Here is a 1,103,906-nt window from a genome sequence, read left to right on the forward strand (position 1 = left end):
GATCCCCAAGCCTGCAGTGGCTGCAAAGACAGCAGGTTTCTGAACACTGCCAGTCCAGGATCCTGCTCAGCATATGTTTTTGTCATCCCTTCCAGGTGGAATGTAGCCCCTCCTCTCCACCCACCTTCCCGGGGAGCAGACTACCCTGCACCTGTGGTCAGCAGAGCCAGACTTTAGCCCTGACTCAGTCTCTACCACCAGTGCTGTCCTGGGAAAGAACCATAACTTCTTCTGGCTTCAATCCCAATCTCAAAAGTGGGTATAATAGAGCCGCCAGGGTGGGAGGGAGGGAACGGAGTCCCTTCTGTGTCAGGCTGAAACAAACCACTGGGCACCTGATATGTGTGATCTCATTTAATCGTAATCATCTTATGTAGTAGGTGTTTTATCCCCACTTTACAGATGAGAAAACTAAGGCTCAGGGAGGACCAGGAAATGCTTAGGGTCATGCAGTTAGTGAGGGGCGAAGTGGGATTTCTCACTTGGCTCTGACTGGAGAGCCTGCAGTCTTTGACACCTGTATCAGCCAGTACACGGCACTGAAAACCAATTTCTTGTCCACATAGGCTGCCATTAGGGGCCCACAATCTTCAGTGACCCCCATGATGCTTTCCATCCATCCAAGACCTTAGGAAATCCTTTTGCCTCTGATTTCCGACAGTGGTGGTGGACAAAACGATGACCCCCGAAGATTCCCAGAAAATATAAATACGGCAAAAGGGACCTTGCAGACGTGCTTACGTGAAGGACCTTGAGGTGGGGAGAGTGTCCCGGTTGTCCGGGTGGCCCAGTGTCATCATGGGGTCCTTATCAGAAGGAGACAGGAGGATCCCATCAGAGCAAGATATGACGAGGGAGTAGAAGCTGGAGCGGTGCCCTCTGAAGGTAAAGGAAGCGGCGGTGAGCCCAGGAGCGCAGGCGGCCTCGGGAAGCTGGGGAAGGTGAGGGAAGAGCTCGTCCCCCAGAGCATCCAGAAGGAACTCAGCCCTGCCCAGACCTCGATCTTCCACCCATAAAACTCATGTTGGACTCCTGGCCTCCACAACTGTGAGAGTAAATTTGTGTTGCTTGAAGGTACTAGATTTGTGGTAATTTGTTACGGCAGCAACAGGAGACTCACACACCGGTATTTTCTGTGTCCTGTCTCTGTGTCTTAGCCCTGCGTGTGGTCTTGTAACTTAACTGCTATGCATGTGGTCATTACTATCGCCCTGGCTAAGGGAGAGGCCCTTGGCGGGGGATGTGGAGACCAGAGTTTTTCCCCCTCCGTAAGGACAGTGCAGACCCATAAGACGGTCGAGTAGAAGTCTGTTGAGGTCCCAAACCATGAGCCAGTGGTGAGGCTGCTGAGATGACTGGCAGGTCACTGTGCCACCAGCGGGGCCTCTGGGATGGGAGCACTGGGAAGACCCTCCCCAGGTGGGCGGCACTGACGCTGAGCTGGGCCCGCTGCCTCAGGGCAGCTGCAGCTGGAACTCGGCCCGCAGAGGGGCCCAGACCCAGAGGCTGGCCCGGGGCAGCCCCGCTGTCACCGCAGACCTTCTCCTGGCTCAGGTGTCACTGAGGCTCTTTGGCGTGCCATCTGTCTGCAGCCCAGCCAGGCAGCAGCCTCTGCAGCACCAGGGCCCAGAGCCAAAGCAGAGGAACACAGCAGGAACGGCTGTGCTGCTGCGGAGCCACGGGCCGGAGGGAGCAGGGCGGGAGGTGGGAATGCTCCTCCAGCATCAGCAGCCTCCCGCTGCGCCTTCCTGGTGGCGGTGAACGCGGTGGGAAAGCAGGAATTGGGTCCTTTGTTAACTTGAAAGCCTCCAGGGTGGGTGTGTGATGGTGGCGGGGCTCCATGGAGCTGTTTGTGGAGGGGCTTTTGTGACTGTCTGGGTCTAAATGAACTGCCCGGCGCTCAGTCCAGCACCCCCTTACTTGGCTCTCTCACCCCCATCAACAGCTCCCTTACGGGCCTTCCTGTTTATAAATCAAAGAGCGTTCAGTGCTGCGAGCTGCCATAGGGGTCTCATCTGCTCCGGCATTTCATAAACTAATAAAGCAAGGCTCAGAGAAATGGAGGAGCTGGTCCACGGCCGCATGGCCCAGACCCCGCTGAGAGTCTTTCAGGGCCAGCGTGTCTTCTGATGGAGCTTAATCCACAAACAGGGCTGATGCCACCATCCTGACCTGCCATCGGAGACACGAGGCTGTGCTCTTGGCCAGCCTGGCCTCCAGAGGCCCCCAGCTGGCCGGGTTGCACAACCTTTTGCTGAAATTCCCTGGGAATGGAAGTGGAAGAAAGATCAGGAGTAAATAAATAGCAGGCCTCTCCACCACGATTTACATCCAAATCTCAGAAGAGCGGAGAGGCGGGGGTGTGGCCATCAGGATTTAACTTCAGCTGCTTTAAAACACCCGGAATCAAAGTGGCTCCAGCAGGAGGTAGTGGCACCTGTGACTGTCTACATGAAGCGTCCCAGGGCTGGCAGGCTGGGAGGGCAGCTCCTGATAGAGAAACACATTCCTTCCGTCTCCTTGTTCTGCCTGCTTTAGGTCCCGCCCTTTCCCGTCTGGTCTAGGATGGACCACCACGGCATTCACCGTCCAGCTCCAGGAAGAGGAGACGAGAATGGACATCTGGGGTGGGGGATGTCAAGCAGCCTCTGCCACACGGGTCATCTTTCATGGCCTATGGAGACGGGCGTGTATGTGGCCCCAGTTCCCCAGACGGCTGGCTTCCCCCGACCTCTCTTGGCGCATGTGGCCTGGGAGGTGTGGCTGATGTGGTGAGGCAGACACTTTACACACCCGCTCACATCTCCCCAGCACTGGTCACTCCAGTTAATGCCGATGGCCTCCTCCCACAAGCACCTGTGCCCCTCAGGGGCACCTCCCAGCCTGCAAGCAGGGCCTGGGGGTGATGGGGCATCCCTGCTGGCCAGGGCAGTTTCCTGGCCAATGCCTGATGGGGTTGGAGGATAACCATCCCGGCTCCCTTGCTCCCCAGGTGGGATCACTCCAAGGCTGCTCCATCCTGCCCTCCAGAGATCCTAGTGTGTGGTGGGGTGGGCCCCAGACAGCACAGAGCCGCCTGCTGGACCACATGCTCTGTCTTGGCTTTGCTGCCTTCCTGCCCCCTGCCCCCACCGCCCTCCCCATGCTCCCTCAGAGAGCCTCCCAGATAAACCACTCACATTCAAATCCTTGTCTCAAAGTTGGCTTCTCGGGTAATCCAACCCAAGACATATGGCAAGGGGGATGTGTGGGCATTTTTAGCCAAAACTCCAGGTTCCAAGAATTCTGGACATATGGATGATGCGTTTTGTTTATATCACAGTTTTTACAACCTCCTTTTATTAAGAAATCAGCTTCTTAAGACTTAAAAATGGGAAGAACTGACTTAGTTTTTATCCATGAAGAGTTTTTTTTCTTCCCGTCTTTGAAGGGAACACTTTCCTGTCTTGATGAAGGTAGGTGGAGTGAGATGGTGGAACCAATCTGCTGTGTGTGGGGCTCTGGCTACGTCTTGGATACAAAATGAGAGAGACCTGGCCTCTGTTTTTCCCGGGAGGTTTTCTCCAGTGGGAGACGAGGGCGTGCTTACTTCCTTAGTGTGAGAAGGTGAGTAGGATGCTGGCAGGGCAATGCAAGCTGTGTCTCAGTGGAGCTCTTGCTTATGAGATAGCGAGTGTGTCCTTGAGAACTGGAGAGGTCCCAGTGGGCGTGCTGGGAAGCCGGAAGCTTCTAGAACTGGAGACTTAGTGGGGAAGAGGTGGAAGGACATCCACGAATTAAGTGACGATGCCCATAACGAGACCACATGTTTCCGGAGCAGCCTCATCCACTCCGCCGGAACTTCAGCCACGGACCCCTCCCTCTGCTCCTTGGGCATTGCATGCAGACGTCCCTCTGCTTTTTCAGGTCGGAGACCATGAATTTCAGGTTGTTTCAGGGGCAATGCCTTCTTTAATGATTTGTTATGACTTTGCGCCATCTGGGATTAAACTGGGTGCTGGTCTCTGCACACGTGCACCCCTCCCTCCCCTCAGTGATGCTCTCTGCCGCCCAAGCTCCCTGCTCCTTCCAGATGTCTGCTTCCTTGCTCTCTGTTGAGGCTCCCTCGGCCCCCTTACCCTCCAGATAATTCTCAAAATGGTCCTCGCTCCCTTGTGCTTGGTCCAGTCTAGTCAGCTCAGGACTCTGCCTGAGGGATAACTTCCTCAACACCTTGTGACAATACTTCTCAGATGGACAGAAGCTGCTGGCGGTCCTGGCTACAGAGGGGACTGAGGCTGTGGCCTGTCTCCCCATACCTCCGCTGTTCTAGGACCATGAGAAGATTCTCCAGTTAAAACCAGTTCAGTTTGGGTTGAGACTGATTACACTGTGGCCCCTCCTCTTTTCCTATAGTTTCTAAGCCCCTGGCTATGATTTCCCAGTTTTCTTAACAGGCAATTGAACAAGATAAGTTATCTTCTAGACAGATTAGATCATCTTTGTCTTGCTTTAACCTGGATGCCTCGCCTGCGCTGGAGCAGTCCTGGGTGTGCCTGATTTGGTTTGCTCTGACCTGAGACCACGTTCCTTCTCCATATGAGGTCTCCCTCGGACATCCCGTCGGACTTGACAGCTGTGTTCTGTAATAAGTGGGCTGACTTCATCTCTTGAGTCAGCGGTAGCACCGGTAGGCTTTAGGGATAAGGCGGGACTAGCCGGGTCTTGTGTATGGTCTGGATGAGAAAGACGCAGAACTTGACGCCGCGTTGAGGACAAGGAAGCAGAACTGTGTATCTCCTCTTCTTTTCACCTTCCCTGCTCTCAGGTTGCTCTTCTGTTCTGACTCACCTGGATTCCTACGTTCCATCCCTTTATAATAATAGTTCCATTACTCAGAGTAATTAATGCTAGCTGCTGTGACAAACAACCCCACATCTCAATGGCTGGATACACAAGACGTGTGTTTCTCACTTCTCTACAGTCTGACGAGCACCAGACAGCTCTCCCAGGCAGCTCCCCATCCAGGCAGTGACTCAGGGATGCAGGCTCCCTCTCTTGGGGAGCTCTGCACCCTTTGGGCCATTCGCTTTTGGGAGAAAGAGCTGGAGTGATTACCTGCTGTGTTACTTTCCAGGGGCTTCCATAACAAATGGATATAAACTGGGGCCTTAAAACAGCAGAAACTTGTGGTCCCACAGCTCTGGAGGCCAGAGTCCAAGATCAAGGTGTTGGTGGTGTTGGTTTCTTCTGGAGACACTGAGGGAGAATCCGTTCCTGGCCTCCGTCCTAGTGTCTTCTGCTTCTGGCAATTCCTGAGTTTCCTTGGCTTGTAGACATATAACTCCAGTCTCTGCCTCCGTCTTCACTTGGACCTCTTCTCTGTGTATCTGTGTGCTTCTCTCTCTCTCTCCTCTTATAATGATATCTGTCATTTGATTTAGGGTCTGCCCTAAACTTCAGAGTATCTCATCTCAAGTTCTTTGACTTAATTACATCTGCAAAGACCCCTTTGCCCAGAAAAGGTCACTTTCACAGGTTAGGGGGTTAGGACTCGGATATATCTTTTTGGAAGCCACCATTTGACTCACATGGTTTGTTTTATTTTCAAGTCTAGAAGTGGCACACGAGTCCACCCACATTCCACTGGCCAGAGCTACTCACACAGCACAGCCCTAATGGCAAGGGAGCCCGGGGAACGTAGGCTTCCTGCTTGCCCAGAGGCAGGAAATGGAGGTGGTGGGCATCTGGCTAGTCCCCAACATCTGCTGACACTCAGGGAGCACTCACTCTTTGCCAGGTGCCCTGCTAACGACTTCACCAGGACGATCTCATTTCAATCATTTTTATCCTCACAAGAAACTTGAGAGATAGATACTCTTGGTTATCCAAGTTTCAGCTAAGTAAACAGAAGCACAGAGTCCTCCGAAGAACTTCCCATGTCATTTGTAAATGGTGGGACCTCTGTTTTCAGGGCCTGTGTTTAGCTCCTGTGTGACTTGGTCTCAAACTGCACTGACTATAGGCTATTGGTCTCTGTGGGGCACAATTTTCCCCTTCCCCACACGTCCCCAAGTCTGGACTCAGACCTGTCTTTGCTCAGCACTGGGCACTGACCTGGCTGGGGTGAAGTGCTCACGGGGTAAAATGCTCTTTCCTTCCCTCTGGGAAATGCCTTATCTTTCTTCTCCCGGCTGTGACTTGTTCAAGGACACCTCAATGGACCATGATGAGACAGCTGAAGTTCTCACCGTCTATGTCAGTAACTGGGTGACACCAATCAACAAGGATGATGGTGCAGATTCCCCAAGTTTACTGAAGTACATGTGGACAAGTTCATCTGCCAAGAGCAGAAGCTGGCCAGGGGAGCCCGATGAGCATGCCCCAAGCACAGTGACTGACTTTTGAGTGAGAGGATTTATTTCTATCTTGGCTGCTCAGAGAACTGCATTTCGGCAGTGCTAGCACAATCCACATCAAGCTACAAAACATCAACTGGCAGCTTGTTTGAAGTGGATCCAAATTACCTTGTCTGAATGGAACACCACAGCACCTTGGTAAGCAAGAACACCTTGGATTCATGGCCAGCGGGGAGAAAAGGAGCAGGGTTACCCTCTCCCTGCTGCCCCTTCCATTCTGGAAAATTTGCTACTGGCTTGCAGAAGTCCAAAGAGGGGCAAACACGCTGTGTAACGTACCTCATTATGATTATTGATCCAGATCTGTCTTGTACATAGAGAGACAAAGATATATTTTATCAAAGAATTAAAGTCCAGGAGAAGAGTGAAGATGGAGGATGGGTAAGAAGAAGGAAGAAAAGAATCAAAAAAAAAAAAAAAGAGAAAAAGAGAAAAAGAAAGAAAAAGGAAGAGAGGCAGGAAGGGAAGAGAAAAAAGGAAAGAAGAAATAATAGGAAAGAAAATAATTTCCCTCTAGCTGGATTTTGAGGTGAGGGAAAACGTTTCTCACCATGCCCTTGGCAAGTGCTTAGTTAGGGGATATGTCTGCTAAAAGGTCTGGCAGATTCGCTCCCAGTTTCTGCAGATGCAGAAGATTTCGTCTTGGAGCTGGAGTCCTGTGATCAGTCCATGGATGGGGGCAGGGACACCTGAGGGCACCTGTTGACATCAGTTTACTTTGTACCTGCTTATAGGAGGCATTGCATCGATTCTACGGGGACACAGAGAGAACGGCGTAATTAGGTACACCCCATCCTTTCAGGTCTGCTTTGATTAAGCACAATGTTAAGACATGACCATCTGTCTGCAAGGAGCTTGATTTTTAATGGTGGTGATGGATATGCCCACAAGTAAGGTAAAAGTGGCATGTTCTCTGGCAGACAGACAGAGAGACAGGGAATGGGAAGGGGATGAGATACATTTCAACCCAGAGAGTCTTGCATGGAGAAGTACAGGTCTTGAAGAAAGCACAGAAACTGAATGTGTGGAGATAGGGAAAGGCACATTCCAAGAGCGGCAGCCACAGGGGCGAGGAAACACTTTCGGGGATCCCAGCAGCTATTCCAACTTGGGAGACGTGTAGGGAGCTTAGAGTTGTGTGGTGGAGTTGATGCGTGAAGAGGCAGGTTAAAGCCAGGCCAGATGCCAGATGGCCACCGTGGCAGAGATAGCTAGCAGTTCACCTGCTTGTCTTCTCCTTGTTTTGGGAACACAGCCAGTCTACACTTCTCAGCCTTCCTCACAATTAGATGTGGCCAGGTGACTGAATCCCTAACAATGAAATGGGCAGGAGCCATCTGCCAGAAAAGAGGAGCAAATACCATGGATGGGTGGAAGGTGACCCTGCACAGCTGCATTCTTACCACGTCAACTGCTACCACTACCACCTTTACCATCATCACCACCACCACCACTATCACCCCCACCTCCACCACCATCACAACCATCTCCATCACCATCATCAATATCACCATCATCACCACCGCTCTCATCATCACCTCCACCACCGCCATCATCACCACCACCATCACCACCACCAATACCACCACCACCACCATCAGCACCACCTCCACCACTATCATCCCCACCTCCACCACTATCACCACCATCTCCATCACCATCATCATTATCAATATCACCACGACCACTCTCATCATCACCTTCACCACTGCCATCATCACCACCACTGTCACCACCATCAATACCACCACCACCACCATCACCCCCACCTCCACCACCATCACCACCATCTCCATCACCATCATCAATATCACCATCATCACCACCGCTCTCATCATCACCTCCACCACCGCCATCATCACCACCACCATCACCACCATCAATACCACCACCACCACCATCAGCACCACCTCCACCACTATCATTCCCACCTCCACCACCAGCACAAATGGAAGAATCGTGCTTCAGGCTCTACACTCAGCATTCACTTCTCCTCTCCAAGATAATCTTGTTTATGCCCATAGCTTCCATCAGTTGGCTCCCAAATCTTCATCACCAGCTTTCTGGTTTTAAATGCTCAGGCTCCATATAAGGAACACCTGAAGGAAATAACTCTTTGGTTTTATGTAGGCGGACAAAGATGGTATTCAAAATACTGCTGTGATGGCTGGAGACACATGGCAGAGGGGAGCATGCTATCAGCCTGCTGTACTTCCTTAGTGAGTGCAAGCCATTAAGTGTAGAATACAGCCTTCTACCTCAACTAAAGACTCAGGGTGCCTACCCGTCTTCCACATGAAATCCATACCTTACTCTGTCTCGATTTGGGGCCTGTTTCATACCTAAACTGTTCATATTCTTCTGGTTCCCAAATTACCCTGAAATTACATTGTATGTTCTATTTTCTAAATTGGTAGATTATTTTTAGTACTTAGTAAGTGCATTATGGTATTTTTTTAATTATTATTTTTTATAGAGGTGTAGTCGATTTACAAGCGATTCAGTTACACACATACACACATATAAATACACTTTCAGATTCTTTTCCATTACAGCTCATTACAAGGAATTGAATATACTTCCCTGGGCTGTACAGTGGGTCTTTGTTCTTTACCTGTTTTGTATACAGTCATGTATATTTATTAATCCCAAACTCCTATTCTTCCCCCCCACTTCCTCCCTGGTAACCACAGTTTTTTTTTTTTTTTGAAATTACATTTTGTAGTCCAGCTGTAGCTAGGCCATAGAAATATGGTCTTTTATTCTTTTTAAGTTCAAAATGAAAGTGTAATTTTGTTTATTCTGTGGCTTGGAGCACAAGGGGCTAGCCAGACCTCTTCCAACTCCCACATTCACTCACGCGCTCGTTATGCTGCCCCTGGATTCAGTCTTGTTGCTGGCGTTCTCGGCTCTGGCTCAGACTAAACGCACCCACAGAGCTTCGGAAAAGCACCCTGGTTCAGGTTCCACCCTAGACCAGTTATGGGGCCTGGACTTCAGTGCTTTTACATTGGTGCTTTTCATATGATTCAAATGTGCTGCCAGAGCTGAGAGCCGCAGTTCCAGACGTTTTTTTTTTTTTTTCTTTGCCCAATTTGTATTCTCTCTTGGCCAAGATTCAAATCTTACTCTAGTGAGTCTCCAGCAATGCGTATATCAAAATCATCTCGAGCACTTATAAAGACAGATTTCTGAGCCTCACCCTTGGGGTTTCTGATTTGCTCGGTCTGGGGTGGGGCCCGAGAATTTTCATTTCTAACAAATTCCCAGGTGATGCTGACACTCTGGTCTGCGGACCACACTTTGAGAACCCACTCCATCTTAGTTAGGCCTAATCCTGCCTAAGAGTGTTGGTCTTCTGAAGTCTGCTTCTCAGAGTCAAGGTAACCAGCTAGTCCAAATGTTGGTGCCAAACATCCCACATCGTGGGGAACCCCGCAGGCTCTGGAAAACAGTTGGTCACCAAAATGGTAAGTACACTTCCTAAGCTCTGGACCCTGTGAAAATCATCTTATTATGAAAAAGGACCTTTGCCGATGTGAGTAAGTTAAAGATCTTGAGATGAGATGCCCACAACGGATTATCTGGGTGGCCCCAAAGCCAATGACAAGTGTCCTTAAGAGAATGAGGCAGAGGAAGATTATACGGACAGGAGAGGAGACGGCCACGCGGTCACAGAGGCAGAGAGTGGAGTGATCCTGTCACAAGGAGGTCCAGAAGCGAGAAGAAGTAAGGGCTGGACTCTCCCCTAGAGCCCCCAGAGGGAGTATGGCCCTGTCCGTACCTTGATTTTGGACTTCCCCAGAATTATGAGAGAATAATTTAGTACAGCAGCCACAGGAAGTTAATACAGTTGCCCTGATCACTGCTCTTCTCTTGGGGGTGTTTCTTGTCTCTTGTGCCTATCAAAAGTGAGATACTCACTTAGAATGACAATGTCCAGGTCTCAACCGGGAGTTCAAGATTTGCAGATACTAATTACTATATAAATAATAGATATACACCAAGTTTCTACTGTAGAGCACAAGGAACTATATTCAATATCTTGTAGTAACCTACAATGAAAGAGTATGAAAAGGAATTTCTATGTGTGTATGTGTGACTGAAACATCGTGCTGTACACCAGAAACTGACATAATATTGTAAACTGACTATACTTCAATTAAAAAAAGTAAAAAATGAAAAAAATGACATATCTGGAAAATATATTGCCTCCACAGAGACTGGATGATTGACTAATGAATCTGTAAAAATATTTCCCAGAAAGAACGGGCTGGAAGTCAATGGAGTACAGCTAATCTGACATATTAAAAGTTCTGAAGATTGTCTCCAGTAGGTCATTAAGCAGCAAATGAACGAAACAGAAAGTCTATTAATATTAAATGTGCCACTTTGTTATGCAGGCTACGCAGCCCAGCAGTGGTGGGTGTCCTGTCAGGAATGTTCTGGAGCAGTGGGGCTCTGGGTCTGAAAAACAGACCAGGTAGAGAATCCGGAGCATGTTCGAACTCCCGACCAGCAGACCACCCGTAGAGTCAGGTGTTGAAGGGATTTCTGTGTTCTGAGAAGGTTCTGGTATCTTTACATCATTGGGCCACAGAGGGACAGAGCTCTTGTGAAAGGGCTGGGCCACCATCAGGACACACCCTGTCAACTCTCGGTCACTCCTTGGGCCAAAATTCTTGGAAGGGGGAGGTTAAGATACATATGAAAATCCCAGAAATAGCAGCTTGCCCTGCAATGGTCTTTGAGTTCTATGCCCTGAGCTGGTTCTGCTCTGGAAAACCAGGTGTAGCTCTATCTGGGACCCCCTGACTGGCATCCTCCATTTTCTCCATCTCTTCTGGGTTTTCCGCTGGCTGCTCCTCAAGGAGACTCCGGCCCCTCCGTCCTTGCTAACGTCTGAGTCATGGTTTTCTCCTGACAGTCAACGTCTGGACTGGTCTCTGGACGTACCACTGTGTGAATTACCTTGTCCAGGCTGCCCATACTTAGTATATGCCCAGCATGTCCTGTGATGCGTCATACTTTTTCTTCTGTTAATTTTTTATTTTTATTTTTTTGAGGGGGGAGGTAGTTAGGTTTAATATTTTTATTTATTAAAAAAAATTTGAATGGAGGTACTGGGGATTGCACTCAGGACTTCATGCGTGCTAAGCATGGCTCTACCACTGAGCTAGACCCTCCCTCCTTGTCTATTTTTGTAAAGTTGTTTGTCAGTTGTCTCCTGTGTCCTCTTCTGCAAGTTGAGATTACTAATTATGTAACGACAAGGATCAGGCCCCCTGCCTTTTCTCATTTGCAAGACACCCACATCTGGCACCAGCACGAAGTAGGGTCTTATCTGGAACAGACATATTCACAGTTCCCCACCACAGTGTTGTTGTTTTTTTCATTCTTGGATCTACGTATTAATACAGCCTTCTGGTTCAGCTGTGAATTGAATGGGGTCCCCCTGAATGGGCCTCAGAAGGGGGTTGAATATTCTAGAATACAAAGACAGAGGACCAACACAGCAGACCCGGGAGAGGTGCGGGGAACCATGGGCCCTGCTCAGTATCTGGCACCTTTGCAAACACTCAGTGAATTTTTGCTGAATGAATGCTGCCTGAGAGAATTAGCCGTGTCCAACACCTCGTAACAGAGCACCTTGGGGTGTTTTTGCATTGCAGAGAAAATCTGCTTTGAAACTCAAGTTCTGCAAGTTCTTTTTGGATTTCATTTCTGCGACTGTAGAGGAGAAAACTCCAAGGTAAATTTAATGTCATGTTCAGCCTAAGACATGACGGGCTCAAAGGCCTGAGATTGGTTTGCAAGCTGGTGTTCTAGCCTCAAAACTCACACGCACGTCTGTGCTATTCGCCAGTGTTTGCGTTGTAAATCACCCACCAGGGAAGAAAGCCAGTCTTCAGGGAAGATGGCTCTGTGTTTTGTTACTTTCTTTCCCTTTCTTTCTGAATCCTGGGGTTCAGGGTTCTCGTGCGTAGCCCTCAGATACGGCTGGTTCAGGCTACAGCTCTAAGGAATTGTGTTAAAATAGAGACATTAAAGAGGAAGTGACAGTTTATAAAATGTGAAGATGTAAGAGATACTTGGTTCTCCCAGCTACCTCTGGAGCAGCTATGAAGGATGCTCTCAGAGAAAATTTAAAGTGCTTATTGCTAAAACTAGAAGCCACCTGGCGAGATGCAGCGGGCTAGTGTCACAGGCTCTGTAACCTTTTCTCCAAAAAGCAGAATGGTCAGAAAGCTAAAACGCTGTGGGGTTTTAACTCACAGGTTTGCCACTGAACTTTTTACTTGGGAAGGCCAACATAAGAAATACTTTGCTTGCAAAGTGATCAGTAATTTAGGTGATGGTTTCTTTGGGGATTTATTCACTGATCTTACTGAGCCTTTGCAAGGTACAGAAGAGAGAGCAACAGTTTTTGAATATTGTTGAAATTATGCCACACAAAGGCTCTAAATTGGAAAAGAAGAGCTTAAAGGGAGATCAGAACACACTACCTCCTATTAGTGGGAAGAACAGGTTTAAGAAACTAAAAATCTTGTATCAGTCACTTTGGTGCAGAGTTAGGACAACCTTTATGTTGGTTCTTATAAATTTCCATTAGATTTGCTGTAGCATTCTGTTACTAAGTCCCAAATCCAAAGTGAATTTTGTAAAATGAATTTATTATACTAAAAAAAGAAAAAAGTGTATCCAAGGATAGTCAGGCTTCCTGCTGACAAAAAGTGGCTGTTTTCTCTTGGCTATTGTTCTAGGAACTATTTCTGGAAGCTTACTAATGTCTTTAAAACTTAGGATTGCGAGCCAGTGTCATGGAAATGAAATCAAGCTTATGAAAAATCAGTTTCTTTCTGGTTTTAGCACTCTCAATAAACAGTGCAAAATAGATTTTAAAAATAAGTTTTGACATTGGGGAATTATGGTGCATGGTAGAATAAAACAAAATGGAAATAGTATTTTTAAAAATTATGTGAGTCCACTAACTTTGTCCTTGGCTTTAAAGGTGTATTTAGCCTATAAGCCTCAATTTAAAGAAACCATGGTGAGAAATTAAGTTTCATGGAAAGAGGCAACACCTCTGTGGGTCTCAGGGTTAAGTTCATCTGAGGCTGAAGTCATGTCTATGGATGCGTGATTAAATCACGGAGCTCCATTTCAAGAGGCATCTAACAAGCCTTGGAGAGTTAACTGATGCTTCAGGTGCCTTACAGCCACATACCTGCAGCACACGTCAGCCCTAATTTCTCACAAATTATCACCTGTAGCTCCACAAGGTATAGATCACCATTAGGCAAACAGGCAGCATTAATTCTTCTTTTCCTTCTTTTTTTAAAGAAATGAATTATATTTATTGTACAATATTATATAAGTTACAGGTGTACAATTTAGTGATTCACAATTTTAAAAGGTTATACTCCATCGATAGTCATTATAAAATATTGGCTCTATTCCCAGTGTTGAACAGTTTATCTCTGTAGCTTATTTTATACCTAATAGTTTGTATCTCTTAATCCCCCACCCCTGTATTACCTCCCTCTTTCCCTCTCCCCACTAGTAACCACTAGTTTCTTCTCTAGATCTGAGTCTGCTTCTTTTTTGTTATATTCACTAGTTGTGTTTTTTAGATTCCACATACAAGTGATATCATACAGTATTTGTCTTTCTCGGTCTGACTTAATTTCACTTAGCAAAATGCCTGCCTGGTCCATCCATGTTGCTACAAATGGCAAAATTTCATTCCTTTTTTATGGCTGCATAGTATTCCACTGTGCGTGTGTGCACACATTGTGAGATATACATATCTTGCATTTTCTTTATCCATTTATCTGTTGGTGGCCACTTAAGTTGCTTCCATATCTTGGCTATTATAAATAGTGCTGCTACTAACATTGGGGTATATGTATCTTTTCAAATTAGTGCTTTGGGTTTTTTCAAATATCTACTCAGGAGTGGAATTGCTGGGTCATATGGTAGTTCTATTTTTAGTTTTTTGAGAAAACTCCATATTGTTTTCCACAGTGCAGGCTGCATTAACAAACTGTTAAGTGAGGGTAGAGGGGAGGCTGTGGGGCTAAGGGCACAGACATCTTTGTTGCATTTTCCAAGTCACCTTTCCTCTGAGTTGTCCCAACAATCTGCTTCTATCAGTGCTGATGTTCTATGGAGCAGCTGAGCTGTCGGTCTGAGCTGGCTGTTCTGACTTGCTTCTCTTTTTGAAAAACGCTGACCTGATGTTTTCCACCTTGAATTTCAAGAGCCAGTGGATTTGGGGGAAGTTCAAATTCTGTAAGTTTGTATGTTACCTTTAGCGGGGGCTTGAAAAGCAAATAGATGGGCATTTATATAGGGTGACTTTTCAAAGAATGTTATGTCTATATTTTTATATTTAACAGTTTGACTAGACATTTAAAAAGATGGCTTCATGTCAGCAAGGAAACTTGCAGCATGAAACTTTTATTAAAAGTTAGAACTTAATGAAAAATCCCAGCAAAAACACTGCATTTTAGCGGAAGGTAGGAAACCGTGGGAGAAGATAAAGTATAGGGGAGGCTGTAGGGCTCTGAGCTGGGTTTTTAACTCAGATCTAAGGAAATGAAGAGACTGTTGGCTTCAGTTTTTCACCCGTCTTGACATCAGTGTTCTTCATTTGCATTTCATTTCAGAAACTTGTTCATGGCCTTTTTCTGGGTCTTATAATCGTGCAGAATTACTCTATTTTCAAGGAAGGCGCATTCCTCACCATGGCTGCAACCGTTGGTCTCTTCCTCTGTCTCACTCCAAATGTCCTTTTTTCCTCCATCAAACCAGCAGCTTACAACCTCCCCCCTTTTCTCCCAGTCCTTCAATCATTTTTTACTAGTTTCCCCACTTGGTCTGGCTGAGATGATCAACCATTTTCCATTTTAACTGTTCCCTTACTAGTGTCCTTAGTTTCAATATCTGCTTGATTTCTTCATCACCCATTTTGCTTTTGTCTAACATTGATAAAATTCTTGTGTGTGTGTGTGTGTGTGTGTGTGTGTGTGTGCCCGTGAACACGCACATGTTTTTATAGTCTCGATGGTGAGCTTTTAGATACTATTAGAAAAAGATACTCAATAAAATTCATTACTCTCATCACAAAATTATTTTATATAACCTCAACTGAGGCCTCCTTGCTACTTGACATTTCTTATCAATTATTCTAGTTAATTCCCTAGTGAATTGCCCACAGTGGATGATCTACCCTTTTCTGTTCTCTTCAGTCATACTTACTTTCTAAAACTGCCTCACTCTGAAGGTGAACTTGTGCCCTGCTTCACTGAGAAGACACAGCTTCTTACACCTCAGTTTCAGAATTCCTCTTCATCCTCTCTTCTCTCTTGCTAATTAATATTTCAGAAGAGAAAATATCTCTCTTCCTTTTTTCATTGCTGCAAAATTCTCAGCCATTAATTGTTACTTCTGCCCAATTTTCTCCTCTGTGGGACACGAAATGTATGTATGTTGGAACTTCTGAGAGTATTCCATATGTCATTTATGCTCTTACTTGTTTTTCCCACTATTTTTTTCTGTCTGCAATTTGGACAATTTCTACTGGCTTTTCTTCCAAATTACTAATACTAAGTTCTGCATGTCCAGTCTGCTGTTAGCCTATCCACTATTATCTCAACTTGAGACATTATACTTTTAAAAGTTTTGGATGTCTGTTTGATATTTTATGAACATAAGTTCTTTGGAAAAAATCTTTATCTTTTTGTCTATATTATGATTCTTTCCCTTCATTTAAAGAAACATATTAATCAGGTTAAAATCCTTGATTGCCATCTCCAATATCTAGCTTATCTGTGTTTCTACTCCTATTGAATGTTTTTTCTACTGATTATTAGTCATAGGTCTTCTCTCTTTACATACCTGATTTAAAAATTCATATGATTTATAAAAGAACAGTAGACACTCCAGCTGATGTTATCTTCCTCCCAAAAGACTTGTTTTTTTTTTCCCCCCTCTTTAAGCAGAGAAGATAAGAGGCTAATCACTTTGGTATAACCAAGATTGAGCTGAGTTAGGGGCTGAGCTGCAATTTTAGTAAGATTCAGCTTACATCTGGCTTACCATGCTTCAGGCTTTTGATCCACAACCTAATAAGTCTTTATCTTAGCCCCGAAAGACCAGAAAGTTCAGTTCTGCCCTTCAGAGGTTTTTCAATTTAGCTCTTTAACTTTACCTATTTCTGCATCACTAATTACCCCAAACTTAGAAGCTTAAGAAGACAAGCATTATTATCTCAGTTTCTGTGGGTCATGTATTTAGGAGCCACTTAGTGGGGTGATTTGGCTCAGGTTCTCTCCTGAGGCTGCAGTCAAGATGTTGGCTGGTGTTGCCATCAAGATCAAGACTGGACTGGAGCCAGGAGATTTGCTTGCAAGCTTGGTTACTTGGCTGTTGACCTGTGCCCTCTTTTTCCTCTCTGACTGTTGGCCAGAGGCCCCTTTTTCACAGTGTAGCCTCTCTATAGGACACTTGGGCATCCTTATGACATGGCAGATGGTTTCCCCCAGAAGGAGTGATTCAAGAGAGAGCAAGATGGAAGTCACAATGTCTCTATGACCTAAGCTTAAAAGTCACACCCCATCATGTCTGCCATATTCTATTCCCTAGAATTGTGTCACTGTGCAGAGCCCCCACTCAAGGGGAGGGAGATTCGTTCCATTAAGGGAAGAGTGTCAAAGCATTTGTGAACGTATTTTAACTCACCACACCTCCACACACAGTTTTCAAAATCTGGCAAATGTCTTCAGGGAAGCTCTGCCTTGTGTTCAAGGCAGACTCCCTTGTCTTTAAAGCACCAAGAGAATGCAGGTAAAGTCACTTAGTTGTTTAGAGATCTTGGCCAGCCTCCCCCATCTCCCAAGTGGCTCGGAACCCAGAGACTGTCCTGAGGCCCCTCTCATTTCCCGCTGCCACAGCAGCCTAGTTTGCTGTTAGAAACTTTGTTTCTCTCTGTTTCAACAGAAGCCTTCTGCTTGTCCTGATCTTCAGCACCCACCAGGAACAGAGCATCCCCAAGGGGAGAAATGGCTGGCCATCATCATTTAATCTGAGAATGACTTTCCCATGTTTGGAATCTTAGTTTGTCTAGGCCTTATTGATTCTGCAGTTCTCTGATGCCTTGAAATTGTAGTTCTGTAGTTTATCCACCTTGCTGTGGTTACCACAGCAGGAGCGCTGGCCTGACTGCTACATCCTACCCCGAGGCAGAAGCAGACACTCTTCCTTTTAAAGGAAAAGTCCCATTTGTTGTCTTGCTGCTGAGTCCCCAGAAGCCCGGCACCATGAAGCGGACGCCCTCTCCCTGGCACCTCCCTTCGTCCCTGTTCTGCTCCCTTGGCTTAGAGACAGCTTTGTCTTTGCTCGGCTAAACAAATCTGCTTTTTATTTCAACGCTGACGACCCTTTACCACCACCCTCCCACGCCCCTTCCATGCCAGCTCTGCAGCTGCCTTAGCCTCGTGTCCCACGTGTGTCCCTTACACTCTGGTTTCTGAAAGCTCCACGGAAGGTCCTCAGGTGGCCTCTGGACAAAACCCAGAGGCTTCCCCGTGTCCCTCACCTCCAAACTTCCAGCCGCATTTACTGTTCTTTTCTTTGGCGTTTCCCTTGAGGGGTCCTTTTGGGCACAATTTTGTTACTTGCTGTGCTCATTTCTCCTGCTCCTGGGTGTTCACTCCTAATTTCACTAAAACCCAGGGTTTCAACATCCCCTCCTCTTCGTGTGACCCCTGGGTTTTCATCTGTGGTCTTCTGCCTTTCTCTTGGACACCAAACCCAATGGTAAGGGCTTACCGGACATCTCCATAGGACTGGATAATTCTTACCCTAAAAACAATATTCTTCCCTAAAATTTGATTTTCATAATCTCCATTTATTTGTCAAGACTCAGATCCTGTTGTCCTGCTGACTGGCATCCATCTCTGGTCCCTTGGGCTGCTGGGGGCCGGACGGGGGTGGGGCTTCTCTGTGCGTCTCCATCATGCACTCACTACTGGGCTCTGCGTCATCTCCTCACTGTCCCTCTTGCTCCCCTAGAGCAGCAGTTCTAAACTAAGGGCCTTTTACAGCACTCCCTCCACCCAAGAGAATTTGACGATGCCTGGAGACATTTTATGTAGTGACTATATGGATGCTGTTACCGGCATCCAATGAGTAGAGGCCAGGGTTGTTGCTAAACATCTGATAATGCATAGGACAGCCCGGCAGCAAAGAATCATCCATCCCCAAATCTGGCTTCTAGTGCTGAGAAACTGCACTGGACTATGAGCCTTTCAGAAAGTAGTAGCGTGTTTCCCTGATCTGTGCACCTGCGGGGCTTGACTCACTGTGTGTGCCCAGGAGATGCCTGCTAAGTGTCTGAAAGAAAAGAAAATGTTAAATATGCTCCTCTGCCTTCCCTTCCAGATTCTGTAATATCTTATTTCCTCTTTGTTTACTAAAATCTTGTACATTCTTTATGATTCAGCTCAGATACCAGTCTCTCATGGTTCCTCCAGAATTCCTGTCTCCTACGTGCTCCCACAGCAGTTTGCTCTCAGCTTTTTTCACCTCTCCCGGAGAAGTATGTTTATTTGCTTCCGTGGTAACCTCCCTAAGTTAACTCAGAGGTCCCCTAAAGCTCTGTTGGCGAATTACTCTTTTTTGGAATGTTTTTCGGCCCAGTAAGTTGCCTCAGGAGAGTAGGCATGTTTTTTCATCATTAGTGAGTTGACTCAGTCTCTCCCACAGAGTCCTTTTTGTGGACCAGGTTGTGTCCCCTGAAAGGATGCAGAAACCAGTGGATCATTTGGACTTCCTGTTGGGTGTCATTGGTTGTCTGAGGATAAATGCCTAACTGAGAGCTGATGGGGGGCTGGTGATGCCCTACGGTATTTGTTAAATAAATTCCAACAAAAAGGCTTCGGAAAACATCTTGCTCAACCACAGCATCAGAGGGATTAATACATATTTTTCCATAATGATGAATAATTTTTATTTCAATGTATAAATACGAGTATGTTTGCCAAAAATGAAAAAAAAAAAAAAACCCCACAAAAATCAAGCATATCCCTCAACAGGCACACTTGGCTTACAGCACTGAAGGACAGGGGACTCTGCTGTCCCAAAATGTGCCACTTTGACTCGTTGATGAAAATAATCAGTAAACAGTCAATAAGTCTTATTATTATTTGAGCCAAACTGAGGACTATCCTGGAATCCGCTGCCCAGTGACTCTGAAAAACTGCTCCAAAGAAGCAGGGTTTCCAGCAGGGTTTTCTGTCTTGTCAGAACAAAGACCATTAAACACGTCAGGGGTACATTTCATCAAGATTTCAAAAAAAAAAAAAAAACAAAAAAAACCACAGATCCACATGTACACACACATAGGCCACGTGGCCTCGGCACCTGGGAAGGGGTCTTGTCATCAAAGGAGGGCCAGCTTGGCGTCCTGGGAAGAGGGGCGCTTCATCTTTACTTTTAACATGGACGTTCTTTACTTCTGGTCAATGTGCCCTTTTCTTTAGTAATTAAAACAGAGGTACGGGGTATGTTTGATAGGTTACAAACAGGCTGTTTTAGTCACCATCAGATTCAAGTGAACTCATGTATAAGCCCGAATGCCTTCCCTGTTTCTCAGAATGTGAACATATCGAGCAGATAGAAGGAAAGTTCCCCGCCCGACCCCATTTGCCTAAAAGCAAGATATAAATCTGTAAAGGTGCCCCCGCCCCTTCCCTTGCTATGAGGAAGGACAGAAGTTAATCCTTGGAGACAACGCTGGACCTTTATCAGCCCAGTGGTGGCCCCAGAGCAATCTACAAGACACACCTTACTAGGTAGCACTTACCTCCCGTCTGTTCCCCGATACGTGCACCGTCCCAGAATTTGCCTTCCCTAGAAGCTCAGAGTCCTTTCCCTATGTCTTATCACTTGTCCAAAAATGTGTCATTCTTCTGTTAAGACGCTATACATGCCTGAGCTCCAACCCCCTTGAGTTATTCATCACTGGGTACTCTCTTGTGTAGATAAGCTGCACGTATCAATAAACTTCTGTTTATTTTTTACTTGCTAATCTGTCTCTGGTCAGTCTAACTTACACGGTTCTAACCAATAAACCTAAGATGGTAGAGGAGAAAAAAGTTAAGTTTTTCCTCCCCTCCAGGACATATCTAAAACATTATGAACAAGTTCAGAAGTATGGCTGTTTATTTAACAAGCCCCATGGGCTGGCGCTAGGCATATAATGGTATGGATAAAAAATGTTGCCTGTGTGTCAGCAGACAAAGGATGCTGTGCTCGTCAAACCATCAGCCATTACCACTGCCTCCGGTGGTGAGTCCGAGGGAACTCAGGATGGAGACAAACAGGCTGCCTGCTGCCAAGCCCTCAGCCTCTTCAGCCACCCACAACGGTGCACCCAGAGGGGACCCATGATGGGAAAGAACGGGACGCTGGCCCTGGACAGCTAAGGTGCACATCAGAGGAATGATTTCAATGAGCCCAGACTCTTGCATCTTCCTATACACAGACAAGTATTGCATTCATTAATCTGAGACGTCTGGTTTTCTCCAATTAACAGTAATCTTTTGATGTTTCAACTACCTGGTCTTTGTTGCAGAAAACGTCTATATATCCTGGCTCCTCCCCTACCTCTTCTGAGCAGTTCCTCACAGCTGTCTGAAAGGCTGGCTAGAAGTCCTCTGAAAGTCCACCAAATAAAACATAACTCTCAGCTTTCAGGTTGTGCATTTTTTTCTCAGTTGACAGTGGTGAAAAAACAAATCCTTTCAAAGACGGACTCGTTCTTCTTCCCATTGGCAAATTCTTGCTCTTTGATGGTGGATTTGAATTTTTGAAATTGTCTGAAATCTTTCAGAGTTGAGAATAGTGAATAAAGGAGATTTGCCCTAGGCCTTCTCTGCAAGCTACAAACAGGGTATAAAAAAAAATTTAAGCTGTGTTTCTTGAGTTGCTTATAAACAAGTTCGGAAAGCCATTCCAACATGGTTTTGCATATTTTAGCATCACTGATACAGCTTCTGGAGACTTAAAATGACTACTTTGAGAGGGTCAAACTTATGTTCATATAAAAATTCTGTCAAAGTCTCATTATCTGCTATTCAAACCTTGTTTGGAAATGTGTTTAAGCACCTTGTGAAGAGGCAATTACTCCGACTCCATTAGGAAAGACTCGAATATTCAGAAGACTGGGGAAAAAGAAGAACATTCAACATCTTTCTTGTGAATGGCCCCTCAAAGTATTCCTATTGCTTTAAATCACGGTGTTGCTTTTTTTCTGCCTCTGTCTAGAAAACTTCCAGGCATTTTAGATTAGATTTTCTGTGCTTCCAACACAAGCGTATCATTGGGGAGCTAAATTACATTTAGAAGCTACATTTTTATTTTGATGATAGATTGTTGATTGACTTTGCACTCAATTTAATAGAGTGATCATCTTGCTCCCGAGGGTCTGTGACACCCTCAGTGTCCTAGGCCATGAGCCAGAATCAAGATCCTGTGTAAGAAAGCCATCAAGCTCTTTAAAGGAGAAAAGGAAGAGAATAGATTCTCTGCTGCACACCCTCCAGCCCCACCAGCTGTTTTGAACTCACTTTCATTAGGTCTGCAGAATTAATAAATTATCTTTTCCGAAATAGCAATACCAGTTTACACAAATGGATGTGTCCTGAATGGACCAAATAGGTGTGTGTTTGTTTTGCAATAAGAAAGGCATGGACTTCCAAGGTTATAGTTTTAATGTTAGACGTTTAGTTCCATTTTTCTTTTCAAAATATGCACACACCCTCAGATACACAACAAATTGCAGTGAAAACTTTCAGAACATCTAATTTAATTCTGCAGTGCTGGGATAGGACTGCGATAGACACAATTCTACAGGGCCTCATCATTTACAGGGCCCATTTTGTGTTTTAGTTTATTCAGTTTCCAAAACTACCACTGGAGGTGAGATGAGAGAGCGATGGAGCCAGGAGCAAGTCGTCTGGCCCTGTTCCTCCACCCTCTTCTTTGTAAGAGTGTTTCCCAAACTTGAGTATTACACAGGCCCCTTTGAAATTAAGGATTTCTATGTTGCAGCCTCTAGCTGAACTCCTTCCTCTCTGGGAAAGCTTAGTCTTTGTTCTGAAGGCCTTCAACTGATTGGATGAGGCCCACCTGCATTACGGAGGGTAATCTGCTTTACTCAAAGTCTACTAACTTATTCTTATTCCTATCTACAAAATACCTTCATGGCAACATCGATGTTAGTGTTTGACTACCCAGCTGGGCATTCTGGCCTAGCCAAGTTGACATATAGTGTTAATCATTACACCCCTCCCTGCATGACTTGGCTCCAGAGGACAGACCAGCTTGGGCCCCTTCTCAGGACACCCATTGATCCTTAACTGTCAGGCATCCTTTTCTGTGATCCTTCACCCCAGCCTGGGGACAATTAAAAATTCTCCCATGGGGCAGGGAAAACTGGCTCTCACTTTATCCTATGTTGTTCCAACTCTGTTGCTTATGGTATAAAATGTCTTTCCCTGGGTCCTTCAGGATTGTGGCTTCTGTGACTCAAATGGCTTTTCTTATAAGATGTGGTTTCTCCAGTGAGTAGCAAAGGTTATTTTTGCACTCAGAAACTGAGAGTTGATGCCCTGGTTCTGCTGTGTCATTGCAGAAGGAAGGATCACACAGGGGAGGATCTCATGATGTCCAAGCTGCCTCCTGACCCAGGAAGCAGCAGAGGGAACAGGAAGAGTCCCTGGGAGTGAGGACACCAGTCCATCACATCAGCGGCTGCATTCCTAGGACATAATTATGTGCATCTGGACCAGAACCTCCTCTGTGGCCGCTTCTTCACCTTATTCATCTGCATTAACCACCGCTGGATTTCACTGAAAAGAAGTTGAATGGAACATTGGGAAGCTTCCAGGTTTTCCTCACCCCTGATTGACTGAGACAGGCTAGGGGGTACAGCAAGTATGCATTTCTTTAAATAAGAACTCGAATTTCTTCCCATCTCTGGTTGGCACTGTTCTCTAAGGTGGCTGAATATTTTTACAACCACTGAGGCCAAAGGCTTAATGAATTGTCACTCCTCTCTTCATAAAGCCCTTGCTGATGGTAAGATTATAAAGCCAAAATCCATTTATTTTTGTCATTCAGATCAATTATTATAATTATGTTTTGAAAAATAAGACTTTCGAAGCACTGATATTGAATGAAGATTTAACTGCCTCACTCAGACTTAGTCCTCTGTGTCCTTGAACGAGTTTCTAATTTGTCTCAGGAAAGCTGGCTCTGTGAAATACAGCCTATCTTTAATTGCTGAGGAAGATCTGCATAAATCTAAGGCTCTATTTCTTTCTTCAGAGACATACCATCTTACAGAACCAGCGCAGAGGAGGCTCTCAGTATTATACGTTGAATGAAGGAACACACATTAATAATACAGAAGCTCACATAAAACGTAAAACAGTCAGCGAGCCCCAGGGGAGACACAAACCCGTGTGGCTTAAATCATTGGTATTGTTGGCACAGATTTTACCATCTCCATTTTCTGATCTTGAGGGAATTTAATCAATGAGTAAATTGTCAGAATCTCTAGAGTGAAGCAGAGAGGAATTCACTGGAGGCTTCCAGAACTAAAGAGAAGGCTGGAGAACCTGACTCAGAAAAGGAGCAGAGAACAAAGTGGACTCAGCGGCAGGGCTGGAGCCAAGGGTCCTGCAGGCTGGTCATTGTTGCTGGCACTCTGCCCCCCCCCCCCCGGGACACCAAACGCCAATGCTGACACACCCTGGGGCCGGAGGCCACCGTGTACCTGCCTCCGTGTGGCGGTCACTGTGAGTGATTTTCTCCATCTTCCCGGCATCTTTGGGTCACCCTCCCAGATGCGGAGGCTGGGGCAGGAGCTTCTTGTTGGCTGAATGGCAGTCACAAGCCTACTCAGAAGCCACCAGGGCGGCACGCCTGGCCTTGCCATCCATCAAGATTCACACAATTTGAGGACTCCCCTGTGTTCAGAATCCCGGGAAGCCAAACTCCCAGTGGCGCTCAATGATAGGTTGCAACTGAGCCATGAGCAAGTGGAGTTTCACAGAAATGAAAGCAGCACAACGCCGAGGGGAACACATTCTGTTCCTAAGGAGCCGCTTAGCACCTGAGGCGGGCCTGTAATAAACACTCAGCAAATATTGTCTCCTGCTGTTGCTTTATTATCTCATTGTTATCAGTAGGGCATTGTCCAGGTTCTTAAAAATGGTGGCTAGTCCATGGGCTGGCCCTTGGTCGAATGGTGAAGCCAGGGAATTTTATCTCCGGCATCCACTGCCCTGCATTGTCGCCACTCTATCCATCTCCCTCTTCCCGCCCCCACTTTCTTCCCTGCATTATCTGTTCCTCCTCCCAGTGCTATTGTGTTTTATTTATTCCTGGTGGTCAAGTCCCATTCCTTAAAGTAGTTAAGACTGAGAATGGCTTCCATGCCAACTCTGCAGAGCTGTTAGTGTTTATACCACGAGCTTGCAAAGGTGTTAGAGTCTGCAAGGCCAAACGAACGAGTCTTCAATGGTGATACTTACTGTTGCAGGAAAAACGAGCATTCATCGAGGAAGCATCACATGTTGGCACCGAGCTAATGTTTTGAATGTATTACCTGCTAGGCATCAATGCGTTTAATCCTCAGGTTTGGGATCATTACTATTATTATTACTACCCTGATTTTCAGATGGGAAAACCAAGGCTCAGAGTTAAGGCTCAAACACAGTTTAGACTGATCTGCAGCTCATCCTGGGGGGTATAGTTCAAACTACCTCACTTTCAGCCTAATTTCTCATACTCCCAGGGCTGATTCTCAGCACTGCTGCACATTCAGTAAAGAAAATAACTTGTAGCACGTGGAGGAGTTCAGACTTAGTCAGGGTTCTCTGGAGAAATAGAACCAATTGGATGTATAAATATAAGGAATTGGCTCATATCTTGGGACATCCCAAGATCAACAGTAGACAAGCTGGAGTCCCAGGAGAGTTGATGGCATGGTTCTAGTCCAAGTCTGAGTCTGAAGACAGAAGACTGATGCCCCAGCTCCAGCAGCTCGGCAGAGAGAGAAGTTCCCTCTTACCCAGCCTGTTTATTCTCTTTAACTGATTGGACGAGACCCACCCACACTGGGCAGGCAATCTGTGATGCTCAGTCTACGACTCAAATGTCGATCTCATCCCCAAACACACTAGACACACATCCAGAATAACGTTGGAACAAATGTCTTAGGCACTCATGACCCTGTCAAGTTGACACATAAAATTCACCATCATTTTAATCCTCATTTTCTAAAGTGTTTTGAATTCCTCAAGGTCAAGGGATAATTTTTACTCTTTTTTGGAGTTTTCTGCTATTTATTAGTATTCAGCACCCAGCTAGTTGAGTTGAATAAATCCACACCAGACTTAGTTCATGCATAGGAGTCACCCCAGTGGCTCTGGCGAGGAGTCCTGAGCCCAGATGTAGGAGCCGGAAGAGTCTGGCTTCAGCCTTGTGTCTACAAAGAAGCAAGTGATTCTGCGTCTCCAAGTCTCCCTGTTTCCTCTATCGAATGGGGGATCTAGTTCCCAGGGTCACGGTGAAGGTTAGGGAGTCGGCAGGTGAAAGTCCCAGGCACACAGTAGGTCCACCACAACTGGGTGCTGTTACACCTAAGAGAGGAGGAAACTGAAATCAATTTTGCTGGTAATGATCGAAGATGGCAGCATTTTACTTGAGCCCAAGCAGTTTAGGGAGAGGAGCATCCCCAAGCCTCTGTCCATTCACTGGCTGGGCCAGAGTTTTTCTCACAATCTATTCTGGATGGTTTCACTTTAAAGACACCCAGTATGCCTCCTTTTAAAAGATAACTCACTGAAGATATGACCTTTGTATTCCAAAGCAGCTTTGATCTGGGCCAACAAAATATTTGAAATGCTGAGAAAGCCTTTTATATAGAGACATTTACTGCTGACTGGCAGAGCCCGGGTAGATGACCTTTTAATTGACAGTGTACGGAGTTCTCAAAAATCAAGTTGAAAGTTAATTTGTTAAATAATGTTCCTTGAAAGAGTTAGAAGTTGTGATTTCTTTCTTGCTAATAACAACATAGGGCTTTACTTTTTTTTTTTTTTTCCACAAAGTATTTGCTCCCTGTTTTAACATCCCTCCCTTTCCCCCAAGCATCTCTGAGGCCTTGACATAGAAGTTAATTCTCTGTGGCTCGGGACCTCTGCTGAGATACCGCAGAGAAACAGATTAGTCTCCGAGACTCACAAAGACTTACAGAGAGTTCCCAAAGAAGCAGGAGGATAAATGCTGGGTCCGATGCTGCAGCTCACTGAAAATCTATAGTGCTACTCAGTCTTCCCGCTGAGCGCCCCTTGCTGAGTCTGCACGGACGCGATGGTAGATGGTGGCTGTCGGTGGGAACACTTGGCCTCTGCCCTACCAAAGCAAGCACAATGCTCATTCAGGAGGAGGGGGTCGAAGGGTATTTCATTACTTGAAATAGACATTTCCTTTCTTACGTTACTCGGTCAAGACACCATTTCAACTTGACGCTTCCCTTTCCCAACTGCCCTTTGAACTGTGGATTCCCCAGGGACCACGGCTCTTGACCTTATTCCCAAGTATCTCTTTTGATGGGGAATTTTCTATTCTTTCAGTCACCATTATTTACGCAAATATTCAGATTTGTCTTTGTGTGTGTGTGTGTATGTTTGTTTAAATCCAATAGAACGTTTGACTGTGTGGGCTTCTAGAATGTTCCTTTTACTGCTGAGTTTGTTACCTACTCCTACTTTCTGGGCATCCTGGTTTGTCTCAAGTACACCAAGGCTATGAGTATAGATGGCCTGGGGTTTGGCCAGCATCCTGTGTTTGTCCAAAGGCATAAACTCAGAATGTTTACCATACTGGGCCACCTCTAACCTGAAGACATTCCTTTGATAAAGCCCCTACTGCCTCTCCCAGGGGAGGGTCAGCTTCTCTTCTGTCCTGCATCTCCCTCCCCTGGGGATGACCCACCGAGTCAGGGTACACAACTGCTTTTGGTGCCCTCGTCCCTCCACCCAAAGCACTCCTGACCCGGGAGGCTATTCCCCAGGGCCCCCCGCCACTGGAAATCATGTACAGTCAACTTCAGACTGAAGGAAATTGCTCCAGCCCAACGTATTTTTGGCTCAAGCTAGCTGAAAGCCATGAAATGCTGATTTTTTAAAAAATTTTTATTTTTTTTTTGCCAGAAGCACATGGCTGCCTCTTTAAATTATTTCAGCTAACTTCCGTTGATGGTCTGTGGATAAACAAAAGTGCCAGTTGAACTGAATTTGTGGGGTGATTTCACACAAAAGAGGCATGGCGTGAGTAGGAGATCTGTACTCCAGAGCGTCTAATTAGGAAACCCTAACAACAGCCTCGGTAAATACCTCCCACGGATCCTGCATCCGAGCTCAATGCATACATTACATATTAAAGATTCAGGGCTTTTGTGAGTCATTAAAAACTATGTAACAATCATAATGGCAGGTTCTCAGCTCTCGGGGAAAATGGAAGGCATGATTTGGGGTTTAAAAGTCATTGGCCTTTGTGTGTGTGTGTGTGTGTGTGACACAAAAATGCTCACTAGGAGACCTTTGCTCCACATGCCTCCTGCCTTGGCCCCCACCCTGTATTCTGCGTCTCCCCTACGGGCACCCATGTGGTATTTCATGTCATAGGTCCTCATTATTTTGCTAGCTGTCATGTTGGGGAAATGAACATCCACTAAGCTTTTTAAGATTTCGAGCAAACACGTTTTAATATAGAGCTTCTGAACTGAAAATCTTTCCAGACCCACAAGGATTCATGTTGAATAACAGCCTGTGGGCTTCCGGAAGAGCTGATGGGAAGGTGATTGTGGTCAGACGTGTCCTCGCCTCACCTCTCAGTTCCCTCCGTTCTGGAATGGAGTCCAAAATCGAGGTGTCGGCAGAGCCATGGCACCTTGGAGCCATGACGGCCTCTGAGGGCTCTAGCGGAGGATCCTTCCGCCTCTTCCAGCTTCTGGAGGCTCCATGTGGTCCTTGGTTTGTGGCCGCATCCCTCTGACCTCTGCCTCTGTGACCACACGACCTTCTCCTCTTCTGTGTAATCGCCCTCTGCTTCCCTCTTCCAAGGACACAGACCTTTGGATTTAGGATCCGCCTGGATCATCTCGGATGATCTTACCTTGAGATTCTTACCTTAGTTACACCTACAAAGACCTTTTTCCCAAATAAGGTCACATTCATGGTTCCAAGTGGACACATTTTTGGGGGAACACTAATCAATCCACTACCTATCTCAAAGCACAGTTCACAACAGAGAAAAGGGCCACTACATTGCTCTAACTCAACTTCCAGGAGAAATCTGTTAGAAGGTCAAAGCTGGTACCAGCAGGAGCATCACTGTGTTGCCTCCACCTCCTTCCTTGCCTCCAAGATATTGTTCTGCAATTCCCAGCCTGATTCCTGGAGGATGACCCTTTGCATAGATCTGTGGCCAGCAGTTCCTTGGGGTAATGGTGAGCACTCTGGACTCTGAATCCAGCGATCCTTTGCATAGATCTGGAATTTTTAGTTTTTGCACCTAAAATTTGGAATCTGGGGATAAATCCTTGAATTAGGCAGTACTACTTGGACAATTTCTCATATATAAAAAAAGGGGTTTTATGAGTAAAAATCCCAAAGAATTAGCCTCAGATAATGGCATTTTATTTTCTTTTATTAAATTTTATTTTGTATTGAAGTGGAGTTGATTTACTATGTTAGTTTCAGGTGTACAGCAAAGCAATTCAGTTCTACATATACATATACATACACATATATATATTCTTTTCTATTATATGTTATTACAAGAAATTGAATATAGTTCTCTGTGCTATGTAGCAGGTCTTTGTTGTTTATGTACTTTATATATAGTGCTGTGTATCTGTTCATTCTAAACTCCTAATTTATCCCTCTCCTGCCCTTTCCCCTTTGGCCACCACAGTTTGCTTTCTTTAAAAAAAATGAAAAAATTCTATTTACAAACCAAAACCAGAATCAGGGACATAGAAAACAAACCATAGAAAATCAAATAATGGCATTTCAGCTCCCTTAAAAATTAATGGGGCCTGATCTCTGTGGTCAGAGGTCACTCCTGTTGATTCTGGTTGGGGGGACCTGGCAGAGCAGCTCACCCTCCCCCTGTAAGAGGATCAGGGTCAGCGGGAACGAGAGGGTAAGAAGATATGGAGCAGGAAGAGCAAGGCGAGGCTGGAGAAGCAGAGGGAGAAGTGTGGGGACCACAATATGTCAGAAGGCAGGAAATGAACCCAACTGAGGGGAGAAATGGAAGCGCAGGAAGAACGGGAGGCTTTGAAACAAAACATTGTGAGGATGCAAACTCTTTCTTAGGATGTGCTACATCCTGGAGCTTTTCCATGCCCTGATGTCAATGCGAAAGGCAACTAGAAACCATACTAGTCTTCTCTGGATCTGGAATTCCGGCCTTGCGAGTCCTCACTTAGAGCCTGGACTTGGCTCAGAGCCGATCCAATGTAAAGCCATAAAGATCCAGCATGACCTGAAATCGAGGTGTACATTTACTTGTTTTCTTACCACCTTTCTCGTGAGAATGAAGGCTCCATGGGGCCAGAGCTCCTGTCCATCATGCTCACCCTCGGGAATAAGATACCCAGTTCCTAACCTCGATGTCTGACACGTAGCAGGTGCCCATAAATATGTGATAAATGAAGGAGTGACTGGTGACCTCAAGCTTTGTCTGCCTGTATTTTGTTCAGATTTGAATCTTTGAATTTTCTTTGACTTACTTCCTAGTCCTCGCTAGTGTCTGAGTTTCCCCCTGTTTGTCCCGCTGGTGGGGGACACACTCTCCCCCTGGGGTTGTGGAGAAGTGTAGCAGGCAGGAGCTCTCCCCCAAATCACGTTACTCCTGGTGCTCATGTGTTAGGTGTTCACTTACATGGGTGCCATCTTCCCTCATCACAAACAACCAAATAATAATGTAATACAATAACATCAGTACTATTCTCATGTTTTTAGGAAAGTATAATATATTTGCAAATAAAAGAGACTCTTTCTTGTCTTTGGAGTGAGACTGAGGGAAGTTCAACCAACCAGCTGACCCGGGAGAAGTTGCTTGACTTCTCTTAGCCTCAGTTCTTCATCTAAGTATGGAGAGTAAGGCTTTTACACAGATTAAATGTAAGGCAATATGATGTATAAACTTCCAGCCCAGCGTCTGGGGTGTACAAGGCTCTCCTTAATCGTGATTACCTTCATCGTGATTGTGTGGCTAGTTCTTTTGAGACACATGTCTTAGCATAAAACGTTTGTGAACATTCTTGAGAAAATACCAGTTTGCATGCATTTTAGAAGATAAAAAGGGCCACTGGGGGTGGGACAGTAGGCGTCATGGCCATATTCCAAATTGTAATGGCATGCTCCTTTGACAAAGTTCTAAGCACTGCTCTCTCCTTAATGATCATGCATACCTTCACACTTGCTTGCGGGTAAAGACTGAAGTCCATACATGTTTTGAACACACGTTTTGGCCATAAAGGATTGGGGCTCAGCCCTTCCCCTGGGTCCCACGGGAAGAGGGCACCGTGGTCGACCCATGCTTGCTGTCTGGCTCCCCAGAAATCCTTTGTTTCCTCTTTCTCCCACCTTTTCTAGGCAGACTTCTAGGACGTGGTAGCCAGACCACATTCATCGGAGGGAAGATGAAAGGAAATCAGTGGTTCTGGCTTTACAGCCCACGTGAGAAATCTGTGCCCTTTCTCCAGGGGGTTTAATTTTTTTACATTATGAACTCTCTGGCAGGCAGTGAATTTCCTTTAAGACAGTCACTGCACGAAGCTTCTGTTGGCAGAAATAGCTTTGTGGAGCTATAAAAATTTTGGCAGAGTTCGAGAAACACACTGGTGGTCCCAGCCCATCTCCAAGGGACCGCTCCACCAAACCCCAGGAATCAAACAGTTTGGTCCAGGCCCCACTGACGGCGAGCATGATGCTGGAATTTATTACACAGTTCAGAGTCTAATGATCCTGGGAAACAATAAAGAAACAGAGATTAAATTCCCAGCCGTGCAGCATAACTCTTCCAACAAATGGATCCGATCCTGTCTCTTATTGTGGACTCCCAAGATTGACTTTGAAAGTCTAGACATTTCTGTCGTGGGTGCTACTTAACAGAGAGGCTGGTTCCAAAATCATCGAGTGCTCTGTTGTAGAACAAATGGAGTCTTAATGACCCGCGGTGCCGCGTGAATACTGATGCTAACAGGTACTTTCCATTTAGGAAGTAAGGACAGGGTAACCCAAAATCAGCCCCGATGGCTGGCTAATGACTAGACAAGAGCAAACTGCCACATCCATTAAGGAAACTGAAGCGGCCGTCTTCTCTCGTCTACCTGCACTTTCTCCGCATCTGCTGAGCTTCCACAGTCTTCTGAATGTGTCTACCAGTTTTCTTCCAACCATTAAGTGCTCCGTTTCCCATTTACTGTTACTCAGTTAACAATAAAGGAACTCGATATAAAAAAAAACCTTAGTGCAAAGAGTTGAATACTTAAAACACATTAACTGGGTCCTCCAAGTAAGAGTGAGGCCTTGCAGATGGCCCAGGAGCTCTTGTGGGTTACCACTGCGTGCATCAGAACTGCCGTCGCTGAGCCCAGTTAAGAATGTAGGTTTCAAAACGTATAGAACCGGCTGGGTGGGAGGATGGATGGCTCTTCTGCATAATCGGACAAAGCGAAAGTAAAGGGCTCTCAGGATAAACAAAAATGATGACCTGTCTTCAGTCAGAACCATGAGAATCATGTCTTGACCTACCAGCCGTCCCTCAAAATCAGTGTGTTAGACATCACAGCCTGCTTCCAGAGCTTGTCTGAAAAGAGTAAATTTTTTTTTTTAAATCCCAGCCATTGTTTGAGGCTTACTTTGCTTTCCTTTTTTCTTTTTAACCAAGAGTTAGTTACAGTCCAATAAGATCACCAGGACTGAGAGTCAGGCTACCTGAGTCTTAGCTCTGGTTCTGCCACTATCTAGTTTGGTGAACTACTGACAGACCTCTGAGTATTAACTCAGTGTCCTCGTCTCTGAAGTGGAGACATTGGACCAGATCACCCTCAGGGTCCACTTCTGTTTTAATCCGCACTGAGACATTTAGACAACGACGCTCCCCACTGGTCAAACTTCTTCCCGCTTCCAAGCTCAAAAAGACACTTTAAGAACCAACACAAAACAGAAAAGAGAACAGAGTTCTGGGGTCTTGAACGGGACTGGAATACCCTAGGTGTGGAAATACAGTTTACACGCTTTAGCGCAGTGGTTCCCCTAATTTTCATCACGTACAATCCCGTCATTTGGAGATTGACTTCATACTTTGCCTATAAATGTACAACTTTGGGATCAGGACACACAAATTTCTCCAAAATACTTGAACTGTTTTTACTCACAACACTTCTGGTACCAAATGTGTGGGGTTTTCCATTCCAAGCAATTCCTCAAATTTTCCGAGGACACCAGCTGGGGGTCCTATAATTCGATTCAGTTCTGACACTAACTACTTGGAGGTAGCAGAGACCCCACAAGTTTAAGGCTCAGCCCACAGGCCTGCCCTCACTTCAGAGACCAGTTCCAAGTCCAGGCCACCCGTACATGGACCTGCCAGCTATAAACTGAGGGCTCCTACGACCCCTTCCTTGGGTTTATAACTTTCTAGAAGGCTCACAGAGCCAGGAAATCGTTTTACTTACGTTCATTGGTTTATTATAAAGGATGTGACTCGGAACAGCCCGATGGAGGAGATGCGCAGGGCCAGGCACTGGAGGTTTGTGCTGGGCGTCCGTGCCCTCTCTGGTCTCGTGACTCTCCCAGCACCCAGGAGCTCATCACGTCCTGTCCTTCAAGAGTTTTCACAGAGCTCAACCTCCAGCCCCATGTCCCCTTTCCTGGGAGTCCGTGTGTGGGGCTGAGTTCCGGCCCTCCAATGCCTTGGTCTTTCTGGTGACCAGCCCCCCATCAGAGGCCAGCTGGGGACCCCACTCTAAGTCGCCTCATTAGCATGAACTCAGGTTTGATCAAAAGGGGCTCCTTAGGAACAACCAAAACCACTCCTATCACTCAGGAAATTCCAAGGGTTTTAGGAGCTCTGTGCCAAGAATGGGGACAGAGACCAACTATATTTAGTGCACGACACCACACTTCTTGGCTACGCAGCTGGGGTTCCCACAAACCCCTCTCCCTTTCAACTTCGATAGTTCGCTAGACTCACGGGACTCAGGGAAGTACTTTACTCACTGTGACTGACTTATTATAAAGGATACTATTCAGAAGCAGCCCAATGGGAGAGCCGCCCAGAGCAAGGTGTGCGGGGGGAGCACGGAGCTCCCGTGCCCTCTCTGGGCACGTGGTCTTCCCAGCATCTTGATGTGTCCCTCAACCCGGAAGTCTGCTGAACCCCAACGTGTGGTGGTTTTTATGGGGTTTCATTAAGTAGGCATGAGCGATTAAATCACCGGCCTTCGGTGACTGAACTCAGCCTTCAGACCTAGTCATGTAGGCTGCCCGGAATTCGTGCTGCAAAGGAAGGCATTTCATAGGATTCCATTGATGGGACTCAGAACTTAAGCATCCTTCTGCCACTTAATTAATAGATCAAAAAAATGAAGTCTTTGTGTCGGAGACCACGTTTTACGCAGGAAGTGAATATATGATTAAGATAGGGTTCTTGTTCTCAGGGTGGGGGGAGGACACTCATTGTTCCCCATTGTTTAAAGTGTCAAGACACAAAGGTACAGGCTGTATTGTGGGAGTTTAGCCTGAACTTCAGACCGAGAGTCAGGGCCTAACTCATTTTGTACTGAGCCATCAATGTCTTTGAATTTCAGCATCACATCCCTCTTCTGTGCCATTGCTGATGCAGTGAGTCTGCAGACAGTGATCAGCAGCCGTCCTGAGACTCCCTGCAGGGTTCAATGTGGCACTTCCCAGGACGGCTCAAGGGAGATTTCTATTTAACAGTGGCACTTGCTTCATCACCAGATGATCTTTAACAAGAATGTTGAATCAAACATCGAAGCAAAAGAAGGGAGAGGGGGCAGCATGGTTTTGGAAACTCCCTGAATTCCCTTAAGAACACACAGAGCAACCAGGATAACAAAACCCAAAACCCACAGGCACCAACTTGAGATTTAGTGGTAAGGTAACCCCACAGATCCCGATATCTAAGCGAGTCAAAAGCCCGGGCCAACAGATGCCATCACGCCACCCCTTCCAGCTCATCTCCTCCTCAGGTCCTCACCATCTTTCCCTCCCTCCCTCCCTCCCTCCCTCCTTCCCTCATTCCTTTCTCCCTTCCAAAAGGGAATTTATTGGCCATTGCTCTCCCCCAGCCAGTGCCATCCACTGGACTCTCCTCAAATCTGAGGGTCACATGCATGGGATTTTCCAGAATCCCCTTGGTTTCATGTAATTTTATTCTTTTCAATAAAGTCAATTTGCTAAAAGCATAGAACGAAATGCTATTTTTGTAGGCTTGTAAAACTTCTCATAAATAAATTCATAAATCCTAAAAATAATCTTATTTCTAAAAGTGCACCATGACTATGGCTTGGGAAAAACAGTTTTTAGAGAGGACACAAAGGGACACATTTAAATTGAACAGCTGGAGAAAGAAGCTAGAAAAACAGTTCCTCCTCTAAATAAGACAGAAGGATGTGATGGGCAGCGCAGTTCAGTGAAATCTGCAACGATTGCTTGTGAGATTTCACGGTGTTGGTTTGCGTTCCTGACGCGGCCCAGCTGTGACTGAAGTTTGAGTGGCCCAGGACTGTGTGCAGTTTTCTGCTACCAGGGGCTTCCTTTTCCTCACTTTGCTGACCCATCCCAGCCCCTCACTCTGCCAGGCGGAGTGAATGCATCCTTCTGAGTCCCTCACCAGCCCGTGGTACTCCCTGTTCCCTCCTTCCCTGGGGTCATCTCTGATGCTCACGCGTGTGCACAAAAACATGCCGCAGACTCCCAGGCACACTTCTCTGGCCCTGACTGGTCTCCGGAATTCCAGACCCGTATTTCCAGGTAACTGGAGGACACCTCCAAGGAGGCTGGAACTTTGGAGCCTGGATCCGTGGGCACTTTTGGAGTCCAGGGATGGCGACTGGAGATCCACATGCATTTTTCTGAGGAGATACATAGAATTTGTCAGATTTGTACGTGGTCCCTGGGGCCCCCTCCCTCAGCAAAGCTGATGCTCAGTGGGTGTGTACCTGGGTCAGGCATGGGTCCAAGCGCTTCATCTGAAATGCTACGTGATGCAGTGGTCCTTGTGCACCCTGAGTGGTCCCCTTTTTTGACTATGACGAGATGGAGGAGCAGTGAAACCGTAAGCAGCCATGGTCAGAGCTAATGGACATAAAGGTCAGGTTCAGCTCCGGGCTTGTAGACGCCCAAACGCAGGTTTTTAACCCCAGGGTTCTTCTGTCTCCTTTGCCTCCTAAAGTGAACAGCCCCCACTCTAATCCCATGCTCTCCACTGGACCCTGGTGTCATCGCTGTGACCCGTCCCATCCTCCAGGCCCTGCCTTTCCCTCCCTCAGCCAGTCATGGGATCTGTTTTTCTGCACTTTTGATCCTCTTCCTTCCAGATGTCTCTCATAGCCCCCGCTCCACTCTAACCCCAAATACCATGTCTGAGTTAGTTGGTCAGACCAAATTATCATCGCACTGGCCTCCTGCCCTTCCTTTTCACATCCATCTGCCACCTGCTGCCACCCTGTCTCTCTGAAGCATCGATCGGATTGATTGGCTCACATTCCTCTGCTCAGACATGTCCGTGGCTTTTAGTGAGAAGCCGAGTCACTCCATGATCAAGGTCACTCTGACCTTTCCAGCTGAAGTTCTGACCAGCTCACACACACACACACACACACAGAACTGAGCCTTGTTCATGGTTCCTCCTCTGAGATGTGCCATCTAGCTCCTCTTTCTGGAATCTCTGTTGACTTAATCCCGTCCCCATCAAACCATACCAGTGGTCCATCACCTTTCCACGTGTGATCCCTCCTGAATCACCCCATTCAGAACACTCTCCTCCCTTCGGTCCCCAGGGCCTCACAGCAGGCGCCTGGTCTAAGGCGTTGTAGTCAGGGGTGTATGATTCTGTTCCCTCCAACACACAAATCAGGTCCCACTCAGCTTTTCCTCTGGCGCCCCTGTGCCAGTCCCTGACGTCTCCAAGTCTGTCTCCCCAGGTCTCCTGCAGGTGTCTGACACAGGACATTCAATGGCATCTCTGGTTGGAATGTGACCTCTTTTTCAGCTGCCACATTTTCCAAATGACAGCCACATGGTCGGATTGGTGGGTGGGGTGTGAAAGAAATACTAAGGGAGGTTTGCGCCCGTGGAAAGTCTGGGAACGCCCGTCTGAGTGCTGGAACTCTCCAAGTCCTGCCGGTCCCTGAGCCTTGGACCCCTGGACCCACTGAGGGAGGAAACAATCACCAGTGAGGGAGAGGAAGGAGCGGAAGGGGGTGGGGTGGGGCAGACTGCGCCCCACGTGGAATGTCGTGGACCCGTCCTGTCTGAGTTCAGGCAGCGACCGCTCAGAACACTCCTTGAGCTCCAGCCCCTCTGGGGAGGGGGACGCTCAACCCAGCTGTGCCTCTGAGATCCTTCACCCACCAATACCCCCAGCTGCTGGGGAAATGAAGGGGGCTCCGGGTGACCCACTGGGACACCAGCCATACCTTTATAACTCCAAACATAAGAGTCTTCTAGAACTTGTATGGGCACTAGAGATTCTCTAGTCCAAAAGTTTCATTTTATAAGTCAGAAAAATGAGGTCCAAATTCAGTAAAATGTCCATCCAAGTCAGTGGTGACACAGCTTTTCAGTGGCTGAGCCAGGACCAGAGGGCACCTCGCCTGCTTCGTGGTCCATCTCTTTTTCCACATGTGTAACGAACACCCACTGCCCCCCTCCCCACAATGGACCCAAGTTGCTTCTGGTGGTGGTGGGGTGTTCCCGTGTTGACAAACCACAGGTGACCAACCTGTAAGATCCTTGCTAAGTCTCTGCGAAGGAAGTCACAGGGCTGACACTCAGCACCCCTGCATGGAAGCAGCGAGACAGGCTGGAAGCATCTGCAGGATGAAAAGAAGGCATTAGAATATTGATCTTACCTCCAAACCTCTCGACAGTCGTGCCCGATGGCTACGAACTCCAGGAGGACAAGACCCCCCACCCAGTCATGGGCGCACCCCCAGCACCTAGCGCAGAGCTGGCACGTGGCGGGCCACACCAAAGGCTTTCTGAGCTAATAAACCTCTTCATAACTGGTAACTGGCTCATCCAAACTGCTAACATAGGCTCTCCTTCAAAAGTTCCCTCAGAAATTAGCATTATCTTCTCAAGTCTTATTCTGAACTAAAAAAAATGCTCTAAAATGAACATCATGATCTCATTCTATTCCAAGTCACCAACCTGCTGTCTTCCCACTGGGACTGTTATGATTTAGCACCTAGGAAATTCCCCAGCCAGCAGGTCCCATGGTGGGATGGAGGGCCAGAGACTCGCTGCGGTGTGTCCTGGGGAACAGTGCCTGCAAGGGAGGAGGGAAGCAGACCTGGGCAGAGGGAGATGCTGAGCTGAGAGGAAGGCACAAGGGAGGTCTTGGCTGGGGAGGGGGCTCTGGAACCAGGGTGCCCTCTCAGTCCTCTCAAGTCAAGGCTAAGGGTGAGGCCTCTGTGCTCTGCAGCGACCAGTCCTTGGACGCCAGCTGACCAGGGCAGGGAGCATCGCCATGGGTGGGGCAGCTCACCCCCCAGCTAGGGCTGGTCCTGGACAGTGTCTCAGCTGTGAGCCATGGCTTTGGTCTTGAAGCGGGTGACAGACACAGCATCATCTGCATTCAGCGATTTGTTAATGTGTCTGGATATGACGAGGGGCCCGCTGCGGTCCCACAGCACCAGACAAGACTGATGCTCCTAGCACGTGCTGAGGCTCACGGTGCGGCCCACTCTGTGGGCGCCTACAGCTGCCTCTGCTCTCGGCCCAGGTCACCCTCAATCTTTCCCTCATTCCCAAATTCCAAGGCTCTGCAGTACTGGGGGTTAGGACTTCAATATGGGAATACAATTCAACACATAACAAGAAGGGGGGGGGGGAAGTGATTGTAAATACTATCGCTATAATTTAATATATTTTCTCTACCTCTTGCCCAAGTACATAAGTCTTTGGAATCCCAGCTGGCCGTGGATATGGGCAATGTCAGAGAGTGGAGATTTTTGGTGGTGATCTAATGGTCCCTGGGCCAAAACAGGGCTTCTGGCTTTTACAATGAAACGTGTCCCTGGAAACTTCTTTGAAGGGCAGAGCTCCCCAAAGCAGACAGAGATGTGCACTGTGTTCATCTTTTGGTCTCTAGAAGTGTGTCTGCTTTTCAGATAAGGCATGCGGTGATTTGAGGTCAAGAGTTGGCCGAGGGCACCTGTAGCTGTAGCAACTGGTGTGTGTTTTCATTGTGTATTAATTGTAATAAGTGATAATAATGACTCTAACACTTTATTCGGGTTTCCTATGTGCTGGGCACTGGGCTGAATATTCTACACGTGTTATTTCACTTACGTTAGATGTGAAAATGGAGGATCAGAGCAGTCAAGACATGTGCCCAAGGTGAGCAGCCCGCAGATGCCCTGAGAGCCAGTCGGACAGCGGCGGGAGGAGGTATGAGGTGAGGCCCCCCACGTGGGGGAGGGGCTCCCAACTAAGTGAGAATCGAGGTCTGCCTCTGTTCCATGCACACCTGAACACCTGCTCTCGGGTGCCCTCCCAGGTGCCCTCCCAGGGGTCCTCAAGCCACTGCTGAGGGTGGCACTGTGCCCACCTCCTCACTTTTCTGCCTCTTCTACCCCAAACAGTGGTTCTCCAAGCCGGGCACCTGGGCCGGCAGCCTCAGCGCCACCTGAGCTCTTTTTAGTCATGCAGAGCCTGGGGCCCCTCCCCAGACACGCTGAGCCAGATACTCTGGGGTGGGGGCCAGAAATCTGTGCTTTTTCAAACCCTCCAGGTGAGACTGATGCACTCAAATCTGAAAGCACGAAGCCAAACTGCCAGGTTTACAAACCCTCGGCCAAGAATTGACTGAGAGGAATCTGCTTTTCAATTGGGATGGACTTCCCCTTGGATGCAGAAGACCCTGCTTTGCCCACTGGCCACGGACAGCTCCCCGGGCGGGGCGGCCGGGCTTCTGGGCTTGGGTCCCCGGTCCAGCATCTTTCTGCCCCACGGCATCCCTGCTTGTCTGGCTCATTCTTCCACAGCATTCTTAATGCCTGTCTGTGTAATAAGCATTTTTACTTTCCATCAGCAACCACACTTTAATTTTTGCTGTGAAATTAGTTTTAATGGATGGAAACCCTTTAGCACTTTGTGCTGTGTTTCCATGTTCCTGGAGAAGGGTCAAGTAGGAATGCTTATGGCGAGTTAATTAACATTTTGCAGTTAATTCAGAAATCCGAGGTTTTAAACATTTGACTCCCAGGGATGCTGAACACATCCCTTCAATAATTTATATGAAGGAGAGGATGGTCTTTGATCTGGCCATGACAGAAAGCAAATTAGATGGGCTCATTTTGTTTTGCCACTTGACAAGCGGCTCCCCCAACCCCATTCAGCTGCTTCACCAGCTACAGGGGTGGTGGGGGAGAACACCCAGACCATCTGGGCAGGGACAGGTCAGCGTTCAGGACCGAAGGGTGAGCACGGGCAGGTGAGTGCAGCCAGGTTCTGCCCCCCAGCAGAAGCTGTTCCTAGTCCTCTGTCCACCCTGGGACTTATGAGTAGGAAGAGGGCAGACCTGGGGCCTCAAGTTCCTGAGCCTCTGATGCTGTGCTCCCATGACGCTGGGGAAAAGGGGCGAAGACAAGACCTGCCCAGCGTGGGTGCCGATGGTGTTACTGTCACTGGGTTTCAACCCAGATGCTGTCAATGTAACTGCGCAGTTTGATTGAATTAAATGCTCTTCCCCTGGGGGTCTTGTAATTCCCCCCAGCCCCCATGCTCAATGTTGAGATCTGTGTGGGGCAGGACTGGAACTGTCAGACTGCAGTGAGGTGGTCGGCTAGAAGGATGGGCGTTTAAGACAGGCGGGGTAGCCCAGTGGTCAAGGCCGTTGACGATGGGGTTGCTGCAGGGTGTGCGTCCCATCTCTGGGAGCAAGTTCCTTGGCCCCTTCTAGGCCTCAGTTTCTTCATCCACAGAGTGGAGATGGTGATAACCATCCCCACCTCATGGAACTGTCCTGCAGAACCCAAGACTCTGTATTCATCAAGTGCTCAGAACAGGCACTGAGTGTGAAAGTACAAGAGACTCAGCCAATGATCTGACTTGTTTTCTAGTGATTTCTTTTTCCTCCTAAAGACATAAGACAGAAACAATCATTCTGGTTAATGGAATTAATTGAGGGTTTTGGAGATGATGTAACTGAGAAGGATGCTGTGGGACCTTCCCAGGACAGACTCCCCCATGTCCTCCATCTGCCTCCTGGTTGTAGAGGAATTTTAGCCACCTTGGCCTTCCCCATTCCAAAGAATAAATTTAATCAGACAAATAAGAAAATGAAGAAACAAAGGAAAATAGTCAAGTAAGACAAAATAATAATAATAATAGTTTAGCCATTAACCTTTGGTTCCTCCTCAAGGGCTATAGATAATATTGTATGTCCTTTGAGCTACTTTGCAGACATTGAAACCCCTACCAGGTGGGAGAAGTTAACTGGACGCTGTCCACCAGCAGGTAGACCCCAGACTGACTGGGACCAGAAGGTTGATGAGGTTGACTCCGGATTACCTCACCACCAGCCAATCAGAAAAATGTCCGTGAGCTGATCATGAACCCCACAGCCCCCCTCCCTCACCCTGTCTTTAAAAACCTTTCCCTGAAAGCCATCAGGCCATTCTGGTCTTTTGAGCACTAGCTACCTGGGCTCCTTGCTTGGCGCCTGCAACAAACATGGCGCTTTCCTTCACCACAACCCGGGGTCAGTGGATTGCCTTTACTACACGGGCGAGCAGATCCAACTTTGGTTTGGTAACAATGACTTTGTATTAGTTTGCTAATGAAGCAAAATCATGGTAACAAATCATGGTGACAGTACCAGGCTTGCTGGCTTAAACAATAGAAACGTATTGCCTCCCTGTTCTGGAGGTGGGAAGTGTGAGATCAGATGTGAGCAGGGTTGGTTCCTTTGAGGCTGTGAGGGGAGGATGTGTGTCCCTCCTTGGCTTGTAGAAGCCCACCCTCTCCTTGGATCTTCATTGTCTTCTCGTGTGTCTATCTGTGTCCAAATTTCCCCTTCCTATAAGGACATCAGTCACACTGGATCAGAGTCACCCTGATGACCTCATTCTACCTCGATGACCTCTGTAAAGACTCTGTCTCCAAATACAGTTAGTTCTGAGGTCCTGGGAGTTAGGACTTCAATATAGCTTTTGGGGGGCCCACAATTCAACCCACGACAAACTTTAACCATTGTTTTGGTTTCTGTGATCATCTAAAGCTGTCACAAACTAGCCCCCCAAAAAGTCCTCCTTGCCACTAACTCAGCCTTCTCCAACACGGGCAATTTGCATTGGGATCTGTGCTCTGAACTCCTCTGGTCTCTGGCCATTTGGAATCCTAAATGAAATCAGTGTTTCCTCACAGATTTTTACAAGAGACTTGTACTTCCAGTTTTGAGGTCACCTCAGTGTGGTTTTGCTTTAATTGGTTTATTCTTTTCTGGTCTAGCCTGATTGCTACCAGCACTTGGCTTAGTGGACAAGCTTTGGGGATGCTCAGAAGTACGCAGCAGGCCAGAATCCGGCCCACGCAAAGGCTGGTGCAGGGCTGAGGGTCAGGTATGACTGTTAATGACAGTTATCACAGGGTGATGCTCAGAGCCAGTGTCATATTCAGAATCATTATTCCCCTCAGCATCTGCTCACTTGAAATACAGGCATGGGATATTTAAAGAATCAAATATTCAGAACACGCCTTTCTTCCCCCTGTTTCTGAGGAACTCAAATCACCATGACTCTGGCTTTCCATGGCACTTCATGATAACATGGCAACTTAAGGCACTAGGGAGTCAGATGTGGTTATACTGGGGTTACTGGAGTCCACACAGGCTGGGACGACTCACAGAGACATGCTCTGTGAAGCAGCAGGGAGACAGAAATAGGGATGCCAACATTGCTGACTCTTGGCCCTGTGTTCCAACTTCTGACCATACTTTATCTAGGTTGACCAAATTTGGAGACATCTGTCATTGCAAATCCCGTCTGTGCTCTGATGCGTGTCTTCTGCAAAGGCTTCGAGGAGCTTTGCTTTATGTGCTTTTTTAAATTATCCATCGCTGCCCTGAAGTACATCCTGGGTTCTCAAAATCCTGACATTTTTGGATGGTTCTTCAGTTGGCCAAGCAGATGCCAGGGACGCCCTGCCGCCAGGCCCCCGGTGTGTGGTGGGCCTGGTGGGTCCACATGCCCCTTTTCTTTCTGGAAAGACCCCTGCCACCTGGCGCCAAGAAAGACAGAATAAGGGGCCGCAGGGAGGGGTCAGTGGGGTCACATCTTCCCTCTTCTGACTTGTGAAATGTGTTTTTTGTTTTTTTTTTTAATGAGCAAAATGAAACCAGCCTACCAACGATACCGAGACACTGTGGAATCCTGTGTTAGTTTCCTGGGGCTGCTGCACAAACTAGGTGGTTTAAACAACAGAAACTTACTCACAATCCTGGAGGCTGGAAGTCTGACATCAAGGTGTTGGGAGGGCGATATTCCTTCTGAGATTCTGGTTAGAGCCTCTCTTGCCTCTTCCTAGCGGTCGGTTGTGGCTGTTGCCCTTTGGCTTGCTTTAGTTTGTAGCTCTGTCACTTCAGTCTCTGCCTCTGTCATGACATGTGTTCTCCCGTGTGTCTCTGTGTCCAAATGTTGCTTCCCTTATAAGGACACCAGTCATGACACTTAAGGCCCCCTTTAATTCACTGGGACCCTATCTTAACTTGATTACATCTGCTAGGACTTTATTTCCAAGTGCAGTCACATGTCGGGGTGATCGGGGATTGAACCTTCAACATATCTTTTTGGAGGACACAATCCAGCCCAGGACACAGTCCATCATCCTCGCATGCACTCACTTGTCTTCTTGGCTTTTAGAAGCTTTATTTCAAGAATGTAAAGTCCTCAGAAAAATTGAAAATTATCTGACTTGGGGATTTTGATGCTGGGTTTTCAGTGGTCATGTGTCCTTTGTTGATAGGGGTAAGAATACAATTTGGAATGCTTTTTGGTTTGTAGGGATCAGGTCAGATGCCCAAAAGACAACTACCAAGCTGTCTGATCCCCACTCTGCTGCCATCAGAACTGGTAAACGCCCACTCAGACCCACAGCTGTGTTTCACTGGTGGAATTGTCTCTGTTGGAAAAGACTCCCCAGTGTTTCTATGTGTGGTGAGGGAGTTTGGGCAGGATCAACACTGAAATTAAAATAGCAAAGCAAAAAGCACGGGTGTTTTGTTAACAGCATTCTTTAGCATTCATTGGGAGTTGGAAAGTTTCATAAAGAAAAAACAGAAAAACTTGGGCAGTTGATTCACTTTTAGGAAGTTGACTGTCTCTTGTCCAGAGACACAGCCTGAAAAGAGGACACCCTGTCCATGTGGCTTCTCCATGCTTGTGTCGTTGAAGGAATAAAGGTGATGGACCCTCATACTCCCCACCAGGTTAAGAAGCCACCTGTGTGGACATTGAACTGGCAAGAAGACCCAGAGGATGCCCGTTGCATCTTTGGATTCACTTGGTTCTGACCTTGGGCAAAGCAATTCGACGCCTTTCTCTTTGCTTCTCTCAGTGTGAAGTGACGATCACAAGAAAGAAGCTCACACAAGAGAGGGTCCCCTTTGCTGTGTGGGAAATAGCAGGACCCTCAGAGCAGCTTATTGGGGTCTAGTGTGAATGGCATTCACAGCGAGGCTTTGAACACGCTCATTAATGTTTTCAGGGTACTAGGGCATTATTGAGTAAATTGCAACTTCAGGCATAAAAAATAAAATATAACTGAAAAATAATTCTAAAGATCCCAACAATTTTACATGAACTTTTTTTTTTTAATAGGTAATTGGGACTTTCTAAATAGTTGGGCTGTGATGATTCTCCCACTCAAGGAATTCTCCCACAATCAGATTAACTGAAATAGTATAGGTCCTGAAACCTGCTTTGTAGCAAGTAGCTGAGTTTAAAGGACGTGTCTTTATGCAAATGTGGCTTTTTGCATATACATTTCATGTGTCTTTGTTAGGTAAAAGTAGCATTTGCCAAAACAGCCATTGTGGGAGAATTTCCACTCAACTGAAATCGAGGTTGCTGTGAATGAGGGAAAAGGGCTTCTGTTGTCACCTTAGAGCTTCTTAGGGCCACAGCAGGGGGAAAAGAAAATAACTCCATGAATTGTGTGTCTTATGCTCCTATTATCAAGCTAGTGATTTGCTATGTATTTGTTCATATTCCTTGATAAGCAACACCTGTAAAGGGACTGACTAAGCTTGAATCGTAGGTTTACGTGCATGTTTAAAATTCTTAACTTTTGGAAATTTGAACAGTTACTCACAGATGCGAGTTGAACTGGCTCCTTGTGAAGTGTCAGCTCATTAAGATGATGAACAAGAGCCCTGCAGTTTTATTTTTTCCCAATCTCTGTCCTTCCCCATTCTGCTGGGACGAACTCTCCCTCCAGGCAGCAGCTCCCTGGATCAGCTCCTGGACAGGACTGATTCCTTCTCAGTCCCTTTGATTCTTAGAGCTGTGTCACTCTGGTACCCAAGATTCAGGGTCGTTCCTTTGCAAACATCACTCTCAAGTTTGGTTCAAGTCTCTCTTCGCCTCACAGAGCAGGTCACACCTCCTTCTCATCTTCCTCCTCCCCCCCCTCTTTCTCTTCTGGGTACTGGATCCTCTGAGGATGAGGTCAGGAGGTTGGCAGAAGGAGGTGGATGTTTCCTGGGTTGCCAGGTAAGACTCCGTTCTCCTGGCTGATGCTGACTGACCTCTGAGGCTCTTCTTAGGCTGAGAATCCAGGTGTTCGGTCCTTCATGGCTTAGACGCTCATGTGGTTCCTTGAAGGACCCTAGAGAGATCTCTGTCTCCTGGTCCCACCACAAGAAGTCCCATCCTTATATTCTTCCTGCTTTCATGGAAGACCCCTTCTTCACTCAGTCTCCACAAGTCAGCACCACCTTGAGATAATCAACCACAAGGAACTCAGTCACAAACGGTGGAGGAGCAGGCTGCTCCACGTGTGCTAGCTTAACAACCTCCCCACGGTCTTCACGGAGAAGGGGTGCTGCCCTACGTGGGCTGACTGGGGAGAGTGAGAGGAGATGGTGCGGAAGCTGGGTTTACGAAAAGCCCATGGGCTCCTCCCCACTCCTCTCCCACCCCTGAAGAAAGCCCGTGGGGGCCTGCAAAGCCAGCGGGCCCCTCAGCAGGCAGAGGGAGGCTTCCAGGCGAACCTCCTGACTGGCTGCAGAGTCATCTTCAAGTGAACCCCATGGTTTTTATCTTCACCATCAGTCTTGGATGGAAACACGCTGTCTACATAAATTTGCTTCCCACAGAAATTTCACAGGCTGAGAGGCTGATGAGTTCATTTTAAAGAAGAGGAAACATTCCAAGTACCAGGCTCCCCTCTTGTCTAATACTTTCCCTTCAGACACCTTCTCCTGGCACTTTCCATCGTTCCTCCTTCTGAGACAGAGATAACCACCTCCTTGAAGCCTCCCATGATTGGGTTGACCTTTATTGTCCTTCTTCCTGGATACTTAATTTGGCACTAAGTTTAATCTGTTTTGCCCTATTTTATCTGTCGACTGTATTGGTTTTGTTTCTCTAACCAGATGGTAAAATGTTTGAAGATGAGAATCACCTCTTCCAAGACGTATATTCTCCTCTTAATTACCTAGAAAATGCTGAAAAAAATTCAGTAGATATTTTAAAATAGTTCCTGATTGATGGGAAAGAGCAGCGCCCCAAACTAGTTTTAGAAGCTTGGATCATTCGGGCATTTCCTTGGATCCTTTTTTACGGGGCAAACTTTGATCCAGTTGAAGAGACCCGTGATTGATAGATGCCTCCATTTCCTTCATTTCATTTTACAGACAAACGTATGACCTTTGGCAGATCCAGCCAGGGCTGGGCCCCGTTCAAACGCACCCCCAGGGGCGGCGTCCCTGGACTGCCTGCTCTGAGACCCAGAACGTGCAGATGGCGGTAGCTGGGGTGTCCTGCCCTGCAGCTTCCTTAGTCTTCCTGGAAAGGCGCTCTCAACAGCGCCTCACAGAGACGTCCAAGGAGATGGCTGAGAGAGAGCGTAAGCGCACTGCGGCAAAGTGCGCGTGGCTTAATACGCAGGAGACGTCAGCGATAACGTGTGTGAGACCAGCGCCCCTCTGTGGTCGCAAGGAGAGTCTGGTTCTGGTGCTGAGTGCGAATCAGTTCTCCCCGAAGGGCTGGGGAGACCTGAGCGACCATCTCTTTCCCATTCTTGCTTGACTCTCTTTTCCCCTCATCTGCTCCCGTGATGTCCCTGCGTCTCTTTCTGTCCTTCACTGAACTGCATTGGATGGGCAACTACTCGCATTTTGGCTGATTAAAATAAAACGGCAGCAAAGCCCTCATCCATTCAGGAATTCTTACTTAAGGTACTGACTTTAAAATACAGAGTTTCATGAATTTAACTCCTGCAACATTTGTGCTAAGGCAGCGGTCCCTAAAGTAACCAGAAGTGCAGTCTCCCCCCGGCCCCGACCGCGCAGTCCCCAGGCTGCAGTGTTTGCTCCTTCCCGAGGATGGCTCTTGTTTTCTCCTTGTTACCTCAGCGGCTGGAATCTGTGATCCCTTCCGGTGTCTGAGCGGATGAAAGCAATAATAGAGTCAGCCGGACATGGGTTCCCATCTCTACTTGGTTGCTTGTGAGCAGCAGTGACTTTGGTCAACTCACCTGATCTCACAGTGTCTTCACAATGCCACCCGTCATTCTGTGCACATCAGAGGGGACATGGGGCTCAAGGGTCAGAGCTCCCCAGCCTGCAGAGCCCCGTGGAAGGGGAGGGGACAAGGACCGCTGTTGCTGTCTCATGGTTTGGTGCCCACTTCCTTAAAGTCGCTTATGGTGACCTTTGTATAATAAACTAAAAAACTGCGTTGCCCCATGTGATGCAACATCAAAATAGCGATGCCGATGGTAACCTGGCAGTTGTAAATGCAATTTTTTCACGTGTACCATTACTTGGATTCTTATTTTTCACTGTCGCTAATTTTTGTCCGAGTATTTCACACGGTTTCCACGATGGCATTCTCGTTGACCACTGTGGATTTACACTCACTCCTCGCTTGAGTTTGAGGAAGGAACAGGTGGGTGTGGTGTCCCAGGGGCCTCTCACTGCGCTCAGGATGCTGTGAGCTGTGCCTCTGCGGTGAGTCTAGTGTGAGGGTCGGGTCAGCTTGACTGTGGAGGACAGAGTACTGAGCACCTGGAGGAGAAAACAGAAGGCAAGCCGGCCTTTAGGAGGGCTTAAAGCCAAGTTCCAAGGTGAAAAGGGGGAAAAAAAAGTAAAAACATTAAAAAAAAATCCTCATTAAACTGGAGGCATTTGGCCAAATCTAAATCTTTCACAAATTGCTCATTTGGGCCTCAACACAGACGTGTCCTAAGGTTGAAAATACCGAAAACACCAGCCTGAACTGTCACGTGACAGTCGTGACCCATCAGCAGCGACGCTGTAGCTGAGCCCAGCCGCGCTCACCTCCGTGAGGGGACGTCCCGCTTAGGAGCAGGGTCTTCAGACTGGTCACAGCATCACGTTTGTTTCCTTCTGATAACAAACCTTTAAAACTTTCAGGAAAATAACAACAAAAAAGACTTTGTTGACACTCGTTGACCGGCGGGGCTGTGTCTGCGGGTGGCCTGGCTATGCAGCCAGGAGACAAGCTGCACATCCTCCCAGACTGAAGACGGAGCAGTGCTTCCCGAGGGCACCAGTCCTGCTTCCTCCCTCAGCGAAATCCATATGAAATCCATGGAGGGACAGGAGAGCTGTGGAGTCGCTGACACAAGCTGGGGTGTGGGGAGCTGAGCCTCGGCAGGTGCCGGCCGTCAGACGGCCTCGAGGATCATGTCCAGGGGCAGCGGGAAGTCACTGAAAATGTAAGTGGGAGAGCTATTTGATCATACTTCCATTTCAGGAGGATGGGTTTTTAGGAATATGAAGGAGAGACTGGAGGGGGCATGACTGGGGTCAAAGAGGCTGGTTGGGAGCGCCGCCTTGCTGGGAGAAAGAACACCTGTCGCTCACGCAGACGATGAGATGGGCTCCTGCAGGCGCGGCGGGCGAGCGGGAAGGGCCAGAAATGGAGGCGGTTGAGTCTGGAGCAGACTGCGTCTAGAGCCACTGAGGGTGGGGGCTGAGGTGTCTGGAGGAGACAAGGCTGACGGGAGGGAGACGAGAGGCTCTGGCTGCTTGACATCTCAGCTCCTAGTCTTTATAATCTGTGCCTTTGGGCAAGTGAGTGTCTGCCAGCCTCAGTTTCCCCACAGGTAAGATGGGGGTAGTAACCCCTGCTTCGGGGGCTGGTTAGCACATCCGACAAGGGGCCGTGTGCACAGATCATGGTGCCAGGAGCCTAAGGCCTGGCCGGAGGGCCCAGACCCAACACGTGCGGACGTCATCCGAATAGTCTGAGGCCCTGTAAATAGAGAGGGTCGACCAACGACAACCGCGCAGTGATGTGAGGATTTGCCAAATGCAGTTCTGGTCCCTATAAAAATGGGTCCTTTGCTTCGCACACAGGAAAACTTTTGCCTGGATCCAAAGGGTGTCCTTATCCTGTCCAAGCTACAGAACTAGCTGCCACGAGCTTACGCAGACAGAGCACGGTCTCGCCCCGCAGGCGGCTGAGAGCCGGACGAGGGGGCTGCGGGCAGGATCGGAGAAGTCCGGGTGCGGGTCTCAGCATCGCCGCCACCTCCTGCTTACACCACCGAAGGCGAGTTTCTCACCTTGTCTGCGTTGTGTTTCTTCGCCTGGAAAATGGGAATGCTCATGCTTGTTTTGGGAGGATTAGGGGTGACACGTGGCAAGACTCGGCCAACACTTACCATCAGTAGGGGAGCGGGCAGGCAATCACAGATAGTCACCTCGCACAGAACGGGGAGCACGCTCACAGGGGCAGGCTGTTTGGAAGTTCAGAGGAGAAGGGGACCATTTTCAGCTGAGACAGTCGGGAAGGCCTCCCCCTGGAGGAAACAGAACTTGCTCTGGGCTTGGAGGGGGCACTGTGTGGTGGCTTCACCGTGCAGACTTGGCCAAGCTGGACCTGCTTTTCCCAGCATCCCCTTCCTTGCGTAGGACTGGGTTGGGGGGGCCACGGGGCATTTGCCTGAGGTTTGGAAGGTGATGGAGAAGCAGCAGCCACGGTCCTTCAGACCTCGGGAGTTGATGCCCAGGGTCCAGGTGCGAGGCTGCACCCATGGTCCTCGTGTGCTGGCTCGTCTGGGTGGTGCAGCCGGGCCGGCCCCCACCAGGTGTGGGCTCTGCTTCTCCGACGCCTGGGGGTGGGGACGCAGGCTTAGCTCTGTGACAAAGAACACCAGCTTCTCTGGCAAAACACCCCGCATGCCTGTCATGGAAGTGGGAAGTTCGGAGGTGCAAGAGATTGGGGTAAGGTCTAAGTTACCTGTGCCCTCGCCACTGGGGAAACACAGGAGGGCCTCCCGTGGTCTCCTGCGGATGCAGTCCCCTGGCTAAACCGCTGTCCCGTCGTGGGGACCGGGTGCAGGGCACGCTGAGCCTTCAGCTGTCTGCCAGGCTGCCGGACTATCCAGGCCGACCCTCCACGGCCTCCCGGGGGAACTCTGCCTGGTGATCCTGCAGAGCCTCCTCCCTCCACCCCGGGGCTCACCCCGCTCCCGAGAGTAACCCCCACGTGGCCCTCCGCGGCGCGTGTGCCCTCCTCCCCGGGGGGGCGTGGGTGTGACCAATGCGCCGCAGCCGTCCCACTGTCCGGCGTCAGGCGCTGCGCGCTGGATGGGCCCCTCAGCCCTGCGGGCGGGGTGCTCCCTCCCCGGCGAGGCAGAGCGTCCGTGCTCAGCGGACACCCAGGCAGGTCCTGTCTGGCCGGCGGACTCCTGCTCCAGTCGTGGTCCCACTGTCCTCCTCCCCCTGGGCTCATGCCCATCCTTCCTTCCCCCCGCCTCCTTGGGGACCTCAAGCCCCAGCCCCAGACACAGAGGCCACGGCCCTGCGGGGACTGTTTAATCAGCTTCCAGAGCCGCACGAGTCAACGCGTGGGTCATAGAACTTAATTACTCCCCGGTGGCCCGTTTCTTCAAGGAGCAGAAACATAATCTCCCTAATTCAACTCTTCAGAAGGGGGAACATTCACTCTGGAGACCAGCATGGTGGCAGTTGTGCAGGGGAGGAGTTGGCCTCTGGCCGTCCGTACACACGGCCTCCTCTGCAGTGTTCAAGGTCAAGTTCTGCTGGTGCTTCTCTGCCCCATGCCCCGCTCAGGACGGCGACCCCTCCTCCCACATTTGATCCTCCTGCCCTCTCTCAGGGGTTGGGGTCTCTCTGAGGCCACTTTGTGCCCTTGGCTTCAGCATCCCCTGCAGATGTCTGCTTGGTGCCCAGGGACCCCCAGGTCCTCCGACTCTTGGGTCTTCAAACATACCAGAGGTGTTTCTGCCTCCTCCCCTTGGGGCTTGTCCTGGGCTGAGTTCATGGCTTCTTCTCAGAGACCTTGCACGCATCTAATTCTTCCCTTTTTCCTTTTTCTCTTCTGGTCTAAAGAGAGTATTTTTCCCTTTTAGGAGAAGCAAGTATTTCAAAAAATCTTATTATCTTTTCCTTGGGCTACAGCTTTAAAAAAGAGGGAAAAAATCCTCAGATATGAAGAACTTGACATCTTTCCTATTTCTTTCCAGTTGACCTGATGACTTTGGAGAAATGGCAGCCTCTGATACCAGCTGGGGAGGCCACAGGGCCAGTGAGGGAACAAAAGGCACACACACCACACAACCCTTCAAAATCCCAGATCGCAGAGGAGAGGTGCAGAACCCAGCATCATAGACTGAATGTCCATGTCCCCCCAGATCATATACTGAAGCCCTTACTTCCAATACAATGGCATTTGGAGGTGGGGACTTTGGGAGGTAATTAGGTTTCATTGAGGTCATGGGGGAGGAGCCCCGGCGATGGGCTAGCATGCTAGGAGGAGGAGGAGGAGACCCAGCCTGTGTGCACCCCCCGAGGAAAGGCCACGGGAGGACCCAGCAAGGAGGCTGCCGTCCACAAGCCAGGAAGAGAGGCCTCATCAAGAACTGAGTCCATGGGCACCTGCTCTGGGCCTCCCGGCCTCCAGCACCATGAGGAGTAAGTGTCTGCTGCTAAGGCCCCGGCCGGTGATATTTCACTACAGCAGCCTGTGTGGACCAGGACCCTGGGGGAGCCAAGGGAGGGACTGGATTCCAAGGGAGAGCTGATGGGCAGCCGGCCCCCTTCTCCCGAGTCAGGAAGGCTGGGCCTGAGGAAGGCCATTCCATCTGACATGCAAGAGAGCATTTTGGGGAGAAGACCAGAGAGAAAACAAGACTGTAAAGGGTCATGAAGGAAGCAAGGACGGGAAGCACGGGCTGTGGCGTGTCAGCCTCCTACTTTCTAAGGCAGCCTAGTCAATACAAGTGAAGACAGACAACAGAAGACTTAGCGCCCTCAGGGGACAATCAGGTCCCAGCAAGGAGGATACTTTTAGGACAAGGGACACGTGGGTGTTCTGGTTGACAGGAGAAAAAGCCGAAGGTAAGGAAGAGATCAAACATGTAGTGACAAATCTCCGCACTTGGAAATGGAAAACCTGTTTTGGAGTCTTGGCCACCATCCTGGCCAACGTGGTGGCCTTGGACGGGATAGTAAACCCCTCTGAGCTTCACTGTCCTCATCTGTATGACTTCTGCGGACGGCAACTCTGTCACAGGCTTGCTTTGAAATGTTTTGCTGTTGAATGAAAAGGACTTTGCCTAATACACCACCACTTCTACGAAGAGGGACGCCAATATGGCCTCACTACGCATCAGGCCCTGCTCGCCGCCTTTAGCGTACACTGACTCACTGAACTGCATTCACTGAGTGTCTTCCAGCTCACTTAATTCTCAGAGCAACACCGTAAGCTTGTCACTTTGATCATCTCCATCTTACAAATGAAGAACCGAGAGGTTCATAACTTGCTCAAGAACACAGAGCTTAACGAGGCAGAGAGACTGCCAACAACCTCTGCTCCTCACCGCTGTGCACACTGCCTCCTCCGAATGAGCTTTCAGGATGAAAACTGATTACATGGTGGATTGATGGGCTGAACAGAGAAAGACGAAGGATAATTTTCAGGAGACAACAGCAAAGAAGGAACTAAAGTGTGGGATCAGCAGCCCAAGAGGAAAGGATGACTTCTAAAGGGTGAAGGACAGAAGATGAAGAGATGGAGCTGCAGGCTGACAGTAACACTGTGCAAGCAGCTGTATCCAGCCGCTCCTGAAGCTGATCGGATCTCGTCCCCCAATTTCTGCCTGAGCCAACAAAATCTCTTTCTTGCTCAAATCAAGACAGACTGGATGTTCACCCACCTTGCCTCTGAAGGATGATAGCTGGGATGCCCATGGATTTTGGAAGAAAGGTGGATGGGCTGTCATTTAATGGACCTCGTCCAGCTGTCTGCATTAGTGTCCTGGGGCTGCCATGACAAGTTACACCAACTGAGTGGCTTAGAACAATAGGGATTTATTCTCTCATGGTTCTGGAGATGAGAATTGTGAAATCAAGGTGTTGGCAGGGGCAGGCTCCCTCTGAAGGCTGTAGAGAGAATCTGTTCCTTGTCTCTTCCTGGTTTTTGATGGTTTTGAGAATCCCTTGTGTTCCTTGGTTTGTAGATGCGTCACCCCACCTCGATCTCCTGCACCACGTGGCTGTTTGCCCTCTGCGTGTGTATCTTTTCTCTTATAAGGATACCGCTCATGTTGGAGCAGAGCCCACCCTGATCGAATATGACTTCATCTTAATTTGCTTGCAGCTGCAAAGAGTCTGTTTTGAAATAAGGTCACGTTGACAGGTACCGATTCACCACCCTTTGACATATTTGGGGGGAAACATAATTTGCTCACTACGTCCTCACAGCACGTTATACACAACCACTGCGGCAAACCATCGTTTTTATGTTTTTCCCATTTCCTCCTATCTTTCCACAAAAGTTCAGGCATCTTGCTGTCTCCCAGATCTCAAGGGGAAGGGATGATAACGTCTAGAACAAAAGCCAGATTCTGGGCTACGGGTTCCAAAACTGACTCTTGAAAGCCACTGTAAAGATAACAGTCTGAAAAATCAAGGGGTTTTTGATTGACAAGAACTGGGCTTTGTTGAAGGACAAAAGGATCTGTGAGTTTCAGAGAGAAAGCTTTGATGGCTGAGCACAAAGAGTATAAAATAAGGCAGAGTCCGGGAGAAGACACGGAACACAAGGCAGTGGCAGCTTTTCGACTCCTTGCAGAGGGAAAGAAGCTTTCAACAAGCAGGGTGCTTAGGAGGCAACAAAGTTGGAACAGAGCTGTTGGTAGGCTTCTGTGAAGGCCTCCATCCTATACTCTGCTTCCTCCTGGAGTTAACACTCAAAAAAGGCAAGAATTCTGCAGCAGTTTGAGGAGCCCCAGAAGCACAGTTTGGGAACACTGCATGCCTCTTAGGATGGGCCAGAACATCTGGCCCCGGGGTAGCAGGTGACCTAAGGTTGAGGGAGGTGTTTAGCCAGGCAGGTCGCAAGGCGGTCTCCAGGTCCCACACGTCCCAGTGGGGAGCCGGCCTCCAGGCGGACTAAGTGCCCATACGGCCAGAACAGGGGGCAGAGCTGCCAGGGCAGGGACCGCAGACCTTAGCCATGGCTGTTGGCATGAAATTCCCAAAGACCACGAGGGCTGCATCGCTGGGACTGAGGCAGAGGCAAGAGGCCAGCCCCCGCCCCAGGCAGCCTGTCCTGAGTAATGTGTGTGTTCCTTAAAGCTCACCCTCTCCCAGAACTTAGATTGTCACAAAGACAGGGACAAGAGGAGGGACAGGAGGGACCCCCCCGCAACAGGCTGAGCTCTAAACTGAACCTGATCAATTTCCTTGAATTAAGTTTTTATTTTTAATCATCAACTGAAATACAGGTTGAGTTCAGTTTTGGAGAAATAGAATGGCCACATCTTTACACACCTAAGGTTTCTTAACATATGTACCAGTTACCTACAGCTGTGTAACAAATGACTACACACTTAGCTGCTGAAAACCATACACGTTTATGATCTCAGGGTTTTTGTCTGTCAGGATTTGGGGTATGATGGACGTAGCTGGGCTCTCTGCTTTGGGGGTCCCACCAGGCTTCAATGAAGGTGTTGACTGGGGCTGAGGTCTCATCTGAACACTCTGCGGGAGAAGAATTCACATCCAAGTTTGTATGGGTTGCTGGTAGATTCATTTACTTGTAGTTGTAAGACCAAAGGCTGATTGTTGGCTGGAGACTGCCCACAGCTTGTGGGGTTCCCCACAGGTCCCTGCCACCCGCCATTCACAACATGGCACATCCCCTCTGGAAGACCAGCAGGGGAGGGAAAGGGAGGTGTCTAGCAGGGTGGAGTCTTATGCAACATAATCATGGGAGTGACAAACCATCACCTTGGCCACATTCTATTTGCGGGAAGAAAGTCACGGGTGCTGCCCACACTCAGAGGAAGAGGATTCGTAAAGCCGTGGCTATCAGGAGGCAGGGATCACTGGGGGTTACCTAAGCGTCTGTCTGCTACAGTACATAAATTTTCAAACTTGCTCTATGTGTGCAATCGACTGCATATAGTTTTCATCCCAGTGTATGTGTTCGACAGTTTTCAGTGAAAGAGTATATTTGTTGAACTCTCTACAGAATTTATAAAGAAGCTGAGTAAATCGTATCCAACTTCTGAAGGATGGGAAAACTTGGATATGCAGGACTCTGTAGAGAGCACAGAAGGGATGTCTCCCAAGGTCTGCCACATGGGTGTACTCTATGTTACAGTTCCCTGGACCACTAGGGTCCAAATGGACTGTTTCCTTTATCTACTCAGATGTTACTCAATATAATTTGGCTATTAAAAAAGGATATAACATTTGAGAAACAAGAACTTGTTTTTATTACTTTTATTAAATCTAGTAAATAAGAAATAAATGAGAACATGGAGCTACATGACTTTAATGACCATTTCAGAATTTTAGATGTTCTTCCTTTAGGGAGATAATGGGGCTGCTGCTTTCAAAGTTGAAGTTATAAACGCTGTCACTTACACATTTCTGGTAGACATCCTTTAAGAAGTGGTTTCATTTAGTGCCTCTGCCCTCTTCCTTTCCCCATCCTTCCCCTTCCTCTTTCTTCTCTAATATATGTTAAAATAATTACCTTTAGGAACCAACCTGGTTCAGTGAAGCAGAAGACATGATCTAAAATTGAAAAGGAACTGCGTGGCTAAATGTTTAAACACAATTAAACAAACGCATTGTACATGCCGTTGGGCTGAGAACTGATTTCAGTACCATGGACAGGAGTCCAACCCTAAGCCCCCGGGAGCGTTGCCTTATGCCCAGATATACAAATATAATAAAATGACCCTTTTCAGCCCAAATGTTGAAACAGTGCTTGGGATGACTGAGTGGGATGTTTGTTGGGACATTCCCCATTGACAGGTGTTACTCACAATACATTGTCTTAAATCAGTGGGTCAAAAGGAATAGCTAATCACAACTGCTATCACTGATTGAGAACCTGTTATGTGCCAGACACTGGTTCTAAGCCTTTAAGATGCAGAACTCATTTCATACTCACAACATCCCTAAAAGGAGTTACCATTATTTCCCTTGCTTTACAGACAAGGAAATCGAGACTGGGAGGAACTTGCCCAAGGTTACAAGCTTATCCATGGTACAGCCTAGATCGGAACCCAGTAATCTGCCTCCAGATCTCACACTCCTAACCACTAGGTTTTAAGTTTCTGAGTGCACATGGGTCAATCCCTGTAAAAGTCTTTGGAATGACTGAAGAAATGACTGAATGGAACCTTTTAGAGCTGTTCCATTAAGTCTCAAAATTAACTGCTTAACAAAAAGACCAGGGTATGGTGTGCATTCAGGGTAGCAGACTGGTTTCCATCTGGACAATGAGGCAAGTTCTGATGAAGCACATTCTCCTGGATTCATTATTTTTGGGCCAAAGCCTAGTTCATATTAACTTTGTGTGAAATGCTATCTTTTTTTTGGCCCTCTTTTGAAATATTGTGCTCAGCTCAAGTCAACAATCTCTTGCCCCAGGTGTTAAAAACCCTGGGCTCTTCTTAGCCACAAAGAGAGCCTTAGAAGGAAGCCAAACTCAAATTTCGGGAAATGGTTTTAAAGGTTCCACGTGTTTTGTAAGACGTATAAATATCTCATCTTCTATCTTAGCCCTTACTGCTAGTCCAAATGTTAATCCTCATTAGGTTAGAAACGGGAAAGGATTTTGTCATCAAAGACAGTGCTACATTTGGATGCTTCCTAGCTGAGCCCAACCCTGCTAAAGAAACCAAATGACTTCCCTCTCCTGGGCATCAAAGCCCCAACAGATTTACCTCTTCCCCAAGCCTGCCAATCCAGAAGAAGAGGTCTTTGCCGAATGCCTGCTCTAGCAGCGTTCTGCCAGTTCTTCATCTGGGAGGGGGCCTGGCAGGGAAGGTTAAACCCTGAACCAGCCACCACCAGCCATGCGTCTGGCGCCATGTCAGGTGACTCTCATGCTGGTTCCCAATTGCCTTCCCTTCGTCTGATGGTGGGTGCGCAGCTGCAAAGCAGACCCTCCAGGCTGGCTCATGTTCATTTGAGACTGTAGAAAAGCATTTTGCATTTCAAGAGGATTTAATCTTACCCTTTCTCATTTACTTTTGGCCAAGATTTACTTGTACCATCCATCCAGAAATTCAGATATCATCCAATAAGCATCTCTCCAGAGATATCTTGATATGATTGAGAGCGATCATAATCATATTCCTTAATAAGGTGAATAAGAAAGGAGGCATTAACATTTGCAATGATATCTGATCTTAATTGTTTATTGTTAAATATGTATTGAACGTCTAACACACGCGCTAAGGTAGGTGTATGGGTAGAAGAGTAAGAATTAGGCAGGGCTCCCTGAAAATAGAGCTTGAGATGTGAATTTAAATGCAGATGATTTATTAAAGTGCTACCAGAAGAAAGCAGAGAGGGAGTGGAGAGGAAAGGCTGGAAAAGGGAAGAAGCAAGGATGTGATATCCGGCAAAGTCTCAGCTCCAGGTCAACCCCGCGGGGCGTTCTGGAGCATAAATGGCAGCTCAGCTCTGCTCCCTGTGGAGGCAAAGGAGCTCCGCACGTGTCACTCATCGGCCAAGCGCTCTCCAGGGAGACGTGAACTCCCAGGCACTTGGACTCTCTGTGCTGGCAGGACAGGCACTCCCGGCAGCTCGAGAGCAGCCCAAGGGAAGTTCCAGGCGCTGCCGCTGGGAGGAAAGCACAGAGAATCCGGGGGACGAGCACACGGAGGCGCCAGAAGGGATCTGCGGGACGGGGTGGCACACCGCCAGGGGACCCCAGCCCAACCCTTGCTCTCTTTAGCTCTGCTCACTCCTCACAGTCTTGTATTGAGTTCACCCCATCCTGTCCCGGCTTCTTCAAGTCTGTGGCTGATTTCAGTTTCTGTGGAAAACCCTGCAAGAGGAGAAAGTAAGTGGGGCAAACTGTAGCTCCTTCTGCTGCACGTGGTCCCAGGGCAGGGTCTGGCCGTCAGCGCCTCTCCTCTGGCACCCATCCAAGGGCCCCTGCTCCTGCGGCGAGCGCTCCTGTGGTCTGGGTTGCCTGCTGGGCAAGGTCACCGAGACCTGCATCCCTGAGTGGACGGAGCCCTTGGTTAGTATCTCATTTAAGGCCCACGTGCTGTTAACAATGGACGTGGGGCACCAGGAGATATCCACCCCGGTAAACCTCGTGAGTGCCAGACACGTTCCCCCTGCCCCTGTGGTGGAGAAACCCTGCCTTCTCAGGATGATGAGGGTCAGTTACTCTCGCCAGCGTGGTCACACCTTTTTGCCTGCTGACCTGCTGACCTGCTGTGAGAATCTAGAATGGCTGGGCAGTGGCTGTTGCTTTAAGTTCAGTGTGACTTTTACTGTGTCTCTCGATGGAGACATCTCACCTCTGGTACCTGGGGCTTCTGGACCCACTCAACCTGAAGTCGTGGGGATGAAATCACACATTTGCTTGTGAGTCACTGGGAGTGACGGTGCGTGAGGTCACTCCTGCTTCCACACTTCTGTTTCTGGATCCGTGCATTTTACCAGTGAGGACTTAGCACCGTGTAACAGCTGTTGGCTTGAGATACATGCTGCTTCCCCAAGCACAGGACCCCAGCCGTGTGGGGTGTCACCTGCAACGTGGCATCTTGGCTGCATCTTTAAGATGCTATTACCACGCTCTCTGGTAGCCTCTGGATGTAGCAGGACCAGTAGGTCCCATCGGCATGTGCCCAAAGCCATAATTTGTCAGCTGTAAGTGCGTCCCTTGGTTCCAGACACCATTTTGTTATGTGGGACCCCGTGGAGGTACATTCGTCATTCTACAATCTCTAAAGATGTCACACGAGCCTTGGCACTGGGGCAGGGAAGGCAGGGTGTTGTATGTTAATCCCAATCACAGTCGCTACTTTTTCCAGACCAGGGAAGAGGAAGGCAGATGTCAAACAGCAAAGATGTCACTTCCAGCGAAGTTCCAGGCTCAGAATTCTCTCTCAGGGAGAACTGGAGAGCAAGGTACAGCCCAGCAGAATGGTCGTTCTGCTCTTAAGCAAAGGGGCTTGGGTTCCCCACGCCTGCACCAGGCTGCGGCTGGCCAAGGCCCCTTCACCAGGGTACATAAACTCCCAGTCACCTCCTGCTCTATTCGTTTGTGGGCAAAGTAGCCTCGGCAATCAAAGGGAATTCTCCCCAAAAGAATCACAAGTGTGGACACTTGAAGCAAGGGGATAGGAACGGAGGGTCTGAGGAAAAGGGGTCCGGGGAGATCTGGGCGAAGTGGAGCGTCTGTATCACGGGCCTGGTCCCTGGGTTCATGCAGGTCCCAGCCTTAGGGGAGTGGCAGCTTCTTTTCCATCACAGGTTACGACAAGCTCCTGGATCTAGTTCCCTGTGCTGCACGGTAGGTCCTTGTTGTTCGTCTGTTTTATATTCCCTAGTGCATATCTGCTAATCTCAGACCCTTAATTTATCCCTCCCCCCGGAAACCCCAAACTGTTAAAGGGGGTTGATGGCAACCCTACCTGCCAAATTGTGTGCCTCAGAAGGAGACACTGCTTTTATTATCCTGGTCAGCAAACAAGTCTGCTTTTTGCCCACCAAGAAACACCTCAGTCTTCCAAGATGATTTGTTATATAAAATCCTTGAAGAGATAGGACAGAACGGAACCCACTCCTGCCCCTGCTCAGGAGACACACAGATGCCAGGGCCTCGTGGAGGACTGTTACTTCCCGCTCTCAAGCTGGATGACACTTGAGAGACCCAAGTGACGCTGAGGTGCACCGAGTCCCAGTCCCGGCCAGCTGGGGGCGAGGGGCTCAGCCAGGGTCCTGTCCCCCGATACCACTAACCGTGCTAGCCTGGGTTTGTCAGGCTCAGAAAGCCCTTCACCACTCAGGACTCCACCATCACAAGCCTCCTTCTCAACCAGGCGGTCGTACAGAGCAAACGCACACAGTTCTTGTGGGTCCCAGACTCCTTGACTGAAGCCCCGGGCAGGCATTCCGGTAGCTTGGTTTCTGCGAGCTGAAGAAAAGCTTCACTCCAGCCTCATTCCTCCACTCTGTTGTTTGACAGGTCACTTTGGGCCAATGGGTGGAAAAGTAATGTGGGGCTTGGGACCCTTGGATATTAAATTGCTGACAGTCTTCCCAAGTGACCTTCAGAGAGCCGATGTCACCGTCTGAGACACATCCTTCGGACAGAGATGGCTTTGGGACGTGGTCGTGTGTTAGTTCCCTTTAAACCTTCGCAGAGCAGGTGACTGTAACGAGCTTGCCCTCGGAGCGCCGATCCTGCTTCAGGCCCTGGAGGCGGCCCGCCCTGCCCAGCGCTGACGGAAACAGAGGCAGGTCCCACTGCTCCAGCGGAAGGCCTCTGCCATTTCTTTAAACTCTCATGAAGATGTTGGCACATGACGAATCCAAGCCCCAAGTCCGAGGGGCCTTAACTGAGTGATGACTGATTGCTTATTTTAAAGGCCACATATGTGAGTGTGTTTTCTTTTTTTAAATATAGATATATTATTGAAGTATGGTCAGTTTACAATGTGGTATCAGTTTCCGGTGTACAGCACAATGTTTCAGTCATAGATGTACAGACATATATTTGTTTTCATGTTATTTTTCCCCATGAGTTACTACAAGATACTGAGTATAGTTCCCTGTGCTGTACAGTATAAACTTGCTGTTTATATATTTTATATATAGTAGTTAGTATCTGCAAATCTCGAACTCCCAATTTATCCCTTCCCACCCCCTTCCCCAGCTGGTAACCGTAAGTTTGTTTTCTATGTCAGTGAGTCTGTTTCTGTTTTGCAAATGAGTTCATTTGTCTTTTTTCTTTTTAAGATTCCATATAACTGTTATCATATGGTGTTTTTCTTTCTCTTTCTGGCTGACTTCACTTAGAACGACAATCTCCAGGTCCACCCATGTTGCTGCAAATAGCATTATTTTATTACTTTTTATGGCTGAGTAGTATTGTATTGTATAAATATACTATGACGTCTTCATCCAGTCATCTGCTGATGGGCTTTTAGGCTGTTTCCATGTCTTGGCTGTTGTAAATAGTGCTGCTGTGAGCACTGGGGTGCAGGTGTCTTTCTGAATTAAGGTTCCCTCTGGATATCTGCCCAGGAGTGGGATTGCTGGATCATATGGTAAGTCTATTTTTAGTCTTCTGAGGAATCTCCATATGGTTTTCCACGTGGCTGCACCAAACTGCATTCCCACCAGCAGTGTAGGAGGGTTCCCTTTTCTCCATACTCTCTCCAGCATTTATCGTTTGTGGACTTTTGAATGACGGCCATTCTGACGGGTGTGAGGTGATCCCTTACTGTAGTTTTGATTTGCATTTCTCTCACAATTAGCGATGTTGAGCATTTTTTCATGTGTCTATTGGCCATTTGTACGTCTTCTTTGGAGAATTGCTTGTTTAGGTCTTCTGCTCATTTTTGGATTGGGTTATTTGTTTTTTTTTGTTAGTAAGTTGTATGAGCTATTTATATATATTCTGGAAATCAAGCCCTTGTCAGTCTCATCTTTTGCAAACGTTATCTCCCATTCCGTAGGTTGTCTTTTTGTTTTGCTCTGCAAAAGCTTGTAAGTTTAACTAGGTCCCATTTGTTTATTTTTGCTTTTGTTTCTATTGCCTGGGTAGACTGCCTTAGGAGAACATTGCTAAGACTTATGTCAGATAATGTTTTCCCTATGTTTTCTTCTAAGAGGTTTATAGTGTCTTGTCTTATATTTGAGTCTTCAAGCCATTTCAAGTTTATTTCAAGTTTATGGTGTGAGGGAGTGTTCTGACTTCATTGACATATATGCAGCTGTCCAGTTATCCCAACACCATTTGCTGAAGAGATGGGCTTTACTCCATTGTATGTCCTTGCCTCCTTTGTCAAAGATGTTCAATTGATCAGGTGTTTGTGGGTTTATTTTGGGGCTCTCTATTCTGTTCCATTGACCCATATGTCTGTTTTTATACTAATGCCATGTTGTTTTGATTACTGAAGCTCTGTAGTATTGTCTGAAGTGTGGGAGCATTACTCCTCCAGCTTCATTCTTTTTCTTCAGTATTGCTTTGGCAATTCTCGGTCTTTTGTGATTCCATATAAATTTTAGGATTATTTGTTCTAATTCTGTGAAAAATGTCCTGGGTAATTCGATACAGATCACATTAAATCTGTAGGTTGCTTTAGGCAGTATGGCCATTTTAATAATATTCTTCCAATCCAAGAACATGCAACATCTTTCCATTTTAAGTCATCTTTAATTTCCTTAGTCAGTGTTTTGTAGTTCTCCACATGTAAGTCTTTTACTTCCTTGGTCAGATTTATTCTTAAGTATTTTATTTTTTTGGATGCATTTTTAAAAGGGATTGTTTCCTTGCTCTCCTTTTTTGATATTTCATTGTTACTGTAAAGAAATGCAACTGATTTCTGTATGTTAATCTTGTATCCTGCTACCTTGCTGAATTCTTTTATCAGCTCTAGTAGGTTTTGGAGCCTTTAGGGTTTTCTGTATACAGTATTATGTCATCTGTGTATAATGACAGTTTTACCGCTTCTTTTCCAATTCTTTTTCTTGTCTAATTGCTATGGCTAGGACTTCCAATACTACGTTGAATAGAAGTGGTAGTGGTGAGAGTGGGCATCCTTGTCTTGTTCCAGATTTTAGTGGGAAAGCTTTCAACTTTTCACATTGAGTATTATGCTGGCTTAGGTTTTCCATAAATAGCTTTTATTACATTGAGATGTGTTCCCTCTATACCCACTTTGGTAAGAGCTTTTTTTTTTTTTTAATCATAAATGGGTGTTCAATTCTATCAAATGCTTTTTCTGCATCTATTGAGATGACAGTGTGTCTTCAGTGTCTAAAGATATTATCAAGATTCTCTGTAGCAAAGACAGAAAGAACAATGGGATTAGAGCTTATCTGGGTGAGCCTGGGACCAGCTTTACAGCCTCTCACTCTTCTGTATTTTCCCGCCTCCATTCTCCATCTCCTTCTCTTTTGGGTGATGTGGCAGATGTGGGGACAAAGCAGGAGGCAGGCAGATGTGGGCGTTGAATGGAAGCATCATTGTACATTCCTGTGGCTGTACCAGTGCCGAGTGCTGTAGCCTGGCTGGAGGGTAACAGAAGACCTCACTCACTTCAGGAAGAAGGATGTTTTTCAGACTGCCAGCCAGATGGATGCCTCAGAGACCCAGTCCATTGACCCAATAGCTATTGTCCATTGACCCTAGAGATTTTGGCCAGAAGATAAAGAATTTATCTGGCTTTCACCACTCTAAGATACAGCAATATGGTTGCAGACTCAGACTAATAAGGTGACCTCTGAAAGGCATTATAAGTCAGATTAGAGATGGCAGAAGTCCAGAGGAGAAGTATTACTGCTCTCAGTAATGGTCTTTTAAGTACTCTGCGGCCCTTTACTCTGCACACCTGGATCTCTTTGTGGATGTGTATAACAGGCCCCTTCCTGAGTGGTAGGGTGGACTTCTGGATACAGTGCTTACGTGTCAAACTCATTTAAAAGAGCATTTTCAAGGCAGTATTATTGAAAACAATCCATTCCAGAGGCATACATGAGGTGGAATTTTTTATTTTTGCACAGCTTGAGATAGAAATTGAAATAAAAGGTAAACGTCTGAGTTTGGAGAATATAGAAGTTTTAAACTGATGAAAGACAGCGCTTTATTCCCCCCTGCCGAAAGTAGCATTTTACTTCTTTGCATTAAAAAAGCCCGTGAGAGTCGGTGGGGATGCAGAGAATAAGCTGTCAACATGAATTCTGAAGCCATGGCAAGAAAAAGACCAGTTCACATCCACGGAGTCATCTAATGTCAGTGCCAGCCGGTGGTCCTGACACGGTCCTGGACCTGCTGTGCAGACATGCTCGGTGTCACTGCATCCATGGAGGCAAATGGGCTTGCCTGGAAAAGAAATGGAAGGAAGAAATGATGGAAAAGGGGGATGGAAGGAGAGGAGGACAGAAGGAGAGAGGGAGGACAGGAAAAAAGTTTCCAACATGTCCCATGTGGCAGTAACTGGCCCCAGCCCATGCTGAGGGCTTAGAGGGGAGCCTGCAGATGTGAAGGGAGAGGAGGTGTTTGTGCAGTCTGCTACCTGGGCGACTCGGTCAAGGTTTCCAGTCAATGCCAAAGCCCTGACAAGAGACCTGAGAGAGTCCGGCCTGGGAGTGGGGGCCATGTGAGGATTATGTGCTCTTTCTAAAGCACCCCATGGGAGGGTCATGGGAAGAAGGGCGCAGTTCATACAATTTAAGAGTAAGTCCCCTGTTAGGATGAGCCATGTGGTGAATAATTTAAACAGAGGAAAGAGGAGAAAGTTAGGTCTCAGAGGAGCATCACTCACTCTGGACTCGCTGCGGACTCGCCTTCTCTGGGTGCAGAGGAGTGGGGCGGAGGTGACATCCACCAGGAAGGGCTGTTGCTCATTTAGACCCCAGTCCCTGTGGTGGCAGGACAGGTCCCTGAGGGCAGGGCGCTTGAACTTCTCTTGGGCCAGTCTTCTTTCCTCCAGCTGCGGGAGGGACTCTAGAGTAGGGGTCTGCCGACTTTTTCTATAAAAGGTCAGAGGCTAAATAGTTCCAGCTTTGAAGGCCAGACCATCTCCACTGTAACTGCTCAACGCCGCCATCATGGCACGAAACGGCCACAGACAGAATGCCAGTGGTGCGTATGACTGTTCTAATAAAACTGCATTTATATCAACAATGGTGGGCTGGATTGTCCCACAGGCCCTAGCCTGCCAACCCCTGGTCGAGCCAGAAGGCCAGGCGTCACTGGAGACAAGGGCAGCACGTGGGGGCGGGGTTAGGATACACGCCAGCCCCTCGTTAAGACTGGGACCCAGCGCACCTTCTGGGCCCCTCCCCGCCATCCCGGGCCGCTCGGGGTCTCGGTACCCTCTCTGCTCTGGGTTCAGCCCTGCTGTTTGCAGACACAGCATCCCTGGGAAGGGGACCCAGTGATCAGCAGGAGACGAGAGAAGCAGACATGGAAATAAAGGCCGACCACCTTTTCTTCTTTATTTCGCTTAGACAAAATGCAAAGAGTATCTCATTAAATTAAAAAATAAACCAAAAAGAAAACCAAATTGACCCCCCCACCCCTTCACTGACGCCACTCATCCTAAGTAACAACAGAAGAAGGTCAAACTGAGGACCCCGCTTCTAACGGGAAAGACAGGTGTGCAAACGAGACTAAAGCTGCCCCGCCCCCAAATCAATGTCCCCTGTAAATTCACAAAGCGGGTAAATTTTTTTTCCTGTTTTCTCTCTTGAATCTTGTGTGATAGAACCTCCAGTCAGAAGGTTTAATGAGTCCCCCATGCACTTTGTAGAAAATCAGTAAAAATGCAATAGCCTGTGAAGATCATAAAACTGGACTCTTTCCCAAAAAATCAGATGCCCAGGCGGATGGAGCTCACACTCAGACAGAAAAAAAGCAGGAGAGTCTTTGCACTGTCTGTGGTTTTTCAGTATTTTCTCTTTTTTTTTTAATATATTTTGGCAATTTTCTTTCATTATAAATATTGGAATTCCGTAAAAAAAAGGTAGCTTTGATTGAATTCTTTAAATCGTATGTACAACCGCTGTCCAGCCATGCTGTCTGTTATACCAAGGTGTAGGATTTTGCGTAGGGATTGTTGCCTTTCAAGTGGCCCCGCGAGTCCAGCAGGGATTCCTGGGAGCTGCTCATTTTGGCCGCCTGTCCCAGCTCCGCCCCTTCCCGCTGAGGTAATGTGGCCACGGCCCCCTGCTGCCACTGCTGTCCCTCCCGGGCGGAGGACGTGGAGGCGGCGGTTTCCATGGGGATGGGCTCGAGGACCGTGGGGCGCTTCAGGGTCCGACTTTTCTGAGGCTCCAAGCACGCCTGCCCTAAACTCAGGTCCCTGCTGGTGCCTGGACCACTTCGGTTCAACAAGAAGTCCATTCGAAGGTAGGGAGGCAAATGTATGAGGTCGCCTGGAAAGAGACACACAGGGTGAGTTGGCATCTTCACACGGTAAATGGGCCCCGGGGGCCCCTGGGCACACGTGGTGGGCCGCTCAGGGTTTAGAGGTGGGACTGTCACAGCACCTGCGTGCAAGTCCCGAGGCCCCTGTCAGAGCTCCTGCCCGCCATCGTCCTCATGGCTCTCCCACTGGACACAGGAAGAGCTGGCTTTTCTATGGCACATTCAGTTAAGCTCTTAAACGTCAGAGTTTAACCAGAGCAAGAGAGGTCACAAGAGCCTTTGAAACCCCACCAGGGGAAGAAAAACATACATCAAAGGCAACAGCGCACACTGGCTATAAACTGCTAGACCAAACCCTGCGTGTGGCGGCAGGTGCTCGGCAGAGCGCGGGGCTCAGGGAGGGGGGCACGGATGCCGAGGAACAGAGGGTGGAGGGCCGGCTCGAGCCTCAGCACTTCCACGGGCCATGCAGCCTGGACCGCCACTTAGTCACGGTTTCCACGACTGCTTTTGGTGGAATCGGAGAGCACGTGGCCTCCTTCCTGGGCTTTCCCTGCCTGCTAAATGGCTCGTACCTCTTCTGTTTCAGTTAGTGCCGTGTACAGAGAGACAAGAACAGCTTAGACCTAAGTATTAGGGTTTCTGCTTCCTTCTCAGGACCACTCACTTCGGCATCCATGGTCCCAGGCAAAGGCACCCTCTTCAGGAGAACTCACTGTGGGGTGAGAGGCTGGCGAGCAGACTCCAGCTGTGGCCCCGGACGCCGAGGCTATCTGTCCTCGGGGCTGCTCCCTGCACTACCTGACATGACAGGGTCTCCTGATGCCCGTCCCCCATCCGGTGCAGGATTTCTCCATGAGGGATTTGCTCAGGGCATCTCCATCATCCCAGCCGCAGGCTGCAGCCTCCTCAGCAGGGTCTTGCCGCTGAGGGTCCCCCTGCCCACTCCTTCCCTCCCTTTCTCCTCTCGCAGGTGTCACACTTGTGTCATGGTCTGTGGGCCCTCCTTGCCTGCTCCTGCTGTAACTAAGCTGAACCCTGTGGGGCCTTCCTGGGACAGACTGCCCCCCTCCCCACTGTGTCCTCTGCCTGCCTCTTGTTTATAGAAAAACTTCAGCCTTCTAGGCCTTCCCTGAGTTCCAAAGGACAGATTTAATCAGAAAAATAAGAAAATGCAGAAAGGAAGGAAAATAGGCAAGCAAGACAAAATAAGAATAGTTTAGTCATTAAACAAAAGTGAAGGGCCTTTAGCTTCTCCTCAAGGATATAGATAATATTCTGGGCCATATCCTTTGAGCTGTTTTCCAGATACTAAAACCCACACCAGGTGGAAGTTAACTGTATGCTGCCCACCAGCATGTAGACTCCAGACCAGGTGGAAACAGAATGTTGATGCTGCTGACTCCCAAGTACCTCACCAGCAGCCGATCAGAAGACTGTCCACCAGCTGATCACAGACCCCAGACCCTCTCCTCAGCACAGAGCCCCTTCCTCTTTTCCCTACAGAATCTCCCAGCAAAAGCTGGAGAAGGGGGAGCTGGTTCTTTGGGACATGAGTCCACCTTCTTCCCAGGACTGTCAGCTTCCTCAGTAAAGCTGTCTTTCCTTTAACCTAATACTTGTCTCTCAGTGTGGGATTCTTGAACAAAAAGCAGCAGAACCTGAGTTCAGTAACACTGCTACCTCTTTCTTTATTCTGCACAAGAATCTGCCCCCACCCCCAATCCCCTGCAGAGCTGATCTGTCTTGGCATCTGCTTCTTGGAAAATCAACTGGCACAGCTGCCATCACCATCAACTACTGAAACTGTTCTTTTGAAGTTCAACTATGACTTCTTTTTTAATGATTACATCACCTTTACTTACACTCATAACACTTTCTATGCTATATTCACTAATTTATATCTATAATTAGGGCTTGTTAATAAAGTATCATGCCATCAGAAAGCACAGGGCACAATGTTTGCAAAGGTAAAATAGCGTAATTCTGTCCTGATTCAACTATGACCTCTAATTGTCACATTCAGTGGTTTCTTCTTGGTCCTCACCGACTTGTAGCCCCGACATTTCACGCCGTTGATCTTTTGTTCTTGGGCCTCCAGCTTCCACGGCACTGTGCGCTCCCACATCTCTTCCTACATCTCTGACTGCCACCTGTCACTCTCCTTTCCTGGACCCTGCCCTCCATCCATCCTCTAAGACAGGGTTTTCCCAGTAGCCTGTGCTCAGCCCTCCAGGAGCTGCATCATCCCATTACGAATAGCTCTCATATCCATCTTTTCCATTTTGCTCTCTCTCCTGAGCCCTAGACTTGAATTTCAGATGCTTTGCTAGATATTTCTACATGAATGCCCATCATGAATTTTAAATGCCACAGTCTACCAACCCAGTTAATGAAGGCCTACCCAGACTCCCAAACTCATCCCCAAGTGCCTTTTTCTCCCTATCTTTTAAAAAGCCATCCTCATCTTCCCAGAAATTAATACTTGAATCCTCAGTGCTCTCACTGACACCTCCCTCTCCAGGTTACTTGTACTTGCAAAATATCTCTTGATTCCTTTTCGTTACCATCTTTATGACCCTGGTTCAAGGCTTTAACACATCTCATCAGCCCCCCGTAATGCATGAGTGCAATCAGGGCCCAGCTGCTGGACACAGGTTGCAAACGACATCCCCCAGGTTTGAGGTGGACTGAAGCCTGGATCCGACCCTCGGGCACTTTTGGAATAGACTGTGATCATCCCGCAGCCCAGTGCATCCCACCGGCCTCACTTCGAGATGCATGCAGACAAGGGGTATTTGTGCAGCACGCTGGGGTGAACGCAGGGGGATCTTCCTGGTCATGGTGGGGGCTGAGAGCCTCACCACCTTGGCTCACCTGTCCCTCCCTTGTGGCATAGTTGGTGAGCAGCTGTGGTGAGAAAACAGGTTGGGGGCTTACAGTCCTGGAGTCAAGAGCCGAGGTAGGAGGATGTGCAGGCGGGGGAGCCAGGACGACGGTCTGAGCTGGGAGGACGTCCACGGGAAGTGAGATGGAGGGAAACCGTGAGGGCGGAGGAGGCGCAGGGCACTGGCCGCAGAACTGAGGACAAGCAGGGCCGGGGGAAGGGAGGGAGGGGCAGGGACGACTCCCTGCCAGGTTTCAAGCTTAGGGAACTGGATGGACTGTTCATTCCCTACGAAGCACTGCCAGGAGAAAGATCTTGTTTTGGTGGAAAAAGAGAATGGTTCGGACATGCTGAGTTAGACGTGGGTGGGGACACCCCAGAGGAGCTATCCAGTGGGCACGTCAGGCTTAATAACGTGTCTAAGGCAGAACTCATTCCTTCACTTTCTGACTCTAGAATAACTGGCAATTCCAGGTTCCTTTGCTTCAGAATGTTCCCTGCTTTCCTCACTGTTGCTCACGCCTGCCTCAGCCGGGCCTTTTGTGGGGGACAAGGGCCCTCCTGTGCCGGGCAGGGCTGCCCGTGGCTGGCTGTGCTAACAAAGTAGTGAAGTTCAGACAGTAACTGAAACCCCAGAGCTTCTGAAAATTCAAGCTGACTCATGGAATGGGAATAACCATTTAAACAGAAGGGAGAGACTGCTCAGTGGTACAGGAAAACCAGAAACAAAAGCAAGACAGGCTGAGAAACTACTGAAAAAATGCACACGCACAGTTTGAATGAGCACAAGAATCTTCAAAATGCTTGACTTCTCTTCAGATTTATTCTCCTCCCAGGGTACGAGGAACGATGACTTCATTTTGGGGAAATTTACCAAGCTGACGTCTGCGTCCTTGCATCCCACTGCGATGTCACTGGGGATTTACGATGCAAGAATCCACTTAGCATTTTCCTGTTGGCTTTCTCAGAATGTCTGTAACCCACCAAGCGATAGTGAGTAATTATAGGATTTTATTAACTTTTTTTGCATGTTATTTCACTAAAAGGGCCCCAGCAACGTCTGGGATTTGGCTCACTGAAATCACAGATACTCTGACTCAACGGTGGCTTCATACAGTGAACTGGATCAAAGGAAAACCCAGTAACAAATTCCTTGGCAATAATTTGGCTGTAACACTCTTAGAGAAAGAAATGATGTGACTTGGCATTACTGTGAAATGGGTTTTGGCAATGTGATATAGCTGGACTTCGGCTTAGGAAGGATGGTGGCATTAAGGTTATCATTACAGACTCCAGGGTTGAAGGTCTGCGTATGCTTGCTTTGTGTATTAGCTTTAGTCTTGAGAAGTAAAAGTATTTAATATTTAAAAGCAAAACCTTATGTCCCTAAAGCACTTCATGACGGCATTGAAAATTACGTGTCTTTGTTTATGGGAGTGATGTACATTCTTCAACCTTCCCTCTCGAGGGGTAATTGTTTACAAACAAATATCATGAAAGCATTAACAGAGATGTCATTAAAAATAAACTGAAAAATTCTTTCATAGTGTGAAGAATATTTTTTGTATATGAATCTATTACATCCTAACTTACTGATTTTGAAATTTGTGGATTTTTATAAATCCAATTTCCTAAAAGCGATGATCTGTCTTTAGTCTAAGTCCAATAAACAAATTAATTTGCTCTTTATTTATTTACATAACTAATATTATTTTTTAAATCATTTTGTCCAAATGATTGAGAAAATGTGGAAGGCATTTATCTCCAGGGTTATTTTAAAATATAGGTCAAGAGAGCCCGGAGAGCCATATGCTGCTTCTGAGACTCAGCTGAACCCCGAGCACTTGACCTGTCTGTAATCCACAGATTTAGGAAGGAGTCTAGCCCAGCAACCCCCACTGAACGAACAGGGCTTATTAAGCCCCGAAAAGGCAACAGCATCTTGGCCTCAGCTGCCTTGCAGGATGCTCAGGTGTTAGACTGGATGGAACAAAGGTGTTTGTGGTTCTCCTGCACCACTGGAGCCCACGCGGGCTGCCCGCTGCCTGCAGGGGCTCTCACTTCACACCGAGTGATCGAGGTGGTGCCGGCAGCTGGGAAAGCTCGGTGAGAGCTGGAAATCCTTAATCATGGAGAGAAGCTCGGCACCACGTCTTTACACCCAAGGGCGTCCACGTTTGCTTGTGGCACGTCTGCCCAGCACCCCGAATACTCAGTGTCTCTGAGAGATCCGCTTTTTCACGCAAAGCTTTATTAAGTCGTATGAGGCTCTAATTAGCTCCTTTCAACAGTGTATGTTTTTTGATTAGCGCCCAAAGTAGCCCTTTCAAGTGTGTGAATTCTGCAAGCGAGCTCCCTTAATAATTCACGCACTCAGGCGGGAGAAAGCGCCGGAACAGTCGGTGGGGAGTGCTGTTCAGTAGAGGCATTTTATGGCCATTAAACCCCCATCCTTTGTGCTACTCCCAGTGCCAGTGCGGAGGCTGGATTCTCAAATCGTCTGTCTATCGTGTGTTCTTTGACGTCTACAGACGCCGAGACAGCCGTGCCCGGGTGACGCCGGACAGAGAACTGAAGTGAGACACTGCGGTGACAATCTCTCCCGCCTGAACAGGCAGACACAGGGCGCACGGGCTTTTCTCACCCTCCCTGCCCCGCATCTGCCTGTTTTTCATGGGAGAGGCTGAACAATGCTTCTGACAGTGATGATTAAGAGGAGTCCGGACGACACCGCCGCACTGCATCTGACTGGTGTAAGTCTGGGCTCGGTTTCCTTATTCATAAAGTGGGACTAAGACCGGAGCCCACCGCGGAGGGCGGAGGTGAGGCCTTAGTTATCAGACGCACGTGGAAGTCTCACCGGCGGACGTCTAGGATGTCAGTGGGTCTGCAGTTATGGGAATGAGCTGGGAACTTTTCTTTTGACCTTAATTTCTGTCTTTTATGGGTTGATTAGTGCCCCCCACCAAAATAGGTTCATATCCTGACCCTCAGAATCTGTGAACGTGACCTTATTTGGAGAAAGGGTCTTTGTAGATGTAATTAAGTGAAGGATCTTGAGATGAGATCACCTGAATTGAAGGTGGGCTCTGAGTCCAATGGCAAGTGCCCCTATTCTTTAAAAAGCAGAGGGAGATTTGAGACACAAAGAGGGGAGGAGGCCACGTGGGGTGGAGGCAGAGGTTGGAGGGATGTGGCCACGAGCCAAGGCCCATCAGAGCCAGCAGAAGACGGGAGAGACCAGGAAGGGGTTCTTCCTAGAATTTCTGGAGAGCGTGCCTCCCCAGCCCGCAAGTCGCACCCTTCGCCACAGCCTGCCAGAGCCCAGGCCCCGCTCTGACTCATGCCTGGAAGGGTGACAGGTGATTTAGCTATTATTTCCATGTTATGCCTTATTATTTGACGTAATGGTCCATTTCTCATCCTCCTGTCACTGCCTTCTGGGAACTTTCGGTGCCATTAATATCCCCCAAAATTCAGACTGAAGTCAGCATCGATTTCTCCCTTTGTCCCTAATCGCTTTGCTCACTGGTGCCTGGCCTCCGGCCCTGAACCAGTACGGATACCCCGGCCATCCCACGTCCACGCTCAGAGCTAGCCGCTCTCCGGCAGGGGGCCTTCCAGCCCTGCTCAGCCTGCTTATGTGAAAACTGCTGTATCAAACATGCCTCTTTTTAGCTGAAAACCAGGAGGCTCCTCCTTCCTATCAGGAAAGCAAAATGTCCTGAACTTTCTCAGTCTATTCAGACCCACATGCAAGGCTTGAATGAGTTTTAGCTTCGGAAGAAGACTGGCAAAGTCAACACTGAGACAGAATGAGAATGGGTCAGTTCAGAAAGCCTGTCGTAGATGCACATTCCCTGAGTCTGGCTCAGGCTCTGCCACCTGCCACTGGGGAAAGAAAGTCTTCGGTCTAGAATAGTCTCAGCTGAGAGCAATTTTGCCCCCCAGGGGGCACGTGGCCATGTCTGAAGGCTTCTTTGGATGTCAGGGTTGGTGAGACGGCTGCTACTGTCTTCTAGACAGAGGCCAGGGGTCCACTGGTCAACATCACACAAGGCACAGGCCAGCCCCGCACCACCACTGCCCAAAAGAATCACCCCATCCTGAATATTAATGGCGCTCCTGTTGAGAAAACCTGGTTTAGATGATCCAAGTTCCTAACTCCAAGTGGATCTTTATTTCACTTTAATTTTCCTTGAAAAGTGTCAGGTTCAATTAGAAGAAGGAACAGTACCCCTCTGCCTCTTCTAGACCACAAGGAATTACGGCCCCAGTTCTTTAGGGGAGAAAGTAAGGGACCGGCCCGATGGAGCAGCAGTTAGAAGGTCCGAGCCTGGCCTTACCTGACGAGGTGGGAGCTTAGAGCAACGGGAGGGGCACGGGTGGGAGACGGCTGAGCTTTGCCTCCCTCTGCCTCCAGGAGTTCCGTGACCCCTTCGCGTTTCAGTTCTCATCTCTAGTCAAGGGAAACAGGCATGATGATTTCCAGCGAAAGCCTTTAAGCCTAAAAGAATTTTTGTTAGGCACTGAACTATCTGGTTTGTGAGAACAGGTCAGGCACCTCTGCGTTCGGAATGGGGTTAAGTAAAGAATGAACAAATGCATTTCTGGGAGCCTAAAGTCCCAGGGGGCATGGCAGCAGCCTCCCCCCTGCGGTGCAATTCCTGGTTAGTCAGCAACCGTGCAGACAGGTGCATGAGTTCACAAAACGTCGTGCAGAGTGGAAATGCAGCAGCGTCCCCATGGGCTTCCGTCTCCTCCGGGGACACATCAAAAAGAACTTTCATCAACTTCTAACAAGGTCTGCGATCTCTGCTTGGATGGAGCTGGATACTGATGCAAAAGTGAGAAGCCAAGGATGCTTCCTCGAGTTCTAGCAATTTCCATAAAAACCACAGAGATCAGACTGGCAAAGACACTACAGTATCAAAGAGCCCGTCACAGAGGGGAGCGTGGCGTCCGCCCACGCCGGAGGCTGACAGGATCTAACACTTTCCCAGTTTAATATTAATGTTGCAGCTTGGTAATGAAAACCTGTAAACAGACCTCTCTCGGTAAATGCATCTTCACTCCCAAATGGCCCCCAGGAAAAACTCTAAATAAGTGATGTGAGATGGATATCGAGGTCCGTGTCCCAGGGCTCTGTTACGGCTCTTGGCTCGTCCCAGGGAGACTGCGTGCATTTTTAAGAGCTCGTTGGTGTGATCCTCCCCCTCCCTCGCTGGTGAACTTTGAAAACTACACTGAGGTATGCAGCAGGCCTTTGTGCTTGGTGTGCTCCCCATTCTTCTGAAATTGAGTCTTTCTGAATAAAAAGTGGGATTGGAAAATCTGCTCAGAACGTGGGCAAGTGGAGAACTCGCCGGCGGGGATTTCGGAGCTCCTCGTGGGTAAGGGTCCATGAGGTTCAAAGCCAGCTCCAGCTCCCACGTGAGATGCCCCGGGACCCACACACTGGGTGCCCCCGAGGAGGACCCCTGGGGGGACTTGTACCTGCTCAGCCACGAGGCTGGCAGCCCCATCTCGATCACCCTGCGTGTCACCCCACAGGAGGCCTGAGGGAACTGGAGAGAGGATTCCAGGCAGGGGAAATCAATGTTTAGGAGGCCAGAGAGTCGGAGCTCGGAGAGCAGGGATCAGATGTCGAGGAGGACGAAGCTGGCCTACCAAGAGCCCCCGAGGTCTCTACCCAGAAAGCAGTGGGTAGGCAAGGAAGGAATTTTAAAAAACTTTTTTTAATGAAGGGACTGGGGATTGAACCCAGGACCTTGTGCGTGCCAAGCATGCGCTCTGCCACTGAGCTGCACCCCACAGAAGGGACTTCAACACGAGGGGCTGGACTACATTGCTTGAATCCCGGTTTGCTGCGTCCCCGCCTGGGAGCAGGATGCGCTGGAGCTTGGCGCCAGCCGCACCCACACGGGACCGCGGTGAGAGGCTGCCCTCTGCGCTCTACTTCCTTCCTTCTGTACCTTCTCAGGACCTTCAGGTTGCTCTGGCTTACCGTGACATCCCACCAGGCTGTGGCGGGGGGGGGGGGGAGGAGCCCCTGTCTTCCATAAGCTGGGCTTTGTCTTGTTTCTCGGACCTCCTCGGTTTTCTGTCTTGTGTCTTTGGGACCCTTTGTCTTCTGTCTATGGCACTACATGCTATTCTGGTTAAAATAAGGAGCCTGCTAGAGGGGGTGGCTTAATGCCTCTGATGTCTTAGGGTGATACCTGGAGTGGCATCTTTTACAGAGAAGATATTCGCTAGAGGTGGGTTGAGTAAGTGGGTGTATTACACTCGTGTTTGGACGGGGCATCTGGAGACACAGCGCACTTGCAGGCAGGCGGTGAGCCTCTGCTGGGCATCCGTACACCGCCCTGGAGTGCAGAGCTGCCTTCTGGTCACACAGCAGGACACAGGTGGCCATCCTGCCCTTCGTCACGGCCCAGGCCCCCTCCTCACCTTCCACCACCTTCCGCAGCAATGGGAGCTGAACCTCGATACATCAACCGAGGGAAACAGCAAGCCACCTACAGGCTCAGAAGCCAGAGCCAAGGCGGTCGGAATGAAAGGTGGGGGTGGGAAGGGAGGAACTGGGGGTTTGAGGTTTGCAGACACTAACTACTATGTATAAACTAGATAAACAATGAGTTTATACTGTGTAGCACAGGGAGCTATATTCAATATCTTATAGTAACTTATGGTTAAAAAGCACACGAAAACGAATAAATGTACGTCCCTATATGACTGAAGTACTGTGCTGTACACCAGAAATTGATACAACATTGTAAACTGACTATACTTCAATAAAAATATTTTTAAAAAAGAGAATGAGAGAGCAAATCTCTGTGTAGCTGGGGCTGCAGCAATAAAACAGCGGGAGCACGAAGTCGGCTCGGGGCTTCGGGGCTGTAAGCAGGCGGGGGCGACAGGCAGGTGGGCTGACAGTTCCAAGCCTGGGACCCTTGGAACAAGTCTTGCCATCGCTTTATGTGTCTGAGGGACATCAACAAAGAACAGACTAAAATTACAGACGGGTCCTTAAGAAGACAAAATTGCCAACGCGCATCGGGGAGGCTTGGTTTTCTAGCAGGAAGCCAGCTGGAATGGGCACATTCAAATGTTTAGGTCGACCTAGAGCTGCGTGAATAGCAATATTCAAAGGCGCTTCATGGCCCCAGGTCCTTCTAAGTTTAACTTCTAACTTTAGGTGGGACTGTTAGAAAGTTTCACTTTTGGCAGCTCAGAGGGAACTCCCCTTCTGTGATGGGGATGCCAAGTTCATTACTATCCGCCTTTCTCTCCGCCCCTCCCTTGGCCTGGACCACTGGCCCTCAGGGGCTCCCCTCCCCCCGCCCCCCGCGACTGACTGCCGATCACTCCTGTCTCCACTCCTGTCTCCAAAACACCTCCTGCCAGACTTCATCCCCCTCCTCGGTTTACTTCTCTTCCCAGCACCGACCATGATCTGAAACAATATTACCTGTTTACTGGGTTAGTGTCTGGCACCCCCCAGGAATATAAGCTCCTTCCAAGTGGGGTCTTTGTGAATTTTGCCTACTGTTGACTCCCCGGCTCTGACAGCAGGGCCAGTCCTGGAATGGGCGCCAGGAAGCGCACACTGAGGGCGAGGGGAGCAGGGACGGTGTTGGGGAAGGAGCAGGGCCGTGTCTAGAAGGCGGAGGCCAGGGGAACACAGCAGCGTGCGGTGTGCGCGCATGCGTGTGTGTGCGTGACTGTGTGTGCAGGCATCCAAGATAGTTGCACATGAGACCCTTGCCGTAGCTCTTGGAATCACATTCATGACAGAAATTTCAAAATTGAATTTTAACGATGTGCCAAGAAGAGAAGGAGGATGTAAGCCCCTCATGGGGGTGGGGGCAGCCCCCGACCCAAGGAGAAAAAGAAAGAAGGAATATTCTTGCTTGAAGGGAAGGGGTGTGACACTTGGGTCCTGAGGTGGGAGCCCTGCACCCGTTTACCTGCCAGGAGCGGAGCTCAAGTCCTCAGGTGGTGAGGGAGATGCAGGTAGGGGAGGGGGTCGCTTGGCAGTGAAGCTCTGTGGATCATTCTGATTCATGAGCCAACAGGAGAGCCACGCAGGCTTCGAGGGGAGAAGAGCACGTCACGAGGACAGCTGAGAGCAAGGCCAGCCTTTGTGGGGGTGTGACCTGAGCAGAGGTCCGCTGGGCCTTCGGTGGGGGGGGGGGCTGCCTCTCACTCCTCTCTCTTCTCTTCTGTTAAACACACACACCCAGAAGAGCATGAGGTATGGGACGACTGGATCCTAAAATTAAAATTCCAAACTGCTTTGCATAACTGGTTGCTCAAAGAAGCAGCAAGTTGGCGGCAGGCGGTGGCCACTTCCAGCTGGAACACCTCAGCCACGTTCATGGTGGCGGGGCTGCGGGCTGAGGTGCAGGTGTTTAAGGCTGGGGTCCCACGGTCTAAGTGCAGAGATCTCATGGGCAGGTGCTTCTCCTGTTGCTGGTGGGGCCAGGCTGTATTAGGTTGCATATTTGAAGTTTTAATTGATTTAAGCAGCTCCCTGCAGTGGCAGCTTGACTGCACAGGATAAGCATCATGAATAAAGAAGGAGCAGTAACCCAAGAACGTGAGACACTGGCTCCAGGTGCTCCCCGAAACCAAGAGAGGGACGGGTGTCAGAGCATCAGAGCCACCTTGACCAAGAGGAAAAGAAGCTGCTAAACCTTCCAGCTATTTCTCAGGGGAACAGTTTTGTTTGTTTACTATGTTTTTTGTTTTTAAAGACGGAAAGAGTCTCGACTTAGGGAAGAAAACAAATCACATGACTGGTATTGTATTTAAAATCCACTAGTCCTAGAAAGGCAGCTGATTCAAAATTCAGGTGTTGTTAAAAATCTAAAGCTGGATTCTGACGCCTGCCTTGGTACGAGCTGTCCACATTTCATGGCGAGCTCTTCCCCATCTGTGGAAGAGATTTCCTTTCAACTTCAGAGCAAGAATAGAAAATAAATCCCTTTGTTTCAAGTTAGGCTGGAAGAGGGCATAGACCTAAAGATACTCTTGCATTTTCCTCAAAATTTCTAACCATTGCAGTATGTGAACAGATTGGCCAATCTTGCCATCACAATCATGATACATTCATTTATTCAATAGCGTTTATGAAGCACCAAGTGTGTATCAGACACAGTGTTAGGAGTCTATGTTCAGCACCATTAAGTCAGTTAAAAATATTTCTTGAGCACTCACCCTGCTGACAGGTGTCTGCTAGACTCCGGGAGAGAAATACGGAGGTAACTAAGATACATTTCCTATTTTTTCAAAGCCACAAACTGGCCAAGTTCATTTAACTTAACCCCATTCACAGAGAATTTAAAAGTGTGAGACTGTGAAGGAAAAAAAAAAAGATCACAGAAGACGGAGAATTGATGGCGAGGAGAAGGAGTCCAGAGATCTGGACGGCTGACAGCACTCAGAACACAAGGAGCTGCAGCTAAGACTGCTGGCCGGGGCACAGCCTCCAGCCAGCAGGACGGGAAACTGTGACTTGGGGTCTCGTGCTAAACTCCGTTCTGTTGTAAAGGAGCAAAACAAAGGCTTCCAGAAGGACGAACTAGTTTTCTAAAAGCATATCAAACGTCCAATAATAATACAGCCCTCTAGAGCGGACAAAACAAAGGCTGTCGGCATTGGAAGTCACACAGATTTAAAATCTTACTCAGACCTAAAGATGAAAACCATTTTAGTCTAAATAGAATCTTAAGACAGTCTTTTGTATCTCACTTAGCTGTGATCTTTCTGTTCCCACGGATCCAGGCAACAATGTCATGGGACTCGCTCACACATTTTTTTCAATATGAGTTGAACGACACGCCATCCAAAGGAAGCAGACTTTAATGATGTCAAGGTCTGCGTGCAGGACGGACGTTTGGCCCAGGGGATCATGCTCTGCCAGCGGGGGTGTGGCCCGTGCCTCCGATGGCAGCGTGAAGGACAGACTGGGAGGCCCACAAATGAGGTGGATGCTCTCCAGCAATCCGTGGCCACGGAAGGTAAATAAACCAAAGAAGGAAGGAGACGGGGAGCCGGCAGCACGTCTGCCGAGCATCATGGGAGTCACCGTGGGAGCTCTGACAACAGGTAAAGGAGGCAGCGACTAAGGCTGGGGATGCCCGCACCCGGCGACCTACAGCTCACACAAGCCCCCGATGGCGGGCGCCGATGGGACGCCCATTTCACAGATGGGGCAACTGCAGCCCAGCGAGACTAAACAACATGCCCGCCGGCACCCTTTCTCCTCTCTGGCCTTCCTCGCCCTCAAGCTGCATAGCCACAAAAAGCCATGGCATTTATCCTCCGTTTTCTGCATCTGCCTTGCAAATAAACGCCAACAACCAACAGTACTTGAATGCAAACACCCCACAAGTAACGACTCGTCCCCTTCCCGAGGAGAGGGACAGCATGGAAATAAATGAAGCCATCATTCTTTATTGTCTGTGGGCAGGGATCTTGGCTTGGTTTGGAAGATTAGTTGCCAGATAGACAATTCTTATTTTATGTATTTTTATGCATTTATAAAGCTCATTGCCGCTTGGCCGTATGCCATAAACCCCAAAGGGACCTTGGTAATTTAAAAAGAAGATAAATTTTTTAAATGGAACCTGTATGGTGGTTCAGAAAATGGGGACAAAGAGAGAAATAAAACTGGAGTCAACAAGAACGGATAGGCCGGTGCACGAAGCCAAGCCTACAGGCGGGTATTTCAGGGCTACGAAGAAAAAGCGATCCTTCAGACGAGACCCACAGCCCAGGCTGCAGCGGGGTGGACCCGACCTAAAGATGTGCTTTATTTGCCCCGCGCGATGGTTTGCAAATATCCGAGCAAACACTCAAAAACTACGAGTCTCCATCTAAAACCCAAATTTCTGCTTCTCTGGAGAAACTCGCTCGTCCTCGGCCCCACTTGGGATCAGCCAGCGGAGCTGCTAGAGTCCTCTTCCTCTAGATGGTCACTGACTCTTGAATTGTCCCTGTCTCCACCCCTCCCTCCACCTCCCTCCCCTTCCTCTTCGCTCATTTACATGATCTGCCAGGCCCTGCAGGTCTTAGAGTTGGCAGCTCCCACCCACACACCCAGAATACTCAAGGCAGAGACCAAACTACTGCTTTTCCCAACATTAGCCATTTACAGTCACTTGGGGTCACTCTGCGAAGCCAAGTCCCAAAGGCTGGCTCACTGGCGAGACTGCTCTCCTTCTGAAACCCTCAGGCCCCCACATTGTTGACGCTTCTCTCACTGAGCGGTGGAGAGCTCCCTCTCTAGAATCTGGGCTGCCTGGGGCAGAAGTGATGGGTCAGTGTCCAGGCCCTGCCTGAAGAAACTGGCAGTTTCCACTGTCTCTTGGGACGTTGGCTCCTAGAACTGAGTCACCATGACGTGAGGAAGCATGAGCCACCTCGCAGAGAAGCCCCTCTAGGGACGCTGTGCCCAGCACCGACTCTCTATGTGAGTGAGCTATTTTGAAAGTGGCTCCTGCAGCCCTAACTGAACCCCGCTGTGACACTGCTGGAACCGAGATGAGCATCCCCACGATGCCCAGGCTGAATTTCTGATTCATAAACAAAATCAGTGATTGCTGTTGCCGTGTGCTTTGGGGGCACGGTTCTTTACGCAGCATGGGGCAAACAGAACACCAAGGGCTCTCACAGAGGACCGGTGGGAGTTGGGAAGACGCGCTTCCCTTGACAGTGGTCTGCGCAGCCTCGTCTCACCTGGCCGATGCGCCTTTGGAACCGCCATGTTCATCACTCGTCCTGCATCCTGAGGTTTGGGGGGAGATGCAGTGAACCTGCAGATCCCCGACTCTGAAGGGGTGCTGGAGGTCAGGCTGTCTGTGTACTCGTTTGTCCCTGCCGTCAACTGCTCGGAGGATGTGTCTGATATGAAGCACTCCGTGATGGTGAACTTGGCGTGCCGCAGCTGTTCCTCCATCTTGGCGTGCTCGTAGGCCCTGGCCAGCTCCTCGTACGTGGAGGAGGCACTCTCTGTGGAGACCATGCTGCTTCGTGCCCGATCTGTGCGGGCGGCGGTGGGGGGAGAGAAAACAAGGCAGGGGGTTTGTCAGCCCAGGTCTGCACTGACCGGTGGCTCTCTGGGGCTTGGGGCGCTCTGTCCCCGGACACCGTGCGACCCTGCAGGACTCCCGGGTCTTTGTCTGAGGACTGCCTTTGTCACCGTGAGGCAAGCTTCTTGAGACTCAGCAAAGTGGCCTCAGGGTGTCAACTGAATCCCTGGAGTCAGAGGTCCCCAGCCGGGGACATACCCTGGGATCAGGAAGACACTCCCCTGGCAAAGTTCTGCCTCTAGATAAGACAACGGGGAGCCAGCGTAAATGAACTGCAGTGCCCCCTCCACCCCCCGCTCTGTCTCGCGAGTCCACTCGGACCCCAGAGCATCATTCATCGGCGGGGAGGCCGCGAGCTCTGCGCTCAGCTGCTCAGGCCTCCGCGTGGCGGGAAGACGCAGTGATGGTCAGACGTGAAGCTGTGAACTGCAGGGAAACTGGCCCCTGGGCAGAAGTCCCCAGACCCCGGCTCCTCCTTTGTGTCTGCCACCGTTTCTGGGGCCCAGAAAACAGCCCGGGAGATGAATCTCTGCCTTGTAAGCTCACTAAAAAGTTCTCAAGTCACCTCTGTGGAACTCTGAGCTTCTTGTAACAGAAGTAACTGGCATAAAAATAAACGTACGTGGTGACACCCCACCTCTGGAAGACTATTTTTGAAGTATATCCTCCAGAACAAAAGAAAACGAGTATTCAAGCTCCCTACAGCTATTAAGTTGAGATATAATTTCTTTTCAAAATTTAAAGTTTGGTTGGGGAGGGAGGGTCACCCAGTGCTACACTCGGGCTGTCTCCTCTCCAGAGTGAAATCTGGCTGGTGGCTGGCAGAGACGAGGTGACTTACCTTGTCATCAGCCCTTGTTTAACAGTCAAATGGCTCAGCCACATCCCCTAGAGAGGGGGCCGTGACCTTGTCATGTAACTTCAAGTGCAGCGTCTTCATTCTGGAGGTGGCAGCGGGGCAGACGCCCTCAGGGTATAATCAGAATGATTGTAACCATGTGGGAGAACATTAAGACATTTCTGTGTTTTTCTCAGCAGGGCAGGAACTAAAAGGGGGGAGAGCACATGGGTCTGAGATTCGGGACGCCTGCAGAATAGATTCCCTTGGTTCTGTCTGCAGAATTCACCAGGCCCTGGACATCACCACTGCTGTACAGTGGCATTGGTAACTGTTAAGCACCTAACAATTTGAAAGTGGCCTTGAAAGGGAATAGGTGGGGCCCTGAGGCCGAGGGTGGGCCTTGCTCGTCCCAGGAGAGGAGGAGGCATGCAGACCCTACCTGTGTCTTGTGAGGGGCTGACGCTGTAACTGTCACTCTCCTTGTCCATCGACCCCGCAGCCCTGGGCGTTGGCAGCCTCCAGTCAGTGGTGAGGGTGTGTGTCGACACGGTGGGGTGGGGTCTGTTGAGGGTCCACTGGCTGGCGTATCGGTTTCTCGCCGTGGGCCCAGCCTTTGCGTTCCTCCTAGTGGTGGGATCTGGAAGGAACCAGAACAGGGTCTGTCTTTGTCTCTAGGCAGGTGGTGAGCCGTGATCAAGGTGCTGAGTGGGGTGCTCCCAACCCAGCCCTGTGACCCACCCAGCAGGTGGCTTCCTCCAGGAAGCCCTCCATGACTGCCCCTTTCTCTTATGGTCGGCCTGAAACATTCACGTGATACCTAAACACTTAACCCAGCCCTGTAGGGAAAGAATGTTCCATTTGGACTCGGGAGTTACAGATTTGAGTCTTGCTCTTGGCTTTGAATAGTTTCATGACCCCCTCATATCACTTCCTGAGAATCACCACCTTCTGTCCAAGGAGGGAGTTAGGCCAAATACGCTCTCAGGTGGTTTCCTTTCTACGGTTTTGCCTTGAAGGGGTTGAACTGTGTCCCCCAAATGAGATGCGCACATCCTATCCCCAGTACCTCAGACTGTCATCTCGCTTGCAAATAGGGTCATTGCAGATGTAATTAGTTCAGATGAGGTCAGACTGGGGTCAGGTGGGTCCTGGAGCGAGCACGCCTGGTGTCCTCACAAGACAAGGAGATAGACCAGGGAGGAGGGAGCCGTGGGGTGATGGAGGCAGAGGCTGGAGTGCGGCAGCTGCAGGCCGATGCACCTGCAAGACTGCGGGCCACTGCCGCAGACTAGGAAGAGGCAGAGATGGGCCCGCCCCTGCAGGTTTCGGAGGGGGCATGGCCCTGTTGACACCTTGACTTTGGACTTCTGGCTAGCAGAACTGTGCAAAAACAAATTTCTGTTCTTTTAAGCCACCCAGTTTGTAGGATTTTGCTATAGCAGCTACAGGAAAGTAAGCAGATGTCTCCTGAATGTATTGTCTTGTATTTACTCATTGCCTTTTATTCAGCAATTAAACTGCAAGTTCCTGGAGCAGGAGGAAGAGAGATCTCTAATCTCTCTGCATATGGTAGCATCTCTTCAATGGACTTGTCCGAACCTGGACAAAGACTTGGGTTATTCAGTGTGGGGAGCAAAGGGTTAATGCGTCTCTGGCTCTCACAGGTCCACCATCTTCAGAAACACACAGGTTTCTGGAAACAGAGGCGGGAGCCAGATGGGTTTCACGGTCTCTAAACCTGGAACCAGAGACAACAGGTCAATGGCGTGGATTGGGTTCTTAGCTCAACTCCTTGCTGAGCTAAGAAAAAAGATGTTCCAACAGCACAGAATGTTGGACACTGGAGTGGACGATCTTGCCTTTTCTGGAACTCTGTAGAGAAGGGGAGAGGCTCAGTTACCTGGAATGATTTTTCTGGGGATCCAGCCCAAAGGCCACATAAGGTCCTAGATACTTCTCTTCCACTTTGGAATTTGCTGCTTTTCAAAGAGGAATTTTATGCAACAATATTTCAGTATGATTGGGCCACTTCTGAACACAGCAGCCTCTACTGACTGCTTACTAATAATTGGATTTCAAAAGAACAAAATCAAGAGGGCCGGCCCATAGCCTTATTACCCGGACTCAATTATGTGTGTTTATGAGCCTGAAAGTCTCTCCGGGGACGGGGGCAAGGGTTACATCCTTGGATCATCCCGCAGAGCCTGCTGCAACCCCCAGCACAGAGCCCCCTGGATGAACAGCTCAGGGTCACTCACAGATGAGGCAATGGAAGCTCAGAGAGGAGAAATGACACAGCTGTTAAGTGATAAAAATGGAGCTCAGGACTCCACCTGTCGGTTCAGAGATTACCCATTACTTGGCTGTAAGCATCCTCACGCCTGACATCTAAGTGTCCTAGTACAGGGTCTGCAGACCCTCACTCGTTTATAATTCCATGTTGGGTCATGGGAGGTAGACGCTTGAACATCATGGAGCGACTTTCTTTTTAAATGGAGGATTTTCCTTTTTGCAAGTTTCTAGTTATTGGACTTTGAACCTAATCCATCATTCGACAATCCTGGAGAGAGGCATTCACATGGCAGCCAAATCAATATATTTTAAGATTTCCTGGTTCATCAAAATGCACCGCCTTGGTGCATAATTCTCCGGGGCATTGATTTTTAAGACATATTTCATCCGTTACTTGCAAAATTCCACGGAAGACTTTATTGGAAGACTTTTTTTTTGCCTTGATTAGAATGTAAATGAGTTATGCTAGAACGCCAAGCTCTCTGGACAGCAAGGTATGAATGATAATTGGGTTTCTCTGCTGAAATGCTGAGAGAGAGAGATCCTCAAAGAGACAGAAAAACATTCGCCTGGGTGGAGGCTAAGTGCCCTCCAGGCGCTGCCGCCCGGTAAGTGGAGCTTAAACAGGGGAGCTTGTTATTTACATGCTAATGAATCTTTTCCAGAAAACCACCCAGTCCCTTACATAAGTTTTCAGGGTTCTCATTTTTATTCTTCTTTAAGTTTCTTATAACTACAGCTGTGAATCAGGTTTGCTCCCGGTGTGGATGCTTGTGAAAGAGGGGGTCAGACTGATAGTCCCACTTCAGGGACACAATTTCCTCAAACTCGCCAAACCCTCAGGACTGCGTCCCTCCTGCCCCGCTCGCCCACCAGTGGTGGGGCCGCGGCTTTCACGCGGACGGCCCTGTCCCGCCGAGATCACCCTGTTTGGAAAGTTTCATGATCAAGTTGCAAGTTTCAGCCTCTACTCAGGCCAGAAACCTTCTCATTAATTTTGTTCATGACCCCTGTTTTTCCTCGATGAGGACAGTTTTACCAGCAGCCTGATAACGCTGGGAAAGGAGGCCACGGTATTACCTGCTGTTCGTTCTGCTCTAAGCAAGCATCGTAGGCGCAAAGCTGTCTCAGTGGGTAGAATATTTGAGGAGTTGACACATTTGTTTTTTTAATAATCAGATTTTTTGGAGCTGTTTTGTACCTGAACTGAACTTTTCTGGGACAGCAGCTCAAATAAAACTGTTACTTGGACGGCATCGGCAGCCTCCTTTTTGGACCTTACAGGTAAATCCATTAACCAAATAAATGCTGGGGTTTACTGCCCCCGGGGGGAAAGTATTATTTGGGTCCCCAACATTCTAATATAAATAAAATTTAGTGATGAGGCATCATGCTTGCTAAACAGCCAACGAACAGAGGGTGAGTGATATAAATAACTCTTGGCCTTTCAGCCCTGGGTCTGAACCTGAATGAAGCTTCTGCTCATTGAATCAAATTATTTTAATTATCCTGAACTTGGGATAAGAGAGGATTTTGTGGATAATAGGGTTATAAAACATGCCACGTGTACTGTGACGATGGTATTAATCTGCTTTCAGTCTCTGCTGTTGCTTTTCATGTCTTACAGACGCCGAGCCCTCAGATTTGCGTGATGAATTACCAGTTGTCTCGCAGAGAAGATGAAGCCGGCAGGCCTGAACATTCCTATTATTTAATGAGCAAATATTCATCAAGGGCTTATTGTACACCAGACTGTCTTCACCCCATCAGGTATTTTCCTGCAGTATGTCTGGTACCATCTGAGGGGACAGAATATGCATTGTTTTAAAAGTTTCAACAAAAAAGATTTAATCCATGTCGTCAGCTTTCCTTATTTAATATGTATGTAAAGTCTATTATGTCCCTAGATGTCCTTTAAGAAGCGTCAGCTCCGTTTAGGGGCAGCTTGGAGGGGCTGAGAGCAGGGCCTGGGAGCGAGCTGAGTTTGATTCGGTTTCACTGCTCGCTGGCTGTGACCTCATCGATGTGCCCACTTCCTTCATCTCTGAGACTGGGGTGAGGACATCACCCACCACCAGTGCTGCTGGGAGGCAGACATGGGTGAGGCTGGCGGGCTGGGGCCTGCAGGTGTGGGGGGCACAGTCAGTCTGGGGCTTCGCCCAGGATTCCTGAGTGACAAGCACTTGACAAGGGATGGGACACGTCCTGTTTAATGGGAAGATGGTGACGGGAGATTTGGTAGGTTGATCAGGAAGGCCAGAAACTCAACTTGGAGAGTTAGACAGAAAGATACCCATTAAAGCCCACAAAACTAGATACTAAGGGACACCTGCGATGCAGAAAGGTCTTAACTAGGCGAGCTGGGGAGGATGGAAGCCATGTCCTGCTCACTCTCCAGTCCAGCCCTGTGTAAACCAGGGGTGCTTGGTAAATGCTCTTTGCACGAATGTACGAATGATGAGTGAATGGATGACTTCCAGGGAAATATGACAAAACAAGCCTGGGTCAAATCTAATACTGACCGCTTCACATGTCTTGTACTCTTGCATAATTTGTGAGTAAAAAAGTGGATTCAGTTTCTCCAAAGCAATGATATCACTGATAAGTTTCTGCAAAGTGTCCTGGGAGGAGCTGAGTACATATGAAAAGAGACACGTCTAACTGGGTAAGGAGATACAGACACCCAGGCGGTCAGACGTCTCAGGAAACAGAGAGCAAAGGGGGAAGAAAGGGATTGCCCAACTCCTATTGAAAATTCTAAATATCCTTTCTCTTCCATTCCCTTTGAGACAGGAGGGAAGGGGGCAGGGAAAAACCTTTAAAAGAATGACACAGCCGTTGAGGATACGACCAAAACCAGATAGAACCTACTGGGCCCAAGACGGCGGAAGATTCTACTTCCAGTGGACCTCGAGCTCATTGTAATAATTAGCTGCTAAACGACACTCCTCCAGGCACCCTGACAGCTCCTGGGCGGACCGACGAAAGGCCAAAAAGTGGGCAGGGCCCCACTCCCGGAAACCCTTGCCCCTTCCCCAAAACAGCTGGAATAGTCCCCCACCTGTTAGCCTATGACATCCCCCAGAGCATGGAAACTAGGCACCCTGCCCCCGGGACTGCCCTCCCTTCTGAGACGGACCACATTCTGCCCACGGAGTGTGCATTTCTCTAATAAACTTGGCCTTCACTTTACTGTGGCTCGCTCTCGAATTCTTTCCTGCTCAAAGCCAAGGACCCCCTGGTCAGGGCACATCCCAGGGACACGCCTGAGACCTGGGACATGGCTATCCTCTCACGCCTCGTTTTCCTGTAACATCTTACTCTTACTTCAGAAGCTGAAGTCAGGCAGTACTTAAATGTATTCACTGAATGTCCACTGTGTGTTGGACCCTGTGGCAGGAGCTGGGGACACTGGCGTGAGTAGAACCCCAGCTTCCGAGTGCGCCCTAACCCACAGGAGGGACGAGAAGTGGCTAGAGCCAAGGACACAGCCGAGGCGGGAGCTCCCACAGGCTGAAGGAGAGGAGCAGCACATCACTGTTACTTCTCCCATCCTCGTGCTTAGAATTTTTGCAACTCTTTGGCAAAGTAATGAAATGCTTAGAAACGTAACTTCTACGATGCAATCATTCCAGTGTGCAAACAACATATTTTAAGTGTTCTCCTTAAAAATAAAAAATTTTAATAATAAAAAGTTAATTTATTAGCCCTGGTTTGGAGCCCAAGTGTCTGTACTTTGAAAAGCTTCCCGGGTTGTTCTGATGTACTGTTGGCACCGAGAACCACCAGTATATACAGAGGAAAATACAAGACCAGAGGGAAAAAACTCCTACAATAACCACATATTACAACAGAAGAATGTCTCCTGTAGCTGAGGAAACAGACCATGCACGGATCTCTGCAAATGCGCCAGATCGCAGTGAGAGGGACCTGTTCCAGGGGACAGAGGTGACACCGGGGCAACACCTGGGCACAGGTGACAAGCTCTGGGGCACCAGAAGCAAGCAGCGGACTGGGCTTCCGAAAGCGCAAGGCTTCAGCCTCCGGGATAACCTGCTGGGGGCGAGACACGCACCGTTTCTGCTTCAAAAAACGCAGTGCTCTTAGACCCGCACAATGCGGTTTTCAAGGAATTGCTGATGAACAAATGATCCCAGAGATCTTTTCCTAATGGAGAAAGTTCTGCAGATGCTAAATGAATAACTCTATTTTTTTTTGGAACTAGAGACTGAAGCTCAAATTTGAGTAGATTCGCCTTGTGTTTGTAAACATTATTTCAGTTCATCACAAATGAAAGCAGCACCATTCTACAGGCTGTAGCTGTTTCCATGGGATGTGACCGTCGCAAACCCCGGGCGAGCGCCCCAACCTGCTCAGATGGAATGGAAACGTGTCACTTCTGCCTGCAAGGTCCAGGGCGAGGTCCTACCAGCCCAGGGCGGCCGGGTCTCTGGCCCATCCTCACCCCCTTCCCCCTCGATCCCTGCACTCTCATCCCACTTCTGTCCCCAAAATGCCTTAGGTCTCCCTCCCAATCCTTCTGCCTGGCAGGCCGGATCCCGCTGGTGACGCAGGCCGTGGCTCACACCTTCTCCGCCGTGCAGGTCTTCCCGGAGCCTCAGAATGAAGCAGCACCGCCCACGGTCCCCCCGCCCCGCGGACTCTCCGTCACATCAGTCTGTTCTATTTTTCCCTAGTACAAACTGATAACCGATAAATGCTTCCGTTTCTTATTTAAGGTTTGGCTTCCTCCACTGAGATGCAGTGAATGTCTCTCTGCGCCTTGTGAGGTACCCCCATCGACTGAGCACCGGAGCCACATGGAAAGTCATTCCTTAATAAACACTTCTGAGTTTGAATGAAGGAATTCTTAACGTGCCCCAAGCACGCTCACACCCCTGGAGCCATGAGAGAGACACCTCCATGCCCCTTCCGTCGGCCTCGGGCCTGCCACACACCTCCCCCTGGCTGGACTTCTGCCTGTGGCTCGGACGCCGGTCTCTGCGGGTTTTCTGAACGGCCGTCACGTCAGCCTTCCCTCTGCTCTGGGGCCGACGGCGCGGCCAGAAGGCTCCCCGGGCTGGGGCGTCGCGGCCCCTCTCTGGCCTTCACTACTTATGACCAGCCTCTGTGCGTTTCTCCGCTCACTCAGCGTGGACAGGGATGTGGAAAGGCACTTCCTTTCACCTGGCGGGAAGGACTGATGTGACGGGAGCCCGGCAAGCTGGAGGGCTTCCATGTGGCAGCCCTGAAGGGGAGCAGACACGGTTCCTGGGGTTCTGTGTGACACACGTCTAACCCCTGGGGAAGTGTTTCTCAGCGAGGGGTCCAGGCCACCAGCACAGAATCACCCAGGGTGGCTGTTACAGTGCAGATTCCCGGCACCCACTCTAGACCAAGAGGATCAGACTCTCTAGGGGTGGAGGCCTGGAATGAGTGTTTTAAACACGCACCGGGGTAATTCCGCTGCACACAGAAGACTGGGAGCCAGCTACCTGGCGCATCTGTCCTTTTTTCTCTGCCTCTTTTTTCTTCTCCTGCTAATGTCTCCATTAACTTCCGCTCTGACTGGGACAAAGGAAGGCCGAGGTCAACGATCCATCCATCCATCCAAGTCCCCTGGGGTCTCGAATCTTTCCCTGGCTTTACGGCAGTAAGTGGCTCAGAAACCCAGCAGCACAGCGTCCTGAAGCAGCCAGAAGCAGCCCAGGCAGCTCGGGATGGAAAAGACAGCTGCCGGAGAATGCCAGGGACCTCGGAGCAGTGTTTAAGAGCAAGGCTCTCGGTCCTACATGCCTCTTCGCAAGCAAATCCTCACTGACACCACATTTATGTCTTCAGAATGGACTCATGTCACCAAAGAAGGGAGGAGGTGAGGTTACACAGAGGGGAGGACTGAGAGACGCCTTTAGAGAGTTCTTGAAAACAGTTTTCAAGTGAATTTCAGTGACTGCAGAACTGTTTTTCTACAGAGCGTGGTGGTATTCAGGAACCAACCCATTTGTTGCATAAACCTCAGTGCACTTTACAAACGCTTCCTAAGTCAGACATTGTAAAGAACAGCCGTCAATGGTATAATATTTACTTTTCTAATTATAGTGCTCTAAGAATGTAAGTTTTTGCAAAGAGAGTGATTAATGATTTAAAAGCTAGACATCAAAGCTTCCCAAAAGATAATCATCGGGACCTAAATTTCTCGGTCTTTAAGGAGATTTAGGAACAATTTCAATGATGAAGGAACAAGAATCTAATTAATAACTCTAGATACGTATTAGGGGATTTAATTTCATGGCAGTAATTAATTTCCATATAACATGGATGCAAATATTAATAACTAAACCAAACATAATCCCAGATTAGCCAGAAGTGTATTTTTCTCAAACAATGGTTCTGGAGAAAAAGCATGAGCTTGGAGGACAGACAGACCTGCAGCTGAATCCTGGTTTTACGATGTAGTATGTGTACAGCTTTGGGCTGGTTCCCTAACCTCTGTGAGATTCAGTTCTCCCATCCATAAAACAGGGGCTCTAATATCCACTGTGCAAGCAGGTGGCTTGCGGGGCTGTTGCAAAGGTAACAGACATGACCTCACCCTTCTGTCCCAGTCCTGGCACAGAGCAGATACCCACTAACGCTAACTCTTCTCCCGTGCAGTCTAAATAAAAACAAGTAACAACTTGACCTGAAATTGCTAACACTTTCAGAATAAACCAATGCCAAGAGTTACTGGCTTCAACTGACACAATTTTACTAATAGCTAAAATCAGACAGTAAGAGCTCAACGTCCCAGCCAACGACGTTACCATCCCTATTCGTTTCTTAGGCGCAGGGCTGAGAAGCTCCCCCGCCTTGTACTGGACAGGCACGCAGCGTTAACGCACGCTCAGCACGGACAACACTCACACAGGTTAACTGATGCTTGACTACTCACTGGTTCCCGGCCGAGCGTCCGAAACGTCCACCAAGGGCCCGGTGGCCTGCGACACCGATTGGTAGTGGACTGTGTGCGTCACCGTCAGGGACTTCTGTTTAGCTGCCTCTCCAAAGTCAGCATCCGTCAACAGGACCGTGGAGCGATCATCTACAGAACAGCGGGAACCCAGGAAGCCAGACACCGTTACCCACTGCTCAGGGACTCCCGGCCTCTCTCTCCTGGTGCTTGCGTTATTGTTAATAACAACGATGAAACAACAAAACGGTCAAGCGCTGTATTAGAATTACTCGGGAATGCTAAAATAGACGATCACCCTCAGGGCTTGGCTTTGGAGCATGAATGAAAGAGAACGACTACAGCAGGGTCCCTCCTCTCTCCTGGGACTCGGTTTCTCCTCATCAAGCAAACATTGACTTGGGGAGCCTGCTGGGCGGCTGTCCATTTAAAAGAGTTTGGGATTTATGTGTTTGTCAAGAGCTCTACTGAGACATCAACTGCCACGTCACCACCACCCGGGGACGGGACTGCCATTTAAAATAAGCTCTGTTTGCAGTCCTAGAAAAACTACACGGCGGTGGTCTATCCCGGGGTCACCTCTCATTCTGACCCTGGCAGGTGTCTGAGACGGGAGGTGGGGGAGGAGCAGACAGACCTGTCTTCAGGGTGTCTTGATTCCTGGACTGAAATGGCTCTGCAGTGTGTTACTTTTCTCCCCTCGTCTCCTGAGCTTTAACGACGCTAGAACACCCTTTAACAGACTTCTCAAAATGACTCCCTTGTCAGATTCCCCAGGTCCCATCAGCATAGGCACTTGAAGGTAGGGAGCTGGAGCCTGGGTGCAGGTGATGTGGAGGACTTTGGTGCTTGGAGAAGGAGTGGTTGGTTGGGCTTTGTGTCACTATTGGATCGTCTCAAGATTTTCCTTACTTTGTTATGATACTTTTCACACTTCCTTAGGAGCTTTTTGACTCCAAGGGAAAGTGGGTTAGAATGTACAAATTTTTCATACATTTTCAGGCACTGCAGCCTGGGATGATGCTCTTGTGAGTTTACCAGTCAGCCGGGACCACGCTGCAGCCTGCCCTGACACGCGACGGTGATGGGAAAGTCATAAACAACACAGCTAGACTTCTGTGCCCAAAAAAGGCCCTGAACAGAATGAACCTTACAAAATCCAATTACTCAGGGCTCTGGCAGGAAAGGAAAACCTCTTGAAGTTAGAATAAAATTTCTTGGCAGAGAAAAAGAGGCAGCCCTGCCAGGAAGTCTGCAGGAACTCCGCGCGTGGTGCAGCCCAGGCTGGTACTGCAGCGTGGGGAGCCGGGGCTCGGCTTGGGGGTCCTGGCCCGCAGCCCTCCCCGCCCCCCCCCGGAGATAGGGTGGCCTTTCCACTGAGACAGGTTCTTACGATTGGACCTGGTGTCAGAGGCCCGACACCCACGCCCGTTCTTCATCCAGAACACCGTGCTGCGGCTTCTACCACGCAGCCCAGCCAGGAGCGCCCAGGGCACCTGTGGGGCTGGGCTTCCAATTTTAATGGGTCATTTCAAGCGCTGTCAGTTTGTGAAGTTAACCGTTCATTCTGGCTAGAAAATTGATGGCATTTTCCTATTGGATTCTTGTTGGCAGAGCCCAGAGCTCTTTAAAGCATCCAGTTTCTACTTCCCCAATAATTAGAAAATGCCATCGACCAAGCTGTCAGGCAGCACCGGGAGGTCAACGACTCTTGGTGATGGATGACCCTGCAAGGAATGGGCTGCATCCCTGGCCAGGGGTCGTTACTGTGTACAGAAATGACGGGCAGGCCTCCCTCCGGCGTGCGGTCAGTGGTGACTGGCTTTTAGGAGGCGATGCACTGCTCCCTGGATCTGCCTAGCCATCTGTTTTTTTCTTTTTCTTTTTATTGAAGTGTAGTCAGTTTACAGTGTGGTGTCAATTTCTGGTGCACAGCATTGTGTTTCAACCACACATATACACACACCTATTTGTTTCCATATTCTATTTCATTATAGGTTACTACAAGATACTGAATATAGTTCCTTGTGCTCTACAGCGGAAGCTTGTTTATCTATTTTATATATATAGTAGTTAGTATCTGCAAATCTTGAATTCCCAATGAATCCCTTCCCACCTCCTTTCCCCCTGGTAACCATTTAAGAGTGTTTTCTATGCCTAAGTCTGTTTCTGTTTTGTAAGTAAGTCCATTTGTGTCATTTTTTAAAGATTCCACATATAAGTGATCTCATATGGTATTTTCCTTTCTCTTTCTGGCTTAGTTCACTTAGAATGACAATCTCCAGGTCCATCCACGTTGCTGCGAATGACATTATTTTCTTTAAACAGCCACAGGTAGAATTATTTAGACACAGGTGTTAACAGTCACCAAAGGCAAGGCAAGGGCCAGGCGGGGGCCCTGCCCGGTTCCGCTCCTAACTGTCCGAGTGACCTGCCAGCTGCGTCCCCTGTCCGCATCCCAGCTCCAAAGTGGTGCCTTTTCCCTAGGCTGCTCAGGAGGAGTAAGTTAACACACACAAAGTGCTTACAGAAGTGTGTAGAGCTCCTCTAAATGTTAGCTCTTCTTCTGATCGTTTCTGCGGTGGAAATAGAAAGTCTCTGATTCTAGAACAAATAGAACCATCTAGGTAAGCAGTGCAGGACAGCAAACTTCGAGTGGAAAGAAGCCAGAAGGAGTCAAGACACCGCGTTCTGGGTGGAAAGGCCGCTAAAGCTCGCCAAGCGTCTGTTCTGCCGTCGTGAAACAAGGCGGCCGGGTCTTTCCCAAAGTACCTGGGCGGAAGCTATTCCAGGATGTTGAAGGGGCACTGGGGGTGGAGAAAAGATGCCTGTGCAAAGACCCCTGTTTGCTGAGTGTGAGGGGATTTCAAATGTTTCTTGAATAAAGGCCCTACTGGAGCTGTGGAGATTACATGAAGTGAACTTCCAAGCCGGATCTTAGTGTGAAGCCTTCCTCAGTTTGTTAGATTACAGACGTTGGTTCTTTGGAGCAGCACAATAGCCTCTCCAGGAAAGACCCAACTTGGGTCAGAGCTGGGGGACTCTGCTCAGCTGACCTCTGTGGAGTCTCTAAGTTCATCTCCTCCCATATTTGCTGGTACTTATTAGTCTCCTCAGTAAAAGCTGTCTACCTCCTAACTTCTCTGCTCATGTAGCATTCAAGATGGTCTCATGTCTCATACTTCCCATGGCCCAGGGTTTGGGCTGAGAGGGCATGGCTATAGCAGCCACGTTGTGTAAACAGGCAAACAGGGCACCTTACCGATGGTCTCCATGGTGTCTCTCTCCTCGATCAAAAGCTGAGCCCTGGGTATGTCAATGTGCATCCTCAGGGTCTGCTGTTGCTTGCTCAAGGTGTCCGAAGTCCGGGTGTTCTTACTGGGGATAAAACAGGGGGAGGCATCAACAAACTCAGTTCAGGGGTACATTAGGCCAACATGTGCTTGTCCACTAACTCGGCTTATTATCTAATTATGTGAATGCCTGTGGGGTGCGGAGGGGAGGGAAAGAGGCACATGATAGATTTTTCTTCCTTCATTCAATTGATATTTATTAATATTAAATTTCGACAGCCCATTGTGAGGTTTAGAAAATATAATCATCAGTAGGGATCGGTTCTACATCGGTCGACGGAAATTTGGAGTTTCCCGTTCCTTGTGTAAAAGCCAAATGAAACACACACATGAGAAACCACTCATAAACCAACACATTTTCATTTGTCAGATATGAGTTATTCCAGTGACAGCAAGAGACGGAGCCTGGGTACTGGCTGTTCACTGACTAGGTTTGTATTTATATCTGGAGTCATTTTATTTTTGTTCTAGTAACAAATCATAAACCTTGTTAACTCCCCTTGCATTAGTTTAGTTTTCCTAGCCCAAATTACACTTTAGAATAGAAAAAAAGCAATTACCTCAAGAATTTTACCTCAAAATTTGTGTACCAGAAAATTACTCTCATAGTGAGCTGTCTTCTAAAAGTAAATGAAAGCAAGTAGTAAAACTGCATGGCAGAATCAAAGGCAGCCACAGCGCGAAGTAACAAGAAGTCTGCATGTTGGACAAAAACCCGCAGAAGTCGATGAAGACCTTAATTAACAATCCGATTAGAAGAATGGTTGCTCAGTCTTTGCAGAATTTTAAGAATTGAGTAGATTTAAAAAAACATCCTCCAGAAGCAGCAGCCATTCGGATAATTTAATCAATGTGGTGATCTATGGCATCCATAAATCCAGCTCAAAAATTGCCAAAATCTGTTTTGAAACGGTCTGTAGAGCCTCGTACACTCAGTGACGACTCATCGCCGTGTTGGCCACGCTGAGTGGAGAGCAGTCAAGGGGAAGCTGTACTGTATCTCAGATGCTTTTTTGCTACAACCAAGCCTTCACCAGGAGGCCCAGATCCTTCCTCGTCCATGAGCACTCATCCACTCTTGAACTACGTGGCTGAAGAATGTTAATAACCTGAAGGTCAAGTTCACTCGAGAAGTTTAATGTTTGCAGTCAGGGGTCTATGTTAATATTCTAAATTTTTTTAATGGCTCTTTCCTCACCTGAGTGTCAACAAAATAGCCCATGAAAATGACAACTTTTGAAAGGAACAGGGGCCCAAGGTAGGACTCGCTCTTGAACCAGATTTCTTGTTCTGCAGACGAGTAACTGGGTTACGTAGCTAGATCATGCTAATTACGCAGAGCCCAAATTCAAGTGCCTTGGCCTGAATTTCTTGCATGGTCTACCGACTCTTTTCAATTATTTGCTTAACCAAGGCCTCATTTTATTTGTGTGTGTGTTTTAAAGCAAAGATTCAGATATTTACACAAAACAGAAAGCACTGGTGACCGCAGTTATGTCATGCGGAAACAAGCGCTCTTTCCAGGAAACACACGGGGAACTGCTCCTCGGTGAGTCTCTCGGAGTCTGTTTCGGAACCTCACTAGGGACGGGCGCTTGTCCTCGCACCAAAAACAGCAGCGCGAGCTCGTTCCTCCTGCTCACCTCCTGCTCGAGTAGGGATGAGGCGGCTCTGCTCAGCGGCTCGGAGCCCCGACGGCCTTCCTCAGCCTCAGGGTCTGCTGCCCCTCGGCACGGGCAGCAAACTACCCGCAGCCGTGCTCCACCGCGGCCGGCGCCCAGACTCAGCACATGATTTAACTTCGGGAACAAGGACAGTCAAAGCTGGAGGGAAATTCCCGCTCCCCCAAGGACTAACCTGCCAAGCCCCGCTGCCGGAAGGCGAGGAAATGGCCCAATAAACCTTGAGATGCAGGGCTAACTGTTCCTCTCTCTCTTTGAACTTGCTGTTCCCTTTGCCTAGGACACACTCCCCCAGCTGGAGCCCACGTGGCCGGGTCCCCTCCTCCATCTCTTCAGGGGAGCCGGGCTGGCCCTGCGGCAGGGACGCTCTGTGCTTCCTCCCCCGTCTCCACTCAGTCTTCTCCCCTTGTTGGGCACTTAATACTCCCCAGCAGGTGTTTAATGGATCCATCTCCTTTATTACCCCCCTCTCCCAACGGACTATCAGCTCCTTAAGGGATATTTTCATCCCTTCTGTCCCTGTGTATCCCTGGAATTTGGAACAGCATGTGACCAAAGTAGACACTGAACAAGTATTTGCGGAAAGTCTTGAATGAATTGCACTGTTTGGGGGCTGAGTGACGGTCCCAGAGCCCTTGTTTTGGGGGCAATAAGAGCCTTCTCATCTAAAAGGGTCCCAAGGAAGCTGTTTCTTTATCTTCACCTGCACTGCCATAGTTTACAATCTATTGTTATGTGATGGTTGATTCCCAAAATTGTAACAATTGATCATTAGGACAGCAGCAAACCTTCAAAAAAAAAAAAAAAAAAAAAGCAATTTGGGGAAAAAAAAAAAACCTCATTTGTGACCTGGAAAAAGATTCTGGGTGTTTTCACTGTGGAAGCAAAAGTGCATCTTCATATGCTATGGGATCATGCTTAATGTATTAGTTATTATTGAAATACAATCGTCCACCATCCATTTGCCATCTGGTTGTCTGATTAAAATGACAGAGAGCTGACGATGGTTTGCAGAGGATGGTATTTCTGGGCTCAGCCAATAAATTACACGCACTTGCTACAGCTCTTTAAAGTCTTACTATTTCTTTAAGTTTTGTGGGAAAAAAAGTAATCATGGTGTTTGCATAGCATCCCCTTCTTCAAAATATGATATGGAACATCCCACAAGCATAAAATAACTGCGAGGGTATCGGCATCATCGCTCATTGTAATAGTCAGGTGGGCGTTTTTATCACCACGCGTATAAAAATATAAACATCAAAAACTAAACTAATTTAAACTCTCAACCAGAACCCTTCACTGTCTACAACTAGCTTTCTTAGGAATACTGGTCCTCGGACATTAACCACGTGTTGGTTAGTGCCTCAGGGCAAGCCAGTCTGACCTCTTAGAAGCCTGGTGTGTTTAAAAACCTTATTCTTGCCTAATCGTATAAAAGGAAAATCCTTCCTCTCTGAGCACGGTGGGGGTGGCACCAAGCAGGGGCCCCCCCGAAGGCTCTAGGATGTTGGTGTTTGCCCTGCAGTTGCATCTGTCTGTCTGGCCCTGGGGGAACTAAGCTCGCCGAAATACTCGGATGCTTCCTTGTGGGACACGGACGGATAGTAAATGTCACATTCACCTGCATGTCACACAGAATGACAAAGCTAGAAACAATCTCAAATTCTTGTTTTCAGATGAGGAAAGCAGGACTCAGAGATGCAAAAGGATGCACCCCCCATCCCAAAACCATCTCGTGGCAGCACTAGGCCTAAACCTAAGCTTGTGACTCTGTGTCCTCACGGCCCCAGCCTGCTAAGTCCTCAAGTCCTCGCCTTCCCAGAGAGAACACGGAGCGGGGACAGCGAGGCAGTGCAACTCTGTACCAGTGGCCCTGACTCGCCTAGACCTCCCGGGCCACGTCTGGAACGTGGCTCTCCTGACCCGGTCAGGCTGGGGATGAGGCCTTCGGTTGCTTGGCCTGCTGACCTGCCAAACGTACATCGAGCTGGCCCTTCGTGAATAAAAGCATCGCTTTCACTTCTAAATTAATCCCAGAAAAATCCATCTATTTGAGGAACCCGGAAATTCCCTTCATTTTCAACCACGTGCATCCTTTGGGAGAGAACCGCCTCGCACACCTGGAGCGGCCGTAATCACTGGTGTCCATGTTCCTAACTTCATGCCGGCAGCTGCGAACCGCAAACATCGTCATTAGTTCTCGCTCTTGTCAGTGGGCGGTCTTCCAGCCACGCTGCCTGCCCGCTAACAGAGAAGGACAGGGACGCTCTCTAGCATCTAACCTGGGCTGACGAGCGCGGGTGCGGGGACGTCAGAGAAGCCAGCGCCAAGTCACCCTAACAAAGCAAATACTGACCGTGTTAGAAAACACGGACCCCGGGGTCACGGGCTTGGGCAGAGGCAGGGCTGATGGTCTGGGATGGATGAAGGAGGTGGCCAGGAGCTCTCTGGGGGAACGCGCAGCGCAGGAACCAGGCTGGGGAACACATCGGTGAGGAGGCCTGGGGTGGAGTCAGGGACGGGGCCACTGTGCTGAGCGGAAGCCTCACCCAATCTAAAGGGGGTGCTGGTAGCAGGTCCAGACATCCGTTATCACCTGGGCTGTGCCCAGTGCGACCAAGGGCATTTTCAGGAGAAGTCAGAAAGCCACCATTTTATGTGAAATTTCTTGATTCTTAGACGCCATCAACAATTTCGTATTTTTAAGTCTACATTAGAAAATCTATTTTATTGGGTAGAGAACTATTATAAATCGAATGACTCTAGTTTATTTGTTTTCCAGATGTTCTATCAGATTTGCTCAACACAAGTGCACACGTTTGGCTGCCTTCCACGTGACCACTAGCAAACAAGTACAGATGTGCATAAGAGCACGGACTGAAGGCGTTTTATATAGATTTTCATAATCATGCAAGTTTGATCTAGCATGATGTGGTTAGATAGACGAAGGATGTATTTTACAGACCATTTGTCTCTCTGAGCACTACTCTGAACTCCAGCTTCCTGCTACCAGCTACTTGACACCTTCACTGGACGTTCAAAAAATATCCCGAATTCAACACAATCCATGCAAGTCTTTTTGATCTGATCAACATGTCTTTCCTCCACCCTACAAAAAAGTCCACCCCAGCATCTATCTCCCTAATCCTGGCAAAGGGCATCAGTGTTTATTTTTTTTTTTAATTTTTTATTGATTTATAATCATTTTACAATGTTGTGTCAAATCTAATCACGCACACCAACTATTTCAGAGTCATCCTTGATTCCTGCACATCTGTTACCAACAATTCACACTGTTTTAAAACCAATAAAGACGCCCGTGGGAAATGTAACCTGTGGGCCAATGGTATTCAGCCTCTGACTTGGATCTTCAATGACACTGGTGATACGGGACATGACTCTCTGTGAATAACACAAAGTCCTAATTTTATATGCAAAGATGGGGCAGGAAGTTAGAGCCAACTGCGGTGAGGTAGGGGATGGGAAGGGACCTATATCCCATCCACTTTATCTCCTACATTAGTCATCCTAAAATGACAATGTCAAGTTCACCATCACAGTCCTTGACATTTTTCTTACCTGGTTCCTAGACTCTGATTATCTCCCTTTCACTTTTGGTTTAATCATTACAATATAAAATACAAATACTGTAGTGCCTTCTATAGCTGTGAACATTCAACTACCCCTAGTCAGCCATCTACTCAATGGTTAAAAATGGGGCAACTCCAGTGCTGGGTACTCCTAAAACGGTGATGAAATAGGAGGCCGTGCCCTCCAAGACCACACAGGGAGCAGACATTTGCAGCAGGAGTTGGTGAGTGCCTGGTGGAGGGGTGCTGAAGGAGCTGTGGGAGCTGGGGACACGGAAGGTCCTTCTTGATCAGCCCATTGATTCTGGGGAGCACAACAGACAACCCATTTCACGTGGTGGGTTTCTTCTCGCCTGGCTGACTGCTAGCAAGAAGGCTTGGCCTCAAGGCGGCGTATCTGAGTGGAAGCAACACCAAAGCTGCTTATTCGTAACACGCCTCTCTATTCTCAGGTTTACGGGAAACACTCTATTGGTTGAGTCCAGCCAACAAGAAAACTACCTAGGCTGTGCAGAAGAGCGTAGTATCTGGGATCTATGTATCCAACTCGGCATGACATGGATATTCCGGTCCATAGAATGAAAGCTGTATGTTAACCACAAAATGGGTTATCGACTTCAGACTGTCATTAAAAGGAAAGAAACCATCAAAGCAAGTTGGAGATTGTTCTTTTAAACATGACATTTGGGATGCTAGGTCTTGTTCTTACCTCATGAGCATCTCAGCCAAACTCTTCGCATCTGGGGAAAGAAAGTTGATATTAGTACATGATAAACAACTCATTAACATTCGCTTAAGCATTTGTGACAAATACTCTACAGATTCAGATGACAATGGCCATTTTTAAATGTGACTGTATATCCAAATTACTACTAATGACCAAAAGTTTTATGGATTCCTTATTTCTTCTAAATGAGGCACCTATCTATCTATCTGACAGCATAAAGAGATAGCCACAGACCTCTCAGATGCTTGCTAAAGGTTTTATTACAATCTATTCATTTGTCACTTTTCAAAAACCCAATTTTACTTTCAGAAGGCAGAAATCAACATTTTGGAAGTAATTCATTATGTAATACAAATTCTACTCTCTTTGTTATCAAAATACCAAAATTAAAAAGATTATGATCACTTAACAAGGCATGTTATAGAGTTATGAGTCCCTTTGGCTGATCAAGGAATTGTATAAATGGAACATCACTGTGTCTGGAAACTTAGATGTTTATTTCAAATCAGAGATAAAACCCTTCTTTATTCCTTTTCTCTGAGGACACTGTTTACCAAGACCTGGTTATCACTCCTGACAAAAAGAAATCCTTCCTAAACATGATGCAAATCTTTTTTTTTCTTTTTTTTTACATTTTAATGGCATTGTTTTGAAATTCTCATTTCCCTTAAAATATAATTTCTTCTTTTTACACATTTTGTCCCAGCAAAAATGAATGTTTCCTTCCTTAGAACACAAAGGCCTTCTTTCTGTTTTTTTTTTTTGTTGTTGTTGTTGTGGCTCTCTAAAAGTCTCGATGTTACTACCTGCAGTGTTCAATGGACAGAACTTTCTGGAAATGGATTCAGCTGACTGTGTGACTGGCTCTAGAATGAAGACGTGCACATGCCGGAGCATTTCCATCTCTGGGCGCTTGACTTTTGAATGCAGTCGCTTTCACATCAGGGAGCAGGAAGCTGTAACTGAGAGGTGTGGGCAGTGACAGGGCCAAGCACACGTGGCCCGGCACCCCATGACCTGCCAGGCCCGTTGCCACTGGCGACCTCACAACGAGGCCTCGAGTCTGTGCACAGATGGGCTCAGTCTGGGAAACGAAACAGCTCGCTTTACCCCACCCACATAGCAAAGCAAAGACAGCAAAGTCGCGTCCAGTCTCCCAGCTCATGCTGCTATATTTATCTGCAAAGACACAGTAAGTATGAGGAGCTTCTCCACTTCCGGAATGATTTCACACTTGCAAAGTAAACACACACATACACACACACACACACACACAGTGCCAGCAGCCTGGGATTAATTAGCTCTGTGTCGCAGCCGGGCCCTGGCTGGTTCAATTCTCTGAGTAAGAGAGGGGAACTCTGTGGAGCAGAATACTGCACAGCAGCTCACGGTGTGAGGGGAACTCGGACTCAAACGTCTCCAGAAGGGACCCGCTCTCCTCATTTTGCCGGCACCGCTGTTCTTGTTCTACGCCTGACGTCAGTCATCAGAGTTTTCTCTCCTGTTTATCTCAGTGTATAAGGAATGGTGGCGTCCGAGTGAGCACAGAGGTCCCTCGGGGACCGACATGCTCTAACTGCAGATCTTCCGTGTCTGCATCTAGCAGGCGCCTCCATCCCCACGCTTAGGGCCCAAGCCATCCTGGTCCACCCTCGTCATGCTTGTCATCTCACATCCCTTCCTCTTTTATCTTAGCTCCTACCTTCTCCTTCGGATTCATCTGAAGTTGTGAGACACATTATAGTCAGGGAAACTCACTTCTGTGAGTTCACCTTTAAGAAAGCTGAGAGCTGGTGAGGTTGAAAGCACAGTGATGGGGTCTGGACGGCACAGGTGGCACCATGGGCCAGCAGTGAATGGCTTCTGGGGAGTGGGGGACGGAGTGGACTGGGGTCACAGTGAAGCTCACGCCAGTTCCTTCTGGACGGCCGGCTCACGTCTGCTTGGTATCTGTCTCTGCCTGGGGGCTGTTATGCTCTCCTTTGGAAACCAGGAAACTGGGGCCCAGAGACGTTCAGTCATTTGCTGCAGCTGAGTGGGAAGTCATAGCGCATGTCTGTTGGTTCAATCTCTTTTTTAATCCACTATCTCAAAGTCCTTTGTGGATTGAGTGCGATACACATCGTATCCGCAGGGACACCCAGAGGAGCAGGCGCCTCGTGCCAGGTGACTGAGGGACACAACCCGGGAGGGCACTGTCTCAGGTGGGGTCAGTCTGAAAGGATGGAAGCCTGCCCCCACCTTCAAGGGAGCATAAACTCTCCTGGGAAGAGTGCGCCACGGCACAGAATGAATGTGTGCTGGGATTTGGCCTTCCTTCAGGAAGCAAGGAGAGGGTCAGGTTGACTACAGGGGTGGTGGTGAATTGGGGATGGTCAAGTCTTTAAGGAGCCAAGGGGATGCAACTTGGCACCACCGGTCATAATCCAGAAGCTTTTACCAGGGCCAAGCGGGGAAGTCGAGGAAGGAGGGCAGAGTGGGCAGTGATGAGTGGGTGTAAAACCAGCATTAATCAGACGGTCCAAGCGCCTGAATAGGGGGCGGGCAGGGACTTGTTGGCAGGGGGCAGGGAGCGGACGACATGATGGTAGACAGAGGGCATCTGCAAGAATCAGGGACCCACAGGCGTGGAGGGGACAGACAGACGGGCCGCGGGGAGTCCAGGGGAGTGGTGAGATTTGGGACGTGTGCGGCTGGCTGTATGGTAGCGCGAGGGGCAGACACAGGAGTCAAAGACATGGAAGCGGTGATTTGGGTGAAGGCGGAGGTGACTGGCTTCAAGCACCGTGAGTCCTCTAACATATTAATATAAAACGGCAACGTTAGGTGGAGCTGCTCAAGGCAGATTTGAAATCAAGTTTGGGAGCGAAGTCAGGGCTGAGGTGGGGCTTAGGGTCTTTCTCACACAGGGAGAGGGGAAGGAGAAGATGGAATTTCGGACTTGCTTCTGCTTAGGGGCGAGAAGATCTAGGACAAGTTAAGACGATATTTTCAGTCATGGAATCATAGTATCTTAAGAGCATGAAAGGCTTTTGAAATCAGCCTCTTAGTAAATGTCCGAATCCCCTTCACAGCATCTTGGACAGATGTTAAGATGAGCTGGGGCTGTGGACACTCCAGGGAAGGGGCCGACACCCTTCCTGCAGGCACAGCGCCCCCTCTCACTCCCAGCACCGACCTGCCTACCACGTCTGTTGACGGCTCCCAGCTGCACAGGGAGCAGGGCCTTCTGCTGTTTCCTCTCTCCTCAGTTCAGTTCTCACGGACTAGTCAGGACCTTCCCTGGCCTCCCCAGCTCCAGACGCCCAGCCCTCTGAGAGACACCCACACAGCAGGAGGGGTGATGGATCCGAAACACACCATCTGTGCTTTAAACCTCCCTGCCAACAGGACTCCTCAGTGCAGACGACCAGCCTTCTGTGCTGGGCCCAGGCTGCCTTTCCAGCTCGGCGGCCTCCTGCTTCCGACCTCCAGCCGTCTCTCTGAGTTTCCTGCGCTTGCGTTCCCTGCCAAGATGCCCGTGGCTCTGCTCCTCCAAGGCCGTCCTCCGCCCACACCGCTCTGTGCAGACACGACTTGCTCCGCACACCTCCCCAAGCCCAGCAGGGGACGGGGGTGGTCTGGTTCCCTGGGCTCCTGAGGACCCCTGCGCCGCAGCGAGGATAGCCTTCCCGGCTCGCGTGGGGACTCCCTGTTTTCATGCTGTCTCCCGTTGGCCCTTTTCTCTCTGTCTCCAGGCTCAGCCCAGTCCCTGGTACAGCAAAGCCACACGAAGTTTTTCCTGAGGATACAATTCATTGTGAGAGACACTTGCCTTCTCTGGTGTTGAAATCCTGTAATGTAATATCTACCTGGAGGAAGTGGCAGCACCTCTGGAATGACTGAAAAGCCGCTCGAATATTTCCAAGCAGCTATCATGTCCACTGTTTGGCTTCAGCATTCTCTTTTCCAGGTTGAATTCTTTAATTTTCTCAACCATTCCTCAGATGCATGATTTCCAGGTAACTCTCAACTTGGGACTCTCTTCTGTGAAAGACCTGTGATTTCTTATTGTCCTTTATTAAACGAGGCCAAGTGCAGAAACCAGAAATTTTTTGATGGTCTCTTTCCCCCGCACCAGTGAGAACACAATGCTCACTGTATGTTTTGTAAATGAATTTTTGCAACTTACACAGAAGACTTCACGATTATCCATATTGAATTTTATCTCCTTGGGTCTGGGCTTCATCCTCTAACACGTTAGCCTTCCCACGTGGATTGGCGCCATTTCAAAAATAGGTTTAGCCCGCCCGTGTTTCAGCCCGGCACTGCGGCCAGGTACTGTCCTCAGCCAGCCCTGTCAAACTGGGTGCCGGTCCAGCTTCTGGTGTGCCCCTTTACTTCTCTGACTGCTCACAAACTATCTTTTCTATAACCTAAACTAATTTATTTCAACCCGTAAGTTCTAGAATTTATTGTTTTCAAAAGTGGTATGGAGTACAACTGTTCTCTTAACAGCTCTGATGTGATTGTTCAAAGATAATCTACAAAGGTCTTTGGGATTATGTCTGGGAACATTTTGTTCAGAATCTTAAAACGTTATCTTTTTGGGTCTAGGGATGGGAGCCATGTGACCCCTTCCCCAATCATTCCAGTCAGAAAAAAAATCTTCCCCTTCGGTGGATTATCATGGCGTAGCCTGGTGCCCAGAGTTTCTACGTATCATTCAGAGCCTTTGTAATAGTTTGCTGTAAATATGGTTTGCCTCCCCTCATAGCAAAGGATTACAAATACTACTTTATGCAACATCCTCTCTCCTCCCCTGATAATGCCCAGGATATAGTAGGTTTTGAAAGAATAAGTCAATTTAAATCATCAGGGGCTCTCACGCACTGTCCCATCCAGGCCCTCACTTGGCCTACGGACTTCTTACCCATGTTCCTGGTTTGCAGGTTCATTGGTTCCTCAGCCCGTGACAGCTGAGGAGCCATGTCAAGGGTGTGGAGGAACTGTTGGAGTTGGAATGCTCCTGAGGGCCTGGCTTAGTGCTTGGCATTCTCTTAAACCTCAGAACAATGAGATTGGTACTTTCAGCCCCCATTTTACAGAGGTTGGAATGTACTGTTAAGGGATGGCCAAGACAGGGCAAGAGACGCAACAGCCGGAGGTCGGGAGGGGCCGGAGACCCGTGAAAGTAGCTTAGATCTGCCTTCACTTCACCTTGTACCTTGAGGGTTCCTATCACAACCCTGGGTCAGGAAGGGATTAATTTGGTTTATAATGTTTATATATTGTTTAGAATGTTTAATGAGAGCAAGAAGTTAATAAAAATTTTGGTGCCAAAAAAAAAAAAAATCAGGGGTTCTCATTATTTTCTCAAGCAACCAACCTAAGTTTTCCTTTTTCCCTCCCCTTCCTTCCTTCCCTTCCTTCCTTCCCTTCCTCTCTTTCTTTCTCTTTCTTTCTTTTCCTTTCTTTCTCTCTCTCTCTCTCTCTTTCTTTTTCTTTCTTTCCTCCCTCCTTCCCTTCCTTCCTTCCTTCTTTCTTCCCTTCTTTCCTCCCTTCCTTCCCTGCTTCTAGGTCCCCCTCCACTCTTCCTCTCGCTCTTCCTTTCTTTTTTTATGCTTCTTGTCCCACGTTTCCGGCTTGAAGAGCACCTCTCCGTGCACATCAAAGCAAAGCAGACGTGGAGTCTCTCTTCCTCCACCTGCCGTCTGCTAACGTGAGAACATCACCCCAAGCCCCCTTCTTCTTGCCCAGCACAGCTAAATGGCCTCTAGTGTTGCCTGTCACATTTTCCCCCATAAATTTCGGCTCAGCCTGAGATTTAGACTTTGTGACACCTTTTCTAAAGCCCCCACTACTTCTGCGTCTCCACCCTTGGATTTGTGTTCTTCCCTGCATCTTTTGGGATGAGAAATGGTGGAGAACCACTACCAGGAAGTCTAGTGATACTGAAATGTGGAAGGGAGCAGTTTCAAAAAAATAACACGTGCTAACACTCTGTGCAAAAGAGGGCTAGAAAACGGTAACTGAAAGGAGAATTTGGGGATCAGAAAGTAATTGGTCATCTGCCTTTAGGAGAGCACTTTCGTTGGGATAGGAGGAGGAGAGTGAGACCGTGAGGATGTGGGAGCTGGTGAGAGGCAATGCAGCTGAGCATTGAAGACCCTTTGAAGAATCCAGTGGGGAAAAGAAGTGAAGAGAGGCAGTAGGTTGAAGATATGCAAACAAGAAGGAATCCTAATTTTATTTTAATATAGGGGAGCCTGAGATGTAGTGAATATAAAGATAAAAGATAAATAAACCAAATATTTTTGGTGGGCAAGAATAAAATTATAAAGTAACTATTGATTCTGTGTCAATACAGCTTCTGATTCCATGTTCCATTGATAGATCTTTTTAAGCTAGCTTAGTGTGGATGGGACAGACTAGTTCTTTCTTGAATGTTCCAAAGCTGAAGAAGTTTCATGGAGAGAGAACAGGGGTGGACAACAGTGTTCTCAGTTCTGCTGGCTCTTCCCTGACTGAGCTGTGATTTTTGGATACGTTCCCTTCAGTCTTCTTGTCAGAAAAGTAGAGCATAATAATATTAAGTTCATTTGCACCTATTCACATAGCTACTTAGAGACTAAAACAGGATCGCGTATGGCAAAGAGTTACGGAACAGGAAGAAGAGAGAAAGCATGGAAGATGGCAGCTCTCTGTCGATTAAAACGTGGCTCGGCCAGTTCTGGGGACGAGGCGCCCGAGTGGGGCGAGGAGCGCCCCTGGTCCGGCCCGTGTGCTCTGCGGGTGGGCCACCGCTCCTCTGGGGTCTGCACGTGGCACGGAGGTTCTTACTAACAAGGCACTGCGCTTGTGCCAGTCCTGAGAGTCTGAGCTGCCCCCTATTTCACAAGCCCACACATTTCTTTAAAAAAGAGACTCTCACTCATAGCCACTACACTTCCGTCTCCCAAGTTCTACGTACGTAAAACGGAAGCTGCGGAGGTGCGCACCTGTAGCGGGAAGTCACCGGTGCACACTCACAAAAACGCAGCATCAATCTGGGGACAGCAGGTTCCACCCTGCTTTACCATCTCTTGAACGCGCTTATTAGCAAGGTGCCTCGCAATATTCCCTGCCTTCCCGTGGAACTGAAAGGGTCTCTTAAAGTCACTATTTCACGAGGGCTAAAAACACACACTCACACTTCTACGGGACCACACACAGGACTTCCGGCCATCAGCATGCTCAAGTGAGAGCTGACTCCAAAAACACAGCAAACCATACGTGCCCCAGAGACCACCACGTGGACTTGCAACCTCAGAAACCTGCGTGCACAAACACGGATAAAACAGAACCCCTGGGCGGGGCCGAGCGCCAGGGCCGACGTCAGCTCCCTCCCTCCTGCCGGCCCACTGGCTGTCCTAGCTCCGTGGCTTGGCCCAGCCGAAGTCCCACTGCTTCTCTGCGTCCGCGTCTCAGAAACAGAAACTCTTTCCCCAGTTAGTTCTGCCCTAACACATTTGGAGTACTGAAAGGATAATTTTATTAAGAAATTAAGGTCAAAAGAAAAAAAAAAAAAAGAAAGGAAGGAAGGAAGGAAGAAAGAAAGGGAGGGAGGAAGGAAGGAAACAGCTGAGAACTAAAGTTTCAGAGTCCAGGCTTCCAAGCCCACCTAAGCCACAATTTGGACATTAATCAGCCCGGCATGGAGGCTCTCGGGTGCTCACTCCCTCCTCGTCACTCAGGAACACTGGGGACCCTCTGCACACACAGGAGATCAAAGCATCAGTGCCAAGGCCACTTTTATTTGTCTACCTTGAGTCCAAGCACCTTGGGGCTCCAAGATGCACACCCCTCTTCCTTTGGATTATTCAAGTTCAAGCTAACGTTTGGTCTTACGGATGAGGAGAGATCTAGTGCATTTGCAGAGCAGATAAATGGAATATGAGAACTCGGAAAGTGAAGACGACCCCTCGTGACCCACCCCTTAAACGGTGCCCACGTAGGACCGTAAGGCCAGATTCTCTCTGGGAACGGCCTTCTGGGACTGATCAGCGGCATAACTTGCATCCATTTCAGAGCCTCTTTAAAATAATCCGTATGTTTCTGTCTAAGGGGAGAAGAGCATTTTGCCTCTGAAACATGCTCAAATTTCATGTCCTCTACTGATTTTTGTCTTTAGCTTATTTGATACCCTGGGAGCAGCTTTTCGGTTTGGCTTTGACAGTTACCCATACCGGTTGGTGCCAACATAAAATTTTACCTCTTGGGTAAACTCACACTAAAGGAAGAAGCTTTTTGTGATCCTGGAATTGACTACTGACACGGGAATCACATTTTTATAAGCTTGAGGCTGCTGGGATGGTGGGCCCAGTCAGTGACTCATTCTGCAACCATGCGCTTTGAGGGACCTAGAGGTGGGGAAAAATCAGGGCATCATTAAAAGCACAATGTGTGGCTTCTGAACTCCCGGGTAAGGTTACAGGTTTTTTTTTTTTTTTTTTAAATGTAGCACTTGAAGACAATTTAGACCTTAGGAGGTCGCTATGCTCTAAAATTAGTAAAGCGCTCAGGAAGGAAGAATATAGGTTGACTAAATTGCTTCAGTCCCATTTTTCTTTCTTTCCTTAAAAAATTTTTTTTTTACATAAAAGAACGTTCTGGTGCATTCATCTAACTAGGCTGCTCGTCTATACAGTGAAACAAACGCTGCTTATAAGCACCGAGTACTGACTAGCAATCAAACAAGGTCAACAATGTGAAGCTGACCTTACGGTGTTTATTAGAGACCCCTGCAGTATTACTCAAATTTTCTTATTTCCAGTTTTGATCCTGATCCGTGGTTGCTCAGGCAACACTGACAGATTATTAGAAATGTCCTTATTTTGCACAGTAAAATACCGTAGGAAGCAACTCTTTCCGTGGAATGTGTAAATATACTTGAACTCATTCTAACCCAGGGAGAGGATCTGCACCTTACGTGGGTCAGGCAGTAACTGGGTGACCGTACTAGCGAATTCTGTCTAATAGGTAGGCACTTACCACCTTAACCTCTGTGGCTGGATCTTTCCACAAGCAAATGGGAAATATCTTGTGTCACTAATTAACATCACATTTCAAGGGCCCTGCAGGCCCAAAAGACAAAGATCTTTTGGGGGCAAGGCCTGGCCTCTCAGATTCCCTCTTCATAACCCTGGTCACGTGCTCTGCCCTTTTACGACACAATTTTCAGCGTTATAAAAAGATGAGCCTGCCCCTTGTAAGCCCCTGCTGGCTGCCACTAGGACGTCCGTTTCCATAGCTCTGGGACAGGGCCTTAGGAAGCTTTTTTCTCTCCAGGACCTAGCCAAACTCTAGTGACCAAATAGAAATGTTAATAAGAAAACTTTACTGTTGGTTTTAAGAAATGTTCTGCCTGGTACCTGGGAGAGAATCAACAACGGTTTGCTGAGTTGAATATTTCAGTGCCTCCACAATAAAACCTGCCATCAGGAGAGGACGGGATTAGGCACCCAGTCCTTTGCATTCGTGCTGCCCTCTCATCAGATTCAAGCTTTTCTTCAGCCCGTACAGCATGCCAGACTGCAGATACCTCTGTGCATGTGAGCTGCTTCTCTGGAATTCTCTGCTCCTCAGCACCTCCCAGGAATACATCTTCTTTGCCTCAGCACTGATTTCCTTCCCACTGAAACCTTTGTGTTGGCTCTCTTTTCCAGCACAAAGAAAACAAAACCATTTCTGGGGAATGAAAGGCTGTTCCCTGTGATGTGACGAAGGGCTTTCTTTACCAAGACCAGTCACAAAATACTAGTGTCTAACAGAAGAGATGCCAACAATAAAAATGCCAGGTCTAGGATGTTTTCTGGACAGAGCCTTTGCAAAGCAATAACTAAATTACAAGGGACCTTTAAGAACCAAAAGAAAGGACTCCCAGCCTCCATCAGCCTAACTCGAATGCACCTGGAAGAGTCAGCAACATCTTTAGCATCTTTTCCTCAACTCTTGGCAAAGAAGAGTGAGGTTGGCGTGCTTAAGTCATAAGTAGACTAGAAACACAAAACAATATAAATGCTACCAGAACAGACGGCCTTGGTACCTCAATGACAGTGTCCCCAAAGCCCGACTACGGGATTCTGTTTTTGGTGAAAGAGGGGTTACAAAAAGGTCCTTTTAGTATTTTAATGATGAAGCCTTGTGAATGGAATCCAGCACAGCTCACCTGATACTGAATTTCTCAATAGGTTAGGCAACATTATGTTTTTGTAGTGCTGTTTTCTGTAGCTCTTGAGTGGCCGCCCCTGCTCTCCCCAGCTGGGGTTCACCACCTCCTCTGTGGTGCTGACGGAGGATTGTTTGGAGCCCATTTTAGCCTTTGTGGCATTTTGGCTCTTTTTCTGGTCCATGCTTGTGTGTCTGCCTCCTACACTAAACCTCAAGTGTAGAAGGCTCTGTCTTTTCATCTTGTGCATGGAGCACCCAGCACAGTGCTTAGGGCATCGGATTCACTCAAGTGAATCTGCTAAATTAAAAGGTAAGTGGATAACATGATCGAGAAAGGATATTTCAGTAAGACCGATAGCTCATCTGAATGACTGGGCCGCAGAAGATTTAAACGAAAGGACTACTGAAGTGTGCAGGTGGAGTGCGACGCACTTCAATTGTTTTAATTTGTTGGCAAAGTGGAAGCCAATTGACAATAAAACGTGTTAGAGTCCCATCAAGCGGAGAGCTCGGGAGGCGCGAGGCGGGTGAGAGCAGCCCCGTGCTCCGCTGCGCTACCTGGACCAGGGTCCCATCCGGTATTTACATCTACACCAGAGGCTAGTGGTTCCCAAATCCACCAGCCAGCCTTCGGGCCATCGCAGGGGGCCTTTAAAGAGAGCGCTTCCAGACTTGCTCCGCAAATGCCACTTTGAAGGCTACACGGGACGTCTCATACTCCAGGCTGCATGGATATAAACATGCAAACAGCTCAGACATGCATGTTACCAAGAAGTGGCTTGGTTAAATACTCTGACAGGTAAAGAGGAGAACTCAGAACACTGTCTTGTGCAGGGTGTTGTATGTGAAGGAACTCACAGTCCTGACATTGCAGCCCAAGGGCAAGCAGGGCTGTTGGCCAGAAGCTGGAAGTCGCCCCGATGCGCAGAATCTGCAGTAATGATGGTGCCGCTGACAACGGCTCTCATCCAGCCTAAGGGCTCAGCTCCCATCATTTCTTATCTTAGTTAAAGCAAAACTTTTACACTGGGCTTCGGCTCAAATGTCTAGCTCAGCAGTGTCTGCTTTCTGCTTCCCAGTGCTTTCCCAGTACCCTAAGCCCTCAATTTCCGCTTCCCAGTCATAAAAGCATTCTCATTCCGGCTCATTTCCAGGGCCAGTCTGACGGGTCTCTTTACAGGAGGCCGTCACGGGCGGCCCTGCGGCAGCAGCTGGAAGTGACAGTGGGACTGGTAAACCATGTGGAGACAATCCTCTTTGGGGGGCAGGTAGAGCACTCAGTGGTAGAGCACATGCTTAGCATGCACAAGGTCATAGGTTCAATCCCCAGTACCTCCGTTAAACAAAAAACAAACAAAAAAACTAATAAATAAGTAAAACCAATTACCTCCCCCCCCCAACAAAACAAAGCAAAGCAAAATTCTCTCTGCCTGCCCTGCTGACGGCTAGGACGCAGAAGACTTGAAAGAGGGGGACTATCGCTCGGTTTCTGAGTAGCTGCATTGATCTGAATTGCCCATGAGCCTCTGCGGTCCTGCTGAAGGCACATCACATGGGCAGGCAGTGGGGGGGCCTGGCCTGGAGAAGGAAGGTCATTCCGCTGGGGGTTAGGACCCTCCCAGCTGGCAGCGCGAGCCTGGACTCACCTCTCAGTCTCTTTAGCCTCTGCTCCCGCCTCCTTCTCCGAACTACCAGCAGAAGCACGGACAGCAGCAGGGCCCCCACCAAGATACAGGAGATGGTCACCAGCATCTTGAGCCCCTCGTTGGTCGTCAGCCCTTCATCGCTTTGGACAACTGACTTAATGAGTGGGGGGATTGTACCTGAAAGCAGGGTCATGATGTTAGGTGGCCGTTAATGACGTCAGGATGGCGGGTTACAAGAACGCCCGTGTGATCCGAGGGCGTCCGCAGTGATGAGCGATGAGAGGGACTCTTCCTCTGGGTCCTCCCTAATTTCTTGCCTTGCTCACTCGTCTCCTGTCTGTCCTACTTCAGACTTGCTCTCTGGAACATAAGACCAGGATCTACACCAAGGGCAAAGCCCACTTCTTTGAAAGGGACCTCACTGTGCAACGTACTGCTGGGTGCAGACACTGGAAAACATGATGTCCAGGCCGGGCGCTTAAAAAAGCCACACGCATTTGCCTGGAATTGAGTGTCACCCAGAGCACAATTGGGAGAGGCAGTTTGAAAAACTGCACATCAGAGCAGGGACAAAAGGTTTGGCAAGTGGACAGAAGGGAGTCTGCGGGGAGGCTGTACCAGATACGCTGGCTTAAAGGAGCTTAAAATCCTGGCTTTTTCATCACAGGTGTGACACCAAATCTACTTTTAAAACTCTCATTTCAGGGTATAAAAGCAAAGCCAACTTTTCAAAGGGGAGCCATCCAGGTCTCTAAAGCAAGCTACTTATGACCATATAATGCCATGAAATTCAGATTATTCAGAATTACAAGGAAACACCTAAGCAGACTGAACTCTAAGCTGTTTTAAGTTGCCTTCTGCACAGAGGCTGGAGGAGAGACAAACACAGGCATCCTTTTCTTCACGGGGCTTGTGTGGGGCCCACTGTTATGTAAGATGGTCCCGCCCACTGTATTCTCCATGATTTAGGGAAAATAATGCAATTTCCTTCAGAGGAAAATGGTTAGTACCCTTCATTTACTGACTAGAGCAGGGACAACAGACCACCAGGCCCCTCTGCCATCTGCTAAGGCCAAGAAGAACATTCTTCCAACTTTACACATAGTGTTTTTCACTAGAAACCCAAGTCCGCAAATGCTCAGAACCCAGGTGAGAGGCACGTAAGGGGACGCAGGCGAGGAGGGGTCTGCAAATCCAAGACCTACACAGGACAAGTGGAAGCGTTTGGCTAAGGAAATGGGGCAAGAAAGAGTCAGACAAAGACATGGAAGAATCTGAAATGTGACTGGTAGAGGTACAAGGCTCATTCTCAATGTTTGTTTTTCCCAAAATGGAAAAAAAAAATTCTTCAGGCAGATGTAACAAAAGGGATATTAAAGCTATATCATCCACAAAATTAGTTCAAAGAAATATCTAATATTTTTCAAGGAAACAGAACCAAGTATTCTAATGTTTAGGGTAATAAAATCATTTCAGATTTCAGGACATTTTCAGTGTAGCTCCCAGGACTTTTTCCTGATTATAATCTATGATCTTGGGTAAAGTGAGAGCATTTTTTCTAGAAGACAAATATTTAAACCCTGCAGCGCACTTTGTAAGTCAGAACGACAGTTTCAAATTTTGCACATGAGCGGTTTCTAATTAAACAGTTAGCCGTGAACATATCACTGACATGCACCTTGAAGCTGAATGCACCGGCACCACACAGATTACGGAGAAGCTGAGCGCCAGGGTGCGACGCTCCGGAGGCAGTTAACAGAAGTCAATAGCCTGCAGTGAGCAATGTACTTACTGCCCAGACGTGGACCCTGTTAGCAAAGGACTTTGGGGAGCCCTTCAATGCTAGATAAAATGTTCGGTCTGTGTCAAAGTCCTTTATGTTGGAAGATCAAAGAATGAAACTGCGTTGGGGTGGAAAGTAATTTAGCTGCGCTGCTCTGCAGTGGGTGACGCTCTGCTATGAGACATCTCTGAATGAATTCACTTGCGACTGAGGCTGGAAGGTTAGGGAGGGCGGCCCTCAGGGAGCAAACTCCTGAGGAGGGGCTGGGCCGGCCGCCCCAGGACTGTGGGACAGACGCGCCTTAGGGGCCAGGGCGGGGGGCTGGTGTCACCAGCACGAGGGGGCTCCGTCCTCAGAACCTTCCTGCATTCATGGGGCCTGGCCTGAGATGCTGGAGGCAACCCTGGGCTCTGGCTGAGACGGGCTTTGTCAGGGGATAACCTTGGGCAGAGATTCAGGGGTGGGTTTGCACAGGGTGCAGGTGGGAAGAACAGGCCAGGCCAGGAGAAAACGGCCAAGTGAGGAGCTGAGTCCACACCACCTCGTGAGCTTCCTCGGGTCGTGTCTGAGAGTCCTTGGCTTTATGGACACTCTTTTCTTAGGACAGTATAACCTGCATTTCAAGGAAGTTCCTGCCGGAGCTTTAATTAAATCCCAAGTGCACATAAGCAGAGAAGGTGTAGCGGTGAGCAGATATGGGGGAGTTTGCTCAGGTTCTGGCTTTCTGGGGAAGTCTTCCAACACCTGGTCCGACCTGATCAGAGGGGACGGGACAGAGGCTCCGAGGGGACCTCCAATCTGATGAACTGAGGCCGGTTGTACCCTGTGGTCACAGCACCTAGTCAGCCTCTGCCTTTCCTGAGTGAGGATCATGGCGAGGCTTGCAGAGATCTGCAGCGAGGTGCTGCTGGGCAGGACTTTCTCACGTTCCCCACCACGTGGTGGTCAAGGGCACCCCACCTTTTAGCTTCACTGGGCTTGGCATTTTTCAGACATTAATAAATGGTCCTTGATAGCAGCCGTAGGAAAAAAAGGCTAAAAATCTGTGTCACTTATTTTCAGTTAACTAAATGTCACGAGACACCTCACCTGATTTTCAGAAGGCCCATGCAAACTGCCTGTGTGCACGTGAGTGTGCGTGTATATGTGTGCTCGCGTGTGCATGTTTGCACGTGTGCGTGCGTGTGTGTGTGTGCGTGTGCCCACTGCCACCCTATGACTTTACCCTATTTCCAACAGGGCCTCTATTTCTGCTCGGAGACTAACACAAGCCCCTTTACCATGGAAAACTGGTTTTGCACATGCAGTCTAAGGGCTAAATGAGCGCAGAAAAGAAAGTTGTTATGTGGGTTGGGATGGGGTGGGGGGAGGGGAGGGAGACAACAAAAGCAAGGTTAGCTCAGGGTCGTGGACCCGGCGCGCAACCACGTGGTAGAGAAGCCTTCAGCCCGGAGAGAAGTCACTCCTGCACCAAGACTCCCTAAGGAGATTCCCGCAGGCCCTCAGCCCCCTTCCTGGGACGCAGCTGGGGTCACGTGGGAGCAGGGGCTGGGGAGCCCTGGAGGGGCCAGCTGAACGGCCCGAAGCCTAAGGGGCTGGGCGGGCAGTGTCACACTGTGCGGGGATGGCGGCGGGGCGGGAGCGGCCCCGCGCGGACTTACTGCCGTCGTAGTTGAGCGTGGCGAAGTTGGCCTGCTTCTCGGCGCAGCCAGCGCTGTTGCACACCCGCATCTGCAGCTCGTACCAGGTGGCCTCCTGCAGGTCGTACAGGATGTAGGACTTGGAGAGAGAGGTCCGCTGGGCTGTGGTCCAGACTGTGGTCCCGAAGGGCCTGTACTCGAGCGTGAAGGAGGTGATGGGGCAGCCGCCGTCGTTCCAGCCGATAAGGTTCAGCCTCACGCGTGTGGTGTTGATGGTGGCAAAGAGGTCTTGCTCCTTGGAGAACTGGGGCTCTGCGGGAGAAGGCACACGGTGGTCAGGATACCCGAGGGAAGGGCGTCAAGGTCACCCCACGTCTCCCTGGGGCAGCTCTCTGCCAGGCGGGGGGCTCACAGATCACCTGCTACTTGTCCACTATTTCTAGGGATGTTGTGGACCAAAGGGCTGGGCTGTCTCCAACCATAATAACCTGGGTGTGAAAGGGAGCGCTGGATGGGTGGAGGAGATTCTTGTGAATCTGAGAGTTCCCTGAAGAACAGCGCTATTCCCACGTGTGCGTTTCCTCGAGTGGTTTCAGAGGAAGCACTGCGGTGTGCTGGGCAGCCCCATGTCCTGCCGTGGACCTGGCTTCAGAGAAGACGGAGTGGGACTTGGGAAGTACCCGCAGGCCTCCTTCCCATCCCAGAGCTTCACGCTGGAGCCCGAGGACCCAGTGGGTGTATTTCCGCTACATCTGTCCTTCATCACCTGAACCCTGTTACGTGTTATCCAAAACTCAGGTCCTAGTTTATAACTAAAATAACACCCTCATCTCCCGCTCTCCTGCCGTCCGGGCCACTCGGTGGTGGGTAAGTTCAGAGGAGAGGAAACCTACAAAGACGCCCTTGGCCTCCTCACTGACACTCACGTGCAGCTGCCTCCCTCCCTCCTGGGGTTTCCGGGCTGCAAATTTCACTGCCAAACATCACTGCCCCCCGAAAGGGCAATGGTCACCTCCCTGAAGGTGCACGTTTCAGGGAAGAAAACCAACTCATGTTAAAGGTTAACAACCTACCACAGTGACTTCCCACCTGGAAAGCGGAGCCTAGGGGGCAATGTGAATATTATAGATGGGGGCATGGGGTTACCAAGGGAGAAGGTCACACCAGAACACAGTGAGAGGGCAAAGGTCACATTTCATGGCTGCTCAGCCTGGGACCTTTAATGTTGACACCAAAGCCCTCGCTTTTCAAATGAAAAAGGAGAACCAGAATATTCTGTAGGGACCGTCCATCTCTCTCAGTGCGCTGTAACACTGCCAAACCCATTTGGAGAAAAAAAAAGTGCAAAACTCACAAACATGCAAATACATGATGCATCTCTTGTGATTTCAATCTCCTCTTTGGTTTGGAAAATGGAGGGAATATAGAAACAAAAGAAGGCCGACCCACCTTTTCCTAATGTCTTCGCTTCGATGATCTCACTGATGCGGCCGGGGCCCACTCCATTTTGCGCAGTCAGAGTGAACTTGTACCAAGTACCACATTTCAGGTTTTCCAGGCGGTAAGAGCGTTCGCTTGGGCTGATTGGAAAGCTCCCCCACTGCTCACTGTTGTCTTCAGAATACTGCAGTATGTATCCTTCAGAAGACAAGACACGTTCGGAAGAGCACGATTAGGTTTCCGTCCGGGATGAGTTCCCAGCACCTCCCGTCTTTGGGAGAGAATGTCCCTGCTCTTCGCGATTCCAGGAAGCTCCCCTTAGGCCGGGAGAAGCACTGTGACGCTGTACCGAGGGTGAGGTACTGAGACCTCACCAGACGGGGGCGGTGCTGCTGGACAGTGCCACGAGGACAAAGCCCCTTCCTGCCCCTTCCCCTTTAAAGGTGTAAGTGGGCAGTGGGGAGTGGAGACTCCATCTCCAAACATCTGACCTTCAGAAAACGTGTGCCCGAATCCTGGGGCGTGGGCGTGCTCTGAAGCTGAGTTAATTTTTTCCTTTGTGTTTTGTTTTTATTCTGGAGTGGGGAGATAATCAGGTTTATTTATTTATTTATTTATTTATTATTTAATGGAGGCACTGGGGATGGAACCCAGGACCTCGTGCGTGCCAAGCACGAGCTCTACCCCTGAGCTGTACCCTCCCCCCTTGAAGCTGAGTTATTTTTAAGAGAACCAACGCTCTGGAAAACGAGTAAGTTATCAACGGGGGCAGGGATATCCTCAACCACCCCACCCCGTCTGCAACCATGAAGCATCAAGCATGTCTGCAGTCTGTTACTCATATTACCTGACGTGACCCTGTGACATAGGAATTTTTACCTCCCCTGTGCTGATAAAGACACTGAGGTCCAAAGAGTTTAGGCGACCTCTAGAGTCTTATAAGCAAGATTCGAATCCCACCACGAGAATCTGAAGCCTGCCCTCCTGAACGCTGTGACGGCTGACATCTCTCCTTGTTACAGCCTTCGTCCCTGCCATCCTAACCACCTTCCTGGGGGCAAACATACGCTGTCGGCTCTGTCCCTGTCTCCTAAAGGTTCACACCCAGCAGCCCAGGCCTAGCCAGCCTGATGCACGATGCCCCCACACCAACGGACAAGTGTCTTCCATCCTGCCCACGAGTTCCACGGCTAACACAGCGAAGAAAGCGCTTCTCACCTCTGCGCTCCAGAGGCTCCTCGCGCCAGTGGGCAGCACTGAGTGGCTTCCACGCCTCTCACATGGAGCTCACCCACCTCTGGCTCCTTCTCCCTCAGCACCCTCCCCCGGGCTTCCTCCTTCTCTTTCCGGCCCTCTGCAGCCTGGGCCGGGGTAGGGGTGGTCCCCCTGCCTGCCTGGGCCTCGTCTCCCCTTCCCCGTCCCCGATCTGCACTCCTGGCAGCTCCTTCAGCCCCGGACAGGTGAGTGATGGATCAGGGCCCAGCTCCCACGGACACAGCCGGACTTCGCCACCTCCTCGGTGCCCTACGCTTCGTGGGGACTGGGCTTTCCTTCTAACTTCCTCCATCTAAACCACGTCTAGGAAGCTTTTCTAACCCTTGGCGATGGGAACTTCTATGCCAACGGCTTTCGCCATCACTGGGTTCCAAGGATTGCTGGTTGATGTTGCCTGGAGACTGTTACTAAAGCTGGCTTCATCTCTAAGCCCGTCCACTCCTAGCCGTTCCAGTACGACCTCCCCTGTCACCTCCCACTTACAGAACCAGCCTTCACTTCACCGGGGCCTCGAGTGTGAGGGCCCCTTGAACTGTCCCCTCGGTGCCCCACTTTGCTTCTTTCAGAAGAAGGTCCTCCAGCCAGCCTAGAGCCCTTGGCAGGCCACCTCAATAAGGAGCCTGCTTTCACACACTCTTGAGCCTGCCGCACTCACCCTGCCAGTCACCAGCTTTGGTCACCTGCAGTCCACCTGTCTGCCCAGCCATCCAGAATCACTGGAGAATGTCATTAAATGGTGATAACTGGGGCCACTACAACTTGCTGTTTATCTGCAGCTGGGGCCCGGCTCCCGCCTGGCAAAGCTTTGTTCATCTACTAACGACTGCCCGTGCGTTTCCCACAGCAGCTGTTGTAAATCTTCCCCACGCTCCCCAAACCCACCAGCACACCCTCACCCCTAGTCAATCTACTATTTAAAAAAAAAAAATCTCACCTTTTATTTTCCTAAGAAAAAGAAAGATCCTCCCCTTTGCCCAGTGGAATGCTAATCAGTGTTTAACAACTGGCTCTTGAGGGGAAAAAAAAAGAGCCCCAATGGCGAGCATTTCTGATTTCCGGCGGTGTGGAAACACCCCCAGCCGGGCCGAGGTCACTGAGAGCAAAGCTGGGAAGAGGGGCAGCTTTGTCCCCACGAGCTGGGAGGGGCTGCTCCAGACACCGCTGGCCTCACCCAGGAACGCTCCTGTATCTCCAGCTGTCCTCTCGCCTTCCTCTGTCAGAAGAAAGGATGTCCTGTGGAAATCCAAGCCGCCGTCCTCCCCCCACCTGCTCTCGGACCTCTTCCGTCACTCAGCTCCTTCATCCTGGGCCCCCTCAGTCTCCTCTGGAGCCTCTCCCCCGCCGTGGTCTACAACCTGATCAGAACACCCTCCCGACGCCGCTGAGGCCGGGGTCATCACGCCATCTCGGCCCTTCAGTACAAACTTCCTTTATTCTTTTCCGCCCTGCACTAACTGAGAAAGATTTGTGCAAACAGACCATTTCCCATCTTTCGGGACTCTGTGGTCAGAACAGTAGCTGTGGTCGCTGGAGGGAAGGGTTGCGGACATGAACGGAGGATACAGCGCTGACAACACGAGGAAGACACACAACGTAGATCTCGGTGGGGAGAGAGCACCAAATTTGTTTTTTCTTTCTTTTTCATATTTGTTAATATTTCACTTAGTTTGGATGTTTGATACTCATTCTGTGGATGGACTTCCTTGGATGAATGATGAGTTTCAACAAATACTAGAAAAATAGATTTTTTTTGTCTAGGTAATGGAAGAATGAATTGTATGATGCGTTTTTTTGGAGGGAGAGATAAATTGACACATAACAATTATTTGATAAAGATGTGACACTAATCAGCCTGTGGATAATGACAATTAATCAACCACTGTGGGCAACTACAGCTTCTTACCTCTGATAGAGCTGCCCCCGTTGTCCCCAGGGAGCCACGAGAGGGTGATGGAGGACGACGTGGTTTTGGAAACGGTAAGGCGAGGCTGATCTGGTGGAACTAGATCGGAAACAGTTTTTAGAAAACAAGAGTTAGTTGTTCACATCTTCAGTCTTCTCTCACAGTCGTTTACTCAATGATTTTTAACAGCCATTTATTAAGTAAGTGTTTCGGGTTGACAAAATACGCAATCACTTCTGTCAAAATGTCTGTTTCACTGATATTCTGGGCTAAAGAGACAGAACAGACTGAATCTATCACTTAAAGAGAACTCAGCCACATTTCCACTTGGAATTATTTCCTCATTTTCCTCACCGACTCCTTGAATTTCTGAGTGCCTCATCACGAATTGAAATCTTCTGTGAACTTACTAAGGATCCATGCAGTATTTTAGTCTGAATTTCAGCCATGATTCAAGTGAGAAAGACCAGTGGCTTCCACTGAGCTGTTCTGTTCTCAGCGGTATGAGCGGGGGAGGGAAGTGTGGCTAGTGGGAAGAAAACTGCAAAAACCCCCACTATTTTAGCTGCTCCCCAAGATGCAACACACACTCACACACACAGCTCCGAAATCAAAGGCGCACACGTCACTGAGTGGCAGCATGTGAACTTGAACTGCCAAGCAAGGTCTGAAGAACACACACTTCTAATCAATGGGCTCAGTAATATTTTGGATTAGGTCTGTGGACAGAAACACTGAAGAAATTTAGGACTAGGTTATCCAAATTATGTAGAAAGTTTCCCATAAAATGTCCTTCTCTTTTTCTCCAAGAGAAGCTTGATATATTAACCAAAAGCCATGAAAAATGGATCCATCTCTTAATATACTGTCTGTCTTCTAAAATGCCCTGGAATTCTCCTGACTTGAAGGTACTTGAAATTCTAGATCAATTTCACATTATTTAAAAAATGTAATTCTTCTCCTGCCCTCCCCTCCCACTGACTGCGATGATTTTATTTTTACTTTCTGTGATTTATTAATGTGATGACACTGAAATCCAAAGAAGTACACACTTCGATTTTTTTCTACTGATAAAATATCACTGTGCAGGCAAATCTGAACCCAATCAGTGGCCACGTGGGATTTTAGACACGATCTTAATCTGATGATCTTCAACTTGTCATGCACTTCTGGTGTGTGATATCAAGCAGCCTACACTGTATTCAACACACAGTTACATATTAATGCAACAGAGAGTTTCGGCTGGTGTCCTTTTTGCATGTATTGTATATAATAATTCAGTTGATTAGCAGACAAACCACCGCAGGGCAGCCTTATTTCCTGTTGGTGTTTTCCTGGATTACACTTGGACACACATGGAGTAAAACTGCAATCAGCAGATGTTACTAAGGAGGACTTTTTCAGCAACACACACATAAAGAAAACTGAGAGTAGGCTGTCAACAGGAAAAGTTGTAAACTGTGTCATCTCTGGGAATATGAATGCTTTTAATTTACTCTGATTTGGTGACTCACACCACCCCCCCAAGTGAACATCTACGGTCTTGTGACGTAAAGGCGCCGGCTAGCCCTTCACAAAGGCTGATTCTGCAGTTCGCTCACATGCACTCTCCACACACAGGCGTGCCCACCAAAAGTATTAAAAAGGGTTCCAAAGTGCAATACCTTGTACTTGTAAATTTAAAATAATTTCGTCCGACCCCCAGTTGTTATTGACGATGCAGCTGTAGTAGCCGGAATCTTCCGCCTTCACCGTGCGGATGACGAAGCTCCCGTTGCTAAAGATGCTTCTCCGCCCATCAATTGTCACCAGGCTGGGTGTCCCGTTACTGCCTCACAGGAAGAAGAAGGCGCAGATTAAAGAAATTACAATCCAAGTTGGCTAAGGCTGGGGACAAGCACCAACACTGTCTCGGAAGCAAGCAACATGTTTGGAGGGTTACGCTGAGTGAGAGCTAAACTCTGATTATACGAAGGAAACAGTCACAGAGCTGAGTTCTGGTCTTTGAAATAAACGCAATAAACGCTGTGTTGAGGTGAGGTCTGTGTGGTGGGGCCTGGATTTCAGCCCCGGACATGGGTCAGTGCTTGTCAAATCCCAGTGGGCCCCTCTCTCCTCCCCCAGGTAGGCACCGGGGGTGTCCGCTCTTTGGGAATTCCTTCTGTGAGCAGAAGTGCCATTTTGACCAAGTCACCTGGGGACAACTAAATATGGGGTTCGCTTGTAGAGTCACTTAGAGTTATAGTTGCTAATGATTCTGGTATAAGAAGCGAGCCGGCTGTGTTGAGAGGGTGATGAGTTGACCCTCCTATAAAGAGTCCCCTTGGTGACATCACAGCCTTGGCAGTGGTGGGGACGGTCCAGTCACCTGGGGCCACCCCCACGTCCCACGGAAGGCCACTTGACCTTGAGAGCTTGCTTATTTCCTCTGGATTAACTAACTTGAAGAGAGATGAGAAAGTGGTCCCTGGACCAAGACCATTATTTCAGGAGTTTATGCCTTTTAAGCACTCTTGTTTGAAACTAGGAACTTCTGAATCCATTTGCTATTGAATCTCTATGCCCATCAGTGACTTCTCAGCCCTTTGTTTATATCTTAATTTCATCTTCTGAATAGAGATAAAGAACTTTAAAAAGTCACCCAGGCAGGGTACATCTCACCCACTGTCTCCCTTCCATCACGATTGCTATTATTTTAGTAATTTCTACGAGCATGAAGACCAGATTTTACTTCCACTAAGTCCTAACGTATTCCATTCCTAAAGCCGTTTCTCAAGAGCATCTGAGTTAGGTTAGTTGGCCTGTTATCTCAGAGAGGCAGATAACAGCTAAGTTGCGTGTAACCTTGGGTATGTCCATCTCAGATGTTTGGGGATTTTCATGATAAGCACAGCAAACCTCCCTGGACATTACTGGGCTGGTTAGACTATGTTCCTCGGGGGCGCTCTGCTATGAATTTATAGCTCTGAATTTTTAGAGAACTGACAGAATAGATGGATCCCTTTAGTGCTAAAGTCAAGACTTCTCCCCCACTGTCCCCTCCCCACCTCGCTCCATCTCAGAAGAGTGGGCTGTGTTCCTGGAGCTTTTCGCCAGTGCAAACGTGAAGGAGACCACGGGGCCCAGCACAGCAGGCCTGCCGCCCACTCTTAGAGCTTCACCGAGGGTGCACATTGGGTTACTGGTTACCTGTCTTTCATCCATTTTACCGCAGGAGCAGGGTCTCCAACAGCTTTGCAGGGCAAGGCGATGTCCTTCATCCACGGAGTAGTCACCGTGCCACTGAAGGTCAGGATTCGTGCCGGAGCTGGAACCCCAGACAGAGAGCTCAGTGGCCCCACAGGCTCATCTACACAGAAGCCCCGCGGACCCTCCCCGGCACAGCAATGGCCCAGAAAGGCGAGCGCAGCACAGCCGGTTCTCGTCACAGCCGTCCACACTGCCCCCAGTGTCGGGGCGCGCAAGGGATTGTTCCCGCAGGAAAACACAACGACCTGAAAATTCCCGATTGCCCCATTTTCTCCCCAGTATTGACGAAACACGAGGAGCCCAGATTAAATATATGGGACTTCACGAGCCCGGCAGCTCCACACCGTGCTCTCTATGAGCCCGATGATTTTTCAAAGCACTTTATTAAGCAATTTATCTCAACACCCCCGAACTGCACATTACAATGTATTTTTAATATTGGAGAGAATAGATGAAACAAAGCATAACGCCCCAAGACAGGAAGAAGTAAAACTGGAACAACTTCTATTTATCAATTTTGTGGGACTTTCCCAACTAATATAGCAACTTGATCTTCGGCACAGACGCCAAGAAAAACAAACGTTTCCAGAGCTGTGTCTCTTGGAGAACCACTGTTGGCCTGGGACAGTGATTCAAATGCTCAAGTGGGAGCACTGGCTGGGGACATCTGGCACTGGCCCAGTCCCTAGGCAGCAGGACGGCCCAGGAGGCGAGAGGAAAGAGCCCAGGATGGACCCGTGTCAGCAGGACCTCCTTGAGGACTGGGGGACCCCGTACTGACAGATTCCTAGCGCCAGCTTCTTGAGTGAGACACAGAAACCGACAGAGACATGAAGACACAGCCCTCCAGAGGCGACGACCTGCCTGGTCTTGGCCACCCACCGGGATGCTGCTTTCAGGGACTCTCCCTCCAGCAGCGCAGCCCCCAAAGATGCAGAGACAAGGAGACCACAGGTGGACGGTGGCTCCAGGCTGATTCTGGACCCACAAAGATGGGACCCCCGCTGGGACACCTGCACCACGTGGGGCTTGAGGGTTTAGGTCGGCCAATGGGCATGAGGAACAGACTCCTCAGGAAAGCCCCGGAACTCCAGGAGAGGTGGGGTTCCCAGAGCCAGCTCATCAGGAAGTCATCCTGCTCTAGAACACAAGTCTCCTTCATCATTGAATCTGCCAGACAACGCCTGCTTTTGTTGATCTGAGCACCGGAGGCTAGAATAGAGAGAAAGAGGAAGTGCCAGGGGCTCAGACGCTGGGCCTGTTTTGTGCAGCAACGGTTACCACAGAACAGGCCCGAGTGTCAGAAGCGAGGTCCCCTGACTGCAGGGGCAGGCGACGCTCTCCCCGTTCGGCAGAGGTGGCTCACAGGTGCCCCCCTGGATTCCAGAGGCCTCTTTATCAGTCAGTGACATTTCTGACTTTCTGTCACAATGACAAAAACATCCTGGTCCGGCAGCACTGGACTTCTGGCATGGAAGGATGGCAGCTCCCCTTTCAAGCCCTTCAGACCCCTTTCATATGATGAAGAATGTTCTTGCAGAAAAACGGGGTGATCAGGGAAACCCAACTAGAGTTGGGGGCTTTTATCTTTTTAACAGCCGCCTCCCCTCATAAGAAACACATTTTACAGTGACTCCCAGAAGCTACACACACAATGTGTCGGGGGGGATGGGAGCAAAGCTCTGCACGTCGGACTCTTACTGTGTGTGATGCGTTCTGCTGTTTTCTGCCTTTCTCCCCAAATCTAGTCTAGACTGTTGGGCTCTGCTCCGTTCTACCCCATTTAAGTGCTTTAACATGCCGGCCAGAATGCCTGAAATTAATTCCAGGACTTACGGATGATTTTCCACTAGCATTTTGAAAAACACTGGCTAAAACCAGTTTATCTTTAATCCCCACACACCCGGTTTCTGGAACGAAGGCTCGTTTATTGTGGCTGGAATTTACTGGCTCCTCCTCTGAGATTTTAAGACTGAGCAACAGAGCACACCAGAGCTGGTTTTCAAGCTGGAGCAGGGAACGGAAGCATCCGGAATCTTTGTGAGAAATGCAGACTCTTCTCTAGCTGAGCACTCCCTCTCATTCCAAGCATCTCCGGCGAATGCCTGACACTGCCCTCCTGGCCCTCCTCCTCCTCTCTGGCCCGACCCCTTTCCTCTGCCGGCCCCTGGGCCTCTGCCTCCCCAGGACGCCCCTCCAGCTGTCCCTGACCTGATCCTCTGCACCCCCTCTTCCTACAGGTGGGCTCTCCCCTCCCTGTCTGGGTGCAGACCCCTCTCCATCTCTGCCTCCTGCCAGATGTCCCTTAAGAGCCAGGACTTGCCCCCACCACACAGACTGCTCCAAGAGAACAGCTCTGTCACCTCAACGTGTCCAGATGTCCCCAGCTCCCGTCACCTGCCTCACAGCCCACTTCCTCTGCGGTCATCCTCTTCCATACATGATGCCTCCACCTACGGTAAGTTGGGCTAGAATCCGGGTGTTCATTCCCGCTCCCTCCCTGTCCACCCGCCGCGTATCTTCCACTGATTCCCGGAACTTCAGCGTGGTCTTCAAAACCACCCCTGCTGTGAGACGGCACAAACGCACCAGACCGACCAGATGTCAGAGATGGGAAAGCAGGTGCGAAGTGCACGGCAGCTCTGCTTACTGGCTTCACAACTTCTCCGTAAGCCTAAAGCTGTTCCGAAAAATAGTGTATTGCCTGTGCACACAAACTGGGTGGCGCCCCACACTGTCTTTCCATTTCACTTCGAATAGAACCTGAAATTCCTACCACAGCCTTGAGGGTCCAGCCTGGCCAGGCCCCTGCCTTCCTCCCCAGCCTCACTGAGACCACTCTCCCCTCCCCAGGCCCGTGGGGTCCAGTACCCCCGCCTCCAACACGCTAAACCCTTTCTAGGCTGGAGGCCTTCTAACACTGGGGTGCTTTTTCTTCCCTCGTCATGTAACTGCATTTACTCATCCTTGTGTGGCCAAGTCCATCCACCGCCTCTAAGGCTCTCAGGGGAGTCTGTTCTACACTGCCTTCTTTAAAGCATTGAATGCTGTCTGCATTTTTGTGGTGCTTTGTTCACTGACTATCTCCCCACCCAAGTTTGAGCCCCAGGAGGGCAGACAGTAAACAACTGTGCTTTATGTAATCTTTCCAAGAGACTCCTGTGTGCTCACCAAGCCCTGTTTCCTTTTGCTTCTGGACATCCAGCTTAGTTTCATGTTCCCGCTCCCTCCGCTTTGAAAACAGGTACAACAATGCTTCACTCTACGCAGTGGGATGTGGGTAAAAATGAAGTAAACATGTCCATGTCCGGGCTGTGAAAACCTCCTTGCAGCCTCCACGCTGTCTTTCTCCATCTACAAGGCTGGACATAAAGGACCCCAGGACTACAAATCACAAGGTGGAAGCAGCCTGGATCCCTGAGTCACCGTGTGGACTGAGCCACCCAGGAAAGCCACCAGTCTGGAAACACCTGTGTTGGCCCATGTTATTCGGTGAAGCCACTGAAATGTACAGGATATCTGCTGCAGCCATAAGGTTCCCTTGGTGAAATCACCCCTGAATGCCCCCACCCCCCGCATAATGCCTGCCACACGGTGAGCTCTCAAAATGATTTATTAAATGACCACATGGCAGTTAACCTCCCCAGACAAGTCCTGTTCCTGCAGAAGTAGCCACGTGCCAGTTGCGCCCCTCTGAGCCTGTCACCTTCTACATTAGCTGGGCCGTCCCGGCTGTGTCTGGAGAGAGAACATCGAACACACAAACGTAGAGAAGAGGTACAGCTATTGCCAACCCTACATCTCACAGTGCAGTTCCTTTTTTTTTTTTTAACCCGACAGTCTTTATGCCCTTTGATAATCATTGTTTTCTAACTGTTAAAGCGTGTATCCTAGGGGTGGCTGGATATCATGATATCAAGAGTAAAACAGACCCCAAATTCCACCGTTTACATTCCTCACCAGCAATGTGCTGATTGTCTGTATTTATGCTCAGAACGTGACGCCGCTCTCTTTCTACCCCTCACTCTGTGCCGCAGCCCCTTGCGCAGCCACCACGTCAACGAGCGAGTTCTCAAGAGCTCTTAGAGGGAAAGCTGGAACCTCAGAACGTTGATTTTCTCTGTCAGGCGCCTAGAAGCTTTATTAGTGATAAATGGCCATGTGGGGTATTCCAGAATCAGGGGCACCTCCTGTTGGTGTGGAATTATGAATTTTAAGTACAGTGACTGGTGACAGGTGCTAATTTAGGGGGCCACTAAACACTGCGTGGTAGCGATCACCAGAAACTGAGTAAGAACATTCTCTGCCTATACGGGCTTTGGAGGCCCAGCGTCACATCTCAATGCGAAGATACTGTATTCATTTTTAGGAACATTTTGTTTTTTGGTGAACGCAACTTTCTATTATTATTTAAAGTCTGTTTCCAGCTTCGTATCAGTAGAAGAAGAGGTTATGATCTCCTTATATTTGTAAGATTTCTAATTCCATAGACCAAAAGCCCGACATTTTTCTTTAAGAAGCATGATACCTGATTGTGAAGAGAGCAGAACCTGCTCAGGAAGCCGCCACGTAGTGACTTTCACCCACGGAAAGGGGTGAATGGGGCTCCTTTTGCCAACTTTGCCCAAGGCCCATTCCTAGGAGGGCTCCTCTCTGGTTTGCACAAACGCTCAGTGCCGGCGAGCAGCAACCCTCTCCCCTGGGCTGAGATGTGATAACGTGATGTTCTGGTTTACTTGATTTTTAGGGCATTGTCAGCTTTATTGCAGAGAGAATAGGGACTTAAAATGGTAAATGATCGTGGGGACTGAGGTCCTCACTGCACACCTTTAGCTAACGGCTCCACCGTGATGATTTCACTGCTGTTGCCTCTCCCCGCCGAGGTCACGGCTACCACCCAGACGCTGTACTGACGATTCCGGCTCAGGTTAGGAATTCTGTAGGAAAATGAGTCAGGAGAGGCTTCAAACTCGCTGATCACCTGTGAGAGGAGACATAAATGTTCCCACATTCAAGGAGGCAAATGGCACAAATGGGTTTCCTAAAGGAACAGTTATGAACGTATTATCTCTTTTAAGAAACAAAAGCCACCACGAATCCTCCTCTTAAAGGGCTGGCTCTGCAGCGTCTACAGAGTCTGCCCTTCTTTGTGCAGCAGCTTTGACAACCAGCAATGAGTAATTTAACCCTTTAGATTACGGGGCACGTCTGTTTTCAGCAGGGATGTAGTAACAAGGACAGACGCCTCATCCTACCGGAAACAACCAAGGGACACATGAAATACACGCAATCAGTTTCAAAGGCACTGCACGCCAGCCAGCGAGGACAGTGATCACCTGCCTGAAACACGGGAAATACATGAGGGGAGGCCTACAGTTGCAAGGTTTGTACGTTTTTGTGAGAGTTTCCAGGGAACCCAGGAGGGGTCCAGCAGCCTCCCTGGGTTGAGAAGACAGTCCTGGGAGACTGGGAGGGACCTGGAGTCCACAGGACAGGGAACAGGAAGAGAGCGCCATACAGAGTAATATCCCTGGAGATCTAAAGAGGGTCCCACTTGGGTATTCAGCTGAGCGGATCTGTGCATGTGAGGAACCCATCTGAGGCCAGGGGAAGAGCCACCTGAAGGGACAGGAGGTCCCAGTGCCCAGCACTCACACAAGGCGGGGCAGAGTGCCCGTGCCCACCAGCCACGCTGGAAGCCCTCAAGATTCACAGGCCGGTGGTTACAGTGCATCAGGGTCTCACCTGGGTGGTGGGGGATATTAGTCCTAGACTGAACACCGCACTGGCACTGCCTAACAAATAGTAAAAGCAAGATCCATAAGGATCAAACTGTCACCAAGTAGCCGCATCCAAGAACGAAAGTCAAAAATATTTATAGAAATAAAAATACCCAGTACCCAACGAGGTGAAATCCACAATGTCTGACATTCAACACAAATTTTCTAGATGTGAATAACCTAAATATCTAGCAACTAATGGATGGATAAACAAGCGTGCTGCATCTATACAATGGAGTATTATTCAGCATTAGAAGGAAGAGAAGCACTGACACATGCTTAACTTGGAGACGTCTTGGTAGCATTATACTAAGGGAAAGAAGCCCAGCACGAGAAGCTGTAGGTCTATGATTACCTTGTATGAAATGTCTAGAATAGGCAAATCTACAGAGACAGGAAGTAGATTAGTGGCTGCCAGGGGTGGGGCGGGGCAGAAGATGGGAGGAGACTGTTAGTGGGTGCGGGTTGTTTGGGGAGGAGGGTGGATGTTCTAAAATTAGACAAAGATGGGGCTGTACAGCTCTCTGAGCCAAAAGCCACTAAACTGTACACTTCAAAGTATGAATTTCATGGTGTGTGAATTATAACTTACAAAAGCTGTTAAAAATTCTAGAAATGCAAAGAAATAAAAATGAATCATAAAGAAAACATAATTCAACAGTCAAACTCGACCCATAATTGACATAGATATTAGATTTAGCAGACAAGGGCGTTGAAACTGCTATAATAATGTATTATAGCTGCATTATAACTATAGATGTTAAGAAACCTAAATAGATACATAAATGATATAAAAAGACCCAAGTCAAACTTGGGAGATGAAATTACAACATGTGAGATGAAAAATACACTGGATTAGATTAACAGCAGATTAGATCTTGCTGGAAAAAAAGCGTTAAATGAACTTGAAGACATATTAATAGATGAAGCACAGAGATAAAACAGAATACAATATTTAACACAGCATTAGTGAGCTCTGGGGCAACAGCAAGCAGCCTAACACACGTGTAACTGAAATCACTAAACGGGGAGAGAAGCAGAGAAGCAGGACAGAATTAGTGGCTAAACATTTTCCAAATTTGATGAAACCTAAAAATGGAGAGTCAAAAATCTCAAGAAATCCCAGCCACAAAAATATGAAGAAAACCACACCAAGGCACATCATAAACAAATTACTCAAAACCAGTGATAGAGAGGAATCTTAAAAGTAGCCAGAGAAAGGACAAGTTATATATGGAGGAACTAAAACAAAGATGTCAGCAGACTTCTTGTCAAAAGCAGTCCAAGTGCGGTAGTCTGAATGTCCCCTCTAAATTCATATATCGAGACCACATTCTCAAGGTGGGGTCTTTGGGAGCTGATTAGGTCGTGGGATCAGTGCCTCTCTCATAAGGGCACTTGTGAAAGTGGGTTGGGGCTGGAAGATTTTGAGATTGATGCTGGAAAAAGCTGACATTGCCATGAAGGGACTGCTAAAGGTGATTCTGGTGAGAGCTCAGAAAGAAAGAGGGGAGCTGGAGAGAGAGCCTCTATCTTCCTAGAGAATATGCAGATTACCATGAACAGACCGCTGGCTGAAATGTGGGTGGTACGGGCCATTTTTGGATGTCTCGGACAGAAATCAGGAACGTGTTATTGGACAGTGGAGAACAGGTGGTCCTTGTTGCAAAGCGGCAAAGAACCTGGCTGAACTGCGGTCATGTTCTAGTATTTTGTGGAAGGTAAAAGCTCCAAGTGATGAAACTGGCTATTTAGCCAAGGAGATTTCTAAACAAAGTGTTGAAAAAGGGGCTTGGTTTCTACTGACAGTGGTAGTAAAAGTTGAGAAGAGAGACATACATTGAAGCAGGAATTGATAAGCAAAAAGGAACTAGAACTTAAAGATTTGGAAAATCCTCAGCCTCTCCGTATCGCAAGGAAACTAAGGCACAGAGTAAGCGACTCGCTGAGGTCACAGTGCCAGCCCAGGGCGAGCAGAGGCTCAAGCTCAGTGCTTCTAGTCACGCTCCGCACTGCCAATTACAAGCCACCAAACACAGGAAGGACTACACGTTTACCCATGTGAACTGCTAAGTAAACCTTATGTAGGCAGGAGGCTACAAAAGCCGCAGCCCCAGCTCTGCAATTAAACAGAGGACACAAATGTCAACTAGGCCTCTACATTGTCATAAAATCTATGTTCCCACAACAAAAAATAACATCAAAGAATTTCCCACTATCAAATATCTAACTTACAGGAACCCAGTGTCGGGTGGCTGAAGGGGGGGCCACGGGGCTCCGGCACGGGCTGCTCAGAGGTACGGGCACACCAGGGGCGTGTGCGCCCGTGCGGGCACCCGTGCTTCCTGGGCCGCCTTCACCCACCCCGCCCCCCGCACACCAGCCTGTCTCCTCCTTAGGAAATCACGGGCAAAGTTAATTCCTCTAAAAGTCCACAGGGAATTTGGCTTGTTTCCTGGAAAACCGAGGAGACAATCCCATGACTGTGTGTGCTTGTGTTCTGCAACGTTCCAAGGCTGCGTTGCTGCCAAATTAATTTTACGAAGCTTAACGATGTGTGAATTATAACAACTGCTCTGATTGAACAGTCAGCATCAACAGAGCATTAAAATATAGTCACAAAATAAGGATTTTCCGTGAAGGGTGCATAGCTCTTCGTTAAAACTCAATCACTGTCCCGTCTATAAGGTGTAACTGGTCCTTGTTCAACTTCTACCTGAAACACAACGACTAGCTAAAACTGATGGTACAAATACGATGTCTTATGCAGTGGTACTTCTTCCACGCTTTATATAGAAGATAAACCAAAAGCTTAAGCAAAGGAAGGTTTATTTATAGAAGCTTCCTCCAGGTGGAATGACCTTTCTCTATAGATTAGACTGGAAAGTAAAAGTCAAGCTGTTCAGGGTTCCCATGGGTATCTGGGAACGTCAGCTGCACAGGTGCCGCTCTCCTTCGATGCCAGGACACCCCCAATGACTGCCATAACTGGGCACCATTTTCCTGTCCTCAGCAGAAGGGCAAGCAGAAAACTGACTGAACGATTTAAATAATTGAAGAATTGATTCATTTCCTTCATTATATATGTAACTGGATGTTTCTGTGAGTCTGTTTTCTTGAAATTTTAGCAATGGCCTTGAGAGGTGAGAGTCGTCCCCCAAATGCCAATACTTTCTTTCCTTACAGGAAATGTGAGACCACCTCTGCAGGCCTTTCTGAGTCTAATGTTTTGGCTGTCATCTATGTCTGGGCCTCGTAAGAGGCTGAGTCAGAAATAGGATATTTTTGTTGAGTGATGTCTGTGTTCACGCCCACCTGTGGGTGGTCGGGGCCTTTGAGCTCACCATAGGGACTGGTGGGTCATATGTGACAAGATTAAAGGCAAAGGCCAGCCCTGCTCACAGCAGGAGAGAAGGCTGTGCCGGGACTGGCTGTCACTGTGGGTGGCTGGCGAAGGAGGCGCATGCGTGGACCCTGCAGGAGAGAGCAGGACAGGCTGTCTTCAGAGGGATGCTGAGAGATGCGAGGGAATGAGATGTCTCCAATAGAGGGGGTGCTGGAAATTATATAGTGTTTGTTTTAAACAGCATTACTTAACTATAGATGGTGCATAATTCAACCATCGTCAACAAGTCCAAGAGGTGGCAACAGGAAATGGGAGAAAGATTAGTCAGAAGCTCATTCAGGGTAGTGAAGCGAATCGGTTTAAGTCCTTCTCCTTAATGCTCAGCCAAAACTGCTTGTTCTGAGAAAGAGGAAAGGTGAAGACTGCTTCCTTTGAAACATTTTCCTCAATTTTATATGATGTATAATAGCATTGGTTATATGTTTCCCTAATTTTCTTTTTATTGGATAACAGGTTTTCTAACACAAGGATTGGATCATGTTTAAGCTGACTTTCTAGTTCATACATGCATTCTGTTTTGCTCTTTTTGCTATTGTTGCAGGAGGCAATTAGGTTTGTTTTGTTCGTTTGTTCATTAATGGAGGCACTGGGGATTGAACCCAGGACCTCAGGCATGCCAAGCCTGCGCTCCACCACTGAGCTGTGCCCTCTCCATGCTAAAGCTCTTACCACCATGCCTAGTGATAGCAAAAGCTCACGAGTAGTTGCTGCGTTTGAATTCACAGACATTTATTGAGTTTAATGTCAGTGTATAGATTATAAGGTAAGTTTCTCCCCCACAAGGAACAAGATATGATCATGGCTGACAAATGGAGGGTTAATTAAAATACAGCAGCTGACAAACTCCTACTAAAATCTAGAAATAAAATTATTTCAATTCCCTTCCCTGTCATAGTCAAGGACATGGACTCATATTTGTAAAATTCATAGGAAAATAAACGGAAACTTCAGGCATTTGATTTTTTTAAAATATTCCAGCAAGTTTTAACAAAGTTTCTGACATGTTTTCCTCCCTGAAAGTGGACCGGAGTGGACACTGCAGCTAACGGCATACACCTTGTGACACCCAAGCCAGACACACGCGTTCCCAGGGCTCTGCCTTTCCGCGTTACCGCTTTAGGTCTGGTGGGTGGAGTCGTGCATTTCTAAGGAACTCGACAGAATCCTCCTCAAAAGAATTTAAGGTTGCCTAGAAGGTTTGTCTCATCCTCGTGCTTCAATGTCACCCCATGAAAAGCCTGGGAACAGTGTCTTCCAGACCTACTTTGACTCCAGAATTATTCTTGTCTTGTGGTGCTGATGTATCATTTTTCCTTTCATCTAAGACACTTTTTAACTAGTAAATAAAATAAAGTTGGCCACAATGAGCTCCTTGAAATGCTCTTTAGTAATTTCTCCAAAACTGGATGTGTACCCAATAATGGCTGAATCCTTCTCCAAATCCCTTACACTATGCAGTTCAGTGCACGAACTTGGAAAGCCTTGGATTTAATTCCCTCAGTCAGGTATCATATTTGGCCTTTGTTCATCCATCCTTTGTGGTCCTTATCTTTACTCCACTTTGGATGATGGTTCTGCCTGTTCTTGCCATCTCTCCCCTGATGGACGGTCCAGGCTGTCTGAGTGGGCTTTGCCTCACCCTTTCCTCCACTTACCCCCCAGGGATCCCAGGTCAGACCATTACAGGGTTGGGACCCACTAACCCACTGGAGTGGACTGAGGAAATGTCTGTTGTGTTAGTGAGTTTAATAAGGACCTAGAAATTATTTGAATGCAACAGAGAAAAGTGCATAGAGAATGACTGTGGAGTCACAGCCTGCTCAGATCAAATTATCCAACGCTTCTGACAGATATAAAAGGAATTTCACTTTAAAAACATTTCAATTAACTTTTTAATGAAAAACTGATTCTATTAAAGAAATATGGTGCTTTAAAAAGCTTTAAAATCTAATTATTAACCTCCAATTTAAAAAAAAAATTGAATGCTCTGAGTTTGAGGATGGAACGTTAGCAGCAGTGATTAAAAAAAAAAAAAAAAAAAAAACTCCCCTAAAGCAGAATAAACAAAATGCTAGCTCCCTTCATCACAGGGCAACGACACTTTCAGAGCACATCAATCTTCCCGATTAGCGGCGGAGAAACAGCCTGGGTTGCAAATAAGCAGTTAGCTGGATCAGTTTAAGATTTGCTTCTTTTTAAAATTTCCGTGTATAATACATTTTGATCTGATTTCCATTTGATTTCACTACTTTCGCCTCTAGAAGAAGACAGTGTAGCACAAGGGTCTTCCTAACGGGACAGAGCAAGGTGCCAGCTCTCACAGAGAGAGCATTAAAACTGCTTGTTTTCTCCTTTTGGTAGTTTCCTCTGTACTGCACCGAGATCACTGCAGCGGTCATGCTATGGGCTACTTTTAAAGAAGACTTCCAAACATAAAATATTTTATTTTTTGGCCTTCCAAATATAAAAACTATTGCTATAATGTTTTGCAAGTGAATTAAAGTTGATCTCCAGCAAAGATATGAAAGAAACTAGCTTCTCTGTGTTACTGTTTACAATCAGGCATCGTCCAATTAGCCAGACTCACGTCACAGGCTGCTTACATTTCCAGTCTCTTTCTAACAAAATTACCTCCATTTACTACAGTTTGGCTCATCCCTTCTGCCTTGTCATGCCATCTGCCATACAAATCCTCTCTCTGTAAAAGTGCTGTATTAACTAACTTGGCTGCTGTCACCTATTCAACAAATTTTGCACAAAAGGACCAGTGTAGCATTACGTAACTTCTCACGTGGAAGAAAAATTGTGAGATAGGCTATTCTCAGTAACAAACATAACATAGGTATAATATACAGCTTTGGGGAAAAAACAGCCATTCCATTAAGTCTTAATTTAAAAAGATTTGAAGCCGTTTATTTCCTTAACTAGTACTGCATGTCTGTATCAGGCCAAGTCAAAAAGATAAGATGTTTTCAAAGCTGGAATCTTTCAAAAGCTCCAAAAGCTAGTTGATCAAAAGGACATTTTAATCTGCGGCTACTTGGGAGGCAGTCAGCAGCAGTGGAGAAGCCACACTGGTCGTCCAGTCCAAATGGATGGCAGCGCAAAGCCAGAATACGTACTGGCAATTTGCAGTACAAAATTGGGCAGACGATCTTGTGAGACTGGGCCTGAAAACAGTATCAGGGCTTGTTTCTGTACAGAAATTCCATCTGAGGACATGCTTCTGCTTCCCTTTGTTCAATAAAATGCAAAACTGGGCTCAGGATTTTAACGGCTAAGCTTTCTCCCAACCTTAGCATGAGCCACCTGATTTTGACCAACTATAGCAACTGGATAGCTTCACCTGATGCCCAGTGAAACAGAATGACCCCTGATGAATGATTTTCACAAAATTAAAATACGGACTTCACAGAAATACTGAGCAGTCAGTTATTGGCCAGGTCACTGAGGATAGGTAAGGGGGGAAGGAGGGCCACTTTTAAAGAACCAGATTATAAAAGATAAGATGTACTTCCCCTGACTCTCCGAAAAAGTTGGAATCTAAGTGGATGTAAACTGCAACATAAAAAAATTTAAAGCAGATTTAGAACATATTGCATCAGAACTGGCCGTGATAAACTGTAGTATTTCAAGGGAAGCTTCAAGAATATACTTCCCTGGAATTTTTATAAAACCAGAGTTAGCGTTCATAGGCTTAGGAGCAGGTATGTCTGAAGGACACTTGTCTAGTTTTTTCCCAGCCATATGATGATAAATGCTAGGGTAAAATCTGGTTAATCACAAGAGCAGAGAGGGCCTGAGATATGCCAGCCACCTCGAGGTGCTCAGCTAAGATGTACTGACACGTAATTAATTGCATACATGTAAGTGGAATATGACTGTGCATTCTTTGGGTGACTTTTGGCATTTCTATATTTTCTGCTTTGCTGTTACAGAAAAAAAAAGAGGTCCAGCAATAGGTCATTGAGCTGGAACCATGGAAGAAGGTCCATGTCAGTGACTCAAAAGCATTTTAGTGAAATCCTTCTGGGATGGGAAGTCTCCCAAAGTAAATAACACACTTTTCCTGCCTTATTAAGCAGCCACTTCATTAGACAACTTAAACTCTACTGGATGACTCACAGCCATCATCCATAAAATCTGACTCAACATAGCATTTGCTGAACATCCCCTCTTTCAGCAGAATACCAGGATTCCCCAGGGTATAGCAGCAACGAACTGTGGTTCCTGTACTTAGGAAACTGGCAAGCCACTACAGGAAACCAATATCCCCACCTAACAGTAATGCAGGATGTAATGGTTGCATCAAAGAGAGGTTGCTGGGGATCCCCGAGGCGAGACGGAGCCAGCTTCCCCGGGGAAGGCGGTAGGCTGTCGGGATGGGGGCCTGGATCCTGAGCTCAGACCCCTGTGGGCTGCAGACTGTCTTTACCTCGCTGAGCTGTGTGGCTCTGGCCAGACTGCACGATCTCCATTTCAGTACCAGTGCAGTGAAGAGAATATTAACAACTCTGCCTGCACAATTAACCATCAGACTCACTGATGAGAAGCAGTATTTTTATACATGTGGGCCCTAGAAGCAGTTGAGTGGGCCTGACAATCATTTAAAAAATACAAGAAGAGAAAAAAATATCCAATAGAACAGAAACATCAGAGTGCATCATGTGTGGTAAGTGTAAGATTTGTTTACAAAGCTTTTGTTGTATGGGTGTCCTGGGGTGTGATCCTGTTGTGAGTCATGGAAAGACAAGTTTGGAAACCACAGGCAAAAAGCGTTTAGCACACAGTGCCTAGAATATGGCAGGTGCTCAGAAATGCTGGAGTAAATGATGTAGCATTTAAGTTGGGCCTTAAGAATAAACATTTCTACGTGGGGAGATGAGAGGGAAAAGATGAGGAGGACCCGATACCCAGACACCCCCTCAACACACACACCCCACATCACACTCACACACACACACACACACACACACACGAGACATGCATGGCTCAGATTTTGGAGAGAGGAAGGTTAGTAGAATATGAGACTGGACAGGAGTCGGAGCTGAGTTGTGGAAATGGGTACAACTCATCTTGAGAATTTTGATCATTTTTAGGTAAAAACGGAGAAATCATCCAAGAAGTCTGCACAGAGGAATGACATGATTGGATACAGAATCTGGAAGAGTAATCATGACAGTGATGGAGACTGCAGACAGGAGTTGGGATCATAGTGGAAAGGCTTCTGCCCTAGTTTCGGTTTCCCAGGTGAGGACTTGAACCAAGGCAATGGCGGTGGGAGTGAAAGGAAGGGAGAGGATTAAAAAGACGTTGCAGAGAGAGCATCTACATAACACAATGTCACTTTGCAGATGTTATTTCCTCTGGTCATAAAACCCTTTCATCAGATAAAATTGTTCCCCTCCTACAAGCCAGGGCTGTGTACATGTCCTCAGTAACAGCCTCTGACCTGACTGAGTCACACTTCCCTTGCCTGGCTCCTGTGTCATCCTGTACTACTGCACCTACCACATCACACAGAATGGTGACACTCTCTGGTATTTTCTGCCCTCCTTAGAACCAAGAACTCTTCAAAGAAAGACACTCTATCCTTTGTCATTGCAGTTCTGTGGTTGTTGTTACAGCTATTTTCCAAAAATTCTGGTTTGCCTGTCTTCTTGGTACGTATTAGACTGTCCTTCCTGGTTCCCTTGTGGTTGGGTGAGGCTGTGCAATGAATTCTGGCCAGTGATTTGTGCTAGAGTATTTAATGCCTATGTCAGACCCTCCAGAGATTTCTTTCTCTCTGCCATAAAACTTGCATGGTTTTTTTTTCCTGGAGTGAGAATAACATGGGACAGAGCAACCACCAACTCACAATGGACATAAATGTGAAAGAAAAAGAAAGCTGTATGTTGGTGTAAATCACAGAGATTTTTTTTTTGTATGTTTGTTATGCAGCATAACTCAGCTTCTCCTAACTGATACACCTCAGAATCTGGCTCAGCCCTTGGCACAGAGTAGTGCTCTACATAGATTTGTGTGTAAATGAAGAAATGATCTGGTAACCAATCAGACAACAAGTGGAAAGAGAGAAGAGGAATCAAAGGTAATCTAAGGCTTCTGGTCAGAGGGCAAAGGATCTTGTTAGATCATTAGCTTAACTGGGAAACAGAAAGAGAAGAGGGGCAAGAATGAATTTGGTTCTGGACATGCTGGATGTGGTGGGATCTCCAAGAAGACATGGATGGTAGGAAGTTGGAAATAGAGAACTGATTGGTTCTCTAAGCTTGTCAGGGTTACAGAGAAACATTTTGAACCCACTAATTTCAGGTGAGAGTTAAATTATGAGAATAGATTCAGTTACTCATGTTGATACTAAAGAATATGAAAAGAGGTTAAATGAAGAGTATTGAAAAATGCCTACATTTAAGAGTGAGATATTGAGGGAGAGGGAGCAACAAAAGAGAAAGAATAAAAAGATAATGGAAGCTAAGAAAAACATTTAAAAACAAATAACTATATAACACTAAACATGCTGTGCTAAAACTTGAAATAGGAAGAACATTCTTAAGAGGTAATGCAGTTTCACAACCCGAAGGTCCCTGATGACTGCTGAGAGACAACCATCACGATGCCATCATTATAGCTATAGATGGTCAGGTTAGAGCTCCTTGCCTGGTTCTGTTACGGCACTGTTTTTTGACTGGAGATTCCTGACCATTTCTGGTTCTCTGCAGCCACCCTCTCTCCTCCTCAGCCTCCCTGTGGCACTATGAAATGCAGTCTTGGGAGGCCCGGGAGGGAGACCCACACCTGCTACCTTGGCCTGAATGTTGTCTGGACCTGGTGAACGTTCCTTTTCTGGCTTCCCAGAAGCCTTGCTGAGTTCTAAGTTGTGGCTGCTCTGTGGAGAGTTAGTTGCCACAAGTCTCACTAGCTCATTCAGCAACATCTCCTGAGCCCTACTCTGTGCAGAAACTGGATGACCTTTTCATCTGAAACTAGAATCCCTGGTGTGGTTCACAGCTTGTTGGTACAATTTAAAGGCCTTCTGATTTTTAGTCTTCATTAATGAGAAGTTTGTTCTATCTAATTTCTCATTTCTCAATCCTATGCACACCAGCTTAGCAGTGGGAAATAGACAGTTTCTATAACCTAGTGCTTATGTGCTATGTAGCATTTTTCAGTCTGCTGCTACTATGCGGGGAGGGTCATTAAAGAGGAAATCCAGATTGGCTATACTTTTTATCTGGGTCCTCACAAGGTTAGCTCACTTATTTGGATTTCCACTGCTTATCATACAGTATGAATTGATCATTCAAACCACTGTATATTAATTAATAGCCACGGTCCAAAAATTACGTGGATGAGTTCCTGAATCAAACATATTTTGAGATTTTGCTCTGACTGGGTGGGGGTTGATGTTTTGTTGCATTTACTGGTCCCTCACAATGAGATTAATGTTTACTAAGCATGACTTTTAGACAGCCAGTCTTGAGATAAATCGATAGTTTCTTGTTGTGTGAATGAAAAATATTGCAGTCATATCAGTAAACAAAGGATGCTGTGGCCACCAAGTCATCAGCTGCTACCGCCGCCCCCGACAGTGAGCGGAGGGAACTCAGGATGGAGACAGGCAGGCAGCCCGGCCCCTGCAGCCGCCCCCAGCGGTGCCCCTGAGGGGACTCAGGATGCGAGAGAACAGGACACTGGCCCTGGACAGCTAAGATGCACATCAAAGGAGTGATTTCAGTGAGCCCAGACCTTTGCGCCTTCCCATACAGAGAAAAGCAGAAAATTCCTTAAGTTGAGAGGTCTGGTTTTCTTTAACCAGTAATCTTTTGACTACCTGGTCTTTGTTGCAAAAACTCCTATATATCCTGGCTCCTCCTCTGCCTCTTTGGAGCTGCGCCATCTGAGAGGCCACCTCCAGGGCTCAAGTCCTCAGAAAGTCCACCGAATAAAACACAACGCTCAGATTTTAGGTTGTGCATTTCATTTCAGTCGATGTCTATCAACACAGTTTCCAACTCTAAAGACTTTTATTTCCTAAGCTGAACTGAGGGAACACCACGAAACCAATGCTTATAATCAGATAATGCATTTACATGGTAGAGAAAAGAACCTGTGTCTTTTAACAAGGTTCTTTCACAAGGAGGAGGATGGACGGAGGCTCTTGAGAGAAAATTTACATCAGCAACGACTTTAGCTGAGGGACTCTGATAAAGAAGATTAAATTACAGAGTGTGCTGTGTCCTAATTTATTGGTCCATGTTCTACATTCAGCTATGAAATCATTTCAGAGGGAAAAAATCAGATATATGAGCAAGGAAAATGCACAGAGCTAGGGCTGCCCTCTGGTGTTCCTTGTGATACACAGGCAACCAGGTCGGAGCCTCTGAAAACTTGTTGGCATCCGGTTTTCTGACTTAAAATTAAATTACAAAAACTAAAGATGGGGGGAAAAAAAACCTTTTCCAGCAAGTTATAGTTTATTATTCATTCCATGTGAAAACACAGGATAGTAGGTGGGATTTTTCAAGGATTCGCCTCTGAAGAGAAGCGTGTCAGTTCTCTCTGATCTTCACCTGGAATGGTGTTGTTTCATTTTAAAAACAGGTCTCGTATGAGAAACCTCTGTGGCTCACACTCAGTTTTGCTGTCAGCCTAAAACTGCCCCGAAAAATGAGCTCTATTTAAAAACAGGCCTCGTACTCTTGAACGCTGTTTGAAGTAGGTGGATAGCAGCGCAGCTCTGGGGATGGCGTAGCCCTGGCTCTGGTTCACTTCACGTTACTGGGGCAGCTCCAGGGCTCTGGACCCTCCGTGCAAAGCTTAACCCAGAAGATCCGGGCACCTCGTGATAATCACATTTCCAGCTCACGGTGGGTTTTTGGCTTTTTTTTTTTTTCTCAATACGGTCCAAAGGCAGCACAAACACACCTGCCAGTGGTTGTACGACGTCAGTGAGGGAGAAATGGAGTTATTTCCCACCTTTTCTGGTTGGCCTGCTCGCATCACTTTGTTTCTGGAAGGCTCTTAATAGCATGTTTGAAACCAAATAAGAAACTCACATGGAAGTTCTGACGCCCAGCCGACACTGAGCACGCTACACCGAAGGCTCTCCTTCAGTGCCGGCGGTGCTGCTGTTGACCTAAAGCAGCAGAACTTACAACGTGATCTTTCTGAGCAGATGAGGACCCCTGGGAGTCACACACCTGCTCCCCCTCTGCTTTTTTGTTTGTTTTGTTTAAGAAACAGTTAAATTCTGTAAGCATTCTTCAGCGGGAATAAAATTCATGGTAATCAATACCATAATGTGAAATATGGAGTGCTCTGACTTTTAATTCCTTCACAGTGAATTCAGGGCCACAGATTCTTCTTAAAGTCCCCCATTTGTCCCACAGCAGGGGCGGGCCTGCGCGCTGGCCCAGTCAGGGGTGGGCAGGGAGGGAAGCTGGGGGCTGGGGGGCGGGGGGAGCAGAGGGAGGGCGGTGGGGGAAGCCTGAAGCCCCTTAATGACAATTCCAAGAGCCACATCAGTAGGTGTTGTCCACTATCAAGGCCTCTGGGCTTTGATTTTGATAAGCCGGCTGGCAGTTTTGTGGGAACTCACCAGATAAACAATAATTTCAGACGACTGTGCCCCTTAGAAGGATTCAGACGCGTATTTTCAAAGGAGGACATTGATTTGTATGGGGAGACAACAGAGGGGGAAATAAAACCCCAGGAAAGACCCAAGTGGGCGGGAAAGAGGAGGGAGAATGCCCCACATGGGCCCCCCAGCTGGTTTCTGGGAGATGCTCGAGAGGCCCCTGGCTTTGCGGACTTACTGTGGGGTAGGGGTGGGAGCAGAACACCGTGTACTTCCGGATGACGCCGTTCAGCTTGAGCGGGGGGAGCCAGGACACGAAGACCATGGAGGCCGAGGCCGCGGCCGCCTTGACTCCCGCAGGAGGACCTGGAACTGGAAGGGCCGTGCGTTTAGTCCCCAAAATGGAGTGCCCCCCCCCGGGGGGCACCCCCCAGCAGCACCCCTGCACCCCCTGCACCCCCACTCCTCCTGCTCAGCTCTTCAGGAGTCGGTGGGGCGGGCTGAACTGTGTCCCCTCAAAACCCACGTGTTGAAGCCCTAACCCTACGGCCTCGGAATGTGGTCTTATTTGGAGACAGAATCTTTGCAGAGATGATTAACCAAGCTAGCCTGTGGTCACTAGGGTGAGCCCTGGCCCAGGATGGCTGGTGTCCTGTCCAAAAAGGAAAGGTGGACACAAAGCCACGTGTAAAGGGAAGACCACGTGAAGACCCAGGGAGAAGATGACGGTCTACAAGCCAACGAGAGAGGCCTGGGGACGGAGCCTCCCTCACGGCCCTCAACAGGCAGTAACCCTGCTGACACCTCGATCTTGGACTTCTCACCTCCAGAACCGTGAGACAATACATTCCTGTCCTTGAAGTCCCCCAGTCTGCCCTCCTTTGCTACAGCCTCCCTGGGACCTGACACAGTGTCTCTTGGACCAGTGACCCATGAGCTCCACTGACCCCTCTCCTCGGGCCTGTCCTGTAAGAGCTCATCTTAGCAAGAATCCTGCTAAATCAGTTTAGCCAGAACCCCCAAGGTATCGGATCACCTTCGTTACCTGACTAAAGTCTTCATTCTCCCCCACCGCCAGGTAATAGCTGATCGTCCTCGCCTGCCTTCTGCAAAAGCCCTGTTAGGTCTACGCAGCCAGAATTGCGCTCATCCCTGAGTTTCCTCTTAGTCGCTGCTCACCCCATGACCCCACTCCCTCCCCTTCGCTCCTTGGCTATAAATCCCCACCTTCACCTGCTGTATTCAGAGCTGAGCCCCCTTTCTTGCCCCTGTTCAAAACCCCACCGTGGCTGTGTCCACACCGGCCACAACGGTTCCCCTGAAAACAGCCTGCCTTTCTGTCCTTTGACAAGCGTCAGGAATAACGGTTTCTTTAACAGAACTAATACAGTCAGTTCAAGTCCCCGTCTTCCTGGGAGCCTCCTCTGCCCTTTTCGGTCCCTGGTGACTTCCTGCCTCTGAAGAGGGAATTTAGCTTCTGGGTCATTCTGGATTGTGCTGCAGTGTTTGGCTTTGGACGGGCTGGGGTGGCACATCTTGCCTCCTGAGTCAGAGAGGAATGGGGGCAGTTACCTGTCTTCAGGGACCACCCTTCCGTGCCCAGCACCGTGTGGCCCAGGAGCGGTACGGAACCACTTGTTATGAGAATAGGTTTTACGTGAAAGGTTTGCAGAAAGTCCCCTCTTTAAATCATCTAAGAATACAGAAGAGGGTGTGAACAATACTAAGCATAATTTGGGAAGTGAGACTGAACTGAAGCTCCCCTCGCCCCATCCTTTTGTTTTCCCACAAGAAAGAAGAGGCAGGATGGGGTGGGGGGAGAGAAGGCAGGATAAAGGGGAAGAGTGTTGAACCTGCCATGAGGGGAGCGCCGAGGTCCTTGCTTGGTCCCTCACTGCTCTAACTGCACGCGAAGAGAGGCTCTCCGCTTGACGGAGACCTTCAAATTCAAACCAGTACGAGTCCCTTGTGAGCCCTGGAGGAAGCTTTGAGTCTCCTCCTGCTCCAACAACAACATAACTTCACAGTAAATATTTTTGGAGTTGAAGGTGTGTCTTATAATCGTGCCCTTGACTCTTCTAGGTCAAAGCGACAAGACTGACAGCTCTGGTGAGAGCTAACTCGGGCTGGACACAGTCATCCTTTGAACAGCTAGAATCTTGGGATCAGTTTTTGGCCAGTCCCACCCACCAACAGCAGAAGCTCAAGAAAAGGGAACACACATAAGAGGTGAAGGATGGACAAAAAGGTCCTTGGGAACAAGGTACCAGTGTCCCGAATATGCTGGGCATTTATGCCAAGTTTCCTACAGGTGAGGGCAGCTGCCAAGATGTCCACACCCTGGTTCAGAGCCACACGGGCGCCCCCTGAAGTCGTTGTAGATCAGACATTTGCTTCCTATTTCCACTCTAATAGATGCCTCAGCTTGGCCACACAATCAGTCTCTTCTGTAATGCAAGCACCCAGCTGCAGTCCACCAGGCCGGGCACTCCCTCGGCCTGGGACCCCCAAGGACTTGGCAGCAATCCCTTGGCTAGTTGCTCAACAAGACTCAGTCTGGTCGGTTGCACCCTGTTTACGACAATCGTAATTTACTAGAACCAATAAAATATGAGTACAAAAGAGAGCTGTTTTTATGACAATTGATGGGACTTTTTGGAAAAGCTTTCTAAAGCTTAGTTAGAATAAAAGAAGCTTCAGGACCAGTGAGAAGAACAGGACATGTGGCAAAAAACCAAGGCAAACAGGCAAGTTAAAAAGACAGGTTATTGGCCGGCAACTATATGCTTTTACTCCACTGTCAAGTAATTAAAGCGGAAGTTGCAGATGGTCCAGGATGAATACAGTTCAAGGAATGAAAGAACACAGAACTCTAATCGCTTCACCCGAAACAGCCTGGGGCATTCGATTAGCCAATGATTACATAATAGACATATATTTATATGTTTTAAGTTAAAATAGAATGGTTACGTCTCTTGGTCGCTGTACGATGCAGTGAATCTTTCTTTAGTTGATTACTTCCATTAACTTGCCTTGATCACATCAGATCAAAGCACTTCCATTGCACTTACTGTCTAAACCCCATCTGGCTTCTCAGACACTGACTTGTGGTTTATCTCGTACAATCTCTCCTTGGAGGGTTATTAGAATTTGGCACAAGAAAATGGTAACTCTGTTGAAACTGAGGAACGAGACGTTCTGGAAGAATTTTCAGGATTGCTGAGCCAACCCTTTAAGAACCAGAAATAAATTTTTACTTCTGGTTTGGGTTATACCATAATGGTTAAAGGTCTGGGCCTTGCGGCCCCCGCGGCTGGCCCAGCTCCACCACTCGGGCCTACGTCCTGGGAGTGTTCACTAAGCTGCCTGTGTGAGTTTCAGTTTCCTCATCTATGAAGCCGCAACAACACCTATTTACCATTTTACTGCTAGCATTATGAGGGCTAAAGAATTAACACAGAGTCCTGAACACAATATGCACTAGATAGAGTCTAGCTATTGCTTGTAACACCCACTGTCATTTCTTTATATCGCATGTCGTTGAAGGAACCTGGCCTCTACTTTTGACTTTTGACTCAGGGTTGAATTACAAACACCAGATGCTGAGCGCGTAGGACGGTGTGTCTGGGACACAGTTTGTGAAAACGCACCTAGCCATCAGGTCACATTTTGGTAATCCTTTTTCTTATGAAAAAGGCATGCTTAGGCAGCTTTCACAACTTTCCGGCCGCCATTTGGTGAATTTCTGACTCCAAAGTTGATTGGTTGAAGTAAAGCATGCAGCTGCCAAGAACCATCTCTCTCCAGTCTCCCAGTCTGCCTAGACCTCTCTCCGCTCCGCAGGTGCTTTTAGAATCATGTGTCTTGACTGCCAATGGCACTTGCACTTGGACGCATGGCATCTTACACCCGTCCTGCTCCAACCAGGGCTCAGCATCCTCTCTCCCAAGCTCCCTCCTCTCCTCCTCTATCGCCAGAAATGGCACAGCCATCTCCTCGGCTGCAAAAGCCAGGACCTAGAATTCTTCTCCCGTCCCCCTCCTCGCTCTCAGTGGATGTGTAAGGTCGGTGTGCCCTTCAGACCTCCGTGTGGACGTGTCAGGTCAGTGGCCAGGCTCTCTTCCACAGCCCTGGACCCCTTTTCAGGTCCCCAGATGTGGGATGTGGCATGCGTCGCCCACGTCAGGTCCTTGGCACGTGACGGCCGAGAGCCTTGGGCTCCCGCCTGGAACCGTCCCCACCCCACCTCGCCTCGGCAACTCTTACTCATCTCTCAGGTTCACTTTCTCAAGAAAGCTCTCGGTCACTAGCCTGGACTAGATCAGGGCTCCCATATTCTCTCTGAAGACGCCTCCTCCCAGCACTTATCACAGCTCGCTCCGGAGTGAGTAGTAAACCTGTGCCCCCACCAGCTTGCAGGCCCCACCTCGCCTGTGTTCTCTGCTGTGTCTCCAGGGCCTGGGCCAGGATCTGGAAATCCTAGGTCCTCCAAACAGATTTTCTCCACGAGCTCAATGTGGTAGGCAGAATTCTCACCCCTGATGTACCTGCCTGTGTAATTACTTCCTGAAAATGTGGGCGGTCCCTGTCACTATGATGGATGGGTAACTCTCAAACTCAGGTGACATTCTGTGGCAAAGGTGAAGGGAGCTTGCAGATACAATCAAGGCTCTACTCAGCTGACTTTAAGTTAATCAAAAGGAGAGTATCTTGGGTGGGCCTGGCTTAATGAGACGAGCCTCTAGAGAGCCTAGAAGTCAGAGAGGGAAGAAGTGACAGCAGTTTGAAGCAGTAGAGACACGCTTCTGCTGGTGAGGGAGAGACAAACGGCCCTGCTCCGACCACATGACAATGTGACCCACTGGGGCCAGATGACAGGGGTTGTTGGTGGCCTCTGGGAACTGAGGAGCTGGTCTCAGCCCTCCAGACACGTGGACGGGGTCCTGCCGATCACCAGTGAGCTCGGGAGAGGATGGACCTCAGAGGGGACTCCAGGCCCAGCTGGCACTGTGACTTCAGCCTCTGAGACCCTGATCCAGGGGCCCTGCTGACTCACACCTGACTCCTGACCCAGGACACGGTGAGATAATAACGTGTTGTTTTAAGGTGCTAAATCTGTGATGATTTGTTCCGCAGCACAGAAGAGGGAGCCATGCAGTCAGGCCATCTCATATCTTAATGTGAAACATCAACGCCATTTTCTGTAAGAACATTGCCTTGATCTGAAGTAGGACAAAAGTCCAAGTCCCGCACAGACACTTCTGATAGCTTCATTTAGGCATCATCGTTTTTCTGGTCTTGGTGATCAGCCGCAGGCAGGTGTGTGTGTGTATGTGTGTGGCTGTGGTTTGTGTGGTGTGTGTCTGTGATGTGTGCGGTGTGCGTGTATGTGACGCCTGTGGTGTGTGTGGTGTGTGTGTCTGTGGTGTGTGTGTATTGTGTATGGTGTGGGGTGTGGGTATGTGATCTTATGTGTAGTGTGTGTAAGTGATGCATGTGGTGTGTGTGATATCCGTGTGTATAATGTGTGTATATGTGATGTGTGTGGTGTGTGTACATCCGTGTTTGTGCATGTATGTGTGGTGTGTGTATGTAATCTGTGTGTGCAGTGTGTCTGTAACTGGTGAGTGTGATGTGTGTGTACACCCGTGTGTGTGTGTGTGTGTGTGTGCCCGTGTAACCCACCATGAAAACCAGATCCACCCAAACCCCAGAGTCCACAGTGGCTTCTCTGAGCCACGAGCAGATGACGTGACACACACAGACGTGCCCAGAACAGCAGGTGTCATCATGGCCAAGCAAGGCACACTTGTCCCTTTTCTCTTCCCATTTCCAGAAGACTCCACCATTTCTGGCCTTTGCTCTCAGGAGAGCAGTGGTTTTCAAACACCCTTTAAAGCAGACGATTCCTTCAGTGTGTCACGTGGGAAAGCAGTGTCTAACAAGGGAAGTGGGATGGCTCTTTCTGAAGCAGAGCAGGGAGCAGGGGGCCCAGGGGGCCTCTCCATCACTGCTGGGCGCCTCTGAGGCCCCCCAGGAGCACCGAGGCTTCACAGGAACCCATATGGGATCACCGCAGTGCAGGCAGCTGTGACCTCCCAGGACATCCTGGTCTGCTGTGCGGCTGGTGTGCCTGCCACTGCACAGAGCACATCACAGCACTGCCAGATGCTCTCGGGCTGTGGAATCCTAAGCAGTATTGATACTGACTAGTTGATTGGCAGGTCATCCCAGGACACACACCTTCAGTGCCTACTGAGGGGCAGCACCGCTGGTGGTTAGGCAAACACACACACACACACACACACGCCACACACAGGATCCCTCACTTCTAAGGTATCAAGATGCAGCTTCATCACCACCTGAGGACACACCATCCCTGCCTTCAAGAGAATGTGTGGCTCAAGACCCGGGGCCCAGAGGGCTCAGAAACATCCCGATACCCGTCTATCTTTCCCTTACTCGTAGCTCCACTTTCAGTCCTACCAGAGACGGTTAACGTGGCTGGAGGGACCAACGATCACGTGCCCCCCTCCTGCGGGTCTTCGTCCCACACACCACCTTACAGGGCTCTGTGCGTCAGCGACGCGCTCCGTAAACAACTGCAGTAAGACCCAGCTGGCCACCGCTTTTACACAGACACAACGTTTACTCTGGCAGAAAAGCATCAGGGCTGAAACCACCTTCTGCCTGCGGAGTGAAGCCGACAACTAGACAGTTAACAGACTGCTGGTCTGTGTTCTCTTTCCCCGTGGCTTTGCTCAGATTACACTCTGAGCAAGCAGAGTGGTCTTAGGACCTCACAAACGTTACATAACTCAGAGTTAGTTGTCTTGTGTTCACAAACAGAAAGCTCGATAGGCAAGCAGCCTTCTGTGGCCTTGCAGCAGTGATAAAGGTGTGCGCTCTCACTGACTGAGCCGTCCTGGGAGGAGAACCTGAATCCTGAGCAGTTCTCACAGACCCTGAGAACGTGCCCGCGGACCCAGGGCTGTACTTACAGATCTGAGACTGTGTCTATGGACTCAGGAGCATGTCCAAGGGTCCACTGGCTCAAGCATCCTTACAGAGGCTAAGAAACGACTTACGGCAAGAAGACTCGTTCTCTAAACAAAATTTCCACTGCTAACGGCCCTCTGTGAAAGTAAACTTCCTGTTTGCTTTATTTTTCAATTTTATGTATTTATTTAATCTATTTTAATTAACTAATTTATTATTTGATTCTGTTTTTGTCTCTTTCATGAGTAAGTGAAACATTTTTCCTTTTTTAAGGTGATCAGTGAACTAGCAACACAATTTAAAACTCCAGGCCCCTTGATACTGAGAGGTTTAAGAACAGTGCTGGACGCAGAGGATGGAATTGAATATTGTCATTAATGTGTTAGTATTTCTTCAGTTCCAAGAACATCAATAAACAAGGAAACTTCAACTTGTGCCTCTACTGAGGAAAAACTTAACAGATGTTGACAATTTTTGTTTTACTGGAATTCTATCCACATGTTTACATCATTTAACTGGAGTTGGCAGTGTAATCCAAATTGCAAAACTGTAAGACTTCATAGACGCGTAAGCAGGATCTGTACTCTGTATCTGACGAAGCATCTTTCAAGCAGACGCAAGTTGCACTCGGTTCTGTAAACTGCTTCAGTGCCTATTTAGATTAGATTTGGAGTCTATAAAGGTGGCTGGCACAGTTCTTCACCATTCCTAAATTAGTGAATTTTTCACGTGAATCTGGGAGATCAGCTTATTATTACACTAGTTTTTCTCTCCTTTTACCTAATCTCTGCTCTGCCTTTTTTTTGAAGATGTGATGATTTATCCCAAGTAAATACCGACATTCAGTTTTATAACACGCTTTGTTCCACACACTAAGCACAAGTGGAATTCTTCGCCTCCTCCCTGGGGCAACTGGTATACCCAAGGCAGGGCCTTCCAGAGTCAACGGCATCGCCACGCACCGTCAGCACTGGATATGAATGCACAGACTTCTTGATTGACAAATTAGACTTTGGGTCCCAGGGTAGGTCTTGAGACAGAACTCTACAACTTCTAAAACTGGAAGATCAATTAAAAATTGGCCCCAAATTACCAGTCAGTAAGGAGATGTGGGGAGCCTTTCCTCCTTATTGGATTTCTGTACATTCTTCTGAAAAATGCAGGTGTCAAAATGTATGTTGCTGATCAATTTGCCCTTTAAATAATAATTCCAGTGACATCTGTGTTATTGCTTAGCAATGCAAAAGAACGTTCCACCCTCGCTCTGCAGGCGTGGAGATCAAATAATCAGGTATCTCGTGTCAGGAGCCATCCCACCACATGTCAATCCAGGTGTTTGCACACATCACTTCACTTTTTATATCTTCCTTCTGAGCAGCCTGATTGTTACGGAGATTTTGCACACGGGGACAGTCCGGTTCAGAGGAGGGGCAAGGTGCCACAGTCCAAGAGCCAGCAGCTGGCAGAGCCAGCCTCCAGAGCAGCTCTGAGTCTATCACATTTTAAAAGCTAACTGTCTTCACTCGGGACATAGCTTTGTAGACTTCTCTATGAATGTGGGACTTCCTAATGGCATTGCATTCTGACCTTAGATTTCCCTAAATAATCCAATTTCTTTGAGCAGAACTGGCTGACACCTGCACATAACTGGGCATGATTACTTATGTGTTCTACAAAACCCCCCAAAACTGAAAGTAATGAGGTTTCATTTGGGTGCAGGAACTAGAATGCAAGAAGGGCTAGAGAGACAGTGAAGATACTGTCTGAGGGGAGATGGACGGGGCTGCTTGGGGGTGCAGGGCTGAGCAGAGAGTGGCTGACAATGTCAGCAAAGTGTTGAAAGGAGTCACAAAAGCTGAAGGGAAGAGTCTCTCCAGGCCTCTGAGTGCATGTCCCTCGCTTTGCTCCCACAGGACAGACAAGAAGCGAAGCAACAGCATGTTGATAATCTACATAGTAAAGGACACCAAACCTACCACTATGTGGTCAATCACAGGCAATGGACAGCAGCCCCACCCCAATCCTACCCCACTTCCTGGGGAACAGAGTGGAAAAAATTGCAGAGCCAAATTAGCACAGAATTTAGGGACAGCAGTTCCCCCCAGTCCTGGCTCTGGAATCATTCTAAGCTCTGATTTGGAATTATTTCACACGGGTATCAATTTGCCATCAGTCGCTCCTTCCTTTTCTCACTATTGCTATTGTGCGTATTGGAACTTGAGTTATTCTTCAGAAAGCCTTGGATGAGACCCCTCAGGGTTTCCCTTAAAATAATACAAAAAACTACTTTGCATCCAGTTTTTGTGGGTTTGGGACATAGCCCTATAATCAAGTCCAAATTGTGTGGAACAGCAAGAATTAATGATCTGAAAAACATGCTATGGTTTAAAATTTTACTGAATCATCATAAATTCTTGTAATTAAAAAATCAAACATGAAGCTCTCAAATTGAGGGCTTACTCTCATGTTATTCTCAAGCTGGCATGGAACATGATGACTTAGACCATTATGTAATGTTTAAGTGGGGAGACGGAGCTAATCAGAGCTTCCACTAACAGCTAAAGAGTCTAAAATTATTCTAATGGATAGAAGACAGGGATGGCGTGTATTATATAGCCCTGGGGTAAAAGGCATTTTTGTTTAAAATAATATGTGACACCCCCCCAAAAAAAAACAAGAAAAATTATAAGGGAAGAGAGAAACAATCGGTAAATCAAAGACTGCACAGGGAGTGACGGCCTGACTCGTGCTGGAGGATTTGAGAGGCAGCAAAAAGCTCTCGTGGAGCAAAGACCAGAATTGGTGGGTGAGTTCATGGCAGGCTCTCTGACCCAGCCTTCCTGATCATGGCTCCGGCCCCTGGGGTACCGCCTTCTGGCAGGAGCCTCCTGTGTGTCCCCCAGAGGTTCAGATGGGAACTGAGCTTTCTGCCCACAACCCCGTCTCTCACCATCCTCTTTGGTCCGGGTGAAGATCTGCTCACTTCGGACGCCGTCCCCAGCCCGGGTGAAGGCCAGCACCTGGATGCTGTAGTTGGTGTATTTCTCCAGCCCGTCCAGCTCCAGAGAGGGCTGCGTGGTGGTGACGTTTTTAATCTCGCCCAGCTCTGGAGGACGGGAAAACAGACCCCATTATCGCAGTGGCGGGCACGCGCCTTCCCCGCCCTGTCCTTGCTGCCAGCGCTGCCCCCGGCCTCCACCAGTCACGCCCTGAAATTACTCAGAGGGACACAGCCTTCATGCGGCGCCGACACTCTGTGGCCCTTTGGAAAAGGTTCTTTGCACCAAACTGCCACAGAGCACCAGGCAGAAATCGGGCCGAAAAACAGCAATTCACCCCAAGTTAAGTGTTATACACCCCCCGCCAGCACTGTGGCTCCAGAAGGGTCCCCGCAGGAGCTGACCCCACACCCTGAAGCCAGGGACTGGGACCACGTGTGCTCCCTCCGTAGGGACTCTTCTAACTGCTCATCAAGAGGGTTAAGAAGCCAAACTGGCCTTCCATGTGCATGTGACTTTCAGGGCCTCACTTCTCAGACATCTGAGCGGAGCTGAGGAGGCTCGGCGAGCTCCTCCTGTCACCTGGAGTGAACTCCCCCGCGTCCTCGCCGCAGTGACATGCTGGAGTGTCAGAAACTCGGCGACAGCTAAAAATGCTGCATGATCTGGGGTGGGATCCACTCGTACTGTGCAAAGACGGGACGATCTGCTCTCCCTTCTGAGGCCCAGGACACACGGCAATTTGAGAAAACTCCCAACCACGTGTGAAACACCTCCGCGGGCGCCCTGGGCTTTGAAATGAGCCGCCTGCAGGGGAGGCAGAGGAGAGGGGGGCCCGGGGAACTGCCCCCCCCCGGGTCAAGTGGCTGTTGTGGAATGTCTGAGGGGGCAGCCTGGCCTGGTGTGTCCAGTCACTAAGAACCGGTGTGGGAGATGGGGTTCAGGAGACCGTCCTCCTCTATGGTTGGCTGTGGTGAGAGCCACCTCTGCGCACATCTGGACAGTGACGAGGCTGCCTGACGGCGTCTCTCACTCTCCCTGGCTTCAGTGAAGCCACCTCGAGCCGGCATGTGACTGAGGTGCCAGCCCTGTTCTGGGCACACACCTTAACTCATTTATCCCGCTCAACCATCCTCTGCTCTCCACAACCCATTCCTCTTATAGGTGAGGAAACTGAGGCAGAGAGAGGCTCCATTATCTTGCCCAAGGTCACGGATCCCAGCACGGGCCATGGAGCCACAGGGCTGGCCACGTGTCCCCAGTCCACGATCTCAGCCATGTGCTGTTGTCGCCCGGTGGAACTGCCACCGGGGCCAGATGAAACAGGCTTCTGCTGGTCTGGCTTTCTCCTCCTGCTGTTTTTCGATTCCCTGGTCCTTCTAGCACAGGGCACATAAGCTCAGAGATGAACGGCCCCCTGTGTTGTGATTATGACGACTGTGTCTGTTTCGGCTTTTAGTCATCAAAAGGATCAGGGTTGACGTGGACACAGCAGAAAAGTCGAATTTAACGCAGTGGGTAGCCAAGGCTTGTCCTGTGAAGTCAGGGACCCCTGTGTGTGACGAGGGTTGGGAGGGGAGTGAAGAAATGGGTCCAAGAGAGATGAGTGAGCCACAGACTCAGCCCCAGACCCCGGCACCAGCCAAAGGTTCCCACCTGGAGCAGACAGGGGGCAAGTTCTGGGGGCAAGATGCTTTGCTGGGGGAAGAGAGCAGGGCAAGGGGGCAGCCCCCCAAAGATGTCTGTGGCCTAGTGTCTTCTGGGGGAGGCCAGCAGGTGGCAGACCTTTAGGGGCCACCATTTGGAAGCCACAGCAGATGGTTTATAAAAATAAGAAGAATGAATAAATTTAGAAATCATACTATTTAAATTACAAAAAGTTTTTTTAACTTTGTATTTTAAAACAATATCATTTTATGTGTTTATTTATACCCTCTCTTACTCTTAAATGGGTTTAAGGAAGAAATCAGAATAGGGGTAGAAATAACTTTTTTCCAAAGCCTGCCGCCACGGCAGCAGAATCCCCGGTTGGCACCTAAATGTTGCTTTGATTCAGAATCTGTCATTTTTGTCTTGAAGAAAGACAGAGAGGATGAAAAGTACCTCCAATTGCGATGGAAATGGTGAGTTTCTACAGTGTGCCCTCTTCCTAGCCATCTCTGACTCACTGCTTCTGTCAGGACTTAAAAATTATTTAATTTACAGATGATGCTAAGATACTCAGAAATTTCACCAACATCTTGTGTATGTAACCTGCCCTGTCAGATATCCTAACCGATTTTGTTTTATCTGATCACATTAACAAAGTATTTCAGGCAACTGCTAATCACAGAGGTAGAATAATCTTTCCTTCCCAGCCTACGTGTGTGTGTGTGTGTGTGTGTGTGTGTGTGTGTGTGTGTGTGTGTGTGTGTGATGTTCTCAAGGCTAGTGGAGATAGTTCCTTACACAATCACTCTGTAGTCTGTGTCTGTGGGAATCTTGGGGCCACAGCCTGAGGAGTTTGTGCAAAGCATCCAGTCATGCCATGAAATTGCCTGCTCGTGTCATGTCACCTCTCAGAGGAAGCAGCAGACAGGGAGTGATTGTTCGTAAGCAGGTTTATGTTTTTTTATGTTTCTGAGGGTTTTTTCTTATCTTTCGGAGACGGAGCATAGAACTTCTACTTTAGGCCTTAAGCTCATCACTTTGACCTGAATACAGTGAGTACAAGTGTCTTTAGGAACTGTTTGCCTTTCCCAGCATTCTTTACTTAAAGACTTTTATATTTTTAAATATTCAAGTTTTTAAAGCTTTAAAAGTGTAAAGTTGACTGAACCGCGTTAACACATCCTCCATCGAAGAACTAAGGAGCTACGAGTGAAACGTGAAAATAAGATGAAGTCACCACTGGATTGTGGGAATATTTCCAACAAGAAGAAAAAAGGAGTGATTGTAGTGTAACGTGACCTTTAGGTGAGTACATTTCATCTCATTCAAAAGGAGGATTAGAAACCAGAACAAGTCTGCATGGTATCTCATGGTACTGTGTCAGTAAAACAGATAATTTGCAAATTTTCATTGCTTTATATTTTACATCAGTGGGGATTTTTAAATCTCTCTTTTGGGAGGAGGAGGGGCAGTGAGTCACCCGCCTGACTCCGTCCCACCGTGGGCGGGCGGTGCGCTGCTTGGCTCGCGGTTCTGTTTTCCCTACATCCTTCCGCACATCCAACGGGGCGGACACTGCGTCCTCAGCATCCAGCATGCGCTTAGCATGGAGAAGATGCTCAGATAACATGTCTGCTCCGGGTCCAGCAGACGAATTAGAACGTCTCCCACTGGCGGTGCTGTGCAAAGTGCTGCATGCAAGAGGTCAGGTCCTCCGTGCGGAGAAGCACGTCTGGTTACAGGCACAGACAGCTAAGCCTCGGACTCTGCTACTGACCTAGAAATTGAGCTGAATTTGCCAACGTGTCTTCCTGCCTGTATCCTGGCACCAAGAGTGGCACCCCTGCAGCCTCCGAGGTCCGCTGTGCTCTGTCTACCTGGATGGAGACAGCCACCTGACTGGCAGAGCAGGCCCACGTGGGCCTAGGCAGGGGTGGCAGTGCCCTTGGGGCCTGGGCTGTGCTGGCTCGGACTCAGAGGGCAGCTGCCCCAGGAGGGACGTGCAGTCGGGAGGCCTGGGAGAAGCCCCAGGCGGGGGATGTGGGGGGGGGGGCGGGAGGAGCTTGAAGGGGGCCAGGGGAAGGTGCCGGCTGCCTGAGAGTCTTGGGCCACCAGCAGAGAGCAGCCCTTGGCGGCCCTACCTTACTGGGGCTGTAGTGCAGGTGGGCCCAGGGTGCTCCCGGAGGGGGGCTCCACCTGGCTCAGCAACGTCCACCCCCCAAAAGCAGAGACACGGAGATGTGTTCTCCCCAAGATGCTTCGAGCCCCAGTCTCTGCCCCTTGAGCTGACACTCTCTCATGCAAAGTCTTGTCCCCAAACAGGAGAGTTTTGTCCTACAGCTTGAAAAGAAAAACTGAACACAAAGAAACAGGAAGAATGAAGGGAGAGAGGAAGGACAAAAAGAAAAAGGAGGAGACAGACATGGCAGGTCTGGGGGGAAACGGCTCCTCACGGGGAGTCATAATACTCCTCTCACGGTCCTGGCTTCCTCCTCCCCACCCTGTCGTGGCTCAACTGCAGGAGCTTAAGCGTTGAGTCCTCCCGGGGAGCAGGAAGAGGTCAGCCTTTTAGGATACGCATCACGTAGAACCTTCTAGATACAGATCAAGGTTTCGGTGCTGCCTGCAGAGGCTTGACATAGATACCCATAATTACGAAAACACATCTATTCCTGGATTCCCCAGTGCCAGCCCCTCCCATCCTTCAAATTGCTTTGAAGGTAGATGATGGTTTCAAGAGCTGTACACACTTGTTTAAATGTCAGATGAGAGGTAAGAACAGAGTGATGAGGGGGAGAAGGAAAGCATCCACGGATAAAGACGTGCCCATCCTGTGCTGAATCCCACGGTGGGGGGCTGGGAGGGGGGCTCTGCAAATTCTATTGCTCATCCTTCGGGGCAAACTCAAAGCCCCAGTTTAATGCTCTTACCTCCGTCCATGAGGTTGGCCCAGTAAATGACTCTGAAGCCCTGGAGAATCCCATTCAAGGCTTCCTTGGAAAGTGTGGACCAGGATATCGATATGCTCTCTGGTGATGTTGCTATGGCTTGGACATTTTCAGGGGGGTAGCTGGGCACTGAAATTAGATAATTAGAATCTGCAATAACCGCGGGTGGTTTAATTAGCAAAGCAATACCAAATAAGCAACGTTAGTCTCATATTTCAATGTGTAAGCAAAAGAAAAAACTTGCACTCAATTCTCAAAAGTAAGTGAGAAAAAAAAAAAAAAAGAGCACCGTTTCCCTATGTAAGTATTATGGTCATTCGGTAAAGTGCGAGGAATCTGTGCTTCTGTCCGCACAGACCTCCTGTCTCTCCTTCCAGAAAAACTGCTTCACTTTTAAGGAGGTCGAGCTGGCCTTAAGGAGCTGCGAACATTTCTGATCTTACTGCATGAGGAAAGGGCACTGCTGGCCTGGTTTATGCCCCATGACTCTCGCAAACTTCTGTTTTAAGTTACATGTCCTTTACACAGCGCCCCCCCTTTGGCAGGTAAACTGAAAATCCAGCTACTGAAAGCACTACAAAGCAGACAGGCAGCCGCACCTGCCGCCACCTCTCCAGCTGGCCCCCTCTCAATACTACAGCGTTCGTCAGAGGAGAGAGAGAAAACGGACCAGGAGAGAGGCTAGAGAATATCTGAGGTATTCTTCACGTCGAGTTTATGTAAACCGTAAACTCTGGCTGGGAGAGGGGGCGAAACAGTGACTGAGGCACAAACATCAGTGGAAAACTGGCATCAAAGCTAAAACCGAGTGGCGTATTTAACCACAGCTGCCAAGATCGTCAAGATGGAAAGAAAACCCTGGACTTCAGGTTTCTGGTTATCTAGGACGTCTTTCCCTGTAAAAATGGTCAGAAATTATAGATGCAAATCACCGCATGTGTTCTCAAGCTCAGGACCAAGTGACTAGTTGCACAAGAGGCAACTGGTTGACCTGCAAGCTTGCTGCCAGAAAATCTACCACTTACAGCTGCATCTGACCCAGTATCTGACCTCTGCACCTGAAGGACCGTGCTTCTGGGCTCTTTTCAAGCACCCTTGGGAATATGAGCTTTCAGGTTGCGTGTCACGGTGGAAGGATACGTTAATGACTGGGCCACTAGGGGGCGCTCGGTCACCGTGAGATTTGCTCCAGGAAGCCTACTCATGCCTGCTCTCTGGTCTTAGAACACTTGAAAGTAGAAAGCAACAGGAGAGGAGAGGAGAGGAGAGGGAAGGAGGAGGGGGAGGGGAGGGAAAGGAAAAGAAAAAAAGGAGGGAGGGAGAAAGAAAGAATCCTCCTTAACATAAATTTGTGAGAAATTCAAAAAGTTCTTAGAAAATCAGATTTCTACATTCTGGCCGGACTGCTGCAGTCACAGGGAGAGCCTTGGTTTCACTTGGGAAAAGCCCAGCCCTCATGCAGGAAATGACAGAGAAAGATGCTGAAAAGGGGGCGGATTTGGCTTTGCAATCAAGATGTGTCCAGGATGAAACTGCCTGGGGTACTTTTTTGAAAGATGAGACTTCAGGTCCCTCCCCTGGGGCTTCTGCTTCAGCTCATCAGAATCAAAACCTGGAAATCTTTTTTTTTTTTTTTGATTGAAGTATAGTCAGTTACAATGTGCCAGTTTCCGGTATACAGCATGGTGTTCCAGGCGTGCATATGTATATGCAGGCATTCGCTCCCACGTTCTTTTTCATTAAAGTTGTTGCAGAATGTCGAACGTGGCTCCCTGTGCTACACAGAAGATATTTTTTTTTTATCTATGTTTGTGTATGGTGGTTAACATTTGCAAATCTCAATTTTGACAAGCAGTTAAGGTGCATCTGTACTAGAACAAGCAAAAACTGCCCTTAAAAGAGGAATTTTAGGATACTAACCCACTCCTGTATCTTGTTAAATTTTGTCATTTTATAAGGGGAAAAAAGGAAAAAGAAAAAAGAAAAAAAAAAGATGTGTCCAGGGCGGGATAATGAAAGCAGCTTCCCCTCGGGGACCTCCAGCTTCCGTTGTCACTGGGGGCCAGGCTGTGGGGACCTGGGAGGCGACCAGAACAAACCCTGGAGAAGGAAAGGCTCGGCACCCCTTCCCCGCGAACCTACCGTCCTCGAGGGTGGTGGTGATGATTTCCTGAGAAGAAGGCCCGGTCCCGGCACGGTTGCAGGCCTGCACCACCAGGCCGTACTGCGTGAACTTATTCAGGTTGTCCAGGGTGTAAATCTCACTGTCCCCGGTGGTGTCAATACTGATAATGTTGAACTGGAAGTTGCCCCCGGTGCTGTACTCCCGGTAACCTATCTGGTAGCCACGGATAATCCCATTTTGCAAATGTTTCTTGGGAGCCTGAACAGGAAAGAAGAGAATCACTAAAGAACACTAAACAGACGCCAGTGGGGAAGCCAGGGCCCGCCCACCTCGTACAGAAACACAAATGAAACACAAATGAAGCAGGAGCAGCGAGGTGTCGCCCAGAGCCGGCTCCTGGCCGGACGCCCTCCCTGTACCTGCGTGGACGCGCCCAGCACCCCTCCAACCCCGTCCCACATCCTGTGACAGCGCGACCAAGACCCTCACTGACGCAGGGGGCCACACACCTGAGGGACAGGAGGGGAATCGGGCCCCAGAGCCTGCGCGCTCAGCCCCTCCGTCCTGCTGCTGGGGTGGCCGCCTCCCCACGCGGCGCGGAGGTTTCCAAAGACAGGCCGAGCTCGCAGCGCCTCCGCAGCCGCCAGCCATCCTCGCGGGGGCCCGGCTCCACGCCTCCGCCCACAGCGTCTGCTGAGCTCTGCTCCGCCGGCCTGTCCCAGGCACTGGGGGACAGAAGGGATCTTTTGCTTTAAGGTCCCTGCCCTCGCAGAGCTTACACTCTAGTGGAATATCCCAGAATAAAGGTGTTTCCAGGTTGAAAGCCGGCTGTGAAGGGAGTCCCCAGGAAGGCAAACCTCTTTGATTCAGGTGAGTCATTCTGGAATAATTTTAGGTCGACTTTAGCTGAGCGAGCTGAGGCTGTATTTAGCGTCTCTCTGCCGAGGGTAAGGGGTCGCTGAGTGGAAGGCAGAACCGTTTTCACTGATAGGTTGGACTTTTTTAAGAATCCAGAATTTTTCAAGTCTGTTATGAGAGCAACATCGAAGCGATGCTCTAAAATAATAAAGGTGTTGTAGACTTTCAGGAAATCAGCAGGTGTATGTGTATGTGTATTATGTCTGTGTACATGCATGTGAGCATATATGTGTATACATGTGCACGTGCGTGTGTGTATTTCAGTGCAAACCGTGGATTAAGGTCTCTTAGGGCTCTGAAAAGCTTTCTCAGCCCTGAAAATGCTTACAATCCAGTTGGAAAGAGGAAATAAACACGTGGGAAACTGTAGAGAAATCTGAAGCATCCAAGTGCATCCAAGTGTGTGTGACTGGACGGTGAAGACCAGCAGGCTTCCAAAAACTGGTGAAATGGGAGTGGCCTGGCGCAGGCAGAGAGGCCGGTCCAGGGACCCTGGAAGGGTGGCCAGGGCTCCAGGGGAGGCGAGGGGAGGCGAGGCTGCTGGGTGGGAGACACAGAGTGGCCAGAATGGACTGAGTGTGCTGGACCAACAGCAGTGGGGACTGGCAGAACACAGACAAGGCGGACTGTTGGGGGCTGGTCCTGGATGCCCGGCCAGAAGAACACTGTGAGCGGACAGCAGCATGAATGAGTCCAGCAGTCATTTGTGGACTGCTCACTACGCCAGCCTCCCGAGGGAATGAGATGTCTCCAGCTGTCTTTAGGCGTTGTCCGCGTTATACAAGAGCAGCCAAATTACATTTCTGTTTTTTCAAGCATGTTCCCTCACTTCTGGCCGTCTTGGATCCCACTTGCTCTTTTCAGCAACCCATCTAATCCATGCACTCACACGATGCTAATAGATGCCAGGGAGGTCGTCCTATAAACCGTCACTTCTGAAGTCAGGTTGGCGCAGTCAGACCTTGACGGAAGAGCTCATACCTTATGATGAGCTAACGTCTCTGCACCTGTTTCTGCATCGATGCACTGTAACTTTTCACTTTGCTTTCAAATTAGATTGAAAGAGTTCAGATTTTGAGAATTCCATTACCTGGAATTTGATTTATCTCAACCACTGAATTGCATTTGTATCATTTAATTAATTAACAAAATTAATTTCCTTCCCAAAGTCACAGATAAGACAAATAGAAAACAAAGATATTTCTACCAGTTTGCATAGTTTTTTTTTAAATGAAGTGTAGTCAGTGTACAACGTTAGTTTCAAGTGTACAGCAGTGATTCAATTATACATATACACATATACATGTATATATTTTTCAGTCTCTTTTCCATTACGGCTCTTTACAAGAGATTGAATACAGCTCCCTGTGCGATACAGTAGGTCCCTGTTGTTTATCTGTTTTATATATAGTAATGTGAACCTGTTAATACCAAACTCCTAATCTACTGCTCTGAATCTATAGTTTTTTACTGTTAAATACCATCATCCAAACATAACGGATTTTTTTAATTTTGAAAATTACTCTCATTTTTCAGTGGGCTCCCTGTGACAATTTAAGCCTCCCCTTATAAGATACCAAGTCAGGATCACAGAACAGGGCCACAGAGCCAGGTCAGGAAGGAGGTGAAGGGGGTGAAGGCAAAAGCCCACAAGAAACTGTTTACACATGGCACCCACTTTAGCTGAATCTTCTACAAGCAGTGGGACCTGCTTGCTGACTCCCACCTTCCGGGGCTTGGGGGGATTAATCGCGCCTGGGATCTGACTGCGCAGGTAGGTGGAGGAATCTTCTTTTGGCCCTTCTTCTCCCCGGGTGAACACACACTTTGACTAGGTTACATAGTTTAGAAACCACAGGGGGTTTCGTTCTGCTCAGTTTAGATATTTTGTACAAAATACATAGAACATCTTTTACATTTTTCTTAGAACTAAATGTTAGTCCTACTAATTCTAGAGTGACACGAAGGTGATTTTTGTTTATTAAGTTTTCTGCCATATTTTGTGCATGTGGATTCAAGTTGAGAGCTGGCTCCTCTGCTCTCATAAGCGTGGTGGCCCGCCCATGAGGACGAGACCCAGGCAGGGTTTGGAGGGTCGGTTTCATCTCCCAGGCCCCGTCAGGGAAGAAACTAGCTTTGAAGGGCCAATTGGTTTGGACACTGTCGTCCACCTTTGTTTCCTGTTTAAAACAAGGGTTCCAGAGAGTCGTTTCACTTGCGCAGCCAGCCAGGGGGGGTACATGTGTTTACAGTAAGGACCGCGGAAGGTGAACCTTTTGCTGGAGAATAAGTCCCTGTCTTACACAGGGAAGCATTTAAGAGCGAGGCACAGTAAAAGGAAGGTAAGTTTATTCAAGGAGACACGCACTCCACAGACAGAGCGTGGGCTGTCTCAACAGGCAAGAGGTGGCCCCAGCGCATGGGGTCAGCTAGGAAGTGGAGATCAGCCCCAGAGCACGGGGACGCCTCGTTCCTATGGGCTGCATGACTTCATATGCTGACAAGCAGGAGGATTATTCCAACTGTTTTGGGGAAGGGGGGGGGATCGCCAGGATTTGGGCTGCCGCCTACTTTTTGGCCTTTCATGGCCAGGTTTGGAAATGTCATGGTGCCTGTGGGTGTGTCATGTAGCAGCTAATACCTTACAATGAACCTAAAATGCGACTCAAGTTCCTCTGGAAGTCAGATCCTCCACCGTCTCAGGCTGAGCTGGTTCTAACCAGTTTATGTCTTGTCCTCAATTGCTGTGTCATTCGTTTAATGCCTGTGCCCTGCCCCTTCCCTCCTGTCTCAGACCTAAAGACTTACAGCAAATCTCACCTGGCAACCAGACCTCTTCATACATGTTAAAGGAAGACTGGGAAAATAGTGATTAGAAAAAGAAAGAAAGAAACTAAAGTGAAGGAGGGCTCCCTTCACTCCACAGTCAAGAATTCAGCCATCTGAGTCCCTTCCCATGCAGGAAGACGTCCTTATTGACAGATCGCTTTGATATGTGAGTGCTCTGTTTTTACCTTTTCTCAAATTCCTTCAAATGCACTACAGTTCGAAGAGAAGGCCTTCCCTATTCACTGTTGTGTTTCTCATGGAAGGAGTCACTGTTTTCCATGTTGAATTTTACTCTTGCTTCCCTTCGCCTTTGCATCCAGTGATGATCCTGACTCCTTTTCATCTGTCTCATTATCTGCCATCTGTGACTCTCTCTCCCCGCTTCCAGTCCTGACATTTTTTTCTCCTGTGGTCTCCCTAAACAGCCTTCTTTCATCCTTCCAGGAGCCCTTTCTCCAGCCTCCAAATCCCTCCCCACCCCCTGCTTCCTTTAAGCCACTGTCTCTTTTGGTCTCCATGACAACAGGAACCCCGTGTCAATTTATTTGTGCGGTTTGCAAGTGCCTGTATTTTTTGTGTCCACCCAAATCAGCCTGCAAGCTGCCCATGGCAGATTCTTCGCTCTTTACAGAGATGGTAAAAGCAGGGGTGAGCAAATGCTCACAGCACCCGTGTGGATGTGAGTGATTAGAACAGGCATCTCTTCTGCAGAAAACCACCAGCCAGGCCTTGTTTCCGGCACGCTCCCCTCCCCCTTCCCACTGCTGGCGAATGGACTTTGCTCAGTGTCAGGCTCCGTCTGCTGACCCGGGGAGCCCACGCCTCCCCGGCAGGACTCTGCACTCCAAGAACACTGCTTCACTCCGGCACGTTGACTGATTTGGTTGAACGATGATTTGAAACATTTCCTTTTAGATTTCTCCAGATTCACTGCAAATGTAACCTGTTCTCATTTCCCTTTTATTACAGAGGTGGGGGGCTGTCTTTTTCATCTCTGTGTGCTTCCTCCAGCACCCCCTTCCATGCTCCCCGATATAAAGAGCATAAACTCAATAACTTGCTCAGGGAACGGATGCATTAAAGTGAACAGCCAGGAGCTGGTGCCTGTTCTATCCAAGGCATCGTGTGTAGGGGAGACCTACGGTGAATCCATGATTAGAGTCTGGTGCTTGCAGGGCGGAAGGTTTGCCCAGGGGACGATGGAAGGGAAAAGGGACGGCTTCCTTTTCCAAGTGGGGGCAGCACTATAGGAAACCAGTCAGTGTCCACAGCTGCGCTGAGAGATGACCTGGGAATGCAGAGCAGCCCGCAGTGACACTTTGGGGAGGTGTGTGTGGGGATCATCGGGGGCGGGGGGAAGGCAAGGGTGTAGGGAAACTGGGGAAAAGCTGGGCCCTGCCCAGACCTCCTGAAGCGGGAATACAGGCTGGCTGCGGGGGGGGGGGGGGGGAGCGGGCTGGGGGCTCGTGTTTCAACAAGCCCCCTGGGATTCTGGTACACGCTCAAGTCCAAGGACCGCTGTTATCACTGGGAAGTCGTTAAAAGGTTTAGAATTGGCCTCACCTGGGATGGACTTTAGACAAAAAGCAATGTCTGCACATTCCCTGATTTTTTAGGTCACCAATAACCCATGTATTTTCCTGGTGTCTTTGCAGAACAGAGGGAATGAGTGCGGACAGGGCTGGAGGCCCTCTGTGGTCCCAGGAGTCACACAGCAGCAGAGGGACAGCTGCACAGAGGGGCTGGGGTGGAGGAGGGGACAGCTGCCTCGCTGGACAGAATACTGCTGTGCCCCACAGCCACCACGGGCAGCCTCTCTGGATGAACGGACAGTGGGTTTTGAGGGAGAGAGGCCACAGAGAGGCGTCTGACATCCTTGCCTCAAAGCACATTTTCCTTCGGTCTCTCTCCTTTGAGTTGCATCACACTATGCACGTTGTCAACCTTGCAGCTCTTGTGCAAGCAATATGTGTCACCACATGGCTCCCCGTCAATGTTAGTGTCCACTGAGGGACGCATGAAGAATGAGGAGGCCACATGTTAGGAAATCAAAAGTGGACACATGATCCGATAATGAGACATGTTTAGAACGAAGGAGCCTGAGAAGTCATGAGTAACCAAGTGTTGGAAGGTCTGCAGTGTCCCGAGGGGCCAAGAACGTGGACTTGGAGCTGACAGTCACCATGTTCTAGGCAAACTTGGTGGCCGAGGAGGAGATGGCAGCCAAGGGTGTTCCACCGGCTTGGAACACAAACGAGGACTTTCAGAAACAGGCTCGGAGAATGTTGTAGGATGAACTTGAGGTTAATGATTGCAAAACAGGGCTCCGTTTATTCAATTTCCAAACCAAGGGGGGCTCCCATTTCATTCACTCCCTCATTCATTCATCCATCCCACCAGCAGACTTTAGTCAAACAGCTACTCTGGGCCCTTCCTTGTTCTGAATCTTGCTGCCTTTTGCAAATCACACTCTCTGGTAACCACCTAGAGCACTTCGCGCCAGCCACGCCGGCTCGCCCATGACTTCTGCCAACGGCCTGACAGAGGGATTCCCAGCACACATGCAGACCGGGACTGGCTTCGTACATATCAGCTCCGAGGCCTCCGGGAGTTTCCCCCACTAACATCAGACCTCTAGATGTCCTGACTCAGGGAGCTGGCGAGGAGAGGGGGGTGGCTGCTGCAACCCAGCGAAGCCAGGGGAGACGTCCAAGTAGACTTGGCCAGAAGGGTGGTGGCTCAGTGTCTCAGAGCCTGGGAGTGGGGTCAGTCAGAGAGACATGGCAGGGAGAGGGACTCTGCCCTGGGTTCAGACCAGGGAAAGAGCAGGAGAGAGTGAGGAGGGGGGCTATGGAAGTTTCCGTGGCCAACAAGGCAGGCAGCCAAGGCCCAGGCAGGAAAGAATCCACCTGGAGACTGTGAGGTTTGGGAGACTGGTCCAGCCTGCACCACCAAGCCTGCAGGTAATAGGGTTTAGAGGAAAAGCGGTTTTGATTTTGACGCCAAGAGACAGTGAGTACTAGACTGTGAGCATTAGGCTGGGGCCGCCATTTAGTAGCAGCTGAGTGATCCCAAAGGAGCTGGCTCCCCCCGTGCAACAGGCATCCAACCTGGAGTAGCTCCCCTGCAAGGAACAGGGGTCCCTGTGGATGGCAGAGTGGCCACGGAGGGCCAGAGGGACCCACCAGAAAGACACAGAGATCTGGGCGGGGGCACAGCTGACCCAGATCTGCTAAGCTTGTGCAGAAGGCAAGGAAGAGGTCGCTGGTGCTTTGAATCTCTGCCCAGGGGACCAGTGAAGAGGAAGCTACTGTGATGAGTTTCAGTTGTCTGTGGCTGCTTCTCCAGGTATCATCATGGTTTAGTAAACACAGCTGACAAACTACGGTCCTGGGGCCAAGTCAGATAGTCCTTGTTTTTCTATGGCTCTTAATTAAAACTGTACTTTCTTTTTTTTACATTTTTAAACAACTGCAAAAAATCAAAAGAAGAATAGTTTGTGACACATGAAAATTATCTGAGCTTCAAATTTCCCTGGACCTGAGTACGCTGTACTGGAGCCCAGACGCTCCCACTTAAGCACGCACATGCCATGTCTGCTTCGGGGCTACAGCGGCAGAGGAGCATGGCTGTGACAGAGACCTTTGGGCCCCGAAGTCTGGAGTATTTGCCCTCTGGCCCCTAACAGAGCCAGGGTGCAGACCCCTGGAGGACACAGCGCTGTGGACTGGCCCCTGCAGGTAGGATTCACTGGCTGGCTGGAGGCCGAGGGCGGGGAGGGAAGGGGGAGGAGGAGGGCGAGGAGAGGAGGGGCAGAGAAAGGCCTGAGAGAGGAGGGGCCGAGAGAGGCCAGGGTTTGGGTGGAATGAGAGTCAGCTCCCCTCCTTGCCAGGATGGTAAAACCCGAGCATCCGTTCAACTGGAGGACAAGGGGTGCGAGCACCAGCTGGCCTCTGGTCATGGACTGGTGTCTGCCAGGTGCACACTAGTGACGACGTCACTGCACGGCGGCACTGCGCCTGCAAACTGTTTAAGGAGAGTCTCTTATCTGCATGACAAAGAAAGTTACTTGTCTGCATGACAAAGATTGTTTTTATTAAATGCAGAGACAGGAGCAATACCGAATTATGCTGAAGTCTAATCCAGTACTTTTCATACTGTACCAAAGTATTCTTATTATCTGTAATTTACCTGCTGTAGATGCATTTAACTTACGTGGCTCCTACTTTACCCATAATGCCATGGAATGCTGTCGAGCTATACTTTTACATGCACTCTTTATTTTCAATGCAAATATCATATATTCATAAATATATGACACTGTAGGTTTTCATCACTAAATTATGCCGTGTACTAGATACACAATTGAATATATTTAACTTGATCCTGACTATAAGCAATTTTTAGCCTAATGTCCCAACTTTAGAAGCCAATCCACTTACAAAACCTGAGGTTGGTGTACTAAACAGAGACCCACGGCTGGTCACTAGCAAATGTCCAAAATGCTGCTTCAGTTCCAGCCTCATGGTTTCTACTCATTACCCCTATTTGCATTTCTGATAATACGTTCCGTCAGTCAAGGCTAAAATAACGATGCTAACCTTCTAACCTGCTGTAACCTAACAGTTCATAACTTGTTTATAATCAGAACAATGCAAGTGTCTGTCCTCAGATACCTTGCATTATGCCAGGTTCATCCAGGCTCAATGTGAAGCTTTCAGAGGAAACCATCCGAAAGGACTGCCAGCTGATGAACGGAGTTGGCCGTGATCTTAGCCCTTCATTCAAGTTCAGTTTACACCCTGTCAGGGTGAGTCAGCTGAGAGGCACAGCCTTTGCTCTGGGGCTGAATGGAGCCACCCCTCCTAGGCTGGGTCCCAGCCAGCCTGTCTTCCCAGCACGCCCAGGCGTAGACCTGGGTCCCACACTCTTGGCGCCAAGCAGCCTTTGGAAAGGTGGCCAGCATCTTTTCCCTGCACTTGAAGGCTGGGAGCCAGAAAGACAGCCTGCTTAGGGTGGGGGGCCAGCCGGGACCCTCTGGGCAGGCAGGCTGGCAGTTCTGCTCTGGGACAGAGAAATGGGGTCCCAACTCCGAGGACCCCAGGAAAAGACCGACCGATCACAGGGTTAAACCAAGAGGGCTAATCCAGTGGATACATGGGGAGAGATGTAGACTGTATTCTAAATGAAGCAAAAAAGTGATGAACGGTTTTATGAAAAGGATCTGCACGTTTTACGTATGTGCCAGAAAGTAGGATGCTAATATAGTCATGTAGGGCTTTTTATGGAGCCCCGAGGTCTCCAAAGGAAAGGCGCCCCTTCTTGATACGCATATCTGAATGTGAACAATGGGAGTAGTGGCTCCTGTATTTATTTAACAGGTATCTACTGCTCTTCTACTGGGATATTGCGAACGAACAACATAGGCCCTCTACCCTCCCTGAGCTCACGGTCTCGTCAACTGAAAGAAGCTGAGGGAGGGCAGTCCTCCATGTGGACGACCAAGAAGTTCTGAAATCAGTTTGGATTTTCCTTCTCTCATTATAAGGGGAAGAGCTTAGACTTGCTAACATGAGAAGGGCTGACAATTCCTTAAATATTTGTAAGGCATGTTGGTTGTCAGGATTTTTAATAAAACTGTTGAAAATCCAACTCTAGAACCAATTGATTAGCTCATAAAAGAAATGTAAATTTTGTAATTTTGCACAGCCTAAGGATGAAAGCGAGAGGTCAAAAATTAAGTAAAATTAACTCCAAGGCAACACTTCTGAATTTCAACTGACTTAGGAAAGAAGGGTGTGGGCTGACTGCTCAAGTTATGCTCAGGTGAAGTCTACAATTTGGAAAGAAAGTGGCAGTAGGTAGAAATGTGCATGTTACCTATTTTCTTTAACTTTAATGGGGATGGGTAAAATTTATAGCATGAGGTTGGAAGGAAAAGGAAACGGAAATAATATTTGTTGACCTTTCCGCGCACAAGCTCACTTCACGCGCATTAGCTTAGCAACTGCTTGGAAGAGCAGGCAGGCAGGCAGCCAGGGTAGGCAGGGCTTCTCCATCTGATAGTCACAAGCCCTCAGATCTTGGGCAAGTCCCTCCAACTTTGGAGGTTGTACACAACTAGGTCTACCTAGCGCACAGACCTCAGGGTAAAAAGCATGTCAGGGCTGAGCAGCGAGCTGGCCAGTGAGCGAGGACTCAGGAGGACAGGTCTCCCAGGAACCCCAGCCAGAAACGAGCAGCGCTGCCTGTAAGTCACCCTTCCCGCGCGGCACGTCTTACCCTGCGGGTGGAGGGACGCGGGTGTCTAAGGCAGGTGGAAGTTTATTACATCACTACTATGAAGGTCACAGGTAATAAGCGGCTTTATTTTTAAATGATAAACTAGGCTGTTTTCCCATCGTAAGAGCTCGTCTCTGAAACATTGAAATGAGTCCTCAAATAGTTGGAATTATTGTGCCTTGTGGAGGTGCGGCGCTCCAGTTAAAAGTACTCTTCAGATTACTAAAATCGAACTAAATCCCCAAATATTCAACGTTAATATTTTATGGAAAGCATGTGTCTTTTCTGCAACACTGTTTATTCTAAATAAAATCCCAGTCAGAGACTAGGATACAGAAGAATAAGAAAGTGGCCACCTCATTATCGGGATTTTTACCCTGAGTCGTCAGTTTGACAATTGTTTTCAGCAAAGCAATGGAAAATTTCCATAATTCTCAGTTTTATTCGAACAATTGAAAGGTTCATATTTTCGGGATAGCCCATGGCTTTAAAAAGAGTTCTCACTCAAAACAAAACACAACACAACATTGAGGTCTACAGGAAAGAATGTCTCTGCCTTAAAATTGCGTTCTCTGGTAAATGTTTTGAGATATCTAGAGTAACTGAACAGTCTAAACTCTGAATGTCCCATGAGCTTATGTGAATAGTTATCAAACCATCCTTAATCTGCATAAAACAGGATCAGTTGATTCTGAGAGTGACCAGATTAGGTGACAGGAACTGTCAAAAGAAACACGTTCTGTCAGTGTTTTTACACTTAGGAGAGGGACTAAAATCAGAATTTTCTGAAAAGAACAGAGAATTCCCCTTTAGTTTTACAATTTTCAGGGACTTAATCAAATATATTGTTATCAATAATCTGTAGCTTTAAATATTCTCTCTGATTTTGAATAACCCCAGCAGAAACATACAGTAAACTGTATCTGCTTATGCGAACCCTTCTGTTTTTCACGGGGTGTGGGGCAAGAGTTACAAAGGGAAACTTTATTTTCATTTGCTTTATCTTTGTTTTACTTAGAACCCTTGCTTTATATCTTGAGCTTTTGTTAAGGCATGGCTTAGCATTTTTGACTCAAAATATGTAACAGTATTGAGGAGGTTTCTGAGCTTATAAAATACAGACAATTTAATTCCTGGTTCCTGGCCATCTTCCTGGGGGCTCACACTTAAGCGATATGCTGCTGATGCCCATTTTCCCTACAATTTATCACACACTTATTAGATAATTATTGCCATTTTTTTCCCCAATAAATTATAGTAGAAACCCACATGTAAACGGCCGGTCTGCCTGGTGCACGGAGCGTGGGTCGCGCCACTGGGCGTCCACCACTGGACGCCCCACTCTGTTTCCTGCAGTGTGAACTAGACCCTCGCCGTGTTACAGCCTGGTGTTTGGAGAGCCTGAAAGCTAGGGTGCCTTCCTCACAGCAGCTTCTGAAAGACATGTGCTGCAGAGGCTAGTGTGACAAGAACACTTGTCACTTCCAACTCACATATGCACTCATTCATTCACGCAGAACCGCCAGGCGTGGGGACCAAAGACAACTGAGACACTCCCTGTCTCTAAGGAGCTCGCAGAACAGCAGAGGAGATGCGACTGACGGGACCACAGAACGCGTGAGCTGGGGACTTCGTGGAGCCATCGCCGGGGTCAGGGTAGCTAAAGATGGAAGAGTTAATTCCACTTTGGAGATTCACGCGTCTTCACATCTTCATAGAGGGGTCAGGTGGGACCGGATGGGTGGGACCAGATGGGTGGGACCGCACGGGTAGGAGGGTGGGGTGCTACAAACAGGGTGAGCAGCAATGTCAGTGGAGGAGAGGAGATGACAGACCAGGGGGTCCCATATACCTGGGGAAGGAGAGGGCAGCAAACCTGAAACAGGGGCTGTGACCTGGTGCTGGTGGCTAGGCTGTCCTCTGGGGCTTGGCCTGTAGCCAGCAAGCCGCGGGGAACCTCTGCCGAACATGAAAATGGAAACATTTGACACTTTTCTTTGGTGAAAGAAATAACCAAGATAACCAGGGAAAGCTGTTATTTTGTTCACTGGAAGGTGTGCGTTACAGAAGTGTTGCTGGGTCAGTGAGAATTAAACTCATGGAACATGGCTCACTGGTGGCAGGAAATGGCCAAGAACGTGCCCCTGACCTTTAAGAGGGTTAGTTTCTTAAAGGGCTGGATTCCCACCCAAAGCCCGGAGCTGTTCTGCCCTCTACGTCCTGCCTCTCCACTGGGCGCATCTTTTACTTCTGATGGGTTGTCTCGTGACCCTAAATGAGTTTCCGCCTCCTTCTCCCCGATATTTCCATCCTGGCTGACGGATGTGCGGCCTCTTCCTTGGACTAATGCCATTTCTGTCTTTCTTTACTTTCTTCTTTTTCCTCCTTTCCTATCAGCCTAAAGAGGCTAATTACACAAAGCATAAATCTGGAATTTTTACACCATAAAATAAAAGCATGTTTTAGGCAACATATTGTACTTGGATTACCTAGAATTGTATGCAGGTTGGTTGAATCAGCGACGCGCTGTCATTACACGATCAGGCCAGTGTGAAACGACAGCCCGTCAACGGCAGCCCTATGTCACTCGGTGGTTCAATCACCCACACACCTGCCTGCGTTCTGACAGGCCGGGCAACGCCGGCAGCCCGCCACCCCGAGGTAACTCACTGTCCACAAACAGGACGTTACAATCCGCTCACCGTCTAAAGGAGACAAGGCCTCTTTTTTGACAGCCCACCACTTGTTCCTCCCTTTGACTCTAAGAAGAAATTTAACTGCAACCTACTGACTTCCTGCTGCTTTTCTATGGAGACAGAAAGGATTCCCTGCCTTTTAAAGCCTCCACAGTTTCCACTTTTTAGATATAAGAGCTCTGTGGACAGACACGTCTCTGGTGCAGGACACAGAAAGCTCCAGGGGCCACCATAATAGCTGGTCTTGTCGTGCAAGAAAGTGCATGAAAAGACAGTGCAACGGAATGTGGGCGAAACTCCCCGTCTAACTCCAGGCGGAGTGAGTCAGCGTTCCCCGGGCAGAGCGGCCGAGATGCGTGCGGGGCCGCGGCTCGCTGAGTGCGTTTCTCGCAGGGTATGTGATGCTCGCAGCTGGCGGACGCGCTCACAAAGACGGACGGCGCCCCTCCCCACACGGCTCAGCCTGCCCTGTCTGAGCCCTGAACAGACACAGCCTGCCACCCGCTGGCATCACAGCTCCTTGGCTGGGCTGTGAGACTGCACAAAGCGGCTTGCTGCAGTAGTGTGTGTTAGCACCAAAGGCGGTGTCCACCCCAAGCAGGAAAACCCCCTTTTTGTTGTTACAGAGGCTGGTGGTTTTATGAAAGAGCTGAGGCTCAACCAACAACAGGCGCAACGGGCGAGGGTTTTCCGGGGGACAAGAGGAGTGGTTTGAAGACCTCACTCCGGCTGCCACCTTCTTCTTCGGGGAGAGCGCAGCGGAAAAGGGTGAGGAAGGAGGTAAGAAGAAAACGTGCAGTGAGAGAAACCCAGAACCGGAAAAGCAAGCGCACCTCTGCAGAAGTCCCGACCCAGCCACGGCACTCCAGATGACGTGGAACCTGCGCGGGAGCACAGGAGCACAGGAAGGAGGTGGCCGGCTCCCCAAGCAGCTTCGCCGCCAGCCGAGGGACTTCAAGACCCCTGGGGCAGTGGCGCCGAGTGTGCTGGTTTGCAATGAACTTGGGCCAGAATATAAATCAGCGTCGCTTCCTTCCTTGAGAAAGTCTATTCATTCTATGATCTCTTTTGTACTGAAGTATAGTTGGTGGACGGTCCCACGTTAGTCTCCGGTGTACAGCGTGTGGATTCAGTCACACCACGGAAAACCCGTCGGCCGGACTCAGAGCCGCGTGCTGAGTGGTGTGGTCCTTTGCACTGCGGCAGGTTTTCTCCCCGCAGCGGGTGACAAGCTTTCCGCTCACCAGCAGCCTGTCTGCATCTGCTGGCCATGCCGGGGGCACCACGGCCTCGGACGGCAGCCGGCCCGTCAGCACCCCCGCCCCCGCCCCCGGGCATGTGCGAGGGCAGAGCTAGCTGGGGCTCAGCCAGCACTTCTCTCCTTTCTGCCACTTGGTGGACTGGCTACCACGCCAGGATTTGCCATTTAGAAAAAGCCGTTAGAAAGTTTCCGCTGGGCTGAAATGAACCCACAGAGTCATGCACATCCCCTGCACTACTCCTGTGGAGACCGACACTTAGGACCCAATCATGACTGAAAGACAAAAAACCAGACACCAATGACAACTCCACGCTCTGCAGATAACAGAACTGCTGTGGAAGTATTCCAGTGTGCATACACATGTCGGATTTCAGTAAGAGGGCTTTTCATCTAGCTTTGCAAAATGAAAGCTTCATAGAATGTTCCTGTCGGGGCATCAGAACACATAACATGAGTGAGGTGCTCCCCGCCCCCCGCCCCGCACTCCCGTGGAAGAGAGCCCGAGACAAGCGTTTGCTGGGTTTACCTTCCAGGTGACCCTGATGCTCTGAGAAGATACGGGCTCCAGGTGAACTTCCTGGGGCGGGCCGTCGGGAGCTGAAAGACCAAGAGCCACGGGCCGGTTAGAGACGCGTCCGGGCGCAGACACCCCACAACCACACGCGGGCCCCGGGGACAGGCCCCGGCAGCACAGGCGAGCTTTCCGCTCTGGCAGGAAAGGCCACTTTGCAGAGTCCCGTGTACACACTTCGCCCTGGGCTCACTCACGCCGAGAGAAAATGAAGTTTCAGGACCTGTCCTCGTGCTTTCCTCCCCTTGTCTCTGACACCTTGATGAATAAACCCCAAGTTTGAGCACATTAACCGGTGGGCCAGGAGGCTGTCACACAACCTGTCTCTGGGATCACTATGCAGTGCTTATAGGAGGCCCTTCTCGCTCCTTTGAAGCCTTGTGTAGGGACATGCTGAGGTCCTTGGGTTGCTCAGAACTACTTGGGGAGGGGAAAAAAAAAGATTTCTCTGTCTTTGAGTCTTTCTGGTTGCTTTAGTTCTCCACTCTTTTCAATTAAAAACTCCTGTTGACCCGGGGCTGCAGCCAGAGGCAGAAGCAGAGGTGAAGGGTAAAGCAAAGTAGAGACTCTCACACACCCGCTCCCAGTGCTTGCGCAGGTGCCGATGACGCCCCAGGCACAGCCAGGCCCTCGGGACTAGGGGCAGACCGTGTCTGCGCACGCAACGCAGAGCTTAGAGAGAGGAGACATCCCTGGCCAGCAAGAGTCTAATCTCATCTGAACAACTGGATGAAGACACAACACAGCATATGCCCAAGTGTCTCTGGGAGCTGAAGGCAGTGGTCACCCAGGGGCCAGCAGGGAGAGACCCCTTTGGATGACAACGTTTTCAGATGGACAGGTTTTCAGTCACTGCTGAGCTGCACAAAGGGCCACTTCTCTGGATGCCAGTTTGCACGAGGGTCAGGAGCATGTGGGCGACAAAAAAGCAAGAATGATGGAGGGAAACCAGCCTGAGGGGCTTGGCAGCGAGAGAGGAAGGGAAGAGAGAAACGTCATTTTAGGGGAGAGGCGAGAGCAAGGGAAACACGTTTTCCTCTTCTCAGACAAAGAAGTTTTGAGTAGCATGGCCATGCAGCTGAAACTCAGAGCTTGTCCCTCCAGCAGGTCACGAGGACAGTTTTCTGGGGGACCCACAGCCTCTCAGGTTTATTGATTCTCCAGGCTAAAAGGCTGTGCTAGGCACTGAAGCTAATTTCTAAACAGTAACCAAGGGAGAGGCTGGCATTCAGCTAACTGTGATCATTGTTACGGCCCTGCACCAAATTTCTGCTCACATGGTCAAGCCCCTTATCAGATCCAGTGAAAACACGTGGGACAGATTTCCCTCACGCACAGATAATCCTGCGGTCGCGGAGAAGCATGCAGTTCATCCACAGAACCCTTGGGAGAATTATTTTGAGGGTCTGACAGTTATACCGATGCCAGATTATTTTAACTTAATTTTGCTAAATCCAGTTGAACAAGGAGCCTGCTTGCTCAGAGGCGGGGGCAAGGCTGGGGCACCCTCTGGAGGAGCGGAGCCACCGGCACAGCCTTTATTTTCTTGTTGAGATACATTCATAATCACAGACAAGGCACTAGAAGAGTGTTTCTAAAAAGCGCTTTCAATTCTATGAGAAAACACAAAGTCAACGATGCAATTACGACTTGGGGACAATTTGTTTCTCGGCTGGCATTTTATGAAAGCCCCCTATGAAATGGGGGGAACAGTCCCTGTCTCCAAGACCACTTTTAAGAACCCAAGACCTTTTCCACTTAGACTAGCAATACTTCAGTGGTTTGTCAGTAATTCTTTTATTAGTCGGCCTCGTCTCTGAAGTGAGCGCATTCAGATCTTTCCTCGCTTAAAAATGAAGTGACAGAAACTATATGCATCCATCAAAACCCATCAAATTGTACATCTGAAATATGTATAGTTTACTGTATAGGAATCATACTACAATAAAGGTGTTAAAATTTTTTAATTAAAAAAAATGGCAGAGGCTAAAATATTATAGCCCATAAACACACATTAGGGCTGTGCCCAATATAACTGGGTAGAGTCTTTGTCAGTTTGGGCACTGAATTTTCCACTCTAAATTTCTAAAACATTATAAGGAAAACCTTTTAAATGATATGAAAAATGAGTCGGCTTCAGAATTGTAGTGCTTTTCTTCCAACTCCTTAGCTATAATTTTTTCATGAGTCCTCATTTCACTGCGGAAGGACAATTTCTGTAAAATTATAATCCAAGGCAGACTGAATTCCCAACGCTAAAATGGCTGAAGATCAACCATTAGGCATCCATTTATTTAACTAAATTTGAAAATTGTGTTGACATTTGACATTTCAGAATTTATTTACATGCTCTTGAATTGAAGCTGCGCTATAAATAGAAAGCTTAGTTTCTTCTCCTTTTTTAAAATCAGAACGTTTAGCTTTTTCTGGCGGGAAAAAGGAGATGGCTAGAGGTAAGAATTAACAATGAATGTGATTTTCCAAAATAAATAATCTCTGCATTTCTACAGAAGCCAAAACTACTCAATCTGTAAGAGTATTAAGTGAAGACTATATTTACAGTTCCTGAATGTTTTTTTCTGGGCAAGGCAACTTTCACGAATTCCTTTTGGCTAAAAACACAGCGATGACAGATTCTAACTGCCAAACCCACGATGGTCCTCTCTCGTTTCTAACCAGGGAACAAACGCCAAGACTCAAGCCTCAGCACTCCCCTCAGCCCCCAGATACCCTCTCCTCCACATATCTGTCTCCTGGCTCCACCCAGAGGCTTGGGGCATAACTGCTCAGGGAGCTGGGCTGAGCCACCACAGCAGGAAGCTCTCCCAAACTTCTCTCTCTGGTTCCTTTCTGAGGAATTTACTGAGGGCCTCTCGTGCGCCAGATCCAAAACTGGGCAAAGACTGGGGTGTAAAAGTGGGCAAAAAAAAAAAAAAAAAAAAAAGCCTGCGGGGCCCCTGCATGACCTCCGACCTCCCGCTCATCTCTGATAGCCTGGGTGAGCAGAATGTTCTTTGCTGGGCAAGGAGACCAAGATGCCATTCAGTAAAAATTAAAATAAAACCAAGAACAGTTGACGCCTCAACTGGGAAAAGATGAATTCATTTAATAATGATTTCTCAAATAAAGAGTGTATTCATTTAAACTCTTCTTTATTTAGGCCCTGCCATGTGCCAGACACTGCTCTACGTGTCTGGGAATAGCAGTGCACAAAACAGGCAGCTCTGCCTGCCTTTGAGGGACGGAGGGACCAAGAACAGGTCGTAAACAATATACATCAGCAAACCGTATGGTATGCTGACGGAGATGGATTCCATTTTTTGCAAGGAAGGTGTTGAGGGAGGGAGGGGACCTGAGTGGGCGGTGGGTTGACATGAAATAGGGTGGTCAGGGTAGCACTCACTGAGAAGGTGATCCTGGAGCAAAGGCGTGAAGGAAATAGGGGAGGAGGGAAAGGACGCTCCAAAGCATTCCTGAATAATGCCAGAGTATCCCAGAACGACGGCTGACAGGAGTGCACTGGGCATGGATGAGGAGCAGCGAGGAGGGCAGTGATTATTTTGGCTTAATTTCCAGCATCTCTAAATAGAGGCTGGAGCACAGCAACACCTACGGAAGCAGGATGCTGAAGGCACAGGGACTCCTGCTTCTCGGCGGGCACCCCCTGTGTGTCTGACCCTCTCCTTGAACACAGATGGCACCACACTGGGCCCTCGCGTCTGCTGTTACGTGTTGATGCCTTTTATTCACTAAGCCATCGTCACACTCCCTCCCCCTCTGCCTCCAGCTCAGCACACAGGACACTCTCCTTCTAGATCAGACCAGCTATTCTGGAATGTGATGCAAGATGATGCAAGACTCGTCCACTCAGTGCGGGATCCAATGCAAACCCATCCCCTCCATGTGGTGACCCTTCCATAGTCCTGATCTTCCATTCTCTGATGAGTTTGAAAACTCACTGGTTATTCAATGAGCTTCGGCATCACTGAACATTCACGGTCTCGGGGCAGGTTCATAAAAGTGATGAAGAGATCAGCCACCCCAACTCGGTCACCACACTAAGTGACACTTGACCTTCAGGGCGCCGCTGCTGACGGGGAGGCTGGTCTTGGGTGAGGGTCAGCTGCGGACATGACCTGCTGCTTGGCGTCAAAGAAACCGGGCGTCTCAGGGCTCTTCTAGTCCTCTAGGAGCTAATCTCCTTAACTCCTGACCGTGTCTCCACTTTCTCTCTTGATTTCTCCTCTCCAGCGGACTAAGGATTGCTGAGGGGAGTCAGAAGGTGTGCTGGGCAGTGTGATCTGTGCTTCATGGCTATTTCCTGAGGTCAAGTGCATCAGAGGGTCTGATGATGCCCTTGTGACTCTAACGTGAAATTAACTGCACTGCTGTGCAGCTGGAACAATGCTTTTTCCAGCATTAGGTGGGGATGCTCTGTGAATGGCAGAGATTCCTTCTTCCCTCAGCTTTGCAGTGGATGATACAATGGGAATCTGAAACCCAAATCCCCTCTGTGGCAAGACCCGAGTTAAGAATCTGGAAACGTTTCCTGTAAGGGACCAAATTGTAAAGATTTAGGCTCTGCGAGCTATGTGCAGTCTCTGTGGCCTATTCTTCTTTTTCTTCTTTTTAAAATGTAAAAACTGTTCTTAGCTCGAGAGTTGTAAGTGGAATTTGGTCCATGGGTTGTGGTTTACTGAACCCTTACATGAAAGAGGGGTGGGGATGACAGTTAATCGGGGTGCATGGCCAGCCTAAAGGGTAACCAGCATCCGCGTGGCTCCGGCTGCCGGCTCGGATGCCTCCTTTGGTCCCAGCTAGAGTTCTGATGGGTGGACCTTCTTCCTTCTCTTGCCTCCTTCCTCCCCCCACCTTCTAGATCTACCCTTTTGCCTTTCCCTACCTTTCTCTTTTTATGATGCCACTCACGTCAGTGTGGTTTTAACCCTCCATAGATTTTCCTCACCACACACACACACACATGCACACACACACTGCTATTTGTCTGTGTCCTAAGACAATCCTACCAGGTATGTTTATGAACAATTCTCCCATGTGTACTGAGCCCTCTCCCTGTACCAGACACACACGAGGGGTAGAGACGCGAGGAGCATGTGGCCCTGGGGAGAAGTAACGATATGGCTTAAAGGCTGTTGTCAGAAAGGTTTCTCCTTGGTGCTGGGGGACAAGGCACCAAAGTCATCCAGGGAGACTGGAGAAGGTCCGGCACTGGGGGGCATGGCTGATCTGCACAGAAGGAGATGCGGACCTCGGAGGGCCCTCCAGACAGCGGTCGGCACAGTGTGCAGGCATAGGAGTGGGCAGGAAGGGGCGGCTCATCTCTCATTGGGCCACAGGGAGGGAGAGGCACCCTCAGGTGCTGGGGACTTGAGGATGCCATTACCATAAAAATGAGTGGGTCTACAGCTTCCAGGAGCTTCCCTCTGAGGATTCTCACTGCTTAAAAGACGGCCTCATTTCTTTAGGGAAAGGGGGCAGTAAGAGCAGGAACGGTTATCTCGAGATGCCTACGGCTCCCTAAAGGTGTGCCTTTGGGGATCCTGGCTGGTGTAAGCAGCTCTTTGACCCCTTTTCTGTTTTTTTGGCTCTGTTTTCCTCAGACCTTAATCAGAAAAATGAGATCACTAGGTAACACTGCACCTAACTTCTGAGTTCTGCTTTACCGAATGCACACCATGCCTGGCCTAACTTGCTGATTCTTTTCCTGGATTAAAAGGTGTAAGAATGAAGAATTAAGTAGTTAAGAGTAACCGATTCTCTACTCCCAGCTTCTCCCTTAGCAAATCTGCAGGTGGACCACGTGGGCCAGACAGCATCCAAAGGAAGCTCAGGAGGAGCCCATGGGTCTGCACGCAGTGGAACAGTGACGAGGAATTTGACCTCCTACCTCAATGATTAACTGAGATTGTTTCCCTTTTTTTCCTTTAAAAATTGTCATGACTGAGCAGAATCTTTGGAGGTGATCTTACGACATGAGTCCACTTTCTCCCCACACTGCTCGCTTTTCTGATTAAAGCACCTTTTCTTTCTACCGACACTTGCCTCTTGATTAGTGGTTTTTGAGCAGCAAGCAGTGGAGCCTAAGTTCGATAACACCAGGAGAGGTGTTGCGTGGTCAACACCTGTGGGAAGTTCTGGAGAGGGTGTCTTTGGTCAGGAGAGCTCCCCTCTGTTCTATGAGTCAGAGGAAACTTTTTCATTTCTATCACACAAAGCTACACACCCAGACAAAGCCAAATTCTGCTTTGTAGCTTTCCTTTGCTCAAGCCTTTCCTTTCCTTGCATGTTCCCTTAGCTCATCTGAGTAGTAAATGAGAGGGGCTGTGCGGCCGCCAGCAGCCAGCACCTGGGGAAAACCCAGAAGGCCGGCCCCGGAGCCAAGGAAGTGGCTCTGCATCTGTGTGTCTGCGGAGATGCTGGGAGTGGACTGCATGCTGGTGCCCAGCGACCAGGAGCGGCTGTTCACCTGCCTCCTGGCTGAAGAAAAGCACGTTACCATGGCAACGGCTGGCTGCAGGGAGGTCACCGAAGAGACAGCAGGAAAAGCAACCACAGCTGCCTTTGTCATGGCGACTGGGAAAGCAGCTCGAAAGGCATTGCCGGGAAAACAGGGCTACCTTGAGAAGGTTGTCGAGATGGGAAGAGTGGAAAAGTGGGTAAAGGAAGAAGGTTCAGCTCTGAGCCAGCGTTTTCCTTTCGGAGGCGGCTTATTCTCCCTAAATCTCCAGCATGATGAAATTCCAGGACGTGAGTGCATTGTTTACATAAATATTTAAATAATACTCTGTTTTTGCAGAAGCCTATGAACACTCATTTCCTACTTGTTTCTGAGCATGCAAAGGACTTTCGGAGACTGGAGTTTTTTTCAGTTCTCCAACTTGCGTGTGGTGAGGAGGAGAGAGGCATCATTACGCTCATTCTGCAGATGAGAAGCCACGCAGGCTTGCCAAGTGCTGGAAGCGGCTCACCCTCGGACACAGGAGGGCGCAGCTACCCTGCCACCTGCCCGTGGAAACAATTTTCAAGAACCGACAAGTTCCAGAGTTGAGAAATGGATACACGTCTGTGGTTCAGGAAAAACAGTAAATTTTAACCTACATCCTTGAAGACCATGTTGACTATGCCTATCAAAAGAGTCATTTTTGCATTTGCTTTGATCCAGCCATCATACGTCTTGGAATTTACATGAAAAATCATGCCGGAAATGGTAAGAGATATATCACAAGGGTGTTCACTGCAGTAGTGCTGATGATTATGAAAAATAGAAGATAACCGACTTACTTAACGATATGGGATTTGTTTGAAGAAATGCTGGAAGGTATGAACACAAGTTGTAGGAAGCACTTAAGAGATACGGAAGAGTGACACCTATTCCAAGTCCATTGATGAGAGTAACTGAGAAGTTGGTGGGGGAGCACCAAGGACGACCCCAGGTGAAGGAGGCATCTGGCCTCTTGCGGAAGCTCCGTCATTTAGGCGCGATCACGTTAGTCTTGGAGATGGGCAGCTACGGATCTGAGACTAGGCTTCCAGCTTCCCCTCCACAGCAGGGACTGGCTGACGAAGCCCTGATTAGGGGCAGGAGAAGAAAAGCTAGGTTTGGGGCTGGACACTCTTCTGCCCCTAGAGATGAGCCAGGCCTTGGTTCCTGACCTTTTCTGCCCCAGAGAAGCCCAAGGGCAACCTGCTTCTTCCTCTCCTGCCGGGAGGAGGGCTGACAGTCAGCAGTCACTGCCTCTGCCTAACCGCTCAGTCCTCCACAAACAGGCTATTGTCACCGCGTAATCATGAGCGGACCCCCGTGTTGAAGGGCGTGTGTGTGCGCGCGCGCCTGTCTGTGTGTCTGCGCGGGTGAGTGTGCACGCATGCGTGTGTGCTGAACAAGTTAGTGACATCGACATGCTCAGGGTAACTCCTGGTGGTAGGACTGTAAGCTGTTTTGTCTTCAAAATCTTCTAAGTTTTCGACACTGAATATGAAATACTTTGTAACATGAAAAAGAGCAATACAATTTATTCTAGGAATACTGACATTTCCAGTCAACAAAATAACCAGTGCTACCATCCCCAACTCCCCACACAGAGAATGTTCTTGCTGCTCCCTAGTTACGCGACACTCCCTCAGCAGGCTGCACAGGGACTCGGACAAGACATACGGTCATGGTTCTCCATGCATCCAGACCAGGCACCATGAGAACAGCACAGTTCTTAAATCTCACCAGACTGTTAGCCTCGTATGTCTTTCTTTTAAGTCTTAGCTATGAGAACCTTGGCCTAAGTCCTGTTTGACGAGCAGCGCCTTCCCAGTAGGAGGCAGAGCGCCGTCTATGTTTCTGATTGGGCATGGAGCTGTGGGGAGCAGCCATCAAAGGTGGGGTCCCGCACTGACCACCTGAGCCCCACGAGCCAGCTCCCGGCGCCTGGGCCCTGCCTGGCCGGCAGACCCACCTGCCTCGTCCGCAGTGATGGACAGCTCGTTGCTGGGCTCGCTCTTGCCGATCCGGTTCTTGGCGTACATGCGGATGCTGTAGGTGGAGGAAGGGTGGATATCAATGATGGTGGCCGAGTTCAGCTGAGGGGAAACATCTTTGGTTCTCTGAGCGGAATCCCAGGAGTCTTTTGGGTTTTGTTTTTCAAAAAAGAAGAGATAGAGACATGAGTTTTTTCCCTCTGCCTTTGAAAGTTCACAAGTAGGAATTTAAAAAAAGAAAGAAAGAAAGAAGGAAAGAAAAAAAGTTACAACTCAAAGCGAATTCTCAAAGCAATGCTCCCAGTGTTCAGGTGGGCTGGCCATCAGAGGGGGCAGGACACCACACACTCATTATCCATGCGGAGGGGGACAAGTGCTGGGGGCAGCTGAGTTCAGGGAGGGACATCTGAGGCAACACTACAGACCTCCTGGCAGAGATCTCAGAGGAGAATACAAGCAGGGGATCTCAGGCCAGGAAACTGAAAAACAGCCACTTCTGAGCACTCATTGTACAAGATAATAAAAGAAATTACCATTTGAACAGCCCTTCACCCAAAAGGAAAACAAAAAAAAAAAAAACAAAAAAAAACCAAAACCCTTGTTCTAAAAGGTATTTGAAAACCAGCGACACCTGGAGCAGGTCAGATCCCTTCTTCTCCAAAAGGAGAGCGTTGACAATGAAACACTTACAGAAACTCTAGTCTCAGTCTCCAGCATAAACACTGCTCATCAGATGAACTTCTCAGTTCTACTTTTTGAAATCATTTAGTCTCAAATCCTTTACTGATTATGTTTTGAAAGAAAGAGATGATGCCAGTGATCAAGACTATTAGAATAGGGTTCAAAACGCTGGAGGGTGGATTCCTCAGCCAGAGGTCAAGAGGAGGAGAGAGAAAGAATGTGCTATTTAGAAGGATTTTTATTTTTATTTTTTAGGAGGGAGGTAGTTTGGTTTGTTTATTTATTTTTAGAGGAGGTGCTGGGGACTGAACCCAGGACCTTGTGCATGCTAAGCACTTGAGCTATACCCTCCTCCCTGGAAGGATTTTAAAGAAACTGATTGGAAAAGTCTAGTTAATCCCCAAATGCAGTCTCCCAAGTGGTAAGGCATCAGAGGAAGAATACCAACGGGGCAGTGAGTGGTGACCCAGGAGGAGAGTGAGGCAGGCACTGAAAATGCTACGTCTGATCTCAGATGCTGACATGCAAACGGGCAGATCGTGGATCACAAAGTGTGCTTGAGAATATAACACTGGGAGTGAGAAACAATCACAGAGAGACCCTGACACTTGGCGCGGGGGTGGGGGTGAACCTGCAAATTGAAATACCAATATAACTAGCAAGAATAAGCCATAGACAAGATACAGAAGCTCCTCAGGAGGAGTGAGGCACAGAGAGGTGTGCCTGGAAATCCAAGAGCTAGCGGATGCGAGCGTGAATGGGGAGGCTTTGGGTGAAAGGAAGGGCCAGGGGAGGAACGATATGGCTGTGAGGGCTGATCGCCGGTCTCTCTGCTCAGTGGAGGAAGGCACTGGTGGTTTCTGGATGTGGAGAGTCCATGCAGCACCAAGGGGGGGATTCTAAGTCATGCTGGAAGACGGTTTCCAAGGGCTCCACCCACCGAGGCGCGGGCTGGGCGAAGGGAGCCTGCAGCAGGCGCTGAGCAAGAGTGGGGGCTTCTCCTTCTCGGGGCCGGAAGGGCCAAAGCGAAGGGACGGTGCTTCTGGGGTGTTGATGGGGCTGGAACCTCGGAGCAGGAGCCCGACAGAAGCTAGGCACACAGAACCCAGCCTCTTCAGGGCCCTTGTCTGAATCACTCTGAGTCTGCCCTCAGGGGAACCCAGCTAGAAGTCAGAGGGCAAGACAGCCTGAGTGGTGCGAGCCGTGGGAGGAGACGGTGGGTCTGTGGTGGAAGTCAAGGCGGTGGTCAGAGAAAAACCAGCAGCAAAGGGAACTCAGGCTTTGCAGGGGCATCTGCTTGCTGGCGCCATGCTGGGCACTTCACAAATGTGACTCCTGCAGCCCCCAAACCTGTGGGCACATGGCCAACACCTCCGAGCTTTCTGACAACTGCACTTTCAGAGCAACGCAATCAGAGTCTCCTTGGGGAATGGTACCCCCACATCCGTGCTTTGATGAAGCTCTCTCTCTATGTCGTTCTGATGCACAGCGAGATTTGGACAGATTGCTTTGTTCGATTGGATTCTTACAACATCCTGGTGAGGTGGGGATTTTTATTTTCATTGTGAAGGTCAAGAAACTCAGACCCTGTTACAGAGCTGATCAGAAGCGGGGCTGGGAGTTGACCTCACCTGTGTTCTCTGCATGCCTGGGGCCATCTTCCTGCAGCACGTGACTTCCCCACAGTCTTTGCAGGATGCCCACGGAGACCGGGTTTCAGCCTCCAGGCACCTGCTGAGAGGCTCACATCCTTAGAGGAAGACTGGTGCCGGCTTTTGACTTGGCCGATTGACGAGGAGGAGGCAAGAGAGGGAAATGTTGGCCAAGAGTTATGGTAAATACTCTGGGTTTGTAGGAACCAAGGGTAGGTGAACAGTCAGATTTGTCTCTTGGTTTAGAAAGAAGCTGTCAGAAGCATTTGTTGAAAAAGTAGGTAGGACTCCATGTCCCGCCCCAGAGAGACATAGAAGAGAACGGAGCAGTTCAGAACCGCATTCCTGCCTCTGAAATTCCAATGGTCCCCTGTGGGAAAGGACTGGGGAGCCTATAGGAGCAGTATGGTCACACTGGGTGCTCACTGGCGAGCCCAGCTTGGGGGTCAGACACCTCAAGTCAGACAGACGGCAGATCACCAGGGACAGATGGAATAGAGGGACGCTGATCTGAAGAAGGGCTGACATAGGCTAGAGTGGGTGCGGGGAACCCAGCGCTCCAGGGACAAAGCTACACAATAGGCAGAAAGAGAGGAGGCGGCTCCAAGATGGACAAGACTTACTGGCTGACAAACAGGAAGGAGGCATCAGGACGCAGGGAAAGCGCTTTGACTCTGTCTTCCCCTCGGAGAAGAGCCTTCAGGTGAAGTGGGGATGGGGTCCCGAGAGAGGAGAAGGGGCTTGTGTCAGGGTGCTGAGGTGACCTGAGAGGCCTGGCGGAGAAGGGAAGAGGCCCCCCAGAGGGGACGGGGGACATGGCAGGCTGCCCTCGGGGGGAAGGACGTGAACGCAGCAGACTGCAGGCTGATGGCCAGCAGTGCGCACGGGGCAGGATGCTGGCAGGGGCTGTCGTGGGGGTTCTTGGCGTCACCTGGAGGAGAAGCAGGGGTTGCTAGGATCCAAGTCTGGCAGCCGAGGCAGTCAGCGGGCTGTGGGCTGCACGAAGAAGGTCGAACATTCCAGATGAGGGGGCAATGGCTCCCTTGCACCTGTGCCTGGTCAGATGGCACGTGGGGTCTTGCCACTGGGCGTGATCAGAGAGAGATGGCCAGGAGACGTCATAGGAGATACGAGCAAAGAAACTTGGGATATTTTCTTTTTCTTGGTAAATAGAAAGCCAAGGAGTGTCATCTGTTTTCAGATCCTGGGAGGGATGTAATTTGACCACAGGGGTGGGAAGAGGGCTGCTGGATATAGGAAGGTCTCTTTTGGTGCAAGAAATGTAAGAACTTCTAACAGTCAAGGCTGGCTCAAGACAGACTTGTCCTTTCTTGGGGCTGATGAGTTTTTGCTGCCCGCCGGTTCAAACATAGACTGAACGATTGCTTGCAGGGACCCTCTTCATTAGGAATGTGACGTATGGTAATACATTGTATTCTTAACAATTGACAACAAAGTAGAAGGCGGCACCTTTGGGGGGATGATTTCATTGCCTAAAACACAGGTTGAGAGTCAATCAGTCAACAGACGTGTCTTACGAGTCTAGTATGTGTGCTGGTGCTGCAGGGGACGCAGGGACATGGCACAGGGTTCCTCAGACGTAGTAGCTGCCCTGAGCGGTCACTAGATCCTTCAGAAGGACAAGTACCCAGCAGTGGAGACAGATATTAAATAAACAGTCCCAAGCCCACCACATGTTCCAAGGCATACAGGGCATTATATGAGTAGAGAAGGGCCATGTCATAAAAAAAATGGGTGGTCGGGGAAGGCTTCCTGGAGGAGGTGACATTAAAGCTGTGACTTGAAGGATCAGTTCTCTATGGACTCTGCCTATGAACTGCACTCACTTAAATCATGGCTGGACTGTTTATACATTCAAAACTTATTGAGAGAGCAACGAACACATGCAAATGCTGACTAACACATTTCCTACAGCAGTGACCAGGATTCCTGCCGCCAGCATCGCCTCCCTGGACTTTCAGACTCAGAATGAAAGCGATGGAGGCCCTGGAGGGCCCTGGTGGAGACCACAGGCCGTGGAGCTGGGCCTGGCCTGGCCATGGGTTTTCCCCAGCGAGCCTCCTGGCACTCATTCTACCCCTCAGACGGCTGGGCCCCAGGGTTGCAAGAATGCAGGGGGCCCTGCGTATGGCTGAAGAGGAGTAGGAAGGATGGAAATACACCCCTTGATTCTGGCTGTGCCCAGCTTCACAGATGAGGAGCTTTCCTGATTTGGCTGCGTAGAGTCCAATCAGTTTACACATCTGAAAACACGGTTGGCAATAAGGATAATTCTCTGATTTGGACCGCGTGTCGACTGAATGCCACAAACACGACAGAGCGCTTCCTTCACGCAGGTGCTGCGCCAGGTGCTGGGGACGCTCAGCAGTAGAGGTCCTGTCTTTGGGAAACTCCTGGGAAAGCTGGGAGTTTCTGAGGACTCTGAACGGGGCAAATCATTTAAGAAACACAGACAGTTCTAGAGGCCTTTGCCATGTGAGCGTGCTGGAGTAAGACTAAGAGCCACGCCTGTTAGATGTGTGCCCTGGGCCAGACACGGGGTCAAGTGTGGTGGAAGCACACCCTCCTTAAGGAGAGCTCGCCAAATATCCACTGAGCGTGGACCCTGCGCTGGTCCCGCTCCAGGTGCCGGGGGGCGGGCTGGGCCCAGGGGCCCAAGAAGCTCCCAGTCTGTGCAGGGGACACGCTCCTCAACAGTCACAGCTTTGTGACACTGTTCCCCGGCGAGGTCACATTCTTTGGTACCAGGGGCTAGAACTTCAATGTGCATTTTTGATGGACCGAATCAGCCCAAGGCAACATCACAAAAATGTCAGTCTTCTCTGAAGTCAATGAACACATTTAATGTGGTCCCATTAACAAGAACAGAAAATGATTTTATGGAGCTAAACAGGTTGATCCTTCAGTTATGTGTGGAAAACTAAGGAAACATGGAGAAGGAAAAGCTGCGAGGGTGAAACTAGGCCTGTCAGATACGAAAACACAAAGCCTGCATGGTTAAAACACTGTGGTACTGGAGCACTGACAGACCAACGGACGGACTGGAACCGCAAACCCAGACACAGGCTGACACACAGGGGAAGTCAGTGCGCGACAAAGGCGGCGACGGAAGTCACCGAACAAAGGTGGTTTATAATAAGCAATGCTGGGGCAGCGGGGTCCCATCTGGGGAAGATGACACTAGATCTATCTCTCCCAGCATACACAAGAATAAATTCCAAACGGACTGGAAATCTAAATTGTGAAAAGAGAGAGAAAGAGAAACAACACAAAAGGCTGAATTACTTTATGGCCAGAGTGTACAGACTCCTTTTCTAACTTGACTCAAAACCCAGATATAGTAAAAGAAAATAGTGATAAATTTGAAAAAACAAACAAACAAAAACAAACAAAAACCCCAACAGCCCTGGCTTCAAACTTGGACCAGGGATGTGTCCCTGAGGAGGTGACGTGGGAAGTAGGGCTGAGGAACAGGTAGATGTGATCACAGTAACCATGTGGCCCAGGTAAGGGAGGCAGCCTTTGAGAGGCCCTTGTCACAGGGAGACACTGTGCTATCCCATTTCCCAGAGGAGGAAGGCGAAGGGAGGCAAGAGACAGGGCAGCTGCTGAGCCAGGACGGGCTGGACCCCAGCCCTCCTTGGGGAACCACCGTGTCGTCACTAGCACCTAGAAATGAGCGATGCCCTAAGACAGGGAGGCACCAAGTTGCTCCCCTGAGAGGTCCCTGGGCTCCAAGACCCAAAGTCCTCTGGTCAGCGCTGGGCCAGAGAGACTGGCGGGGCCTGCCCCACTCTGGGGACTCCAAGTTCACGCCGCATTTTCATCGCTACTATCAGTTTCCAGGTCGTTCTCTGCAGGAACGTGCCTGCCTCACCTAAGAACTGCTTCCTTTACTTCAAGACCCAGATCTCAGAACCTGTAGCTCTTTGTTTCCCTCCTGACCTTATTTCTTCAGGGCAAAGGCAGGGCCTCCTCTCTTCCCTTGGCCCTGGGCGAGCCCGCTGGTCCTGGTTCCTGGAAGAGCCTCATGGGGTCTGCCCTGAGCTTGCTCACCAGGCCCCGGGTCCCTCCCCTTCACCTGCACCACATGCCACGTTTCCAGGGACCCTGTGACCACAGCCACCGGGCCCCTCTCTGGGAGCTTCCTCAGGTTCTGTGTAAGCGTCACCTCCCTTCTGGGTCTCTGGTTGCGACTCAAGGGATGCAGCTGAGCCGTCCCGTTTGTCTTTTCTTACCCGTTTCCAATCCACTGCTTATTGCAAGTCTTGGGCACTGCTGCGAAACCTCTGTTCCTGGTTTGATAGCGGCTGATTTCACCGTCCTGTGCTGCGTTCCTTACCACCACCCGCTCTCCCCAGGGGCCGCCCTCGGCCCGTCTCGCACCGTTTGCCTTCTCTGCCCCTTGCAGGCTCTCACTGAAATATTTCCTCCCTCCCGACCCGCCTTCCCAGCCACCTTCTGCTTCATTTTTCACTCCAGCTTCACCTCAAAAGATACTATGTGAGTCCGGACAGTAGGACCTGAAGCTAAGTTCGCTTGGTACCCAGAAAGCGGACACTTGACTTCCATGGCCTCTGAGATGTTTGTTAACACTTCACGTGCTGACGGCGCTCGACTTCCTTGTCTCTTTTGTGTAAAAGTCCAGACTAGAAGCCACAGCGGCAGTGGTATCCTACCCTCGGCCTGCAGGGTCACAACGTTCAAGGTGGCCTTATCACTGTCACTTTAAGACGATAAATAGACAGGCCTGTCATAGGCCTGACAGCTGGGTCTGCTTCATTTATGGGGCTGGCCACTTGCCGGCCCTGAGGCGGTACACGAGGGCTCGAGGTGCCATTCGTGCCAAGGGCCAGTCCCTGGACGTCCGGGAGGGCCCTGCAGAGTCGGTGCCGGCCTTGCAAGACATGGCCCTCCTTTCTCGGCGCCAGAGCCACGGCACAGCTTGGCACTGAACAAAGCTGGCGCTCAGGGGTTCGGACCCAAAGGAAGCAAAGAGAAGCAGGGGAGGCAGAAAAAACAGTGACGGTGGCCAGGGCTGGTCACAGCAGCCCACGTGCCAATCAGAGGCAAGAATGCAAAAGTGGCCCACGGGGAACAAGACTGAGGTCCTGCTGGCTCGAAGAGAAAGGAGGCAGAGCTGAGCCGGCGGGGCCATCTCGGCACAGCGAAGGGAGCGTGGGTGTTCTTCGTGCAAGGAAGGAGGGGCGCTGGTCAAAGGAGCCCTCTGAGCTTCCTGGAGGCCAGGCTTATTCTTACAGGTAAAAACGCATTAAAAAGGAGACCAATAAAAGGGCTGTTTGAAGTGGAAATAAAGCCGGAGGAAATCAAGGACTTACCTGATTTATTTTTGCATTCGATGTCATAGCCTGTGATGGGGCTGTTTCCATCGAATCCCATGGTCCACCGGAGGGTAATTGTGCGGGCCTTCACGTCCTTGATCTCAATTTCGGGAGGGTCTGGGGGCTCTGTGCAGGCAACAGGAAACCTGGGTTAGCTCTGATGCGGCTCAGACATGAGACGCCGGTGGAAATGCGGAGTGCGAGTCCCCAGAGCTTTGTCAGCACTCGGCACTGGCAGATGGCTTTTGACCCTGAAGTAATTTTTTCCTAATCCCATTTTAAGACAGAAAAATTTCACTTTTCCAAATCTGCCAATTTTCACAGCATTTATAAAGCTGGACCAAACCTGGAGGGTTTAAATGCCACTCTTCTGACTTGGAATCTGTTAACCCAAAGATTATTTTGGCCCCAAATGTTAAACTCCCAACTTGGATCACCTAGTGTAAGGATCCCCAAAACTGAGCAAGGAAGGTGGCAAGAAAGCCCCGCGGTCCAGCCTGGCCCCTTCATGGGCTTTGCTCTGGGGCTGCACCTCGACACGGCCCCAAGGCGAGCGCAACACTGCGGCAGCGCCAACTCTGTGGCTTTCAGGCTTTCCTGAGGGCTTGGGAGGCGCCCGAGCCTGGGCACACACTTACTGCCCGAAAATAGCTGTCTGTCCCCTAGGCTGTGCCCTTCCTACCTTGCACTGTGAGCTGAATTATTCCACGGTCCTCCCCGTAAGAATTGATGGCGTGGCAGGAGAAGAAGCCAGAGTCTTCTCTTACCGTTGGCAAGATCTACATGTAAAGCAGAAAGAAATCCGTCTTATCCAGTAGAACGGGGTGACGGAACAACTCAACAGGCTTTGGGCTGTAAAAATCTTCTGTCTGCTTTCACCCTCCTCCCACCCATAATTGCACGCACGCACGCACACACACACACGGACGTACACGGACACACAGTTCTAAGAGCAAATGATTTCAGCATCACTGTAAATGTGCAGGTGGATGGGTTCAGTGTACATCATCCATGTCTGTTGCCAGCTCGTTAAATTAGGTGTGCAGTTTCTGCAGAGTCTCATGGTCAGGTTGATATATATTCCACGCATATTTTTTTTCTCATAGTGAATTTTTAAAGCATCCAAACCAACCCTTGTTAAAAAGCACAGATCTTTAAATACTGCAACTGAGGTCTGATCTCCCAGGACTCTGGGATTGGACCCTGGGAGCGAATCAATAGAAGCATTTCAAACACAAGGTTTTTTTCCCCATGTGTGTTACAGCACCATTTCTCCCCCACGTTAAAGGAGTCACTCAGCTAACTACCACTATAAGAGACTGCAATATTTTTGTCGAGTTTTTCTAAAGAAGCAAAATATTTTCCTTATCGTATTTTTTATCCCACAGCCCATCTAATTTTTCCTTCTACAGGAAGTTAAAGCAGGTGCCCAGCATAGGCTGTCATTCCTCCAGGATTAACTGTCATTAAAAGACGCTATTTCTCCCGTCTGTTCTGGTTACAGTTGGACTCCCTGCTACGTTTGTAATAATTTTACTCTTCATAACACATTCGATAAAGCACTAGTCTTGCAGGCCACTCAGAAATCCTGTTGGATGAAGGGGGAGAGAGAGTGCTTCTTAAATAAGTTTCGAAAGATGGTTCATTGATTGCCACCCGCACGTACCCACTGAGGTGGAAGGACAGGCTCGTTCTGCCCGCGAGTCTGCCTGTGACTCTGCCGTGTTTGCCATGCCTTTACCTGCAGGGTGGAGATCACCTCCTCCCCCACCTCCTTGGTGGACACAAGGTAACGGGCCATCTCGGGGTTGATGATTCGGTCCTCCTTCTCCCAGCGGACGATGATGGGCTTCTCGCCGTGGGCCGTGCAGCTCATTTCCTTCTTCTGACCCTGAGTGGCCAGCGTGGTGTTCGGATAGGACGTAATCATCGCGGGAACTGAAAGCCCAAAAGTGACACAGCTTACTCGGCGAAGCAGGCGTCTCCGTTTTCCCCACCGGAACACGCAGCTCAGTCACACTTCGGGGTGGGGTGGGGGGTGGTTCTTTGAAACAAAATGTAGTCAAGAAACTGCTGAGCAAGAATCATGATCAAAATAATTGGAAGGTGGCAGAAAAATGAAACTGGACTCCATGAGCCCTCAGCGGGGCTGCCGTGTGCTGTCCTGCTGGAGGGGTGCTGCTCTCTTCCAGTCCCCGAGGAGGGGACACGTGGGTCACAGGGCACAGCCCACGGTGGCTCCTGAACACACAGGAAAGCGATTTGATTTGCTCATTGGACTGGAAAGGGGGGCTTCCTTAAGAACTGCAAAGAGGCAAAGTCCTACTGTGTCCTACTGTGTAGCACAGGGAGCTATATTCAATAGCTTGCAACAGCCTATAATGGAAAAGAATATGAAAAAGAACTTACACATGTATGACTGAATCACTTTTGCTGTTCACCAGAAACTAACAGACATTGCAAACCAACCACACTGCAGTTAAAGAGAAGAACCCCGCTCCTCCTTCTGCGATCGCCCGCACTTCTGACTCTTCTAACTCCACTTCAAGCAGGGAAGGAACCTTGCTAGTCAACTGGGGTGGCGCCTGGCGGCCGCCAACCAATCCCTGAAGTGACTGCTGCGCGTCCCCACCTCCCACAGCTGGCCCAAGCTCTGGCAGTCACGTGGAGACCTCAGACCTACCGTCCTCCCAAAGCTTATGGCAGGCGGGGGATCTCATCCCAGTGCACTGAGGGAGCAGGAAGCTTTATTTGGAAAACTTCTCAGTTCTCTCTCTCCATCTCAAAATGCGTCTTTAGACTCCTGGGTGCTATGCTGGAGGCCACACCCCTATTCCACCAGCCACCAAGAAATGCTGGACAGCGTATAACAAATATCTTAAAAATACCTGCTAATCTTATACGGAAATGAGAGGAAATGCAGGAGCCAGAAACAGAAGTGGACGCTGAAAGGCCCAGGGTATCACGATGCTGGTGCTCTGACTACCTGAGAGGCCGGGCATTAAAGTGAAACCTGCAGACCAAGCTTCTCAAAGGGCTCTAACTTCAGAGCGAGCCTATCCCCCAAAATAAGTAAATAAGTAAAACCCACAACGGCAAAGGGAGAAGCAAACTGCCTCGGCTTGTGCTGTGAATGAAGGGAAAAATGTGTCCCCTGAGAATCTGTAGCTGGTCTGACTCCACATAGGTCTGGAGTCAAATTCATAGTAAAGGATTAATATGATGGTGAACCTAGTTTGGTAAAGGGCCTGAGGAACTCAGCGAAAGCAAACAAAAACACACTCTAGCGGGATGGGCCCTCCGTCCAGGCCCTTCGTGATTCTCCTAGATGAAGCTCTGCTAAACATGAGCTCACAAACCAAAACTCTAAAACACAGGAGAAAACAATCTACCCTCATTGAGAATCGAAGCCCCAAGGATTTTAGAATCACCAGATACAGACCCTAAATTATACATAAAAAGGCAAGATGCTCAAAAATGATGAGAAAGATTTGAAAAAGAACTAAAACAAATCTATAGCTCCTCCTGCTTTTTACCTCATTTTCCCAATCAACCTCATCTTTCCAAAGACCCTCCCTCATTTCCAAGGTCAAGCTCACACGTTGCTCTTTCTTGCCCACCTCAGAGCCCTCCAATGTCCTCTGGGCTCTTGACCATAGAAACATTGTCTTCTCCTGAGACTGGCACATCCTGGTCACATCTCCCCCTGGCAGGCCCGAATGGCTGGAGACACACCACAACCAGCCAGAGACCTACCAGTTGTGTAGCCGGGACACCCCTGGAAGAGCCTGCACCTTGCAATTTCTCCATAGTCAGCAGCATGCGGCAGAGAGAATAGCACGTGGGGCAGACAGACAGGGAGCCGAGGAAAAGCAGCATCGTGCATCCCACGTTTTAAAGAAAGCTGCCTCTGACCACTGTGGGCGTATCCGAGATGCAGCAGAGCCGAGCCTACCATCTCCGACCTTCCCCTGGCCCTTCTTTTCCTCTCGCTTGTTTAAGGAAAACTTTAATCTTATGAACAGCTTTGCTGAGGTCTGATTTACTTACTATGAAGTGCACCTGCTTTAAGTGTAAAGTCATGGGTTTGAGGACTGTCTTTGCCTCCCGGCGTGGCTGTGACCAACTACCATGAGCTGAGCAGCCCCCCACAGACCTGCATCTCCTCATGGTTCTGGAGGTTCTGGGGGTCAGTCCAGAACTGAGGTGACAGCAGAACCCCGCTTCCCTGAGGATGCTGGGAAGAACTATGCTCACCTCTTCCAGTGCCTGGGGCCTTGGCACTGTGTGGCTTGTGGCAGCACTGTTCCCATCTCTGCCCCATCCTCACCAGGAGCTCCTCCTCCAACGTTTCTTTGTGTTTTCATATGGGTTTCTTACAGGGCACCAGTCACTGGATTTGAGACCCATCTTAGTGCAGTGTGACTTCATTTAACTAAGTCCACCTGCCAACGCCCTCTTTCTACATAAAGTCATATTCTGAGATGGACATGGGTTTTGAGGGAGCACTGTTCAACCACAAGCAAGGATATTCACAGCATCCAACACACGCACACACCATTACAACCCAACACAAGAATACAGAGCTGCACAATCATCGCTACACCAAATTTCAGAGCATTTACACCCCCCCTAAAGACTCCTCTTGTCCATTTAGGATTACTTTCCTTCCCCACTCTGGGTCCTACACAACCATCTAGATTTGCCTTTTCTAGACATTTCCTATAAACAGGATCTTATGACAAATGTTGTGTGTGTGTCTAGCTTTCTGGATTTTTTCCCACTGTGCATGTTTTCAAGGTTCATCCAGATTATAGTGTATACCAGTACTTTTTTTGCCCTTTTTGTTGCTGAATACTATTTCACTGCATGGATAGACTACATTTTGCTTCATTTTTGTCATTAATATATTCCCTATGGTTGAGGTTTAGTGAAATGATGCCACTGTAAGGAAAATTCTTATTCTATGTTTGAAGGACACCTGTGCCTGGGGCAGTGGGCCACACCCGCCTGTTGCATGGAGCCCCACCTGGGAGCCCAGCCTGCCCAGTGCACTATGATGGCTGGGATCACTCTTCTGAACATGGTCATGGGGAGAGGCCAGGTCAATCTGTGAGGTTTTTCTGATACATCTCCTTCTTCTATTTTCTCCTGTGCCAACCTGCAATCAGGACCTGATAGCTGGAGCAGCAGCTACTATCTTGGATCAGGAGGTGACTCTGAAGATGGGAGCTGGGGTCTTTGATGACACTCTGAAGCTGTGATCCCAAACTTGGCCTGCCTCACTCCAGAAAAAGAAAGTTTACATGACACAGAATTAAACTATTATGTTTATCCATTATTACTTTGTATTTTTCTATAACAGGAGACTGGGAATCGTTCTGAGCTGACCTTAATCATAGGTCTAGACTCTTTGGGAAAATATAGCATATGTTCTACATTGGAAAACAATTTCTATTGCATGACTCTGCAGAGAAGGATGTAGTACACAATGCATATTGTTTCCAAAACAAGCCCCCGCTGAATGCTCAGTGTTGATGGGTTGGGTTGTCATCAGCCTGTACGACGCAGTAGTTGCCTGAATCTGAATCCTCAGGTGTGACATTGGCTCACTGTGTGGCCCTAGACAGTCACTTAACTACTCTGTGCCTCAGTTTCATTTTTTGTCAAACGGAAATGGAAGTAATTATTGAGAGGATAAAAGAAGCCAGCCTACAGCACACAGTCAGCATTACCTGAGCAACAACAAGCATCTCCATGTGTCTGATGGTGGGGGATTCCTCACGCCCCAGGGGAGGTGGGGTCTTCAGATGGGGGACGGAGTGGGCTTTGGGCTTTGATTTGGGGGCTGTGGTCTGCTCAGGCCTTTGGCCACATCTTCTTCACGAGACTTCTTTACTGAAGACATTTTCATTTTTGCACCAAATCCACAAACCAAGATTTTTTTTCTCATAATGCCAGAGGACTAGGTCATGATCATTAAGGACCCCAAGGCCACCAAAAGTGACCTAAATTGCAAAAGTGTCAATAAGCCTGTTGTAGGCCTAAGAAGAAGAAAACAGCTACTTCTCATGTCTCCTTTCAAAGCCAGGAAACATGAAACCCACGTACAATTTAGCTTTGGCACGTGGCCCCCTGGTGCCTCCTGTCAAGAGCCCGATTCCCGGAAGCCCTGGGGCTGAGCCCAGAAGGGAGACACTCTGGCTGCGAAGCTGTGTTCTAGAAATCAGTCCGCGCTAATGCCTCCCGGGCCGTGAGCGTCTAAAGGCCTCAGAGAGGATTTCTCACTGTGCGGTATTTGCTAAAAGACAAGAAATTTGTAAAATGGCAGAGTATGAAAAAAACACAGATTTCTTGTGAGGAGCTGGAAGTGTGACCCTTCCTAGTCCACGGCACTCTGTCACTCTCAGCCCGGACGCGTTGCTGCCCTACCCCGTGAGCCGCTACGCGCGGGAGCAAACGCACCGTGGAGGCCGGCGCTCATCCCGAGTGTGCAGACGTCCTGCTAGAAGAACACATGACTGGTCTCCAAGTAAACGCAGCAATGCTTTGAGCCTTGGTTGTTTTTGCTTTTTCCTTTTCTTACCAACGAAAAGCTTTATCGCACTCTACGTGGGAGAATAACCTTGACTAAATCATGGGCCCCTGGTTTATGTTTTGACTGACTTAACTCTGCTAAAAAAAAAAAAAAAAAAGCTTCTCTTTTACTCCTATTTCTCCTTTGGAAAAATGCCCCACTAAAATGGGTATTTTAGTTCTGGTGAATCATCAGAAATGGTCTGACAAACCCATGTTCTGTCCCACCCAAGTCTTTTCAGCTCTTTGAAGAAATGGTCAAAAGGATTTTTTTTAGAAAGTGACTGTTACCCTTGCTTTTTGCAGCACTCATGTTTGAAGGCATGACCTTCTCATCCGTCACAGCCACAGGTGCTGAGAGATGACAACATCAGCAGAGCAGTGCTTTCTGCCAGGGTCCCGGATGCAGAGTGAATGGCTGTGGGGGTGTAATGGGAACGGGCACCAAGGGGAGGCCGGGGAGGGAAGGAAATCCAGACCAAGAGGGCTTTGCTCACAGACTGCGTGCCACATGTTTTTCCTGGAAAACTGCCCATTTTGGAGAGTGCTGTTTTACTTTGGTACATTTCAGTTCATAAATTTCCTTCATAAACCAGGTATCGCCTAACAGCACCTTAATGTTCAGCAAATCTGCGTTCTTGCAGTATAGAGGCTCCTCCGACCTACCTGCTTGCAGCGTAAAGACGCAGTGGCACAGGGGAGCCGCGCCACCCACCAGGGAAAGCCGGTTCCGCACGCGGAGTTCAACTCTGCAGCCCAGTAACGCCATCTATTTTGAAACTGGCAATGGTGGGAGGAGTTACAGCACTGGAACTGGCCAGTGCGAGAAATTAGGGCTTTCTTTCCTCCCTCCACCCCCATCAGCTAGTTGTTTAACATTTCCCAGAATTTCCCAGAACATTATGTAGGAGGGTATGTCGCTACAAAAATGATTTTAACAGATGTTTCCATCAAGCCAGAGGCACTGAGAAGGTGGTGAGTTTACCTAAGAGCCATAACCAACCTTATTCATAACCATACATCCTGCAAATAGGAACAGCACATCACTGTACATTTCGACAGGAAATTCAGCAATAAATTGATGCACATATTAATTTTTCAACATATGGATATAGAGAAAATAAAACATATATTAATAAATCACTGATATTATGGATAATTTCTAAACTTTACTCTCCTGTTTTAATGCCTCTACCAATGATACAAAACTGAGCCTAATACAGTTTTGTTTCTTTTCTCCCTCCCTAGCTCTGCTTAAAAGACCACTTGAAAAGAAACAACAGGAAATACTAAATGTCCTGGATAAACTGGGAACTACGCCTGTCCAGATCATCTGTTTAATCCCTTTATCCTGCAGAAAAAGAGAAAACCAGAGAAGAGGAAGGAGGGTCACAGGCCCAGATACCAGAGTCAAGCAGGGTCGGACTTTAATGGGCCCTGTCTGAAAACCGTCCTTGCCGTCACCAGTGGTGACCGCCAGCCTCCCCGAGCGCCCCGGACTTCCCATGCTTGAGCAGGCAAGACCTGCATCCTGCGAAGCCCCTCAGTCCTTCCACGTGGTCAGAACAGAGGTGGCAGAGGCGGGTGTGAGGCCAAGAACAAGGCCGCAAGGTTGCCCCAACACCCAAGATGGAAACTAGAGGCAGGGACACTCGGGTTTCTATTGGGAGGGCCAGGAAGGGAGGTGCTCTGAGACATGGGCACATTTTACAAGCTACTTCTTCTTCCTCTTTTTTTATGTCTTCCCGACAGTTGACTATAAAAATTTTCAAACACATAGAAAGTTGAACAGCCCTACGCTCACTCCTTGTGTCCGCAATGAACAGAGATTTGAATCAAAAGTTATTTTTGCTATTATTTCATCAATCAAAATTTGCTAGATACATAATTTTCATTATTCTGAATACATAAAAGAGACTTAGGTGAAACCGTGAAGCAGTGAGCGTCACAAAGATCAGGCACTGTCTTCTTGAGTTCTGCTGCTCAGGGTGGAGAGCCGTGGAAGTGCCTTGCTCTGGACTCTGCAGGTGTAGCTTGGGATCTAGTGGCTTTGGGTTAGACCTCTCACCCATGTCCGATCAGGGGAGGAGGAGAGAAAGAGGGCTGGGAGGCTGGGCTCCAACATCACACCATCCACAGACACGCTGCTGTGAGTGGGCAAGACCATGGGCTGCCCTGGGGCCCTGTTTTCTCATCTGAGTCACAGGAGGGCTGAATGGGACCAGGTGCTTCAACCCGGGCTGCATCGCAGTGGTGGGAATCAGCTGAGGAGCTTTGAAAATATACCAATGCCAGGCCCCGGCCCAGACCAACTGCTCAGAGTCTCTTGGGGCGGGGCTCAGAAATGGGTTTCTTCAAAGCTCTCCAGGCACCCTAATATAATACACAGCCTGGACTGGAACAACTCAACTGGATGAGCTCCAAGTGCTTCCAGCTCTGACCGTCCTCTCCTTCCCTTTCTCTTTCTAATTTTCCCTTCACTCCCCCTCCCTCCTGTCCACCTTCCTTCCTTCTTTTCATTTTATCCCTCTTTCTTCCTCTTTCTCCTTCCCTCTCTCTCTTGATCATCACTCCATAATAACAATACTTATCTTTGATGTATGCCACGTGCTAGAAAATTTTTCATATACTCTGCACAACAGCCCGATGGGATAGAAACTCCGGTCCTAGAAGTGACCCAAGACATATTTACAGCTGCCATTTTAAGTGGGTTCCAAATTACACTACAAACATGTGTGAGAGATGGAGAAAAAACATTTCTAGCAGAATCATAGGATTTAAATTTATATGCAAATGATCAAAGAGAACCAGACTCCAAATACCTATTTTGAAGGGAAAAAAATTTGAGATGAAAATATAAAAGAATTTTAGGATTCATTCCCTGCTTGACATCCTGCCCCCTTCCTCTTTGTTTACACGTGAGGAAGCAGAGAACTGGAGGGTTGAAGGCTGGCTAAACTGGCACCTGCTCCTTTATGCCCCTCTCCTCCCCTAACGCAAAGCGCTATTTCATCTAGTAAGACTGAAGAAAAATCAGTGTCGCCATAAAAGTAATGTAGTAAAATGATCTTTACTCCCTGAGAGGATGACCCTTTCCCTCCCTTCCATTCTGTCTCCAGGGTCTGCAGAAGTAGAGCAGGTCTAAGCTAAGCCGCACAGAGTAAAGCACACACCTGGACCTCTGTGTCCATCAAGTTTCAGATCACTTCTACACGCGTGATCTCACAGAGACACAGGTGTTCTCAGCAGAGCAGGAACGCCTCATTCCACTCACCCACACTGACGCGGAGTCAGGCGAGGTAGGCAGTGAGCCTGAAGCCGTGCAACCAGTCAGCGGGAGACCTAGGAGGACACCCGGGCCTTCTGAACCCACGTCCAAAGCCTCTGCCAAACTGCAGCAGAGGCCCCAAGGCGGCTGGTCCTTGGCGCACAGAACCCTGCCTGCTGGGGCGAGGGGTGGCCAGAGTTTCCTTGGAAGATCCTCCATCGGGCGCTGGGCCCACTCAGGGGAGACTTCCCATGATATCCTTGATGGCTCCCTGTCCTCAGCTGCGGAATGAAGATTCCAGCATCTCTCCTGCAAGCCTCTGGTGTATTTGAGTGATGATGCCGGCAGCACTGGCTACATGATTCTACCCCCTCTATTCTAATCACAAAGGTGGTGCAGACAGATGCAACCTGAATGAGGGAAGGGGTTAGACCCCTTTCAAATACGGTGCAACATACCAATGTGATCGTCCCTGTGACTGTGGTTCCCAGACTTACATCACCTGGGGACCATTGAGGACCTCCAGCCATGTTTCCCAGTCACAGCAAACACATGTTCTCCTTAGCATTCCTCTCCTTTTCAAAAAATTGGAGTGAAATGTACATAACATAAAACAGATCATTTTAGCCACAGCTCAGTGGCGTCGGGTGCATCCACACCGCTGCGCAGCCTTCACCAGCACCAGCCGCTGCCCCCTCGGCCCTGGTGCTCCCTTCTACAGGACTCTCCCTGTGAATGTGACTGCCCCCAGCTCCTCATGTCGGTGGACTCATGCAGCACTTGTCCTTCTGTGACGGGCTTATTTTGCTTAGCATAATGTGCTCAAGGTTCATCCGTGTTGTCGTATGTGTCAGAATTGCCTTCCTTTTTAAGCCTGAATAACACTCTGTTGTGTGTAGGTACAATATTTTGTTTATCCATTCTTCCGCTGATGGACTCTTGGGTTGCTTTCCACCTTTTGCTACCGTGAATGATGCTGCAATGGTCACTGGGGTACAAAGCATTATTCTTGAAAATGTCAGTAGCCGTTTGCTAGAGAAAACAGTTTGCAGTTCTGTGCCTGCTTCTTCTCAACGTTCAAAGGCTGAGTGGCTTTTTCGCGGTTTGGGGTCCCTGCCTCTCAGCTGCACCTCCGTTTCCTCATCTGTAAGAACAATGGGGCCTCCAGCCTCCCGAGGCTGTGAGGAGGATTAATGAGATTGTGTTCGTGGACCCCACTGAGTGCGTCGCCAAGAAAGGCCCCGCAGAAACACAAAGTGCCATTATCGCTGCCGCAGAATCAGAAATCCCTCCTGTCCAAATCCACGTTGTTCATAAAAGTTTCAGCAAGTGAGGCTGCCTACTGGGCAGCTCTAATCCCCATAAAGAAAATGATTTCTCCAGCCAGGAATTAATAAGTTCTTAGCGCATCCTAAAATATCTCCTCGGCTGGGTTATTATGCTTGCATTTGATTATAACCATTAATCAAGCACAAGCGACAGTGGGCTGTACTTGATGCTAAACTTTAACCAGAGTGACAATGTCTCCACTTCCTGGCCGCTTTGCTGGGGCCTCGTGACATGATTAAATGTGTCAGGGGAAAGACAGAGGACACTTAGGGTTCTTTTTTTTTTTTTTTTGTCCCGTCTGGTCATGTGGAGAGATGCTACGTTTTGCCCAAAAAGAAAACTTTCTAATAATTAGATAGAAACCAAATATTGAGTAGACTTTGATTTTCTGCCAACAGTGATAGTAAAAAATAAATAAAAAATTGTGAGAAAACAGACCATCAAGTCATCATGAATTAAGTGAGGTCCAGAAAATTTATCAGAAAAAAAGTAACAATCAGCCAAGTGTCAGCCAGCCCCCGAGAGGGTCCCCAGTGATCCCCACCCTTCTGGTATGCAAACCCTCCTACGGCCCCCTCCCACATTTCCGCAGAGTTGTCGGTCTCCGTGCCAATAGAAAACAGCAGAAATGGCGGTGTGTCACTCTGCGATTTGATCATAAAAGACTGAGCTTCCATCTTGGGCACTGGAGTCCCCTCTCTCTTCCTCTCTCTCCCATCACTCACTTGAGGACAGCCTGCCAACCTGTCACCAGGACACCCAGAGGCCCACAGAGTGGACCATGAGGGATGCAAGTGTCTGGCCAACCACCTGCAAGGACCCAACGCCAGCCAACAACCCGGTGCAGGATTGTTGAAGTGGATTCTCTCCAGCCAAGCCTCCCCTTCTAAAGTATTTGGATATGATTCCTGAAAGGCAAGAAGTTTCCATGGAAACAGGACCAGTGGTTTCCCATGGCTTAGGGATGGATACACAGAAGAGTTCGGTCCAAAGCCATGTTCTAATGTACAGGCAGGTGCTTGATACACAACTGTTTCTCAGGGAGAAGCAAAGAGAAGGAAGATAAACCATAATCCCACTAACGCTCCTGGTGGTGGCCTGCGCCTCACCCTGTAGGTATCGGCTGCAACGGCACATCGCCTGGGGCTCCCTGGAGTTCAGGGCCGTGTCTTCTGGCAGTTCTGCTCATGCCAGCCCCGTCTTCAGGGTATCCAGGGTCTTCCTCTACTTGAAGTTTCTTGTCCAATGACCACGACTTTGATCCTGCCGTGGACCCTGCCATCCCCACCATACTTTAAAATTTCTGACGTTTTGCCTTTTGCCTGAAGCCAATTTGACCACTTGGTCTTCATCTGTATCAGTATTCACTCCCCACAGCACTTCCGTATTTGGCCACGAGTGAGATGTTCCCATTAGCTTGCAAAAAATACACCATGTGCTTTTGTTAATTTGCTTATCTGGATTTGGTTATAACATCTGGCTTATTTACTCTGATTATCATTTTTTCCTGCATTTATCATTTGACTATGCTAGTATCAGGGATACAGAAAGTCCTGGTGTAATAATGATGATAATTATAGCTGGCCTGCACTAAGCCCTATGCTGGTCATTTTATTAGCTTTTAATCTTTACAGCAACTCTAGGAGGTAGGTGCTATTATTATCCTGATTTTATGAGCACAGAAATTGAGGCCTAGACAGACTGAATGAGTCATTCTGGGCCCCACAGTAAGTGGTGGAGCCTAAATTTTAACACAGTCATACAGGGAATGTGTCCCTAAATAGCTGAGTTTCGTCCTGCCTGGTTTTGAGTTGTGTTTACAGTGGCATCACGCTGCACTGTCTTGTGTCCTCCAGCTTTCACTTCGCGTCATGCTTGAGTTTTGTGCGTGTATCTGTTATATCTGTCACATATACATGTGGTGCCTGCAGGCATTTGCATTGCTGTGTGCTATTTCTTCGCACGAATATTTATGGTTTACTTATTAGGAACATTTCAGAATTTGGCCATTGCAAACAATGCGACCATAAACATTTTTGTACATGAACCTGGTCCCTTGTACGTGAATTTCTCTAGGGAACACAGAGAGGAATGAAATTTCTAGTCAAGGTATATGTGTATCTTTAAATTTATGAGACAGTGCCAAACAGCCTTCAAAAATAGTTGGACAGATATGCATTCTTACAAGCTATCTTTGTTACTAATTTGTTCGAAACGGTGGTTCTTCAAGGGCGGTCCCCGAATGATCAGCAGAAGCGTCACCTGGGAACTTGCTCAAAACGCCAGTTTCCGGGCTGGCAATCTGTTTGAACCAGCACTCCAGGTGACTTGGGGCATGCTTACGGCTGAGGACCCCTTCCTCAGAACTGCCCTCTGCGTCATCTCTCCCTTCCCCGGCAAAGCACCCAGAGCCTTCCCCGAGCATCTTGTGAGGGTGCTGTGGAAACAGAGCAATATCTGAAATCAGAAGAGCTGCCTCTGAGTTTTGGCTCTGCTGGTTCTCGAGCTACACACTTAGGTGAGTGTCTACACTCTGAGCCTGGCTGCTCCGTGGGTACCATGGTGATGCCTCCCTCAGCACAGAACAGCTGCAAGGATCAAACACGTGAAAAGCCCTCTGTAGGCTGTGCAGGGTTTGTAGTATTAGTCCTTTTTCTTTAGCTAATATCTGCATCCATGACTTGTCTCCCCAACTGGACTTACATTCCACCAAGGCTAAAGGGCTTTTCACATACATGCCTATAGGCAAGGGCCAGAGGGAAAAACAAAACCAGTGTTACGATGAGGGGATCTTAGAGATTTTAAAGATTTAACAATGTTGTATGCTACCATAAGATATTGTGTATAGCTCATAGAGAAAAAAATGTGACAATGAATATATATATGTTCATGTATAACTGAAAAATTGTGCTCTACACTGGAATTTGACACAACATTGTAAAATGACTATAACTCAAAAAAAAGTTAAAAAAACCATGTTGTATGGTTTTTATAAAGCTTGAGTGATAAAAAATGTTTAAAAGTAAATTTCACTTTTGCAGGTTCTAAATGAAGTCTTTATAAATTTGGCAAATAATATAATGGCTGTATCCTTCGTATCACCTAGAAAACTGACAGCATAGGTTAAAAGGAAAAGCAGGTCTGTTTTTTTTTAAAGAGCTAAATTCTGGTAACTCAGTATGAAAAGAACAGACTGACGGTCTGCATACTCTCCAAGAAGAGGGTTTCCAGGGGCGTTTTCAAAGGGATCATTGCCGCAGATCAACAGACAGGTGGCGCATGTGTGTGCACGTGTGCCTGTAATTGTGCACAAGTGCCTGTATTCTTCTGTAAGTGCACAGGGTGCACATACGTGCATGCACATGTCACACACGTGCATGGATGTGAGCACACCTGTACGTGTGTGTGCTGGAGGCACAGAGGACAGTGCCTGAGCCCTTGGAGAATTTAAATTATCTGAAATTCTTTCTGCAAAATTTTATACGAATGCCATATGGAGGTGCAAAATATCACCAACAATTTTGCCGACAGGGAAACACCTCTTCTGAAGGAACCAGCAACACAGCTAAACCCATCCTGGTGGGAGCCCAGACTACCTGCCTTTTCTTTCTTAATTCAAAGTGGAGAGAATTCTCCTCACGTACTGAATTGTAGGATTAATGATGCTAAGGGGTGGAGATCGTGTCCCAGCTCAGGACCAGACGCCAGGATAAGTCAATGCACACGCGCACCTCGCACACAGGCACCTAAAATCAATGCTTTCCCGTGCTCTGTGCTGTGGGCTTATGAGCTTCAGATCCAGGCATAGCATCAGTAAACCCCCGCTTGGCACATTTGCAGGGATATTTTCAGCATAACTGCTGGCAGGTGGCATCCCTCAGTGTCTCCTGTTTATGGCAGCTAATAAATCTAAACAAAGGAAGAAACAGAAAGGAGCAAGGCGTTCTTGGCAAACAGCGCTGTTACTCAGAAGATACTTTATGACCCAGCGGCTCTCTGGGGGTTTTAAGATTTCAGAGGCTTGAGAAGGGACATGTGTCACTGTCCCTCCCAGGGGAGGCGAGCAGGCACTAATTGAGGCATTGACGGCTCTAAATGAAGCAGAAACCCGCCAGGAAGACTCAGCTCCTATGGAAATGAGTGCTGCGGGCAGTGCATGCCGGGTCGTTGGTGGTTTTCATTCATGGCTCGTTCACGCCAGGAAGCGCACGCGTCAGCACAGTGACTCGGGCTCTGACAGCACAAGATTGGAGCAGAACAGCCGCCAAAATGATGCTCAAGAATTAAAAACACCTCCTTTCTGATTTCCTAAATTCACAGTCTTTGGGGATGAACATTCATATCGTGCATTTCCCCGTTCGCATGTGCAAGACAGGCGTAGGACGCATTTAAGCATGCCTCAAAGTAGGCGGAGGAAAGAAAGAACGCTTAACAGCATCACTTCAGTTCCCCGTGAAGAAAGATTGTAGCATTATTCTTCCCACCCCCGTGGGCAGCATTCATGCAACAGGCGCTGGAGTTTTGCCTCATCTGACCTTCCGTATTAAACGTGGAAACAGCACGCCTGCAGAGGCTTCCAGGCCCTTGCACCAGCACCGGCTTCCTTGCCAGAGAGCCTTGGGGCCTGATGGGGAGGGAATTGTGAGTTCTGACTCAACATTCAATCTGTGTGTTAACAGTGGCGCTCTTTCTAAAATCCACCAGGTTCTAAGAGTAAGTCGTGTCAATGCACGCGTGTAGCTAGGGCTTTAAACGTGTGTTTGTGTGCATGCTTGTGAACAGCAAATGAGCTGTAAGTAAAATGTCCTCTTCTAAGTGGGTGTGTCCCCAGTGACAGGGACAGAATGTCAGGTTTAACCCCTGGGAGCTGCTCTGGGGAAACACAGGGGAGGTCTGGGGGTAGCTCCGTCTGCCGCAGCCAGAGCAGCGGCACATTGGGCTGGAGCTGCTTCAGCATCACCCAGCAGCCGGGTTGAAGCAGTGATGACTGGGCTCTGCTGTATTTGATTCAGCAGGTGCAGGGAGGGACCCCAGGATCTGCACGTCTAACAGTTCCCATGAGACAGTGGTGCTGCTGACCACACATAGGGACCCACCAGCCAGAGGAATGGGTGACTCCAGCACCAAACATCTCCTGACCTGTTCTGATGCAGCTATTTAGATGTGTTATCAAAAAGCATAAACACCATTTCTTTTAATTCCAAATATTGTGTGTAGAAAACATCCCTCACCCTTGCTTTCCCACTGATACTTAGAAAATTTTCAAAAGAAATTTAGGTGCATACTCTGGGGAAAAGAAAAAGCATTATGCATGGAATGCAAGCCAGAAACTAGGAAGTAAAATCTTGGTGGATCTGATTATATAACAATTTAGGAATTCCGTTTGGCAATAAGCAAGCAAGCAGTTAAGCAAGACAACATGAAAAGGAAAATGGCAAATTGGAAAAGATACTGTAACATAATATAACAGAGAAAGAGGGGTGGGTAGAGCTTAGTGGTAGAACACACGCTTAGCATGCTGGAGTCCTGGGTTGAATCCCCAGCACCTCCATTAAAATTAATTAATTAATTAATTAAAATTTAAAAAAAGAGAAAGGATTATCATCTGATAACAGGAATTTTTAAATATTAAGAAAAACAAAACATCTCAGAAAAATATAACAAAGGATACAGAGAGGCTATTTAAAAAGAAGAAATGGAAATTTCAATAATCAAATATCAAGATACTTCTTCTGTGATGAAATTAAATGGCCATTTTTGCCTACAAATGCAGAGCAAGCTAAAGACTGAGCACTTCCAGTTTGGGAGGAGGTGGAGATGCTGGCTCTTAACTCCTGCACATGGAAATGGCAGTTGGTACAGCCATTTGGGAAGCTGGCTGGGCCACCTGTGACACAGTTTGGCACCAGCACATCTTCTGACCCTGCAATTCCATTCGAGTATTTTACCCTAAGAATTGATCTCACATATGTGCACAGTTTATGGATAAGGATGCTCACTGCCACCTTGTTTATAATAAAAACCTTTAGGCACAACTTAGATGTTCATGATCATTTAAATAAGTAATTGCATAGCCACAGAATGGAACATTATTTGGCCATTAAACACCGAAAACTATATAAATATATATAAAGTCCCATAATACAGGTATTGTTTGCTGGGCTACCATAACAATACACCACAGATTGTGTGGCTTAAACCAGAAAACTGATTTTCTCACAGTTCTGGATGCTGGAATTTTGAGATCAAGGCGTTTGCAGGTTTGGTCTTCCCTTGGCTTGCAGACAGCTGTCTTCCCCGTGTCCTCACATGTCTCTTCTCTGCACGTGAATTCCTGGTGTCTCTTCCTCTTCTACAAGGACATCAGTTCTACTGGATTAGGGCTTCACCCTCATGACCTCATTGAATCTTAATTACCTCATTAAAGTTCCTGACTCCACATGCAGTCACATGAGGGGCCAGGGCTTTAACACATGAATTCTGGGGGACACAATTCAGTCCATAACAATACCAATAATATATCATCAATTGACTGAAAAGGTCTATAAGACACAATCTTTTTTGTTTTAAAAAAGTGTATTTATAAAGTCCTATCTCTCCCCTCACCTCTCTCTCTATCTCTCTGTATATAAACAAATCTAAACATCTATATGTAGGAAAAAAATTAAAATATCTTAAAATATATAGTAAATATGTTAACAGTAGTGAATAACATTCACTTTCTATTCTATTTTTTCTGATTTGTCTGCGTCTGTTAGAATAAACACATTTGCTTTTATAAACAAAAAACATACACGTTCTTTGGTTTCGATATAATAATATGAGCTTAGTGGCTGGCTTTTAAGGTCCCATTAAAATAGCCCAGATTCATAGCTGAGCAGCACAGTGGCCCCCTGAGAAAAGATGCATCCCCATGCCTTTCAGCCCTGGCTGAAGACTCTCCCGGAGGCTACAATGTGGGTTAAATCAGGCCATAGTTCTATGGTCTGTGCGAAGGGCAGCAAATCTCAAAGGTTTTCGGTTGGTCGCACAGTCTCTCCCATTCAGACAGTGCTTCACAGACGTTGCACATTTTTTCCAAGGAGCTCAAACTGCTGTATGTTCCCATATTGCTAAACGGTCAGGGTTCTCATCCAGCTGGGAAAAGCCAGGAAAAGCAGCAGCGTTTTCTCTCCCCCTTGCACGTGAAGGGGCACGTGTACATGGTGAGGACACGCAGAAAGCTCTCCCAAGCAAATGCTCTCAACAGGACGGTCTGATTCAGCGCCAAGCGGAATTCCCTTGGGGTGCACCGTGCAGCTATGGAGAGGCAGCTGCGGACTCCTGCTTAGAAAACCTCCCATCTGGCCCACTCCCCCTCCTCTTCTCACCCTCTTATTATGAACCAAACAGCAACAGGAAACAGGCCGCTCTAATCCTCCAGGGAGCTCTAAGAAATGTTTGCTGGTGAGGACACGCATGCCTCCACCTCCAGCTAAGGGAAAAGGCCTCTTAGTAAACAGCCCCAAAGACAAGGTCTGAGCTATTGTGGTCTCATTCTGGAAGCTCTAATTGCAAGGAAGCTGACAGCCAAATGAGGGGGCCCACGTTTGAGAACTTGCAATCAGGATTAATTGTGGAGACAAAGCTCTGCGGGCTTGGAGAGGCTGCCTGTAGCCACTTGGACAATGAATGGCTCTCCCCTCATCTTCCTGCATTTGGGACGCTCGGAGCTGTTGCTATGGCTGATGAAGTGCACCTGCTTCCGCCTTGACACCAGCCTGTGGCAGGAGCTTGTTAAGGAATCAGTGGGGAGGGCGAGTGAGGGTTTTGCAGGGTACGCAGCCAAGCCTGGACCTGTCGAGGATGCTGTCAGGCTTTGAACAAAAGGAGGAGGGGAGGAAGGGCGAAGCGAAGACTGTTTCTTACTTTCTAGACCCCGTATCAGGAGTGTTCACACAGGTAAGTGCTTCCACTTCTTTCCTTCTTCCTCCACTCTTGTCTTTCCCTTGTAGATCTCACCTGCCTGGGCTGTTCTGACAATTCATTATAAAGCCCTGACCCACCCTGTTTCCAGCTGCGGGCTCACATCTCTGGAAGTCAGCTCGATATTTCCCACTGGATGGCACGCCTCCACCTCAACGTGGGTGAAATGAGATGTGGCACCTTCTCCTCAAAACTCCCCTCCCCGTCCTCGCACCCCAGGCTCAGTCCTGCGTGGATTCCAGGCGTCCACATCCCATCAGTGACCTGGTTCTTTCCCTTCCCCAATGACATCATCTTTCAAATCAGATGTGTCCTTTTTCGTCCCACGACCGTCACCGTAGTTCGAGCCCTAATCAGGACGCCCACGCTGGGCTGTTGCAGCGGTGTTCTAATCGATTGGTCTGCCCCTGCCTTTCTCTCCCCACTCCAGTTTATTCTAAATTCCTGCCAGGCTCAGCTTCTGAAGAGGCCGCTTTTGGTATGACAGTCTCTCACTTGCAGTTTACAATGGCTTCTCACTATCCACTCTGTGTCTCCACAGCTTAAAATCTGCAGCCGATGTTTCCGGTCAGTAACAAACTCTTCCTTCAACTGAACAATCTTCTGCACTCAGACCCACTGTGTGTGTGGCTCCACCGCTCTCATCCCACATGTGTGGTCTGGGAACACGTGTCCCCTTCTCCACGCATTGCTGGGGGGCACTGTGCGGCCTTGCTTGTCTCCAGTTCTCCAGTTTGATTTCCACTCGTCCTTCGGTGTTACGCTCAATTCCTTCTTCCCCATAGCCTCCCCTGACCTCACCTCTCCAAGGTGACCTCTCCTCTCTGATCTCCCACAACACTGGCATGTCTATGTGATGCATATTTTACATATATTTTTGTATTTTGGAAATTTGGGACATTACTTATTAATATTATTTAATTTTCATAGAACCACAGGAAGTCTGAACTATAGAAATACAGACTCTCAGAGAGCTGCAAAATAGTATCAGGTCCCGTGTGCCTCTCACCCAGCCTCTCCCAATACTGAGATTCTGTGTAGCCATGGTCAGTCTGCGAACCAGGAAACTGACTTTGGAACGTTACTATTAACTAGTAGTCAGTTTTCACCATTTTGAAATGAACCTGCATTCATTTCTGTGTGTGTGTGTGTGTGTGTGTGTGTGTGTCTCTAAGTAACTATCTGATAGTAACTCATCACCACAGGCAATGCACACAACCACCCGATCACCACGAAAGCAGCACCTCTTCATATCTGCACCTCTTCATATCTGCACCTGGCCCACACCAGCCCTCCCTGTCCCCTGGTAACCGTTAAATGATTCTTCATCTCTGCAGTTTTGTCATTTTGAGATTAAACATAACTTTTTGAGATCAACTGTTTTCACTAAGCATGTCTTTCAGGCCCATCCAGGTTGTTACATGTATCAACAGTTCATTTCTTTTCACTGCTAAGTAACAGTATTTCGTTGTATGGATGAACCAGAGACTTTTCAACCATTCACCTTTTGAAGGACATTTGGCTTCTCCCCAGAATCTGGCTATAATACATAAAGCTGCTATGAACATTCATGTACAGGTCTTTGGGGGAACATATTTTTTTCATGTCTCTGGGGTAAATGCCCAGGAGTGTGACTGCTGGGTTGTGTGATAAGTGCATGCTTAGTTTTATAAGAAACTGCCAAACTATTTGCCAGAGTGGTTGCACCATTTTACAGCAATGTATGAGAGACCCAGTTTCTCCACAGCTTTGCCAACATGTGATATTATAACTGATTTTAAAAAAGGAATCCAACACATAGAAAAAATCATACACCATGATCAGGTTGAATTCATCCCAGGATTATAAAGTTGGTTCAACATATGCAAATCAATTAATGTGATATACTACATCAACAAAAGAAAAGACAAAAACCACATGATCATCTCAATAGATGCAGGAAAAGCATTTAAATGGAAACACAGAATATCATATGAGAATATTACGAAAAACTATATGGAACCAAACTGGATAACCTAGAGGAGATGGACAAGTTTCTGGAAACATACTGTCCACCAAGACTGAATCAAGAAGAATCTGAACACTTGAACAAACCGATCACTAGAAAGGAAATAGAAATAGCAACAAAAAACCTCCCTACAAATAAAAGTCCAGGACCGGACGGTTCACTGGGGAATTATACCAAACATACAAAGAAGAACTCATACCAGTCCTTCTCAAACTCTTCCAGAAGACTGAAAAGGAGGGAATACTCCCAAACTCATTCTATGAAGCCACCATCACCCTGATACCAAAACCAGGCAAAGACACTACCAAAAAAGATAATTATAGGCCAATATCACTGATGAACATAGATGCCAAAATCCTCACCAAAATATTAGCAAATAGAGTCCAACAGCACATAAAAAAGATTATACATCATGACCAAGTGGGGTTCATCCCAGGGACACAAGAGTGGTTCAATGTATGCAAATCAATCAATATAATACATCACATCAACAAGAGAAAGGACAAAAACCACATGATCATCTCAATCGATGCAGAAAAAGCACTTGATAAAATTCAACATCCATTTATGATAAAAACTCTCACCAAAGTGGGTATAGAGGGACCACATCTCAACCTAATAAAAGCTATATATGACAAACCTACAGCCAGCATAGCACTCAACAGTGAAAAACTCAAAAGCTTCCCACTAAAATCTGGGACAAGACAAGGATGCCCACTATCACCACTCCTACTCAACATAGTCTTGGAAGTCCTAGCCACAGCAATCAGGCAAGAGAGAGAAATCAAAGGGATCCAAACTGGAAAAGAAGAGGTAAAAGTGTCACTGTATGCAGATGACATGATACTACATATAGAAAACCCTAAAAGGTCCACACAAAAACTATTAGAGCTGATTGAAGAATTCAGCAAGGTAGCAGGTTGCAAGATTAACGATCAAAAACCAGTTGCATTTCTTTACACGAACGATGAATCAACAGGAAAAGAAAGTGAAGAAACAATCCCCTTTAAAATAGCACCCAAAGTAATAAAATACCTAGGAATAAATCTCACCAAGGAGGTGAAAGAATTATACACAGAAAACTATAAACCATTGATGAAGGAAATTAAAGAAGACTTTAAAAAATGGAAAGATATCCCATGCTCCTGGATTGGAAGAATCAATACTGTTAAAATGGTACACTGCCCAAGGCATTCTACAGATTTAATGCAATCCCTGTCAAATTACCCAGGACATATTTCACAGAACTAGAAAAAAGCATAATAAAATTTATATGGAACCATCAAAGACCTAGAATTGCCAAAGCATTACTGAAGAGAAAGAAAGAGGCTGGAGGAATAACTCTCCCAGACTTCAGACAATACTACAGAGCTACAGTCATCAAGACAGCATGGTATTGGGACAAAAACAGACATATAGACCATTGGAACAGAACAGAGAGCCCAGAAATGAACCCACAAACTTTTGGTCAACTAATCTTTGACAAAGGAGGCAAGAATATACAATGGAATAAAGACAGTCTCTTCAGCAAATGGTGTTGGGAAAACTGGACAGCAGCATGTAAAGCAGTGAAGCTAGAACACTCCCTTACACCATACACAAAAATAAACTCAAAGTGGATCAAAGACTTAAACATAAGACAAGATACAATAAACCTCCTAGAGGAAAATATAGGCAAAACATTATCTCACATATGTCTCAGAAATGCTTTTTGCTTTGTTTCATTTTTTGAACAATAATTAATCCTTTAGGTCATCTGCTGATGATGAAGGTGCCTGGGGAGCCTGGTGTTACTCAGCACTGCTCTGTTTGGTGGCTGGAGCAGAGTCCTCATATGGTGCTTCACCTGCTTCAGTCTCTTTGCCATCTTGCAAAGTAATACATATATATATATATTCAGATTCTATACCATTATAGATTATTACAAGATATCAAATATAGTTCCCTGTGCTGTACAGTAGGTCCTTGCTGTTTATCTACTCATACATAGTAGTGTGTGTCAGTTAATCCCAAACTCCTAATTTATTCCTAGACTCCTTTCCTCTTTGGTAACTGTAAGTTTGCTTTCCATGTCTGTAAGTCTATTTCTGTTTTGTAAATAAGCTCATTTGTGTCATTTTTTTTAGATTCCACATGTAAGTGATATCATGTGATATTAGTCTTTCTCTTTCTGACTTACTTAACTTAGTGTGATGATCTCTAGTTCCATCCATGTTGCTTCAAATGGCATTATTTCATTCTTTTTTATGGCCAAGTAGTATTCCATTGCATATAATATACCACTACTCTTTTATCCATTCATTGGTCAGTGGACACTTAGGTTGCTTCCATGTCTTGGCTACTGTAAATAGTGCTGCTGTGGACTTGATGTGCATGCATCTCTCCTAATTAGAGTTTTCCTTTTTTCTGGATATATGTCCAGGAGTGGAATTGATGGATCATATGATAACTCTATTTTTAGGTTTTTGAGGAACCTCAATACTGTTTTCCATAGTGGCTGCACTAAATTACATTCCCACCAACAGTATAGGAGAGTTCCCTTTTCTCCACATTCTCTCCAGCATTTATTATTTGTAGACTTTTTAATGTTGGCCATTCTGACCAGTGTGAGGTGGTACCTCATTATAGTTTTGATTTGCATTCTCTAATAATTAGTGATATTGAGCATCTTTTTATGTGCCTATTGGCCATCTGTATGTCTTCTTTGGAGAAATGTCTATTTAGGTCTTCTGCCCATTTTTTGGATTGGATTTTTTTTTTTATATCATACGAGCTGTTTGTATATCTTGGAAATCAAGCCCTTGTCAGTTGCATCATTTGCAAATATTTTCTCCCATTCCGTAGGTTGTCTTTTTGTTTTGTTTATTGTTTCCTTTGCTGTGCAAAACCTTATAAGTTTAATTAGGTCCCATTTGTTTATGTTTGCTTTTATTTCTTTGGCTTTGGGAGACTGACCTAAGAAAACATTGCTACAATATATGTCAGAGAATGTTTTGCCTATATTCTCTTCTAGGAGCTTATGGTGTCAGGTCTTATATTTGTCTGTTGACTAAAAAGAAATGTACAACCTAAAAGTTGAAACTTATGTTTTATTTGACAGACTTTCTGAGGACTTCAGGCCCAAGAAGCAGCCTCTCAGAATAGCTCTGGGGAACTGCTCTGAAGAGGTAAGGGAGGAGCCACGATACACAGGGGCTTTTGCAACAAAGACCAGGTAGTTGGAACATCAAAAGATTACTGTTAATTAAAGAAAATCAGGTATCTGAAGTAAATAAATTTAGCACTTGTCTATGTATAGGAAGATGCAAGAGTCTGGGCTCATTGAAATCATTCCTGTGATGTGCACCTTAGCTGTCCAGGGCCAACGTACTGTTCTTTCTTTCCCATTCTGAGCCCCTCTGGATGCACCATTAGGGATGGCTGCAGTGGCTGAGGGCTTGGCAACAGGGAGCCCATTTGTCTCCATCCTCATTTCCCTCAGGGCTCACTGTTGGGGACAGCTGTAGTGGCTTGACGGCTGCAAGATCCTTTGTTTACTGATACAGCAGGCAATATTTTTCAGTCTCAAGTCTTTAAGCTGTTTTGAGATTATTTTTGTATGCAGTGTGAGAGAGTGTTCTAACTCCATTGATTTACATGTGGCTGTCCAGTTTTCCCAACATCACTTGCTGAAGAAATAGGCTTTTCTCCATTGTATATACTTGCCTCCTTTGTCAAAGATTAATTGGCCATAGGTGTGTGGGTTTATTTCTGGGCTCTCTATTCTGTTCCATTGCTCCATATGTCTGATTTTCTGCCAATACCATGTAGTATTGTCTGAAGTCTGAGAGGGTTATTCCTCCAGCTTCATTCTTTGTCTTCAGTATTGCTTTGGCAATTCTGGGTCTTTTGTGGTTCCATATAAATTTTAGGATTGTTTGTTCTCATTCTCTAAAAAATGTCATGGGTAATTTGATAGGGGTCACATTAAATCTGTAGATGCTTTGAATAGTGTGGCCATTTTGACAATATTAATTCTTGCAATCCAAGAGCATGGGATGTCTTTCCATTTCTTTGAATCATCTTCAGTCTCCTTTGTCAGTATTTTATAGTCCTCAGCATGTAAGTCTTTCAACTCGTTGGTCTGGCTTATTCCTAAATCAGGTTTGTCCTGCACTTCTGTGTGTTAATCCTGGGTCCTGCTACCTTTTTAAATCGGTTTATCAGTCCTAGTAGTTTTTGTGTGGAGTCTCTGTGGTTTTCTATACGTAGTATCATGTCATCTGCATATAGTGACAGTTTTACCTGTTTCCTTCCAATTTGGATCCTTTTCTTTCTTTTTCTTATCTGATTGCTATTCAAATACTATGTTGAATAGAAGCGGTGAGCGTGGGCCTCCTTGTCTTGTTCCAAACGTTAACAGGAAGGCTTTCAGCTTTTCCCTGTTGAGTGTTATGTTGGGTTTGTCATAAATACCTTTTATTATGTTGAGATATGTTCCCTCTGTATCCACATTCATGATTTTTATCATAAATGAATGTTGAATTTTATCTGCAAAAATGTTCTCCCATTCTGTAGGTTGTCGTTTTGTTTTGCTTATGGTTTCCTTTGCTGCGCAGAAGCTTGTAAGTTTCATTAGGTCCCATTTGTTTATTCTTCCTTCTATTTCTATTGCTTGAGTAGACTGTTCTAGGAGAATATTTTTGAGAGGTATGTGAGATAATGTTTTGCCTATATTTTCCTCTAGGAGGTTTATTGTATCTTGTCTTATGTTTAAGTCTTTGATCCACTTTGAGTTTATTTTTGTGTATGGTGTAAGGGAGTGTTCTAGCTTCACTGCTTTACATGCTGCTGTCCAGTTTTCCCAACACCATTTGCTGAAGAGACTGTCTTTATTCCATTGTATATTCTTGCCTCCTTTGTCAAAGATTAGTTGACCAAAAGTTTGTGGGTTCATTTCTGGGCTCTCTGTTCTGTTCCATTGGTCTATATGTCTGTTTTTGTCCCAATACCATGCTGTCTTGATGACTGTAGCTCTGTAGTATTGTCTGAAGTCTGGGAGAGTTATTCCTCCAGACTCTTTCTTTCTCTTCAGTAATGCTTTGGCAATTCTAGGTCTTTGATGGTTCCATATAAATTTTATTATGCTTTTTTCTAGTTCTGTGAATATGTCCTGGGTAATTTGACAGGGATTGTATTAAATCTGTAGAATGCCTTGGGCAGTGTACCATTTTAACAGTATTGATTCTTCCAATCCAGGGGCATGGGATATCTTTCCATTTTTTAAAGTCTTCTTTAATTTCCTTCATCAATGGTTTATAGTTTTCTGTGTATAATTCTTTCACCTCCTTGATGAGATTTATTCCTAAGTATTTTATTACTTTGGGTGCTATTTTAAAGGGGATTGTTTCTTTACTTTCTTTTCCTGTTGATTCATCGTTCGTGTAAAGAAATGCAACTGGTTTTTGATCGTTAATCTTGCAACCTGCTACCTTGCTGAATTCTTCGATTAGTTCTGGTAGATTTGTGTGGACCCTTTAGGGTTTTCTATATGCAGTATCATGTCATCTGCATACAGTGACACTTTTACCTCTTCTTTTCCAGTTTGGATCCCTTTGATTTCTCTCTCTTGCCTGATTGCTGTGGCTAGGATTTCCAAGACTATGTTGAATAGGGGTGGTGATAGTGGGCATCCTTGTCTTGTCCCAGATTTTAGTGGGAAGCTTTTGAGTTTCTCACCATTGAGTACAAAAATGTTCTTCTAGGGCAGTCTACCCAAGCAATAGAAATAAAAGCAAGAATAAACAAATGGGACCTAATTAGACTTACAAGCTTCTGCACAGCAAAGGAAACCAAAAGTAAAACAAAATGACAATGTACAGAATGAGAGAAAATTTTTGCAAAAGATGAAACTGACAAAGGCTTGATCTCCAGAATATATAAGCTGCTCATACGACTTAATAAGAAAAAGACAAACACCCAATCCAAAAATGGACAAAAGACCTAAACAAGCAATTCTCCAAGGAAGAAATACAAATATCAATAGGCACATGAAAAAATGCTCAATAACACTAATTATCTGAGAAATGCAAATCAAAACTACATGAGGTATCATCTCACACCAGCCAGAATGGCCATCATTGACAATGATGGAGAGGCTGTGAAGAAAGGGGAACCCTCCTACACGGCAGGTAGGAATGCAGTTTGGTGCAGCCACTGTGGAAAACAGTATGGAGATTCCTCAAAAGACTAGGAATAGACTTACCATATGACCTGGGAATCCTGCTCCTGGGCATATATTCAGAAGGAACCCTACTTCAAAAAGACACCTGCACCCCAGTGTTCAAAGCAGCACTATTTACAATAGCCAAGACATGGAAACAGCCTAAATGTCCATCGACAGATGACTGGATAAAGAAGATGGTATATTTATACAATGGAATACTACTGAGCCATAAAAACCGACAACATAACGCCATTTACAGCAACATGGATGTCCCTAGAGAATGTCATTCTAAGTGAAGTAAGCCAGAAAGAGAAAGAAAAATACCAGAGAGAACGGAGAAGATGGCGGAGTAGAGGGACGCTTGTGGCTCACCCTCTCCCACAGATACACCAAGACCCACATCTACAGACCCACTCAGCCAACCAGAGCACCTGCGGAACTCGGACAGAACATCGCCCTCTTCAAAAGACAAAGACGCCAAAAATCTGGTAGGAGAAAAGGAAAAAAGAAAGAAGAAAAGGCAAAACAGAGTGGGACGGGTCCCACGGGGAGAGAGCAGCAAAGGAGGACTGGCGCTCTCTCGCTGGGTCTCCCCTCTCCAACCGAGAGGCCAGCGGGTCGGAGGGGGAACCTCCGAGGCTCAGATCTGTACAGAGCAGCCCTTGACTGACAGAACTAAGTTAAATAGGCACAGAGGGTCCCCGTGACACCCAGTCCAAGACGCTGGCCAGCAGCTGGGGGCAGGGTCAGGCTGCCCGAGCTGGGCGGAGGTTGGCGACGGCTGCACTGAGGCAGCCCTGGGGACTGCAGGGCGCTATGAGCCGTGGTTGTGGGTGCACAGGCCAGAACAACCTGGGCCCTCCATGAAACAGCACGGCTGATGTGCCCTAGGGGTAAGGGCGCATACCCCATCTCTGAAAACCCGTGCAAAGTTTTCAGGTAAAGAGAGGCGGGGCTCAGGCATAGCCGCCATATCCTCCTGCGCTGAGCACCCAGGCGGAGGCGGGGGCAAAACTCCCATCCGCACCTAAGGGCTCAGCAGCCTCAAGGGCCAGACGGAGACTCGTCTACAGCCCGAGGCAAACAGGATCCTTCTGTCCTGGTCCCTCAAAGAACTTGCTCCGCCAAGACAAACAAGGAGCTGGGTTTTGGCCCGGAGCAGGGACAGGGCTGTTCCTTGGTGCTCCCAGAGCCCACCTGTGGAGCACAGACCGGAGGCAAAGCCCGGAGCGCGCGGCAGCACAGAGCAGCGGAGCGACGGCGCCGGGAGAGGGCAGGCGGCCCCCCGCCTTTCCGGCAGGAACGGAGCACCTGACCGTGGTGCTGGGAGGGGGCGCGACCCGCCCTCCTACCTGGCCAGTCTGCAACATCTGACTAAGGCATCGGGAGGGGCAGTGACCTGCCCGTCCGCAGCAAAGGAGAGCTGCACCTGACCACGTGTTGGGAGGAGGCGCGATCGCCTTGACTACCAGCACTGGGAGCAGCACAGAAGAGGGCGCCAACGGAGGGCCTCTGGAAACAGCAAGCTGAGCTTCCAAAACAGGACGAAGACAGAAAGACTTCACATTAAAAGCACACAGTCTCCAGGAGAACACCGACCCCCCCCCCCTTTTACTTTTAAATCTGTTTTACCTGTTCTATTTTGTATTACCCTTTTAATTTTTACTTCTCAATTATATATACACCCAGTTTTAATCCCTTTAAATTTTTTTAAAAATATTTTTATTATTTTTAAAAATTCTGCTTCAACTTGCTCTTCTATTATTCATTATACACCGTTTTCAAACCTTTTTTTCTCCCTTCTTTTAAAATTCTCTCTCTCTCTCTTTTTTTTTCCTTTCTAAGTTTTATTCCTACATACTCATTAGATAGATAAACTCCTTAAGGACCACAATAGACAACTGATACTCCATAAACCACAGTGCCAGAGAGGTATGAGCAAGATGAAGAAGGAGAGAAAGCATTACCAATTAAAAGAACAAGAGAAATCCCCTGAAAGAAAGATCAATGAAATAGACATTGATGGCCTACTAGATCAAGATTTCAAAAAAGGAGTGATCAAAGTACTGAAGAAACTAAAAGAGATAGTGTTTAGAGATATAAAATATGTCAAAAATGAAATTGAAGCTATAAAGAAGAACCAAGTAGAACTGGTAAACTCATTGGCTGAGATGAGGAATGATCTAAAGGCTGTGCAAAGCTGGCTAGATAATTCCGAGGAACGAATTAGTGACCTAGAAGACAGGACAACAGAAAGCACCCAATCAGAAGAGCTAAAGATAAACAAATAAAAACAAATGAAAACAGCATAAGGGACCTATGGGATAATATAAAGCGTGCCAATCTTCACATAATAGGGGTCCCAGAAGGGGAAGAAAGATCAAAGGGGATTGAAAAGGTTTTTGAAGAAATCATGACTGAAAACGTCCCAAACTTAAAGAAGGAATCAGATATCCAAGTACAGGAAGCTCAGAGGGTCCCAGACAGGAAGAACCCAAACAGACCCACACCAAGACATACCATAATCAAGATGGCCAGAGTCAAGGATAAAGAAAGGATCCTAAAAGCAGCAAGAGAAAAGCAAAGAGTGAGTTACAAGGGAACCCCCCATAAGGCTCTCAGCTGATTTCTCTATACAAACACTACAGGCCAGAAGGGAGTGGCAACATATATTCAAAGTCCTGAATGAAAGAATGATGCAGCCTAGGATACTTTATACAGCAAGGCTATCATTTAGGATAGAAGGAGAGATAAAGAATTTCACAGACAAGAAAAACCTACAAGAGTTTAGCAACACTAAACCCATGCTAAAAGAAATATTGAAAGGTCTACTCTAAATAGAAAAGCAGCAGGATGCTACAGAAATGAGAAACTCACAACTGGAAAGGTGATAACTCATGAATTACAAATAAAATAAACCCAAAATTATAAAAGAAGACATACAAATCATTGAGAGTGGGAGAGGGAGGCAGGGAAATATAGAATATTTTTTTTCTCTCTTTTTTTAAATTTTTTTTAACAGTAGGAGGGGTTTGAGATCATGTTACTATCAGTTTAATAAAAACAGTTATAGTAATGGGCTAATAGACTTACAAAAAAGGGTAACCACAAGCCAAAAATTTACAAGGGAGTCACAAAAAATAAATAAAATCCAAGATAATACAAAGGAAAATTACCAAACCACAAAAGGAAGAAGAAAGGAACAAAGAGGATATACCAATTCAACTGCAAAGATAAGTTCAAAAGGGCAAAAAACACACATCTATCATTAATTACTGTAAATGTTAATGGACTAAATGCTCCAGTCAAAAGACATAGAGTGGCAGACTGGATAATAAAGCAAGAACCTTCAATAGGCTGCACACAAGAGACCAACTTTAGGGAGAAGGACACATATAGATTGAGAGTGAAAGGATGGAAAAGGATATTCCATGCAAATGGAAAAGCCAGAAAAGCAGGTGTTGCAGTACTGATTTCAGACAAAATAGACTTTATAACAAAGGCCATAAAGAAAGACAAAGAAGGACATTTTATAATGATTAAAGGAGTGATACAAGATGAGGATATTACACTCGTTAATATATATGCACCCAATATAGGAGCACCTAAGTACATAGAACAATTACTAACAGAGATTAAGGGGGATATTGATGGGAATACAATCATAGTTGGAGATTTTAACACTGCATTAACATCACTAGACAGATCTTCCAGACAGAAAATAAACAAGGCAACAGAGAAATTAAATACTACAATAGAAAAACTAGATTTGGTGGATATTTTCAGAGCATTACACCCCCCAAAAATAGGATATACATTCTTTTCAAGTGCACATGGAACATTTTCCAGGATCGATCATGTACTTGGGCACAAAAGAAACCTCAACAATTTTAAGAAGATAGAAATTATCTCAAGCATCTTTACTGACCACAATGCCATGAAACTGGAAATCAACAACAGAGAAACAAAGGAGAAAAAAAGGAAAGCATGGAGATTAAACAATATGTTATTGAAAAAACAATGGGTCAATGAGGAAATCAAAGCTGAAATTAAAAAATACCTTGAGACAAATGATAATGAAAGCACAACCACTCAAAACCTATGGGACACAGCAAAGGCAGTGGTAAGAGGGAAGTTTATAGCGATACAGGCCTTCCTCAAAAAAGAACAATCTCAAATAAACAATTTAACCCACCACCTGAATGAATTAGAAAAAGAAGAACAAAAAGCCCCAAAAAGCAGCAGAAGGAAGGAAATAATAAAGATCAGAGAGGAATTAAATACAATAGAGATTATCAAGACCATAGAAAAAATCAACCAAACCAAAAGCTGGTTTTTTGAAAAAGTAAATAAAATCGACAAACCTCTGGCCAAACTCACAAAGAAGAAAAAAGAGAGAGCACAAATTAGCAAAATAAGAAAGGAAAATGGAGAAATTACAACAAATAAAATAGAAATACAGAATATCATACAAGAATATTATGAAAAACTATATGGAACCAAACTGGATAACCTAGAGGAGATGGACAAGTTTCTGGAAACATACTGTCCACCAAGACTGAATCAAGAAGAATCTGAACACTTGAACAATCTGATCACTAGAAAGGAAATAGAAATAGCAATTAAAAACCTCCTTACAAATAAAAGTCCAGGACTGGACAGCTTCACCGGGGAATTACACCAAACATACAAAGAAGAACTCATACCAGTCCTTCTCAAACTCTTCCAGAAGATTGAAAAGGAGGGAGTACTCCCAAACTCATTCTATGAAGCCACCATCACCCTGATACCAAAACCAGGCAAAGACACTACAAAAAAAGAGAATTATAGGCCAATATCACTGATGAACATAGACGCCAAAATCCTCACCAAAATTTTAGCAAATAGAATCCAACAGCACATAAAAAAGATTATACATCATGACCAAGTGGGGTTCATCCCAGGGACACAAGGCTGGTTCAACATATGCAAATCAATCAATGTAATACATCACATCAACAAGAGAAAGAATAAAAACCACATGATCATCTCAATCGATGCAGAAAAACCATTTGATAAAATTCAACACCCATTTATGATCAAAACTCTCACCAAAGTGGGTATAGAGGGAACATGTCTCAACATAATAAAAGCTATATATGACAAACCTACAGCCAGCATAGTACTCAACAGTGAAAAACTCAAAAGCTTCCCACTAAAATCTGGGACAAGACAAGGATGTCCAGTATCACCACTCCTATTCAACATAGTCCTGGAAGTCCTAGCCACAGCAGTCAGGCAAGAGAAAGAAATAAAAGGGATCCAAATTGGAAAAGAAGAGGTAAAAGTGTCATTATATGCTGATGACATGTTACCATATATAGAAAACCCTAAAAGGTCCACACAAAAGCTACTAGAGCTGATTGAAGAATTCAGGAAGGTAGCAGGTTACAAAATTAACGTTCAAAAATCAGTTGCATTTCTTTACACTAACGATAAATCAACAGAAAAAGAAAGTAAAGAAACAATCCCCTTTAAAATAGCACCCAAAGTAATAAAATACTTAGGAATAAATCTCACCAAGGAGGTGAAAGAATTATACACAGAAAACTATAAACCATTGATGAAGGAAATTAAAGAAGACTTTAAAAAATGGAAAGATATTCCATGCTCTTGGATTGGAAGAATCAATATTGTTAAAATGGTCACACTGCCGAAGGCAATCTACAGATTTAATGCGATCCCTATCAAATTACCCAGGACATATTTCACAGAACTAGAACAAATCATAATAAAATTTATATGGAACCATCAAAGACCTAGAATTGCCAAAGCATTACTGAAGAGAAAGAAAGAGGCTGGAGGAATAACTCTCCCAGACTTCAGACAATACTACAGAGCTACAGTCATCAAGACAGCATGGTATTGGGACAAAAACAGACATATAGACCAATGGAACAGAATAGAGAGCCCAGAAATGAACCCACAAACTTTTGGTCAACTCATCTTCGACAAAGGAGGCAAGAATATACGATGGAATAAAGACAGTCTCTTCAGCAAATGGTGTTGGGAAAACGGGACAGCAGCATGTAAAACAATGAAGCTAGAACACTCCCTTACACCATATACAAAAATCAACTCAAAATGGATCAAAGACTTAAACATAAGACAAGATACAATAAACCTCCTAGAGGAAAACATAGGCAAAACATTATCTGACATACATTTCAAAAATTTTCTCCTAGAAGAAATAAAAGCAAGAATAAACAAATGGAACCTAATGAAACTTACAAGCTCCTGCACAGCAAAGGAAACCAGAAATAAAACAAGAAGAAAACCTACGGAATGGGAGAAAATTTTTGCAAGTGAAACCGACAAAGGCTTGATCTCCAAAGTATATAAGCAGCTCATACGACTCAATAAGAAAAAAATAAACAACCCAATCCAAAAATATGCAGAAGACCTAAACAAGCAATTCTCCAAGGAAGACATATAAATGATCAAAAAGCACATGAAAAAATGCTCAATATCACTAATTATCAGAGAAATGCAAATCAAAACTACAATGAGGTATCACCTCACACCAGTCAGAATGGCCGTCATTCAAAAATCCACAAATGACAAATGCTGGAGAGGCTGTGGAGAAAGGGGAACCCTCCTACACTGCTGGTGGGAATGCAGTTTGGTGCAGCCACTATGGAAAACAGTGTGGAGATTCCTCAAAAGACTAGGAATAGACTTACCATATGACCCAGGAATCCCACTCCTGGGCTTGTATCCAGAAGGAAATCTACTTCAGGATGACACCTGCACCCCAATGTTCATAGCAGCACTATTTACAATAGCCAAAACATGGAAACAGCCTAAATGTCCATCAACAGGTGACTGGATAAAGAAGAGGTGGTATATTTATACAAGGGAATACTACTCAGCCATAAAAACCGACAACATAATGCCATTAGCAGCATCATGGATGCTCCTGGAGAATGTCATTCTAAGTGAAGTAAGCCAGAAAGAGAAAGAAAAATACCATATGAGATCGCTCATATGTGGAATCTAAAAAACAAAAACAAAAACAAACAAACAAACAAAAACAAAGCATAAATACAGGACAGAAATAGACTCACAGACAGAGAATACAGACTTGTGGTTACCAGGGGGGTGGAGGGTGGGAAGGGATAGACTGGGATTTCAAAATTGTAGAATAGATAAACAAGATTACACTGTATAGCACAGGGAAATATAAACAAAATGTTATGATAACTCACAGAGAAAAAAATGTGACAATGAGTGTGTATATGTCCATGAATGACTGAAAAATTGTGCTGAACACTGGAATTTGACACAACATTGTAAAATGATTATAAATCAATAAAAAATGTTAAAAAAAAGAAAAATACCATATGAGATTGCTCATATGTGGAATTAAAAAAAAAAAGAACATAAATACAAAACAGAAACAGACTCATAGACATAGAATACAAACTTGTGGTTGCCAAGGGGACAGGGGGTGGGAAAGGACAGACTGGGAGTTTAAAATTTGTAGATACAGTCAGGCATATATAAAATAGAGAAACAAGATTATACTGTGTAGCACAGGGAAATATATACAAGATCTTGTGGTAGCTCACAACGAAAAAGAATGTGACAATGAGTATATGTGTGTTCATGTGTAACTGAAAAATTGTGCTCTACACTGGAAATTGACACAACATTGTAAACTGACTATAACTCAATAAAAATGTAAAAAAAAAAAATAAAGTGACTCTGGAGGTGCTCAAAAAAAAAAAAAAAAAAAAAAGCAAAAAGCAGACCACAACCTTACCAACACCAAAGGAATGTCCAGCAGTGAAGTGGAAGACAAATAACCAAGATGCGGAGATTAGAATGTTTACTATTATTCCTTACAAAATGAACAACTACACAAGGAAAGTATCAGCCATTTTTTCCAGGAACCTGAGATCCTGGGAATGCCTTCAAGAACAAGAGAGCAACCACCCCAGTTTCAACCACCAATAGATTTATATTTTAACCCTGGTCTGTACTGTTTTGGTAATATGAATTGAAAGAATAAAAATTAACACCACATGGGGAGACCCCCAGTGAAAGAAATCTGAAATATATACTAAATGTTTTTCTCCCCCCCCCTTTTTTTTTGTTCATTTTGGATGCTGTTGCTAAACTTCCAAATGTCGTGATTTTAAAATAAATTGTATGCCCTTCTTATTTACTTCTAGGATGAGGGGAGGATAACATTTTGTTTTCTTTCCTGACTCTCTTTGAAAATGTGCAATATGAAGTTTCTCAAAAATAACATTTTACCCTTAAAAGGTAAAAAAATATCCTGCTGCTCTTATAAATGTGTAGCAAGACATCACATGTTCAATGTGCAGAACTGTCTGTTCATAAATCAGGCAGGGGGCTGAGCACTCCCAAAGTCAGTTACATGCGCTTTGTAGCCCTACTGCTCCTTAACATCTGCGGACCAACTGCATTTCCCTGCAACTCCTGCCACACCTCTCAGTTCAGACTCTGTCAAGTGGACATTTTTATCCATGCCTCACTCCATCTCTACCTCTCCCCTCCAGATGGTGAACTCCATGAGGTCAAAGATCATGTCTCAATTGTGTAGACCCAATTGTTGGCATGTAGTAGCTGATACATGTAGTCATGTGAGACTAAAATTCTGGAACTTCTATCCAAGGAAGGGTGTTTGAGGCAGAGAAGGCAGCACATTCAAAGGCACGGAGGTATACAGTGTGGATCATGTGAGCAACTGAAGGTTGCTCCATACAACTGGACTGCAGAGAAAATGTTGGGAAAGGTCAAGACTGGGGCTTGGGGCAGACCATGAAGGACCTTCTAGGCCAGGCCAAGGTGTCTAGATTTAACATGAAGGACATGACAATCTATTTAAGAATTCTAAGTAGGAATCAAATATCCAATTTTTTCATACATTGTGGTCAAAGAACATATCCCATATAATGCATTTTATTTTATTTTTTCTTGTTTGAAATGGAGATTTTCCTTAATCTTTGATGTTCTGCTATTAACTTCATTAATCACACTGTTTAGGACCTCTTTGCCTGCCTGCTTGCCTGCCTCCCTCCCTCATCTTCCCTCCCTCTCTTTTTGTTTGTTTGTTTCTCTTTCTCTATTTCTTTTCTCTCTCTCTCTCTCCATTTTTTAAGAGAAGTTTAAGTTTCATAGCAAAATTGAGGGAGGAGTATAGAAATTTACCATATGCTTCCTGCCCCTTCCTTATTTTTGTTCAGTTTGATCTGCCAGAGGTGGAGAGGCATGTGCTGAAACCCCTCTGCATTCTGTTTCTTTGACTTCCTGTTGTATTCTAGCAGGGTTTCTTATGTTCGGATACCACAGTCAGTATAAAGCCCTCCTACCACACTCAGATTATCAGCTCTCCATTTGGTCAATATAGGACCATCCTATTTGTCTAGATAAATGCTTTCTTCCTGGGATTCTGTTTTGTTTGAATCAAGATTGCATTGCCTGCCTTTTTGTGCATTCATTTCCTTGACATGCCTTTGCCCATCATTTCTGAGAAGCACTGTTTTCTCCTCAAAGGCTTTTTGCTTCCGATGTGGCAGATTCTCTGAGGTACAAAGAAGAGACGTGTTCTTGGGAATCTTCCAGGTACCGAAGCTCTTCTGAGCTCTTTACCAAGAGGAGAAGACGGCCTCTGTCTCTCTGGTAATAAAGGATCCACTTCATCTGACAGACTTGCTCTATCAGACCTCAATGCACTTGAATTGCAGCAGTTGATGCAGCAGGTTGAGCTAAGCCTCCTGCTACTCAGATAGTCAATGACGTTGGCAGAGTGCTCAGGAATACCAGATGCCCAAGGATGAATCAACAGCTTCCCTACACATCAGCCATGGCTCCCTGGGCATTACTATGGTGGGAATATGGGGGATCACATTTCCTTGTAACAGCATGAACACACACTCAATTTGTCATATTTTTCTATTGAATGCTGTTACATGTATTCTCATAATTTATTAGAAAATATTTCATTTTTATAAAAAGAAATAGAGAATAATAAATGAATATCCATATGCCCAAATAAACATTGTCATCATGTGACCCTAGATGACTGCTTATCTTTACTTTCCTGACCCTCAAGGCCATGTGGTGTGGGGGCTATGCAGTGAGAAGAAACGAGGATATTTATTTACCAATGCAATATTCCCATGTGACTTCCTTTTTCTTTGCAGACTTTTTATAGAGTTTCAGGTTTACATTATAATTGAGAGGAAGGTAGAGACGCCCCACATACCTCCTGCTTCCACCTGCAGAGTCTCTCTTATTACCAATATCGCTCATCGGAATGGCACATTTTTACCAAATGTACCTACATTGGTAAATGTAGAATGAACCTACACTGACACACCATTTTCACTCAAAGTCCTTAGTTCACCTAAGAGTTCACTCTTGGTATTGGACATTTGTGAGTTTGCACAAACATATACTGACATGTATCCAACATTACAGTACCATTCAGAGTATTTTCACTGCCTTAAACATCCTGTGTTCTGCCCATTCATCTCTCTCCCCTGCCCACCCCGGCAACCACTGAGCTTTTTACGTTTTACTGTTTTGCCTTTTCTAGAATGCTATACAGTTGGAATCACACAGTATTTAGCTTTTTCAGATTGGCTTCTTTCACTTAGAAATATGCATTTAAGGTTCCTCTGTGTCTTTATGTTTTGATAGCTCATTTCTTTTTAGCACTGAATAATATTCCACTGTCTGAATATACAACAGTTTATCTATCCACCTACTGAAGGACATCTTTATTGCTTCCAAGTTTTGGCAATTATGAATAAAATGGCTGTAAACATCCATGTGCAGGTTTTGGCATGGGCATAGTTTTCAACTCCTTTGGTAAATACCAAGGAGCTGCAACTGCTGGATAGTGTGGTTAAGGGTATGTTTAGTTTTGTATAAACATCTCATACAATGCATGAGAGTTTCTGTTTCTCCATATCCTTGTCAGCCTTAGGTATTGGCAGTGTTCCGTATTTTGTCCATAATAATAGGTGTGTAGTGGTATCACATCATTGTTTTAATTTGAATTCCCCTGATGACATAAGATGTAGAGAATCTTTTCATAGGCTTTTCACCATATGTATATTTTTTTTGGTTAAGTACCTGTTAAGATATTGGATCCATTTTTAAATTGGGTTGTTTGTTTTCTTATCGTTGACTTTTTAAAAATTCCTTATATATTTTGGATAACAACTCTTTATCAGATTTGATTTTTGCAAATATTTTCTGCCAGTCTGTGGCTTGTCTTCTAATTCTTTTGATATCATCTATCACAGAGCAGAAGTTTTTTAATTTTAATAAAATCCAACTTATCAATTAACTATTTTCATGGTTCGCATCTTTGATGTTATATCTAAGACGGCATCACCATACCCAAGGTCATGTAGATTTTCTCTTATGTTATCTCTTAGGAGTTTAATAGCTTTGTATTTTACACTAACGTCTGTGGTCCACTTTGAGTTAATTTTTATGATGACTGTAAATTCTGTGTCTAGATTCCTGTTTTTCGCAGGTTAATGCCCAGTTGTTCCAGTGCCATTTGTTGAGAAGACCATCTTTGTCCCATTGTACTGCCTTTGCTCCTTTGTCAAAGATCAGTTGACTATATTTACGTGGGCCTATTTCTAGGCTCTCTATTCTGTTCCATTGATCTATTTGTCTTTTCTTTCACCAGCACCACACTGCTTTGGTGACTGTACCTTTATAGTAAGTCTTGAAGTCAGGCAGCATCAGTCCTCCAACTTCATTCTTCTTCTTCAATATTGTATCAGTTATTCTGGGTCTTTGCCTCTCCATATAAACTTTATAATCCGCTTGTCAATAACCATAAAATAACTTGCTGGGACTTTGATTTGGATTGCAATGAATCTATAGAGCAACCTAGGAAGAACTTACATTAACAAAATTGGGTCTTTCTATCCATGAACATGGAATATATCTCCATTTATTTAATTCTTTGATTTTGTGCATCCCAGTTTTGTAGTTTTCCTCATATAGATCTTGTATTTACTTTGTGAAATTTATACCTAAATATTTCTGTTCTTTGGATTCTAATGTAAATGATACTGTGTTTTTAATTTTAAATTCCTAAATGTTAATGTTACGTATATAGGAGAGCAAATGACTTTTGTATATCAACCTTATATCCTGAAACCCTGTTTTAATAACATTAGTTCCAGGACTCTTTTTGTCCATTCATCCAGATTTTCACAAACATGTCATCTGCAAACAAAGGCAACTTTGTCTTTTTTCTTCATTTAGATACCTTTTATTTCCATTTCTTATTTTATTGCATAATTTAAAACATTCAATACAAGAGTGGCTAGAGGGGACACACTTATCTTGTACCTGGTCTTAGTGGGGAAAGCTTTGAGTTTCTCACCATTAAGTATGATGTTGGCTAAAACTTTGTTTTATAGATTATCAAGTTGAGAAAGTTCTTTCTATTTCTAGTTTACTGATTCACTGAGAGTTTTGTCACAGCTGGATGCTGGATTTTTGTCAAATTTTTTTCCTACATCTATTGATATGATGTGACTTTTCTTTTTTAGTCTATTGATGTGATAGGTTACATTAATTGATTTTCAAATGTTGAACCAGGAATAAATACCACTTGATCATGGTGTACAGTTCTTTTTATAGTTTTTCGATTCAGTTTGCTAACATTTTGTTGATGACTTTGCATCTATGTTCATGGGAGATATTGATTACTAGCTTTATTTTCTTGTAATGTCTTTTTCTGGTTTTAGTATTAGGACAATGCTGGTACGGCATTCCCTCTGCTTTTATTCTCTGAAAGAGACATGGAGAATTGGTATAATTTCTTCATTCAATGTTTCATTGCGTGCACTGGTGAACCACTCTGGGCCTGGTGCTTTCTTTTTGGAAGGTTATTAATTATTGATTCAATTTATTTAATAGATATAGGTCTACTCATATAATCTATTTCTTCTGTTGTGAGTTTTGTCAGATTGAGTCTTTCAAGGAATTGGTCCATTTAGCCTCATTTGCCCAGGCAGAGACAAATTAGGGTGAGTAAGAATGGAGATAACTGATTCTACTGCATGGCACATGCCCAAAGCTCATGACATGCCAGCCACAGGCAGACATGCGGTGACCACGCACCACCCTCTGCCAGGTATGACAGCATGTCTGTACTTGAACCTGTGGGAGGCCTTATTAACTCTCATCTTGCCAGAATGGTTTTCCCTTAAGTTTTACCTCAGCTCCTGCACTGTACCCTCAAAACAGAGTTTAAATTTCCTTTCTTCTTCCTATCTTTTGCACTCAAAAGTGAACCTTACACAAATTCATTAAATTTGTTTAATGTAATGTGTCTTAATTTATATATCTATCAATCTAAAGAGGAACTAATCTTTAGACTTCTTCAGATTTGTGTACTGGTCGAGGGAGTATACAGTGATAACAATTAGGGGCCCCAGGAACCAGAGAGATAAGGTACTTGTGACGTAGCCCATGCTGGCCTAGAGCAGAAATACGTACGCATAGTAGGAATTCTTAGCCAGGGTTCCACCGATCCTTAGGGAATTACAAATGGAACTCCAAGGTTTGATTTTGGGTCAAAGCAAGAAGCTGTAGTTACCCTCTCATGCTCAAAGGGGTCTATGACCTCCAAATTTCCAAATTTTTGCTCTAAAGCCACAGATTGGCCCAGAGAACCAAAGTTGGCTGTGACCTGACTATAAACCTATCAAGGAACCTAGAGAAAGAGAGTGTCCATATGAAGGAGATTGACAGCTAAGAAAAGAGGACAAATGAACACAAAGAAGGTGCTGTCTATGTTCCTTCCAGAACAGAGGAATCCTGACCCCCAAACGTCAAGCATTAGGGTCAGATTGGCAACACATCCACAGCGGCAGGCAATGCAGAGCAGCCAGGCTGACCAGTGCGATTAAATGCTATGTTTCTGTTTCTAGTGCCTCTGTTCTGATTCTGATTGTGCCCAGCCCTCTCTGGCGGTCCTCTGGCTTCGATGTGGGGCTGATTTGAGGACAAATCCATGTCAGTGCACAAAAACAGTCCCGAGCCAAGGAGCACGGGCTGTGGCAATCCCACCAGGGCATGAATGACAGGAGGAGGTGACATCTATAGCCCTTGGCATTCCTGCGGAGGGAGCACCTTTCCTAGGAACTTCCCTGACTGTGTGACGCGTAGGGATGCTACACAGTGACGAGAACCTATTACTGTTTGAAGACTTGACACTTATATGGATCTTTAATGACTAGTGATGAACTTTCTTGAGATCAAAACAAAGATGCCACTTTAAATGCACTTTAAGACCTTTGTCCCTCTTTCCCAACAATATCCTCAAGGCAAATCAATCCCATTCATTTCCCAATGAAACTAGTAAGTTAAATCGCTCAGGCAATCAACACAGTGCCAGAAGGGAAGACACAGTGAACTTGGAAACAAAGCTTGAAAATGCCCCTCATGCCAACACTTTCTGTTGAGTATCAGGATGCCATCCTCACCAGGAAATGCTTTCAAGCCAACTGCTGCTGCATTTCTTTACGGCCGTGAGAATGTGTATCACCACGGGAACGAGAAGACACACCCCTCTGCAGAGTTTAGGCTGCTTCTTTGGCTTCTCATCCTTCTCACACAGGAAGACATCTAGTTTGTTTCCATGAGGAATTTAAACATTTTTCCCTGGATGCGCCATCTTCTCTTGAGTCTCAGTGTTCATCCTTAGAACCTCTGAAGCCCTGACTGCGCAGTGCCGCCCCCTCCCACACCCCACAACATTCTGCCAAGAAACTCAGTCCCCAGACCCTCTTTTTGGCACTGTTTTTTCTCCACCATGATTTTCAAGAGTGAGAAGGCTCAGGCCAACTGCAATTCACTGTCCCAGACACCAAAGTTGCCATGACTTTTGCTGAGAGCTGTTTCAGGGCCTTAGAATGCAGAGTTCCTGAAGTTCAAAGCAACACCCAGGGAATACAGATATTCTGATCTGATGGAGGCAACTCAGGGGACCCCACACCCCATTAACCCTTCACGCTTCTGGCCACTAACAGGCAGCAGTGTCAGCCTCATTGGTGAGGGGCTCCCCCAGTCTTGCTGTGCAGTGGCCCAGCATCTGGTACAGACCCGGGGCACACTGCTGCTGAATGAATGCATGGTGGGGGCATGAGTTCTGGGCAATCCACAGTGACTGATGCCCTTAGATCCGTGTAAAGATGCTATGAACTTGAGTCCAGGGGACGTTGTGTTGGGAGCAGAGAGTTGGCTCTGGGGTCCAGAGACCTGGCTCTCTGCTGGGGCTGCCTCTCCTGCTGTGGGAAGCACCTGCGGGGAGCCCTTCACCGGCCAGTTCATTTGTACAATCTGGGGCTTGACCGAGTGGCTGTAAGGTCTTTCCCGCCAGGAGATGCTGACTTCGTTTGGCACTTTCAGCCTTCTGCCAGATGGGGTTCCTGAAGGAGTCATCCCACATTGGGGGTAAGTAAGGCGTCCACTTTAACAAAGGAAAGGGTAACTGCCCAGCTTTACATGGGTCCAGAGCTGGCGTAAAAGCTCAAGCAATACAAACAGAATAGAGATCTGCACTCATTTCACTTAAGCTGGTGTGAACCCTCAGGACAGTCTCTGTACAACACGATGTTAGTTTAATATTGTTTCCTTTATTCCCGAGTAAAGATCTCAAAGCTCTTTAAAAGAAATGAGATGGGGTCCATCTCATCTCTTATTTGAACAATAGTAGTTTACTGAATATTAGATGATTAAAACGTGGCTGGCTAAGCAAAAAGACCAAATCAAGAATAAATTACTACCATTTGTCTGTTTGCTTTACAGAAAAGATAAAGCTGACCCTTTTTTCCTCCTTTTTTTAAAAAAACCTCTATGTTTGTATTCAAGACTCTCTTCAGAAGGACCCAGCCATTAAAATGCATTTCATTGCAATACTCGTTCTGCAGAATAAGTGATAAGCTTAAGTGAGCTGAGGAAAGCCATCATTTCGTTTGGGCTCCTATCAACATCATTCCATTTTTAATGAAATTTATATGAAATCAGTTGCTTCCTGAAAACTCTTAAAAGATGTCTAGAGGCGAGCTCTGCTGATTCTAGAATCTTGTTTGAAATCACTGAGACACATATGTGGCTGTCCATAACCAGCACTTCCTATTAATCTATAATCAGTTACAACAGTGAGAGCGGGGTGTGTGTGAAAAGATGTCCATTAACAGCTTAGAATTAGATTTACGTGACCGTGAGTGAAGTCACTCAAACAGTTAATCACAGGAGAGCAGACAGCACTTTGCTTACAACACAGCCCAGGGAGCACCCAGGAGCGAGGCTGGGGGACCCCTAATGCAGATGACCAGGGCAGCCTGTGCATGAGGAAGCAGCTCTGTGTGGGGACCTCTTGCCTGGAGCTGCTGCCCTGTTAGAATGTGGTGGCAGAGACGAGACAGCTTGGCAGCACTAGATGACAAATGTCTCTTTCTGGCTGAGAATTAGCATCATTTGCCTTATTTTTCAAAGTCAGTTTCCATAAGGGGAAAACAAAGATCACTGGGTCTGAAAACTGAACAGAACCAATGATCCCCCACTACGCTGGGAAAGGGTCCAGTGGATAGATTTCTCTCACACATCCTTTCTTAAAGAGAACCTCTCTTATGTGGTATATTTATACAATGGAATATTACTCAGCCACAAAAAAGAATGAAATAATGCCATTTGCAGCAACATGGATGGACCTAGAGATTATCATATTAAGCGAGGTAAGTCAGACAAAAACAAATATTGTATGTTATCACTTATATATGGAATCTGAAAAAAATGATGCAATTCTACTTACAAACCAAAAACAGACTCACAGACATAGAAAATAAGTTATGTTTACCAAAGGGGGAAGTGAGGGGGATAAATTAGGAGTTCGGGATTAAAAGATACACATTACTATATATAAAATAGATAAACAACAAGGACTTGCTGTATAGCACAGGAAACTATATTCAATTTCTTGTAATAACCTGTAATGGAAAAGAATCTGAAAAATATATAAATGCATGTATATGTATAACTGAATCACTTTGCTGTATACTTGAAACTAACATTGTAAATCAACTACACTTCAATAAAGAAGAGGACATCTCTTACTCCTTTCTTAAAAGTGTTGTGAAGATTTTCATCACTTCAAGACTGCTTCATATTCAGCAACTCAGAAGGCAACATATATTCATAATATTCTATTATATTTGTTTATTATTTTTTCCTGTGGTTTTTTTTTTTTCAGATAAAAAAATGAAGTCTTTAGGGGAGGAGATTATGGGGGGTTGAGCACTGGGCTGGTTGGCTTGTTTTACTTTTGTAAAGAAACCTGGGACCCAAAGGCACAGAATCTTTGGGATTAACAGATACACACTACTATACATAAAACAGATGGACAGCAAGGACCTGCTGCACAGCACAGGGAACTATATTCAGTATCCTGTAATAGCCTATAATGGAAAAGAATCTGAAAAAGAATGCATATGTACATATATAATGTATGTATAACTGAGTAACTTTGCTGAACATGTTAAACACTGTAAATCAACTATACTTCAATTTTTAAAAAGGCACAGAATCTACTCTTTCATGTACTTATTTTTCTTTTTTAACTAGTGACAGGTAGTGGAGAGGGAAAGAAACGAGGAGTTTTACCAAAGCTAGCTTCACAGATACTACCTGTAAACAGGAGATATTTGCAGGGCTCAGCACAAAATGAAAATGTGGAGCCCCTTGTTCAAAACTATTAAGAATTTTCAGACAACGACAGCAGAGCGTTGGTTGGAGCACATGCCAGCCCTGCTTGTAACATGGTAGCCTTTCAAGATTCTAGAACATGTTTTGCTTTTGCAAACTTTGTTCCTGCGCTGTATTCCATGACCACGGAGAGCACAGGGCGATGGCAGCTGAATTAGACCGTCAACTCTGGAGGAGAAAGAGATGAGGCAAAGACAGAGAGGAACTCTCTGTCCAGCAGCCACTCCTTATCACCCCATTAGTTCCCCCGTGTCATACAGAGGGCCCACGGTGGCAGTGACCCCCACAAGGAGCAGAGGGAGGGATCTCTCGGGGGTCTACCTGGCATTTCCCATCCGTGATGCTCAATTTAGCCCTGTCAACCTCAGAATGCCGGGCCGAGGGAAAGCAGAAATCAATGGCCCTCTGTGCCCTCATGAATTCTTATTTTCACATTTAGACAACACCTGGGGGAGACGATTTCTCAGCTGGTGTGCTGCCCTATAGACACTGACCGTTCTCTCATCATGGCCTGACAACCTACCTCTTTTATCCTACAGGCTCCAGCAGAACAGTTATTAAAATTCACAGTTTTGCTGCCGTCAGCTATCTCCCATTTAATCACTTTCTTAAGACACTGTGCCTGTTCTGCGTTTCGTTTTTCATTATGCAGTCCTAAGGGGTGTCAGAGATAAACTCTGAAGGAACAAAAGCAATATAAACGATGAAGGAGTAGCTGTGGAGGTAGGAGCCCTGCTCGGGTGGCAGGGGGCACCAGGGGTGGGCAAGGCAGGCCAAAAAACACAGAGGTGATCAGATGTGCATTCTGGAGCAGGCCTCACTTTTCTCCAGCAGCCAGTGGAGAGGTGGACAAAAGCAGGGTTTTAAAAAGCAAGACCAGTCAGGGCTGTCGTGATTTGCATGCAGAAATGTTTGAAATTCTGCCCGGACAATTATTTAACAAGACAGCACTCAGCCCACTGACTGCCGAGGGCCAGACCTCACCAAGAGTCGAACAAGGCTCCAGGAGGTGATGGGAAGGACCCCCAGAGGGACAAAGAGGGCGAGCCTGCTTTCCACCAGCTTCCTCGAGCTCACTCCCTTCCACCCCGCGGCAGAGGGTGCCCCGTTGCCCGAGGGCCCCCAGCTGCCTCAGAATAGCTGGGAGGGAGAATCAGCAAAGGATTGCTCCAGCGACTTTCAGCCGATTTACTGGCACGTGTGTCTTGGGGCTGTTGCCACCAGTCGGGGTAATGACACATGATGGGTGATTAAAGGGCACGTCCTTAAATCAAAGCTGTGCCAATGGTTGGGAAAGGCAGCAAACAGCTCTGGGAGCTAGCTCACCCCTCCAACAGGAGGACCTCATGAGGACAAAAAGGGGCCTGTCATCCTAAAAGAGCGAGCCTCCCATCTGAGAACCTTCTCCTGTTTGCAGGAATTCCTTGAGCTCCTCGGGGATGCCTGAGAGAAGAGGGGGCTGGGAGAGCGGCCAGAGCATCACAGCTTGCCAGGCATCAGCACAGCACAACCTCTGCAGACCCCAACTCCCCGCCTCCAACCCTCCCGCAGAGGCCTGAGGGATGAAGGGCAGTTGCCAGGCAACAGTCCTGGAGCACAGCCTGCCCCTCTGTGTCTCTCCTTCCAGGTGGGTGCTGGCAGGGAGGGTGGCCTGAGCCATTGGAGCTCATAATTCCTCCTTTCCCTTGATCCCAGGAGTCCAGAAGTGAGGAAAATATGGTACCTGGGCCTGTCCAAGCAGGTAAATGAATCTCTGGACTGCTGTGGGCTCCACATCCCTCATCATTCAATGATGCTTGCAGCTTTCATGACGACCTAGCCAGGATGGGGGATGGGGGCAGTGGAGAAGGAACAATCTTCCAGTTCGGACAAGATCCAGGTTCCTGCTCTTTACAGGGTCATCAGGAGGCATCTCCAGGGGGTCTGAGTGAACAGGGGTCCCCTACCCACTTTCCCCTCTCCCAACAAGGAGCAGGGCCAACCAAAGCAGAGGCCCCAGCCAAACAGGACCTGGGGTGGGTGGGTGTGCGCCGCTAAGGACTTGGTGGCGATGGAACTAACATGGAGGAAAAGCAGAGCACTGATTAAGACTCTGAAGAGCAGAACTGGAAAAACAGGCGGAAGCCTTGGTGAGCGGCCTGGAAGAACAAAGGTTAAACCTCAGCTCCTTCACTTCCTGCTGTGTCGGGACACTGAATTTTTAATGCTAAAACCGAGAATGTCAGGCAAACCAGGACAGCTGATCACCCTGTATGTGACCTTGAGTCCATCTTAACCTTCAAGAACATCAGTTTATCATCTGAACCAAGGCAAACAGATGACTGCGGTGCTGTTGGAAATCAGCATATAAATATATTGAAAATATCTAGCATGTTTCCTAGAATAGTGTAGGAATTCAATAGTATTGTCCAAAATGACGGTCATGATATTTCAGTTAGAGTAAGATGCCTGTAAATGTGGTGAGTTCTCTGCCAATGGATGCATTCAAACCAAGGCTAGATGAGATTCTTCCCCGGTTGCTGGAGGGAGCTGAAGCCTCAAGCAGGACCAGGGGACTGGGTGAGGTCCCTTCCTGCTGGGGAGTCCAGACTTCTGGAATGGAGGATCTGCTGTGTTGCAAACAAGGACACACGTGGAGCCAACGTCCCAGGAGGTTCCCGGAGGTTGTCTGTGACGGCAGCTGTTCCTCTGAAGTGTGGGGTGGGCTGGGTTTCCAGGGGCAGGAGTGAGGCAAAAACTCTCTTTGTAGCCTGGGATGCCCAGACTTGAGGTCACAACTTCACAGGGAAGGAGAGAGATCTTGTGCGACCACTGCCTGATGGAGAGGAAGGGGGATCCCCTGGCCTGGAAGGGGCATGCTGCCCATTGGTGGTGAGAGAACCCAGAGGTGGCGCTGGCTCCGGAGCACAAGATCCTAATACTGCTAGAACCTGCATCAAGGGCTGGGCCTCCGAGCCAGGCCACTCAGCACTGTTGTCCTTCAGGGGCACGAGGCCTCCACGTGGACACAGGTCTCAGGCCTGGCAGAGCTGTTGTGAGTAAACACTGTGGTCTCCTTGTTGATTTATTTTTTTTAATTAAAGTACAGTTGATTTACAATGTTGTATTAGTTTCTGGTGCACAGCATAGTGATTCAGTCATACACATACATATAGAAACTGACACATTGTAACTGACTATACTTCAATTAAAAATACATATATATACATAATCTTTTTCATTATAGGCTATTACAAGGCATTTAATATAGTTCCCAGTGCTATACAGAAGGACCCTGTTGTTTATCTCTTTTGCATATCATAGTTTGTATCTGCTAATCCCAAACTCCTAATTTATCCTCACCACCCCCTTTCCCCGCTGGTGACCATAAGTTGGTTTTCTATGTCTGTGAGTCTATTTCTGTTTTGTAAATTAGTTCATTCGTCTCATTTCCTTGTTGATTTTTAAGCCCAGCTGTTTTTGCAGAATCTACTTCGGCTGTCACCTCCTGCTGTTTTTGCAGATTCCACTCACCGTGACCTTGACTTCATGATCTTTGCATTTAAATCTGAGACTGCATATGTCCTGGCAGGGCCCTGCAATACAAGGCTCAGGCAGGCAGAGCGATCCAGGAAAGGTTGGAAATTCTTGGACTCTGTTCTGAGCTTCATCCATGCAGCCTCTGGGAAGCCAACGATTCTTTCTGGGTCTGAGATCTCTGAAACATTCCTACAGGGCTGAACAGTTTTATTTTAAGGAAAAGTCAGGTGTGTGGATGAGAAACATGGGGACAGGGAGATGAGGACCCTTGGCTGAAGGATGTGTGGGGGCAGGAAGGGAAGGTATCAAGAGAGGAGAGGAGGTAAATGGCGCTGCTTCGAGAGCTGGAGATGAAACACTTTAAATTATCCCAATGCATCTTCTGTGGTTTGTTTTAATTGTTTCAACATCCCACACTGACAGTGGACGTTGTGATGAATGGCCTGCCAACGCAGGGCAACATGTGGGCCTGTCCTACTTCCTCAGGAAGAATCAGCCCAGAATTTCTGAATCCCCAGATGGCCTCGCTGTGGCCTCCTTTTATCTCTGCTGCTCATCAGTGAAAGGGCAACTTGCACATTAAGACAGCGCTGAGGTGCCCTGGTGGTGGGGCCGGCTGCTGAGCCGCGCTGGGTCATGATGACGTTCCCAGCCTCGCCGCTAATGAGAACATTTGAAGGATTACTGACAGCCGGTGTCCACGGAGGTTGCTGGAAGTAATTAAGCAGTGCTTCAGTGATGGCCTTCATTGGCACATTTGAGACTTGAATGATAAATGAGTGAGAGGCAGGGTTGTGAGCAAACTTTACCTGCCTCCGGCGTCTCCAAGACCCTCTCCTTCCTGGCATCCTTCCCAGCTAATCAGGTCAGTGTCAGGGACAGCTGGACTACCAAGCACCTCCAGTCTCCACCCTGTGATATCACGAGATGTGCAGTGGAGGCCTCTCTGCGGATTTCTGGGCTCCCACCTCCTTTGTCTGGAGCACGTAGCCTGAAATGTCTTTGTGCATCGATGAAATGTGGTGTAGAAGCTGTGCTGTTGATACAGCAAAAAAAAAAAAAAAAAAAAGGCAAAACTGGCCACCAAGGACAGGGCTAAACCCACACAGGACTAGCCAAGTGATGGAGAGGGCAGACCACTAAAAAGCCCATGGCAGCATCACACTGAATGACAGAAAATTGTCGACAGCACGTAGATCAGAACAAGGGTGGGTGATCCAAGAGTAATTTCCGATATTTGTAGGATTAGAAAAATGTATAAGCACGTGCAGAGAGAAAGCAGACGTCTGCTTGTGCTGTGCTGGAGGGAAGAGATGCTTCCCAGCACCCTGCCGCGCTCCTCCTTCCACAGGGTCAGCTCTCCGGTGTAACACTCCTCGCCTCCCCTACTGCCACCCCGGCTGGGGAGAAGGAGTGGGTTCGGAGGGAGGAACAGGAGTACATTGCGCTGCCTTTTCCTCCGCTTCTTGTTGGGGGGGCTCGCAGAAACACGCACCTTCTGGTGGGCAGACTTTAGAACGGCCCCCAGTGATCCTGCCTCTGGCACCCACCACCTCAAGGAATCCCTTCCTCTTGAGTGGGGGCAGCACGACAAACGTGATACAGTGTCACTTCCGTGCTCAGGTGACAGAGATCCTAACTTCCATCTTGCGACTCTCTGCTGCCTCCTCAACTCACACGTTTTGGTGAAGCGAGCAGCCACGGTGGAGACACCCTCCCTGCAAGGAACTAAGGGCGGCTTCTGGCCAGCAGCCAAGTGGGAACTGAGGTCTTCAGTCCAACAGCCCGCAAGGAACTCAGTCCTGACACCAACCACGGGAACTTGGAAGCACAGGCTTCCCCAGTGGAGCCTTCAGGTGACACCTTGGCAAGGCTGACAAGTTGACTGCGGCCTCAAGAGACACTGAAGAAGGCTCCGGGAAGCTGTCCCTGGTCTCCTGACCCTTGGACACTAGGAGCTGCTAAGTGTGTGTTGTTCTAAACAGCTAAGTCCGGGGTACTTCGCTGCAAAGCCATCGGTACCCGTGGTGCTGTGAAGCGTGCGTGGTGGGTCTGTGCTTTGGGTGGGCAGAGGCCGCCAGGATGCGAGGGATCCTTAGGGTGGCCTGGGAGCAACTGTTGGAGTCTTGGCTCCAGTCAGGAAGTTCACTTCCTCGTAGATGTAAGCAGCACTGTCCCACGTCACTTCTGTCAGTGACAAATGAAATGCTATTATTTGACTCCTTTGTCTCATTCACATTTTTCAGATCTTGGGCAGGAAAAGAGAGTTCCTTCTATGAGGCATCCTTTAAAACACCATCTGTGAATGCTGGGGTCAGGGGAGATTCTTCTGCTTTTTAACGTATTATTCCATTTAAAAAGACCTGGGAACGTGTATAATTATTATAATCAGGAAAAAAGCATTTTCCTAAAAAGGGTCGGCTAGGTGGCCAAGAAAATGCAAGTGGATGCCAAGCAGGACTTTTACTACTGTCCCTGATGTGGTTTCTGTGACACACGCTGTCATGTCCTTAAACTTTCTAGAATCTTGGGACCAGATTCCCACTAAGCTCTGCTACTTCCAACCACCATCCCAGTCCCCATCCTTTTCCACTGCATAAAACAAAATTGGGATAAATGGAAGATGAAGAGGAAGTGGTCCTGAGTTATGAGAGTGCCATGGCTTGTGTCACCTGTCCCCCTCAAACTCAAGTGAGGGGGCAACAAGAGAATCCCCACAGAGGTTGGGAGAACAGAGGTCATGTTCCGCAACTGCTGCTTCAGTAGGAGGTGACATGTTCGTCCACCGTACACCTACCTGAGCAGAGAAAAGTAAGTCAGAGGGAGAGAGATGTCAGATGGAGGGAGAGGTAGGACAAGGGCGCATGGGACTCCACCAGCACTGCAGAAACTGTCCGCGCTTGACTGGTGCCTTATCCAGGACAGCTGGTTACCAGGAGCAGGTCCAAAGGCCAGTATCTCTGCATGAGAGTGGGGAGCATCGTGGGGGGGGGGGCAGTTATTTATCTCTTTGTCATCCCCCTGAAAATCACCTGCCAAATAAGTCACACATGTTTTCAGAACGGAGCCCGTGTCTGGCTATGTGCTCTAATAAGGAATATACCTGGTCTTTGACCTTGAGTCTTGGCACAGAGCTTCAAAATTCTTGGAAATCCCTGAATGCTGAGAACGTCTTCTGTTATTCACAATGAACTCCTTTCTGCCTAGCAGGATTTGTGTTAATGAGGTAACTCTAGGTGGACCCTCTGGCAGTTTCTAGGGAGGGGCTGGTCATGCCAAGAAGACAAAGCATCTGATTAGCGAATAGTGATCATTCCCACTCCCAACCTCTGGGGAAGGGAGCAGGGCTGGAGACTGAGTTCCATCACGGTCTCATCAGTCACATCCAGTAATGAAGCTTAGATAACAGCTCTGAGCAAAGAGCCTTGGAGACCTTCCTGGTTTTGAACGTTATCGATGTACTGGGTGAGTGACCTGCCCCGCCCTACAAGGACAGAAACTCCCGTGCCCAGCACCAGATCTATGCTGTACACCTGTTCACCCGGCTGTTCATTCAGATCCTTTCAAATAGAACACTCATTGTTAAGCAGAGCACTCTTCTGAGTTCTGTGAGTCCTTCCAGCAAAATATCAAACCCGAGGGGATGGTAGGAAGCCCCTAATTTGTAGCTGGCCTTGCACACCTGTGGGGGGCCTGGGGACCCCACTTAATGCTGGCCTCTGAAGTGAGGGCAGTTCTGTGGGACCAAGTCCTTTAATTTTGTGGGGTCAGACACTAAGCGCAGGTAGTTAGTGTCAGATCTGAATTGTACTGGAGGACACCCAGCTGGTGTCAGAGAACGGGGCTGGAGTGTAGGCCTTTTGCCATTTAGAGAACTTTGATAGGTAAGTATCAGAGAAATTACAAGTCGAGATAAATAAGGGCCCCTTTGTCCCTCACCGTCTCCTCCTGTAACCCAACTCAAGACAAGAAGGTGACCAGAATGAAAGACCAGACTCTTCAGCCAGGGGGAGCGTGCAGTGTCACAGTCTAAGTCAGACCGGCCATTATGATGCAAGGAAGCAAGCGGCAAGCTCTAGGACCTGCCCGGGAAGTTGTCACAGGAGATTCAACAGAACCCAGTTGAAGGCAGTCATGCGAGAAAACACAAATTGATTCGTTACACTTCCCCAACCAGGCCCCATCAAGACCACATTTTTCAATAATTCTCTTTGTAGAAAATATACAGTGGATAGTATTAAATGTATTTGATTATTATAGTTGCAAGGTTTTCTAATCACTAGAAGCATACATTACACCAAGTCCAAGAGATTTGAGGCGCACTGCAACTTAACACAGAGAGCCAAGGTGACTGGCTGATGGGCGTGAGAGCCAGGCCTTCAGCCTCGGCAGGGCCAGGTCAGCTCCACAGCTCTCTGCAGAGTCAGCAAGGGCCCTGCTTGCACCTGCTCCCCAGCGTCTCCCTCTGTCCGTACCTCCTGCCTCCCTCATAGGCACCAACCCCAAGTGCCCCACAGTCAGCTTCCTGCACACAAATTCCCACCTCCGAGTCTCCCTCCCCTGGAAGCCAGCTCACGACACCTCTCTTTGTTTTCAGCATTCCATCTCTAAGTCAGCGACCTCTGAGTCTCCTGCTCACTCATCCCGCACGGGGCCTTCACCACATGCCGCCAGAGCACCTGCTGTACTGCTTCCACGGCACTAGTCGTGTGTTTAACCATCGTTTATTCATCTGGATACACGTCAGTGCCAGACTGGAGGCGCCATGAGGGAAAGGCCCCCGGTCTGTTCACCGCTGACTCCCCAGGGCCCAGCGTCGAACATAGTCTGGAGCGTATCTTCAACATGTACTTATGCAGTGAACAAGTGAATAAAGGATGCCACATCACCCTGCAGGATAATTTCATTATCTGTAGTCTTCTGCTCAACTTTTATTTCTACTCACTCATTCATTCAACCACTGAGCACCTACTGTGTATGTGGCAGTGCACTGGGTATTGTGGGTTGGGGGCAATGGCACCGACAGCTCCTGCTCCGCTGTTGTCATGTGATTCCTGAAGCCAGATGCCACCCTACAACTCCCTGTCATTGTCTGCCATGGTATTATGACAGATCTGTCATTGGCCCATGACTCTTTTCTCTGGTGAACCATAAGGGCTCCTAGCAGGTGTCGAGGCAGAATAGTGGCATCCTCAAGATCTCTGGAATATGAATATGTTACCTTATGTGACGAAATGTAATTCTCAGATGGAATTAAGGTTGCTAATGCTGACCTGAAAATAGGGAGATGGTTCTGAATTATCTGGGTGGTTCAATGTCATCACATGGCCCTTGGACCTACAGGTGGAAGAGGACAGCAGAGGACCCGGATAAGTCTGTGCAGCAGCAGGAGAGGCGGGAGGGGTGGGGCAGGAGGAGAGTCAGAGGATCGGAAGTGGGAGAAGGACTCAACCTGAGCTTGCTGCCTCCTGACATGCAAGTGATCTCACGCAAGGGACGGAAAGGCTTCATGGGATGAAGGGCGCTCCCTTGGGTGGCAGCCAGCCCAGAAACAAGGACCTCAGTCCTACAGCCACAAGGAGCAAAATTCTGCCAACAGCCTGAACAGCCTGGAAGTGGATTCTCCCCCAGAGCCTCAGAATGGAACGCAGCCCCAGTGACACTTTGATTCTGGTTTTGTGAGATGAAAGCAGAGAAGCCAGCCGAGCCCACTAGATTTCTAAACCTGCAAAGTCTGAGATCATGAATGGGAGCGTTTTATTTTGTTTAAGTCACTAAGTGACGGTTATTTGTTACGGCAGCTAGAGAAACTAAATGTAGTAGGTATCCAATGCATATTTCCAACTTTAAATTGGGGGTATTCCCAAATCAAAAGCCTGACCCTGAGTGCCTGTAGAGAATATTTTTAGTTCCAACTCTGCGTAAACAATATGGGACTTCCATGGCACGTTAACATGTACGACTTTGCGGAAGCCACCGCTACAAGGTGCATGTGGACACATGGTCCCTCCTGAGCTGCCAGCCGCTAGCACCAAAGTCTATATCTATAGGACCCTCTGGAGAAAGAGAATTGACAGGGTGGAGGTACCAACAGATTTGTGCTAAGGAATAGGCTCACGTGATTATGAGGACTGGTAAGTCCAAAATCCACAGGGCAGGCTGGCAGGGTGGAGACCCCGGGAAGAGTTACTTTGGCAGCTCCAGTGAGAAGGCAACTGGAAGGCAGAAGTCCTTCTCCCTCTGGGCAACTCAGTCTGTTTTCTCTAAGAACTTCTAACTGATTGGACAAGGCCCACCCACATTAAGGAGGGAAATCTGCTTTTCTCAAAGTCTATTGATTCAAATGTTAATCTCATCCAAAAAAACACCTTCACAGCATCATCTGAATGGTGTTTGACCACACACCTGAGCACCACAGCCCAGCCAAGTCGACATATAAGATTAACCATTGCAAGCTCACCGTGTGTCAACTCAGCACCGATACACGCTTCCTTACACCACACTTCATCGCTGAGTAAAGACAACAGCCAGGCCATACTTCCACCTAACACAATAGAACTGTCCTGTGTACGACCTAAACCGCTCCAACCCCTTCCTCAGAAGAGGAGGTAAAGTACCTGGGGACAACATTCACTCCTCCCCTTGATGTCTTATAACTTAAACACAATGATGTAAAGTTAATGTGTCTTTATTATAAAATATGGAGAGAAGAGAGAGAAGAAAACAAAGGTAATTGTTACAGGCACACAGACACACACCCAAGACCGCTGCCTGGGGGATAGGATCGCCCGAGCAGAGGGGATCCACTTAGCATCTGCACAGTAACAGTAACAACGTGGGAGGCAGTCGTTACACCCCTACTTTTTACAGTTGCAGAAATAATTCCACGGGGTGCATAAGAAAGGGGGGCTCATCGGCGGTCTCAGGAGTGACTCTGCAGACAACTCAGGAGATGGCAACTATTTCAGTGGTCCTGGGCTTATCCTGACTCTCCTCCGCTCTCAACACAAGGACAAGGTAGCAGTGTGACAAAGTGACAGCAGTCACCATTGCCATGCACCTGTTAACACAACAGACGGTCACCAAACTCCCTTTTCTCCTCATTCTTTTCAGAGGGCTGTGCCTTTCCTTTAATGTATTATCAATAGCCTTGAAGAAAATGTGCTTTTTCTCTCCTTTGTCACATTCAAAATTAATAGCTATGGACTCAGAATTGCAAAGCACATCTGACTTATTCTGGTTCGATTTTCTAGCAACGGCCCATTCGTATCACATCTATAGCTGAGCCACAGAGGACTGGGCGTGTGACCTGTGTCTCTGGGGAGAAAAAACTGTTCTCCAGGAGCAAGTAGCTGAAAAGTGCAGAAATGATGAAAACCGAAAAATACACATTCTGAAAAACGTGCCCTCAGGGTCTGCTATGGTCTGGCCTCAGCTTTCTTGCTCATTCCCTGCTGCGTTTCTTCCCGCTGCAAACAGTGGGGAGGACCCACTTACAAGGCCCAGAGGAGGTTATTCTCAAGGGACACGAACACACGAATTGGTTCCCAAGCTGAATGTCTAAGAAAAGAACGGATATAAAAGTGATGCCAAACCATGCAGTGAAATGTGATGCACTTGTTAGAAATAATGAGATGGAGTAAACAAACAAACAGCCTAATTACCTTCCCCCCAAAGTAAATAAAAAAGTATAAACAAGCAAAAAAAACCCTAAAAATTAATAGAAAGTTTAAAAAAATGAAAAAAAATGAGATGAAGCTACACATATTTACCTAGAAAGACAACTAGGAGATACTGTCAAACAAAAAAGCAGACGCAAACCGAAGTATCTCACGTGATTTCATTTTTTTTAAAAACAAAGCTGACACAGATACACTCACTAGGAGAAAGGACAGAGGACAAGGCTTATCCAAGGACACATCCTCGTGGGCTGTAAGGGCTTCATCCCGGCCCCTCCTCCCAGAACTCTGTCCTCTGTGCCGGTCGCACCACAAAAGAGACACATCAAGCTTTCTCCTGCTCCCGGCTCCCCTCTCATGAACAATCAGGACTCCACTCCGAGCAAGGACATGAGCTAAGTAACAAGGTACAGGGAGCAGGGCGGGGACTTCTCTGGATGGACTTCCGCAGTGAGAACCAGGCCCCACCAGCAGGAAGTGATGCCTTTGGGCCATTTCCTTAGGCAGAAGGCTAAATTAGAATCACCTGAATAATGTTTACCTTATGGGTCTCCTTAGAGAAAATAAAGAGTATTGAGTCAGTCATTCTCAGCAATGCTTGCATCATGCTTATAAACCTTGTGTGGTCCTCCAGTGCTTGATACAGAACACTGACCGTTAAAACCACACTCTGGTGCCCAGGATGAGCTAAAAATCAGGTACCTGTTCCGCTCACACAGCTTCAGAGTGAGGGGGATTGTACTTGTCTGTGTGTAAATGGGCTCTGCTCCTCTGTGACCCCCTGAAGATCAGCAGCTACGTGGACAGACGCATGTGCCAGAACCTCCCCCTTGAGGTGCTGGCATGAACTGGCTAAGGGTGTGGGATTTAACTGAATAAATGGGAAAACATATATTCAAAGGCTCACTTCCCACCACTTCCCACCTCCTGACACAACTATGTCTGGAACTGCAAAGAGCAGACGGCCAGTCACTCCCTGGTGGCCAGGGCATCCCCCCAGGACCTGCCCTTGCATTACAGATGTTCCTCAGTCACCCTTCTCTGGGGCTGCTGTCTTTGGATGTGTCCTAATGTGAGTAGTTCGGACTGCCTTGCAGAAAGTCAACCCTGGGAGTCCCCAAGAGAACAGCGAGCATTTCAGCACAGATACCCAGACTCTACATGGTATAAGGCATCAGAGGAACATCTCTAAGCCTCATCTTTCCGTTAGCTTTTTTCCATGCACTTGTTCACAAGGTCCATAACAAGACAGATGGGCTGTAAGCTTATTCCCACTGAAGTCACAATAAAAATGGTCTGGAGCGAGGCTATAGCTAGGGGTGGAGCGCATGCCTAGCATGCGTGAGGTCCTGAGTTCAATTCCCAGTACCTCCATTAAAAAAAAAATAATAAAATAAACCTAATTACCTCTCCCCTCCAAAAAGTGGTCCAGTAGTCCCTGAAGATGGCATTTATCTGTAGCTGCTTTTCTTTCCTTTTGTTGTGTTTAAACAAAACTACCCATTGTCTTCCGCATTCTTTTCCAAGGGAATTACGTTAAATCAGCGACGTGACAGCAATGATTCAGAGAAACACAAGAGAGAAAGGCAGCCCCTGAGGTCCAGGAGCCGGCTGAGAATTCCCGGCCGGGCTTGGTGCTCTCTCGTTGAATGTAAACAGTTTCACAGAACAGCAACAGCAAACAAGGCTACTTCGGGGCTGAGATGGAACAAGATGAAACAAGCCCACTCCATCATCATGTGTGAACACAGACACAGCATGAGCACCATCGTCCAAATACACAACAGAATGACCAAACATTCACTGTCCTCGCTCATCTGAGTGACGACTGCATTTTACTAACCACAGCTTCGGCCTGGCTCCATCCCTCCCAAGCCATGGATGAGATTTACAAGATATCCAATTGTGGAATCACCCCCATTGCCTACAGCATCCAATCCCGAGCCGAGTGCTGCTTTCTTGACCCTTGCTCCAAATCCCTTAACACAGGCCCAGGTATCCAGTACATCCTTTCTGACACCCTCATATGTAGACACCCCACTGGTCTCCATAGTGTGTGTTCTCCAGCATGACAAGAAAAAACCCAACTTCGTCTACTACTTGTGTGAGACTGGTGGGCTGTGGCTGGCAGGCATGGACCCACCATGAAATGGGAGCACAGAGGTTTGCGAATCCCAGCTCAGATGCGTGACTGACTTCCTGGCACATAGAGGAATGTAGCAAATGTTTGCTGAATGAATGAAAGGATGAGTCAGCTACTATTGAAACTGAAATGCATATATCTTTGAGACTTCTGGTCACAGATCATCCCACCATGAAGCTGTTAAAACTGCAAAAACATTCCAACAACATTTGGAGTCTAATAATAACATAAAATTATTAAGAACTGGGGAATCAACTGTACACATAAAAGGGAAAGGCAAAATATCTACTTAAAATAGCATACAAAATTCAAAATTCTGTGGGGAAAAATAATAAAATATGCCTATGTCCCAGATGGAGAAACCTGCACACCTCCAGTAAGGGACACGCAGGCAGAACAGAGAAAGCACAAGCTCCACATTCCTGGATGTGAGGACTCAGCGCTGTAAAGATGTGGGTCCCCCACCCCAAATTATTCTACAAATGCAATGAAATTTTAGTCACCCCCAATGATTGTTTTTTTTTTGAAATAGACAAACGTTTATCTGGAAGAATAAACACATGAGGAAAGCAAAGAAAATTTCAAGTAACAGTGAGGGGAGGACAGGCAGGTTCCTATCAAATCTTTACCGTGTCACACAGACACAACTGTTTTACCACGTGACGAGAGCATAGGAACTTTTTGAAAAAAGAACAACAAACAAACTCAATGCAAAAGTATCCATGAGCATGTAGGGTCTGAGTGCAGCCACTTCTGCTAATGAAGACCTGGTCCTTCCTCCTTCTAGAGACACTCACTGCCAGAACATTCTATCACTTGATCCTCACAGCTTTAGACAGTCTGCACAATTATTTCCATTTTACAGGAGAGGAACACTGGGCTTGGAAAGGTTAGAGAACTCCCCCAAGTTTATATAACTAATAAGCCATGGAACTGGGACCTGAAAACAGATTATCAAATTTCAAAACCTAAACTCTGAACAACTGTGGCACAGATTCATTAGAAATTGCTGGATATTCTAGGATTTTTTAAAAAAAATAGCTTTGTTAAGGTGTAATTCACATACCATAAAACTCACGTTTACAGTGTATAGTTGAGTGTTTTTTAGTCTATTCACAGAATTCTGCAACATTCACCACTTTCTAATTCCAGAACATTCCACATCCCCAAACGAAACCCTGTTCCCTTTAGCAGTAACTCTCCGTGGGCCCACCCCTCCAGCCCTTGGTAACCACTAATCTTTTTTCTGTTTCAATGGATTTGCCTGTTTTGGACATTTCATATGAATGGGATCCTATGGTATACGGTCATTTGTGCCCGGTTTCACTTAGTGGAATGTTCTCAAGGTACATCCATGTTGCAGAATGCATCGTGGCTTCACTTGCCGGTATGACTGAGTGACATTCTATTACACGATATACTACATTTTGTTTATCTGTTTACCACTTGACGGCCATCTGAATTGTTTTCACTTTTTAGCTCTTATGGATAGTGTTGCTATAAACATTCATATACAGGTATCCATGTAGACACAGGTTTTCATTTATCTCAGGTATATACCCAGGAGTGGAATTGTTGGGTCATATGATAACTGCATGTTTAACTTTTTGAGGAAGCGCTAAACTGCTGTCCAGAGCGGCTGGACCACTGCACGTTCCCACCACCTATCAGCTCCACATACAGAGGACAGAGTGAGGACCGGCAGAGCCATCAGAACGTCAGGGGGAAACCCTGGGAAGAAGGGAGTCACAGAGAGTATAAGTCCCAGTATTTGCATATACAATCTGCCCAAATCTTGGATGACAACTAACAATTCAGGAGACCACAGGGGCTCAGGGGAAAAGCATCACCAGAGGCTGGAAGAATGGCCCAGAGACTTCAACTGCAGCCCAAGGCAAGGGAGGGGGGTAATTTTGTAGGTCAAGTCCAGCTAACTGAGGTTCTGCTAACACAAAGGCCACCCTTTGGAGGGACATGCCAGAATCTAGAGTCTCTGCAGTGTGTCACCTACAACATCCAGTATCTGATTTTAAAAAATTACCAGACGTGCAAAACAACGGGGAAAACGTGCCCGACGCTAAAACAACAGTGGTCAACAGAAACCGACCAGAAAAACACTCAGGTGTAAATAACAAACAAGGATTTAAACAACTATCATAAATATGTCCATCATCACAAATTAATATATATGCATCATAATTAGACAGATTGGAAATTCATCAAAGAAATAGAGAATACAAAAAACGAAATCCCAGAGCTGAAGATTGAAATAACTAAAATGAACACCTCAGCACAGGTGTGCATGAGCTTACATGTGTTGGAGAAAGATGAAGGAAGAGCCAGGAATGACTAAAGTAGATTTAAAAACATGCAACCTGATGAGAGAGAAAAATGATTGAAGAAAAATGACCTAAGAACCAGAAATCTTGATATTGGGAAAATATCAAGTGAGCTAACATGTGTTCTAGAATGAGAGGCAAAGAAGAATAGGACAAAAAAATTACTTCAAGAAATAAGAGTTGTAAACATCTCAGCTTTGATTCCCTGTGCCTGATACAAGCCTGAGAAACATCAGGGGAGGACAGCCCAGAACCTTCCTTGCTGCAGTATCTGGAAGACTCCTGTTAACACCACAGGGGTGCATGGCAGCAGGGAACCAGCTCTGCCCTCCCCACCGTCAGATCGGAGCCAGCACTCTCTGCTCCCACTGCTTCCCATTTTCTCAGTAGAACAGCAGATCTCCCATTGCCATGTGCATAGCCTAATGCATCAGTTTTCAGGCACATAATAATCCTGTCAAGCAAACACACAAGGAACAAACGGGAGTCATCCCTGTGTTGTTTTGTTTCAAGGGTACCGCCTGAGGGACAGATATGTTCACGGGACATCTTTTCTCTTCATGCTCCTATATCTCTTTATTAAATTATTATTATTTTTCACTTTTCAGAATTTAAATATTACAATTTTAAAGGGTTAAAAATACTGGATGCCTGAAACAAGAAATAGTTTATAAAGCCACGTGAGGGTTATCAAGAACTGGTAAAATGAACTGTGACATAAATGTTCCTCTCCACTAGTCGTTTGTGAGATTGAAGAGGGAGAAGCTAAGACTGGCCAACTCTAGGAACCATTTTTCTGTGATGAACACTCACTGTAAATGTTTCTTTCTCTAAGCCCCCTCCACGCACTGGGTACAACATTCAAACACAGTTACCTCTTGCCTTGGGTCTCTGATTTCTTACATCTGCTCTCTCTGTTCCCTCTCCCTCCAGTACCTCTGTTTACCTTCAACAATCCTATCGTTTGGAATCCACTGCGTTCCTTAGGACTGAACTCAGATGCTGGACATCCATACAATAGAATATTATTCACCAGTAAAAGGAGCTACTCAATACAACATACATTTATTATGCTAAGTGAAAAGACAGTCATATGAGCAATTCTACTCATATAATAGCCTGGAAAGGCTAAACTAAAAGAACTGCAGTGTATCAATAGTTGTCATGAATGGGGAGAAGAGATGCCCTCAGAGGCATAAGGGAATTTTATGGGATGATGAAAAATGTTCAATATGCTAATTTTGGTGGTAGTTATACACTTACATATATTTATGAAAATTCATGGAATTGTACACCTAAAAGAGTGAATCTTACTCTATGTAAGTTATTCTTCAGTGAATCTAATGTTTAAAAAAACCCAGATCTATTTTTCTAAAGAAAACTCAGATGCCACGTTTCATCCTGTCATCACTGATCCTACAAGTGAGTATAAACCGCACCCTTGTCTGTGCATTCCCAGAGTCCTGCTCTCTGTCCCGTGGTGGGTTCAGCTGGACAGGAGTTACCCACACCCAGGCCTGACGGCCCCACAAGACAGAAAGCTCACTCGGGGCCAGGGGATAACTTTGTAGTCCTACGTCCACTACCAGTATCAAAGGTATGGAGAGAGGAGCTGAGGAGAAAACCTTCAGTTTCTGCATTTTTAAATTCTACCCATCTCTAAAGATTGTTAGCCCTCTCTTAATCCCCTCAGAACAACAGTGCTGTCCTCCTTTGAGAGACACATCAGCGTGCACCTCCCTCCGCACCTTGTACCACAACCAGCAGGCTCAACGGGCTGCCGTGCTCTCTCCCTTCTCAAAACGTAAGCACTTTCGCTCACGAAGGTAAGGTCCATGGTTTGCTGTACTTACATCCTTCACAGGGTCCTGTATCTATTAGAGCCCAGATACACTCGAGTGGGATAAAAAAAGTTCTATAAATTTAAAATACATAAAAGCAATTGCAAAATATATTCCTTTCATTGGGTAAAGATGGATCAACACTGGTCAATACTGGTCTTCAGATCTTGGGTTTCCTTTATATTTCACCAATATATTATTTTAAAAAATTATCATTTCAACCTTGGATTTAAGTAATGTGATCATTTGTCTTCAGATTCTTGCAGATCAGTTCCTCTAGAGCATAAAATTTAGAAGTTAAAACTATGTATTGGATATGTGCCCAATATATTCCAAGGCAACCTTATTTCAGAACTATAATTTTCCAAGATACGGAAGTATAGCAAATAGGTGGCTTGGTATTTTCATTGTTCTGTTAGAAAGAATGGATTAACCAGAATAAATTCTTAGTAAAATAGAATGGATACAAGTCTTTGTGTAGCTAGCCTTTAAATCTTTTTCTCTCTCACACACACCCCACTGAAATTCACTTTTGAATCCAATCCCCCTAATGAATGACATGGCAGAGATCCTTGACAACCTATCAACAGCATATTTAAAATAAAAAGACGAAGCCTGATCAAAGCCTGTAGTCAGAAACAAACCACCATTTACCCAATAGAAAAGAACATGAATGGAGAAAGATGTAAGTCCTTTGCCGTAAGTTAGACACACCCATTTGCTAGCAAGCAGCGCTCAGTAAAAGTTGGTCCACTTCGTGTCCTTTCTTTGGTGGTTCAGTTACCAAAGTATAAAAATAATTCCACTCTAAGGTGCCCCGTCCTATAAAATGGGTCAGCAACATGGACCCGGAGCAGAGCACTACATGTTTTAGCTCATCGTAGGGATGTGTGTGTGTGTGTGTTGATAAGGAAGTTTCTAGTTTCTTGATTTCATAAGGATCTTAAAAAGAAAACCTATGGACAAGCCAGCTTGCAAATGACAGAAAGCATGAAAAAATAGACATCTGAAAAGAACACAGCTGAGACTGGGTTCTAGGCCTTTCCATAATACAACCAACAGGAGAGAAATGTGGATGCGAAAGGCAGAGAGCCGCTGGTGGGCTGGGGGGCCCAGAGCCCGTGCCCATCTCCCTCAAGTCAGGGGAATCCCAGAGAGAGAAGCACGTGGCTCCCTGCCCCAGATACGAGGGGACAGGCATGCTGTGACAACCAGCTGGACTTCTACCGTCCTCTCCACTCTGCTTTTAGGACAGCAAAATCTCAAACCCCGGCTGCAGCAAACCACATTTTGTTTCTGTTGTGTTGTTTTGAAACAGTGTGTGTGGAGAGCACTGCAGATAGAAGCCCCCAGAGACCTCTTTAGTTAAAACAAAGTGTTCTTCTTCCTTACTTTTCACCGTGAGGTACATGGACTTGCTGACGTCCGCGCCCACATCGTTGCTGACCTTGCAGAGGTAGTAGCCGCTGTCTTCTTCCACGACGTGCTTGATCAGCAAAGACCCGTTGCTGAGGACCTGAATTCGGCCATTCAGGGCGATTGGTTGGAACTGGGGGACCCCAGCACCTGGAACAGAATAAAAGAGGAGTGGTGATGCAAACACCAATATGGGGAGGCAATGAGCTCAGGCCACCTCGGCCAGTAGAGGAAGTGATGGATTCCGAACACACATCATAGAAAACAGGCACCAGATACACCAAGCTTTTTTTTCTTTCCTCCAACGTTGAAATTCTTGTCTAGGGAAAAACACCTTTATTCAAAATGACTGTATTTCAAATTCTGACATAAAGAGTAAGAGACCCTACAGATAGTTTCTACCTAAAAAGCCAGATTTGATGAGTGTTAAGTAGTTCATGAATTATTCACAGAAGTCACAGTAGAATGACTACAGAAGTTGACATCTCTCATGTGACTAAACACATTTTTTGTGTTCCTAGGGACTTAACATGAATGCAAACAAGGAGTGCTTCAGGGACACGGCATCAGAAGACCTCCTGTGATGCACACATCTGAGACAACAAGGAGAATCCCAGCACTGCAGACTTCTCTCCTACGTGTGTCGCTTCCAGCCTAGAAATACGATGCACTGCTGGCATCATTTAATGTCACTGAAACAAATAAGTCAGGTCATTGCACTAAGACAGCACAAACCCAAAACACTACTCTCTTCAGAGTGCTTGCGTTCAAAGAGATAATTGTGCAGATGTGATATGCTATGATCATAGATGTGATGAATGAAGGATATGAAAGACCCATGTGAAACCATTCTGGAAAATCAACTTAGAAATAATAACCCAGGATTAAGGTCTCAGGAGATTTGGGGGAAGATGGTAGTTGGATTAACCTGCTATGTTGCCCGTCCCTCTTCTGGGACTAAGAGGATGCGGTCCAGGCCTTGCAAGGCTGATAGAGCTTCTCTCTTCTCTGACCTGAGTCAGAAGATTTGGGGGTAACACTCATGGGTAAGGACCAATTCCACCTTCCTGGGGAAAGCCCGAAGTGTGGACCGAATGTGTGTTCTAGACAGGAGCTGCTAGTCTCTGTGTCCCCAGAACCTACACAGGAGCTGAACAGGTGGGCAGTCACCTGTTCATGCAGGAAATGTCAGGCTTTGCATCTGGGGAACGAGAGGGGGATGCACTTCCTTCCATTGTCTCCACACCAAACTGACCATTTACCTCTTGGCAACCCTCAGCTCACAGTGGCAGAGACTTGGCCGTGCCTTCCCTCCCTTACTCCTACTTCAGGTATCTGGGCCCCTAAAGAGACAAAGGAAATTAATAATGTATCTAAGGGGACCTTTCACAGGGAACAAGAAGGGCAAGCAGAATCCCTCCAACAGGTGGTTTCTATCAAAACAGAACAACTAGAGAGGATGTATGTGTATCCATGACTGGGACAGCGTGCTGCACACCAGAAACTGACACATTGTAACTGACTGCACTTCAATTAAAACAAAACAAAACAAAAACAAACAAACAAACAAAAATGTATATATAACAGGGTTCCATTTCCACTAAGGATGGAGTAAGACACAAAAGAATAACACTTCCAGGAGGTTTATTGTATCTTGTCTTATGTTTAAGTCTTTGATCCATTTTGAGCTTATTTTTGTGTGTGGTGTAAGGGAGTGTTCTAGCTTCACTGATTTACATGCTGCTGTCCAGTTTTCCCAACACCATTTGCTGAAGAGACTGTCTTTATTCCATTGTATATTCTTGCCTCCTTTGTTGAAGATGAGTTGACCAAAAGTTTGTGGGTTCATTTCTGGACTCTCTATTCTGTTCCATTGGTCTATATGTCTGTTTTGTACCAATACCATGCTGTCTTGATGACTGTAGCTCTGTAGTATTGTCTGAAGTCTGGGAGAGTTATTCCTCCAGCCTCTTTCTTTTTCTTCAGTAATGCTTTGGCAACTCTAGGTCTTTTGTGGTTCTATATAAATTTTATTATGCTTTGTTCTAGTTCTGTGAAATATGTCCTGGCAAGATACAATAAACCTCCTAGAAGAAAATATAGGCAAAACATTATCTGACATACATCTCAAAAATGTTCTCCTAGGGCAGTCTATCCAAGCAATAGAAATAAAAGCAAGAATAACCAAATGGGACCTAAGGAAACTTACAAGCTTCTGCACAGCAAAGGAAACCATAAGTAAAACAAAACGACAACCTACAAAATGGGAGAAAGTTTTTGCAAACAATGAAGCCAATAAAGGCTTGATCTCCAGAATATACAAGCAGCTCATATGGCTTAATAAGAAAGACACAAACAACCAAATCTAAAAATGGGCAGAAGACCTAAACAAGCAATTCTCCAAGGAAGAAATACAAATGATCAATAGGCACATGAAAAAATGCTCAATATCACTAATTATCAGAGAAATGCAAATCAAAACTACAATGAGGTATCACCTCACACCAGCCAGAATGGCCATCATTCAAAAGTCCACAAATGACAAATGCTGGAGAGGCTGTGGAGAAAGAGGAACCCTCCTACACTGCTGGTGGGAATGCAGTTTGGTGCAGCTGCTGTGGAAAACAGTGTGGAGATTCCTCAAAAGACTAGGACTAGACTTACCATGTGACCCAGGAATCCCGCTCCTGGGCATATATCCAGAAGAAACCATACTTCAAAAAGACACCTGCACCCCAATGTTCGTAGAAGCACTATGTACAATAGCCAAGACATGGAAACAGCCTAAATGTCCATCAACAGATGACTGGATAAAGAAGATGGTATATTTATACAATGGAATACTACTCAGCCATAAAAACCGACAATATAACGCCATTTGCAGCAACATGGATATTCCTGGAGAATGTCATTCTAAGTGAGGTAAGCCAGAAAGAGAAAGAAAAATATGATATGAGATCGCTCATATGTGGAATTAAAAAAAAACATAAATACAAAACAGAAACAGACTCATAGACAGAATACAAATTTGTGGTTGTCAAGCGGGCAGGGGGTGGGAAGGGACAGACTGGGATTTCAAAATTTGTAGATACTGACAGGCATATGTAGAATAGAGAAACAAGATTATACTGTATAGCACAGGGAAATATATACAAGATCTTGTGGTAGCTCACAGTGAAAAAAAAATGTGACAATGAATATATGTATGTTCATGTATAACTGAAAAATTGTGCTCTACACTGGAATTTGACACAACATGGTAAAATGACTATAACTCAATAAAAATGTTTTAAAAAAAGAATAACACTTCCATTCTAATAACAAAAAAACTGTTAATCTACAAAATCATACTTTTCTTTGAATGAATCAGAAAGTTGGAGTCACAGGCAAACTACTAGGTAGACCTCATTGCAAAGCATGAAAAACCCTGCAAGGAGATAAGGCACAGGTAAAGAATTTTATCTTTGGCACATGGTGAGAACACAAGGTCCTGGGCATGAAAGCAGGTAAGAAGTAAAGAACTGGAAAAAAGCATAACCTACTTCAGTTTCTACTCTTTACGCACCATGGCCAAAATTCAATAAAATATGACACACACAAAAAAAGTCAGAAAAAAAGAATCAGAGAAGAAATCATCAATAGTTTTGAAAACTTGGTATGGAACTATCAGACAGGGACTTTACAATGACTGTGATTAATACCCATATATAGGTGGGGGATTCAGAAAGAATATTAAAAAATACATGAAAGAGATAAATAAAATGTCAAAAATAACAAACACAATATTAAGTCTAAAGAATTCCTTAAGCTAATCAGTAGATTGGACATGGCAGAGAACATAACTTGAAGCTAAGTCAATAGAAATTATCCAGATTAAAACAAAAAGTGCAAAAGAGTGAAAAATAAAGAATAGATTATCCTAGAGCTCTAGCACAATATCAAATGTTCTAACATTGAGCAATTACAGCCTAAAAAGAGAAGCAAAAAAGATAGGAGTCGAAGAAATAATATGTGAAATATGGAAGTCTCTAATACCACCATCAATCAATTTGACTTCACTGACATTTACAGAGCTCTGCACCCTGCATTAGCAGAATGCATACTGGCTGGGAGTACACGTGGAACTGCTATCCAAAGAGACAAGACTGTGGGCCATAATACAACATGCTGTAAGATAAAATAATACAAATTATATTCTAAGTCCAGAGGAAAACTGAAATTGCAATCAATAGCAGAACTATACCCGGGAAAACCTCAAATATTTGAACATTAAATAATATACATCTAAATAACTCATGAGTCCAAGAATAAATCATGAATAAGTAGAAATATATATATTTAGAGTTGAATAAGAATGTGAAAACAACATATCAGAATGTGTGGGATGCAGTTAAAAGCAACACGTAGATGAAAGTTTGTAGCATTAAACATTTGTATTGGAAAAGGAAAAAATCACAAATCAATGATTAAAGCATTCACCTTAAGAGGCTACTATAAGAAGAGCAAATAAAACCCAAAGAAGGGGTAAGTAAGAAAATAATGAGGAAAACTGAAATCAATGAAATAAAAAACAGAAAAACTATAGAGAAAATAAATAAAACCAAAAGCCAGTTCTTTGGGGGAAAAAAGTAGATAAGCCTCTAGTTGGACTGATCAAGAAAAAAGAAGGCACAAGTTACAAATAACTATAATGAAAGAGGCCATCACTGTAGACACTACTTGAATTAAAAGGATAATAGAAAAAAATATTAGGAATAACTTTGTGCCAATAAATTTGAAAACTTACATTAAATAGATAAATTTCTGGAAAGATACAAATTCTCAAAGATCACTCAAGAAAAATTAGATAACCTTAATAATCCTCTATCTATAAATAAATTTAATTTTTAGTCAATAACCATCCACAAAGAACATTCAGAGCCCAGACAGCTTCATTAGTGAATACTATCTAACACTTAAAGAAAAACATTATCAATTTTACACAAAGTCTTTCAAAAAATACAAGACGAGGGAATACTTTATCACTGATTTTACGAGGTCAGTATCATTTTGATACCAAAATCAAAGACCTTAAAACTCTAGACCAATATCCCTAATGAACACAGACGTAGAGATCCTTAACCAAACATTAGGATTTATCAGCAATAATATGTCATCAAGAGAGAATTACTCTATGAATGCAAGGTTGGTTTAAATTCAAAAATTAGTCAGTGAAATTCATCATAACAACAAAGAGAAAAAGAAGCACAATATAATTACTTGAATAGATAAAAAGAAAAAAGAAAAAATATTTTATAGAATGAAACATCCTGATAAAATCTCATAGTAAACTAGTCACAGAATGGAATAACTTGGCAAAAGGTTTCAAAAGACTCACAGCTAACATTATACTTAATTGTAAAAAAAAAGAAATTATTTTCCATCAGAGATCAAGAAAGAGATAAGGATGTCTGGTCTTGCTCTGTTTATTCAACATTGTTCTAAAGAATCTAGCAAGAGCAATAAAAAAAGAAAATGAAATAAAATACATATGATTTAGAAAAGAAGACTATAACTGTCTTCATTCACAGATGATATATTTACTTGGATAATCAAAGAGTCTACAAAAATGTTGCTGTAAGTGCTTTTAGTAAAATCACAGGATACATCAAAATACAAAATTCAAAAATAATTTTATTTTATATATTAGTAACAAGCAATTGGAAATTGAAATAAAAAATAAATTTGCATTAAAACATTAAATATTTAGAGACAAATTTAACAAGTCTGGCCTACTGAAAACTATAAAAGTTACTGATAATTACGGAAGACCTAAATACATATTTATGGAGCACTAAACCATGTTCATGGAAAAAGTTCTCAATATTTTCAGACAGTGATTGAAAATTTTTTTCTATAAAGGCCAAGTAATAGGTATTTTATGGTTTGCACGCCATATGGTTTGTCACAAGTACTTATTTCTGCCACTGAAGCATGAAAGTAGCTAGAGAAAATACATAAACAAAATCAGCATGATTGTGGTCCAATAACATTTATTTACAAAAGCAGGTTTTGGGCAGAATTTGACTTGTTGGCTGACATCTGATACAATGGTATGTGAAAAGCATAGATGTAATATAATTGTAAAGTTGGAAGTGGGGATATACTAACAATACTCACATATTTGGATTAGTTCTTTATCTCCTACCTAATGTATGAAATACAACACCATTCTAAGTAGAAAAAAATTTAATTCACCTTATTTGTAAAGAATTCAAAATCATGGATGAAAAAGTCTTTAAAATATAATAATATTTTAAAATAATTTCAATACGTTGCTTTCCTCAGTATCAGCTACTGAATATTTTACAAAGTGAGACAAAACGAACAAAATCATTCTTATCCCTGTATCTGTTCATTCCTTGGGAAAAGTTAAAAAGTTGTCAAAATGTATAAAATGTGAAATTACAAGAGAAACATGTATAATATAGATCATTTAAAACTTAATTCATATGAAAATTCACGGAAGATTTAAACAAGTATTTGATGAATAATGAACATATCAGTAAATGTGTGACTGATTTTGGAAAATAATGAAAGCTATCTACTAGTTTACCTATTGGGGTTTTAAAACATGAGAATTTCAGATTAGGAAACTGTGAATTTTTTTCTCAAAAATTTAAACAGTGAAACAAGTAGCTGCCCTCTTTTCTCCTCAAGATTCCATTATTCTGGGGGATTAAAGCATTCCTAATCTTTTATAAGCCCATATAAAATTGTGGTTTGTCTTTACCAAATGGTATTTATTGTCCAATTATTAAGCACCTACTCTGTGGTGGATCTTGGGCAAGTAGCTATGGTTACAAAAGTTTGTGGCCTCTTTCTAAATCTCTCTCTCTGAGGTCAGAACTCACTCTGCAGAAATGTGAGCTGCCATATTGTGAGTGCCCTAATGGAGAGGCTTCCAAAAGGGACTCCCTCAACCTACCATCTGTGAGAAACTGAGTTCTGCCAGCAACCACATGAGTGGGTTGGAAGATCTTCCCCAGTTGAGCCTTGATATGACTGTATCCCTGGCCAACAATCTGACTGGTAATTTGTTACACAGCAATTACATTGTGAGAAACTAGGTAATTAGGTAACCTTTATTTCCTTTACTTCCACCTGTAAAATGGAGGTAACAGAATCTCCTTCATAGGGTGGTGTATGCATTTATATTTAAACTAGGGTATGGCATATAGAAATCCCACATGATTGTTGTTTGTTTTTTCTAATTTCTGCTTCTAATTATTTAATCATTTTATGAGTAGTTGACTTTATGTCTTTCCCACTCCACAAGACTAAGGATCATGTTGAAATGAACCTCTCCACTTACCAATCAACATCAATAGAGAGAAAGATATAATGGTAGCCATTCTCTTGGGTTAATCCTTGAAGTGGAATTTTGTACATTTAAGTGTTAAAATATACTGCTAAGTTGCTTAGTAAAAAGTAGGAGCAATTTTATTTCCACTGGTGCTGGCTAAGGTTAATTATTTTCCTCACACATATACACTATTAATCTTCTTGATCTTCATCAATACAGCATATATCTCATCAGTTTACATGATTTTACTAATTTTGGGGTTGCGTTTGCTTACAGATAAGTTTAAGCATCTTGTCATGAATGTATCAGTAGTTTGTACTTGCTCTTTGGTGAACACTCTATCTTCTTTGCTCATGTATCTTTTTGTCTTTTTTTCTTTCATTTGTCAAAGCACTTTGGGTCCTAAAAAGTGCTCCTATATTCCTATTTAACAAAACTTAATTTTTATACTTGTTGTTTTAATTAAGATTGGATGTTGAATATTATTAATACCTTTTTATCATCTATTGAGATGATCGTATGTTTTTCTCCTATAAAATTTATTGTATCTTTTAAGGATTTGATTTCACAAATTATAAAATGCCTTCTTATGGATAATATGTTCTTTAGGGTAAGGATAAAGAATATTATTGGAACTTAAAAATCAAAGAAAAAATCTTTAATTTTTATTTAAGTGCTTAAATTTGGTCATTTGAAAATCTATAAAGGCTGTTGATGGTTTCTTCAAGTTACTGCAAATTTGAAGCGAGATCTAGTTTAGTACACACAACCTGAAAATTCAGCCAAATGTAGAATTAAAAAATACATCTACAGTACAGCAAACCAGAACATCTGAAAACACTATGAGAGTTACTAATTATGTAAAACCGTGTTACAATCCTGAAAATCTAATGAAATACTGATAGAATGTGAGAAAGTTATAGGATTATACATGTCAAAACCATAAATGTTTCCTTTTCCTCAAAGAATTTTCACCAGAAAAATACTTATAATAGTTGACATATTCATACTAAAGAATTACAATATAAAATTTAGCTACCTTGCTAACCTTTCTGAATTAAATAGCTGAAAAGGATTATCTAATAATTCCTATCTGGACCAAGGGAAGCCTCTGCATTACTAAAAGGTCCTCATGGAGACAGATAAAGCACAAATGCAATTGAAAACAATTAAATTTTTTTTTAATCTGAAAATGAACCTAACTTGAAGGGTTCCACGATTTATAAATGCGATCACTCTTGCTAACAGAACAACGGTGAACCAGTTCATCCACCCTAAGGACAACAGTCCCAAGGTCAGTACTGGTTAATTTGAGGGAAGTGGACCTGACCATGGTTTGACAGAATTCTTGGTCATCTATTTTAGATTCATCATTATTGTACCGAGCAATATTTAACACAGTGCATGCTATATTTCAAAACTTTACAATCTTGTTAGCAGAAGGTAAGCACTCTGGGTAATTAGCTGGAAGACAGATGTATAGCAACCAGAAGTCATTAATTAAAAAGCTGTCAGTTTTCTGAGGATAGCTGGGGTCAAGTGGGGACAATTTTAATGCTCCATTTCATGAAAAAGAAACATTCAGGCATTAGGTGAGGCACACACTGACTTACTGGGTATGTTAATACAGTGGGACCTTTCTTATTTATTGGAAAAATACGCCCAGCAGTGTTCTCAAGGACTTAGTGGGTGGGAAGAGCAGAAAAAGGATTGCTTCCTGTCACCAAGTGAGCCTGCTTTGAAGGAGCCGCAAATACAGTCATTGGTCCATCTTTTCTTACATTCTGAAGTCTTGGCTGGTCTGCAGTGAGAACACTTGACTAAGAGCCAGAAGAGCTGGGTCCTAATGCTGTCTCTGAAACTTATGAATTGTGCCCTTGAGCAAGGGGCCGATTCTCACGGTATTGTTAATTTTATCACATATGAAACGGGAAGAAGACTCCATTTACAGAGTATACAGATCGTTCACACGAAAGGAAGCAAGGCTGCATGAAGGTAAGTGAGTGTCCATGCCCACATGCTGGGACCAGAAGAAGGTGGTCCATGAGCACATGCAGAGTCCCCCAGCAGGGTGGACGAAGATCGATTTGGAGTAGAATATAATAGGAGAGAGGAGATCACTTTTATGCTCCTGGGGTTGCACACAAATGCTAAGGCTGGAAGCGACTCCTTCTCCTCACCAAGGAATCAAATCACAGTCCCTTTCGTCCTTATGGAGAGGGTGCCGTTGTCCTGAGGAATGAGTTTGTTTCCTTGTTCAGGGAGAGGGCGCTCCTTCTCTGAGAACAGCTGGCGGGTTGAAGGGAGTGAGTAGGTACAAAGACAGAAGTGGGGTGGGACAAGGAGAGAGCAGGTGCCCATAGCAACAGCAGACGCACCTCTTTCAGGCATAGCAGCTGGGAACGGAACCTTGATCTGTGATAGATGACTGGGTTCTGGGGGTCCTGTTCCAGAGAAGAACCCTGAAGTGGACAGAGGCACAGTACTGAAGCACGGGTCCAGTTCCAGGCTGGGGGGCTATTCCCAAGACCAAAGAAAGAAGCTTCCACGTGGTACAAAATGCGCCTGTCATGTTTTGTATGTCTGCATCTTCGCATTAGACATTGTCTGCCGATCCTTAGCACTACTGCTGTCCTTCTAAACTCTTCTCTAATTTACAGCGACGGGAAGCCTGAGGAAAACATTTCCCCAGCTGATTGCGTCCCCAGGTTCTGGTTTGTATTTCATCAGTAAGAGGCACTTGAATATGATTTGGAAGATGCCAGGAAGGAGAAATCACCTTCTCCTTTAGAAGCAGTGAGTTGACGTGTGGGCAAGATGCCAAACATCCAAGTCCCGGAGAACAAACCACTGCTTTAGTTCTCTGGGCGGCTGTAGCCACAGATGGGAGGGGCTTCTTGTGGTTCCCACATTTCTCAAATTCCTTAAAGGTAGCTGGATTCCTCCCATCTGTCTACAAATTTGCACGCATCTAATTCCCCGTACTCAATTTCTTCTTAATAAAACACCACACCCTAACTGGGACAGCGTCAAGGTTATTTCTTTTGTACATCTGTATGTTATTGTGTTCACTGTGTAATTCTTTCTTTCTTTAATTTCTTCCTGTCTGTCCCGAAGAATCCTATCCAATGAAAACAAATGAATTCAGGTGGCCTAGATTAGGGCCTGCCCAGAGGTTGTTAGAACTTGGTGGTCCACTAGTTTATCACACCAGTTTCATGACTTCAACTCTGTACCTAACCTGTAAGGATCCTTATTTATCATCAGGATGGAATATTTGTTCCTCGTTCACTTATCAGAAAGTAGAACCATGAACTGACACAAATCAGCACTTACTGATGGGACAAGTGATGCTGGAGGCAGCTTAAGCGGCTGGACTTGGCTGGTGCCACCTGGGCTTTGCACTGGGACTGTGGGCAGTGAGGCACCCCTGCAGCTATGTCTACCATACCGAGTCCTCAGCCACCTGAAGCAAGAGCTCCCCAAACATCTGTCCTCGGTGGGGCTGTCTCTAACCACAAGAGGACTGCTAGAAAGTTCCTGGGGAAAGACGAGAAAGGAGAAAGACAGAGGAGTGGAGAAAAAAGAAGGGAAGGGAAGGCAAGATGGACCCTGGGGCCCAGCATCCTGGTGACTCTACCAAGGCTCGGGTAACTGCAGCTTCCTTGGGTGGGAGTAGGGGTCGGTCTAAGATGGTCTCAGAGTAGCTCCCAGAGCCACAAAGACTCCACTTATTTTGGCAGAGAGAATGGCTGAAGTTTTCTATCCCCAGTGAGTTTTATTCTATCATCACAGGAAGAAAATAAAACAATATGTTGAACACCTATCGTCTCTGTTCTGCTCACCGTCCTTTTCCAAGAGCTCATTGTTGCTCAGTGAGACCCACTGTTCCCACTTGGCGACGAGACAAGCAGAGCTGCTTTGTGGTACCTGCGGAGTCATGTTTGACTTCGAAGTTGGGTTTATTTTCACCACTAATGTCACAGGTGTGCTACAGCTAAGAGCAGGAAGGGCACAGGGAGAGGGGTGAGAGAAACAGGCAGGAAAGGGGGAGTCCCATCCCACTGCAGCCCTCTGTATGTGTTAGAAGAGTGGAAGAAAAAAAGGACTCCGCAAATTAAGAACAACTTCACCTTTGCCCGTAAAAGAAAGAGACACAGACAGCTGCAGAGTCAATAAACACTGGCTGTGGATGTAACACCTTTCCACACAGAAAACCAAAGAGGATCAACGAAAACTGTAGGCAGAAGCTTACAAATACTCACTACCACAGACCAAAGTAAAAAAGCAATAGAATTACAGTGGACATAAAAAACATCTGAGTAAATGGACTCTCCATGATACTGTCTGGGAGGCTCAACAGGTGAGTGATGCTGCTGTTCTCCATGGCAACCTTTAAGTTTATTACCATCTGCTGAGCTTTCCAGAATATTATCTTTCAGTTTGATAAAATTTGCCTAACATTTATCTAGAGGAAACACACAAACAAAAATTCATGTGAGAAATCTAGGACATTAAAAAAAAACTTTAGGGGAGGTGGTAACTAGGTTTATTTATTTACTTATTTTAATGGAGGCACTGGGGATTGAACCCAGGACCTCATGCATGTTGACCAGGCACTCTACCACTGAGCTATACCCTCCCCTCCAGGACGTTTTTGAAAAAGAAAAATAATGAGGGGAGGATTGTTGTATGAGATATTAAAACACATTAGGAAGAGACAGACCTCTAATATGCATGGTCCTGGGGCAAGAAAGATGGGTCACTGCAACAGAGAGAGGGATTCAAAAACAGACTTCAGCAGATGCTTGTTTTTTCATAGACTATAAAGGAATTCAAGTTAGCGGGGAAAGGTTGGGCTACTCAATACACGGTTTTAGGACAATTGGCTGACCATGTGAGCCGGTGATGACGACAATAATGATGGTAACAGATAATGTGTACTGACTAACTGCTGTGTGCCAGGCACCATGATAAATGTTTTCCATGAATCATCTTATTAAGTCATCACATTAATCCCCTTATTTTATTTGCTTCCCATAGAAGGAAGCTGTGGTTCATGCAGTAATTTTCCTGTAGTAACCCAGAAAGATGGTGTATGTCTGGGGTTTGAACTCAGCTCACTTTAAGTGATGATTTCTACTACCTCTCCTTTATTTTTCTGAAATAAAGTCCAAATTTAATAAAGCTTGGTATATAAACAATAGGATTTAAGTTTAAAGGGTTTAAAGGTGGCAGCATAAAATCAGCATTTCTTTTCTTCCTGGAAACCATACAAAAGCAAATGGGAGAAACAGGAATAGAAAATACAAACTCTTTTATTTTTTTTGCATGAAATTAGAAAATGGCTAAAACTCAACCACAAAATAGTTAACTGGGCAACCAACAGTGTACACTGAGTAGAGGTACAAGCAGAAAGACAAGGAGAGATGGACCATGGCTGGAACTCTGAGCAAACATCAGCAGAGTATGCACTGTACAAGTTGGGGGCACATCAGAGAGACAAAATGGACATCAGTGACCACAGTGCGCCCGGGCTGGGTGGGGCAGGAGCCTCCTTGGACCTAGTGTGGTCTTAGAACCAGTGAAGGAGGGCTCAGTGAGGCACCAGGCATTTTCACAAAGCAATTTCTTTCTGAGGATATGTATTTTCTCCATGTGAACACTAAAGAGGAAGCTAGCAAGGAGCAAATGAGCAAAGACACCACAGAAGAAAATGGAAGAATAAAACAGGGAGAGGAATCAGATTACAAACTCTCATCCGAAAAATGTCATGATTTAGACAATAACTGTGAATTAAACAGCCACATGTCTATGAAGCGAGAACTTGAGAAAGAATGGTGAGCTGGCAGAACTAGAGAAAGAAGGGGAAAAATAAAATCACAAAAATGAGGGCAAAACTGGAGAGAGCACAAAGGAGAACAGATTTTGTGGGGGGAGAAACAGAGAATAAACATAAAAAAATTAAAAATGGAAATTAAATAAGTTAAAAAATCAGAGAGAAAATGACAGCTCTGGAGGACAGGTCAAGGGAATCTAATGCCACCATAATTGGAGACACTGAAAACAAAATGCAAACATTGACAAGAAGAAATATTTAAAGATATGATTCAAGAAAAATTTTCTTACATGCAAGGTGATTTGAATCTGCATATGAAATAGGCATGCCACAACTGTGGGAAAATTGACCCCAAATGAATAACATCAAGGAACAGACTATAAATTTACTGGACTTCAAAGTCAGCTCTTTGGTGTATTCAGGGGAAAAAAAATAAAGTTCTTTCTAAGAGAAAATCAGGCAGCCTCCATTCTCTCCCTGGAAGTAATGCAAGCTACTAACCTCCTTCCAACTAAACTGACTAAAGTGCAAAAAGGCAGGAATCAATATGAACAAAGAACCTGGGATATTCCTCACTGGAAAATGACAGCTGAAGGATGAGTGTTGAACACAGATCAATCTGACATGGAACTGAGGTGATGCTAATGTGGGCCATATGGTGGCAGAGCAGAATGTAGAAGGGATAAGCCCTGACCACGGAGAAAGTGTTCATCAATAAAAAAATAATTAGGGTATTTGAAAATGTATCATTGCTTAGAATACTGGGAATTGGGCTGTGTCTACAGAGAGAGAGGCCCAAACTCCTGATGTTGACCCCAGGCTGAAATGACACCTCCACCCCCTCTCAAAGACCCGGACTTCATATTTAGCTCCTCCCTTTCTCTCAAACATCCAGTCCATCAGCCAGATAGATTCAGAAACCAACTGCCCCTTCTTGACTGCTGGTTCGCCCAAGCCACATCACAGCAAAGGCCTCCTAACAGGTCTCCAGCTGCAAATCCCTCCCTCCATACAGTCTGCTTTCAACAGCAGGGCCAACTGGATCCTATTAAAACACTGCTCGAGATTTTCAAATATTAACTACTATATATAAAAATAGATTTAAAAAAACCCAATTTCTTCTGGAAAGGACATGGAAATGTATTCAATGTCTTGTAATAACCTTTAATGAAAAAGAATATGAAAGTGAATATATGTGTATATATATATATGCATGACTGGGACATTATGCTGTACACTAAAAATTGACACTGTAACTGCCTATAGTTCAATTAAAAAAATGCTATGCAGAGCACACAGCTTCCCTTCATTACTCCAGTAGCCTCCTAAGTTGTGGTTTCCACTCCGTAGAGGAGGAGAGGAGAACATCACTGTCACGACTGATTCTAATCCCCACTGCCTGCACTCCCCCCACCCCCACACCCCCAGGCAAAGCTACATCTTTAAAATGACTGATGAGGAATCTGACCTGCTGGGACCTCTAGAACCTCCTTTTACTCACTCTGCAGTGAGTGAGCAGGACCCCACTCCAATGTCTTCCTTAGTGTGTCTGAAACATTCCAGGTATAGACCCACTTCTGTCCCTGGCTGTGGTCACCTGACCTTCAGTGCTCCCTCAGATATTCACTTGGCTCATCTCCCATTTCTTTTAAGTTTTTGCTCAAATGTCACCTTCTTCTGAGTCCTTCTCTGACCACCTTATTTTAAATGCAAATTACTCCCCACTGCTCTCTCACCCCCTACACCTGGCATGCCTTGACTCTTGTCCTTGGACATGGCTATGACCACAGCTTCCATGGAAGTCAGAAGTGGTCCTATCTGTGGGCAGCCAGAGAGCAAAGGATGTCCAAGCCAACCATGGGTTGGTGATCTGTGTATCGCTTGCATTAGCAGCCCCTATTTGTCCCCCAGAAGCTAACAAGGGGATGGCTCCAGTCCCCAGAACAGCAATTGAAACCTATTTCCTCCAGTGTAAATGACACACATTTGTTTAGCTATGGAGTTCTGGGAGCACAGGTGAGGTCCACCATGGTATTAAGCCCTGACTTTTTTTCCAATCCCTTTTAGACAAGAGACCATTTGTTCATGTAAAAGAAAAAAAAATCAGGAGACAGAATTGAATATCTTAGACTTTGTGTATCCAGACCCAAGGTCAAAAATGTAATAACATTATTTTTCAACAAAGATTGTTTCATTTCTGCAATAGCTGCCCTTAAACCACTGCAATTTACTTTGGAATTCTGCCGCCCCAGGATTAAATTGTTGCATCTCACAGAGGAACAGCCTGCGTACGTTTATTTATTTTATTTTTTTTCTCTTTTTTGGTGTGTGTCACACATAGGGGAGCTGCACTTACGCTCTTAGTGACTATTTGATTATGGGAAACACATTCCACAGTGTGGCTGAATTTTTCTTAAGAAACATCTTTATTACTTGCACAATTAAAATAATAATATACAATTTCCCCCTATTCTATTGAAAAATATTTTAAAACCAAGCATAATAACTGGTATTATTTTCATTGTTAAAAACAGGCAATACTATAAACTGCGGGAGGGCGCATAAGTGAAAACGATGATGACCAGCGGCCAATGCATACTGAAATCTATAGAAATTGATTATTCTTTGAGCCAGCAATTCTACTTATAGAAATTTATCCCCAGAAATAAAATGGACACATGTACAAAGATCAGTGAGACAGAAGTCACTGTGACATTTTTATAACTGAAAAACTGGAAGAATCAAACACAATATCCAGCAATAGAATTGGACACCCTTAGTTGCCTAGAGTCCATCCTCCCCTCTCACTTAGTGAAATAGCTTGTGTTGTAGTCATGATGTCCACAGGCTTAGCTGTAATACAGCCTGCAGACCACCCCTGGGCAGTGAGCAGAATAGATTTATGAGGTATTCTGGATAGATCCTTAGAGGGAACTGACTCTGTGTGCTCTTCCTCCTCCATGGAAATGCAGAAATGGTCATTGGACCTCAGTGGCCATTGACTGATGGTAGGAGATGCTTTTGAAGAGTGGCAGAGAGGAAGATGTAAACAGTGGGGGTCTCTGATGACTCGGGAGAAAAACTAATCCTGACCTATCTATACCCAGACTCCTCTTATGAGAAGGAATAAACCCTTGTAGCATTAGGTCACTGAACTCAGTCCTAATAAAGGCAAGAGAAGTTAGGCGTACTCATTGATATATGAATATAAACTCAACAGAGATATTAAAAAGTCATGCTGAACACCCATATTTGTTGTCATGGAAAGACATTCACAGTCCATTAACTGTAGAAAGAAGATTATAGGTCAGAAAGAATCATATGCTCACAATTTTTTAGAAAAACACAAAATTACATGCATATCTACAGATGTGTGTGTGTATATATACACACACACTTGCCGGGGTATGAACTTGAAAAACTAGATAAAATTGTTTACAGTATTTATCTTTGATTATCTCTAAGTGATGTTATTCAAGTGGAATTTTAACTTTTAAAAAATTTGCTGAAATTTCTAATTTTTCTTTAATGATTTTAAGTTGCATGCAAATTTCAAAGATAAAAAGGCTTCTATAATTTAATCTGCACATCAGTGATGGGAAGGAATAAAGTGTCTGTAACGCGCATAACAGTCAAAGGGTTATTTAATCTATGAGAAACACTTAGAAATAAATGAGACAGGGAGATAAGTGTACAAGTAGCATGAATATGAAATTCCCTAAAGGGGAAACAAAAGTGGCCCATAAAAAAGAATAAAACGTTTTAAACATCATTAGTAATCTAAATTTGTAAATTAAAATGGGAAGCATTTCACCCAACACATGGTCAAAATCATGGAAAAAAAGGCTACTATCTGGCGAGAATGCAAGAAACACACAGCCTCCTACTACTGGTCAGTGTGTCAATTGCCCTAATATTTTCCAGTGTGTCCTGATCCAGAGGAGATCAAGAACGTGGTCACAGTATTTATAGGAATTTGCCTCAAGAAAGTAATGACACATATGCACATTGATTAACACACAAGGACGCTCAGTGCTGCAGTGCTCGCAGCAGTGAGAAGCAGGAAGCACCCTAAGGGGGAGGGAACATCGCACAACAGCAAACATTAGAAATTATTTTGAAGAAGAAAAGTGTCACGGAAAATGTTTGTCATATCACATAGTCTCATTATATAAACTAAAATTAAATGTATGCTGTTTGTTTGCATGTAAGGCAACACAGGGGTACAAATGTGCCCCAAATAAAAAGTTTCATGGGCAGATACTTGCTTACTTGTCTAAATACTGGGGAAATAATTTTCCAAAGATGAGTAATTCTGACAATTTATACTGTGTCTCCAGATGTGTGGGCTTGCAGGGGTCTCCAAGCAGATCGTGGTTATCCAACATAGGCAGTCAAGGTAGAGCTTTCCCAGGTGCTGAAATAACATACATGAACCACCTGCCTTCCCTACGTGGTCTTTCCAGGGGTATGTTACACAGGACACTTCATGGTCTGAATGAAAACACTCAGGTGGGTTTCTAGGGGTGTATATGAGGGAAGGAGTGTGGCACATATCTACTTGCAAGAAACATCTCTGGAAAAAATGCTCATCTCATCCTTTAGAACATAACATACATTCGGTAGATACCAAGCAAATCAAGTAACTTAAACTCATACCTTTAGAGAATTTCCACACAATAGTGGGGACAGGATAACCCTCAGCTGAGCAATTGAGGATAACAGCTTTGCCATAAATCCCATCCTGGTCCCGTGGCTGAACCACGAACTTGGGAGGAACTGAAAAGAGAAAAATGTTACCAGTAATTCAGACAAGATTGTGACTTATTAAAGGTGTGATTTTAAGAAATCCAAGAATTATAATGAACATTAAAATATAGAGAATGCTTTACATATATGGAAAAATAAAACACAAGGTTTGTAATTTGGGATCAATTAAGGAAGGAACCTCAGTGCAGGTGATTTTTCTTATTTATATCAATGATCTTATGCAGCTGGAAGTTGCTTTGCACTGGGGAACACTGGACCCCTGAGTGTGGCAGTTTGACTAAAGCCAGGGAATATGGTATTCTGTCTTTGATTTGTGTGATGGAAGATCTTCAGGGATCCATTCTTGGGTGTGAAATGTTTAAAACACCTGATATCTTGTCTTCCTCTAACAAGAGATGAAGGGAGAATTACTAGGCCCTTTCTAAACACAAAAAGGAATAAACACGGTATTGCACTTTCCCAAAAACCTGATGAAGACACATACAACATTGTTCCTGATGTCAGTACCCTTCTAGGCCAAAAGAGGCCTATGGAGGCCAGCTGAAGTGAGGTACCACGATGGCTCTACAAAGCATGTATTTTTTTTTAAATCAAGTTAAGTAATTACTTATTTGGTGAGTTTTGTGAGGTACTGAAAATACCCCATCCCTACACAAAACAGACACATGCATTCTGTTTACAACATACCTGCCAAGAGAAAGCAAATGCTTTAAGTTATTGTGACTGTAAGAGTATTCAAGTCTTCTCTTAAAGAGAAGATATAGATTCTTCTAAGAAAGGCAGCATCTAAAAGTGTTAAAATCCCCAAGTATTTTCCAGCAGATCAGTGATTAATTATAGGATGGATATACAATGAGACATTCCCAAGACTATGTGACACGATATGGATTATGTCCACCATATATTAGATACTCAGCAAATGTGGGTGTTCTTCTCCTTCTCACAATTCCCAGTAAGACTAATCTTTTCTGTCTTGCAATTTCCAGAATTCTTCATTTTGAGGCAGAAATGTGGGCCTAGGTGCTACAGATATCTAGGAATTGGAGCCACCACATGAAGTGGACTGGGAGAAGGTTAGAGTCTACAATAGTTAGGCTCTTAGAAGTACGCTGAAATGCTATGAGCCATAGTCAACATCAATTTGCCTACAAAACAGCCAAGGAGGAGAAAACAATATCAAGACAAGAAACAGCTGGAGATGGAACTCTCTGCTGTGTCCCTGGAAGCAACAACAGAGTGATGACTAATAGCACAGAGACAAAGGCTAAACACCTGCGTTTGATCTTTTGCTCTTCAGCTTTGCTACTCTTAGCTGAATGATCTTGCACAAGTTATCAAATGTCTCTTGGCTTTGATTTCCTTATCTGAAAACTGGGGACTCATTTCACAGAACTGGTATGGGGATAAAATGAATCAAGATTATAACATTTCTCAGAACAGTGCCTGATAGATATTAAGTGTTGTTAAGAGTGTCGGTTAATTTAGTAAATGTAGGTATGTCCAGCTTTAACATATTAACAAACACAGTTTCCAACTCGCAAACTAAGTAATTTACACAGCCGAGGGGTTTTTTCAACATTGCTTAATTAGTAAGAAATTTTACCTCATTTATTTTGAGATGGTATTCTGAGACAAATGTCAATAAAATGCAAATATATTTAAAATAAGGTGATAAGGATTGTCTGTCTCATGGTGAGAAAATTATTCCTAGAAAAAAAATGCTGGAGATTTTCTAGAGCAGTCTTCTAGTAAAATTAATCAAACAACCTCAAGGATAGATTATAAAGTTTAAGACATCATGTCAGAATCAGTCTGTCCAGGGTGGAAGGTAAATATGCAGTCATCTGCATTCTGTGTCCATTTGACTCAAATTCTGTTAAGAACAAGGAATCTCTTGTCAAATGGGCAAGATAACTAACCTCTTGCATTCTCTCCTGCTGAATGTCTAATTATAATTGATCCACGATCCTTCCCGCAGTTTGGTTCTAATCCAAAGAAATGTTACTTAAAAACTGATCATAGATGTTTACACAGGAAATAATCATTGACAAATTATATATAAGGTAATTACAGATGGAAATATCCTATTAAAATTGAGAATTATCTGTCATATGCCCCTCTTTAATCTCCTTGTATTGGGTACTGGTTCTTCCTTGAAAATGTGTCACGTATCCTCAAACTCTCCTCAGTGCTGTGTCCTAGTCATGACAGGAAGGCAGAGTGGGTGGTGAAGTGCTACATGCCTTTTGTCCATCTAGTTTCAGCACTTCTAGCTTGGACAGCTCCACACATCTTGTCTGAGCATCAAGAACAGGAGTCTCTTTGTTGTCTCAGGGCCTTAAAGCAATGAATACTCACCCTTACAGGTGCAGCCCATTGGTGTGGGAGACTATCATCTACCAATGAGGGAGGGGCGTCAGGATAAATGCCCTGCCTCTCCATCCTCTAATCCTGTGGGACAATTCTGAGGTGTGTTCTATGCCTGCGCTGCTCAAACATCAGAGGGAATCTGAGTCACCTGAAGAGCTGATTAAAACCCAAATTGTTGAACTCTGTCCCCACAAATTTTGACTCTGGAGGTCTGAGATAAGATGCAAGATTCTGCCTTTCCCCATAAGCTCTCAGGTCATGCTGAGACCAACTTTGAGAATCATTGCTCTGTGTGATTCCTTGGAGGGTTCCCAGGAGGATCCTATCCTCACACTTTGCTTTCAGGGGAACTTAGCCTGAGACAAGGCCAAAACTGGCTCTTATCTGGCTTTCTGAAATAGCTTCCTAACTGGTCTACCTGCTGCTGACTGCCCTACTTGAATCCATTCTCCACACACTAGCCTGAAAGATCCTTCTAAGACACAAATTGCATAATATGACTTCACTGCTTAAAAATCATCAGTGCTGTCCCATTGTCCCTTGATACAATCCAAACCCTCACAGTATTCTGAAGGCTGTTTATGACTTGGGTTCTTGGTCTCCAGTATCATCTCTTGACATTCTCCTCTTGCAGGTTTTGTTCCAGACTGCCTATTCTCCAGTTCCCCCTGGGTCTTCACACATGCTTCTGCATTTCTTTGTTTAACATATAAATTATTATTTACATCTCCCCTCAAATTTCACTTAGTCTGGGACACCTTTTCAGATGCTGTGGACAAGACTTAGTGCCTCCACAGAATCCTGTGTTACTCTGTCATAGCCTTTACCACACTTGTTTGGTATTGTTGGTTTAAATGCCTGTCCCCCACATCCAGCTGTACACCCCAGGGCAAATAAGAATCATCCGTTTCTTGCAGACCATTGCACCCCAGCACACAGCACAGTGCTGAAACATATAAAGTATTCTGCAAATGTTTGTTGAATGGACAAATGAATAAAGGGATATTATTATTATAGTTTTAAAGAGTAAGAAATAGACCTTATCCAAGCAGCATGGCTCAATTAATAACTCAGATCAGAAGGACCTCAGTGCACAAAGTCTTTGAGTAGGATGGCTCCAAAAACACCGTATGATGGAAGAAAGCAGAGAGTACTATAGGAAAATTTTGGCCATTAAGATACAGAACAGGAGGTGGAAGGATGGAGAGCCACCAAGACTGTGACAACTTGGGCCAAAACTTATGATTGGACCCAAAGACTGAAGACTCTGTACTGTCTTGGTTATAATTCCCCAAAGTTGCAGGTTTCCTTTAAAAAAATTCTATTTTGGTTTCCTTTTATTTGCATAACACCTAATTTTTAGTGAACATAGCTACCAATATAGTTGGATTTCCAACAGTGAGGCTTTTCCAGTGGGGATGAGGGTGATTCAAGAGGTAAAAGGAATGGGTTCAACCAAACAATTAAGTCACATCCCCAAAAGGCAGTGTAGGCCTTGTTGCCATGCATTTCTCTGAACCACAGTTGGATGCACATCACTCCTGCCCTCCTAAAAAGAGTAATTTGAGATACATGTTTTAAAACACCCAAATCCTGTCATGGGACCCATGTGATTCGACAGTATTTGAAGTCCCAAAGGGATTCCTTTGAGGGAGAGCTGCCTGCCCATGATGCTTAAAATGAGGGTTGTTTAAAATACATGATCTTTGGCTTGGTCTGTTTCTTAAAGGAAAGAATTATTTTTGCTGTTTGTAAGGGAGATATAGTATGTTTATCCTAGGACAGGTATTTTTCAGTCTTAGGTGCAGACCGTTGTTTTATGTTTGGAATTCATGGCCTCTAAGTAGCTGTATATCTCTGAAGAATGGATGCAGGCTTCCCTAGCTGACAACAGGGACAGGGATTCAGTTTTACTGAATAAAACTCAAAGCTATTTGGTGTTGGCAGTGGATGGTGGGGGTGTTGTGTAGATAAATACTGCCATTTTCTGCTGGATGGCATTTAGTCAAGACAGTGACTAATCAAAGTCTAGGTAAGATTTAATTTATGACACTGGAAACTAAACTCCAATGGCTTCCCATCACACTCAGAATTGATGACTTAACTCCTGCCTTCAAACCTTCCCCTACTTTCCTACTGAGTGGTTTCTTGCTGTCCTTTGAATGCACAAAACTCACTCCTGACTCAGGGTCTTTGTTCTTGTTGGTTTCTGACTGTAACTCGCTTCCTATAGAGAGACCTGTGTTTCACCCCTTTTTGGTCAAGTCTCTTCTCAAAATTCTCTCTGGAAAGTCTTATCCTCCCCATCCTAACATGCCATCCCCTCATCGCTCACAATCCTCTTTCCAGGATTTACTTTTCACAGCACAGGTAGACACCTGACATCGTTTGTGTGTTATTCTCTCTCTTCCACTGGAATGTGAGTTTTACAGGGCGGGGACTTGGTCTCTCTGTGTCAGTCACCACTGTGCCCCCAGCACTCAGAACATCTATTACAAAATAGGTGCTTGGTAAATATTTGTTGGAAAAAGTGATCGGATGCATGAAGCAAAATGATAGCGTGAATATGGTATCAAAAACTGGACCCATAAACAGCAACAAGATAGCGGCCTCATATAATTTCTATTTTTCCTGCCAAGTAAAGGGCAAGTAGGGGCTTTTTAGATAGCATGTTTGTTTCTCTACGTGGCAGTTCATCATTAAAAGCCAGAAACAACAGACGCGTCAGAAGATACAAAGAAGTGTAAGAAAACTGACCTTTGGAATCACAGATAGGAAATCATAGTGTTGGCAGCTTTTCTCTCAGTGGTGCAGAGCCAATAATAGGAAGCAAAGGGCAGGTGCTTTTTGCCATTAAGTCCAGTACTTTCCCTCCAAATGGCTTCATCAATGCCAAGGTCACCCAACTGAGCAAGACATTAGGGTGATTATCAGTCCACCGCCAGTGCTTAAGCCCTGGGGCATGTATATAAGAGCTAATGGCATTTTATCTTTTAATTTCACTTATGATAACAGCAATTTATTTTAAATTAAGTCTTCATAAATCTTCCCAGTGACCCAAACTACCAAAAACGTGCTAAGCTTTACAATGGCCCAAAGTCATATGACTCTGGTATAAGAAATAACCAGGAACTGGGTCTCGAAATTCCATTTCAATCATACCCCCATTCTTCCCACACCTCAGCTTTAACCTCCATCTCCCACACACAAATTCTCCCCAACTGCTGTAGATTCTTCAAAAATATATTGTAATTTTACCTTTTTGACTGTGTTCCCAAGGCCATCATTCTAATTAATCGCCTGATACTTGGATTATCCTCAGCCTTTTCTATGTAATGTGTCCTCAATCATGTTCCAAAGTTATGTAGATGTGAGTAGATGTAGCAGGAAGGGAAAGACAGAAGGAGAAGAGCCGGGAAGAGAGTCACCATCCCCTGAGGGCTCATTATGTGTCAGGGGCTGTGATAAATAAATACATTATTTTATTTAACCCCCAGAAAACCTCTATTATCCTGCTTTAGGAATAAGAAAACAGAGGTAAACGTAAGTTAAGAAATTTACTCAAGGTCACACAGCTAATAGGTGTCAAATTGTGATAAGGATGCAATTAAAACAGAGAGGAGCGGGGAGCAGGGCAGAGGTCTGAGGAGTCGGGCCTGCAGGCCGGGGGCCTTTCCCTGGTGCCCGCATCTGCAGAGGCACAGCCCACTAACGGCTGCCAGGCTGGTCCCCTCACCCCAAGGCAATCAGCTCCAGGGCTTCTGGAGTTACCATCACTTCTGTAAAGCAGGTGCTTGTTCATGGCAACAAGCGTATGAGCTAATCGGACGATGGTATGGCTTTTATGTCTTATCTGGTGCTGTTTATCCCTCATTGACCCCAGAAAATATGCTTGAATGCCTCTGTCTTCCTTCTACTCATTTATTAAATGGAGAGGAAAGGGAGAGTCCTGCTACCAGCCAGGTGCTACGGACAAAGCAATCGTTACCTAATTCCATTTTCTCAGCAACTCCAAGAAGTAAGTCTCATTATTTCTATTTTACGTATGAGGAAACCAAGGCTAAGAGAAATTCAATCACAGTCCCAAAGTCATACAGAAAATGAACAAGTAGAAATGTGGACCTTGGTTTATTTACTGAAAGTTCCATGTTGCTGTGTTTTTAATTTTCTTTCTAAACCCTACTTACACATCAAGGCTGATGATGTACTCGCTCCTTCCATGAAATCTATCACACAATGAGCTCTCCCTGCTCAGAGTCTGTTTTACTCTTGTCATTAACAGTCTTATCACTTGGAGACTTTCCAACCACCCAGTTGTGACCATGCAACTTCAAGGTCTCAAAACTTCTTATTCTACTTCTGCTTTTCCCAAGCTACATCTCAGGCCAAAAACTTTAAAGCCTCTAAGAGGAAAACATTTCCCAATTCAAGTTAAAGGTTTAAATAACAACCCATATTCTCTAACACTGTTGCTATTTTCATGTGGGTTTTGTTTCCTCAACTATATCTTTGCATTTTTTCCCATGAATAAAAGGACAGATTATGTCCCAAAGGTAGTAAATCTACAGTTTGCAATACGGAATGCACTTTATTCTAAAAGACAATAATAGATGATAAGATCTTTCATTTTACCTAAAGATCTATATTTAGCTTTTTCAGAATGTGATCTAGCTAAAGTGGTGGTAAAATTCGACTACTTGACCATTCAAATTAAAACTTACAATTCTGAGAGTAGCTGCCTGATCTCTACCTATCAGAGAAAAAGAGGCTGTCACCCGTCACCCACAGCGGGCACTAGTCCCCCAGGGAGAAAGACCCCTGGCCCAATCATTATGTACTAAAGGCAGAGGGGAAACAGATGAGACGGGAAGATATTCCACAACTGGAGCAACTCCCTACTCCAACACCCAGCACAGACCTTGGCCAGCTGCTCTTGGATGTCTGTCCTCAAGACTTTTCACACATTCCCCTTGCACAACTGGCCATTAGATCCTGCGCAGTATCTTCTGATTTTGCCCATCCTTGCCATCCCTACTAGGACCACCTTAGCTCCGATCACCACCACTTCTCATGTGGACTAAAAAGACGTCCCTTCAGGCTTTTGTGCTTCTGGTCTCATTTTATTCCAATGCATGATGTGTCCTGCGATGGACCATATGATTTTTCTGCTTTAGATCACTTCATTCTTCATTTCTTTCCTAGGACAGAAAACCTTCAAGATGTGGACCAGAGTTAGCTCCGAAGTCTCATCCTTCCTCATTTTGCTCCCTAGCCACACCATTCCATCAGACACAGGGAAATAAACGTATCTGCTCTGTCAAGCCTTCCTACCATTGCAGGTAATAGATCTTCTTCCAGGAATGTGTTATCTTCCTTTTTCTCTTCTTAACTATTTGCTGTATTTTCCAGTCCTTCAGGATCCTTCCCTCCCTTCCTGAATCTGCCTCACTCCCACTGGAGCAGGAGTTCTCAACGGGAGGAAATGAGCTTTTCTCATCTCAGCAACCACCCCGAGGACCGCCAGTTAGGAGTATGTGCTAAATACTTTGTTGCTTCATGATAGAACAAGGGAAAGATGAAGTAATGAAGGACAGAACAAATGCAGTGTTTTGGGAGTGGGGTTAAAGATTATATTTGTATCTACCCACTGATGCTTTGAAGAGGTAATGCTTAGTAATTTTTTTTTCTTTTGCAGGCAAGTAAAACACAAGAAAACATCAAACTCATGGGATTGGGAAGTTTCTGAAAAAACAAGCAAAATAAAATGCTACAGATAAGGACTTTAAAATAGAGAACACTTCATTAGAGAGTTAAGACTGTCTTGTAACCTTTATTTAATTAACTCATTTTAGCCATTGCCATGCCAACTGTAATTAGACGTAGGCTCAAAGAAAGCTGCCTTGACTTTATTAAGGTGAATTTAAAGGTGATTGATTTTCTGAAATCAGAATGATGATCCATTATGGTATTTTTACAACATGAGCTCAAGAATTGGGCCAGGTTTAAATTTTAATCCGATGAATCATAAACCCATCTCCACTGCAGCATGGATTAAGGGAAGCTGTATACCTCATGTGCCTTATTTATGTTATTAAATAGAATTAACAAATAGATACATTTACCTAAAGTCATGCTGAAACTAGAATATTTTCCATATGTATTATAAAATACGATACAGCCTGTGAGGGAGGAGTGCAAATAAGAGCCTTTAATTTTAAGTCACTGAGCATTAATGCCAGAAGCAAAGCTCCTATTTACTGAGATCAGCCACTAACCTATGACACCTACACCTTTCATACAATTCCTTTCAAAACATAGTTTAGCTTTTGGTAAATGATGTCTCCTCTGCTGGTAGGAAAGTTAGTATTTTGCAAAGCAAATTATTTCATTATTTCATTTTTGAAGGGTTTTGAACATTAGAAAATTTATATTTAAAAATTTTAAAAACTAGAGGGGGAAGCAAGATGCTGGAGTAGAAGGACACTTGTAGCTCACTCTCCCCCACAAATACACCAAAACTCACATCTACAGACCTACTCAGCCAACCAGAGCACCTGCCGAACTCCGACATAACATCACTCTCTTTGAAAGACAAAGATGCCAAAAATCTGGTAGGAGAAAAGGAAAAAAGAAAGAAGAAAAAGCAAAACAGTGTGAGACTGATCCCACGGGGAGGGAGCAGCAAAGGAGGACTGGCGCTCGTTCACTGGGTCTCCCCTCTCTGACGGAGAGGCCAGCGGGGCGAAGGGGGATCCTCCAAGGCTCAGATCAGTCCCGAGCACCCCTTGACCAACAAAACTAAGTTGAACGGCACAAAGGGTCCCAATGACACCCAGCCCGAGATGCGAGCCAGCAGCTGGGGCCAGGACAGGCTGCCCGAGCTGGGCGGAGGTTGGGGCGGCTGCACTGAGGCAGCCCCAGGGGACTGCAGGGTGCTGCGCGCCGTGGCTGGGAGGGGATACCGAGCAAAACAACCTCAGTTCCCTATAAATTGCGAAAAAAGCAAAGCAACATGGCTTGTGTGCCCTGGGGGAAGGGGCACTGTAGCCTTTGTCTCCTCAGACCTGCACCGCCATTACTGGTGCTTCTAGCGAGAAGAGAGATGGGGCACAGCCAGAGCTGCCATCTCCTCCTGTGCGCACGCCTGGGCAGGGGCAGGGCCAAGACCTGAATCCGCACCCAGGGGCTCCGCAACCTCCTAGGCAGGACTGAGACTTGTTTACAGCCCAAGGCAGATAGGATCTTTCTGCCCTGGCACCTCAGAGAACTCGTGCTGCCAAGACAAACAAGGAGCTGAGATTTGGCACGGAGCAGGGGTGGAGCTGTTCCGCGGTCTTCCCCAAGCCCACCTCTGGAGCACTGACGCAAAGCAGAGTGGGAAGCTGCACAGAGCAGCAGAGCAACAGGCGCCGGGAGAGGGCAGGCGGCCACCCACCTTCCTGGCAGGAATGCAGCACATGATCCCGGTCCTGGGAGGGGGCATGATCCACCCACCTGCCTCGTCAGAGCACAGCATCTGACTGTGGCATCTGGAGGGGGAGTGACACACCCGCCCACCGGGTAAGAGCTCAGTACCTGACCCAGTGTTGGGAGGGGGCATGATCTGTTAGCTGACAGCCACTGAGAGCAGTACACACAAGGGTGCCAACAAAGGGCCTCTGGAAACAGCAAGCTCAGTTCGTGAAACAGGGCAAAGACACAAAGACCTCTTGATAAAATCATTAAGAGCACATCGTCTCCAGGAGAACTAGATAACTGATACTCCTTAAGCCACAGTGCCAGAGATATGAGCAATATGAAGAAGCAGAGGAATCACTCCCAATTAAAAGAGCAAGAGAAATCCCCTGAAAGCACGATTAAGGAAATAGACATTGATGGCCTACTAGATCAAGATTTCAAAAAAGAAGTGATAAAAGTACTGAAGGAACTAAAAGAAACAGTATTTAGAGATATAAAATATGTCAAAATGAAGTTGAAGCTATAAACAAGAGCCAAGTAGAATGAGTAAACTCATTTGCTGAGATAAGAGCTGACCTAAAGGCTGTACAAAGCAGGCTAGATAATGCAGAAGAACGAATAAGTGACCTAGAAGACAGGACAACAGAAAGCACCCAATCAGAACAACTGAGGGAAAAACAAATAAAAAACAATGAAAATGATATAAGGGACCTATGGGATAATATAAAGTGTGCCAATCTATGCGTAACAGGGGTTCCAGAAGGGGAAGAAAGAACAAAGGGGATTGAAAAGGTATTGGAAGAAATCATAACTGAAAACTTCCCAAACCTAAAGAAAGAATCAGATATCCAAGTACAGGAGGCTCAGAGGGTCCCAAACAGGAAGAACCCAGACAGACCCACCCCAAGACATATCATAATCAAGATGGCCAGAGTCAAGGATAAAGAAATGATCCTAAAGGCAGCAAGAGAAAAACAAAGAGTGAGTTACAAGGGAACCCCCATAAGGCGCTCAGCTGATTTCTCTACACAAACACTACAGGCCAGAAAGGAGTGGCAAGATACATTCAAAGTCCTGAATGAAAAAATGATGCAGCCTAGGATACTCTATCCAGCAAAGCTATCCTTTAGAATAGAAGGAGAGATAAAGAACTTCACAGACAAGCAAAAACTAAAAGAGTTTAGCAACACTAAACCCATGCTAAAAAAATATTGACAGGTCTACTCTAAATAGAAAAGCAGCAGGATGCTACAAAAATGAGAAACTCATAACTGGAAAGGTGGTAACTACCATGAATTCCAAATAGAATAAACACAAAATTGTAAAAGAAGACATCTAAATCATTAAGAGTGGGAGAGGGAAGCAAGGAAAGCCACTGTGGAAAACAGTATGGAGATTCCTCAAAAGACTAGGAACTGACTTACCATGTGACCCAGGAATCCCACTCCTGGGCATATATCCAGAAGGAACCCTACTTCAAAATGACACCTGCATCCCAATGTTAATAGTAGCACTATTTACAATAGCCAAGACATGGAAACAGCTTAAATGTCCATCAGCAGATGACCGGATGAAGAAGGAGTGCTACATTTATACAATAGAATACTAGTCAGCCACAAAAACCAACAACATAATGCCATTTGCAGCAACATGGATGTCCCTGGAGAATGTCATTCTAAGTGAAGTAAGCCAGAAAGAGAAAAATACCATATGAGATCGCTTATATGAGGAATCTAAAAAAACAAAGCAAAACATAAATATAAAACAGAAACAAACTCATACACATAGAATACAAACTTGTGGTTGCCAAGGGGGCGGGGGATGGGAAGGGACAGACTGGGATTTTAAAATGCAGAATAGACAAACAAGATTATACTGTATAGCACAGGGAAATACATACAAGATCTTGTGGTAGCTCATAGTGGAAAAAAAATGTGACAATGAATATATATATGTTCATGTATAACTGAAAAATTGTGCTCTACACTAGAATTTGACACAACATTGTAAAATGACTATTACTCAATAAATATAAAAATTTTTTTTTAATTTTTAAATTTTAAAAACTGAGATGAAATTTATATATAGTAATATGCACAGGCTTTAAGTGTACAGTTTGATAGGTTTTGCACAAATCTGTGAAACCCACACCATTATTAAGATTTAGAATATTTCTATACTCCCAGAAAGTTTCCTCATGTCCACTCCTTATCAATTGCCCATCTCCCTTTGCAGTAGCAACTACTATTCAGATTTGTACATTCATTAAATAGTTTCCTATTTTATTCTTACAAAGAGAATCTTAGAATATGTTACTCTTTTTGCTCCGGCTTCTTTTACTCAGCATTCATGAATGTTCTGGGTATTTCAGCAGTCTGTTCTATTTACATTTAAAGTAATTCTTGATAGGTAAAAATTTACCCTTGCCATTATCAAAATGTTTTTTGTTTGTTTTGTTCTCTTGTCTCTCTTTTCCTCTCTGTCTTCCTTTTTTCTGTTTTTTTTTTCTGTATTGATACACTTCAATTCCTTTCTTTTTTTCCTTTGTGCATTGGTAAATTTCATAACATTTTTCTGTACATATCTATGCCCTCAGCAAATGTAAGTACATTTATGCCTACCATTAAAAATGTTATCCCTTATTTCTTTTTCTTGCCAAGTGCAAAGGCTATGACCTTGAGAACAATGCTGAATAGAAATGTTGAGAGCAGACATGCTTATCTTGCTCATAAACATGAGGATAAAAAGTATAAGACACTATGGTTCTTCATAGGTATCTTTTATTATATTGAGACTGTTAACCTTCTATTACTTGCTTGAGAGTTTGTTTTTTCTTTTTTAATCAGGGATAGATGTTGAATTCTGGAAAATTCTTTTCATCTATTTTATTCATGTTTGTGACTTTTCTACTTTATTGTGTTAGTATGGTGATTTCTACTGATTAATTTTTAAATATTACACCAAAATGGCAATCTGATGATAAAGCCCACTTTCTCACTATATGCTATCCTCTGATTATAGTGCTAATTTAATATGTTAGTATGTTAAAGTTTTTGCATCTATATTTATGAGAAACATGTATAAATTTGTATAAATTTTTCTGGGTAATGTCTTCGCAACTTTTTATATTAGAGTTATGTTGTATCATAAACCAATTTGGGAACTCTTCCTTATCCTTTATCTGAAGGAATTTGTAGATGAGTGTTATTATTTCTTCTTAAACGTCTGTTAGGATTTATCAATGAAGCTATCTTGACTTTCAGTTTTCTTATGACAGATGTAGGGCTATTCTGATTTTCTCTTTTATCTCATGTCCATTTTGATAAGTTGTATCATTCAAATCATTGACCGTTTGATCTAAATTATGAAATATATTGGCATAAAATTCTCCAAAGTATTTCTTTATTATCCTTTTAATTAATGTATGCAGAAACTATAGTAATGTTTGTCTTTGTATTAGTTTTCTATGGATGCTGCAATAAATTAAAATAAAATTCACACAAATTATTGTCTTACTGTTTGGGTGATCAGACATCTACATACGTATTCTGCAGTTGTTGGGTATAACATGCTCTAAACATCAATTAAGTTACATTGGTTGATAGTGTTCTTTAAATCTTCCCCATTCTTACTGATTTGCTGTCTCCTTGCTCTACCAAATACTGAGGAAGGACTGTTTAAAACCCAACTGTTACTGATGATTACCAGAATTTGTATCATGTGTTTCGACTTCTGCTATTAGGTGCATACATATTTAGGTTTTTATGTCTTTCTGATGAACTTACCATTTTATTATTATAACAAATCCTTATTTGCTTTTAGTAATATTCCTTGTTAAAAGATTTATTTCATCTAATACTAACACATCCAATCAAGATTCTTTGATTGGTGTTTTATATCATTTTACTTGAAATTTTTTATATCTTTATATTTGAAGTATAGCAGCAGATACTTGAATCTTGCTTTTAGATTGTCAGTCTTTGCTTTTCAATTGGTATATTTAGTCCATTTATAATTAATGCAGGTATTGATATGGTTATGTTTACTTTTTCCATCTACTTATTTCTTTTACATTTTTTTCCAACTCTTGTTACCTGTTCTCTTCTTTCCTATAGTCTGTTTAATTGAGCAATTTTAATGTTCTTTTATCTGTTCTGTATAATAGCTATGCCTATTTGTTTCATTTTTGATCAGTGCTCAAGAATTTACACTGTACATACTTAATTAACAAAATCTATGTTCAAATAATATTATACCACGTTATGTATAATGTAGGAAGAATTTTGGAATAGTAAAATTCCATTTTCTTTCTTCCTGTACCTTCTGTTATTATTATTTGTATATTTTATTTTCATGTTATAAATCCCACAATAAATTATTACTATTTAAACATCTAAATATTTTCAAAGGAAATAAAATGTCTTTTATCTTAGCCATAAATTTATCACATCTAGAGATCTTCATTCTTCTTGACTATCAAAATTTCTGTCTGGAATTGTTTCTTTTAGTGCAAGAAAATTCTTCAATATTTATTGTATTGAGCTTTCATTAGTAATTAATTCTCGCAACCTTTGCTTGTCCCAAAATGCCTTATTTATCCTTTATTTTTGAAGAATTTTTTCCTGATTATAGAATCCTAGGTTGGCAGTTTGTTTCCTCTGCCATCTCCTCCTTTTAGCCCTTTAAAAATACTGTTCCATTCTCTTCTGGCTTGAATTGTTTTGGACGCCTAGTCTGAAGTTTTCTTCCCTGGTTCCCTTGTATGTAATGAGTCTAATTTCTCTGGCTGCTTTTAATATTTTATCATTAGTTTTTAACAATTTGATTATGATGTGCTATGGCATGGTTTTTCTTCATGCTTTTTTCCCTTGGGTTTCATTAATCATTTAGATCTGTAGATTAATATTTTTCATCACATTTGAAAGTTTTCAAGTCATTATTACTTAGATATGTTTTTTCCTGCCCTTTTTCTGAGACTATAACTATATTTATATCAGACTCTTGACATTTCTCCAAGTTCACTGAGGCATTGCTTACCATTTTCAGTCTGCAAAAAAAAAATATATATATATATATATTTCTCTTGCCCTCTTTTCAAGTTCAGTTATCCTTTGTTCTGTAGTGTCCAATATCTAACTAAATATATCCAGCTAATTTTTCATTTCAGATTGTGTTTTTTTCAGATCTATAGTTTCCTTCTGGTTCTTTTGAAAAAAAGTGTTTTACACTTCTCTCCTTGCATTCCCTATGTATTCACTTATTGCACACATCTTTTCATTTGAATTTCTGAAAATGTTTATGAAAGCTACTTTAAAGCCTTGCCTGCTAATTCCAACATCTGTGTCTCCATTAATCAGTTTCTTTTATTTTTTTTCCTTTTATTTATGGCTCATATTTTCCTGTTTTTTCTCATACCCAGTAATTATGTGCAAAGCATTGTGTATATGCTATGATATTGAGAGTCTGTGTTTTGTTGTCTTCCGTTTAAGAGTGCTGAATATTCTTCTTGCAGAAAATTAATTTACTGGTGAAGAAGTTTTATTCTGTCAAGGTGACCTTTGCGTTTTTTATTAGGGCTGATCTAGAGTAGCTCTTATTCCAGGACTAGATTTGGCCTTCTTCTATAGTGTGACCTCTCCAAAATTTCAACTGAATTCTCCATGTGTTCTCTACTCTGGCTAGTCAGAACTCCAACATTTCTCAACACTGTGCAACTTCTGGAGTCTTTATTCATCTCACATACTCTTGGCAGTTGTTCTCTGCTAGATTTCATAGCATCTCATCCTATGTACATGAAGTGTGGTATTCAGCTAAAGACTCAAAGGGAGCCTTACACAGATTTTTTTTAGAAATATTTCTTTGAACAGCTCCCTACTCTCTAGCACTCTGCCCTTCAATATCCAGGGCCTCAAAAGTTCTTTCTATCTTTGGTTTTCTTCACCAAAAATATCACTATTATCCATTTGGGCTCTGCATCCCTGTACTGTGGTTTGGAAAGTGCACCAGGAAGAAACCTGGGGTGAATTTGGAGCTTAACTCAAACACACCTTTCCTCTCAAAGATCACAGCTCCCTGTTTCACTGCCTGAAATGGTTACTTTATAAATTTTTGTCCAGTTTTATAATCATTTATGGTAGGAGAATAAATCCATTATATGTTACTCTCTGATGACCCCATTCAATAAATTTTAAATTTATCTTTTAAGTTACTTGACCCAAATCTGTCTCCCTGAAATTTCCTGCCATTTCTGTTGGTTCTAACTTCTGGAGACCTAACATGGTTATTACTATTCTAAACTAGTGTAGTGGACTTAATCCACCGGTGCAAAGAACCCAATTCACTAACTCAAGGACTCGGGTCCTATAATTCTCTCTTTATCCTGATACATTTTTTCCCTGTCTATTGGCTCATTCCCATCAGTGTGTAAGCTTCTTTTGTCTCATGTCCATCTCTAATTTCCTGTCCATTTTTCTTCCTCCTGTCATTGCAACATTCCCGAAAATGTAAAAATAGTCATATTTTATTCAGTTTCCACACATTCATTTACCTCCCTTTCTTTCCTCAAGCCCACTAATCAGGCATTCACTGCAGCCACGCCACTCTGCAAGTTCACAAACAATATCCTTCTTCCTAAAACTCTGACCAATTCTTGATTTTCCTCTTTTTCTACTTTCAGTGGGACTTGATATACTTTATTACCTATCTTCCTTGCTATATTTCCCGTTTTGCTTTCAGGGGCCCAGAGTCCACTGGATTTTTTCTTACTTCACTGGCTTCTCCTTCTCCCTGTTTCCTTTGCTGACTCCTCCTCTTATTCTGAAATTTTAAATTTTGAAATGCCTTAGGTCTAGACCCTCTTGTTTCTTCCATATCATTGTTTCCCTTGGGACAACTGCTACTTTTTGCATCTTCTCCACTTGCACTGAAGACACTTTCACATTTACCTTATTAGGCAAAATATGTGCTTCAGTTAAGGATTCCTCTTTCTCTCACTTGCTACATTCACCTTATACACTTTTTGTTTGCTTTGCCTCCAAAACAGTATTTTATATTCAACTGTTTCTCATTACCTTGACCATGACCACCCTCATTCAAGGCACTATTTATCTTGCCTCAATTTCTGAAATAGCCTCTTACTCACTATCCTTGCTTTCTGGACAGCTGCTAGTGTGATAATTAAAAACATAAATCAGGCCTCGTTAAAGGTACAAATGGCCTCTCTTTGCATTTAGAAAAAAAAATCCAGACTTCTAAAATAGCTGCATATTCAAATTATGCAGGGTGCTTAGACTTAAACTTAGCTGCATATTAGATTCAACTTGGGGAAATTCCTGGTACCTGGGTCTCACCTCTAAAGATGTTTATTTAATTGAACTTCAACCTGGACATCAAGAATTTTTTAAAGCTCCCCACATAATTCTAATGTGTGACAAAACTTGAGAACCACTAACAGGGGAGTTTTGAATTGAAAAAAAAAAACGCCCCAGAGATCTGGGAGATAGATCTATACTCAAAGATTAGGATTTAACTTGGCCTAGTTAGGACCAGAAAATAGTCATCAATGTTTTCATAAATCTCTCAGGAGATCTTATGGTGAAGTCCAGATCAAGAACCGCTGCCCCACATCATCTTGCCCTTGACTCCTTATCTAGTCACTGACCTGCTTGTGAAGCACATTTTCTTTCTCGGGACTATATTAGCTACCTAGTGATTTAACATTAATTTCATAGACGCTTACTTAACAGATTTGAAGAACAACATGGACACAAACTGCATCATCCTGAATGGCCAGGCTCAATTTCAGTTCAACTGACCTTTCTCTCAGTCAAAAAAGCCTGGTTGCCTTTCCTGCCAAAGCAAGAGATTCAAAGAATATCCAAGGGTATTTTTATCTAGTATTTCTGTTCTCTGACCTGGATCCTTCAGAGCAGATTATGTAGGGAACAGGCTGATGCACTCCCTGCTTTGCCCTTCACAGATGATAGTCAGAGTCAATTCTTATGAGAAAACCCTTGGGAAGCAGTACCAAATTGGCTTCCATCTTTATTTATCTTCAAAAATGGGGAAAAAATTCATGCATCCCAATTATTATCAGCATAAAGCCATTTCTGCCTTTAGTTTGTGTCTATCTTTCTTACTTACTCACTCAGGGAAAATCTCTTCCACAAATACAAAGTTGCTGTCTTCATGTAAATTCTAAACATGCTTTGCTTTCTTTTGTTGGCAAATAGACAAAATGGGGATTCCTTTTCAGCCAGAAAGGTAGGAGAGGTATCATGGAGACAAGGTGGAAGGACCGAGGAAAGGCATGGGAATCTACTGCTCAAGAAAGAGTCTGCTCAGACAAATGGACTATCCTGAAAGCCATGAAAATCATTCCCTCCTGACAATTACAATAAGAGCCCAATATTCAAGAACTTTAAAAGGCAAATAATCAACATTAATATAAACCTTTAATTTCATCCAGTTACTTTTGCAATGTGGATGAATATTGTGCTGGTGGATGAATGCACACAGTTCTTGGAGAATCATAAAATCACAGAATATCCATGCTCAACGCTCAACGGACTTTGTAGAACACTAGCTGCTCATGTTGCAAATGGTAAGTGTGAACCTTAGAGGGCGTCTGGCGACCTGGACTGGGATTTGCAGTAAGACGGCTGCTTACATTTTAGGTGCGCTGTGAGCAAGCCCTGATAAAGTTCTCTGCAAGTTAAACTACCTTATCTTAATTTTTTCATAAATATTACCACACTTTGCTTAATTTATTAAGTATTATTTATTAAACATCCTCCCAAAATGATGAGAGATTTAATGCTCAATAGAAGAGAGGAAGTAAGAAAACTGTATTTCTAAAACTGAAACAAAAAATATAAAAAGCTACTATTTTTTGACATTAGAAAATGTGATATATGGCTTTGAGAAATATTTTTAAAAGTCATCAATCTAAATAATAATATAAAAAGTGCTATCTAAAATAAATACAACACAGCAACAGCTCATGGACTTTCGTCCTCAAAAAACATTGAGTTAATGTAGGGACGCTCTATTTCATGAATTAAATCCAATGACCCCCACATCTTCATTCACACATTTCTCTAATTTTTGGAAGCTTCATACTTTAGGTAAATAAAACCTGGCTTGGAGTTTAGGGGAGTCCATAGTTGGTATCTATAGCTGTGTGTGTGTGTGTGTGTGTGTGTGTGTGTGTGTGTGTGTGTGTGTGTGTGTGTGTGTGTGTGTGTGTGTGTGTGTGTGTGTGTGTGTGTGTGTGTTTTAAGTGGAATGACAGCAAATTTTGTGAATTCTGGTTATTTTCAAATTTCAAGCAAACACCATCGGTGAGTGCTGTTGAATCTGCTGCATAGATGCCAGGCTTCCTCAGTCATTCCTTACCTCTTACAATTAGCTGGCTTTGGTGTTCCACAGCCGCTGCCTCGTTTCGGGCTATGCAGGTGTAATTCCCATTGTGCATCAGGGAGAGATTGGAAATCCTTAAGGAGCTCGTGAAGTCGATGTTGTCAATGGTCACCCCGAGGCTCGCTGGGATTGGCCGGCCATCCTTCTGCCAGGTGATCGTGATGGGTAGGTCCCCTGAGACCACGACACACGGGATGAAGACCCGCTGTCCGATGGAGAATCTTGGAAACTCAAAAGGTTGGATAAAAGGTGGGACTGAAAGGAAAGAAAAGAAAAAGTAATCAAAGGGAGATGACAAGGAACTGTGTAACATCCTACACTCTCCTCCCCTTAACCCTTTTGCATGACACTGAAGGGTAATACAATCACTGCTACAGCGTGTAAGTATCTGAACTAGTAGAAGATGTAAAACTGCTCTCTTCTTATTTGAATTTTCTCATTGATCTAAATGAAAAGTGTGGCTTGATTTGTACTTCAGCAAATATGCTTAATCTAATTTATTTTGATAAATTAACACAATAATCATTTCAGATTCTGTACTTTTCAGTGTAAATACTGTGAAAGAGGGATTGGGTTTGGTTTCCTCTTGGAAGTTTTAAAACTATGTGTATGAGAGACTTCCTTCCTGCTTTGCTAATATTAGCACTACAATTCCTGTTCCCCCTTCAATCCATCCCATGTCTTGTTAATTGGTGTATATACTTTAAGCTTATTGAAGAAGGAGAAATTCCAGTTTTACTGTTAAACATTTTTTAATACTCAATGCCCAACTAATAGCAAATGTTAATTTAAAAGATTGACATTAGGACAATTGCATCTTTACTCTGCATCCCTCAATTTTACACATTCCTTGTACATGACCTTAAAGTATGAACTGGTCTATTACCAGTTTGCTGAGTTGTTAAGATGTGTTGCTACTGAGGACAAGGTTATAGCCTTCAGTCCGGCCAGCCATGGACACAGCCAAGCTCAATCTGGAAAGCTCTTTCCTGATTCAATCTCCCTAAAAAACTCCTATTTATCCTTCTTGCCTCAGGACCATTCTTCCTCAGCAACTTCCTAGACGGCCTCACAGGGTATCAGCATCATAAAGTGGTCAAAATGGAGCCAGTGGTGCCCACTCTGAATCCTATTTTGGTTCCTTGTGAGTCATGGGCTCATGGGCAAGTTGTCAGTATGCTCTTCCAATCAGCATCTCAGAGTAGTAATTCATAGATTATTAAATTATTAAGACCATAATAGCTTAATATAAACCAGTTATTTTAGTAGGTGATTTTACAGGATGAAGTTATTAAATAGCAGGGTGTCTGCAGACTTTATTCATTAAATCAACTGTAATCTCATTTAATGATCAGCTCAGGGGAGTGTTAGGGATCCAGCTGAGAAACAACTGAATGAAAACCATTCACTCACTCATTCATTCATTCATTCACTCAAGAAGTGCTTGCTGAGCACCCGGGATGTGCTTGACCACACTGTCTGTGCTGGACAGACAGCAGTGAACACAGTATACCATCTCTACCCACTGGGGCCGTCATGCACAGTCATAGGCAGCGGACATCAACAAAGTAAAGCAGCGGCTATTCTGTTATTCAATACTATGACTACTACTATATGCTTTTAAAATAAGTTGGAAGCTCTATCTCTGAATTGCAAATACAGCCAGAGTAATTGGGCAGGTGGCTCATCAGGTCTCATCAGAGAAACAAGCAGGCAAACAAACCACTGAAGGTACAGACAAGCATATTCAACGTCAAAACTGCTGGGGGTCATCAGTGAAAAGTCAGAACTCCGGGTGTGCAGGAAGCTGATCTTATGCGAAGAGAAAAAGATCTCAGGATGAGGGTCTACGTGATGCTTAACACCAAAGAGTCAGTGACACTTCAGAAATGTGGGTAACATGAGTTTTGTTTTTGTTTTCTTTTTTAACTGATTCCTCTGCAGCTAACTCTTGCCTCTGTTCTTGTAAAATTGAGACCTTCCTCTATCTTGTAACTTTCTTCTACTGTAAGGAGACATTCTTATATTTAATAATCATGGACAGCCGACATCCTGCCCAGATCATGCTGGACTGCAGTGTCTGTTCACAGTTGCCATCAGATGCGGAAAGTGCCGCTGTAGCAAAAGTGCTTGTGTTTCTCTAAATCTTGCCCCAAGTGTCACAGATGTTCACTCCATCTGTAAATATTAACACTTAATAAATTGCCATTTTTTAAAAATGAACTACATTTCATCTTCTTTGGTTTCTTACACACAGAAACCTATTGTGAGTCTACTCAGACTCGGCACCCACTGCTGGCTTGGTGCTGCTCCTTATCTGATTTACAGATCATTTTTCTAGTTAGAACTTTGGGGCCAGATGCCTTGGGTTTAAGTCCAGCTGTGCCACTGGCTAAAGTCGTTAACACATCTCTGTGCCTCAGTTTCCACTCCCAGGAGTGTCGCTGTGAGCAGTGAGTGAGTTAGCACAGGGGTTCACAAACCTTCACATGCACCTGAATCAGTTGTTGAGCACTGATTCTATTTCATAAGGAAGTAGAGGGGAAAAAACATAACAGTCAAGTGAAACATTATTGGGCCAGGGAGAGCACTCAATTTCTCTTATAATAGGGAGAAGGAAGAAATACATAAGGACTTACTTTCTATTCCCCAGATCAAGAAAGAAAAGCAAGACATAGCACATTTTGATCTGTTTAATAAGAAAACAACATGGAGTGCAGGCTGTCAATAATTATTAAATATGAGTGTCTTCTTTATAGCAGAAGAAAATTATAGAATAGAAAAAGGGCACATACCTATTATTTTTCAAGAACAGAGGCAAGACATAGCTACAAGGGAATCAGTTAAAAAAGAAAAAAAATAGAATTCATGCGTTCCATAATTCTAAAATATCTGTAATTTATTGGTTTATAGAATTCTAAGAAATAGAATTATAGTTACAGAAGTGAATTTCAGAGTGTTTTGCCAAGAAGCAACATTGTTAGTAATGAAGACCCATGCCTCCAAAGCAGTGAAAACACAGGTCAGAAAGCGCAGGCACTAACACTCCCCCACGTCACTCAAAGGATAACCCCTCGTTTTGAACGTCCTTTGTTAGACTGTTGCAACACTCTTAGTTATCTCATTTCTTGGTCTAAACCAGATGCTGATATTTCAGGCTTACTGATGAAGGCTCAGTAAGAAGCCATGGTTGGTAAGCCAAAGATGGGGAGAAACTACAAAAAGAGCAGACACAGTGCAACACACATAGCGGCTAGGGGACACTGCCCTTCATAGCCAGTTTGTTTTGGCAGTTAATACAATAGCATAGTGCCTGATTAAGACTCTGAATCATGTTGCAGTCAATATATCTAATGGGGAAAATATTTTTATGTATTTATTTTTACTTATATATTTATATATCTAAAATGTTTTAAAACATATTTATAAAAAAAACTTTCCAAGATATTTTAAACAAAAATGTTCATGATGGAAGAAAGGATTTATTTAGAGGGAAATGTCATTTTCGCAGAATAATGTCAGAATCAGTTTTGTGGCTTGTTCTTTTGCTTGCCACGTTACATTGGGATGCACTTTTTCTTAATTGAAGTAGTCGGTTTCTAATGTGTTTCTAGTGTACAGCATAGTGATTCAGATACACACACACACACACACACACACACACACACACACACATTCCTTTTCATATTCTTTTTTATTATAGGCTATTACAAGGTATTGAATAGAGTTTCCTAAATGCAAATCAAATCAAAAGACCTATGTATCAATCATATCACTTCTCTCCTCACTACATACGTTGTTGTCTCCTTTGCTTCAGCCATGACTCACAAGTCAACTATATAAAATATTTAAAAATGTCTTAAAAGGTCCTAAATCTTGTATTTTACATCCAGAAGATAGAATATTGGAGGCAAAAAGTAAACCAAGTGATGCAAAAACTCCTGTAATGATATTGGCAAAGCCAAATCACTTGTTTGAGACCCATTGCTTTATCTGATTCACTATATCACCTTTGGAGGTAAAATCTCTGAATATTCTTGACAGTGAAACCTTGAAACATTACAAGAGCAGAAATTCTGAAAGTGATCTGCAGCAGGTTTCCACATAACCTTCCTACATGAAGTATGTAAGTATCTGCTAAACGTCACTTCTTACCAAGTCTGTATATTTCATTCTACGCAATAGTGGGGGTTCCTTTCCCTGAGGCAGTTCAGAGCCACTGAACATTGCCAAATGCTAATTTAGACTCATTCTTTTCAAACCATTAACAATGGCATTAAATCAGGCTAATATATTTCTGTGTCCTGTCCCTCAAAAATTAACAATATATTCTTTTTCATAAGGCACAAAATAATTTTTATTTTTCTCCCCAGAGCAGAGTATGATATATTGAAAGAAACATCAGTTGAGTGTTGGCCAATCTTGGGTAGTTAGCAGTGTTATCTTGATTCAGCTTTTTCAACTCTATGATTCCATTTCTTCATGTGTAAAATGTTGACAGTGCAACAATTCATGAGTGCTGGGGGAGGCTTTCTGTAACACGCCAGCCCCAGAGCCCAGGTGGTGCATAGAAGTAGCTCAATTTAGCATCCTTCTACCTCCCCTTTTCCTAACTCTTTTTTTCCTTTTTGTCCCAACGCCCAGAATTCATTGGGAGAATCAAATGTATTACATGCATGTTGAGACACATAAGGCTCTATTTCCATTGCCATATATAATTTCATCAATTCCATATTCTGCCATTTCATTTCCAGTGGTAATTTAACTCCACAAGTCTTCATACAATTCTCAGGTTGACAGCTTTCGGTATCAGACTGCTCAAGAAGTCTGCTTGAAGCCAAAGTCCTCTGAGTCGTGGCTGCAGATGTTTTAATTTTCCCAGCTCCTTCTCTCCATTCTGTTTAATAAGCCCTTTCTTCCCAGCCTTTAAGAAGTTTTTCATAAAGTCTTCATAAAGTCTCCTCTGAGTCGTGGCTGCAGATGTTTTAATTTTCCCAGCTCCTTCTCTCCATTCTGTTTAATAAGCCCTTTCTTCCCAGCCTTTAAGAAGTTTTTCATAAAGTCTTTCATAAAGTCTTCATAAAGTCTCCAAAAATTGCATCTCCTAGTCCTGCCCATTATGGGAATGCAAATCCCATGGCTGGTCTCTGAGAGTTCAGTCCCAATTACCTACCCATCTTAGGTGCCCATATGCCCACCAGGTATGCCTAGAACCTGTACAGGCTTAGAACTCTGGACTGTCCACTATCTGTGGCTCCACAACTGTGATGCTGAGGCACATATGTGACCTGTGGGTTGAGCACGTCGCTTAATGGACTGTCAACCCATAAGACAGATTACTTGCCCAATTCTGCTACTTTACAATGTGCTTCAGATTCCAAAATTGTAAATTACTGACCCTGGGTGATATAGTCAGTCCTCCACTCTGCTCACACAATTGAAGTCTTTCTCCATCCACCCCAAGTTCAAGATTCTACAATGAAATGCTTGACTCACTCATGAGTATAGTGATCAAAGTACATGCCTCTTTCCTGAGTGACCCGGGAGACAGGAGATATAGCGAGTTTATCTTTTTTATTTCCCACAACTAGTGGAATAAATAGCATCTTACTCATTGTAATTGCATAATAGGTTTTGAAAATATCTTTCAGAGGTGATGATGAGCATGTGTTTCTGCCCTGCACATCAGACAATCCTGAAGTTATGAATACAAAGGGAGACATGCCCAGGACATAACAGTGATGAGATGTGAAGGACAAAGGTGAGGCTCCTACTCTGTCTGATTAACTGAGGGACCAGGACTTCTCACTAGCAGATCCACTGAGCCATGTCTCCCACTGCTGGTACAGCAAGCTGGGGAGATGCAGTCAAGACCCGGCGGTGTATTCAGGTACAGCCATCCGTGCCAGCTCTGAACCACCCTGTGAGCTTGTTCCCCTGAGCTGGGCTGCCTCTGGCTTACCATGAATTAGGCTGCCGGTCCTCGGCTGGTGCCTGCTAGAGGAGGAAGGGCAACGGGTAGAGATTCAGGGGGGATGATGCAGGAGCAAGAAGGGCATGGCTGGGAGTCAGCAGGTGCTACATAAAACAAAGCTCCTGTGTGTGCACATAAACGTGGGCTCCTTGGGAAGCCCTTCTTGACTTCTCTGTCTAAGCTCCCCTGGGGTTCAGTATGAACTGATTTTAACTGACACACAAATACTGACCTAGAAATAAAAGGCAGGCGTGAGCCAGCAGGGTGTTCTCTGACGCTGCTACTGGGTGGGAAGGACAGAGGAGTGAGGCGTGGTCCCTCTGGGGCAGTAGGACTGCTTTCAGGGTCCATCTATAACGTTTCCTAAGGGAGTTGTGAATTGGGCATACTTATGACAGCCGAAACCATATAAAATATTAGAAATTAAATAGGTTAAAAGTATCTATTTTTCTTTAGCCAGAGATTGAATATACCATATTTATATTTCTGTAGCTGAGTTAAGTGGGAAGTTTGGATACATTGAGGGAAATTCACAACCATGCATTACTTAAGTCATGCTGAACTGAGGAGAGAATCCCTGCTTGGCTGAGAACTCTGTAAGACAGGCGTCATTACAGAAACAGTAAGCTGGAGTTTCAGACATTACTCAGCTCCAGCCACATTCTAAGTGATAGGCAACATTCTCCACGGACAGAAAACAACCGTGGGACCAAATTACACAGATTTACCCCAATTTCAGAAAGCTCTAGGTTCAAGGAACCTGCCCTGACTTGAAGGACTGTTTACAATTAAAACAAATGAACACACAAAATCATATAGACAAATTTCACAATTCCCACTAAAGATGAGTACCTACAGTCCTCAGTCTCTGCACAACTGTCCTACTGCGGTTAGAACATCGTGTACTGCAGATATTGCTGTGGTAAAACACACCTTTTCTCAGATTACACTGCAATTTTGACAACGAGTTGGAACTATTTTGTTTTCTGTTGTTATTTTTTAATGCCTGTTATTTTTTCAATGTAGAATTATTGTCCTCATTTTACTCAATGAAGAGTTCAAAATAGCCAATGAGGCGTTAGGGTTTTTTGTTTTGTTTTGTTTTTCAATTATTAGAATTGAATTGCAAAGTGTTTGTATGGTAAATATGATTCAAAATTATCTAATTTAATTAAATGGACTAGTAGAGTAGGAATAATAAATGTTGTCACCATCTCTGCTTGCTTATGAGTGTCTATAAATCCTAGACAACTGTCTATAAGAGTTTAGAAGAGTTCCTAGATTCCATAGCAAAGGGATAGGGACCTCGTTCACTTGAAAAATTCATACAGAGTATGAAGAATATTAAAAACCTTAAATAAGCAGTTCATCAATTCGAATGGAGCCTGTGTGCCCCTGACTAACAGATCTCACCTACCCACTCTGTTCCATTTGTCAGCTCACTGCCGTTGATTTGCCTCATCTCCATTTTCATCCAAAACTCCTTCCCAACTTCCTGCCTGCTTGTTCACTTATCTGCTAAGATCTTCATCTTGAGGTCCCAGAAGCATCTCAAATTCCAAACCAAATGTGTCATGTTTCCCCTTGATGTAAGCCTCTCTTTCAATTCTCTTTTCCTATTAGTGCTAGCCAAATCTCCCAGCTGCAAGAAGCTCAGAATAATAAAAGTTACTATATAAAGGTTGTATGTAATGTAATGTAATGTAATGTAATGTAATGTAATGTAATGTAATGTAACAGAACAGAACAGAACAGAATAGACTTTTCCTAGCTGTAGCTTCCTCTGTATCTCCAACCACTCTCAGGGCTGCAATGTCTTGTCTGCTCCATTTCTCAGTATCTCTTGCATCTGGCTCCTTTCCCCCCCGCCCCAAACACACTACCATCACCTTCTATTAAAACATTTCAATTGTGTCTTAACTACTGGTCTTCCTAAATTTTTTTTTCTTTGTAGACTGCCATCCATCTCATATACCTCAACGTATTAATTTTTCTAAAACACTACTGTGAGTACCTACGCCCTGCTTCAGTCACTTCACTGCCTTTAGGAACAAGCAGGGACCACCGAACGCTACAAGATCTGATACTGTCTCTGTGCTGGCCCACACCGTCCACCTACAGGGAGTAGCCTTCAGTTCAGCCACACTGACTCTGAATGTGAAGGCTGCACCCTGCCCTCCTTCTGTCCCTAACTCCTACTTGGCCCCACTCTCACCCCTACCAGCTTAAAGTGTGAAAACACAACTCAGCTGTCACCTGCTTTGGAGATTTTTTTCAGGCTGTAGACCCCTTGGAGCCTCAACTCAGTTTCTCTTGGAAACTTTTTTTTGACTCTAGACTTTATGTCCAGAACTGGCTAGATGTCCATCTGCTCTGCTTCCAAAACCTCTCACACATGTTTCTTTGATGACATTGTGCAGAAATCAGTGATTTTCTTACTTGTCTATCTGTTCTCCCATGACTGGTTGAAATGTTTTGTTTCTCACCCTGTGCTGTTTTTCTCATTTCCTACCTCCTGCCATGTATTAGTTATTTGTCTGAAGGTCCTCCCACTGACCCCAGCCTCTCAATACTTGATCTCAGTAACAGTAGATGCACAGACATTACCTGAATAAGTCAAAGAAATCATAAGAATCAAAGAGATTCTATGAGTTAAAAACTGTTTTCATGACAAAGATCTAGTCTAATTTTGCTACTATCATACACTGTGACAGTTTTCATCTCCTTTTTCAAATATTGGACTAATGTTATTAGAGAAAGTAGAAGCAATTTAATGAAGACATAATTTCAGGAAAACGTGTTTGACATGCACATCTATAGCTGTTTGCCAACTGTGTAAGTGGTGGCCTCTGATATACGTGAAGACACATCTACGTGGCCCAGAGTCCTTTGAGGACATGTGCCCCAGATTCTGCAAGTGACGTCAGGTAGTACCCTCTAGTCATCAGCCACTTCAAATATGGCCCCAGCTGCAGTGACCCACCTCATCCAAGCACAATTCCTTTCTGGGGTGGCCTGTATCCAATGAGTGACTGAAGAGGCCACTTTTGCCCCCACTTAGGACAACTCTGAAGAAACACTCTTTCTCCAGAGCTCCCTGTAGAGTTGGATGAGTCTGTCATCGACCTGCATCACAGTTCATCTTCTTCCTCTGCCCACTCCTTCCCCCTTTCCCTCCATCCACACATGTTGATTGCAAGGACACTCCCTGATAAATACCCTGCACACTGAACTCCATCTCAGAGATGGCTCCCTGGAGAACACAACCTGCAAGACTTTGCTTCATTTAAAATGAAAAACCAATCTACTATTGATAACACAACCACGTTTGTTTGTAACACATTGCCTCTGCATACTCCACCCATCCATCCACGTTGCTATTATTCATTTTGGATTGTAACCAGGGGACAGTTACCACGTGTGCTGGGTTCTCTTTTAATAAGACCCCTCTGGATGTGACTATCAGTGTGTTCCCATGCTCCTGAAGAACAGAAAAGGGATGACAGAAACAAGGGAAAAAGTAATTTGAAAATTCAAGACTGCTGCTCATAACCTTTAAAAAGTCTGTGCTTGTTTATTCATTTGTTCATTTTACTAATTTTCCTGCCCCAAGTTGAGCCAGTGTTCAGAACTGAATTTTTGTCTTTATCTATAATATGGGGATATGCATATTCACAAGCTCAGTAAGGATATGTGGAAAAAATGAGGAAGAATTCAATGCCAATATCTGAATTAGAGCCCAAGAGATCCCAAAAGACTCAACTTAGAAATACAAGAAAACCTGGCAAATAAAAATCACATACACACACACATACACAGATACCCAAGCACACACACATACCGCATACACTGCATCCTGGATTTCCAGTAGATGACGCCAAAAGCCCAGGGAGGGTTCATGAGCTGAACACAAGCCAACAGAGCAGCACAGCTGACGTAAGAACAGTGTAAATAAGCCCAGGCACTTACAGGCAATTAACCTACGACAAAGCAGGCAAGAAGATGCAATGGAGACAAGACAGTCTCTTCAGTAAGTGGCGCTGGGAGAACTGGACAGCCGCCTGCAAGCAAATGAAAGTAGAGCATTCTCTAACACCACATACAAAAATAAACTCAAAATCGGGTAAAAACCTAAATGTACGACCAGATACTATAAAACCAGAGGAAAACAAAGGCAAAACACTCTTTGACATAAATCGCAGCAACGGTTTTTTTAGATTCCTCTCCTAGAGTAATGGAAATAAAAGCAAAAATAAACAAATGGGACCTAATTAAACTTAAAAGCTTTTGCACAGCAAAGGAAACCATAAACAAAAACAGAAAGACAACCTATGGAATGGGAGAAAATATTTGCAAATAATACGACCAACAAGGGATTAATTTCTAAAATATACAAACAGCTCATACAGCTCAATATAAAAAAAATAAAACAACCCAATCAAAAAACGGGCAGAAGACCTAAGTAGATATTTCTCCAAAATGATACAGAGATGGCCAACAAGACACATGAAAATATGCTCAACACTGCTAATTATCAAAAATATGCAAGTCAAAACTGTGATGAGGTATCACCTCACACAGGTCAGAATGGCCATCATCAAAAAGTCTACAAATAATAAATGCTAGAGAGGGTATGGAGAAAAGGGAACCCTCCTACACTGTTGGTGGAAATGGAATTTAGTGCAGCCACTATGGAAAATAGTATGGAGGTTCCTTAAAAAACTGAAAATAGACTTACTATCTGATCCGGCAATCCCATTCTTGGGCAAATATCCAGAAAAGACAAAAACTCTATTTCGGAAAAATACATGCACTTCAATGTTCATAGAAGCACAATTTACAACAGCCAAGATATGGAATCAACCTAAGTGTCCATCGACAGATGAGTGGATAAAGAAAATGTGGTATATTTATACAATGGAATACTACTTAGCCATAAAAAGAAGGAAATAATGCCATTTGCAGCAATGTGGATCGTCCTAGAGATGATCATACTAAGTGAAGTAAGTCAGACCGAGAAAGACAAATACCATATATCACTTATATGTGCAATCTAAAAACTGATACAAATGAACTTATTTACAAAACAGAAACAGACAGAAAACAAACTTATGGTTACTGAAGGGGAAAGATTGGAGGGGGCATAAATTAGGAGTTTTGGATTAACAGACACACATTACTATCCATAAAATAGATAAACAACTGTATAGCACAGGAAACTATTCAACATCTTTTAATAACCTATAATGGAAAAGAATCTCAAAAGAATATGTGTGTGTATATATATATATATGTATGTAACTGAATCACTTTGCTGTACACCTGAAAGTAACACAACATTGTAAATCATCTCTACTTTAATAAAAAAAGAAATAAAAAATAGAAAAGTGTAACGGGAATAAATCAGAGATAAGAGTAGCTAACTCTTCCATGACTAGCAAGGTAGTTCTTAAGTAGGATGCTTATCCTGGAATACCAGATGGTGAGAAGAACCGGAGAGCCATAACTATGACAACTTAAGTAGAAAGGTAAGAAAAATAAATAAGTAAGTAAGTAAGTAAGTAAATAAATAAATATATAGATAGATAGATATTAAATTACCAATAAATCAATGAGCAAAAATACAATTAAAACATTTTAGAAAGAAAAAAATCCATAAGGCATAATGGAGACATATAATAAGAGAAACAAGAACTGTTCTTTCATCAGCTGGAAAGATGTACTTTAGACATAAAGGAGAGAAAAGACAAACTGCTTGAAATTTGAGGAAGCAAAACACTAAAACAAGCTACAAGAAACATGACAGCATCTCCTTTCAAAGCACTTTCGAGAAAAATGAATTACCTGTGCTCTTGTTAACCAGATGTCTGCAGTGAGAAATGGGGGAAGGAATTGGGTGGTTTCTTCAGGTGATTTTTATTTTTAGTCAATGAGACATTCCTTCAAGGATTTTCATGGAAGGTGTTTTATAGCTATAACCATATTATGTTGAAATAAATAGTTTCTTTAACATTTAAAAATGATGAACAACTTCAGAATTCATGAGAATTTCCATCTTTAACAATCAGAGTTACCTTGGACTTAGGAGCACAGGTTACTTTTCCCCTGGTTGGGGGCAATAACATATTTACTCAGAGACTTGTTAATAAAACAGTAGTTTTCTAATTAACCCAAACGAGCTTGCATCTCTAATATTTAAAGAAAAGCCATTTGAATCATGATGCCATCAAGAAAATGAACCATAGCTCATGTTGTCCTAACCCAGGTGGAGAAAAGACTCATCCAGATGGGTTACACTTATTTTATTTATATGGACTATCAATGCAGGCAAAGCCAGAGGACTCCAACTAGGGGTGATGGCAGCTAGGTTAAATGACAGGGACAGCCAAGATCCATAAAATCACTGTCATTCATTTTAAGACTTATCTTCTTTTCCCCATTAGCTTCTTTATGATAATTGTTAGTAATAGCTAGGTATTTACTTGAGGAGTATTTTTCATGACCTTGACTTACAAAAAGGTCATCCTTTTTTAGAACACTGGTTATTAATCATATAATTGATAATTCAACAAAATTGTAAGTCAATGAAATTTGGAAATTTCAGGGCATTGAATTAGTGATATAATGAAAAAGGAATACTATTAAATGCCTGAAAATAGGCCAATTAAAGACTTGTTCCTCTATATTCTACCCACATAATATTCACAGCAGCATAGATCTATGCAAAATGAATTCTACAGACACCCCCCTCTCTACTCCTTCAGCCAACTCTGTGTTCCTGCACAAGTCTCTTCAATTCTCTGAATCTCAATTTCCTCTTGATGAGACTCAGACAAGATGGCTTTAAGCACTAATATGTTTTGATTCTTTGAATGGAAGGTACAGAGTGAAATTTTCCAAGTATTTGTATCACTTGTAGACAAATTGGAAAATTCAGGTCTGCAAAACCAAGGTATTCTATTGTGAAGCCTAGATTAATACACATTATAAGTAACTAGCTCCTGCTTGACGAAATTAACAAATTCTTTCACTGACTTGAGTAGTTAGTACAAGGAAATCTATGTGCCTGGAGATATGATTGCAGCATATTTATGGTCATCAAGTATCAACAGATTTTATTATAAATCTAATTATCAGTATGTGAAGAATCCTATCTAGTGCAAAGAGAGAACAGGAAATAGAGAGTAAATTAAAAATATAAAATAATTTGACTAAAATAATTTCTGATATAAAATTAATTCAAATAAACATACATGTTAAACATGTATCAAAAGTCACACACACACATTGGATTAAAAACTGAGTTCAAGCAACATCATAAAATAAAAGGCTACAGAAAAGCAGGAGTTGAAAAAAAAATGGGAAAAGATCTACCAGGCACAAAGGAGAGTAATTTTTAAACCATATAATAGATAATACAAGGCAAAAAATACCAGAGGTCATAGCAGAAAATAGATAAATCAATTGTCTTTGGTAATATTAACACCCACTCTGATAAATAATCAATTTATCAGAGGACTAAAAAATCAGCAAAGCTAGAGATGAGATATAATATAATTATTAAATTTAATCTGACACATACAAATTTATACCCAACAAATATAAGAAAAAACAGATATTCACTAAATAGATGAAACATTCATAAAGAAAGCTTCAATTCAATTTACAGACTAAAATGATCTCTGACCACACCACCATGATCTCTTGATACACGGAGAAGAGTGGGAAGTATGGGTCACTCACTAGATGATATTAAGGGAACTGACTCAATAGACAAAGAAGACGCTGGGCACTCACTTCTACTGTGTCTACAGTCCTCAATGTGCACCGAAGACCTACACGTAGGTGGTGGAATATAAACATAGAGCAAAAACACGAAAAAATGTAGGAACGTATCTTCCATGAGCTCAGAGACTTCTTAAACATGATCCCAATGAAGACCATCAAAGATAAAGAGTCAAAAGACAGAGCTGGAAAATATATCGACAACCATTTCTAAGTAACAAGAGTTTCTTATTTACATTAAAGAACTATAGCCAAGCTGGGAGAAGTAGCAGGAAGACAGATATAAAACGGGCAAAGGAAATGCACAGATGGGACACCAAATAGCTAAAAAGAATATGAAGAGATGCCCAGCCTCAGTCGTGATGGAAGAAGTAACAAATTAAGACACTGCATCCATTATATTTGTTAGTGAGCCCAGAAGAATGTCTCAACAGTGGGGACTTGGGTTACAACAAACGAATCTTGGTGTCAGGACGGAGGTGATGCTCTCATTTCCCTCTTTAAGACATTCAAAAATTCCTAGAGGGCTGTGTTTCTTTGAGAGTAGACAGATGCATCAATGTATCCTTATAGAGGAAACTAGTTTCTGAGTTTGTTGTACGACGCAGTTGAAGGAACGAGGATGTTAAAGAATGTGAGGGAATAAAGTATGAACTTGTTGTGTATCTATTTTATATGTATTAGTTAGTATCTGCAAACTATAGTTCAATAAAAATATATATTTAAGAGTTTCTTTAAAAAAAAGACAGCGAGGCAGGAAGGCAGTGGCTCACTGCTGTCCCCAACTGGTGGCTTCTGTGGAGAAGGGGGAGAATTCCTTGGAGCTGCCCTGGAGGGAACAAGGGGACCAGAAAGAAAGGGGAGACTACAGAAGACAACGTGCATCCAACAGGAGGAAGACATGTCTGATAGCCACGGCCAAAATCTGAGCACAGCTGAGGGGCAAGCTGTGGATCACACAGGAAGCTGGTCTAGATGAACTCCAACTTCAGGTGTGTTGCTAAAGTTCTATCCTTGTGTCATCTATTTGCACATTGGTAGGCATATATTAGATATACTTATCTATGTCTATCTACATATGAATATAATACACATAAATATTATACATGATTTTAACACACGCAAATACTTCATGTGTGAATGTAATATCTTCCTATTTATAAATAAGTATAATACACATGGATATTATTTATGTCATATTGTGCATGTGCATAAACTATACAATTCTGTTGAATTTATATATTTTTACAAATTACTTTTGTTCGTACCAATCCATATTGAATGATTTTGGGTAATTGAGAGTTATTTTTTCCTGATTTAAAATATCATCAGAGAACTCTCACTTAGCTACCAAAGTTCTTCCTGCGTGTGTGCATATCTGCACAGAGACTGATTATGAGTGAGGCACTGAAAGTGTGAGGAATCTTCTTGCCGTTTTTTCCTTCCTTTTTCCTCTACTTAATTCTCTCCTCCTTTAAGTCTCCATGTTTAACAAGCATAATAAATACTGCAAAACACTGTTTCTCCTACAATTTTAATTTTAACCGAGTAAAAATTTGCATTCTTTGACTTCAGAACAAACCCAATACCTCATCTCTTTCTTTTCCTCTACTTGGAGGAAAGCAATTTGAGATATTATTTCTTAAAAAATGTAATACAGTGTTTCCTTAAAGAAAGGTACCAGTCTCATTTTCCAGAATGGAAGAAAAATTACAAAGCAATCTACCTCCAACACAAATCTGTCTGAAGTAAGCACTCAGGCTGAGTCTCCAGCTCAATTTTGACATCTTAACCAAAGTAAAGAACTCTTCCGTGGAGGTCTGAGAGAATGAATCCTCAGGTCAGGCGAGTAAACGCGGCCATTTAAGCACATCTCAATGTGAGTGCTTCTCTGGTAGTTTGGAAAGGAGGGATAGTGAAAACTCCCTACTTGATCAGCCTTCTTCTGTCACATTAGGGTGTTAAACTAGCAAAGAGAACGTAAATTTGAAATCATAAATGACCACAAAAATGTTACACATTTCTTGTATTCCCTTTATATTCCCTCAGCAGATCTATTATCTTCTGTTATTCATAATACAAGCTATACATTCCCTAAGTAGTTGTTGAAAATCGACATAAAAGTTATGCCAATGACTAAAATTTTGGTCACAGAAGACCCTAGCAAATAGGACCCTAAATTAAACATTGCTCAACTTTAACAACGCACCTAAAAGAGAAAAATAACCTGGAAATGTTATGTTTTCTATAAACAGTATCGCAAACAACTCCAGTAGCTGGAGAGAGGAGAGTGTGAGAAAGCGAAAGCGGTGAATTCGGACTCCCCACTCCCGGCGGAGCTGGGTTTAGTACCGGCTGGGAGCGGACGGTGCTCTGGTTGGAACAGCACATGAGAAGACGTCGGAAAGCGGGAGTGGGTGACACGGCCAAGGTGGTTTCCGCGCACAGAGCTGTAGCTCTGCCTGGGCCAAATGCCATTAGCTGTCAGGGGCCCTTGAAGAATGATGTCATTAGAAGACCTCACTCCTGGCTGCTCACTTAGAGATGGAGACATTCTCAGCAGCATTTTTAACACAGCGTCCACTCCTCCAACGGCACCAGCGCGGCCTGCCAGACTGCTGCGATGCCAGTCAGGTGAAATGCAGCCTATGGTCCGAAGCAGGAACTTCGTGCCAAATCGTGCAGCAGAGGGTCTCCGCTAGGCTGCGGAACACAAAGGGTCACCGCCGTAAGGGTCGGAAACGCTGTCGACGACGCCTAATTCTTCAACCAGTTTGAAGCAGGACACGATAAAAATCTGTCTCAGATTAGAACTGGAAAAGTGCTACAAATATGAGCACTGAAATGAGACATGGAAGAGTGAGTTCTGTGATTGCTTTTGCTGCATTTCTAACATCATCATCTCCTCTCATTATTGGCAAACGTTAATTTTAAAAACTCACAAAATACAACTCTGAAAGTTAGGTGCTTCTTAGACTACAACTGCACCCATCTCTCTCTGCTAATTTTAGCCCACTCCCCAAATCCATACTTCAAAGTTCCTCTGGTCTGAATCCAGAATGGTGGTCCACAGACACTTGATAACCAAACTCTACCCTTCTTAAGACTCTCCCAAGCCTCTCATATTTTAGGTTCCCTCTCTTGGCCTTTCCATCAACCAGATTACAACTTCTGGAGTCATCTTTGGTTCTTAACCACCCTCACTCACCAAATCCATTCCCTCCTCTTAATCTCTTCAATTTAACTAATGCTCTCTCTCTCTCTTAAAATAGGTGCTCAATATTTCATGCCCTTATTTCTAAAATAGTCTCAGGTCAAGAAACTTGACTTTTTAAATAGTGTTCTTCCTAGGCTTTTGGACTTAATTTCTTCTCACTTCAATCCTGGCTTCCCACTGCCATGTAGCTTACTTTTCAAAAACACACCACAGGGTAGTACTGAATGCAAGGATGTGTGTTTGAGTCTTGAATACATCACTAGACAACCCTGAGCAAGTCTCCTGCTCACTCTTACTCTGTTTCTCTGATGATGTTTATCTACATGACAGAGTCACTGTGAGTATTAATTAAGGTGACACATATGAAAGTGTTTTGTAAACGACGAAGTTTTATATAAATATAAATATAAGGTGACATTTTTATCTAGTAGCCAATTAACTTTCTTGGCAGTGTTGGTCCCTAGCAATTAGAACACTCAATTAGGCTACTGTTCAAGTTCAATGTGGTGCCTAAAATGAGGCAGGGAAAGCTGTGAAATGTGTTAAATATAACACTGCCTGTTAAACTGAAATGAAGTGAAAGAAGGGATTCTGACTTTTATTTCTCCCTACAAGTTTGAAGGCAGCACAATTGTCTTCTGATTAATATATTTTTGAACTGCTGAAGTTTCCGGCATTATCAATGATTAACGTGTCATTTACATCAATCTTTGAGGGTTTTTTTTCCAAATTTCCCAAGTCATATGCTACAAAATAAATGAAGGGGACAAAAAAGCAAAAAAGACATGACAGAAAAATAGTATTGTTTCCAAATGTCAGCCAAACACCGCTCCCCTCCACACACACACACACACACACACACACACACACACACACACACCACTCTATTCAGGTTAAAAGAAGAACTTCCAGGAAACAAGATAAAAATGGCTGGTTTCACAGTTTGCAGCATTATTCATGGGAAAAAGTGGGACCATTTCCAATGAACTTTTGAGGTATCATATTTGCTCCTCTATAATTATCTGAATAAAATATTCACTGTGTATTCTACCAGCAAAGGTAATGGAGTTGTATTTATATGCATAAAATAAGAAAGACTGTCTTCTGATCCTGATCCACAGAGAGTCAAAAAATCTGTCTTTTCCTGTAATTCAGTTGATTTCTTATCTCTCCCTTTATCATAATACTTATCATAATTGAAAACAGCAAAGGTTATTAATTTTTTAAAAGCTTTGATGGACTGTACTCCTAACCACTAGAGTATGATTTAATTTACATGTTTTATTTCAAAACATTTTAAAATTCAAATTGAAGTGTTCAGAAGTTAATTTGGTTACAACCTTTCTTGTGACATCTGAGGAAAGGCTAATATTATTAATGGTGTATAATTGTTACTATATATTGAAAGTTAGAAGTCATCTTAAGCAAGAAATGCAAGTGGTATCTTAAATCAAATTACTCTGAGTAATTTTGCTAGAGTGCAGTGCATGTGAATCTGATTAGCAAAAAAGCATGCCCTAGGCTGACATACAGGAATCCAGAACTTACTATTCTTCACCTGGGAAGCCCCACGCAGCAGGCCCCTCCCCAGCCTTCCCTATCCATGGTCGTACTTGGCTTCCATTGTCTAACACAGTTCTTTTTACCTCTGAGGTTGGTTTCCTGTTGGAGAGAATTCTTCATCATTGGGTGGGACTTACTTTCTGAGGTGCTGGGCTGCTCGGGGGCCTTCTTTATGGGGCATATTTTAATAAATATAGTGAATTCACAAACTAGAGTCACTGTCAGTCCTGTTCATACTTTAATTCACTGTCTTAAGACAACCTGAAATGTCTGTTGTCTTCAATTTCCCCCCCCCCTTCTTCTGATAACCGCGTCTTCTCCCTGGTTTGGGGGTGCAGGTGGAGGCAGGCAGCCGATCCAGGCACCTGCTGTCCTGGCCACTGTGACTGGAGCAGCAGTGGGCTGTGGCTGAGTGAGCTGACCCAAGTCCCTCCCTAGGCTCTTCCTAAGCAGAATGGCTGGGGAAGGGCTCTTTTCTTTACTGTAGCTCGTGGGCATGTGAGTCCAGAGATGTCTAGGGCCAGTCTTCCTGCCACCTGGAGAAACTGCTCTGAGGGAAGTAAGCCAATGTTAAGAGGGAAGTGCCAAAAAGAGACGAAGGAAGGTTCAAATGGCAACTGAGAGCCTAGATCAGCCTCCTTGACTCCTACACGCTCCATGTCCGCCCCTCTCAAAGTCTGGCTCAATATGTCAGTCTCCATCCCTACCTCCCCCAACACACTGTTGTAATTGCTGTTAAATTAGTTTGATTTGGGTTCCTGCACTTTGAAATCAATAGGATAATGTTTAATAATAAATTGATTCATTCTAATCTAGGAAATTTAAAAAGAGACAAATTTAAATTTCAAACAGTCCTTATTTGAATGTTTGTCAGACTTTACCTTCAGATTTTTAGTGAATAGGTTTTACCGTGAATCTGACTAAGGGATTGGTATGTCTGTATGAAGTTAAACCCTGCAGTGAGGCACGCAGAGTCCCCTGATGGTCACACCTAGTCGCCGGCTTTACACATCGTCTATTCACAGATGTCTCCAAATCCACAGCTTGGATTCCTAAACTCCACCCTCACATATACAGATAATTTCCTACTTTATGGGCCCACCTGTTTGTCTAATGTGTGTTTTAACCTCAACACATCAAAAACCAGAGTCCTAATTTCTTCCCTCAAACTCCTCCATTGCATCTTTTGCCAAATCGTGGATGACAGCGCTGTTCTTCTCTTGCTCAGACCAGAATTTTGCAGTTGTCTTTCCATCTTTATTCCTCTGACAACCACATCCAATCCATTAGGAAATGCTGCTGATTAGATCTTAAAAATAGACCCAGAGTTTGTCTTGCACCGGTGACCTCTACTGCTACTCCCTGCTCCAGGCGCCCTCCCTCTCACCTGGATCAGCTCTCTGACAGGCTCCTCTGCTTGTCCCTTTGGCCCAGTCTCAGCACAGGAGTCAGAAGCATTCTTCTAAAACCTAAGTCAGGCCATATGACATCTCTGTTTAAAATCATCTGATAAATGTCCTCATCTTATTCAGAAGACAGACTCAAGTCCTCTTAACCCAACCCCTGGTGTACCAGGCCCTCCATGAAACAGCCTTGCTAATTCTGACCTCCTCTCCTATTAATTTCCCCCTTGTCCACTCTGCTCAGGCCACACGACCCTCTCGGCTGTTCCTCAAGTTTGCCAGGCACACTCCTGTTTTTGTTCTGTCTGTTCTCTTTGATAAGAATGTGTTTCCCCCAGGTATCTGCTTGGTATCTTGCACACCTCCATGTCATTGCTCAAATCTCACCTCCTCAGAGAACCCTTCCCTGACCCCCCTGTTAAATACTGCAAATCCTAAATCCCAACAACTGCCCTGGCTCACCATCAGCCACTTCTCACCAGTCACCTACAATGAAATACTGCACAAAATAACATTGTCCACACAAGACAGGAGGGAAGGGGCAGGGGCAGCCATTAAAAGAGCGACGCAGCAGTTAGTATCACGATGACGGCAGATTCGACTCCCAGTAGAACTGGTGCTTCAATACGCGCTCATTGAAATGCAACAGCTGCTAAATGGCAGCCCCACGGGCGCCACGGCAGCTTCAAGGCTGACCACAGAAGGTCAGAAAGTGGGCAGTGGCCCAGTTCCTGGGAATCCCAGCCCCATCCCGAGGTAGCTGGAACAATCCTCCCGCTTGTTAGCACATGAAGCTACTGAGCCCATAAGAACTAACAGTGCTGCACCTCGTGGCCTTTTCTCTTGCCTTTGCGAAGTGTGTGTTCGCTTTTGCTCTAACCACCCCCCCAGCTTGTGAACTCTCTGGGCTTCTGAGAAGACCTACACTTGCTCTGTGGAGTGTGCATCTCTCTGAGTAAGTCTCCCTTCACCCAACTACGGCTCGCTCTTGAATTCTGTCCTGTGAGAAGCCGAGGACCCTCACCTGGTGGGACACGTCCCTGGGACTCCCCTGCGCCTGGGACAGGGCTGTCCTCTCATGCCCCATTTTTCCTGTACCCTCCTTTTGTTTGGCAGTCCTTGCAAAGAAGCTGAAAGTGTCTATATTATGTAACATATGCTAAAATAAAGGAAACTCCTGAAAATAAAACATTTGATTAAATTGTTTCCTAAAATCATAGATACACTGGTTACAAGAGCCAATAAATTCTCCTTTGCAGCACATGCCAGTTTGAGGTGGTATCTTTCACTTACAGTCAAAAGACTTGAGACTAATACACTGATGGATGCTGGTCTGGAAACTTTAAGAATAAAAGATTTGAGTGGCTGTTGTTTGAATTTATGTCTCTTAGAAAACTGGCATTGAACTACTTATATTCATTTATTCAGTGGCCATATTTCTGGCAACTTTTTCCTGAAAGAAATAATATTAAAACTAGATAAAGCTAATGCATAAAGCAGTTCATTTGATACATCATTTATCACGGTTAAACATGAGAAATTAAATAGTTAGCACTTAAACAGACATTTTCAAAATGCAGATTGCAGACCCCAGGGCATCACAGAGACTCTTTTAGGGGGTTTACAAGAAGACGATGATTTTCATTGTGATACCGACACAATTTGCCTTTCTCGTGTTGACATCTGCATAGATGTGCAAAAGTGAGTAAGACTGCTGAGGTCTTAGCACAGATCTCGGCAGTGACCCCAAGTGTACCAGCAGGCATTCTACTGTTACCATCACATACTCCCAATCTTGTTTTTTTTTAAACCAGTTTCATGTAAGAACACTTGATGAATCAGTAAAAAAAAATGACTATTTCAATAAACCTTAACCCTTAAGTTAAAGTCATTTCTAATGTTCTATGATCTGTGTAATAAAATGCAAAGAATGCACAAAGCACCGTGCTGCTTACTGGATAGAGGGGTGACCTGAAGCAACGTATTTATGCACTGGCTTGTGTTACAAGCTCAACTAGCTACTTTTTTTCCATGGAATTCTAATTTTTCTTCAAAGAATGGATACTTATAAATTATAGTTAGTCAGGCTCGTGTAATTGGCAGATGTTTTTGTGGAAAAGAAATAAATGAGCACATCACTCTTAAAACTGATCACAGCAGATCGTGTCTGTTGCAGATAATGATATTCAAACTTCCAAGCAAAAAAAGAAAAAGAATAGATCTTTGGAAAACATGTATCTGCCACCATGAGCTTGACAGCTTCCCAACAGTTAAAGGTTTTTTTTGATGAGATCATGGTGATATTTTGATATTGTATAATGAATTGTGTCAACATTTCGAAGACTTGTACAATTCAGTGAATCAATAATTTCCAAATGATCAACTTGTTGATCATGTTACAAAACTATGTGTGGGTAAAACATTCATTCAAAGGGCATGATGGATCAGTCGACTTTAAGATAGCGGAGTACCATAGCTTCACTGCTATGGCTTCTAGTTCTCAGCTGTAGCCAATCATTAAGGTGCTGCCATGTGGTCATTCTTTACATAGTACTGAATACTAGCAGGTATTTTATGGGTATTTACTCATTTTAGTTGTTTACTGTTCGTCTGTCCTGACTGGAAGGAGGGCTCCATGAGAGAAAGGACTTCGTCTATCTTTCCATCATTGTTTTCCTTAATGCCTACAGTAGTTTAGGGCACAGAGTAGATGTTCCATCCATCATGGTTAAAGAAATGAATACAATCACAAAATGAAGTTTTACGCAGCTATGACCAATCTGGCTTACCAAGAACTTTTAATGATTTAAGAAAATTCTCAAGATATGTGGTTATTATAAAAAGATTCAAAACTATTTATGTGCAGGTATATCTAATAATATAATACATAACACAAGTTATATAACACATACTACATGATATATCACATACTGTGTGTGTTGGAGGGGTGTAGTTACAGGTGTTCCTAAACAGGTGAGCTAACAGGGTTTGTGAGAAAAGATGGTTGGGGAAGACCATGGGAAACCCGTGCAACTTTGTAACCAGGATACTCAGAGACAATCACTGGCACTGAAACAGGTAACTGGGCAGCTCCGGCAGACAGCTTAGCGCGGCAGGAGGCTGCTTCTATGTGTTTTTGATACTGTTTCATCACACATTAGAGCTACTTCTATGACCCGCTTCGTGCAATTATTTACATAATTGAAAATTTCCATTTTACGTTCAGTTGAGGAAACTGAATTGGGGAGTGGAAGAAATGGGTCCCCCCAAGGGTCTACCACTACAGGCTGTGTGTCCCTGGGTGGGTCTTGTCACTATTGGGCTTTACTGACGAGGAGGTTGGAGTTGAGGTGCATGAGCTCCAAAACTCATCCTGATGGTTCGAGTCCACGACTGTCTGCGGCATGATGCCATGACATGAAGTATAATCTAAAAGCCAGGAAACTTTTCTCTGAGGACCTTTAGTCAAGTAACTCCTATGGTGTTGCTTTGACCTGCTCATCTACTTTGTCTGAAGTCTTTATCCATCTTAAAATCTCCTCCAGGTGGATTCTAAGAATTCACTTTTAGGAGTTCTTAGGAAAACAAAGAAAGCTATTGCGCTTTAAAATGATCTGCCAGACAGCTAGATAACCAAGCCAATGACATGTTTCTTCTTCCTATGGTATGCTGAACAACACACAGCCTCTGGGAAACCAAGCCAAAAATTCACACGAAAAGAAGCCTGCATCAACCACAAGTCTTGTGAAGATGCATGAGCAGAGAGAACAGAGCATCTAACGATGTACTTTAACACGGCTCTCAACATGCAGGCCCTCAGGTTACTCCACTCCTCATCGCTGGTCTGGTGAAACGGGAGAGCTAAGTGATGGCGAGCTGCGTGGGGACACTGGGGAGAAAAGCCTTACCTTTGACTGTCACGTGGACACTCTGGCTGGTGGAGAGCTGAGGCTGAACCAGCACGTTGCACGTGTACTCGCCCTCGTCCACTTCCTTCTGCACATCCGAGAGCTTCAGAGTCCCGTTGTTCTCAAACGCCACTTGGCGGTGGTTAAAAGGCAGCAGATTAGAGTTCTTGTACCATTTGATGGAGTAGTATGGATAGCCAATCACCCGACAGTGAATGTACGTGTCCCGTCCTGCTATTGCTGTGATATTTTTCATTGGTCGAATGCTTGCAGGCCCTGGAGAGACACAGAGAAACTCTTGAAAATGATTTAAGGGTACAGCTTACGTGTGGAAGTGGGCACACTTTCCCCTGAATTAAAAATGTCAATTATTTTCATGTAAGGACGTCTTTTGCGATTAAATGCATTTTTTCTGCATTTGGCATTTTCTACTAAGAAGGTTTTTTTTTTTCCCTTCTAATTTCATTACATTCAAATGAATTGAAGGAGTGTTAAATGCTTTAATGATCAACTACTTCTATTAAAACATTTTGAATTACAGGATAAAAGGCAATTTAGTCAATAAAAAGTAACTAGCTGTACTGAACGACCGTGCTCCTTTGGTGAAAACGCTGGCAGCAACTCAATTGTTTAGCTCTCTCTAGAAAATCGATTATGAGGATGGAGGTTATGCCACGTTGCACTATGAATGTAAGTTAAATTCTACGTACATGAAGGTTTGCCATGAATGCAGTAGGACGGAGGAAGAGGAGGAAAGCATGCAGAGCATAAACCAGGGAAAGAAAGCTCTGGAGGACAAGTCTAAGAGAAAACAAGAGGCCGAGCTGACTGCAGAAACCGAGATGCCATCTCCAACAGTGACCCCACCACTGCCACTCTGAGTGGGAAGGAGAGGGTCGGAAATGGGGAGGACAGTCACTTTGCTCCGGCATTCCAAGACTCGGCTCAGTGCATGCAGAAACCTTCTCCACTACAATGAGTTATGTGTGTTTTTTGAGGAGCTGATTTGACAAGCACCTCTTACGTTTATTCGAGCCTGGTACAGGACGACTCCCGCCGAGTTGTTGGCAGTGCAGCGGTAGACGCCCCCGTCCCGGACCTGAGAGCTGGAGATGTTCAGGTAGCTGACCACATTCCCCTCGGACGTGATCATCTGGCTGATGCGGTGGCCGCCGCCCTTGAGAATCGGGTCGTCATCCAGGGTCCATGTGATCGTGGGCAGCGGCGTCCCCTTCACGTTGCACATGAGGGACACCGGTTCTGCCGGACTCACCACTTTTTCACTAAAGGCAGAAATAATTTTGGGAGTTCCATCTGCAGGAAGACAAATCATGGAAGGAAGTGGCGATACAAATAATTAAACGACTTCTAGGTACGTTTAATTAATGGTTAGGCGGTGGATGCAGGGATTCTCAAACGCGACTCAAAGGTCTGGTTTTACAGATGAAGCTAAGTCCCAATCAGAACAAAATTTCCTTTTCAAAATAAGTGAACACCCCATTTGCAACCTTTAATGACTCTCTTGTGTATTTCCTGATTGTCATAACAAGAAGCAAGATAATGCAACTCAGATGTTCATGTTAAAACAATGTCATCTGCCACCAGGTTTATAACTCAAAACTGGTATGTTCCCAGCCAAAGTTATAAATGTGGAAGAAATCCACAGCCCCACTGGTTACTTTAGCTTTCTAGTTCCCGCAAGTTAACTAGGCATGGCCTCCCAGGGAACTGTTTAGAGGAATAAAAGAAAGAGCTAAGAGACTGAGTATCTCATCTTTATCATTTTCTCATAAGAAATCACCTTTTATAGTTTTAATGGCAAGTCATAAACGTATGTGAATTTCCATGAAGGCTCTGAGGATGGGTAGATGCTAAATAAGGTTTGACTTCCAGCATGTATTAAATATCTCCAAAAGTATCTCCTGAAGCATGGCCATATAATTTATCATCCATCCTGAAATACTTTTGAGAATAAAATGGATACCAGGAACAATAACGCTAGGAGAACACGCACAACCCAAGACTGTCCCAGGCAAACGCGGAGCTCAGTCTTAGGGGAGTTTCCATAGGAATTTCCAACATTTTCGACAAAGATCAAATTTTTATATTCCATTATTTTTCTATCATTCATATATATATATATATATATATAAAATTTCCTCATACTGTCTGATAGTAATTACAAATGCATGTTTCTCTTATATATATATACATACATATGTATATGTGTGTGTGTGTATATATATATACATCTCCATTAAAAGAGATACATACACATTAGAGAAAAATGTATCAAAACTAATGGCCTAGCAGCCTCAGGCATATAAATCAACACTGTGACACGTTTTCCTAGGCGTTAAATGGGTCATTTTGACTTAACTGTGACCACATGCAGCAGGATTTCTGAGTCAGGTAATAAACCTTGCTGGAGGAGATATTAAAAACTTTGGAGCTAACTTTAACGGTTTATCAGTGATGAAAGACGAAGATTAAGAGAGTTTTTTTAAGCTTTTAATTATAAAAGTTACGTACATTCATTGTTGAAAAATTTGAAAGTACAGGTAAGCAAATGAAATGCAAAAAACAAAACTGAAGATGCCTCGCAGGCCTCATCATGGAAAGCTAAGTGTTGACGATTCCAAACACTCCTGAGGGGAGCAGCACCCATCGTCCCCAGACCTGAGGCCTGTTTCGGCAGCACTGAGCCAGGAGGCTTCCCTGCAGCTCTCTACCACCTTTTAATTCGCAAATCCCTGAACCTTAACTTCTTAATTCCACCTCTGCTTTGGGAGGCTGGAGAAGGCTTTCAAGCATGTTTGTTTTGTTTTTCCTCCCCAGAGGCATTCAGAAGTAGTGCCTATCAGGCCCCTTGGACTGCAAACACCTTTCCAATTGCTGGTGCTTCGGAGTGTTGAAGTTATTTTATTTGACCCTACAATTCAACATTTTTTTCCATGATGTGTTTAGCTGTAAATTCCTTTTCAGTGATTTTTACACTAAACACTAAAATCTCTAAGTCTTCTTTTAATATGTTTAGGAAAGCTTTCATCAGTTACTCTTTTTTTTAAAGATAAAGTTTACCTACAGTGAAATGTATAGCTCTTCAATGTGCAAATACTGGGTTTTGTTAAACACATACACTTGTGTAACCTCCGAAATACCTGATGAGAAGCCATCCATCAACTGTACTGATGGCCTCCTTTAAGTAGTGTTTTCCTCCCCCAGAATGATAAGATGTTCCATTTATCCCTGGTTTTTAGCTCTGTTGCGCCTGCATGTGGTTTTCTGTGTATTTATTCTTTTTGGGGTTTGCGGGGGTTCTGAGATCTGCAACTTTATTTTATACACCAAATTTGGGGAAATTGTGGCCATTGTATCTTTAAATATTTTTTCTCCCCCATTCTCTGTCTTCTATTTTGCTGAGCCTCTAATTATCTGCATGTCAGGACATCTGACAAATGTCCCATATGAATAAGGCTCTGTTCACCTTCTGTGCCATCTTCCTTCTCTCCGTGCTTCAAGTTGGAGACGTGATTTTAATGTCTTCAGTTTCATGGATGCTTTTTCCTTCCTTCTCCAGTCTTCCACTGAAGCCAATGCATTTTCACGTCTGCTGGCTCCTTTTAGTCCCCACTGCCCCGCTGGCCTTCCCGTCTGCTCACGCTTTACGCCCAGGTTCCTCTCTACGCTGTTGAGCAGACTTCAAGCAGCAGCTCTGAAAGCCTTGCTGGCTGGGTCCTTCCCAGGGTCTGTTCCTATTCTTCTTGGTCTCTGGTCACAGTAACCTATTTGTTTTTCATGCTTGGCTATTCTTATTGTAGACTTGGGTTCTCCTTCACATTTCTGCAGTTCATGTGTCAACCAAGTTTTTCAAGGAAGTTTATTTTCAGATTTTAGGATTCCCTACTGTTATTTCCTTCTTCCTGAAATCTCCACTCACCTCCCTCAGTTTGCAGGTAATCTGACAGCCCAGCCCTCTGTCCTTCTACACCTCAGTCCCACCAAAACTGCAGTTTTCTGCTTTTCTTTTTCTGTTTTAGATTCCCCACGCCCTCATCCCACCGGGACTGGAAACTCTCCTTAGGGGAAATGTGGTATCAGTGTAGAAATCACCTAATTTTCCCCCTTCTTTCAAGGATCAAATTCTTTCTGCCTGTTTGCTGGTGTCTCCCCAGTGTCTGCATACAAGTTTGCATTTCCCGAAGCTCATAATTTTCATCTTCTTGTAGGTTAGTCTGACACATGCTAATCTATCATCTCCAGAAATAGGTCCTTATTCTCTTTTATTATTTCATTTTCCAGATGTTCTGGCTTGATCTTGAACCTACAATTACTAGATCCCAGTTTCTTTAGACTTCCATCCAGCTTCCTTGTCCTCATAGGGAACATTCCCAGATTCTACATTACGTCAATGGCCACTCTTAGTTCCCGGTATTGTAAGAGTTTATCATCTGTGTAAATCCATAGCTACTATAGGAGGTCACGTCGGAGGATACTAGTTACACATCATTTTAAGGCAGTTACTAGATGTGTATTTGTAATTCCATTTCTGCTGTCTCTGGCTACATTAGCACCGTCATCTCTCAGAAAAGAAAAAATAAAATGAAGCTTCTTGTCCTGAATGGAAACTGACATACGACAAATAAATCCGTGCTCCTCTGTCCCCTCTTTCTATTCAAGTGACAGGCTGTTTTGGAGATGAAAGCAGACATTATTTTCCCAGTGAGATCTGTGTGTCAGAAATCTTTCTCGCTGTCACTCTCTGATAACCTGAACTCTTTCGACATCATTATGGATTATCAATATGCTTTTTAGGTCTCCCTCGTCACACGAGATGGTTGCCAAGGTAACCAGGCCTAGACAGGTAATCTCTCCCTTTTCTACAAAGAATCTAAAAATAGTGACTACGTGAGGACTACAGGGCATTGGCCCACTGGCTCTGTGCAAACTGATTACTTTCTGCACTTAATTACTATATGTGCACCACAGTGTCAGGCTTCTAATCTGAGTGCCATGCCTTCAGCTAATTTCACCTCTGCTTTAAAACACTCACTGTCTGCAAAGAAATGCTTGAATCAAAATAAGGATGCTATTCTAAGCTTGCTTCTTCTTAAAAATTGGCTAAGGTTAAAAAAGTAAGAAGAGAAATCTCCTCTTAGCATCAAGACATACTTTAACTTATTTTCATACAAAAATGAATTTCTCTTTTTCCCCCTTTAGGTTATATGAAAGTCATGTAATTATTTTAATCAGCTGATAACAGATGAATTTTAAATTATATATAAAGACACAATTTCCAACAGCACATGCAAATATACAGATAAATGCTAGTTCAATTATCTGATGATAAACATGTATCTCTCAAATGAATGTTACCTTGATAGCTTCTTTCCCTGGCTGATGATAGGCCTGAAGATGTAAGTTAAGAGAAGAAAACACGTAACATACCTAAACCCATGATGACACCCCCAGGGAATTCCTCAAAACTTCCAATCACCTACATCTGTGACAATTCGGACACAAACAGGGACAACCCTACAACCCAAATGCCATTTTTCACTCCACCGAGCACTGCACTGAAGTGCTGCTCTGCATTTTGCCTCTAAAGCTGTGTTTCTCAATGAGGGACATCTGGCAATGTCTAGGACATTTTTGGTTGTCACGACTGGAGGGTGGGTACTGCCAGCATCTGGTGAGCAGAGGCCAGAGACACTGCTAAACATCCTACGGTGCATGAAGCAGCCCCCAAGCCAAGCATCACTGACAGACCCTGGTCTAGAGAATAATGAACTGTCAACCCAACCGTGAGTCTCGAGTTTCTTAGGCCTATATCTTGACAGGTAACTTCAAACACGTGAGTAGGCAACATTTATGTTACTGAACTTTTATGTTAAACCACATTCCTTATGTTACTTCTACCCTGGACAAATTTCACTTCACCAGAATTTATTCTTTAATCTGCCCGATTTAGTTTGAAAAACTAGGGTAGAGTCATTAGCTGGTCAGATGGATGGAAACCTTAAAACTGAGTTATGAGCAATGCTTCACCCTTCACTCTTCCTTTTGGGTGCTCTGGGTTTGGGTTCTTTTTCAGCTGAACCCTGTAACAAGGCCCACTGACCTTCAAGGACCACCTGCACATAGTCTTGAGCGGACAGCTTATCCTTGCGCACAAAGCACTGGTACGCGCCCCCGTCACTTCTGACCATGTGATCCATTATAAGGTTTTCGTGGTTGATCCCTGTGATCCTCACATTTTTTCCAGGGTTGAGGATTTCACCGTTTCGGTACCAGGAGAGTTCCTGGTCCTCACTTCCTGTCACGCTGCAGGACAAGGAGACCTGGCTGCCCACGCTGCTTTTAACCTTCCTGGGGCTGATGGTAGCTTTCAGCGGCTCTGGAGTTTTTGGTAAAAGAAGAGAAAAAGGTAAAAAACATCACGTATGTAGAGACTGTTTCGACCACAGGGTGGACTTCTGACAAGACAAACGCATCGTGGCAAGCACACCTCATAATTTCGTATTTCAGTAGTATTTCATGGGGCACCATTTTGCTTGGGAACGCTCTCACTCCTATTTGTCTTTTTTTTTTTTTTTTTACTGGCCTTCTTTCTTTCTCTGTGTAGCGAATAGACTGCTGTTGGTCAAATCTCTTTCTCATCAAATCAATGTGAGTGTTAATCCACTGACAATGAGAAATGCAATGTGCTGGTTATCGGCAAGGACAGAAATATTTGAGTATTTCAATCCTATTTGCCTGGTCCCCCAATGTGACACTGATGGGTTTGCTCTGGGCTGTTCTCTCACACATATATACTCACTCACATCCCCTATGTGGCTTAACCAGGGTCCATGACACAGCTGTAAGAAAGCAGGCTGATATTATAATTTGCAACCATGAAACAGGATATTTTTCTTTAAAATGAAGCTAACTGCTTTGGACAGTGTTGTTAACTCTCATCCTTGACTTCTTATGTTTTCATTCAACAAACCCAATTCAATGCAGTAAGCATTTATTGAACATCTACTGTATGCCAAGGACGGGGTTAAACTCACAGGTGAGACAAAGATGAATAACTCTTGTATGCAGCTAGCATGTGTCATAAAGTTACCAAGTATCCCCTGTACATTATTTAAGTCAGTCTTCCCACAGTCCTGTGAGTTTTGTATTATCTCCATTTTACAGATGAAGAAATGGTTATTCAGAGAGATTAATTAATTTAACCAAATCCATTCAACATGTAGATGGCAAAAACCAGCTGTTTACCCCAATGGTTACTGACTTCTCATGTCACCACACTGTGAAGTCTTTAAGGAGCTCAGTCTTGTAAGTGGGTAAGACAAATATGAAAGCGAAGGATAGTAACCAAAAGGGTCCATGAGAGGTGTACAATCTGTGCAAGAGGATCAAAAGAAAGTCCTCAGACATCAAGGACGGACAGAGCCGAGGCCAGTGGGAGTGCAGAGCGCACGGCGTGCAGAGCAGGGACCGCATGAATTAGAGCACGAAGCAGAGCCATGTCTTAGGAAGAGCTCTGCATCAGTCTGGATGCAACACAGGGTCTCTGAAGGAGACCAGCGGGAGAAAAATGACAAAGGCAGTCTGGGACAATCCTGCAAAGGGCTTTGAGATTTTGGAATCAAATCAGAGGGAACTAAAGAAAGCTCTCCAGAATTTTTAGCAAGTTAGCACCATAGGCAAACACACTTTTAGGAGAATCGACTGATCATATTGCGTTGGACAGGTGAGAGTGGGGAAACTGGTCAGCAAAGGGGCAGTGCCGACGTCCAGTTGTGGCGCAGTTAAAACCTGACCTCGGACCGGGCAGAGGTGGAGAGCACAGCTGAGGAGCGCTGTGAGGCACAGCCTCTAGGTCGTGGCAGGATGTGGTTGCAGAAAGGAAAGTCTGAAAGGGGATCCAGGACTTAAAGCCTGCATCTGGAGGATTCGAGGGTGGGAGAGGTCTAGAACACCAAGAGCCATTTGCAAGGTGGAGACTGATGGTGGAGAACAGTTTGGGACATTGTTCTTCAGAAGTGCCAGCTAAACATCAGATATAAAATTGGGAGACATAGTCATTTGACACTCAACACGGAAGCTCAGGCTAAGCCCGCAAATTCAAGGCTGTTTTCAGAGGGGAGGAATTCGAAGCCCTAAAATAAAAGAGCACCAGAAGAAAAGAGAAGAGATAGAAGAGAAGGCGGTTCTGAATTTGGAACCCAAGAGCATGCTTTCCTCCTAGAGAAGAGACCAAACAAAGGAGCAATCAGAAGGGGGAGGGGGGACATGAGAGAATCATCTAGAACTTCGCTGGATGTGGCAGAAGAGTACAAAGATGAAAACAAGCACCGCCAGAAAGAAAACCTTTCCACTGATAACTCTTAAAATGTAGACAGTGATAAATGCTTTCAGAGAGAAAGCCACAGGATGCTCTGAGGGTTGAGCAGTAAATAGGAGGACAGTGGGGAACGTTTGGGGAAGGAGGCGTTGCATTTAACTTAGATGGGACATTTTAGACATTCAAGTACTTGAAAACCATCTTCCATATGGAGAGAGCAGCATGGCCTGCGATTAGAGAAGGAATGGGTTTATATGGGGAAAAGGAAGAAGTTAGATTTTGCGGGAATGGGTTTTTTTTGAAGTAAAACTCTGGGAAATATGACCCTACAGGTTTACATGAGATGCTTTCCATACTATCCTAAGTTATCAACTTCATTCAACAGAAACCGGGGAGCCATGAAAGGTGGTTCTGATCCTGCCTGTTGGAACACTTCTTCCTAGCCGCCCAGTGCTGCGCTGCTTCGCCTGCAAACCACAGAAATACAACCGTGCAGATGTTATCCTCTGGCTCCTTCTCATCCCACCCAGCCTGAGCTTGTCTGAACGACACTTGCAGGACTGAGCGTGGGCAGCACGTCCCAGGCAGGCACTGGGATACTTGCTCTGAATGTATTCACTTGGCTGGTGCTGTGCTTAAGCAGTCTATACCCCCGGTGACACTGACGAGTCAGTTCCACAAGAGGCAGAAGGCTGGAAAAAAGCCAGGGTAAGGAAATGCCTCCCTTTTCAATGCTAGACTCTGGTATTCAGTTTGCTTAGGTTAGTTCATCAGATTTTTACACATATGCACATAAATATATATGACATCATACTGGCAACTAAGAGGCATGTATTTTGACCTAAGTTCTGCGACTCATTTCTGGCCATGTGATCACTTTGATTTGGTTTCTAAGTAAGTAAAATTAAGCCTGTTTAGCCAGAGTCCTTCCTTCCAGTCCACCTTCGGCAGTCTTCTCAACACCCTCCTCAAGTCAGTCACTCCAAGTCAACTGGAGATGACACATATCCAGCATACTTGGCTAAATGATCAATAATATTGAGTCCAAGTCCAATATTTGGGTAATTATAGCCCTATATACAGCCCTATCTATAGCTAATAATGGCCCCACTTAGGAATTTAAAGTAGCGTCTGGAAACAGGCAAGGACAACTCCTTGGACCTGACTGCCATCGCTTATGTGGACAGCACAGTCCTGCCCCTCTTCCTACATCAATTTTTAGACAGGCTGACTGTCCTGAATTCAACAGCTCGGTACTGTCGTCTTCGAAATGTATCCTGCGTCTTAATGGAAATCTTGGATGTTTGGGATTAGACAGACCTGAAGTCACCCTAAGCTCCGAGTCTCCAGCCGTGTAACCTTGAGCAATTTGAGCCTCAATTTCTTCATCTGCAAAATGGGGCTGAGATGAGCCTCAACAGGACTGTTGTGAGGGTTCGTGGGGGCTGCAGAGAAAGCCCAGAGGTCGTTCTGAAGCAAGAGCTCCACCAGGGGCAACCAGCATCACCGCTGCAAGTTACCACCCAACTTACGTTTCACGTACAGGTGGCCTATCACCTTAGCAGTTCCGTATCTGTTGGACACTTCACACACATAGCTGCCCGAGTCTGAGGGACGAGTGTGCTCAATAAGCAGCCCCGTCACGGTCTTCTGGAACCTTCCAGAAAGTTCCAGGGGCATGTTGTCCTTCAGCCAGCGGTAATCTGGCTCAGGGTGCCCAAGCGCTTTGCAGGGCAACTCCACACGCTGCCCTGCCATGGCTTTGCGATGGTCAAACCCATCCAGTATGGATGGGGCTGAGTTCGCTGGGTCTGCAGAAGGGAAAAAAAAAAAAAATTCTTAGATATGATGCATGAGTTAAAGTAGTCATGCAGAATCATAGGGCTGTCTATATAATTCAAATTCCATGTATCAGACCAACTACTGATGCAGATCTTTCAGGTTTTAGATACCTATGAACAGAAAAAAAAAAGACCTATTCATGTAAATTTCTTCCCCTCAGAATTTGCAGAAAGTTGAAGCAGATGTATCACCAAAGGAGGTATACAAACGACGAATAAGCACATGGAAAGATGCTCAGTATCATTAGCCACTAGGGTAATGCAATGAAAAACACTATGACAGCTACCTCACACCTATAAAAAACACAAACAATAACAAGGGCTCGTGAGGATGCGGAGAAGAAACTGGAACCTTCACACACTGCTGATGGGAATATAAAATGGTGCAGCCACTTTGGACAAGAATTTGGCAGTTTCTTAAAATGTTAAGCTTCAGTTTACCTTAAGGGCCCAAAGCTCCACTCGTAGGTACCTACCCTAGACCTAAATGAAAACCTATGTCCACTCAAAGACTTGTTCACAAATGTTCATAGTGGGATTATTCATAACAGCCAAAAAGTGGAAATAGTCCAAAAGGCCACTATTTAGTGAATGGATAAGCAAAATGTGAATACACACACATACTACTCAGCATGCAAAAGAGTGAACCACTGACACATAGTACAACATGGATGGACCTCAAAAGATGATGTTTGGTGAAAGAAGCTAGATGCAGAGCCCCGTATTGTAGGATTTGATTTATATGAAACATGAAGAAAATGCAAATCTATAGAGACAGATGGTAGGTTAATAGTTGCCTAGAGCTGGGATTGAACTGACTGTTGCGAATGGGCAGCAGCAATCTTTCTGGCTGATAAAAATGTTCTAAAATTGGATTACAGCGATAGTTGCAAACTCTATACATTTACTAAAATCATTGAATAGTTTGTGTAAAATGAGTGAAGTGTATGTTTGGTAAACTGCATCTCAATAAAACTATTTTACAAGAAAAGAATGGGGCATTTCTTTTACATTTTATTTATTTATTTATATAAGGATTTTTATTTTTTGTTTAATTTGCTTTTATTTGATGATCACATTTATTGTACATTTTTATTTCTTGTTTATAATTGTCTCTTCATGCCAATAGCCTTTGGTTCTTTTTTTGTTTTCTGTTTTTTTTTTATTGAATTATAGTCATTTTACAATGTTGTGTCAAATTCCAGTGTAGAGCACAATTTTTCAGTTATACATGAACATACATGTATTCATCGTCACATGTTTTTTCGCTGTGAGCTACCACAAGATCTTGCATCTATTTCCCTGTGCTATACAGTATAATCTTGTTTATTTTTTAAATAGACAATGTAAGCAATGCTTGAGACATGCTCTCATGGGGATATGTGGTCAGACATAGAATTAGTACAACCACACAACACTGGATTTAATTTCCATGTTTTGTCTTCAAACTTTTAAGCTACACTTTCAAAAATTAGCTTTTATCATAAAAATTTGCAAACTCACACAGAAGTAGAGGAAATAATATAATGCATCCCATATATTTATCGGCCAGATGCAGCAGGAATCACAGCATGTTTAACTGTCGCCTGCGTCTCTGCAGTCTGTGCTTTTGGTGCTAACACGCTTGTCAAGTCATAGAATCTACGTTATTTTCTCATGAATCATTAGTATGTTTCTCTGATGGAAATTAGATTTTTCTTACATAACCACAATGTCAGTATCACACAAGAATAGTAATAACCTTTTGGTATCATCTATTATCTACTCCATACTCATTTTTTTCCTTATAAAAAGTCATATTTTTATTTTTACAACTCATCTAATTAAATCAGAATTGTTCTACAGTTAACATTTAGTTATGCCTCCTTTTTAAATGTTTTTCAGCTTTATTGAGGTATAACTGGCAAAAATTATATGCACTTAAGGTGTACAATGTGATGGCTTCATATAAATATAAATTTTGAAATGATCACCACAGTCAAGTTAATTAGCATCCACTATCTCACATAGTTACCTTTTTTTTTTCTTTTCATCCCCTGACCTCCCTCCCCTCTGACAGCCACCCATTTATTTTCTGTACTGATGAATCTGGTTGTTTTGTTATTCACTTGTTTTAGATTTCACATATAAGTGAAATCATACAATATTTGTCTTTGTCTGACTTTTTCATTTAGCATAATGCCCTCTATGTCCATCCATGTTGTCACAAATGGCAAGATTTCACTTTTTATGGCTGAATAATATTTCATTGTATATTTATATCACATCTTCTTTATCCATTCATCTATTGATGGACACTTAGGTTGCTTTCATATCTTGGCTAGTGGAAATAATGTTGCAATGAATATAGGGGCGCATATATCTTTTCAAATTAATGTTTCTGTTTTCTTCTGATAAATACTCAGACATGGAGATGCTGGATCATACGGCAGTTCTATTTTAAATTCTTTGAAAAATCTCCATACTCTTTTCTACGGTGGCTGTTCAGTGCATGATGGTTCCTATTTTCCACATTCTTGCCAACATTTGTCTTTTTGATAATAGCCACTCTGACAGGTAGGTGTGTAGTGATATCTCTTTGTGGTTTTCATTTGCATTTTCCTGATGACGAGTCTGCTGAGCATCTTTTTATGTGCCTGTTGGCCATCTGTATTACCTTCTTTGGAAAACTGTCTATTCAGTTCCTCCACCTATTTTTAATTGAGTTGTTTTCTTGATGTTGAGTTGTATTAGCTTTTGTATATTTTGGATATTAATCCCTTATCATGTAACTTCTTTTTCATTTCTGATTTTATTGATTTGGGCCCTCTCCCTTTTTTTTTTTTGATAAGTCTGGCTAAAGGTTTATCAGTTTTGCTTATATCCTCCCTTTGTCTGTGTGTGCCTGTAGGTCTGAAGTGAGTCTTGCAGGCAGCATATACCTGAGTCTTTTCTTATCCACTGGGCCACTCAATGTCTTTTGATTAGAGGTGGTCAATTTACATTTAAAGAAATTATTGATAGGTATATATTTATTGCCATTTTGTTCACTGTTTTCTGGTTGTTTTGTTCTTTTTTGTTCCTTTCTTCTTTTCATGCTTGCTTCCCTTGTGATTTGATGACTATCTTTAGTGTTATGTTTGGTTTGCTTTCTCTTTATCTGTTTACCTATTACAGATTTCAGTTTGTGGTTATCATGGTGTGTGTGTGTGTGTGTGTGTGTGTGTGTGTGTGTGTATGCATATGATTATTTTAAGTTGACGATCTCTTAAGCTGGAACACATTCTAACAACCTTGCAGTTTTACCTCCTCCTGTTTAACATATTTGACTTTATCTTTTACATCTTTCTGTTTTCTGTATCCCCAGCCACGTATTGTGGGTATAAGTGACCTTGTTGCTTTCATCTTTTAACCTGTTTACTGGCTTGATAAGTAGTTGATCTACTGCCTTTACCGTACGTTTGCCTTTACAAACGAGTTTTCTCCTTTCATAATTTTCATATTTGCAGGTGTGGTCTATTCTCTTTTGCTTAGAGAAATCCCTTTTTCATTCCTTGTAAAATATGTTTAGTGGTGCCTTAAATCTTTTAGCTTTTGCTTGTCTGTAAACCTCTCTATCTCACCTTCGTAGAGTATTCTTGGTTTCTTTCCTTTCATCACTTTAAATGTATCATTCCACTCCTTTCTGGCCTGCAAAGTTTCTGCTGTAAAGTCAGCTGACATTCTTATGGGAGTTTCTTTGTACTTAACTGTTCCCTTTCCCTAGCTATGTTGAAGATTCTTGCTTTATCTTTAATTTTTGCCCTTTTAATTGCAGTCTGTCTTGGTGTGGCTCTGTGATTCATCTTGTTTGGGACTCTCTGTGCTTCCTGGACCTGGATATGTGTTTACTTTCTCTAGATTGGGACGTTTTCAGCTATTATTCCTTCAAATAAATGGTCTTCCTCTTTCTCTCTTCTCCTGGAAGCCCTATCATGACAAAGTTAGTATGCTTGATGCTGTCCCAGAGGTCTCTTAAGCTCTCTTCATTTTTAAATTCTTTTTTCTTTTTTCAGCTTAGCTTCAGTGATTTCCACTGTCTCCCAGTTCGCTGATCTGTTCCCCTGTATCATCTAATCTACTGCTGATTCCTTCAGTGTGTTGTCATTTCGGGTGCTGTGTTCTTTAGCCCTGTTCGGCTCTTCTTCACATTTTCTAGCTCTTTGTTAGACTTCCCTAGGGGCTCATCCATTCTGCTCTTGAGTTTGCTGAGCATCTTTATGATCATTATCTTTAGCTCCTTATTAGTAGATTGTTACCCCCACTTCACTTAGTTCTTTTTCTGGGACTTTATCTTGTACTTTTGTTTGCAATATATTCATCAGGTGCTTCATTTTGCCTAATTCTCTGTTTCTGTTCCTATGTGTTAGGTAGGTCAGTTACATTTCCTGATCTTGGGAAAGTGGCCTTATGTAGGAGACGTCCTGTGGGTCCCAGCAGCATGCTCCTCTGGTCACCAGAGCTGTATACTCTAAGAGGCCTCCCCTGTGTGGGCTGCGTGGGCCCTCTGCTGTGCTGGGGCTGACTGCTGTGGGCGCACTGGGAGGCAGGGTCAGATCGCAACCTGGCTGGCTGGCAAGCCCTACCTCGTACAGAGCCTGCTGCCCCCCTGGTGGGTGGGTTTGGGTCTCCATGCAGCTGGCTGCTAGCCTTGGGGGCGGGGTAAGCTTCCAGCAGTAAGACGCAAAAGGGAGAACTCTAAAATGGCATTTGCCAGCACTAGTGTCCGTGTGGTAGAATGAGGTCTGCTGCCACCAGCATCTGTACCCCAGGGGGAGTCCCATGTGCCTGCTGCCTCTGCAGGAGGGTCTCCAAGATCAGCAAGTGGGTCTCATCCAGGTTCCTTTCAAATTACGGCCTCTCGCAGGTCTCAGTGGGTGAGCCCTGTAAGAGTCCTACTTAGCCCTCCAGCTCTACGGTCTCATTCCTCCAGCACGAACTATCTCCTCCCTCAATTACTTCATTAAGACTTCTGTGACAGAAGCCATCAGAGTTATGTGTCACATGCAATGGAATCTCTTTTGGAGCCTTTTGATTACGTGTGATTGACCGCTTCCTTCTCCTCACAACTATCAAGTGCACCTTCAACCCCAGATGTTCGGTCTTACTCTGTCTCTCCTCTTCTGCTGTGTCTAAGTGTGTGATACTCCCTCATTAGGTTATGCTCTGATGCCCCTCACTTCTCCTCACAAATGCTCACGAGGCTATTGGACTCCCACCACTTCCATGGTGACCCAGTGGTCATGAGTCCTGCTGCCTGTGTTTTTGAAACATCAGTGAGAACATCATTCTTAAAATTTTTTAAGTAAATAAATAAATAATAACCCTAGGTTTAAGAAAAGCAAATACTCCTTTCCAACTCTGAGAGTTAAACCAGTACTAATTTAGAGTAGAGATACACAAGGTTATCTTTCTGGGTTTCTCACTTTTTTTTTTAAAGGTTTTCTCTTTCTTTTCAGGTTTCTCTTTAGAGAAGGATGAGCTCCCGGATTATCATCACTTGGCTCACTTTTTTTTTGGGATGGAGAAATGATTATTTGCTTTTTTTGTGAAGTCCAAATTAATCTTATATCCAGCTCCATCACACCCCCTGAAGCCTTCTCCTTTCTTGTCTCAATATTGTCATGAAGCTCCCCTTCAATGCAAGCAAGACCTTTCCTTGGTTATTCTGAACAAGTAGACCATTGTGCTGTCATTAAAGCTGCTACAGAGTAGATGGCAGATGCCATCCACTTTCTAATTCATCTTCTCTACAGTTTTTTCTTAACTGAGCATATTTTCACTGCTGAGTACTCTTGCCCTTAACAGAGCCAACAAGACGTAACTGTAACACAAGGGATAAAGTAACACTTGACTTGAAAAAGAACAGGTAAAGAAAAAGCGCTTTCAGGCTCAGAGGGTAAATCACTTACTTCTGACTTACGTTGTGCCACACCTTAAAAGACAGGTGGGTGTTGCCTGTTTTAAAGACTTAAATAGGGAGGAGGAACCCAGGCAGAGCGCTATGAAGAGCAGTAAGTGGCTGTTCCGAGGGCAATGTTTTAACTGCCCCAACGTTTAACAACTTCCCATCACTTCTTCCTCACAAAACATCACTATAATTGAAATAGATATTCATCACATGGATCAATTTAGGGCAAAGGTCATATATTTTGCACTTGATTTCTAGTACTGAGATGGTCATGTCATGCTTTTCAACTGCTGCATGAAGTGCTAATGCATCACTGTGTGAATGGATTGCTGATTTGTTCACAGATGGGCCAAAAGCAAGTAGACTGCAGAGACTGTGTGCAAGGTCAGTATTTTCTCAACGTCGAAGTCTCATTAACAAGGGCACAAAACTGATGTATTTATCAGAGTGGAATAAACTGCTCTGGGGTTTCCTTCACTTGAGAATAATCCTGGAAGGGGGTGAGAGGGTGTGAACATTCCCTTAACTTTAAATGTGGACAATCTCCCTGCTGCTGTTAGACACAGTATAGAAGAGCAGGTGGTGTGTTCTGTGTGCCTCTGTTCTGCCCCCTCAGAGCTGTGGGTGGTCTGAAGCATCATGAAGCTGGCTGCTGTTGCCAGTGACAGAAGATACAAATTATACAAGGAAGCATTGTCAATAAAATAGAAATCATATTGGGTCAAAGGAACTCAGAATTCTACAAAATGTAAAATTACTTCATTTGGAATATCTATTTTTGCATTGTATTATATTGTATTATATCAGTATTTAGTACTTTAAAAAATCTCACGTTGCTGAAATGTTTTGGGAAAAAAAAAGGCTTCATTTTAGTCATGAATTCTATAATTTTGATTACGTCCTCCCTGGGGAACTAACAAAGGAAAACAGAAATAGGAAGCACACTCTTGATGAGTTTTTACCTGATACAAAAAGTCTAGCGCTGTTACTCTGCCTCGTCTCCCCGGTGTATCTGTGCCGCGTGATACAGCGGTAGTTATACAATCCATCTTCATTCTGTACATCTTTAATATACAAGGCTCCCGTGGATGTGATGAGAAATCTAGATCCTGAAACAGAAGGAAATAGTTACCCAATTAAAATAGAACAAAAGCAACCCAGTGATATAAACAAAGTCACTGCAGAGTGTTTCTTTATGTGAAGGAAACTCACGCTAAGGCAAATAATAGGTGTACGTGTTCAGTAAGGATTCAAGCTATATTAATTTTTCAACTATCCTAAATTAGGAGTTTTAGTAAGTGTGCTACACAATAAATCATATCCTTGTAAAACCCAATCTCATGAATTAATTTTTCAGGTCATGGATTTATTTAACACCAACAAAGCTGACGTATAATTGGTATGTAGCTGATTTAGCAGATTTTCTTTGATCATCGCTTTTCTCTTAGAATGTGACAAATTAAAGGAATATTAACTTCCAGTTGTAAGTTCCTACCTCAGGTAAGTATAAACTTTTGCCTCAATTTGAAGTATTTCAATAAAAACACAAAAATGTTAGATTATAAAGCAATAAAATACTCCACGAACTTCCAGGAAAGATGGTCTTATCTTCTCAGTAATAACCAACACCTACCTCCATATTCTAAGATAAAGATCAATTCCGCCTATATTCAATGTTTTAGAGAATCCTGATATTTCCTAATTACTACTCAATTAATGATGACAACATTTTCACCTTGGGGAGAAAAAGTCATACTCAGCCGTTTCTCCTTCATATCAGCGCAGGACACAATGTGCTCACTATGACCTGTGATTTTTGCCTGGACATCTCTAGTTGTACAGAAATGGCCAACATTAAGAGATCAAATACCAGTGTTACTTGAAGAAGAATAAAGAGGATTTTTCCTTTGAAAATGTAAATATCTAAAGGTAATTTTTCACTGTTCAATTATAATTTGATGATAAATCAAATAAAAGCAGCCCAGGTGAGTTGTAGCACCTACATCGTAGGTAACTCAAAATACTTTCTGCCACTGTTAGACTTTTCCTATTTCCTATGGAATTTCCTATGGAATATTCCTGCATCTGATGCAATTCTACTGGAAAGATAACGTGATTTTTGTCTCTTTGGGAAAAGACTAAATTGCCAAAAATTCACCTCCTTTTATTGTTTGTTTTCCTTAGGTTCATTTGAAACATCCTTTGGTTTATTTTCATCAGAATTTGCCAGGAGTCTTGACTTCATTAATTTTAGGTCTCAGATATTTAGGTTGTGAACACAGTTCTTACAGCCCTGTTATTTCTTGTAAGAACTATATTCCATTCATAGATCAGATGCTCAGATAAGATAAAAATGGCTTATTATTCTTACATAATACAAAAACAATTCAATAGACATGAATAACTGAAAAATCATAAAACAAATACTGATCTAGCATAAGCTTTTCAAAAGAACACCAGTTAATTACTAAAGTATATAAAATATCTTTAAGTAATAAATTTACTTTTTAAATAATTATACTTAGTTACTTATTTTAAAATAGGCTACAAATATGCTAAATATTAGAATAGCTGCAAAAGTGAATGCTTTTTCTAGATATTTTTGCTTTATCTTTTCCTCCAAAAGAAACTAAAAATACCTTTACCACTTGTCATATGTCATCATATGCCAAGCATTTCTTACCAGTATATATTGTAATTGAAACAGTTTTCTCCTTTCATATATTTTGCATACTTACATAATGCTGTAATAGCCAGTTCCTTTAAAGTGCAGAGTGATAGACAGAAAAGAAGGACAGAAAACATACTGTATTAACACCTGTCACCTCTCTAACATGGAGCATCTTCATGAGAATTGGCAGGCCATCAGCAGTGGTGGAATGTGAGTGACAGCATCCGTGCCCCATTTTTCACAAGTGTCCAGAGATGCACAGCACAGGGTTGCAGCCGCAGCCTACACTCAGGACTGCTCATCCCTGCCAGGGCTCCAGTCTTGGGGCACATTTAATTTAATCACTCACATTGCTCCTGTAATATCTGACTTCTTTTTACCCACTTAGCATGCTAAATAAGACTCTCTTAAGACCTGCTGTTTCAGGAGGAGAGGGTATATAGCTCAGTGGTAGAGCATGTGGTTAGAATGCATGGGGTCCTGGGTTCAATCCCTAGTACCTCCACTAAATAAATAAATAAATCTAATTACTCCAAAAAAAAAAAAACCCTAAAATAAAATAAATCGATTAAGAAAGACGTTGTTTCAGAGAAATGTAAACCTTGTTTGTCTTAAACATCTTCTGAAATATTCACAGGAAGGCAGAAGGAGTTGACTGAATTTCTGTACTAATTTCAATGATCTCTGTCCAGCTCTTCATTTCTCCCTGAAACCCATCCTCAAACTGATCAGCATTTTAAAATCTAAAATAAGGACAAAGAATAGAAGCCTTTGATTAGGAGAGGACAACAAAGACCTAGGGTCTCTGGGTTCAGCCTGAACTCCCAAGATACGTGGAATTCTCAGGACAATGAGCACAGCAAAGCCAGGAGAACATCTTGACTCTGTGGTGACAGGGACCCTGCGAACCACTCCCCAACTTGCCCCTGCACCCCTCTCCACGCCAGTGTCATGCAACAGAGAACTACCCGGTGTGGAAAGATGTAAACAAGGCCCCAAGAGTAGCTGCATACACCCCAGGGAGGGGCTGTGGGGGGAACAGGGTCATGTAGACAATGTCATCAGAAATCCCTTCTGCAGTAGAAAGAAGCTGGGTTGAAACTAGGTGGAGAGATAAAGCATAGACAGACAGAGAGAGGGAGCAGATGAAGACTCAGGGACATCCTCCATCATCATCATGAAGCTGTGTGAGTAAGAACATTCCTTGGCATATTAGTCAACATCTGAACCCAAGACACATATTCTGAAGTTTTCCAAATGAGTCGTTCCTACCCTCATATGATGTCCCCAGAATGTCCTTCTGTTCCTATCTCTACAATACAGCCTGAATGGTCCACTTCGGTCTTGGCGGCACCACCGAGGTCTGAGGATCCCCGCCTTCTAACAAACAGTCTCCACTCCTGCTCCTTTTCAGCCCATTCTCCACTCAACACCCACGCAGACCCTTCAGTGTCTTGACGGAGTCCCGCTAGACCGAATTATTCATGGTGGACACGGTGGTTCAGGTTTGGCCATCTCTCTCTCTGAGAGTCCTTCATCTGCTCTCTCCCTCCGTCCTGCCCCGGCCACACTCTATTCTTTTAGTCGCTCTACCTGCAGGGCCCTGAACCCCAATATTTCCCTGGCTGGCACCATCCTCTGACCTCAGTTCCTGAATCAATGTTCCAGCAATGTCAGCCCACACGAACCACATCATGGTCACTCATGCTCAGAGCACTTGATTTTATTACATCTGTGTGAAGTTACCCTGCATGCGTCTGAGATTGCTTTAACATTTCTCCCCTCCGACTAGAACAGCAGGAGCTTGATTTGTCATCTCTATGACACAGAGCAGTGCCTGGCTATGCTATTTGAAAATATTTGTTAAAGAGATGGGTGGATGAAACACTTTATCATGACTTGTATACAAAATGTCTCTTCTTAAGTCTGGGTAAAAAAAAAGCAAGCTAAAACTCTTCTTTTTAGATCTCAACATGAAATCTCCGTATGTATAACACATAAAGAGTCTCCCCCACCCAGGAATGGCTATAATGTATTCTTACATGAAAAACGAGCACGCTTAAGATTTTGATGTTAATTATGCTTTCATTATGCTCTCTGGCTTTTTCCCGCACAGCTGAGCTGTTAGATCTACAATAAGGACCACATTGTTTTCAGGAAGATTTTAAAAGCATATCTGATTTTTCATTAGTCAGAAACATATCTTTGGGCTCTTTTTTTTGGCTATTGCAATCTCAACTGAGTTAATAATAATTAAAAGAACAGACGGTTCTTTTAATAAGATGCCAAATGGCAGCACAACACAGTGAGACTCCTATCAGCTGTGCCTGCCACCTCCAATCGACATCCGTGCTGTGTAACGAAACTGTGCTTTCTCTTAAGCAGTTTTCATAACAGTTTCTGAAAAATTAGAGGAACACAAGATTGAAATCTAAGCTCTAAGTATATGGCACTAGAAGTGAGGTGAGCCTCTGAATGGATCTTATGTTTTTATTTTGAAAGTTAAATTAGCAGTAACTAAAATAGAAGTGGAACTAGAAAAGGATATATATGCATATAAAAGATAAGGATATGTACATATATATACACATAGATAATCCATGATAAAACTTTAAAGCCATCAGTTTCTCTTGATTTGGATGTAGATTGGAATTTAACTCATTTCAGTGGTTCTGAGCTGCGTCTATTCTGTGATGTGATGGGTGGGTGCCTATCCGTAATTGGATGTAGGCATGAAGGAGCCATGGATACTTCTTGAGCAATTCAGTGGCCTGATAAAAATTATGGTTTTAAAACATTACGTGGAGAGCCTCACATACGAGAGAGAAAGGAGTAGGCCCTCACAGTAAGATGTCTCACCAGTTGTTAACGGGTTGAACTGTGTTCCCTCCAAGAATCGTAAGTTGAGTTCTAAACCCCAGGACCTCAGAATGTGACCTTATTTGGAAACAGGGTCACTGCAGATGTCATTAGTTAAGATGCGGTCATCCCGGAGTAGAGTGCGCCCTAATCCAATGGCATGGTTGTCCTTATAAAACAAGAGGAGATGTAGACACAGAGACATCTGGCTATTAATCCTAATCCTAATCAGAGCCGATAGGTATTCTGTGCTTACTGTGAGCCACCACTGCTCTAAATGCCATACGTTTTGACCCATTTAGTTCTTAACAACAACCTACAGGCAGGAACTATTATTATTCCCATTTTTACAGACGAGAAAAGTGAGGAACAGAGGTTAAGCGACTGCATATGTTCACACAAGTAGACGCATCCAGGCCAGGACGACATCCTGGTGTTTAAGCTGAGAGCTCAGGCCCTTATCCACTGTGCTCTCTGGCCCGGGCCACACCAGAGGGGAGACGGGAAGGCCTGGGCAGAGCAGAGGAACAACTGTAGGAACAAAAGTGACTTGCACAGAAACATATTTACACTGAAGGAGCAACAAAAACTGGCTGGGGAGAGAAGCACTCCAAGTACTGAGTCTGAAGGGCCCCTGGGGTTAGGACAGCACTGACGGAGCAGAGAGCTTGGGCGAGGATGTCTCTGTTTTGGGGGAGACAGGAGTTCAGCCCTGAACATGCTGGGTCCTTAGGGTGGATGACAGAAGTGGAGCTGGAGACAGAACTTTGGGAATCAAGCTGTGATGTCGAGGAATCACTTATGGGAACCAATGCCCAGGAATCCCCTGGGGCGGGAGTAAGGGAAGAGGCCAGAGAAAGACAGCAAGAGAGCGGAGAGCAGAGGCCCAGGAGGCGTGGAGCTCTAAACCCGGTGTGCTGGGGGGGCGGGGGGAGGACTTCAGAAAAGGATAACGCAAACATCTCAGTTCCGTGTCTTCCTGTCAGTATAACCAAGAACACAAATAGAGCCTAACAGAGCCTCAGTTTCCTTACTGTACAATGGAGCAATAGTACCATCTTGGGAATATTGTGGGATTAAATAAGAATGTTCATGTAAGTCTCTGCTAGAGAAAGGCACACTAGAATAGCTGTAATCTGAAATAAAATATAATAGTAAAATATCCAACTTGCTAGGTCAATAAAAATATTAAATACCTAGGCATAAACAGCTAGTAATATAGAAAATGAGTTTAAAGAAGACTACCAATCATTACCAAAGGGAATAATGGAAGCCCTGGATAAACAGCAAAGCAGATCAAATCCCAGGATTAGACAGCTTGAAATTGAAAAAAAGTCAATTTTTCATAAATGAAATTATTTTTAATTGATTTATGATCAGAATTTATGTACAGTTTTACCAAATCAATGCAGATTAAAACAAAATGCTATTTTTCATACAGAAAATTAGAAAAAATTAAAATATTTGATAGTATGTAGTCTTGACTAGGGTGTGGGGAAGTGAATACCTACTGGTAAGTGTGTAAACTGGTGAAGCCTTTTGCTCTTTGGTGGGTAATCTATGAGCCTATTTTACATGTAAGAATTGCATACATTTTGATCTGGCCTGTCCCCTTCAAAGCCTATCCGACGGGGACATTCATACACGTGCACAGATCAATGTATGCACAAGTAGCCCACTGCAGCATTGTTTAAGAAATGAAAAACTGAAAACGAGTCCAATTGCCAATCAAGGGTGAACACATTAATAATTAGGGTGTATCCATATTATGTAGCCATTTAAAAGTAAGTTAAATCTAGGATACTCCATGGAAAGATCTCCAAGACATAACATACAGTAATTACAGAACATTATATAATGTCATACACAAAAGACAATGAATGTGTGCACACGTGTGTGTGTGTGGGGGGGATTTCCGTATATATGTGAACAGATATCTGCCAAAACGTTAACTGTATTTGCTTCTAAAGCCATGAGTGGATTAGGAGAAGGGAAGGGGGAATTACATGTTCCATTTCATAGTCTCCTGTACTTGAATACCCTAAAAGTGCACTACTTGTGCAGATGAAATTTACTTTGAAGAAAGTGTCAGTATGTGGTGAGCATATGGACCGGACGCAGCAGGTGTAGCCCAAACTCACATGAGCCGCATGGCAGAGGGGAAGGAGACAAGTCTCCAATAGTATTTATGTTGAGAGCAAATGTGTCAAAAGACAGACTTTCGTTTTGCTTGGTTTTCAACCCGATCACATATGTGCCTGCTCACAACCAGAAGGAGAGGCTTTCAATACTTACCCTGGTCTTTGTAATCCTTCCCCTCCAAGCACCTAACCCCAGTGCCTACGCCATCATCTAGAGGAGCTCCCGGTCTTCCTGAACTATGTTGTGACACACGACTTCACAGCTACCCGCTTTCGGTCTGCTCAGTTGTGTCAGTGTTAGCGCTGCCTTCCCCAGAGGACAGCAGCCTGTCCAAATACAAGGTGATCGCATGTTTGCCTTTCTTACCTGATGCTTCCCTGACCTGGTATGATGCTGAATGAAGTGCCTGATGATATACATTGAATTTTCCCCGAAAAAAAAAAAAAATAGCCTCAGTACAACAAGGCATACTACCATTGGGGCCTGCCATATTTATGAAAATATCAAGATATCTAAGAGACAGAAAATTCCTGAAGCCCCAGCTTGGACTTTGAGCTGCTTGGAAGCCCACTTGGCCGGAAAGGGTGAGGTTACCTCTGCACATGGGGCAGGAGGTTGGACTTGATCTGCAGAGTGATTTGGCAGATAGATGTCTAAATTCTCCCAAAGCAATCTCACTCAGACATTTTCCTCATGTAAATAAAATTCTCTCAGTGGAATTCTCCTGCAGTTAAATTAGGCTCAATTATACACTGCTAATTTAAGCCTCGGTGCTCCATTCCGACTGTATACCTAATTACCCCATTTAGGCTGTTAATGATCAGATCAGCTCTTGAGCAGATATTTGAGTCTGTCATTAATCTTTCCTCTAGTTAGATTTCTAGTTCTTTAAAAAACTAAATCCTTGGAAAGGACAGAATTTTGTTTTTAAAGATATTATTTCAAGGAATTTTTTTAAAGAGCCAAAGAAACTTATAAAACTTGAGTTGTATCTATTCATGTATATGATGAACAAAAAGAGTTTTGGCCCCTGACCTCTAGGAGCAAGTATTTTAGTTGGAGAGAGAGAAAAAATTAGAAAATAGACCAAAATTTTTTTTTTAATAAACTGTGAAAAAAATGTTAAAAAAATACACTGTGAAAAGTGCTTGTAAGAGGATTAAGCCAAGATGGTTGAATCCAGATGGAGAACTGCTGTGTAGACGTGGGTGTTGGGAGGCAGGGTTTCTGTGGAGGGCGCATTTCGGACAGAGCACAGTGGATGAGAAGAGCAGGGCTGCGAAACAAAAAGAGAGAAAATGTGCAGAAGTCCTGAGTGCAGCGGCCTGGATGCCAGGATGAGGCAAAGGGACGTGGTCAAAGGTAGCTCCCCCATTTTGGGGAGGTGCTGACTGGCTGGAGAAGGACGCCTTTGCTGGGAAAGAGACTTGGATGGGGTGTTGGTTGTCCGTGGGTGACATATTTTGAACTTCTGGGATCAAAAGTGGCCCCTTGTAGATTGTAGGAAACATAAGGAGAAGAACGTCGTGGAGTCTGCTTGCTGTGTCAGGTTAACTAATCCTTAGAAGAAGTGTATCAACACTATTTCCTGTCCCCCGAGATCTCTGATTTTGAGGCTGAAAGGGAATTCATATTTCATGCTGATCATGTGTCCCGGTTGAGGTAGGTGCTGATTAAAAGGCAACAAGTTCAAAAAGGAAAAGAAAGTGAAGAAAGAACAAAGCCCCACACTTGGATCCTCAATGATTGCGCTTTTCCTGTCTTTTATGTTACAGACCCACTTGGAATTGAAGACCCTGGGCTTACTGGTGAAACGCAGTGAAAATTAATCATAAGGAAAGTCTGTCTGATGCAGATGACAGATGGTTATGGGAAAGAACGTAGAAAAACAGGAACCATTAAGAATGAAATAGACACTACATTGTGGCCACTTAATATCATGGGGTAATGGTTTTTCACGTGGTAGGGAATGACCTATTAATGGGTTGTGAAATCAATTTCACGGACTGTAACTTTACTTTTAAAAAATAAAGTAGAGTAGATAGAACGAATCAGCGTGCCTCACAAACAGTCGGTTAAATACTCATGAAGGCTTTGTTTTAGTTCTAATGTGCCTGTGCAGGGTCGTGTGTGTCAGACAAAGAAAGGCAAATCACATATGACATCACTTATATGCAGACTATAAAAAAAAGATACAAATGAACTTTTTAAAAAGCAGAAACAGACTCCTAGACTTAGAAAACAAACTTATGGTTACCAAAGGGGAAAGGTTGAAGGAGGGATAAACTAGGAGTTGGGGATTAATAGATATACACTATTATAAATAAAATAGATAAACAACAAGGACCTACTGTACAGCACAGGGAACTATATTCAATATGTCATAATAACCCAGAGTGGAAAAGAACCTGAAAAAAATATATGTATGCATATGTGTAACTGAATTACTTTGCTGTACACCTGAGACTAACACAACATTGTTAACCAATTATGTTTTAATTAAAAAGACTTACATAAATATCTTACCATTTACTATGGAAAAACTTGTTTTTTCCACCCAATGTTATGTGTTCTTAAGTTTTATCCATGTTGCTATAGAGAAATCTAGTCCATTCTTTTTAATAGAAATATAGTATCATTCTGTATAAACATAACTCACTCTAACAACTGCAACGGACCTTACTCGGCATATGAGTTTTTCCAGTTTTTTTCACTGCTGTAAATTTAGCATACAGAACAGTTCCGGGCACATACATACCAGTTATTTATCAAATATCTATCAAATGAACGAATGAATCCATTCATTCCACTACTGATGGACCTTAAGACTGATGTCAATAGTCCACTATTGCAATAACAAAAAAAGGTTCTTCAAACTTTGACACGATTTCCTCGGCCCAGATGAGAGAGTTTCACTAGCATGTCTACCTAGATCTGTAATCACTGGGTTGAGAGGTTTTGTGTTTTCCATTTTCCTGGGTCCTCTGCAACGCTATGCACCTCCCGACGGCCTGGTGTGACGCACTGTTGGTGTGGGTCCCTGCTCTGGCTGGGTGACCGATGCTCACGAGACCACTGAAGACAGGGTCAGGGCACTGGCTGCTGCTTTGCAATGCCTCTGCCTCTTCAACTGTAGCTTTGTCTTTTCTTCAAAAGCATTAGACACATTTAAAAAAATTGATGAATCTTCATCAGAAAGATGAAGTTGAGTTATTCCAAATAATGAAATAATTCTAAGTATAAAAAAGGGGTAAAATGATTCACAGCCAGTGACAGGGGCCACTTTGGGCTGTTGGGGTACTGCCATCAATATTGTCTCAGAGCCCTAAAGCAGAGTCCCTTTCCGCCAAGAGTTGGCAGCAGTAACAATAAGCTCAAGGTGGCTCTAGCCTGGACCATCACACCCCGAGTGCCACAGGTAAACGTTAATGCACGTCGCTGTGTAAAAGCAATACCACGCTCCATTAATCACACCTGCTGCCGTGTAATAGCCTTGTAGATCTTACCACGGTGCTGCTTTTATTTCGTTTTGCCTCGGGCCACCTCCCAGGCAAATATAAAAGAAATAAGGCTTTTGAAAAGGAATAAACACTTGAATAAAACATACATACTTCTCATTGCAAAGCAACCCTTAATGGGTTTTGTAACCTCCTTAGGAAAATTAAAAGGACCCTAAGTCTTTCTGCAGATTTTCAGATTCTGAGACTTTGGTTAAAGGCAATTTTAAAGGCTGTTTCTGACACTTACTGTGAATATGAATGATTGTTATTCACTGCAGAAGGACTGGCGTGGTGCTGAGGACTCCGTGGTCAGGCATTTGAGGGGCTGCCCACACCCGGCCACTGTGGGGAGAGCGCTTGGCACCCCGCTGGTCTGTCTGAGGCCCAGAGGACACGGCTGAACACATGTGTGGTGTGGGTGATGCTCTCAGAAATTAAATAGTGAATTCCTGAGGATTTGCGCCACCTTAATACTTCCTCATTAATGACACATGATTCTTGCTTTGTTAATCTATAACCACTTCCTATGTTTACTCCTTCTGAGGCTCTGATAGAAACTGGTGATCAGCAAAATTCTATTTTCCCAGGTACCTTGTCAAATTACTTTTCAATTTAAAGGGTAAGCAATTATTCTTCTCAATTCCACCTACATTTCTTTTTCATTATTATTTTAATTGCAGTTTTATTATACAACCATCTAATGGATTTTCTTTTAGAATACTGAGGAAAAACTCCTCCTTGAATTGATTTTTGGGTATTTCTGTCATGAAAATGGTTTATTTGGAATCTTATTTTCCTTTTTTCTCAAATAGTTTAATATGGTTAATAAGTCAAATGTGCACTGGAGAAGCTTTCATTTCTGACAATATAAAGGTTGATTATTATGAAATACTTCCTGGTATAAAAAGTTAAATTCTGGATAAGTATAATAAATACACATTTAAATAAATAGCAGAGTTCTCAAACGAGGAAAATCCTTGGGGTTCTATAATGAAGAGGGAATTGAACACTTAGAGCAAAAAGTGTGGCCACAGTTGCTATGGGACATTTTCTCTTCTAGGAAGAAATGAGGAAAGAAGAGAGAAGATTTTAGGCCTACACAAATTGAGGAAACCTCTACAGAAAACGGTAAACTCACTGAAGGGATAGACCAAAAAAAAAAAAAAAAATCTTAGCAAACACCCATGCCTGTTCCTGCCTAAGCTTTGGGTAAAAAATATGTCTAACCATAGTACGTACTAGCCTTCTCAAGTTTGGTGTTTAGATTTACCCTCTGCCGGGTCTAAGAAACCTCATGCCAAGATATTAACATACAGTGACTCAGTTTCCAAGAGTGTCTTGCAGAAGCAAAGGCAAATTTTCCCTGGAGGACTGAGCCTCCAGGATGTCTACAGATAAAGCCCCAATCCTTCCTTCCAATCTGAGCTCCCAGTCCCAAACCACTGAACATATAGGGAACAGATTACCATAAAAGTCAGAAAAAACAAGAGAGACTTCAGATAATGAAACAACTGAATATAGATTATTCAATAAATATTTTTGAAATGTTTGCAGAAAAAGAAAAGTGAATCAAGAACAAGATAAAGGAACAGACTGGTGTCAGAAAAAAAGATAAATCAGATAAAGAATGAAATAGAATGTGCAGGAGTAAAAAAAAAAATAACCCTTGATATAAATATTTAGATTAAACACCATTGGGGAGATTAGTACACAGTAAAATAAATCTAAAGGAATTAGTACCCAGATTATTGCTTAAAGAGAAAAAGAAACATAAACACGAGAGAGAATAAAGACAGACGAGGGATGCAGATCATATGGCCAATGACAATTTCAGGAAGAGAAAGTAGAAAAAAGTGGCAGACAAACAATATTTGGAGGAAAAATCTGAAAATTTGTGAGGATTTGATAAAAACTGAGAGTTTGCCCATAACAGGCTCTCCTCTGGAACTAAAAGACGTGCATCAGGAAAAGCAAGTGTATTCAAGGATGGAATGATTAACAAAGAAGCTGGTATGACTGCAGAACTCTAAGCAAATAATGACTGGATATACTGATTATAATAATGACTAGTATGACAGGCATGAAAAAATAAGACATCTCCAGAACACTGGACAGCAACAGCCTTTAAGGTGGGAGGGATGTCATAGGAGGCAGGGTATTCTGAGGTCCCGTGTTACCCAGCGTGCGGTAGGTCAGTGATGTTGTATCTGTACTTGGAGAAAAGCAATCTCTCTAGTACAGTTATGATACTGACCCACAAATTCCATTTCACTCAGGTCTTCATTGAGCAGGCACCTACTTACTATTTGAGAATCCAGACCATGCGCCTTATAGCTTACAAAGGGGTTTTATGAATCATCATAGAAAACTACGGGAATAAAGGCCATTTTAAGACCTTCCATTTTCCACTGATTAGTCAGGCTGTGTTTGAAAATATTTGATAAAATTCTAAGCATTGTCAACTTTACATTTTGAGAATTATGTCCAGTCTTACTAAAAACTATTAGAAATGATTACTAGGGGAACAGGGGTGGGAAGTGATAAATTTGGGAGTTTGAGATTTGCAAATGTTAACCACTATATATAAAAATAGATAAAAAATAAATTTCTTCTGTGTAGCACAGGGAATATATTCAACATCTTGTAATAACCTTTAATGAAAAAGAATATGAAAAAGAATATATGTATCCAAATGCATGTACATTTCTTGTGCACCAAAAATCGACACATTGTAACTGACTACACTTCAATTAAAAAAAAAAGTTTAACATTTGGAACAATGACAAGAAAGTAAACACAAATAAAGAATAAAACCTATTAGAATGCATTCCAATGCTAATGAAGTACTGGAGTATTGTTGTATGAATTCACTGCTCTAGGGTAAAGTAAATCTTGCTTTTTTTTTAAATTCCCCACATCTTCTTCCCACATTTTCCCACCGAGTAACTGTTTCTAAATTCCATGTAGAACATTCATTTTCGATTGGCTTCTATGAGCGATTCTCACAGTGTAACATGGTGCACATTCAGAAATCCCATACAACATGGTAAACTTACTTTTCCTTTCAATCTAACTCAACACGTATTTAATAAAGGGAGGATACTTCTTTATAAAGGACAAATAAAAATTCCTTGTTTTAAGATAACTTGCTCTCTTCTTGAGAGAGTATGAAAGGGTTTTCTCCAACATACATTTTACTCATTTTGATCTCTTCTGATAAATTATTCTCACATCATGCTGAGAAAACTTCCACTTGTCATTTGAGCAAGGATGTGATAAAGTCATTGTAAATGTCTAGCATTGAAGCCATTTTTCTTTCATTTCTTGCTATTAAATTTTAATTAGAGAATATCCTTTTAAAATAACCAATATTTTATGAGGAGAAGTAGCATAAATGAGGGCCAAAAGGAAAAAGCTAATGTCATAAAAAAGACATCTGATGAATGAGCACCACTTTTTCTCTGGTCCATTCCAAACTGAATCACTGTATATGACAAAAACTGAAAAGGGTTACACCAAATTGGTGCTGAATTTCCATCATAGATCTTTAAGCATGCATTCATACTTTCCAAGTACATTTACAAAATTTTTTTTGTTGAATTCCCCAAATCATTTTAACTACATGAACCAAGTTGATGAGGATTCAACCATCAAAAAAAAAAAAAAATCTTGAATCTAGAGAAATCTAGATTCAACTGACTTACAGTAATGAAAGGAGTTATAAAGCATACCCTCAATTCTTGTTCTAAAAAGAAAATATAACCTGTTATAATCACTGGATGGATAAGCACATCCCCAACTTTTTTGCCTGCACTGTTTCCCATTCAGTGGTCACTGCACACATTGTCACAATGCTCACTTGTTGTGTAAGAGGAAACTTGAGGAGAGACATTTCGTGAGACTGTGGGGTGGAGAACGTGCATGCAGCTGAGGGAAAGGACAATACATGGGAGTGAATGGCTCCTTGGAGGAGGACAGATGTGTGACCACTGTCTTGGGGATCATCATTACACAGTACTGAGAATCAACCCCAAGTGTCATCACATGTCCACGTGTTCATCATGTGGCTCTCCCTCCTGTTCCCATGAAAACCTCTCGGAGAGGAAGTCATCGTATGTGGGAGGGAGAGGCTGATGTCATCCCAGTTTAGTTTTGTCTAATCAAGTTTTTTGACTTCTCTTGCCCAGTTTCATATTCAAACCTTCTCAGCAGGTGTGTGAGCCTAATCTCAAAATTCAGTCAAAAACTCAATTCTTGTTCTTTTTTTCCCTCCACTGCACACAAGTAAAGACCTGGAGTCTGTCAGTCATCTGTTAGACAGAAACAATTTTAGAAGGATCTGTAATAGTCAACCAAGAGATGACAATCTTGGTTTTTGAATGGACAGGAACAAAAACAAAGGACTTGAATAATTCATGGCAAGAAGATGGAAGATCTGTGAAGAGTTGATTGCCATTGAAACTTGTTTTGTGTTTTACCCTTGGCTTCATCTTTCAATGTGGCATCTGTATTAGTTCTTAGGGCTGCCATAAAAAAAAAAGTATATATAAAAAAAAACACAAACTAGGTGGCTTAAACCACAGAAATGTCTTCTCTCACATTTCTGGAGGCCAGAAGTATGAAACCAGGTTAGTGGCAGGGCCATACTCCCTTGAAAGCCTCCAGGCAGGGCTCCTTCCTTTCTTATTCCAACTCCTGCGAGCCCCGAGCATTCCTTGGCTTCTGTTCACATAGCTCGAACTCTGCCTCTTCACATGGCCTGTCCTCTCTAAATCTGTGTCCAGATTTCCCTTTTGTTATAAGGATGCAGTCGTATTGGATTAAGGGCCCCATACTCGTGTCTCACCTCATCTTCATTTAACTAATCACATCTGTAACAGTCTATCTCCAAGTAAGGTCACATTCTGAGGCACTGAGGGTGAGGGCTTTAATGTGTCATTTTAGGGGACACGATTTAACCTATAACAACAACTCAAAGCAGTTCATCCTCTGCCTTCATGAAGAATGAGTTTAAAATAAGAGTGAGCAAACTCAACCTACAGTTCTTTGCAAGGGAAGAGAGGTGGGGAGAGAGTTTCTCCTAAGAGAATGGCTTTATTATGAAGAAAGATTTCAAGGTATATAACATTTCACATCAGATGAGTTAGGTGTGTGAAATCACTGTACTCTGGGACCCCTCCAAGGAGCACCAGTCACCTGAGCAGCCACTGCCAGGTAAGCTGTGTTCATACACAGGTGTAGAGGCTCTTACCCTTGGTAGACCTTGTGGCTGTTAGAATGGGTGTCGATGTTCATTTACCCACTCAGATGAGCTTTACATAAGAAGCCAATTCTATACTTAAAATCTATAGGTGCATAAACACAAAACACAGAAATCTTGAGGGAAATAATTTTAGGCAATATGCCCACCTCCTCTTTGAGATAAAAATGTCACAGTTATTAACACCAATTATAAGCCAAGAGTGCAGATCAGTGAGAACATGAAAGAACTCTCGACTTGCTCTAATCAAATGAAATAACGTGCCTGCAAGAGATTTAAAAGTACAACTACAAAGCATTCTCATTTTTCTTCCTTTGGGGAAAAACACTTTTAATTTTGTCAGCTCGGACTGACAGGTATCCTTCTTTGCAAGTTTGCACCCACCATGGAGTCTCCTCTAGGCAAGCATAAGTACAATGTCAATGACATGACCTCTCCAGACGGCCCACTCCATATGAACTGGTGCAGGGAGGTGTCCTCCACTGTGTCCCACACAGCATTAGCCATGTTCACTCAATAAATCCTTGCTTACTGACAATGTCTGGAGAAGTATATAATCCCACTGCTTTTCTTGGAAATTCCTTACCATAAAAATTTGAAGAACGTTTAGCCCTATAACATTACTTTGAGTAGAGTGTGTTACAACGACGCGCAGAGACTAGGAGCTGGAACGTGGCTGTGGCTCATCTCGGATGAAAGGAACTTGACTAGCCCCTTCGCTCTTGCCCTCCCGGGCAGCAGCAGGTGTGTAGAGCAGCGGTGGGCTTGGGGCTGCGGGAGCTAATACGCATTAAACAACCACCTGAGGTTGAGTCTTCACTTCTTTATCGTTCTTTTCAGGAGCATTGTTTTACTCCAGTCATTGTCTCCGCGGTCATTCTACACATCCTCATCCAACAGCCCATACGTTTCTCAAATCCCATACCTGAACACTCAATGAAGGAGATAAAGTCCTGAGTAACTAGTCTTCTGTGCGTCCTAAGTAGGTAAGCTTATCAATTCCACTTTGTAAAGAAACCCTCCTGTGATACATAGTTATAGCATTTATCAAGACTCTAAAAATCATTTAGTGCCCTAGTGTGGACTACAAAGGAACAACTTTTTAAAATTAATTTATTTTTTAATTTTTTTAAATTAAATTATAGTCAGTTACAATGTGTCAATTTTTGGTGTATAGCCCAATGAACAACATTTGGTAAGCATTTGGAAAATGCAAATACCTATAAACCACCCTCAGATGATCAGATCAGAGGTTCATCTATAAGTCATATGCTTCCTAAAACAAAATATGTATGTGTGTGTGTATCTGTCTTAAGCATCCCTCAGAATCACAAACAAGGATAAAACACAAATTCATACAACAGCCTAAACTCCAGGATGGAGAATGTGCTACATCTCTTTGATTTGGGGGGAAGACGAGCCACGTGTGAGACAGAGAACCCTCTGGGCCTGCTCTGAACACTGAGTGCCCTCCCTTGGTTTCTGCCAAGCTCTATGAGATCCAACTGAAGAGATGCTTTCCACAAAGGACCAAACAGCAACATCATAGGGAATATAACTTCAGAAGCAAGGGTTATGACTCAGCGAGGTTCTTTAAACCGCGATGCAGGTAAAAAGATAAAGCAAGCACACACATGATTAGCACTCCCAGAGGCTTCTGTTCATAAGACAGTATCAATTTTAGGTGAGCCGAATTTAACAATGAAAAAATATTTTAAAAATACAAACATTCAAAAGATAGTAAAATCTACCACTCCTAAAACAAGCATTAAAAGAGCCATGAGGTGATAAATATGTACAGAACTGAACATTCATGCATTGGGTGATAAACGTCACTCAAACTCTGCTTCCTTTTGTCCAATATAAGCCTGCATTTAATGCACACGGAGTGCACATCGATGACGTTCTCTACGTCGACTCCACACTGAGACCACCAGAGTCTTCTTGGGTGAAAGGTTTAGAAGGCCTTCAAATCTAAAGAGTTCAAAATCAGAGAAATACAGCCTAGAGAACACACTGATTTCCCAACCCCGCCCACTTCTCAAAGCCACGTCCAAAGAACCTGGTATATACTCCTCACCAGCCGAAGATCTTTCAGGACCTGAGCACGCAGCCTCAGCACAGAGCAGCACTCAGTGAACATTAGTTATAAGAAAAGTGACAAATTAATGAATTTCTACCAAGAAGTGAAGTGGTATTTAAAACATGAAAAGACACATTCCAAGCCCTTGGCAGTTTATATTTTATAGGAGGAGAAAATACAAAGAAAACTCTACCTGAAGAATAACTATTAAATGTATACGTTTATCAGCATATATTTAAAGATTCCAGCCTGTAGAAATCCATATTTTCATTTTTATAAGATTTTTTAAATGACTTTAATGACAAATAGAATTTGGCACAGTGTGAAAATTCTGAAAAACACATAAATGTAGAAGAATAAAATGTAAATCCTTCATAATTCCATGACCAAGACACAAGAGCTGTCTGACGAAGAACTGACCACTATTAACATATTTTTGTATTTACTTCTATTAATTTTTCTACATATATATGCATGTACATTCATATAACTGATACTACATTGTTATTTAAATAGCTTTGCATTCAGTTTATTTTACTCAGTATTTTTATTATGTGTATATTCAATGGATATTATATGACTGTTACTGAATCATGAATGACTTCCTGTCACTAAAATGCTTTAATACACCATTTTAATACTGTGCAATAATCCATTGAGTAGATACACAATAATTTAATTAACCTATCTACTCCTGGGTGCTTCTAATATTTCACTATTATAATTAAAATAAAATAACATAAAAGTCTCTTATAGATCTTTATCTGTATTTCTAATTATTTCTTTACCTAGGTCCCTAAAGTAAAGTTTCTGGGCTCAAACCTATACTTTTTAAAGAAAGACATTAAACTGATGAGTTTTTAGAATAGTTAAGACGTAAGTTCCACAACGTCGCTGTTGGGTGGTTGAACACAAAGGCAATCTGCTTGGCATCTAAATACAGCCGTGGACCCACACTGTCCCCTTCACTCAAAGTGTTTATGAACATAAGGGGAGACAAAGAGAAAGCAGTGATTTTCATTGATTACTGCATTCCAGGCATTTTGCATATCTCCTCATTTAATTCCCCCAACACTCTCCCGAGTTGAATGAGGGTCTGAGGTTCAGTACAGTCACATGACTTGAGACTAAGGTCACGTAACACAGGTTTGCCCAACTGCCAAGGCCACACTCTTGCCACTAGGCCAAACAACATGGCTCTTAATAGTTAAGATGAACAAATGGTAGATCATGGATCTGTACCTCCCTTGATGCCCCAGACAGTATCCCAACCACTTCCAGAGCCTGGAACAAAAGTATCTGAGAAGAGGGCTTTTTGCTTCTAAGTCAGCCCAGCAGGGAAACCAGAAGGAGGTGAAGATGCACGTTGAGCAATCCAAACAAAGCCCCTGCTCACAGAGAGATACTTCCAGAAGAGGCAGCAAAGATGAGGGCCAAGCCTTCTTTCCCGAGGAGGGAGGATGGGGGAGCCTCTACCTTATGCTGAACTTTTGAAAAAAGGGATGAATTTCACCCAAAGCACAGGGGAGAGGAGGATTTTCAACAGAACTATAGGACCGAAGGTGCACAAGTTCATACTTGGAGGGGTGTGTGTGTGTGTGTGTAATTGGGGAGCACTAGGAAGAATTAGGATTGAAAGATATGTCGTCCTAGATGGGAGAAGAGTTTAAAAATCAGTGAACCCCAGGATCTTTTATATACATGTTATATACATAACTTACTTCTCCAAGGGACCCTACTACAAATTTAAAAGAAGTAAGATAATTTTTTACATGGTTAAATTGGCATGGGGGCAGCAAGAAGGATGTTTATTATCATAATTGATATGAGTATTACTGAGTCCAGTTAGTTTAATTTGCCAAAAGACTTGCAAGATTTTTATGAAAACTCTAACTCCAATAAGAAATGGCAGTTTATGATATTTGAACTTCATCCTTTTTTTCCCTTTCGTGGCTGGTTCCAGAAATAATTGGATGTGGCTCTGTATTTTTAACTTGAGAAGAGGCTACTCTGGGATGTTCTTTTTATTATATTTTTATTTTTATTTTAATGAAAAAGAATGAAAGTCAGATTTGAAGACAAGAAATTTTTCTCTTCAAAGGTCAGATCTATTTTTATTTCAGATTTTTTTTTTTGATCAAAAATTCAGCATCTTTGGTATCTGGCTTTAAAATGAAGCAAGTTTTTCTACCTGGAGATTGTAACATTTTCGTCTGTTTTAAGTTGAAAGGGTTGACAGCAATTTGTAAGTTCATATTTTAGGACCACTGAAATTAGGTAGATTGGTATAATAACACAATTTAGAGATGTCTGTGTAGATTCCAAAGTTGCCTTTGCAAAGCATTTCTCTTTGCTTTCTTTTTCTTAAATCACAAAATTTTAAAAAACAAAGAAACTCAGAAATACTGAGATCTTGCTATTAGTTTTCTTTTCTCTTTGTATAAGTGAACACAAAGAAAACAGACAATAAGGCAGTTCTACAAAAGAAGCACTCTCTACAGAGAAAATTCTGTTAAGGTTTCTTGGTGCCTGCAGTTCATTTTTATTTTATTTTATTTTATCAGTTTTGTTTTTTGCCCAGGGGCCCTCCTGCGGAACAGGTTGGGTGGGGGGTATTGGCATTTACTGTGTGATTGACTGTGTGTCCTGTTTATTTGCCAAGTCTTGTTAAAAGTCCCTGAAATCACTGCATATCTTGGCCCTTTCCCTCGATCAGCCATCAATTCAGAATGTCCAACCTGATTACCAGGACTCTTGCTGAAGCCCCTTCTAAGCCATTAGCGGAGAGAAAGCTGTGTCTTGGTGCCTGTGTGGATGTAAATGTAGCTCATCAAGGTTTCCAACTCCAGGGCAACTCACTACGCTTCAGAACAGCACCGACAGTGCTGACTTCCTAAATCAAGGGAGCATTTACAATTTCAAATTTTAACTTAATAGAAGGATTTTGTTTATTTCTGTCTTCATTGCTACTATATCACATCAAAAAACAATTTTAATTCAAATTCTAAAATATTTAGTTCACAAAAATATGTTAAAAGGATGTTTACAGGAAACAACCGTGTGACAAAATTTCACTGACTATCACCCATAACAAGAGACTAGATAAAAGAGATTCTTCACAATTTTGCCAACTTTCCAAACAAATTCTAACCTTGGGAATTAGCTAAATTTAGTTAGATCAGATTTAGCACTCATTAATACATTATGCTAAGAATGATTTCCAAAAACAACGATGATGTTGATTTGTTGTGGTGGTTTCAGTTGAGTGAGGAGGGAGACTGCCAGGTGGAAAATACACTTGTTTGGAGCAACTTACATTCTCTGTCCCCTGGGAAGTTCCAGAACTGGGCGCTCATCAAGTGTAAAACACTCAACTTGAAATGGCCACAGACACTCACGTGAGGAAAACACTGGTGAATGAAGGGCCCTAAATACTGCTACTGCTGTTTCCACCACTGGCGCGTTATTCTACCCCTTCGTGAGGGCAGCTGCAGTATTAGCGGCTCTCCGCTTCTACAGCAAGTCAGTTTACAAGGCAGTGTCACCACAGGACCTCACTGAGGACACTGCATTCAGCTGCCTGTTGCCAAAAACACTTGTTTGAATTCCCTGGTACTGGGGCTACCGGCAGCCTACAGAATCCTTGCCCTCTGGGCTCTTACACACCTGGGGCGACGTGTCACTTACATTTAGCATTTTAAGAAGTGACTCATTTTAATGGCCGCTCAGTGCTTCTGAGCAAAGTGTAGCGGTTACCCCAAAGTTCAGGGTTGCCTTAAACTTGATCTTATCCCACATCCTAACCTACAACCTATACCTTTTTTTCAGTTGGCTACAAATGGCCCTTCGTTCTCACTATTCATTTCCTCTTCCTAACATGTCAGAACACTACCAGCTATTCATCCCGTGTTTAAAACAGTGAATCACTTGTTCATGATCACACAGCTGAAGAAAACTGTTAGAGCCAGGTTTAAAGTAAGTCTCCCGCTCCAACATCCGCGCTCTGCCTCCCACGATCATTTTGGAACCGGGCATACATACTGAGATCTGCACGATGAGACTAGGAGTTTTTTTTTAACACCTTTATTGTGGTGTGGTTCCTGTACTGTAAACTACACATATTTCAGATGTACAGTTTGATGAATTTTGATAGATGTATACAGCCATGAAACCACCACCACAATCAAGATAGAGAACATTTTCATCCCTCGTCAAGAGGTGCAATTTTCGAGTTCTCAGTTTATCCCTTCCCACCTCCTTTACCCCCTGGTAACCGTAAGTTTGTTCTTTATGTCTGGACCTAGAGATCGTCATTCTAAGTGAAGTTAGCCAGAAAGAGAAAGAAAAATGCCATATGGTATCACTTACATGTGGACTCTAAAAAAAAAGGACACAAATGAACTTACCTACAAAACAGAAACAGACTCAACAGAGATGAGGAGTTTCGTATAAGAAAATGCAGTGTTGTTTTCTTTGTATCTCTTGAGTAAACACTCATTGTTTGAGGAATGAATGATTCAGCCAAATGGGAGGCCAAAGATCCTACTGACAAACAGGTATTTCACATTGCTTTGGGGGGTGTAGGCAGGAAGGGGGTTTCTGTATTGGAAGCTGGGTCACTTTTAATTTCTAAACATGCTTAGAGCTCTTGAGGGAAACCATCCGCTTAAACTGCAGATCAGGGTCCTTAATTCCTTATGTGCCTGCTATTTGATCAGACTAGCCTTTTATAATCTTTACATTTCGCTATGTTCGAGAAGTGGGACATTTAAAGAGAATACCTACCCAATGAAATTCAGAAATCTAAAGGGGTCCTCCCTGAACCTGAGTTGGACAAACATCCTGGATCTCTGGGCTCAAGTCACATCAACCTGGGTACCTGCCTAGCAATGGGACCTGCAAATATGTCATCATTCGTGGTTGTTTATGCACTTATTTTTACTTAACAAGCACTTACACGAACTTAGCAGTGGTAAGAATGTTCTAAGTGTGTTACAGACATTGACTCCCATGAATCTTACACTGTTAAAAGGTAGGGGAAACAATTACATGTGTGTTTTTTGTCTGACATGGCAAGTGAAACGTAATGGTTTATTTTCTGTCTCTGAACTCCTCTGCTCCAGGAATGTATTTCTAAATTTTACATTGATGTGGAATGGATTCTTCCAATGGGATTTTACACAGAATCCCAGATGAACAACAGTCACCAATCTGCTGTGATGGAGGCAGGCACAGTGGGGTGAGTGGTCCCCAGTGTCACTTGTTTCCCTCCATTCCAGAGGCGCCTCCTCCAAGGCCTTACTGTAGCAGGTCTCAAATTTTTAAATCTCTGGACCCCTTTTTACACTCATACAGATTATGGAGGACCTCAAAGAGCCTTGGATAGCTGTTCTAATTTAGTGTGGCAGAAATTTCAGAAGATTTTGAAATATATATTTATTAATTATTTTAAGGAATGAAGCAGTAACTGGCTACATGTTAACATAAATAAACATTTTTAATGGAAAATAACTACAATTTTAAAACAAAAAATGGTGAAAAGAGTGACACTGTTTCCATTTTTCCATTTTTATAAATCTTTGCAATCTCTGTCTTCATAGGCTCTTGGGATGTGTTGTTTTGGTGGAGGGATATCAAGACAAATTGGCTTCACACAGATGTAGTGAGAAAAGGGAGGAGTGTTTTAATAGCTTTCGCAGATAATTATTGATAGTCTTTGGTAGTTTCTTAAAGGTTAGTTGCAGTGATCTTTTCATACTCTGTTACAGTAAAATTCACTGCTCAAAGTTCTGCTTAAACTGTGAACAGATGTATAACTGGTGCATGACTGTTGTGATATCATGCATTAGTCATTTATAGAGTATTGGATCAGTGAATTATATAGATCTCCTAAATGTTGACACATTTCAATATCCAATATCGAAAAATAATAATTGTGAATATCATCACTGATCTCATCAGAAAAATCTTTAAATACTGGGAAGCTGTCATGGGGAAGCACACCATGGTAGATAGAAATTTTTCAGAGTTTTAATTTTTGCTCAAATGTTTAAATTACACCATTGAACTAATACTGTCGGCAACTCCCCTTGACGTGACAGGCTCACCTCGGCTCCTTTTTAAGAAACGGTCTTCTAAGTATCTATAGTCTGAATAATCATCGTTTTCCCATCCATTTCTCTTTTAAGTAAAAGGGCTGTTCCATGAAAAATATCCCGGAATTCAGCTCGTTTCTCCTTGAGGTAACTCCCTACTAGTGTGTGTTGCCGAAGTACTTTATGCGAACCTCCCAGCCCTTCACAAAATTAAGGGTCATGAACTCAAGGGTTGAGATTTAATAAAATTAACACTTTATGGCTGCATAAGGGATATTCCTTTTTTTTTCTATGAGTGTGTGCAGGGAAGAATATCTAGTACAAGACTTACACAATCTGAGAACAGCTGGATCCCAGCCCTTGATCTGTGCTGAGCCATCAGCAGTTTTACCCATCACGGCAAATATCAAAACAGTGAAGAAGGCAAACAGAACATTAGCATTGTTTTGAAAATACTTTTGACGTTGCAGATCCAGACAAGTGTCTTGGAGACACTCAGGGGTCCAAGGTCACATATGAAGAATTGCTGCTCTTTGGCATTATGATTCAAAGTGTGCGTTTTTGATCATATTACGTTTAGAAAGGATGAAAGACTAGACATGATGGTGCTGTCCCAGCCATGCTCCCTTGGGGCCATGTGCAGCGAGTGAAGTCCAGCACTTCCTAAGGCTCTGCCTCCTAAACTTGTCCCCTCTCCATCTCTGGAGAATGCTCACCTGGTGACCTACTGAGGGCCAGTTTTGCTGGCTCTCCTGGTTCTTTCTACAGAGGCCGTCCAGCTTGTGAGCAGTATTTCAAACAGACAGAGCAGAGCAGTGCTGGGAAAGAACTGAATGGTTCACCTTTTTAAACTCCCAAGTAGGGAACCATTATGATTTCTAAATAGTTATGCAAATTTTATTCTTTCAAGGACAGATGATATTTGATTCCTAGGAAGTGATTTTAGGTATCTCAGATTATGATGACAAGTATCTGCTTTGAGAAGAAGAAAACTTCTTAAGAGCTTAAATATGAAACAATTTCTAAATGGAAGAAAGACTATTTTTCCAAAGAGAATAAAATATCTGTATATTTCCAAATGATACTGTTTTTCTTTACCTGAGGTCAGGCAGGCTCTGAGATAAAAAATGGAACTATCTCAAAATTGACATCATCTTTGTCCCTTTGTTTTTAATAACTATTTCTTAAGGGGAGGAAGCTCTAAATGCAGTGAATTCTAATACATATATTTGGATTTTAATTTTAGGAAAACAGGTCCATACTACATTAACTTTTTTTTTTCCCTGTTGAAATGCAAAACTTTAAGACTTGATTTTAATTAAATACTAAAAGTCAGAGTAATATAGCAGCCAGCAATAAATCATCTCTTTACATCCCCTGAGAGAGACAAGTTGAGAAAAAATGAATGAACACATTGGAGAAAATTTAGAAGACATCTCATGCCTCTCTCTCCCTCCTTCTCCACTTCCTTATCACAGTCCAGTTTAATCATCTATCCGTCCCCTCCAACAGCCTCTGAATAAATGCACTTCCTATAATGTGCTCATCATAGTGTCTTTCCATCAAGCACATACCTTACACACAACATGCATCAACAAGGAAATGATCAGAACGGAGGTATCTATAAAAGTCACCGTTAGATATTACCGATGATCCCTTAAAATACCAAAAAGGAAACTGTATCAGTGAACTAGGATACCCAATAGAGAATGTGCATTTATACATTAACATAACATTGTAACAAATTTTTAAGTATAAGTGATTAGTAAATCTACATATTTCCCAAACAATAGATTAAAGACGAAGTTCACTGCAATTTTCCCTGGAATTACACACCTTAAAAATCAGATGTGTAGTTTACCAAACGGTGCCCTAGACACCCTTGTTCTTACACGGGTGGTTTGCCAGTTTGATGTGGTTAATACGCTTGCAGCTGGAGACAAGAGAAGGCTGCCTGCAAGACAACAGGGGAGCACTCCAGGTGTCATTCGCCTTCCACCGTGACGTCCACTTCCTGCGGTGATACTGAAGCATCATTATCATCAGTGTGCACACATGCGCACAGCACGCACACGGGGACACAAACGCATGCGTGCATGCACTTCTGCTCTTACGAGCATCCCAGATGCTGTCCATGATACCAATCACAAAAATCAGGCAAAATCCCCTGGGGCCTGTCACGTTGGTAGGGGCCCTAGACTTGAAAGCTGGTAAAGGCATCATGCTCTTTAACGCAGCCTGAGTATTGGATGTGCTCTTGAACATTTTCCATTTAAGTGCTCAGAAAAACTGACTAATACAACATCTTAGAAAAGAGTATGAAATTCAGGCATTTCTGTTTTCATGTAATTAACCATCATCATCATCATCAGGACGACCACTCATTAAACTCCCTGATAATCAATGTGCCAAGTAACACCAGAGCATAGATGGTCTGATTTAACTCCCTAGTGCCTTGGTCCGCTCAGGCTGCCAGAACAAAACCAGCATACACTGGGTGGCTTATAAACAACATAAACTTATTTCTCACAGGTCTAGGGGCCAGAAGTCCAAGATCAAGGCACCTACAGATTTGGTGTCTGGCGTCGGCCTTATTCCTGGTTCTGAGACAGCTACCTTCTTCCTGTGATTTCACAGGGTGGAAGGAGCAGGGAAGCTCCCTGGAGTCTTTTTCAAAATGTCACTGATCCCATTTAAAAGGCTCCCCTCCCCTTATGAATTAATCACCTGCTAAAGGCTCCACCTTCAAGTACTATCACATTGGGGTTAGGTTTCATCATATGAATTTTGGGGAGACACAAACCTTCAGTGTATGATAAAGCTCCGAGATGAACTTCAGTTTCTCAGGCTGATTTCCTCTTAGACCTCTCTCTTACCTCTTTCCGATTTTTTGTGAATACAAGTTCACATATGTACCTTGACAACTGTCTCACTGAGAGTTAATTTCAAAGGGATTCATCCCTGGCTTAAAGAAAAAACTGCTGTGAAACACTTTACATTTGCAAAAATGTTCTGGAAATGTACATGAATGGCAAAAGGGAAAGGATTCAGACACTGCATTTACCATAATCTTTCAGATTCTGTGAACAAAGGGAAGGCTGGAGATCTGTTAAAGCAAAGATTTCAAAGGAAGTTTGAGACATTAGATAAAATTTTGCAAATGAGCTCCTAAGATCCAGCCTCTCGACTAGTCAGGGACACCTGTGTGCTCACGTGGTGTCTTGAGGACTGGAGACCGAAGATTGAGCATGAGGATAAGAGTGTTTCCTTGGAAACAAGGTGCTTCTTCAATATAGCAGACATCACATATTTTCTGTGTGTCTAGAAATCTGCTGTATGAGTTGTACTTCAGTATTTTTTACTGTTTTTTTTTTAATTGAAGTATAGTCAGTTTACAACATTGTGTCAGTTTCTAGTGTACGGCTTAATAGTTGAGTCATCCATTTGAACTTCATTTAAATGAATAAACATGCAGAAGAATTCGACTTTTAGATATTCTCTTTAGAAAGTTCTACTGTTGCCTTAACTCCATTCAGCAAATTGGCACCAGGCTGCATGCCCAAGGCCGGAATAGAAGGATGCTCAGAGGAAGATGTGGTCTTCCCTGGACTGGGGCTTATCGTTTTGTCACTGTCTAAGAAAGGCTCTTCAATTTGTTTGCCTGGCGTTGTTTTCTTTGTACTAATTTCCATTTTGATTCAATGAATGGGTCCTCTCTCCTACAATGACCACATTCATGAGGTCTGCAGGCATAACCGGTCCACACAATCATACTTATTTTATGTGGCAGAATAAAACCGTTGAACGGAATGCTATTTTAGCTCCGACTGTTACTTAGATCAAGAGGAGCCTTGCAAAAACCTTAGTCATAGGAGGATACAAGAAGCTCTCTATGTGCCATGGGGGAAACAGAACAAAATCTTCACTGCCTTTGAAACACTGCTTTTATTCATATGTTAGATTACGACACAGAGAAGATCTAGGCTCTGGAAGATATGGAAAAATAATCTAATCTGGGGGCAGTAAGAATTTTAATTTAGTTCCACACAAAATACATATTATTAAAGTTGAGTTATTTATTTTCATTCAGTGAACATATAGCTCCTATACAACAGGAGACACGCCAAGTGTGGGAGATGTACAAAGGAGAGCATCCCTGGGCCCCAGGAACTGAGAGTCTAGTAGGGGGGACAGTCGAGTAAAAAGTCTAATTTCCTACTAAGTGACACTTGTATTCTCAGGGCACTGGACACAGGGGACTCTGGGAAGCATACTAGGGGCTCTTAGCCCATCTGGCTGGGATCAGAGGAGCCATCTCATCATTTTATCCTTCGGAGACTGTATGTGTATAATAGTTATGTTTAAATTTAGAAGTTGTGCTATTTATCATGACCTAGAATTAGAGTCCCTGGTGTAGTCCTGGGATAAGCCTTAGTGATATGTGTTAAAAGTGGTCCCCAGCACATCAGGCCTCTCTGTGTCAACACTCCTCCTGTGATGTGACTTTGCCTTGAATCCCAGATTCAAGGGGCAGAGTCTATGCCCCCAACCTATGAGTCTGGGAATGGTCCTGTCACTTGCTTTGACCAAAAGAATGACATGCAGGTGATGTAATGGGAGTTCAGGGCCATCACTTGAGAGGTCCTGTAGCCTTCACTTGATTCAGGTAGAATCTGGCAGCCACAGGAGGGAGTCTAAGCAACCCTGATGGAAAGAGGTCATGTGGAAGGGGGACTCTGGAGCTCCAGATGCTCCAGGTAAAGATAAAAGTCACATGAAGGAGAAGCAAGGCTCCAGGCATCAGAGGGCCCAGCTGTCTGGGTTGCCTTGTCTGAGGCTCTAGACTGGTGGGAAGGCTGCCTTCAGCCTTGAGTCCAGTTGACCCCATGAGGAGCAGAGACAAGCAGTCCTCCTGTGCCCTGCTCAGCTCCCTGTCCCAGAAGATCACGAGCTACAAAATAACGTTTATCTTAGGCGTGAAGTTACAGGGCGACCTGTTAAGCACCTACTGATAACCGACAAAGTCCTTCTGGGTAGGAACCAGACACTAGTGAGTCACTGCAGGGCACACAATACTGTCTTTTAAGGGTCCCATGAAAGGAATCCAGCTCTTTACAAGGGTCTCTGGCTCCTCGGTGGGTTTGTGCCCACCAAGTTGTTAACAACAACAACAGCAACAAAAGACGCTGTCCACCTTTGCCTGAAAGTAGGCTCGTACTGTTAAGGGACACGGGGCAATTGAGTCCCAGGCCAATGGACTGTCCAACATGAGAATAAATCATAAGAAATAAAGAAGTGTTAATAAAGCATATGTTAAATAAGAGAAATAATAAAAGACTCCAAACTAACACTGACAATGTTTGTCAAAGATGTCGATGGTGAGAAAGAAGAAAGGGTATTAAGTTTGAAGGTGCAAGATAGGCTGGGTGGATGGCAAACTCTAAGACAAGTGGAATTTAATGTAACTTAGTAAGATGGACTGGAGTCAGAATCAAAAACAATGAATAAAGTGTGAACTGTGAGGTTTCAGGGGTTGTATTAAGTAGCAGTAAAAGCTACTTATTAATAATATGAAAGAAAATGCTGGTTATGAGGTATTTGGCAGAAAAAGCTCCAGGGCTGAGTGAACGATGGTTAAGAGGTCACCTCGGGGCATCACGTTCAGTTTTGGGGACCATTTAAAGAGAGACAGTGACAACCTGAAAACTGACTAGCTTCTAGTTCTGACATAACAACAGAACTTCAACAGTCTTAAATTGGTATTAGCTCTCCCTGAAGGGTTCTCGTACCCTAGGGTGCAGTTAAGCAATTTATGGAAATGGAAACTTATTAGGCTTTGTTTTGCCTATCAGCTGACTCTGAATTTTCCTTCCCTGAGTCTGTTTATTCACCTGGGGGATGTACAGGGGTGCACAGGACCCCGTTTCTGTAACACAAGCAGAATGGTGGCTAATCGAGGTGTCCACTCATGCATGCAACACAGTATGCCAAGTGCCCTGTGATGTCAGTCGTGATTTTAAATGACATAACTTGTGTTCTTAGGATGATGTGGTTTTGATTAATGAGGCATTTGTTCTCTATCAAGTAGCAATTTAAAATAGTCCATTTTTGATGAGTTATGGGTGGAATTTGAATATTATCCTCCGTCCTGTCTAGATCTTTAAGTGATTTGTGGTTATCTTTTTCTATTGAGAAATCACTTACTATTGCTTTGAATAACAGTGTCATGGCCCAGTATTAATGCTCGTGGAGGAAAAAACATGGTAACCATAAAGAGTAATTTAAGTACTTCAGTGTGGATTTAAATACAACTTCCAAATGTTCATTCATATAAAAATTCCACAGTAAATAATGGCAATACTTTCAGTCCCTGAATATTGAGAGCTTTAGCATTTTCGCTACAGAGTTATTTGGACTTTTTAGATGTTCAGTTATGTAGCAGTCACTTCCACTTTCAGCCGTGGTGGAGTGCATATTTAGCCTCTCATCTTAAACACTTGAGAAATGAACAAGATATTTAAAATAATGTTTACAGGATTGGAAAAGAGGGAGCACAGGACCATGAGCCCCGAGAGAGAAAAAAAATGAGATATCTCTGTGATCTCCCTAGACTACTGTCTGGAGACAGGTTCTTGGCCACAGTGCAGGGAAGGAGACTCCCAAAGCCTAATGGTCTCCCCTCTGAGTTGAGAGCACAGTTTTGAAGAGGCCAAGGCAGCTAGAATTTACAAGAGGAGGATATTGTGCAGTGCAAATACCTGACAATTGGGTTTTTTAAAAAGAATTTTGTTGTAACCTAAGTGCCTGACATTAAGCTTTTGATTGTCAAGGCATCTGACTCAAAGACATCCATCTCCAATAAACATCTTGCCAGTTACACAACTAGATAAAGCACCAGGCCACCCCACCCATGCAACTACTTGGTTTTAGACTAATTATAGAGTTATGCAACAAGATGGTGTATTACCAGCATAAAAAAATACAGGTCAATAGAACTGAATGGAGTCCAGAACAACTGACAAACATGGCCAACTGATTTTTGACTGATGTTCCTAGGTAATTCAATGGGAAAGAAAAGTTTGCAAGATAACTTAGACATCCATATGCCAAATATGGGCCTTAATTATTCCTTCAGACCATACACAAAAGTTTACACAGTGGATCACAGACCTAAATGGAAGCTATAACTATAGCTATAACACTTCTAGAAGAAAACACTGAAGTTATTAAAGTGACTTAGGCAAAGACGTTTTATTAAGGATGCAAAAGAAACCATAAAACTGAAAAATTTGATAAAACAAATTTCATTACAATTAAATACACTTGTTCTTCCAAAATCACTATTAAAAATGAAAAGTTTCATTGCAGATTAAGAGAAAATATTCACAAAGCATTTTTTATTTCTGATGAAAGACTTGTATTAGAATATATGAAGAATTCTTAGAATTCAATAGTAAGATGATAAATATCCCAATAAAAAATGTCCAAAATATTTAAAGAGACACTGCATCAAAGAAGATATATGAATGACCACGAGTGAAGTGATTAATATCATTAATACAAAATGAAATCACAATTAGATACTACTGCACAGTTCCTAGAACAGCAAGAATGAAAAGCTGTTGGTGAGGAAGTGAGGTAACCAACCTCTTGTATGTTACTTGTGGGGATGCAAAATGTCCATAAATAATCTACTGCTTTTACATGAGATGCATTCAGAGAGTTCTAGCCCATCCTTTTCTATATCTTTTTATTTAATGCTTGTCTGGAAACACCACATTTATTTCATATCCAACAATGGGTTGCAACCGTGGTTTGAAATACACTTACCCAGTCAGCAACATAGGCATGTCTTGAAAACCACAGGTTATTATAATCAAGGTGCAGAGAAGATCTGGAAGAAGTTACTTGCCTGCCAACACAAACCTGCCTAAGGCTACAAAGTGTTCTGCTAAACCACCAGGTAAACCATCAGGCCTTAAAGCTAAAGAGATTTGTCAAGAAATGGGAGAAAAGAGGAAAGAGATATTTAATAGTCCAGCTTCATTCAGCATGTAAGTATTCACGGGGGACTAAGGGGATACTTTCTCGCCCTCAGTAACATATATCCACAGTTACATATAGCTGGACTTGTGACACACACTGGAAACTTTTTCCATAATCAAGTCCACACATACAAGGTATGATTAGTGAAAGTGAAGGAAGAAATTTCTCAGGAGAAAGAGAATTATCTAAAATTTGATTTGGACATGTTTTGCATATGTTAGGCACTCAATAAAACTTACTTATTAATATTAATACTAAAAATTATCATCTAAGAATGTTGATGTTTTGACTGAAAGATCATGCTGTACACCAGAAATTGAAGCAACATTGTAAACTGACTATGTATCAACAAAAAAATAAAATAAAAATTTTAAAAAAGAAATTTTTCTAACTGAAGGCTTTGCATATAATTTAATGAGGTAGACATGATTTTATAATAGCTATTATAAAAAAGAAAACACAGATGGAATTTAAATGGACTCAAATTCTAGTACAAAATAGCAGTGTACATGCCTGAATACAAGAGGTAGTGTCATCTTTGGCCTCCTTAATAGAATTCCCCAGGAAGTGGTAGCACTGTGGTTAGCCTGTACTGTAAGTGGGATTAATATACTAAGTCCCAGACATATCTGAGTAAGAATTGAATAAATGGTTGAGAAACCAAAGGACTTCCCAGCAGCAGATGGTCACCATGCAAGACGCTGGGGAGGTAGACCAGTTTGTAAGGAGCACAGTGTAGTGGGTGTGTTGACTGGGAGGCAGTGGTAACTACGAGAACAGAGGTCCCGAGTCCTGAAAGGACAAGGAAGCTGGCCCAGGCCTGGACAGAGAGGCAGCCCAGGACCCAGAGAAAGAAATGAGCTCCGATCTGCATACCAGCCCATGTCCCACCTTCCAATAATGGCTAAGAAGTCACCAAGGGGCACCCTTCACAGATGCTCCCTAGTGAGCAGGTGAGACGCACTCGGCAGGACTTCTCACACTCAGTGGGCCACTTCCTTTCTCTATTCTCACCCCACCGTGATCCCCATGCACGCCTCCACCTCACCCCCCACCTCCAGCAGGGCACAACTGTGTTACACATCTGTCATACTGTCCACTTTTCCCCAGCTTTACTGAGGTGTAATTGACAAATAAAAACTGTGTGTATTTAAGTTATACAATACTACACACTTTTATTAGCAATATGTGTGTCTTTGATAACTCAGATTTTCCTTTTTTAGATGGAAAAAAGTCTGAGACCTTCTACACAAAGAATTGTGTTCAAACTCTTGAAACTGGCACAAGAGGCATTCACCATCCAGATGCCACAGTCTCTCTGGCACACAAACATCTTAGTTCAACAAGGAGACCCACACACTCTAGCTCACGTATAACCTGAAGAGTCCTGCTCTGGCTGGACACTGAGGTTATTCTCTTTTTCTGGACTTGTATCTTTGATGTAACTCTTAAATTCCTACCTAAACTTCAAGCATGGGTTCCCTTCCACTTCCCTGTTTCCTCTGGGAGTCTCCTCAGCCACCCTCATTCAGAGCTGACTTCTTCCTCTTCCCTATTCTCTGTCCCAACTTCCTGGTCTCCATCAATCTCTAGACCCACCACGTTCAGCCTGAGATTATGTCTTCAACTGTCTGTGTGCGCTTCATCAACTAAGGAGGGGGAAGCCTTGTAATTATTTGTAGAGACACACAAAGCAGTGCCCTGCACCTGTAGGTTCTTCATGTTTAACAGATGCTTGTTAAATTTCCATCTCATAGACAAAACACATTTCTCCAACCATTTCTTGCTTAAATGCCGGTTGTTTTGCTAAAATAAGCAGAAATATAGTATGGAGATAAGACTGAAATGCACGCTTCTTATATTTCAAGACAAAATAAAAATTTTGCAGGCTCTTTCAGGATTTGGGGGAAATCACATTTGGCTACTTAAAAAGAAAACTATAGAGACTGATCTTAAGGTCAGTTGAATTGATCGAGATAGTAAAATAAAAGAAAAGAATTGACTGAGTTAGTAAAATAAAAGAAAATAATAAAGATGCTATATTGAAAAACTGCAGTAATTTTTCATGCCTGATGATGTCTAGGTACAGTATTACACTACTCTCTAGTGGCCAGATTATAGAGCAGGATGCTTTCAGCTTCAATTTAGGATACCTTTATAAAGAGTAACGTATATAACATTTAAGATATTATTATTTAATGAAAATTTTGTAAAAAAATTTCTGTATAATTTAAACATTAAAGACCTCCTCATGTAATTATCTATCATTATATGTGCAAATCGAAGGACTCTGAATGCATAAAGCTCCTTCAGGATTTTTCAGTCTCATATTCTCTCATCTGGAAAGGTGGCACTGGTGTGATGTGGTACAGGTATCTGGTTACACACGTGACTTTGATGTCCATATTTTCATTTCCTTTATGACCATTTCTAACTGTGTAGGGAATTCCCTAAAATTATTGTCTTAATAGCACATAAAGTTGTAAGAATTGATTAAATATCTATTTTTCATCTTTGCTTTTATTTTTCATTGCCAATATATTTCACACAGATTTTGTTTCCGTTGATCAAAAGCCATTTTCTAGACATAAGGCAGAAGAAATAAATGGTTTTTAATAATCATAAAGATTTTGCAAAGAACCAGTGAATTTTTGAAAACAACGGAAAACACACTAGAATCTACTTCAGAAACATGACCACAAGTTAATTATTATGTTTGACATAATACTGGATTTGATATTTGATGAAGACAAAAAAACAGATACATACAGCCATGTATATATCTGTATTAGACAGTAAATAACTAAAACTTTATCTTACTATTGTAAGGTGAAATTTAGCTACAATAGCCGCCCAGATATTTCTGATATGTTTTCAGGTATATAAGGTGTATTTAATTCAGTTTAACTCAGCAAATAATAATCACTGTGCTTAATAAATGTTACCTAGAAAAAGAACACAAAGATTACTGAAGAAAGATCCCTGTCACATAAATCAAATCACCGTGCATAACGGACATGGATGGTCACAACAGTAAAAGATAGCACACTTTGTCGTAGATCATAGTATCTCTTTATTCTTAAGAAGAACGGTCCTCTATCATGACCCCCGTGTATGAACGAGAAGTGCGAGGCTCCAGATGGTTACCACTTTGCCAAGAATCACTCAGCAAACCAGTGGCTGATGCAGACTCAAACCTAGATCTTTTGCTTGATCATGTGTGCTCTTTCTTCTGCACAAAGACGTCTCAATAAAAGGTGAGGAAACTTCCTTGGGAGTGACCACTGCTACAAATGTAGGGGTTTTGGAGAGAGTGAAGATTCTCTGTGACCATGAAGAGATCCAGTGAGACCAGAGTATCAAGTGTGTTGGGCAGATTTCTACACTATCCATCTCCGATTCTGGCAAATTATCACCAGTTTGGAAGTCAGGAAAAATAAGGTTGGGTAGAGAAAAGGATTAAATGAAATTACTCTAAACTCTCACATGCTACCTGAGCAAAACACCCTGTTTAAAAAGGATTATGTTTGAATCAGTCAGTCAGTTTTGATTAAAGCTCAAATTAAGATGAAGATTCTCAAATAAACTAGACAATCTGTAAATCTAATTCTTACAACAGTTCTAGAGCCTCGCCTAGAATTTTGTAACATTCCAGGAAAGGTGAGGTGTGACTGGAGCCACAAGAACATGGGATTTATTTTCAATGAAGAGAAGCCCTCTCCAGCTCAGGACTTCCAATCCTGGCAGGCACAGGTATGAATGTTTTAGCAAACAGTACAAAAGTAGCTGGTTTTAGAAAGAGACTACTTAATTATCCCAAGATAGAGAAGGCTTTACATATATGAAACTAGAATAACCTACTGAAGTGAAGGGACAAGCTGGGATAAGGATGAATTGATTGGGTGGCACTGAAAACATAATTACTGAACTAAAAATTCTAAGTAGAAGATCAAATATTGCATAAAACTGAATGAGTGGGATAAAAGAAAAACTTAAAATTTCACTGACAAGAGTGAAAATTAAAATGCTGACGTACTTAAAAAACTAAGAAGTGGGCATGAAGATATAACCTACTTTGGCCATAAATCTTAGTAATTGAGAATTTAAAAAAAGGGAAATCATAATTTTTAAAAACTAGGAACTCACAAATCCTGTGCTTTCAAATAGAGCTCATGATGTATCAGGTATCAGGCAATTTTACTGAAAATAAAAGAATTCTTAAGCATATACTGAAGACATTTTGAAATGTCTCCTAATTATAGGCTGGCAAAACAAGTTATCTATAAATGGAGCAAAATATACGGCCCTCTAAGTAAATTTCTGCACCCAGCAAACTCAGTAACATATTGTGTGATTTACAATAAACTCATTTAAATATAAATTAGGTAAAAATATGCGTTATTGATATGCTTATAAAACAATAAAATGATTAAATAATTCTCTCATCATCATCATGTAAAGTCTCAGATTGTTGCTATTAAAACAAGGTACTGGCATGAAAAGACTAACAAAATCAAAAGGACACTGAATTCCTCCCCTCACACCCAAGAAACACGTATATACATTTTGTTCTTGGCATTTATCACTAGAAAAATACATGTGCATGTATCTATATAAAATTTGAAAGTAACATTAGTAGAATAAGTACTGAATGCACGCCTTTCAAATCTCTAGAGAAAGAGTATGAAAGTAGTCATATAGAAAAAGTTAAGAAAAAGGACATATTAAATGAATAAAAATAGAGCACAACAAAAGCATTAAGCACAAAGCAATAAGAGACCAACTATAATGATATAACTCAATGAAACCCGTGTTTTCAAGAACATTGAATAGTTTGATGAAATAATCACAGTATACCAATTAGTGAGATAAGCTGGGTAAGAAACTGTAAAAATTCTAGTTCTCATTTTAAAATATGTATGTATATGAAGTATGTTCGTACTTGAAGTATGTGTCTTTATGTATATGAAGAACTAGGAGGAAACAGGCAATCACGCACATGGACTTTGTGTCTCAAGGTCTGTGATTGAGGGTCTGTGATTTTGTTTACTTTGTCCTTTTCAAATGCTTCTAAATTTGCTAAACTGAGAAAGTATTACATTTATAATCAAGAAAATTAATACTTTTTTCTTGTGGGTTTTTTTTTTAAGATGGAAAGCAACAAGGATATATGGTACAGCACAGGGGACTACAGGCATTCCTTTGTAGTAACTTTAAATGGAGTATAAGTTATAAATATATTGAATCACTATGCTATACACCTGAAATCAGCGTAACATTGTAAATCAACAATACTTCAATTTTTTAAAAAAGATGGAAAAAACTGAAATCTTAAGGAGCTGAAGGAATGAAATTGAATTTCATGAAACTGCTTGCTCTGAGGAGGATCAGAAGTCTGCAGAGTTGGGGAAACAGGGAAAATCATAGGTTTGAACCTTAGTGTAAACTTTGGCAGGGGTTGAATTCTTCCCTCAAAATTCCTATGCTGAAGCCCTAATCCACAGTACCTCAAAGTGTGACCTGATTTAGAGATAAGGTCTTTGCAGATGTAATTAATTAAATTGAGATGAGGTCATTAGGGTGGGCCTTAATCCAAATGAAGCCCACAAGATGTATGAGGAATTTGGCTACTTTCATTTCATGTGCATGGATAGAAAGTTTTATTTTAAAAGGCTTAATGCAAAGTCTAATTTTTAAAACTTTATATATTTTATTTAGGATTTTAAGTAACAACTTGCAGAAATCATACTTTTTATTTTTTTCCAAACAAGGCAGTCACTAAACCAAAATCTCTTTGCAGGTTTTTCCAACAGTAAAAGGTTTTACAGAAAAAGTAAACTTTCAGATACCTTCTCAATATGCAATGAACCTCAATAAAATGTGCATCCATAGACACAGAATACTGTTGTCTAATAAGGTCTTTTACTAAGTAATTATAATGACAGAATTTTATCAGTAAAGGTTAAGTATCTTTATCTGAGCAGAATCCGATGAAATTAGTCCTGATGTAATAAGTACCATTTGTCACTATTAGAGCAAGAGGTGTTGACAGGACTTGGATGTCTCCATGGCAACCCCAGTGTTCCGCTTCTTTTTTCTGTAACCTTAGACACTAACAGGCATAAAAGTCCAGAGGGCATAGGAGGTATTGCCTAAGGGTAAAAATTTATTTACCCTTTTCTGACTTTACCAGGCAGTGGCATATGCGAGATTCTGGAAACATTTTATATCAAATAGGTGTTTCTTTCCAACTTTGACTCTGCTGATGAACATTTTAAATAGAAATACTGTACACAGGTTTTTATAACAAAGAGAATCATTAACATTTAAGTGAGTCATTATCCATAAGGCAAGAGAAAGACAGAGAGGGAATGTGTAAACAAAATATAGATTTCTCCATTTCAGAAGTTTATAAGAATAAATATCCCTAAGCAATGCTACATGTTCCACTAAAATTAACCAATTTTAATGAAGTGCTAGGTATAGCTCACGTCTCAAATAAGGCCATTTGTGGAGTAGAGCATCCTAAGGGGGCACATTTGCATCTATGCTTGAAGTAGTAGGACTTACTAGGAGATCCCAGCCAGTACAAAGGCACTGGGGCTCTTATATCACAAAAGATCCCCCTTCAGTTTCTGAATCAGCTGTAGCTCAGTTTCCAGACAAAATAATTCCTGAAAACATGGACACACAACTTGAAGGTTTCCATTTGGGCCAAAATCTGTGACAAAATAAAATTATTAATGGCACCTTATAGATGTTTCTGTTATCAATATTATTGGGCAATGATCCAAGAGTGGAGGGCTGTGCGGTCAGGTGAGGGGTGAACACTAATAAACATGCAGAGAAATAGTGCAAATGAAATCTTATATATAATTTGTTTCCCATTGCTTTTATAAATAGCAAATTGTTTTCCACTTTAATAGACAAACATGAAAAGTAATCATTTATTTTAAAAAAATGTGAAGTTAAAATGTAATTATTCCATTTAAAAAATTTGTATGCATGGATAACCAAACTTGGAACACTATTCATGAGCAGATACCTTAGCAGCATGGCATGTTGTTTAAAATTTATTTATTTTTTTCCATTTAGAACTTATAAGTTGTGTCCCTTCTCCCCCCAAATATGTTAAAGTTTTAATCCCAAAACCTCAGAATATGAATTTATTTAGAGCCAGGGCCTCTACAGAGGTTTCAAGTTAAGATGAGGTCATTAGTGTGGGCTCTAATCCAGTAGGACCAGTGTCCTTATAAAAAGGGGAAATCTGGACACAGACAGACATGCACCCCAGGAAATGATGTGAAGACATGAGGAGAAGGTGGCCACGTGACTGGGGGATACAGCTACAAGCCAAGGGACGCCAAGGATGCTGACAACACCAGAAGCTGCCAAGAGGCAAGGAAGGACCCTCCCCTAGAGTTAATGAGCGTGCATGGCCCTGCCGACTCCTTAATTTCAGGCTTCCAGACTCCAGACTGTGAAAGAATAAATTTCTGTTGTTTTAAGCCATGCAAGTTTTAGTAATTAGTTGTGGTAGCCACAGGAAACGAATACAATTTACTTTGGATTAAGATAAAGTATCTAATTCCAGACTATAATGACAGTTAAGACTTCAACATTGATGTCATCCTACCACGTAGTAAATGACAGTGGGTCACAAATGAATGCTAAGGTAAAAAGTTAAGAAAAAACTTAATACTATGGCCAGGATTAAAATTCTCTGTCATAAATTTCTTGTTTACTTCATAATTTAAAATCAGATTACAACATTTTTTTCTGTTTTACTAAATTATAAATATATTTACTTCAAATCTTGTTCACAAATGTATATATGAAAAATATGCTTGTGAGTATGTTTATATATATGCTAAATGTGTGTCAGCTACATCATGTATGCATGGATATATGTGTATATATTTTTATATATGTATATATTTTATATATGTGTATTTTTTTGCCAAAAGGGGGGATAAGGAAGCTAAACTTTTCAAATAAATTAGAGGTCTTCAGAAACATCACTTTGTCTGCTAGTCAAAAACAACTTCTCTAAACCTTGTGGTTGGTTCTTACATTTGCAGACAACCATGGGCCCAGGAGCAAGAGTGTGGCAAGACCAGGTCCATGGGCAGCCCCAGAAAAAAGATCAGCCCAAGATCACGTCCAGCAAAGCTGGTGCAGAGATACGGATCCTGTCTGGGGCTGGGTCCCCCGTGGCCAGGGCTGGAGGCACACTTAATGTCAGTTGCATGGATAAGTCAGCTTGCAACGGTCACATGTGGTCTCACGTCACATTCCAGGCTCATCGATTCCACGCAGCGAGCCTCCCTGAAGAGGAGCAGCAGGGGGACAGGGCCTGCCTCTTCCCGCTGACCACTGTCCCTGGCACATCTGTTCCCACGCTGGCGGGCTGGAGCACTCTGAGGCCCCCATCCGCTGTGTTCACAGGAGCTAGAGTTCCCCAACTCCCAGTATCATCACATCTGGAGCAGTACGAGGATTGCACCCCGATCCTAGAAGGCCAAGGTCAGGCCTCAGGTAGGAGAGATCTGCCAAAGGCAGTGGCCCCTTGATGTAAGCGTCAGGATCCCTCTGCATCCCTGAGGATGAAGGTTCCCGCTCTGTCAACTTGCAGCTTTCGATTTGAAATCTCTGCGGTGCAGAAGACGCAGGGAAAACAGGCCGGGAAAGGCCCGTCCCCCATACCAGCTCCACCATCCAGAGGCTGCCAGGGATCCTCACCCAGGGAGTGTGTCAGACGAAACAAAAGAAAAGCTCGTCCGGCTCCCTCAGTTGCGCCTGCTGCGCTGTTCTTTCTTTCTGTGACATCTGATTGGTGACACGACTGTTTAAGTCAGCCAAGTATTGTGTTTCTGCTGAATATCGACATGTTAGGCAGAAAGCCCTGTTTTCCCAAAGGGAATTCTCTAAGGGATATGGATCTGATGAATTTTGACTCTAAATGGTTCTAGTTCTCTACCAATTATACTTCGACCCTTGTCCATCCCGGAGGAAGCACCTCACTCCCACCTTTTTGTCTGTCCTCGGGGTTCTGTTCAGCTTGATCTCTTATGATGGTGAGTCTGCCTCCTAAATTCCTGAACTCTCCTTTGATCTCTGAGCTAGGCATGCAGCAGGCTGGCGTGTTCCTCCTCTGTCTCACCCTCAGACAGATGTTCCAGTACGGATTTACTCACTCTCCACGCTCTACAAAGACGCTGGCCCTCAGTTGTGTGAACAATGAATCCAAACCTTACTTTATGACCAGTTGTTAAACTGCAGTTGTGGGTCTTTTTATTGAGTCTAAGACAACTCGGGACTACATAGGGAGACAGAAGTATCTCCAAGTGTGACATGAAACACAAGATCCGCTCTAGAACACACATCCCTATTCAGTGTGGGGTATCATGACACTTGCCGTTCCACACAGTGGCCCAATTCAGGTGCACATACACATCTAGACACACCCCACATCACATGATTCATTTCCTTCAAGAAAATAAATTACAGTAAAAGAGGAATTAAATCAGTGTGTAAAAATCTTGCATTTTAGGCACTTCTCACAAGTATACTTGTCACCCCCTACAACCTGATGACTTTCACAGTCAACACATATTTAACTTCGACCTACAATACTTGAAGTCTCACGTAATAGGCTGCATTAGCTTCCTTTCACTGCTGTAAACAATGACCTGGTTTAAGGCAACGCAAATTGATTCTTCTACGGTTCTGAAGGACAGAAATCTGAAACCAAGGTGTTGGCAGTGCTGTTCTTTTCTGGAGGCTCCAGGGGAGATACTGTTCCTTGCCTCTTCCACACTCTGGCTGTTGGCTTCCACCAACATTCCTTGACTCCTTGGCCACCACTCATCTCTGCTTCTGTCCTCAAGCTACCTGCTCCCTCGTTGACTTTCTCCCTTCCCTCTTACAGGGACCCTTGTGCTTACATTTAGGGCTCCCCCATAATCCAGGATAATCTTCCTACATCTCAAGATCCTTAACGTAACCACATCTGCAAAGTCCCTTTTACCATGTGAGAGAACATTCACAGGTTCCTGAAATTTAGAGTGCGGACATTTTTAGAGGAGAGGGGGCGTTATTCAGCCTACAAGGGCCCAGGGCAAAGTTAATTAACCTTAATGCAGAATGCCCTTTTTCATAAATGAAGCAAAAAATTAGCCATGAGCAGGTACAATAAAGGCAAATAATAGTCAGTAGCCTTCATTCCACCACCTGTCAACCTACTGGACCTCCATCGTTCAGCAGCCCTGTGGTCTAGGTTTCACCACCTCTGTGACACAGATGAGGAAACTGAGGTCCAGAGGGCGAAGTTTCTTGCCTGATTCCAGGGCTGCCAAGTGGGGTTTGCACTCAATTCTCTGAACACAAAGCCTGTTCTTGTCACCTGGGCCACACGTGCCCTCCTGGTTCACGCTTCTCTCCCTGTTGTAAAAGGCAACATTTCTGCTATCACCACTACACATTTTCTATTTGTCTCCAGTTATCAGCACCTTGCAGGTATGGAAAAAAATCAGTCCCATTGCTCCTTCATGAATGCAGCCATCAAAAATAAAATAAAATGAGCACAGATGGCCCGCACAGCACTGGCCACTCGAGGTGCTGTGCGGCACCGACGGAGAGAGCCCGGCACCGGCCCCTTCATACGCTGCTCCTGCGCAGACACCCCCCGTCTCCAGTCCACACACGCCTTTATTTCTCTTGGAGGACTGTCTTCCTAAAACCCAGCGGCGACTTGGAAGCTTGCTCACACTGCGGGCTGGGGGCAGAACCAGGATGCACCTCCCCTACCTCTCCTTCCGCCTGGGCGCTGGCCTGGACAATGGACTGGATGACCCCCCCACATCAAAGCCACCAGCTTCCCTTGGGAGAAGCCAGTGACCTTCAGGGCATATTGGACCCCACCTTATTTCTTAACTGGGTCCTTCAGCACAGCCTTCCCTTGGGCTCTTGTCCTAGTTATTAAGTTACTCAGCCCACGCAACTCCGTAACTTTCCCTACCAACCACTTCATCACTATTTTCTTTCTCAGGAATATTTGCACACTCGTCATAATTTAGTGGCAGGAAACACTTATTCTCAAATGACACTGCCTCGCAAAGTTCACCACGAGATTATACATTTACCGTCACGTTGATGGACGTGTAGGGGAAGGAACTAACTGCCATCCCTTCAGCTTACACAGCCGGAGCACGTGTGAGCAAACAACTGGCAGGTGGAGAGAGAATGTCAGCACACCTCAAAATGGGATGGAGAAATAGCTTAAAGTATCAGCAAATGTGAACTAGTCCGTCAGCTCCCAGTGTCTTGGGGTTAACCAAAACGCCTCTCTTGAAAACAGACTATTTGAATTTAGAGGCTTGAAATCAAGTGGCTGAACTCAAAATCCTTCTGGACGCTGGGAAGGCCATGCTCACTTTGGGACAGAAGCTCAGCTGGAGGCTGGGGGCGTGGACTCTCCAATAATTGTTCCTGGTGATGGCACATTATGCAAGGAAAACACTGTGAGCAATTTTCCTAATCAGGCCATCAAGTGGAAATAATTAAACAAAATAACGCCACAGTGCCTCAATTATAATTACAAAAAAGCAATTTCAATAGGCCCTGTGTATGAAGAAGGAAAAGGACTTCTGGATTTGCATAATTATTTATTATTCTCAATAAACTTATATTAATTATCAGCAATACACTGGGTGTCACAAGAAATACCTGATTAGACGTCAGACCAAGATCTTCTGGAGAGCATACTGTTACCAAAATGATCTACAAGGCCTATTCCAGCTACCAATTGTTAGGTTATTTTCTCGTAATGTTGAAAATTAGCCACAATTATGCTCATTTGTAGATTGGGGCTCATAGAAGATGAAGAGAGAGTTTGAACCTAGGGTCACCTGTCTCTAAAGACCCACAATTCCCCTTACAATGCTCTGGAGACCTTTCCAATGATGGGACGGATCAGCTCTAACAGAAAGTCCAGCACAGACGGGGTCTTTACATTAGGCCGGAGACCGAAGGAGATTACTCCAGAATCGGGCTTTTCCAGCTCTTAGGTTCAGTGACTGAGGTACAAGGCAGCGTGCGACACGGGGCCTCGCTGCGCAGCTGCCGAGCTGAGTGGCCTTGGCTGGGAGGACGCCCACCGGGCAGCAGGCTCTGTGACCGCTGGGTCTGAAGCACAAGCTAGCTGGCTTGTACGGCCCTTTCGGGCTTTCAGATTCTATACTTTTGGTTTGGTTTAGTTGGGATTATGCTTTAAACAAAAGCGAGTTTTACAATTTTACATTTAAGTCTGTGATCTATTTTGAGTTAATTTTTGTGTAAGATACAAGGTTTAGGTCGAGGTCCTTTTTATTCTCTTTTATTTTTTTTGCTATGGCTGTCCAATTGCTGGCTCTAGCACCAATTACTGGAGGGAAAAGATGATCCTTCCTCCACTGAATTGCTTTTGCATCTTTGTCAAAAATGAATTGGGCATATGCGGATGAGTCTACTTCTGGGCTCTCTATCTTGTTCTACTGATCTGTGTTCATCCCTCCAGCAAAACTATAAAAATTTTAAAATCACCTTTGTGCTATTTTGTGCAATTGCTGGATCGATTATAGGCAATGCACCTAAAAATAGTCTTATAACTCAGAAATTCATAAAGCTGAATTTGGGGACTGTCCCCCTTGAGATGCTTAGCTTATACAAATTACACTTAAGTCATACTTTCTGGCTTAAGTGACCAGTTATAGTCCTTTGGGGGAAGAACCCAGAACTCTGGTTCTCAAAACAAGGCTGGGGTCACTTCTGTCCAGCAAGCCAAGCACCAGGTCCTTCTAATCGCATGGCCCTGTGTGACTGCACGGGTCACATATCCATGAAGCTGTCCCTGAGGTGTGTTTCTTGCTCAAATAAGTTGTAGAATTGAGCTTTCATTACCCCAGCACTTTCTGGAGACTTTAATAAGCTACTGTAAATTCTGAGTTTCCAGGAAAGGGATGTATTGTTTTTCAAATGGGTGTGTGTGTGTGTGTGTGTGTGTGTGTGTGTGTGTGGTGACTGCATTATGGGAACTACTGTGTTACAACCACCACAGGTTGACTGCGGACGGATTGAATTTAACTAAAAAGGTAGGAATTTATTTTCAGAATTCTTGAAAATGGTCAAATTCAAGAATGTGGAGTTAAGTAACTTAAAAAATACTCTCTAGACAGCTTTCTTCAGAAGTGTAAGCAGATTCAACAGCACGGTCACCATTTGGTTCATGGTGAGGACAGCTGTCAAATAAGGGGCATTCTGCAGTGGAACGTCCCACCCTGAGAATCCCAAAGGGAGGATCTCAAACTCGACCACACGAGGTGTTCACAGTCACGTAACAGTAACAGCAGTCATCATAGCAGCTAAGTTTTACCAAGTGCCCACCAGGGGGCAGGCACGAAGCTTCCAGGAATGACATCATAATCTTGGTGAGAATCCCACATGATCTCTATCATTACCCCCACTGCAAAGAGAGGAACAGACACAGAGGGGTGGGGTGACTTTCCCGAGTTCCACCCCCAGGAAGAAGAGTCAGAGCTGGAGCCCTGGCAGTCTGGCCCTCAAGTCTAGGACCTGATAAAATTTAAATCTTTGGCAGTAGTAACAGACCCACAACTAGGAACCTAGGGACACAGGATCTGGGTTCTGCCACAGACCGACCATGTGACCTGCAGAAGTCACTATGTCACTGAGTTTAAAATGAGGACAAAATAATATCTGAGGTTCCTTTTTAACCCTAAAGTGCTGTAATCTCATTTAATGATCCAGCACAATAAGACAGAGCTTGTGCTTCGATCCAGGGCAAAACTAGTCTAGAACATAAATTTGTTGAGGGCAAGGATCATGTCTTATGTCGATCTTGACATCTTGAAGGTCTAGACCAGCGCCTGACACACAGGAGGCTTTCAAACGTTTATTGAGTTGATGAGTGAATGAGTGAACAAGTGAACGAATAGTGAATGAGTTAATAAACGAGAGTAGCCAATAATCCAGCACATAGCAAATGATCATAACAGCCAGCCCTCTGTATTCACAGGTTTTGCATCTGTGGATTCAACCAACTGTGACTTGAAAATATTTTTTAAAAATCCAGAAAGTTCCAAAAGGCAAAACTTGAATTTTCCATGTGCAGGCAACTATTTACATAGCATTTTACATTGTCTTTACAACTATTTGCAAAGCATTTAACTTGTACTAGGTTTTATAAATAATCTAGAGATGATTTACAGCATAAGGGAGGGAGGATGCATGTAGGTTCTATGCAAATACTGCACCGCTTTACATAAGGGGCTTGAGCATCTGTAGATCTTGGTACTGGCATAGGGTCCCGAAACCAATTGCCCTTGGATACTGCGGGATGACTGTATATGTTCTCAGAAGCCTCACACAACATGGCACCAAGTGAAGCCTGCACTTACAGCATGGTCTTGGCCAGCCTCAATGTCAGAAGTCCCATTTAGTTACGGGACATATCGTTGCTGGTTACGGGAACTCACGAGCACTGTATCTAGGTGACAGCTTTCCTGTCACCCTGAGGAAGACATTCATTCGGCCTTTGTTTGGTGCCAAGAGCATAAGGAACAGGGGCTGACTGAGATGACATAATTTTGCACTTAAGAATCAGTGTGTCTTCTGGCACCTTTTGATATTAAGCAAGCTTCACTCTCCCATGAGGCACTAAACGTAGGTGCAAAGTGCAGGGTCGGTGGAGTTAGTCTTCATGGCTTTACTGGCCTCTGCACTTTGCAGATACTGACACCTTAATTCATATATTTTTATGACTTTTTTTTCCAGAGGGTGGCAATAGAATAGTATGTTCTAATAAAATCAGTATATTCCGATAACTCTTTAACTGGAAGATCTTTTTCTCTTTCACAGAGTTGCCATGTGGACTAGCTACATCCCTGTTTACCATGCATTTGCTGTGTGTATTCAGGCTTAACCTCTCTAGGCCTCAATTTAGTCATTTCTAAAATGAAGACATTAATAGTACCTCCTGCATCACGGAGATATTGTGCAAATTAAGTGAGAAACTAGATGTTAAAGCATCGGTGACAGTGTCTGCAGACTTCAAGTAAGTGCTCCAACACTTAGTTACTATTAGCTTCACCAACACGTACACGGGCGAAACTTAGTCTCCTAAGTTCTGATCCCTGTGAGAAAACGTTTCCAGCCCAGACGAGGCCTGGATCCGACTGTTCAGTTAATTCTACAGATGGACTAGCATCAAGTTAGAAAGGTCGGATTAGAAGTAGGACACCTTAAGTGAAAGCTGTCTGGATGAGGGCAGGACCAGCATCACTTCTGGGGTTTGGACAGAAAGAATTCAGTGCTGAGTCCTTAGTGTGCATGTGTTTGGAACCTCAGACCGGTGCTCGCTGAGTGCTGAGTCCCCTGCACACAGCAGAGCCACTGAGCCATCCTCAAATACAGCATTTTGTCTGGACCCTGTCTCAATGCAGGAATCAGACAGGATCACACTGTTCTCAACAATTAGCTTTCCATTGCAGCTGAGTCTTTAGAGAAGGGCTCTTATCTCCGAACCCTTCAAAGTCTTCTCTGATGAGCTGGTAGTGGGACATAAGAGGAGCTTGGTCCCAGACGCCGGTATCAGTAAGGACTCCAGCCCTTTTCAAAGCAGGGGTCCAGGAGGGCCCTCGCCCAGCTCCGGCTTTTGATATATACACTTGCTCCCTACCATCACAAGAGTCCCCAGCAAAGGCCACTTCATTGAAAAGCTCAAACCTAGGAAAGCCAGGTGAGGTGAGTGTTAATAAAGCTGATGCCTTGTTCAAGGTAAACCATATTAAATATGGAGAAAAGCTTTTTTTTACTATAAGGCTACTTGGGTCACAGGGTGGAAATCTTCTGAAAATGTAAGTTGTTGGGACATATAACTGTCACATTAATAACATGAGTGGCCATCATGAAACTGGCATGCAAAATCCCAATCCTTGGAAACTGACTCATTGTTCAATTCAATGATAGTTCTCACCCATGGAGAGAGGCATTCAAAGAACGGGTTAATAGCAAATCTTAAAGGCTCTAGAATCCAGAAGGTGTAGGATTAAGTCCTGGCTGTGTGACACTGAGCAACTTACTTAACATCTCTGAGCCTCAGGGCCACCTTATAAAACAGAAACTGCCACATAAAATTGTAAAGGAGACTGAATGAGTTGATGTGTGAATTATGTCTTGAACAACACTTGGCACATGTGTTAGCTATGCCTATTATTAATAGCTATCGTTGATGTCCCTAGACTGGGCCATCTGGAGCCTTGAAGAAACTCTTCAGAGCGGGGTCTGGGACCTAGAGTGTTAGCGGGCTGGGGAGCATCCTCAGTCCTCCCCCAACACCGGGCTGTTTCACTGGATGTATGTTCCTGCCATTCTGAGGGCAAGAAATGGTAGACCCAGGGGAGGCCCCACCCAAATACAGAGGAAACGGAAAGTCTGTCTGAGTCCAAGGCAGACCCAGTCTAGACCCTGACCCCAGGGTTCCTAGGAGGAGGCAACCCTGAGGCCATCTTCCCTGAGAGCCTGACCCAGGAAGGCAGAGCCCCAGCTGTGGATCTGTTCCTCTGAAAGGAACAGTCTTTCCTGTGGTCAGCACCCATCCCTACCCGGGGGCTGAGCTGGGTTAGAGCCCTGAGTGCACAGGAGTTATCCTGTGACTCTTAACCGCCGGGTTATCAGTCGTGACTTAATTATCCGAGCTATAGAAACCTGTCATCTTTTTTTTTTTTCCAGCTCATTTTGGTAATAAAGAAATAGCCCACAATGTGGAGAAGGGTTAAGTAATGTCAGATATATATTTGTAAATTTATGAAGCCATTTACAACACAACGTGCTTCACAGCGGATTCCTCCACCCACCATCTCCCCTAGACTTCCTCCCACAAAGCCATCAATTAACTTCCTGTTCTGAAACACGGATCATGCCCCTCCCTTGCACTAAAGATATGAAATGATTTTAGGATAAAATTTAAACTCCTCGCCCTTCCCTGTAAAGAAAGCCTCAGTCTTTGGCTCACCGTGTTCACCCCCACATCTTCTCTTTCTTACTCACCAACCCCTCTCCTGCTTCAGGGTCTTGCACACGCAGGGTTCCCTTCTCATTGAATTATTCCTGAGTTCTCTGGCAACCTGCCTCCCAGTTCTGCTCTGCACACTCTCACCTGCCGTAGGTCTCTGTCCTGGCACCCTGGCTACTTTGCTTCTGTAACACCCCATAACACTTCCTTTCACTGCACTCTATTTTGCTTGCATAACATGTATCACAATTTGGAATTACAGACTTATATATCTGGTTCCTTATCAACGATTATTTTCTTCTCTAGACTGTAGGTCCAGAGGATACAGGTTATGAACACAGCTGAATAATCTCACCTACCAAAGGGAGGACTCATTGAAAGGGACCAAAACTATTTCTGCAGAAAGAGTGAATTGCTATACGAATATATTTATTAACAGAGAAAATGATTCATAACATATTGCTGAGTAAAACAGTGCATGAGAAAACATCAGATACTGTGTGACTCCTTTAAAAATATATATGTAAAATGTCCGTGTATAGAACTTTTATATGCACTTACATGCAAATGTGAAAAAACAAGTCTGGATGTAGAGACTGAAATAGTCACAGTCTCCACCTAGGCTTGGTGGCATTAGAGTGATTTTATTTTATTTTATTTTTTACTTTACTAATCTATATCTCCTAGTTTTTTAAAAATGGGCATGTACAACTTATGTATTAAATATTTTAAAATGAATAAAATGTAATTTAAAATCCCTGAGTTACTTAATTTTTGATTACCGTCTAGACTCCCCCTGGCATACATACTCTCTGATGGAGGAAACTACACAATACATCTATGAACACCTACTTTTTCTACCAGTTCGTGTGTGTGTGCATGGAACAAAAGTACAAAAAATAGCAGATGGAGTATAATTCGTATTTGTGTAAATTAGTAGATGGTGAAATGCCAAGATGCATAAATCAGCACTACAGTTTCCCTAGTCATTTCTTTATGTCTGCTCACACATCTGTAGGTTGCTTGGTGCTGTTGGTGAAAGAAATCTATGTGAGTGGCAGGGAGATCGTGTGCATCTTCTAAGTACTGGCTAATTTATGTACTTCGCTTAATCAACTTCTTATACCACTATAAAACGCTAACTCATTCCAAAATAAAAAAATTTTGAACAAGGTTTTAATTAACATTTGTATTGCTATGGGCATAAATCCACATAATGTTCCTTGAGTGGTCTATGGATTTATACTGTAATGGAGGATCAGTAAAAAGCTGTTGAAAATTCTTTATTTTGGCAATATTTCATTATGTGGCAATACTGTAACATCTCCTAATTAAAGAGAATGCTCATATGGCCTCATTGTGAGTGAGAGGGTAGGGACTGTAGGTGGATTAAGGGGTCCCCTTCCTGGTGGTCTGTGTTTGCACCTGTGTCCCGCTGGGGATGCCAGCTGCCCAGGGTTCCACTGCTCATCACATCCCTAGGTTGCTACATTATCACAATAAAACCCAGGTTGATGTCATCACCTGAATGTCCAAATGGAGTTCATCGCTATTTTTAAAAAGTAGAATCACATTAGCCATCTATGACTTTTCATTTGGGCCAACATAATTCCACTGGCAAAACCAAGAACAGGGAAAGGCAATGTCCTAATAATAAATACTAGCAGACAGAAGATGGGTGCTATTTCCTCCAGCTTTACATCAGTCCTACTACTGACGTGATGACAGGTGACAGCAGCATGAAATACCCTAGTGTTTTAATTACTCTACCAGATTTACAATGCCTCTACCTCATGCTTATATTCCTATTCACTCCACAAAGTTGACAAACAGGCATTTGTGTTAAGCTTTTTGGCTGTTAACTTGATATTTTCATGGAGAATTCAGAAGTGGGTGGAGGAAGAATACTTAAATACCTTGAATTTGTGCTGAGTGAAGATTTCATTAGGATAAACAATGCACAGGACTAAAGAAAAACTACTGCTTTTTCCTTTTTTTTTTTTTCTCTCTTACTTTTGGCAAAATCAACAGAAGCTACTCTTCCCTTTCTCAACTTTAAAATATGCTAAAACATGCTTGTGGAAGGATCAATAATTAATCTGTGAGACTCAGGATACCAGACTATAGTCAATCCATCATTGGTCTCTCCCTTCACCAGTCCTGCATTTAAGAAAGTACAAATTTTTCAGTGCCTCTAATGTTAGACTTGAACAAGTGACTTACAGTCAAGATCATGCTAGCAAAGTGTCTGGACCAGAGGTTTTAAATGTGCTCACATGGCTTGACATGATTCTGATGCAGCTGTGATCTGCCCTAAGTACAGAAAACCCCATATACCTGCTGGTCCAAGGAGAAGGAAAATCAGTGGAACCCACCTGGCCTAATCTGATACTTAGTAACAAGCCCAGTCCAGCCCAATCTAGCTGAGGTCAGCCAATTCCCAGCTAGCCAGGAAACTCAAAACAAGAGAGAGAAATTTTTAGATTTAGGGATTATTTGTTATACTGCATTATTGCAAACATAGCTGACCAATACACAACCTTATTTTTAAAATACTGAGTTATAGTATCATATGTTAAAGACTGAACAGGAACTGAAGTGATCATCTGGACCTGATCCTCTCATTTGGTAGGTGAGAATACTGAAGCTCAAAATCAGTAACCTACTCCGAAGTACAGATGAGGAGAGTAGGATTTGGGTCTCCTGATTCCTGGCGCCTTTGCTGACAGAACAATGGCAGATTCTGGTTAGCATGGATCTTTGTTATGAGCCCCAGATTATACTGTACACCTCCCTGATTTACATGCTCTTCACTCTCTGACCCACTCTCCTCCCTCCTTCCATCCCTCCCTCCCTAGTGCTTTTCCATCATCGATCTTCAGTTGTCCTCAGAGTTTGCTATGATTGCTACTTGGTAACCTCACAAGCCCTCACTGCGTGCTGGCCTCTGGGCTGTGACATGGCTCAGTTCACTCTCGGATAACACAAAGATAGGTCTGTTCCAAGATTGGTGACTTAAGTGAAATAGATTTTGTTTTTATTTGTTTATTTTGTTATCCCAAACCACTTTCCAAATCTCACATTTAATTCTTAGAATCACAGAATCTCACAGTCCCATGGGGTCTTGAGGTTACCTCATCCCACTCCATCCTAAGTGGGTTTTAGAGGAGAGGGAGAGTTCTTAACACATCTGAGGCCTGAGTCAAAACGTCTAGAAGTCAGTAAAAATCCAACACAAGCAGATTTTTCTTTTGTTAAGCATTGTGGTGGTGATATTATTCAACACTGTGATCATTTCTCTCTCCATTGCTTTGAAAACACAGTCCTTGAACATCTTCCCATCTCCTGCAGACTTCATTTGATCATTTCATTACTCTCCGTAGGGCTGAAGCTTACAGTTCAGGACCTTTAAAGATCTCCTCCATGAGCTCCCCCCAATAAGTACTGTTTCTCTTAAAAAACATACTGAGTGCAGCCAAAGTTTTACTCTGCACATGGTGCCCCAACCCATAAAATGCTTTGTGGGATCTCTTCTGACCTGTGTATAAACCAAAGCTACATAGTCCATTGCTCCCTTAGACCAGGTCCCTTGATTTGACCAACCCAGGTGTGCTGACCCCCAAAAGGTTCACCCAATGATCTCATCAGTTCAGGATTCCATGTTAGCCTCTAATCCATTTTATACATATCTCTCTGACTCTCCATTAGGATTTGCCTTTTATCTCTATAGAAACCCTGTGTATCATATCATGTTAAGATCACATTAATTTACTGGGAAGTCACATGAAGCTGACTTTGCCCAAGAGAACATCTTAGCATGTCCTCCTCTGTGTGTGTGATGGTCCTGGGTCAGTGAGATAGGAGAAATCAACAACTGGGCAGGCCAAGCCTGGCAGGCTGGAGCTGGCATTGAGGGACCAGGGGGAGTGGGATACAGGGCAAATCAAATCCCTTTAGGCACATTCTGGGCTCTTGGCAAACAGAATAGACAGGAGTCTGCCCCCATGGAGCTTAGCACCTAATCAGGGAGTCAGAATATAATGTAAATGCGCATGCAAATAAATTGTTGCATAATTAAAGCTCACAATGCTGGCGAGGAGAAAATGATGGGCTCGGGCAAGTAGAGGTCTTTCTCTTTGAGACCTAAAGGCTGAATGCAAGAGTTGGCTGGATGGATAGGGAGCTGGAGCCACATTTGTGAAGACTCTGAGTCAAGGAAAAGGTGGTGATTCGGGGACCTGAAAGTAGTGAGTGTGGCTGGAACTGGCAGAACTAGATGTTGGGTGCTGGGAAAGGAGGCTACAGACATAGCCAGGGCCAGATCAGTGAGGCTGGTGGATTCTGTTAGGAATCCTGGTTTATCCTTAAACAGAAGAGGCATCCAGTACAGTCTGCTCCTGATTAAGGAGAAATGAATAACAGATTGACCTAAAGACTGTGCCAAGAAGTCAGACCAAATGTAGAGAATGGAACATCCACAACAGTTGTGGGAAGTCTCCCTTCTGCCCAGACAACTGCTACCACTTACTCTGGGAACACCTGTCCTCTTGCAGACCTTATTGAAGGCAATTTCTCCCACTTCTTCCTTTTCACTAGGGCATCTTTGAGATGGTGATAAAGGATAGTGGGACTTCTGTGCATTGTGTGGGTCTACTTAGTCATAGAAAGGATGGGCCAAGTCATTGGTTTATAGCAATTAAGTCATTTCAGAGGATAATGCAAAGTTGACAATCAGCTCACACTAAAATGGCATGCATACCTTTCTGCTTGACTGTGCTGTCAGTCAAGGAAACACCGGACTCCACTAAGGCCATATCGTGGGATCTAACAAAGAGGGTTCATTCCTAAGGGCACCAGGGCTGGCCAATCTCCAAAGTTATCATGGAAACCCTAACCACACATAGCGATTCACTGGTGATCACACACAACCCAGTATCCCCCAGCTGATCTTCTGTTAAGCTCACTGGGCCTCCTTGGCAATATAGCAGCTAATCAATTTTATTAAGAAGGAGCCATTCCCTGTCAGTGCTACTGCTGAGAAATAGTAAAACTGGCAACAAAAAAGCAAATGCATTCAGCTTATGGTTTACAATGGCCAGAACAGATTCTGACCAAGTCACAAAGTGAATCTCATTTAAGAATCCTCAACAACTCAAGGATCTAGCTTTTCCCCCAAAAGAACTCATTCTACTCGCTACCACAAAAGGAATAATGCTTGGTCCCAACATGAGACAGAGCAACTGTACGTTTTCTAAGAAACCTAAAGTCTTACATTGGAAATTGTATTTAGGAATAAAAATATGAATCCCCACAACCTTCAGAGTGATAATGACAATGACAATGCCAGCTCTAAATGCATCAAGGGCATGCCTCACGTAAACAAACAGAAAGGACTGAGGGTTACTGTGGACCCCGTGTTTCCTCCTTTATCATGTGGACAGCCTGCCTGTCAGGAGTGTCCTCTCTTTCTGTCACCTCCTGTGCTCCTGTGTTATGCTGACTTCTTCCTGCTCAGCAGGAGAGGGGCAGAATGGTGGCGGGGTCCCATTCCAAGCATCCTTGGTGGTCCTTTACAGTCCACTCTTCCTTGGGATGGAGGAGGAACTACTCATCTGGTTAAGGGTGGACACGTGGGTAAATGAAGCCCCACCCCTTCAATGACTGAGGTTTTCACACCTGGTGGGGGCTTACTGTGTAAGACGTGGGAGACCCCTGTACTAACAATGCCAAATCGAAGACCCACAATTTCCTTCTAAAATCCCTATTTTTCCACTTTTGGCTCTAGAAGGTCTAGGGTAAGTAGAAACCAAAAGTAATTTAAAACATATTTATGGTATTTTCAATAGACAAGTTGAAACACTTATTCTTTATTTACTGGGGACCAATACTGTTTCATACACTTTATGGCTTAAAAATAATGAACCACCTCCCTCTAGGGCTGAAGTGAATAAGAAGCAACTCAGGATTAGAGAAATATTGCTCAAGCTGAGACAAAGCATCTTAGACATTCCAGAACAACTAAATGGGAGGATTGGTTCCCCACAGGTTCATCCCAAAGGCCATGGCAAATTTCCTTTTCTTTGTTTTTCTAATTAATAAAAACAGGTTCATCATATAACATATCTCATTCCAGTGCCAATACCCTGAAAGCGAGACCTTGTACCTTCAGCAGCAATAGTCCTCTTTGAAAGAACACCCCATTTCTGTTGGTGTTAACTGACAATTTCTTTCTCCTAAATTAGACAACTTCTTTGTGAAAAGGTCTATTCTCACATAAAGATACACCACAAAGCAAAGCTGCTTAGTTAGTAATCAGCTGTGTGATGCTTGTATCAACCAACCTCAAACCTACTTGGAAATTTTGAGGAAAAAAAAAGTCAAAACTGTATTTTTATGAGATGGTTTTACTCTTAAAACTCCATCTGCTTCACCAAAGAGGATTTTTGATCACACAGACTTTTGTCCCTATGGCTGCTGGGATATTGGCCTAAGAAAATTAAACATTTCTTGCAAATCCCAAGGAAAATACAGTATGAAGGCCAAGTTCCTTGGTTCTATCAACGTGGAAATCAACCATGTGTGTTTACTCTTCAAACATAAAGCCTGTTTCTCCTGTTTGGAGGGGCTGCACTTCCACCAACGACTCTGAAACACGGTGCTTACAGCTCTGTCTCTGCGCTGAGGGAGAGAACACTACGTTATGCTCCCGTCTGCGTGGGTTTCCTGGGGCTCCGCTGACACTGGACCACAAGGTCGTGCCCGCGGCAGCACAGGGTCATCATCTTACACTTGCGGACGTCAGGAGCTGGACATGAGTCTCATGAAGGCAAGGAGGGCTGCGTTCATTCTGAAGCCCCTGAAGGAAAAATATGTAGGGTTTTGGGTTTTTTGGTTTTTTTTTTTTTTTTGCCCTTTTTAGCTTTCAGAGGCCCCCTGAACTTTATAGCATGTGGCCTTTTTTCATCTTCAAGTCCAGTACCATTGCTTCTCTGACAAATCTTCTGTGGTCACAACTCCCTCTGACCACACCCAGGAAAGGCTTTCTGCTTCTAAGGGCTTGTGTGATTAAATGCGCCCATCTGGACCATCTAAGATAATCTCCCCCTCTCAAGGTCACGTAATTGTATCTGTAACTTCAATTCCCTTTTGCCAAGTAATGCACCATATTCACAGGTTTTGGGGATTGGAATGTGGGCATCTTTGGGAGGATATTATTCTGCTTCCTCAGTATCTCTCTATATACATAATTACCTTTCTGAAATATTGCCCTATGTATAAAAATTTTGCATACCACAATGCTAGGTATATGCTCGTGATACTAATTTGTATTCTCATACTCTCAGAAATCAAAGATGGAAAAGAAAACACATGGAGTCATCACACTGACTCTTCAGTAATCAAAATGAAGTTTCCCCTGACAGACTTTCAGGTATGGGCAAAACAAGTGTTTCACAAGTCATCAGTGATGTATTCCTCAATGCTATATTCTAAATAGTAATTGAACAGATTTTTTAAAGACAGTTTTACTGTATCACATAAGCTTACACCTGTATTTATCTGTTCGTAGTTTTTGTTGAAGGCACAAAGACATCAAAGCCTTGGAGTTAAAATAATCAGAGGAGCTAAACTCTAACCTAGCTTCCTTCCTACCTAACCTTGATTAAAGCTCCTTAATTAGAAAAAAATAAAAGATTTAAAAATTCTTAATAAAGATTACATTTACCTTTCTTGGTAGGAATTCTCACAATTACATATTTGATTTTAGTCTATTTTTATTAATTCTAAATCATTATAGTTTAAAACAAGATGGCTACATCTACAATATCTAAAGCAACTAGAAGCATTCCTTAAAGGCAGAAATAAAATCAAATACATTGTTTGATTTTGTTTGTTTGTTCCTTTTAAATAAGTTCTGACTGCATTATACAGAAATAACAAGCCAAAAAAGCAGTTAATGACACAACAAAATGGTTAATATATATTAACACAGATGTTAATAAGTCCTGGGAAGTTCTAGAATGTTCTACAGGAATCAGTTAACAAGTTAACTCTGATATTCTTTTGGGGATCTTTTTGAGTGGCACATCATGGAACTATAGCACTTTTGTAAACAAAACCAAAGTAAAAAACATAACATGAACTAAAGTGTGAGGATTCCTCCTTGGCTTGAATACTGGGAACACCAGCAGAACCAGTCAGGCTCTGTTTCCTGAGGAGCCTGAATCTTCTGAATGTCCTGGGCCCAGACTAGCCCTTGGAAACAGTCTATGATATGCCATTGCCTGCTTCAAATTCTGGCCAGAATCTCACTCATTCATTCACAACTACATGATGATACTTGGCATTTTACTTCTGGTAACACACTAAATGTTATTGACTCATAAATGCAAGTTTAATGGCTTTGGAAAATAAATATTTATAGGAATAAAGTTTGAGCTTAACATTCCATGTAGCTTTCATGGACAATGACTTCCAAAACGTTTGACTAACTGCCAACATTTTTACCTAGGTTTTAATTCAGAAATGAACTTGGTTTGCAAATTTTTGAGATTTTGTCTTTCACGTGCATTAAGTTTATCTAAGGCGGCAGGGCTCACCAGTTCCTGTTATACATGGCTTTTATAAAGCACATTGAGACTTTATTGAAGGTGTATTTTGTTGTTGTTGCTGTTTTTTAATTGCAGACATCATTTCAGCCCTGAAAGGAAATGTTTAGGAAGCTGCTAATTTATATAGAATTCACATGGAAATTTCTGTCTTTGCATCTTAGGATTTAAATCGTGTTCTGTAAATGTATGAATCTCTTGTGGCTCACCTGCCTTCCTGCCAGAAATTTTGTCCCATTGGTTGGTGTCCTGGCCAGTAGGCTGAGCTGAGCAAGTCCAGGATACATTAAAGTTTCTATGTCTTGTTCCTCAAGTACAGAGCTATAAATAATCCTGCAGTTTTCCTACTGTACACTGCAGTGGGGAGGGCGCAGGAAGATGAAAGATTTCTGATATGTTTAGCAAGTCATCTTGGTCATTCAGCCTCATCATCCAAAGATTCTGCCCAGCTGGAACTTGAGTCTCCACTGAATGGCTAAGAAATCGTTCAGACTCCAAAGGACCTTAATATAAGAGAAGGCCAGGCTCCAGGATTTGTAAAAGAAAGCAGATGGACTTTTAATGAAAGAAGCGTGCTTACCTGTCATAGTCTAGCACCCCCTGGTGGTTTCTACTATCATCCCTTCTCTTTGAAAGAAATATCAATCTTCATAAAAGATTAAGGGGCTGCTTTAATGGCCTATAAAAGGTAACAGACATAGGGTACCGAGGGAATTTCCATATCAAATACATGGGACAACTGAGTGTCTGTTGGTTCCACATCCATGTGTTGTATTCTTAAGAATCACGTGCAAGTGTATGGTGCATGGCTTGTCTCATATTAAGTCTGTACCAGGTATATATAGTTGTCAGAATAAATTAAGTTGAAATCACTCTCAACTGCATCAAACATCAATGTAGTTAAACCACAATAATGATAGTAATTTAGCCACAACTGTTTGCAGGAGAACACGTGCTGGACTGCACTGGAGTGCACAAATAAATCAGATCACGATGGTTAGAATCTGACGATAGCTACAAGATGTGTGCATACCAGACACTATGTGGACAGTCAATACAAATGCAATACTTAAGAAGGAATTTTTAGTCACTGTGGATACCAGCTATGACTGCCAGGACCCTCAATAGTCACGGTTACTGCTTAAAGATACCAATTTCACTACCTCCTAAAGCTCAGGTACCGATAGGCACCTCAACCAGATGAACTTCAACATGAAATTTACTTTTTGGCCTACCTACACAGAATCAAGATAATTAAAATATGAAGAAAAATGCATAAGCAATGTAGATACAGAGCACTAAATATATATACCAAGAAAGAGTTATCCCAGAAAATACCCTACAAATCATCAATCTAACTTGTGAAACAGAAATTCAATATTCAAAACAGATTTCTGAACAGCTGTTACCTTACACAAGCTGGTTTCGGACATGAAAAAGTTTAAGATATTTTAGTGGAGTTTCGAAATTAAATAGTGATATTACATGCAATTCTTGCTTTATCATGTAAACATTTTTATATTAAAATGAGTTTCAATGTTATTCTAACAACCTATTAATATTACACAAAGTATGAAATATATTATCTGGCTATTGGTATAGAGCAAAATGTTTATATTTTATTTCCATAAAGCATGCAGTGTGGCATTCACATTCAGGTAAAGAGTGAGATGGTACTGTCAGCGCAGGCAGGTAGCTAGATATGAAAAGAGAACGGGGGATGCCAAATGGCAGGAAACCATACATCATATAAACAATGGCTGTTGGGAAGAAAAAGAGAACCAGGAACTTCCGAACTGACAAGAAATCACAAATTTTGGGGTGACGACTGTCCTGAAGGCAGGCAAAGAAAGGTGAGAAAAGGCAGGACTCTCCAGTGTCCAAATGTAACCTTCTGCTCATTATGCCCTCATTTCAATAAAATTAGCTTTGCAGATTAGAAGTACCCATCATGCACTGATGCCATGACACTTCCATCTGGACTAAATAAGGACAAAAATCCCTCCTTCCTTCAGGAAGGTGGAGCTGGGATGAAAATCAGGGAATATGATCCCAAACCTCTCCTTCCCCAATGAATATTCTGCCCATTCATTTTTACACTCTGTGTAACCAACTTGCCAAAGAAACTCAGCTCAGCTGCTCACCTGAGCCTGCCCACTCTCCCTTTGAGAGTGTACTGTCCATCCCTTAATAAATCTGCACTTTACTTTCTTAACCTCCACATCCCATCTCTGAATTCTTTCTACGATGAGACAAGAAACTAGCTGCTGACAACACTACCAGGTTATATGGGGTATCAATGTGTGTAAGGGATCTCCCAGCAGAAAAGGAGGAACTGGATATTCGGGATTTTTTTTTTTTTTTTTGGAATACATGATGAAAACAATTCTCTGTCCAGGCTAATACTTAGTAATACAGCTGCAAAGGATGTCTGATCTAGGATTTGTGCCAAATGCTACATTCTGTACAGGAAAACAGAATAAATCTGCAAAATTCTGGCTGAGGCTGAAATTAGTAGTTTATGTCTCAGTTATTCAATCAGATATAATTAGATAACTCTCACTGAATTCAGAACGACATTTAAAATGAGTTCTGGTATTTCCAGTCTTTCCTACCAGGAGCTGAAAGATGGCTGCCTCTGGTTCTGAAGTTTATGGGCTGGGCGTGTGTGAGCGTGTTTCGGTGGAGATGTACACACACAAGTTCTATCACACAAGCATGTATGTTACTGCATAAAGTACATCTTAATTAATGCATAAGCCTCCCAGCTGTTTTCTGAGCTTGTGGGACTGATCTGTGATAAATACGCTCTTTCAAAACATACTCTTTCTTGAGGAGATGAGGAGGATGGGGAGACTTACTGAAAAAGCAATGCACAGTTCTGTCATCCTATCTTAGTGTGACATAAAATTCCATGGCATGTGACACTAGGAAAGGTCACACTGACAAGCTGACGGCTGCAATTCTGGCGAATTCTGTAGCATAACTGGCAAATGACTTTATGTCCTTACTGCACAAAATGCCTGCAACAACAAAATGTATGCTTTCCACTGCATTTTCCCCAGAAAGCTGCATTTGCCTCAACCTTCCTTCAGCCATCCTTGGGGACCATTGCCCATCTCCTGATCCACTTTGTTAGGATGAAAATTTACCATGTGAGTATTGGTTAGTACAATGTCAATAGATATTTACTATAGTCAATGATGATGGAGAAATAAAAGTAGGACATCAAAAATGCTACGACCCCTTAAGAAAGGATAACATCCAATTAAGAAATATTTATACAACAACTTAAAATGCTTGAAGCACTGAAAATGTATAACGAGCCAACAGCCTTGTCAAGTTCTCCTAACTGAAAAGATCAGGAGATGAACTGATTACTTACTAATAAGACTGAAGTAAGAGCCCTGAATCGGCAAAGACATTCCTTGTGTCTAAGAACAGAAGAGGAGGGGTGCGTCCTTGGATGAGACTATTCACATCACATGAAAGCCATTCCTCTCTCCAACAGGGCCCCAACGTGGCAACAAGGTCCATAAGTGGCCCCGAATCCCTGCCCGGCTGGGATAAAGATAATCACATATTAATGAGCAGAATCATATACTGAAATGGAAAGATATATACGAGCCAATTAGACAGTCTGTCACCATGGCAAAGCCTGCTCATGATAAATAAAGGCAATTTTCTATTTTCTCTAATCTATTTCAAATGTCAAATCTCTCACCGTGTTCTGAGGGCTGTTTCTCTTCGTAAGTTTGGGTTCTTTTCCCAGTTTTGAGAGGTGGTGTACTGAAGTGATGAAGGATGCCAGGAACTCAGCCCTGCTATGTTTAGCCATGGGGCATTGGCCATGGCACGTGATCTACCTGACTTTCCTTTGTTCATCTATAAAATGAGGATACCAATGCCTACTTTGAAGGCCTGTCAAAGGATAGAATGCAACTGCATATGTGAAAGTCTTCTGTCAGCACTACTCTGAAGGAAGCACCTGACTTTCAATTATCCAAATTTCTCACCTTTGAAAAGGTAGGAGTAAAACAGAAAAAGCAATAAACAACTTTAAAGACTCTACATAGAACAGAAAGAAGCTCTGTGAGAAATAAGAGGAAGGATGGCTGTGCATACACTTTGCAAATGGAGGAATGTTTTCAGATGGAAGAAATCCATCAAGTCATATACAATTTGCCTTAAAAAAAAAAAAAAACTAAAAGATTTCCATAAACTCAAATCACCAGAGCAAAACAAATGGGAACGCAGGAAGTGACCATGAAGAGATATATGTAGTGACTCAGGCACAGCCAGCAAAGCCTCCTTCTCATAGCAGGGGATTGTCCTGAAAGGAGTAACTACTCATGGTAATCACAAACTTCAGTAATATGATGACAGGCTACTGGTGAGAGTTTTTCCAGAGTTTGTTTGACACCATAAAACACCAAGAGAGGTGGGACTGGATAATTACTATCTTTATCTCTACAGAAAATGGGTGGAGAAGAGATACTCAGAATTAGGAGCTGCCTAGGACCTGCTGACTTCTGTTGGCTGGAGAGAAGTGAAAAATAATTCACACATTAACATAACCATATGTCAGAAGTTGCTTCATTATAAATTGTGAATAATTCTTGTTAATCTGTTATGGTTCCATCCTAAGCAAATCAGGTACTTTCCTAAGTACTTGATCCTGGATGGCCTTTTATCAAAAGGTGTGAAATAAATCAAAAAGTTCCCAGCACAGGGTTTATATAAATACAATACAAGACAAGGCTAGGAAAAGCACTGAAAAAACAAATGGAACATAAACACTCAACCAGAAAAGGTAGTTACTTAGCGGATGCACTGTTTATATTTAAACATATAGCCATGAATGAAAAATAAAATAATAAGGTGGAAGGGCATAGCTCATGTGGTAGAGCACATGCTCAGCACCCAAGAGGTCAGGGGTTCAGTCCCCAGGACTTCCTCCAAGCAGAAATCAATGAAGAAACCTAATTACCACCCCCTCATAAGACAAACAATGCAAGCCAAAAATGTGTGCTTTCATTTTAAAAAAAATAGAAAGAAAAATAAAATAATGAACAATCTGATAGTTGAAAACAGAGGTATAGGGCTAATCGCAGACAAGAAGGAAGTGGAACATAAACCATTTAAGAGCATGGGAGAGAAAAAAAGGGATTTTCTTTTATTCACAAACTGACTGCTATGTTGTGATCAGCCCAAAGAAAGTCAGCACAGTCCATATATGTAGGACTGGTTTATAAAAATAGCCTAGGGAGACGCTGGGTAGATAGATAGTTCAAAAGGGCTTGAGAGAGTTACGTAAGGAAGAAGAGAAGGACTTTCAAAATCTGCATAACTGCTGTTCCTGGGTAAGACAGGCATACATATTAACCGAAAAGTACTAAAAATGTTATTTAGGAAATAATGCAGAAATATTAAGGTAAGAAGACTTGAACACATAAATTAAAAAGGTCACAATGTCCTAAGAATAGCTGATATAGAAAAGTCAACAAAAATTTTATCTCTATTAGGATTTATTTTATAGGACTTTTTAAAATAAGTAAGCATTTTATAATTGGGTTAAAAAGAAAAAAGTCAAGTCACTTAAGAGAAGAAGGTAAATCATAATTATACACATATTTATCACAATAACATCCCATTTTTGAAGACAGGGAGACAATGTAAAATATTCACGGAAATAAAATGTTATAGGCAGGCAAAGTAGCATTCAATTATAAAGACTTCAGAGCACATTTCCACATAGAAATACAGTTACAAATTATAGCTACTGTGAAATCGTCCTGACAATTGGAAAAAGAATTAGCTAATGGAAAAATTGAATGATGACTATTAATATTAAACTCTAGTTAATGATGTGTATGCTGAAGTGCAAATTACTTTGAAATTCATATCTGCAGATTATTTTGGAATGCATCAAGAAGTAAGGAGGATTGATGATTACAGGGATCAATAAATGGATTGCTAGTTGATAAAGCAAATACAGTAAATGTCAAGTGTAGAATTGAGGTAATGGTTAATGGTGTTCACTATACAATTATTTTAATTTTTCTATATGTCTGAAAGTGTTCAAAATAAAAATACGGAAAAATCATAGCAAAAAGATTGGCTCTCCCTGCATCAATTCTGTTTTACTATAGGATTAGGAGAAAAATAACTATGGAAATTTTAGAACAGAAATCAATTGTTTTAAATAATGGCAATTTAGAATTACTATAACAAAAATTTATAGGGGAAGGGAGATAGCAGGTAATGTTTATAACCAGGGATAAAATATAGATCCTATAATAGTCATAAATCAATTGATTAAGATATAAATGTATGTTATATATTTGGGGGGGGGTTAGGTTTATTTATTTTTAATGGAGGTACTAGGATTGAACCCAGGACCTCAGACATGCCAAGCACGCACTCTACCACTGAGCTATATCCAAAAAGATACATGCACTTCAATGTTCACACCAGCACTATTTACAATAGGCAAGACATAGAAACAATCTAAATGCCCATCAACAGATGATTGGATAAAGAAGTTGTGGTATATTTATACAATGGAGTAGTACTCAGCCATAAAAAAGAATAAAATAATGCCATTTGCAGCAACATCAATAAGAGCTGTAGATCATCATTCTAAGTGAAGTAAGCCAGAAAGAGAAAGAAAAATACCATATATCACTTATATGTGGGATCTAAAAAAAAAATAAAAAAGACACAAATGAACTTATTTACAAAACAGAAACAGACTCACAGACATAGAAAATAAACTTACAGTTACCAAAAGGGAAAGGAGGTGGGAAGGGATAAATTGGGAGTAACTAAAAGAACTTTTTTTAACAAGAAAGAAAGAAAATACATAAATGTAAATACCAGGAGAACCGATATATATACAATCAAGTAAAATTGAAGGGTGGCATATTCAGGATACTTCATAATTTCATCACAGGTCATTGTGAAGGCTTGACAGTCTTTTCAGAAAAAGAGTATCAAGTATCTTACAGAAATTTGTAATTACAGGTTAGCTATTATAAGAACTAAAAACAGCCCATCAACATTTCATAACATAAAAAGAAATAAACACATGCCAGAAATAAAGGAAGGGGGAGCGATGAACAAAAGAATATAAGGGACAGCATAACATAAAATACGATATATGGCAAAAAAATTTGCTCACCTCACTCTCATATTGGATTGCAAATTTAATGACATACTATTTTAGTGAGTTTTAAGGCAATTTAAAGTACTAAGTATTAAGGATGTGGAAGGGCACATAAGGCAATGCAAACACAGAGATGGCACTGCTCACACTCTTAAGTAGTAGACAAGGTTAAAACTAGGATGGACACCGTTTGTGTGACAAAGAGTGACCCTTTATGATGGCAAAGGGTGTAATCTGCAACAAAGATATAAGAGGTATAAATATCTACACATAATGCAAATATCACATCAAAATTCATAAAGCAAAAAAATGTACAGGAATAAAAGACAAACAGCTTGGGCCAAGATGGCGGAGTAGAAGGACGCTCGTAGCTCACCCTCTCCCACAAATGCACCAAGACTCACATCCACAGACCCACTCAGCCAACCAGAGCACCTGCAAAACTCCGACAGAACATTGACGCCAAAAATCTGGTAGGAGAAAAGGAAAAAAGAAAGAAGAAAAGGCAAAACAGAGCAGGACGGGTCCCGCGGGGAGAGAGCAGCAAAGGAGGACTGGCGCTCGCTCGCTAGGTCTCCCCTCTCCAACCGAGAGGCCAGCGGGTCGGAGGGGGAACCTCCGAGGCTCAGATCTGTACAGAGCAGCCCTTGACTGACAGAACTAAGTTAAATAGGCACAGAGGGTCCCCGTGACACCCAGTCCAAGACGCTGGCCAGCAGCTGGGGGCAGGGTCGGGCTACCCGAGCTGGGCGGAGGATGGCGACGGCTGCACTGAGGCAGCCCTGGGGACTGCAGGGCGCTATGAGCCGTGGTTGTGGGTGCACAGGCCAGAACAACCTGGGCCCTCCATGAAACAGCACGGCTGATGTGCCCTAGGGGTAAGGGCGCATACCCCATCTCTGAAAACCCGTGCAAAGTTTTCAGGTAAAGAGAGGCGGGGCTCAGGCATAGCCGCCATATCCTCCTGCGCTGAGCACCCAGGCGGAGGCGGGGGCAAAACTCCCATCCGCACCTAAGGGCTCAGCAGCCTCAAGGGCCAGACGGAGACTCGTCTACAGCCCGAGGCAAACAGGATCCTTCTGTCCTGGTCCCTCAAAGAACTTGCTCCGCCAAGACAAACAAGGAGCTGGGTTTTGGCCCGGAGCAGGGACAGGGCTGTTCCTTGGTGCTCCCAGAGCCCACCTGTGGAGCACAGACCGGAGGCAAAGCCCGGAGCGCGCGGCAGCACAGAGCAGCGGAGCGACGGCGCCGGGAGAGGGCAGGCGGCCCCCCGCCTTTCCGGCAGGAACGGAGCACCTGACCGTGGTGCTGGGAGGGGGCGCGACCCGCCCTCCTACCTGGCCAGTCTGCAACATCTGACTAAGGCATCGGGAGGGGCAGTGACCTGCCCGTCCGCAGCAAAGGAGAGCTGCACCTGACCACGTGTTGGGAGGAGGCGCGATCGCCTTGACTACCAGCACTGGGAGCAGCACAGAAGAGGGCGCCAACGGAGGGCCTCTGGAAACAGCAAGCTGAGCTTCCAAAACAGGACGAAGACAGAAAGACTTCACATTAAAAGCACACAGTCTCCAGGAGAACACCGACCCCCCCCCCTTTTACTTTTAAATCTGTTTTACCTGTTCTATTTTGTATTACCCTTTTAATTTTTACTTCTCAATTATATATACACCCAGTTTTAATCCCTTTAAAATTTTTTTAAAAATATTTTTATTATTATTTTTAAAAATTCTGCTTCAACTTGCTCTTCTATTATTCATTATACACCGTTTTCAAACCTTTTTTTCTCCCTTCTTTTAAAATTCTCTCTCTCTCTCTTTTTTTTTCCTTTCTAAGTTTTATTCCTACATACTCATTAGATAGATAAACTCCTTAAGGACCACAATAGACAACTGATACTCCATAAACCACAGTGCCAGAGAGGTATGAGCAAGATGAAGAAGGAGAGAAACCATTACCAATTAAAAGAACAAGAGAAATCCCCTGAAAGAAAGATCAATGAAATAGACATTGATGGCCTACTAGATCAAGATTTCAAAAAAGGAGTGATCAAAGTACTGAAGAAACTAAAAGAGATAGTGTTTAGAGATATAAAATATGTCAAAAATGAAATTGAAGCTATAAAGAAGAACCAAGTAGAACTGGTAAACTCATTGGCTGAGATGAGGAATGATCTAAAGGCTGTGCAAAGCTGGCTAGATAATGCAGAGGAACGAATTAGTGACCTAGAAGACAGGACAACAGAAAGCACCCAATCAGAAGAGCTAAAGATAAACAAATAAAAACAAATGAAAACAGCATAAGGGACCTATGGGATAATATAAAGCGTGCCAATCTTCACATAATAGGGGTCCCAGAAGGGGAAGAAAGATCAAAGGGGATTGAAAAGGTTTTTGAAGAAATCATGACTGAAAACGTCCCAAACTTAAAGAAGGAATCAGATATCCAAGTACAGGAAGCTCAGAGGGTCCCAAACAGGAAGAACCCAAACAGACCCACACCAAGACATACCATAATCAAGATGGCCAGAGTCAAGGATAAAGAAAGGATCCTAAAAGCAGCAAGAGAAAAGCAAAGAGTGAGTTACAAGGGAACCCCCCATAAGGCTCTCAGCTGATTTCTCTATACAAACACTACAGGCCAGAAGGGAGTGGCAACATATATTCAAAGTCCTGAATGAAAGAATGATGCAGCCTAGGATACTTTATACAGCAAGGCTATCATTTAGGATAGAAGGAGAGATAAAGAATTTCACAGACAAGAAAAACCTACAAGAGTTTAGCAACACTAAACCCATGCTAAAAGAAATATTGAAAGGTCTACTCTAAATAGAAAAGCAGCAGGATGCTACAGAAATGAGAAACTCACAACTGGAAAGGTGATAACTCATGAATTACAAATCAAGTAAACACGAAATTATAAAAGAAGACATACAAATCACTGAGAGTGGGAGAGGGAGGCAGGGAAATATAGAATATTTTTTTCTCTCTTTTTTTAAATTTTTTTTAACAGTAGGAGGGGTTTGAGATCATGTTACTATCAGTTTAATAAAAACAGTTATAGTAATGGGCTAATAGACTTACAAAAAAGGGTAACCACAAGCCAAATATTTACAAGGGAGTCACAAAAAATAAATAAAATCCATGACAACACAAAGAAAAATTACCAAACCATAAAAGGAAGAAGAAAGCAACAAAGAGGAAATAACAAATCAACTGCAAAGATAAGTTCAAAATGGCAATAAACACACATCTATCATAAATTACTGTAAATGTTAATGGATTAAATGCTCCAGTCAAAAGACATAGAGTGGCAGACTGGATAATAAAGCAAGAACCTTCAATAGGCTGCATACAAGAGACCAACTTTAGGGAGAAGGACACATAATAGATTGAGAGTGAAAGGATGGAAAAGGATATTCCATGCAAATGGAAAAGCCAGAAAAGCAGGTGTTGCAGTACTGATTTCAGACAAAATAGACTTTATAACAAAGGCCATAAAGAAAGACAAAGAAGGACATTTTATAATGATTAAAGGAGTGATACAAGATGAGGATATTACACTCGTTAATATATATGCACCCAATATAGGAGCACCTAAGTACATAAAACAATTACTAACAGAGATAAAGGGGGATATTGATAGGAATACAATCATAGTTGGAGATTTTAACACCACATTAACATCACTAGACAGATCTTCCAGACACAAAATAAATAAGGCAACAGAGAAATTAAATAATACAATAGAAAAATTAGATTTGGTGGATATTTTCAGAGCATTACACCCCCCAAAAATAGGATACACATTCTTTTCAAGTGCACATGGAACATTTTCCAGGATTGATCATGTACTTGGGCACAAAAGAAACCTCAGCAATTTTAAGAAGATAGAAATTATCTCAAGTATCTTTACTGACCACAATGAAATGAAACTAGAAATGAACAACAGAGAAACAAAGGAGAACAAAGGAAGGCATGGATATTAAACAATATGTTATTATAAAACCAATAGGTCAATGAGGAAGTCAAAGCTGAAATTAAAAAATACCTTGAGACAAATGAAAATGAAAGCACAACCACACAAAATTTATGGGACACAGCAAAGGCAGTGCTAAGAGGGAAGTTTATAGCGATACAGGCCTTCCTCAAAAAAGAAGAACAATCTCAAATAAACAATTTAACCCACCAGCTGAATGAACTAGAAAAAGAAGAACAAAAATCCCCAAAAGGCAGCAGAAGGAAGGAAATTATAAAGATTAGGGAGGAAATAAATATAATACAGGTTAAAAAGACCATAGAAAAAATCAACCAAACCAAAAGCTGGTTTTTTGAAAAAGTAAACAAAATCGACAAACCTCTGGCCAAACTCACAGGAAGAAAAAAGAGAGAGCACAAATTAGTAAAATAAGAAGGGAGAATGGAGAAATTACAACAAATAAAATAGAAATACAGAATATCATATGAGAATATTATGAAAAACTATATGGAACCGAACTGGATAATCTAGAGGAGATGGACATGTTTCTGGAAACATACTATCTACCAAGACTGAATCAAGAAGAAACTGAACACTTGAACAAACCGAACACTAGAAATGTAATCGAATTAGCAATAAAAAACCTCCCTACAAATAAAAGTCCAGGATCGGATAGCTTCACCGGGGAATTCTACCAAGCATTCAAAGAAGAATTCACACCAGTCCTTCTCAGACTCTTCCAGAAGATTGAAAAGGAGGGAATACTCCCAAACTCATTCTGTTAAGCCACCATCACCCTGATACCAAAAACACTACTTTACCAGGCAAAGACACTACCAAAAATGAGAATTATAGGCCAATATCACTGATGAACATAGATACCAAAATCCTCACCAAAATATTAGCAAATAGAATCCAACAACACATAAAAAAGATTATACATCATGACAAAGTGGGGTTCATTCCAGGGACACAAGGGTGGTTCAACAAATGCAAATCAATCAATGTAATACATCACATCAACAAGACAAAGGACAAAAACCACATGATCATCTCAATCGATGCAGAAAAAGCATTTGATAAAATTCAACACCCATTTATGATCAAAACTCTCACCAAAGTGGGTATAGAGGGAACATGTCTCAACATAATAAAAGCTATATATGACAAACCTACAGCCAGCATAGTACTCAATGGTGAAAAACTCAAAAGCTTCCCACTAAAAGCTGGGACAAGACAAGGCTGCCCACTATCACCACTCCTATTCAAGATAGTCTTGGAAGTCCTAGCCACAGCAATCAGACAAGAGAGAGAAATAAAAGGGATCCAAATTGGAAAAGAAGAGGTAAAAGTGTCACTATATGCCAACGACATGTTGCTATATATAGAAAACCCTAAAAGGTCCACAAAAAAACTACCAGAGCTGATCAAAGAATTCAGCAAGGTAGCAGGTTACAAGATTAATGTTCAAAAATCAGTGGCATTTCTTTACATTAATGATGAATCAACAGAAAAACAAAGTAAAGAAACAATCTCCTTTAAAATAGCACCCAAAGTAATAAAATACCTAGGAATAAATCTCACCAAGGAGGTGAAAGAATTATACACAGACAACTATAAACCATTGATGAAGGAAATTAAAGAAGACTTTAAAAAATGGAAAGATATCCCACGCTCTTGGATTGGAAGAATCAATATTGTTAAAATGGTCACACTGCCGAAGGCAATCTACAGATTTAATGCAATCCCTATCAAATTACCCAGGACATATTTCACAGAACTAGAACAAATCATGATAAAATTTATATGGAACCATCAAAGACCTAGAATTGCCAAAGCATTACTGAAGAAAAAGAGGCTGGAGGAATAACTCTCCCAGACTTCAGACAATACTATAGAGGTACAGTCATCAAGACAGCATGGTATTGGTACAAAAACAGACATACAGACCAATGGAACAGAATAGAGAGCCCAGAAATGAACCCACAAACTTTTGGTCAACTAATCTTTGACAAAGGAGGCAAGAACATACAGTGAAATAAAGACAGTCTCTTCACCAAATGGTGTTGGGAAAACTGGACAGCAGCATGTAAAGCAATGAAGCTAGAACACTCCCTTACACCATACACAAAAACAAACTCAAAATGGATCGAAGAGTTAAACATAAGACAAGATACAATAAACCTCCTAGAGGAAAATATAGGCAAAACATTATCTGACATACCTCTCAAAAATTTTCTCCCAGAAGAAATAAAAGCAAGAATAAACAAATGAGACTTAATTAAACTTACAAGCTCCTGCACAGCAAAAGAAACCATAAGTAAAACAAAAAGACAACCTACGGAATGGAAAAAAATTTTTGCAAATGAAACCGACAAAGGCTTGATCTCCAGAATATATAAGCAGCTCATACGACTCAATAAGAAAAAAATAAACAACCCAATCCAAAAACGGGAAGAAGACCTAAACAAGCAATTCTCCAAGGAAGACATACAAATGATCAATAGGCACATGAAAAAATGCTCAATATCACTAATTATCAGAGAAATGAAATCAAAACTACATTGAGGTATCACCTCACACCAGTTAGAATGGCCATCATTCAAAAATCCACAAATGACAAATGCTGGAGAGGCTGTGGAGAAAAGGGAACCCTCCTTCACTGCTGGTGGGGATGCAGTTTGGTACAGCCACTGTGGAACACTCCACAGTATGGAGATTCCTCATAAGACTAGGAATAGACTTACCATATGACCCAGGAATCCCGCTCCTGGGCATATATCCAGAAGGAACCTTACTTCAGGATGACACCTGCACCCCAATGTTCATAGCAGCATTATTTACAATAGCCAAGACATGGAAACAGCCTAAATGTCCATCAACAGGTGACTGGATAAAGAAAATGTGGTGTATTTATACAATAGAATACTTCTCAGCCATAAAGACCGACTACGTAACGCCATTTGCAGCAGCATGGATGCTCCTGGAGAATGTCATTCTAAGTGAAGTAAGCCAGAAAGAGAAAGAAAAATACCATATGAGATTGCTCATATGTGGAATCTAAAAAACAAACAAAGCATAAATACAAAACAGAAATAGACTCACAGACATAGAATATAAACTTGTGGTTGCCAAGGGGGCGGAGGGTGGGAAGAGAGAGACTGGGATTTCAAAATTGTAAAAGAGATAAACAAGATTATACTGTATAGCATAGGGAAATATATACAAGATCTTATGGTAGCTCACAAAGAAAAAAATGTGACAATGAATATATACATGTTCATGTGTAACTGAAAATTTGTGCTCTACCCTGGAATTTGACACAACATTGTAAAATGATTATAAATCAATAAAAAACGTTAAAAAATAAACAATAATAATAAAAAAAAGACAGGCAAAAATACGTTAGTAGCAAGGTATTTTAATTTACCTCTCTCAGCCCATGACTGATCAAATACACATAAACAGTGAAGTTAATGAAGATTTAAACCACATAGTTAACATGTTAGATCTGTATTTAACTTACTTACTTCCAGAACCCAAGGAAAAAAACTGCCACTCTTGAAGACATGTTAGGCCACCAAAAAAATTCATTAAATTTTTGCATGTAGAAATGATACAAAACAGAACTTTCTTTGAACACAATACGACAGAACTGCTATTAAACAGGATTTCCCACATGGAATTTGCTCTTGAGTCACAAAAAAGACCAAAACGGAGATTGGAGAACATCTGTAAAATAACGTCAGTGTGTTTAGTTCATGTCAGAACCTATGTACTATACCAAAATCAATACTCAGAAGAAATTTTATAGCCTTGCACAGTCATATAAGGAATAAGAAAGCATGAAAATCAGTACCCAATTTAAATAATTCAGAAAAAGATCAATAAAATATATACAAGTGAAACAGGAGAAAATTAATTAAAAATAAAATAAATGTAAGAATCAATGCATTAGAAAGCAAACTGATATTAGAACTATTAAATAGACATAAAGTTTTAAATAACAAAATAGATAAATGATTGGTTAAACTAACCAAGAAAAGGGAAACGAATCACAGACAGTGATAAAATTAACTGCGATAACACACAACTTGATAAGAGACAGAAATTAGAACCATGCATATTAAAAAAAAAGAAATTATCATTCTTTGGATACAATATAATTGCATAACTGAAAAGTTAATGAGAATCAATTGAAAAACTATTACAAATAGTAAAAATAATTCTGCAAAGTGACTGAGTATAAAATAAAAGGTAAAAATAGACTGCCAAAGGATATGCAAACAACCACCCTTTTTGAATCTAAGATCCTAGTCACAACAGGAACAGAAGAATAAATGTATACAAACCATATGAACAACATGTTGAAATACTTCTCAGATATACAAAAGGACATTTGAATAAGTGGAATGACAGATCTTTTTTATGATGAGAGCACTTGATGCCCTAAAAAAAGGCAATTCTTGAATTAGTCTATACCTTTCAGCCAACAATAATGAAATACCAAACAGATTTTTTCCAGACAGATAATCTAATTTCAGAGCAAACATGTAAAAACAGCCAGAAAAATTAATCTTAAAAAAATGAGTAAATAAGTCAGAAATATATCTACCAGATATTTAAACATATTTTAAGACTGTGGCAGGGTGCACTGATAGACAGACAGAAGAATAGAACTGAAAGGAAAGACCAGAAAGACAAATAAATATAATTTTTTTAGTGCATGATAAACACTTTGGAAAAAAATTGAAGTGGTACACCTAACCAACTTGTCAAATTAAAACAATTTCCAGAGATTTAAAAAACACAAATAAAATAATGTAATCAAGAGAAGAAAAGTGGAAAATTTTTGTTTTATATAACCTAAGACAGGGAACATTTTTCTAAGTATGATGCAAAACTGTGATGTCATAAAACAATTTGTAAATTCAGTCACATAAAAATAAAATATTTCAGTAAGGCAAAATCAAAGGCAAACAAAGTAAGAAAAATTTTTGTAATTCATATCATGGGAAAGATAGTTCCTTAAACTGTGATAAAATCCTACAAATAAGTCATGAAAGAAAATCAACCACTCAAAAGAAACATAGATGAAGGATCTAAATCAATGGTTAACTGAAAAAGAAATATGATTGTGAAGGAATATATGAAAAAACACTTGATTCATTCATCAGAGATGTTAATCAATTATATGAGATACTGTTTTCAGCTCACACGGAGGCAGAAATAAAAATGACTGATGACACGAGCTAGCTAAGAATGTGCAGACACACACATACAGCACCGATAGGTGTGAAAGTGGACAGAAGACCTCAAGAGACATAACTTGGCAATCTGTATCAGATTTTAACCTTTGATTCATAAGGTTCAGTTCCTGAAATTGATATAACAGATACACAGGCCATATGCAAACTTACTAATTTATAAGAATATTAATTTAGCCCTGTTTGTAATTATCAAAGAACTGAACAATACAATGTTCATCAACAAAGGACTGGCTAAGTAAACTGAAGTACATTTATGAAATAGAAACTATACAGCCATTGAAAAGAATGAGGAAGCTGATGTGAATTAAATTATTATTCAGAAAAATGAGTTATAGTCTACCACTTGTGCAAATAAATTATATATTTGCATATGTTTGTAGATGCAAAGAACATCTTCCAAAGGATACCCAATGAACTAGTAACAATTTGCCTATGAAGTAGCGAATTGGTGACTGCAGGCAGAGATGTATAACTCTTATAAAACAGTGACAGTTACACAATAATAATAATAGCTAAGATTTTCTAAAATTCCCTTGCCAGAATCTGGTCTGTCTATCTATCTATCTATCTATCTATCTATCTATCTATCTATCTATCTATACATCCATCCATCCATCCATCCATCTATCATCATCTATCTAAAACCCACATATTTAATCTTATCTTAACACTGTGAGGCAGGTACATTAAGTCCTTGACTTCTAGCAATTTAGAGAAGTTCAATAATCTGCTCCAGGTCACCCCACCCTGCTCTGAAGTGTAAAGCTGGCTTCACAGTCAATCTCTCAGCCCCTGGATTTTGGAGTCGAGAAGGCAAGTGTGATAGGCAGAACATTGCCCAGAGACGTTCACATCCAGTTCCCAGAACCTGTGAATAAATCAGCTGATCTTAAAGTAGGAAGATTATGCAGGATTATTCAGGTGGGCCCAATGTAAAGATGAGGGTCCTCAAAGGTGCAAGTGAGAATCCGAAGAGTCAATGTCAGAAAGACTTGACCAGCCATTGATGCCTTTGAAGACAGAAGGGGACTGCGAGCTAAGGAATGCAGGTAGTCTATAGAAGCTGGAAAAGGCAAGAAACCTTTTTCTCCTCTGGAGCCTCCAGAAGGAGACACGGCCCTTTCAACAACCTGATTTTAGCCCAGTGAGACCCATGTAGCCCACTGGACTGCTGGTGTCCACACCTGGAAGACACTAGCCTTGTGTTGTCCTAAGCTACTTATATTTGTACTATTTTGTTAAATCAGCAACAGGAAATTAATACAGTGGATAAGAACAGAAAAATGACTATAGGAAGGTAAGAAGGCAGGAGGGAGCAGAAGGGATTTAAACCCGCTTCCTTCCTCCTAGAAGCCCCTTCCTGCAAGCGCCCACAAGCTTTCACACAGGCACTATGTGAGACCGCAGCAGTACCGCCTGCAGCCAAACCCAGGTGTGTCCCTCAGCCGAGCTCAGTGGCTCTCGTGGATGGTCCTCACACCGGCAGCAGTGCCACCTGAGAACTGGTTACAAAAGCAAATTCTTGGACCCCTCTTAGGATATCTGGAATCAGAAACTATGAGAGTGGTGGCCAACAATCTGGTTTAACAAGCCCTACAAGTAATTCTGAAGTGATGCTTGTCCGAGAACCATTGCCTTAATGTAGCTGTTGGTTGAGGCTGGGCAGTGACTCCTAAACTTTACAGCATGTTGGAATCACTTGGAGCTTTTAAAAAAAATCCCAGTGCCCAGCTGCAACTGAATTAAAATGTTCAAGCGTGGGAGGTAGGTATCAGAAAAATAACCCATTCAAATTGATATATATCAACACTAGAAACTGTGTCTGATTAAATATAATGAGTTGAGTTGACTCATTCACTCGGAGAATAAAATTATGTTCTTTTTAAAGGGCACTGCAGCTAAGTCTTGAGATATTTAAGAAAGGAACAGTGACCCTTTCTTCTGGAACAACTTGTTTGACTATAAGCATGTTTGGTAAAAAAAAATATTTTCTGCAAGATTGTCAAATTCTCAGGTCTGTTTGTTTTTTTAAAGCATAAAAATAAAAGAAGAGCATATCCTTGCTGTTTTGGGTGACAGAATCATGCCTGCAAAAATCTCAAAAAGACCGTGAAATATGCAGATGTGGTCACAAGGGGTGCAATATAAATGGAACTGTTGCTCAAAAAGAAATGCCAGCATCCCACAGACATATGCACAGTCCCATCTGTGATTCTAAATTCATTGCTCATGAACAACTAGGGAATTGCTGGGGATCAGAAGCGATCTGCACGTTCATGCTTTCAGAAACAAGGCAACATACAGCCTAGATACATCTACCCTCCTGGAACTTGAGATAAATGACACTCGCCCCGGTCTAGACCCACTTCTGCACTAAACACCACCTTCCAGTCCTGAAACTCTTTGATTTAAGCAGACAGCCTCCAATGCCGTCGGCAACTTCTGCAGGACTGGTAATCTGTAACCCACACAGTCCCAGGGCTGGAGGTTGAGGAGGGACAGTATAGTCCAGGCCATTCTTTGAAAGCCTGAATCCCCTCCATGGCAATTCTGACAAGCAGGTCTCCATCTTCTGCTTGAATACTCACAGAGATGGGGAACTCACTACCTCATAAGGCAGCCCATTCTATTTTTTAAAATATTGTTTTTAATAGTTCAATTCTTCCTTACATGGACCTGAAACTGCTTTTTTCCCCCAGCTTCATATTTCTGCCTTCACTGTTCAAGTGAGAAGGGGAATCACTATGACAAATGTGTCCTTCTGACCCTTGCAGATAACTAACACACCTCTTTTCTCCACTTTACATACCCTTCACTTTTCTCAAGGCAAAATGATAGCAACTCTTTGGGGCCATCTCAAAGGGCTTTTGAACTGCTGAGAGGGGACATCAAGGCTCCAAGGACATTGGGACTTCTCCATGACCTAACATACAGGTTTGATTTCTCTGGTTTCCAGAAACATTCATAAAACTTAATTAAAATTAGCTGATCATCATCTCAAAAAAAAAAAAACTTAGTTTTTCCCTAATGCAGTTATATTTGAAAGTTTCAAAAAATTTTTAGTTAACTTTGTTATTCTTTTTATTAATTTTTTTCTATATTTTCAGGAACTTTAAAATAACTGGATCTCATGAATCTAGAATTTAAGCTGAAGGATAAATATACTAGGCTGTATCTAACTTTACCACCAGAGGGCTCCCACATTTTGGTTATTAGTACTTTACCCGCATTTAAACAATTAAGAAAATAAAGAGGATTTGTAGAAACAGCAATCAAGTTTAAATGTAAGTCGTTACTGACACAACAATAAATCAGAATTTTTAAAATTTGATTTGCCTTTGTTTCTTAACCCCAACACCGTAACTCTTTACACACACACATGCACACACATTTAACCCAACTTACGTAGTAGTTAATAGATCTTTATCCACAAATGTATTTAATTTTTAAATTTTTTTTCTAAATTTTTTAAGGTTATTTTCCATTTAGAGTTATTACAAAATATTGGCTCTATTCCCTGTGTCGTACGATGCATCCCTGAGCTTGTCTTACACCCAGCAGTTCGCACCTCCCAGTCCCTACCCCGATACTGCCTCCCCCCACACTAGTTTGTTCTCTGTATCTGTGAGTCTGCTTCTTTTTTTATTATAGTTTCACTAGTTTGTGGTATGTTTTAGACTCCATGTATAAGTGGTATCATACAGTATGTCTTTCTTTGTCTGACTTACTTCACTTAGCACAATGTCCTCCAAGTCCATCCCTGTTGCTGCAAATGGCAAAATTTTATTCTTTTTTTAATGTTTAAGTAGTATTGTATTGTATATACACTCAGCCATTAAACAAATAATACATGTATATATCACACCTTCTTTATCCAGTCATCTGGTGATGGGCATTTAGGTTGCTTCCATGTCTTGCCTATCGTAAATAATGTTGTGATGAACACTGGGGAGCTGACTATGGGACAAACTAACTCTATCGCATTATGATCCAGCTATGGAAAAAAAAGTCCTTTGTCAAACAGGAAAAAAAAATGCTCCCTCTAAACATGTATTGAGAATAAATTTTATTTATAAATGAGAAGACTGAGGGCAAGATACTGATTCAGAAATCCTTCAGTGTAATAAAAGAAGAGGAAATGACATGCCTCCTGTGATCTGAAGAAAAACAATGCAGCAAAAGAAAGTTCTTCACATTAGAACATGTATCATTGCATCACATTTATTTATTTTTCTAGATAAATAAATAGGGTCCTTAATAAAAATAATAAAAATTTAAAAAACTCACAAATCTATTTAAATTTTTATCATCTGTTTGTCTATATCTGTAGAAATTATCACTATTTACGTGGAAGAATGAATGCTCTACTTTCAGAAATATATAGCTTTGCAAAGGCATATATTCAGAAGTATGAAAGAAGGCATGAAGTGAATTTGCCTATCAAATTGAAAATGATAAGAGATAATGCTTAAAGTTGGGAACCGTAAGAGTTGAGCCATCACTCTTACACAAACTTGTTAGAAATGCAATTTGTTTATTTTGGAGGGTAATTTGGAAAATTACGGTATACTGTAAAAAATGCATGCATTTTAATTGGAGTACCTCATCTAGGCGTGGATAAAAGAGACATGCACAAATATTGGATTTTTTTCTAACAACAATGTTTATAGCAGTGAAAATGGAGGGAGAAGACTAAAGGTTCATCAACAAGAAATTAGTTTAAAAAAACAATTCCATAGTAGAGAGAGACTGAGAGAGACAAGAAGCAAGAGAAGGAGATGAAGGGGAAGAGAGAAGGGACAGAGAGGAAAACAAATACCAGTTTGGAGCCTCCAGTATTTTGGGGCCACTACAAAACGTCCACAAGCCCAAGGCCCACTCTCTGAAGCAGGACGCGGATGGAAGAGCAGCAGGTGTGTACACATAAGGATGGGTAACCAAGGATAACTTTTTTTTCCGCCCACACAGAAGCCTGGAACAACCCAGGGACTGGGGGCACCAGATACTTGTGATGTTTGGTGTGAGCAGGGGCTTGACAAGGAGACACTCCTGAAAACCCCAAGGTCCTCATCACCCCCACACATTCACACGACCACCCTTCTCGCACCTTCTCAGTAGCCTAAAGATTTACTCTCTGGCTACATAGAAACAGAGCTTTTGGGTATTTAAAATATAAGTGTAACTTATGGTTACCAGGGAGTGGGAAGGGATAAATTGGGAGCTCGAGATTTACAGATACACACTAGTACAGATAAAATAGATAAACAGCAAGTTTCCACTGTGCAGCACAGGGAACTCTTCAGTATCTTGTAGTAATCTATAATGAAAAAGAATATGAAAACAAATATACGTATATATAGGTATGACTGAACTATTATGCTATACACCGGAAACTGACACCACACTGTAAACTGACTATACTTCAACAAAAAAAGAGAAAAATAAAAATTAATTAATTAATTAAGATGTAGAATATTTTAGAAAGTTAATATGAAGACAAGAAGAAAAAGCTGAAGAAATTTTCTGGACTGTCAAGCAAAAAAGACAAGATTTGGAGAATTAAAGAATAAAGATTTAAAATATGAGCAAACAATGGAGTCCCAGCAGGGAAGAAGGCTGGAAATTGCTGGGGAGGGGGATTGTCCAAGAAGTGCTAAGAGGGAACTGCCCCGCCTTGAGGGTCAGGAATGTTTGCACCGTGGTGGTCACTTAACGTCCAGTGTAGTGAATGAAGCAAGACCTACAGCTGGAGTCATCCTCATAACATTACGGGATGTCAGGGATTAAGAGAAAGGCCTGGATATTTCCAAGGAGAAAAAATAAAAGTGTGTTTACTACCAAAGATCAGGAAATGAAATGGCAACAACCTTGGGGTCTAATAAGCAATGAAAAAATTATTTCATATGAAATGATTTTAAGTTTCTGAGAGAAGAATTATTTTCAGATTTATTAAATTCTTTTACCAAACTTAAGTTCTTAAAAATGTACTTCCCATGCACCCTTTCTTGGAAGTGACCAGATGGAGGAGAGAGAAAGATAACCCAGAGGGAGATACAGAAAATCTAACATCTAACAACAGGGACAAGTGCACGGACACCTGAGGGTCACAGGACGGGGCAGAGGCCCCGCCAGGAGGCGGGGAGGCAGCGGCCACTTCAGACTGGCAGCGAGCGGAGGGGCTGAGGAAGCCCTTTGCCGGGAAAACAAACTGGAACTGATAAATTCCCTGACACACCTGGCCATGCAGAAAACTGTTCTGGGCTGTGCACTGTGGAAGTCTTAGCTGTTTAAAGCAAAAAAGGGGAAATGCAATCATAGTACACTACCTGTCTCAGCAGTTAATACTTATTTACATGGTTATAATGGATGTGACTAAAAACTGAGAAATACTAGGAGCATGGTGATACGGGGTATGTGACTAAATTTCTCGTCTATCATAACATGAAGTCAGTTGATACATAAATCAAAGTAAATACCAAAAAGACTAGTAAAAACAATGAAAGTGATTGCCTTTATGGAGGGAAGTTGGGGAACGTTATTACAAATTCTTTTTTTCTTTAATTTTTTTTCCTTCCAGTTTTATTGAGATATAATTGACATACAGCCCTGTATACTTTTTCCCCCCGGGGGGAGGTAATTAAGATTTTTTAATGGAGGCGCTGGGGATTGAACCCAGGACCTCATGCTTACTAGGCATATGTTCTACAACTGAGCTATAGCCTCCCTCCTATAAATTCTTTATAATGATATGACATTCAAATTATTTACATATAATGTTTGATTTAAAAAGTCCAATGAAGCAAAGGTACTTTGTGCAAAAGTGTTTTAATAGGTTCAGTAGGGGAAAAAATGTAACCTTACATATTATCATGGGAGAAAACCTAAGTAAGGCTACTTCAACACGCTTAAATGGTTCATCTCTGGGGCATAGGATTATAGGGTCTCTCACTTTTTAGTATCATTCCTGTTTGCTGTACATCTATCTTTTGTCTTTTACCAAAAATTACATAATTAATATAAATGTGATAATTCATACAAAGTAATGCAGTTATATGTTTTGTTTATTTCAGGTTTGGCCACAAAAGGAAATGTTCTGTAGCTCAATACAGTTCAAAGAGCTTTGTAACCAATGAAAATTCAGTAAATATGACTAAAACCAAGAACTCTATTAGGCCATTAATTTAATGTTTCTGCTTTACAGGACAAAGCCATGGAAACAGAGTATCCAAGAGCCTTGAATCTTGCAATTTATGCTGGGGGTAGGCTTACAACAGTGTCACAACAAAGCCACCTGTCCTGTTCAGTGCTTTCCTCACCTGGGCAAGATGTGCTTGTTGAAGGTGATTCAAGAGCTTTATGCCACCCCGTCTCCAGCAGGACCAACTGCAAAGTAACACGTAGCTCAGTCTCCCATCTGTCCTTCCTGACTGTTCATATTTTGAACTCAGACCTGAAGTTATTCTTAGTCATGAAGCTTAAAGTTGTGTTTTTTTAGTTAATATGACTAATTCAAGGGTAACAAGGGAGTCACAGCCTGAAACCAGCAGCTTTGGGATGCCACAGGTACAAGATGCAGTGCTAGGAGTTACTTCAGTTTTGTTCAGCAACTTTACTTTCATTACGGGTATTTTACGGTCCTCCTGGTCTACACTCTAGTTGTCATATTCAGTTGTATCTACCCACTTCCTTTCTGGTATTTTCTCCCTTTAATGTGCCAGAGAGGGTGGCATGTACCTGGTAAAGCTCTGCACCTGGAGACTTTCTTTTCAGGGATTTAGCGTAAGCAACGTGAACTCTGACCAGTTAGGAGCAAGTTACCCCTTCTACTCCAGCAAGATTTTACTTCTCAGGTTCTTACCTCGCACGCAGAGAAAAGCGGGCTGTTCTCAAGCCAGAGAAACAAGCTCACGTCAATCGCTTTACGCAGCAGGCAGGGACCAACCGACTACAGAGTCAGGGCCGTTTTGGACCCTCCCTCATTTTACAGCCAGGTGGTGGCCTTAGACCCACACTGGTTTTTAACCCAGTGTTTTTAAAACAGTAACAGCAACTAGCTGTGCATGGAGTGGTTCTAGGGCCCTGACTCTGTGCTAAGTGCTTTGCAGGGATGAAATCACTTAATCCTCCACAGCAACCTGATCGGCAGGATGTTATTTTCCTTGCTTTATTGATGGAGAAACTGAGAATAGAGGATGCAAAAACCACCTGCCCAAGGGCACATGGCTGAGAAGCCATGGAGCCAGCCCTTGACTCAGGTAACCCGGCTCCACACCCCACGAAGCTGTGATCACATCAGATCCGGGCTTAGAGGGAGAAGTTCTGCTCCACTGTTTTACCAGGAGGGAAAGCTCAGAGGAGCAAAGAGACTGTCCAAGCGCCTCGTCACTTGTCTGGTGACAAAGCTGGTCTGGAGCTCATTTTTCTGACCCTTAAGTCTCATTGTGGCCACTTTTAGTTCTATTATGTCATTTAGAATGAGAAAGAAACGTTGTGTCTGTGCATAAATATGGGAGTGAGGACATGTCACCCTTCAGTTTTTAAATTTAGAACAGAAGCTTACATCACATCCCAAAACATATGTTCCTCAGGAGATGGGTGCAAAGAATTTTTTCATATTGAATCACAGTTTGAATCATCATGAAGAGCTATTTGAAGTTACCCTGAAGTATTCCATATTTTAAACTAAAGAAAACTTTTGGGAAATAATCATCTTTTAATCTACCAGTATACCAGTCCTAATTTTCATAAATTTGTTTTAGTTGACTGGAGATATACAGGCATCTTGTTACATTGGCTATATTGTTTCCTAAACGAAAGAGAGAGAGAGAGGGAGGGGGAGAGAGAGAGAGAGAGAATGGTAAACTTCACTTTGAAATCATTTTATCCTGACTTTTCAATTATTAGGGAACTCGGAGAGTTAAGATGATATTGCAGATAGTTCAAAGTCAAATACAAGAATAGTTCATTCACTCTGTTTTCTGTGTGGATTTGTTTCAGAGTGGGTGGTTTATTTTTTATCTTTGTACGTTAAAAGTTTTTTTTGGTTAAAAAAAAGAATCACTAGTACTCATATCTCAAAACAAGTTCACGATGTGTCTCCTGTCCTATTCCCTCCAGAAGGCTTCCTCTCCCCTGATCTGCACGCCCACTGCAGAAACTGGGTGCAGCTACCGTGTACCACCGTGATGCGGGAGACCAGAAGGGAAAGCATGGCCTCCCAAGCTCATTGGCACAAACGCAGTGGCGCACTTGATATTTTTGTTATAAAGGTCATATGGGTCGGCCCTCTCAATGAAGGATGAACCTATTTTCCAGCAAACAAGACAGTCCATATGCAGCACAAATTTATTTGAGCAGATGCACCCATGTCACTTTGGGGGAATAAAGGGACAGTTCATCCAACTGGCAGAGACCTTGCTAAAAAAGCAGACACTGTAACTCGGTTTACCCTGCTGGCAAGAACCACTACCTTATCTCAGTTAATGGTTGGGAATTTATCAGCCAGACTGAAATAGAAAGACAGGATGACCTGCACGCATGGAAGAGTGGCACAGTCTTTTCGGACCTACAGATGATCAAGGATATATCAAACATGCAATTTGAAGGAGACAAATACTGGAATTCTCTGTGAAGCCTGTTGAGGACCTACCACTGAGATAAGCAGGAACTAAAGAAAGGGGAGGGCGCAGAAGAAGCCACCGACGATGAAACAGGCCAACCTGAAGGCAGCTGTGCTTTCCACCTGCTGGAAGGTGAAATACGACCATAAATGAGGGCTCTGAAATGGGGCTGTGGCCTTTATAATGTAAGTCACAGAGATTCTCTGTGATGCAGAATGTGCATGCACAACTTTTTAGATGATGGACTAAACTGTGTCCCTGCAAATCTTATGTTGAAGCCCTAACTCCCAGTACTTCAGAGTGTGATTGGATTTGGATGTGAGATCTTTAAAGGACTTACCTCTTTAAAGCCATGAGGGTGGGCCCTAATCTAATGACAGGTGCCCTTGTAAGAAGAGATCAGGACACAGACCCACACAGAGGGAAGACTACATGAGGATACAGGGAGGAGACAGCCGCCCACAAGCCAAGGAGAAACATGGCCTCGAAGAAATCAGCCCTGCCAGCACCTGGATTTTGGACTTCTGGATTCCAGAACTGGTAAAAAAGGAAGTGTCTGTTGTTTGGGCTCCCAGTCCACGGTACTTTGTTATGGCAGCCCTAGCAAACAAATACAGATGACTGAAAATAAAAACACACACAGACGAGTCTAGAAGATTCCAGAAAATGGTCCAAGAACTCCCCTGGCATGCTCCTTTCAACATATACAATTCCATCCAATTGTTTTCTAACTATTTTTTTTATAGACAACACTTACTTGTCTTCATCCAAAATATTAACAAGAATTATAAACAGATAAACACAGAAAATAGCTAATGGAGCAGCACCCACCGGGAGCTGCGGCCCTCCCCCTCCTCCCGGAGCCAGCGCTGCCCTCCAGCAGAGCAGAGTTTGAAAAATGCTGCTTCCATCCTGGTGCCTCACAAAGATCTAATATGTCAGCAAATTACCTCAGGTTTGCACATTATCATTAATCATGGCTGTCACTAGGGATGGCCGCGTTCCCCTAGACATAATAAATAATGATGACCTTAAGGCTTGTGCAGGCAGAGTGAGTGTGCATGTGTGTTTGTGTATGCGTGTGCATGGGGGAAGGGGGGTCCAAGTCCATTAGAGACAAAGGGAAACGCTGTTCTTGACATCTTCTTGACCCTCTGAGGGTCCCTACAAGGAGACCATCAGAAGCCTGGCCCCTGCAGACACCCAGAGCAGGTGAAGCAGCAGGACCCAGGCCAACAACCTTCAGAGTGGTTCTGCAGGCTCTCAGGGGCATCTGAAGATTTGCATCTCTACAAAAAAAAAAAAAAAATAATGCCCGTCATCCCAAACAAGAACACGGCTTCTGTCACCTCTCCTATCCTCAGTCCTGGATGCTGAAGAGCACCTGACTCTCCGAAGCGTCTCCAGCAGGGGGGCGCCCCCATCCGTCAGCCGGCCATTCACAATTACTGACAAGCTTTCATTTCCTAGGGCATGAGCACTTCACTCAGCTCTTCTGGGGCTCCCCTGAGTTCATTCTCTGTTTAAGACTTCAAATTGCTTTGATTTAGGTCTTAATATTTAGATGGGTGCCCTTCAGAAGGACATGAGGGTGGCATATCCTAACTTCCAGGGTAACTGGACCCGCATGGCTCCTTCTGTAGAACCCGTGATCACACGTGGTGGGGAGGCTTCTCCCGGAATGGGGTTGGGCGCGTCTGTCTCATGATTGTAGGCTGGAGTCAGGGGCTCTTTCTGACACCTTCATCCCAGTTTAGTTATTTTTTGTATTGTGTTACTCTCAGTTGTATTATCAACATGTTCCTTAATAAATGTGCACACCTTTGAGTGTAAAACTGCCAGCCTGTTCAGCTTGGATAGTTTCGAGTTTCCTTGGCCTTTCATTTCATTCTTGATTTTGTAGGGGACTCAAAACTATTTGTAAGTTAATTACCCAACACTCTAGACTACTTTATTCCACATCATGTTTCATCTTTGTGTAAATGCTGCTTCACTCACAGGCTGGACCAGAAACCTCATGGGAGAGGTTTCTCATGGGAGGAAGTTTACGTGAAACGTCCTAGTATCTCTACTGAGGCATCTCTGTTTAAAGACATTTAGTCAAGATACACTGATAATTTTAGGGAAGCAACACAGCGTGAGGAAGGCCAGTTCACTCTGAGTTTGAACTTCACCTCAACTATTCATTGCTGATGTGCCCTTGGACAATTCCTTAACTTTAACTATCCTGAGACTTGGTTTCTTCTTCTGCAAGATGGGGCTAGTATCACCCATTGATGTTATAAGGTTCAAATACTTAGATAATGGATGCAAAAGGCACAGCTAAATGCCTGTCACATAGTAATCAATTAATAATGATCATATTGATGGTGATGATGATGACAGTGATAATGATCACAAATATTTATAAAATGTAGAGTTTAAAGTAGAGTTTGCTAACAACTTAATCAGATAAAGTGTCTGTGGTCTTAAGGAACCAACCAAAGAGATTTTGAGTGTGTTTATGGAGGTCAAATCAATATGATCAATGCAGTTGACCATGAACTGGGAAGCAAACTTGAGGGGAAGCTGGGAGGGAGAAGTGAGGTTTATTCCCTCACCTTAGTCCAGTGACTATTGTTTTGACAACTCTAGACCTCATAAAAATACTGTTTATTTATTTATTTCTAAAACATATTTATCTCCAAGTTTAAATTACAAAGTAACACATTTTCATTGCATAAAATTGGGATACGTGGAAGAGCTAGAGAAGAAAACAAAAGTTCTAGAACTTCTTTAAAAGTGTTTAATGATGACTGAAGCTAGGCCGTATGCATTTATGATCTCAGTGAGGAAAGGCACAAAATGCATTATAATTTACCAACAAATTTCCCAAATACGTCAGTTTGAGCCTCACTGACACAATACTCATAAATTAAGAGGAATATGAGAATAATCCCTTTTCACTGAATATCCTCGAAAAATAAAAACAGTTCTCTATCCACATAGAAGACTCAAACTTGATCTAATGAAAGGTAAGAACCAAAAAAAAAAAAAAGGAATGGGATAAAGAAGAAATCCTATCCTTAAAAAATGAAGTAAAACAAAAATGGCTGACAGTGTTTATCTGCTAGCATTTTCTATAGTAGAACTTTGTAATTTCTCTAATGTTCAGCACTAGAGTTCCAAGTGAATGTTTAATTCCCATTGATGCTTATGAATCACCTGTAATTATTTCCACCATATGTACTTACATCCTCTCTGATGAATCCACCAATTAGAAGAGCATTCTAAACATAACGTTTCACTTTTTTTCTGTTTTGCAAGGAAATGCTAACCCACAGTAACTGATGTGCTCAATTACATATAGTGTCCATCAACATTGAGAGGTATGCTTTAAATCTGAGCCCAAATTTATTATTATTTTAGAATGATATCAAAATTATATGTTTAATTTCAAATCCAAGCATATATTTCCATTTAAATTGTTAAAATTGTTTTCTATGTTTTAAAAGACAAAAATGATACATTTCAAGCACTGACCTTTTTTTGTATTACTTTTTAAAAACTTGCTAGTAAAGTATAAGACACTTAGAGAAAAGTACATTTATTTTAAGTGAATAGTTCAATTAGATTTTCACCCACCAGCCCCATACCATACCAAGGAAGCAATGAGCAGATCAAGAAGCAATAAATGGCCAGCACCCCTGAGTGCCCCCTCCCCCTAACGTCCAGAGTCATCCACACTCTGACTTCTAACAGCACAGGTTGCTTTTGCCTGTTTCTGAACTTCATGAAAACAGAACCACACGGTACGTATCTTTCCGTGTCTGGCTCCCTTCACTCAACGTTGCTTTTGTGAGATTCACCCGTGTTATGTGTGGCTGCTGGACTTTCATTCCCATCTCCTTGTGGTGTTAGATGAGTGTGAACATACCTCAGTTTACCTCTCCAGTTAGCTGTTTGGGGTATGTGGGTGGCTTCCTGTTTGGGGCTCTTATAAAGAGTGCTGCACCCATGTATTGTGAACAAAGGTGACTATTTCTGTTGGGGATGTACCTCGGTATGGAATGGCTTTGTCACTGGGCAGGTATATGATCAGCTTTATAAGATACTGACAGTTTTCCACAGTGGTTGTTCATACTTACTTTTTATATGCCAAGTAAAGCAGTAAATTACAAAAATGTTATGTTATACTGAAGTTATGACCATTTCTTGGTTACATGTAATTTTCAAAACCTATAGAGAACCCTAAAAAATCAATTCTTGACAAGAGGGAAGACTTGCAATTTCAGATGAACAAAAAATTATATATCTAACTGACTGTCACTAATACTACCATCACAACAACGACAATGACCAACTACAGCATCTACAACAACATAACTAATAACGGGAGCTTCTCTGTGCCAGGCAGCAAGGCACTTCATCTTCTCAGTAATCCTGCAGGTTCTACTCCTGGCCCCCATTATCCACTATGAAACCAGAGACACGCACTAAGAGTAACCTGACTGAGATCACGAAGCTCCACACCCAGCTCTCCCTGCCCTCTGAAGCCCACGCTCCTGTTTCTGCTCCAGGAAACACATGAACCGCTATCAAAATATAAACGGAGGCGTGGTCATATATCACTCATCTGGGTTTCCTGTTGTGGTTAATTCCTTAGTCCTAGAGGGATTCTCTACATGGGATGTCATAAATACATTTTCTTTTAAGTGTAGAACTTTGTATCTAGCCGTAGAGAGAAATAGGTGGCAAATATTTCATGTTTCATTTCCATACACGTGCGAACACACACAGGCACAAATGTAACGGTCTTTTGTTATCAGGTAAATGATAGCAACGTGTGTGAGCTATGACAAAAATAAAATCAGACTCCCATTACCATGCTGTTTGTATAACTTAGCAAAACTGAATGTTGTGTGAACAAATAGCATGTCAGAGACTGATACAGGCTGTTCGCAGACTCATACACATTACATCAAATTCTGTGCATGACAAATTGAGAAGATTTTTAGAACATCATAGACTTGGTTTCCTAAGCACCTGAGACATGGTCGAGATGAATTTTAAATCATTGTAGAAATTATTTATTTCTCATATACATTCCAAATTAAAACATATCTATACCCCAATGTTCATAGAAGCATTATTTACAATAGTCAAGACATGGAAGTAACCAAATGCCCATCAACAGATGAATGGATAAAGAGTTGTGGTATACTTATACAATGGAATACTACTCGGCCGTAAAAAAAGAAGGCAATAATGCCATTTGCAGCAACATGGTTGGCCCTAGAGATTATCATATTAAGTATGGCAAAGAGAGAAAGACAAATATTATATGGTAAAACTTATATGTGGAATCTAGAAAATAATATAAATGAACTTATTTACAAAATAGAAATAGGCTCACAGACATAGAAAACAAACTTACAGTTACCAAAGGGAAAAGGTAGGGGGGATAAATTGGAGTATGGGATTAACAGACACACACTACTATATATAAAATAAATAAGGATTTACTGTATAGCACAGGGAACTGTATTTAATATCTTACAATAACCTATAATAGAAAAGAACCTGAAAAAGAATATATATGTGTGTGTATAACTGAATCACTTTGCTATACACCAGAAATTAACACAATATTGTAAATCAACTATACTTCAATTACAAAAGTGTCTGAATATGGAATGTATATGATTTTGACGGTAGAAATTTGGTTCTACTGTTGCAGAAAGGTACGAACTTAGGGCCCAGCGCTAGACTGAGTTACTGTTACAGGATGATGTGCCTTACATTTTGAGAGCAGAATGTTAAAGCAAGAATATATATAAATATATATGCTAGGAAGGCCATTATTAATCCCCACTTAAGACTTCAGGTAACTTAAATTATAATATTGGGTTAAGGACAAAAGACACGCTTAGATACTAGTATCTATATATTTTCTCTATGTGCAATTGGAAAACATTTTAGTAGATCTACCAAATATATTGTTTTGGAAACGATTTAACAATGTCATTCATCTAGGAAAAAATTGATTTTAAAGCTGTTAAAATAAAGCTATTCACTTTTAGCTCCTCCCACAGCAGTCCATGCAACAGAAGCCACTTATTGTAGAAAGTTCATAGGAGTGAAGGAAAGCCTTGCTCAGGAATATGAAATGTACTCAAGACCAATGTCATTCAAAAGATAATCAACAATGCTACCAAAGTATAATTTCCTTCTATTTTTTTTAAATGTACAATAAAGCCTGCCACATTCACTAGTGCAAACAGTAAATTATGACAATAAAAGCACTGTCCAAACTCACATGTAGCCTGGGCACTTCATTAGAATTTGGGTTTGGGGTCACATAACTAACTACTCCCTCTGAGAGGCTGACTGGATAGGTATCAGACACTCCTGAAGGCAGGAGGCAGCTGAGTGAGGGACAGAACAACTTCATGGGACTACAGGCGAATGAAGGACAGAGCAGGAACAGGAGACCACCGCACTGGCTGTTGATACAAGGCTGTTCCCCTCACGCTACGGAGTCCACCTGTGGTTCCCAGCTGAGGGTAAAACAAGAAAACTCAGAAGTTGCTGGAGTCACTATATTATGGTGGAGCAACACAATTCTGATACGAAGAACAAGTGTGGTCTCTCTCCTCCCTGTGAGCTTGTCTCTCATTTATTCATATCTGAAAACTGCAACACCACCCTTTTGTGGGGATTCTTACAATGGAAATGAAGACCATTCTAGCCTCTTTACTGGCACAATTAGATTTCTTCCCTATATTTCATGATTATATACTGTGGCCTTGCTAACCAGCACTGCAAACATGACTGCTGTATACTTACCCACTCTGTGGAGACCTTCTCCAGTGCGTGCTTAATTTTTGCCTTTATAGCAAGAGTAACAAAACTAAACTGGACATGTTTTCTTTGAACACATTTAAAACACATGCCTAGCCCCCAAACTAATAACTATGATTATTTTTGCCACATGTAGATATTTCATGCTTTACTTTTCCCCCTTGTCTTCTCTAGGCTCAACTTTTTTTTTTTTAAACTTAAAAGTAGAGAATTTCTCAGAATTTTTCCTCACTATGGCCTAGGCATCATTCAAAACAATTTCAGGTTTTTAAAAATGGACTAAAGAAAACTTTGTTGGATTTGAGAATCAAGACCAGAGCAATCATGACTTTTCCCATTTTCTGGACCTATTTCAGAAAGAAATAGAGCAAAAAGTAACCTATGTTCCCAGAGGCTGGGCCCTGACAGGGGAGGGCAATAAATGCTTGGATTCTGCAATTTTTGATTCCCTTTGTTTATATTATATGTGAGGCCCCTGTGTTTTTTACCAGAGAATTTCAGCAAAACAACTTACAACTCTCAGCACTCTGCCTCTTCACCCTCCTAGGTGTGAAATAGAGGAGAGGGGAGACCCAGAGTGGCTTATTTCCAACAGACTGTGCTTGAAATAAGGTGATAACACACAGAATGCTATCAGGGAGCCTCATGATACACTGCCTGCCTAACTGTGCAAATGCAATTAAGGTAGAGTGCCTGCACCACCCATGTAATTACTTTCAGAAATACATCTGACTCGCTTTTCATATACTGATTGACTGTGTCAGTGAAAGACCGCTCATAAAATTTAACAACGAATTAGTCGTGACTCATTTTAAAAAAGCACAAATGATTCTTCTTAATTTCTAGTTAGAAATGTAAAATGAAATGCAGTTTGTGGGAAAGCAAACATGCATGTACGTATTATACGCACCCAAAGCACAGATTTCTACTGATTTTGTGTTACTTAGACAATAGCAAATATCTATTTAAAATTTTTCAAAAGCATTTCACTAGTCTGAGATTTTATTTTGATTTAATTTTGATTCTATTTTCAAAATAAGGAGGAAAGAGTAAACATATATTGAGATCCCATTATGGATAAATATGGTTTTAATCATTTAAAATATCATTATAGTTTTTTTTTTATTTGAAGAGAAAATCAAGCTAGACGGGCAATGAATTGATTTAAGGATTAAGTCGGCTTGGTTTTAATGCCATTGGGCTAAACACTTTGACAAGAACTGTGATGGGAATTTTTCTTGGCAGTTTTATTGCATGGAATGACATGGCATGGTATCTTCAGTTAAATAACTATGAAAAATTTCTCTTTAATAATATCTGCTGTTTTCCCATAGAATAGAGGCAAATTATAATTAAACATATACAATAAATCTGTTTAAGCTGTTAATCAGGCATGTTTTATATAATTCATTTAACAACTATGAATGTCCATGAAGAAACCTAGATGGCTATTTTCCATTTAAAGAGTTGCATCTCTGGGTCGGGCAGGAGAGTATGTCCCTGGTTTCCTGATCATGTTAACAGCAGAGTGGAAACACACCTGGGCTGCCCAGTATATAGATATCTCTTGGGAATTGGTAAAACTTTCTGTGGAGAAGAGTTCCATGATTGTGCTTCTTTCAAAATCAAATGGAAGTTTAAACATCGGATAGTTAATCACTTCATTTCCTACCAAGGCACCGAGTGAGCACTTTAAACATTTTTAGGAATTTAGCTATTTTAGCCTCCATATTTCCACTATTGGCCAATATTTATGAATTATTCATTCCATGGAGTAGTGGGGTCCTGCTGGATGAAAAACTAGGTGCAGTTCTTGCTTTCAAGGATGTCCCAACTCCACCCAAGCCCTTCTAACCTTCAGACGTCTCCCCACCTGTGAACAAAGTCCGAATCTAAAGATTGCGAAGATTACGAGTTGGGGTTAAGTCCAATATTTCACCATTTTAAGTATGATGTCAGGAAAAATTGTAAAAGATTGAAATGGGCAAAAAGTGATTCAGTGGGCATTGTGCGTGCTTATTTAGCTCACCACCCGGGCTGTCTTGACTTTTGCTTGTCTTTCACTAGGCTTTTTACAACTCCGCAGACAGAAGTTAACTGATAGAAAACACAGAGCAATGCAAACATTTCCTGCCTGTAACAATGCAAAGGACTCCCGCTCACGGTGATGCAAATAGATTCTGTCCAGTAGACAATACAAACCCCCCAGTAAATTAAACACTCAGCTGAATCAGCTGTAACAGCTTACCCGTCGTTCCCTCATTAATAAATGAGTTACGTAAAATCTCTGACTTTGGTTCACTTTGTGTTTGCATGAGAATTACGATTTTACTTCCAACAAAAAACAAAATCCCATAATCCAACTTGTTGCTCTTTGCTCTGGTTTCCTGCTGGGTGTGTCAGCTCCTAACAGCTCTTGTCCCTCCTCTGTCTGGTGTGACACCAAGCGCGACACACAAATTCCCCAGAACACTACTGACATAAGCCTGCCATGGTTACCTGGCTTTTTTCTGGGGTCTAGGATCGTAGCGTGAAGGGGCCCACAACTGTGCAAGATTATTTTAAACTTCGTCTTTTTGCCTTGAAACGCACATAGATCTTGTATCCTAGCTCACGTTACAGCAGCATTTTACCATTAAAACTAACACTTCGAATTTCTGTGGAGTAAACCGGTATTCCAGGGGGCCGGGCAGCACTTCCTTTCCGGTTTCCCGCGTCCCCTGAAGGGCATCAGCCTGCATCCTGTGATCCACACCAGACATCAAACAGTGCTGGAAGTAAGCTCACATCAGGGGGGTGTCTGTGGGGCAGCTGCACCCTGTGGGCTCCTCTGAGCTCCTGCTTGGCTCTTTATAGGATTTCTCTCCATCCTCAGTGCCTGACCTGGCCCCTGGTGTGGAGGCATCAGTGCTGGCTTCAGCCACCGGCTCATCCTGCTTTCTGTTTCTAGGAGGCTGGGAGCATCAGGTATTGAGGTAAGAGACACACCAAAAGAAGAGTATAAGACCGTGATGAGCTCTCCTGAGCCTGAAGTGGAGGATCCTTCGCTCAAAGGCTCAGTCCTTTCAAATTCAGCCTTCATGGGTCTTTTATTTAGTTCCTGGTTCTGAACTTCCGATGAGCCAGCTGAACAGTCTGCAGAAGGAGGAGGTCTCCTTCCTCCTCTCACTCCCTCTCCTCCTTCCTTCCCTCTCTCCATCTCTCTCTGTTTACAGATAGGGGTATGCATATCAGCAGCTGTTAAGACTTCACCAGGTAAAGGGCACTGCTGTCCTTTCTCAAATCGACTTGGGAGTCGCTGGAGGGGCCAACTGGAACCGCATGCCTCGCGACGGGATGCCACACCAAGCAGAGTGGACTTACCCCGAGATCCATGGGGAGCCGCTCCAGCCTTTTCAGCAGGGAGGTAACATGAACAGATTGGAATTTTAGCAAAATCAGCATGACTGTGGGGTAGGGAATCCACTGGAAGGGAGCCAGGGTGAAGGCAAAGAAGCCATGAGAAGGCTGGAGATCTGAGAGAGAGAAGCAGGGCGGTGGAGTGAAGACAGGCAGCTTCTAGAGAGAAACGGCAGAGCTGCTGTGAGGGGCTTCCTGAAAGCTGGCCAGGTGTTTGGCCCTGGGACTAGTGGATGGTTTGCTGTTCCCTGAGTTAAGGAGCATGGGAGAGGCAGCAGAGTTGGAGTGAGCGGAGAGGCTATTGCCAGTAAACCATAGTCAAATTCATGAGTTCTAGTTGGTGGGCAGTCTGAACCAGTGCTTCTTAAACCCTAATACACATTCCATTTGCATCCCCTAGGCACTTCGTTAAACAGACTGATTCAGGAAGTCTGGGGTGGGGCAGAGGTTTCCACCTTTTCTAACAAGCCCCCAGGCGATGTTGAGGCTGCTGGTCCAGGAACCAGACTTTGAATTAAGGCTCTTGATTAATCAAAACCTTTCTGTTGATGCTTCAGCTCTCCGTGAACTTATCCAGAACTCCATAAGGGCATTCGCCTCTCCATCCTCCGCACCTAGAATGGCAGCAGTGGCTGGCGGGCTGTAGTAGACACACACAAACGCACTGTGAGTCCCAGCACCCACAGCAAAGCCCTCCCTCCCGCCAGCCCTCCTGTTTCCACACGGAGAGGTGAGGCAGCTGAAATGGAGCCAAACGGTCTGAGACATCTCGGTGGAGGTCACAGCTCCTCCCCATGCTGGGGACACAGGAGGACTGTCTTTGGTCTCCATTAACTTCCACTGGAAGACTCAGTCATGTCCAGCGTTCTCTTTCAGCATCAGACTGTCTGACAGTTGGGATAAAGAAAACCTTCAGCTCTGAAGTCTGACTCTGCTCTGCATTTGAGGGGGAGGAATAAGCTTTTTATCCTTTTCTGGCTTCATGGACACCAAATAACACACGCACATCAGGAAGAGTTCGAGAAAGCCACCCACCCCAAAGAGAAGGGAGTAAACCTCAGTTATCCTACTCAGGATGCCATTCTGAAGAGAGAGCCCTTCAAGGATGACAGCTGGAAACCTCTAACTTGGGAGGGAGACAGAATCATCCTGATTGTACCCTGAAGAGTAGAAAGGAAAACCTTAATTGTACTATTCTCTGCTCTAACTCCTACGCTCATCCAAAGATTTATAAAATGATTTATTTTCCCTCAGTTTCATTTCCAGAATCATCCTCAGCAGACATAATTTAAATTCTAGATATTTCCCCAGCAAAAGGCAAAAAAAGACCCTTTCAGGAGAGTGCACAGAGATTTGAAACAAAGTTCACGGGGATTCACCAGCTATGTGTAAAGAATACTATATGAGATTTACCACACTATGCTAGACTCGTGTGTAATTGATAGTCAGAAACCATGGGCCACTATGTCCTTTTTTAAAAAGTAATGCTATAAAATATGCACAAAGGAAAAAAAGAAACCTTCCATTTCCTAAATTTTGGAAATGGAAATAAAGATGAAAGATACATTGTTTTAGCCAGGACACAATGTGAACCTTTGGAGGTCTGTCTGATTTGCTGAGAAGAGTACTGTTCATGATAAATGTAGCTCGTTTTTTAAAAACTGAATCTGCTACTGGAGTCTGGACATTTTTATTTTCCACTTATCATGTTCATACAGTGGAGCAGCGTTACATCAATCTTAATGCTTAGTCCTTTCCTACTTTGAGTCCCATCATCATATGCTCTGCTCCCTGGTCAGAAGTGCCAGGTGGAGGTGAGAGAAGGGTGAGGGCAGGGATGTGCTGGGACCCCTCCTCCCTCTGACTGCCCTAGCGTTACTTCCACCTAATTCCTGAAAAAGGATCTGGAGAGCTCTGCCTGGAATCTTCGAATTCAAACCACAAGTAATCCTCCCACCTGGACATCACAGGGAGGTTGTATGGAGTGAATGAACTACTGCCAGTGGTACCTGGTACTCCTGGTGGTAGCTTGTGGTTCCGATGTTAATTTCCTTTCTTTATTGTCCTCTGGGCTCCATACTCTTTGCCATCCTCTTGGGATTGTGTACATTTTGAATGTAATTTTCTTTACAAGAATAAATATCTTCTAGTGAAAAATCTATTTTGCATTTTGATAGTAGTGATGTAAAACATCAGGGAGTTACTGTTAATTGCTTTCTTTTGTTCGTATCTCACATCCAGGTCACCAACAAGTTCCGTTCACTCTACCTGCAAAACAGATCCAGATCTGGATCCCTTCCACCTACCTCCACTGCTGTCACCCACTGTCACACGGTCATTTACTGCTGTGACTCCTGCAAAAGCCTGCACATGGGTCTCCCTCTTTCTAGTCTTGAGACATCATTCGCGCCCCTCAACTTGTCTTTTCTCAACTCAGTAGCCACTGAAGTTTCTAAAACAGAAGTCAGATCCTCTGCTGAAATTCCTGCAGTGTCTCCACACACCACAGAGATCCTACGGGGAGCACTGCCCTGGGCTCCCCGTTTCCTCTCTGAGAAGCCTGCAGCTCCACCCCCCACCTCATTCATCAACACTCCAGTCAGGCCCTCGCCCTAAGACCTCTGCTTTTCTCTCTGCTGGGAAAGCTCTTGCCCCAAATACATTTCACCAGCCACCTCTTTCCTTGTGTGTCTCCTCAAATGCCACCTTCTCAGCGAGGCCCATTTCAACCACCAGCCCCTATTTAGACCTGCTGCCTGACACACCATTATTCTTTCCCTGTTTCCAGGTTTCTTTCACCCACAGTGCTTATCACCATCTAATATATGACATGATTAGTATATTAATGATGTTTAAGTAGATTTTGGGGGGGGTAATTGGGTTTATTAATTTTTTAATGGAGGTACTAGGCACCGAAGCTAGGACCTTGTGCATGCTAAGCATGTGTTCTACCACTGACCTCTACCCTCTCCACCATGTGAATGGTGTTTAATACCCCTCCCCACAACAGAAGTCCCATTAAGGGAGATTTTTGTCAGTTTTGTTCACTGAAGTATCCCAGACACCTAGAACAGTGACGCGTATCATAGGCACTCAATACATATCTCTTGAATAAATCAAGTTCTTTCATTATTTTAGGGGAATGTCATTCCAGAGCTTCAGAGTTTTAGTAAATTCTACTTTATGATGCCTATATTATTAGGTATATATTATACATGATGAAGATAAGCTCCACTGAAATTAAGAAACTGGTTCACTTTGGATTTGTGTTTCCTTGAATTGTAATGTAGGTCACTGAAGGCCAAGTACATAAAAATAAGAGAAAGGAAATAGTTGAGCACAAGGCTCACTTTCCACCCACCCCCTAGAGCAGATGACTTCCACTTTTTCTGATCCCTTACCTCTGATTATGTGTCTTTTAACAGCAAAATGTATCTTTCCTTCTCGCCCTGCCACAGGAGACCAGAAAGGGCCCCCTTCACCACCTGAACAGGGTAGGACTCTCAGACAGGCACAGGACAGGGCTCCCACGTCCATTGGCTTCACATGGCTTAACAGAGATTAAGCAGAAACCCACAGAAAGACATCACAGAAACATAAATGAGAGAGCCACAACAGCAAAGCCTAGACTGTGTAGCATCCCACGGCCAGAAGGTAAGAGTAAATGTTTTCATTAGAAGGCAATCATCCCCTTGACATGGGAGCGCACCAGAAATCGTTTCAATGGTATACTTTCAACTGGTCATTCTCCAGCAAGCATTTAACCAATTTATTCTCTTTGACTGAATAAATATAAATGATTCAGAGCACGCTTTCAAATTTTCTACAATTAGCATTTACTATATATGTCACTTTCCTCTCAACAAAAATTCAACATTGCACTCCTGTTCCAAGGAACTCAGATTTAAAGATAATTAGGATATTTGCGTTCCATAAAAATCAGGTATATACATTTGCCTTGGCATAGCTTTGTGTCATCAAAGAGAAGCTTATTTCTAACTTGCATTTCCAGCTAACATTGGGAAAGACTAACATGGTCTGTCAAAGGGCCATGAATTTTCAAACCATTGCAGTCGTGAAATGTGAAGTATTAGATTTCCAAAGGAGTATATCCTTGATGGTTCTCCCAATATACTCATAAAAGTTGAACACCTCAAAGGCCACAAAATCTAGGGTAAACACATGGGCTCTGTCAATAGATCTGGGCTTAAATTCGACCTGGGACTTAACCTTGCTTAGTCTCAGTTTCTTCATTTGTAAAATAGGATTAATAATTACATTTACTTTTTATCACTAGCCTAAATGCTCAACACAGTGCCTGCTTCACAGCGGGTATTCAGGGACAGTCAGCCATCATCATCACAAGGCTCACTACTGCCATTTCGTATGCATGTTCTGACACTAGCGTCCCTCGCTCAGTGCCCTTGGAAAGCTTAAGCCTTAGTCTGTTCATCAGAAATTGGGGATAACACCACCTGCTCTACAAGACTGCTGGGAAGACTAAACAGAGTAATGCATGTAAAGAACCGAACATAATGACTGGCCCAGGGTAGGGAGTCCAAAGACAGGGGGTCTTGCCTTCTCTTTCTTTTACATAAGGGTGTTTTGGACACATTTTCTGTAAGAGTGGAAGAAAAAACGATAGATAAGTCAGTGAGATTATCAATGAACAAGTATCTACCATTGTTCAGAATTTGTAAGCAGATCTACAAGAACTACACCTTAAGATTATACATACATATAATATATAATATTTTATGTATGTATCCATCACCAATATATGAGAAAGGTAGCAAATATTAAAATGGGAATAAACACTACTGTAATTCTCAAATAGAACTCTAGAATGCACGGAATTCCTGAAGCCATGCACCAGGGGAGAGCGACTAGAACACGAGAGAGTTCCTCATTACAGCAACATGACTTGCAGCCGCTCCTGAGTAAGTAAGAGAGCCGGAGCTTTACATACATCACAGAGGTCGGGTAACAACCCCTGGAAAAATTATCTGGGAATAAACCAGATTATTAACTCAGTATTAAGTAAAATCACCTAAATTTACCTAAGCTAGAAAACAGACTACATTGAGATAAGCGTATGAATACTTACAAACTATAAAGGACTGAGAACAAACGATTCTATCTGTCTGTGTGGTCTTAGTACAATGATGTAAAACACAACATGTAAGACATGGAGAGCTAACTCAGCACACAAGTGATTCCAGCCACAGCGTTTATCAAGGTTGAAGAGTTTTGACAAGAACAGCCAATCTCTTCACTCATTTCTCTCCTGCCTTCTACCACCTTGCTCCAATATTCAAATTAAAAGAAACAAAAAACCTGGATCTCCAAAGCATATTGGATGATGGCAGCTGGAACCTTTCAATCTGGGCCAACTTTAAGTGAAAGATCCCAGGTCTTAATTAAGAAGCCACCCACTGGCAAGGTGTTTGTCTTCTTTACTGTGTGGGACAGGCCACGGTCAATACGTCTGCCAAATCTTTGCAAGAGTTCCGAGAAATAATTAGGGATTTTAACTTATTCTGCTGTCACTTCTCTCCCAATCACATCTAAGACAACTGGGTCAAAGGAGCAGAAATGCAGTTAAATTTAGCAAGTACTTCTTGAAAACCTACTAGATGCACAGAAAGGAATCATCCAGGTTTCTGGGCTGGAGGTGAAGGGCTGAGCACCGTTCTTTGAGAAGAGACCCCCAACAGCGCTGGGAGGGAGGAGCAGGGGGGGCGGAGACGGCAGGAAGGCGTGTCACAAGACAACTTAGTTTTTCTCTCTCACTTACTAAATATTCTGATTTCTAAATTTTCTGAAGAGATCTCCTTAAATGCATACCTTCTATAAACATAGGCTTCATGGTCTTGTTTTATGGGGGACACAGGCATTCATTTGAGTGATACATTTCTTATTTACATAGAGGTTATTTTCTAAATTTTTTCTGGCTGATGAAGACTCCCACTTCCATTCATCCTTCCAGGAATCTTTCAGGACTAGATGTCCACTTCACATGGGCAATCACGTGCCCGTCAAGACCTCGCCATCCGAAGGGCACAGCCAGAACGCCAGCTCTGTCGTTTTCTCTTCCAGCCTTTTCTTCTTTCTAACTCATGCTGTCCTGGTCACAGATCACACCATCGATACCGGATATCTATCACACACCTCGCTGTACGAGGGTCCAGCAGGGGAGAGATGGGCCCTCCAGCCCAGTACTCTGAGAAGAATCTACAAAGGGATGATGGACAAAGGCAGTCAGAGTCCAGGGCCGAGAGCAGCTCAAAGCTGTTATCTCCTCAAGGACCAAAGGGTTAACGGGAGCCTGACAGGATCCACAACCTGGCAAGGAAGGAGCCAGTGAAACAAAATAAACACCCCAACCAAGCTCTTCTCCTGCTCTCAGGTCTCCTGCTGGTGGCTCCCAGGAGCTGAATCCAACAGGAAGCCAGGTAACCATGGAGCCCATTGATGTGTCCAGCCTCCAGGGGCCCAGAGCAGCGCAGAGACAGGTGAGAGAGTAGACCTGGAGAAGCATGTAGAAGGCGTGCAGCCAAGGCCACTCTTTACAAACAAGGCAAGGTCAAAGAGGATGGTGGATGCAGGGATACTCAACACACTCTCCCTCTGCTACGGCAAAAACCACTCCCTTCTCATAGCCTAGAGATGATGGTCAATAGTCTCTTCTTTGTAGGTTTGGCAGATTTAGTTAACAATACCGGATACCAGTTAAATCTGAATTTCTGATAAGCAATGGGTAATTTTTAGTGTAAGTATGCCCCATGCAATATTTGGGATATCAATATGCTAACATTATTTTTTGTTACTGAGTGTCCTAATTTAATCTGACAACCCTTTGTCTTTGTATAAAATTATTACTTCTGTCTCAGAAGACAAGGGCAAACAATGAGTTTCTACAAGTATGTTGCTATATTTAGTATTAATCCTGTGAGTTGCATATTTCTGCTTTCCTTTCCAACTTAATTCTTGAGTCCTCCCTTTTTAAAAATTACACTCTCTATTTTTATTCATTGTGATATATAAAAACTCTCCGCTGAGAATGTACTGATTTTATTCTCACTGAGGTCATCTGTGAATTGCCTCTTTTCTCATGAGAATACATTTTTAAAAGAGCATTAAGCTTACTATTCTGTTGCAAGGCAATGAAGTTTTGTTATGTGTCTTCTGTGTGCAAATGGAAAATGTGAATTTTAAAGATGAGTTCTCATTTAAGAATCTTCAGAATACTTCTAAAGATAAGAAACCTATGAATCTATAGAAATCAACAGAAGAGCAAGCAAGAACCTTTGAGGTTCCACAGCCCCAAAGGATTCCAGGGCGGGGGTTGAATGACGGAAAAGTAATCTTCGGGATGGTTTAAAGCATGAACATTCTGGAAACTCTGCTTTCAGGAAGCCAACACAGTTCCTCAGCTCACCAGCCCTGAGAGAGAAGAGGGGCCCCATGGCCAGGGCTGGGCGGAGACAGAGGGGCAGATACAAGGTAAGAGCAGAGATAATGTCTGCCTCCCCCTTCCACTTGCCTTCTGCGGCTCCTTAAATGATTCCCATCTCGCTCAGAATAAAGCCCAGAGTCCTCACGGGACTTTTCATGACCTGCTCTCCAACACTCAGGTCTCCTCTATTCCCTTCTCTCCTCTTCTCTTCTCTTCTCTTCTCTTCTCTTCTCTTCTCTTCTCTTCTCTTCTTCCTACCTTCTCACCTTCAGCGACACTGACCTCCTCTGAAGTCCTGAATTTCCAGGCGCACAACTGTGGCAGCCGGGTTCCCGCACCTGCTCCTCCTTCTCCCTAGACCCCCCCTCCTTTCCATCGGCTCCATACCCTCACTCCCTCATTTTTACAGTCTTACCTGACCAGTTCCTTTAAAATGGTGCCCTGTCCATCACTCCCTGACCCTGTACCTTGCTTTCCTTTACTTGTGGGCATTGATCATCAGCTACTAATACATGATTATTTATCTATCTCCCGACTTTGGAATGAGACCTCCATCAGAACGGGGATATCTGTGTTTTGTTTTTGTCTACTACTATATAGCTAATGTCTACAGCAGTCCCCTGCACACAGGGCATCCAACATATTGGCATAAAGCCCCAACCCTCCTGGGACATCACACCACATGTTTATTCTAAAGATATGCATGCCGTATTCACCAGCGGGCTCTGCAGGTGACCATTAATTAAGGTCACCTCCACGTGATCAAGAGACTAGATCTTTCCTTTCTTTTTCCATAGTAGCTAAATTCAAATTGGATTGGAGTAGGATGCTATCAACATCAAAGCCTAGTATCTAACTATATTGACCAGCAACCAACCCCCCCATCCTTCTGTTGTTGTTCACTTGATTTTACCCTTTAATACACTGCATCACCCTGTGGAGTTACACTGACGGTCTTGCTGGTTCTTCAACAATACGAACTCACTGCATACTTTGGGAGATGACTGGTCATACCCCACTGTATTGAAAAGTGTATTTAACAGCTGTTGACCCTCTACCTACAGGCCACTAAACAGCTTCAGTCTTATCATGAAGTTACTCTTATTTTCCCTGAAAATGTTTCCATGAATTGAAGCCTTGAGAATCTGCTTCTCCATGTCTCATCCTCCTAGCTTAAGTTCACCACAGAGTGAACTCTTCCTCAACACAAGGCGTATCAGCACCATTGGTAGCCCCATCAATGTCTTTTGGTTTTGTGTAAATTTTCCTTTCTTTCTTTGTTTTTTGGGGGAGGGAGGCAATTAGGTTTATTTATTTATTTTTTTAATGGAGGTACTGGGAGTTGAACCCAGGACCCTGTGCATGCTAAACACATGCTCCACCACTGAGCTACACCTATAGGTTTTATTTAGAAATGCACCAAATAATAATTCCTGACATCCATACAGTGTATTTGAATTTATAAAACATATTTGAGATGCATTGTCTTATTTCATCTGTACAGTAGATCCATGATGGATTCTTTCCCCAGTTTTACAGAGTAGGAAACTTGCCAGGTTGAGAGGCCAACTGCCAAGTGATAAGCAGGGCCAATGGCTATGTGCAGCCCTATGGGAGCTCTTCCCTCACAGCAGGCATGAGGCTGGGCAGCAGACTCTGCTTATAAGTGACTTGGCCACAGGTTACTTCAGCAGAGAAGGCAGTGGTATATGATTACAGAATCTAACATCAGGCATTTTTCCTGATTGTCAGCAGTTCTTACACATACAATAAAAGGATCCCTTAAGCAACTGTTCATGATCAAAGTGCCTTAGTGGGGAGCTGGCCCCCTGCATATACCACGTAGATATATTTTTCTCACAACCCAGTGAAATATTTCTACAAATGGTATTTTAATTTATATTAACTTATTCTGGAAGTGGGCATTTTGGCATCCACAAAGAGTCATCTTGGGCACTCATGCACAGAGACACAATCTGGTCTTTGATGTCACCCATATATGGATGACACAGCCCTTGGAGCCCAAGATTTTAGAGCTGGAAGAGACCAGAGGCAATGCAGCCCCACAGTTCCCAAACAGAGGTACTGGTAATTGGGTGACAGGATATGAATCCAGGGTATAAGCACAGTCCATAATACCAAAGCTTCATTGTCATGTAATAATAAGTGATTCCAAATATTATTTGTTATTAAACCAAACACATATAATGTGACAAAGAATAAAAATCCACATGAATTTTCAAGACTTAATACAACTTTCACAGATGGTTTCAGCTAATATCAGGCTGCTCTGGGCAAATCCCAAACCCTCTGGGGTTTTATGTTACATTGCCCTTAGGGGCAGGCAACTGGAAAGATTTCAGAAAAGCTAAACCTCCTCAATTAGCAGCTGAAAAAACTTGAGATCTAGACAAGCAAAATGACTAATACAGATGTTGGAATTCGCTACTGCACCAGACGCCATGCCTCTCCTGCTTTTTATAGGATGATATGCCTAGTGTCGGAACTGGCTGAGTGATGAAACTGGTCTGGAGCACGTTAAAGGAGTGATGTCAGTGCTAGGAATGCCGGAACAGTGTAGTGCTGCAAACAGAGTGGCTTAAGCAGCAGTTCTGGAGGCTAGAAGTCAGAGGTCAAGATGTCAGGAGGGCTGTGCTCCCTCGGAAGTCTCTAGGGAAGGCTGTGTTGTTCTAGGCCTCTCTCCGGGGTCTGCTAGTTCCTTGGCTTGTGGCAGCATAACTCCAGTCTTGACGGGTGTGTGTGTGTGTGTGTGTGTGTGTGTGTGTGTGTGTGTGTGTCTGAACCCAAATGTCCCCATTTTATAAGGACACCAGTCATTCTGGATTAGGGTCCTACCCTACCCCAGTATGGCCTCACTTTAATGTAACTAATGACATCTGCAATGATCCTATTTCCAAATAAGTTCACATTCTGAGGTCCTGGGGGTTAGGACTTGAACATGTGAACTGGTGAGGGGACATAATTCAACCCTAACATAAGTCAGGTCCATTTGGCCCAGACTCAGTGAAACAAGTGATTCTGAAAAATGGTAGCCAGGTTCAAGGTCTATCATGAAGGTCTCCTTAAGTTCAAAATTTACAATTTACTTCATCCTCAAAATTCATTGCAACTGCACAATCTAAGACTTTCAACTTGATATCTGACCTGTGGAATCCTAAAGAGTCTATCTTTGCAGAGCTTTGGCTAGTCTCAGGTTAAGATATGCAGGAAAAATAAGCAATGGAGGTTTGAGCTAGTTGCCCATAAGAGAGGAGAAATCCATTTGCTGGCACTGCATTCCAAAGAAGGCTTTTTTGGGATCCTAAATATTTGTGACGTGATAAGCAAGGGATGGAAAAGTCTCAGTCACTCTTGATCTGACTCATCTTTTATTTTCGGAATCAAGACTTGGATTTATTTTCATGGACTGTGTATTCCTGCATTTTTATTGAAGAAGTCAGGTCATTCCCTATCACTGAAGACTCAAGACCTAGTCTGGAAGAAGTACTTGGAGACAGTGTTCTGTGTTCTGGCTTCAGTGCTGTGTTGGCTTTTGCTCATCTTCATGTGTGCAAATGACCCTGAACTCCTCCCTATGGCCAGTCTTCCAGCATTGGAGTAATGAGGGCTATTTAGCAATGGCTACTTTTGAACCCTTCCTGAAATGTTTCTCCTTTTATTGAAAGTAGAGGTTTACAACAAGCAGAATTTGAAAAATGCTAGTTCTACTTCTGAATACAATTAGCACATTTTCCCTCACGATAAACATGCCACCAAGAAATAAGAGTTGTAATTTCAAAGCAGTTACTTTAACCAATTAGATGTCAACTCAGTTATGTTTCCATGGCTCTAGGAAATGAGACTTTGAAAAATTGTCTCTTAAAAATACATTTTAACGTCACACTGGAGTATCTAAATTAACAAAGGTTCAACATTGACCATCACTCACAGTAAAAGTGATTCTTTGATTCAGCAAAACTGCAGTATTCACAGATACCCAGGACAATCTCCTTATGTCAGAAACGTCTGATCAGCAACCTTAATTCCCTCTTCCCAGGTCACATAAAATAGTCACAGGTTCTGGGGATTAGGACAGGAACACCTTTGGGAGCCATTACTCTGTCTACCACAGACACTAGTAAACACCTGATAAATGACTCCGTCCATAACACTACGCATTTTGTTTACACGTCTAGAAGCGCTGACCTGAGGGAGGGTCTGCAGATTTCATCAGATTGCCAAAGAGCTTTGCAACATGCAACAGGGTAAAAGCCCCTGATTCCAGACAGTGAAGCTGCGGACTTCCTGTAACGAAGCATCAGCCACAAAGGCACTGGCATATAATTATGAGTGAGTGATGGTGAGCTAATTCTTACTTAATTAATTCTTATTTACCTACAAACTTCTGCAGTAAGAGGATTTATTAGGTTAGTTTCGTAGATGAGGAAACTACCGTCTGGAGAGTGATTTGCCAAAGGCCACACTGCTGATGAGTTTGCCGAGCTGAATTCAAAGAGCGCTCTGCTGTTCCCTGAGTTGAGAGGCTCCCCCTGCATCTGGGATGTTTACATCATCATGTGTCCATTTACTGCCTGATACACTTAGACTAAGAAAAAAATTAGTATTAACATAAGCCTGCAATTCCCCCCCCCCTTACTAATTAATGCATCTGACCAGAGTGGAAAAACATTTTTGAAAAATCAACTTCCATTACTTTTGTCACACACTTTCTGATATCATCAGAGACCTCGTTAACATGCGTACATGAGGTGTGTTTCTCCTGCTGTAGCAAGAATAAGCCAGTGAGCAGGTGCCAATGCTCTCAAGGAGCTGTCAGATACAAACTACCCACAAGATCACTTTTTCAGTCTGTTACCTTCTCCAGGTAGCTATAAGAAATCACTGAAATTAAAATACATTGAAGGTCTTTAAGGTCTAATACAATCTTTAAGTCATTGATGATCAATCTCTTTAATTGAATGGTTTAATCAGGATTCTATTTCCTTTGGATTTTTCAGCTCACCAAGATGGAGATCTAGTTCTGCCTATTTTTTTGCTATTGTTTGTTTGTTTGCTTTGTAAAAGCTGGATAACATCTTCACTGTGTAACTTAAAATTCAGCCCAGAATTGCACACTGATCTCTTGCTATTGTGCATTGGTTATCCTTGATTACTACGGTAGTTTATCGCTGTCACTAGTTCACTGACTAGGAGGACTTCTCTTTCAAGCTTTCAAAGGAAAGGTGCTATTCGCTTATTTTGTAACAGCTCCAAAGTTTCTCATTAGCAGCATTTAAGCATGTCTGGTAGAGCCAACCCACAGGACACAGACTTCTCACCCTCACTGTCCGCTTGGTCAGCTTTATAAGCTCGTGTCCCATGACTGGAATAGTGAGGGAAAGAAAGTGAAGACAAAAGGAAAGGAGCAGAGAGAAGATGAGAGGAGAGGAGGAGGAAGGAGGGAAGGGGACGTAAAAGAGACTTTGCTCATCATCCAGTACCAAGTCTGTACTGGGGACGGCGGCTGACTCCCAGGCCAGTGGAACCCAGGACTCGGGTCACAACCGTGGTCGTGGCTGTGAGGACTGAGCTGGACATGAGGCCTCCAGCCCTGCCTTCATTCTTCCTTTTTTTCTTCTCCAAGTCCCAGCACTTTTCCTGTCTCAGCCCTTCCCCAGGTGAACAGAATTCTTGAAGTGGAATTCTATGGTCAGCAGGCACGACATGATGGTATACAAGACAAAGCAAGCTTTAAACTGGCGGTCTGGCTTGATACCAATTTTGTAAAGCAAAAGAAAAACCAGAGAGGTTCTGGAAAAGACTCGAACGTCACATACCATCAAGTGATAGTGGGGGTTCCGACCCCCGAGCCGCTCAAGTTCAGGGGCCGCCTTCTACACTGTGTTCTATGTGAATCTGGACTCCCCTCTTGGAATTGGGCCTGATTAATTACCTTGGGGTGAAGCAGTGAAACTATAAGTGCTTTTTATTTTCTTCTCGTATTTCTCTGTAGGTTTTAAACTATCCAAATGAAATGTATATTATTTTTATTGTCAGAAAAAAATCCCATTATTAAAAAAAATCTAGTGAAAATGGTATGTCACACCAGCTTTCATGTTTTCCTCTGTGGGAGATGCCCGGGGTAGTTATATGGTCCTCTGGTGTCACAGGACTCAGAAGAGCAAGGTAAGACTGAGGCTTCTGCCAGGTGGAAAGGAAGGTAAGACCTTGTTCATGATTTGGTTTCGTGGCTACCACTGTCTCCCATAACCTGCCTACGCGTTTCATAGTTAGTTGACAGAAGAGAAAAGCTCTGAGACAACCTCAGCAAGATAGAGTTGGAGGAACCAGTGGAAATGGACTTAGCTCACCATCACTCACAGGGTATGTCCAGACCCAAACTGCTAGGGGCAGGCAGCTGAGTCCAGAAATTGTCAGAAAATCAGCACAGTTTTAAAACCACAATGTTTCATCATGTTATCCTGCAAAGGTAAATAGAAAAGAACCATGTCCGTGGAGGTAAGTACTCTCACATGATAAAACTTCCTTCCAGTTATTTTTAACTGGTTTATTTACTGTTTAATTAAGCTAGGAAAGTCCAGAGTTGTTTATAATTCATTCATAACATTCTGCGAAAACATCTGGTAAATTCTAAGAAAACTTCTATCACTCGGACTTTTCTCAATCCTTCACAACTGCTTTTTGCTGCCTCTGCCTCGTAGAATTCCAGAGAACACCTCTATGGCAAATGCTATACTGAGTTTTCTCCGCTTGATGAACACTGGGGGTCCCCTAATCTCCCCCCATTTACAGGAACCCTTACATTACCGAGTGAACAGGGTGGTGCTAAGGTATGAGGTGGCTGTCAGAAACTTTTAGCTCCAAACATGTCAATTAAACTACTCTTTGGGGATCTCAGCTCGGCATGAAGGATCTCCCCAGGAGTTGCTGATGACCGTGACATGCAGTGTTCCTCACTTAAAACCCCACTGCGACTCCCATACTCAGTCCCTCTGCATGTGCTGATCCCAGCACCTGTGACTTCTAACACTCCACCAGCAACTCTATTAATCAAGTGTCTATCTATGAAATGAGCAAAGTAACTATAGCTCTTTTTCATTCAGGAAAATGTTTAAAATGCTGCCAAGAACCATTAAAAAAAAAAAGACACAAAATCATCCACTGTAAAGTGTAAATTGAAGATAACATTCTTAACTAACTTGTGTTTCTTTTGAGACTCTTAAAGGTTTACTGGGAAAGCTTTGTAATGAATGCACTGCATGCTTGCATTCAAAGATATGCAACCAGTTTTATAAGCAGCTCTGTTAATCTCCAAGACAAACGAGCACTGTCAAGACTTCCTCACCGCTGATCTCAACAGCCAAGCTAGCGTGCGCTGGGGACAGTGACGACATCTATCACACGGGTTTTCAGACAAGCAATAAAGAATGAGTATTCCAGCTAATTAGATCCCTGGTTTGAAGGTTTGAGGCCATTTTCTAGAACCCCTGCTGCCCCGGGCTTTCCCTGATAGACATGAAAAATGCCAATGGGAGCTGCTGACTCACTGACTTCATAGAAGAAAGATGAAAGAATCCAAGGCTGTTTGACCATTTATTTGCTCCATCTCGCTGGAGTGGGAAAACTGAGAGGCTCAGAGTCGGCTTCATTCGGATACAGAGTGGTACACGGTATTTGAGGATCAATTACTGACTGAAAGCAGCAGATTAGGAAGAGTTAGGAGCCCTTTCTACACCCCGAAACCTCGTGTGCTCACCAAAATGTCGAGTTTATAGATGTGGCCAAAGGAAATGGTGGTTCTCTAGGAAGAGAAAACATATCTTTTTTGCCTTATTGTGTTGGTAAAACATTGACTCCAAGTATAATATGGAAAATGTTGATCAGGTAGTAATCAAAGGAGGAAAAATATACTTTGCCTTACTGTTACTAAAACATTAACCGCAAATATAAAGCATATTATGAGAGAAGTGACACTTTGATTTGAAAATAGACCTTCCTTGTTAAAACAACAGCAACCATTATTAAATGCCAGGGTCTGATTTCAGAGAATAAGTAGTCTCTTATGTCATTAAAACAGGCAGCTCTTCCGTTTAACCATGGATGACAAACAGTAGTCACACATTTACATACAGGGTGCTTGCTGTCTTGATATAGCGGTTAACTCATGCACTTCTGATGTATATTTCCCTTTTCTTCTTTTTTAAATAAGCTGCATTTACAGGAGGTGGTTAGATCTGCCCTCTGTGCAGACCTATGTGGCAACTTCCTCTGTGTCCCTCAGCCTCTCGCTCTCTTCCACACACTTGTGAACTGATGCCTCCTGATACAGCTGCTTTACAGAAACACCAATCCCTGTACCTTTGGGATCAGAAATCCACAGGTATTTGCTAAATGTAGTTGTGAAAAAATGGGCAGAGTTTAATGTTTTGTTTTGCTTTGTTTTATTTGCTAAAGTGGAACAACTTTAAATCAACAGATCGTCTTTAATCTGGTTATAGGGAAGGGTGTGACAGGATACACATCACACCATCAGACAGGAAGGAGACTGTTACCTGTGGGTATTCACCATACAATTTACCAAATCGTTCAGCTCGCAAAACCAAGCAAGAACTGCTTGTGGGACTTTTGGAAAATAAATGAAATAAATCCATAATGAAATAGGTCAAATGGAATATGCTGAGATTTACACTTCATCCACATTTCAAATGGACATTAACATGCTACCTACAACTCAAAAGGAGACGGGGAAATATCCCCAAAGTCTATTTTTTATTATTAGAATAAACCCAATTGTTAAATGCAATCTGGTCATGGTAAAAAGATCCCAAGCACAGGTTAATTTAAATCAAATTGAAATAAGCTAACTAAAGAGTTTGGCATTTAAATATGCAGAAAAACATTTTGATGGGAAGAATAATGGCCAAATGATGCATTTCTGAAGCAAAGTTTGGATCTTGAGTACTAAGAACATGGTAAGAACAGGACCAGGGCCCAACACGGGTAAGCTGTCCAATGTCTAAAACACAAAGTTCTCACTGCTTCCTCTTGCAACTGCACTTTGCACTCATTGAAAAAGTTGTTTCCACCTCTATCCCCCAAATTCTGCCTCTTTGATGTTGTTCTAGTGGAGTCGTATGCCACACGGGAAAGGGGAAAGCTTTCACTGGACTCTCAGTTTCCTAAAGCACAGTCATTTGCAGCCACAGATTCCAAGGAAATAAAACAGTAAGCAGAATGTAAAAGCCATGTGGATAGTGAACCCCAAAGACCTGAGATGATGCCAAATCTCTCCACCACTTCCTACTGATCTACTGATTAGCGAAGGCTCTTTGACCAAGATGCTTCTCTTTTGCACTAGAGGCTGGAGAAATCGCTGGCAGACCCTGCCAGCATGCAGATGCCTGAGGGACCGCATTTTCCATTCTTCACTGAGAGGACTTTGCGGGGGTGCTCTTTGCTCATCTCACTCAGAGGCAGGGGACTGTCCCTGATTTCCCAGGGGGCCCGGGCACGTTCACCCCAATGGCAGATGCCAACAATGCAGTGGACGCAGCTTGACAAGGAAGACCTGACACAGACGTGGACCCCGCAATGAGCGGCTGGCCAGTGGCAATCCTGTGTGAGAATCGCATCGCATCACATTAAAGAGCAAGGATAAGGCCTAAGCACAATACCTTAATGACTCGTAAAGCTCTAAAAATTTCATACGTGCATTGTGAAGCAAAAAAAAACTAGAAGACAAAGCAACTTGCATAAGAAATGCTTGGAAATTTTTTTTTCCGAAAGATCCCAAAACTGCCCCCCAAACATTCCAAGATAAATAACAAAACGATCACTATAAAACACTTATAAATACAGATAAATCTAACATAGAAATAAACACTGTATTGGTTATGCTTCAATCAAAGACAATCACATTTAGAGGAGAATTTATTCCTGTCAGTAGGGCTGGTATTTTTATCCCTAATAGTCTAGTTGCATAGTCAGACATCAGCAGTTGTTGCCTTCTAATAAATACTTTTGACAATTAAAATATATCTTTACTTTTAAATAATGAGTTGTTCAAGATATCAGTACTGTACTTATCTACATATTAGAATAAAAGCAAGAAATTTTTATTTGAGAAAAGTTTATCATGTTTATGCTATAGTTCAAAAATTCCATAAAATTCCTGCCTTTTAAAAATATGTCAGAATTGTTTTGTGCACATATGTGTTAATCATAAAAGTTACATTTATTGGGAGGATAATAAAATTCTATTAATTTGCTTAATTCTGTTTGTGGAATAGGGCTTTTCCAGTTCAGCAATTGCTTTCCCATGTTCTCAGCCACTCTTGAGAAAGGAGAGAGAGAACGGATAATTTCATGCCCATTTTACAGATAAAGAAATGAAAAGAAATTTTTTAACAGCCCTCATGAAAGTGATGTTAAAAATATAGTCACATATAGATACAATCAAAGGCAAAGAATTAAGGTCATTCCATGAATTTCTTGGTTAGAGTAACACATGAGAGCTCCCACTGAAAAAAAACATTATAAATTTAATGTATGTTACTTAATAACAAAAATAATCAAGACAGAACATGATTCTGGTTGAGCAAATTAACCATTTCTTCAAAGAAAACAGCTCTTCAATCAAAAAAAAAATGCAAAGGATCAAACCAGAATCAGATTATTAATGAAACTCCCATGAGTCTCTTTATCTTATAATTCTTCACTGAATAAAATTAGAATCCTGTACTTCCACCAAAACAAGCCACTCACAACTCTGATTATCAGCTGACCTAAAAGGTACTAGAGTTGAGGTCCAGCTGCAAGGAAAAGACTTGCACACAGAGTAGCGTTCTCTGGAAGGAGGACAGAGGGAAGCAGGTTGTATAGTTTTGCAAGAAGAAGGTGTGTGTGTGTGTGTCTGGACAAGAGAATCCACCTAACAGTGTTGTCCTTCTAATTAAACTTGATTCAACGGTCGCAAATGAGAAGAAATTAATTTGTCCATTCTACCTGGACTGAATCCTGCTCTTTCACACTCACAAGAACAACTGAGTCTATTTCCCTTCATTTCTACCATTTAACAAATATCAATTTAACACCTGCTCAGGGTAGTCACCCCACTGCACGTTGGAGATACAACAGCAAGTAGACAAGCATAATCATTGTCCTTCTAAACCTTACAGCTATGACTTCAAGCTGTTGGAAATATGGACATCTTGCGATGTTCTGGAGCCAAAAATGTCAGAGACAGAGACATTTAATGATCTTCAAGGCCTGTAGGAGAAGGGAGAGGGCAGCGTGTGGGAGACTTTCTTCAAGTTGCGTTATTCTATGTCCATCTATTGCCAAGAGCAAGTAGATCTCAGGTTTCCTATAATTAGACATTTCTTAGGAAAGCACCAACTTCTGACTACTTGGTTAATCAGTAATGAAAATCGTCATCAATTTGTTAATTTGTACCTTTGCATATCATCTTTAAATCTCACTGTATGTTTCATCTTTGGCGAATGCATACCACCCTGTATAGTTACATGCTTTAGGAGTAATAGCGCATTAGCCTCCCCTGTTCATACTCGGGCAGTGCCCCCTGCTGGACCTTTTAACAGCACAACCGCATCCTGGAAGGCTCTGAGATCAGCAGGGAAGGGACTACAGATACTTCCAGCAGCCTCAGTGCTTGCCCATTTGCTCCAAAACTTCTGACTGCAAGCCTCAATGGTGCATAAAAGGGGCTCTCATGTTCCCCTCTTCTATCTTTTTCTTACTACCTCTTTCTTTTCTCTCTCACTTTTGTCTGTCTGTCTTCCTGGCATCCTCCTCTGCTTTACTCAGCCCACCTTGTCTTTTTGTCTTCTCTTCTCTCCACCCCACCATGAATACTATGGAATTTCACTCTGAGCAGACAGGTGTTATTCTCCACAACAAAGAACATGCATTAATGTTCTCCTACAGCAGTCTACCCAAGCAACAGAAATAAAAGCAAAAATAAACAAATGGGACCTAATTAAACTTACAAGCTTTTGCAAAGCAAAGGAAACCATCCAAAAGCAAAACAAAATGACAACCTATGGAATGGGACAAAATATTTGCAAAAGATTAAAACTGGCAAGGGCTTGATTTCCAGACTATATAAATAGCTCACATGACTTGATAAGAAAAAAACAACCCAATCCAAAAATGGGCAGAAGACCTAAACAAGCAATTCTCCAAGGAAGAAATACAAATGATCAACAGGCACATGAAAAAATGCTCAATATCACTAATTATCAGAGAAATGCAAATCAAAACTACAATGAGGTATCACCTCACACCAGCCAGAATGGCCATCATTCGAAAGTCCACAAATGACAAATGCTGGAGAGGCTGTGGAGAAAAGGGAACCCTCCTACACTGCTGGTAGGAATGCAGTTTGGTGCAGCCACTGTGGAAAACAGTATGGAGATTCCTCAAAAGACTAGGAATAGACTTATCATATGACCCAGCAATCCCACTCCTGGGCTTATATCCAGAGGGAACTCTAATTCAAAAAGACACCTGCACCCCAGTGTTCATAGCAGCACTATGTACAATAGCCAAGACATGGAAACAACCTAAATGTTTCCATCAACAGATGACTAGATAAAGAAGTTGTGGTACAATTTATACAATGGAATACTACTCATCCATAAAAATGATAAAATAATGCCATTTGCAGCAACATGGATGTTACTGGAGAATGCCATTCTAAGTGAAGTAAGCCAGAAAGCAGAAGAAAGATACCATGAGATCACTCATATGTGAAATTTAAAAAAAAAATAAAAAGCCAAATGAACTTACATATAAAATAGAAACAGACTCACAGACATAGAATACAGACTTGTGGTTGCCAGCGGGGAGGAGGGAGGGAAGGGATAAACTGGGAGTTTGAGATTTGCAGATACTGACTGGTATATATGAAACAGATAAACAAGTTTATACTTTGTAGCACAGGGAAGCAGATTCAATACCTTGTAGTAGCTTACAGTGAAAAAGAAAATGAAAAATTTATATTTATATATATATATGTATATATATATTCATGTATGATAGGATTGTGCTGTACACCAGAAATGGACACAACCTTGTAAACTGACTATAACTCAATAATAAATGAAACACTCAGATCACTCACCTCTCTGAGATGTAATTTGCCCTTGAACAAAAAGAGGTTGCTGTCAGGGCATCCTGTCAAGACAGGAGTAAAATCACGCCCAGGATATACGGGTACATCGTTCACACAAGTGCAGGAACGACAGTGGTCAAGAGAATGAAAATCCCTCTCGGGAACAAACAAAAATTTAAGAACTAAAACAGGCGTATGGGTGTCGACTAAATGGAGATAATACAAGAAAAATAACATATTTAGAAGTCAGATTTAAAAATCAGAAAATGCATATAATAATGAAGAAAACATAAGAACAGTCAAAAACAGTCATACAGTTCTCCAGGAACCGAATCACAGATTGGAAGAGGCAACAGAAAGGCACTTCATAAATTCCTGAGGCTTTGGTCTCAAAACTGCTGGGTAAATAGGCGGTGAGAGACTGTACAGAATCCATATGGAAATCCGAGGCCACGTGTGTAAGCAGAGACAGGCGTCAGCTGGGCACGAACCAGCAGTCACACATTTTTCTTAAAAATGTCGCCTTTGAAAAAATGAAAACTTCCTGAGATAATTTAAGAGAAACCGTGACAAGTACAAAGACAATCCAATGAATATGGTAATCCATACCCCATGTTCCCGCAGGGTTACCTTAGAGCTGCCAGGGTCACCTCCATCCTACCTGCTCTATTTACAATTCCAGAAACACCTTTCCTCCCACCGAGCCAGGCGTCCTGCGGTGCTTCAACATCCCAGGGAAAATGAACAAGGTTGTCTTACTAATTTTACTATATCACACTTACTCCTCTTAAAACACAGCTCACTGTTAGAACTCTGGATGAGTAAAATGCCCCAGGCTGCAACTTAACACATCAGAAAATCGGAGCCCATCTCCTTACTCAAAAGAAAGCTCAGCACCTCTGGATCTTGGTTTTCCCTCCTGACGTTGCATAAAGCAGGTAGAGATTTCAGTAAACTACAGTCAGACAACCCAGGTTGTATCAGTGCATATTCCAATGCTCTGTGGCAATATCTAACAGTGTAAAGGAGATGAAAAAAATATTGACATTCATTTAAATATGAAAGCAGATCTTTTTTTCTTTATAGCGCAAAGTAACAGCATGCACAGATGGACCTGAGAGCAGTCTGATTTCATTCTTTGTTTTCTCTTCTGTAGTAGTAAATGTGATAGAAATGTGTGATATCTGCTAAGTAATAGTGGTTATTAAACCATCTCTAATACAGGTTTATGGACGAGCTAATCAAACTCTGGGTATTCTTGTCCCATGAGACTCTGAAGAGAGCAGCTCTGATTGACATGGACAGATGTTGAGTGGGTCAGCTGATCACTCCATTCCAGAACAGTGGCACGTGTGTAGTTTGGGAAGGAAGAGGGGAAAGAACATACAACAGTGTTTTTAAGAAGAGGTGGGCAGTGTGCAGAATTTATTTTTATTTTTCCTTAAAGAATGAGTTCCCAGACTTTATTAAAATCTAGACCTTCTATATGTAGAAGTATACCACTTCCCTAGGTCTCTGAATGTAACAGAAATGTCTCTATTGATATTCTGAAATGGGAAATAGCCTTTTCTGAATGTGTCAAATGTTTTGAAGGAGTACCATTTCTACAGCAATGGTTTCTTAATGCTGTTTCTGAAATTTTGAAAATGATCATTTTATCAAAAGCTATATACTCCATTAATTGTTAACTTATAATTTTGGAAAAAATACAAAGAAACATCTACAAAAGTGATCATTTCATCTGCAGCGTAGCTTTCACTGAGCGTTGCTACTTGATAACAATTTGTCACTTTTTCTCCATCATTTTCTCTTTTTCTATCTGCAATAATAATATTGTTCTTGCTGCTGTTCCACAATTTAAAAGTAAGCTGTATATCTGATGCCCCTTTGCCCCTAAATACTTCCACACTGTCTTCTAAGAATAAGGACAGGCATTTATATACTACAAAACATTGATCAGTTTTCGAAAATGAAGATTTAACTGTGAATGCCTTTGAATTTAGTAATGTACAAATGGTAGTGTCATAAAACTCCAATCGCAGGCAAAGATACTTTTCCTTAACTATAAATGGTTTTTTCTGACTCCTCACTCCAGGAAACTAAGAGTAAAAGCTTCCTGAGGGCAAAGATTGTCTTTCTTATTCCCAGGTGCCCGGGAGCTCCCAGGAGAGCCTCACAACAGTACACGTGTAGACAATGCTTAATGACTTCAAAAATTATTCTTCAAATTGCATTTAATGACTAAAGTATCCCACATGTCTAGAGTAATGTATTAAGTGATTCTCGGGTATGTCCAATGTCAATAAGGTTGACATGAACCCATGTATTTGGCAATGTGGTCGTTTTTCTGAACATGAGCATTTTTTTCCCCACATATAACCCTCAAACATCACCCTGATTCTTGATCAATTCTGAAAAGCCCTTGGCATCTGTACCATTGATTTGGACTTTCACCATCCAGTGCAAACACCCACGGATAAGGATGGTTATCATTTTAGGTTGATCGTGGGATCACTGAATTGGGATATCCTTTTATCTCCCTTCAGTGTCAAAAAGAAAAAAAAAATCTTTCAAAAAGTAAAGCAAGACTCTCCAAACTGACTTCTATGAAAATTAATTTTTTAATAACTGCTCGGTTTTATCACTACTTCCCCCAATGCTAATTAATTCTAACTCTAAACTATGTAATTATAATACTTCTGCTGAAATACAAATTATCTGGTGCCCCTGGGGTGAACAAGTTGGAATATATTTCACGTTCCATTCAGCGATTTCTGAGACCATGGAAACAATGTAGCCGCCCCCGGCGGGTGCCCCTCCCCCCAAACGTTTGCAGTTCTGTTTCTTCCTCTTTAGCAAGAAGATGGCAACGGAGCTGACAGTTGGCATCCAGTCAGTTTAATGCCTCTCTCTACACGGCTGGGAGGCACGGTGGCATGCCAAGTTATTTTTGGCCAGGCACCGAAACGCACAGAACCTTCAGGAGCCTTCATTTAGTCAGTGGCCTAAGTGGCCGCCCATACACCTGCAGAATGTGAATTGACGTTGCCATGGAAATAGAACAACTCTTCCCGGTTCTGTCAAAATTCATCTCTATCTGCAACTAGGCAGGGGTCAGGAAGGGAAGAAACACCAGCTCCAGGGAGAAAACAGGAGGGAGGGACTGCAGCACCCGACAGCACTGGAAGAACCCAAATGGCTTCTGCTGCTAACAGAGTCAACACATGTTATTGCCTTTAGAAGCCAAATCTCCTTTTTTTTCTTTCTTTCATTAGATGGTAGCTAATCCAAGTTTTTTTGTTGTTTTTTTTTCCTGTAACCTCAAACCAGCATTCACAGGGCTGCCATGTAACATCTTTAGGGCCCTGGTTCCTCCACTGTCATGTGACCAGATGCTTGCAGAACCCTCTGATTAGTTATTTCCACAATATGCCATTTAATGTTCTGTTTTCAGTCTTAACAGACATCAATTAGCCCATTCTGCCTGGAACCTGAACAGAAATGTCACCATTTAAGTACAAGGCAATAGGGCCTGGCATGAAGGAACAGCAAGCAAGTAAGAGCCTTGAAAGGAGCCGAGATGACTTCTGTGGGCCTCCGGGTTGCAGTTCTGTGATGATGCTCAGGCCTTAGCACTTGAGAATGCAGCAGACAGGTCGGAAGCGTGCTGTCCATGACAAGGCCTGGCCTCCCATCCCTGTCACTGGGAACCTGCAGGTGCAGCCTGGTCCTGCTTTTGGCCTGGAGCCAGCCCACTGGTCTCACCTTGAGTCAACTGCTCCGGCCCACATGTGGCTCTGAGGCCCAGCTCTCGAGCCCAGGCTCGGGGCCCCACGCTCTGCTGGCCCAGCCCCGGGCTGACCACCTACTATTGCAGAGGTATTGCTACTTCACGTGCACCCACTGTCCAGCAGTGCAGCCCAAGGAGGGGATGCGGAACCTTGACAATGGTGATACCACACATGTGTGAACATTGGGTACCCCAGTTCCGTAGGAATCTGTGTGCCCATTCTAGCAGACCCGTAGCATAGAAGGACATCACCCTTGTGTCTGACCACTTACAAGAGGCCCCAAAGGCCTGAGATATGTCCTGCTTTGCTATTTGAATGAAGCATGAGCCCAGTCATCAGCTGACATGGGGCAGCCAGTCAGTTAAACAGCCTTGAAGACCATATGACACAGGTGGTCAATGAGCCTATGCCCTTATCTACATGCCATCCCCACCTGAAATGTCTATGAAGCTATATGCCAATTTCAGGAAGAAAATCCATGCAGCATCACACGTATGAACCTGGTAATTCAAGAAAATGTTCAAGTAGCCCTCTAGTTTAGCCCCCGTAGATGTGTGCAGGGGCGGCATGCAGGTATGTGGTGGTCAGTTTTAAGTCAACGTGGCCAGAATGCAGAACACAGTTATTTCATCAAATACTAATCTAGATGTTGCTGTGAAGGTACTTTGCAGATGTGGTGAAGATCTGCATCAGCTGGCTTTACTGAAAAGACATCCTTGATGGTAGAGGTGGGCCTCATCCAGCCAGCTGAAGGCTTTAAGAGCAAGCACTGAGTTTCCTGGAGACAAAATTCTTATTTAAGACTAGAGGATAGAACTCCTGCCTGAACTGTCAGGCCATAAGCATGTGAGCCAGTTCTTAAAATCAACCTCTGTGTCTGTGCGTGTGCGCGCGCAAGCATGTGTGTGTGTGCCCATGTGCGTGTGTGTATCTTACTGGTTGTGTTTCTCATGCATGTGTGTGTGTGCCCGTGTGTGTATCTTATTGGTTGTGTTTCTCTGAAGAACCCTAATACAATGTATCCTTGCCTAACGTTTGAACAAAAACAAAAAAACAAAAAAATTACATACCTTTGAAACTTAAGTCACCTGGGTAATTTAGGTCACAAAACATGACTTGCCTTCTCAATGGGGTCATCCTAGACCCCATCTGCAGCCCCTGCCTCCTGATACAAGTGAATACTTCCATTATTTCCCATCCCTCATGAATTAGAAAGCATTTAACTCCTCTGAACCAGCATGTTTCGGGAGTGATGTTACTCACTGGCCTGCATTATGCATGAAGTAGACTGGCCAGCAGTGCAGGGATCAGGGATCAGGTTCTACTCACAGAAATTCTGTGAGCCACAGACCTGCAAACTCCGAGGTGGACTTAATCGGTGCACTGAAAGGCCCATGTGCAGACAGCACATGTGACAGCAGGTCTGCCTTACTTTAAGTACCTTCCCTCTTCAAGACAAAGTGATTTTCTATAATCATTATAGCGAGGCCAGCAGGAAGGGCAGGACTGACAGATGCCATTGTGTTCCCGCAAATACACTGTCCATGAAAGTTTCAAAATCAAAGTTTGCCGTCAACAGTTTACATGCCGTATGTATGTTTATACATTTATAGGCTCTCGATGGGGAGGGGGAAATAGCAACACTAAACTGAGAACGGATGAAAAAGTATACACAGAGTGTACATAAGGCATCACAAATAATGACACGAGTTAGCCCATGGAAACTGAGCCGAAGTGGGCTTTGTTTGCTCAGCTTCTAATAGACTCTAATCAAATCAGTTTGCGAGGGACTCCGGAAGCATTTTCTCTCTGTGTGGTTTTACAATAATCCTACAACCCCTGTTGTATCTAGAACAGTGGTTCTGTCCTGGGGGCAGTTCTGCCCTTCAGAGGACGTTGGGTACTATCTGGGGATACTCTGGGTCACAAGTGGCAGTGGGAGGATGGGTGATGCTGACATCTAGTGGGCAGAGGCCGGGGATGCCGCTAAGTATCTTAGATGCACAGGACAGGCTGCCACCCCCAGAACAAGAATCACCTGGCCCCAGATGCCAGCCGTGCTGAGGCTGAGAAAGCGTGCCCTGCTCTAGAACAAAGCTAGGCATAAAGCATGTCCTTTCCACTGGGATGTGTTCCATTGAAGTGAAGAGGGAGCTGGAACTTTGGATTAAAGCCGGGGCGATGCCAGGCAGTCAGTAGGTGGGAAGCTGGTGTAAACTGAAGTAAGTGGCTTGCTGTCCTCCTTAGGAGAGCTGAGCAAACACAGCCCACTGCTGCCCTGCTGCCACGAGCTAACTCAAATCAACAAGAAGGGAGAATAGCAATGCAATTTGTTCCACTTGATTACAGTTCATTTTGCTCAATAGAGAAGTCAGATTTGATGTTCGTGATCATCAAGCAGCCATCCTACAAAATGTATTTAATGAGAATGCAATGTAGTTTTAAATGCTTTCATTAATTTGATTTTTCCCCTTTTAAGACAATAAATGCCAATAACTAAGTCTGAGTCACGTTACCACTCTGAGTTTCAGTGCCTTGGTTTTAATAGTGGAGAGTTCTACTTGCTGAGTCTTTCCAAACTGGAGGTCAGGAACCCTTGCTGACAGGACACACACTTTCCCTTGGAAAGGCAAGAGCTGATATCTGTGGTCAGTTGTGAGTAAAACTCATTTCACTCTAGGAAGGTAATAAATCTCTTCATCTAAAGGGTGTGTTTGGTCAGGGGTGGGTAGAACTCAGATGCCAGGGGCTGGCAGTAGAGAATGTCCTGGTCCATCCACGTTGCCACCTTGGCAGCCAGAAATGGGGGCAGCCTGGCACTCGGGGTTGGGAGTGCAGAAGCCACATGTAACTGTCCCATAGGCATGAAGTCCATAAATCAACAATGCGGTAACATTCAAAGAGCAATGGACACTGAAGAGTAAGGTATGGGTTTTGTGCTTAGATCACACACAGCACAGACAACTTTCCATCAGGCATCAAGAGACCAAGACTCCGATGAAGCATTTATATTTATGAATTTTACCGACCCTGGAGAAGTAACTTTACTCCTCTGAGTTTCCTAATAAATTAACACTTGCAGAAACCCAAATACTTTTTAACCTTTAAAAACAACAGTATTTCTAATTAATTTAAGATAAAGTGTCTCAAGAACTTTTCGAATGAATGTGAGAGCTTCATTTGATGAAAGGAATCTGGTTTATAACAAAAAGTGCCAGCATGTTTCTTTAGAAAAACAGCTAATGGAAGTTCTGGTCCCTAAGAAAATTTAGATCATGAGCAACTTGAAGTTAGAATTTTCATGAACAATTCTTCAAAATTAAGCTTTATTTTTTAATTTTTTATTTTCCAATATTATTCCTCAAAAATTTTTTAAATTTGGAAAATTAACCAAGTACTATTCAAAAATTTTTACTGTTTCTGTGGTTATGGGAGAATACTACACATATGGATTCTCTTTTTTCCTTTCCTCTTCTGTATTTTTATTTCTAAACTTTTCACCAATTTTACTAGTGCAAATTTGCTAATTCACAAAAATAACATATTAAGAATTTGTAGAGTGACAGTCTCATTTTTTCGCTTTGATTAATGAAGGAACTCAAAATATTAGATATTTTTTCAAAGTTTGCATAATGGAAAAAGTAGTATTACATATAACGTTAAGTGCTTATATATACATGAATAACCATTTTACCTAGAGTTAAGATTTTTCATCAATGTGTTTCTATATGTGTGAGTGTAGCCAGTGAAAACTCTTGGTATGTAATATGTCAGCCAAACACAGAATCTGAACTAGCAAACTAATTCATTAAATTTTTTGGTTGAGCTTTCCAGTGAAAGGGGATTTAGGCTCAGGAAAATCTTTTTATAAAACTGGATGGAAAAATGGAAAGGCACCTTTTTAAAGAAACAACTTAAATTTCTGTTGACAGAGGACTGGTAAAGAAGCTGTGGTATATTTATACAATGGACTACTACTCAGCCATAAAAAAGAATAAAATAATGCCATATGTAGCAACATGGATGGATCTGGAGATCATCATTCTAAGTGAAGTAAGCCAAAAAGAGAAAGAAATATGATATCGCTTATGTGCGGAATTAAAAAAAGAAAAGAAAAGAAAAAAGAAGACACTAATGAACTTACCTACAAAACAGAAACAGACTCACAGACATAGTAAACAAACATGGTTACAGGGGAAAAGGGGGTGCTAAGGGATAAAGTGGCAATTTGAGATTTGCAGATGTTAACTACTATATATTAAATAGATAAAAAAACAAATTTCTTCAGTTTAGCACAGGGAATTATATTCAGTATCTTGTAGTAACCTATAATGAAAAAGAATATGAAAATGAAAATATGTATGTATGCATATGACTGAAACATTATGCTGTGCATCAGAAATTGGCACATTGTAACTGACTATACTTCAATAAAAAAATAAAATGAAAAAGAAAGAAAGAAATGCATTATTAAAAAATTCACGGATACCTGTGAAACTCAAGCAACTCTGTTTAATTCACATGGCATCGATACCACTGACATGCCAGAGAGATCTTAGAAAAGTTCATCATAATTTTACAAATACATACGTTTGTACTATTTGTGTTTTTAAATACTGTTCTTAAAGTGGATCTTTATTTGTGATGTATTTATTTCACACAAGCATATACATATAATAGAGCATAAAATAAATCTACTTGGGAACAAAAAACTAAACTGAAGAGTGACACCATCCCTCCAGCATTTGGGGGACAGAGAGTGTCTCCTTCTTTCCTGTATAGCAGCAGGCAGGGACGCAATTACAGCCAGATCAAAACAGATGCCTTAGAGGACCAGCTCTGTGTGGGGTGATATACACAGAACCACCACCGTCCATCACAGAACTTGGGGCTTTCTGTTACAGGCCCCAAATCATCATGAAACAAGCATTATTTGGGTAAGAAGGACAATTATGCATTGTTGAATCAGACCTCCCCAGATTTTATCAGTGGTTTGCTAAGATATTAAAGCAATAACTTTTCAGAATAAGTTTGGTTTTCATCACCAGGCCTCTGTGCACGGAGGAAATATCATTGTCTTGAATCTGAACGCTCCAGCTCTTCGTTTATTATCAGTTTCTCTCCTCTCCTGCTCTTTCTCATTTTGCTTACTTGCTGTCCGTCTCTGCAATGTCCAGCTGGTCATCCTCAGTGCCCTCGGGCTGCTCACGTTCACAGCCTCTTCCCCAGCACCATCTGCTGCTTTGGTCTTCTCTTTCCCTTCTTGGGCATCGCACTGTCTGTGGTTGGAATGGGGTCTCATCCAGTGAAAAAGAACATGGACTGGAAAGTCAGGCAGGTTCTGTTCTTGGATGTGTGGCCTCACAAAGTCTGCCAAATGCTCTGCGGCACCCCTTTTCCAGTTCCAGCCAACAGGGCTCCTAATGCAAACACCTGTACCCTGACCTGACCTGAGAGTCTTCTCCAGCCAGCAAATAGGACAGGGGGTGCTGGCGGTCAGAGCCCCAGGAGCAGCCCGCACGCAGCCCTTGACAGAGCAGGTTCCTCCTCCCTAGGTCTGACCACTCTGAAGTGTGCTGGGCCAGCTCTCTCAGGGCTCCCATGTGAGACCGAGCCCCATTACAAAGGGCAGCCCCACTGGACAACAAGCGCAATTGGCTGCTTCCATTCCCCAGTTCCTCAGGGTATTTTCTGGCACTGCCTCTGAAAGCAACTGTCTGCACTCAATTTCCCATCTTGGGGTCTACTTCTGGGGGACCCCAGCCTATGAGAGGACCGGTCAGCAGCTCAGACGGGGAACGGCCCCCATATGTGGTACTCTCTCTTCTAGGGCCAGGCTGTGCTCACCCAGAGCCCTGTGAGCACTTGGCAGGGACCAAGCTTCCTCCAGAGAACCCTAAGTGTAGAGGAGAAAGCATGTGTGACTTAGCACAAGACAGTTTCCAGGGAAGGGCCCCCGCCCCAAGCCAAATCACACTCACTCTGACTCGGCTAATTCAGGCTGAGGGCGCAGGGGCTGTTTGGGGTGAGAGGGCCCCAGGACTCTCAAATGCTCATCTTGTGATGATGGGATGAGAGCATTAAACAGGATCCTCCCACTGTCCCCCCTTGACCAGCCCAGGAGAAGACAAAGCATCGTCCAGGAGAGGGCTGGGCTGAGAGCTGGTGTGGCAGAGGGTGGGATTTGGGGTATGGAAGACAATGAGAGCAATCCAAGCGCCTGCAGGAGGGCCAGGCACTCTCCAGCCTGATTCTAGGGTAGTTTGGAGAGAACCACAGGAGGTGGCCTTGGATCTTGCATTGACCCCTAGCATGTGGTAGAGTCTCTCTATGTCAGCAGGGAGCTGGGCTTTCAAGGGGCCTTGGGCACTTCTGCTGTCTCTGAGTTCTGCTGTGGTGCCCTGTGCACAGCCCAGGCTGGCCTGCTGGCTGACAGGACAACAGCCCTAGCACGCAGCTGGCCGGCCACCTCCCTGACCGGCCGCCGATCACAAACTCATGGCTGAGCCCAGCTGAGCCCAGCCTGAACTGCCAGCCTACAGAAGCATGAGCCAAATAAAGAGCTATCGTTTCAAGACACTGACTTTGGGAGGTTCGTCACACACTGATGGATGACTGTGCACCCTGGATCAAGTCTAACATGCCCATCTTGCAGTGCCCATTTTGGCTGCTCTGGCTTCTGGGGCAAAGGGAATACGAAGCCACTCTTGGCTCTGTAAGCGGGATCTTGTGTGAAATTCTGAGATGGGAGCCCTATGCGTGGTCTCCCATCTTTTTCTCTGAAGACTGCACTCCTCGAAGTCGGGGGACCCCAGAGTGAGCCTCCAGTCCAGTCATCAGGGAGATTTCCACACTGTAAAGTGACACATGCTGGTAGCCATCCTCCATCTTTGGGTCCCAAAATCTCACAGCCCCATTTAAAAATTCTAAGCCCCAAAGCAATCCCGTTGCACTGGGGTGTTTCAGTACCAAAGACCACAGTATTCCTGCAAAGGCCTGGTGATGATTTTTGGTAAATTATCATTGATTTAACCTCACAAAGATCTAATATAAACATACAGCCACAGCCACAAGTCCTGGGTCATATTTGATGGCGAAATGCCAGAATTCCCTTATATGCTGGATTCTCTTCTTTAGTCTCTGTGGCTCAGATAAGATGTAAGAGACATAGGCAAGACTCACGATGTTCATTTAAGGACGGAAGCAGCCCCTAAGAACATCATGAATTCATTCTGCTATATTAATTCTGGGTTTCTTTTATTTTATTGTACATATTCAATGATTATAAAAAAATAAATGCTTTTTACAGGTAGAATATGCATAAACATTTGCCCTGACTTTTCCAGGACAGCCCTGATTTAGCCTATCCCTTCCCAGTATTACACTGGCTGGCGTCCTTCCTTGAACTGAACAAAGGAATCGCTTCCTGTAGTCTCCACGTCCTGACATGGCGGCACTGCTGTCCTAGATCACGGATAGACTGTGTCTGCTTCTGCCTCATCTGCCTAACAAATGTTCAGTTCCTCAAGGTCACAAGGCTGGAGGAATGCCCTCTTATATCGCCCCTCCCTTGCTGAAGGATAGTGAGGGTATGTTTTTGCCTTTGCTGAGCTGGCCTTAATAAATCACCTTCTAAGTCAGTGTCTCTGATTTCAAAATTCTGGAAGACAGAGAGTGTAGCAACAAGTAGTTGGGGGTAAGAAGCAGTCAGAGAGTCTCCCAGGTAAGACGTGTTTTGTCCTTGACAGTGTCATTTCCATTTTCAGCCTCTCCTCTTTCTCAGAGTACACAGGACACACAGCTTTGGGGAGAGCGTCCAGTGAGCCACCAGGAAGCCTTCACCTGCCTCCCAATAGAAAAGGACCTGACATGCCTCTCTCATGAGTGGTGTATGTTTCTATCACAGAACATGGTCTTGGTGGCTGTTGATAGCTTTCACTCTGGAATATGAATGATGTTGGCAAAGATTCCACTCCAAGTTCTAATATTTGCCTGTGTTAATGAGGAATTACCTTATCTTAAAAGTCTTGGATCCTTTCCATGCCTTTCAGAGGCAGACAGGTCTTCTTAATTCAAAGCACTCAGCTGATCAAAGAGGTCTGCACCTCATCCTCCAAGCCTAGTGGTCCCTCCTGTCCATCAACCAATAGTTCACAGTTGTCGCCTCACATCAGCTCCTACTTGGACCACAATATGATTGGGTAAGAAACATTCGAGGTAGATTTCTGAACTTTTTAGCTATTTAGATATAAAAAGCTTGAAGAGTGTTGGAAGTTTCCCAGTGTGGAAGAGTGTTTGTAACCACCTTCAGAACCCCCTTTCTTCTCAAAGGGGATCTTTCTTTTCTATAAAAGCATCAGAGTATTAGGATGACCCTTGGCCACCTATCCCTGTGCTACCCCCTCTTTCTTCCCTTTATGCTAAGAGAACAGAACTAAGACCCTTTATTTACCCAGAAAGCACAGTTACAGGAGGCAATAAAGTTTATGTAAACAGGCTTGCCATTTTTATTCCCCAGTGGCCCCAGTGATATTTTGAAGAAACAATTTCTACATTAAAGATACACTGTTTTAACTCTAAGGGTGCTGTTTATTTTCAAGAGATGCCTTACAATGAGAATGAAATAAGAAGAAGAACGAAGCATCCTTTCCAGTCGCCTCAGGCCCACTTCAGTCACCCTCTGGTTCAGCTCAGCACTGCCCCTCAAAGAGGCTGGACCAGACAGAACACACCAGATACACATCCACTGCTGCTTCCTGACATGTGTATCTTCCTAGACTAATTGTTCTCATGCTGGAATTGACCTTCCTGTTCTCCTTTGTGGAGTCACATCCAGACCTGACAAGCTCTTTCTTCTTCAGCTGGCCTCTGTTAGTAAACAAGAAGTGCTTTTTATGATCAAGAAGAGAAAGAAGCCCTAGCCCTTGAGTTGACCAGTTGTCTACAGTTTATCTACTGGGAGCCCTGGTTTTATGAGGATCCTCTAACTGTTTTTACATCATTGAATGTAAGCCTTCTGCCCCATTCTGTCATGATAAGACAATTCTGAATGATCCCACATTCCCCCTATAAAAGTGCCTAACAAATTTAAAACAGCAGATAACCTAAAATAATCTCTTTTCACATTAAAATATTCCCAGAGAACATTTAGCAGGAGGACAGAAATAGGTGAGGGAGATTAAGAGGTACGGAATTCCAGTTGCAAAATAAACGAGTCACGGGTATGAAATACACAGTGTGAGGAACATAGTTAATAATTATGTAATATCTTTGTGTGGTGTCAGATTATAACTAGACTTATCATGGTGATCATTTTGAAATGTACAGAAATGTCAAATCACTGCCATGTAACAGGAACTAATGTAGTGTTGTAGGTCAATTATACTCCAAAAACAGACAAACCCATAGAAAAAGAGATCAGATTTGTGGTTACCAGAGGTGGAGGGGGCTGGAGGCAGTTAAATGGTACAAACTCCCAGTTATAAGATAAATAAGTACTAGGGAAGTAATATACGGCATGATTGCTATAATTAACATAGCTGTATGTTATACATAAAAGCTGTTTAGAGAGTAAATCGTAAGAGGTCTCATCACAAAGAAGGAAACATTTTCTATTTCTTTAACTTTCTATCTTTATAAGACAATGTTCACTAAACTTACTGTGATAATGACTTTACGATGTATGTAAGTCAAATCATTATGCTGTACTGCATACCTTAACCTTGTACAGGGCTGTATGTCAAATTACACCTCAATAAAATTGGAAGGAAAAAATGTTCCCAGAGGAAATATATTTTCTCATATACAAAACCAGTCTCACTCCACCAGGAAATTGCAGGGACAATTTGAAGTCAATCCATCCAATACTGAACTCCGCCAGCTCCACCTTAAACTCACTCTTCAAATGGTTCCCTCTATGCAGGTCCAAATTTCCATCACCCACCCTGTTACCTGATGAGGAAGTTACCACACCCTCCCTATTTGTTCCTTCTCCCTCTCAGCACCCACAGTGTCACCAAAACCATGTGGTTTTCTGCCATAGCATCTCCCAGCTCCACCTGCTCTCTGCATCCCCACTTGTCCAGTGGTTCAAGCCTCCCCTAACTCTTCCCAGATTAGGACACATTTCGTATGCTTATATTTACCCTCCTTCTGGTGCTGGCCTGCCCAGTTCCCCCAACCATTTGCCACACCTCAGGCAGGGTAAAATTTATACTATGTTTGATTGTGTCTCTCCCAAGCAATGATCTCTCTGTGTCTCTTCAATACTAAGAGGACCATTATCACGGCATTCAGGACATGAGAGGTTAAGTACCTGCTGGCATCAGCAGCCTTGCCTTCTGCTCAGGCTGTTCCTCACCTCAAGCGTACCAGACTCTCTCTGGTCTCCAGGTTCCCTCTGCGTGATTCACCTCCACCCCTGCTTGCCATCAGTTTGTCTCACCCCTATTTCTCTTCCCAGGTCTCAGTCTGCTCACCTTTTCTACAGGTGACGTGCCCACGGGTCCCCATCACTTATCCCGCCACTAGCACACATCACCGTTCCACCACAGCCTGCGGGCGTCAGCGCCTGCACCGCAGACAGGTGAGCAGGGCCCCTGTCAACATCGGGCCCCTGTGCCTGGCGGTTTCCTGCTCAGAGAGGCAGCTGCTCAGACAGTATGGGGTGAAGGCAGGACAGAGTGGATTCCACCGTCCAACACGAGGTGACGCGTAGACGCGGCACTGGGCTTGGGAGGGATAAATGTTGAGTCCAAGGATGTTCAGCCACAAGGAAGCAGAACTGGGGTCCGACTGCCCTCCCAGACTTTTGAGAACGTTTACCTTATGTTTTAATAAACTTTTAAAAACTCTTATCACTGCTTAAGAGAAAACTCATACATATTGAGTAGTTCTAAATCAATGTTTGTATAAAAGAGGTTGTCTTCAATATTTTACACAAAGAAGTTCTAAACGTCAAACTGGTTCACACGTCACACTTGGTGGGGAAAACCAAGAATGAGCTGTGAGGCTGAAGCACTAACACACTTCAGTGAGGACAGCTGCTGGTTTCCAGTAAAACAAATCGTTTGCCTCATCCCTCCTCCCAAACCAAATTCTATCTGCTCTTTCAAGGCAGAAATCTCTCTGGCCCCGTTTTAGGAGCTGGAGGCACATCACTGAATGAGCAGAGCATAGGCCCTGGGTGTGGGGGACACGGGCCACCAACCACATAAGTGTACATGGAGTTTGTGTGGCAGTAACGAACGTTACAGAGGAAAACGAAAGGAAGAGTCGTAAGAAATGTCCATGCAGTCCTGGTTTCAAATATGGTGGTCAGACAGGTTTTTCTGGAGGCACACAAAGCTCTGGACCAAAAAAAAATCAGAGATAGGACATCGAGGGTGGTGGGTGTTCTATGATGTAAGATGGTCACTGTGAGGAGCAGAGACACAGAGGAAAAGGGTGAGAGAGGCTGTGATTAGCTGGGGGAGAGCTTTCTCATCAGAGACGCCTACAAATGGAACCACTGAGACAGCATGTGGGAGTGTCTGGAGTGGACTAAGGAGAGAGGGACCCCGAGGCCAGGTCCCAAGGCTCGGGGACATCTCACAGTGCCCTGGGGACCACCGCAGAAGCCTCAGTCAATGATGGAGTCAGAGCTAAGCCTAGATGTGTGTGTGTGTTAAAACAAAGAATGTCGTGTGATTTGATTGACTTCTACCAGAAGGACAGAAAAATACATCACTTGTAGCTGGACAGCAAGGGCAGGGAAGCTGAGTAAACAGGGACATGGAAGATGTTACAGCTGTGTCCGGATAAGGTAAACTCAGTGGGAACTCATTATCATCCTTCATAGTGATCAAAATACCCTCATCTCTGGCCTGGGTGTGTGATTAGCGCCAGACATCTGTGAATGCATAGTAAAACCACTTTCTTTGTGTTCTGCTATAAACATACAGACTTACAATAGCTGACTTATTCCACACCTATTTAAAAACTGGTTCCCTTTCTTCAGTTTCCTAATTAAAGATCTGAAGCGTAAAACTTAACCAACGTCCAAGTATTGTTCAAAGAAATGAATCCAGCTCTCTATCCATTTTCCCATCCATTCATTCATCCAACCCCCACTCCCATCCATCCCTGCAACTATCCATCCCTCCTCCCTCCACTGAAGTTTGAAAATTAGTCCCTAAAGCCTATTTAGGTGCTTATAGCACATTACCGCTCACAACACTCTGGCTGCTTAGGAGTTAACTTCCTGAAACAGGTTACCTCGTAAGAGTTCTTCGGATTGTCTGTGAGGTCTTCCCTTACCAATACCTGGTGCCTTGTAAGTATGATTTGAATGTAAAGTGGTCCAATATTTTAAAATTTACTTGAGTGACTTTGCTTTTACTTTATTCCTAAGGAAGATCAGAAGTTTATAAAAGAGAGGATAAACTCTTAACGCCAATGCTCTGTACTAAAATAAAAATTTAAACAGGCAACTATAAGCGTTTTTTACCCACTGAAATTAGGATAGTCCCAAGTTATGGCATGTGAATTTTTTTCATGAAAATTGACTTTTGTAACAAGAATGGAAAATTTCACCCCAGGTGGCAAAATCAATTCCGATTCCTTCTGACATTTTCTAACCTTCGGATTTCTCTAGGAGCAAAGTAGCTGTATAAAGATTATATTCTTGGATATTAATTATTTCGAGGAATTTCCGAGGGGGATAAAAGTAAATGTCATTTGTGACAGTTCAGAATAAAGTCAAGGTTTGCTTTCTCTGGCTTATAAGAGGGAAGAAAAATAGGAAGATCGAGTAGAAAATGCATGCATCTCAGCTATAGCTGAAGGGGGCCTCCCGCATCACGAGAGGATGCAAGGTGACCCACTGTGCAGACTCTGAGATGGTAACCCGAACTCCTGCAGGCATGTCCCCAGCCTTTTCATTTCACTCTTCAGGGCGATGACATATGTCATCAGGTGTTCCTTTTTAGGAACAGATTTCATAAGATGCTGCCTTGACCAACATTCTTTTCACTTCAAGAGCATTAATCCCATTTATTATCCAGAACAACTATTTAGGAGTGACATGTACCTTTTAATTTATCCATCATTTTACTCAATAATTCTGTATAAGATAATGAGCCCACATCACTTTCAGTATTACTTTCACTTTATTTAGTATTTACGAGCCTCTGATTTGGAAATAACGCACCAGACAGCGGGTGGACATGATGCTCTCTCCCAGCACTGCCTCTGGAGCCGTCACAGCATTTTAATCAAGTCTCTGAACCTCGGTGATGTCATCTAACACAGGATAAGAAAAAGAGAACTCTAGTTTGGGGGAAGAGGATGGACTTTAGTGACAGATATCCCTGGATTTGACCAAATCTCCATTTCCCCAAAAGGGGGTCAGGGGTCAGAGTGATACCAAGTCATTGGGTTTTAATCCTGATCTGCCATTTATTTCTACCTAATCCGCTTGTGTACTTATATCCTCTGTGCCTAATTATTCTAATTTGTAGAACGGATATAATGACACTCCCTGTTCTAAAGGTTTATTGGAGAATTAAGTAGAATCATCCATATCATAAGGCTTGGAACAGTGCTTCATATAGAGTAAGCACTAAACCAATGTTTACTCTTCTTATTGTAACACAGAGGGACTTGGGCAAATAATTTCCCTAGATTTATGTCCTCATCCATAAAGTCAGGCCAAAATAAGAACAGAATCATTTTAAAAAAAAATTTTTAACAGAGGTACTGGGAATTGAACCCAGGACCTCATGCACACTAAGCATTCACTCTACCACTGAGCTAGACCCACCCCCCTAAATTTAGGAGTCTGAGATTTGCAAATGTTAGCCACTATATATAAAAATAGATTTAAAAAAATGTCTTCTGTATAGCACAGGGAACTATATTCAATATCTTATAACAGCCTTTAATGAAAAAGAATATAAAAACAATATATGTATGGCTATGCGTGACTGGTACACTGTGCTGTACACCAGAAACTGACACATTGTTACTGACTATACTTCAATAAAAAAAAATAAGAAAGAACAGAGTCAGAATGAGGATGAACAGTGGTAGCATGTGCTGAGTGCCTGTCAATGCTGGCTGCATCTCAATAATCATTAGTTTCCCAATCACCTTCATTCCTCATTTGCTCATCAGGACATGAGATTTACAATGTTTGATGGGGCCAAAGAACAAATTATCAGCATTGTGAATATTCTGGAAATTCCATTAACTTTGTGTATGATAATAGATTTTTCAAAAATGTATTCATTACAATTCTTAACACATATTAATTGAGCATCTGCTACATACTAGGCACTGTGCTGGGTGCATAGGATACAAGGATGTATAAAAGTCAGTTCCCATCCACGAGAAGCTCAAGGTCTAGTGGGATGGACAGGAAGATGGACATGTGACACACCAGGGGCTGGTGGGAGCCCTGAGGAGATTTTAGCAGAGACACAGGTGCTGAAACAGAAAACCTCTATGAGGGTGGAAAACGAATTCTCCTCTGCTCCAAATGTTCACAGCAAGATTGGTCTGGAACAGAATCCCACTCTGACAGGCCTGCATACGGTTCTAAAGAGATTTATCAGAGGAACTGTGGCCAAAATGAGGCAGCCTCAGGCAGGAATACTAGGACTGAACTTGGACTCCCTGGCATCTATTTCAGCCACCTTCTAGTGATGTGATTTGGGGCAAATAGATGTCTCAAATTTCATATTATTAAAAAAAAAGTATAGTATTCCTACAGGTTTGTGTTGATAATCAAAAGAGATAATATATGCTTTTTAAAAACTCCTAATTTGGGAAACACAGTGCGAAGGCAGGCACTGTGGCATAGGAAACACAACCTTTTGCTGTGAGGCATTCCGCCGTCTCCTCGCAGAGGGAGCTGCAGCTGACCCCCGAGTTCTGCTTTGCCCGCAGATTGTCGTGTCTGTGGTGACAAAGTCCCCTGGTGCAAACTGATGCCTAAACAAATCTCTCAGGTACCCTCATTTAAACCATCACATGATCTTTGCTATTCCCATCTTTGGTTTTTGTTTTTTTAATGCTGCTTTTTACAATTCTGATCATAAAGGTAACTCGTGTTCATGATAGAAAACTTCAAAAGAAACAGAAAAGGAATAAAGATGTTACAATCTGCTAAGTTGGTGCTTCTTGCATAACACAGGCCCTGACTTAGAGCTTTACAATACTAACCACAGAGCCCTTGCAGTCACCCGTGAGGCTGCTACAGTGGTCATCCCCATTTCCAGATGAAGAAATGAAAGCCCAGAGAAGTGAGCTCATGTGCCCACCATGCAGGTCAGAAACGCGCCCGGCAGTCATGAGGGCTCAAGTGAAGCCCTGTCTGTGCAGCCCTGCCTTCCAGGGTTGTCACCCGCCGTCTGCTGATGCATATGCTTCCCAGTCCTAATGCTTTTGTCCAGCCACCTCCACCACTTACAGAAGAGAAACCCTCTGCGCAGGGGCCATCCCACACACTGAGGAGGAAGCAGCCAACCAAACAGCTCCCAGAGCAGCGTACCTTGCAGTGGCGGAAGGCAGATGACAAGCAAAGACAAGCATGACATGGTAGATGGCTTTAAGGTTACAGAAGTCAGAAGGAGGCAGGTTACAATTTATTGCATGGAACATAAGAAAGAACTTTTGGGAACTTTGGTTTTTCCTCTAATGAAAGACATTGGATAAAGAAGTTGTGGTGTATTTATACAATGGAATACTACCCAGCCATAAAAAGAATAAAATAATGCCATTTGTAGCAACATGGATGGACCTAAAGATCGTCATCTAAGTGAAGTAAGCCAGAAAGAGAAAGAAAAACACCATATGATTCACTTACATGTGGAATCTTAAAAAAAAAAAAAAAGCCACTATAAACTCATCTACAAAACAGAAACAGCAGACATAGTAGACAATCTACAGGGGAAGAGGGGTGAGAAGGAATAAATTTGGGAGTTTGAGATTTACAAATGTTAGCCACTGTATATACAAATAGATTTTTAAAAAGTTTCTTCTGTATAGCATAAGGAACTATGCTCAGTATCTTGTAATAACCTTTTATGGAAATGAATATATGTATGTATAGCATGACTGGGACATTGTGCTGTACGTCAGAGATTTACACACTGTAACTGGCTGTACTTCAATTAAAAAAAAGAAACACAAAGCCATCAGAGGGTTGTCAGTAGACGGTATGATTTTACTTATGTATTATTTTTTTTAAATCACTCCATCCATCAATGAACAAAGTGCTTAGATGGAAAGAAAAAAGGAGAAAGGAATTATCCCCAACATGTGAATGTTGGGGGAGAGGGGCACAATTCAATCCTTAACAGGTAGCATTCTCTTCTGTGAATTAATTTTTTCTTGTGATGTTACATCTGCCACAAGTGAAAGAACAGTTACAGTTTTCCCACAATTATTTGAAAGTCCTGACCATTTCTGAAAATGTTTGCAAGGATAGAAGTAGTACTAACCTATGCACAACACTGGTCTGTCATTTCTCTCTCTCTCCCTCTCTTCCCACCTCCCTTCCTTTTTACACACACATTGACTTAATTGGGGTTGAGGGAATATGGTATTTCTAGCCCCCAGGACTTCAGACCCTTAAGTGGAAACAGGGCTGTGGAAGACGTAATTAGACAAGACGAGGTTATATTGGAGTAGGGTGGCTCTTACTCCATGGGAAGATGAAGGCAGATATTTGAGGTGTTGCATCTACAACTCAAGGAACACCAAGGACGCCAGAAAACCAGCAGAAGCTAGAGGGGCGAGGGACAGATTCTCCCTCACAGCCCTCGGATGGAACCAACCCTGCCGACACCCTGGTCTTGGACGTCCAGTCTCCAGAGCTGGGAGAGAACATGCTTCTGTCGTTTAAGCCCTCTGGTTCACGGTACTTCCTTTCAGCAGCCTTAGGAAACAAGTGCACTTCCCAATCACCTTTCGCATTATACAAATCACACCTCTTTCTTCCATGTGGCTTTAGAGCTTCTTGAAGTGAGTATTCCCCTGTGGAACCGAGACAGAGGGCTCAGTAAACGCTAACTAGGAGGTGAGTGAGTGAGCTAGTGAGCGAGCTTGGGAATGAAAGAAAGGACAGATGGAAGGTCTGGCTATCATGGAAGCAGAGCAGGGGCTGCCCTCTGGAAAAAGAAAGGTGTGTTTGACAGTTAAATAATGTGGGGTAACCCTTTGGGTCTCTCACCCTCAGAGCCCCCTGCTTTCTCCACTGAGAGGACACAGGTTGTCAAAGAGATGAGGTTTTAGTGCTTCTTCATTTGCAGTTGAGAGAGATGGTAAGAGCCTTACTTCATTCCAAACACAACCCAAGGGATAGTGAAAAGTAGGGCATTAAATGTAACAGGGTCAGCTCCATCAGTCCAGGGCCATCCTATAGGAACACGAGCTGTTGAGTACTCCAAATGGGGCAGAATCCCCAATAACATTACTTATTATAACAGCCCCAAACTGTAAAATGTCCAAGTTTTAAGTCATTCCTTTCAAAAGAATTCTGATTTCTTCAGCTTGGTGCTAAGCAGAATTTGGCCCAAACCTCAAAGGGAGCAATTCCTAAGTATGAAATGAAAATTTGCTTTGACACGGTGCTTCCTTTCTGTGTTTGTCATCCTATAGATTCCAGAGCAATGATTTCATTTTTCTGTTGTTTTTTTTTCCTCTTTGTCCCACCTGCTGTTAAAATCAACAGGGAGGCAGTTTTCAAATCAGACGTGATGGCCCCTCAGACAGACTTGCTCCTCAGGAGTGGGGCACATGTACAGAGGGAGAAACAGGGTAATGCCCTGCATTTTAATTAACTATCCAGCTGATTCACACCCACGAATGGCTGGGATCTATTTCTCTGGGCTCTTTTTTCCTTACACAAAATAAAGTATCAGAGGATGAAGATGGTACTAGGAAAATTAATTTATATACTGAAGAGAGGGACTTTCACTTTGCAGCATGAAAAGAAAACCAGAAACACTGTTCTAGGTCAGGATAGGGGCCAAGGAGGGCAGCTCATGACCATAGGCCAGGGGTTGCTTAGGGAGCCCACACACCAGGAGTCCCATATTTTTTAGAGAAGCCTTAGGGATCTCCAGGGAAGAGCATGTGGTGCGGATTCAGGGCAGGCTGGACTGCAGATGTCCACGTGGGGTCAACCAGAGTATCTCTGAGATTATCTGTTAGAATATTGGGATTTCAAGTGAGATTCTTACTTGAGAAAGGAATTTATTGCTTGAAAACAACTTTGCCAGCCTATGACCACTTGCAAATAAAACAAATAGAATCACAGTAAGATGGAATATGGCTAAAATCACCTAATATTCACGCCAGAGCTGGAGCAAGAGCTCCATTTTCCTTCCTTTGTACCTCTGCTTTCCACAGGTCGAGAAAAATGCCATGAGAAGTCAGTTCAAAAAAATTCCTGAATTTTTTGAAAAAGGAAAATGTGGCATAGATACCTACATTTAGATCAAGACATATTCTCCATATCTGGACATAATCCAGGGCAGTCCCAGTGTGTCTTGTTTTTGTCTAATGCCTTTATTAATAAAAAGTCCTTTTTACAAATATTCACAAATGTTTTTACATTTCCATTTTTTTCTTAGATACTATGGGAAAACATGATTAAAAAGACACTGTTCTTATGTGCATAGTGCCTCTAATTTTAGATAGAATAAATAAGTTTTCTGCAGATGTTTTTACACTGAGTTACATTATACATTTAAAGATGCTTTATTTTCACGTATGATCCAACCTCAATGCCCTTATTAGAATTCACGAACTCTTAACAAATATTGACCAGTTAACAGCTGTCAAGCTTACGGACTGTTCCTCTTCTACTGGATGCCGGCCCACTTCCCTGTCATGTGCTCAACCTCAAAACAGAAAAATGAAATTCTCTCTGTTCACTAACTCATCCACTAAACATTAAGGTTTGCTTAGATTCTCAAGAAAGTAGAATACAGATTAAACAACAAGTCCTTAAGAATCCTCCATTGATTTTCCAGATGGAACCAATTTCTCTCTCCTACTCCCACAGGACTCGGAGGGTCTCCTTTCACACATGGAATAATCTTCTTTCTGTCGATCTTAATTACTAAGTCCATTCCTCCCATCACCCCCACAGGTGCCGGCAGCTTCTGGAGTACCACAGCCAGGTTTTATTTTCTTTGTGTGTTCTACTCTCAACAAATGTGACTTTAATCCTTCCAAATTGTATGAAGCTTGGTAACAGAGCCAACAAGTGCAATTTTCTAGATACAAGAGCTTAAAACATGTAAATCAGAAAAAGACTGATAACAAACATTTACAAAATGATTTTTTTTTAGTCTTATCGCCCTGTTTTGTCTCCTTAGCTTTATGTCAAAATGCCCTAAATGGGTTTTCCACCCTTTTTTGCCACCCTGCTTCCTCTTGGATGCTCTCCCACCTAATTTTAGCCATGTTACTCCACCAACAAATAATACTGAGCCCATCACCTAACCACTGAGAGAAAACATTTTATTAAAAGAAACTATATATATACATGGATTCAAGGTTAAAAATGAAGTGCTGGCAGTGCTGGAAGAAAATGCAGCTGCCTCTCAAAACAACCTGGATACAGAGGGCATCTTTCCATACGTCAAAATATTAATGAATGCCTTTATTTTTACAGGCAGTCTTTATTTTTATTTTTGTTTATCTGTGTTTTCCACCTATTACAGAAAGAACATGTATGCATTTTCAAGGAGAAAGCAACTCACATCGCTACAATCTAATCAACCCAGAAGTTTCTGCAAGGGAGGCTACTTCAATATTTGCTCTACACTGTGCTTTAGTACCAGATACATGTGAGCATTTCTTGGAACAAACAAAATAAGGCCTACCCTCATAAGCATTAGACAATAAATGTTTCAAATACATGAGAATACACTGCAAAGCTCAAATTCAAGTATTTTAGGAGGAGAGTCATAACAATAGCACTCCTCACAAGCTGCTGTTGGCACCATTTCTTTTGGTGCAGTTTACTTTTTACACTGAAAGTTATTTTCTTGCTAAGGACATGAATAGGGGTCTTTTCCAGAGCTGCACTTTAAACATGCTTATTAGGAGACACTGAAATGTGTACATCACTCTTAGGCAGTGGGTTTATATGATTTTAGGAATGGATTTTCCTTTCTTATAGGTTCTCAAGTCTGAGGCACTATGCATATATGAATTTTGAAATCTGTTAAGAAGTAAGAGAATACAGAGAGCCAGAAATTAAAAAATTAAAACACAGTAAAAGGAAATAATAGTTTGGGCTAACATCTGCAACCCTGTGGGTTTTCAGATACAGATACACATACATACATATATATGCACATAAATATATGTATTATAAGACCTACAGCCAATTTTTTGCAAGTTGTAGTGTTATTAAATCTATTAAAATGAACTTTAATAAATGAAACAGTAAGACTCTCCCTAAGGAAGAGTCTTTTTCAATATATTGCTGTCTAAAAAGAAAGACTTTGAAGGAATGCATTCAAATTCAGCAACATTTACTGCTCTGAAAGTCATAGGAAGTGAGTAATTGGAGGTCAATCTAAATTCATCTTTGCTTTGGATCTGGTAGATGACACAATGGACAACAGGAGTGTCTGGCTGGTCTTAAAGTCTGTCGCTTAATATGGGAGGAACCCATTTGGGGTTTCGCTGTAGCCCTGATGCTTAGGAAGAAAGCCACCCGCACAAGTCAGCAGCTGGAAACAAAGAAAAAGCCAAAGAGAACACACACAAAAAAAGGTGGAAAAAGGGCACAGTAGCTCAAAGACTGAATAAGGGAAACGACTTTTCTGAAAGCACATGACACTTCTGCTTCCCTTCTTACTTATAGAGACCACCTGTCTCCTGATCTTTGATTTTGGAAGAGGTACTCAGTGATTCGAAATCTATAGAATGTCTCAAAAATAAATATGTAATCTCAATAGAGGAAAGTTAAAATGCCATTTATAGACATGGTTGGAAATGACCTATTAATGTGCATTTGAAGCTATAATGAAAGAAAATATTTAGGTTTAAGCACGTCACAAGGAACACATGCCAGCTGGATATACTCACACATAATGCACCAATTAGAAGGACGATTTTCAAACTATGCTCCGAGGAGTCAGGGGAATGAGAGTCCTCTGGAAGCAGGGACCGTGGCAGGAGCATGGTCAGAGCATCTCCTTTCTTATCCATTTTATGTATTTGGCATGCACTTAAGAAGAGAAGGCCTCGTATATCTTTCAATTTGTAGGTAGTTTTTATTCTTTTGAGATGGAAGCCATGCATTTTTAAATGATTAACTTAATAAAAGTTGAGAAGAAAGGATGCACAGAGAGAAACAGAGAAGACCTTGTGATGACGGAGCAAAGACTGGAAAGATTCTACAAACCAAAGAACACCAGGGACCGCCAGCAATCACCAGAAGCTGGACAAGGCCAGACAGGATTTCATTCCTCCTGAGAGCTTCAGGAGGGAGCCAACCCTGCCAACACCTTGATTTTGGATTTCTAGGCTTTAGGTATACGAGAGCATAAATTTCTCTTGTTTAAAAGCCTCCCAGTGGGTGCTAGTGTGTTAGGGCAGCCCCAGGACACGAACACTGTAGCCATTATTACTGTTGTTGTGATTAATTTATCAGTTGAACCTTTCCAAATGAAAATTACCTTTCAAAATTGAACTTGGGAGGCAGGTATCAAGCTTTTTCCAAATAAAGAAACTGAGCCATGTATTCATCATCATTTAATTAAAACGATGTAAAACAAGGTAGAATGGGGCCAGAAGTTAAAGCCTAACAAGCTACCAAATGTTCGTTAATCTTCACGAATCCAAATCCCGAAAACCATTTCTCCTCTGAGATCCCTCAGTGACGTTATCAGGCTCTGCGATTTCTGGACCTTCACACGTGTTGGCTCCCTAGCAAGTGAAAAGCCTTACTTGTAAGCCCCACCTGTTTTTCCAAGTCTTTGTTTTACTATTTTATAAAAGCCAAAAACACATGAGAAGTCAAAGAGGCTGAGAGCAGGGACCAGAAGCACGGTCTTTGAACCTCCCACTGACTCCTCAGGAGCCTTGGTTTCCTGAGCTACAGGATGGATGCACTGTGACACCAGGGCTGGGACCTGTGTGAGACAGTGAGTGAGGGGCACATCCCAGCCCAGCACAGCAAGCAGGGCTGCAGAGTTGCACGGAGCCATGCCAGGCATCAGCTCTCCACGTTTACTGCATGAAGGAGGGAAGGGCTATGTCAAAGAGTAGGCACCTTCTGGAACTTCTGAATGACACCAGAAGCGATTTGGAAGCAGAACATGTATTTCTAGCCATTAGTGGTGCTTCTGAACATTTGTCCCCATTCGTCCACTGCAATAATCTCAGCCCCTCCACCCTCCCTGTGTGGCCGGGGTTACCTGTTAGGGAGGAAAACAATCACCCGGGGGACAGGGTGGCAAGCCAACGCCTTTGGTGACAGAGAGTTGGACCCAGTCTGGGCTTCTCCTCTGGGCACACAACCCTGGAGGGTTTCTCAGCCTTTCTAAGCCTTTGCTCCTTCCTCTGCAAATGAAGACTCCAGTAATTTCTAATGAGACAGTCATGAGACTTAAATTAGGATCACAGATTATGATGCAGTACCCAAGGCCTGGCCTAGGATGGGTTTCCATCTTCCCTTACAAGACTCCCTGCAAAAAACTCAGACTGAGGACTCTCCTTCTTCTAGCACGCAGGTATTTTAAGAGGGCCAATGTGTAAGGAAAGTCCATTTCCTGGGGAAAATGGATTTCAAGACCTCCAGGGGAAATCCTTGGGGTAGAAAACCAGGAAGGGGGGTGGGGAGTGGCTTCCTGGAGGCGGTGAACTCAGTATAATTGTAGGCAGTATTTCACTGGCCAAGGGAACTATCTGGTGAAAAGTCCCAGCCAGGTTAGGGACTTCACCACCAGCACACTGGGCAAGCTCCGGCCACAGCAAGATGCAAAGTGGCCAACAGACTATGGGCTTGGAGACAGTTCTGGGTCAGAATGTCACCACGTCACCACGTCCTCTTGACCTTGGGCGAGCTGCTAAGACTTCTCTGAACTTTAGTTTCCACACGTGGATAATGGGTAACATCTACACCACAGGATCTGAACCCCCCTGAGCACAGCTCTTGGCACGGACGGGAACACAAATAAATGGAGTCCCCCAGCTGACCTACAGGCCTTAAAATCCTTTGGTTTTTCCTGTTTTGTTTTTTTAAATTCCTTTGAGATGCAGTCTATTGATTTAAAAAAAAAAAAGGTAACTTTGATTAAGTTTAAAGTTTGTAGATGACACTCCCTAAAGTTGAATTTGTGACTCATTTAATATTTATTAGGATCAAGTCACTGCTGGCCTCACCCCAGAACTCATCTAGAAAAGCAGGAAGCGCAGGTATTTTCAGGAAAGTCCCCACAGTACCTTTTTGGGAGAGAACTAGAGAGAAGAGGGCTTTGTCCTGGTGGTCAGGCCTGGGGATACTTTAAGAAGGCTGACATCCAGTTTTGGGGGTGACTGGGGAGCATTTCTTCTTGAGACCTAAGTCAGCCCCGTCCAAATCCTCCCTAGTCAGACCAAGCTGAGCAACCAAAATGGTGCCCAAAAGCAAGCGACTCTCAGTCAGGAAGGGCTCTTTCCCATCCTCTTCACCCCTAACCCCACCCATCCCAGGGAGGACAGGACCACACTGCCCCTGGGGAGGAGGTTCAGCTCAGCGGGGAGCAGTGCCGCCCCCTCACCCTCTCTGCAATCCCTTGTGCTCCACACCGCCCCCCACCCTAGCCTTCCTCCTTCCTTCTCAAGCTCCTGCTGTCGGAAAGGTCTTAATCCCGGTGACTGAGGGAAACATGAAATGATGGCTCAAAATCAGATCAGCCCAGAAGCCAACCTGCTCCCAAACCCATCACCTGAAGGCACCTGAAAGCTAATTCCTCAAAAGCGCAACACAGTCATCTCCTTTTCAAAGCCCTGGGATTCAGCTGTCAGGCCACATGAAAACTATTCTCCTCAAGGTTAAAATTTTAATGCACTGTTTACACATTGAAGCAAAAGAGGTTTGCATAATTAATAGAGCACAGAAAATTGAGAGACAGAGCACAAAGTGTGTTTTAAAGGAAAAAAAAAAAAAGCTGAGAGGGAGGGCAGCTCAGCCTCCTGACTTGTTCTGTGCAACTACAGAAAGCTCAATGGAATCAGATGGCAGGAGCCTCTCCCACTTCTATAGGGCAGTGACCCAGCCACAGAGGACCTCTTTCCAAACGCTGCCACTCCAGCAGCGGGCACAGGAAGGTGCACAGAAACGGAGCACCTGGTCAGTTTCCGGGGCAAAGCTTCCACTGTCCTCCAAACACACATCAGATCCTTTAAGCAGACTCAGTGTCTCTGCCACATTCCCTAACAATGGGCAGCTCTCCCTGGGAAGGCAGCGGAAGGAGGCAGCAGGCATACACAGCTCCTCTGCAGACGGTGCTCCGTGGGCCCACAGCCCCACATCGGGCAGGAATTCCTTCTTGTGTCATCAGCAAGGGGCACCCAGCAGAGGCAGCCTGGCATATGGTGTCTGCAATTTTTTTAGTGACAAGTGGCGTGTTAGCAGAACCGCAGAGGAGCAGGAAGAGCGCCGGTTGGCTAATCACTCCCCGTTGCCTGCACCCTCAGGCAGAATCATATTGCTTTATGCAGATGAGCTCATAACAGTTTCTTCAATTTGGCTTTTATATAAAAAAGTGCCAGCTCCTCACACTGTGTCAACAGCCGCCCGAGGGCCTACCACTTTACAACGCCAGTGTATTACTATTTAAAGACAAGCTTTTAGCTGAACATCAGTGCTGCCTTCAGAGTTTAATTACCGCCCTCCCCATGGGGCCCAATGAGCCAGCGACTCCTCCCAAGGGGGTTCTGCTCGGTGATGATCTTTAACTAAGTAAGTAAATGCCAAACCGGCTGGGCTTAAAGCGCCCGCGTCTGATTTCCTGCTCCACTGTGAGACTGTGGGTGACTGGTAATGATCCCTGCGCAGCTCAGCATCCTGGGGCAATTCATTCCCATTGGAAAAAAAAAAAAAAACTAGTAGAACATATACAATAAACTGGTAGAATATAATATATGTATATATACTATTACATCTATGTTAAAATATATATTAAGTTTTTATTTCCTCTTCCGAGTTACCAGAGAAAAAACTCAGTGGCAGAAGCAAGCACATGAAACCACTTCTAATTTTATTAAAGCCGTCATTTAACTCCAATACCAAAAGAGGGCCTTCTCCTCTTAAAATCCTTGCTCAATGCACTGAATTGAACTAAGTGGATTTGAAAGGCTGGGTCCTGGCTTCTTTGCTTCCTACCTAGTGATCATTAAACTAGCTCTTTCTTCCAACCACCATCAAGTAGGCACGGATTGGGGATCTATCACTGTCTGTTAGAGGACAAACTGACATGTCAAGAGTAGTACACATTGAAATTTTATCTGAAAGTGGTCCGTCCAGAGAGTGAAAAACCTAGTAAAAGCTACCCAAGTGTTGAAATAGGCCAAAAGATAAAGAATGCCTTTTATCTTCTTGTTTTTCAAAATTACAGAAAAAAATATTTAAGATGAATCGAGACATGAATTTCATTTTTAACTAAACAGAGCTTGGCAGAATGGTCCTAAGGTGCTGACTAAGCTCCACATAGGCCAAGGTATTAAGTTTTCACTCCAGAAACTTCCAGGAGGTTTTTCAGTCACCTACTTTGGGATTGAAAAGCACCCAAGATTGTTCAGCTGTGCTGATGAAGGGTGCAGAGAGTGGCTAAGTAGGGTAAGTGGTGGTCTCTCAGCATCCGCGTAACCAAACTAAGTAAAATAAAACTTCCTGAAACCTCTGTTTGCGGCACTGAGTCAAATAAGTCCTGAGTTTATTTTAAAATGTTTGAGGTGGTGAGGCAGAGTGAAGGGGCTTCCTCTTGGGATCAGAAGACTCAAGTTCTAGTCCTGCCTCTTCTGTTTAGGAGTGAAATCTGAGAACAAGTCCTACACTAGCCTCAGGACCCTCTTTACTTAACAAAAGGCTGTATTTGTTATACTGCATTTTGGAAGCCCATCTAAGCAAGTGGAGAGCAGGGCTGGGACAAACCACTTGGAGGAACCCCAGACAAGACACTGCTGCTGAGTAATGGTCTACAAGCTGACACAGGGCGTCAGCCAAATCATAGATTAACGTCATGCTGACATGTACAAAAGTTAACGAATGAAACGTTGAGATGGATGAAATGATGTTGAAATGGGTAAACTAATGAGAAGTTAGGAAAGAGCCTGGCTTTATTGAATGTCTATGAAGTACTGAGCCCTACACTTGGTCCTTTGTGTACTTGACCTCATTCACTTACAAACAGAACCCCATCAGAATACCAGCCCTCCTTTAAGGAAACGGCCAGTATCACCCAGCTGGATCCCAAAGCCAAGCCAATATCCAGCCTCAACCTTGCCACTCAACTTGACTCAACCAATATCCTTTTTCTGAGCTGCCCTGCCCCCTGCTTTCTACCTCTCACACACTGAGATTAAAAAAAATTTATGAAAAGATCAGTAAAATACTGCATAGTCTTTACAAATCCCTTTGCTGATAAAAACTGTGTTTTCATCAAAATTGCTACCAAGTGAGGTGGGCCCTGGCCACTCCCCTTCTCCTCACTCAACGCGCTGTCCCCACCTACCGCGCGGCATGCACCGTGTAGTGCTTTTCTAGAGCTCTAGGTGCCGAGGTATATGATGACTGCAGCCACCCCTCAAAGGTGAGGGCCAGGGCCTCGGGTCCACAAGACAGGGACACGCAAGGTGACTGGTGGGGGAGGGGGTGTGGCAGGTGGATGGCAGGCTCCAGGCAGCCTGAGCTACACCACCCAGTCACCAGGCCTCAGCTCTCTTACTCTGAGCTTTATAGATGAGAGGGGAGAGCGCTGAGGGTCCCTCACACCCCACTAAGTGTTCGTCAGGGCCCAGACTTCCCAAACAGAGGGTGTTTCCAACCACACTCATCTTCTGATGGGTGGGCCAGCAAATCAAGGTGGGGGTGAAATCAGCAAACTGGGAGAAAGGTGTGCTCCTGAGGATCACGGCATAGAAGGTTGTCCTTCCACTCAGACATGAACACCTGCCCAGTCCCCGGGGAGCTGCCATTGTCACAGGCCTGAGGAACACTTTGTGCAAGGGCAGCACCCGGGGGAGTTGAGACCCAGAGAGGCCAAAGCCCCAACTCCAAAGGGAGCTGGTGAGGCCGCCCTGGGGTCGTATGGCCGCCGCCTCCTGTCCACCCCATCAGGCCCAGTAAGCCGGTGGGGACTGTAGTGATCAGGACCAAGTCAGGACCAGAGGAGCTCCTTATGTTATCTCAACAGAGAGATTAATGCCAAGAACTGTCAACCAGCTACTGGAGAACAGGAAAGGCCCAGGGGAGATGCTGCAGCTTCAGAGAGTTGTAACCGCGGGGCTGAGAGAATGAAAGGAAACTAACTGGAACCCAGAGGCCTGAGGAAAGGACCCATGGCGCTGGACATACAAGGTGACATCCTGGTGGCTGGCAGATGCTGGAACCTCGGGAGCTCAGAAGAGGGACCTTGTAAATTCAGACCTCTGAACAGAGGAGGCAGCTGGCTGACATTTGCATCCCAAGAGGGTGCAACGAGGGTGACTTTGCAAGTGTAGAGTGGAAGCCCTGCAGGCTGAAACTGAGTGTGGACTGACCCACCACTGCTGGGCAATGTTGAGGTTCCACTGACCCAAACTGGAGCCCGTGAGTGGGATGTGCCCCATCTTTGCCTCTCTGCCAGCCTCGCAGACAACACAGGTGGCCCTGATGGGCAGAGCCCAACAGAGCAGCTTGTGAAAGGGAAGGGGGTTTGTAGAACCCCAGCCTTAGCACCACAGTGCAGAACAGAGAGGGTGGAGATGAAGCAGTTAGTCAGAGAAACAGCATGGTCCAGCTGACTGCCGCTGGGCCTGAGCACTAGTTTTCCGTCGCTGTGGACAAAGCCTCGCCAGCTCAGAAGCTTACCGGCACACCCACTGTGGGCTCGGGGCGCTGCCCGTCGGGTCCTGCACGCCCTGGAGGGGCTCTCTGCTCAGGAGAGCAGGCTGAAGTCAAGGTGATAGCCAGGCTGCTGTCTCAGGGGGAGGCTCTGGGCAAAACTCCACTCCCAAGCTCTTTTTTGTTGTTGGCAGTACTCAGTCTCTTGAGGTTTTTGGCACTGAGGCCTCTGTTTTCTTGCTGGTTGTCAGCTGGAGGCTGTTCTCAGCTCCTAGAGGTCACCCTTGCCATGTGGCCCTCTCCCAAAAATTTCTTCTCATGCTCTGTCTGACCTCCAGTACAAGTTTAAAGGTCAGGCTTATACCGATAATCTCCCTACCCAAGGTCAGCTTACTTGGGACCTTAATCACATCCACAAAATCCTCTTTGCCACTGGATGTAACAATCACAGGAGAGAGCTCTCATCATCCTCAGGGGTCCTCCCACTCAAAGGGAGGAAATCATACACGGGAAAGGGTCTTTATAGGTCACCTTAGAATTCTGCCGGCCACAAGAAGCATGTAGGAAATCCCTTCTGTTCTTTTAATTTAAAGAGTGAGAATTCACGGGGAATTTTACCAGGTATTCCAAGTGGGCCCAAGCTAAGTTCTGGTCAAAGGTAAAGCTAAATTCTTAGAAGAAATGCACTTAGATCTTGAATATAGTTCCCTGTGCTATACAGTAGGTCCTTGTTTATCTGCTTTATATATAGAATTGTGTATATGTTCCTATGTTCAACATCTTGCAATAACCTATAACGGAAAAGAATCTGAAAAGAATGTATATGTGTCACTGAATCACGATGCTGTACACCTGAAACTAACCCAACACTGTAAATCAACTACACTTCAATTAAAAAAAAAAACAGAAAAGCTCTCAGATCAAAACTTAGACCACTTGAAATATTTCGAATAAGATGTTAAATTGTGGGGCAAGGGAAGCTCTGTAGCAGTATTTTGTAGCCTCTGGGTAATCTCAGCAGAGGCGGTGAGGGACAAGTATGCTGTGTGTGGGTAGGAGTTGGGCTGGCCACACCTACTGCTTCCCTGCATGTGGAAGCTGCACCCTGCAAGCTGGTCGTAGGTCAGGTTTTAAACAACAAGGACGAGTCTTCTTACTTAGCTATTCTGCACGATGGAGAGGCAAGGCTAACGATGAGGACCAGCGCTACCCAGCTCCAGAACTTGCTGCCACCATCCTGTCCTCAGAGGAGCATCAGGGCTCCAAAAGTGGAAAGAGAAACAGACAAACAGAAAGCGGAAGTTCCTAAAGAGAGAGCCAGAAGAATCACAGCAGCCGTTTCCCCAGCCCCAGACCCATCCAAAGTAGGAGGTGAACCCTTAGTTCTACAGTGAGAGTCGGGACGGGTGGGCTTCAGCACATGACATCCCAGTGTGAGCAGCACCTAGAGTCTGCCTGTTGTCCTGAAATCCTGTGTGTTAGAAATATCATCTTTAAGCATCGAATATTCTGTATATGAATATTCAGTCATTCCCTCTGTATGCTGTTGCCAAAGGTTAACTGCTTCATGTACTTTCCATCTGAACCAGATCTCAAACTATATTTAAATCTAACAGCCCTGACCAAATCTGAGGAATAATTCTTTCATTCTTTGTTTTTAATTTAGAGGAATTGGCACTTGGACAATCTTTATGCATTTTCACCTTTTTACGTACCTTGGCGAACTAATTTCACTATGATGTGTACCATACAGATAGTCTTGAGATGCGTAGTGTTCTTAAAAAGCTTTCTCTTCGCCCAACATAGTTACAAGCATTATTTCCTATGCTTAAGGACTCCTGGAGTATCGCAGCGGTTTTCATAAAAGTACATTACAGATCATCTGCAGTCTCCTAATTTTTTTTTTTAGTCTAGGATTAAGGATGCAAATCCAACCCGGAAATTGAACCATTCCTAAACTGCATTATTGTTTATCTGATTACTGCTCAAAACCATCTGCACTTAATTGTAAGACAACAAATCTTTTAACAATCAGCGAGGATTAAAGAACAGAGCCTCTTAGGAACAGTCTGTATGGATAGAATTTAAGCACAGAAGTAACAGCACATATCCCAACATTTCTTTCTAGATTTTAAAACTCCATCAAGAGTTGTTGTTGGTGTATCTGAGTAGTGCCATTGTGGAAGTACTGGACGGCTTGTCTTGTATTTGTATCCCAGAAGGGACACACACACCACCTCAGGATCAACTCTGCCCTTCTGAGAATTTGCAGTGAGCTCTAGAGACCAACACAGTAACAGCATCTCATTCAAAACAGCATTTCATCCGGAAGGGCTGGTGGTGACATGGCAGGAGTCTGCCGTGGCTTCTGTGAGTGGAAAGGACACATTCTGTGTGGAAGTTCTGGAGCTGTGTGAGGAAGGGAGGCCTCTGCATTAGAACACGTAACACAGGAAAATACATATTTTATTCTCTTAACTGCAAACAAATAAGGTATACTTTTTATATTATTAAACCAAATCCATATTCAGCTCTCCTCTAACCAATCCTTGCTCTTCTCACCACGTATTGTGGAAAGATATTGAAACGCTACTCATTCTTAATTCTCAGGACAGTCTTCACCCAAGAATATATTGGAAACACTTGCCAGTAATTTCTATTTCAGTTCTCAAATCCAGTTGAACCTGTAACTTTTTTCTTCTGTATTTTTTTTTAACCATGCTAAGGCAAAATCTTATTATCACTGAAATAAGACTATTAGAAATGAAAGGTCCCCAAGAGATTGCTTAGTCCAATTTCCTCATTTAACACATGATGAAACAGAGGTCCAAGGAGTTACCTGATTTGCCTGGGCCACAGGAAGTGGCAAAGCCAAGCCAGGAGGAAACCAAAAGAATCCCCAATCCCTCACGAGAGTGCTTGTCATCTTGTCATTTGCAGAAGTTGATTTTTTTTAATTTTTAAAATTTGATTGTTAGGTATTTTTGTTTGGGTTTTTTTGATTGTTTTTACTGAAGTATAGTCAGTTTACAATGTTGTGTCCATTTCTGGTGTACAGCATCATGTTTCAGTCATACATGTACTGACATGTATTTCTTTTCCTATTCTTTTTCCTAATAGGTTACTACAAGGGTATTGAATATAGTTCCCTGTGCTGTACAGTAGGACCTTGTTGTTCACCTATTTTATATACAGCACTTAGTATCTACAAATCTCAAACTAGTTTGTTTTTTATGATAATAATACAAATTATTGTGTTGAGTTAATTTTTAAAGTTCTGGAACATAATTGCAAACTGAACAAAACTGGTCCATTTTGCAGTAAAGTCTTATTTAGGTAGAAGTTCCAGGGGAAAGGGTAGCTATCATTTTTAAAATTTGAAGACAAGATGATTTCAACGTATCGTGAAGCCTGTCACTGACTGTAGAAACTTTTGCTCCTGGCCAGTTCTGAGGAGGATGTTCCTGTGTGAACCCAGCCTCAAGGCCCCTCAAGTCTCTAACCATGTGGGCAGTTCTGGGGAAATCAGGCCAATTTTGACAGTCATCTGGTCAAAAATAACTGGAATTCCATTGTGTACTGAATATGATATTGAGTAAAGAAGATAAACAGAAATCCTCACACAGAAAATTATACAGAGATGGTTACTCCACTCATATAGAAATATACACAGTCCTCATAATATTCCACTGAATTCTGTTTTTAAAAATTACAGAAGTTATTTATCTTTTTAGGTGTACTTGAAAGATAGCAGACCAAATTACATGTGAAATATTAAATGTATTTTGGTAACTTTCTTTAGGTTACTAAGTGTAATCTCTCTGTTCCCATAAATATCTCATAGCTTTCTGTAACAATTAACACATTGTATTGGAATTTATCACTTAGTACATTGTGCTGGAATTATGTATTTAATTTTTAGTTTCCTCTGTTTACACTGTGAGAAACTTAAGGACAGTGTCTGAATTATTTTTCAGCACCTAGAACCAAGCCCACATCTTCGCACATTCCATACATGGTTGGTAAATGATGGAATCAATCAATCAATCAATCAATCAATCAATCGATGAGTGAGCGAATGAAATGATAAATAGCTTATATTCCAAAACACTTCATGGTTTTTAAATTGCTGATGTGCACTTTTTTAAATGCAATATTCAAGCACTGCTGTCCCCACTTAGACTAACCTGACAAGGCTGGGTGACTAGCTCAGGTTTGCATTGCTACTACATGAAATGGCATGAGAAAGCCAGATCTAAAATCCAAGCAGTTCTCCATCTGCCCAGGGAACCCAGGAAAGGTAAGAGAGCATAAAACACACAGACCTGGACTCAAGCAGATATTTTATAGCAGCATATAAAAGTGTTTCAACGGTAAAACGCCAAGAGCAGTAATCATTCCTCACTACCAGAAACCTATTACTGATCACTTGTATGGTACTGAGCTACTGAAGACACTATTTAATTGGCTTCTGAAATGTGCTTAAAATCAAGATTCAGTTGAAGTAGCACTTTTTAATAATGCCAAAATAAGAATCAGAATGAAAATTTGATCACTGGTCCAAATAAAATTCTATTTGGTTATAGAAAGTGACATATTAATTTAATTGTCTCATATAAAATAATTATTCCAAATGTGAGTGAAAGACACTTTGGCAAACTTTAAACCAGGTTTTGTTCTAACAGTAGAAAATGTATTAGTTGGGTGAGAGAGGTATCAATTGGATAATATTGTTAGATATGAAGTCACATTTCTGTCATTAAGAAAAACAGAATGTATAGAATGAAAAGTGGTATATAACATTTGCTTCAATTTGCTCCCGACTATTTTCCATCTCTACTCTATAGAATCACTACCTTTAAGGAAAGACATATGTCTGATTTTAATGCTGGTATAAAATTCAGGAGATGAGATTATTTACACAGGAATCTCACAAGTACTACTAGTGAGATGCCAGAAAGATCCAACGTGGATTGATAGAGTTGTTTTGTTTGTGTTTCTGTTTGTTTTGTTGCCTTTGTTTTTGGTGTCAAATTGAAAAAATCATCACCAACACCAATGTCAAGGAAATATATGTATATTTAAATATAGTTACATCTCTCTAGATACACAGCATCTCTCTCTATATATTATTGAGGCATAACTGATATATAACATTGTATTAGTTTCAGTGGTGCAATAGTATTTAACTACAAGTATTAGGTTTACCTGATTCGTGGTTTGACAGTATTTTGATATACAGTTGCATTTCACCTTTGTGCCCTTGGGCACATAGGACAATATTTTTAAAAGACCTTGTGTTTTTGTATAGATGATACAAGTCTACCTAAATGACTAGTATCCAAGGATCATTAGATACATGAATGCCCATCCCTTTCTTCAATATTTTTATCACTGAGAAAAGTATGTCACTTAATACTTCCTTTATCAGTTATGGCTAAATTAATCTAAGTTAATTGTATTTATCAACTACAGATTCCTATCCAGTGGGTCAGTTTGTAGCAAGAAATGGGACTGTGTTTGCAAGTAAAGAAAATCCAGCCTGCAAACTGACAACCAAGTGATCCAGGGTCCCACCAGACATTTCTCATTTACAGCAAGACAGAAACACTGACAGTTCTCTTAGTAGCATAAACATTGATAAAAACAAATATTGGAAGATTTCTTCTTTACATTTATTCTCAAAGAGGCAGTCCTCTTTCTCTCTGTAAATTGTGAGACACTTTCAATGCTATTTTTTACCAAGTTTTCATTCCTTTCCAAAAACCACCCTGGTTATTTTATCGCCTTTGGAAATCTAAACCTTGATTGTTCTTAGCAGCACATGGAGAAATGTCCTTCACTAGGGACACCAGGATAAAGTGAATTTATGAACCCATACATAGATCTGATAAGCAGGCAGAAATCATCTTTATCGTGTACATAAAACAATGCCTGATTAAAGGACAACCACATTCTTCCCTGACAACCTGTCTGTGTCACTCCAGAAAAAAAAAAAAAAAGGCTTTCTTTTTAAAGGCAACCTTACAAGAAACTTAACTTTAAAATGGAAAACTATAAAATATAAAGGTAAGAGATGTGATTAAGCAAGGAAGTCACAAATATTTAGGAATATTTGGAGAATAAACTCTGACAGTTAAGGACAGTACAGTGACAACAAATGATTATAAGCAGAATAAGAAGGTAAGAGAAATGGATGCACATTTTGAGCACTTCACAGGATCCACAGTCTTGCCAACCTTTAAGAGTGAATTCAGACCTTCTTAAGTGAAACAGACTTCAGTAGATCTTGGCTCCAAAGTCATGTTTAGAATTTGAGATTTATCATAATTATATGCAAAATAACTAAAGAAGTAAAACCATGTTCTACTTGGTGATGGCCAAGATGAGTGCCTTGGTCAGCACCTTTTATAATGGGAGGAGAAGGAAAAAAGGAATGAGATAAATGTTACCCTGTGTTTTGTTTCTTATAGGAATTAAGAAAACTATTAACAGAAAAAGCAATTTTAAACCAACAATTAGTAAGAAAAAGATGGAAACAAAACTATGGTCCTTGAATGACTGACTACATGGCAGAAGAAAATGAGTGAGAAGTGATTTTTTCAAATGGTATTGGCAAGTCAGTGAACAAATGCATGGCTGAGTTTCATAATAATATTTTTAAAGTACTAATATCTCACTGCTTGTATATGAAAAAAATCACATTTATACATCTTTTTTAAGATTAATATGCACAAACATACATTTTTAAGATGTGTGTGTGTATATATATATATATATATATATATATATATATATATATACCAAACATATATACGTGTTTATTTTTCAAACGGTCAGTAAGATGAAATAATCCCTGAAAAAAGAAGTCAAGTCCTAACCAGCAGACAGGTTCAAAGGCAGAGGGTCTCCAAGTTTCAGCTGGGAGCCTGAGTCCATATCCCTATCCTTTTCTAAGACTCTGTGTGTGTTTGTGTGCGTGTGCGTGTGCGTGTTCGTGCTGGGAGGAGAGCTGACCTAGGCTTCACATTTTTAGACTTCTCTGGGTGATTATTAACACTTTGAGAAACCAATGTTTCAAAGATGTCAAAAACTCAACCTGAATTTTGCTACGACCTAGGCACCCAGCAACTTTCACTTTGAGGAGCACAAATCTCATCCCCACCCCACCGCCCACTCCAAGGCAGGCCAGGTCACCTCAAGTGGAGGGGCGCTCTTCTCCAGACAGCCCCTCCAACTGCCTTCTCCTGCTTCCAATGAGAAATATTCCCTTATCTGACCATGACTTCCCAGCAAGGGGGCGATGCTAGGGAAATTAATATGTGCTGTCCTCCGACCAGGCCTGCTGATTTCAGCTTCTGAGTTCTGTCAGCTCAGTAGGGGAGCTGGGGGGGGGTCTGTGCAGCTAAAGGCTTAGCTCCTGCCCCAGGGCTCCCCAATTTCCTCTCCAGCCTTTCTGCAGCACTGAGTAAAAAATGACCTGGTTTCTGACTTCCTCGTTGGCTAATTTTGAGGATTCCCACTGCGATTTTTTTCTCTGTTGGAGTTTTTTCCCAGTGGGATCATAAAGCAGGAGTGGCAGGGAGCAACATTTTACTTCCCTGTCTATCAATTAAATCAACTCAAATATTACTATCAGAATTGGTCTCATTTTGTTAACCTTTTTTAAAAAATTAAGCTATAGTTAGTTTACAATATTGCGTTAGTCTCAGGCAAACTGCAAAGTGATTCAGTTATATATACATAAACATATACCAGGAGATATATATAATCTTTTTCAGATTATTTTCCATTATAGGTTATTACAAGTTATTGAATATAGTTCCCTGTGCTATACATTAAATCTTTATTGCTTATCTATTTTATATATAGTAATGTGTACCTGTTAATCCCATACTCCTAATTTATCCCTCCCCGTCTTTCCTCTTTGGTAACCATAAGTTCGCTTTCTGTGTCTGTGAGTCTGTTCCTGTTTTGTAAGTAAGTTCATCCGTATTGTTTTTTAGATTCCACACATGAGATATCATACAATATGTGTCTTTTTCTATCTGATTTACTTAGTGTGGTTAATACCTAGGTCCATCCATTATTTTCTTTTAATAAAGGCAACAGCTGACAATCTGTTACCCTTGTCTCTTGGGCATCAGAATACAGTCAAGAAAAGAAAAATATTTATCTTCCACCTCACGCTACCAAAACAAATTAGAATCACTTGAACTAACAGTTTTTGGAAGCCATATTAAAATATTCTTTTTAATTATTATTTTTTCCTTTATTTCTCCTGTGCCACTTAACAAACTATCACTAAGAGAATGAGAAAAATATACAGTTGACCCTTGAACAAGGCAGGGGTTAGGGACCCTGCCTCCCTGCACAGTCCAAAATCTGAATATAATTTACAGTTGGCCCTCCAGATCTGTGGTTCTGTGTCCATGGATTGAACTAATCATGGATTGTGTAGAACCACAGTATTTACTATTGAAAAAAATCCAAGTGTAAGTGGACCCACACAATTCAAACTTGTGTTGTTCAAGGGTCGCCTGTATACATAAGAACGCATCTGAAACTGCGGTTCTTGTTCCTTCTGCTTTGCTGTAAAGTACAGACAGCCCTGTAAGTTGGTATCTTTGGGTGTGTGTAGGGGTATCAGTAGGAAGTGCCCATTATAGAAAACGATGAAAATTCCCCACATGAGGGTGAAGAAGCAGAACTCATTAGAAGTCCATGTTGTAGTTCTGGGGCCTGAGGATCTCATTTACACAACAGATAAAATTTTGCAAGTATAAAATATCAATGGTTCAAGACATACAAGTCATATGAAAGTCATCTTATTACTCCTGAAATGGAGCAGCACAAAGATTCTCTAGCACCTTGTCACTCCCTATAAAGGCTGTATTTCTGCTTTCAAAATTTTCTGCTTTTTAGACTCAACACTTTGGCCAAATTCTCATCCACTATTGCTCTTGGAACAGTAAGATGAGAAGGTGTCACAACCACGTGGCAGGCTTCCCCGTGAGTTCACATACGTCGCCTCAACACACGGAAGGCTCCTATGTGCATCAATGGAATAAGGTGCCTGTGAAGTAGGACGTGCCTGGAAAACCTCAGAGCAGGACTGGAAAAAAAGCAGTCAGGAAGGCCAAAGGGCTCTTCCAGGGACTCCTGCTTTGGGTGGGGAGCTGGAGGGTGCCATCTGGAAATCCCTGGCTAGCTCCAAATTCCATGACCCCATGTTTCCGTGACTAGCCACAAGCACCTTGAGGCTGACATCTGTCCCATGCTGAACCAGGTGAAGACATGAGTGTTTTCAGTCTCCCACTGTTAATCTTATACTAAGTCCTCACTGTTTGTGGGGATTACACTAGGTGTCAGGGGTTGACAAACACTGATAAATGCTTCTTTGGGGAAAGAAAGAAAAATCTGCAATAGCCAACTTTGACGCTGCCAACAGTAGATTGAATGGCAGAGTATAATAGCTAAGGATTCAGATTTTGGATTGATAAGGAGATGATGGTCTGTAGCCTAGGCGGGGTGACCCTCATTTCCATACCTGCCTCATGACCTGAGCTAAAGGTGGTGATAACTAGTCAAAAATGGAACCCTTGTTGGAAACCGTTTAGTCGTTCAGACTAAATATGCATGTACTCAGCACTCCCTTGTGACAACATATTCCACACACAACAGTTCTTTTCAGGGGTACACAAATCCCCAGAAAGTACAATCTACAGAAAGTGTGTTCTCATGCACATGTTAAATACATGTCATTCATTTTCTCACAGGCAGAAAGTTCGTAGGAAGAACGTAAACCACCCTGTTTTTATTTAAGTCTGTTTCAGCTAGCTCTGTTTACACAGTGACAGATCACTGCTTTCAGGGCTGCTATTGGAGACCATTTATATGGTCACCCTTCAGCTTTTGTTTGGTGAAATGACACCTCATTTCCTCTATTTCCTCTGGCTTTTCTTTAAATGGTTTACATCTTAGTAAAACATGGGATTTGTGGAGGACTGTCACAGGGAAACGGTCTTCTTTTCTTTCTCTCTTTTTTCCAAATCTTAGTTCAAAATCCCAGATCTCACAATGACACTCTTTCATGAAATAGAGTAATGACGAAAGCAAATGGACAAAGTAGTTGATTCCATTTTTGGAGACGAGAAGGCATATACAGGCAGTTACTAAAATTGCTTCAGAAATTAACAGAACTAGTAGTAAAAGTACTAAGGGAGCCTCGATTTGGGAGCCCTTTGTGTATATTTTGATTTTTTAAAACAACATCTAGGCATATTTCACTTTTTAAACTGTTCATTTTACATACTTTTCATTATTTAAAAGGGACTTCAATTATAGTTGCCAAATCTTAGAAGCAATCAAGATATCCTTCAGCTTGAAGGGATAAATAAACTGGTACATCCAGACAATGGACGTATTAATCAGTGATAAAAAGGAAACTATCAAGCCGTGAAAAGACAGATATGAAACTTAAATGCATATTATTAAATGAAAGAAACCAATCTGAAAAGACCATGAACTGGATGATTCCAACTCCATGACATTCTGGAAAAGGCAAAATTACAGAGAGAGTAAAAAGATTAGTGGTTGCCAACAGCTGGGGGTGAGGGAAGGGAGGGAATGAAACGGGTAACAGAGGATTTTAGGACACTGAAATGATTTTTTTGGGTACTGTAATGGTAGAAACATGTTATTGTACAATTTTCCAAACCTACAGAAATTACAGCACCAAGAGAGAACCCGGATGTAAACTACGGACTCTGGAGGACAATGATGAACTGATGTAGGTTCACGGATTGTAACAAATGCACCACTTTAATGGGGACGTTGACCCTGGGGGAGGCTGGGTGTGTGTCGGAGCAGAGAGTATATGGAAATTCTCTGTACCTTCCCCTCCGTACCTTCTACTTCTCCTTCTTAATTTTGAGTGAACCTAAAACTGCTCAGAAATATAAAGTCTTTAAATAAAAAGGCTCCTCTGACTTCTTCAGAAACTAAACAAACCTGGCCATCTGCCCATTTTACTGACTTTCCCCACATATTGGCCTCACTTAATGAGGGGTGTGTTCAACTCCTGTGACATAATCTCCCTCTTTTTGGGGTCCTCACAGCATCACGTAGTGGCTCCCTCCCCAGACGAGCACAGCCTCAGAGAAAGCTGAGAGCTGTGTTCGCCTCTAAGCCCTCCCCTCACTCATCACTTTCCTATTTATTTCCTTCACAACATCATCTCTTCCTGAACTGATTTTTCTACTACCTCTGCAAATAACAGCTCATTAGAAAGTCATCAGAGATTGAGTGAGCAATTGAATATAATTACACAAAATTATACAGATCCTAAGCCGGCGCTCCACCGTGTGTCTGCGTGTGGAAAGCCAAAGTCTTGTGTTTTACCACCCGGTGCTGCTGGAGGTCACCTGGAGAGCCTTAAAAGGGTAAAGGGAAGGGAGCTGTCACCACAATACACACAGAACCTGCCCTAGAAAAAGGACCATGGAGGTGACAGTGGTGGGACTTCGGCAGTCCACACACAGAAACTCAGTGGACAGGAGGGAGATGCTAAAAAAAAGCATGTCTGGATTCTGGCTGACAGAGGCAGTGGCTGATGGGCATGAGGCAGGCTGACTCCTTCCTCAGCAAAGCTCACACAGAGAGGAGGAGGCCACTGTCAGGGGGGCAGCTGCATCACAAAGTGGCAACACTGCCAGGAAATACTTGCAAATTGAAACAACTTGGAGGGTGACTAACCTGCCCGGTTTGCCCAGGATTGTCCAGGTTTTTATGCTGAAAGTCATTCATCCTGATTACCCCTCTGTCCCTGGATGACCTGGTCAGTTAGTCACCCTACTTAAAGTTACCCGAAGTCATGCAATCTACAAGCACATGGTAGTGAGGAAATGAAAAACCAATCTAGGAGTTGGCAAAGGTCTACCAGATCAATGCTGTTACCTTGTTTTTGAAAAACATATATACTATATATGTTTTATAAAATGTCAGTGAATGAAAACCTACAGCTGGTTTAGTAACTCATGGTTTCAGTCACATGTTTGGAAGCAAAGCTATAAAATCATGAAAACTAGAACAACAACAAAAAATGCCTCCTATAAAAGTGCATTGTAATGGAGAAGTGGCAGGGGTAGTCCAGAATAAAAAGCTGAAAGTGTGATTTTAAGGCTCAGTCACTGCCTGAGACCAGGACCGGAACTCTCTGAGCCTCAGCCTTTCTCCTCATCAATTAATGAGACACCTACTCTCTCCCCGTCGTTAAATTTAATCATTACGGCAATACATGCATTGGGTCAGGCTTCCCAAATATGGAAAAAGAAATCACCATAAAGTATTTTTGGCAGTTTTTCCCCAAATTTGTTTTGGAGAGAAGCATACAGTTACCACACTGGGGACAAAGGGCTTTAGTGTCAAAACAGACCATCTGCAGGAAAAAAAATTATCAAGCACGAATTTTCTCATGAAGAGCAGAAATGAAAACAACGGTAAGTCTGTCTTATCCAGGTTCTTCCCGGAAGCCGAGTACTTAATCTTCAGAGTAAATCTGGGGGAACACACAGATAAGCTAGAGTGGACAGGCGGGGCTGTTGTATTTATTCAGTGCTCCTCCCACCACCCTCTTCTTCCTGCTACTTTTCTATCAGCGTCTCCGGCTCTTCTTTGTCCTGTTTTGGGGCACAGCCTTGGGGAGGGTACTGAGTACCTCCCAGCCATGCCTCCTACAGTCCAGGTGGCTGTGGGCCACTTTGCTCCCCTCTCCGAGGCTGCCCTAGTTCCCGGGACTGTTGCCCAGACACCGCGGAGGGAGCCTGCCCAACAGGAGCGTGATGACTGACACACATAAACAGCCAGTGAACGTCCGACTTTGTCGGTCCTGTCTGCACAGTGTCACTGAGGAGTTTCCATCATGCTATACACCAGAAATTGACACAATATTGTAAACTGACTATATGTCAATAAGAAATTTTTTAAAAAGGTGGGGGGAGGTTCCATGTTCAAGGCGACTCTGAAAACCTGTGGGGATTGTGTGTTCCCTTATGACTGGAGCCCAGTGGAGGGAGACGCAGGGATTCCAGAGGCCCTAAGTATGCAGGCCAACCCCACATAGTGAATAACCAATCCCCAAGTCTCACAAGCCTTTTGTATGTTAACATAGATGAGGAACCTGTTTATCATTATCAGAACCTACAGTCTAATTCTATTTAGCTTATGAGTATTTTTTGTACCCAGTTCTAAAGTGTACTGAAATTTTCAAGAATGTGACTACTCTGTCAGCTAAAGGAAGGCAATATGTTTTTGTAGCTCAGAACTTCACTAGGGTCATTCACCCATTTAGAGACACCAATGGTACTCTTGAAAATAAAAACTGGTATCACTTTCCTAACCACTCAGTGATTGAACATTTGTAAGGGTCTCCTGTACAGGTATTTGTAGCATCATCACTTATGACTCATGAATGGCTAAACAAAAGGCGACATATCCACATGGGAAATATTTTTTAACAATAAAAAGGAACAAAGTACTGCCACAATTTCAAAAGCATTATGATAAGTGAAAATCAACAGATATAAAAAACAACAGAAAGTAGATTAGAGGTTGCCTAAGGTTGGGGCAGAAATGTGGAATGACTGCTCATGGCGGGGTGGGTTTTCTTTATGGGTTAATGGAAATGTTTTAAAATTAGATTTTGGTTGAGGTTTCGTAACTCTGTAAATATACTAAACATTAAATTGTACATGTAAAATGGGTGAATTTAATGATATGTAATTTCAGCCTGAATAAAGCTATTAAAAACTCAATATGTTGAATTAATAATCATCTAAAGACAGGATTCACAAAAACCAGTTTTTAATAAAATATGTGTTTCACTACATACATGCTCAAGCACAAGAGGCTGGAGGTTTGCCCCTCCACGCTGAATCCCTGTTGATGAGACACCCAGAAATGCAGACCAGGTATGTGGGCAGGTGGGAAATATTACTTATAAATTTCACTTCAGTAAGTTGAGAGTTTTTCCAAAATATTTGTTATCAAAAGGGTAGTTAGACTTAGTGTTGAGAGCAACTGGTCTTGTTATTTCTTTTAATCACTGCATTCTTTCTTGTCTCTCTTCTGGAAATAACCTCAAAGGGGTTGAATAAATTAGCCAAACTCATGCCTGCAGATACAATCCTGGTTTATCCATTTCCCAAGGCCAGACCCCCAAACACTGGGCTGCACTCAGCCTCCCGCATTATCTCCACTCAAGGAAGCTCTCCTGTCTCCTCTGCATGTAACCCTCTGTGGTTTTCATGGTAAACAGGAGCATCTGTATGGTTCTCAAGCCTTATTTTAAGGTGAGCTCCACAGCCTACAGCAGCAGGTGAAAGAAGGGTTGAGTTAAAAACTGCACAGAAGACAGAGAGAGAGAGAGAAATGGCCCCTAAGGAGAGAAAGGGGGAGCTGACTGCAGGTCAGACCATGCAGCGGGGCCCCTAGGCCCCCATGGCCCTGTCTGAGAAGCTCTGAAAAGCTCCCTGATCCTGTCCCCCCAGGTCTCTGTCCTGAAGGGTCATGCTTTGTCCTACATGACTCACCTTCTTGCCACAGCTGTTTGGTCCTGAGGCTGGCCTGTAGGGGAGGGCTGTGCCCTGCGAGACCCTCCGCCTGGGGAGCTTCCATGGTTGACCTGCAAAGGTATCAGCAGACAGGGAGCAGGCAGAAGCTGAAAGGTGGGTGGACAGCGGTCTGAAGAACAGAAGCCCTGACACACTGAGAAAAGGAGAGGACTGACTTTGGCAGAAGAGGAGAGAGAGAGGTGAAGACACAGCCTGAAACACCGTAACAGACTCACAGCTTTGAAATAGTGACAGGAAACTGACCAGGCCAGATCCTCAAGTGTCCTCTTGCAGATACCAAATTTCTTGAAGTTTGTGTCTGACACAAAAATGTGTGAAACCACGTTTTATCCATAGTATGTGCCAGTTTTTTCTAATACAGAATTAGCATGAGAAATTATCTTGCATTAAGGAAAATTGGTGTGCCTACAAAATGCACTGTATTGATCTAGTTTCTTTCCCTGCACCCAGGATGGGTACCTGGAAGCTGGAGGGGAGGGAGGCAGGGTTTCGGATGGGCAGGGGTAGGGTACAGAGAGAATGCTGCTTCCCCCAAGCACATTACCCCAAGGTGGTACCTCTTCAATAATACTTTAAGGTAATAATGCTGCTGAGACTACCAAGTAAAGACACAAGACTGTAGCTTTTGCCCACATGCTCTCCTCTGCCAGCCAAGGTACAGGCTTCTCTTCTTGGGACAGGCCATGCCCCAGGGATGCTGGACATCTATGTCTGAATGACCCATGTGGCCAGTGAAGCCTCTATCACCTAACAATTTGGCAGCATCTGGGGCAATTAGTTAAGAAGGCACTGTAACTTGGAGAACAGAACAAAGAGGAAGGTCTACTCTCATAGAAACGAGAAGAAGCCATCTGTAGCTACAAGATAAACTCTCAGTGGTCAGAGTGGGGGTCCTGGGTCTTTGAACTGGCTCCAGACCATCCAGGATTTCAGACATCTGATTGATGTCAATCCCAACAAAAGAATGCTAAGATGCTAATGTGCTATGGAGAAGGCTCACGACTGTCACCATAGAGATAAGTCCTACATGAGGAACAGCCAAGATAAGTAACATATCAGATTTAAACTGGAATTTATTTCCACAAAGCTCAATTGTTGTCCCTACGTTATAAATGGCTTCTGAATTATCATCAACTCTCATATGTTTGCAGTCAGTGCCTTGAGGTCTTCAAGATGTACAAAGGCAGCAGCCAGACTCCCTCTCTGTGGAAGGGCTCATGGTTCCTGTCCACATTTTTCTTTAACATTATGTAAAAAGGCAAGATTCAACTTTAAGAGAGGGGAGATAGTTCCTAATGACTCAATTTCAGCTACAGTTAGGGATCCATAAAGATCTTCCTCCAAACCCCCAGCCTTTCACTGGAAAACTGGACCACTGTATCTCCTGTCATTTCCACATGTGCCCGTCCCCCACTCCCGACACACACACACCGACAAATATGCATCCTTTTATGTAAACTTTGCTTGCCCGCTAACAGAAGCTTCATGAAAAGAGGCATAAATAAAGCTGAAATGTGAATTCTCAAACTGAGAGGGTAGACATTTAAGTCCCGATTTAAGCCCAGTTCTATTTCCCCTCTGCTAAATGGACCATTTAGCTTTCATCCTTTTCCCACTTTCACACATGTTATTATTGTCCTAAATTTCATGGTTCAGGGTTTTCCAATTAGCCTACCGTAAGCATGTGCTTCAGGAGACGGTGCAGAAGCATTTGGCACCGTTGATGCCGGAACACTGCAGCTCTGGAAGAGCCAGGCCTGTCTGAGAATATTTTCTGAGGTGGTGGCAGGATGCCACAGCCCAACATATGCTTAACACTTCATCGCACAGGCAAGGGAAAAGATGAAAATATGATGGAACCTCAATAACATCATCAAGGGAATCCCATGTAAACTGCTCTACATTAAAAGACTGGGACATTGTGCTACTCACCAGAAATGGACACAATGTAACTGACTATACTTCAATTAAAAAAAAAAAAAGATGGCGATGGCTGGACCTGTGACCCTCAATGGCACCTAAACGGTTTAAGTCTCTCTAGGGGGTCAGTGATTCTCAAGAATCAAGTTTATCATGATTTGGCTTTCCACCCTGATGCTCACCACCCAATACAGTCTTCACTGCTCAAAAGTAACTTGAATTTATCAAGGACTGGATTTAGCAAGTTTATCTTTATCTGAGTTCCAAATTATTTCTAATTCTCCCTTTGGTTCAAGGCAGCAGGCATGGTGTGGTACAGAATGCTTTTAAAACAACCTCATTGTTTGAAATATTCAGTGGGGTTGGTGCCACATTTCTCTGAAACAAAAAGCAGTCAGTGAAAGAGAAAAGGAAATAACATCATCACCACCACCACAGGCATCCATTCATTCACTCATCCATTCATTCACTCAAGCACTCATCCACTCATTTATTCACTTAAGAATTTATTAATTCACTTAATCATTCACAGAAGTATTTACTCATTCATTAGCTCAAGCATTCATTCATTCACTCAATTATTCACTCATTTAAGAGACATGCATGCCAGTGCCGCCTGGTGCTGGGCACTGTGCAAGGTGACAGTTGGCCTCAGTGCTCCTCCGTAGGCATCTCTTTATGGTGCATGAGAAGGCATGAGTGCAGGTTGATGCCCCCATTCTATATGCATAAGCATCTTTCCTTCAGTGTGAAGGAGAAATGCCAAATAGTAACAAAACAGAAGGAGGGGGTGTTGGCAATATTACTGTGAAAGGCACAGGGCTGTGGGTAGTGCCACATTAAGACATTCATGGGTCTTTCCTCCGTAAAAACTGTTAAAAATTATATTTTATGACTGGCAGTAGAAAGACAAATGCATTCTGGGCTAGAATAGGTTCATTTTTTTCTTCTGATTTAAAAAAAATTAAAACACTTTCATGGACTCCTAAAATTATTGTGGCCCTAGACACTGTGCCTACTGCGTTAGCCGGTAAGTCGGCCAGGCTTCGGGGTCGCTCAGGCCAGCAGTCCAGTCTTTCAACAACCATAATGGCACAGCCCTTGCACAAAGCCATGCACTTCTTCACGCCACGTGTCTTTGTTGCTAAGACACAACCAGGGCTCTTGTTTCTGCTTCTCCTCTCTCCATCAAAGAGCAAGAAAAATGTAATCCACTCTGCAGGCCAGTGAACACTGAGTGGCGAGATCACAGAAGTCTCTCATTGTTTACTCCTAAGACCAAACTGGATCATTCAGACTAAGTAAATATCATGAAATTGGAGCCATTTTCGTCAGTTACCCACGACAAAGTGGGCTAAACCAAACAGGTCCCACTTCAAGGAAAGGATCAAGTAGCACCTTTGTATTTTCTCTTATGATAATTCTCACTTTACAGCCCACTTCTCCTCCTCAACTCTGCCTTCTTTAATTATCACTTTTAACATACTTCATAACTGACTTATGTGTTGTGACCATCACCTGACCCTCCTCACTGGAACATTAGCTCTACAAGGGCAAGCATTAGCATGTTTCATTCACTGTTGTACTATTATTCCTGACACCTAGGTTAGTGTCAGGCACAACGCAAGCACTAGGTGAGTATTACCTGTTAAATTGAATCATTCGAGAATTATCAGAAACTGGTTTGAAAAACGTTAAAATTCAGACTTTAGGATATTTTTGTTATTTTCTATGAGGATTTTTTCCCTACGAAACTGCAACTCTTGATCTAGCATTCCTGGTAGTGTAGCCTAATATTTTTTCTGTCTGTTCATCTTTTCCCTTCTGCTATATAAACTATATCTAACTAAAGTGTTCAGCAAGGGATGCAGAATGCGTGTGTCCCACCCTTTGTTTCCCCTTTCAAATTCTTCTTTATGTGCCAGAATTTCTTATCTAAATTTTATACCAATCTGACAGTTTCTTATAAAGCAAAAAGAACAGAGAGCATATTAGCAAAGTTACTGAGCTAAATTTATTAGGGAACAAGGTGTTTTAGGATATGATTCAATTTTTTTTCTTTAAGGTTGGCTGGTCTAGTTTTTTTTAAAAAAAAAAAAAGACAACAACTTTGGATTAACCATTTCCAATACCCTGTATGTACAAGGTATCCCGTTTCCCACAAAGGGGAGCTCTCGAGGTTTAGAGCATTCTTTGTTGTCCCCATGGACCACTGTGATCCCCAGACACTCCAGGATGGACACTGAGGGAGAAGCTCACAGGAATTATAGGTGGACTTATGGAAAAGAAACAAATGTTAAGAATTCTATTTTCTTCCTCAAGGAATATAAACCCATTTCCATTTTCGTTCAAAATGCTAATAGTTGTATTGTTTTTTATTATAAAATTAATATATTCACATTGTAAAAACTTCTGTAAATAAAGGTAGGAAAAAAAATGAACCATGATCACATAATCATAGCTTGCCAAAACAAAACGCCTTCTGTTAACATTCTGATGTATACCCTATAGACTGTTCTGGTGCAGTGAGCAGAATAATCTGAGAGTGGCCCTGGGGGTTCACTCAGGACAGTGGGCCAACTGGAAGCAGGGCCCCCTCCTGCTGGCATAAGGGCTGTATCTGAGTAAGGCTTCTCCCCCTGACAGAAGGGACTGCACCTTCCCATGGGCCTGGGGGTCTCCAGGTGCTGGGCTGCTGGCTCTCTCAGAATATTCCAGTAGCAGCTGATACCTAAACCCAGACAGAATGTTTATTCCCCTGCTTAGTAGGATTTCTCTCAGGCTTATAAGAAAGGAGAGTCACGATACACAGAGAGGGTCCCCAATTCCCAGCCCTATGCCCTGTCCACAGTACTCAGCCCGGCATGAATTTCTGTGGAATGATGAACAGATGAGGAACCCTTTCATTTTCTCCCTTACACAAGGTTCATGACTTCACACGTACTGTACCCCGTTGTAGAATATACCCTTACCTATCAAGACAGCCAGTTTTATGTGTCAATTTGGAGCTGGGCTGTAGCACCCATATATTCAGCCAAACACTAGTCTAGGAGTTGCCAAAAAGGTACTCTGCAGGTGCAGTAAACATCAGCAGTTGGCTGACTTGTTTACGTAAAGGAGATGACCCTGGATAATCTGAGTCAGCATCATCTTATCAGTGAAAAGACCTTAAAGTAGAAATGGGCTTTCCCTGAGAAAGAAGACATTTTCCCTGTAGACTGCAGCATCAGCTCCTGCCCCAGTTCCCAGCCTGCCCCGATGGCTTACCCTAAGGACTTCAGACTTACCCACTGCAGCTCCATAACTGTGTGAGCTAATCCCCTGAAATGCATCTCTGTCTGTCCATCACCTATCCATCTCCTACAGGTTCTGCTTCTGTAGTGGACCCTGACTGGCACACTCACCTAGCACCAGAGCTATATAGTTTCTTTCATAAGCTTCTGTTTAAGTGAGAAATGATCTATTTAGGTAAGGTTTAAGAAACTTGGACATTTTTCCCCATTTATTTGCTTCTTTGTTTTTTATGCCTCCCTCTTTCCCCCAAACTGGGTTTAAGATATCAATATAGCAAGATATCATACATTTTAATACAACAATAACAAAACATAGGATATTTCTTATCACATAATTAATACATAGCCAAAGGAAGTTTATGATAGGAAAGTAAGGAGGCAAGAATACATTTAGCGAACAAAATTGTTGCCTAAAGGTGGGAGAAGCGTGGAAGAACTGAGATGAGATCCTACGAAGATCACTGGATGTTCACCAAGTACAAAGGTTGAGGGCAGAGCCAGAGGCAGAGATGCGCTCAGGTGCAGAGAGCCATGCATAGATCTAGAGAATAAAGAATGCACCAGAAACTCAGAATGCTGACAGGATGGCTCTGTGGCAGAAAGAGCATTCCTATGGTTTGGAAAGCTTGTGGCCGGCCCCATAAAGCACAAAGAGATCTAAAGAGTCTTGCTAGTGCACAGATCCTAAGCCCTCTGAAGGCAAAGTTTCAACCTCACCTTCATAACATGTGACGTTTGTAGTGAACTGAATCTAACTTCAGATTCCAACTCTGCAACAGAGTTCAGGAACAACTCAGCTACGTGTGAAATTGATGCAGCCTTGCACCATCAGCCTGACAGGGGGCATGTCCCTCCAAGAGGTAAATATCCCTTTACCCCAAAGGGACAAAATTTAGCATAAAAAATAAAAAAACCCACAAGATACACAAAGAAATGAGAAAAAGAGGCTGACATTTACAAAAGGAAATAGTTCATGGAAACAAATATGGCAATGACCCAGATGTTTGAATTATCACTCAGAGATTCTAAAGTATCTGTGATGAAGGATCTTGAGGAAGATGCTGACAACCAGTAAGAGTAGATGATGAATTTCACCACATAAATGGAAAGTGTAAAAACGAAAATCAAACGGAACTATCAGAGTGGAATTATGTGATGTCAGAGAGGAAGAAGAGTTGATAGGCTGATTAGCAGACTGGACCCAGCAAAGAAAAGAATCGGTGAAATCAAAGGCAGCTCAATAGACACCATCTAGACAGAGAAATAAAAAAGTAAAGAGAATTAAAAGTAAAATAAAATAAGGCAAAGCATTCAATCAAGCAATGCAAAAAAAAATTGGAGTCCCAGAAGGAGAGAAGAAAGACGTAGGAGAAAAAAATATTTTGAGACAACAGTCACTACATTTTAAATTGATGAAATACATCAATATACATATCCAAGAAGCTCAGCAAACCACAAACATGATAAATCTTTTAAAAATAATGTAAAAAAAACTTCAGGATGAAGACTATGACTCCAGATAGACGCACAAGTCTGCAGATAAAAAAAGAAAACCACAGAAAGAACAATATATAGGTAAAAATAAATGATCTATTTACTATCTTTTTTATGTGTGTGTTTGTACAGATACATATCTATGTTTGTGTAATATATATAACATATTTATAGGTAGATAAACATATATATGTGTGTATATATATAACATATACAGATTAAAGCTGCAACTGTTTGAGTAAAAGTAGTAACAACATGTTGTGGAGTTTACTGGTTCATAGAACACAGAAGAATAAAAGAGCACAAAAAGTGGGAGGGGAATAAATGGATTTATATTTACAATCATGAAGTTCCTACATTTTGTATAGAGTTTGATATAATTGGAAATTGGACTCTGGTAAGTTAAAGACACATATTTTAATTTCTAGCAACCTCTAAAAACTTATATAAAAATGACATTTAAAAAGTTAATAGAATTAAATAATTACTTGGTCATTTAAAATAAGGCAGGAGATTAAAATAAGAAACATACACCAAGATGAAAGATCTAAACACAAGTATATTGATAATTACATTAAATATGAATAAACTAAACACCACTTAAAGACTAGTTAAAAAAGCAAAATCCAAATGTATTCATTCTACAAGAAGTACATTTAGAATGTAAAGAAACAGATGGCTGAAAATAAAATGTTTAAAAACAACATACTATCCAGCCACTGTGCATCATAAATCTAGATGGCTTTGTTTATACCAGACATAGTATAATTCAAGACAAATGTAGCATCAGAGATAGAGAGGAGTATTTCATATTATTAAGAGTCACTCCACCAAGAATGAATAACAAACCTAACTTTATATGCACCTAACAAAATAGCTAAAACATGATGCAAAAGTTGACAGATTAAAAAAAAGCTCAAATTCTTAATGGGAGATTTTAAATGCCTCTCCTTATGACTGATAAAACAAGTAGAAAAAAAATTGAAAAAAATTTGAATATTTGGTTAACACTATAAACCAATTTAACACAATAAACATTTAAAGAACACTCCACTCAACAATTATATAACACAGATTCTTAACAAGAGCACATGAAATATTAAGAAAGAAAAATCATATTCTTTGACATTAAAAAAAAATCCTCAAAATATTCAAAGTATAGTCATTGAAGCTATGTTCTCTGAAAACAAAATTAAAATTGAAATGATAGTAATAGAATAGCTTTAAAAATACTCAATTAGTTGGAAATTAAACAATGTATTGCTAAACAGGTGATGGCCTGCAGAATCCATGAGGGAAAACAGAAAATATTCTGGATTGAATGACAATGAAAATACAATATATCAAAATGTGTGGAATACAGAGAAAGAGGTTCTTATAGGGCAGTTTATAGCTTTAACTGTTCAAAAAGAAAAAAAAAAGGTATAAAATTAAAAATCTAGGCTTCTATCTTAACAAGCTAAAATAGAATAAAGGAAACAACCAAAACTATAGAGAAATTAATAAACTAAAAACAGATAAAAAGTACAGTAAATCAACAATCTGAAAAGTTAGTTTTCTAAAAAGATTAATAAAATTGGTAAGACTCTAGCAAAACTGTCCAAAGGGAAAAAAAAAGAGAGAGAGAAAATTACCCATATTAGGAATGAAGGATGCAACATCTCTCCATATCCTACAGGTATTTAAAAAGTAATCAGAGAATATTCTAAACAATTTTATGCCAATAATTATGACCACTTACATAAAATGGACAAATTCCTTGAAAATCACATCTTACCACAACTGACACAAGAAGAAAGAAAATCTAAATAGCCCAACATCCATTAAATAAATTACTTATCATCAGACGTCTTCCCATGAAAACAAAACAAAAAAGAAAAAAAAAAAAAACCTGCAGTCCAGATGTCAAATTTGAGGAAGAATATCAGATACCAATCTTCACAAATTTATTTTAGAAAATAAAGACAGGAGGATTATTTCCCAAATAATTTTCTGAGGCTATTTCTGTCTGCTATTAAAAGCTGACAAAGATATTATAAGATAAAAATAGTAAACAATATACATCATGAACATATAGACAAAAATCATTAAAATATTAGCAATTGAATGCTATAAACATAAAAATAATAATACATCATGACCAAGTAGAGTTTATCCCAGAAATACAAAAATAGTTTAGGAATCAAAAAATTAATCAAAATAATTCATATCAACAGAATAAAAGAAAAAATTTATATAATTATCTCAATATACACAGAAAAAATTTGACAAAATGAACCCCATAAAACTCTCAGAAAACTTAGAATAGGAGGAAACTTCCATAATGTGATAAGGGGCATTTATAGAAAACATATAAATAATTTTATATCTAATACTGAATTACTAAACATTTTCTCCTTACGATTGGGAACAAGACAAAGTTGTTCACACATCACTTTTATTCACATTCTAATCCAACATTGTACTAGAAGTCCTAGCTAGTGCAATACAGCAAGAAAATAAAATCAAAAAGTCAAAGCAACCTCAAAAAAGAAAATCACTTATAGTACCTGATTTTTAATACTGCAATAAAGCTTTAGTAATCAAGACAGGATAGGCCAAACCACTCCAAAAAAAAAAAGTTCCATGATTTGATGTTTAGACCAACCACACATAATTAAAACAGTATGGAGTTGACGAGTATAGACAAATAAATCCATGAAACAGAATAAAGATCCACACACATATGATTATTATTTTTTTAACTAAGATGCAAAGTTGATCAAATGGGTGAGGAGGAGGAAAGTCTTTTTCACAGATAATTCAGTAACAATCAGATAAACAGATGGAGGAAAATGAACCTTGAATCCTACCTTACTTTTTATGTAAAAATTAATTAAAAATGGATCATTAAGACTTAAATGTAAAAGCTGTAACCATATATTTCTGATGCAAAACATAGAGGAATATGTTTACAATCTTAAGATAAGCAAATATTTTTGTTAGACAGACAAAAAGGCACTAATCATAAAAAAAGAAAAAAGAAATCAAAGAGTTAGAGTTCATCAATTTTTTAAAATTTGCTAACTGAAAAGCACCATTAATAAAATACATGGTCAGGTCATCTGACCCACTCTCACCTCAAATACATAGTGAGGCAGGCTACACACAGGAAACAAAATATTATACCTGACAACTGATTCATCTCCAAAACATATAAAGAACTCTTACAACTTAGTAGTAAGACAAACAGCCCAATACAAATTAGGTAAAATACATGAACAGTTACTTCACAGAAGAAGATGTACTATAGCCAATAAGTGCATGCAACAGCATCACTAGTAATTATGTATATGCAAAATAAAACCATAATAAAATACCATTTCATACACACTGGAATGGTTAAGTTATAAATAGTGTCATAAAAGTTGGTGACAATGTGGAGCAATAAGAACTATCACACAATTTTGGAAGAGTTTAAGTGGTACCTTTTTGAAGTTTCTTACAAAATTAAACACGTAATCCACACCTAGTATTTACCCAAGAGAAATACTACCATATGTCCACAAAAATATTCATAGCAATCTTTCTCATATTAGTCAAAGACTGGAAAAAGCCTAAAAGTCTGGCATCAGGAGAATGGGAGTTTTTTTCTTTCTTTTTAAGAAAAGAACAAACTTCTAAAGCTGGTAACAACATGTGTGAATTTCATAAGTATTATATTGAGAAAAGGAAGCTAGTTACCAAAGAAGGATACAGCTTAATTCTATTTATATGAAGCCCAGAAATAGGTAAAATTACTTTGTGTTGACAGAAATAAAAAGCGGTTTGACAAGTGAGGTGTGACTGGTAATAGGAACAAGGGAACTTTCTGTGGTGATTTGAAACATTCTACATCTTGTTTTGGGTGGTGTTAACATGAGTGTATTTAAATGGCAAAACACATTAAGTTGGAAAATTGTCATCAGTGCATTTTATTGTATATAATTATAACCCAAAAAAATAAATAAGAAAAACTAAGGACTTCAGTTTAATGCAGGAGACCATGGAGAAAGTTAAAATAGTAACAGGATAGGAGAAGATATTTTAATGTACAAAATCAAAAAACTTCATAGAATATACATAAAACTCCTGAAAATCAAAAGAAACAGATGGAAACATCAATGTAACATAACAAAGGCTATAAATCATCAATTTTTAGAAGAGAAAACCCATAAGGTTCAAATAAATATAAATAAATCCTAAAAATTTTTAGTTATTATAAAAATAATAATTAAAATAATTAGATATTCATTTATCAAAAATTTGAGCTTTTCATCTATCAAAAATTAGAAAACCAGATATTTCCCAGTGCTAGCAAAAATATACAAATACGAGAATCCTCATGCAAAAAAAGAGTGCAGGCTAATGCAGTCATGGTGCTGAACAGTCTGGTAATACTTAGTCAAATCATCTTCTATTTAGAGAAAGAAACTCTAACATGGGTCCAGAAAGGGACAAATACAAGGATATTAATTGTAGTAATATTTGTGGTGGTGGGATCTTGAAGATTTAATTTACACACAGCAATGTGGAATAATTCCAAACACACAGTGCTCATGAAAATTGAAAGATGTTTTACACCATTTGATTATGCAAATGTAAATTAAAACCAACATTTGCACAACCAACAATACAAAAATATATACAAAAATGCATTCAACACACTAGCACACTTCAAATGGGGGGGATCCTAGAGGGAGTGGACAATAGGAATAAAAGGAAATAAACAGAACAAAAGGGGAAAGAATCTCACATAGACCAAAGACCATCATGGGCTGTAAAATGAGAGCAGAGTGCCAGAATCCCCTGAAACTGACCTCAAACAAACAAAAAATGTAACAAACTTCAGACTAGACACAGAAGAAATAGGAAGAGTGAAGAAAAATGCTGATATGATGAATCACCAGAGTGCAACAGAGTAGAGTCAGACACTGTGGAAGAGAAGTTAGGAGAAACAGAGAAAAGAATAACAAATTCCAAAGCATTTTTAATAGGGACCCTGGAAGAAGACAATGAGACAGACAATATTTGAAGAGATTAAAGCTGAAGGAATTTCCAGAATTGATAAATGGCATGAATCTTCAGATTCCAGAAATATTACAAGCCAAGCAGAATTAAAACAAATAAACAAACAAATAAAAATGGATATTTTAACCAGATGAAACTATAGATCATCACTGAGAAAGAAAACATCATTAAAACCTATTGGAGAGAAAAGATTACTAGCAAAGTAAGGACAAATAAATTGACAGCAGACTGCTCATTAGCAATAATATAAGTGAGAAAATCATAAGAAGATACCACCGAAATTCTAAGGAAAGGAAATGTCAATATAGAATTCTATACCCAGCTATGTTATCAGTCAAAAATGAAGCATGACAGAGATCTTTTAAGACATGAAAAGAATGAGAGAACTTACTACTCCTAGACTCTTACTGAAGAAACTATTGAACACTATACTTCATCAGGAAGTAGTCCTGCAGTATCCGGTGGACCCTTAGCCAGTGTGGTCAGCATACTCGGCCACACCCATTCTGACTGGTCAGGACTCTGTCTGGATTGGTTACAGTCCATGGCTTACAGATTTTAACTATTCAGACCATCTTAGCAGAAGCAAACATAAGAAAAGAACTCTGTGAATACGTTGGTAAACCCAAATAAATATTAACTTTAAAAAATACTGATAGGGATGTTACAAAAATTAAAATTCTAAACAAAACAACATAGAAAGTAGGATAAAGAGATCAGAATTAAAGAAGTTAAGTTCAGGAGAAGGGTAGACAAGATCACTAGCTTTGTGTGTGAAGGATACATGTCAAAGTCATTGGGTTAGTAACAAAGAATAGAAATAGAATTTTGTAGCTTCCACACCAACAGAGGAAATAAAGAGAATCCGACCTAGCAATCTAACAGACAGCAGGAAAGTTTGGTAGGGGAGCAGGAGAATCAACAACATTGATAAATGGAAAATACCAAATATACCAGAAATTCAAAGAAATATAAATGTGCTTAAATGGTCTACTACAAATAAACAACAGTGTATTTTTAAAAGTATCTTGTGAAGTATAGCTATAGTGCCTTGTTGGAAATTTATAGCTTGAAATGCATTTCCTTTTAAAAAAATTTTTATTAAAGTGTGGTTGATTATAATGTTAGTTTCAGGTGTACAGCAAAGTGATTCAGTTATAATATACATACACATATATATTTTCTTTTCAGATTCTTTTCCATTATATGTTATTCAAGAAATTGAATATAGTTCCCTGTGCTGCACAGGGAAATGCATTTCCTTTTTAAAAAGAAAAAGACTGGAAACAAATCACTCAAAAACTCAATTCCGTAAAATAGAAGAACGAAGCCAATTCAAAATCAGAAGGAAGACATAAAATACAAAATAAGAAATTAAAATGAAACAAAAGTTACATTTTTAAAAAGACTAATACTATAGAAGAAAATCTCAAGCACAGGTAATAAATGGGAATGAGGAAGGAGACACTACTATGGCTTAAAACAGGTCTTTTAAATCACAAGAGAATCCTTTAAATGAAGAAGGTAATATGGCGGTCCTCTCTCAAAGTTCAGCGGTTGCCCTGCAGCCTCAGCGTGTGGCCAGAAGTCTAGTGTTCCTCTTAACACCCAGAGGCCTCCTTGTGCCAGTGTTGGGCATGGCTACTGCCCCATGGCCGTTCTGAGTTATGGGGCTTTGGGTCAAGCTCTGATCCAGAAGTGTCCACACAGTACCTGTTTGCATCTTTAACAGTGATGGGGTAAGGACATCATCCCTGTTCCACAGGTAAGGAAACAAAGAGGCCCGGTGTGTGAAACAGCACACCTACACTCACCCAGCTAGTTAGGGGTGGGGGGGAAGCCATGTCTCAAATTCAGGTTTGTCTCAGTTCAAAACATATAATCCCCAAACTGCAGCAACCTTCAGTTTCTCCCAGATGTGAGTGTAGGGGAGCTGGGTTAGGATGAGAAATACAAGGAAGTGTCAGGTTAGCAGATAAGCTTTCCTTCCCTCTTTCCAAAATGTGACTTTCTAGTTTTCTCTGGCACGGGGTATTTTCCCACTGTGGCACTGAAGCCTTCCAGGGTACACTAGAATCTGAATACATATGTCTCAACGTGAAACAGATGGAAAGGTATTCAAATCGGCAATTCATAGCTAATACTGACTTAGTCTCATCCTCTTTTAAAGCCTAACAATGACGCCTTCGTATTAATAAAATTTATTTCTTAAAATTTTTCCTTTTAAAATATATAAACAAGTAACTCAAACATATTTTCACTTCCAGAATCACATTTATCTGATCTGCTTCTTATTTTTAATTCCCTGATCCCGTATGCTTGTGAGATTAGCAAATACTTCTGAAGTGTGCTGGAGTCACAAGACAATTACTTTAGATAAATGTCATTCTGTGGTTTAGGATTATGGCCCTAAGTCCAGCTTTTAATGGGGCCTGATTAAGCCCTCCTTGGATTGGCTAGATGGTCCTGGAGACTATATATAATAAAATCCCACAAAGTAACGCATTCATACATCAGTTCTGATGTGCATACTCCCCAACGGCTGCGTTCATGCCTAAATTCAAATCTTTACGTCAAATGTCAGCGAGCAGGGGTGAACCAGCTTGTACAATCGTGTTTAAATAATGAGAATGTTATTCAAAATGCACACATCAAAAAACACCTATATCAAATGTGTTCACTTTCAGTTTGGGGGCATTTTGTATGTGTGCCAAAATGGTATAAAACATACAAAGAAACACATACTCTCAAGCACACACATTCCAGATTCAGAAATCAAGATAATATTCTCAGCAAGAAGGAGCAAAATTAAAATATTACCGGGTTATACGTCCTAAACATCATGTAGTAAATATGTCCTTGGTAGCGACACCCAGAAAGTGTTCTTAAAATGCACCATTAGGCAGAGGAGGAGAGAGAGCAACGTGGAGAGATGGATATGGACACACATAATAAATGTTTCAGGGATTTCCAGCCATTGGGAATCTGTACATATCCCCTGCACATAAAGATAAGGTCTAGAGAAAATGAAACTCTGGTCAGGTAACAGAAAACCTTACTCATAAATACTTACTAGAAGCTGAGATGGTATTGTAAACATTGCCTACCTAAAAGCAAAATGTGGGTGTTTAAAACAAAGTGCTCTAGATTTGGAAGAACATGTAAGTGAGCAGAACCCTGGACCAGATGGAAGAAGAGGTATGACACAGAATGATAGTCCTTAAGTAAACAGAGGGATAACCTTCATATAGACTGCACACTGATATCTGAGCAATGGGACAGACTATGAATTTTACACAAATTTTTAGAAAGCAATAAAAAAAGACCAAGACAACAGATTATGTATGAACGATTGAAGAAAACCCATGTAAGAGTTCAGAAAAGTACAGGATGGAATCGTAAAAGGATGCCTCCAAAATCAGTACTGCATTTTCCAAGAGACCCACTTTATAAATGGAAGGGCATGGCATGTAATGGGTCTGGCTGGCAAGACAAAAGGCTATCTGGGGCAAGCACACACTGTACCATCCAAAGCACTTGCTAGTTTCCAGGTTGAGAACAGATTATATCAACAATTCCAGGCTGGGTTTGATTTCCATTGATTTAATGCTTGGTCATTCAACTCGCATTTGTGGCGTATCAACTTTCAGAACTAACGGCCACAAATAAACCCTCAGACACAAATATGTTTCTGGGCATGACCAGTGAAGGAAATATGTACTTCCTCTGCCCTCATTTCTTCCACTATGCCCCTGTACCTGCCTCAGCCGTCCCCAGTGGTCTACTCCCAACATCACTGCATCTCTGATGGTCCTCAGACCAACTAGGGAAAAAAGGCAGGAGAAAATAGAAAAGTGCAAAGAGGGAGAGAATATCTTGTGTTTTATTTTTAATGTGAACTTCCTTTTGGTTGGCCAACTAGCTCTAAGGGAAATTCCTTGATTCTTTTCTTTGATTCAGTGAAACCAACAGAATAATTGGATAAACTCAGGAGAATGTTGAAGAACTGTGTTCGTGTGCCTGTATAAAGAATGGGTTCTCGTATAGGGCATAGAAGGCAGGATCTAGAATATTCTGGTTGTATTCTCCATCATCTGTGTGTTCCAGATGATGGAGCTAAATTTCAGAAACGTTGGCTGACTTGATCTCCATCTTCTTACTTAGTGTGATGTTGTGTAGCCCATGAACATGGCCAATGATGGAGCAAAAGCCTTCTTTACACAGAAGAAAGTCATTCCATTTGTGAAGGAAAACCACCAACTTAAAAAAACAAAACAAAACAAAACAAAATCCCCACTGTTATCATCTCATAGCTCCACCTCTGTTCCATTACTGAGTATGTTTGTAGGCCCAAGTGGCCTGGAACTGACAGACCAGTGCACAAATGTCGGGGTCTCATGTCAGCAAGGTCAAGTCATCGAGCGTGTGGACTCACGTTCAAACTGGGTGTGTGGCATCTCAGAACTTAACCATCAGGCTTCTTTCTGAACTTGGCAAAAAAGGACCGTAAATGATCAAAGTGAGTAAAATTTAGTGATGAGAGAGTTTCTAGGTTTTGAAAGGCAAGATTACTACGCATTAAGGAATGAGGCAAAATTGCTGGTGTGGATGGAATTATGCCTCATGTAAACTGAAGGGAAAAACAATTCCATATCAGTCAGAGAAAGACCCACAACTGATCTGCTCTGCTCATGTGTGTCATGTTGAAATTTGTTTTAAAAAGGAGAACAGGAAATTCCATAATTGTCCCATGAACCCCCTTGTGGGTTCCTTTCCTTGATGTTATATGGGGGTTTGGGCAGAGCTCAACTGAGGCACCAGTAGCTCCAGCTCAAAGCCCTAGAGGTGAGTTACCTGGTGGTAGAGGTCACTGGGTCAGGCCTGGAGAGTAAACAGATGACATATATTTTGCAAATCTGTCTGTAAAATGAAAGGCAATCTGGATTTAGCTCTAGACACGAAGCTAGAATGTTACAATGACAAGGACCGAAATCAACTCCCATCTCAGAAGTGATGGCAGAGGGGAAGGAGGTGCTGGGAAAAGCATGGATCTGTGAAATTAGCAAGAGGTGCAGAATGGAAGGAGAAAGCAAAGGGTACCCATGGTGACATGAGGAACCCTGGGCAGTTGGTGAAGTGCTTTTTTATCCATCAGCATCATTAGTTCTCATTCCATCCCCATCACTCAAAGAAGAGACAGGACTCTGCAAAGTCGGGTTAACAGGACCCAAACATGCCACATTGCCAGAAACCATTGAGATTTTCACAGGTACCAATGTCTGGGGCCTGTGGTCTAAGGGAAGCTCTGGAGGTGGGCACTGTGAACCTGGAACTGTGAGGAACCCATCTTGGTGATTCTGATGATCCGTAGGTATAAGAACAAAAAAGGTGCTGAGAGATGGGAAGTATTGGCACCCATTAGGTCCACAAGGAAATTCTATTAAATGTTAAAGAATAATGCTTATAAAGACTTATATTCAAAAAATTTTGAGTATTTATATGTCTACATGTTCTTTTTTTCAGCATGTCAATACAATAGCAAGAAACAAGGATGATTTCAGAGAGGTTTTATTTTTCCTCATTTAATGCTCCAGGGAAAATAACCCCTTACACCTCTCATCAGTAATGACAGATGAAAGGAGAGGGCCTCTCTGACTCTTCCATGTCCCAGAGGCAAAGTCGGTTGAGGAAAACAACAGCTGCATCCTAGGAAGAGACATTCAGAAACTCCCGGCCCAAGGCTGAGATGAAGGAGAAGGATGTTGTAGAGCAGCTTCTCAAACCTGAGTGTGTGTAAAAATCACCTGAGGACTGTTAAAGTGTGGATGCTGATTCAGGAGATATGAGGCAGGACATGAGTGTCTGCATTTCTGACCAGATTCCAAGTGATGCAGAAAGCCACACAACACCCTGGGGTGTAGTGAGATGTTCCTGGAGGCAGAGCAGTATATATTTGGAAGAAAGGCAGAAAGAGTGTGGACAAAGACCCATGCTTGAAACCCAACTTTTGTGGCAATCCATTGACCACTGCAGAAAGGAGCATGGTCTCTCAATTATCTCTGCAGTCCTCAATTTGTGTCTAAAGCAAATTTCTGTAACGAATAATTCATATTCCAATCATAAAATCATAAAATTAAACAACAGGGAAGCTGGTTTCTAAATAGCAGCGAAGATGATATCTGGGGCAGCAACCACATTACATGGCATCTAAAAAAAAGACGAGGCATTGATTCCGTTACACAAAAATTTAAAAGAGCAGATGAGTGATTCAAAAGGTCCGTTAAAGGGTACAGCCTTTTCCAAAAATTAAAAAGAAAAATCTTGTAAAATCATTTTACTTAAAAAATAGATAATAACAACATACATACAAAAAAGAGAATAATCTTTGGGAGGAAATTAATAATAACAACACCTGTAATAATCTTATCAATGAAGCAAAGATTCATTGGAGAGGCTATGAGGAAGATCACAGATCACAGACTTTCAGCTAGCAATTACCTTGAAATCATCTACGTTTTTTTCTACACATTTTCTGAGTAGAAAACTAGGGTCATGTCTGAGCCTAAAGCACTTAATTTTCATGACAAAAACCTAGGCTATAACTCATATAACTACATATATTTTCTAACGTAAATACTAATTTACACACTAATTTTTTTAATTAGGCATTCACAATATAGGTTAATTGTAGTATGTATTCATGTTGGAAAATATTTTCTATGTTTATCAAGTTTTATACAATATTTTATCAGCATCAGTTAATTAAAGAAAAAAGATGATGTGTAGCTCGTAACTGGTTGCATCACCGAAAGAGTAGAACGTACACGGTCTTCAGCACAAAAGACTAAACTTGTCATTTGGTAAGTCCTTTCCAAATTCTAATAAGGCCTCCAAATAACAGCATCTCTACTTAACACATATCTACCACTGAAGTCTTGTAAGAATCATCAGCTGTATTATATAACTTAAAACATTTAAGATGCCGCAATTTAAGTTTTAGCTCATTCAACTGAATAGTCTGTAAAAATCAACATTTTCTGATTTACAAACCAGGATTTTCTCTTCATGCACTTGAAAAGCCTTCAGGCATGAGCTGGAATTGAAAGTTAAACATCTGTTTGCATTTGGTTTAGGAAATCCTCGTCACCTTCCCATGAAATTTCAGCTGTCTCCGTGGATGTGGCGAAGATCAAAGCCCCCACGCTCAGCGAGCTCGTTTTAATCCCTGCCAACAGTCAATCATTTGATTCCCGAGTACAAAGAGCTACTTCTGGTGCAGCGCGGCCCGTGCAGCTCCGACTTCACATGGCCTTGTTTTCACTGACTTCCAGTCAATGGGATGCCTGGGTTCCAGGTACTGCAGGGACTCTACAAAACTGACACAAGGAGAATCTCACAAGCAGACTCCTGCTCAGAACTCAGTGACAGAAAACACTGACGGAAGCCCTTCCCTTCTCTTCTGAGGGTGAGCAGGGCCCTGGGTAGTGCTGTCAGGCGAGGGCTTACATCACCCCTGATCTGTGCACCTCAGGTGTACACCCAAGGACCTTGGCAGGGCCTGTGACCACACCAGGGAGAGGCAGAGGCCCTCTGACTTCAAAGTCTACCCCCTCCTTCAACTGCATCACATAACCTCATGACATTACATTTTGTCATATTTTCAGAAAAAATCACTTTGTGTGTATCACCTGGCTAATATCAACATTGGTCACAGCATCTTTAAATAGGGGGAATACGCTTGTAATTAATCTCGAACATGGACCAGGATGGTAAAAGTTTTTATAAGCATCGATAGATACCATAATTTCAGCTAGTGGTGATGGGGAAAACTGCAGTGAAACTGCCATTTTTAGAACAATAGGATCTTTCTTGAAATCATGAAAACTCTATTTTTGTTTTTGTTTTACTATAGATTCATAAAAAAATGGATAACAATGACTGATAAGTAAAGCAATAAATAATGATAATTTAATATACATAATTACAGTATAGAATGCTCATGAATATTCTAGTCTTTCCCATGATCTGGACAAAAGAAAAAAATAGAATTTTTTTTCCAGGCATACTGTTCAATTTGTTCTATTCTGCATGTGGAAAATGTTTAAAAAGAAAAATAACTGAATAAGAATAAAGGAAATTATCTTGACCAAGGGGGAAGAAGAAAAACTTTATTCTCATAGAAAAGAAAGTGAAATCATTTATGTGAAGAAAAAGGAATCACAATCAATTATCATTATCTGCAGTCTGATTTTCAAGAGCTGAATTTTCCATCTTAATAATTAGGAACACAAGACTATATTTTTATGGAAAAAAGAAGACTCAGGCAAGTTATTTCATGTGGCACATCACAGCCCTGCCAGTGTAGCCCTCTCTACTTCTAGGTGCTGTTTTTCAAAGATCATGAAAATAATGATTATTCACAATGGAACTGTAATCTATCAACAAGTCACTTTTTCCATGGGAATAACTGATGAAGAAATAGCAATATACCCTGCAGCTCTGATCTCCAAAATTTGATTTCTATACTTTGGCAGTCAATACAATGTGATCAATGTTTTATTCATGCTTCCTCACCAAGTAAAATAAAAATAAAAAACAAACAATAATGAATTACCATCCTTTTAAGACATAAGGTGTTGCACCTAAGAAAAGAAAAAGCAAACAAACAAACAAAAGCAAACCGACAAACCAAAAACCCACCAAGCTTGTAATTTTTGAAATCATTTTCAAAAATGAGTATGACATTATCAAATGTGCAGAGATGAAGTACAGAGCTTGCAATCAAACACCTGTAATCATCACAAAACCACTCTTATCACTAAATTTCTCAACACAAACTATTTTAAAAATAACAGACATAGATACAAACTGCTATATATGAAATATATAAACAGAAAGGTCCTACTCTATAGCACAGGGAACTATATTCAGTATCTTATAATAACCTATAGTGAAAAAGAATATATCACTATGCTGTACACCAAAAACTAACATAACACTGTAAATCAACTATACTTCATTAAAAAAAAGAAATACATAATAGACATATATTATTTTGTCCTCTGGTGGCTTATGTCTGGATAGCATAGCCCAAAATTCTATACAAATGGAATGGCTCTACTTTTTATTCCACCATTATAAATTAATACATCCTTTTCCCTCCATCCCCCAGTTTCTTCTAAAACATTAAAATCTAAGCATATAACCCCTCTTCCCCAGAATTGAATTGATGGAGACTGGCAGGCAGTTTCTGCCAGTTAGTAAGACAGCCCACATGCTTGATCTGAAGCCCCAGGGCACCTAAGAAATGGACCCAATACGAAACAGTTTTCATACCCAAAGGAAAGGCCATGCCTGGAGTCAAAGGCCTAGATGCATATACTAAGTCTGCATCTTATTCAAGAATATATAAAAATGGAATATTTTAAAATGGAATATTAATATAATGTTGGACAGTGACACTTTGGAAAAATGTGAGTTTATAATATCCCCTATTTTATGGTCCACTATTAGATCCCCTTCCCTCCCAGGCTTGGGCACATTAACCATTCACAGGTCTCTGCAAGGCTTCTACTCTGTGTACTGAGATCACGATCTAATTCTTGATCCACCACTTTGATAAGTGTGTGAGCATCAGGGAAGTTAAGCACACTCTCAGATTTCTCACACATAAATGGTGTGAATAACAGCCCTGACTTCACAGAATTACTGGAAAGAGTAAATAGGATAATGTATTTAAAAGGTGGCTGGGAAAATAACCTGCCGAGAGACAGTATAGCTAGTAATAGCAATAATGATATCACTTAATATTATTTTGAACAGTATGTCTCAAAGTTGAAAATACTTAAAAACTGACAAGAGACCATACCTGGTGTCTTCCTTTTTTAAAAATAAATTCGCGTTGTATTTTTCCCTTCCAGTTTTACTGAGATATAATTGGCACACAGTACTGTATTAAGTTAAAGTGTTATCACACATTTTGCTTACATACATCATGAAATGACTACCACAGTAAGTTTAGTGAACATCAATCATTTCACATCAATACAAAATAAAAGAAATAGAAAAAAATTATATTATGGTAAGAACTCAAAGGGTTTACTCTCTTAACTTTCATGTAACATACAGCAGTCTTAATTACATTAATCATGTCATATATTACATCCCTAGTACTTATTATTTTATAACTGGAAGTTTGTACCTTTTGACCATATTTATCCAGCTCCCCCTCCCCTCCAACTCCTGCCAAAATCTGATTCTTTTTTCTATGAGTTTGTTTGTTTGTTTTTGAAGTATAATTGACCTACAACACTATGTTAGTTCCTGGTACACAACACAGTGGTTCGATATTTCTATGCATTTCAAAACGATCGCCATGATGTCTAGTTACCACCTATCACCATACAAAGATGTTACATTTCGACTATATTCCTCACACTGTACATTTCATACCTGTGACTCATTTGTATAGTAACTAGAAGTCTGTACCTCTTAATCTCCCTCACTTATTTTTCTCAACCCTCTCACCCCTCTTTTTTAAGATAACTTTTTGAACATTATGTCACTACCGAGAGTCCTACCCAAAGATTATCAGTCTCTTAGATGAGAAAACAACTTAGAGGGTCTGTTTCTAGTCCAAGCCATCCAGCTACCCAGGCTGGGGGCCAGGGTTCTTCTCTTTCCTCAGCTCTATCTCTGAGAGACGTACTCCAGGTAACCTTTCAGAGAGAGGGGTAATGAACGTAAATCAGTCACCCGGTCGTCACTCATGGATTTGAGCACTGTGCAGGGGACACAGTAGCAGCGAGCTGAGCAGAGAAGAGCCCTGTCCCTCAGGAGCTTCCCTTCTGAAGAGGACAAACAGCAGACACAGCAATGTATCACGTACCATGAGGTAGCGATCACTCTTCAGGAAGGCAGCATGAGAAGAGGGACAGTGATGCGGTGCTGGCAGCCAGGGCAGTGGGAGTGCTTCCAGAAGGAGACAGCCAATGGCTGAGTGAGACTGGAGTGAAGTGATGGGCTTTTCTCGGGCTAAGAGAAAATTCTGGGGCACTTTTTCAGTTTTTCCAATAGCCCTTTTCACATAAAGAGTTTTCTGACTTTGCCAGTTCTGTGACACTACTCTCAATTTCAGAAATCTGACGTGAATAAAGAAAACCCTAGGGCTTTGATCATTTGAAAAAAAGAGACATGACCATCTTGCAGTCCAGTGGCCCTCTTGTTCAGATAAGGGGATGGCGCCCTCAGGAAATGAAGTCCCAGCACATGTGCTTGGGGCTGGAGAAAGAGCTAGAACTCAAGTCTTTAGACCTTCCCATCCTGTCTGGGTCATCCTACCTCCTGTCCATGAAGGCAAAGGTTCTCCCACTGACTGAAATCTCACACAGGTAGGAAAAGAGAAGGCCTGCAAAACAGAGATTTCCTTCTCACACCCGAGTAGGGACTTGGTGAAAGCCTGATCTGAGCAAATGATGTTCACAGGAAGAGAAAACTCAACTATAATAAATTAAAGAAAGCAAATATAGTCAGCGTCAGGATTTCAGCTGATTGAATTCATATGTTAAAAAAACAACCTTCTAGAGGTCTCCCAACATCACCAACTTAAATAATCATCTAAAACCTCCCATCAGGTGGACCTGATAAAGGATGGCAGAAAAGAAACCACAAATCTTCCTTCTGATGAGGAAGGGACTCTGGAGCACAGGGAGATGTGTATTTATGGTGCCAACAAACAAAAACAGCCATCAGCACCACTGCCAAAGAAGGACCGAGCCACCACGTGCTACCTCAACACGCAACACTGGTTTTATATAAAATCATTTGTTAAAAGTCTCCTTATCACCGAAACCCATACATTCATTTGATTAAAGTCAGAAAACATCATTTAGCTTGGATTCTATTAGAAATGTTTGAAACACACAGAGGGACTGCCCTGGGAAGGTAAGTTATGCTGAGAGAAGGAAAGTGTGCACCAGGGTTACGATTCTCGGCGTAATTCTATTCAACATGAGTTCTGAAAGAACCAAGTGAGCCTACAGAGGATGGGTATTCAGGGACTTCCAGAGTCATCCCAGGGCACTGTTTGTGGCTATGGTGGGGACATGCTGAATTCTAATTTAATGATTTCCATTTCAATCCCTTAATCACATTGACAATATGAATGGTCCAGGACATTTGGAGAAATCGCCTTGGACTTATATAATGACATTTTAACAGCTTATCAATCATTCCCCTACACGTCAGCTTGCTGAACCCTTCTAGTACATCTATGAAACCGACACCAGCCCCATTTTACAAATGAGAGAATTGCATGCCATAGAAATCACATGATCTGCCCAAGAAAAACACAGCAAGAAGTGGCAGGGCCTCACTCAGACCTCACTCAGCCCGGACTCTTCCTCACAGCCCAGCTGCCCAGGGGCATTCAGAATTGCTACATATGCCACATTTAAGGAGGTCTACACCTTCCAGGATGGGGATGATAGCACAATAGAGTTTTAGCATTAAATGTAATTTTGTATTTTTTAATCTGACTTTTACATATGCAAATGGTATATTTTTTTCAGATAAGAAATTAGCCTTAGAATATGACTGTTCCCCAAGGAGTTCTGATGTTTTTCCTAAGTCAAGGTACCAGTTATTCCAAAAGACTGGAAATCATCATCTTTATAGGTGATGGATAAAGAAACCCCATTAGCTAAATGTCAATCAATTACCACATAGTTGCATGGGCTTGTGCATCTTAATGACATTTTTAATAAGCAGAAGAGATTCAAATTGGTAGCAGAAGGGCAAACTTACTTGGTTTGGGGCAGTGGCTTCCTTCTGCAATTAAAATAAAGCGTGAATGCCTCAATGTAAGTCTACAAGGCTCAACTTAATTTCTGCCCTGCCAGTCTCTCCCACTTCACATTTAAGCCATCCTCCTCCTGACCTGTTCTCTCTGAAGCAGCCATTCTCCCTGTCCTTCAGGTACACTGAGCTCCTTCCTACTTCTCCACCTTTGCTGATGCTGTTCCCTCTGCCAGGCTTCTTCCTTCTCACTCAGGTCTGACTAAAGTCTCACTTGCTCAGAGAACCCTTAGAGAACTCTTATTCTCTTCTATCATCCTCCACCCCAGGTCCTCTCAGCACATTAGCCTGGGTCATTGCCTTCAGCACTCTTGTCGGAATCCCTTTTGATTATAAATTGATTGTCTTTCTTACAGAATGTAAATAAGCCCCATGAAGGAACAGATCTCATTCTTACAAATCTCTGCCCCAGCCCTTATAAAAACTCCTAGGAATTCATCACGGGCACTCAATAAATATTTGTTGAGTCAATGAACGGCAGAGTGTATTAGTGATTCAACTGAATTAAGATTTGGGAACACACAAAACAAAATACATCTGTCTAACTTAAATGTTTAAAGAACAAAAACAGATCCTGAATTGTTCAAAATCAGGACAAAAATATTTCCTTCCCCAAAATTGAAGTTTGCAACTGCCTCAGAAACTTTTTGATTGACTTAAACCACACTGAATACATATGAATTAAAGTATATACTTTTTATGTTGGTACCTCACAAAAAAGGTTTGCTATGTTATTTTTGTTATTAAGTCTCTGCTATTAGTAATTTTTGAAATTACTGACCCATAGAATAAAGTGCAAATTCCTACACTTAAGTCATCATGACTTGGCAGGCTCACCTGTCAGCCTTCCAAACCCCACCTTCACATAATATGCTTCAATATCATGAAACTGAAAAGATCTGACACCATCATTCAGTTTTAAGTCTCTGGAAAGAGAAATATAAAGGATGGTGTTTTGTCCGAGATCACTGATGAGCGAAAGGTAGAGCCAGGATCAGAGCCCTGGTCTGGGCCAACTGCACAGACCATGCTTTTCCATCTCCCAGCTTTCACTGTGGCTCCACGCAATACCAGGGGGGAAGGGATGGACAGGAAGGCAGAGCTCACAGGTGTTCTAAGACCAGGAATGGCGATCCAGACTCACTTTCAGGTCCAAGCACGACCAGGGGGCGTGTGGAGGAACTGGGGGGGAGGCAACAGCAAGTTGCTGACATGTGTCGTGTGCAAGGAGAGAAAGGCTGCGTGGCTGCCCTTGACCCTTGATGTCCCATCAATTTCTAATGTGAGAAACTACACTTAAACTCGCTCAGCTGGCCTCACAACCACACCCTGTTCACGAGAGTTCTTGACATCATGTCACTGTTCAGTCCTAGAACTCCTAGGCAGAGTAATCTGACCAGGTGCGCACCCTTTAAACACATGACACATGGGCTGAAATTTCCAGGTGACCCTTTTCTGGTGTTCATCATTGAGTTAGACTTAGATCTTAAGTAGCTGCTAACTTTGGCACTTATCTGCATGTTTTCCACTGACTCTAATATTCCAAAGCGGATTCTTAAATCTGCTCCTGGGAATTCAGGTTAAACAGTGTCATGTTATTTATTGTTGTTTTCTTGTGTTTCACTTATTTTCAGAAAATCACTTCAGTCCGCTTATACACTACAGAATATTTGATACAAAATTCTGCTATTTCTCATAAGTCCCTTTTCAGTTGAACGCATGCGCTATACTATTGAAAATCATGAGGAATTGTTTTCATCTGTAAAGTCTATTGGAAGATGCCCTCGCTGAAAAAAAAGATTGGAATAAGGTCAAAAAAGGATCACCCTCTAAAATGTAAAAAAGAAAAAAGCATAACCAATACTAGATTTGGCATAATATACACTGTGCAGTAGGATTTAGAAATGTGTTGCTGGGAGCTTCTGCAGAGCCATGAGTCACTGAAAGGTGACCGGCACGTGTGTGTGACACAGATTGGCAGGACATCATGGTAGATGGGTGCCTGGGATTGGAGTCCACTCACATGGGTATTAATACTGGTTCTGTCCTATTTGGAATTTGACCTTGGGCAAGGCACTTACATCTTTGAATCTCTCACATTCTATCATCTGAAAAATAAAAACACTCAACACTGTCTCATTAGATTGTTGTGAGTATTAAGTGAAACGACATTTGTAAGACCATTAATGCAATGTTTTGCATGGAATGTGGGGGCTGAATAAATGGTAGCTTCTGTGATAATGTTGAAGGTGATAATGGAGAGAGGATACCGGAGCAGAGGGGGCCACGACCCAGTGCCACTTGCCACACCACAACCAAGCTGCCTACAGCGCAAAAATGTGGTATCTCAACAGGGCACAGCGATGGGAACCAAGGAGCAGGAACAGATTCCTGTGATGGTGGTACTGTTCAGGAGCTGATGCCAATAAAGCAATCAGTCCTTCTGGCGGGTACTTCTAATGCTTAAGGGGTATCGCTTGAGAATGTTCCATGCTCTCGGCCCTAACTCTGCATGCTTTCTGATGGGATAGCGGGCAGGAACTGGGTTAGGTGAGGTAATCTACAGTCACTAAGTCCACCTCCCCTCTTCAGCACTTTCTGAAGTCCCTCCGGCCCCAGGCAGCACTGATCATGCCCTCCTTGGCACTGCCACGTGTCCTTATGTTCACCTTTTACTTTATCATCCTTATTCATTTCTCCCCATCCCATCCATCTACCTCTATGTACCAGAAATTGACTCTTTTCAGAATTTAATCTGAGACAGCACTGAGTCCATGGTAAGTATGTCACAATGGATGAACAGAGGAATACATAATTATATTTGCTTCTTTGCATTAAGAACTTGCTAGGGAAAGGCACATACTGGGTTATAAGGAAACATATCTACTGGAAGGCATACGCAGGCTTGCGCTGCTGAAGGGACAGCCAGGCTCCCCACGCAGCACAGAGCACGCAGGTCCGCTTGGTCAGGAGCATGAATGCGCTTTCTTACCTGAGGTCCATCAATTCTTCAGGGCCACCCCCCAACATAATTTATCCTTCCTAATAACTTATTGTCACTATAAACAACTAGAGCCACTCTTATTTTCTCACTTGAAATTTGTCATAAACTTTCAGGGATGGTCTTCTGAATGTACTGAACAACATATGTGACATTCCACCTTGCTGTTAAAGATCCCTGACTTTGGCTGAATACCATTTCAAAACAGTGCCACAGCAGTGTTTTGATATATTTGTAACACGGTTATTCAAAATAGACTGAGTTGCTGAGAAGATCAAAACTACACAGATGCACACACCTATGTGTGTGCATTTACTTATACTGGAATAGCAGCTAGAAAAACTTTTTCACCCACAAGAAAGTCACATTTGATTTGTTTACTTCCATTTCATCCACACAAACTATAAATGTTACAGGTACTTCTTAAGTGAAATGGCTTCTTTCTTGGAGAGGAAAGCGTTCAGTATTTTGCTTATCAGATCAGCTCATATTTAATTCATTGCTTCTCTGGCCAACTCTATAAAGAACAAAGCCAAAAAGAGGAGGCACAAGTCAACCACACATCACATACAGGTTCTGGTTTATAAGGGGACCAGATCCAAATTCTATTCAATGTTATATTAGAAGGAAAGTTCTGAAAACTCAACATTTTTAAAAGAAAGAAAACAGGGAAAAAGAAAGGAAGCAAGCAGGTTACAATATCACAATAGCCCTAGGACATGGGCATCACTGATGATAAACTCTTTGTTAGACAAAGTTTATGATACAGACAAGATGCAGTATTCTGGCATCTAATGTCGTCACTATTGCTAATGGAATATATGTTCCAGCAAATTGTGGTCTCTTTGTTCTGTGTGTGTGTGTGTAGTTTTTTTCTTATTTCCCAGCTGGCCTCTGACTTTACTTTGGAAAAAGACTAGGGAGACAAAGCACTCTGAGCAGCCCATCGCCCCTGCAGTGGTTTCCTGAGCCCTGCACTAGGGACACACCTTGAAACAGTACGTGAGTTTGAGCAAGAAATACCCTGATACTGACACATCAACGTGGCCATCTCTCTTGTTCCATAAAAATAGTGTTTATGGAAAAGTAGGTGTTTCAGAAAAATGATTTTATATTCACAGGATTGGTCATACTATCAAACTTCCTGATACTTACTTTCAAATACAAACTTGCTTCCTATAAATAACAATCTTTTAAAAAAGTATTAATTTTAAAGCATATTAGAGCCAATATTCTTATTTCACTGACAGGTGGAAGTTGATGAATCTGAGGCTACTCAAGAGCCTTGATGCTCACACTTGGTCAGAGTTTATTGCATTTTTCAGTTATTAATTTATTCTGTTCAGAGAAAAAAGGAAACTCTTGTCTATTCAGAGTTCTACAACATGAGAAACCAAAGGTCTTTACTGGAGAGGCTGGAAAGAGTAAATAGGCTGTATGATTTACAGGTAAATATCTTGGGGGAAAAAACAATAACAACAAAAAAAAACAGAATACAGAATTGTGGTGATTCCTTGCAGCAAGAAAATATTCTTGAACATTAATCCCCCCAAACAATCTAGATGATATCAAATTTATACATTAAGAAAAACTACTGAACTCTATTCAGACAAATTTTAAGGGCAATAAAATGCTTCTTCTGTGATTTAAGGCCTGGATCACATGACAGTTTCATAGCTTAAAATCACTCTTCAGGAAAAATAAAACAGCTCATGTAGGCCTCATTTCTTGAATATATCATACAAATATATGCATAGCTGTGTTCCTCAGTGTTTCAGAATCCACCACAAGATAAAAGGTGAGTCAATGTGATGTTATGTTAAAAATAAAATAAATAGCATTGTCTTCTGCACTTGTCTTGCCCTTAAAACAAAACGCTTTATAATTCTTTGTAATTAAGGCTCTTCCAGATTATACACACACACACACACACATATGATATGGAAGAAAACTAATTTATTATGTATTGGCATATACATAATATATATAAACTAATTGATATATGTATCTTCTTTTACCAACCCTAATACTTTGACCTATTTTCAGAATCTACAATCATTTCACACAATTCTCCTTTCATAAACAGTAAGCACTGACAACATACAGAAAATATTTTTGCAATCATTTCTAAGCCAGTTTGGCTCTTGCTGGTTTAAACTAGCTTTTGCCTGATCAGATGTCACTGCTAAGTCTCAAGTGTAATAGTATATAAGGAAAATAAAAATAATCTACCTTCCCTATGTCAAGTGGCCTTGTATATTTGACACTGGAGCTTGATTTCTTGGAAAAACACTCTCTTCAAACAAATGAAAATTTACCACATTGATACAAGATGTTAATAGGGAAATTGTAGGAAGAGGTAGAGAGTGGTGTAAGGGGATTCTGTACAATCTACTCATTTTTTTCTATAAAGTTACTTTTTCTACAACTGTTAGAGAAATAAATTCTAATAATTTTTAAAAGATAAGTTAAAAAAATGATTTGCCAATCCTGGTCTGGCGCCATGGACCTTTCTCTATTAAAACCCTGTGAGATGCTTGGTAAATATGTTACAACTAATAAACCTCTATTAATACATTATTAAATAAAGTACCTACTTTATGGTAAGCTTCACCCTTTGTCTTGTACATTCTATGGGTTTTGATAAATGCATAATGTCATGTATTCACCATCACGGTCCATCATGCAGAATAGTTTAACTACCCTAAAAATCCTGTTTAACGTATTTTTCTCTGGCCCTTGCCTCAAACCCCTGATCTTTTTGTCTCTGTAGTTTCAACTTTTCCAGAATGTCATACAGTTGGAATCATACAGTCTATAACTTTTACAGACTGTCTGTCTTCATTTAGTAGTACACATGTAAGATTCTTCCATGTCTTTTTGTAGTTTGATAACATATTTCTTTTTTTCACTAAATAATATTCCACTGTATGGATGCACCAGTTTGCACATCCATTCAATTACTGAAGGACATTTTGGTTGCTTCCAATTTGAAGCAATTACAAGTAAAATTTCAATAATGACTTGTGCGCATGCTTTTGTGTAGACATAAGTTATCCACTCATTTGACTAAATACTTAGGAACGTGATTAATGGATGGTACAGTAAGACTTCCTTTAGTTTGAAAGACTGTCAGCCTTTTTTGAAAGCAGCTCTATCATTCTGTATTCCTACCAGCAATGAAAGAAAGCTTCCTGTTGCTCCACATCCTCATCAGCATTTGGCACTGTCAGGTTTTGGGATTTTAGTCATTTTTATAGATACATAGTGGTATTTCATCATTGCCTGAATTTGCAATTCCCCAATGATATAAGATGTTGAGCATCTTCTCATATGCTTATTTGTCATCCACATGTATTTTCTTGGTGAAATGTCTGTTCATGTCTTTGGCCCTTTTAAAATTGGATTTTTGTTTTCTTATTGTTAAATTTCAAAGGTTCTTTTTTTATTTGCAATGCAAATATTTTTCAGATCATTGTTTTGCAAAGATCTTCTCCTAGTATGTGGCTTGTCTTATTATGCTCTTAACACTGTCTTTTGCAGAGCATAACTGTTTAATGAAGCCCAACATCCTATTTTTTTTCTTTCATGGATCGTGCTTTTGTGGTTTTATCTTAAAAGTAATAACCGAGTAAAATCTGAGGTCACCCAGATTTACTACTATAGTATATTCTAGAAGTTATATAGTTTTGCATCTATATTTAAGTCTGTAACTTATTTTGAGTAACTTTTGTAAAATCAAGTTTTGTAAAATTTTTGTTAAATTTTGTGTCTCGATTCTTTTTTTAATATGGACGTCCAATTGTGTTTGGCACCATTTATTGAAAAGACTGTCTTTTCACCATTAAACTGTCTTTGCTGTCAAGAATCAGTTGAATATAATTATGTGGATCTGTTTCTCGGCTCCCCATTCTGTTCCATTATTCTATTTGAATATTCTTTTGTCAATCCCAAAATGGCCCAATCACTGGAAGTCTTGAAGTCAGGTAGTGGTAGTGCTCTAACTTTGTTCTTCTACAATATTGAGTTGGCTATTCTGAGTCTTTTGACTTTCCATAACTTTAGAGTCAATTTACTGATATGCAAAAATTAATTTGCTGGGTTTTTTACATTGAGATTGCACTGAATCTATAAAACAAGTTGAAAAGAACTGACATTTCAGCAAGACTGAATCTCTCTATTCATGAATATGGAATATTTCTCCAATTATGTAGCTCTCTGATTTCTTTAGTCAGAGTTAGTGTTTGTAAATTCCGTACCTATTTTGTTAGATTAATGCCTAAATGTTTCTCTTTCTTGGTGCTCATGGAAATGGTATGGTGTCTTTAACTTTGAATCCCAATAATTTATTGCTAGTATATAGGAAAGCAATTGAATTCAGATATTAACTTGTATCCTGAAACTTTGCTATAACCAGTTATTAGTTTCGGGAGTTGTTTATTCTTTGAGATATTCTAAATTGATAATATGTCACCTTTGAACAAAGACAGTTTTATTTCTCTCATCCAAATCTGCATATCTTTTATTTCCTTTTCCTGTCTTATTGCATTAGCTTGGAATTCCAGTATGATGGTGAGTAGGAGTGGTGGGAAAGGACATACATCCTTGCCTTGTTCCCAATCTTAGAGGGAAAGCACTTAGTTTCTCACCATTAAGTATGATGTTTGCTATAAATATTCTGTAGGTATAGATCTTTGACTTACAATCAGTTATGTTCTAATAAATCCCTTGTAGGTTGAAAATATCATAAGTCAAAAAAGCATTTAATTCACCTAACACACTAAACATCATAGTTTAGCCCTACCTACCTCTAATGTGTCCAGAACATATATATTAGTCTATAGTTGGGCAAAATCATCTAACATAAAGCCTGTTTTACAATAATGTGTTAAATATCTTACGTAATTTATTAAATTCTGAACTGAAGGTGAAAAACAGAATGACTGTATTGGTATAAAGTGGATATATCTGTTGTTTACTCTCATGATTGCATGGCTGACCAGGAGCTGCAGCTCACTGCCTCTGTCCAGCATAAGAATAGAATATCATACTGCATATCACTAGCCGGGAAAAAGATCAAAATTCAAAACGTGAAGTTCAGTTTCTACTGAATGTATATCTCTTTCACACCATTGAAAGGTTGAAAAATCATAAGTGGAACCTTCATAAGTTTGGGACCATCTGTATTCTTTTTCAAGGTGAGAAAGTTCTTCAATATTCCTAATTTGCTGGGAATTTTTTATCAGGCATGGATGTTGGTTTTACCAAATGCTTTCTTTGCACTAGTGTTATGATCATATGATTTTTTTTTCTTTAGCTTGTTAATGTGATGGGTTATAGTCACTGATTTCCAAATGCTGAAAAAGCCTTCCATACCTGGAATAAATCAACTTGGTCATGGTGTATAATTCTTTTTATACACTGTTAGATCTACTAATATTTCATTGGAGAATTTTGTACCTATGTTCAGAGGAGTTGTTCCGTATTTTTTTTTTCCTTATGTTTTTAACTGGTGTCGGTGTTAGGGTAACACTGCTCTCCTGGAGGGCATTACGAACTATGTCCTCTGTTTCTATTCTTAGGAAGAGAATTGGTATCATTTCTTCCTTAAATAGCTGGTAAAATTCACCAGTGAAACCATTTGGACCTACTGTTATCTTTTTTAGAAGGCTATTAATTATTGACTCAATTTCTTTAATAGAAATAGGCCTATTCAGATGATCTACTTCTCCTTGCACAAATTTTGGCAGTTTGTCTCCTCCAGGAATTAGTTCATTTCCTCTGAGCTATCAAATTTGTGGCATAGGGTTTTTCATAATATTCCTTTATCATTTTAATGTTCATAGGAACATTGGTGATGACCTCTCTTTAATTTCTAATATTACTAATTTGTGTCTTTTCTCTGTTCTCTTGGTAACCTAGCAGGTAGTATACCAGTTTTATTGATCTTTTCAAATAACTAGATTTTAGTTTTGTTGATCTTTTTCTATTGGCTTCCTGCTTTCAATTTAAATAATTTCTGCTCTAATTTTTATTATTTTTCCCTTGCTTTAGGCTTGCATTGCACTTCTTTCTCTATTTGCCTAGGGCAGAAGCTTGTATGACTAACTTCAGATCTTTCCTGTTTTCTAATATATACACTGTTACAGTTATGTTATGTTAAAGCAATGCCTTCATTGCATCCCACAAATTTTTATAAGTTTTAGTTTTATTCTTATTTAGTTTAAAATATATTTAAATTTATCTCAAGACCTTTATATGACTTATGTGTTACCTAGAAATGTATTTTTATTCTTCAAATATTTAGGAATTTTCTAGCTATTTTTCTGTGATTAAATTAAATTAAAGTTTATTATAGTTTAATTCTATTATAGTGTGAGGCCATGCATGATTTCTACTATTTTAAATTTGCTGTGGTACATTTAATGGCCAAAATGTGGTCTTGGTGAATAATTTGTTTGAAAAGAATATGTATTCTGCTGTTGTTGATAAAGTATCCTATAAATGTCAATTACATTCAGTTGATTGATGGTACTGTTTGGATCAACTATATCCTTACTGATTTGCTGCGTGCTGGCTCTGTCAGTCACTGATAGTGGTGTTAAAGTCCATATAACTGTGGATTTCTCTATTTCTCCTTGAAAATGTTATTTTATCATTGTTTATTCCTTCCATGATGCTTCTCCTTTCTTTAAGTAGATCCAAGTTCCTGACGTAATCATTTTCTTTCTTGCCAAATAATTTATTTTAATATTTTCTATGAGGCAGTCTTAATGGGGATGAATTCCCTCAGGTTTTTGTTTATCTAAGAAAATATTTCTCCTTCACTGTTGAAAATCACTCTAACGGATATTAGAATCCTATGCTGGTAGATTTCTTTTTCTTTCACTACATTACATATTTCACTACACACTCTTGCTTATACAGTTTGTGGCCAAAAGTCCATTGTAATTCTTATCCTCGTCCTTTTACACGTAAAACTATAGCTTCTTTCAATATTTTCTCATTTTCTTTGGTTTTCTGAAGTTTAAATCTGACATGCTTAGGTGAAGACATTTTTAGTGTTCATCCTGCTTGGTGTTATCTGAAACTCTTGGATCTGTAATTTGGTGTGTGTCATTAATTTTGGAAAATTCTCAGCTATCATTTCTTCAAGTATTTCTTCTGCTCCTTTTTCTCTTTCTTCGCCTTCTGGTATTCACATTATATCTGTGTTATGCCTTTTGTAAGTTTCCCATATTTCTTAGGTATTCCCCTTTTTCCTCTTTGCTTTTCAGTTTATGAAGTTCTGTTGACATAACTTCAAGCTCACTGATTCTTTCTTGGCTAGACCCAGTCAACTAATGAGCTCATCAAAGGCATTCTTCATTTCTGTTGCATTGGTTTTGATTCCTAAGATTTCCTTTTGATTCTTACTTAGAATTTCCTTCACTCTGCTTACATTACCCATCTGTTCCTGAATGTCATCTATTTTTCCCATTAGTGCCCTCAACATATTAATCATAATTAATTTAAATTCCATTCTGATATTTTCAGGCTCTCTTACACCTGAGTCTGGTGCTGACTTTTGCTTCACGTGTTTTTATTTGTCTTTTATTCTTTGTAATTTTTTTTTTGACAGACATATTATGTAAGTAACAGAAACTGGGATAATTAGACTTTTAGTGTAAATTTTTATGTGAGTCTGCTGAGGATCTGTGCTGTATTTAATGTTGGATGTAGCTGTAACTGACCAGAGGCTTCAGTTTCCTCTAATTTCCTTGTTCCATTTTCTTCTCTCCTATTTCCTGTGTTCCCCTAGGGACTCCTTCTTAGATACAGTCTGTGTCCTATAGCTGTCTCAATTGTAATGCACTGCTACTATTTTGGAGCCCTGCTGATGTGGCGGGAAGGTGTTAGGAAGGGGAAGCTTTCTGTAATCTTATGAATAAATCTCAGTTTTTATTGTTCCCAAGTCTCTAGGTTATATTCTTCAGAAGTTTTTGTTGTTTTTGTTTGTTTTAAACATTTTACCTCCCCTTTTGTGAGATAAGAGGAAAGCCAGAGGGGGCTGCAATTGGCTAATTGCTCCTTCCCAGGTCAGACAAGCCTCTGATCAAGTAATTTCTGTAGGAAGATAGGGCTTTCTGATTGAGAAGGCACTGGGCTTATTTCAAATGGTGACCTTCTATTTGCTTAAAACAAAAGGGGTTTTTACTCTGGCCTTCAGGTGTGAACATGATGAGGTGCCTAGAGGTAAAACTCAGGAAAATATAGGGCTCCTGGGAAATTTTAATTCTCAAGCCATCCACATTTAGTTGCCAGCGATTTGTCACACTTACCAAGTAAGTGTTCCTGCTAGTTCTGTTCCCAATAAGCTGATCATGGCTGTCATTCTCTGGGCCTCCCCAGATTTCACAGTGGTGGTTTGCCCTGTGACCTCAATTCTCTGATGGATCTAAGACACTGATTTTTAGTTTGTTCAGCTTTTTTCTTGTTGTGAGGGAATAAAGGATAACCTCCAGGCTTTATACATGTCAGAGCTGAAAGTGAAAGTCAGCAAACTTTTTCAGTAGAGGGCCAAATAATAAGAGTTTAGGCTTTGTAAGATACGCAGTCTTTACTGCGGCTACTTAACTCTACAGTTGGAATGTGAAAACAGCTACAGACAATATGCAAATAAATGGGCACAGCTGTGTCCCAATAAAAATTTATCTACAGAAACAGGTGGCAGGCTGAATTTGGCCTGTGGGCCACAATTTGGTACCCCCTGCTCTAGACTAAAGGCCACAAACTGAAATTTGATCAGGGGACAATACGATAGCAAACATGAGCAAACTTCAGTGGGTTTTAAATAAAAAACAAAGACTCGAGTTATATATGAAACACTTATTTTTATGTCCACACACAAAAAAATACACTCTATCTCATTTTTCTTGAAACAAATATTTTGCTTTGCATAGAAATGTGGGTACCGCAGATCACTTAATCCTTCTAAATTACTATAGGAAAACGGCAGCACCTTGTGAAGGTAAATGGTGACTGCTACTATGTCTGAGTGTCAGGGACACCCGGGGGCGGTGGGGAATTTGATAAACGGCAGAGGAGAGCACTAGAGCCCAGCCAGTTGCTGCCTGGTGGGAGTAAGACTGCATCTCCAGACTTAGTTTTTCAAGAAGAATAAAAGTCTAGATTGTGTGGTACTCTAACAACTTTAAATGATGACAACTAAACTTTTAAGCATCATACAGGTAAACATTGTGTAGCTCAAACACAAATATTCTAGCTGCTGAACCTGGCTCTTGGTTGAACTGGTCCTCCAATCTAGGTCTACCCGCAGGTTTGCCAGAAGAAAGCCTGGGAGTTAAAGAACTTGCTCAGCATCACTCAGCCAGGGATGGCCAAGTAGACCACTTCTCTGGGTCAGCTCACAGTTCACATGAAATGCACCATTTAGCCTCCATGGAATTAAAGTCTCCCTGCTCCTTATTTACTCCTGGCCACTGTGCCATTTTCTTTCACTGATATCAATAATTCCCAGGCATACAATTCTAGGTAGCTTTTCAAAATCAACTAACTTCATAATTTTAATTTTTTTTCAGAGAGCACAATTATATTTCACTTAATCAGCAAAGAACCAATAAAGCAGTCACAATTCTGACTGCCCTGTGTAACATAATCCTGCTTAATTCTAAATTGGTCTAGAAGCATTTTCATCTTTCCAGGGATTTCAGCTTACTAGAAAGCAATATGAGAGATATAAAAGGAATCCAAATTGGAAAAGAAGAGGTAAAAGTGTCACTATATACAAATGACATGATACTATATATAGAAACCCTAAAAGGTCCACACAAAAACTATTAGAGCTGATCGAAGAATTCAGCAAGGTAGCAGGTTACAAGATTAACATACAAAAATTAGTTGCATTTCTTTACACTAATGATGAATCAACAGGAAAAGAAAGTAAAGAAACAATCCCCTTTAAAATAGCACCCAAATAAAATACCTAGGAATAAATCTAACCAGAGAGGTGAAAGACTTATACACGGAGAACTACAAAACACTGATGAAGGAAATTAAAGAAGACTTTAAAAAATGGAAAGATATCTCATGCTCCTGGATTGGAAGAATCAACAGTGTTAAAACGGTCATACTGCCCAAGGCAATTTACAGATTTAATGCAATCCCTATCAAATTACCCAGGACATATTGCACAGAATTAGAACAAATCATAATAAAATTTATATGGAATTACAAAAGACCTACAATTGCTGAAGAAAAAGAAAGAAAGAGGAATAACTCTCCCAGACTTCAGATAGTACTATAGAGCTACAGTAATCAAAACAGCTTGGTATTGGTACAAAAACAGACATATGGACCAATGGAACAGAACAGAGAGCCCAGAAATGAACCCACAAACTTTTGGTCAACTAATCTTCGACAAAGGAGGCAAGAATATACAGTGGAATAAAGACAGTCTCTTCAGCAAATGGTGCTGGGAAAACTGGACAGCAGCATGTAAAGCAATGAAGCTAGAACACTCCCTTACACCATACACAAAAATAAACTCAAAATGGATCAAAGACTTAAACATAAGACAAGATACAATAAACCTTCTAGAAGAAAATATAGGCAAAATATTATCTCACATACATCTCAAAAATGTTCTCTTAGGGCAGTCTACCCAAGCAATAGAAATAAAAGCAAGAATAAACAAATGGGACCTAATGAAACTTACAAGCTTCTACACAGCAAAGGAAACAATAAGCAAAACAAAACAACCTACAGAATGGGAGAAAATTTTTGCAGATGAAACTGACAAAGGCTTGATCTCCAGAATATATAAGCAGCTCATACAACTTAATAAGAAAAAGACAAACAACCCAATCCAAAAATGGGCAGAAGACCTAAACAAGCAATTCTCCAAGGAAGAAATACAAATGATCAATAAGCACATGAAATGACAAATACTGGAGAGGCTGTGGAGAAAAGGGAACCTTCCTACACTGCTGGTCGGAATGCAGTTTGGTGCAGCCACTGTGGAAAACAGTATGGAGATTCCTCAAAAGACAAGGAATAGACTTACCATATGACCCAGTAATCCCGCTCCTGGGCATATATCCAGAAGGAACCCTACCTCAAAAAGACACCTGCACCCCAATGTTCATAGCAGCACTATTTACAATAGCCAAGACATGGAGACAGCCTAAATGTCCATCAATAGATGACTGGATAAAGAAGATGTGGTATATTTATACAATGGAATACTACTCATCCATAAAAATGACAACATAACGCCATTTGCAACAACATGGATGTCCCTGGAAAATGTCATTCTAAGTGAAGTAAGCCAGAAAGCAAAAGAAAAAAACCATATGAGATCACTCATATGTGGAATCTTAAAAAAAAAAAAAAAAAGAACATAAATACAAAACAGAAACAGACTCATAGACATAGAATACAAACTTGTGGTTGCCAAGGGTGCTGGGGGTGGGAAGGAATAGACAGGGAGTTCAAAATTTGTGGATACTGACAGACATATGTAGAATAGATAGACAAGATTATAATGTATAGCACAAGGAAATATATACAAGATCTTGTGGTAGATCACAGCAAAAAACAAAATGTGACAATGAATATACGTATGTTCATGTATAACTGAAAAACTGTGCTCTACACTGGAATTTGACACAACATTGTAAAATGACTATAACTCAATAAAAAAATGCTTAAAAAAAGGAAAGCAATATGAAGTCTTTTAGGGGCAAAATGAAAATAAGCGAGTGGTGAGACTAGTCTCGCCCAGGCAGGTCTCTTTCACTGTGCGCTGTCCTGAACAGGGAAGGCAGTGGTACAGAGACCATGCCCAAGGAGACTGATAGATCTGACGGTGGAGGGGCAGTGAGGAATGTGGAGATTTCAGTGGGGAGGACGGGTTGTGGGAGGGCTCCCATTGCCATAAATAAGAACCTTCTATTCTAATCCTTTGACTTGGAGTTCTTCAAAAGAGAGCTGTGTCAACTCTAAAAACCACCACAAACTGTCAGAAGAGACTAATGATGAACTATACACCATCATAATGAACTCTACAGAAATATGTTCTTATCAACAGCAGGACAAAGAATGGTCCTAAAAACCTGGTGCGGTGACATTATATATAATCATTGCTATAATTTTGAAATTCCATAGAAGTATTTTTTAACAGAGTTAGGTATGAAAACTGATATTTCAAAAATATATTTTAAGCCAGAATGGACAACAAAATATCTGTGATTAAATGCATTCAGTAAAATTAAGGAGAAATGGCTGGGTCTGCTGAGCAGAGTAACAAAAAGAAACCATCCCATCCCACACCAGGCATCAATGTATAATTTAGCATTTCCTCAACAGGCAGTCTGAGAAAAAATAAGATATGGCTCAAAACAAATTGTTTTATGCCCAAACAGGTTTTGGAAATGCAGGTTAGATATAATTAAATAGGCATTTTTACTACAAACTCTCTGAGCACTTGTTTTTTAATTGAAGTACAGTTGTGTTAGTTTTTGGTGCACAGGAAAGTGATTCAGTTATACAGACACACACACATATTCTTTTTCAGATTCTTTTCCATTATAGATTATTATAAGATACTGAATATAGTTCCCTGTGCTATACAGTAGGACCCTATTGTTTATTTTCTATAGTAGAATCTGTTAATTCCAAACTCCTAATTTATCCTCTCATCTCCTTTCCCCTTTGTAATCATGTTTGTTTTGTATGTCTGTGAGTTGATTTCTGTTTTGTAAATGAGTTCATTTGTATCATTTTTTTTCAGATTCCACACATAAGTGATATATGACATTTGTCTGACTTACTTCACTTAGTATAATAATCTCTAGGTCCACCTATGTTGCTGCAAATGGCATTATTTTCATTCTTTTTTAATGCTGTTAATAACCCATACACACACACACACACACACACACACACACACACACACACACACCACATCTTCTTTATTTAGTTTGCTAAACATTTAGTTTGCTTCCATGTCTTGGCTATTGTAAATCATGCTGCTATGAACACTGGGGTGCATGTATGTTTTCAAGTTAGAGTTTTCTCCAAATATCTGCCCAGGAGTGGGACTGCTGGATCAAGTGGTAAGTCTAGTTTTAGTTTTGTAAGGAACCTCCATCCTGTTCTCCACAGTGGCTCTCAGCACTTTTACTGGGCTTTATGCGTTGCACTCTCAAAAAGAGATCTCTGTTCTGAAGTAATTTTCAGATCCATTATCGTCAAAGCCCATATTCAAATGCACAAATTCCAAATTCTCCCAGAGAAGTGTTTAATGGAACTAAATCTGAAAAATAATGATTTATTTGTTGACAAACTTAAATAATAATCTTACATATTAAGAAGTTAAATTTTGAATTTTCTTAAATGATGCAGCATTTTTTGGTTATAAGGATACTAGGCCACGTTTTTTTCTCTTCTTCCTTAAATTTAGATTATTCATTCTAGGGGCTATCATTGGTTCACACCCAGTGCAATTCTCATCTTCTTTCTGTGTAAAATATTTTGAATATAATGAATTGTTTCAGATTTGTAAATCAGAGAATTCTTTCCAACTGGGTCTAGAAAGTGTTAAAATACGCACATCATTTGGAATTTTAAATGCCAGAAGAAGCAATTAAGCAAAGTTGATGTCGTAAAATTTATACTGAAGCAAGACAGAACACCTGGTTAGTTATCAATTAATACTTTTTATTATGCTCTTCCTGGCTTTCTTTCTTCTGATGTATGATGATATTTGGGCTAGGGTTATTTATGATTTATAGGAAAGATGGAAATTAAGATTTATGCTCAAAGGAAATGGTTTGCATCTCTGCTCTGTGTAGAACAACACAATGAAGCATTCTTTCTAATCACACAGTGGGGAGGTAATCCAAAACTCAGTGAGAAAAGGAAGATGATTTGGGAACAGGAGAGATTTGTTAAAGAAAGGGGCAAAAATGACATTGGAGATGATGACTGAAGGGGAAGGAAAGCTCTAAAATTGGAACGTTTCATTGGAATTAGGTGCTGAGGGGGAGGCCAGTGTTGTCTTTGACAAAGGGGGTAAGCAGAGCTTACCTGGGAAAAGTTAGTCTCAGGATGAACAGAAGGAAATGAGACTGTCAAGAGCCCCTCAAGCTCAGATTAGAATTCTTTCCTCTCAGCGCTCTTATAGCAGGATGATTCTGGTAATAGTCTATCAAAGAGGGTCACAGTGCTCGTGGGACTGATTTATAAAATGCTAACAAAACTTCCTTATTACTATAATTATAATAATATAATTACTATATAGATATAATATAGTAATATAATTACTATATGGGGAGATGGACTATATCCCAGGCTCAAAGGGCTGCAGAACACCTTTCATGAGGACCAAACATCTTTAAACAAAAATGGGGCTCAGGACATAGTCCAAGGCAATCCTGAGGATTCTGGGTTGAGCAATGGCACATTTATGTCTCTTGTCTTTCCAGTTAAGAACTAAATTTGGAATGCCCAGTGAGGAAACCCCACCATTTACGGTAGAAAGAACTGCAGGGCAACATGGCGGGTTCACTGTAACACACCCTACATTTCTTCCCTCCACGCCTCATCTCTTGAACACTCCTCTCCATGCACAGTACACATCTGAAGTTGTACCTGGCTTTGATTTGCCTCTTCAGCAAACTAAAGCAAACTAGAGAAATAAAGCAAACTAAGAAACAGCCTAGACCTCTGTGAAGAGCCCAGTATGGGCAGCCCAAAGCCCTGGCGCTGGCAAAACTCTGTCCACCTCAGAGCAGATATAACTTCCAGCACCCAGAACACACATGCTTTGTGCAACTCTGGGAGAGCCCTTGTATCTGGCTCTCTCCTGCACGGCCCCTCCTCCCAACAAGGAGGCCCTTCAGTAGGCTCTGCTTCTAATTTCCGTAATGAGATTAAGTATTGCTCGAACCATGCCCATGCCTTCAAATTAAGCCACCTTGGAGCAGGTACCTAACCAAGTTCCCCTAAGTGTGTTTCATGGAAGACAAATATACATGATGCTGAAAAGAACAGATCCCAAATCACTTCAAAAAAAAATAGGTTAAAGTAAACATGTATCTTGTCCCAGGACTTCTCAGTGCCTTTGCCATGTTCATTATAAACCGTCCAGAGAATGAGTGTTTGCAGCATTTCTTCAAGTATATGTCATCCCAGAATCCTGTCTAGAACAGCATTAGAAATATGACGTGATCCACAAATGAGAACCATGTATGTGATTTTGGATTTTAAGAAAGCCACATTAAAATGTAGAAAATAAATGGATGAATTTAATTTTAATAGTATATTTCACTGACCTGGTATTCGAAAAATTATTACCATTTCAACATGCAATTTATATAAAATATTATTAATGAAATAACTTAAGTTCTCTTTTGTTGTACTGTATCTTCGAAATATGGTTTACATTTACAACACTCACCTTCAGACCAGCCATGTTTCCAGTGTTCAGTGCAGCATCACAAGAGGCCATGGCTACCCCACTGGATGGTACATGGAGACAACTGTTGCACAAAATTGGTATAATTTGGGATGCACAGATAGGCACTATTTCTGGATTTGGGGTAATGTGATGTTGACTCATTTAATAAATATTTATTTGTGCTAGGTGCTAGAGAAATAGTATTGGACATCATAAGAACACCCTTCCTTCATGAGCTTTCACTCCCATGAGGAATACAAGCACTAAATTCCACGATTTAAGCATTTAACAACACCAAGTGCTGAGAAAGGATATGAGAGAGAAGTCTGATTGCACCTGGGGGCCAATGAAGGCTTCCCCAACAAGTGGCATTTAAATGGACACCTGGAAGATATTTTGGCTTTAGTTAGACAGCACACAAAGAGAAGATCATGAGGTTGGAAAAACCATTATAGTTCAAGGAAATAAACATTGGGATACTGAAATACAAAGAGCAGAGTCTGGCGGAGCCCTCTGAGATGAGGCTGGTCAGCAGGAACATGTTGCATTTCAGGACAGTGTTAGATTGTGTCTATAAAGCAATGGGAAGCCTTGGAGGGGTTTAAGCCAGAGAGTGACACCATCCAACGTGTTTTTGTGAGAAATGAAAGACAGCTCACATTATTTGCTACACCTCTCATTGAGAGCTGGGATCTAACTCCTTTCTCTTTGAATCCAAGTTGATCTTAATGACCCGCTTGACCAAGAGAATTCAGTAGAGATGAAGTTCTGGGCATTTCCAAGGCCATTTCATAAGAAGCCTTACGGCTTCACCCTGGTCTTTGGGAATACTCTCTGCTAAGCTCTGAACCACGGTGTGAGAGACAGACTACTGCAAGAGAGCCCTACTCAAGTACCATGTGCAAAGGACATAAGGCAATGAGCTGAAGAGAGAAGGAGAGAAAGGGAGGTCAGCTCATGACTAAGAACAGTTCCTACAAGTCCCCAAATCAGCCTTGCCCCAAGGAGAGAACAGATTTCCCTTCTACTAGTCATTCATGCCATCCCAGCTGAGTCCCACACATCTCAGAGAGGAGGTGAGTTGCTCTACTAAGCCCTGCCCAAATTTCACGATCATGGTAAACATAGTAAATGGTCGTTATTTTAAGCCACCAATTTTGGAGATGGTTGTTACACAGCAGTGGATGACTGGATGGTTTTGATGATCCCTTTGGCTACGTGTGGAGGTGGACTCCAAGGGAATAAGGACACACGTGGAAAAAGGTAGCTGAGCCAGAAAGTGGCAGTGGGTGAGGAGGGAAGTGGCTGAAGTAAGTCACATTGAGGAGGCAGAACTGGAAACCCCGTGTGCCTTGATTCAGCAACATGTGTCCTTTTCTTCATTTTTGCTTTCTTCTCCATAATTTTTTCTTTTTGAGTTAGAACACTAAGATAAGGATCTTTGATTCTCTTTCCTTTGCTACTTCCCCCATGTTTTCAGGGGTCTCAAGAGCGCCAGTGGCTACTTGGCCATGAAAACAACACAGAAATGATATGAACAGATGGCAGTACATCAGGGTAAAACACCCATCATTCCATTCTCAGGAAGAAGCTATTTGGGCTTATTGAAAACTATACTTCCAGGGTTGGCTGGCTTAAGAAATAATGAAAGCAATCTAGAAAAAATATAACATTTACTTTCACCTCGTGCCTAATTACAAACCACTAAAATGTTTTTTAAGTGGGAACAAGTGTTATTAGCAGTGAAGTGGTGAGAGGGAAGAGAGTTCCGAACAACTGATTTTCCATTGGGTGCATTTGCCTGGAGTCAGTACATCAATGCAAAGCCATATCCTAGCACCATTTTGGAAAATAAATGTAACAGAATTTTGTTTAATTGAGTCACTCAACAGTGATATTTTTGCTTCTGTCTATTCTTAGTGGTTTTATATTCCTAATTCTTAAAGAAGCTTTTTGTGTGTGAAGTGCAATGCTAAGTTAAGCAAGAGATTTCTCAGAAGTTTCTAAGAAAACTTTCTTGCATCAGTGAAGGCTACTGTTTTAAATTCATCAGTATAATTAATTGCAATCACATTTTTAAAGGAAAATTGCTAGAACGGCGATCTGGATGTAGAACTTGCCCCTGCATGCAGTACTGCTGAGAGGAGGTATGACGGCCCACTTTTCCACTTCACATTCAGAGGATCTGTAGCTATTATTTCTTACTTATGAAGTAAAATTGACTGCACCTGGGCGTATTATTAGCTGCTCACCACAGGGAACCTCTTGCTGATGGGCTATAATTTAGCAGAGAAGAAAAAAAGGCAAGCCAATTAAAATGAAGTGCATCACTTGATGCCCTTTCGCTGATTGTTTGTCAGAATTTATGATCTTATATTGAACAAATAAGGGATAATTAGAAAAGGAATAAGTGTGACATAATCAAAATTTGGGGAACAAATTACCTCTCCTGCACATGAAGAAAAAGTCTCTCTGAGCCCTCAAAATTGGTCCTGCCCAAGGAGGAAAGCACACCACACTGACTGGTAACCCCCAGAGAACTTGAGAGAAGCCCATTAACCAGGTCCCGACCTCACCGCCAGGGGTTTGGGTCATCTGCACCAACATTATGATACACGGTGGCCACCAGCTTTTCTTCTGGTGGTATGTGACCATGTGAGCAGCCCCCCAAAAGCGCTGACTCCAAGACTGAAGCGGGCTTCCCCCTCTGGGCAACTTGGCACGTGTCACACAGTTCATGACCGGAGGAATAAGCGTGTCCTGTGTAATTAATGGGGAGGACTTTGCAAGCCAGTGCCAGCTCTCATCCAGACTCTGCCCGATGTGTCTTTTCCCTTTAGTGACTCTGTTGTATAGTCTCTCACTGGAATAAACTGCCCCTAGGTCCTAAGCTGTGAGTCACTAAACTTGAGGGTGGCCATAGGACACCAAAAAAGAAGGCCAGATAGAAGTCAAGGCTGAGGACAAAAGAAAGTCACAGAGTGGACGGGGGCTGCTGGCACCACTGAACACCAGAGGCCACAGCCAGCCCACTCCCAGCCCTGACTAACACCAGCATCAGACACTGGAACATCACTACCCTGGACACCCAAAGGCCTGTGATCAAAATGGACCCAAAGTTCCTATTTCCTGGCCTCACCAACTCCCATATATTGCAGCTCAGAGCAGAATTTCTCAGCCTCGGCACAGGAGACATTCAGGGCCAGATAATTCTTTGTGAGACATTCTGTCCATCGTAGATGGCAATATCCGTGATCTCTTCACACTAGATGCCACCAGCTCCCTCCCAATCGTGATCATCAGAAGTATCTACTGACATTGCCACAGGACTTCTGGGGGCAAACCACCCCTGGCTGAGGACCACAGTAGTAGCTGCATTCACACCTGGAAACTGACTCTGTTAACTCACCTTCTACTGTGTCCCCCCTCCCACCAAAGCTCGCATGGCAGACCCATTCCCAGATAGAGAAAGGGCGTCCAGGAGTAAGGTCCCCGGGCGCTTTGCGCACCATCAGGGCCTCCATCCTTGCGGTTGCCTGGGTTAAAGTGAAAAGTGAAAGGCAATGGGAAGTGTAATCTACTTTCTCAAGGACGTTTTCTTCACTCACATTCCGGCACCTGAATTGAGAGCTGTGTGGGACTGATTAAAGTATGGTGTTGTCTTAAGAAATTAAAGCCTATGTTTCAATAAACATCTCTGATAAGAAGAAAATTGCTGGTCAGTGCACATAAAATCAATAGGCTTCTTGACATCTCTCATGTGTGCTCTATTTTCATAAAATCTAAATGAAGATTGAATCGATGCATTTTTAAAAAGCTACCTGATGAGGTCCACCCTGAACTCTCCATGGTCTCTGCCCTTGTGGAACTTCCACCCAGTATGGTCTGAGGAGAGGTGGGAGGAGGGATGGAGAAGGTGCCCCAGGGCGGGGTGGGCTGGACTGGAAGGCTGTACCACGATGCTGCATCCTCACCGCATGTGCTGCTGTTACCTGCCATCTGAGACTGGGAAGGGGCAGGATGAGGGAGGACCATAAATCTCCATCCTGGACAGCTGGGTTTGTTCTGCCCAAGTTTTTTTCCGCATATTTGTGCTCTGTCAGATATAATCTACAGAGCACTTGATAAATTCTGAATGACTTAATGTGAATATCATAGGTTAAGAACATCACTCCAAATTGACAGAATTTAAAAAATCAGTATTTTAGGGGTAATGCTTTTCAACAATATATAATTCACTCTAATTTTATTGTTATTCAGTCCACATTTCTCCATTTTGTTCACAAGTATGAAATAAAATATTGCACCTATTAAATTATTCTAATACAAAATTTAACTAACTCATCAAAAAGAAAGGAAATAGGGTCCCTCTGACATAACTTATTCTTAGTGAAGGCTTCTGTTGATTACCACTTTGTTTAGTATCTACTCCAAAACAATCTACAAAATAACATGTTCTAGATGTCTGTTTTCCCATCACATTCACAAGCACTGTAAATATGCAAGACCATAGTTTCTGGACTTAATGTATTCTTCTTCTGTGAAAGAGAAAATCTGAATTGGAAAGTTGTTTTTAAAAATCCCAGTCAAAGGGGGAGGGTGTAGCTCAGTGGTAGAGCACACGCCCAGCACACATGAGGCCCTGGTCAACCCCCAGTACCTCCAGTAAAGTAAAAATCCCAGTCAAAAGAGTCTAACAGATACTTCAATAAAGAAAATACAAAAATAGCAAATATGCACATTGGGGGATAAAACCTCCAACATATTAGTCATTAAATCCTTTAAATTAGTCAATTTAAATCACTTGAGGCAACACTATGACACCTAATAGGATGACAGGAAAGAAAAAGAAGAGGGTACAACACCTATTAGAAAGGAGAGGGGGAGGAAGGAGGGAAGGAAGGCAGGAAGGAAGGAAGGCAGGGAGGCAGGAAGGAAGGAAGGAGGAGGGAAAAAAGAAAGAAAAGATGGAAATCTAACAACATCAAGTGCTGGTGAGGATATGAGGATAGGGAGCAACTGGGAGTCTCATACATTGCTGGTGGGAACTGAAAATTAATTAGCCATTTTGGAAAATAATTTGACAGTTTTTAACGAAGCTACATATTCACTTAGCATACAACTCAGAAATGCTATGCCTAGGTATTTACTCAAGTGGAATAAAAACAATGTTCACATAAAAATCTATAAATGAATGTTTATAATGGCAGTATTCATGACCTCAAGTGCTTTATGAGAAGTGAAAGAAGCCAGACTCAAAAGGCTATGAGACTTGGGGCTTTTGGTGGGGGGTGGTTGGGGGAGTGTGGGGAAGAGGGAGAGAGGAAGTTGACTGCAAAGGGATGCCAGGGGATTGGGGGGGGGGGGGTAAACGTCAGTGTTCTATACCTGATCATGGCAGTGGTTATATGACTACGCATTTGTCAAATTTTGCAGAAATAAACATTAAAAACAGTGAATTTTGTTATAGGTAAATTATACATTCATAAAGAGAGAAAAACAACACTTTGGTTGCAATAATGGAGCCTGGATTTTGAGGTGAGCTTACGAATAGTGGCCCAGGGTGCTGGCCTCCTACCAAACATCCTCTGGATTTCTCCCCTACATTTCAGCCTTCAGGGTTTGAGACAGGGTTCCCAAAGAGCCTTTCAGAAAACCTGTTTCAGGTGACATGTCAACCTACCTCCACAAGGGGTGCCATCTCCTTGTGACAACTGAGGAAAACAGCAAGATGGACATCTTAGGAAAGCAGAACACTCCCCACGACACAGCTGAAAGAGGCTCTAATTTACAGAACCATGTCGGTGCACCCCTGACCAGCAGGCACCAGGCCAGGGCTGTCGAGCCCTCTATGTTCCTCATGCTGACCAGGAGGGACAGCTGTTTGCTGAAAGAGGTCACGTCACGGCCTGGGGAGGCATAGTTCACCAGAGCCCAGCTTTCCCGACTCCTCCTTTCGTGAGTATCCATTCATCTCCATTTCGATTTGGGGTCAAGGGTATCTGGTAAATTTATTTGGAGGTAGTGCACAAACATCACATCTGAGTAGTAATTAGGAATTGTTCTTATGCAAAGTCGGAGGTACAGAAAGGAATCAGGGAGGAGGTAAGGACTGGCACTGAACCAAGTCATGGATCAGCTGCGGAAATAGAACATGTAAGAGAGAAAATCAAGGAATGAGGAAAGTCACTTTTTAACGTCAGCTACCACCATCATGAAAACGATCTCTAAAAAAGACAAAAGCCTTTTAAATACTCAGTTGATGGGTTGTCTAATTTAGACTGAAGTTTGTGCATGTTCCCACAAACAGTACTGGGAACCCACAATTATCACCTTCCTTCTCTCTTGTTACTCCTTGATCTTCACCTGGTCCCCTAAGTCAGGGTACTTTCTTTTAAAGCCAAAAGAAAAAAAAAAAAAAGGAAAAAAGAAATTGAGTGGCAGCCACCTTGTTGGCAATACAGGAAAAATGTGTGCTTCAGTGGAAAACTTTTAACAGAAAGGTCAGTGCGAGCCACCTCTCCCTAACCCTAAGGGTAGGGATCCAGTTTGGAGGTAGGATTTGAAGGTTCCTTTCAGTCCACACTGGGTGCCTTTGGGCTCTTTGAGCCTTGAGGTCAGGACTAGACTAAACCCAGCTCTGTCTTTCTTTCTTTTTTTATATTTTATTTCTTATTGAAGTGTAGTTGATTTACAGTGTTAGTTTCAGGTGTACAGCAAAGCAATTCAGTTATATATATATATATATATATATTATATATATTTATATATATATAAAATACACATGTATTTTCATATTCTTTTCCACTATAGCTTATTACAAGAAATTGAATATAGTTCCCTGTGCAATACAGTAGGTCCTTGTTGTTTATCTATTTTATATGTAGTAGTACGTATCTGCAAATCCCAACCTCCTAATTTATCCATCCTCCCCTCCCCCATTGGTAACTATAGTTTATTTTCTATGTCCGTGAGTCTATTTCTGGTTTGTAAATAAAATGTGTATTTTTTTTTAGATTCTACATATAAGTGATATCATATGTTATTTGTCTTTCTCTGTCTGACTTACTTCACTTAATATGATAATCTCTAGGTCCATTCATGTTCAGCTCTGTCTTTCTGGTCATGCTTTTGACTGAGCTGGCTCAGAACCTGTCCTCAGGAAGTATTTGTTTAGAACTAAACACACTAAACACTGATTTGTATGTATCTAATACCGAAAGAAGAAGAAGGAGAAGAAGGAGAAGGAGAAGAAGGAGAAGAAGAAACACCCAACATAAAGGGTTACAATACACTTACTCCTTGTAATATAATTGGACCTAATAAAGAAACATCACATTAGTTATCTAAGTAAATTTCTATTCATTACTAAATTAATAGCTATCTTCACGTACATCAAATATTGTCAACACTTTCCTGGAAGCTAAATATAAATGTAACCACTTAAATATTTAATGGAAGTAAAATGACTTTTATACAACGGAATGGATATCAGATGCATGTACTTGCTCTATGAAACCCCTCCTTTTTCTACAATGCACCATTTTCTAAGAAGGAGATCTAAAGGTGGACCTGGGCTGCCTCTTTCATTGAAGACTGCATAAAATATTTTGAAGCTATTCAGAGGGAATACATTAAAAACAACTTTCCTACCAGAGGTTAAGTGGCAGAAATCTTTATAGAGAAGAGTCTTTTGTTTTGTATGCTATTCCGTGAGTGCGATGAACTTACTAAGCACTTTGATGTAGTAAAAATTGTGATGTGCATATGTACAAATGATCCCAACACAGCAAAAAGCAGCTGAAAAAAATCAATAAAGCAGCTTTTTAACAAATGCATTCGGACCTGGATCAAGGGATAGCCTCGCAGCTATATGCTGTGGGTCTAACATTCATTACATTTTCCTTTCAAGGAAACATCTTTTGCAACAGAAAGGTGAAGTCTGTCTGTAATGAGCTTCTTCTAAGGCAGGAGGAAAGCTTCTTTTCAAATGAGATCAAATAAACACAGCGCCTGCGTGAGGCTCGGCAAACAGAAGGGTGTGGAGGGCTCACCTTTGAAACAGAGGCCGCCCCTTGAAAACAGCTGCAGATTCAAAGGGTGAGCTTTGCAATCATGCTTTCATCTTTGTCCTACCCCAGAACAGACTGCAGTTATGTAAATATGTGGCAAGAGAAAACACTTGCCTGGGGAGACAGGGTATTTTTGTTTTGTTTTGTTTCTGTTGTTGAAGGTACAGTCAAACACTGGAAACTGTATGCTACCAAAAGCTCACCCCGATCTGATCTGATAAGAATGCTTACCACTCATCCTACAGCCCAACGGGTGGTCTCCTCTCAGAATTTTTTAAAGCACAGAATTTTTCAAATGAGTTCACGCTTAGAAGTTTCGTTTGTTTTCCAGTATTCATGTGGAGTGAGGCCTCAGGGCGATTTGGGGGCTGCATTCTGAACATACACCCCCATTCTGAGTTATCTTACCAGGGCTGCCTGCTCACTGCGGCACCATCACATCCTAACAGAACACTGGGCTCATCAGGTCCCCCCCGGACCCCTCTGCACCCCTCACAGTCTCTCTACACCTCATTTTCCATTTCGCTAACATGGAAAATTGTCCTTGCCTATTTCATTGGGCTACAATGAAACAAAACAGAACTGACTCTCAATTAGCTTCTAGCACTAAAACACAAGTAGCAGACAGACGAATAAGGCTCAGACATAAAATCTTCCTTCAGACCTGTCTTATATGAGAATCTACCTCAAATAACATGTACCCAGCAATGCCCTAAGATAACCAGATTGAAAAAAAGACAAGTTTCCCCCCAAGCCCTGACTCGCCAGGCCCTCAAAATGGAGGCAAAGGATTGCAGAAAGTGGAGAAGTAAACAGCATAATCTCCAGATGAGGTGGTGGGCACCTGGACCGCACGACATGCCAAAGATGCTTAGTGGCGGCGTCTCATGGAAGGCAGACTGTTCTTCCAAAGAAAAGAAGGAAGCCAAGTGGAACATGAAAGTCAATACTAGTGTTTTTTGGGTCCTTAAACCTGGCCCACCAGAAGGGCCAGGGTATCTGAGGAAGCTTCTAGTTTGTCTTCTTTTTGACTATAATTTACCCGCATTGGCTCTTATTGACTCTAATACGTAGTTAAATATTCCAAGGAAATACCAGAGTAGGCAAGAAGAAGTCTGCGTGTACGCAGACACCTTCAGGTCTGCCAAACGTTAAGGGAAGAGCAAATTGTGAAATATCTCAAATATATTTTGAAAAAGATGAGAAGGTACAATTAATCAAACAATTTTCCCAACAGTTGATTTATACCAATCATTTTACAAGTAAAGTAGAAAAAATCTCTGATTACATGTTAGAATGAGTTTTTATAATCTAAGTATGTGTATTGTGTTAGTTTTTGCCATTTTGATACATCTATTACACAATTATAGTCTTAATTATAATATACAATAACATATAAATCTTGAAGTTAAGTAAAATTTTATTTTAAGTCATTGTTTTTCAAGTGTCCCACTTTGACAAATGAACATAATTTCTGAAAGAAGAATGAGTGACCCGGAAAAATGAGAGATGTTTAAGAAACTCAACAGATACAAAAGCCACAGTAAAATTAACATAGGGGTGAAAAACACAGAGATATACACAGAGTCCACCTTTGTCCAGATTCTCCAAAGGAAAATGAGGAATCTTGGGGAATAAGAGAAAAATATTATATCAAGATGCACTATAATGCACAGTAAGGTTATACTTAAATTCTCCAGAAGCCAGCTCTCCACGAGCCTTCCTCATACAGAAGAGTCAATCCACAGAGGAACACAATCCTGTGTAGAGGAGGCTTCTGCCTTCTTTCCATCATCCTGAGACAAGATTTTAAGTTTCTCATCTCTGTCTTCTCTCTTAAAAGCTCTCACAAGGCCCTCTCCCACCCTTTGTCTAAACAGAAACTTTATCTTAAACGTCCTCAGTTAGAATCTCCCTCAGCTCTACACCCATGCCCCGTTAGCTCCTCCAGGCAGACCTCTTGCCATAGCGCTGGGCCCCCACCCTGTGGCTTCCTCACTCCTTCTGCTTGCTTTTCGCCCTGGTATCTGCTCCTCAGTTTCCTTTTCTCTATGGGATCACTGTGCCCATCATGAAACACGCTTGCTGTATCTCATCTTTAAAAAATACACATAAATAACAACAATAAACCCAAATTCCCTTTACTAAGTATTCTCCTTTACTCCTGTCCCATTTTTTGTTTTTTGGGTTTTGGGGTTTTTTGGTTTTTTTTTTTTTTTTTGCTTCTCAATCACATTTATTTCAAATGAGCAAGTCACAGATTCAACTTCACAGCCTCACCATCCATTCACCTTCACCCTCTTCAATATGATGTCTGCCCCACCACTCTGCAGAAATTGGCCTTATCCAGATCTCTGATCATTTTGATGGTGCCAAACCTTCATGGGTCTCATCGTGACCTCTCAGAAGTATCTGATGCAGTGAAAGACTCCTTACCATTTCTCTCTTGAAGTCCATGACACCCCCACATTCCGATGTTTCCTCCTAATCTATTGGGTGCTCCACTGAGGTCTCCTCCTTCTTTGCCTGATCTCTGTTACAGTTTTCAGGAATTCTTCCTGGGCTCTCTTCTTTTATCCATAGAGCATCTCATTCAATCAGTTACTTTAGAAACAATTATACAGTTGACTACTTGCAGATTTATGTAGCTAGATAAAGTTCATATATCCACCTGGCCCCTCTACATGAGAGTCTATTATATTTAAAACTCAACCTATTTAAAATTTCATTCCTCTCAGAAACTGGGACCGCCATTCACCCACTACCCAAGCCAGGAATCATTCTTGATTTCACCATCCTCCTGCCTCTAAGCTCCTTCTTCCCTCACATCCCACCTCAACACAGCCTTCTACAGATCCTGTTCCTTCTATTTGCAAAACACAGCTCAGATCTGTCCATTTACCTCTACCTCAGTCCATGTGACCATTATCTCTTAGGTGGACATTTGAAATAGCCCCCTAACTGGCCTCTCTATATCCACATTACAGTTTATTCCTTCTTTTCTTCATTAGTGTGAGTGACTGCTTTAACCCAACGTCAGATCATGTCATACTCCTGGTTAAAATTCTTTGCTGAATTTCCACTGAACTTAGAATAAAATCAAAATTCTTTCCATTGCAACTCAGCCTCTGTCGAATCTGAACCACCTCTCTCTGTGACTTTGACTCTTTTTAAGTCACTCAGATCCAGCCACACAACCTTCCTGTATTCTTCACTGATGGATGGCACCCTCTACTCTTTGAGTGACTGTTTCTTTCTCATTCCTCAGGACATGGAGAAACTTCCATTCTTCTCTAATTTAAAACAGATGCTCTCCCACCCTGTCCCAACACTCTCTCTCCCTTCCTTTTTTTCTGGAACATTTATAACAAACTGTAATTATTTCAATTTATATGTTTCATTTATTGCTTTTTATTTCCTATCTCCTCCATTAGACTGCAAGCTCCCTGAAGACAGTTCCTGGCTATACAATTTTCCACTGTATCCCCAGAGTGTCCATCACATAGTAGATGTTAAATAAATATTTGTTGGTAGAATGATAAAGAATTAAGAGGCTAGGGGAATAAAAAACTTTTCAATGAGGTTAAGATAGGTAGTACAAAGCCAACGGTCTAAAATTAGAAAACTTTATTCATTAAAAAAAATTCATTAAAAAAGTTGAGTTGTTAGTTTCTTTCTTTGCATCCCAAGAAAACAGTAATTCAAATAAACTGGACATCTGGCTTCTAGATCTTTAGCAAAGTAGGAAAGAAAGAAGAGTTTCTGTTGCCTCCAAATCATTCCAATTCCAATGGAGAAGAGAGAGATGTAATAAGTGAGGACAGGAGTCATGTCTGTTTCATTTTTCATTATCTTTGCTTCCTTAGTAGCTAGTACATTGCCTGCCCTATAGCAGACAACTACATATCGATTGAATGAATGAACAAGCAAATGAACTCTAGTAACCTCTGGCAAATAGAGGACAGTACAAACGACTAGGGAAGGACAGAAGAAACAGTGACAAGTAGAGTTTGGGAGATCATTACGATAACTGAGCGAGCCAAGTCTTAAAAATTAGGTAGCATTACTATGATCCAGCAATCCCACTCCTGGACATGTATCCAGAGGAAACCCTGATTTGAAAAGATACACGCACCCCAATGTTCACAGCATCACTATTTGCAGTAGCCAAGACATAGAAGCAACCTAAATGTCCACCAACAGATGACTGCATAAAAAAGTTGTAGTATATATAAATAATGGAATACTATTCAGCCATAAAAAGAATTAAATAATTCCATTTGCAGCAACTTGGATGGACCTGGAGATCATCATACTAAGTTAAGTAAACCAGAAAGAGAAAGAAAAATACCATATGACATCACTTATATGTGGAATCTTAAAAAGGGGGGGGGATGCAGATGAACTTATTTACAAAACAGACACAGACTCACAGACATAAAAAACAAATTTATGTTTATGGGAGGGAGTGGGGGTGGGGAGGGATAAACTGGAAGTTTGGGATTTATAGATACTATTATATATAAAATAGATAAACAGCAAGGTCCTACTGTACACCACAGGGAACTATATGCAGTATCTTGTAATGGCGTATAATGGAAAAGAATATAAAAAGATAGGTAGATAGATAGATAGATAGACAGATAGATAGATAGATAGGGATAGACAGAAATGAATCACTATGCTGTATACCAGAAATTAACACAACATTGAAAGTCGAATATGCTTCAATAAAAAGAAAAGTTAGGTAGCATTACAACAAGCAGAAAAGGTAAAGAAGGCTGCTCCCACAAGAGGATCCACAGGAGCAAAGCTGACTTCTTTTGCCATCACTTTAGGAGTAAAGGTGCTATGGAGATTCTGAACAATTCCAAGTCTTCTAGAAAATCACTTGAGATTTAAAGAGCTGGTCATTTTCCTTAAATAAGTATGAGCAACTTATAATTATATGACTCTCAACTGCAGTTAGTATATGTTTAGAGCCTTCTCCCTTTATATGCAATCAACCACACTTCAGTCACCTAGAAATACAGCAAAAGTTAACCCCTACCCTGACCAACATAGATGGCAATGATTCCTCACATATCTATAGGGTGTCGTAATTCTCGCAACACTTGCATTTACTTAAACTCCTCTATTATTCACAGCACACCTTTAAGTAGATATCTTATCTCCATCGCTCAGAGGAGAAAACTCAGAGAAGGGGGCAGAGTGCTTTGTGCGTGGTCACATGGCAAGACTGAGTGACCATCGCTAGGATTCAGCTCTTCTAACTTGAAGCCAGCTGTTTCCTACTCCCCTCCCCCACACCACAGTCGCTCTTTCTCATCCTGGGACAGAGTTTCTCTGCTTTTTATTCTACCCTGGAGGGGAGGCATCAGGAAAAAACCTGAACATACCCCAAGTTGTAAGTAAGTGAATGCTAGCAACCACGAGACGGCACGATTTGACCACTCTGTGTATTACCAGTTGTGTATCTAGTATGGTGAAGCAAGGCACACAACCCCAGCAGCTCGAATAGTATGTCTTTGTCTAGATGGCAAAAGAGATCACCCATAAAATGGCCAGGCCATTAAGTATCTGGGAAGCCAATCTCTTTCTTCCGATCCACACTTCAATAGTTTATCTGAATTCACCAGAACAGCATCACCAGAGAAGCAATGGATCCTAACTTAGGCACATGGACCCTAAAGCCAGACTGCCTTGTTCAAAGCTCAGCTCCCCCACTTACCAGCTGGGTGATCTCTTGTAAGTTACTGCGCCACTAGGAGCCCTGGCTTTTTTGTCTACAAAATGAGGCTAACACGACTGTCATAAGGACAAAATACGTTAACACAGGGGTCAACAAACTACAGCCCATGAGTCAAGTCAGCTTGCTTCTATAAACAAATATATTAAAACACAGCCATGCTCCTTTGCTCACCTATTGTCTGTAGCTGCTTTTGCACTACAACGGCAGAGTCACAGTTATAACACAGATTTCATGGCTCACAAAGCCTAAAATATTTAGCACCTGCCACTTGACAGAAAAAAGTTTGCTGATTCTTGAGTAAGCACACGTAAAACAGGTAGACTTTCCTCTGGCATATAATAAGTACTTTCTATCTATCTATCTATCTATCTATCTATCTATCTATCTAACCACCTCTGCACACATGTATCGTATTACACAGTCTATGAGAAGTTCTGGGGTACATATGGCACTGCTTGCCCTTTGAAACAATTCAGTCTCTGCCCCACACAAAGGTCCAGGGGTCAAACATCCCTGGAACTTAATGAGACTATCCTTATAAATTTCCGTGAGCCCTTTGATTCTGGGGTAGTCAACATTAAATTGAAATAAAATTAGCAGAATTTGCTTCTTCAGAAGGATTGAGTCTTAGGAAAACACGTAATTGTGCATCTTTTGTATGCAGGCTATCTATCCGGGTAAGTGATACCCAGTCAAACTCCTCTGGGGAAGATCACACACCCACGGTCTACTGATCTCAGAACTGGCCGTGTGACTTGTTTTGGCCAAGGGTGTGCTAGAGTGCTATCTGAAAGTAGACAGACAATTGCAATATAATTTGATTTTGAATAAGAGCTCTTAGAGCACATTCGGTTGAGAAATGTAGAGAACACAGTCCTCGGTCTCTGAACATCCGCAGGAGGAAGAACAGGAGTCAGAGCTAATGAGCCCTGCGGAGGTAGGTCGCCTGGGAAGTCAGATAAAAAGAATGGGTTTTAGAGCCTGGCCAGGGAGAGAAGCCTCCACAGAGACCCCAGGTTAAGTGACTAACAAAAGAAAGACCTTGGGAGTTGAAGCATCTCTGTAATAAATCTGGAGAGTAAAAGTACTATCGTTTTCAAAATCAAATAACATAACTCTCTCCCCAGGCCCTTCAGCAGTTATGAACATTAAATACACCAAATGATTAAGTAGGAACTTTGTATGCCAGTGTTGAACCTTCTGGACTTACACGTTTCTGCCAAGTCACTTGTAATTATTTTATAGGCACACCCCCCTGACACACACCCCATGCCTCTCCGCATGCCTCTGGCCTCCCCTCCACCAGCCTGCAGGTCAACACTGCCCTCTGAATCCCCTGCACCACCTCCTTTGTCTGCTTGGTCCCTGGGTGACTCTTCTTGGCAAGTTACCCCACCTAATAATTAAACCAGTTAGTTATCTGCTCCACTAGATCATATTCCCATCTCCAACTTTCAGATTCGTTCTAATAAACTGACCCCATAGCTTATTCATTAACAAAATATGTTATTTCTTCACAATAAAATGTGCCAGCTTTCCTGGGCTTGATTTTTGGGTTGTGTTCTAGGCTCCTCGTGGACTCAGATTGTGCATGTGGGTGATTCACTGTTTTCCTCCCACTGACCCAGCATCTTTGCGGCCCCAATATGATTTCCCAGGATCATTTCTTCCTTTGTCCTCCCTCCTGTGCCTCATAATGATGGGACTGGTAAGAAGGAGTTAAAGACATGGGAATACGTCATTTAAACAGATAACCACTCTGTTCACTTTAGCACAATTTAGGTGGTTTCCATGTTTAGCCGAATGTGTCTGGAAGACAGAATTTCAGAACCAAGAGGGCAAGGGAAGTCATCAGCTATTATCTCTGTCTCAAACTAAAAATTAATGAGCAGCAACATGTGACCATTCAGCCTCTGTCTGCACCTCACTCTCCAGGAGGCCTCCCAGTCTCCCATGAGATGCCCGGTTATGGTGCAGAAGGGAAGATAATGGGTTGGTGGTGACTAGACGGAAGCCCTAAGCCAGAGACCTGGATCTGACACTATCCCTGCCTCAATGGGCAAGTTCTTCAAACTTTCTGCATCTCAGTGCTTTGCTTATAGAACGGGGACACCAGCCATGCCTGCCTCCCTGTGCGCTGGAAGGTTAGACAAGAGCATGCCTTTGGAAGCACGTGTTCATGCAGCAGAAGTGGGCGTTACCTTACAGGTGTGAGTTTGCAAGGGTAGCTCTCTGGCCATGCACAGGGCCTCTGAGGAGCTGCGCTTGCTTCTGGAACTGCTGACACCAGTGCTGAGGGAAGTGATCCTGAACGATACCCGATGGCTGTAATCACCTGGCTTTGCAGGTTTTTTGGACATAGGAGAGCAAAAATAATCAATAAAATCACCCCTCAAATGAGTCCAGCTATTGTAGCCCTCTGACAGAATTGATCTATGCCTGACTGTATTAATATTTATCATTCCGTAAATAAATGAAGATGTAGAGAAAGCAGTTTGCAAGATTCAAAGGCAATTGAGAGGAGGAGAGAGAAAGAGGAAGGGAGGTAGGGGGAAGGAAAGGGAAACAGAGCGAGCAGAAGAGAGAGAGATCATTAGAGGGAATGAGGCTCTGACGCCGTGGCTCCCTCAGGGAGCTCTTCCAAGAAGCGGGAAAGCCAGGAACAGCTGAATGGGCGGTCTCAGCAAATGGCCCCTAGAAGGGTATGGTCCAAATGTCTGGGAGTCCTGTGTCTCCCCATACTTGGGAACCTCCGCTGTCCCTGCCCAAGGCCAGCAGGGGACCAGCTGAGCCTCCCAGTAGTCAGGGAGGGCCCCATTTGTCAGCACCCTTGACAGCAGCCAGCCACTGGCCAGGAAGGACACTTGCACCACCAGTTGAGTCGGGCCCACCTGGGTGTCCCCTGTGGGCACCTCCCTGCCTCACCAGCAGCCCATACGTCCATAAAAGAAGGTAGGAGGGGTGGGCGCTGCCCCCACCATGACTGCCTTGTCCACTTCCGGTCACTCTAGGCCACCCAAGAGCACTGACAGCTGTGGACACACCAGAGGCTCTTTCATACACTCTGCTCTCCTTGACTCGCCCCTGGCTTTGAACCTTGGCTGCTCGGCCGTAACATCGAGAAGCTTCTTGATGGTCTTATCTTCCTTTTAGCAGCATGTCCCAGGCAGAATATTCACCACCAAGTTTCTCTCCACGCCAGTGCCCCCATCTCAGGCACAGCAGCCTCTTCACTCTGCCTGGGACTCTCAACCATGAAGTGAGGGGCCCAGCCTGCCTTCCAAACACCTCAGTGAAGTAAGGTCTCTGCTAAGTGTCCCCTCACTCTCTAGAGCTCTGATCACCTTGTGACAAAGAAAGGAAAAGAAGAAAGTATGCAACAGTGTGTGTGGGTGGTCCAAACGAAAAAGGGGATCAGTGTTCTTTCCCAAAAGAGCACACTTTGATATCCTTCAGAGATTCCTAAACACCCTAGCCCTAACTTGGATATAACATGTAAAATGTATTACATATTAAATTAGCAGTTTATATAAAAGCTGCGAGAAATGTACATGAAGGTAACTGGCTCCTGTAAAGCCCGAGATTTGATACTGAGTCAAAGTTCTTTTTAGAAACGCATCAGTTAAAGCAAATTCTGATGTGACCCAATACTTCACTCTACAGACGAACAGTGCCGGAGGCCAGAGGTAAATGAATAAGGCAATGTTCTCACAGAATTAATTTAAACTGAAAGAGTCAAGTAGCAATGAGAATATAACCCAGAAACTGAGAGAGAGCAGGACTGTTAGGAAGTGTGGCACGGAACCAAGATGTCAGAATCTGAGAGCAGGACTGAGGCAGAGAAGAAAGGCCCGGTGCAACGTGGCATCTCCTGACATGTTCACTGCTGCCCCTACGGTGGAGGCATCTGAACTCCCCTAATGGCTTTGCTACCCTCCCCTCCCATACAGGTGACTTAGGACTTTATGTTACAGTTAGTGACTGCATCTGTTTTCCTACCTACTTAATTCTGATCTCCTTAAACACAAAGACTAAGCTGTATTAGACTTTGTTGCTGAACTAAGTTTAAAATAGGGCCTTGCTGTATAAAGTGAGTGCTCAAAAATAGCTTTGAAACAAAGAATGAATAAACATGTCACTCTGCATACACTGCACACACACTTACGGTCCCATGAGTCTGCAGAAGGCATAGCTCTGACATTCTCATGTCCTTCCCCCTCTGTCCTCCCTGCTTGGTGCCTCTTCATCTGTCAGAGCTGGGCTTGCAGTCACAAATGGCCATGCTCACAGAACCGTGACATCCATCATCGCGTCGCTGGTAGCCATTTATGTATCTCTTGGACCGTAAAAACCACAAGGACCCCATCTCTGGACCCTGGCACAGACTGTCACGTGTTAGTCACTCAGTGGATGTTTACCCAGATAAATGGAGAAGAGAATTAAGGAAGGTCAGAAGAGCTTAGAGCTATTTTTGGATTCATCACAAAAATCACTTTAAATATCATTTCTTTTAAATCTTGGTATACTGACTCTATCACAAGAACGTGATGAATGACAGTCTGAAACTTTAACTATTAACCAGGGAAAGGCCACGGATCTCTTTCAGAAAGAGAAGAAAACCCTGAAGGCTCTGACCTGGGGTTTCAGTGCAGAGAGTTTGGGAGCTGAGGAGGGACTGAGTGCCTGGAGGAGGCAGCAATATGGCTTTCCTTCTATCTCTTCACCAGGAACCACCTTGGGACTATGTCTATGCATTGGTTAGAGAGACATCTTTTCTATGCCCACATTTAATAAGATACCAAGAAGCGTAACTGTACAGAAAATCTACCTGTTTATATATTGGCCCATCAGAGCTGCCCACCTAGAAAGGTAAAGTGCAGTCTCTGCAGGCCGGGGGGGGGTGGGGTCTCTGGTGCACCCCTAGGTCCCCACCTAGTAGACAGGGGCCCTCAGCAAGTGGAGTTCCTGTCTGTAAAATGGGAAGAATAGCAGTCCCTACTCAGCAGGATCCTTTTACACACATGCACTTGCACAAAAGAGCCCTTATACATGTATACACGTGTGTACACGCATACAGGCGTAAGTACACACGTGTGTACATATATACACATGCATTAGAGAGTGGTGTTATGTATGTACATACTATGAAACATATATAGTGTATACATACATAACACATTAAAGGATACACATATATACACACATATATTAAAGGATTGTTCTGTACACACATGTTAAAGTGTTTTATATACAGATATGCATACATATCCTAGAGGTCTCTTATACCGACGCACAAACACATTAACATAAAGTGCCCAACAGGTCCTGCTAGTGCTCCACGTATGAGGGTTATTATAATTGTCCTTAATCCATCAAACACCAAGTCCAGAAGGAAATAACATGATGTGCTTATTGGGAGGACACGACCACATTACAGTGTTGAAATTGCTCAGTTCATCGTGTAAGTGCTCTCATTTGCTCCTTATTTCCAAACCTGCAGTTTTTCTGTCTTGGTTTTGTGCAGTACTTTCAGAAAGAGGGAGCCGCCCAATTGCACCAGATGAGCAGGAAGCCCAGTAGCTTTGCAGCTGAGAAAAGGGTGTGACCACGTGAGAGTCCCTCCAAGGGGGTGGGCATTACTTCAACATGCACACTATATGACCACACAAATACTGGAATGATTTTGGGTACAAATGCTCAAATAATTTGCTTAAGTTTTCACCTGCATCACTTTTTCCTTTTACTGGTCCTAGTGGGATTTATTCCTGGAGATTTTGCAAAAATTCCATGGAGGAGAGTTAATTATCCATTTCCTGGTCATTGCCAACATTCATTGTTCTAAAGCAGTTTGCTATCCTAAACCCCCTTTAAATTGTTTATTGCTGTTTTCCCAGTTTTTGGTTCTCCCTTATTTAATATGTCATCACCAGAGAACAAAAACAAATGCTGAATGATAGTTTCTTTAATAGATTCCAACTCTGAATGTGATACTTGGGTTTCAGAAGTGGAGAGTGGCAGTCTGAAATGATTTCTTCTATACCACCTGTCATACGTCATGGAGGAACTATACCCAACACGATCAAATGCTGGTGGTCCTGGGAGGCAGGTGATGACTCCACAAGATCAAACAGTAAGACCCACTCACAGGTCGCTTCTGCATGTGCAGTATTTGACATACGGAGATCACACACACTCTCACCACAGCTCAGAGGCAACAGTGCAGCTGTTCCAAACATCTTGCCTCACTTTTCACTCTCTAAATGTCCTGGAAATTCCTATTCTTGGCAAATAGCATCTGAATAAAACAAATTAGCAATCAGTAAAATAAAATACGCAAAAATCTAAAATAATTATTTGGAAAATGCCTGCTTAAAGAAATGTGTTAATTTCAACGTATTAGTTCAGAGCCTGTATAGCCATCGTTATTTTCTTAGCACACACCCACACGGATTCTCCTACTTGAGCAGTTAACTGACTGGGAAGAAAGGAGGGGGTTAGCAAGAAATTGGGGATAAAATCACAACCCATAAAGGGCATCAGTTAGGACTATAGCTTAAGAACAACCTGGGGACAATTTGAGAAATAGAGCAAACCCACAAGGGTCCGGGTGAGCTGTGGGAGGGAGTGTCTAACAGTATAAGATGCTGGGGTGTGGGTGAGTCAGAGAGAGCCGCATACAGAAAACACAAGCTTGTTTTCTCTCAAAGGAAGTACATGATGAATTTGCCCCCCACTTTATTTTGACCAAGGAACATACACTAACTTTAAAAAAAAAAAAAAAAAACAGGAAACCTTAGCAGCTATCTCTTTTTTAAGTACATTGGAGTATGTTCCTTTTGTCTTCAAGATACAACGTGAAAGCATCTCTCTTTAAAGATACTGGAGAACGGCCGTCCAGCTTGCTCTGCCCAGGACCGTGGTGTCTGCTCTGCATGTGCACAGAGCCAGCCCAGCCTGTCTCCATGTGAGCAAGTGGGACTTCCTGGTAGCAGCTTGAACCTGGGTTCTTGGGGGCTTCACTCCACAGCCCAGGGCGTATTATGGCTTCTCCCATTGAAATGCAGTATCACGAATTTTCCATTTTACACTTAAGATTCTGTCTGCCTGCAAGGCTCTTCCTCCAAATATACTCACATCTTTGCTGTAATAGCCACCTCTCTGAGAGCCCTTCACAGACCACCCTATTCAAAGTGTGAAACAGCCTAAACCTCTTACCCTTCCTTGGCTTACTTTTCTCTACAGCACTTGTCAGCAAATACGCCATATTTTACATGTTTATCTTAAAAGTTGTCTATCTGCTTCCCCTACTGTAGTGCAGGCTCCATGAAGACAGGAACTTTGATCTTTTTTTATTCTTTATCATATTCCCAGTCCCCAGAACAGTATCCAGCACATATAAGGGTCTTAGGATGTATCCGTGGAATAAAAGAGCGAATGCATGTGGGAATAGCTAATACAGAGGTCACAGTTTAAGGAAGAAGGGGCACAGAGAAAGGGGGCAGCCAGGGAAGAAGAACCAAGAGGAATCCTATCAGCAGGAAAGAAAGGGGGAAATAAAAATGACAAAGGGAGAGAAACAGAAGAGAGCAAGGGATAGGAGGCTCTCAGGAAGAAAAGGCTAAGACAGCAACACCAAATGCCAGGGGGTCCAGTAGGGTGATAACCATGGCATTTCAAAATTAAACAGTTGTGGGTGACTTTCAAGAAAGTGGATGGTCCAGACTGAAAATTATTAAAAAGTTAAAGGGAAGATTCAGAAACTAGAGTTAATGGAAATAATCAAATTGAAAAAGAAAGAGGGAGTGAGGGAGGCAGGCTAGCCAGCTCGTCTTAACAGCACAGAGAGAAGGCTTATTATTTAGGACTTATATACCAGTGTGTGTGTGTGAATCTGAATGTGTGTTGTGAGTGTCTGATAGTGTGTGTGTGAGTGTGTAAGCATCTGAGTGTGTGTGTTGGTAGAGAAGGTGGTGTATGACCCAGGAATAGTCCTTTCAAGTACACAAGAACTCACTTTGCCACATTTTCTTGTATAAGTAAATGGGAGAAATAAACAGACTGAAAAAGCCATTGACACTGTGAACTTTAGTTTCTATATTTCAATTCCAGGAGGTAAGATATCACAATGTTCACACTGTAATTTACTGAGGACCTTTTTAGAAAATACTTTAGCCATAGCTAAGAACTAAGTTTCCAAGTTAAATAATTTGATCTAAACACGAGTTGTTGACTAAAACAGAGAATAGCGGGAACAAAGTAAAAATTAAAAAAAAAAAAAAAAGAGAGAGAGAGAGAGAAAGAAAAAAGACAAAAACTCTGCATTAAAATAAATAAATAAAACAAGCGAAAAGACCCACAGGACCCCGAAGGCAGAGGCAAAATAAATTCTCTGAAGAGAAAAATGCATTTTGTTCTAATATTCTCTTAATAGATTTTTTTAAACATGGTAAGAAGGTTGAAAGAAACCTGGGTGACTCTAGAGAGATTATGCAAATACTCATTTCATTTCTCTGCTTTTGGGTGAAGTATCAGCACCATTTTTAAAGCTGAAACACTCCCTATCTCTGCTCCCCAGCTGGTGAGCACAACCAAAGGATTATGCATGGCGCTCGTGATCCCTGGCAGCACAGACATTTATGTGGAGCTCAAAAGAATCTGGGATGCTGCAGCTCTCGGGGGCTTAGAAGGAAGATTTTTAAAATACGGTTCCGTAATTTTCAGCAGCTTATCTCAACCCAGAGGTTAAATATTCTCTCTCTTCTGCACCTTGCTCTCTCGGTGGGGGGAGGGGATTCATTGCTTCTGCAACTAGGAATGGAAACGACTTTGATTCTTTGATTTCAGGTTGTCTAATAACCACAAAGGCCTTCCTTCATCGCCCCTCTTTTTGAAAGTGTGAGGTTTACGCCAGTGAATATGCCACACCAAATTTTGCCATAATCATTATTTTTTAGGATAGTATCTTTAACATAGAAAAATATGCCCTGCTATCACTTAGGCTAAGAGGAATCAAAATGAACAATATGTTATGCTTTCATTGTCTCCTGAAACTCAAATGACTTGACATGCTTGGCAAAAACATACCACACCAGTCCAAGTGTTTTAGTCTAGGATTCCCAGGACTTTTTACATCATCTCCCTCAACAAATACTCCATGGCTTGCGAATGTGCCTCTCTTATAAGCATTCCTGTCATCAGTGTTCCTTGAGCAAGGCATGCTGTAAATTCAGGTTTCATTAGGAACATTCCCAGAACCCAGTGATCAGTGCAGAATCCAGCTCACCCTCAAATCACAAACACCATCTTTGTCTGCAGGGAGTTATAGTTCCCTATCTAGACCAAAGAAAAGGATCCGAATAGAATTAATCCAGAAATATCCATCCTTGCTAAAACAGTCATAGGCAAAGGCATCCACAGTCTCCGTTCTTCCAGTGAGAACATGATCAAGCACAGTCTTTCTTAAGTGAACCTTGGAGATAAGATGATGTATTAGAGAAATGAGTAAACTGCAGCTATATTTATATTTGCCTGAATGCTTCGACATGTGCCAAAAGGAAAAGATCAAGGAAGATGCTTCTTTTCTATATTTGCTCTATAATGTGTACTGTCAGGTACTGACTACCCAAGCGTAATCCTGAACTTTCAAAAAGAATTTCCTTGATTACAAGATGGGAACATAACCACTCATAGAGCCCTGGATAGGAATAAACTATGTATAACTTTAACAAATATGATTTAAAGGGAGATGGTCTGCTTGGATTGTTTGTAGCAAAAACCACCTCATGAGTTCATCATAGGAAATAGATTCAAGATGATTAATTTAAAAATAAACTGTAATTCAAAACAGAATGATAAGCTCTGTGGTTTAACATTTGGGTGGGAAGGGAACCTGGAGCTTACAAAATTCAAATTAAATAGCCAGTCACCATTCTATGCAAGCAGTCAGGGTTAATTCAGATCGCTTTCTCGGCTCCTGCCTTCCCTGATTTCGAGCTCGGCAAAGCGGGGCTATAATTAGGGAATGGGCAGTACTCACTGTTCACCAGTTGGGTGTAAGCTTTAAACTAATAACTCAGCAATTACGAGAAAAATGAGCAGTAATTACACCCATTTTACTCGCGGCTAGACAGATGGAACATTTTCTTCTCGTTATTGGCAAACTGTCACCACATTTATTTCATTTTTACTGTTTACTATTTGTTGTACTTTGATTAAGAGTAATTACAGGCTATGAAAATATGAAAAACATGAATGTTGGGTATTTTTTTAAATAGAAGGACACCCTTCTCCTCAATCTGTACTGAGGGAGCTCTCATTTTAGATCCTATTGAAATGATACCAGCATTCTCAAGATATTTTGAGGCAGCCTCGTTTCTGTGATGGCTCTTTAGCAGGGAATTTCCACATTTACGAATTATTCAGATCATCACAGACCCCAAAAATCCCTGCGTTTGTTTTCTTACAACAGCCCACCTTGTCCCATATACTCTCCCCTCTTGTGCCCAGGATCAGGTAAAGTGGAATTTCACCTGTGTCTGGAATAAAACAATCAATGCAAAAATAGATCATTGCTACTGTTTTCCCGGCTTTTTGGAAGAGAAGCCTCTTTTCCTCCCATCATCGTAAAATAATTTAATATACATGTCCAGGAAAAGATAGTAAGAGTTTCTTAATAAAAATTTCTTTCTGAAGCCCTGTCGTGTAAGTGTCATCAATTTTAAAAATCACATGTTATTTATACGTTTGTGGCTGACAAAGAACAAGCAGTGTTGATAACACCAGTGGGGAAAATACACTTGAATTCATTTTCAGCAACCATGTTTCTAGCCGGTGCTGTTCATTTTTAATTTATGTAGGCCAGAAAATTGTACTATTTTTAAAGAAATACTTATGACAAAAGAGCACATATAAAATCATTGTTTACTAAATGTAGATTTCAGCTAATATTAAACATGGAATCCATTTTAGAGTAGGTCTCTGTGTGTAAAATGACACGTTATCCATTCCTATGATTCTCTGTGATGCTTTAAAAAAATGCAAATTGTGATTACCAAGGATGCAAGTCCAAATTCTAATCTTTAATGACACAGTCCCAAGAGAAATAATAAAAGACATCACAGTCCACAGCTGGCCCATAGAAAAGCATGATTTTGCAGGATAAAAATTCTTTCTCCCCTTCCTAAAAGGCATACTTGAAAACATCTGAAAACTTGTTTCTGGCATCCGTTTTTCTTAAAGGAAGAAAAAAAAAAGCCCAGGCTCTGTTCTACAAGGGCTCCATATTGATTCATGGAAATGCCATGTGTTAATGCACTGCCTCGCTAATGGCTCTGCCTGTGTGGTAATCTGCTGTGCTAGTGCAACGCATGGAATTGATTAGTTCCCTTAATGAGCCTCTGATTGTGCTGCTACCAGGATGCAGAATGCAAAGCAGGGTGAGTGTGCAGCTGGATGAAACCACCTCAAGACAGCCATCGAGAGGGAAGCCAAGGGGCAGAAAACACAGAAGGGGCGTGGCTTGAGGCAAGGACGCCTTTCTCTTTCAGGAGATGCTGCAGCTTTTGCTTCCTGGACTTTCTCCCTGACCGGGCAGGGTGATGCTCAGACCTCCCTCGGCAGCAGTAACCACGTGCAGCTCCCAGACCAGCTGGAGTCACACAGACCAGCAGTGGACTCTTGCCTCTGCACCTTACCCTCATGGAACCCTAAACCTCCCCTCCCCGACCCCCAGCTTCCTGTGAATGAGAAAGAGCGGGAAATGACAGGCCTTATCTTCAGCTGTGTGTAAATGGCACCATAAAATTTTAGCCAGAGATGCACTAGAGAAAGTAAGTAATGTAAAGCTATTAAGAAAGTCAGTTTGGTTACTGGACAGCCAAGGATGATGTGAGTGGGGCGGGGAGAGGTGGGTACTCCAGGAAGCCAGTTGTGAAGGCAGCGGGAGCACAGAAAACAGAGGTGTGGATGGAGAGGCCATCTCAGACACGCTCCATCTGTGCCAGGGCTCATCTGCCCTCAGTCCCTTGCATCAGTGCCCACAAGGTCACAAAGCCAGGAAGAAGGAAAGAAAGAGCAGAACCAAAGAGCTCCCTCGGTCCTTACTGTTCCCTCAACACTCACACCACACACACTCACCACACACAACACACACTCACCACACGCACATCACATACTCACCACACTACACCACACACACCACACACACACTACACACACATACACCACACACACACTACACACATATACCACACACACTACACATACACCACACACACTACACACATATATCACACACTACACAAACATATACCACACATACACTACATACACATACACCACACACACACTACCCACACATACACCACACACACACTACACACATATACCACACACACTACACATACACCACACACACTACACACATATATACCACACATACACTACACACACACCACACACACTACACACATATATACCACACACACTATACACACAATACCACACATACACTACATACACATACACCACACACACTACACACATATATACCACACACTACACACATACCACACACAGTACACACACATGCACCACACACACTACACACACATACACCACACATATACCACACATACACTACACACACATACACCACACACACTACACATATATATGCCACACACACTACAACACATATACCACACACACTACACACACATATACCACATACACTACACACACATACACCACACACACACTACACACACATATACTACACACACACTCCACACAAAACACATGCCCCTCAAGCACACGTACAGAAGAAGAAGAAAAATATTAGATAAGCTGCCAAGAACTTCTGGATTTTTTAAATAGTATATAGAAAAAGAAATTTAGGAAAACATTTCTACTTTCAAAAAGCAATAAAAACAGACACTATCGCCCACTCCACTGTGCTCATGTCGGAAGAAGACAGCCACATGAGGCCCCATCTTGCGGAGGAGAAACCCCATCCTCAGTGAGAGTCCATCCCCGGGAGCACACAGCGGAACACCCTGCACGAACCTGCACGTGTGTCAGTCGGCGTGGGCTTCCCTCTTGCCTTCATTAAGCATGAAAGGGTTTCCTAATGAACAGAGCCTGTGGGTGAGAGGCGTCCAGCCAGCCCTGCTACAGTCTTGATGGCAGCATCAGTGTGTGGTCTGCGTGGTGGACATTTAAACTCACATCACTGAAACCACACAGATGCTGGAAGTAGAAAAGGGGAGACAGAAAAGACACAGGAACGAACAGGGGAAAAGGTATCTTGATTAAGCGTCGAGGATGCTTCCTCTTCCTCTAGATGCTCTAAAGGGGCTCTTCGTTCCACGTCCATATGAGGGATCGTACTTAAGTGAAGCAGACAGTCATCTGAATGAAAACAATCCAAAACGCTTTTTCTCATTTTAGTTGTTTTATTTCGGTAATCAGAGACCACTGGCTTTCAAAAAAGCTTTTCTTTTCCTTTGCTTTTAACTTCGTAATACAAAGAACTAATACAACTGAAACGTCTAGGAAAAAAGTTCTAGAATAATTTATTCCTGAGACTTCAGATAAGAATTCATTTGCTTCCAATTCAGAGAAGTTTTTTGCTCTGAAATGGAAATTGTTACAGATTGATAAAAGCCAGGTTAGTATGTGTTTCAAAGACATTCAGTAGCAAAAAAATAATAATAATAGCAGTAATTTGAATCACTATTTTGATCCTTAAGAATTATAAGTAATAATATCACTTTTCCAAAACATACCAATACATCATATGGCATCAACTAATAAAGGATGTTGTGCAAAGTTAAATTGGAAAGGCAAGCATAACCTCAAGAGTATGGGGTCCCAAGGCTGTCATCGTCTTGTAATATTCAGTCCTGTGGGCTTGCAGATATCCCACAGGGGGAGTCACTTCAACAGTGTGCATTAAACAGCAACTATGTGCCAAACATCTCCTCTGGGTCAGAAACTATGAGAACAAACAGGAAGTAAAGTGCAGTTTCTCCTTTAAATGAATTTATAACAGCTGGAGAAAAATCAGTGTTTTTAAAGTTTTTTTTAATGGTTCAAGTTCCTCTTGTTTGTTTTTGCTTTTGTTGTTTTGTTTTTGCTTTTGCTGTTTTGTTTTAATGTTTTTTGTTCAAGTTCTTTTGAACCAGACAGTAACAGAAGGTGGTAAAATTCAATGGCAGTGGTATCATTTCCAGTGGACGCACTCCTACTGGGTGCCAATACTCCACAGAATGATTTGTAGACATTCTCCTATTTATCCTTCTGACATCTCTACAACATCTGAATTATTATTAATATGTTGGCTCTTGGATGGGACAGTGGAGGCTCAGAGAGGGGAAGTAATTTGTCCAGGGTCACACATGTAATGATACAGCTGAATCCTGGCTTTTGGACCCCACTACCCAGAAAGAACTCAGAGATGAAAATCTCAGTATTGGCTTTAGCCACAAAGTAGGCTTCACAGATGATGAGGGGCCGATGCTGATGTACAGAGTGAAGAAATGGGGAGGAGAACAGCACTGCAGTGCTGTGGGAGCAGGTGGCAGGGAAGGACTGCACCACATCCTGTGAGAAGCAGTGAGAGATGAAATTGGAAAGAGCTGTGGTCTAGAACTCCAACTTCCAGCCCACCTGCCTCAGAATCACCTGCAGAGCTTCCGAAAACATAAATATTTCTGCCCCCAGTCACAGGAGGTTCTGGTTCTGGAGGTGAATGATGAGGTCAGGAGGAAGCTTTTTTTTTAAAATACTATTGAAGCACAGTCAGTTTGCAATGTTGTGTCCATTTCTGGTGTACAGCATACTGTTTCACTCATACACATACATACATATATTCCTTTTCATATCCTTTTTCATTATAGATTACTACAAGATATTGAATATAGTTCCTTGTGCTATACAGAAGACACCTGCTATGTATCTATTTTATATATAGTAGTGTGTATCTGCAAATCTCGAGGAAGCTTTTTGATCAACTCCCCTGTGACGGTGATATGATGGCCATGAGTCTGGGAACCAGGGGGCCAAGGACCCTGCGAAGCCAATGAGGGGGTTATATTTGCTGTGATAAGACTAGAACTGGGGCTCTGTGATTACAGGTACCTGGCGGTCTTGCATCTCCAGCACCTAGCGCAGTATCTGGAGCAGAGTGAAACATTTTCTAACGGATGTGTGAGCAGATGGGCGGTGGATGGAGGAGGAACCTGAGCTGACTCCACTTGGTCCACATTTGCTCTAGAGACCACCAGCCTCATTGTGCATAAGAGTCATTGTCAGGGGTAGGAAGGGGAACTGGAGGATGGTGGCCAGAAGGTACACACTTCCAGTTATAAGATAAGCCCTAGGGACATGAAGCACAATGTTAACACAGCTGTATGCTGTGTTTGTATGTTAACAAAGCTGTTAAGAAAGCAGACCCTAAGAATCCTCATCCCAAAAAGAACTTTTTCTTTTCTTTTCTTTCTTTTTATTGTATCTATAGAAGACGATGGATAGTAACTAAACTCATTGTGCTAATCACATTATATGTAAATCAAACCATCATGCAGTGTACCTTAAACTGCACATTGGTGTATGTTACTGATTCCTCAATAAAACTGGAAAAAATTAAGTGAGAAGAAAAGCAGCAATCATTGTGGACCTTGTTAAACTCCCAAGTTCCCAAAGCCCAGCCCAGAGAATCTGATTCGGTTGTTCCAAGACAGGGATTCAGCATGACGGTGGTTTTAGAACTCCACTTAGATTTCACCTCCTGGCAGAGCAAGAAGAACCTGTGAATAGTACGCAGTGGGCCAATGAACTACCCCTTTCTAGTAAGAGCGTAAAGCCAAACCTGAATTTTATGACACTTCTCACTTCAGCGAATAGTGTTTGGGGGAAGACTGAAGCAATTTATCTGCAGCTGGGCCTCTCGTTAGTGTGGACACAAACGTGAAAAGCCCAGAATACGAAAGGATGAGAGGTACAGTTTAACATCTGAGGGGATTTACAATGCTTGTTTCGTTTAAAAATAGATTAAAAAATAAAGCTGCAAGATTTTAAAAATTATTTTTGAGGTAACTAGAAGCCAGACCCTCATATTCTTTTATTACATTGTACAAATATGGATCCATGGGGGAAAAAAAGCTGTGTTTTGTTCAGGCTTCAGGTTTGGCCACAGATGCACACACCAGGAGCTGTCACTTCAGTGACATTTTCCTAGTGTAACAGTATAATGGAGTCTTTCATGAAGAGTTTATACTCTCTTCCTGCATGTTTTCTCCCTAACATTTCCCCTTTCTTCCCACTTCGATGGTTGTTTGATGTCCTGGAAGCTACAGCAATTAAGGAAAACGTTCTTGGGCACAGAAATAACAATCAGCACCGTCTCTCATGGTTTTGATGATTTAATGTGCTACACAGGCACTCAAAGCCACAAAAGATGCAATGATCAAATCTGAAGTCGCTAACAAAGAGTGACATAAACCATGAACCAAGAGAAAAAGATTTTATTAGAGATGATGATACGTATAGATGAAATTTAGCTAGAGTGTAGAAGGCTGTTAATTGAACCATGGGAAAGCGGTGAAAGCATTATTTATGGAATAATGTGGTGCGTGTGCACTGTTCTTTCTGAGGCATCCCCTAGTCAGTTACCTTAGCTCTAAATATAAGGATCCCAACTTAGATTTACTGGTAACAGGAGAGTGAGTGGGTGAGAAGAGGCCCCAAATCCCATGGCCAGGCCCCAAGATCACAAGGTCCTTCCTTCCTGTTTTATGTGATAAGCTCACATTACTTTCCTTTGTCTGGGGCAAACATTCCCATAATTTGCAAAACACTGTCACATTTAGTGATATTGGGTCGAGGGCCTAGATACCATGTGCTTATTATACAGTTATTTTACCCCATTCACTTCTCTCTCCCCCCCCCCAATGGCGGTACTGGGGATTGCACCCAGGACTTCACATGCATGCTAAGCCCAGGCTCTGCCACTGAGCTATATCCTCCCCCTTATCCTGTTCACTCTTAAAGCCCACTCAATTTAGCAAGAGGGAGAAATGGAACCTCAAACACGAAAGAGTATTCATCATGGTTTCTTGGTAAACTAAAGATATTTCATGAGGAAGAGAAGGAGGGAAGGCTGGAAGAAGGAAAGAAAATGCCATTCAAACTAAAACATACTTTGTTTTGTTCATGGAATATCCCACATCCAATGGATTATTTGAACAATCTGTGGCATTAAAGGTATTTCCTCCAAAAAGTGTAACAGGTGCAGAGTGGTCAATGATGATGAAAACTGCACATCAGTTATAACCCCGTGGGCTTCGGGCTAGAACATTAACTGCATTAACTAAAGAGATAGCCTTATCAGAGAGGAGGCTGGGGATAAAGGGCCAAGGCCAGGGATAAAGGGCCAAGAGACTGTTCTAATGAAGGAAGCCAGCTGGGAAAAGAGAGACATTATGGGTGGAGTAAAGGCCCAGAATTGAATTACCTCAAAAATCACTGAAAGAAGTGGGTGTTCACCTGATCTCCTGAACTCTGATTTCTTGTTCCCAAGGAGAAATACTGAGGCTTTGGCTCAGACTAGAGTCGGTTTCTGTTGCCCACTGACAACGTCATACGGTTTCTTTGCTCTGAGTTTATCTAGTTTTTCTTCCTTGGGTGAAACATTTAGAAGTAACAGAAATATTAACCGCAAATAGAAAGTATCTAAAAGGAAAGTCAGCAAGCAGAAAAGATTACAGGAGAAAATGGAACATGGAATAAATGTGGTAGAGAGCTCGTGTGTGGTTAAATTTCAGGGGGTTAGCACACCTTGCTCCCAAGGCCAGGGACCAGACTCCCCAGGGGGTACTGGACTGTCCCCCGAATCCCGAACAAGGGCTGCTGAGGAGCTGCGTGCCTCACCTCCCACACGTGATGGGAAGTCATGCTCCGGTACAGACCCCAGGTTTTCTTGCAAAGTTTCTCTTTGCTCTAAGCTACGACCCTATGCATTCTTGCTGAGAATCTATAACATTGTAGAGACACAAAGCTGTTGAAACTCTGCTCTGGGTTTTCAAAGGAGGAAAAGTTCCAGCTACGACTACTCCCTGGGTTATGCTAATTTATCACTGTGAGGTTAAGTTTCCTGATCCTTTAACCATCATTGTATCGGTGTCTGCATTGAAGGAGTTGTTGAAATTCACAGGACTGACATCAGCCAAATGTTACTGTAGAGATGTGTATACTATAATTACAACTTGGAAAAGCCAGTCAATTGCTCCTAAATTATAAATGCAACAACCTTTGCCTAGACCCTATGTTTCTCTGGTAATTATATTTATATCCTCATTTCTACAAAATGTTCTTGAAACTTCTGTAATGTTTCTCTATCGGACATATTTAAGAAAACAACTATAAAAATAGCCTATTAAATGTTCCCAAACTAATAGTTCAAAAAATCTGATTAAACACCCGTCTTAGATTAATGATACCAAGTAACATTTGATGTATTTATTATAAATTTTATGTAAGTTTTTATTATTATTAAATAAATTTCTGACTGACCTTGGAGAAATTCCAGTACCTAAACCATACTCCAGGGTCTAAAACGGCAAAATTTGTAGGGACAGGACAAAGATTTAACAGTGCCAGCATAGTTACAAAACAGAACCTTTGGCAGAGTTAGAATATAAACTACACATCAAGTGAAATATCATGTCCATTCAAAATATACCTTATGCAAATGTTCATCTTCAAAACTCATCATATTACAGTATGTGACAGCTACTTATTTTTTCCTGACTCAGAAACTCAGAAAAGACTTTCAACACTAACCAAATTTGGCTGGTTTATGTGACACCATTCATTGGCATGAAAAATAAGGCACTGAATATCATCCTGCTGCTTTCAAATATCCAGATTTTCTGGAATGATCCAAGCATGTGAGTCTTGCAGATTGGAAGTGCCACCCAACAATGTGCAGTGGGCAGACATTAACGTTTGCTGGAGAAACAAAATGAGGTAAGTTGGTAAGTCGGTGCATGCATGAGAACATGTGCAGACTGAGAAGAAAAATAAATGGAAAAACAGAGGTAACAAACTGGTATATTTTGCATTCTTGCAACAGTTAAAATTAGGATTTTGAAAAAGTAGAATAAAAGAGTTGGTAACTACCACACTGTACAGGGGTGATATTAAAATATTCAATAACCCATATAATTGTATAAATTATTAATTAAGTAAAAATTAAAAAATTTTCTCCAATCTTTTTCTTTGACTATATATATATACATATGTATATACATATATATGTATCTGCACACATACATGCACATGCGCACACACACAGTAAAACCTCTCAGCAAGTGACTAAAACTATAGTACCAATTGTTCACTAAGTCCTTACACTTCTGATTTTACAAACTGCCAGTGTGAGGGTTCATTTGCCGAGACTGTCCCCAGATGAACTGTGCCCCTAGCTGAGCCATGACTAGGCATCATACACTTTCATCACCTCCCCAGAAGTCGACAGTGGTTAGGCCCCTGCACCTGGCTGCAGAGCAGGTGTTTTGGCTGGATGTGCCCCCCAGATGCCAGGAATTTCCGTATCACCTAGACTTAAAAGACTGGTGTCTCGGCCCCAAGCCCAATTCCCCAATGTTGCCTTCAGCCCCTCACCTATTTTGCTGTCCCACCACCTCTGGACACCCTCAGAGCAGCAGTGGCATCGCACACACCCTGCCTCTAACCTTCATCTCTGTCCCCATCTAAGACAGCCCTACTCCCAGAACCTCACTACCTCTGTGGCCTCCATGGGGCAATGCCATTAGATCCTTTGTAGTCTCAATTAGTAGACTATTTCTGTTTATTAAGTGCTACAGAAGAACATTTTAAAGAATATATAACCATAGGTAATGTTATATTGCACACTGTGTATCAGCTGAATATATTGTCTGCTCTAAATATATTGTCCCTTTTGCCCTGGCAATGAAACCTCAATACAACAGCCTGGAAATGAGAACAAGAGTAAGCAGTGATCGAGAACCATGTGACCAGGCAGTTCTATGTTAGAGGTGGTCTAGGAAGAAGTCTGGGAGGTGACCTGTAAGGTCACTAGAGAGAGAAGCTGTGCAGGAAGGTTAAGTGGAGCCCAAGTGCACCACAGGCCAGGTGTCCCCTCTCGGTTTGGTTGATACCAGTTCCACTTTGCACTTCACTTTGCTTCACCTGTTCTACCTGTAGGCATCGCCTGCTGGAAGGAGACGTGGAGAAGAAAGTGGCCTTTGCTCCGTGTGCACAGCTGGAGAGGCAGTGGCTCTGATAGCCTTCCTTGCTACTTCCAGTGTGTCGTGAGCTCCAACAGCAGGGGTGAGAAGCCCAGAGGGGGAGGTGGGACTCTCACCAGGGCAGAACACAGCTCACTGCGGGGGATGGGGGTGGGGGGGTGAGGAATAGGCAGTGGCCACATAACACTTTATGTGGTGCCGCGGAATCACAGATGGGGACTTTTCTTGTCTCCTTTTGAATTGAACTGCTTCCAGAGGTCAAACACCAAAAACAAATACCTTTTCTTTTGGAGGAAGGCTTTGTTTTCATCCAAGCATCTGCAAGCATTTATCACCTACCCATCATATTTTTGCATGATGCTTGAGGCAACATTTCTACTTATCATTAACTAAGTGCTTTGGCTCCAGCTAAGTGAGGATGCTTATAACCTGTCAGGGGTGGAGGTATTTAGTCCATTTTTACCCATGACATCATGCATGGCTCCAAGAAGGAAGCCTTGAATGTGCGAGAATGTTAATGGGGATGTCGGGAAGAGGAGTGACAAGGGAGTAGGTAAGGCAGGAGCTTAGTTTAGGAGTTTTCCCAGGTTCCCACTGCCAACCAGCTGTCCAGCTCAGGAGCCGCAGCACAACCTGGCCTGGAGGAAGAGCCCAGCCTCTCCTGGAACAGTACGGCTGGGACGGTGGGGCAGCTTTGGGTGCACACAAGCCACAGGTTCTGCAGTTCAGGTATTCAGCTCCAAACTCTGGGCATACAGATCCATCTCAGGGAGAAGCAGCTCTTGCAGGGACAGCCCAACTAGGTTTGGTTTTGAATCATAATGTGTAAGGCTGCCAGGTTTTGAGGGTCCTCAGTAAATTGCTGAGCATAATTATGATGGCAGGAGCTAATGGAATCTTTAAAAATAGCAGCAGAAGATTATGAATTTGCTTCTCGTGAGCCTCCTATTTGATTCAAAAGTTCACACATCCTTGTTCGGTCCCGAGAGCCTTGATATAAGGCCATGAACTGCTCTAAGCACTGACAAGTCTTGGTTCTCATTTGAAAAGAGGTAAGGCCAGGATATTTGCTCGTATCTCATCTGCATCATCTCAACAATCATTTCCCACCTCTCTGATTTACACTTGTAAAAGCAACTCACTTGTTTCTTCCAACCTGAAGAATGATGAGAAGTCCTTGGAGTAGAGTTACTTGGTCATTTAAAGATTTAAATTATCTTGTCAACTGCAAACTCTACTGCAGCTTAACCAGGGCTGTAGTGTATTATACCCTGTATTTTTTCTATATCAGACATTATTGATTGATTACCTAAGAGCTATCTCAATTTAGTTTTGAAGGAAATATACTGTTTTAGGGGATGAATTATATTTTATTTAAATCAAACACACCAAACTAAATCCCTCTGTCAGTGGTTGATCTAGGTGGGCCTGTGACCCAATTCTGGCCAGTGAGATAAAAGGGGGACATCTTCTAGGTGCTTGGGACAAGGTTTTCCTCCTTAACAAGGAACAAACACAAGAGGAGAGAGCTGTCCCTACCATCTGATCTTGTCATGTCCTCTGGGCCCACACATCCCCGTTTAGTGCGCGCCATTCTTTCTCCTCCACTGTATGCTCTGTCCTTTGCTGTTTTAATCTGAATCCTCTCACTGTAAACTATAACCTGAAAGAACAGCTTTTCAGAAATCCATGGGTCCTTTCAGTAATTGCCAAACCTGGGAATGCTCCTGGGGACCTCAACAGAGCCTGACTTTCCTATTTGGGTTCTGCTTGACAACATGGCCTGGAAGCAGTAGAGAAAAGACAACAACTTTGGTGTGTCCAGTTGGGACAGCCTCAGAGTGCCTACCTCCAGTGGGTGTGGTGAGCAATCAGGCATTTTCAGAGTACAGGGCCACAGAAGCTGTGAGAGAACCCTTTCTGGAGAGGCATTAAATTAATAGTTAAGGCCACACGAGGCCACAGGCAATCTGCTGAGACTGACGGGAGTATGAAAGATCCAGCAGCTGCTCAGGGTGATCACGGATTGTCATCAGTGATGCAGAGAAGTCCATATCCTCCAGCTCCCTGCTCTAATGCATCAGTTTCAGGTTGAACTGCTGAACACAGTAGAAGTCCCCTAGATGGAGGCTGGAGGAGACCCCAAATTGACTGAGCAATCCCTGAACTGAATATGATCATCACAAACTACATACATTCAGGTTCCACCATCTGGGGTAATTCAGTATATGTTACAAATTAAGTTGAGCTATACAAAAATAAAATACCAGTTCTAACACATGCTATACTTGTGGCTTAAGATCCACATCTATTACATACATTAAAAATTTTTAGTTTTTTAAGAAAGAAAAATAGCATATGAATAAAACTCATGTGGAACTTATTTACAAAACAGAAACAGACTCACAGACATAGAAAACAAACTTAAGGTTACTAGCAGGGAAGGAGTGGGAAGGGATAAATTGGAAGTTTGAGATCTGCAGATACTGACTGGTATATATGAAATAGATAAACAAGTTTATACTGTATAGCACAGGGAACTATATTCGGTATCTTGTAGAGCTTATGGTTAAAAAGAATATTAAAACAAATGTATGTATGTTCATGAATGACTGAAGCCTTGTGCTGTACTCCAGAAATTGACACAACATTGTAAACTGGCTATATTTCAATAAAAAAAGAAAGCTATATTTCAATTAAAAAAAAAAAAGTTAAAGTTTTTTTAACCCAGTCACCTAGGCAATAATCCTAAGGGAAAATCTTTTTGTTTTTCCTTACAAATCATATTGACTATCAGGCAGATGAACACAAACATTAGATGTGCAAGATCAAGCCCCATTTAGCAACTTAAGTAGAAATGGATTTCTAGGCTGTGTTTGTGGAAGTGTGTGTTCAGTGTTCCAGTGTTGGCGCAGGATCACCGGCAGCATTTCCTGACACTGCTTTGGTCCCGGCATGTCACAGCTGATGTGCAGCAAGGATATCCAGCCCATTTTGATTGCTTATTGTATCAGTTTCCTCTTGTGGTTGCAACAAATCACCACAACCTTGTGGCTTAAAACAACACAAATTTAGTATCTTATGGATTTAGAGAGCAGAATCCTAAATGGTATCACTGGGCTAAAATCAAGGTGTGGGCAGGGGTGTGTTCCTTCGGAAGGCTCCAAGGGAAAGTCTGTTCCCTGCCTTTTCCAGCTTCAAAAGGTTGCCTGCATTCCTTGCCTTGTGGCCCCTTTCTCGATCTTCAAATCCAGCATGACAGGCTGATTCCTTATCACCTTGCCTCTTTTGAGTCTGGCCCTCCTGCCCCCTCTTTGCCTTATAAAGACCCTTGTGATTACATCAGGCCCACCCGTATAATCCAGGGTACTCTCCCCATCTCAAGGACCTTAATCACATCTGCACAAAGTCCCTTTTGCCCTGTAAGCTTACATAATCACAAGTCCTGAAAATGAGGATATTGGCATCCTTGGGACTAATTATTCTGCTGAACACACTTAGTAAGTACCAGCCTCTGGTCCAGAAGTTAAGATGCAGCAGTGAATTAAAGCATCCCCTCTGCCATCAAGGTGCTCTCAATTTAGACAGGGAGATAAACATGGAAATGTGATCACTGCTTTAAGCAACCAGAGGAGAAGAGAGCCCCTGGCTCCAGGCTTCCTGCAGTGTGCAGTCCAAGGCATGAAGCACATGTTAGACATCCCGCCAGAAACTAGATGTTTAAGGACAATGCATCTTTCTTGTTCCCTACTTCCAGAAGCTAAAATATCACTCTCATTACATTTCATCATTTTTACTCCCTTTTAAAGGCTACATTTTATCTTTCTTGACATTTCTATTTTATTTTCATACACAAATGCTAACGACCTCCAGGTCCCTTCAAAATCCTAACAGGGAAAATTTTCATCTACTTTTGCAAACCTCACAGCTAAGCCCTGTTGTGCATGAGCAAATGCTATTGTCACTTCCTCCATTAGTAACTGCACTGCCAAACAAGCGGTGTGTTATTTCTTCGCTCCAGTCCCAAGTTGACAGGGAAGCCGAAATGCCCTATTAGACAGTTTAATACAAAAAGTGTTTGTCCGCACAAGCCTGCTATGTTTTTCTTGTTTTGTTTTGTTTTGTTTTTTTAAGAACAAGATGGATCATTTTTGTGCCATTCCTGCCACATTTCTCTATCATTTTGTTGTGGCTGCTACCTCAAGACAATGAATTGCAATAATATAATTTTTCTTCTTAGCTGTCTTTGATGTTGGCAATTTAAAGGCTAGAGTTTAATTGCATATGACATAGGGACAAAAATGACTATGCCTACTGATTTCAGACGCACAGCGAGGAAAGCAAGAAATAGAAACCGGCAGAATCCCATCAGCTCAGCTTAAGTAAGGGTATGATGGTGGAATGTATCTTATTTTATATTATCTTATAGATCAAAATTGAGAATACATCAGTTTTTTCATTAGACAAAGCATATTAAGGCCAACTACATACAAAGCACTATTCTACATTAACCCTTAATGCAAGTATAGTACCCCAATCATTTCATATCTATCCATAAAAAAGTAACTATTTTAAAAATTAAGATACTTGCTTAATAAAGTTTTCAAAAAAATTTAAATGCCTATTCTAGACAAATCATATATATTATAAGAAAGTCTGTGCAACAGTGAGCTGATTTGATGTCTCTTTCTAGACCATAACAGAATGTAAATCAGCTCTTTGTGACCTTGAGAGGACTGAAGCTTACAGAGTCATGAGCACTGCTGTTTCAGGGGCAGGGATACCCTACCTAATCTTCCATCCCCAAGGGTTCCTTACAGGCTGACATGAGGAATACATCAATAATTAGCCCTTAAGATGCGATTCTCTGTTGGCCTAATTATTTGGGCCATTTTCATAGACAATAAAAGCAAATAAATGAGAATACAACTCTTTTCAAATGTAAAGGGAGTTAAAAAGCAACATCAGGGGGCTAGTTCAAGTGCCTTTCAAACTGAAAAAAAAAGTGAAATGGAACAAGTCTAAGGTTCTATTTTCAGTTGAGAACAAGAGAGCCAGAGAGCTGCATGAAAGTAGGAGTAACCACAGACTCTGAGGACTTAAGTGTCCTCAGTCCTAAAGCAACCTGGCTACTATTTCCTGGAAACCACGTGGACAGGCAGAAACATATCTTCTAGAATGTGGCAGTTAGATTAGGGAGGGCTCAGCAGGAGAACCAATGCTGTGCTAGTTTGGTAAGTACCAGTGGTACAAAGTGATAACATTTTTACAAATGTCTGGAAGGACAGACAAGAAATGAATAGCCATAGCTACCTATCTGAGGGTAGGGTATGCCCATCTGGGATCAGAGCCGTGAGGGGCTTGTGGTGGGACTATAATTTTCTCTATATAATTTTTTATACTTTTTGAGTTTTGAATAATGAATGCATTGTCTATTTACAAAAGTAAATAAAATAACAAGAATAAGCCGACAGTCATCTCCAATTTAGAAGATGTCACACGGTGGGAACAAATTGGTCAGGTAAAGCTTTCTTGACTGGAGCTGTCACCAAAGAGCTGTCTATGAGGAAGAAGCCCTGTTCAGTTACACAGAAGTTGGCTCATCCCAAGATTTTGCAGGACAAAGCCAATCACAGAAGAAGAAATCATAACAAAGGCAATTCCACAAATGTCACCTCCTCTCAAGTTCATAGCATTAGCATTTAATTCCTGAATGTCCCCGGATCTGTGACGATATAGGCCTTCTCATTTTTTGTCAAGCCCTCTGGACAAAAGCGCTTCTCAGACAGCTCCTACCAAGGCTCAAAGATGAACTGATATGTGGTTTGCATTTCATCTGAGTAAACGCGGTGCTGCACTTGAGCCCAACTGACACTCTAATAGGTCACAGCGAGCCGAGAAGGAATTTTATTGCAAATCCTCACCATGGGGCACCGTGGGAATTCTATGAAAATCTTCATATTCATGAAGCTTAATTATATCAAAATTGCCAATCTGTAAAATACGGCTGCATTTGAATACTACTTTCAAGTCTGAAACATGAACAAGGAGACTATGGTCCCCTGGAGACACCCCTGCAGTATGTGCAGAGAAATACAAGTGAAAGGAAATTAGTGGGGGAAAAAAGGAAGAAAAACAGAAACAGACCAAGAGGCACTCTATTGAACCAGAAAAATGATAATGCCAATCACAGAAACGGTCCTATTATGTACTTGTAATCAACCATAATATTCAAATTGGTGAATAAAGAATCAAATAAAATCACGAATTTAAGATATTAGTCCTAAAGACAATACAAATTTTAGTACTGAGATGAATAGGAAGTTGCAAAGGCTGCGTGCTCATCCCATCTGTTTAATAATAGGCCAAATGAGGCTCTATCTTTAAGCCCCTGCAATAATCAACTTGAAATCCTAAGCGCTCCTTTTGGGGAGGGGGGTGAAGCATCTTGAAATAACCGGGACTGAAGGGTTTCAGCAGAGAATGAGCAGAATGATCACAAGTACCGCTTTGCCTACAGAGATCTGCCAATGTGTCTTTTAGAATCAAAACCACATGTGTCTACCTATTTAATTAAAATTGAGGCAATTAAATTCTGGCAGGGTTACAGATTTTTAGCAAAGAAATAACCTCTGACCATATGAATTCTTCCCTTGGCCCTATTGGAAAGATTCTCTGATGTGCTCTGGTCCATGGTAAATTTGGAATCCCATGGTGGTTAATGGCATTTCCTGTCCACAGTTTGGGGTTCAGATGAATATCTACCTATATATCTATGAATCATCCATCTATCTACCTATCATTCGTATCTATCTATCTATCTATCTATCTATCTATCTATCCACTATCCATCTCCAGCTAGCTGCGTATCCATCTATCTCTCCATCTATAACTCACAGAAGACAGCATTTATGCTCCTGGCGTGGCAAAGCATGGTTGTGTGCCACATGCCCTCAGATAACATTTAAAGCTCAGGCTGATGAAGATGACTGTAATGGATGATATTTTCAGGCAGGTATAGCCAAATAACTCACATGTAAGCAAAGACCTAATGTATTTCAACACATACACAAATAAATGCGAGTAAGTTCATTGTTTAAAAAAGAACAGCACATGCGGGTGTAGGACATGGTAAAGGCAGCAAAACAGCATTTGTCCTTCACTGACTGCTAGTTATGGGCTGGGAGCCACGGTCAGCATTTTCATACCCATCATCTCATTGTGTCTTCACAACACCCCCAAGGAGGAGGTAGATGTGATAAATATCTCAGGAAACAAGCCCCAGGAGTGACATGGAACAATAGTAAAGCAGGCAGAGAGCAGCAGAAACAGAATGTGGCCACAAATCTGTTTGACTTCAAAACCTGAGTCTTTAAAGACCATTCAGTGCTGCCTCTCTCCAAATCCTAATGAAATAACCAAAGACAGGAAGAGAGGAAGGAGGGGATGGAGGGAGGGAGGAAAGAAGGGAGAAAGGAAGGGTGTGAGTCAGGCTGAAAAGCAGGAGATGATGCCGTCAACTGGCAAGAAAGTGTATGAATTTACAATAATAAATAATAATAACAACAACAACAACAACAATAATAATAAAATAATACAAATCCACAATCTCTATCTGCAATCCCCAAATTGAAAAATATGTTAAAACTGAAAAAGTGTGTTTATGATGCACTTGCCGGTAAAACCTGGCCCAGATGAACAGAAAACTCTGTTTAGTCCTTGTTTATCCCACTCAGAATGAAAATTTCAAAGTTCTGCTGCAGAAATATTGAAGCAATATTGCCCCATGCTCCATTGGGGGGTGTAGGAAACATTCAGAATGTGCACAGGTTCACCTGTCTAAAATATAAGAAATTCTGAAACACATTTGGCTCCCAAGGTTCGGACAGGGCTGAGAGTATGTAGTGTTTGCTGACCCAGAAAATCCCTCTGCCATGAAATGTCCTTGACAATCAAAGCAAGCAGAAAACAACTTGTGCTCAAAGCCAAACCAGCAATGTCAGAAACTTGATGGGAAAAGGAACATATATCTCAATAACTGATAAAAAAAAAAATCAGCTTGCTCTATTGCAAGGAGAACCCAAGGCACTGCTATCACATTAAAATCTGACATCATCCTCTCTCCTCTCCAGGTTAATTTCATAACTCAGTTTAGTTTGAGCCCAAGGACAGCCACTTCTGGACCCTGATTACATTTGCAACCCCTAAGTTCACCAACCCCAGACCTTGAGGTTTCAGAAAGCAGAATATTTTGGTGCACAGTTTCTGTAGAAAAACAGAGAGAATATGGAGAAATGATTTAAAAGAAACCTAAAGGTAAATCTTAACATGCATGATATCATGTACATACATCTTAAAATCCACCAAGTAATAGCTTCTCTGCTTTATGGACTCATAAATAGGTTGTCAAGGTATCAAAATATGAACAGAAAATATGAGTGGGACTTTAGTTCTTTCCAATGTTATTATTTATGAAAAAATGAATAAAATGTAGCAAGGTATAAACATCTGTCTCTATGTTAGATTTAAGTGCCTATTTCATTATTCTCTGTCTTTTTCTGTTTATTTAAAATACATTTATCCATTCAACATCATTTCAGCAAAAATAATTCTCCTTGAATACCTACTGTGCCAGACACAGAATAAGATGAGGGAAAAAACAGAGAAAAATCCCTGCTTGAAAAGTTTTATAATTAAAATTTTAAAACATATTCTTTTTTGCCTCTTTTTAGGACTAGAAAACAAACTGACTTTTCTTAGTATAGATGAGAATTGTGCTGATTTGTTTATTTGCTTTTAGTGGAATTTAGACTGATAAAATAAATACTGACAGATTTCTCTAACAAAATGGATATTTCCTCAAACTATACTGAAACATTGGGGTGTTATCAGGCCGTGCAGGAAGGACGGGAGACTAAAAGACATCTGTTGTAAGTAGAATCTCTGCTTCAGATGTGCCCAAAGGGACTAAGGCAACATGAAAACAGAGAGATGCTTAACTCCATTTTCCAGAACAGGACTCTTACTTTGAGCAAAAGTTCCTTAGCTGACAAATAACTGCAAAGAATATAGTAAATTAATATTTGAAAAACTAAAACTGTAAAATTGGAATTTTTCATTACTTACAATATTCCTATCCAGATGTTCTTTTTTTTTTTCAATCCACTACTGTACACATAGGATTAGAGCATGGGGATTAGCACATGGTGTTACAAAGATGCCCTAAAAGCAAAAAGATTGAGGACATTCAGTGGTTAAAATTTTTTTGTAAAGGGAAAAAAAGCACTGGTTTATGAGCATCAGCAATTATATAAGAAACAAATGTCTAAAAGAAGTTTGCTGATAATATTTCTTCTTTGAAAGATATAATCCTGGCTATCTTTTTTTCAGTTCTATAGATTTTTCCTCTTTATTTATAATCTATCAAAATTATTATCCTGACAGGTATGTCCATCTAAATATGTGGGTTTTTTTTTTAACATAGTGAGCTCTGTATTTTATCTTGAAAGTGGTATATTTGAATTTGAGAGCAAACAAAGTGTTGCAGTTTGGTCCAAAGTGAATTCCAGCCCCAAATCTTACCTCCAAGTGCATGTATGGAGAGATGTCAGGTACAGGCCTCTCCAGGCTCTACTTTCCTCAAAATATACCATTGCGTTTGGGTAGCTCCCTTCCAAGGCACTTAGTAGAAATGGAAATAAATAGAAAAAAACAAAGGGGTGAGTGCTGAGATGCTCATCAGAAGTCCTAGAGGGGCTCTGGAAATCCACAGGGGCTTCCTTTATTTGTAAGTAATAGTGTGTGTGTGTGTGTGTGTGTGTGTGTGTCCCATCGGCATGAGTGCCCAGGGCCACCCCACCAGGCTCAGGTCAGTTCTTCACCACGTGGAGTTGTCCACAAGGCCGACACTCTCCTCCCACCCCTTAAATGCTAGTTGATGGATATCTGTCATTTTTGTCTCAGAGCACCCATTTCTCCCTCTAAGATAAGAACACCTGGGTTTTCCTGGGAGGAGTCATCCATCTTTGGCATGGGACCAAGGTCACTGTGGCCACATCCCTAGACAGAGTGAGTGGTTCATAGACGGGTATGTGACATGAGCGCATCCCAGTGACCATGGAGGAAGAGAACTCTTTCCCTCTGGTGCTGAGCTGCTACTGGCAGTGAGAAGTGTGCTGCACTCAGCCTGCCAAGGGGCCAGGAAATCTCAGTACAGCGAGACTAACAACAAGAGTGAGATGTGCTCTTATCAGAGATTGTCTAAACACCTTGATCCAGCTAGGCCTGAAGTTGGTCACTCCTGGAATTTTTAGTCATGTGAGCCAATAACATCTTTTTTTGATTCCTGCTTCTCATTGGTCATCAAAGAGTCCTGACTAATTCAAATGATTGCCCAAATCCTAAACTCAGCTTACTGCTGCAAAATAAATAAAACCCACTACTTCTGAAGTATAAGTTAATGATATGCTGGCAAATACGTATTCAGATGCCAATCTGCCCAGATATCGGCAGGCTACCATGTATGCACAAATTACACATTCATGTTCACACAGCCTGAGTTCCCCTCCTTAAGTGTCTGTCCCGATCTGCAAATACCCTCTTGCCCATGGCCTGAGATAACAGAAGCAGACTCTTCTCACAGGCTGAGATGCCCTCTGTAGTCCATCACATTTGCAGAGAACCAGCTGTGAAGTCTAAGAAATCTGTACTTTTACAGAGGAGTAAGGTGGGTCCTTCCACTCAGACTCCCAGGTTTTCTTGCCATGTTTGTAAAGATCTGGTCACTCTCCGTGTATGCTGTCATTGCCATCAAGATGTGTTTTTTTTTTGCATGAGTTTGCCTCCCTGCATCATTAGTCATGGAGGAGGCAGGTTCCTGCCCGTTTCCACAAAGATGGAGATGCAGATTCCTTGGACTGTAATCCTGCCTCCAGAGACATGGATGGAAATCACCAGTGTTAGCCTCGCAGGGGACAGAGCAGCAGCCGTCTTGAGAGAGGAGAGCCCTGCTCCTGGCAACATAAGCCTTCTGGGGAGTGCCTCTTTTCACCATCACTGGGGTAGCGCCCACCACACACTGAAGAATGAATGCCCATGAAATGTCCTGAGGGGTGACAAAGGTAATTAAGAACAACACAGAGGCTGCAAGCAGGCTGACAGAGCAAAGTCCTCACCCTTCCTTTCAGCCCCTGTCTACCCCTCCCTGCTGCTTTTCAGGCTCCAGGACCCAAAATAGGTGACCTAACCAACCAACTAGCCAAAGTCAGTCAATTGTGACCAGAACCTCACTGCAAACTCATTCTATGTATTTGACTTGTGAATGGAGGTGTCTTTTATGTTGTTTTATCATTGAAACTTTGGCCATACCAGAAACCACCATCCCGTGTCCCATGGATAGGGAGTGCCTACTATGCACCAGGCACTGTTTTAACTTTGGGGGATGCACTGGACACGACAAAGGACCTACTTTTAGGGGCTTTCATTCCGAGGCGGACAGGCTTCCGGCCTCTGTCAGCTCTTGCCCCAGCATCTCCCCACCTCTGGGTCCTCTCATGTGGTTCCCCTGCCCAAAGTGACCCTGCCCCACCTCATCACTCTCTGATCTAAAGCACTGCCCATCATGAACACATCCCCGAACTCCTCAAGGCCAGGTGTCTGAGGTACCTTCTGACAAGTCCCACCCCTCTTCCCATCTCCAGTGTGTCTCATGAGCATAACCAGGGAGTTATCTGCATGGTTAGCTGAGGTTTCCCCAGGACCATAGCCAATGAGGACAGGAGCCCAACACTACTGCTCACCCCCCACCCCCTGCACTTCATCCACACAATGCTGGGCTCATGGCTGTGCCCAACAAACACTCCTGGAATAAACCAACAAATGAACAGCGACTCATATGCAGCCTGTTCTCTCTGAAAGACATGACCATCATGTTGGTTGTAAAGACTTGGATGAGGAGATTTCAGAATGATGGTTAGACACCTGCCATAGCCTCCCCTGAATATCTTTTGTCACCTGTCCCTTTGGCCCAAAGGTGAGTTAGGTGCAGCGTCGGCCTCAGTGTTCCCCCAGCTTCCATTTGGCAGACATGGCCCCTGCTTCACACCTGCCTGAGGACCAGCCTGCGACCACTGCCTCTTCTCAGTCGGGACCTTCAATCAACTAACAGTGACCTGACGAGACCAACTGCACCTCGAAAATGCCAGGCAAGAAGCTTTCCTCCTGCCCCTGTCCCTTCACCCACATACTGACCATGGTCAGCCACAGTAAAGAACTGTAATTGGGAGGATGGTAATACTCACACGCCATGCGTGCCACGCCCTGATATGAGGACTTCCCCTGCAATATCTTATGTAATCCTTAAAACAACCCTATAAAAGGGCTGTATCATCATCATCATTTTCCAGAAGAAGAAACCAAGGTGCAGAGGGGCTAAGTAACTTGCCCAAGATCACACAGTAAGGATATGACAGAGCCTGAATCCCAGGTGGCCATGCTCTCAGCCCCTGTGTGACGTTGCCTTGCAATGACCTGGACACCCCCATCAAACCTCACCAGCTCTTCCTCTCCCTGCTTGCACAGTGGCTCCTTCTGCACACCCTCAGGGCAGCCACGCCTCCATTTGAAATGGTTCCTTTTACAAGAAAAGGAAAGTCCTCAGTGAGTTTTCCTGTCCCTTTGTCCTTGAAGCATGGCTGTCTATCATTCTACCCACCCATTCATTATCTATCCATCATAGACATTAACTTACTCTTCCACCACCTTCTTTCCAATGCCTCTCCCAATTTTCACCGGGGAGTACAAGGCCCCTATCTCCCTCCATGAACACCATCGTCCAACTGCCGGCATGTTTAGGGATACTGATATGCTAAGGCTGCAGCACTGGACCACCGCCGTAATCTACAATGTCTAGAAATTAACACTCACTAGCCCAACCAACATATTTCAGAACACTAGTCCCTGTGCTGGGTGCTGTCTTTGGACAATTTCTCCAGCCTTCCTTGCACCCTTAAAAGACACTGAAATTCACCAAATCGCAGCAGTGGATGCAGTTACATGGTGACAGACAAGTGACAATTGTGTTTGCCCAGGGCTGTGACCTTCAGTGCTAGTAGCACATTAAACTCATTTGTTTTTACAAATACAGATGTTGGGGCCAAGCCTAGACCAATTTAAGTGAACCCCTAAGAACAGGGCATCAGTATTTATAAAACTCCACCCAGGAGGTTACAAGGTACAGGCAGGGCTGAGAATCTATAGCCTTGCCACCCACAGTGCAGCCTATGGACCAGCATATTTGGTAAGACCTGGGAGCTCATCAGAAATGCTGAGTCTCAGGCCCTGCCCTGAACTACAGAATCAAAACCTGTTTTACCAAAACCCACGGGAGTGATTCATGTGCACAATGCAGTTTAGGAAACACTGTTCTAGATGATTAGAAAATAAAACTTTATATCTGTTGAATTAATAAGTTGTATTACAGGAGGCTGCCTATCACATCATTTTCAGAAACTAACACCTGTGTATAACAACTTGAATGTAAGATGTAGATCTCTCCAGATCAACTGGAAATGCCAAAGGACCCTACATTTTTTTCTTAGGAAAATCCCACCAAGAGACTGTGAATGGGAAAAAATAAAATTAAAATACAAAATTTGGGACTAAGATGAGGCGGTGTGGTAGACGGGGTTTGCACAGAGCAGGTGTTCACTAAATATATATTGACTAATTTAGTGTCCTCTGTTGGGAGACCTGTTATTTATTTTTGAGACAGTGGACCAATCTCTCCGCCCCTCTATTTTTCAGAGTTTTCATCCAAATGATCTGCTTAAATTATTTAAGCCGAGATACAAAATACCTAGCAACTAAAAGCTCACTGATAAGTAATGTTGCAATAAACAAACAAAAGGAAGGCCCCAATATCTAGAAAGCACCGTGTGCCTGGTTGAGGAGTCTACGCTTCTCAGACCACATGATCAAGTGGTATTTAGTACCTGGATACCTTTGACATGCAGTCATTAAACATACACTGAGTTTATACTATGTGCCAGTGGCTATTCTAGACAGTAACACAACAGATCCAAATCCTTGCTTTCTTGTAGTTTATGTACCAGTTATGTATCACTCAGTCAACCATAGTGTTAAAGAAAATAAAGACTAGTAACATTACTATCATATTTTCCCTGAACAGTATCACAATTTTCAAGTCTATTTATAGCTATAATTTATTAAAAATCCAAATTCAATGTCATCAACCACATTTTAAAAAATACTAGGAAATAGTAATACTTATGATTTTTGAAGCTGTTGGTAAAATACAATGTTACACATGCTATACTATTTAATCAATTCATCCAGGTGTTTATCTATGAATAAAATCAACTTTCCCATGAAGTTATTTAAAGGGGAAGGGTGCAATCATTTATTTAACGTTTAATTGGGGTGAAATAGATATAAAATTCAACCATATTAAACATTTTCAAGAGTAAAGGTCAGTAGTTTTAAGTATATTTCCATTATCGTGCATCCAATCTCCTGAACTTTTTCATCTTGCAAAACCGAAACTCTATACACATTAAGCAACAATTCCCAATTTCCCTCCTCCCCTCCCCCACTCCAGTCCCTAGTAGCCACCATTATATTTTATGTGTCTCTGAATTTGGCTATACTAGATACCTCATAAAAGTGAAATCATGCAGTATTTATCTCTCTGTGACTGGTCTATTTCACTCAGCGTAGTGTCCTGAAAGTTCATGTTGCAACATGTGTCAGAATTTTCTTTCTTTCTAAGGCTGAATAGTATTCTCTTGCATGGATATACCACATTCTGTTTATCCAGTCATTGGTTGATGGACACATGGGTTGCTTCCACCTTTTGCCTATTGTGAATAATGCTACTGTGAACATGGGTGTACAAATATCTCAACAATGTATTTTTATTTTTTATTTTATACAATTTCTAAAGGTTATGCTCCATTTACAATTATTACAAAATATTGGCTATTGTTCCTGTGTCATACAATACAACCTTGTAGCCTATCTTACACCCAATATTTTATACCTCCCACGCCACCACCCCTGTGTTACCCTTCCCTCCCTTACCCACTGGTAACCACTAGTTTGTTCTCTGTATCTATGTCATAAGTGTCAATCAACAGATGAATGGATAAAAAAATTGTGGTATATATACACAATGGAATACTACTCAGCTGTAAAAAATGGATGAAATTTTGCCATTTGCATCAACATAGACAGTACTGGAGGGCATTATACTAAGTGAAATAAGTCAGACAGAGAAAGACAAATACTATTTGATATCATTTATATGTGGAATCTAAAAAATACAACAAACCAGTGAATATAACTCAACAATTTATTTTTTTTAATTAATCTCCAGTTGCTTTTGCAAAGGTGACTGAGCATTCCTACCCAAAACGCAGTCAATCTGAACAATAAAAGAAAAGACAAGTCAAATACAAATTTTTCAGGTAACTTGTACAGAAGAAATTAGTCCACCTCCACCAAATAATATTAACATTCCATTATAAGAAAACACATTCTGCTTGAAGGTAGAGCTAAGAAGAACTTAAGAGCATTGCTCAGCAATGCAGAGAGTGAAACAAGCTGAAAAGGATCTGCTTCACATCCATGAGCATATGAAGTTTATCCAAAGAAACTCAATTATAGTCTTTGATCACATTTACTTTCTTGAAAGTATTTTGGAAGGAAATGTATGCACTGATTTTAATGGAGGAAAATTGGAGAGAGATCACAGTGAGCAAAGAAAATGAACCAAAGGTTGGAAATTGTGAGACATACAGAGAGGTTAAAAGAATGTCTTCTAAAAAAGAAAAACCTTAGTGTAGCCAAGTGGATAAAAAAAGAAATCTCCACACACTAAACAAGAATAAGGAAAGGGATGACTATAGGCAAAGTAGAAACAGTTGAAACTTATAAAAATGAATTAAAAAGTTAGACCACTTGGAAGCTCTATGGAAATTGAACACAGAAGAGTAAGGAAAATATAAGATAGCCCTTCGAGAAACTACATTTAGACAAAGAGCAGGAAGATGTTCTCAGTGTTTTTACAGTTAGTTTAAATAAATTAAGCAAATGAAACAGTGAAATAATAATGACTGTCAACTGTGGTATCCAGAGTTTTCAGAGTGGGGTGATTGAGAAGAGGGGCCACCATCTCCCTTTTTGCCCCAAATGCCTAAACCAATCACTTTCCTTTATTTGGATGAATCTGAAACCAGTCAAGAGAATGTACTGAAGTCAGTGGTGAGGATGAATCAGAGGAAGTCGGATCAAGCCCACAATCAAGCAGAACAAAGGAAACAGTTTGAGCATAGGTAGGAGGCAGGAATAAGGGTCCTGTGAAAGTATTGGCAAAGCCACATTCAGAAAGACACTTTTGGTGTGCTTTAGGGGCTAAAAGGACTCCTCTCCTACCCCCACCAAGAAGAGAGTCCCTAAAGGGCTTTGCCTATTATTAAAGATATTTCTGATAAATTTCTGATTAATAAATAATGTTTCGCCACCTGTTAACAGTACCACCATTCACTAAGTTCCTTAAAGCAAAAATCTCAGTTGTCCTTGATGGTCGTCTCTCTTTCACTCCTCACAGCCAATCTATCAGCCAATGTACCAAATCTTCCCCAAACATTTCCTAAATCTGTCCTCTTTCCTCTGCCCCCATATCTGCTACTCCAGTTAAGGCTCCAGTGTCTCTTGTAATCACTCATTCAATAATACATTTGCTCCCCACTCACAACTGTTCTCTAATTCAGTAACCATGGTCACATTGTCCGCCTGCCCAGATTTCAACAGTTTTCCATTGTCCCTACAAGCTCTTTGACTGGCCTGAGAAGGCCTCCCATTTTCTGACCTGCCTACCTCTCAGCCCTATGTCTCCAAGCTCATCCCCCTTAGGGGGTCTTTGCCCACCCTGAGGACCCACACAGGGCTGAGTCCCTTTTTGCTGTTACATCCCAGCATCACCATAGACCTTTTCCTCTCGACTCCATACTTGGCCATTCTGGACCTGACCATACTGGTACCTTGCTTTACAGTAGTATGAATAAAAATAATGCCAGAAAGGTACAAAATAGAATCTGAATCCAATAAAACCTAAAACATCATAAACTAGATTCTAGAAATAGAATTTTCAGATTTGTCCTACCCAAAAGTGATGTCTGTTCCTATGAAAACATCTAGCTCAGACTTAATCTTTAATCATTGTATCTAAGGCTTCAAAGAACACTACTTTTATATAAATCACCTTTGGTTGCCTTAAATTCTAAAGTAGTATCTTCCAAGTTGGAAAGGATTATCATGGGTTATCTAAATGGATAAAAGTAAATAAAAATAAAAATTGCCACAATCATCCAGGATTTGTGGTGCACAGTCCCATCATAAAGAACTGTGTTGCTATTGTTTAATATATTATTTCCTAAAAATTTTTGAACTCAGAATCCACATGATCTTTTTCCTATCCTAATCTTAGCCTCTCCATGGACACAGCAGGAGAAATGCTGGAAAATACCCCATTTTATGAACCTGCAGGGAACACGCTTGGAAAAGCATCATTCATTTAAAGGACATTTTCCTATGGTCCTAGTCTTGCCCCAGAATTTCAGAGCTCATAACCAGCAGGAAAACAACACTTCACTTAATGTAGCATTAATTTTTAAACTATGACATTCATAATCTGCCTATTCCTGGCTTGATGGTGTGCCAACTGTGCGTGTTTAACCATGTACTCTGAAGGTTCAGCTAAAAACTCTCGTTATCCAGGTGTACTTTCCTCAAGTTTTCATTATAGAACATTTTAAACATACATAAAGACAAAAATGAGTACAATGAACCTCCATGTACCCATCATCCCTTTCAACAACGGTCGAGTCTTGCTGTGCCCCACCCCCACACACTGGAGCAATTTGGAGCAAATCACAGATATCATAAAGGCATTTTTAAAGAACTACATATTGGTGAATGACTGTTACCAAGAATAAAAAAAGCCACAACTTCCATGGTCAACATTTATACATACATAAACACACATACACACAAATTCACATTTGTTAAAACAAATTAATTCCAGCCGCTTCTGATCTTAGGCTGGCATCTCTGAATTCATTTCATGGCCTGGGAAGGTGTGCTAATGAATCTGTCTCTTATGTTCAGTTACTGTTGATGAGGACTAGGTATAAAATATTTGTTCCAGACCACGGGCACCAATACGGTAGCACACGTATGACTGTCAGAGCTGTCTGATCCACACAAACCTGCCAACAAAAGCAGGTCAGCAGGCTAGAGTGGAGAAGAAAATCAATAAATCTTTGAATTAATCATGCAGCCGTCAGAGAGAATAAGGGTGCACAGAATGAAATGTATATGTATGGCCTATTTGCTTTTTCTTTCTTCCTTTAGTTTTTCTTTCATTTCCATCTGATACGTGGTCCCTCTTATAGGACACCCACTCCAATCATTTTCACTTCCATAACTGAGTTCAGATAATTGTGCTTAATTTACAGTTTCTGTCTCACCTAATTCTTTGAAAAAAGGATCTGAGACTAAGGATAGATACTCCAAATTTATTTAAAAGTGCATTCTAAATTGCTGTTTTTCCACCAGTCTTTAAATGCTGGTCCCATATGATAGTTATTAATAAGCAACTATGCTTCTCCATAAGACTGGATTTTGCATCCTGTGTAATAACCTGACAAACACAAAGACTTTTACTGAAGCTTTTACACATTGGGTCTAAAATATCTGACATTCATTCTGCCTCAATTTAATGGGCCCTCCAAAAGAGAAATATCCTAAATCATGTGTCTGCAGGCCTTCCTGTTCTATTTCTGAATAACTATTTCACAACGCTATACATAAAAAATCTATAAACCAATAGCCACTATTAGCGAAAAGCTTAATCTTAAATCCTGAATTTAAAATGAAAGCAACTTTGGATGCATTTTCTTCCCATGTACAGCAAACAGCTGTAAGATTTGAGATTATCAGTGATGAATGTGCAATAAATATATATTTTTTAAATACACGAAATGTGTTTTTTTCCAGTTTAATTATTTTTCTTTAAAAGATTAATAACTATGCATGTACTTACTATCTACAAAGTGTTTTTTAATCTCAATTAAAGGTATTTAAAATAAACATTTTGATAATTTTGGATAAAGGAAGAGAGGAACACATATGTATTTATCTTTTGTTTCAACAAATCAAACCCAGTAAATAAGATCAAGAGATTCAGGGAAATAAACCTGGATTCATGTGTTCAGGACATTAATAAATCATGTAAGCAGTCCAGTTAAAGATCATTCATCAGGCCTCAAAAAAACCAGAGGTTCTGTGTGTCTCACATGTAAAATCAACTTCAGAGTTTCATGGAAACCTTCACTGCAGAATCACTGAAGGCAGAACCAGAAATGGGATGTTTAGATTTTCTTCACTTAGTGATGAGATGGTGCAGAATTTAGCAGAAGAAGAAATGACTGATATATACATTGGTATATTTTTTCTTCATTGAATGGCAAGAGATGGAGGAGAATTTAGCAGAAGAGGGAATAACTGGGACAACAGACTGCTAGAAAATAATGACAATGCAAAGTTTATGTACCCTGAATAAATTCTGTGGATAACTTAAAAATTATCTGCAAGGCTGAAATATACTGGTTATTCATGGTAAGAACTTACAATACAAAAAATATTTTTTTTAAAGAGCCTGAATTCTAGAATAATTTTTTACCAAACATTACTTGGAAGTCAGAGCTGTAGAAATGTCACATGCATCCAGAGTGTGTGCGCTCTGGCTTTCCGCAGAGGGCTGGAGCCTGGCTGCGTTCCCTTTTGGGAAATGGTTCCGAGTTCACTGGGCTTTTTTCAATGATAGGGTTTCAAAGCAAGCAGATAACAATGCCAAGAACTAAAAATGTCACCATCTAATTAGGGAGGGGGAACTCAGGATGGCCTTTCTTTCTTAATATCATCTGCAGTTTGAAAATAACTTGATGAAGGCTTTTTATAAAAAACCCCTCACTTTTCCTGGTACAAGAACAATTGTAATGAAAGTTACTGGTATGATGCAATGAGCACCAAAGGAGGAAAACATGTGTGCATAACAGATGGAGCAAAGGAAGCAAGGACAAATGAGAGACGAGAATAAGGGCGAGGCTGAAAGTTTTAATATAAAACTTAGTTCAAAAAGAGAGAGAGAGAAAGAGAGACACTACCCAACATCTCTATCACAAAGTCTAACGTGGTGTGAATACCCAGTGAACCTAGGTTAGGGGAAGTAACAGTAGGGTTAGGAGGGTATAACAACTGGGTGGCAAGGCTGAAAGGAAGGGAAAAGGTTTGGAATTAATGCAGGTTTGAGGACTAATGTGTTTTTCTGGGGACCCACTGTTCCATTCATTACCTCCTCAGCACATTCCTGATCCAAAAAAGGTCAAGAAATATTGATTTAAGGACATTTCTATCTATCTACATCTATCTATCTGTCTATCCATCTATGTGTGTACCATATATATAGAAACTACCAATAAACATTCCCAGATATACAACATATTATTTGCATCAAAATGCATTTTAAATATTTGATATTGAAATAAAACTTAGAAAGTCAGAATTTTAAGTCTATTTCAAAGTGATTCATTTTGAGAAGTACAATTTTCAATGGCTGTTTTATTATAGCTTAGTCAGTTTACAATGTTGTGTCAATTTCTGGTATAGATCATAATGTTTCAATCATACATATACATATGTATATTCCTTTTCATATCCTTTTTCATTATAGGTTACTACAGGATACTGAAAATAGTTATAGTTTCCTGTGCTCAATGAACTTCTTTTAAATCAATTATTAAAGGCACTTCGTTAGCCTTTGCCATTCGTTCAATATGGTAAACCTACTGACTTCTTTTTTTTTTATATTTTTTATTGAGTTATAGTCATTTTACATTGTTGTGTCAAATTCCAGTATAGAGCACAATTTTTCAGTTATACATGAACATATGTATATTCATTGTCACATTTTTTTTCACTGTGAGCTACCACAAAATCTTGTATGTATTTCCCTATGCTATACAGTATAATCTTGTGTATCTATTCTGCATATGCCTGCCAGTATCTACAAATTTTGAAATACCAGTCTGTCCCTTCCCACCCCCCGACCCCTTGGCAACCACAAGTTTGTATTCTGTGTCTATGAGTCTGTTTCTGTTTTGTATTTATGTTCTTTTTTTTTTTTTTTTAAGATTCCACATATAAGCGATCTCATATGGTATTTTTCTTTCTCTTTCTGGCTTACTTCACTTAGAATGACATTCTCCAGGAACATCCATGCTGCTGCAAATGGCATTATGTTGTCTTTTTTATGGCTGAATAGTATTCTATTGTATAAATATACCACATTTTCTTTATCCAGTCATCTGTCGATGGACATTTAGGCTGTCTCCATGTCTTGGCTATTGTAAATAGTGCTGCTATGAACATTGGGGTGCAGGTGTCATCCTGAAGTAGGGTTCCTTCTGGATATAAGCCCAGGAGCGGGATTCCTGGGTCATATGGTAAGTCTATTCCTAGTCTTTTGAGGAATCTCTATACTGTTTTCCACAGTGGCTGCACCAAACTGCATTCCCACCAGCAGTGTAGGAGGGCTCCCTTTTCTCCCCAGCCTCTCCAGCATTTGTCATTTGTGGACTTTCGAATGATGGCCATTCTGGCTGGTGTGAGGTGATACCTCATTGTAGTTTTGATTTGCATTTCTCTGATAATTAGTGATATTGAGCATTTTTTCATGCGCCTATTGATCATTTGTATTTCTTCCTGGGAGAATTGCTTGTTTCCTACTGACTTTAAATAAGTTATTTCTGTGTGCCTCTAGCTCACCTGTGCCCTTTTAAAATGGCTCACATAATTTAAAGTGGCAACTTTAAAAACAATGCCTTCTGCATATATTAAATGCTTACATGACAGCAATGAAGGAATTAAAAATTACTTGTGCAAAAACAACCACACAAAATCCCAGGTTTGAGTCCCCACTTTGCCAACTCACTGCCCAGATGTCTCTTTCTTCCTATAAGAAATGATCTTCTGATGCAAAATCTAATCCTGTGACACAGATAGGACGGTCCAGACCACATTCCCATCCTCATTCAGGTTCACATCTGGGAGCCCCCTGATGCTAACCATGTGACCTTCCCATGGCTCCACCTTCCAGTTCAGGAAGATAGTCCGAAGCTCTTCCACAGAGAAATCTACAAAGTTTAGATGCAGCATCATAAATTGGTAGAGCACATTTGCCTCTGATTTGCCCACCTATACGCTCTTCGCATTGGAAGGAGAGGTTGATGTGAAACTGTACTTTGCAGTAGTAGGAAAAAAATAGAAAAGTAAAAGCTCTAAATAAAGCATTAACAATAATTTGAAAGGAAATAGCACCACCATTTTGATGGAAAAGATACTCATTCAGCATTCAGTCAACAAATATTTATTAAGCCTTATTAGGTACTAGGCATCATAATATTACACTTGAAGTCAATGGGAAGGGCCAATTTTAAATAAAATTGAAATGAAGAAAATTATTTGCATCCTAGACAGTTTCATCTATTTTGGGTTTTTTTGTTGTTGTTGTGCAGTATTGTTTCGAGAGATTTAAAGTCCTTAAACTTGTCCTCAAACCACAATAAAGTGCTTTCAGCAGATCAAATGTCCAGAAAGTTAAGCCTAGTTTGGATCATATCATATTTGAAAATATTTTATTTGCTTAAACAAGTTCCTACTCTCAAGTTAAGGGTGTTATAGGTTGTGTGTCAGTCAGTTGACAAATTTTCGTTGACTCATGAATTTATGTACTGCAGGAAACTGAAAGGAAGTTTTTAAAAACACAAATCTCTGTCTTTTAGAGGGGGGAATTGCAAGGTAGGATCTTGTGCAAGTTACTGAAATTCTCTGTGCCTCAGTTTCTTCATCAGTAAAGTGGGCTGATGAGAATAACCACCCATGGGATTGTTGTGAGGTTGTCAGACACAATCTGACACACATTGTCAGCTATTTAATAACCCAAATGTGTTGCAAGTGTTTAAATTTAGGTCCAAACCCTCCCTGCAAGCATATATTCTGATTTATCTGTGATGGTTAAGGCAAAAAATAAGATCATTTCATTGTAGTTTTTCGGTCATTTTACATCATCCAATTTCTGTTCCAAAAAAGTAAACATTTAATAAAGAGTTGTTTATTTTGTTAAAATTACTATTAGTTCAGTAGCATTCTAATGCTCTTCCACTGAATTTGTAAGATTTTAGATCATTTATCCATGACTTCTTCAGCCTACCTTGAATTTTAACAGCTCTTCTTAAATAGAATTATTTCTGCTTTTACTCCCTTCACACAAGCAACTCCTTTGTTTTGGAGCAAGGAGTCTTGACTACCCAGTTTCTGGAGTAGGAACATGTCAGATTGGTGGAAGATAATAATATCACAACGACGACACCAATATTTATGGCAAACGCTGTTCTAAGCACTTTACACACATCAACTCACTGAAATGCTACAACGTTTTACTATCGTTCCCATTTCATGACTGAGGACACTGAGGCACAGAAAAATTACGTGATTAGCCCATTGGTCTGTGGTGGGTCTGGAACACAGACCTACACCCTGGCTTCAGACTCCAGCCTCTCACAGCTAGAGATCAAGACCTGGCTAAATATGTAGAATTCATGGAGCACCTGTCCCGGCATTTCTAATCTTTAAACACTGTACCCAGTTCCAAAGAGAGGCAATCAGTTGTTGAAGTTCTCACAGCTGTGAAACTGGAACCCAAATCCAGACCTCCCTGAATTCAAACTCAAGCCCTCATGTAGACATGCCAAAATAGAAGTCTGGCAGAAGCCTGAACATATGACCCACCTGGGAAATTTTTAAAAGTCTGTTTTGGTTTATTTACTGTATTTGCTTATCAGCTTTTCTGAAAAGAATATCTCAACGAGGCTCTCCTGCATAGCCATGTGTGCTGGTTTTCAGTCTTCATACAGCCCAACTCTGAACAGTCAATACTATCATCATCCCAATGTTCCAGAAACTACACAGACTGAAACAGTCTGTAGTCTTCTCATTATGTCCCTGCGTGTGGACACAGCAATTCTCAATGCAATTTTCCAAATATGGTTCAGTTATAGACGTTCCAGTACTAAGTGACTGTTTATCCAATATAACTACGGTGACCTTGGAACTGACTTTGGGATTTGGGGTATTCAGGGAAAAAAGAATTTTATTGCATGTAAGTTTTCAGACCACTAATCATTTGGGAAATTTACAGTAGTCCCTTCTTATCCACAGTTCTACTTTCTAAGGTTTCAATACCTACTGTCAACTGCAGCTCAAAAATATTAAAATTCCAGAAAAAAAACTGTAACTTTTAAATTGTGCACCATTCTCAGTAGCGTGATGAAGTTTTACGCCATCCCGCTCCATCCTGCGTGGGATATGAATCATCCCTTTGTCCAGAGTATCCACAGAGAATGAGCTACCCACCAGTCAGTCACTTAGCAGCCCTCTTGGTTCTAGTAACCCTTATTTTACTTAACAGTGGCCCCAAAATGCAAGAGTAGTGACGCTGGCACTTCAGATATTCTCTTATTGGGCCTAATTTATTATTAAATGTTAACATAGGTATGTGTATACAGGAGAAAGCATAGTATATGTAGGGTCTGCTGCCCTCTGCAGTCTCGGGCACCCACTGGAATGTATCTTGGAGTGTATCCCCCATGGATGGGGGAGCCGCTATATTATTCATTCTTCCACTGATAAATAACACCCTTTACTTTAGAGAAGGGAAACACAGGACTCTGAGAAGCCAGATAATCCACTATATCTGAAAATAGAATCATTTCTCAAAAACAAGAGTGCTCACTGTGTCATCGCACTGCTTCATATCACCTTCTGTGGTATTACACAGCCCAGAACGTTGAGTAGGGAAGCACTGTAACGTGGGCTTCAGAAATTGCAGAATTAGATTCAGAAAGTGAGTTTATATGCATATTATCCACGTTAGTCATCTTGGGCTGCCATAACAAAATACCACAGACTGGGGGCCTTAAACAGCAGACATTTATTTCTCACAGCTCTGGAGGCTGAAGGTCTGAGATTAGGGTCTCAGCACAGTTGGGTTCTGGTGAAATCTCTCCTCCTTGCTGGGTACTCATACGTCTCTCTTCCTCTTACACAGTCCCGTTGGATTCGGGCCCAACCCTTATGACCTCATCTAATGTTAATCACCATCTAAAGACCCCCATCTCAAATATAGCCACACTGGGTGTCAGGCCTTATGAATCTGGGGGTGGCGGCACGATCCAGTCCACAGCATGATCTGAAAATGCAAGTCAAGCAGTTTGCCTACAGCCCCTAATGTCTTGGCCCTGGACCATCTTGATTCTGTCTCCATCCTGGCCTCCAGCCCAGTGTGACACACACAGCTGAAGGAGAGGCAGCTGATGGGGTGGCTGCCAGATGGCATTCTGACCCTGTGGGGCGGGGCTGGGGCCGCACAGGAACAGCCGGGGATTCACACTTCTCGTCACACTGCTGAGGCTTTCTGCTTTTTGTTTCCTTCCTTTTAAAATAATTTTTGTAAGGGTCTCCTTTATACACATTTATCAGTTGTCTATTCTGTGTCAAGCAGGAGGTATAAAGATATAAAATATGTGAAAGAGACAGTCAAAAGGAAATGGAAGTACTTGTTAAGGTAGTGGGCTGAACAGTGTTCTCCCAAAATTTCTTCCTTCCCAGAACCTCAGAAGGTGACCTTATTTGGAAATAGGGTCATTGCAAATGTAATTAGTCAAGATGAGATCATATTGGGGTAGGGTGGGTCCTTAATCCAAAGGGACTGGTGTCCTTATAAGAAGAGACACAGAGTCACACACAGAGGAAGACAGACACGTAATGACAGAGACAGAGATTGGAGTGGTGTGTCTACAAGCTAAGGAGCACCAAGGCTGCAGGAAGCAGCAGAGGCAGGGACAGACTGTGGAATAATTTCTCCCCTAGAGCCTCCAGAGAGAGCACAATCTTCCAGACATCTTGATCTTAGACTTCTGTCTCCCAGGGCTGTGACAATAAACTTCTGTTGTTTTAAGCCACCTAGGTTGTGATACTCTGGAAACTAATAGTCACTATCTGGAAAAAAAAAAAGTAACATGAGGGCAAATTCGTTCATGGTGCGGGAAATGCTGAGTCTGTGTTAGTTACGCTCTGCTGGAAATGGCAGGGGGTGGAGGGCAGGCAGTGGGGAGTAATCAAGCCCAGGAGAAAAGGAAGGTCCAAAGTCAGGGTCATCTATGTAGAAGTGATGGATGGAGCCTGGGAAAGGAATGACAAGAACAACAGAGAAAGTGGAGATTGAGAGGGGAAGGAAGTGAGGACTGAGTTTGAGGGTCAATTCACATTTCTGAGCAGGGAAGAAAAGATGTGAACTCAAGGAAAGAGACAGTGCAGAAATAGAGACAAAAAAGTCAGCCAGGGCAGTGTAGGAGGGCAGCTGATTTTAGCTTGAAGATGAGGATAATATAAGCAGTATTGTCATCACTGCCTGATAATATTTCATGAATGATCCAGCTAGTCTCTTCAACTTTCCTGAAATGAAATCTCACAAATGAGCAAGAGACCAAAAAATGCACTTAGGTCCAAATTACATCTGATTAACTCAGCTGACTGTCTGTTCCTTATGTTCAGAAAGAACCAAACATCACAGGTAGAGAACAGATCGAGGAGGAGGTCCCTAATAGCAGAACATAAAATGATACTGACATCCACGTGGAGCAAGGAAAGGATCTGGGTCAATGTGTTTGGGGATATTAAAGAATTTGGGGTGAGATCTAGCTAAAGCCTGTGACTATATGTCTATTAGGTAACAAAATCCTCAAAGTACAGATTGTCTTATTCACTTGATTTCTCCAGCATTTGGTGGTGGGCATATTCCAAAAGTGATGGTTGAGTGAGTGGAAAAAAATGAGTGAGAATAATGAGGATGGATCCATCCCTGATGGATAAGAGTGGTTCACTGAGCCTAGACTGTATGACTAGTAGGGTTTAGACTCAACACCTGCTTTCCTTCTAGGAGTCTGGAATCTGGGGACATTCCAGGCACTTGCCTACCTGATCAGCTCCCCCAGTAAAAACTTTGGGCACCAAGTCTTTAAAGAGCTCCCTGGTGGATTGTATTTTGTATCCACCTGTTGTCACTGCTTTTAGCCAGGGGAATTAAGCACATCCCCTGTGACTTGATGGGGAAAGAAGTCTTGGAAGCTTGCACCTGGTTTCCTCCAGACTTCTCCCTATGTGACTTTTCCCTTTGCCGATTTTGCTCTGAGTTCTTTCACACTGTGATAACAGGAAGACTATATGCAGAGTCCTGAGAGTCTTCCTAGCGAATGACCCAACCCCTGACACATGCATAAAATTAAAGTTCTATGAGATTAAATATAAGAAGAAAAAATTAATAACTTGGAAACCCGTTGGCTTGAGAAGTGGAATATTCAATTTGAGATTTTAGTATCCTCCTATTTTATCTTGAGGAGAACCAATGAAACCAACTTTTATCCTATGTGGAAACTGCAGCAAAAAAAAAAAAGGAAGCATTTCCCTATGTCACCCAGCTAATCTGAGCCAGAGCTGCAATTAGAAGCCATATTCTCGGAGTAATACTTGGAGTAGGAAATCAAGGGGCATTTTAGGCTGACCTAATGACCCAACAGCTTCAGCTTCAGAGCAGATGGGGTGTTTTACACACACACACACACACACACACACACACACACACACACACACACTCCCTCCCTCCCTCTCTCTCTCTCTCTCCAGAGATGCTCCAGGCTCAATCTGCTACTTACTTTCCAGGCTCAATACTTTCTTGGGGTTGTTTTCTTTGTTTAAATATAATGTTAACACATCTATTGCTAAAGGGTCTGTCTCCCTGTATCATGAGTTTAGAAGTCAGAAACATCATTTTCTTTTGTTTCAGGCTATAATCTACAATGCACAGTTTCTAATTTTGAGAATGGGAATTTGTCTTCTTCATGAATGCTGTTAGTAGGCTTTCTGTTTGCTCTGGGTCTTCCAGGGTCTCATTAGTGGGTCATTTTGGAATGTCAGGCTTGAGCTGCTGCTCATCTAAAATGACCTCTATTCTCACTGTCATGTGAACTTCCTCCAGATCTGTAAACAATCCTGTTTTTAATTACTTTCAGATGGCTGTAGAGTAACACGTAAAAACTCATTTAGTGAGCAACAGACTTAAATGGCAAAATTATCATCCATTAATGGCTTTTAAAAAGAAAAAGAACAGAACCCCCTCTTCCAGTAAACTTTCACCTGAAATATATTTTTCAGTTGTCCTACTCCCCAAAAATACAGCACAGTGAAAATATTATATCTCTCCACTTTTTGAATTCCAGTCTCCTGCATACCTCCTGTACTAAGAATAATTAATAATTAATTATTAATAAATAATAACTAGTATTAATAATAATAGGTCAATGGATGGAGAGAGAGTGATTTCTCTTACAGTTTCCACTTGGTCCTATAAATTTCTTTTCAGTGAATGTTAAATAAATGCTTTTTTAATTGTGGAATTCTGTGGTACCTTAAAAATCAAAGATGAAGCTTTCAGGTGAAGCTACAGGTCTGCTCCTTAATCATTTTGATGTTGGTCTCATTCCTTTTACTCATAAGCACATTGAGGGCAGAACTGGGTCTCATCACCATGGCAACCTGAGAAGCTATGTAGCAGATTGCCTTGAAAATGCCCAATGACTAGAAGTAAAAGTAAAATGCAAGTGCCTGAGAAAGAGGGAGCATGGGCTCCCAGAGCTGTGTGTGATGGTAACAGAGCCACAGGTCCTGCACCACCGACCACAGCATCACCCTCTCTGCCCCCAACAGCTGTGCTCCAAAGAGAAAAGATCACATCGCTGGTTTTAGTTTGTTTGCTGAAACGTGCTTAAAGAAAACCTTGCCTCATATCTATAATGTAATTGTTCTCCCCATCCTAAAATGCACAGACTTTCTTAAATGCTCACATCTTTTGTGAAACATCCCCTACCTCCTCAGGCAAAATCATTCCAAGGTCTGTGTTCCTGTAACGTTTGCCCACAGCACTCATACCCCACACAGTGCAGTAATCTCTCCCCGGAGCTCTCTAAGAGCAGAAGCCATCTCCCAGGGCCCTGGAGAGGGGGATGCTTCTTAAAGCACAGGTCCTACCTTATCTATGATGACCGGACCCAAATGCGGCATCCAAAAACCACAACAAATGTTTCATGTGAAGTGCTGGGCTGATGTACTTTGATATTTAATGTGGGCAAAAAATTGTTCACTTTTACCTGAAATACAGGACAAAGATAATCATCCTTGGACTTGAACTCATTGATCCTAAGAGATAAAATTCTCCTTGAGTCATCACCAGCAGAGGTGTTCAGATGGGAAATTGTCACAGAAAATTGGGCCAGCCAGTGCTAAAGAGGGAGGCAGATTCTCGGGGAACAGTAAAATGTCTGCTTTTTCTATTTTCCAAATCTGGTTACCCTTGGGCTGTGTCTTTGATGTTAATGTAACTAAACCCTCCGTAAGATTCTCAGAATTTTATCAGAGGAAACAGACACGGAATGCTGGGCTCTCTCGTTGCTGGCCTCCCTGATGGGGAAGAAATTCATAACAGGCCATTCAGTGAAGCTCCAACGTGAAGCTGGTGCTCTTGTGCTCCTGCAGGACGGGGGCCCAGGTACCTGCTCGGCATCAGCAGCACCCCCAAAGCACGTCCCCACCCAAACTACACCTTTTCACTGGGCTACAGTTGTATCTGATATTCAAAAGGTTCTCATTTTTGCTTAGAGGAAGAGCAGGGATAAGGGTGCTTTAAAAATGCTCTCAGACCTCACCACTCTCGTTTATCCTAGCTCATTTCAGTTAGGTAAGACAGCATGTTAACGGAGGACCTTGGATGCACAGTGTGTGCCCGGGCCTTAGACATTTGTTCCCCACACAGTTACAAGCCTTGGAGCATCTGCTGTGCCGGATTCCAAGAGTGAAGGTCAAGCTCGCAGTGAGTGCCCTGGGGTCAGGAAGGAGCCCAGGTAGAGATGAAGCAGGGACACGGCATCATCACAGGTGATGAGACTTTCCTTGCTCTGGTGGGGATTATGGGATTCCTTCCTTCAGTCCTGTCCCAGATGGCACCCCAGCTGCTGCCCACAGACAGAGTGGCGTAAACAACATACGCTTTCTTCCGACAGTTCTGGACGAGGGAAGTCGGAGATGTGGGTGCCGGTGTGGTGGGGGTGTAGTAAGAGCCTTCTTCTGGGCTGCAGATAGCCGCCTTTCACCACATCCTCACATGAAGGGGAGAGAGCTCTGTTCTCTTCTTATAAGGACACTAATCCCATCCCTGGGGCCCCACCCTAGTGATCACATCTCACCCTCATCACCTCCCAAAGGCACCCCCTCTCCAAACACCACCTCACTGGAGGTTAGGCCCGCAACATGAAGGACGCATTCAAGCTATAAGAAGACCACTGGAGTATTCCTTCCCAAGATTGTTCAAAATACATGAATGCATTTACATTCTTAACATCATTGAGCTAATGACCTCATATGACAAAGAGGCACAACTTGATTCCTGAGTCGACATTCAGGCCAACTCAAACCTGCCCTAGGAAGAAATCAATGCATGACCCAATGTGCACTAAGCTAATGAATGCCACTGTCAGAATGGCTAGTGACACCACACTGCTCCCATGGAAACCCAGACGGACCTTGGCTGTGTTCTCACCCCTACAAGAACGTAACCCAGTCATTTATTCTCTCAACCAAGATAAAGGGCAAAATTAGTAAGCTGTGCCAAAAGAAACCTTTTTATTTCTTTTTATAGGAATACAACCATGTTAATTTTTGTTTCATTAGAAAGGAATGACCAGACAACAGATACTCATTGACCTTAGCCAAGATTTACAAAGAGCCCTGGCTTCAAGCTCCAAGGCTCCCCTGATAATAGCAGCCCTTCACTGCTCTGCCTCCCCTAGGGGTGCTCTGAACCACGAAGCTGAGCAGTGGTACCCAACATCCTCACAGTAGACAGGTCTCACCTGCATGGGCCACTTTCCGCACCCTCTCCTGACTGACGTTAGCTCCGAGCTTTCTCAAGTCAGCCACCACCAGCACGCCTCTAATCCTACCCCCAAATCACTACTTAGGATCCTTACGCTGGCTTGTTTTGTGGCTGATTTAGTTCATTGCTTTTCTCCACCAGGAGAACCAGAACTAAAGGAAGTGGTCCATGCAGAGTCGGCGTGCTTCCTGGGACAAACTTCCCAGCCAGATTCACTATCCAGGGAAGGGAGAGGTGGAGTGACAGCCAATGACAATGACTAAATCTAAACAAGTTCAACAAGGAGCTTCAGGAATTATCAGCGTATTTACCAAGTAAAGACAAATTAACCTTTTACAGCCCATCTGCTGTGCATATAGCATCCAGATGGCTTTCCAGAACTCAGAGCCAGTTCAGGCAGGAAAAGTCCCTTGGTCCCTGGGACCTCTCTGCTGTGCAGTGTCTTCCCCTATAGTCAAGAATCCCCAGCGCTTCCCCCACCACCAGGCCTTTGGGACGTGTTGGAGCAAGGTCCCAGCCTCCTCCTCTGAGCCTCCCTGCCTCCTATGTGTGGCTACCTGTGCCCTGCCACAGTCTGGGCTCTGGACCCTAAAGAGAAATTCACTTAAACCACTCCAAACTGGTTTTTATTGAGTCCCACTCTTTTAACTATTTTTCCATTTCTAGTGGCTTCATCACCTCCTTCCCTGAGCATTTTTGCAGCCTCAGAGGATGGGGCTGAGGCACAAGAGGAGGGTCTGACTGTAAGCGATAGTAAGTCCCATTATGAGGCTTAATTCTGGACTTTCTACTTGCAGATTATAACATGGCTATGGGGCCCTGTTCTCAGGTTCAACTAGCTGAGTATAAACACCTTTCTCTTTCTTTCTGTATACTTCTCTCTCTCTCTCTATGCCATGTGGAGCATCTTGGGGACAACTTATGTCTGTTTAAATGGCTCACTTATAAACAAACAAAAACTTACTATGGATGTATTCCTTAAAGAGGCAAAAGCCTGTATAATATTGGTTTTCTGATACTTTTGTGAAAAAAGAAAAGCCCAGTGCTTATCCACCGTCCACGCTGTTGCTTTAAAAATTTTGCCAAAGGACAAAGTGCCAATATGATTGAGGAGGGGACACGGGGCCATCAGTTCTTATCAGCAGGATGTCAACTGTGTATTTGCACGTCAGCATCCTCTCCAAGCACCAGATACAAAACTCCTCTCGTTTTATTTTAATTAGGTTCATGTTGGAAGGAGAAAAAAGTCTATTCACATAGATTACAAAAAGGTGAAACCTGCATATAAACATACCACTAATTAAAGACATCTGGGAAACATAACAGATACAGATACCGATATAGATACAGATACATGACCTCATGGTAGATATTTCTGTTTCTCACCCAGATTCCCAGTTCAGGCACACTCCTTTCAGGCACATGTCTTACTGAAGTCAGACGTGGCCATGTGACTTGCTTTGGCTGATTAAATATGAACAGAAATGACATGTGTCATCTCTAAGTAGAAGCACTCAGAGACAGTTTGTAATTCTGGTAATTCTCCCCTGCTCTCGCCCCCTTCCAGGGCAGACGCTGAGGCTGCATCTTTGACGGCTGCTACAAGATGGTAGAGACTGAACAGGCCTAGACCTCTGAGTGTGGGAGACTGCAAATATCTCCCCAGCTTCTCCCCTTCCCCAAACCCACAAGCCCTCGCCGTGTACACTGAATGCTCCTGACTCTGCTTCTGGGCTCAGCCAGACCGACTTGTCATCAAATCTCTCCATCTGCGGTCAAGAAACTGAAATGGCCTCTAAAGAAGAGCAATTAAGGCCCTTAAGCAGTCAAAATCGGCAAATAAAGTTGTGCAGGTGAGTCTCTATTCTGACTATGGCAATCACATTTCAGGTTTTAAGCTGAGTATTTTTTCAGTATTCTAAGTTAACAAATTACTATGATTAATCAACATAACAGCAAGGAATTTATTGTTCAGTGAAGTGTGAGAGACTTCAAATTCACTGTGAAGATGATATTAAAGAAAGCCAAAAACATCTATTACTTCATAGTTTACTGTAATGCGCTTTAAAGACCAAAGATTTAATTTTTCATTTGGACTTTTTAATGGTTTAATGATTTTTTAATGTTCCTTGTTATAATAGTAACCTGTACTGTCTAGCAAATCAATAAGCCAAAAAACAAAAAAGCTCCATCACCGTGAGAGTTTAGCTCCAGTTTCTCATCTCTATAAGTCGACACAATGTTGGTAGTATCCATGAGTTACATTAGAATGTGTGTGTGCAGGCACAAAGACACAGAAAGAGAAGCAATCATTTATAACCTTTTATACCATATTCAATGCTCATTACGATTCTTGTCCAAAAGCAGCCAACAGTCATTATCCAAAGATGTGCAAAACAGGAAAACTGAGCATAGTACCCACCTTGGCCTTTCCCGGCAAGTAACAAGGAGCAAGAATTCAGCTTAAAAACCATGAGAAAAGAAGAGCCACAGATTCTTAGAAGCTAAATTTCAGCTGTATCATTTCTAGATACCAAAAATAAATGAGGAAATTATTTAGGTACAAATACTTATATACAAAAAATACAAAAAAATACTTATATTTGTACCTAAATAACATATTATTTATATATTCTATCTCACTATCAGATATATATACATATAGTATCAGATATATATATATATATATAAATCTCTCTCAGTATCAGTGCTGGATATATATTCTGAATAGAATGTTCAAGAAAGAGGCCAGAGATACCACACTGCTCTGAAGACACCTCAGAGAATCAGGACAGCATGAAATCAGGACTTCCATAGTTTCACGATATCAGTCCTCAGTATCGCCGAGGTCTCCCACAGACACAATCAACCTACCTCCCTGTACCTGGGAGCAGCAATAAAACCCAACTTTCCTAATATGCACAGTGAGAGAAGTGAATTTCCATCCATCAGTCAACTCACTGCAGAATGTCTGATTCGAGCTGCATAAACCAATATGAAACACTAATAACACATTTAATCATGAAACAGCATCAACCTTCAGCATACTAATTCTTAGTTATAATGAGCAGATACGTGGAGACCCAATCAGACACCCAGAACAAGCTGTGACTGACGAGCCTGGTAGCCCAGGGCCTACCTGAGATGAGTGAGACGGTGTCTTTCTCCCATGAGACGACGGTGATGTACGCCTCCACGGAGGAGGGGATAATGCACTTGAAGACCGCGACATTGCCTCTCATGGTTTTCTGGTCCTCCACACGGACTGTATAGGGCTCCCGTAAAACTGCAAGGCAAGAAGAGGATGCCGGTAACACACATATCCTCATTCTGAAAGTATCTCTCCAGAACATACACATTGTATCTTACATGGATTAACTGCATCAAATATATTTAGTGGAAAAATATTTAAGAAACCTACATTTCCTGACTTAAAGACCTTCATTCTGTTAACAATAAACTACACTTAGAACTAAAGGGCATGAGTATGCCTAAAAATAGTTCATCTACCCCCTAAGCGCATCTGGATGTGAGAAGTAGTTTCTTAAACAGAAGCTATGATGATAGGGAACTTCCCTCCATGTCCTCTGAGGACCAAGGGAGAAAAATCAGACCATCAAGAAAGAGTTAAAAAATCAGGACAGCAACCTCTCCTGGGAATCCTTGAAACTATGCAACAATTAAAATAACTCTTCATCAGTGAATTGTTTCACGACAGTCGCAAAGCAGTTTTGTAAACAGTCATTCTGCCCCCATCACTGAGGGAAGGATGCTGATAAGGGAGCCTGCCCAAACACTCCCAGAAAAGTGCTCCGAGGGGACATCCACAAACTAGAGGTCTGGGCTAGAGCACGGGAGTGCTGGGGTCCAGTGCCCATCCTGCAAGCCCACCTGCCTGAGTTCAAATCCAGGCTCTACCACTCACCCAGTGAGCAGTTCTCTTGCCAACTATATGATGGAGACTTTGATAAAAGTATTCACCGAGTAAGTCCATTCTGATGACTCAATCAGTTAATGTGGATAAAGCTCCAGAAACATGCCTGCCATGAACAGGCTGGGTAAAGCTACTTGGACCCACACCATCTCCCAATGTGGGGAAGACCATGGCCTCCAGGATAAGGAGACACTGGTGTGTCCAACCCAGGTTATGCCTCCCTCTAACTCTGTAAGTGTAGGTATAAGCCTTACCTCTCCAGAGTTTCATTTCCTCAAATTTGAAATGAGGGCGTTGGGATAGGAAGATTCCAAGGTCTGAATTCTAAAAGTCTATGATTTTCTAAGATATCCACAGAGACAACTTATCTTACCATCTAATCAGCTCTTAAAAAGTTTTAGTCATTTATGGGACAAATATGTGTCAAGAAAACTGGCCATGAAATTAATTTCAAAAGAAATGAATATATCAACAGAGGTAAGAGTGAGCTTCTGAAGGGAGATCTCCTAATGGGCAGACGTAAAGAATGCTCTAAAAGAAGTACTTTTAAGATCGGTGCTAGCTCCGTGGTTTGCTAAGTATTCCAGCATTGGAGAGTGTCATTGTTAAGAGTACTGATAAGAGGATTGATCCCAGTCCCATTTTTAACATTAGTATTTTGTATTTTCCTAAGTTGGAGAATTATTTTCATTCTCATCTCAAACCGGAGAGACTTTCAGAAGTTTAGGGATCTTCCAAGACCCTCATTCCTGCACTCTGTGTGCAGTGTGATGTGATGTTCATGTGACAATTCCACATCTGCAAGAGATCCATTGGGCAATGATTCAGGTACTCAAGGGCCTGACCCCAGAAACATCATTATACACAGAGGGGGAAACTGCCTGCACAGAAAAATACCTCGATGAACAGACCTTTGTGGAGAGTGGAGTCTATGGCCATAAGTTGGAAAGAGGCAACAGAGACAGGTGAACTAATCAAACTCATCAGTGAATAAGAATTTGCTCCTAGTGGACAGTGGGAGACAGAAAAGGCAGAGAATAGAAGAGAACAGGTCAGTGGCGAAGGCCTGCAGGAAGAGTCCATTATCCCAGGGACAGGGTCACCTAAGCAGGGGTATGAGTCCAAATGAAGTTTATGTGTCTGCATGATATTTGTTTGTAAGCTATAAAATCAATCCATCTCCCCAAACCTTCAGTAAACAAATGGCTCAGGTGGAGGAATTTTTAATGGAAATCAAGGAAAGGAGCCAAGTTCTATGTCTCAGCCAGGAGACAACAGAGACAAGAGAAAGTGCCCAGGTGGAGATAGAGGAAGTGTCTTTCCTCCACGAGGCCTCATCACAGGAGCCACAAACCTAGAGTTTGGGCACCTTCTCTGTTAGCATCCAAAGTCCCGCATCCTGAGAACCCTCAGTCCCAGTAACGTGCACACATACCATGGAGTGCCCTCTCCCTTTAGCTGACTATTGGCCTCACCAGCATCAGGACCACTGCACTGTCATAGTTAAAAATCTCTGCAACTGTTTCATCTCCCCATCTCCCAATCCAGCCCCAGATCTTCTCAAAGCAGGGATACTCCTATGGTGCACTGAACCCCATCTGCTCAGAATGGTATGTGGACGGAAATTCTCCACTCCTCTCAGGCTCCCAAGACCCTCCATGACTCAGCACAAACAGCCCACCTGTTGAAGGGCCTGCTTCCTGCCAGTTGCTGCCTTGATGCTCCACGCCCCCGCCAGGATGGGAAAGGCAATCTCCTCTTCCCATATGCACAAACGTTGCCCCAACCCACAATAGACAAGTGACCCCTAAGGGGTTGCAACCTCCATGCCTGGACACTCTTGGTCTCTGATGGAAGGTGGGTAAGAGACATTCCCCAGGCAAGTTGCTTGCAAATGCACTGTGGTGCTGCTAGCCTAGGGCAGGGACAGCATCCTCCATGCCCAACTTTCAAGTGTGTGCACCCGCTCCACCCACACCCCTGCCCACCAAGACGCAGGGTGTCAGTGTTTGCTGGACAGCGCAAGGAGGAAGGGACTAGGAAGGGCTCGGGGTACCAGAGGGATCAGAGGGGCAGCAGTGGTCACTGGGAGGGATTAGGGAGGTGGAGGCAAAATGCGGCTTGGGGCATTGTGTATGAGGTAGATGCAAGAGACAATTAAGGGGGTTATTGTGGGCTGGGCAGAGAGGTACAGAGATGTCCACCATCTGTGCAACTATTATTACCTAATGCTATTATATGAACATCAAGACAACTCTAATAGGTCAGACACATGCTATCACTTGCCTTTTCTTAAAACACCTTTATAAGATATAACCGGCATTCAACAAGCTGCAAATGTTTATTGATGTTTTAACATACGCACACACCCAAGAAGCCACCACCATAATTAAGATTAAAAACAGATCCATCATCCAAAAGTCTCTGTATCCCCCTATGTAATCCCTCCTTCCCCCACTTCACAAGGCAACCACTGAAGTGCTTTCCACCGTTATGGATTAGTCTGCATGTTTTAGAGTTTTATATAAATAAGATCACATAGTACACACATTTTTACCTGGTTTTTTTCTATTCAGTATAACTGTTTTGAAATTCCACCCTGCTACTGTCTCATCAATAATCCATTCCTTTTCATCCACTTGTGTAAGTAAGTAACAATCTGTTTACTCATTTATCTGATGGTGGGCTCGGACTCATTTTTGGCTAGTACAAATAAAGCTGAACACTCATATCAAACTCTTTGTGTGGACATATGTTTTGAGTAAGTACCTAAGAACAGAATGGATGGAATATATGGTAGGTGTTCCTCTTTTTAAGAAACTGCCAAACTTCCAAAAAGGCTGTATCATTTTCCTACCAGAAGTTTATGAGAGTCCCATGTGTTTCATATTCTCATCAACACTTGGTCTAGTCATTGTTTTTAATTTTAAATATGTAGAGGGATCGACAGTATTGTGGTGTTAATTCGCATTTCCTTGAAGATTAACGATGCTAAGCAAATTTCCACGTGCTCATTAGCCATTGTATATCTTTTTTGTTGCGGTATCTCTCCAAATCTTTTTCCCATTTCTTAAAATAGGGGTGTTTGTTTTCTTATGATTGAGTATTTAGATGTCATATTTCTGAACAAAAGGCCTTTAACAGATATATGTCTTGGAAGCATTTTCTCCCAGGCAGGGCCTTGCCTTTTTATTTTCCTAACAGTATCCTTAAATAAACAGAAGTTTTTAATCTTGATAAAATCCAATGTAACAATTTGTTTTCTATGGATTGAGATTTTCGTGCCATGTCTAAGAAATCTTTACATAACTCAAGGTTGCAAAGATTTTCTCCCATTTTTCTTTAAAAGTTTATTGATTTATATTTAGATCTATGATCCATTTTGAGTTAATTTTGTACACGGTACAAAGTATGGATTGAAACTTTTTTTTGCATGTGGATATAAAAATTTTCCAGCATCATTTGTTGAAATAACATTTTTTTTCACTCAATTGTCTTTGCACCTTTATCAAATTTCAGTTGTCCATTTATGTATGGATCAATTTCTGGATTCTATTATTTAGGTTTATAATACATCAAAGTCAAGAAGTGTTAACCCTCTTGAATTATTATTTCTACTCTTTAGAGTTCTTTGGGCTATTCCAGGTCCTCTGTATTTCAATATAAATTTTAGAATCAACTAATTAATCTCTGTTTGTTTTTAAAAAAAAAAGGCTTCTGGGTTTTCACTGGGATTGTATTGAATCTATAGGTTATTTGGGGGAGAACTGACATCTTAACAATACCAAAACCTCCAAATCATTAAAAAAAATTTTTTTCTTTTATGTCTCTCAGAAATGTTTTGAAATTTTCAGTTGAAGTGTTCCACACTTTGAGTCAGACTTATCCCTAAGTATTTCTTGTTTTTTGATGCTATTATAAACAGTATTTAAATTTTTTTTCTACCTACAATGTGTGTGTGTGTTGATCTTGTATACTTCTATTTTGATAAATTCACATATTTGAATAGCTTTTTTTGTAGATGCCATCAGACTTTTTTAAATCAAAGATTGGCATCTACATTTGTAGATGATGAATTTTTTCTTTATAATCAGGATGCCATTTGTTTACTTTTCTGGCCATACTGCATTGGGTGCAACCTCCAGCACAATGTTGAATAGAAGTGGTTAAAGCATACATCCTTGTAGTCATCATCTTTGGAGGAAAGCATGTAGTCATTCACCACTAAGCATGGTATCAGCTGCAGTAGAATTTCCTTAGCTGCTTTTTATCAAATTGAGAAATCTCCCTTCTATTCCTGAGTGTTCCGAGAGTTTTTATCATAGGAGGATGTTGTATTTTGTCAATGATTTTCTGCACCTACTGAAGTGATCACATGTGTTTTATTTTTAATATGTTAATATAGTGAATTACCTTGATTAATTTGCAAATTTAAAATCAACTTTGCATCCTGGAGCTAATAAGCCCTTTTGATATGTTGTTGTATTATCCTTTTTATATGCCACTGGATTCAATTTGATAAAATTTTGTTCAGAATTTTTACATATATATTCATGGGAAATATTTGTGGTTTTTTTCTCTTATAATATCTTTGTCTTGTTTTATTATCAGGGTAATGCTGATCTCATAAAATAACTTGGGAAGTATTCTTTCCACTTCAACTTTCTGGAAGAATTTGTGTAGAATTTTATTATTTCTTCCTCAAGTATTTGGTAGAATAAAGAGGGAACCAAAATGAATATGAAAAGGAATATATATATATATATATATATTATAAAATAATATAATAAATATAAAATATAATAATATAAATATAACTGAATCACTATGCTGTATACCAGAAATTAACACAACATTGTAAACTGACTGCACTTCAATTAAAAAACAAAAGAGTGAATCAATTTGAGTCTGGAATTCCATTGTAGGAAAATTTTCTGTTACAAATTCAAATTCCTTAATAGATATGGGGCTATTCAGCCCATTTCTTCTTGAATGAGTTCTGGCATTTTATATTTTTCAAAAAATGTATAATTTCATTTGAGTTGTTGGATTTATTGACATATTCATGTTCTTAAAATTCTTTTATTATGGTTTAAATATCTGCAGAATGATGACTAATGTAAAATATTAATGACTATATATATATAGTGATTACATCTGTAGGATAGTAGTGTAACCTCTTGACATTGATAATTTGTCTTCTCTCTTTTATTTTCCTCTTAAGTGGATCAATTTTATTGATTTTACTGATCTTTTTCAAAGAAATAACTTTTGGCTCCACAGATTTCCTTTGTTTTATAATATACTAATTTCCACTCTGATCTTTATTATTTCCTTTTTGCTCATATTGGTTTGAATTTAGTCTTTTTTTCTGGAGTTAAGATCACTTGAGATCACTAAGAGAGACCATTTTTCATTTCTAATGTAAGTTTTTAGAACTATAAACTTCTCCCCCTAAACATTACTTTAATGACATTCTCCAAATTCTTAGATTGTTCTTTCATTTTTACTCAGTTCAAAATACTTTATTTACCTCCTGCTTTTTCTTTGACATAGATCATTTAGAAGTATTTTTTTAGTATCCAAGTATTTGAGGATTTCCCAGAAATTATACTGTTAGTAACTCTAATTTAATTCCACTGTAGTCAAAGAACATACTTTATATGACTTAACATTTAAAAAATTCATCTGACCAGTTTCATTCACAATATGGTTTATTTTAATAAATATCTGTGTGTTCTTAAAGAGAATGTGTATTGTGCTATCATTGGATGGAATGTTCTGTATTTAAGCATCATTTGGGTCAAGTTGATTAACAGTGCCATTCAAGCATTCTTTATTCTTGCTCATTTTCTGTCTACTTCTGCCAGTTACTAAGAGAGGGACACTGAAATCTCCAACTATACATTTTGATTTGTCTGTTTCTTTTTGCAGTTTCATCAGTTATTATGTCATCTATTGTAAAGTTATGTTTTAGGTGCATAAAAATTTGTAATAGTCATACTCTCTTAATTAATTAACCTCTTTTACATAATGACTTCCTTTAGCCCTGATAATATTCTTTCCTCTGAAATATATTTTGTTCATATTAACATAGGATACTCCAGCTTTCTTTTGATATTTGCTTTTAATTAGATTTATCTGATTTGATGAACATGGTATACCTTTTCCCATTCCTTTACCTTTGTCACATCTATGTCTTCATATTTAAAGTGTGTTTCTTTTAAGCAGCATTTGAATCTAACTTGGCAATCTCTGACCTCAATTCAGATTATTGGAACATTTATGTTTAATGTTGATTATCAGTATCATTAATTTTAAGTCTACAATCTTGTTATTTGATTTCTATTTTCACCATATGTTGTTTTCTTTTTCCTATTCTTTGTTTTGGATTAAGCATTTTTTCTCTTTTGTTGGCTGATTAGCCATAACTCTTTGTTTTGTTACTTTAGTGATTGCTTTAGGTTTTATAATATACATCTATAACTTGTCACCATCTATAGCCAGGTGATATAAATGGAAAAAGAACTTTACAATACTCTATGTCTTTACTCCAGGACTTAGTGCCATTGTTGTCACCCATTTTACTTCTATCTATATTAACATAAGACATTGCTACTATTTTTGCTTAAACAGTCAATTATCTTTTAAAGTATGAAGTTTAAATAACCAAAAATGTACATGATTTATTTACCCATGTAACTGCCATTTCTATCAATCTTCTTTCCTTTGAGTAGCTCTAAGATCCCACCTGGTGTCATTTTCCTTCTGATTGTAAGACTCTCTTTAAGATTTCTACCAGTAAATGTCAGCTGCTGATGAGTACTTTCAGCTTTTATGTGTCTAAGAAAGCCTTTATTTCACCTTTATTTTTAAAAGATACTTCCACTGGATATAGATTTCCAGATTTCCAGATCACTTTTCTTTCAGTACTTTAAAGATATTGCCTCACTATTTTCTCACATTGATTCTGATGAGAAATCTATTGTCATTCTTATCTTTGTTCCTCTGTGTATAATGTGTCTTTTTTCCTCTGGCTGTTTTAACATTTTCTCTTCATTATTGGTTCTGAGCAATTTGATTATGATGTGTCTTGATATATTTCTCTTTATGTATCTTGTGCTTGAGGTTTGTTGAGCTCCTTGTATCTGTGGGTTTATACTTTTCATCAAATTTGGAAAATTTTGGCTAATCTTTCTTCTACATTGTTTTTTATTTCAACATCTATTCCTTTGGGACATATGTTCCTATTCTATTTGTATATTAAGCTACTTGAAGCATAAGTAAAACAAAAAGACAAACTACAGAATGGGAGAAAATTTTTGCAAATGAAACCAACAAAGGCTTGATCTCCAGAATATATAAGCAGCTCATACAACTTCATAAGAAACAACCAAACAACCCAATCCAAAAATGGGCAAAAGACTTAAACAAGCAATTCTCCAAGGAAGACATATAAATGATCAATAGGCACATGAAAAAATGCTCAATATCACTAATTATCAGAGAAATGTAAATCAAAACTACAATCAGGTATCACCTCACATCAGTCAGAACGGCCATCATTCAAAAATCCACAAATGACAAATGCTGGAGAGGCTGTGGAGAAAGGGGAACCCTCCTACACTGCTGGTGGGAATGCAGTTTGGTGCAGCCGCTGTGGAAAACAGTATGGAGATTCCTCAAAAGACTAGGAAAAGACTTACCGTATGACCCAGGAATCCCACTCCTGGGCATATATCCAGAAGGAACCCTACTTCAGGATTACACCTGCACCCCAATGTTCATAGCAGCACTATTTACAATAGCCAAGACATGGAGACAGCCTCAATGTCCATCAACAGATGACTGGATAAAGAAGATATGGTATATTTATACAATGGAATACTACTCAGCCATAAAAACCAACAACATAACGCCATTTGCAGCAACATGGATGCTACTGGAGAATGTCATTCTAAGTGAAGTAAGTCAGAAAGAGAAAGAAAAATACCATATGAGATTGCTCATATGTGGAATCTAAAACAAACAAACAAACAAACAAACAAAGCATAAATACTGAACAGAAACAGACTCATAGACATAGAATACAAACTTGTGGTTGCCAATGGGGCGGAGGGTGGGAAGGGACAGACAGGATTTCAAAATTGTAGAATAGATAAACAAGATTATACTGTATAGCACAGGGAAATGTACACAAGATCTTATGGTAGCTCACAGAGAAAAAAATGTGACAATGAATATATATATGTTCATGTATAACTGAAAAATTGTGCTCTACACTGGAATTTGACACAACATTGTAAAATTATTATAAATCAATAAAAGATTTTAATTAAAAAAAGCATTTTTCAATTTTTTGAATACTTTTTAAGAGCATTTTTAAGTTTACAGAAAAATTTCACTAAAAGTAGAGATAGTTCCCATATACCTGTCCCCACACCCTACAGTTTCTCTCATTATTAGCAATTTGCATTAGTGTGATACATTTGTTGTAGTTAATGAACCAATATTTAGACATTACTATTAACCAAAGTCCATGGTTTACACTGAGGTTCAATCTGTGCTGCACAGTTCTATGAATAATGTCATGTGTCTGCCATTAAAGTATTATATAGAATAGTTTCACTGCCCTAAAAATGTCCAGTGATCCACTTATTCACCTTCCTTCCCTCCTCCAACCCCTGGTAATGACTGATCTTTTTACTGTCTCCACAGTTTTGACTCTTCCACAATGTCATATAGTTCGAATCACACAGTATACAGCCTTTTCAGATTGGCTGCTTTCACATAATAGTATGCATTTAAGTTTCCTCCATGTCTTTTCGTGGTTTGATAGCTCATTTCTTTCTATCACTAACACTCCATTGCATGGATATACTAGTTTGCTTATTGTTAAAGAAAAATTATTTCTGATACTTGTTAAAATGTAAAGGATGACTTTACTCAAGACTTTTGCAATAGGGCTCATGACTATTCCAATTGAGAGAGAATTTTTTCTCAACTCCAAATATAGTAAGAACAAGTGAGGATTTATAGCCAACAAGCAGAGTGAGGGGGTTAGTGGATGGAAAATTACTAAGAGGAGACATCAAGGTTGAGGAGATTCTTGCCAAAGGCAGGCCCAAGACTTATTCACATCAAAGGTAAGATGACAAACATGACTGGATGTCAAGAGTGATCAGGTATCAAAGGTGGGGAATGACTTAGCAGGATTCTTGCTAAAACTGGGCTCAGGGATAACAGACACAGAAGGTCAAGGTCAAGGACTATTCAAGAAAAGGGCTCAGAGGAGCCTGACTCAAGTTTAGTCAAGGAGAGGATCTGTCACTCTTCATTCACATGCTGAAATACATCTTTGTTGTGTCCAATTTTTGGCAAGTATGAATAAAGCCACTGTAAATTTCAAATGCAGGTGATTCTGTCCTCCATCTGGAAACTTAAGGCAGTAAACCGGGGCAATCACTGGGCTCAGCTGTTTCTTCCAGTTTCTCACGGACCACTTTCCTTCACCAACTGATGGCCAGTCTTGAAAACTGTTGCTTTTTATGTTTTGTCTGTGTGCTGTTGTTGTTTCAGATAAATGGGTAAATTTGGTCTCTGCTACTCTATCTTGGCCATAAGCAGAAGCCCCAGTCAAACGTTATTAACCACAATTTACTAAGGAGAGAACAATCACTAGAAATGTTTTGACTTGCCCAAGGTCATGTAGCTAATTACTATTTGCTAAGGAGAAACATAACACAGCAGGGCAGTGCTGTTTCAAGTCGCCCATCTGTATTTCAGTCCTCAGAACAAAAAGGGCAAGAAAGCATTTTATTTAAAGGAGAACTAGGATTGCTGATTAAGGAGACGATGGATGAACCTTTCTTGTTTTGTTGACAGTCAGACCTAAATCAAAGTCACTGAAAACTGTTAAAAATAAGAATTCCATGTACTTCCAAAGGAGAGATTATGAGGCCATTTTACCTAATGGATTATTCCAGGAAAACCACAATGCCAGTCGAGAGGGACACTGAGACATTTTGGAGAATACGCCCTGAGTCGTTCTGCTCAAACCTGCAGTACAGCCATCACTGAGTAACATAAATAACCCTTACCTGACCTTCCAAATAGACATCCAGCTCTGTACTAGCATCGACATAACAATGGTGAAACCAGATTTTCAAGCACCCAATAAATAATCTAAAAGGCTACTGCAACCATAATGTGCTCATAAGAAGTTGTAAAATTAAATGAGAAAAGAGATTTCATTTGGGCAACATGACTATTGGTCTTGTGTGTTCTAACTGACATGGCAGTGGTGTGTACGACAGACTCAGGTGTAAGAACACCAGCACATAAACAGCAAGCATGCGGCAGCATGGAAGGGGGAAGGCTGCATGGATGTCAGATAAGATGGAGGAATTTCCACCCCTCTAAAACTCACATGGTCCATTCCATGACAAATTTAGAAAACAGCAGTTAAAACAGAAGTAAGCATTTAATTCTTTTATCTGACAGGAAACCCAAGGCAGAAATAACAGATTAACACCTACAAGTATAGCTGTTTGAAGTTTCAGGTTTTACTATAAGTGGTACTTTGAAGTTTATAAAAATGTTTTTATGACACATCATTAACCTTGTCAGCCTGCCAGGGAGAAGGCATTCACTATGTCTCCCTGTTTGTCAGCCTTAGAAGTTCCTATACAAATTTCATGTGCTTTATTTTAATTCTTTGGGGTATCAACTTTTCACAACGCCAATTGATTAAAGCCAATGTTTTTCTCCCTTTCTTAACCGCATTTTCATGCAAGTCTTGGATTCATGAGCATGTCATGGAGATCAAGCTAGAGTTGGGAAATGACTAGCTAGCAGAACGAGTCGTAGTCTGATGTTTGATTGCTTACATCAAAGAGATCACATGCAGGAATTCAGAAACATCTCATATTATGTTCATGTTGTGATGACTTCAAGTAGCACCTTCACACTTGCTGCAGAAATTATTACAAAGCTCCCCCAGCTACCTGGTGCCTAAGACAATAATCAAAGTCACATTTTCTTTACCCCATCATTATACAATGTCAGTCTACCATAGTATTTGGAAGGCTAAGCTTTAAGAAAGGTAGCAACACTGTTTGCTAACTGGAGTCTAGCTGCGTTTATTATTTTCTGGGCTTTATTAAAGGTACAGAATGACACTGTGTCCTGTATGTATAACCGTCAACGTCTCTGAACCTCAGATTGTATTCCTGGTTTGGCTTGTAGCAATGGCAATTTAAAAAATGCAGTATGATGTTAAAAGGAATGTAATTGATTCAGGGTTTATTTATTGACAGCACTTTAACATGTGACAGTCAAAAATGTTAAAAGAGCCTTTTTTTAAAAACTTCACAAAGACTGTAAGAATATTAGATTGATTCTGTTTCACTAACAATAAACACTGATGCAACAGTTTTATTCCATCAATTCCTTGTCCACTGTTCTCCCTTTGCCCTCCCTACTCCCCTGCTGCCTGCCTTTAGGATGGAGTCATAGGGGAAAGAGCAGAGAGGGGGACATGAAAGCAAACACACTGGGTGTGAAATACTAAAACTTAGTATCAATTAGTTAAAATACAGTAAGTTTGGGATATAGTTTAGACCTTATCGACTTGATATCATTAATTTCAAGTTCTAGTTCCAGCAACGTGAAGCACTCCAAAATCCAGTCAAAAGATGCTCTGACATCTCAAAGCAGCATCTCAGTCAGTATTAGACTGAACTGATGATAGGATTTCCACTGATTCTCAGCTGATGACTTTTTCTCTCCCCATTTTTTTTTACAACATCCTCAGAAAATACCATAATGCCTGGAACAGAAGCCAACTTTCCATTATAACTGTGACCCAACTTGATTTATTTGTCCATTGTCTGACTCCCTCATTAGAACACAAGTTCTGTGAGGAAGGAACCCATGCTTTTCCCCCCATCCACCCTGTGTACCTGGCACAGTGCCTGAATCAAAACAGAAGCTCAAGGAGTATTTGTTGAGTGACTACATTAAAACTGACCCAAGAATGGTATTGCAAACTTAATGTTAGTTCCACTGAAGGATTTCTCCCTTTTTCAGTGTTTGGTGATTTACAGAAACAGGGTTGTTAGGGAATATGTCTGCATTGAATGGGGTTGTTCTTGACATGTCTTTGTTCAAACAGCAAAAACGTTGACTAAAAATAGAAATACCTCAGCAAGAAAAAAGCTACAGGTGAATTTACAGGAATCTGTATATTTGTTTCACTGAGGACGAGAACCACTAATTTGAGTTTTAGTTCCAACAGTAAATAAGGCACTCTAGGATCCAGTCAAGAGATGCTCTGACATCTCAAAGCAGCCATTAGAAGAGTGGACAAATGAGAGGATTTTCATGGGTTCTCAGCTGTTGGCATATTGTCTGTCATTACTCATCCAGATCCCCGGCAGGCACAGAAGGAACAAAGTTCAAGGAACCGTACTCACCAGCCTTGATGTGGACATCCTGACTTCTAATTTTCCCTGAAGGATTTTCAGCTGTGCAATAGTAAGTATTATCATGGATTAAGGTACTAAAGCTTGAAGGAGGGAAGGGGAAGATTTGGAGAGTGCCGTTGGGGTGGACGTGGCGGATCCCGGGGACATCGTAGATCTCCTCACCCGTCGCTAGGTACCATCTGAGAGACACAGGAGGGATGCCTGCAGCGGGGCAGGGCACCAGGGTCCCCGTGGTGCTCGCAAACACTACCTCTTGCAGAGATGCATTGACAAAGTAGAGGCTGGAGTGAAGGTCCTCACTGAAAACTACAAGAAGACAACACAAGAATATGTCAGTAAAGTGCACCTTCTGAACTCATCCTTCAATCAGCTTGGCCTCAGGTGGTTATGCTGAGAAACTGTCATGAGGCTAATCTACACCGAAATAATTCAAAATTGCTCAATCTATTATAGACAGAGAGGCCAGTACTGAAAAATGTGGCCCATGTTTATCTCATATTTTGTCCACAGGCTAAGTTATCCTGGATCTTAACTTTGAAAAGATTACTCTTCAACCCCCTGCCCCACACCCTGTTCCATCTCCAAGGTACTGACCACTACTGGAATTTACATTGTGCATTTCGTATTCATTTATTGAATGATATAGGCCCTCAAGAACAAAAGGCCCATTAAGAGCAATGCCATGATTTGCTCACACTATTGAATAGGGCACAGAGCAGAACAGCCAGTGGGTACTTAATAAGAAGGTACTGACTGAATGACTAAATCTAGTTGCTAGGATCAAACTGCTCTTGTTGAAAGGTACATTGAGAGCTAATTCTGAGTGAAATTCATCACAGTTTTTTTAATTAAAATTAAAGATCATACGTAAAGCATTTTAAAAAGCACAGTTGGTTTTCTGAACATAGTGTCCAATTAACAATGCATTTTTTTAAAAAAAAATGCATTTTTAAAATATATTTTTTATTGAAGCATAGTTGGTTTACAACGTGCTAATTCCTGGTATACAGCTTAGAGATTCAGTTACACATACACATATTCCTTCTCATATTTTTTTCATTATAGGCTATTACAAGATACTGAATATCATTCCCTGTGCGATACAGTAGGTCCTTATTGTTCATCTATTTTTATATAGTAGTTAGTATCTGCAGATACTAGCAATGCATTTTTCATTGAAAATATGTAGCACTAATAAAGAGAACTTTGACAAAAGTAACATTCAATTCCACCAGCCTATGACAGATTCTGTTTCAATTTATCTCTTCTGATCCATCTGCCTACATGCCCATATAATTAAACTATGTCATAATGTGCATACATAAAACATGCAGTTGTTACAGATTCTGCTTCATTCTCTTAACATTACTTCATGTACATAATGCCATGTTTCACAGACTTCACAAGTACAGCTGACCCTGGACAACATCGGTTTGAACTGCATGGGTCCACTTACATACAGACTGTTTTACAGTATTACACTATCTGCAGGTAGTTGAATCTTTGGATGCAGAGGAACATCAGATATAGATAGTGGACTGTAAGTTACATGGGTATGGACACTTTATATAATATGATTTTCTAAACTATTTCCCTAATCTGGGCTACTTTAGTTGTTTCTGTTTTGATTACTACAAATAAAATGTCTGCAAACCTGTTCACATACATTTGGCTTTTTCATTTATTGAATGCCTCATTCATTTATGGAGTATCCTTTATGTGAACCAAAGAAAATTAACTTGTAGAATCCAAAAATTAAAAAAAAGATGTAAAAACGCCATGAAGACCTACTTCCCAGATGTCTGTGCTTATATATGGCTTTCTAAAAACAAGTGCATACCCAGTCACATATTCACAAGAGAAAAAAGAAGCCCTAGACATTGGAATTCATGTCACTGGGCAGAGATGAGAGTAACATTTATTATGCCCACGCCGTACCTGGCCATGTCATGAAACTCAAGGTGTTATTTCATTTACTCTTGTGAACAACAGCCCTACCAGGTGAGCACAGGTTCTTCTCTGCAGAAGATGAGGTGGAGACTCAGAGGAGTCACTTGAGCCAGAATTCAAGGCTAGGAGGTTGCAGAACGAGGACTCAGTCTTCCTGATGCAGGTTTTATTTCATCATATGGCTGTCCTTATTGTACAAAGCCCAGTCTTGGGGGAGCTGTATTCATGAGATTTGCTGCCCTCCAGATATCTTACTTGGACATCCATCCGCTTTCTCTCGGTCTCTGTCACCAGAAGGACCATGAGTTTGCCCCATGGCCAGTACTGGCTATCTCTGAGCTGGCAGCAGAGTGAACGCCATTTGTCAAAAGATATTGGAGAAAAATACACTTTGTAAAAGTGACAGATTTTTCTCAAAGAGAAGCCAGGCAGTGGTGTTCATCAAATAGTAATCATTTGATGGTTTTCTCCCCGAAACATAACCAAAGTCTTTAGCAATGCTCCGTAAATCAGAATATCAACATCATTTCTAACTAAGAAATTAGTTCAGACCAGAAGCATAGTTATCAGTTAAACACTGCAGCTTTCCACTCAAATAAAAATGCTGATAGTACCACTGTGATTTTGAGTTTTCTGGGAATTAGACTTTACCCAAAACATACTGTTAGGAATGAGGTAACTGTCACTCTTGAGGCTAATTAATTCCACCCAGATTCATTCTTTCCCCTCCCCACATTACTAGTCTGTCAACTGAACTGTGGGTAATTCAAACTAAATGAAATTTAGTCATACTGGAATTTGCTCTCTTGTATCATAAAAATAGCCTTGTTAAGAATGGCAGTTTTTGAAAATATAAGTGTGTATAAAAATATTTCTTAATTAAATGTAGAGTTTCATCTCGTAAGCCACATTCTAAGACTCAGCTTATGAAATTATTTAAATGACTGTGAGAAAAATGCAAAATAAATGTTTAATCCTAGTAGTTAAAGAGATAAGTGACCTGTGGGGGATTACTGTCACTTCTCCTTACATTTTTTTAGGTATTTCACTTGAGTCTTTCTATTTCACACCACTGAGCTTAATAATGTAACATAAACTCATTCTCTAAGATACACATCATATGGCCACAAGCAAAAGAAAACCCAAACTATATTCCAACAGCTTTTATTTCCTCCATCTAAGGGACCATCCATCTGCTTAAACAATGGTACTTCATTTTATGGAGGGCTGCATGCACTTTAAATACAGTAACATTTGCTCCCTCCAGTAAGGGCACAGGCAATCTTAATGTGAATTGTGTGTATATATGAAAGTTCCTTAAAAATAATTGCAGTTTATTAACAGAAAAGCTAAACAAAACATTTTGCAGAATATTGTTGTGAGATTCAAGGTATAAAATCCTGGGGTATGAACACTAAGGGCACTAAAGGAAGGGGCTCTGGAGAACTGTTTCTTCGCATGCAGATTTCTCCATATTTTATATCATTATAACAGATGGTATAACCAAGGCTCCAGTGATAAACAGAAAGGAGAATGTTACTCTAAAAATAAAAATAAGTCAATATTGCTTTCTTTAAAATTCAAATACGGCAAAGTGAAAGGAAGAAATGTGGGAGAAACTGTACAGGAAGCAATGCCATGAGCATTCATTCATGCAACAGTATTTATTGAGCAACTGTTATGTGCAAGGCCCTGTGCAAGGTCTCAGTTACACAGATCTATAGGAGTCATGTTACTGCTCTCAAGGAATTTTTGGTCTAGAGGGTGCCATGCTCATGTTAGGAGATCAATGATAACTGTTTGCTGAGTGTTGTGACAGAATTAGCAACAAAGTGCTACAGAAACATAAATGATGGAGAAATTAACCCAACCTGGGGAAAATGAGGAAAGCTTCCCAAAGGAGAAGGGAAAGCATATTCTAGGCAGAAGGCAAAGACATGTTAGGACACTGAGTTGTCACAGGCAGGAGAAAAGTCAGAAGATACTGGATACCAGGAACTTCAGGGCAGAACTGACAGTCACACAGAATCTTGCAGAGGAAGCTTCAGGGTCTTAATAATCACTGCTTCTGTACATACTTACTCAGCACCTAGCAAGTACCTGTCACTTGCTAAAGCCTTGGGATATGCTTATGCCCAAGGTTTGAAGGGTGATCCTTGGAAGCTTCCATTTCAAAAGTTTATTGTGAAGTCTAGATCATAAGCGTGTCAGACCTCAAGCTAAGAAGCATGTGCTTAATTCTGGGGACAATAGGGAGCCCCATCCCTAGGCATACATCCAAGAGGAATGAACACATGTCTGTGCAAAAACTTGTGTACAAATGCTGAAAGCAGTGTTATATCTAATAGTCAATGTGGAAACAACTCAAGTGTCCATCAACTGAAGAATGGATGAACAAAATGTGGTATACCCATGCAATGGAATTATACTCAGCAATAAAGAGAAACGAAACCCTGACGTGTGTTATACTCAGGGATGACTCCTAATGACATTATGCTAAGTGAAAAGAGTAAGTCACAAAAGAGCACATACTACATGATTACACTCACGTGAAATGCCCCGAAAAGGGAACTCTATATAGAGACAGAAAGTGGACGAGTGGTTTACTTAAGGGTGGAGGTGAGGGTGAATGGGGAGGAGGGTGACAGACACAGAGTGTCTTCCTGAGATGATTAAAATGGTCTAAAACTGACTGTGGCAAAGGTTGTACATACCTGAGAACTGACTAACAAAAACCCCTGAAATGTACAAATAAGTGAAAGGTTTTATGTGTAAATTATACCTCAATAAAGTTGCTTTAAAAACAGTCAATGAAAGTTTTGAAATAGAACAAGCAATTTTATGGAATATAGTTTTAGAAAGTAAACACTGGGTAGATGAGGAGTGAAGACTAGAGGCAGGAAGTCTGCTGTGGGAGTGGCCCAGTCCTTCCTGGGCATGGGTGGTGTGAAGGGAGGAGAAAACCCAACTATACAGATATGTCTGATACGATCTGCCAGAATTCATGGGCAAGGCATGGAAGTAATGAGAGTGAGGACAAGAAATAAGTGAATATGCCTGATTGCATAGTTACAGTGAGCGCGCAGAGAACATACAGGGCAGAGCCAGCTGGGTAAACAACGTCAGCTCTACTGAGGTTAAGTGGGCACTGACCCTTTGGCCACCCACTAGCAAGTTGAGGACAGGGGTGTGTGAGGTCTCAGAGAGAGTCTACACTTAGGGAAGCTGAAGCCAACCACTGGGTGAGATACACCAAGAAGAATGTAAAGAATCAGAAGAGACAAAAACCAATGATGGATCCTCAGAGATAGTTAATATATAAAAGGTGAGCAAAGGATATGGGACCACAGACTTGCACGCCAAATACATAATGAACTCCTACATGTCAATAAGAAAAAATAATCTATTAAAAAATGGGCAAAAGACTTAGATGGTCACTTCACAAACTGCAATGTATAAATGGCCAATAAGCACATGGAAAAATATTCAATGTCACTAGTTATCAGGGAACTGCAAATTAAGGAGTTACCACTACACACTTGTCTGAATGACTGAAATGGAAAAAATAGGATATACTGAGTGTCTCAAGGATGTGGAGCAACATGAAACACACACACACTGCAAGCAGGAACGTAAACTGATAAAACTGTTCTGGAAAGCAGTTCATCAGTATTTACTACAGCTAAACCTATTCATACCTTATGACTCAACAATTCAACTGGTAGGTATTTATCCAACTGAATGTATGCATATGCTCACAAAAAATGCACACTGGAATATTCGTAGCAGTACTATTTGTGAGTCCCAAACTGGAAATCACTCAAATATCCATCAATAGTCAAAAAAATTGATAAATATATTGTGATCTATTTGCACACTGAATCAATATACAAAAATAAGAATGAAATAACTACAATGACAAACAAAAATATTATGAATCTCAAAGCCATAATGTTGAAGAAAAGTAAATAAACACAAGAGTACATATTATATTATTCCATTTATATCAAGCATAAACTAGGAAAAATTAACCTATGATGTTAAGAGTCAGGATAATGGTTTTCATGGGGTGGGAGATGGACATGGAGAACAGAAATGGTATGAGGGGGCACAGGCTGCTGGCTGTGTTCATTTTCTTGATCTGGGTGTTGGGTACACTGATGTGTTCAGCTGATGAAAATTTCATTGAGATGTACTCTGTTATATGCATACTTCTATGTATGTATTCTATACTTCAATTAAAACATTAAATATTTTAAAGAAATGGGAAAAGAAAGAAATATAAAGATAAAGAAGAAATTATGAGATCCATAGCCCAAATCCTAGAGAGAATGAAGCTCTTAGGAAAAGGACAGCATTTTCAAAAGTCAACCAACAGTTTTCAACAGTGTCAGTTGCTCCACAGATATCAGAAAACATAAAAACTAAAACAGACTATTAGATTTGCAAATTGGGTATTTTTATTTGGAATGGAAAACCCATTTAGGACCAAAACACTTTTATTGATTTCATAGGAAAATGTGAGTGGATAGGCTTAGTAAAATGAATTACTTCTATAAAGGCCTTCCAAAATGAAAAGAAATACACCTAAGCCTTAGGTAGACATTATCTAGAAAGTATAACCTTTAGCTCATTCTGAGACTCCAGAATGTTTTCAGGTTTGAATAAACACTTTGAAATTTAATGTCATCTTGATTAGACAATCTGAAAGGAGATAAATGGATGTCCTCATAATGACTTGGAAAGCATTCCAACTGTCTACAAAATAATTCCAATTAAGTTACAAAAATATGCTTATCTGTTATAGCAATTGTGCATGTAACTCTAATACATTTCAATCATTCTGTCTACTCCCCAGCACTGAAGGAGCAATGCAACTGTCTTCATGAATAAGAATTGGATAAAACTTCACAATGACATAGAACTTAAAAATATGAAATTCTGTCTCTGCCCATGATGAAACAACAAAACAGGAGCTGGATTTACCCTCCTGCAAGTAAACATTCAGTCAATACAAAGCAGTAAGCTGTGAAAGAAGGAAACAAGTGAGATGGGCCCCACTCGCATCCAGCTTAATGCCTGGAGAAAGTTACCACATCATCTCTAAAAAGAACTTGGCGGAATTTTTGAGTTGAGTAGACCAAATGTGAGGCTTGGGGCGGTCAAGACTGCCAAGTTTACAAAGCAAAGAGAAGGAAGTTGCATGTTGGAGAAGCTTGAGAGTGTGAAGAAGATTCCTTTTGATGAGTCTTTAGCTGTGGACCGATATTTACATATGTGTGAGGAAACTACTAATGCTGGCTAAGAAACACTACAATGGAGCAGGTAGAAAAATCCCTGAAGCTCAAATCAGGGAGGGTCTAGTCCATGTTCCAGCCAGAGTGGAAGAACTAATGCATGGGGTATCAGACAGAATACTCAGAAGTGTGTCACCATAACAGATAAACTCACCATAACAAGGTTTTAAAAGGATCCTCAAATGGATTCCAGAAGAGATTAAATTGATTCCAAGTAATTTAACTGCACAACAAATAAATTTCAATGCTGATTAATGAAGAAGAACAAAATCCAACAATCGATAATGTGAAGTTTACAACGTCTGGCATCCAATAAGAAACTGGACACAAGTAGGAAAATATGACCTATTATCAGAAGTAAATTTATTCAATACAAGCAGACACAGAAATGACAGATGACAGAATTAGCAGGCATGGACATTAAAAGAGCTGTTATAAATATCCCAATATCTTCGAGATAGTAGAGGAAAGCAAGGGCATACTGATGAGAGAAATGGAGAATATAAAAACAGCCAAAATGAAACTTCTTGAGATGAAAACTACTTGAGATTGAAAATTTCTTGAAGTAAAAAACAGGCAAGTGGAATTAACAGAAAATTAGATTTTGTAGAAGAAAATATCAATGAACCAGAAGGCAAAGAAATAGAAGATACACACACACAAAAAAATAAAACAAAGGAAAAAGGCTCAAAGACAATAAACGTAAAATCAGTGAGAGGTGGGACAATATCATGTGGCCTAATATATGTATAATTGGAGTTCCAGAAGGAAGAACTCAGACAGAAAAATTTTTTTGTGGATTAATACCCAACATTTTCAAAATTTAATGAATGTCAAAATCCCAAATATCCCATAAATTTAATGGATACCAAACAGAAGAAACATGAAGAAAATCACACCATGACACGTCATAATTAAATTGCTGAAAGCCAGCAATAAACAGAAAAATATTAAAAGCAGCAAATTTTTTAAAAAATAAACATTACAATGCAGAAAAACAAAAGTAAGAATGATGACAAACTAATCAGAAACAAAGTAAGCCAGAAGTGGAGAAAAAAAATTAAAGGATTATTTAAAGAGAAAAAAATCTTTCAATTTAAAATTCTATACCTAGCAAAAAAAAATCATAAATGAAGGCAAAATAATGACTTTCCAGATATTCAAAAGCTAAGAGATTTCACTGACAGTGGACCAGCAGTATAATGAATGTTAAAGAAAGTCTTTCAGGTAAAAGGAAATTGATACCAGACAGAAGTTTTTGACTTCTCAAAGGAAATGAAGAATGTCAAAAATGATATTTTATGTGAGTAAATATAACAAACATATTTCCTCATTTAAAAAAATCATCAAAAGACAATTTACTGTTTAAAGCAAAGATGATAATACATTGTGAAGTTATATAGAGAGAGATAAAATGAATAACAATATTAGCACAAAGACAGGTGGGAGGAGGGAAATAACAATCTATGGTTGTAAATTTCTTCTATTATACATTGCTTTATAATAGTATTTGAAAGAAGATCACGTTAGTTTAAAGACAAATATTGTAAACCCTAAAGCAAACCTTAAGAAACAAACAAAATGAAACTTAGACATTAAACAAACCATTATTGTAGATAAAATTGATAATTTAAAAAATTCCATTAATCCAAAAAGAGACAAGGAAAGAAAAAAAAAGAACGGAGTAGATGAAATAAATAGGAAGTAATTATCAAGATGGTAGATTTAAATCTAACCAAATTGATGTTCACATTAAACATAAATGGCCTAAATACTTCAATTAAAAGGCAGAAATTGTCAAACTGGATGAAAAAAATCAAGATTTAACTCTATGTAATCTAGGAAATCCATTTTAATTAAAAGATAAGTAGTTTAAAAGAAAAGGGATAGAAAAACATACCAGTCTAACACTACTCAAAAGAAAGCTGGAGTGGCTACATTAATATCAAAGTAGATTTCAGGATAAGGAATATTGCTAAATGGTTACTTTCTAATGATAAAACGGTCGATTCATCAAAAATACTTAACAATCCTAAATGTTTAAGTATCTAATCAGAACTTTAAAGCACACAAAGCAATTCTGCTAGAATCAGAGGGAGAAATATCAAATCCAAAAGGAGAACTGGAAACTGAGTTTCTTTTTTAGTGCTGATCGGTATTGGGGTGATATATCAGTTTTTTGTTGAGATTTTATCTGCCTTATTAAATTTTGATATTAATAAACTGTTCACAGAAAAAAAAAATCCAACTTAATCTTATGCTGATGGTTTACTAGGGTCCAGCCATACCAGTCTCCTCAGTGCCTTGGGGTCCTCAAACCACTTCTCATCCCAACATAGATACTGAATGCCTAGCTGGAATATTTCACCATCCTTCACCCAATTTGCTACTACTCATTTTTTGACTCTCAGCTTAAACATCAATTCCTTGGGATTTACTCCTGGTCTTCTACCTCTCAGACTGAACCCCATGCCCTTCTTCTCAGCTTCCTACTCCATTTTTTCAGTCTCTTCTCAGTTGTTTGGTATGTGTTCCCAACTCTTAAAATCTTCAAGAGGGGCACTGCATTATAGATGATGCAAACTTATTCCTGGTATTTAGTGCACTGACTGGTACATAATAGAAATCCTCAAATTCATACTGAATAAATAAATAAATACTAAATTTTAAAATATTACGGTTTTCAGACCACATATAGCTAAAAGATTCCTTTTAAGGAATATTTAATATGTATTTCATATGTATCATCTATTATAATCTAAATTCCATTATGCAAATCTCAAGGGACAACAAGAATTAGTGGCTGAAAAGAAAAGAATTTCTCAGATATTATAAGAAGAACACATTTATGATATTTTAGCTACTCTATGTAAGAATGTTCTTTTTATCTGATATGTGTGCAGATTTTGCAACAAGGAAGGAAAAAAGCTCAATTTTGCTGTGTGTTTTACAAATCTCCAAAGGGAAAAAATAAGAAAAATGTCAACATTTTGCCCACATTTGTCTAAGTATTGTTTGCAATATCCTTCTAGAGAGTAAATTCCATGTATGTCTAGGGAATTCACTTTAGAGATGAAGTCTCTCTGTCCCTTTGGATGGATGAAAGTCACCTGCAGTAACATTGCTAGTAGTTAAGTGTACAATTTCAGAGAAAAATACAGACTATGTAATGAATAATACGTATGTAGTTTGCTATGTTCCAGCATTTACATTTTAAGCTCAAAGGTTTCAAAAGGCATGAAAGTGCCTAGTGATTTGGAAGAAGCAGAAGACACTCTGGGAATAATGATCACAAGCAGTAAAGCACATGAATAAACCAAAATGATGTAAATGACTCCTTAGGATTGGGGAGTACAAAAATGATGGAACAAAAATAGAACAAATTAATGAAGAATGAGGGATGAGTGCAGATTCACACAAGGAATTACAAATTAAGAAAATCATCAGAAAAAGAGAGTGAGAAATGGAGCTGACAACACAGTAATGTTGACAGAATTGATTCCTGCAAATTAAAAGGCTTGGAGAGAGGGGGAAATTACCAAAAAAGAATGTCCAAAAACACAGTAATATGGACTAGAAACAAACCAGCAAAGCAAGAATAAAAATCAGACTATCAGTGGGAGGGAAAGAGTGAATTCACTGAAACCAACTTATTCACCCATTCTACGATTAAATAACAAAATGAATTAAAACCAGAGACTACAATGGTACCTCAACAGGAAAATGTAAAATCTAAGTCCAGTAATGAAACATGATAAAAAAGACACACATTTTTCTTAGTTAATCTCACTACTACAACAGTGTTCAGCATCATTTTCTTTTGCTAGAGCTTCACCATGCTCAGAGGCACTGAATTTTCCATTTCGCTCTGGCCTTAGGACTTACATAAGTCTAATTTTTAAGGTAATTTATTTTTTCAGGTAATGCACAGGTTTTACTTTGTGTTTCAGTGACAAAATGAATGATTATTCTCATAATGGTAAATATACCCTAAGTGGTGGGTGGCAACAATCTTTTGAATTAGAAAGACTCCTAGAGGATTGACTCTAGTCCAGCCTGGTCCCTCCAATTTACCAATCTGAGTTAGAGATCTGGTCACTGGATTCCTTCCCCTTGTGTGACTCCTTGAGTTTTCTCCAGTGTGTTAAATCAGGGACCACTCACTCATTCACCACCATTGGCATCTTATGGCTGCCACCATCTTGCATCTTTTCCTCTTTGTCCTTAGGATTATGTGTAAATTCCTTTATTGTCATTTTAACGGAGTTTCGGGGCAGGGTGGGTGAACAATGTTGGAGCATAGATGTTTGGTTGTTTTGTTTTACCGGCAATGCCTACTTTCTCCAAAGCAGTGATGGGAAAAAACTGCGTCTAGGTTCCAGGTATGATACACCCCTCTGTCTTCCCACAGCACACTGGGGAACATTGCACAGAACCCAGCTGACTTCATCATTCTCTGTACTTTCATGCCAGCTAATCCATTCTTGCATTTTCTGCCCTTGCTTCATCAAGATACTGCTCATTTATGTGACTTTGTTCATTGCTGAAACGTTAGTACCCTGGATACAACAAAAGGGACATTATCACCCTTGTACACCATCTGCTTATGTAGCACTGAGTACATAGATCATGCAATGAACACTTAAATGTAACTCAAGTCAGGTCTCCCTTGAAGAAGAAAGGACATTTCTTTGGGACAAAAAAAGTGCCATCCTCGTGGGGCTTCTCCATAGTGGAAGCCTGCTGTCAGGCTCTGGTCTATGACAGCGTGGGGGTCAGGGCCAGCTCTTTCACCTCTCTGGACCTCAGCGTGCCCATTTACAGAAGAAGACGTGGGACTGACCTATAATTCTACACCCAGAGTATCAAGCAATGGGGTGAAGACATTTTTAGATAATGCAAAATCAAAAATTTTACCTCTCATGCACTCTATTCAAAAACTTATGGAAGATGAATAAAAAGGCAGCAAACCAAGAAAGAAAAATATATGACATCCATGAAACAGAGACTCAACACAGCTGATGAGAAACAAAAGGAATTTCCAGAGTGACTGTGAAAGATTCCAAGATAAGAACTGTATAGTGGAAGCTAGTCCAGACTGGTGCAGAAAGAAGGCTCCCAGGGAGATGTTTTAAAGAAAAACATAAACATTCAAAGACCTTGATGTACCTGAATGTGTTCAGAGCAGTACTTTGTCCTGTTGGAGAATTTGGGGGATGAATTAGTTACACATGCAGTGAAAACTAAGTAAGCAAAAAAGTAAGTAATTATTAATCTTAGGAAACACACAAAGCTATAATAGAAAGGAAAGTGTTTACAGTATACTATGTGACTCAGCTGTAGCTGAGCTATGTATAAATATTTACGTAGTTATAATAATACAAACCCCCAATACTGATTTAACACCAAATGGTAATACATGGAAAAAATATCAGAAGGTAAGGAGGGAGGGCATTAATAGTCCAAATAATTAAGTTAAATATATACCTAAACCTGAAAAATTAAATATTTCAATGTAAATAGAATTTGAAAGTGAAGATCTGAATACTGGAAGAAAGAGCTTAAAAAGGAAAAACACACAGAAAGCAAAAACTATAGGTAAACGTGTTTCTAGAGACTGTATCTCTCTGATCACACTAAGGCAGCCCTAACCAACCCTTACATTCAACGATGCTGTCCACGTGTACGAATCACAGTGTGTCTGATCTCACCCTACATCAGCCAACACTGAGCCCAATGACACACCACAGGCTCTCCTACTTACGAGTCTCAAACATTTAAGAAAAAATAATCTGTTGACTGGGACCCTGATAAATTGATGCTCTAGTTTCCTGGTCCACTCAGTTACATTCACATTCTGGGATCAGCATTCTTAACATATCACATTCAGGAAGTTCTCTTACCTTCCTCCTCTTCCACAGGATTCTTTTTCACACTTAACTAAAATTTCAGAAAGAGATAAATTAGAACCACACAAGGTACAAAACTATGCTATCCACAAAGTATTAGTTTTTAAGTAAAAGAGCTAATGACCACTCATTCTTACAGTTGCTCAGAGCAAACACTTGGAGTCCACCCGATGACCCTCTTTTTCTCATGCCTTAAATTCACTGCATCGGGAAGTCCATTAGCTGCACCTTCAAAATAGACTCCAAGTCAGCTACCTGCTAACTCTTCTGCCACCTCCCTGGTCCAAGCCACCGTCCCTCCTCCTGGGATTGCCATGACGGTGCCCTATAGATCTCTCTGCCCCTACCACTGCCCCCAACTCATACTCACTGATCCATCAGCCAGATAAACCCAGTTACACATGCCAGGTCCTCTCTCTCCTCTGCTCAGAGCCCTCCAGGGCCCCCATTCTCCCGCATAAAAGCCAGTCTTTCTCTGTGATCCATGCTCACTGTTCCTCTCTGACATGACCCCTTATTCCTCCCCCTTGCTCATTCTGCTCCAGCCACATCTCTAGAGCATCCTCACCAGCTCCATCTCTGTCTTTACACATTCCCCCCTCTGCCTAGGATGATGTCTATCTTCTCACCAAAACCACCTGGCTCACTCCCTCACCTTTTCAAGGCTTTGCTGAGCTGTCTCCCCCTCAATGGGGCTTGCTGACTTATTTAAGCAGAAATTCTCTCCACCACAGTGAGTGCTCCCAATTGCCCTCATCTGCTCTTTCTCTCCACAGCCTCTATCACCTTTTAGTACACTGCATAATTTACTCACTTATATTTGATTGTCTGTCTCTCCCTCCCTTTCAATGTTTAGTTCCTAAAGGGTAGATACTTGATTGGTTTCATTCCCTGATGTCTCCAACTCCTTGAGCAGTTTCCAGCATGTAGTAGAATCTCAATGAACATGCTTTGAATTCATGACTGTCTTATTAAATGCAATTAATTTATTATTTATTTATTATAATAATAAATTTATTATTATAAGTAAATAAATCTCAGTGAATTACATCTTAAAATGAATGTTTCACCATAAATGATTCATGATTCCACCTGGGTAGGTATAGAGTACTTTATTTAAAGTGCTTTTACTTCGAAGCATTTTCTCCCACCACCATCTGATTAAGTCGCCATAGCGTTTGTTGTTACATACCGTATGTGGGGAGAAGAAGGCGTAGACGGGGGAGGGAGTCAGGTCTCCAGGATCTCATGTTGTGTGTTTCAGGCAGCACAGAGACTAGAGAGTGCTCCCAACAATTGGTGGGGTGCATCTATATATGACATTATTGTAATCTCCACTTACATGGCTGGCTAGTCTCATTTCTAGCAAGACAGTATCACAAAGTGCATAATTAACTTTAAATTTAGTTTAAATCTATCATTATTGTTTCCATTTTGGGTGTAAATGAATAGCTAACATTTACTGAATATGTATTTTGTGCTAGGACTATGCTAAAGTACCGTAATACAAAACTTCATGAATCTTGAAAACAAATCTTACAGCAGCTATTGTTGCTATTTTCACATTAGGGATGAGAAACCACACGAACTTTGAACCTCGTAGTGAGGGAGAGACATGGGATGTGGTCCAGGACTCATTTAAGCAGTTTGGGCTCAGGTCCCTCTGAGAATAAGAGGCTTGTCCTGGGCTCTCTCCTCTGAAGGGAGGCCAAGGCACCTACAGTTCTGAGTTCAATTCCTTAAGGGACAAAATTCTCAAGTTAGCGACCTTTGATCTAAACATCATTGCAGAATAATGATTTATGCTGCTCATAATAAAATGTGCTTGGCTAGGTACACTGTGTTTCTTGGGGCTCATATCAAAGACTTTGTCATCTTTCATCTTTGTAATCTTTTACCTTTAGATAGAAGCTCAGCAATAATAATCTTAGACTAGAACTGCACAAAAAATGGAGAATAAAAAAAAAAAAACCACAAAACTCTGCCACTGAAATGCCTTTGATTATAGCTCTTACTTCCTCTTTCTTTTCTTTCTTTTCTTTTTGTTCTAGAAAATCTTAATAATGTACCATGGTGTACTTCTTCCAAAAATTAAAACTATAATTAAGGACTGAAACAACCAAACCAGAAAACATGATTTCCAGAGTGGTTTCCTCTAAAGACATCTAAGCCCAAATCCACAGTGAAAATGCAGCATGTTCAAAACATATTGTGGCATTAAGGCTAATTTACAACCACACGAGGTTTTTCCCTGGAGGGACCGAATCTCGGTTGGAATTCATTAATTTTGACACTTTGCCTATCACAGTAGAACGGATTTGCTGAGTCACAGAGACTTCTCTGAGAAGAAAAGAATCACAATCGCCTTACTATTAAGTATTCATTACAGAGTGGAGTTTGAACATTCTCAAGGCAACCAGATGCACCATTAATAACCCCAGAACCTATGAAATGTGGCTTGGGCTTCGCCAAGCAGAAACCCTGCCGCCACTTGAGTCCCTTTCATAATAAACCTAATATCCACCAGCCAACTGTGTAATGGGCCCAAGCACTCCCTGGGGCGCAGAAGAAGGTCATAAAATAGAGTCCATTATCCCACATTGGAAATTCAACTTGATTCGGATTTGACACTTCATTTGGAGAAATGTCCTGAAGGCATATCTTTTCTAGAAGGTTAGGGCTGGAGTGGGTGGCTGGCTGTTGCCAAATTAATTCTGCAGAACACTTTTAAACTTAAAGGAGTTAAGATTTTTAAAATATTTCCTTCGTGATGACTTCTGAAAATTAAATTGAGTTGTAACATCTGAGAGTTATTACTAGAATGTTTTAAATTAAACCAACATGGCATCACTCATTTCCAAGAAGGAGCATGAAGACAGTGCCAGACACAGCATCTTTCAGTATTTCATTAAAAAAAAAAAATCAAATCCTATTTGTAAAGAGAAAGTAGTTCTAACCTTATATGGATCATAATGAGGAAATAATGACCACATAGCCTATCAAAGGACACCCAGGACCACACGCCTGGCATGCCCTTGATCCCGTTGTGACTGTCTCCACAGACAGAATAACCTAGTGTGAGATGCCAGCAAGAAAGTGCAGGAGAGAGGACAGGTGGCTAGGACCAGACTCAATACCAACTTCTAAATCAGTGGTGCCTTCACTTGCATGTTTTGAATGGCTACCGTATCATATTGACATCATACATGGAACTCAGTCACGATTACCGAAGACCAACACAAGTACAATCAGGAAATAATAGAAAGCAGTTCTATTACTATTAGGCAAATTTTAGCCAATAGAAATAAACCCATGATCCCAAGGAACCATCATCACAAGAACTATTTTTACATTTGCACATTTGGACCAACTCTATGCACTTAAAAGCAAAGTAAATATCTTTGAATATTTTTTTTTCAAAATATGAGACCAGTCAACAAGAAGAATGCCAGATACAACACAACCAAATTTCAATAAGGGATGTAGGCACACAACAAAGGAGCCCCAAGTATGAATGTCTGAAGAGGTGTTTAGGAATAGATCAAAGACAACCTTACAGAAACACTGAAGTGGCATGAGACTGACCATAACTTTGTCTTATTTAATAATTTATTAGTTACTTAAATAAATATAATGTTAGGAATGATCCTGAGAATCCTGTTACCAAAAGGAACATTCATTAAATACTGTGCCTGAAACCACTCATTATCTCCTGGGACCTGCCAGCCCACAGGGCAGGTGCTATTATTAGAGAGAGAAGTTGAGGCAGGACGCCAACAAGTTACACCATGGAGGATGCAGAGAGGAGGTACCAGTCTGCTCAAGCTGCTGTAACAAACTACCACAGACTTGGATGACTTCAACAACAAAATTGTGTTTTCTGAACATTCTGGAGGCTAGAAGTCCCAGATCCATGTGTGAGCAGCACTGAGACTGCTCTCCTGGTCTTGTAGATGACAGTCTTCTGACTATATCCTCACATGGGCACCGCTCTGTGCATGTATCTCCCTGTTGTCTATCTTTGTGTCCAAATTTCCTCTTTTTATAAGGTCCTCTATCATTTGCGGCTAGAATCTCATACTAATGGCCTCATTTAATCACCTCTTTAAAGGCTTTATCTCCAATACAGTCATATTATGAGAAACTAGAGGTTAGGGCTTCAACATACAAATTTTGGGAGGACACACTCCAGCCCATCACAGGAGGAAACAAAAACGTGGAGGCATGAGAAAAAGAAAATCTGGAACAACCATAATAAAAGAATTCTGAAGATTTCGCAGTGACCACTATGGTAAGAAGATGAAATGTTCTCTAGGCCCCCAGACCTTCAGGAAGAAAGTTAAAGGCAGGTAGACTTTGCTCCACGTGTGGCGGACTGTTCTGACGGTTAGAGCTGCCCAACACTGAGCCAGTGTTAGAACGTTTCAGAGAAAAATGATGTATTGGTGCAGCCAAGGGCCTTGAGGGTTGACTGGACAACTTCTAGGTTCTTAGACCTTTTTACTAAGAAGCAGAAGATAACTTAAGTGACATGTTATTTCTCTACCTTGGAATAGACATGTTGATTTTATAACTTGATCCCCTTGAAAGCTTTTCTGAGTGATGGGAACAAGGATGTTGTACTTAATTATATATTAACTCTAATTCCTCAAATAACTGATAGAATTATTGATACAATTTCAAGTGAACATGTTTTGCAAAATGTTACTTTTTGCCCCTAAACTAGTCCTAATTAGCTACATGTATCCTATAACTGGAAAATCATAGCTCGAATCCAAGAGAAAAACATAAGAATGATGTATGAAAACACTTTTTGAGAGGAATCAAAATGATGCTGGCAAAATATATGACCACTATCCCTATTTAATGGCACTCTGTGCTAAGCCAGGGCTTGCAGCCAGCACCATGACTACAACAATCATTTGCTACTCTTCCCACTATTTTCAGAGTCCCTGCTTTTTGTGCTGGGTAAGATCTATGCATTCGGCAGGTCACACAAATGCACAGAATGTTTGGAGGGGTGGGGAAATGCATAGACAGCTAAATATTTACATGGAAAAATGTTCACATCCATTTTTCTTCTAATATCTGAAAAAAATCCCCTAAAACCAATACCACCACACACACACGAGGCCTTTCTGTGAACACCAAGGGCTGGGGCAGGCACTGGGAGGGGTAAAGAGGTGCACGTGGGTACTCAAGAAACACAAGGCCAGGCAGCTGCTGTCTTCATGCCAATCCACAAGTGACAGGAATTATAAGGGAAGAAGAAGGAAACAGGAGGGAGGCAGCAGACACAGGGAGCTGGGGGAGACCTGAGGAGGGCAGTGAGTCCTGCCTGCTGGGATTAGGAGGGACACTGAGGAGGATGCAGCTTTAATTTCCCATTCCGGGGCTTTTCTATCATTTGAAGGGTCCTTATATTGGAGAAGTGGTTCTCCACTGGGGGACATTCGGCAATGCCTAGGACACTGTTGACTGTCCCAACGGGGAAGTTGGGTGGTGGTATGGTATCTAGTGAGTACAGGCCAACGGTGCTGCTAAACATCCTACAATGGACAGGACAAGTCCTTAGAATAAAGAACTATCAAGCCCCAAATTCAGTAGTCCCACAGTACAGAAACCCTGCATTGGAGTACATGACCCGCAGACTTTCTATCCTTCCCTCCTTCACCTCAGACAAGAGGTGAGTTTGGGAGAAGAGAGTAGCACATTCTCATTTTCTCCTTCTCTGAGTGGCACCTGTCTGGCTGCAGGGAACGTGTCCTTTAGTCTGTGTCCTCCAAGTGGTAAACCAAGCAGGGTGCAGCTTGGCCTGGTTCTGGGGTTCAAACTCAGACTTTGTCATAAAAAGATGTTATTTTAATCTCCATCTGACTCACTCTCTCTCTCCTAATTGGTTCCAAGTGTGGAAAGAAAACCCCAGGATGTCTCATTGGCTTCCTTAAAATCCCAACATCAGTTACCCTCGAATCTAAAATACATGACTGGCCTTAACTAAATTCTCCGAATGTCAGCGCTTAATAAACGATGACTAGATTAAGCTCGGTGAGTATTGAATTAGATGTGCATTGACTTGGAGTCATTTGGAGATCCACATCACCCTGAGGAATTCTGAAAGCAGCCTGAAGATGAAATCGAGGACCTCAAATCCAAGGAAACCCTAATTACAGGCTCTCGGTTTTAATAGCTTCTAAAGAGATCAGAGTGTAGGGCTACTCTAGAAAAGCCTTTAAAATGTTTTTTAAATTAAAAACAAAATAACGTGTAACTCTGTGTGGTGATGGATGTTAACTAGATTATGGTGATCATTTCCAAATATATACATATATCAAATCATTAAGTTGTACACCTGAAATTAATGTAATATTATATGTCAATTCTCTTAATACAAAATTAAAATTTTAAAGTGATATTTTTTAGATGATCCATCACCACCATGGAAAAGGTCTCTTTTAATGGCCAGAGCCTAGAGTTAAGCCATGAGAACAAAAATCCTTCCTTTCTTCCTTCCAAGGACTGCAGCACGAATGTAAATCACAGCACTTTCTTTTCACCTTATTGCAGTGTGAGCCTGGTCTGCCTCTTTGAATGTAAATAGAATTGTTTATGAAGTCTGCATATAATGTACCAGCAGCCTTGTCTCTGAAAATTCAATTAAGCCCTCCATCCCATCTTTGCAGTCAGAGACTTTCAATACATTTGGTTCCCACTTGATTTTCCAAGACCTTCTTTTCAGTTAGGATCTTATTTTTGAAGAATGCTACATGTACATGGAGAGTATAGAAGTGGTTTACCTGCTTGCTTAATATACGCAATCTCTCCCCCCCGACTCCTTTCAGCTCTGTCAACTCCACCTTCTAGGACTCCAGAAGGTGAGGCTTTGCCTCACATATTTATGTAGAAGAAAAATACAACGTGCTTTTGGAAGAGAGGAGAGCAGACAGAGTAAGAGAATTCGCGGTTTTGACTCATTATGTTCATTTACATCTATGACACAAAACAGAAATGCTCATTGGTTTAAAATTTAATTTATCAACTATTCACAAATCAATTTTAAAAACTGCTAAGGCATCCAGAGATAAATTGGCAAAGGAATTAATCACTCTCTCCTCATCCCATGTCCACGTGCCTGTAATTGCGTGGATAGCACTGAGTTATATTGATTCCCGTTGCTCGTCTTTCTCTCCCACTAGAATAAAGGTTTCAGAGAGGCAAGGACTGTAACCCATTCATCCTAGGGTTCCTAACATCTAGCCCAGTACAGACACAAATGAGGTACTTCATAATTTTTTACTGAATTTAATTCAATTCAAAGGATATATGACAATATATGACACATGAAATGTGACAATGAGTGTGTATATGTCCATGAATGACTGAAAAATTGTGCTGAACACTGGAATTTGACACATTGTAAAATGATTATAAATCAATAAAAAATGTTAAAAAAAAAACAAAGGATATATGAGCAAAGAAGTCACAAAAGAGGAAACACAACTGATTAAAGAACATGTAGAATTTATAGCAACTAAAGAAATGCAGAGATAGCCACATTGTTTAAAATGCACTTGCACTCACTTAAAGGAAAGTGTATACACATTTTAAAAAGCAACGTGGTAATAAATACCAAGATGCTGAAAAATGTTATAATCTTTCACTCAGTATTTCTGCTTTGAGAAATCTACTTTATAATACTATAATACTAAAATGTACTATTTGAAGTACTTAAGTACAAGTGTGCTGAGAAACTTTGAATGTCATTGTATCTTTTAATCCTCAAAAGACAATACAACAATCTTATGGGGTAAAGAGTAGTCTAATTTTAAGAATGAGAAACAGAGGCTCCTGGCTGTTACCTAAAATAAAGAGACCATGGGGGCCACATGGTTGCAGAGTGGCAGAGCCACGATTCAAACCAGATCTGCGGAATTTCCAAGCTTTTTCACTTGTGATGTATTTTGTTGTTATGATCTTAAACAGCATAGATGTTTCTACCCCAAAGTATTCTTCTCAATCTTATTTAAAACCTTACAAAGTGGGAAATTATCTAAATAAACCATAAGAAGAAAATAACTCAGGTGCATTTGCTTAGTAGGTATATTATTTATAGATTAAAAATCATATTTAAAAATTATATTATATTATGAAATACTATAGAAAATAAGATACAATGTTAAGCAGAAAGCACAATTGTGTTTTCAATTAAAAAACAAGTTTATATGTAGAAAAGAAGACTATGAGGAATATTCTAGTATTATGGGAGTTAGGACTATAAAAGATGTTTTCCCTTAATGTCTTGTTTTTACTAGTGGATGGTTTTAACTAATGGATTTCTTGAATTCTGACTGTTAGTTATAAAGGCAGGTTTTGATTTCATTTGAAGGCAGAAATGATGTACATTACAAGATTGCACGGTTGTTAAAACACTTTACCCAGCCACGGAAGAAGTTTGCATTTAAAAGCTCAGCAACCTCTATGTCTTGGGTCAACAACTAATTACAGGGCTGGTGGCACTAAGACACAGGGAGGAGAGAGCAATCCTCAGTCTCTTCTTCTGATGACCCTAAAAGCCAGGACTTATTAGGAGGAGAGAGCCGGGGGCAGCCTCTTCTTGACTGTGTGTTTGCTTTCTCTGACATTATTGTACTGACCACCGTCTTGCTAAAGTTTTGTGGGACGATTCTATTTGCTGGGCTGCTCGGCTGGATCTCTGTTTAGCCCAACAACAGCAATGGGACTTAAGAGAAAAGAATTTATCCAAATCTCAAGTTATTTATCACTAAAATGGGACTGAAAAAAAAAAACTGGCTTATATTTATGTAAGTAAATATGTATATTGAGTGTTACTGCTGGCCAATAAATGTTCGATGAAGGATAGGTACTATTATTAGCGTTAAAATAGTAGCAGTAATAAAGAAAACAATGCTGATAATAAAATAGCCACGGAATTAAAAATTACTACGTTTCAAGTGTCAATGGGTGCAATGCTACTGATGGATGTCCTTTACTGGCCGGAGTCTCTTTCTAGCTCTTCGTCCCTCCTTCCCTCCCTCTGTATGAAGAGCTGGGAATCTTTCTACCCATCTGCTCATATCTTTGGCCACCCAAATATACCCACACCCTGATTCCTCCCACAAGACCTCGAAGAGTGGTGGCTAAGAACATTCCAGAACTAGACTAGACTACCCAGGTTTGCATCTTAGATCTACCACATTCCAACCACATGACTGCGGGTAAGGTAATGACCTTCTGGCTGCCTCTCTTTCCACATTGTTAAGATTAAGGTATTACTAGAACTGACCTCACAAGGTTACTGTGATCATTAAGTGGGCCAGCATGAGGGAGCATTCAGAACAGTGTGGGCATGTAGCACATGGTCAGTCAACACGGTCCTGTATCTTCATCAAGATGCTAATACCGGGAGGCAGGCTGCAGCTTTTAAAATGGTTCACTTAATCACCTTTGACAACAAAAACAAAACAGAAATAAAAAGAATACAAGAAGCCTATGATAGTTGATTTTATATGTCAATGTGCCTGGGCAACAGTACCCAGATACTTAGTTAAACATTATTCTGTATGTTTCTGTTAAGGTGTTTTTTGGATGAGGGTAACGTTTAAATCAGTGGGCGTTAAGTCAAGCAGATTGTCCTCCAGAATGTAAGTGTGTTTCATCCAATCACTTGAAGGTCTTAGCAGAACCAAAAGGCTGACCCACCCCAAGCAAGAAGGAATTCTGCCAGCAGGTGATCTTTGGACTTGAACTGCAACTCTTCCCTGGGTCTCCGGCCTGCCAGCCTACGCTGCAGGTGTTGTGCTTACCAAGCCTCCACAACCACGTGAACTGATTCCTTAAAACAACTCCCTACCCACCTGTCTGTCTGTCTGTCTGTCTACATGCACACACACACACACACGGCACACCACATAAACACACCCTTCTGTTCTGTTTCTCTACATAAACCTAACACAAAACACAAAACAGCTTGCTTTACAAAGGATGGATGAGCTCTTAAGTGATCTTGGCAGGACTTCTCCTCAGCTTGCCCTTCTGCACCTCGCCCCAGGAGAAAAATTCCTCAAGGATTAGCTCCTTGAAGGCAGAAACAGTGTCTCATTCTCTTCAGGCTCTCCAGCGCCTTCTTCTGATCCCTCGTCCCCTAGCCCAGTGGCTCTCAAACTGGAGAATGATCAGAATCCCCATGAGAGCTTGGTAAAAGACAGACTGCTGAGCCCCTCCCCAGAGTATCTGACTCAGTAGGTCAGAAGCAGGCACTGAGCTGCCAAGTGATCCTGATGAGGATGGTGGGGGACCACCCATGCATGGAGTACCATCACTCTCCATCCAGCCAGTGGAGAAGTAAGAGAGCTTGGAGAAACACAGCCCCTGTTTAACATTCAAGGCCCAGCAGTGGCATCACTTCAATTCACTCCCCAGCACCACGGACCAGTCACAGGGAACCAACCCCCCTAACCCACCCAGGGGAAAGCAGGTAGGAAATGTGGTCTGTGGCTGGGCTGCTGTTCTTCACACCGATTCTGTGATGGATGGGGCAGGGGTCCTGGTGGGGACTGAGCCATCCCTGTAGGCTCCAGTTAGTCTTTGACAGAACTAGCTGTACTCGTGACGGATTCTGAAAGGTCATGTTCCGTTTCTCTGGATCTTCTGCGCATTTGGTTTGCTTTGCAGGCTTCGGCTAAGGAGAGAATGATGTTCCCTTCCCCCCTCATCTTTCTTTATCTTAGCCATTGACAAAGGCGAGGAAGGGGTACAAGCCAACTAGACAGGTGACAAGAGGACAGAGATGGAGGCGTCCTGCCGTGTGGACTTGGACAAACTCTACCACACGGGGCAGGCAGTGATTGAGAGTGACTTGTTTGTACAGGAAAGGGGTGTGGGTACTCAAAATTTCTGTCTTTCTTGGTGTTAATTTAATCCGAGTGTCTTGGTTTGCTCGGGCCACCATAACAAAGTACTTGGGGGCTTTAACAGTAGAGCTTTATTTTCTCACAGTTCTGGAGGCTTAAAGTCCAAAGTCAAGGTACCAGCAGGTTTGATTTTTTTCTGAGGCTTCTCTCCTGGGCTTGTAGGTGGTCGCCTTCTCCCTGTGTCCTCATATGGTCTTCCTTCCGACTGTGCCTGCATCCTAATCTCTTCATTTTATAAGGACACTAATCATATGGGATTAGGGCCCAGTCTCATGGCATCATTGTAACTTAATTATCTCTGTAAATGCCTGATCTCCAAGTCCAGTCACATTCTGAGACACCGGGGGTCAGAGCTTCTGTATAAGAATTTGAGGTGGTAGGGAACACAATTCAATCCCTAATGCTGAGGCTAAAACGTAGCTTTTATTTCCCATAGTCATTGTGTTGCTTAAAACTTGTAGATTACAGTTTTCTCCAGCAAAAAAAAAATCTCCTAAATCTAGCAGGCAATTTAGTCTCAGTTACTTATTTCACTTGGGCCTACAGTTTTCAGACATGATTTTCAACAGGCAGCCCATTGTCATGGGTGGAAACATTCCTCAGGAAGGACCATCTCTGGGAGATGCAGGAAGCCTTCTTCCTGCCAGCATCCCAGCCAAGAGCCACAACAAACCTTCTTTATAAGCAAATGCTTACTGGTCTCTAACCTGAGAACTGTGGGGACACCAGGATGTAAGCATAGGAAACCCCTGTAGCCCACAGCCCTTTAAAGTGACGGCTTGAAAGACCTAAAATCATGCTCTGTAAATTTTACACAAATGAAAGTTCAAGTCCTTGTAAGGAGGAGATAACTGATACAGAGTTCGTCTTCTGCATTTGAGATGTGAAGTTTCAACTGTTCATAGTTAGCTTTGAGCCATGCCAGCCCAGATATGATCTGCCTGATGGCAGCCTCCTTGCAAAGCTAAAGAGAGCTGTGGGGATGGATGGTTTGTTCAGAAACCCAAAGATGTGTGTTTAGTCTCTGCAAGATAAACTAACAGCAGCCCAGGTGAGGAGGTTAGGAAATTGTCCACATCATTTGTTGTCCTTAGCTGTCCCCTAACCCAATATAGTCCCATATATGAGAGTCATTACAAGCTCCTCTTTAAAATTCAAGATTTCCATGGAGCATCATGCCTCATTTACATCTGAGTGCAAATCACTTTAATCCTACCATCTTCTGTATCAGATGAGTGCTGCTGTTTCAAGAATGGGCAATTTCAGTTTGAATAAAGTCAATGGAAGGGAGGTTTTGGATCCATCTGGATGGCATCTGGCATCAAGGTTTTTGACCCAAGCAAGGCAGGCTGGGGACCACAGACTTCCAAGAAGTAGGGACACCGGGGGTGAGAGGGGGGCTCAGAAAAATAGGACGGCAGCCAGCAAGGAGTGACTCCTGTGAAATTTTGCCCAGAGGCTTTGAGATAAGTGGTATGGCCCCGAAAATGTCTCTTGTCATTTAAAAGGTCCTAGTCAAAGTATCAAAAGTTGAGAATGATGCTCAGCTCAGCAAAGATCAAATTGGTGTCATTTCCCATGTGTGGGTTAGTCAGCGTTCAGAATCTCTATTCAAGTCGATGCAAGATACCTTAGCTAAGCAGCCACTGTGCTGTGCAGGGAGGAGAGGCTGCTTCCCTCACAGAGAGTTAGTGAGGGGACTGGACCAGCTCCAAGGGCCCTCTCACAGCAGCCACCTAGAGTCCAGGGAGGGACAGTGACCAGAGATGGAGAAAGAAGATGAACACAAAATAGCAAAAATGTCTCTAGTCTCCTAGAAGGTACGACTTTGTGACATATGAAAAGATGAAGCATGACGAGCAAAATTCACCTCCTTGGTTTTCTGGTTTGTCAGCTAAAAATTGAAAATTAATCATGCCTACCTTGAAAGGCTGTTGCATTGAAGGAATAAAATTAGATATTTAAAATGCACAGACTGGGTGTTGAATATCTTTTGTATCTGCATAAACATGCACATTCTTCCAGAATGGCCCCCAAACTATCTGCCCTGGTGCATATCCAAGGGGCTTACGTACTACCTTCCAGAGAAGTAGTTCTCAAAGCATGTTCCCCCGCTCCAACAGCATCAGTCTCACCTGGGAGTTTGCCAGAAATGCGTATCTCAGCACCCAAGCCCAGCCCTATGGAATCAGAAAACCTGTGCTTTACTGAGCCCTCCAGGTGATTCTGATACTGAAGATTGAGAACCACTATTCTAGACCAATGGGTAGCTACCTAGCTGCACAGTCGAGTCACCTGGGATATTTCTAAAAAAAAAGTAGTAATACCACAGCCACAACCAGTCCAAATAAACCAGAATCTCTGCGAATAGAGTGCAGGCCCAGAACTTTCCCTTTAAAGGTCCTTCTCAAATGGTTCTAACATGCAGACAGTGCTGAGAAACTGCTATTCTAGGTACCAGAGATGTGGAGGTATTCAGTGATTCTTTTCATTTGTTTCTCTAAATACAAATGCCAGCTCTATGCCAAACACTAAAGTGGGTAATACGGATGCAAGACAGACATAGGCCACGTGTTTCTGGAGTACACAGCCCAATGGGCATCACAAAAAATCCACCATTTACAGTCACACAAATTGAGCACTGCAAACTCTAACCAGTGTCCTTCACATCTTCATATATAAACTCTGAAGCCACATACAGCATCTGAGGTTGAAGCCCAAGGTAATCCTGGCATCTAGAGATGTAGAATATGTATCTTCCCAGCAGCTTTAGCCTCTTCTATGTGCACCACCAAAGGCCTCACAGGAAGTCCCAGCAGGACTGAAGCCAGTGAACTGATTCCTCATCACTCTGTTACAGATAATCACTACACTTTTTAATTTAATGAGGGACATTATGTGCAATATGACTTGCTGAGCATGATAGTTTTACTTTGTAATGAACTGTTACCACTATAATGTGTTTGCATTTGGAACTGAATTTATTCTAATCGTGGTAGGCTGAATAACCTTTCCCCAAAGATATACAGGTCTTAATCCCTGGAACCAGTGAATGTTTTCTTATATGGCAACAAGAACTTTGCAGATGTGATTATGTTAAAGGTCTTAGACTCTTGGGGTGGGCTATCATGCAGTCACAAGTGTCCTAACAAGAGAAGGGCAGAGAGCTGGCTCCTACGTGAGCCCTGGCCTCTCCCTCCACGCTCTCTAACCTCTCCTCTCTTGGTTTTCCCCACTCCATAAGTGGCACTTCGGCCAGCTTATTGCTCAGCCAACAGAAATTAGAATTAGACTCAGAAAGTAATTGTCCTTTCTCTGCCACCATAAATCCAACTCATCAGAAAATCCTAACGTTCAACCTGAAACATGACACCTTTTACCAGGTGCATACTCTCTCTCCTTAACATGCCTGCAGTGACTGGCTCCATGCACTAGATAGAGAAATCTGGTTAGGACTCTAGTTGTGTGATGAACGTCACTCTGCTCAAACACCTCCAGAGCTTTCTATCCCCCACTTCTCTCAGCCCTCACCTCCTCCTCCTGCACCCCCTTGTGTACCCAGTTCCCTCCACCACAGCCTCCCCAACAGTCCTTGAAACACACTGGACACAAGGCTGCTGCAGGGCTTTGGCGCTCGCTGTTTCCTCTGCCAGGAAAGTTCTTCCCCTGACATCTCCACGACTCTCTCCCTCACCTTCCCCAGGTTTTCACTTAAATATCCCCTTCTTTTTTATTGAAGTATAGTTGATTTACAATGTTATGTTAGTTTCTGGAGTATAGCAAAGTGATTCAGTTATATATATACATATATATATATAATATATATATTATTTTTTAGATTCTTTTCCATTATAGGTTATTACAAGATATTGAATACAGTTTCCTGTGTTACACAGGTTTTTGTTATCTATTTTATATATAGTACTGTGTATCTGCAAATCCCAAACTCCCAATTTATCCCACCCTGCCACCCCTTTCCCCTTTGGTAACCATAGTTTGTTTTCTGTCTGTGAGTCTATTTCTGGTTTATACATAAGTTCATTTATGTCATTTTTTTAGATTGCACATGAGAGATATCATATGATATTTGTCTTTGTCTGGCTTATTTCACTTAATACTATAATCTCTAGGTCCATCCATGTTGCTACAAATGACATTATTCTATTTTTTGTGGCTGAGTAATATTCCATTGTGTACATATACCACTATTTCTTTATCCAGTCATCTGTTGATGGACACTTAGGTTGCTTCCATGTCTTGGCTACTGTAAATAGTGCTGCTATGAACACTGGAGTGCATGCATCTTTCCAAGTTATAGTTTCCTACAAATACATGTCCAGGAATGGGATTGCTGGATCGTATGGTAAGTCTATTTTTAGGTTTTTGAGGAATCTCCACCCTGTCCTCCATAGTGGCTGCACCAAAGTACATTCCCACCAATAGTCTAAGAGGGCTTCCTTTTCTCCACACTCTCTCCAACATTTATTATTTGTAGACTTTTAAATGATGGCCATTCTCACTGGTGTGAAGTGATACCTCATTGTAGTTTTGATTTATGTTTGTCTATTAGTGATATTGAGCATCTTTTCATGTGCCTGTTGACCATTTGGATGTCTCCCTTGTAAAATGTCCCCTTCTTAGCCCCCCATCAGAAACCCCTAATCCCCCTAACATTACTCTTCTTCACTGTTTCAGTGTCCCCTTTCACCAGTTACAACCTAATGGGTACATGTTCTATTCATCACATTTATTGCCGCTACCCTGTCATTCACTAGAATGAAGCTGCCTTAGGATATGGGGTCGCCTGTTTTGTTCACTCTCTATCTGCAGACCTAGAATCAATGTGCACCATAATTGCACAAATAAGTATTTGTTGAATGGATAAATCTCAAAGCAATAATGTTGAGAACAAAGCCAGTCCCAGAAGAACACCTCTCTGTGAAGCTAATTACATAAAGTTCAAGAGCATGTACATCTTAGCAAGACTTTACTTAGGGCTACAAATATGCAGCACAACTACAAAGAAAAGCCAGGATTAACTAACATCAGGTTTGGGAGTGAGGTCCCCTCTGGGAGGGGGGCGCTTGGAGAGGAGCACACAGGGGGCTTTCCAAGGACACCCTTCTGTTTCTTAACTTCAGCAGTACACATGCTTGTAATTTGTCAGTGTAGTCAATTTTTAAGTTGCATTTCAAAAAGACAAGAAAAATAACTTAGAGCACAACAGACCAGATCATTCCTTTGGAACCCAGCATTTGTGACACCAGACTCAGCACGGGCCCATCGCACTGACACAGGCTCTGTCCTGCCTCCTTGTGCAGCAGCATCAGTTCACTCACTCCTGGCTCCACAGCCCAAACAGGCGGCAAAGCTCTCACCCCAAGAGACTGGCCTCTACGAACAGTTGAGGCAAGAAGAAGGTGAAAGTTCTCTCTGATTCTGTACCCCCGACAGCACTTTGTATACGGGAACAATGAAATAAGTAACTGCTGATGAATTACACAAACTACAGGATTTTACTTAGCAGCATGAGGGTTTACACCAAGAATGGAGAATGGATTCCCAAAGACTTTGTCAAAAGTGGGGGCTTCCTTTCTGCACCCCCTCCTCTTCTCAGAAGCCCGAGAGCAGCTCCCCTCCCCAACCCACTTGCCCCACACACTACACACACACACCACACGCACACACACACACCACACACACGTACATACACAGGTCCCCACAGGCTCCCGCAGTGAAAAACTCCATTAAATGTTCTTTGGGAAAAGTACCTGTGACTCCACTGACATCTGACAATTTGGCATGAACACCAAGAAGATCTCAGGCAGTAAGTGAGAAAACATGCAGTTATTTAAAAAATTTGTGTAACACTGGATAAGAATGCAAATGTTTAAATTAAGCCCTGTGAATAAAGCTCAGGGAAATAAACAAATTAGATAGATAGATAGATAGATAGACAGACAGACAGACAGACAGACAGGCAGGCAGGCAGGCAGACAGACAAACGGACAGACACACAGACAGAAAGATAGATAAGTAAATAAACAGAGGAGAAAAGAAAGGAAGGAAGTCTGCTGGGCTCCTTAGCACATCCCCAGCAACTATTATATAATAGACATTCAACAAATATTTGTCAAATGAATGAATGAAGTAATGATGTCAAACAAGATAAAATATGGTCCAACGTTTCTAACACCTTGTCAGATATCCTACACCCGAAAATGTACAATGAGCCCTTCAGCCTTCACTACGTGTGGCAACACTCAGGTAAACGTGCGTTTTGCGTCCTTCTCTTGAATCCCAGGCCTTTGGGAAGCCAGCCTACTCTCTGCTGTGTTCCTGTGTTCCTGCTACATGGCACATGCTTGATGAATAAATTCTTTTAATCACCGTGTATTTGGGGAGAGTATCTACAAGAATCCATCCAGTTTAGTGTTATCAGGAGGTTTTCCTTGGTCCCTTAGATACCAGAAAATGACCTCACTCCAGGGAGAATCTGGTGGTACCTGGTGAGTCCAATATGGTGACACTAAGACCTATATCTCTGGACTACAAGGAGCCTTGGAGTGGTCAAAAACTTCCATGGCTCAGCTGAAGTTCACTATCCTCTGGAGCCAGGCCATCCAATATGGCAGCCACCAGCCACGTGCGACTGTTGAACTCAAATTCATCAAAATTAAATAAAATGAGTAATTCCATTCTTTAGTCACTCTAACCACATTTCAAATGCTCAACAGTCACACTGCCTAGTGGCTACCAGCCACTAAATGGCTTAGTGTTCTAGAGCATTTCCATCATCACAGAAAGTTGCTTAGACAGGGCTGGGCTGGCATGTGGCCTGATGTTATGGAATCACCTTCACTTGGGATTGATTGCACCTTAATGGATACTGAAGATAAATCAGATAGAAATCCTTAAAACTACAAACAGGGATTAAAATGATTTAATAAGGATTATGGAACTAAAAAAAGACATGAGTTATAGTTTGGAAAGCAAAAATACAAATGAAGTAACCTTCCGTGGGGGAAGGGAATGAGTAAATTCTCCACTTAAAGATGAAACAACACATTTATACAAAGTATAAACAGAAACTAGTGACACTCTTTAGACCTATATTATACTGAATTTAAAGCAAATGCATTGGTCAAGAAATAAACTAATCCACTTACAAACTAATTGGATTGTTAGGTGCACATTACTATCAGTAGCCTGAGGTAGCACTTCCATCTAATGGTAGCAATTGCTTTTAAACAACCTTAAGATGAGTACAGTCATCTCAAATGTCCTACTTAACTCCCTTTTCTATTGTAGAAATTACGCTTTAGGTCAGCCTAATGGGGACACACACCTAATATGCATGCAGAGGACAACTGAACAGTCAAGAAGTAAAAAAGTTTAAAAATGAAGCTCTGTAGGAAGAATTAAGATAAATAGACATCAGCACTGCCCTTGGAGCAGAGCCGGGCTGGTCCCCATTCATATTCCTGGTTTTGCACTTGGGAGCTTTGGGACAGTGAGTTTGCCACTGAGCCTCCTTGCACTTCAAACGTTCCACCTGTAAACCGAATAGGGTTGTGAGAGTGCTTGACATTTCCTTCTTTTCTTAGGGAATCTGTGACCATGGCAGTGACAACATGGGAAGGAAGAGTGTAGCCAAGTCTTCCTCATCATCAGGCCTGCTCCTCTCATGCTCAGCTCAGTTGGAGGCACCAACATCTTCCCCATCACCTTCCCCAGACATCTGGGGCCCAGGCTCCAGCCTTCTGCTGACCTTGCCATTATCCTGCCCTCCTGATTGCACCCCACAGCCTACAGGCAAAGGACCCTCCAGCAGGACCACAGCAGCCTCCCCTCTGCCACTTCTGCAAGGCACCGCCCACTGAGCTAACAGGGACTTCCCCTAAAACATCTGCAATGGGAGGGATACTTCTGACACATCAAATCTGTTTCCCTCTTGACTCCCTCAAAAGGTCCTGTGACAGGGACACAAGTGAAAGTAGTCTATTTGGGAGTTGTTTTTAGGAAATCCAGAGGGAAAGTGAGACAGGAGAGGGAGGATGGCCCATGAAGGCTGAGTTATCAGGCACGTCACCACCATGCGCAGCTATAGCTTAATCTTTGGGGCCCCCTGAGAGCCAAAGTAGAGGTGCACCTCAGTGAGCCCACCTGTGAGGCCCAGGCAGGTATCACCAAGTCCCAGCAGTCACCGGTGGGGAGCTGCCCCCAGCAGTCAGTTCCCAGGGGTAGGGGCCGTCTCCCAGGGGGAGCCCTCAGGCCGAGCACAGCGCAGCCTAGCCACCATGGCAGCTGGGAATCAGCAGCTGGGAATCAGCTGCTGACGGGAACGCTATGCACTGAGGGGTCTGGGCAGGCACCCCAGCATCTGCTCCAAAATCAGGCGTTGTCACTTCTTCAGTGTCCTTCGGCTCCTTCTCACACCAAGAAGACAGCAGCCAGTAGGTCAGAGCAGATAGATACTTCTAGAATGAGGGGTCATGTCTCAGCTCTGAGTCTCTGATTTTGTTTCTTCAGTCAGTGATAAAAGAAAGCAAGGCTTTATGGGGTAACTGAGAGGGAAGAGAATTTTCTAAATCCCCAAATCCTTGTCCTGTATCAATGGCAAACACACTTGGAGATGTAGTGATGGACTGTGGCTATAAGACACAGTGTTGGGGACACTGAGGGTAGGACTCAGAACAGAGCTCCTGCAGCGTGGAGGAGAGGAGGGTAACACAGCAGGGACTCGGTGCGAGTGAGACTGAGGGGAAGGTGTTGCCCAGGTTCCTGAGGGAGGTCTTAACTCTGAGGGGAGGGGTGTTTGGAGATAACAGAAACTCTGTACAGGCTGACAGGAGGCTGAAATAAGAGGGATCTCCCTCCCCTGAGAGGTCACAGCAGGATGGGAATGGTGGGATGGGTGATAAGGCAGAGCAGAGTATGCCCTGCCCATTTTTAACTGGGCTGTTTGTTCCTTTGATGTTGAGCTGGGTCAGCTGTCTATTTATGTTGGATATTAATCCCTTATTAAACATATCATCTGCAAATATTCTCTCCCTGTCAGTTGTCATTTTGTTTTGTCAGTGGTTTCCTTTGCTGTGTAAAAGCTTTTAAGTTTAATTAGGTCCCATTTGTTTCTTTTTGCTTTATTTCCTTTACTTTGGGAGATGGATCCCAGAAGATATTGCTGTGATTCATGTCAAAGAGTGTTCTGCCCATGCTTTCCTCTAGGAGTTTTATAGTATACAGTCTTAAATTTAGGTCTTCAATCCATTTTGAGTTTATGAACAGGATAGAGCTCAGAAATAAACCCCATGCACTTATGGTCAATTAATCTACGACAAAGGAGGCAAGAACACACACATTAGCAGACATGTGACTTCAAGAGCAAGACAAGATACTCATTAAAACAGGTAGCATTTATTTAGTAGCTGCAATGCACTAAGTACTGTGCTAAATGCTTTTGTACCTTAACTCACTCCATCCCTAGGAAGGAGGTATTTTCGTTCCCATCTTACAGATGAGGAAACCAAGGCACAGGAAGGTTGGTCAAAGATCATACAGTTTGCATGTCATGAAGCTGGAATCACAACCCAGGCCATGTAGCTCACAAGCCTAAGCAATTAATTTCTAGAATATTCTACAGCTCTGCAAAGAAAGTTACCAAACAAGTGGTAATACATACCCATTTTCCTATATCACATATACAAGAGATCATGTCACTCACATGCTATTATCTGTGGAAAATGGCTGCAATTAATTTTTTAGTCCCTCTGTATGTGTCCTTTGCAATGTGGCTGCAGCTCCTCCCATGAAGAGGTGATTCTACTTCTCAAATTCTTGAATCTGGGCTTGGCCATGTGACTTGCTTTAACCAATGGAATTTGACAAATGTGATTCAAGCAGAGATCTGAAAAGAACTTGTGCGTTGGGACTCACTGGAGACATGGGATGAACCTCCTGCAGATAAGCTAGGGAGCTCACGGGGAGATAAGAAACGCAAGTAGAGGCTCAGCAGTCCCAACAGAAGCCCTTGGTCTGACCAGGTGCTTTGAGAATGATCTGCAATGCTCTCTGACTTTTGCTTTCTAATGCCAGGTTTTCTCATTGACTCCTTCACCAAGACTTGGTCAAGCACTCCCTATATATCTGGCATTGTTTTGGGTGGAGGACCCTGTATACATAGTACAGTGAGCAGGACTGTGTCTCCCAGAAAGGTATGCTCAAGGGATAATGCTATGAAAGTGACTTTATTTGGAAATAGGGTCTATGCAGATACAATCAAAGATCCAGAGATGCAGAGACAGACATACCAGGAGAACAGCATGTGATGACAGAGGCAGAGACTGGAGTGACATAGCCACAAACAGAGGGTTGCTGGCAACCACTAGAATCTGGGATTGAAGCCTGGAACAGATACCCCCTTAGAGCCTCCAGAAGGAACTAACTCTGCCAACACCTCAATTTCAGACTTCTGGCCTCCAGAACTGTAAGACAATCCATTTTTCTTGTCTTAAGCCACTCAATTTGTGGTACGTTGTTACAGCAGCCTAGGGAATTAATACATACATATTCTGGGAGATAAAGAAAAAGAACCTAAGGAAGAAAGAAAGATCACAAAATAAGAAACCAAAACTGAGATACAAAGATAGGAGGTGCAGTAACTTCTAGCATAAAATTGAAGGCATCATTTGGGTTACACCTGTTCTTCTTTGGGGCCAACTCTGGCTTAGCAGTCAGCTGCTTGCTTGGTTGACGACTAGTAGAGTCATCCTGTCACCCTGGGACAGCAAGGTGTTAACCCAGATCCTAAACGAGCCTTGACATCCCAAGAGATTTTGTCTTTCTTCCAGCCAAGACATGCCTGGCAGAAATTCAGGAGAAACGGGCTTCTTCAGAGGACCTGGTTAAGACACTCTCGTCCACCCTAGTGGGTGGTATTAAGGCAGACACCTGATCTGTAGCTCTTCATATGGCCTGAACCCAAACATTTATCCTAGCTAATAAGTTACCCCCAAGCAAAGAACTCAGATGCACTTGCGACATTCCTTGCAGCAGAGGGATCTACATCACAGAAGTCTGCCTGAAAGGAGTACTGGGGTGTGAGGTAGAGGATAGAACCATGTGGGAGAGAGAAGGGGGCAGGGTAAGGTAAGGAGAGAGATAAGCAGAAGAAATCACAACAGCTCTTTCCCAGCACAAGTCTTTGCCTTTTGCCCCATCCCACTTTCTGGGTGTTGAGTCTCCCTGGAATGAGAACTAACTGCCCAGGTGGACTACAGACTCAGTTCCACACTCCTCGGTCCTTCCAACTATCTCATACTCTAATTCCATCCTGTGTATCACATCTCACCTCCCACTGCTCCCCAAAATCCCATCAATCAAGACCCCCCCTACTGTCCCCTAATTCTTCCAACATCACAGCAGCCTCATAGCCAACTCTACTCTGGGTTCCTCATGGTACCCTGGAGTCTCTGTGGGTTGGCTTACACCTTGTTGAAGACTGAATAACCAACTGAACAACCTGTCAAGTGTGTGTATCTCCTACATGCCATTCCAATCACTGATTAATGCTCACATTACTGAGAGCAGCCTGCTGGCCAGCCTGTCTTATTCTCTTCCTCTTCTAGCTGAGGAACACCAAGGGTGTGTTCCGTAGATTAATATTCCTGTAAATGGAGAACTGTGCTGCTAAGACCCTTCTATGCTGCCTTCAGCACAGATTCAATCCTATTCTCAATTGCTGGATTGGTTGTTGGGGCTGGTGGACCCCAGAGTACTTGCTCTATGAGCCTGAGAACCAGTTGACTCTGACTCAACCATGAGTGGTCACAGTTTGCTCACGCCCTGCCCCTATCTCTGAGACAACTTCCTAGTGGCAGTCAGTACACAGCATGGGCTGGTGCCTCTGCTTTCGGCACCACCTCTCCTCTCTCCTACCCTCTGTCTCAGAATTTACAGTCCCAGACTGAAATCCAGCCCTCACCCTCAACACCTCAACAAAGGGAGGTGGTGAGAGGCAGCGTTCACCTTTTTGAACCCACTTAGGGTCAGGCACTGCAAATGATACTTCTACATCCACTGATTTCATTGGTCCTTGCCTCAATCCTGCATCCAGTATTACAAGATGATTCCCATTTTTTTTAAGATAAGGAAACCAAGGCTGAGAGAGGCACCGTAACTTGCACAAAAATCCACAGATCATATACAACAGAATTTAGGTTGCCTTCCAGCCAGCCTTGTCCCTGAGACAATGCTCTTTCCACCAGACCATGGAGGCCTGGCTGCAGGCCACTCACCAGTTTAAAATTGCCACTTAAGAGACACTCAAAGCCACCAGCAGCATCACTGCTTTGCCCCAGTTAGGCAGACAAGAGCCAGGGAGGTCACCACAGCTGTGACATTCTGCTCCACAGATTCTCTATGACCCCCTCCGTCCTGCTGGCCCAGTGCCTTACCTGGCTGTCCCCTGTTCCTGGAGTCACACATGACTCCCACACAGGGTCTCTGGGGAACAGTGCACCAACTGTGTCTACACTGGTGCCTTTCTGCATCTAAGCCTGTAGTGCCTGACTGCCAAACTGCCCTCCCATCCCTTAATTCTCAGCTGGGGCTCCAGCTTAACTAGAAAAGGGTTCCCCAAGACTGCTGAGAGTCAACTCAATCACGCACCCCCAGTGACTGTGTGTGTGTACATATAAAAGAGAGAGAGAGAGAGAGAAACTGTGGAGCTTTGGGCTGTGCTTCAAAAGGGATGGGAGGCCTTACTTTAAATCTCAAGATTCCTGGACCACAGCTTGGTATTCACCTCTTCTTCTCTTCTTTCCCTCGTGTGATACAGGAATCACTGCTGAATTTCCACCTTCCAGGCTTCACTGACTCCCTCCTATCTGTAACCTGCCAACTCCCTATGTAGAACCAGCTGGTCTGGTATCTGAATTGAATGGAACCTAGGTGGGGGCTTGAAAATGGTTAGTGAGTGACTCTAAGTCAAGCCTTAGGCTTCATCCATACTCTTTCCAGGTAATGGTTTTTATCATCTATTACTCTGTGCAGCTTTGCTAAACCCAAGCCCACCAGCTTGGTACCTGCATTAGTTTCCTATTTGGTGGTATAACAAATCACCACATACTTAGTGGCTTTAAATAACAGATTTATTAGCTTATAGTTCTAGGTTAGAAGATCAAATGGGTGGACACAGCTATGCTCCTTCTAAAGGCTGTAGAGGAGAAACTGTTTCCTTGTCTTTGCTCCTAGAGACTGCCTGTAGTCCTTGGCTTGTGGCCCTTTCTTCCATCTTCTCTCTCTCTCTCACTCTCTCTCTCTCTCTCTCTCTCTCTCTCTCTCTCTCTCTCTCTTTCCTCTTTCTCTCTCTCCCTCCTGCTTTCCTCTTACAAGAACCCTTGTGATTACCTTGGGCCCACGTAGATAATCTCCCCACTCAAGCTCCTTAATTTAATCCCATCTGCAAAGTCCTCACTGTCATGTAAGGCACCATATCGATAGGCTCCAGGATTCGGACATGGACTTTGTGGGGGCTTCCACAGTGCCCATATGTGCCATGACCTGTAAAAGACCCTGCGGACTCACAGGGCAGGAGCCATATCTTCTAAAGTTTTGCATCTCACAGGACCTTGGTCCTTGATGGCCATTTGATACGTAGTTCTTGGGTAAATGAATGGACAATGTGCAGACTGAATAGTGTCCCTTCAAAATTCAGATATTGAAATCATAATCCCCATTAGCTCGGAATGTCACTTTATTTAAAGATATGATCTTTATAGAAGCTATCAAGGTAAAATGAGGTCACTTGGGTGGGCTCTAATCCATTATGTCTCTGTCCTTATAAAAAGGGGAAACTTGGACACAGACACACACACACAGGGAGAAAGCCTGCAGGTCAAGGAAGCATGGAATTTACTTTTTTACACAGTCCCCAGAAGGATCCAACACCTTGAATGTCTACTGTTTAAAGTCACCCAGATTGTGGTGCTTGTTACAACAGCCCCAGTAAATGAGTGCACATAGTAAAGCTCCTAATTAGAGAGTGTCCTGGTATGCTGAAAGTAAGATTTTTTTAAAATCTAATTTGTCAGAAAGTTCTGTGCCACCAGAAATATTTTACACTAATTGTTAGTTTGGAGAGGCAGAGGAAGTGGGTGGTGGTGGCAGAGCTTAGGACATCATTTCTTGTGGCCCAGGGCGCCTGCCCCTCTTCCAGAGAGATGGTCTGGCACGAGCAGAGGATGCTACCTCTGGGGACTGCAGGCTTCTCCCTGCACAGAGCAAGGCCAGCCTGGAGGCAAACTTCGAAGGAGCTGCCAGGCCTCTCTGGTCCCTGGTAGCCCTCCTGGTCCTCCTGCTGCCTCTGTGGGACCTCCTGTGTGGTCTCCACCACATGTCTGGCATCAGGTGTAACTCTCCCCTCAAGCCTAGAGCTCTGTGCGGGCCATCCACACCTTTATTATGTGTTGTTTATTCTCCAGGGTGCCTGTGGCCACAAGTGATAACCCCAGTTAAGAAAAACAGCCAAAAAAGTGTCCCCTGAGGAAAAAAACACTGAGGCACTGGAGAAGTGGTGGGCTAAAGGACTTGGGGGGTATCAAGTCTTCGCGGTAGGATATGGCCCCTTCACGAGACCATCCTTGAAGTCTTGTAAGATGTTCAAGAAGGCATTTTCTCCAGAAGAAATTAGTTCAGTGTCATCTTGCTAGAAATAGGCTAAGTCTCTGTTGGAGGTCACCAATAAGACAGGTGCTGATTTGTTTTGATGTCCACGCCCAAAGCTGACCCCTCTTCCTGCGCTGCCAGTGTGTCTATTAAAGCCAGGGAAGGATCTACATCTCTGGATGCCCCTCACTTCTCATCTTACACACCAGTTGTAGAGAATTTCTTCCTGGTCAATTGTGGGGAAAGCAATTAGCTTCCCTCTACCCAGTCTAATTATGGAGTGCATCATTCAGGCAACCCCATGTAGGGGTGAATGGCAGCCCACCTCCACCCTGCTTCCCAGGCCCGTGGGGAGGCAGAAAGTGAGTGCATTCCGGTGACAGCTGGCAAGCCAGCCTCTGGGAATAAAGCATTTTAGCACTTCATAAATTTCTAACAAGGTTTCAAATTGCCGCCGTTTCCCTCCTCTCAGCTCTGTCAACTAGCGAAAGGGAGGGGGGAAAAGACTAATTAAATCTACAGTGGGAAAGTGCTACTGGTAAGATTGCTACTTATTAAGAATAATGAACTGTTAGGACCAAATTGCAAAGTAAGGTGAAATTCTCCTCATTTGCCTCAAATATAAAAAAAAATAAAATATGCCCTTCTAATTGTATATATATTGGGTATACATGGATTGTATATCAAAGAACTAAATATGTCAGAACAGAACATCTGATATATGACATTCTTAAACCTAATGGAAGATGACAGATAATAAAGTAAAACATTGAGAGACTATGTAATAATACTAAATATCATTAAGGCTTGATATCATTTATAAAGTAGGTCATTTCAGATTCTTTTCCCATATGATTTTTGTTGCAAGAAAAATTATTGCTGGTGAGGCTTCAAATGGAGAGAAACACAGCCTTGAAAGCCTTCCTGAAATGACAATTTCCAAGTTTTGATCACCATCGCTAATTTTTAAAAATAACAACACTAAAACTTTCTTAATTCTTCTGCTCCCTGTTTTAAAAGGAAAGATATTCAACTGGGGATATGCAAGGCTGATGGGCAGGGAGAGCACTGGAGAGGGAAAGAGAAAGGAAAATAATTCACAAAGATGCTTCACTGTCAACAAAAAAGCGTGGTAGCAGCCTAGTGCAAGGGGTGAGTTCAGAAAAATAAAAGATAAAATTTTAAAGAACTTTACTCTGAGAAAAGCAACACACATTCCTGTTTCTATTGGCACAAGTGAGGAACTGCAGCTGCCTTCAGCCTGTAGGTGTATCTCATACAATAACCATTCAGCCTGAGATGCGGGGCATAGAACCGGACATGTGAATAGAACAGGGCAAAAACTAGGGCACTGACAATCCTGCCAGTAACTCGAGGTCCAGGTCCCCTGGAGCAAAGCACAAAGCAGGTACTGGACAATGAGCAGCTGCTGGACTTGGGTTACCAGTGCTCCCCACCCACCAGCCCACCAGTCTGACACCCTCTCCACAGGTCTGTTTCACCTGATGCCTGCTTTCTTTTTCAGCCTGAGAAAGTTGACCTAAAGGATGACATATATAAATAAGCTTCTGCAGCTAGGATGGGAGGAAAAAAATGCAAAGAAGATGTGCCCTATTTACGCTTGGGAAAACAAATACACCTTTATAGCTGATGCTATAGCTGACACTCAGAACAGCGACTGACCTCAGGATTGGAAATCTCACATTGGCTCCCGATTGAATTTCAGACACAAATGATTAATTCTTGCTAATATTTGGTCCTGGGCATCCCAGCTAATTGGCGGGAAGAACTGCCAGTTCCACGGATGGAGGTCCCATGTGACATCTGGGATCTTTTGAGTGATAGAACCCACAGTCGCTCGCTATTGCCAGTTTGCCAATTATGATCCTTGATACTTTGCTTGGCACATTCTCCCTTCTCTTTCCCCTGCCCCTCCTCTTCCCTCGCAACCTCTCTCTCTCCGTGTGTTTTCACTAAGAGATTTATCACGTTTTATTTTCCCTACTTAGGCAAAGGTTTGGTGACAGGGACAAAAAGAAAAGACATAAAGAATAAAGAGTGGATAAATTGGGAATTCAAAATTTGCACCTCTTGGGGAGTGATGGAAATGTTAGCTATCTTGATTGTGGTGGTGGTTTCATGACTGTATACATCTATCAAAATTCATCAAATTATACACCTGAAATATGTGTAGTTTACTGTACAGGAACCATACCAAAATAAAGGTGCTAAAACAAACAAACAAACAAGCAAAGAGTGTGATGAAGAGGAAAACTACTTATAAAACACTCCAATGTTGACTAATAATGGCAAACATTAAAATCATGTTAGAAATTCATCCAGGCTTTTAACATATAGACTGTGACTTCACTAAAGAAAACAAAGTCAAGCTGGGCAGCAACTCTCACCCAGGTTACAGCCGGAGGCCACTAAAGGGGACCCATCCCCGTGGCCCATTACTTTACCAGGACACTCCCTGTGGGGGCTGCAGCATGATCCTTCTGTGCACAGCATCATAACATATATTTGTCCTGCATTTTTATGCAAATTTCCAAGTGATTTTATGGGCATTGTCTAATCTAATGCTCACCACCATTACATCCATCATGTCTTTCACCAGCAGGATCCGATCCTTCTCTCCCTGTCTCCAGGCAATTCCTCCAGGGCATAACCCGTGAGGACAAGACTAGCGACCAGCCAGTATCTGGGGCTTAGTGACTATATCTGATCTGAGTGTATTCTCATCATACAAATTTCCACTTCCTGGTGTTTACAAGGTTCAGCTAACATCAAGTGAAGGTCTTTCCCTGGTAAATTTAGAAATCCATCTGCTGCTGCAGCACCCACGCATTTCAATCACCAGATCTAAAAGTGTTTCAAGGTAAAAGCTTCCCAAAGAACATGCCGCTGATTATAAGAGTGAAGCCAGCGGTTACCAAGCACTGAAGTCGAGCCCTGAACCTTGGGCATGACTTGGGGTACAGAGGAGCTTGTGGAGAACGAGAAAAATTGCTTTTTCTTCGGAAAGGGAGGTGGAGGTCTCTGTGGGATGTGGCTGAACATATCTGAAAGGGGGACGTTATCAGAGGTCGTTTAACTGACATTAAATACAGCAGTGAGAGACCTCCTGCAACACCAGGGTTAAGCGTTTTAGGGCTGAAAACTTAGACCCGTCTCTAGAGGGTGGTCTCTAGAGGCTCCTGTCTGCAGTCTCCTCCAAGGCTCTGAATGGCCACGAGCAGCACCAGATGCCCCTTCCCCCAGCATCGCCCCGGAGCACAGCAGGTGAGGATGCTCAGCACTGCCCTCTCACGGAGAGAACCCTGCAGGGACCTCCCCAGGTGGCCCCACTGCAATCACCCAGGAGAGATGGTCTTGCAGCTTTGCCAGGGCATCTTGTGTTTAGACACACAGAACTCCTCCCCAAGTGAAACCAAGGAACACCCTCTACATTATACCCATTACCTTCCTAAAAATAAAACTGTTACATAACTGGTCTTCGTTATCCCCCAAGACAAGAAGAAACATTCTTTACCCTCTATTTTTCAAAGTCTCCTCATATTTATGGAAATCTGAAAATCGAAGTTAGCCATCTCTTTTCTCTATTGGCAGTATGTTGGGACTCACAGCTCCAGTGCCCAAGAGATCAGTAAATTCATGCACAAGCACCTCTTCCAGGTTTAGGACCCTGGGATACAGGATGGTCTTGCACCAGTTTTGAAACATGCCCATAAGAAGTCGTTATTTGAGTTTTCTCCATCAACTCAGTGTGATATCATCAGTCACTTCAGGGCGGGACACTCTCTGCATCTTCTCAGACAGATCGAGGACGCAGCTCACATTCACCACCTGCAACTGGCCAGAAGCTGCTCCAAATCTTCTATGTGCACGAACTCACTGAATTCTCACAGCGGCCCCACAGGAGGCAGATGTTATTATTACCCTGACTTTCCAGATGAGAAAACAGGCACAGAACCGTTGGGTGAGTTGCCCAAGCCATACAGCTGGTAAGAAGAGGCACAGGGCCTGAAACCCTGAAATATGGGCCGCCCGATTAGGAAAGTTTTTCACAATTACTAAGAAGCAGCTAAAGCACATTAAGCATGTTGGGGGCATAAGTACAGTGTAAAATATAAAAGAGGTAAAAAGTTGCCAGGTTGGAGAGCATATGAGGACCTGGGCAGTCTTTTTGGAAACTCCCAGAAAGATTTAGGGGGAAAAAAAGCAGCCTTTGAAGGGAAGGTAATAGAATAAACATAAAGCTACGTAGGGATGGGGAGGGGCAGGACATCGCTCCCAGACTGGGTGGCGGCAGACTCCCAGGTAAACGGGGTGAATGGATAAAGACATTTAGACCTGATACAGGAGGAAACTGGCTGTCAAGATGTCCCCAATACAGGAGGGACAAAGGGGCTATGTAAGGAAAGAAGGCTTCATCAGCCCAAGAACAAGGTGGCTCATTTTATCAGGTGTTCTTTGAGTAAGCGCTAGGCTGGGTGTCCCTCAAGGACCTCAGCGCACGCTCAGCCACTGTCATGATGCCGTAATGAACTGAGATGGAACTAGATGAAGAGGGTAGTCCCAGGAATGGAAGGGAGAGAAGGTCATCTCAAAGAATAGCACGTCTTTTGCAATTTTTCTGAGAGGTGCAGTTTTGAAAACAGAGCTCCTTGAAGATGTGTGCCGTGCTCCCCAACCAGGACTGTGAACAAGTTACCTCTCAGCACCAACACCAGGTGAGACAGGGAGCCCCCTGGACCCCACTTCTGCCAGGTGCGTTTCCATAGCTGATGGAAGTTACACTATAACTTTCTCAGTCGGCTGTCTCTGTCCCTCAGTGTATGGTTCATTTCCATTTGAACTGCGCCACTAAGTAAATCAAGCACAAGCTAAAGAAAGTATGAAGATATAACAAGGAACCCTGAACAATACATTTTTATTCTCAATTACTTTGGGTAAAACTCTGAAACCAATTTGTTTGATTTGTGATGCTATTGTTACAGCCTCAAAAACTGTTTCTGATTTGGAAAGACATTCAAGTAGGTACACCAGGGAACACAACCTAAAGCAGCCAGGTAATTTAATTTTACATGCCTGTTTTATTTCCAGGAAAAATGCATACGTTGCACGTAATGGAGAGAGAAAAAAATCAGAGACTGCAGTTTATGATGTCATCTTCATGTGAATGTTCTTTATTATTTCATAAAATGTGACCATATTAATGGCAAAGAGGTCATGAAAAACATTCATTTTTTGCTACACATGCTAGTGTGAATAAAAAATATTTCAATTAATCTTGACAAAGGAGGCAAGAACATACAATGGAATAAAGACAGTCTCTTCAGCAAACGGTGCTGGGAAAACTGGACAGCAGCATGTATGTAAATCAGTGAAGTTAGAACACTCCCTTACACCATACACAAAAATAAACTCGAAATGGATCAAAGACTTAAACAGAAGACAAGATACAAAAAACCTCCTAGAAGAAAACATAGGCAAAATATTATCTCACATACATCTCAGCAATGTTCTCCTAGAACAGTCTACCCAAGCAATAGAAATAAAAGCAAAAATAAACAAACAGGACCTAATTAAACTTACAAGCTTTTGCACAGCAAGGGAAACCATAAGCAAATAAAACGACAACCTACGGAATGCGAGAAAATATTTTCAAAAGATGAAACTGACAAGGGTTTGATTTCCATAATATATAAACAATTCATATGACTTAAGAAAAAAAACAAACAACCCAATCCAAAAATGGGCAGAAGACCTAAATAAGCAATTCTCCAGTGAAGACATATGAATGACCAATAGGCACATGAAAAAATGTTCAATATCACTAATTATTAGAGAAATTCAAATCAAAACTACAATGGGATATCACCTCACAACAGTCAGAATGGCCATCATTCAAAAGTCCACAAATGACAAATGCTGGAGAGGGTGTGGAGAAAAGGGAACCCGCCTACTCTGTTGGTGGGAATGCAGTTTGGTGCAGCCATTGTGGAAAACAGTATAGAGATTCCTCAAAAGACTAAAATTAGACTTACCATATGACCCAGCGATCCCACTCCTGGGCATATATCCAGAGGGAACTCTAATTCAAAAAGACACCTGCACCCCAATGTTCATAGCAGCACTATTTACAATAGCCAAGACATGAAAACAAACTAAACGTCCATCGACAGATGATTAGATAAAGAAGATGTGGTATATTTATACAATGGAATACTACTCAGCCATAAAAAGATAAAATAATACCATTTGCAGCAACATGGATGTTACTTGAGAATGTCATTCTAAGTGAAGTAAGCCAGAAAGAGAAAGAAAAATACCATATGAGATCACTCATATGTGGAATCTAAAATAAAAAAGACAAATGAACTTATACATAAAACAGAAACAGACTCACAGACATAGAATACAGACTTGTGGTTGCCAAGGGATGGTAGAGGGGTGGGGAATGGATAAACTGGGGGATTTGCAGATACTGACTGGTATATATGAAATAGATAAACAAGTTTATATTGTATAGCACAGGGAAATATACTCAGTATCTTGTAGTAGCTTATGGTGAAAAAGAATATGAAAATGAATATATGTATATTCATGTATGACTGAAGAATTGTGGTGTACACCAGAAATTGTTATATTGTAAACCGACTATACCTCAATTTTATATATATATATATATATAGCCAGCCCTATCAGTAAACAAAGGACACTGTGGCCATCATGTCATGAGCTACTACCACCACCCCCAACAGTTAGCAGAGGAAACTCAGAATGCAGACAAGCAGTCAGCCTGGCCTCTGCAGCCACCCCGGCAGTGCATCCAGAGAGAGGCATACTGGCCCTAGGCAGATAAGGTGCACATCAAAGGAATGATTTCAATGAGCCCAGACTTTTGCACCTTCCCATACATAGCACTAAATTCCTTAACTTGAGATATCTGGTTTTCTTTAACAGTAATATTTTGATGTTTCGACTAACTGATCTTTGTTGCAAAAACTCCTGTATATCCCAGCTTCTTCCTTGCCTTGGTGGAATAGTCTCTTAGAGTGATCTGAGAGGCTGCCTCCTGGGCGCAAGTCCTCAGAAAGTCTGCCTGATAAAACATAAGTCTCAACTTACAGGTTGTGCACTTTATTTCAGTTGACACTGGTAACCACAAAATAAGATGGACAGGAACTGATAATAGAATTTTTGTAATAAGGATTGATACTATGTCCTATTGTGTCAACACAAATTCAATTCCTTGTTTTTGTTATTAAATGTTTTGTGAGTAATGAATGAAAAAGCAATTCACTGGTTATCATCTATCTCCTTCCTCTCAGCTAAGGTATTTCAGACCTGCATCTGTACCTTCAGCTGGTCATGGTTCTGTATGGAGCTCAGCCAGTTTCAGGCACTGCCTTAGTTCCTCCCCTCAGCAGGAGCCCACCCGTGGCCTCTGTTGGTTCATGAGCCTCTTCAGCCAAATCCCCTGCACCTCTCTGGTTCATGTGACTCCCCTCCCCAACTGCAGAGAGCTGAAGAATGGTGAGCATCTGATGTGCTGGGCAACATGGTACCATTTGGGGGGTGTTTCCTGTCATGCAAATTGGTTGCTACTCATCACATATCAGGACCTATAACAAATTCCACAACTTCACCAGATTTGGATTAAGAAACCATTACTGGCATAGTAGAAGCTATGATGACTGGCACACTAGAAGCTGTGGTTGACCAGCACAGAGCCCCTTTTCCAAGCTGGTGTACCCTTCTCCTAGCTGCTGTGAGTGTCAGCCACCCATGCTCTTCAGCTGTACCTCACCCCCACCCTCACCCCAGAGACTTCTCTGCCAAATGAGAACCAGCTCACCCCACCCCTCCCTGGAGCCCACAGTCAGTCACTGGCTAACCCAGGGTTCAAAAGGGTGCCACCTCACAGGTGGCATACATCCTGCAGGAGGACACTGTCTGTCCAGAGCTCTCCTGTGAGGTCAGGTTGAGTCCAGTCTCCAGGTGAAACCATCCCTGACTCAGCGAGCTCCTCACTTGGCCCTTCCTCAATCAACCCTTCAATCCTTGTACGAGAATCCCCTTCTCAGGCTCTGCTTCTAGGGAACCCCATTCCTATGGCTGCTGTCACAAAAGACCACCAACTGGGTGGCTTAAAACAACAATTTATTCTCTTGTGGTCTGGAGACCAGAAGCCTGAAATTTGGCTGTAGATAGGGCTGGTATTTCTGAAGGCTCTGAGGAAGGAAACACCTCATGTCTTTCCTGGCTTCTGGGATTTGCCAGCAATCCTCGGTTTACCTTGGCTTGTAGATACATCACTCCACTGTCTGCCTCCATCTTCACGTGGCTTCCTCTCTCTCTGTCTCTGGTTCCACATCTTCCTCTACTTTCCCTCATAAGGATGACAGGTACTAGATTTAGAGCCCATCCTAAATCCATGATGGTTTCATCTCCAGATCCTTCCTGGATCTGAAGACCCTATGTTCAAATAAGGTCACATATCCTGAGGTTCCAGGTAAAAATGGATTTGGGGGACAGGTCAACTCACTACACCAAAACTAAAACAATTAAGCAAAGTATCTCCAAGCCAGGGTTAGCAAGAGAAAGCACAGGACACCTGACCTTCAATCTGACCCCATAGAAAGGCACACTGGGTCAGGACACTATGACGGACATGTGGTGTGGCTGTGAATTCCAGGGAGGTCCCCTCCACCCTGCTGCTCTTCCTTCTTATAAGGCAAGTATAAGCACAATCTTGCATGCAAGGAAATAATCAGTCCACTGGGGCCCAAGACATGTGGGTTTAGATGCCAGCTGTCTGCAGCAGTTGTTTGGGGAGGTTGGATGCAGCACCTCGGAGCCTGGGAGACCCACTGGAAGCTGGGTTCAGGTGCACCCCCAATAGGAAGGAAGCCATTGGTCCCACAGGAAGCTGACACTGGGCTGAGCCCCTCCACACACACACCCCAGGAGAGGCGCCAGCTGGGACACTGCCTGCAGGCAGGAGAGGGCCCCCAGAGCACCTTCAGACAGTCGTGCTTTGTATACTGCACTGTCCAGGGACCTTCAGCCTGGGACTCGGTTACTGCGAGAGCTCTGTCATTAGATCAGTCTTCTCTTTCTGAGTTTCTAATATAAAATACAGAGTTGAAGAGCATCAAAGTGATACTGAGAAAGAACATGCATGCTTCATAGTGGGCAGTGAGATCAGAGGCACGCAGGTAAAAGCAGCTGTGCCCAGAACCCACATGAGTGACCTGAACAGCGGGAACCACAGTGCAGGTGTGTGAACCGCACAGGAGGGCTCGGCGGGATGACGTGCTCTCCAGAGCTGTCGGGGAGCTTCAGTCATCTTCCAGTTCTAGTTTCCAGAAGGTCCACCTGCGTATCAGTTCCTTTTCTTCCCTGATACCTGGTCACATCGCTGAGGATCCTGGTGTTCTCACTCCAAGTGGATAGTTTACAATAAACAATCATTACCTGTAATGACGTGAGTCAGTCTTATTCTAGCGCATTATAATGAGGCAACAGTATATCCCAGAAAATTATGAGGATAAAATTGGTCCAAATATGTGACACTACGTTAAAAACCTTACACGTAAAGCATCTTTACCCTGGAAGCCACATTAATCACTATTTAGTCTTAACTTGTGTCTCAAGATGAGTCTGAGATACATTTAACGAAACATCTTGCCATGATCACTCAATGAGCTCAACTCAGATCTTCTAAATAGCCTCAGAAAGCAGGCTGAGGTGGACCACTAAGGTCCTTTGCTACTATTACCCACCTGCCATTCATTTATGCATTTGTTCAGTAAGTGAAGACTGGGGAATAAAATGGTAAGCAGTCAGATGTAAGTATTATGATGCTCATATTTGTACATGAGGCAGATTTAACCAAATTATCATGGAAACAAAAGTAAAATTACATCTCTGACAAGCGTTACAAAAGATGTCTGATGTTATGAGCTATTTACAAGGGTAATTTTATCAATTCTAGGGTCAGGGATTGAGAAAGCCAGAAGGAGGAAAAAAAGGTCTTTCAGACAGAGAGAATAGGATGTGTGCAAATCCCTGAGACACTAAAGGAAGCAGAAAGGGTACTGCAATCAAGTTGGAGCATGACTTAAGATTAGGCTGCAAATTCATCTGGGGAGAAAGCTATTTAGAGCCTTGGGGAATCAAGGTGAGGATACTTGTCTTTGTTCTGTTGGCAATTAGCATGCTTTAAGCAAGAGACTAATATGATGAAACTATTCTTTAAAAAAAAAAAAAACCTCACACTGGGCTTTTAATTCAAGGTGTCAGAATAAGTCTACTCATGTTGCCTCTTCTCTCCCGAAGTTTCCTTCAAACACGAATAATAGGCTAAGGAAAAGGGAAAATAACATCACTATGGTGAACAAAATGGATCTATCAGTAATCAAGAGATCACAACAGATTCTGAAGTGCAGATCTCTCTCATCAGAGGCAAAGATGGCTATTCCACAAGCCCTGACCCCTTACATGATGCTCCCAGTTTCTCTTCCTATTACTTGATCTTGAATATAAATGGACAACCAATGGCCATCAGATATTCAAGGAATGCTCATGTCATAAATGAGTAAGACCATGATAAATAAACATGAAAAAAAAAACCCTGGATGAGACATAATTCAGAAAACAAAAGAAAATTAAAATCACCTCCATCATCATCATCTCTAATAAATATCCAGCAAGGAATTCTAGAAGGTAACTTACTGTAAGATGGGAACAGAACAGAAATGGAGAAAATGAGATACATTAACAGAAATGAACTGATTGAAAAAGGCAGATACACATCTAACCAGAATCTCAAGAATATAAAAATGAATGCAAATAAATAATTAAAAGAAAGTAATGGTAAAATTTTCTGGACCAACATAAAACATGGAACAAAAAATCCCCAAAGCACAATATGCTAAGTTAAATAAAAGTTCAAAGTTAAAAGTCATGTCTAAGTGCACTGAGATAAAAATTACAGAACATCAAATACAAAGGGAAGATCTTAAATGTAGCCAGAGAAAAAGGGGAATTGATCTACAAAAGGGAAACAATTTAAATGACAGCTAACATCCCAACTATACCAATGAAATCCAGAGACAGTGAGACATTACCTTCAAAGTGTAGAGGGAAAATAACAGTCAATGTAGAAATGTGTACCCAGCCAAGTACCCTTTCATGAAAAGGATGAAATAAGGACAGTCAGAGATAACAGAAACCAAGAGAGTATACTACAAAGAGACTGGAAATAAAGGAAAATCTAAAGAATATACTTGAAGAAAAAGGAACATGACACCACAAGGATGGTCTGAGATCCAAGTAGGAATGAACAAATGAAATGATGAAGCTGTAGATAAATCCAAATAATGTTATCTGACAAAGGTAATAATAAAATAATGACTGATTTCTGGATTAAAAAACAAAATGCAGAAATTCACAAAACAATAAGCATATGTATGTCTTGAGATGGGTAATCAAAATCAATGTAGTCCCAAACTCTGTCTCCAACAGATGACCACAGACCAGGTGGCTTATAACAACAGACACTTATTTCTCACAGTTCTGGAAGCTGGAAGTGCAAGATCTAGGCACCAGTGGATTCAGTGTCTGGTGAGGGTCCCCTTCGGTTCATAGAAGGCACCTGTTTGATGCATCCGTACACGGCAGAAGAGGTGAAAGAGCTCTCTGGGCCTCTTTTATTAGGGCACTGATCCCATTCATGAGGGCTCCATCTTCATGACTTAATTACCTCTGAAAGGCCCCACCACCAAGTACCATCACACTGGGCATTAGGTTTCAACATACGAATTTTAGGTAGACATAAACATTCAACCTACAGCACCTATTTTTTTTTGTTTTGTTTTGTTTTGTTTTTTTCCTGTGGAGGAAGGTGGCTAGGTTATTATTTAACTATAGACGTTTGTTAGTATAAATGCACATGATAAAATTCCAATGTAAACCTGAACATACAGAAATAGAAAACATTAAGTCCTAAACAAGTAGAACAAAAAAGAAAAACTCATTAAACAAATAAAGAAAAGTGAAATACAATAAAGTCAAAAAGTAAGGCAGGAGAAAGAAGTTCAATATATCAATCATCACAATGAATGCAAGGAGATGAAACTCGAGTTTCGTAGCCCTGTCCTAGTTTGGGACAGTAAACTATTGTTTTCCAGTATACTAAACTAAGTTTTAACCACGATCAATTTAATAAGATTTTTTTTTTCAAAAAAAGGAATAAGAGATAATCTTGGCTGAACTATGAAAAAAGAGAATAGAGAGATGAAAGGTTGTATGTCAGGATGTTATGACAGTAGCCTGAGTGAGAGATGATAAACATACTTAAACTTTTTGAGAACATCCTCAGTTATGTCCATGGAATAAATTCTAAGGATAAAAAATTCTGAGGTCAAACAGATGCCAGTACTTGTGGCCTTTAATATGTATTGTCGAGTTCCCCTCCAGGAAGTGTGCACCATTTAATGCTGCTGCACTGTGTACAAATACTCTTGTTAAAGTTCTTGTTGCATAGGTACCAAGAGCAGGCACTGTTCTAGTTCATAGTAGGGAACGAGGTAGACAAAACTCCTGTCCTCATGGATCTACCATTTCATGCAGGGAGGGGAAGAAGACAGACAAAATAAAAAGTGAATCCATAAATAATAATTCCAGATAATAAAATGTTATGAGGAAAATAAAATAGGTGAGTTGATGGGCAGTGACTTCAGAGTGTGTCGTCAGTGAAGGTCTCTCTGAGCCAGGACTTGGGTGATCTGGAAGAAGAGGATCCCTGCAGAGGTATGGCAGTGTGAAGGCTGTCAAGTAGAAGTCCTTTGCTCATGGTAGAAGTTCCACCAAGAGCAAAGGTCATGGCCAGGGAATAGAAAAATGCTTGTGTGGCCAGTGTATAATGAGGGAGGGGCTGGGTGGGCTTTTCTTTCAAACAGAAGACTAAGATTTACATAGACACTCGTGTCCATGAGGAAGGAGGGGAAGACAAAGATAACTGATGGGTAGATCAGACCCATAAGTGTGTCTTCGTTCACACAACGTAGGGATCTCACCTTTAGTGAGCATTCTTCTGTGCTTGGGACTTTATGTGCCAGCTCTTCAATTATAACAGTCAGAGACATCCTCTCCTCCTTTTAATGTTGAGGAAACAGAGTCAGAGGGCTTGTAAGTCACACAGCATGTAAGTGGTGGAGTCTGGCTTCACACCCAAGAAGTGCTGACTCCAAAGTTCATGGTGTTTCCACCATGAGCAAAGGGACCATTGACTTGGACACTGACACTGTGATGAGCTTTAGAAACTGATATGCAACCTCTTCAGCATGTAAACTTGTTAAGGTGAGATGGTTTTCATCACTTTATTTACTATTTATAATTTTATGAACACCTATTTCCAAATTATATATACTAATTATTGACTCTATTATTTAATATATATCCTACATATAACTGAAAGGTAATTATTATGGAAAACTAAAGAGCAGAAAAAAATAAGTATGGCAGCATCCTAGGGTGAACTGGTCATTACAAGTAGGAATTAAATTTATCTCTAGTTAATCATCACTATGTCTAGGGTCAAACTAAAAATTGTTGTGCCTGATAGTCTTGCTACCTCATGTAATAATAAATTCTGATTCTACTAATTACTAACTTATCTTTAGATTGAGACTTATAATACTGACAGTGACTATCTCATGTTAAGATTTTAAAGAGTAAATTGTGTTTATATAAGCCCTTTGGGATGTGGGATATACAAGTGAAAACTGAGTGGTTGTGATGGGTTTCAAATGTTTTCAAGTGAGCTGGAAGAGGGAGGCTAGCAGTGACCACTGGTGCACAAGAATCTGAAGGATCCTTACCCAAGACACGTACCACAATTAGATGAAAAGAAAACTTTAGAAAACATTTACAAGGAAGCCCCAACACACTTATGTGTATGTGAGATCAGGAAACTCAAGGGTTTCCATATCAAACACGGGCTAACTACTTTGTGAGATCATAATAAAGGAGAATGCTTGTATAATTAAACACAGGAAAGAGTACAACAAAGATTTGGGCCCATCATTCAGGAGAAGACTCAGCAATTCTAGTGAACAGAAATCTCTTGAGCCCTCGTCTGTGGCTGAAGGATATGGATTTGATTTTTAAACCCTATAGGATCACAGAATCACTGCTGGAGAGAATTCTGGAAAGACTGAGCAGAGAGGCAGGACCTTGGTGGGATACAAACTACCTTTCCTATTCATCACCAGGGATGTTTTCCCCAAAAGCTACTCCAGGGGCAGTGTTGTCCTCAACACCTATGGATGAACTCAAAACCTCTTAGTAGCAGCCAATACAATTCATTCATTCAACTTTTTTAAACTGATGATTTATTTTTAATGCTCATAGTAAAACATTTATGAAGTATAGGATAGTATAAATTGAGAGCAAAAATGTACCTTTACACTCCTGATCTCAATTACCAAAAGAGGAAACCATAGGAAATAGTTTCATATAAACTCTTCTGGATCAAAAGCATATAGTATGTGAAAGTATATAATATGTATGTACTTTTGAAACACACAAACAGGACTAAAATATTATGATATTATATACCCTATTTTTGTCATTTGATAACCTATTGTTTTGTCAGTGCACATCTACCTCATTCTTTTTAGTGGCAGTATGATATTTTATCATATGGTTGCTTCCTATTTTTTGTTACCCTATTGCTGCATAAATATTGCTACTTATGTCTATTGCATGAGACTATCACAGAGTAAATTCCAAGCAAATAAATCATTGGGTGTTTCCATTTTTTTTAAATATTTATTTATTTATTTAAATTTTTTTAACTTTCACACATTTTTAAAGGTTACACTCTATTTATAGTCATTACAAAATATCAGCTATAGTTCCCACATTGTACACCCAATAGTTTGTACCTCTCATTACCCCTCTCACTGGTCCCACCTGTCCCACTGGTAGCTACCAGTTTGTTTTCTCTGTGAGTCTGCTTATTTTTTAGTTACATTCACTAGTTTGTTGCATATTTTTAGATTCCACATATAAGTGATACACAGTATTTGTCTTTCTCTGTCTGACTTATTTCACTTAGCATAGTGCCCTCCAAATCTATTCATGTTGCTACAAATGGCAACTTTTCATTCTTTTTAATGGCTGAGTAGTATTCTACTGTATATATACACCACATTTGCTTTATCCATTCATCTGGTGATGGACACTTAGGTTTCTTCCATATCTTGGCTATTGTAAATAATGCTGTGTGGACATCTGGGTGCATGTATCTTTTGAACTGGTGTTTTTGTGTTTTTTGGATATTTATACCCAGGAGTTGAATTGCTGGATCATATGAATGTGTTCTATTTTTAGGTTTTTGAGAAACCGCCATTCTGTTTTATATAGTGGCTGCACTAATTTGCATTTTTACCAGCAGTGTACCAGTGTTCCCTTTTCTCCATATCCTTGACAAAATTCGTTATTTGTGTTCTCTTTTTTTAAATTTGTTTTAATTTTCTTTGGGGGGGGGTAGGTAATTAGGTTTATTAATTTTTTAATGGAGGTACTGGGGATTGAACCCAGGACCTCATGCATGCTAAGCACACGCTCTACCACTGAGCTATACCCTCCTCCCATATTTGTGTTCTTTTTGATGACGGCCATTCTGACAGGTGTAAGGTGATATCTCATTGTGGTTTTGATGTGCACTTCCCTGATGATTAGTGATGTTGAGTATCTTTTCATATGCCTGTTAGCCATCTGCATTTCCTCTCTGGAAAAATGTCTATTCAATTCTTCTATCCATTTTTTAATTGGGTTGTTTGTTCTTTTGATGTTGAGTTGTATGAACTGGTTATATAGGTTGGTAATTAATCTTTTATCAGTCATATCATTTGCAAATATTTTCTCCCCTTCAGTAGGTTGTCTTTTTGTTTTTGTTAATGGTTTCCTTTGCTGTGCAAAAGTTTTTAAGTTTAATTAGGTCCCATTTGTTTATTTTTGCCTTTATTTCCTTTACTTTAGGAGATGGATCTGAAAAGATACTACTGAGATTTGTCTAAAAGCATTCTGCTTGTGTTTTCCTCTAGAAGTTTTATAATATCCAGTCTTACAGTTAGGTCTTTAATCCATTTTGAGTTTATGAACAGAACAGAGAGATCAGAAATAAACCCACACACTTACGGACAATTAATCTACAACAAAGGAGTCAAGAATATACAATGGAGGAAAGACAGTCTCTTCAATAAGTGGTGCTGGGAGAACTGGACAGCTATATGCAAACAAATGAAATTAGAACATTCTCTAAGGCCATATACAAAAATCAACTCAAAAAGAGTGTAACCATTTTGAATGTTGGGAGATATTGCTTCATGCAAGGTTGCTCCAATCAACATTTCCATAAGAAGTGGGGAGTAAGGAGACCTGTTCCTGATAACCATGCTAATGCAGTAGAAAATTTCCATTTCCATTTTTGCCCATTTAGTAGATAAAACAGGGCATGGCATTGTTTCGATTTCTAATTCTTTAACTGTAAGAGGAGCTCAGCCTATTTTCATGTTGTTATTGGACATTCAGGTTGCGTTTAGGTATTTGCCTGTCCATGTGCTTTGTTCATTTTTCTGTTGGGTATTCATGTTGGTCTTTTTCATTTTAAACATTTTTTAAAAAAGAAGAATATTAGTTCTTTGTCATATATATGTATTATTACAAATATTTTCCCAGAATTCCATGTGTATATTTATTTTATAGTATTTATTAAAATTATAGGTAGTCCATGAGTGTTATGTCAAGAGAGTTTTTCCCTACTACAACATTATTTTTTGACAGAAACATATTTTTCTAGCACTTTTTTGTTCACATTTTAAAGATAAATATTTAATTTATAATTCACTTGGGTGTAAGAAGTTAGATACAGATTTAGCCCTATTTTTGCCTAAATAACTACACAGTTGCTCCAATTTTATTCACTGAAGATTCATCTTTCTGTTGCTGATTCAAGCTGCCTTTATTGTATAATAAATCCTATGTTATGTTGGACCTATTTCTGAACTTCCTTCTATTCCATTTAACTAGTTCTGCACCTAAGACAGGCTGAATAGTAAGTCCAAATCATCTAATCCCCACTTCACACTTCTTTTATGAAACTTTCCTGCCTTTTCCCAAAAGGACTAGACTGGTTAAAACTCCACCACTTCCATTTCCTGGGTATCTTCCACTTAAGCCTAAGTTATTTACCTCTCTCTTTCTCAGTGTTCTCATGTAAAAAACACTGATATGAACTGAACACGCTACCTAAGATACTTCTGAGGAGTAAATGATTTAAAGCAATTAGAAAGCAGCAAGTACAATAAGCGCTCAAACAGTGTCCACCATTGCATTCATTATTATTCATCTGTCTATGGATTGATGTTGCTCTGTTGTGTGCATTTTAAAAAATAATTTTGAAGCTTTATACTTAGTTTTAGTTCTTCTAGTGGTTATAATTATAATTGTATTTAATATTAAAAATGTATTACTTTCTTTAGTGATTTCAAGCAGTATCTCTTAGTTCTTAGTTGTCTGCTATTTCATATTCCTCCTCATCCGATTTTAATATGTATTATTCTGTATATTTATATTCAATTAAATTATTTCACAAATAAATAATATATATTTAATAACATTTAATCACATTTAAATTATATAACTGTAACTCTGCAATTAAAACTCATGACTATTGCTGCTCTATTACTGAGTTATTTTGGATTATACCTTACTTGACTGGATTTTACCATCTGTTGTGGACTGAACTGTGATCCTTTAAATTCATATGTTGAACTCCTGAATCCCAGGACCTCAGAATGTGACTGTATTTTGAGACAGGTCTTTTAGAAGTAATTAAGGCAAAATGAGGTCATGTCGGTGGGCCTTAATCTAATATGACTAGTATCCTTATAAGAAGATGAGATTAGGACACTGATGCAGGGGTGACCACGTGAGGACAGGTGAGATGGTGGCCATCTACAAGTCAAAGAGAGAGGAGAAGAAACCAGAAGAAGAAATCAGAAGAAACCAACTATGCTGACACCTTGATCTTGGGCATCCAGCCTCCAGAACTGTGAGGAAATAAACCCTCCCAGCCTGTGATACTTCACTATGGCAGCCCGAGCAATCTGATACACCATCAGACTGTTCGTTGTTTGTTTTGTTTTGTTTCTTCAACAAATAGCTAAGGGTTCTATTTTTTATGACTTCTTGCACAAATGAAATGTCTGCTGCTTTTAAAAATACTGGAGCAACAACCGAACTGGGTATAAAATTCTTGAGCTAAATTTTCTTTGCCATAGAACTTGTAAACACTGCTTTAACTGTCTTCTGGCATTAAGTGTTTGTGGGAGATGTCTTAGAACAACCTGATAGGTCATTTTTGCTTGCTGCTCTTTGGCTGAGATATTTAAGTATTTCTTCTTAATCCTTGAATTTTGGCAAATCCACTCCTGTAATGCCTCGGGTTTAATTTTTGTATCAATTTTCCCCAGAGCACAGCATGACTTTTTGATCTGCATCTTTACTACTTAATTCATCACATGTTTACTGAGTACCGACTGTGGGTGCACACTGCTCTAGGCTGTGCCATGGAAGACTGGGGTGATGCAACTAAAAGATGAAGAACATCTGGGGCTACCAAAAGCCAGGAAAGCCATATGGAACAGACCTTTCCCTCACAACCCTTAGAAGGAGCCAATCCTGATGACACTCTTGATCTCAGACTTCTGGCCTCCACAACTGTGAAATGATACATCTCTGGTGTTTAAGTCACACAGTTGTGACATCTCCTGAGTGATTTTGGATGGTCTTACATTAGAACACAAAATGACCTAAGTATCTTTGATTACAGCTGCCACTTGCCATCTACCTCAGGTCTGACTTGGGCCATTCATTGGATGTTTGTGAAATACTGTCTAATTTACCATAGAATCATCCTGGGAAGACTTCCAAATGTCTTCTGTCATCCTTCTGCATTTCTTATGTAAGAAGTCAGGGGCCTCAGCTTAAATTTGCATCATGCACTATTTATACCAAATGCCAACATTAACCCAATAGAGTTGTAGAAACAAAGTGGGAGTAGATCAAATTACCAGATTTGCTACCAAATGCCTGTGTGAGTATGGGCAAGTTAGGTATCTTTCCTCTGCCGCCATGTGGGGTCCTTGGCAGAAAATAGCACCAAAGAACAAAAGATTCTGTTTTATAATCTTTTGGAGGGAGAGCTTCCCTTACTTAGAAAGACTCAGTTCAGAAAATGTTCCTGAGGTTTGCAAAAACGAAACATGGGCCTCCATCTTCAAATGTTAGTAACACAGGTTGAAACAAAAGAAGCACAGTAGATTTCTTTTTCTCTTTGAAGAGAGATTAAAGAGCAGAGGGAGGGAAGAAAAGGTGAATGAAGAAAATTTCAAACACATGACTTGAGTTTATAATAATTTGGTTTCCCTGTAAATTTACAAAAAGCTCTTCAATACGGAACCACCTTCCCAGAGGTAACCACAAGGAGAGAGTTGACAGCAGTCAATCATTACCAAACATTATGTCCAAAGCAGTTTGGACTTGGATGACCAGACGCTGGGAGTTCTGAATGGAACAGCAAGCCAGATAACCTGTTCCCAGAACCTTGTGGCCCTTTAAGAGTTCCATCCAGAGGAAGAAGTAACAGTCAACAAGTAAAGGGATTATTTCCATGATGCCAAAGAAGAAGCAAGTGGGTTGCCTTACAAAGGAGTTCCAGATGCCCATATTCAGACTATGACTTTCACAGAGAAGACTTTTCCCCAAAATGATTGCTCTGAATTTGACAGTGATATGCCAAAGCAACATTGTCTAATGTGCATTCATTTCATCGCTTCTTTGTAGAAAGAACTCATTTTCCTGTCTTAACACTTCAGCTACTAAAAAGCCAAATATGTGGAGTCTTACAGAGTGATTTGTGTCCTCCCAAAAATGTACATGCTGAAGTCCTGACGCCCCGCTGCCTTAGAATATAAGTGTATTTGGAGATATGACCTTTAAAGAGGTATTTAAGGTGAGGAAGTCCCTAGGCTGGGCCCTAATCCAATCTGACGTGTCCTTATAAAAAGAGATTAAGGCACAAGCACATGCAGAAGGAAGACCATGTGACGGCACAGGGAGAAGATGGCCATGTGCAAGCCAAGGAAAGAGGCCTCAGGAGAAATTAAATCTGCTAATACCATGATCTCAGTCACCTAGACTCCAGAATTGTGAGCAAATAAATAAATGTTGTTTAAGAATTTATATATACTAAAGGTGCTATTCAATATTGGAATATTTCTGAGTCCACATTTAAGGTGATTCATTTAGTTAAATTCTGCAAAACCAAAATAGGTTGTTAAACACTTATGTCTCGAATTATTACCAGTATTTTAAAAATAACTCAACAATGGCACGTCCCATGTATTTTTGTATGGTACATCTGGTTGGAAATACAGGTGGGTCACCTGTCAACGTTCCTGCCGTGCACCTGACTACTGTAGCCATAAAGTCACCTGCCTTCATGAAACATATGTAAAAAGTTCAGACCACAGAGCTCATGATCTCAGCCTGTCAGGTAGCTAGCTGGTGGTTCTACTGGGATTGTTTTCTGCCCTCCAGATAAACAGCACAACCAAATTATTGTAAGAAAAGAGAGAGGAGAAGGAATGAAAATCATCCTTGGAGAAAGCCCAAATCAATAGTAACATTCTAATGAAGGAGTCAGAAATTGCTGAAGCTGTTACATGGCAACATTAACTAGTCCCAGTTCTCAATCCAGGGAAGCAATCTACCCAAAGCCTAGTGTTGATTTACTAGAGACTGGTGGTCACTGGCTTTTCCAGTTCTGACCAGGAGCAGCACATGTAACTGTAGTAATATGTGCAGCAACGTACCTATTTGTCATCACAAAGCTGCACCTATGCACTTGAAAAGCAACAGATGGGATGAGACTGGATTTTGCATATGCAGTTTTAAACTTCCTACTGGGGGGGGGCGGGGGGAGCAAGTAACAAACCACTGAAAGGCTTCAGTTCTGCCCTTGAAAGCTCATTCTTTGAAAGAATTTTAAGTGCAAAAGTAATTCTCCAGTGGGAGACAAAGGAAGAACATTCCTGGAGTCATGAGAAACATAAAAATTAAGCGCTAAAACTCTCTCAAATCACTACACATAAAATTGGAGCAACAAACTGGATATAACCAGTATGATGAAAGTCATGGATAGTATCTTGAACTCAGCACACATAAATCTGCATAAAAATGTCCTTCCTTACATCCACTGGCACTAAATGCTTGAAAGCAAATGGCTGTGATGCTTTGAGGATGCCCAATTTGAAGAATTTATTGCTTTCCAAAAGCATCTGTTTGAAGGTCATACCCCCAAAGTACCTGATGAAACTGCCTCCCCTTCTTCTCACACACACTTTTAAAATACTGGGAAAGAAAAACTTGAATCTGTATATAATTTAACGGGGAGGAGTATTTGGTGAGTTAAGGAAAAAAATTGTTTTAAGGAAGTTTTTTTTAAAACAACTCATATGCCTTATTTTATTAGAGCATATAAAAAACATGCTTCAGATTAATTTATGGGAAAAAGTCAACATTTATTAGAATCACCTTTGCATAAACACATTTATTCTAGGCAAGACCATATTATGGCATACTCTATTAATCTGATGCTTTTGGTTACCCACTTAAACATACACCATTAGCTAATAAAGCCTCAATACACAGAAAGATAGTGTCCAAACAAACTGAGTGATTCTGCACTAAATTTTTTTTGTAAGTAGAGGCCAAGACAATTACAGTAGAAATAAACTTACATTTAGGTCAAAGCAATTTGTTTTGAGCCACAAACATCAACTATTTCTGGTGAAGTTCAAAGCTGTAAACAGGAGCTCACACCACACTGATGGAGTCGCCCGCAGGACACAACTTGAGGACCTTCCCACTTGACTCTGCACTGCCCCAGGAGCTGTGGTAACATACCAGTAATAAAATGCTCTCATGTGGAGATCTGGAGGCGCTATAAGTGAAGAGGTAACTGGGCCCATCCACATGCCCTTCCAAGAGCTCCCTATGAAATTACTCACAGAAAATTGCCTGCACTGTCCCACCTGTTCTTGGTGCTCCTGAAGTTGCATAAAATAAAATGCAGGAATGGCCTCAGCAGGCCAGCACTCTTATTAGAAGAATATTAGTAAAGACTTAACTGGCAGAAAATAAAAATACTGTCAGTAAATGATATGTAGAAGTAATATTTTTGTATGTCACCTAAGTCCTAATATTGTACTTGTCTTTCGGTTACCATAGTCTGGTTTTCCCCAAACCTCTAGAGTGTGACATCTGGTGAGACATCCAGGAAAAAAAAGGCTTGGGGTCCTTTCATCCATTCATTCACTCATTCACTCACTCAGTCATTAGGTATGTATTGATCTGCCTGCGTGACAGCAGGAGAAGCACTGGGTGTCAGGGACACAACGGTGAGAAAGCTAACATGTCTCTCTCCTCGAGAGCATAGTCTAGAGGGGTGGAGACAGTCATATCATCAAAACCTCACATAACATAGCGCACTCGGTGTCTGTCCTCTGCACACGTTCCTGTGTGTCTTCCTGTCATCAAGGAGATGATATACTGTTCCTACTGCTGATACAGGATTATTTCATCTAAGAAAACCGCCTAGATAAAAATTTCACGAGTAAAGTTACAACATTCACATTCTCTGAGTCCTTGCTCCCTATTAGGAGGTCCATGAGCTGGCAGCATCAGCATCACATGGGAGCTTCTTAGAAACAGAGTCCTGAGCCTACCCTGGACCAAATGAATCAGAATTTGCACTTTAATAAGAGCCCCATGAGATCTGTATGCACAGTAAATTTTTTGAGGAGTACTGCTCTAAGATGCATTTCTCAAGGTGCATTCCAGGGAACACTGCATATTTACTCCTCAGACACACCTAAAAATTAGGTATTGTTGTTCTCATTTTTCCTATCGGAAATCTGAAGCTCAGAAAAGCTAAGTGATTTTCTCAAGATAACACAGCTAACAATTTACCAACTGGGATTAGAACCCAGCCCTGCCTGAAACCAAAGATCAAGAGCTCCAATGGAAATTTACAGCAGTTTTCTAAACATATTTGATCACTGAACTCCCCCCAACATGGACACAGCTTTTTTACTATTTTGTAAAGATCATATAGGACTAGTCTATGAAATGGTTGGCGAAGTCTTTTGTAAAAACATAAAATTTGCCATAGTGTGTCACACCCATAGTTCAGGAGGAGAAGCCCCCAGTGGTGTGAGGTCAGGGTACCATCAAAAGTGATGTCAATTTTAAATGAGAGGCTTGCATTCCAGCTGTTCCAGGGTCAGAACAATCGAAGGGTTTCCTTCAGACGTAGGACATTGGTTACACCCTTTCAAGTTATCCTTGTCTACAGTGACATGCCACTGTCATATATAGCATAATAATCATATGTAGTCTAGTTCAGACACACAGTGGACTTCAGGACTCTCCTCCCATTGTTGCTCAGCAGCTAGTACAAATGGATCTCCCACATGCTCATATCATGCTTGGGACTTACACTCTGTACCATTTCTCAGGTAAAGATTCAAGCTCCTTATAATGTCAAAATGCTTGGGTTGTCCTATAGTGTTTAAAATTGAATAGAGGTCCATCTTAGTATCCATTCAACCATGGTTTATTCACATGCATTCAGTCTTATTCATCCATCCGAACCTATTTATTGAGCTCCTACAATGTGCCGAGAAGCAGTTCAATGTAGCCTGAGGCTCTTCACATTTACAATTATGATCTACTCAACCCCAAATCTCTATACATTCAACAATGGAAGCCATTCAACTATCTTCTTATATAACATTATATCCATGGAGAGACCTGGGGAATGGAAGGGTCAGAATTCAAGGTCAAACCTAGATTATACACAGGGAGAAAATTACACTACACTAGTCATCTTCTCTACTCCTCCTGCAATTCTATGCTGAGGAGATCAGCATTAATATCATTAACAGCAAAGTTGACGTAGGAAAAGAAGACACAGAAAAATGGACACACGGCAAGTAAGCAGGAATGAAGACCCTTCCGCTGGCTGACAAAGCTGACCCAGAGTTAAGGATCTGTTTTGCTCTACAGAACTCTGACTATCTCTGTGTGTAACACTCAAATTAACACCAGAATCAAAAATGCCTTTCACTTTCCTCACCTCTCTTCCAAGAATTCCTTAAATATTCACAATTAACTAAATGTGTTTAGTTCTGAAATAAATACCTGCTATTCACTAAGAAAACATTATTACCCAAGTGGATCTTAATTTTTTCTAAATCTGTATCTCTGTGTTCTGAGTAAAACTAAATGCCTAACATGTATCAGTGGAACAGAAAAGAGAGCCCAGAAATAAACCCACAGATTATAGTCAATTAATCTTTGACAAAGGAGGCAAAAATACACAATGGAGTAAAGACAGTCTCTTTAGCAAGTGGTGTTGGAAAAACTGGACAGCTGCATGTAAATCAATGAAGTTAGAACACTCTCTCACATTATGCACAAAAATAAACTCAAAATGGCTTAAAGACTCAAACATAAGACAAGACACTGTAAACCCTCTTAGATGAAAACATAGGCAAAACATTTTCTGACACAAATCTTAGCAATGTTCTCCTAGGGAAGTCTACCCAGGCAATAGAAATAAAAGCAAAAATAAACCAATGGGACCTAATTAAACTTATAAGCTTTTGCACAGCAAAGGAAACCATAAGCAAAACAAAAAGACAACCTACAGAACTGGAGAAAATATTTGCAAATGATGAGACTGACAAGGGCTTAATTTTCAGAATATATAAACAGCTCATACAACTTAATAACAAAAACCAAAGAACTCAACCCAAAAATGGGCAGAAGACTTAAGCAAGTAATTCTCCAATGAAGATATATAAATGGCCAGAAGAGTTAAGCAAGTAATTCTCCAATGAAGATATATAAATGGCCAATAGGCACATGAAAAAATGTTCAGTATCACTAATTATCAGAGAAATGCAAATCAAAACTACATGAGGTATCACCTCACACCAGTCAGAATACCCATCATTCAAAAGTCCACAAATGACAAATGCTGGAGACAGTGTGGAGAAAAGGGAACCCTCCCACACTGTTGGTGGGAATGTAGTTTGGTGCAGCCATTATGGAAAACAGTATGGAGATTCCTCAAAAATAGACTTACCTTATGATCCATCAATCCCATTCCTGGGCATATATCCAGAGGGAACTCTAATTTGAAAAGATACATGTACCCCAATGTTCATAGCAGCACTATTTACAATAGCCAAGATATGGAAACAACCTAAATGTATATTGACAGATGACTGGATAAATAATCTATGGTATATTTATACAATGGAATACTACTCTGCCATAAAAAAATAAAATAATGCCATTTGCAGCGACACAGATGGACCTGGAGATTATCGTTCTAAGTGAAGTAACCCAGAAAGAGAAAGAAAAATACCATATCACTCATACATGGAATCTAAAAAAAAGACACAAATGAACTCATTTACAAATCAGAAACAGAATCACAGACATAGAAAACAAACTTATGGTTACCAGGGGAGAAAGGGGATGAGAAGAGATAAATTGGGAGTTCGAGATTTGCAGATACTAACTACTATATATAAAATAGATAAAACAAGTTTCTTCTATATAGCACAGGGAACTATATTCAGTATCTTGTAGTAACCTATAATGAAAAAGAATATGAAAATATGTATGTGTGTGTATATGACTGAAACATTATGCTGTACATCAGAAATTGACACATTATAAACTGATTATGTTACAATAAAAAATGTCTAAACAGCACATATTCCTTTTTCATCTAGAAGGACAACATTATGAAAATTCAATAGAGACATGACCCTGCTTAGTCTAATTTGGTTTTTTGTTTGTAAATAAATTTGGTTCCCCTTTGGGTTAAAGTGTAATTTTGATTTATAACACAAAGAACTTTTGTTTTATAGCTTCATGGGAAGAAATACTGTATCTTCACAATCCCAGGCCAAAATGGAAGCTTGACCCATATAAATCCATTCTTTCTGGTTCATTTTGAGTTGGCATCACTGGTTCTTATCTCCAACTTCCCTGCCCTAAAGGTAGTAACATCAAGTAACTTCTAGCAGTAGCTATTTTTAATCACTTTCTCCAAACTCTAGGGTCCTCTAAATTGAGCAATTTGGGCACACAATATCTGTAACTCCTCAGAGAATATCATATGTGTATTTTCCTTTAACATCAGAATTCCTTTACCATAAAAACATATGGAAGGGATTCTATGATTTAAATCTAAAGCCACACTCCAACTTTTAATTTAAACCAGATTACTAGGAGGGAATGCACTAATCAATCAAAAGATTAACTTAGCAATGTAACTTTTCTACACTTTTTTATGGTGTAATGTAACCATTTAATATTTAACCATTAGAAGAATTGTTTTCTACTTAGTGATCAGAATCAAAGTCTAGAATTTTTATTAGAAAAATATTCTTATTGCAATGTCATTGTTTCATACATGGTTGGTACTCATGAAAGTTGAAACAGTACTAAGATATTACTGAGGACCTGAGAAAAGTTATTTTACTATAAATGCTTCATCTTGTCCTTTGGAGTAATTAGAGAATATTACACACTCACCTGTTGGAAGGCTATTGGTAGAACAGATTGGTTTCATGCTACCTTAAAAAGACACAGTGAAACCAGAGAAGCACTGAGGTGATCAAGAAGGTGAAGAAAGATAACTGACTGCTGGAGAAGACAACTGAGATAAAAATGAACCACACTTTAGAGGATCACGCAAATCTTAATCCTTTGGCTCCAAAGAAACAGTGACAGAAATGGGGTGGTTGTCTGAGTTGGACAATAAATTCAGGCTTAACACCTGCTCTAGAACCTAAGCATGCTAGTTGTGACAAGGACAATATTTAAGCAGCTGTGCACCTTTGTCAATAATTGGGGCAAAATTCCATGATATAACAGCTGCTTCTTATGTCCTGATAAGCTGCCTAGGTAATTAAAATGCCACACGTGATGCAGAAGAGCAGACTGATTTTTCTGCTCTACTTCTTAAAGTCAGATGTTCACTCCCAGCCTCAGTGAGGGGAGCTGACTGAGCAGGCACTATCTACGTGGCTCTGATCAGCATCTCAGCCAGTTGAGCACACGTAGGTCTTGTTCGAACTTCCCAACTAAGGTTGAGACTTTGCTTTGAGAGCTCGGTACAGGAATGGATAATTCATGTTCCTTCCCAATATTAAAGGTTCACAAGCCACTACCCAGAACTCAAAGGAGCCTCAAATCTTTCAGTTAAGAGCTCCCCCAGGATGTAAATGTTATCTTTTATCAAGGTGGATCTCCTCATTGACCCTGATTAAAGTCCAATTTATCTTACACATCATGGAACCCATACTGGTCCTGATGACTTATTTGCTCTCTACAACAGAATTAACTTCAGAATTCATCACCCTTCTATGTGCTTGAAATTTAAAGAATACTATATGCAGTAAGTTTGTGTAAATGGTTTCTATTGAGGCTGTCTGATGCTCAGAGACCTATCATCCTGGTATATGGAATCACATGAATTTGTTAACTCTTGGAGAGAATAATCGTGTGTGTGTGTGTTTGAATACATGTGCACATGTGAGTATGCTGCCTCTGGAGCAATTAAACACTAAAGATGCCTGGGTTTATGATAGGATAGAACATAACATAACTTAAATAACAATTTATAAAAATTTATAGGAATCATACAGCAAGTAGAAAGTGTTCTATTCGTATTTAATGTTTGCTCATAATGCACGCTTTATGCTTCATGCAATGGGGAAGTGACCGCCTGATGGAAGGAAAGGCCTTTACATAGACAGATGGGGGGAGGGCTGTGTTTATATCTCTCTTCCAAGAGGCTCTAATAAACTGAAGAGAACAGATAACCTGCAATACTCTGACAACACTCTCTTAAGCAGTCACAGCGTCAGGAGTTGTTTGTATAATAAACAGAATAATGAAACATCAAAATATGTCATTTTTGTTCTTAGAGTCAGGACACAGTGAAATGATTTCTTGTCCTGTTCCTAAGAGGCTACATAATCATCTGAGCTATAACTAAATGCACTACTCTTCACTGTCTTAATCCCAACCCCGGGCACCGGGGCCACGAAGCACAGAACTGCAGGCATGTCCCCCCACTCTCTGGACATGAATTGACCTGACCCTCGACTGTGCTCCCCAGGTCTGTCCTGTCACTCTACCCCTCACAGGGCTCAACTAAGGGAACAAAACAACGCCTCCCTCAAGAACACAAGTCAGAAAGGGAAGATAAGGACTCACTCCATTTGAGGCCTTTTTGATTTTCTTTAGATTTATAGAGGATTCTTATTTAATGGTTGTTAGGTACGGAGATGAGCCTGTGTTGTGGGCTGGATTATGTCTCCTCGAAATTCCTATGTGGAAGTCTTAACTCTCGGCACCTCAGAATGTGACCCTGTTTGGAAATAGAATTTAGTTAAGATGAGGTCAGAATGGAGTAGGGTGGCCCCTAATCCAATATGATTGGTGTTCTTATAAAAAGTGGACATTTGGAAATGGAAACAGGCAAAAAGGAAGTATGCCATGTAAAGATGAAGGCAGAGATCTGTAAGCCCAGGGTCACTAAAATTGCCAGCTAACCACCAGAAGCTCAGGGACAGCCTGGGACAGGGTCCCCTTCACAGCCTCAGAAGGAACCAGCCTTGCCAACACCTTGATCTCAGACTTCCAGCCTCCAGACTGTGAGAGAATGAACATCTGTGGTTTAAGCTCCTGGTCTGTGGCTCTCTGCTGTGGCCACCCTAGGAAACAGCCCGTGACATCTGGAGAGGAGGAAACCCACAAATGGGCAAATCAAAGAAATAAACACCCTGTTGGCCAAACAAAACACATCTGTCTTCAACCTCTGTTGCAGGATTTCTGGAAACTTTCAAAATTAATTGAAAAGGGCTTGGACTGGCATCAGGAACTCAGCTGGTGTTCACCTGTTTTGTGTTTGCTTTTTGTTGGGTGGTGAGGATTCGTTTGTTTGGGGATGGAGAGCAGAGGGGAAGATGATTGATAGCCTACATTTAGTTCCCACAGATGTATCTGTAGGTACAACAGGTAAGATACGTGCGTCACTTAATTTCCTTAAATATTTACTTCTGGCCTTTAATTTCTATATATCAGAGCAGAAACAGTTCATTTCTACAGCCTGAACTAAAACATCATGTGACAGATATTTGCATGCAGTTAACAAACCAGACAAATTGTTAATATGCAAGACAGATATTATCAAATTCTCAGTTCTTCGGATCCTCAGTCAGATGGCAAGTAGGTTTCATGCCACATGCCTATTCTGATCAACTAGCACTGATTGCCTGGAGTCCTGTGATAAGAAGGATTCTGAGGTTCAGACTAAACCCACAAAAGTCAGTGTTGTCATCCATTAGCTGTTTCTATCAGGGATGGCAGAGGGAGGGCCTTGCCGCACCAGGACACGAAAGCACAGCACTCAAACCAGCTTTCGAGGACACTATGTCTTGGATAAGATCCAGCGTGGCTTCAGCCAGACAAATCCCTCACTTTGCAGAAGCAACAAAGGGGAGAGTGCCTACTGTGTTTCAGGAGGCCGACAAGCACAAAAAAGAGAATTATTTTGGGGGCATAGAAGAAAATTAAGATCATGTGAAATATAAGTAGCACACTCACTCTATGATTTTAATATGAAATTCAAAGAAACAAATGTTTATCAGTATTTTTTTGTTTGAGAGGTTGGTGGTTAGTATTTTGTGGCTCTGACTTAAAAAAATTATCTGTAATAAGCTTATTGATTTTTTTTCCTCTTAAAATAAGTAATGTTCTGTGGGAAAAGGCCAACCTTTCTTGGCACTACCTCTTTTTTCTGGAGATTATTAATTTCTTTTTAATAGATCTCATACTGCAAAATCAAATTTTTATATCACAAAGGGATTTACATTTATCTTGGGCTGCACACTTTTTGTCATCCATCAAACTGAGTTTAAGTTTCTAATTGAAATAATTTTTCAAGTGTTGGGCAATAAAGAGGCAATAAGTGATATGTTTAAATTATTTATTCATCTTATTCATAATTAATTCGGTTTTGTTCCTTGCTGCACAGTGAGGCTAACTCGATGTGTTTGATTTTCAAATCTTTTCTACCATTAGGCAACAACAGAAGTGCTGTTTTTTTCCACTCTGCTTGAGTTTCATTGGCCCCTGGGGACTCAGGCAACATCAATTTAAATCACAGCTAAATTTAACACATTAATTTTGTTTTACAACACACTGTTCCAAAAACAGAGATTCATAAATAGATCATGCCTCTTCTTAGTCAAATCGGAAAAAAAAATTATTCACCATGTGAGATGAGCCATTGCATCAACAAAGATTTTATGCTTCAGCATTTAAGGACTGTATATGCTTTGGCCCGTACTCTTCCCTGAGTTAAGGCTGCTAAGATTAAGACTGATACACCTTTAACATGTGTTCTACAATGGATCCTCAACCAGCTGATCTGGTTAACTGGTCTGAAGATTACCTGAAACCCTTCTTCCAACATCGCTATCCCTTTTGCAACACAAACTCATGACCAGATCGAGTGCATCGTTTCCACCCTCACTTAAACCATTTGTCTGCTCATGATTCCTCTTTCTGATTACGGCATTATGACCACCTTCAGAGTTCTCAGGCCACTGGTTACTCTCTCCTCCAACATCCACAGACATCCCAGCCCCAATCACTCCACCACTGCTCTATGTCCCATCCCTATAACCTCTCCTGCACCAAGTTCCCAAGAACTGGACACTCCTACAGCCTATACATGTACATACAACCACAAGTTTTCCCCCAAAGCCCAGGTAACCTACCTGCTCTGCTCACAAACCTATAATGATGCCCCTGGGCTCAATGGAGATGCCTGAGCTTCCCAGATTCCCATTTATTCAGGCTGGATCCCAACTTTGTAGCATCATCCACCACCACTTGGCAACTGGACAGTAATGAACAAAGGCTTACATCTCAGGGACACTCATAAGTCCTCATACAACAGTACCACACTTTTTATGTGTCTCTGCTGCTCATGTGACATCTGATATAACTGGATACTCAATAAATACCCGTAGAATGAAAGGCCAAACAGTGGGTCATAAGACAAAAATACAGAGAACAGAGCAATCAAGTGATCTGAAACTCGAGGCAAAAACTCAGAAAATGTGATAAGCAGGAAGATTAAGCCATGGCCTAAAATTACTGGGAAATAACTGATTGTGTGATAACCCAGCCACCTAGAACTGCAGGCAAGCGCCTAAATGACCAAATGCCTGACTGTTCTGTCCATAGGGGGCCTCTACATGTTTGATGTGTCATGGCAGGCAAGAATGGGGACCTTCCTCAGCCTGGAAGATGCAGCAACTTGGCAGTGAGGATCAAGGTGAGGTACAAGAACAAAAACAATAGCAATTACGACTACAAACATTTATTGAGCTTCTCCTATGTGCCAGGTACCATGTGCTATCCATTTCAGTTCACCCAGCCCTGAAAGCAACCCCATGAAAATGTCGAGTGCGTAACAGCTGAGTGGCTTCTGAAAGACCATGTTCCTGTCCCAACTGTAGGGAGCTATACATCCCTGTCTGCCACCTTGCAGGAGGAGCTGGCTTCCCTGCCTACAGACGTGAGGCTCAGACATGTGATTTTCTCTGGACAATGGCAAGTGAGCAGACATGAAGTATGCAAATGCAAGCAGAAGTTTTAGGAGCCAATGCAGGTTCCCAACAGATCTGGGGGAAATGGCATACCCCACCCAGATAAGGATGCCTTCAGAGTGGTCCTAAATGAGCAGAGTTGTAGTCGACACCCTGCCTGACACACCATGGGAGCAAAAAACAAATGTTTGTTGTTGTTGTTGGCTACAGAAACTTCGGGGTGGGTTATTACTACCCAACACTTAGCAACGGCAGAGCCAGGACTCACAGCCAGAGCCTACATGTTCATTCATTACATTCTTCTGCCCCCTTAAGCACATACCCTATTATTAGAGGAGGCCCTAAGTCCACTTCTGTTGGGCTCTGCTCCCTCCTTCCTGCAACCTGGTATCAGCATGTGCTCAGAGCAGTCCAAGGACCAGAAACAGTATGTGTCACCTGGAAGCTGGTTAGATGTAGAATCTCAGCTCCCCACACCAGAATCAGCATTTTGACAAAATCTCCAAGTGATGCATGTTCACAATGAAGTATGCGAAGTGCCTGTTGAACATATCTGAATGAATGCCTTGCTTCATGAAAGGGCAAGATCAAAGGGCCATGAACTGGAAATGGAAAGACACCAGCATCCATGTATTTTCCTTGCTGCTTAGACCTCAGAGGGGGAGGAGCCACGCGCTGTACTACCAGGATGTTTCTGTGAGATTTTCTAGTATGTGCTCCAGACGCCAAATGATGTCTTTTGATAGAGGAGCTCACACCTCACTGCTGGCTGTGCTGACCTCTTGTTCACAACCCAATGGCTTGTTTATTGAAGAAATAAACATTCAGGACTATTAGTCCTCACTAGGGGCTGTTGGTATGTGAAAAAATGACACATTGCATTTATCTTTACTCTCCTGTTCCAAGATCCCATTACTGGTTTATCACCCTTTTGATGGGTGACAGTGACCATTAACCGTAACAGTAAACACCACAGTTTCCCAAGCACAAGTTATCATCATAATTAGAACAGGAATATAGCCTTTACCCAGCTGCATAGCTGAGAACTCAATGTCATGGCTTCCTCTCCACATGGTCCTAAAACCCAGTGGCAGTGAGCCAGAGTATCCAAATAGTAACAGAAAAGAGTAATGATCTTTCAAGATGGCGAATGCTATAGGTGAAACAACCACCCCTGCATCTGAGACACTTTCTCCCCAGTGAAAGCTGAGGCTTTTGACAGGCTGGTTTATGAATAAATTCATGACATGAGACAGTTCCAAAATGTCTGTTAAGAACCGATTCAAAATGAAGTCATCAAAATTACTGCAAAATGTATACTTTAAATTCAAACAGCCGGGGGAAAGATTGTGCTTGTTATGTAGAATTCATTATCAGTATTTCGGAGCACAGCCTCTATAAACATTTGTTTAGTATTGCTTTTATGCAATTGTTTGGAACATAAGCAGAGAAAGAACTGAATGGGAAATTCCAGAAGCCCAGAGCTTATTCAGCCTGGGTTTTTTTTTTCCCCTGCCTTGTTAGAAAGAAATCATTTCTTTTTCTTCAAAATATTACTGCAATTGGAAGAATCTGATATTTTCTAATTTATCAGTTTGTGTTATTAAGAGTAAGGGCATCACTTCAATGTGGGAAATAGAAGCCATATAGTAGGGGATTTCTCTTTCACTATTATGTGGGGGTAAAAAAAAGACCCTTTATTAGATCCAAATTACTTTTCACAGGTATTTAATTCACAATGTAAGTGTGTGCACATTCACAGACTCATTATATTGATCCTTATATATTTTGAATTCAGCCTGGAGCTGCTAAAAGGTGATGTCACATGGTCAAACAATCATATTAGGCAACAGAGGAGATTTAGGGTCAAAAATATGCTAAGGCTAAAAAAACAAAAAACAAAAAACAAAACACTGTCCTTAACATAGAATGAATGAACTAAGTGGTTGGTTAAGGATCAGAAATACCACTGTGGTACCATGAGGAAAAAAAGTGGTTTTGATTTAAAAGGAGAAGCTGGTTAAGATCTGATATGCCATCAGAATTAAAGAAAATCAATCTGTAAATAATAGGGAATAGAAATCACCACAGACACACCCAAAAAGGAAAAGCCAGATATTTTAGAGTACATAAAATTTAGTAATATTTATATGTTAAAGAAGTTCACCATAAACAAAATTAAACTGCAAACAATGAACTTCAACATTGTACACATCTGTTAAAAATTAATAACCCTAACATACAACAACAACAAAAAACTCCCAAACGTATTTTTCAAACAACATACCAAAAAAGAAATGGGCAAAGCACATGAACAGGCAACAGTAAAATTCCAGGAACAATCTAAATACACAACAGTAGCGGAACTGGCTAAGTAAATTGTGGAAGATACATATAATAAAATAGAATGCTGCCACTATAAAATTATATTATAGGATTATATATATTGATGTGAGGAAATGTTCAGAAAGCAGTAAAAAAAAAAATCAGACAGCATCTAATTATAAACATTTGACAAAAGATACCCCAAAATGTTAACAGTATCTATCTCTACATCGTAGAACTACGAGTGTTTTCTTGTGTCTTGGGCTTGTGCACAAATAGTTTACATTCAGTATTTACTTTCAACTTGAAAAAATGAAAATAAATATTTTAAAAGGTTTAAAACTGAAACAATTTAGATCAAAGACTTTAGCATAAATGAGAGAGAAATTCTTCCCAATTTTACAAATCATAGCCTAAGCCACTGAAATATTTTACTTTCAAGAGTAGAATGAGATAGTATTTTCCACAAATATCATTACCCTATGCTTATATTTTTAGATACAACCAACTATGGTTGTAGGCAAAAGACAACACTGAGTCACATATATAAGGAGAAAGTCTGGACCAAAAGGAAAATTTCCTGTGCTTAATTCAGAGTCTGTGTTTGCCACATCTGTGTTTCTCCTGCCAGAATACTTGCTATATTCTGGAGTGGTCTGGGTTGACAGGACCAGACTGCTGTGGCTTAAATTTGGTGGTGCCTCCTCACTAACTTTGTTTCTACACTGTCAACAGGTTGGGATGGGAGCTAACACATCAACTCAAGTTTATTTCTGGCATCACCTCCCCGGTCCCCTCACATGAAAATCAATCACGTGAATTCATCAGGGTAACTGACCAGGGAAACACAAGGGAGAAAACCTCCAAATAAATTATCTTTCAATATTAGTTTCCTGCTGTTACTGTAATGGCCTAACACAAATCTGGCAGCTTAACGCAATACCAATATATTCTCTTACAGTTCTGGAGACCGGAAGTCCAAGATCCCTTTCATGGGACTAACATCAAGGGTCAGGAGACCTGTGCACCCTCTGGAGGCTCTGGGAGGAAGCTGGTTCCTTGCCTTTTCCAGCGTCTTGAGGCTGCCTGCATTCCTTCGCTTGTGACCCCCTCCTCACATCACTCCAGGCTCCTGTTCCATCATCACATCCCCAGATGTCCCTCTGATCTTAGAAGGATCCCTGTGATCACATCAAACCTAATAGCTAATCCAGGATAACCTTAATACATATGCAAAAATCTCTTTGGCCATATGAAAAAATATCCACCAGCTATGGAGGTTAGGACGTGGGCATCTTGGGGATGTTACAGCATTATTCAGCCTACCACACCTACCAATCAGCCAGGCAGGGCCCAGCCCACAGAATTCCTCTTCTCAGAGCAGCAATTTGGCACAATTTTGTTGATATTTTAAAGTCCTGACACACTATGCGTCTCTTCAGAAGTACTAAATTGAAAGTAAGTCAGGTAAGTGGGCTTCTGGGAGGAAAAGAAATACTCCTTCCTAAATTTCCTGTTCTTTCCCCCCAAGTCTCTGATGAGGGCTGCGCAGCTGAAAACGCGTATGTTTAAAAGAAAAAAAGAACAATCACAGCACATCTGCCATATGGAAGATACACATGTGATCAGAAGCTCTTGCTTTACAAATGCAAACAATGCCTTTGCCTTTCCTGTGGCCTCTTTCTGCTTGGAAGGCAGTGCAATGATGAGAACACCTCTCTGCCACTGTGTGAACCACATGAGCCACATGTGCCACCCCAAGCCCAAGAAGATAACGGAGGGCAACTGCAGCAGGCAGTGGAGGTGACTGAACATCTGCTAAAGACAGAGAGACTTTAGGTTCCTTAGTGAGACAGGGCTGAGCACCTGAAAGGTATTTTCACCATCACCACATCCATGAGTGACCCATCACAGGCCTCCAGCCTTTCCCTCCTCTCTCTGAGAGTTCACCACCTATAAAGGTGACATATTTGTGTTTCTATGACCACTAAACCACTGAGTTGTTTGGGGAGTTAGCAACTAGAGTTACTAACTAAAGCCGAAAATGAGACATATGCTAAATTCTGACTTGGACAGATTATGAGGGAAGAAGCAGAGAGGAAGCAGAGAATGGGAAAAAGTCACCTTCATGCCCATATCTGGACCCTTCAGTGTAGCTGGAGAAAATAATACAAGTGGGAGGATTTGTGTCACAATAAACACGTGGTCACTAACCTGCCCAGGCCCCTCCATGTCTCCCAAGAAATGCCTCTCTCCAGCTCTTCACAATGGCCCTGTCACCTTCTCTAACCTCCCCAAGCCTGAGACCCCCTCAATCTCAGGAGCCAGTCTGCCCTCCTTCTTTATAAAGAAAAGGGGAAAACAGTCACTGAAAATGACTTTAATCATCTCACAACCACCACCTAGTCTGCAAATGCTCCAGGATCTGATCCGTTCTTCCCTCACTTGGATTAGAATGGAGACAGTGGCCTGTTTGGTACAAAGCAGTCCTCCAGTCGTGTCCATAGGGAGATTGGAAGACAGGCTCCCTGCAGTTCTGAGTGTGGAGATGGCCTTACTGATGCTGAGTTTGGTTCAGAATCAGAAGAGCCCAGAGTCTGCAAACCTCCTTTTAACAGAAGCACAGACATTATTCTTCCAGAGGGTGATGCTTCCTGGGGATGGACGCTCAGCGGGGTAGCAAGGCTTCTTCTTCATTCCAACTTTTCCTGTGATACCCGGTTCCTCCTGGATCCCTGTCCTCTCCATCATCACTGATTATCCACTGACTCTGCTCATGCTCTAAATCCAGTGTTCCCTGCATCAATAAACGGCATGTCCACCCAGCTTCCCAAACCAGACTCTTGTAAATACATCTCAGATTGGCTCACTTTTCCCCAGCTGCATTGCTAGCCCCTCGTCCAAGCTCCCATCATCTCTCTTAATGAGCTGTCATGACCCCCTTCCAGAATCCACTCTCTCACACCTCTCAAATCCATCTTCTACTCTGCTCCCTCACTACCTTCCTATAATAATATGATCACATGGCTCCCCTGCTTAATACCTTAATAACTGCCCAATGGCTCTTGTAATAACCTTTAATGAAAAAGAATATGAAAACAAATATATGTATGTATATGCATGACTGGGACATTGCGTTGTACACCAGAAATCGACACATTGTAACTGACTGTACTTCAATTAAAAAAAAAAAACTTAATCCTTGATTTAAACCAACCACCTCATTATAATCTGGCCACTGTCCACTTCTCCAGTCCTCTCTGTGTCCCTCTTCTTCCTCTGGGAAGATCCCTTCGGTATGCTCATCTACATTCCCTTCCACCCTGCTCTCTGGCCCAGGAGGATGACCAGTATTGACTATATCAGAGAGCTGCCCATGCCCTCTGGCTTCCCGAGGGCTCAGGGCAGTGGGCACCCTTAAAGGAGAGCAGAGGTGGGAAGGAAAGTGGAGTCAGTCACTAATCCCATGGCTCACTTCCTGATGGGCCTCCTTAGCTTGCTGCATTTGCCAACCAAAGATCACTCCTCCTATAAAGCGGTCCTCTCCTTCCAAGTTCTGGGAACCACTCCATCATCCCCTGACCCTACCAGGCTTAAGGATGGTGACAAGTCGGCCATCACAGGACTCAGGACATTGTACCATCCTTTGTACTCTCTTGACACCCAGCCCACACCTTCATAAATGGCGCCTTTATTAAACATTCCTGAGCGTGCCATCCGTTTACCACTGGGATCCTGCCTGGTGTATCCCCATCCTCTGCACACCAGCCCTGCTGACCTTTTCTCAGATCCTTCAGTATGCCATGGAGGCCTTGCCACAATTGAGATGGGTCCCACAGGCTAGATTAAGTGCCCCACTAGGCACTCCCAGTGCGCATTCTCCTCTGTTACCAATGAACTCTGGAATGCTGCCATTACTGATTTATCTCTTTAACGTCAACTCCACAAGGGCAGGGACCGTGTGGGTGACCCCATTTCCCCTCAGTGCCTGGCACCCGGCAGGTGTTCAATAAATATGTGTTGCCCAACAAACTCAAGTTTTGTTTCTCCGAGTTTACCTAGTGGGTATCTGATAATATTTAAAGTCTCATTCTAGCTTGAGTATTTTGCATGTAGAATTGCTACACAAGTAGCTTTGGATGACCTTGGGTAAAAAGTGACATCACTTATTTCCAAATCTGAGAGGTATTCAAACCTTATCTTTCATTTTGACAGTCGTGAAGTCCAAAAATGTATGAATGCTACAATATATATAAATATATTCAAGGGCTGGATTCCCATTAATTTCACCTTCATAAGAAATTAGTCTTGCATAGCAGACCTGAAGTAATATTTAATGAAAAGCATTATAAATATTTGATTAGTTGTTTATTATTGCATTCTGTTGCTGGTTGACCACCTAATCATGTGGTATCCAAATTCCTAAAATGTTAGACGTAAGTTTACCATATGGCCTAGCATTTCTCCTCCTAGGTACAGACCCAAGAACAATGAAAACATAGCTTCACACAAAAACCTGTATGCAAATTTTCACAGGAAAACTGATCACCCACACCTGGAGCTTTCCATGTTGCTCAACCTTCTCTACAGCTTTCTTAAATAAAAAGAATAGGAGAAAAATAAGCAAAAGATCTGAAGGAACATTTCACCGAAAATATATTTAAAAATAGATAGCAAGCACATGAAAAGATGTTCAACAGTATGTCTTTAGGGAAATGCAAATTAAAACCACCCTGAGATACCACTTCACACCCAGTAGAAGGGCCGTAATAAAGGAGATAAGCAATAATAGTGTTGACAAGGATGTGGAGAAACTGGAATCGTCACACACTGCTGGTCGGAATGTAAAATGGATGCATCTGCTTTGGAAACAGTTTGGTGGTTTCTTAAAATGTTAGACATAAGTTGACCATTTCTACTCCTAGGTATAGACCCAATAAAAATTAAAACATAGCTCCACACAAAAGCTTGTACACTAATTTTCATAGCAGCATTATTCATAGCCAAAAGCAGAAACAATCCAAATGTCCATCAACTAGATAATGGATAAACAAAATGTGGTTAGTCCATATGATAGAATATTATTTGGCAATAAAAAGGAATGAAGCACTGATAAATGCTACAACATGGATGGACCTCAAAAACATTACAGTAAGTGAAGAAACTAGTCAACAGACCACATATTATGAGATTCCATTTATGTGAAATACAGAGAAAAGGCCAGTCTATAAAGGAAGGAGAGTAGAGGTTGTTGCCTAAAACTGGGGGCTTGGAGGTGGGGATAAGGAGTGACTGCAAATAAGCATGAGGGATATTTTTGGGTGGTGGAGAAATATTTTTGAGTGGTTCTAAAATTGGATTGTGGCAACAGTTGTACAACTCTGTAAACTTAACTAAAAATCAGTGAATTGTACTTAAAACAAGTGAATCATATGCTACATAAATTACACTTCAGTGAAGATGTTTAAAATATGAAAATAAAAGAAAAAGGTAGATAAAAAAGCTGACTCTTGTGATCACCGAGCATAGACCCTACCCTGCCTCTGACTAGAGTTAGCTAACATGTGTCTGTGTCTCCGCTGAGACTAACCCTTCTTGTCACCTGGTGTTTTCTTCTTTGTTATATTCACAGCAGAGTCTCTTGACTACAGTCATCACTCAATAATTATTTTTTGAACTTTAATGGAGAGTTAAAAAAAAGACTTTTTTCTGGACATCAAAATAATACTTTAAAAAAAAAGGTCTCATAAAACCCTTCCCCCCAAATATCCTCATGTAAGTGACTCAGGAGCACCATGTCTAGGGAAAGTGTGATGACGTGGGTCTGAGAAGCAGATATGACATTTAGCTGAAGACCCAGCAAGTCTGTCTTTGGGGGAAAAAAATGTATCAGTGAATGTATGTCACCTCCTGATTTGGGGCCAGATAACAGTAGCGCTGCAGAAGGGGCAGCCATCCGTCCACCATGCCACAATGCCAGAGGCTGCTGGCTCCTCTGCTAAAACCGTCAGATTACAGCCCACGTGGCTGAACTTGTGGACAAAGAAGACAGCTGAAGCTGCTTTCCATTTTAGTCTAAATGGTACTGTGCATCTCCTTGCGGGACACTGATGAATGCAGCCTCTGTTCTGATGAAGCCTGTCGCTGGACCAATCAGAAGTTCCTGAGTAGAATCCTTCACCCACAGGCCTGCACTCAGGAGGAATGGCACAGTAATACTCAGGGGAAGAAAGTTCTCTTGGAGGAGTGTAAGTTGTTTTACTTCTGGAGGTTCACTGAAAAGGGGCTCAAAGGCATACCAAAAGAAAAGGATTTGTTGGAAACTCTCCTTGGCCCAGGAGGTCCAGACTACTCCTGATGGGAGTAGAGTTTTCAGCCAGGAATGTAGGTGGATGCGTAGGGAGTTCAGGCTTTAGGGTCTGAGAGATCTGGGTTTGGATCCTGGCCCCATCAGTTATTAGCTGCACAGCTCTAACTTCCCTGGACCCCAGTTTTCTCACTTGTGCAACTGGTATACTAATACAAATCTACTCAGGGTTCTTGAAGGATTGAAATGAGAGGATATACCATGACTGGGGAGGGGGGGTAGGAAATACTCAGCTTGGTGCCACCGGGCCCCTAGGGAAGAGCCCTGGTGCAGCCGGTCATCTGATAAAACTGGGAAGCTCGGTGTGCCCTTGGTGAGGGTTTCAAAAGCCCTTTCTAGTAAACATCAAAGAGGAGAAGGTCTGATTTCATCACTTTCATGCTGTAACATGCAGACTCTCAAGGAGGAAGAAAAAGAGCCCCCATGTGATATTTGAAGACTGGCTTTTTAAGAGTATTATTGAAACCAAGCAAGGCTCTGCTAGGCCTTTCTAGGACAGACTCCTTCTCCCCCAACTCCCTACCCACCTCTTATTTATAGAAAAGCTTTAGCCTCCTAGGCCTTTCCTGAGTTCCAAAGAGCAAATTTAATCAGAGAAGTAAAAAAATATAAAAGCAAAGAAAAATAGTCAAACAATTCAAAATAATAATAATACTTTATCTATAAAACAAGGTCAAGGAAACTTTACTTCCTCCTCAAGGGCTACAGATAACATCCCGGGCCACATGCTTTAGTTCTCTTGCAGATACTAAAACCCCTAACAGGTGGAAGAATTTCACTGCATGCTGACCACAAGCACGAAGACCCCAGACTGGATGAAACCAGACGGTTGGTGATGTTAATTCCCTAACCACCACCCTGTTATCTCACCACCAACAATCAGAAGAGCATCCATGAGCTGACCAGGCAACCACAACCCTCACCCCTCATGTTGCCTTTAAAAACTTCCCTTGAAAACTTCATCGGGGAGTTCATGTCTGTTGAGCATGAACCTCCTGTTCTCCCTGCTTGATGACCGCAATTAACACTGTACTTTCCTTCACCACAATCTGGTGTCAGTAGACTGGTTTTACTGTATGATGGGCAAACAGACTCAAGTTTGGTTCCATAAAATTATGTATTAGTCAGAACCCCAAAATTAATATCTGCAGCTCTGCGTTTAGAGAGCCAACATGTCAAGTGAGCATTTTGCAAACTTTTTTTTATTGTAGTATAGCCAGTTACAATGTGTCAATTTCTGGTGTACGACACAATGTCCCAGTCATCCATATACATACATATATGAGTTTTCATATTCTTTTTCATCAAAGGTTATTACAAGATATTGAATATAGTTCCCTGTGCTATACAGAAGAAATCTTTTATCTATTTTGCTAACATTTGCACATCTCAAACTCCCAAATTTATCCCTTCCCACCCTCTTTCCCCCAGTAACCATAAGATTATTTACTATGTCTGCAAGTCCTTTCTGTTTTGTAGATAAGTTCATTAGGGTCTTCTTTTTTTCTTTTTTTAGATTCCACATATGAGAGATCTCATATGGTATTTTTCTTTCTCTTTCTGGCTGACTTCACTTAGAATGACAATCTCTAGGTCCATCCATGTTGCTGCAAATGGCAACATTTCATTCTTTGTATGGCTGAGTAATATTCCATCGTATATAAATACCAGAACTTCTTTGTCCAGTCATCTGTCAATGGACACTTAGGCTGCTCCCATGTCTTGGCTATTTTAAATAGTGTTGCTGTGAGCACTGGGGTGTGTGTATCTTTTCAAATTAGAGTTTTTGTCTTTTCTGAATATATGCCCAGAAGTAAGATTGCTGGATCTGAAGTTTCCTTTAGATAGAGAAAAGTAACCAAGGGGCAAGAAGCAGCACCAGAGTGTGATAACAGCCAGAAATCCTTAGCATTTGCTCTCACAAACTGCCTCACGCCAAAGAGCCACTCTGAACAAGAAATAAACCTTTTCCCTTTCAATGCACATGCTCAGGTCCAAAATAATCATACCAGAGTATGTGGAAGATGATGATGGCTCACCCAGTCTTCCAGGTAACCCCCCAGTGCTCACGTCTTCAGATCAGGAGCCCATGTGCTGCACTCTGCATGTCCCTAACACCCAGACAACCATCCTTGCCACCACAGCCCTCAACAAACATCACATCCAGGGCTCCAGGGGCACCTGAGCTTCCTCCTACCTCCCATGCTCTCTTTATGTCTACATATGTACGATTCTTAACCACACCATTTTGGCATGGCTATTTGTGGGGAACAGAGGGAGAAGATGGAATTTGGATTGGAGTATTAGCTTTAGAAGTGATTTTGAGAGTTTCAAGTGGCTATGTCCAGACAACTGAAACCCAGGTTAGAGCTGAAAACTGTAAGCAATGGGCATGTATTTTACTACCCAGGAAAAGAGTAGAGAATAAAAACATAAGAGAAACTGGGCTTGAGCATTAGGGAATTCTAACACTGAAAGGTCATACATGAGCTGGCCAAGCAGACTAGTCAGAGACCACAAAAATAAAAGAGAAAGCAGAAGAGTGATGCAAGTTGGAAGCAAAAGGAAGAAACCGTTTTAATGAGGAAGAAGTGGTCACCAGTGTTGGGTGTAAGGATGGAGAACTGTCCACTGAATATGGCACTGTGGAAGTCACTGGTGACCTTGGAGTAAACTGAGTGAAGGGAAAGGGCTGACTGGAGTTGACACATTAGGTGTTGAGTGAGCACAAGGTAAGAACACAGGGCTAGAGAGTGTAGACATGTCTTTAGAGAAATTTGACTCTGAAGAGTTAAAAAGGAAGAAAAGAGGATAGTAGAAAATGAGGTAGACAACAAAGAGCATATTTGCATTAAAATGCAGCCAAATATATTTGGTGATGTTCGAAACAACAGAAATGAAAATACCATTTCATTCCACAAAAGACTAGAGGATGAGTTAACTGGATTTGAACCCACATCTTTTTGACCTAAAGACCATGTTTGAGCAAGAGAATAGAAGCCCATGAGACTGAACATATGGCCATTAATCCAAATAACTGTAATACATGAAGACAGGGGTCTAGGGCAGGACTGATTCACTGAATCTTTTGGCCACTTGCGATTTTCTAGTGGTCACATGGACACAGCTGAAATGCACTGCTGCAGCCAAGCAAGCACATAAATGCCCAAGAGGACACAGACTGCAAAGGCCCCAACAGCCATCTGTAGCCAGAATGCACCTGGACTGCACAGAGAAACAGCTTTATTTGTGCCACCAAACTAGGGTTTGAGTGTGCCAAGTGTCTAGTTCTACACATGGAGAACCAAACCATGCAGACTCTCCAGCTGTGCATGCTTCCAGTTACACCCTTCAGAACTCTTTAAAAAAATTTTTCAGTGTTTAACTTCAAGCTAAGATGCTTCAAGCTGTACTAATGTTGTCAGTGATATCTTACGAACAACTGGAACGGGAGTCCCATCTATTAGTAAAGACCAACGTTAGAAGTGCTGAAATCTCTCCTGAAAAGACATGCTATGAAGAAAGAAATATTACTTTTTCTGTTACATCTAATAGAAATTTTAAAAGCTCATACAAAGATATGCATTGATGTTGGTTATCTCCATTGCGTTGGTACTGAAGGCTGCAAAGCAACACTGACAAATAAATAGTTCACTGATGTTGAGAGATTTTAGTTAATCTTGGGGGAAGAGGTTATAATGGAAGCATAAGATGAGACACTGACCTGTAGATATGATTGACTTGGAACCACATCCTTGCAGTTGTACAGGCAGAAATAAAAACACTGGGACCATCCACCAGAGGCAATGAGGCAATTCAGTTAATAGGAGGGAGACCAGATAACTGAAATGTCCACACTTCACATACTGACCTTCAATTATTTTATGGCCATGAAAAATACTGGGAAGGCCTACTGATCTCATATTAACCAAAAACAGCAATTCATAAGGCAATTGCGGTGTTTAACAATAGGATGAAGATTTACAAGTTCAAAATGAACACAAATAAAAATAAGTTCTTGAGAGGATACATATCACATCTTCCAAACATGACTTAACCTGCTTCTGAAGGAGAATGCTCAAATACTACAGCAGGTAATGGAGGCAGGCAGTTAAAACTGACAATTTAGGGGCTGAGTGGAGAAAAAAGACCTACTGTCACCACCCTCACCCTTCAGGTTGTTGCCATTTTGTTGATTTCTAGTTGTAAAAAAAAAAAAAAAGAAATCTTAAAGCAACCTCAGTCTAAACTGTGTTTGTACACCAGGAGAGGCCTATTGCCTAGCAATTTCCTCAGGACAAACAGGAATGGTCAGACCATCACAAGATAAGGTTATTTTCACCCTAAACAAAGCTCATTTGTTTCAACCAGCCGCCCCCACTCCTGGAGCCCACCACCTGGCTGACACAGATAACGCAGCAGAGGCAGGCTGCTCACCCACCGAGACACAGAAAGCCCTCGCGCATGTGAACAAATGGAGGTCTCTTTATCTCCAGGATAAAGCTGGCACCAACCTTCGCTGGAAAACTTAAAAGACAAAATTTCCCAATGCTCATCAAATCTCTTCCACTTAAGAAGCACCAATGTCTCTCAGGGAAGCTGCTATTATTTGTGTTTTACAAATGAAATCCTGAGAAAGCGGCAGTGATGGTAGTGTGACACACCAAGATGCATTTCCTTTTTTCGAGGGATGTTCACGTGCAACACGACCATTTGATTTGATGTTAACAATAATTTCGTAATTGAAATAGACATAGGAAGCAGTATGAGCCAGGTTTTAGGAATTTGGGATAAAAATGCTGGTCCTGAGTCAGAAGACCTGGGTTCAACCTGACTACCCACCTTGAGTGACACTGGGCAAGTTCCTCAGCCTTTCTGTGATTCAGTTTGCTCATCTGTAAAGGGCAGAGAGCTGTAAAATGAAGGATTTCTATGAGAGTTAAATGTGACCATCACAGACGGGGGCTACAGTCCGCAGCATAACGCAAGTCCTCAACAGACCGCCAGCTATCCCTGCACCTGTCCTCGCAGTGCTCACCGCCGGTGAGGCGACCTGGTTGAGACCTCAACAGATTCCAAAGTTAGAGACTCAACCAGAAATAGAAGCTGCAGCTCCTGACGTCCCAGTCTCTCACTTCTTCCAGTCTACCATGGAAACAACTTAAAAAACAGCAAAAAGAACTTTTATTAAAGGGTGGGGCTCTCATGTTAAATGTGTATTTTAAATAAATGAAGGTCAAAATCCTACAAGAAGAGCAGTAGTGTGTTTTGAAACTTGAGTAAAGGTGAAAAAAATGACAGTGGTTTGTCCTTAGCCCTGCCCCTAAATTTGTGACAATGAATTTGAGATGTCAAGATGCGAGAAGCTTCTTCTGCCTCCCAAATTAAAAAAAAAAAAATTTTTTTAAGGGAGGGGTGTTGATCATCTGTATCAAGAGGTGCAGTGACAGAAGAGAACCTGGTCATCTCCTACATCAGAGACTCAGCATCCTCCTAGGAAACAAAGTCCTAGCCCAGCAGACAGCACTTTGTTATTCTGAAAGCCACACGGCGGGGGTTGTCTTCAGAACATGAATGAATGAATGAATGAATGAATGAATACTCGTATTCATTTTAATTTTTCAGATACTCAATATTTCTGAGGGCTCAAAGACACCAAAAATTATCCCAGAATAACAAGAATACATCCAGGAGAAGAAAATAAAAGACAAAGATCTATACATACTTTCCAGTACCACTTCTTTTTTGAACGTCTTCTCTACTACATCTTATGCTGAACATTGGAGGTGAACTTCACAGCATTTAAAGTCACTACATTCACTTCTGCAATAGGTAAGGACTGAAATCTCGTAGGCCAAATAATGGGTTATCTTTATTTAAAGATATGAAGTAAATTAGATTTTTTTTTTCCTGGTGCCAACAATTAGGAATACATACTTCCTGTTTCTAAGCAATTTCAGGTTTAATTAGGATTCTCTAAGCCCCATTTGTCTTAACAGTTTGACAGCTCTGGCTTCCCCTTCCACACCCACACTTTTCCTTTTTTACACTCTTCCCCATTTGTAGTATTTCATTCCGTATAAACGCCAGGAGGAAAGGGAAGCCAGCACAAATGCAAATCAGATCACTTCTTTCTTCTGTGAACATGCCACTTTCAAGGCACCTCTGATAAAAGGTATTTTCCCTTGACTGACAATTATCTCTAGGCTAATTATTAAAGTGTCTTATTAAAATGTGCATGTTTGAGGGGCTTCCACGGGAGGTGCTGATGAAACCTCCTAGAAGAAGAATATGACATCACAGGGAAGATGTGCAGGAGAGCACCCTGTTTGTCCGTTTAAATTAGTTTCATCATCCATAACAAGTGTTTAAAAAGCAGAAAAGCAAGCATGATGCATAATGCATTGTGTCATGATGCATAATAATTAGGACTGCTCCCCACCACCCTGTCTCCCAAGACTTAAAAATCTCTCCGAGTAAGCATTTTGTTCTAAAGGCTTTGACAAAAATGCCATTTAGGGACTTTCAAATTTACAACCAGGCAATTTGTCATCATTTATATGAGAGGGAAGAAGGTAAAAGGAATATAATGCCGCACAGTTCATCACTTCTCAAACCTCCTGGTGATGAAAGCTTCCAGGCCTCACACTGCAATAAAGCAGCAGCCTGTCCCTGCAGGACTACATGCATGCAGCCCCTCCCCATGCCATACACTGCTGTTTCTTTAAAAAACAAGAAAGCCATGTAACACATTCATTCCACACTCAAACATGGGCAGAACTGTTTGCTCTTGGAATAGCCAAAGTTAACTGAAGGTTTGGAAATAAATTCCCAACTTCACGTGTGCTTCTCCAATTCACGAAGACTAGGGTTGAGGGTGGCAAGGCATTCCAAACATTATTCTAAAGCATCACTTTTAGAAGACATGATAAAATCTAAGAGAACACTAAATTTATGTAACAACTAACACACAGGTGGACCAAAAAAGAAAACAGACTTTCTTTGGAATGAGACACTGTTACTTTAAGATGATCAATTATTTTATAAGAGCGAGCTTTTTCTGGATGTAGAATAAAATTGAGGTCTGAAGTACAAACGTTACATTCCCCGTTGAAGCAAGAAACAAAATTAGGATGCGATCGAATAAGCCGTACAGAGTCTATTCAACACTGAACATCTAATGCATGTGGATTCTTTACCAGGGACCAGGGCTACGTGCCCAAGAAAACCTAAATGAGAAATAACACAGAGCAGAAAGATACTTAAAAGCTGATTATTAGGACTAGTTGGGAAGGGTTAATGTAAATGATTTAATGAGTGAACAACTAATGGGGTCCAAAAGGCAGACTCAAGTAACCAGAAAAATTCTCATTCAGCTAGCTTAACGTTTTACCATAATTGAACACAGATCGCCTGGAGCCAGGGCTCTGCGGTGGGGGCTGTGTTAACTCCTCCCAAACAACACGGAAGTCCTTGTCACTAGACCATCTTCCTGGACTTTCACAAAGACCTCGGAGAAAAATGCAAGGACCAAACAAGGTAATAACCGTGTCCATGTTTCCAATGCAGACTTACCTAGCATTCGTTAAGCCAAGAATTTAAAAAACACAGAGCTGATGCCATGTAATCACCAATTCTCACAAACTTCCAGCAGAATGAACCCACTGCATTTGGCCAAGGAGACCGTCCTGGGCCGAGCTGTCAGGAGAGATCACACGAGATCACATGTGTGCGCTGATCCGCTTTGACCTACATGTTTCTCTCTGATTTCTTCTACTCCCCTCCCCATTCACGCATCCAGCATGGTAGAAACTGTCTGGAGCCTGGAGGCAGGTCAGCTTGGTTTGAAGCCTAGCTCTGGCCAAATCCTATTGCGTCTTCTGAAAGAGGTCAATTTGTATCTTTGATCCTCCTTTCACACAATGGTTTGACAGGTGATTGTCAAGTCTTTTCATTGCTAACTGCCTTAATCCTCCCAAACTAAGGGTGTCCTTGTCGGGATTAGGTGGGAAGGTGAAAATTTGTGGAGGAAGATAGTGTGTGTTGGGACAGATAAATGAAGGCCCCCTGCATGTGACCAGAAATGTACAAAGGACCTGGATTAAAGACTAAAGTCATCATATATATTGAGGGGGAAAAAAAAAAAACTGTATCTTAAAGCACAGAACCATGAGCAAAGATAAAGAAAGTGGGGTCTTTGGGTGAGGGGCACAGCCAAGTCTACCCAGGGTTTGCCAACTTAAACATTGGTGACCTCAGAGGTTTGAGTGTGGGAACCAGCATTAATCTCCTGATTAGGCAATAACTTCTTAGAGCACAGTACTAGACTGCATTTTATTATGCCTTTAACTTCGTGAATCGCTTCAAAATCTACTGTCAATAATCTCATATGGCAAGTATCTTCAGCCCAACGTGGCAAATATGTTTACTTGATGATTTCTTGAATCATCTTCACTGTTTTGATTTTGTAAAGTTGCCATTTTTTTATTACTTTTTACATCCTCAGTCAGGACATTTTTAGTGTTATCCTTTTCTCTCTCTTGCATGATTACTATGCAGCCCAAACATTTATCTTCTCACACCACTGGTCATTACAGCAGTAGCCTAGCGAAATTTTCACCTTCAAGTCTTCCATGTTTCAATCGTTCCTTCATGCCACTTCCAGAATATCTTTCCAAAAACACCATTCAACAAGTCACCACAGTAGAACTTTAAAAAAATAGAATCATTTTTTTTTATAAAGGGAAAATATGGAGTAAGGAATGTTAAGTCTCTCTTTAGGAGATGAGTCCACTTTAATCAAGGGAAAACTGCAGCAGACCACTTGGACACTCAGATGTGCTGACAGGGAAGCTAAACGACATCATGTAATTACAAGTCAGAGAACTAAAATATAAATCTGATTTACTCACTAAAAGGGCTACCATGAAGGTCTCAAGTAACACTAAATTTGACTAGGTTATAACTTTGATTAATAATTAAAGATCATTTTTCCCCAAACACTGCCCATGTAGGTTGATAAGGATTCTCTTAAAGTCAAATCATCTTAGCTCAGATTTTGCCTTTACTCATTCCATCAGCAGTGTGAGCCTCTACGTGTATACATCAAGGTCTGCAAAGCAAAGTTGAGATAATTATGGAAATCTTAAAACGTGGCTGGTGTTAGAATACTGAGAGGTCATAAATTTTACCTTTTGTAAATCTCTTCATTTCATTCCTTTGTAACTGACAGGGAACACACTGTCATCTTTTCCTGACTGGAACTAAAACTCTTCACTTTACACATTGTAAAAACTCAGAGCCAATCCCAGGGTCTGAAGTAGCAGCAATGGCGCTGCCCGGGACCACAGCTGTTTGCCACAAGCGTGAATCCTGTCCAAGCACTTCTGACCGTTTCTAAATGCCTCACCATAACATGAAACTGAACTTTCCCCACCCAGCCTTGCTCTGAAAGTCTCTGAAAGTTCTTCCTGCAGCCTGAAGTTTGCTCCTACACACACGTCATTGCTGTCAATACCCAGCCTATTTCTCAAACTGCTGTCCAGCACTGGTCCCTGCCCTGTAGGAGTCTGCTGAAGCCACTCCTCTTTCAGGAAAACTTCCTTGGCTTCAGCTAACAAAGCATGCTCTTCTATTTTTAAGTTAAATGTCTTTTCTGAACCATCAGCAACTCACTTTTTAACTTAACTAAATTAGATTACCCAGTTTATCTCCTTATTTTATTAGCTTATAATACCTCAATTTTGAAAAGATTTTGTTTCCTTCTAATTGTGTATGTCATGATTTCCCAAGTAAATGGCCAATGCCAGACAGAAGAACAGAAATCTTCTTTATACTTTTCTTCTCTTATTTCATATTCCCAAAAGGCATAAAAATAAGCATAGTATATATTTTCAGGTTAATTATGAAACACTCTCCTTCTAAGAAAGCCCACTGGTGAGTTTATGTTGGTTTTATGATCAGTCCTCAGTAACATCAGTAACATTCTGTCACTAATGATCAGCCACTGTGGATACTGCCACTCAGTCATAATCTGTATCATGCAGATACAGATTGTGACAATTACAACCCTCTACTCCTTACGCCTCATCTCAATTTTCAGTTTTGAAAACACAGCTCGATCAGTAAATACAAAAGCAAAAGAGGCTTTAATAAACGTATTACAAGAAATAATGTTTAATGTAAGAACAGATCAAGTGTGTGCATGAACCAGTGCAGTTAGTGAGGAGAGAAAGAAATAAAGAAAAGAAAATGAAAAAAGAGCTAAATCACAAAATAAACCCTGTTAGTTGCATACAGACACAAAATGAGACTGAGAACATGAACTGAGTTGTAAAGTATTTTGAGGTTGAAGTTACACTAAGTTGAATTCTAAATTCACTTTTTTTTCTTTTTTTCTTCTTTTTTTATTGCAGTATAGGCAGTTACATTTTTCAACTCTATCATAGGTTTCTATGTAGCAAGTATATAAACAAGAGAAAACGGATGTTCAGGTGATGACATTTTAAAACTGGTGCGTCCTAAGGTTAATTTAGTTACACTGCCTGACAAAAATTACAAATCTTCATTGCAGTGGTCACCCCTTCCTTTTCTGGTGACTACAGAACTCAAACAGGTTCACACTAAAGGAAACTAAAGTTGAGCTCAGTTAGCTATAAAATAATATATGGTGATTGTTACAGTGGAGCCTTAGCCCAAACTCGCCGTCAATTTTAAATTTTTGTTTGCTTTACTTTCAAGAGAGACATGAAAACTAGAAGAAAGTACAACTGTTGGTTCTTTGTTGATTTAAGCTGATCAGTTCATCTTTCGGGGCATGCCCTCTGATTGTGGTCCAGTTTTCAGCATCTCTTGGGTCATGCTGTGATAAAGCAGCTGCAGAATGGCTCCCATCAGGTGCTATAAAATACCCCCATCAGTGAACCCACTATGGTACACAGTCTGCAGATAGGCACGTTTCATAAGGTCTTAAGAAAAAAGCACTGAAGTGAAGCAGTACGGACAGCAATTAAGTATATAACTTATTTATGACTTCAGTTTTCTAGGAAGCTCACGTAGTAAGATGCTCCCATAGGGATAAACCAGACCTAACCTTACTTGCTGTCAAGCTGGGGCTACCATCCAACTCCCTCTGACCCCTCCTCCCCACTCTTCTGGTACCCAGTCAACCACCACCATCCTGGTGGCAGAGCGTCTCCTTCCTGCACCCCCTGGAATAGCCTCTGTGTGGTCACACGTCCACTGAGTCTCTACTCTGCACACTCTCCTATGCACCACAGCCCAAACACGACACACTCACATGACACTGAGATTATGATCTTAACACATAAATCTTACATTCAATTAATCTGAATTTGAATTCAGATGCCTCCATACTCTGCTTCCTCCCACATTTGTAGTGTCTCTTCCACTATGACGTGCACAGAAACTTAGTGGAGCTGCTACACGCCTCCCCTCCACATCCTGGCTTCTCACCTTTACTCTGGCCAATCTCTCTGCTGCCCACCTTGTCCAGTTAAACACATACACAGCCCTAAAGTTCAGTTTTGAAACTTCCTTCTCCTTGAAGCCCTTTATGGACAATCAGAAGTTGTTTCTGTTTCCATAAACACTACAGAACTTTCTCTGTAAGTCCAACATGGTAATCATGATCATGTCCAGCCTTTTTATAGTTGGAGTTTGTCCTCTCTTCCTTGGGACTTTGCTATGACCTACAAAACAGGGAATGGCCTGATTTCTTGCACAGTCCTCAGCATAATGATTTTCCATCATTTATTCATTCAACAAATGTTTAAAGAGCAACCTATCTGCCAGGCCCTGTTCTAGGATATGGAGATACTGTGATAGACAGCACAAAATCCCTGATGTCTAGGAGCTTACAGCTTAGTGCGCATAACAGGTGCTCAGTAAGCATTTGCTAGAAAATTGTTGAACCAAATATACTTGTATTTACCAAAATGCACATAATAGTTCCATAATTATATAGCTATTCAATTCTTTTAAACCAAGGTATCTTTTTAAATTTTTTATTAATTCATAATCATTTTACAATGTTGTGTCAAATTCCAGCGTAGAGCACAATTTTTCAGTCATACATAAACATATATATATTCATTGAGACTTTTTTTTCTCTGTGAGCTACCATAAGATCTTGTGTATATTTCCCTGTGCTAAATACAAAACAGAAATAGATTCATAAATATAGAATACAAACTTGTGGTTGCCAAGGGGGTGGAGGGTGGGAAGGGATAGACGGGATTTCAAAATTGTAGAATAGATAAACAAGATTATACTGTATAAACCAAGGTATTTTTATTGTTATGCCTCTAGGAATAGGTCAGAGTTGAAAATTCTTGGGCATAATGCTTGCTGACCTTTCAATCAATATGCATGTCTACATCTTCCACATGAAGAAAACTTGGCAAAGAGAGAGGGCCTGTCACTCCATCAGGAGGAAGAAAGCAAAATGGAATTAAAGAGAGAGCAATGACTTCAGGCCCATAAGAGTCATATCCCTCTAAATAGCACTCATCACTTTATCATTTATTCAATAAATATTTACTGGGCACCTAAAGTCTTCAGTAACTCTTCTAGGTGCCCGTGATGCAGAGGTGAGTACAGGAGACAAGATGATAATCAAGCAAATAACCATATTATTCCAACACTCATAGCTGCTACGAAGAAACAAAGCACAGCAAGGAGAAACAGTATTATCAAGGAGGTCACTTTATGTTAGATCAAGTGGGAGATGATATTTAGGCAGAGAATGCAGTGAAAAACCACAGCACAATAAGGCCCAGGGCAGAGCATTCCAGAAAGAAAAAGTAGGGAGTGAAAACTGCTGACCCAGGAACAAGCTGAGAATGCTGGAGGCCTGTGTGGCAGAAGTGGAGGGTGTGTGGTGTGGCCAGCCAGAGCCAGATCACCAAGGGCCTTTTAGGGTACAGTGAGAAAGGCTGGGTTAATATTAGGAATGAGGGAATGCCCTACAGGCTCTGAGCAGAGGAATGACACGGCCTGATTTACAATTTAAAGAGGTCCCTCTGGCTACTGGGTAGAACTCCAACTGCAAAAGTAGAAGCAAAGAAGCCAGCTGGCAAGTGGTTGCAGAGACCAGCCCAGGCAAGTGAGGAGACAAGCCTGAATTGAAGTAGCGCTGGATGAAGTGGTCATATTCTGAGAGCAGAGTCAACAGGATGTGCTGGAGGTTGGAATACAAGATGTGAAGGAAACAGAGCAATCAAGGATGACTCCAGAGCAGAGGATCTCTAGTGATGCGTGACTTGGATGACAAAATCATGAGATAGGAGCAGGTTTGGGGAGAAAGATCCAAGAGCTCTGTTTCAGACAGGTTAAAGTCTGACAGGCCTGGAAGATTTCTAAGTGGGGGTGTTGAGTATGCAGTTGGATTTGAGGGCCTGAATTTGAGCTCAGAGGGGCAGTTGTGGATAAAGATATGAATGTGGACGTCATTAGCATATAGATGGTATTTAATGCCTCAGCCGAGATTAAATCCTACAGAGAGTAAGCGTAGACAGGAAAGCAAGGTAGGGGAGTGGGTGGTGAAAAGGGGAAGAAAAGTCAGGAGAAGAGGGCTGAGAACAGAGCCCTCGGGTACTGCATCATTTAGCACGTGACTAGAAAGGAGACATCAGGAAAGGCAACCAGGAGAAACCAGGGGAACCAGCGAGGCAGAAGGGAGATCTAAAGAGAGTGCTATCCAGGACCCAAGTAAAGGTGCTTCAAGGACAGAGTGATGTGCTCTGTCAAAAGCTGCTGAGAAGGTGAACAAGGTGAAGGCTAGAAACACGATTCCAAGGAACTTGGGAAGAGGACACTAATCGTACTGTATTTAAGAGGGACTGGGGGATGAAGGCGTAAAGTGGACTCAGACAGCCCTGGTCAAAGTGTGCACAGACCCGCTGCTTGTTTCCTGTTTGCAATCAGACAAATATGGAAATTGAGGTGTCGCTGCACCCTACAAGGGTGTGCTCTGTGCCCTTGGGTCTCGGTGAGTGGGGGACAGACAGCTTCGCTCACTGCTCAGCTCCCGTGCTGGGCAGCTCATGGAACAACCTGTGTCCCAGGCATGGACTGTAGGATTTCACATCCATCTGCAACAGATCAGAAATTGAGAAACAAATCCCTCACCTCTGTTAATCTGAGAAACATGAGCATATGCAACTCTTTTCAGTGGTTTTGCCACAAGAGTGTAAGACATGAGGAATGTGACGAGAACGGTGACAAGAGGGGTGCCTGTTAGCGTGTTTCACATGTTAGCATGTTACATGAGAGATGGCCTGGTGTTGGCATGCTACCCAGAAGAGAGGAAAACTGGGAGATTCTTGAGGGTGAGATCATAAATGTGAGGGCAGAGTCCTTCAGTGGATGGGAGAAGAAGGGATTCTGGACATGGGCAGAGGTCCCAGCCTTCCAGGGAGATAGGCCAGTGCTTCCATTGTCAGGGGAGGGAAGGCAGTGTAGACAGGTATTTTGGTGTAGCATCTGAAATTAAGGTTCAATATTAAGTGTTGTCTCGACATTTGGCAAAATGGAAAAGACCTCAAACGGCTTAACCACACACTCTCCTCTCTCCTTCTGCTCCCACAGACACAGTCTCGCTAAATGACCCTCCTTATCAAGGGACCAGGCATGGTGTCTGCTTATTCCTAAGCAGCAGGTGTTAGTTCCCTGCCAACCAGCCCAACTACTCAAACAAGCCAATCACATCCTCCTGAAGGAACCAGAAGGCACCTCACCCTCATGATAACTGCAAAGCCTCCTCCCACAGCCCCTGGATGTTCAGTCTGTTCCCAAGTGCAACCCCCACGTGGCCCTGCAAGGCTGGATGTCCTCCTCACCTGGGCTGTGAGTATACATGACAAAAATACTGCCATTGACCTCACCACCTGCCCAGGCCAGGAGTCGGTGATCAGTCATCCCCACAACTGAATCCCTCCCTCACCCCTGGGGTAAAAGGGAGCAATCAAAACAGGTATACACACATGCAAACGGATAACTCAGTGTGGGGGAGGGGAAGAGATATCACTTGGGTCTGCTGATTTCTTGGTAAGAGAAACAAGGTCAAATGAGAGCCTGGAAAGGGAAGGGGAGTTTGAGGTTTTCAGATAAGGAGGAACGAGAAGATGCGAAATAGTTTTCTCACAGGAGCAGGAAGCAACAGGGCAGTCAAGGGGGGCTGAGGGCAGAGCTAAGGGCTCACTTGAGGTCTGTGGTCACAACTTAAAATGAGACCAGTCAGAAGGGCAGTGTGTAGAGTTTCTCCAGTCAGGCTCTGCTGCTCTCCTGTGGCTTGGGTTTTATCAGGTCGATCCTAAAGTCTAGTCTCTGACACAAGGAGAATGTAGGGTAGACATGAGCACCTGTGTGAAATGGGTCAGAGGGAGAGCATGTTGGAAAGAAGGCATCCAGCAACGCCAGCTGTCAGGTGAGGCAACAGACAAGGTTCTGAGATCCCTAAGGGTTGTCGTCACCTTGCGTTGCCTACTGAAACTTGGGAGAGTTTAATTTTTAATTCATACACCCCAGAAATGGATACATGACACGGGACACACGCTGCACCATGGGAAGTGGAGGTAATCTGTCCTTAGCAACACAGGGTGGGCAGCACGTGCTTGGTGACACTTTAGTGACAGAGCATCCTACCTCAGGAATGAGCTAAGATTTTAGAAATTAAAACAAACAAACCATGAAACTTCCAAAACTGCTTGCATTGCCTCAGTTTTTCCAACATCTTCCTTCAATAAAACTTAAGAAAGCATTGTTTGCTACCTGGCCCATCCCCACTCTCTAGTATAACTCATATTTCTGGCTCTCCAGACAATTACTGCCACTTAAAACAGTGTGTGTGCTCAGGAGCCAGCCCAGATTCCAGGAGCTAGTCAACTGAGGAGTACAGCATGGTCGCCAAGTGCAGGCATTCTGGAACTAGACCACCCACTTTCAAACCCTGCCTTCACCACTAGCTGGATATATGACTTTAGGGAATTTACTTTATCTCTGTGAGCTCTGATTTCTGCCAAGTGTACAATGAGGATAATATGAATAAGTATCTCAAAAACTCGTTTGAAGATTAAATGAGACAGTACAATAAAGCACTCAGCCCAGGTCCTGGCACATAGTAAGAGCTCAGTGACTATCAGCGATTATTACAGATAGGTTCATTCAGCACTGCATAAAAAAGTGACTCGGCAAGCATCATCACAGCCCATAAACTTCAGGTTACTTAGCCAGTAGAGAGGATGTCAAATATCTTTTCATTTCTCTTCAGTCAGGCCCTCTTTGGGACCACAATCCAAGGTTTAGGATATGGCTAATTAGATAAGATTGGAGGAAAACTCCAAGACAGGGATCTAACTAGAGGTCCAGGCCATGACTCCACTAGAACCTCATACTAATGAACCCCAGGCAGGGTATGTAGTGCAAGGAGGCCACCCAGACAATAAACAGAGCTCCTCCACCTTGCGGCCACCAGCTAAGGGAAGCTTGGGCCATATAAGGTCTGAGCACTGACAGAACTGGGCTATTTTCATCACATCTGGACAATGAAGTTTCCTACACTCCACAGAAGGTAAATATGTCATGTATGCGTAACTGGTCCTCAGGTTACCCAAATGTCTGAGAACAGTAAGAATGTCATCACTGCACGGTACATGGGTGCACACACGCATGTACACACATATACTATTCTTAATTATTATAAGAGCTTTAATTCAAGCTCAATAAGTAAGACTGTCCAAGCAGGAATTTTCTAAACTCTTCAAGATACATGTCCCATGGATACTTCAGTGAAATAATTCAGTTGCAATTATAAGATTCAGATGTATATGCACAAAACTGGTTTGTGTCTTTTTACATAAGACATAAAGTCACATCCAATTTCAGTCTCCAATTACCTATTTCAAAAAAATTTATTCTAATATTTTGGCATTGAAAAAATTGTGTTCAGTTGAGGACAGATGAAATGTAAAGTAAAGACAGATACACAATTTAAACTTGGGAGGTGGGGAAGACCCCATGGTGCAATATAGATATAATATAAATGTCACCCCTTCTCCAATTTCACTCTGAAGAACACCAACAATAGAATATAATACCATGAAATAGTTCCACCATTGAAATGGATAAAAGTTAATTAAACTGTCTCTACTTAACCTCAAATAGGTGAATAAGGGTTGACAAGGAAAAGTAAATGAATTTTCCCAATTTATACACTGATTCTTAAAAGGTGATATTTCACTTTCTCAAAACAACTCTTTATGGCTCAACTTTAAAGCAAATTTAATCTCATCATTTTCAAAGTTTAAAGAAGATGTGTATAAATGTGGCTTTGTTTAGAAGACTTGGGGATACTCATGATGTGGATTGAACAAATCTGTGACTTGAGATAACAGGGGCTCAAAATGCTGCCCTTGAATCACAGGTCCCATCTGACCTCAGGTCCATGTCCAGCATCTCCAAACCCCAGTCTCAAATTCTGTAAAACTGAGATTAAAAGTACTTATTCATTCAGCTGTTGGAGGGTAAATGTAGGCCATACAGTGGTTTGGGTTTGTAAACAGATGTGGGCTTAGGCCTTGTTCTACCTTTTAGTTGCTGGGGTACCCACAGCACTCACTTAATGCCACTTTATTTACAACAGTGATAATAACAATGCCTACATTCCTATACAACTTCGAGCATTATAGGAAATACACTTAAATTCCGCACATCCAGCAACAAATAATGTCAGCTATTATTTCTGAAGGTATCATCACTATTATTATTTATAATAATAACTGGTGCATATAGTATCATAAGCCCGGTGCCTGCACACTTCAGCTGCTCAATAAATATGAGTTTTCTCTTACTCTCATCCTTTTTTTTATGGGAAGAGTTACAAGCAGAAGTAATTTCTTCAAGGAAAACCAAGAGATTTTAATCTCTCTGATGACATAGCACAATTTTTGGAGTGGGGGATTTGCAGATTTAAGAAGATATTTACTCCCTATATTGTCATTAATTTTTTTGATGGCCCAGAAGTTCTCAGGAAGAGGCACACAGAACCAATAATACATGGTATCATCTTGTGGCCCATTCTTAAATGAAAAATGCCAAAAGTTCCAGCAAGATCAAAACACATGCACATTCTGACAGGGAAAAACAACTATACATAATCTAAACACTCGCATTTCTGGTAACCAGACAATCCCTCTAGGCTAATAATGTAAGGGGCAAACAAGTGACAGCATATACAGAAAAATCCAATCATTACTAAGCCCACTTAACTACATCATGAGCCGTGGTAACCTCTTGTCATAGAGTAGAAATCCATTAATAACACACTGCCATCAATATTTTTCACTCACGTTCCTTCCCACCCATTCGAAATTTTCTTGTATCAGAAAGCACTGCCTAAGCATTTAACTCAACAAACCTCAGAGTCACCCAAAGTAAAGCAGTGGAATTGGAAAAGTAGACTCACTAAGTGAGCACCATCACCCTAAGCTATGTTGGTAAAACACAAAACAAAAATAAAATGGTAGAACCCTGTTTTGAAGGAAATACACACTTGAAATAAACATAGAGAACACCATTCCACCACCATCACAGACACAAGCAGCTTATGTTCACAGGACACATGGACAATAGAGACAGATGCACACAGGAAGTCCTCTCCCAGGGAAAACAGCCTGGTGGCCTTTGCAGCCACAGGGCTTCCTCTTCCATGTTTCTCTGCATCCTATAGCTTCAAATAATGGGTGCTTCTAACCCGGGTTTCCAGTTTCCAGAGACCTCTTCAGTCCAGCCTTCGCCTGGGAGAACAGGTGACAAAATATTCCCCCTCCCTTTCCCAGGCAACAAAGAGGATTTGCACCGCTTTGAAAACAGAGATCCACATGTTCAGGAAGACCAGGCCTCCGTCCGCCTGCAGAATAGGGTGCTTCGGGCAGAAAGTAACCAGGCGAGAGAAAATGCATTCCGAGCAGTTAGCACAGAGGATTAATCGAATTATAATTTAATCATCTGATCAAACACTAATTAGCATAATCACTTGGGAAAATGGCTGGAAGAACCCAGGAACACTTTGGCACTCATGTTCTTAGGGACTGGTGAAAAGGGGTACTCATAGATTTGGGGTTTTTTCTTTTTGTTCAGGGAAAAAAAAGAAAGAAAAGAAAATCAATGACAAGCACTACCAGCTATGGTTTTTGCAGCCAAAGGGATTATAACTGAGATTCAGAACTTCCTCCTCTTGCTTTCTCTTCAGCACCACACTAGCATCCACAGAAAAGCACAAAACCGATATATTGTAGCAACGAGGCTCTAAACTATTTAACTTGTGTTTCTCAACCTCCGCACTGCTGCCATTTTGGGCCAGACAATTCCTTGTCCCACGCACTGGAGGATGTTGAACAGCATCCCTGGCCTCTACCCACTAGATGCCAGTGGCATCCCCTTCTCCCCAGAATTGTGACAACTCAAAATGTTTCCAGATGTTGCCCAATACCCGCCAGGGGTGATACTGCCCTGGTTAGAACCCTGATATAACTGAAGAACACATTGTCAGAGGTATTAAGAATGATCAAATCGCAAAAGGAGGAAAGGAGACTTACTCCCACCTGCCAAAAAATAATGAGCCTAAAATAATAATTCCACAGAGCTCCATGGAGTCTACTTTGTATCTGATGTCTCTATTTAGAGCTTTATAATAACTCATAACACATATGGTTCTGCACTTCAGAAAAAATAATTATAAATACCAGCCCCTCCCCATTCAGAGATCTCTAGAGAGACACAGCAGACTTCCAGCGGCAACCCCTGAGGGGGACACCCACAGGCTGAAGAAACACCAACCCTTGCTTCCAGACTTCAGTGCATCCTGAGCAGCTGAGGGACCACAGCAGTCCCTCCACCTGCCCAGGTGAGGGCAAACCACCTGTGACTCTGGAAATCCGTAGAGGCAGCAAAGGCCCCCAGACTCCAGGGAAATATCACTTCCTGCCTACACTCTCACTGTATGCATGTAAGTCTGACAGTTGCTCCAAGGAGGGAGAGAGAAAGGTGAAAATGATGAGGAGAGGCTAAATACAAAAGGCCTTTCTGTTTCTTGCAAATTCATCTCACTGCAATAAATTTGTTGCTCTGCCTTAAACTGCTTCGGCCATTAGGTGAACTGTACCTAATAATGTTCATTCATAAGAACAGATGTTAAAAACCTAAGGGAAAAAACACTCAACACTTATTAATGCAATAAATATTTTCTATGAGTTAAGGTGATTTGTTCTAGTAATAAATCTGAGTCACACAATCTCTCATTTTTATTTTTTCTAAGTATTTAACCATTTACAATTATTTGCTGGTCTCTTGCAGGTTATTAAACTTGATGATGGAAATATTTATGACCTTTCCATGGAGGAGAGATGAAAAAAGGTTAACCTAATCGGCTACAAAATTTAAGAGCTAGCAGTCTGTCCAAGCAGTGGAGGTTATGAAAACTCCAAATCAGAGAGGAACCATGAGCTATTTTTAAAGGATATCTTCTTCTACAAACTCCCTTGGCGGAGCTTGTGACTTCCAAACACAACACCCTCCCCACTTTTTACAGGAACACTGGTGCAGGAGCCCAGGGCTGCACAGAAAGAGCGCCTACCCAAATTCGGCTACTTATGAGTAATCAGAAGTTACATTTCTTCAGCCCACAATGTCTTTTCGTCTAAAGCTAAAAATCAAAACAGCTGCTCTGAAAGATAATTTCTATAGTGAATCACAATAAAACCGCCAAAGGATTATAACATTCGACTTGTTTCAGATGCCTATAAGGGTAAGTTATTTTTAATATTATCTAAAATAAGATCTCAGGACACAAAAAGTTATTTTTAAGGTTCTGAATTTAGGCCTCTCTCCAGCACACATTTGTGTCTATTTTAGTTCAAAAAATCAAGGACAAGGTGTTTGGAAAAGATTATCCTGCCACTGATAACTGTCCTCAATTTTATCATACATGCGACAAGGTCTAAAATGCGTGTATGTCCTTATATGCCATTTTCTCTTTTTTATAACAACCTAGTGTAACGACAGTACTTTGATAAATACAGTCCACTCAGGGTCATTTACCTAAAAGAAGGGAGCAGAGGCCAAGAAAACCCAAAAGAGCAAAGCACCAAGATCCTTATACCTGGCTTTGGAAGGAGCTTGTGCACTGATACTGGAAAGAAGGCATGTAACATTCCCAGGTTGGCATCCAGGCAAAATCTCAAGATGCAAACAGACTCATATTCCCGTCCTGTCATTTCAGCCCTAGCGTTCTCTTATGCTCTTTCAATACGATAACCCAAACGGTTTCCCACTATTGATCTCTTGCTGGGAGCAATGCGGCTACATTTAGGTTCAAAAGGCTTTTCTGCTAGGACTCCAGCTGCTAGCAAAGAAGGGGTCAATTCCAAAAAACACAGTAGAACCAAGTCCATCAGCAAAGCACGTGCTAGCAATAAGCCTGGATATCAAATATGCTAAAACAAAAAAAAAATGTACGCAACACACATACACACACACACACACACACACATTCAGATACAAATATGCACAGATATTAGATACACATACAAAAGATTCTTAAGCTACCAGCATCCAAATTAGAAATCCCTGGTTGAGATCACACCTCCCTCTACTCAGGGTCTTTCCTGTTACCAGCTCCAACCACTAACTCTCCCCAAATCTGCCCAAACCCTTATGGTAGTCAGTGCAGCTCTAACACTGCATACATGCACCCTCCCCAGTAAATCACTGCTCAATGCAGAGCTCCCCGATGGTGCATTTGGTCTACCTGAAACTTTACTGGAGCAACGTCCCAGCTACTGTCTGACCAGCTACCTCAGTCAGGGGCTGGGCAGTCTCTTTCCAAGTGTGTGTTTTTCCAAAGGTGGAGTATGCCACCTGGATCAGAATAATAATGCAGATTCCTAGGCCATGCCTATTCCAGAGCTGCAGAACCAGACTCTCTGGGAAACAGCCGGGAAACTATATAACAAATGATATAAAAGATCACGGGAACCTTATAATGCTGTCAAGTTGGGGATCCCATGGGGCAAAGAAAAAGATGGCAAAGGTACTTATCAGAATGAGACCTGGGGAGCTTTTCAAACTACAGCCCGTTCCCAGAATTGTGCCGGCATTGGAATCCCAGGCTCCTGAGGGGAAAAGCCATCTAAGAAATGCCCAACTTTCTTCCTCCTTGACCAAGCCCACCTGGGCTTTGAGAACCAGTGGCCCTGATCGTTGCCTGAAAGATCCAGACAGAGGCCTGTTAAATGGGACACGGTTCAAGGGCATCACCAGCCTGTGGCCTCCAGGCAACCCACATCCTCCTTCCCCCTCACACTCCCATTAACCCGACATGGGGCAGCCCTTCCTCTGTACACTTGGTCTTCCCATAAAACTTTATTTCCATGGCCTCCAAGCATCTAATACCACAGAATTCTGCACCTGTTCTCACCCTCCCATCTCCAGCAATGGGGCAATGGGGTAGGGGGAGAATGAGGGGTCTTGTGACTACAGATCAGAGGTGGTTGTGGCTGGTGAAGTGAGATCCCATAAGACACAGATGAACTGACCACCAATCAAAGTAATTACTCAAAACAAATACGAAGATCACCCCTAGGTCAATTTTTTTCTATACATAAGTATCCATCAAGCCTATTGTAAAACAGTAGCCAGCAAAGATTTAAGAGCTACTGATTCTGGTGAATACACATGCACACACGTCTGCTAATTAAGCATCCTACTGAATTTCTGCTGTCATGTCAAGGTACCAGACAAACGCTGCTAATTTGGGTTTTACCAGCCTGAATAATTTCTGAAAGAACCGTTCTTTTCCTTAGACAACATTACCCATTTTTCACACATTTCCTTTTCCCTGGCTAATGAACTAGACAAATGGCTACCCTCTGCAGGAACTGGCCGTGACGAGGTCTAGAAGGGGTGGTGAAAATCACTGCTGAGCCCTCTCTGTGGGGTCTAGGTGCCTGTTTCTCTGGTAAAGTCAGTTGTGGTTGCTGTTGCTGTTGTTGGGGTCTTCAGTTCATCCCTGAAGTCTCACACATAATATTTACAAAGCATTGTTATTTCTACCCTGGCAGCTACAAATCAGTTATTAAAAATGCTCTGCAGATGATATTAAGAAATAAACACTGTAATTAAGCAGACTGGGACTTGGGGGTTTTGCTGTCTTATGGGAACTCAAGATCAAATCATGCCACAGTGGGGCTACTGTGGAGAGAAGAAATGGATCTCGAGTTTCTCTAATGAGAAAATATGTTTACTCGAAAGCTTCCACAATAGAGGTCAGGTCTTTACGTAAAGAAAAAAAAAAGAGTAAAATTAAAAAACACATCAAATTGCAGTGATTCTAATTATCTTCATACTTTGCCTTTCTCTTGTGAATTGTAAAATTTTTCCCATTTCCCTGAAGTCCATGCAATGAGTGAAAAAACAGGTCTCATGAGAAAAATCAATGTTTTACTCAATATTAGGAAAAGAATCAATGGTAAGAGCCTCCACTGCCCTCAGCCATTTCCAATGACGTGGTTCTTCAGGGTGTGACACAGGCCACCTTAGTCAGTCTCCTATGGATGGGAAGCCACCCATTCACATTGGTTCTAACCCCAGCTTTAACATGGTCATCAACTGGTCCCATGAGGATGCAGAAAGGGACCTGGGGACCCTGAGGTCACCAATGGGAGTGTTATCACCGCTGTTGTTTTGCAGAAGCATCTAATAATTTGAGATTCAAGTATCTAGTATTCAAGTATTCAAGTATCTAGAAAGAACTATAAACTCACTTCACTGTATTTATGCACAGAGGACGGCAAGAAGAATGGCTTAAGTTTTGTGTAAAGTCAAGCTTAAAATTGCTTCCTGGTTCATCATGTTAATATTAAAAGAGGCACGGTTCATGTGCATGAAAATCTGCAATGAAATTGTTCAAATCTCCTCATCAAACCTGCCCGTTCCACAGTCTGGGGAGATTGGCTACCACTGTATAGATGATTCTTCATAAGATTAAAAACAATTTTTTCACAGTGTCATACTCTGGGGTAGGTCTGCCTTTTTTTCAGACTTCGAACCTGTAAACCAGCAGTAGGTCGATACAAATTCAAGGATCCTACCCTTAACAGAAAATAAGGTGCACCTGGGACCAGTAAAACCAAGACATTACATGGAACAAATGCAGTCCTAAGAAGGAAGACTATTTAAATCCTAAGAGCAAGTGTGTTCTTTTTTCATTGTCCGGGAACATTTATATCAATCGAGCAGCCTGTGATGACATTTCCTACCCATCTGGACTAATTAATTATGAGAGCACACACCAAAATTCAAATCTCTAGAATTTAATAAGTGATTAACATGGGGGGACCTGTGATAATCACAAGATCCTAAATTTGAACCCTGCTCTTGGGAATTGCTCTGCTCTAAACGGATTCTACCCTCCTACTTTCTGCTGTTGAGCATCTTCAAGGAAGGCAGCGCTTACTGTCGAATAAATATTCGTAGCAGTGCTGCACGTTCAGCATGCTCCCTTCACCTTCAGTCCTCTGCTCAGACCTACCCAAGCCCAGTTTCCAAGTAATACATGGATTGGCTCCCCACCCCCACTTTCCAAGTCTTGACATGGCCTTAAACCCTGAGAGCATTTCAAGAATATTCTGCAGAGTCTGATGTAGTTTCTCAGTATTTCAGAAAGGCTTGGTATGCTTTTTCTTCTCCAAAAAAATCTCTATGATGCTGGGAGAAGGTAGGGGAAGCCAGGCATTTAGTATGGAAGTGAGCTTACATTTTCCTTTCTTTCACTTTCCCAGCCGCTGCATTTAAAAACGGCTTTCTATAAATAGGACTGCTTGCTCACTCTTAAATCTTACTCACTGTCTTCTGCGTAAAAATAACTTAAATAGGGATGCAGGCAAGATTCATTAATCCCTGTCATTCTGTCTCTCTGTGTAGTAGCCTCTCTCCGTCTTATCTCATCATCTATCTTGTCAACCCCATTCATCCCTCTCTGTTGCACCAAGATATGTATTTACATAACCCAGGGGGGCTTAAAGACCAAAAATTAATCCAATTGAATGACTTTTTAAGACATAAATTTTGACCAATATAGCATAAAAAAGACAGATCTCCAAAAATCAAACAATGATAAATATTGTAAGCTCCAAGACACCTGATTTTATTCTTATATTTGAATACAAATAATAATTTTAACAAGTAAAACATATTCCTTTCATGTAACTCTGATGAAGGAAACAACTTTTACGTTTAGTTTTGCTGGAAAATAGGGGGGAAAAGATAACAATGAGACAGACACCCATAAATCAATAGAATGCTTAAGAAAATAGTAGTGTGATTTTTTTTTTTTAAAGACAATGAAGGCCTAAGAAACTGAGCTCTGTTTTGATGTCTTGGGTGGCTCTTTGATGAAAAAATGAATTCCCAGGAACCCCTAGGGAAACTTACGTGTTGGTTTGATGTTTCGGACTGGCTTTCAGAATGCGACAGGGCATTAAACCTCATACAGGATTTTTGAATCCTGCCACTTAACAGCGTACACTTGAGAACAGTGTATCCAACACATTTATTAACTTATTTTCTGTGCCATTTAACCCAATCCAAGGCACAAAGAGCACCTAAAGTAATTGTATCGTTGTTATGTAACTGTGATGAAGTTTTATCACATATTTCAAATGTGAATCCATTTTGGAAAAGAGAAGAAAAAGCCCCAGAAGCATTGCTAGAAAATACACATTTCTGCAGCCATCAAGTTAGTGTGTCCAGCAAAGTGGCAGGAGCCAAGGAACCCACACTGTTGCTTCTGTGTGTTTCTCACAATGGTTTCCACAGTAGAATTAGAGATCTAGGCAGAGAAGCAGCAAACTCGGCAAGGAAGGATAAGACAGAGGCGGGAGAGAGGCAGATGGGAGAGAGGAGGGGGCCAGGGAGGGGAGAGAGGCTCTGCACATTATCTGTCTCTTCTTCCTCGCAGTCAGAGAACATCTATCCCCACCTACTCTGCATGCACTTTGCTCTGTGCTGACAAGCTCTGGAACTGCAGAAGCCTCATCTCTGGACATTGCCATCGAGTGAGGGAGACAGTCACTAGCCAAACAAGCACCAAATAAATAAGCAGGGTTACACATTGCCCTAGACACTATCAAGGAAATGAGCAGGGTTTTATGAAAGAGTATAATGCAGGAATCTAATTTGGAGGGAACAGGTCTCTGAATTCCGTCCTAACAAACATCCTGCTCAGAAGCTAGCTAACCTCTGTACCCAAAATCGGCCATCTACACCTTCCTTGGGGTGCTGCCCTCCTGCCTGCCGCCTCGGTGTACATGGTGCCACCGTCACAAGGAACCCCCTGCACTGCACACTGGGAATTCAGACATGCACAGCGGGTACAAGTCGGGCTGCTGGAATCTTCCATTCCCCCCGTCTTAATCTTAATCCATACATTCAGTAAGGGACATGCAACTTCGAATGTTTTCATATTTTCAAAACATTAAAAAGAACCTAAATACAGGGGGAGGGACAAGAGAGAGAAGAGGAGAATGGAAGATGAGAATTTCCGTGCTCGGCTCTCTGGAATGTGAAGAGTTAACACCTGGTCCAGGCGAATAGAGGCTGTCCATTTTGCCTGGGGGATCATGGCCGGGGTCCTGGGCACCCGCAGGCGGCCGCGGAGCTGGACGAACTGCAGAGGGGCGGGAGCGTCAGCTTCACCCGCGTCCCCAGCTGCAGGAGAAGGAGCTGCGCCTCCTGGAATGACATTGGAAGGTCAGCCAATCAGGAGCGGGGCTGCTCCGGAGCCGCCACCTCGGCCGGGAGGAGGCGCACGCCCAGGCCAGCTGGAAGCTGGGAGGCCGATGCGCCCTCCGCGGCCCACCAGCCCTGGACACTGTCTGTTCCTTTTTCTGCACCTTCTAGATTTCAGTGTGTTGCGGTGAACACGGGCCTGCTTTGTAAAGTTGGAAACAAAGACGGCGGACCCTGCCTCGCCTGCCACAGCCTTTGCATTCGTTGCTCCCACTGGACTGAACTCCGGGAGCTGGGAGTCTGGGCCCGGCGAACTTGAGGAGCCGCGAGAGGAAGGCGCAGTGCGCTCACTGCTCCTCGGAGGCGGCGCTTTCGTCTGCTCTGCTGAAGGCTGGCTGCACCAGTCTTGTGAGGTTTGCCGCCCACTAGTGTCCTGTAGCAGGGACACAATTGACATGCAGGTAGCACCACCTCACTATCTCTCAGGCCTCCGATGGAGCCGGTCACCGAGAGCCAGGATGCGCGGCAGCGCGGCGCCCAGAAAATGCCCAGACACGGCGTCCTCCTGGGAAGGCCAGGGGCCTCCCTGCCTGCTCCGCCAAACACACTTGGAAACCCAGAAAACCCACGTGCCCGCCTCTGAAAGGCTGCTGAGTGCTCTGCCTAACCTAATGCTAACTGTATTATTTTCACTGCTATTAATTATTTATGAGGCACATTCATAATCTCAGCCGTAGAATTCAGCTAATTTTGTGACATTGGGATGCCGCAGATTTTGTAAATACATCCACTGAAAAATCTGTCATTTTATTTTTTCAGATACAAATTTCTAGTCTCCTGCAGTGTTCTTAGGTCTCTCTTTATAAAATGACCTTCTCTATTTTCTTCTCTCTCTCCCCACCCCCTCTCTCTCCTTCACACGGGTTTCAATGCCTACTGCATTAGGTCTCTTAACGAAATACTCACTACACCTCATCCCAGACACATCAGTGATAAAATACTCTGACAGCTACGTGGAAGTCCAGGAATTAGGGATTTAGATTGGCTTTTTTCCCTTGGTCAAAATTATTTCCCCTATCAGCATGCTGTATTGTACCAGATCTGCCGTGAGTCCCTGGTTCCCTGAGGCAGCAACAAACTGTGGTCACACTAAAGTGGCATCCAGGAGAGAGTAATAAGTCGAGAAGAATCGGCTGGCATTTATTAAAGGTCTGCATGGCATTTTGTTTTCCTACAGAGGGCATCTTGCAGGGGCACGCAGCTTAAGAGACCTAGAAATTTTAGATGAACCCTGTCACTCAGGGATAGAATTTTAATCTGCTTAATAAAAACAGGAGAAGGAGAAAGAGGAGGAAGCCCTGAATCTATTCACCTAATAACCTTTTTCTACTTCCACATATTCACACCAATTAAATAAAAATCACCTTAAAGTCCACAAGGTGCATTTGCAGTCACAAACATCTGCTCCTAAATTTAAATCAAATACAAGTTTGCAGTATGTAATTTCCTGTGATGACAGGTGACGCGGAAAGGTGCCACACAGCCCAATTTCCCTATGACGAGCACCCTTCTCTCTCCTCACACCCAGCTTCTCTAAGCTCCACGGGCTCCCTGAAAACGGCACAGCGGCAAAGCCCAGAACTGCACGGCTCAGGGAAAGATGTCAGGGACACATGTGTACATAACAACAGAGATGCAGGAAAGAGCACAGATGTATTCTATAGACCAAGTCTGCTGATTAGTCATTGTTCTGCTTGTCTGGAGGCCCACCTATGCTCTTCACAAGAATCGTAAATGAGAATGTGCTCATGGGGGTTAAAATCAAGAGAAACTGTGATAACACACAACACACTGTGATCCCATCCCATGGAAATGTTGCAGGATGTGTATGCACATATGTGCAGACCCATTCCAGTGCACTGCAACTGAAGCTCTCCTGAGAGCATTTTCAGAACATCGCAGGACAAGTTGACTGCTTTAAAACATGATGACTGTCCCTGATCAGGTGAGGTAATTCAATCAAGGATTTAACCCATGAAGGGACTGCTCTCTGACTTCTGCTTTTTTTACCCAACATACTGTCTGCAGCCTATCTAGCAATCATACTTTCATTAAGAAATAAAGGTGCATCCCATTACATCAGTAGGAAAAATGCAGATACACTGTGGCCTTCTTATTTGATTAGTACCCCAAAATATCAAACTGAACAATCTTTTACAAATAGATTGTTTTATCATACCAGACATTTTGATGTTTGAGGCCTAGCAGTAATCAGTTTAGGTATTAGAATTCATAGATCTTTTATCACACACATTCAGGAATTTTTCAAAATTAAGGAAGACCAAAATATGACAGTTATTGGGGGGAAAATGCCTCCATTTTTTTTCCAAGTCTCGCTCAAATAGGTAAGAACCATTTAATTTCACATTTTTGAAATACCATCCTATGAACAGGCATCATTCCAAACTGGACTCTTATTTGATTTTGACATGACTATACATTTTATGATCCTTTCCAAACTATGCATTGAACATCATTCCTTGAAAAACTCTTTAAAGCTAGTTCCCCCTCAAAATGAAAGAGTCCAAAGCTCTACAGTCAGGCCTTTTTTTTTTTTTTTTAAATGCTTGAACATATAAAGAGAAGGCCATTTTATATAAGAGAGTACCATAGTCTTCTGGTAGACAGTATTAGAGCATGCAATAGAGCAATGTAAAATATTAATTGGCATGTACAGTATCTATCTCATACTGTGAAATCTACCTGTATCCATTACAGTATCAATAATGGTGATTATCAATCAATTTTAAGGGTCATGAAAAAGGTGTAAGAAGACAGTGCTCATAGGACTCAGTATATATGCACATATCTAGTCATTGCACATACTGTCCATAGACTAGATTATTTGAAGTTTTGTATGATTTTCTCACTATACATGATTCTATCATGATTATTTTAGTAAAACTGATTGCAAAAAAAGTCACACATTTTAGTACCTCCCTTTCAGAGACTGTACCAGAAATTCTTCCATACTATTTCTGTCATATGTAACTGGGAAACTGTAAAATAGATACCAATTGACTGACAATCTGAAGCACAACCTCTTTCGTCTCCCTGAAATACATATTTGCCAATAGGGTGGAAATTATGCTTCATCCTATAATCCAGGCCCTTCTGAGGAGTCCGGAGATGTACGTCCTGACAGGTAAGACAGGCCGTCAAGGCTTTGTGGCATGTATGTGAGCATTTTCACATTTTCTCTGAGTTCACATTAGCAGAGCAGTATAAAGGGCTGACTGTCCTGATGCATCATTGCACATTAGCTAAAGCAGATCTATCCCCCAAGGTAAATTCCCGCGAGGCTGCAGAAGAGGTATAGTGCCCTCTGGGAAAGATGGGTGTCATGTCAGAACTTGTTGCAATTCTTTCCTGCTAGGAAATCTCAAAATGAAAAGTTTTGAACACTTTGCTTTAGGTTATATTAGAGAGCAAAGTATCATTTTAATGTTAATTTCAGGACTTCCTTCTTGCAGTGCTATCTTTTCTTAGTCATCTTTTTTTTTAATTTTACAAAGTTTATACATTTCCTCTGGCCCATCAGTGTGTTCAATTCTTTAAGTACTACCTTGATAGGCAAAGAAAACGCACCCCTATGCAGCTGACACTCAGAGCTGCCCTGTGCCTCTTCCAGGAAAATCTTACAACCTCCCCTTGGCTTCTGGTATTTTCTCACAAGGGCGAGATTTCCTTCCTTTCTCTCTCTCTCCCCCCCATCCCCCCTCCCTTCTGGGTAGTGGATTCTGCTTAATGGTTTAATTTTAACTGTCAGCAAGTCATACATTTTATGCAGATTTGTGTTCCGAAATTTGAAATGGGAATTTAAGCTGTAGCTACTCCCAGGCAATGCCAAATGATGACAATTTCCTCTCATTCCCAAATGAGAGGAAGCCATTCATACACGCAAGTTCATATTTACGCGGTGACAGGCAACTGAAGGTGCAGTCACACTTACTAACTGGATCTGACTCAGTCAAGAGCAATAGCTTTTCAAATATCCAGGAAGAAAGCATTTCAAGATATAGTATTAGATGGGCATGAGGAAAGGAATGCTATTTACAACATTCATTTTTACAACCATACAGGTGTTTTAAAGAATTTGTCAACATTTCAGATGATGTAATGCTTATCGGTGCATATTTTTACATAGATGACTGAGGACTCTGTAGTACCAAGAGGGTGGGGGGTCTGGGAGGGGGGAGGTGGAAGGATAGATCTTTCCTAAAGGCGTTCTTGCTGCTGGAGATGAATTGTAGCAGAATTAAAGCACATGTTTTAAAAGCTCAAAAAGCTTTGAATCTGAAGGCAAACGCTCTCAACTGACCCCTCCACCTGCCTGCACTTGGAATGTCATGACCCTTTCAGGCTGTGATGTGTCAAAGTGGCGGATCTTTCCCTTCTCTCCTCCTCTCACCAAACCTGGTTTATTCTGAATGAGGTAGTACTGGAGTTAGCTCAGAGCTGTCACTTTGCTAGGTAAGCGCCTTTAAATGATTACAGAGCAATTTTCCCCCTGCCTCTCTTCACTGCCTCTTCTCCTCCCCAAATAAAGATGATTAATATTTTTAAAAAATAAAAGCATGAAAATATCAACACAGAGACAGGAGGGAAAGGGAAAGACTTCACCCATGCATCCAATCCCCCTACACTCCGGTCAGTACAAATGAAATTCATCACAAATCGAAAGGCTCACCATTCGCGAAGCTCTGGAACAAGGAGAGAGCCAGTATCCACATGCCCCTGCTGCTCTCCGGCCTCCCGCGAGCGCCGCGCCGGCCTCGCCCCCCGCGCTCCGCCCGGCTCCGCTCGCTCGCCACCTGCCCAAGGGCCGCTGCCCGCCCGCCGCCGCCGCTGCCGAGCCGCCCGGGCACGCGGCGCGGCCGGGCTCCGGGGCGAGGGCTGCGCTCGCCGCGCGCTGCGCTCCTGCACACCTGCTCCCGGGCGCCGCGCCCAACGCTGCGGCCAGAGCGGGCCGGCGGGGCTGCAGCCCAGGTGCGCCGTCAGCTCAGGCGGCCGCCGGCAGGTCGGCAGGTGGACAGAGCCGCAGACGCGGGCGTGAGCTCATCCCGGGCACCCGGCGCCCCGAATGCGCAGCAAGCGGCCTCCCGTGCGCCAGCCCTCAGCCTCCACATCCAGGCAGCAGGCGGGCGGGCAGGCTCATCTTTCCTCTCCTGCGGCCCGAATCACATTGATCCCTCGCTAACCTTCCCTGCCTGGGAGGCGGGCGGGCGGGCGAGGAGCGAGCGGAGAGGAGGCGAGCGGGGACCCCCTCCCCTGCCTCTGGCCGCTGGGGCGCTCTGCAGTCTTAAAGCAGCAGCGGATAAGTGGAACCGAACTGGAGGCAGGACCGGCGAGAGCGCAGCCACCACACAGTCAACGCGCAGTCATCAAGATGCATTTCTTCGAGGCTTAAATAATCATTTCAACAGCCGATTATTTTTAGTTATTTTCTTGCCGGCTGCTAATAAGATATGGCCAGGGGTGACTATTCCGGAAGGTTGCCAGATAAGCAGAGGTGACCATGAAACCTTAGCAGTTTAAATAAAATGTACAGCTAGATTTAGATTTCGTATTTACTGTCATAAAAGTCCAGTTCATTTGCCTAGAGGGAAAAGCAGCTTCCAAATCCTGCTGCTACTATGAAGATCTCTATGGTTTCACCGGCTAATTTTTAATTATCTCAGATACATCCTAGACTACAAACACAGGCAATTCTAATTTTGCTTTCTGAATGGTGAAAAAAAACTGATTAAAATTGCTGATAATCTGAGTAATTCCAAACATATAACCCCTTTCACATCACTGTGAAATGCCAATGTGACAACATTTCCTGAATGTTCTGCATGGTCGTTAGTCATAATAATATTTAAATACAACCTTTAAAAAGGGCATGCTTCCATATTCCATCCCTTTTCAGAATAATGACCAACAGGGCTGGAATGCACTTCAATTTAGGATCCCACACAGAATTTGAGAGGCAAGGCGGGAAAGACTGAGAGAAGCATTTGAGGAGGAGGGCAGTCTCATGGGAAATTAGTGGGCTTCCAAGGCCCTGGGTATCGTGCTAAGCTCCATGCACCCCTCCAAGTACAAGGGGGATTCAGCACACCTAGAGCAGCTCACAAAATAACAGGAAAAGCAAATGGTGAGGCAGAAACAAAATGGTGTTTTACCAGAGTTGGGCACAAGATGGCCAGGCCCCATGTATGAGGAAGGGCCAGCTGAGCCAGTGATGCTGCTGCGAGCTGCTCGCCATCGCTCTGCAGCTGCAGGTGGTCACGTGCTGCCGCCCACTAGGGGCCAGCCCAGCCCTGCCCTACCACACTCCCCAGTGTCCTCTGGCTTTGCCTGCCCCGGGTGCTCATGCTCTGGTCTTTCCTAAATGCAGTCCAGGAAGGCAGGTAACGGGTGATTTCTGCTCCCGCATCCGTCTCCTCCACCCATCCATTCGAATCACAAATTCGTAACTGCATACCAGCCATCTGTGAGGCTCCACTCAGCCTTAGGAGTGAGACACTCCAGCTCTGGGGTCAGACACACTCCGGGTCTGAGCACCGCTTATCCACTTACCCAATGCGGGCTTGTGCACGTTACTCGGGCCTCATCCTCATATGCAGAATTATCAAGGTTCCTAATGCGGTTGTGAAGATCCGATGACATATTCCTAGCATGTGGTCACCGTGATAGATGATGCTGTGGTTATTACTGAGTTTAGCAGCAGGGACGGTTACATAATTTGCAGGGTCCAGTGCAAAATGAAAAGGGGAGGGGGGCTCTTTTCACAAAAAGGATAAAAGTGCCACTTAAGGTGCTAAAGTATAAAGTCTTTCCCTTTCTTTCTCAGTCTCTCCCAACCTGTCAGGGTGTTTTTTATTTGCTGTTTAACGCCATGCTGCCTCCGGCACAGGAATAGTCCCGGGTGAGTGATGTGACTCAGGGAAGCACCAGTGGCCCCATCTATGACCGCCAGTGGACCATTCGGGAGGGGGAAGTCGGTCTCCCCTTCCTGCAGGCTGCAGCCCCAGCACGCAGTGGACAGGAGATCCCAGAGGGAATGCAGGCTCCGTGCTGGGCAGCACTTGACCCTGGCTCGGAGGAGGCCCTGGCCAAGGCGCCTGGGGAGTACGCCCTGGGGAGGGCGGGCACCGCCGGGCTGCGCCCTGGCACACCGCGCTGGTTCACGTGCCCAGCCTCAACCTCCCCGTGCGGTCCCAAGGCCCCCCGCACGGGCGGAGGGCACAGCAGAACCCAGCCTGCTCCTGCAGCACGACCCGGAGCAGGAGTGACCGCAGGCCGGGGAGGTGGAGGCGGCCAAGGCCCAGGGCACCACGGCCTGGGGAAGTGGGCGGCCGAGAGCCCCTCCTGAGGAGGTGACGGGAGGCAGGAGGGCGCGGGAGCCAGAAATGCAGGGATAACATTAATTTTAAAATTCAGTGAAAATTTCAAGATGGCAACTACAGAGCACTTAACCACAAGGGCCGGCTTTTCTCAGAAGGGGTGATTCCAGGGCAAGTTCATTTCTCACCCCTCTGGGGTCCCCGGGGCGGGGAATAAGATGGAGTCTGGGAAATAAGATAAGGTCTAACCTTTTGTGCTTAGTCGAGATCCAGTTGCCGACAGCGTCCCGAATACAGACGCCTTATGCCTGACACGTCACAACCGCGGCCGACTTTGTGTGAGGAGAAGCGCGGAACCCCGCACCGCAGCCCAAGATGGCGGCTGCCGGCTGTGCGCAGAGAGGCTGCACTTTGCATGAAACACGCATGCGCAGACTGCAGTGACTCCGCCCCTCTCGCCTGCAAAGCAGCCCCGCCTTTCGCAAGAGCCTGTGCTCTAAAGCCAGAGCCCACACCACTCCGTTCTTTGTTGGAGTTGTAAAACCTTCCTTTGCTCCTGGACCCAACTCAGTCTCATTCTGTTGGTGTGAGCGGCACTGGGTCGAAGGGCCCTTGTTGGGGCCCAACTCAAAAGGGTCTGTAACATCACGAAGCCAGCCCTCTGTGTTACCCCTCTAATGCATCTGCCACAGACTGAGTTGGTTAATGACCTAGAATGGGCCTACCAGAGCACCAACCTCTCTTCTTGCAAATATTTTTAGAACATACTTCAGTATAAAAACGTACTTATATCCCACAAAATGGTGAGCTTCCTGAGATCAGATGTTGCATCTCTCCTGTTCCAGAAGCTGTCCCCAAAGCCGGGCACACGCACAGAGAATGCTGGTGAAAAGCAATGTAGATTCTGATGCAGGCGGAAGGCCAAGCCTGCTCTGTGATACGTACACAGAGTGCTTCGTAGTCACCCTTGGAGAAGTCTTCTGGGGCACATGGCAATTTAGCTGAGCCAGCAAGTGCATTTAAGATGTTAACATGCAACACTAAGTCAAGGAAAGGGGGCATTCTACTCTGACCCAGCAGACATCAGGAAAAGCCAGCTTTATTGAGATACGGAGGTTTAACGTGGGTTGGTTGGAAACCTCCTGGGGGGTTCCCTGGGTGACTGGCTCCAGAGAGAGAGAGAAAAGACAGAGGAAGCCACACTGGAAGGCAGGTGGCAGGTATAATAAGCAAGTGGACTTACATAGGAAGCTTGTCTTGGGTGTCTCAAGGTAGGTAGGTCTTTGCACCCACCCCTAGAATCTTAAAAGTGTATTACAAGAAGATTTACTGGGGTTCAGTCACATATCCAGTCCAGACAGTCACAACACCTAGTTCCCTCAAGGTTGCGTCCCTGAAGCAGCACCTAGTACAGAAAGGCATGAGATGGGGGGCTGGCAGGAAGCAGCCTCTGATTGCCTGGGTCCAGCTTGAGGGTCAACTGGGGGTGGGGTCCTCTTGATGACCTCCACCAACAATGTAATTCTTATTTTTGGTTCTTCTGATTAATGTAAATCTTGGCCTCCTAAAGATCAGCCTTTGACCTGAGAGCATTCCACGTGGAATTTCCCCCCAACACACACACACACACTCACACACTCACACACACTCACAACACTCACACACAGTCTGTCCTCTTTCTGCTTGGGTCAGCCTTCCTGGCAGAAGAGACACAGAGTCAAAGAGGCTAATTTTGTGTCCACCGGAATGATGCCAAATAAGAAACAACACTCACTTGAGAAGCATCATCATCCAAGTTTCATGGTCGGTTACTCCTCCCTTTTCTGTTGCAGAATCAAGAAGAGCATCTCTGAAGAGGTGGCATTTGAGCTGCGTTCTAGAGGAGGGGCCAAGGGTTGCACGTTGATGGGGACAAGTGAGGAGGACATTACAGGTGGCAAGGTCATCAGTGGACAAAGTGGAAAGGCTCCCCCCTTCTGATGCATGGAGTGGATTCTGACCAAGAGGATACAGAGTTGCCCAAATGGGAGCTGTGTTAGTGTCCTCAGGCTGATTACCACAAACCAGATGACTTAACACAACAGAAATTTATCGTCTCAATTCTGGAGGACAGAATCAAGCTTTTGACAGGGCTACACTTCTGAAACCTGCACGGGAGCATCCTTCCTACCTCTTCCAGCTTCTGATGGTGGCCGGCAGTCCTTAGCGTTCCCTGGCTTGTAGAGGTATCACTCCAGTCTCTGTCTTTACATGGCCTTCTTCCTCTGTGTTTCTCTGCCTTCTTCCCTTCTTCTTATAAGAACAGCAGTCATATTTCATGAGGGACTCACCCTAATTCAGTGTGACCTCATCTTAACTGATTACATCTGCAACTTGCAAAGAGCCTACTTCCGAATAAGGTCACATCTGAGATATCGGGGGCTAGGATTTCAATATCATTTGGAAGAGACACAATTCAACCCATAACAGGACCCAAGATGCCTGAACTCAAAAGACGAGAGACATGGGAAGAGTTTCCTAAGAGAAAGGAACATGGACTTGGTTGGGGACTCCAGGGTCTTAGTGCACTTCTCACTTGCACCATGAGGACCCGAGGGCCATTTGTGGTGTATGTGCCCAAGAGAGTTTGGAATTCACCCTGGATTCTCAGGTTCTCCCTTTGGAAAATGAAATAATCATGCCTGCTCTTCTTATCTTCAAGGATTGTTGGGATGATCAAATGAGATAAGGGAACTGGCTTCGATAAGGATTACACAGAGAACAACTACATGGAATCATTACTGTCTACAACTGGACCTGCAGAAACATTTGGAGTAAATTTATTACTTGATAAAGCCTCATTCTGGCCGCTGCTGCTTTGATTAAATTGAAGTCAGGCACTATTACACCTCTGGTCTCAGAACAGCAAAGGGCAGAGACAGTCAAGAATGTCAGCGGTGGCCCATACAATTCTTCCTCCAGTGAACTGATGGAGACGTTCAACAAATATTTGGAACACACCTGCTACCTCCAAGTTGCTCTAATGACTCCTGGGAGCTTAAAGATGAACAAGTGTGGACCGGGAGAGGCACTCTGGTGCCTCTGGGCTGCTTGAAATACCCCCTGTCTGACTCTGTCTGGGTGAAAGTTACAAGAATACACAGACACATAAAAATTCATCAGGCTGTACACTTAAGATTAGTTGCTGTATGTAAAAAAACTAACTGGCACAGTCCCTACTAACCTCAGAGTTCAGTGGATCTGAATTATAATCACTTGATCAGATAAGCTCTATAATTGGGAGGCTGTAATTGGCACATGTAGCTCAGCCAGCTAAGGGTGTGTGTGTGGTGTGGGAGCAAGCATGTCAGGAAGTGAGACGGCAACAGAAGGACTGGTGCAATGAGGTGTTTGAACTTTGTCCTAAAGGCGAGAGGAAGCAGGAAGTGACACGATCAGATTTACGTTTTGGGAACATTCCCTCCTAGGGACACAGTGGAGAATGGCCTGAGGGTTTCAAGGACACAGGGAGACCGTTAGAAAATCAGCCTGAGTCCAAAGGGAAATGATTAAGGCCTGGTGAAAGCCATGGCCCTGGGATGAAGGCACTTGCATAGGTTGGAGATATTTAAAAGGCGAGAGGATCAGACTTAGAACTACTACTAACATGGTGAGAGTTGCTGTCACCATGAACCTAGTGGCTCTTCAGTACATCACTGGCATTTACTCAGCACTGGCCTGTCCAGTTCTGTACCAGGTGCTGCACGTGCTCACCCAGACCAATTCCTGTCCCTGCGACAAGAGCTGTTCCTGTCGTTCCCATTCTTCAGACGGGAAGACTCTGCTCAGAGAGGCCCAGAAACTTGCACTGCAGCACCCAGCCCTAAAGGCAGAACTTGGCTGGAACCCAAGCACGATTCTATGGGCCTGGTGACGATGGGTCTCCTCTGAACAGGGAGACAGGGAGGAGCTGGTGGGAGAGACAGAAAGTGGTGAGAGATAGGGAGGAACTGGTGGGAGAGAGAGACCAGAAGTGGGAGGGTCAGAAAGTGGGGACAGACAGGCAGGAAGTGGTGAGTGATAGGGAGGAGGTGGTGAGAGGTAGGGAGGACACCTAGATGACTCCCAGGATTCCATCTGGGTTGCCTGTGTGGACAGGGAAGCCACTGACCAGAAACAGGGACACCATCATCTCTCAGAGGCTTCCAGTGCTCCTCCCACATCTACCCTCACCCCCACAGTCTAGTCTCTGTAAAACAGCCAGCATGATCTTCTTCTACACAAACGCACAGATCACAGGAAGCTCTATTCCAAACTCTCCATTGTCTTCTGATCTTTCACAGCATGAAATTCAAAGTCCCTACCGTGACCGTGGCCATGGGCCTGTGCTCACGACCCCCTCTTCCTCCTCCGGCACCACCTCCACCACCCTGTCATGTGGGTCTCCTGCTGCACACTCAGCCCCGCTTCCCTGACTTTCCTCAAACACATTGGACATATTCCCACACTCTACAGGTTTCCCTCAGATGCCCCTGGCGTTCACTCCCTACTATCTTACCCCCAGCTCCAACGCCTTCTCCTCAGAGTGGCTTTCCTGACAACCACCGACCCCCCGTACCAATAGCATTTCTACCCTGTCAACATTTATCCTCTGAGCTTTATTTTTCTCTATTTGTCTAGTAAAGACGTATATTTACTAACTGGCTTACCCACCTCTGTGAAAGCTGGGACTGGTGCATTCCCCACACCCACAACAATGCTCAGCACATAGTAAGTGCTCAGTGGATGTCTGCTGAGTGATGAAATAGAAAGACTAGGTTTTCAAGAGAAACTTCATTAGAAGCAAAACCTCTCGGACCCTCACTTATGTCTCATCTGTTCCACTTTCTGGGAGACGTGTGGAATAGGAATAGCCAAAAAGACACCCAGAAGGAGGGGGTAAAACAACCTTCTTATCCATCAAATAATCTCAATGTGCATAAACATTTCATCAAAATAAATATTTCTTTACTCCCCACTGGGCAGGTGGCTGGCTAATAGGCACGCTAACCAGTTATTTTCCAAATGAAGACAGTTACCAAGTCTAGGGATTTGGATTGTAAGAGAAGGTCGAGGCGAGGTTTGCATCAAACATGTTTTAGAAGCGGAGAACACTTCAAAGGGAAACATGAGCCTGTATGGAGAGTGCTAATCACAGCAGCCCACAGGGTTTCCAGCACAGGGAAGAGGGGCGGCCAGGGAGGGGCCACTGAAGAGGGGAGATGGGGGGAGCTGGACTGTAGATCCTGCGGGATCCAGGCCAGTCCCCTGTGTCTGCCCAGGGCTAAAACCAGGGTTTGCGAATGTTCCCCAAAGACTAGTGTTCCCTCAACATTCCTGGGGTTGTGAGAAGTTCAGGTAGCTGTGTTTTGGATCTCATTACAGGAGATGCCTCAGCTCTGAATGTGGGGAAGGAGTCCTTCTGGGTCTGAGCATGAAGCTTTGACATCATGAGACATGACTCCATGTGGCCCTAGGGAAGCCACAGGGAAAACAGTCCAGTGTTCCTGGGTGACCCCCGAGTGCCCAGGCACAGCTCCCGCCTGTGGCTTCATGGGGTGCACACCAGACACCACGGGATGGAGATGTAGTGCCTCAAGGGCCCCATCATTACCTGGGGGGATAGCGGATGGGGAGGAACAGGGACCAAAACACCAGTAGGAAAGGCCAGGGGGACAAGCCTGTGTTCCCAGTGGATGTGTGTTTGGAGCACTGTGGTCAGATGACTGTGGTCAGATGACTGTGAAGTCAGGCCCTGGAACTGCCACTGAACTGTGTGACCCTTGGAGGCGGGTGGTGGTGTGGAATTAGCCTCTGGCTTCAAAAGACAGTTCTGTTAACCCTATTTATGCCACAGGGCCGCCAGGACGATTAGCTGAGGTAGATTGTGTAAAGCACCCAGAACAATGCACGCTTCCAACAGCATAACGTCACAGAACAAGGTGGATGACAAGTGAAGGCTGGGCTGGGGACACACGCGGGACAGACAAAAGCCAAATGTCAATAAAAGACTGAACACAGAATTGATAACAAAAAGACAATCAAGCCAATAGAAAAAATAGGCTCAGATCTTGAATTTGACAGTTCACAGAAGAGAAGGTAGCTAGGTAACCTGAGAAGTCACTCAACCACATTCATAGGCAACAAAATGTAAGTTTTGATAACAACAAGATGTTGCTTCTTACCACCAAATCACAAGGAATTAAAAGAAGTGGAAGTTCTAGGGAAGGGAGGGTATAGCTCAGTGGTCGGGTGTGCACTTGGCATGCATGAGGTCGTGGGTTCAATCCCCAGTACCTCTGTTTAAAAAAAAAAAAGAAGTGGAAATTCTAATGTTGGCAAGATGCGGGGAGAAAGGGCACTTTCAGACATTGCTGGTGGCAATGGGATGCTTTTGCAGCTTCCTTTATTTTTAACAGATTCTGGCAATATGTATTTTTAAAAAAACAAAATGCAAAAGTGTGCTTCCCTTTCAACTTAGCAATCCTACTCTTGGGAATCTATCCTATTGAGGTAAAAAATAACTAGTACTTAAAAGCTATTTGTACAGTGCTATCCATTGCAGCATCGTTTGCTGAGACAACAGAAAGAGGGAAAAAAGAAAGAAAAAAGATACAGAAAGAAAATCATCTGAGTGCCCATCAATGAGGGATATTGAATAAATTTTGGAACATAAAAATATTGCGACATTACAGTAAAAAAAAGTGATGTGAGGACACTTCTACCACATTTAATTAAAAAGAGCAAGATGTGGAGGACTACATAAAACATCTCATTTTTTGTAAAACAAACAATAACAGAAACCCTGTATCTTTGTGCGCTTGTGTGTGTGCGTAAGCGAGTATGTGGATGTGTGCAGTCTTGTAAGAGTGGAAGATGATGACACCACTGCAAGTGTTTGTTACTGATTGGGCTGAGGTGGGGAGAGTGGGAGAAAGAAGGGAGAAAATAACTTAAAGAAAATAAGAAATGGCTGATTTAGGAAAAAATACAGAATGCATAACATGATCTCATTTATGTAAAATATAAATGTCAAACTGAAAATTGTAGTTATCTATGTACTGGAATATCTACTTTTTACTTGTTTACTATCCTTTTTGGGCTGTTTGATCCTGTTTATTTTCTTGATAAGAATATCTTAAATTAAATTGAAAGACGATAATGACATAAAATAAAGAACATTAGGAAGCCTGACAAGGTCTGGGTACCACAGTAACCACAGGGAGCAGCCTAGTGCGCATGCTGCCCCAAGAAGGCCATGTTCTCTGTCTCCCTCTCTCTTGACCTTTCTGGTCCAGCCTCGCTGAAATCCAGTTGTGAGCCCACTTTCCTCCGCAACTGTGGACTCGAGGGCTCATTCTTCCATATTGTTATTGATATTGTTACTTCTTCTTGCCGTCCACTTCCTCAGAGAGCCCCATGGGACATGAGACTTAGGCTTCACCTTCAGCTCCCATTGCACTGAAAGGGTACTGGATGAGAGCCCATTTCAAACTTTTCTCATCATAAATCTCCCTAAAGAGATTTACGTTCAGTCCCCCAGTCCCCTGAAGAGGGCTGAGCCGTGGGGTAGGGGAGGGGGCAGAAGCCAAGCCCAGAGGGGGTGACAGCAACAAAGCCCAGGGCTTACCTGGGGTAAGCTTCTGCAGAGGGGAAGGTTCAGGGGAGTGAGAGGGGGACTAGGTGGTTGTAGAAGAAACAGTGGAGAGCTTTCGTGGAAATCTGTGGTGGGAGAAGATGGAATGAAAGCGAGGTCCAGAGTCAAAGTCCACTGGGAAATCTTGCCCGAGATCAACTGTGCGAACTTGGTTTCCCTTCTGTTCAGCATCCTGCTTTGCAGAAACCTCACATGCACTAAGGTGGCCGAGGGCCAGGTCCTCTTAGCTGAGGGAAGCCCAGGGCAGCAACTAAGCAAAACTCTTAGTCCACAAAATGGGCAATGACATCTTTATCCATGCCAGATTCTGTATGATTTTATCAAAGTTTAAGAAAGGTTTTGACGAACAACTCTCAACACTTTAACTTCTTTGTTGCTATTTCTCTAAGCACAGTAATGACTATTAGTCCAGGAATGGGTATGAAGCAATTAAAAAATAAAAAAGTACTTGATTGCCAGAGTTATCAGTAGCTTTTGCTATCCATGACAAAAGTAACCCAATCAATTTTCAGAAGACTCTTCAAAGTAGGTAAAAAACCTCAGAATATGATCTAAAACTAGGACCTTTACTCATTCACTTAACAAATATTTATTGAGCTCCTGCTATGGGCTAAGACTCGGGGCACATGAGATACATTGGTGAACTAAACAGAATCATTTCTCCTGTGATGCTTACTGTCAGCATTATGCCCATCAGATGGAAACTACTCACTCGTGTGTTTCCAAGAGCAACTCGAGGAGGAGAACTCATTAAATCCTAATTGATTTATATCCTGGTGTTGTTTTTGAGAGGTCTCTTCTCATGCAATTTACCATCATGGAAAGTGCCACCCACACACAAGTATGTAAGTGGATGAATGATCATTAAAGTGATGTTTGCAATAGCAAACTGGAAGTAAAAAAACAAAGCATCCACTACTGGTGGCCAGGTAAGTAAATAATGGTTCTCTGAGTTGCTGGACTACTATGCAGCCATTAAAAAGAAGAGGCAGCTTTAGACCTCATAGGACAGTATCTCCAGGATGTTTTGAAATTAAAAAAAGTAGGGTAGGAAAATGGTGGGATGGTATATTCACACTTATATAAAGAAATATGTATACGTTTACACGTTTATACATGCATAGACAACTCATGGAGAGAGATAAGAAGCTATTACCCTGGGTTGTATCTCCAAAGGGGGACTGTAGTAGAACATGGGAGGGGCACATAAGTTCATGAAGTAGTCTTTCCCATCAAATAGATGTTTTCTTATTACTTTTATTTCATTTTACTCAGCATACGTATACTTTTTCAAACAAAAGTCATTAGCATAAATATGTGTATGTGCAGTTGAACTGTAATAATTCTACCTAATAAAACAGAAAAAGGAAAAGAGATACTTCTTTCCTTTAAAAAAAAGTCATTAGCATAAAAATATATCAATGAGCTTTAAGAAATTACTAACATTCTGTCCAATATGTTAGAACTATATGAACCAGTATGTCAGAACTAGTGTCTCTGCCACTGGCCACATGTAGCTATTTGCATTTAAAGGTGAATTTAAAGGGGCATTTCCATTATTGCAGACAGTTATGTTGGACAGTGCTGGATACTTGTCATGACTCTAGAGCCAGAGAAATTTTTTAGAAATATCTAAGCCTGCACTTTTCACAGTAGAGTGATGCAAGAAAAGAAAAACAAACAACAACAACAAAACAAAAACAGTACAGAACAGATTCTGTATTACCGAACAAGACAGGCATTTCCTTAAATTGAATGTACATCTCTCCCTCTCTCACCCCTCAGTAATCAGAAAAAAGTGAGTAACTCATTCCTTCAACTTTTCACAGTCATGACTTAAGGATCTAAGTTATTTTGTGTATATTTTAAGTATTACAATGTCTGGGTACTTTTGCCCTGTGGAAACCTAAATTAATGTTTATTGATGCTATCTGAAAGTATAAAGTAATAAAAAAAAAAAACAAGCCCCAAATCATCTGATGTTTTCATTACTGTGTAAATACTGGTACCTCCTCACATTTTCAGATCACTCACACTTGTTTAGGTTTCTGAAGTCCCTCTTCACTCTGAGAAGCCACAGTGGTAATCCCAGCTGAGAGCTGAGTTGAGTAACTATGGTCCCCTAAGGGTTGTTAGCAGTATATTTAGTTCAATAAACTACAAACAACCAACAAGTTAGTTAGGGATTCCCCATCCATTTCTACTCTGAAATTTTCATTTGTGTTTCTCAATCAGTCCAGTATCTATTTAAACCTCTCCCAGCACTCACACTGGCCCTTTGGTCAATCAAAGGCCAAGGAAGTCAACTTAAGACTTAGTAAGTCCGCTTCTTTCAATTAATGAAAGACAAATGCCAAATTAGTTCTTTTCCTTGCCCTTCAGTGAAAATAGCTGATTCTAAAATTCTCTCCCTTCATGGGGCCACCTGAGTCCCAGCTGAAAGGGTATCAGAGCATCATCTGGCTGAAGACTTGCCCTCTGGGGAACTCTCTGTGGAGGACACTTTGTTAATAATAATAATACCTTTGACGCAGAGCCCTACACCCAGCCATCCCTTAGGTGGGGGTTTCCATGTCAACCACTAGAAGAAGAAGTGTGGATGAATACACAATATTCTTTCACTCAGTTTCTTGTTTCTATCTTTGGACTTCCCAGAAGGAACTGCAATGACCTGTCTTTGAGGAGAACACTTAGAACCTGCGGAGAAAGCGCAAAGCTTTGTTTTTACCTCCAAGCAGGTATTCAGAATGACCTTCTTGCTGCCACGAAGGAATGTAAATCTCCCAACACTGCAGGCTCTCCCTTTTCTTATTCACAGACATTTATGAGAGTTAGCTTAGGAAAGCAACCTGATCTGAACACACCACACAAGAAAGCTAGGCAAAAATGGGGCCAGTCCAGCTCAAAAAGAACATCCTGTCTCGGGTCAGACATTTACTGGGATAGCCTCAAGCCAGGCCAGTGGAGGGAAGATGGGCAAATCAGTGTGTTTCTCCTATTCACTGTTTTCAGACTTGAAAAACCCAGCAAATACAATTCTGTATGGATCTGCCTCAATTTAGAAGGTGCAAAACAGTAAAACATGGTAGCATCAGTTTTATTTTTCTCTTTATCTACCAAAGTGCATGGAATACAAATTAAATACGTAAAGTACTGAAAAGTTTACATTTGTCAACCATTATCCAATCCTTTCCTACAGGTAATTTTTATGTAAACATAGAAATAGTCCACTAACATGGTAACACTGCTAGGTTCTTCATAAATGAATTTTTCCATCATAAGTTGTCTTTTTGGTGAACAAAAGGAACTTCCTCAAATGAAGATTAGTATTTTCACTTTAAAGCCAGCCAGATGAGGGCTAACAATTACTAGTGATGGGAACTTGAGCGACTCACTCAATCTTTCAAGGCTCCAGTTTCCTCATCTGCAAAGTGGGAATATCAACAGATCACGACCTGTAAGGTCCTTGTAAGGTTTCAACAAAGCATCATCTCTGCTCAGAACCGTGCCTGGCAAAGCTCATTGCAGATGAGTTATTATGTCCTGCCTTCTTAAGGAACGCAACCGGAACATAGCAGAATTTCTCTTGACCACTGAAGCTCATCATTGTGAACACCATGGTGTGGGTCAGAGGCCCACTTGTCCCTGAGCCTAGTGCTCCTACTGTGTTTGGGGACCTCTATTGCTTGGTGTTTGGGATCAGTTTTTGTTATGTCTCCCACTCCCATATCCACTGATGTCAATCTGCTATGAGCCAAGAGTCCAGGGAGCCAAATAAGTTACTATTCTGCTTAAGACAAGTGTAAATGGGCTAAAGTCAGTGATACTCATGTTAGAATCCCCTGGAGAGGTTGGACTGGAGTAGGGTCAAGGCTTTGGCATTTCCTAAGTTCCCCAGATGATTCCAGCAGGCAGGTGGGTGGTAACCACTGCTGTAAAGGTCAATTTTCTCATTCTCTATTGACTGTCCAGGAAGCAGAGCAGTAACCAAGCTGCAGGAACTGTAGTGGGACAGAAGGTTCAGGATGTCCTGTCCAGCCGAAGAGCCAAGGTCACAGACTACTTTATGAATTCAAAGACAACCCCACTCTCTAAGGGAAGGCAGAGAAGAGGCACCAAGGCAAACTCATTCCTTCAGCCGGTACCAACTGAGTTACTGAGTTCCAGGTCCAGTGGATATGTTAGGAAATAAGACAGACACCAGTCCCCTGCATGCACAGAGAGGTAGGAAGGTCGAAGTGGGGCAAACAAAACATGGGGTATTGGTCTAACCAGCATGACAACTATCTTCAAGGGGCAGGATGGAAGCACACATTCATCATGTGGAGACTATTAGGGTGAAATGGAGACCAATCTTCATCTACTGTCATGGGAAGTTAATAGATCATGCCTAACACTGGAGTTTTTAAAATGTTGCTATATAAGCATGTTAGTTCTAAACAAAGTGATCATTTTAAGTCAATTAGAAAGAGTTAAAAGTTATTTTCTTTAGGGTGAAGGAAAGAGAGGATGGAATGATATTTTTGTAGCAAATCTTGTAAACTATATGACTCTTCGGATTAAGTATATGTATAAGTCTGATAAAAAACATTTAAAAACATAAACATCTAAAGTCTAAACAAAAATAAACAATAAAATATAAAGAAATGCTTCTGGAGTGGTGGCACGTTGAGCTACATGGACCCTCTCCTCAGTGAAACAAACAAAAATAATTGGTAAATTTTTTTTTCTTAAATTGTGTCTTTAGAATTGTCCTAAAGGAATACAGCAAATGGAGAAACACTTATTCCAGAAAATATACAAAATCTCAGTAAGAGTAGTGAGTGTCTGTAACATCTAAGCCATAACACGCTCCCTCTCCACCCGACTCGCACCTCAGTGTGACAGAAGGTCTAATCCAGGCAGGTACAACCAAAAACATGGGGCTCCCAATTCCTTCAGTTTTCATCCCAAAGTTACAGTCTCTCCCCAGCACAAGGAAGCCACCAACATTTCTCATCCTTTTCCTCCTAGCTCTATGTTGCAGAAGTTCTATTCCAGGCAAGCATGGCCAAAATGTCTGGGGCTCCCTCTTCCACCCAGCCCCAAATTATAGGATGGAAGTGTGACCCTTGCTTGGCACAACAGGCCAAGAATCCTGGGCCCTGACTGCCCTTATCCCAGCTCACTTGTTGGGTGGAAATTCCACGCCAGGAAAACCAAGCTGAGAATACCAGAGGCTACCACTCCTGTCCCACACCCTACTCATAAAGAAGGAGTGTCACTCCAAGAGAAGCAGGTCACTCTTCCTACTCCCAGCTCCAGAAAATATTACAGAAGCTCCTCCCAGGGGTAGATACAGGTTGTAAAAACAGAGAGCTCTACAGATATCCCTAAGGGGACTTACTTCATTTGGAACGGAGCATAGGAAATTTCAAGCCACAAAGTACTGTCAAAAAAAAAATGGAGATTTTGTTGGTGAACAATTAAGAAGAGGCCCCATGATAGCAACAAGTGAAATGGGAGAAAAACTACAAGTTTAACAGAGAGAACTATGGAAAGAGAGTTAAGAAGAGTCATTCTAAAGTCAGAGCAAGCCTCATTGGCTTCAGATAACACCCTGAAAAACAGTCTGACTTTAATTGGATCAGACTGCGGAGCAATTTATGCCCCAGAGTGTTGTTGAACAACAACAGAGTAATCAGCTAGCAATTAATGGAGCTAATAGCTGAGTGTGATACCAACAGAGGCAGAGCAGCCAGAAGCTCAACAGGGAAATTGAAGAAAGAGGTAGTCAATGACACAGTGTCCAAAACCAGTGTCATGCCTTGGGTGACTTTGTGCATGTCCCAGGCTTTACCTATGAGGGGTAACATCAAAGGTGGCACACTGCAGAGGAAATGGACTTCACTGGCAGGGCTCAGCCAAGTCACCAAGCAGATGAAAGTCAAACCAACAAGCCTCAGGGCACGGGGGTGGTTGGTCTCCAGACTTGCTGAGCGTCCATGTTTCAACAACAAAAATATATGAAACATGCAATGAAAGAAGAAAGAGTAACACAGACACAGGAAAACTAAACAACAACAAAAACAAAATAAAAATAAAAATAAAATCCAGGCAGCAGAAACTGCCTTTGAGAGACACATATTTAGAGTTTAGCAGATAAAGACTTGAAAACAGCTCTTATAAAAAATGTTCAACAGGATACCAGGTTTCAGGAATTACAGAATGGCATAATAATGTCTCACCAAGGGGGAGAAGATCAACGAAGAGACAGTAATTATAAGAACAAGCCAAGTGAGAATTCTGGAGTTAAAAAGTAGGATAACCAAAATGAAAAATCCACTAAGGGCCTCAACAGTGGGTATGAGCTGGCAAAAGAACACATCTGTGGACTTAAACACGGGTCAATAGAGACTATGCAATTTGCAGAACAGAGAGAAAAAAGAATGAGAAAAATTAACAGAAATCAGTGAACGTGGGAAATCATAAAGCACACCAACATAAGGGCAATGAGACCATCAGAAGAGCAGAGAGAGAAAGGCACAGAGAACACTTCTTAAAAATAGCTGAAAACTGCACAGATTTAATACAAATCATTTACCTAAGAAACTCAATGGACTCCAAGTCATACAAATCCAAGAGAGTTAAGCCCAGGCCCATTTTGGACAAAATGTTGAGTGCCAAAAACAAAGAGAAATCTTGAAACCAGCAAGAGAAAAATAATTTACCACATACAGGGAACTCCAATAACACGAACAGCTGACTTTTCATTAGAAACAATGGAAACCAAAGCAGTGGAATGGCATATTCAAAGTATTAAAAACAGCATACAAACAAAAAAAATCTGTCTACCAAAGCAAGAATCTTATACCTAGGAAGGCTATTTTTCTAAAGTGCAAGTGATATTAATAATATTTCCAGAAAACCAAGTGAGCAAATTCTGGAAAAAAAAAAAAACTGAGCAAATTCATTACTAGCAGACCTACCTTGTAAGAAGTACTAAAGGAAGGTCTTCAGACAATACAGTTGACACTAGACAGTAGTCAAATTCATACAAAGAAGCAGGGAATGCCAATAAAGGTAATTATATAGTTAATTGTAGAAGAGAGTATAATTGCATATTTCTTCTCCTTTCTTCTCTTAACTGATTTAAAAATCAATTGCATAAAATAACATGTATGCAATTGTATTATCAGTTCCATAACCTGCAGGTGGGAACAAATTGTATTGAAGGAAGAAAATGATAAAAGATTGTAACTCAAATCAGCAGAAAGAAATAAAGAGAAGCAGAAATGATAAATAAGAAGATTAATATAACAAACTTATACAAAAAATAAGAGGAAGGCATGGAGTTATATAGAGTAACATTTCCATAATCTCATTTGAATTAAGTGAATATAAATTTAAAGGACATTCTGCTAAGAAGATATATATTGTAAATCCTAGAGCAATCAATAAAGAAAAGATCCTGGAAAATAGAGTGAAAAATCATTAAAGAAATTAAATTTCTACATTAGAAAATGTTCATTTAATGTAAAAGAAAGCAAAAAAGACATTAGACATACAGAAAATAAAAAGTAAAAGGGCAGGGAATTTCAACCATGTCAATAATAAGATTAAATGTGAATGAATTAAACATCTAACTAAAAGCAGAGATTGTCAGACTGGACAAAACAAAAACAAGATCCAACTATATGGTAACTGCAGAAGACACATGTTAAATTCAAAGATACAAACATATTGAAAGTAAGAGGGTGGAAAATGACATACAGTAATGGTAAAAAGAACTGGAGCAGCTATTTAAATATCAGATAAAATAGACTTTAAAGCAAAAAAAAAAGCTTCTAGAGAAAAAGAGGGAAATTTTATAGTGATAAAACATCAATTCTTCAATAGGCTATAGCAGTTATAAATATATATGACCTAACATCAGAGCCCCAGAATAGGTGAAACAAAAACTGACAGAATGGAAAAAAGGAATAGACAACACAGAAATAATTATTGAACACCTCATGTTCAGTAATGGATATAACAACCAGGCAGAAGATCAGTGAAGGGGACTTGAACAACACCCTAAACCAACTAGACCTAACAGACATCTACCAAGCACTTCACCTAACAAGAGCAGATTATACACTCTGCTCAAATGTACATGGGACATTCTCTGCATAGACCCTATGTGGGGCCATAAAACTAGCCTAAAGAAATTTACAAGGATTAAAATCACACAAATTATGTTCTCTGACCACATTGGAAAAAATTAGTAACCACAAATATTTAAATAATTGGAAATTAAATAACATGATGCTAAATTATCAGTGGGTCAAAGAAGAAATGAAAATCGAAATCAGAAAATAGTTTGAGACAGTTGAAAATGAAAGACAAAATTTATGGAATGCAGATTAAGTGGTGCTTAGAGGAAATTTTATAGCTGCAAATGCCTATATTAAAAATAAGGAAGTTCTCAAATCAGTGACTTACACTTCCATTAAGACACTGGGGAAGAAAAAAAATCAAACTAAACCTAAAGCAAGGAGATGGAAGGAGATAATAAAAAGTGATAAAAAATTAATGAAATAGGAAATAGAAAAAATCACAAAGTCAATAAAAACTTCTTCGAGAAGATTAACAAAATTAATAAGCCTTTACCTAGATTGACTTAGAAAAACGAAGATTCAAATTACTAAAATTAGAAAATAAACATAAGAGATTACTAGTGATCTTCTAAAACATATTATAAGGAAATACTATGAAAAATGTATGCCAATAAATTGTATAACTTAACTGAAATGGGCAAATTCCTTGAAAAACACAAACTCCTGAAACTAACTCAAAAAGAAATAGAAAATCTAGACCTATAAGAAGTAAAGAGATTGAATTTGTCATCAAAACCCACAAAAAATGTTCAGGCTTAGGTGGCTTCACTGGTGAATTCCATCACATATTTTAAAATAATTAATACTAATTTTTCATGAGCTCATCCAAAAATTAGAAGTGGAAAGAACGTCTCCCAGTTCATTATATTAGGTCAATAGTAACCTGATAATAAAACCAGCCAAAAATATCACAGTAAAACTACAGACCAGCATCACTTGTGAATATAGATGCAAAAGTCCTTATTTAAATGTTAGAAAATGAATCAAACAACCCATAAAGAGGATTGTACATCATGAATGAGTAGCATTTATGCCAGGATGCAAGACTGGTTTAACATCTGAAAATCAATTCATGTAACATGTGTCAATTGAATAAAGGGCAAAAACCCCCACAGGATCATCTCAATAAATGCAGAGAAAGCATTAGACAGGATTCAACACTCTTCTGTAATAAAAGCACTCAGCAAACTGGGAACAAAAGGAAATTTTTTCAGTCTGATGAAGGGCATCTACAAAAACCCCACAGTTACTGTCGTAATTAATGGTGAAAGACATTTCCCCCAAGATCAAGAACACGTCAGGGATGTTTGCTCTCACCACTGCTGTTCATTGCTGTACGGGAAGTTCTATCCAGGCGATTGGAAAGGAAGAAACAAAACGACCTCTATTTGCAAATGACAATCTTGTATATAGAAAATCCTGAGGAATTCACCAAAAAAAATTAATAGAACAAATAACAATTTGAGCAAGGATGCAGAATGCAAGGTGAATATACAAAAATCAATTGTATTTCTATACAATTTTCATAAGCAACCTGAACATAACATTAAGAAAACAATTCCATTTACAACAACATCAAAAAGAATAAAATAATTGGAAGTATATTTAACAAGAGAAATGAAAAAGGTGCATTCTGAAAACTATTAAACATTGTTGAAAAAAGTAAAGAGCAAAAGTAAATGAAAAAAACCCCAAGTTTATAAATCAAAAGACAATAGTGATTTTTTTTGCTTTGTAGAAAAACTAGGGAATAATTCTTTAATAACATATTTTTATAAGTGACACATGAGAAGAAATTTTTTAAAATTTCACTCCATAGTTTCATTGTTTCCCTTCCAGTTTTATTGAGATATAATTGACATAGAGCACTGTACAAGTGTAAGGTGTACAGCATAATAATTTAACTTACATGCATCATAAAATGATTACCACGATAAGTTTAGTGAAAATTCATCATCGGATATATTGTACAAAATAAAAGAAAAAGAAAATGTTTTTCCTTATGATGAGAAATACAAGGATTTACTCTCTTAAAAATTTTCGCATATAACATAGAGCAGTGTTAATTATATTTATCATGTTGGACATTACATCCCTTCTACTTATTTATCTTATAGCTGAAAGTTTGTACCTTTTGACCACCCTCATCCAATTCGCCCTCTCCCCTCCTCCCCTTCTGGTAACCACAAATCTGACCTCTTTCTCTATGAGTTTGTTTCTGAAGTATAATTGACCTACAACTACATGTGAATTCCTGGTGCACAACATAGTGTGTTACTGTTTCTACATATTTTAAAATAACCACTATGATAAGTTTAGTTATCATCTGTCATCATATAAAGATATTATTATTGACTATATTCCCCATGCTGTATATTTCATACTCATGATTCATTTATTTTGCAACTGTAAATTTGTACCTCTTAATCTCCCTTCCCTATTAACTCTCATCTTTCCTCCTTTCCTTCTGGCAACCACTCATTTGTTCTCTGTATCTATAACTCTGTTTCTCTTTTTGTTTGCTCACTTGTATTTTTTACATTCCACATATAAGTGAAATTACACAGTATTTGTCTTTCTCTGTCTGATTTATTTCACTTAGCATAATACACTCTAGGTCCATCCATGTTGTTGCAAATGGCAAAATTGCATTCTTTTTCGTGGCTGGGTAAAATACTATTGTATAGATACACACATCTTTATCGGTTCATCTGTTGTTGTGCATTTAGGTTGCTTCCATATCTTGGCTATTGTTAATAATGCTGCAATGAACATAGGGATATATATATATATATATATATATATATATATATATATATATATATATATATCTTTTCAAATTAATGTTTTTGTTTATTTTTGGATAAATACCCAGGAGTGGAATTACTAGATTATATGGTAGTTCTATTTTTAATTTTTTAAGGAACCTCCTTATTATTTTCCATACTGGCTGCATCAATTTACATTTTCATGATGGTTTCCTTTTCTCCACATCCTCACCAACTTTTGTTATTTCTTGTCTTTTTTGTAACAGCCATTCTGACAAGTGTGAGGTAATATCTCATTGCGGTTTTGATTTGCATTTTCCTGATGATTAGTGATGTCTGAGCATCTTTTCATGTGCCTGCTGGCCATCTGTATGTCTTTGGAAAAATGTGTATTCAGATCCTCTCCCCGTTTTTCAATCGGGTTGTTTATTTTTTTGTTGTTGAGTTGTATAAGTTGTATAAGTATAATATTTTAGGATATTAACCCCTTATTGGGTATATCATTTGCAAATAACTTGCCCCATTTTGTAGGCACTCTTTTCATCTTGTTGATAGTCTCCTTCACTATGTAAAAGCTTTTTAATTTGTTTGTTTTTCTTTTTTTCCCCTTGCCTGAGGAGACATACCAAAAAAATCTTGCTAAGACCAATGTCAAAGAGCATACTGCCTTTGTTTTCTTCTAGAAATTTTATGGTTTTAAGTCTTACATTTGAGTCTTTAATCCATTTTGAGTTTATTTTTGTATATGGTGTGAGAAAGTAGTCCAGTTTGATTCTTTTTCATCCAGTTTTCCCAACACCATGTGTTAAAGAGGCTGCTTTTCCCCCAATGTATATTAAGATGACAATACTCCTCAAACTGACCTACAGATTCAGTGCAATCCCTATCAAAATATTGGATGGCTCTTTTGCAGAAATGGAGAAATTAGCCCTAAAATTTATAAGCAAATGAAAAGGAACAGAATAGTAAAAGCAATACTGAAAAGAAAGAATGAAGTTGGAGGACTCATACTTCCTGATTACATAACTTACTAAGAAGAGAATAGATTTTTAAAGTTCTTATCAAAAGGGAAAAAAATAAAGATAGCCACGTGAGGTTGAGAGATGTTAACTACGCTTATTGTGGTAATCATTCTGCAATATGTACATACATCAAATCATCATGTTGTACACTGTAAACTTATACAGTGTTATATGCCAATTAGATCTCAGTAAAACTGGGAGGGAAAACCTTACTACAAAGCTACAGTTATCAAGATAGTGTGGCTGAGAATCAGTGGAAAAGACTTGAGAGTCCACAAATAAATCCTTTAATTTGAGGTGGGTTAATTTTCAACAAAAGTGATAAAACAATTTAAGGGGAAAAGAATAATCTTTCCAACAAACGATGCTGAGACAACTGGACATCTACATGCAAAAGACTGAAATTGGACCCCTTCCTCACACCACACACAAAACTTATCTTAAAATGTATCATAGACCTAAATGTAAGAGCTACAGCTACAAAACTCTTAGAAGAAAAGAGAGGAATAAATCTTTGTAAACCTTCATTAGGCAAAATCTTATTAGATATACCATCAAAAGCAAAACTGACAAAAGAAAAGTGCATAATCAGACTGTATCAAAATTAAAAGCTCCTTTGCTGCAAACAAAATCATCAGGAAGGTGAGACTATACCCCTTATTTCCAAATCATACATCTGATAAGGAACTTATATCCAGGACATATAAAGAACTCTTACAGCACAATGATTTAAAAAATAAATACTCCAGTTAAAATAATGAGATCTAATTAGACATTCTACCAAAGAAGATGTGCAAGTGGATGATAATATGAAAAAACACTCACCATCATTATTAGTCATCGGGGAAAAGAAATCAAAACCTCAATGAAAGTTGCTTTCACTAAATATCAAAAGAGATAACAAATGTCTAAAGGATTTTGAAGAAACTGAACCCTCATTCACTGTTGCTGGAAATGTAAAATGGGATGGCCACTTTGGAAAATGGCTTGTCAGTTTCTTTAAAAAGTTAAACAGAGTTACCATCTGACCTAGCAGTTTCACTCCTAGGCACCTACCCAAGAGAAATGAAAACTTGTGTCCACATAAAAACTTGTACATGAATATTTTAGAAGCGTTATTCATAGAAGCAAAAAAAAATGGCAACAACTCAAATGTACATCAACAGATGAATGGATAAATAAAATATGGTATATTCATACAATGAAATATTATTCCAAAATAAAAAGGAATGAAGTATTGATCATTAATATGGATGAATCTTAAAAACACTGTGAAAGAAGTCAGTCACAAAACTCCATATTGTATGATTCCATGTATATGAAATATAGGGACTAGGGAAATTCATAGAGAAAATAGATTCGTGGTTGCCTAGGGCTGGAGGAGGTTCTATAAAGGGAGAATGAGAATTGACTTCTAATAGGTGAAGGGTTTCTTCTGAGGGTGACAAAAATGTCGTAAAATTCAATGTGGTGATGGGTGTACATCTCTGTGAATATACTAAAAACCATTGAATTATACACTTTAGATAGGTGTATAATTCAGTTCAATTTAGGGTGAACTGCACAATATAGGAATCACATCTAAATACAGCTGTTTAAAAACTGCATAAGCCAGAAGCAGATAGAATGTTACAGGGTATATTTACTAAAATTTCTCAGTGCACATAAAGGCTCTTTGCTTAGGAAACAATGTTTTGTTTGTTTGTTTGTTTCACCTTGAAGCCATGATGATCTTCATGGGAGAGCAAATGTTTCATAACAATAGCTAATGAGCTCTTAAAGATATAAGCTTAGAAATAGAATAAAAATGCAGGGTGAACATATATTTATTTATAACTTTCAAAACATAGTAAGAATGCAGACTGGATGACTATATCACAGACATCATGCATACTGACTGGTCTCCATTCACTACTCTGCCCTATTCTGTCTGCCATATGTGCTTTAAGCAGCTGACCTCCATGGACTGCATCATCCAGGCTCCTTGGGATTCTGGCTTCCAGGGAGTATGACCAATACACGCCAGAGGGCAGAGTGAGGTCTGATTAAATTTCCCTCTTCCCTCCCTCCCACACCATGGTTTTGTCAGTGGCTTGTTCCCCATGAACCTGTGAGCAATCCTGTCTTCCATGGTTCTTGTAACTATCACGAGAGTCCTACAATATCTTTTGTTCCCCTTGCCCCTTCATTCTTCGATGTAGAAAAGCTTTCTGCTAGGAACACTCCTCAGTTGTGTCATCATATCTCATTGGTGCCTACACCTTGGTACATGATCCTTCATTGCACCTGCCATCTGATTTCTCCTGGGGTGGAGGAGCGGGAATGCTCAGTGGAGAGAGAATTTCACATCTATTCCCTACTCAACAGGAACCCTGGCCTTTCAGATTCACGGTGGCGGGACAGGATGTGTAAGGATGGGATACTACTGGGTGGCCTTTTGCTTCTATTTTGCCGTGAGACTAGACATGTTCTTGCAAGCAATAGAGTTTCACTTTAAAAGTCAAATGTTTCCTCCCAAAATGAACAAATTGTAAATGTGGCCTGGGTACCTCTTGTGTAACATCTCAAATAAAATAAAAAGAATCCAAGTGATTTTTAAAGGTTCATTGCATTGTACAAATTTGATATCCAAATGCCACTTGAAGCTCTCTGGTCACACATATTTGGAGTGTGTGACCTGGGTCCAGGGCTTCCACCCCTGCAAGCGTGTGTGCTGGCCTCTGCCTTTGTCTGTGACATGGTTCCCAGACCCACCCAGACTGAGCTGGCCACAGTCTTCTGTGTCCTAGCCCGGTCACACTAACAGCCTGAGTCTTTCCTCAGGATGGGGAACAATTCATCCAGAACTAGCAAAGCCCAAATAAGACGTATTTTGCTTACTCTGCCAGATCTCTGAAGGACTGATTTTAAAAGTTAGATGAAATAAAAATATTTGGGTGGGTTTCTTGTGAGTAAGAGATACATTGCACTCTTTCTCCAGGCTGCTTTAGCCATTGGTGGTCTCTGTTTGTCCCTTTCCTTCAGGTCCTATGATATCAGATCTCTTCATTAACATACTGGCTGGAGAGGCTTCTCTCTAGAGTAACCAAGATGTCCAGTGGGGACTGTTTAGGCATTTCACCCATCACGAACCCATCTCTTGGTGATGTACACAAAGGCTGACTTTCAGGGAAGTCAGTCTCCTGGATGGTGTGATCTGAGGGACCTTTGGGCAGAGCCCTTGTCTGAGAGTATCAGCCCCTCCACCAGTCACTGCTGTGATAGGGTCACCCTTTTCATCAGGGTTTCTCTAAGTGTGTGTCTACGTTTGTAGAGAGTGGAGACGGACACTGGCCAGCCTACTAACGCTTGTTTGTTACCTTGGGATGGGACTGGAAGGACTATGGGAGGGGAGAGATAATTAACATTTTATGGCATTGGGGCAGGGTATAGCTCAGTGATACAGTGCATGCTTAGCATGCAGGAGGTCCTGGGTTCAATCCCCACTACCTCCATTTAAATAAAATAAATGAATAAAATCTAATTATCTCCCCCCAAAATTACAAAAAAATTCAAAAATAAACAAATATTTTAAAGAAGAAACAGTTAAAATGGTAATTAAAAAAACATATTAGGGCATCATTTCACTTGTTGCAAACATATGTGTTACTTAGGTAGTTTAAGAAATTTAATAACCAGCATTTATTAGGTTAAAAGTCATCCTATAGAATTAGTGTTTTGGGAACACACTTTGGGAACTCTGCTCTCAATGCATTTCCCATTAATAAAGTCCAGGCTCCTTCCCACAGCCTAGAGGGTCCTGGAAAACCACATCCCAGCCTGGACACGCATCTTCTCCCATGAAGCTCGTGTGCAGGCTGCTGGGTGCTAGCACCACCAGACAGCCACAGCTCCCAAACACACCAAACATGTCATGCTGGTTTCCTCTGCCAAAAATTTCCTCCTATCCCTCTTTCTGGAGAGAGCCCACCCTTAACTACTGGAGCCAGTTCAGCTGTCACCCCTCCTCTGCCAGGCTGAGCTCCAGCACCTTCTCCAGGTTCCCACATGTTCCACATGCTGGCTGTTGACCCATCTTACGTTTTGGAGACCATCAAGTGCTCACGTGCCCAAATCACACTCAAGAACATCAGGTCTTTACTGAGCTCTCCTTGCCCCTCCCATGTGAAGCTCTCTACAAGTGTCCTTCCAACAGCCTAGGAGGGAGAGAGGATCCTTTCACCATTTTACCAACCTGGAACCCCAAACTTGGCGAAGTTACAGAACCTGGCCAAGGTTACATGGCTACTGGCCCTGGTGTAGCCAAGACGTCAACCCTGCTGGCCAGCTTTGGACACCCATGCTCAACCCGGGATCTGGCGTTGAAACATGAGCTCCTCACGAGGCTGCCAGAGTGAATGTCTTATCTTCGCCTTCCCAAAGGAGCTGGCAGGACTGCCACTTGGTAGATGTTTAATAAACGATTGTTGAACAAATAATGGAAAGATTTGATTCCTTTTAACTTCTCACTAAAACATTATTACTTCCAGGCAGGGTCCCATCTTAATCCCTTATCAAATTACTAGATATCTGTTATCAACATCTGAGCCAGGTGAACAAACATAAACATTCCTGATACAGTGCCTGAAACTTGGTAGATTAGTAAATGCCTTCTTTCCTCCCAAAGCCAGAAAGATGAAGGTTGGATGTGCAAGGTCTGGGAGGGTCACAGGGTTCCTAGAGGACACTGATGCAGTGATGGAGAGGACATCAGAATTAATCCTCAACCATCCCACAGTCTCCACTAGCACCAGCCTGTGCACATTGTTAAAATCAAGGAAATTACCCAGTCTGACCTCACTCACCAAAATGTCCACTGTGTACACTCATTTTGGCTTAGGAGTTAACAAGGTGCCTTCATGTGCACTGTCTCAAATAAAATCCCCAGCAACCCAGCTCTTGTTTGTAGGTGAAATAATCAAAACTCAGAAGTGTTCAGTCCTTTGAGATGATGCCAGGCAGAGATGGAGCTGAAATCAAACCTGGGCCTCTCTTTTTTTAAATTGAAGTAGAGTTGATTTACAATGTTTCAGGTGTACAGCAAAGTAATTCAGTTATATAAATATAACATAAATACAATTATATACATATTATATATTCTTTTTCAGATTCTTTTCCATTATAGGTTATTACAAGATATTGAATATAGTTCCCTGTGCTGTACAGCAGGACCTTGTTTTTTTTTTAATCTATTTCATATATAATAGTGTGTATCTATTAATCCCAAATTCCCAATTTTTCCCTCCCCCCCTTTCCCCTTTGGTAACCATAAGTTTTTCTATGTGAGTCTTTCTGTTTTGTAAATAAGTTCATTTGTATCTTTTTTTAGGTTCCACATATAAATGATATCATATGATACTTGTCTTACTGTAACTGTATGGCTTACTTCACTTAGTATGATAATCTCTAGGTCCATCCATGTTATGTAGATGGCCTTATTTCATTCTTTTTTATGGCTGAGTAGTATTCCAGTGTGTGTGTGTGTGTGTGTGTGTGTGTGTGTGTGTGTGTGTGTACATATACAAATATATGCACTTAAATGTCAATTACATTTAAATGACTGTGACCTGCAGAACTGATACTTTTTAAATAACAGCATTATTGAGAGAGAGTTCACATATGCTACATTTGATCCATTTAAACTTTACATTTTAGTGGTTTGGTAATATTCACAGAGTTGAGCAACTATCACCAACTCTACATTTAGAAGATGTTTGTCACCCCAGAAAGAATATCTGTATACACATGTACATACATACAAGAGGAGGTGTGGGGCCCTGGATTTTAGTCTTGCCTCAGTGAATTGTATTATCAGGCATAAATCACCTAACCTCCCTAATCCTTGATATTAAGTACCCATGTAAAATGGGAATAATACTGCTCATGCTAGTCTCACAAACATATTGTTAAACATGTATATAAAAGCTAGGATATTAAAAGGTCACTAAGAATTTATAACTTTATAGGAATATCAGATTATTGCTATTCTCTATTTTTATTACTATGAATTGAGACATAGAAGGAAGAAAATATGTTTTACATAATATTTAAATTCTGAGGGTCAAAATTTTTCTAAACAATAAGAAGTTTTTTATTCCATGGTGCTCCAGAAAGCAATTATTATTTGTTTCTTTGCTGAACCAAACTAAAGAACAAATAATGTGGATTGATGATTGCCCATCTATTTGTGTAAATACAGACGACTATTTTACTCAGGAAAGAATGGTTATAATTTTTCAAATCCATATTCCCATGCAACATTAAATACACAAAAATAATAATAGCTCTGAGATTCCAAAAGGGCAAATTCTTTCTGCTCCTTCCTTGTAAGGACAAGGGCTTCTCCCCCAGATCTAAATCACTGACATTTATGTGATTATGACTTACAGAGCTGATATTTTTTAAATAACAGCATTATTGAGAGATAAGTCACATATCCTACATTTGACCCATTTAAACTTTACATTTCAATGGTTTGGTAATATTCACAGAGTTGAGCAACCATCACCAAATCTAATTTCAGAAGATATTTGTCATCCCAGGAAGAAACGTCACACCCATTTAGCTCTCTTTCCATTTCCCTCCAACACCATTGCCCCCCCCAATCCCCCACCTCCAGCCTTAGGCGAGCACCATTCTACCAGCTTTCTCTTCGGATTTGCCTATTCTGGACACTTCTTATAAATGGAAACATACAACATGTGACCATTTGTGACTGGCTTCTTTCACCTAGCACAGTATTTTCAAGTATTTCCACCCAGGTGGTAGCATGTGTTATACTTCAGTCCTTTCAATGCGTGAATAATATTCTGAACAGTGACATTTATTTATTCAGTTTTTTTGGGGGGCAGATAATTAGGTTAATTGATTTACTCTTAGAGGAGGTACTGGGGATTGAACCCAGGACTTCATACATGCTAGGCATGTGCTCTACCACTTGAGCTATACCCTTCCCCGTGAATAATATTCTGCTGTATCGATACTCCACATTTAGTTTTGCTAGTCATCAGTTGATGGACATCAGAGTTGTTTCTACTTTTAGCATTATTCTACATTATGTAAAATTCGGCTACAAATATTCATGTACATGCTTGTGTATGGAGATTCTTCTCATTCCTCTTGGGTATATACCTAGGAATGGAACTGCTGGGCTATATAGTAACTCTATTTTAAATTTTTTTGGGAACTCCAAGACTGCTTTCCAAGGTGGTTGCCCAATTTTATATCCCCACATGCAGCAGAGGAGGATCAGGGATGATTGTTGAAGCTTAATCTGTAAGCTTCTCTCTTAATATTCAGATCTGCAGTTGGGTGACCTGAGCATGTTGCCTACCCATATCAGCAGTGGACCAGTACCTTCAGGGGAATATTATCTGCCTCTGAAGATCCACGTGTGGATCAAATGAGCTTCAGGGTACCAGCCCAGGGCAGGTGCTCAGGCAGGGCTGGAGGGCTAACATGACTGGTTTTCAAGTAGGAAAACAACAAAAAGTGACCAAAACATACAGATTACAAAGCTATCATCATTATCCATCTCTAAAACAGGGCAGGTCCACTGGAGGAGTACAGGTAAGTTAATCCAGACAGCGCTTAGGCAGAGGGGAACCCATTTTGGGATGAGGATGAACCCCTGCCTCTCTTCTCTGCCCCAGGCATAAGCCAGGAACAGTGTGAGCCACTCAGGAACAGCAGGGTTGTTCCCAGATATTAGCAGGGAAAGAGGATGGAGAAGACTGTCCACAGAGGGGACCCAAGCCAGCGGGGCAGAGCGAAATGGTAGCGTCCTGCCAGAACCTGAAATAACGGATCCACCTGGATGCCTTTCCCCAACATTAAGATACAAAAGAGCTTGAGCGCCCAGCCTCCTGTGTTCCATGAGAGCAATCGTAGGCGAGAATGACCAGAAATAGTCCGTTTCACTTCCTTTCTGTGGGGGAAAACCTCTTCCCTGAAGCTCTCACACCAACTGCAAAGGCAAAACCAGAAAGTAGGTTAAAACAGTGACGATGGGTGACTGTGGGCCCTAATTTAAGCTCAACGTGAAGTGCAGACCTCACCCTATGGCCCCTTACAAGCTCTACCCTAAGCTTTTCCAACAGAATACAAATGAGCACCTCGATTTAGCATAGCCTGGAATCTGTCACTATGACCCGCCAGAAGGAAGAACCTGGCAGGAAACCGAGACTCCTCTGAAATGTTCTGAAGGAGTGGACGGTGGGTTGCCGGGGGGTTGGGGTGTGTGTGTGTATGTGTGTAGGAGGCAAGAGTGTCGAGAACATCAAAGGCCCATTTAGGGGAAGTTAGATTAAGCTGTGGCTTTGCTAGTCAATCTAGCTGGAAAGATGGCTCAGTTGTTTGCAATTTATCAACTGGCAACACGGTAGAGGGTTAATCACCGAAATCCTGTTTAGCAGCTCGATGTCCATTGTATGACACTTTTCCATGAGCAGAGTTTACAAAGGAGCAACAGCAGCAGGGCGCTGGCGGCTCCTTCCGGCGAGGCTCTGCCGCGCCGGCCTCGCCCCCCGCGCTCCGCCCGGCTCCGCTCGCTCGCCACCTGCCCAAGGGCCGCTGCCCGCCCGCCGCCGCCGCTGCCGAGCCGCCCGGGCACGCGGCGCGGCCGGGCTCCGGGGCGAGGGCTGCGCTCGCCGCGCGCTGCGCTCCTGCACACCTGCTCCCGGGCGCCGCGCCCAACGCTGCGGCCAGAGCGGGCCGGCGGGGCTGCAGCCCAGGTGCGCCGTCAGCTCAGGCGGCCGCCGGCAGGTCGGCAGGTGGACAGAGCCGCAGACGCGGGCGTGAGCTCATCCCGGGCACCCGGCGCCCCGAATGCGCAGCAAGCGGCCTCCCGTGCGCCAGCCCTCAGCCTCCACATCCAGGCAGCAGGCGGGCGGGCAGGCTCATCTTTCCTCTCCTGCGGCCCGAATCACATTGATCCCTCGCTAACCTTCCCTGCCTGGGAGGCGGGCGGGCGGGCGAGGAGCGAGCGGAGAGGAGGCGAGCGGGGGCTCCCCTCCCCCGCCTCTGGCCGCCGGGGCGCTCTGCAGTCTTAAAGCAGCAGCCGAGCCTCGGAGCATCCGGAGTCCGAGGCAGGACAGAGGCAGGAGGGGCAGGGCTGGAGGGCATTCAGTCCAGAAAATGAAGACGTGGGCTGGTCGGCCTACCTATATTCCAGATCCTATATCGAATCTAGCCTTACGTCATGGCTGACTACATCTATTTTTGAAAAGGGTAAAGAAATGTTACATTGCACTCATAAACCTGCCAGCTTTAAGATAGGTGATCAAAATAGGCCGCACTGACGGCGACACTTGCTGCTTTTCAGAGCGCTTTCGCATGCATGGCTGCTCCTCGCCCCCGCGATAGTTGTGTGATGCGGGTATTACCAGCTGAGGCTCATTTTCCGAGGAGGAAACAGGCTTGGAGACTGAGAGTCCACTAATAAATGTGGTGGAGGAGCGGCGCTGTCTTTCCAGCTGCTGGCAGGTGTTCCGAGGCGGCTCTTAAACTACGGCTGCCTGAATTGTCCTCACATTCCCTAACTTTTGTAGGAAACACTTTCTAAATTTTTTGTGGATCATTCTCTAAAGGCCTAAAAATAGACAATATATGGTAGATGCTAGGGAGTTTCCAGTAAACCATGGAGAGCTGGACTCACTCTGCCCCCAGGAACCGGACTCCAAAGACAGTGCAAGAACTGAGTCCCAAAGGACAGAGAGTGGAAATGGAGATGATGGTGGGCAAAAGGTGCCAACATAACTTGAAAAGCCATGGAAGGGGAGTTTGTGTGCTGACTTCACAAAGGAGAAGCTGGAACCTTTTTCTGTGGGGAAGGCTCAACAACAGATAAGGTGCTGGGGCTTTAGGAACCTGGAATGACTGACGGACCCGGAGGCACCAGGTGCTCTGAAGGGGAGTCTTCAAGGAGAGGTGGCCTCCCAGGTACACTCCCCTGACAGGTGTCTCCTGGAAGATCTTGTCAGGAGACTTGGACAACCCCCCTGAGAGCATCTGGACTCAGTATCAGGAACCCTGGAAACCCTGTGGATGGGGGTAGATTGTCAGGAAAAAAAAAGGGGGGGACTTCAGTTGAAATCCACATCCCTAAGAGCCTCTCTCCCCACCTTGTTCAGGTTCCAGAATGCGGCAGCCAAACTTACACCACCCCTGCCTGCATCCTCTGCCTCCTCCGTGAGACTGCAGATTGCTCTTTGGGGAAGTGGTCTTTACAGGAAGAAAAGACCCAACATTTGGGGACTCCTCTGTGGAAGAGCCTAAAGAGAAGCCCACCAACTAACAGGCTCCTCCCTCCCACCCCCCACACGTGATACGTAGAGTTTCCTATGGACAACTTTGGTTCTCCTCTTGAAATATAAAGGTACATCCAAGGAGGAACAGACATTTTAAGAAAGGCCCAAACTAAGCAGAAGGAAACTGGAAAAAAAAGCCTTATAATTAATGACCCCTGGGAAATAACCAAAACATTTTCAACTATGAATCAGGTATATCATGATATGGAAAGGATGACTTACATAAAAATGAGCTCTTGAAAAGTGAAAATATCATAGCAGAAATTTAAAAAATCAGTGGGATGATTGGAAGATAAAGTTGTCAGAAAGTCTCCCAGCAAGTAGAATGAAAAAGAAAAAAGGATGAAATGCAGGAGGGAAAAAAAAACTAGAATACGAATCAAGGGGATCCAATATCTGAATTATAGGAGCTTCTGAAAAAAGAGAATAAAGAGAAAAACATACTATCAAGAAAATTATTCAAGAAAGCTTCCCAGAACTGAAGGACATGAGCTTTTGGAATGAAGAGGCACAATAAGTACCCAGAACAAAAATAAACGAGTGAATGAATGAAGGATTCCGAAGCACGTCAGTTCTGAATTTTGTGACCCCTAGGGATGAGGTAAATACCCTGAGAGTTTCCTAAAATCTTTCTCATTGAATGATCATGGCCCAGAGGGCGTTGTATTTCTCAATAGCAACACTGGGACACAGAAGAAGGATGTCTAAAATATCTGAGGAAGAAGAAACGCTGGTCTACTGGTCTACCTTGGCCTCTCCATCAACCTCACAGTGGGCGGTGGAAGAAAGACAAACCTCTCTAAAACATTACCTTCCATGAATCGCTTCTCCCAAAGCTACTGAAAGACTTACTTCACCAAAACTAGAGAGTGAAGCATGGAAGAGAAAGACATTCCCCATGCTCCCCGCCAAGAAGCAGGGATCCCCACGAGAGAAAGACAGAGGCACCCCAGAAGAATGGAGAAGGGAGAGCCCAGGATGACAGCTGTCAGTCATTCTCAAGTGCAGCCAGTCCGCTTTGGGGCAGAGCACAGACAGCAACGAGAGGGAGGCTTCTGAGAACAAAACTGTTTAGACGCTAACGGATAACCTGATGTTTCTGAATGAGTGAGAGATGGAGAGTTCTGTTTGCATGGGTAGGACCACAATGATAGTGATGTAGAAAACAAAACAAGTGGAAGAAGTGAAGTACCTTCAGGAATAACAAAATTTGTATAGGAGAGGAAAGGTAATTGCAGGACTCCATTGGCCAACTGTGATTACTGTCTACACAGTGATCATATAAATATGGAAACAGAACTAGTCAAAAGTCGATACACTAATACATTGAGAGGGTAGGGAGGAGAAGGGTCTTCTTAAGGTGTAAGAGAACAAAAACTCCATCACCCACGGTAGGAAGTCAGTAAATGACGTCTTCAACTGAATGAAATGAAGAAATCACAATATAATCAGTTTTATTAAGTTCTAAATATGGAAGTCAATACTGGAAAAGAAAAAAAAAGCCCTTAGAAATTGAAAATAGCTTCTGGGGAGTGCAAGTTGGGGGTGGGAAGGGTAAAGTAATATCTTTTTTTTTTTAATTTAGAAATGCTATGGTAAAATGGCATTGAAAAAAAAAAGGTGTTTAAAATAAACCATGTCAATGCAGAGTGGCATTCTTCGGAGGCTAATGAGTGACCAGGGTGAGCCTGCCTTTCCTGGGGGTCTGGGCACAGGGCTCAACCCAGGTTGGTCCTTTGTGCGGTTGGACACCACCTGGTGGCCGATGTCTGCATAGACATTACCTATTGATGGGTGGTTTGCATGGTGTGGGTACCTGGGACTCCCAGGAAAGTGGCAGCAGTTCTTGAATCCTCCTGGTCACTGGGCACCCGTTTGATGGTGTTTGACCTGAGGAGGGTGAACTGGGAGGAACTGGGAACAAGGACACTCATTCTTTATTGGACACTCACACCTATTGAACTGGGGTCTCCTGCCTTTTCCCCTCTTGGTCTCGGACTCCTCTCTGAGCCCTTCCTCCCCTGGGAGAGAATCAGGGCTGATGACTACTCCTGTTAAATCTGAAATTTCCAAGTCACTTCTTATTGCTAACACATAATAGGAGGGGTACTGGTTTTAAATTTTAAGCTACTCATAGTACCTATATTACTTTTTAAAAATAATAAAAATAATAGAATACTTAAGGGACAAGAGTGTCATAAGCCAGGAATAAGGACTAAATATCTGAGAAAAAAGAATCACCAATCTAACTAACCCATCCCAGCCACCAAGCTCACGTGCAAGGTTAGAATAAACTTTCGATATCACAAGGGTTACCTTCCACGCATCCTTTCCTGGTTCCCTTTCACACTTTCTAGTAGATTTCAGCTACATTTTCTCAGTTAAAAAAGAAAAAGTTGACAGTATATTTCTTTCGCAGGTCAAGGCAAATTGCATGACTTTTTGTGTGTGATCACTTTAGTCCTTAGTAAAGCTTTTCTTAGAGAAAAAAAAAAAAGTTTTGTCCTTTTTTCTTCTCCTAGCTCATTGTATTACAGTTTGCATTCATATATTTGTGAAATTCTAGAATAGGCATTATTGTCCCTAAAATGCCCTTGATAATCTTGGAAGGCAGTTTTAAAGTCATGTCTTGTCCTCCTCAAGTGTCACATTCCACCTGCCTTTCCTCTCAGATCCACTGGGATCAGATTTTAGGCATTTTGGTTGACTTCTCTCCAAGCCCTTCCTCAACCTTTTGGGCTGTTAGTCCTGGTGTTAGAAAGGCTGACACGTCGGTGCTGTGGACTCACATCACTGGAGACGCCTGTGAGCAGAAACCAGTCCCTCTGCAGGCTCAGGTGCAGACGGTGGTCCGGTGCCCTCCGGACCCCTTTCTCTTATGCTTGGCGTTTTCTCATGTTGCATCTACAACATCAGTATCATCAACTGACAAAATGAAAATTTAATGGAAGTGGGTGCCCGACAATGTTACCTTAGTGCAATCAAATAATCTTGTTGTACACAGTAACAACATAGGGTTTTGTTTCACTGTTGGTAAAAATTAATATTTTGAACTCAGGCTTTTTTCTGTTTTTTTTTTTTCCCAAATAGGTCTATAACACTCTGTCCATTTCTTTTTAAGATCTTATTCAAGGTGCAAAGCACTTTATACATAACAGCTTTTTAATTTATTTTTATTGAAGTATAGTTGATTTACAATGTGTTAGTTTCAAGTGTACAACAAAGTGATTCAGTTATACATATACATATGTACATACTTTTTCAGATTCTCTTCCACTATAGGTTACTACAAGATATTGACTATAGTTCCCTGTGCTATACAGTAGGTCCTTGTTGTTTACCTATTTTATACACAGTAGTGTGTAAATGCTAATCCCAAACTCCTAATTTATCCCCCCAACCCCTTTATACTTTGGTAACCATAGTTTATTTTGTCTGTGAACCTATTTCTGGTTTGTAAATAAGTTCAGTTGTATCATTTTTTTAGATTCTATATATAAGTGATTATCATATGATATTTGTCTTCCTCTTTCTGAATTACTTCATTTAGTATAATAATTTCTAGGTCCATCCATGTTGCTGCAAATGACATTATTTTATTTATTTTTATGGCTGAATAGTATAAAGAAGATGAAATCCTACTATATGCAATGAAATACTACTCAGCCATAAAAAAGAAATATAACAGCTCTTTGAAAGCCATATTACTCAAAGCTAGGCTTTGGAGCTCTTCAGGCTCAGCACGGTCATTGGAGGCGGGGGGTCTGGAGCTTGCTGAAGGTCTGGCACAGTTAGCTCAAAGTCTGGCTGGAGCCCACTCCTCCTGGTTTTCTGCCCAGGTCCCCGTCCAGCCCAGTCCTCTTGTTACCTGACGTGACCAGCACACACCCCGGTGCTGCTCGGGGAGCAGGAGCCCAGGCGCGGGGTCAGGAGAGTGCAGTTTGAATCCCATTTCCAGCCCTCACTGGCCATGGACCTTGGCATGTGACTTAGCTTTTCTGTGTCTCAGTTTCCTCATCTAAAGAAGGATGCACCTACCCCAACAAGGTGCACTTAGTAGAGCATGAGATACAGATATGCACGTTGAATGGCGCTTGGCTCAGTAAACATCAGCCGTGATTACCATTACCATTATTCACCCAAGCTGGACATTGTGTCCCAGAAAACTATTTTCTGAGCACAACCAATTAATGAAAGGTCCACATACATTTAAAACTAATTTATTTTATTTTATTGGGGTGTGGGAGAGGTAATTTGGTTTATTTACTTATTTATCTACATATTTACTTTTAACAGAGGCACTGGGGACTGAACCCAGCATCTCAAACAGGCTAAGCACGCGCTCTACCACTGAGCTATACCCTCCCCTGGTCCGCATACCTTTACTTACTGCTGCCCATACTCTGACCAGTCAGCACCACACATAGATCAAGAACTGTGAAGGGGCTGAGACTTGACCCCAATTACAAGCTAACAAGTTAGCCTATTACTGTTCCATGGATGCTGGCGGAAAACACAAGGCCCAGGACACGTGGGGTCCAGGGCGAGCTCCTCTCTCAACAATGAAGAGCGACATCAGAGCCACAGGACACCTGGCTTTTAAAAGCATGAGATAAATAAGATACTGTGGCTAATGGAAATAGTTTGTTTTAAATCAGGAATAAATACTGCTGGACATTTGGAAATTTTATAAAGCTTGGAACTTTAAGATTTGACCGTCACATTTGTCGTGGCGTCTGCCAGGCATATCCACAGAGACCACCTTTTCTCAGCCTCACAGTGAGCATGTGTGGAAATACTTCTCATGCCCCTAGAGAGGTTAAGGACTTGCCCAAGGTCACACAGCTAAGCACTGGGGGATTTGGATTTGAAGTCAGTCTTCAACTTTCCACCAAAGGTCTTGAGACAGCAGAGCAAAGTGGCTAAGATGAGGTCTGGAGACTCAGATTAAGCTCTTTCAAGGTCTGTCTCCTCCACTGATCAGCTGACCCTTAGAAATCCCTTAACCAATTTGTGCCTGAGTTTTCTCATCTGTAAAATGGGAGTAAAAATACCTTCCACACAAGACTGAAGGGACAATTAAACGAGGTATTTGTAAAGAGTTTCTATCATAAGGAGCACTAAATAGGTATTATTTCCTGCCTGGACTAAGTTTTTCAATTATTAGTCAGATCCCGATTACCCACACGTGAGTCGCGCATCCGCTTCTCCTGGGAGTCACTTCTTATGCTTCATATCAACCCAGACTACAGCACATACTCTACGCTTCTCAGCTTGGGGGAAGCTCAGGAATAATTCAAGGCATAAACCGAGATGGTGAAGACATGGGAGGGTGACGGTCTGGTGCCGGGGTCAGCAACCTTTGTCTGAAAGGACTGGATGGTAAATATTTTAGGTTCTTATGGACCATATAATCATAGTCTCAACCACCCACCTCTGCCTTAGTACCCCAAAGCAATCACAGATGAGACGGACATGAACAGGCCTAACTGTGTTCCCCCAAAATTTTTATTGACGGACACAAATGTAAATTTCACACAATTTTCACGTGCCACAAATACTCCTGCTTTTTTTCAATCACTTAAAGATGTTAAAACTGTTTTGTGTCTGGGCTGTGGTTTGCCTACCCCTAGACTAATTAATGTATGAACTGCAAAATTAATGCTATCAAAGGAGTTGAGGATGACTTGGTCAGGAGAGGTTTTAAAAAGAGTTATTGAAGGTCAAGGACTTGAGTGAATCCAGAAAGAGCTGGGGGTGGTGGGAGAACAGGGCAGCAGTGTCTGGACACGTTCAAGATTTGGGAGTTTGAGATTTACAAATGTTAGCACTATATGTAGAAATAGATTTAAAAAAAAGTTTTTTCTGTAGAACACAGGGAACTATGTTCAATATCTTGTAATAACCTTTGATGAAAAAGAATATGAAAACGAATGTATGTATGTATATGCGTGAATGGGACATTGTGCTGTACACCAGAAACTGACACATTGTAACTGACTGTACTTCAATAAAAAAAAAAAATTTAAAAAAGAGTTTGCTTAGATGAGACAATAGATGTGAAAAGATTTAGCACAAGGCCCTTCATTGATGCAGATTTTAAAACAGTTATTATCCTATATGAGTGAGCACTGTTTTTATTGAAGTATAGTTGATTTACCATGTTGTGTTAATTTGTGATGTACAGCATAGTGATTCAGTTATACATACATATATACACACATACATACATATATATTCCTTTTCATTTTATTTTCATTATAAGCTATTACTACAAGGCATTGAATGTATTTCCCTGTGCTATACAGTAGGACCTTGTTGTTTATCTATTTTATATATAGTAGTTAGTGTCTGCAAGAGACTGCACTACAGTGGCACACATCCAAACCATTCAAATACAATTCAGTCTTTATGATTCCAAGGATATTTTTAGCATGGGACAGAATTTCATTAACATGACCTCAGAGATGCAAGATCGTATTCCTGTGTCCACTCCCCACTCCAGATGCTTTCCCAACAATTCAGCGGTACCTGGGATTTCTTAATTGATATTCCATTCCTGGGACTTGAATTTCTGCTTGCAAGTAGATCTCAGTTATGCCTGGAAGGAGTTACTCATCACACCTCCTTAAGCATATGCACTTATTGATATAAAAGCAGAACTATGTTGGAAAAGGAAAAGGGGCTTAAGTTCTGAGTTAAGGGAAAAAAAAGGCAAACACCATCCTGGGAGAAGGATCCAGAAACTCAGGTCAAACTGAACCAGCTTCCCCTATTTATTCAACTTCATGGTCCTTATTCCGAACATCAATTTTCAGAGTGAAAAAACAAACAAACAAAAACCTGGCAGAGTTCTTATTTAAAGGAAGTTGGGTAGTAAGTTGTTACGTTTAAAACACCAGTGCTTTTATAAAGCCAAGGTTGAAGATTTTGTTGTATCGTAACAGAAATTTAAAATCCTATCTAAGTTATTTGAAGGAATGAATTCATTATTAATGATTTTCATGCCTAAAATATTTAGTTAAAAGTTTTCATATTTAGGCATAGTAAGATTATCTACTTTAATTTTAAATGACTTAACAAGACAATTTAGGAGTCTGAATGATCTAACATAACATCAAAGATTTTTACCCTGCCCCTATCTATAGTGACTATGAAAATTATCTTGTAACTCACCATTGCCAAGTAATTACAGTCTTAAATATGTCCTGAAAATAGTGTGCTTTAGCGTTTTACTGTCTCGATTATGACTCCAGAATTATCACTCTGCCCCTTCCTCATGATCCCGTTCATTTCAGGTCACCAGCCCACTCCATCTCTAAGAGGTCTGCCTCTGTAAAGAAGGAGAAAAGAGTTGTGTGAAGAACTGAAAACAGCTTCTATTTGATTCAGAAGCAAAGTGCACTAAAACCCATAAGCTACAAAACAACCGTTTTATCACAGAGCACATGCTGAGTGTGGAGTTCGCCTGATCCTACTGTTTCATCCCTTGTTCTCTTTTGTTTTTTTTAATTTATAATTTTTTTATTGAAGCATAGTCAGTTTACATTGTTGTGTCAATTTCTGGTGTACAGCAGAAATGCTTCAGTCATACATGAATATACGTATATTCGTTTTCATATTCTTTTTCACCATAAGCTACTAGAAGATATTGAATATAGTTCTCTGTGCTATACAGATATACTTGTTTACCTATTTTATGTATACCAGTCAGTATCTGCAAATCTTGAACTCCCAATTTATCCCTTCCCACCACCCCACCACCCCGGTAACCATAAGTTTGTTTCTATGTCTGTGAGTCTGTTTCTGTTCTGTAAATAAGTTTGTTTGGCTTTTTTTTTTTTTTTTTTTTTTTTTTTAGATTTCACATATGAGTGATATCATATGGTATTTTTCTTTCTCTTTCTGGCTCAGTTCACTTAGAATGACGATCTCCGGATCCATCCATGTTGCTGCAAATGGCATTATTTTATTCTTTTTTATGGCTGAGTAGTATTCCATTGTATAAATATACCTTTCTAACAAATCTTTATGTTTTACCTTGGAAAATAATTTCTAAGCTGCCATTTCTTCTTGGAGTTTTATGTCAAAGGGTAAAGAAAATTGAATCAGTCTCCAACTTCCCCTAGCAGAACTTGCCAGAGCTCTCCAGGGCTCAGGCCAGGAGGGACCACACATCCCTGGCTCATGTGTGACTAGTGTTTTATGACCACACCTGGATGCTGTAGGTTAGAGGCATGGAGGACACTATTTTGATATTGCCTTGAAACTTTGTTAACAGCCTAGAGCGCAAAATTATAAATCACTGGTATACTTTGACTTAGATAATTTGTTAAATTTTACCCTCAGAAAGTTTTGTCCAAGACATGAGCCTTTATTTTATCTTTTTAGCAGGAAGATGGAATCAAATATACAGACTAGATAAAAAAGGAACTTAGTAAGTTATCTTTAAGCTAATATTCAGTTTTCCATTCTACTATTCTATACTATTTCCCCCATATTTCATTTTGAAAAATTCCCAATCCATGCAGTTTTATTATGGCCTATTGTGTTCTCTCATAAATCTATTTGTAGACTTTTTCGAACTTTTTCATGGTAGCTGTGCTTAGGGTCTGTAGGCATGTTTCACAGGACAAAACCATATGACTTCCAGAATTAACGTAATTTGATTGTAAGAGAAGAGTAACTACTCCGGGAGGAAGGAGGACTTACAACATAGTGATGGTGGTGGTGGTGGTGGTGGCAGATGTGGAAGTAATGAAAACAACAAAAATAATAATAATACGTGGTGTGAACTTGAAGGGCAAATAGATCTGCAGATGGGTTGAATCCTGGAGACAGTGAAAGTGAACCAGGGCACTGCAGGCATGGACACCCAGGAGTTAGGGGCAAACATTTCAGCTGAATCAGAACCAAATTACCGCAGCTGCTGGGTTTGGCTCTGAGATGGTGCTAGGGCTGGTCAACCTTCAGATGTTGCAAAGCTAAGGATATGTTTTCACTCCCAGCAACTGCAAGAACTTGACTGACTACAGTCTCCTTTCCCAGATTCCAAGCATCAGCACGCCAGATGCAGGGATTCTGACTTAGGCCACCGTCCTGGGTGGAGCTGAGTCTGGAGTCACTGTCATTCCACTGTTGTCATTCTCACCATCTCTGTTCTTAACTAACTGATCACTGATCCTCAGGGGATTATTGAGTTCCCAGTTCTGTCCCTTCAGCCTGGTCCCTTCTCATGCCAAGTAATAAAATACCACTTTTAATGCCCTTCTGAATAAACCAACATCAGATTCAAGGATTAAGAGTATCTTAGACTTGGATTCTTTACCAAATATCACTCTGCTTCACTTGAATATTAATGCTTCATTCGCTACACACCAGTTTCTCATTAAGTGCTGATATAATTGCTTCCATAAGATTTTATTACAATACCAGAGCCAAGTGTCCAACTTCCAGACAGGAACAAAGTCTCTAAGGAGAAATCAACAGCACATATAGTTTCAGGCAGCCTTTCCTCATCCAGCTTAACTGTATTACCCAATGGCGTGTGTTTCTTTGCCTAGTTTTGTTCTTGAGCTCTTTGACCTCCTATCAAATGAATCACTTAATGCTCTAAGCCTCAGTTTCCTCATCTGTAAAATGGGCATGGTGACCTCATTTAAGACACTTAGAGTGTTTTGAGAGGATTGAGGTTGATGATGTCCATGCGGCATGTCAGTTTATGGAAGGGGCTGAACTTGGGGAAGATGTAGTCAGGAAGTAGTTTTATTTTACACCCACTATGATCTGCAAACCTGCTTTCAATTCTCTGTCTCAAAGTTAGATGATGTCTCAGAGAAATGCAGGTACTCAAGGGCCAGCTCCTCGCTCTTGGCCTCTGGGACGGTCAGTGCTGGGTAAACATCAGCCGCTATGATGGGTCCATTATGAGTCCCCATACAACTGATCACCCCAGGCATGGCCCACAGACGGGAGGCAGAGGGAACCTGGAACAGAGGGAACCAAGAAGATGAGTGCTCTGACCTGTTCGTTTCTCACTTCAGCTGCTCTGGAGAGAAGTTCTGTTTCCAAAGGCAGGCAGACCCCTCACCCTTTGGTACCCAAATGGGGCACACGTGTGGCGGGCATGTTCACCATGCTGTTGAACCATTCCTGAGACTTCACTTGAAGTCACCTTAGATTAGCAAAAACACACCAGGGAACTTGAAGGTCGATCAGGGAATTAACTTCAGGCAGAGCAGAACCAAGCTCCAAGCAGCTGTCATCACCAGCTGCGGGCTGAGCGGTGCGGCAGCAGCCGGCTTCCTGGGAGCCGGGACCTGCCTGTGGGGCGCTGACCCGCCCGGCTGCACTGATTTGTGCGCTGCAGGGAGTTGTTGAAGGATGCATATTCGAGTGCTGCAGTGAGTATATATTTGTCTGCACCTCTAAAAGGACAAATCCACATAAAAATTGAGAATACAAGGGAGGACAAACAATAAAACAAAGATTTTCACTTGCAGAAAAGCTGCTTTTTGCAGTTCAGGTCATCTAGGATACACCCTCAAAACTTTCTATCCCAGTGACATGCTACAGCTCACGTCTGAGCCCTAGAGCAGGTGTCATTTATGCCTGATCTCTAACAATTCCTGTGTATTGTTACAGCGGCATCCCCTCCCCACTTCTACAACCAGAATAAAAATAAATGTTTTTATTTTTATACCTTATTATCCCATGAATAAACTCTGTATGTAAAGTGCTCATGGCCGCCCCAGCCCCGAGGATGAGAAGCGCCCACAGCAGCAGAGGCCACTCCTTCCCCAGAATTACTACTTACAATTGACAGATGCTTTATTAGCCACCGAACCCAGGCATGCGTGCTGCCTCGTGCTTCCCCTGCATTCAGGTTAGTGGTCATGCCATCTTTGATGGCAGTTCTGTTTCTCCCCTCCCTCCATTTCTCTAGTTTTTATGACACAACAGAAAGGAAGTAGATTCAATTTTTGAGATCCTGTTTGGATGCTCAAGAAAAGTAAGATAAACATGCAAAGTGAAGGAAAAATTAGATGTTTCTGTTGATATTGTATATAAATAAAAATAAATAAATAAAAATTAAATATATGTTTTATAGATACATATTTATAAGTATTTTATATTTAAATATAAATTAAAGAGATATACATACATGGAAAGAGAGATGAGAGATGATTTTCTTTTAGGGACCTGTCTTGGTCCCGGGATTTCCATTCCACAGCGTAATTAAACTGCATGCAAAGTGCAGGAAACCAAGCAGAAGGCCAAGACCTGAGCAGAGAGGAAAGATCCAGACTCCAGCCTTTCAGTTCTGAGGGCCGGACCGAAGACAGACCTCACACCCAGGAGTGAAGACACCATGACGGTGTGCTTGTGACTTTCCGTGTTCACCTCGATGGGGAGACAGCCCGTTCCGCGTTCTCTCTGGGACACTGGAGGGTCGACCAGTGGTTTCATCTTTCAGCAAGTGTGCCTGGGGCCTTACTGGATCCTGGGCAGGAGAGGGAAAACCAGAGACAGATTCCTGCCTTTAGAGCTGTTCCCTGGTCGGGGAGGAGACACAAATAAATAGACAAATGCAATTCAAGGCCCATTTGTGACGCAGCCCTCATGGAAGGCTCCAGGCTGCTGTGTGAGTGTGTGACTGGGGGTCCTGGCCGGCTCAGACCGAGTGGGAAGCACGATGTTGGGAAGGGTGAGAAATACGACATAACAGAGTGGTGGGGGCAAAGATAAGCCACTGACTCCGCCACCTGGCAGAAAGTACAATTCAAAAAATGTTAACTCTGGGCTGGCCCCAAATTCCCAGACTGCCAGCAACTTTACCTGCCAGATCCCTGCCTCTGATAGACTGATCCATCCACACCACATCCGGGAATCACTGTGGTTCCTGGCCTGCCCCCATGAGTCCGGTTCCTCACATCAGATTGCCTGGGCAGTAGTTTCCTCTTGAATGATGACAATGAAGCTTTGGGGTTTTATGCAAATATGAGTTTTCCATGGTGCATTTATCACAGAGATTGGAGACGGTGTTTTCAGGGAGTTCTTATGAGGACAGCAAAGCACGGACGCCTTTTGTCTCTTCTCCAACACTGAAGGCAGCAATGACCACATGACAGGGGCTCACTTTGTAACCACCTGCCACGTAGCACAGCCTGGGGGACCAGGTAATGATGCTGACCAGCTAACCTTCTCGAGGAACTCTGCCCAGTGAAGAAGCCAATGCCCATTGAACATCTGCCACCAGGTGTTTAAAAAGTGCATTACCTGCTCCTTGGTGATTACTCAAAGGAGCTGAAAACTGTGTCTACACAAAACCTGCACACGTATGTTTACAACAGCTTAACTGGTAATCCCCAGGACTTGGAGGTAACCAGCTGTACTTCAGTGGGTGAATGGATAAATAAACTGTGGTCCACCCAGACCATGGACTATTACTCAGCACTAAAAAGAAATGAGCTATTAAGCTATGAAAGACATGGAGTAAATTTAAATGCATACGAATAAGTGAAAGAAGCCAATCTGAAAAGGCTGTATACGATATGATCCCAACCATATGAAATTCTAGAAAAGAAAAAACTAAGGCGACAATAAAAACATCAGTGGTTGCCAGGGTTTAGTGGGGAAGGGAGCGATGACTAGGTAGAACGCAGAAGCCTTCTGGGGCAGTGAAAATACTCTGTATGACACATAATGGTGGATGCGTGCCACCATGCACTTGTCAAAACCCACAGAACGGACAACACCAAGAGTGAACCCCAATGTGAACTATGGACCTCGGGTGACTATGACGTATCAGTGTCGGTTCACCGATTACAGCAAATCTACCACAGTGATAGGGGATGCTGATAACGGGGCTGTGTCTGTGGGGGAAAAGAGGGTATATGGGAACTCTACTTTTCATTCAATTTTGCTGTGAACCTAAAACTGCTCTTAAAAGGGGCGGGAAAAGTATTGGCTGTGTTGAAGAAGGCTCTGGGTGGTTGGGCCTAACTCTCTCAGAGAACGAATCAAACCACTAAAGAATTGTGAGACCTTGCTTTTGAAAAGTCTCAAACCTGATCTAAATTTTCAGGGATAAACCAAACTAAACACAGTTAATCCAGAAATGGCAAAAAGGTTCACTCATGTAATACATATGAATGCTTTCCATTCTGGGATCTTAAAATTGTAGACTGTTAATCCAAGAAGTGAATTTACAGGTCATTCATGAAAACCATCAGTAGTATAAAGAAGCCAAGTCTAATGAGACAACATGATTCACCTGAAGTTTAATCCAGTCCTTACACTCCTCTAAGCTCTCAGCCTCTTAAAAAAAAATCTACCTTGGTATGAGCCCTGCAGATGGTTAAGAATCCACAGCCTCAGTTTCTGAGTCTGTGAAATGGGCATAATAACACTACCTCTCAGGGCTGCTGTAAGGTTCAGTGACACCATGTAGTTAGCAAATTTCATAATTCATAAAGCACCATTCAACAATAGTCTATTCTGTCCTAGGGATTATGGTGGCAGAAGTCCAAGGCAGGTACACATCCCTCAGGAGGCAGCCATTTATTAAAAATGTCAGAAAAAAAGTAAATCAGAAGGGTTGCATTAATTCAAATAGTGACTTCTGGGTGCACAAACATGACAGATAAACAGCTTTAAGTGGCTGATGCTACAAATACAGGAAATACTTAATGATTAAGAAGTGCCTGTGTTACCAAAGCTTTGACTTTTAGTCCATGCTTTCTCAGAGGTCAACCTGTAAAACTTCTTAAGAGATCTTTTTAAACTTCATAACTTCTTTGAACTGACTAAAAATCTCTTTGGATTACAGTATTTATACAGTAAGTACTGACATCAATCCTTTTTTAACTGGGATTGATTGCTTCAAAATGGAAACTGGATTCAAGGCTTATTTGAATTTAGTAGCTCTTTGGTCTTATTTGAGTGGGCAAATAAATGCTTAAGAAAATATGTGGGATGTATTTAGTTCAAATTGTCTTTTGAATAATTTCTGGAAAAAATATTAGTGAGGAGACTGGGAGCAATGATTGTGCCTCAGCTTCAATAAAGCTTGCACGTCAGTTGACACTTATTGATCACTTATGCAATAACCCTATGATGTAGCTACTCCTCTACCCTTTTTCAGAGAGGGAAATGCAAGGCAGAGATGCATAAGGTGGTATGTGTGATATCAGGAACACGTACACTTTCAGATCAAAGATTGGATACTTTTTCTCTGAACAGGTAAGTCCGCAAAGGGAGAGTGATTTTACAGTGAAGAGCAGGTGGCTGAGAGTGAGAAGGGGCTCTCCTGTAACCGGACACAGGGAGGCACCATCTGCATCATTTTATAACCATAATGTTGGGGGTTTCCGTTGTGTGAGTGTCTGATGGGAGTCTCGCTCCTCCAAATGAGAACATCCAATACATCACTGGCTTACCAGCAATGCTAACAACTGTATCTGAGGAGTCTTAAGAAAAGACAAGGGCTGTGTCATACAAACGCCAAGGAAGAACGGGTTTGGTCAGGAGTCCGAGCAGAGCACAGGGCCACAAGCGTGGGCTTCATAGCCAGACGGCCTCCCGTGACCCCAGGTCTTGGGCAAGTTACTTCCCCTTTTCATAATCAATTCCTTATCTGAAGATGGAGGGATCTCTGCTCAACAGTTTGGAACAATGTCTGGCAAGTGGTTGGTTTTATGGCAGTAAGTCAGACGTACCAATCTGGTTTAGACAAGATGCATCTGTGCTCATAGGGAATTCCAGAGGGAAATGCTGTCACAGAGAACTGCAGAGGGGGGGTGGCTTCGGGGAGGGTCTGGAGGTACCAGGGTGTAGAGGGGGTGGGAAGTCACGGGAGAGGGCGGGTGTGAGACAACACGGGTACTGACAGGCAGACCACGCCAGGCGGTGGGGAACGTTGGAGCAGGTGGCTCGGACATCATCTCTGGAGATGAGCATGAACCGTCCCTGCCATTTTACAATATGGACAAGTGGGCGCTTTGACTCACTCCCCTGACTAATACATGCTGGGCACACACAGGTGTTGCAGGTGTGTCTATGAGCAAAAGATGCTGATGGAGGCAGCATGGGATCATGATGACAAAGTCCTGCCAAAAACATCTCTCCCTTTTTTAATGCAAGATTATCAGACCGTTGGATCAGCATAGTATCTGTTAGATCTCAGGGACCCAGGTCACAGCAGGTGTTCAGTGACTCCAGCAAGTCCTTCTGACAAAGAAGCGACATTCTTGTGACGACAGTGGAGATCTGTGAGGAGAAGCTTTGAATAATCAGAGGGATCGCAGCCAACTGGACACCTGTGTCCAGAGTGCTGGTGGGGAAGTGGTTACTGAGCTCAGTGGATTCCCTACTGGCACAGCAGAGAGCCACGATCTTGACTTCTGGTGTTCGTATTTATTTCATCAACGAGGAGTTGGTTGAGGAGCATGTGCTTATCAACTGCTCACATGATGCTAGCTGTTCCAGTTGACACTACACTGAGCACAGAATCAAGCTTCACAAACATTGTTTTGAAGGGTCCATAGTTTCACTTAGGGAAAGGAGAAAGTTCTGGTGCTGGATGGTGAGTGCACTTAATGTCCCTGAACTGTCCACCTAAAGATAGTTAAAATGGTATTTTTTATTATGTAAGTTTTACTATGATAAAAAAAATTTTAAAAAGGTTTTTACAACCAAGAGAAATAGGTTGTTTATTATTTTTTATTATTATTATTATTATTATTATTATTATTATTATTATTCCACTAAATTCTATTTAGTGGGAGGACTAAAAGCCAAAGGACAGCACGTCCCACTTCTTGCTGAACTGTGACATTCTTTTGGTAGTAAGTTCTCGGTTCGTTTAGGTTTGAAAACAAGAACACATTTAGAAAAGGTGTTAGGGAGTTTCCATTTCACGTTTGTGTCGGCTTTGGATATACGCTGGTTGAAGTTCAATGAAACCAACTTTAAGGGAACTTTAAGCCATCATGTCACTATAACAAATTCAAATCCAGAATTAAAAACAATTATTGATCAATTTATTTATAAAAAAATAATTGTAACAAATAAATTATACTAATAAAACATATGGGAAAAGTCTGCTGACAAATTTGACCATGAACATAGCATATCATGAGTATATTTCATTTTATATTTTATTTTGAATCTGTTTCACTAACTGGGCGTAACTACTTTTTAACTGGATATCTCTGTGAAATGTAGAAATATTACCTCATTATTTGTTTACAGTGTCCAGTGCATACTAGTTATGCTGGGAAAAATGGAGCAGAGTCATCTGGACAATTTGATACAAATATTGATAAAACTGAGAAAATTATGAACTTAGGTAAATGACTAAAAACTGTACTTTTGTTTCAGTTGTTTGAATTGGAGTAAGTACTTTACCGTGCCCAATGTATCAAATGATGACCACTGTTTTCTTAAAAAAAGGAAAATTTTACTGAGAAAATCAAAGAAAAATCAGGAAATGAAAGGACTCTAGAAGGGGAAGCACAGATGTGGTTGGATGTGGGCTGTGGATTCACAGGCCGCCGTGGGTTTGTGCCCCGACTTCCCCCTCTGCTGAAAAGGCCTCGATCCGAAAAGCATTGCTGTGAGAAGGAAACAGAGCGAGGCACGTGATGCTAGCTCCCCTAGGGCTCAGCACCGAAGCAGGGTGCATGGAAAGGATGAGCTCTGTTTAATGGAAGTCCCTTCCCCATCAAGATTAGAGGGGGAGAGAGATGTCTTCAAGTTCTTCTCAGAGGTCTCTGGGAAGAGAGTTCAACGAGAGGACCATTGGCCCAGATGCAGGCAGAGGAGAAGGATGTCCCGCTGAGACAGGAAGGGGGCAGGGCACAGCCATTCAAGAAACAACACAACAATTAACATCAAAATGGTGACAGACTCAGCCCCAGGAGGCCTTGAGGCTTGAGGCGGTGGGATGTTTGACTTCTAGCAGACCTTGAGCTTCGTTACACACCCATCGTCATAACGTGGTAGATAACATGCCCGCAGGCGCCATGGCAGCCCCAAGGCTAGCCACGAAAGGTCAAAGAGTGGGAAACGGCCAACTTCCTGGAATCCCAGCCCCTTTCCCAGGGTAGTTAGACTGGTCCTTCCACTTACTAGCACAGGAAGCTACTGAGCCCATAAAAACTGGCGACACGGTGCCTTGCGGCCTGCCGCCACCCTCTCTCTTTCTCCACCTTCGGCGTCAGCAGCACTCTGTCTATGGAGTGTGTACCTAATCTGAGCACCCAACCCCACACCTCTTCCTTTCGATGTAGCTCTCTAAATAAATCTACCTTTACTCAACTGTGGCTCACTCTTGAATTCTTTCCTGCGCGAAGCCAAGGACCCACACTTGGCGGGGCACGTCCCAGGGGCTCAACCGAAGCCTGGGACACAGCCCTCCTCACGCCCCACGCCCGCTTTTCCTGCGTCACCATGGGAAGCCATTTCCAAACCTCGCTCTCCTCACCGCACCTGCCCTGCAGATTTTCTGCCCCTGCTCACATTGGTGACCCCGTTGGAAACCAGAGGGTCAGGGTTCAGGGCACATGCACCCACTGAGGTCAGCCTCCAGGCCCAGCAGAGAACAGCCCTGGGACAGAACAGCCGAGAATGACCAGCTCAGAAAGCATCTGGGGCTTTCTTGTTCCCCTTCAAGGACTCCATCAGAGTAGCAAGTCCCGCACTGGAGTTTCTAACATGTTATTCTTGTTTCTTCACTGAATTGTTATGAAGCAAGGTTTTGCAAGAAATAAAACCTATTTAACCATCTTTACCAAATGAAACGGCTTTTCCAGCCACAAGTTTTTCCTCTGATATGGTCAAAGATGAAAGCAAGAGGAAGTGAATGTAAGGATTAAGGAAAGGGAATACTTTTAACATTTGGTAGCAAAAGAACACAAGCTTTTGGCAGTAATGGTAAGCTCAGACTGCCTTTGCCTGACTGTGTCCTAACACAATTCCTGTGTTGAAATCCCAATGCCCAATGTGATGGAATTAAGAGGTGGGGGCCCTTGGGAGGTGTTGGGTTGTGAGAGTGGAGCCAGCAAGAAGTCTGGGCCCAGAAGAGGGCCCTCCCCAGCCTTGCTGCCCCCACCCCATTAGACTTCCCTCCTCCAGGGCTGTGAACGATAAATACCTGGTGTGTTAACCACCCAGTCTGGGCTATTTTGTTACAGCTGCCCACGTGGACGAAGACACAGGCTTTAGACCACTCTTAGGAAATACGAGTTCATGCCAGCCACAGGCTCAGCATTTCAGACCCTGGGGGTCCCTCTAGGGCACATCCTTTCCTGTTAGGCACCACCCCAGGGTCACTGTAACCCTCAATGTAATGTAACGGATCACACCTCCTGAAGTACAGTTATGGTGGAGGTGCTAACGCGTCCCGGGCTTTGGGCAGGCAGGCCATCAGCCCTGCTAAACCCCGCACAGTACGTTGAGTAGGAAAACTTACTGTCCTCTTGGAATTAGCTGTTTTGAGAATTCTGCCCTAATTTCCAGACTCACTTCTCACTCCCCTTGACTTCAGTGAACCTTTCATTTTAACCAAAGGGGTCCAAGCTGGTCCTTACGTCGCCTGGTGCCTCTCTATGCCGTTCCCCACCCAGGGGTCCCATGTGGCTCCTTGTCACTTTCTCACATCCTCCCCCTTGGGGAGCGTGCCCCCCCAGCACTCAGGCAGACCAGACAGCATCCCAGTAATGAAACGTCATCAGCGCGGTTTCTCTTAGGAAGGCAGCCGCGGTCAAGGGTGGGGCTGCCGTGGACTGCTGGCTCTCACACTTTCTCCTCCAAGGAATTTAGCATCGTGCCGCTCACTTGGCACCTATTTTATGCCTATTCTTGGTGAAAATTTCCTGTGTCTTCTCTTTCCAACCAAGGCTGTCAGCATCTCGAGGATGAAAATCCTCCCTAAGTGTGTCCAGGTCCCATCTGCTCCGTCACAGAGCCTTGGCGGAGAGGCACTGACAGCAGCCCGGCCCCTGGCAAAGCCCTGCGGGCGGGACTATGACACAGCTTTGCCCCCACCACGCAGACCATGCGTCACAGTTTAGTGGTTAGGCCTCACAGTGCAGTCTGCAGCCTCAGAACCATTGCAGGACCAAACCCCAAAGCCAAAGCCGCGGCAGGTAGTGCTCCCCGGGCCTCAGCAGAACAGTCCTAGAAAGGTGAACATGTTTTAAAGTGAAACTTTATTTCTAATCCAAATTAGTAAACATGTGAGCTAAAAAAAATTGAATGAAAAATAAGCAAGTAAATTAAATTAATTTTAGCTAAATAAATACACGTCCTTAGGTAAGTTATATACTTTGTATTTGTAATATATAAACATATTCTATATAATATAATTATTTGTAATATATTAACATATTATATAATATAATTATATATAAATATTTGGGTAAATTATATATTTTTATTTATAATATATAAATATAATATATAATATAATTATTTACAATATATAAATATAGTATTATTTATAATACTTACATATTTTATATAATGTTTATGATATGTATATCTCCCAGGATTCATCATCTGCAGCAAGTGACAGATAAACCTGTGAGAAGAGCTAAACAAAGATGCCCACAGGTAAAGAGGCCCAGGTGGTCCATGAACCAGGGTAGGTCCACGTATAAAAAGGTCAGATTCCAGGAGGGCGGGGCTACCCAGGCCCCAGACTAACGAAGGTAACAACCAGATCCTAGAAGCAGGTGAGGGCCCAGGAGCCAAGATCCAAGAGCAGAGGAAAGGCCCCAGGTACAAAAGTACAGCAGGGTCACCTGTCTAGAGCTACTACCGCCCCTCTGCTGGAAAGGTGAGGCTGCTGCAATGACTCTCAGCGTGCATCCTCACCCTCCAACCTAAAAGCTGCCTCCAAAACTGTGGCCATGACTCTCAGCTTAAGCCCAAGCTGCTCATAGCCCATGGCAGCAGGGCCCAGTGTTTCAGGCTGTGCACTGCACAACTGCAGGGGAAACCGCTGCATAAACTAGTGGTCACGCCAGACAGCGCACTGGGCCACAGCCAGTTTCCGAACAATTGTTTTCCCATGCAAGGCAATAGGAATTTACCCAATGCTTGTTGAAAAAGAAAAGAAAGCCCAGACAGGCTGTGAGCCACATGGAGGGATTCATCTGGCAGTGGATTTTCAATCATGCCAGTTCTGCCCACCTGGGGCTTGGAGTCCCTTCCCCCATGTATCCCGTGCTATCGCTTCCTGTCAAGGGACGCACTCTCCCTCTGTCACTCAGTGTTTCATCTTGCTCCCTGGGACCTTTCCCAGTAATGGTGAGTGTTTGAGAATAATGTCGCGAGGCTGCCTTTTCCTTCCTGCGCCCTCTCCCATATTTCCACTTTGTCACATCCTCTTTCTCCCTCTGTGACCTCTGCTCTCATCTGGTCCAGGATTCCTGGGAGGAGCTGGGCAGAAGTCTGTGCACAGCCAGGGCCAGGCACATGATGGCAGTTCAGGATGAGAAAGCCAATGAGAGAAGGCCATCCCTGAGTGTCCCCCTTCCCAGGGTCCCCATGCCCACGTGAGTGGGAGGAGACCACGGGCTGCCCAGGGAACGCTGAACTCAGCTTGCCTTCTGCAGGGACCTGCAGTGAAGGATGTGGTTGGCTGGTAGCGTGGTTGACCCAGAGGCCACACTCTCCTGGACAGCCCTGGGGGAGGGGGGCAAAGGTGGTGCTGGCTAGGCGGGGAGGATGGGAGTTGAGAAGCACTGACCTGAGTCACCAAGAGAGCCTGAAGGCAGGTTCACGCTGCAGTAGACATAGACGGGGGTGGGGCGGGTGGGGGGACTGGGGGAGGTAAACCGACCATTTTCATGCACTCATTAAATTAGCAAGTGCTACTGGTTAGTGCCTGATCGTGTATCAGATATTCTTCTCACCCCCGGGGATGTTTTCGCAACCAAATCCCTGCTGGGGAGAAGCTGAATCATAATAGTATTTCCATCAAAAGTGACTAAAGTCAGAAAGAGAAAGAAAAAGACTATATTCTATCACTCATATGTGGAATCTAAAAAAAACAAACAAAAAGAAGAGAAAAGAAAGAAGAAGACACTAATGAACTTATCTACAAAACAGAAACAGACTCAGTCAAATTTGTGTCACTCTGAAATCAGAAAGTCAAATGTGCTGACTGTGTGGTGTCCCGCCGGAGAGCCTCATCCCCAGGAGACAAGAGCGGCTGCTTGGTGTTGGGGGAGGCGGGGAAAGACAGCCATGAATAAAGAGATCTTTCCCCTCCTTTCCCTTTAAAAGTCAAGTTTTAAGCATGAGTATTTACACAGAGAAATGGAAGAGGCGATTTTGTGAGTAAATTCGCTTATTTGTCAAGTATTTACTGAGCACCTGCTTTATGCCAGGCGCTGTTTTAAGTTCAAGGGACACAGCTGCGAATAAAACAGAAAATGCCCCGCACTCGTTGGGCTCACACTCCCGTGGAGGGGAAAAACAATGAATAAATAAAAGTAAATGGGAAACATAACGGCAGGTGACGGTAACCCCGGGAAGGAAAGTGGGTGAGGGGGGTGGTGCAGGCTGGCAAGGGGCTGTTGTCGGAACCAAAATGGAACTCCAGAGTCGCGCTGGGTAACAGTGCCGAGGAAGAGACAAGAGGGAAATAAAACAAAAGTGCTCTGTATTGTTCATGGGGCCCCACGGCAAGGGCAGAAAAGATTCTGGAACCTGCCTGCTGTCGCATCAGTGTCTGGGGTTGACAAGCACCATCGGCAGCCACAGAAAATACTCTCTCTGCCACAGTGGCTTCCCGTCCAGCCGATGCTTCTGCCTCGACCCTGTCTCCGGGGAAGTGCTTCTCTTGAGCCTCCATCAAATTTCCATCTGAATATGGGGTGTCCCCATTTGGACATCACACAGGCCCCTCAGTTCGGATATGTCCAATGCTTAACTTACATTTCTCCCCCTACCCCAGACACTTCTCCTCCTCCATGGAAAGGGGCCATCAATCACCCGGTGACTCAGGGCAGAAATCTTGGAACGATTCAACCAGACTTCTTCCCACTTACCATTCGGTCTCAACTGGCCCCCACGTTCTGCCGGTGCAGGCTCCGAAGAGTCTCCCTCTTGGCTCCTGCCCTAGCCCAAGAGAAGGAACTCCTCCTCCTCCCTTATTCTCCCAAATAAAATGAGATTGGCCATGGAGAGAGCTGCCCAAGGGGGTGGGGCATGACCCCTGTCCTTGACCTTTCAGTGGGGGTCTGTCTCTAACTGCCACCCCTGCGCTAGACCTCAAGGGACACAAGGGTCCCCCCACAAAGCCCCTGTGTCACATGGATGCAGAGTCTTCCTCTTAATCCCATGTGCCTCTGTTGATTACAAGCTGAAGCTTGACAACAGAGGTAACACAAAGGAACTGTCACAGACTGCGACATGAAGCCAAATCTGTCTTATGAGAAGGACCAGCTCCCTGTGGCACAGAGACCCTCTCCTCTGTATGTGCAGCGAGCAGGCTGCCCAGTTCCCTGTGAGGCCCTGTTTCTAGAAAGGATGCTTAGGCACAGATGGACACCAGGGCCCTGTCTGTGCCCCATGAGCCGACCTGTCCCACATTTTTGTCCTTAATTGATCCAGGGACTGGCATCAGATCCAAACAGAATTTTTCAAACTGAAACCTTGGGGGAGGGTGGTCTCTAGCCTGGAGGCTGATGGGCTGTCAGCAGCCGTGTGGGCATCACATGGAGAAAGCCGGCAGGGAAGGAAGGTGAGTAAGGAGATGACTGTATGTGGGGAGAAGCGGGGAAGACAGAGTCTCCACTGCAAGCCTAGTCCTCCTGGAGACCCCGATGCTGCTTGCCTTTCCTGAGATTGGGTAAAAGGGTAACTCAGTATCATCGCAGAAAATGCTCTCCCCCGCTCAAACTAGGTCTGGTTAGTTTGCCGTTTCTCACGACAATCCTGAGTAGCACATCCTAGTCCCCAGTTTGCCCTCTGCTTGTCGGGGACCTTTTACTCTGGACCCCTGTCCTGAAATCCCACTCCCCATGAGTGATGTCCCTTCCCTGCAGGGCTGTGAGATCAGAAGCCCTGGCCTTTCCAGACTCTGTGACATTAAAATCTGCCAGGCTCCTGGCACTCGGAATGGCTCCTTCACTCATGTATGCTTTTGTAGCACCACACATTGGTGTTTGGAAAATATTGGTTCTGCGAATTACACATTATACAATGCCAAAAACATCAACATTGCTGATATAACATCACAAAAGTCTAAGTATTAGGAAAATACCAAGCTCAATTTTTCATTCGCATTTGTACTCAAAAGGTCAAATTTTATCTTTGATAACAAATGCTGTCCATTGTTTTTTTTTAAGTGAGAGGCCCCATGTGTTTACTTTCACGGCCATGTCTGCCAAACCCTCAAGTCTGAGTAATCATAGTTTTGCAGTTTCTCCTTCAGGTTAAAGCGGTATTCCATGAAAACCCAAACGTGGCTAGTTTAGCTCAAAGGTCACACAATCAGACAAGTGTTTTTCCTTCTAACAAATACTGTGCTTCAGCATGCAATCAAAATGGGTTCTGTGTTCTTCCCAGCTTGTCACACAGAACTTTAAGAGACATGAACTCAACAGTTGAGAAGCAATCAAATTAATTTTTTTTTTTTACTATTTCATCAAGGATATTCTTAAGTGAAATGGTGTTTATTTGTTTGTTTGCTTGTTTGTTTTATCGTGAGTGTGGAGAATCCAACAGCTACTAGCATAGTTTGGTGCCCTGACTTCATCCACACCAAGGCCCCAGCAGGTTTACCCTGGGGTGATGGTGAGTTTTATGTGTCAGCTCAGCTGGGCTAGGGTGTCTGGTTGTTTCATCAAACCCTAGTTTAGATGTAGCTGTGATGGTATTTTTAGACTTGGTTAACAAATACCAGTGGACTCTGAGTAGGGCAGGTGACCCCCAGGAGCTGGGTGGGCCCCATCCAGCCAGTTAAAGGCTGTAGGAGGAAACACTGTGTGCCCTGTGGACTAGAGAATCCTGCCTGCAGACAGCCTTTGGACTTGAGCTGCGACATCACCCTTCCTGGGTCTCCTGTCTGCCCTGCAGATTTTGAACATGCAGCCCCCATAATCCCCTGAGCCAATTCGTTAATCTAATCTCTCTTGTGTGTATGTGTTTTTCGTATCTGTCTGTCTGTCTATCTATCTATCCATCCATCCATATACCTAATCTACAATTACATTATTTATGTATGTATTATCCCATCAAAGAGCACAGTTTCTTGCAGTACACATACACACAGACACACACAGACACACACAGACACACACAGACACACAGACACACACACACCCCCTATTGGTCCTGTTTCTCCTGAGAGCTCTAATACACTCATCAGTGCTCCCACATCATCAATGCAAAAGTCAACTCAGTGAAAACAGCAAATGTGGGGTGGGTACAGCTCAGTGGTAGAGAGCATGCTTAGCATGCACAAGGTCCTGGGTTCAATCCCCAGTACCCCCTCCAAAAGTAAATAAACCTAATTACTTTCACCCACCAAAAAATAAAATAAAACAACTTATTTTTAAGAAAGTCACTTTGATAAGATTTGGTGGAAGTACTTTGGATCTCAAGACTCCCAGAAGTCCACTGCCTCCACCTAGAAAACACAGCTGTCCTAACCCTTCCTGACATCTCGAGGAGCTCAGACCTTCACGACCAGCCAGGTGAATGGATACATTCTCAACCTGATCAGCAGGAAGAGCTTAGCGTCTGCGAGAAGGCGGCGGTGGGACCCCCGTGCTGGGCCCCGAGTGCTTTGATTCCTGGGAGGAGCTTCTCCCTGAGCCCTGAGCTGCTCAGACACACCATCTCCCTGACACCATTTCCCCGGGGGCCCCTGGGTTCAGAGCGTTTCCTGATGATTCTATTTGTGGACCAAGTCCGAACAATTCCTGCTCCTGCTCTTCAGGTAGAACAGCCGTGCATATTTTATTCCTATACGTTGTGGGAAATTGAGCCATCACCGCATGGGAGCAGAACAGGACAAGTTCTTCCAGCCCTTTTCATCTCATTCAGACTCAGCCTGTGCGCTACGAGGAAGAGGCCCGGCAGGTGCTTCTCCTGTTGGCAGAGATCTTGGGAGAGCCTGGACCACAGCCAGGCCACCTCAGGAAGGAGAAAGTGAAAAAAAGAAAAAAAAAGCCACAGTTGGTGGCAAAACTGTCTCCTCACTTGGGGGACCTGTAGTACTCACGTTATTAAATACAGCAGCCCGACTGGCAGTTGGCTCTGAGAAGCAATTCATACCATTGTGACATTTCAGCTTCAATTATTCCAATTGGGTGCACAGCTTTTAACGTTCTGGAATGGTTCTGAAAGTCTCTAGAAAATGCAAAAAGCAAATAAGCTTCTTGCTTTGGGGCTCTGAAGAGTGTTTTCCATCCCCATTCTTTTTCCTATGCCTTAACCTACCTTTGATGTCAGATAAACGAGACCAACTGCCTCATTTTGCTGTGAGGAGGGGGACTCATTTATGTTCACTGGGAAGGAAAGATTTAAACTGCCAGGGGGACCCGAGGAGGAGGTCTGCGGCTGTCCTCGCCTGACACTCTCGGCTGGTGAATTCTGGCCAGAGCCTGCCTTGTGGATTTCCGGGGGAGAGGAGGTATAATTAACATGCTTTGGAGGGAGCGTGCTTGTCCCCTACCTGATCCTTTCTGCATAAGGGGCACAGCAGGACACGAATCCAAGGAGCCCTCCAGGGGTGATCACTGCTAGTGGGGAGCCCTGCTCATTACCAAGGGTGCAACCTCCTCGGGACAGCCCCTGCCCACTAGAGGTGCCACTTTGCAGGATGCATTGGTGTGCTTTTATTTGCACACCATCCTTGAGCTCAGAGAGCATCTGGGTGACTGCAGTCTGTGCCCTTTCACACTAGAAGGCTTTGAGAGGTGGCAGCCAGATGAGCCAGGAAAAGTCAAGGCCAAAGGCAAACACTCTAGAAGTGCAGAGGACGGGGAAGCCTCTGTCTCAAGCATGCTGCTGGTGTGTGGGCAAGGAAACCCTGGGAGCTCACGACCTCACAAATTTCACTCATTAGAGGCGTCAGGAAAAAACGAAAGCCAGGCCACGGAAAGAAAAAGGATGGCTGCGACCACGGGGCTGTCCAGTCACAGAGAAGGCTGCGGGAGGCCGCGGGCACTGGGGCTGTCGCCTGCGTGAGGCTGGGGCCCACCTGGGTCTCACCCAGAAAGACGTGGGCAGGAAGGGGAAATGGGGCAGCAGTGGAGGGGCTGACAGAGACCAGAGCAAGGGTGGGCTGGATGCTCGCCCTGCCCTGACCACTGGCTGCTCAAGTAAATAACCTGGAGAAATCCGTTCCCCCGGGTGGGAGTACCTGAGACCAGCCACACCCTCTTCCGTCTAGTCTATTTATTTAATCCTGTTGCACTGAAGTTACCAGTCTTCACCAGAAAATAATTCTAAAACGTCCAGTTTAAACCAATGAATTGGAAGTGTTACTGAGTGCCACAGAACCTGGAGCCTAAATCTCTCTGGGGTCCTCAAGGAACTGTCTGGCTCTGAGCTTTCTTTTAATTATTGAAAATCCCAGATGCTCCACATATAAAAAGATGAACATACGCTTTGCGGGACAAGGTCTATGAAAATGCAATCTCTTTCCAATTCATGATTTAGACAGATTTCGTTTCTTCTAACCAGTCAAGAACTATGTCCCGAAGTTGGAAGTAGTAACTAGGTTTGTTTGGTTTTTTTGACCAATTCCCTACCCCTTGCTTCACCTCTGTCTTCCAAACGAAAAAGGCACTCACTGATTTTCTAGCTTAAGTCAAAGGACAAAATAGAAAGAGCACTTTGAGGTTATAGTTTCACATTTAAAAAGTTCTTACCCCTTCTCCAGTGAACATTGCACTGGTGAAGGAGGGACCCCTTCACCTGGACTGACAGGTGGGGGAGCCCCCTCTCCTTCCTGCAGGGGAGGAATCCTGCAGAGTCATCCCAGGTGGGGTTTCTTCTGCTTGCACTTCAGGGCTAGGCAGACGCTTAGGCTTTGGCAGAATGGGGCGCCGAGCCTCGCTAATCTTGTTACCACGTGTCAAAGAGCCCACCAGCCTTCTAAGGAGGAAAAGAGGGTAGGAGAGAAAAGGCTGAGCATTTCAGGGCTGACATAATCGCCCTGAGTTTGATAGTAAGACTTTGTAATTTTCTGGTGATGCTGATAATAGATGTGAGCGAAGAGAGAACCAGAGAGCTTCGGAGACAGAGTAACTCATTTAAAGTCAGAGCAAGACCAAAGCCCCGGTTAGCTGTGATGTTTAATCAATAGGATGAAATGAAAACGATAAAACTAATATGATATAAATATTGATAATAATAGGGTAAAAATAGGATTTTTAAATATTATAGTTTAGTTTTATATGCCAATCACAACTGCCAGTGGGATTTATTTGAAGTGTATACTTAGCTCTTAACAGAACGGAGCTGGCCGTAGTCTCTGCCATAATCAGATGGTTATCAATTACTCAGGAATAAAAATGATGGTGTTTAATGATGCAGACGAACTATCTAAACTGCCCGGCGTCACTTTCCTCTGCCATTTAGTATACCGAGTCTGTGTGTGTGTGTGTTTATTTGAGCAGTAATTCTGTCCCACGACATATGCAAAACCTCTGAGCACTTTTAAGAAGGAGACAATTCAGGTCACCCAGAGATCCTGCAGAATTTCTCATGAAACTTATGAGAATAGTTAAGATCTTAAGTAAGCTGTTATTTTATGCGATACAGTGAAATCGCAGGGTAGATTGAGTATGGATAATGAGTAATTAAGCAGCTTGTGAAACACAAGCAGCATTGACAAGATGTGTTAAATATAAAAAGTGAGTTAGCAACCTGTAATATATGAGGTTAGATAGAATAAATTCTTGAAGTATGATGTAGTAAAGACAATTCTAGCTTCCAGCTGTAAAAGGGGCGGAGAACAGGTCATAACCATGTCACTTCTGGATGGATGATCATGTCTCCTCCAGACTCAGCCAGACATCAGTAACACCCATTACGGCCTCTCCATGGCCCAGTGCTCTGCCCAAGAAATGCGGAGAAAACTTTGGCTTCTCAACAGCTACTGGTGAGTTACAGCTGAGCCAGCCTTACGTGTCCCTGGTTCTCTCCAGTGGAGCCAGTATGCACCTGCCCGTGATCCAGGGAACCTTCCGTCTGGGGGGCCCCTTGCTCCAATCTCAACCCCAGCCCTCAGATCACACCCTCAGGGAAGGCTGATGTGGCAGGAAGAGAGTCGGGACACAGGAGCACCGTGGAGCCTCAGGGTTGGGGGTTCACCGCTTGTACCTTGTGTGTTCACTGACCTTTCTCTCCCTGCTTCCTCCGTGTGATTTAGGTCGATTTAGTGACCTGTGGGGTTTGTGCACCTTAATATGGTCTGTGCTTCCTTCTGTTGCCCCATCTCTGGGACACCTACATGGTAGTGTCCTTGAGGACTACCGTTGCATCAAGGCAATATTCCACACAGTAAGTTTCTTTTTAATTTCTAATTTAATTTAATTCCATTGTAACCCAAATGCTATTAATTGTTTTGTATTTGTTGAAGACATTTCTTTGTGGCTTAATACATCACCATTTTTATCGATGTTCAATATGAACTTGAAAAGAGTATCTATTCTCCATTTTTTAAGTGCAGGGATTATGTGTGTGTGTGTGTGTACACATATGTATTTGCAGACACATATGTATCAGTCATTCGTGTCGCTGCTATTTTTCATATGCTCAGCAATATTATAATTGTCTCTGTTTGCTCCATCAATGTCTGATAGAGTTGTGTTAAATTTCCTGAGATTAGGCGTATTTCAACTTCCCCTTATAATTTTCTGAGATGGATGATTGAGTGAATTAATTTTATAGTTTCTCCTTTTCATAAAAATGAAGCCAGATGTTTTTCAGACGTGCACAGGTTTGTGATTGTTGCCTGTTCTTACTGTGACATATTTTGATTTATTACTGTCTTCTTATTTGCTGGCATCATGATTTTTTTTCCCCTTTGCTTTGTATTTTTCTCCTTTCCCACCTTTTGTTGAATTGATTTCTTTATTAAGTTTTCTTCACCAGCACTTAATTCCACTGGTTGGGAAGTTATAAATTATTTTCTGTTCTTTGGTTATTATTCTTAAATTGTTAATGCACAGACTTGTTTGTAATTCTGATAGACTAGAAGCTTTTTCTATCTCAGTAGCTCTATCCCTTAATAAGAAGAAGATACTTTTAAAACTTTAACCATCACTATCTAGTTTTAAATCTACACTTTTGGACATTGAAAAATGTTTATTTTCTAGCTTATTGTTCATTTAATTTTATAAGTATTTTTTATCACCATCTGTGTCCGTTACCTTTTCCCTTCGCATCTCAGCCCTCCTCTCCTCACCCACTTCTGCTTTGCCACAGGTATTCTGTAGGTGGCCTTTGGGCCAGGATCTGTGGCAGGAGATGGCACGTTTGCTCTGCAGGGGAGACTGGGGAACACAGCCTTTCTTCAGGGTGTGCTGGGCCCGGCCAAACCCGGAGCCAAACCTGGAGGTTCCTTCAGCTCAGAGGAAGCGAAGGATGTGAGGAGATAACAGCAGAGCCGCCCCAGCCCCGACCGCATTGATTCAGTTCACGGAAGGACAAGAGCGTTCATTCCAGAAAATACAAGTCAGTCCTTTGAAGGCTGCGTTCCTGCTCGTCTGAACAGACAAAGAGTCAATCCCCAAAGAGCTGTTTGTTTTTCTGGGAATGCCAAAAGGGCAGGATGTGCGTCACAGGACAAACTTTTGGGTCAGCAAGGCCCATTCACTGCATCAGAGTAACCGCTCCTGCCCCCCAGTTTACAGACTGTGCCCCCCGGATACATACGCTGAAGTCTTAGCCCCCAGCATGGCTGCACTGGGAGACGGGCCTCACAGGAAGTAATTAAGGTTAAATGAGGTCATGGGCTGAGCCTTGATTTGACAGGATGGGTGTCTGTGTATGAAGAGACACCAGGGCACTCACAGGAGCAGAGGGGAGGCCAGGGGAGGACAGTGAGACGGTGGCCACCAGCAAACCAGGAAGAGAGGCCACACTAGAAACCTAATGAGCCAGTGTCTTGAACTTGAACTTCTAGCCTCCAGCATGCTGATAAAACAGGTCTGCTATCTAAGGCCCAGCCTGTGGTGTTCGGTCACGACAGCCTGAGCAGACCAGACCCCCAGCATCGCAGCAGTGTGGGCTGGAGGCACCTGGAGAGCCGTGAAGACGAGGCCTGATGTCAAAGGCCTAGGCTGGCCTCTCCCTACCAAGAGCGTCTGTGACAGCAGCCCTTGCCCACAACACTTCCTTGTGGGTCTAGAGGAATCTGAGGCTTCCTTTTGCGGACAGGGGCAAAGCCAGAGAAGCACTATCTGGGGACTTGATGCTTTTATTATTATTTATTATAATTTTTTTTAGTTGAAGTATAGTCAGTTTACAATGTTGTGCCAATTTCCTGTGCACAGCATAATGTTTCAGTCCTACATGTACATGCATATATTCCTTTTCACATTCCATTTCATTATAGGTCACTACAAGATATTGAATATAGTTCCCTGGGCTGTACAGAAGAAACTTGCTGTTTATCTATTTTATATATAGTAGTTAGTATCTGCAAATCTTGAACTCCCAATTTATCTCTTCCCACTCCCTTTCCCCACTGGTAACTGTAAGTTTGTTTTCTATGCCTGTGACTCTGTTTCTGTTTTGTAAATAAGTTCATTTGTGTCCTCTTCTTTTTTTTTTTTTTTTTAGATTCCATGTATGAGTGATATCATATGGTATTTGTCTTTCTCTTTCTGGCTAACTTCACTTAGTATGACAATCTTCAGGTTGATCCATGTTGCTGCAAATGGCATTATTTAGTCTTTTTTCTGGCTGAGTAGTATCCCATTGTATAAATATACCACAACTTCTTTATCCAGTCATCTGTTAATAGACAGATTGTTTCCATGTCTTGGCTATTGTATATAGTGCTGCTATGAACATTGGGGTGCATGTATCTTCTCAAATTAGAGTTCCCTCTGGGTATATGCCCAGGAATGGAATTGCTAGATCATGTGGTTAGTCTATTTTTAGTGTTTTAAGGAAACTCCATACTGTTTTCCATAATGGTGGCACCAAACTACATTCCCACCAACAGTGAAGGAGGGTTCCCTTGGGGATTCATATTGAGACCACACCCTTACTTGGCCAAGGATTACAGCATATAACACAGCACCCAACGCTCAGCAAGATGATGAATAAATGTAGGGATGGGCGAATAATGACTAAATGAACAGACCCCTGACTGCCAGGAAAGGGATTGCTATCCCCAAGGTAGAGGTGGGAAACCTGTGCTTAGACCAGCGTCTGCCCCGGGATCTCAGAGCTGGCGAGCAGCTCGTCAGGACTGCACTTAAATCTCCTTTGACTTTTCCATCACTGAGCTGTGCTGGGAATGTCATCAGGGGCGTCATCAGAAGGAGCAGATGCCTGTGAAGGAGACACCAGCACAGGGCTAAAGACACCCAGTACTGTGTCCCCTGTCCCTTAATGAGCTCAACCACCTGGAGCGCGTCATCTCTCTCTGTCCCCACCTGCTCTTGCCTGCAGAGAGCAAAGTGGTTGGACCAGATGATGATCAGTGCCCTTCTCAGCCCCGACAGTATTGGTCTCTCCCAAAATATAAATTGGTGGATTTCACTGGGATGTGCTTTTAGCCGTGGCTTCCACCCTCCACAGATGGTCGGGTCCATGCTGAACGGCACAGGGCTTTGATGCAAAGGAGCAGGCATTTTCTGTTATTTATGTAAATTATGTCTTCTTGGCTTGAAAATCAAAGCGTTATTTGAACTGCCAATTCTACCCCCTTCATTTGGGGTCTGACAAGTATTTGAAATGTTCCCCTCATCGGAGAAATTGCCTTTCAGTGTGTGTGATGGAGGCAGGCCGGCTGCTGCTTCTGTATTCATGTCCGACGTGGTCCTGGGATGCTAATAGAGGGGCCACCTGGGTTTTGTCTTAATTGAAGAGAACTGGAGGGAGGGGGGAGGAGGTAGTTACGGAAAGATAATTGCAATATTCTGCTTTTCACTCACTCTCTGCTTAGAGCCTCATTAAAATGGAATGAGCAGGCACTGGCTACATGAAGAGGGAGGGAGAATTTTTCTGCTGGACAAAGACCTTGCAGGATGAGGAGAGAAGCAGCACATTTAAGGGACAGAAATACCAGTAGCGTAGTATTTGAATGAGCCTATTCAGGGCAACATAGGTCCTGCCTGGTGAGAAGAAGAAATAAGCTGGGTCCCGCCCCCGGCAGACTTGGTCACCAGCACTAGGAGTCGGTGTGTCTCTCGCGGGCGATTGGAGGCGTGGAGGGGTTGAAGCAGGAGAGTCACGTGACAGACTGACATTCAAGAAAGGTCCTTGCGGCTGCTCCAGGTCTTCATGACTGTGGTGGGTGTTGGGTGGAGAGAAAAGACAGAAGAAGGAAAAGGAAGGAAAGGAAAGAGACAGGAAGGGATTCACCCACCAGTGACACAGGTGCTGTAAGAATCAAAGACCCTGGGCAACGTGAGGCTAGTGTGGGGAGCCTTCGGATTCCTGGCTGAAGAGCACAGATTGTATGTGGCTGTCAGGAGAATAGTAAGCTCTCAGCCTGAACTTGCAGGAACGGCCGGGCCATGCAGAGCCAGCCAGCGGTTGCGTGGGATGAGGCTGACACCCAGTGACGCTGGTGCATCTAGTTAATCTCAAAATTTCCCCATTCAAAAATGATCCCCCTTTTTTGGGGTGGAGGGAAGCAATTAGGGTTTGTTTGTTTAATGGAGGGACTGGGGATTGAACCCAGGACCTCATGCATGCTAAGCATGTGCTCTACCACTGAGCTCTACCCTCCCTGCAGAATGATCCCCTTTTTGCTTTACTATCAGGAAGAAATTTTGTTAGTTTTTGTTTTTACTTCAGAGAGGCATTCCTCTCAATCTGTATCGTCCAACACCTGATTTTGTTTTTCACTAGACCTCATGCGAATTCACCTTTTTCTTCCGGTATTAGGGAATTTCAGTCAAAAGCCATTAAACTTCTTTAAAACCAGTAGGTATACTCTGAATCTTTTGATTTCCCTTGGTCTTAATAAGCTGTTTATTATTGTTCTGAGCTGGTCCTGATGCCTCACTGTCCCTGTATCACCGGGCAGCCGGTGTGCAATTCCATCGCGTTGGTGCGCTTTGTTTACAATTTTAAAACTCCTGTTGGAGACTCTCCTGAAACTAACCGTGTTTTGTCTGCAAATTACAGCTAACTCCACCTAATCCACATGGTTCTGGTAAGGCCATGGTCTCTAATTTATTTTAATTTTTTTTAAGTGCATTTGCTTTATTTTGAAAGCACAGTCTGCAGCAAATATTTCTCTAAGGGTTCAATTTGGAATCGGGGCTGAAGGAGCTGAATGGAGGATAATTTTCACGTCACACCCTCTCACGTCCCGGGAGCACACAATGTCGCCATTGTTAATGCCGACTGAGATGCTGCGGACAGATGTTGGGTCGGATCGTTACTGCAAACAGGCCCCAATGAGCTGGCTGCACGTATTGTTATAACTGCATGATTTTTTTGTACATGTCTCCCTCCAACGATTTAGCCCTTCAAAATCTAAAAGATTTTATAACAGATTTCCAAGGTCATTGATGGGCACAATCTACCTGAGTTTTCTATTTTTCTTGTCACAGTTAACCCTTTTTATATTAGTGATTTTAAAATGATTGGCATTGAAATTGGCAAGCAAGTTAATATTTTAATATATTAAATCACCTTGACCTCTTAGGAGCATAATCATTGTTGTTTATTGCTTTAGAAAAGTGGAAGAGGTGCATTCAGATTTTAACAATATACTTCTCAATAAATAGAAAACCAAATGAGGTCATCCACTGAAACAGAAAAAGAGAGCCAACGAGTTCTGACTTGCAGATTAAGCCCCCAAAGCAGGGGAAGTAATATGTTCAATCAACCAGTTCCGTCAGGCTTGGCACATAGTAGGAATCCAAGAAATATTTGCTGAATGAATTAATGAATGAAAATGAACTAAATTAAAATTGGGAGCTACAAAGAATTGTTTATCCTTGAGATAAAATTTTAATCAGTATTCTCCCATGCATACTTTCATGGAGAAGAAATATAAACTAAGACTTCCCCAATAAATTGTGGTCATAGTCCAGTCTCATCCAACACATGGTGACGCTTTCATCGCCTCTCCCTTGAGTGTATCGTTCTGCGATGTAGCTGGAACTCTAAGATGTGACTCCCCTCGCTGCCAGACAAGTCACAGCTCATTAGGGCTGGCAGGTGCCCTCTGCTCTAGAGTGAACCAGATTCCCTGAAGAGAGTTTCCAAAAGAGGATCAGAGTCCACCAAACCTGGGCGTCCCTCTGGGGAAGGCTTGATTCTTACAAAAAGTTTGTTTCGATGATGAAAGGAGACTAGGAGATGTAGCGTGACCGTGAGTTCTGAGGGGCGCAGATAAATGACTCGGCATCAGAATCTTACTGTGTTGTCTCAAGGGCAATGATTTGCATTCTCCAGGTGTCTGGGCAGTGTCTTTTGATTCCTTTGAACACTTTCTGGCCTGTAGGGAGAATACACACAAATCAACACAAGGGCTATTGAATATCACCCTGCCTGGAGGGTCAGTTGCTTTAGGTCAGTCCCAAAAGTGGCTGAATATGCCCCATATTACCCTGGGCCCTCTCGCTGTTACATGAAGGACCATCTCTGTGTGGTGAAAGTGTCCAAAACCCCCAGGCTGGCTACCAGATAATTATCGGAATGCAATTTCCATCTTTAAAGAAGTCTTTGGACATTACCCACAAGCTGGTTCTAGGTTGATGATAACTCAGGAGAAGGCAGGGCAGGAAAATGCCTCAAGTCAGAATCTCAGGTGAGCCTCCAAAACGTAACTCCTACAAAGTTGCATATTTTGGTCCTCACTTTAGGACAAAGTGACATTCAAATAAAATGTAAGTTCCATGAGACCAAGGGATTTTGTGACAGTCCTATCAACTATTGAGCCCAAGAGCCTGGAACAGTCCCAGGCATAGAGTAGAAACTTAAGAAATTTGTATTAAATGATTTTTTTTGTTATTTATTTATTTATTTTATTGTAGTATTGTCAGTATACAATGTGTCAATTTCTGGTGTACAGCACAATATTTCAGTCATGCATATACATGCATATATTTGTTTTCATATTCCTTTTAATTACAGGTTGCTACAAGATATTGAATATAGGTTCCTGTGCTATACAGTAAAAATTTTTTGTTTATCTATTTTGTATACAGTAGTTTATATCTGCAAATCCTGAACTCCCAATTTACACCTCCTCACCTCCTTTCTCCCCTGGTAACCATAAGTTTGTTTTCTGTCTGTGATTGTGTTTCTGTTTATAAATAAGTTCATTTCTGTCTTTTTTGTTTTTTGGGGTTTTTTTAGACTCCATATATGAGTGATATCACATGGCATTTTTCTTTCTCTTTCTGGCTTCCTTCACTTAGTATGATGATCTCTAGGTCCATCCATGTTGCTGCAAATGGCATTATTTCATTCTTTTTTTATGGCTCATTAGTATTCCATTATATATATAAATATATACCACATCTTCTTTATCTAATCATCTGTCATTGGACATTTAGGTTGTTTCCATGTCTTGGATATTGTAAATAGTGCTGCTTTAAACACTGGGGTACATGAATCTTTTCAAATTAGGGTTTCCTCCAGATACATGCCCAGGAGTGGGATTGCTGGACCATAAAGTAAGTCTATTTTTAGTTTTTTTGAGGAATCTCCATACTGTTTTCCATAATGGCTGCACCAAACTACAAGTGAATTTAAAATATTGAAAGGAAATGTATTTACTAAAATCCTTTAAAAGGGGAAGCCTCTTTACGGTTCTTTGTTTCTTCTCCATCCCTCCTTTCCCCCTCCCCCTCCCCTCCCCCAACCCCACACTTCACAATGTGTTAATGTCCTGCGGCCACTTTAACAATTCATCATAAGCTGGGTGGCTTTACCGCAAGATAAATTCGTCCCCTCCTGACCCTGGGGGCCTGAAGTCTGCGATCAAGGTGTCTTCAGAGTTGGTTCCTCCTGCAGGTTGTGAGGGAGGAGCCGTCCTCGCCATCTAGTTCTGGTGGCTGCCGGGCCCTGTGGGCTTCGATTTGCAGCCGAATCGCTCAGGTGTCTGCCCTTCTTCGTATCATCTCTGTCGCCATCTTCTCCCCATCTGTCTGCTCCTTTCCTTCTCTTAAAGGACACTTGTCATTCATCTGGGGCCCACACTAAACTAGGATGCTCTCATTTGGTACCCTTAATTACAGCTCCCAAGAGGCTTTTTCTAAATAAGTTCACGTCCACCAGTTCCTGTCAGACATATTTTTGGGGGTCACCATGAACCCACCACACCTGGTATCTCTCACATGTTTGGCAGTACAGCACCTCTGATTTGTCTCCACCAACTCCCCCAGATTCCTCCTCACCCTCCCCACACTGGCTCTTTCCTCTTTCCCCAATTCCTCTTCCCTAATGAATTCCCCTTTTCTGTCCTAGGTGAACTGATACAGAGCATCTGGACTCCTGATGACCATCCCCCCACCCCGGCTCCCCAGCAGAGGTAAAAAGAAATCTCCTTAGCAGGCTGGGGAGAGGAAGGGTGGTGGAATCTCTTTTCACCTTGTCAACAGCAATTCCCCCACATAAACCAATAAATAAGTAATTCAGAAAAGTACCTTTTCTTATGCTGACGATAAGAAATATTCATGCTCTAGTCGAACTGACACAGTACTTTCCAAGGTCATCTGTCACCAAGGCTGGGAACCTCTAAATGTGAATCTCAAGATCTCAGGAATTATCATCTTTGGGATGGTCCTAGGGTTTCAATTTGAAAGCCCTATCTGGTTCTTGAAATATAATGATAAACACCCAACTTGATAAATGTTAGATTTTTCCTATTATTTTGTGGCCATGTTCAGATTTCAGTTGAAGTGCACTAGAAAAATAGCAGAATCAAACATGTGGAGGTTGAATGTCAGTGTGTATACATATGTGTGTGCATGTGTGTGTGTATGTGCATACATACATGTGTAGATGTGTACACATACATGTACACAGTGTTACTAGTTTGTTGAAATCCCAACACTCATTCTTGCATTTTCCTATATTTGCTTCTATTTTGTTAATCTTCCAATTACTTTCTTCCCTAATCTTCCTCACTCTCAAAGAAATCTGATTCAAGATTAAATAGAGGAAGTTAAAGTCTCTTTAAAACACTGTTTATAACAATGACGCTTGTGCACTCACCCAGCCAAGATGCTTCTGTGATGTTTTCCTGTTGTCCTGTTAAATGTTTTTCTTTCCTATTAATTCCTCTGTTAATTTTTTATCGCTTTATTCTTAATTATAGCAATGTGTTTTCTCGACATTAGGTGGCTCTCAATTTGCTGTTTGCCATTTATGATCTTCTGTGTTTGAATGAATGATTCAGTGGTTACTCAATTTAAATTTCAGAATATCCATTCAAGGACGAACCACGAATGCATCTATCTCCTGTCTACCTAATTTCCTCACGTGCTATTTTATCATTTATATCCAACCAGTGGTTCTCAAAGTGGAACTGTGAGTGATATTTTGTAATATTCTTATTCACAGAATGCAATGATCCACAGTCATGGAAAACAAATAGCAAACCAACTGCAGGGGCTTGTGGCTGCTGTGGTATCCAAATTCTGTAACCACAAGAGTAAAGAGAATCAAATTACTTCCCTTCCTATTATTTTCCTTAGATCGGATTTCCAGAGATCAAGTTTACTTATGACAAATGAACACCTGGGCTCTCCCTTCTCTGCTTGATTTATGGAGTAAAACCTTTGGAAAGAAAGGAACACATTCTAAGTGAGAAATTCAATGATAATAATTTTATGATGAAAATAGCATTTTAGGGTGAGGGATGGGTGAACTGGCCCTTCGTCCAATGTCACACCCCTGTGACGTTCCCAGCAAGCCGAATGTCTTGAGAATTTCATATGAGCCCTGATGGCTTGGACCAAAAGGGACGGAGGATGAAATAAAAGCAGGCTACTGGACAGCCCCACCTGCCCTGCTGCTCCCCCAGCCCCAGATTCCACTGGCAGGAGGTGGGTTAATAAAACTGTCCAGCTGCCAGTGGTGCTGCCTCGCCTGAGAACGGAGAGAGGACTCAGGATAAAACTGAGAGCCCAGAGGTGGAGCCGAGGGCCCTGGGAGATTGCTCTCAAGCCTTGAGAGCTAGTCGGGTTTGCCTGCCTGGGTTTCAGAGATGTTTTGGATTGGTGACCTCATGCCGTTGAGCAGGAATAGCTGTCGCTGTTAACCCATGCCTGTTCCTCTGCTGTATCTTGGGGGCCGGAGACACAGGTCTGTCGATTTGGAGGGATGGTGCCTGGGAGCTGATGACTCAACTACACTTGATTTAGACGAGATTTTTGGACTTTGAGTTGATGCTGTGATGGGATGAGAACTTTAAGGGCTTTGGGAAGCTTCAGGGATGGGAGTGGATCCTGAGGACCAGAGCACAGACTGCGGTAGGCAGAACTTTGGTCCCCATGACTTTGACCCCTGGTGTTACCACCATAAATGTTACATAACATGGCAAAAGGGACTTTTCAGATGTCATTAAGGCTACAAATAAAGTGACCTTAAGAGAGAAAGGTGATGCTGGGTTATCCTGGTGACTACAATGCACTCGCATGACCCCTTAAAAAAGGAGGAGAGGAGGGCAGAGAGGAGGGCGGAGAGATAAGAAACATGAGCCGTGTTCCGTAGGCCCTTGCTGGCTTTGAAGAGGGAAGGCCATGAGCTAAAGCAGGTGGAGGCCTCTAGAAACTGTGACTGACTTCTGGGCACCAGCCAGCAAGGAAAGGGAGACTTCTGCCCTACAGATGCATGGAGCTGAATTGCCCCAACACCTGAGCAAGCCTGGAAGAGGACTCTTCCACAGAGCCTCCCAGCCTGGCCAACACTTTGATTTTGCTTGTTTGGAGCCCCAAGAAGAGAGTCCAGCCATGCCACACAGGCTTCTGATCTGCAGAACCGTGAGATAATAGATTTGTTTTGTAAGCCATTGAGTCAGAGGTAAGTTGTTACGGCAGCGATAGAAAAAGAATATACCTTCTCAGGCATCTGAAAGAAAAGACCCTTCTCATCAGCCAAGGCAATCCCAGGCTCCCTGGCCTTTGTTCCTCCACTGACAGCAGGTGGAACAGCCCTAAAGGAAGGTTCATTTGCATAAGACACAACTCCTGTGACACAATATCATGCAGCACAATGTAATTCCACCTCCTTGCCTAAAATATGTGCACATTTTAGCTCACCCTAGAAGTTTCCCCTCCAGCAATCGCTGTTAGGTAACAAATTTTACTTGAAATAAAAATAAGGCTTCAGATTTTTATTCAGATGATTTTTATAGGAAACTATAAGCCTGAGGTTTTCACCCAGGCTGAGTTCTCAAAGGCTCTGTGGGAACTGGGACGAGGGAAGAGGGAAAGCGGCCAGAGGATCGGGTTGGGTGACCTACAGCCATGGTTAAGTAGGATGGAACGACTGCATTCAGAGGGGACACCAGGAGACAGAGCAAGAGCAGGTCCTTGGGGCCACGGTGCACAGCTGTACTGTCCTGCAATTTTTATTATTTTTGCTGCAAACCTACCTGCCCTCCCTAGTCCCCAGCCCTGCTCTGTTTTTCTTTATAGCACTTGTTAATGTTTATTCTCCAGAGTGTAAATTCCACAAGGACAGAGATTTACGTCTGCTTTATCCACTGCTGCTTTTAGCCAGCTCCTTGAGTAGCAGACATAGTAGGTCCTCAGTAAAGTATTAATTGGAAAAAAAAATTTGGACTTTAAAAAGATTGGGGGTGGCTAAGAGTGGGTATTGGTCTAACACAGTAATTCACTTGAGAGATGGAGATGGTAGCGACTGGACTAAAGTAGTAAATTTTACTCTCATAAAGGACTGCAGTACTCAATTTACAATTAATAATAATATATATATAATATTCTTTATTGTTAATTCCATGTAGAAAATTGATTCTAAATTCCACACAGCAAGTTGATTCTCACAACATGTCTTTATTCATTTTGGCAGAATTCGTATCTACAGCAAAACTATGTTTGAACTGATGAAATTTCTGACATGAATACTGGCTGATATTTTTGTTTGTAAGAGTGACAAAAGTGACATAGTGAGGATGTATGTGAGAAGTTCACTCATTGGTCAATGACCTGACCTATTTCTTTGCTGAATGAGTTTATAATTTTTGAACATTGGAAGACTATTTCCTCAAAATTTTAAGTCACTCACCATGATGGCTAAAGTCACGACACACTTTCAGGGTTAAATGTTAATACATTCCCTCCCATTCTTTCTTAGTTGTAGACAACTAACAATAAATGAATCAAACAACAAATCAAGCTCCAGCTGGTAACGTTTGCCAATTTGCATGGTGAAAATGCCCTCATCAGGGCAGACTTCTAGTTGCCAGTGTGACATCACTGAAGGCAGGATAGGGGAGGGATACAAACTGGATAGGATTTCCACCAGGCGGGTACCACTGTTGAAAATAATCTCAAGATCATAGGTAATAATAAAGTTCAGTTAGGAAGAGATGGTTTTGAATATTTATTACCTTTACTTTAGTATAATTTATTTACTTGTAAGTTAATATAATTTAACTTTTAGTAACTAAATTTTTATAATTTGATATTTAACAACCAGTTGACAAAGTTCTGGAAAATTTAACAATCAGCTGTTATGAGTCAATGCAAGCCAACTCCAGCACACAAGGAGCGCAGAAAGAGCGGTTCCAGGAATGACGCTAGAAGCTTGGCTTGCTTAACTAGATAGACAGTCTGTCACTCACTTAGAGAGGAAGCAGAGGAGAGAACCACTTCAGTATGGAAAGGAAAGGGAGGCTATTGGGACCATGAAATTAGAATCAGACATGTCAACAAAACTTCCATTTGGAGATGCCCAGTTAATAATTGGATGCACACGTCTGGAGCTCAGACGAAGACCAGGGATGAAGAAATAATGTAGTGAGGCATTTGTCTGTGGATGAAAAGAAGCTGTGGGCATGGAAGCAGTTCCCAAGGGAGAGAGTATAAAGTGAAAGAAGAGGAGACAGGTCCAAGCCCTGAAAAACTACATTCAATGGCCAGGTAAGGACAAGCCTGTAAATGATGTGGAGGATGGTCCGTCTATAACCGAGCAGGACTCTATTGTCATCGGTGACCATCTGACACCTATAATGGTTTTGTGACTGCTTCACTGTGTACTGGTTTAAAGGGTTTCTCTCAGGCTCTTGCTGACCAGGGTTGGGCCAGAGAGGAGGGAGGCTTCGGTGGTCCACCCAACGCCCTCTTGGTGCTGCACGCAGGGATCATGCTCAGTGCCCTATTCTTGACCCCAGTGCCCTGCTCTTCACCCCAGTGTCCTCCTCTTGACCCCTTGTGGTTTCCTTATATCCTGTTGTTCTGGCTGCAGGACTCAGCCTGCAGCTGGAGGTCCCAGGCCTCAGCCTGCTTAAAAGGCTAAAAGCATTTATCCACCTGACTTTAAACTGCACAAGTTTCTCTCTAGAGCTTTTTTCCATGAAGCCCTCTCCTATGAACCCTTTGTTCTAGGAACAAGGCTATTAAGAGAGTCCTGAAGCCAGAGATAAACTTCACACCCAGCAGAGGGAAGGGACCACTGCATCTGCAAAAACAAGAACACACCAAAGGGATGAGAGGAAACCCAGATGCAGTGCTACACAGGCTGAGAACAGAGGCTGCTGTGGGAAGTCAGCAGTGTTGAGAGCTCCCAAGCCGTTTAAGTGAGATGAGGCCTTGAGGTTATTGATGACTTTAGCAAAACTATTTCAGTGCAGTGTTGGGTGGGATCCAGGTGGCAAAGAAATGAAGAGCAAACTGCAAATCAGGAAATAGAGACAGAAAATATAATATTTTTCTTTCTAGAAGCTTGGCAGTAAACAGGTAAAAAAGGATAGACTCAGATGTGAGGTAATGTAGAGTTGAGGGAGGGCATTATTTTATGGAAAATGAAATCGAAGTTGTTGTTCAACTCCAAAGCCAATGAATAGAATCCAGTAGAAAGATACAAAATTCAAGGGAGAATGCAAATAAGTGATCATTTCATAAGAACCTGGAAAGATTCAAAAATAGATCCGAATTCACATGGGATTTTATTGTATGTTTAGAGTGGGCATTTCATATATAGCCACTCAAAGAATAATTATGAATCTATACTTAAAACCATAAATCAAAATAAATTCCAGAAAAAAAAATCTTAGAAAATGGAAATTACAAAAGTATCATAAGTGTGGATGAACTGTTGTTAATTATCTTGAAGTTCGAAAGCCCTCTGTAAGTATGACAATAACCTAGAAGTCATGAAAGAGAAGATGGATGAATTTGACTACATGAAAGGTTTTTTTTTAATCTGCACAACAAAACATCACAAAGCACAAGACAGATGGGAAACTCAGAAAAATTTTCAGCTCATGTCACAAAGGGCTAACTTCCTGAAAAGAGAAAAAGCACCTAAAAAGCCCTATGAAGAGCAGCAAGTCAATGGGAAGATGAGCAAAGATTACGGCAGTTCTCAGAAAAAACAGCTCAGAGGGCGGCACAGCAGTCAGGTTCAACATCACAGCTTCTAAGAAAAAAGTGCCAGGTGAAACTACATTGACGTACCATTTTCTAATCAATTCGGTTGAAAACCATTTTTGTAAGTTTGTTTACACACTGACTTTGAGAAGAAGTCAGGAAATGGACATTTTCATTCATGCGGGGGGTGCTCAAGTGTAAATTGGCAGAGCCTCGGTGGGCATAATTAGGTATTTAAAAATTACAAATAAACCTACATTTTGAACTTGTAGTTTCACTCCGGGAGTTTATCCTACAGCTTTGAGTGACAGTGTGCTGTATTTGATAAATTTTTAAGATACATCTTAGAAATTGGAATGAGTTTGACAATCGACACTGTCATGTTTTAATCCACAGCATTGTTTTCTTTGTTGATGGTACATAAAATAAGAGAGTGCCTTATTATTAAGGCATCTTAGATTAGCTGATGTCAATTTGTAGACGATCACTCATTATAGCAGGATTCAGGAAAAACAAGGAAAGCCAAGCATGAAACCGTATATCTTATAGACACGTATGTATTCTCACACCTAACCATTTGCTTGCATACACGCACAACAGCTCTGGCACGATGCTGGTAACCTCAGCTGCCTCCAAGGGAAGGGAGCTGGGTGGCTGGAGGACAGGCCTGGAAGAAATTTTCACTTTCTTTTTTGTATTTTGTAAACATTGTGCAGATGGATCATCTAAAAACTATAAAAGTATATTGTCTAAAAATAAATATTATTGAAAACATTAAAAAAATCTATCATCCAGGCTATAAATATTGCTTTGTCTTGGCTTCACAGTGATGCTTACCTTTCAACTGACTAGGTATCCACTAGCCACTAGGCCTGGAGGATGCGAAGGGAGGTAGTGGGGATTGAACCCAGGACCTAGTGCATGCTAAGCGTGTGCTCTACCACTAGAGCTATACCCTCCTTCTTTAATTAAAAAAAAAATATATATATATATATTTAAATACTAATATATAAATTATATATATATATATACACACACACACATACACAACAGTGATTTTACACATTGACGGGGTCAGTGGTGACCCAACTAATGTCACCCAGTGGCATCAAAATGTCTGTGTCAGAACGTTCTCCAAGTCAAGCAGTGAAACGGTCCTGCTTCTGTGCAGAAGGTCAGCTGTGACAGTGCCACCTGGGAGGGCCAGGTCTCCTGCCCGGGTCTGCATGTTCCTTGAGGCCATCTCTATATTCTCATCGCCAGGCTGGGTGCCTGGCACATGTGGGTGGTCAGTAAGTACCTACTGAATGCATGAAGATGGGGCATGGGGCTGTTGAAATCCTAACAACCAGGAGCCAGACCTGCCTTGGACCGCCCCTCAGACTGCAGGTGGAGGGGTCTGAGTAGGTCACCCAATGCCTCTGAGTCTTGGTCCATCCATAAAGCGGCTGTAACAGAACTCTACTTACCATGGAAATAAAAAAAAAGGATCTATGCACAGGTGCTCCTGTAGTTCAGGGAACAAAATTAGGGCGCAGTGTATTTTTTTAATTATGCTGATTACCACAGGGAAGGAGTTTTGGCTGGTGGGCAGGGTTGGGTTGTGCCACCCCCAGGGGACGGTGGGGGTGGCAATGTCTGTGTTCTCAGGACGTGATGCCCCCCAACAGGGCTCCACTCAGCCATCCCTGCAGGGGACACAATGTTCAGCAAATGAAGTAAAAACCTGTATTGTTGGAGTTTCTGTCTAAAACTGCTATGAGGAAGCACCTATACCTTGTTTGCTGAGGGCTGCTGGAGAAACCAGGTACCTACCAGCATCGCTGTAGCTACAAGTTCTAGGATGCTAATTTCATCCTAGAGCCAGCGGCCCTGTGGTCCCTTTCAGGCCCCTTCTCAGAGTCCCCACTCAGCCCCACAACAGCTGTTTCACACCTTTGCTTCAATTCTTATGGCTGTCCACCCACTGCCCTTCCTGGGTTCTTAGGAAACCACCTCACAATCTATTTCACTGAGAAATCCCAAGTTGCTTATGAAGATACAATTCACATGCCATACAATTTGTCCATTTGATATGGATCTATACTCCTTCTTCATTGCCATGTAATATTCCCCATGTACACCACATTTTATTTATCCATTTATCAGTTGACAGATACTTGCCTTGTTTTCAGTTTTTGGCTATTATGGGGGGAAAAGCTGCTATAAACATTCTTGCACAGATTTTTGTGTGGACATATGTTTTTATTTGTCTGGGGTATACACCTAGGAGTGAAATGACTGGGTCATATGGTAACTGTATGTTTAGCCACTTGAAGAATTTTCAGATTGTTTTCCAAAGTGGCTGCACCATTTACATTCCCACCTGCAGTGGATGAGGGTTCTAATTTTTCCACCTCCTGGCCAATACCTTTTATTGTCTGTCTTTTGGATTCTAGCCATCCTGTTTGGGATGAAGTTTCATCTCACTGTGGTTTTGATTTGCACAGCTAGTCTTCAGGTTCTTGAAGACCTCCATATAATCATATTAAGTATATGATGTTATATATTATGTAAAATATAAATAAAAATATAATAGAAACATATAGTACATAAAACATAATAAAAATAGGATAGAAAGTTAGCAGGAAAACAAGCCAACCCTAAATACCTATACTAAGAAACATGTAAACCCATTATGACACATTTATTTAGTGGCGGCAGTTAAAAAGGATGCAGTAAGTCTTTTTGGTAGTGACACTGAAACATCTGATGCCAGCCACGCAGATCATGTGCTGACAGCACCCGTCTTTACCAGATCCTTCCCTTCTCAAACCAGGAGTTCCCTTCTGAACCAGGTACATCCGGGATCCCATCTCCTCACACCTCCTGGGGACTTCCTCTCCATCATTTCTATATCCTTTCTTACCTTTATCATCGACCGTAGAAAAATTCCCTTTCTGCTGGTGTTTCCTCCACGAACATTGGATGCTGCAGAGCCTCGGAGGCAAGGGCTGGAAGAACTGCAGTCCTGCCGCTCACTTAGCAAGCTGCGTGTCTCCCACTGTGCTCGTCATCTGTAAGGTGCCACCCCCCGAAGCTGCCGTGAGGATGCTCTGAAGTGATGTATCTAAAGCACTCAGAGCAGTGCCTGGCACGTAGTAAACGCTAGCATTTGTTATGGTACTTATTATCTTCAACACTGTGTTCACAGTTCGAATAAATAGTATGTGCAAATGATACAAAACTTAAGACAAAAATGTTATACAGTAGGATGTAAGTTTCTCTCCAACTCCCTTTGCACAGCCTTATCCCAGAGGCAAGCACTGTTCCCAGCTGCTTGGATACCTCACAGAAGTGGGTATTCTGTACTTATTGCAAAATATGGTGTGAGTGAGAATTATACACAGAATAGTCTCCTGAGCACAACGTTCTTGCTTTTGATGTTTTTCACTTCATATTTATTTTGGTGATGTTTCAATGTCAGTACCAAAGACTTACCTCCTCCTTTTTAACTGCTGTGGCTCAAAGAATGTGTCATAATGGACTTATCTGTTTCCTGATAATGATATTTAGGTTTTGTTTCTTTTTTTTTCCTACTAGCTTTCTATTTAAAAAAAGAATAGTGCAAGGCCTCGTACAGGTAAGAATTTGTATAAGCGTGAATGTATCTGCAGATAAATGATTAGAAGAGGAGTTTTCAAGTCAAAAGAGAACTGTACTTTCATTTTATAATTAAATATCATAAATGCATAATATTGACATATTAGTTATATTATTGATATATTGTGTTAAATATTATATATACATAATCATGAATATATAATTTAATCAAGCATAATTAAAATATATAATAAATATTGCCAAGTTTGCCTTCAGAAGATGTCCCAAGTGAGCCTTCCCAGCCACAGTGCAAAAGCCTGTCTCTCTCCTCCCATTTTCCCCAACAAGCAGTGTGATCTTTGATCCATGTCAACTGGATGCATGAACAACAGAATCCGGGTATAGTTTCAATTTGCATGATTCTTAAATTGACTGAGAAGGAACACATTTCCATGTGTCTAGGAGTTTGTATTTGTGTAGGGAGGAGTGGTGGGAACTGTCTCTGTATGTCTTTTACTCAATTTTGTATTTTATTGTTATTTTCTTCCATTGGTTTGTTAGAAAAATTAACCCTTTGATCATGATAAAAGTTGCAAACGTTTTTGCAAGATTGTCATTTGTGATTGAATTTGTTTGCTGTGAAGTTTTTCCTGATTTCAGGACTGTGTGTTGTCAAATTTACCAAGGTAGGTCTTGTGTGATTCTTACAGAGAAATTCCTCATTTTGTATTTACTGTTAGTGTTTTCATTGTTTCCTTCCTTTGTGTATATTTATAGTTTGAGCAGTTGAAAATTTGTTTTCTAAAATTTGTTTTTTCCAAATACTATGTAGTTGTCGCCACAATCCTTACTTAACAATTAATGTTTTCCTCTCTAATTTAAAATATCATCTTTAAATTCTTGTATCTAATTGAGTCTACAGATGAGGCTCTTTTCCAATTATCTGTGTTTTCTAACGCCAGCATCACACTGATTTAATTATTGTGATTGTATTTAAAAGTTCTTTTTCAGAAAGCTTATTTATTCTTCCCTTTGAAACATGCTAAATGTAAACAATAAATTAATAAAAACAAGTAAAAATGCTATTAGGTTTTTATTTTGATGATATTAAATGTACAGATTAACTAAGGGAGAATCGCCAGCTCTATAAAGCTGGGTGAGTTCCGTCTCAGCACAGGGTACACCTCTCCACGTATCGAGTCTACTGTGTTCTTTCATAGTGTATTGAACATTTTCTTCATCATGATCGTCACCATTTTTTGGTAAGTTTACCCCTAGTTATGTCACGCTTTTGTTAACGTTATAAATGGCTTTTTTCCTTCCACTGTAACCTCCCTCTCCTGGTTACAGGACAATTGACTCCTGTATATTAACAGTTTTATTCTGACACTTTCTGGTTTCTCTTGTTGTGTGCAATTGCTTTTCAACTGTTTCCTCTTGATTTTTCCACTTTTTTTCCCTAATAAAAATATTACTTCATCCACCCTTCATTTCTTTCTCTCTTCTAATTAAAGTAAATTACAGAAATCATGGATCACCAAAAAACAGAGATATTCCTCTACATACACACAAATCATGATCAGACATAACAAAGTTAACTGTTATAATACCCAGTGCGTGTTCTAATATGTCCAATTGATCCCAAAATGGCTTTTATAGCAGGAAACAATCAGAGACCAAAAATTGCATTTGGTTGTTATAGCTTGAGTCAGATATATTTCATATTTGATGAGGAAGTGTATAGCTATTCTTTTCTTAATAATAATTTAGAAGTTGACTGTATCAACTGTCTTTTCAGCATCTAAGGAGAAGGTTATAAACTTTTTCTCTTTTGCTCTATTAATGTGGTGAATTATTCCTCAAAGATTTCCTAATACTGAAGGAAGCTTGTATTCCACGAACGGAACTCCCCTAGTATGACTTTCTCCAGTGTGTGGCTTAATGTTACTAAGTGAGGTTTGCCTGTGGCTTTTGTTTTTCATACTGTTTTTTATAACCTTTGACAGCAAAGCTGTGTTTGTTTCAATCTTTTAAAAAGTAAGAGTTTCTCTATCTACACTCGGACATAGGTTACGTAGTGTTAGAGGTAGTTCTCTTTCTTTACGGTAATGAATCACCTCTGCAGACCAGCTCTCGCACTGCTAACACCTGTCATCGCGGGAACGAGGTAAATGTGGTTCACTCTCTGCTCCGCATTACCCTCATGTTTTACTTTCTTGTCTCTCCTACTATCTCTTCCTTGAGCTCTCGATTGGTATTTTTTTCTCTTTTATTTTGTACTGATTGATAATGATAACTTAATTAAGATTTCACAGATCTTCTGAAATGTGTTTAGCCTCAACTTCCAGCTGTTTCATGACAACATTCTTCTGGTGAGTGTTCTGGACCTGCCATTATCTTAAGCTCCCATTTTTTCCCTCACTTTTTCTTGAAGTGCCTTTAGATAGATCCTAAATCAGCGTGTTACTGATTAGTTATCTCATATAAGGTGATTTCTCCTTAAACCACATGCTGGTGGGACTGGAGGTAGAGGAGGCATCCAGACCACCTTCCGGTTCTCATCTCGGGTTATGAATGTAGATTAAACATTGAATCTCCCCGTCTCCCTGGCCACTGAGGATCAGAAGCTGCTCAAAGGAAAGGTATTTTCCTTCTTTCCCGCACCAGATTTCTTAGTGTGCCAACTATGAGGTTTGGCATAAGCCACTTACCCCAGCCTGGGATGGAGTCCTGGTGCTTACTCCTGGTGTTTGTGTGTGGAAGAAGAGAAAACAAAGACAGAAAATAACATTTATTGATGCTCCCGTGTGTACCAAACACTCTGCTAGGGTGTTGGTGTGTATTATCAAATTTAACCCTCAGAACTTCATAAATTAACTATTATTCCCATTTTTCAGGTGGACAACTTGGAGCAAAGAGGAATAAGTTTTCCTTAGCCCCAATTACAGACCCAAGTGGTGTAACGGGAATCCGATGCCTCCAACGTTCACAAAGAAGCGCCTGTTGCCCCCACAAGCGGCACTTATCTCCCCTTTGCTTTTTGCCTCTCCTCCCCGTTTGCCAGTCGCTAAACTCCCTTGGACTTACTCAGTGGGGTTGGTCTTCTGCATTGGTCCCTCACTGATTAAAGCATTGCTCTGCACTCCTGCTGCGCGGTTGCTAGGAGACCATGCCCAGCCTGTGAGGGATGATTTTTTTCCAAGATTCAATCTTTGCCCTGAGCCCCAGCTTACCTCCTGGTTGGGGTGTAGACCACGTGGAAATGAAGAGATGATCTGATGTCTTTTGCTGCCTGGCTGCCGATCACTGTGCTCCCCCTACCTGGACCCCTGACACTCACTGTTGCCAACATTTAATGACCGATTTTCCTTACTGGAAACAGAGCCCTGGAACAGGAGAGGTATGCTGGGCTCACAACGGACAGCAAAGTGCTCGGAGGGTTCTGTCTCGTTCTTTTGCTCATTTGGCCAGTCAGCTTAGGTGCGCCCTCCTGAGCTAAGCTATTCTCCCATAAAACAGGGCCAACACACTCATCCTGCCCGTCTGCTGTGCGGTCCAAGAGAGAACGTGATAAGAAGACATTCTGAAAACTATAACAGACTCAGTAAACGTTCTTTTATTAATAATACTACTGCAAGTGATAGTAACAGGGTATCTGGGTGGTAAGGGAGAGGCTCCTGAGTTATATAAAACAGAGGATAACGTCAGTGAGGAGGGCTCGCTTGTTACTCAGCATCACAGGGTGGGTGGGAGGGTGGGTTCTGCAGCAGAGTGTCTAGTGTGAATCCTGGTGACAGCTCTTCCCACCTGTGTGAGCTCCAGCTCCTCTAACTGTAGAATTTGTATTAGTCTGTGTGTTTAACGGCGTAAGAATTAAGGGAGAAAGTCCTTCTGTGCTGCTCATCATAATGCAGCTCAGTGAATGCAAACCGCTACTGTTACGGTTGTGTGTCATTGAACTGAGTCAATGAGTGGAATTAGAAGGAGAGCCAGGGGAGGGGCACAGAGACCCCTCTCCGTTGTAAGGTGAGGTCCTAACCGTGCAGGTCCAGAAACTCAACCTTAATGGACTCAGTGTCACTAACTAAACTGACAGGAGATCAGTTCAAATCCAAGATGTGAAATCCTTAATCAGCAGTGGGGACTGAGACTGATCACCAGCTGGCGATGCTCCGTAACACTGTGGGAGGATGCCTCCAGGCACACAATGCTCGACAATGGGAAGCAAGAGTGATCAAAGGCCGCGGAAAGCGTGAGGGCTGAGGAGGGAGGAAAGGGGACGCCTTTGGCCTCTCCAGGCGGACAGGTGCTCTGACTGGTGTCCCGCAAGACATGGACCCACCTTCATGCCACAACCTGAGCCACCAGCTGTGACCTGTCTCGTGCCGCTTCCAATTTCACACCCGAGTTTTGTTAATTTCACCCCGGCGTTCGGTTACTCACGGAGGCTCATTTGAGAACCATTTTGCAGACGCCCCCAAGAACAAGGCAATTTCTAGTCCTCTTGATGTTTGCTTCCCTAGCAGGATTCCCAGACCCACCTTGGCTAGAGCAAGCGAAAGACACCCTTGTTTTTTTGAAACTCCTTTGTTCTGTTTCTGATCCTTGCCCACATCTGTAATTTCCTCCCATTTTTTTCCCTAAGAACATTGCTCAGTATAAATTGTGGCATGGAAAATGCTGCGTTTCCTCTGGTTCCAGATAAGGAAAGCTGTAAATAATTTAAAGTTCCTGCTGTGCAAAATTACCCAAACAGAAAGTCCCTTTTTTTAATGCTTGGCACTGAGGATGGTAAAATAAGAAATTGTGCCAATTTTCCTACAGGTGAAATTTTACCTTCTTTATAAAGTAAGCACTTTGACTCTGAAATAAACAATGTAATGAGATGTCTTGCAAAGCATGCCAGCAATAATGTCGGGCCATGGGAATAAAGGCCCACATTTCTCTTTCTCAAAAAAAAAAAAAAAAGCCTCACAAAATTACTGATCGAGATTGTGTGCCTGGGACCATTAAGCCACACCCCAGGACTCGACGACTGCTCACTGATAGTGTATGTGTTACCCCAGTGGTCCAGGTGAGCACACCGAACTCACATGGAAAGACGTAGCACAAAATTCTAATTTGTGTGTTACTGAAACTATACATTTTGAAATAGTGATGTGACCTATTTTTCACCCCTGAATTAATGAGTCATAGTAAAATGGGGCCACATCTAGTTTCTCTGGCCCTCTGTGCACTCTCAGCACCTCCAGGGCTGTGCTGCTGTCTCTGCCGTGATTGCAGGACTTCCCTCGTTTATCTCCAGGGAAGCGCCAAGGCTGCCGAAGGTCCATTCCCACGAGCCAGAAGGTCTCAGGGCAGGAGGAGAGAAGTCTGGCCCAGGCTCTTCTCCCTGGGGAACCTCTGTTTGGGAGCGTGGAATGGAAAGAGAAACAGACTCGTGGTCTCCCGTCCGGGTACCAGTTTGTAATAAGGGCTGCTTTGCTTCCCTGGATGCCAGACCAGGGGCACCCACGCCAGCCAGGCCATTCCAGGCCTCATCCTTCATGAGCCGGGAAGGGCGGGGTCATCGGGCTTTATAAAAGCGGAGCGCAAGCGTTAGCTGACAAGAGCCAGAGAGACTTCAAGGATCAGAACAAAAACGGCTTGCCAGGAGGGGCTACATATCATCAGATCCATGGACAGCTAGGGTTTGTTTCTGGTGGTAGCTGGCAGTCCCTCTCACCCGAGTGTTGGCTTCATCCTCAGGGACAGTCAGCTTCTTGACTTCCCCAACTCCAGGTCTCCGGCAGCTGACCAGCGCTGAGCAGATGTTGGAAGTCCAGAGGGATGAGTCCTGACAGGTCGGAATGAATTAGGCTGATAGGAAAAGACAGATACAAGAAAGATGGAAGGAAGGAAGGAGGGAAGAAAGGAAGGAAGGGAGGGAGGGAGTAGGGAAGGGAGGAAAGGAGGGAGGGAGGGAGGGAGGGGAAATTTAAAAACAGCAGACACTGCCTCCTGCAGTGGGAGCAGTGGCATGGGCTTCCCTGACAATGGAACAAGAAGAAATCCTCGGCTATTTCGCCTGAGAAGCCCCCCTTGCTCGGTGCCCCTCACTCTGCTGAGCGGGTCCCAGGGCAGCAGCCGGCCCACAGGCTGGAGGCTTGGCCAGCTTGTCCCGCCTTCACGCATCCTCTGTCCTGACGGTGCTTCCTCAGGGAGATGGTCCGCGACCCCTGGGCGGGCTGGCTCTTCCCCCTACATGCTCCTTACACATGGTGGTTGCCACCTGCTTTGGGTTTTTTCTTTTCCATTAAATGATAAGCTCTGTGGGAAGAGAGACTTTATCTGTCCTGTTTGTGGTGTCATCCCCTGAGCCACCCAGTCAACACTCAGTGACAACCACTGAATCGATGAGCTCAGGGGATCTGGCTGAAGATTTTAAGCTCATGTACACACAGGTGACAGGTTCTATGTTCTCCTGAGATCAGAAAGGATGGTGTACCCCTTCTTACACTCTTCCCGGGTCAGCCATATGCTCAGTTATTAAAACATGGCTTGATGAGACCTGGGGATCCTGAGGGAAGTCCAGTGACCAGTCCCCAGAAGGGCTGCCTGGCTGCCTGCCTTGGCAGTTTTCTCCACCTGGGGCCCAAGTGCTTTAAGCTTAACTTGGGTGGAGTGGAAGAGTCTTGAAACCGTCACACCTCACAGAGACTTCTGGCAGGGTCGCGTCGATACTGCCCTTAGAGAGACAGAACCGAGAGTCTGTTGATTTCTTCCAGAGAACACACCTTACCCTCCCCTGCTCAAAGAACGGAAGTTCTCTGGTCGAAAGTAAATCCCAGGGGTGGATGCTTACATCTCCCTCCCAGGGGTGTTTCTACCTGTTATTTAGTTCGGAAGCTCCCGGGAGGCGGGACTTGGGCTGTCTTACCTTGAGTGGTCATAAGACAGTTGCAAGTTCCGTGGACGCTCTGGATGACATCTGACATGTGTCTTCCCTGAGCTTCGGGGCAAACTGGATCCCCTTTGGAAGTATCTACTTATTACTTCAAAAAGTCCAGAATGAGTTTCTCATCACACGACGAGATCACAGCACAGAGTGCTTGGTAGCCAGTCCTTACAACTTACTGCCATTAGGGGGCTTGTTCGCATTAGGGTCTGACACTCTGCTTTGTCACCAGCCTCCTGAAAAGTGGACCTGGACCGAACGATCCTTCTCACTTGTGATGTTCAGCCTGAATGACAGAATCCAAGCTCAGCTTTTGATTTCTTATCATCCAATTTCCCCAGTGAACAGTTAAACCTCCAAAACAGAGTGTGAGTGATATATTTAACATGTCTCACCTTCAAGCTTTATTTCAGAAATTATACACACCTGTTCTCCTCTATGCTAGGGATTTAGTACCAACCTACAGCACTGTTTTTTCCCCTTGGAAGGAAAGAGTTTAGAGCCCACTGACCCCCAAATAGTGCAATTTGAAGGAATTGTAGAAAGACTTCCCCTTAATTTTTTTTAGCACTGATTGCCAATAATCTCCGGATGCAAAGAGTGTGCCACGACTGTCAGGAAGAATAGAGCAGCTGACACGTGGGCCACATGTACAGCAATGGCAGAAAGAATCCGGAAAAAGAAAGTGTCCTCCCTGGTCAGGGCTGCCTTGAGGGGGACACCCAGCTGCCAGGGACTCAGGTGCAGGTGACAAGGCCCTCGAGACTGACTTCAGGGGAACTTAGACGTGTGTGCACCCGCCATCGGTGAGTCTCAGGACCAAATCCTCCCCCTGACATAATCCTTTGGGTGGGGATGCTGACTCTGCCAGGCTCGTTCTAAAGTGTAAACTTACCATCTGTACGACGTAGGACGGATCCCTGAATCAATGGCCCTACCAACTCGGTAGTATGTTTTAAATCAGATCTGTGGGAAGGGTCCGAACGGAACAGGACACCAGGACGCTTTCTGGACAAGGGGCTGTGCTGGTTGTCGCCTATGTGACAGGAGAAACTTCCTTACATAGGGTAGACACAGGAGGGAAAGAGCAAGTTGTCAGCACCTTGCATCACCTCTAAGTCCCGAGAGCCCTTGGAGACAGTGGGGTGTAGACAAAGTACGTGTGCGTCTCGGCAGTGTTGGGGCTTTCTGCACAGGTTCGTCTGCAGCCTGGGGCTCCTCAGTCCAGAGCAAGCCCTGGGTAGCTGGTTCATACCTGGAGAGAAAGTGAGAGAGCTCTGGGCAGGTTTGTCAGCTCTGAAAGTGTGTTTGCATTTCAAGGGGAAATGAAGCTGGGAACTTGGAAACACCTCCAGCTCGTAAAAGCTGGACACTGGGGCTCACCTGGCCCTTGAAGGGATGTATTTACATTCCCAAAGGTTAGAATGAGAACCTAAGATCCTGCTCTTCCATCTCCAAGGAGCAAAGGTTTTTCTCCCTCCTGTTGGGAGGGGAGGGGAGGCAGCTGCCTCTTTCTCCTGTACCCGAGGAGAGAAAATTCACTCTTCACTTGGGTGCAGACTTAGAAATGTGTGTGGGGTGGGGGACATTTGGCCTGGTCCTCATCACAACACCCCAGGGGCAGGAACTGAGGTGTGGTCATGATTTGCTGTAAATGAATGATGATCGTCCGCTGCTAACCCAGGGTACCTCGTGTGTACATTCAGGATACAGTTAATAAAGATGAATATTAAAACCTAACATCAACTCAAAGGGAAGCCTGCTTTACTTGTCTCCGAGCTTCACTTGTGGTCGGTCAAGGGGAGGGAAAGGCTGGTTTGAAGGGAATGAACGGGGCAAGTGGAGGGAATTCTCACGCCATCCACTTTTCTTGCTGTTCTCTTTGCCAAATACATGGGGCTGAACTTGAGTCTGTTAAATCGGGGATTCCCAGCCTCAGCACCGCCAAGCCCTGGGGCTGGTCAGTCTTCACTGTGGGGTCGGTCTTGTGCTTTGTAGGACAGATGCCCATAGAAACAGCCCCTCCCCTGAGTTGCAACAACCAAAAACTTTGCCAAATGCCCAGTAGGGGGCAGAATCGCTCCAGTTGAGAACCAGTGTTTAATGTGCAGGTGTGACATGGTATGTCTACGCATTTCACATAGAAGTCACAGGTGAGACTGGAGGAGCTGGTCCTGTGCAATTGGCAAATTGGATTATTTCCTTCTTGTCTGAAGAGGTCTTCCTTGACACTCCCCTATGTTAACCCATTTAAATGGTAACCGCATCTTCTAACCCACAGTGATAAAGCTTCAGCCACAGATCGCCCTGGGAAAGGTGTCACGGCCACATAGGCCCGCTTGAGAGAGCACGTGAGACTCGAAGCTTCTTGAGCTCCGCATCTGACAGAGGGGAAGGCATCAAATTCCTGAAGTGAAAGGAGAGTAATGTGATTGGAAAAGGATGCAGAAATCAAGGACCAGTGGTGCGAAAGACGAGATTCACTTAATGCAAAATTTTGCAAAGATTGAGCACCGTTGAGTATTGAAACACTAAGGACACAAAATGCACAGTATTGGAGAAGCCCATAGATCCAGCCAGCAGGACCCAAAGCCCTTCTCTGGATTCCGGTGTGTGTCATGCACAGAACCTGCAGCTCCAGGAGGTCCGGTCGGTCCTTCCCTCATCCATTCCCATTTCTTTTCGATTCTCCCTGGAATCCTTTTCTGACCTTATGAGAAGGAGGTTTGTTTGGCCTCACCCCTGTGCTCCCAGACCCTCTCCTTTTCCGCTTTCTAGGTACAAGAATGTTTCCTTCGTCAGGTGGATGTAATTTAGAGGCCAGTCACTCAGCAAGCCCAGTCATGTGTGGGCCAAAGGCTAAGAACAGAGGAAGAGGAAGTCCTTCCCCCCACAGAAGCAAAAGTGAATCACGTTCTAAACCTCTCTGCACAGTGATCTCTTGTCCAGGAGGAAGGAGCCGTGCTTCCCACCTGCCGAAAGCCCTGGGTTCTGAGTTTGCTCCTCTCCCCCCTTGACTTCCACCACCTCCCCACCCCATCCTGCCAAGACAGTTATTTGACCTAATTGCACAAGTTGGAATTGCTCCTTCTCCCCGTTCCCCACCCCCAGTCACCCTCTGTTCCTCCGTGGGCCCATGAATGAAGATGTGTGTCTGGCTTGTAGCCCATTGTGACCCCTGAACTGTTTTGTTCTTATCCCCGCAGTAGTCGTTTGTAATTTGTTTTGCCTCCTCATTGCGTATTACACTTCTACACTTCTCTTCTTACTTTTATCCTTTAAAAAGATTACCAGGTGTTTCTTTGACTTAGACATCACGGGTTCTCAGCTTTGTAAATGTCTTCAAAGATCTCAATCCCCTCATGTAGCGAATGAGGATGGGGGGAATAATGCCTCAATGTCTTGCCAAGGGTCACGTGGTGGCTTTACTGTGAGCGGAATACGTCACACATGAAACCTTACATTTATTAGATACTATACAAGCTTCATGGGAGGGAAGGAAGGAAGACGCTGGCTTGCTGAACTTACTGTGCATGTGTTATGGTGGTGAGAAGACAGATTCACAACTAAAGCACAGGTCAGAAGAAGCCAGAAGAGGCCACACTCAGGGAATTGCCTCTGGGGCCAAACACAGGCTTCCTACCTGCATCCTGCATTTTTCATCATCTTTCTTATCTTCCTAGGACCCATTTTTTTTTGTAATACCTGCACCTGACTCCTTCACCCTTTATCCTGCCCTTGCAAACGCTTATCTCCTAGTTACTTCACTTAGTCCACGTCACCACTGCTCCTTTTCCACTCAATTTGAAACATCACCTTCCCTGTCACACCTACGCCAACTGCAACCCAATAACTCTTGTTTCCCGTGCACCATGTAGTTAGAAGAGCTGTCACTTAAGGAATGCCCCCCAAGTACCCAGGATTACGTGTGGCATTAATCCTCAATCACACAATTTAGTCACCACAAACATCCTGTGCAGGGAATGTTGACTTCACTCCACATACAAAGTGACTGCAGCTCAGAAAGGTCAACGATTTTCTCAGGCTCATCCATTAGTCAAACAGTGCTGGGATTTGAACCTACATCTCATTCCAGAATCCACGTTCTCTATGCTGTCCCAGAATGTCCCCCCTCTATGCCTTGAGTTTTCTTGGGCATTGTTGGTTTCAGACGCTATGTCCCTTAATCCACACATACATGTCAGAGGACCTGTTCTCATTTGTGTTCACTAAGACAACTTCTGTGTTTACGTGTACCGCTAGTGGCACTGTCCTTTAGACTTCTCTTTAGTGCACACGTACACCACAAATGCATGCGTATATTATAGCCCCATATTTTGAACAGGCAGCCATTTCCACTCAAAATGATCAAAGATCTGTTTGCAGTCAGACTCACAGCCTCCGTCCGCAGCCCCTCCCTCACTGTCCATGTTGCAATCCAACCAAGCTGAAGGCGCATGGACGGTTCGTTTCACTTTCCCAAGTGCCTGACTGCGCACATCCTTGCCAGGGACATTGAGAAGTTAATGTGGTGGTTTTCTGGGGTTTCTGCAGCACGCTGAACTAATTGGTGTTAGGGAATGTTGAAATATTTTGAGGTTTTTTTGAAGTTAACTGTTCTTTTTTCTTTTTGCTTCTGAGTCCTCTCCCCTGTTTACCATTTCCAGTATAATATTTTTGGTCTACCTCTAAGTGGTCCTTGGTGGTTCTACACTGAATGTTTCCTTTTCCTTGTGTTGTTTCTAAAGAAATTGCAATTTTCTGGGCTTTAATTAGAGGGCCCCACAGGATACCCCAGTTTTCTTCTGCTCTATGTAATATCGTGCAACTTTTTCTACTGAGCCTTCTGCTCCTCTTTCTGGAAGCTGAATTCTCCTCAACTGCATTGCCGTCAATGCCATAAGAACCATAGATGTACACATATTTATTATACTTTTCAAAGTTTGAACACAAATTTTGGATTCCTCTTTTTTTTGACAGTCCAACGCTAAACGTGTGAGGATGAGTGTATATTCCCTGCTAACTTGATGAGTCAGTGGTTGAGGGTTAGTCAGCTTTGCTGAGATCTGCTGCTAAACATGGTATACAGGCAAAGGCAAAGTAAAAGAACCCTAATTTTTCTTATTAAAAAATAATGATCTGTATCTTCTGAGTCCAGGTAAATGTAACAGGACATGACAGACCTATATGACCAATGCAACATTTCTTTTAAAGCTGGATGAATTATACAACTCATGTTTTTAAAGTATTGGAGAGCTAAAGAAGTGATGAAGATCAGAAGAAGTACAGCCTTGGGAGCACAGAGTTCCTCCTAGGTGAGATGCTAATTGCTGACTCTTTTCATGTCTTGTCGTATCTGCCAATTCTGGACATGAGTTGAAGTTCAGGCTTGACCCAAATTGAAGGATGCTACTGGTAGACTTTGGGCAGTCATTTGGGGATGGAATGATGCATTGGAACCTAGCATAGCCCCTGAAAAGTATGCCTTCCCCATGAGACATTTGCTGAGCTCTGCTGCTGTGCTAGAAACTGGAGAACCCAGACACAAAGATAAATTTGTGTCCCAGTGCTTAAGAGACTAAGTCACATTAGAAGGAGAAGCTTTGCAACCAACACAAAGCTAGAATCTCCCTTAAGATATCCCCCATATTTGAACTTGTGTGAGGGGAGAATTGGGCTCAACAACTCTGAAGGGGAAAGCATTCAGAGCTGAGAAAAAGAGGCTTTTCAATTACAAGCCTGGGAAAGGCGTATCTGATGAGGGAGATTGGCAGGAAAGCAGAGCACAATCTCCCCAAGGCTCCCTTAGAAGATGGCATCCCATGAGAAGAAGGGGGTCTGCAAAAAATGCATGACTGGTCGAGACATTAGTCTGATTTTCTGACCTTGCATAAAATGAAATACTGAAGAGCTAATTTCAGTCTCTAAAGAATAGAACATTCTGGCATGAGGAGACAAAGCAAAAACCTAGGAGAACCACATCAAGAAACAGGGACTTACCAGATACAAGACAAATCTTGCTACAATTGGGATCCATAGACTCAAGATAATCTCAATTGGATTGAGGTGATCAGCCCCTCATCGTATGCCCACAACAGGGAGGAAATCCTCACTGATGGAAGATATTATCTGAAGCACTTTGATTTATTCATATACAAGGCCTGGGATATAATAAAAATGTCATTAGACAGTTAATGGGACAATAACCAAGAAAATGTTATTTAAAAATTAGAGGTGTTAGATTTCAACTCTGACATGTAAAGAGCTTGGAAGGCATCGCTCTATACTTAGAGCAAGGAAAATCTGGACAAACTGAAAATTAATGACTCTCTTTGAACTCATCAGGAAATTGAGGTCACAGGACAGATCATCACCACAAAATTTGGAGGGACAGGCAAATACAGAGAATCATAACCTAGATCTGCTTATTTGGAGCAGAACCCACCGGACCCTTAAACCGGTAAGAATGATTAAATGCCAATTCTGATACATTGCTAGAGGCTGAAGTGTAAGCTAGCAGAGAGTGAGAAACTCCCAGGGACCATAGTCCTAGGAGGTGCCCTTCCCACATCTGCAGGCTTTACTTCCAGGAATCACACCAGATTCTCATGGTGAAGATTTAAGGAAGGTGTTCCCCCAGCTCTGACAGGGGAGAGGTAGTCATTGTGAAATATCTTCTCCACAGCAGAGGACTCCTCTTCAGTGGAAAAGAATTTGCCAGAATCTTATCCCTGCGGCGGGAAGGGCATTTCATTCAATCAAGCCCCAGGTATACTTCCTGTCTCACCTATGGGGGAAAACCCAGTCATCAAGGGTCAAAGCTTCAAGGAAATAGATTGGGGATGTTGCATCCAAGGAAGAACATAAGAGGCAAGGGCAAAAAGAAAAAGCTAAGCTAATGAAAAAACATTTGTGAAGGTCACAGCCTGGAGACAGGACCCACTAAAACACTGGGATTCAATCATAAGATTATAGCTGTGATTATACAGATATAACCCCATCCTTCACCACCACCACCCCACCAACAGGGCTGCAGTTCAGAAAACAACGGACTGCAGCTGAAGGAGCTGGAGAGCGCAGACTTTCTGCGTGAGCGCTGGGGGTGGGGTCAACGGGGGGGGGGGGAGAAAGCAATGACACTGAAGGAACAGGAAGCCTCTGGCGCCCACAGCAAGAGCAGATTTCAAACACATCCTAACTCCTAGCCAGATGAACCTAAAACCTAGCACCATAGCCCTATTTATGTTAGTTCCCATTACCTGTTAATAACATCCAGCTTTCAACACAAAAATTACAAGGCATACAAGAGGCAAGAAAAAGCACAATCTGAAAAGACAAAGCAACCATCAGAACCAGAGGTATACAGTCTACCCTTCATATCTGCCGATGCCAAACTCACAGATATGAAAGGTCAACTGTATTCACTGTACCACACCATTTTATGGAAGGGACTTCATATCCATAGATTTCTATATCTGCAAGCTCTCCTGGAACCAGTCCCCAGCTGATACCGAGGGACAATTATATATGACCTAGATGTTGCAATTGTCAGACCAGGCATTTAAAATAGCTATAATTGCTATGTTAATGTCTCCAAGAGAAAAAGTAGACAACATACAAGAAAAGATGGGCCATGTAAGCCAGTTGGAAACTCTAAAAAAGAATAAAAAGAAAATGCTGTAAATGAAGAACATTGTAAAGGGAATGAAGGCTATTTTGATGGGCTCATCCGTTGATGCAACATAGACAAGGTATTAGGGAAGCTGAAGGTAGGTCAATAAAAGACTCCTAAACTGAAGTACAGAGAGAAAAAAGAATTGGGGGACAAAAAGGAACAGAATATCCCCAAATGATGGGCAATTTCAATGATGTTACATACGTTCAATTGGTATACCAGAAAATAGAGAATTGTGCAGAAAAGCACATTGGCATAATAATGGCGAGAATTTTTGAAAATGGATAATAAACACTAAACCACAGATCCAGGAGTGTCAGAGAACACTCAGTGGGATAAAGACCCAGCCCCCTACCCACCCCCAATACCACGGCATATCAAATTCAGATTACAGAAACCAAAGACAAAGGGAAAATCTCCAAAAAAAAGCCAGAGGGAGGGAAAATAACTTATTCTCAGAGAAGCAAGGATTATTATAGCATTTTTTATTACAATAAAGAGTAAGTTTTTTTCAATCCAAAGGATAAAATTATAGCAAAGGATAGGAATTGTAGAATTACAAGAATTACCCTGATTTCTCATCAGAATCAGTATAAGCAAAAGATTGTGAAGTGAAATGTTAAATTTTTGAAAGATAAAAAAGAAGCAGATACTAACTACTACGTATAAAATAAATAAGGTCCTGCTGTATAGCACAGGGAACTATTCAGTATCTTGTAATAGCTTATAGTGAAAAATAATATGAAAAGAAATATATAGAAAGGTGTATAACTGAATCAGTATGCTGTATACCGGAAACTAACACAACATTGTAAACTGACTATACTTCAATTAAAAAGAATCAATTCTATACAGGCAAATTACCTGTTAAAAGTGAAGGATAGAATAGGATATTTTATATGCTTCAAACAAGGTGCAGATAATACATATTAAGATGTTGCTTGGAAGGGGAACCTAGGAATGTTGTAGCCATGCTGTGCACTTAAGTACACTGGCCTTGACGAACTCCAAGATACAAAGAAGGTGAGAGCCAGGCCTATCCCTGCAGCCCTGACTACAAACTGCACTACACGTGGAATAGCCCTATATTTAGACTTCATGCTCTATAAAATAATACATTTTCTCTTTGATTGAGTCACTTGAGTCACAGTTTCCTTGTGACTAAAGGCTTCCTTACTAATACGTTTTTCTAATTTTTTCTAAACGTTTTCCATTTTCATAGTTTAAATTAATTTCACCAGTTATTCTTAGGTTTATTTTTGTGTTCTCTAACTTCTCAAGTTGTGTATGAAATAAATTTGCTTTCATGCTTCTATATTTAATAATGAAAATTGAACTCTAAGTGCAGCTTTGGTTATACCATATTTTGATGTTTTTAAGTCTCATCATTAAAAGTGTTCTTTATTATTTAGGATTGTGTGTGTGTATCACATGTATGTATGTATGTTTAAATATTTTTGTCTGAGTAAATATTTATCCTTTTTCGGTCTTACTGGATTCTGGTCTAAAAAATGTAGCCTGTTGAATTATTTCTTTTAACAATTAAAGATATTTTCTTTGTGCCTAATCTATGATTAATAGTTTGTCCAAAGAATGTACTCCCTTAATAATACATAAAGTTTAAGGCCTTTTTTTTTAAGTAAAGGATAAATAAAAACCTTCTCAGATTTACAAAGACTGAACAAATTCATACTTAGCAGATCTATCTTATAAGAAATGTTTAAAAAATTCTTCAGGAAGGAGAAAAATTATGTTAAGTCAGAAACTGGAATCCACATAAACAAAGGATGTTGTTAAAAATAATATAGTAAAGAAAGAAGAAATAAAATCATGTATTTTTCTTTTTCTTAATTATTCTAAAAGGTAACTGTCTAAAGCAATATTAGAACAATCTATTGAGTGAGTACAGCATACGGATAAGTCAAAAGTGGCAACAATGATATAACAGATGAAAAACAGTATTGAAGCCCTGGTTTAAGGCACCTCCATGACATGTGATTTTTTTTTTAATTGAAGTATAGTTGGTTTACCATGTTGTGTTAATTTCTGGTATACAGCATAAGGATTCAGTTATACATATATATTTCTTTTCATATTATTTTTCATTATAGGCTGTTACAAGATATTGAGTATGGTCCCCGTGCTATACTGTAGGAACTTGTTTATCTATTTTAGATGTAGTACTTTGTATCTGCTAATCCCAAACTACTAATTTATCCCTCCCCCTCCCCCTTTCCCCTTTGGGAACCATAGTTTGGTTTCTACATCTGTGAGTCTGTTTCTATTTTGTAAATAAGTTCATTTGTGTCATTTTTTTAAGATTCCACATACAAGTGATATCATGTGGTATTTTTTTCTCTCTTTCTGGCTTATTTCACTTAGAATGATGACCTCCAGTTCCATCCATGTTGCTGTAAATGGCATTACTTTATTCTTTTTTATGTCTGAGTAGTATTCCATTGTGTGTGTGAATATGTATGTTATGTATATATACATATATGCATACACATATATACCGCATCTTCTTTATCCAGTCATCTGTCAATGGACATTTAGTTTGCTTCCATGTCTTGGCTATATAAATAGTGCTGCTATAAACACTGGGGTATTTCTTCAAATTAGAGTTTTCTCCAGATATGTGCCCAGGAGTGGGATTGCTGGATCACATGGCAAGTCTATTTTCAGTTTTTTGAGAAATCTCCATACTGTTTTCCATAATGGCTGCACCAAACTACATTCCCACCAACAGTGTAGGAGGGTTACCTTTTCCCCATACCCTCCCCAGCATTTATCTTTTGTGGACTTTTGAATGATGGCCATTTTGACTGGTGTGAGGTAATACTTCACTGTAGTTTTGATTTGCATTTCTCTGATAATTAGTGATATGAGCATTTTTTCACATGCCTATTGGCCATTTGTATGTCTTCACTGGAGAAATGTTTGTTTAGGTCTTCTGCCCATTTTTGGGTTGAATTGTTTTGTTGTTGTTGTTGTTACTGAGTTGTATGAGCTGTTTGTATATTTTGGAAATTAAGACCTTGTCAGTCCCATCGTTTGCAAATATTTTTCACATTCCATAGGTTGCCTTTTCATTTTGTTTATAGTTTCCTTTGATGTGCAAAAGCGTATAAGTTTAGTTAGCTCCCATTTGTGTATTTTTACTTCTCTTGCCTTGGTAGACTGCCCTAGGAGAACACTAAGGATTTATGTATGTCAGAGAATGTTTCACCTATGTTTTCTTCTAAGAGGTTTATAGTGTCTCATCTTATGTTTAAGTCTGTAAGCCATTTTGAGTTTGTTTTTATGTATGGTGTGAGGGAGTGTTCTAGCTTCACTGATTTATATGGAGCTGTCCAGCTTTCCCAATACCATTTGCTGAAGAGACTGTCTTTACCCCATTGTGTATTCTTGTCTCCTTTGTCAAAGATTAATTGACCATAGGTGTGTGGGTTTATTTCTGGGCTCTCTATTCTGTTCCATCAATCCATATGTATGGTTTTATGCTGATACCATGCTATTTTGATTACTGTAGCTCTATAGTATTGTCTGAAGTCTGGGAGGGTTATTCCTCCAGCTTTGTTCTTTTTCTTCAGTATTGCTTTGGAAATTCTGGGTCTTTTGTGGTTTCATATAAATTTTAGGATTATTTGTTCTAGTTTTGTGAAAAATGTCCTGGTTAATTTGATAGAGATTGCATTAAATTTGCAGATTACTTTGTGTAATATGACCATTTTAACAATATTAATTCTTCCAATCCAAGACCATAGAATATCTTTTCATTTCTTTAAATCATCTTTAATGTCTTTAAATCAGTGTTTATAGTTCTGTGTTTAAGTCTTTCACCTCCTTGATCAGATTTATTACTAAGAGGGCTTTTTTGATGAGATTTTAAAAGTGTTTTTTAAAGTTTCCTTTTCTGATATTTCATTGTTAGTGTAAAGAAATGCAACAGATTTCTATGTTTTAATCTTTTATCCTGCAACCTTGCTGAATTCTTTTATCAGCTCTACTAGTTTTTGTGTAGAGCCTTTAGGATTTTTTTTATATAAAGTATCATGTCATCTGCATACAGTGACAATTTTACCTATTCTCTTCCAATTTAGATCTTTTTAATTTCTTTTTCTTGTCTGATTGGTATGTCTGGGACTTCCAATACTATGTTGAATGGAAGTGGTGAGAGTGGGTGTCCCTGTCTTATTCTAGATTTTAGTGGGAAGGCTTTCAACTTTTCACTGCTGAGTATTACACTGGCTGTGAACTTGTCACAAATAGATTTATTATGTTAAGGTATGTTCCCTCTATGCCCTTTTTGGTTAAGAGCTTTTTATCATGAATGGATGTTGAATTTTATCAGTTGCTTTTTCTGCATCTATTGAGATAATCATGTGATTTTTTTGTCCTTTCTTTTGTTGATGTGGTATATTATATTGATTGATTTGCATTTGTTGAACCATTCTTGTGTTCCTGGGATGAACTCCACTTGATCATGATGTATAGTCTTTTTTATGTATTGATGGATCCAGTTTGCTACTATTTTGTTGAGAATTTTTGCATCTTTGTTTATCAGAGATATTGGCCTGTAATTTTCTTTTTTGGTGGTGTCTTCATCTGGTTTGTATCAGGGTGATGGTGGCTTCATAGAATGAGCTGAGTGTTCCCTCCTCTTCAATCTTTTGGAAGAGTTTGAGAAGGATTGGTATAAGTTCTTCTTCATATGTTTGGTAGAATTCCCCAGTGAAGCTATCAGTCTTGGATTTCTGTTTGCAGGGAGGTTTTTTTTTTTAAAATTATTATTATTTCACTTCTAATGATCAATCTGTTTGAATGATCTATTTCTTCTTGATTCAGTTTTGGTAGACTGTATATTTCTAAAAACTTATCCATTTCTTCCAATTTGTTGCCATATAATTTTTCATATTGGTCTCTTAATGGGTTTTTGTATTTCTGTTGTGTTGATTGTAGTTTCTCCTCTTCTATCTCATATTTGTTATTTGTGTCCCTCTCTTTTCTTTTTGCTGAACCTGGCCAGAGTTTTGTGGATTTTGTTTACTCTTTCAAAAAACCAGCTCTTGATTTGATTAATTTTTTTCTATTGTGTTTTAATCTCTATTTTATTTATTTCCTCCCTGATCTTTATTATTTGTTTCATTCTACTAACTTTAGGTTTTGTTTATTTTTATTTTTCTAATTCTTTTAGGTGGTTGACTAGGTTGTCTATTTAATATTGTTCTTGTTTTTTGAGAAAGGCTTGTATCACTATGAACTTCCCTCTTAGGACTGCTTTTGCTGCATCCCATAAATTTTGTGTGGTCATAACATGTGATATTTAAAAGCAGACTTAAATTAGTAATAAGTATACATTGTAAACTATAGACCAACCAATAAAATAATTTTAAAGAAATAATATTAATACAACAAGAAAAGGGAAATTTGAAATAAAATAATCAAAATGAGGAAAGGCAGAAAAAGAGGAAAAACAAGCAAAAAACTGCAATGATTACAAAACAGTTATAAACATGGTAGATATTAATCTGACCATATCAATATTAATTTTAAATGTCAATAAGCTAAATACATCAATTAAAAGACAGATTATAAAAATAGGGAACAAAAAAGATCCAGCTTTATGCTGACAGATGTAAAGTAGAGGGATGGAGAAAGATATCCCACTAATATTAATTAAAAGAAAACTGGGAGTAGCTACATTAACTTTAGACAAGAAAGACTGCTCTTCAGGAGAAGAAAGTTATCAGGGGCGAGGGGAGACATTATATTAACCTAGATGCCTAATATCATTATTTATCAAACAAATAAAAATTGAGAACACAGTGAGACATCACCACATACCCACCAGAATGCAATGAATTTGTAGAAGTTTTAAATGAATCTCAGCCCTTAGCTCAACTTTTTGTAGCATCTCAGCAAACCCTAAGTAAGATTTGTGTGTGTGCGCGGGGTTGGGGGAGAGGGGATTCAGCTAATTCCTACAATTGCAAAGTGAATTCTGGCATTTGGAAATTTAATTATGTGAATAGAAAAATATAAATATTAAACATTTCCTTGAACTCAAAATTTTATTTCTTCCAGGTGATGTAAGTATGACATTTCAAAGCAGCAACCTTGGCTTTTCTTGTATGGTTCACATTGGATAAGAATAGATTTCCAGAACTCAAATCATTGTCCTAAAGTACTCTTGATAAAACTTATCTGGTCTTCCTGAGATTTTTTTCCCCTAATCTTTCTTACGGTATTTTTCCCAAATCAAGCCTATTACTGCTAAGTTAGTTAGATGTTGGTCTCTGGGAGCTTGTGAAAACATCGAAGCTGATTTATCTTACTTCTCCTCTTTCTTCAGGTCTCCATTTCAGAATCTCATACTCTTCTAAACGTAGTAATACAGAAATTAACTTCTTTAGTTTGTAGGTTTTATTAAGTAGAGTTTGTATATTCTATTTGAAGTTTTTAAAGGATTAGTGGAACTTTTGACATATTTCTCTAATAGAGACAAAACTGTGTGTTCATTTATATGATCCTTGATTGAATGGATTGAGTTTGTATGTATCCTTGTTACTTTGTAGAAAAAATTTCCCATCTGTGATTAAAAGTGGACCTGAGCCATCACCCCAGGTTCTGGGGCAAGATGAAAAGACACCCTGTACAATATGTATTTGAGGAAGGCGACATAGAATACAGTCTCCTAGGACCCTCTCACTCCACTCTGCCCAGGTTCGCAATAGCTGTGAAGTTTCTCTTGAAGCCTCCTGACCTTGTCTTGGGGAGGGAAAGTCATATAACACACACAGACACAGCACATACACGCCACAGCACACATGCATACACACCCCTCACACATGATGTGTGATGTGTACACACCCCACCCCCCCACATACAGTCATTCACTAGAATGAAGAGAAACAAAGTTTTACCACTGCCTTCACACTTTCCCGTTAAATGTCTTCATTGCCCTCTAACCTTTAGAACGTCAAGGTGATCATAATACAGGCGGAAAAGCGTGCTGCATTAGGGGGGGGGGGGGCGGCGCCCGAGGAAACACTCATTAGACCAGAAGCAGCATCTCTAGACTAGAAGGGCTTTGCTTGGAAAGCTTGAAAAGGTTCCCACCTCAGGAAGGCTGACAGGGCGAAGGCCAGAAGCGACTTCCTGCAGCTCTGCAGAAAAGCTGGCCAGGGTGTCAAGTAAGCCAGGCCCCCTGGTTCTGGAATTACAGGATGTGAGTGTGAGTCCCCGCCGGCCACTTTCTAGCAGCTAACCCTCTGGGAGCCTCCATCTCCTCGCCCGTGAAATGACTCATGAGGACGGAATGAGACAGAGTGCGCAAAGTGGGCTGTAAAACTCGGCCCCGCGCCAAGCGCTGGCAACCGATGTTTATCAGAGGAAACACCAAGAGTGAGCGATCAGAGGAAGGGGTTTTGCAGTGTAGCCGACAGAAATGAAGGCACAGGATCCGCGAGGGAGGTTGACGTGAATCGCCTCCGGAGGGGGTACTCAGCGTGATGACTAAGGAGCTATCTCTTCATAATTTGAACAAGGGAATGATTTAAAGGCCTGACATCGCTTTGAACCTTGCATGGCCCTTTTGGAGGCGAGAATATTCTGAGGATAAAGTCACCAAAGGTCGGTACAAAAATGCCCAGCCTTCTCCTGTCTGTGCCAAGCACACACGTGGAGCCCGGCCCGCAGGGTCTGCCCCAGTGAGAGGACAGCGGCGCGTGGTCAGGTGTAGCCTGATGCTTCTTAGCTTTCCTCGCTTTTCTTAGGAAGAACTTCAGTGATTGATTCCATCCCAGCTCTGTCAGAGTCCCGAGGGTCCCCTTTCTAGGTAAAAGCGTTTTCCCCTGCTGGTCATAGACCACAATTTCAGGCAACGCGTCCTAAATATTCACGGAGTGCGTCCCCTAGGGGCATTCTTAGGGGGAAAAAGTATGTGTTGGCAAGGGAATTATTCCAAATTGTGGAGCATATTACAAGATGCATGTGCATATCAGAACAGTCCGCTTTTCCGGCTATCCTTGAGAAAGCTGATTTTCCTCTGAAATGAACTACACTGGGAAAATCCTACAATGCTGCCTTCCTTGAGGAGACAATCAGTGGTAGGTTTCTGCTTGTCTTCTTGGCCTGCTGCTCTTCATCAGCATGAAGGAACTGAGGCTGCCTGTCGGAACACAGGCATTAAAGGAAAGCATGTCCTGCTGGTGCCTGTCGGTGTTCTTTTGCATAGATGATCATGGCACAGATTGGAATGGATAAAGGAAAGATTTTATTTCAGGTTTTTTTTTAATGTGGAGGAATAATGGATTTTTTTTTTTTATCATTTTCCCCCAAATTCTGAAATGGATTGTCTTTAAAGCTCAAAGGAAACATTATGATCACAGTTGTTTAATACAAAGGATCTGGGCTTCCAAAGAATGCGTTCAGTTCAGCATGTGATCATGTAACACGTCGTATTTTCTCTACATTATTTTGGCAAATGTAGTCCTGGCAGCCTCACCTAGCTGATGATGTAACAAATCTAGAGAACAAGAGAGATGCCTTCAATGACAAGAACACAGAGGCTCCAGGCGGAGGCACTTCCCATGGATACGTCTAACCCTGAGAGTACTGGGTGGAAAGAAACACAAAGTTAAATACTGTACAAAAAATGATGTGAGAACTCAAGCATGAGCCCAGCAATCAAATACGGCATTTTTAAAAACAGAAACTAAGATTTACTGATAAACTACTCCATGTCAGGCACACATTTTACCGTCTTACTAAATATTCACAGCAATGCTATCATTATCACCCTCTATAACTTCTAAGACTCAGAAGAGGGTAGGAACGGATGCATACGCATTAAGTAGAATAAAAACTGCGCACCCGTGATACTACGCCCTGCCACTGAATGGATGCTGGGGAATTACTTCTGTAACTCGACAAAAGGCAGGATGGTTGTATATGGATGGTTGTATATTGGCCTGGGGGTCCCTTAGGTTATGAAGGCAAAACATTTGACCCAATGGGCTTTGTAGTCTGAGAGGGCATTTTAATAGAGAAGGCAGGTTTTTACACACATACACGCACATGCACATCTGTAAGGTTTAATTTGCTATTCCCCAGTGACCAATGATGATAAGTGTCTTCTCATATGCTTATTTGCCATCTATTTTTTTTTTTTTGCAAACATTTTCCCCCAGAGTAAGCCTTTTCTTCATTCTATTAAAAGAGTCTATACATCAAATTGGAAAGAATTGACATTGAAACCTTGCTAAGCCCCCCAATCCGGAATATGACACGTGGCTTGGATGTTCTTATCGGAGATTTACAGTTCTCCACGTGCAGCTCCTGCGTGTGTTTTGTGAGATACACACCACCGTCATTTTTTCCTTTCTTCTTGTTCTCCTTTTTTTTAAGGGGGGAGGATGTTCTTGTGTATCTGTGACTTCAAGGTCTTCTAGGTCCTTCTTGTTATTTCTGTGCTTCCCTAAGAACTTTTTAAAAAATAGAGTCTGTGTCTTGCACTTTTTTTCGGTTCTAAGCCACTGTTAATACACAGGGGTCCTGTTCATGGGATGGTGAAGTGTGGAGAGAGGAGGCACCTAAAATTATATCATTCAACCTAAGTATTTCAGTGGGTCCGCGTCCCAGGGCTGTGACCGTCACAGTGTTTCTTAGCTTTACTTATCTCACGTATGAGACGAGAAGGCTGAGGTGGGAAATGTCCTTTCCTCCAGGCTGGGGTAAGGTTCTGGTAAAGACTTTTCCCTTGCTGGGTAGGCCTTTGTCAAGGACAAAGCCCTGCTCACATTTCAAAATAGTTACTTTGCTCTCCCTTCGCCAGAGACCCAAGAGGATGTTCCTCTGCCCTTCAGTGTGCGAACCTGATGGCCTTCCTGTAGTAAGCCCCGCAGGCTGCTGCTCCTGGCAGCTCCTCACCCGCACGCTAGTCCGTACACAGACCCCAGCAATTCCTCACCATCACCACGTGAGTGCTGCTGGCAGTGCAGGGCTCCTGTGACTTCCGCCCCAGGTAAGCAGATCTCAGTGGCGCTCTCTCTAAATACACCTGCGTGGAGTGTGGGCTTTCCCTTTAATCTCAGTTCCCTGATAAGTCCCCCAAAATTGTTCATTCTTAGCTCAAAAAAATTTTCTTGTTGTAAAGATGATGGTAATGACTTTCAAGCTCTTTACATTTTGAAGCAGAAACTAAGAGTCCTGGATACATTTTTTAAGGTGAAAAATGTCCAGGCTCCCTGTCAGGCTGGCTAGGAAGGTGAAGAAAACTATATTGGTTGGGAGTTTTTTAGCGGCTGATGATCAAAAGTTGTCTTCACCACAAATACAACATTTTTGGTTTAAAACATTACCTGGTGTTAGAAAAACAGTCTGTTACATGTACCCCTGAGGCTGGTTTTGAATTCAGAGCCCCAAGCCGTTAAGCGGACATTATTTCCATTACAAAGTAGCACAGTAAATACTGTGGGACTCTGGGTTCAAAATGACTTTGCCCTTCAGGATTACCCAAGGGAAATCTTGAGAAAAACAGATTTTAAATGGGTACGTGTAACAGCGCTGTGTTGTAGACACACCCTTGGTTCCAAGAACGATGCCATGCAGCCTTCAGCAGCTCCTGGGTTTGGAATGTCCTCCCAGCTGCCCTTTGGAGCCCACTTTTTGCAAGTCATTGACATCATCCTACAGTCCCTGGGGAATGCCAAGGTGGTGGCAAGCTTTGGGAATGAACACTTAGTGAAGGTGACTTATGCTCGAGCCTATTCATGTATGGAGCGATGGGACAAATGAATCTAGATTTTAATCTGGATTCTGGACAAAGATGCAACTCCTTTGCCTTCACTTGCATCTGTAAATTGAGCCTGGGAGTGACAGCCTTGGAATGCCCATGGAGCTCAGCCCCATGTATGTACCTAAGTGTCCAGTCCATATGAGCTCATTGTTTGAGTTCTTGCCGCTGCCTGCTCGTGGTTTGGTAAAATTTCTACCAAGTAGTGTAAACATAGCTTCTGACGAACGCCCCCTGGGAGATATCCAGAGTTGATTTTGCCCGTGGATCTAATCAGTCATGGTGATCTCATGGCCAGTGACCACAGAGAGTCGCTGATACAAAGGATAAGTTCTGACCAGCTGAGCTCCCGAGGCCTCTTGTCTTGCCTATGAAGTTGTTCTTCTCCACGTGAGAAATCATTCAGAGCCTCAGTCATGTTCTCCATCAATGTTTCTCTGTGTGCTGAATACTGCTGATACAATGGTGACTAAGACAGACATGGACCCACTCTCCCAAAGCTGAGGGTCTACAGAGGAGGCTGAATTTGAACTCTCCCATCCCAGCAGTATTAACTGGAGCAAGTGTTGTGGAGTGGGGGGAACACAGTGTGAGGCAGGGGGTTGGGGGTTGAGGGAATGAGGACCAGGAACAAGCTGGGGGCAGGGAGGCTTCCCAGAAGACGTTATATTGACCCGGAGATGCTGAAGGCTGGGAGAGAAGCCCAGCTGACAGGCAGGCAAGACCAGACCTTGAAGGCATCATCACGGAAGCAAGGTATTGGCGAACTTCCTGCGAAGGACCACCTAGAAAATATTTACAGCTTTGCAGACCACATCTGTCACCACTGCTCAAGTCTGCCCCCACGGCACAAGCCACAGACAACAGGTAAACAAGCAGGAGTGGCCACGCCCAGTGGAACTTCAGTTACGGACACTGAAACTTGAACTTCATGTAATTTTCATGTGTCATGATATATTCTTCCTTGGATGTTTCTTTTTAAACCAATTAAAAATGTAAAACAACAACAACAAAACTTAGCTCACAGTTTACACCAAAACGGACAGCAGAGCAGACTGGACCTTCAGCTCATAGTTTCTAGACCTTGAAGTAACAAAGAAGGAGCTCGTGGCCGGCAGGGGGCCGCCGGGCTGAAAATCTTCCAGATGAGGATGAAATAAGAGGAAGTAAACAGGGAAGTGCTCTCCTCCCCGGAATGTAGGGGCGAACTGACATGCCACTTGGCAAACGATTAACGCTCGCAAACAATGACTTCTACTACACTTGTTTGTGGTCTTATCCAGTGTTAATATCCGGGCCAGGAAAAGGGTATCTAAGTGACCTCATTTGCACGCAGGGAAAATTCACAGTTGTCCAAGGTCAAGGGCCCTGTCTACGACGCAGTCATTCCCGGCAGACCTCACTTAAGACTACGAAGGAGTAATTTCCTCTCCTCTGGTGATGAATATGTCCTCTAGTTCAAACTGCTTCAAAATTCATTTCCAGCGGCTAATGAGTATCAGTTAGCAAAGCAGGGAGTGTCCCAAGACAGCATTCTTCTCCTGAAGAAGCAGCGCTCAGGAAATCTGGATACGCTTTCATTAAAACAACAGTAGGTGATAGTTCTGTGCTTCCCTAATTCATTTTTTCAACAACTAGTGAGTCTGAAAGGATGGATGTTAGTTCAGAGGAAAACAATGTATAAACAGATAGAAGCCCTGCCTCGTGAAACGTACAGTTTAGAGTGTGAAGTGTGTGTTTTCATAACCAAGTCAGGTGCCATAAAGGAAAAGAACAGGTCCCCGGGAGGCGGCTGAACAGGACTCTTGATTGGGGTTGGGAGACAGGGGTCACCGCTGTGTTCTCTCTGTGGACAGGACAAGCCTGAAGCTGGCAAGGGCTCAGACTTTTAAAAAAAACACAATAATGGTCTTTGGGGCCACATGCACTGAGAACAAATAAGGTAAGTCAGGACCCACAGGGTGGCTCCTGCAGAACCTCCTTGGCCCTGGGGAGGGGTTTGGATTTTATTCCTTGTGCAAAGGAGTCTCTGAAGGGTTTAAAGCAAGGGACCATCACTCTGTGGAGTGTGCTTTAACAGGAGGCTAAGTCAAGGGCAAGCATCAGTCATGGAGCTGGGTTTCCAAGGGCAACTAGATTCAATGACATTTCATTGTGTACAACAAGGCTGAGACCAGTAGGTTCCTCGTGCTGTCCATCCACAGTGGTAAACAAATAAATGCCATCCTGAATCTGTTTGTGCACCAACCAGAGCTGAGTACACGTGCTGAGGACCCGTACCGTGCACAAGGGACTGTGGCTGACACTATGAGAGGCTCCAGAGGTGGCTGTCATCCCTGTCCAAAGCCATAGAACTTTCTGGAAGCAATGCCATGGAGTGATGATTGAACACATGTGTGGCATGGAAATACAGGATCTAGCGTTTCAGGAGAACCCGGGGGATATTTTACAGAAAGATATTTTCTTTCTCCGGTGAAACGAATTAACATGATGCTGCATGGTTTCTTAAAAAACTGTGCATGTTAAAACTTTTCTTCTTCAATTATTTTCTGTACACATCTTTCCTCTGCTTAATTCATTCTCAAAACAGGACATAAGGCAAAAAGGCACCAGCCAAAGAGCTCGTCCTTTTGAATTCACTGGGGATTTTTATAATTTATGGCTAGAACTCTGAATATCACCCTCACTTTTCTCAAAAATGAAAGAGTAAAAAGGCCTAATTATGAACAAAACACTGTATGTCTTGTTAAAATGTACGTATCATCTGTTTAAATGTAACTGCAGTTACTTAATATGGAGTGAATGAAGGGGAAGCACTCAACATAAAAATATTCTGAGATGATGTTCTGCCCGAGTCTCTCCTGAGCTCCCTGAAAGTACAGTGTCTGATTCCACATGGGAGCAGAGAGATGCTTGCCAACCGCTCGGCCTCCGTCTGCTCACCCGAGGGGACCGAGAATCAGAACCAACCTTTGGGACCTTGCACTTAGCTCTGTGCTGCTTGGCTAGGGCTGCTACGGCTAAGCTCTACAGACTGGACATCCAAAGAGTGGAAGTCTGCTGTCTCAAGTTCCTGGAGGCCGAAAGCCTGAGATCCAGGTACCTGCAGGCTGGTTTCCTCTCACACCTGTCTCCTGGCCTTGGAGGTGACTGTCTTCTTCCTCTGTGCATGTCTGTGTCCTAATCTCTTCTTATGAGGATGTTTTTAATCATATTAGATTATGGTCCACCCTAAATGCTCATTTACTTGATTACTTCTTTTAAGACCCTATCTCCAAAAACCTTAGAGGTTAGGATCTCAGTGTATGAATTTTGTAGGGGACATGATCCAGCCCAATAAAAATGGAGTCATGTTACTATTTACAACAGCCCAGACATGGAAGCAACCTAAATGTCCATTGACAGACAACTGGATAAAGATAATATATATATAGACAATGGAATACTACTCAGTCATAAAAAAGAATGAAATAATGCCATTTGCAGCAACATAGATGGACCTGGAGATTGTCATACTAAGTGAAGTAAGTCAGACAGAGAAAGACAAATATCATATGATATCACTTAAATGTGGAATCTAAAAAAATGATATAAATGAACTTATTTACAAAACAAACAGACTCATAGATGTAGAAAACAAACTTATGGTTACCAAAGGGGAAAGAGGGGAGGGATAGATTAGGAGTCTGAGATTAGCAAGTACAAACTACTATATATAAAACAGATAAACAACAAACACCTACTATATAGCACAAGGAACTATATTCGATATCACATAATAACTTATAATGAAAAAGGATATGAAAAAAGAGTATATATATGTATAACTGCATCACTATGCTGTACACCAGAAACTAACACAACGTTGTAAATCAACTATGCTTCAATTGAAAAAAAAAAAACAACGGAGGCATGTTGACATGACTACCGGAGGTGGCCTGGAAGGCTGGGTGTTTCTGAGAGTCTGGGCAAAGAAAAGGCGGAGGAGGTACAACATAAAGCTTCTCCTTATCAACCTGAGCTCCTGGGTCCACCCCAAGAGTGGACGCCCAGCACAGACTGGGAGGTGGGGAGGGGAGTGAGGAAAACGAGAACCGTGGTCTAGTGGAAGTGGCCTCACAGCTTCTAAAACCACTGCGGGGGCTTCAGTGTAAGGGGAGCATTACAGACGGAGTCAGAGAGGCCGCGCACCACAGCTGCCTGTTCCTGACATCCCTGTCGGGAGAGAAGAGAGGATCTCATCAAAGACATCTCCTGTGCCAGTGGAAGATAAATGTGCTCACTGTGAAAATGAGGATTGTCTCTCTAAAGCACCATCTCGCCAAAATGCAGTGTAATTACCATGTGAGCAGCGGGCCTCCATTTATGCAGAGGTGACTTGCAGAAACTCACATAAATCTATAATGCACCTGCTTATAATCGGGACATGGGTGGGGGGTTGTGAAAAATAGGCACTGTGAACAACTGAAATCTGAGTCCAGTAAAAAAAAAAAAGGGGGGGAAATACATAATGAAAAAAATTAACATGTATTTGACAAACCCTTAAAAAATTATCAACTCAGTTTCCCCCTATGATATGTTGTCTTCCTGTTTGAGGTGACAACAGTCACTTCTAGTCCTCGTGTGGCACTGACATGTCAGATGCCCTCCTAAGTAAGCTGTGACATTTTAATTCATCACTGCTTAGACCAGTCCTGTGGAGAGACACCTTCCGTCCACATTCTCTAGGAAAAGAGACAGATGCTGAGAGGTAAGCAGTCACCCAGCCAGGAGTGAAAGACCAGGCTTTACCCCAGGCCACCAGGGACGCGCTGTGTGACAGGACTGCCTCGTGGCTGGGGAGTCGGCACCGCCAGGAACAAACTTGGCCCTGCCAGAAGCCAGTTACCGAAATTCTCAGACTCAGTTTGCTCAACTGCCACGTGTGCAAAGAGGCGCATCGCTCCCAGAGTCCAAGGCAGTCTCTTCCTGCTCAAAGTGAGAACATGAGTTGATCTTCAGTGTCACCATCAAGGTCACTGTGGGGGAGAGTAGCCTCGACACACACAGGTGGGGCTCACGTCACGCATGTGGAGCCTGAGAACGAAACTGGAGAAACAAACAAAGTGCTAGAGGGACTCGTCTCAGCTCCGGGCGGGCAGATCTCCGGTTCTCAGCGGCCAGCGCCGCCATCTCCTCGCCCATGGGTGCTGCTGTGCTTTTACGAAGCTCTGTCTTTTCACTGGCGTCAGTCAATAAATCAGCTCCAGCTTTTCTGGAGAAACCCATTTCGTGCGACGTTGCTATGAGACTGGTAGGTAAAGAGACAAATGGAGTCACCAAGCCGAGTGGCTGGTTTGAGATGATTAAAGCCATTGTCTCTGCGAGTGTTTCAGAAAGAGCAAATTGGGGAGAATAGCCGCCTTCCCCAAGCCGGGCCTGGAAGCTGCATCAAGAGCTGATTGGAGGACAGACATCTCCAGTAAACTGACAGGAGAAGCTAGAGACCCAGGGACGCAGCTCCTCAGGCCAGCTAACAATGCAGAAAACAGCCCTGTGAACCGTCTCCTGGGAAAGAATGATAAGGAGCTAATGAGTCAGCCGACAGGGTCTCGCAGATGTGCCCAAACCACCGGCCAGAACCGCGAGCTGCTGGGGTCTCAGAGCAAGGCGAGGAGTCTTGTCTTATTTCCGGTTTGTTTCTGATGAATCTATGCCCAGTGTGGTGCGTCCTGTACGTCTCCACGAGAGACTCGAAAGCTTTTTCAAATTTTTTAAATTAAAAAATGAGTTGATCTGTATGTTCTAAATGTTTTACTTCACAAGTTTTTCTGTGTTTTGTAGACAAGGAACATGAAAATGCAACATGAGAGGTGATTTATCATCAGGGAAAGAAGCCACTTTTTTTCATATGAGACCAAATTTTTTTTCATAAGTTCCCAAGCTTTGTTTTTTGTTTTTGTTTTTTTCCCCACATAAAAACCAGTTAGACTGGAGCCCCTTCAAAAAACTGGCAGGCGTGGGGCTCTCCTGAGGCCCTGCTTCTACTGGACAGTCCCAGCACTGTTCTGGACGGCAGACCTCAAATCAGAGAGCAAGTTGGGGGGTAATGCATCCTCTAAATGAATGGTGGAAGAGACTCAACATCGTTATCCTGGGTGCTGCCTGGCCATAGGGAAATCAAGTCTTAGCTCCTGGGAGGGAAATAGTTTCAATAGTTTATTACAGAGATAGAGAAATAGTTTCTTACAGATAGAGACTGCAATTCACAGATAGATAGATATGTGTGTGTGAGAGAGAGAGAGAGGATGTGTTTGTATGTATGTATTAAATGTAAAAATATGTGTACGTATGTGCTCACATGTGTGTATATGCATACACACACATAAATTCATATGCAGGTATACACATGCATATTTGTGTATGTATGTACATGTGTGTATGGATAAATTATAGATAGATAGATAGATAAATAGATAGATAATAGAGAGTAAATAGGTTCTGGCACTAATTCCAGGGTGGGGTTGGGGTCCCCCACACTAGCAAGAAGCAATTTTCCAACACCAGCTGGGTGTCCTACAATTTAATTTAATTCGACTCAGTCCTGACACTGTCTACCCAGAGATCCCATCAGATCCCACAGGTTAAGGGCTCAGTCCTGGGTGACCTTCCCCCCACTTCAGAAGCCAATCACAAGTCCAGGTTGCCACCCATGCTTCTGACCGACTGGCTCTAGATGGGAGGTTCCCACCATCCCTCCTTGGGGCCCTTAATCTACTAGAGCGGCTCACAGAGAAATGTGTTACTTACTAGGTCTCTGGTTTATTATAAAGGATGTAACTCAGGAAGAGTCAGATGGAAGAGATGCAGAGGGCAGGTGTGGGGAGTGGGTGTGGGGCTTCCATGCCCACATGGGTGCACCACTCTCCCCAAATCTCCACCTGTTCACCAACCCAAAAGCTCCCAGAACCATGCTGGGTTTTTGTGGAGGCTTCATTACAGAGTCATGATTGATTAGATCATTCGCCTTTGGTGATTGGTTCAACTTCCAGGTCCTCTCCCCTTTCTGGAGGTTGGGAGGGGGAGTTGAGACTGAAAGTTTCCGTTCTCTAATCAAGTGATTGGTTCTCGGGCAACCAGCCTCCATCCTTGGGCGGGTCCGAAAGTCACCTTGTTAACTTAACAGGAGACACCCTTATCATTCTCAGCACTTGGAAACTCCAAGGTTCTGGGGGTCATGAATGATCAAATATATATTTTTCTTAGAAATCACAATATCATAGATAGATAGATAGATAGATAAATAGATACATAGATACATAGATACATAGATAATAAATAGACTGTAAAACTCGCATTTTCAGAAGCTGGGAATACAGGAGCCAGGTCTGCTGAGTCTAAAGGCAGAAAGCACCAGAGCAAACTTAGGCTGAGGCAGAGTCAAGGTTCACAGTAGGTCAGGTATAGACTCTTTCCAGAAACCTAGGGGAGGAGGGGTTTCTAACACAGCAGACTAAAAACAGGGCATCCTCCTTAGCAGTGAGGAGTCTGGGAGGGGCAGATCCTGGGGTTTCAAACTCAAAAGCCCGCAGGCCAGGTAGGGACCTGGGGGATGGGGAGGAGGCACTTGAAAGTTTCTGAACGGCCTGTGCAGCCACAGGAGGGCATGCACGCAGCTGCCTGTTCTTCCCATCTTGAAAGCGGCTCTTTTTTTTTTAATTGTAGTACAATCAGTTACAATGTGTCAATTTCTGGTGCACAGCACAAAGTGCCAGTCATGCATTTATATACATATATTTGTTTTCATATTCTTTTTCATTAAAGGTTATTGCAAGTTACTGAATATAGTTCTCTGTATTATACAGAAGAAATTTGTTTTTTATCTATTTTTACATTTAGTGGTTAACCTTAAAGCGGCTTTTTAACCGTCCAGTTTTAAATGCCAGCAGCATCTGGGATGGATCTGGTCCATGGCGGGATTTGGGAAAGGACAGGTGTGGTCTCTGTTCTGCAGAGCTTCTAGGCTAGTCCGGAGGGAGGGAGAAACTCGTCCCTGCAGGGACACATGAGGGCTGCTGCCTGCCCATGGATACCCGGTGGGGATGCAGGGACGCTGGGCTGCAGGAAGTTCTCCTTCCCCTCCCGCAGGAGACTCTGAGGACATGCGGGAGCCCCAGGACAGGGCTGTGAGGTGAGAGGGGAGCCCAGCACCCACATGATGATGGTGAGGAAGAGCAGGGATTGGGGAACATTTCTTACCACAGATCACACTGCCCACGCCTCCTCGCACGTAGTGCCTCCTCTCCTCGTTCCATCCTTCGCCCATTTTCCTGTGGTGGTGTTCCCTTTTTTCTGGACATTTTTATAAGACATTAAGATTTTTACATATTATTTCCATTGCGAACATATTCAAAATATGATGCTTTTTTGGTTTTGTTTTGTACACGGCATCTTCCTGTCATATAAGTATTTCTATAGGAGAATATGTGTCCATAGCTTTTCCACTTTTCTTTGTTAACGAAGTCACCTTACCATTAGAACTGTGTTTATGATTTTGGGGGGATTTTTAAAAATAAATTTCCTTAATCTGTGTGCAGTTTATTGGGGATATGGTCTGACATAGGCGTCCACTGTTATTTTTTTTCCAGTTGGACAGCCCATACATTGGGCCAGCATTGCTTTTCGAATAAGTCAACTTTCCCAAATAAATGTCACCTCCACCCTTATCATACATTAAATTTCTCTGTTTAGCATTAGAATTGACTCCCAGATCCTCTGTTCTATTACATTAATTCATTCATCTCTTCCTGCTGAAACAATATTGATTTGATGCCCCTGAAATGTACATTTCTCTCATTAGCTTTCTTTTTCAGGCTTCTTTTCTTTCCTATATAATTATTTAATTCTATTCCCCCACCCCCAAATCCTCTTGAGATTGCAATTTCAAGGGAATTGGTATTTTTTAAAATAAGATTATGTCTTTTTATCCAAGAACGTGATCTCTTTCCATTTATTCAGAGCTTGTTCAATAAAATCCTGACGGAGCCTGAGGCCTGCACCCCAGTGTCCTGATAGCCCCCTGGCCTGGTTTGGGAGATGGAGGTGAGTTACAGTTGGGAGTGGGAAAGAGTTGGTGCACTTCCTTCCTTCCAGAACATGTGCCTGTATCCAGGTGGACATTGGTTAAGCTTTGGAATCATCCAGAAGGCCTATGACCAGATCCTGTGGATGAGTTTGGGGTGGGAAGCCACCATGCACTTCAGAGCCTTAGGGAAGCCCCAGTCTGCCACACCGTCAACACACACACACACACACACTGTACACACATACGACACACACCACATCCCGCATGCACATACTACACACATCCTCTCTCTCACACACACGCACACACACTGACAGGCTGAATCTTGGAATTAAAAAATCAGATACCCTTCCCTTTGTCTTAAAGTCACTATTCCCTGTAATGATGAAAAATTATCCAAATGTGTAACATTTCCCAGGGGATTTTTTAATGTGAATGAATTCATGACCACCCCCCCTCACACACTGTCAGAGGAGCTTTCTGGAGAGGCGGAAAAGGAGACGGGGAGGAAGGAGTCAGGGCCCCAGCAGGAAGTTCTAAAGGAGCAGGTCTAGGGCAGGAGGAGCCCAGGACACGCACGCCGGCAGCATCTGGGATGGATCTGGTCCGTGGCGGGATTTGGTGGGTTCCATCTTGTCTGCTGGAGACTTTCCCTTATTTACTGCAATAGTTCTTTCAGAATGGGGGTCAACATACATTTTCTCTAAAGACCAGGTGGTAAAAATTTCAGACTGTGAGAGCCACCAGACAATATGGAAGGCATTAGGTAGGAACTTGGGCAACGATTTCAAATTTAACTATTGAAAAATGTAAAAATTGTTCTTAGCTTGGGGGCCATGAGGACTGGGTCCACAGGCTGTAGTTTGATGAGCCTTTCTCAAACTTTGTTATGGAATTCCAGAATCCACTCTACTGTCCCACTAGAATGGCAGCGGGTCATCGTGCCCATAAAAATACTGTTTCTGTGAACAACTACATACACACTCTACACGTGGAAGCCACACGTTGAAAAAGACACCATGTGCCTGACAGTACTGACCCAGAATGACTAAGACACAACCTAGTAAGATTCCTGAACTTAAAGAAAGATGGATGGGCATCTAGGCACAAAGAATTAGTGCATATAAGGGGAAAAATTAGATTATTAACAGGCTTTTGGGCTGGAATGATTTATGCCATAAGAAAATGGAGTAACATCTAAAAAAAACCCAAAGAAAATGTGAGTTGAAATTTTATAGCCAAACGAACTGACTTTCAAGTAAAAAATGCACAGAAAAACGACATCATCACACATGAGCCTTACTTGTTAAGGAAATAACCCCAGAAAACCCAAAATGACTGCAGAGCATTGATGTCAACACTGGTGGCCATCGTTAAATACATAGTTACTTCTACAACTGTCTGAATGTGGGTGAAAGGGACAGGCTGTGACATGAATTGGCCGTGTGCTCTGAGGAGATCTAGTGTCACAGAAAGACAGGGAGAGCACCTGAAAACAAGACGATTAAAGCTTCCAGCAGTCACTCTGGGGGTGACAGTATTCGTGTTGCTATTCAGAGACCGTTGTGTGTGGAAGTGGGATAAACAAGTCGTTAAGGCTGTTCTGTCATCCTTCCTGTCCTGGGGAAGCAGGTTCTTAATTTGGAAGAATGGGGAGACAGATGTAGTTTAGAAAAGGTTAGGGCATCTCCCTGTAGTTTATTTATTACTTACTTATCTTTTTGTTAAGATTTGATTTTTAGAGCAGTTTTAGGTCTGCAGTGAAACTGAGTGGAAAGTGCAGAGATTTCCCATCCACACCCCCTGCCCCCACACACGCACAGCCTCCGCACACCCCACAACGTTCCCCACCACGTGGTACATTTGTCACAAGCCATGAACCTGCTCTGACATATCATTATTTCCCAAAGTCCATTGTTTCCCTTACGGTTCACTCTTGGTGTTGTACATTCTATGGGTTTTGACAAATGTACGATGACATGTATCCACCACTGTAGTTCATACAAAGTAGCTTCACTGCCCTCAAAATCCTCTGCGCTCTGCCTTTTCACCCCCTCCACTCCAGTCCCTGGCAACACTCATCTTTTTACTGTCTGTCAAGTTTTCCCTCTTCCAGAATATCATTTAGTTGTAATCATACTGCATGTAGCCTTTTCAGATTGGCTTCTTTCACTTAGAAATACATGTTTAAGTGTCCTCCATGTCTTTTCATAGCTTGATAGCTCATTTCTTTTTAGCACTGAGTAATAGTCCATAGTCTCATGCACCACAGTTTATTTATCCAGTCACCTGTTGAAGGACATCTTGGTTGATTCCAAGTTTGGGCAATTATGAATTAAGCTGCAATAAACATCCATGTGCAAGTTTTCGGGTGGACATAAGTTCTCAGCTCCTTTGGGTAAATACCAAGGAGGTGATTGCTGGATCTTATGGTAAGACTATGTTGTAGTTTTATTTTGAATCAGAAGTATCAGTGTGTACTCATAAGAATACACATGTGTGTCTGTGTATGCATGCATGTAACACATATGTTCCCATTAAAAATGCTGGGAGGCTTAGAATAAATGACCAACCCCAGTAGCCTCCTCGTCCTTCAAATCAGATTATTGTTTTGTGGTTGGAAATCATATTTTCCATTAAAATGAAATCGTTCTTAAAGCAATAGCTGATTTCAAGTCTGGGACCAGGACATAAACAAGCTAAGCTTCAAATATCTTTCACATCATAAAGAATGGGGGCTATTAAAATTATTAGATTGATTTCAAATGGAGAAGGTCCCACTAGCCAAAATGGGACAATTTGAGCTTCGATACAAATAATGATTACCATAAATGGAAACCTATAAAATATATTTAAATCCATTCTTTCACATAATGATATGTTTTCTTAAAAAGCTACTAGTCACTCTTGGACAGTGGTAGGAAACCAACTGATTATTTTAAAAACTGGACAATAATGAGAGGAAATACAGCAAGTCTTGAAACCCAGTAAATAAACACAACATTTATTGCTATTTATATATGAATGAAACTCCTGGGTAACCGAACAGTAGATGTGAGGAAGTATCTCTTTGTAAAAGTTTTCCTGTTAAAAAATGAAGGCGAAATCACCGATGTGTGAACTCCTCCCATCACAATACAAAACAAAACAGACAAACTCATGCATTAACAGACTAGGGCAATGAACACACATGACTACAAACATTTTCTTAAAAACCCAGATATTGTGTGCCTTCAGATGAAAGAACACTGCACCCCTTCCTGTAGTTGTCCAAAGGGACCAAATCTGAAAATCTGAATCTAATCAAACTTCAGGATCCAGCTCGCAGTCTTCAGGGACTCTGAAGGAAGACCAGCATGCTGGACTGTGCGGTGAGTGTGCATTCAGCAAAGTCGAGCTGAAGTGCTCTGCAGGTGAAACAGCTCAGGAGCCTCAACAGGTAAAGTGTAAGGACGAGAAGGAAATGGACAGGATGGAGAGAAAAGCTGTAGATCAGAAGAGACGCGAGAAACTGCCAAACTAGAAAAAATAAATGAGACTAGAAAATACTGTTCAGGGAGCTACGGCTGGAGGTTAAACTTTAAAGAAATGCAAGGAAGTTATCGTTATAAAAGTTGGGAGAGTGGTTCCTTCCCGGGGACTTGGTGTGGTTGGAATGGGGCATGTGGAGAATCTTCTGCATGGACGGCATTGTCCTGTTTTTGACCTGGGTGTTGGTTACAAGTGTGTTCACGTCATGGTGACTAATTCAGCTCTGCATGTGTTGTGTGCGGTTTTCTGGATTTCGTAGGTTTTATAATAAGGTTTTAAAAAGAAAAAAGAGTATAAAACACAAACTGGATGATCTTCAAACGTATCGTAAACGTGTTTTCATGTTCAGGGCTAAGTCTCTAGGGAAAAAAAGAAGATGAAAGGTCAGGATGTGGCTTGAGGGAAGAACGTAAAAGAAAAATAGTTAATACTACTTGTGCACGGCCATGTCAAGAGAATTTCTTACAGGATCGGTTTCTTGATATTGAGAGCTAGGATGCATGTATGGTTAATGGGAGGTGCAAACAGCCCAGCTTACATTAGCAGAGAGAATAATGGTGGGGAGGGAGTGTGAGTTTTCTAACCATATATGGGTCATGCATTTCAAGGATCAGATCGTAGCACATTTTAAAAGTCAGAAACTTGGACTTTCTACCAGAATTGCCGGTAGACTCGCAAATCCTTGGCTGGAAATTTTCAGATAGGGCCTCATAGTGACTAGTCCAGCTGATGACTGGATTACACTTTGTCCATTTGGTGCGGCAGAGAGACATCTGATGTGCAATACTATCGGCCTTGACCATCAATCTGTCTTGTGCATTTCATTGGAAATATTTACATGAAAAGTAATCTACGACAGTAGTTTATTCCAAAGGTCCGTACTCACAGTTTTAAATGTATTTGTCTAATAGCTGAGCAGGTGGTCTATTCATGGCTCAAGCCAAAGGGCTTGCATCAGCTGCTGGGCTTTGAGAGGAGCAGACCAGCAGGACAGGAAGTGTGCTTTAGCGCCTAGCAATCCAAATCACTCCATTGTCTCCTTGGATTATGCATCTGCTGGGCCAGCCCCGGGAACCTCGCTGAGCTGAATTAACAAGATTATTCAAAGCCTGAAATCACTATGATAGAGGAATGTTATTCATAAAGTAATTTTATTCCCTATTTTCAATTAGATTTTTTTCTTGTTTTCTCCGAAGCACATTAAAATGCTTTATTAACATAAATAAAACTTTCTGAAGAAACTTCTCAGTTTACAAACACAGCACATATCTGGGAGGCCTGTATTTTCTGGCTGGCTGTCTGTCCAAGGCCCAAATGAAGGCATTGAGAAATGGATTTGTAGGGACTGAGCTACTGAGAATAGTCTTGTTGCCCCCGAGTTTCCAGATCAACTGCAAAGAATAGAATTTAGGGGTGCAAGCAAAGTTTCAGAAATGTGAGTGGGAAAATGTAGACACAGACCAGATGAAATTAGATCATAGATTGCAGAGGACAATATTGGAGAGGCTTCATGAAATAAACCCTTCATGAAGTCTAGCAAAAAAATAAAAAGTACAGCAGGGTGTATTTGCAGGGATTAACCTTTTACACATTTTAGGTCTGACTATAAATAAAGCTTCCGAAGAGAAGTGGAAAAAGAAAACCCCTGTCGGAACCTCCAAGAAGTCAGAAGCATCTTAGAGGACACCAGCCTAGCCCCAGCCCACTGCTCACACAGCATACGTGGATTCCTTGCACAGCATCTCTGACAAGCTGTCATCCAGCTGCTGAGTAAGGACACAGAGGTGGGGACCTGGAAGACTTGAAGATAAACAACCCTTGAGCTCTGGGAAAAGTGATAAATGAAATCTGTCTTCATGCCTCCCAAGTTTCCTACTTAATACCCTTTCTTCTCTGCAGAAAACCTCTGTGCTTTTTCATTGGCCGAGTTCCCACTTAATTTCCTGGCTGGGGAACTTTGCAGTTAGTTAGAGTTCTGAAACAGGGTGCAGTGTCTTGTGTGATAATAAGCTCCCTGTCATGGGAAGCAACCAAGCCAAAGTTGCATAACCACAAGCCAGGAACACTACAGAAGCACACCGAGTGGGGAAGCAGGACTGAGGCTCTCCACCCACACATAAGCTAAGGCATCACTTGCAAATACTGGTATCAATTCAGCAAATCTTTATTTATCTTTTACAACAGGCCGGGCACTGTGTTGGACACTACCATGAAACTGCAAGTTGAATAAACACAAAACTCATGTATGCTCTACTGCTTGGAATGAAGTAAGTGCTCAGGATTTGCTGAATAAATGAATGAGTCATTGGTACAAAGCTAAATAATTGTAAGCTAAGTAGTATAATGTTTGCTGAACCTGCAGTACCTAAGTTTTTCTAAACGTAAAATGGGATTAATAATAATACCAAACTCTTAAGGATATAAGAATTAAATTTAAAGATACAAATTCCTGCTTTTGCCAATGGAAGAGTAACTGGCATAGTATTTGCACTCTTGCCATTAAAAAGAACTAGAAAAACTGGACAAAGTATATGAAGTGCATATTTTCAGACATTGGATGGTATACTATACAGAACTTGAATCCTAATTAAAGGGAAAGAAAGGAGGTAAACACCATGGCTATCCAGGCTCTCTTGACCACAAGGCAGAGAAGAGAAATCCAAAAGCAGATCCCAGTAATCTGCTGAGCGGAGGGAAAAGGCTACAGTTCAGGAAGCGTGTAGCAGCTAGAACTCGTGGAGCAGGGCACCGGAGAGAAGGAGGCTGTGCAGAGAAAGAGTTCCCAAAGTCTACATCAGGAGTCTCTTGAATATGAATCTGCACATGTCTAGGATGAAAATCCACAAGGATGGGCAAAGGACTATTACTGAGGAAAGAAAAATTATTTTTGGTAACCATAGGCTAAAAGATTCCCAGAACTCACTTATAATGCGGAATTATCCAGGTACCCACCAGGCAGCAATTATTCATTGAGTACATAGGGCAATTGTTACAGACACCAGAAGGGCTGCATCTTAGTAGAGGGGATAAACCAGTCCTAAAAATAGATTACTTTAGACCCATGTCATATTTTTTTAAAGAGTTTGAAAAGATCAAGCAAATGTTCCAATAATTTATTTGAAACTGATCAATAAACTAAAGTTAAAAATCTTGTTGAAGAATATATAGGAGGACATCTTCGTGTCCTTGGAATAGACAATTATTTTTTTAGCCCAGCAGCAAAAGCACAAACAAAAGAAAAAAATTATCAATCGGACTTAATTAAATTTTAAAAGTTCTGTTCTTGTAAAGACATTGTTCATAAAATGATAAAGTAAACCATAGTTTGTGAGTAAATATTTATAACACATATATCTGACAAAGAATTTGTATCCAGAATATGTAAAGAGCGCTTACAAACCATTAATAAGATAAACAACACAATTAAAACATGAGCACAGGATTTGAACAGATATATTACAAAACAGATATATGAATGTTCAACAAACACTTTAAAAGCTGTTTAAGGAGGAGGGTAATAGCTCAGTGGTAGAGCATGTGCTTAGTATGCACAAGGTCCTGGGTTCAATCCCCAGTACCTCCATTAAAAATCAATAAAAATAAAAAATAAAAGATGCTCAACATCATTAGTTATTAGGGAAATTCAAATTAAATCCACAGTGAGATACCATTACAAATCTAGCAGAATGTCTAAAATTAAAAAAATCAGACAATACCAAATGTGGATAAGGATATGCAGCATTTGAAATTCTCACACATTGTAGAGAAATTAATTAGACCCTGCACCCCGTTTTATTGGCTAGAGCCTTCTGAGCAAGTTCCGCTCGTATGTCCCAGGTCCAGGGTCTTGGTCTTACTGAGCCCAATCCCTGCTGGATTCTACTTCCTGGGACCTGAGTCCAACCTCCCCCAGTCAACCCTCTCAGGAGTTCAAGTCCTGCACGGTGTGGCCACCAAGCGCCTCGTCCTGCCACTCTCCTCGTCCCACCGGAGCCCGGCCTCCCCGTTCAGCAGGGCTGAGGGGGCCCACCTGGACCTTTACACTCCACAAGGCACCCCCGTCGCACCCACCAGCCTATCATCTACCGTATCCCCCGTCGCACCCACCAGAACCACATGCAGTGTGAACATGGATTTTTTTCCCCTTCCTCTATTTCAGGAGGGTGACTAGTCTCTTAGTATTTCTCTGTCTCAGTCAGAAAACAGTCTTTAGTGAGAACCTAAGTTCATGTAAGAGTTTGTACAGGGACTCTCCTTGTGGGCGCCAGCAGAGGGCGTGGGCACTTCCTCTATACCGAGAGGTTGGATGATATGGCCTGGGACGGATTTAGAAAGAGCGAGGATGCTCCAAAGACTTGGTAGCAGCACCCGGCAGAGGGCACTCACAGAGGGGCTGGCTGGTGGGCACCGAGCAAGGCTGCACTGGGGGCCCCGAGGGAGATTCCTGTGCCCTCCAAGCAACACAAAGGGAGCGAGCCACCAGACCTGAGGGGTCAGATCACAGAGAAGCCCCTCAACAGAAACCAGAGAGCCTCCCCGGCCCTGGCCCAGCCCTGGAGACGGGCCACCAGGAGTGACTCGGGACGCGCAGCCTCGTGCACCTCCGTACGTGGAACAGGACTGGCGGCTGGGTCCGCGCCCACCTGGCTTGGGCCGCCTCCAGCTCGCATCCCTGCTGAGCCCCAGTGCTGACAGCTCTGGGGAGGAGATCCGACAACAAAATCTCTTTCCTCTCACTCAGTATCTTTTAAAGAGGCTGAATTGTGTTTACTGAGAGTTGGCTGAAATGGCGCAGTGCAGCGGCGACAGACATTCGTGCTGATTACGGAGCGGAGCTCATTCAGGGCCGCTTCCGCTCCTGTGATTAAGCTCTGGAGGGGTTCAAGAGGCCGCACGGAGAGGTCTGCACTTATCCTTCCTCCTGCAGGGAATCTGCCCACCTGAGGGCCAGACTCAGCACTCAGGGTTTCCAATTAAGCCCTGATTACATGCCTAGCCCTCTGCTTCCGAAGGCAATCAAACCTCTCTGGCTGTTTTGTCGAAAGTGACTTGAGCTCTGGGGAAGGAAACAGCAGACGAGCGCACAAAATCGCACAGAACCGCGCCCTCTGCTGTGACCAGTTCCCAGAACTTTCAGGTTAGACTTCTCAATATGGGGGCGGGGGGGAGGAGGGGGAAGATTCTGGAAAGCAAAAAAAAAAAAAAAAAAAAAAAGCATCACGCAGCCCAGCTCCTTTTGAAGCAGGACGGCCTGCAGGTCACGCACATATTACCAAGGACTGTAGCTTTGGAGAACTCGCCCATGGGAACAGGCTGTCTTGAGAGCGATGATGCTGTTTCTAAAGATCTAGTCGCCTTCACTCATAATGCGCTGCAGGTAGGACTTAGGATAGAAATTATTTATATCTTAATTGCAAGGTTGATGCGCTTTACTCTCTTTAAAATAGCCAAGGGGTTTTGCTGCTGTTGTCTTCAAGGTGAAAGCAGGTCATGAGGGCGGGATTTCAGCCAGTAGCTCAGTGCCTAACGACACAGAACTGGGAGCATCTCCGCCAGGTGGCCCGACCTGCTGGGAGCAGGCTGCGGGGACAACTCCTGATGCTGAGTGTGGTGGCAGAGTAATGGCCCCCCTAAAGAAGCTCATGTCGTAACTCCTGGGACATGTGAATAGGTTGCCTTACAGGGCAGTGGGGACTTTGCAGATGTGATTAAGGATCTTGAGACAGGGACACTCTCTCGAGTGATCTGAGTTGGCCCAGTCTAATTGCAATGATGGTTACAAGAGGGAGGCAAAATCATCAAAGACAAAGAGAGATGTGACAGTGGCGGCAGAGTCCAAGTTGGAGACGGGAGAGAGCCTGGAAGATGCTACACTGCCGTCTTTAAAGATGGAGGAAAAGGCAGTGAGGGAAGATGTGCAGACGACTTATGGAAGCTGGAAAAGGCAAGGAAGCAAGAGTCTGCCTTAGAACCTTGGAAGGAACCAGCCCTACGGACACCTTAACCTCATGACCTCGGACTTCCAGAACTGTAGGATAGTAAGTGTGTTTGAAGCCACTGGGCTTGTAGTTGTCGGGTTACAACAGCAGCAGGAAACTAGCACGCTGGGGGACCCAGAGCAGGGCACAGAGGCCCTCCCCATGCCCCTGCATCAGCCGTCTCCTTCAAGGGGGCTCACTGTCACCCCACTTAGGTACATAAGAAATGTCCTTTCCGCATTCACCTTCAGGGTCCATTATACCTTCCTCGACTTTACTTTTCATCCCAAACAATATATTTTTGATTATTATATGCGATTAGTATTTGTCCGGCTCATGGTCCATCTGGGCAGCAGTATAACTAAATAGAAACTAAATTTGCGGATAGCGTTAAGCTTCTAACAGACCGTATTCTAGAAACCACATGCAAGTCTGATTGGGGGAAATACCTGGCCCTATCTTCCAAACACCTGTGCAAATGAGAAGCAAACTTTGAAGAGGACACAAACCATTTATTGTGAAGCATGCGTCCTCCAGCTTGAGCTTGCCAAACAAGAGGAGGCTTTTTCTTTTCAAGTTCTAGAAGGTATTTTCTTCAGTTAAGACTTCAGGTGATAATCAAGATGATTAGAAATAAGAAAAATCCATCTTTTCAGACCCAAGTTTCTATGTAGACATGAATGATGGAGACAAATAGGTTGTTCATTTTTCTTCACCATCAGATTTGACGATGGTCCCCAGGACTCTGATGCTGTGAGAATGTGTCATAAGGGAAGGGTGGTTAAATCAGTGTGCAAACAAGAATGCTTCCATGCAAACAGACCCCAGAGCCCCTCAACTGTTGTTTTTCTATGTCTTTCCCCAGCCTTCCTATGATCTGACATTTAGCAGTTGGATTAAAGGAAGGTTAGCATGTACTTGGCTTAGCATCACACTGTCCATCCCACACCCGTGGCAGACATCACTAGTCCATCGCAGTGCTGCCCTTCTCTGCCTGGATTGGAATGAGGCTCATCATTCTCAGCCTGGTCTCTAACAATCAGTGCTAGAGTGGAAAGCCCGCGGAAGTTCAGTTATTTTTCAGTCCTGGATGAAGCAGCCTATCTGTGGAAATCACCTACTAAGACAAAAAATTGTGGACATCAGTGGACATTTGCCTCCATGGCCTTCACCATGGTAGCATGTCCAGGTCCGTGCTATCAGTCCTTGAAGAGGTGGCAGAGAAAGCACCTGCAGCAGAGAAGAAGGAACAGTCAGGCTGGGTCCACAGGATGCTTCCTAGCTGGGGATGCCAGGTGGAATTCCCAAGTAGCCCCGACAGAGCGGGGCTGAGAGATATAGAGAAGGGAGGAGAGAGGACAGGCAGGAAGGTGCAGAAAAGGAACTGTGCAACCTGACAAGGTGGCCCAGCACCGGCCCTTCCTTCTAATGCAGGAAAGAAAGAAGGGGTCTCCGCCCACCTCCTGACTACATCCATGTTCCTCTCCTTCCATGGGCCTCTGTGACACCCTGTTCTGAGGGCTTGTGTATCATTTCAGTTGCCATGGAAACCTCTGGCCTCATCCCACAATATCACCAGGGTTTTAGTGAGCTCAATCATATGACTGTAGTCCACTGGTTGTGAAGGTGAGGGCACCCAGTGCTCAGAGTCTCATGGTTTTTCATTAAGGCATATTTGCCTCATCCTAGGTAGAAATGCACTTGGATTTCGGCTGAAGGGCAGAGAGTTGATTTAACAGCCTCTCATGTAGAGGAAAATCGATTGCAGGTTCCTAGCATGTGAGCATCACAATACAGTCTGAAGTGCACCTCCCCGTGGCCCCCTCCAGGTCCCAGAGAACACAAGGCAGCCAGGTAACCGGCAGTCAGACCTGGTGGTATGGAACCGGGAAACAAAACGACTTGCCTAAAACAGCACCTGCACACACACTGCGCCTCGGGATCTTATTTTTCTCTCCTTTATTATTTGGATATTTAAAGTCAAAGCAGAATTTGGGGCTGGATCATTTAGAGTTTTACTGCAGTTTGCACTAATGCTTATCTAATTCGTTTCTCACATTGAAAAACTAAATATTACCTGCTGTACAGCACAGGGAACTACATTCAATTTCTTGTAATAACACATAATGAAATAGAACCTGAGAAGAAAATACATAGATGTATGTGTATAACTGAATCCCTTTGCTGTACCTGACACATTGTAAATCAACCACACTTCAATAAAAAAATTTTTTTGAAAGAAAAAGAAAAACTAAATATCAAACTAGGGACCTGATTAAAACAAATCATGGAATGTCCCTAAGCTGAGTGCAGACACAAGTCAGGGACACCAGTGTTCCAATTTTAAGTGAAAAGTTTAGAAGACTATACAATAAGATGCTATTTTTAGTGATTTATCTGTGTGTATAAAAGTTGAGAATTACGTAAACAAATGGGCCTAAGAACGGGGGAGGTATTGAGTGTTGTCATTTTGCTTTGACTTTATTTTCTGAGTTTTTTTCTGTTAAAAAGGCTCTGTTTTTGTAAAAAGGAAAAATTTAAGTTCTTTAATGTCCAAAAAAATGTAATGACTCTAGTAAGTTTGTTTACAATAACAAGCCTGTTAAGTTATCATAATAGATGAGAGAAAAATGGTAAACGTGTTCGTGACTCTCCTTTATTACTCTGACACTGACTGCCAGAAATGAGAGGGTGGCGGGCTCCTAACTAAGGCTGTGTCCTTAACCCAGTTCTCCTGATGCCAGCTGGGTGGTCACCATTGTCAGCATCACCATCATTGTCATCACTGCCATCACCGTCTGACCTCCAAGCCACCCTGATTAATTCTCTTAACAATGTCACTTAGCGAGCACCAGCCCTCCGGCTCACCCCTCCTGTATTAAATACCACCATTGGGAGCAAGCAGGCTTTTCCCGGAAGCCGGTCAAGACCGTGTCAGAATGCCCGGCCCTGCTCTACCCGCCAGTAGATGGGAGACAGTTATGTTTTCCCCCACTTCTCCCAACGATTATTGTTGGTGCAAAAGGGAGAAGATATAAAAATAAGAACTGTAACTCCACATAAATCATCATGCTCTGAAAATGAGGTTCAGACACCCTCAGCCCAGTGCAGAGAATACAGGTGTGGATGCTGTGGGGACTGGAATAAAATGTGGGGGATTCTAGAAAGATCAGCATGTTTGGGAAATCAACTGAGCATCTGGCTTGAGCACAGTGCACAATACTGGCAGCCCCAATAGCGTTGTCTGCGATCTTGGCTTTTCCTTGGGAGCTTGTGTGATGCTTGTCTGTGCGTGTGTGTGTGTGTGTGTGTGTGTGTGTGTGAGAGAGATAGATTCTATTTTCAATGCTTCCAAACTCATCATTCATCATATAAACATACACACACACACACACACACACACACATGAGCTGGCTTCCTTTAAGAAAGCTTATGCAAGGAAATTATTCCGTGTGGTTTCACTCCTGGGCAACAGGACAATGAGCCGCCTGCAGCGAGGTAACCAGATGTCCCCTCTGGGCACAGCCCTGCGCGCTGCCGATCTTGGTGGATTGTCGGGCCGCCAGCCAGAGCCCAGAGGGACGGAACAGGTGCTGAGGGGCCAAGCGGGTTGCTGGCAAAGCCGGCAGAGTGGAGAGCTTGGGGGGGCAGCCCCTCCGATTCGGACCTGCTGCCAAGGAAAGGGCCGCTGCAGGGAAAAAGGAAATTTCAGAACAAGAAGAGGGGACCGCCCGGGGACACGCAGCCCGCGCCCGAGGGGGTCTGGCTTCTGTGCGCGGCGTCTGGCTGCGCTTTCAAGTGTTCGCTCGTTCTACAATGAATGTGCGTATTTGCAAAACGAATTTGAGAAAACACGCAGCCATAAATTTGTTTTCTGTGTCTGTGAGTCTGTAACGGGGTTGTGGGGAGGGATAGATGAGGAGTCTGGGATTAGCAGATACAAGCTACTGTATATAAAACAGATAAACAGCAAGGTCTTACTGTGTAGCACGGGGACTACATTCAACATCTTGTCATAAACCATAATGGAAAAGAATATGAAAAAGAATACACACACACATATATACAGAACTGAATCACTCGGCTGCACACCAGAAACTAACTCACTGTAAATCAACTACACTTCAATTTTTAAAAATGCAGAAGAATTTTATGTGACACTTTTTATTTCTTTCCACAAACCTACCCCGTGGCTCTTTCTGTTGATGTTGTGGCCGGCGTTCCACGTCTCCATCACCTGCGCCCCTTCCGTAATCCCCACTCCGCTCTCCAGCTCAGCCCGGCCGTTCTGCCTGCCCAGCCTCTCACATCTCTTCCCTCCTCACCCAGATGACGCCCATGATGGCCTCTCGGCTTCCGTCAGCTCTTCCTGAGCCCAGCCTGCTTTAGACGCAGCATTAGGCTCTCCTGAAGGAAACAAAGCCCTGACTGTGCTTCCTGAGCCTGTGCCCCGTCTCCTCTGCTAGACTGTAAGCTCCTTTGGGGCAGGATCTGTGTCTGGGTCATCTTCGTGTCTCTTAGAACATCTACCAAGGAACATGTCTTGAAAGAAAACAAAAACAACAACAAAGAACGTAGTGTGTGCGTTACACATGGCCGCATCCTGCCCCCACCTCCCAAATCTTTATCTCCTCTTCTCAACACATCTCCATCCCTTCCTCCCTCCACACTGGTGCTTGTGCCCAGACGCCAGGGAGAGAAAGGTAGGAGTGGGTGCTGCTCTGGGTTCCGAGCCCCCCTTCTTGGTGAAGCACTAACCAGACTGACACGGCCTTCCCTGTTGAAAGAAGGGGCCATTCCTGCATTGCTCAGAGGGAGACGGCCCTTTCTCCCAAAGGTCAAAGTGTCCCTGAATTCTCATCAGATTTTTGACCCCTGGTCCTCCCCACACTCTTACCATTATCCTGTCCTGTAATGGGAGGTTGAACAAGCTGAGCCGAGTCCCCACAATGGGATCTGGATGAATGAATTTAGAGATGCCCGTTTTTACTACCTGTAGAGAACAGGTACTTTATGCTATAAGCATTTATATCTGTTTAGCCTAGGAAAAATCAGTCTCAAATGCCAAGAAGGAACATTGAATAATGCTGAGGAATAAAATATGGAGGGAATAAATTTCAGCAGCCTCCACCCTGCTCCATTATCCCTCTGCAGGAATACAACTGCTCATCAGCAAATACACCTGGATAATCACCTCCCTGGGTTTCCATTCTGAATGTGACATTTTCCAAAGAGAAAGCCAGGGCAACACGGATAAACACAGCATTGCATCCGTGACACTCTAATGCTAAAGCCAAATGTAGGGGTTAGGTGCTTCCTTTGGCCCATAACCTCTCCTCTACACGTAGGGACAGCTCTGCACCATGGAATATGCAGCCCTCACCATACAGGCATGCAGGGAATGCAGCCTTTCTGGGAAGCAGAGCTGCAAGCAAGATGGCTGCAAGGGTCGAAACAGTTCAAATGAAAAAGAAGGACACAGACAAAGCCAGTCTGATACTTAAAGGTAGTCACCTCGGACATGATCTGAGGATGGTAGAGAAGGAGATGTGCCAAACAGAAGCCTGTTTGTCAATTCCCAACCAGAACTGCAGCTGTTAGGAAGAAGTGGGGACATTCTGGAGAGCTTTATAGATGCTCCAGATGCACATACCCTTATTGTGTAATATTTATTGGTATACAATGGGAACATCCAAGAAAATCAGAGGTCAGAACACGCTCATCTCCTTACTCAGGAATAATAAGGGGGGAAACCAGGAAATAAGAGATTGAGCTTAAATCTAGGTTTAAACTCTTCCCAGACTGTTATACTTTTGCTTTTTTATTGCCAATGTTAATAGTTTAATACATTTTGTTCTATAACCATTATTGCGATTAGTCTCTAGGTTGGTTCTAAAAGGTAAAAATCAGTAACATCAAAATAATAGTGTAATTAAATTCTCCTTCTATAAGCCTTTTATTTTTCCTATAGTACTTAATTATCTCTCTATCCATCTACCTACCTTGTCATGTCTGCTTTTATCAGATATGTACCATCATTCAGTGCCTCAAGGACATTTTCATATATATAGAATCCTTTATGTTCCATTCACATGTCATTACTGAGTCTTTTTGCTCTAGACTAATCTCTCTCTAAGTTTTGTTGCAGAGTTGTCATTTCAGGTAGAATCTATTCTTCCTGGACCTTAAGTTTTCCTTTTTTGGTTTACTCCCTTGTTTTGTTGGAGCACATCCTCGAATAGCATTGTCACAAAGTTTGGCTTGGAAGTAAAACTTCTGGGTTCTCGCGTAATTTGTCTTCACACTTCGTTGATAAGTTTATTGCATGTAGAATTCTAGGCTGTAAATCACTTGTCTCAGAACTCAGAAGACATTCCTCCCTGTCTTGGGACATTAATCTTGTAAGAATTTCACAGGCAGTCTGACTCTGAGCCTTTGTAGGTGAACATTTCTTACTCTCTGGAGGCTTTCAGAATCTTCTATTAATTAGTAAATTTTGAACGTTTGTAAAAATGTGCCTCAGTGTCTTCTTTCTCATACGTTGTGCTAGGATCAGAGGACCATTTCAGTCCAAGGACAGGACATACCTTCTTCAGTTCTAGGAAATGATTGTCTAGTATTCCTTCAATGACACTTCTCTTAACGGAAACACTCTCGTCTGCAGCCCTTTTAATCTGTCTTTGTTGTCACTTAGGTGCTTGCACGTATTTCTGTCCCTTTGTTTTTTCTGTTTTTGTCCCATTTTAGAAGAGATTTCCTTGTTAAACCTTCTGTTGAATTTTGTACTTTGAAGCTCTTTTTTTTTTTTTAACTCAACAGAAGACCCTTCTTGTTCTCCAATTGTCTTTTTTTTTTTTAATCCTGTTTATGTGTTATGGATTTTATATCTTTCTCAAATTTCTCCAGGGACACCAATTAGAATTTTTTAAAGTACACTTTTATTCCTTGAACTGTGTTTCTTCTGGGACATGTTCCTCTGCTTGCTTGTCTTTGCCTTTCTCTGTTACGCTGCTGACTCTCTTCAAACATCCGTGCGCCCCCGTCGTCTGTTCATATTTTAAAACACTGCGATGGCAGAGCCATGAGCCCTGTGTCTGTAACAAGGCCCCTCCTACGGAAGGTTTCACCCAGCCTGAGCGGGATGGAGACAGGCGGCAGCAGGGGGGCTCAGATGCGCTGCCTTGGGGCGCCCGTCTGCTGCTTTTTCTCAGACAATTGGTTCAATTTCTTTAGTGAAGAATCCTTTGTCTTTTTGCCTGAGGGGTAAACATCTGCCTAGTGGCTGTTCTGTCCTCAAAGAGTAGGAAGGGGTTTGCCAGGGCTCAGCTCTTGGTTCACCCTCCCTGTCTCACCCCCACCCTGCCCTCCGTGGGGTGCTGCCGGGCACAGGGAGAGGTGTGTAGTTGGCGTCTCCTAGTTACAGTCCTCTGGACCTTCGTCCCCTGATTTCTCAGTCACTAGTACTTCACCTGCTTTTGTCTTCAGGAAGCGTACAGAAAGCTGTCAGTCAGTGATGGTTTCCCTCCGACCCTCATTAGGACTATAAGTAATTCATTTTTCATTCCTTAACCCTCTTTTGAATAGGATTTTTTGACGAAGAGAAAAGAAATATATGTGCTCAGCCTCTCATTCAAGTGGAAGCCACTTTTTGAAGTAATCAACTCCCCCCAAAGGCATGAGATGCAGTTAATTACTCAAAAAATCAAGTACAATAAGGAGCTTACACTCGAGGACATTTTCTTGGGTTTCCACTTCCTTCAGTATGTGGTGCTGGACTAAAAGAGGGGCCTTACTGAACAGCAGGTCTGGGGGCTTGGTCCCTGCCCGCAGGAGTTTAGATTCTATTACTAGTGACAGAGATTTATCAACTTCCTCCCACTGTACATTTAACTGTACACTGGTTTTACAGTGACCAAACATACCTGAGTGCACCTAGGTATGGTTTTTCAGTGCAGTCTTCTAAATTGGCTGCAAAACTAGGTGTGAGTGACCAGGAGGGGGGGAAAAACAGAATAGAAAAGAGAGAGGGGTGATATTCCAGACGATGAGGTCAGTACAACGGTGAGCTTTCTGCAACACTTCCCCAAAAGAAGGTGAATTCCACTCCTCCTGGGTTTGCCAAAGCATAGCAACCTCTCCGGGCTGCCCTGGCTCTGCTCCCAGGGCTGGAGAGCCAGGAGCCCCCACTTCCTGCCCGTTCACAGGGACGCTGGGAAGGTTACTCAAAGCCTGAGCGGCTGTAATGGCTTCCCTAAGAGGGTAGCATCCTTGGGTCTGCGGAGAATTTTGCAGCTTTTCTTTATGCATTTTTAATCAATTCTAAGCTACTTACAAATATGTGCAATTACTTTCTGCACTTCGCTTTGTAATAAGATTTAATGACTCTGCTACAATTCTCTGGGTGAACATCGATAATCTGGCTCTGTGATTTAAAATTTAGCTGTAGAGGAGGGTATAAACCGAGATGAAGGCATTTTTAGTTTGGGGTTTTTTTTTTTCTTTTTAAAAGAAATCAGAAGTTGAAATTATTTTAGCTTTCAAAATATCCCCAATAGGAGAGAACAGAACATCTCATTTATTTGCTACATAGTATCTGATTAAAGGAAAGGGGCGGGGGAAGCCCTGGAAACATAAGCCCTCTTTCTTTAAAACATTTTACAGATTATTTTAAACAGAGAGGCCCAGAGGCGCCCAGAGAGGTCATCCAGTCCCTTTGCAGGATTTAGATATGGAACATCCTCCAAGCGTCCTTGACAGAGAGAACGTCCCCCAACTCTCTGATTACCAGGAGGACCACCTGTCTCCACCATCCAGGTGTATACTGAGCAAGTTGTTCCATAATGAATAATAATAAATTCGGCTAATATCTACCAAGTGTGTGGTCTGTGCCAGCCACAGATGACAGGGCCAAATATCCTTCCAAAGCCCAATGAGCGAGACGTTATTGTCACCCCCATCATGGATGAAGACATGGAGGCTCAAGTAAGATGAAGGAACATTCTCCAGGGAGCTGCAGCACCCACGTTGATTGAGAAGAGGCCGTGGACACACAGCATCCTACAAGGAGTTGCTACAAGCCCTTCGTCCTAACTTCCTGCAGACAGCTGCGCCCCTCAGACCCCAGGGCTGGTGCCGGCGGGCTCTCCTCTCGCTGTTCATGTAAAGTACGTGAACGCAAAAGTCACCCAAGAGATTAGGCTCACCTCACCACTGGCCACCCCATCGAGTGGCCTCCCCCTGCCCAGAGCTCTAAGAGGCCGTGTGGCCCGCCTGGGAAAGGAGGATCGGGGCAGAAGGCCAGGGCCCAGCTGTCACCGTCCAGTTGCCATGCAACCAGGCAACCTGTCTGGGACTCATGCTCTTTAGAAACAAAGCAGGGTGAGTGAGCTCCCATCAAAGATCCCCCACCCGCTCCACCACAGGTGAGCTTGCTTCACTGTCATTTGCTGAGAGTTAATTACCTGATGAGAACTCAAGATAAGTAAGAGAAAGTTTCTGAGTTTCTCAGTGTGCCGTGGGAGCCCTGTGACAGAAGACTCAGGCCCAGAGCGCCTTCTCAGCGGTGCCCTGAAAGAAGGCAGATTTCTGGCTTTACTGCAGAATGTTCTGCGGCGAGGGATTCCTTCTTCCTACGCTGGGAGGAAAATTGGAGCTACTTCTCAGTGACGGTGCAGATAAAGCATGGGATCCAAGGCAAGTTAAACTAATGGGCTCTGCTTGGGGTCACGAGCTGCTGTGCACATTCTAGCCCCCGCCCCTCTCTGGTCCCGGACGTTATCGAGTCCCTGCCCGTGACTTACAGCCTGCCTCTCACTATGGCCGTTTTCAGGACGGACTCCTAAAAGATGATGAGAACTGCCTGAGTTCCCAACTGGAAACACCCAAGCAAGCCTCCTTCCTCCCAGGCAGCCCCCGGATCTCCGAGCATCCTGCATGAAGAGCAGCCCTGGAACCTGGACAATTTGCGGTTTTTAAAATAATCAAGAGCATTTTCTAAATTTTTTTTTCCTACAAGGGAGGTACAATTTCATGTAATTGACGATTTTGTTCTAGGTTGTTGAACTTCGAATTTGAATAATTTCATTTTTCTCTTTTCAGACGTGGAACACGGGGATTTAGATCTAGAGTGGTTTTTAATAAAAAGGAGCAGGTGGAAAGTTGGATGAAATGGTTGTGGAAAGATTCTGGTTCTTCTTTTGTAGCTGGCGAGGCAGAAAGTAACGCCGAGGGACTGTACCGCCAAGAGGAGAGGAGAGGCTGTGAGAGTCGGAACAGGAGGAGCCGGGCTCAGACGCCCCCGCCGGCCCTGCGGGCCCGCACGTGCCCGGGACGCCTTCTGCGGGCAGGGCGGGGAGGACGAGCACTTTCGTGGGAGAGGGCTGCCCCAGCTGCAAGGCAGGTCTGAGTGTGGACAGGGAGGGGACACTTCTGGAAGAGGGAGAGGTGGGTTTTAGTACACCCTCCCCTCAGTGGACTGAGCACCCCAAATGACACACAGAGAAGTTAAAACCCAAAGGACATGGCAGAGAAGGTGGAGCGGGAAACAGGGGCCCCGGCCAACCCAGACAAAAATACAGGCAGTGGGGGATCAGCGTAGCCTGCTGAGCTGAGGGATCTATTTGCAGGAAGCGCATTTTCCACAATCAACAATCCACCAGAAAGCACAGCCTCGCAGACAATTTCCCCTGCTCTGTGAGCGCCCGTCCACCAAGCGCACACTTTCCAGTCCCCTTAAGGGGGTTGGAGTTTCAATTACTATGATCAAAAGGAAACCATCTACTTAGAAAAGTAACTCATGCAGAACATTTGCTCAGTACATTTGGGCACTAAGTATGTCCTAAAAGGTGGTCACGAGGCAGAAGTCTTCTGCAAAAGGCCTCCACTGAGCTTTTAGAACAGTGTCCTTGCTCGGAATGGCAAAAATACAAAATCAAGAAGTGTCCTCTCCCCTTCCAAAATGTGATCGCTGAAACCAGTAACATAGACTCATTCAGGCATCTTGCAGGGTCTCTCCCACTTTGAAGATTTGGCAATTGGTTTCTCTTGGAGAAAAAAGAAATACTGGCTTTAAAAAACAAACAAATTTCTTCTGTACAGCACAGGGAACTATATTCAATATCTTGTAATAACCTTTAATGAAAAAGAATATGAAAACGAATATATGTATGTATATACATGACCAAGAGATGTTGTGCTGCACACCAGAAACTGACACATTATAACCGACTATAGTTCGATAAAAAGAAATAAAAAATAAATTAAAAAATACTGGCTTTACCAGGAAATTTGTGCAAAAGAACTAATATTTATTGAATTTTCCTAGACTTTGAACCTCAAGAATGCCTGCAACCAACCTGCCCAGGCAGTACCTCAGCCCAACAGCCTGAGACTCTCTCAGTCCGACACTGACATCTAGTTGATTCTCTTGATAATACAGTGATGGAGGCGCTGTCCTCGCTCCTGTCCTCAGTGAGGAAACTGAGGCAGGTAACGGGAAGTGTCTAAAGACATAGCGCTAGTAAATCGGAGAATCTGAACTCAAGCCCAGGCTTCTAAAGCAAAAAATGATTTAAAAATACATTTAAAAAATATTTACTGTTTACCATAACATCAAGAAAATCAGATACCTAAGAGTAAATCTAGCAAAATCTGTGCAAGATCACTATAGTGAAAGCTGAAATACAGACATTAAAGACTTACATAAGCGGAGAAGTGCGCCGCGCTCACAGATGGGAAAGCGCAATAGTGCCGCGCGTCTGTTCTCCCCAGAGTCTGATCCAGAGAGTCGACGTAACACCAATCGAAATCCTAGCAGGTTTTTTTTGTTGGTGGTGGAAATGGACAAAATGGCTCTAAAAGGCACGTGGGCGTGCAGAGGACCCGGACAGTCCGGACGGTGTGGAAGATCCACGTGGGGGGCTTGCTCCACTAGATTTCAAGACTTACTACAAACATTCATTCACTGGGACACTGTGGTTCTAGGAGAGACAAACAGACAGAAGCAGAACAGAGCGGCCCCACACAGATGCGCCGGAAAACGTGCCTTTTCTTGGTTCCACCTCCTCCTCTCAGAGGTGGCAGAGGAGTGCCTGGCCGAATGCAGTTTCCCCGTCTTACAAAACTCACCTCTCTCCCAACACACCCAGCACAGGGCCCTGAAAATAGCAGGCACTGTATAAGCACTTGCTGTTTTCTTCCCTGCTTCAACAGCACATCTTGAACCTGGAGACACTGTCCTCTGTGTCTGTCCCTGTGCTGCCAAGCAGAACGCCTCCCTAGAACCGAATCCTGCGTGGAACTGGCTGCTTACTCCTTCCATTTATGCATTCTGAGTTAACTCCACAGTCTTTTTGAAAGCACCCATTACGTACCAGGTGCTTTGCTAGACGCATGTGATTGTGATTCCTCGTGGGTTTACAAGCTCTTTCAAACTCCTTGAGTTACTGTCCTCCAGTTGATCCTTGTGATGACCCTGCCGGATGGACGTTTTTCTCGCATTCCTTGCTGTGCCCATAAGGGAGCTGAGCGTTGGAGAGAAGGTGTGATTAGTCCACCGTCACACCGCTGCTCTGCAGGGTGTGAACCACGAGGTGAGCGTTCATTATCCCCGCGTCAGCCCAGACCCCGCCCCACACCCCTGAGGCGCCACCAGGCGTCTGGGGGAGGGGCAGCTCTTGCCACATCTTTGCCTTCCCCATGAGAAGCCTGCACTTCTGTGGCTGACCCTCCCCACGTCATCACACCACTTAAGCTTCTGACTGGCCACAGATAATTTTTATACCTGGGGACAAGATCTAGGGGAAAAAAACGTCAGGGGCAATGTCCACACTACAGCAGTCCTGTGAGCACAGGCAGCTTGGAGACAGCAGCGTGCGAGCAGGTGCAGGTCAGTGTGAACGCCTTGGGAGCCGTCTCCGGAAAGTCTCCGCACTTGGGCTGAAGGAAAAGCCACACGCTCCAGGGTTTCTCTTTCTAAACCACCTGCAGCCACAGGTAGGAATGGACCTTTCTGAGAGCAGAGCACTGTGGTTTCCAAGGTAATCCTTGTGCTGAGAAGGATCTGTAACTAGACACTTGAAACGTCTTCATTCTGTTTCCAGAGCTACTGACAACCAACCAAGCTCCCCTACGTAGGTTGAAATTCCATAAGCTATGTGACAGAGAATAGTTCTAAACATCTGATAGCTACCTATTGGCACAGTCGTCCCTCAGGATCCACAGGGAAGTGGTTCCATGACCCCAGGATGCTAAAATCCAGGGATGCTCAAGTCCCTTATAGAAAATGGTATTATATTGGCATATAACCTACCCACATCTTCCCGGATACTTTAAATGAACTCTGCATTATTTATAATAATACAACGTGAATGCTGAGTAAGTAGTTGTAAATACAATGTAAATACTATGTAAATAGTTGCCAGGGAGGGACAAATTCAAGTTTTGCTTTTTGGAACTTTTTTTCCCCATAATTGTCAGTCTGAGGTTGGTTATATCCTGGGATGCCACAGCCATGGATACAGAGCACTGACTATATACTTTACTGAAGATTTCAAAATGACTTGGCACATGGATGGACAGAGAGATTATCGTATTGAATGAAGTGAGTCAGACAGAGAAAGAAATATTATATGCTATGACTTATATGTGGAATCAAAAAGAAGATACAAATTCTATTTACAAACTAAAAACAGACTCACCAACATAGAAAACAAACTATGGTTACCAAAGGGGAAAGGGCGGGGAGGAATAAATCAGGGGGTGGGGGTTTACAGACACATTACTGTATATAAAGTAGACAAACAACAAGGACCTACTGGACAGCACAGGGAACTACATTGAATTTCTTATAATCCCATATAATGGAAAAGAATCTGCAAGGAAAATACATATATGTATGTATATGTATAACTGAATCGCTTTGCTGTACACCTGAAACCAACATTGTAAATCAACTACACTTCAATAAAGTTTTTTTTCAAAAAATGACTTGACAAAAACGAGAAGTACTGTTGACAAGTTAAATATTGAGCGCAAGCTGCTAAGCAGAAAATGCCGTTCCTGTGACTCCATGGAAACTCGTTTAATGAAACAGAGCAGCTTTCACATTTGGGTAAAATGAAGAAAAGCAAGATCGTATTCATGGGAATTACCCTTTACTCCAAAAGACAATACCTTACAGGGTCGCCCGGCTCTTATGCCGCTTCGGGTGCATCGCAGGTGAACTGTTCGCCCTCCTGCCCCTCGGAAGCACTGAGGAGCTCGATCACCCCGTTTATCTTGATCCCCAGCATCTGCAGGCATCGTGGCAGGAGTCTGCAGACGCTGCCAAGTGGAGGTGGCGCAGTTTTCAAGCCTGATTCCGTCGTAAGCCCGTATTTTGAATTATTGAACACCTTCCAACACATTTACCTTGAGACAATACATTTTTAAAGTCTGGTACTTCTCCTAAAGGAAACTTTTCCAAAGTAAATTTAGACAAGAAAAAACTTGATGAAGGTGATCTAACCACGTTGTGTTTTAACTCAGGCACCCCAGATCCTGTACACATCTGTGTGTATTTGTACCAAGGAGGCGAACGCTGGATTCACTGCTCGTAGCATGTCATTATTGTCCAGCACGTGCTTGTCTCATGACAAGAAATGTCTGGAGGACAGTGAGCAGGGCCTAGGAGACACGTCACATCTTGTTAGGATGGGTTGATACGGAAGGATGGAATCCAAGTTGAGACGGGCCTGGTGGGTCACACACGGGACACAAGCTCTGTTCCTTGGTGGGCAGACTATTAGGGAAACCAAGACTCGCCAATTTTGGAGAATTCTTATTCAACTCACTAGATTTTCCTCTTTGAACAGCCCCAGATCTGATGGTGAAAGCTTTTAGAATGGTGGATGTACAGACAAGAATTTTGGTATCGCGCGTGGAGGGCTATTTCGCTCAGAGCTGTATCTGAGGCGACCTGCGAAACCGACCAAGGTAAAGTGGCAGGCGAGGCTTTGCGCGGCCCCCGCTCGTGTCCGGTGGCCGTGTTACTGCGGCAGTGATGCCCGGGAGTGTCCAGGAAACGGCAAAGGACCCGCAGCCCCAAGTCTTTCCCCCAAAATCTGGCTCAGTGACTCCTGGCACGGTGGCTTCAAACCACACTGCCTCCGCACCTCCCCCTGCTGCCTCCTCCTGTCCCGCTTCCCCAACAGCAAACCCTAAGCTCAGGGAGACACTGACCATCAACGTGTGCAGAGGGCAGAAATGCATCTCCCCAAGGAGCTGAAGTCCTAGCCCTTTGGTGTCTGTGAATGTGACCTTATTCGGAAATAGAGTCTTGCAGATGTAATAGAGTCAAGGGGAGCCAAGTAAATCCAAGGACTGGTGTCCTTATAAGAGGCAAATTTGGACACAGACACAGAGGGAGGAGGATGTGAAGACATCCAGGGAGAATGCCCTGTGGTTGAGGTGATGCACCCGCAAGCAAGGAACGCCAGCTGCCACCAGCCACAAGGGAGACAGAGGCAGGAAGCCTCCTCCCCTGGAGCCTCCAGAGGGAACATGGCCCTGCCGACACCTTGACGATGCACTTCTGGCCTGACCTGTAGAAGAATAAATGTCTGTTGCCTAGGGAATCCAGCTCATGGCAATCTGTTACGCCCTAGGGACTCAAGCAACGTGTAGACCATGATACAGCAGCAGGTGGCATTTGCTCAGTAAAGACGGCACGACCTTATTCGGAAGTTCTTCCTTTCTAATGGCAAAGTTCCTTCCGGTCCTGCCCCCAGGTCACCCTTCAACTTTGCTTTGGTTTCCTCCCCGGTGTATTGGAAATAACAGTCCTCACCCCACAGCTGACAGGCATCATTCAGTGAGAAAGTGTAAGAGTGTGATGGATACGGTAGCACGTCTCTCCTCCTCATCACTGGATCCCTGCATAAAAGTCTGGTCAGGATTTTAAATGTTTGCCAATGATCCTAGAATCTGCTGCTTTTTTTTAAATTTGGTTGTTGTGATGGTTAATTTTGTATGTCAGTTTGACTGGATCATGGTCTGTCCAGATGTTTGATCAAACATTATTCTGAGTGTGTCTGTGAGAGTGTTTTTTTGGGTGAGATCCACATTTGAATCAGGAGCCTGAGTGAAGCCCTCCCTCATGTGGGTGAGCCTCGTCCGACCAGTGGAGCGCCTGCACGAAACACAGGCTGACCTTCCCCCGAGAAAGAGGAGTCTCCCGCCTCACTGCTTCCAGATTGAAACATGGGCCCTTCCTGGTTCTACAGCAGTGTCCAGCCTTCAGACTCAAACGGGGACATTGGCTCTACAGATTTGGGACTTGCCAGTCTCCATAATCACAGATGCAAATTCCTTATAATAAAGCTCTTAATGATAGATGATTGATTGCTAGATAGATGGGTAGATAGATAAACAGACAGACAGATTAGATGATGGATAAATAGGTAGACGCATGCATAGGTAGACAGACAGACAGATACACACAGAGAGAGACAGAGATCGGTATCCCCGGTCGGTCTGTTTCTCTGGAGAACCCTGACTGGTGCAGCCCTGAGCACCAGGCTAACCCCTACAATCTGAGGACACGTTTGTACTTCCCACCAACATCATTTGCGGAGCACCTGCTATGTCAAGGGTACCCAGGAGACAAGTATGAACAAGCCAAGGCCCACCTTCACGATGCTCTGCCCCTCCTTCTGGGTTGTAAAGAGTCCCTCTGCAGCACCAAGCACGGACGTCAGCAACAATGTGTTAGAACTGGACGAGGCTCAAAAGTGCGGTGCCATTCCCCCACCATCCTAAAGTGAGGGGCCAGCACCTATGGGGCCTCGAAAGGGAGGCTGCAAGTGCATTTTCCACTCTTAACCCAAAACTCTGCCCCACAGAACTTCTTTGGGGAGAGGCTGTGCAATATCTGTGTTGGTTTTCCTACCTCGCCCCCCATGAAGAAGGGGTGGGGGGCTGTGCTGTCTGACCGCTCCAGTGTCCAGTGGAGGGTTCCCAGGGGGCCTCTCAGAGATCTTATCAGGTGTCCCTTGGAACTGAGGGATCCAGACGGCCCAGTGTCTGGGAACCGGGAGGTGTGCGGGTGAGAGGCTACAGCTGGGCTCTGGTGCCGAACACACAGTGGTGGCCGCTGCGGGAGCCAATTACACTTCTGTCAAAGAGGGTAGGATATGCTTCCTCTCAGGTCTCCTCTTAGGGACCCTCCCCCTGGAGTGGCGGCGACATGGATCTGAAAGCAGGTGCTTACACAGGAGGTGATTGCAGGGAGTACCTGTAAGAGAGCCAGGAAGCTCGGGAAGGAAGCCAATGAGCAGGGCGTATCAGACAGCTTATTTTGTAAGCACCTGGGGCTCGCGCCTGCTGGGGACCCTCAGAAAGACTGCCCACCGGAGGGGGGATGAGGCTGGAGCATCTGTCATCCCGCCCCCCTGGGATGGGGCCACAGGTATTCCCAAGACGGCGAGGGTCCAGGGGTAGAGTCGGGGCACTGAGCGTCAGCTGCGGCACCTTTGGAAGTGACCTGTCCCAAAGGGCCTCCAACGGGGGTGAGACAAACTCACAGAAAGAGGTGCTGGGCCCGTGGGCGCAGAAGCTGAAGGGAGAGGTTCCTGAGTGAGGAGCCCCCACAGGGCAGGATCAGAACGTGGAGGTCCCAGAGGAAAGTCAGAGGACCCTTCAAGGGGAGGTTTAGCCATGACCACGAGTGAGGCCCAGGGAGCACCAAACCATCTCTCAACCTCTCCCCACTGCGCTGTCTCAGCTCTAACCCTGGACACAGACACAGAGGGAGGACAATGTGACGACATCCAGGGAGAGTGCCATGCGGTTGAGGTGACACACCCACAAGGCCAGGGATGTGGGGTGGGAGGGTGGGGGTCACAGAAGACCAGAGGGGCAACAGGAAAGATTGTCTCAACTCCTCCAGCCCCCTAGACCTCCCTATTCTAAGGCATTCCCCAGCAGAGGTGGGAGAACCTTCAACTTTGAATATAGCTTGGAGTTTGGGCTACCAGGCTGTGTCAGGTATTTTAAACACTGAATCAAGACCGGGGGTCTAAAATTGTCCAGAACGCCTTCTACCATCCAACAGAGATCTAAGGAGGCACTGAGTTGCTCATGATTTCATTTAAGAGCAGAGCTGGGAGGGAATGAGACCACATTGGACAGTGGAAGGGAAGAATAAAGTCTTTGAAAGAGTTTGTCTCGTTCAAAGTAAAAATCACACATTTTGGCAAGTAGGGAAAGATACACATTTCTGACTTTCCCAACCCAAGCAGGCGCTGAGTAAAAGCCAAGTAGCTGTGATTCTAGGATTACAGCGAATAAAAGAAACGGAGCAATAAAGAAATCTATCCCACCTGACATTCTTCCAGTCTTAAAAATGATAACTACCCAGCCTGTCTCACGACAACCGGAATTTTTCCCTCTAATAAATGTTGCCCCCAGCACATTCCTTTCTTCAATGTATCACCCAGAATTTTAAATATTCAGTTTTCCACTTCACTCGGTACGCTTCCATTCGTTTTTCATCAAACAAAATTCACCTCTTTGCGGAAGGTCTTCTAGTTAATTAGTGGCACACGATCAACAGGATGGAACGGTCATTCCTCGCAAATGACTCAGGACTGTGATTGTCGCTGGCGCTGGGCAGCAGCGCCACATGGTGGGAAAGACTGGTGTGTTTAAATGGACCAGGTGGTCTACGCTTCACACAACAGGGTTCCGCACACACGGCTGTGGCACCATCCACCATGGAAGCCCTGGGTCTCCTGCCCTGGCTCGTGATTCTGCCATCTGCCCCTGGTCACCTACCTCTCTAATGGTTTGTTCCCTCCTGCTGTTCCCCCAAACAGCCCCTTTTCCTCTTTCCACCCATAAGGGTTGGTTTTCCCACTCCTGTGTCAGTAGCCACTCCTTTCCTCCCTCCTGCTCTCACTGAGTTTGAACCAAACCATCAAACTCAGCCTCTGTCCTGAGCTTCAATCCCCTTCATTTACCTAGTCCAGCCTTTCTCAGCCATGGCTGCACGGAGGAACCTCCCATGATGCTTTCCCAAAGTACTGATGCCTGGGTGCCACACTCGTCTACCTGGATCCGAGAGTCTGAGATACAGCCTGGAGATTTACACCTCCCGATCGCTCTCCCAGACGGCAGAGACCCACGCCTCTCCTTCCTCCTGTCGGGTCAGCATATTTCCCCATGCATGCCTGTCTTGTTACCACAGTGTGGCAGTAAAATTCTTGAGGCTATAGACCATACTGCCCCATGGCCCTCATGTTGACAATGACCATCTCAAGGGGACTCAGTGGAAAGACAATTGGCCGAGAGTCCACAGCTGCAGGGTCTGGATGGGATGTACACCAACAAGCCTGGAGCCTTCGAGAAGCTCTGCTGACCCAGTCCCTTCACCTGTGGAAGAGCAGACAGGGCCTCGCTGTGCCACATGTAAGGCACCTTCATGCTGTGTGAGCCTCGGTCCTTGTGAAGCCCTGTAATTACCTGGGCTTGTTTTCTTCGGGGTCATGTTCATTTCTCTCATGTAGCTGTTGAAGTTCCTTTTTTCTTCCTTGTCCTTTTTTTTTTATTAAACTTCTTTTTTATTGAGTTATAGTCATTTTACAATGTTGTGTCAAATTCCAGTGTAGGGCACAATTTTTCAGTTATACATGAACGTGCGTATATTCACTGTCACATTTTTTTCACTATGAGCTACCACAAGAGCTTGTGTGCATTTCCCTGTGCTATACAGTATAATCTTGTTTATCTGTTCTACAGTTTGAAATCCCAGTCTATCCACTCCCACCCCCTGTCCCCTTGGCAACCACAAGTTTGTATTCTTTGTCTATGAGTCTGTTTCTGTTTTGCATTTATTATTATTTTTTTTTTAGATTCCACACATAAGCGATCTCATGTGGTATTTTTCTTTCTCTTTCTGGCTTACTTCACTTCGAATGACATTCTCCAGTAGCATCCATGCTGCTGCAAATGGCGTTATGTTGTTGGTTTTTATGGCTGAGAAGTATTCCATCGTATAAATATACCACCTCTTCTTTATCCAGTCATCTGTTGATGGACATTTAGGCTGTTTCCATGTCTTGGCTATTGTGAATAGTGCTGCTGTGAACATTGGGGTGCAGGTGTCATTTTGAAGTAGGGTTCCTTCTGGATATATGCCCAGGAGTGGGATTTCTGGGTCATATGGTAAGTCTAGTCCTAGTCTTTTGAGGAATCTCCATCCTGTTTTCCACAGCGGCTGCACCAAACTGCATTCTCACCAGCAGGGTAGGAGGGTTCCCTTTTCTCCCCAGCCTCTCCAGCATTTGTCATTTGTGGACTTTTGAATGATGGCCATTCTGACTGGTGTGAGGTGATACCTCATTGTAGTTTTTATTTGCATTTCTCTGATAATTAGTGATATTGAGCATTTTTTCATGCGCCTATTGATCATTTGTATTTCTTCCTTGGAGAATTGCTTGTTTAGGTCTTTTGCTCGTTTTTGGATTGGGTTGTTTGTTTTTTTCTTATTAAGTCATATGAGCTGCTTATATATTCTAGAGCTCAAGCCTTTGTCAGTTTCATTTGCAAAAATTTTCTCCCATTCCATAGGTTGTCGTTTTGTTTTGCTTATGGTTTCCTTTGCTGTGCAGAAGCTTGTAAGTTTCATTAGGTCCCATTTGTTTATTCTTGCTTTTATTTCTATTGCTTGGGTAGCCTGTCCTAGGAGAACATTGCTGAGATGTATGTCAGATAATGTTTTGCCTATATTTTCTTCTAGGAGGTTTATTGTATCTTGTCTTATGTTTAAGTCTTTGATCCATTTTGAGTTGATTTTTGTATATGGTGTAAGGGAGTGTTCTAGCTTCATTGTTTTACATGCTGCTGTCCAGTTTTCCCAACACCATTTGCTGAAGAGACTGTCTTTATTCCATTGTATGCTCTTGCCTCCTTTTTTTAATTTTTATTTTTAAGTGAAGTCATTCAGCCTCTGCTCTATGGAATTTCCACGAAGAAAGTAGCTCATTGACCCAAGAAGCTACCATTTCTCAAGAGAAGACACGAGTAGTTATTAATAGGTAAATGCCTCAGTAGAGAATTAGCCATTCGTTCTGCCCTGCAGGGGTAGGAGAGGGCTTCAGGGACGTGGTGACTTTTGCTATAAACCTTAAAGTAAAACGTTCTCAGATGGAGAAAATGAAGGAGAAATGGAAGGATTTAGAGAAAATACCTGAAGAATGTAGAAATGGATGGGCAATAAAGCAAAGAAAAAAAAATCAGAAAACAAGGGTGAAAAGAATGCAGAGAGAGAGGTCTGTGTGAGGAGAAATACAGTCCTGGGGTCTCACAACCCGCTGTGCGAGTCTCAGGAGATCAGACAGAGAAGATGCAAGGGGAAACCCCGCCACATGGACAAACACCGACAGAAAGCTGGTCCCAACAAAGCGCGCTCGCGTGCGGCAGCAGCGAAGGCAGAGACCGTGATTCTCCACCTGCATTTCTCCAGAAATTGTGTTGGGAGAAGGAAGTAATCAAATCCTCCAAATACTTGGCCTTGTCACAGATTGAAAATTTGTTCCCATTTCCTTACCGGTCCTCTGTTTGACAGAGTCAAAAATGCTGTAAACCCCTAACTTGTCTTCCACGAAGGAATATAGTAATAAAGTTTAACTGCACACAGACATTAAAAAAAAAGCGATTTCCTGCCATAGAGTCAGGCAATCACACAATCCTAATTGTGCAAAGTCTAGCTCACTGTTTGCTTTCAAAGGCTCACAGGGGGAGGGGCAGGGGGAGGGAACCTGTGCAACAGGGACTCAGGAGGAGGAATGTCTCCTGAGCGTGGGGGATGAGCTGCCTCCCTTGGTAATACTTTTTTTTAATCATTTCACACCTCCGTGAAAAAGCAAACTACTGCTTTTAACCACATGTTCCTAAAAGACAAATACCAGCGTTTACAAAAGTAAAGAACCTCCAGGGATGCAAGACTGTGGCCAATTATGCTGCAGCCCAGAGGGAGCGGCAGTGACCAGCTGACAGTATCAGTCCCTTGAGAAGAGCTGTGATAACTGAACCACAGCCAGACCGCAGGCTCGAGCAGCGCCCCGGGGGCGGGGCGCTACAACGCGGAGCATTTTAATTGCTTATGCTGGCATTTCCCTGATGTTTTTGGTCTGGCTCGGCATCCTTTTGTAACTGTTCGACTTGACCACAAATCAGGTACAAAGAGGAATTTAGCTGCTCCATCCTCTCTCCTAAAGGCAATTGTATTATTTTGCAGGTATATGATATTTAAATTCTAATGAAGGTGGACCTAGGATGGAATATGGGCAGAAGCGGGGAGAGCAGAACGAGAGCTTGTTCTGGAATAAATAGGTTGAGAGGGAGAGAGGGAGGCTCGGGGACACAGCGAGAGGACAGGGGTGGACCCGCCTGCGGATGAATGAGCCGTGCCTCTGATGCTAGTGGTCAGAGCCTGGCAGTCGGAGCAGCAAGATGGCTTCAAGAACGCAGCGGGCGGGTGTGAGCCTGCAGGCGGAGGGCTCACGTGCAGTCAGCACGCTGCCCTCACGCGCTGCAGTGACTCACCGCGTCCTAAGGCAGCTTGCTCTGGCGGGGGGCAGCCGACGCTCCCTTCAGTCCTGTGAGCCGTCCTCCAGCCCCGAGTGGGAGCCGCACGGCTCCTCTCCCACCTGCTGGCAGTTTCCTGAAATGCAGGGCGCACCTGGCTGACAGCAGGGCCTCGTTGATGCCTGCATCCCACTTTGCTTCCTCGCATTTGGAAACCAAAACGTGGCACAGAAAAGGCTCCAAGTCAGACAAAATGGTTTATATCACATAATTCTCTTCTGAAATGTACCTACATCTCTACAGGAAGTTCTGGGTCGTGTGGAAGAACAGAAAGTTGCGGAGTACACGGTAAATATTTCATGACGTCAGCTCAGCAGCAACTTTGAATGAGAGCTCCCACCAAGTTCCAGAAATAACCTCACTTTCTCGTTTGAAACAACGGAAGGAGGCTTATTGCTGCCTTGGGGGCTGGGGTGTTGTGATAAAATCCAAAAAGCTCCCTGTTTTCTTTTCCCTTGAAGGATCTTAACCAGAGAATAGTCCTCTGACCACAGCTCTGACCCTTCAGGTTAGCAGCTGTGCCTTCTAGAAACGGCAGCAGGACTCAGAGACGTGAGGAGGAGAGAAGGGAACATCGCCTGCACCTTCTCAGATGCGCCAGTGGGCTCCCACACAGACAAACGCGGCTCTGAGTCTTATCCGGTCCAGCGTGAACTTGACCAAGCTCATTCCGTGTCTTGACCAGTAAGCTGATGGAGTTACCTGTTGTAAGGAGGAGGAATGCAACTGGGGGCTTCAAACTGGGGGCACTGGGAAGGATTGGTTGGTTTGAATCAGTCAATCAACACCTTCAATCCATATTGTTTTAAGAAGCAAATAAAATTTGACAAAGTGGGAAATCAAAAGAGAACAAAGACATTCATTGTTTTATTTTAACATAAGAAGAAAATTAAATCGCCTCTACTGACCAGAAAAGCCAAATAGTTGGCCATTTTGTGATAGAGGCTCTTTATGAATCGGTAACTGTCAGCCCTCACAAAGCGGCAGGAACACTTTGGTGTCATCAGGGAAGCAGTATTCTAAGAGACAGAGGATGTGGGACGACCCAGCACACACAGGACGGCCCAGGGCACGCTGTACATGGCAGTTCTCAAAGTGTGGTCCCTGGCACAGCCTGCCCTGGGCACTGGTTAGGAAAGCGGATTGCTGGTCCCCACCCCAGACTCACTGAATGAGAAATCCTGGATGGGGCCCAGCCACCTGCGTTTTGAACAAGCCCTCCAAGTGACTTGGAGGCACCTCAAGTCTGAGGACCACTGAGCTCCTAGCAACTGCTGGTCTGGAGGAAAACAGCTGCTGAGTTTTCCTGCCCGTTCCCACCGTGCAACGCAGCACCTGCCTCAGAGAGGAGAGAGAAAAGCTGTGGCAAAAATGGCCCTTCTGTTCTCTGAGTTGCAAGCGTTTGTCCAGCTCTGACAAGCTGCGTGTCCCCGCTGCAGAAGTGCCTTACTTGTTCCCTAGAAACCGAGGCAGGGATGGCCACATTCTCACCAGAAGGAGAAGCAAAGGCACAGGAAGAAGGTCTGCCCCGTGGCCCCTGCAGGCCATCTCCCAGAGCGCACCTTCCTCCCTCTGCCGCTCCCCTCCATCCTTTGGGAAGGAGCTCCCTCTGTGGGGAAGCCTTCCCTGGGAGCCCGGGGCCCCTGGATGGTTGGGGCTCCTTCGCTGAGCCCCACTGGTTGTCTGTCTGAGGGCTGGTGACCCATCAGCATGGCGCAGGGGGCAGGGGGAAAAGGATAGACCAGCTGGCCGCAGGCTTGCTTCCCGCAGAGGCACCTGGGGAGAGGAGACTGGGGAAGAGAGGAGGAACGGGTGGGGTGGGCCATCCCTGCACCGAGTGAAGGGCCAGGTTTGAGTCACTGGGCAGAGGGGGCTGGACCCGGAGCTGAGGGAGCTGTGCTCACGAGAGACTTGTTCCAGGAGACTTTGGGCACCAGGAGGAGTCACCCTGGAGGCTTAGGACCAGAGCAAGTGCCCAGGTGGCTGAGACAGTGGAGTGCTGGAGAGGGGCTGGGACTGGAGCACTGGGCAGACATCGCCCCCCACCCTGACATATACCTAGGCTTCTTAGGAAAGTTCCTGGCAGTTAGATGGAAGGCTGCGGGTCCTGGGAGCCACCATGGAGAGGTGCTGCTCAGACCTCCCTGCTGGGAGAGCCTGCCACGAGGAGCCCCTGAGAGGCTGGCCTCTGGCAGCTGCACCTTCAGGACCACCGCAGCCATCACCTGGCGCCTGGCCCCCCGGCGCTGCTCCAGCAACACTGAGCTCTCCTGCCCGATGACGCAGGACTCCTCCTCAGGCTGTCTCTGCTCTGGGGTCCCCCGGAGCCCTATGAGGACTTCTCAGAGGGACAGGGGAGTCTGAGGCCCCTCCCACCCATCCTCCCTGTTTACCCCCTGCCTTCACAGGAGTCGCTCAGCATCAGGCGCTGAGGCTGTCCCCTACTCTGCTCCTCCCCCTCAACTTCCCAGTAAATGAACTTCCTGTTCCTCCTTGGCAGCTGCTTCCCTATGCCCCTTTGGGACACATTTTGTTTAAAGAGAAGGGAACTGAGAGCCAACATTCAGCCAAAGGTAAGATCCTGGTGCGCAGGCACTGGCTGGTGGGGTGGGACCCGTGGCCACACCCTTCCCGCCACATACAAATATAATGGCGCCTGCCACTTCCAAATGCTTCATGCACTGTCACTCATTTAATTCTTGCCACAATCCAGTGAAGGAGGCTACTAATCTTATTTCCGCTTTACAGGGGAGAAAACTGACAACGTACAAAGAGGTGAACAGACTTACCCAGTGTCACGAAGCGACCAAGTGCTGGGAGAAGGACTCCAACCGAGGCACCCCACTTCCCAGCCTCGCTTTTGTCCACATGTATCCACCTGAAGGCGAGAATTACCTCTTGTCCATCTCTCTACCTGTGGTTCCCAAGACCTGGTTGGCAGCCAGTAAACAGTTAACAAATAAATAAATGAAAACTTAACATATCACGGGTTCATTGGTGCCCAACCTATGGGCAGCTGCAGCTGTATTATCAGATGTCCCTTAAGTGCCCATGAGATGAAAGAATAATTTTTCGCATGTTTATATGTAAAGTCTTTTAAATGTATTTGGAAGCCATTGTCATGAATTACATAAAACTTACCGTAAGAGGTTGTTGAGTTCATAGTTGTTTTCTGTGCACTGTTTCTGTTTCCACCACATCAGATACTAGAGGTACAAGATCCAAGGGGTGAGGCTCTAGATATTCCGCCACGTTAAACAAAAAAGAGTTGTGATATCGGAACATGAATCAGAACAAGAAAACAGAGAAAGATAAAAGAAAAACCAGAGAGGAAGATGGGACTTGGAAGAGAACGACGAGGAAGGAGAGAAGGCGCAGAAAGCCAGTCTTTGGGGTGGGGGGCGTACAGCTCCGTGGCAGAGCGCATGCTCAGCACACAAGAGGTCCTGGGTTCAGTCCCCAGGACCTCCTCCAAGCAGAAATCAATGAACAAACCTAATGCCTGCCCCCTCATAAAACAAACTATACAAGAAAACCAGTCTTTGGGGCAGAAACCATCATAAGGAAGTTGTGTCTTCCTTTTACATAATATCTCACTTTCTATGTTTTTACTCCAACAGGGCTCACATATGAAAGTTTTGATTTGGTTCATCTAAGGACCACCGCCCTGATTGGCAAAAGCAGGATTTGAACTTATATTGTACTAGAAATGTTTGAGAACCATGTTCCATGTTTAAAAATGATCAGACTTGGCTCAAGTCGCTTTGGGCCGTAATTAATGAATCAGCAAGAATGGAAGCTCGTTCAAGCCTCCACGGAAAAACCAGGAAGAAGCTGAAATGCAATTTGCTTCCTGCATTACCAGCAATAAACAATCCTTTATATCATAATGTAAGATCTAAAAATAGTTCATTTTCAATTTTGAGCCCTTGAACATAATGAAAGGAGGCCGTGCATAAAAGCCAGTTATTCATTTATTCTCTGCATTAAAGGCTTCAACAGTAAGAGCCCGATTAACAAAAAAGACCAGTGGGAAATTATACACAATACTTTTTGTTTATTACAGAGCGACTTTGCATTCATATCTCACTGATGGGAAATTTTGTAGCAACTTACAGAACTCACATGTGGCATTATTGCCTCCGAATTTAGGGCTGACCGTGCAGAAAGAAACGAAATGGGAAAATCTGATACTTAGAAAGATGGCGCCATGTGTCATTACGAAGTGTGAGCAGCATTTCCTGTGGTCGCAGGTCAAGCCCACAGCCTTGGCCAGATGGGCAGGATGATGACCCAGCAGCTCTGGATTCCAGCCTTGGTTTAGGAGGGGTCCTCTCTCCATAGATTGTTTCATTAATTCCGGGCATGTTATGCAAATTACCTCCAATCTTCTCCCCACTGTGCCTTTGTGCAGATAAGGAAACAGAGGATTAGGGGATTGCAGGGTTGGGATTAGTGGATTCTCGCTATCACAACCTCCAGCCCCGAATGCCTCTTCTGCCACTTGAGATGGGTAGTAAGATCATATTTAAGGTACCTTAAGTCTCAGCTACTGTATGACTACTCAGGGGGCTGGAGCCACCCCCAGGATGCCAGATAACTAAGGAGAAATAGCAGAGATCACACACTCTCTTCAACATTGAAGAATGAAGTTTATTGTCCTTCTCAATCCTTAGTGTCCATGCCATAGGATGACTTGTGACTGCAGAGGCCCGTCTTTGGATGCCAGCTAGGAAGTTGGCCTGCTGGAACAAGTCATTCGGCTGAGGAATAAGCCTGCTGACCACCCAGCATCCCCATTTGCAAATACCCAGGTGATTCTCTGCTCCCTGTCATAGTGAGTAGCTCTTATGAACTGATGAAACTCTTCCTCTTCCTGGAGAAACGAATGGCCACGAAAGCAAGCCACTGGCTGGTGCTGGCATTGGTGCTGCAAAGAAAGAGAGGCAGCGTCAGGAAGCAGCAGCTCCTGCTAAGGGTGCAGGCACCGTGCATACTCAAGATTGGGAGGGCCATTCAGCAGTGCCTCGGTCTCTGGCAAGCCCACCGTATGCACTTCCATGGGGGAAATTATGTGTTACCATTGCATGTGAGAGCTGGGGTATGTATTAAGTTTTCAAGACGTATCTTTTAATAATATCAAAGGTCTTTCCTATCAATTCCTCCATCTTTATTACACTTAAAGTTGCCAGAAGTGATAATGTGGGTTTTGAAATATCACACATGACTTGAGTGTTAACACATGACATGATGGTTCGCTAACTGGAGCCACTGTGACTTACAATGCTTCCAGGTGGTCTTTTAGCACCAGGAATGCCCATCCAAGCCTCCTCTTGTTCCGGCAATGCTAGGCTACGGTCTTAAATTTCACATCACACGCACATGTGGAATGTTCACAGAAGAGGTAAAAAGCCAGGGGGTGGAGATAAATCTGACACTTTCCATGGTACCGGGACACTTTCCGTGACTTACTCTGCTTGTCACACCTTCTCTACTTTTGCGATACCCGACAATGAGCGTGACCATGGGGTCTCAGGTCTCTGGCAGAGTTGCTGAGCAGATCCAGTCTCCCAGCTGCCCCCGGGCAACTGTTCCCCAGACCACTCGCCATCTCAGGCAACAGTCTCTAGTAAGAGTCACATATTGGGATGCCCAGAGCCAAGGACACTATTTTAGATCAATGACTTCCAACACAAACACCCCAGGGATGAGTGAGATGATTCATCAAAATGTAAAAAATACAAATAACAACTTTTATGTGTTATTTTTACCTAGTATATGTAAGTACATATACACATACTTACTTACATATCATACAGCTGTATCTATTAATTACATACACATAACTATAGTAATATATTATATGTATAGTATATATATCTTTATATACATATAGTATATATATTTTATATACATAAATATTAAAATACAAAACATAGTATATTTTATACACATAAATATAAGATATATTACTTTAATTACATGTATGTATTTAGATATATATGTATGTATATGTATGTATGTGATGGAAAAATGATAATACATAAAAGTAAAATACATTACTATAGCTACATGTATATGATTAGTAAATAAATATATATACAAATAAATGTATATTGTAGCACATGCTCAAAAATGTTTTTCAAATGATAGTGTGCAATCAAAAATGCTCTAGATTACCTCGCTTCATCTGGACACTGTATTTGTCTCAGTTAATCTTAAGATTGTGTTGGCAATATTTCCCTACATCCCGTTTGCAAACAACTGAAAAAACAAGATAGTCTTCATCTCAGCGTATGCTAAGCCAGGCCCCTCTAAACCTGTGACGGTAAAAATACCCATTGAACAAAAGATCAGAATTTATTTGAATTGATATTCCGCTCGCTATTTTTGCCTGTCAGGATTATATTTGTCCTTAACTATGTTTAAAAAAAAATGAGTAAGTGTATTTTTAAAAGTCTGGATGAAAGCATGCAAAATGTCAGCAAAAGTTGTTCCAAGGTGGCGAGTTTCTGGTGACCAACTCTGCTTCGGCTTGCTCCGCGCGTGCGATATCCCACACTGAGCGTGCATTTCCGTGAAACAGAAAAATTAACATGTGTACAGCCAGAGTTTCAAGTGCTGAATGAGGTGAGTGAGTGGTAACGAAGCCTGAGGAGAGGGAGGCGAGGGGCTTGGGCAAAAGACTGTAAATACATGGGCCAAGAAAACCAGAGAGGTTTCCCCAAAGCATTTTGACGGGTGGCAACAGCAATCGTGGCAAGAAGAAATCAGCGCTTGAGAAGAAAGTAAGATCACACGCTGGACTCAGAGTCAGTATGAGATATACGTTATTGTGTTTCTAAAGGTGAAAACACCCACAGCGTGGATGACAAGTCCGCAGCCATTATCAATGCTTCTGCACAAAGTGTGTTATTGTCTAGGTTATTAAGCCAGCAGCTCAGAGACCACCATTAGGAAATGATGGTACAGAAGAGAGTGCAGGACTGGAGCTTAATTAGACAGGATACGGGAAACGTGATGGGTGGCAGAAACTAACAAGGGGACCTGGGAAGGGGGTTGGATTCAGTGTGGTCTTGTGCTTATGCATAAAGTGGATAACAAAGACTGTATTTTCAAACTCACACAATGCATGAATATCCCTTGGGACAATTCTAGTAGACACTTCCTGTACATTTCTGAAAGAGTGTGTGCAAATCATTCTTTTTGGCCAAATTATTCTTTAAGTGTGCTGGGGGAGATAATGCATATATGAATGCTTTGAAATTTTTTAAAACACAGAAACACCAGTCAATTAGTGACAGCAGGGTCTGCACAGCTGATGTGGGACCAGAGTTCTGATTTGATTTTGAAAACTCAATCTGTAAACTCATAATGATAGTAACATTAATAACGATTTTCCCTTTTGTAAATGAAGAATTCTCAGGGAAGACAACGCTTGTCACTTGAGTCTTGTGTTGCGTGCCTGGGCTTTAGAAGATGAATCTGGCCGCTAGCATCCAGGATGTGGTGGCCTGGAAATGAGATAATTGCATCAGCCCAGACCTGACTTAGGTTATGAGGCTGTGGGAGCCAAAAGAAAATGCAGAGACGCAGGAGGCATGATAAAGAAATAGGGAAAGCAACCAGACAACTCGGTGGCTGACTGCAGAGGGGAGGTAAAGACCTCTGGCATCAGAAGCCAACCCAGGTGAGCTGGGTAACTAGAAGATGCTATTCTCATCGTCAACTAATTGGTTGAGGGTGGGGGGAAGCCAGGCTATGGAATACGGGCCAGGGGACCATAACTGATTCATCCTTGGAAGGGTCTGAGTGCTGGAATTCCTGAAATCAGCACCTTTGCCTGAGGGTTTACACATTGCTCTCATGCAGGTTTACCAAGTGTGAGTGAAACAAAGAAACACAGGGCACCACAGGCTCTGATGAAATTGAGTTATTGAATCCAGAAGGATGGACGATAGAGCTGGGGTGTCCCCACCTGCCTGAGCCTGAGTCTATGTGCAAGATGGGGGAACCGGGTTTAGCACACGCCAGCCACTCACAGGGACACTCCGCTGAGAGTCAGCAGCATGCCAGGGTCTGGCCAAAGCCCCGCTCAACACCCATATTCTCTAACGTCCCTCTTTTGCTGCTGCAGATGACTACAGAGAAGAAAAGGAATTCAATTCAAAAACAAAACATCTTCAGAAAATTTACTCAATGAAGAAAATTAGCAAATCACTATGGAAAGCTCAGAGCATTGATTATTATTTTGGTAGATACTCAAATGCGCACAACAGTGGGAACTCTATCGGAGTTAAGTACTACAGAAAAATGTACACCCCCGAGAACTAATAGAAAAATGACAGCTACATTTGTTAAAAAAGAATTATTCCAGATTGGAACATTTAAATGAGTGGGCAGAGAGTTGTATTCTGTTGATATTCTCTGCCACCAAGAACGTACTGGCCTTTGCAAAAAATCAATATTGGACCTGAAAGTCCTTCCAAGAAAGAAAAATCACATATCCACACTTTCGCAAGACCATTCTCAATGTGGATAATTTACCACTGCTTTCAAGCCCCCTTGTACATTGCTACCTAAAATTCATCTAAAAACATGACTGTGAGAGCTTGGGGCCAGGTGAGAAGCCAGCCATGCGGCGGATCCTGTGCCGCCTCCCCTTTAGTCACAGGTCACACACGTGCAGCTGTCACCTCAGCGTTAGTCATGGGTTTTTCCGAGCAGGGATGACACACACCAGAAGCACTGGATCACTTACATGTTAATTGCAATTACACAGCAAAACACAATGTGCTGCCAAAATATTCACAGGATAATTGGCCTGTGATGACAAGATAATTCTTCCTATTCTTCCCAAACAGAATGTAGATGCCCCATCTAATTGCTTCGCAATCTCCTAGGCAAAAATTCGTACGAGGCCCCAGCCAAGCAGGTACCTTTCCATGCCCAGTTTCTCTCCAAACATCTTTCATCATGACAAAGGACGCGTGTGGGCATGCCAAGGACTGGATCCGGGTTTCTCAATCTCAGCACCACTGACATACGGAGCCAGATGACTTTTTGCTGTGTCTGTGCGCGGAGGGCTTGTCGGCGGAGGGGCTCTCCTGTGTGTTGTGGGATATTAGCGGCATCCCGGCCTCTGCTCACTAGACAACCGTGCCCATCCCCGCCAGATCTGACAACCAAAAATGTTTCCAGATGTTACTAAATGTGCCTTAGCGGGCAGAACTGCCCTCCGCTGGGGACCACTGGATTGCAAGTATTTGCCCAGTTGATGTGAAGGTCCTGTTTGCAGCAGGTGACACAGGGCACACACCAGAAGAGAAATGTGTCTGGTGTCACACCCCGCCACACACACACCTGCTACCCTCCTCTATGTGACTCTTCCTAAATCTCCAGGCACCCAGAGACTGCTGCCTTCTCCTCCCTTAAAGTCTCAACTCTAAGAAGCCACCTAGAACTTTCTCCCTCCAAATGGTCCCAACTCCAAACTGACCCTGCTGCATTCCTCATTTTCCACAACACCCCTCACCACCCTGAGAACCACACATGTGCACCTTCTCAAAGCATCTATTTCATCATCATCACCAATCTCAGATCACAGTGAAGAGGGAAGTTTGAAAAATAAAATATAAAGAAATCATGTTCTTCATATCCACAGAGGTGTTGGATGAAATTTTAGGTAGTATGCACAAGTGAACCAAGACATAATTTGAGATCAGAAAGCTGTTTTCAGTATTTCCTGCTTAATTCTAGCCCTGCTGAGCCCTCCCCAGACTTTGAGGGGCAGGAAATCCTCAGAGTCCAAGAACAGTCTGGTCCTGAGTGAAGGGAACAATTTGTATTAATTCTCAACCCTGAATTTATTTGGCTTGGGCTGTCTCCAGTAATTTCAAGGGATAAATTAGGAAACTTCCAAAAGATTCTCAATATGTCATGATAATTTGCTCTAAGAAACAAGTACCACCAGCAGATGCAATTGCCTTAGAGTACATGACCCAAACATTTAATGTACAGGACCGGAGTGAAAATGTTTTAGGCTTTCTGGGTGACAGAATGGCAGCCTTTGGAGGGTACCGTAGGCAAAATGCAGACGAGTGAGTGTAGCTGTGGTCCAACAAAAATTTATTTACAAGAGCAGGTTAGGGCCCAGATTTGGTCCAAAGGCCATATTTTGCCAACCCCCCGGATTAGAGGTCCCCCCTTATTCACACATCCAGCATTTACTGAGCGTCAACTATGAGCCAGGCTGGGACGCCACCTGGGGAGGTAGGATAAATGACACACTGACCCAGCTCTTAAAATGAGCGGCATGCAAGCACAGATCCCGGAAAGCGCAAGAGGAGCACGTGGAGGCCCAGGGGCAGAGAGCAGCGCCCTTCCGGCGGTGGCAGTGGAGGGGGTCTAACAGGCTCACTAGAGATGCCGGAGCTTGTCCCCCGACAGGGACGGGCTTGCTGCAGAGGCTACGCTGTGCCCCATCCTCCTGCTGCAAGTCGCCTCCTGCCTGCCCCCGCGGGGCTGCCCACCAGGGCCATGCTCAGAGGCCACCCCTCCCTCTTCCAGGGCTCCCGTGCTCAGCCAGAGGAGGCTGCAGCTCTCAAACGCCCCATCCTCAGTGACTCCAACCAGGGGCTCTGGCACCCTTCCTGCACCGAAGGTGAGGGCACAGGTTTCACTGACCGGAGTCTCTGCCTCCTTCCTTTGCGGTGAAGGCGCCCAACTCTGAGCTTCCCATGGAGGCTGCGGGCAAGTTCTGCCCTCTTGTATTCATATTTTGGTTATTTTTTCCTTTGCTTTTTAATTTATTGGCTCACTGGAGCACTTTTAAGTTCCAACGCGGATGGTGAACATACCTCATTCTGCAATATTTACCAAAGCCTGGCGACGGGCTGACCTTCCCACCGCAGAGCTGTGATGGGACGAAACTTCAATGACCCCTCTAGGACCACGACTTCGCACCTGACTTATGAATGACAGGACATGGAATGCTACCGTTTCCCTCTGTTTCTAACCACAAAGGGAAGAAGCATGGGGAATGGAGAGATCGTGGAGAAGACGAGGAAAACCCCCACCCCGAGTGTTACGGGAAACGTTCCGTTGACTCCACCGCCCTCCTGTTAACGTTCGTTGATTATCACAGTATATGTCTATCTCTGACGTGTGAAATCTCACCCATCACAGAACCGTCCAAGGGTCTGCAGGGAGAAAACGAACACACTAACGTTAGGGAAGGATGGCAATGAACAGCTTACACTAGTTTAAGAACAACAGCATGACAAAAAGCCACATGATGGCAGCCTTCTTGAGGTTCCCTTGGAGAAATCCCAACATGATAAATAGAGGACATGCTGTAAATCCCAGTGAGATGATGTGGAAGGCCTCTGACCCGTCTTACTCTGAAGGCAGCCCCATGGGTCCTACAGACCTTCTGTTTGAGAAAAGGGGCAGGAGGATGGGGTGGATCAGTACCTTAGCCGCTGGGGCACAGGTCAGGGCACAGAGCTGAGGCCATCCCTTCCCCCTGGTCCTGGCCACAATGCTTATCGAAGTGACTCATTTTACCGTGCGCACTGGCAGAGCAGACACGGCAGGCGGGGCCCGTGCAGCAGCGCTGGTGGGATGACTGGCCTCCAACATGACGGCGGCCAAAGTCACCGTCTGCCCACAATTGCTCTCACCAGCCCGTCCTCATCTCCAAAAGAGGAGCCACAATTAGCAGCCCAGTGCTCTCACCAAGATTTTACGTTTTCACAAAGTGTACCAGATGAGTGGGAACTGGTCTTCAAAACAATAGATCTCAGACCTGACAAATTCTCATAGAAGTTGTGTTAGTTCTTGTGACAGATGACCACCAACTTAGTGGCTTAAAACAACATCAGTCATCTTACTGTCCTGGAGGTCAGAAATCTGGAATGAGTCTGACGAGACTAAAATCAGGGTTTCAGCAGGGCTGCATTCCTTCTGGAGTCTCTAGGGGAGAATCCATTTCCCTGCCTCTTCCAGCTTGTCTGCCCACATTCCTTGGTTTGCAGCCACCTCCCTCCATCTTCAAAGTGTGACCCTCCCACCTCTGTTTCCACTGTCACATCCCCTTTTCTGACTCTGACCCTCCTGCGTCCCTCTTATAAGGACCCTGCATCTGCCTACCCGCAAGATCCAGGATTACCTCCCCATCTTAAAACCCTAATGGAATCTGTAAAGTCCCTTTTGTCCTATAAAGTAACATATCCACAGGTTTCAGAAAGTGGGATGTAGACGTTTTGGGGGATCTATTGTCCTGTCTACCGAAAAAGGGCCAGTCCAGAAGGAAACATTGTCTGTCAAAGATAAAGTATGCATCTGGAGGTGGAGGCTAATTCAAAGTCAAATCTGGAGGTGAGAGCCTTGAAATGGGGGTGTCAGCTGGAGTCAGGAGACCTCGGTCCTAAGACTGCTCAGCTGGAGACCCCGAGTGAGTCTCGAGTCACCTGCCTCTCTGGACTTTCTCCTGCTCCCTTCTCCCCCCTCAGCCCCTCCGCCCTGCCTCTGCACCCACGCACACTGCCTTCCCTCCTGGTACAGCCGTTTCTCCTCGCCCCTGCTTTGGCCTCTGCCCCCTCCCTCTCACCTCTGCTGCAGGCCATCTCCTCACTTTGGTCCCCCGTCAAGTCTTTTCTTCTCTATGGAATCACTTTTTTAACCCACACATGTGATGTAATGTCCCTTTTCTGTATAATGTCTCCTTTGGCCTCACACTCACCTTCATCTACCCCCTCATATCTCCCTTTCTCTTTATAGCAAAACTCCCCAAAACAGTCGTCTATGCTGGCTGCCTCCACCTCCTCACCTCCCACTCCACTGGACCCACTCTGCTCAGGTTCACAATTGTCAGGAGTGACGGTGACATCCGTCTTGCCAAGCCTCGTGGGCGTCTCCTCCATCCTCCTTGACCTCTCAGTGCATGTGACACGGGTGATCACCCCATCCTTTCTGAACACATCCTTCACCTGCCTTCCTGGACTTCAGGCCCGTCTAGTGTTCCTTCTCTGTCCCTGTCTGCACTTCCCAGCCTCACCAGCCGATCCCTGCCCCTCCTTCCCTCCCAGCATCTCAGTGCCGGTTGCTCCGGGCTTAGTCCCCGGACCGCGTCTATCCTTACACTTATTCTTTTAATGAGCTTATCGAGTCTTGCTGCTCTCAGCGCCTCCTGCAAGCCAACAATTCCCCAATGTACAGTCCCAGCTCAAACCGCTCCCTAACTCTAGACTCATGTACCTAGCTGCCTGTTCAGTATCTCCACTTCAATGATAAAGAGACATCTGGAACACGCGTGGCCAAGGATGGACCTGGGCTGCTCAGCTCGAGCCCTGCTACTCCCAAAGTCCTCCCCACTTCAACAACTCTCATCTTCTGGTTGTTCAATCCACCTTGGCCTCCTCTCATCCTCTGCTCCAGACATCCAACTCAGCAGTGAGGCTGAAGATTCCCAACATGCCTGGAAGCTTCTCTGTATTTTGTACAGATGTCCCCACACCGCCCCACTGCAGCCTCCACCATCCTGTGCCCGGAAGGCTCTGTAGGGCACTGACTTCCTCTCTTGCTCCCCCCGTGGTCTCATTTCAATGTGGGAGGCAGAGCAGTGCTTTTCTTTAAGGAAAAGCAAAAATCAGATCTTGTCTTTCTCCTGCACAAAATTTTCCCACGACTTTCCATCCCACCCCAAAACAAATAAATAGTAAAAAGAAAAACCCTAGCTCCTGTGAAGTTCGCATGGCCCCACACCTGCTCCCACTCAGCCTCTCCTGGGCCTCATTCCCACCGGATCCCACCCTGCCTCACGTCTCTCCAGCCTCCCGCTTCCTTAAGCAGAAGTTCCCTTTGTGCGTTGGTGCTTGCTGGTGCCACCTTTGGGCCATCCTGAGTTTCATGCCCTGACTTTCTTGTCTCTGTTCACATGTCACGTTCTTACAGACACCACCCCTCACCCCTGAGCCAGCACAGCCCTTCCCTTCCCTGTCCCCTCCTCCACCCCGTGCTGGAAAAATCATTGCCTGACACTGATGCCCATGGTAAGGGCCGACCTGTCTACTTTCTGTCTCCCTGCTAGAATGGAAGCACCATGAAGGCGGGATCTTAGGGGCCCCATTCTCCGTTGTGTCTCAACGCCCGGCACATAGGAGATGCTCAGGGCGTTAGGAGAACATTCGTAGGCTGAGTGAGTTGTTCCCATAGCACATCTGCTTCTCCATCACGGCGCTCTCTTCTAGTCAGCGTCCCCCCTGCTGCACACTGGGCTGTTAGGTCCTCCAGGGCAGGCAGCATAGCCTCTCTACCCCAGGGCCTGGGCAGTCCATACATACTGGGTGCTTGGAAAGATGGATGGACAGATGGGTTTATGAGATTAGATGAGTAAAGCTTAGTCTATGGCTTTCCATGGGGCCTGTGGTTTCACAGGTTAGTTGACTTGCTTTTAGAAATGAATTCATCCATCGTCTCAATGGGTCATAGAAATGCCACCCCAGCTGGTCACACAGCCAGGAGCAAGCAAAATTATTTTCCAAAAAAATCTAGGATTCAACACTTCCCACCTTCCTCCAGGTTGTAGTTAGCAATGAGGTTACTTTCCCTTTTCAAAGCCTCTTATTACTGCTCAGTTCCATCTCCCAACCTGTGCCTTAAACAACAGGAGGGGATGTCCCCTGGGAAGTTCTCCAAACGCCACCCTCAGTTTCACAGCAGAAAACACAAAGGGCCCAAGTCAAGCCACTCCCTCCCACAGTTAATTTGAACACAATGAGAAGTAAAGACAAGAACATCCGTTTTCATTGTATAAATATACCATTGTATAAATATAACATATCTTCTTTATCCAGTCATCTGTATATTTATACAATGGAATACTATTCAGCCATAAAAAATGACAACATAACACCATTTGCAGCAACATGGATGTCCCTGGAAAAATGTCATTCTAAGTGAAGTAAGCTAGAAAGAAAAAGCAAAATACCATATAAGATCGCTCACATGGAATCTAAAAAAAAAAAGGACATAAATACAAAACAAACAAATTCATAGACATAGAATACAAACATGGTTGCCAAGGGGGAAAGGGGTGGGAAGGGATAGACTGGGAGTTCAAAATATGTAGATACTGACAGGCATATGTAGAATATATAAACAAGATTATACTGTATAGTGTGGGGAAATATATACAAGATCTTGTGGTAGCTCACAGTGAAAAACAAATGTGACAATGAATATATGTATGCTCATGTATAACTGAAAAATTGTGCTCTACACTGGAATTTGACACAACATTGTAAAATGACTTTAACTCAATAGAAAAAAAGTTAAAAAAAAAAAAAAAAAAGAATATCTGGTTTCATCCGGGCTCATGACCTGATTCCCATCAGCTCTCAACAGTTTCTCTAAAGACCCTCAACCAGCATTCGTCTGTGTGGGTCATTTAACTCCCATTGCTATTTTCTATGTCCTCCAAAGCTTTCTTGATAATTTGGGGCTGTCCAGTAAAATTTTAGCAATTTTGCCTTTCTTGGATTTAAAAAAGCAAAAAAAAAAAAATTAACTAAACCAAACATGTTATTTGAAGAAGGAGAAGGGAGAAAATGAAGAAAACATTTAAAATACAGATATTTTTAAAGTACGGTTGAGAAAACTAGCACCCAACCCATTTGTATTAGAATTATAGTATTTTCCATGTAGAGAAGTGGGACAAGTTAATTGCATAGTTACCGTGAAATAAACTCCATGGTAATTACACAGAAACTCCTTTAGAAACCATAGTAATTACACCGAGCAAAAGCTCTCTGAAATAGACCAAGAGGTACAAGTTCACGTTCACTGGAAAGACGTTTACCCTGAGCTCCAGCTCCTCGGTGTGCCTACAGTGCCGTCAGTGACTGTTGATGTCAGTTTTTGAAGATGATGATTTTTAAATATAGACATATTTCTAGAAGTGGTCCCTGGCACAATATTTCCTTTCAAAAAAAAAAAAAAGGGAGGAAAAGCTCAGTAACTACTGCCAGGTGGCAAGAAAGTTGACAGTAATTTCCTGTCTAAAAGAAGGGGACAATCTTCAAAGAAAAATACTAGCAGCCTCCCTTTTAGAAAAGAGTTTCGGGTTGTTGGCTTGCATTTACATACTGTGCGTCGCGTTTGAAAGGAGGCTGTGTCAGAATAGAAATAGCTAGGTTGAGAAGTGAATGGTACAGTATATTTTGCACAGAACAAGCAATTTTCTTGGGAATTAAAGGGCCTGTTATGTAGCCAACCCAGCAAAAGGCTCAAAACAATGCCCCTTTGTAACTCTATTTCACACAACCCGAATTATTCAGCTGGAGTGGGGGGGGGGAGGGGGGCGGGGAGGTAGACAGGGGACAAGCATCTTCAAGCCCTAAGAAAACTGGCAGAGTGAAGAGGTCATGGAAATAAGGCTCCTGGACTCCTTAGTGCTGAGCGTTTGGAGGCAATATTCTAAGCCTTGGACCTGACTTGATTAAAAAGGTCAGGATCTTTCACCAGGACTTCTTTACTGAAGACTTGGGATTATGGTTGCATAAAAAGCAAATGGAACGTTTCCCCAGAGTTCCTCTGCACATCAGCTAGGCTCCTGCCAGCCCCCACCCTGCCAGACAGGGTTCAAAAGTCCGGCTTACCAAGGGTCACTCTGCTCCCTGCGCGCGTTACCAGGTCTACCAGATGGCTACGGCCCGGGGTCGCATCTTCCTGGGGCTGGATTCTGAACTAACTGCCAAGGCCTTTGTGAATTTAATTTTATGGACAATGTTCTGCCAAGTTGCCGCCAGCCTGGGTGGTGGGCATGAGAGTAAGAAATGAGATTAGAGATGAGCAAAACCAGATGAAGGGGGAAAAGGGAAATTTCTAATTGCACGTAATTTAAACCTTATTTTTATTCAGCTCTGGCACAGCCAGGCCAGCTCCAAAACCATGGAGAAACGCATTTAGTCCAAAAATGGTTCTGTTACACTCTGACCCAAGTTGCCTCTTAACTCTCTTACCTTACACACACACACAAACACACACACACACACACACACACACACACACACACATTGTTCCCAGAGCTCTGGCATCTCCACTGGGTTGTGAGATCCTTGAGCGCAGAGAAGTAGCTTCTGATTCCTCTTTATATTTCAGTAAATGTTTGTTGACCGAATACGTGAGTGCAGACATCTGAGCCAGAGGGCTTTGCACAATCAATAAAGAGAAGAATAGCGACAGAGTGGTCTTGTTTTTCTGTGTATGATACTCAAGAGAACAAAGCTGTCAGAATTAGTTTGAATTTCGAGGTAAGAAACCTCGTAGAGTTGTAGTCATTCAGAGACACGCAGTGACCAGCAGTAGCTAGAACTCAGGATTCCAGGAGCCTCTTTCAGAACTCTCTTCTTTCTGCTCTGTTGCTTTGTCTTGACCAATATTTATGTCATGCTGCTGCTTAAAATGCAGTGTGTCAAAGTCAGTTAGCCACCATTTTTGAAGGTCCCAAGACTGTAAGTTCTGTGTGTCTGTGTGTGTCCACGTCAGACAGAAACAAAGTTGACTTTCCTATTCTAGAGTAACTGCTAGTTAAAGTCATCAGCACAAGGTTTTTCTGCCAAACTTAGTGTCCGGGAGGATCTTGTATCAGTCACTGTTACGGCCTGAATCTTTTTGTTCCCTCTAAATGCATTTGTTGAAACCTGCATCCCAGTGTGATGGTATTAGGAGGTGGGGCTATTGGGAGGTCATGAGGTCATAAGGGTGGAGCCCTCATGAATGGGGTAGTGCCCTTGTAAGAAGCGGCCAAAAAACTCAGAGAGCTTGCTCTCCCTCCACCGTGTAAGGACACAGGAAGAAGCTGGCCATCTGTAAACCAGTAAGAGTTTCCCTTACCTCCCAGCATCCTCGTACCCTGACCTCAGACTCCCAGCGTCCAGAACTGTGAGAAATAAATTTGTTGTTTATAAGCCACCCAGCCTAAGATGAGTGAGACAGCCACCCTCTTAAATGTAGATGTAAATCAGTCAGTACGTTACCTACTCTGGGGACATATGTGCTAAAGCTTAGCTCCAATATAGCATCAGCACTTCGCCCTTAAGGAGACCACAGAGGGAAGGAGAAGCTCAGAGTCCTTCCCAGAATCACGTCCCCGGCTCTGAGCCTTTTTCAGGCTTTCTCCTGTGGTCTGGGGGTGGGCCCTGGTCACTGCCATCGTCACAGGCCAAGTCCATGCCACGGGAACAAGAGGTGATCCACTGAAAGAGATCCAGTTCAGGTAATCACTGTCTCCGCAGAATCTGCCAGCCTTATAAATCCAACCAGATCCCACAAGAAGGCGGCTTTCTCACCCCAGGCCTGCCAAATACCAAGAATGGGGGCTCTGCTACAAGAATCAAAATTTTAAATAACTAAGTCTGATATCCAGTTCTCTAGAGACCTCCCAGTGCCATCTATTTTGCAAGTTTTACACATCCCTGCTGGGCGCCCTGTTTCCTGCCACTCCGTCCTGAGGGGCAGGATGGCCTGGTGGGTGGGAGCAAGGGCCCTGGGCAGCTCCCTCAGGTCACCTGACACTCTGCCTCTCTGTCTCGTCAATGGAAGTCTAGGGTGTTAACAGAACCATCCTCTCAGGCCTGGTGTAAAATTAATTGTTTAGAAGACGAAATATTTAGAAGACTGGGATTTCAAAATTTGTAGATGCTGACAGGCATATGCAGAACAGATAAACAAGACTATACTGTATAGCACAGGGAAATATATACAAGATCTTGTGGTAGCTCACAGTGAAAAAGAAATGTGACAATGAATATATGTATGTTCATGTATAACTGAAAAATTGTGCTCTGCACTGGAATTTGACGTAACATTGTAAAATGACTATAACTCAATAAAAAAATGTAAAAAAAAAAGAAGATGAAATATTTAGAAGATGTGGCATAGATATACAACAGAATACTACTTGGCCATAAAAAAGAACAAAAGTTTGCCATTTGCAGCAACATGGATGGACTCAGAGGGTGTCATGTTTGGTGACATAAGTCAGACAGAGAAAGAGAAATGCCATATGGGATCTCTTATATGTGGAATCTGAAAAATACAACAACTAATGAATATAACATAAAAGAAGACCCACAGATACAGAGAACAAACTTGTGGGCACCAGTGGGGAGAGGGATGGCGAGGGGCAGGACAGGGGTGGGGACTGGGAGGTGCAGACTGCCGGGGGTAAGACAGGTTCAGGCTGTATCGTGCAACACTGAATACAACCAATATTTGGTAGCAACTGTATAAAAATAAAAAAACTTTTTTTAATTAATGGGGGAAGATGTTTAGCAGGTCTGAAACATGGTACGTGCTCTATGCATCTTGACTCTCATTTTTACACATTGCAGCTGAAGGATCTTAAGTCTCGGGAAGGTGACTGAAGCACGTGGTTCACGAGCACAGATTCCTCCCTGCTGAATCTAAGCCCTCGGGGTGGCTCCCATCAGTCACCCAGGCGAGGCTCAGAAGTGAGTTATTTACTTCTCCCCTTGTAGGAATAAGCAGATTTACATGTAATAACTACTGTTTTCAAGCCCCTGGACATTGTACACACACACACACACACACACATATACAACATTTACACACACATACACACACATACCCATCTTCTTATGTTTATATTTGCTAAAATGAAGATAATGTCAAGTGTAGAACATTTGAAAAATACAGGAAAGTATAAAGATAATTAGGAGCTCCTCATAATCACACAACCTCAACGCCAGGCACGGTCCCCGCAGGTGTTCTGGGACGCGGCCTTTACGGCCTGGGATTCTGGGGCCTAAACACACACACATTTGGGGGTTTACACAACCTGGTGTCTTCATGCTTTTTGCTCCAGCTCCAGGGTATCCTTGACAGGCCACATTATGAAATTAGTAGGTTCCCGAGACAGAATTCAGAAGGAAGGTGCAATCTTCTGATGCTGTGTTTTTTCCTCTTAGGGGTTTCGCGGTGTGATTCACAAAACCCACCAATCAGAAACACCCCCACCCCCAGTGCAAGGGGTCAGCCTCACTTCATTGTATTGAGGTTCTAATGCTGGGGAAGTGAACAGGTGCTGTCTCCTCCTAGAACCACGCACTCCGAGCGGCTCTGATGCTACGTGAAATAAACCAGTCACAGAAGCAGGCAGACGGCATAGTCCCCCTTGCACGAGGTAGCGAAGTGGGCCGACTCACAGAAGCAGAGAGCAGAGTGCTGGTTCCCAGGAGCTGGGGCAGGAGGGAACGGGGGATGCGATTCAATGGATGTGAAGTTTCTGCTGTGCGAGATGAAAAGCTCCAGAGGTGCGCTGTAGGACACTTTGTAGTTACAGTGACAACACTGTACTGGACACTTAACTATTTTTAAGAGGTAGAGCTCATGTTATGTGTGTTTTTTAACCACAATAAATTAAACAACTGAAAATGCAGAAGAGTTCACTGAATTCTGCATATAGGATGCCTTATGAGCCCAAGATGGGCAGGCTGGCATCCCGTCGGTGTGCTGTCTGGGGACAGTGGGGGTGAGCGGGCCACCTGGGGACATCAGCCGCTGGGGCAGGAGCTCCCTGCCCCCATGTCTGGTGGAGGCTCTTTGGAAGTGGATTCCGACCTTCCATGGCGTCTGCCCAGGACTCTCTGCTCCTGGGTCGTCCGACTTTCTGTTGCTTGGTAACTGGAGCACCTAATTATTCCACTAGGAGGTCAAAGAAATGTCAGCGACCCCATCACACAGACCCAAGACGGGCAGACATAAGGCAATAATTTGCATAAAGAACTTCATTTTCCAGTGAGAGAGAGAGGAAAGAAGGAGAATTCCAAAGTTCAGTGCATTTTTGCTAATAGTGAAGCAAGATGAGCTGGAAATGCACTTCAACAAAAGGATGATAAAAAGCAACTCAGAAAAGGTTTTTGGTGTTTGCTGGGTGTTTGGGGTCTGTTTTGTTTTTGTGATTTTTGTCTCTGGATGAAGAGTAGTGAATGGTCACGGAGGAAAGCATGTCATCTGTTAGGTAATGAGTTCATTTTTAGTAAAAGTTTGTGAAGGATCCGAGGGTTTTTGGCTTGCATTTTGCTTTTTTGTCTCTGTGTGTAAGTTGAGTGATCCTCTCAGCTAATTCTAGGTTATCAGGTTTAAAAATAACTGACTTGTCTTTTCTACTTTCTTTGTTGAGACCCCTCATCCATTTTGATCTGTGGCTCTAAGTGCCAGGGTTTCATTTTCTAAAGAACTCTTCCCTAAACTCTGGGTAATTTGCCAAAAATGTTCCAGCTGCCTGTCAACAAGGGAACATTGCTTTTCCATATAAACTCTCCCTGCAAACGGACTGGCCTTCTGTTACTCAGAGCTGGACCCGCACTGGGAACTCGGAGACTGGAAGCTGTGATAGCTGCGTCTTCTCTAAGGAACGTGCAGAGCGGCTGCAGGCGTCACGGAGAAGCATTTAGCAGGGGCGACTCCAGCACTCATAGACACGCCCACACCATTCCAGGTACGCGAAAACCCCGCCCCCATCCCTACCCCCTGCCCACTTCCTTATTTTCTCCAACTCAAACTGAATTTCACACCAACGTTGGCAATACACTGCAGGTCTCTCTCCCCAGCTCGGGTGTCCCCAAGAACTGCCCACCGAGGTTACAGAACCCAAAGAACGCTGTTTACCGTCCCCAATCAAAAAAGCAAGGACTCTGGAAAAGAGGGGACAATTATCATTCTTCCCTGGTGATCTCTCTCACCTGTGAAAAGTGGTGGGAAAAATTTCCGTGACCCACCCGACCATCATTCGGTCCCAGCGTTCCCTACACAGGGACGCTTGTTTGGTGATGCTGGTTTGTCTGCTGCGTCCGCCTGGCCGGGTTCTCGCTGCGTTCAGCGCCGCAGGGGAAGGAACCGCCGCGCCTCCACCAGGCTTGGCCCACCGCCCCCCTCTGCTGGCCATGATGCGTAAATGGCCCGTCGAATCGGCCGCTTAATACCTCTCTTCAGCTGTTTCCTGTAGAACCATTTTAGTTAAACCTCCAGAAATATCGCCAGTGACTGACAGAAGCAGGAAATGGTTTACTGTACTGTACACGTGGAGAATGACATTCACAGGAGGATGTGATGGTGGCACAACGTGAATGTATTTGGTGCCACTGAGCAGTGCACTTGAAAATGGTTAAAATGCCACATTTTATGTTACGTGTATTTTACCACAGTAAAAATTAATCGCCATACACAGAGGGCAAACGGCACCAGTGAGACCAAGTGAAATGAAGAGAGAACGATGCTTTCGAATTTAACGTGTGTGTAGCCCCCAATCTACTTAAATGCTCCGTGTGTCACTATTGAGGGGTGGTCTGCGTGCCCTGGACCAACATACTCCGGACCACCGAGGGGTCACAGTCGGTACCCCGGGATGGCCCCTGGGTGGGGAGGGGGATGAGGCAGAGGAAAGGAGGGCCAGGCCTCAGAGGGCTGGGGCAGGCCTTGGTGATCAAGGTGCCCACCCTCCCTGCATGTCTCTGTCCCCCCTCTCAATCTGCCTCCTCACTCCCTCCAGGCTGTAAAGGAGAGGCTCATGGTGACCCCGAAAATGGAGCTACAAAGGGCTTTGAAGAACGCAGTATGTCCAACCCCATTATATTAACGGCTCAGAGGGTGGAAAGGAGATTTGAGAAAAGGGCTGAGATGCTCTGAACAGGAGAGGCATGGAGGTTGCAGACCCCACACAGTCACCCAAAGAAGATAATGCAAACAATGAAAACCAGAACCCAAGAGGCCATGTTCTAAATAGGGGGGAAATGGGTCCTGGGGTGTGAACAGAGGGAAGACCAGCTTCTCCCTCCCTCCGTCTTCTTCTCTCCAGAAGAAAAGGAAGCTTCATGAGAGGAGGGGAGGGGCGGGAAGGAGGAGGTGGGAGGGAGAAAAGGAGTGTAAAGAAAATGAAGTAGAGGGGGAGGGTAGAGCTCAGTGGCAGAGCGCATGCTTAGCAGTCATGAGGTCCTGGGTTCAATGCCCAGTACCTCCATTAAAATTTTTTAAATAAAATAAAAATAAACCTAATTACCTCCTTCCAAAACTAAAAATTAAAAAAAAAAAAAGAAAGAAAATGAAGTAGAAAAGTGGAACAGGCAAGAGGGACTGCTGATCTACCCAGAGCCCTGCAGTAAATCAGGCTGCTCTGTGCATCTAAGGTGAGGTGGAGGCCGAGAACCCAAGTTTGTCCTCGTTTCTGCAGAAGGTGGGACTAGGTTACAGAATCAGCAGAGACGCTAGCCTTACACTGTTGAAAGAGTACGTGTGTGTTGTTTGCGTGTGTGTGTGTGTGTGTGCGCGCGCGCGCATGCACTGCACAGCCATTGGGGGTCCTTGTAGGCATTATATGTCAAAGGAAAAAGATAAACTATCAAACCAGCTCTCAGTTTATTCCTTCACTCACCGCAGCCTTCATTGTAAACTCTAAATTTAACATGTAACCCCCCAAAACTATTTTTTTTAGAAAAGATAAGGGGTTATCTTTTTTTTTTAATCCAGGAGAAAATACGGTCCCCCAAAGACAAGTGAAAATGCCATGAACACACCAAGGGAGGAAAACAGACGCTTGACGAGGACCTTCAGGAAAGACTTGACAAAATGTAACCAGTAGTCAGGAACTCAGAGAACACGGGAGATGCAAGGCTGTTCGTAAAAACCAAGGAGCTCGGGTGGCTTCAAGCACAGGCCCCGGGAGTCAGATACGAGAGCGGAATGAGGCCAGGCTGGGACGGCGGGCTGGGGCCGCAGCCCGGGGGCCCCTCTGTCCTCTGCTGGATCCCAAAGCAAGATCACTGGCAGATACTGGTAACACACAACATCGTGACAATGGAGGCCACTCTGAGGACCTAGGATGTGTCTGCTTGTTGCTGAGTGAAAAATCAATGAGAGAAGCCCTGAAAGCCTTAATTTCCCTGCAAAAGGACAGAGAAAGCCACAGTGCTTCTGTGAAGCAGTAAGGCGCAGACTGTCACCATTCTGTGCTTTAAAGTCCACTGAAAATACCATTTTCACGAAAAAAACTATGAAATGTGCTATCTTACCCAGACTTAGACAACTTATCAAATCAGCATTTGATTTGTCAGTATTGATTCAGTGGTGGGGATAATAAAAAAGAAACCCTAAGAACATCAAGTCCTGCAGCAACCTCCTCTCTCTCTTCATGAAATGTTAGTGGGACTTTTTATGCATCTCATTCACCAGCGTTTAGTAGAGCGGGCCTCCCAGAAATGTTTGTTGTAAATGCAATGATCCAATTAGAAATGTTACAGCAATCTTTGAGACAAGTGTAAAAAGACTGAGAAATTTTGAAGAAAGCAGAAAAATGTAGAAACCATCTGGAAATCTTAAATAGACGACAGTAATTATTCAGCTGTTTAGAAACAAGTCTTTAACAAGAAAACTCGAAGCTGGTCTCTCATTTTCTGCTAGAATAATTGTTTGTTTTTAAATCTTACAGCTTTGGGTTTTGCAATATCACCACCAGCCAGCCCACCCCCCGCCACCCTGGTGTGGACAGACTCCATATGCCAAGTGGCGGGGTCCACGTCCAGAGAACATCAAGATGAAGCTTGTTCTCAGCAGGCAGTTCACCCCCACACCGCTGCGAAGTATCTCCTTGGAATGACCCGCCTGCAGCCCTGCACCTGCAGGCCGGCTCCCACCCCCAGCTCCCAGCGCTGCTCTGTGTCCTCAGTGAGGAACCAGAGGGGTTCCAGCTTGTTGCTGATGTGACTGGAAAGAAGTCCGTCCATCTTCGGGCACGTCCCCCGCACCTGAGTCAAGGTAAGCCCTCCCACGGGTTGTTGAGTCAGCATGAGCCCCTGAGTCAACGCCCTAATTTGCTCTGTGCCTCATCAGCTTCCTACGGGCACTCCGTGGGCCCGGCTGCTTCTGCCTTGGAGCCCAGCCACGCTCAGGGAGGGCCTCCCACCCCCAGACCGTAGGTCCTGCGCTGGGCAGGCGCTCAGCCGTCTGCACCCAAACTCTTCTTGGGTTTGTGCTTTGTTCACGCCTGGGGATCCGTCTCTCCCCGACCTCCCTGCGCTGACAGTCCTCCATGCCGGGTGCTCTTGGATCAAACCTCAGCCATGACCCCAACTCGGTTCTGCCCAGCCTCCTCCCCGGGACGTTGTGCTGCCTCTGAGTCCCATCCACCACCAGGCCCTGGCCAGACAGATGCCCGTCCTCATTACGATTCTAATCCTTGCATCTTTTTTTTTTAAAGGATAATCATCATTTTTATTTTATGTATTGTTGAAGTATAGTTGATTTACAATGTTGTGTTAGTTTTGGTGTACAGTGTAGAGACTCAGTTATACATATATATTCTTTTTCATATTCTTTTTCGTTACAGGTTATTACAAGCTATTGAATACAGTTTTCTGTGCTATACAGTAAGACTTTGTTGTTGATCTATTCTGTATAAAGTAGTTTGCATCTGTTAATCCCAAACTCCTAATTTATCCCTCCCCTACCTTTCCTCTTTGGTAACCATGGTTTGTTTTCTATGTCTGTGAGTCTGTTTCTGTTTTGTAAGTAAGTTCACTAATTATTAGAGAAATGTGACTCAAAATGACAAGGAGGTGTCACCTCACACTGGTCAGAGTGGCCGTCACTAAAAAGTCCACATTACATTCCCACCAACAGAGCAGGAGGGTTCCTTTTTCTCCACACCCTCTGCTGGGAATGTAATTTTGCTGTGGCCACTATGGAAAACAGTATAGAGATCCCTCAAAAACTAAACATAGACTTACCCTATGATCCAGCAATCCCACTACTGGGCATATATCTGGAGGAAACTAATTCAAAAATAAACATGCACCCCAGTGTTCATAGCAGCACTATTTACAACAGCCAAGACATGGAAACAGCCTGAATGTCCATCAACAGGTGAATGGATAAAGAAATTGTGGTATACATACACAATGGAATATTACTTAGCCATGAAAAAGAATGGACTCATGTCATTTGCAGCAACATGGATGGACTTAGAGATAATTGTACTAAGTGAAGTAAGTCAGACAGAGACAGAAAAATGCCATGTGATATCACTTATATGTGGAATCTAATGCCTACATCCTAATCCATCATGGTGTGACCAGCATACCCTCCTTCCTCAGAATTCTCTAGAAAGTCACCACTTCACTTCCAGACAGAGTTCCTGACTCCAGTGCACCCTGAACCATCCAGTATTCCCCATTCTCCCTTCTATCTCATCTGGCCCATGCTCACCTCTTTTTGGTCTTCCTTGCCCATCAAGAACCCAATGGTTTGTAGAAGGGCCAAAGAAGGATGAAGAACAACTAGATGGCAGAGCTATCTTCTTAAAAATCTAAGCTGCAAGCTCACCCCTGCTTTAGGCAGCTCAGGCTGCCATTACAAAACCCCACAGGTTGAGGGGCTCAAACAAGAGAGATAAATTTTCTCACAGCCCTGGCGACTAGAAGTCCAGTATCAAAGTGGCAGGGCTCCTTTGTCCGAGCCCGCGCGCTGGGCTTGCAGACGGCCGTCTTCGCCCTGTGCCCTCACGCGCGCTCCCTCTGTGTGCGCGTGTGTCCTAACCTCTTCTTAGAAGGACCGCCGCCAGGCGGGTCAGGCCCTCTTCTAACAGCCTCATTTTAATTTAACTTCTTCTTTAAAGGCTCCAGCTCCAAATACGGTCACAGTCCGAGGTACCAGGAGTCTGAGCTTCAACATATGAACTTCCAAGGGGCACAACTCAGCCGGTAACAGCCCCCAGTAAACCGTCATGAAAAAGTAAAGTGCTGTCCTCGTCAGACTGGGCCCCGGGCCGTGCAGCTGGGGGGCCGCCATGGCACAGGTTAGATGCGGCATGACTTGGAGAGCCCGCTGTGCTTCACGCTGTGCTCTGCCTAGAAAAAAATGTAAATCAACAGAGTTTGAGAAGAATTAAAATTTCAAGGAAAATTGAAGACCCAGGACTTCAAAACAAAATCTGACTCGGCCTCAGACCATCTTGGGCTGCATTCTTAGACCGACCAGTGGTATAAATTCTCCTTTTCCTCCTGCAGAGGTACGCTGGGGGGGGGGGGAAGCTGGAGGAGCCCTGAGCCCTCATTACCAGCTTCCCCATGTCTTGAGCAAAACAAAGTTTCAGCAGCTCCCTGCCGTGTGCATGCTGTTGAAGGCTTGTTGGGCTAGAAACATGCTGAAATTTTTCTACTCAGGCAGAGTTCATGTCTTAAATCATATCCCCAGGGTGCAGTTAATTCATTTTAATTGATTGGAGGAAGCTTTTTAAACTTTCTGCAGCACTCCATCCAAGAGGGAGGTTGCAGGTGGCAGCAGAGTGTGCCGACTCTGGCTGAGAGAGGCACGTTTCTGCACATGTCTGTGGTGAGATGAGACGGGAGCTCCCCGCAAGAGAGCGCCCCCAAGTAAATTTTGTTACAACTGATACCCATGCTTAAAAAAAAAAATAGTTTGGGTGAATACACACTACCTGAAAATTTTAAATTATTAATAGATATTAATGACCTGAATAAATGGGGATCTGTACATATTCCTGGTAGAAATTTATACAAGAGTGTACCTAATATAGCAAGTACACCAATTAACCAACTTAATGTAGAAGATATGCCAATTCTTCCTGAATTAATCTGTATTTTCAATGCAATCCTAATCAACATTCCAGCTGGATTTAAAAAATAATTTCCATATACTAATTCTAAAATTTATATGAAGGAATAAAGATCCATGAATAGCTAAGTTGATTTTGAAAATGAAAAACAAAGGTGAGGATCAGGCTGGATTTGACTCGAACTAACGATAGAGATAAAAGCAATACGGTTCTTGGACAGATTTAGACAAAGAGACCAAGGAACCACGTGCAGGAGCTTGGCGGTGGTCCCACGCCAGCACCGTGAGGCAAGGGGGGAAGAGGGAACTGTTTAGTAGATGACATGCAAGAAACTGAATTACTGGGGAGAAAATAAAGCTGATACCATCCCAAGCTGTAAACTCCAGACAGTTTAAAAGCCTGAAAATTGAAAAGAATTGCAAAGATGTAGGAATACATCGTTACAACTCAAAATCAGCACAAGACTTTTTAAACAAGAAACAAAAAAGAATATACCATGACGTACTTTGTGAGTGGATCAATCTGACTACATCAAAATTAGAGCCTTTTGTTCAGTAACGAACACCAAGAAGCTACAGAGAGATGACAGACTAGGAGAAGGTGTTTGCCACATCAAAATCAGCAGCATATTACCATCTAGAACGTACAAGGACTCTTGTAAATCAACGAAAAAGAAAGTCCTATAGAGAATTGGAGCTCTATAGAAAAAAACCATGAATAAGCAATTATAGAAAGATGTGTGTAAATGGTATTAAAATAACACAGATTAAACCACAATGAGAGGTCACTTTACAAGCATGGTGAGTATTATCAAGAGCTGGAAGAGATGTGGAGACAAACCTTCCTGTCCTGCATTGCTTGTTCTGCAAGATGCATGACCATTCAAGAACATGCAGTGCACACTTTGGAGCGGCTGTGAGAGAGGGGGGAGGAAGGGGGAGCTGGCATAAGGGGAGGGGGTAGCAAATAAAGATGAACCTCACACTCAGCCACGGGGAGACCCTGCCATGAGCTCACATACATACAGCGACCCCACCTCTGCCACAGGGGAGCCAAAGAACACCACCTATGTTACCCTGTGGAAATCACATGCATGACTGGCAGACATCAACGACATAAAAGCTTCCTTAATTATGAGTGTCAGAGACTAGCTAGCTACATACCAAGTCCCTGTGTGCCTTCCTGGGCACGTGGACAATCTCCACTTTCCAACCTCCTTTTCAGTTTGCTTGGGACCATGTGACTAGTCTCCGATCAATGAATGTAGGTGCAATGTCACTTCCATCTGGCCCCTAAAGCATCCCATGGGACCTTCCATGCCCATCTGTCCCAACCATGATGCCACATACAAAGGCAGAGCCACTGATGAAAGAAACCTGGGCTCTTCAATTGGCATTTGGGGGAGAACACTCAAGAAAGCCACCTGACCCCAGCAGCCTCCCGTGAGCAGGAAATAAGCCTGAGTTAAGCCGCTGGGGTTTGGGGTTGGTTTGCTTCAGCCTAGCCGGGCTAGAGTGGGAATCCATCAGACATAGTTTGAGCCTCTCCACCGAAAATAAATAAGGCAAATATGCTTACCTGGCACCAGGTGAGGTTGAAATCATGAGACTCGGGTTCAGAAGTGATGAAGTTGAAGAGAAATTAGCATACGATTCTTAGGAAATAACCTAGAAATGTCCCTGTCTTCACTCCACAGGAGCACAACGGCATGCCAGAAGTCCTCGTTCATGGAGCCCGTGCCTCTGAGGCTGAATACAGCACAGAAGTGTCTGCTAAGCCAGTCTTCCTCCATAATCCTCTCACGCTTTCTCCAGAGAAGCAGAACTTCCAGAGAAACATGGGAAGCAGGAGTCCCAGCGAGCATGCCCGTCCTCCGCCTCAGGCGCAGCAGCTCAGGCTAATTCTCAGTCCTGGACTCGGGGTGAGTCTGGGTGCTGGACACTCAGCTTTCAGCCTGAGGGACATTCACAAACTTGCACCGACAAACGTGGGGCCTCCCCTAGAGAGGGCTCTCACATCACCTCCTAAAGCAGTTATCTTTATGCTACCGTGCATTGTTTTAAAATGTTAATGAACTACCAGATCATTTTTGACAGTTACACTGTATAAGAAAATGCCCCTTATAGGCCATATAGCTGCGGGAGTTTTCCCTTATTTATTATCATCCAAGTCTCGTAGATCACAGTCATGTCTTTATTTGCTCCGCATCCTAATCACGACCTTCTCTTTGCGCACCCCAGTTAGCGTCTCTGGAAAGATCGATGAAGCTCTAAAATTGGATTCTGAAATTATGGAGGTTGGCACATGACACCAGAACTGCAAAGTCACTGTGGTGCCATGACCCCTCGGGACGTGTGTGGCTCAGAAAGGCTGCACTGCTGTGGTGCCCTGGCCTTTAGGCATCACCTTCAAAGTGGTGAACTTCACATCTCACAGAACCACAGATCTATACACCAGAAACTAGCACATCATTGTGAATCAACTCCACTTCAATTAAAAATTAATTAATTAAAAAAAAAATCACAAACCAGAACATTAGCCTTTTGGTAAGTGGTCTATTGCTCAAAAACCACTATGATAAAAATAAGGCAAAATGAGTCCCAGGAATGTGCCCCTCAGTGATGCTGGCAACCAAATCTACATGTGCAGCTGAAGCCCTGCCTTCCTTTAAGTGACTGGCGCTTCCTACGTAAAGCCTAATCCACAATTTGGAGCCCAAACTATGACAAGTCCTGGCCTCTCATCGTGCCTTGCACTTCAGTTATAGACCTCTTTATTTTGTCTGTGTCACAAACTGCATCTTGCCCACCGAAGTCTAATCCATCCTCCCCTTTGTCCACAGAACTAGAGTTATAGGGCCGGGGGAGGGGGCGGGGCAGGGGACTGACGTCAGGCAGTCAGAGAAAGACAAATATTATATATTATATGATATCTCATATACATGGAATCTAAAAAATAATACAAATGAATATATTTACAAAACAGAAACAGACTCACAGACATAGAAAACAAACTCATGGTTACCTAAGGGGAAAGCAGGTGTGTGGGGGCGGGGAATAAGCCAGGAGTATGGGATTAACAGATACACACCTATTATATATAAAACAGATAAACAGCAAACATTCACTTTATGGCACAGGGAAGTGTATTTCACTACCACCTTGGAATAACCTATAACGGAAAATAATCGGAAAAAAAAAATTATATATGTATCGCTGAATCACTTTACCTGAAACGAACACAGTATTTTAAATCAACTATACTTTAATTAAATATACATAAATATATATTTTTACATGTATCTATTTATGTAAAATCTGCCAAATAAGCTCAGTGAGGAAGTTTTACATTGAACCTTATAAAACTTCCACTTTGTAGGTCAAAAAGGCTGAATATTAGCAATTTAATATGATTCAGCATATTGTTTATTTTATGCATCTCCACTTCCCAGCATCTAGCCCATACTTTGCATATGGTAGATTCTCAGTTCATGTTTTATCAAATAAATAAGTAGCAAAATATTTAATACAAAAATAGAAAGAAAAAAAAAACCTGCCTAAACCCCTCAGCTTCCTGTTAGACTATTAGTTTCCTGTGCCTGTTGTAGCAGATCACCAAAACCTTGGTGGCTTTCAACCACACAAACTGATGTTCTAGTAGTTCTGGGGGCCAGAAGTGTGGCCCCGGCATCACTGGGCTGAAGTTCTGCTGCTGGCAGGGCAGCGCTCCCTCTGAAGTGTCTGGGGGACGATCTGTCTTTCCCCTCTTCCAGCTGCTGGGGGCTGCCCGCCTTCCTTGGCTTGTGGCCACATCACTCTAACTTCAGCCTCCCTGGTTGCATGGCCTTCTCCTCTCCCTGTGTCGAGCCTCCTGCTGCCACTCTCTTACAAGGACACCTAGCAGATAACCCAGGGTACTCTCCCCACCTCAGGGCCCTTAACCTAATCGTCTCTGTGAAGTGTGCCACGTAAGGGAACAGTCAGAGGTACCAGAGCTCAGGAGGCAGACATCTCATGGGGCCACTACTCAGCCCACCAGGGTCAGGGCAGAAATTTCCAAGAGTGCAGGTGGGAGCATGTTTGGGAGCAGCAGGCAGAGTCTGACAAGCTGGAAGAGAAACCACATCCTGGTGAGAGACTGTCAGACAAGCCTGGAGGCAGGGCTGCCTGCCGGCTCTCGGGTCCCCTGCTCACCCTGGTGACTTCTGTTGCTCAGGCCAGTGTCCCTGCGCTCACTCCACGACCCCAGGAACCCCGAGGAGAGTCTGGTGATGGTCTGGTCTTCTGGACAGCTGAGTGGATGCTTCCTTCACTACTCAGTTTTCTCAACATCTCTGTTCTGTACAAAGCCCAGAACTGCAGGCAATAAGCAAGAGTTGTCATTGCTCCTTATTATTTGAGGGACAATATGACAAGCTTTGGTTAATGGATGACCCAGTGCCAAGGACACACGATGATATGGGGGGAAAAGTCAGATGACATGGAGCTGAGTATGCTTTGCTGACTAACATTCCCTTAACTTCTCCCCCCCCCCTTAACCAGTGGCTTACATTTTGGCCATTTCATTCTCTTCATACCTCTACAATAATCACCATCTTTAAGCACCCACCATGTGCCAAGAATGATTATGTGAAGATGATTCAGATGCCTGTGAAATCTTGATGCCTAGCAGGACATCTTGTGCCTAACAGTCTGTGGGCATCCCCAGCTTTCATCCTGGCAGGAGCGTCGCGCCTCCGACAACGTACCTCCAACACCCTCAGCCTGAGAAACTACGGCTTGTGTCTGACTCTGAGAGCCTCCTAACGCGCATCCACCCGCTCGATGTCTGTGAAGACTTCCGCAAAGGGTGGGAACCAGGTCTGGCTACGCAGGATGTATCCGCCACTGTAAGGAAGAAAGAGCAGGTAATTTTCGCAGTGAAGCTTATCGATTGTAAGACTCTTCAGTTTCTGGATCATGATCATACTGATTCAAGCAAGGAACTTCTGAATCAGGCATGAAATGCAAGGGATATTGAGAAGGGTGAATAAGAATCACTTGAACATGAAAGTCAAGAGAGGATCTGTTTCTGCGGGGCTCGCCAGGAAAGCGCCGAGACGCTAGGAAGGGGGCAGCCTCCGCAGGGCGGGCTTCAGCAGCAGCTGGGAGGTTCTCCCTATGTGCGCGGGCGTGAGGGCGAGAGGTTAAGAGGAAACATATGGTGGAAGATTAGACACGTCCTTTTCATCCCCAGTTGTCCTGCTGCCCCTGCTGTAATTACATGCCATCAGATTGAAAGGCCACCAGATGTTCACGGGCTAAGCCAGGAATTACCCACTTGGCCACTAGCTTAGTGAACGCACGCTCTGGCCAGAAGGGCAGAGCTGCATTTAAATGAAACAAGATGGAAGCACTGATAGATTGGGTCAGCGAGAAAACTGAGGTAAACCAGAACTTTAATAACCGTTTTCTTCCCAAGAGAACCACCGCACCTGGACCACATGAAGTCAGTAAAGACACCTGTTGGGATCTACCCAACAAACTCTCTCTGCTCTTTTGCGCTCAGAGAATTCCCACTGACTTTTATCTTGGGGGATGAAGTATCTCCGAAGTCATTTTTTTTCTTGATGCTCCAGTACGTAAGTCATTTCTTCCATAAAAGTTAAAAAAGCAAAAACCAAATTTTCTCTCTCCTTCCTTTAAAGAGAAGATGCAGTCAATAAAAAGAGCCTTTCTTACCCTTGCTTCATTGATTTTCATGATTGTCTCCAGGAGATGACTTTAAATCTGGATACTCGGCAGAGGGGATACCTCCCCAAAACTGTGAGTGACAACCGAGGTAGACAGGTCTACCTAGTTGTATTCCGCCTGATTTTAAAGCTTCATGTTATCATGAAACTGCTTCAAGTTATGTTCATACTGTCAAGGGTCTGATTCTGATTGATCTGGAGTGAAATCCCATTAACTGAAAGGTCCTTCCAGCAGACACAGCCTAGATGCTCAACATGGGCTGCTCCTGACTCAGGATCTTCTTGTGTTTGTTACCGAGTCCAAACTCATTCTGCTTGCCGCATGACAGACCAATAAATTGGGAGATAAAGAGTTGGGGCAAGGAATAGCGACTTTATTTGGAAAGCCGGCAGAGAGAGAAGATGGGGGACCAATGTCCTAGAGAACCATCTTCCCCAAGTCAGAATTCAGGTTCCTTTTATACTAAAAGGGGGAGGGGGTGTGGTTGGTTGTTGCAAACTTCTTGGTGTCAGAATCCTTGGTTCTTGCAGCTGTCCATGTAGGTCAGGTCTCGATGTCCCCGTAAACCCCTAAGAAGACGCATGCTATTCTCTGTTCTGCAACTTTTTAATCTCTTTATGAATGGAAAAGTGTTCTACTTGTGAACGAAAATATGCGATGTGAATGAAAATACTGCTACCATATCAGTAAACAAAGAATGCTGAAACCAAGTCATCAGCGGCTGCCGCCACCCCCCAGTGGGGACAGGCCTGCAGCCCGGCCTCTGCAGCCACTCACAATGGTGCCCTCTGAGTGGACTCAGGATAAGAAAGGACAGGACACTGGCCCTAGATAGCCAGGTGCTTGTCAAAGGAATGAATTCAGTGAGCCCAAATGTTTGCTTCCTCCCATACATAGAACAGCGCTAAATTCTTTAATTTGAGATGCCTGGTTTTCTTTAGATAACAAGCAATCTTTTATTGTTCCAACTACCTGGTCTTTGTTGTAAAGCTCCTGTATATCCCAGCTCCTCCCCTACCTCTTGGGAGCAGCCCCCCAGAGCCATCTGAGGGGCTGTCATCCCGGCTCGAGTCCTCCCGCCAAATAAAACATAACCCTCAATTTTAAGGTTGTGCGTTTATTTCAGTCAACATACCCTTAAGGGCGGAGCCTTGAGAACGGGCTCTCCTGCAGATTTCAGGCTCTAGGCCACGTTCTGTTATAAAAGGTGCAGCACCAGCAGGACTCAGCACAGGAGACCGAGCCCAGGGTTGGAGCCAAGGGAACAGACCTCATATGGAGTCAGGCTTGTTCTTCCCTGCTGCGTGTGTACCTCCAGGGAACCAGGGACCCAGCATAAAACAATGACACCCGTCAATACGAGAACAGATTTTGTTTTTTATTGACGATGTGTTATTAAAATATTTCCCATATATCGTTTAGAACAGGTTACAAAATCATGGGGCTCAAAATTATTTGGGGGTGAAGCCCATGAGCACCCAAGTGATCCTGAGGTACAGCCAGGCTTAGGAACCAAGTGTCTAGTCTAATGTTACTTAAAAAATAAAAGTATCGTGGCCCTTGGTTTGCCGCCTGAACGAGCCCAGGGGACTAGGCTCTTTCTGCGCGGCCCGTCAGTTGCGGCTCAGCAAGACAGGCAGGCGCCGCCGTGGCTAAGAGCAGGCCCAGCTCAGCAGCCAGCCGCCTGGGCTTGGATCCAGCCAGCTCGGAACCACAGCCTCGTTACTTAACTTGCCTCTCTGTGCCTGAACTTCCCAGATTATTAACCGTGATAAGGAGAGTAAAGCATTTCTTACTTACTGTAGCAGGAGGAGCTCGGTGAATGGTGGCTGTTGTCACTCACAGCTTTGAAATGGTAAGTACCCGATCTTCACCGCAGGGCCTGGGCTGGCCACGCAGGCCTGTGTTCCTGCCAAAGAGACGTGTCCCAGAACCCCGGGGAATTACTTGTTTAGGTCTTGGTTGCTGTTGGGTTTCCACCTGGTGGCTAGTTTGTTTTGCTCATCCTCTCAGCGCTCCTGACCCTGGGTGGGCCGTCCTCCACCCTCACCCTGGTCCTTCCCTCCTCGCATTCTTCCTGGGTTTTAACTCGTGTGGGTGCTTTGAACCCACAGCCTCACCCTGGCTCTCACTATATTGGCCTGGTCCCCACTCAGATGTTTCATTTAACTTCCAACTTGGTCTCCAGTTTAGAAACCCAGCCCTGAATCTGATTCACCCCGACCAAATCTTACTTCAGTCCATGCGGCCCGGCCTTACAGTGTGGTGTGCATACACAATGAAACAGCACCCAGTCTTACAGCGACTCTCATCCACCGCAGATTTGGGGACTTTTCAGTTTCCATAATTATGAGAACCAATTCCAGTCATCAATCAATTAATCGATTGGTCTGTTTCTCTGGAGCATCCTGACCCGGCGACCCTCGAGGAGGGCAGAGCAAGGGAGAGACCCCCGTTACTGTGCGCGCGGAGCGAGGGTCAGGACTCCGCGCAGCATGAGCGCCCCTTCCTCATCCCTGCTCGTCTCCCCGGGGCTCTGTCCACAACCGAACGTTCTTCCCGCAGCAGGACAACTGTCACTACGGCCCCAGATTGACATTCTTCCAGTTCATGAAGCAAAAGGAGGAAAAAGCTATTTAACACTCCTCTACCCTCAACCTTCAGTCTAGAAAATTCCCAGGAAGGATTCCAGTGTCTCAGCGTCAGTAAAGAACCCACCCCCTTGCAGTCACCCCGTATCCAGGAAGTGGCAGCCGCTGATTGCCTCAACTTGGGCATTGTGCCCCCTTGTGGCCAAAGGGTGCAATGCGCCATGACTGGCTGCCCCACAAGTACGTATATGTGATATATGATATGATACAATACAACACGATACAACAGCTACTCATTAGGGAACCTGTTCCTTCAAAGCAGGAATGCCCCGCAGACTGATAGACATGTTTAGCCTCAGCCTCCCACTGAGTTCCCTCCTCCACCGTCTCTCCAAGCTCTACACGTCCTGCTGCCTCGGGCGGGAAATCCAACCCCAGTGTCAGAGGCTACCTTTGTGCTCTAACCAGGGTCCCCGTGCCCCCGGGGAATGGTGGTGGAATTCTAACAAGAATAACAGAGTTCAAACTGTCCTCTTGAGAGCTTTCAAGCAAGAGGAGAAAGACCCTTGGGATACCCCCCAAATCCAAATATTAACAGAGGTCAGACTCTGAGACCCAGGACTGTGCAGCAGCATCACCCCTGACCTGGAGGGTCCCTCAACGCTTTCGTCACACGTTCTCCCTCTGTGACCGGAAGACTCCTTGTTTCTCCCGCAGAAGTCGTCTTTATGACATGACTCACAACAAGCGGCTCCAGACGTGTGTCTGTACTGTCTTCCCACCTGCAGGTGTGCGCTGAGCCCCTCTCCTTACAGGGCTTCTCTCCCCGGATGAGCTCTGTGCAGGCATCTCCAAAAGTGCCCTCTATGGCCCCTCTCCTTCATCCACGCCTACCCTCCGGTGTCAGGACAGACGCGTAAGGACACCTGCATTTCATGGCTATTATTCATTAGGCACGTGGGAGAGAGTCTGCACATTGCAACAGTTGTATGTTATCACAGAATATATTAGTGCACAACTGAACGGAACCCTTGGGCTGCGCCCCCACCATCCGGCTACCACGGACGCTGGGCAGCTCTGCTGTAGCGTTCACTCCCCACGTCAACCCAGAGACTTGTATCAGCTAGGGCTCTGGGGCTATTCATTCATCCATCCATCCGTCCCTGAAACAAACACCAGTTTCCTTCCCTGTGTGAATTCCCATGCCGGAAGCTGGAAACATAGAAACGCCTACGAAAGCCTCCGTCCTGGGGTGGAGAAGGTCCAGCCCCAGGCAGCATGAGGAGAGCTGGGATGGGGCCAGGCACAGGGTGCCACGGGAGCACGGGCCTCACAGGAGGCCGGGGGGAGTGCACAGGTGACCGAGAAGGACATCCCTCAGAACATCGTCATGAGCTGAAGTTTAGATCTGGTCAAGTGTCCAAGGTGGGGAAGGTGTTTCTAGGAGAAGGGCAGTACGACCTGTGGAAGGAAGGAATAAATGAGGGTGAGCACCGTGTCTGAGGAGCAGAGGCAGACCAGCGAGGCTGGAGCCTCCAGAAGGAAGCCTCTGTGAGTTATTAGAGAGACCCTGGTGAAACTTCAGGGAGAGGAAGGCGTCTGGTTTTACAGGAGCGCTCCTCGTCATCACCTTGAGGGCAGCCCTCTGCCGCCAGTCTCAGCCTCCATGAGGGAGGCTGGTACTTCTGGCCCCTCTGCCCCCAGCTCTGCTGGCACGACACGCAGCACCTGGGCCCTGGGCCGGCCCCCGCTGTAAATGAGGGGCAGGCGTAACTCCATGGGGCCAAAACACACGCGTGGGATGCGGAACGGTGCTGGAACTTCTCTTTAAATTGACTGAGAGTCAGATGAATGACCTGGTGTCTTTCTCTTTCTCTACTGATGTCCAGTTGCTTTGCTTTTCACATGTAACTTCCAGATATTCTGTATGACAACACAAATCATGATTTTTAAAAACTCAAATATATGCCTTTTACAAACTAATACTCTTGTCATCAGCCAGATCGGTCACCAGATCACTAACTAAATTATTTTCATTTCCCTAGGAGGCTGAGTTCCTGATGGCCAGAGCCAGAGAGGGCTAGCAACGGCCAACGTTTTGCTAAGGATATGTGTCATGCATCTAACGTTAGCTCCCTGGGACAACCACAGAATCCAATCTTGCAGCTCTTTGAAAACAAGCCAGGTAAATGTACAGGTGACCGTTTACATACGGGCCTGTCCAAAGCCAGAAAACTACAGATGAGAAAACCCCCCTTCCATGTCTAGCTTTGCTTTTGCAAACCAGCAAATGTAACAGGGAAGAGCAAACCTGACTCCATGTGAGGTCTGTTCCTTTGGCTCCAACCCTGGGCTCGGCCTCCTGTGCTGGGTCCTGCTGGTTCTGCACCTTTTGTAACAGAACGTGGCCTGAAGCCTGAAATGGACAGGAGAGCCCATCCTCAAGGCTCCACCCTTTAAGGGAAGAACACTTTCCCATTCATATATAGATTAAAAAAGTTGCAGCATAGAAAAATAACACTTGTTTTGCTGGAGGTTTACAGGGACACCATGACCTGGCCCATGTGGACAAAAGATTCCAACATCAAGAAACTTGCAGCAGACAGCCACACCCCCTCCCCTTCTTTGTATAAAATGAGCCTGGGTTCAGACTTGAGGAAGTTGATTCTCCAGGATGTTAGTCTGCCACCTTCTCGGTCTGCCAGCTTTCCGAATAAAGTCATTATTCCTTGCCCCAACACCCCGTCTCCCGATTTATTGGCTTGCCGTGCAGCGAGCAGAACGAATTTGGGCTCAGTAACACAGAGACAGAAACCAGCCCGGTTTGCTTTTGTTATTTCCCAGGAGTGCACTGGGCCTGTTGCAAGTCCTCACTGTCTCTCCACGTCTCTCTGCTGAAGGCCAGGCTGCTCCTGGGCACGAGGAGGGGACCCTGTCAAGGCGGTGCTTTAACAAGCCAGAGGGAATGTGGCTCTCACATACAAGCCCATCCCTCCCCTCGGGGCTGGAGGCACGGCCAGCATCAAACCCCCAGGTTCACCAACCTTGAGAGTAGAAGTCTGGCACCATGAATCAAACCTGGCCTCCTGCAAGGGAGGGAGGGGATCATTGACAGGAGGCTCCTGTTTTCAAATGGTAGAACTGAGTCCTATTCATAAGTTGAAGATTGAAAGTGATCATTTTTTCCAAGACAAAGGCTAGAAAAGCTTCATCTGGGAATTGAAGAAGAAAGAGATTACGTCCAGTTTGGGGCAGCAACTCTCAGCTATGGGAAGAAACAGCGCCATGAGGACACGCGGAAGGGGCAGCGGCAGAGCCTGGCTAGACCATTCCCCAGGCGCGTCTCTTGCCTTCTAACTCTGCGGGTACGTCCGCTGGGGAAGGGCGCACTGCTGGTGTGCGCGCGGCTCGTGGGTGTCAGAGTCCGACTGGATCAGAGCCCCACGGAAACGGGGCGTCAAGGAAGACACCATGGAGGGAACATTTAGGCTGAGCTCTGAGGGACGGGGAGGACTGGGCTGTGGAAAATAAGAGTCATGAAAACTCCCGGCAGAAGGAGCTGTGTCGACAGAGACAGGAGAACAGAGCAGATTGGAGGAAAGCAAATAGTACGCTTTATTTGGAGCAGTGGTTCTCAAACTTTGCTCCTGTGGAACACTGCTGACCTCTGAGCAAAACTGAATGGAAACCTTTAAATTCAGGCATGATAGCGTTCCTCCTAACTTAAAGAAACAAAAAAACTAAACTAGTACATAATTTTTAAAGACTTTCTCTCATTTATTTCTCTTTCTTTCCTTCTTTCTCTAACATACTATTAAGCAGACACTCTGCTTAGTGCTGAGTTTTACTGATCCTTGATAACACATACATGTCATCCTTGCCTTGATGGAATTGAGAATCTAGCGAGAAAGGCAGACACTGAATAAATTCTTATTATCACGGTCATGATTAAACTAAAGTTTGATAGAGGGGTATAGCGATGGTGTGTTACTTTCCCAGGCTGTCTGTAACAACACCACAGGCTGGATGGCTTAACCAACAGAATTTATTCCCTCTCAGCCTGAAGGCTAGAAAGTCCCAAATCAAGGTGTCAGGAGACCTGGTTCCTCCTGGGGGCTGTGAGGAGAATCTCCCTGTTCTGGCCCTCTCCCCAGGTTTCTGGATGTTTGCTGGCAAGTTTTGATGGTTGTTGGCTTGCAGATGCATCACCCAGTCTGTGCCTTTATCTCACATGGCATTCTCCCTGCATGCATGTGTCTCTGTCCAAATTCCCCCTTTTATAAGACCCCGGGCTTGAGGAACCTGACTTTCTCCCTTATGACCTCATCTTAACTAATTACATCTGCTATGACTCTGTTTCTGAGATCCTGAGAGTGAGTGAGGACTTCAACACATGACACAATTCAAACCATAACACACGAGGAAGCCAATAACCTGAGGATGTCTGGAAAGATTGCTCTCAAGAAATAAGTAAGGTTGCGGAGAAGAGGCAAAGCATTCCAAGCAATGGAAATAGCACGTGCAAGGTTCCTGGGGCAGATGAGACCATGGTGGGTCTAACACCAGTGTGGTTCAGCTAAAGAGGTAATGTTGATGGGGAAAGTAATGGAATGGAATGGAAGAAATGGTGAAGTTATCATCCTGGCAACAATTTCCCAAGGCCAGAATGAGGGAGGGTCCGTGGTGTGGGTGCACAAGCATTGGACAGACAGACCCACTAGACAACTTTCCCCTGGACACAAGCGAAACAGTCAGTTATGAATGATCACAGGTGTGGCTACTAGAGGATTAGAAAGTGGAGGCACCATTAAAGAGATAAAAGATGAGAGTGAGCCCACCATCAGAGATGCTGGAAGGAAATGCTCAGGACTGATGATGAGGTTGGCACAATGCAACCACAAACTCTCCCCACGAGAGTGCAGGCGGCATGGAACCCTCAAACCTCCTGCCCAGGAGTGTCTTGGATAAACAGAGGTTGAAAAGGCCTCACCTGAAAGATGAAGGGAACACACCAAACCAGAGCAATATTCCAGGAAAATTCCCAAAATGTGATGCACTCCGGCAAATGTCATGTCTGAAAGACAAGAGTGCAGGATGAGCACTTGTGAAAGACTCTAAAGATGGCAATTCTCCTGTGCAGCCACAGCTGTCAGGAAGAAAATCCAGGAAAACTGGGTGATGTAAGAGCAGACACATAGAGAGACCTGATAAATGTGTGCTGAGCAAGAATGGGATGGTCCGTGGGTAAGAGATGACAGAGCACAGAGTGTGTAAGTAGTCGACCCCACTTTTCCTTCTGGGCTGAGTATCAAGGAGAATCGGTGTTTGCAATCCGACAAGGACACAGATGGTCACACCCGGTTTGGACCTCAGCTCTGCTACTCAATACGACCTATGACAAGCCACTTGCTGTACTGATTTGAATCTCAGTTCCCTCATCATTACATTGGGGCCAGTCACAGAATCCACGTGATAGGATTTGTGGAGACTTTATGAGAAAATGTGCTTTACCAGTGTCTGCCAGTAGAAGGAGGCCACTCAAGGCAGCATGAGTTGTTGCCAAACCAGAATGACGGACCCAGTAGTCCAAGGACTGAAAGCCCAGAGTAGGTCAGGGTTCAAGAGAATCTGAACTTCTGAGACATGTTCCCATCTTTGGGCTGATCAAGTTTCTTCCCAGGATCCTGAAATTGAGGTGAAGTCACAAGGGGCCTGTATCAGTCAGCTCCAGCTGCTGTAACAAAATACCATAGACGGTGGGGCTTGAACAAGAGACACGTGTTCTGTCACAGCTCTGTGGGCTGCAAGTACAAGACCAAGGTGTCAGCAGGGCTGGTTTCTCCTGACGCCTCTCTTTGGTAGTGATGCCATCTTCTCAGTATCTACACGTGGTCATCCCTCCATGTATATCTGTGTCCTGATCTCTTCTTAGAAGGACACCAGTCACGTTGGACTGGAGCCCACCCCAGTGACCTCATTTACCTCTTTAAAGAGTCTATCTCCACATACTGTCACATTCTGCAGGACTGGGAGTTAGCACTTCAGCTCAGGGATGTGGGGGAAGGCGGTTCAGCCCATAGCAGTCTCCCTGGGTGACCTGAGAGATCTCAGTGAGTGGCCATGCTGTCAGACCAGCCACGGCAGCTGTCCCAGTTTTAAGAAGGACAGATTCTGGGAACTTCGTATCAGTGAGGTTGACCCTGATCCTCAGAAAAATTATGAGTTGTGTTATTAGACGTTGGCTTTGAGAGCACTTTGAAGGAAAAAAAATTCTCATCCCCTGGAGTCAACAGACATTCACAGGAATTGTGCCAAATCGCCCTCATTACCTTCTTTTCAAATTAAATGCTCAAGTTAATCACTGTTTGTTGAGCGTCCACTCCATGCCAAGCATTGGGCTCCAATGCAGTCCCAGCTTCAAAAAGTTCACATTTCCGTAAGGAAGTCAGGAAGCCAAGCAAACAAATTAACTTACAACGTGAGAACTACAGCAAAAGAAGGAAATGCATGTTGCTGAGTTTACAGCGAGCAGAATAACTAATTTTATTTGAGGGACTAGGAAGGGGTGGCTGGCCAAGGGTGGCTGCCCAAAGATGATTTGAGCTGGAATCTGAAGAAGTAACTTTTTTCCCGGAAGAGGGCTTGGAATTCCTCAGGCATATAAGGGGGTTGTTCAGGAAGGGACCCAGTGGGCAAGCGGGGAAGCACTAAAAACGTTCAGATGCGACAATACACGTTCAGAAAACCGTAAGGTGCTTGTTTTCCTTCCTCAGATAGACTGTAGAAGTGGGTGACGTGGGCGACGTCAAAGGGCACCAGGACAAAGAGGGAGTCAGAGGTCAGAGACAAAGAGTCTTTGTCTTGCCACAGAGCTGGAATTTTCTCTACTAGTAATGGGAAGTGGAAGCGGTGTTTCAAAACAGAGACAGCAGTTCGTACGTGTGACGGAGCACAACTTCCGCTCTTGCAGGAAGTGGTGAGTGTTCGGCTCACGCAGGAAGGGAGGGGGGCTCCGCAGAGACGCCAGCTCCTGGGGACCCAGCGCCCCACACCTTCAGCCTGAGCCTCCGGCCTCTGTTTCCCTCTATTGTCAGCTCCGCCCACTTTATTACCTGCTTCTTTTGCCCGAGGGTGGAGGAATGGCCGTGCACATTCCCTGGGCTTGTATCCTGTGAGCCCTGCCCTTTAACAAAAAGATATTTTTGTGTCTCCATCCAGACATAAAAGTCATTAGGGAAATGCTCTCACCATCCCCACCTCTGCGTGGCCAGAGTCAGGCTAACTGACCATCCCACTGGAACCAAGACCAGAAACGGACGTGGGCAGGAATGAGCAGCTGCAAGGAGGAGTTGGGGACTGTTGGCAGTTGATGGCTGATACTCACTGAGCATTTATAAGTCCACAGCAGCTGTCCAGGCAAGAGATGATGAAGACAGACGTACAAACTATTCTGTAAAAATAAGCCACGAGGGTATGCTGCACAACACAGGGAATACAACCAATATTTGATCATAACTATAAACTATAAAAATTATGAATCACTATATTGCACATCTGTAACTTATACAGTATTGTATCTCAACTGTACTTCAATTAAGAAGAAGAGAGATGATGGAGACATGAACAAAGGCAGTGGTGATGAGAAAGACCTTCAGAGCTGAGAGATATTTAAGAACCAGAAGTAACAGTACTTGGGGGCTGACTGAGCAACCTGTGTAAAAGAGAGAAGGAGACTGAGGTAACGCTCTAACTTGGACCACTTTGTGAATGGAGACGTCATTATGAGGGACACTGGGGATAAATGTGGGAGCAGGTTTCGTTAGAAGGTAAACTGTGCATGTTGGGGGCAGCTTGAATTTAATGGACATCTTCTAATCTCCAGGTGGAGATTCAGCATGTATACAGGTTATAAGCCTGGACCAAAGCTGGAGATCTGAGAGCTATTAGGCTGGTGGAAACAATTCCACGCACAGAAGGAGACAAGGTAGCTGAAGGTGGAGGCCGGGGGGTGCAGAGTGAGAAGCATTGTGGGGACTCCTATTTCCTCTCATGTGATCAGTACAAGAGATGTAATTAGGCATATATTTGACCACAGTCCTAGGAATCAGCTAGATTTACATCTAGGAAGACGTGACAGGAAAGTCTGCAAAACACATTACTTATAAAGTGAGAAGACACCAGCAAGGCAGCTCTCCATCCCGAATTCAGGAGTGTTTACTTGAGGGACCTGAAGCCCATAGTCCCCTCTCCTGACTTCCAGATCCTAACTTAACACTCTTTATCAAAATCACACTATTTTCAGGGTGGTGGGGTGGGAGAGAGGGTGTGGCTCAGTGGTAGATCGCATGCTTAGCATGTACGCAGTCCTGGCTTCAGTCCCCAGTGCCTCCGTTAAAAAATAAATAAACTAATTACCTTCCCCCAAAAAACAAACAAACAAAATCACATCATCTCCCTTTTTTGAGAGCCGTAACTAAAGGATTCTTGCTTATCTTCCAAGGGACTTCAGTGCCCTTGGACCAAAACACCTGTTCTGGACAGAGAAAGAGTCTAGAGACGAGTCTAAATAGTCTGAGAGCTTGAGATCAACACTCCAGCCACTCATTTTTAAATAAGCGTTGTTGCTTTCCAAGGTTGGAACCAAAGCTTGGCTACAGAGGGTTGTTTATTTGAAAATTCCATTGGCGTTGCCTGTCCTGTTCGTGTCTATGGCCGCACTTTTCAGAGATGTCTCGCTTTAAGCAGAATAAAAGTGGAACTCATTCAGCTGGTCTCCACGCAATCCGGAACCCAGCACCACACAGCCCCACTGCCGGTCAGCTCTGTCGCAGCCTACCCTGTTTGTGGGTAACAGTAAAGGGTGCATTCCCCCATCCTAATGTCCCTGGAAGTCTCAACTCATAACAAAATCAGCTCAGAGTCCAAAATGTCACCTAAATCTCATCAGATCAAGAGTCCAAAATTTCATCCTCTAAATAAGGTGTGGGTGAGACTTTTGGCATAATCCATTCAGTGACAAAATTTCCCCCATCTGTAAATCCAGGAAACTAGAAAACAACTTATCTGCTCTCAAAATACCATGGTGATACAAATGTAAGGTCCCAGTAGACCTTGGTTTATGACCTGAATCCTCCATTTTCAAAGACAGCCATCATTTCACTCTGGCCTTCAGTCCATTGTCATGTCTTTTTCTCTCTGATTCTGACTCTCTTCCAGTTTTAAATATCCTCGTGATTATGTTGGGTCCACTTGTGTAGTCTAGGATAAACTTCCTATCTTAAGGTCAACTGATTAGCAACCTTAATTCCATCTGCAACCTCAATTCACCTTTGCCATATAAAGTGATATTCTTAGTTTCCAGGGATTAAGACATGGACATCTTTGGAAGGCCATTACTCTGCCAGCCACAACTTCAAAGGGGTTGAGTTTGAGGCTGCTGCCTTGAGTTCTGAACAACAGGTTGGACCAAAGGGAGCATCACATCCCCTCCAAAATCAACAATTTTTACCTAAATTACTGATATTTTAAAATAAAATTGAGGTAACACATATGTTTACTATAAGCAATTACTTGGTTAGAATTCCCTCTTCTAGCCCTTGGGAATCAGAGACTTAAGAAGAATGAGAACTGTTTGGTGTACTGGGGGAAAATGTCTTTGAGCCTACACACACTGATATTTCTGTTTAAACAATGTGTGACTGTTTGTGGTTATGTAATTCTAGCCATACACTTAATCACTCTTTGATAATGTCCTGGCTATGGCTTCAGGCTATGATGGTACTACAGGTCAATGTGGGCTCATTACCAACCCCAGAAATTTTAGAGGAAAATAAACTTCAAGAAATTTAGGCAGGACACAACTTTGTAAAATGACTTTAGCTCAATAAAAAAATGTTAAGAAAAAAAGAAAGAAGGAAATTCAGACAGAATTACAGTTAGAAATTCAAATACAAATATTCAGATTTGAAAACATCAGTACATTTATGACCATTACCAAAATTTCACAGTTTTCAAATAATTGCCCTCTTATTTAACCACAGGAAGCCAAGTGCAACCTGACAGTCACAGAGCCCACGCCCCAGTGATGATGACAACCACACCAAAGCAATTCCTATTTGTTGACCACGTGGCAGGCCCTGAGCTAAGCTGCTTGCTCGCAAGCTTTGATTTAGGGGAGATCGAGCTGTCCCTGGATGACAGTATCAAGTAAGAGATGAAAGGGTCCGTAAGGGAAAGAAACTACACTGAGTGGTTTGCACTTTATATGTTATCTTGTTTAATTCTTTCAACAGCACTGTGAAATAATATTGTTTTGTTGGTGAGTAAATAGACTCAGTGAAGGAAAGCAACTTTCCCAAGTCCCCACAGCTAGCTGGTGGCAAAGTTTGGTGACAAACCTAAGTAGACTAACCTCCAAGTGCACCATCTTTTCTCTACACCCCAGTGTCTTCCATGAAGTGCAAGATGAGTTCCAAGAAGGGAGATGTCTCCGCCTGGGACAGCTGGAGAGTGATCTACAGAAAGAAGGCATAGAATGAGGAAGAAGGGGGGCTGGAGGAAGGACATTCATGCTAGACTGATGGAAGCGTGAGGACCCAGCACAGATGAAGGGAGCTTGCAATGTGTTGGGCAGAACAAGGAGTCTGTAGCTGGAACACAGACATTGGAAGAAAGTAAGGGAGGGGCAGATTGGACTCAGGGATTGGGTTCCAATCCAGAAGGCCTGAATGGAAGGCTGTGGAATGTAGCCATTTTCAGTACGCAACAGGAACCAACGGGAACCCACCAAAAATGCATGAGCAAGGAACCGACCAAATCAGAGCCACACTTGGCGAAGATTCGCCTAACCACAATGTGTAGGATGAAGAGGGGAAAACGGGTTCCTGAGACGAATGAGAAGGTGGTTGCCCTGGTCCACATGCAAAGTAATGAGGGTCTAAGTTACAGGCACGGTAACGGGAATAGAAAAGAGGGCAGATGCCACATCTGATGTGAGAGGCTGCAGAGTTAGGCTTGACAGCATGTGGCAGCTGATGGAATGTGGAACACGTGGAGAGGAAAAAGCTAAAAACATCTGACTCAGAGGTTTCCAGCCCAGGAAACCAGGTAGAAGCAGGGTCCCAGAAGGCATGAATGGAGATGCCCGAAAGGAAATTGGAAATGAGGCCCTGGATAATGGGGCAAATCAGAACAATAGATACCTCTAACAAAGTGTAAAAGTTAAAAAGGGGAGAGGAGACCCTGGCATGGGAAGGGAGAAGGATCTGGGCAAATCTTTGACAGAGCTTGCCTGTAGAGGACTGGAGATCTAGAAGAGCCCCTGAAGGGCACGGAAGAAGCAGCTGCAGGGACAGGAAAGAGCGGCCTGGATGCCAGAGATCTTCCAGAGGATGGAACTGACACAGTGCTGACTGCTGCCGGGAAGTCAAGGGAGACGCATCTGTTAAGAGAACTGGTTGATTCCACGCTAAGAGGGTGCCGAGCGTGCTCCCACAGGTCAAGCCAGGGACCCCTTACACTATAAGGTACAGCTCCCTACACATGGAAAACCAGGGTCAGGACCCTCAGCAGGTCACACAGCTAATGCACAATGGACATGTGTGTGGGCTCAAGCTGGTCTGACTACCAGGATTTCTGTCATGCCATCCTGCTTCTCCAAGTCTATTCTCGCCCTTCAGAAAGCTGCAGAGCCTTGGAGTCCTACGGAAGAGCATGACTTGCTGCTGCATTAGAGGAGCAGCACGGAGCAGGTGACAGGGTCCAGTCCAGCACACACAGCGCCTGGAACGTGGGCTTGTGTTGAATGCATGGTAGTTCCCATCCCTTTAGTCTTTCTGCTACAACAAGGCAGGGGACGTACGCAGCGGGAAAGTGGCCCTCTCCCAGTAACACATGCCTGGGAAAAGGGCGCTGGCCACTCACACAGCCGCGTCTGTGCCATCCTGCAGCATCCAGCACCAGCAAACACTGAGGTGAGCTGAGAACGTGTCGCTCAGAGGAAGGAGTGAGAAGGGTATAGCTGAGCTGAGCTGGCTCCCCTCACTTCCTGCAGTGGCGCTGACGTCACAGCCTGCAGGATAAATGTCCTTATGGAGGTTCTCCACCTCCACCCCTGCCAAAGCCCACCAGGAGGTGAGCTGGGCAGCTTGTCTCCCCCCTTTCCTGTTCTTCCTTCCGTATCCCTCTCCCCTCCTGAGTCTACCTTTACTTTCTCCATCATTTTCCCTCACGTCGAAAAGAAGAGCTGTCTATAAAAAAATTAAAAACTCACCACTTTCCAAACGTAGAAATCTTACACTAGCGTAACTTCTGATCACAATGTCAAATACTCTGTATTAACACCATCAGAGAGTCTAGTCAACTGGAAATCTTAAAAGCTGTTTGCTAAATAGCTCCTGTGGTGGAAAGGAAATTGCCATGGGAACACGTGCTATCAATACCTATAGGATGTAGAAAATCAGTAATTCAAAGGGCAATCATGGCTTTATTGGAAAACTATAGAGGCTGAAAATAAATGAGGTAAGAATTCAATGCAATAAGTCAAAACAACTTAAGTAACCTAAACATTAGGTAAACATTAAGTTAACCTAAAGGAAAGAATTAATGGAGGTAATTAGAAAAAAATTAAAACCCCCTTAGAGAGTTAACAGATTGATAGTAAAATCAAGAGCTAATTCTTCAAGAGGACCAGTAAAATAGACTAACCTCGAGCAAGTCTGACTTACATGCATAGCAATAAGGATGATAAAGGGAGAATAGTTTCTGGCCAGGTGGAGAATTGTGGTGTAGTTCTACCACATGTGGAAGGAAGGAAGGAAGGAAGGAATAAAAAAAAGAAAAAGGCTGGATAAAATATAACAAAATTTGTTCTTTGTTTTAAATACACAGAAGTCACGAGGCGAAATGACCAGGTGCCAGAAATGAGAGGGGACTGTAGGCAGAGTAGCAAACATGAGAAGAACCTTAAGCCCAGGGGTTGAACTAGATTCAAGCTGAGCCAAGAGGTGTCACCCTAGGACCACGTGGAATGAAGAGCGAGACCTGAGCTCCCTGCAGAGAGGTGGGACTCTCAGGCCTCGCTCTGCTTGGGAGAACAGGATTAGAGACGCTCTGCCCGCTTCTCCAGAGGAGCAAGGAAGCTGACACGAGCCCAGCGCTCTGGCTGCTCCTGTAAGAAGGGAAAACTCATGCCTGCACTTTATATGGTTGTGGGATCCAAATTCATACCATCTTTGTGGTACAGATACATACAAGAAAAAAAAAATAGAAGGGAGGGTCAGCTATGTGCATGTTAATTTTAATTAAAATTTAATAGCATTTTAAAGTCCAGCTCATTAGTAGCAGTATCCACATTTCAAGTGCTCAAACAGCCACTTGTGGCTGGCGGTTTACACCCTGGACAGGGCGGCTGTGGAACATCTCCACGACCGCAGAAATTCCTACTGGGCAGCCCTGGTCTGAAGGTCTTAATCAATGTCTTCAGACGGGGGTGAGAGGGCATGAAATGTGTAACTATTAGAATAAAAGAAATAAAAAGTATAGTTATTTCCATATAATATCTACCTCGAAAATCTAACTATATCAACTTTAAAACTGTGAGAAACCAGTACCAGAGTCCAGGGAGGGGGCAGGATACAACAGAAACATACGAAAATGAATAATAACAGAGAATCACTAATTGTAAAGTGTGACTAAATGAAGCAGCTGAGCAAAGCAGCGACCACATGTACAAAATATCCAAGGATAAGCTGAAGGCAAATACACCAGACTGATGCAGGAAACTACGAACGTCTCCTGAGGGACCTGGAAGAAGTTCTGAATAACTGACGACATACACATTCCCTAAGAGAAGACTTCGTAACCACAGTTATAAGAGGAGTTACCCTTGGCTGAGGAATTAGCACATACCAGCACTTCCTAAAATTCAGACCATTTAATCCTCGCTATTCTGTGAGTGAGGTACAGTAACAGTCTCCAACCTGCAGATGGGAAAGCTAAGGACCACGTGGTAAGCGGAAGAGCAGGATTTTGAGCGAGGCTGCAACTCACATCAGTGGAAAAGAATGAGTTCGTCACTAAGTGGCACCGGGGTAAGTGGCTAATCACGCAGGTGAGAGGAGTTCAATCCCTACCTCGCACCGCGGGCTGAGGTTCTGCACGGACTGAAGATCCACGTAGTCTCATAAATTATGCAAGTCCTAGAAAAAAATGTGAAAGTACTTTTTCTAAAACAATCTTAGTGTGTAGGAGGTCTTTTGCAGCAAGACCCAACTCAGGAGCCATAAAGAAAGTGACAAAACTGGGTATTTAAAAGCGCAAGCCCTACATGGCAAGAGACTCGTGACCAAAGTTGGAAGGTGGGTGCAGGCAGGGGAGCAGAGTGACTCGTGTGAGTTTGGGGATCAGGCATTAACTGTAGGATTTAGACGGTGGTTGGGGAGAGGCTGGAGGAGCAAAGGGACAGGAGAGAAGGAGGAGGGTTTAAAGGATGAACAACCAGCCACTCTGGACAGCTGGGCACATCCAGCTCCCCAGTGATGCTCAAAAGGACCATTCGTGGCAGGCTGTGGTCAGCCAGGTGAGCGGTGGGCACCAGAGAACAGGACGCAGGGGAGAACAAGGACTGCTGGAGCCTGCTGGAACCCCTGCTTCTGTCTGCCCCGGGTCTACAGAAACTCTTTAGAGACAGTGACAACTGAGGCTTTATTTCTTCTCCCAAATCTCATGTAAACTCCACTTTTGGCTAATTCTAACAGGGATCGTCCAAGGACAGATTTGGGGACACAGAGCTCCAGCTTAAACAAGTTGACAAATGGCCGGCTGGAGGAAAATGTTTGCACATCTTTACTAAAAAAGCAAAAAAATACATGATGAAAGCAATAATGAGGTGGTATTTTTTCACCCATTTATAAATTAGGACATTTGTGTTGGTGATGCTATAAAGAAATTATCACCTTCACATACTATTGGTGGGAGTGTAAATGAATGCAAACATTTTAGAGGGGATAAAAATGTCTCTGCTCCAAAATTTTAAATACGTAAATTCTCTGCTAGAGCAATGCCATCTCGAAGCTAGAGAAACAGCAGCCCAAGTGAGCAAAGATGTGGTGCACGAGGTTTTCCAGTGCAATTTTGTAACAGTTAAAAGCAATACTAGTAACGGAAATAACCTATATTAGTACCATGAACCAAAATGCAATTGTTTTGAAAATGATGTGTATGTAACGATGTTGAGAGATGATTACAATATATTATTAAACTAACAAAAGAAAATTGTCAAAGTAGATAAGCAGGTAATTAGGTAAGTGGTTAGGAGAAGAAGGAGGAAGAGGAAGAGAGAGAAATGGTAAAAGTGGCTGTGGAAGTAGGGAAGTGACGGCCCACGAGGAAGCTTGGAGATAAGAGAATACGTGGTTTAGGATTTGGTGGGAAACTCACATTTTACTTAAATGTGAAATTGTTTTCATTCATTTGAACAACACAATTTGAAGAATTATGTATTTAATTTATGTATCTAAATTTATTTTTAAATTAGGTATCTACCTTAAAAATAACTTTTATCTTATATATAAGGGTAAAAGAAGGAAGGAAAATGAAAGCGAAGAAGCAGGGGAGGAAGGAGATACTTTCTCTGAAGCTCAGATGCAAATGGATGGCTTTCACATAATGACCTACCTCCAAGGAAATTTTTTGTAGAATAAGTTTGGGGTAAGATAACACAAGTTGACATTTATGTAAATAAGACAGCCACGCCTCTAAGGAAGAAAAAACCACCTAAACGTAGAATTCCAGCATGAAGTCGACACGCGCTGCCCATAGCGCATCTGCTTCTCCCGGGCCTCAGCGTCTTTCTTCCAAAGTCATGAGAGTTCAGGGCTCAGAAACGCAACAGAGGCCCAGCCCCACGTCCCAGGGCTGGGTTTCCTGCATGAAATTTCCCTTCGTGCCTTTTGCTCTTTTCCTGCTGGATTTGGAGCCACGGTGTTTTCTGCTGCACAACTTTTGAGTCAATGCTTATCCTTTGTGACTGATCCCAGGGAGCTTTACGTCATTACTTTCTTCTTTAATGATTTATTCACCTTAATTTAATCTCTGAGAAAACAGTCCACCAAGCAATGCATAGTCAGCTCTGTGATTATAGTAAACCAGCAGGCTACGTATAAGCTGGACTTTATCACTCTTTTGCTGACCACAGTAGTAATGATGATGATGATGATGATGATGATGACAATGGTGGGGGGGACGAAGATGATGACGCTGATGATGAAGATGATGATGGTGATGATGATGATGAAGAAGATGCTGATTATGATGATGATGAAGACGATAATGATGATGATGATGATAATAATATTGATGAAAATGATGATGACAATGATGATGATGATGATGAAGATGAAGATGATGAAGAGCATCTACCATATGCTATTCCTGAGCCAGTCAGCATCCCTAAACTCTATGTATATTAATTCCTTTAACCTCACAGCTACCCCATGAGGTCAAAATCATTACCTTCCCAGTTCCAGATGAGGAGCCCGCTGCACACTGCTGAACCACAATGAGACATGGTGGGGGTCTTGGAGCAGCAGCAGCAGCCTGGTTCCAGGATCTGCAGCCTGCCTCCTTACAAGCGGGGAGCTCTCTTAGCACTAATTAACTCAACAGCCCAGCTGGTCTTCCTCCTGTTTCATCCTTCCTTTTGTGGCCCAGACCACAAGCTAAGACACCCTGTATGTTAAAGAGCAAATGGCCCAGTGCTCGCCACAAACAGGCATCCTGTGTGCCACCTGGACTCCGTGCACCTGCGGGCTCCACTCCAGGTCCCTGCTGGTCTGCAGTTAGCAGGAAACAGCAAGTGTCCCGCACAAGCCATCTAGAAGGGGTTTTGTGTCCTTTTACTCCTTCACTCTTCAGGCTGCCCTTCCGAGATGAGTAGAAATTTCGCCACTTTCAACTGAGCGTGAGAAAACAGAAGAAATCTGTCCAAGGTCAGAGAGAATTATTTCCACAAGTCAACCAAACAGAATTGTGGGGCGTCTTTAAACAATGCCCTAAAAAGGCTTAAATATGTCTTTGAATTTCCTAAAAGTGAATTTCAGCATTCCTGACCGAGGGGCTCCAGCTCCCCCCGCCTCCCGCAGGCCTCGGGGCCACCTGAGGGTGAAAAAGTCAGCCGTTCCCTGGGGCCCAAGACAGTGTCTCCTCTGATGACCAGAGCCCCTTCCCAGTGCTCCTGCCTGCAAGTCCCCAGTGTCACCCTGAGCAGAGGCTGCCGCACACTTTGATGTAAAACAAGGTGACACTTCCCATGAGGGACAGGAAACTGCACCCAGCTATGACTTGAGCCACTTCGTCAGGGCTACTGAGCTGTTGCAGGCCCCGACTCTCCCCCCACAGCAGCGGCCCTGGAAGGCACGGTCCTGCTGCAACCTTCAGGCACCCAATGAATGCCGTGGCATGGGTGGCACCACGCCCATACACTCAATAATACCATTACCCATTTTTAAAAAAATTTGATTCAGATAGACTTGACTTATAAAAACACTGCACCTGCTTGATATATACCTTAATGCTTGGAGATAAGTGTATTCCCACAAGCCCAGCACCATCCTCGATGCCGTCAAGGTATCTGTCATCTCCAAAAGCTTCCTCCTGCCTGCTCAACACTTCACATAAGCTCTACTGTCTTGGCAGATGTTTAAGTGCGCACTGCGGAATCGGTACCTAGGGCCGCCGAGCTGGGACTCACTCACCCTGTATAACCAAACCTTTGTCCTTGAACTCATACTCCCCCGTAGAAAGCACCATTCTACTCTGAGCCTTAAAAAAGAAGGAAGTCCTGCTGTACGTGACAAAATGGATGAACCTGGAGAACATTATGCAGAGTGAAGTAAGACAGACGCAGAAGGACAAATACTACAGGATGGCACTTATATGAAGACTCTGAAGCTACCTGTTTTTGCCTGAGCTGAGTATGGCCATGTGCAGTATCCCACTAAACTCTCAAAAATCCCCTTTCATTCCTTCATTTAATAGATACTTGCTAAATGCCTGTGATGTGTTAAGCACCAAGGACAGAGCAGAGGACAGAGCATGGGTGACAGATTAAAGCTGACAGATTGGAGGGGGTGCAACATGTGAAGAGACCTTGGTAAACTGCATGCAAGGGTCAGGGATGATTTTGGTCCTGATGGATGGATGATAAGAGTTGGCTTGGTCGACAAAGGAGGGGGGCAGGGGAGGGGGAGGGGCTGGGTTGGCTAGACAAGGGGAGATGTAAGGACAAAGGCTTAGCTCAACAGTTAGAGAGACAAGGGGAGGGGGAGAAGGAGAATGAGAAGGGTGGGCACTGCCCCTGGGCTGCCCACCCCCATAGGGCTGAGTTCTAGAAGCAAGCGGTAGCCCTGGAGAGGAAGGTGTCCCATAGCATGAACGCGGGCATGGGGAGCCTTTGAAGGGTTCAAGCAAACTGACACGTGAACACATTTGCATTTTTGCTAGACGGTTCTGGCTGCAGTGAGAAGCGCATTGGAAGGTTTCAGTCTGGAACCACAGTCGGGAGCTGTCACGATGCTTCAGGTCCAAGATGGCAGAGAAGAGTAGTTGCTGGGGAAACGGAGAGAACCACATGCATGCAAGAGATACCTCCAGAAACAACACGAGGTGACAAATTGGATGTGGGAAGAGGGGGCAAGAGAGACAGCAGTCCAGGACAACACCCAGGCTTCTGGTCCCGGCAACTTGACAGACGTTACGGCCGAAGGTGGCAGATGTCAAGGTGGAAGTCCTAGGAGGTGAAGCTGGTGTGGGGGCAGGGGATTTATTCTCAGTTTGAACACACCTGAGTTGTGAGACATCCATGGAACAACCAAACGGAGTCGTCTTGTGGGCAAAGGTGGCTCATTTGAGCAGGAACTCAGGAAAAAGACCTAGGAAGCAAATGCAGTTTGGGGGTTAGCGGGATGGGTGATTACTGAAATGATAGATGGGCCTGAGTTTGTTCAAATGGAAAAGCGGTCCCTGGACAGTCCTGGAGGGAGCACTGACATTCGGCGTCTGAGTGAAGGAAGATGAAGCCGCGAACACGTGGAGAAGGAGCAGCAGAGATGGAGACAGGAGACCGAGTGGGTGAGCGGGGGCCGAGGGTCAGGGAGGAGCGTGTTTTAAGGACAGCGGGGCCCACAGTAGACAGGCTGCAGGGAAGGCAGGTGAAGAAGGACCAGCGGGGATTCGCTGGATTTAGCAGCTGTTTCAGGGTAGGGTGGACACCCAGGGACAGAGGACCAGGGTCGGGAGGGAGGGAGAAACGGAAACCATGGGTGTGACCAACCTTTCACCATGTTGGGCTGTGGAGAGCAGGGGGTGGTTCTGGGAATAACAAACTCTAAGAGTGAAAACCAAAGTGGAGTGAGAAGGAGGTGCCCGTGGAGGAAGAGGTGAGAAGCCAGGGCATTGAGTCAGGATGGCAGGGCTCAGAGCGCAGAGGGAAAGCAGGGGTCCAGCGCCAAGGCCTCCACGAGGAGGGGCACGGCAGGAGGAGAACAGAGCAGGACCCAGAGAAGCCACGAGGAGTGGTGCCACGAGAGCCATATGCCTCCCGACAATCAGGTGTGACTGGGACTCAGTGAGGGGCAGCGACCGTGGGCCGCACTCTGGACCCCTGCGGGCCAGGAGCGCGGGAGGAGAAAAGAACTTCCCTGTGCGGGAAACCCGCCCTCAGGTAGAAGCAGGTCTCGGCTAAAGCCAAGAGGAGGAAGACTCACGGGAGAGTTTTAACGGTGAGTAGTTCGCTGGTGCGTGTACCCAGAAACGGGGTTCCCGAGGGCCAGGTGGGCAGGTGCGTGATGGGGAGGGCACCAGGCAGAGAAGGCCAGAGCAGAGCACTCTGAGGAGGCTTCTGGACTTCCTTTGCGAAGGGCACAGAGTGGGGTGAAGACAGGGATTTCCATGTTCTCCACGGAGAAATCTCTGCAGCTGGAGAAGACACAGTCACTCCCAGTCATCGAAGCAAGTGCCATGGCACAGATTTTCTTTGAGGGTGAGTGTTATCACAAGATCATGGGAGAATCTTGCCTCTTGCCTGCATCCGTTTCCTAGGGCTGCTGCGATCGGGCGGCCTCAAGAGAACAGAACTGAAGACCAAGAGCTCAAGAGCAAGGTGTTGGCAGGGTTGGCACCCTCCGGGGCTCCGGGGGAGAATGCTTTCCATGCCTCCTTCTCCTGGCTTCGGGTGGCTTCGGCAGTCCTGGGCTTCCCTGCAGACCCAGATGACAGGCAAGCTCTCTGGTGAAGTAGGTGAGGGCCGCACGGGCATTGTAACTGCTGGGAGAGCATCAGGTGGGGTGGTTCCCCGTGAACTTGTGACTCAGGGCAGCCGACTGAAAGGAGCCCTGGCCAAGCTGGGAGGAGGTGCCAGGTGGGAGTCACTCCTTGCCCCGACACCCCGCGGTTTAAAAGGCATCTTCTGGAGATGTTAATTTCACACTTCTGTGCAGGTTTCATTGCTGCTTCTGCTTCGAGATGTGCCCTGCTCTGGAGCCTTCATTCTCTGTGGATCCCATTCCCTCATCAGTGAAATGGGAAGGGACTGTCCCCTAGCCTCGCTCCTCCTGCCCAGGATGCTGGTGTCTGCAGAATCATTGCTGGAGTTGCCAGAGGGAGCCTGGAACGTTCGCTGCTGTCAGCCTCGTCCGAGAGGTGGCGGAGGACCGGCATTTAGGAAAGAGCCTGGTGCACCATGTTCGGAGCAGATGCTCATTCAGCTCGTGATGTTCCAGAAACAGCTACTAGGACTGTGGGTGTGACCTAGCGGCCTCCTTGGAGAGAGAAGGGGAAAGGGGCTCCTGGCACGGGACAGAGCTCTCTGGTTTGACCATCACTCAGCTCAAACCTAAGTCTCTAGTCACCAGTCAGGGTGATGGGGTTCCCCGGGCTCTCCCTCCAGCATCTCACTAGTCACACAGCTTCATTCCCTCCCCCCAGTTCATCCTGCGTGAGGATGCCTGATTAATTCTCCAGACACTCTTTTAGATCAAGTCATTCCTCCCCTGGGAAACCTTCAGCATCCAGGCCTGGTCACATCGTATCACAACTCCACAATGCGGCAACAGTCTAATGTGTCAGCTTTACCTTCCACAACCTGTGCACAAGCATCCTTCCCTGCAGCCAGCTAGCTAACTCGGGGCTGCTGAGTGCAGTTGTGCGGGTTCCACACTGCACATCTTGGGCTGCAGTTCGCAGATGGTAAACTGTACAAAGCGTGCCCTGCTGAGTGTTCACTAGTCACCCCTCCCACCACCACCACCACCACCACCAAGCAGGATTTATGCCTTCTTTTTAATCGAAGTATAGTCAGTTTATAATGTTGTGTCAATTTCTGGTACACAGTATAGTGATTCAGTTACACACACATATATATTCCTTTTCATATTCTCTTTCATTGCAGGCTATTATAAGAAATTGAATATAGTTCCCTGTGCTGTACAGTAGGTCCTTGTTGTTTATCTACTTAATATATAGCAGTTAGTACCTGCAAATCTCGAACTCCCAATTTACCCCCATCCCCCTTTCCCCTCTTGTAACCATAAGTGATTTATGCCTTTCTTGTTCTATACTTTAGTTGTTGAATTTTTAAAAATTGGTTTGTGGTTCCATGGACTTTTTTTAATTTACAGAAAACTCTATATAGTGTAGCAAATGCTCCCACAGTCTAGCATCCTCCTCAATTATCAAGAGTTAAACATTACTTACCATATTTGCTTTGGTGTTTAACAAGATGAATAAAATATTACAGACACAGTTGAAGTCCATCTCTCCCTTGTCCTTGACTCCATTCTTCTCCCTCCCTTCCCAAGAGCAACCACTCTCGTGAATTTGGTGTGCGTTTGTCCAGTTGATCATTTAATACCTCCCAAATATAGTATCTGCACACAACATTGAAGCAGTCCCGGGCTGGCTGCACACAGCAGAGAGATCCCCAGCCAGTTTGAGCAGGAAATAAATGTATAAGGATATATGGTTGTTCTCACTGGTTTAGGGAAGGAAGCCTGGAGGATCAGCCCCTCAGATCACGCCCCAGGCTGCTGTGGTGGGCAAAGCCCAGCTCCACTACGGGAACCCTCACTCGGGTCCTGCCACCTGCCGCGCCCCCTGAGAACGCTGCTCCGGAACCTAGACCCCCGTGCCCCCACCCCACAGCAAGGAGGGTGATGCTGGCGGAGTTCTTGTGTCACCAGGTTCTGTTGCAGCGTCTGCTGCGGGCAGACCTGATGAGCTGATTGACGAAAAGCAAAGAACCAGCTCCAAGTCTGACCAGATGCGTCGGAAGAATGGGCTGTGGTTTGAGGACTTCGTTTTATAAATTCTATTGAACACAAAGAAAAATAGGTAAGAAGAATGTGTGCAACCCGCAACGGGCAAATCACGGGAGCCCAGTTGCCAATTCCAAGTGCATCTGTCTCCTCTCCAGTCAGAGGGAGTTGGGGTTCGTGAAAGGCCTGAATCCCCAGCCCACGTCCTCACTGCTGCTTGAGACCATGTGCGAGCAGAGCTGTCGTATTCCAGGATTCCAGCTCGCAGTTGTCTTAACTCCCTCTCCGAGCATAGACTTCCGACAAAACAAACATCCCCACAGAATGAATACGAGATAATCTCTCATATCAGATGTGACAGTCATCAGTGGCCTAATAAAACTTGATCTTCGAAATGGTTTCAGTCAGTCAGACCCTTAAGACTGGCCCCCCTCTACAGCTTGCTCATGCGCAAATATGTGTCTTGTGTACGTGAGGAGGGACACAAGTATAGGGAGCAGCCGTCTCTTTATATGCATTCTGGGAAGTGTCAGAGACCCAGAGAAGTCTTCCGGGGGGAGGCATGTTGAGATATGCTCAGGACTCCGCCAAATGAGGGCACTGAGACACACTCCCTTGGAGATACAATCTGTCAAAACTGCCATTGATGTTTCAAAATGACCTTTGGATGCTTATTCAATGCGGGAGGTACCCCGTGCTCGCCCCACTAATGGGATGGAGCCTGCACTTCCCCCCAACAATCAACCACGCAGGAGGCACAAGCACTGCCTGTCTCGACCGCAGCGCATTCCCCGTCCAATGCCTCGCTCCCCTGTTCTGCGCGTATCTGGGCTGGGAGAACCATCAAGGCCACGGCTGCTTCCCAGCTAAGGAGGAGCTCTGTGCTCAGCCCGCATTAGGATATGAGAAAGTCATTTGTAAAAATAGCGCTGGCAGAGTCGCCAAGAAAGACATGGCACTTGTTCCAGGAAAACGAGCTTCTCCTGAGCGCCTCCGAATTGTCCCAGCCAAGTGTCCGCTTTTGGGAATAAATACTTGCTACTCCTTCTCTTCTTTTAGCTGAAACCAGCAGCTGCAGCCTCGGGACTCACGTCTTTCCTGTTCTATTTGGACTGTGATAAAATACAGATAACAAATACATACGTCATAACCATTTTCACGTGTCCAGGTTGGTGGCATTAAGTCCATCCGCATTGTTGTAAAACCGTCACCCCATCCAATCCCAGAACCCTTCCATCTTCCCAAACTGAAACTCTGTCCCCATTAAACACACTCCCTGTTCCCCTGTCCCCTGCAACCACCGCAATTTCTGTCTCTTTGAATTTGACTCCTCTGGCTGCCTCATGTGAGTGCAATCAGGCAGTATTTAGCCTTTGTGCCTGACTTATCTCACTCAGCCTATGTCCTCAAGGTTCATCCATGTTGTAGCCTGTGTCAGAATTTCCTTCCTTTCTAAGGCTGAATACTATTCCATTGCAGGTAGAGACCGCATTTTGTTTATTCGTTCATCTGTTGATGCTTATTCTTCGTGTCAATGAGTAAGTCCAATGGGAACAGAAAATAAAATGAGTTCCTTGGATCACACACACACACGCACACATGCAAAAAATGAAAGGGCTCATTTTGCTTTGTTTGGGACCAGCCTTGAGCACACACGGAAGAGCAAATCCCATACCCTGACCCACAAGTATCTCTTCCATCTGCCTGTGGTTGATGCCTAAGGCATCACTGTAGATAATTATCTTTTTGTTCCCTGATACCCCTGGGACCAAGAAACACATTAAAGTTTTGTCGTCCTCTAACAGGCTAGAGGAGAACAGCTCGTGGGCTCCAGCGCTCCCTGTGACAGCTGTCTGAGAAGTGGTAACCGATCATAGATGAGATTTGATGGGAAGAGATGGGAGGGAAGATGAGGCAGTTTGAATCCTGGAGCTCGTCTTAGGAGAAAAAGAACCTTAATGGAGATTTCTGTCAAAGGAGTGGAAGGGCCAAGATTATCTCCCAGACTGTGGTTCCCACAGAGAGGCAGAGAACGAAGGTGGCAAGAAAGAAGGAAGGATGGTAAATGCCTGTCCCCGGGGAGTCAGCAATGGGGGGGGGGGCAGCATCCTCAAGGGCACCCCTCACGCCTTCCCACAGATCCCTGTTTGAGCAGCACCTGCCACTGAGCCACATGCATTTTCACCCGGAAGATCTAAGAATCCCTGAGGAAATGCAGCAACCCAGGTTAAGTGTTTTAAATGCATTCAAATAAAATATAAATGTATATAAAGGATTCAATTGTCAACTCATGCATGTACTTCTGTATCTATACAATGGGGAGGGCCAGTCAATTATGAATGCTCGGAATTTTAGGGATGCATTTTGGCATTTCAGGCTGAGGTCCTGATCCTGGGACACTTTCCTCCACGTCATCACGTGGAGGGTCCCCTCCTGATCTCACGTTCCATGTTACCCCTCAGACGGTGCTTCCTCAGCCAGCCCACCATCCTGTTATTCACCACAGCACTGATGATTACCTAGTTTCTTGCATGTTAGTCTATTTATCCAATTCCCTTTCTAGAACACGAGCCCCACGAGCACAAGACCCTAGCCCCTCTTTATGGCTGTATCCCCTCAGCACATCCCCCAGGACCGTGCCTGGAACATTGGACACAGTCTAGCCACTTCCCAGAAGGGCCAAGAGTGAGATGCAGAAGGGTGATTTCCCCCACGACATAGCCCAGCAATGTTTTCTACAGCAAGTGGAGCGTGGAGGGGACACATGGGTCAGCATCACTTTCTCACAGCAAAGAACTCACGCTTCAATATGCATTGTGCTCTGTGACCAACCACCGAATCCCTTGCAGCAAACTCTGTGCTGAGCTCTCTCAGTAGAGGGTGCTGGAGGGACCGGGAGAGGGAAGCGGCTTCCTGCTGGGTCCAGCGTAGAGGGTGCAGTTGTGAGGACACTCTGGGGGACGACCCCAGGCAGGGGCCCAGCACTGATCCCCCTGAGATCTCGCAGCCTCTGCTGGGTGACAGCCTTTCTGCAGGTTTCTTTTGCTCAGAAGGGCTCCCACCCAGTCACACCCATGTCACCTGCACTTCTGGGGGTGTCCTGTGGCTTGCTCTGCAGTCCGGACCAGCACTGGCCTGGCCAAGCGGCAAACTTCCTGCTGCCCAGTGGCTGAACCACACCTTCTCCAACAAGATCTGAACGCCTCTGAGTCCGCCCTTCCTTGGTATTTCCTTATGTCTTACAGTTACCCTTTGATCATAACTAGTGTTACCTAGCAGAGCTTGCTGCTGTGTGCATAGAAGCCAGGACTATGCACCTGCTTTTGAAAAAGGAAAGGGCTGTATGGGGAGGTCAACTGGTCAGGAGACAGGAGGAAGGGCTCAAATCTGTCTCCCTGACCAGAGGGTTGGAGTGAAATTTAAGGAGTTAGGGAAATTTCAAACTTGGAAACTGATTGGCTGGTCTCGAATCAGTGCAGATAAGCTACGGGTGCTGCTGAAAGCCAGGTTTTCCTCACTGGAGGACTTCTCACTTTGTAAAGGGCTCCAGTGGCGACATTTCTATTGTCTGAGTTCCGTAGACTGACGGTTCTTGGTTCCGGGGTCATCCTGGCCATACAGGTTCCCGTCTTGCGCGTGCGCAGAGCTGTCTGTGTAAAACAGCTCAAGGTCTGGTGAATCAATCAGCTCATCTAAGAAGGCAAACCCAGTCTAAGCTGGTGGAAGTTTTATGTGCTGTTTCACAGCAATTCTTCATTTTAAACGCCCCCCCGTTTCACCCACTATGTGGCTTCTAGCTTCTCATTGGAATCAGACTTCTAACCACAACGGTCTTGCCCAAAAGTCCTGCTCAGGGACTGTCATTAAGTGATTCTCTCTGCAAAGGGGCCACTTACTTGACCACAGGGCTGAGGTACCGACCGCAGGGTGGCCCACACATCAGCTGTGAGAGACAGTGAGGGGCCTGATTAACAAATGTCAATCAGTGAAACCGATCAGTGACTCTTTTTCTAACATTTGGTGGGGAACACAAAAGTCAGCATGCCTTTACTTTTAGAGGAGATACTGGGGATAGAACCCAGGACCGTGTGCATGCTAAGCATACACTCTACTGCTAAAAATAAACCTAATTACCTCCCCCAGCCAAAAAAAAAAAAAAAAAAAAAAAAAAATAGCCAGCCTGCCTTTAGGGATGGATTAATAGTGATAGTAGCTAACCTTTATGGAGGATGACTACCTGAGAAGGAAAAGCCGGGCTGGGCTAACAAGATAACTCACAAATCTAAGTGTAACAAGTGTCAGATTACTGATCTGAGTTCTCCTGGGCTAACTCGTAAAACTAAGTTAATAAGTGTCAGTTTGCTGATTCCCTGTTCGTGTTTTTTTTTTTTTTTTTTTTTTTTGCTAGCCAGCTGGATTTTCAAAGAGACATATCTGGCCTTGAAATGTTGGTTTGGTGCTTCCCTGCCTCTACTTTTGTAACAATGATGCTGCTAAAGCTGTTCCATGCCTATTGGTCGAATACCCCAAGCTTGTAATTAACCCTATAAAACCTCATGCGCACATCTTGGAGGTGCTCGGAGTTTCGGAGCAGAAACCCCTCTGAGCCCGCCGGTGTAATAAATCTGAGTACTCCAACCCTCCGCGTGGTGCTTGTTTCTTGGCTGGCCTGTCGTTTCCGTAGCATACCTACCAGACGTCCCTCTACGCACTTTACTTGTGTTAACTAATTTAATCCTGACAACAATCCAGAGGTGTGGGATACTATTATCAGCTCCACTTTATAGATGATGAAACAGAGACCCAGAGGGATAATGCAACTAGATTCAAGGGAACAGGTTGTACGTGGCGGAGCTTGGATTTGAATCCAAACTGTCTGGCTGAAGAGGCCACCTTCTTCATCATTTACATAAAATTAAAATACGTCCCCATAAAAGAAGAGCATACCTTTTTAAAAGATGAACTTCAAATGGAAAGAAACCCTTTCAGCTCGTTACTGTAAGACTCTGGCCTACTGAGAGTGTGTGCATGGAAGTAGAGCGTGAGGACAAAAAAGAAACGAACCCAAGGATGAACGCACAGCAGAGTGAGAGCATGGGCTTGCAAACGTGTGCACACAGTTACGATGCACGCAGTGATGGCTGTGTGGATGGAAAATATTGCAGCCAAATCAGTAACAAAGGATGCTGTGGCCATCAAGTCATCAGCTGCTACTGCTGCCCCTGACAGTGAGTGGAAGGAACTCAGGATGCAGACAAGCAGGCAGCCCGGCCTCTGCAGCTTCCCCAGCCATGCCCCTGAAGGGACTCAGAATGTGGAAGAAAAGGACACCGGCCCTAGATAGCCAGATGCATATAAAGGAATGATTTCAGTGAGCCCAGACCTTTGTGCCTTCCCACACATAGGAAATCACTAAATGCCTTAACCTGAGATGTCTGGTTTTCTTTAAGTCATGTCATATTTCAATGTTCTGACTACCTGGTCCTGGTTGCAAAATACTCCTGTATATCCTGGCTCCTCCCTTGCCTCCACAGAACAGTCTCTTAGAACGATCTGAGAGGCTGTGCCCAGGCTCAAGTCCTCAGAAAGTCCACTGAAGAAAATATAAGTCTCGATTTATAAGTTGTGCATTTTATTTCAGTTGACAAGTGTGACTCACCCAACCCTGTGAGTGCGTTGGTGCAAAGCAAAAGCATGAGTTTCAGGATGGTGGTGTTGGGAATGGTGTTCGAGACACAGGTGAGTGTGTGGTGTTCTCGGCACCAGAAGGACCGAAGGGAACCCCACCCAGGGCAGATGGGGCAGGACGTATCCTGGCCTTGATGAGGTGCTGCTGAGAACCTCTCTATTCTCATAAAAATGGAACCACTCGAACGGAGGCTTTCTGAGGTCGGGAAATTTGTTCAGTGTCTCGAACACAGCCTGGCATACAATAGATGCTTAATATTTGCTGAAAGAATGAATTAATGAGCCAAGGGCAACTGTCTCCCTGGGAGCTCACGCTAGACGGGGCGGTTGAGGGCCAGCCGTGAGGAGCATCCTCCAGGAGGGAGTGCGGAGGTGACCGTCCAAATGAGTAAAGGAAACACACATTTGAATCATCCATCTGAGACAAGTCTCTTGCTTTTTTTCAAACTTGGGATATAAATCGTTCAAAGAGCACACGTGTGACCAATCATTTTTCAGGTTAAATTTGGTGACGAGCCCGTCAGTTGTCCAAATGCGCTGCGCAGTGCCTCCGCCCGTTGTGGGGGGTAGCTATCCGCCATTTAATTCCAAGTCAAAATAAGGAATTGATTTTAAATGCTAACAGGAAATTAGCATAAATAGAGCAGAGCCGATTATCTTAGGAATAACTCTGTTTGCTTTTCATTCTAGCCGGAAATAGGGCCAGGAAGGACCCGGCCGGCATCGGTTGCTAGAGCAAGTGCTGAACTAGTATGTGTCCCCAGAAGATGCCCTTAATAAAATCTTCAGCGAGACATTTAAAAGTCAAGCACACGGGAGTATTAAAATTGCCTCCCGCAATCCAGGCACATGACAAGTTTCCTAAAGCCACAGCCCCAGCGAGCACTCATTTTGTCTGTGTGACTTGATCAGGAAGCAGTCCAGGCTCTTCCTCCTTTCTCTCGTATTTTCAGGGATGTCAGAAAAGATCAGCTTCCAACAGACCAGACGATCTTCCTTAGTTTTTCCAAGTGAAGTTTGACTCTTATGTCTGTTGACTGAAATAAAATGCTCAAACTGTAAGTTGAGAGTTACATTTTATTCAGTGGACTTTCTGAAGAATCGAGCCCGGGGGGCAGCCTTTCAGATCGCTCTGAGGGACTGCTGCAAAGAGGCAGGAGAGAAGCCAGGGTATATGGGAGTTTTTTGCAACAAAGACCAGGTAGTCAGAACATTAAAATATCACTATTAATTAAAGAAAACCAGATATCTCAAGTTAAGGCATTTAACGCTTTTCTATGCGTGGGAAGGTGCAAAAGCCTGGGCTCACTGAAATCACTCCTTTTATGTGCACCTTAGCTGCCAGGGCACCACTGGGGGTGGCAGCAGAGGCCAGGCTGCCTGCTAGTCTGCATCCTGAGTTCCCTCCCCTCACTGCCAGGGGACAGCAGTAGTGGCTAATGACTTGAAGGCCACAGCATCCTTTGTGTACTGATATGGCTGCAATATTTTTCATTCACGTGCATAAGTATCTCATGATCACTGAACATCTGGGCTGATGTCAGCTTCTTGCGGATGAGCAGAAGCACACCTGTCTTGGCCAAGGTTCCAGTCTTGAGTGTCTGCAGGCTGGTATTTACCTCCTCACTTTAAAATTCACGTGGTGCACACAGATGTGATTATGTAATTACAATCAAATGGCAACCAGAGTGTGAGTCTTGAATTACTTGTCCTGGAACAGAGAGAGCTGTGTGTCATCACACTGAGGCTGGGAACAGAGTAAGCGTGGGCAAAGGCAGACTAATTTCTAGCCCAGGGACGGAGACTTAAATGAAGCATCGTGAGGGGGCGCTGCCAGGTGCGGGCGCACAGCTCACGCCACCCACGGATTGCAGGGGAGAGCACTCAACGCTGCCGCCTCGAAGAAAGGGGAACTGTGGTCCGGGCCTGGCTTTCAGCGATAAGCCACCAGCTAGTCTTGGCAGAGAGGTGAGGCCGAAAAGGGCCCCAACGCCTCTTTCCCTTCATTCCCTTGCTGGGCTGAGTGTTTTGGCTCTCGGCAGAAGAGTGGTTCCCAAAAGCGGGGTTTCAGAAGGAGCAGAGGCACAATGATGTGGACAAATTAGTTCTTTTCATTTTAACAGAGCTGGGTTTTACTTCCAAGGGGCAGGGGAGAAATTGAGAAATGAAATAGACAAGTAGGTTATCCCTCATTGTAAGGACTCAGGGATCCAGGCAAGGACCCACCTGTTCATTCAGTAAATCAGGCAAAGCTGGGTGATGCCGAGCATTGTCCCCAAGATGCTTCTGTGGGCTTGGTCCTCTACTAAGGCAAAACTACATGGAGGTTCATGTCCTGAGCTCTCGGGTCAGAAAGGCCTGGGTTTGAATCCCATCTCAGTGTGAGTGTATTCAAGTTACTCAAATCTATCTGTAAAACACAGAGCATCTAGACAAGTTTCCATTCCCACGAATGTAGTCAGCTATTCTAGGACTTTTGCATTAAAGGTCCACAACCTTCTGACTCCAGGGAACTGAGGATGACGGATGCTGGAGAAGAATTATTTCTTCAGACGCAGGGAAAGTCTCGACTCTCAGATCCATCTCATCATAACTATCTCCTCCTCTTCGCCAGGTGTTAAGAGGGTGAGGCAGCTCCTCCCCAACCCTGTCCCCCAGTCAGCATGGACACTCTGGGTGCTTTTCCTGCCTCTCGTTAGCACTTTATCTTTTGAAGGTTCTCGCTTTGTTCCATATCTAGCTAGTCAGGACCCTCCATAACCAAGTCCTCAAATTAAAAGGAGCTTTCCATAGAAATGCACCTGCGATGTTGTGATCTATTATAAATGCAATCATCCCTTGGTATCCACAGGGGAATTAGTCCCAGGAACCCCCGCGATACTAAATCCATGGGTGCCTAAGTCTTTTTATAAAATGGCATAGAACAATCATCCTTCCATACACACAGGTTCTGCATCTGTGGATAGGGAGGGCCAGAGGGCCAACTGTATACATTTTGGTCCCTATCCAATGTTCCCAGGTCCCAAAACCCTTAGAATTTCCTGAGCATAAGAGCAATGAGAGCATCTCTTGTTCTGATATTTGGTCTTTTGTCCTTAGTTCCTAAAATCACTTCAGAGCCTCATGGATGAAAAGAGTATCTCACTATTCATAACAAGCCTCTTTCCCCAACACCCGAGCTTGCGTTTATGCCATGACTTTTGGAAAGCACTTAAGGATGGGGATTCATCGCCAGGGAAACCAACCATGAATCGAGCCCCACCCCCGATTTCCTGGGAGAGAAGAGGGGCTGGAGGTTGAATTAATCACCATTAGCTAGTGACTTACTCAGTCATGCTTATGTAATGAAGCCTCCATTAAAATCCAAAGGGTGGGGTTTGGGGAGCTTCCAGGTTGGTGAACCAGACCGGTTTCACCTGTTGTGGTTCCAAGCCCCAGACTCCACGGGGACAGAAGCTCCTTTATTCCGGAACTGGCCCTACATACCTCTTCATCTGGCTATTGATCTACATCCTTTGATAACCTTTGTAATAAACTGGTAATCTAGTGAGGAAACTGGCTTCCTGAGTTCTGTGAGTCGCCCTAGCAAATTAATTGACCCCAAGAAGGGGGTCTTGGGAACTTCTGGTCTATAGCCAGTCAGAAGCACGGGCGACAACCTGGACTCGCGAGTGACATCTGAAGTTGGGGGCAGTCTTGTAGGACTGAGCCCTCCATCCGCGGGATCCGATGCTCTTCCCCAGGCAGACAGTGTCAGAACGGGGTTGCCTTGTAGCACACCCAGCTGGCGTCGCAGAATTGCTCGGTGGTGTCGGAAAAGCACAACTGGAACTGCGTGCCGAATCGTAGCACCCCATCCACACACACACACACACAGGCCGTAACGCCTCCTCCTACAGTATGAAGTCGTAACGTAACAGCCAGTACGCACTGAGAGCTTTATATGTGCCCGACACTACACTGCGTGTTTCCAGCGTGTTGTGTCTTTGACTTAATCCCCACAACAGACCACAACTGCCCTGTGAGGCAGGCACTAGTATTGTCTTCGTTTTTTTAATAGAGAGACTGTGGCCAGGGAAGGGTGAGTAACTGCCCCAGTCACGCAGGTGGTGGGCGATGGAGCTGAGAGGAGGCCTCGGCAGGCTGGCTCCAGGGTCTGTATCCTGAGCCGTTAGGCTGTGGTGGTCTCCTCTGTAACCATTTATGTGGAGTGTTGTTAGTACCACAGCAGACACAGCCAACGTATGCGGAAACAGCGGAGGGACATCCACCTGTGGATGGAGGAGATCTTCTCAGAGAAAGTGATGTGCTCGGAGTCTGGAAGGATGAGTAGGAGCCATCCCAGGGAAGGAGGAATGAAGGGGGGAGCGTTGCAGATGAGGAGCAGCCGTTGCACAGACATGGTGGGAACAAGCCAGCTCCTACAGGATACGTGGTGGAGTTGGTTTTCAAACCCAGAGGAGAGAGGATCTGGGATGTGATGGATAACGAAAAAGGAAAATTGGTCACAGCTTGAAATGAAATAGGATTTCTGGGCTTCATTTGCTCAGAAGTAAATTTTGAACAAAACTATTCTCCAAACAATTAGACAAAGAAATGTAGAAATGTCTGGGAAGAGAAAGGTCCCCCTTTTTTTTTAATGGGACTAGAAAGGAGTTGACTAGGGCACACTGCTACAGACAGCAGCGGGCCGCACAGGCGAGGGGCGCCTGCGTGAGCGCCCAGGGCCGGTTGTTGGGGTCTTTTATAAGGTCGGGTCACAAGGCACCCGATCGGCTTGGGCACAGTTCTCTGCTTGGCTGTAGGTGGGAAAGCCTTCCTTCTTTAAAGCTGTTAATTGTATCTACCATGAGTTCTGAGGAGACTCAAGGGGCAGTAAAGACTTACTGAGAGGACATTATGGTCCAGAGACAGAGATGACCCCTGTCCTCGTGGGGCTCACAGGCTGGGAGGGACACAGACCGGAAAATGGGAGAATCTAACCCTGTCTTATATGCGCTGGGATGGGGATTGTTCCCTGTCCCCAGGCTTGATTCCCTCAGAGGCAAGTGTTGAGACAAGGATTTATTTGGGAGGTGATCCCAAGACGTGCTGGGGGTGGTGGGGAGAGAGACACAGACGGGAGGGAGCTAATGCATGGCAGAGAGTTGCCATGGCAACACCTGGACCCACCCACTGGGGAGGTCTGGGAGACAGCGTGGTACCTGCCCCGTGCCACTGGTGAGGGCAGCTCTGGACATGCCACCCCCCTGGCATGTTCAGTCAGTCCTGTGCCTTGGCCCCTCGAAGGCCCTGGGACAGAGAAGCAGGTACAAGAGGGACCGCCACCCTCAGGAAAAGCGAGGGGCTTAGGAAGTTTTCCTGGAGGTGCTGGTGTATAAGCGTCAGTTGGTTGAGTAAGGAAGGAGAGGGAACAGAGCACCCCAGGAGGAGGAACAGCATCAACCACACTTACTGGGATTGGTTCTGTGTGTATTTTTCCCCCACTAGGTATACATCCCTATAAGGCAATGATTAAATCTTATTCATCTTTTTACTCAACTCACCTTTCTCAAGCATTTGCTCCTTCTTGTGCTGGGCTAGAAAAATCTAAGTTCAAGAAATATGGGACAAGGTACCAAGGGAGCAGCTGGCCTACCCCCTATCTAGCTCCAGAGAGGTCCACCAAGAATGACCATCCTGCAACTTCCGTGGCCACAAAGACAGTGTAAAAGTGCTTCCAGGTGTGTAGCTTTGTGTGACAGAAGCCACACAGTTTGTTTCTTTCAGAACTTTTTTATTTTTGTACAAAAGAAAATATTTTTACTTAATTTTAAAAATTATAATATACAGAATGTACAATGTATTAAAAGATTGTTGCACCTACAAATTTAGCCTGTTTCTTAAAAATATCAACAATATGCTGTGGACACCATTTATAGCCACAAACATGTTTCTAGAATGTTCTAGAATGCCATTTATCTTAATAGATTTCTTTGCCTTCTTTTTAACCTATATTTACCTTAAGACCTTTGTATGAGGTTAATGTAAGTAATGATTGCTTTCTGTTTTTTCAGTTCTTAGAAGATCTCCTGCATTTTCTTTGAACTAAGAAGGTACTTTCCTCCAGCAGTTGCTCACACTCGGGCAAAGTCGAGAAGACAAGATGTCATGATTCTGCAGGTCTAGACGTCCTTTATGCTTGGGGCCTTGGACATCTGTGAGCAAGCCTCCGAGAGCAGATCTCCCTGTGAGATGGAGGGTCTCGCTGGACCTACAGCACACTGACATCTGCTGGTCACTTAGAGGTCATCGCTGGGAAGAGCTGTTCAAAATGCAGAAAGCTGCTCTGAGCCGTTTTCCCTGAGTACGCGGAACTAAATTCTTGTTCTGTTTTCAAGGCTTTAATCAAGATACAGATGAGGTTCTCCAGGCAGTTACGTCCCTAATGGAAGATCTCTTTTGGACATCATCCTCCTCAATCTCTGTTCACTCCAGTACTGCCACTTGCCATGTTGGACTAATTACACTCACCCAGCACTCTCCTGGGAGCATTTGTGGTAGAAAAGGTAGACGAGTGGAAACCTTTCACAGACTTACCCATTAAGCTTATTTTCACAGGAGAGCCCTGGAGCCTGAGCTCTTAGGTCGTCCGCAAAAACAAGGGGAGTGGGAGGATGGGGGGACATGGAGAAGCGGTTCTGAGAGCAGCTCATGGAATGCTAGCTCCTGGCTTTCCTTCACACTCTGTCCCAAAGGCATCAGTAGTGTCATGCCTGCCAGCCCCAACAGAGAGCCGTCACTGGCAGAAAACTAGGTTAGCAGTTGTCATTCTGGAAACCAGCCTGGCCTGGTACGGCAAGCCTCCAGAACCCAAGTCCCCCAAAAAGGAACTCCGCCCAGAGGATGGACTCCCACCCCTTATCCGTCTGCGCCTGCTGCTCCCTGTGTGTGGCACCCAGCCTCCTGCTCCTTCTGTGACAGTGTGGCCACAGAAAGAAATAGACTTCAAAGCCCACGGCCCTGGGTTCAGCTCCCCTCTCTGCCCCTTGCCCATCTGAGCACGGGCTAGTAATACAGTCTTTCTAAGCCTCACCTTCCTCAATCCGGTAACAACAGGTAATGGGGGCGAAGGGAACATTCATGTAAAGTGGGAGCAGGCTCGAGCTTCCTGGCGCACAGTAGGGATTCACTTTTCCAACTCAGCCTCACAGCAGGTGCCCAGCCGTTCTCTCCTTCCTGCTTCAGTGTCTGCTCCTCTCAGAGCCGACATCTTAAAAAGCATCTCCAGCCTCTCATGTGCCCTCCAGTCAGGACAGTTCCCGCTGCTGCACTGAAGCCCGTTCTGACAAGCCCACCAGTGACCTGTTGACGATGTTTCTGTCCTTGTTTAACTTCTTAGGGCTCCACGACACCCACTTACCTATTTTCCCCCTACTCTACTCCTTCTCTGACTCCCTCTGAATGGGGATGTCTCAGAGCTCAGCCTGGGCCCACTCACCTTTCCTCTCCAGTCTTTGCCTGGGTTGACCACCTGTGGTTCTGAATATCATCCGTACGCTGGTGACTCCTGCCTTTATAGCTCAGCCTAAGCACCCTCTGAGCTCCAGGCACGTGTGTCCAGCTGTTTACAGGACCTGTCCTTTGGATGTTGTGCTGGACATCTTATGCACCACCTCATGTCCACTCAGCCCACCTTTCGCTCCAGCCATTGCTCTGGCAACCAGCCAAGGCGAGGAGCTGGAAACACCTGCCCCCGGTGCCCCGCCCACCTCTCCCTCTCTGCCTCAGGACTTCTCTGCTGCTGTCACACTGAACTTTTGCAGGAGCCCACTCACCTGGCCAAGTGGGAGAGCAAGGGAGCAGACACACCCTGGGCGACCCTTGAGAGTGGGGATGGGAGCTGGTGGCCAATCACATCCCTTCCTGTTCCCCAGCAGGGCTGAGCCCAGAGGCCCACGGTGGGAAACGACTCAGGAAAACACCATGGTGGGGAGGGTGGAGCTCAGTGGTAGAGTGCGTGCTTAGCATGCACGAGGTCCTGGGTTCGATCCCCAGTACCGATAAATAAACAAGTAAATATCTGATTGCCCCCCAAAAAATAAAAATAAAGAACACACCGTGGAGTGGCTTTCCCCTCTTTGCAGCCCCCAGGATTGTTCCCCCCCCAAAAAAATTATGTGTGTGTTTGCGATGGTGCCAGGGTCTGTTTTTGGGAGAAGCCCAAGCTAAGTGGCTTGTGCCAGAGGCCCTGAAACACAGAGAAAGTGTTACTGGCTAGCCTTGCTTCTCCCTGCCCTCCCACCGTCTTCCCATCTCCTGCGTCAGGGCTGTGCATCTGCATTTCTTGCTGATTATTAAATACATTCAAGGGTGAACAGCCTGTGCACCCTCACAGCACACACACACAGGGCTGCTGATGCTTGTGACCCAGAGACCACTCAGAGCACGTGGGGTCCGTGGGACTTCTCAGCACCTGCCCTCCCTCCTGTTACTGCCTGGGGAGCAGCATCCTTCAGTCCCGCGTCCGTTTAAAGCTCTGGGGTCTCACGTCACCCAACGCAGGCTTTATGTGTGCCCGATGCACAGTGAGGCCAGGCAAACAGAAACGGTGGAGTTTGGAGCAGAGAAAGGTCTATTGCAGGGCCAGGCAAGGAGGGGCGGCTTGTGGCCCCAAACCTCTGAACCCCCCGAAGGGTTTCAGCAAAGCCTTTTAAAAGCCCGGTGGGAGGAGGGATGGCCCAGGGTGTGTGATCAGCTCGTGCACAGGCCTCTGAGTGGCTGACGAGGAGGTAAGGGCGTCAGCACCACCAGTCCTTAGGCGTCTGGGGACCACGTACTCCTGATCATCCAGGAGTAAATCTCTTCCATTTGCTGGTGGCTTTAGCATCTGAAGAACTCCAGAAATACATACCAGATGCTGTTACCTGGGTCCTCCCGAGAGGAGCCACAGCAGAGGATACGGGGGAGGGAAGGTCTCCATCGCCCTGCTCGGTTACATTTAATCGAGACCTTTAACTACTCTCCCCTTCAGTTTTATCTCTAAGCTGGGCTAAGCCCCGCCCACTGCACATGTCTGCAACACAAGCTAAACGAGATGTTTGGGGACATCCTGCTCTTACGAGCAGAAGTGCAGTCTCCCTAAGGGCTTGTGGCTGTAAGTTCCGGGGTTCCACCTACCTGGACCGGACCCCATGGATGAGGCTGTGGGGCACCATTGACAGGACCCGGGCTCCCTGAAAAGCAGGGGACAGGTGGGGAGATCGTGTGCCTCCTGCTTTACTGGGGGGTCCAACCCCAAAGGTAGACTGAGCCAGGGATGGAGAGTGAGGCCAGGGAGCGCGGGTAGCAGGTGGGAGCGCTTGTATCTGGCGTCTCTGTGGCAGACTGCTCACCCCAGGGTGCCCCGAGCAGCCTGACAGACCTCGCTCAGGGGCACCCCTTGGAGGGGAGCGCCCGCCCCAGTTCTCTAGGCAGGTGGTCCCTGTGGGAGTGGCTCAGAGGAGGCACTGCGGGTGGTGAGGACGGAAGCCAGGGTGTGGGGGGCGAGGCGCAAGAGGTACTGGAGCGCGCACTGTCGGGGTGCACGCCTGGGCAGCCGGCCAGACCCCCCCGAAAAGCAACTCGAGGCACAGGTGAGGTCTTGAGGTCTGAACTGGGGCACAGCGGGTTCCTGCCACACCTTGTTTCCAAATGGAATCATCCCTGGGGCGCCTCCTGGTTTCCCTGCTTTGTTTTCTTTCTAGTCTTGATCCTGTCACCTGCGCATTTCTCAGCTGTTCTTGGGAAAGCTCAGGCTTTCGAAGATATTGCCCACCTGCCAAGCATCCTTTCATCCTGCCACAGGCCAGGCCACTCAGCTTGTGGGGTTCACTACGGGCCACTCACGTCCTGGGCCGGGCGCTTGGTGGAGTGGGGGCGCTGCTGTGGCGCTGCTGTGGGTAAGTCCTGGGGTTGCGGCAAACCCAGGGCTCTTCCGATCTGGAATCTTCCAGAGCTCTGAACACGGGGCTTGCGGTCACCCCTCACCTCTCACAGTTCCTGACAGGTGCCTTACACACGTAGCCCAGGGCTGATGGACGGTGTTCCCGGAGAGCGAATACTGTTAAATTAAAAACGAATGAACGGCACCAGCAGGCACAGGCTAGCCTGTTTACATAGCTCGTGCCTGAGGCCATAAGGCCAATCAAAAGTAGCGGAGGGTACAGCTCAGTGCTGGCTTGTGCTCAGCATGCACAAGGTCCTGGGTTCAATCCCCAGTACCTCCATGAAGTAAATAATAATAGAAATAAATAACCTTAATTACCTCCTCCTCACATGCCAAAAAAAAAAGAGTTGGTTAAAAAAAATAAAAGCTGGTCTCAAGCAGCAGATCAAGGTGACAGAGGTGGTCCGTGGGAGGACTTCTGGGCCAGAGGCATCCCTGCAGGGAGGTCCCTCCTCCACCCCAAGCAGGTTCCAGCCTGCTGGGTGGTGCCACCCACCCGGCGACCTGCTCCGTCCCGTCCCACATGGCAAAGACTCGCCAATGGAAATGTGGGGCTACCTCTGTGCCAAGGCTGGGAGCGGTGCTGCCAAGGAGTGTGGGATTGGAGCCACCAGCTCTTCCACTTAGGGCACAGCTGGGTGGCATTCTGCAGGAGGGCATGGCCCGACTTGCTGGGCCCCTGAGCAGGGGAAGTATCTGCTGCACCCCCTTTTCAGGAAAGAAGAAACAAGAAGGGGGTACCTAACTCTAACCCAGTCCCCAATAAGTCAGTCAATTCAGAATGTCCAGCAGGGTCTTCCATCTCTGCTGACTTTCCCAGCAGGCCCCCCCCGGAGGCCTGCCACGGACCAAGAGAGCTGTCGGGGAGTCTGGCAAGCTGTCCCTCTGCACGCCCGTGCCTCTCAGCTCTCCCTGGGCCGAGACGCTCAGTCTCGGTGCCCGGCAGCCTGGAGCCTTAGGCTTCCCTTGTAGGATCGAGGCAGCTGGACTGTGGCGCTGCCCCTGGTTGGGATCCCCTGGATAAGTGGACACAGACACCGGGCGAGAGCCAGGTGTCCCACAGAAGAAGGGTCTCAGTGGTCCAGCTCACTAAGAAAGCCATGGCGTCCGCGTGCTTCTCCCCCAGGACCTCCGCCAGGCAGGGGTGGGCGGCAGCCCCTTCACCACTGTTCTGCTGTGCTTCCCAGGGGCTGGGCAGCGGCCACAGCTCCATCCCTCTGTTCCTGGGTCCTAGGCAAGTGACAGGCCCTGTGCACCAAGGGTCCCGCCCAGCATCCAAGGAGATGGGAGAGGGAGGGCCTTGCGGTGGCGGGTCTGAGATGCCAGCGAGGACAGCAGGCACGCTGGGCTCACACCAGCCCCGGTGCAGCCACTTTGTGACTGTTCTCAAATTCTCCTGCCAGCTGTTCGGGAAGCTGTCGGCTGGATCTGACACAGGTGGAAACCGAGTCTCTGCTGAGTGGCAGAGCCGGGAGGTGAGCGCAGGTGTGTCTGATTTCCAAAAGAAGGTGGCAGTGGAGGTTTCCTTCTGCGCGGGGAGCCGGGCTGTGGAGCCAGAGCCAGAGACACGGCGAGGAAGCGGCAGGATGCAGGGTGGAGGGTCTGGACGAGCCCCTTGGCCTCCGCTGTGGGGCAGGGTTCTTGCTCTCGGCTGCCTGGGGTGGGCGTCCCCAGAGCCACCGCTCCCCGCACCCGCCTGAGAAGGTCAGGTCCTGCTTTGTTTATTGCTGAATTCTCAGTGCCTACCTCTGTGTCTGTCTATAGTGGGTGCTCAATATACATTTGAAAAAGCCAATCCATCAGTTGATCAGTAGGATGGCTGAGCAGACCAAAACTCCACACTTACTCTCATGGAATTAATCCAAACCTGTTTTCACTACAGTTGCTTTGAACATCCCTGCATAATACGCCTCTCTCTCTCTCTCTCCCTCTTTAGCCAAAACCCTACATATCTGCCCCTTGAATTATGGGCAGGAAAGGGCATGGCTTTGGGGTGAGTCTTCCTCCATAAATACAGATTCCACCTCATTCCCGGACCACCATCTCCAAACAGCTCGTTGGGGGAAAGAAATTTAAAACTGTGTCTTCATATGAAATCTTTCAAAACTAAAAAGAGAAAACAAGGCTCCCCCCACCAACCATGTCTATATTTTGAAATTGGCTCAGAAAGAAGTTTGAGAAAAATCTCTGTCCATCTGCTGCCCCGCCTTCCCTCAGCCGAGCGCTGCTCAGCCGGGGTACGCGGAGCCGGAGAGACGGTGAAGACGCGCAGAAAACCTCCTCCCAGCCCACACGGCTGTTCGTTTTCCAGAACGGCGCTCTTGCCAAATGGGCTTCTGGCTTCACCCACTCACACGACTTTCTCGCTCACTGTTTAGAAGAGGCGTCTTGGCAGAAGGGGCCACGGTGTGAGCCTGGCACGCCGTTCCCGCTCCGGTGGCGAGAGCTGGGGCAGGACGCAAACCCGCGGAGGCAGGTGGAGCTGACCTTGCGTTCTCCTTACGGGTCCCTCTCCCCCTAGATGTCCGTCCTCTTGTCACCCAGGCGCCCCGTCTCCGCCCACAGCAAGCTGCTTGCTTTACACACTCATCTCACAGGCAGGTATTCAGGGCTGCAGTCAGCCTGGCACCGTTTGAAGTGTCTCGTGCGTGTGAACAGCACACACTCTGACGGTGGGTATCATTGCAGCCATTTCCCAGACGAGGAAACTGAGCGTCAGGGAGCCTGTCTGAGGCCGCACAGCTGGTGCACGGCGGGGCGCCCGCCCCAGACCCCGCCCCGTGCCCACCAGCACAGCCCCGGCAGCTCCCTCAGCGTCGAGGTGGGCCGGCCTGGACCTCCCCCCGAAGCCAGGGAGGGCAAGGGGCTGGTCTGCTCATCCTTCTGCCAATGGGAGGGACTTGGGGGGCCGCTCCAGAAGCTCCTGCACCCAGGCCCGCCCAGAAGCCAGTCTCTTCCATTTAACCTTAACCTGGAATGCGGCGCCCAGAGGGAGCCTCTTTTCTGGCTCCTCTAAACCAATACATACGTGTCAAGGGGTCTGTCACACTAGTCATTCCGGAGGATCCAAGGCAACTCTCCTCTCCTTGCTCTGTTCTGAGGACTGCGTGCCAGGCCGGGCTGGGGCGGGCACTGACGTCTGGGAACACGGAGGGCTTCCCAGAGCACTTTAACCCGAAGGGTTGGCGGCGGGTCTTGTCTGGGGCACCGGGAAGCAGCCTCTGATGCCCTTGGCTGTACTGCTGCTGGTCACGCTAACATTTGCTCTGTGGATAATTTTGACATTTACTGGGCTATAAAGCCCACCTGTCCCTGGGGCACCGTGTCCTTAGAAACACTTGGTGCCTGATGTGGAAAAGCAAACAGGGAAGGTGGTTGGCTGTGTCTTCATCTGGAGAGCAGAGCAGAGGAACTGGTGGGACAGATGTGTCCAAGACGCTTCTGGAGAGAAAGAGGGGTGGGAAGGGGGGACCCCGCATCAGGAAAATAAGTGTGGTCTCTCCCCTGAAGCAGACAGACCTCTGCGACGTCCCAGTGGGAAGGAGATTGCTCTGGACCACAAGCCGAGGGACAGGTGGCAACGTGACCCAGGGCAAGTGGCATCACCCAGACAAGACAGGCTTGGACCAATTATGTGTAACTTTCTTCCCTGCAGAACTTATTCTTCCAAAGAAACTTCTATCTTAACCCTGTGGGACTGAGGAGAGAGCTTCTTGCTGATCCCCAAGTTTTAGGACCAGGAGCCCCAGCACAGCATCCAGCCTCTGCCACATGGGGCTCTTCTCTGTCCCAGTAGCCCAGGATCCCCTGCCGCACCCGGATGCTGGGCTGTTGACCAAAGGGGCAGGAATGTGTCACAATGGCCAGGCTGCCCCTGATTCAGGGCAGTACAGGTCTTCAGGCCATTATGCTTTTCCAGGACAGAAACGAGGACCCGGCACTGACTCCCAGTCACAATTCTTGTGTGAATATCCTAGGGCAGTGGTAACAAAGCACCACAAGTGGAGTGGATTAAACAGCGGAAATTGATCAGCTCCCAGCTCTGGAGGCTGGAATCCAGGTCAAGGCATGCGCAGGGCTGGTTCCTTCTGAGGCTGTGACGGAGAGTCTGTTCCAGGCCCTCCCCGGGCTTCTGGGGGTTTGCTGGAGATCTGTCACCCCTTGACTTATACAAGCACCTCCCTGATCTCTGCCTCCATCTTCACAGGACATCTCCCCATGTGCCTGTCTGAGTCCAAATCTCGCCTTTTATAAGGACACCAGTCACACGAGGTTAGCCTGACCGCGTCCTACCTAATGACATCCGCGATGACCCTACTTCCAATAAGGCCACGTTCACAGGTACTGGGGTTAGGCCTTCACGTCGGGACGTGGTGGAAACACAACTCAGCCCACACCAGCTGTAGTCCAACAGCCCGGGCGCGCTGAGGGGGACATCCGGTCCCAGCTCTCCTGCCTCGTTTCCAGAGTGAAGAGGCTTCGTCTCCTTATCTTTAATATATTTGTTCAAAAGCAAGAAACTTAATTTCTAGATAAAGAAGGACCCCCCCCCCCACTCCACTGTTCCTTCTCACTGGAACCACTGGGTCACAACTTCCACTGTCGCCTCACTGAGGACAGTCACTGTCAAAGCCTGCGCACTCCACCACTGTCCTCGGAGGAAGTGAAATTACACAAGTGCGTGTGTGTGTCTGTGTCTGTGTGTGTGTATGTCTGTGTGCGTGTCTGTGTGTCTGTGTGTATCTGTGTGTCTGTGTGTGTGTCTGTCTATGTGTGTGTGTCTGTGTGAATGTCTATGTGTGTGTTTGTGTGTGTATGTCTGTATGTGTGTGTGTCTGTATGTGTGTGTGTGTCCGTATGTGTGTGTGTGTCCATGTGTGTGTCTATGTGTGTGTGTCTGTGTGTGTGTCTCTGTGTGTGTGTGTCTGTGTGTGTGTCTCTGTGTGTCTATGTGTCTGTATGTGTGTGTGTGTGTGTGCCTGTGTGTGTGTCTGTGGGTCTGTGTGTGTGTGTCTGTGTGTGTGTCTGTGGGTCTGTGTGTGTCTGTGTGTGTGTCTCTGTGTGTCTATGTGTCTGTATGTGTGTGTGTGTGTGTGCCTGTGTGTGTGTCTGTGGGTCTGTGTGTGTGTGTCTGTGTGTGTGTGTGTCTGTGTGTGTGTTGAGGGGAGGGTACTCTTCCAACCCTCCAGGGGAATTTGGACAAGCATCTTTCTTTAAAAGCTCAATGTGGAAAGTGGATAAAAAGGGAAAACCCTGGGTGGGAAGAGGGGGCGGCCGCATCCCGGAGTGGAGTAGCGCCATGCCTCCCACCTCGGTGCCTGGTAAACTTCGGCTGCCCCGGGAGCAAACATGTACTTCATTTTCTGTAAGGCCTTTCTTGGAGCATCAGGGTCAGGCCACCTGCAGCTGGAGCCTGGGGCAGGAAGGACCCCCGGGGCTCCTGCAAGAGTGGAGGGTGTTGCTTCACCAGGACGTCCCTCGGTGCCCCCCTTTCCTGGCACTGCCCTGGGGCCGCAGCACAGCCTCCCCATCATGGCCTCACCCCAGGCCCCAGCTCCAGATGCCAGGGGGAGCAGTGTGCTCTGGGGACAGCCAGGGCTGAGACCTAGGCCACAAGAGCCACCACGCTGCCTGGGCTCCCTGAGCGAGACCTGCTGGCGCTGTCATCCACGTCACGGGCAGAAAGGCTCTGCGAGCTGTTGAGGGGCCAGCTCCGTCCTGCATGACATAGAAGTGAGTGCTGGCCTCTGTGAGCGGCGTAATCTGACGGGTTGTAGGAAGCACTTCCAGGTGATGAGGAAAGGACTCTGCATGTATTAATTACAAAGCTCAGATGTGCCCAGCCCACGAGGGGCCCTACAGTTGTTACTGAATCCCAGTCCTGGGAATTCCCTGCTGTCGTCACCTGTCACACCTGACTCAGAGCAGAGGCCCCCGTCTCCCCTGTGGCAGCTTAACCAGGCAGTGACACAGGGGAAGGGCCTGTCCGCGGTGCTGGGCCAGTTGCAGTGCCTCCCAGGCCTCTGGCTCGCGTGCCCCCCTTGGCTCAGCCAGAAGCCCGGAACCATGTGCCTGGAGGCCGACCGCTTTGCAAAGGATCCGATCAGATGTTTTATTAACCTCCAGGTTTCTCTCCTTCCATTTAACCATGGTGAGACTACGGCATCTGATCCACCTGGATTTTTGTTCTAAAATCAAATGTGAATGAAAAATATTGCAGCTGTATCAGTAAAGGATGCTGCAGCCACCAAGCCATCAGCCACTACTGTCACCCCCCGACAGTGAGGGGAGGGGACTCAGGAGGGAAACAAGCAAGCAGCCCCCAGCGTGCCCCTGGGGGAACTCAGGATGTGGAAGAATGGGACACTGCCCTAGACAGCTAGGTGCATGTCAAAGGGAAGATTTCAATGAGCACAGACCTTTGCACCTTCCCACACGTAGAAAAGCCTAAATTCCTTAACTTGAGATGTCTGGCTTTCTTTAACAGGAACTATTTGATGTTCCGACTACCTGGTCTTTCTGGCAAAACTCCTGTATATCCTGGCTCCTCCCTGCCACTTTGGAACAGTCTCTTAGAACGATCTGAGAGGCTGTCACCCCAGGTTCGGACCCTCAGAAAGTCCTGTGAATAAAACATAACTCTCAACTTAGGTTGTGAATTTTATTTCCGTAGACACAAAGGTTTTCTGAGTTTTCCCTTTTGTACACAATGAAGCACGGAGTGGACTTGTGTTCTGATTTTAGTCAGGTTGGTCTTGACAATTTTTAGATAATTCACGGAATAAATTGTGCGGTTTTTCGGTGTCCTCAGTCCTGGGGCTAATGTGGGGGGAAGGGGTGGCCCAGAAGCCCCGTGGGCCAGGCTTACTCAGCACAGCACGTGGAATCTTGCTGTTCCACGAGGGGAGGACTATTGGCCCAATTCACAGCGGCGGAAACTGAGGGCCAGAGAGGGTGAGAAACTACCCAAAGTCCCACAGCTGGGAAGTGGCGGCACCAGGATGGCTCTAAGGCTTGCTGGGCTTCACGGTCTGTGCCCTTCGTACGACACCAAACTGCCCTTTGTAACTCGGTGCTGAACGCACTTGGTCCTCCAGACCCTAACGTCTAAGTCAGCAAATCAGCGGGGCCTCCGGAAGCCAGGGTCCACACTGCACATCTAACAAGGCAGGAGTGGGAAGCAACACCTGCAGGGAGTCATGATGAAATGGGGTGAACTCTTCCTGCATAAATCTGATTGTGGGTCATTATGTGGAAAAATAAAGGGAGGACATTTGAGCCTTAAAAAAAAATCCTAGTGAACGCAGTTTGCAGACTGAGGCATAAAGGAGGCTGAGGTCCTGATCAAGACCCCGTTGACAGGGTATTAGAGAGAAAACGCCGAGGGGCGGGCCCGCTGCTTGTGGGGGGGGGGGGGGCGTGGCCAGCTCAGACAGAAACGTTTCCTGTAGTTAGAAAACTACAGACAAGAAGAAAGTATATCTACTCACAAAACCGGCTTTTCTAGTTTTGCCTTAAACCTCCCAGGGAGCCTGGCAGTTCCGGGGCTAAGGCAGGGCCCCTCTCCTAAATCAACAAGGACCAGGTTAACAAGGCGCGCCTGTAACAGTAAAGCCGCCAGTGAATTTACCAGCAAAACAGGTTTATTCAAGAGCAGTGGGGAATAGTAACTCGGCCACACCCTGATGTCCAATCTCCCATCAGTCCAGAAAGCAAAGGAAAGGAAACTTACACAGAGGAGAAGGGGGAGCTGGGAGGGGCCGTCTGAAACAAAGTGTCCGTTGGAGGATGGAGTGGGAAGTATAGGGGCTTTCCATTGGCTGAGCTGTTGTCAAGCGAAGAGAAAATCTTCCTCCTGCTGGGGAAGGAAACTGGTAAGCTTCCTGCCTGAGACGCAGGGTACCTTTCCTCAAGTTGGAATCTGCAGTGACTTCCATGGTAGGTGTGTAAGAGCTCCCCCTTCCCGCCCCCTGACTATTTTAGGGAGGTTTCCTTTTATTAATTTTCACACAAGACGACCACATCTGTCACCAGCTGGTCCCCACCCCAAACCCAGCAGACTCTTGCTGAAGGCCCTCCTTACTTTCCACCTTTTTCCCTCTCTCCTTCCCCAGCCCCTGGTGTGTCTCTGATGCAACAGCCATTGTTACTGCTCTCAGTGGGTCTGTGCTCGGGTGCATAGTCAATGAACACGCCAAGTACTTTCGATCAAAGCAGAAGTGTTACTACTTGTGACAGAGACAGGGAGATAGCTCTCAAAGCATGGACTCCCTGAACAGCAAAATCAGGGCAGTTTTAAGCTAGGGGTGCCTGCACACTCAGGAAGGGAGTGTGACCTTCCCGGTAGGGGTGGGGTTCTAGATGCACATGCCCAGGGTGCCAACCCTCTCAGACCTAAGCTGCGTGTTAAAAATGGCAACAACCCCCTCCCTTGGGACGGAGAGTTTAGCATTAAAATGAGGCAAAGTTTACTCCAGATTGACAAAGTCCAGGCACCTAGGTGAGTGAAGTGATGAGGGCCAGCAAAGGTCAGCGTCTTCCAACCTCAGGCCCCCGTTAACCTGGTGGCTGAGTGCTGAAGGGGGATTGGATCCTGCAAAACAGCTCAAGAATATGTGCCAGGCTGATCTCTACCTTTGAAACAGAACTTTGTAACTGATTTATTGTCTCCATTACTTCTCTGGCCTCATAACAGCCATTTGTTCCTACATTCCTTGTTCTTTTAAACCATTAACTACTGAGACCTACTCTTTGTTCTGCAGGAAGACCTCGGAGGCCAGAGTCCGTCTGCCTCCCAATCACCAGTAAAGAACAGGAGGGGATCTGAAACCCACGTTCTGGTTCTCCACTTAAGCTTGTCCAGTCCGTGTTAACTTGTCTTGTCGCCTGGTCCTCACATACCCTGGTTTAACCCATCCCTTCCTCAGCGCTGTCTCACCAACACCATCACTGCTTGCTTTGCCTGCGGTCCTGCAGGAGGTACCCCGCAAAGGCTCCTGAGCACAGGTGCCACCTCTCCAGGCCCCCAGGGCTCCCCGACGCCAAGCCTGCGCAGACAAGCGCCACCCCCAGGGCCCCCGAGCTCACAGCACCCGGGCTCCGTGCTCTTCGGTGACTCGGTGGCCGCTGCTCAGTAAAAGGGGCTGTATTGTTGAGACAATTTCACCACCAGTGCTTCAAGCAGGGAAGGCCGTGTTGAGGATTTGCTTAAATCACCGAATATCGCGACGACTCTCATTTCTCCTTCAGGAAAATTGTCCAGAAAGCCTGCTTTTCCAGGTCACGAGGCGAGTCCAGCCAGGTCGCAAGCACAAACTGTAAAGCAGCAGCCATGTCCCCAGCGCTACGCCAGGGACAGCGGGCCACCCAGGACTTGGTGTGTCGATGTAGCAACTTCCGTGGGGCACACTGGAGAAAAGAGCAGGAAAAATTGCCAGAAAGTGTGTGTGGAGGGTGGGGGAGGCGTATGTGTCCTGCAGGTCATCCGAAAACGGCCAGAGGAGGAGCGGCTCTGAGTGGCTGCGTTTGGTGCGGGGAGAATATGCACACGCGCCTGCTCTCGTGTTTGGCATCTGTATCCAGAAACCATGCTTTTAGAAAGGAAATTGAAGTCTTTAGTAGAAAAAAGTCAGAAAATATAAACTCAAATTATCTGTGACGCCAAACAAACCATGTAGCTTATATAAGCCTCGGTTTCCTCGCTATGTAAGCTAGAAATACTCATTCTGACCCCCCACACACCTAGGAAGATTGCTGAGACAATCCAGTTACATTGTGAATTGAATGTGGATTTTTTTTAAAAATATAAAGCACTGTAGAAATTCAAGCTACTTACTTTTACCGCAAAGTAAAGGGAGTATCAGACTAACGGGTGTCAGTATGTTCCCTTTCCACCCCCAGGTTTTGTGACGGTGAGGAGGTAGCGTGCGCTGTACAGCCCCCTAAAAAGCTTCATTGTATGTTGATCAGCAACAGAAGAACCCTTTCTTCAAATATGTGATGTCTGGAGTCGGGCGGGGGGCAAAATGCTTATTCAAACCAAATAAACGCGTCTTTAGAAAACGAATCCAGAGTCCACCCGTTTTCACGAGGCTCTTGGGAGGAACAAAGGACATCGTGAAGCTAAAACCTTCTTTGAGCTCTGGGAAGCATTGCACATACTGGTTGTTGCTGTCACTGGCCTAGTGAACTGGGAGAACTGGGGGCAGCAGGGGGCCGGTTCAGAGTGCCCCTAGAAGGGAGGGTAACGACACCACTGGAGGCTAAGGAATGACAGGATGTGGGGGGACGGGATGGTAACCGTGAGAGGGAGGGAGGTGGGAAGGAATGAAGGGGACAGAGGGCACAGAGGTTCCCTGGGCGAGAGAGGGGCCCTCCCCAGCCCCTGATGGTTACCGCTGTCCTTGCTCCAAAGACTGGCCTCCAGCTGAGCAGGGCACCCCTGGACAGAGGACAGGAGCATCCGGACCCCTGATGCAGTGAAGGTCCCGAAACATGAGTTCTGAGACACTGGTCCCACCTCAGGGGACAGTCAAGCCATTAGGTCTAAGTCCTGAGACCAGGTGTTCACCCATCTTGCTTCCTGATCTTCGAGACCGCAGCTGCCAAAACCTGTCCTCGTTCTCACTTCTGCTTTCCATGGATGTGACTGTGCTAGATGAATGCAGTTACAGTGTCATCTTTATGTCCTGGAGCACCTCACCAGGGCAGGGTCATGAAGCAGGTGCCATCTGGGAAGGAGGCAGTTCCAAGAGCTGGTGACTTTTGGATGCATTCCTGGGGAAGGGGCAGAGAGGGCTGCTAGGGGTTCCCAAGGAAGGGTGTGTGTCGGGGGGTGCTGTCTCTTCTGAACACACCGCCATTCTTATCCTCCCTCGTGGCCCTGCTGAGCTGGGCGGTCACAGCCCTGGGCCATTAGCGTGATAAAACTGGTATTTCCAGACGGCTCTGGGCCGGGAGCTACACCAGGCGCGTGAGGCCTCTGGGAGCAGGGTGTGCGGGCCCTGGCCCAGGGCCCTCACTGCTACAGACTGTGCTCCCGACGGCCTGAGGGCTGTCCGCTCCCCGCTGGCTGGTCTGGAAGTCCGGCTCCTCGGGAGCTGGTCTCTGAGGACAGAGACGGACCTTGCCAGCCCTGACAGTGGGGATCCTGGGAGGTCACCGCTTGGAGTAAAAAGTAAACAGGCAGCTCAGTAAAAGACGCGGTGTCTTCAAGGCAAGTCCATCCTCGTTCTCCAGGGTTTGCTTCCTCGGCCACTTGCTTCTGGGAACTTGCTCGTCTGAAAACACGCCCTCCCAGCTGTTCCTGGAAAACAAAGGAGGGAGACGTAGGAAAAACCCTTTCATCACCTGGTACAGGGCTTCACATGGACGCAGATGGGGGGAGGTCAAAGCGGGGCTTGTGGTAGTGAACAAAGAGGGATTCAGCCAGCCCGCGGAAAGCCGGGCCCGCAGCAGACGGGCCGACCTACGCCTGTGTTTTGGTTTTTTTTCTAAAACATTTCTAGCCAGGGGGGCAAAAATGTGATTCAGGGAGAGGAAAAATCAACCAGGGACTGAACAAACGTATTCAAACTAATCTGAAACCTACATCCATATTTTTAAAAGGAGCCCCAGGCACAGCCACCTGCCCACCCAGCAGGGGACCCCGGGGAACGTGAGCATTTGACACCAGAGAGATTCCCAAGAGGGACCTGACTGTAAACTCACTTGAACTGTTTTCAACTGTTTCTTCCGTTGTGAAAGCGGATGGCAGATGAGACCGAGGCCTACCCTTCTGCCCAGAAGACCAAACCTACAGGCTTAAGAGAAAGCACTGACAATGGGTGAGATCTGCCAAGCTGGCCGGCTCCTCCAAACCCCTGCCTAGCAAAGAGAAGTGTTTGCAGACAAAATGTGCTCCCAGGTGCATACATTCCTATTACAGGCAGATTCATCTTGGATAAGAAACTCTGTTAATTGTCCTCCAACACAGGGCATTTCATGCGAGTTCCCTGACAGAGCTGCTGTTGCTGGAAGAGGGTCTATGGAATGGGACAGGGAGTGGGGCCCAGATTGGGGGTGGGAGGGGGGACAGAACCCTTCCTTTGCAGGCAAATCCCAGCTTCTCAGGTAAGTGACTACCCCCAGGAGACCCTGCACTTCCCCCAAAATTAGGACCCCAATGCCTGGAGAAGTTCTGAGCAACCCAGCTCTGCTGATGACCTGGGTAGATGAGCCCTTCTTTTATTCTAGAGGAGCCAGTCCTAGTCAGAGTGCTGGGCAGGGCCGGACAAACCTGCACCCATGTGCTGGGAGCACCGGCCCTGGCGCTTGTGGCTTATAAGCCATCAAGAGATAGTCTGTTTGCTTGTGTGCGTGGTGTGTGCGTGCTGTGGGGGGTGTGTGCACGGTGCAGCATGTGATGAGGTGTGTGGTGTGGTATGTGATATGGTATATGGTGTGTGGTGTGGTGTATAATGTGTGTGGCGTGTGTGATGATGGAGGGCGGGGGTCACGGTGAACTGGGGTGGTCAGGAAGCCCTCTGAGTGCCTAAGGACTTGCTGGTGCTTCGCAAACAGGGGGGTGGACAGAGCCGTGTTTGAACTGCTGTGGGGAAAGCACGCCCAGGTCACTCTCAGCACCAGGTGGAGGGCTGTGAGTCTCGCCGGCTGGTCACTGAGCCCAGGTCTCATCCCCTGTGAGACACGGTGACAGGAGAGTGAGGACGCGTGTAGAGCTCCTGTCACGCAGTAAGAGTGCCTGAGAGTAGCTAGTGAAGCCCTTAATGGTATTTTTATTTTAATATTGTAAAACATTCATGCAGTAAAATATTTCACTCAGGCACTGGAATAATCTATTCTTCTTCTCCTCTAGATAACAAGGCCCTGGTGCTTCCTTTAGGTTTGTATAGGATTTTACATTTTGCAAAATACTCTCAAATGAAAAATCGTCTCACACCAATTACCTACCCTCCACTTCCTCTGCAGGCTACTTACTTAAACTTCTTGCACTTCAGTTTCCTCTTCTGTCCATGGTTTATAAATGACTTAATAAAAATAGAGTATCTACAACTGTGTACACAGTAAGTGCAATATAAATGTTTCATAAAAGTAGATCATCCACACCTGTGTATACAGTGAGTGCCCAATAAATGTTAGCCAGCCTCCCAAGCTGGTCTGCATTGGGCAGGTTCTCTGCTCTGCCTCAGGTGCTTGGTCCTGAGGGTCCAGGGTCAGTCATTCTGGTTGATAGAAGACATCCATGAAGGTGAACCTGGGAAAGTGAGAAGTTAAAAAGAAAGAAGGATTGAGGGAGGAAGAGAGATAGAGAAAGAAAGAAAGAGAGAAAGAGAGGGGGCCAGCCAGGCCATGTACCATAAATGGGAAAGATAATCAGACCAGGGATGGACCCAAGTACCAGGTAGTATGTTTCCATTTTCCTCTTTGATTTCCTTCCCAACAGAATCTCCAAGCATTCAGAAGCTGGGGCCAAATCCAGCATCTCTCTGTGTTCTCTCTGGCCGGCAGTAGAGTTGAAAACCATCTACTATGAATGTCCATACCCAGGTCTGCTCACATTAACAATATTTTCAGAGTTTATGTATCTTAACTCCAAAACAACACAATGAAGTATTTTTCCACTATAGTATAGTTGATTTATGATACTACATTAATTTCAGGTGTACAACATAGTGATTCAAAATTTTTATAGATTATATTTCATTAAAAGTTGTAATAAAATATTGGCTACATTCCCTGTGCTGTGTAATATATCCTTGTAGCTCATTTATTTCATGCATAGTAATCTGTATCTATTAATCCCCTGCCCCCCTTTTGCTCCCCCTCCCTTCCCTCTCCCCACTGGTAACCACTAATTTGTTCTCTTTATCTGTGAGTTGTTTGTTTTGCTATATTCATTTGTTTTATCATTTAGATTCCACATGTAAGTGGTAAGATTCAGTATTTGTCTCTCTCTGTCTGACTTACTTCACTAAGCGTAATATCCTCTAGGTCCATCCATGTTGTTGCAAATGGCAGAATTTCATTCTTTTTCATGGCTGAGTAATATTCCATCATATATATATTTATTGCAAGGATGGGTTCGATATCCTCAAATCAATCAACATGATACAATGCATTAATAAAAGGAAAGATAAAAATCACATGATTATCTGTATAGAAATAGAAAAAGCATTTGACAAAATTCAACATCCATTCATGATAAAAAGTCTCATCAGAGTTGGTGTACAGGGAACATACATATCACAATGACTTTTTAAAAAGACATTTTAGCACAAAACTGTATAATATGGGAAATAGGAAATCAATAAATGGACTTACAAGAACTGACCCTTAAAAAACTGTTTAACATACATTTTTTCTGTGAATCAGCTGGATTCACCTAAACATATGTAGGAGGTGTTACATATATCCTAAATAAGTAGTGACAAAAATAATTAAAAAAAAAAACTCTGCCATCAATCTTTTGCCAAAAATTAGAAGCTTCAGTGCCCACTCACTTGAAAATGACTTAAAGCCTCATGACATTATTTTTAATGAAAGTTTTATTTACTGGGTATTCTTGTTAACATCTGAAGAAGCCAAACAAGAATTTTGGGGTCCTTAGTTTGTTCTTCTAGCCTTTCCTTGATAGAGTTTCTTTTGGTTGGTACCCGGAGTGTCTCCTGCCCAGGAGAAAATGAAGAGTGGATTCTAACCACGTGTCTTGGGTCCAAGGCACTGCCATTTCCATAGCTTAATAAACAGTTCAGCTCCTACAAACCACCATAGCCTCCCACTCAAGAGAGCAACATCCCTGGGCTCTAGAGTGGCCAGCAGGGCTGAGGTAACCCCAGCAGTGCCCTGAGTGCAGCGCAAGGTGGCAGGAGCCACATCTGCCAGGAGAACTTTTAAGGGTACCCAGGCTGCAAGACATCCTGGGACTCTAGGAAGTAAGAGGGTCCCTGGGGGTAATCTTGGGACCCCCTTCGATTCCTTCCTTCCTTCAACAAATATACACTAAGTACTTAGAGTGTGCCACCCTCTGTCCTAGGCATTTGGGATGTGTCAACAAACAGAACAGGCAAAGACTTCCGCCCACATGAAGTTTATGTCCTGTGGGAGGGAGATATGCAGGGAGAGAGACAGTGAGAAGTAAAGAGCAAACAGAATGAGTGATTCACTTGTCTGGTTGGTTATAAAGTGACAAGAGCTCTGGAGGGAAAGAAAGAAGGAGGAAGGAAGGAAGGAAGGAAGGAAGGAAGGAAGGAAGGAAGGAAGGAAGGAAGGGGAAAGGGACAGGAAGGAAGACTGGAAAACAAGGAAGCAGAGGAGGACGAGGGTCAGCCAGCACCTGGGCAGCTGGGGAGCAGGGGCTGGCTGTGAAGGGACAGAGAGAGGTAACCTCTGAGCAAGGGCTTGAAGTAGGGGAGGGATGCAGTGTGGAGACGTCCAGAGGGAGAACATTCCAGAGGGAACAGCCAGTAAAGGGGCCCTAAAGGCGCAGGGCACTTGAACATTTGCTGAAATAGCAGTGAGGCTGGATGCCTGGGAGTTTGGGGAGGAGGGGCTGTGGAGACCCTAGGGGGCCTGTGAGACTTGGGTCCTTGGGAACCACTGCAGAGGTTTGAACAGAGGAGCGACACAATGTGGCATATTTTACCAGGACCCCTGCGGCAGCTGGGCAGAGAACAGACCATGAGGGGCAGGAGCAACAGCCAGGAGACTAGCTGGAAGGCTCGGGCAGGTGGGAGATGACGGTGGCTAGGAGCAGGTGGCAGTGAAGGAATAAGAAGTGGGTGGTCAGTTTCTTGTGAATTTTGAAGGTGGAGTCAGATGATTCTTGATGAATAGACATTGGGTGTGAGAGAAATAAAAGCAAGGATGCTGAGGCTGTAAACTGACATGATATTTCAAGCCACAGTTCTGGGTGAGACCCTTCATGGCACAGGAGAGGACCAAGAACTGCACCCTGGGATCTCCAACACTAAAGGGTTGAGAAGAGAGGGACCGGGATCTGTGGAGAGACCAGCAAGAATAGAGGAAAACCAGGGGAGAGGGGTGACAGTCAGGAAAAAAGAGAATGAATGTCGAATGGTCAGCCCTGAATCACGCCCTGCCAAGGACCCAGGCCAGAAGGGAACTGAGCTCACCAACTCCATTCTGGGGCTCGGAGCCAAAGATTACTTTCACACCTTGATTGTCCTTCTGTGGGTTGTGCAAGCTCGTCCACTTGGTTCACACTTGGCTTCCGTCAAGGAACTCCATCAAGTTCAATGTCCAATGTCGTGAAAACAGGTCTCAAGGCTAGGTGCTTATTTACTCAGCCTTGAGCTTTGAGCAAGTACAAAATGCCCAGCCCAAGGTTATTCCAAAGAGCTAGTAAAAGAACCCCACTGCAGCCATCAGACTCCCAGGCAGAAAGAAAGGCAAGCTCACCACCCCCATTCATAAACAGAAAACCGCCAGCCTTCAGGACCTGATACGGTCGGGCTGTTTTCACTTCATGGGGGAAGCTGTTCTGCTCTGTGCCCTTGTAAACTGCAGAGACATTAGAGTACTTTCTTCCGAAACTAGATAAAAACTTCATTCATCCAAGCTTCACTTAGATGGAAATAATCTAGAGGGTTTTTTTAAATGTAAAATGCAAATTTTTATTTTTTACTTACTTTTATTGAAGTATGGTTGATTTACAGTGTTGTGTTAGTTTCAGGTGTACGGCAGTGATTCAGTTACAAGCATATATATACATATGTTTTCTTTTTCAGATTCTTTTCCATTACAGGTTAATACAAGATATTGAATGTAGTTCCCTGTGCTATATAGTCTTCGCTGTTTATCTATTTTATATGTAGTGGTATGTATAGATTAATCGCAAACTCCTAATTTATCCCCCGCACCCTTTTCCCCTTTGATAACTATAGTTTGTTTTCTGTGTCTGTGAGTCTGTTTCAGTCTTGCAAGTAAGTTCATTTGTATCGTCTTTTTAGATTCCATATATAAGTGGTATCATATGGTATTTTTCTTTCTCTTTCTGGCTGACTTCACTTAGTATGACAATCTTCAGGTCCATCCATGTTGCTGCAAATGGCATTATCTTATTCTTTTTTACAGCTGAGTAGTATTCCATCATATGTATGTGTGTGTGTGTATATACACCCCCCCCCCATCTTCTTTATTCGGTCATCTGTCAATGGACATATAAGTTGCTTCCACATCTTGGCTATTATAAATAGTGCTGCTATGAACATTGGGGTGCATGTATCTTTTTGAGTAGAGTCTCAAAGTCTCATTTAAAACTCTACAAATAATAAATGCTGGAAAGGCTGTGGAGGAAAGGGAATCCTCCTACTCTGTGGATGCAAATGTACCTTGATGCAGCCACTATGGAGACTCCTTTAAAAAATAAAAATAGACTTACCACATGATCCAGCAGTCCCACTCCTGGGCAGATATCCAGAGAACACTCTAACTCAAAAGGATGTAATCTAAAGATATTGATGGAGGAAAAGCCTAGGCAAATATATTGCCTTCAAATTCTTCCTGAAGTTATGCAATGGACATGTTACTCCAGTCTGGGGTCCAACATCTTCTCCACCTTCTATGGGGCAAGTTCCTTAACTTGTCCAGGTCTCAGCTGCCTCACCTGTAAACTGGGGATGACAATGCTCACTGCCCACCATTGCTTAGGGATCAAGTGATATAAAGTGTGCAAGAACCTGGCATACGGCAGCTGATCAATAGTAACTATTATAACGGTGATTGTCTGACTTTAAACACTTCCCAAGAAGATAAATTTCACCAGCATTCTCATCCCCCAAGCCCCCAAGAAGCCCCAAAGTCCAGTCCTGACAGCACTGGGTCCACCCTCCCTGACCAAAACCCCCACTGCTCGGAGTGACTCTTATGGGAGGGTTGCCCAGGTGAGACGCCTGGTGCCCCACTGTTCGGGAGAGGCCCATCTGGACCTTCTCCCCTCTTCATATGGGGCAGCAGGACCCTTCTCGGGAGTTTGGGTGGCTGGAGGGAGCTCCTGAAGGCAGTGTAGGCTTGTGATTCAAATACCAGGTCTGTGGTTTAAGAGCTGATGGTTGCCATCTCACTGTGTACACAGGTCAATGCCCTGTTCTTTGCCCCGAGGGAGTTTCATGTGTGACTTTCTTTTTCAGGTGCTTTCTTATTGACTCTGGACTCAGCCCCCACCCACCTGAGACTGACAGGCTCCAGTCTCCCAGATAAAACTGAACAAACTCACCCTCCAAACCCAAGCCAAGCCAAGCCAGGGTCAGCCCCGCCATCTCCACCTGCATGGCTCACTCAGGGTCAGGGCACCCTGCCCACCTGCCCCAGGTCTTGAGAAGGTGTTTCCTCCACAGGACTCCACAGGGGCCCAGGTTTGTCACCTGGTGGGGAGTGTCAGTGTTCCAGACCCAGATTGTACACGAAAGGGTTTCTGGTAAGATTTTATAGTGGCAGAGCTAAAGCTCTAGGTTTTAAACTTTTTAAAACTTGAGTATGGTTGAACCTGTATTTTCCTATCACCATCAACAATAATAATTGTTATTAATTAAAATCAAAGCTAGCGACTGTGAAGCGATTAAAATGTGCCAGCCAGCTCTGTGTGAGGTGCGGCGTGTCTTGCGGGTTAATTTCACCATGTTCAGTGAAGTGAGTTTTCGCTCCCATTTCACAGACAAGGAAGGTAGAGTTGTGTGAGGCGTGATACAGCAGGTGAGCCTGGCGTCAGGACTCAGTCCTTGCTGTGGGACCCAGGGCGCCTCCCTTCCCTCCTCAAAGAACCCTCCCTACACCCCTCGCCTTCATCCTGGTCCAGCCCCCCCTCACCCAGCAAGACCCCTCCCCCTCCCCCTCACTCCCTCTCCCCACCCACTGAAGGAGCCTGGTGATGTAATCAGGACTTCAGGTTCTCGGCGGTGAAGTGGTTTTATTTTTTCATATCAGACCTCCTTAGCTTCAAGAATCCTTTCTTTTTCAACAACTGCATTAAGCCTTTCAGTCATGTTCTCAACCACTGTTCAGATTCAAACTCTAAGTTTCTTTGTATCATTGGTCACTGTTTCTTATATACCATACCTTCCTTTTCTTGAATTCCTCCTTCTAATTCTTTTTTTTTTCCCATTTGGTGGGCGGATTTCATCAGTAAGAACTTTTTCAGAAGCAGCACATGAAAGTACACTGCCCTCCCCCATTCCCTCCCAGGGGGAAGAGGACCCTGGGACCCGTCCCGTTTCCCTCGGTTGGGTTGTTCCACCGCCATTCAGTCTCCTGGAGACACCCCCCATTCCCAGCGGACACGCAGTTTAAACAACACTCTCTTTGTCCTTGGAATTCCCAAGTGTCCTTTCCAGTAATCCCACCCAGCACGTGGTGAGGACTTTTGATCTGACATCTTTAGCTCAAGGAAAGTCTGTTTCTTTGGCCGTGATTTCGCCTGCACTATTTCAGATCTTCCTTCCTGGAACCTAGACCCCCTTCCCCACGAATCTGTCCTTTCAGGGCCCCCACCTCTTTGTCTCTGCCCTGGGCCTGCACCCGTTGCTTGAATTACACTGAGCTGTTCATTTCTCACCCCCGAGTCCAGCTCTGCCCCTCCTGCCATTTCCTGCCTCTATGAGTTTTCCTTTTCTTCTCAAAAATTATGTGTTTTATCTCCGAGGATTCTTTTTTGAGCTCCAATTGCCTTTTTTTTTCTTTTACAGTAAAAGCTCTTATTTCTTTCCTATAATAGCTTCTGAAATTTCCCCAAGGAAAAGAAATATGAGAATTCTGTGTTAAGTCCTCCACTGCTCTCCCCGCTAGTGGCTCTCCTTAAGCTGCCGGTTCTCCTCGTGTGTCTGAGAACTTCTTGTTGCCTGCACGTATTCAGAAGTAAAAGCTAAGACTGAAGGATCCTGGAAGCTAGTGTGGGAATCTCTCTGTAACTAATGTAGTGAGAGTCTTTGGGAGAGAGGAGGGGATGGGCTGGGGGCTGGGGGCTGGGGGCCAGCAGGCAGGTTTCCTCTTGGGGATGGTGCGGAGGCAGGATGGGGGCAGGTGGCCACAGCTAAGAACAGTGAGCAGGAGTGGTGCCATTTTGAGCTGGGAGTGGGATGTGGGGGCTGCCCAGGGGTCCTTGAGTCCACAGGCAACAGCTGGGCAGTCACTCTGCGTGTGGGATTTCTGAGATTTTTGATGAGTCCTCCTACAACTGCTCCAGGTTCGCCCACTCGCCCTTCCAGCCTCTCTCTGCTGGTGGGATTTTACTGGTGTCAGGAAGAGGGCCCAGAGGCTCGCAGCAGGGGCCAGGCATGCGCGGACTTTCCCCTGCTGCCTGGGGCCCTGCTCCCACCTCTTTTACAAGGGCACCCTACAGGCAACTGCAGCCTGCTGGGGCCCTGCTGTCTGTTAAGGACCCTGCCAGGCCGGATGTCCCACATTACAGAGCAGGACAGGGGCACATCTGAGGTCTGGTGCCGCAGTCAGCTACTTTTTGGAGACAAGGGCCTCTCTGATTATTTGCCTCTTGATCTCCTTTGCCTTCAGTCCTCCAGCCCCACCCAGACATCCCACGTGGGCCGCTGCACCTTGAGCTTGAGCAGGGAGGGCAGTGGGGAGGGGGTTCTGTGCCCTGAGCTCAAGGGACAGGGTGGTTTCCGAGGCCCACGTTGCTTCTTCCTCCAGAGTGAAATGAAGCTGATCCTATCTGAACCAAACAGCAGGGGTTCTGAAGCCCCACTGGGCGCAGGACTCTCCTGGGAGGGGGAGGGGCGGCCGAAGCAGAGCCCTAGGCACCCCCACCCCCACTGCAGTCTGATCCACACCTTCTCCTGCCCTTTCCTCCGTATTCCTTCTCCTTCACTCCCTCCCATCATGCTTTACTTTCTTCCTCCCACAAACCCATAAATCCGCACAAAGGACAGTCCCATTCTCTAAACGGCCCCTGTCGGAGCAGATGCTTCTGCAGGCGCTAGCTTGAATTTGTCTTCTCCAGACTTCTACCAGGAAAAGGAAGCGATTAAGACTTTCAGACAGTGACCAAAATAAATACAGCACATTAAAGAAGACACTGGTGCAGCGAATGAATAGGTCTGTGGCCGGCAACCCACTTCTGATTTCACCACCCAAGGACACTGCCTCCGTTGGCACTAATATTAGTTGATTCTGATGATGTAAAAGTTGCTGAAGGCGAGAGAGCTGTGAAAGGATGCTGAATGTGGTGAAGATTCCACTCTCTTCCCTGTGTGATCACAACCAAATGATGTTCAGTCTCTCAAATGAGAAATGGAAACCTTCCCTAATGCGACAGGAAAGACAGGGCAGCTGAGGAACCCACCTAGGGGGTGGGGCAGGGGAGGTCATCCCGAACACGCCCTAGGAACCAAGAGACAGGAAGGACCGCGGTAGAGATGGGCAACCCCAAAATCCCAGATGTACGCAGCCAAGGGGTCACAGTCTTAAAATCTAAGACAACATTTTCAGGGAAGGTAAACTAACATCTATTGAGTAACTACTATGTAGCAAGTACTTTCCACAAGTCACATCCTATTTCTCTGACTCTATTCATAAGATCAGAGCTGGTAAGTTCTGCACCCCAACCACTATTCATGCACCACTAAGGAAAACAAAGTTACCATTAAACAGTGATGTGATACTTTCTTATCTCTTAGGTGCTTTGTATTATGCCTATGAAAGAGGTTTTCAGCCCAATGTGGGTATTCCTGTGCAAACATAAAATAAAGGTGAAATAAACTGGTAACTTATTCTTAGATTTTTCCACACTCCAGCAAACTCTCCTGAATCATTTTTGGACTCACAGTCATCAATGTCTGTGTTTTCCCTACAGTATCGTTCTCTGGGCCGTTAAGGTATGAGGGGATACAGTTTCCTAGGAGGGGTGTATTAGATTCCTATTGCTGCTGTAACAAACTACTGCAAACTTGGTGGCTTAAAACAGCATGAATGTTATTATCTTACACTTCTATGGGTCAGAGTCTGACTTGGGTCTCACTGAGCTAAAATCAGGGTACCAACAGGGCTGTTTTCCTTTCTGGTACTTACAGGGGAGAGTTTGTTTCCTTGCCTTTATAAGTTTCTCAGGTCACCTGAATTCCTTGGCTTGCGGTCCCCTTCCTCCCTCTTGCAGGCTAGCAACACTGCCTCTCTCTGACAGTTCTTCTGTAACCACGGCTCCTTCTGAGCACAGCTGGGAAAGGTTCTCTGATTTTAAGGATGCGCATCATTAGATTGGGCCCCTCCTGGATAACCCAGGCTGCTCTCTCAAGCTCAAGGGCATTCATTTAATCACAGCTGCAAAATCCCTTCCGCTATGTAAGGTAATGTATTCACAGGTTCCAGGCACGAGGACATGGACATCTTTAGGGGAGCACATACTGCCACCATGGTGGTGTCACCTTCCTGCAAGCGTTTAGGCTGGACTTTCTGGACATTACCTGAGTATCAGCAAAAAGCTTCAGACGATCCCAAGACTCATGCACTTTTCTTAAATGATCCTTAAGTGGTTTGAAATGTCAAGGAAAGTGGCACAGGAATAACAATCAAATGCATGCCTTCTCAGGGGACACACATGCATCCTGGCTTTGGAGGTGTTAAAATATGAACAGATCAAATCAAGGGATGGTGGAATGTAACTGAATCCTAACAAGGAGCCCACTAAAGTAAGTAAACAGACCTTACTGACACACAACTTTAGGGGGCGCCATCCATGCTGACTCTATGAGAACACGCCCCTGGAGGAGGGCAGTAGATACATAGATAAGGAAACCAAGGCTCAGGGAGCAGAAGTTTGCCTGCGGACGTCCCAATGGTCTGTGGCAGAAGTTGGTCCTGGATCTCTGGGCTCAGAGCCTTTGCGCCGTCCTTTAAGGTTTGTTATCTCTGAGCTCGACCAAAGAGCAGAGCTGGTGGTGGACAAACATTTGGAAACCCCCATGATTCTGGCAGCCCACCTCTCTAGTTAGAGCCTCGTCCAGGTGGGAACCAGTTGATGTAATATAATACTGATGATCCTTATTTATCCAACCGATGTGTTCCTGAGAGGGAGGTCTGTTTGTAGAGGGCGACCTATTGTAAATGCATGAGGGGAAGGTGGTACAAGGAGTCTGAGGTGAGCCTTTCTCCCCTCTCCCCCACGATGTGCCTGATTAGTCATTTTACGAAGGCAGCGTGGTTCAGGGGCAAGAACTCAGGCTTGGGCAGCTGACAGACCAGGTTCGAGCCAGATGGGCCGTGTACTCACCATCACCAGGCAGACCTCTGACTCCCTGTGCTCAGTGCCCTTCTCCGTGGCTTGGGCACGCGATGCCTGCCTCAGAGTGTCAGAGAGCAAGAGGACGTGCAGCAGTAAGCATCCAGGACGCGGTGGGAGCTCGCTGCTCCTGCCCCTCAAAGTCCCTCCATAAACCTGGACTTCTGCCCTCCCCGCCTCCTGCCGTCTGAGGGCCAAGGTGAGGGGATTTGTGTGCTGCTCTGCAAGCGGACCAGCCCCAGGCAAACAGAGGAATGGCGCAGATCTCTGTGCGCTGAGTGTCCAAACGCGAGTCCTACCGGGCCTCTTCCCTGTGTTGTGCAGACTGACCCTCTCAACACGAAACGTGAGGTTCTCCCTCTCAGTGCCCATTGCCACCGTCCTCGTGGGTTCTTGCAGTGGCCTCCTAACTGGTCTCCCTGTCTCCAGGCTCACCGCCCCCAACTCTCCTTCGCCCAGCAGCTGGAGTGATGTTTCCAAAAAGGAAGTGTGTTTGCAGTCTGTCTCCTGCTACACTGCGGTCTCTGATGGGAGGGGCTCAGTCTGGTCTTATTGGCTGTAATGTGGTGTCGGACACAGAGGGACGCTCCACGTGTGTCTGTTAAAAGAGCGAGGACGTGGATACGTGGATACAGTTGGGACGATCTCCCGGCCAGGTGTTCTTCGGGAGGTCCTCCCCAACTTGACCATCCTGTGATCTTTAGAAAGGTCACATCAAGGGGCTGACCCAAGCCCTGGGGTGAAAAGCACAGACTCCGAAATCAGACCTCAGCTTTTGAATCTGTGCATCTGTAAAATGGGAATAATAGTAGTGCCTGCTGATAGGGTTAGTATTAGGGTCATACATTTCACTGAGAACACTGCCTGGCATGTTCCCAGCCAACCCATATTATTTTGAAACAAATCTTATTTCACTCATAAACATTGTAGCAATATGTCTCTATAGAGAACTCTTACACACACACACACTCAACACCATTATTACATCTAAAATATTAACAATAATTCCATCACATCATCCAACTAGTGTTCAAATTTCTCTAATCATCTCGCCAGTAACTTTTTAAATATACTCAAATAGGGATCCAAATAAGGTCCTTAAATCATGATTGATTGATACGGGTCTTGGGACTCGTGGTCTAGAGTAGGGTTGGCAGATTTTGTCCATAAAGTTTAGGCAGTAAATGTCTCAGGTTTTGATGGTCAGTCTCTGTTGCAGCTACTTAAACAAGCAGGCGTGGCTGTGTTTCAACAAAGCTTCATTTACAAAAACTGGCAGCAGGCCAGATTTGGCACTCAGGATGTAGAGACTTAATTAGGTTCAGATATGATTTTTTTCACAAGAACATTTCACAGATAGCACTGTGGTCTTCCATCAGGAGGCACAGAATGTCAGGTGGCATTACCAGCCACGAGTGCTCAATGCCCAGCTCCATTAACTCATTAGGGGCTGCAAAATGGTAACAGTCTAATTCCATCATTCCTTCATTTATTAGCTGCAAAATTTCCACAAAGGGAAATTTCCCTTCATCAATTATTTGAGTCTATTGAGGGATGGTTTGTACAAGAAAGTCATGATAATAAATGCTTGATTCTTTTCCTTTCTCTGCCAGTTTTTAAAAATAATGAGTTGGGTTCCTTAGCATTCTTTGAAGATAATCAATGTACTTTTAAAAAGAACATTATGAAGAAATAGGTTTCAATATCATTGCCGTGTCTGAGCCACTGCAGTGACTACTTTTAATGGTGTTTAAATTGTTGCAGCCTTGCCCCAGATCTTGACAGGACCTCGGGAGTCTTTGACAATATCCTCGCTTTCTGATATGATGGGCTGCCCCAGGGTCATCTTGTTCAGTTTCCGCTCCACGCCTGGAAGCAGCCTTCTCCAAGGAGGCCGGGCGCAGAGGGAAGGGTATTTAGAAACCATAATTTGGGCATGAGGGATGCTCATCTTTTCTAGGTCTTTTTTGGTCAACACAGCAAGGAATAGTTTTTTTATTTTGTTTTTTAAATATGGAAGACCTCAAGAATGCACCCCGAAGTTCCCAGATCAGCTCAGGCCTCCAGCGACGCTGAGCCTCTTCAGCCTGACATCTCGCCCCGTTTCTCCCGGGCTCTAGTCCAGATTCACCTGGAAGACTTTACAACCAGCAGTTCTGGAGCCCTGACCCAAGCCAGCTGAACAGGAACCTCTAGGGAAGAGGTGCAGGCAGGATCCCCCAGGGGATTCTAGGGAACAGCCAAGCTCAGAGACCCCAGGCCTAGATGGAGAGCCCGGTGTGCAATGCTGCCAAGCGGGTGGGTACGGATAAGGACGGAGAAACATTTACAGAGCCTGTCAGTTTGTGGGTAGAGCTTTGTAGGTGAGGGGTGAGTGAAGGGGGAAGACGTAGGAGGCAGCCCTTTCTATGGGAGGGGGATACGGTGCAGCAGCAGCAGAGGGGCGGAACAAAACAGGTTTAAAAAGAGAGAGAAGGGGGCTTTTAGGCATGTCCATAAGTTGCTGAGAAGAGGTCTGGAGGCAGGCAGGAAATGGAGCTGCTGGAGGGTGAAGAGATGAACCCACAAGCATCCTCTGGGCTGCAGGTGGCTGGTGTCCTCCTCCTGCTAAGTCTGGGGATGGGGATGGGGGAGGGGGTGGGGCTCTAGGGTAGAGGAAAGGGCCCCTTGATCTAGTTTGCAAACTTAAGGACCAGGTCTTATTTCACCTTTTCCTCCCAGTTGTTGACACAGTGCCTGGTACAAAGGACTCATTATATGTTGGAAATGACTTCAGAGGCAAACAGAAACCAAAGAAAGACAGTGCCAAACAGCAGTTCTCCAAGTGTGGCTGACCCTTCCAGGGGGTCCTTTAGCTCAAAACATTTTTTTAATGATAATATGGAAATGTTATTTGCCTTGTTCATGCTCATTGTCTCCTGCCTGTTGGACAGAATTTTCCAGAGCCTCCTAACAGGCTGAATGCAGAAGCAGATATAAGTATCCAGCTGCCTTCTATTAAGCCAGAGAGAGATTGGCAAAAATGCAAAAAGATAAAATCATGTCATTCTTCTAAATTTTTTCAAAAGTTAGTTTTCGTTAAAATGTTTATGTTGCTGTGTAATGGGTTGATTGTTATTTTTAAGTGAATTACTATATACTGTTAAAATTTTTCAGTTCTATTTCCTAATTTGGTGACTTTGACAGGATCCACATAAACAAAAGTGCTTTGGGGTCCACAGTTTGTAAGACTATAAAGGGGACCTGAGACCAACAAGTCTGAGAACTGCTGGTGTTAAAGGAACTCTGAGCTGCTCAGAAGAGCCAGGGAGCGTCGGCACACACGTGGATGGCAAGCTTTCTGGCCAGGCACCACGGACAAGTGGTTAGCGACTTGGGCTAGAGGGTGAGACTCTTCCTCACCTTCTGCTGTCCAGTGACATGAAAATGATGATGTGTGCTCTTTGCAAGGAGGGAGGGCCATCTCACTGGAGTGCTTCGGTTTTCCTGAGTGGACCAAGGAAGTGTGTGGTTGAAAATGGAGGTGTTCAGGCTAGAGGAAGAATGGGGAGGAGGAGGAGAGAGAGGAGGAGCAGGAAGCTATGGATGCAGTGAGGGAGCTTGGGCCAGTGTGCAGAGGATTCAGGGGTGCTGTGGAGATTCACCTCCCGCCTCCCCACTGCGTTGCTCACCAACACTACGGGAAGGGGCTTCTTTTTTGGAGAAGTGCTTCAAGGATGACGTTACCTGAGAGAGGACCAGCACATACAATTTCAAATTTCAGTTAAAACACCTGGAAGGTAAAGTTATTGTTTCCCAAATCCAGCCAGCACCGCAGTTCTGGGGAGGGGTCAGGCACTCTAAGACCACTCATAAAGACAGAGACAACCAAGGGGACAGTCACGAGATGCTGTCACTCGAGCCTGCGTGATTTTCTCATGAGGCAGCTCTACCACCCATTAAACCTGCCCGAGTTCCTCTGTGACTTTATCTTAACGCATCTGTTTAGTCATAAACCTAAAGTAGCCCTCTTAGAATGAAAAGCTCATATGCACTCATATGAGATGCAGTCAGGAGTTTCATGAAGGACAAACCTTAATTAGACTTGATTTTTAAAAAGTTCTCTTGCAGTGTTTAATTATTAGAACAAATGTCTCTCATGTTGAACTTATATGTCACGTAGCCCCTATGTCAATGTCCTTAATAAATTCCATGTGCTTTTTACAAGGTTGCAGTCTTCTGAGAGCTGTCTGAATGTCTTTTTGCACCCCTCAAGACTGGACACTGAGGAGTATAAATAACCATTTTTTTAAAAATTACACTTCTACAACCTTGAATTTGAAATGTGCATATGTGAATGTAATGGCTCTGGATAACTGTGCAGATTTACGGGGAACATCAGGTTAGGTTACATCATGGGGCCCAGCTAGGCCTTTCTTTGTGTGGCTGGGGATTTGTCAAAGTTGGGATATTGTTTGGGGAAAATGTGATTTATAGTAAAAGTCATCTGAAAATCAATACAGCTGAAGATCTCTGACATAAGGGTCCCTTGCAGAGCTAGACCTGATTTTAAAATTGGGAAGACAGGAATGAAAATGAAATCTTGAGTAGAAAGAACTGGAAATTGGCAGTGAGGAGGAAAGCTTTGCTCCAACCTCCCCACTGTTTGAAGATGCGCTGGCTTGTTTTTGTTTTTGTTTTTGTTTCTGTTTTTGTTTTTTAGACAGCCAGTATAATTCAGCTGGAGGAGGTAGAAAGATTTTTCTAGTCGTCCTTTCAGCAGAAATCGATGGACTTCAGCTTGTGTAATTGTCCCCCGTGCGTTTAGTATCTAAACTAAAATAACCCTCATTGCTTGCATTACTGAATGCATTCCTGGGTCTTGGTGTCTGCGGCTAACAAGTATTAATTAGACAATCCTTGGCTGAAAGCTGGGGGGAAGGGGGAAGGGGAAGGATTGGTGTAGCGCTGGAAGTATGGTGCCCCTGATTTTGGACGGTGACTGCAACTTGCTAAGTGGACTGAGGGAGTCCTGGGGCAGGTGGAGGCGCAGCTCTTAGCGGCATCGTATCTGCATTACGGACAGATGGGCGTGGGGCGGAGAAGCTCAGGCTCAAAGCCAGCTGCGGACGCCACCTCCCCAGCCGGAAACGGTGGGCACCAAGGGAGATCCGAGGCTGGGGCAGCCACAGCAGCCCTCCATCTCCCCCAGGATTTCTAGGGAGAAGTCTCCAAAGCGCTCTGGTCCTCGCCTAGATCCCCCAACACTTGATTCTCCCAGTCTCCACCCAGACCTCTTCAAAATCACTCAGGGGCCCCCAAAGTGGGGATGGAGAATGGGAGGAACGAGGCAGTGAGCAGAAAATGCCCCGAGAAGCAGCAGGACCCTGGAGGGCTGCAGGGCTGCAGGGATGTACTTGGCGAGAGAAGGCGCAGACTCTCTCACTCCTTGAGATGCTCGCGGCTTTTTTACGATTCCCTACTCTTCTCTCTGACCCCCAAGTCACCCCTGGCAGTCCCTGCCACTGTGGGGGCCAGGCAACACCAGCGGGGAACCCGGGCGCGCGTGGCCAGGGGGTTGGTTCAGGCCCTCACTGCCCCTTTAAGTGTTCCCGAAACTTTCCCCCTGGTATCAGATGAGCCTCGTCACATCCGTTGGCCGCAGCCGGCGGGGCGCGTTCCGAGGAAATTGGGGACTCGAGTTTCCAGGAGAAGAGGCGCGGCCCGAGACAAGTGAGGGTGGCCAGGGCAGACCCGGGTGGACGCGGGCGGACTCCGCGCCCCGCTTTGACCTTGGCCGCGGGGGAGGGGCCCGGCCCCTGCGGGGCAGCCGCCGCCCGCCAGAGGGGGCAGCGGCGACCAACTTGCTTAACTTGGCGCGGGCTGGGGCGGCTCCGGCGCCTCCTCCTCCTCCCGCCGCGCCTCCACCCGGGTCCTCCTCCCATCCGCCGCCGCCGCCGTCGCCGCCGCCGGCCCCGCTGCGCACCCAACCCTGCCCAGCAGCCCCGCGCGCCGCGGAGTCGCTGAGCCCCTGCCACCGGACCAGCCGGGCTGGGCCGGGCCGGGCGCGCCCCCCGGGCCCCGCCGCGGGCATGGGCGCACTGGCCCGGGCGCTGCTGCTGCCGCTGCTAGCCCAGTGGCTCCTGCACACGGCCCCCGCGCTGGCCTTCGCGCCCTTCACGCTGCCTCTCCGGGTGGCCACGGCCATCAGCCGGGGGGCTGCGCCCACCCCTGGGCCCGGACCCCCCGCCGAGCCCCGCGCAGACGGCCTGGCGCTTGCCCTGGAGCCCGCCGGGGGCGCGGCCAACTTCTTGGCCATGGTGGATAACCTGCAGGGGGACTCTGGCCGCGGCTACTACCTGGAGATGCTGATCGGGACCCCTCCGCAGAAGGTAGGTCTGTGGGCGCTCCCCCGCCCACCCGGACCTAGCGCCTTGCAGCCGCGGGCTTTTCGGGGGCTCGTGGGGGCTCCCAGCTATGCCTCCGCTCAGCTTATCGTCGCCCCCAAAGCGGCAGCCGTCCACAGAGAGCACATCTTGGGGACACAGGGGGGCTTGCGGGCCGGGAGCACGGGCGCGCGCACTCGGGACGCCGAGCGGTGGCAGCCCGGCCCCGGGCGCCGCCGGGGGTGTGTGCGAGTGTTTCAGAACTTGTTAGCTCTCGGTGTGGCTGGGCGGCGAGAGACCTGTAACTTAACTCGCTTCTAACGGGATTCCCTTCTGGCATGCGACACTCCTTTCAGCGAGGAGACCGTGCGCTGGGCCCTGGGCGCGATGCTGTGGTTCCCGGGGAAATCACTTGGCGGTAATATTCCCACCCCCCACCCCCATGCTGTCTCATCGCTGAGGAGGCTGGTGGACGGCCTCCAACGGCGCAGTATCCCTTGAAAGGAATTCATACTTAAGCTCAGCTGAAAGCAGCCCTGTCCAGGGATGCCCGCTCGCTCGCTGCGCCCGGAGGGAGCCGCGTTTCCTCGGCGCCACTTTCCTCTCCCGGCGTTGGCTTGTCAGCTTCCTGCGGGCTGGTGCCGCTAACCCCCAGCCTCTCTGCGCGGACCCAGGAGTCTACACACCTGTGCGCAACGTATTGGACGCAGTTCAGGTCCTGGGAAAATTACGGGCTGAACTCGGCTTCCGGGGACCAAGTGATCTCCCAGTGACAAAGTAAAATCAAACAGCTCGCTCATCCCGATTTTTAATTGTAGCATTTTGTGAAGCAAGAAACAAATGTGCCCAGTCTCGGTAATCGTAAGGAAAAAAAATCCTCAGGAGCTGGTTTGGCCCTCCGCCTGCGTCCAAACTACCTAATCCAAGTGTGATCTGAAGTCAGGTTTTTCTTACCAATTGAATACACTGTCTGAAGAAACTTTATTTTAAATATATTTTTAACGTTATCACTTCTGTTTTAATTCAGCTATGATTCCCCCATAAGTAGCACATACTCATGACTTTGGTGTAATTCTAATTAAATTATTCAAGACTTTAAGAGGAAAGACGTGTCACGCTAATCCTTAAAAAAACTCTACTGAGTAACTTCTGTACTTGTTTAATTAGTTTTTTTTTAAAGCCTTGGAAAATGTGTTCGGCTCAAAACTTTTGACTGGAGTTTCCTTTCATGTAAGTGCTGACTCGGGCATCTCCTAGGGTGGCTGGCGGCTGGAGGGCAGAGGGGGTTGGGGGGGGGGAGCAGTCAGCTGAGGAAGCTTAACTTGACCGCAAGATGTGGTGCTGGTAAAAGCTTCCACGTGAGAGCACGCGCTGGTGGCCAGAAGCTAGGACATTTTGCTTTTCACAAGATTTCACACGATGACTGAGGATAAATCTCTCTTTGAGGCCTAAGGATAACCCTTTGAAACAGGCCTTAAATCATTCTCCACTTGGGAAATGTGTGGCTTGATGAAAAACAGCTTGTGTTGATTTTTGAGGAGAAGGGAATTCTCTCCCCTGGAGTAAAGCAGATTTGGGCAGTTCCGGCGCCTAATAAAAGGAGCGCTGATGCCTGCCTCCCTCCAGAGAAGAGAGGACGGGAAAAGGCTTTAAGAAGAATGGAAAAAGATTTCTCTTAGGCAATCGGGGGGAGGAGGGGGGAGGCTTTCCTAAATAATACTTTGTCTTTATTAATTGGTCCATTGACTCTTAATTTCAAATGATGAAGTTTGATGGGGCTGGAGGGATAAATTGGGATTTCAGATCTACACTAATATATATACAAGATAGATAAACAAGCCCCTGCTGTACAGCACAGGGAACTATAGTCAATGTCTTGTAAAACAACCTACAATGAAAAAGAATATGAAAAGGAATATATATGTGTGTATGACTGAATCACTGTGCTGTGCACCAGAAATTAACACAACATTGTAAACTGACTATACTTCAATAATAACAAAATTTTTTTTAAGGTGAAGTTTAATTAAGTAACAGAAGTGTATTGAGTATCTTATGCTGGTATCTTTACCTTGGCCAGGGAAGTAGTTCATTCAAGGTTAGTTCTCAAACATTAGCATGTTTCCAGGGAAGGCTGTTTTTAACAATCCTGATTTAATTTTTACATTTGACAGGAAATGAAATATTCCTTGCCTCCTTCTTGGCCTGATTTAGTAATAAGCTGCTTTATATCAGAATTCATGTATATGCTTTCCAAATGCCTGCTGTAAACTCTCAGCTGTTACTGACAGGAGCCTCAGGAGTCCTTTCTGGCCTGTCTCCCCTGAAATGTCTCTTACCACCAGCCAGGTGTTTGCAGCAGGCAAGAAGAGATGGCCAAGGGGTGACATCTGAACTTGAAGTAACTTTTCCTGCTCTCTTAATGCCCAAGAATCATGCTTATATTCTCTGCTGATCCTCTGAAGCCTAAAATAAAACTTGCTTAGGTGGAGAGAAAAAATGGAATTGTAAATTCAAGCAGTAAATAACCTAGAATCTTTCAAAAACTGAGTAGTAGTCACAGGAAGTGCAGACGGCTCCCCCTTGCTGTGCACTTTATGGGGGGGGTGCTGTCCCTGGGGATCTTCACAATGGCCTCAAGTTCCTACCCCCACTTAGGGGATGGGACAGCTGAAGCTTGGAGAGTTTGAATGACTTTCCTAGGGCAACAGGATAAGAGCGAAAAGAGGGCTCCAGAAATCAAACCCAGGCAGCTGGACTCCAGAACCCAAGTTCTGAATGATCTGGCAGATACCTGCTCCCTTTCCTTCCTCCCTCCTGACTTCTTTTCTTTGGTTTTTGGCCTTAAATTACCCTTTCCAGCCAGAGATCCCTGAACCGTACACCCCCAAGGTGTTAGGAACTTAACTCTCCGAGCCCGGCCATCCCTCCATCTCTCTCCCTTCCTTCAGGGCAATGCTCGCCTTCTTGAAGCGTTGGATCCAGGTGTGCATGGGAGAGAACGCGAGAGAAGCTTCAGCAGGAACCAAGGCCCCGTGTTCCCCACTCTCCCATGGGAAAGGCAACTGTTGGAAATGTGCTTGTTCCCTGAATGCTTTCATCAAGAACAGGGGTCCCTTGTTCTGCCTGACACTCTTCAAGACATTGCAGGCATCTGCCCAGAAGCCTGTGTGTGAGCAGCCTCGCGTTGGCATGGAGATGAGCGCCGGGGCTTTGGTACCATTACATGCCTTCTTTCGAACAGCAGAGAACCAGCGTCTGCTTGAACCGTGTAATTTGGTCTTATTAATAATAATAATGGTGCTCTAAAGTGATTATAATTACAGCAACTTCCATTATTTAAAAAAAAAAGACTTTCATGCTAACACAATAAATTCAACTGAGGAAGCTAAAGGTCTGAGAGTATATACCTTGTAATGGCTTCAGAAAGGCTTTTGGGGTTTCTGTTGAAAGATTTTCTGTTATCTCCACTAATATGGATCAAACAGACATCAAAAACGATTTTTGTATTTAAACATATGAATATAGAGAGCTAACAAATTATTTCAGGGACTCACATTTTAATCCTGCCACATTGTCTTCTTGGTTTCTTAGTACACAATTACCTGGAAGATTTTGGATTGGAAAACAGGTATCCATCATATACAACTTAAAAGTTTGTCTTTTCTGGAATAAGCCATCTAGTGTCTCCAAATTGCATTAAGCTCACTGCAAGGGAGGCTGAAAAAAAGGCCAGCAAGAAGAAATTTGATGGAACAAATTGAGAAGGTAAATGATGAAGGACAAGGAAGAATGGATGACCAGGGTGGAAAGAGCCTGGAAGTCAAAGCTAGGTTCCCACTGGCTCCTTTGGGAGAAAGGCGCCCTCCCTGAGCTCTGGAGCAGTAATTCATCATCAAAGGCCATCCTATGGAGGATGGTGAGAGATGGGAGCCAAGGAGTCTGCTCAAAACAACTTGGAGAGACAGTCTGAGAAATTGTTAACAACTGTATATTATTAGTGAACCTTAATTTCAGGCTTACTGGGTGCTGGGCACCCTGCTAAGCATTTTGTGCAGATCACCTCATTTTATCTTCACAACAGCCCTGGCAAGGACGTACAGTTATATACTTGGTTTTCAGATGGGGAAAAGGAGGCTCAGAGAGGCCAAATAATTTGTTCCCTGGCCACGCTGCTGAGTGGCAGGGCTGGCTTATCAGGTTCGCCGGGCCCACAGTCTGAGCATTTCACATCTTTGCTGCAATTCCAACAGCAGCAACTTTTTTTTTTTTTTTCAAAGAACCACCTGCATTTATCTGTGAATGACCTGGGGGTGTGGTGGGAAGTGTCCTGCAGGGTCCTGGGTCCTAGTGACATCACACATGTGACAGTGGCAGGTGACAGTCTCCCCCTGCTTCCCTGTCCTCATCGGTTGGTGACCTTTTAAGGTTTTATTAGTTGCTTGCGGCTGCTGTAACGAGTAACCACAAACCAGCTGACTTGAAATAGTAGAAATGTACTTTCTCACGGTTCTGGAGGCCAGGAATCCAAAGTCAAGGTGTGGGCAGGGCCGGGATCCCTCTGAAGTCTCTCTGGGAGTTTCCTTCCTGCCTCTTCCAGGTTCTGGTGGCTCCTGGCAGCCCTTGCCCACTACCCAACGCCTACCCCCAACCCCCAGTTCCTCATGTGTGTTTCCTTGTTCAAATTTTCCTCTTCTTATGAGGACGCCAGTCATTGGATCAGGGCTGGTCCTGAGGCATTCTGACCTCACTGTAACTTGATTACTTCTATCGAGGACAGGAACCAGGGTTTAGAATTTCAACATATCTTTTTTGGGGGGAGGGGCATAATTTAACTCACAAGTTCCTTTTAAGTTTCTTATTCTGTGGATTTTTTTTTCTTTCATTCTGTCAATCTTTGAATTGCCGATGGAGGACGGCAATTCAAGTGTAATTTTCATCAGAGGCAGCAGCAAATGGTGGTTTCAGTGCCATGTCAACATGGAGCTGGTGACAAGATAGTGTGTAAGGGGACAAGGCGGGAGGTCGAGGAGGGGAGGTTTTCAGGTTATTTTCTGTATTTTGGTGTCAGTTTCTTCACTAGAGAGTAATCACTTAAGTTTTTAAAAATGTCTTTTTTTTGGAGGGGGGAAGGTAGAGTGCATGCTTAGCATGCACAAGGTCCTGGGTTCAATCCCCAGTACCTCAATTAAAACAAATAAACTTAATTACCCACCCCCCCAAAGAAAATAAACTGTCTTTTGTCACGTTGCATTAATTCTAGAATTGCTGGAAGTATTGTGTAACATGGGAAAAGCCCACTTAGACCAGCTCAGGTCACTGGTATTTAAATTATCTCTGACTCACAAACACTCATGTTGAAGGCTTGTATTTCGTGCTTTGAAAGCTCAGTGAGGCACCCGTCACCGCTTTTTAATCGAATATATCTGATATGAAACACACGCCTTTCCCCTCAGCATGCCCAGCGCGTCTGACATCCGTCTGACTTCCTGTGTTATCGGTAAGGGGCTTAATCTCCTCCCAGCTTCCTGTTTCCTCCACTGATTGCTGAGCCTATTCGAACTAAAGCCAAAAGAGGAGGGTGAAGGGCACCCATCATGCTGATGATCCCTCCTCCCTCGTAGGCTGTGTGGGACCCAAGGAGAGGAGTTTGGAGGCAGGTTTTCTGTCCCCAGCAGGTGCAGTAGCACACCTTGGGGCCTGTTTTACATCTCAGACACTGAATGGAGCAGGCCAAGCCTTTGGCCCCGGATTCAGGATCACCTGGGCTGATGGTGGGGGCTGGTGGCTGCTGACTCTTGTCCTGGCCCCATTTAGGTCCTGTGTGATGGTCAGCAAGACACTTGTCCTTTGAACCTAAGAGCCTCCTTTTAGGACTAACACTTGGCTCCACTGCCGTCTGTCACAGCTTCTTCCCTGCATCCACTCTGTTCTGCTCGCCCAGCGTGAACTCGGTGTTGACCCTGGACTTTATTGTTTGTTAGTGACGACAGATACCACCTGGAAAATGGAACACAACTGTGAGGCAGGTGGCTGGCCCGCCGTGGCTTCTGTGCCTCGTGCATACATGTCCACAGGTGCGCCATCAGTAGGGGCGTGCGTCCCCTATTCTGGGCTAGCGTCCAGGACTGTGGGCACACGGTTGGTTTGGCTGTCAGGTGGCTCCCCTTGTCCTCTCCTCGCCCAAATGGACTATTTGACTTTTTGTCTATTGCTATTTCAATTTTTTATTTTAAAGTTGCTTTTTGGCTCTTGGAATTCTCAAAGAGGTGAAGATACTCTTGGAGCGCTGACATCACGCCATTAAAGAAGTAAAACTAGTAGGTTTGTTTCTGAGTTAGTGCCTGCTACCCAGCCCAGGTCTCAGGTTGGAGGTTTCAAGAGTTTTATTATAGGGCCACCATGTACCCGGACCTCAAGACGCAGTCTCAGCCCTGCCATTTTAGGAAGATGAAGAGGACTGTCTGAAGTGTAACGAAAGTGGTGCCCTGGCCGCCTTCATCATTCGGGCGAGCTGTAAAGGGCAGAAGGAAACCTCTCCTTCCATTTCACACTAGCCTGAGGACGGCAGAGGATGAGGATTTATTCCCCTGGCCTCACTAAGGGTCCCCCGCGCTCCCGCTGCAGACCCGCAGCCCTTCCCAGGCTTGTGCTGAGCATGTTATCTTCTTGGCAGGGGGCTGGGAACCACTTTAGTTTGTCTGCCCTGCAAACCCCCTGCCAGAAGCCAAAGAGAACCACCCAGAAGGCAGCCCCCTCAGAAGGGGCTTGGAGGGGGCTTGGAGGGGAGGGAAGGGTGGGAGGTATTGAATCAAAAAGTTTTTCAGACACAGATGAACTTATTTACAAAACAGAAACAGACTCACAGACATAGGAAATAAACTTATGGTTACTGGTGGGAAAAGGCAGTGGGAAGGGATAAATCGGGAGTTTGGGATTTGCAGATTCTAACTATTGTATATAAAGTAGATAAATAACAGGTTTCTACAGTAGGGCACAGGGAACTATATTAACGTCCTGTGGCAGCCTATAACGAAGAAGAGTATGAAAAGCAATCTACGTGTGTGTGCACGACTGAAGCGTCATGCTGCGCACCACAAAGTGACACAGCGTTGCAGACCGACCACGCCCCAGTTAAAAACAGGTGCTCCAGGGAGCCTGGAGAGGTCAGGCCGGACTTGTTTTCGAGGCAGGACGTTGCTGCTTCGTGAAGGCGGGCGAGGATTCCCGAAGCCGCAGAGGGGCACCCGGAGCCCTGTCACTACCTCAGGCTGCCTCCTGGGGAAGCCCACTAGCTTTTCCCAATCGGAGAGGCCACCAAAGAGCAGGCCGGTCTCTGTGGGTCTCGCAGCTGGGAGGAATCGGGTGTTTCCGGTGCTGATTGTGGAAGCACAGGCTTGCTGCGTACCGGTGTGGGGGAGCAGGTGGTTCAGCCTCCCGGAACCTCAGCTTCCTCGTCTGAAGTTAGGAGATGTGAGCAGGCGACCCGAGACGCCTCGTAGAAGCCCTGCCACTCGGCGACTGTCACCTGGTCTACGTGTGAGCGCTCGCAGTGGCTCTGACCTGCAGCTGCTGTGCGCAGGTGTGGGACCGGGGCCCTGGTAAGATGCAGGGTCTGGTTCAGGGCCTGGCGAGCGGGGAGGGCGGATGCTGCTGGCTGGAAGAGCACGGCCGGAGGCCTTACTTCACAGACCAGTTGGCCGTGGGAAGGACTGAGCACACCTTGTCAGGCGAGTTAAAATACAGATTCCCAAGCCCCGGTCCAGGCTTACCAGGGGAGACAGTCTGCACTGGGGCCTGAGAACCTGCATTTTATTACGGCTCACAACCCGCCCCTCCCCCGCTCAAGCAACGAGCCAGGCCCCAGCCTTTGGATCCTATCTGGGGGCCACCACGGAGGCCAGAGCGTCCTTTGCTGGGTGGTTTCCTGTGCGGAATCAGAATCGGCAGGCGCTTGCGTCTTCCTAAAGGCCGTTGTTTGATTTAGTTTTAAGGAAACCTCTTCCTGCAGCAGACTGTGTTCCAAAAGCTGCCCTGCGCTTGGCAGGTGGGGAGGGGCGGGCGGCAGAGAAGGAGCTCTAAAGCCGTGCTGTTCAGAGTCTCTGGGCCGACTGTGTCCTTTTTAAATTTCCAGTCTGTCCTGGAGCCATAATTTGTAAATCAATAAGCATGCATTACTAGGGAAACGCTGAAAAGACATACAAATACAAGCACCATTTTAAAAATGATTCGATTGAGCGGACATCTCACTTCTCTGTGGCGCTGATCCCCAAAGTTTCTGCCCCCCCCCATCCTGTGGTTACCTTATTGCCAACATGTAACACTTGTTTGTGGCTGGGAGCCTGGCTTGCGGGGCGCACAGCTGTAAAAATTATGCTTGCTCCTTGAGAGGAGTGCAAATTAGAAGTTGTTACAAATGATTCCAGTAACAAATTTGCCTTATTGCGTCCTCTCTTTAGTGGGACAGTGGTTACTTCCCCTAAAACACAAAAGGGAAATATGAGTGTTGGGTCCTCTGCTTCCAGCCCTCTTACGAGGGGGTGGGTACAGAGCTTTACCCCAGGGGAAGCAAGTAAATCTAACTCAGTGGTTCCTCACTCAGGGAAGTTGTGTCCTTCAGGGGACACTGGGCACTCTGCAGACATTCCTGGTTGTTACCATTTGGGTGGTGCCACTGGCATCTAATGGATGGAGGCCGGGGACACTGCTGGACATCCTACAAAGCACAGGACAGAGCCCCTCCCCCAATAAAGGATTACCTGCTCGCCCATGTCAGCAGTACCAAGGCACCGGGGGCCCAGCACTCTGACTCAGCTGGCCGGGAGCGGCGCCCGGAGCGGGAGGGAGACTGTCTGTCAGCAGCACCTGTGGGTGCGAGTGGGCAGTGTCAGCGTGTCTCCCCTGATGTTTATAGTTCTGTCCTGTTCTTCTTGCCAGATGCAGTAAGCAAGGCACTTCTAACTCGGGTGATTGGGGATTAAAGAATGAAAGAATTTTGAACTAGACGCAAATGATGAACATGCTTTATTCCTCCTTTCAGCGTACTTATTAAGCACCTACTGTATGCCAGACCCTAATCTAAGCCCTGGGACTCAACAGCCAACTAGACAAAGATGGCCATTGCCTTTTTGAGAACTGATGTGCTTGTTGGGAAGACAGATTGTAAGGAAAGTGAACAGAATTTCAGGTCGGTGCTGTGAGGCTGCACAGCCTGGTGGTGATGGGTGTCAGTGAACGCCGTGTTGGAAAGGGTGGTTCCAGAAGACCTCTCTGAGCAGGTGCAGTTTGAGCTGTGAGTAGCAGGAGGGAAAGACCTCCCTTGAGCAGCTGGGGGCCCCGTGTTCCAGGATGAAGCCAGGCAGGTGAAGGCTACAGCCTGGAGGGCACACAGCGCCAGCACCAGGGGCTGCGGAGATCGGCTCTGACATGCCTGGTTTTCGGAGCAGCTCCTTTGAAAATTGTGCTTTGAGATGAGATTTATCAGAACAAAGGCCTTGCAAAGGGTGAAAACTTCATGCCCCAAGCTTATTGGCCATGTCTGTGCAGAGTGTGAGGGGTCAGGGGAGGGGAGTAAAATCCGGGAGAGTTTCTGAATTAGGAAAATTAAAGTCAGGGTGCCTGGGAAGGTGGGGTGCAGGAGACGGCTTAGACTTGTATCCTGGGTTGGGCTCCCCCAGAAACAGACTTAGATGAGGATGCGAGTTGGGGGCTGCCTTGGGAGGTGGTCCCAGGAATCTTGTGCAGCGATGGGGCAGTGACAGGAGGGGAAGTGTGGATGACAGAGAGGTTACGGGTGTGAGCAGTGGGCTCCATCCCCTGGGATCTCTGAGAGGGAATAGTGCCTGGGCTCAGCCGTCCCAGCTGAAGGACAAAGGAGCTGGGCATTTATCATCCACTCCTGTCCGTCCTGGGTGAGGCCCAGGGAAGCCAGCAGGCAGAGTCCCAGGAGGCTTCGGGGTCATGAGTACAGAATTGTTGCCCATGGCATCTTTCTGTCTGGAACCATGGCTGGCACAGGCTAGGCTAATATCTGAAGAATAAAAGAATGATTACTCTCTACCACTGAATGCATTTGAGAGCATCATTTTAGTCCAGGAGTCCCAAAACAGGGTTTCACAGCTCTGCTTTAAAATCCCAACTTCCTAGGGCGTTCCAGAATCTAACTTCCGAAAGCCTCTGTGAGTCAGTCCCGAGTGAGCCTCTCATGGCTGTGCGCGCACTTTGAACTTTTTTCTGGAAGAGGAAGATGGGAGGTGCAGGCACTGAGAGAAAATGGTTAGGGGCGGGGGGCAAAGGGAGATTTTGTTTGAGGTTAAAAACAACCACAAAACCTCCTTTGAAGATCGAATGCTCTGAACATAAGGATTTTCAAAACCTTTGGAATGGCTGGCGCCTTGTGATGTGGAAGAGCTGTGCAGCCAAGGTCACAAGACTGTCAAGTCCCCGACGCACGGACACTTCAGGCAATTGAACCCATAACCATGTTCATCAAAGTGTGGCTACCATAGCTCCGGCATGCGTGAGGTGCTACTATCTAGCTCAGCTCTTCAGTATGCACAGATTTCAAGCACAGATGAAATATTTTTTATCGTCCTTTGATCAGTAAGTGTATGTACAGTTTGGCGCATTCACCCTGTGGGACATGGGTGACTTCTCCCCCCTCTTCTTGCTTGAACCCCCAAATAGGAGACACTGCAGTGCCCACTGGGCTGGGCTGTTTGTAGAGGTGGAGTCCCCGCCTTCCCCTCCACATATGAGCAGGTGCTGCACTTGGAGCCTGTTCATCCCTGTCTCTGTGAACACCTGCCTCGTGGTTCTGGGTTTATGAGCCATGAGGTTGAACAGAGGACTGAAAACTCCCAGTATTTGTGTCCAGACCTCGAGGGAGGCAGGGACCTGCTGAACCTCAAATCTGAGCCTCATGCTCTAACCCAGCTTCACCAGAGCTCTGCAGGGGGGTCCTGGGGGGTCACACAGCCAGTGGTCACTGGTGCCCTCTTTCTCATTGCCTGCAGTTCCTTAGGTCTGCACCACCTCGGATCCCCACCTAAGAGTGAGTGTAGACACGGAAACTGGCACTCCTGGGTCCTCTGGCCAAAAGCACCTTCACGTATCCCTCAGAGTCTTTTTTAGATTGGAGTGTAGCTGAGTTACGATATTACATTAGTTTCAGGTGTACAGCATAGTGATTCAGTATTTTTACAGGTTATACTCCACTTAAACTTACTACAAGATAATTAGGCTATAATTCCCTGTGCTATGCAACATGTCCTGTTGCTTATCTATTTTATACACAGTAGTTTGTGTCTCTTAATCCCCTCCCCTTCCCTCTTTTGTTATATACATTCATTTAATTTTTAGATTTCACATTTAATCTATAAGCATATCATATAGTGTTTGTCTTTTTCTGATTTATTTCACTGAACATAATATTCTCCAGTTCCATCTTCATTGCTGCAAATGGCAGAATTTCATTCTTTTTTATATGGTTGAGTAATACTACATTACGTGTGTGTGTGTGTGTGTGTGTGTGTGTGTGTGTGTGTGTGTAGACACCATATCTTCTTTATCCATTCGTCTGTTGATGGACACTTGGGTTGCTTCCATATCTTGGCTATTGTAATAATGCTGCAATGAACATTGGGGTTCCTTTTGTACCTTTTCAAATTACTGGGGTTTTTTTCTTTGGATATATACCTAGGAGTGTATGGCTCATATGATAGTTCTATTTTTATTTTTTGAAGAACCTTCATACTGTTTTCCATAGTGACTGCACCAAGTTACATTCCCATCAACAGTGTAAGATGATTTCCTTTTCTCTACATCCTCACCAGTTTGTTATTTGTAGATTTTTTGATGATAGCCATTCTGACAGTTGTAAAGTGATACCTCATTTAGTCTGCATTTTTAATCAATTATCAATGTTGAGCATCTTTTCCTATTAGCCATCTGTATGTCTTCCTTGGAAAAATGCCTATTCAAGTCTTTCCGTCTTTTGACTGGGTTGTTTTTGGTATTGAATTGTAGGAACATTTTATATATTTTGGATATTAATCCCTTATTGATCGTATCATTTGCAAATATTTTCTCGCATTCCAAGGGTTGTCCTTTCTTTTTGTCAGTGGTTTCATTTGCTGTGCAAAAACTTTTAAGTTTAATTAGGCCCTATTAAGTTTATTTTTGCTTTTACTTCTTTTACCTCAGGAGACAGATCCAAAAAAATATCACTATGATTTATTTCAAGGAGTGTTCTGCCTGTGTTCTCTTCTTGAAGTTTTATGGTTTCAGTTCTTATATGTAAGTCTTTAAGCCACTTTGAGTTTACTTTTGTGTATGGTGTGAGAGAATGTTCTAATCGCGTTCTTTCGCAGGCGGCTGTCCAGTTCTCCCAGCGCCACTCATTGAAGAGACTGTCGTGTCTCCATTGCATGTTCTTGCCTGCTTTGTCGTAGGTTAATTGCCCTCAGGTGTGGGGCTTATTCCTGGGCTCTGTGCTCTACTGTGTTGAGCTATGAGTCCCTTTCTGTGCCAGCTCCGTGCTATGTTGATTACTGTAACTTCGCAATATAGTCTGAAGTCTGAGAGGGTGATACTTCCAGCTTTGTTCTCTTTTCTCAAGATTGCTTTGGCAATTTAGGGTCTTTTTTGGTTCCGTATGAATTTTAGGATTATTTGTTCTAGTTCTGTGAAAAATGACATGGGTACTTTGACAGGGGTTGCGGTAAGTCTGTAGATTGCCTTGGGTAGTGTGGCCATTTTAACAATATCGATTCTTACAGTCCAAGAGCATGGGGTAACTTTCGATATCTTTGTATCATTTTCAGTTTCCTTCATCAGCGTCTTACAGTTTTCAGAGTACAGGTCTTTCCGTTCCTTGGTTAAGTTGATTCCTAGGTATTTTATTCTTTTTGATTGACTTTAGAAGGGGTTTTTTTGTTTTTTTTTTTTTTTTACTTTCTCTGTCTGATGGTTCATTATTAGTGTACAGGAAAGCACAGGTATCTATATATTAATCTTGTATCCTGCAACCTTGCTGAGTTCATTTATTAGTTCTACTAGATTTTTGGTGGAGACGTTAGGGTTTTCTGTATAAAGTACTTTCAGAGTCTTGAAGCTATTTTTACATAGTCTTACTGCCTTGATGCTGTTGGTCAGCCTGATGAAATTCTGGTTTCTAATTTTTCTATATGAACTGTGTATGAACTACGTATGAGATACTGTGAATGCGAAATTATTAGACCTGGTATTCTGAACTTTCATGAAGGTGTCTTTTTCTGTTGTTCTTAGGCTGGATGCTTGGTGAGTCTTTTCAGTCTGGGGTTTCATGATGCTCAGTTTCAAGAAATTTTCTAGTAATTGTGCTCTTTTGGACCTCCTGTTCAGATGTTGGACCTTCTCTGTGTGTAGGCAGGGTGTGGAGTATATTTTCATTACTTATGTCTGTCTCTAGTTTTTGAAACATGACAATGGTGAGGATTCTGTTACCTGGTCTGTGTGGGTATTTTCAGTTAGCTGATCAAACTCACACACCTTCCCAACTCACTTCTCTCTCGCCTGAATCATTTCACTGAAACGTCCTTTGTGATTAAGGGCATAGCTAACCATGGGCTAGGGGACCTAAATGGGGTTCTCCTGGGAGATTTCAGGGAAAGCTTATGTTTGCCTGATAAAACTGGCAGGTATGGCTGGGATTATAATTTCTCCTCCTTCCTGCCTTTGATGAAAATGCAAGGCCTTCAACCAGGGCAGCCAAATTCTGACCTTGAAAGAGAGGTCAGGGGAGCAGCAGGGAGCTGACACTGACTTTCCTTGATATGTTGATCTGATACCAACTGTCTCTAGAGACTTCTTGATGTGGAGAAAAATAAATCCTTTCTCATTTGAGCCACTCTAAATCTAGTTTTATGTTTTACTTGCAGCCAAAAACATTCCAAATGATGTATTACTGAGTCTAAACTCGTCCTGCTCGGCACACAACAGACCAGTAAATCAGGAGACGAGGTGTCAGGACAAGAAATAGCGACTTTATCAGAAACAGGGCACAGGGTTAAAGTCAAAGGAACAGATCTGCTATGGAGTCTGATTTGTTCTTCTCTATTACATTATCATCCTGCCTTTGGAAAAAAGTAATAGCTTAATAGTAGTTTAAAAATAGTCCAAGGCAATTTGCCCTTATTTTCCTGTCCTTGAACCCTCCCGAGAAGAGAAGGGCAAGTGTTAAAGTCCTGTCACTGTTGTCTTTGTTGCTGTTTTTGGCCAGGTGCTTATTTCCAGTGGACAAGGTATGTCCTTGATACAGGAATCTAGACTTTGGTCACCACAGAAGGAACCCCACAGGAGAGGACAACCAGAGGGAGTTTGTACGGGGTAGATCAGGAGTCAGCATTCTAAGCTCCATGGGCCAGATCTCCCTGTTTTGTAAATAAGGTTTAATTGGAACACGGCCATTGTGTTTGTTCACAGGTCGTCTGTGGCTGTTTCATACCACGGTGGTGGAATTGAGCGCGTGAGATGGTCACCATATTGCCAAAGCCTAAGATACTGACTAGCTGGCTGTTTGTGGAAAAAGTCTATTGACCTCTATTGGCCTTGCATTTTCGTTGGGTTGGGCTTTCAGGTGCTAGAAACTAAGGGGAGAGTGGCAAGTGGCCAGCTGGCCAGCAGTGGTTCTGCCCACATCAGGAAGCTGCAGGTGGGAGCCGTCCATGGTGGGGGAGGGAGGACAGTGGCTCTGAGGAGCCCACTGCACACCCCACAAGAGGAAGGTTTAGCACATAGACATCCAGAGTCTACCAACCACAAGTCAAATAAGCACATTCCTGCCCCTTCCCTCTCCAGTCCCCCTGTTCCAGTCCTGGAGAAATCAGAGGCATCGTTGTGGTTAAGGTGGGGAGACAGAAGTAAATCCGACCACACCTCCCTTCCCCTCTGTAGCGCTGATCCTAAGGTAGGCTCATTATATTGGATGCCAGCTAGAAGCTTCGATGTTAAGTAGGACTGGACTTACACAATACCTAAAAATAAATGTGCTGCCCCAAAGCTATTGGAAAAATAGAGCTTTGCCCAAGGTTTCATTCAAAGAAGGGGAAGAGCAATCTACAGAGCTCGTTTGAAGGCATTTGTATGACAAGAGAAAGTTCTATTAAAATGTTATCCCATCATACAAAGGCTACAGAGAAGAGTTTGGAAATGTCTAGGCAAGTTTATATGCATTTATCCTTTGACTCAGAAATCCACTCCTAGGAATTTACATAAAAGTTATATTGGGCAAAAAACATGAAAAGCAATTCACAGGGCTATTCTTTGTAATGCTACTTGTAATAGCAAATGATTGGAAACAACCCAAATGCTCATGGAATGTGGACTCAGCGAGTGAACCATGGCACGTCTGCACCAAGGCACTCGAGGCAGCTGCAGACAGATGAGGACGGTCTTAAAAAACTTCAAGTGAGGACAGCAAGGGGGAGGAAAGACGGGACAGCGTGCGTTTAAGAAAGAAGATCCAGTGTGCGCAGGTACGTCTCGCTCGCGCGTGTCCAGGTCAGACGTCTCCAAGGTTGGGCAGATGCTGCAGCCGAGCGAGCGCAGCCTCTGCTCCCACACACGCTCCCTCTCTCTTCCAGCCGCCACCACGGTTTTCAGGCTTCAGCACGCCATCAGTCTGGTTTGTTTTTAAAAACAAGGCTTCTGACAGTGACTTACGTGCTTTTGTTTCCCAGAAATCCCCAGGTCCAGATTAGCTGACTTACTGAGATTACAGGTGGATGTCTGCATCACGCTACTTCGTAGATACTGAAAAAATACTAGATACAATTAAAGCATGCCCTTTAAGGGGATCTTCTAACACTGAGTGGAAAACACAGCTTTGCAACAGGAACTCCTATGTATGGAGAGTCTTTTGAAGATGGTATCTTTACATGTTTCTGTCATTTTTTGGTTTCTACCAAAAATGATATCAGTTTGTTACCTGTGAAGACAGTTTTGAACCCTTAAGCTGAATTTTCTACCTGGGTAAAAGTCTTCCAGAGAGTTTCAGCTGTTTGAGAAAAATAACAAACTCAAGATGAGTTGTCCCGTCTGGTTAGTTTGCTGGAGCTACTGATGGACATTAAGGAAGATGAAAGGTTACCACTCACTCTCCCCATTTTACAGATGAGTGAGCAGAGGCACAGACAGTGACATCCCTGAGGCAGCACACTGCATGGGGACAGAGCCAGGATATGAAAACGGGTCTGCTGGTCCCAGGTCACATGCTCTGAACCAGTTCACCAAGCTGCCTCTTAGCACATAAGTGCTGGATATACACATGTACAGGGGTTGAGTACTCAGAAATATTTTCCTTGATGGGGCAGTTCATTCTCAAATTTCCAGCATCACTCATCTGTGAGAATTCAGGAACCTTGTAAGGAACCGTGGGCCTGGTTTGATCTGAGAGAAACTGCGTGTTGCTGAACTGAGTCAGTGTGTTTGGTCCTCGGGTGAGTGTCTAGCAGATTTCACCGCCATCTCCTCCAGCTCTGGATTTGGACGACCATGATTGCGTGTCTACAGGGTCTCAGATGGAAGCTGTGATTGACAGGATCTCAGGGCCTTGTCCCTGCACCGCACTGGCCTGGCCCCCTGTTATGGGTTGAATTGTGTCCCCCAAATCCGTATGTTGAAACCCCGATCCCCAGGATTGCAGAATGTGACTGCATTTGGAGATGTGGAGATGGGACCTTTAAAGAGGAATGAAGTTAAAGTGAGGCCATGAGGGTGGCCCTAATCCCATCTGACCAGTGTCCTTATAGGCAGAGATAAGAACACATGTGGAAACACCAGGGGGGCCCGAGAAACCAACCCTTCTGGCATCTGGGACCTCCAGCCCCCAGAACTGAGAAAATGAATTTCTGAGGTCTGATGGGGGGAAGAATGCATATGACCACCCCACCAACTCAGATTCCATGAGTTTCTGGTGTCCAAGGCCCCCCACCCCTCCCATCGCATATCACCCAACATTCTGTGTTGGCAGGAGGCGGGGCAGGTCATCTGGGATGGAACTGTCCCTCTGCTGTAAGAACCTACCTAGCCTTATTTTCTGGACCACAAAAAATTCTCGTCTTAAGTCTTTTGTTCTTCAATATATGAATGTTAACATGACAGCAACACACTGGACACCCCCCACCGTGTGCCAGGACCCATTCAGTTCTTACCCCACTGAAGGTAGACTTAAGAGAAACACAGTTAATAGAGTTAAGTTTGTTTTTCACAAATCAAGACACATCCACTTGGGGCAAAATCGTGACATTCAAGTAAATTAGAAAATTATGGCTTCTTTCATTGCCAGTTTTCCAGAGGCCAAGACCATCTAGCTGCCTGCCCTTCTGAGCACTTGAAACGAAAAGAATTGGGATGTTTTGTGCAAAACCTGGCACTTAAGAGTCTGAGGCTTTCGGCTGTGACTCTTACGGCCTCACCTCTGTCTGGGCAAGTTCATTGATCTCAGACCTGGCAGCCTCCTCCGGGGAGAGAAGATTTAAGACGGAGCAGCTCAAATCTCCATGTGGTCCAGAAACCAAGAGGTGTAATGGGTGCTCTTGTTAGGAGCATATTAACGCTCTGGTGAGGCTGCAAGGCTCTGCGGGTAAATCAGAGCTCAGGAAACTGTGCAGGGAAATTTTTTTTTCCCAAAGTCTTACACTCATTTTTTTAAATTTTATTTTTTATTGAAGTGTAGTCGATTTGTAATGTCAGTTTCAGGTGGACAGCAAAGGGATTCAGTTATACATGTACATACATACAAGTTTTTTCAGATTCTTTTCCACTACAGGGTATCATAAGACATTGAATATGGTTCCCTGTGCTGTACAGTAGGTCCTTGTTTATCTATTTTGTACCTAGTAGGAGTGTGTATCTGCTAACCCCAAACTCCTAATTTGCCCCTCCCCCCTTCCCCACTGGTAACCATAGTTTGTTTCTTACACTCACCTCCGAAGGGGATCTGTTTTGTCAGCCGAGGAGCTCAAGTTTGAGTTAATTTTGGCAGTTTCAAACAGTAATCAATGTCTTCCAAACTCGCAAGCCCAGCATTTTTTAGGATTATTGTCAGCGATGAAACCTTGATGATCTTAAGCCTTGGGCCGGATGCTGACGGTTAGAGGCCCTGGCCGGGCGGAGCAGGTGTGCGGGAGAGCTGAGAAGGCCGTACCACGGGCAGGGCCCTTCTCTGCGCGACGCTGGCTTCTCTCTAGTTTCTAGTGTTTTAGGGGGTCGTGAAGTCGTGCAGTAGTTTTCACTGTGATTGTTTTCACAGACCTTTGTGCTGAGTGGGCGGTGTGACCGCAAGTCAGCGCTGGGTGTGTGCACCACGGCGCGGGCAGTGTTTAGTTGCCGTGTTTGGACATTGATAATTAGATGATTGATCAGTGGATTGTTGGAAGGTGGTATGAAGGCTGGGTATGTATTTTGTTTAATTCATTATTTTCAAATTTTATTGGACGTCGTTAATTTTTCATTTTGCGGGGGGAGGGAATTAGGTTTTTTGATTTATTTACTTCTTTCAACAGAGGCACCGGGGATTGAACCCAGCACCTCATCCGTGCTAAGCGCGCTCTACCCCTGAGCTCTGCCCTCCCCCGGGATGTTTACTGTAAATGGGACTCTGAGAAGCTACTGTGGTGGGGAAGGAGCAGGAGGTCATGTCACATGACCAATTCTTGGAAGATTCCAGGGAGATGCACATCCCGCCCCCTCCCCCCACCCCCCGCCAGGGGAGGGGCGCCATCGACTCTGTGGAGGCACACCCTCCCACCCTTCAGAGAGCCCATCAGCTGCCTCACGGGGCGCTGCTGCAGAGGGCAGGCTGGGTCCGCCGGGAAGCAGTGGGAACGGGGGACTATTTAGCCGACAGGAAGCTCCCCGAGGACCGGCACCAAGTCCCTCTTGCTAACCCTCCATCCCAGGATGGCGTACCACACCTGGCACAGGGGAGGTCCTCAAAAATATTTGCTGAATTAACCTCAGAAAGGAAGCGCATTCCAGAATCACTGCCCTGAGCCTCTGACAAGCGAGGGCACAGGGCAGTGAGCCTCCCATCACTGCGGCGTTGGGCGGAAAGGCGGCTGCCCGTCAGGGCGGTCCTGACAGCAGTGCCACCTTACCGGGAGGCTGGTCCGCATCCGTGGTCCCCGTTCCTGGCTGGTCATTAGCCATCTGGGGCCTATTGAAGTGTGTGAACTCCAGACTCCATTCTTTGCACTGGAGATTCCCTATGTTGTTTTAATTCCTAGAAGTGATTCCAGTGACAAAACAGTGACCTCTAAGGTTCATTTCGGTTCTTCAGTTTTTGTATTTAAGGAAAATCTAGTCTAGTGGCTGAGGTCGGTCACCATTTTGTTAAGGCAGTTTCTGTAGTTCACATGTGACTAAACGCCCGCAGCCATTAGTCGGTGTGCACTTGCTTGCCTGGCCCTGTTCTGGGCGTGGAGGATGCAGCAGTGACCTGCAGGGACATGGTCCTGCCTCCTCATATCTTACCTTTTATCTTGGAAAGATGGACAAATCAAGTGAATATATGTATTGGATGGCGGTAGATGTTACGACACTAAAACGTGGGAGCAGCCACGCTGGGAGGGGGAAGTGGTACTTACTTCTGTAGGGTGGCCGGGGAAGGTGCTGCTGACAGGGATCTGAGATGTAAAGAAAGAGGGAGTGAGGGGTGTGGGGGAGGGTGTTCCCAGCAGAAGGAACATCCAGTGCAAAGGCGCTGCTTGAGAAGAGTGTGTGCTTGCCTTTGGAGGAACCCCAAGGCATCTCTAGTCAGGAGTGTAGTGGGTGAGTTGTGGGAGAGGAGGTAAGGAAAAAGAGGGGTGGCATTCTGTTGACAAATATTACATGGTTCACTAGGTATATTAGGAGTTTAGTTTCGGAAAAGCCAAATTGAGATGCCTTTTGTAACATCCAAGGTGGGTGGCCAGTAGCAGCTGAATGCATGTCTGGAGTTCAAGCAAGAGGTCTCAGATGGAGGTTTAAATCTGAGAGCCCCTTGTGCAGGGGAGACATGGAAAGTCGTGAGACTGGATGCAATCCCCGTGGGGTGGGTCTAGACAGAGGAGGTGGTGGGCTCCAAGGACGAGTTTGCTGAGATACTCCAAAGCTCCGAGGTCGGGGAGGGGAGGAGGAATCAGATGAGAGGAGGCTAGAAGGAGGTATGGCTGGAAGCCCAGTTGTCATCAGTACCAGATCCCACAACGGGTCAGCTGATGGTCAGCTCAGGCACATGAGGATCATGGTTGGCGTAGAGCAGAGCTGTTTCCACAGGGGTGGTGAGTTCAAGTGCAAACAAGGGAGGATTTGGAGACTGAGAGCAGTCAACTCTTTTAGGGGCTTTATTGTAACAGGAGTGCAGAGAAAAGGGGCCGGGGTGGGAGGAAGACGTGGGATGAAGAAACTTGCGCCTTGTCTTTCTTAAGATGGGAAATGTAACAACCTGCTTGTCAGCAGGTGGGGGGGTGCTGGTAGAGGAGGGAAAACTGATGACGCAGAGGGGAGACGGGGCACTTGGGGCTGTGGTGTCCTGAGAGGGTGGTGGGCTGGGTCCAGTGCCCATGGAAGAGGTTGGACTTGGGAGGAGGTGGAGCTGCCTCTACTTTGTGTCGGTCCTTGGTCGTATTTAATGATGTTACACAAGAGCTCTCGAGTGTGGTGGAGATTTTGCCAAGGTTAATATGTTGCAGTTTTGTCTTAGTTTTTCCCATCCCTGAAATGTTCTGGAAGATTTCCATGTGACGGTTCTACACCCTAATTAGGAAAACATCTGTGTTGTGCTGGCATGGGCACCACAGAGGACGCCTCTGTCATTTCTCTCCTGGGCAAGCATACATTCAACATACCTGGACACCGTAAATATGCGGAGATCAGCGGAGAGTTAATGTCTTTCCTAAGAGGAATTTACTTGGAAGGCCTTTAAAAAATCTTTTTAGCAGAGAATGATATCTTTGATCGCTATATGCCTATTAAAAACTTTTTTTCCCTCATGTGTTTAATAAGAAAAAAACATCAAAGTCTTTACAGACCACACAGAAATAGCCTGTTTCGTAAATGGCTGGGCTGAAAAGGGTAGCGGATCTGAAAACAATGGCTTTTTTGTGTCTTACTTTCCAAGTTTGGGTGGACCGGATGAGTCTGTGAAGAGGTTCTGTAACGTGGAGATACCATTTTAGATTTTAAGAAGAGGTCGCTGTGAAGGCGAGGTCACAGCCTCCACACGGAGATGCATGCGGATGTGTTAGGTCATCAGTCATCACCAGCGACACGGCCGCGTGCAGCCATCACTGCGTCAGAAGGTGTCTGCACCCTCGTGGTACTAGGGGCTTAAATCACATTTTCTGCTTTCAAAGCACTTAATGATAGTGTTGTACGTGTATTTTCCCTACATGTACACGGAGTTTATTTCATATAAACTCCAGCAGACCAACCTCACAAGGCCTTTGGCGGGTCAGTGTCACGTACAGTGAGGTCATGATTTAGCCATCTGTGTGCTCCATCCACAATCATGGGCTGTGTGACTGGCAGTCCATCACCCTTTAGGAAATTTACTTTCCTCATCCTTTTGTGTTTACACAGTATTAAAATCGATTATAGAACCTTGACAAACATCATCGTAAACAGAGGGAGTTACTTTTCAGTGTGTTGATTGGTGTGGGAATGGGCTTAGAAATTAAACTTTAAATTCAGAAGGAAAACCTCAAATAAGTTATGGTTACTTGTGACTTAGTCCTATAGCCAATTCAACAGAGACTGAAAACTATCATTGAAGAAAAGGCCAATCTGTGGTCTGGACGTGAGGTGGTGAATTCCATGAGGGGCCCCTTCTGTCTCCATGGCCCAGGCACATGGTAGCTGCTTACCAAGTATTTATTGAAAACTGAATCTTCCCAAGAGAATCCAAACAGGATTTCAAAGAGATATTTATATACCTCTGTTCACGGCTGCATTATTCACAATAGCCAAAGGGTGGAAGTAACCCAAGTGTCCACTGATGGATAAAAGGCCAAAAAAAAAAAAAAAAAACGTGGACTATGCATACAATGGAATATTATTCAACCTTAAAAGGGAAGGACGTTCTGACTCATGCCACAACTTGCATGAACCTTGAGGACATTATGCTAAGTGAAATAAGCCAGTCGCAAAAGGACAAATACTGGATTCCACCTAAGAGAGGTCCCGAGAGGAGTCAAATTAACAGAGACAAAGTAGAAAGGTGGTTTCCGGGGGCTGGGAGAGCGGGAAACAGGGAGTTAGCTGTTTAGTGGGTAGAGTGTCTGCTTGAGATGATGGAAAGTTCTGGAGCTGGATGGTGGTGATATCAGCAACAATGTGAGCATCTTAATGCTGCCGAACTGTACACTAAAAGTTGGTTAAGATGGGATATTTCACATTATGCGTGTTTTACTACCGTTAAAAAATGAGTTTGAACACCTGGAATCATACCGAGGAGTAGCCATTTTATAATAATAGTAACTTGAAAATCTTACCTGTTGCTCCAGCGACTGCATGCTGTATCTTCGTTGTTTTTTTTTTAATATTACTGAAAATTCTAACAATATTTGAATGTTGGGAACCAGGATGAAGTTAATCCTGTGTCTTTTTTTTTCTGAAAGTTCAGATCTGAAATGACTTTCTGTTTGCAGTTATCAACTCTTGAGCAAAAGAGAAAATTTCGTGAAACTCCAGAAACGTCTTAAGAGTTAAGACATTACACCTTTGATGAGAATCTATTTAAAGTCCTTTGGAAAATGTGCAGAAAGAACCAACTTCTAGCTAAAATGATGTCTTCTCAAATCCCTGGAAATGTGTGATGGGCTTTGGGGGGCAGCCTTAGTTAACCCTTCGGGGAGGAAAAGTTTAGCTTTCCCCTCTGTTGACAGACACTTCCCTACTTGGCCCCTCCCCGCCCAATCACCAGAATGTGGGACAGGCCTGTTTCTGTCCTTTTTTAGTAGTGTTTTCTGAGAAGCAGTTCAGCTTGCACTTTCCTTTCAGTGGGAAAAAGGATCATTCGTTTTACTGGCAGTGATGAGGTCCAGCCTTGTGACTCCCAAGCCACGTCTGTTTAAATATCCATCTTCACTCTTCAATCAGTGGGGCTGCATTCTGCCAGCAGGTAGATTGTGTAGCCTCAGAGGCTGAGGGAAGCTCTGCAGCCCAGGGAGGTCCCTGGGGCCTTGGCATCCTCCATAGAAAAGCTGTCCCTTGCATTCTTTCTCCCCATCCCTACCCCCCTCCCGAGTTTGCCTCCAGAGACAGAGGGGCTGGCAAAGCAGACAGAAGCACCCAGCCCACCTGTCTCTGAATATCCCCTTGTAAACTTACAGGGACTTTCTGGCTTCCGACTCTCACTTCCAGAAGCTTGGTGGACGTGAGGCGGCTTACAGTGGCTCCCCTCTCAGTCCATCCTTGGCTTCTCCGTCCAAGAGGCAGAGAACCAGGCGCTGGCTGTTGTGATCCCTGGAGACAGTGCCACCCCGTGTAGCCTCTTGGCAAACAACCAGGCGCCTTCTTCACGTGCGATGCTGGGGACTCAGCTCTGAGCCCAGGGGTGAAGTGGCACGGGTTCTGACCCTGCCTCTGCTGGTCCAGGAGCAGCCCGGCTGCGTCGTCACACCTAGACTTGTGTGCGGGTGTTGCCTCTGATTCCCAGCAGCCTAAACGGATGCCTGGAGCTTCCGACTATTACGTGAAAAAGCCCGGGGTTGGTACTCACTTGCGAGGATGTGACCCAGAGCTGGAGAGTTTACAGATGCAGCTTCATCAGGTGGTGGGTTTAGAGGACGGTCTTCTCATCTTTCTCAGGTGCACTCTGATGCCGTTACCACACTGTTCAAAATTGTCCTCAGAGCTTAGGAGACGCTGCGCTTGGGAGACCTTGGAGCTCACCAAAACCCCGGGAAGGCTTGGACCCTGAGAAAAGCCAGCCAGAAAGCTGACACTGACTGGACTTGAGTCTCCTGGGACAGGATGGCCTCAGTGATGTTGGGCACCATTCATTCACTCATTCATTCAACAACCTTTACGGAGCACTCACTGTGCCAGGCACTGCGCTCAGAGCTAGCCACATGAAGATCACTGGGGTGATCCAAGGAGGTGGAAGGGGAGAGAGAGGAACACAGCCAGCTCCAGGAATATTCTGGAAGTAGATTGATAGGACACACAGACTCCTGCAAGTGGAGGCAGAGAGCACGGGAAGGGAACGAGGGAGCTTGGGCATTGGGGGTGGGGATGCTGCTCACCAGGGTGAGGAAGAAAAGGCCAGCCTAGTGAAAACAGCATTTGTGGCCTTGGATCTGAGCACCCCTGGGCAGATCCCTGCCTTGTCCCAGCTGCTGCCGGTGCTGCTGACACGCGGTCACGTCCATCACCTGCCGCAGGACCATCCGCTGTGCACCAGGGGACTGACCGCTAAATACACAGTGTCCATTCTGGAGCGTGTGCACATCACTTCTGGGCTGCGTCCAGACTAGCTGCAGTGCGGAGACTTGCAGTGAAAGTCTGCTGGGGAATCCGATGCGTGTCGTGTTTGGCGCAGTGAGGTATCTGAGATGTCAGCCCCGCAGCGAGAAGAAACATCACATTGCCCCTGTCTGAGAAATTGAACCACCCCAAGGTGCCACGAACCACTTTGGGTGCATCACACATACATCATCTCCTGGACCCCTCAAAGTGGCACTCTTGGCGCCCCCCCCCCCCCCCCAGGGACCACCCTCCCTTACACCGAGGCTCAGAAATGGTGCTTTACGCCGCTTCCACAGCGGGTAGGAGGCTAAGCCAAAGTTCAAATCCAGGTCTAAGAGACGCAAAAACCTTCCTTTTTTCATGCTCCTCTGCTTTGGAGAAAGTACAGGGTGTGTCCTGGGACCACAGGTAGGAAATGAACTTGAAACCTGCCTCCTGTGAAGAGACATGGTCACAGCACATTTAAGGGCATCAGCCGTGGGTCTGTGATAAAGCCTCCCCCACCTCAGAGATCCAGCCTCTCCGTTCATCCTAAGAGGGGTGGGTTGTTTGAAAAGTTTGACAACTCAGACGGGGGCCACCTCTACCTCCAGTCACTGGCCTGTTACCCCAGTGACAGGTGTCAGCTGCAAAGGTAGTGGCAGCTCCCATGTCCAGAAGGATTGATTTCAGGGTGACTTTTAGTTTTCTAAAACAGAGACACCCACACCAGCCCTCCTACACCCCCAACCTCCCCAGCCAGTCCTAACCTGCCAAGCCCTAAGCGTTCAGGAAAGCCGTCACCACGTTCGGGTCAGGCAGCCAAGCTGGTGCCCGTCCTCTCTCCAGCAGCCGCTTGGCAGCTGCGGTCTTCCCAGGAGCCAGGGAATCTGCGGGTCTCTGGACTGTGTTTTTCTAGTAAGAGCCCCGTCTGTAAGAGGGAAGCCCATGTGCACACATGCACGCACACACACACGCACTCACACACGCACACACATACACCCCCTCCACCCCGCCCCTGAACGGTGTGTAATTAAGCCCCTGTCGCTGACTTCTGTAACAGCTGTCTGGGTTAAGCGGAGCCCTTGCAAAATGATTTTTTTTTTCTTCCTTCTCTATAAAAACAACCTTAATTTTAGAACGTGGAGAAATGGCGTGTGGCAATTATTTTCACTTCCTTCAACAAGACGTGTTTAAGTAAATGAGATTCATTTCCACCATCGAAGCGCTGAGCAAACCTGATTAACAGGATCAGTGCCTGCATCACATGTGGTAACTGTGGGCAAACAGCCCCCTGCAGCTGGGCCGGGGAGGATCCCGCTGCTGGGGGCTCCGCTTGCCGGCAGACTTCAGCAGATGGGCTGCTAATGTAATTAGGAATCGTTGTGTTAAACGAGCTGTTATTTAAATGATCTGCTAATTTTCCTATCTATTAACCTGCTGAAAAAGAGGCAGTGATATCTGAGACATCTCAGGCTGCTGTCCCTGACTGGATGCCTAAACAGTGCTGCCCTTTCATACAACCTTTTACCTTAGTCCGGCAATTAGCAAGTGGCTTTCTGTGGGGCTGTTGCCCAATGCAGAGTTTAGGAGGGACAGTGGGAGGTGTGCACTAAGTGTCAACTGGGTGGCGGGGCTGTGGTGTGGTAGCTTGTTCGAGGGATGTTGGACTCTGCGGGGCATGAGGCAAGGTCTGTGTGAGCCAGCCTTCCCTTGTTCCTCTCTACCCTGGGACACTGGTGGGGACGGGGCAGTGAGGCAGCAAGGAGGAGAAGGCTAATTCAGGGCCTCCTATGGGGCCTCCTGGGAGGCAGTGCAGGGCTGTCCACCTGGGGATCAAGGAGGTGGAAGCCTTCATCCATCAGCTGTCATGTGGGGGGGTTCAGGGCTGTTCCCAGGAGCGAGTGCTCACTCCCTGGCCCTTCAGGCCTGCCCTGGATGCTGGGAGAGCCCCCGCAGCTGGCGTGAGTGCCAGGCACGTGGGGTGCACCCTGCTCATCCCCTCCCTCCTAACTCTGGTTAGCTTTGGATATCTAAGAGGAAGCCTGTGACTGTTGGAGACAGCAGCTGGGAAGTTAAGTTAGCCACCCTCGCCAAGTCTAGAAAAGCTAAATGAAGTCTGTGCACAACCGTAGCAGGAGTTTGGCTGGGTGAACTCCAGCTTATTGGCAGGTTGGCCGCCTTTGTCAGCTTTCCACGCCTGGGCGGAGCTCATGCCTGCTTCTTCCCCACCTTATGGTGATTAGCGAATTCCTATTAGAGGCAGTCATTAATGGAGACAGTCCTAAAGAGACTAAGAAAAAATGGTTTGCTCTCAAGCAACTTACAAGCTCATTGAGAGGAAAGATGTGCACTTTGGAGAAATGAGAGGCCAGAAAAGATATCAGGCAACCAAGGGGCCAAAACTCAGGGCACGACTGTCAGGGGAGAAGAATGAATCAGGGCTGAAGATGAAAGGCCTTTGGAGGGCGTGAGACAGCCTGGGTCTCAAAGACAGCAGTGTGTGTGGTTTGTACTTACCCTCTGCTGCCTGGCAGACAGCGTGAGAGGTGGCTTCCAATTATGTCAAAACAAAACGAGGAACATGAAACCCCACAAGGTGGGCCACTTTAAAAACAAGTAAGCTTTGTCCAGGCAGAGCAAGGCATGGTGGTGAAGTCTTGACCGTCCCCAAGAATGTTCCTGAAGGAATTTTCCTGGAGAATCTCTTAGATTCGAATTGCTCCAGAATCAGCCATTGGGACTGTTATGGAGTTTATGTCAACAGCTGACCTCAGGTTTCCCTGCCTCCCGCTGAAAGTTGCATGTAGGTCAGTTACCTGCTTCCTAGATGAGGGAGCAGAGAGGCAGGGCAGGAGAAGGACTGCCCCGCACAGGCTCGGGCGCGGTGGACAGCCACTTGGTCCCAGACGCCGCACGCTCCGTCACTGCTCAGCAAAGTGAAGAGCCATGGTGACATGAAGACAGGACTGCCCTCCTGACACGGAGATACAGCTGTTCATCTTTGAAAGGTATCTGGTTCCCACTCACTAGTAATTTGTGTGTAACGGCTGTCCTCGTTTCGTGATTATTTTATAAAATCCCATTCTGCAAGTTTGAGTGGGACTGCTGGAATTGGAGAGTATTATCAAAGAGGCATCTTTCAAAGAAGAAAGTCTTCGTTTGAAGGATAATAGAATTTCCACACATTGTCCTTCTTGTCCTCCGGAAGCGATCATCTAAGGTCTTTTGCCGTCTCCAAGTTATGAGTATAATTGGTTGGTGTACCGTGCAGGTTGCTTTTATAAGTGAATAAACACATTCTGTTTCCCTGGAACATGCATCTCTCCTGTTAATCCACCTTCGGTGCAAGTCTCTTAGTCCCAGCTTTCCCCTTTACTCGGCGACTGCCTTGGGCGCTGTCCAAGGTACTGATGGATGAGGCCCATAACTCCATGTTCCCCCCACCCCACCCTGCTCTCACGGCGGTGCCCTGTGCTGGGGTGTTCTAGGGAGAAGAAAGGCTCCAGTGTGAAAATGATGCATCAGGCTGGGGACGTGGGATTCTCAGGAACAGCCTGTTAGGTGTTTCCAAGAGCACAGTTAGAGGAAGGAGGTGTCTGCAACAGAGACTGAGAAGGAGGGGCCGTGGCGAGAAAACCAGGAGCTTCTGAAGCTTCCAGGAGGGACTGGTCAGTGGTGGCCGGTGCTGCGTGCAGGCCAGACCACATAGCAGAGCGTTCGCAAGTGACCATGGGTTAAAAGCACGGAGGTCCTTGGTGGGCTTGGCCGGCCCTGGAGGGGTGAGGCAGAAGCCGCCTGTCAGCAGACTGTGGAGAGAAAGGCAAGAATTGAGATGAGGCAAGCCCACTGATGCTCGGCTGTGAAGAAGCAGTAGCTCCAGGAAGAGTGTTTGGGTTTTGCTGTTTTTAAAAAGTGGACAGTAAATGTGTCCCATCAACTCCTGTGATTCCAAACCTCTGTAGGTCTTATGGTTTGGATCATGGGTAGCTTTTGAGGACAGGCAGGTAGGCACTTCGTACTTCGCTGCTGGGTTCTTGGCTCTGTGGGCTGCTTGGTGTTGGGAAGGAAGTGGGGCTTCCACACCCCCCACCCCGGCATTTCTGCATTTCTTGTTGTCAAGCGAGGATGCTGTTCCTTACACGCTTCTGAGTCATTTTCAGTTGGGTTTCGAAAGTGCAAAACATTTCCCGAATTCGAGACTATGTATGTATTTTCAGTGTCCCTTTATGGGGCTGAACGATGTCCTCCAGGGTTGGACTGTTGTGTCTGCCTGGAGTGGAACCCGAGGAGGCAGGAGATGATGTTGGAAATCCCCAGGGTAAAGGACTCAGCAGGTGATATTGTGCATGTGGAGCAGGGCGAGGTGGCCAGGAGGCGCCTGCGCTCTGAGCCTTCACATGTCACTGGCTTCAGGGTGGATCCTGTAAAGTTTATAGGACAAGTAACTGCATTTTTTTTCCCATTGTGGTTGAGACTAGGACTTGCAAAAGGGAAGCTGTGGCCCTGGCAAGAAGTCAACGTGAGAAATGTCTGTTTCCAGGTCATCACACAGAAAAAACTGTTGGCTCGTTTGCAGCTCAGACGTTCGTTACCTGAAGCCCAACTCAGAGGCTTTACTGCTCCCTGGAAATCCATTCCTTGCCCAACTCTGCGGCTGCTTCGTTTATGGGGCCATCTCTCTCCTCTAATCATATGCTCTAGGAAGAGCCGGGGTGGGGACCAGCTTGGCCAAGCCATGACTCCGAATTGAATCTTCTTGAAAGCTGATTTCTGTTGAAACAGCTGGAGAAGTCTGCTGGTGCCGAATGCCTGGGCACTTAGAAGTCCTCTGTGTCAAAGAATGCCGTCTGTGTTTTGGTGTGACTTTGTTTTGTGTCGCCTGCCTCTGTGAGGGGGCACGATGTGCAGTGTGGCAGAAGTGAGGACAGGGGTGTGTAAGGGGACTGGGTCCTGCTGTGATGTGGAGGCGGTGGGTGGAATTCCACCCCGAGGAAATGCTTGCAGAGAAAGTCCCTGGTCACCGGAGCCATTATCCCCAGGAAAGGAGTCCTGTTTGCCTTGCCCGTGACTGGCTGTGCAGCAGCCTCCAGTATGTGGAGCGCTAGCTGGGAGCCCGGGCTGCCAGGAGGCCTGGCCTTTCCACACGCATCCTGCTGGGCTGTCTCCCAGTGAGACCCCGGAAAGGCTTGTAAAAGCAGCATGGCGTCCTTGTGCAGGATCTGCAGCTTTTATTATTCGTGACTTTCAATGACTGAGAAAAAGTATTTCTCACCGTTATGCAATCGGGTATCTTTGGGGGGGGGCGGGGCTGATATGTCTTATCTGATTGTTTCACACACTTCTTTTAAAGGTTCGAAATTTCCTGACTTGCCCCATGAAGGAATTCTGTTGTTTTTTTTCCCTTTCTTCTTCACCTCTCTACTATTTTCACCCAAGCAACTTTGAAAGCTCATCTTGCCTTCAGGAACCATTTAAATCCAGGACATGGAAACCGGGCTGAGGACGCAGGGCCCTGTGAGTCACATGGATTATCAGGTCAGCTGGGACTCTGTCTGCTGGCAGGACAGCAGCCTCAGGCTTGACACACAGCGTTTTGGAACTTTACTTAAACGATGGGTGAGGTTCTGGACCTTGCTGGTTTCCCATCACCCCTGTGTGATGTTGTGACTTACATGAACAAATACATCTTTATACAAAGAAATCTATATTTGATCTTCATCCCCACTCCGGGCATAGGGCTCCTGAAACCCTTGGAAGTTCCTCAGCAACAAGAGTGATAAAGGTCTTTTGTTATTCAGAAAAAGCCCCTTCCTGGCAGCCCTGAGTTATGCCAATGAGCTGGCTTTTGGAAAGGCCCTAAGGATGGGGAACCAACCCTGAGACTAGAGAGCGGGCCCTTCCAGCTTCATTCCCAGGGAGGGGAGAGCCGTTGGAGGTTAAATCAATCACCAGTGGCCAGTGAGGTGATCAATCATCCCTGCCCGTGAGGCCCCCAGAAAACTACTTGGCAGGAGTAAAGCAGAAAATGTGACACAGGGCGTCACTGGATTAAGAAAAACACGTAGCCGTGTTACTGAACTCAGGCTCAGCTGTTCACAGGGGAGACGGAAGCATGGCAGGCGAGGCCAAGCTGTTTGCCCTGAGCCGACGTGACAAAGCCGCCGTCCACTGAGATGGGGACATCTGTGGGCGCAACAGGTTTTGGAGCTGGGAGTTCAGTTCTGGATGTATCGGACTTGAGAGGGTGTATTTGTTTCCTGCTGAAACAAAGTACCACGAACTGGTCTGAAAGAGTACAAATTCCTTCTCTCACAGGAATTTGGGAGGCCAGAAGTCTGGAATCGGGGTGTCAGTGGGGCCACACTCCCTCTGAGACTCTGATTAGAATCCTTCCTGCCTCTTCCAGCTTCTGGGGATGGCCGGTCACCCTTGCGGTCCTTAGCCGGCAGCTGCATCTCCCATCGCGCCCATCGCTGCCTCTGTCGTCCGGTGGCCTTCTCCCTGGGCGTCTGGTCTTTGCGTGGCTTGTGCCTCTTCTTCTAAGGACATGGGTCGTGTTGGATTAGGACCCGGCCTCTAAGCTCATCTGAGCTCGAAGACATCTACAAAACCCCTGCTTCCAAGTCAGGTCACCTGATGAGGTCCTGGGCATTTAGGACTTCAACATATCTTTCTGGGGACACAACTGAACCCGTAACAGATGGCTATTCGACATCCAGGTGGGGGTGTTGAGTAGGAAAAGCCTGGAGCTCAGAGGGGAGGCCTGGGTTGGAGATGAAGCTTGGGGAAGTCGTGGGCACATGGAAGGTGCTTAAGGCTGTGAGACTCGATGGGGTCACCGAGAGAGGGAGTGAGGCTGGAGCCCAGAAGTGGTGCCAGAGCTGAACCCCCGGGAAGCTGCAGCATGTGGGGGAGATGGGAACCCCAGCAACGAGCCTGAGATGGGTGGTTAGAAGTGGAGGAGGAGCACCAGGAGAGCGAGGGGTCCCGGGATCCAAAGTGAAGAGCGCGTTTCCAGGAGGAGGGAGTGAGGGACTGAGTCAAATTCGGCTGATGGGTTGAGTCAGAGGAGGCTGGAGAACACTGGGTTTGGCCCCCCTGCGGGTCTTGACAAAAACTACAGCTTCCCTGTTGATGGGACTATCCTGCGTGAAACCTTGAGTGTCCATCTCTGGGGCTGTATTTTTTGTGTTCTATGTCTATTTCTAGAAGATTTCTTTATTTGGTAAACAGTCGGCTATGTGTCTGGACTTGGGGTAGAGGCTGAGCATAGAAGGATGGATACTAGACGCCTGGACCTCCCCATGGACACGACTGTTTCTGGGGAAGATGGGTGAGACAATTAAAAGGCGCTGCAACAGCTCAGTCTCACTGGCCACTAGGGAACTGCACATCAAAACCCCAGTGAGATACCATGCCACACCCACTAGCATGGCTGTACTATAAAAGACTAATAGCACCATGGAGCTATTGGATAAAATGGACTATTGATAAATGCTTGTGGGAGAGTACGGTGGTACCTCTACTTTGGAGGTCTGCTTGGCAGTTTTTTAGAAAACATTAAAAATCCATCTAGCCCAGGACCCAGCAAGTTTCACTGTTAGGTATTTACCTAAGAGAAATGGAAACTACGTCCACAGAATGACTTGCACAAGAAGGTCCATGGCAGCCTTAGTCATAGCAGCCTAAAACTGGAAGCCACCAGATGCCCATCAAGAGAAGGATGGACCAGTCGTGGTATTCCTGCAGGGGAACCCTACTCAACGGTGAAGAGCACCTGTACCCAGGACAACATGAGAAAAGCCCAAAGACATACTGAGTAGAAGCCAGACCCTCCCCTCACCAGCCCCCACCCCCCCAAAAAAACCCAACACGCATGATTCCATTTACATAATGTTCAAGAACTGGTGAAACCAGTCCATGGAGATAGAAAGTCAGAAAGTGGTTGCCTCTGAGGAACAGGAGGGATTGACTGGAAACGGACATAAGGGAACCTTTTGGGAATAATCAGAATTGTTGTATTTTGGTTTGGGAAAACACCATGTCCAAACTCCCCAGTGGAAAATCCAAGATCTTGCATTTTTATTGTATATAAATAACTCACTAAAACTAAAAAGAAAAAAAATACCCGTGACAGGTGTTCCCCAGGTGCTTACCAACTGCCAGGAGGGGGCCGGGGAGGCGTCCTGGTGGGGAGGCACTGTTGAGTGAGGATTTCTGAGTGACACTGGAAAGGCAGGAGGAGGGCCACCAGCCAAGTGACGACCCCAGCCACAGTCCGGGGTGGGAAGGGGCTTTGCCTTGTTACCAAGTACCAGGGACTGAGAAAGGAAACCCCAGTTATTTCGCTGAATTTATCTTCTTTTAAGGTTTGGCATGTATCTGAGGCAAAACTGGTTCCCCCTCCTGTGCGAACTTCCTAATGGACTATGTTCAGGGTTCAGTTTTGTAACAGTTTTTTCAATAAATTTCTGATCGATAGAAGTTTTTCCAAGTAGTAAATTGTTCTTGGTACTTCATTTTTAGAAGAAGTATTCAGGAGTGTAACCTGATGGTTTCTGTGTTTTTCCCTAAAAAATAAAAGCTGCAGATACTCGTCGACACTGGGAGTAGCAACTTCGCGGTGGCGGGAGCCCCGCACTCCTACATCGACTCGTACTTCGACGCGGAGAGGTGAGTGACGGGTCCGCGCCTGGTGTGGCAGGTTTGGGGGCACCGCAGGAGACCTGCAGAAAGCACCGGGAAGAAAGCAGCCAAAAGTCTTATTTCACGTCAAGGGAGACGTGTACGTGCGTGTATCTGTGATTGTTGGTTTGTGTGTACGTGTGTGCATATGTAGGTATCTGTGTGCACATGGCGGCATGTGTATTTGTGTATATGCATATATAGTTGTGTGCACGTGCAGATATCTGTGTGCACGTGCGTGTGGTGGCGTGTATACTTGTGTGTGGTGCACATGTGCGAGCATGTGTACGTGCACGTGTATACGTGTGCATTCGTTCCAGATGAACATAGGAGGGTTCTCCTAGTAACCTTGGTGCATCCTCATGAGATCTGTTCGATGCAAATCCAAGTCAGACGGGAGCCTTGTCATCATACTGGAGTTGCAGGGAGCACATGACCCTTTGCTGTTTCTCGAGCCCCTCCAGTCCTAGCGTGGAGGTGGTCTCCAGCAGGGAGGGGAGCATTGGATGTGAGTGTGAGACTGTTGTGGGCGGTGGCTTGGAAAGCCACGTTTGCATCGCCCCAGTGTTCAGTGGGGTCAAGGTGGTTCACAGAAACCATTTCTATGCAGGCAGATGTGCCTGGAGAGAGAAATCCATGACCCATTTGGAAAGGATGTGTTGTGAGCACACAGCGTTCAGGCCTGAGACGGGGCTCCGCAGTTGTAGGCGGGGTTGGGAGAAAGAGTGGAGCCTGGATGGAGGTCTCTGGAATGAGGCCAGCTCTGCACAGTGCAGGCCTGGGACCCTGGGCCCCGGGGAGCTCTGGGTGGGCCCCCAGGAGAGCCACCGGGTCCTTGTGTGTGTCACTGGTCACCTCTGGAGGAGCCCATGGGGTCAGAGTCACTGTCGTTGGTACCTGTTTCTGCCTTAATGCTCTGCGCATTTTAACTTCCCATCTGTTGTGACGCTAAGGTGTGGACGCCACAGCTAACACAGGCAAGCTGACACAGACTTAGCCTTTTAGGGTCAGGCACTGCTACATCACACTTCCCTGCTGCAAATCCTTGTGTCTTTCCTTTCTCGCTTTCCTCACCCTCAATCTTTTGTTTGGGGGAATAAACCCCGACTTTAGTTGGGGAAGAAAAGAAAGGACACACAGGAGGGAAAGTGACAACTGAGAAGCTTCTGAAAGTCCTGTTAATGAGGCAGGATCCTTTACACAGAAGCGCCCGCCTACCTCCTCCCTGTGCGTCTTGGTCTCCGTTTTGGTGGCACAGAGAGGAGTGGTCCCCTGGGAGTCCAGCTGGAGGGGAGTGGGGGCTGGTGCTCTGTGGGCCTCCGGGGCTACCATGATATCTGGTTGGCCCCTCCTTCAAGGAATCAATGGCTTAATGTGGGACTCAGTGTGTTGACCACCTTTTATCGTTGAAATTCCCGATGGAACTCCCGGTTGCGATCAAGAGGCCGACGTGCACCCTGAAGTTCCTGCTGTAACCTCAGATGTGTGTGAGATGGGGCAAGGGGTGTGCAGGCGGGGGAAGGAGGTTGGCTTATGATGCACCCACTACCCTTGGCCTGTTCCCGCTCAGACTGTGGTTCATCCAAATCCCCGGCCCCAGACAGCCTCCTGCCCTCAGTCGCTTCATCATGGAACCAAACCTCTCTTTATTCATGTAGCACAGGAGGTCCAGGAGCCTAGAGACTGGCCCGAGTCCAGGCTGCTAGGCCAGCAGGTGCAAAACTTCAGTCCTGGCACCCCCTGTTTGTAACAAGTGCTTTGTAATGCCTTGAACTATGCAAAGGTAATATGTCACCAATGTATGTAATTCTGAATGCCCTGATGCAGTATGGGAGGGTGGGGGGATAAAAGAAGGCAATTTACAGGTGATCAGTACCTCAATATGTAAGCACTCTGGGTAGGAGACACGTGAAGTCGGGGGGTGTGTGAGGCTGTGAGCATCGACCTAGCCATGCAGCGCCCAGCACAGACTGATAAAATCAGATTAAAACTGACTCCGACACCCAGAGCAGCTTGGGTTGATGACATGATTCTTCCAGATGGGTGAAGACTCTTGGTAAAGTTTCCCCCCAAAGTATCACCTTCCCTCAATGTGCACAATAGTTACATTCCGGGAAATGCCATGTCTATTACACTAGGTGAAGAATGTGTTGGTGGCAGAGCAGTCCCAGCTCTGCGTCTTTCCCACTGCAAGGCTCTTCCCAGACCGCACACTTACCCCGCCTCCCCACGCCCACCGCGGGCTCTGCCTGCCGTCGAGGAAGAATAGACATCTTTGGAGCTCAGGTACATCTTTAACGGTTTTCCTCCGCTGGAGTAATTTTGTTTTCCATCACACATCTGTAGACCTGTGATACAAATGGTGGGGGGAAAGTGCAGGACAGTCAAGCCAAGTTTGGGTGGGTGTACATCTACTCTATAGATTTAAATGTGCGAATCTAGTGCCGTGGGTGGTCATTTCCTCCCCAGCAGGTAAGTGCTGGGCTTTGATAAAGGTTGGAGTGTGCTTTTCAACCCCGTCATCCTTTTGCAGTGCAGATGCAGTTATTGAAACTTTCAAGGGTAAATAATAGTCCGTGTTACAAATGCTGGATGCGGTGTCATTTAATATGTGTACAATATTTAATCGGGGCGGTAGACACCTGGGTGTCCTCCTCATGTCTTCGACTTTGCTCGTTGTTTGCCTGAATTATGGTTTTCTTTCAGCCTTCGGTGGGGCCCATCCTTACAGCTTTCCTCCTGGCCAGGTTTGGCTTCGGGTGGCAAGTGGCTCCTGTCTTTCTTATTTAAAGACTGAGCTTCTCTGGTTTCTTCACACCTGATTTAATGTGAAGGCTCCTGGGAACCTCCCTAGCTCCCATGACCACTGGGCCTGCCTTCCTGCTAACCCCACAAGAGAATTCAGGGGTCCCTCCCAGCTTGAGCACTCAAGTTTCTCATCGAGTTCTCCTTTTGTGAGCGAATAAAAAGAGATACAGCGGAACCTGCCAGCCTGAACCCAGGACCCCTGCATTGTCGGTTTCTTCCCAGTGGCACTTCCGTCATTCAGACCTTGACCTGCCTTCCTCATTTGCAAGTATTGCTGACATTTACTGAGTCCTCATGAAACTTGACCCCCTTTGGGCCCCCAGCCCTGGTACTGCCCTTCTTTTAAGGAGATCAGTGCTTCCACGGGGCTATCAGATTTCTTCTTAGCTGAATCAGATGTGAAGCCTCACATTTCTGAGTTTTAGGAAGTTCTGTTCCATCAACTGCATTTCTACTAACATACGCATGTTGCCGGTTAAATACTTGGTTAGATTTATATTAACCTTTCTTTCTCTCCTTTCCTCTGTTTTTTCTCCATGCTTCTCACAGGCTTTTGTTAACACAGATTTATTCTTATGACGATACAAATGATGAACGTAATTTCCTATGTCGATTATGTACGATTAATTTGTGTGATGCTTTCAGCGAACTTCCGCATTGGCCTAAGGTACACCGTCCACCATTATGTCTGATGGAAGCGGAGAGAATGTCCTCACTTCCTTTCTCAGTGTTTGACAAAGGTTTCTTTTCTGAGCCGTGGCTCCTGCCCTGTGATGTTCCCGCATTTGCTTGTTCCTCTGATCTCTTTGTTATAACAAGGCCTCCGGTTGGGCTCATCAGCTGCTGAGTCAAGTCCCGCGTCTCTGGGTGTTCAGGCTGAACGCTTCCTGGAACATTTCCCCGTAATTGGAGGTTTGACTTGGGGCTCTTTGACAAGATCTCTTTGATTTGTGGAATGAGCCGTCAGGCTACCGTTAGTCATTTGTGTCCCTTTGTCCCATCAGGAGCCCTCTTTTCGTGGTGGTGAATGTTCCAGTGAATTACTATATAGCAAAAAGACAGTCATGTAAGTTTTTTCAGATGTTTTTCTTCTTTAGGCAGTAAAATAGCCCCCAGCAGATTGACTTGATGAGAGACTCAATGTATTTATCCCCCTGACCTCACACTAATCTATTCAGGAAATTAAGCATATCTTCATTAAAACATCTCCTCCTCCTGTACTGTGTCTGGGGCGAAGCCCACAGAGTATCTGTGGCAAGGGAGCCGTTTCTTTTCCTCAACTGATGCTGGTAAGTAGAATTGGAATATTAGTAAGTTAGTAGGTCGTTTCCTTAAGGAGCTGGACCCTTGAGGCCAAATGTCTCACCTTTCCGTTGACTGACCATTGGACAATGCATGGAGCCTCCCAGCACCTGCCTGTCCAGGAGGGGGCCCTGCCGTGCTGGAGCCACAGCGGTCGCCGCTGCCGAGGATACTGGGAAACCTCCGGGCTGAGCAGGCTGACTGAGCATCCCTGGGCTGTCTGCGGGCCCTTCACTCTGGCCACTTTCAGACCTCACAAGAGTAAGAGGGGTATCTGGTCACCTGGTCGAGGCCAACCATCCTCAAAGATAGACTCCAGACTCTGAAATGTGCAGAAGAGCCCCAGGCACGTCTTGGCAGAGTTTCTCAGGAGACTCGGCATTTCAGGGGTCGGATGGCTTCAGAGAAACAAAGCCGACCCCAGGATTCAGCTCTTCTGACTTCTGCCCTTCCACTGTCTGACTGTATGTTCTCTGAAAGCAACATGAGTTTCTTTAAAATAATAACACGTTCCGTGGTTCTTTGCTCCTCAGTTCAATTGATTTCACTTTTTGATCCTGCATCTCCCGAACACTCTTATCAGAGGCAGAATGTCTCCTGAATTTGGTTCAAAGTGGTTTTATTGCCGTGAGCGGACTTTTCCCGGGCTCCCCACATCCTTGATGGATGGCTTTCTGCATACCCAGGATGGACACTGCAAGAAGCAGCCAATCTGGGGTTTGCTCTCGATGTAGCTAATTAATGTGCAGCGCAATCGAGAGCCAAAGCATTTTAGTGCCAAATGCACCAAATGGAGAAATGCACTTTTTTTTTTTAAGCCTGGCACTGGGGAGTAAATATTAATAACTCTGAGAGCTGCTTACGGTTCATCTCTGGGGTTTTTGCTCTTTGAGGTTTAGTTCGAGGAGCCCAGGGAGTATGAACTAAGAATTACTTTCTCTCACATTATCTAGAACTGCGCTTTCTGCAAGCGTAGCTACTATTCACAGGTGGCAATTAAATTTAAATTAATTAATGTTAAATACAAGTTCAGCTCTTTAGACAAACTAAAAAGAACGGACAGTCCTTGACTTATGATGGGTCAATTTAGGGTTTTTTCCACTTTACGATGGTACAAAAGCAGTCGTGCTCAGTAGAAACCGCAGTTCGTGTTTTGGATTTTGATCTCCTCCCAAGCTGCTGATATGCAGGATGATTTTGTCCAGTGATACCAGGTAGTGGCCGCTGCGGTTCCCAGGCACCCACGCAGTCACGAGGGTGGACGACAGATACACCTGTAACCGTGCTGGCCCCAGACCGCATTGTCTTTCACTCTCAGGACAGTATTCACTAAATTACAGGAGATAGTCAGCATGTCATTACAAAATAGGCTTTGTGTCAGATTATTTTGCCCACCTGTAGGCTCATGTATGTGTTCTGAGCGTGTTTAAAGTAGGGCAGGATGTGAGGTAGGTTAGGTGCATTGGATGCATCTTTGACATCGATATTTTCAACTTATGATGGGTTTATCAGGATGTGACCTCGTCACATGTTGAAGATCTTGAATCACATTTCAGGTCTATAGCCACCTGTGGCTACTGTGTTGGAAGCATCAATAGAGAATATTTGTCATTGTAGAAGTTCTGTTGGACAGTCCTGGGCTAGAACCCAGAAGAACTCTGTTTTTTTAGAAATGTGAAGGCCCCTCTCTTCCCCTGACCATTGTAGCCAAGTCATACCCAAGACTTGCCTGTCTTCATGGAGCTTGTTGGACTTCATAATGAGGAAGTTTGGGATAGTCGGTAAGAATAAGTCTATAGGAACATTTTCTAGGGAAAAAATTCTTACATTTTCTAACACCAGCTCATAGATTGACTAAAGGTAGCAAGTGATTGGATAATTATAATACTAGCAGCTATTTTTGTTGTGCACCTGCTGTGTTCCAGGGTTTTGTTCTACATGGTTGACAGCATGACCTCTTTTCATCCTCAATGTTAACCCAGTGAGGTGTGGAACTGTATTTCCCCCACTTTTCAGCTGAAGAAACTGAGGTGCAGAGCAGTTAAATAACTTGCCCCAGGTTGAAGTCGTGTCTGACCCCAGGCAGTGTAACTCCAGCTGCCTCACATCTGTCTGCAAATGGCACCGATGTATCCAGGATGTTTGCCCGTGAGGGAAGCAGCAAGTAGATCAGTGCACCATAGAGTACACGCTGAGATGCTGATGAGTCTTCTGTAGGCTGGACAGAGTAAGAAGAAGACAACTTCTCAAAATCAGATGTCTTCTGTATAGCACAGGGAACCATGTTAATGTCTTATAGTAGTAACCTATAATGAAAAATAATAGGAAAACGAATCTATGTATGTACAAGTATGACTGAAACATTGTGCTGTACACCAGAAACTGACACATTGTAACTGACTATACTTCAACTTAAAAAAAAATCAAATGGAAGACAAAACAACTTCTTAAAAGAAAGGCATGCTACTATAGCGTGCTTCGGGGGATAACGAATAATCTAGATCAGGAGCTGGCAAACTAGGGCTGACAGGCTGCATCCAGCCTGCCGTCTGTTTGTGTGAATAAAGTTTTATTGGCACACAGCCACACACGTTTGTTGATCTGTATCTGTGGCTGCTTCTTCAGGATACTTGCAGAGCTGGGTGTGGTTGTAACGGAGATCACGTGACACACCCCCCCCCCAACCAAGCTGAAACATTTATTGTCTGGCCCCTTTACAGGAAAAGTTGGCCAACCCCATGCTCCCTGATATCCTCAAAGCCTTTCAAAATAATTAGCCTCTTCCATTAACAACAGTTTGGTGCTGAACTTGAGGAATGACCCTGAATTGTCAAAAGGGACTGACAATTCAGTCTTTTCATTGCTTTTCAGCGTAAGTGTGTGCAGCCCCTGCTGTGTGCCAGGCGTAGCTGCATTGATGCTGGCACTAGAACTTGGCACTAAAACACCAGCCCTCAAGCGCCTGCATTTCAGTGCCCTCATTGTGTGCTTTATATGTGTAATTTCTGATGGGTCCCTTAGTGGTCCCTGTGCCTGGGGTCCATCCACTCTTACTTTTTGGTCTGTGCCTGCCCTTATTAGAAAATATGTGTGCAGAAAACGTTCACTTAATGCTGTTCTCTCTTGAAGATCATGGTGGAGTTAGCCAAAATAGTAAGGAAACATTAAAACTAAACATTCTTCATATTTCATATCCCATGATGGAGTTAGAATAAATTAAATTTCTCCAAAGTGTGTCTGCCAGACATTTTAAAAATAACCTTTTTTCTCTCTGATGATAAAATTTATCTATGCAGAAAATATGGAAGGGCCCAACCACAAGAGTGAATTTCCCTCCACAAAACCCCACCATCCAGAGGTAGCACTGTTACTATCTGAGTGTAATAAATTTGCTTTGAAGAAGATTCTGCCAGATGTACAAATGTTTCTTTGACCTTAATTTTTTCCTGTCACTGAAAATGTTTTAGTCAACAGCGTTTTCAGTGCTACATAATATTCCACCATTTGGATATACCATAATTTACTAAATTATTTCCTTCTTACTGGGCATTTAGATTGTTTCCAACTATTTTCTGTTATAAATAAAACATGAATTTCTGTCTGCAAAATGGACATTTCCGTAGGATCTGATTCTCAAAAGTACAATTATCAAATTAAAGACTGTTAACATTTTTAAAGCTTATGATATGTACCCCAAAAAAGGTTATATATTCTCTGACTTCCTGCCTAACTCCAAACAAGACCACACTAGTTCATATAATCCTACAGCAAAGACTTATTAACATGTATTAATGTTCAGAGATTTAATCTTAAAACAAAGTGAAGTGAAAACTGCAAACAGGAACACGTAGCAATGATCTGTTTGCTGATTTGACACTTGGCTTAGAAACTGCATAGTTTTCCTAAGGAGAGCATGGTTGGAATGCCCACATATTTGCCTAGATTGTTCACTGTGTTCCTTTCTCTAGTCTGACAAAGTTTTCAAACTCAAATGAGTGTAAGAATGACTATAGGATTGGACACCCAGGGCCTTGACATCTGCTGTTCTTTCTCCAGGATGTCCCCTCCACAGGCAGCCATGTGGTTCCTTGTCTTCATCCAGGTCTTACACAAGTGTCATCCTTTCAAAGAGGCCTCAGTGACCCACAGGGCCCTTGCCCTCCCCTCCCCCAGCTCCCTTCCCTGGACAGCTCTTCTCCCACTGTCCTTGCCTGTTTGTTCCTTTGTTCATTGTCTGTCTCTGAAATCCCGAGAGCAGGATTTCCATCACCCTTCCCCTTGTCTGGTCTTGTTCACGTGACTGTCTCAGTAACTCTTACCCTCAGGGCTGTGTGCGTGTGGGGCTGTCACAGCGATCTGTGTCACAGCGTATCATTCGTGTCGTCCTCGTGTTTTGGTATGACTGTAACCAGCTTCCGGGCACTTGGGGCAGCCTTGAGAAGGGACCTGTGACACACCAGCAGGCAGCACGGGCCCTGGGGATGAACAGCCCTGGTGTCGGGCTGTGGCTTGGTCTTTATTCGTCACCTTGGTTGTGTGTGTGACTCTGAAACCCAGGCCACTGCGGGCGCAAGCTGGTGGCACCGTCCTCTGGGCTGCCAGCTTTTCTCTGTGTTCCAGAGCAGCAGTGCAGGGTCCCCGCAGAGCCAGAGGGCCAGGCGGGTGCCCACATTTAGTTGTGCTGTCCAAGGCCAACGCAGTTAAGTCAACACCTGACTTATGGGGTTGAACTAAGGCTCGGCAAAGACTTAAATTCGGGGGCCACATGTTAACCCCAGGACCCCCTCACACGTAGCTCAGAAGACGCCATTACCCAAATGTTAGTTATTTCTTGGGAAATGCCACCTGGAGAGCACAGGCCCGATCATCATGAAGAATTGCTTACGTGGACCTTCTGTGCTTACTGACTGCTGCCTGGGCAGCCGTGACCAGCCGTCTTGTCAGAACAGGGACACGTGGACGGGATGCAGGTCACGATGCCTCTTCTCTTTCTCCAGGTCCAGCACCTACCGCCCCAAGGGCTTCGACGTCACTGTGAAGTACACACAAGGGAGCTGGACTGGCTTCGTCGGGGAGGACGTTGTCACCATCCCCAAAGGCTTCAATAGTTCCTTTCTTGTCAACATTGCCACAATCTTCGAGTCAGAGAATTTCTTCTTGCCTGGGATTAAATGGAATGGGATACTGGGACTGGCTTACGCTACCCTGGCCAAGGTAAGAATAATCGGATCTGAGAAAACCCAGCGATGGGACAAGATTCTGAAAGCAGTGGCTGCAGGGCTGACAGTGGGGCCTGGCTGCGGGAGCCAGCGAAAGTCGCGTGGCTGAAGCAGACCAGCGCTCACACGATGAATTATATATCTCTAGGCATTTTTACAATTTAAGGTAAAGGGCAAGGTTCTTTGAAACTTCCTTCAAGGTACACCCATGGCATGACTTTTTCTTGTTTGTCTTTTGTCTCTGTTTTACTTGTACAGTTTACAGATGTTAACACACTCTGAATCACCTGGATTATAGTGTTTGTTTAGGAGTTTTTATTAGGGTAGCAGTAAAAGAAAACACATTTATTAAATTTGTATGGTCGAATAGAAACGGAGCCTCCAGGCGGCACTAGAACCACAGCAGGCAGAGGTGCCCCCGCCAGGCGGGGGTGGGGGGGGCATCGCGCGGCCTTCCCCTCACCCCGGAGTCGGAGCACAGGCAGGCTGCAGGCACCCGGGGGTCTCCGGGCACTCTAAGTAACCATGCATCAAAGAGACTGTGGATCCCCTGCGCTCATTAGCATCAGGACCTTCACAAAACAGGGAAGGACAGAACTGAACGTTCTCCAGTTTGTGGCGACCCAAAGGAAGTCATGATGGTGTGCAGGAGGAGGGCGGCGGGCTGGGGGGGGTTTCCACCCGGAAGGGATGTCAGAGGCAGCGGAATTGGCACTGGGTGTGCCCCCCGGGTTCCAGGAGACCGGGTGGGTCTGCATGCACTTGAGAGGTCCCCTCCCCTGGCCTGTCATCAGGCACCACAGCTCCTTGTACAGAGCTGGGCTTTGAGCCAGAGCTAAGTGTGAAACAGAATCGTGGGTGCAGAAAGGCCTGTTTTCTCTCCATAAGGAATTTGTTCCAGCTCAAGTTTACTAGCGAGTGGTGCAGGCAGTGGGGGTGGGGGCAACAGGCAGGGGGCAGGGTGTGTCTGCCAGCGCTGTGGCTTCTCACGAGGCACTGGGCTGAGAACATCACAGGGCACCTTCACTGGAGGCTCAGGACTTCCCCACAAGGCAGACTTTGTAGGGCCAAGTCATTCCTGTTCTGGAGCTGGGTGGGCTGAGCGTCAGAGGGGTTCAGCCCTCGCCGAGGGCGGTCAGAGCACAGAGCCCTGTCTGTGCAGCCCGGATGGCTTCTGGGGCCCTGTAATAACTTAGATTCCTACTTGTAACAGACGGTGTGACCTTGGGCAGAACATTTGATCTTCACATGACTTTGAAAATGAAAGCAGTACGACTGATTTGATGCTGATTGTTTGGAAGGGGATAGTGCAAAGCTAAATTATCTGGAATTAGTAACATGTAAAGCTTCCTTGAGAATCAGCTGCTTCAGGGTTCTTTTGAGTGTCCGGACTCCCCATGTCATCTTTTACCTTTTTATCTCTGAAGCTGCAAGATTTCCAACAATTGGCTTCACTTCCCCAGGACTGAGGAGACAAGCACAGGATTCGTAGGAAGTGGAGCAGGTCCAGAAACAGGGCTGGCAGAGGGGTCCGGGTGGGTGGCCCAAAGGCGTTTCTGAAGTGGGCTAACTGAACACCCAGTGCTGATCACAGAGTACCAGCCCCAGGTGCTTTGCACCAAGGATGTGGGTCAGAACCACCTGTGAGGTCTCTTGACGTCACCGTTGCCTGGGTTCCAGAGCACCCCGGCTGGATCGGGCTCTCTTGGTGGGTCCTGGCCGCTGGTGTGCTTTTAAACCTTTAAAGGGGTAATAGTGATACCTGTCCTGTGTGCCGCACACTCGTCCAAGCATTCTGTGTGCGCGGCCTCATTTAAGCCCCAGGGGAGCTCTAGGCTGCTACTGTCCTCCCCGTTTTACAGATAAGCAAACAAAGGAACAAATCACATGGTTAGCGGTGGGCGTTGGAGCCAGGATGCAATTCCAGGCAGTGTTGACTTGGCTGCCCCCCAAGAAGGTGGACACAGACCCGGTCACTGCCAGACCCAGCCCATTTCAAGAGGGGGCTTCATCCCACTCCTTGACCTGAACCCCAAGTGTTTAGACAAAGATCACACATAGAGATGGTGCCAGGTTCTGCCAGAGAGCCCAAGGAAGCTGAGAAAGCAGCAGGTAGGGGGCCAAATACAAATGAACTAAACAGATGGGGAGATTTCTGTCTGTTTGATCACAAGGCTCTCCTCCCTCCCTCCAGAATTAGATGTGTAGCACTTCTGGAAAATAAATAATCCCTATGTTAACCGCAGGTGGTCAGAGTATGCCTAGAGCATCTATGATGTTTCAACTGTTTTCACTCACAGTGACCAACTCTAATCGCTCCCTGTTGTCAAAGCCAAGTCTAAGTGTAAGTCTGTAACCTTCCCTCCTGACCACCAGCACCTGTGGCCCAACCCCAACTAAGACCTGTTCACAGACCCTCCCTTCTTTTCAGTCCTGGAGAAATAGGACTCTTCCCTGAAGGTATCGCTTCACGTAAGGGAGGCACCGAGCAAATTACTGAAGCATGGCTGTGGGGAATCAAGCCTTCAAACTTCAGGAGAATAGCGTCATTCCTTTACTGATCCCCAGAGGTCAGTCGACAGCTGGCAGAGCTGAGCCACAGCCCAGGGTCCAGGATCGGGGGTGAACTGTCCTCAGGGTCAGGTACGTGTCATTGGCGTGATGCACGACCTCGGCTGAAAACGGGTGAATCAAAACTGTTTCTGAAGCTGCCAAGGCAGCTCCTGGAGACACTGCTCTCTCCTTACTCAGAAATGTCTAAGATTAGAATCCACCACCTACCTCGGTAACCCACTTCCACATCTTCTCCCGCCCCGCTCACGAGGCTGTCGGGCGGGGTGAGCAGGGCAGCATCTCAGTAGCTTCTGGAAAAACTGTCTCATTTTTACAACAGGGCTGAACCTAAAGGAAAAGTACCAAGTAGTAGGTAGCTCTGCTGGAGGTTCCTGAATTACTGCCCTTTAATTGTAAGCTTGTTTCTTGTTGAGCCGTGAAAAATACGACACAGGAAGAAATGCAATGTGTGTTTCATGCCTGGTGCCTGCGTGGGATCCCTCCAAGTGCTGCGCTGAAGCCCTGTCCTCCTTTCTCACCCTCCCGCAGCCGTCAAGTTCTCTGGAGACGTTCTTTGATTCCCTCGTGGCACAAGCAAAAATCCCCAACGTTTTCTCCATGCAGATGTGCGGGGCTGGGTTGCCGGTAGCCGGATCTGGTACCAACGGAGGTAGTCTTGTGGGTATCTTTTAGTCTTAAAGGGGGGAAAATCACAAATCAGTGGGCAGTTTTTTCTGCTTTATTCAGACCCGGATAGAAATATTAGACATGTCGGCATACAAAGGTTCTGCAAAATTTCGATAATCTTGGTTATAGAGCCTTTATAAAAGGGATAAAATGAGGTGTTATTTTTCTCTTTCCTGATCATCCTGCTGTCTAGTAAGATGATTCCAAATTCCATTAAAATGTTTTTTTCAAATGTTCCTTTGAAAGATAACTGTTTCTGTTGGGTGCGGGAGGGGCACTGCGGAACAGTGGGAGCTGTGGCAGGAGGACCCTGCTCTGGGGAGAGGAGGTAACGGGGATGCCTGTAATGCCATAAATTTTGTGGGGAGACAGGGACACCTGCATATCCTCTCTCTTTCAACACACACACACACACACACACACACACACACACACAGTGAAAGAGAGTCAACACCGTGGACGTGCTGTAGCCCAAGGCCCCCTTGATGGACCCTGCACCCAGGAGGTAGTGATGGGCGCCCTCCCATCGCTAGGTGGAGGTGATGGGGAGGTGGAGTGTACAAGAAGGGCCCCAGGCGGGGTGCTGCTGACCCCTTTGCTCTCCGGCTGTGAGAAGCACTCTCATCTGCTTCCATTCGCTAACAATACACCCACTCTTAACACCTTTTTTCATCCCTTTTTCAGGGGAGAAGGTAGCCTAGGATTGCGGAGTGTGCCGTTACACAGTTTCGCAAAATGAAGTTTTGATTAAGGAAGCTCTTTTGTTCTACTCCCATGCCAAATGCGTGGGGCAGGAAGGCATCCTCTGTCTTCTAAGGAATTAAACTTTAGTCGATCTAAGTGGTTAACCATCTTATTGCATTTCTTTGCTGGGGGTGGGGGGGTAGGGTGGGGACCTCAATATAATAAAGCTGGAATTCTGTGTACTTCCCTTAGATGAGGGAAGCCACCACAGCACCTTGCTTAGACTGGGGCATAATACTCTTTGACTTTTGGATACATGGCCCCAAAATGCTCCCTGTTTAATTTTCAGGCATATGTATTCGATTACAGTATCACAATAAAGTGCTTCAAGTGCAGTCTTGCCTCTCTGTGTACCTTGCTATATGCCTGTATGCCTTTTCTCTCATATCTAAGTGCTTTTCTTCCCAGGTCCTGGGTGGAATTGAACCAACTTTGTACAAGGGAGACATCTGGTATACCCCTATTAAGGAGGAGTGGTATTATCAGATAGAAATTCTGAAATTGGAAATCGGAGGCCAGAGCCTTAATCTGGACTGCAGAGAGGTATTTCCACTGTGATCTCCTTCTGTCGACTGTCTGTGTGTGCCTGGGTCATTTACATATTACAGCTGGAACCTGAATTTGAAATCAGAGGGTACATTACATTACAAGGTAAATCAAAGATTGATGACATTAAAAGCTATAGGGCCTTTTTATAGATAATTTCACATCAATGACCTCCCCTTCCAAAATGTTTCCTTCCAACTGCTTGTCTTAATAGGGGAGAATTAGCATCAAATGGTGAGTGAAGAGAACTGTCTAGAACTACATCGTCTTGGCCTGATGGTACCTGAACTCTGTCCTAGGGGAGGAAGTGAGCGGGGTTTTGTCCATGTGAGGGGACAAAGGGGGACTAAAAACAAGCAAAATGAAACCAGAAATAAATTGTCAGCTTTATCCTCCATTCACAGCTACGCCCCATTCCCCCCAGTACACAGTTCTCACTCGAAGAAACATTACACTCTAAAGACGCTTGCTGAGGCTAAAAGGAGGCAGACATGCACAGCTGTGAATCACGTCTCTCGTTAACCTTGTTCGCACCCCCGCTGGGTTTGGGCTGACCTGTGGTACATAATGACATGACTGTGATGATCTGAGGGAGCCTTGGTCCTCTGCAACATTTGCAGAAAGGTTCATAAAACCACCAGCACTTCATCAGCATTTATTATATTCCTACTGGCCATCACTTCCTTTCATTTAAACCATCACATTGCACCATAAATTCTCATAGACACCGATGCCTCTGAAAAACCAACAAAGGTTGATAAAGTGATGGTGCACTCCACTGTGGTGCTGTTTCAGGGTCCACAGATCTGTGTTTATTGTCCTAAGGCATTTGCCATTCCAGAATCCCAGTGGTAGAATCAAATGTGAGAGTCTAAAATGAAGCACAAAATCCACGTGTATGTGTGTGTGTGTGAGAGGGTGTGCTGGAGAATATAAGCAGGTATTTGGAAGTTTGATCCTATATTCTTGTTTCTTTCCTGCCCGCCAGTCCACCAGCCACACCCCAGCAGAGCAGACGACACAACCCAGAATGCCCCGTCCCAGCGTTTCGGCGTGCTAGCTTCTCTTCCACATACAAATGCGATAATTTTGTGAACAAACTAGATCATATCTACACTGAACTTGTTTTTAAACTGCAGTTAGCTTTACATTTGAAAAGCATACGAATCAATTGCTCTATGTCAACTTCTCAAAATTCTTCCCTCTTGCCACCTGCTACCTAAACAAATCCTTATTTCATTTTGGCCTGATTGGCGTATTTGGTCACATGACTCCTGGGTTTGTCCTGGAAGCAGGAGGATGGAGTTGCCCATGACCCATTTCATTCCTGGGCAGCCTTGTTCATATGGTTATGTCCCTAGAGGTTGGAGTGGCTTCTCTGGGATTGGCCCACTGACCTCTGTTCATCTCACTCAACTACATGAAGAAAGACTGAGGCGGGGACAGGGCTGGCAATGCCTGCGTGTGTGCGAGGTTCTCCTCCTGAACGTGGCTTTGGTCCCATTCTAAATGCAAATCTGGGAGAGTCTACTGAAAAATTGCCCTTCCTCTTCCTGTGTCTCCATTAGGGGAATAGAGAGTTGATTTTGCATGATTTGTATAAATGGCATTTAGTGTGTCATTTCAGCCTCTAAAGATAAAACTTTGTCTTTGGGGGATCCCTGACAAGGAATCTGGGCACCTCTGAATAAGAGCGATGCTCTGTCTTAGGAGGGCTGTTGATTTTGGTCCCATCACTTCCCTCTCCTGGCCTCAGTTTCTTCATCTGTGAAGGGAGAATGTTGGGCTGGAGAGTTCTTGGCTCCCCAAGTTATGAGAATACGAAGTGAACCAAGGAGGGACCATGACCACCAAGGTTGTCTATAACCGATGTCCTGGGATGGCAGGCTAGAGCCGTGCATCGAGGTGGGTGCCAGGTCCCTCACGTGCCTTCTCCCCACCTCCTCTCCCTGGTTCTAGTATAACGCGGACAAGGCCATCGTGGACAGCGGCACCACATTGCTGCGCCTGCCCCAGAAAGTGTTCAATGCCGTGGTGGACGCCGTGGCCCGCACGTCTCTGGTGAGTCCTCAAGATGCTTGACGAATCTCGGAGGTCACACCAGGTCATGACCGCATACTGGGGAGTACTACCATGTATTCTAACAGCCTCTGAGGATTTGGGGTTTTTTTTCAACTATTACTTATTAAGTTCACAGTCTTATTCTTTGATGTTAACCAGCCAGTCATGCCTTCACTTCAACCTCAGAGGACTCAGATCTGAAGGTGCAAGGCTTTTCAGTATTTCGAGCAATAGTCTAGTTGCTATAGCACTTTTTAATCTAAGGTGGGGGGGAAAAACCCTTGGTAATACACTATATTCAAGTAAGTAGTAAACCAGGAATATGTTTGTAGCCTTTAAAACAAACCAAAAATTGTACTCCTTTTTTGACTTTCATTCAAGCCATGCTGGGATTTTAATTCCTACTTCTGTAAAAGAACGTGATTCACAGAAAACAAAGGTCAGTCTGCCAATGTAATCATTACTTTATGGCCATGGTTTGAAATACAGTTAAAATCATGGTCAAGGACCACATGCCTTTTGAGGGCCTGGTTAACAGTGTTCCCAGTGTGACCCCAACTTTCCAGTTAGTTCAGTGCAAAAGGATGGACCATAAGATACTGACTGATTGGAAGGACCAAGGCCTCCGGGGCAGAGGAATGGAATTTGGTCTAGTTTCTGCCACGTAGTAGCTGAGTGTCTGGGAGGGGTTCATGCCCCCCGAGAGCCTCTGTGTTCTCATCATGGGGTTGTTAGGAGGGTTGAGGGTAAAAGCCTGGTATGATGGGCATGCAGTTAAGAAGAGCTTCTACCTAACACCCAAACCACAGTGCTACTACTATTTGCTTGGACGCAAGAGAAGCATTTCTCTTGGCTTCTTGGGCACTTTCATGAGCATCTGTTCACGCAGGACCACTCTTGCAAGATCACCAAACTGAGTGTTTCCTGCATGAAGTCTTTATCCTGGTGCTGACAGTCCCACTACTCCACTGGGCTGGCCGAATTCAAAGAACAATTGATAGAAGATGCAGAGTGGTTGCTTTGTTACAGGTGCTATGTTACAGGGGACGAGGGGAGGAAGAGTGGGCTTGTGGTCGTCCCTGGCCAAAACCTCAAAAGTCTAAAACGGCTGTGGGCCGAGCAGCAGGCGAATCAAAGGATGAGGGCGGGGCAAATCAAGACGAGGCAACACCGAGGTCTTCCGTGAACTAAAAGCTCAAGAGAGCAGTGGACCAAAAAGCCAGAGCCAACTGCTGTCTTGTCTGATATCTGCTGAATCAGGAAAAAAAAAAAAAAGACAGGTAACTTTTTTAGTTCCTTAAATTTAGAACACTGGCTGAAAAGCAGACGGTGCTGGAAATGCAAAGCAATAGGCTGGTTTTCTCCGATATTAAAAAGGTCCTCAGAAAAATTAACATGAGCATCTTCAGAATGTTTTTAAATTGAAGTATAGTCAGTTACAATGTGTCAGTTTCTGGTGTACACCGTTATAGTTCAGCCAGAGCATCTTCCAATTAAATATTCCAAGCTATCAATGTTTTACAACCATCCCAAGGGCATGCTTGCTTACAGCATCAGTGTGGAACTCCAACAAGCCCATGACCAGCCCGGGCTTGGGCAGAGTCTGGGACTTCAGTGGGATGGGGGTCTGTGGCAGAGGGGTGCCAGCACTTCTGAGGTCAGCGAAGCATGTGTTCAGCAGTGACTGACTTTGTGAAGAAAAAAAAAAAAAAGCATGAGGTAGAAGGAACAAGATGATGAAATCTGTTTGCCTTGTCTAAAATTATCCTCTGATTTCAGTGCCTGCATCAGGAAGGAGAAGCCTGGAGAGGCTGTCTGTCTTGGGCAGGGGGCTCCACGAGGGTGGGTGCTGTCTCTGTCTCATCGTGTGATGGACCAAAGATGCTCCTGTTCTCTCTCTGCTGGCGTCATCTCAACCAGTTCTCTTGGCTTGGGTTGTTTTTTTTTTTTTCTTTTTCTAGTTAGGAAAGAAGTGGCTTCGGGGAGTTAAACGTGGTACAGATATTGGGCTCTGACTCTGGGCCTGGACTTTTCAGATGGGATTTTAAAAATGAATGGTTTACTGGTCTGTATCTTGAGCTGTACCTGGCAGGGAGTTTTGTGTTTGGTGGGAATCTGGGTTCCCTTCCTACCCAGCTGTGGCACCCTCGTGGCTCAGGACCCTTCTCCATCTGTAAAACCCTGGAGCAGGATGACACCTTCTGAAAGCTGACTTCTGACGTTAAACTGTGATCCGAGTGTCAAAACTGCCCCCCCAGGGCATGAAGCTTAGCCCCCAGGGAGGTCTTCCAGATGGTCCCCCATCCAGTCCTGAGCTGTGCTCCTTAGGCAAATTACTTGGCCCCTCTGAGCCTCATTCTTCATCTGGGAATCTGAGCTCTGAGCCCACCGCACTTAGCTCTTCTTGGAATCCAGCAAAATGACTGCCCCACCGCTTACCAACTCATCCCGCAAGGGGTTCTTCCCTGTGATGCATATTTCAGACCTACTTAATGCTTATAAAAGGTGGAGCTGTATTAAGGCCAGCATTAGAGAGTTCACAGATCAGCAGTGACAGTTTCAGTGGAGAACCCAGGATGGGTGAAGAGCCCGCAGGGCGCCTTCTCCCCGTCATCCGCCCCCGGCAGGGAGGCAGCACCTGCCCTGCGGCCCCGCAGCAGGCAGCTCTCACTCATACTCATCCAGAGACACCAGTTCCTGTCCCCCTCGACCTCCGCAGCAGCCCTGCCTACCTGACTTACCTCTTCTCTCCACTTCCGAAGCACCCTCCTCCCGGACTTCTTCCGGTCCCTGCTCCTCTTGTGGGGGAGGGGGACGTCTCCTTTGCGGGCCGGCCCGTTTCTCAGGGTGGGGCCTACGCCCCTCTCTTCTTTTTGTAGCCTCTCCTAAGCAACCCCATCCTCGGCTAAACCATCGCTTCCCACCCCGGGTCACTGACTCTCAAATGTGTCTGTCCAGCCCAGGCCGACTCCCTGGAGGTCAGACTCAGAGAACCAGTGACAGACACAAATTCCACGTGGGCGCCTTCATCACCCACAACGTGCTGCCGAACTCAGATCCCTGATAAATGATCTCGGGTGGATGCATGATGGTGCCTGTGCGTCCCTCCCCGCCTCACCTCCCGCCCCTTCCTGTCCTGAGCGCCAGCCTCCCTGGCGGTCATCGTGTTGTCCAGCGGGGCAGGTTCCCTGCTCTGCCCACCCGCCCCCACCACGTCTCCCTGACGCCCACCCACCCCTCAGCTCAGCTCGTGTGCTTCTTCCTCAGGGACCTTGAGGGACAGCACTGCCTCCCAGTCAGTAGTCTTCTAGCTCCGGCCCACACCCGCATCCCGTGCTCCCCTAGCTCCACCCATCGTGTTCTCCTAGCCCCGCCCCGTCACGTGCTCTCCTAGCCCCGCCCATCACACGCCTTCCTAGCTCCGCCCATCACGTTGCTTTCCTGGCTCCCCCCCAACTCATGCTCCTTTAGTTCCGACCTGAGCAGGGCTCCGTGCAGCATGTGTTCAAAGAGGCACAGTCAACACAGCCCCTGCGTCTGGGAGCCGGCAGGCACAGGGCAGGTCTGCTCGGGAGACTTCCCTGGGCTTGGTGAGCTGGCACAGCAGCAACACGTAAAAACTTGCAGATTCAGCCACTAGTGGACAGCTAGTTCGCACTCCTAGCCCCCTGATGAGAGGGGCAGGTGGACATTCTGTGTTCTTGGCCATTCTTTTTTTTCCCCTACAAACACTACCTGAGTGTTTCCTGTGGGCTGCGGTTAGGACTATGGAAAGGGAATGGGGTGACGGACAGCAGACCTGAGTCCTTAGAGGATTCAGATTCGAGTGCAGGAAACAAAAGCTAACCAATTACACCAATGAATGTAGAATTATAGCTGCTGCAAGGAGAAAGGCCAAGGAGGAGAGCTGCATGGTGAGGTACCAGCATATTTTGGGGCAGCCAAGGAGGGTTCCCTGGGCAAGGTGGCATCAGAGCTGAGATCTGGAGGAGGAGAAAGATGGTCCAGGAGAACAGAGAATGCACACAGGAGGAAACTCGCTGGGCTCAGGGAATTCAGAGGAGAGGTGATAAGCGCCACACTGAAGATCTGGTCTCTCTTCTCTTTAGAGGTCATTGCCTACTGCTGTGTGACCTTGGACAAGTTACTTCTCCTCTCTGTGCTTTGGTTTCCTCATCTGTAAAGTGGAGGGGATACTGTTACTGCACTGATTCGGGTGTTTGAGGATTAAAGTAATTATTGCTGCAAAGTGCTTATAGCAGTGCCTAATACCAGTAAGTCTTCCGCATGTCTCAGTAATTTTAGTAATTGTGATTTTTGTCATCACCATCACTCTTCCAGAGGACTGATGTCTCCGCTTCGCTGTCCAAATTAAGCATTGTTTATCGCTGTGGGCATCTGGCGAGGTGACAAGGAGAGCTGAGAGCTGCTTCCTGTTGATGTGCCAGACTAGTCATTGTTTGTCGCATGATCTTGTTTTGTCTAGATTCCAGAATTCTCTGATGGTTTCTGGACTGGGTCCCAGCTGGCATGCTGGGCAAATTCTGAAACACCTTGGTCTTACTTCCCCAAAATCTCCATCTACCTGAGAGACGAGAACTCCAGCAGATCCTTCCGTCTAACTATCCTGCCTCAGGTATGAACTTGGATTTGTGCTTTTCTCTTTCTAACACAGACCGTGCAAAAGTAAAGCACTTCATGCAAGATGGGCATATTGGGATATTGCACCTGTATTAGAGAGCATTTGCCACGAGAATGCTGTGTAACAAACAACCTCGAAAGCTGGCTATTTTAATCTGTGAGCCTTATTTCTGCTCCGAGTCTGGGCAGGTCTGCTGGCCTCAGTGGGCTTGCTCACATGTCTCTGGGCAGCTGGTAGTTGGCCAGGGATAGGCTGGTCTCGGTTTAGGATGGTCTCAGATGGCCTTAGTTGCATATCTGGTGGCTCGGCTGATAGCGTGATGGGGCCATTGGCTCTCATCATGCACCGGCTGGCTCGCACAGTGCTGGGAGAGTCCTGGGAGAAAGAAGAAACACACAGGGGTCCCTGAAGTCTAGACCTGGCACTGGCCACCATCTCTTACATGGTGTTTCCAAAATCAGGCGAGGGCAGCCCAGACTCCCAAGGTGAGAAGATAGATGCCGCCCCTCCATGGAAAGAACTGCAGAGTCACATCACAAGGGTGTGGGTCCACAGAAACATAAAGAATTGAGCACATTTTTGCAGTATCTACAGTCACACCCATATATGTTTAGTTCTGATTTATTTCTAAGTGAAGATTAAAACTGGATTCTCAGAGATGACTTTTTTTTCTCCATATTCAGTAGATCATCAACTCCTCCTTCATCCTAAGCATCTGGTCAAATAGACCAAATTCCATCTTCTTGAGTCACACGTCTCACTCCATCCCCCTCCTTTCCATTTCCATGCCCCCCACCCACTACCATTTCAGGACCCTCTAGTGTGTCCTCCATGCATGCCACCCCCCCTCTTCCTTTTGAAACTATTCCCAGATTCATCTTCCTAAGCTGCAGCACGCTCAGCCCCGCTCCTTAAACCCCGGAGGCCTCATTGGCCAGTGTGGCTTTCAGTGACCTCACGGGATCCCTCCTGGCTCTCCAACATATTTCCTGCTTGCCCTTGACCGTCCATTCTTGGTGGCTGTTCTCCAGCTCTGGGTGCCGCCTCCATCTCCTAACCTTTGCTTCCACCAACCCCTCTGCCTAAAATGCTGTCTCCTCCCCACTCCATCTGCGTGTCTAAATTCTTCCCATCCTTTAAGACCCAATTCAAACAACCCCTCTTTGTTGAACATCCGCTGAGGAGAATGACCCATTTGTGAGCTCGCCCTTCAAAGTCATAATGCGTGTCTCCTAGTTTACTCTTCTGGCGTGGAATCGTATCTTTAGGGTATAATTTTATGCTGTTGCCTTTTTCATTTGACGTCTTTTTTCTTTATATACACACACATACACTTTTATTTCTTCCTCCATTAAATTATTAATTCCTTGAAGATGACAGTCATGAGATTTCCTTCCCTCACACAGCCATGTGATGGTGTTTGTGGGAGAGCAATGTGTCTTGGTTGCAGTTTGGTGAATTTGGGATAAAGGAGTGGGGTTGGGGGATAGGGAGGGAGGAACCATTTTGGAAGAAAAAGGTAAATGATAATATTGCCTCTTCCCTGTTCTCAACTTTATGGGTGAAGTATGTTCCAGAAATGGAGAGTTGTTGGGGAAAGGATTGAAAGCTTTAGGAGAAATACAGCCCAACAGAGGACACATATGCTGAGAGCTGGAGGCTTGAGTTATATTCTCAGCACTGCTCCTGACTCACACTGTAACTTTGAGCAAATCACTTAGCCCTTTCTGTCTGTCTCTTTAACTGTAAAGGAGAAATAGTAATCCCTGCCAAAGGCATTTTTGGAAGCCTGCAGTATCCTTGGATGAACAGCCCAGCATAGAGTGATGTTATTAGAGTGATGTGTTTTCAGCATCTTTAAAATAATGTGCTCTTGGTGATTAAATTTTGGTCAGTCAAAGAGCAAAATGTGGACATTATTTCATCAATAGTTTGTAACGGAAGTTACAACCCAGCCTGAGGACACAGGTGACTGTGGACTGGAGAGTAAATGGCATGTGTGCTGGTCAGCGGAGGCAGGGACTCAGAAGAAGCAGGAGGAGGCAGGCGTTCAGGGGGAGATCAGTTACTACGTCCAGGGCAGGCAGCAGCCATCAGAGCTGAAGGTTCACTGGGGACCGTCAGCCCCTTTTAGGACGAGCACTGGGTGAGTGTAACCGTATAATGAGGGAGGGTTGGCAGTTTTGCATTTAATTTGCATATCTCTGCATAAGAATCCAGTTCTGTTCTCACTTATGAGACTGTAGATATTTTTTGGGTTGACTTTGACATGTCCACATTTTCAGTCTTTAAAAATCTGCTTTCCCCTCTGTTTTCCTGATTTCTTATTCATCGTGACAGGCAGTTGTGAACCATCACCTGGGGAGAAGCCCACCAGCTCCGCATCCCCAGCGATACCCCACGGGGGCAGTGCTGCGGGCGCCCTCCCAGCACCGCACTTCCGCCCGACTGAAGCCCTCCTAGCATCCAGGGCAACGATCAGGCCTGCTTATCACCAGCGTTTTAGAACAAGGCCCTTGCCCAGAAGCACTCGGGCATCAGCAGCAGTAGGCGGACCAAGGATTGCTAGTGCCCAGAAGAGCCGTGACGAAAGACACAGTGTCTCTGCCCCTGCACTATTTGCCCAAAACACATGGGCTGAATCCTGTTTGACTTGTTTAAAAACGCAGCCCCCAGCCCCAGCCCCAGCCCCCAGGCAGATTCTGGGGGTTTTTTCCACATAATCCTAAAAACGTAACATAGTTTCAGTCTCAGTACCACGGCTTTGTGTCTTTGTGCTATTTTGGTTTTAAGGCAGGCATTTTTATTCTGAGAACCAGCAACACTGAAGCTTTCCCGTCGTGGTGCAGAATTTGCAGTCTGGAATTTTTATTGGAAGTCAGCGAGGACACACAGAGGACGGGGGAAAGATACAAACAGTTTGCATGGTGTTTGCATCAGTGTCATTGGTTGCGTTGTATTTGGCAATTTGGGGGGTTTTATTATGAAATTTGTTCACTCAGAGGTGGTGTCTGTGTGTGTGTGTGTGTGCGCGCACACGTACCTGGTCCCTGCTTACAGAGCCCGAAGTGCACATGTTTCGGCGGCAGCTGAGTACATCTGCCACCTTACCCTGGTTGATGTTGACCCTCAGGAGCAGTTGTCTGTTTCATCACACCGACCAAGCTTGGCATCATTCATCAATCTAGCATATGTTTACTGAGGCCCTACTGTGCACCCAGCACGTACTAGGTGCCAAGGATACAATGAAGACTAGAATGAGCCCTTGTCTTGAAGAGGGGTTGACAGGCAGATGTGCCAGTCAGTGCAGGGTTCTAACCACTGGAACCGGCCCCTGGATATGGCCGCTTCTTGATGTCCAGTGGGGACCAATGACTCCAGGTTCCGCCCCAGTGGGTCCTTGCTCATCTCCCTGTGAGTGGCAAGTGCAATGACCGTCATCTTCTTCGTGTGTCAGTTTGATCGCAGACCTTTTCTGCAGCACAACGCCTGGTTGCCTTTTCTGCTCAGATTTACTGTTCTTGTGCTTCCCAGTCCTGATGCCCAGCGCTCTGCCCTGCCAGGCCCATCCTCACCTTGCCCCCTACACAGCATCCTCTCCTTCGGTCATCACAGGGCAGCCCCTCCCTGCTGCTCCCCCCAAAACCACCACCCCTCACCCTCCAGCCGCAAGTCCTAGAATTCTTGGCTGCTTGGCGAATCTCAGCTTTTTCCTCCAAGTCTTTCTTGATGCTTTTGCCCTTTAGGACTAATCATTACAAGAATGTCCCTTTTTCCTACTTATTTTGCACTTTATTTTTTTTTTAACTTTTTAAAAAAATATTTGCCATTTTGTCTTCTTAAGCCACTCTGTTCTCCTAACTGCCTAGCTTTGAACACTTGGCTGTTAAACAGAGATTTTTATTCCTGACATGATAATTGATTTGCCCGCTGATTGCTTTAAGTTTTGACTCATTTCCCCAAAGACTTTTGCTTCTAGGGGAATCTCAAGGGCCACACCCTGTGTGTATTGAACACTGCATGGAACGTGCCAGAAATGGTCCCCGCACGGGTCAGACTCCTCCTCTGGTGATGCTGCATCCTCTCTGATTGTGATGGTCTCTCTCTCTTACTGAGGAAACCACCCTACCTCTGTCATGCTGCCTACTTGGGAAATTCTCTTTGGCAGAAAGTGACATGATCACTTTGAAAAGATGGCATCCTGGGGCCACTTAGGGGCCCCTGCAGTAGCTCCTGAGAGAAGAGGACCAGGGGAGCAGCGATGGAGATGGCAGGTGTGGTCAGATTCAGGTTCAGTTTCAGAGGAAGCCCTGCAGACTCTGGCCAGGGCTTTGAGGTAGGGTAAGAGTTACTGACCAGTGCCCTGGGGTCTGAGTAACTGGGTGAGTCATGGACTTACTGAGACACAGGACCTTGAGAGGAGAGCAGATCTGGGTGGGGGCAGGGGATTTCCAGAGTTCAGGTTTTCAGATGTTACCTTTGAGATGCCAGTTGAGGGGCGAGTAGGCAGGTGGACATAAAAGTTACAGCTATGGCAGCAAAGGTCTCGACTGGAGACAGTGCACGGGGAAGGTGCAGAGGGCCGTGGGGCTGCTGGGTCCTGGGGAGGGAAGACAGGGGAGGACAGAGCCCTGGAGTTCTCTGATGCTTACAGGTGAGGCAGGTGACCCAGGGCGCCCTGGAGAGTCTGAGCACACTGCAGCCCCAACGGTGTTGTGACACTGCCTGATTCGTGTTTCTTGTTTCCTCTTTCCCTCTAAACAGCTTTACATCCAGCCCATGATGGGGGCTGGCCTGAATTATGAATGTTACCGGTTCGGCATCTCGCCGTCCACGAACGCGCTGGTGATCGGTGCTACAGTGATGGAGGGCTTCTACGTGGTCTTTGACAGAGCTCGGAAGCGGGTGGGCTTTGCAGCCAGCCCCTGTGCAGGTGAGCGATGCTCGCGTCGGGCGGGGAGGCCCGACGAGGGCGCTTCATGCCAGGTGTAAGCAACTCTTAGGGACAAATCAGTTGTCGCTGAGTTATTTCGTCATACCTGCGATCAGCGATTAGTCTTATCAATAAAATGTACCATGGGATTGCAGAGAGGAACGGGCGAGAATGATCCATGGCAAACTTGTTTGTTTGTTTTTGAATTAAAATTTTAATTTTAGAATAGTTTTAGATTTACTGATAAATTGTTAAGAGTGCAAAGTTCCCATACACCCACCCCCAATTTCCCATAGAACAGTTTATATTTGTACGGTATATTTGTCACAGTAAATTAACCAATATTAATACATCATTATTGCTGTGAAAGGCAGCCTCGTGCACGCAATTTTCAGCCTCCATTCAGCCACGTAAGAGTGAGCGTTGGGCTGGAATACCGCCCTACCGAGAGAGAAAAGCCATACAGCCTGTTCTGGGTTCATCACTTTGGGTGGGACTGTGGTTTCTGTTTTAGGTGCAGTGAGTGTACCTCTGTTCTGCTGAAGCATGAATGTCAAAGGCCCCCAGCTCTCAGTATTCCTAGATGCTGTGGGGAAGGGTTAGGGTCTTTCCCCGGCAACACCAGAAGGGCGCACATAGGACAGTTGCCCTGCATCAGCGATGGGAAGGAGCCACTGGCCCGGGACCTGTGCCCCCTGTTGAAACTGACCAGGCTCCGTCTCTTTGCTGTGTGGCAAAGCATCGCTCTGGCCGGTCTCTGATAATGTTGTATTTCCCTCGATCCATGGCAAACTTTTAGCCCAGTGCTTGGCACATGGCAAATACACAATAAACGTTAGTTATTACAATTATCTCTCACATTAAACTTAAAACGGCACTTCATACCAGCAGTGAAAATACTCTGTGGGACCTTGGGGATGAATTTCAGGTTTCTGACAGTGAAAGCAAGATGAATAAATAGAAACTTCATAGATAAGCTGTGTGTACTTTTTCCTCAAAGATAATAGCCTCTGTGAGAAATAAGAAGTAAACACCTGTCATTGTTATCTCCCGAAGTCCTGAAATAATGAGAACAAGGAGCCTGTTCTTCTCACAGTATTTTCTTTTAACTGAAGCACAGTTGATTTGCAAGTGCTGTGTTAGTTTCAGGGGTACAGCAAAGTGATTGGGTTATACGTATGTCTGGTGTGTGTGTGTGTGGGGGGGTATATATATTCTTTTTTGATTCTTTTCCACTATAGCTTATGACGAGATACTGAATATAGTTCCCTGTGTTACACAGTAGACCTTTGCTGTTTGGCTGTTTTGTATACAACAGTGTGCGTCTGTTCAGTCCATACTCCCAATTTATCCCTCCTGCCCCCATGGAATTTTTTTTGGAGAGATGGTATGAGGGTGACCCAGCAGTGTTATTCTGCAAAGTCCAGCTGGAAGACTAGGTGGATCTCCAGAGAAACCAGGAGAGACCAATAAAGTTGATAGGACGGTTAACCCCCGTCCACCTGGAAATGCCTGCAGAGTTAGCAGCATGCTTGAAGTGGAGTGTTGACACAGCACACGGTTTAGTGGGAGGATCAGGTCCTTTGATGAACAGCCCAAGCCAGTGAGGAAAAGGCAAATCACAGAAGTGCAGGAGACGGAATTGTGGGGGGAGTGGAGAAAGAGCACCCAGGGGGAAGCGGGGAGGGCTGCGGCGCCTAAGGTGGGGTTTCAGAGGCCCGAAAGCATCCCAGGACATTGGATTTGGGGTCAGGAACAGAAGGAAATCCCAAAGCCGTGCTGGTACCATGCTAAGGGGGAGAACCATTAAGAAACGTGAGATACTTGGGGGAGGGTAGAGCTCACTGGTAGAGTGTGTGCTTAGCATGCACGAGGTCCTGGGTTCCATCCCCAGTAGCTCCATTAAAAAAAAAAAGTACCAGGGTTAAAGGGGAATTAATAAATTGGGAATTTGAAAATTGCACCTTTTGGGGAGTGAAGGAAATGTTAGCTGTCCTCATGGTGGTAGTGGTTTCATTGGTGTGTCCATCTGTCAAAATGCATCAAAGAATACATCTGAAATATGTAAGTGTGTGTAGTTTACTGTGCAGGAACCATACCACAGTGAAGGAGGTAAAAATAATTTTTAAAAAATGAGACAGGGAAAGAAATGACAACCAAAAATTGGGGGTTGTAGCGAAATCCAAGACCCCCATGGAGTGAAGGAAAAGAAGTATGAATTTGATGGGAAAAAAGTCCTAAACATGAGATGGAGTTGTGGGACAGGCAGGAATGCCGGCTGACCGCGCTGGCAGCCTCAGCTCTGACCAGACTTTCGCTGATTTAAAACCACCTGAGGAGTTTGGAGGAGAGCCAGGGAGGGGAGGGTGTGCAGGCAGGATGCCAGGTGATCGCAGCTGATTTATTCGGGAGGTGAAGTATGTTCAGTTATTATTTCTAACTACCACAATCGTGGTCTTCAAATAGGAGCCAGGTAAATAAAGCAGTTAAGTGATGCTTTATAGCCTTCTTCCAACACGCTGTCTATTCCCACAAAGTAAAATAACAGTTTGGAGAACAGAAGAAGAGAAATGTTAAGTGGAAAAATTGTATCTGGAACATTAGGTCAGTTCATATTCCATGTAAATAAAATCACCCAACCCCATGTACATATTTGGAAAGTTGCAATATATCTTCTTAAATACCAGTGCAGATTTCTTTGACTTTGTATCAGTGAACAGACTCCCCACATTCTTGAGGCTTGCCATTTTTTTCTTAGTCACGAGTAACTGTTTACTTTTCAGATGCGTATTAACTCTTTCAGTCTGTTAGGTTATCACTGAAGGAGACCTTTCTCTGTGGCTCCCAGCTATGAGTATTTTCCTTCTGTTAACGCAGAGGATCTAAGAACTACAGCACTCCCCCCACAAGTCCTGTTCTCCGGTTAAGTACCACTCAAGCAGAGGGTGCTATGGCAACAGCTGCTGCAGCGTCCACTGTAGTTAAATCAGCAGACAGCGTAATCACCGCATGTTTCCCGGGTGAATTGCTGTTGGAAATAGTTTAATATTAAGCATCTCCAAGCAAAGCAGCATTCTTCCCTGTGTTTCATCGTGAATCCTCTATTAGGTGCTCTTATACAAGTTCTTTGTTGCTGTTTTTTAAAGCTGTGTTTAAGGTTAGGGTACTTAAACGTTAGGTTTCATAGGCGATGGGAATATTCCATGATATGCCTCCTCTTTAGTGCAAATTGTTTAGCCGTTCAAGTAATTACTTCCCTCAGGACAGCAATTAGGAGCCAGACTGTGTTCTAAAGCACCAGAGTCAATGGAAAAGATGCCCTGCCTTTTTTTGTCCTTTTTAAAAAGTGTTTATTTTTAAGTTATAACATGTTTTATATAACAAAATGTTTTAAGTTGCAAGAAATCCTGTACTGTGTACACACTTATGGAGCACCCAGATTTAACAAATGCTAACATTTTGTCATGTTTTCTTCAAAATTTTGTCACAGAAATAAAAACAAATATGGCTTACACCCCATCGCACCGCCTTCCCCAGGAATACTCTTTATCCTGAAATTGGTGTATGTTCTTCTCATAATCGCTGTGCACTTACAATTTCACTATGTGGTTATCAGTACCCGGGATTGGTAATCTATTGCTGTGTAACAATTAACCCCAAATTTAGAAGCATCCTGGGGCCTTGTGCAGGTGCTGAGGGCCAGGAGTCCAGGGGGAGTCTAACTGGGTGGTTCCGGCCCAGGGTCTCCCGCGAGGCTGCAGCCGCCTGAAGGCTGGAAGGGCCACCTCCAAGCTGCCTCGCGTGGCTGTTTGGAGAAGCCCTCTTTTCCCACCATGTGGACTCATCACAGGCCTGTCTGAATGTCTTCAAGGTGGGGCACTGGTCGCCCCAGAGCAAGAGACCCCAGAGAGAGAGACCGCCCAACAGAGCCCCAGCACAGAACCGCAGGTGTTTATAACCTGATCTCAGGGGCGATGTGCTGTCCCCGCTGCCCTGTTCCCATGTCTCACAGAGCAGCCCTGGGGCCAGACGGGTGGCGGCTTCGCTGCACAGGAGGGCACACCAGGCAGCAGGCTGGCGGGGGCCACCTTAAAGCTGTCTGCCATGTCCCTGTGGAGAAGTGCTCACAACTGAACACGGGATGGTTGGTTTGGGCCTTTTGCTACTTCTTAATTCCCGTGAGCTCCGTGGTGGTGCGCACAGGCTGTCAGTTTGCCTTCACCGCTCAGCGTTACGGTTGCTGGATTTTCCGTGACCAGTTCGTCTGTAAATTCAGTGCAGTCATGATCTGCAAATAACACATTTTTTTAATAATTTCTCATTTTAGATCTTTTGTTTATATCTTTGTATCTTTTATTTTTCTTCTGTGATGCCTTTAGAGGCAACATTGAATAGAAATGGTGATGGACGTTTTTGTCTCTTTCCTTACTTTAATCAGAATAGTCATCGTACTGCACCACGGAGCATGATGCACTGGATAGGTTTGTGGAATCTCCTTCTAATTCTCCGTTAAGGGATTCCCAGCTGCTGAAATTGTTTAGTATGAATGAAAAAAAAATGACATTTTCTACTAGTGTTAAACAAACTCGTCCTCAGTGACCCAGCAAGGTCGCTCTCAGGTGTGTGCAAAGGAGAGATGCATGTGCGTGACCACCCACGGACTTGACCAGAAGCGGCTTTGTTCATAAAACTAACCGAAAGGCTGCTTTCATTTAGCAATTACGTGAAACTGTGACTCTTATCAAACTGAAAAACAGCCCACAGTCCTCCAAAAGAGAATGGATAAACAAGTTGTTTACACTACACAGCAATTTTCTTTCTGCTGAAGAATGAACCTTAGGATTTCTTTTATAAAAGTCTGTGGAAGGTAAATTTTATTTTGCCGCAACTCTTGAATCATAATTGAGCTGCGTGCAGATCTAAGTCTGCCGTCTTCCCTTAGTGTTCTGAAGATGCTGTGTCCTTAATCTCCTGCCGTCACAGCTGCTGATGCACAGACCTCGGTGAGTTTCAGCTGTTTCACCTTTAAGGGCAACGTGCTCCTTCTGTCCAGTTGCTGTTGAGACTCCTTTTATTGTAACTGTCGGTGTTCTGAACGTTCATCGTGATGTATCTAGATAGAGCTTACTTTTTTCATCTTGCTCAAGACTCACTGTCTGATTCTGATAATTCATGGTTTTCACCATCAGCCCTAGGAAATTCTCCCCATCACCTCCTCCGCTCTTGCCTCACACGCATTCTTTCTAGTCTCTCCATCTGGATGTCCTGGAAGAAGTAAACGTGGGGAGGTCTCATCATTCCCTCCACATCCCTTGACCTTTCGTTCCTGCCTTCCTCTGTATCTTTGCTGCATCTTGTGAAGGTTCCTTGGGTGCGTCTTAGATTGGAGGATTCTCTCTTCAGCTACATTCCATCTACTACTTAACCTATTCAGTGAGCTTTTCATTACACAGACTGTGCTGTTCATTTCCAGAAACTATTCTGTACTTTCTCAAACGTACTGTTTTACTTTTCTGTAGTGTTCTGTAATAATTTCGTGGTGGCTTATGCTTCCCTTTATCTCCTTTATCATTTTTTATTTAATTTTAAAAAGCACCTGGGCAGTATTGGAAAGGCACAGTGAGTTATACTGTGCCCCACTCTCTGAGTCAATCACATAAGTACATAGTCTTCCCTCATTACTGTTTTTTTTGAGCCTCATGATCTCCTGTTGTGTGGATGTTTCCTTGTTTATTTAACTAACCCTTATGGATAGACATTTCAGTGGTTCCTAATCTTGCTGTTATGACAGCCCTGTGGTGGTCACCGTTTACATACGCCCATAAGTAAGAACATACACGTCTAGGTTGGATTCCAAGAAGTGGAATTCCTGGGGTGAAGGGTGGAGCATTTGCAACCTTGACACCGTGGCGTGTGGCCTTGCACGGGGTTACACGCCTTTGTACCTGGCCGCACCAGTTCTCCGCTAAGGCATGTGAGGGCCTGCTTCTCCAGTCAGACTCACCAACGTGGTGTCATGCTTTGGGGGATTTTGCCAATCTGACAGGTGGGGAAGACTGCCTCAGTGTAATTTTAGTTGCATTACTTTATACGGATGAGGTTGAGTTTCCTTTCATACATCTAAGGGTGTTTGTTTTTCCTTGTCTGTGAACTATCCACTCTTTTCCCCATTTCTGTTCCTGTTGGGTTATTAGTTTTTTGTATCAGTTTGTAGGCTCTCTTTATGTAATGGAGTAAGTAACCACTTGGAGAAAAAAACAGTAAAATTCGTATTTCAATTATAAATTATTTTTAAACTTGGCTTATGATGAATTATAGTGTAAACATGTTTACTCTCATGCATTTAAATAAATCAGTCTTTTAAGGCTCTTGGGTTTAATGTCCCATTTTCAGTACCGTCCTCACTGAAATTATTTTGTGAGATATTTAAGACCTTTTATGTTGGATTTCCCTTGGCATAGAATGTATGGATTAAATCTTTTTCCCCAAGGTGACTGCCAGATTATTTCTGTAACGTTTATCAAATGATCTATCTTTTCTTCACTAATTTGAAGCCCCACTATTATTACATACCAAATTCCATACTGGGAGATAAATATTTATTCTAGAGTTCCTATTTTATTCCATTGATATGTCTTAAAGTAATCATTTCATTATTCTTCTTTATTCAAAACTTCCGTGCTATTCTTTCTTAATTTTCTTTTCCTTTATGAACTTTCAAATTAGCTGGTTTAGTTAAAAAAAAAAAACTTGTTGGCATTTCGGTGAATTTTTAATCGCATAAAACACAGCTATTGTATAATTCAAGCAGGTTGTTGTCTTTTCTGTCATTTATGAAACCTAATCTGCTTGTTTTTGTGTCTGATGCCTGTTCTCTTGTGGGGGATGTTTTTCTCACTTGGTTGTCGTTTTTTGTTGTGAGCTTAATCTTTAGCAAGAGTGTTTTTTTTTCCCCACCCAAGAGAGTTCAGTGCAGTTTGGATTGTAAAAATGCTACTATAAAGCAATTTTGCATTTTCCTGTCGAGTGGTTTCAGACTATGAGAAGTGCAGGATTTCTACACCAAACTGTGTAAATTTAGCTGCCAGCCATGCTCGAGGTGTCTGTTTGGAGGTTCCGTTTCTCATGGGAGAGCCTTCCTTGCCCTCAGCTCCCACCCCTGCTCAGGTCTTGGAAAAAGCCCGCCTTCCTTGTTGGCAGAGTTTTCCTGGCTCCCTCACTGCTGGGCCAGCCTTCACTGGCATCCCATCTCTAGCGCCCCTGTCCTTGGTGCTGGAGTCAAGTCTTCTGTCCACCGCCCCCCCCCCCATCCTCTGGTTATTGGAACCCCTAGGGACTATTTCTGGGCTCAGCTACATATTTAAAATTGAGGGCTGTTTTATCCTCAGCTCTATGTGTTATAGTGGGAGGAAGTTCTAGCTTTGCACAAACCAGCACTTGAAAAATTTGGGGGGGCTGCCCTTCTCCACCAGTATCTTTATTTTGGTTTTCATAATAATCTGTTTGTCAGACAACACTTAGCTTGTAGGACTAGGCTTCTCTTTAAGGCTTGGAGCAGGGTGAGGGGAAGAGCAGTGAGTGGGAGCTCTTTGATTAGAATTTCCTGGGGAGCTTTTTAAAGGATGCACGTTCTACATCCTCACCTCCTTTTTCAGCCAAGGTATATAAGAATGGTGGTGGGTGGGAGGGTGATGGGTATTTTGAAAAAAGATCTCCAGATGCTTCTCTTATGCTGCCCCTGCTTCTCCTCAACTCACCCTCCACTCCTACGGACATTTGTTATTCTAGTCTCACACCAGAGCCAGATAAATAAGGTGTGTCATGGAGCTGGCCAACCTGGGTCTCACATACCTGGAACAGATATTGGGGACAGGAGCACTTTGAACTGCCTCTCTGCTGCCTGGGACGAGGGTCCTATAGCTCGGAAAATAATAGAGTGTAAAAATTGACAACTCTCTCTTAATGTATCCAAAGCTTCTGAAATACCATCCATCCCTTTTTATAGATTGAGACATTTAGCACCCAAGAACTGTAGATTTCAGCTTAGACAACTTGCGATGCAGTGTGGATTGTGACAGTCGTCTCACTGGGAATTTTTCCCTGCTGCAGGTTGAAATTGGATCAACTGGTTCATGTCTAAAAATAGGAAAGTTAGCTGTTAAGAACAGAGTCTCAGAGATATGCCTCTGCCATATACTTACAATTATAACCAAAAGATGCCCAAACCAAGGACCCTTCAAGACATAGGTTAGGCAGCCCTGCTTTCTCATTTTACAGAAAGGGACACTGGTGCCTCGGGAGAGTGAGTGGCTTCACACGGTCGCAGAGCAGAGTGGCCGTGGGTCCAGGGCACTCTTACACGTAAACCACACCTGCTCAAAAAGCATCTCAGAACCACCCAATCCATCCGAGGAGACAAGTCACTTCATTTTGTATGGTATGGTGCAAAAGACCTGACCGTATGATTTTTATAGTCGGTAAAAGGAGATATATTCCCCGGGCATTCATTATCAAATGATCCTGACCTTCCAGGAGACAAGACGGAAAATACGTAATTAAAATTTTAACCCAAGACCTTGATGAAAATTTAAAGTAACAGTATATTAACAGCGGACACTTAGTGAACACTGACCTTACCCCAGGCACTGTATAAAGTCTAAACGTCTATTGACAAGACTGCTATTATTATCTTCACAGATGGGGAAGCTGAGAGGCAAAGAAGTTACTTGACCAGAATGACACAGCTCATTAGTGGCAGCTAGCATTTGAACCGTAGGGACCGTGGTCTTAGCCACGGCACACCATGGCCTCTCATAAATAGATCCACTATGAAAAATTAAAATCTGTCCTGTGACCACAGAATTAATAATATATGTAATAAATGTGCATACCATCCAGTGAGTGGCATTTCTAGAAAATACCCTCCAGAAGTAATTTTAAATCAACTTTCCTTCAGCGTTGAGTAGCTGGTAAGCAAATGTGAGAATGCTCTTGTTTCCAGACAATGCATTATGTCTGACAACTTTAAATTGGTCCTAGTTTTCAGAAACTCAAAACAAAATACAGAACTTTCTTGATGATAAAAATAGTACATGTACATTAAAGAAAATTTGATTTTGTTGGGTTTATTGTATTTATATATCTGTACAGATGGTCCTTGACTTACGAGGGTTTGACTTGCGATTTTTCAACTTGACGATGGTGTGAAAGCAATACACATTCAGCAGAAACTGTACTTCGAATTGTGAAGTTCGATCTTTTCCCAGATGAGCGCTATGCAGACTGATGCTTTTGTGAGGCTGGGCTGCAGCAGCCGCAGGTCCCAGGGAACCTCCCCATCAGGAGGGTGAACAGTCAGTACACTGACAACCGTTCTGGACCCAGACCACCATTCTCTTTTTCACTTCCCGTACAGTGTTCAATACATTACAGGAGACAGTCAGCACTTTGTTATAAAATAGGCTTTGTGTCAGATGATTTTACCCACCTGTAGGCTAATGTAAGTGTTCTGAGCACATTTAAGGTAGGCGAGGCTGAGCCAGGATGCTCAGTAGGTTGGGCGTATTAAATGCATTTTTGAATTAACGATATTTTCAATGACATTTGGGTTTACTGGGACGCCACCCCACCGTAAGTTGAGGAAGGTGTGTGCGTGTGTGTGTCATATATGCCAACATGTGTAAACTTGGGCATTCCACTTGGTACCCAGCAGGGCTGGGGTTAGTTTTGTTTTTCTTTTTTAACCGAAATGCAGTCGTATCACCTAGGTTAGTCTGTGACATATTTTTTGATTTGTTCTTCTGATTTTTTAAATAGCTTTATGATGATATAATTGGCATAAAACGAACAGTTTGTGTTATCGGGTACAATTTGATAAGTTTTACCAAGGTGCGCAGCCTGGAAACCATCCCCACATACAAGATGACATACGTTCTCATCAAGCCCAGTGTCCTTGTCCTTTTTCGCTCTGCCTGCCTCCCAGCCCTCGCTGACCCTGACCCCAAACCCAGGTAGCCACTCATCTGCCTTCTGTCACTATAGCTTACTTTTTACTTTGTAGAATTTCATACAAATGGAATAACGTGCATTCCTTTTTCCAACTTCCTTCCCTCAGAGTAGTTATTTTGAGGTTTACCCATTTTGTTTCACGCGTCTGTAGTTCACTCGTGTTTATTACTGAGCGTCAGTGCTCGATTGTATAGCTGGGTTGTAGTTGGCTTACCCCCCTTCACCTGCTGAACTTTTGGGTTGTTTCCAGGATTTTTGGCTATTATAAGTAAAGCTGCTCTGAGCGCTAGGTAGAAGTCCTTGGACATAATTTTCATTTCTCCTGAGTAAATACCTAAGAGCGAAATGGCCGGGTCATGGGAGAGGGGTATGTTTCACTTCCTAAGAAACTGCCAAGCTGGTTTTTAGAGTTGACTGTACCATTTTCCATTTCCACCAGCATGAGAGTTCCAGTTCCTCTGCATCCTCACCAACAAGTGATATGGTCAGTCTTTTTAATTTTAATAGGTTTTGGTTTAATTTAAATTTGCATTTCCCTAATAGCTGAAGGTCTTACACATCTTCTCATGCTTACTGCCATTCCACACATCTTTTTTGGTGAAGTGTCTTTTCAGAATTTCTCGCCTATTTTTGTACTGAGTTGTTTGTCCCCTGATTTTTTTAGTTTTGGGGATTCTTTATATTCAGAATATAAATCCTTTATCAGGAACGTGACCCACAAATGTTTTCTCCCAGTCTTTTCCGATTTTTCACGTCATCTTTCAAGGAGGACAAGTTCTTAATTTTGATGAAATAAAATGTATCAATATTTTTCTTTCATACATTGTGATTTTTGGTGTCAGAGCTAAGAAATTTTTTGCCTAACCCAATGACACAAAGATTTCCTCCTGTGTTTTTTATAGTTTTAGTTTCAAATATTTAGGGATTTTCCAGCTATCTTTCTGTTGTTGGTATCTAGTGTAAATTGCACTGTTGCCAGAGAACATAGTTAGCATGAACTGAATACTTTTAAATGTATTGAAACTTGTACTAATTCGTAATTGCCAGGATACAGTCTATCTTGGTAAATGTTCTGTGTGCACTTGCAGGCAGTGTATATATACTGCTGTGTGTGTGGAGTGTTCTGTAATTGTCAGGTTGGTTGATAGGATCGTTCAGCTGGTCTATCTCCTTACGCATTTTCTGTCTTCTCGTTCTATCTATTACTGAGAAAAGAGTGTTGAAATCTGACTATATTTGTGGGTTTGTCTGTTCCTCCTTGCGGTTTTACCATTCTTGTTTTATGTATTTTGAAATTCTGTTATTAGGTGCAAAAATATTTAGTATTGATATGTGTTTGTGAACTGAGCATTTTATCATTATGAAATCACCGTGTTTATCTGGTAGGACTCTCTGTCCTGGACCTGTTCTGTCCGATACGAACACAGCCACTCCCAGTTTCTTTTTCACCAGCATTGGGCTGATACGTCTTTTTCCATCCGATGACTTTCAACATAATTGAGTATTTATACTTAAAGTGGGTTTCTTGTAGGCAGCATAAAATCAGGACTTGCTTTTTGTTTAGTTTGACAATCTCTCTTTTTTAATGGGGTTGTTTAAGCCAAACATCAGCAAATAACAGCCCATAGGCTCAATCTGGCATGTAGCCTGCCTGTATATGAATTAAGAATGGCTTTTACATTATTAAAAGGTTATTAAAAAAATCAAGAAGAATATGTGGCAGAAATGGCATGTGACCCAAAGAGCCTAACATGTTTACTGCCTGGTCCTTTATGGAAAAAGTTAGCAAATCCCCAGTTTAGAATGTTTATATTTAATGCAATGATTGGTGTGGTTGGGTGTAAGTCTACAGGCCTGCTATTTGTTTTCTGTCTTCATGTCTTCTTCCCCCCCCCCCAACTTTTGTCTCTCTTTTTGCCTTCCTTTGAGTTGAGTATTTTTATTTTGCTCCCCTCGGCGAGTTTATTAGCTGTGACTCTTTGCTGTGTTATTTTATTGGCTTCAGGGTTTGTACCGTCCACCTTCACTTCGTCACATCTACCGATTCCTACAGTAAAAGAACCTACACAGTGTGCGTCCCTGCTCCCCCGTCCTGTGTGCTGTCACTGTCATAGATGTGACTTACAAACCACCCCGTATATCGTGATTATTTTTGCTTTAATCAGTCAGCTATCTTTTTAAATATTTAAAGTTAGACATAAAGGCTTTACAGTTGCCTCCGTAGTTACCACTTCTAGTGTTCATTTCTGTGCATAAATCTGTTTTTCCACCTGATACCATTTTTCTTCTGCTTGAAGGGTTTCCTTCAGCGCATTTACAGTGCAGATCTGCCGTGATGCCTGCTCGCTTTTTTTTCAGCTTCATCGAGGTATAATTGATAAATAAAAGCTGCGTATATTTAAGGTGCACAGCTTGAACTTTTGATATACATGTACGTTGTAAAATGATGACCACACTCAAGCTAAGTAAAATATTCATCACTTCACATACTTAGTAGTTTCTTTGCTTTTCTTTTTCTGTTTTTGGTGCTGGTGAGAACACTTAAGAGCTACCCTCTTAGCAAATTTCAAGTGTATGATACAATATTGTCAACTATAGTCACCAGGCTGTACATTACACCCCTGACCTGCTCATCTTGCACAACTGAAACTTTGGGTGCTTGACCACCATCGCCTCCTAACCCCACCCCAGGCCCTAGCAACCGCCATTCTTCTCTCTGAATCGAGTTCAACTTTTTGAGATTTCACATGTAAGTGGATCAAGCAGTATTTGTCCTTCTGTCCGGCTTGTGCCATTTAGCATCGTCCTCCAGGTTCATCCGTGTGGCGCAAATAGCAAGATATCCTTTTTTAAGACTGAGTACTATTTCTGTGTGTGTGTGTGTGTGTGTGTGCGCGCGCGCGCGTGCGTGTGCGCGCGTGCGTGTGATGAATTCTTTCCACTTATGTGTGTCTGAAGACATCTTTGTCTTCACTTCTGGAAGATGTTTTGCTTGGGTATAGAACTCTAGGTTGGCAGGGTTTCTCCTCCCAGTAAACATCTTGCTCCATGGTTTTATAACTGTCTTACTGCTGATGTGGAATCTTCTGTAATCCTTTTCTTTGTTCTTTTGTACATATGTCTTTTTTCCTCTCTCTGCTTTTAAATGTTTCCTTTATCCCTGGCTTTCAGCAATTCACTGGTGTAGTCTGCTTCGTATTTCTTGTGCTCGGGGTTCCTTGAGCCGTGTGAATCCATGGGTTTATAGTTTCTATCAAATTTGGAAATTTTTTAGTTATTCTTTAAGTATTTTTCTGTCTCCCATCCCTTCCTCTCATTTAGGCTCTCTGATTACTCTCAGTCGTCCCACAGTTTACTGGTTTTCTATTTTTTTCAGTATTTTGCTCTTTCTGTGTTTCATTTCAGTAGTTCCTACGGTTACGGTTTCAAGTTCACTAATCTTTTTTTCTGTGGTGTATTATCTGCTATTAACACGATGCAGTGTGTTTTTTCATCTCCCCTAATGCAGTGTTGAATCTCTAGAAGTTTGATTTAGGTCTTTTTTTTAATGGTTTGTCTGTGTATTTCAGGCTAAAGGCAACACTCTTTCACACAAGGTGCAGAGCCAGCAAGAAAGCCTGGAAAGCAGGGCACAGGGTTAGAGCCAGAGGGACAGATCTCACACGGAGCCAGATCTGTTCTTTCCTGTTACACACATACTGGCTCAGCCTTTCTTATGGGCAATTTGTCCGCATACATCCAGATGCTTAAAAGTGACCGTACTTTGACCCATGGTTTTACTTTATTAACTCATTCAGAAAAAAATAAGAATATGGGCAAAGATTTAAATACAAGATGTTTCATAGGTCAGTGTTTATAATGGTGGAAATATTGAAAGCCACATAAATGGTCACAAGCAAAGCTGGTAAACAAACTTGATACATCTATAGTACGGTTTTTGTGTAGTCAAAGAAGTGGCATGGCTGAAAATCAAATGATATGAGCTATTTTTATCACATATAAAGTGAAAGCCATGGTACAAAACAGCATTACTACGTGATTCCATCTTTGTTTAAAAAATTGATACCTAGAAAATGATTATGTCTGAAATGTGATTATTGACTGTTTCTGAGTTGGGTGAATTTATGAGTGGGTTTTTATTTCCTTATGTATATTTTCAAATTTTCTACCATAAGTATGCATTACCTTTGTGATAAGAAGAGTGGGGTTATTTTTTGTTATTTAAAATGTTTGTTAAATGCTATAGGCTAAGTATTGGCAAACTTCTTCCATGGAGAGCCAGGTAGTAAATATTTTAGGCTTGCGAGACAGATGGTCTCTGTCACAGCCGCCCCACTCTGCTGTTACAGCACAAAAGTAAGCGCAGGAAATATGTAAATGAATGAAAGTGGCTGTGTTCCAAGAAAACCTGATTTTCAAAGGAGCTGGCAGACCAGATCTGGCCCGTGGGCTGTCATTTGCTGACTGGCCGTAGGCACTTGGGTGTCTAGATTAACTGACAGCCAGCATCCCTCTGTTCGTAGGTATTTGCAGACTCTGGTCCCTGCTTTTCTCTTCCAGCACTTTTAGAAAAAGCCATGCATCCACATCAACCAAATCCACATTTGTAGCAAGAAAATGTAGCCTCTTTGCAAAGCAATCAACTTTGTCTTTTCCCTCATTTTAAAGCTTATTTTCAAGGCTGCTATTCCTTTTTTTTTTTTTTTTTCCACTTTTTCTTTCCTCAATAAAAAAGGATCTTACTTGGCAGGGCTTAGGATCTTGAGGCTTTAGTTACAGGAAAATTAAATGCTTAGCAATGTTATTTTCTGGCACCTAAATATATTCATTTCTGCAATTAAATATGAGTAAATGGGTCATGAGACTTTTTTCTTTTTCCAAGTAAAACTTGGGATGCCAAACAAATTCTATACTTCTGAAAGGAGCAGTTAAGTCTAGTGTAGACAAATGAAATGCTAGTAATCCCCAAACCTGCTTTAAGAAATCATTTCAGCTTCCTTCCCCAGGAAGAGAGTTTTTCTAGAGTCTGTTTGCAAAAGTTACCAGGTGATGGCAGCCATGTTTTTTGGTTACCAGTTATGTCATAGTATCGCACCAACTTACCACTCTTGCTTCTGGGTGCTCCGTACACTGCAGACGTGACAGAGGACAAGTGTGGGGCGGGGAAGGGTCCCCGGAGCCAGGCCGACCCCTCTGGTCCTGGAACCTAGGGGGAGTGTGGGTGAGACTGTTGTGAGGGTGTTGCGTAACGTGGAAGCCACCACGGGACATGCGCTCAGGTTGACTCCGCCCGGGGAAAGCCCCAGGCTTCAGGCAAGTGCGGCTGAGTTTTCTGCTCCAGACTCTCCTGCTCTTCTCCTTACTTTTCTTTGCTCATCTCCGCTGAAGAAGCACCAGCAACACAGTTCCCTGCCGGGCACTGACCGCGGCGCTACCCCCAGCACAGTGCTCCCCCCCCAGCGCAGTGCTCCCCCCCCCCAGCGCAGCACCCCCCCAGCACAGTGCTCCCCCCGACCCAGCGTGGCACCCCCCCCAGCACGGTGCTCCCCCCCCAGCGCAGTGCCCCCCCCAGCGCGGCGCTCCTCCCCCCCCAGCACGGCGCTCCCCCCCCAGCGCAGTGCTCCCCCCGACCCAGCGTGGCACCCCCCCCAGCACGGTGCTCCCCCCCCAGCGCAGTGCCCCCCCCCAGCGCGGCGCTCCCCCCCCCAGCGCAGTGCCCCCCCCAGCGCGGCGCTCCTCCCCCCCCAGCGCAGTGCCCCCCCCCAGCGCGGCGCTCCTCCCCCCCCAGCACGGCGCTCCCCCCCCAGCGCAGTGCTCCCCCCGACCCAGCGTGGCACCCCCCCCAGCGCAGTGCCCCCCCCCCATCGCGGTGCTCCCCCCGACCCAGCGCGGCACCCCCCCATCGCGGTGCTCCCCCCCCAGCGCAGTGCCCCCCCCCATCGCGGCGCTCCTCCCCCCCCCAGCGCAGCACCCCCCCAGCACAGTGCTCCCCCCGACCCAGCGCGGCACCCCCCCCATCGCGGCGCTCCTCCCCCCCCCATCGCGGCGCTCCCCTCCCCCAGCGCGGCGCTCTGGCCTTGCCAGCCCCCACCAAGCGCCTGATGCTTGCGTACGTGCCCCTCTGCACGTTGCTCTTCGCCACGTGGGTTCAGCGCTTGCAGACCCTGAAGCAGGCTGTCAGTCCGTACAGAGGGGACGGACCCTCTGGAGACACACAGCCCCCGAGACCTCCCTCGGTGCGAGCTCAGGTGCCAAGGCCTTTGGAGCCCCGGTACCAATGTGACTTGACTGTGGTCTGATAAAGCCAAGGGCTCTCTCTTTTGTCGTGGGGTGGAGGCGGACTGCTGATTTCATAGCTGTGGATTTCCCCCGCTTCTGTCTCCTCAGAAATCGCAGGTGCTCCGGTGTCTGAAATTTCTGGGCCTTTCTCAACAGACGACACAGCCAGCAACTGCGTCCCCGCCCTGCCTTTGAATGAGCCCGTTCTGTGGATTGTCTCCTATGCTCTGATGAGCGTGTGTGGAGTCATCCTTCTTACCTTAATCGTCCTGCTGCTACTTCCGCTGCGGTGTCGGCATCTCCCCCGCGACCCCGAGGTTGTCAACGACGAGTCCTCTCTGGTCCGGCATCGCTGGAAATGAAGAGCAGGGCTGAACCCACCCGACCTTGAACTCAACTATGGAGACAATTAAATTCAGGCGCAGCAGGCAGGGGTTATAAGGCAGGGTTTCTTCCTGTGTCCATTAGTCTTAAATCTCTTCTGCTCCCAGATGCCTTCCAGGTTCACTGTATTTTGATCCTTGATTTTAAAGTTTCCTCTTTTCTCCCTTACTTCCAAGGAAAATGACAATAAAAGACACCTCATTCTTAATCAAAACAGAGTGAATTGAGCTTCAGGCTTTCTGTAGCTGGTTATGCCAAACTATCTAGGCGTGCCACCAAAAACCCAACCAAACAAAAACCCCACAAGCCTTGGCTAGTTCTCTTCTCCTTCCCACCTCTGGGGAAAAAACAAGTGCATATAGTTTATAACTCCTCTTAACTAATGGGAAGCTTTTTGTATTAATTGCATTTAAGGGTGTTTTGTGCCAGGCCTCAACCTGGGTCAGGACGGTACAAGAAGGCTCCCAGTAAGATGGCAGGAGAAGGCTGGGGCTGGATGATCTAACCATCCTGTCCCCTTCTGAGTCAGAAAAAGAGTGAGTGGCAGGCTCCCTTTCTGGGTGTGTCTGCGCTCTGAACAGGAGCTGGAGTCCACTAGGAAGAGAGAATCACTCACGTCTTCACCAGCCTCTTCTGAAGATGGAAAGCCTCTGAGTGGGGAGGAAACCTTCTCCTTTGTACTCAGTACTTCCATAGCATTGTGGGTATGAAAGCAAAAACTACCTCTGTTGAGCCTCTGCCCGGGGTCCTGTGCCTGGGCGGGGGGCACAGGCAGCCTGGTTCCAGCCGTTGCCCTCGCCGAACAGCAGCCTGGTTCCAGCAGGCGAGACGTCCCCGGTGCGGACCACACGTCGGCCTGGAGCAGCTCTGTCAGCAGGCGGTTATCATCACATGTGCTTGCTCTTCACTTAAAGTGAATAAACACTGCTTTTAAGGAGAAAAAAGCAAATTCTATTTCACTTAGCTCGTCCCTCTTTCCAAGTCTTCTCTGAAGGCAGGTTGCTTATTACTCTTTCGGGAAATAGAGACAGGCCCGAATGCCTGTTCTTCCGACCAGCTCTCAGAGGACGGGAGGCACGCGACGTGCAGAGGATGTGGGGGAGCTTCTGCTTGTCCTTGTGCTTTGAAACCATGTGCTGCATCTCCTGAACCCCCGCCCAGGCTCAGGCACACCCGTCTGAAACAGCCTAACCAAGCCTGTCAAGCAGCTGACCTGCCTGCTGCTTCCCTTTGGCTTGTTCAGTCTTTGGGACAAGTTGGGTGTGCAATGGTGCCCTTATCTGGGGAACGCCCCCCTTGCCGTCATTTATTTGAGGTCTTTGGCCAAGAAAAGCAGAAGCCTTTAACTTGATGTCATTAGAAGAAGGGTTTAAAGCCAGTATCCCATTTCTCGCTGTGTTCCCTTTGCATTGCTGTTGGAATGGGCTGGATGTATCATCCAGTCCCACTGGAAGGGCTAACTAGGAGGTGTCTCCTCTGGCTGGAGTGTTATCTGTGTTCAAAGCAGGTTCCATATGGACATTCTAGCCACCTGCCCTGCTCACTGTCCCCCCAGGTCACCTCCGTATTGAGAAATGCATGACTGTGCCCAAGAGATGTGGAGCCATGGATGTGTGTCGTGGTGTCCTCACAGACTCTCCAGCAGCCACAAGAATCTGTGGGATTCTTGTGGAGAAGGTTTGCGTTGCATCTTAGAACACGAATCTGGTGTGTTCAAGATGCAGTTCAGGCGTGGCCATGGCGGGGACGCCCTCTTGAAATTGGATGAGAGCAGGACATTCTGTTATCAGAACCTCATCATCACTTCTGGTCTCTGCCATTTGCGAGGTAAAAATTCCAAAATACATTTCAGAGTTAGAAACCTCTGGAAGTCCAGTTTTCTCCTCGCCGTCTTGGTTTCTCTTGGGCTCCCATTTTGTGGGCCACTTGACCTAACAGTGAAGGCAACACCCCTAGACAGTGCCTTCCTGTTGCTCTGAAAAAAATCCAAACCCCCGAAATAAAAGGAGGGAATTGCAGGTATGACCCGGTTAGTTTTGCTGCTCATTTCTTCACGTGGGCGTCTTCTGTTTCATCGTCTCGGATGCAGTGTCCGAGCCGGGGAGCGTTCCTGTTACAGCACACTAAGCCGGCAGTGTGCCCAGAGTATCTGAGAACAGCAGGGTTGCTTTCAAGCTTGGGTATTTGAATGGAGTTTGTGCTGATGCTCTGTATTTCGTATCAGATTTCTCTACCTTTTCATCTCCAGTGTCATTGGATGTGACATTTTAATGGAAAGACTTAAATTACAAAAGCATAACTTAGAAACAAGAATGAAACAGACAATTGACTGCGGGACATTCTCCTGGCATGCTTTGCTGCTGAAAATTGGACTTTGAGTCAAAGCCCTGTTCGTGACACCCACCTCCTCCACTTACGTGAATTGACACTTAGCTTGGCCTAGCTTCAAGGAGGCTTGCTTTGAGCAGGAAAGGAGGCAGCAGTCCTTTGGGGGGTGTTGATTTTACCCTGCACCGTGGAAGGTGTTGAGGATGGTCCTCTCCTGAAAGATGCAACTTTGCATTAGGCTGTTGTCAGAACCTTGTCAGCTCTCTGATGGGAATGGATGCTTCTACGTGAACCATCGTTTTTTAAAATAGGCTGATGCTTTATATTCTTGATAAGTTATTCAGAAGCCCGAAATGAAATCCTTTCTTCAGGAACCAAAACTGTTTATGAAGCGTAGCAAGAAACGTGATGGGGATTGATTCTGTTTATTCCTCTGGAATTTAAAAGCACCACAAGTCATTGGTGTCAGATCATCTGGCATCTACCATATACTGTTTCATCTTCCTTATAACCAAAAACAAGTACTTGGCTTTAAAGAACAGATTCCTTGTATGTGACGGCAGGGAACGTTTCCCTGAACACAGCTGACTCCCAAACTTTTGGAAAGGATTTTTTTTTTAAATCTGATTCATTGTGAAATGCAGCGGTTTGGGATGGAAGTAAATTTGGGGTCAGTTATGGTTGAAAACGATGAAAGTAACTCACAGCCATGCGGCATTAACTCCTCAGAGCTTTGGGTAATAGATTTTGCAAAGCAGTTTTGATTCGAGGGTTCTATTATCTCCTTTAAGAGGAGAGGAAGGATTATTTCTTTATTTAATAGATTCTCCTCTCAAATGGAAACGTGTTAAGTGCCTCTAACCAGGTCCCCCCACTCCTGCACTGGTGGGGCTGCCGAGCATGTTCAGTTCCAAGTTCTGGCCATGTGCCACTGCATATCATTGAAATAAATCACTGCCCAGCAGCCTGTTCCATGAACAATAATAATCAAGTTCCCCAGACTTTATCCTTATTAGTAGAAACCAAATAATTGGGTGGAATCCCAGGGAGTTTTTCTCTTGCACAAACTTACTAGAATTGATTACAGAACTGTTCTGAGGAAAAACTTGCCACTACAATTTTTTTTTTCTTTTTTAGGGAAAACAACTAAACATCATAAAATGTAAAATTATGGGTTTTGCCAAGAGAGAGACTAGATGTCTGGTGCCAAGAAACTGGCACACAACAGAAGTTACTGTGCACATTTCTAGTGGGTTTTAAGAATTTCAGATTTGAACTTATGGCCGTCAACCAGTTAAATAGTGAGGTGGAAGAATATGTTTTGAGAGTGGGGAGGGAAAATAAAAATATAGTCAAAAGTGTGCTTAACAAAATCAGCAGGATTAGCTCTTTTGGAAAAGGAGCTTCAATGTCAGGAATCCTCACATTTCTTTCACCCTGGACGTCGCTGGATCCGTTGGAGATGTGATTTATTTTGACACTGCTTCAGATGCCAAACTTCAAGAACATTCAAGCTGGCGTCGTGTGCCAGATGACCCGGTCGTGGACAAAGTGAGAAAAGGTGGCCCCTTACCCTTACGTTGCCAGAGGAAGACTGGTTCATTCAAGGAAGAGCAGGTGATGGTTGGGACTTGGAAAATTCGAGAACCTGGGAAGGGAGATGGGGTCAGAAGCCATATCCCTTGGTCAGCAGATGACTGCTGAGGTCTGGGCAAACTGAGGACATCCCAGGACGTTGGAAAGTCGTTTCCCCAAGTTTTTGGCACGGCCGCCTCGTGAGGAATTTTCCAAAGGAACCTCTCAGGAGTTATAATTTGTCTAAGAGAAACGTTCTTTGCAGCTGTCACTTCTGTTGTTCTAACAAAACTAGAGATACCTGAGCTCCCAAGCAGGGCACTGTTCTCAGACTGCGGGTTCAAGGTTGTGACCTGGGAAGTTCATAGGGCAGGGTCAGGAGCTGACCAAGCCTGGGATCTGAGCATCGGGGAAGTGCTCCTGACCGCGGCCTCCAGGGAGCTCAGACAGCCGTTCCCACCCGGCCTGCTGGCCAGCCCGCCGACCTAGAGTCCGGCAGCTTCCTGACTGCACTCCTCCGGGACGCCTTTTGTCAGGGGCGCTTCCAGAAAGAAGAGTTTCAGGAACAGCGGGAGGCTCCCGCGGGGCACCACTATCCCCTCTGAGCACCTGTGCACAGTGTCCTCGTGGTCCTCGCCATCCCCAAGTGCACACCGGTCCTAATTAGAATCCGTGAAGCCATGAACGCAAAGCCCCTGCCTTGGCCTTGCGCCCTGGGTTGGTGAGAGTGCCTTTCCCGGGGCGGGTGGAGGCAGCCCGATGCCCCGAGTCAGCAGCCTTGTGGAATGTGGACGTGGGCGCACAGCCAGGCGTCCTGGTGCTGCAGTGTGTCTGCAAAACCTCTGCGCGCAGCAGATTCTGGAGTTAATAAGCACGAATGTCTCAAGGACACGACATCACCCAGTCAGCACAGTGCTTCCTCCCAGTCCCTCCGCTCTCTGGGCTCTCAGAGCCAGAGGAGGCACACAGGTGCCCAGTGTTCCTAAACCGCGTCGTGCTGTGTGTCTGCACAGCACACGTGCTCTTGCAGGGCACCGGGTGCCTGAAGGCTGGCACGAGGCACATGAAGGCTCCTGATAGACCCACGTACAGCCACAGCACGAGCGACTCTGGGCGCCTGATCTTTGATGCTCCAGGGCCTTCACGTGCCCCATGAAGCCTTCGGGTGCTTGTTGGGGCGTCGCTGATGAGCCGGTGATTCCTGACATGTCCAGTTAGCATCTCAGGATCCCGGAAAGGGTGTCAGGGTGAAATGTCTGTCTCGCCTCTAGATCCCTGGTGGTCGGAGAGTGCCTGTGCCCTGGGAGCAGGGGTGAGAAGTGGGCGGCTCTCTCCGCAGCTGGAGAGTTATTTGTGTCAGATCAACTGGGTGAAGTCTCAACTGTGCACAGCACACAGAGGTACCCGCTCATATCAGTCTGAGTCGAGTATTTTGCCAATGGAGATTTATCATTATAAATGATGTAATTACAAACTATAGATTTATAAAATATGATTTTGAGTAAGTCGAGTACAGCTGTCATACAACTGATACCACAAAAAGGAGACGAAATCTTGGAAGTCTTTGCAACCTGGCCCAATCTGACATTGAGGTTTTCCCATGGGATTTCCGCACTTCGGTTGTCATATTTGTATTTTTACTCAGGATGCAGGCATGGGTCAGGAGAGCATGAGAAGGCAAATGTCTCCAAAAGGGCTTGTCTTTTCCTCTGTCACACGCTACATGTGGGTGGAGTTGAAAGCTCCCGGGTGTAAGTTTTCAGCTTGTGTCATTTCACCTGTTGAAATAAAATTTCCCATGAGCCTCACATTCCCAAAAAATTGTCTTTGTGAGAAACAGAAAAATAAGCAAAGCTAATGAAGGATCTATTGATTTGTAATGAAAGTCACCAAAAATAAACTTCCATGACTCCAGTCTCTTGTACTATTTTGTGTTCTTTGCTGCTGGTGGTAACAGACTTGGAATTGTTTTTTTCTCATTTTACTGATTGCGGATGTAACGTTATACATTCTCATCAGTGAGGCTGCAAATTCTGTTTAGGGTTGGAATTGGTACAATGAGAGGGAAAAGAATGGATGAGATTTACCATGTGCTGATGAAAGATGACTTTTTGTCATCTAGAATGTTGTATTTCCTGCTATTTGTGTTGATTCACACACTTAAATATACTTAAAGTTTAAAATCCCTTTGTTCAGTCACTTAAAGAAGCCACTCATTTTTTTCTCAAAAAGAGTAATTTCTGCACTGGCAGTGTTAATTGTACTGGCTGAAAAGCTGCAAACCTTGTACTCTTAAAAAAAAAAAAAAAAAGCTAAAAGTAGTGCTTTGGAAAATGTCTTTTATGTGTGTATCTCGGACTTACATTCTTAACACACAATTCTTAAGTGTAACTTGTATTTCTGAAAATGCTTTGGAATTTTCCTCTATTTTTTAGTATATCGTGTTAATTTAAATTGAAGTTGTAATAGGACCAAGAGCTGGAGTACAGAGGTTTTCATTCCACTTTAGAAGATGCCACCTGAGCTGCTGACCAGTATCCAAACTGTTACGTACCTCAAAAGTGGAATTTTCTACAATAGTCTTATTTTTATACCTGTATATTCCACTAATTTGGGATGTATACCATTGAAAAGGAGATAAAAGAGTTTGATTTCTTTGAATAAATAATACTTCCAACGTGTTGGGTTTGGATTTATTTTTTAACACTTATTTCAAGTCACACTTCTGGAATTACAGTCGGCGACGTGTCATCATCTGCTTACCTCCACTGCTTTAATGTGGGTTCCTGGAAAGTATCAGAGATAAAGTTGAATGAAGGGAGAGTCCAAGTCCAATCATTAAGGTATAAAATATGCTGGAAAAGGGAGAATAAACTACCTGAGAAAGTGAGAACCATCCCGGGGAGGAGGGGAGAGAAACCCGTAGGAAAGGCACTCAGAAAGCACAGGTAAGCGGCTAGGGGTGGGCTGGGGGCTGAAAATGTCCAGACTGAGAATGTCCAAGCCGACCCACTCCCACAACCACCCAGCAAGGATGGTGTGTTCTCTGAATTCTGCAGGTGAGAAAGCGGCTCCAAGTCAGGTGCCTCGGAGAACAGAGTCAGGAAACGGCTGTCCCTGGAGCGGACCCCGCTCTGTCCACCGCCAGGACCAAAGCTCTCTCTGCCCCACACTCTCTCCCAGGTGCGGTGCTAAGTCATACCTTCCAGAAGCCTAAGGGTCCAGGTGAGTGGGTCCTTCTCAGGGAGGGGTGTGCGCCAACTCACAGAAAGCAGAAATGCTCAGTGGAGATGCACTTCATCCACGAGCCAGGAGTAAGCTGCCGCACCAGCCCCGGAAAAGGACACTTTCAGTGACTAGACGCTTTCTGACAGTACCTGGACAAGGGGGAAAAAAAGAGGAAGGTCAAACCATTTGGAAGCGAAGCAATAGTTACTGGAGGAACAGAATAGGAGATTTAATTTCTAACAACGAAGGAGACCGTTTGATTGCAGTTCTCACTTACGCGGAACTCCAGGTTGATCAGTTTCTCCATCCACCTGCTGTGGGTGGCGTTGCGGGTGTGATTCCGCGTGTTTGCCGCTAAGTGGGGCTGTTGTCAAACTTTATGGAAGGACTTAACGTTCTTTTTTTTTTTTTTTCATTCCTTGTGGCTTTCACAGGCAACTTTTAATCTTGTGTGTCTGTAATTAAATTACATCCAGCAACTAAAGATGTCCACTTCTCCCTTCTTCTCCAAAATAGAATCTGCAAAATATATTGGCTGGATGTGTAGTAAATCTTGGAAGCAATTCTCAAACACGTATCTCCAGCTGGTGGCCAGGTCCTTGGCTATGGCACAGTGGAGTGAACTGAGTCAGTGAGGGGCCAAAAAGTCCCCAGGCCCTCGCTGCCCTGGCAGAGTCCAGACTGGAAAAACCAGCTTGTCTGATTACCAGACCCATGAGCTCAACCATTCAGCTACCGTCTTTTTAAGGTTAAAGACTGGAAGGAAAATTACTTTTAAAAATTAAATAGGATATATGCTAAGATTAAAATGCTACAAGAGAAAATATTGGGGAAAATATTTGTAACAAATATAAGGAAAAAAGCTAACATTTATTGAATAGCAAATTCTGGCATATTAGATGTGTTACATTTCATCCTCAGAACAGCCCTATCAAGTACACATTGTTCCTAAAATTGTTTCTTTAAATCCTGGAGTGGAAGGCAGGGGACACAGAGAGGACAGATTCCAGGTGCAGAGAAAGGAAGATCTCAGTCCACAGAATGAGATTCCACAGGCCAAGGTCTTAAGTGTCATCGCAGTAAATAAATAAAACTGAAAACTTTCATTGCATATAAAAATTACATCCAAATGTTCCAAATATTCTGATGCTTTGACCTCTGGGAACTTGCTGACCCTGAAGAAAATGGACTCCTAGGGTTGGCCAATTCCTGAGAGAACAAGAAACTCACCTGCAAGCAAACAAATCACCTGGGTGTGTGTCTTTCAAATGCAAACCAACCAATCCAGAACCCTCATCCCTAAGACCTTCTTTATCCTTTATGACTCTCACACTGGGCCACTGTCTCCCTGCCCTCATCACCCCAGGGTCAGGTACCAACCATTTAAGACAGTCCCTATGCCCCAAAGACTGCTGGAGGTATTCAGTCTAGACAACCCTAAGCCCATTAACCCTTCCTGCCCCATTCCATCCTACAGAAACCACAATAAATGCTCTTGTGTCCTCTCTGCCTCCCGCTGCTCCCTCCCTCAACATGGTGCTCCCCCCGGGCACAAGCCGCCTCCTGTCTCTAGTGATCTGTAAGCAAAACACACTTCTGCCATCAGGACAGTTATTTCTGCTTCTGTGTGTCTTACCTCATTTAAACAAACCCCAAGGACCCTTAAAACACCAAAGAAGAACATGAGAGCCCAGTAGAAATGGAAAGATTATGAACAAATGCTAACAAAAGTGGGAATATAAATGATTAAGAAACATGCAAATGTTCAGCCTTATTAATAACGTATGCAAAATGTTGAAGTAGCTAAAAATCAAATGCACAAAGGTTTTATGCACAAAGCTGCCTAAGGCATGAGCGATTTCCTATTTTGCTGATGAGGAGTGTAAACTGGAGAAGTCATTTTAGAGAGCCCGAAAAACAGCCAAGCCATCGCTGGATCGATGCTTCTCTTAGAAATCTGTTCTAAAGAAACAGAAATGTGGACAGACCAGGAACTAGGGTAGAGCAACAAAAGCAATTTGCTGAATAATATGCCAATATCGCATCCATGGTTAAAGAGAAATATGTTAATATGAATGTGAGAGTATAAAATGTAACAGTTTAGTGAGTATGTGAAATTCACACTAACCTGTTACGCCACGAAGTGGGACTCGTGGATAGAAAAGGATGGTTTAGGGATTTTTAACTTTTATTTTTATTCAAGTAACACATTTACATCATTTTAAAAAATTCAAATAATCTCAAGAGAGGCATATCACAAAAACCAGTGGTCGCCGGCCTCACCCCTACCCACCTTTAGAGCCTGCTGTGCAGAGGCAGCCCCCTAGTCTGGTTTGCCCTGGTACCTGCTTCCATGTTTCCAGAGTCACATTCATGCTGCGTTCTACGTGACCAGCCAACAGAACTGATCCTGCTGATTGAGTAATTGCCACCCTGAGCATTTTCTAGATTCCTGCACTTATTAGGGCCAGTTCTGTCCCCCTCTGATTCTCCATGTGGATCTGCTTTTGCACCTGGGTCCACTTGCCGATGTGACTTAATTCCTAGGAGGAATAATATTATTAATACTAATACAGGATTAATATATGCTATCCCCCTGGTTAGTCCTCTCAGGTGACATTACCATGTGTTTCTTTTCCTGGATATCCTTCAGAAATGCTGGATGATGTCTCTGATATACCCTGTTCAGGGCTGTTTTGGAATCATGCTAAATTTACAGATGAATTTAGAGAGAATTTACATTGTTACAAAACCGAGCCTTTGACTTCAACAGAATGGTGTAGTTGTGTCTTTGTTTGGCACCTGTCACGTCCCTCAGTAAAATTTAAATTCACGTTGATCCATGCCTACTTCTTGACAACTTAGTTCCCAGGGGTTTTGAATTTTTTGTTGACACTATGAGTGGGATATTTTTTTCTATAACATTTTAAAATTGGTTACTGTCAGATATCGGAAAACACCTATTTTTCTGTGTCCATCTTGTAATTGACCACATTAGTAAACTATTGTTTCTAACAAGTTTCTTCCTGGCTTTAATCTTCTGGGGGTTTCTGAGAAGAAAATTATGTCATCTGCAAATAATGGTAATCATAGCTCCTTTCTAATATTTGTGCCTTTTATTTTATGTTCTTTTTTTTAATGCCTATTGTGGCATATAACACAATGCTTAAGCCAGTTTTAATTTAAGTTTAAATAGGTTATGCATTCACAAATTTCAAAGATCAAAACAATATATGGTGAAAAATCTCCTTCCCACCCCTCACCTCTCATCTGCCTACTTTCAACCCCTTCCCACTGCCCCCCACCTCTGCCAAGGTGACCTCTTATGAGTTTGCCAGCAGCCTTCCAATTTATCTTTAGGTACTGATCAGCATACATTCTTATTTTCCCTCTCTTTTCCATGAAAAGGTAACAGACTACATACACTGGTCTGCTTTCTTTCTGGTTTCAAGTAGTTTACCTTGGAAATGGCTCCAGATACTTTTCCAGAGGCATCACAGCCACTGAGTGCATGTGTCACTCTCCGTCTCACCAGTCTCATGTCGCCAGCATCTCACCTTCTGCTCTGACAAACATTGCTGCAGTGAATAACCTTATCCAAACATCGTTATGTGGCCACGTCCACCTGGAGGATTCATTTCCAGGAAGGCAATTGCTGGGTTAGAAGACGCCTGCATTTGTAACCCCTCAAACACTGTCCAATTGCCCTTTCTGGGAGCAAGTCCAAGGCATTCTCCCACAAGTGGTGGGTGAGTATACCTGTTTCCCTGTTTTCTCATCAGGAAGGTGATTTTTAAGCTTTCAAATTTTTGCCAAGCTGATTAGTGGAAAATGATTTTTCAGCAAAGTTCTAATTTGCCTGTCTTTTATTATGAGCAACTTTAGACATCTTTTCATGTATTTGACAGCCAACTGGAGTTCCTTTTCTATAAACTCTTCCAATCATTTGCCCGTTTTTCTATTGGGTTGTTTTCTAGGAAGTCATATATATTGGTGTATCAATAGTACAGGCTTTAACGTTTACAATAGCTAAGACATGGAGGCAACTGAAATGTCCATCAGCAGATGACTGGGTAAAGAAGTTGTGGTGTGTTTATACAATGAAATACTACTTAGCTATAAAAAGGAATAAAACAGTGCCACTTGCAGCAACATGGATGGCCCTGGAGATTGTCATATTAAGTGAAGTAAGCCAGAAAGAGAAAGATAAATACTGTATGATATTACTTATGTGTGGAATCTAAAAAAATGACACAAGTGAAATTATTTGAGAAAAAGAAACAGACACACAAAGAAAAGAAACTTATGGTTACCAGGGAGGAGAATGGGGTAGGAAGGGATCAATTGGGAGTTTGGGATTTGCAGATACAAACGATTATATATAAAATAGATAAACAGCCAAGTCCTGCTGTACAGCACAGGGAACTGTATTCAACACCTTGTAATAACCTACAATGAAAAAGACTATGAAAAGGAGTATATGTATGTATAACTGAAACATTATGCTGTGCACCAGAGATTAACACAACATTGTAAATTGACTCTACTTTAATTAAAAAAAATTATTTTAAAAATTTTTAAAAAGAAAATAAGATCTTCACAAGGACACCCCCCAAAAATTACAGCTTTATATACGGAGGTCTGTTTGCAGTAGCTCTGTGATCTCAGCAAATTACTCAGCAAAATAACCCTGCTTGACTTTCCCAGCCATGAAATGGGGTTGATAATAATACTGCATCACTGAGCTCAATCTTTTTAAGTGCTCAGGACAATGCCTGCCGCTTAGGAAGCACCACATGTGATGGTTAACTGTTTTGCTCAAAAAAAGGGGTGAGATTATCACTTGAAATTTTTGTTTCCGTTTGTCATGTCTTCTGGCTTTCCTTATGTTGGGTTTTTGGTTTTCTGTTTTTACCTTTGAGAAAAGTGTATACACACACACATGTTCAAATCTACTAAACAGTTTTTAGTAAGTCTTCTGATTTGATTCTATTAAAAAAGTTTTCCAACTCCAGATTTACAGAGAAACTTATAAGCATGTTTTCTTCTTGTGGTATTAAAACTTTATACTATGTGTTAATAGTTGTTGTGGCTACTTCACTCACAACATTCTTCTTTTTCAAAGTTTTCCTGGCTGTTCTTATTTTTCTCATATCAACATTTGAATTAGCTTTTAAAGATGCCTCCCCCAAGGAAAGGGGAACCCTCCTACACTGCTGGTGGGAATGCAGTTTGGTGCAGCCACTATAGAAAACAGTGTGGAGATTCCTCAAAAGACTAGGAATAGACTTACCATATGACCCAGGAATCCCACTCCTGGGCTTGTATCCAGAAGGAAATCTACTTCAGGATGACACCTGCACCCCAATGTTCATAGCAGCACTATTTACAATAGCCAAAACATGGAAACAGCCTAAATGTCCATCAACAGGTGACTGGATAAAGAAGATGTGGTATATTTATACAATGGAATACTACTCAGCCATAAAAACCAACAACATAACGCCATTTGCAGGAACATGGATGCTCCTGGAGAATGTCATTCTAAGTGAAGTAAGCCAGAAAGAGAAAGAAAAATACCATATGAGATCACTTATATGTGGAATCTAAAAAACAAAAACAAACAAACAAAAACAAAGCGTAAATAAAGGACAGAAATAGACTCACAGACAGAGAATACAGACTTGTGGTTACCAGGGGGGTGGAGGGTGGGAAGGGATAGACTGAGATTTCAAAATTGTAGAATAGATAAACAAGATTACACTGTATAGCACAGGGAAATATACACAAAATGTTATGATAACTCACAGAGAAAAAAATGTGACAATGAGTGTGTATATGTCCATGAATGACTGAAAAATTGTGCTGAACACTGGAATTTGACACAACATTGTAAAATGATTATAAATCAATAAAAAATGTTAAAAAAATAAAGATGCCCCCCAAAATACACATAAATCACATAAATAATTTACCTTAGGAAGACCTGACACTTTTCTGATGTCGAGATGTCCTATCCAAGAAGAGGAAATATGTCTCTACTCGTTAATTGCTTCTTTTTTGTTCCTTCAGAACATTTTTAAGCTTCTTGATATAGTCTTGCCAATTTCTTCTTAAATTCATTTCTATGTAGTCTTTTTTTTTTTATTGTGAAAGAGATCTTTTCTCCTGTTAAATCTAACTGGTTGATTTTTTGGGAATATGAAAGCTGATGATTTCTGTGTATTAATTTTGTATTGTGCTTTCTTAGTGAATTCTTTTGTTTGAGATTTTTCAAGAGTATTTTGGGTTTTGCAGGTGTACAATTGTATCATGTAGATTGTGATAGTATCACATCAGTCTTTCCAATTTTACACCTGTTTCCTTTCTCCTGTCTCATTACATTGCCCAGTACATTTAGTGGAGGATAAAATAGTAATGGGCATCTTTATCTTGTTCCCAACTTTAAACATTGACACCAGTGGCTGAGAAAGATATAATTTATTACATTGAGGAATATCCACATCTGTGATGATTAACTTTATGTGTCAATGTTTCTATGAAGCTACTATAAGATATTAACATTTAAATCAGTGGATGTTCAGTAAAGCATATTACCCTCTAGAATATGGGTGGGCCTCATCTAATCAGTTGAAGGTCTTAAGGGAGAAAGACTGAAGTCCCTGAAGAAAGAGAGAATTCTGCCTCCAGACTGGACTTGAGCTGCATCATCAACAATTCCCTGGGTCTCCAGCCTCCAGCCTGCCCTGCAGTTTGGACCTGGCAGCCTCCACAATTACGGGAACCAAATTCCTGTTGGTTCTCTGAGGAACCCTGACTCATACACCATCTAGTCTGCTTTTACTGAAAACATCATCATAAATCTTACAATTCTGTTAGGTGCCTTTTCATCATTTAGGGAGATTACTGGGTTTTACCTTCTTAGATTTAATAACATCCTGAGTTGCATTATGACATCTCCTAATACTGAACCATGTGCACTTCCGCAGTAGCCTTCATTTGGTCATGATGTGGTGTTCCTTTCATGTGCTTTTAGGTTCTGTTTGCCCATGTTTTCCTTAGAATTTTCTAAACACATTCACAGGCCGAGTTTTCTTTTCTGCAGTTTGTCCGGTGGTATGATCAATGTTGCCTTCACTTTATAGAAAGAATTGGATGTTTAATCTTTTTTCCTGTGTTCAGGAAGAGCGTATGCACAGAAGTGGAATATCTGCTCTTTAAAAGTTTGGTAGCATTCCCTTAAGAAGTTCTCTGGGCACAGTGTTCTTTGCAGAGCTAGCACCTTGACAACTTTCTCTGTCTGCTATGGAAATAATCTGTTTAGATTTTTCTCTCTCTACTAAAGTGTTTTGATAAATTATATTTCTTATAAAAGCATCCATTTTAATCCAGATTTCCAAATTACATTTAAAAGTTGGGCACAACTGTCTTATGATTCCTTCCCCCATTTCTCCTGCTTTTGTAGTAGTCATTTTTCTCCTTATTTCCTGTTTTGTGTATTTGTGTTCATTTTCTAGTATGTATATCAGGTGGCTCATGACTTGTCCATTTTATTGTTGATGTTAGGGATTTATTTTTTAAAGGTTCCCTTGGTTAGTTCTGCTGTTTCCTGCTCTTATTTATTTCCATTTTTACTTTTATTACTCTCTCCCTTCTAATTTTTGACTGATTATTTGCTTTCCTTCTGTTTTATTGATAAAAGCATTGGTGGCAGTAAATACCCCTCTGAGTGCTGGCTGAACTGTATTTCATACATTTTGACATGCAGTGTCTTTATCATTATTTTCTACAAACTCTGTCATTTTTCAGCTTCTTTCCTCCTTCACCGTAGGGATGTAGAGAATTTTTTGGAAAACTTTTTGTTTCCTACCAGGTTCCTCTTTGGTTGTACTGGGATCAGTAAGTTTTATCTGTAATATGTCCAAACTTTGGGACTGACTGTGGCTTAACACAGGCCAGTTTCCATGTTCTGTGGATTCTTGAAAAGAGGGTGTTTTTTTTCCCTTCACGGCAGAGAATCTGAACTATGTTCATCAGTTTATTACGCACTATAGGTTTTCACATCTTTACTTTTTAACATATTTTTCATGGACCAAAAGAAGTTGTTAAGGGCTAAATTGTGCACCCTCAAAATTTCATATGGCGAAGTCCCACCCCCGCAGCACCTCAGACCGTAACCGTTTTTGGAGATGAGGTCTTTACAGAGGTGATTAAGACAAAATGAGGGAGAATATGAAAACGAATGTATGTATGTATATGCATGACTGGGACGTGGTGCTGTACACCAGAAATTGACATGTAACTGACTATACTTCAATTAAAAAAAAAGAATACTATTTTGTTATTACTATTTGTGAATTTTCTTGTCTATTTTGCTTGCTGGTTCTTTCAGATAAAATTATAAGTAAAATAGCAATCATAGTAAGAGAATATTACTTTGAAAAAAAAAAAGACAAGATGAGGGCCCTGGGGAGCCCCTGATCCAACATGAGGCGTTCTTCACAAGAAGAGGAAGCGGCCCCGGGGCCCCTGGGCACAGAGGGAGCAAGCCACCCACAGGCTGAGGACAGTGACCTCAGGAGAAGCCAGCTCTGCTGGCACCTTCACCTTGACTTCTGGCCTCCAACACTGTGAGAAAATAAATGTCCGTCGTTTACACCGCCCAGCTCGTGGTGTTTAATTCTGGGGGCCCCGGCAAACCAATGCAGAAGGAGTTAAAGCCTACTCTGAACACCCGTCTAGTTCTACAGAGTCCATCTGATCTGCCCAGGAGACATGGCTACTGTCAGTGAAAATAAGAAACAATCAACAATAAGAATAGAAAAGGGTTTTATCTGAGCCAAACTGAGGACCAGTCCGGAAGCGTGCTTCCCAGGCTCCTCCCAGAAACCGCTTCGGAGAAGCAGGGCTTCCAGCACAGTTTTCTGTCTTGTCAGAACAAAGAGCATTAAACAAGTCAGTGTTACATTTCTTCAGGGTTTCAAAGTGAAAAAGAACAGCCCAGCACGTGCACGGTGAGTCAGTGTGGCCTCGGCACCCGCGAAGGGAGTCTTATTTTCAAAGGAGGGCCAGCACTGGTGTCCTGCAAAGAGGGGCGTTTCATATTTACTTTTAACATGGACCTTCTTTACTTCTGGTCAGTGCACCCTTTTCTGTAATAATTAGAGCAGGTGGACAGCGCATGTTTGACGGGCCACAGACAGGCTTTTTCAGCCTCAGATCCAAGGTAACTCATGTATAAGCCACAACGCCCTGCTGCACCTCCATATGGGAACACGTCCTTTATCACTGTCCCCACATGTGAGCTGCTGCTTCCTGCCCCATCCCCTCCCCGGACAGAAGCCCCATGTCTCTGAGTGGCCTCTACCTCCCGCTCATCTGTGCCCAGCACGCGGGGCTCACAAGTGAGTGTGGACCAGTGTGTGTGCGTGTCGGGGCGCGTGTGCACCTGAGGGACGACAGTGTGTCCTGTGCTCTCTGCTGGGCCTGGGAGACCCTCAGGGCAGGACCGTGTCCTTTCTCCTCACCCCCACCCCCGTCTGCCCTCGCTCGCCGGGCCCTGACTCGGTGGCCAGTGGAGAGGCGAGGCCCCGGGACTAGCCGACTGCCCACTGCCTGGACCCTGCCTCCCCCCTCACCCCACAGCATCGTGGTCCCGGCAAGGTGGTCCCAGCCTCTCACTTCCATCTCCCCGTCTTGGAGGAGGTGAGGATAGCCCTCCCTCGGGACCCTGGTGAGGACTGGGCCAGATTACAGTGTGGAAGGGCTACAGCCATACTGGGCACAGAGAGGGTCCCCACATAGGGTAAGGCCATTGTGGTCATGTTCAGCCATCACCAAGGCTGACTGGACTGGTCTGGGTCAGGAGAAAGTCAAGGTGAATGTGTAGGTTCCCCGGGAGGGACGGCCCGGGAAGGCACCGCTGTTGGGCCTGTCTGGGTGGGGGGTTTGGGGCCGGGGCAGAGGGGCTGGATGACTCAGCGGGAGGGAGCGCACAGCCAGGAGGGCCTTCGGGCACGGCCGGTGCTGAGAGCTAGAGGTCAGCCCTGGGCCCCAGATGTGGGCCCCGGGAGTATGTCCACTGAGCCCTCTCCCGTGTCCAGCCGCAGATCACCCCTCCTGTGAATCGTGGAGCGAGAGCTGCAGAGTGGGCGCTGCTGACCCCACACTCGGCAGGTGGGGTGACTCGTCCAGCGGTGGGAAGAGAGGGTGGGGGCCCAGCCTCTCCCTGGGTGTCCCAGATGCGTGGGCGAGGATCGTCTGCTTGTCCAGACCCCACCCCTGAGCTGGGCTGGGAGTAGAGACGCCACATCCCGGGTCCCGGGGAAGAGGTGCAGAGCCCCAGCCAGGGGGTCACTGAGTCAGAATCTGCCGTCCGACCGATCCCCGGGGATCCCTTTGTACTGAAAGCGTGAGGAGCCACTGGCCAGCTTTCCAGTTTTAAGCACACGAATGATGGGGAACGTTTGGCCTGGAGTCTTGGGGATTCCCAGTAGAAGTCGGAACAGCAACACTCAGCATGAGTTTCTGACGGTGATACCTGGGCTGAGTCTCAAAGGAGTGTGTGCGAACCAGACTGTCTGAGGGTTTTCGAGACACAAGGGGATCCTCAAACCCGTGTGGTCCGGGGGCTCTCTGGGAGGTGACACTGGAGCTGAGGGTGTGAAGACAGGGCCGTGGGGACATCAGGGTAAAGAGCAGCATGTGCAAAGGCCCTGGGGATGGGATGGGTTCAGTGCGGGGAGGCCAGGGCATCCGGCAGAGGAAGTGAGGCCCATGGAGGAGGAGATGGGCACTGGCGGTCGACCCTGGCTCCTGGCTGGGACTCGGGACACGCCTGTGCTGAGATGGGAGCTGCTTGCAGACTCCGGAGGCGACTTCCCCGGAGCTGACTTGGAACAGAGATGGCCCCAGGTGCTGTGCTGGGAACAGTCTGGGGGGCGGAGCAGGGGGGCAGGCAGAGGTCAGTGCAGGCATCCTGGGGAAAGATACATCCAGGTGGTCTAGGATGGGTGCCATGGAGGTATAGACAAGTGCTCAGAGGGACAGGCGTGCAGGGGCCCAGGGTCACCAGACAGAGCTGAGACCAGGGCAGGAGGGAGCCCTCCAGAGAGATATGGACACGAAAATGTGTCTACTCTGGTCTGTGTGGGAGATCAAACCCAGGTGGGAGGCAAAGCGTCCCTGGGCAGCTCTGGAAAGAGGCTGTGACCCTCATGGTGTGGAGAGCAGGGGACGGCCCTCTGCCAAGGGGACGGGGCCACAGCCGATGGGTTCTGATTGCAGGTGAGGCAGGGACCAGCCCAGGAGGGCTCGAGCAGCCCCCTTTCCTAGCGTTCTGTCCTTTTATGCCCAGGCCTTCCACACTCTTGTCTCCAGCTCGGAATTCTCCCAGGACTTTCCAGAACCATAAATCCAGCCGCCTGGGCAACGTCTGCACTGAACACCTCAGAGTCATCCTGGAGACACTCAGGACCTTCCAGGTGAATGTCACTCCCAGACCTCAGAGGACTTCCTCCTCTGCTCCCCGCGCCCAGCCCCGGAGCCAGCACTTGTGCGCTCGCTGCTGAAGCCAGGGCTCGGGTCCTCTTCCTGCCCTCTGTCTCTCTGTGTCTCTCTCTGTGTCTCTCTGTCTCTGTCTCACTGTCTCTCCTAGTCTCTCTCTACCTCTCTCTGTGTCTCTGTCTCTGTCTGTTTCTCTCTGACTCTAATCCATGGTGTTCAGAAGTCCTGAGCACCTTCTGAACCTGGCAGATTCCTGGTCTCTCTCCCGCCTCATCCCAGCTCCTGGAGTCCCCTGGTGGGCCCCCTCAGAGTAGCTGGTCTCTGCACACCCTGGACTTCCTTCAGTCCATGTCCCCACTGAAACCTGTGGCTTCTCGTCTGAGTCACACCTGTCCTCTCTCTGCCCCGGCTCTGCCCAGTGTCCAGCCCCAGACTCTGCCCTCCCTCCAGCTCCTTCTGGCACCCACTCCCCTCCCTTTCTGCACCCCAGCCTCCTGGTCAGGTCCCTCCAACTCCTCCAGGGGTGGAGCTCCCCCTTGCCAGGGGGCCTCTGTCCCCGCTGGGCCTCCTGCCCCCTTCCTGCCCATTTAGACTTCACATCTCCACTGGAAACTCAGGTCCTGGGGGGCCTTCCCTGATCCCACATCGAGCTCAGCTTCTGTGGCCTCGGCTCCCGTGGGACGTAGCCTTTCCCCCAGCCGGCACCTCAGTGGGTAAGGACACATCCTCCAGGTGACACGGTCTAACGCGTGTCCCCCCACGGGGCTGCTGCTACCTGGAGCAGGCTTCCCGTCTGTTCTCACTTCACCGTGTATCTGGTCCTACTCAGGAGACATCCAGTAAATGTTTGCAGATGGAGTGAGGCGGGTGGGCCGGGAGAGCTGGGAACAGCCTGGCTGGGGGCAGGGAAGGGGCTCAGAATGGGGAATTGGGGGCCTGGGGACCGGGGTGGGATTGGTTCTGCTGCGGCCCCTCACACACTCATGTGAGTCGAAGCCAAACGGGGTGGGCCTGGGTCCCGGACAGAGGCTTTCTCTCCAGGCCTCACAGCGTGGCTTCAGGAGGACGAGATGCAGGTGGAGGTGGTGCAGGTCAAGGACCAGGACAACCCTGCACACGGCGCCGCCCAGGTGGCCTCCCAGCAGGCCTGGGGATGCGCCCACGTGTCCGGGTCCCTGGGTCAGGGAGATGTGCCCATTCCACAGGTGCAGAAGTTGAGGCACCCAGATGTGGAGCATCTGCTGGTTAGGGACCAGGCCTGGGCTGAAACGCAGGTTTTCCACCCTCCAGCTCCTTCTCCCAGCGCCTTCTAGTCCCTGGACTCCCCTGCATAGTGGAGAGAATGATGGGGGGAAGCAGGCCTGTCACCTGATAGACTCGCCCCACAGAGACGGCGTCAGCTCCCCCTCCCCCGCCCCTCCTCAACCTCAAGTCTGAGCAGCGAGAGGCCCTGATCACAGTCTCTGGAAAGAACCATCACCCTCACCCCCGGCTGCTGACTCGATACCCCACCACTCTACTTTCCAGTGGCTGCTCTAAGTAATGACCCCAAACTTGGTGGCTTCGAGTCACAGGATTTCATTCTTTCATTACCTGGCCTCCATGCGTCAGGAATAAAAAGGCAAAACCCGAAAGCTCTTCTCTGTACCAGGGAGATGCGGGCCAGGGTGAAGGGAAACCACTGAACCGGACAGAGATGCCTCAGAGAAGGCGGGAGAGCGGGGACGCTTCTGAGTCAAACAAGACTGAACACGGGACGTGTTCCTGCAGGGACGAGCACCCCAAAGGGACTTCTGGAAAGAAATGGAGGTTAGGAGCGATGATAAACCAGAGCAGAAGGAATCGTGACCAGATACAAGGACCTGAAATTCACAGTACGGACGGGTCAACCCCAGCTGCGTCTCCAGTGGGATGAGATGCCTCTGAGGAAACACGGTGCGCATCTAGTCACTGCCGTGTGTGTGGTTACTCCCGTGTGTGTAGTCACTGCCATGTGTGTGTAGTTACTCCCGTGTGTGTAGCTACTCCTGTGTGCGTGTTGTCACTGCCCGTGTGTGTGTGGTTACTCCCGTGTGTGTGTAGTCACTGCCTGTGTTTGTGTGGTTCCCGCCCGTGTGTGTGTGTGTGTGTGTGTGTGTGTAGTTACTAGCCACATCACTGAGTCTGTGCAGACTCGCTAAGGCCGAGGAGCTGCCCGCAGGCCTGCCACTCTCTCTACCTGCAAGCCTCACCCCCACCGTCTGTTTCCCAGACCCTCCTTAAGAAGCACGTGCAGGTGACAGCAGGGCCATGAGAGGGGCGACCTGGGTCTGTGCCCCCCTGAGCAGAGGCGCCCTCCCAGGAGCCCTGGGATGAACAGGGACCTGCTGGTGCGCTGAGTCCACGAAGCTCTCACACCTGCCCGTTCCCACTGACTTCTCCCGAGTGTCGGGGCCTGGACTCCAGGTCCCTTCCTTAACACTTAGGTCGCCCTTCCCCCACCCCCATCTCCCACGCCACCCACCACAGCAGAGATGGAGCCTCAGGGTAGGCACATCCCTGGCCCTGGGTGGGGGCACAGCCCTCCCCACTGGAGGGAAACTTCACTCAGGAGAACGGCCTCCCCCAGGGACGGGGCCCCCCACTCGGTCGGACCTGCCCTTGTGCACAGAAAGGGTCCTGACCTGGCCCTGCTCTGACCCCCCGGGTGTCCTGTGGGGCTGGGCGGGGGCCAGAGTGGCCCAGCTCCAGGCTGGGACCAGCCCTTCTCCCCTCCCCCGGTGCCTGGGGAAGCGACATCACTCTAACTCCAGAGCCAAGTTGGGGGAACTTCTCCCTAGACCCTGGCTGGCCGCCCCTCCCCCGGCCCAACTGATGGTCTGCCCTGGTCGTCAGGGACCCTTTACCTGGACACGGAACGCCCCTTAGGGTTCTGAGCGGTCAGTTGTGGCCCAGAGGACCCTGGCCTCAGAGGCAGAGCTGTGGGGCCCTGGCAGCCACAGGGGGCCTGCTCCCTGCCCCTGGGTCCGCATCCCCACTGATGCTGGAGAGCCTGGGGGCCGCTGTGCTGCTGGTTTGGGAAGGCCTGACCCTTCTGTTTCCCTGGGGGACCCTGGTGTGTGTGGCAGGGCTGGTCGTTCCCAGCGTCTCCTGGGAGTGGAGCGTTGTAGCCGCCGGGAGCAGCACTCACACGGGCTTTGTTAGTGCCCTCTCGTTACTGCCCACCTCCCCCGCTTGGACCCTTAGCAGTGTGGTCTACAGCTCTGTATTCTGGTTGAAATTAAATGTTTGCTGTGACCTACAGCATCTTCCAAGCTTGTCCTGGTAGAGATGTTGGAGACAAAGAGAATTCTCTGTGCATTAGGCTGCTGTTTACAAGGTAGCAGTAACTCCTGGATATTGACCCAAATAAATTTTGGTTGGTTTGAAAACCTAAGCAAAATTAATTAATTAATTAAAATTAAAAAATTTAAGAAAGGAAAAAAAAGAAGCTGAACAAAAAGAAAAACTTAAGCAAGACAACCCCATTCAAACTACGTATTATTTCTATTAGCTTAGTCTCAATTTATAGCTTGTCCTAAATTCATAGGAGTAGTTCAGTTCATAGATGAGAAAACTTAGAGATTTTGCAACCACTATTTCCTGTTTTGTCATTTCTTCTTCATCTTCCTTGTGTTGTTTAAGACAGTGTCTGTCATTTAGCATTTCTAAATATATGCAGTCAAAATAAAAACGTTTTCTTTGATGCCAAACACACACACACACACACACACACACATATACACACACACACATATACACACACACACAACAAGGCAGATACTAGACAATTTTAGTTGTTTCATAGACCTCAGAAATGTAAGAGTTGCAAATTTCTAAAAATGTTACAGAATAAAGGTGATCAAAGAGAAACAATTGTGGGCATATAATTTCATAGAGATACACGTTTCCTAACTAAATCTGACATTCAGAAAGGGAGAGGTCCCTGAGACTCAGCCCAGATGCCACGTAGACAGCCTCCTGCAGGGGGTGCAGATGGAGAACGTGGGGTGAGGGCTGTGTCCCGGGCGGGGGCAGGAGGGAGGGGGGACCGAGGCTGGGGCTCCAGGGGCTGCAACAGGCACGCTGTCTCCACCCCCACCCAGGGCCTGGCGGGAGGAGGGGAGTGGGGTCCTCTGAGCCGGGGAGGGGGAGCCGCTCAGGGGTCTGCGTGGAGCCCTGGGTGCTGGCAGAGGGGGTCGTCACAGAGACGGAGGAGGGGGACAGCGGGGCTGTGCTGGGTGGCTGCGGGGTCGGGAAGAGGACTGAGGAGACTCAGAACCTTCTAGTGACCCTGCTGCCCTTGGGCACTGAGTTAACGCAGTGACATCTCTGCAGGAGAGCCCTGGGGAGTCTCCGGGAGCAGGAGGGTGACCCCCGGGAAAGCAGCTTCTCTGAGGAGCCGACTGTGGAGTCGGACGTGTCTAACTGGACTCCACGTGGTTGCTGCACCCAAACTTTGCATTCTCACCCCCCAGCTGCTCCCCAGCAGGGACTCCCTGGGCAGGGGGGAGGGGCTGGGGTGCTGGGTGAGGATTCCCGAGTGTGATGCACTTGCCCCTTGAGCAAAGCTGCTGGAAGGCTCCCCGTGGGGACATGAGATGAACCCAGTTTCCTCCAGCAAGTGCACATCGTGGAAGGGACTGACTCAGGGACACAGGTGCCCACGAGTGTGGCCTGGACACTCCCTGATCGGCCCTGCCCGGCTCTCCATCTGTCCCTGCAGCAGACTGGGGTGGGTGGGACATCAGGGAGGGCTCCCTGGAGGAGGTGGCCCTGAGCCAAGCACTGAGGGGTGGTAGGAGTGACCACCAGTGCTCTTCACCCACTAAGGGGCATAGGAGTTCCCTGGAGAACTTGCTACAATGCAGATCCTGATTCCTAGGTTCTCGGCTGGTCTGACCCTCACTGGTCCTGGTGGTGATGCCCAAGCTAGGAATAGGTGGATTTACAAGGATCCTTAGATGATCCCGGGGTGGGCGTAGGGGAAGTCAAAGGCGCAGGGACATGTCTGTCCGGGGCTCAGCCCAGGCACAGCCTGGAGGCATCAGGGCCTGGCAGAGCAGATGGCCCAGGTCTACCCCCTTGCTCAGCCCAGACCCTGAGATCCCTTCCTGACCGGCCCCTGTCCTTCACCCCGTGCATCCGACCCGTCCCCTGGTCCAGAGATGATCCTTCGAACTCCCTGTTTCCTCTGAGTCTCCGCCGCCAGGGCAAACCAGCCTCTCCCGTTCCCTGGGTCCCCGTCACCCCAGAGATCGTCCCTCCTCTGACCCCACTTTCCCGCTTCTTCCCGTCCACTCCCTCCTGCCACCGGAGGGGACTCCGTCCCATGACCTGAGCAAGGCGAGAAGGACACTGCCTGCCTGGGGTGAAGGCCAGCTGACCCCTGCCCTCGGCCCTGCGTCCTGACTCTGGGTCATGAACAGCAAGAGAGAGCATGATCCCAGGGGCCCTGGACACGCCGAGGGTGCTCATGTGAGCCTGCATTTTAATGACGGTCCCCTTTCACTCAGAAATGGTTCAAGTTAGGACAACACATTATATGGCGACAGTAGTGGTGGGGCACTTGATTTCACACTTTTCCAGGTAGAACAACATTCAAACGTAGATACAATGTGTGTATATACACACACGCCCTGTCCCTACACCTGTAAATATACTTAACCCTGTAAGAAAGTCAGACATCACGAGTTTAATCAAATCGTTAGTGCAACCATGGACAGCGAAGGCGCAATTTTGCCCATTTAATTAACGTGAGGACAGCACGTTTCTGGTTGCGATGACCCACTTTCGTGAAGGCCAAATACGTCTTGTCTGCTGTAAACAGTGCTGCTGTGAACATGCGGGTGCACGTCTGTTTCAAAATAAGGTTTTTGTTGTCTTGGGTCATGTATCCAGGAGTGGAATTTCTGAATCATATTGTAGTTTTGCTTTTAGTTTTTTAAGGAATCTCCATACTGTTTTCCACAATGGTTGCACCAGTTTACATTCCCACCAACAGTGTAGGAGGGTTCCCAGTTCTCCACATCCTCACCAACATTTATGACTTGTGGTCTTTTTGATAATAGCCATTCCAGCAGGTGTTCAGTGGTATCTCATTGTGGTTTCGATTTGCACTTCTCTAATAATTAGTGGTGTTGAGCATCTTTTCATGCACCTGTTGGCCATCTGTGTGTCTTCTTTGGAAGAATGTCTATCCAGTTCTCCTTCACCTCCTCAGGTACGTATATTCATAGGTATTTTGTTCTTTTTGATGCAATTGTAAATGGACTGTTTCCTTAATTTCTCTTTCTGATAGTTGACCGCTGTGTATAGAAATGCAAAAGATTTCTGCGTACTGTTTTTGTATCCTGCAACTTTACCTAATTCGTTGGTGAGCTCTAGCAGTTTCTTGGTGGCATCTTTAGCATTTGCTGTGTAGAGTGATGCTGGCCTCATAGACTGAGTTTGGACGCACTCCCTCCCATGCCAGGTTTTGGGGCAGGTTGAGAAGGAGCGGTGTTAGCTCTTCGCTAAATGTTTGGTGGAATTCACCTTTGACGCCCTCTGGTCCTGGACCTCCTCGGGGTTTTTGTTGCTGTTGTTACTGATTCAGTTTCATTACTGGTCTTTGGTCTGTTCATATTTTTTTTGATTAATTCCTGCTGGAGTCTGGGGAGATTGTACCTTTTCTAGGAGTTTGTCCATGGCTTCCAGGTTGCCCATTTGCTTGGCCTACAGCTGTTCGCAGCAGGCTCTATGGGCCTTTGTCTTTCTTTGATGCCAGTTGTGACTTCTCCTTTTTCATTTCTGATTTTACTGATTCAAGCCCTCTCCTTTTTTTCCTGATGAGTCTGGCTAAAGGTTTATCAATTTTATGTATCTTTTCAACGAACCAAATCTTAGTTTCACTGATTTTTTTCTATTGTCTTTAGTCTCTATTTCTGCTCTCATCTTTATGATTTCTTTCCTTCCATTAACTTTGGGTTTTGTTTGTTCTTCCAAGTTAATCTTCTTGTTGACAAATATCATTAACAGCGATAAATTGAACTTACTGGCTTTAAGTAAAGTTAGGAATAAGAAAAATATTATATTTAAAGTTGAAGATCCTAAAGACATGTCTGCCTTAATCAAACCAACAATTTAGGCTTGTTTTCATTTATTAAAAATCAGTCCTAGACCATGTGATCCTTTAAACATTTGGATTCATTTTGTTGTTACGTTTAGAAGTATTTCACTTGTAAGCGCTTACTTTTAAGTCAATTAAATAGAGCTCATTTATAAATTCATATTGATAATATCTTCTGGAGATAGAAACGTATCAGATTTCCAACATACACACGGACAGACATCCGGATAGACACAGAGACCTCATAGTTTTCCTGCTTAAGTTTTAAAAGGCTGTTTTTGTTTGTTTATTTGTTTTAGATCCTACTTATCGAGCCAAAGCTGTCGTCTCACACGCCGTGGGCTGTGTTTGCATTTCGAGGACAGCGTAAGGGTTCTGGCTTCGAGTTTCCTCCTAGGAGAGCTTTTCTCTCCCATGCCCAGAATTTTGAGAAGATGTTTTATCAAGCCAGCTATATTTCACTTGTGGATGCAAAATTCAGTTTGGGAACGTCAAAGAAACACTTCATCTTGGCTACTGAAGAGCTACGTTACCTTTTGTTAGAGCCTCCCTGTCTGCTATGTCCGTGCGAGTTCCAGCTCACACGTGCTGGCTGCGAGTCCAGCTGGGCTCCCAGGGGGTGGCTGCCCTTTTCTTTCATAACTAAAAAGCCGATGGACAGTGCATGTTTGATGGGCCACAAACAGGCTGTTTTGTTCAGCATCAGATTCAAGTGAATTCATGTATAAACCAGAATGCCTTCCCTATCTGTCAAGATGTGAACATTGCTTTTATCACTAATAATTACTTTATCCATAGACATCATATTACATATGCATTAGGGCCTACCCCTTTAACAAGTAAGGCTAACTTCCTCCTGGACTTGTATTAAGACCTCAGACTTCATTTAATTGTTTGCATAAGCCTCCTGGGACGTGCCCACCCCTTTATTTCCAACTTTTCCGAATCACTCAGAGTGGAGTTTTTCTGCCCAATTACAGGAAATCTTTAAAACAGATGAGTTAAATCCCTTTACATCCATTCCGATGACAAGACCGTCTTGCCTCTGTCTCACTAATAGGATTCATGTTGACATTTGTACCACTTTTCTTTTTCTCTGTGTGCTTGGTTTGCTTTATTTTGTTTTGTGTGTGTATGTGTGTAGTTTTTAATTCAGGATAGCACGCGCTTGCAGTATAGTGGTTGCCTTCATAATTACGGCTCTGTGTGGTGGCAGAGGGGGGTCCCCTAGTGTCACATTTGTAGACAACATGCATTAGCTCCCCTCGGTGGGCAGTGGTGGGCTGAGCGCTTCCCCCAGCCCTGATGCGACCTGATTTTGCCAGTCTCAGTATTCATCTCTGTAACGGAGGTGTGGACTTCTTTCGGTTGCTGTGCAGCTTTATTTGATTCTTTGGCTCTCAGCCATTGTAGATAAGAATCAGTGTGTTTCCTCCGCCTCTCACCTTCCTTCCTGCTTCTCTTCTCAGGTTTGTTAGTCTGATTGTCCCTGCCTCGCCCAGGAGTTATAAAACCTACGTGCAGCTCCAACACCCACAGCTCTGAGTGCTCACCGGCCCATGTTTGGCTGAGTGTCGCCACTTGCCTCTTGACTGGTGAAAGTTTTCTTCTAGTGGTTTTCTCCAAAAGGACTTAGAGAAACAGTATTTCCTGAGTCCTTGCTGGTTAGAATGACCTGGCCAGGTCTAAAAGCTTCATTTTACCTTCCTGGTCTTGAGCATCCTGTGGGACTGGCAGCACTGCCTTCTGGCTTTGAACTTGGCTTTGAGGGAACTGAGACCACTTATGTGCCCCTCCACCTCCTATTTTAAGTGACTTGACATTGTTTCCTTAACTGTCCAAAGGATTCTTTCTTTATCTTTGAAGCCGTGTAACTAGGATGTGACTCATGCTGCGCATTTGAGGTCAAATTTCCTACACAAGGAAGGTTCAATATTTATTCTGATTCATGGCTTTAGCCCCTCCTTCTTTTTATGTGGACTTAAATTATACATATGTTAGATAAGCTTTGCTTGCCTTCTATAGCTATCATTTTTATAGGATTTTAGAAATATTCCTTTATGTCCACACAATTTTATTTGCCTCGTTTCTGTCAACTGTGTTCCTACTATCGTTTTCATGAGCATCTATTTTCTCTGGGGCTTCTTTGAATGACTTCATCTTTTCCTTCCAGGTCTTTCTTGAGTTTGGTCAGCTCGAACTTCATCTTCTCCAGTGAGTTTGTTATCTTCCCCTAATATTTGTATGTCTTCATATTGGAAGTCTAGCCTTCAGGTTTTATTGTATATATTTATTGATATTATTTAAGGTTTTGTTTGTTTATTTGTTTTTTCTACAGAAATGTTTAGTTTGATTATTTAATGTTTTTAACTTTTTTAAATTGAAACTTTGATAAAAATTTATTACAAACATATTCATCGCTGTGTTATTCAAGGTGAAAAAAATGGAAGTGATCTACACATCCAACAGTAAAGAAATAGAGTAATTTTCACACAGTCATAGCGTGGAATACTTAGCAACCATTAAAAATATATCCGGACCTCAGAGATGTTACAGGTTTGGTTCCAGACCACCACAATAAGCGAATAGCACAATGAGGCGAGTCACACAAATTTGCTAGCTTCCCCATGCATATAAAAGTGATGGTTGCACTGCACTCAAGTCTCTTAAATATGCAACAGCGTTGTCTTAAAAATATACATTCCTTAATTAAAAAATGCTTTATTGCTAAGAGATGTTAACCATCATCTGAGCCTTCAGTGAATCATAGTAGTAGCATCAAAGATCACTGATCACAGGTCTCCATGACAAATATAATAACAATGAAAAAGTTGGAAACATTGTGAGAATTATCGGTATGATCCAGAGACAGGAACTAGGCAAATGCTGTTGGAAGCATGGTGCCGACAGACTTGCTGGATGCAGGGCTGCCACAAACCTTCAATTTGTAAAAAGCACAACATCCATGAAGTACAATAAAGGGAAATGCAATACAGTGAGGTCTGCCTGCATTTCAGTTATTTAAAGGACAGGAAATGATCACATTATATTAAAAGAAAAATAAGCTGTCTATGCAGTGAGATCAGTGTTTTTAAATGCACATCCACACAAACACACATCCAAACACGTACAGAATATAGCAAATGATATCAATGGTGGAACCTAAAAAATGATACAAATGAAGTTATTTACAAAACAGAAACAGACATAGAAAGAAAATTTATGGTTACCAAAGGGGAAGTGGGATATAAACTAGGAGTCTGAGATGAGCAGATACACACGACTGTACATAAACAGGGTAAAGAACGCATTCCGATGGTAAAGCACAGGGAACTATATTCAATGTCTTCTAATAATCCATAATGGAAAAGAATCCAAAAAAGAGTATGTGTATATATATATATGTTATATATATATATTATATACTATATATAGTAATATAATCATATATAAGAGAAATATAATAAAGAATATAAATTACATATTATTTATATTACATAATATATAATTATATATAAAGTAAATATATTATAAAGAATATAATTATATAACTTATATATAAAATGATTAGATATAAATCTTTTTCAGATTCTTTTCCATATATATGTATAACTGAATCATTTGGCTGTACATCTGAAACTAGCACAACATTGTAAATCAACTACACTTCAATTTAAATAAATTTTTTTAAAGAAAAGAAGGATTAAGAAAAGAAAGAGAGATCAAAGTCTGGAAAGAAATGCACCAAAAAGTTGAAGAAGCTATCTCCAAAAGAACTACAGGGGACAAAATATTCTTGTAAAGATCTCTGCTTTCTAAATATATATTTTTATAGTGAGAAAAAACTATTGAAAAAGAACCGTGCCCATCATTTCCTTCCTGTTCCACACTTGACCCAGTTCTCATTTCGTTCTCCCTCTGGGTAGACGGCACCCCGCCCACCCACAGCTTGAGAGGGAAACCTGAGTTGTGTCCTGCCCCCTTTCCTTCATTCCCTACACCAAACTGCTTTTGGTCCTCCCTCCCGCAGAGCTCCAATCCCCCCACCCTCACTAGGGTTGTTACAGGGAGCTGCCTTCTGGGCTGCTGAGTTGGTGCCCTAATCCATCTCCTAGCCCTCAGCGGCTCCCATCCGGAAACCACCTCCCCTGGGGGTTGTACCACTCCCAGCTTAAACACTTCCATGGCTCGTGGCAGCCACAAGAGAAAAGTACAAATGCAAGCACTCAAGGCCAGCCTAGTCTGACCTGAATCCACCTCTTCCACGACATACCTGCCACTCTCCGGTCCCTGGAACAACCGTCAGATGGCGTAATAACTGGCACACAACAGACTCCCAACAACCAGAACACACACTGGCGGTGCCGGTTGCCGCGGGCTGATCCAGCAGGTGTTCAGTCAATGCGGCTTGAGCGCCTGAAGTACGGAGGACAGTGACTGTGCCTGGAGCTCAGTTCCAGACAGTTCTAAGTCACGCTAGCATGACGATGATTTGTGTTGGCTGTGGAGTGTGAATGAGCAGGAACCTCAGATGCCTCCACAGTAACCATGACAACATCCAGATCGTGTTCTGATTGTTTAAGTAGCGTTAGGGTCAGGACGTACTCATGTTTCATGTTCTCTCTGCGCTTTCGCTAATTTCCTTGGATCCTTCTGACCGCCTCATCAGACGGCTGGAGCAGAGGGCATCCCTGTGTTACAGGAAGCAGAAGTCTGTTGGGTCAGTGCTTTATTTGGATTCTTTTCCAGGGAGGCTGTTCAAGTTCACACTCCAGGGGGGAGCACATGCTTAGCATGCACGAGGTCCTGGGTTCAATTCCCAGTACTGCCATTTAAAATTAATAAATAATATAAATATTAAATAAATAATTAAATCTAATTACCTGCCCCCACCCCCAATACAGATTTTTTTTTAATTCAAAAAGACAAAAAACAAAAACATATTCCCGCTCCACTCAAGAGTGGGTGAAATTGGTCACCTGACTCGCATTAGTGTTATTATTTGTTAAATCCTTGCTAACTATAGAGACATCTGTGTTTGGAAGATTAACTTTTTTCTCTTCTGTGTATCGTGTATTTTGTGAAACATCGCTTCATTTTTTTCGGTCCATTTTCCACCAGGGTTTCAAGTTTCCTCTGCCATCAGAGAACTGGCACTTTAATGGGTCAGCTGAACTCTGTGCATCTTTGAGGAAAAACATTCAAGTTGAAAGTCACGCCCGTGGCCCAGAACTCCAAACCCTGAAAGAAGGGCTGTGTTCTCATCATCGATACCCTGTTTATTGATTGCATTTCATTCCCTGGAAACATAGGGACTGTAAGCAGCACTTTGCAAGAAACCACCCCAGCAGGAAACCCCTTTTCTTGTCCCATTAGCAAAGCTATATTGTAACTAACCTTAAACTGGGGACCCCCAGGCCCTACTCACCAAATCACACAATACCTTGCCTAACCTGTTGGTCTTTCTGAAGATCAAAGAAATAGAAATGATGATTAAGCACTTAACAAATGACCAGATCTCTTCCCTAGCTTCCCCTTTGGTAATCTCACTAACAAACTGTGTGAACGAGATAGCATCTCTAAAGAAAATTCACAGAGAATTGACAGCCTTGCACGCCTTCCGGGGAAGAGGGGCTGCTGACTCTGACCCCATCTCAGTGATGACTTCCCTTTTCCCTTTAAAAACTTCCACGGCTGAGCAGGATATTCGGAGATGGTTTTGGGGACATAAGCCCACCATCTCCCCAGATTGCTGGCATTCTGGTTAGAAGTGATTTTCCTTTCTATCAACACTGCCTCTTTGCTTCTTGATTTAAAAAGCGGTGAGCAGCCCTTCTACTTTCGGTATCAGGACCACTGCAATGGAGGAAGAAGAAGATGAAACACTGGCCTGGATGAGAGTCAGGAAACTCACATCCCAGTCGTGCTGGCCTCACTGAGGAGGGAGGGAGGTGGACTCAGAGCAAAAGTTTTCAAACTCCTCTCTCATTCCTCACTCACAGGCCCTCGTGCTGGGTCTCATGTTGGCCCCAGACACTGTCTTGCTCCCAGGAGTTTGTAGATTCTTTGCACAGAATTCTCTAGGTCTGGGCTTCTCAAAGTAATGTCCACATGCATCACCTAGGATCTTGTTAAAATGCATGCTCTGTTCTGTAGGACTGGAATGGGGCCCTCAACAAGCTCCCAGTGATACAGTGTTGCCCCACGGGGCTCCTGAAGTAGCAAGGCCTAGATGACTCCCCCTCTCCAAGTCCCACCTTCAGTAAACACCCTCTCATCCTTCAGGCCCCAGCCAGCCAGCCTCACCTCCTTCTGGAAGCCCTCCAGGTCTCCCCAAGATGGGCTGAAACCAAGCACCCCCTGTGATGATGTTAACTAGCTTGGCCCAGGTCCCAGCCTGACTGTCACCTGCCAGGGAGCAGGCAGTGGGTTCGGCTGCTGTGGACTTGGGGAAGATAGTAACATTTCTGGATCTATGAATACATGGTTGCTTGCTTTTATTTCTCGATGCCTTTTACAATCTCATTAAAGCATTTTGAATCCTCAAACAGTAAAAATCATAAACGTCCTAGGTGTGCTGTGTTGAGATCCATTTCTGTACCTACGCTTGGCAAAAACTGTCGTTTTCACTCTTGGAGAGCTGCTGTGGGCCTCCCGGGAGCCCACCTGTACCCCCGGCCCCTTCCAGGTGCCCGGTCCTGCCCGCCCAGCTGTGGACCTAGCAGGGAGAGTGCTTTGAACTCCAGGAGGGAGAAGGCCATGTGCATGGGCCGCACATGTGGCGGCCTGGGTGGCTTGCCGCCTGATTCCTGACATGGGCAGCCTTTCCTCAGTTATCAGCCAGGCCTGTGCGTCCCTCGTCTTATAAAACGAACTCACATGCTGAGCCTCAGGCCTGCTCTTCATAAGGTTTTCGTGGAGCAGTTACGTGACCAGATGTGGGCAGGGGCCCCTGACAGTCCCCTCCCCACAAGATGCAGATGCTAGCAGCCACCTGACCACTCAAGCTCAGACGTGCCATTGCTCACTGTCTGTCCCAGCACCCGGCCTGTTGCCGGACAGATGGTAGTAACTCAACTGGTGTTCTTTCACTGAATGAATGAATGAATGAATGAATGCATTTGCTAAGCTGAGCTCTTAGAAGAAACAGGAGATCCTTATGAAAATGAATATATGTATGTTCATCTATGACTGAGGCATTGTGCTGTACACCAGAAACTGACACAGGATTGTAAACTAATTATATACGTCAATAAAAATGTATATATACAAAAAAAGGTAGCAATAAAGCAAGTCACACACATTGTTTTGGTTTCCTAGTGCATACAAAAGTTTACACTATGCTGTAGCCTAGTAAGTGTACGAAAGCATTATGTCTAAAAAAGTACATACCTTAATTTTTTAAAAACTTCTTTATTGCTAAAAAATACTAACCACGAAAAAAAAAAGAAAAAGAAAAAGAAGAAATAAGAGGTGTTAACAGAAGCAGTTTCTTTGAAAAAGAGTGAATCTGAGCAACAGCCCCCCCCGCCCCAGGGTCAGCAGGACTGAGGCTTCCCTCTTGAGGCTTCCTTTACTGCAGAAACTCCAAGTAGCTTTTTTAAAAGAAGGTAAATACACAGTGAATCAACTCATCAGAAGGAGAGGAAGAAGGAAGAGGCGTTCCCTTCAGTTACCATTAAAACAAACCTGATGCTTATCTGTTTGCTCACTCATTAATCCAGTCATTGAACAAACACTGGGAGAGTGATGGCTGAGACCCAGGGCCTGGCCAAAGCCTCAGGGACTCCACTGTGCACGCGTCGGAGAGCCTGTCCTCACAGAACTTGGAGCCTGGTGGAGAGGGGACTCCATGCCACGTAATAAGCAAGTTAACAAGAAAATGCCTAAAATCCTGCCAGAGGAGGGGGTCTCCCTGCTACAGGGAACGGCAGGGGAGGAGGAGAGCGCTATGGGGAGGTGGAGGTGACAGTTATCACTGCCCGCCACCCCATCACCACAGTCCGTTCCCACAAACCTCCCCACCACCCCAGGATGCTGATAAAAAAAAAAATGTTCACATTTTGAGATATGGGGAAGGCATTCTGGCTTATACATGAGTTCACTCGAATTTGATGCTGACTAAAACAGCATGTGTGTGACCTATCAAACATACACTGTCCATCTGCTTTAATTATTAAAGAAAAGGGCACATTGACCAGAAGTAAAGAAGGTCCATGTTAAAAATGATGATAAAATGCCCCTCTTCCCAGGATGCCAGTGCTGGTCCTCCTTTGATGACAAGACTCCCTTTCCAGGTGCCAAGGCCACACTGACTTGCTGTGTCTGTGCTGGTCTGTTTTTCTGTTCTGACAAGGCATAGTCCTGTGCTGGAAACCTGCTTCTCCCGAGCAATTTCCCTTTGGAATCTGGGAAGTGGGCTTCTGAGCTAGTCCTCAGATTGGCTCAAATAAAACTCTTTTCTAATCTTATTATTGAAAGAAACCAGACCACCCCAGGGTCTTCATCTGGGAGGTTCAGAGGACCTCCTAAGGTCCTGGTCACCTTGACACACCACAGCTCTGATTGCTTGTTGTCTAGATGCAGATGGTGAATTGCTATTTAATAAACTGACTCTGTTAATAAGTGCTTGCAGAGGAAAGACGCACTGGTGACCTGGCGGTGCTCTCAACCTTTCATGTGAACTGGGGACCTTGTGAAATGAAGAGCCCACTTAGGGTGGGCAAGTCTGAAGTTCTAACAAGCTTCCAGGTGGTGCAGGTCCTGGAATCACACCCTGAGCATCAAATACCATGGTAGCCTCTCTCTCACCATCCTTTATTATCAGATTCAGTGCTTCTCAACTAGGAGCAGTTTTGCCTCCCAAGGAGATATTTGTGGTGGTCACAGCTGGGGCATTGCCACTGGCCATAGTGGACAGAGAACAGGGATGTTGCCAACCATCCCACCAGGAACAGGACAGCCCCCGCAGCAAAGACTGATCTGGCCCCAAACATCAACGATTTTCAGGCTGAAAAACCCTACGTACTCAGTAGGATCTAAGTCTGTCTACATACTGGAGTCACCAGAGTTCTAAAAATGGCAGTTCCTGGGCTGTCTCTGGACAATGACATCAGAATCTCAGGGGTGAGGACTTGGTTCTGTACTTTTCAGATGTGCCCTGTGATCCAGTGTGGGTCCCCAGCTGAGACCCAGCGGCCTCCAGCAGCGCTGGCTGTGACGGTGGATATCGTGCGCTGAGCAAGAGGGCTGGTATTTGGGTACTTTTACATTCCTTATGTGAATTAAAAATATTGCAGCCGTATCAGTGAACAAAGGACGCTGAGGCCATCAGGTCATCAGCCACTACCGCCACCCGGACAGTGAGCAGGAACTCAGGACTCAGACAAGCAGGCAGCCCCGCCTCTGCAGCCACCCCCAGCGGTGCCCCCTGAGGGGGCTCAGGATGTGGAAGGACAGGACACGGGCCCTGGGCAGCTGAGGTGCACATCAAAGGAGTGATTTCAGTGGCCCAGACCTTTGCACCTTCTCATACATAGAAAAGTGCTAAATTCCTTAACTTGAGATGTCTGGTTTTCTTGAATTAGCAGTAACCTTTTAATGATCTGACTACCTGGTCTTTGCCGCAAAAACTCCTATATATGCTTCCTCCTCCCTTGCCTCTTTGGAGCCATCCCTCAGAGCGATCTGAGAGGCTGCCTCCCAGGCTGGAGTCCTCAGAAAGTCCGTAAAATAAAACATAACTCTCAACTTATAGTGCGTTTATTTTCATCAACACGTAAGAGTGGCTAGCGTACATTTTTTTCTAACACCTGCTGACAGGTGTGGAGCAGCCTGAGGACAAACCACTTTTTGTCGTCTGCTTAGTATGAGGGCCTCCCTCTGCCTACAGAGGAGGGGGGTTCCAAGTCCACCCTGGTGCACGGGAGAGCAGCCCGGGGCTCCCTTCTGCTCCCTTTCCAGAAAAGCCATTTGACATTACCTTTGTCATTACTGGCTTCAAACACCACAGGGACAACTTCATATTTCATAAAGATGAAGTGCAGACTCCCCCTGAAGTTGTCCAGGCCTCTGGTAGGAGCCAAAAGCATTGTAGAATGCACCAAATGTCATTCCAAAAATACCTGCTTATTATTACTCCTGGTTGAATCCAGTTTGAGGGCCTTGAAGATCAGGCCTTCAGAGAGAGAAGGTTTATATGTCACTTACAGATACGGAAGCCCTGCCCCTGACAAGCACTTAAGCCGGTCCCCAATGTCTTTATCTGCAAGATAAGGGCTTGGAGAACAGGCTCCCTGGAAGAGGCCTCCTTCCAGCTCCTGGAAGGTCACGTAACCCTAGGCTTGCTTGGCCACTGCTGTTAGAGTACCATTCCACACTTACTTAATTCCTGAGTGCTTCCTGGGTACCCCACCTGTGCTGGGCATGGGGACACAGAGAAAACACACAATTCCTGCCTTCCAGCAATCTCCAGGCCAGCAGGTGGGAGAGCGAGGCAAAGACGTCATGAACCCCACTTTACAACAGATACAGGGAAGTATTGGAGTGGGGCACGATAAGGAGAATGAGGGGAGGGTGGGAAGCAGTTTCACAGAAACACTTTAATATGGAAATTATTTCTAAAGTACTTCAACTAGGGCTCCTTCCTCCCCTCCCCTCCCCTTTCTTTTCCCTCCTTCCCTCCCTTCCTCCCTTCCTTCCTTTCTCTCTTTCTCTCTCTACCATGAAGCAAGGTTATGAAGGGACTGGGGACAGCAGCGGGGAAGCCTAGCCCCGACTTGAAAAATAGGCCAGCGGGCAGCCAGGGCGCTAAACGGGGGGCTTCCTGGCAGAGGTGGCTCACAGGCTACCCCAAAGCAGGCCATTTCCCGTGTCCAGCCCTTTTACACACTCCAGGGCAGCCTCTGGAAGCTGCCCTGAGAATCACTGGGCGCTTCCATTGGTTGAACAATTCCAGCAAGCAGAACCCCAGGAAGGCTGAGGCAGTGGAGGGGGCCACGGGGCAGGGCTGTCTTAAGAAGGCGGCTGTGGGCTCCTTGTGCCTTCCTGGGGTCGACCCAGCAGGAAAGATGGTGATGGGCCCAAGGGGGCACGTGGAGGGGGCACGTGATGGGGCAGGAAAGGCAGTGATGGAGCCGAGGGTTGAACACGTGGTGGGGGGTGTGGGGGTTGGGGGCAAGAAAGGTTGGAGGGAACCAAACACCACACTCACACGCATGTGCGACGTGGGAAAGGCTGTGTAGAGCTGACTCGCTTCACCTGGGGTCCACCAGGGGGGAAAGCCCGCGTCAATTAGAGGTGCCACCCCAGTGCGGCGGGAGAGGCGGTGTAGACCAGGCCACACGTGCGCTGGCTCCGGCGGGGATGGCGCGGGCGCGGTGGCACCGACTGCTCCCCGTGCGGCGACACCGGCAGCGGCCACAGGGTGGGAGGGCGCTGCTCCAGGGCGGGATCTGGGCGGGATCTGCACGGGGTCTGAGCCTTCCGTCAGCAGAGATAGGGGCCTGGGCGGGACCCGGTCAGGGGCAAAGTCTTGGTCAGAGCGGGACGCGTGGCGGGGCCGAGACCGGGATCGGGATCAGGAAGGGCAGGCAGGGACCTGGGTCCGGTCAGGGCGGAGTCTGGGTCTGGTCGGGGTTGGGTCCAGATGGGACTGCGGAGTTGGGGTCGGGGTCCGGGCCTGGCCTGGCCGGGTGGGTTGGGACGCAGACCGCCAGGAAGGCAGGCGGAAACCCTTAGGGTCTGAGGGGCCCGCCAAGGGGTCTTGGACGAGCCTGAGGGTTGCCGGTCGGAGCACTTCACATCGGGGATGCCCTGCAGGGGTCGGACTTCCAGCCCCGGGCCCTTCTCAGCGGGTGGGAGACCTGCGCCCCACTCCGCGCTCGCCCCCTGAGGCGCCTTGAGCGTGAACACCCAGCCCTGACCCACGACATCCTGGCTGGCCGCCACCTGCGCCCCCGACCCCACCTGGGGGTGGAGGGCGAGCACGTCGGGATCAGAGCCCCTGCAAACCCCTACTGTTCTCTGAAAGCCTTGGCAGACATGAGGGTTTGGGTGAAGTGGCGTTGTGACCCCCCTCCACACACACACACACATTGGCTCATACCCTAGACCCCCCGGCTGCCAAGGGAAAGAATTAGAAGGTCTGGGTCAGTCTGATCCAACTTCCTTGCTCTTCCTCCTGAAAATTTCAGCCATTGAAGTCAGCAAAAATCGTTTTAGAAAGTGAAAACCAGCAGCAAAGTCAAGGAGTTTGGGGGTTGGGTTTTAGGTTTTGTTTCTCACCCATCTTGGATTCCCGGTGAGGTGCGTATGTAAAGCGGTGACCTGGTGAGCAGATGGCAGAAGGACGAGGAGGGAGAGACGGGGTGTAGAGGTCACGCAGTCTGGGAGGTCAGTGGGCCCAGGTATACTTCTACACTTTGAGGACCTGGTGACCTTGGCTTGGATACATCTTTATGAAAGGGGGTGTGACACTCCAGGAACCTAGGAGCCCCGACTGCAGGGTCTGGGACCTGGGAGACCCAGGGTCTAGCTGAGTGTCTGTGGGCTACTATTGTACCCCTAGCGAGTCCTAACTCCCCACTTCAGCTGCCTCCCTCCTTCTACGAGAGGGGTGACCAGGGATCTGGCATTGAGCACAGGATTCTACACTGCTCGGGGTAGCATACAGCTTTGTCCACACCCAGGACTAGCCAATTAGATGACCCTGAAAAGCATAGTACTGATTGGCCAAAACCTCATTTCAAGTCTCCAAATGGACCCTCCCTTCCAGCAAAGGAGCAACAGTTTCTCCAGACTCCTCTCGGAGTGCTTCTCTCACTTCCGTATCTGTCACTGGAGTTCATGAAAAGCGGGTGCTTTTCTCCCCACAAATGAGTCACCTGTGAAGCGTGAATTCTGCCTCAGTGTCTCCCTGTCTCGCTGTGCTGGCCACGTCAGCATGATGATGCCGGAAACACGGAGGAAAACATTTTAGACTTCAGGACAAAAATATCCACATTCACAATTACAAGGGTCAAAGCGTGGGCTTTTCCCAACATCCTAACTATTTCAAGGTGGATCTCTGCAGCTAAGGGTGTGACCCAGCACTCGGTTTCTGCAGGCAAAGCCTTCCCCAGTGAAAAGTCCAAGGGCATCACGGATCATGTGCACAAATGCATCTGGCGCCTTCAGGGAGACTGTCCGAGAAACAGTGTGCAGTAACAGCTTGACAGACAGAAACAGCCAAGCCAGAGACAAGTTCAGACGCTTGGAAGCGCTGCTCTGGCCACTCGCCCACCAGTCCTTCTAGGGAAACGACCCGTGGGCACAAGTCAGCGTGGGACCTCCACATGTGCACTACCACCCACCCGGGTCGAGACCCAGAACACAGGGAACCAGCCCAGAATGGCAGCTGAAGGGAGGGCGGAAGGGTTAGCTTGCACTCTTGGGTCACCTTTTGCAACTTCTCTGGCCCGCTTCAGACCCGGGAGATGTCTGTGCCTTCTGCCCAGCCAGAGTTCACAGGCCCTGGTGTCTTCTCCTCCCCACCTGTTCTAGACCAGGAAACTGCTGACGGAGTTGTTGCCAAAACACAGCCTCTGGACCCCGCTTACTAAGGACTCGAGGACAGAGTTTTGGATGGAGTAGGGAAGGCAGCTTTATTTCCTTGCCAGGCAAAGGAGGTCGGTGAGTGCCCTAAGACCCTGAGTCTGCCGGGTAGAGAAGGAAGGGGGGTTACAGTAAGAGTTCAAGAGGCAGCGCCGGTTTCCATAGAGATCATGTACCGGGTAACAACTTGCTGCGAAGTTGATCCGGTTTTTGCAGGCGCAGGGGTCCCCTTCCTTGTGCGGGGTATGATGTTCACCTCCAGCTTTGGGACTCTTCTAATACTCTTGTGCTTAGAACAAAAGTGCTCAGGAAAACAATCTGTGGAAAAATGCTCTAGAAAAAAGTGTGTGCAGTTTAAAGTCAGGTTGATGAATGCTTCTGGCATTTTAGGCAGGCTGAGGCCTGAGCCCTCTTGCTGCAGTGTCTGCACAGGCCAGGACGACAGAATACAAAGAAACCATCAGGAGCTAAAAATAACTGCAGACACGCACAGTTGGGGAGCAAAAGGCGAAGAACACCCAACTGCTGTCTCTGAGGCGCCAAGAGCAAAATGAGGGGGGTTGGGCAGGTCACCCGAGTTCCCCCCTCCTCTCCAGCCCAATCCTGGTCAGCAGAAGCATGAGAAGAAACTTTTAAATTATTACACAGTTAAGCAGTTATAAATACCATATGGGCCACCGATGACAATAGGGTCCTGTTCAGTTACAAAGTTAGGATTCAGGAAGAGGGTTGAAATTTTTCACCCAAGAGGTACGCTTCCAGCCTCAGGCTTCTTCCCGCTCCCTCCCTCGTCTCGCTCCAAAGCAGTTAGATGTTCTGCTAGCCATCACCCAGGATCCCTGACACCAGCGCCCCAGTGTCACCAGGGCCTCCCCAAGGCAACGTACAACCCCATGCACAGAGGCTTTAAGGTCACTGTACGAACTCCATCAGCCCCTCTCGGTTGCCAAGAGTTTTGCATTGGTTGTGCTCCTGTCTGCAGGTTGGTCCTCCCTAGGACCCTAGGGTGCTGCTTTGTTGCAGCTAAGTGTATTACAGCTCAGTGTTACAGCTCAGTTGTGACAGCAACCTGAATCCAGGCAAGAGACCAAGCAGCACTCGGAGGGTTGGAGAACCCAAGTTTATTACGCCGGCAGGCCCAGCGGAGTTAACTCTAAGCTCTGGACCCAGTCTGTAGGTTTACACAGGCTTTTATAGGCTGCCAGTCTAGACTTTGCAACATCAGATGCAAATAAGGTGTAATAAAGTTGACTATTTAGGAATGAGCTTTGTAGAAATGGACCAATCAGGAGTGATAGAAATGGGCCAATCAGGAGTGAGCTCCATGCAAATGAGGTGCTACAAATGGACTAATCAGGAGTTAGCTCAGGGAACCAATAGAATCATAGGGATAAGTTTTGCTTTCCTAGAAGTGAGCCATTTCAGAGGCAAAAAGCGAGATAATGCCGTCGGGCCAGGGAACTGGGTGGTGCTGGCAGGAGAGTAGTGGCCCTGCCTGGGGGTCCTGCTGGTCTTTTTCATGGGGCTTCCCACCTCAGCTTCACTGTTCATAACTTTCACCAAGGTGAGCTGCTCAAGACCCAGGTCTTTGTCAGTTTTGTTCCCTGATGCATCTTTGGGGCTCCAACAGTGTCTGGCATCTAGTAGGTGCTTAATAAACATTTAGCTCATTGAATTGGATTGAACTAAGGCCTGTACCTCAGCAGAGCTGCTCCATTTGGGCTTCTGGCTCCTCAAAAGGTGGACACTTCATCCCCCAAGACTGGAAGAGCTCTGAAAGGTCAGCCCTTCCACAATCCAGTGGCCTTCCCAAGATGTGTCCCAGGGCGTGGAGAGCCTTTGCTGTCCTTACAGTTGGCCAGCTGACCAGGATTCTGAACTTCACCCCCAACTCAGAAGAGTCTCTGCTGCCTCCAAGCCTTACAGGACGAGGGTGGCGTGCACAAATAATGAAACGTCCGAGTGCCTACTAGCTGCAGCTTGTCCCTGCTGGTACATCCCATGCCTTAGCTCATGTAATCTCAGCAGCTCTGAAAATAATGTCATTCTTCCCATTTCACAGATGCAAAATAAAACCTGGAGGTTCAAGGGTATTAAATAAGTTGCTCCACATCCACTAGTACAGTGTGGAACATTGACCAAAACCCCAGCTGTCTGACTCGAATCCAGCTTTCATTTCTAAAGGGTCTGCCCAGTATTTTAGTCACACAGTCTAAAGCAGCAGTCCTCAGACTTCTGCATCTCAGGACCCCACTGTACCTTATAAAAGTGACCCAGAACCCAGAAGAGTTTTTGTTTCTGTAGGTTATGCCTTTGAAATTAAAAAGGAGACAAAATTTAAATATTCATTAATTCATTTTAAAATAACAACACTACATCCATTACGTGTTAACATCAATATTTTTATGAAAAATTTTACTTTCCAAAAAAAAAAAAAAAGTGGCTCATGAAAAGAATGGCATTGTTTTACACTTTTGCAAATCTCTTTAATATCCGTAACGGAAGACACCTGGGTTCTCATAGCTCCTTGTGCATTCAGTCTGCTGCGGTATGTTGTGTTGGTTGACGGGTTGGTAGACTCTGGCTTCACATAGGTATGTGGTTGAAACAGTGTGGAGTATGTTAATATCCTTACCACATAATTGCGGATCTTTTTCTTTGATACTATGCCAAAACTTGACTGATCATAGTGTTTTTTAAAGATTAGTTGCAATGTAGAATCTGAAAGTGAATTTTTCTTACTCTGTTACATTACAACGTACTGGTTTGCCTGGCACTTTGGTGTGGAAGGCTCTTGCCATTGCATGATTTGGTACCATTATGTATCCATCATTTGGAAAATTGCTGATTCACTGAGTCATGCAGAACTTGTCAGTATCCCGTGGGAAACTCTACTGTCCGTTCCTGGGAGGATGAGAGTGGAAAAGGCAACTGATGTTACCATATATAAGTTTTGACCTTGCAAACTCCCTGAAGGGTCTCATGGACTTTCCAGTGGGTCCCCTGACCACACTTTGAGAACTGCTGGTCTGTAGTATAAATTGAATGGGCGTTAACTGCAAAGTCCTGTGAGAGTATACAAAAGAAATAAAAAATTAAGTCCAATGATTTTAACACTTAAAAGTATGTTGAATGCAGTATGTGAAACTAAGGAAAGGAAAAAAAAGACGTGAGCACTTAAGTTTACAAAGCAGTAAGGGAGAACAAAACACGCTGGGTCTCCTGCGTGTATGTGTGTGTGCGTGCACACACGTGTGATGATGACTGACCTGAGTGGGTACTTATGACCCCAAATCACATCCATGCCATGGCTCTGTAGACCAGTCTCCTATGTATGAGCTAAGGGTTGCAGGAAAGTTTGGGAAACCAGAGCCTGTGGGGGCCAGTTTTTGGGGTGGGGATGTGGCAGAGAGGAGAGGCTTGGGGAAGGTCTTGAAGGAAGGGCAGGATATAGGGTAGGAGAGGAGTGTGTCCAGGCTGAGACAGGACCAACCTCCTGTTTCCTCCAACCTCCCCCAAAACAATGTGTGCAGCCAGTCAGGACCCAGGGCCGGCTTCAGAGGGAGCCACTCCAGGTCTGAAATGACACTTGACAAGGTAGCTTGTGTGTGCTGTGTGGGCCAGACTGAGCTGTAAATGAGTTCCAATGGCTCCATCTGGCTCTGTCCTTGCTACTCATTTATTTTTCTTTTTCTGATAACATAGTTTATTGAAGTATGATATATATGCAGTGGAATACACATTTAGCTCTATAACTTTTTATATAGCATTCTCGTGTACTCAGCCGCTCAGACAGAGATAAAGAACTTCTCTATCGTACCAATAAGCTTCCCCGTGCCCTTTCCCACTGAGTATCTTCCCACCCCTGTGCTCAGAGGAAAACACTAGTCTATCTTCTGTCACCACGGATTAGTTTTATCTCCTCTTGATCTTCATTTAAATGTAATCAGTATGCAGATTGGTTTTGAGAGTTAGCCATGTTGTTGCATTTATCAGCAATGCATTCTTTTTTTTTTTTTTTAAATCACTGAATAATATTCTATCCTGTGATTATACCACAAACTGCTTAACTGTTCTCCTGTTGATAGGTTTTGGCTTGTATCTTGGTTTTGGCTGCAATCTTCTGTGGATACTAAGAACTTAAATGCATGTGGTTTGTTTTCCAGGGGCTAGTCTCAGGGGTGGAGTTGCTGCATTGTATGCCAAGTATGTGTTAACTTCATTGGAAACAACAGCAGAATACGCATTCTTCTCAAGCTCACGTGAAACATTCACCAAGATAGACCACATTCCGGACAATAAAATACACTTTAACAAATTCAAAATAACAGAAATTGTACAATATCTGTTGTCAGACCACAATGGAATTAAACTAGAAATCAGTTACAGAAAAATAACTGGAAAATCCAAAAATACATGGAAGTTAAACAACATACTTCTAAGTAACACATGGGTTGAAGAAGGATTCTCAAGAGAAATTTTAAAATATTTTGCAGCAAATGAAAATGAAAACACAACTTATCCGAATTTGTGAAATACAGCCAACACAGTGCTTAGGGAACATGTGTAGCATTGAATGCATATGTTAGAAAAGAAGAAAGATCTAAAGTTAATAATCTAAGTTTCTACCTCAGGAAACTAGAAAAAGTTCAAAGTAAGTAGAAGGAAAGAAATAATGAAGGGTTAGAGCAGAAATCAATGAAATAGCAAACAGGAAATCAACAGAGAAAGTCAATAAAACCAAAAATTGGTTCCTTGAAAAGATTACCAAATCTCTAAGCCTCTAGCCAGGCTAACTAAGAAAAAAACAGGAGAGGACACGAATTACCAATAATCAGAAATGAAACTGAGGCCACCACTACGGATCCCACAGACATTAAAAGGATAATAATGGAATACTATGACCGACTCTATGCCCACAGATTTTATAATCTAGATAAAATGGACCAATTCCTTAAAAGACACATTTGCCAAAACTTACCCATGAAAAAATAGACAGTTTGAATAGGGCTTTATTCATTAAAGAAATTGAATCAATCATTAATAACCTTCCCAAACAGAAAGCTCCAGGCCCAAATGGGTTCATTGGTGAATTCCGTCAAACATTTAAGGAATAAATTATAAAAATTCTCTACAATCTTTCAAAGGTGGAAATAGAGGAAATACTTCCTAACCCATTCTGTAAGACTATCATTACTCTATTTCCAAAACCAGACAAAGACATTACAAGGAAAGAAAACTACAGACCAATATCTCTCATGAATATAAATGCAAAAATGTTCAACAAAACATTAGTAAATCGAATCCAACAATGCATAGAAAGAGTTGTACTCCACAACCAAGTGGGCTTCATCTTAGCTATGCAGGGCTGAGTTAATATTCAAACATCAATTAATGAAAAGCCATCACATGAACAGGCTAAAAAAGAAAAATCACACGGCCACATCAGTAGATGCAGAAAAAGCATTTGACAAAATCCAGTGCACACACAACAGAGTTCATGATTAACACTTTCAGTGAACTAGGAATAGAGAGGAATGGGCACAACTTGATAAAGACTATCTGCAAAAACCCTGCAGCCAACATTGTACTTAACGGTGAGAAACTCAAGGCTTTTCCACCGAGATCAAGTACGAGGCAAGGGGGTCCCTCTCACTACTCCTATACTGAACTTTCTAGCTATTCAGTAAGCCAAGAAAAAGAAATCAAAGGCTTACAGATTGGGAAGGAAGAAATAAAACTGTCTTTGTTCACAGATGATATGATCATCTGTAGAGAAAATCCAAAAGAATCAATTAAAAAACACTCCTGGGACTAAGTGTTTATGGCAAGGTTGCATGATACAAAGTTTATTAACCTGATGTGAAAGTCCATTATTTTTCTATATATCAGCAATGAACGAGTGGAATTTGAAATTAAGAACACAATACCATTTAATTAGCACCCCAAAATGAAATACTTCAGTAGAAATCTAACAAAATACGTACAACATTTATATGAGAAAAACTATAGAATTCTGATGAAGAAAATCAAAGAAAACTAAATAAATGGAGAGATATTCTATGTTTGTAGACAGAAAGACATCACTTCTTTCCAACTTAATCTATAGATTCAGTACAGTTCCGTCCAAAACCCTTATTTTGTGGAAGCAAAAGACCCAGAATAGCCAACACAATACTCAGGGAAAAGAGCAAAGTTGGAGGACTGTCACTGCTCAACTTCAATACTTACTGTAAGACTACAGCAGTGGAGGCAGTGTGATAGTGCTGAAAGAAAAAAACACACAGATCAGTGTAACAGAAGAGAGAGCTCAGAAACAGACCTGCCTGAGTATAGTTAACTGACCTTTGACAAAGGAGCAAAGGCAGTACAATGGAGCAAAGACAGTCTCTTCAACAAGAGCTGCTGAAACAACTGGACATTCACCTGCAAAATAGAAAATGAATCCAGATACAAACTTTACACTCTTTACAAAAATTAACTCAAAACTATAAAACTCCTAGAAGGTAACATAGGAGAAACCCTACATGGCCTTGGGTATGGTGATGCCTTTTTAGATGCAACGCCAAAGGCACCTTCCATGAAAGAAATAATTGCTAAGCTGGACTTTATCAAAATTAAATAAATCTACTCTGCAAAAGACAATGTCTAGAGAATAATAAGACAAGTCATAGACCTTTAGTAATCTGATAAAGGACTGTTATCCAAAATATGCAAAGACTTAAAGCTCAGCAGCAAGAACAGATGACATGACGCTATATATAGAAAACCCTAAAGACGCCACCAGAAAACTACTAGAGCTCATCAATGCATTTGGTAAAGTTGCAGGATACACAATTAATATACAGAAATCTGTCACATTTTTATACACTAACAGCCAAATAGCAGCAAGAGAAATTAAGGAAACAATCCCATTTACCACTGCTTCAAAAAGAATAAAATACCTAGGAATAAACCTACCTAAGGAGGCAAAGGACCTGTAGACCTAAAACTATAAGATGCTGATAAAAGAAACTGGAAACACAAGCAGATGGAAATATATACTGTGTTCTTGGATTGGAAGGATCAATATTGTTAAAACAAGCACACTGCCCAAGGCAGTCTACAGATTCAAGGTAATCCCTATCAAATCACTAATGGCATTTCCCACAGAACTAGAACAAATAATTTTAAAATTTATTTAGAAACACAAAAGACCCAAATAGCCAAAACAATCTTGAGAAAGAAGAACAGAGCTGGAGGAATGCTCCCTGGCGTCAGTCTATACTATAAAAACTACAGTAATCCAAGTGGTACAGTACGGGATTGGCACAAAAACAAGCACAGAGATCAATGGAAGAGGATAGAGAGCCCAGAAATAAGCCCAGGCACTTATGGTCAATTAACCTACGACAAAGGAGGCAAGAACATACAATGGAGAAAAGACAGTCTCTTCAATAAGTGGTGCTGGGAAAAGCGGACAGCCGCCTATAAAAGAATGAAATTAGAACATTCTGTAACATCATATACAAAAATAAACTCAAAATGGGTTAAAGACCTAAATCTAAGGCCAGATACTGTAATAGACAAGAACAAATCTGACTCCATATGAGATCTGTTCTTTTGCCTTTAACCCTGTGCCCTGTTTACTGGGCTCAGTCTTGCCAGCTCTGCTCTCACGTAAAGATAACAAGTTGCAGAACAGAGAATAGCATTTGTTTTTTTGGAGGTTTTGCAGGAGCGCCGTGAGCTGGCCCACGCGGACAGCTGCAGGAACGAAGAGCTCCTACACCAAGAAGTTTGCAACAATCAACCACTCCCCCTCCCCTGTTTTTTGTATAAAAGGAACCTGTATTCTGACTTGGGGAGGATGGCTCTCCAGGACATTAGTCTACCATCCTCTCGGTCTGCCGGCTGTCTGAATAAAGTCGCTATTCCTTGCCCCACCACCTCGTCTCCCGATTTATTGGCCTGTCGTGTGGCGAGCAGAACGAGTTTGGACTCAGTAACAATACTATAAAAACTCCTACAGGAAAACATAGGCAGAACACTCTTTGATATAAAGTGCAGCAATATTTTTTTGGATCTGTCTCCTAGAGTAATGGAAATAAAAGCAAAAATAAACAAATGGGACCTAATTACACTTAAAAGCTTTTGCACAGCAAAAGAAACCATAAACAAAATAAAAAGACAAACTGGAAGGGGGAAAATATTTATAATGAAGTGACCAACAAGGGATTAATTTCCAAAATATACAAACAGCTCATACAGCTTAATATAAAAAAAAAAAAAGCAACCTAATCAAAAATGAGCAGAAGACCTAAATAGACATTTCTCCAAAGAAGACATACAGAAGGCCAACAGGTACATAAAAAGATCCTCAGCATCACTAACTGTTAAAGAAATGCAAATCAAAACTACAATGACGTATCACCTCACACAGGTCAGAATAACCATCATCAAAAAGTCTACAAATAATAAATGCTGGAGAGGGTGTGGAGAAAAGGGAACCCTCTTGCACTCTCGGTAGGCATGTAAATTGGTGCAGCCACTATAGAGAACAGCATGGAAGATCCTTTAAAAATTAAAAATAGAGTTAGCATAAGATCTAGCAATCCCACTCCTTGGCATATATCCAGAAAAGATGAAAACTAATTTAAAAAGACACCTGCACCCCAATGTTCACAGCAGCATTATTTACAGTAGCCAAGACATGGAAGCAACCTAAATGTCCATCAACAGATGACTGGATAAAGAAGATGTGGTGTGTATATACAATGGAATATTAGTCAACCATAAAAAAGAATGAAATAATGCCACTTGCAGCAACATGGATGGTCCTAGAGATTTTCATACTAAGTGAAGTAAGTCAGACAGAGAAAGACAAATATCATATAATATCACTTATATGTGGAATCTAAAAAAAAGAATAGAAATGAACTTATTAAAAAAAATAGACTCATAGACAGCAGTCTGATGGGGATACTGATGAGGAGGGAGGCTGACAAAATGTCCGCATCTTCCCCTCAATTTTTCTGTGAACCAAAACTGCTCTAAAATTTTTGTGTGAATTGAAAAAAAAAAAGACACCTAGTATGTTTTGGTCCCACGACGTTAAGGAGCGGTTGCAACCATCCTCTGCTCTTTAGGAAACAGAATTCTGTAAAAAGTAATATAACAGTTTTGAAAACGAACCAAATAAAACTTACAGAAATAAAAAATACACAGCAACAACAATAGCAAACTCAAGGAACAGGTTTTACAGCAGATTAGACAGAGCTGAACATACAGTTAGTGAACGGGGTGGGGGGAGGCAAAAAGCTACACGCAGAGCAAACACATAAAGAGAAAGGGGGAGTGACGTTCAGGAGACATGCTGCTGAGGTCTCACACTGGCAGGAGAAGAAGATAAGTTAGTTTCCAGAAATTGCTGGGCATTTCGACACATTTAGTCCCCAGCTGTAATGATAAATAAGGAAAATGGTTGAATTGTTAAGAAGTTAAATCTAATTATGTAAAAAAAAATTTTGAGTCTTAACATTTTATGTGCTGCAGATTTTTGAGATGGAAAATTAACCTTAGGAGGCCAGGTCATTCATGGGGCACACGTAGACAGAACGCAGGGCTCCTGACTATTAAAATACTGCCATCAGGAGGCCCTGGAGCGGTCCTATTGCTGTGATTTAAGCAAGGAGTTACATTCACAGAGACTCAGTGTGGAGTCACTTGGAAACCTTTAGAATCTCTAACTGATGAAATGTGTGACATTTGATGTTTCACTTTGCCATTCTGAGGGCTAAGCCATTTGTAAGATGGTTCAGATACCTTCCCTTTAGGCTGCAGTGCAGGCTAAAAAAGATTTCCCAGCACAACCTTCAGAGCAGAGTGTGTCCCGCAGCGCCGGCGCCATGGCCACAGAGCAGGAGCTGTCGTGAACAGTCAGCTGAATCCAAAGTTCAAGTGGAAAGTAAACATGGAAAAGTCACTAGGAAGTACCTAAGCAGAAGGAAATAAGGCTGAGAGAACAGACTATGAAGTCCAGACATCATCTTAAGTATATATGAAACTTTAAACAATGAGCGGGCGTCTCAAACCAATGGAGGAAGATGATCATTCAACAAACGGTGGACCACTGGCTGGCCAGCTGGGGGAAAGTAAGTTTGGATTTCCATCAACATTTAATATAAATGGAACAAATATTTTAATTAAAAAATAAGAAAGTATGGGGAAAGAGATCAAGGCTGTTCTAAGCAAAACAAAACTCAGAAGCTGTAAAAAGAAAATCAGGGGGAAGGCAGAGCTCATATTTAGCATGCACGAGGTCCTGGGTCAATCCCCAGTACCTCTACTTTAAAAAAAAAAAAGAAAGAAAGAAAATCAGATTATTTTTTAAACTGCCTGGGGTGGGGGTGGAATTCCACACTCAAAGTAAAGACAAATAGGGAAAAAGATTTTTTATTGCCTACGGCAAGGAACTAATTAATATGGAGTTATGAAAAGCTAAAGTACACAATTTAGTAACTATACAACAATGTGTATAGTAGATGTCCTCCTGTGTAAAACATGGGCGGGGGAATTCATACTACATTCATATTTGCAAGAGTCCTGCTTTTTTGGTTGCTTTGCAGTGGAGTGTGTTTCAGAGGGAGTCGCTCCTTCAGTGGCGGTACTTTCCCTAAGTAAGGAAGGAAGGAAGGTGAAAAGCAAGTAGTAAAAATTATCCTTGAAATAAGCATGCACAAACTTCGCCGGGGGGTGGCGAGGCGGTGGGGAGGAGGGGGTCAATGAGCACAACATACTTCTGGGTCTGTTTTGGCAAAATCTCTGGATTCTGAATAAATAAGCCGAGCAGTTCCTCTTCTAGGGGTTTATTGTCTTGTTTCACATAAACGAAACGTCCCGTGTGAGAAGTTCCCTCACTGTGTGTGAGCCCTGACAGAGGCGGAAAAGAAACGGCTATTGCAGGGAGCCGGGCCACGTGGCCCATCCTGGCTGTAGCTGGATGTGTACAAAGAAATTCCGGAAGGACACCCAAGAAAGTGATAACCTGGGTTTTCTATTGGGTAAACAGATGCAGGGGTCAGGAGATTTATCACCATCCATCTCTTTGTATACTCGTAAAATTTGAACTACGCCAATGTATTATCTAGTCCACAAATTAGGTCTCAAAGCCGCTATAACCAGAAAAATGCTAACAACTCATTAGAAAAATGGGCGATGTATGTGATGAGACAGTTCCCAGGAAAAGATGTATGCACAAACCACGAATGGCTTTTAAGCCTATGGAAGTGTGCTGAGGCGATCGCTTTAATAAGAGAACCAATTAGAACAATACTAAGCTTTTTTTTTTTCCACAACAGGATAGTATAGATCA

The 1,103,906-nt window shown here is 44.1% G+C and overlaps 2 protein-coding genes and 1 non-coding gene across 4 annotated transcripts; 2 read left to right on the forward strand and 1 right to left on the reverse strand.

Moving 5' to 3' along the window:
* Window positions 1–65,460: 65,460 nt before the first annotated feature.
* DSCAM (DS cell adhesion molecule) lies at window positions 65,461–729,501 on the reverse strand. The gene is made up of 34 exons (XM_064477198.1): window positions 729,435–729,501; window positions 728,797–729,084; window positions 617,919–618,236; window positions 604,648–604,794; window positions 332,412–332,558; window positions 325,212–325,490; window positions 321,463–321,738; window positions 316,359–316,655; window positions 315,342–315,617; window positions 291,468–291,746; window positions 272,133–272,252; window positions 254,266–254,439; window positions 191,923–192,119; window positions 190,864–190,960; window positions 190,179–190,307; window positions 182,464–182,631; window positions 173,951–174,021; window positions 159,456–159,696; window positions 157,296–157,442; window positions 152,667–152,822; window positions 142,956–143,089; window positions 128,779–128,932; window positions 123,892–124,009; window positions 122,367–122,530; window positions 120,703–120,801; window positions 117,534–117,722; window positions 116,106–116,396; window positions 112,662–112,838; window positions 100,807–100,837; window positions 94,735–94,850; window positions 91,455–91,604; window positions 82,671–82,868; window positions 81,038–81,340; window positions 65,461–66,410 (listed from the first exon to the last, which is right to left on the reverse strand). The coding sequence occupies exons 1-34, from the start codon at window positions 729,499–729,501 to the stop codon at window positions 66,058–66,060; spliced, it is 6,351 nt and encodes a 2,116-aa protein (XP_064333268.1). The 3' UTR covers window positions 65,461–66,057.
* Window positions 729,502–849,225: 119,724 nt separating this feature from the next.
* Window positions 849,226–849,299, forward strand: TRNAT-AGU (transfer RNA threonine (anticodon AGU)). The gene has a single exon. It is a non-coding gene; the product is annotated as a tRNA-Thr (tRNA).
* Window positions 849,300–977,497: 128,198 nt separating this feature from the next.
* Window positions 977,498–1,059,777, forward strand: BACE2 (beta-secretase 2). Of its 2 annotated transcripts, XM_031459838.2 has the most exons (9): window positions 977,511–977,876; window positions 1,010,929–1,011,017; window positions 1,020,137–1,020,353; window positions 1,023,461–1,023,589; window positions 1,024,751–1,024,885; window positions 1,026,848–1,026,949; window positions 1,031,436–1,031,585; window positions 1,036,356–1,036,524; window positions 1,052,920–1,059,777. In XM_031459838.2, exons 1-9 carry the CDS (start codon window positions 977,577–977,579, stop codon window positions 1,053,171–1,053,173), a joined length of 1,545 nt encoding a protein of 514 aa, XP_031315698.1. In that variant the 5' UTR covers window positions 977,511–977,576; the 3' UTR covers window positions 1,053,174–1,059,777. The 2 variants fall into 2 exon arrangements, with proteins under 2 accessions (XP_064332138.1, XP_031315698.1); XM_064476068.1 differs by lacking the exons at window positions 1,036,356–1,036,524; window positions 1,052,920–1,059,777 and adding an exon at window positions 1,033,932–1,035,313 and having other exon boundaries at window positions 977,498–977,876.
* Window positions 1,059,778–1,103,906: the final 44,129 nt, after the last annotated feature.

This window comes from Camelus dromedarius, chromosome 2 (genome assembly GCF_036321535.1).
Source record: "Camelus dromedarius isolate mCamDro1 chromosome 2, mCamDro1.pat, whole genome shotgun sequence".
NCBI classification, from domain to species: Eukaryota; Metazoa; Chordata; class Mammalia; order Artiodactyla; family Camelidae; genus Camelus; species Camelus dromedarius.

Bases quoted from the DNA above. Each gene is read 5' to 3' on its own strand.
- DSCAM (XM_064477198.1), bottom strand. From the start codon at position 729,501: ATGCATCTTGATGACTGCGCGTTGACTGTGTGGTGGCTGCGCTCTCGC. The intron at 291,747-315,341 runs GTAAGGCTTTTC...CTTTCCTTTCAG, and splicing joins TGTCCACGTGACAGTCAAAG to TCCCACCTTTTATCCAACCT. The intron at 190,308-190,863 runs GTAGGAAGGGCA...TTGCCTGCACAG, and splicing joins AATTCAGCTCACAGTGCAAG to AGCCCCCAGACCCTCCCGAA.
- BACE2 (XM_031459838.2), top strand. From the start codon at position 977,577: ATGGGCGCACTGGCCCGGGCGCTGCTGCTGCCGCTGCTAGCCCAGTGG. The intron at 977,877-1,010,928 runs GTAGGTCTGTGG...AAAAAATAAAAG, and splicing joins TCGGGACCCCTCCGCAGAAG to CTGCAGATACTCGTCGACAC. The intron at 1,020,354-1,023,460 runs GTAAGAATAATC...ACCCTCCCGCAG, and splicing joins CTTACGCTACCCTGGCCAAG to CCGTCAAGTTCTCTGGAGAC.